The sequence below is a fragment of the Bos javanicus genome, chromosome 1 (genome assembly GCF_032452875.1).
Source record: "Bos javanicus breed banteng chromosome 1, ARS-OSU_banteng_1.0, whole genome shotgun sequence".
Classification (NCBI taxonomy): Eukaryota; Metazoa; Chordata; class Mammalia; order Artiodactyla; family Bovidae; genus Bos; species Bos javanicus.
Genome location: NC_083868.1, coordinates 137,349,850 through 138,397,864, shown reverse-complemented (window position 1 = coordinate 138,397,864; position 1,048,015 = coordinate 137,349,850). Strand labels below are relative to the sequence as shown.

At 41.0% G+C, this 1,048,015-nt stretch overlaps 3 protein-coding genes, 1 long non-coding RNA gene and 2 pseudogenes across 9 annotated transcripts; 2 read left to right on the top strand and 4 right to left on the bottom strand.

Annotated features, from left to right (window-relative positions):
• The first annotated feature begins 8,329 nt into the window (after positions 1 to 8,329).
• On the top strand, positions 8,330 to 9,916 carry NUDT16 (nudix hydrolase 16). Of its 2 annotated transcripts, XM_061421507.1 has the most exons (3): positions 8,334 to 8,515; positions 8,610 to 8,879; positions 9,592 to 9,916. In XM_061421507.1, the coding sequence occupies exons 1-3, from the start codon at positions 8,378 to 8,380 to the stop codon at positions 9,769 to 9,771; spliced, it is 588 nt and encodes a 195-aa protein (XP_061277491.1). In that variant the 5' UTR covers positions 8,334 to 8,377; the 3' UTR covers positions 9,772 to 9,916. The 2 variants fall into 2 exon arrangements, with proteins under 2 accessions (XP_061277482.1, XP_061277491.1); XM_061421498.1 differs by having other exon boundaries at positions 8,330 to 8,515; positions 8,610 to 9,916.
• Positions 9,917 to 56,563: 46,647 nt separating this feature from the next.
• On the bottom strand, positions 56,564 to 93,997 carry LOC133250351 (uncharacterized). Of its 4 annotated transcripts, XR_009737312.1 has the most exons (4): positions 76,543 to 80,469; positions 74,579 to 74,663; positions 58,273 to 58,491; positions 56,564 to 57,778 (listed from the first exon to the last, which is right to left on the bottom strand). It is a non-coding gene; the product is annotated as an uncharacterized LOC133250351 (long non-coding RNA). The 4 variants fall into 4 exon arrangements; XR_009737315.1 differs by lacking the exons at positions 74,579 to 74,663; positions 76,543 to 80,469 and adding an exon at positions 93,956 to 93,997; XR_009737313.1 differs by lacking the exon at positions 74,579 to 74,663.
• Positions 93,998 to 117,002: 23,005 nt separating this feature from the next.
• Positions 117,003 to 174,079, bottom strand: MRPL3 (mitochondrial ribosomal protein L3). The gene is made up of 10 exons (XM_061421450.1): positions 173,808 to 174,079; positions 172,049 to 172,233; positions 170,946 to 171,037; positions 168,931 to 169,029; positions 152,220 to 152,319; positions 150,577 to 150,637; positions 134,093 to 134,201; positions 132,021 to 132,098; positions 129,756 to 129,833; positions 117,003 to 117,335 (listed from the first exon to the last, which is right to left on the bottom strand). The coding sequence occupies exons 1-10, from the start codon at positions 173,897 to 173,899 to the stop codon at positions 117,183 to 117,185; spliced, it is 1,047 nt and encodes a 348-aa protein (XP_061277434.1). The 5' UTR covers positions 173,900 to 174,079; the 3' UTR covers positions 117,003 to 117,182.
• LOC133250349 (ATP synthase subunit d, mitochondrial-like) lies at positions 144,073 to 145,815 on the top strand (annotated as a pseudogene).
• Positions 174,080 to 212,131: 38,052 nt separating the features above from the next.
• CPNE4 (copine 4) lies at positions 212,132 to 876,238 on the bottom strand. 2 transcript variants are annotated; one of them, XM_061421414.1, is made up of 16 exons: positions 876,109 to 876,238; positions 725,396 to 725,576; positions 452,207 to 452,386; positions 404,696 to 404,767; positions 401,986 to 402,060; positions 376,394 to 376,477; positions 373,416 to 373,505; positions 265,671 to 265,769; positions 253,341 to 253,427; positions 249,355 to 249,414; positions 238,347 to 238,480; positions 230,610 to 230,664; positions 227,581 to 227,632; positions 225,157 to 225,290; positions 217,536 to 217,772; positions 212,132 to 212,739 (listed from the first exon to the last, which is right to left on the bottom strand). In XM_061421414.1, exons 1-16 carry the CDS (start codon positions 876,159 to 876,161, stop codon positions 212,605 to 212,607), a joined length of 1,728 nt encoding a protein of 575 aa, XP_061277398.1. In that variant the 5' UTR covers positions 876,162 to 876,238; the 3' UTR covers positions 212,132 to 212,604. The 2 variants fall into 2 exon arrangements, with proteins under 2 accessions (XP_061277398.1, XP_061277408.1); XM_061421424.1 differs by lacking the exon at positions 876,109 to 876,238 and adding an exon at positions 873,295 to 873,657.
• On the bottom strand, positions 675,680 to 683,007 carry LOC133250335 (activity-dependent neuroprotector homeobox protein-like; annotated as a pseudogene).
• Positions 876,239 to 1,048,015: the final 171,777 nt, after the last annotated feature.

The following is a 1,048,015-nucleotide window of genomic DNA, read 5'->3' as shown; positions in this document are numbered from 1 at the left end:
CCCACCTCTGGTAGGTATCCTGCTCTGTCTGTGCAGCTCCCTATCATGTGGCATCACCTTGTGGTCAGGAGGATCCTGTAGAAGTCATGTATAACTTCTGACACTAGTCATAAAAGATATGGATCCCATGTTGCTTTCCCTTGGGTGCCTCACTCTGAAAGAAGCCAGCCGCTGTGTCATGAGGGCACTCGAGCAACCCCATGGCAAGATCTATGTGGCATGAAACTGAGACTTCTGCCACCAGCTCTAACTTCCAGTCATACAGTGAGCCACCTGGGAAACAAATTCTTCTGCCCTAGTCAAGCCTTCATCTGATGCAGCCCATGCTGATTGCTGAACTAAAACAGCATGAGAAACTCTGAGCCAGAACCATCTAGCGAGCCATTCTGTAATTCCTGATCATCAGCCACCGTGAGATGTGTTTATTGTTAAGTCACTACCTTTTACAGTACATTTCAGCAACAGATCACTAATACAGAAGGCAAAGTTCACATGTGAGCTGTTTTTTTTTTAGTTTTTTTTTTTTTGACCATACAGCATGGCATGTGGGATCTTAGTTCCCTGACCTGATCAAACCCATGCCCCCTTCATTGGAAGCACAGAATCTTAACCTCTGCTCCACCAGGGAACTAGGTTCCTAAACACTACTCTATTTTTGGCCATGTCACACAGCTTGCGGGATCTCAGCTCTCCAAGCAGGGACTGAACCCTGGCCACGGCAGTGAATGGCCAGAACCCTAACCACTAGGCACCACAGAACTCCACACATGAGCTGTTGAGTTTACTTGGCTGAATCCCTAGAAGTGCACAGCCCCTGAGGAAGACATGGCTTTGAGCTGTAACTTGAGACTGTGTGGAGGGCAGGTTTGAAAACGTCTGAGATAAAGCAATATTAGGCCGATCCAGGTGCAAAGATGAAGCCTGATCATCATGTGATGAGTCTGGGCATCGAGGGTGGAGACCAGGAGAGGGAGCTGAGGAGTGAGGGCTGCCTGGGGTGGGCAAAGGAGCAGGATGTCAGGGAGGCTCCTAGGTTTCCAGAAGGCGGGCTGGACAGGCATTCACAGAGGTGGGGGTATCTGGGTATGCTGGATTTGAGGCATTTGTAGGGTATTCAGCGGGGAGAGGTCCAGGTATGAACCTGGAAGTATCTGAAAAATTCTGTCCTTTAACTGAAATGGACCCACCTGATGAGCTCCAGACAACACAGCTGTGGATATTTTTGATGCTGTGCCTGCAAATAATCAAGAAGAGAGCTGGCTTCTGTAGAATGCCACCTCCTTGAAGGCTGCTGGATGTAACTGCAGGTATGTGAATGCCTAAAAATTAATAATAACAGCAGCATCTAGCCCTTTCACTAAGTACTGATGGATAAACCTCAGTGGGCTCCTGCTGGCAGCTCTCTGCAGGTGGCACCTCCTTTCCCTTCCTCCTCCCATCCTATAGTCTTCAAAATCAGCGGTTCTTAATCTTGGTTCTGCATTTGAAACACCTGGCAACTTTTATGAGGCTTAAATGGGATGGTGTAAAATTTTCTGACAAATGGGGGATGCTTGCAGTCTTCTTTTGCCTAAAAAGTAAAACCAAACTCTCACCTCTCTCCCCCCATCTCCTGGACCAAAAGAGATCTTCTCTGTGAAAGCGTTTTGTGAAATGCAAAGCTTTATTCAAATGTAAATTATAACCTTTACCTTTAACTTCACGAGAAGTCAAAGAGCTTTTTAACTTTTTACTATAAAAAACATCAAACTATATATAAAGAGAATAATATAGTATGCCTTTGTTAGGGAACTATCCCTTAGCTTCAGAAATGATCAATTTGTGGCCAATCTTGATTTTATTTATAGTCTCACCATTACTCCCTCGCTGGTTAATTTTTTTATCATTCATAAATATTTCAGCGTGTATCTCTAAAAGAATCTTTTTTTATAGAAAGCCACACTACTATTACACTTAAAAGTGTTAGTCGCTCAGTTGTGTCTGACTCTTTGTGACCCCAGGGACTGTAGCCCACCAGGTTCCTGTGTCCATGGAATTCTCCAGGCAAGAATAGTGGAGTGGGTTGCCATTCATTTATCCAACTACACTTACAACATGATCAATAATTCCTATAGATCAAATATCCACTCAGCATTCACATCTCCCCCACAGTCTTTGTTTCTTCAGATTAGGATCTAAATAATCCCTTCACTAGATATGTCTCCTCAATCTCTCTTAATGTATGGATTCTGCCCCCATCTCCTCTTCCCTTGTAATTAATTTACTGAAGAAACTAGCTCATTTCTTTTGTAAAGTTTCCTTCAGTCTAGATTGCATCATCCTGAATTAAAAAAAAAAAAAACCTAAACTTTATTTTTAGAAGTTTAGATTTACAGAAAAAATGTGAAGACAGTACAGAGATCCCAGATAGTTCACGCAGTCACCCCTATAATCACCATCATAACACGAGTGCACGGCACCCACAAGACATACCACTGTTGATGCTGCTCTGGACCACCTGGCCGAGGTGCAGAGGTAACAGTGTCAGGTTTCCCCAGTTACAGAGCCCCCGCCCTACCCCATTCTGTTAGGTCCCCTGTGCTCATAGCCCACACTGGAGGAGTGGCAGTTTTACTTAGCCCTTAGGGGCAGAGCCTCTATATAAATTATTTTAACTACTGAGTAGACTTGTTTCTTTTCTATTTATGTACTTTTCCATAATTTATATCAGTGTAGACCTGTGGAGATTTATTTCATCTTTGGGTTATAACCCAATAGAGCTTTATTTTCTTGCCCAGAATGTTTCAACTTTGGCTGTAGGGAGTTCTTTCAGTTGGCTCCTGTGTCCCTGCCGCTTTGACAAACTCCCATCAGTATGTTTCCCCCCCCCCCCCATTATTGATTGATTGATGAATTTTCAGTGTACTTCCTAACTTTCTGGTGTCACAAGATGCTCTGAGCTCATTATCTATCCACTGTGTATATTTCCTGGCCCAGTGCTTGAATCAGTGTTTCTCCAAGGAGTCCTGGTTCCTTTTACTGGGAAATGGTAACAGAAATCAAGATCTGGGCACTGGGTGTGCTTGCTGCTCCCAGGGAATCACTTCATTTGGGCCCTCCCAGCTGACAAAGCAAGGATATTTGTATGTATACTAAATGTCCCTTGAATATACACTTATCCAAAAATGTTTCTGTATATAACCCTCAATATCTAAACAAATTCTTAACTGATGTCTCCAACTCTAATCCACTACTACCTGGATCACCCTAACTTCTTCCTGATATTTGAAAAATATTTTTTTTTCTTATAATATGATAACTAGATTCAAATTCAGTTTTGGGGCAAGAATATTTCATAGGTGGGACATTTTTCCATCATTTTAATGATGCTGGCAGCCATTGATGATCATTTCTTAGGCTCTCTTAATTCTTTAAAGTTTAAAAAACAGCAAAGTTTTGATTGACTTCATCTTTCTTCTCTGAATAACTGGAACCTCTATAGAAAGAAAAACCTGGTTTTTCCAGTAGTCATGTACCAATGTGAGACCATAAAGAAGGCTAAGCACTGAAGAATTGATTGCTTTTTAACTGTGGCATTGGAGAAAACTGTTGAGAATCCCTTGGACTGCAAGGAGATCTAGTCAGTCAATCCTAAAGGAAATCAGTCCTGAATATTCATTGGAAGGACTGATGCTGAAACTGAAGCTCCAATACTGTGATCACCTGATGGGAAGAGCTGACTCATCAGAAAAGACCCTGATGCTGGGAAAGATTGAAGGCAGGAGGAAAAGGGGATGACAGAGGTTGAGATGGTTGGATGGCCATCACCAACTTCGTGGACATGAGTCTGAGCAAACTCTGGGAGATAGTGAAGGACAGAGAAGGCTGACATGCTGCAGTCCATGCAAAGAGTCAGACACAGCTGGGCAACTGAACAACAACATCATCAACTATTTGGCTGCCTGAGGTAGAGCTCTCTTCTCATTTACTTAAAAATCATGAATAAGTTCCCTAAGCAGTCTCTGAGGCTGAACACTGAGCTATTTTTGCTCTTGAACTGGGAGCATATTTGGAGGCTAGTGGCTCAGCTCTCGACCTTTAGCCCCAGCTGCTGGGCAATCCGCCTCAGGAGGTGGAAAAGGAGAGGTTGGGGCAGAGGCTGGGGCTCCCCCAGCAAAGGCAGAGAGCAGTTTGGAAAGGCAGGCCAGGCCGGAGGGTCTTGATGGCTTCCATATTCATCCATCCTGGAAAAGCTCTGGTCTCCAGTCATTTTCTTGTAGAGCTATTGTCTTGGTTTCATAGTTGTTCACGTTGCCATAGAAATAGCTGAATTAAAAGTCTCTTTCAAGCAGCCATTAGAGGATACAATCTCTCGAAGCCCTGGAAAAAGGCATGATCGACCCTAAATCCTCAAGGAAGCCCTTCTAGAGAGAAACCAAGTAACCTTTAGAGTGTTAAGGGTAAGGGTTAAGTTTAGGGCACAGTTTTCGGCCCTGGTTCCTTATCAGAGTCACCTCAAATGCATATAAAAACCACTTATGGGACTTTCCTGGTGGTCCAGTGGTCAAGAGTCCGCCTGCCAGTGCTGGGGATGTGGTTCAACCCCTGGTCCGGGAAGATCCTACATGCCGTGGGGCAACTGAGCGCGTGTGTCCCAACTACTAGCCCGTGCTCTGGAGCCTGTGCACTGCAGCGAGAGAAACCACCGCCAGAGTGGTCCCCACTCACCGCAACCAAAGAAAGCCCAAATGCAGCAGTGAAGACCCAGCACAGCCAAAAATAAACAAATAGTTAAAAAAAAAAGAAATCCACTTACGCCTCAGTGCCACTTCCAGAGATTCTGAATCCCTTTGTCTGGGATGGAACCTTGGAATTAGCAGGGTTTTTTCTTTTATTATATTTTTGTTGTTGAGGTATAGTTGACATGTAATATTATATAAATTATAGGTATACAATATAGTGATTCTTAAGTTTTAAAGGTTATACTCCATTTAGTTATTATAAAATGTTTGCTATATTCTCCATGTTGTACAATATATACTTGTAGTTTACTTTATGCCTAATATTTGTACCTCATAGTCCCCTGCCCCTATATTGCCACTCCCTTTTCCCTCTCCCCACTGGTAACCACCAGTTTGTTCTCTTAAATTGGTGAGTCTGCCTCTTTTTTGTTATATTCACTAGTTTATGGTATTTTTTTTTAGATTCTATATATGTGGTATCATACAGCATTTGTCTCTGTCTGACTCATTTCACTTAACACAACACCCTCCAAGTCATTCTTTTTTATGGCTGAGTAGTATCCCATTGTATTTATACCACATCTTCTTTATCCACTTGTCTGTCAGTGGACATTCTGGTTGGTCGACAATTGTAAATAATGCTTCCACGAACACTGGAGTGCATGTATCTTTTTCAATTTCAATAAGTGTTTGTTTGTCTTTGTCTTGTTTTTGGATATATATCCAGGAGTGGAATTGTTGGGTCATATGGCAGCTCTATTTTCAGTTTTTTGAGAAAACATTGTACTGTTTTCCTCAGTGGCTACACCAATTTACATTCTGGAATTGGCAGTCTTTATTAGCTTTTTGCAAAGTTTAATTGTTTAACCTTGGCAATTTCTAGACCCCTGGAAATTTCTTAAATTTTCTAGAACTCTAAGAGGGGAATGACTTATATCACACATACAGTTTCATCACTTTGATTCAATTGCCTCTGTCAGTAGATGCCATCTCTGCCATTTATTAAGAAGACTAAGCTAGGAAAGATGATCCCTCACTCCACCCCCACCCCCTACCCCAACCTACCCCATGCTGAGGCCTGGTGAGCTCCAAGTGCCAGCCTTTACACAGCTCTCTGGCCCACCCTGAACTCCAAAGATAGCTACATTTGCTGTGCCTAGCACTGTTCTGAGTGCTCTAAGTCTCTTAATATCCCCAATAGGTTGGTATGTGCCTACCTGCTCAGTATTAGGCTCTTTGCAACCCCATGGACTTCAGTCTCCCAGGCTCCTCTGTCCATGGGATTATCCTGGCAAGAATACTGGCATGGGTTACCATGCCCTCCTCCATGGGATCTTCCCCACCCAGGGGTCAAACCTGCATCTCTTGTGTCCCCTGCATTGGCAGGCAGATTCTTTACCACTGAGCCACCTCAGTTCAGTCAGTTCAGTCACTCAGTCATGTTCGACTCTTTGCGACCCCATGAATCGCAGCACACCAGGCCTCCCTGTCCATGACCAACTTCCAGAGTTTACTCAGACTCACGTCCATCGAGTCAGTGATGCCATCCAGCCATCTCATCCTCTGTCGTCCCCTTCTCCTCCTGCCCCCAACCCCTCCCAGGATCAGAGTCTTTTCCAATGAGTCAACTCTTCGCATGAGGTGGCCAACGTACTGGAGTTTCAGCTTTAGCATCATTCCTTCCAAAGAAATCCCAGGGCTGATCTCCTTCAGAATGGACTGGTTGGATCTCCTTGCAGTCCAAGGGACTCTCAAGAGTCTTCTCCAACACCACAGTTCAAAAGCATCAATTCTTCGGTGCTCAGCCTTCTTCACAGTCCCAACTCTCACATCCATACATGACCACTGGAAAAACCATAGCCTTGACTACACGGACCTTTGTTGGCAAAGTAATGTCTCTGCTTTTGAATACGCTATCTAGGTTGGACATAACTTTCCTTCCAAGGAGTAAGCGTCTTTTAATTTCATGGCTGCAGTCACCACCTGCAGTGATTTTGGAGCCCCCCAAAATAAAGTCTGACACTGTTTCCACTGTTTCCCCATCTATTTCCCATGAAGTGATGGGATCGGATGCCATGATCTTCATTTTCTGAATGTTGAGCTTTAAGCCAACTTTTTCACTCTCCACTTTCACTTTAATCAAGAGGCTTTTTAGTTCCTCTTCACTTTCTGCCATAAGGGTGGTGTCATCTGCATATCTGAGGTTATTGATATTTTTCCCAGCAATCTTGATTCCAGCTTGTGTTTCTTCCAGTCCAGTGTTTCTCATGATGTGCTCTGCATAGAAGTTAAATAAGTAGGGTGACAACATACAGCCTTGATGTACTCCTTTTCCTATTTGGAACCAGTCTATTGTTCCATGTCCAGTTCTAACTGTTGCTTCCTGACCTGCATACAGATTTCTCAAGAGGCAGGTCAGGTGGTCTGGTATTCCTATCTCTTTCAGAATTTTCCACAGTTTATTGTGATCCACACAGTCAAAGGCTTTGAGGAAGCCTAATAGGCTGGTATTCGTTCTACTTAACAGAGAGAGTTGACTGACTTTTGTTAAAGCCAGCCTGTGTCTGGGAGGGTTCTTGGGCTTTTTCTTACCACATGCTGTCATTTACAGGCTGTACTCCAAGCCCAGCCTCTCTAGAAGCTGACTCCTCCTATCCTTTGCATAATAAATACCGACTGCTGATGAAGAGAGAACCTACATAGAATGCAGAGCCTGAAAAAAGGTGTAGAGGTTTAGGATGAGGGATCCTGAACCCCTGTTCCTCACTCAGCATCAGGCGCTGAGGAGCCTCCAGTTCTGGGGGTGGGCTGTTCCCCACCTTCCTTCCTTCAGTGGTCTGAGCCTAGAAAGCCTTGGACACTTCTACCTATGACTCTTGCTCTCTCTCCTTCCTGCGCCCACAGGGGTTTCAAACACAGCCCTTTCTGGGAAAATCTCGGGGTCTTGTCCATTCTATCCACCACTTACCGCCACCCCCAAGCCCTGACCAGAACTACACCCCCACACCGCATCCTATAATACCCATCCCAGAAAGTGACAGCGCCATCCATTCAGGCCGGAAACCCTGCCATCACGCTGGCAAAGTATCCCTCCCCACCCACTCAATCAGCTATTAAGTCCCTGCAGTACCACCCTCAGGATGGCTCTTAAACCCATCTCTGTCCCCACTGTACAGGATAGGTCGAGGCTCTGAGCCAATTCTGCTCTATTCCCTTCCACCGCAGGCCCGGGGAACCATCTAGACTAACCAGGTGTGGCTCCCAGGACGCATCCCTGTCCCTAATTAGATAAACTCTACGCAGGCAGAAAACCTCTGCGCACGACTCAGCAATCCCAACACTGGTGAAGTACCCTTAAGCTAGACTGTGACTGCAGCACTATCACGGGAGTCCTTCCGCGTCCAGAATCCCGCCACTCCTGCAGCACCCGCCCCGGCCCAGGGCCACTTTCCAGGTGTCCCACAGGTCCCGCTCTGATTGGCTGCGGCCGCTGCCGCGTCCCGCCCGAGCCCCGCAGGGATTGGCCCTGGCCGCAGGGCCCTGCAGGGATTGGTCCGTACCACCGCGCCCCGCCCCGGGCCCTGCAGAGATTGGTTCTGGTGGCCCACGGCTGCCTATCTGGGCCTTCCGCGCCGCAGAGCTGGGGAAGGCAGGCCATGGCCGGTATGCGTAGGCTTGAGCTGTCGGAAGCCCTGCATCTGGGGCCGGGCTGGCGGCACGCGTGCCACGCGCTGCTCTACGCACCGGACCCAGGGCTGCTCTTTGGCCGCATTCCGCTACGCTACGCCGTGCTGGTGAGGAGGGGGCGCTCCCGGCCACCGCCCGCCCCCGCCCCGCGGCCAGGCCGCCTTGGGCGTCCCCGGCCATCCCAGCTTCCCTTTTCCACAGATGCAGATGCGCTTTGATGGGCGCCTGGGCTTCCCTGGCGGCTTCGTGGACTTGCGCGACGGCAGCTTGGAGGACGGGCTGAATCGCGAGTTGGGCGAGGAGCTGGGCGAGGCTGCGGGCGCCTTTCGTGTGGAGCGCGCTGACTACCGCAGCTCCCACGCTGGGTCCCGGCCGCGCGTGGTGGCGCACTTCTACACTAAGCTCCTGACCCTGGAGCAGCTGACTGCGGTGGAGATGGGCGCGCCTCGCGCCCGAGACCACGGGCTGGAGGTGGGGCCAGCCCAGGACCCCACCCCGCCTCCTCCAGCCCCGGAAGGCCTGTCCCAGCTGTTTCCTCGTGTAGTTGGTGTCTGGGTGATTAATTACAGCCAACCTGGCCTCCCTGCAAAGATCTTGCTCTCTCTCCTCTTTACAGGCCTCTGCATTGTCTTTCTAAAACTCAGCCACCCAAATCACTCTTCTGCTACCACTTTATAATGGCAGACTTGGCACTTTAGGCCCTATTTTTTTCTTGCCTGATGTTTTTTGGAAAACTTTGGCACTTGGGCTAGGGGAGAGAGGGATAGATTGTGTATGCTAGTCAGGATCATCTAAGAGGCTTATTAAAACAGTGATTACCGACCCCACTCCCATAATTGCTCAGCTGGGGAGGGGAGAAAGACATGAGAATTTGAATTTTTCAAAAGTTCCTAAATAGTGCTAATGTGGCTGCCTTGGGTACCAAATTTTGAGAAACTGGTGTAGTGTGCGTTTTGGAGATGGGAGCCACTAAGGTGGTGTGGGAAGGGTTGGCATTTGTGAGATGTATAACACAACCTGGGTTATTTGTCTGCAAGGACCTGTGCCCTCTATGTCCCCAGAGGTGTGCATGCTCAGGCCTCATTATGTTGAACTGATAAGGGGTTAGACCTCTGATCTAGAAAGATCTGGCTAGGATAAGCTCCCTGAATTTCCAGAGTCTCCTGTCTCTTTCCTTTCCCAGGTGCTGGGCCTGGTGCGGGTGCCCCTGTATACCCTGCGGGATGGTGTGGGAGGCCTGCCTGCCTTCCTGGAGAATACCTTTATTGGAAATGCACGGGAACAGCTGCTGGAAGCCGTCCAGAACCTGGGACTGCTGGAACCTGGCTCTTTTGCACGCCTTAAGATTTCAACTCCTCCCTAGAGGCAGCCCTCCATGGACCCATGAAACCTGCCTGAGATCAGGGCCTTTGTACTGGGGAGGCAGGGAGGAAAAAGGGAATGTTTTCTCTTCTGGGCCTGGGCTTGATAGATGATAACAGATTAAAAGAGTATGTAATGTGTTCTGAGCAGAGGACCCCGTGGTGACTCATGGCATCAGTGGCAAAAATCTGCAGCTCATCCTGGGGGCCTGACAGATTCTCAGAGCCTGCCTCTTTTCTTTATATTTGTGCACACGCTTCCCTGGTGGCTCAGACAGTAAAAAGTCCACCTGCAATGCGGGAGACCTGGGTTCTATCCTTGGGTTGGTAAGACCCCCTGGAGGAGGGCATGGCAACCCAGTCTAGGATTCTTGGCTGGAGAACCCCCGTGGACAGAGGAGCCTGGTGGGCTACAGTCCATGGGGTCACAAAGCGTCGGACACAGCTGAGCAACTAAGGACACACATAAGCTTATGCCTCCCCCCATCCCTTGTGATGTCCAGTTTAAGCAGGAAGTGGCATATCAGCATACTCACTTCCTTGCTGGGGAGAAGCTTCTGAACCAGGAAGAGTCTTTCTCTACATTCCTACATGGCTGTTCCCAAAGTCTAGCCCAGCCCATACTTGGTAGAGAAAGCAGAGAAGCAGAGGGACCTATTTTTCCCTGAAAGTATGGTCTCATCCTTGCCTAAGGGGTTGGTCAGAGCAATATTCCCTGAAAGCTGGTAGAGGGCCCTAACCTACCCCCTGTCCTCTTCTGAAACTGAGCAGAAGGGATGAGGAAAGGGTTTGGCCTCCTTGGACTGACCTTGGACTTAGGACTCCTGGGTTCTGGTGCATCTCCTCCAGGGTTTCCATTTGGGATCTCTTAGACTCAGGACAGTGAAGGGATCTGGCCGTACCCTGCTGCACCACAAAGAGCCCCCTAGTAAAGAAGGGCTTATAGCCAGGCTTCAAAGCTCTTCAGTCCCTTTAACCAATTAACTGTATTAGGTACTGTTGATCTAAGGATGAAAGAGCTACAGATTTTACTCTCTGTGCAGCCAGGATATTTAAAGAGCCAAATGGTAGGTATCTGAGGCTGGGTAGGACACATGGCATTTGTAGCAACTGTGTAACTGCCATGGCAGAAGTAGCAATGGACAATGGGTGTGACTGTTCCAGTAAAATCATTTAAAAAGGTGTGGGCCACGGTTTGCCAACCCCTGCTCTAGAGAGGAAGATACAGTAAATTATGATGCTTATTTGCTTGTTTTATTTATGTCTATATGTCTGTATCAAACCAGTCAATCTTAAGGGAACTCAACCCTGAATACTCAGAAGAACTGATGCTGAAGCTGAAGCTCCAGTCTTTTGGTCATCTGATGCACACAGCTGTCTCATTGGAAATGTCCCTGATGCTGGAAAAGATTGAGGGCAGAAGAAGAGGGCATCAGAGGATGAGATGGCTGGATGGCATCACTGATGCAATAGACATGAAATTGGGCAAACTTTGGGAGATGGTGAGGGACAGGGAGGCCTGGTGTGCTGCAGTCCATGGGGTCACAAAGAGTCTGACACCACTGGGCAACTGAACAACATTAAGAAGGAAATAAAGGACAGCTGCAGGTTCTGCCTTGTTATTTTCACTTTTAGTTGAGGTGGTCTGGAAGGGCCTCTGAAGAGCGTTTAGGTTGAAGAATGGAGCCAGAGAGGAGTGTGGGGAGAGGATTCTGGATATTAAAGCCCTGAGGAGGAATCTGGGCAAATTATCCTAAAACAAAGGTAGGAAATGAGACTCCACTTCTCAATTGAGGGTGGCAGGGGATGATGCCAAGAATTTGCAGCCTGCTTTACCAGAGCATGGTCTGGGGAATTGAAAGGACCAGTATAATTAAAGTAAGCAAGGGGAGGGGCCTCCCTGGTGGTCCAGTGGTTGGGAATCACCTGTCAATGCAGGAGACTCAAGTTCGATCCCTGGTCCAGGAAGATACCACATGCTGCATGCAAGCTAAGCCGAAGTGCCACAATGAAAGATCCCACATGCTGCAGCTAAGAACTGACACAGCCAAATAAATACTTAAAAAATAAAGAAATAAAGTAAGCAAGGGAAAGTAAAGCAGGAACCAGACGTGCAGAGGCCCACAGGCCATGGTCAGGGGTGAGGAGTGTGGAACGAGGCCTGGAGAGGGTAGGAGGGATGTGGAAAGTGGTGCTGATCTGGGCCTGGATGGCAGAGGAGGTGGAGAAGTGGGGATGCTTGAGAGATGGCAGCAGCATTGACAAGCCCTTGATGGGCTGGCTGGAGGACGGAGAGAGGACTCAGGGGTGACTTTTCAGTTGGTGTCTTAAGTTGTTCAAGTTATTGTTCAGTCACCAAGTCATGTCTGACTCTGCAACCTCATGAACTGCAGCATATCAGGCTTCCCTGTCCTTCACTATCTTTCTGAGTTTGCTCAAAACTCATGTCCTTTGAGTCAGTGATTCCATTCAACCATCTTATCCTCTGTCACCACCTTAATCTTTCCCAGCATCAGGGTCTTTTCCAATGAGTCAGCTCTTCACATCAGGTGGCCAAAGTATTGAAGCCAGCTTCAGCATCAGTCCTTCCAATGAATATTCAAGGTTGATTTCCTTTAGGATTGACTGGTTTGACCTTGCTGTCCAAAGAACTCTCAACAGTCATCCAGCACCACAGTTCCAAAGCATCAGTTCTTTGGCACTCAGCCAAAGACTCCACCTGCAATGCAGGAGACCCCGGTTTGATTCCTGAGTTGGGAAGATCCCCTGGAGAAGGAATAGGCTACCCACTCCAATATTCCTGGGCTTTCCTGATGGCTCAGATGGTAAAGAATTCACCTGCAATGCAGGAGACCTGGGTTCGATCATTGGGTTGGGAAGATCCCCTGGAGGAGGGCATGGCAACCCACTCCAGTATTTTTACCTGGAGGATCCACATGGACAGAGGAGCCTGGCAGTCTATGGGGTTGAAAGAGTCAGACAAGACTGAATGACTAAGCACATATACTTCTTTATGGCCCAACTTTCACATCTGTACATGACACTGGAAAAGTTATAGCTTTGACTGTACGGTTCAAATTATGGATGAAGGAAAAGCCCGGCAGAACTGAAAGGGAATCACATGAGCTTTTGGAGGGGGTGGAATCAAGGTCATTTTGGATGTGTTGAGACCTAAATTTGAATCATTTGCAGAAACATGATGTGATCGAATTTCTGGTAGAGCTGCTGCTTTGATCAGAAATGTTTGAGGAGAGTGCCCACCACCTTCCTGGTTGCTCAGCCCAAAGGCTTCTGAGTGAACCAGACCAGGGCAGACATGCAGGTGTGGGAAGAGGTGCCTGTGACTTTAGTTTATTGCACAGGGTACTTTTTCCCCCCAAACACTTTCCTCCACATGGAAAAATGAACAGGAGAAAAAAAAACTAGAGAAACTGTGATGAAATTAGTGAACGGCAGCAGAATTTGAGCCCAACTAATGAACGCTGGACTTTGACCTGCCTTAGAGATGGACAGAGAGCAGGAGGTGGGGGATTATACCTAAAACACGTTCACTTCTGAGGAGGAAGGACATGGCATAGAGAAACATCCACCGTGGCCCGAAGGCCACAGAAAACTCCCAGGAAGAGAAACCACATGGCCTCGTCCCCTCCCTACCCCACCCCCATCCCCCACTTTCTGACTCTGAAGGAGGAAGGAAAGGGGAAGTTCAGATTCCCTCCAGGTAAAGGCAGCCTGGCAGAGGCCTAAAAGCAGAGAAAGGAGGCTGTCTTGTGGGCTTCTCACCCCTGCTCCCCACCAGGTCCTGTTACCCTCCACAGGCAGATGACTTTGGTGGGGTTTTCAGTAAAAGGAAAAAAAAAAAAAAAACAGCCTTTGGAAAAACTCCAGGGAGGGCAACTTACCCATGTCCCTGGACTCTCAGGCTTTTCTGGCTGCTGAAGGATGGATTGATCAGTTCACAACCTCCAGTTGTCCAGGACTCGTTCCAGGTAAGGATGTAGGCAGAGTTGGGGTTAACAGGGAGGGGAGAGCAGAATGGTGAACCTGTGCTTGTTTGAGGGCAAAGGAGTAGAAAAATCACCTCCAATTCACTGAAGGAAACAGGAGATAACATGCATCTATTCATAAAGGGACAGGAACACCAGCGGTAAATGATAAAGAGCCTGCTCTAGAAAACTGATTCCAACCCACAGAAGCAGTTTTGCTCAGGAAATTTGAGGAAAACATGGACTAAGAGGAAAGATGGGGTAAGACACAAACAGCTGGCAGCATGGAGGAAAGGGTTTAAGGGACTAGATTTCTATCAGCTTAAAATTACTCAAGGATTCTTTAATTAAGAGTTTATCCACTATGATCACATGAAGTTCAGATTGTATACAGCAAATCTATGGAAAATACCAGGAGAAATCAACAGAAAAAGGTTGGGAAGCCACAAACCCAGTTCTTTAATCCTTGGCAGACAAAATTCCATTTAAGTACAGAATCTAGGATATAAAAATAATGACCATGATGGCAACAATTAAGCATGCTTACTGTGTAAGCACTTACTGTGTTGCAGACACTATTCTCAGCTCTTTTCATGTATTAACATATGTAACTTAGCCCAGCCACATCAGATAGAGACACTATTATGTTATCTCCATATTCCAGATAAAAAACTTTGACACAAAGTCCAACAGAATAATATACTTTGCCTAAAAGAGAAATCCTGAACTCTGTTGACTGAAGGAGAGAATTTACCTTCAAACATTTACCAAATTACTCATTGATTCAGTTCAGTTCAGTTCAGTTGCTCAGTCGTGTCCGACTCTTTGCGACCCCATGAATCGCAGCACGCCAGGCCTCCCTGACCATCACCAATTCCCGGAGTTCACTCAGACTCATGTCCATCGAGTCAGTGATGCCATCCAGCCATCTCATCCTCTGTTGTCCCCTTCTCCTCCTGCCCCCAACCCCTCCCAGCATCAGAGTCTTTTCCAATGAGTCAACTCTTCGTATGAGGTGGCCAAAGTACTGGAGTTTCAGCTTTAGCATCATTCCTTCCAAAGAAATCCCAGACTTTATTTTTTTGGGCTCCAAAATCACTGCAGATGGTGACTGCAGCCATGAAATTAAAAGACGCTTACTCCTTGGAAGAAAAGTTATGACCAACCTAGATAACATATTCAAAAGCACAGACATTACTTTGCCAAGAAAGGTCTGTCTAGTCAAGGCTATGGTTTTTCCAGTGGTCATGTATGGACGTGAGAGTTGGACTGTGAAGAAGGCTGAGCATGGAAGAATTGATGCTTTTGAACTGTGGTGTTGGAGAAGACTCTTGAGAGTCCCTTGGACTGCAAGGAGATCCAACCAGTCCATTCTGAAGGAGATCAGGCCATTGGGCCTTAGAAAACCTCAGTAAATCCTCTCCAGTCTGTACCACCTCTGAAATGACCGAGTACACATCACATTCTCTGAGCACAACGTGATAAAACTGGAATAAATGACAGAGCAACCCTCTGAACCTTCCTTCTTTATGGATTTTCGTGTTGCCTGAACCTTCTACATTGTGTATGTATTTTGTTTATAAAGTGACCAGTTAAAGTAGTAAGAGCGAAACTGCTTTTTTTCTTGTGAGTTTACAGAAACGGGACCCAAATAAGTCTAAAGAAACAAAGAAAGGATTGAGGGTGGGCACACGACCCATCCCAGGAAGAATGCTGGGTCCACTTGCTGAGCTGAGGGGGGAGGAAGTTCTTCATCCCCAAATGAGAAAGTCACGTGCTCACCTGGCCCCTCCCTGGCGGCTCCTGGACTGCGCCCCTGACAGGAGGCCTGGCTCCTTGGCCTCCGCAGTGGCTGGAGGAGGGGACGCAGCAGACTCCTGAGGGAGGGGTCAGCACAAAGAGTCCATGCCGCCCACAGGTGGGAAAAAGGACTAAGGACTCAAACTTACTCTTTGTTTCACTAGGAACCTTGTTGGTGAGATTCCATAATTCTTCACGTGGCTATACTTTCGTGTAGAAATTCATGCTTGTAATTTTCCACCAAGGCTTTGCTCCATGTTGCTGCGTAGACCCCACAGAATCCCGTTTAATGGCTGCATAATGTTCCATGGAGGTATTTCCCTTGCATTTTGATCACCTCCTCTCTCGTTTCTCATCCTCTGACCCACCAGAGCTGAGAAAGCCATTTCCACCTCAGGCTTCTTGCAGTGGGACACTCACCCCCTTCCCCGGGCCATGCCCTTTCCCACCCCTCCACCCCCACCCCAGCCCCAGCCCCGCCTCCCACCTGCACATGTTGCCTCACTAACTCCAATCCTTTCTTATTTTTAATGTCACTTCCTAATGGAAGCAGTCTCTAGTCCTGATCTTCTGGACTAGGTGAATCTACCTTACACTGTGTAGAAAATGATAGTGTAAAATGGAATAAAGGGATATCCACTCTCCTATAAGTAGGAAAGAATACTATAAAAGCAAGTCAGGGAATTAACTCATAATTTTTTTTCCTGGATTTTTGTCATGTTTGTGATATTTTTTAGCTTTTTAAAGTTATAATTGGTTGTGCTTTTACATCCTATATCAATATCTCCTTTGGTTTCCTTTTTATAATTTTGGTTTCTTTTTTCACCTAAAGAACATTCCCCAAGTTGCGTAAGATTCAGATCCCAAGAGACCTGGTTCTGCCTTGCGTTGCTGTCTGGACACTTGCTATTTTAGTGGTGGGAGCCAGGCAGGGCCTGTCACCACCTCATACCCCTGAAGCCCCCAATCCCAGGATGGTGGAGCCCAAAGTGAAGGCCAGGGTTTAATTACATAGGGAATTAGCTGTCATCCGTTTGACCTTTTTAAGCTTCTAGAGCTAGCTCAAATTATTCCCTTTTTATGCAATAGATGACAAGTGATCTAAATTTTCCATCCTGGGACTTAGGAATGAAGAGAAGAAGGGATGGAGAGGGTCACTGAAGCTCTGTGAGCAAGAAGTGGCTGAAAATAGAGGTCAGTGAGCTCCAAGTCTTTCCCTGATGTCACTGTTCTTGGTGGGCATCAGTTCAGTTCAGCTCAGTTCGGTCGCTCAGTCGTGTCCAACTCTTTGCAACCCCATGAACTGCAGCACGCCAGGCTTCCCTGTCCATCATCAACTCCTGGAGCTTGTTCAAACTAATGTCCATTGAGTTGGTGATGCCATCCAGCCATCTCATCCTCTGTCGTCCCCTTCTCCCACCTTCAATCTTTCCGAGCATCAGGGTATTTTCCAATGAGTCAGTTCTTTGCATCAGGTGGCCTAAGTATAGGAGTTTCAGCTTCAGCATCAGTCTTTCCAATGAATATTCAGGACTGATTTCCTTTAGGATGGACTGGTTTGATCTCCTTGCAGTCCAAGGGACTCTCAAGAGTCTTCTCCAATACCAGAGTTCAAAAGCATCAATTCATCAGTGCTCAGCTTTCTTTATAGTCCAACTCTCACATCCAAACATGACTACTGGGAAAACCATAGCTTTGACTAGACAGAACTTTGGCACCATAGTTGGCAACTATGGTGGTCATGTGGAGGCTTCAATGGCTCTAAGCCAGTCACTCCCCTGTGGCAATGACACTCCATTCCCAAAGGGTGGTTCCATTTGCTACAGTCATATAACAAATCATCCCCAAATGCAGTGGCTTAGAGGAACAGCAGTTGCTTTGTCTTTCATGGCTAGAGTCAATTCTAGTCTGAATTTGAGCAGCTGGGGGCTGGCCAGGCCTCTCTCTCCCCACATAGTCTCAGGCTTTTTTTATGGTAACTGTCTTGTGCTCCTCTGTGGTCACCTCAGGGTGGTTGGATTGCTTACCTGGCCATCAGGACTCTAGCAAGCCAAATGGAAGTCACACAGCCTTGTCTGAATTAGCCTCAAAAGTCAACTTCATTTCTGCCATGTTCTACTTGTCACAAATAAGACAAAACTCACATAGATTTGAGTGGTGGGGAGGCTGACTCTGTCTCTGGATAAGAGAGCGACCAATCTCTAGAAGATCATGTGGGGCAGATAGCTTTGCAGCCATCTTTGGTGTCTAGAAGTGTTGATTATAAAAAGAGGATATTAGGTGTGAGAACTCTCCTTGTAGGCCTACCCTACTCAGCATGCAGCTCCAGGAATTCTTCAGAGGGATACAGGTGTGAATTTGACAGGATTGAAATCAGAGATCTTGATCCTAGAACTCTGGGAACTCTGATACCAACTGCTGTGGTGCCAGTTCTGAAGCTCATTCTTCTCCCTCTGGGGTGGGCATGATAGGAATGAGACTGCCCGGAAAAGCCAGTCACAGCTTAGGCCAGGGGTCCCCAACCCCCAGGCCAGAGACCACGGTACTGTTTTGTGGCCTGTTAAGAGCTGTGCTGCATAGCAGAAAGTGAGCAGGGGGTCAGCGAGCCACAATTCATCTGTTTTTATAGCCCCTCCTCATCATTCTCCCATCATCCCCAGATGTGACAGTCTAGTTGCTGGAAAACAAGCTCATGGCTCCCCCTTATTCTGCATTATGGTGAGTTGTATTAATATGTTTATTTCATTATTGTAATATTAGAAATAAAGTACATAATAAGTGTAATGCTCTTGAATCATCCTAAAGCTATCTCCTCACCTTCATCCCGGTCCATGGAAAAATTGTCTTCCATGAAACCAGTTCCTGGTGCCAAAAGGATTGGGGGCCACTGGCTTCAACATCTCCAGAGAGGCACATGGGGTGGTGCCATGTCAAAAAGGCGGAGGAGACAAGTTCAGTTCCTGGACTCTTCCCCGGTAAGTTTTGCAGCAGTGATTGTCTGCAGAGGATAGAAGTCTGATTTCCCCTTGCTTCCATTATTCTAAGACTTACATTAAACTCTCTGAAGTCAGGATGGGTCTTACAACTGATATCAGGCAGTGGCTTTGATATGGTTGTCACCTGCTACATGTGGCCTGAAAAGTTGTGGGATAAATGTCAGCAGCCTGGGAGGAAATCCCGGAAACTCAGGCGGAGAACTCTTCAGAAACATTGCTCTCAATGCAGAGAGATTGATGTTTTGTAGAAAAACAGGAATACCCATGACCACAAGATGAAAAATTATTCAAAAGAGTTGGACACTCTGCAGAAATTTTAGGAATATTTAAGTCACTTTGTGTGTCTGTTAATCGCTCAGTCGTGTCCAACTCTTTGTGACTCCATGGAGTGTAGCCCACCAGGCTCTGTGCATGGAATTCTCCAGGCAAGAATACTGGAGTGGGTTGCCATCCCCTTCTCCAGGGAGTCTTTCTGACCCAGGGATTGAACCTGGGTCTCCTGCATTTCAGGCAGATTCTTTACTGCCTGAACTATCAGGAAAGCCTCATAAAACCATATCTTAGTTCTTAATCTACATGATACAGTTTAACAAAGTCAGCTTAGATGGCTGCTGGGAAGTATCCTAGCAACTTATTACCATGGCAATATCACACTTGCTAGTCTTCAAATATAGGTACTCTCCGAGATGAGCTAAACTAGTATTACACTGAGGTTTGGAACTCAAGACCAGCCTTACTGATTGTTATGTGATAAGGTTTTAGTGGTCCCTAGGGATATGCCTCAGATTCCCTTCCCCCTATCAAGTGATAGGAAGGGCTTTATGCTCTTCAAAAAGCATAGAATATTTTTTTTTTAAAAAACAGTGTCCAGTATCAGAATAAACATCTTTGTGTACTGGCTGCATGGAACTTTTAAAGACAACACTGGTGAATATTGCTTCAGTTTCATAATATTACTTTCAGGGAATTAAACTCACAAATCATTGTTTCAGGTCTGCAATATGACAGCTGGGTGGCAATTTTCCAGACTGCAGGATAGGTCTCCAAGTGCATTCATTATAGGTAATCATAATTACACTAAGATCTAAGTTATTTATAGAAAGTATTACTTCCATACATTTTAACAGATAAACGAAGCTGAATGATAGATTATTAGGTATGATTTAATATGGCTGAAAACCTCCTAGCTCAGCTTGTGGTCTGCCATCTTATCCTTTCCAGCTAGAACATTCTGGGCTTTGTAAGAACAGACTTTTAAAAGTTACTAGAATTATCCACTTGTTCCTGCCTTCATATTTATTTTTATTCATATCTGGGCACCTGAATGATTCTGAGTTTCTTATGAGAAGCAGCAAACCTACTTCGTAGCTTTAATTCAGGGAGATTGTAATTAATGCTGCTTACTAACCACGTGAAACTAAACAAGATGGTCAGGTAGAAAGGGGCAGATAAATCTGCTGCTAAACTTCATCCAACAGCAAAGATGAGAAGCCTTTTGAGGCTGGCTCACAGAGGCTGTGGGCACTTCCTGTGTTTCTGCTGACCCACTCATTGGCTAATGGATGTTAAGGTGCTTTGCCTGACTGATTGCCTCATTGATACTGAACCAACCAGGCAGTTTCCAGATCTAATTCAGGTTTTGCATGACTTTCTGAGCTTTTACTAATCAGAGGCAGTCAAAATGTGCAGTGCTTACTTACAAACAAGCTGCAAAATTAGGGTACATAGTCTACTTCAGATGTGAAGAAAAATCATTTGGCATAAGTAAAATTGTCTACCTTGATTATGCACTCCAAGGAATTTGGGGCTGGGATGAAATGCAGGAAGTCAAATATAGTTTTGGAAATGCATATACATTTTCATTCCAATCCCAAAGAAAAGCAATGCCAAAGAATGCTCAAGCTACCGCACAATTGCACTCATCTCACACGCTAGTAAAGTAATGCTCAAAATTCTCCAAGCCAGGCTTCAGCAATATGTGAACCGTGAACTTCCTAATGTTCAAGCTGATTTTAGAAAAGGCAGAGGAACCAGAGATCAAATTGCCAACATCCGCTGGATCATGGAAAAAGCAAGAGAGTTCCAGAAAAACATTTATTTCTGCTTTATTGACTATGCCAAAGCCTTTGACTGTATGGATCACAATAAACTGTGGAAAATTCTGAAAGAGATGGGAATACCAGACCACCTGATCTGCCTCTTGAGAAATTTGTATGCAGGTCAGGAAGCAACAGTTAGAACTGGACATGGACCAACAGACTGGTTCCAAATAGGAAAAGGAGTTCGTCAAGGCTGTATATTGTCACCTTGCTTATTTAACTTCTATGCAGAGTACCTCATGAGAAACACTGGACTGGAAGAGACACAAGCTGGAATCAAGATTGCCAGGAGAAATATCAATAACCTCAGATATGCAGATGACACCACCCTTATGGCAGAAAGTGAAGAGGAACTCAAAAGCCTCTTGATGAAAGTGAAAGTGGAAAGTGAAAAAGTTGGCTTAAAGCTCAACATTCAGAAAACGAAGATCATGGCATCCGGTCCCATCACTTCATGGGAAATAGATGGGGAAACAGTGGAAACAGTGTCAGACTTTATTTTTTTGGGCTCCAAAATCACTGCAGATGGTGACTGCAGCCATGAAATTAAAAGACGCTTACTCCTTGGAAGGAAAGTTATGACCAAGCTAGATAGCATATTGAAAAGCAGAGACATTACTTTGTCAACAAAGGTCCATCTAGTCAAGGCTATGGTTTTTCCTGTGGTCATGTATGGACGTGAGAGTTGGACTGTGAAGAAGGCTGAGTGCCGTAGAACTGATGCTTTTGAACTGTGGTGTTGGAGAAGACTCTTGAGAGTCCCTTGGACTGCAAGGAGATCCAACCAGTCCATTCTGAAGGAGATCAGCCCTGGGATTTCTTTGGAAGGACTGATGCTAAAGCTGAAACTCCAGTACGTTGGCCACCTCATGCGAAGAGTTGACTCATTGGAAAAAACTCTGATGCTGGGGGGGATTGGGGGCAGGAGAAGAAGGGGATGACAGAGGATGAGATGGCTGGATGGCATCACGGACTCGATGGACGTGAGTCTGAGTGAACTCTGGGAGTTGGTGATGGACAGGGAGGCCTGGCGTGCTGCGATTCATGGGGTTGCAAAGAGTCAGACACGACTGAGTGACTGATCTGATCTGATCTGATATATTTTCATCTGCTGATGAGCATCTATTATTTATGAAGTTTTGGGTTGTAACAGAAACTCCAATTTAAACCATATTAGCTCATATATCTGGAAATCTGAGAAGTATATAGATTTCAGGAATAGTTGATCCAAAGTCTCAGTGACTTAGTTTTATTCTCTTTCTCTCTCTACTCTGTACTACTCTAGTGAGGGCTGCATCTCAAGGTTGGTTCCCCTTATTTGTATCCAAAGCAAGAGTTCTGAGCTTTGCCATGATTGATCAGCCCTGCCCAACCCCTGTGGTCAAAGGATTGAGAGGGTAACAGGCAGGAAGGCCAGGGTCTCCAAAAGGAGGAAATAGGCTGCAAGCATCAGACATTTTTATCTCTCCGTTAAGCGGCAAGAGGAAACAAACTACAGGTGTCAGATTTTTTTTTTCCTTCTCCATACAAAATTAAAAGGAGGTTTCTCTATGGAAATGTTTTTCTTAAGCTATGTTAATGAAACTATATATTTGCTTTGGAATTTGCCTTTCTTCAAAATGGTTCCACCTAAGACTAACTTTCTTTTCTCAAGCCTTGGGCTAATAATAGCCCAACAAACCAGTATTCATATCAATTGTTGTACGGCTATGTGATGACACATCTCGTGCCATCCTGTCAAATATCAAAAATGCATATTGTGGGAGAGGTGCCTGGTGAATCTCCGTCAGCCTTGAGGTGTCTCTCTTATCTGATTAATAACTTTCTAACAGACATAAAACAGCTTGCTAAAACTAGCATGGGGCACTCTCTATCCTTCTGATGTCTATGTCAGAAGCTTTTTTTGTCCCTTTTTACATTTTAACAAAACTCTGCTACACAAAAGCTCTTGAGTGATCAAGCCTGGCCCCTTGTCCTGAAGCTAAATCTTCTTCTTTGGAGATCAATAATCCAACACCGTTCACCGTAAGCTATCAGGATGACCATGAACTTCGGCTTGGGAGGCCTCAGTGACTGTGCCCAGGTGAATACGCTTAAGTGAGGGTCAGTTCTATTCACATCTCATGACTGCTATTCAATGAGGGAGGAAAGAAAATCACAAATGTCCAAACAACAAGAAAATCACAAATGTCCAAACAACCAGTAATGGTACCATGGCAGACAGAACATTTTCCCTGAATAAGTATATAATTATTTCTGTCAGTCGAAGTGGAAAGGGGATACAAAGGAAACTTGTATTGTTCTGCCTGATTTCAAACAGTTCCTTGTAATTGAAGAATTACATAAAATTACAATTACAATAAAACCATTGGCTCTCTGGCAGCTTTCCCAATTCTGTCCCATATTCAATTAGAGACTGGAGTCAGAAATGAATTTTGTAGTTTATTTACTATGAAAACTAGAGGCTGCAGCTAATCCTGTGTCTTAGCTTTCCTTGTTTAGAATGCTTGAGTGGAAAGAGTGAAATGACCTGTCCTTTGTCTGGAACAAGCATTTTGCTCTAAGTCAGAGCAGAGTAGTCAAGCCTCAGTGGCAACATCTCAAATGGCCAATTAAAAAAAAAAATTCTCACAAATTAGGCTGTTCTCCAAAGTGTGTCTCGAAACATTTATTTGCTTAAGTGACTATAAAATCAGTAATATGGTTAGGATTCAAATTGATGAGCTGGCATAGCCTTTCGAGTTTATTTCACAGGCTCTACTTGGCCAGAACATTTTGCACTGATTCTCACCATCCTTAATGCCAATATGTTGCAATGAACAAAGCACCACCCTCCTTCCTCTGGAAATACAGAATTAAAACAGTCACCCTCGAGTCTCTGGAGATGGTGTGAGTGTGTATGTGTGTGTGTGTGTGTGTATTCAGTGTGTCCACTTATGAACAGGGAATTGTGTCTACTGTGTACAAGCACTTAATTGGAATCATTTTACTTCATCTGCAGAGTCGCTGTATTAAGTATGAATCCCATTTCACAGGCAAGGAAACAGCTCAGTATTGGACCCGCCGAGCTCCACTGTCTCAATCTTTCTCTAGGACTTGAATTAAGTTACAGATTTTTTATTTTCTTTTTAGCTTTGCCTCCTTCCCTGCCCTGTCAAACACTATTCATTGACTAGATACTGACTGAGCACCTCCCATAAGCCAGATGCTATAGAGGTGAACACTACAGACAGAAGTTCTCCCTATAGGAGCCTGCATTTTATCAAAAAATAAGCTCAGTTGTCTGGGTCCTGCTCTCCCAGATTTTCACTCTAGAAATCCTTTTTCCTTTCAATAAGGAAATTTCAATAAGGAATTCAATAAACTCAGGGCCTCTTTCCCAAAAGTTATTTGCCCTGAAATATGATCAGCATTTCAGATTCATAAGGGAAGTGGAAATTTGTTTAGTCTTCTGATCCAGGTTACTCAGCTGTCCCATTGTTTTGGCTTCAGAGGAGACATTGGCCCTGAATTGGCTGCTTGCCCAGTGGCACATGGGTATGGGGCACTGGAGGGACTGGTGCTTCAAGATATGGGTGTTTGGACTTAATGCTGTGGGTCCAGTTTCCAGGGAAGCAGGTCCTGGCCCAGAGATTTTCAGGTAAGAAGTTGGTTGAGATGGGTTTTCAGGCACAAACTGGTCAGAGGGAAATGTTGGACTGCTATGCTCCTACTTAACTTTGAACTGGCTACCTCATTTGGTGATACCAGAGACATTTATTTGACTGACTTCTATTGGTGTAGTTCCTTTTTCTCTTAAGGACGAATGAGAGAGTGACAGGCAGGAAGGCCAGGGGTCTCCAAACGGAGGAAATAGGCTGCAAGTGTTAGACATTTTTTATTTCTCTCTTAAGCGGCTGCTGCTGCTAATCACTTCAGTCGTGTCTGACTGTGTGTGACCCCATAGACGGCAGCCCACCAGGCTCTCTTGTCCCTGGGATTCTCCAGGCAAGAACACTGGAGTGGGTTGCCATTTCCTTCTCCAATGCATGAAAGTGAAAAGTGAAAGTGAAGTCGCTCAGTCGTGTCCAACTCTTTGCGACCCCATGGAGTGCAGCCTACCAGGCTCCTCCGTCCATGGGATTTTCCAGGCAAGAGTACTGGAGTGGGATGCCATCGCCTTCTCCCTCTTAAGTGGCAGGAGGAAACAAACTAGTGATATATTTTTTTCCCCTTCTCTATACAAATTTAAAAAGGAGGTTTCTCTTAAAATACTGTGTTGCCATAATGACACCTGTTTCCACTTGAAGTTAACTATTCTCAAATCTTGAGTCAACCAATGCATCTTTCTTATGGAAATGTTTGTCTTAAGCTATATTAATGTACTATGCATTTACCCAGACTCAGTCTTCAAGTCAGTTCTGCCTAATGGCTCAGAACTTACTTGACAAACCATTGTGTTATACTTAGACATTGTTCCCCTAATCTATGTAAATGAAACTATGTGTATGGTAATCTGCCCTTCTACAAGATTAAAGTCAATCATTTTATGGCCTGGGATGACTCGTCTGGCGCCAAGATTATCCCAAAATACAGTTTATGAATGAGGGGCCTGGTGCCATTCTGAGTTTTAAGACATTCCTTTCTTTCATTAAAAAACTGCTAGTGACTATATAACATCCATCTGAAGGCTAGCAGGGGGGTACTCTTTCTGCCCCCTTCTGATGCCTATGTCAGAAGCTTTCTCTATCTCCTTTACACTTTAATAAAACTTTATTACACAAAAGCTCTGAGCGATCAAGCCTTGTCTCTGGCCCCAGATTGAATTCTTCTCCTCTGGAGGCCAAGAATGCCTGCATCTTTTCGTGTTTCAGCAACAACCTTTCACTATGATATTATTTTGCTTAATTGTAGTTAACATTTGGACCTCAAGTTATGCAGATGATCTCCTTTACTCCTCTAAACCACCCAATGAGATAGATGTCACCATCTCCATTTAACAGAGGAAGAGACTGAGGCACGGAGATGTTTTGGAATATCCACATGGTTACACTACAGGGTGGCAGAACTGATATCTGAACCCAAGTCTACCTAACACTGGGTCCCGAGCTCTTACCACGGTGCTACCCTGCCTCTTGCCCTTTCTGAAGGTTGGCCTGAGTCTCCTCCAAGTTTATTGTTTATTTATTTTGGCTGTGCTATGTCTTCGCTGCAGCACACAGGCTTCTCTGGTTGTGGCACATAGGCTTAGTTGCCACACAACATGCGGGATCTTAGTTCCCTGACCAGTGACTGAACCTGTGTTCTATATATTGGAAGGTAGATTCTTAACCACTCAACTACCAGGGAAGTCCCTCCTCTAAGTGTAGTAGTTAAGATATACTCTTGGACTGTCTATGACCTGCTGATTTATTTATCAAATTATTCAACAAGCACATGATATTCTGGACAGTGTTCAGGGCACCAGAGCTATGATATATAAGACAGATCTTTAGAATACCTCACAGGATGGTGAGGGGCTTCAGAGAAGTAAAAAGGCACTTAGATGATGGAGTATAGGCGCTGAGCTGTGGGAAGTTCTGTGTACAACGTGGTACGTCAGAGGGGCGCCTCACAGTCATGGGGGTAAGGAGAAGCTGGGCAGGAGTACATAGGAGGTGCATAGGAGGGAAAGTCTGGGCAGGAGCCTAAAGCAGGTATTGGGTAAATACAGGTGCATGTGCAGGATTGGGTGCAAGTGGGATGTTCCAAGAAGCAGAGTATGGCACGTGATTGGAGTGGAGCCAGGAATTGGGAGAAATTGAGGATATCTGGGACCCTATGAGAAGTTGGACATGGTAAGAGTTGCATTGAGATCAACAGGGCCAGATCAGGATGGCCTTCCAAATCCCATTATAGACTGGGTTTTGCACTGAGAGGACTGGGAAACCGCTGCAGAGTGTTAAATAGGGTGACATTATCCAATTTGCTTTTTGTTTTGTCAATATGTTTTTATTTCCTTTTCTTTTTAACAGTTATATTATGATACAACTGACACATAATAAACTATACATATTTAAGTATCCATTTGGGTGAGTTTCTACATACATATATTCTGTTGAAACCATAAACACCAACAGGAGAGGGAACATGTCCATCAACCCAAGCATTTTCTCCTGCCTCCTTTTAAATGCTCTGTCCCTTTTTTAAATGCTTCTAGTCCCAGACAACTGCTGATCTGCATTCTGTCAGTGGAGATTAGTTTTTATTTTCTAGAGCTTTACATAAATAGAATCAAAATGTATATGACTATATTCCAAAGAGATCGTGGAGACTGCCAAATCAAGAATGGACAAGAAGAAAAGAGGCTTTAGCCAGGGAGTTATTAGTTAAAGTAACGCCTTCAGAAAGGCGCTCTTTGTGAAATTGCTCTGTTCATTGCATCACAAAGTGGCAGAACTAAAAGCAAGGTTAGTGATGTCTGATCCTACCCCGTCCCATCCCCTCTTAGGTCCTTGTCTGTAAGCTGTCTATCATATGTGCCCATGTGTGCATACACACACACACACACATACAGGATTTTATTGGCTTGTGCCATTGGGAAGTTCATCAGTGGTTGGCTTTAGCTGTTGATGCTCAGACGACCTGGTTAGGACTTGGTTTTTCCTAATCACTTAGCTCACTTCTCCTTCACCTCCCACAACCACCATTTCTGTTGCTGTTGTTGTGAGAACATTTAAGATCTCATAACAACTTTCAAGTACACAACCCAGTGTTGTTAACTCTAGTCATCAGGTGATACCTTGAACCTTATTCATCTTGTAACTGGAAGTTTGTCCCTTTGGCCAACATTCTCACCTCTTTCCCAACCTCCAGCCCTGTAGAGAATATTTATTGTGCTTATTTAAGTTTTGCCCCATGAGTTCTAATCAACGTCTCTTGTTCTCTTTGTCATCTTTAGATGCATGGTTATTTTGCCCAAGGAATTCATGTTACTGTTTTAAGCTACTCTATTTAGTTTTGAAGAAGAGTCAGATTTCTCCAGGGGAGTGTAATGACAGGGAAAAGGATGAGCCCCCTGGAAGACTGCTCTGGACCCACAGAACTCTGTAAACTATGACTTTGGTGCCCACACTGCCAGGTACTTCCTGTGATCAGGGTTCTCCTAGGCTAGAATCCCTCATCCTGGGAAGCTTGAAGGGGGAGAGGTGAGTGAGTGAACGCTAAATATCAGCTGTCAGTCCTGTTTTTTATCAGCCCCTCACCCCAGCAGGGCTTCTGTGGTACTTTCATACTCCCTGACAACCCTGGCTTCCTGTGCTGATGCTGCAGGTTTCTGTAGCCAGAGGCCATTCTGACCCACTCAAGGTCAGGCCGTGGAGAGGGAAGAGAATTGAATCTTTCCTCCACCCTCGCCATCCATCTGCTCTGCCCTCCCGCTGTCTCCCTGCAACACACCTGCCTTCTCCCCAGGGGCATCTCACACTTTGGAGGTGTTTTTAATAGTTTTTTCAGATCCACGATTCCATCTGCTTGTATGGCTTTTTTAGGGCACATCTGGGTGCAGGGAGACAGAAAGGTGGTCAATATACTACCTTGGCAGAAATAGGAAAAGGCCTGGACACACGTCTCATTTCACGGAGCAGTCGGTTTGCCTCTGAGCACCTCCTGTCTCAGAAGGAGTAAGGGGGAGAGCAGGCCAGGAAACAGGGCCCAGGACCAGTACTTTTTAAGGCAGAAGAAAAGTATTACATTTGAACCCTTTATTTTCTCCTCACATTAAACCCAAGGGAAATCTTTTAGGTAATGACTCAGACACTCTGAAAAAGGATTAATAATAGCTCTTGGTGATTCATATGAATATTTTACTCTGAAGTTGCTTATATTTGAGGAATGTTTGGTGTGAAACTTTTGCTCCTAGGAAGTAGAGGTGAAGGTCTAAGTACTTACTGCTTTGTGAAGTGGTTATGATAATAGCAATTAATATTTGCATTTCTCTATGCTCTGCCAAAGCATTTAGGCATTGCAGAAGCACTTTATAATAAAGCAATAAATAGATAAGTAGCTAAAAACTTTAATTAAACTGCTTAAAATAAAGTACTATTTCATTCCCTTTTTTTACCTCTAGAGTCTACAAACTTTAAAAAATAGTGTTTTTTTGCTTCAGTAGATAACAAAGATTATCGTTTGCAGAAGTACAAAATAAAACTCTGAGATTCTAAAATGCATTTGATAACAATGCTTCAATTTGAGGCAAAACATTTTCCTAGTGATAGAATCAAGAGGGTTTTCAGTTCGACAGTTTAAGGCCTCCCCTGCCACCAGCTAGCTGTGTGACCCAGGGAAAGTCACTTAACTCTGAACCTCTGTTTCCTCATCTGTTAAATGAGGTAACTGGAATAAATCTCTTAGACGCTTTACTGCTTTAGAATTCATTAGCATCTATAAATGCACAAGTGTCCCTACCCTCAGTTCAGTTCAGTCGCTCAGTTGTGTTCTACTCTTTGCGACCCCAGGGACTGCAGCATGCCAGACTTCCCTGTCCATCACCAACTCCCGGAGTTTACTCAAACTCATCACCATTGAGTTGGTGATGCCATCCAACCATCTCATCCTCTTTCATCCCCTTCTCCTCCTGCCTTCAATCTTTCCCAGCATCAGGGTCTTTTCCAATGCATCAGTTCTTCGCATCAGGTGGCCAAAGTATTGGAGTTTCAGCTTCAGCATCAGTCCTTCCAATGAATATTCAGGATTGATTTCCTTTAGGATGGACTGGTTTGATCTCCTTGTAGTCCAAGGACACTCAAGAGTCTCCTCCAACACCACAGTTCAAAAGCATCAATTCTTTGGTTCTCAACTTTCTTTATAGTACAACTCTCACATCCATATATGACTACTCTACCCTGAGTACAGTCAACTATTTATATCAATTGCCCACGTTTTCTCTAACATTTTGTTATAAGAAGTTTCAAACATAAATAAAAACTTAAAGAATTGTACAGAAGGTAGCCAAATACCTGCTATCTAGATTTTACTACTAAGATTTTCCTGTACTTGTTCTATTACATTTGCAGTCATCTATCCTTCCCTTTATCCAGCCATCATTTCATCGTATTTTGTGATATAATTAGAAGTAATGTGCAGATGCCAGCATACTCTACCCTAAACGGTTCAGAACACATAGTAGTATTAGGTAGAGGTTCAACATTTTTTTTTTTTTTAAGTGAAGCTTAGGTACTGTGAAATGTGTCAAAAATTTTTTTTTAACCCGTTTGAAAAAAACTGAAGTAAACTTACAATGTTGTGTTTGTTTCAGGTATACCCTTTAAGAGTGCTGTCTCTATTCAACCCAGGCTTTTGGGGCTGCTGAAGTTAAACCTGGGAGATGGTGAAGGACAGGGAGGCCTGGTGTGCTGCAGTCCACGGAGCTGCAAAGAGTTGGACACGACTGAGCGAATGACAACAACTGGGGGCTGGTCTTCATGCTGCAGAACCCCTGGGCTGGGGAGAGCTCAGAACTCTCCTTCCTGTGGAATAACCTACACACTACATTTATTCTCGCTTGTGGATCCCGCACCTGGGGGTACAGGACTTGACGGTGTCTTGAGTGTACCCCCACCCCCCTCCCTATCTTGTTGTGGTTCTTTCCTTGTGCTTTACTGTAGAAAGTCTTCTCTGGTAAGTTCTGATCTTTTTCATTGATGTCCGGTAGATAATTGTGATTTTGGTGTACTCATGAGAGGAGGTAAGCTCAGTTCTTTCTACTCTCTTGGCTGATCTCTCCTGAATTATGTTTTGAATAATTTGGGAGGTGGCTTAGAATCCATTCTTGTTCCTAGAGTCGAGGTTAGAGGTTGCTCTGGGCTGCCTCATTTCTCCCTTATCTTTCGGTCAGAGAAGTAGTGAAACTCGTGGCATGTCTATTTCCCAGGGACTGGGACCTGTTCCCTCATCTCACACATAAAGGTCCTATAGCCCTTTCATCTTCAAATTTCCTTCAATGCCTGGATAGATGTCTGGAACCATGGTGAAGGAAAGGGTCAGGTAGCATGTTAGCCTGCGGTCCCCCATTCACACGTGACAGTGAGGGTTTCTAAGGCGCTGCTGATGCCTGTGGCAACAAGACCCTGATTGAGGAGTGGATGGAGGGAGAAACTGTATTTGCTCCTAATGAATGGTATGGGAGCTGGGGTAGGTGATGTGGTGCTGCTCCCTGGAAGGAAGTAATCAACATTTCCAGATGGATGGTAACTCCTCTTGGAGAAGGCCAGGAAGGAAGACAGGAACTGGGCTTCACTGGGGAAAGGGTAGAGTGCCCTCCAGAGCTCTGCTCCATCAAGAAGCCTCAGACACCTGCTGCTGCTGTGAGGGGAGCCAGGTCTGTCTCCCAGCTTTGATGTGCCACCACCCCCATCCAGGAGGAAATTGAAATGCCTACAAAGTAGGTTTGGTCACCCCCATTTTAGAAGTGAAGTGGCAGAGACAATGGTGGTGAAGAGATTGGCACAAGTTTCATTGTTGTAAAAAGTGGGAGAGCTAAGGCTCCAGTCAGATTTCTGGCCCCAACTCCAGGGCGCGCATATCTGTAATTCATCTTGGAGGCTTGGAAAGCTCTTCCACTTTAGTATTTGTAGGGCCTTGGATAAGGCACTTGCGACTATAGTACAGACGATGTGCAAGTGTCTGCCGCAGTGCTAGCAGTGACAGGAGCTCAATAAATGTGCTAGGTGTGGTGGATGGGAGCGAGGGAGGTTAAAACAAGAATAACATTGGGTCTTGGCCCTGAGGAACTTTATAATTATGAGCAGTTAGGCTCATGACCTGGTTTTGAAGCACGACTTACTATGAAGCTACTTCACTTTGGAAAAGTTGCTTATTCTTTATGTGCCTTGGTTTCCTCATCTGTAAACTGGGCATAACTGCAGTGTCTTCTTCCATAGGTTATTGTGGAGATTAAATGAGTGAATGCATGTTTGTTCTGCTTTGGTCAGTGTCTGATACACAGAAGGTTTGTGATACAGGGTAGTTGTCAGTACTATTATATAAATATGTAAAAATGTAAACAAAAGATTTAGGTAACAAGTCAACAAAAACAATAGAAGGAATGGCACAAGAGAAAAATGGGAACTTTTCAATTATGTTCTAAGGAGAGGATTTGCTATGTTTGGAAACATCTACAGGTGCAATTTACGACCACATGGCAAATGATCTTGTTCTTAGTTGATCACAAAGCAGAGTCCAGAGGATGATGCCAAACCTTTCTTTAAAAAGAACAAAACAAACAAACAAAAAAAAAAACACCCTGTTGTTCTTGGTTCATTCTGAGCATCTTCTGCAAGGACAAGTCATCTGAACTTTCATGGATCATCTGGAGAAAGTCTTCGGTATACAGAGCGTTGTATTCTTTTATGGTTCATATTGTAACTAATTAGTGTGAAGTTAGTGACTTTAAGCAACACAAATTTACCATCTTATAGTTCCAGAGGTCAGAAGTCTAAATCAAGGCTGCATTCCTTCTGGAGGCTTAAAGGAGACTCTGTTTTTTTGCATTTACCAGCTTCTATGGGTGGCCTCCATTCTTTGACTCACAGTCCCTCCTTTAATCTTCAAAGTCAGCACTGTAGCATCTTCCCTCCTCTCTGACCACCCGCCTGCCTCTTATAAAGATTCTGATGATTATACTGGCCCACCAGGATAATCCAGGATAATCTTCCCATCTCAAGGTCCTTAACTTAATCACACCTACCTTATTATATATATATAAAGTAACATATTCACCAGGTTCTGGTGAATCCCCAGGTTCTGGGAATTACCATGGGACATCTTTTGAAGGCCATTATTCAGGCCTATCACAAGTCTAAACCAAATACATCTTTCTCTTGCTAACATGGGTGACCTTGCTTAGGATAACCAGCAGGATCTATTATGTAAATTCTTCAACCCACCATGTGTAAAGAGAGGGAAAAAATGCCAATGGTAAAGGGGAAGTAGGAATCCTGTCCTAGTACTTACCAGTATAAAACTTGCTCTGTGAATTCTGGTGAGAGCAGTAAGTAAGGGCAGTCTTTTTTATTGGGAACAAAATTTTTTAAATATCTTGAGAAAGGAGCCAGTCCAATGAAATTTTTATTTACCTGTCAAAACACTTGTATAGAACTTGATGTATGGCTAGGCACTGCTCTAAGTGCTTTGGATATGACCATGAAATCTGCTAACAACTTCATGATAATAGAAGAACATTATATTAACAAGACCCTCATTCTATAGATGAGGAAACTGAGACAAGCCAAGGTATAGGGGTGAGCCCAAGTTCACACAGCTAGAAGTAGTAGCTCCTCATAAAGTGTTATTGTATGATTGTGGACAGCTGAGCCCCTGTTTCCAATGACCTGGAACACTCACCACTCAGGGCTTTCTGTGTCCTTGAACCCACATTCGGAGTGTCCCATCTGGGTGGCTTTTTGTGTAGACGGTACAGCACAAACATGGTGAGAAGTAGTTTTCACCTACTGGAATATTGTCTCACTTCTGAAAGGGCTTCCCCCAGATAGTGCTAATGGTGAAGAATCCACCTACCAATACAGGAGACACAAGAGATGTGGGTTCATTCCCTGGTCAGGAAGATCCGCTTGAGAAGGGCTTGGCTATGCACTCCAGTATTCTTGCCTAGAGAATCCCATGGACAGAGGAGGGCTGGACTACGGTCAGGTGGGCTACAGACAGGTGGGCTACAGTCCACAAGGTCACAAAGAGTCAGACACAACTGAAGCAACTAGTATGCACCCTTCCACGCCCATCATAGAGCCACCTCCCTGACAGAAGCTGAATTAACAAGATAGGGGACTTGCTAGTACAGACTCCCTTCAGCCAGGGCTCTGGCCCAGACTCATGATCTAGGCTGTGTCAACCTGATGCACTCGACAGGACTTTCCCTTGGGAACCAAAGGTGAAACAGAGCAGGGCCCTATGCTCTTCCCCTCACCCCTCTATGTCCTCTGCCTGCCTTATATCTGTGGAAAGACTTCAGCCAAAGAAAAAGTTTAACCAGAGAAGTGAGAACATGCAAAAACAAAGGAAGACAAAATAATAATTAAGCACAATCAAGGACCTTTAATTCTTTCTCAAGGGCTATAGATTATCAGTTCAGTTCAGTTCAGTTGTTCAGTAGTGTCCGACTCTTTGTGACCTCATGGACTGCAGCACACCAGGCTTCCCCATCCGTCACCAACTCCCGGAGCTTGCTCAGACTCATGTCCATCGAGTCAGTGATGCCATTTAACCGTCTCATCCTCTGTCATCCCCTTCTCCTACCTGCAATCTTTCCCAACATCAGAGTCTTTTCCAAGGAGTTAGTTCTTCACATCTCATGGCCAAAGTATTGGAGCTTCAGCATCAGTCCTTCCAATGAATATTCAGGACTGATTTCCTTTAGGATTGACTGGTTTAATCTCCTCACAGTCCAAGGGACTCTCAAGAGACTTCTCCAGTACCACAGTTCAAAAGCATCAGTTCTTCAGCACTCAGCTTTCTTTATAGTGCAACTCTCACATCCATACATAACTACTGGAAAACCATAGCTTTGACTATATGGATCTTTGTTGGTAAAGTAATCTCTCTGCTTTTTAATATGCTGTCTAGGTTGGTAATAGTTTTTCTATGGATTCTGAGCCATATCCTGTGAGCTGCCTTATAGACACTGAAACTCCAAGGTAGAAGAAATTAACTATATGATGACCAGACTGAAGCCATTACATACGCTGCCACTATTCTGAGTACTGGCCTTGAGAAAATGGGAACAAACTTACCTTGGAACTTAAGATTAACTGTATCTAAAACAATCAAGGTGTTGCTGGTCAGACCACTGATGACCAATTTCAAGATGACAGTTAGAACTGACTGTGCTCTTTCTGCCCGTAGCCCCCAGCCTAAGCCTAGAAAAGTTCTTGTCCACTGACTGTCAGGGGCGAAGGAAGGTGGTCAGCCTTTGGACAGGCACTGCTCTCCCTCCCCCACATTGCCAGCATCCAAATAAAGCAAACTTCCCTTTCCATCAATATTGCTCTCTCAGTCCTCTTTAACAGCAAGCAGCAGGACCCTACTTTTGGTTATAAAGGGAAGCAATAGGCCCCTGACAACTTAGGTTGGTATCAGAACAGCAGTGAGGGATCAGTTCCTGGGCTTGACACCTGGTTCACCAGACATCTCAACATTTTTGCAAGCCAACAAGTATCCAAGTAGTACATCCTTTAGCCGGAGTCTCCTACCACTTGCAACTAAACCCTGGGTAATACTGATGTGAAGAACTGACTCACTGGAAAAGACCCCGATACTGGGAAAACTTGAAGGCAGGAGGAGAAGGGGATGACAGAGGATGAGATGGTTGGATGGCATCACCGACTTGATGGACACGAGTTTGAGCAAGCTCCGGGAGTTGGTGATGGACAGGGAAGCCCAGCATGCTGCAGTCCCAGAGGTCTCAAAGAGTTGGACATGACTGAGCAACTAAACTGAACTGAATACTTACATTTGTAAATACTTAACAAACATCACGTACCAGGAGTTGGTCTTAAGACCTCCTCATGTACAGACTCACTTCATCCTCACAATAATCCCATGAGGTAGGTACTATGATTACGCCCCTTTTACCGGTGAGGACACTAAGGCATAGCAGAGAAAGTAATTTGAGGCTAAAAATTTTCCCCAAATGATAAGCAATGAAGTCACAAGGCTAGGATTTGAACCAGGCTGTGTGGCTCTACACTGTTCATGGGGTTCTCAAGGCAAGAATACTGAAGTGGTTTGCCCTTCCCTTCTCCAGTGGACCACATTCTGTCAGACCTCTCCACCATGACCCACCCCTCTTGGGTGGCCCCACGGGCACGGCTTAGTTTCATTGAGTTAGACAAGGCTGTGGTCCTAGTGTGATTAGATTGACTAGTTTTCTGTGAGTATGGTTTCAGTGTGTCTGCCTTCTGACGCCCTCTTGCAACACCTACAGTCTTACTTGGGTTTCTCTTACCTTGGACGTGGGATATCTCTTCACGGCTGCTCCAGCAAAGTGCAGCCACTGCTCCTTACCTTGGACAAGGGGTATCTCCTCACCGCCGCCCCTCCTGACCTTGAACTTGGAATAGCTCCTCTAGGCCCTCCGGCATCCTCGCAGTGGCCACAGGACTGGAAAAGGTCAGTTTCATTCCAATTCCAAAGAAAGGCAATGCCAAAGAATGCTCAAACTACTGCACAATTGCACTCATCTCACACGCTAGTAAAGTAATGCTCAAAATTCTCCAAGCCAGGCTTCAGCAATATGTGAATCATGAAGTTCCAGATGTTCAAGTTGGTTTTAGAAAAGGCAGAGGAACCAGAGATCAAAATGCCAACATCTGCTGGATCATCGAAAAAGCAAGAGAGTTTCAGAAAAACATCTGTTTCTGCTTTATTGACTATACCAAAGCCTTTGACTGTGCGGATCACAATAAACTGTGGAAAATTCTGAAAGAGATGGGAATACCAGACCACCTGACCTGCCTCTTGAGAAACCTATATGCAGGTCAGGGAGCAACAGTTAGAACTGGACATGGAACAAACAACAGACTGGTTCCAAATAGGAAAAGGAGTATGTCAAGGCTGTATATTGTCACCATGCTTATTTAACTTATATGCAGAGAACATCATGAGAAACGCTGGACTGGAAGAAACACAAGCTGGAATCAAGATTGCCAGGAGAAATATCAATCACCTCAGCTATGCAGATGACACCACTCTTATGGCAGAAAGTGAAGAGGAACTCAAAAGCCTCTTGATGAAAGTGAAAGTGGAGAGTGAAAAAGTTGGCTTAAAACTCAACATTCAGAAAACAAAGATCATGGCATCTGGTCCCACCACTTCATGGGAAATAGATGGGGAAACAGTGTCAGACTTTATTTTTGGGGGCTCCAAAATCACTGCAGATAGTGACTGCAGCCATGAAATTAAAAGACGGTTGCTCCTTGGAAGGAAAGTTATGACCAACCTAGATAGCATATTCAAAAGCAGAGACATTACTTTGCCAACAAAGGTCCATCTAGTCAAGGCTATGGTTTTTCCAGTGGTCATGTATGGATGTGAGAGTTGGACTGTGAAGAAGGCTGAGCACCGAAGAATTGATGCTTTTGAAGTGTGGTGTTGGAGACGACTTTTGAGAGTCCCTTGGACTGCAAGGAGATCCAACCAGTCCATTCTGAAGGAGATCAGCCCTGGGATTTCTTTGGAAGGACTGATGCTAAAGCTGAAACTCCAGTACTTTGGCCCCCTCATGCAAAGAGTTGACTCATTGGAAAAGACTCTGATGCTGGGAGGGATTGGGGGCAGGAGGAGAAGGGGAGCACAGAGGATGAGATGGCTGGATGGCATCACTGACTCGATGGACGTGAGTCTGAGTGAACTACGGGAATTGGTGATGGACAGGGAGGCCTGGCGTGCTGCAATTCATGGGGTCGCAAAGAGTCGGACATGACTGAGCGACTGAACTGAACTGTGTGGCTCAAAACCTGAACTCTTAATTACCACACATACTGTTTCTCTACAGGCTTTTAATTTTATTTATTTATTTTATTGATTACATAATAGTTTCATCATAGAATCATTCAAACACTATAGAAGAGTAGAAAAAAGAAAATAGGACTTCCCTGGTGGTCCAATGGTTAAGAACCTGCCTGCCAATGCAGGGGGCACAGGTTTGATTGCTGGTCCAGGAAGATTCCACATGCTGTGGGGCAATGAACCTAAATGCCACAACTACTGAAGCCCTTGTGCCCTGGAGCCCGTGTTCCACGAAAGAAGCCACCACAATGAGAATCCTGCACACTATTGAAAGCCCTCATGCAGCGACAAGGGCCCAGCACAACTGAAAATAACTTTCTTTAAAAAGCAACTGTACTGTTGATGGTAAACCATTGTCTGTAAATGTATTAGCTTCTTAAATTTAATTAAAATTAAATAAATTAAAGAGTTGGTTCCTTGGTTGCACTTAGCACATTTCACAGGCTCAGTAGCCACATGCATCTCCCGGCTACTGGTTTGGATGACAAAGCACAGATAGAAAATGTTTTCATCATCACAGAAAGTTCTAATTGGTAGCCCTGAGTAACTTGGCCTTTTTTCCCCACAGTTCTCTGGGACAGTGAACAAATACATGTAATTTTATATAAAAGGAATGTTTTATATGCTGTTTTGGTTATTCTCTTGTCTATGGCTCATTTTTTCTAGCTTTGACCTCTCCCCTCTCTCACTGGGATAAGCTGGGTGTGTAAGAGCCCTTCTGGGCCTTCCCCTGTGCTCTTACCCTCATGGGAAGTTTCATATCACATGTAGAAAGGTTTATTGTTGGTAAACACTTGCTTTTCTTCTGTTAATAAAACATTGTGGAAATACTTCTGAGTCAGCCAATCCAGATCTAACTTATTCTTGTTTGCAGCCTTGTGGAATTTCACTGTTCATGTATAAGACAAATTTTGAGGTACCTTCAGCATCTTTCACAGGGGTTGGGTGATTGGATTTAAAAGCATTTCATAGATATTACCAGATTCCAGCCCAAAGGTGAGACTGACCCCCACTTTCTCCAGTAATGAGTGAGCATATTCTGCCTTCCCCCACTGTCCCCAGACACTCCACATTCTGACCCAGCATTAGGTGCTATTGACAGCTTACAGTGAACAGTGTCAGATTCGTGATCTCTAAAGAAGAAGATTTAGCTTCAGGACCAGGTGCCAGGCTTGCTGACTCAAGAGCTTTTTCATCAGTTCAGTTCACTCGCTCAGTCGTATCCGACTCTTTGCGACCCCATGAACTGCAGCGTGCCAGGACTCCCTGTCCATCACCAATTCCCAGAGCCAACCTAAACCCATGACCATGGAGTTGGTGATGCCGTTCAACCATCTCATCCTCTGTCATCCCCTTCTCCTCCTGCCCTCAATCTTTCTCAGCATCAGGGTCTTTTCAAATGAGTCAGCTCTTGGTATCAGGTGGCCAAAATATTGGAGTTTCAGCTTCAACATCAGTCTTTCCAATGAACACCCAGGTATGATCTCCTTTAGGATGGACTGGTTGGATCTCCTTGCAGTCCAAGGGACTCTCAAGAGTCTTAACCAATACCAAAGTTCAAAAGCATCAATTCTTCTGCACTCAGCTTTCTTTATAGTCCAACTTTCACATCCATACATGGCCACTGGAAAAACCATAGCCTTGACCAGACGAACCTTTGTTGGCAAAGTAATGTCCATGCTTTTTAATATGCTGTCTAGGTTGGTCATAACTTTCCTTCCAAGGAGCAAGCATCTTTTAATTTCATTTCATGGTTGCAATCACCATCTGCAGTGACTTTGGAGCCCAGAAAAATAAAGTCAGCCACAGTTTCCACTGTTTCCCCATCTATTTTCCATGAAGTGATGGGACTGGATGCCATGATCTTCGTTTTCTGAATGTTGAGCTTTAAGCCAACATTTTCACTCTCCTCTTTCACTTTCATCAAAAGTCTCTTTAGTTCTTCTTCACTTTCTGCCATAAGGGTGGTGTCATCTGCATATCTGAAGTTATTGATATTTCTCCTGGCAATCCTGATTCCAGCTTGTGTTTCATCCAGCCCAGTGTTTCTCATGATGTACTCTGCATATAAGTTAAATAGGCAGGGTGACAGTATACAGCCTTCACATACTCCTTTTCTTATTTAGAACAAGTCTGTTGTTCCATGTCCAGTTCTAACTGTTGCCTCCTGACTTGCATACAGGTTTCTCAAGAGGCAGGTCAGGTGGTCTGGTATTCCCATCTCGAAGAATTTTCCACAGTTTATTGCGACCCACACAGTCAAAGGCTTTGGTATAGTCAATAAAGCATAAATAGATATTTTTCTGGAACTCCCTTGCTTTTTCAATGATCCAGTGGATGTTGGCAATTTGATCTCTGGTTTCTCTGCCTTTTCTAAAACCAGCTTGAACATCTGGAAGTTCATGGTTCACATATTGCTGAAGCCTGGCTTGGAGAATTTTGAGCCTTACTTTACGAGTGTGTGAGATGAGTGCAATTGTGTGGTAGTTTGAGCATTCTTTGGCATTGCCTTTCTTTGGAATTGGAATGAAAACTGACCTTTTCCAGTCCTGTGGCCACTGCTGAGTTTTCCAAATTTGCTGGCATACTGAGTGCAGCACTTTCAGAGCATCATCTTTTAGGATTTGAAATAGCTCAATTGGAATTCCATCACCTCCACTAGCTTTGTTCATAGTGATGCTTCCTAAGGCCCATTTGACTTCACATTCCAGGATGTCTGGCTCTAGGTGAGTGATCACACTATCGTGATTAACTGGGTGTGAAGATCTTTTTGGTACAGTTCTGTGTGTTCTTGCCACCTCTTCTTAATATCTTCTGCTTCTGTTAGGTCCATACCATTTCTGTCCCCTATTGAGCATATATTTGCATAAAACGTCCCCTTGGTATCTCTAATTTTCTTAAAGAGATCTCTAGGCTTTCCCATTCTTTTGTTTCCCTCTATTTCTTTACATTGATTGCTGAGAAAGGCTTTCTTATCTCTCCTTGCTATTCTTTGGAACTCTACATTCAAATGGGTATATCTTTCCTTTTCTCCTTTGCTTTTGGCTTCTTGTCTTTTCTCAGCTATTTGTAAGGCCTCTTCAGACAGCCATTTTGGTTTTTTGCATTTCTTTTTCTTGAGGATGCTCTTGATCCCTGTCTCCTGTACAGTGTCACATCCTCTGTCCATAGTTCATCAGACACTCTGTCTAACAGATGTAGTCCCTTAAATCTATTACCTACTTCCACTGTATAATCATAAGGAATTTGATTTAGGTCATACCTAAATGGTTTAGTGGTTTTCCCCACTTTCTTCAATTTAAGTCTGAATTTGGCAATAAGGAGTTCATGATCTGAGCCACAGTCAGCCTGGGTCTTGTTTTTGCTGACTGTACAGAGCTTCTCCATCTTTGGCTGCAAAGAATATAGTCAGTCTGATTTCAGTGTTGGCCATCTGATGATATCCATGTGTCTTCTCTTGTGTTGTTGGAAGAGGGTATTTGCTATGACCAGTGTGTTCTCTTGGCAAAACTCTATTAGCCTTTGCCCTGCTTCATTCTGTACTCCTGCAAGGCCAAATTTGCCTATTATTCCAGGTGTTTCTTGACTTCCTACTTTTGCATTCCAGCCCCCTATAATGAAAAGAACATCTTTTTTGGGTGCTAGTTCTAAAAGGTCTTGTAGATCTTCATAGAACCATTCAACTTCAGTTTCTTCAATGTTACTGGTCAGGGCATAGACTTGGATTACTGTGATACTGAATGGTTTGCCTTGGAAATGAACAGAGATTATTCTGTTGTTTTTGAGATTGCATCCAAGTACTGCATTTTGGACTCTTTTGTTGACTATGATGGCTATTCCATTTCTTCTAAGGGATTCCTGCCCACAGTAGTAGATATAATGGTCATCTGAGTTAAATTCACCCTTTCTGCTTTTGTGTAGCAGAGTTTTATTAAAGTGATAAGGGACAGAGAAAGCTTCTGACATAGACATCAGAATGGAGACGGAGAATCCTTTCCCCCCACCTCCCAGCTAGTTTTAGCAAGCTTTTTTATTTCTGTTAGAAAGCTATTAATCAGATAAGAGAGATACCTCAAGGCTGTCGGAGTTTCACCAGGCCCCTCTCCCATGATAAGCATTTTTGAGACAGGATGGCATGAGTATTTCATCCTCCAGCCATAAAACAATTAATATGAATACTAATTTGTTGAGCTATTATTAACCCGAGATATGCAAAAAAAAAAAAAAGTTAGTCTTCGGTGGAACCACTTTGAAGAAAGGCAAATTCCAAAGCAAGGACAGAGTTTCATTAACATAGCTTAAGAAAAACATTTCCATAGAGAAACCTCCTTTTAATTTTGTATGGAGAAGGAAAAAAAATCTGACACCTGTAGTTTGTTTCCTCCTGCCAATTAAGGGAGAGATAAAAATGTCTGATCCTTGCAGCCTATTTCCTCTGTTTCAAGACCACTGGCCTTCCTGCCTGTTACCCTTTCACTATCACATTCTGGACTTTTTTTAGAATTATGATTAAAAGTGGTGTCTCTCAACAGTGGCAAACTGACTCCTGTGAGAGTAGTTGCCAAGGTACAGGCAATGAAAGATTGAAAACAAGGTCAGTTTGCTTTTAGCGATCACCACATGTAAGCCATTATAACAATGTTATTGCTAATGTACTCCTCTCTCAAAAATCTTTTGTTGCTCTTGGTGGGAACATAAACTGGTGCAGCCACTATGCAAAACAGTATGGAGGTTTCTCAAAAAAGTAATAGTAGAGTTGCAATATGCTCCAGCAACCCCACTCCTGGACATATATCCATAAAAAATTATAATTCAAAAAGATAAATGTACCCCTATGTTCATAGCAGCACAATTCATAATAACCGAGATATGGAAACAATCTAAGTGTCCATGGACAGATGAATGGATAAAGAAGATGTGGTGCTGGGACTTCCCTGGTGGTCCAGTGATTGAGAATCTGCCTTCCAATGCAGGGGACCCAGGTTCCATTCCTGGTCAGGTAACTAAGATCCCACATGCCACCGGGCAACCAAGCCCATCTGACACAACTACTGAGCCCACATATTCTGCAGCCTGTGCTCCAGAACTGAAGAAAACCACACACTGCAACAATGACCCAGCATAGCCAAAAAAAAGACGTGGTACATATATATGATGGAATACTACTCAGCCATAAAAAGATGGAAATAATGTCATTTACAGCAAGATGAATGGCCCTAGAGATGATCATGCCAAGTGAAGTAAGTCAGAAAGAGGAAGACAAATACCATATCAAATACCACATCAGTTATTTGTGAAATGTAAAATATGACACAATGAATTTATGTACAAAACAGAAACAGACTCTCAGACATAGAGAACAGACTGTGGTTGCCAAGGGGGAGTTTGTTGGGGAAATGAGGGATTGGGAGTTTGGGATTAGCAGATGTAAACTATTACATATAGAGTGAATAAACAACTAAGTTCTACTGTATGGCACAGGGAACTATATTCAATATCCTGTGATAAATCATAATGGAAAAGAAAATGAAAGAACTTATATTTATAACTGGACCACTTTGCAGTATAGTGGAAATTAACACAGCATTGTAAATCAACACTTCAATAAAATAAATGTTAAAAATCTTTCGTTGGCCTGCATTCTAAACTATTGCTGTGGGTACTGTTGAGTTTTAATAATACATGTAAGCATCACATCCCAGCTACAAAATTGGCCTCAAATGCACATGAATCCAGTCACACATATTTGTTTCAAAAGTGAATTATGATGATTCTCAATAATCTTAGTGCAATTCAGGTGTGGCTTGTGCCTTCAGCCCCTGTGGTACCACACATTGAAGAGTTCAGTTTGGTTCAGTTGCTCAGTTGTGTCTGACTCTTTGTGACCCCATGAACTGCAGCACGCAAGGCTTCCCTGTCCATCACCAACTCCCAGAGTTTACTCAAACTCATGTCCATTGAGTTAGTGATACCATCCAACCATCTCATCCTCTGTCATCCCCTTCTCCTCCCACCTTCAATCTTTCCCAGTATCAGGGCCCTTTCCAATGAGTCAGTTCTTTGCATCTGGTGGCCAAAGTATTGGAGTTTCAGCTTCAACATCAGTCCTTCCAATGAATATTCAGGACTGATTTCCTTTAGGATTCACTCCTTGACTCCTTGCAGTTCAAGGGACTCTCAAGAGTCTTCTCCAACACCACAGTTCAAAAGCATCAGTTCTTCAGCACCCAGCTTTCTTTATAGTCCAACTTTCACATCCATACATGACTACTGGAGAGACCATAGTTTTGACTAGATGGACCTTTGTTGGCAAAGGAATGTCTCTGCTTTTTAATATGCTGTCTAGGTTGGTCATAGTTTTTCTTCCAAGGAGCAAGTGTCTTTTAATTTCATGGCTACAGTCACCATCTTCAGTGATTTTGGAGCCTAAGAAAATAAAGTCTTTCACTGTTTCCATTGTTTCCCCATCTATTTGCCATGAAGTGATGGGACTGGATGCCATGATCTTTGTTTTCTGAATGTTGATTTTTTTTTTTTTTACAGTGATAACTTTATTTATTTTTTTAAATTTTATTTTATTTTTAAACTTTACAATATTGTATTGGTTTTGCCAAATATCGAAATGAATCCACCACAGGTATACATGTGTTCCCCATCCTGAACCCTCCTCCCTCCTCCCTCCCCATACCATCCCTCTGGGTTGTCCCAGTGCACCAGCCCCAAGCATCCAGTATTGTACATTGAACTTGGACTGGTGACTCATTCCATATATGATATTTTACGTATTTCAATGCCATTCTCCCAAATCATCCCACCCTCTCCCTCTCCCACAGAGTCCAAAAAACTGTTCTATACATCAGTGTCTCTTTTGCTGTCTTGTATACATGGTTATTGTTACCATCTTTCTAAATTCCATATATATGCGTTAGTATACTGTATTGGTGTTTTTCTTTTTGGCTTACTTTACTCTGTATAATAGGCTCCAGTTTCATCCACCTCATTAGAACTGATTCAAATGTATTCTTTTTATTTATTTATTTTTCAAATGTATTCTTTTTAATGGCTGAGTAATACTCCATTGTGTATATGTACCACAGCTTTCTTTATCCATTCATCTGCTGATGCACATCTAGGTTGCTTCCATGTCCTGGCTATTATAAACAGTGCTGCGATGAACATTGGGGTACACGTGTCTCTTTCAATACTGGTTTCCTTGGTGTGTATGCCCAGCAGTGGGATTGCTGGATCATAAGGCAGTTCTATTTCCAGTTTTTTAAGGAATCTCCACACCGTTCTCCATAGTGGCTGTACTAGTTTGTATTCCCACCAACAGTGTAAGAGGGTTCCCTTTTCTCCACACCCTCTCCAGCATTTATTGCTTGTAGACTTTTGGATCGCAGCCATTCTGACTGGCGTGAAATGGTACCTCATAGTGGTTTTGATTTGCATTTCTCTGATAATGAGTGATGTTGAGCATCTTTTCGTGTGTTTGTTAGCATTTTAAGCCAACTTTTTCACTTTCCTCTTTCACTTTCATCAAGAGGCTCTTTAGTTCCCCTTCACTTTCTGCCACAAGGGTGGTGTCATCTGCATATCTGAGGATATTTATATTTCTCCCAGAAATCTTGATTCCAAATTGTGTTTCATCCAGCCCGGCATTTCATATGATGTGCAGGGTGACAATATATAGCCTTGACGTACTCCTTTCCCGATTTGGAACCAGTCTGTTGTTCCATGTCCAGTTCTAACTGTTGCTTCTTGATCTGCATACAGATTTCTCAGGAGGCAGGTAAGGTGGTCTGGTATTCCCATCTTTTTAAGAATTTCCCACAGTTTGTTGTGATCCACACAGTCAAAGGTTTTGGTGTAGTCAATAAAGCAGATGTAGATATTTTTCTGGAACTCACTTGCTTTTTCAATGATCCAATGGAAGTTGAAGAGCACACAACAATTTTTTCAAATATAATGAGGCTTGAATCACATATTCTGAAGCACCAAGCTTTAACATTGTTCTTCAAGGGTCAGGGCACAGAAACTGTGCAGAAGGCTAGGAACAATGCAACAACAATGCAAGTAAGGAAATAGACAATCCATGGAAAATAGAGTCAAATTTTGAAGAAGAATGTCAGGAAACATGATGAAAGTGCTGGTCTTCTGTTGCCAAAAGAAATCAGAAGGACATTTTTTGAACACCTGGATCATTTTTACCAGCAACAAGACACTCATTCTAAAGAAATGGATCAGATAATGTCAGTGTTTGCTCTTTAGTCATTTTCTCTAAATTCAGTATAAGAGGAAAATATTCAGAGATCTTACTAAATGTAATAGAAACGTGGGCTTTCCCGGTGGTGCTAGAGGTAAAGAACCTGCCTGACAATGCAGGAGACCTAAGAGACGCAGTTTCAATCCTTGAGTCAGGAAGATCCCTTGGAGGAGGGCACGGCAACTCACTCCAATATTCTTGCCTGGGAAATCCCATGGACAAAGGAGCCTGGCTGGCTACAGTCCATAGGGTCGCAAAGAGTTGGACCTGACTGAAGTGATTTAGCACACATGCACACACACAATAGAAATTTATTGATAGCTTATGGTGAATGGTATTGGATTCCTGATCTTCAAAGGAGAGAATTTTGCTTTAGGACCAAAGACATAGCTTCAGTCACTCAGAGCTTTTTGTGGCAAAAGTTTTATTACAGTGAAAAAGGGACAGAGAAAGCTTCTGACACAGACATCAGAAGGGGGCAGAGAGTGCCCTCTCACAAGTTTGGGTGGGGCTTTATATACTTTTCCAATTGTGTGAAAGCTGATCAGTCATGTAGGACTCTTTGCGATCCTATGATCTATACAGTCCATGGAATTCTCCAGGGCAGAACACTGGAGTAGATAGCTGTTCTCTTCTCCAGGGGATCTTCCCAACCCAGGGATTGAACCCAGGTCTCCCACATTGCAGGCTGATTCTTTACCAACTCAGCTGCCAAGGAAGTCCACTTTTTCAATTGGTTACAAACAATAGATCAAATGAATATCTCAAGTTTGTAAAGGTCTTACCAGACCCACTCCCACAACACACATCTTAACATAACAGGATTAGTCAGAAGGTTTTTACTAAGAAGGGGAAACATATCCTTGAGCAAGATACACTGTTATTGTAAAATTATTAGTACAGAGCTTAAGGAAAAACATACTCTTGAGCAAGATGTGTTGTTTTGCTGTGTTATCATTGGCTCTGGGCTTAAAGAAAGTTAATTTTAGGCAAAATAGATTGTTGCCATAACTCAGAGCTTAAGAAAAACAGTCTTGGGCGATTAAGATGAAGGAATGTAGGGAAAAAAATGTTTGCCCCTTTCTCCTCCTCAAGGGATCTGGTCTTTTTATTAATCTACCTAAGAATAAGCTCTCTCACTTATGATGAATCTTCTAGTGAAACTCAAGGGAAATGTTTCAGCTACAGAGACATATGAAAACCACTGAGAACAATCCTGAAGACATAAAGATGTGGAGAATGCTGCAGTTTCTGAAATTCATTGTAAATTAAGGTTTTTATGAATCAGTCAAATTTATCTTGAAGACTTTTCTTAATGATTTGAATAACTTACTTCAGCTGAAAGAAAACTTTCAGAATTAAAATGAATAAACCTGGGACTTCCGTGGCAGTCCAGTGGTTAAGACTTTACCTCGTAGTGCAGTAAGTGTGGGTTTGATCCTTGGTCGGGTGCTAAGACCCCACATGTGTAGGCGCCAAAAAACCAAAACATAAATAAACCAGAGCAATGTTGTAACAAATTCAATAAAGGCTTTACCAAAGGTTCACATCAAAAAATCTTTTAAAAAAGTTAATAAAAACTGTCTTCTGTGAACTGTAAGTGAAGAGATTGGTAGACAAATCTGGATATTCTATTTAACATGAAGATGCAAATTTTGACCAACTCATTGACATTTTCAAAAGTTAGGGTTTAAGCACAAGAACTATAATGTTATTTCATCATTGAAATGGAGTAGGTAATTTTTTCTTTTTCAAAAATTGCACCAATGTATTTTAAAATATTATCTTTTATCTTTTGTAATATAATCCTTCTTTAGTTTAAAATTTATTTACTAACATAATTATGCACATGCAATTTAACAACAGAGACATTTACTGTTAGAATAGAAACATTCTGCATTTCCCTTCTGATCATTATCATCATCATTTTCATTTCATAGTTATCACTGAAAATCCTTTTGCTATAGAGAGGAGGTAGGATGTTTCAAAATGAATCAAAAGATAGAAAATATTTTCAAACAGCTAGAATTGGCCTTGAATTATATCCTGATACGCTGAGCTTTATAATTGTTCCTTGAAGGCTGTGCACAGAAAACATGCAGCCAGTGGGCACTTGTTGGTGGGATGTGCTTGGGTGACCACAGATGCCAAGCAGAAGAGGCGCAGCCATCAAAGCAGCCATAACTGGTTGAATGACCCATTTGCACCTTTGCTTCACCACCTCAAGTCCTTGGATCCACTTGGCTTATCTTTGAAATAAACCCCTTTCACATGCATTTCCCTGACTGCAGTTAAATTGAGCGGTTTTTCATGTTTATTGGACATCTAACAACCTTCTTCTGTAAATTTCTCATCTTTATCCTCCCTGGGATGGTGATGCTCAAGCTGTTTGGGTCAGGGACCCTTTTGAGAATATGACGAAGCTTTTGCATCCTTTTCTGAGAAAAATACACACACGTTAACTTGTTCAGACCTTCACATTCAACTTTAGGGGACTCAGAAACCTCCTCTTCCTCATTTTACAGATAAAGAAACTCAGGCCCAAGATCTTAGACTCAGTTCAGCTCAGTTCAGTTCAGTTGCTCAGTCGTGTCCGACTCTTTGTGACCCCATGAACTGCAGCACGCCAGGCCTCCCTGTCCATCACCAACTCCCAGAGTTCACTCAGATTCACGTCCATCGAGTCAGTGATGCCATCCAGCCATCTCATCCTTTGTCATCCCCTTCTCCTCCTGCCCCCAATCCCTCCCAGCATCAGAGTCTTTTCCAATGAGTCAACTCTTCGCATGAGGTGGCCAAAGTACTGAAGTTTCAGCTTTAGCATCATTCCTTCCAAAGAAATCCTAATTGGGAGCAAATTCCATGCCCTGGGAGGCTCAGTTTTCTCATCTGCAAAATGGGGAAACTCTCACTTACCCTAATAGGACTAATGTTAAGAATGGATTAATGTCTAAACATACTAGTCTAGAAGTTTCAAGATTACTGCAAGGATTGACCTCGTTTTTCCTTTTCTTCTCTCCCACCCCCTGCCTTGGAGGGTTTTTTTTTTTTTTTCATTTAGTATGAATTAGTCCCAATGTTTAAAAATGAGTGTTCTCACACTTAAATCCATCTTAGAAAACTGTAAGCTGTAGCAGTACTGTCATGTGTGAGGGAGGGGCTGGGCTGGAGAAGCAGCATGACCTTGTTAACAAAGCAATAGCACAGGTTGCGGTTTATCCTCTGCAAGAGGACTGACATCACTCATTCACTTTATCTGCCAGGCTGGGTGGTCCCTTGGACTGGGAACTCTTGCCCTGAGCATGTTCCCCTGCACATACCTTTGGTCAGGTTTTGGTCAAATTAGTCACACAAAGGTGGTAAGGCTTGATACAGATTGAGGTGATGCTATCTTTCTCTGGGAAATTTGCATTCTAATGGGATTTAACAGAAGGACTGTCCTAATCCTATCACTCCTTGGCCATGAAAAATTCCAGTAATGATGTGAGAAAATTTTTGCACTCTTGGCCAGGGACTAAAACCCTTTCACATTCAGTTTGTTCCTCTCCATCACCACTTTCTGAGATGCTGAAAGCTGGATCAAGAGTTCAGTTTTGGAGAAATGTATTGGAATTGAAGGGCTTCCCTCACAGCTTAGTCAGTGAAGAATTTGCCTGCAATGCAGGAGACCTGGGTTCAATTCCTGAGTTGGAAAGATGCCCTGGAGAAGGAAATGGCAACCCACTCCAGTATTCTTGCCTGGAGAATCCCAGGGATGGCGGAGCCTGGTGGGCTGCCGTCTATGGGGTCACACAAAGTCGGACATGACTGAAGCGACTTAGCAGCAGCAGCGGCAACAAGTTTGAGAACTACTGTTCTTGAGTATCACTGCAAATCTGAAGAAGCCTCTACGAACACTAGAACCCAGAGAGGTAAAAAGGATGCTTGAAAGGGGGTCAGAGGCAGAGGAAAATGGTGAAGGATGAGCAGCTCGGTGTGTAAATCTGTAAGCAGATAGGATAGGGGATCCCGAGGAAGGGGAACCAAACATTACTTTCTTGATATAACACAAGCCATTTTGGTATCCAAGCCATTTTGGGATCTGACCTGACTTCAATGCTTCCCCTGAACAGATTTCAGTAATTAGTGATCTGAAGGGAGCAAAAGAACAAAGACTGTTATCAGGCAAGAGGAGTAACAATAGCGAAGAAAATAAATTAGGTGTAAAGTTTCCCAGTTCTGTTTCAAAGATAAAAATTTGTCTGAAGCTCAACCACCCAGATCAACTGGACCTAAGAGATGATGACGTTGACCTTTCCTGACACTCCTGACTGTAATCAATTAATGCTTAGACTCTGTTGACTTTTGCCCCAATTCTGTGCTGATTCGTTTCTGCCCCAGCCTCTTCATGAATGTGCATACACCACCCAAACCCCTTCAGTTCAGTTCAGTTCAGTTCAGTCCCTCAGTCGTGTCTGACTCTTTGCAAGCCCCAAGAACCACAGCATGCCAGGCTTCCCTGTCCATCACCAACTCCCAGAGTCCACCCAAACCCATGTCCATCGTGTCTGTGATGCCATCCAACCATCTCATCCTCTGTCGTCCTGTTCTCCTCCTGCCCTCAATCTTTCCCAGCATCAGGGACTTTTCAAATGAGTCAGCTCTCCGCATCAGGTGGCCAAAATATTGGAGTTTCAGCTTCAACATCAGTCTTTCCAATGAACACCCAGGTATGATCTTTTTTAGGATGAACTGGTTGGATCTCCTTGCAGTCCAAGGGACTCTCAAGAGTCTTCTCCAACACCACAGTTCAAAAGCATCAATTCTTTGACACTCAGCTTTCTTTATAGTTCAACTCTCATATCCATACATGACCACTGGAAAAACCATAGCCTTGACTAGATGGACATTTGTTGGCAAAGTAATGTCTCTGCATTTTAATATGCCGTCTAGGTTGGTCATAACTTTCCTTCCAAGGAGCAAACGTCTTTAAATTTCATTGCTGCAATCACCATCCACAGTGATTTTGGAGCCCAGAAAAATAAAGTGAGCCACTGTTTCCACTGTTTCCCATCTATTTGCCATGAAGTGATGGGACCGGATGCCATGATCTTCGTTTTCTGGATGCTGAGCTTTAAGCCAACTTTTTCACTCTTGTCTTTCACTTTCATCAAGAGGCTCTTTAGTTCTTCTTCACTTTCTGCCATAAGGGTGGTGTCATCTGCATATCTGGGGTTATTGATATTTCTCCCAGAAATCTTGATTCTAGCGTGTGCTTTCTCCATCCCAGCATTTCTCATGATATACTCTGCATATAAGTTAAATAAGCAGGGTAACAATATACAGCCTTGACTTACTCCTTTTCCTATTTTGAACCAGTCTGTTGTTCCATGTCCAGTTCTAACTGTTGCTTCCTGACCTGTATACAGGTTTCTCAAGAGGCATGTCAGGGGGTCTGGTATTCCCATCTCTTTCAGAATTTTCCACAGTTTGTTGTGATCCACACAGTCAAAGGCTTTGGCATAGTCAATAAAGCAGAAATAGATGTTTTTCTGGAACTCTCTTGCTTTTTCAATGATCCAGCGGTTGTTGGCTATTTGATCTCTGGTTCCTCTGCCTTTTCTAAAACCAACTTGAAAATCTGGAAGTTCATGGTTCATGTATTGCTAAAGCTTGGCTTGGAGAATTTTGAGCATTACTTTACTAGCGTGTGAAATGAGTGCAATTGTGTGGTAGTTTGAGCATTCTTTGGCATTGCCTTTCTTTGGGATTGGAATGAAAACTGACCTTTTCCAGTCCTGTGGCCACTGCTGGGTTTTCCAAATTTGCTGATATAGTGAGTGCAGCACTTTCACAGCATTATTTTTTAGGGTTTGAAATAGCTCAACTGGAATTCCATCACCTCCACTAGCTTTCTTTGTAGTGATGCTTCCTAAGGCCCACCTGACTTCACATTCCAGGATGTCTGGCTCTAGGTGAGTGATCACACCATCGTGATTATTTGGGTCATGAAGATCTTTTTTGTACAGTTCTTCTGTGTATTCTTGCCACCTCTTCTTAATATCTTCTGCTTCTGTCAGGTCCATACCATTTGTGTCCTTTATTGAGTCCATCTTTGCATGAAATATTCCCTTGGTATCTCTAATTTTCTTGAGGAGATCTCTAGTCATTCCCATTCTATTGTTTTCCTCTATTTCTTGGCATTGATTTCTGAAGAAGGCTTTCTTATCTCTTCTTGCTATTCTTTGGAACTCTGCATTCAAGTGGGTATATCTTTCCTTTTCTCCTTTGCTTTTGGCTTCTCTTCTTTTCTCAGCTATTTTTAAGGCCTCCTCAGACAGCCATTTTCCTTTTTTGCATTTCTTTTTCTTGAGGATGGTCTTGATTCCTGTCTCCTGTACAATGTTGTGAACCTCCATCCATATTTCATCAAGCACTCTGTCTATCAGATCTAGTCCCTTAAATCTATTTCTGATTTCCACTGTATAGTCATAAGGGATTTGATTTAGGTCATACCTGAATAGTCTAGTGGTTTTCCCCACTTTCTTCAATTTAAGTCTGAATTTGGCAATAAGGAGTTCATGATCTGAGCCACAGTCTGTTCCTGGTCTTGTTTTTGCCGACTGTATAGAGCTTCTTTATCTTTGGCTGCAAAGGATATAATCAATCTGATTTCGGTGTTGACCATCTGGTGATGCCCATGTGTAGAGTCTTCTCTTGTGTTGTTGGAAGAGGGTGTTTGCTATGACCAGTGCATTCTCTTGGCAGAACTCTGTTAGCCTTTGCCCTGCTTCATTATGTACTCCAAAGCCAAATTTGCCTTCTACTTCAGGTGTTTCTTGACTCCTTATTTTTGCATTCCAGTCCCCTATAATGAAAAGGACGTCTTTTTTGGGTGTTAGTTCTAAAAGGTCTTGTAGGTCTTCACAGAACTGTTCAACTTCTGTTTCTTCAGCATTACTTGTCATGGACTTGGATTACTGTGATATTGTATGGTTTGCCTTGGAAACGAACAGAGATCATTCTGTTGATTTTGAGATTGCATCCAAGTACTGCATTTTGGACTCTTTTGTTGACTATGATGGCTACTCCATTTCTTCTAAGGATTCCTGCCCGCAGTAGTAGATATAATGGTCATCTGAATTAAATTCACCCATTTCAGTCCATCTTAGTTAGCTGGTTCCTCAAATGTTGATGTTCACTCTTGCCATCTCCTGTTTGACCGCTTCCAATTTGCCTTGATTCATGGACCTAACATTCCAGGTTCCTGTGCAATATTGCTCTTTGCAGCATCAACTCTTGCTTCTATCACCTGTCCCATCCATTACTGGGTGTTGTTTTTGCTTTGGCTCCATCCCTTCATTCTTTCTGGAGTTATATTTTCACTGATCTCCAGTAGCATATTGGGCACCTACTGACCTGGGGAGTTCACCTTTCAGTGCCTTATCTTTTTGCCTTTTCATACTGTTCATGGGGTTCTTGAGGCAAGAATACTGAAGTGGTTTGCCATTCCCTTCTCCAGTGGAACACATCTGTCAGACCTCTCCATCATGAGCCGTCTGTCTTGGGTGGCTCAACACGGCGTGGCTCAGTTTCATTGAGTTAGAGAAGGCTGTGGTCCATGTGATCAGGCTGGGTTGTTGTCTGTGATTGTGGTTTCAATCTGTCTACCCTCTGATACCCTCTCTCAGCACCTACTGTCTTACTTGGGTTTCTTTTACCTTGGACGTGGGGTATCTCTTCACGGCTGCTCCAGCAAAGTGCAGCAGGCGTTCCTTACCTTGAAAGTGGGGTAGCTCCTCTTGGCTGCCGCCCCACCCATTAAAGCCCTTCATGAATATGCAAATACTTTTAGCTTAAAACTTCCCCAAGTTTGCTGTTCAGGGTGACACTACTTTGGGAAAGATTTGTGGTGATCTCTTTATTTGCTACAGGTAATAAGTCCTTCTTTCTTCTGCTCTTTGGCTTGGCTGTCTTTTGGCTCAACACTCATCAAGAGGTGAGCTCAGTTTGGGGGTAATAAATCTACAGATTACAGCACTTCTCCAAGTATAAACCCCCAACTGAATGGGGAGTTAGTCTCGTCCAAACACAAGTCCATGTGCCTAATGCTCAGTGAGGCCAAACAAACCAAAACATCAGAGGTTTGAACAGAACAAGGTTTATTGCAGGGCCACACAAGGATGTGTGACTCATGTCCCCCCAAACCCCAAACTCCCTGAAGGGTTTCAGCAAGGCCTTTTCAAGGCCAAGTGAGAGAGGGTGGTTCTAGGGTGTGTGATCAGCTCCTGCTTGATTCTTTGATTGGTTGATTTTGAGATAACAGAGCAGTTAACATCATCAATCCATAGGTACCAGTAGGTCTGGGGCCTCCATTAATATTTATTTTTATTGATTTTATTTATTTGTCTGTACTAGGTCTAAGTTGTGACATGTGGAATCTTTTAGTGGTGGCATGTGAAATCTGGTTCTCTGACCAGGGATCAAAGCCAGATCCCCTGCATTGGGAGCACAGAATCTTGGCCACTGGACCATCAGGGAAGTCCCCACTAATTTTTTCCTTTTGTTGGGGGAAGCACACTGACTGAAGCCTCCCACTCTGACCAGGTACTATAGTAATCATTTGTGTGAATTATTTTATAACAAGAGGTCCTGGTAAGGAACATGGAACTAACAAGCCACCACCAATCAGAAGAGTTTGGGAAAGGTCAGTAGGAGATGCCATGTGCCCTTCCACCTCTCAGAATCCCTCTCATTGACATCGATCTTGGCCAAGCAATGTATGTATCACCAGGAAGGACCTTGTGTCATAATAATTGGCCAAAGACAACCCAGAAACTAATCCCATCACCATAAAACCCAAGACTTCAAGCCACGCAGCAGAGCAGCTCTCCTGGGTTCTCTTACCCTACTGCTTTCTGCTCAGGAGCCCCTTCCCAATAAAGGGCTACTTTGTCAGCATGTATGTCTCCTTGGACAATTCATTTCTGAGTGTTAGATAAGAGCCTACTTTTGGCCCTGGGAAGGAGATCCCCTTCCTGCAACACTTTTGGTGGCAGTTTCTAGGATCTGAAAAACTCAGGATATATGCATGAGATACTGTTATCTGCGTACTTTGGAAAAGAGCTATGGCACAGGATGTGGCAAAGGGGTGTGTTCAGGGAAGGCCCTGAAGGTTCCTGCTTGGTTACAAGCCTTGTTCCACCTGTGTTGGAGACAACTGTAGTTAAATTTTATCACCACCTGAAATTTCTTGTGACTCAATGTGTTCCCAAAACCATGTTTGATCTGGTCCTCTTCCATCTCAGAGATGTACAGTGACCTGTTTGTGATTGGTTTTCAAGTATCTACTGCAGAGAGACATGAACCTCTCCACTTTCTTTCCTCATTTACATGCAGAGTATCTTTTAATGAAGATGATTCAGGTTTCCAGCATTTGGCCTCCTCCCTCCCTTCCCCTCTGCTTCCCCACACTGTAGCCTGCAATGCTAAATAAACACCCAAAGGGAGCGCATTAAATGCACAGAGAAGTAATGACATGAAGGCAAGCAGGAGTCCCAACCAATCTCATTTTGCTTGTAATTGACACATAATACAATCTTTAAAAAAACTGCAGATATCTAACTGCCTGTATCGCCAAACACTGATGAGTCCAGACTCCTGAGACTCTTCAATATATTCCAAAGCCATATTGCCTAAATCTAGGACTGCAATAGAACTCAATAGTGCTAGAATCTAATCGGAAAAAATTTTTTTTTGCTTCTGAAAGAGCAATGTTAAGAGAGAGGAGCCTGTCTTAATCTGTAGGAAATCATTGAGTCACTTGGTTCAGAATTTCTGCAGGATTGCAGCTTTTGGTGCCCTAAAGGCTGCTTACTGGGAAGGTTTGTGACTTTGCTTAAGCATTTCAGTCTGGAGGAGAGAGCCATGTGCAGAGTGGCTGCAAGTGTCAGGAGACAATGTCCACAGAAGCAACACTCAACTCAAGTAACAGATGGGGAATTAGTCAATAAATACCCACCGTGTTCTCACCTCTTGGTTGGCTCTGAAGGTGGTCTTCTATTCCTCAGGACACCCAGTAGAAGCGATCTCCAGTTGTTATGGAATCTGATCCCACAGATTCTCTTGCTCCTTGCTCTTTACAAAATCAATACTCACAGATGATGGTAGGGAGGAAAGTTACCTTTAATCAGAAACCTGGCTATCTGGGGAGATGGTGGACACAGGGTCTCCCAAAACCATCTCTGAAGATTCTGCTCAGCCATGAAAGCTTTTAAAGGGAAACTAGGAAGTAATCTCAGTTACTCATTGAGATGGAGGGAGAGACATCACCATCCCCCACTGTGTGCAGGCTTATTGATGTCTCCTGATCTTTCTTCAGATGTTATTTCACTCAGTTTCCTCGTGAGAATATTGACAGGGAAGCTGAGGAAGTGATCTGGTCATCTGTTAATTCCTTATTCTTTCTACTTTTTTGATCTACAGAAAGAGCCAATAAGTTAGGCAAAATATTGAGTGAACAAAATATTTGAAAAGTATGCTAGAGCCAGAGATGAGTAGATGGGGGTGTCTGATTTAAGATTAGTGAAGAGAAAAGGGGCCTCCTGCAGAGAACTCTTTCCTACAGAGTTTTTTTTTCTGCCAAAAGGTGCTTACAAATCCCCACTTTTCAGAACATCATTTTGTTTCTATGGGAAAATGGGTGAAAGTCTGTTTTCTGAAACTTCATGCTGACACAGATTGTCATATTCTTAGACTGGAAGATGTCAATGTGAAAGTGAAAGCCTATTCTTTGCAACCCCATGAACTGTAAAGTCCATGAAATTCTCCAGACAAGAATACTGGAGTGAGTAGCCTTTCCCTTCTTCAGGGCATCTTCTCAACCCGGGGATCGAACCCAGGTCTCCTGCATTGCAGGCAGATTCTTTACCAGCTGAGCCACCAGGGAAGCCCAAGAATACTGGAGTGTGTGTCCTATCCCTTCTCCAGTGGATCTTCCTAACCCAGGAATTGAACCGGGGTTTCCTGCACTGCAACTGGATTCTTTACCAGCTGAGCTACCGCCTGCAGCATCTTTTTGCTGACAGCTGCCCACTTACATATACAGGCAGAAGAGGCTACATTATTTTGTGGGCTACTTTGCCCACAAAGATATAGATTATTATGAGTAATAGTGTTAACCCCACACTCCTAAGGCTAGTTCTTGGAATTGTACTAGCCATGGATTCTGTACTTCTCAAGATGGAGCAGCTTAAGTTATAGCTACAGTCTGGTCATCATGCAGTTAGCTTTTCCCCTCTGGTGGCAGGTTACAGGATCTGTAAGACAATACAGGAATATTCATCAGACCCTGAGTCTGTGACTCTATTGTCCTAATTATTAGCTGGTTGAACCTGCTCTTTTGTGACTTAAAGAGGCATGGGAAACTTCAGCTTTTCTATAAACATGGAGAGGCCTTTGTACTTTGGGGGATGGGGTGTGGGGTTCTGTTTGGATCCACAGTTATTACCATGGGAACTGGCTTCATCACATACCCTCTGTCACACTGCTCTCTTACTGCTTTGCTGGAGTTTTTCTCAGATCATTTCTCAAAATATGATCCCTGAATCCCTGTCTTGGGCTCTACTCCTGGGGAAAGCCAAATGAGAAACACTTTAAGTGGGATACTCAATAAGGGAAAGGGACAACAGCTTTTACTCTTAACAGCAGAAAGTAAGCCATTCTATTCAGGTAAATGATATTAATGAGTTTAACCATCCATTTGTTACCAAACATTAGGTACCTACTGTCTACCTGAAGTCAAGGATAGATCTAGAGAGGTTGGGGTATGATTGTAAGATGCCTGGGATACCAAGCTAATGCTTTTGAACCTTCTTGCATCAAGAGGAGGCAACTATTGAAGAGTTTTAAACATGGGGGTCATATAGCCTGAGCTGGACAATGGAAAGCTTAATCTGGCTCCATGGTGTGGACTGGAGCTTAAGATTGGGCAAAGGAGACACATTAAGAAACTGCTGGAATATTTTTAGTCCATGTGTGATGCAGAAACCTGGCCTCTGTGCAACCAGCACCAAATTGAATCTCAAAGACACAGTTTTGGATGACATAGAAACGAATAGTTTTATTGCTTTGCCAGGCAAAGGGGGCTGCAGCAGGCTAATGCCCTTAAAACTGTATGTCCCAACTGGGGGTGGAATAAGTGGATTGTGAGGAGTCTTGTAGTCAAGAGGCAGAGGTGCTGATAAGGATCAGGGTGCACGCAGGGCCTTCACTCCTTCAGTCATCTGGCATCAGGTGGTCTTGTGACAGGTTTAATTGTTCTCAAGGTTACTGAATGGTGGCCTTGTCTCTGGAATAAAGAATATGTCACCAAGTGGTTAGCATCTTCCATTTTGGTGGGGGTTTTAATTCTGCTCAAAGATATTGTTATATATACCTCTTGAGGAGGAACCAGGACTCTACCCCAAGGTCACACTATTTTTAAACTTTTCTTACTACTCCTCCTTTACTTCTGCATCTGCTCTCTTCCCTGTTTGAAACTCAGAGAAAGTCAAGGAGGCTGAATTAAACCCATTTCCTACAAAAAGAAACGGGGGGCACAGAAAGGATTTGTATCCAGGAGAACCACAGGATCCTGCTTCACTTCAACATGAGCTACTATGCTTATTTTAATTGTTTAAAAAGTTCTATTCTCTCTGCCTAGGATTGTGAATATATGTGTTTATATGAAAATTAAATCATAAGTCATATTTTGAGTACAGAGAATAGAGCTTCCATGTAGAGCTGTGCAGCAGCCCCCAGAACCTGCACGTGTAGGATCTTACATGTCTTTGCTACTCACACAGACCAAGGAAGAAACAAGAACTCCAGCAAGTTTTAGGGCTGGTCCCACATGCTGAATATGCTTCCAGGTGGTAGCTTAAATAGCAGCGAGCAGGGAGTGTTGAAAGGAGAGACTTGGGAACTGGTCCTTTGAAGAGACAGGTCAAAGATCCTCAGCCATTTTCCAGCAATTTCACAACTTCTACTGAAGGAAGTCAGTGTATATTTGCAACCTGGTCTGTGCTCGAGAAAAACAAATGAGTGATACACCATCAAAGGAATTGTGGTTTGAATTCTCTCTGAATGTACATTTATTTCTTTTATCTGGGATGTATCTGTACATACCTTGCTGTGAAACAGCATAATTAACCACTGGGTTTCAGAAAGAGGTGATCATTTGCAGCTTATTCACAGCTCATTTTCAGCCCAAATTTTAGCTTGAAAATGCTTTTTATTCTCCCTTTGGCAGCAGTTCTCAGAAGTTGATTTTGCTGGAAGCTTTCTATTTTCATCACTCTGATTGCTTTATTTATGTTGCAAATCACTGATTTCATGTTTGAGAAATTGCCATGTTTGGGGCAGCAAAGCTTTTAGTTAATGGATTGATGAGTTTTACATTTGTTTATAAAATTTTTTTTTTTTAAATAAAGACTCTTAAAATTCCACTCATCATGCCTTACATTCAGGATAGTAATAAACAGTAATCTCTTACCATTTACTTCAACTCTTGGTATTGGAACTGTGTAACTCAGGTGGGACTTGAACCAGGCCAAAGCCCAGCTTGAAACTTGAACTCATGCTCTTTTAATTTGAATCACTTGCCTGGTGTCTGGATTTAACTGAGGCTCAGGTGCCTTGTGACAGAGAAGGCAATGGCAACCCACTCCAGTACGCTTGCCTGGCAAATCCCATGGATGGAGGAGCCTGGTAGGCTGCAGTCCATGGGGTCACTAGGAGTCGGACACGACTGAGCGACTTGACTTTCACTTTTCACTTTCATGCATTGGAGAAGGAAATGGCAACCCACTCCAGTGTTCTTGCCTGGAGAATCCCAGGGACGGGGGAGCATGGTGGGCTGCTGTCTCTGGGGTCCAACAGAGTTGGACACGACTGAAGTGACTTAGCAGCAGCAGCAGCAGGTGCTTTGTGAAAAGAAATAGAGGAAAACAATAGAAAGGGAAAGACTAGAGACCTCTTCAAGAATATTAGAGATAACAAGGGGACATTTCATGCAAAGATGGGCTTAATAAAGGACAGAAAAGGTATGGACCCAACAGAAACAGAAGATATTAAGAAGAGGTGGCAAGAATACACAGAAGAGCTATGCAAAGAAGATCTTCACGACCCAGATAATCACAATGGTGTGATCACTCACCTAGAACCAGACATCCTGGAATGTAAAGTCAAGTGGGCCTTAGGAAGCATCACTATGAACAAAATTAGTGGAGGTGATGGAATTCCAGTTGAGCTATTTCAAATCCTAAAAGATGATGCTCTGAAAGTGCTGCACTCAGTATGCCAGCAAATTTGGAAAACTCAGCAGTGGCCACAGGACTGGAAAAGATCAGTTTTCATTCCAATCCCAAAGAAAGGCAATGCCAAAGAATGCTCAAACTGCCACACAATTGCACTCATCTCACATGCTAGCAAAGTAATGCTCAAAATTCTCCAAGTCAGGCTTCAACAATATGTGAACCGTGAACTTCCAGATGTTCAAGCTGGTTTTAGAAAAGGCAGAGGAACCAGAGATCAAATTGCCAACATCTGCTGGATCATCGAAAAAGCAAGAGAGTTCCAGAAAAACATCTATTTCTGCTTTATTGACTATGCCAAAGCATTTGACTGTGTGGATCACAATAAACTGTGATTCTGAAAATTCTGAAAGAGATGGGAATACCAGGCCACCTGACCTGCCTCTTAAGAAATCTGTATGCAGGTCAGGAAGCAACAGTTAGAACTGGACATGGAACAACAGACTGGTTCCAAATAGGAAAAGGAGTATGTCAAAGCTGTATTTTGTCACCCTGCTTATTTAACTTATATGCAGAGTACATCATGAGAAATGCTGGACTGGAAGAAACACAAGCTGGAATCAAGATTGCTGGGAGAAATATCAATAACCTCAGATATGTAGATGACACCACCCTTATGGCAGAAAGTGAAGAACTAAAGAGCCTCTTGATGAAAGTGGAGAGTGAAAAAGTTGGCTTAAAGCACAACATTCAGAAAACAAAGATCATGGCATCTGGTCCCATCACTTCATGGCAAATAGAAGGGGATACAGTGGAAACAGCGGCACATTTTATTTTTGGGGGCTCCAAAATCACTGCAGATGGTGATTGCAGCCATGAAATTAAAAGACTCTTACTCCTTGGAAAGTTATGACCAACTTAGACAGCATATTAAAAAGCAGAGACATTACTTTGCCAACAAAGGTCCATCTAGTCAAGGCTATGATTTTTCCAGTAGTCATGTATTGATGTGAGAGCTTTACCATAAAGAAAGCTGAGCGTTGAAGAATGGATGCTTTTGAACTGTGGTGTTGGAGAAGACTCTTGAGAGTCCCTTGGACTACAAGGAGATCCAACCAGTCCATCCTAAAGGAAATCAGTCCTGAGTATTCATTGGAAAGACTGATGTTGAAGCTGAAACTCCACCTGATGCAAAGAGCTGACTCATTTGCAAAGCCCCTGATGCTGGGAAAGATTGAAGGTGGGAGGAGAAGGTGACAACAGAAGATGAGATGGTTGGATGGCATCATCATGTCGATGGACATGGGTCTGAGTTATCTCTGGGAGTTGGTGATGGACAGGGAGGCCTGGCGTGCTGCAGCCCATGGGGTCGCAAAGAGTTGGACAAAACTGAGCGACTGAACTGAACTGAACTGAGGTGCTTTGTGTCTCTTCACAGAAAGAATTCAGTGAGAGATAAAGTGTCAGGTAAAAAGTGGATTTATGCTTCCCTCATAGCTCAGTTGGTAAAGAATCTGCCTGCAGTGCAGGAGGCCTGGGTTTGATTTCTGGATTGGGAAGATCCCCTGGAGAAGGAAGTGGCAACCCACTCCAGTATGCTTGCGTGGAGAATCCCATGGACAAAGGAGCCTGGCAGGCTACAGTCCATGTGGTCACAAGAATTAGACATGACTTAGTGACTATCTTCCCTGGTGGCTTAGACGGTAAAGCGTCTGCCTACAATGCAGGAGATCTGGGTTCAGTCCCTGGGTTGGGAAGATCTCCTGGAGAAGGAAATGGCAACCCACTCCAGTATTGTTGCCTGGAAAATCCCATGGATGGAGGAGCCTGGTAGGCTACAGTCCATGGGGTCGCAAAGAGTCGGACATGACTGAGCTTTCACTTTCTTTAGTGACTGAAGAGAGAGACACTCCACAGACAGATTGTAATCGTACTTAATGGCTTGCCTGGAAGACACTGCCCCTCTGCTTGACTGTAAACTAAAGTGCTTTTAGTTTGTCTCTGCCCCCCGTGAATAGAAGAAATTTACACACCCCTTCAGAGAAGGAAATGGCATTCCACTCTGGTATTCTTCCTTGGAGAATCCCATGGACAGAGGAGCCTGGCAGGCTACACTCCATGGGGTTCAAAGAGTTGGACACGGCTGAGTGACTAAGCACACACACCCAAGACATCCCTTTCAAAGGCTTGCCATTCCCTTGCAGATGTTTTGCAAGACTGAAGACCCTTTGACTTTACTTCCCCACTGCTTCTCCCTCTCTATTCTGCATTTTGACTTTAGTTCCTCATTGTTTTTTTATGATTTATAAAAGAACTTGGCATCCAAACCTCAATAAGATGGTTATTTTGAGGTCCTAGCCTGCCGGCAATGGCACCCCACTCCAGGACTCTTGCCTGGAAAATCCCATGGACGGAGGACCTGGTGGGCTGCAGTCCATGGGGTCGCTAGGAGTCGGACACGACTGAGCAACTTGACTTTCACTTTTCACTTTCATGCATTGGAGAAGGAAATGGCAACCCACTCCAGTGTTCTTGCCTGGAGAATCCCAGGGACGGGGGAGCTTGGTGGGCTACCGTCTATGGGGTTGCACAGAGTCGGATATGACTGAAGCGACTTAGCAGCAGCCTGCCATCTTCTCAGTCACCTGGCTTTCCGAATAAAGGCATTTCCCTCGTCTCAGCACCTCATCTCTGGGATTCATTGGCCTGTCGTGCAGCGAGCAGAGTGAGCTTGGACTCAGTAAAAAGTGGGATGAGATGGTTGGATGCCATCACTGACTCAATGGACATGAGTTGGAGCAAACTCTGGGAAATGGTGAAAGACAGGAAAACCCGGAATGCTGTAGTCCGTGGGGTCCCAAAGAGTGAGACATGACTGCGCGACTGAACAACAACAACAACACGTGGGAGGATTATTTCAATTATTTTGGGGTGGAGATTTCCAGGAATTGGATAACCACCCATTTCTGACCTTTGTACTTTGCCTCAGAACTGTCGCAGCATCTGATGGTGTGTCAGTCTGCTGATGTGTTATGATGAGCGTATATGGAGGTTCAAGGTCTAGTGGAAATTGACTTGTCTGTCTTGGACCCATTTGGTTCTAATTAGTTTATGTGTGTCCTTGAGGTTTGTCATTCTTTTAAAGTTTGTGCCCTGCCCTCTTCCCTCCTGTTTTAAACTGAAGACCAGACTTATCTAATCTTCTATCATGAAGATACATCTTGATACCTGTCTTCTCAACCAGGTTGGATAAATCAGTATTCTCCCTCAACAAAACTCTGAGTACCTTGTTCCCCAGTATCTGATCTTGTTGAATGGGATGGAATAAAGTAGTCATGGAAATCCTTTGCTGGTTTGTCTGTGCCTTGACTTGATTATGTGAAACAAAATATTTCCTCCCATATCAGTGGGCAAGAAATGTCACAGTCATCAGTGATTTCTGGCCCCCAAAAGGGAACACAATACTTGTGATCCAGCAGCTGCTGCCACTTCTACGGTGATTGCTGAGGGACACAGGGGGACGCAAGAAGCAGCCATCTGCCACAGCTGCCACCCTTTACAGTGAACAATGACTTTTTAGTTGTTCAGTCGTGTCCCACTCTTTGCAACTCCACGGACTTTAGTATGCCAGGCTCTTATGCCCATGGAATTCTCCAGGCAAGAATAGCCATTCCTTTCTCCAGGGCATCTTCCCAACCCAGGGATGAAACCCAGCTCTCCTGCATTGCAGGCAGGTTCTTTACCATCTGAGCCACCAGGGAAGCCCATAAACAATCAAGAAACAGGATTTGGCCCAGATAACTGAGATGCATATGAAAGGAATGAAATTAGTAAGCCCAGAGGCTTGCATCTTCCCATACATCTTTGTCATTCAGTGACTCAGTCTTGTCCTACTCTTTGTGATCCCATGGACTGTAGCAAGCCAGGCTTCCCTGTCCTTCACCACCTCCCAGAGCTTGCTTAAACTTATGTCTATTCAGTCAGTGATGTCATCCAACCATCTCGTCCTGTCATCCCTTTCTCCTCCTGCCTTCAATCTTTCCCAGCATCAAGGACTTTTCTAATGAGTCGGCTCTTTGGATCAGGTGGCCAAAGTATCGAAGCTTCCACTTCAGCATTAATCCTTCCAATGAATATTCAGGATTGATTTCTTTTATGATTGGTTGAATCTCCTTGCAGTTCAAGTGACTCTCAAGAGTCTGCTCCAACACCACAGTTCAAAAGCATCAACCCTCTGGTGCTCAGCCTTCTTTATGGTCCAACTCTCACACCCATACATGACTATTGGAAAAACCATAGCTTTGACTAGATGGACCTTTGTCAATAAAGTAATGTCTCTGATTTTTAATATGCTGTCTAGGTTTGTCATAGCTTTTCTTCCAAGGAGCAAGTGTATTTCAATTTCATGCCTGGAGTCACCATGTGCAGTGATTTTTGAGCCCCCAAAATAAAGTCCATCACTGTTTCCATTGTTTCCGCATCTGTTTGCCAGGAAGTGATGGGACCAGATCTTCGTTTTTTGAATGTTGAGTTTTAAGCCAGCTTTTTCACTCTCTTCTTGCACTTTTATCAAGAGGCTCTTTAGTTCTTCTTTGCTTTCTGCCATAGGGGTGGTGTCATCTGCATATCTGAGGTTATTGATATTTCTCCTGGCAATCTTGATTCCAGTTTGTGCTTCATCTAGCCTGGCATTTCACATGATATACTCTGCATAGAAGTTAAATAAGCAGGGTAACAATATACAGCCTTGATGTACTCCTTTCCCAATTTTGAACCAGTCTGTTGTTCCATGTCTGGTTGTTCCATGTCTGTTTCTAACTGTTGCTCCTTGACCTGCATACAGGTTTTGCAGGAGGCAGGTAAGGTGGTATGGTATTCCTGTCTCTTTAAGAATTTTCCACAGTTTTTTGTGATCTCCACACAAAGGCTTTAGTGTAGTCCATGAAGCAAAGGTAGATGCTTTTCTGGAATTCTCTTGCTTTTTTGATGATCTAGTGGATGTTGGCAATTTGATCTCTGGTTCCTCTGCCTTTTCTAAATCCAGCTTGAACATCTGGAAGTTCTCAGTGTGATCACTCACCTAGAGCCAGACATCCTGGAGCACAAAGTCAAGTGGACCTTAGGAAGCATCTCTATGAACAAAACTAGTGGAGGTGATGGAATTCAGCTGAGCTATTTCAAATCCTAAAAGATGATGCTGTTAAAGTACTGCACTCAATATGCTAGCAAATTTGGAAAACTCAGTGGTGGTCACAGGACTGGAAAAAGTCAGTTTTCATTCCAGTCCAAAAGAAAGGCAATGCCAAAGAATGTTGAAGCTTTCCATACATAGAAGGATATTAAGTTTCTTAGCTTGATATCTGGTTTTCCTTACTATTTAATAATAATCTTTGATGTTCAGACTGCCTACCCCATTTGTTGTAAACTTCTGAATAGCCTAACTCCCTCTCCTGCCTCCTCAGAGAAGTTTTCTCAGAGCTACTGAGATGCTGCCTCCTGGGCTGAGAGTTCTTAAAATTTGCGCCAAATAAAATAACACTCTATTTACAGATTGTGACTAATATTTTTTTAGTCGACAGTATGTCACCATATTTTGATCTTTCTTGGCTCTATTTCTAATTAATGAATTAAGAAAGTTGTGTTACATGTAGATGTCTATCGACAGATGAATGGATAAAGGAGTTGTGGTACATATACACAATGGAATATTACTCAGACATAAAAAGGAAAGCATTTGAGTCAGTTCCAATGAGGTGGATGAACCTAGAGCCTATTATACAGAGTGAAGTAAGCAGACGAGAAAGATAAATATATACTGGGGCAGGAGGAGAAGGGGACGACAGAGGATGAGATGGCTGGATGGCACTACTGACTCGATGGACGTGAGTCTGAGTGAACTCCGGGAGTTGGTGATGGACAGGGAGGCCTGGTGTGCTGCGATTCATGGGGTCACAAAGAGTCAGACATGACTGAGCGACTGATCTGATCTGATCTGAATGCATATATATGGAATCTACAAAGATGGTACCGAAGAATTTATTTGCAGGGCAGCAGTGGAGAAAGAGACATAGAGAACAGACTTACGGACATGGGGAGAAGGGAGGAAAGGGTGAGATGTATGGAAATAGTAAACATGGAAACTTACAGTACCATATGTAAAATAGATAGCCAACGGGAATATGCTGTATGTCTCAGGAAACTCAAACTGGGGCTCTGTATCAACCTAGAGGGGTGGGATGGGGAGGGAGATGGGAGGGAGGCTCAAGAGGGAGAGGATATATGTATATCTAAGGCAGATTCATGTTGAGGTTTGACAGAAAACAACATAATTCTGTAAAGTAATTATCCTTCAATTAAAAAATAAATAAATTTAAGAAAAGGAAGTTGGGTTACATGAATACTTTGTAAAGTTTCTTTGTTTGGTATTGTTTTATTTTATGCAACAGAGTTCTTCAAGTGAAATTTTACTTGGACTTTTGATGTGTAAAATCATTTATTGGTTTTATATTACTGCTAAACATATCTTCCCAATACTTAGTGACCTAAAGAAAGAAAGTGAAAGAAAGTGAAGTCACTCAGTTGTGTATGACTCTTTGAGACCCCATGGGCTATAGCCTACCAGGCTCCTCTGTCCATGGGATTTTCCAGGCAATAGTCCTGCAGTGGATTGCCATTTCCTTCTCCAGGGGATCTTCCTAACCCAGGGATCAAACCCAGGTCTCCTGCATTGTAGACAGACGCTTTATTGTCTGAGCCACCAGGGAAGTAACCTAAAGCAAGTAATAATTTATGATGCCTCACAGTGTACAGAACCAAACCAGAACATGGAAACGTTTGAGTTTGGAACAGAGAAAGGGTTATTGCAGAGCTATGCAAGGAGACAGGTGACTCATGCTCAAAAACCACAAACTCCTAGATAGTTTTTGGGAAAAAGATTTCATAGGCAAATCTGTGGTGAGAGTTGCAGAATGTTTGATTGGTTGGTGGTAAGGTAATAGGTGGTTCTCCAGGAATCTTGTGCTGAGTCTAAAGTTACCATCCTCTACCTGGGTGGGGGCTTTAATTCTGTAGAAGAACTGAAAGATACAATTATGTATATCCCTCAAGGAGGAACCCTGGACGGAGGAGCCTGATAGGCTATAGTCCATGGGGTCACAAAGAGTCGGACTCGACTGAGCGACTTCACTTTCACTTTTCACTTTCATGGACTGGAGAAGAAAATGGCAACCCACACCAGTACTGTTGCCTGGAGAATCCCAGGGACGGGAGCCTGGTGGGCTGCCATCTATGGGGTTGCACAGAGTCAGATACGACTGACGTGACTTAGCAGCAGCAAGGAGGAATCAAGATTTTGCCCCAAAGCTGCACTATTATTTTTTTACTGCTCCACCCTAGTTTTTGTATCTCCTCCTTTCCCTGATCAGCAACTGTTTTCAGTTCAGTCAGTTCAGTCACTTAGACTCTTTGTGACCCCATGGACTGCAGCATGCCAGGCCTCCCTGTTCATCACCAACTCCCAGAGCTTACTCAAACTCATGCCCATTGAGCTGGTGATGCCATCCAACCATCTCATCCTCTGTCGTCCCCTTCTCCCACCTTCAATCTTTCCGAGCATCAGGGTCTTTTCAAATGAGTCAGTTCTTCACATCAGGTGGCCAAAGTATTGGAGTTTCAACATCAGTCCTTCAAAAGAATATTCAGGACTGATTTCCTTTAGGATAGACTGGCTGGATCTCCTTGCAGTCCAAGGGAGTCTCAAGAGTCTTCTCCAACACTGCAGTTCAAAAGCATCAATTCTTTGGCGCTCAGCTTTCTTTATGGTAAAGCTCTCACATCCATACATGATTACTGGAAAAACCATAGCCTTGACTAGATGGACCATTGTAGGCAAAGTAATGTCTCTGCTTTTTAATATGCTCTCTAGGTTGGTCATGACTTTTCTGTTTTAGCCTGTCTTTTGGAATTCAGGGAAGGTCAAGGAAGCTGAATGAACCTATTTTCTACAAACAAGAAATTGATGCTGAGCAGGGCCCTGTGGGACTCCAGGGCTCAGAAGCTTTTTTGTCCCGCATTCCTCATAAGCATGGAGAACTCCAGCCTCCATGGCCTTCTCTGTGTTCCAAAGGGCAGAACAGTTATCAATCAAGGAAGGGGCAGCAACAAAACCAACTGAGGCAGAGGCTCATCAAGATTAGGGGATAGACCACCTAGGATCCTTTCTGTTGTTCAGTTGCTCCGTCGTGTCTGACTCTTTGCGACTCTGTGGACTGAAGCATGCAAGGTGTCCCTGTCCTTCAGTATTTCCCAGAGTTTCCTCAAACTCATGCCCATTGAGTCAGTGATGCCATCCAACCATCTCATCCTCTGTTGTCCCTTTCTCCTCCTATCTTCAATCTTTCCCAGCACCAGGGTCTTTCCCAATGAGTTGACTGTTCACATCAGGTGACTAAAGTATTGGAGTTTCAGCATCAGTCCTTCCAATGAATATTCAGGGTTGAAACCTAGGATCCTGTGCACACCCTAACTTGTCAGCAACCCCACCCTTTTGCAACTGCAGAAGAAAGAATAGAGGACTATTCCTGCCTTGATTCTTATCACGTACTCCTGCTTAACTATATAACTATCCCCTACTCACCAGGGATGGAGGGGCACATTTCTCAAGGTACTATGTTCCCTCTTTGCCTGGAAAAGTAATAAAAACAGTCTTTCTTTCTCCTCCAGAACTCTGTCTTCATATTTCTGTTTGTCACTGATGCACAGAGAGCCAAGATTTTGGCAGTGAAACTGGGTGAACAGAAAGGATTTGTAGCAGAGAGGGCTCCACAGGGTCCTGGCTGGTTTTAACTCCCATGGGTGAAGAATTTGGGGCCAGATTGGCTGAATGGTTTAGCGTAGTATTTCTTATGAGGTCAAAATCAGTTGTTAACCAAAGTCTTGACTGGGGCAGCATTTCTAAGGTGTATTATTCATATAGCTGGCAAGGACATGCTGGCTCTTGAGGCCACAGAGGTTGGGGTGGGGTGGTGGTGAAAGTGAAAGTGAAAATTGTTCAGTCGTGTCTGACTCTTTGTGACTCCATTGACTACTCAGTCCATGGAATTCTCCTGGCCAGAATACTGGAGTGGGTAGCCTTTCCCTTCTCCAGGGGATCTTCCCAACCCAGGGATTCAACCCAGGTCTCCTGCATTGCAGGCAGATTCTTTACCAGCTATCAGGGAAGCCCATTGGTGGTGGTGTCAACTGAAAAAAAACGCACAATATGAGAGTTGTGAGTTAAGTTTTATTTGGGGCAAAATGAGGACTGTAGCCCAGGAGATAGCACCTAAGATAGCTCTGAGAAATTGTAACAGGAGGGAAAGGGGAAGGGCACAACTTTTGAAAGAATGACACAGCTGAAGGAGACAACATAAACTGATTAGAATCAAATGGGACCAAGATGGCAGACAAGACTAGACCTGGATCCTCAATCAGCAAGTGAAATGACACACCCAGAGTTGCCATGACAGTTCCAGTCAGTCAGTCAGTCAGTTCAGTCGCTCAGTCGTGTCCAACTCTTTGCAACCTTATGAATTGCAGCACACCAGGCCTCCCTGTCCATCACCAACTCCCAGAATTCACTCAAACTCATGTCCATCAAGTTGGTGATGCCATCCAGCCACCTTGTCCTCTGTCATCCCCTTCTCCTCCTGCCCCCAATCCCTCCCAGCATCAGAGTCTTTTCCAATGAGTCAGCTCTTTGCATGAGGTGGCCAAAGTACTGGAGTTTCAGCTTTAGCATCATTCCTTCCAAAGAACACCCAGGACTGATCTCATTTAGAATGGACTGGTTGGATCTCCTTGCAGTCCAAGGGACTCTCAAGAGTCTTCTCCAACATCACAGTTCAAAAGCATCAATTCTTCAGCGCTCAGCTTTCTTCACAGTCAAAGTCTCATATCCATACATGACCACAGGAAAAACCGTAGCCTTGACTAGACAGACCTTTGTTGGCAAAGTAATGTCTCTGCTTTTGAATATGCTGTCTAGATTGGTCATAACTTTCCTTTCAAGCAGTAAGTGTCTTTTAATTTCATGGCTGCAATAACCATCTGCAGTAATTTTGGAGCCCCCCAAAATAAAGTCTGACACTGTTTCCACTGTTTCGCCATCTATTTCCCATGAAGTGATGGGACTAGATACCATGATCTTAGTTCCAAGGCACCGTCAAAAGACCAAGGATAGGGGAGTGGCCCAAATTCTGGAAATCTCCACCCCTTCCCCAAAATAGTTGGAATAATCCTCCCACTCCCTAGCATATGAAATTACCCAGCCTATAAAAACTAACCAGGCCACATTTCGTGTCTGCACTCACCCTCTGCAATAGCCCACACTCTGTGGAGTGTGCTTCTCTCTGAATCTGAATAAATCCACTTCTTACCTATCACTTTGTCTCTCACTGAATTCTTTCTGTGATGAGACAGCAAGAACTTGAGCTTCCTTAGATCCTGAGACCAGGTACCATGGGTTTTGGCTGAGTTTGAGACCCAGCCAAATGGGTTCAAGTCCCAAGCAGGGTTTCAGCTGGGTTTGAGTCCCAGCCACATGGGTTCAAGTTCCAAGCAGGGTTTTGGCTGGATTTGAGTAGCAGCACATGGGTGCAATTCCCAATCTGTGGTAAACGGTTTCAAAATTGCAACAAAATGGTAGAGAGGGAAGGTCAATAGATGTGATTGTGGTGAAGAAATTCTTGTGATCAAGCACTTATCTAACAAAAGTAAGTAAGTGAAAGTTGCTCAGTCATGTCTGACACTTTGCGACCCCATGGCTATAGAGTCCATGGAATTCTCCAGGCCAGAATACTGGAGTGGGTAGCCTTTCCCTTTTCCAGGGGATTTTCCTAACCCAGGGATCAAACCCAGGTCTCCTGCATTGCAGGCAGATTCTTTACCAGCTGAGCCACATAAGGAGCTGATGTACTCATAAAGAGATTTAGTGCTTTTCTAGATATGAGGAGATACAAGGCCTGGACTCATAAAATCAGTTCCTGAAAATATCTAAGTATCTAAGGCTTTTTCTGTTAGGGGAAACACACTGAGTGAAATTACCCACCCTGGCTAGGCACCATAGTAACCATTTGCATGAGTGTTGGATGCATATGAGTTACTAGGATGACAAGAGGTCTTAGTGAGGAACAAGGTAGCTAATAAGCTACCACTAATCGGAAGAGTTCAGAAAAAGTAAAAAATAGACACCACGTGTACGACTACCTCCCAGAATCCCTTTTGATGGCATCCATCTAGGCTGAGCAATGCATGCAACACAAGAAAGGACTCTGAGTCAGAGTGATTGGCCAAAGACAACCTGGAAAACTAATCCCATTAACGTAAAACCCGAGACTGCAAGTCATATGGCAGAGCAGTCCTCCTAGGTTCCCTTACCCTACTGCTCTCTGCCTGGGCGCCCTTTCCAATAAAATCTCTTGCTTTGTCAGCTTATGTGTCTCCTCAGACAATTCATTTCTGAGTCCACTCTTGGGCCCTAGAAGGGGTCCCCTTTCCTGCAACAGTTCCACCAGTTTTCCTGGAGCACAAAGTGCCTCATTCTTGTTCTCCACATGAACTCTCTTCAGGGTGTGTTGTAGGTCAACAGTTGCAGCAGCACAAGATTCGGTCCCTGCAGAGGCAGATGGCAAATGCCCTTGGCAAGTGCCAGTTTGCAGTTGACAGGTGGGTAGAGTGGGGAGAGGGCTCAGCTTTTATTCACAAGAGTCTCTCCAGAGGGCTGGTTGAGTGTTTTCACAGTGCAGCAGCTCCCTTCCCCCTAGACAGGTTTCTGCCCTTTAAGCTGCAGTAGAATTTTCCTTCCATCCGTCCTCCATATATATGGATATATGGATCTTTGTGCCCTGGAGGCAGTAAGCTCTGCTGCCCCTTAGCCAGCAGGGTAAGGCTTTTGTTTTATAGGAAACTCTGGTTCAAGGAAGAAACTGGAGCCTTTTGCCTGCTCCCACTCCCAGTTATTGTAAAACAATGAGACCAGCTCAATGAGATGAGAGGTTTGCACCCCATTTCATTCTCTCTTGATTTCCCTCCAGAAGGTCAAGAGACTGGGAGCAGAGATGGGCTCTGCTCTAGGCTTCATACACAATCCTGAGCAAACCCTTTGTCATTTTCAGCTTTTCTCTCTGGGAAAATCAAGGGCCACAGGTTGGGGTTGGGAGTCTGACATGAAGGGGACGTGGCACAACCTCTAAAAGAATAACATGGCCCAAGGACAGGACATGAACTCAGTTCAGTTCAGTCACTCAGTCATGTCCAACTCTTTGCGACCCCATGGACTGCAGCATGCCAGGCTTCCCTGTCCATCACCAACTACAGGAGCTTACTCAAACTCATGTCCATTGAGTTGATGATGCCATCCAACGTTTTCATCCTCTGTCGTCCCCTTCTCTTCTTACCTTCAATCTTTCCCAGAATCAGGGTCTTTCCAATGAGTCAGTTCTTCTCATCAAGTGGCCGAAGTATTAGAGTTTCAGCTTCAACATCAGTCTTTCCAATGAATATTCAGGACTGATTTCCCCCAGGACTGACTAGTTAAATCTCCTTGCAGTCCAAGGGACTCACAAGAGTCTTCTTCAACACCACAGTTCAAAAGCATCCATTCTTCAACACTTAGCTTTCTTTATAGTCCAACTCTCACATCCATATATGATTACTGGAAAAACCATAGCTTTGACTAGATGGACCTTTGTTGGCAAAGTAATGTCTCTGCTTTTTAATATGATGTCTAGATTGGTCATAACTTTTCTTCCAAGGAGTAAGCATCTTTTAATTTCATGGCTGCAGTCACCATCTGCAGTGATTTTGGAACCCCCAAAATAAAGTCTCTCACTGTTTCCATTGTTTCCTCATCTATTTGCCATGAAGTGATGGGACCGGATGCCATGATCTTAGTTTTCTGAATATTGAGCTTTAAGCTAACTTTTCACTCTCCTCTTTCACTTTCATCAAAAGGCTCTTTAGTTCTTCAGTTTCTGCCATAAGGGTGGTGTCATCTGCATATCTGGGGTTATTGATATTTCTCCCAGAAATCTTGATTCCAGCTTGTGTTTCATCCAGCCCGGCATTTCACATGATGCATATAAGTTAAATAAGCAGGGTGACAACATACAGCCTTGACATACTCCTTTTCCTATTTGGAACCAGTCTGTTGTTCCATGTCCAGTTCTAACTATTGCTTTTTGACCTGCATACAGATTTCTCAGGAGGCAGGTCAGGTGGTCTGGTATTCCCATCTCTTTCAGAATTTTCCACAGTTTGTTGTGATCCACACAAAGGCTTTGGTGTAGTCAATAAAGCAGAATTGTATGTTTTTCTAAAACTCTCTTGCTTTTTTGATGATCCAACGGATGTTGGCAATTTGATCTCTGGTTCCTCTGCCTTTTCTAAAACCAGCTTAAACATCTGGAAGTTCACAGTTCACGTATTGCTGAAGCCTGGCTTGGAGAATTTTGAGCATTACTTTACTACATGTGAGATGAGTGCAATTGTGCAGTAGTTTGAGCATTCTTTGGCATTGCCTTTCTTTGGGATTGGAATGAAAACTGACCTTTTCCAGTCCTGTGGCCACTGCTGAGTTTTGCAAATTTTCTGGCATATTGAGTGCACCACTTTCACAGCATCATCTTTTAGGACTTGAAATCGCTCAACTGGAATTCCATCACTTCCACTAGATTTGTGGATGCTAAGCTCCACTAGCATGTCATGATGCTTCCTAAGGCCCATTTGACTTCACATTCCAGGATGTCTGCTCTAGGTGAGTGATCACACCATTGTGGTTACCTGGGTCGTGAAGATTTTTTTTGTAAAGTTCTTCTGTGTATTCTTGCTACCTCTTCTTAATATCTTCTGCTTCTGTTAGGTCCATACAGTTTCTGTCTTTCATTGTGCCCATCTTTGCATGAAATGTTCCCTTGGTATCTCTGATTTTCTTGAAGAGATCTCTAGTCTTTCCCATTCTATTATTTTCTTCTATTTCTTTGCACTGATCACTGAGGAAGGCTTTCTTACCTTTCCTTGCTGTTCTTTGGAACTCTGCATTCAAATGGGTATATCTTTTCTTTTCTCCTTTGCCTTTAGCTTCTCTTCTTTTCTCAGCTATATGTAAGGCCTCCTCAGACTACCATTTTGCCTTTTTGCATTTCTTTTTCTTGGGGATGGTCTTGATCACTGCCTCTTGTACAATGGCATGAACCCTCCATCCATAGTTCATCAGGCACTCTGTCCATCAGATCTAACCCCTTGAATCTATTTGTCACCTCCATGGTATAATCATAAGGGATTTGATTTAGGTCATACCTGAATGGTCTAGTGGTTTTGCCTATTTTCTTCAATTTAAGTCTGGATTTGGCAATAAGGGGTTTATGATCTGAGCCACAGTCAGCTCCCAGTCTTGTTTTTGCTAACTGTATATAGCTTCTCCATTTTTGGCTGCAAAGAATATAATCAATCTGATTTTGGTATTTACTATCCTGTCATGTCCATGTGTAGAGTCTTCTCTTATGTTGTTGCAAGAGGGTTTAAACCTCTGGTTTAAGAGGGACATAAACTGATTATAATCAAATAAGTCCAAGATGGTTGATGAATCAACTTGCCTTTGACCCTGAGCCTCAGCACATACTTGTTGTAACACATCAGCACTCTAAATGACACATCTATAGATGCCATGACTATGAAGGTAAAACTGTGGGTGGTGGCACAATTCCTGGAAATCCCCACCCCCTCCTTAGAATAGCTGGAGTAATCCTCCCACTCTTCAATCTATAAAATTATCCACCCCTATAAAAACTGACAACCCCATACCTTAGTGCCTCTTACCTTCTAAGATGGCCCACACTTTATGAAGTGTGCATCTCCATGAATAAATCTTTCACTTTACTATGGCTTGCTCTCAAATTCTTTCCTGCAAAAAGCCAAAAACCTACACTTGGTGGCCTGTCCCAGGGACTTGGATGCACTTTCTTCCCTGCAACAGGAGAATCGGCTTCTTGATCCCATCCCACACACCACTGTTTTGTTAGGAAGCTGTTTTGTTAGGAAGGTCCACAGCCTCTACTTAAAACTCAACATTCAGAAACTAAGATCATGGCATCCAGTCCCATTACTTCATGGCAAATAGATGGAAAAAAATGGAAACAGTGACAGATTTTATTTTCTTGGGCTCCCAAATCACTGCAGATGGTGACTGCAGCCATGAAATTAAAAGATGCTTGCTCCTTGGAAGAAAAGCTATGACAAACCTAGACAGTGTATTAACAAGCAGAGACATTACTTTACCAACAAAGGTCCGTCTAGTCAAAGCTATGGTTTTTCCAGTAGTCATGTTTGGATGTGAGATTCGGACCACTAAGAAGGCTGAGGGCCGAAGCATAGATGCTTTTGAATTGTGGTGTTAGAGAAGACTCTTGGACTGCAAGGAGATCAAACCAGTCAATCCTAAAAGAAATCAATCCTGAATATTCATTGGAAGGGCTAATGCTGAAATGAAGCTCCAATACTTTGGCCACCTAATGCGAAGAGCCAACTCATTAGAAAAGTCTTTGATGCTGGGAAAGATTGAAGGCAGGAGGAGACGGGGACGACAAGACGAGATGGTCAGATGGCATCACCGACTCAATAATGGACATGCATTTGAGCAAACTCTGGGAGATAGTGAAGGACAGGGAAGCTTGGGATGCTGCAGTCCATGGGGTTGTAAAGAATAGGACATGACTGAGTGACTGAACAACAACCTGTGCAATTCATGGTGTATGCTTGCAAATACTGACTTTCCTTCAAGTCACGTGATGACCCTCTATTGCCTTTTCAAGTTGACTTGGGGGAAAGAGTAAGTGGTGGGGAGGACTTTGGGTTTTCCAGAGAAAATATAAACTGCTATCTGCTGAGCACCAGCTCTACTCTTAGCATATCATGTTCACAATCTTATCCTTAGAGCCCCACTGTGGGCACAGGATTGAGTGGGAGGGAAACTTCCCTTCTTCCTTTCTAGATCATTTGGCAGGTCTAACAATTAAATTGACATAAGACAGACTGAGAGTGGGGGAAAAGAAATTTAATTTACTATGTGTAGGAGTTCCATAAAAATATGAGGCTCAAAGAAGTGACCAAAGCAGGAGGCTTTTGTACATTATAGACAAAGAAATAATATATTTGTGAAGAATTGACAAGACAAGGGGTTTGGGCTTGGGGCAGTGAACTGGTGAAGAAGTAACAGGTTTGTTCATACAGACTACTGGGCCCTGTATTCCCTACTTATGGTGATGAGGGTGCCTTCTCCCTTCCCGGCACTGGGAGGGTACATTTCACGTGGAAGATTCAGAGTGTCTTTTACTGGCTGCCTCTCAAATATCTTTAATTCAGAATTATCAATATGCCCAAATGGCATGTTTTGAGGTGAGATATTCTGAACTCCCACAACCACTATTTCTACTGGTGAGGAAACAGGCATCAGGGGTTGCTGCTTTCACAATGCCTCCCATCTCACAGGTGCTGGGCTGGGTGTGCACCCCAGGCTATCTAGTCTTCCTGCTCCAGGCTGCTGCCTCCTACCCTGGGAAGGCAGGATCCAGGTGGGATTAGCTTTGTGTGTGCTGTGGAAGTGGCATGGGCTCTGCCACAGCTGCTTTTCTTTCTTGCCTCTCCGTGTCACTGTATGTGTTGGGGGAAGAGGCAGGTGGAACAGGGCTATCTGGTTTGATGAGGGGGATGGCCAGGAGAGGGTCAGGGATTGCAGGCAGAAGCTTTACTGTCTGAGCCACCAGGGAAGCCCTCTGTCCCCTTACCTGCCTGCTTTCTGCCACACAGAACTCAGCAGGTTCTCTTCTGGGTGGTATGTGAGGGCTTCCCACAGGGCCTTTAAGAGAAGTGGTCTGGCAGGTGGATAGCTGATAAGTCCCTGTGTATTTGTCCCTCCAGGTGGCTCCTCTGCAGAGGTGTTCATTGGGAGGCAAGGCCTAGTCCTATTAATGGCAGGAGCATTTATTTTTACTGTGGCTGGAGAAGGGAAAATGTTAGGTCCTGGCAGGGCCCACTCATAGGCGTGATTCCCTTCAGCCCTCAGCAGCCCTCTCTCTGCAGTTCCGCCTCCTCAGCTCTTGAAGCTTTAGCCCAAGGGGAGGGGAAGGCAGGGTCAACTCCAGTCCCAGAGAATCCTCCTTGCCCCTACACATACACACACATAACATGCACGCACACACAGACACACACACGTATATACACACATGCACTCTCTCTCTCAGGTAACTTGGGGTGGGGCACTATCTCTCTTTCCATTTAGGATTCTTGAAGGGACCTGTTCAGAGAACGTCTAGGCTCTGCCATTGCAGAAGCAGCAGACACTGAGCTGGAGGCACCCAGCCAGTTTCCAATCAGTCTGATCTAGCACCACCTGGATGTGTCAAGTCCAAAATCTTGGCTTCCTTTGTTGCCAGGGTCCAGCCCCGGCTGATCCAGGGTATTCGAAGCGGGGACGGCGTCGGCGAGGGTCAGGATACAATAGCTTCAATTAGATATTAATTAAAGATATAAAGAGTAATAGAATAAGGATAGCTCAGTAGGAAAATTCAGTGGAGAAAAGAGGCTGAGTGGCTTGGTTTACGCGGGAGACCAATAAAACTTCAAGACAAGAAGTTTGCACCACTTACGTAGGCCACAGGCGTCCTTCCGTTCTCCCGAAGGAGAGGAGACACTGAGGCCTCCCCGGTCGGATCTTAGAAGCCCAGGCATAATTAGTAAGCATGGTGAGTTCCGCGCTCCAGATGGAGACTCAGCCAGAGTGAGAGAGAGAGAGAGACATGGGGAGACCAGTCTTTCGAGGAACTGATCCCAATTCTTTATTTTCCATGGTCTACTTTTGTACACTGAGATGTTATGCAAAAGTCACGCGGGGTCAGCAGTCCTGACTTTTATCAAAGTCAGGTGCTTCATACAAATGTATACAGAGGTCTTAGGGGTGTTACATCATCTTCTGGCCATGGGGGCCTGCTGACAATTTACGACCCTCTCCTTGTGACAGTGGTCAGAACACTTTTTCCTCCAAGGGTGATTATTCTTAAAAACAGACACCACCCAAATAAAGTTACATTCCTATAGGGTGAGGGTGTAGTGGGTTTTAGTTAAGGAAAGAATTTACTTAGCCTAAGGTCTAACGCGATTAATATCAAAGGTTAATACTTATTCCTTCTATATACTCATTAACGTGTGTAAGGGCAGGGGATGTGGAGACTTAGCAACAAACATTGGCTCAACAAATGAAAAACCCTTCACCAATACAATTTCTAATCAGCCCATTATACTTATACTAACAGTTTTCTAACTTTTCTAAGGAACCTGTTTTTAGAAGGTTTAAAGCATCTTGTGCCTCTCACGGTTGGGAGGCTGTGAGCGATCACATGTGGCCGGACAAGCCTGTCAGGCAGGCCACAGAACCTTCAGAGGAGTTTGTAGGTTAAAACACTCTTGTCACACCCAGGAGTCTTTATTAACTGGAGCTCTAAGTCAACTCTTTCTCCGAAAAAGGTGGTGGGGGACAGCCCCCCGTAAAGTCAGAGGTGTAGGTGAGAGCACAAAGTAGTAAAGTAGGCAGGCTCTGGTTATGGGGGTAGAAGCTCGAGGAGTTCCAGGGGGACTCCTGAGGCTCGATCCCGCCTTTGCGTATGTCGGGCGGAGTACATCACTCTGGCCCCCAACACTTTGTATCTGGGGGAGACTCTTAAAGGCACGTGTTTCTCCTACTTATCACTTAACTCTGATTTCCTGTTTTTGCTCACTTCTGGATCCCATTCTGTCTCTTGTGGCCATTCCTACTTTTGGATGTGCTCAACTCCACAAACACCAGCCCCCACCTCCTTTCCCTGCTGCCTCCCAAACCAGCCACACTCCCATGAAGTCTCTGCCACCAACATTCGCAGATCACTGTGGGGCTGGGCGCCTGGGTCAGACCAGCAGGTCAATCAACACCAGATACCAGGGATCCCTGTTCTTAGACGTCCCCAGCACAGCGGCTGCCTGGGCTTTGCCCCTCACTGTCCCTTCTGGTTCCCACTGTCCTGTCCAGTTTGACCTGTGCTCTGTTCCTCCTCCCCCTTCTCTGTATTTCCAGCCCCTTCACTCCCTCCCTCTGGGGTACCCAGAGGAGCTTCACTTGAGAGCAGTTGCACTCTTCAGTTATGCCCTAGTTTGATCCAGGGCATGTGTTGAGGATTATCTTTTCCAAGCCAAAATCAATAAACATAGATAATAGAAGCAGATACCGATCTGTATCTGCATCCTCCCTGAGGCTTTCGCTGCCTAGTATTAAACTAGCAATCATCATTTCAGTCCCTGTTACTTTGGGAAGGGTTTGATATGGGCACAGAGCCAGGGGCATGGGGGCTGTGCAGCAAAGTGGTCAGCCTCTGAGGCTTGTCCAGGACGGGCACACGTGGAGCTTCTTGCTCCTCACACAGAACACTTTGGTCTGACACTTCTGGTCCCCAAGTGTCTGGACATTTTTCCTTCACCAAGTAATTCTCTGCAACCTGCTGAGTGTTCCACAATTCAGTTCAAGTCTGACACTAACTGGAGTTAGCACAGACCCCGAAGATTAGGAGCTAAGTTCCACATGACTGTCCCCTGAATGTTAGATGCCAGTCACACACAATAGGTCCCCAGGTGACACACAACTTCTATCCAACTTGCTTACAAATTGGATGTTTGCACAGTCCCTTCCCTGGATTCCATCATTTGCTAGAACAGCTCACGGAATGAATTAAGCACCCAAACCTGTTTGTCTTGTCAATTCCTTTCAAATTTACTGTTTCTTTGTCTAAAAAGTATAAAAGCTGTCTGCTTTGGCCACTTTGTAGGTACCATTTCTATGAGACCTTTGTGCTCACCATTTAAACTGTTTTCTTTTCCTCCTGTTAATCTGTCCTGTGTTAATTTCATTATTGGTCCAGCAGCAAGAACCCAGGAGAGGTAGGGGGGAAAGTTCTTCCTCCCTGACAGGTGTGCAAATAGCCCAGTACCTGGATGTGTTTGCTAACCCAGAAGCTCCCCATACGTACTATTGAGATTTTTGTGAAACCTCATCACATAGTAAAGTGATGCTCAAAATTCTTCAAGCCAGGCTTCAATAATATGTGAACTTCCAGATGTTCAAGCTGGTTTTGGAAAAGGCAGAGGAACCAGAGATCAAATCGCCAGCATCTGTTGGATCACTGAAAAAGCAAGAGAGTTTCAGAAAAACATCTATTTCTGCTTTATTGACTATGCCAAAGCCTTTGACTATGTGGATCACCATAAACTGTGGAAAATTCTGAAAGAGATGGGAATACCAGACCACCTGATCTGCCTCTTGAGAAATCTTTATGCAGGTCAGGAAGCAACAGTTAGAACTGGACATGGAACAACAGACTGGTTCCAAATAGGGAAAGGAGTACATCAAGGCTGTATATTGTCACCCTGCTTATTTAACTTATATGCAGAGTACATCATGAGAAATGCTGGGCTGGATGAAGCACAAGCTGGAATCAAGATTTCTGGGAGAAATATCAATAACCTCAGATATGCAGATGACACCACCCTTATGGCAGAAGGTGAAGAGGAACTAAAGAGCCTCTTGATGAAAGTGAAAGAGGAGAGTGGAAAAATTAGCTTAAAGCTCAACATTCAGAAAACTAAGACCATGGCATCTGGTCCCATCACTTCATGGCAAATAGATGGGGAAACAGTGGCTGACTGTATTTTGGGGGGCTCCAAAATCACTGTAGATGGTGACTGCAGCCATGAAATTAAAAGACGCTTACTCCTTGGGGAAAAAAAAATTATGACCAGCCTAGACGGTATATTAAAAAGCAGAGACGTTACTTTGCCAACAATGGTCCATCTAGTCAAGGCTATGGTTTTTCCAGTAGTCAGGTATGGATGTAAGAGTTGGACCATAAAGAAAGCTGAGCGTTGAAGAATCGTTGCTTTTGAACTGTGGTGTTGGAGAAGACTCTTGAGAGTCCCTTGGACTACAAGGAGATCCAACCAGTCCATCCTAAAGGAGATCAGTCCTGAATATTCATTGGAAGGACTGATGTTGAAGCTGAAACTCCAATACTTTGGCCACCTGATGTGAAGAACTGACTCATTTGAAAAGACCCTGATGCTGGGAAAGATTGAAGGTGGGAGGAGAAGGGGATGACAGAGGATGAGATGGTTGGATGGACTCAATGGACATGAGTTTGCATAAGCTCCAGGAGTTGGTGATGGACAGGGATGCAGTCCATGGGGTCACAAAGAGTTGGACACAACTGAGTGACTGAACTGAACTGAAGATCACATAGCCATGATCAATTAGGAACTCTGATTCCAGTCCCTCTCCCCTCTTTGGAGAATGAAGAGAGGGGCTGAAAGTTCCAAGCTTCTAATCATGGCTTGGTCTTCCCTGTGATCAGCCCTCATCCAAGAGCCCACATAGAGTCACCTTATTTAAACAAAAGATGTTCTTACCTTTCAGGAAATTCCAGGGGATTTAGAAACTCAGTATCAGGAACAAGGGTCAAAAAGACTAAATATTAGAACTAAAGATTCTTCCAGCCACCCTATCTACAAGGATTTTAGGAACTCTGTGTTAGAATCTTGAAGCAGAGACAAGTATGTGTATTTCTTATTATTTCATGCTCTGAACACAGACAGTCCCAGATTTCAATCTTGGCTGCACGACTTATGGGCTTTGTGACCTTGAGCAAGTTACTCAATCTCTCTGAACCTCAAGTTTCGCATCTGTAAAATGGAGATATTAATGGCAACCACCTTGTAAGTTTCCCAGGAAGATTAAACGGGAAAATACACATAAATCCTAGTGTTTGTTGCTTCATGTGCCCTTGTTAAGGAGCTCTTTTATGTGAATCACTGTGTGAAGTTGAATGGACAGGAGGCTTTTGCCAAAGGAAGAGTTATAATGTTATTAGCCTATGCCCTTCCTTTTGCCAGACCCTCTACATGCATTTGCCTAGTTAATCTATATAATCACTGTCTAAAAACCACAAAGTGCAAATGGTGTGTTGAAGGGCCATGCAAAGAGAAGGTAGCTCTGCCCCTCAAACCCAGGACTTCCTGTAGGGTTTCAACAAAGTATTTCTTAAGGCAAGGAAAGGGAGGGACCTGATTAGTTGTTACTAAATTTTGGTGTTGGAATGCTTTGTTCTTATATCACGTTCCTCAGGTCATGATGTTCCTGTAAACCTCCAACAAATGTTATTCTTTTTTTTTGCAACGTTTACTTCTGACTCTTAAAGGTCAGAGCCCTGAGAATAGGCTCTCCTCTCTATTTCAGGCTAGAGACAACATTCTTTTACAAAAGGAGCAGAGCAGTGTGACTAAGCACAGGCAACGCAGCACAAAATTTAAAGTAACAGGAACGCATCTAAATCTCACTCCTGGGCATATACCCAGACAAAACCATAATTCAAAAGATACATGCATGCTTATGTTCATAGCAGCACTGTTCACAATAGCCAAGATGTGGAAACAAGCTAAATGCCCATCAACGGATGAATGGATAAAGAAGATGTGATATATATATATATATACAATGGAATACTGCTGCTGCTGCTGCTAAGTCGCTCCAGTCGTGTCCGACCCTGTGCGACCCCATAGACGGCAGCCTACCAGGCTCCCCCGTCCCTGGGATTCTCCAGGCAAGAACATTGGAGTGGGTTGCCATTTCCTTCTACTCAGCCGTAAAATGAATGAAATAATGCCATTTGTAGCAACATGGATGGACCAAGAGATTATCCTGCTAAGTGAAGTAAGTCATAAAGACAAAGACAAATATGATATCGTTTATTTGTGGAACATAAAAGAATCACAATGTTCACTGATTCGTGGATGCCAAGGGGGAGGAGTGGTGGGGGAGGGAAGGATTAGGAGTTTAGGGCTAGCAGATGCAAACCAGTGTTTCTGATCCAACCAATGTTACCCCAGGATGGAGGTCAGTACTAAGGGAGGTGTGTCAGGACCAGTATTGGCTAAGTATCAGAGATCATTCTAACCTCACAAGACAAATGAGGGATTGGATTTTTCTCTTACATGAAGGATACCTGGCCATCACCATCTCTATAGTACACTTCAAAATGTGACAAGGGAAATTTTCCTCTTTGTTTTTTAGTGCCTAGTCCCCATTCTCAAAGTGCCTTCAATTCTAGGACAGTTGCTGAAGTGCCAGTCATCACATCCACATTCAGAGAGAAAGTAAAGGAAGCAGGGAGAGGTAAAATATTCATCCCCTGATAGAGGTGATTTTGAAAGGCTATCTTAAAAGCATTACTAGCAGCTTTGTCAAAAAAAAGTAAACATAGAATTGCCAAATGATCAAGTAATTCCACTTCTAGGTATAGACCCAAAATAATAGAAAGAGGGATCTGAACACAGGCTTCCCTGGTGGCTCAAAGGTTAAAGTGTCTGCCTGCAATGTGGGAGATCTGGGTTTGATCCTTGGGTCAGGAAGATCTCCTGAAGAAGGAAATGGCAACCCACTCCAGTATTCTTGCCTGGAGAATCCCATGGATGGAGGAGCCTGGTGGGCTACAGTCCACAGGGTCACAAAGAGTTGGACACGACTGAGTGACTTCACTTCACTTCTTTATTCATAATAGAATTGTTCACAATAAATAAAAGGTAGAAACAATCCAAGCATATATGGACAGATGAATCAATGCAAAAAATGTGGTATATACACATGGTATGTATAACCTTCCTTCATGGATCTCAGCCTTGTCATGCAGAAGGGGCTTGTGTAACTCAGTGAAGTTGTGCAGGGTCACCTAAGATAGACAGGTCATAGTGAAGAGTTCTGACAAATTGTGGTCCCTTGGAAATGGAGATGGCAACCCCCTCCAGTATTCTTGTAAGAACTCCATGAACAGTATGAAAAGGCAAAAAGATATGACACCAGAAGATGAGCACCCCCAGCTTTGCAGCCAAGACAGAAAAGGTTTATACTATCAACAAAAATAAGACCTAGAGCTGACTGTGGCTCGGATCATAAGCTCCTTATTACAAAATTTGAGCTTAAATTGAAGAAAGTAGGGAAAACCACTAGGCCATTCAGGTACAACCTAAATCAAATTCCTTATGATGTTACAGTGGAGGTGATGAATAGATTCAAGGGATTAGATCTGGTAGACAGAGAGCCTAAAGAACTATGGACAGAAGTTTGTAACATTGTACAAGAGGCAATGACCAAAACTATCCCAAAGGAAAGGAAATGCAAGAAGGCAAAGTGGTTGTCTGAGAAGGCTTTACAAATAACTGAGGAAAGGAGAGAAGTGAAAGGCAAGGGAGAAAGGGAAAGATATATCCAACCAAACACAGATCTCCAGAGAATAGCAAGGAGAGATAAGGAGACCTTCATAAATTAACAATGCAAAGGAATAGAGGAAATCAACAGAACGGGAAAGACTAGAGATCTTTCAAGAAAATTGGAGATATCAAGGGAATATTTCACAAAAGGATGGGCATGATAAAAGAAATAGTAAGGACCTAACAGAAGCAGAAAGGATTAAGAAGAGGTGACAAGAATACACAGAACTGTACAAAAAAGATCTTCAGGACCCAGATAATCACGATGGTATAATCACTCACCTAGAGCCAGACATCCTGGAATGTGAAGTCAAGTGGACCTTGGGAAAGTGGACCTTAGGAAGAATTACAATGAACAAAGCTAGTGGAGGTGATGGAATTTCAGCTGAACTATATCAAATCCTAAAAGATGATGCTGTGAAAGTGCTGCACACAATATGTCAGCAAATTTGGAAACTCAGCAGTGATCACAGGACTGGAAAAGGTCAGTTTTCATTCCAATCCCAAAGAAAGGCAATGACAATGAATGTTCCAACTACCACACAATTGTGCTCATTCCATATGCTAAAAATGTTTTGCTCAGAATCCTTCAAGCTAGGCCTCAGCAGCATGTGACTGAGAAATTCCAAATGTACAAGCTGGATTTTGAAGAGGCAGAGAAACCAGAAGTCAAAAAGCCAACACTCATTGGATCATAGAGAATACAAGGGAATTCCAGAAAAACATCTACTTCTACTTCATTGACTACACTGAAGCCTTTGAGTGTGTGGATCACACACACACACACACACACACACACACACACACAAACCTGTGGAAAATTCTTAAAGAGATGGAAATACCAGATCACCTTACCTGCCTCCTGAGAAACCTGTATGCAAGACAAGAAGCAACAGTTAGAACTGGAAATGAAACAATGGACTGGTTCAAAATCAGGAAAGGAGTACATCAAGGCTATATATTGCCACCTTCCTTATTGAACATATTCAGAGTACATCCTATCACTTCATGGCAAATAGATGGGGAAACAATGGGAACAGTGACAGACTTTATTTTTTGGAGGCTCCAAAATCATTGCAGATGGTGACTCCAGCCATGAAATTAAAAGACGCTTGCTCCTTGGAAGAAAAGCTATGACAAATCTAGACAGCATATTAAAAAGCAGAGACATTACTTTATTAACAAAGGTCCGTCTAGTCAAATTACGGTTTTTCCAGTAGTCATGTATGGATGTGAGAGTTGGACCATAAAGAAGGCTGAAGGCCAAAGCATAGGTGCTTTTGAATTGTGGTGTTGGAGAAGACTCTTGAGAGTCCTTTGGACTGCAAGGAGATCAAACCAGTCAATCTTACTGGAAATCAGTCCTGACTAATCATTGGAAGGACTGATGCTGAAGCTGAAAGTCCAGTACTTTGGCCACCTAATGCAAAGAACTGACTCGTTGGGAAGACCCTTATGATGGGAAAGATTGAAGGCAGGAGGAGAAGGGCATGACAGAGGATGAGATTGTTGGATGACATCACCAACTCGATGGACATAAGTTTGCACAAACTCTGGGAATTCGTGAAGGACAGGGAAGCCTGGCATGCTGCAGTCCATGAGGCTGCAAAGACTCGGACACAACTAAGCAACTGAACTGAACTGAGAGTACATCATGTGAAGTGCTTGGCAGGGTGAACAAGCTGTATTCAAGATTGCCAGGAGAAATATCAACAACCTCAGATATGCAGATGATACCACCCTAATGGCAGAAAGTGAGGAGGAACCAAAGAGCCTCTTGATAAAGGTGAAAGAGAGTGAAAAAGCTGGCTTAAAATTCAGTGTTCAAGAAACTAAGATCGTGGTATTCAGTCCCATCATTTCATGGCAAATAGAAGGGGAAAATGTGGAAATAGTGACAGAATTTATTTCCTTGGGCTCCAAAATCATTGCTGCCATGAAATTAAAAGATGCTTGGTCTTTGCAAGGAAAGCTGTTGCAAACCTAGACAGCATATTCAAAAGCAGGGACATCACTTTGCCAACAAAGATCCATATAGTCAAAGCTATGGTTTTTCCAGTTGTCATGTATGAATGTGAGAGCTGGACCATAAAGAAGGCTTAGCCCACAGAATTGATGTTTTTGAACTGCAGTGCTGGAGAAGACTTGAGAGTCCCTTGGACTGCAAGGAGATCAAACCAGTCAATGCTAAGGGAAATCAACCTGAATATTCATTGGAAGGACTGATGCTGAAGCTGAAGCTCCAGCACTTCAGCCACCTGGTAGGAAGAGCCATCTCACTGGAAAGACCACGATGCTTGGAAAGACTGAAAGCAGGAGGAGAAGGGAGAATGAGGATGGCATCACCAACTCAATGGACATGGGTTTGAGCAAACTTCGAGAGATAGTGAAGGATACGGAAGTCCGGTGTGCTATAGTCCATGAGGTCTCAAAGTGTCAGACATGACTTAGAGACTGAACAACAACATTGCATATAGTTCCCTGTATGTACAACTTTCCTGGTGGCTCAGATGGTAAAGAGTTCATCTGCAATGCAGGAGACCTGAGTTCGATCCCTGGGTCAGGCAGATTACCTGGAGAAGGAAATGGCAACCCACTCCAGTATTCTTGCTTGGGAAATCCCATGGACAAAGGAGTCTGGTAGGTTACAGCCCATGGAGTCGCAAAGAGTCAGACATGATTGAGTGACTAACATATTCATTCACATGTACTACAGGAACTTGCTGTTTATCCATCCTATATATAGTAGTTCGCATCTGCTACCTCCAAACTTGCAAGCTTTCCAGCCCCCACCCTGGTCTACTTTCCCTGTCTGTGACTCCATTTCATAAATAAGTTCATTTGTGTCATATTTTAGATTCTACATATGAGTGATATCACATGGTACTTTGTCTGACCTACTTCACTTAGTATCATAATCCCTAGGTCCATCCATGCTGCTGCAAATAGCACTATTTCATTTTTTATGGCTGAATAATATTCCATTGTACATATGTACCATATCTTCTTTGTCCATTCATCTGTCAATGGACATTTAGGCAGTTTCTGTGTCCTGGCTATTGTAAAGAGTGCTGTTATGAACATAAGGATACATGTATCTTTCAAATTAGAATTTTCACCAGAATATGCCCAGGAGTGGGACATATTTTTAGTTTTTTTCTTTTTTTAAGGAAAACATTTTTAAAAAGGTGTCTAATTGAATCTTGCTATTCGTGGTCCTGATGTTCCATAAAGCTGCCATGGACACTGGATTCATGAACCTGGAACCACCCCCCTCCCTCCACCCACCGCTGGTGGAAGTACAGGATTAGAGTCCTTGGCTTCTAGTCATAGTGCTTTTGTCAATCAATTGATACATACTTTGTTTACTGTGTATTTCTGTTTAAAGACACCTTTTAATATATTTGGTTGGTTCATAAGGGTTGAACTCATGCCTAACAGCACTAGAAATTATTCTGGGATGAAGCTCACCTAGCACGTGCCTTTTCTCTGTAAGCTTCATTACCGCCTTCTGCATTTGGGATCCTAGACAGCACTTCAGCACTAGGATCAGAAAATAGCAAAACCACCAACACACAGTGCAAACATGTACACGTATAGTACTAAGTAGATGCCACAAAGACCCTTGTTTACAGGACAGACTGAAGTAAGGAGGTGTGTCACTTTGTGTGACCTCAGCTGGGAACATGTGGCAGAGTCTCAAGGTTTTCACTCCTTCCTGTGTGTCTGTAAATGACCATAGGGCTATGAGTATGGATTGTCAGGTTACAGAGGAAGTTTGGTGTGTAGGCGAATTCACAAATCCATGAACAATGAGAATCAACTGTATAAAGTCCGTGTTTTCACTTTTGCCACTTGGATTTAACATTACTAATGAACACCATTTATCCAAATTGAGCTTAATTTTGCTTTGGCAGTCTATACCAGCTTTCAATCTCCTTCTCATTGTCCCTTTTCCCTACAGTGTCTGTGATTAGACTGCAGGTGAGTGTTGCAAAAGATGACGTGGGCTACAAGGAACATAAAAACAGGGAGAGGTGACAGGTAACTGTCTCAGAGTGAGTGGTCAGGTGCAAGCCCTCAGAATTTGAGAATCTAGTCCTCTCTGATTATAGTTTTCTAAAATCAAAGAACAATGCTGTGAAAGAGGGAAATACTCTGGAATTCCATCAGTGGATAGGTGCATTAGAGAGATGGGTGTGTGATTTTTTCCCCCTTCTATTCCCTATTTTACAAATTTTCTGTAAGATGCTTATACATTTTAATCTTGAAAAGTAACTATTAAGAGAAAGAAGCATTGGTTTAAGAGATCTGAGATTCCTTTTGGGCAAGCATAGCTCACAATCCCCCAAAGGGATTATTTTTTGCCATTCACACTAGCCTGGGAAGGGGTAGTCTGAAAAGCTAGAAACATTTTTATTCATTGAAAGTTTTTGGTTCCTTAGCTCCTGCTGGACAACACTGCGTTTAGGTGAACTAAGGAAAGAAGGCAGTTTTCTGCAAACAGTTTCAGCCACTGGTGCTTCCAGCTTATTTTAAACCAACAGCCCTCATTAGCATGAGCTTATCCTGTGCCTTCCTCTCCTACCACGGAGCTCTTCATTTTCCAAACTGAACACTGGGAGTTTGCATGGGCCATGACATTTCAAGAAAGGTCACCTCCCTGAAGGCATTCCCTTAAACTTTTTCTATTCCAAAAATGTTTTCCACCTCCCACCCCCCCCCCACCCCCCGCCCCAAAAGAAGCTGATTTGTAGCTGAGAGCTTGTGGTTCATCTGAAGTAATAGACTTTCTGCCTCTTGTTGGGTAGAAACCCTCATTGCCTAGGGAGAGGTCAAGAACAGAACAAACACTTCTGCTGGAATCCCTGTGCTGCTCTGCACACATTTCTTTGTCTTTTTGTGTCTGATGCCCATTCTCTGCTCCAGACAGGCTGCTCCCCAGCTTGCTGACAGAGTTGGGGCTGCCTCTAGAGGAAGCCACAGCTGAGGCAGGAGATGGGGAGGTGGGACCTCCCTGCACTGGTTTCCTAGGGTGGCTGTGACAAACCATCACAATCTCGGTGGCTCAGAGAGCAATATATTCTCTCCAGTTTAGGGGGCAGAAGCTTATATTAAGCTGTCAGCCTGCTGGGCTTCCTCTGGGGCCTCCAGGTGAGAATCCTTTCCTGCCTCTTCCAACCTCTGGGGGCTGTGGGTCTTCCTTGTTGTGTGGCTGCACTCCTGTAATCCCTCCCTCCATCCTCACTCTGCTTCTCTTCTGCCTGTCTTCTCTCTGCCTCCTTCCTGGGAGGACACATCGGATTGCATTTAGGGTTCACTCCCATTATCCAGAACAATCTCCCCATCTCAAAATCCTCAACTTCATCACTTCTCAAAGTTCTGCTTTGCCAGATAAGGTAACTTTCACAGCTTCCAAGGATTAGAACAGATATATCTTTGGGGGCCCATTTTCAGTCTACCACACTCTATAAGAAAGAATGCCTTCCTACTTCCATATATGGGCATTACCACTAGATGCTTTATGACTGTGGCTTGAGCAGAAATTTTTTTTTTATTAACACTGGGGTGCCTTTGGGAAAAAGGCCGGTGATTGTGGAGTTTGAAAGAAGAAGCCTCTAGAGTGGCCCAAATTAAAAGAAGAGATATTCTAAGTCCCAGATGAGCTGGGGGTAGAGGATGGCACATGGGATGAGGCAAAGGGCTCTTGGATTGAATGGCCTCATCTGATGTTGATGGCCAGAGGACCACAGCCCAGGAGAGAGCACTAAGCCAGCTCCCAGATGTTAAGTGCAACTTTTCTCTTTTTCACCTTACACAATCGACCAGGCATGAAGGGCAAGAAAACCCCATCTTTCATTACATTGGCTCTGTTGGTGTAACATCCAGGAGAAACAAAAAAGGCAGGGTTACCAAATTCCCCATCTCCCAGCAGCAGGCATACAATGCTTTTTGAAGACTAATTAAAATTTCATGTCAAAATCATTTAAATGCAAGAGCACTAAACATAGTTGAATTTCAGTTAGGTACACTCTAGAGACACAGCCCAGAGTCTGACCTACTTTAAAATTGGGGTTATCTTTGGAGGGATTCTTGCATGGACGCTAAATAATTTACATTGAAATTCCATCACGTTTGCTGTGATGTTTTAAAAATGACAACAGTTTCTATTTTCATGACCTTGAATATATTGTATTTTCTTTTCCCCATGTTATAGCTGTCTTAGTAAAAGAAAAGAAAGCCTCTGGAATAAATATATGCTTCCCAAATTCATACAATTCAGGAGAAAATCAAATAATAAAATATTGATGCTGCAAGGAAGCTACCAGGGCCTGACCATCACAAGGGTGCAAGCTAGAGCAGAAGAGCAGTGGCTGACCCTGGGTAAGGCAGGTGACAAGACCCTGCCCCTCAGGCCTGAGAAAATCAGCTCTGGGGGTCAGGGGGTGGGGCACAGAAGCATCCTCTATCTGGTTTCCTGCTGGATTGCCCAGAGCCAAGCATGATGTTGATGAATCATAGGTGCTCAATAAGTAAACAAAGGTACTTTTCTGAATAAATAGAGATACAAAACACATTTCTGGAAAGTTCAGTGCTTTACAGGTGTTCAGTTCAGTCGCTCAGTCATGTCTGACCCTTTGCGACCCCATGGACTGCAGCACGCCAGGCCTCCCTGTCCATCACCAACTTCTGGAATTTACTCAAACTCAGGTCCATTGAGTTGGTGATGCCATCCAACCATCTCATTCTGTCATTCCTTTCTCCCGCCTTCAGTCTTTCCCAGAATCAACGTCTTCTCAAATGAGTCACTTCTTCACATCAGGTGGCCAAAGTATTGGAGTTTCAGCTTTAGCATCAGTCCTTCCAATGAACACCCAGGACTGATCTTCTTTAGGATGGACTGGTTGGATCTCCTTGCAGTCCAAGAGACTCTCAAAAGTCTTCTCCAACACCACAGTTCAAAAGCATCCATTCTTCGGCGCTCAGCTTTCTTTACAGTCCAACTCTCACATTCATACATGACTATTGGAAAAACCATAGCTTTGACTAGACGGACCTTTATGGGCAAAGTAATGTGTATGCTTTTTAATAAGCTATCTAGGTTGGTCATAGCTTTTCCTCCAAGGGGCAAGCGCCTTTTAATTTCATGGCTGCAGTCACCATCTGCAGTGATTTTGGAGCCCCCAAAAATAAAGTCTGACACTGTTTCCTCATCCGTTTGCCATGAAGTGATGGGACCAGATGCCATGATCTTTGTTTTCTGAATGTTGAGTTTTAAGCCAACTTTTCCACTCTCCACTTTCACTTTCATCAAGAGGCTTTTTAGTTCCTCTTCACTTTCTGCCATAAGGGTGATGTCATCTGCATATCTGAGGTTATTGATATTTCTCCCGGCAATCTTGATTCCAGCTTGTGCTTCTTCCAGCCCAGAGTTTCTCATGATGTACTCTGCATAGAAGTTAAATACGCAGGGTGACAATATACAGCCTTGACATACTCCTTTTCCTATTTGGAACCAGTCTGTTGTTCCATGTCCTGTTCTAACTGTTGCTTCCTGACCTGCATATAGGTTTCTCAAGATGCAGGTCAGGTGGTCTAGTATTCCCAATCTCTTTCAGAATTTTCCACAGTTTATTGTGATCCACACAGTCAAAGGCTTTGGCATAGTCAATAAAGCAGAAATAGACGTTTTTCTGGAACTCTCTTGCTTTTTCCATGATCCAGCGGATGTTGGCAATTTGATGTCTGGTTCCTCTGCCTTTTCTAAAACCAGGTTGGACATCTGGAAGTTCACAGTTCACGTAGTGCTGAAGTCTGGCTTGGAGAATTTTGAGCATTACTTTACTAGCGTGTGAGATGAGTACAATTGTGCGGTAGTATGAGAATTCTTTGGCATTGCCTTTCTTTGGTATTGGAATGAAAACTGACCTTTTTTGTGGCCACTGCTGAGTTTTCCAAATTTGCTGCCATATTGAGTGAAGCACTTTCACAGCATCATCTTTTAGGATTTGAAATAGCTCAACTGGAACTCCATCATCTCCACTAGCTTTGTTCGTAGTGATGCTTTCTAAGGCCCACTTGACTTCACATTCCAGAATGTCTGGCTCTAGGTGAGTGATAACACCATCGTGATTATCTGGGTGGTGAAGATCTTTTTTGTACAGTTCTTCTGTGTATTCTTGCCACCTCTTCTTAATATCTTCTGCTTCTGTTAGGTCCATATCATTTCTGTCCTTTATCGTGCCCATCTTTGCATGAAATATTCCCTTGGTATCTCTAATTTTCTTGAAGAGATTTCTAGTCTTTCCCACTCTGTTGTTTTCCTCTATTTCTTTGCATTGATCGCTGAGGAAGGCTTTCTTCTCTCTCCTTGCTATTCTTTGGAACTCTGCATTCAGATGCTTGTATCTTTCCTTTTCTCCTTTGCTTTTTGCTTCTCTTCTTTTCACAGCTATTTGTAAGGCCTCCTTAGACAGAATTTTGCTTTTTTGCTTTCTTTTCCACGGGGATGGTCTTGATCCCTGTCTCCTGTACAATGTCACGAACCTCCATCCACAGTTCATCAGACACTCTGTCTATCAGATCTAGTCCCTTAAATCTATTTCTCACTTCCACTGTATAATCATAAGGGAATTGATTTAGGTCATACCTGAATGGTCTATGGTTTTCCCCACTTTCTTCAATTTAAGTCTGAATTTGGCAATAAGGAGTTCATGATCTGTGCCACAGTCAGCTCCCGGTCTTATTTTTGCTGACTGTATAGAGCTTCTCCATCTTTGGCTGCAAAGAATATAATCAATCTGATTTCAGTGTTGACCATCTGGTGATGTCCATGTGTAGAGTCTTCTCTTGTGTTGTTGGAAGAGGGTGTTTGCTATGACCAGTGCGTTCTCTTGGCAATACTCTATTAACCTTTGCCCTGCTGCATTCTGTACTCCAAGGCCAAATTTGCCTGTTACTCCAGGTGTTTCTTGACTTCGTACTTTTGCATTCCAGTGCCCTATAACGAAAAGGACATCTTTTTTGGGTGTTAGTTCTAAAAGGTCTTGTAGGTCTTCATAGAACCGTTCAACTTCAGCTTCTTCAGCATTACTGGTTGGGGCATAGACTTGGATTACTGTGATATTGAATGGTTTGCCTTGGAAACGAACAGAGATCATTCTGTCGTTTTTGAGACTGCATCCAAGTACTGCATTTCGGACTCTTTTGTTGACCATGATGGCTACTCCATTTCTTCTAGGTTTTCTTGTCCACAGTAGTAGATATAATGGTCATCTGAGTTACATTCACCCATTCCAGTCCATTTTAGTTAGCTGATTCCTAGAATGTGGATGTTCACTCTTGCCATCTCCTGTTTGACTACTTCCAATTTGCCTCGATTCATGGACCTAACGTTCCAGGTTCCTATGCAATATTGCTTTTACAGCATTGAATCTTGCTTCTAAAACAAGTCACATCCACAACTGGGTATTATTTTTGTTTGGGTCCATCCCTTCATTCTTTCTGGAGTTATTTCTCCACTGATCTCCAGTGGCATAATGGGCACTTACCAACCTGGGGAATTCCTCTTTCAGTATCCTATCATTTTGCCTTTTCATACTGTTCATGAGTTCTCAAGGCAAGAATACTGAAATGGTTTGCCATTCCCTTCTCCAGCTGACCACATTCTGTCTGACCTCTGCACCATGACCTGTCCATCTTGGGTGGCCCTATACGGCAGGGCTTAGTTTCATTGAGTTAGACAAGGCTGTGGTCTGTATGATTAGATTGGCTAGTTTCCTGTGATTATGGTTTCAGTGCGCCTGCCCTCTGATGCCCTCTCCCAACACTTACCATCTTACTTGGTCGTGGGGTATCTCTTACCTTGGTCGTGGGGTATCTCTTCATGGCTGCTCCTTCAAGCTCCAGTCACCCCTCCTGACCTCGAACGTGGAGTAGGTCTATTGGCCCTCCTGTGCCCGCGCAGCCACCGCTCTTTGGACATGGGGTTGCTCTTCTCGGCCGCCGCCCCTGACCTCGGGCGTTGGGTAGCTCCTCTTGGAGGCGCTTCCTGCACGGTCGGCCTCAGCCGACTATACTAAAATAAAACAAAAAATAAAGCTCATGTTCCAGTTTTACCAATTGCCCCAGTAATGTTCTCTCTTGAACTCTTCCCACATCTTCCCCTTCCTATACAGTAACTAGTTTAGGATCAGGTATTACATTTGGTTGTCATGTCTCTAATCACTTTTAACCTGGTATCTATACCCAGTCTTTTTTGTTTTAATGCACTTGACATGTTTTGAAAGCATTCAGTCTCTTTTTCCTTTGGGGGAATTGCCTGACATTCCTAAATGATTAAATTCAAATTAAACATTCTAGCTGGGATATGGCAGAAGTGACATTTTGTCTCAATGTATTATATCTGGTTTCACAATATTCATTTGGCCCTCAGTGGTACTATTAATTTCGATATAGTTAGCATTTTCCCCTTTTAACTAATAAGCAATCCATAGTGGGGGGGGGGGATGGACACTTTGTTTTTCTCAATTAAATGTAAACAAAACAATACAAAACAACAAAGTTGGATATACAGATCAGTTCAGTTCAGTCACTTAGTCGTGTCCGACTCTTTGCAACCCCATGAATCGCAGCACGTCAGGCCTCTCTGTCCATCACCAACTCCCAGAGTTCACTCAGACTCACGTCCATCGAGTCGGTGATGCCATACAGCCATCTCATCCTCTGTCGTCCCCTTCTCCTCCTGCCCCCAATCCCTCCGAGCATCAGAGTCTTTTCCAATGAGTCAACTCTTTGCATGAGGTGGCCAAAGTATTGGAGTTTCAGCTTTAGCATCAGTCCTTCCAAAGAACACCCAGGACTGATGTCCTTCAGAATGGACTCGTTGGATCTCCTTGCAGTCCAAGGCACTCTCAAGAGTCTTCTCCAACACCACAGTTCAAAAGCATCAATTCTTCGGCACTCAGCTTTTTTCACAGTCCAACTCTCACATCCATACATGACCACTGGAAAAACCATAGCCTTGACTAGAAAGACCTTTGTTGGCAAAGCAACGTCTTGCTTCTCAATATGCTATCTAGGTTGGTCATAACTTTCCTTCCAAGGAATAAGCGTCTTTTAATTTCATGGTTGCAATCACCATCTGCAGTGATTTTGGAGCTCTCCCCCCGCCCCCCCCCCCAAAAAAAAGTCTGACACCATTTCTACTGTTTCCCTGTCTATTTCCCATGAAGTGACGGGACCAGATGCCATGATCTTCGTTTTCTGAATGTTGAGTTTTAAGCCAACTTTTTCACTTTCCTCTTTCACCTTCATGAAGAGGCTTTTTAGTTCCTCTTCACTTTCTGCCATAAGGGTGGTATTATCTGCATATCTGAGGTTATTGATATTTCTCCCGGCAATCTTGATTCCAGCTTGTGCTTCTTCCAGCCCAGCGTTTCTCATGATGTACTCTGCCTATAACAGTAGGACCTTGATATTTATCCATTCTATACATAACAGTTTGCATCTGTTAACTCCTAACTCCCAATTCATCTCCCGGCCACCCTAACAACCACAAGTCTGTTCTATATGTCTGTGAGTCTGTTTTTATTTTGACGATAAGTTCATTTGCATCAAATTTTAGATTCCATGTACAAATGATATCCTATGGTATTTGTCTTCCTCTGTTTGACTTGAAAAGCGAAAGTCGCTCAGTCATGTCTGACTCTTTGTGACCCCGTTGACTGTACATACAATCCATGGAACTCTCCAGGCCAGAACACTGGAGTGGGTAGCCTTTCCCTTCTCCAGGGGATCTTCCCAACCCAGGGATCGAGCCCAGGTCTCCCACACTGCATGCAGATTCTTTACCAGCTGAGCCACAAGGGAAGCCCAAGAATACTCAGGTGGGTAGTCTATCCCTTCTTCAGTGGATCTTCCCGACCGAGGAATCAAACTGAGATCTCCTACATTGCAGGCAGATTCTTTACCAACTGAGCTATCAGGGAAGCTTATTTCACTTAATATGATAATCTCCAGGCCCATCCATGTTGTTGCCTAAGGTACCAGTTACTCTTGTCTTTAATAGAGGAGATTTTGAGCACATGTAACTTGGTACAGTCTTCCTGAGGGGGAATTTGATATTCCACATCTTTGATTCAGTCATTTCCCTTTCAGTAATTTACTTAAGAACAATTAATGATGTCCACAAAGGTTCAGCTATAAGGATGCCCACCATAGGCCTATTTCCAACTGAAAAAACAAAAGCCCTCAAACCTTAGGACACTGAAAGATGAATTATCTACTGATAAAATACTATGAAACAGCATTCACAGTATAATCTTATATATTACACAAATGTACACATATATAGGCACAGAAGTTCTAGAAGATGTTAACAGTCTTAGTAATGCTACACGGTGGGATCATGAAGTGTTTTTTTTTCCTTTAAAAATTTTTTGTAATAAAATAGTTTATACTACCGTCTATTTTTTAAATATAGTTACCCCTTTTATTTTGTGTCCTCTTACGTGGTCAAACAGGAGATGGCAAGAGTGAACATCAACATCTTAGGAATCAGTAAACTAAAATGGATGGGAATGGGTGAATTTAATTCAGATGACCATTATATCTACTACTGTGGGCAAGAATCCCTTGAAGAAATGGAGTAGCCCTAATAGTCAACAAAAGAGTCCAAAATGCAGTAGTTGGATGCAACCTCAAAAATGACAGAATGATCTGTTTCTTTCCAAGGCAAATCATTCAATATCACAGTAATCCAAGTCAATGCCCAAACAACTGATGCTGAAGAAATTGAAGTTGACTGAATCTATGAAGACCTATAACACCTTCTAGAACTAACACCAAAAAAAAGATGTTCTTTTCATCATAGAGGATTGGAATGCAAAAGTACGAAGTCAAGAGATAACAGGCAAGTTTGGCCTTGGAGTACAAAATGAAGCAGGACAAAGTCTAACAGTTTTGTCAAATGAGCACGCTGGTCATAACAAACATCCTTTTCCAACAACCCAAGAGATGACTCTACACATGGACATCAATAGATGCTCAATACCAAAATCAGATTAATTATGTTCTTTGCATCCAAAGATGGACAAGCTCTATATTGTCTGTTAAAACAGTCTGAAACTGATCGTGAGCACCTTGTTACAAAAATCAGGCTTAAATCAAAGATAGTAGGGAAAACCACTAGGCTATTCAGTTATGACTAAATCAAATCACTTATGATTATACAGTGGAGGTGATGCACAGATTCAAGGTATTGGATTTGGTAGACAGAGTGCCTGAAAAACTATGGACAGAGGTTCATAACATTGTACACGAGTCAGTGACCAAAATCATCTCAAAGAAAAATAAATGCAAAATGGCAAAGTAATTGTCTGAGGAGGCTTTCCAGATAGCTGAGGAAAGAAGAGAAGCAAAAGGTACGGGAGAAAAGGAAAGATATGTTCATCTGAATGCAGAGTTCCAGAGAATAGCAAGGAGAGATAAACAAGTCATCTGAAGTGAACAATGCAAAGAAATAGAGGAAAACAACAGAATAGGAAAGACTAGTGATCTCTTCAAGAAAATTGGAGATATCAAGGGAGTATTTCATGCAAGGATGGGCACAATAAAGGACAGAAATGATAAGGACTTAACAGAAGCGGAAGAAATTAAGAAGAGGTGGCAAGAATACATAGAAGAACTATATAAAAAGATCTTCATGACCCAGATAACCACGATGGTGTGATCACTCACCTAGAGCCAGACATCCTGAAATGTGAAGTCAAATGGACCTTAGTAAAAATTACTATGAATAAAGCTAATGGAGATGATAGAATCCTAGCTGAGCTATTTAAAATCCTAAAAGTTGATGTGGTTAAAGTGCTGCAGTCAATATGTCCGCAAATTTGGAAAATTCAAAAGTGGCCACAGAACTGGAAAAGGTTAGTTTTCATTTCAATCCCAAAGAAGGGCAATGTCAATGAATGTTCCAACTACTGTACAATTGTGTTATTTTCACATGCTAGCAAGGTTATGTTCAGAATCCTTCAAGCTAGGCTTCAGTAGTATGTGAACCAAGAACTTCTTATGTACAAGCTGGATTTAGAAAAGGCAGAGGAACCAGAGATCAAATTGCCAACATTTGTTGGATCATAGAGAAAGCAAGGGAATTCCAGAAAAGCATCTACTTCTGCTTCATGGACTATATAAACACTTTGACTGTGTGTATCACAACAAACTGTGAAAAATTTTTTCTTAAAGGGATGGAAATACTAGATCACCTTACCTGTCTCCTAAGAAACCTATATGCAGATCAAGAAGCAACAGTTAGAACTAGACATGGAACAATTGACTGGTTCAAAGTTGGGAAAGGAGTATGACAAGACTGGATATTGTCACCCTGCTTATTTCACTTCTATGGAGAGTACATCATGTGAAATGCTGGGCTGAATGAATCACAAGCTGGAATCAAGATTGCAAGGAAAAATATCAATAACCTCAGATATATAGATGATACCAATCTAATGGCAGAAAGTGAAGAGGAACTAAAGAGCCTCTTGATGAAGATGAAAGAGGAAAGTGAAAAAGCTGGCTTAAAACTCAGAAAAAACTAAGATCATGGCATCCAGTCCCATTACTTCATGATAAATAGAAGGATAAAAAGTGGAAGCAGTGTCAAATTTTATTTTCTTGGGCTCCAAAATCACTGTGGACTGTGACTGCAACCATGAAATTAAAAGACACTTGTTCTTTGGAGGGAAAGCTATGACAGACCTGCCGCTGCTGCTGCTAAGTCACTTCAGTCGTGTCAGACTCTGTGCGACCCCATAGATGGCAGCCCACCAGGCTCCCCCATCCCTGAGATTCTCCAGGCAAGAGTACTGGAGTGGGTTGCCATTTCCTTCTCCAATGCATGAAAGTGAAAAGTGAAAGTGAAGTCGCTCAGTCGTGTCCGACTCTTAGCGACCCCATGGACTGCAGCCTACCAGGCTCCTCTGCCCATGGGATTTTCCAGGCAAGAGTACTGGAGTGGGGTGCCATTGCCTTCTCCAATGACAGACCTAGACAATGTATTAAAAAGCAGCAGCATTACTTTGCTGACAAAGGTCTGTGTAGTCAAAAAGGTTTTTTTCAGTAATCATGTATGGATGTGGGAGTTGGACCATACAGAAGGCTGGGCACTGAAAAATTGATGCTTTTGAATTGTGGTGCTGGAGAAGACTCTTGAGAGTCCCTTGGAATGTAAGGAGATCCAATCAATTAATCTTAAAGGAAATCATCCTTGAATATTCATTGGAAGGACTGATGTTGAAACTAAAGCACCAATACTTTGGTCACCAAAAGGGAAGAGTCGACTCATTAGAAAAGATGCTGATGCTGAGAAAAATTGAGGGCAAGAGGAGAAGGAAGCGACAGAAGATGTGATGGTTGGATGACATCACTGACTCAAAGGACATGAATTTGAGCCAACTCCTGGAGATAGTTAAGGACAGGGAAGCCTGACAAAGAGTCAGACAGGACTGAGTGACTGAATAACAACAACAAAATCCAACTGGATGATTGACCTACATTGATTTTTTTCCTAATTTTTATTTATTCAGTCAGTGGGTTCTTTGGACTTCTCTCTAATTTCAATGAGAATAAGAAATACCTGTATCTCAAGGTAGAATCAACACACCAGGAGCTTAGGAGGTAACAAAGAAGACCACTCCCCTCACCACTGTCAGACAAATACTTACACACAGAGACAAGCAGAAAAGAAATGATGGACCTTCCCTGGTGGTCCAGTGGTTAAGAGTCTGTCCGCCAATGCAGAGGACATGGGTTCTATCCCTATTCTGGGAGGATCCCATATGCTGAGGGTCAACTAAGCCCATGCACCACAACTCCTGAAACCCACACTCTCTAGAACCTGTGCTCTGCAATGAGAGAAGCCACCACAATGAGAAATCTTCATACTGCAACTAGAGAGTAACTGCTGTTTGCTGCAACTAGGGAAACCCTGCTTGCAACAATGAAGCCTCAGGGCAGCCATAAATAAATATTTTGTAAAAAAAGGAAATGGTGGGGGGACTTCCCTGGTGGCCTAGTGGTTAACAATAAACCTTCAGTATAAGGGACATGGGTTCCATTCCTGGTTGGGGAACTATGATCCCACATGTCTCAGGACAACTAAGCATGAGCACTGCAACTAAGACCTGAAGCAGTCAAAAATAAAATAAAGAAAGAAAGGTTAAAAAGAAAATTGTAGGATCCATGCCGGGAGTGTCAAGGTCCTTTTAGGACACTTTTCTGACTGATAGTGAAATAGAAGGGTCACTAGATGATTCCTCAAAGTTGGCCTGATTTTGACCTTCTGTGCCTCATAATTATGTCAACCTAACTTATTCCATAAATCAGATCAGATCAGATCAGATCAGTCGCTCAGTCGTGTCCGACTCTTTGCGACCCCACGAATCACAGCATGCCAGGCCTCCCTGTCCATCACCAACTCCCGGAGTTCACTGAGACTCATGTCCATCGAGTCAGTGATGCCATCCAGCAATCTCATCCTCTGTCGTCCCCTTCTCCTCCTGCCCCCAATCCCTCCCAGCATCAGACTCTTTTCCAATGAGTCAACTCTTCGCATGAGGGGGCCAAAGTACTGGAGTTTCAGCTTTAGCATCATTCTTTCCAAAGAAATCCCAGGGCTGATCTCCTTCAGAATGGACTGCTTGGATCTCCTTGCAGTCCAAGGGACTCTCAAGAGTCTTCTCCAACACCACAGTTCAAAAGCATCAATTCTTTGGCGCTCAGCCTTCTTCACAGTCCAACTCTCACATCCATACATGACCACCGGGAAAACCATAGCCTTGACTAGACGAACCTTTGTTGGCAAAGTAATGTCTCTGCTTTTGAATATGCTATCTAGGTTGGTCATAACTTTTCTTCCAAGGAGTAAGTGTCTTTTAATTTCATGGCTGCAGTCACCATCGACAGTGATTTTGGAGCCCAGAAAAATAAAGTCTGACACTGTTTCCACTGTTTCCCCATCTATTTCCCATGAAGTGATGGGACCGGATGCCATGATCTTCGTTTTCTGAATGTTGAGCTTTAAGCCAACTTTTTCACTCTCCACTTTCACTTTCATCAAGAAGCTTTTGAGTTCCTCTTCACTTTCTGCCATAAGGGTGATGTCATCTGCATATCTGAGGTTATTGATATTTCTCCTGGCAATCTTGATTCCAGCTTGTGTTTCTTCCAGTCCAGCAATTCTAGGATTGACTAATCCATACATTCTTCATAGGCCACCCAGCCATGAAAAGGCACAGAGGCCAAGAGCGCCTATCTGTCCTGCCCAGTGTCCTACCCTCCTCATTAGATGGAGAGAAAATTGGGATGACACTCTTAAAAAGCTGCAAGTGTTCTCTATTCAATGAGATTTTGAATCAATGCTCATTTTTAAAGAAGTTGGTTCAGCAGTTTTAGCTGGTATGACCACTGGTATTCTGGAACTTCAGGGTTTTACAAAGTTTTACTACCTGAAGCTATTTTGCAGGTCTAATCAATATCTGTTAGTCAGGCTTAATTAAGACCTTTGCTCAGGTGAAAACAGTAATTTTGGAGTTGATCAAGAGGGTATTGTAACTATTTTGACTTGTGACATGGAGTGTTACATCACCACGTATTCACCACCATCTGCATCTGACCCCTCAGATGCATATTCAGCCCTCTCGCTCTTTGAAGATGGGAAGCTCAGGTAGCCCTGGCATGAAAGCTCAGTTGTAAATATGAGTGGTGTCAACCAGAGCTACAGTCTAGTGGTAGGTGATCCCACACTCAAGGCCTTCTTCCAACACTCGCTCCCACACAGTTCTCATCAGGCCTGGCTCTTGTGAACCAGTCTTTCCACTCTCTTCCCATTTCAAGTGATGGGAGAAGAGGTGAGAAGTGGTAAATTTAAGAGACATGACACCCACCTTTTCTTCTGCAGACTTAGGAGAAACCTCCTTCCAGGAAAGTTGTTTAAACTATGTCAATAGGTGTGGCCAGGGGACAGGGACTCCCTCTCTCCACAGCTGAAGAGAAGGCTTTTCCACCAGAATGATTACAAAGCTGGGGCCCTGCCCAGAATGCAGGACCAGGAGTCCCCAGGGGAGAGGCCTTCGGCTCTCAGCCCAGTGTGGCCATTCACTGGATATTTGATTTGGAGATGGCACATCGTCTCTGAGTCACAAATCCTCATCTATAAGTAGAGGTGGTAACAACGGACTCGCAGGGTGGTTGAGGATTAAATGAGAGGCTGTGTGAAAAACACCTGACATTGGTGAGTTCCGTAACTGCCATGTGGTTATTACCTTTAAGTCTGAGGGAGAGAAGCCCTGATGAGGCCTGAGAGAGGGACTCACTAATCAGTCAGTCAGTTTCATCCCACCCAAAACCTTCCACTTCCACATCTATTCCAATTTGCATCCAAAGAAACTTAAGTTCATAAAGTTCTCTGTTTCCATTTTTCCTCTCAGTAGTTTTTCCTGAACCTCTGATACTTGCTGCAAGTGCAGGACAAGTGAAAATACAATTGCAAATATTACAAAAACAGTAACAAAACTTTGAAAACTTCAGATGAGCTAAAATTGAGCTTGTTTCACTCATGACCTTACCATGGAGATACTGAAGCAACATATTTCTAAGGCAACTTGCTGCTGCTGCTAAGTCGCTTCAGTAGTGTCCGACTCTGTGCGACCCCATAGATGGCAGCCCACCAGGCTCCCCCGTCCCTGAGATTCTCCAGGCAAGAACATGGAGTGGGTTGCCATTTCCTTCTCCAAAGGCAACTTAGAGCAATTTTTAATACATGTTTGCATATGAGGCTAAGTCACAGCTCATAATAGAGGAACCCAAATGTGTCAGTTTTTTAGGGAGATCTGACTAAAAGAGTCAGGAGTCAGGAGATAATCCTGACTCTCAGGTTGTCACAGGAAAGTCAGGGGCCCGATTTTGGTATAAGGTCTGTCACCACTTGTTTGCTGAGACCTGACCTCGTCCCAGGCCCTTCATTCCTCAGTGATCAAACAGGCTGATTACATCTTATTTATTTTTTGGCTGTGAGGCATGTGAGAGCTTAGTTTCCTGGCCAGTGACTGACCCCTTGTTCCCTGCAGTGGAAGCACAGAATCTTAACCACTGGACCCCTGGGGAAGTCCCAGGCTGACTACATCTAACATGTGTATAGTTTTAAGCATTTTCCTGGGGGGCACTCTCACAAGGACATAAAAACACTTTATAATATAAAGTAGTACTGTGTACATACACATGTTACTATTACTACATTTTATTCTTTTATTAAAAACGATTTATTTATTTGCCTGCACTGGGTCTTCCTTGTGGCACACTGGATCTTTAGTTGCAGTGTGGACTCTAGTTCTCTGACCAGGGGTCAAACCCGGTTCCTCTGCATTGGGAGAATGGAATCTTAGCCACTGGACCACCAGGTAAGTCCCTATTATTACATTTTAATAAAATTTTCTCCAACATGACTTGCTCTAGGGAGGTTCCCCAATAACTGGCAGAGGTGTCCTACATGACTTGCCTCTCTGTGCATCGTGCTAGGGCTTCTGAATCTCCACTGTGCATTGTATTACCTAAGACAAGAAACACTGGCATCTGGCAACCAGCCCCAGAGATTCTGAGGACACTGGGCTAGGGTTTTAGAAGCTCCCTGTGTGGTTCTAAGGTGCAGCCAACATTGACAAGCACTGTGTCAGGCATTTGTGTTTGACATAGTTTGGATGAACCTCATCATAAAAACACATCTTGATGGCTCCTGGGGACCAGATCCTTGAACCCTTTTTGTGAGAAATGGTATTTAAAAACTATGTATTTATTTATTTGGCTGCATAGGGTTTCATTGCATCACACAGGCTCTCTAGTTGTGGCGCAGGGGCTTAGCTGCCCCATAACATGTGGGATCTTAGCTCCCTGATCAGGGATCGAACCTGTGTCCTTGGCACTGGAAGGTGGATTCTTAATCACTGAATGACCAGGGAAGTCCTAGGAAGTGGCATTTAACAAAGAACTTTGGTTCATTAAATCACAGTATTATTCCCATGGTAAGGGCATCCTTATGGTTAGTGACTAGAGAAAAGGAACCATGTACACAGGGCGGAGATGCTGCTTGTTCTAGTTTTACAGTTAGACAGTCTACAGTTTTTATAGATCTTTTCCTTATTACTTCCTTTTCATCAGTTGTCCTTTGCCAACTTTCTCTGCTTTGACTCATGTTTTCCTACATATCCACGTCCTCTGTGCATACTATAACTCAGTTCTCTTAAGATGACATTTTAGCGTCAGGCTGGCGGGTTATTGGCGGTTATCGGTAAAACTCTCTGTTGGAGGAGGGGAGGGGCCCCCTCCTTACAATTCCCAGTACTCCTTTATGAGGTGAAACATCACGTTCAATGTTTTTGCAATTAACAGATAAAAATGGACAGTCAACCAACAGTTCTGATGCCATCTTTGCTTCGTCATCTCAACATACTATTTTTAATAAGGACATCTTTGTTGGATACCCAAGAAAATCAATTATTATTACTCATTCTGATGAGTGGATTAATACAGTCAGCCATGCATTTTTGTCGGGACTTTTGTGATGCAGTGTTTAGTTCCTTCTCAAATAAAGCAAACTCAATGCAGTGGCAGAACTTGATGGACATCTTATCCTTTTTCTTTAAAAATAACAAACTTTCTAAATGTCTTGACATATACTTGATGTTCATAAAAAATCTGTTTTAGGAGAAGCAAGATCACAACTGTCACTTTCACTCTTTCTGTCAAATGTCAAGAAAGAACAATTAGGCAACTCCCACGCCAGGCAAGTGGAATTAAAGTCATTTATTTACTTTAATGGTATTATGAGTTGCATTCATTGAGATTAATTTGGCTCATCTAACTTGAGCAGGCTACCTCATTAATCTAAAAAGAATGAAAAACAATGCATGACAGGGACTGCTGTAAGTTCTTTGAAAGCAAAATTTAAAAGCAGGAAAGCAAATGATGGGGTGGAGGCTGGCAACCATGCACAACTAGGACTTTGGCTGTTTTCCAAAAGGGATGATGACACTTCTGTTGGGTCCTCTCACTTCAGGGGGCCTGGGCAGTTGCTAGAGGCAGGATGTGTATAGTGGCTGTCTTGTACCATATGCTTTGAGGGATCACTGTTGTTTTGGGGGACTCGTTCCCATTAGTCCTCAGGAGTTATGATCGGAAACTGGCAGATCTGGCTCTATAGCAGATACAGCAGTAACACTGGAAGCTGAAGGGGAACGGTCTCACATTACAGAGGAGTCAACTTCTTTCACAGGAAATCTCTGAAAGCAGGGGAAACTTCATTCATCATTAGTCAAGTAAACTCTTCTGTGAAGAACTAGTTCCTGTCCAGAAGATAGGTCGCCAACAAGTGACATGTGAGTACAAAGCTCCCAACTAAAGATGTCTAAGGGGGCTTCACAGCACAAGACCTACTTTGGTCTGAACATGTTTACCTGCTTTAGGGATAGCAGTTCAGCAACACCAATATCAGTAATGTTCCCCACCTCATCACAAAACTGCTTCATTATGAAATAAATTATAGAAACCAGATCACCATAAGCCCATTCTCCTGCCATACTTCCTGCAAGAGTGTGGGAAGGGGACTTCCAAAGTAGTGACTTTCAGCCAAAACTCACACTTATGGGCATTAAAATTTTTTTTTTATTGAAATATAGCTGATTTACAATGTTCTGTTAATTTCTTCAGTACAGAAACATAATTCTGGTATATATACTCTTCTCCTGGTGGACTTCCCTGATGGCTCAGACAGTAAAGCATCTGCCTACAATGCAGGAGACCTGGGTTCGATCCCTGGGTAGGGAAGATCCCCTGGAGAAGGAAATGGCAACCCACTCCAGTACTCTTGCCTGGAAAATCCCATGGACAGAGGAGTCTGGTAGGCTACAGTCCATGGGGTTGCAAAGAGTCGGATACGACTGAGCGACTTCACTTCATACTCTTCTCCACTATTGTTTATCACAGGATATTGTTCCTTGTGCTATATAGGACCTTGTTGTCTATGCATTCTATATACAATAGTTTGCATCTGCTAATCCCAACTCCCAATCCATCCCTCCCCTGCCTCTCCTCCCCCTTGGCAACCACAAGTCTGTTTTCTATGTCTCTTCCTGTTTTGTAAGTTATTTTGTGTCATATTTTAGATTCCACACATAAGTGATATTGTATGGTATTTGTCTTTCTCTTTCTTATTTTGCTTAGTATTATAATCTCTAGTTGCATCCAGTTCAGTTCAGTCACTCAGTCGTGTCCAACTCTTTGTGACCTCATGGACTGCAGCACACCCGACTACCCTGTACTTCACTATCTCCCAGAGCTTGCTCAAACTCATGTCCATTGAGTTGGTGATGCCATCCAACCATCTCACTCTCTGTCATCCCCTTGTCCTGCCTTCAATCTTTCCCAGCATCAGGGTCTTTTCCAATGAGTCAGTTCTGCGCATCAGGTGGGGAGTTTCCGTGTCAGCATCAGTCCTTTCAATGAATATTCAGGATTGATTTCCTTTAGGATTGGCTGGTTTGATCTCCTTGCAGTCCAGGGGACTCTCAAGAGTCTTCTCCAACACCACAGTTCAAAAGCATCAATTCTTTAGTGCTCAGCTTTCTTTATGGTCCAACTCTCACATCCATACATAACTACTGCAAATACCAAAGCTTTGACTACACAGACCTTTGTTGGTAATGTCCCTGTTTTTTTTAATATGCTGTCTAGGTTTGTCATAGCTTTTCTTCCAAGGAGTGAGCGTCTTTTAATTTCATGGCTTCAGTTGCATCCATGTTGCTGCAAATGGCATTATTTCATTCTTTTTTATGGCTCAACAGTATTCTCTATCTTCTTTATCTATTCCTCTGTCAATGTACATTTAGTTTTTCTTATCTTGGCTATTGTGAGTAATTCTAAAGCAGGTATGTTTTGACCAACTGGCCTTCCTGAGCCTTTCAGAATTTATAGAAGGTCCAGTATTTACCAATTTTATAACTAATAGCTAGTACCAACTAAGGAAGAAATGTCTAATCTGAAAGAAGTTTGGCTACAGAAAGTTCCCCCATTTCAAGACAAAATCTAAAACAGTAGATCAAGTTCAAGCTCACTTGAACTCCATGTCTTCCCACTTACCCAGAAGCCAACACAGCTCAAGAGTTGGCCACTGTTACTGCATGGGCTCCAAACAGAAAGGCAAGTGAATGGCCCGTGTCCAGACCATGTACTGCTTATCTATAGCAGGCAAAGTTCTGTTTTCCTCAAGTTGACTACTGGATGAAAAAAGCTGGAACTGGAAATTGCGACCCAAGTTTCTTAGCAGATTACATGTGTTTTGCTTAGTGTCTGTTGGACCAGGCAGACTTGGGCTTTTTTATCCCATAAGGGTGGAGACGGTATCCTCCTCTACCATCTGGCTCAGTAGAACTCATGTCACTTCTAGGCAACTGAAATATTCTGCAGGAATGGGGCCTGATCTCTTCAAAGATAGGTACCTGTACAAGGTGCTGGTGGTGGGGAGTGGGGTGGAGTGGATGTTCTGCTCCCTGTTTGGCTATAAGTGGCAGGGCTCACATTTGTGATCCAAAGAGGCGATCAGAAAATTTCTCCTTCAAATTCAAATGCAGACACACAGTCCATCTGTAGGTGTAGTGGGGAAGAACCTTTGTATTTGACTATGAGTTAATCACCAAAGGCATGTTGCCTACAAGTTTATATTTTACATAACGGCCCATCTTTGGGAACCCTGCCTCCCAGGAAATAAGCATTAAGGTAAAATACCTTTGTTTGGAGTACATTTTGGAGGAAGGAAAGAGTTGTTAGACTTCTACTCGATTTGTGAACTGGTTCATTTGCTTCTTTGAATGCTAGTATTTGTATGTGCCATTTGTGTTTTGTCTTGAATTTCTGTCTTAAAAAAGAGGAATATTTCAACTATTCCTTAGAGAAAGTCCTCTCAGGTGGATTTTGGATAAGTGATCTTAATTTCTGATTACAAAAATTAACCTGTGAGTGAGAAGATGATATTTTATTGTAAAAATATGTGGCCAGAGTACCTGTTAGGATCTCCACGATGGGTTAAGGTAGGGTTATCTTGGAATCCTGTGCACCATGCTCTGCTAACCTTGCTATGTTAATTATATCATTTATGGTCTCCAAAGTCACTGTATATGTAAAACCCCAAAACCAAACTTGAGGGTTGTCTGTCCTCTGAGTTCTTTGTTTCATTTTGTTTGCTAATGCTTCTCTACTTACAGCTGAATCAATTTTGTGATGTTTAAAAGTTTTACTGATGTCAAATGGAAGAAAGAAACAGACGATTCCACTTTGTTCCTATAATCACCAAAAGCCTCAACCCAAAATCAGTCCTGTTGGTGGAGGCCAAGGCAAAAAGGCATCCTGTTAAAGGTTAGAGGTGATGAATAGATATTTATGGTTTTATGGTGGCTATTCTGTGAAGAAGCAGGTAAGAATGATGATCACATTCTGGGCTATAAATCTAGCCTTAGTGACTTTAAAAAAACTGAAATCATTTCAAGAATCTTCTCTGGTCACAATGCAGTAAGATTAGATGTCAACTACAGGAGAAGGCAATAGTAACCCACTCCAGTACTTTTGCCTGGAAAATCCCATGGGTGGAGGAGTCTGGTAGGCTGCAGTCCATAAGGTCGAAAAGAGTCGGACATGACTGAGCGACTTCACTTTCACTTTTCACTTTCATGCATTGGAGAAGGAAATGGCAACCTACTCCAGTGTTCTTGCCTGGAGAATCCCAGGGACGGGGGAGCTTGGTGGGCTGCCGTCTATGGGGTTGCAGAGTCAGACACGACTGAAGCGACTTAGCAGCAGCAGCACAGGGGAAAAAAAAAATGATTAAAAACACAAACATATAGAGACTAAACAACATGCTTCTGAATAATCAACAGATCATGGAAGAAATCAAAAGGAAATGGAAATATGCATAGAAACAAATGAAAATGGAAACACAACAATCTGAAACCTATGAAATTCAGTGATAGCAATACTAAGAGCAATACAAAGTTCAGAGCAATAGAAGCCTACCTCAAGAAAAAAGAGAAACATCAAATAAACAACCTAACTTTACACCTAATGCAACTAGAAAAAGAAAAAAAAGAAAAACCCCAAAGTTAGTAGAAGGAATGAAATCATAAAAATAAGAACAGTAATAAATGAAAAGAAATGAAAGAGACTATAGCAAAAACTAAAAGCTGGTTCTTTGACAAGATAAATAATATAGACAAACCATTAGCCAGACTCATCAAAAAAATAAAAGGAGGTGGGGGAGAAGAATCAAATCAATATTAGAAATGAAAATGGAGAAATCACAACAACACAGAAATCAAAAGATCATAAGAGACCACTATGAGCAATTATATGCCAAAAAAATGGACAATTTGGAAGAAATGGACAAAGTCCACTTCCAGAACTGAACCAGGAAAAGTAGAAAATCTTAACAGACTCATCTCAAGGATGGAAATCAGAACTGAGTAAAAAATCTTCCAACAAACAAAAGCCCAGAACTAGATGGCGTCACAGGTGAATTCTACGAAAAATTTAGAGAGAAGCTAACACATATCTTACTCAAACTATTCCAGGAAATTGCAGAGGAAGGCAAACTTCCAAACTCATTCTATGAGGCCACCATCACCCTGATATCAAAGCCAGATAAAGATGCCACAAAACAAGAAAACTACAGGCCAATATCACTGATGAACATACATGCAAAAATTTGTAACAAAATTCTAGCAAATAGAATCCAACAACACATTAAAAAGATCATACGTACATCATGACCAAGTGGACGTTATCCCAGGAATGTAAGGATTCTTCAATATTTGCAAATCAATCAATGTGATACCCCATTTAACAAATTGGAAGATAAAAACCATATGATTATCTCAATAGATGCAGAGAAAGCCTTTGACAAAATTCAACATCCATTTATGATAAAAACTCTCCAGAAAGCAGGCAAAGAAGGAACATACCACAACATAATAGAAGCCATATATGACAAACCCACAGCAAACATTATCTTCAATGGTGAAAAACTGAAAGCATTTCCTCTAAAATCAGGAAAAAGACAAGGGTGTCCACTCTCACCATACTATCCAACATAGTTTTGGAAGTCCTAGCCACAGCAATAAGAGAAAAGAAAGAAATAAAAGGAATCCAGATTGGAAAAGAAGTAAAACTCTCACTGTTTGCAGATAACCTGATCCTCTACATAGAAAACCCTAAAGCACCAGAAAATCACTAGAGCTAATCAATGAATATAGTAAAGTTGCAGGATATAAAATTAATACACAGAAATCCTTTGCATTTCTATCCACTATCAATGAAAAAACAGAAAGAAATTAAGGAAACAATGCCATTCACCATTGCAACAAAAAGAATAAAACACTTAGGAATAAATTTTACCTAAAGAAATGACCTACATGTAGAAAACCTACATGTAGAAAACTATAAAACATTGATGAAAGAAATCAAAGATGACACAAATAGATGGAGAAATATATCATGTTTGTGGATTGGAAGAATCAATATAGTGAAAATGAGTTTACTACTCAAAGCAATCTATAGATTCAATGCAATCCCTACCAAGCTACCAACGGCATTTTTCACAGACCTTGAACAAATAATTTCACAATTTGTATGGAAACACAAAAAACTTTGAATAGCAAAATCAATCTTGAGAAAGAAGAATGGAACTGGAGGAATCAACCTTCCTGACTTCAGACTATACCACAAAGCTACAGTCATCAAGACGATATGGTACAGGCACAAAGACAGAAATATAGATCAATGGAACAAAATGGAAAGTACCTATGGATGCCTTATCTTTAACAAAGGAGGCAAAAATATACAATGGAGAAAAGTCAATCTCTTTAACAAGTGGTGCTGGGAAACCTGGTCAACTACCTGTAAAACAATGAAACTAGAACACTTTCTAACATTATACATACAAATAAACTCAAAATGGATTAAAGATCTAAATATAAGACCAGAAACTATAAAATTCTTAGAGGAAAACATAGGCAGAACACTCTCTGACATAAATCACAGCAAAATCCTCTATGACTCACTTTCCAGAGTAATGGAAATAAAAACAAAAATAAACAAGTGGAACCTAATTAAACTTTTTTGCACAACAAAGTAAACTGTAAGCAACGTGAAAGGCAGCCTTCAGAATGGGAGAAAATAATAGCAAATGAAACAACTGACAAAGAATTAATCTCCAAAATATACAAACAGCTCATGCAGCTCAATACCAGAAAAATAAACTACTCAATCAAAAAGTGGGCCAAAGAACTAAACAGACATTTCTCCAAAGAGATATACAGATGGCTAACAAACACATGAGAAGATGCTCAACATCACTCATCAGAGAAATGCAAATCAAAACCACAATGAGGTACCATCTCATGTCAGTCAGAATGGCTGGCATCAAAAAGTCAACAAACAATAAATGCTGGAGAGGGTGTGGAGAAAAGGAAACCCTCTTACACTGCTGGTGGGAATGAAAACTAGTATAGCCACTATGGAGAACAGTGTGGAGATTCCTTGAAAAACTGGAAATAGAACTGCCATAAGACCCAGCAATCCCACTGCTGGGCATACTCACTGAGGAAGCCAGAACTGAAAGAGACACATGTACCCCAATGTTCATTGCAGCACTGTTTACAATAGCTAGGACATGGAAGCAACCTAGATGCCCATCAGCACATGAATGGATAAGGAAGTAGTGGTACATATACATAATGGAATATTATTCAGCTATAAAAAAGAACACATTTGAACTCAGTTCTAATGCAGTGAATGAAACTGGAGCTTATTATACAGAGTGAAGTAAATCAGAAACAGAAACATCAATATAGTATATTAACACATATATATGGAATTTGGAAAGATGGTGATGACCCTATATGCAAGACAGCAAAAGAGACATAGATGTAAAGAACAGACTTTTGGACTCTGTGGGAAAAGATGAGGGTGGGATGCTTTGAGAATAGTATTGAGACATGTATATTACTGTATATAAAATAGATGACCAGTGAAAATTGTTGCATGAATAGGGCACTCAAAGCTGGTGCTCTGGGACAAGCCAGAGGGATGGGGTGGGGAGGGAGGCGAGTGGGGGTCTCAGGAATGGGAGGACACATGTACACCCATGGCTGATTCATGTTGATGAATGGCAAAAAAAGCCACAATACTGTAAAGCAATTAGCCTCCAATTAAAATAAACAAACAAAAAAACTAAGATCATAACATCTGTTCCCATTACTTCCTGGCAAATACAAGGGGAAAAGTGGAAGTAGTGATAGATTTTACTTTTTTGGGCTCCAAAATCATTGCGGACATTGATTGTAGCCATGATATTCAGACATTTTTTCCTTGGAAGGATCGCTATAGAAACCTAGATTAAATATTAAAAAGCAGAGACATCACTTTGCTGACAAAGTTCCATATAGTCAATGCTATGGTTTCCCTAGTAATCATGTACAGATGTGAGAATTGGTCCATAAAGAAGGTTGAATGCTGAAGAATTTATGCTTTCAAATTGTGGTGCTAGAGAAAACTCTTGAGAGTTCCTTGGACTGCAAGGAGATCAAACCAGCCAATTCTAAAGAATATCAACCCTGAATATTCATTGGAAGGACTGTTGCTAAAGGTGAAGTGCCAAAACTCTGGGCACCTGATATGAACAGTTAACTCATTAGAAAAGACCTTGATGCTGTGAAAGATTAAGGGCAGGAGAAGACGGGTGTGGGGTGGGGAGCGACAGAAGATAAGATGTTTAGATAGCATCACTGATTCAATGGATATGCATTTGAGCAGACTCTGGGAGATAGTGGAGGACAGATAAACCTGGCATGCTGCAGTCCATGGGGTCGCAAAGAGTCAGACATGACTTAGCGACTGAACAATGACAACAAGGCTTGCTCCAGATCAGTTGCTCTCAGAAATAGGATTAAATTAAGTCCCTTTGAAATACTGTATGGTTGTTTTTTCTAGGCATCTACCTAGATGGGATAAATCTATAAATGCTCTGAAAGACCTAGAAGTTGACAATTATATTAAAACTTTGCACATTATACTAAACATTCCTCATGAATTTGCCTCCAACAGGTCTGCGTACACAACTGAAGTAAATGGTAATTTCATTATGGCTGGAGAGGAGTCAATGTATTTTATTCTATAGCATAGGTATTTAGTATATATGTATTGAGAACTAGAACCCAAGTCCATCCCTATGCCCAATCCTATGTTCAATTACATATTAGAAACAAAGAGCTAAGAGTTTCCATCAGGTCTAAATCAGATCAGATCAGTCACTCAGTCGTGTCCGACTCTTTGCGACCCCATGAATCGCAGCACGCCAGGCCTCCCTGTCCATCACCAACTCCCGGAGTTCACTGAGACTTACATCCATCGAGTCAGTGATGCTATCCAGCCATCTCATCCTCTGTCGTCCCCTTCTCCTCCTGCCCCCAATCCCTCCCAGCATCAGAATCTTTTCCAATGAGTCAACTCTTCGCTTGAGGTGGCCAAAGTACTGGAGTTTCAGCTTTAGCATCATTCCTTCCAAAGAAATCCCAGGGCTGATCTCCTTCAGAATGGACTGGTTAGATCTCCTTGCAGTCCAAGGGACTCTCAAGAGTCTTCTCCAACATCACAGTTCAAAAGCATCAATTCTTCAGTGCTCAGCCTTCTTCACAGTCCAAATCTCACATCCATACATGACCACAGGACTAAATAGTTGTAGATAATAAAGGAAAGACAATTTTACTACTAAAGATTCTAAAGAATATTCATTGCCCCTGTTCAGCAGGAAAGAGCCACAACTGTCTTTGTCCCTTTTCTCACCGGAATGGACACTGACTGTAGGAAATTTTAATGGGTAAGAAACTTTGTTTTCTGTTATAAGTTAATCACTAAAGGGATGCTGCCTATAAGGTTAAATTATACATAATGGCCCATCTCTGGGAACCCTGCCTCGCAGGTCATGAGCATTAAGCTAAAATACCTCTTTTTAGCTCAGAGGAAACACCCTGACCAGGCCCACCTGTGAATGACTGCAGGAAGAAATTAAAACATCCTCTCAAGAGTCTGATCAGAACCAGGGGGGTGTTTGACTTTACTCCCTACCCTTTTAGTATAAAAGAAACTTGAATCCTGATTTAGGCAACATTGCTTTTTTTGGGACGTGAGCCCACCATCTTATTCGTCTGCTGGCTTTCCTTGCCCCAACAACTCATCTCCTGGTTTGCTGGGTTGGACTGGGTAACATAAACTCTGGTCAAAGATGATGATGGGTGTGGGGCAGGTTCTCTGGTGTAGAGGATTTCCTCACTTCTTCAAAAGGCCACACATCCTGCCCTTCTTCTGTCATCTGGTTACTTTCAGATGATATGATTCGTTTCCTGCACTGCATAAAGCATCCTTCCTGAGTAATGATTTCCCCCATCAATGGCTTCTGGGAAATTAAACAGTTTTTCATTCAGAGGAGGTTGGGGACTCCTGATACAAACCTCAGCAAATACCTTACTCAGAAACGAGATTTTATGTTCTCCAGCAATAACTGTTCATCTGTCTTGTAGGTTAACAACTACTTCCCATCATTTCATCAGCAACCTTGACACATCTATAAGTTTACTAAAATCTTTTGGTCAAATGCAGTTAATTAAAGGAGTGAACTGATGTACACAATATTCTGAATTTCAAAATTAAATAGGTATAAATAATCCCTAAATAAACAATGGGGCAAACCTAACGAATGGGTACCATTTTAAGTTTCAGTTATTCTTACATTTATGCATTAATTCCATTTTTACAATCAGTTTGAACAGTTCTATGGTAAGTCATATTGAGATTTTAAAAATAGGATTAGGCTAAATTCTTTACAATATTACATCTCCTCATTCATAACTTAAATAATAGAGAGGACCATCATGGTTTTCTTTCATGTTCTTCAATTACATTTTTAGTTCTCCAGTAAGACCTCAAAATACGTTAGGCTTCTTTCCTCAGTAAGTTTTTAAAAAATTGCTGCTGTGGATAGTATTCACTTCCATACCACAGAACTTCCTAATACTGCTATTATATGTTGGTATAAAGCGTGTTAGTCCCTCAGTCATGTCTGACTCCTTGCAACCCATGGACTGTACCCCACTAGGCTCCTCTGTCCATGTTTGTATACTGATGCTGTACTTAGTCACTAGAACTGTCTTCATTTGTCCTGACAGCTTATCAGTTGACTGTCTTAAATCTTCTAAGTAGATCATATTTCTTACAAATGAGATTTATTCTCATTTCCCTGTATCTGTATCACTATTCTTTCTTGTTTTACTGCATTGGCTAAGATCTCCAAAACCACTGCTGTCTAGAAGTAGTGAAGGATAGTCTCACTTGATCTCTGACAACAATGTGTCTAATATTTTACCCTTGAATATGTTTATTTTTAACAAGTTTAGAAATTTCTAGTTTGATAAATTATTTTTAATAAAAAATAACGTGTTAAGATTTACTGCAGTTTAAAATTACTCCTCTTGAGGACCTCGTAATTAAAGAGAAACATGAAACAAATCAATGTTATTTGTTTTACTTTGCTATCCAGGAAGCTAAGAGCCATATAACACCTCTGCTCAACTGAGACCACAGCCTGCTCAACTGTATTATATTGGCACCATTCCTTCTCAACCCCCACTTATACTAATTTATATAATCCTTCATGCTTTCTCCTTACTTTACTATTTTAACACATGGATCTGTCAACTACCACAAATTGATAACAAAATGAGATGAAGTATAAATGAAAACTTTAAGAGAGATGTGGCTTCAGCTGGATTTAAAATTAAGAATGAGAAATGCAATGTGGACCCAAAAATACTGGTAGGTCTTTGTGTGATTTCCTGATAACTAGTGAATTTGTTATTAAAAGGTGTAACACTGTGGTTAGTGAGTCTCTTGGGTGGCTATGTGAATCAAGTCTTAGAAGACACCTGAAGTTTAAAAAGTTAAAATTCTGTGTATCCTCAGGAATTTAGTCCAGAGGAAATCCAGTAGTTAAGTAAGTCTTGCTTATACTTACACTGGCCTAGAGCATGGCTCAGAGGTAAAGAATCTGCTTGCCAATGCAGGAGATGCAAGAGACTGGGGTTTTATCTCTGGGTTGGGAATATCCTCTGGAACAGGAAATGGTAACCCACTCCAGTATCCTTGCCTGGAAAATTCCATAGGCAGAGGAGCCTGGCAGACTACAGTCCATGAAATTGCAAAGAGACTGACATGACTGAACAACTGAACGTGAGCATGATACTAACATTGTTAGGCTTAATTATCTGTCACAAGTAGCCATTAGTAAATATTTTCATTTCATACAATGAAGAGAAACCCAGGAGCTATTATTAACATTTTGAGTAACAGGTGGTTAATAAGTTTGTTGAATGCACATCCAGGTTGTTTCAAATCCCTTTTGGAAGGCATCAAGGAAAAATGATTACAAGACTTCCCTGGTGATTCAGTGCAGAGTCTTAACCACTGTATGCTGTGAGACACAGCCAAAAAAAAAAAAAAAAAAAGAGTTACAGTTGAGTAATCAAGCTAAAAGATAACTATACCTCCTAACACAAGTGTAATATATAAGACCCATAATTTGTGATTTTATTATGTGTCAGGCCTTTAACTATAACATCAACATTTCTATAATTTAGATAAAGATCTGAATTCCTCTGTTTTTGAGTCTCAAGAAATGGTTTTTTCTTTAATCTAGATAAGTTATTTAGTCTCCATATGACTTGACACCGTTCCACAACCACCCTTTCACAAAGACAGACAAATCTTTAGTAGAAATTAAATTTATAAACATTTAAGATAATTTAAGAAATACATGGTAAAAGAGAACCATGTGGTTATGTGGTATGTTTTAACTAAGGAAAAAACTCCATAATTCCTGGTTATATTACTGTTCTGGCTCATCAGAATTCATAGTATATGTGGGGTTCTCTCATGTCCAGTGAAGTCAAGCAAATGTAATAGAAGGTGCTCCAGGCTGACACACTTCTTCATCATACAAATCTTCTGGTAGCTCCTTTTCGTCCTCATCAGGGAAATATGTTGGAAATGGTAGATTTTTACAGAAATCCTTATATGCAGGCAGTACAGAATCTTTGATCTGGGGGGTGGGGGAAGCAAAGATCTTATTAATAAGTTATTTAAAGATAGTCTGGTTTACTTATTCATAATCCTAGAATATCGGTTCTCGCATTTTGTTTATTTTTTCTGTTTTTAGTTTCTACATTTTCTAATGTGAATAATATAGCTGTTATACACTGAGTTCCTCTTACTTTATATATATGTGTATATATATTTATTCCAATAAACTTAACTAATCCAATGACAGAAACATAGACTTCCTCAAGTTAATCAACTACCATATGAGAATCCCATGGATAGAGGAGCCTGGTGGGCTACAGTCCATAGGATTGCAGAATTGGACACAACGGAAGTGACTGAGCACAAATGCACACGAATGCTATTAGAACCATCTTATGGAAAAAAACTGAACTGAACCAACATTTTTGCCAACCCAATGTTATTATTCTATATTCTACCACAGAATTTTTTGAGCTCAAAGAAAATAAAATTTATCTAGTACTTTTGTTAGTCTTAATTCTAACACACAACCCCAAATAACAAGTTATATTAAGGAAATTAGCATATATTTAACAAGTAGTGTTCTCTCTGAGTAGCTAAGGATAGAGTAGTATTTAACAAAAAACAATAATAACCCCAGAGTCTCTAAATTAGCTCTATTAACTAATATTTATATTCTAAAAATATTTTAATTACATGTGTGAATTCATAAACTGAGGAATAACATAGATATTGATATGATCTAAAATGTTGTTATATTTTTGGAAAATATTATTGGATTCTTTAAAGCTTCTGACTCATTCCACAACCTCCATTCAGAGATAAATAAAAAAAAATTACATGTTAATTATACACACATTAAAATAAGACATTTTGGCAATAAGAAATGAGTAATTTGGTTGACGTTAGTATACAGCTGCTAGGAATAGCAAAGTACAAGAAAACATCTATATTCATTTCTCTCATTAAAATTGTTAGAAATTATCAGTCAGTTGCCTAAAAGGAAACACTTGTTTTAATTTTTTTTCCAATTCACTAATCTGGGTTCAACTTTAACTTGGGAAAAAAAGATATTCTTACCAATGAAACTGTCTCAGAATTTATAAAAGAAAACCCAAGCAAATACACAATAAAGAGAACAACAAAACTTTCTGTGGTAATTTACTGCAAGATATTGAGTATACTTCCCTTTGCCATACAGTAAGTCCTTGTTGGTTATCTATTTTGATATTTAGTAGTCTGCATCTGCTAATTCCAAACTACTAATTTATCCCTCTCCTATTCTTTTCCCCTTTGGTAACCAGAAGTTTGTGTTCTATGTTTGTGAGTCTACCTCTGCTTTTGTAAATAAGTTCATTTATATCATTTTTTTTAGAGGCCACATATAAGTGACATATGATATTTCTCTTTGTTTGACTTAGTATGGTAATCTCTAGGTTCATCCATGTTGCTGCAAATGGCATTTTCTTTTTATAGCTGAGTAATATTCCACCATGGGCTTCCCAGGTGATGCAGTAGTAAAGAATCCCGTCAATGCAGGAGACACAGACTCGATCCCAGGATTGGGAAGATCCCCTGGAGTAGGAAATGGCAACTCACTCCACTTTTCTTGCCTGGAAAACTCCATGGACAGAGGAGCCTGGTGGGTTATAGTCCATGGGGTTGCACAGAGTTAGTTGGACATGACTGAGTGAGTGCACCCACCCACACCCACACACACAATTTTCCACTGTATAAATGTACCATGGATTCTTTATATCTCTTTCGATGTACATTTAGGTTATTTCCATGTCTTGGCTACTGTGAATAGGGTTGTGATGAACAATGGCAAACATGTACCCCTTTGAATTATCATTTTCTCTGGTTATACATCCAGGAGTCAGACTGCTGGGCTATATGGTAACTCAGATTTTTAGTTTAAGGAATTTCCATACTGTTTCCTATAGTAGCTGCACCAATTTACATTCCCACCAACAGTGTAGGAGGGTTCCCTCATCTCCATACCAACTCCAGCATTTATTACTGATAGACATTTTAATGATGGTCATTCTGACTGGTATGAGGTGACTTCCTCACTGTAGTTTTGATTTGTATTTTCCTACTAATTAGCGAGGTTGAGCTTTTTTTTTTTTTTTTCATATGCCTTTTAGCTATCTGTATGTCTTCTTTGGAGAAATGCCTGCTTAGATCTTTTGCCTGTTATTTGATTGGGTTGTTTGTTTTTTTGAAGTTGAGCTGTATGAGCTGTTTATATATTTTGGAAATTAATCTCTGTTGGTAGCATCATTTGCAAATATTTTCTCCCATTCTCCAGGTTGTTTTTCCACTTTGTTTATGGTTTCCTTTGTTGTGAAAAGCTTTTAAGTTTCATTAGGTTCCATTTGTTAATTTTTGTGTTTCCATTACTCTATGCGATGGATCAAAAAAGATATTGCTGTGATTTATGTCAGAGTGTTCTGCCCGTCTTCCTGTAGAAGTTTATAGCATCCCACATTATTTTTAGATCTTTAATCCAATTCATTTCTGTAAATGGTGTTAGAGAATGTTCTGATCTTGTACATGCAGTTGTCCAATTTTACCAGCACTACTTATTGAAAAGACTGTCTTTCTCCATTGTATATCATTGCCTTTTTTATGTAGGTTAGCTGACCATAGGTGTGTGGCTTTATTTTGGGGCTTTCCATTCTATTCCATTGATTTATATGTCTGTCTGTGTGCCAGTACCAAACTGTTTGGATTACTGTAACTTTGTAGTATAAAGTCAGGGAACCTGATTCCTTCAGCTCTGCACTTCTTTCTCAAGATTGAATTTGCCTATCCTGGATTTTGTGTTTCCATACAAAATTTAAAATTTCTTATCTAGTTCTATGCAAAATGTCATTGTAAATTTCATAGTGAATACACTGAGTTTATAGATTGCCTTGGACAGTATGATCATTTTAATAATGTTGATACCTCCAATCCAAGAACACGGTATATCTTTTCATCTGTTTGTGTCTTCAATTTTCTTCATCAGTATCTCAGTTTTCTGATTATAGGTATTTTGCCTCCTTTAGTAGATTTGTTCCTAAATATTTTATTCTTTTTGATGTGATGGTAAATGGGATTATTTCCATAATTTTATCATCTGATTTTTATTGTTAGTGTAAAGAAGTACAACAGACTTCTGTGTATTAATTTTGTATCCTGCAATTTTAGTAAATTCATTGATGAGATCTAGTAGTTTTCTGATAGCATCTTCAGGATTTTCTATGTACAGTCTCATTTCATCTGCAAACAGTGATAATTTTACTACTTCTTTTGCAGTCTGGCTTGTTTTTCTTCTGATTCCTGTGGCCAGAAGTTCCAAAACTATGTTGAATAGAAGTGGCAAGAGTGGGTATTTGTCTTCTGCCTGATCTTAGAGGAAACGCTTTTAGCTTTTTGCTGTTGACTATGATGCTAGCTGTGGGTTTGTCATATATGGCTTTTATTATGTTGAGGCAGGTACCCTCAATGGCTGCTTTCTGGAGAATTTTACCGTAAATGGATGTTGAATTTTATCAAAAGCTTTTCCTGCATGTATTGAGATGACCATATTGTTTCTATTCTTCAACTTGTTAATGTGCTGTATAATATTAATTGACTTGCAGATACTGAAAAATCATTACATCCTTGGGATAAATCCCAATTGATTGTAATGTATGATCCTTTTAATGTATTTTTGGATTCAGCTGGCTAGATTTTTTTTATTTTATTTTATTGGGGAGTTTTGCATCTATGATCATCAATGATGTTGGCCTGTAATTTTCTTTTTTTGTAATTATATTTGATTTTGGTATCTGGGTGATGGTGCATGTGTGCTAAGTTGCTTCACTCGTGTCTGACTCTGTGTGACCCTATGGACTTGTAGCCTGCCAGGCTCCTCTGTCTATGGAATTCTCCAGTCAAGAATACTGGAGTGGGTTGCCATGCCCTTCTCCAGGGGATCTTCCCAACCCAGGGACTGAACCTGAGTCTCACGTCTCCTGCATTGGCAGGTGGGTTCTCTACTGCTAGCACCACCTGGGAAACCCAGGGTGATGGTAGCTTCACAGAATGAGTTCAGAAGTGCTCATTCCTCTGTTATTTTCTGAAACTGCTTCAGAAGGATAGGTGTTAACTCTTCTTTAAATGTTTGATACAATTTTTCTGTGACGTTATCTGGTCCTGGACTTTTGTCTGTTAAGTTTTTAAATTACTGCTTCAATTTCAGTACTGGTAATTGGTCTGTTCATATTTTCTGTTTCTTCCTTGCTTAGTCTTGGGAGACTGCATCTTCTTAAGAATTTGTCCATTTCTTCCAGGTTGTCCATTTTATGATTATATACTTGCTTGTGGTGGTGGTTTAGTCGCTAAGTCGTGTCCAATTCTTGCGACCCCATGGACGCACACCAGGCTCCCCGTCCATGGGATTCTCCAGGCCAGAATACTCGAGTGGGTTGCCATTTCCTTCTGTAATACTTGCTTGTAGCAGCCTCTTATGATCTTTTGTATTTCTGTGGTATAGGCTTTAACTTCTGCTTTTTCATTTCTGATTTGGGTCCTCTCCTTTTTTTCCCCATAATGAATCTAGCTAAAAGTTTATCAACTTTGTTTATCTTTTTAAAGAATCAGCTTTTAGTTTCATTGATCTTTTCTACATTTTTTTTTTTTTTAGTGTCTATTTATTTCTGCTCTGATCTTCATGATTTCTTATTTTCTACTAACTGTGGATTTCAATCGTTTTTCTTTCTCTAGTTGCTTTAGGTATAAAGCTATGTTGATATTTTCTTATTTCCTAAGGCAAGTTTGTACTGCTACAGACTTCCTTCTTAGAACTGCTTTTGTTCGATATGTTTTCAGTCATCATGATTTCATTTTCATTTTTCTCTAGGTATTTTTTTATTTCTTCAGTGATCCATTGGTTGTTTAGTAGCATATTGTTTAGCTTTCACATGTTATGTTTTTGATTTTTTTCTTGTGGTTGCTTTCTTTTTCACTGTCTGCACCAAACAGCTTGTGGTATATCAGTTCCAGGGCCAAAGAATGAATCCACATCCTCAGCAGACAAAGTGCTGAGTCCTAACCACTGGATCACTAGAGAATTCCCTGGTTGCTTTCTAATCTCATAGCACTGTGATCAGAAAAGATGCCTGATGCAATTTCAGTTTTCTTAAATTTACCAAGGCTTGCTTTGTGACCCAACACACGACCAAACCTGAAGAATGGTACATGTGCCCTTGAAACGTATATTTCCATCTGGTCTAATGTGTCATTTAAGGCCTGTGTTTCCTTAGTGATTTTTCTGTCTGGATGATCTGTCCATTGATGTAAGAGGGCATTTAAGTTCCCCACTAGTATTACTGTCAATTTCCACTTTTATGTCTATTAGTATCTGTCTTACTTGTTGCGGTGCTCCTATGTTGGGTGTGTATACACTCACAATTGTTACATCTTCTTTCCTTGATCATTATGTAATTTCCTTGTCTCTTTCAACATTTCTTTATTTTTAAAAGTGGTGTGATATGAATATTGCTACTCCAGCTTTCCTTTTAATTCCATTTGCATGGAATGCCTTTTTCCATCCTACTGCTTTCAGTTTGCATGTCTCTAGAACTGAAGTGGGTCTCCTCTAGACAACACATATACAAGTTTAGTTTCTGTATTCATTTAGCCAGTCTATGCCTTCTGATTGGGGCAATTAATCCCCTTCAGTTCAATTCAGTCACTTAGTTGTGTCCAACTCTTTGCGACCCCATGGACTGCAGCACGCCAGGCATCCCTGTCCATCACCAACTCCCGGGGCTTACTCAAACTCATGTCCATTGAGTCGGTGATATCATCCAACCATTTCATCCTGTGTCACCCCCTTCTCCTCCCACCTTCAATCTTTCCCAGCATCAGGGTCTCTTCGCATCAGGTGACTAAAGTATTGGAGTTTCAGCTTTTAGCATCAGTCTTTCCAATGAATATTCAGGACTGATTTCCTTTAGGATGGACTGGTTGGATCTCCCAGAAGTCCAAGGGACTCTCAAGAGTCTTCTCCAACACCACAGTTCAAAAGCATCAATTCTTCGGCACTCAGCTTTCTTTATGGTCCAATTCTCACATCCATACATGACTATTGGAAAAACCATAGCTTTGACTAGACAGACCTTTCTTGGCAAAGTAATGTCTCTGCCTTTTAATATGTTGTAGGTTGGTCATAGCTTTTCTTCCAAGGAGCAAGTGTCTTTTAATTTCATGGCTGCAGTCACTATCTGCAGTGATTTTGAAGCCCCCCAAAATAAAGTCTGTCACTGTTTCCCTTGGTTCCCCATCTATTTGCCATGAAGTGATGGGACCAGATGCCACGATCTTAGTTTTCTGAATGTTGAGTTTTAAGCCAACTTTTTCACTCTCCTCTTTCACTTTCATCAAGAAGCTCTTTAGTTCTTCACTTTTTGCTGTAAGTGTGGTGTCATCTGCATATCTGAGGTTATTGATATTTCTCCCAGCAATCCTGATTCCAGCTTGTGCTTCATCCAGTCCAGCATTTCTCATGATGTACTCTTGCATTTAAGGTAATTATCAATATATGTTCTTATTGTCATTTTGTTAACTGTTGTGGACTTCTGTAGGTCTCCCCCACACCACTTTCTTTTGTTCTCTGATCTTATGATTTGATGATTACCTTTAGTGTTATGTTTGGGTTCCTTTTACTTTTGTGCATGTGTTAGTCACTTAGCTGTGTCCAACTCTTTTGCAACTCCATGGACTGTAGCCTGCCAGGCTCCTCTGTCCATGGAATTGTCCAGGCAAGAATACTGGAGTGGGTTGCCATTTCCTCCTCCAGGGGATTTTCCTGATGCAGAGATTGAACCCAGGTCTCCTGCATTGCAGGCAGATTCTTACCATCTGAACTATGGAGAAGTCCTACAGCTCAGATGGTAAAGCTATCTGTGTATATATATATTATATATTTTTGGTTTGTGATTGCCATGAGGTTTTGATACATCAGCTATATACACAGGATTAAGTTGCTGATTTTGTCATTTCAATTGCATTTTATATACCCCATATTAGTACCCTTCTCCCGTGATTACTGTTTTTTGATTTCATATTTTACATCTAATTGTTTTATGTATACCTTAACTGTGTATTGTGGATACAGATGATTTTACTACTTTTGTCTTTTAACCTCCCAACTAGTACGCATGGATGATTTCCTACCTTTATTGTATGTCTGCTCACTGTTTATCAGTGAGCTCTTCCATTTCATAGTTTTCTTGTTTCTAATTGTGGCCTTTTCTTTTCTGCTTAGAGAACTTCCTTTAGTATCTGCTATAAAGCTGGTTTGGTGATGTTGAAATCTTTATCTTTTGCTTGTCTGTAAAGCTTCTGAGTTCTCCATCAAATCTGAATGAGAGTCTTGCTGGGTATCCTTGTTCATAGATTTTTTCATCACTTTAAATGTATCATGCCATTCTTTTCTGGCCTGCAGAATTTCTGTTCAAAAATCAGCAGACAGTCTTATGGGAGTTCACTTGTATATAGTTTTTCCCTAGTAGCTGTTAATATTTTCTATATCTTTAATTATTGTCAATTTGATTCTTATGTGTCCTGGTGTGTCCCTCTTTGGGTTAGTCCTATATGAGACTTTCTTCACTTCCTGCTGCTACTGCTGCTGCTAAGTCGCTTCAGTCGTGTCGGAGTCTGTGCGACCCCAGAGACAGCAGCCCACCAGGCTCCCCCATCCCCGGGATTCTCCAAGCAAGAACACTGGAGTGGGTTGCCGTTTCCTTCTCCAATGCATGAAAGTGAAAAGTGAAAGTGAAGTTGCTCAGTCGTGTCCGACTCCTAGTGACCCCATGGACTGCACCTTACCAGGCTCCTCTGTCCATGGGTTTTGCCAGGCAGGAGTACTGGAGTGGGTTTCCATTGCCTTCTTCACTTCCTGGACTTGGGTAATTGTTTCCTTTCCCAAGTTACGGAAAATTTCAGCTATTACCTCTTCAAATATTTTCTCATGCCCTTTCTCTCTTCTATGATCCCTATAATAAGAATGTTAGTGTTTCTGATGTTAGCCCAAAGGTCTCTTCAATTGTCCTCATTATTCATCTCTGTTTGCTTATTTTCTGGCTGTTAAAAACTTCTAACTACTTGCTCTGCATATCCATTCTTTTTCTAAGTTCTTGGATAATCTTTTAATCGTTACTTCGAACTCCTTGAATACAATGCCTAAACTTCATTTCACTTAGTTATTCTTCTGGGGTTTTATCTTGTTCCTCCATCTGAAACATACTCCTCTGTTGCCTCATTCTGTCTAAATTTCTACTTGTATTTCTTTGTGTGTGGTACGTTAGTTAGGTTTCTCAATCTTGGAGAAGTGGCCCTCTATATGGGATGTCCTGTGTATCCCAGCAGTACACTCCTAGCTCATCATCAAAGGCTCAGGAACCAGTTGCCCCCAGCGGACGATCTGATCTGTTTGCAGACTCAGTTCCACAGTCTGTGTGATTTAGTTTTCTTGTTTCTGGTATCTGTCCCCTGCTGGATGGGGCTGCTCTATAAGCTTGTGCAGGCTTCTTGAAGGGAGAGCGGTTGGTGACTGCTCACTGATAGGTAGAACTGGTTCTTGGCCCTCTGGTGGGTAGGCTTGTATCAAGAGGTATGTCCAAAGGTGGCTATGGGCTCAGGAAGTCTTTAGGCAGCCTGTCTGTTGATGGATGCTGCTGTGTCTTTGCCCACTTGGTTGCTTGGCCTCCAGGTGTCCTAGCACTGGAGCCTACAAGCTGTTGGGTGGGGCCAGGTCTTTGTACCAATGACCCAAGCAAGACATCAGCCTCCAATGATAGTTCATGATGAATACTCCCTAATATATCTGCCACAGGTTTTTACATCCCCATGTTGAACCCAGCTGCTTGACAACTTCTAGGAAATCCTCCAAGACCACAAGGTAGGTCTGACCCAGGCTCCTATGAAATGACTGCTTTTGCCATGGTTTCAGGTGCACATGAGATTTTGCATGTTCTCTTCAAGAGTAAGGTCTCTGCTTCCCCCAGTCCTGTGGAGCTCCTGCTATCAAGCTCTGCTGGCCTTCAAAGCCAAATGCTCTGGGAGCTCCTTTCTGATGTCAGGCCTGGGGAGGTTCAGAACTCACTCCTGTGGGAGAACTTCTGTGATATACTCATTCTCCAGGTTGTGGGTAGCCAGGTGGTAGAGGATTTGATTATATCACAAGTGCACACTCTACCATCTCATTGTAGTTTCTTCTTTATACCATTGGATGTAGAGTATCTTTTTTGGGAGGTTCCAGTCTTTTTTTTTTTTTTAAATTGATGGCTGGTCAGCAGTTAGTTGTGATTTTGGTATGCTCATAAGAGGTGAACTCAAGGTCCCTCTACTCCACTATCTTTTGCCAAAGTTGCTGGTACATGTTTTTGTGTACTGAATCTTACCACTGGCTTTATTATTTCCCTGCCTTCAGGACTCTCTCTTTCATTCTTTTATATTTACGTATATTGGCAAACCAGTTCAAATCCTTTTTAGGAAAGCTGGAGGTAGAACACACACACGAAACAGGCAAAACTGAAAATAAACTCACATTATAAATCAGGATATAGGGACAAGTACACATGCATAGTAAGTACATTATGTTGTAGAAAACAGTTCTTTAGGCTCTCTTAATACATTTAGTGAATTCCAACAACAAAAAGCTTACATTGATTAAACAGGTTTTATTATCCCTAAGACACTTACTAACTTTAGAATGAAAAAAAAAAAAAAGTTATTGGCAGCCTAGTACTCTGTATTCTGATGGAGCCAAAAGCTCCCGTGGAGTGAGTGAATTGATGCGGCTGCCTGTCCAGCAAGAAGAGCCTAGACCCCCAAGGACAAGGGCCTTATTCACCTGCTATGGAATCACTGGGAAGAACGGACAAAGTGGGGTGAATAGTTTCAGAAGATTTACCAAACTTCTGACATTTAAAGCACAAACCCACAAAACACTCCCCTAAACCCACACTTTAATATAAAGACAGTTAAAGGATAGTATATTTCAAAGACTTTTTTCAAGATGAGTTCTTTTATCAAAATCTGTTTGTTGGAAATATATTTACTAGTGTGTTAACACTTCAAAGTGGCCAGACATTTCTCTGATGGTACAGTTTCTCAAAATGTATTTGGATTCCTCTTTTGGAATTGCCCTCAGTGTACTTTCTGAACATCTTCAGTGATAGCAAGCCACCAGTCATTAAGTAGATTGAGTTTTTGGAAGCAATCTTTGTTGAAGTGGATGGAAAATCTAAATAGTAAGTGTTGTTGATTGTAAACTGTTTATAACAACCAGATCTGAACCCTGTACATATGGTATTTCAAGGTAGTTGACCTATTCATCCCTGTTGGTGTCAAGGACAACAGTGAGGTAAACCTGAGCAGTTCTTAGCTGGAAACTAGCCTAGAACTGTATACAGCAAATGGAGAGAAAAGGAGGATTTGGCAATGTTTAAAATGTCATCTGCTATCTAGTATAATTTATTATGAAAAATGGTCATTTTCCTTTTTTTCTCTTTTATTAGGTTGTGATTTAAAATGATGTAACAAAATCTGGAGAAAGGAATGCATTGAATTCTGAGGCCAAAATGTTAGGAGAAGCACAGTGATAATCTGCTGGCTTCCAGTACCAGTATGACTTGGGTGACCTGGAGCTTGGAAACACCTAAACCTAAAAACCTGAAAACCAAAACCAAAACAAAACAAAAAACAAAAACCTGCCCAAATCTTGCAATAATTAATCAAATGTATTTTTTTCGCTTAAAAAAAAAATGAGAATTCAATCAAAGAAGTGAAGAGTTCCAGAAAAGTGAAAGTGTTAGTCACTTAGTCATGCCCAACTCTTTGTGACCGTATGGACTGCAGCCTACCAGGCTCCTCCGTCCATGGGATTCTCTAGGCAAGAATTCTGGAGTGGGTTACCATGCCCTCCTCCAGGGATCTTTCCAACCCAGGGATCGAACCCAGGGCGCCTGCATTGCAGGTGGATTCTTTACCATCTGAGCCACCAGGTAAGTCAGAAAGTGAATTTTAATTACTGTAAGACTGATGGTGACTGAAGCCATGAAATTAAAAGACGCTTACTCCTTGGAAGAAAAGTTATAACCAACCTAGACAGCATATTCAAAAGCAGAGACATTACTTTGCCAACAAAGGTCCGTCTACTCAAGGCTATGGTTTTTCCAGTAGTCGTGTATGGATGTGAGACTTGGACTGTGAAGAAAGCTGAGCGCCAAAGAATTGATGCTTCTGAACTGTGGTGTTGGAGAAGACTCTTGAGAGTCCCTTGGACTGCAAGGAGATCCAACCGGTCCATTCTGAAGGAGATCAGCCCTGGGATTTCTTTGGAAGGAATGATGCTAAAGCTGAAACTCCAGTACTTTGGCCATCTCATGTGAAGAGTTGACTCATTGGAAAAGTCTGATGGTGGGAGGGATTGGGGGCAGGAGAAGGGGACGACAGAGGATGAGATGGCTGGATGGCATCACTGACTTGATGGACGTAAGTCTGAGTAAACTCTGGGAATTGTTGATGGACAGGGAGGCCTGGTGTGCTGCGATTCATGGGCTCGCAAAGAGTCGGACACGACTGAGCCACTGAACTGAACTGAAGACTGAAACAAATTTGGTACCTTATGCTAGTAATGCAACCTACTTGACCTGACTGGAAAAATCTAGGATTTAAGTTTCAGCCTATTCTGTTGTTCTTGTTAGAATAATGAAGAGCCTATTTCTGGGAGCTGCTGATACACTTCTACTACAAGTTCACTTTTCAGAATGGACAATTCAAAATTCAAAAGTTATCTCTCATTTTCTATTATGTTGACTTAAATCCCAGGTTGAATATTTATTTTGTTTTTATTTGATGGGAAAAAATGTCTCTAAGAGCTTAAGAATTTTTTTCAAGTCTATCTCATACAACATGTTTTCTTATCTTCATGTTTGAACACAAAAATGCATTTTCAAGGAAAAGACAGAGCAATGCTAGTAATAATAATAAATCTCTCAAAATGTTCACTTCAAACCACCTTTCCTGTTGACTCTCATTTAACTTTCACCTCACATAATTCCAGTTCCCATGTCAAAGTACTCTTTAAAAATGAAAAAGTTTTTGGAAGGATGGAGATATATTGTTATTTTTAATAAGTAGTTTTGCTAATAACCTTTTTGTATTTCTAAAGAGCCTCTTAGACCTACCCTTTGTGTGGGCTTATGGTTTTAGAGACATAACCTATAGGTTATTTTATGCAATTTTCTCACTCAGGTGCTCCTACATAAGTAGAAAAATTAGCAAAGAACACGTGGGGAAACAGCAACTTATTTTCAAGTCACATATGGGTGAGAAGAGAACTCATGGCACACATCCACATCTCTGAACAAGAGAAAATAAAGACCGTTACACATACCTTTACTAAGCAATTTCTGTGTCCAGGTACAGAACCATTGACATAGATTATATTGTGTTTTGTGTTTATTCGCCATACCTAAAGTAGAAATAAAATCAAACTTTAAGAGTTGAAAGTAATGAGAATACACTTACATTAATACAAAAGCTGAGGCTATAAGTAGCCTGGAGTCATAATCATGTTAGCAACTCAAAATATTGGATGAGAATAAAAATTTCAAATCCTATGGATGACTTGTGTTGTAATACTACAACACATGTCTCATGTAAGTGGTAGAAAACTCTCATTTTAAGTATAAATGTGACTGAAAAATCAAGACTACTAGGATATCTCAATATTCTGCTGGCACCATTAAGAGTAACAAGTGGAAATTCAAGTTTATTTTTAGTTAATATGAGCTTGCAACTAGAAACTGGGAAGTCATCATCTCTCTGGGTCTAATTTTTTTAAAAAGTGTGCTAAGCAGATGGCCTTCAAACAGGCCTTCAAACAAATGTGGGGAAAACATTTATACAAGTGAGAATGGTCAAGAAATAGTACTGAGAAAAGGTTTGGGGGAAAATCCAGTTTCACCTACACCTCATGGGTAAATGTTAAATATTAGGGAAACTGAAATCTCTCCTGTCACACATATGCACACATGAAAAGAAAATACACACAGTAGATACAAATAGATGTCTGTGTAAAGAGAAGAGTGAAAAAGTTGACTTAAAACTCAACATTCAGAAAATGAAGATCATGGCATCCGGTCCAATCACTTTATGGTAAATAGATGGGGAAACAATGGAAATAGTGAAAGACTATTTCCCTGGGCTCCAAAATCACTGCAGATGGTGACTGCAGCCATGAAATTAAAAGATGCTTGCTCCTTGGAAGAAAAGCTATGACCAACCTAGACAGCATGTTAAAAAGCAGATTTGTCGACAAAGGTCCATTTAGTCAAAGCTACAGTTTTTCTAGTAGTTATGTATGGATCTGAGAGTTGGATTATAAAGAAAGCTGAGTGCCGAAGAATTGATGCTTCTGAACTGTGGTGTTGGAGAAGACTCTTGAGAGTCCCTTGGACTGCAAGGAGATCAAATCAGTCAATCTTACAGGAAATCAGTCCTGAATACTCATTGGAAGGACTGATGCTGAAGCTGAAACTCCAATATTTTGGCCACCTGATGTGAAGAACTGATTCATTGGAAAAGACCCTGATGCTGGGAAAGATGAAGGTGGGAAGAGAAGGGGATGACAGAGGATGAGATGGTTGGATGGCATCACCAACTCGATAGACATAAGTTTGAGTAAGCTCTGGGAGTTGGTGATGGACAGGGAAGCCTGGCATGCTGCAGTTCATGGGGTCATAAAGAGTTGGACACGACTGAGAGACTGAACTGAACTGGCACATATAAAAGTAATAGAAGAGGAAAAATAATTACATAAATTTAAAAATTTATTATTTTTAATTATATAAAATTTAAAAAACTTCTGCTGATTAAAATTTATAAATAATATATATCTAGAATAAGAATGAAAGAATGTGCACCAAAATGTTACCAATGATTATCTTCTGAGGTGGTTCTTTTGAATGGCTTATTTTCTTCATGTACTTTCTATGTGTTTCACACATATACACAGATTAGTTGTTTTAATAAAAATCTAATTATATGCCACCTAATATCTACAACTCATTTTCACTTAGATATTACATATATTCCTCAAGTTCAAAGAGAGTGAATTTAACTCCCCTCTTTTAAATATATAATTATTTCACAATGGATGTATAACACAATGCTTTTTTAGTACTTTTTTTCCTATTTTGATTGTCTCTATTGTCTCCCTCTCTTCTTTTCCTCACTCACATCCACCCACACATTTGACATTTAATAAAAAATAATCTGGTATATAACCATCTACTCTGTGTTTACATGGTGTGGCAACATGTATGTAGGGAGCTTATGCTTATTATAAGAGTATTACACATAATGTTCTGAATATTTATTTTTTCACATACACCTTGTGGAAATCTTTCAAGTCAAATAATATATAATTAACTTTTTCTTTTTAATGAGTGCATTTTCCAAGGCTTGGATGTTAAATGTATACATATGATAGCAACTCCAACACATGCACACACACACACACATACACACACAGCTCATATAGCCCCACCCCTCAATAATTGTAAAACCATACACTGACACATGTTAAATACATATACTGTTGCATTTGCATTTAGGCATTAATTTATTCCTAAAAAGAGTCGCTCCAGAAACTTACTTTTAGTCCAAATGCTGTCCTATCCACATTCCCCAACTGTCCAGGCATTTTAGTTCCAGGCCAGACTCTGGCAACATCCTAAAGAAGAGAACCCAAATTAGCACTTTTCAAGTAGTGCCTCTCAATTTCCAACAGTAACAATCTAACCAAAATGCAAATAAGAAATAAGTCATAAAAATATTCCACACCCTCCCCCCATTTTGCTAGGCCCCAGTAAAAAACTGAACATGGACTTAGTCACATTTACCCCTAGAAAATTCCCTTTCTAATTAGATTAGAACAATAAAAGCACAGACGGAGAACACCTTTAGGAGAAAACTTCAGTAACAAGAGAGCAGCAAACGAGGTGTTTAGAAGGACATACAAACACATCTCAATATCTTTCAAAGAAAAAATGTGGACTGCCTGGCCTGTTCTCACCAATCTTCTGTAATAACTGACTTGAACTCCATCCATCCACGGCAGCTGGAATGGTCCTACTCTCCCACCCCTGCTTCTGATGTTACTATCTTTCTGCAGAGTGACTGAAGGACAGACTCAGTTATCTCTAACAGTGAGAAACTTGGCTTCCATTATCATTATATTTATTCATCTGGTCAATCCTACAGTTCACAGAAAATTATCTCAGAATGGCTAATTAACACTACTTCAAAAAACATAATTAGAACTCAATAGTTGCACACAGAACATTTTAAGTTTAGATTCTGGGTATACAGCCAACAACTGTGTTCACAAGTTACTTGAGTTAGTCCACTCTAGACCTCCATTTTAGTGAGGGTCTGTTACTCATCTGAAATAGGTTTATTTTCTTATATTTCCTTATGGATCCCTCCACCCCTGTTTTTATTTTACTTTGAATATGTAAAACATTAACATGGTTCCAAAGTAAAAAGTGTAATAAAAAAGTGTATCTTCAGTGTCACTCCTGCCACTATTGAGCTCTTCAACGCTATTCTAACTCATCCTTAGTAGGCAATCAATCTTATTAGTTTCTGGTTTATCTTTTTCATCCTTCTTTTTGCAAAAATAAGCAGGTAACGTGTGCACTTGTTATATCCTGGAAATCACGTCATTGTTTCACAACGACCTTGCTGTTTGTTTTTCAGCTGCATAGTATTCCACTATACCTGGGAGTTCAGATGAGTTCATCCCGACTCCCAGGTATGGACATTTATGGCTATAAATAACAAATAATGTTACAATGACTAATTTTGTACAAATGCATCTTTATATTTTGGGGAGAATATCTTTAGGGTAAACTCTGAGAAGTAGGATTGCTGTGTCAAAAGCAAATACGTGGGTAGTTTGTTAGATATCACCACATTTCCCCCCATAAAGAATACGATCTTTTATATTTCCATTAGCAATGGATGAGAGAACATCCTTGCCAAGAGAGTGGAAAAAATTAAACAGCTTGACAGCACAATCTGCTAGGTGAGAAATTAACTCAAGAGTGTTTTTCAACTGCATCTCTCTTATAAGAAGTAGAATACATTATCAAGCTTTAGAATTAACCTTGCATCCTCTGATGCTCCAAAGAGTAACATTCCCCTAGATTCTTCAGGCTATACCTTTGGGAGAGGTGTTCACTAGGGCTGAATTAGTAGTAGAAAACTCCTTCTCTTCTTCCTATGCCCCTATTGTCTATTTCTCATTTCTTTCTCTACTACTTTCCCCTTTATCATTATATTGTCCTTGACAACTTTTACCAATGGTCTCTTTTAAGGCAGAAACAAATCTGTTAAGGAACCAGTGAAGCCAGATGGAAGGGCACTCTGATCCCTGATCACTTTAGTGGACTTCAGAGTTTAGCATGGGAGGCAGAGATGGGAAAGAAAGTAGGCAGACAGTACTGAGAACATTGGCTGTAAGTACACAGGATATAACCAGATAATTCATGTCTGGCTTTGGAAAGTAAAAAAGGCCAGAACCCATAGAAGTGTGACTTTTACTAGCACCCAACTGAAATAAGATTCAAATTATGTGACCTGATCCTAAAGACAGACCAAAGCACCATATGCACAAAAGCTGAATCTTCACCACTAAAAAGAGGATCGCTAACTTATACTTACACCAGTTGAAATAGCTCCAGGCCTCCTGTGGGTTTTTGTTTGACCATGAGTAGCCGGCTGGCCTTTAAATCCCCATCTTTTCATGACACCTTGAAAACCTTTACCAATACTGAGCAAGATAAATCGGTTACAATTTACATAATGAAGAGAGGTAAAATATCCCCAACTGCATACTTTGATAGTATTTTAGAGTTTCAGCGAAGTTCCTTATCTAAATAACTAGAAAAGGCCATATAAGTAAAACTGCAAATGAACATGCCTTTATCTTTCTCCTGATTGTACCACTTCCTGGAGTCTCATTCTATATAAAGATCGTAAGACAACAGCAAGTTAAGCAGAAGTTCTATCATCCTAATCCTATGTAACGACACAGTAAAAGTGGGACATTTTAGAAGTTCAAGGTACTTGCAAGAGATGCCGCAGGCAATCATTAAGCTCCCCACCTCCTATAAAGCAACTGTACTCCAATAAAAGTTAAAAAAGCAAAACAAACAAACAAAAATCCCCTACCCCCCAGCATGCATGCCCCTGTATGATGAATCACCATCCCTTGAGTCTGTGTAGACCAGCAACTCACCTCTAAGCAATAAACTATGGCAGAAGTGATAAACATCACCTCTGACTCCACATTACAAAGAGACTGGCTTCATCTCTGTGCTCTCAGCTCTGAAAGAAGCCAGGTGCCATAACATAAGCTATCCTATTGAGAGTCATGCAGCAAAGACCTCTGTAGCCAACAACTGTGGGCCTGTTGCTCACCAGTGGCCACATTAATGAGCTTGTAGGCAATTATCCCCAAGTTGAACTCGGAGATGACTGCAGTCTTGAGTGATGAGTCGGCTGCAGCTTCGTGAGAGACTCTGAGCCAGAGGCACCCAGCTAAGCTGTACTGGGAGTCATGATCACAGAAACTGTGAGGTAATAAATGCTTATTGTTTCAGGCTATTATGTTTTAAAACTCTAGGCAGGTATATACAATATAACATGAAATAAAATATTAATAATGCCCTAAATGCTCAGCAAGATGAGAAGTTGGATCTTGGTTTCAAGGTCTGAATCAGAAGCCACTATGGAGAACAGTGTGGAGATTCCTTAAAAAACTGGAAATAGAACTGCCTTATGATCCAGAATTCCCACTGCTGGGCACACACACTGAGGAAACCAGAAGGGAAAGAGACACGTGTACCCCAATGTTCATCGCAGCACTGTTTATAATAGCCAGGACATGGAAGCAACCTAGATGCCCATCAGCAGATGAATGGATAAGAAAGATGTGGTACATATACACAATGGAGTATTACTCAGCCATTAAAAAGAATACATTTGAATCAGTTCTAATGAGGTGGATGAAACTGGAACCTATTATACAGAGTGAAGTAAGCCAGAAAGAAAAACACCAATACAGTATACTAACGCCTATATATGGAATTTAGAAAGATGGTAACAATAACCCTGTGTACGAGACAGCAAAAGAGACACTGATGTATAGATCAGTCTTATGGACTCTGTGGGAGAGGGAGAGGGTTGGGAGATTTGGGAGAATGGCATTGAAACATGTGAAATGTCATGTATGAAACGAGATGCCAGTCCAGGTTCAATGCACGATGCTGGATGCTTGGGGCTGGTGCACTGGGACAACCCAGAGGGAGGGTATGGGGAGGGAGGAGGGAGGAGGGTTCAGGATGGGAAACACAGGTATACCTGTGGTGGATTCATTTTGATATTTGGCAAAATTAATACAATATTGTAAAGTTTAAAAATAAAATAAAATTAAAATTATATATATATAAAAAAATAAAAATTAAAAAAAATAAGCCAATGGAAAAATAAAATCAGACACGAACAATTTCTTAAAAGTCTAATATTTCAATTTTTAAACAAAACCATTCTATTTTCAAATTCTGCTAACTAGAGAAACATTATGCATTGTAGACAGAAACAATACTAAGGTTCAAACAGTATTAAAGTTTGTCTCTGATTGTCAAATATATGCAGACGATTGGTACAAAGAAATGCCTAGAATGAGTTTTAAGACTCTTTCAGGCATATTGTGTGGATCACAATAAACTGTGGGAAATTCTGAAAGAGATGGGAATACCAGACCACCTGACCTGCCTCTTGAGAAATCTGTATGCAGGTCAGGAAGCAACAGTTAGAACTGGACATGGAACAACAGACTGGTTCCAAATAGGCAAAGGAGTACATCAAGGCTGTATATTGTCACCCTGCTTATTTAACTTATATGCAGAGTACATCATGAGAAACGCTGGACTGGAAGAAACACAAGCTGAAATGAAGATTGCCGGGAGAAATATCAATAACCTCAGATATGCAGATGATACCACCCTTATGGCAGAAAGTGAAGAGGAACTAAAAAGCCTTTTGATGAAAGTGAAAGAGGAGAGTTGAAAAAGTTGGCTTAAAGCTCAACATTCAGAAAACGAAGGTCATAGCATCCGGTCCCATCACTTCATGGCAAATAGATAGGGAAACAGTGGAAACAGTGTCAGACTTTATCTTTTTGGGCTCCAAAATCACTGCAGATAGTGACTACAGCCATTAAATTAAAAGACACTTACTCCTTGGAAGAAAAGTTATGTCCAACCTAGATAGAGTATTCAAAAGCAAAGACATTACTTTGCCAACAAAGGTCCGGCTAGTCAAGGCTATGGTTTTTCCTGTGGTCATGTATGGATGTGAGAGTTGGACTGTGAAGAAGGCTGAGCACCAAAGAATTGATGCTTTTGAACTGTGGTGTTGGAGAAGACTCTTGAGAATCCCTTGGACTGCAAGGAGATCCAACCAGTTCATTCTGAAGGGGATCAGCCCTGGGATTTCTTTGGAAGGAATGATGCTAAAGCTGAAACTCCAGTACTTTGGCCACCTCATGTGAAGAGTTGACTCATTGGAAAAGACTCTGATGCTGGGAGGGATTGGGGGCAGGAGGAGAAGGGGATGACAGAGGATGAGATGGCTGGATGGCATCACTGACTCGATGGATGTGAGTCTGAGTGAACTCCGGGAGTTGGTGATGGACAGGGAGGCCTGGTGTGCTGCGATTCATGGGGTCGCAAAGAGTCGGACACGACTGAGCAACTGAACTGAAGATAAAAACAATTTCTCTACCTTTCATTAGATATTAATATGTCAACATTTTTTAATGTTATGTTTCCTTAATTTAACAAAGCCATCACTAAATAAATAATCATCAGAGATTAATGGATTGAAGTAAATAAGCCCACCTGACTAAGATGACTTGTTTTAGACAAATCAAGATAGTATCAACATAAAAACAATATGAATATGTATAGGATATAACAGCTAAATATTATCAAATCACAGGTCAAAGCTATTTGTATATGAATAATTTAAATGTAGTTTTTTTTCACATTAATCAACTAACACATCACTTATGGTATACACTGACCAGCATACCTTGTTTTATTGTGCTCCACATATGCTGTGGATTTTACAATTTGAAAGGTTTGTGGCAACCCTGTGTAATCAGATGACAGTTTCTTTTAAGCCAGAAGTATTTTTAAATTAAGGCACATAAATTGTTTTTTTTAGACATAATGCTATTGCACACTTAACAGACTATAATACAGTGTAAACATAACTTCTACATGCACTGCTGCTGTTGCTAAGTCGCTTCAGTCATGTCTGACTCTGTGCAACCCCATAGACGGCAGCCGACCAAGCTCCCCTGTCCCTGGGATTCTCCAGGCAAGAAACACTGGAGTGGGTTGCCATTTCCTTCTCCAATGCATGAAAGTGAAAAGTGAAAGTGAAGTCGATCAGTCGTGTCTGACTCTGTGAGACCCCATGGACTGCAGCCTACCAGGCTCCTCCGTCCATGGGATTTTCCAGGCAAGAGTATTGGAGTGCGTTGTCAGTGCCTTCTCCGTCTACATGCACTGCTGCTGCTAAGTTGCTGCAGTCGTGTCCGACTCTGTGCGACCCCACAGATGGCAGTGCACCACGCTCCCTCGTCTCTGGGATTCTCCAGGCAAGAACACTGGAGTGGGTTGCCATTTTCTTCTCCAATGCATGAAAGTGAAAAGTGAAAGTGAAGTCGCTCAGCTGTGTCCAACTCATAGCGACCTCATGGACTGCAGCCTACCAGACTCCTCCGTCCATGGGATTTTCCAGGCAAGAGTACTGGAGTGGGGTGCCATTGCCTTCTCCTACATGCACTAGGAAACGAAAAAATTTGTTTGACTTGCTTTACCAGTTCCAGTGGTCTGGAACTGAACTGTAAAATATCCAAGGCATGCCTGTACATAATTCTTTTTGGCTTCAAGAACTCAAAATAATGCTTATCCTTGATCAAAGAGGTAAAGTAGGAATTTAATGAATTTCCATATTCACTGAAAGTCACCATAAACTTTGCAAGATTAGCATCTAGGAAGTAAATAATAAAATATTTCACTGCAGTTTTGTTTCAGAAACTTAACACTGAATTTTAGAATGTGTTTGAAAAATAAATTCTTTGCAATTTAAAAATAGAATAGTACCTAAAAAGTTATTTGAACTTATGATACTGTTCAGCAAATAACAGTTTAAAGAAAAAAAGGGAAGGGAGTGGCAATGCCAAATCTAAAGTAAGCATGGTTTCAAAATACTAACAGTGGTCATTCTTGGTAGAAAGTTTGTTGGTACCTTCTGAGTTCTCAAACTGATTCAGCTCCTGCTTACAGAGAGAGCATGCAAGTGTGCACTGGTGAAAAAAACCATTCTGGGTAAATTTCAGAAGATAATTTAGCTCATTTTACCAGCAGATGATTACAAAATCAAAGTGGTATCCTGAAAGTGTTAATTACTGTCAGCTAATTACAGACTGTTTTTCAATCTAGTTCTAGAACACATCATGTTGTTATACTGCGTACAATGGGAGTCTCTTCAATAAATAACCTTTAAACAAAAGGATAAGACACCCATGATGTGACAAATCACTGGCTGAATTGAGACCATAGAGAACAAAAGGCACCTGTTGCTCTGGGGTGGGGGGTGGGGGTGCAGAACAGGTGTCTATTCCTTTGTTTCTCTCAGTTGTCACCCAACTGCAGAACAAAAACAAGACAAAAGCAGGAAATGAAGGAATATACACTTAGTATACCCATGCACAGTTCCAACATAGGATTTTCACAGGTCGCATAAAATAAAACCTTCATCTCACTAAAAGGGATACGAAATACATAATATGCTTTAATCTCACCCACCCCTTTTTTGCTGCCATTTTTAGTTAATGACAGCAGAATAAATGAAATAAAGGAAAATTCAAATCAGCTAAGAACACAATGTTAAGGTCCAAATCTAGTGAAGCATATGTGAAAATTAGGTAAACATAAAAAGTGTACTTTATTTACAGCATTCATACTTTCTAAAACAAAATTTCAAAAAATCTCAAAGATACGATTTAAATTTAGACTTCACTATCCTTGTTTCTCCTTGTTTCTCCTCACTGTACTTTAAGTTCATGAAGCACAGGGATTGTGCAGCATCTAAAAGCAGCACCCTATCTTGAGAACTCAGAGTAACCCTGTTACTGGCTTTAACTGTGTCTGGAAGAAATAATTATTTCCTTGATTTGGTCCTATAGTTTCCAAATGCTATATATAATGGGTTTTTTAATAGAAGTATAAGAAGACTGTATTAGGAAAAGGGGAGGAAGGGTGTGAAGGTCTGACTGTTAAGAACCTTGCAGAAGAGAATGCATAATTTAGTGTTTCTAACTGTATTCCATAAATCTCCAGAGATTACTACTATGAATTTAATTTCTCTGTCACACTCTGACAAACATTTAAATGTCTACCAGCAGATATAAAGATTTAATACACACTCATCAAATATTTCCCTATTTAGTGGGTAACTGCCTTTGATTGCATGGTTCTGGATACACTTGTATATGAGGATAAAGTAAGGTCTACAAGTGAGGAGTACTCTCAAGTCCATCCATTCTGAGTTCTCTGAGGAATTTTGAAGGAATTTCACCAAGTTTTGCCCTGGCCACTGAAGACCCCTGTAAATGTCTGAAGTCAGTTTCTACCCAATGCAGTGTTCTTGTCTAACCCTATTCAATCAGAGATGTAAAACAGCTCCTGAGCACACAGTAAGTCATCGTGGAATGTTTCAGGTGCTCTGCATCTCATCACACACAAGGTAAAAGCTAGCATGGAAGATCTGTTTGGCTGTTACTCTCCAGGATGAATTCGTGACAGCATGACCTGAACAGGAGGTATTCTGTTTCTGTCAAAAAACTATAAAGCTATAAACTATCATTAAAAACTATAAACTATCAATGTCTGTGAATATTTTTATCAACAAATGACTGCTAAGTGTACACTGCTTACAGCTTTCTGACATTAAATCTAGATCATACAATATTTGTTGTTTAAGTTGCTAAGTTGTGTCTGACTCTTTTGCGACCCTATGGACTGTATCCTGCCGGGCTCCTCTGTCCATGGGATTCTCCAGGCAGGAATACTAGAGTGGGTTGCCATTCCTTCTTCCTGACACAGGGATTGAACCTGCGTCTCCTGCATTGCAGGCAGATCCTTGACCATCTGAGCCACCAGGGAAGCCCCTCATTCAGTAGGACAAAGAGCCAAATGTGCAGTGATTCTTTTGGGCCCTTTTATAGAAGGGAGCATTTTCTGGCTGTCCTAATTAAACCCAGACACCATGTTTGCTGTCCTAAGTTCAGTCTGCTCTTCTCAAAACAGAAACTCAAATAATTCTGTAACATCATGAAAAGACAAAACAGTTTTCTGAGTATTACTTCATTAATTACTTCATTAATATAGAAAACAGTGAATTATGCCACTTGGAAAATTAAGGGATCATTTTTTGGAAACAGATTTATATAACCGAAAGGAACTTAGAAATATGTAGAATCTAAAAAAAAAGATACAAATGAACTTATTTAAAAAAACAGAAATAGATTCATAGATACAGAACACAAACTTAGAGTCACCAAAGGGGAAAAGGGTAGGAGAGGGATAAATTAGGAGTTCGGGATTAGCAGATACAAACTACTATATACACAACAGATAATCAACAAAGTCCCACCATATAGTATAGGGAACTATATTTAGTATCCTGTGATAAGCCATAATGAAAAAGAATATGAAAAAAGATGTATATATATATATATATATATAACTCAATCACTTTGCTGTACACCTGAAACTAACAGAATATTGTCAACTAACTGTATTTAAAAAAAAAAACTACATAAAAAATTAAAAAAAAAAAAACCCACATTAAAAAAAAAAGAAGAAACTTAGAAACCATTTAATCCTAAACCTTTATGTTAAAGATAATGAAATGTATCCAGAGAAGTTAAGCCACTTGCCCAAGGTTAAATCCCTGGTAAATGAAAGCATCTGGTTATGCTTTCAACCCAGGTCACACTGCCTCCTGATAAACAGAGTAAAGCAAAAGTAAAGTAGCATATCAGAGAAGCATGGAGCTATTTCAAGGGCATCCTCATTACACTGTAAATTCTAGATGTGGCAGGTATTATGTATTCTTAAAATTACCTAGAGTGCTTTGTAAGGTTACTACTTGGCTATACAAAACAGTTTAAGAGGCCATAACTTGATGTATTAGAAAATACCACAATTGAATTCTAAATAACTTAATGTAGTTAATTCATTTTAAAAGATATTTCCTATTGAGGAAAACATAGATTTTTCCTTTAAAATTTTGAAACCAAAAAAAAAATTTGAAACAAATGAAAAAACAGTAATAATGACAGCAGCCAATACTTTGGAGCATTTACTACATCCCAGATCTTGAGCTAAGAGCCTTATGTGCATTATTTCATTCAATCTTAACACTAGGAGGCTATGAGGCAGGTGGTATGATTAGTCTCATGTTAAAATAAATAAATTTATATTAAAAAAAAAGAAAAAGAAAAAAAGATGAGGCTCTTGATGAAAGTCAAAGAGGTGAGTAAAAAAGCTGGCTTAAAACCCAATATTCAAAAAACAAAGATCATGGCATCCAATCCCATCACTTCATGGCAAACACAATGGGGAAAATGGAAACAGTGAGAGACTTTATTTTCTTGGGCTTCAAAATCACTACAAATGGTGACTGCAGTCATGAAATTAAAAGACACTTGCTGCTTGGAAGGAAAGCTATGACCAATCTAGACAACATATGAAAACAGGAGAGTTATCACTTTGCCAATAAAGGTCCATATAGTCAAAGCTATGGTTTTTCTAGTAGTCATGTATGGATGTGAGAGTTGGACCATAAAGAAGGTTGAGTGCTGAAGAATTGATGCATTCTAACTGTGATGTTAGAGAAGACTCTTGAGAGTCCTGTGGACAGCAAGGAGATCAAACCAGTCAATCCGAAAGGAAATCAACTCTGAATATTCACTGGAAGGACTGATGCTGAAGCTCCAATACTTTGGCCACCTGATGCAAAGGGCCAACTCATTGGAAAGGACCCTGATGCTGGGAAAGATTGAAGGCAGGAGAAAGGGGAGACAGAGGATGAGATGGATGGATGGCATCACTGATTCAATGGACATGAGTTTGAGCAAACTCCAGGAGACCCTGAAGGACAGGGAAGCCTGGTGAGCTACAGTCCGTGGGGTGGCGAAGAGTCGGACACAACTAAGCAACTGAACAACAGCAAAGATGAGGTGACAGAGAGGTTAAGAAAGCTGTCTAGGTCACAGAGCTGCGGAGAAGCAGAGCCATGCTTTGACCACGCTCCCTAGACCACCTCACTTTGACTGACTGAAAACATAGTTTTTTCACAGAGACTATTTCCCTCTATAGTTTACTCATTTAGAAAAATTTTCACTAGTATGCTTAAAATTTTACTGCTTTGAATAACCAGTAAATAAAGTAACTTATTAAAATGTGCAGGGCTGGAGAACAATTGTTCCCTGAAGGCAGCATGTATCTTGTTTTCCCTCGAGCTTCTGACCGTGTGGAAGCACCCTTCTTTGAACAGTATGCAGGACTGAGCACACAGCTCAAAAGAGTCTCTGCTTTGTTAAGAACCTACCTAGCTTTTTAATCACCTGAAGGCTCTGATGGAAAACATTTCTGTACATACTTCGGTTTTAATGAAAGAACCCAAATTAACTCTTCCCTACTCCTTTCATTTTTACTACCAGTGGTATTATCAAAGTAAGTACCCTGTCTGTCTCTCCTGGCAGCTGCTTCTCTTTGGGCTTCCCAGTGGCTCAGTGGTAAAGAATCTGCCTGCCAATGCAGGAGACACAAGAGATGTGGGTTCGATTCTTGGGTCAGGAAGATCCCCTGGAGAAGGAAACGGCAACCCATTCCAGTATTCTTGCCTGGGAAATCCCATGGGCAGAGGAGCTTGGTGGGCTGCAGTCCACTGGCTCACAAAGAGTCGAACATGACTGAACGTACATACATATTTTTCCTATTTTGAGCCAAAGGGTAATGAGAATTTAAATGACACTGATAACTTCAAAAATAATAAGATTATGATAGAAATTGCTATTTAAGTAATAAGATTATGCCTGAAAATATATGGGTTGTTTTCATTAGCCCAGACTCATAGACAGATTTTTCAGATGATCTTATGTACAAAAAGAAAAAAATATTTTAAGTAACTGAATGAAATGTTTTCTGATTTCAATCTGAGATTTGAGCAATTATTTCAGGGATGCCACTGTCATGAATTCAAAGTTCAGTAAGACACCTGGCAGGAAAGTGTCCCATGCCCACCAGTATGGGCTCATCACCATCGCCAGTGTCTTCCAAGTTCTCTAAGAGAGACCTAACATTTATCTCCTAAACAATGCAGAATGCGTATTTACAGTTTTCTTTTTGTTTATCTTACTTTCATTCTTTTCAGAGTTCTCCTTTAACATAAAAAAAGAAAAACGCAAAAGTTAAAATAAGCACTGCTAGAATTCAACAGAAAACAATGGACTAAACACCGCATGTTAAGGGTAGAATCAACAGTCATACTTTATATTAGTGACTCTTTCTACATTATCTAGAGATGTTTCCTCCTCAAAACTGAGAGAGAAAGAAAGGGAAAAATGTTGAACCTCCAAACCCATCATCTGTTAGAAATTACAGTGGAATATAATCGCCGTTACAGAACAAGGATATAGCCTTTAAAAGGGCCTTAGTACACTAGGGAGTACCACTACCCAGCGGTGGTTGTGGTGGTGTGGGGATTGCATCATTATACATGCTAGGCTTTAATTAGAATAAATTACATAAAACTGATACATTTCAAAGACTGAGACTTAATGTTTATAGAATAATGAAAACTGAAAAATTATTCTGATAGAAAAGTTTTATATATTAGATGTTAAGGATCTTTCCCACATAATCTAAATAGAATTTGTATTCTCAGACTCTCTAGATAAAAAACTATTTCTGATTTAAAAATACAGCACAGGTAAATATATATATTTTTTCGATGTAAGCAAATTTTCCAATGTAATCATTAAAAGAGGAACATTTTATAAATTCAGGAAGCCTGTTGTGGACTGTGGGCCCCGGGTCAATAAAGGTCCTCAAGATGGTTGGATGGAAACTTGCTCTAAAAGCCATTGACTGGGTAGCTTTCAGGGAGATTATCTCCCAAAGGCCACCGCTAATTCCTTGAAATTCTGGAATGAGACCCATACCTCCAGGTTGGCTAACCTGCCTGAGAAACCACCTGCCCTTGACTGGGCTTGCAAGGCCATTGTGGCAAAGGCTGGCTTGAAAGATGACTTTGAGAAGGAGTTAATGCCCCGAAGTTTCCTATGCCAGAGGATAAATACACTGCCCAGGTACACACTGAAGAAAAAGAAGATGTGAAAAGCTGTGCTGAATTTCTGTCTCTCTCAAAGACCAGAATTGAGGAATATGAGAAAGAGCTGGAGAAGATGAGGAACTTAATAACACTTGATCAGATGACCACTGAGGACTTGAATGAAGTTTTCCCAGAAACCATATCAGACAAGAAAAAGTACTCCTACTAGCCTCACAAGCCAACTGAGAATTTATAAACTTCAGTCTGGGAGAAGGCCCTGAATTATAAACTCTGGACATTAAAGATAATTATAGTGAAAAGACAATTTAAGGAAGTCTTCAAGAAGAGGCTCCCAGCCATAAAAAGGAACACATCTGAGTCAGTTCTAATGAGGCAGACGAACCTAGAGCCTATTATGCAGAATGAAGTAAGTCAGAAAGAGAAAAATATCGTATATTAATGCATATATATGGAATGTACAAAGATGGTCCTGATGAAGCTATTTGCAGAGCAGCAATGGAGATCCAGACATAGGGAACAGACTTGGGGACACAGTGGGCGAAGGAGAGGGTGGGACAAATGGAGAGAGTAGCCTGAAAACACATACATTTACCATACGTAAAACAGGCAGCCAGGGGGAGTTTGCTGCGTGACGCAGAGAACTTGAGCCGGGGCTTTGTGACAACCTACAGGGGTGGGACAGAGGTTCAAGAGGGAAGGGACGTATGTATACCCATGGCTGATTCACGTTGATGAATGGCAGAAACCAACACAATATTGTAAAGCAATTATCCTCCAATTAAAAATAAATAAATGTTTTAAAAATGTAAAAAAAGGGGGGTTGCTAGTGTTGGTTACTGGTCACTTAAAAGAAAATGTCTGTGGACAATTTCATTCTTCAAGTAGATAGATTCTATTAACACCATATTTTCTTAAATTACTATTTTTCCATTTTAAATTTTTCTTAAGTTATTTCTAACATATATTTAATCCAGTAATTAAAACTGAAAGTATATGGTAAAAAATTTGAAATACTCAAAATATAAGTGTAGACTTAACAATTAAATATAATTATTACAACATGAGAAAAATAAATTTCAATTAGAAACAAGTCTCAAATTAATCTCTAATGGAAAGGAGATGATGAGGCCAGTTACTAAGGAGACCAGTTTTCAGTTTCATGCTAACTAAAATGTGAGTAATACACAGGCTTACTTTTACTGCAATGTTATTTGAAATCAGATTGACTAGACTTGCATACTTTAAAACAGACGTCCATATGTTATCATTTGAGTTCAGTTCAGTTGCTCAGTCGTGTCCGACCCCATGGACTGCAGCACACCAGGCTTCCCTGTCCATCACCATCCCCTGGAGCTTGCTCAAACATATGTCCATAGAGTCAGTGATGCCATCCAACCATCTCATCCTCTGTCATCCCCTTCTCCTGCCTTCAATCTTTCCCAGCATCAGGGTCTTCTCAGTGGGTCAGTTCTTCACACAGGTGGCCAAAGTATTGGAACTTCAGCTTCAGCATCAGTCCTTCCAATGAATACTCAGGACTGATTTCCTTTAGGACAGACTGGTTGGATCTCCTTGCAATCCAAGTGACTCTCAAGAATCTTCTCCAACACCACAGTTCAAAAGCATCAATTCTTTGGTGCTTAGCTTTCTTTATGGTCCAACTCTCACATTGATACATGACTACTGGAAAAACCACAGCTTTGACTAGATGGACCTTTGTTGGCAAAGTAATGTCTCTGCTTTTTAATATGTTGTCTAGGTTGGTCATAGCTTTTCTTCCAATGAGCAAGCTTCTTTTAATTTCATGGCTGCTGTCACCATCTGCTCCCAAAAATAAAGTCAGCCACTGTTTCCATTGTTTCCCCATCTAATCACCATGGAATGATGGGACCGGATACCATGATCTTCGTTTTTTGAATGCTGAGTTTTAAGCCAACTTTTTCCCTCTCCTCTTTCACTTTTATCAAGAGGTTCTTTAGTTCTTCTTCACTTTCTGCCATAAGGGTGGTGTCATCTGCATATCTGAGGTTATTGATATTTCTCCTGGCAATCTTGATTCCAGCTTGTGCTTCATCCAGCTCAGCATTTCACATGATGTCCTCTGCATATAAGTTAAATAAGCAGGGTGACAATATTCAGCCTTGACATACTCCTTTCCCAATTTGGAACCAGTCTGTTGTTCCATGTCTGGTTCTAACTTGCTTCTTGACCTGCATACAGATTTCTCAGGACTAATTTGAGAAGAACTGAGAAAAGGCAGGCACTGGGACTCTGTGCTGGGTAAAGGAGCACAGAAAAGCGAGTTCACTGATGAGCTTCTGACTGTTCTTCAGTCCAGTGGTTCTCAGTGTCGTCCCTGGACTAGCAGCATCCACACAACCTGGGAACTTGTTGGAAATGCAAATTCTCAGGTACTTTCCAGATGTAATGAATCTGAAGACTGGTAGTAGATAGAAGATTGTTTAACAAGCCTTCTTGGAGATGCTGAAGCCCACTCAAGTGTGGGAACTGATGCTCCAGGCTATGAATCCTTGTCCCTCATCTGACCTAACTATGTCAGTGCAACACTTTTTCTCCAGTGTGTACATTTATAACATCATTAATAATCAAGATGATGGAACCCAGAAGTTTCAAAATTTTAAAACAAGGGCTGCAAGAGGAGGACAAAGTATAAAAAAGGAGGACAAAGTTGACTGCCACAACTTGGAGCCTATGTCTAAAAGATAACGGTTCCATTTATAGTCAACAAAGAAAAAACATTCTCACTGGCTGTAAAGGACTAAAACTCCAAGCTGGGGGAACTGTTCAAAAAGTGAGAAGCATCATGGAAAGGAGATAGAAGAATTTAAAGAGGAGAAAGAAAAGCAAGCAGATTCATGTTTGCGTGCATGTACACAGGTACACACACATATGGGGAAAGTCAATGGCAGTGACAGCTGCCACCAGGACTGTGTGTAGCTTAGATGCAAGCCTGCTCAGGAGAGATCCAAAACGTCTCCATATGAGGAGGACAGAGTTCTGTAAATTTGAAAGCACTTACAAGCACCCTGAGGCCATAATAACATGCCAGCTATGAAAACTACAGTTATCAGCAACATTTAGCAAAAGATCAGTCTGTTTCATTTTGATCTCAGGTAATACCCCAAATGGAGAAGGCAATGGCACCCCACTCCAGTACTCTTGCCTGGAAAATCCCATGGATGGAGGAGCCTGGTAGGCTGCAGTCCATGAGGTCGCTAAGAGTTGGACACAACTGAGTGACTTCACTTTCACTTTTTACTTTCACGCATTGGAGAAGGAAATGGCAACCCGCTCCAGTGTTCTTGCCTGGAGAATCCCAGGGACGGGGAGCCTGTGGGCTGCCGTCTATGGGGTCGCACAGAGTCGGAAACGACTGAAGTGACTTAGCATAGCAATACCCCCAAAAGGTACATACACTAGAGTACTGTGCACACATTATACAGTCAAACAGAAGGTGGTACAGCAGCCACACAACAAATGGAGGTCCCCCTTCACAGGTGTGTGTCAACTACTCTAAAGCCTAAGGCTATTTCCTCTCTCAGTTCTCATCAGCTGTTTAGTCCTGAGGCTGAAATGCATATGGCTATACACACTCTTGTCTTCTAGATATATGCTCTTAAAACACAAAACCAACACACTCTCACAAGAAGGCTGAAGTTTTAAAAACAGCTTCTAAGAAGTTAAGGAATGGGGGGAGGGGAGGGAGGTTCAAGAGGGAAGTAATATATGTATAACTTTGGCTGATTTGCATTGCTGTATGGCAGAAACCAACACAACATGGTAAAGCAATTTTCCTTCAATTAAAAAAAAAAAAAAAAAAAGACATCAAAGAAACCCAACAACAACATATGAAATAAAAGCATCTGCTGAACACAGACACTAAAAAGGCTAGGCTCCAATCCAAGCTAGTCACAAACACTGCCACAAGGCATCTGTTAACAAAGGAAACTGATTTGGTGGGGCTTCTTGAATATCTCATTTACCCTACAAAATATGTAGTGGAAAGCATACATTATTAACTGTAAGTTAACAAATTACCATGAAGTATTTTATTATATGTAATAATTTAGGAATTGAAAAAGTAAAACCATCTGATTCATAACACATGTCTCCCTATCTACCCAAACCAAAGCTTTATAGCGCCAATATTTTGACTTCTTCACAAGGGCACGCAGGACAAACGTTACCATGAGACCAGTAATTTCAGAGGCCCCAGCAAGTAGGAATGAATTCACAACAATCAGGAGGAAGGGAGAAGAGGAGGACGGTTCAGTCTCTTTAAAGCCTTACTCTCCTCTCCAGGCCAAACCCCCTCCATTTCTAAATAGCTAATCAAAACCTAAGGTCCCTAGGACCTGTGTGCCACGGCCCATATTAGAAAGTAGGCGATAATAATGAGGAAGCGAAGAAGTATCTGACTGCATTTAGGAAACTGACACTAGATTTATCTGGTTTCCGTGGATACAAGCAGCAGCTCTGGTTCAGTCACTGTGATCTAAGGTTATCCCAGAGCACCTCGAGGCTATTTTCATTTTCAAACGGTTCTCAGTCAGAATATTTCTAGAACATAGGCTGCATACCTTGTCAAATGGCAAAAGGAAACTGAGACACATAAAGCAGTGAAACTGTCCTCAATGTTAACAGAACAAGAAATAAGAGTGAATGAGAACTTGGGAATTCCCTGGCAGTCCAGTGGTTAGGACTAGGTGCTTTCACTACCATGGATTGGGGGTTCAATCCCTATAGGGGAACTTAAGATCAAACAAGCCAAGTCAAACAAAAGAATGGATGGGAGCTGATATCTGGAGTTAAGCTTAGCCTAGATCACATGGATTATAAGAAATGATACTGAAAAGGGCTTGGTGACTTTATTACATAGTGAGATAACATCAACTGATTTTTAAAAATGTTTAACTGGAGGATAACTGCTTTACAATGTTGTGTCGGTTTCTGCCACACAATCTGAATTAGCCGAAGTGTACATATACTCACTTCCACTTGAGCCTCCCCTGCCCTTCCCATTCCACTCCTCTAGGTTGTCACAACTGATTTTTAAAAAACTACTTCTACAAGTTCTAAAGTTTCCTGCAAGTTATCTAGTCAGTGCTGAACTTAAAGTATGATTCAAAGTCAGCATTTCTGTTAGTGACAATTAAGTGTTCATTTCTACCAAATCTGAACTCTTCTTTACATGACAAAATATTTTGTCCCTTCCAATGCCAAGAAGATGATGTCATGCTACTGAAGAGGCCTAAGGTGTGATTCTGTTTTCTTCTTCCAGTTTCTGATAGGATTTTAACACAGTTCCAAAAATGCTCTAGAGTACAAGATATCTGTAATTTAACTGCTTCCTGTATCTTTTACCGATAGAATATACGCAGCCTTTTGTCTTCACATAGATGTGGGCCCACCTCACAAGGAACTTGAGTAATGTAACCTTTCTCTTAGTCCCATCTGAAGAAGCACACATCTCAATTTAAAACGTAAACTCTTCATGCACAACTAATTCAGTGCAATTTAAAAACTGGTACCATCAGTTACATTAAAGATTAGAATAATGAATGAGAATAATGATTACTTATCTTTTATTCACTGACTTTGAAAAACTGCACTTCTTTCACTCACTCTGCTGTTTTTTAATATACAAGGAAAACAAAAGGAAAAAACCTGTTATGTGGACCTACGTTTTGGCTGTGACATCCACATACTGTCCTGGGCGAAAGTGAGCAGCATAAAGAGGAGTGCCTTTATGAAAATAAAACAGAAAATCAATATGAAATTTGTTAGCTCAGAAACAATTTCATTAAACAAACTAGATAGGAAGCTTTCTAGCTACCAGATTTCAAAATGTCAGGATAGTCTCTTCTGCCATTTTAATGATTAGAAACATCAACAATAAAATAGCTCAATAAATGCATTTTAATGGACAGTACGGGGGCTGAAGTATGGGGCACATGGTGCTCGAGTCGTCAGCAGCCCACAGCCACTGACTTGCTTGTACCTTCACAGATACTAGGTGAAACAGGCAACTCCTGTGACAATACTGTTCCTGCTGGTAAATACATGAGATTCTTTGTTTTTTTCTTGTGAATAACAATATATTAAGATATATTTTCCATTTCTAATAAGAAAAATAAAAATAAGAGAATGACTCAAAAAACGTAGGATATCATGGCTTTTCTTTTTTTCCTATTGGAGATAAGTTATCCAAAAATAGGAACCAACATTAACATCACTCAGTAAGATTTCAAAAAAAAAAAAAAAACTTGAACCAATGTAGTAGACAATATAATCAAAAGCTAATTTGTATTTGTTTTAAAACAAGGAGTAAAGTGCTGCAGGGTTTCAGAGGATAGGGTCCTTTAAGTAGGACCCAATGTAGATTTATATGGGCAGAGAAAAACCCTGAATTAAGAAAAAAGAGATTGAAAATGATCAAATTTCTACGGCTGAATCACCTGAATTGATATTTGGCCATTTTTCATCCACATAAAAACCCCAGTATCATACAGTTTGAGCTATAGCAGAAGTTAACACAGACTTCATGTTTATACTAGTTAACTCCATTTACTTTACCTCAAAGATGAAAAATTTGCTCTTAAAAAAAATACCTTCAATTCTAGCTTTTATCAAGGTTGACTCTATCACCCCAATTAACAAGGCCTACTGCAACTGTATTTATTCTACCTCAAGAAATTCAGTTCAGGTATTAAAATATCAAATCTTAAAACATCCTTCTACAGTCCACTTCTCAAGAACTCAAGTTCAAGACATTAGGAAGTTTTTCTAAAGTTCAAAGACATCAAAATGCCATTAACTATGTGAACCAATATAATCATATTGCCAAATTTGACTTTTTGATATTCCATGGAATAGGTAAAATACTTTGGAATTTTTAAGTAAGAATCTTTACATCGAGGTGCCATGGTCAGTCACTTCTCTGTTTCTGGCTATATTTTCTTATTCTATCGCAGTGAGAATCTATTCCTCACTTAATAAAATACCAGCCTACAAACAGCGAACTTCACATTTTAAAAGTTCACTTACTTATTTGGAGAGGCTTTTCCAAATGTGAAACACTCTGTACATTAAAAACAAAAGCGTTCCTCCTTCTTTCATGGAAAACAAAGAGTTCTCTACAGTTCCTTCCACTTAAAAGAGAAAAAGACCTGTTTGTCCCTAGTGATTAAATCAGACACGGTTTTATATTTAAAAATAAATGTTTGGGACTTTGTATTGTGAAATCAGCTTTATTGAAAGGGCTGACATTAAACAAATCACATATTTGGGTATTTTTACCTCCCTCCTCTCCCCGATCTCAGATTACCTGGCTTAATAACAGCATTATCTGTTACGTTAAACATTTTAATTTTCTGCTTTGGTGGCAATCCAAGTTCTTGGTAAAATTCCAATATAGATGTAGATTTCTAGAGGAAAAGCAGCACATAAAAACAACACATTAAATAAATATGTGAATTTAATGCACAGAAAACTAAATTAAGTTACTAACAGCCCAGAAAACAAATCAGAGTGCACTCTGCTTCCCTAATGAACAAATAGTACCCTATTCCTCTTATTTAAGGGAGGTGAGAGTTTCATCCATCACATTCTTCCCTTCTCTTCCCCGCTTTGAGCTGATAATGTTGCTTCTCACTTCACTGAAAAAATAAAACAGAGAGACCTTCCCCAAGCTTTTTTCACCAAGCTGATCAAACTGCCTGCACCAGCCCTATACACTGTCATTCTCCCACCCCTCTTCCAAGTGCCAAGAGGCAAAGAGGGAGCTCTCAGAGAACACCAGTGCCAGGGCCTTAGCTTGGAGCCTGTAACTTCACTGGTCTAAGGGGCAGCCAGGCAGCAGTGCGTTTTCAGCATTCCATATGTTTCTGATGTGAATCTGGGGCTGGGAACCACAATGACACATGAACTGTCGATGCTCTCATTAAAGCCAAATCCTCCACTGTGTACTAATTCTTAAGCCCTTTCACCAGTTCAGTGGCTTTACTCCTGAAATCATCCCCACCACCTTCTGAATCAATAATTTCCCCCTTTCCACTGGAACTTTCCTATCAGCACACAAAGAATCACAATAACTCATATTAAAACAAAAACTTTTCTTCAGCCATAAATACTCCTCCCTTTCTCAAATCCACTTTCACCAGGGGATTCTAGCCCCTGTGAAACATACTGGTTAAAATCACCAAACACACTGGTGCTGCTGCTAAGTCGCGTCAATCGTGTCCGACTCTGTGTAACCCCGTAGAAGGCAGCCCACCAGGCTCCATCCCTGGGATTCTCCAGGCAAGAACACTGGAGTGGGTTGGCATTTCCTTCTCCAATGCATGAAAATGAAAAGTCAAAGTGAAGTCGCTCAGTCGTGCCCAACTCTTGGCGACTCCATGGACTGCAGCCTACCAGGCTCCTCCATCCATGGGATTTTCCAGGCAAGTGCATGAGCAAAAATGGGCACAGGCAGTCACTCTGTCTTGGAAGGCCTCCACTTGACTTCTAGCTACTACCCTCTGGTTTTTGCACAAGTTAATGACCCACTTCTCCAATATCCATCCCAAATTCTACTCTGAACTACAGATTCTTCTGCCCTACTGCCAAGTCAACATTTCACTTTGATATCATAGAACAACTCAAGTTCAACACGTCTTAAATTTGAACTCAGCATGACTCATACTCTATGAGGTCTGCTTGCCTCTTCTGAGTCTCAAACAGCAGCTCTGTACTGATGTTTAGACCAAAAATCCTGTGGTTACCTACAACTCCTCTCTTTTGCACATCTCATGTCCATCCAACAGCCATTCCTCTAGCCTCTATTTAAACACACAGGCCACATCAGCCACTTCTCACCCCTATCCCAGCCAGTTGTATACTGTCTGGATTATTTCAGTAGCCTCCTATTAGTTCTCCAGCTTCCATAATCCTGACTGACTCCCTGGTCTATTTTCCATTCACAGGTCTATTTTCCAATCACACAATCATTCTAAACTCAAGCTACATTAATCTCCACAAAGGTGTGCACCTTATGTAGAATCAAGTCCTAAGTCCTCACCATGGTTTACAAGGTTCTAACACCACCTACTCTCCCAACTTTCCCTGCCTCAGGGACAATGTGCTCCTTACCAGTCTAAGAACTCACCTAATAACAACCTCAGGTCCTCCACACCTACTGGCCCTCTGCCTAGAAGGCAATTCTGCCAGGTTTGTTTTCCCTTTTCCTCTTCAAAGTCTTAAACTGCCTATCCTATTTACAGCTGTGGAAAATGTCTGCCTCCCTATTTTAAAAAAGGGCAAGAAGGAAACCTTTTCTATGCTTCTCCAGGGTTTCAATCTCTTCCCCCAGTAGGTTATGGATTCTATATGAATTCTATATGTTATGCAAATTTAACATGTCCATTCTTTTTAAGTTTGTACCACTTATATCCACTGTAGACAGGAGATTTACTTTATTTAAATTTAGGAGTATGCTTTTGTTAAGGAAAATTTCAAACATATGCATGAATGCTGACATTCTGAGTCAATAATTATCAAAATTTGGTCCGTTTGTTTCTATTTCTGACATACCATACTGTGTAAGTTTAAGGTGTACAGAATAATGATTTGACTTACATACATGACAGAATGATGATCACAATAAGTTTAGTGAACATTCATCATCTCATGTTGATAAAAAATTAAAGGAAAACAAATTTTTTCCTTTTGATGAAAACTCTTAGAAGATTAGCTTTCACATGTAATGCACAGTAGTGTTAATTATATTTATCATATTGTACATTTTAACCCTGGTATTTATTTACCTTATAACTGAAAGCTTGTACCTTTTGACTGACTTCATCCAATTCCCCTTCCCCCTATCACCTGCCTCTGGTAACCACAAATCTGAAAACTTTTTCTATGAATTTGTTAAAGTATAATTGACCTATAACATTGTTAGTTCCTGGTATAAAACAAAGTGATGCAATATTCCTATACATTACATAAGATTCAATATGATAGGCCTAGTTACCATCTGTCACATACAAAGATATTACATAATTACTGACTGTCTTCCCCACACTGTACATTTCATACCCATGACTCATTTATTTTGCAACTGGAAGTCTGTACCTCTTAACCTCCCTCACTTATGTCTCTCCTCACGCCTCTGCCAGATTTTGGTATGATATGCTCCCCCATTTTATTCAGGTTCCCACCCAAATATCAACCTACCTTTCCTAATTATTCTACGTAAAATAGATAGCACCATTTTCTGTCTCTTGCAATGCCCTGAGCTCACTTTATTAATCTTCAAAGCACCTCCCTCCATCTGTCATAATATATATTTTTTGATTTGTTTATTTTCTGTACAAGAGCTTCTGACTCACACCCAACTGCACCAAAATGTACGCTTCCAGAGAGCAGACACTTTAATGGCTGTTCCATCCGCAGCTCCTCGTAGGTCCTGCTGTCTGCTCTTCCCTTCACTCTCACTTTTTTGTGTGAGCTATTGTGAATATTCTTGAACAGAAGATTTTATGGACAACTTATTTCCTTAACATAATGTCCTAGTATCTTTTTAAATTAACACTCTTGACATAGATTGCTGTAAGACTTACCTAAAAAGTTGTACCACTTTACATTTCCTGATGTGAAGAGCCTCTCTCCTGAGAATATAATCAACAGTATTTATCTTCCTGCTATTCCCTCTCCCTCAGCTTCCCCTCTGATCCTACACAAAGCACTTGCAGGGCCCTGATGAGCCACAGTACTCCATATATGCTTACCCGTGCCTGCCTATCCCAGTCTCTTGGTCCATAATCTCCTCTCACTATGTACACTTTCTGTTAAATATATGCCCAGCCCCAGCTCCAGTGATCAGCCACTCTTATCTGAAGAACATATATTTGAATATCCAGCAAACTTAAGGTACTTGCTAATTTCAGTTGGAAATATGAACTGTGCCCCTTTATAACTTACTGAGTAGGCTGCTCTTAGGTGACATGAAATTGGGTGGCACTGGCCCGAGGGCAAAGAACTTTAGTTTTGGATCAGTCCATACGCCACCCACCTCCCCCACGTGAGAATCTCCCTGGAGTCCCACAGTGAGACCATGTAACAAATACTAAGAAGTCATGCTCTGGATGTCCACAGAAGACTGTTTTCTACCTCAAAGACCCCTCGGAAGCTGTCCTTTCCTCCAAGAGTGATAATATACATTCATTCCTGTCACTCTCTATGGTTTCACTTCCCATATGCTGAAACCTAAGACTGATATTCAACATCACCAAGGACCCTGCTTTTCATCTTTAATCATACTCAATTCTTCTATGAAAGCAAACATAAAAGTTTTCATTTAAAAATATAGCTCCTTGAAAGAGAAATAAAAGGAATCCAGACAGGAAAGGAACAAGTAAAACTATCACTGTTTGCAGATGACATGATACTATATATGGAAAAAATTTTAAAAACTTTTAGAAAAAATGAATTCAGAAAAGTGGCAGCAAACAAAATTAATATACAGAAATCTGTTGTTTTTCTACATACTAACAATGAACAGAGAGAGAAATTAAGAAAAAAAATTCCATATGCAATTGTACTCAAAAAACCCCCAAAAACCTAGGAATAAATCTATACTGGACAACTAAAAGACACTGATGACACAAAGAAATGGAAAGGTATATTGTGCTAATGGACTGAAAGAATGCGTTGAAGATAATCATACTACCCCAGGAGTGGTGGTGCGCTGCGCGGCGCCAGAGCAGCCGAGAGGAGATACCCCACGTCCAAGGTCAGGACAGCCGGCCGAGAGGAGAGACCCCAAGTCCAAGGTCAGGAGCAGCAGCCATGAGGAGACACCCCACATCCAAGGTAAGGTGCAATGGTGGCACTTTGCTGGAGCAGCTGTGAAGAGGTACCCCACATCCAAGGGAAGAGAAACCCAGTAAGACAGTAGGTTCTGAGAGATGGCATCAGAGCATAGGCAGACTGAAACCACAATCAGAGAAAACTAGCCAACCTGATTACATGGACCACAGCCTTGTCTAACTCAATGAAACTAAGCCATGCCATGTGGGGCCACCAAGATGATGGGTAATGGTGGAGAGTTCTGACAAAATGTGGTCCACTGGAGAAGGGAATGGGAAACCACTTCAGAATTCTTGCCTTGAGAATCCCATGAGCAGTATGAAAAGGCAAAGAGATAGGACACTGAAAGATGAACTCCCCAGGTTGGTAGGTGCCCAATATGCTACTGGAGAACTCCAGAAAGCATGAAGGGACAGAGCCAAAGCAAAAACAACACCCAGTCGTGGATGTGACTGGTGATAGAAGCAAGGTCCGATGCTGTAAAGAGCAATATTGCATAGGAACCTGGATGTCAGGTCCATAAATTAAGGCAAATTGGAAGTGGTCAAACAGGAGATGGCAAGAGTGAACGTCCACATTCTAGGAACCAGCGAACTAAAATGGACTGGAATGGGCGAATTTAACTCAGATGACCATTAGATCACTACTATGGGCAGGAATCCCTTAGAAGAAATGGAGTAGCCACCATGGTCAACAAAAGAGTGCGAAATGCAGTACTTGGATGCAATCTCAAAAACGACAGAATGATCTCTGTTTGTTCCAAGGCAAATCATTCAATATCATGGTAATCCAAGTCTATGCCCCAACCAGTAATGCTGAAGAAGCTGAAGTTAAATAGTTCTATGAAGACCTACAAGACCTTTTAGAACTAACACCCAAAAAAGATGTCCTTTTCATTATAGGGGACTAGAATGCAAAAGTAGGAAGTCAAGAAACACCTGGAGTAACAGGCAAATTTGGCCTTAAATACAGAATGAAACAGGGCAAAGGCTAATAGAATTTTGCCAAGAAAATGCACTGGTCATAACAAACACCCTCTTCCAACAACACAAGAGAAGACTCTATACATGGACATCACCAGATGATCAACAACGAAATCAGACTGATTATATTCTTTGCAGCCAAAGATGGAGAAGCTCTATACAGTCAGCAAAAACAAGACTGGGAGCTGATTGTGGCTCAGATCATAAAACCCTTATTGCCAAATTCCGATTTAAATTGAAGAAAGTGGGGAAAAGCACTAGACCATTCAGGTATGACCTAAATCAAATCCCTTATGATTATACAGTGGAAGTGAGAAATAGATTTAAGGGACTAGATCTGATAAGACACAGTGCCTGATGAATTATGGACGGAGGTTCGTGTCATTGTACAGGAGACAGGAAGCAAGACCATCCCCAAGAAAAAGAACTGAAAAACAGCAAAATGGCTGTCTGAGGAGGCCTTATAAATAGCTGTGAAAAGAAGAGAAGCAAAAAGCAAAGGAGAAAAGGAAAGATACAAGCATCTGAATGCAGAGTTCCAAAGAATAGCAAGGAGAGATAAGAAAGCCTTCCTCAGCGATCAATGCAAAGAAATAGAGGAAAACAACAGAACAGGAAACAGTAGAGATCTCTTCAAGAAAATTAGAGATGCCAAGGGAACATTTCATGCAAAGATGGGCTCAATAAAGGACAGAAATGGTAGAGACCTGACAGAAGCAGAAGATATTAAGAGGTGGGAAGAATACACAGAAACTGTACAAAAAAGATCTTCACGATCCAGATAATCACGATGGTGTGATCACTCACCTAGAGCTAGACATCCTGGAGTGTGAAGTCAAGTGGGCCTTAGGAAGCATCACTACGAAGAAAGCTAGTGGAAGTGATGGAATTCCAGTTGAGCCATTTCAAATCCTAAAAGATGATGCTGTGAAAGTGCTGCACTCAATATGCCAGCAAATGTGGAAAACTCAGCAGTGGCCACAGGACTGGAAAAGGTCAGTTTTCATTCCGATTCCAAAGAAAGGCAATGCCAAAGAATGCTCAAACTACCGCACAATTGCACTCATCTCACATGCCAGCAAAGTAATGCTCAAAATTCTCCAAGCCAGGCTTCAGCAATACGTGAATCATGAACTTCCAGAAGTTCAAGCTGGTTTTAGAAAAGGCAGAGGAACCAGAGATCAAATTGCCAACATCCGCTGGATCATGGAAAAAGCAAGAGAGTTCCAGAAAAACATCTATCTCTGCTTTATTGACTATGCCAAAGCCTTTGACTGCATGGATCACAATAAGCTGTGGAAAATTCTGAAAGAGATGGGAACACCAGATCACATGACTTGCCTCTTGACAAATCTGCATGGAGGTCAGGAAGCAACAGTTAGAGCTGGACATGGACCAACAGACTGGTTCCAAATAGGAAAAGGAGTAGATCAAGGCTGTATATTGTCACCCTCCTTATCTAACTTATATGCAGAGTACATCATGAGAAACGCTGGGGTGGATGAAGCACAAGCTGGAATCAAGATTGCTGGGAGAAATACCAGTAACCTCAGATATGCAGATGACACCGCCCTTATAGTAGAAAGTAAAGACGAACTAAAGAGCTTCTTGATGAAAGTGAAAGAAGAGAGTGAAAAAGCTGGCTTAAAGCTCAACCAACATTCAGAAAACTAAGATCATGGAATCTGGTCCCATCATTTCATGGCAAATAGATGGGGAAACAGTGGCTGATTTTTTTTCTGTGCTCCAAATTCACTGCAGATGGTGATTGCAGCCATGAAATTAAAAGACGCTTACTCCTTGGAAGGAAAGTTATGACCAACCTAGACAGCATATGAAATTGCAGAGACATTACTTTGCCAACAAAGGTTCGTCTGGTCAAGGCTATGGTTTTTCCTGTGGTCATGTATGGATGTGAGTTGGACTGTGAAGAAAGCTGAGCACTTAAGAATTGATGATTTTGAACTGTGGTGTTGGAGAAGACTCTTGCGATTCCCTTTGACTGCAGGGAGATCCAACCAGTCCATTCTAAAGGAGATCAGTCCTGGGTGTTCACTGGAAAGACTGATGTTGAAGCTGAAACTCCAATACTTTGGCCACCTGATGCAAAGAACTGACTCATTTGAAAAGCCCGTGATGCTGAGGAAGATTGAAGGTGGGAGGAAAAGGGGACGACAGAGGATGAGATGGTTGGATGGCATCACTGACTCAATGGACATGAGTTTGGGTAAACTCCAGGAGTTGGTGATGGACAGGGAGGCCTGGTGTGCTGCAGTCCAAGGGGTTGCAAAGAGTCCGACACAACTGAGCAACTGAACTGAATTGAACTGAACCCGAGGCAATGGAAAGATTCAATGTAATCTCTATCAAAATACCTATGGCTCTGTTCACAGACCCAAAACAGAAATCCTAAAATTTATATGGAAATACAAAAAACCCAGAATAGACAAAACGGTTTTTAGAAAGAACAACAAAGCTGGAGGTATCATGCTCCCTGATTTTAAACTATACAAAGCTATGGTAATCAAAGCAATGAAGTACTGGCACAAAAACAGACATATAGATCAACAGAGCAGGATAGAGAGCCAAGAAATAAGCCCACAGTTAAATGGTCAACTAATCTATGACAAAAGAGGCGAGAAAATACAAAGGGGAAAAGACAGCCTCTTCAACAAATGGTGTTGGGAAAACTGGACAGCTACTTGTAAAAGAATCAAACTGGATCACTTTCTCATATCATATCCAAAAATAAACTCAAAATGAATGAAAGACTTAAACGTAAGAGCTGAAACCAGAAAACTCCAAGAAAGCATAGGTAGCATGATCTTTATTCTCAGGCAAGGGAAACAAAAACAAAAATAATAAATGGGACTACATCAAACTAAAGTTTTTGTACAGTGAAGAAAACTATTAACAAGACAAAAAGACCACCCTCTGAATGGGAGAAGATATTTGTAAAAGATAAATCTGATAAGGGGTCAACATTCAAAATTTCAAAGAATTTATACAATAGCAAAAGAAACCCAACAACCTGCTTAACAAATTAACAGTAGACATGAACAGTCATTTTTTCAAAGACCTACAGATGACCAAAAGACACGAGAAGACACACACAAAAAAATGTACACATTACTTATCAGTTCAGTTCAGTTTAGTTCAGTCGTTCAGTTGTACCCGACTCTTTGCAACCCCATGAATCACAGCATGCCAGGTTTCCCTGTCCATCACCAACTCCCAAAGTTTACCCAAACTCATGTCCATCAAGTCGGTGATGCCATCCAACCATCTCATCCTCTGTCATCCCCTTCTCCTCCTACCTTCAATCTTTCCCAGCATCAGGGTCTTTTCCAATCAGTCAACTCTTCGCATGAGGTGGCCAAAGTATTGGAGTTTCAGCTTCAGCATCAGTCCTTCCAATGAACACCCAGGACTGGTCTCCTTTAGGATGGACTGGTTGGATCTCCTTGCAGTCCAAGGGACTCTCAAGAGTCTTCTCCAACACCACACTTCAAAAGCATCAATTCTTCTGCGCTCAGCTTTCTTCACAGTCCAACTCTCATATCCATACATGACCACTGGAAAAACCATAGCCTTGACTAGACGGACCTTTGTTGGCAAAGTAACGTCTCTGCTTTTGAATATACTATCTAGGTTGGTCATAACTTTCCTTCCACGGTGTAAGCGTCTTTTAATTTCATGGCTGCAATCACCATCTGCAGTGATTTTGGAGCCCCCAAAAATAAAGTCTGACACTGTTTCCACTGTTTACCTATCTATTTGCCATGAAGTGATGGGACCAGATGCCATGATCTTAGTTTTCTGAATGTTGAGCTTTAAGCCAACTTTTTCACTCTCCTCTTCAGGGAACTGCAAATAAAACTACAAGAAGATATTGTCTCCCCCTGTCAGAATGGCTAGTATCAAAAAGACAAAAAATAACACGTTCTGTAGAGGATGTGGAGAAAAGGGAACCCGCATGCACTGTTGATGGGAACATAAACTGGTGCAGCCACTATGGAAAACAACATGGAGGTTCCCCAAAAATTAAAAATAGAAACACCATATTATTTAAGTTACTCTATTTCTGGGTATTCTTTTAAAGAAAACAAAAATACTCATAGGAAAAGATATATGCATGTCTATTTTCACCACAGCATTATTTACAATAGCTAAGATATGAAAGCAACCTAAGTGTCTGTCAACAGATGAATGGATAAGGAAGATGTTTGTGTACACATGCACACATGTACACACACACACACACACACACAAACACATACAAAATGGAATATTACTCAGCCATGAAAAAAATACAATCTTGCCATATGCAACAACATGGATGGGTCTAGAGGATATTATGCAAAGTGAAGTAAGTCAGACGAAGAAAGACAAATACCATATGATTTCACTTATACGCAGAATCTAAAAAACAAATGAATGGAAGGTAACAAAACAGAAGCAGACTCACAGATACAGAGAACAAACAGGTGGCTGCCAGATGGGAGGGGCTGGGGGGATGAATGAAATAGTGAGGGCAGTTAAGATGAATATAATAGCACGGAGAATATAGTCAACAATATTGTAGTAAGTCTGAATGGCCATGGATGGTAACTATACTGATCATGGGAATCATTTTGTAATGTACAGAAATACTGAATCACTATGTTGCATATCTGTAACTAACAGTGTTTTAGATCAATTTAATTTCAATAAAACATCTAAAAATGTGGATACTTAAAATTATTTCCCTGATGGATCAGATTCAAATTTATTGAATTTTAGAACAGAATTTCAATTTTATATCTGACCTTCACATATTCTACTTGGCAATTTAAAAAACATATTTTATTAATATCAGTTTTTAAGTATTCCAGGAGGCTTATGAGAAAAACCTTGTGCTTTTTTTAGTAATACAAAATGGACAAGATAAACATCTTGTCTAAGTAACTCTAGACTGAGACATAAGGAGGACAAAGGTAATACATACTTCCTGATTATCTTCCAATTCCACTAAAGTTGAATAATTTTTTTCTTTTAAATAAAAATATCATAAAACTAATCATGCATCTGTCCTGAGAAAAACCAAATGTTCAAGCTGAGCTGAAGTCAACAGCAGTGTTACAGGGGTTTTTTCCTAACTTCCAAATAAATGATTTCAAAAGGCAATTTAAAAGACTGACAGCAGTGTCACACTTGGATAATCCCATCTACAAGGTTGCATTTTTCTCTCCCTCTTCAAAGTTCTCTTCAATTATCCTTCTCACAATGAAAATGCTTCTCTGCTCCAAATATGAATTGATTTAATCAACTTGTAAGGCACTTGAACTTCCTTATTCAAAAATATTATGTACCACATCAGTTTTTATTTATAATATGGTACACAAATAGCAAAAGCCAAGTAGTCTAATTTCTTGGAGGCATAAATTCTTTACACATTAAGAAAAATAACATTCCAGCCTTACTATAAATAAAACTGATTCAATCAAATCATTGTAAAATGCTACACTATTTAATATTCATAGATCTCTCTCTCTCTCAGACCCTCCAAAATCAATCTACTTGCAGTTTCACTGAGGGTTACAATGTGCAAATGAAAGTTTGAAGTTTGTATACCTTGAATTTCAAAAATCTTTCTTTGTGAACCAAAATGCTTTACTTCTAAAGAATTCTAGAACTTCATTTTCACATCCTATTCTGACAAAAGGTCATTCAAAGACAAACTTGTTTCTTAATATTGCAATACATGACCTCTGGACCTAGAAAATTAATATCTTAAAGAATAAATGGGCCTCTGAAGCACTTCCTATACCACGGTAGTGAATAGTTTAAAAAATTCATGTCAGTTATGCGGTTAAAATTCACCACAGTATTAAGAATCAGCATCCAAATCAGCATCCTGCTGTGCTATACATTCGCTGGTGAGATAAAACTTAAGGTATGAAGACCAGTCTCAAGTACAAAAGTAGAAATAAAAGTACTAACATTTCTCTAATAGTTTAGTTATTAAGATTTTATCAACAAGACTGTCTTCATCATTAAGGAAAATAAATAAATTGAGCTGGCAAGTAGGAGGGGAACTTTTGTTTTTTGTTAAAAACCAAAGTATTTGAGAATCAATGTGAAACTTCTAGAACTGGGAGGGAATACAGAGACCATCAAGTCCAATTGCTTATTTTGGTGGGTAAGAAAATGGATGTTCTGAAAGGTGGAGTGAAGGAGCTAATGGCAGCCACAGAAACAGAACTCAGCTCTTCTGATGCCATGCCCACTCATTTCCCACTGTCTCACAGTCCTGAGGAAGTAATGTTCACAAATCTGCTACAGCAGAATGGATTACCCCAACATGACACCTGATTTACAAATATGAAGGCTATAGAGCCAGAAATTTACAAAACTGGTAATGAAATAAAGATGACAGTGCTAGTCCTAACAAAAACACAGAAATATAATCAATTAGAAAACAGTGGTATCTAGCAAAGTAAAGAATTGCTCATATGATTCACAGGAGGTCTGGCAAATATTTACACTTAAAAATTCAAACATTTGACATTTTTTTAAAGTTTCCAAAAATATCACATTGTACTTTTAACTACCTTATCTGAACCCATAATTATTAGTCAATAAACTGTCAAGAGTAGCAGATATTACTATGAAGTCTTAATGAAAAATAAGCTAAACATACTACCATAATATGCAAAAATAAGTCCTATAATACTTATGAGACAGGCCTATTAAACCATAGGACTTCAACCATTGCCAATTTACTGATCAGTATTTGCCATGTGGCGCTAGTGGTGAAGAATCCACCTGCCAATACAAGAGACATAAGAGATTCTATTCCTGGGTCTGGGAGATTTCCTGGAAGAGTCATGACAACCCACTCCCAGTATTCTTGCCTGAGAATCCCCATGGACAGAGGACCCTGATGGGCTGTAGTCCATGGGGTCACAAAGAGTCGAACATGACTGAAGTGACTTAGCACACATACCCCACTACCTATAGGACAGTTCCACCTGCCTTTTCTGTAAACTCTTTACATCTTTCCTCCAAAGCAATCCATTTCTTGTCTCTGTCCCAGGTCACAGCATCAGCACTGACCTGCTGGGTCCTGTCCCACCAGCTCATCCTCACCTGGTCTTTTATAATGCTTGTCTCTCCCAAGCCCAAGGCAACTGCTCCAGCGCAAAAGACTTTAATCAACTCTCCCAGAGGGCTCACCCCTTAAAAGTCCTCCCAGCATGGGGGATTTTATAATTTAGTTAACTGTGATAACAATATGACTACAGTTCAGTTCAGTCGCTCAGTCATGTCCGACCCTTTGCGACCCCATGGACTGCAGCACACCAGGCCTCCCTGTTCGTCACCAACTCCTGGAGTTTACTCAAACTCATGTCCATTGAGTCGGTGATGCCATCCAACCATCTTATCCTCTGTCATCCCCTTCTCTTCTCACCTTCAATCTTTCCCAGCATCAGGGTCTTTTCAAATGAGTCAGTTCTTCACATCAGGTGGCGAAAGTACTGGAGTTTCAGCTTCAGCATCAGTCCTTCCAATGAATATTCAGGACTGATTTCCTTTAGGATGGACTGGTTGGATCTCCTTGCAGTCCAAGGGACTCTCAAGAGTCTTTTCCAACACCACAGTTCAAAAGTATCAATTCTTCAGCACTCAGCTTTCTTTATAGTCCAACTCTCACATCCATACATGACTACTGGAAAAACCATAGCTTTGACTAATCTGACTACTGCCCTGGTTAAAGTAGTGAGCAGTAATGGCTCTGTCTGCAATGCAACTCAGGTTCTGTCCGAGTTGGGAAGATCCCCTGGAAAAGGGAATCACAACCCACGCCCGTATTCTTGCCTGAAGGATAGAGGAGCCTGGCATGCTACAGTCCATGAAGTTACAAAGAGTCAACAAGCTTGAGCAACTAACACTTTCTGGTTAAAGAATTCCGAAACTCTAAACTCCATCCTGACAGCCCCACCTTTCACACCTTTATCACACTCTCCCACCAGCCCCACCACACCTTAAGATCCAGACACACTGTCCTTCTCCCAGGCAGCAATTCTCCTCCACAGGTCTGCTTCTGTAAAGCCCACTCCCCCTGGCATACCTTTAACACCCGCCCTTCTTTCTGGTCTCCTCCCTGTGAAACCTCCTAAGATTTCCACAAGCAGAACTGGCCAGTGTGCTTGCTGCAATTTATAGTACCGTATTGAGATGGCTGATTTATTAGTCCACCTTCCCTGTATGTTTCCAAAGGGTGGATATCAAGAGACAATTAAGAAAGTAAGGCTTTTGGAGTCTGACTGTCTACCTCTTATTAGTTGGTGTCCCTGAGAGGGTTACTTATCCTTATTAGAGTCTGAAAAAGTTCATTGGTTAATAAATGTAAAAGACTTATGCCTATATTATCAGCATGTAACAAGTGCTGAAAAGTTAACTATGGGGCTTCCCTGGTAGCTCAGTGGTAAAGAATCCTCCTGCCAATGCAGGAGACAAGGGTTTGATCCCTGATCCAGGAAGATCCCATATGCCAATGAGCAACTAAGCCCATGGGCCACAACTACTGAGCCTGCAATCCAGAGCCCGGGAGCCACAACTACTAAAGACCGCGCGCCCCAGGGCCCATGCTCGGCAGCAAGAGAAACCACTGCAACGAGAAGCCTGCGCACTGCAACTAGAGAAAAGCCTGCACAGCTGTGAAGACCCAGCACAGCCAGAAATAAATAAATTAAATAATTCAAAAAAAAAAAGAAAATTAAAACTTTTAAATAAAAAATTAACTATGACAAGGAAATAAAAGGTAAACGATAAACACTTGCTAGTTTTGACAGCTGCACAGCACAGGTTATCTCCTAATTTCCATTCATGCTCACTTCATAAACAATTTATAATAAAAAAATATTAATCTAGAGACAAGCAATGTTTTAGTAAACATAAAGATATTTCAGCAGCCATTAGTGAAAATCATCACCATTTCTTAAAAGGTATTCTCTGCTTTTAGTTATCCAAAAAAACTCCAAAATACTAATTGTGCAGATGTTTTCACATTTAAACTACAAACTCAGCATTCTACTTGGGAATTGTTGTTGTTGTTCAGTCGCTCAGTTGTGTCTGACTCTTTTGTGATCCCACGGATTGCAGCACACCAAGCTTCCCTATCCTTCACCATCTTGCAAAGCTTGCTCAAACTCATATCCACTGAATTGGTGATGCCATCCAACCATCTTATCCTCTGTTGTCCCCTTCCTCTCCTGTCTTCAATCTTTCCCAGCATCAGAGTCTTTTCCAATGAGTCAGCTCTTTGCATCAGGTGGTCAAATACTGTTGCTTCAGCTTTAGCATCAGTCCTTCCAATGAGTATTCAGGGTTGATTTCCCTTAAGATTAACTGGTTTGATCTCCTTGCTGTCCAAGGGACTCTCAGGAGTCTTCTCTAGACCACAGTTTGAAGGCATAAATTCTCTGGTGCTGTCTTCTTTATGGTCCAGCTCTCACAACCTCATGTGACCACTGGAAAGACTATAGCCTTGATATACTAATCTTTGTCAGCACAGTAATGTTTTGGCTTTTCAGCACATTGTCTAGATTTGTCATAGTTTTCCTGCCAAGAAGCAAACATCTTCTGATTTCATGGCTGCAGTCACCATCCACAGTGATTTTAGAGCCTAAGAAGAGGAAATCTGCCACTACTTCCACTTTTCCCCCTTCTATTTACCATGAAGTAATGGGGCTGATGCCAAGATATTAGTGTGTTTTTTTCCTAATATTTAGTTTAAGCCTGATCTTTCACTCTCCTGCTTCACCCTCATCAAGAGGCTCTTTAGTTCCTTTTCACTTTCTGCCATTAGAGTGGTATCATCTGCATATCTGAGGTTGTTGATGTTTCTCCTGCCTGTCTTGATTCCAGCTTGTAACTCATTCAGCCCTGCATTTCTCATGGTGTGCTCAGTGTATAAGTTAAATGAACAGGGTGACAGCAGACAGCACTGTCATCCTCCTTTCTCAATCCTGAGCCAATCAGTTGTTCCATACAGGATTCTAACTGTTGCTCCTGACCCGCATACAGATTTCTCAGGAGACAGGTAAGATGGTCTAGTATTCCCATCTCTTTAAGAGCTTTCCACAGTTTGTTATATCCACACAGTCAAAGGCTTTAGCGAAGTTAATGAAACAGAGTAGATGTTTTTCTGGAATTCCCTTGCTTTCTCTATGATTAAGCAAATGTTGGCAATTTGATTTCTGGTTCCCCTGCCTTTTCTAAACCCAGCCTGGACGTCTGGAAGTTCTTGGTTCGCATAATGCTAAAGCCTAGCAAGCAAGATTTTAAGCATGACCTTACTAGCATGGGAGACAAGTGGAAATGTTGGATGGTTAGAATATTCTTTAGTACTTTAGTACTAAAAATGTTTAGTACCAAACATGCTTTAGTCCCATCTCTTCTTGGGAACTGGGGTGAGGACTGACCTTTTCCAGTCCTGTGGCCATTGCTAGGTCTTCCAGATTTGCTGACATATTCAGTGCAACACTTTGATGGCATCATCTTTTAGAATTTTGAATAGCTCTACTGGAATTCTATTGCATCCACTAGCTTTATTCACAGCAGTGCTTCCTAAGGCCCACTGGACTTCACACTCCAGAATGCCTAGCTCTGGGTAACATGAACCAGTTATTCAGTTCATTAAGATATTTTTTGTACAGTCCTTCCGTGTGTTCTTTCCATCTCTTCTTGATCTCTTTAGCATCTACTAGATCTCTACCACTTCTGTCCTTTATTGTGCCCATCTTTGGGTTAAATATTCCCTTGGCATTTCCAATTTTCCAGAAGAGAGCTTTAGTCTTTCTCCTTCTGTTGTTTTCCTCTATTTTTATATACTGTTCATCGAAGAAGGCCTTCTTGTCTCTCCTTGGCTTCTCTGTCTATGGAATTCTCCAGGCAAGAATACTGGAGTGGGTTGCCATTCCCTTCTCCAGGGGATCTTCCCAACCCAGGGACTAAATCTAGGTTTCCTGCATCTCAGGCAGATTCTTTACCACCAGGGATGCCCCTCTATCAGACTGTCTTCCCCCAAATCCACTGTTTACCTCCAGGACAAGTTTATGACTATGGGATAGCCTCAAAACTTAATTCAGAATTTCAAAGAATTCAGATCTAAAGCTAATGAAATGCAGTATTCTAGGAATGAAAATGCATCCTTACATGGAAACGTGACACAGTTTTTCCTCCTACAGTCAGGGCTGCCGTTTTTCCATTATGATTTTCCTTTGGAGTATATTTTAGGACATGACAGTCTTGTACCTAAAAAACAAAACACACACACACAAAAAATCAATGTTCTGGAATACATGTTAATATTACATACCAGCCACACTGAGTCCCTAGGACAGTTAACAATTCTCTAAAGTTTCTGATCTCATCATCCCTCTAAAACCAATCACAATCTAAAAAAACCATTAACCACAGTACATAATGTGCATAAAACAAAAATATACAACAAAATGGAGTATTTACAAAGAAAATATGCATATAACCGCTACCCACATCAAAAAATCCCCCAAACCTCTGTGTCTCTTCCCAATCCCCACCTCACACCCATTCCTCCCTGTCCTTTTCACCCCTTGAGCAGTGGTTCTCAAAGTGTGGTCCCTAGACAAGCTGCATCAGCATCCCCTGGGAACTGTGTGAAAATGCAGGGTCTCAGGCCCCTGCCAGAACCTACTAAAACAGAACCTGTGTTTTCTGAGCCCCCCAGGTGATTCTGAGGTACAGAAAAATTTGAGAAGCCCTGCCCTTCAAATAAACAACTATCCCTCTTGACACTGTGGTAATCATTTATCTAACTTTTCATTACAATTACTACCTTTAAAAGCACTGCTTAATCCTGTAGTTTAGTGCTATCATGTAAGTTTCAACTTACATGAAGTTGAAACTTCATGTAAGTGGAGTCAGACCACATAGACTCCTCCAGATTTTCCTGCTTTTGCTCAAGATTCTATTGGTAAGGTTCACCCACACTGCTTTTTGCAGCTCCATTCTGTGCATTTTCACTGCTACCCAGCAGTTTATCATGTAAATATACCATGATTTCTTTATCCATTTTACCATGATGGAAACATGAGTTATTTCTATTTTTGGAGTATTAAGAGTAATGTTGCTATAACTCATCTGTTTGAGTTTTCTAGCAACACTCAGGAGTGAAACTGGAAGACCACAGGTTCACCTACCTCAGCTTTCCCTAATGCTATTTCCTAAAGTAGTTGTTCCAAGTTACAATCCCACCCGTCATTCCTGAAAGTTCCCAAAGTTCTGTAGAGTTCTAGAAACTACTGATATAATTCTTTCCTTGATCATTCAGAGTCAGTAAAAACTTACTAAGGGCTTGCAGGCCACCTGTGCCTGACAGTACCAGAAGCACTTCCATGTATGGGCTCTCACTTTAATCTCCATCGCTTGCCTAATCGCTTGTCCAAGGCTTAACTCCAAAGATGAAGTGAGCTGTTTAAAGTAATCTGGAGAATGATGGTCTCAACTTACCAGTGATTTTTATAATAATGATAAAGGCAGCAACAGCTAATGCTGGACATTGAACACTGTTTTAAATTTAAGTGCCTGACATTTATCATCTTGTGCAAGCCTCACAGTAACCCTTTGAGGGAGGTCATAGTGATCTCTCCTGAAGAATAAAATCCTATCTTTTACAGATGAGGCCATGCTTCAAAGAACACAGCTAGGAAATGGTATAACCAAGATATGAGATATTCATGTTCCAGGGCCTACATTCTTAACCAGTAACCTTATTTCAGACAACAAAATGCTTCTTCTTCAGGTAAGTGTTATACTCTGAGTTAGTAAAGAGATCAAAATTACAACTTGGAGTTGAAAGAACTGCATAGATGAAAATAAGATGGGACTGAGACTTTTTTCTGACTGTGAGTTAAACTAGTAGATCTGTAAGAAGTTAGGTTCCAATTTTTTTTTTTTTTTTAATTTATTGTTCCAGTTATCCCAATACCAGTATCAAGAAAACCACCACTCAGGCATGAGTAAGAACATTCACTGACATACCCAGAAGCCTCTTTCACAGAATTTATGCTCCATTCTACCTCTTCTTCACATGTTTCAGGATACAAATATTGTCTATTGTGCAACAGGTTTGTACAAATAGATCTCAGCACACACAACAGATTTGCTGTTATTTTCTATTTCTTTCTCACCTGAAGTAATGTGACCACATGCTTCTTACCATCTTTGGTCCATAATGGCATCATGCCTAGCTTCAGTGCAACAAGGCCCACTCTAGAGGAACCTGGCAATTAAAGACATATCAGTATTCACACAGTTTTTTTCCAACATTTGTCAACTTGATACTATAGGATTTCCTAAATTTTGGTTTCATATAAGGAGTAGGCAGATAACAAACATGCTGATATATCTATAGAGTAAACTACAACTGTTCCTTTCAGATGTAAGTGCCTTCAACCATGCCTGACATAGTATTACCCAATAAATCTCGGTAAAATAAAAAAATATAAGAGAACTATACAAAATAAAGAAAACAGTTAAAGTGATATATTCTAGTATTTAGAACAGTGGTAATTAATAGAAAGCATGATGAATCTACCTTTATGCCTTGCTTTCCTACTATCAATTCATATCCAACCTCATTAATCAGGAAATATCTACTACTCAAACTCTAAGAAGTTAGCTGAAGTTACAGAGATGACCTAAGTGGTTTTGTGGCTAAAAAATGTTAGCATCTACCATGGCACTCAGTTTGTTGTATAAATTGATGAAGTTGCTCCACTGAGATGTCTAGTCATTAAACAATTTGACAGCCACAATAGCCCCCAGTCAAAGACAACACCCTCAACAGGAAAGGTCTTATGCTTTTTGCTCTGGCCAAAGATGGATGTAGCACTCTGTCTGGTACTAAGAGCTGATTGTGGGCTTATGCTTGGCAGGCATTGAGTGCAACACCTCAAATGCAAATCTCTGAGTGATACATTTTAGTTCACTGCACTCTTCCAGCTTTTCTTTTCTATTTTTTATCTGAAGAAAGTAAAAAAAAAAACATTTGCAGAATGATTCTCTTTTTACCTACTATGCAGTTTCTTAAGGAAGTTTTGATGATCATCAGACAGTCACTAACAGTAGACTAGGATGCTGGAAATATACTTGCAAACCAAACCACAATGAAACAGACACCATTATGTCATGAAACAGATATGACAAATTTATCTAGAAGTCACTATGACTTTAAATGTGCCAGTCAGACAGTAATCAGGCAATGAGAACACAACATACACAAAATAACCACCTGGTTCCCAAGGATGTATAGGCCACGGCTCATCTTTCAGAGGACAGAGTTTACTTGCTAATTGGGCTTTATTTTCATCAGAGACCAATTGCTTAACAAAGGAAACATTCTCTTCAGAAAGATGTTCATCCCACCAAGTACCACTCTTGCCATGGAGACTTCTGACCAAAACGCAGATGTCTGTTCTGCAAAAATAGAGAACAAAGTACAATTCAAAAGGTTCGCCATTTAATGTACAGGAGGTTACATCAGCTGGAAAGTATAGTCAGGGCCTTAGAGAAAGGTGTGCATCCTGTTACAGTTTTTTTTCACTGACATTCCTCATGAAAATAACGGGGCTCATATTTTAACCGTTAATCCTGAGAAAAAGTTCTCCCTTTCTCCTCTGGGATAAACAGATTTCCAACAGGGTAGTCCTATGTAGCGGAGAAGGCAATGGCACCCCACTCCAGTACTTTTGCCTGGAAAATCCCATGGATGGAGGAGCCTGGTAGGCTGCAATCCATGGGATCGCTAAGAGTTGGACACGACTGAGTGACTTCACTTTCACTTTTCACTTTCATGCATTACAGAGGGAGATGGCAACCCACTCCAGTGTTCTTGCCTGGAGAATCCCAGGGACGGGGAGCCTGGTGGCTGCCGTCTATGGGGTCGCAAAGTTGGACACGACTGAAGTGACTTAGCATAGCATAGCATAGTCCTATGTAGACAAGAGAAGTCACAGGCCCATTTGAGCATGTACCGTAACAGTTTACATCCAGTAGAGGTGACAGAATGTGGGCTTACTGATTATTTTTCTTATAAACTCACCTCTTATCTGTAATGACATGGCCTAGGCTCAGAATGGTGAAAAAAATGGAGTGTGCAAATTCTAAAAATCCATAAAAGACCTGACCTCTACTAGCTGAACACACAACAAAGACTTTAGGGGACAGAGGTCAGGAAAGAGGTGTGTAATTCTTGAGAGGAGGGTCAGAAAGAAGTAAAGCTTTCTGAGGTCTATCTCTTTTGTAGACAGGAAGATACAGCCAGGCTAGAGTCTCAATTCTGCACTTCTTAGTTAAGTGACCTTGGGCAAATCGCTTGTCTCTAAGACTCTTTTATCTGTAAAACTGAATAATGATAGGACGGAATAATGGTGGTGTCTGTGCTGCTGCTGCTGCTGCTAAGTCGCTTCAGTCGTGTCCGACTCTGTGCGACCCCATAGACGGCAGCCCACCAGGCTCCCCCATCCCTGGGATTCTCCAGGCAAGAACACTGGAGTGGGTTGCCATTTCCTTTTCCAATGCATGAAAGTGAAAAGTGAAAGTGAAGTCGCTCAGTCGTGTCCGACTCCTAGCGACCCCATGGACTACAGCCTACCAGGCTCCTCTGTCCATGGGATTTTCCAGGCAAGAGTACTGGAGTGGGGTGCCACTGCCTTCTCCGGTGGTGTCTGTAAAACGCATGATAACAGCTCTCATGAGGCTAAATGAACTAAGGTGTCTAATGTTTCTAAAACAACATTTATTATAAACACTCACTAATTGGAAGATAATATTATTGCGGTTGGTACTTCTTGCTGCTAGTCGCCGGCTTATCAGCTTTGAAAATAAAAAACCTATCCCTTCAACCCTTCAAAGGGCACGTCCTTTGAGTAGTGATTCTTAACTCTCCAGGCCTGCACGGAGCTCCCTCCTACCCTGGGCCGGGCCTAGCCACAGCCCGCGGCCGCGAGTGCAAGGATCACCCCCAACGCTCGTCTCTCCCCAGCACCCACCTGTTTCCCGAGCCCAGGGCAGTACCCAGGCCACCCGTGCCGCGGTCCAGCACCCGGGCGCCGGCCCAAGCCAGCAGCCTCCAACCAGGCATGGTGAGGCCGGGAGAGCGCAGCCCCTTCACCCTCGGGCGCCCTGCCGCTCGGCTTAGCTTTCAGGGCGCCGCAGCGACCGTATCCCAGTCCTCTGAACCGTCCGGAGCTGTCCCGCAGCCTCCCTCACTGCCTTCCCGGACGAAAAAGAACTGCTGGGGCCATTTCCGGTCCGCTCGCAAAGCGCGCCGGTGCTGGGATCGGCTCCAAGAACTAGAGTTCCGCCTTCGGAATAGTCCTAACTTTGGCTCTGAGTAGGTTGGGGTGGTTGGAGAAGGAAATGGTAACCAACGCCAGTGTTCTTGCCTGGAGAATCCCATGGACGGAGAAGCCTGGTAGGCTGCAGTCCATGGGGTCGCACAGAGTCGGACACTACTGAAGCGACTTAGCAGCAGCAGCAGCAGCAGCAGCAGGGTGGGGTGGGTAGGATCTGGCTCTCCATGGATGGGAAAAAGAACTTGACTCTTGGAATTTAAGAGAGTGAGACAAACTAGGGACAGGCTTCTTAAGGAAGCGAAGTCACTTCTAAGTAGTGCCTGTTGTGGGCCCCTCATTGTACTAAGCAGCTCTTGATATTCTTATATTGGGTTATGTTCAAAACATCCCTGAAAAAAGGTCGTTACTTTTATATTACAAATGAAGGAATACAGACAGTGCTGGGTCCAAAACAGATGGAAGAATTGGTACTAAAATGGGACTGACATGTGCTAGTAGACTATGGCCAAGTTGATGTGGTGTGACTTTCCAGGGGTGGATCATAAAAGGTATTGCTAGTGTGTCTTGGGCTCTTGGATGGCTCTGTATGAGGGAAGCCAGCAGTCTGGTCCTGCAGGCACTCAAACATCCCCGTGGAGGGGCCCATGTGGAGAGGGACCATCTTTCCAACTAGGAATTAACCACTTAGGAAGGGATTCCTCTGGTTCCAGGCAACATTTCCAATGACTGCAATCATGAAAGACTGAGCCTGAACCACCCAGCTAAGAAACTCATGAGTTCCTGACCAGGAGAAACTCCTGGAGAGAGAAACGATTACTAAATTATTTTGTGCAATCATTTATTCCTAATATACTTTGCTGCTGCTGCTGCTGCTAAGTCGCTTCAGTCGTGTCCGACTCTTTGTGACCCAATGGACTGCAGCCTACCAGGCTCCTCTGTCCATGGGATTTTCCAGGCAAGAGTACTGGAGTGGGGTGCCATTGCCTTCTCCGTTAGGTACAAATAAACCCTTGTCCTTGGTTCCAGAGTCAGCCTAATCACCATGTGTGATCTTGGGTATTCATTCTATTACTTTGTTTCCTTCTTTGTCAGATGAGTGCTTGTAGAAATTCAGAAATAGAAAGACTTAAGCTATTTCAAGACCCTCTTTTATCTGAGATATGGCTATGCTGGCTAAAAAAGTCCAGGCCATGGTCAATTCCTGATAACTACTTGGACTGTTCTATAGAGATAAAAATTAGAAAACAAAGGATGGTCTCAAAATCTTTGTTTGCTCATGCTAGCCTGGCTTCCCAGTTATTTGAGAATAGCCCTTTACTGAGAAAGCATATCTTGAGGTACGCTGTATGCAAGCAGCTAGAAATAAAAAGACTTGCCTACAAGTGCCGATGGCTAGCATTTCTTGAGCATATAATATGGGATGAATATTGTGGAAGCCCTGGAAATCTCAGTCAGAGACTACCAGGAGAATACTTGAATTCATAAATTTAAGTTTCATTAGCTTCCTGCAGCAAGAGAGAGCATACACCTACCAATGAGTCATAATATTTGGACTTACACTGAGTGGCGTGAAGGAAACAGACTTCTTTTGAAATGGATACTATTCAGCAAAAGTTCAGCATTTGGGCATCACAGTAATTTTGTTGGAGGTAAGAAGGACAGCATGAAACTAGGGATAATGATGGTGAAGGAGCAGATCTGTTTTGAGGATAAGATTTTTTGAAGAAAGAACTGTTTTGTAACTGGAGTGTGGCCTTGGGTGTGATCTGTTAGAAGTATTGTGTTGACATTGCATTACAAATTAAACACTGAAGTCTGATTCCTAACAGAATTCATGTTCACTCTTTGGTGTATTTCCTCATTTGATCTTTATAATAACCCCATAGGATAATACTATAATTATCTCCATTTTACAGTTTAGAAAATAAACACAGGGACACTACATGACTTAAGTTCTTCTGACTAGTTAGGGCCAAGATTTAAATCTCAGCAGTGTGATCACAGAGCCTGTGCTCCCAGCCATTCTGTTTCTTTGATTCTCTAAGACAAGTATGTTATTACCCTTGCATTGGAATTCCTATATTGCTGAGAGGAAAATTGGTAAGTGATCATATCACACATAGCAGTCTGTGAGGCCTGAGGAGGCAGCCAGTCAGTCTAACTTTTGCCCCTAGTGCCAGAATTCTCCTAGTCCATGATGGCAACCTTGAACGAAGAAATCCTTAGCAGACACCATTGCTAAACCGAATCAAAGCAAAACATGCTCTGTCTTCTGTCACGTATTTCCTGATTGACTGGGTCAATCAGCTGGGTCTGGGAAGTATTGTCTTAATTTAATCACTACAGTGTACTTCTAATTGACAAGAACCAATCCAATTCTTGAGGGACCTAGCCAGGGCTTCTCTAGGGCACTGATCTCCAGCTTCACAGTACCATGGGCCTGGGACCCTGTTACCATTTTGCCTCTCTGGGACTTCTATTTCTCACTGGAAAAAAAGATAACCCTGTTATCTTCTTTTAGTGTTTTGTTGTTGTTGTTCAGTCACTAAGCCATGTCTGACTCCTCGTGACCTAATGCCAGCCTCCTCTGTCCTCCACTATCTCCCAGAGTTTGCTTCAATTCATGTCTATTGAGTTGGTGATGCTATCTAACCATCTTATCCTCTGCCACCCCTTCACCTTTTGCCTTCAATCTTTCCAGGCATCAGGGTCTTTTCCAATGAGTTGGCTCTACCATTAGGTGGCCAAAGTATTGGAGCTTCAGCTTCAGCATCAGTCCTTCCAGTCGATATACAGGGTTGCTTTCCTTTAGGATTAACTGGTTTGATACCCTTGCATTCCAAGGGACTCTCAAGAGTCTTCTCCAGCACCACAATTCGGAAGCATCAGTTCTTCAGTGCTTACTCTTCTTTATGGTCCAACTCTCACATATGTACATGACTACTGGAAAAACCATAGCTTTGACTATCCCAACCTTTGTCAGCAAAGTGATGTCTCTGCTTTTTAATACACTGTTTAGGTTTGTCAAGCTTTCTTTCCAAGGAACAAGCATCTTTAATTTCATGGCTACAGTCACTGTCTACAGTTATTTTGGAGCCCAAGAAAAGAAAATCTGTCACTGCTTCCACTTTTTCCCCTTCAATTTGCCATGAAGAGATGGGACCATGTGCCATAAACTTAGTTTTAAAAATTTTGAGTTTTAAACCAGCTTTTTCACTTTCCTCTTTCACCTTCAGGAGGCTCTTTAGTTCCTCTTCCCTTTCTGCATTAGAGTGGTACCATCTATGTATCTGGGGTTGTTGATGTTTCTCCTGGCAATCTTAATTCCAGTCTGTGATTCATCCAACCCAGCATTTCACATAGAAGTGAAATAATCGGGGTGACAATATTCAGCCTTGTCATATCTGTTTCCCAATTTTGAACCAGTCTGTTGTTCTACGTCCAGTTCTAACCATTGTTTCTTGACCTGCATACAGTTTTCTTAAGAGACAAGTAAGGGATCTGGTACTCCCATCTCTTTAAGAATTTTCCAGTTTGTTGTGATCCACATAGTCAAAGCCTTTAGCATAGCCAGAGAAGTAGGTGTTTTTCTGAGATTCCCTTGCTTTCTCTGTGATCCAAATGGATGTTGGCAATTTGAATTCATGTGAATTCAGTGCAATTGTGTGATAGTTTGAACATTCTTTGGCATTACCCTTCTTTGGGGTTGGAATGAAAACTGACTTTTTCCAGCCCTGTGGCCACTGCTGAGTTTTCCAAATTTGCTGGCATATTGAGTGAAGCACTTCCACAGCACGATCTTTCAGGATTTTATTTATTTTTAAAATTAATTAATTTTATTTAATTTTTTAAATATAAATCTATATTTATTTTAATTGGAGGCTAATTACTTTACAATATTGTATTGGTTTTGCCATACATCAACATGAATCTGCCATGGGTGTACACGTGTTCCCCATCCTGAACCCCCCTCCCACTTCCCTCCCCATACCATCCCTCTGGGTCATCCCAGTGCATCAGCCCCGAGCATCCTGTATCATGCATCGAACCTGGACCGGTGATTCATTTCATATATGATATTATACATGTTTCAATGCCATTTTCCCAAGTCATCCCACCCTTGCTGTCTCCCACAGAAGTCCAAAAGACTGTTCTATACATCTGTGTCTCTTTTGCTGTCTCACATACAGGGTTATCATTACCATCTTTTTAAATTCCATATATATGTGTTAGTGTACTGTATTGGTGTTTTTCTTTCTGGCTTACTTCACTCTGTATAACAGGCTCCAGTTTCATCCACTTCATTAGAACTGATTCAAATGTATTCTTTTTTAATGGCTGAGTAATACTTCATTGTGTATATGTACCACAGTTTTCTTATCCATTCGTCTGTTGATGGACATCTAGGTTGCTTCCATGTCCTGGCTATTATAAACAGTGCTGTGATGAACATTGGGGTACACGTGTCTGACACAATTCTGGTTTGTTCAGTGTGTATGCCCAGACATGGGATTGCTGGGTCATATGGCAGTTCTATTTCCAGTTTTTAAAGGAATCTCCACACTGTTCTCCATAGTGGCTGTACTAGTTTGCATTCCCACCAACAGTGTAGGAGGGTTCCCTTTTCTCCACACCCTCTCCAGCATTTATTGCTTGTAGACTTTTGGATAGCAGCCATTCTGACTGGTGTGAAATCTTACCTCATTGTGGTTTTGATTTGCATTTCTCTGATAATGAGTGATGTTGAGCATCTTTTCATGTGTTTGTCAGCCATCTGTATATCTTCTTTGGAGAAATGTCTGTTTAGGTTTTTGGCCCATTTCTTGATTGGGTTATTTATTTTTCTGGAATTGAGCTGCAGGAGGTGCTTGTATATTTTTGAGATTAGTTGTTTGTCAGTTGCTTCATTTGCTATTATTTTCTCCCATTCTGAAGGCTGTCTTTTCACCTTGCTTATAGTTTCCTTTGTTGTGGAGAAGCTTTTAATTTTAATTAGGTCCCATTTGTTTATTTTTCCTTTTATTTCCAATTTTCTGGGAGGTGGGTCATAGAGGATCCTGCTGTGATTTATGTCGGAGAGTGTTTTGCCTATGTTCTCCTCTAGGAGTTTTATAGTTCCTGGTCTTACATTTAGATCTTTAATCCATTTTGAGTTTATTTTTGTGTATGGTGTTAGAAAGTGTTCTAGTTTCATTCTTTTACAAGTGGTTGACCAGTTTTCCCAGCACCACTTGTTAAAGAGATTGTCTTTTCTCCATTGTATATTCTTGCCTCCTTTGTCAAAGATAATGTGTCCATAGGTGTATGGATTTATCTCTGGGCTTTCTATTTTGTTCCATTGATCTATATTTCTGTCTTTGTGCCAGTACCATACTGTTTTGATGACTGTGGCTTTGTAATGGAGCCTGAAGTCAGGCAGGTTGATTCCTCCAGTTCCATTCTTCTGTCTCAAGATTGCTTTGGCTATTTAACGTTTTTAGTATTTCCATACAAATTGTGAAATTATTTGTTCTAGCTCTGTGAAAAATACCATTGGTAGCTTGATAGGGATTGCATTGAATCTATAGATTGCTTTGGGTAGTATACTCATTTTCACTATATTGATTCTTCTAATCCATGAATATGGTATATTTCTCCATCTATTAGTGTCCTCTTTAATTTCTTTCACCAGTGTTTTATAGTCTTTCATGATTCTAAATAGCTCAGCTGGAATTCTGTTACTTCCACTGGCTTTGAGTATAATAATGATTCCTAAGGTCCACTTGACTTCACACTCCAGGATTTCTGGCTCTAGGTGAATGAGCACACCATCATGGTTCAGTTCAGTTCAGTTCAATTCAGTCGCTCATTCATGTCCGACTCTTTGCGACCCCATGAACTGCAGCACTCCAGGCCTCCCTGTCCATCACCAACTCCCAGAGTTATGGTTATCCAGATCATAAAGACTTTTTTGGTATACTTCTGTGTATTCTTGCCACCTCTTCTTAATCTCTTCTTCTCGTTTAGGTCTTTACCATTTCTGTCCTTTAACATGCCCATCTTTGCAGGAAATGTTCCCTTATATCTCCAGTTTTCTTGAAGTGATCACTAGTGTTTCCCATTCTATCGTTTTACTCTATTTCTTAGCATTGTTCATTGAAAAAGGCCTTCTTATCTCTCCTTACTATTCTCTGGAACTCTGCATTCAGTTCAGTTATGTCTTTCCCTTTCTCTAAATCATCACAAAGTTTTTAGCCCAGAACAATTACTCTTATTTTTTGCATGTTTTCTGTTGGTCAGGAATTCAGAGAGGGCATAGTGAGGACAACTTGTTTCTGCTTCGTTATGTTTGGGAGCTCTGCTGAGATGATGGAAGACTGGGGGGTGATATCAGCTATGGGGCTGAAGTATTTTGAAGGTTTCTTCACTTCACGTCTGGTGTTTGATGTTATCTGTCAGTCAGGACCTCTACTAGGCTGTTCTCTGGAGCATCTGTAGGTGGTCTTGTCATGTGGCTGCTTGGGATTCCTCATAACATGAGCATTGGATCCCAAGAGCAAGCATCCCAGGAATACCAGATGTAAGCTGTGTTACCATTTATGACCTAACCTTAGAAATTACATCACTATTTCACTTTAGACACATACTGGCCCAGATTTGAAGAATATAGATCCATGCCTCAATGTGAGCATTGAGTCACATTGTTGAAGAGCACAAGAGATGGAAGACGTGGTTACTGCCAACTTTAGAAAGCACTGTTGCTCACTTACACTATGTGCATCCACGTGAAAAGGTAGAAAGGCATCTAGGCAATTGAAGAGATTGATCAATTGCTGGTCAGTTGTTGATTGACCAATACCATGACAGGTGTCCTCTGTGAAAAAGCTTCAGATTATGTCTGGCTACACATAATCTGGCTGGAAAGAGAATAAGATTCATTCAAGATTTTCTCCTGCTTCCTAGTGCAACTTCTTCGTAAATATCTAGTGTTTCCTCTATTTGGGGAGAAGGCAATGGCACCCCACTCCAGTACTCTTGCCTGGAAAATCCCATGGATGGAGGAGCCTGGTAGTCTGCAGTCCATGGGGTCGCGAAGAGTCGGACATGACTGAGCGACTCCACTTTCAATTTTCACTTTCATGCATTGGAAAAGGAAATGGCAACCCACTCCAGTGTTCTTGCCTGGAGAATCCCAGGGACAGTGGAGCCTGGGGGGCTGCTGTCTATGGGGTCGCACAGAGTTGGACACAACTGAAGCGACTTAGCAGCAGCAGCAGCAGCCTCTATTTGGAGAGACAAAGGCCAGGCTCGAGGGACTATGAGCATTCAGGAAGACTTGAATATGACTCAACATGAACAGCACAGTCTAGGATGCAAGAGGAGACTGACCACCAAACAGGTTGAGCTACTGACCCTTGAATGCCCACAGGCACTCCTGTGCCTCCTAGTGGCAAGGACTGTGCAGCAGAGGTGGGTCCAGGAGGAGTGACTGGTTGCAGGGATAGGGAGGACACTGTCAAGCTGCTGAGGGGTCAGGCAGTGACAGCATTTCCTACCTCTGTGGTATTTAGACTCCAACCAGGCCTAGCAGGATTGTCATGGCAACTCGCCTGTCTGCACCGCTGAGCTGAGACAGGATTCTCTTAGTAACTGAGAAGCCCAGGAGATGATGCTTAAAATAATCTTTTATGCCCAGGCAGAAATGCCTTTGCAGTTTTGTTAACCATGAAGCATCATGGGGCATGACTTTCACTCCCACTTTATTTCAAAATGGAACAGAATGGCTTTTTAAAGCAGGAATTTCCACTAAGAGCCAAATGCTGTCTTTGCTCTGCAAAACATACATCCTGCTGAAAGCAATGAGCATCACACCCTAGTTTCTGAAAGGAGCTGCTGGTCACTATTATATAAATTACCTTCGAATAGGCCAGGCAATCTCTGGCTGATATCTCTGGTCTTCATCTCACCTCTTTTCTATTTCCTATTGCAGTCCCAGCTAGTCTCTCAGTAGGGCAAATAGTTAGCTTGGCAAGAGTTTAACACTTTGGCTGTTTAGCCTGACAGTTTCTTGCAACTGATGCCCTCCTGCTCACACCACTTCTCCAATTTTTCCTCATCTCCAAGGCCTGCCTCCTCACTGAAGACTCCATCACTAGCCCTGCTTGTTAATTCTTCTCTCTTAGCATTTTATGTATTACATTCTTATACAATATTGTTCTCTTTTATTATAAGTAGTGAGGAGCCTGAAGTTTACAAGCCATTACAAACTCTTTCAAGGCAGGGTAATATATTTCCTCAGTTCTCCCAGAAACCTTACATTTATAATAAGAGCTCCAGGGAAGTTCCCTGGCAGTTCAGTCATTAAGACTCCATATTTTCACTGCCAAGGGTGCAGGTTCCATTCCTCATTGGTGAACTAAGATCCTGCAAGCCATGTGGCACCTCACTATCCCATTAAAAAAGGAAAAAGTATATATATATAAATATAAAATAAGAGCTTCAGAAACACTTGAAAATTTTAGTGGTGATGGTAGCACAACTTTGTGAATATACTAAAAACCACTGAGGTGTACACTTTGAAAGGGAGGATTTGAGGTATGTGAGTTATGCCTCAGTAACAAATACTTGAACCTGATGTGAAAGATCAAAAGTAGTCAGAATCATCACCCCAACAGAAGTAGACACAACTCCAGAACAGTAGCTTGGGTGAAAGGGCCTGAACTTGGGTGACCAAATGACCAACAAAAGGAAAAGAGTCTGTCTTGCTCACCAACATGCTCTTTTTGTCTCCTCCACCAACATCAGGGGCAAAGGATTTGGCCTCATATAATACCTAGGAGCAGACTTCTTTTTACAAGTGGGAAAGTCTGGTTTCAGATCCTGTGTCTGCTACTATTTCCATGCACCTGGAGGAGTCACTTAGTTTCTTTGAGTTTCCTCATATATAAAATCAGGGGAAAAGAACCCCTCTCAAGGCAACAATACAGGGGAAATGATGCATGCAAAATGCTTAACACAGTAGTTGGCATATAGTAATAACCAAAAGAAAAAAGTCAACTACTATTACTATTAATAGTATTTACATTTACTTTCTGTTAGATACTGCAATAATAATGAAAAATCTTGGCTTATTCTTTTCAAACTTTCTCATTAATATTTCCTGCATGAACAAATTCATCTTGATCCAATCATACAAGATTCCTAACAGGTGTTAGATCTCTTTGTCCTTGATTTGCCTATAGTGTCCTTTATCATCATGTTTGCTGATCTCCTTTCAATACTACAGAAATACAACATATGAAAGGATAGTGTTTTCATTGTTTAAAAACATCACCATTATCAGAGTCATCATCATTTTATTATCAGCAGCAGCACCACCACCACCATCATTATTGGCCTTATCACCATCACCACCACTTTCTTTATCATCTTTATTATAATCACCACCATATTCATCATCATCTTTATCATCATCAACATCACACTGCCATCAAGGAGCCTGGGCTCAAGGCGTAGTATGCTAAGCCTATTCCTCTCTCTTCCTTCCATTTCTTTATTTACTCTTGGAATCCACAGTCTCTAGTCTAGGAGCAGTGCAGAGAATGCTAGATGTGGGTCAGCAAACTTTGTCTTAAAGTTTCCTTCAAATGAATCAGTCATTGCTGCTACTGCTGCTGCTAAGTCGCTTCAGTCGTGTCCGACTCTGTGCGACCCCACTGACGGCAGCACACCAGGCTCCGCCGTCCCTGGTATTCTCCAGGCAAGAACACTGGAGTGGGTTGCCATTTCCTTCTCCAATGCATGAAAGTGAAAAGTGAAAGTGAAGTCGCTCAGTCGTGTCCGACTCTTCGAGACCACATGGACTGCAGACTACCAGGCTCCTCTGCCCATGAGATTTTCCAGGCAAGAGTACTGGAGTGGGTTGCCATTGCCTTCTCCAAGAATCAGTCATTATGGGAACAGTAATTTGTATGAGAGAGCATGAGTTTTCTGGAAAACAAACCACTTATATGGTAGCAATACCAATAGTAGTAATGAAAAGGCTCATAGTAATTTTTTAATCACTTATATAGTGTTGGGTGTAATGATAAATGTTTTGCAAATATTATTTCATTTAATCCCTACAATAATCTATGGAGAAAGTATTGTGGCTGGAGAGGTTAGATAAATTGTCCAAGATTGACAACAGGACAAACATGGACAAATGCCCGCAAGAAAGCCATGTACCTAGCCCAGTCTGCTTTAAAACCAGATATTTTAATTCCTGTTCTATTTCACCAGTTTATATGTTGCTGAGACCTTGGGTTTGCTGTTTTAGGTGACCAAAAACAGAAGTTATGCCAGTAGAAAAGAGGGGAGGGATGATCTTTAAAATGAAATATCAGCTAGATTGGAACTAATGTAAAATGTCATTCTGCATAGGCAAGGTTTCTGCAAAAGGGAGTTTGGGATTTGGTCACAAACAAAATAAAATATATCAGAAATTGACTCTTGGGGAAGTTGACTTTGCCACTGAAACTTGGCTCTTCCTTCCACGAACAGAGGTGAGCTTCCTTCACTGGAAAGTTGGAGATCTCAGGCAGCAGAAAGATGCCAGGCTTGATGGATGCTTTCTTGGACTTCAAAATAGAGTGGCTTTTCTTGAGAAGGAAAAGAAGGCTATCCTATGGACAAGGAGCCATTCTGCCTAAAACTTCTCTCAGTTTTCCTCTTTGAACTTCTAACAAATTTAGAATGTCCTTCCTGCTTTCAAGGATGTGAGAAAGATTTTAATCTCTTCATTATTTCTGAATTATCTTATTCCAGATCCTGAAATGAGAAGTTTAATGGGCCATCAAATAATAAACACCAAGGGAAATACTAAGAGGTGGTAGATATATAATGCTAAGAAGGAACATGGTGGGCTCCTGTAGGCAGAGGATAGGAAGACTTTCCTTTTGTTCTTTCCCTGCAGTGACAACTTGCATGATTTGATCCATTCCAGAAACAAGTTGTATATCCTCTGTTTCTTTTCTATCTCACACAAGGAAGAGGTCCTGATGAATGTACAACACGTCTGTTTCATTCAATGAACATGAAAGGACTTCTTTTGTTTCACATCCCACCTGCTATCTGTATGCGAAATCCTACAGGGACAGAGCCTGTTCTCCAAAGTTCTAAGGCAGAAGACCTACAATAAAATATTAATAGATGAGTAATTGTTATTCATTTAGATACTTCTCATCCTTGCAAGGGTTCAGCAACCAGAAAGAAGTGAGGGGAATGGGTTCCCTTCATGGCTAGTGAGAGAAGGAATAGCCATGTAGCACCACCTCCCTCCACTGCTTCCCTGCTGTCTTTCCTCTCTGCCCAAAGCTGAGTTCCATCTCTGATTGTGACCAATAGAATTCCAACTTCAACTAGACTAGGTGAAAGGATAACTAAGGGCTTTGGTCGTTGAGAGTTCTGGGGCAAGGTTGAATCCAGAGCCTGGCTGAGGTCATTCCTTTTCCCTTTTCACCTCTTCCTTCTGCACTGGACTCATTCCCATGAGGTAGTGAGGATGCTCCCACACCTGCAGGTTCATGTCCTTACAGAGCAGCAACATCAAGGGACAGTTACTCTCTCCTGGGAGCTCCAGCCTAAGTCCTGGGTTTGGAGTTTTTGGCCTGGCTCAGGTCACATGTTTATCCTTGAGTCAGCCACTGTGAGAAGGACCATCAAATGCTATAGTTTTGTGCTTACTTGAGTAAGTTTTTAGCCATCTTTTTGTCTTTCAGGCTACACATCTGGCCCATTATACTACAAATACTTACTTAGAGACTGCTTATTAGACGCCATGCATTGAGATCAATATTTTAAAGATATTATTTCCTGGAGTCTTCACAACGACTCTAAGAGACAGTATCATTTTCCCATCACTTTGCAGATGGGAAATGGGAGGATCAGAGAAGATAACTAAATTTATATTCGCTACAAAACATATTTGGGCCTGACACCAAAACTCTTGCTCATAACCATCAGAAGTCAGCCTTCTTCAAGAGGGTTGGACCAGCTTCATAACTCCTCTTTCTAGAATGGATGCCTACTCTAGAATAAATTGAGACTTGAAGGATGGCAGCTCAGCTAAGTTCATTCTGATCCTGAAGTTATTAAATAAAGTGTTGGGGGAGTGTGTAATTTCTTAGGTTCTGTCTTGCCACAGCAAAATTTGAAACAGCAGACCAGTGTTACAGCTTTGTTACAGCTCAGTTTTATTTGGCAAGCGATGGAAAATGCATCTTCAAGGCATGAGGGCAGGCTGACTCAAAAGAACAGAGGGGCTCAATTTTGGCTCCTCTTTTTATATGTTTTTTCTCCTCCCCCTGAGCCTGCCCTATGTAGATTGGGCTAGCCAAGAGGGCTGTTTGTTTCACCTGAGGTTCTCACTACAGTCCTGGGACTTTCCTTTGTTCCATTTTTGTGGGCTTCTCCTTTCTTTGTCTTTTATCCACCACCATTTTGAACTCCTTTTTCCTATTCTAACTATCTAACATTCCCCCCTCAAGAGATAGAAGATACAATCCTTTGGGAGTAGGGACATTGAGGTTTCTCTGGCTACTTCCTGCTGAGCTGGGATGGTGAGGGGAATTTGGCCTCCCCCTCTTGCTATTCTCAAGCCTCAGAGTCTTTATAATGGTGTCCATCTAAGGGTGAGTGATATTTTCTGTGGCTGGGTGTAGTTTCATATATCCTTGTTGAACTGGCATTGCATGTTGTAGCTTGTTGACCTGGGCAGAGACAAAACTGGTTAGACAATTGATAATATATGAAGCAATCATAAGCAGCATCAATATGGTGATAATAAGGAATAGTAGGGGCATTAGCCAACTCCAAATTCTCCCTTGCTAGGAGAAGGAGCCCACAAAGAAAGATTGTAGCTATCCTGAGAACTCTCCAGCTCATTATTTGAGATCTTGTAAGATCTGTTCTTTGGAAGGAATGATGCTAAAGCTGAAACTCTAGTACTTTGGCCACCTCATATGAAGAGTTGACTCATTGGAAAAGACTCTGATGCTGGGAGGGATTGGGGGCAGGAGGAAAAGGGGACGACAGGATGAGATGGCTGGATGGCATCACCGACTCGATGGATGTGAGTTTGAGTGAACTCCGGGAGTTGGTGATGGACAGGGAGGCTTGGCGTGCTGCAATTCATGGGGTCGCAAAGAGTTGGACACGACTGAGCAACTGAACTGAACTGAACTGAAGATCTGAGTAATTTTCTTGAGGACTGTGAATCTTTCTTTAACTTAGCTGGAGGTATTTACCCAGAAACAACATGTCTTATTCAAGATACCTCAAGTCCCTCCTTGTTCAGGGGTCAGGAGATCTATCTCCTGTCTATTTTGGAGTACAACGCCTACCAAGCTATACTGGCTTTTTAGAACTATTCTGAGAAGTCGTATCCCCAGAAACTTAATTTTGGGGGTGTTCATTATAATGGTGTTCATTTGTAGTCCTGAATAGGTATCTGAGATATCCCAGGGGCTCACAGGTGTATTGAATGTCCTCTTCTGTTTTCTTCCACAACTTGACTCATGAGTAGTGAATCCAGGAGTCATGTCCTGGTACCTTGGCTGCTGTGGAGGTAGAAAGTATTACAGGGTACGGGCCCTTCCATGTGAGCTGAGATTGAGCCTTTGGGGACCCATCTTTCCCGACTTTAATTAGGACTTGAGTCCCTGGAGCATATAGTGGTAGTTCTTTAGAATCTTTGGGGTCCTGGTTGACACCCTACAAGAGTATATCCTGTTGGGATCGCCCAATGACCATGGTATAAGACTGGGGGGCTCTGATCCTCTGGATCTAGGAAGAGGTCATTGACATAAACAAAAGGACTCCCACATAGCATCTCATAAGGACTAAAACCAACCTGTTCCTTAGAGGCAAGACAGGTGCAGAGGAGAGCTATTGGAAAAGCCTCCTTTCATCCCAGGGAGGTCTCCTGGGTTATCTTTGGCTTTATCTACTTTTCCTGAAAACTGAGGCCTCCTGGCACAATGGAGGTAATAAGTAACACCCAATCATTTAGAGAATCCTTGGGTGACCTTCAAAGTAAATGATGTCCCATTGTTACTTTGTAATGACCTGGGTAGACCAAATCTCAGAATGAATTCATGGAGCAGTTTCTTTACCACTTCCTCAGCCTTCTCAGTCTGGGTGGGAAAGTCTTCAACCCATCCTGTGAATGTATCTATCATAACTAGTAGATATTTATACCCTTGGGAAACTGGCATCTGGGTGAAGTCCATCTGCCAGTCCTCTCCTGAGTAGGTCCCACACTGTTGGACATGCTGGACCAGCTGGGGTCTTCGAGCTCCTTAAGAGTTGTTTAATTGGCAAATGGGACAGCAGGAGACCACTTGCCTTATATTCTTTTGGAGGCCTGTTCCTCTGAAGGTCCTTTCTAGTAATCTTTGGAGGGCCTTCTCCACTAAATGAATGGTGGCATGTAAGGAGTTAATCAACTTCCACTGGAGGTTCCCAGGCAGAAAAAGGAGTCCTTCCTTTTGGAACCACCCCATATGATCCTCTTGAAAGCCCTCATTCTTAGCTTTAAGAGTCTCACCTTCAGTATATGAAGGAGTTTTTGGCAAACTAGTCTGTAAACTAAGGTGGCAACCCCTATTAAGTCATTGTTCTGTAATGCTGTTCTTTTAGCTGCCTGATCAGCTGCTCAGTTCCCTCATGCCACTTCCATGCTCCCTTTTTGGTGTCCTTTACAATGGGAGACTGATACCTCAGCAGGCAGATGGACTGCCTCCAAGAGCCTAAGGATTTGATCACCATTTTTGATTGCAGACCCTCAGGTGGTCAAGTGTCCTCTTTCTTTCCAAATAGCAGCTAGTGCAAATAGCACCAGAAAGGCATATTTGGATTCAGTGTAAATGGCTACTCTTTTTCCTTTTCCCAGCTCTAAAGCTCAAGTCAGGCTTATGAGCTCAGGCAGTTAGGCTGAAGTACCTGCTGGCAAAGGTTTAGCCTCTATGGTCTCAAAATTGGAGACTACTGCATATCCAGCTTTTCTTTTTCCATCTAAGACAAAGCTGCTTCCATCAGTGTACCAAATTCCCTCAGAACTGGTCAGAGGATCTTCTGACAACCCCTCTCGGGGTTTTGTCCAATGGTCCAAAGTTTCTTGGCAAGAGTGAAAGGGGAGCGAGCCCTCAGGGGTAGGTAGGAGGGTAGCTGGGTTAAGAACCTCACAGGGGGATATTGTCAGGCCTAGATTTTTCATCAGCACTGCTTAATATCTGAGGATCCCTTGATCAGACATCCATAAATGGCTTCTCTCATTCAAGAGTTGTTTCGTTTGGTGGCTGGTAAAAATAGTTAGTTTGCCCCCCAAAGAGAGTTTTAAAGCATCTTCTATCAGGACTGCAATAGCTGCAAGATTTCAAAGGCAGGGAAAAATCTCTTCCCAGTAAGGGAGTAGGACCCTCAGGGACCACCAGAAATTGGTGAGAAAATATTTGTCCATCCCAGCAACAAAGTGCTCAGGTGAATCTTTTTCTAATTATTTTTCCTGTAGCAACCAAACTGGTACAGGTTTGGGAGGAGAAGGCTCTGGAACAGGAAGTAAGGACAGAGTTGGTAGTCCCTGAAACAAGAAATTCTCAGACCTACCTGCTGCATCCAGTCGCACCCTTGGCTCCAGTCCCATGATGGCTATCCAGGCAGGCTGGCTGGAGTGGGCTACTTCAGTTCTGTTGAACCATCGTGAGGGAAGGCTTGGTGCTTGACCTTGAGGCTCTTGGGTCCTGAGGGAAGAGTGCCATCCAATGTCCCAATTGATGGCATTTGTAGCAAGCCTACAAATTTTTGGAGACTTACCATGGTTTGGACACTCCTTAGCCCAATGTCCCACCTGTCTAGATTAGGCATTTGCCTCATGCCTTGTCCTTCAAGGAAACTATAGGGCTTCTTTGGAGGGTGGCCAGCATCTGGGTATGCCTTGTCTCTTTGCTTTTCTCCTTTTCCTGGGCATTGGCTTCCCTCTGTTATTCTGTTATAAAAGGTATTGGTGGCTGTCTGGACCATCTCATCTTAAGAGGCAGCAGGGTCCTGCTGCTGTGGCTGTTGTAACTTTATCCTGAAGTCTGGTGTACATTGGGACAGGAATTTGTCCTTTAAAATCACCTGTCCCTTGTAAGAGTCTAAGTCCAGTTTAGTAAACTTTTGGAGGGCCTCTTTTAGACTTTCCAGAAAGGCAATGGGGTTCTCATTGGACTCCTGAGTCATTGCTGAGAAGTCAGTTCCACGACTAGTAAGCTTCCTTCTATTTCCATGGGTGGACTTTCTTAGGGGTGAGTCTTTCTGAAGCTTATCCTTACCAGTACTGTTGCAACCTGAGAGCCGGATGTTCTCAGGTCAGGGTGCAGATCCCCAGGCAGGCTGAGGTGTGATCCCCAGGCAGGCTGAGGCATGACAGCCTCCTGGAGATTGAATCCCCTGGCAGGTCGAGGCTTGTCAACCTCCTGGGACCCCTGTACTGGTGGATCCCCAAGCAGGTTGAAGCATGACAACCTCCCAAGGACCTGATCCTAGGCAGGTAGAAGCAGGTTGAGTTCCTGGGACCCCGGGCTGGTGGATCCCTGAGAAGCCTGAGGTGTGACAACCTTCCAGGCACCAGATCCCTAGGCAGGTCAAGGCAGGTCGACCTCCTGGGACCCCAGGCTGGAGTTGGGCATCCCCAGGCTCTCCAGCGTGACTAGTGCTGGATAGGATTAAGGCACTGTAATCTTACCTCATTGCTGGCTTGTCCACCACAGATAAGAATAGATACCATGATGTAAAGCAGTGCAAGCCTGTGCCCTGAAACTGGGAACCTGGCTAAACAACCATAAGCCTTATCCTCTTATTGCTCTGAAGGAATGTAAGTCACTGATTTCTTCCCCTCATCCTCCATAAGAGCAGTTTAGGGTGTTTTCAGTGGTAAACATTTCATTGTCATAGACTCCCTCTAGGTAATAACAGAAGTAATGACAAAGAAGTGGGTTATCTGGTCCTGTTGGGGCATTACGAGTATTTTAATAATAGGGGGTGGAGCGATGTTGCCTACAAGGGGTCAGGGTCCTAGTTGTAGACGTTAGTAAGTGACTTAAGGACAAATTGATAAGAGGCAACAGACCAGATGTTCCATAAAAGTGGAGTGGAGATTTGATCCAGGGGCATGTTTGTAACTTTAGGAGACGGGTGGTAAGGGTTTGGACCCAAATGGCCTGCAGGGCTAATTCCCAAGGTGGCAAACACTATCCCCAGAAGCCCAATTGCCCTTGAAGGATGCCACCAACAGATGGACTTCTAGCAGGCATTGTGTGCCTGTCACCTGCTGTAGCAGGTTCTCTGAGAGATGCTGTTGTTGCACATGTTGTAGGAAACATGGAAGATGAAGGCCTGAATATCTAGAGGGATTGGATATTATACAGTATTTCCCTCCCAAGGGCCAGATATGATCTGGTTGTCTCTCCAAAAGATTGTAGAGACAGCACTGTGGGCCCCTACGGGGCTCAGGAAAAGAGCATGAAACAGGAACAAAGGGGGCAGGGCACAACTTTTGAAAGAATGAGATAGCCCAAGGGCATAACATAAACTGATTAAAATCAAATGGGTCCAAAATGACAGACAAGTCAAATTCAACTAAACCTTGCTTCTCAATCTGCAAGCTAAATGACACACCCAGAAGCACCATGATAGTTCCAAGGCACTGTCAAAAGACCAAGGAGTGGGTGGTTCCCCGACTGTTGGACCGATCCCCCCACCCATTAGCATATGAAATCACCCAGCTCAGGGAAACACCACATTTCATGGCCGCCGGATACAACCTCTGTGCTGGCATATACTCAGTGGACTGTGTTTCTCTCTGAATCCAAACAAATCTACCTCTTACCTATCGCTGTGTCTCTCACTGAATTTTTTGCAATGAGACATCAAAAACCTGAACTCATTACGTCCTGAAGCCAGGCACTCTGGGTGTAGGCCAGGCTTAAGTCCCAGTTGAATACGACTAAGTGACTAAGCATAGCAGAGTCCCTGCCATGTGGGTTTGAGTCCCAATCTTAGGTAAACAATTTCAAACACAACTTTCAGAAATGGGAAGATTATGAGTTGCCCAATACTCTGTAAGCAGTGAAATAGATGGAGAGAGGAGCTGAAGGACAAGAGGAAAAAGCAGTGGGAAAAGCATGTTGAGGAATCCCCTTCATAACTTGTTGGAAAATCTGCTTAATGCCTGACCTGTGCCCACAATTTTCATTGGCCTAATCCTTGGCACAAAAGAGGTTAAGGACAGAAGAACCCTCACCTACTTGGGCAACAGCTATTAGGTCATAGCAGATAGTGGAGCCTTCAGGACACACTGGGGAGAAGCCCCTGCCAGAGTCCTTCAGTTGCACCCACTGCTGCTCACCTGTTCACAGGGGGTTCAAGGAAACAAGAAACAAGAGGTTGTAAAGGAATTAAGATTTAGTTACCCATATGTCCTTCCAGCCATAGGAGCAAGGACCTCCTACCTTAACGGAGGTCTTCTGAAATCTGAGACTGAGCCTGCATGAGCCCTCTGCTGTGTTTTGTTTTTACTGTCCCTGTTTGCAGCATGCTGGGCTTCCTGCCACATCCAATGCACTGCATTTTCTTTGCATTCAGCTTCCACTGCATCAGCTTTCACCGAGTTGGGCTTCTTCTATGTTTGGCCTCCGCCTTACAGGAGCCAAGCCGAGGTTGTTTCAGCCAGGTGAAATCTGAGAAATGGCACCAGATATGTCGGGGGAGTGTGTAATTTTCTCGGTTTTGTCTCACCGCAATAAAAACTTGAAATGGTGGACCAGTGTTATAGCTCTGTTACAGCTCAGTTTTATTTGGCAAGCAAAGGAAAATACATCCTTGAGGTGTGAGGGTGGGCCAATCCAAAAAGAGGGAGGTGGGAGGGGGGTTCAGGATGGGGAACATGTGTACACCCGTGGCGGATGCATGTTGATGTATGGCAAAACCAATACAATACTGTAAAGTAAAAAAAAAAAAAAAAAAAAAATTATAATAATAATAAAAAAGAAGAGAGGGGCTCAGTTTTGGCTCCTCTTTTTATATGTTTTTTTCTCCTCTCCCTGCCGTATGTAAATTGGGCCAGCAGCATGGCTATTTTTTTCACCTGAGGTTCTCAGTCTGGTCCTTAGACCTTCCTTTGTTCCACTTTTTGTGTGCTTCTCCCTTCTTTGTCTTTTATCCACCGCCATTTTGGACTCCTTTTTTCCTATTCTAACTACCTAACAAAAGAAACTTAAACTGAACATGATGTTAATTTTTGGACTGTGGCTATATTTGATGATATTTTTAATCACTTCCAATTCATTTGATTTGTATTCAACTCTAAATGAATTAGCTTAGATTATGAAATTATTTTCTCAGCCTAATTCAGTCCCTGTGGGTGTACATATTTTTCATATCCTGCACTCCAGTCCACCTGAGTTTGACTTTGGTAGTTTTCTGAAATGCAGGGATTGTGGTCTCAGTGGGGCCCAGTTGCCAAAGATTTACCTGTGGATTGTTAATGTATGCAGAAGGTCCTCTTTAGCATTTTATGTCACTTAGAAAAATCATTCAGTATGCAAGAGGGAAGAAAAGATCTTTCTTTTGAAGTATGCCATGCCTTTTAATCATCTGTGAAAGAAATCCCTTTCTTAGAAATCTCATCTGGCCATCAGGATGGGGTGATAATGGGGGAAGTCCTGTCTGTTCATATTAGAGGGAACTCAGCCAACCTTCAGCTCTGCTTTCAATTTTACAGAGTGAAAGCTAATGAATACATGTGCATATGTGTACATAGATATATAAAAGAAAAAAGCACTCCATATACTATAAGAAAACAATGTATGCTTGAATCTGTTTTATTTTTCTTTTAGAAAATTTTGAGCAAGACTGGAGAAATTATTCATGCCGTCTGAACTTGAAGCTGTGTTTACAGTCTGGGGAAATGTTTTTCATTCTATCAACACGACTGCAACTTTAGGACTCTTTTGTGTTCTCAGGAGTCACAGAAACAGGCAGGAAAGAAATGGCAGACTGGTATTCCTTTGTGAATCCACTCTAAGCTTTTAAAATTAGAAATCACTATGCTGCTGCTGCTGCCACTAAGTCACTTCAGTCGTGTCCGACTCTGTGTGACCCCATAGATGGCAGCCCACCAGGCTCCCCCGTCCCTGGGATTCTCTAGGCAAGAACACTGGAGTGGGTATCTATAAGTTTCACCAAATTGGAACCATGTTTGAAACCTCAGTGTTCCTGGGTAAACTTCAGAATTATATAATCTGCCCTCAAGACCCCAAAAGGTCAAGGTCCCAAGCGGTTACAAATCCCAATATTTATTCCTGATGTTCTGCTTACATGTAGGGCTTCCCAGGTGGTACTAGTGGTAAAGAATCTGCCTGCCAATGCAGGAAACTCAAGAAATGTGGGTTCAATCTCTGCATTGGGAGGAGACCCAGGAGTAGGAAATGGCAATCCACTTCAGTATTCTTGCCTGGAAAATTTCAGGCACAAAAGAGACTGGCAAACTACAGTCCATGGGGCCAAAGAAAATCGGACAAGACTAAGCGACTAAGCAGTAGTTTACTTGTAAGTAGCAGAAGCATATCACAATATGAAGAAGGCTTAGATGCATTTTGACTATGAAGAAGAAAGAAGAATGGGATTGTGGGAATGAATGTGTGCTATTATTGGCAAATGTGAAATTCTTGTAAATATTTTACATTGTTTCTTTTTCTCCTCGGGTTATTAGATGAATGACATATCATGTAATCCACGAGTTCTTAGAGCAAACAGTGCATTCCCTTTTAAAATGTATCTCCATCATATTAAAAATGTTCTTTGTTCAGTTCAAACATTTAGGAAAGCTTTGCTGAGTGCTGTTCTCTTCTTGGTTATATTTTGGAAAATTAAGTATGGAGACTGTGTCCATGGTAGTGATGGTGGTGGTTATTGCACCAATCTCTGATTTGTGCTTGGCAGCTGCATTTCTTAAACGACTGTCGGAGGTCTGTCACTGACCAGAAGAGCACCTCCTCTTACTGGTTTAGCCTTGCACACTCTGATACTGTATCTGTGCTGACATTAGGACCCAAGGGCTCGCTCTCTGGGAGAAACTCAGGTCCTAGCTGGAGAGAGTTCTGACAGAGGTATGCCCAGATGAAAAGGGAACTGGTAGGAAGAATACTTAGCCATGACTTGGTTTGGGAGGGGTTCTGAGAGGAGTTGTCACCTGAGCTGAGAACTCAGATAAGCAGAAGCCAACTGAGTGAAAAGAAGGCTGGGGAAGCTTCAACAAATGGAGTGTGAAGAGGTGGTTAGGTAGCAGTGAGATGACTGAGGTAGGTGGGGAAAGTGGGCAAAGATCAGATGGAAACGTCAGGTACATGCTATGTTTAAGGTCACTTTAAAGTGAGCTATTTTATTCTGAAGTTGGTGGGGAGCCACTGGAGGTTTCAAGCAGGGTGGTGAGAGGCTTAGATTACAATCATCACTCTGGAAGGGTACGAAGGACAGATCTGAGGGAGACAATGTAAATGAGGAAAAGCAGTTAGGAGGCTCTTTTATATTCCAGACAAGAGATGATGAAGACTTAAACTAAGTCAGGGCAGTGACTATGAAAAGAAGGATAAAAATGATGCTGACGATTATAATAGCAAGTGTTACAATGTGTTATGTACTTGCCATAGGCCAGGTGTCATGGGTGTTGTGCTGTGCAACCCAGATCTCCCCTTCAGGGTTGAAGGACTTGACTCCAAACCACCCCTCATCTTGAGGCAGCTCACATCACTGGCTGGTCTATAAGGGAGTATAAAGACCTGGCTGTCTTGCCCCAACCCAAGGTAACTTGGAAAGACTATCGCAGCTTCAAATAAACCTGTTGCAACCCAACATTTCCTCTGCCCAGGATCACTTCCTTCTCACTCCTTCCACAGGTCTTACTTCCAAGAATTTTCTCTTAAGAGCTCTTAATAACCTAGCAGAATGAAGTAGGGCGAAGTTTAATAGACTTCTGCCAAAAGAATGCACTGGTCATAGCAAATACCCTCTTCAAACAACACAAGAGAAGACTCTACACATGGACATCACCAGATGGTCGACTCTGAAATCAGATTCATTACATTCAGTTCAGTTCAGTTCAGTCACTCAGTCGTGTCCAACTCTTTGTGACCCCATGAATCGCAGCACACCAGACCTCCCTGTCCATCACCAACTCCCAGAGTTTACACAAACTCATGTCCATCGGTCACAGATGCCATCCAACCATCTCATCCTTTGTTGTTCCCTTCTCCTCCTGCCCTCAACCCCTCCCAGCATCAGGGTCTTTTCCAATGAGTCAGCTCTTCACTTGAGGAGGCCAAAGTATTGGAGTTTTAGCTTCAGCATGAGTCCTACCAATGAACACCCAGGACTGATCTCCTTTAGGATGGACTGGTTGGATCTCCTTGCAGTGCAAGGGACTCTCAAGAGTCTTATCCAACACCACAGTTCAAAAGCTTCAATTCTTCAGTGCTCAGCTTTCTTTCTAGTCCAAGGAAAAACCATAGCCTTGACTAGATGGACCTTTGTTGGCAAAGTAATGTCTCTGCTTTTAAATATGCTGTCTAGGTTGGTCATAACTTTCATTTCAAGGAGTACGGATCTTTTAATTTCATGGCTGCAATCACCATCTGCAGTGATTTGGGAGCCCCCCAAAATGAAGTCTTATTCACAACCAAAGATGGAGAAGCAGTATACAGTGAGCAAAAACAAGACTGGGAGCTGACTGTGGCTCAGATCATGAACTCCTTATTACCAAACTGAGACTGAAATTGAAGAAAGTGGAGAAAACCACTAGACCATTCAGGTATGACCTAAATAAAATCCCTTATGATTATACAGTGGAACTGAGAAATAGATTTAAGGGACTAGATCTGATAGATGGAGTGCCTGATGAACTATGGATGGAGGTTCCTGACATTGTACAGGAGACAGAAATCAAGACCATCCCCAAGAAAAAGAAAGGCAAAAAAGCAAAATGGCTGTCTGGGGAGGCCTTACAAATAGCTGTGAAAAGAAGGGAAGTGAAAAGCAAAGGAGAAAATGAAAAATATACCCATTTGAATGCAGAGTACCAAAGAATAGCAAGGAGAGATAAAAAAGCCTTCCTCAGCAATCAATGCAAAGAAATAGAGGAAAACAATACAATGGGAAAGACTAGAGATCTCTTCAAGAAAATTAGAGATACCAAGGAAATATTTCATGCAAAGATGGGCTCAATAAAGGACAAAAATGGTAGGGACCTAACAGAAGTAGAGGATATTAAGAGTTGGCAAGAATACACAGAACTGTACAAAAATGATCTTCACTACCCAGATAATCACGATGGTGTAATCACTCACCTAGAGCCAGATATCCTGGAGTGTGAAGTCAAATGAGCCTTAGGAAGCATCACTAAGAACAAAGCTAGTGGAGGTGATGGAATGCCAGTTGAGCTATTTCAAATCCTGAAAGATGATGCTGTGAAAGTGCTACACTCAATATGCCAGCAAATTTGGAAAATTCAGCAGTGGCCACAGGACTGGAAAAGGTCAGTTTTCATTCCAGTCCCAAAGAAAGGCAATGCCAAAGAATGCTCAAACTATCGCACAATTGCACTCATCTCACATGCTAGTAAAGTAATGCTCAAAATTCTCCAAGCCAGGCTTCAGTAATATGTGAGCTGTGAACTTCCAGATATTCAAGCTGGTTTTAGAAAAGGCAGATGAACCAGAGATCAAATTGCCAACACCCACTGGATCATCAAAAAAGCAAGAGAGTTCCAGAAAAACATCTATTTCTGCTTTATTGACTATGACAAAGCCTTTGACTGTGTGGGTCACAATAAACTGTGGAAAATTCTGAAAGAGGTGGGAATACCAGACCACCTGACCTGCCTCTTGAGAAACCTGTATGTAGGTCAGGAAGCAACAGTTAGAACTGGACATGGAACAACAGACTGGTTCCAAAGAGGAAAAGGAGTATGTCAAGGCTGTATATTGTCACCCTGCTTATTTAACTTACACGCAGAGTACATCATGAGAAACGCTGGGCTGGATGAAGCACAAGTTGGAATCAAGATTGCCGGGAGAAATATCAATAACCTCAGATATGCAGATGACACCACCCTATGGCAGAAAGGGAAGAAGAACTAAAAAGCCTCTTGATGAAAGTGAAAGAGGAGAGTGAAAAAGTTGGCTTAAAGCTCAACATTCAGAAAACGAAGATCATGGCATCTGGTCCCATCACTTCATGGCAAATAGATGGGGAAACAGTGGAAACAGTGGCTGACTTCATTTTTCTGGTCTCCAAAGTCACTGCAGATAGTGATTGCAACCATGAAATGAAATTAAAAGATGCTTGCTCCTTGGAAGGAAAGTTATGACCAACCTAGATAGCATATTGAAAAGCAGAGACATTACTTTGCCAACAAAGGTCCATCTAGTCAACACTATGGTTTTTCCAGTGGTCATGTATGGATGTGAAAGTTGGACTAGAAAGAAAGCTGAGTGCTGAAGAATTGATGCTTTTGAATTATGATGTTGGAGAAGACTCTTGAGAGTCCCTTGCACTGCAAGGAGATCCAACCAGTCCATCCTAAAGGAGATCAGTCCTGGGCGTTCATTGGTAGGACTGATGTTGAAGATGAAACGCCAATACTTTGGCCACCTGATGAGAAGAGCTGACTCATTGGAAAAGACCCTGATGCTGGGAGGGATTGGGGGCAGGAGGAGAAGGGGATGACAGAGGATGAGATGGTTGGATGGCATCACTGACTCGATGGACATGGGTTTGTGTGGACCCTGGGAGTTGGTGATGGACAGGGAGGCCTGGTGTGCTGCAGTTCATGGGGTCGCAAAGAATCAGACATGACTGAGCGACTGAACTGAATGGAACTGATGCAAAGGGCCAACTCATTGGAAATGGCCCTGATGCTGGGAAAGATTGAAGGCAGGAGGAGAAAAAGACAACAGAGGATGAGATGGTTGGATAGCATCACTGACTCAATGGATATGAGTTTAAACAAGTTTAGGGAGATGGTAAAGGAGAGGGAAACCTGTTGTGCTGCAGTCCATGGGATCGCAAAGAGTTGGACACTACTGAGCATTAACTACAATCCTGTAGCAAAGATTGGATTTGGATCCAGGTTGTTCTGAATGGAAAACACTAGGTATTTCCACTGGACCATGCTCAGTAGGAGAGCACAGAGTCTAGAGGCATTTAGAAAGTTGTTTAATTACTAAGTCATGTCATTCTCTTCATAACCCCTTGGATTGCAGGATGCCAGGCTCTCTGTCCTCCACTATCTCACAGAATTTGCTTAAATTCATGTCTATTGAGTTGGTGATGTTGTCTAACCATCTCATCCTTTGCCACCCCCTTTTCCTTTTGGTTTCAATCTTTCTCAGTGTCAGGTCTTTTCCAATGAGTTGGTTTTTTGCATTGCAAAGTGTTAGAGCTTCAGTTCCAGCATCAGTCCTTTCAATGAATATGTGGGGTTTATTTCCTATAGGATTAACTTGTTTGATCTCCTTGCAGTCCAAGAGACCTCAAGAATCTTCTTCAGCACCATAATTCGAAAGCATCCATTCTTTGGCACTCAGCCTTCATATGGTCCAACTCTCACATTCATATCCAACCACTGGAGAAGCTGTAGCTTTGACTATCCTGACCTATGTCAGCAATGTGATGTCACTGCTCTTTAATACGTTGTTTAGGTTTGTTACAAATTTTCTTCCAAGGAGCAAGCATTTTTGATTTTCATGGCTGCTGTTACTGTCCACAGTGATGCTGGAGTCGAGAAAAGAAAATCTGTCACTGCTTCCACTTTTCCCCCCTTCTATTTGCTGTAAAGTGATCGGACCAAATGCCATGATCTTTTTTGTTTGTTTGTTTAATGTTAAGTTTTGAGAGAGCTCTTTCACTCTCCTCTATAACCCTCATCAAGAGGCTTTTTAGTTTCTCTTCACTTTCTACCTTTAGAGTGGTATTATATGCATATCTGAGGTAGTTGATATTTCTCCTTGCAATCTCAATTCCAGCTTGTGATTCATTCAGCCTGGCATTTCGCATGATGTACTCTGAATATACCAGAACAAGGCTGATGGAATTTCAGCTGAGCTATTTCAAATCCTAAAATATGATGCTGTTTAAGTGCCACACTCAATATGCCAGCAACTTTGGCCACAGGAATGGAAAAGGTCATTCTAATCCCAAAGGAGGGCAAAGCTAAAGAAAGTTCAACTACTGCACAATTGCACTCATTTCACATGTTAGCCAAGCAATGCTCAAAATCCTTCAAGCTAGGCTTCAACAGTATGTGAACCAAGAGTTTTCAGATGTACAAGCTGGATTTAGAAAAGGTAGAGGAACCAGAAATCAAATTACCAACATCCGCTGGATCATAGAAAAAGCAAGAAAAAATTCTACTTCTGCTTCATTGATTCAGTTCGGTTAGGTTACTCAGTTGTGTCCAACTATTTGCAACTCACAGCTGCACACCAGGCTTCCCTGTCCATCACCAACTAATGGAGCTTTCACAAACTCATGTCCATTGAGTTGGTGATGCCATCCAACTACCTCATCCTCCGTTGTCCCCTTCTCCTCTTGCCCTCAGTCTTTCCCAGCATCAGTGTCTTTTCCAATGAGTCAGCTCTTCTCATCAGGTGGCCAAAGTATTGGCGTTTCAGCTTTAGCATCAGTCCTACCAATGAACACCCAGGACTTCTCTCCTTTAGGATGGACTGGTTGGATCTCCTTGCAGTGCAAGGGACTCTCAAGAGTCTTCTCCAACACCATAGTTCAAAAGCATCAATTCTTCAGCACTCAGCTTTCTTTCTAGTCCAACTCTCACATCCATACACGACCACTGGAAAAACCATAGCCTTGACTAGACAGACCTTTGTTGGCAAATTTAATGTCTCTGCTTTTTAATATGCTGTCTAGGTTGGTCATAACTTTCCTTCCAAGGACCAAGGGTCTTTCAATTTCATGGCTGCAATCACCATCTGCAGTGATTTTGGAGACCATAAAAATGAAGTCAGCCACTGTTTCCACTGTTTCCCCATCTATTTGCCATGAAGTGATGGGACCAGATGCCATGATCTTTGTTTTCTGAATGTTGAGCTTTAAGCCAACTTTTTCTCTCTCCTCTTTCACTTTCATCAAGAGGCTCTTTAGTTCTTCTTCCCTTTCTGCCATAGGGTGGTGTCATCTGCATATCTGAGGTTATTGATATTTCTCCCAGCAATCTTGATTCCAACTTATGCTTCATCCAGCCCAGGGTTTCTCATGATGTACTCTGCATGTAAGTTAAATAAGCAGGGTGAAACTTGATGTACTCCTTTTCCTCTTTGGAACCAGTCTGTTGTTCCATGTCCAGTTCTAACTGTTGCTTCCTGACCTACATATAGGTTTCTCAAGAGGCATATCTTTCCTTTTCTCCTTTGCCTTTAGGTTCTCTTCTTTTCTCATCTATTTGTAAGGTCTCCTCAGACAACTATTTTGCCTTTTTGCATTTCTTTTTCTTGAGTATAGTTTTGATCACTACCTGTTGTACAACGTCATGGACTTCCGTCCATATTTCTTAAGGCACTCTGTCTCTCCGATCTAATCCCTTGAATCTATTTGTCACTTCCACAGTATAATCATAAGGGATTTGATATAGGTCATACCTGAATGGTCTAGTGGTTTCCCCTACTTTCTTCAATTTAAGTCTAAATTTGGCAAAAAACGTTCATGATCTGAACCACAGTCAGTAAAGCATTTGACTTTGTGGATCACAACAAACTGTGAAAGATCCTTAAAAAAATGGGAATACTAGATCACCTTGCCTGCCTCTTGAGAAACCTGTATGCATGTCAAGAGTCAATGGTTAGTATCAGACATGGAACAAAGGACTGATTCAAAATTGGGAAAGGAGTACATCAGGATTTATTTTGTTATGCTGCTTATTCAACTTATATACAGAGTACATCATGCCAGGCTAGATGAAGGTCAAGCTTCATCATAAAGGAAATTAACCCTCAGTGTTCATTGGAAGGACTGATGGTGAAGTTCCAATATTTTGGCCACATCATGTGAAGATCTGAGTCATTGGAAAAGACCCTGATGCTGGGAAAGATTGAAGGCAGGAGGAGAAAGGGGATGACAGCAGGTGGGATGGTTGGATGGCATCACTGATTCAGTGGACATGAGTTTGATCAAACTCTGGGAGAGAGTGAAGGACAGGGAATCCTGGTGTGCTGCAGTCCATGGAGTCACAAAGAGTCAGACATGACTAAGCAACCGAGCAATAAGACACTCTGAATATTTGTGAAATAAGCACAGTGGCAATATACAGCCTTGTTGTACTCCATTCCTAATTTTGAAACAGTTACCTGTTCCATGTCGGTTCTAACTGATGCTTCTTGACCTGCATATAGGTTTACAGGAGACAAGTATGGTAATCTGGTATTCTCATCTCTTTAGGAATATTCCAGTTTGTTTTGATCCACACAAAGGGTTTATTGTAGTCAATGAGGAAGATGTAGGTGTTTTTCTGCAATTTCTTTGTTTTCTCTATGATCCAATGAACATTGACAATCTGATCTCTGGTTCCTCTCCCTCTTGTACATCTGGAAGTTCCCTGGTTCACATATTGATGAACCCTAGCTTGAAGGATTTTGAGCATAACCTTGCTAGCATGTTGTATGGTAGTTTGAACATTCTTTAATATTACCCTTCTTTGGGACTGGGATGAAAACTGACCTTTTCCAGTCCTGTGGGCACTGTTGAGTTTTCCAAATTTGCTGGCATATTGAGCGCAGCACTTTAACAGCATGATCTTTTAGGTTTTTAAATAGCTCAGCTGGAATCCCATCATCTCCACTAGCTTTCTTCCTAGTAGTGCTTCCTAAGTCTTACTTGACATCACATTCCAAGATGTCTGGCTCTAGGTAAGTGACAACACCATCGTGGTTATCCAAGCCATTAAGACCTGTTTTGTATAATTCTGTGTATTCTTGCCACCTCTTATTAACCTCTTTTGCTTCTGTTAGGTCTTTACTATATCTGTCCTTTTTTGTGCCCATCTTTGTATGAAAAGTAGAATTTTTTTTCAGAACTGATTTGAAGGTCTGTCTCATGCTGGGGGCAGGGAGGAGGAGGATCATGGGAATGGTTGGTCAGCCTCATGTTTCCTCTCACACGTGTCCCCAACTGTCTCCTTCCACTACTCATCTCCTTTTAATATTAAGAGGATCTTCGTGAGAAATTCCTTAAATCTTGTGTGTCTTAATGTTAGTCATGTACGTTATGCCTGCTGCTACTGCTGCTAAGTCGCTTCAGTCATGTCTGACTCTGTGCTACCCCATAGACAGCAGCCTGCCAGGCTCCCCCGTCCCTGGGATTCTTCAGGCAAGAACACTGGAGTGGGTTGCCATTTCCTTTTCCAATGCATGAAAGTGAAAATTGAAAGTGAAGTTGCTCAGTCGTGTCCGACTCTTTGCGACCCCATGGACTGCAGCCTACCAGGCTCCTCTGTTCATGGGATTTTCCAGGCAAGAGTACTGGAGTTGGGTGCCATCGCCTTCTCTGACTGTATGTCTAGCAGGATCCAAAGCCCTAGAATCAGCAGTTCTGGGTTGGGAACTCCTCTGGACACAGAGATCATGTATTTCCTCTGCTTCCTTTACTCCTAACTATTCCCTTCTGCATGCCCATCCCCACCCCCAAACTTAGAACAGATTGGTATTTAACAAGTGATGGAAAGCCTGAAGCAAGATGTTTAAACAGACTCAGAGGAAGCTCTCCTGGGCAGCAATGTGGAATCAATGTATATTTTTACCATCACTCCTTGTCTTTGTCTGGATTCTCTTTCTTTTTCCTGGGAGCCTTTTCAGTTCTTGAACACCCTATGTTTCCTTATAGAATCATCTGGCAATATCCTGTGTTCCCTCTGGGATAGGCAGAATGGCCCCCCAGAGATGCCCAGGCCTTATTCTTTAGAAGCTTTAAACATGTTATATCCATGACATCAGGGACTTTGCAGATGTTATTAAGGTTATAGATTTTCAGATAGTGAATCCTGGATTATCTGGTGGTTCAATGTGATCACATGAACCTTGAAGGTAGAGAACTTTCTTTTGCTGGAGTCAGAGGGATGCTGCAGAAGAAGTGAGGGAGTGTCAATGTTTTAGAGGAGTTTGACACACCAATGCAATGCTGGAGGGGCCACGTGGGAACAGATAAAGATCAGAGGCCTCTAGGAGTAAAGACCACTCACCCCCCACCCCAACCTCCCAGCTGACAGCTAGTGAGGAAATGGGACTTCAACCTGAATGAGCCAGGAAGTAGATTTTTTTCTCTGGGCATTCAGTAAGGAATGCAGTCCCGCTGACATCTTGATTTCAGCGTTATGAGGCTGAGAGAACCCAGCTGATTCTGCCTGGACTATTTTTTTCTTTTTTTAGTTTTTATTTTATATGAGAATATAATTAATTAACAATGTCGTTTCATGTGGACAGCAAAGGGACTCAGCCATACATAGACATGTATTCATTCTCCTTCAAACTCCCTTCCCATCCAAGCTGCCATATACCATTGATCAGTTTCCTGGCTACACTGTATAGCCAAGTCCTGTTGGTTCTGTTGGTTATTCCATTTAAAATATAACAGTGTATGCATGTCCATCCCCGATTCTCTAACTATCCCTTTCCCTATCTTTCCCCCTGGCAACCATATGGTTATTCTCTAAGTCTGTGAATCTGTTTCTATTTTGTAAATAAGTTCATTTGTATCATCACTTTTTAGATTCTGCCTCTAAGGGATGTCCTATTTTTCCCTCTCTGAGTTACTTTACTCAGTGAGGCAATCTCTAGGTCCATCCCTGTAGCTGCAAATGACATGATTTCTTTCTCTTTAATGGCTGAGTAGTATTCTAGCGTGCATATGTACCACATCTTTATTCATTCCTCTAGAGCAAGCACTTCTTAAACTGTGATTCCTGAAGGTCCCTTAGACTCTCCCAGAAAGTCCGTGAAGGGAAGATGATTTTCACAGTAACACTAAGATGATATTTGCCTTTTTCATGTTGTTGATATTTGCACCAATAGTGCAAAAGCATCGGTGGGGAAAACCACTGGTGTCTTGGCTCCTGTCAAGGTAGCATCACTTTACCAGTGGTCATTCCAGTTTTGCCAGCACAACTTTGAAGGAAAGAACATGCAGTTTCACTTAAGGATGCTGTTAAGGAGCAGAAAAATTCTTAGTGTTATTAAATGGACATAAGTTTGAGCAAACTCCGAGAGACAGTGAAGGATAGGGAAGCCTGGCATGCTGCAGTCAATGGGGTTGCAGAGTCAGACTTGACTGAGCTACTGAACAAAACAAAACAAATTAAATCTTGACCCTTAAATCCATGTCTTCTCCATATGCTGGGTGATAAAAGCACCAGAAAGCCCCTCTGCCTCAAAGAAAGGCACGTGTGCCTTTTCTCTCATGGAACATCATTTTTATTTAACAAAAGACTGATACAGAAATGAGAGTTACTCAGACATGGGTATTCAGGAGATATTTTCTTGAAAATGAATGAAGTGAGCCTGCCACTTCAATGAAAACAACTGACAGTATTTGTTTCCAATGACAGTATTTGAGCTTTCAAGCAAAGAATAGAATTTTGGAAAACCTGTGTCTGCTGCTGGAATTTGACTGATCCTCAATACTCAGACTGTCTGATGATATCAACTGTGATATTACACAGCAGAAGAACATGATTTTTTTTTAGACTGTAAAATAAAGTGTGGAAGTATTTGAAGCATGTGAATAAGAGTAGGTCATTATTTTCCAAATGACCAATGTTACAGAATCATGCATGAGTAAAGGAACCATGGAAAATGACAGGTATTTATTGATATGCTTCCATATTCCAAATTGCAACTAACCTTTAAGAAACGTTGAGTTTTGTTGTGGTAAAAAGAATTAGCACAATTATCTTAAAAATATTCATCCTGTTACCAACTACAAGATCACATGAGGCTAGATTTGCTTCATTGTACTTTAGCCAAGACCTCATTTCACAAGTTGAATGCAGAGGCAGAAATAAGAATCCAGTGGTCTTTTGTTAAGCAAGAGACACAATGCATCTTGTCTCACTGACCATTTTTTGGTTTTGAAAATATAGATTTTTCTAAACATATTTTATGTTAATATATAATGAGTTCATTATTGATATAAATTAATTAATAAATTAATTATAATTTCTCTTTCAACTTCAAATACCACACATATTAATAGACATAAACCACAGAAATAAAATCTTTCTGGAGTCCTCAGAAATTTGCCGGTGCGGGAGAAGGCAATGGCACCCCACTCCAGTACTTTTGCCTGGAAAATCCCATGGACAGAGGAGCCTGGTAGGCTGCAGTTCATGGGGTCCCTAAGAGTCGGACATGACCGAGCGACTTCACTTTCACTTTCAGGCATTGGAGAAGGAAATGGCAACCCACTCCAGTGTTCTTGCCTGGAAAATCCCAGGGATGGTGGAGCCTGATGGGCTGCCGTCATGGGGTCGCACAGAGTCCGACACGACTGAAGCGACTTAGCAGCAGCTTAACAGCAGAAATTTTAGAGTGGATGGTATCTACTGAGGCTTGTTGGAGGCCTCACATGGATGTAACTCAATAATTCCAAATTTGCACTCCAGAGCCAATGTAAAACCAGAGTACTTTTCATTTGACTTTAGCCCTTTTACTATGTAAGACAATTGTTGAATTTTGAATGAATTTTCTCTAATTACAAACTGGCAGTTTTTATGTGAAATACCACATTTTTCAGTTGTCTTGAAAAACTGAATGGCCTGGCTTTACTGGGTCCACATCCTGCCTGGCCCCTGCGGTTGGGTGGAGTAGCCTTCCTCTGCATGCATGCCTTCCAGTGTCCCTCCATTTTTGCCACATCCCATTCTTTACATTCCTCCCTTTAAACCTGCTCCTCCTCAGTTGTCCACATGGTTTCTAAGCTCCTGGAAACATCTGTGTTTGAAATATCTCATTTACATGGTCTTCTCAGTAGCAAGAAGCTGGGAAGACCTGGGTGTGTCTCGAGACTCTTCCACTGCTCCTTGGGAGATGTTATATATCACAAGATGCCAAGAGCCCATGAAGAGAAGATAAAATCACCAGATGAGTCAGGGATTTTTGAAATGGAGGCAAATGTTATATTTTAAGACTCATTTTCTCAAATATCTTAATAATCTGCTGCTGAATATGGCAAGTGGATGGGTAAGGTGTCAGGAGAGTAGCTGAAATGGGGGTTAAAAAATGAGTTTGTGCTCAAGAGCCAGAGTGTTTGTGTTCAAATCTTGGTTATAAACCTTTTGATAGTTGTGTGCCCTTGGATGAGTTATCCAAACTCGGTATGTTTTAGTTTCAATGAATAAATAAATGAAATAAATGAAAAATGAGACTCATATAATGTACCTCATTGGGTTGTTGGAAGAATTAAATGAGGCAGTATGTGACAAGCAATTAGAATAGTGGCTGGCACAAAAGAGGCCTTCAATGATTCTTAGCTGTTATTTTTATTATTCTTTTGAGCTGGGCTCGAGCCTGGCTATGAAAAGGAAAGTCAGCTGCCTTAGGTTCTGCCAGAAAACCTGGACTCTGTCCTTACCACCCTATCTCCCAGATCCCAGGCATCCTGACATGAATGCAGTGGATTCCAACAGATATTTGAGAATGACCTGGTGCCTCATTTTGATTGATGGGCACAGTTACTCAATTCATACCTGTTAAATCTACAGTGGATTTGGCAGAAGTACCTAAATAGACATTTCTCCAAAGAAGACACACAGATGGCCAACAGATACATGAAAAGACATTCAGCATCATTAATTATTAGAGAAATGCAAATCAAAATTACAGTGAGCTATCACTTCAACCAGTCAGAATGGACATCAGCAAAATAATCCACAAACAGTAAGTGCTGGAGAGGGTAAGGATAAAAGGGGACCCTCCTGCACTGTTGGTGGGAATGTAAATTGGTGCAGCCACTACGGAGAACAGTATGGAGGTTTCTCAAAAAACTAATAATAGAGCTACCATTTATCATCTGCATTGTGCTTAGTTGCTCAGTCATGTCTGACTCTTTGAGACCCATTGGACTGTAGCTCTTTCGGGTCTCTGTTCATGAAATTCTCCAGGCAAGAATACTGGAGTTGTTGTCACTTCCTTCTCCAGGGATCTTCCTGACCCAGAGACTGAACCCGAATCTCCTGTGTCTCCTGCATTGCAGGCAGATTCTTTACCTCCTGAATATGATTCAGCAATCCACTTCCTGGGCATGTATCCAGAGAAACCATAAATCAAAAAGACACATACACCACAATTTCATTGCAGGACTATTTACAATAGCCAAGTCATGGAAACAACCTACCTGTCCATCGACAGTTGAATGGATAAAGAAGAGGTGGCACATACATATGCAATGAAATAATGCCATTTGCAGCAACATGGATGAACCTAGAGACTATCATACTAAGTGAAGTAAGCCAGACAAAGAGACCTATCATAAGACACTTATATGTAGAATCTAAAAAATGATACAAATGAACTTATTTACAAGACAGAAAAACAGACTCACAGACATGGAAAGCAAACTTATGATTACCAAAGGAGAAGGGAGGAATGGAGAAATAAATTAGGAGTCTGGGACTAGAACACACACACTCCTTCATAAAAAATAGATAATGAGCAAGGACCTACTCTATAGCACAGAGGAACTATACTCAATATCTTGTAATACTCTATAATGGGAAAGAATCTAAAAAGCTAAATCACTTTGCTGTATACCTGAAGCTAACACAAAATTGTAAATCAACTATACTTTATTAAAATTTTAAAAAAATCTATAGTGGATTTGATGTTGCTCATGAGGCATATTAATAAGTCCATTCATTTGTTCTTTCATGCATTTACCTAGTTGATTAGTATTCTATTTATTCTTTAAGTATCAGTCTATTGAATGGCTTTTTATTCATTAAACATATTACTTACTATATTCCTGGCACATAGACATGGAAGCTCATGTCCTTGTTTTGGGTTAGAAACGACCATCAACTATTTCTGATGAACAGGGTCTAAGTATTTTAATTCCCTGTCTGTTATAAACAAAGATCCACATGTTTCTATGGGACTGTTGAAAGATTTATTCCTAACATAAGACCAAGTCAGTTCAGTTCAGTTCAGTTCAGTCGCTCAGTCGTGTCTGACTCTTTGTGACCCCATGAATCACAGCACGCCAGGCCTCCCTGTCCATCACCAACTCCTGGAGTTCACTCAGACTCAAGTCCATCGAGTCAGTGATGCCATCCGGCCATCTCATCCTCTGGCGTCCCCTTTTCCTCCTGCCCCCAATCCCTCCCAGCATCAGAGTCTTTTCCAATGAGTCAACTCTTCACTCGAGGTGGCCAAAGTACTGGAGTTTCAGCTTTAGCATCATTCCCTCCAAAGAAATCCCAGGACTGATCTCCTTCAGAATGGACTGGTTGGATCTCCTTGCAGTCCAAGGGACTCTCAAGAGTCTTCTCCAACACCACAGTTCAAAAGCATCAATTCTTCAGTGCTCAGCCTTCTTCACAGCCCAACTCTCACATCCATACATGACCACAGGAAAAACCATACCTTGACTAGATGGACCTTTGTTGGCAAAGTAATGTCTCTGCTTTTCAATATGCTATCTAGGTTGGTCATAACTTTCCTTCCAAGGAGTAAGCGTCTTTTAATTTCATGGCTGCAATCACCATCTGCAGTGATTTTGGAGCCAAAAAAAATAAAGTCTGACACTGTTTCCACTGTTTCCCCATCTATTTCCCATGAAGTGATGGGACTGGATGCCATGATCTTCGTTTTCTGAATGTTGAGCTTTAAGCCAACTTTTTCACTCTCCTCTTTCACCTTCATCAAGAGGTTTTTTAGTTCCTCTTCACTTTCTGCCATAAGGGTGGTGTCATCTGCATATCTGAGGTTATTGATATTTCTCCCGGCAATCTTGATTCCAGCTTGTGCTTCTTCCAGCCCAGCGTTTCTCATGATGTACTCTGCATATAAGTTAAATAAGCATGGTGACAACATACAGTCTTGACGCACTCCTTTTCCTATTTGAAACCAGTCTGTTGTTCCATGTCCAGTTCTAACTGTTGCTTCCTGACCTGCACACAGATTTCTTAAGAGGCAGGTCAGGTGGTCTGGTATTCCCATCTCTTTCAGAATTTTCCACAGTTTATTGTGATCCATACAGTCAAAGGCTTTGGCATAGTCAATAAAGCAGAAATAGATGTTTTTCTGGAACTCTCTTGCTTTTTCCGTGATCCAGCGGATGTTGGCAATTTGATCTCTGGTTCCTCTGCTTTTTCTAAAACCAGCTTGAACATCAAGAAGTTCACGGTTCACATATTGCTGAAGCCTGGCTTGGAGAATTTTGAGCATTACTTTACTAGCATGTGAGATGATTGCAATTGTGCGGTAGTTTGAGCATTCTTTGGCATTGCCTTTCTTTGGGATTGGAATGAAAACTGACCTTTTCTAGTCCTGTGGCCACTGCTGAGTTTTCCAAATTTGCTGGCATATTGAGTGTAGCACTTTCACAGCATCATCTTTCAGGATTTGAAATAGCTCCACTGGAATTCCATCACCTCCACTAGCTTTGTTCGTAGTGATGCTTTCTAAGACCCACTGGACTTCACATTCCAGGATGTCTGCCTTTAGGTCAGTGATCATACCATCATGATTATCTGGGTCGTGAAGATCTTTTTTGTACAGTTCTTCTGTGTATTCTTGCCACCTCTTCTTAATATCTTCTGCTTCTGTTAGGTCCATACCATTTCTGTCCTTTATTGAGCCCATCTTTTCATGAAATGTTCCCTTGGTACCTCTAATTTTCTTGAAGAGATCTCTAGTCTTTCCCATTCTGTTGTTTTCCTCTATTTCTTTGCATTGATCGCTGAAGAAGGCTTTCTTATCTCTTCTTGCTGTTCTTTGGAACTTTGCATTCAGATGCTTATATTTTTCCTTTTCTCCTTTGCTTTTAACATACATGAAATAAATCACTGTTCAAAAATGGCCTTAAAATGAGAAACAGGACTATAACTCTTGGAAAAAATTCTGTAAGTACCCAATTTATTCATAAAATAATACACTTTCAATATTTATGATTTTTTTCAGTCATATATTTACCATCATTCCCAAATATGCTTTTGGCTAACATATATTTGTAAGGTTAAGATCTATATTTATAATACTGGAAATCATACAAGGCACTTGATTTGCACGTTAAATACTTCCCCCCTTACCAAACAACAAACAAATCTATTGTGCCTTGTCATTTACCTTCCTGTATCTGTGAACAAAAGTAGGCTCTACCTAGGGCATTTTATACTTGCAAAAAGCTTGCCCATTTCTCTGTAAGAAGATTATACAAGTGAAACATTCATTCTTTAGGTTCAAGAGTGGCCAGTTTATATCAAAACAAAACACCTCTACCCAAAACAGTCCCAAGCATTTGTGTTGATGATTGAATTTGCTCTCAGGAGTGATAAGAAGCACAAAGAAGCCCAAGCTAAATATAAAGATCAGTCTGGTGGGCCACCTCTCTGGGGAGCCACACCACATGGCCATTTTCTGTGGACAAGTCTCCACTGTCAAGGGTCTATTGAAGACTCTTTGAGGTCACACCTAAGGATTGACATAAACATGGGGCCTGAATTGGCATCATCTGGGATTCTGTGATAGCTGCTTGCGTCTTGAGCTCACACAGACCTATTGCATTAGTCTAAACTTTAACAAGATCCTCTGGTGAACTGTATACACAAGGAAGTCTAAGAAGTGCTGCACTGGGTGCCCCAGCCCCACTTTAAGAAGATCACCTCTAGCTGGATAAACATCTTCTTCAGGGGAGACACCATTCCCAGCAGGGAGGAATTATAGATGACAACTGCAAAAACAGTATGGTTTTTTTTTTTTTTTTTATTTTAAACATGCAAAATACAGTCCATGCATCTGCCATTTTAAAAAGTCTCTCATCCTGTAGCAGATAAAACCAAATATGTTTTGGCTATCAACATTCAAGAAATGTTTCAAAATGCTTTACAGTGTAAAGATAATAAGAAATTTAGCAAAATTTCAACAAACCTGTATAAAAAACAGATACAGATAACTTTTTATTTCAAGGCAACATGCTGTAATGTAAAGAGTAAGTTATAATTATCTGTGTTTCTTTGTAAAAAGTCTTTAACAATACAAGGGATTAACAGATCCAGGCCTCAGGGCTACACATGCAAAAAAAATTGTCAGTTAGTTAAAAATCACCAAACGTGCTATTTTTAAATGTGTATTTGTGTGTCTTTTTAAGTACAGGAGTAATAGAAGTATTAAATATTAGCAGGAATAGTATCTGAGAACTCAGTAAAAGTGTGTACAGTTCATGGAGCCAGTGTCCGGGAAGATTCGTACATTTCTGATGAACATTTTGGCTTAATCCCTTTGCCATTGTAATAGTCCACGACTTGGTTTGGGACTTCAGCCAACACGCTCTTTGCCAGGGCAGCTGGAGATGCCTGCAGGGAAGAAGAAATCAGCATGACTCTGGCACCTGGTTGAACTAATCTGACCCAAATCAGCCTAAAACACTTGAATCCTGCTCTGAACAGCCGGTTTCATTCACTCATTCATTTATTCATCATTCATTCTGTACTTGTCAGCATCTACTCCAAGCAAGAGTTGTTAGATTGTTGGAAAGTGAGCTTTTAATTTCATAACTACGGTTTTTTCATATCTGTCTCAAAATAAGAACTATTCACATCTGAGGATGGGTGAACACTGGATGGTAGGAAGAACTGCCTTGCAGTTTTGTGTTTGAATTACATTCAAATCCAGACACCTATTTATGTCCCAGGCACTCTGGGAGTGTTCCTAGTGTCTGTGGTTCTTGCCATTAGAGAAGTTACAGTCGTGTGGAGGGCTTCCATGGTGGCTTGCTGCTGCTGCTAAGTCGTGGCAGTTGTGTCCGACTCTGTGCGACCCCATAGACGGCAGCCCACCAGGTTCCCCTGTCCCTGGGATTCTCCAGGCAAGAACACTGGAGTGGGTTGCCATTTCCTTCTCCAAAGCATGAAAGTAAAAAGTGAAAGGGAAGTCGCTCAGTCATGTCCGACTCTTCGCGACCCCATGGACTGTAGCCCACCAGGCTCCTCTGTCCATGGGATTCTCCAGGCAAGAGTACTAGAGTGGGTGGCCATTGCCTTCTCCCTCTTTGGTGGCTTAGACGTTAAAGAATCTGATAGCAATGTAGGAGATGCAGGTTTGATCCCTGGGTTCGGGAAGATCCTCTGGAGGAGGAAATAGCAACCCACTCCAGTATTCTTGCTTGCAGAATTCCATGGACAGAGGAGTCTGGTAGGTTACAGTCCATGGGGTAACAAAGAGTCAGACACAACTGAGCAACTAACACACACACACACACACATGTGAGGGGAGCCTGGTGGGGCTGAAATGAACCCTCCCATGAGGCAGAACACGATCCACACCACAGAGCAGCAGATCACATCACATGTGAACTTATTAGAAACTAAGATCCTTAAACCCATCCCAGAGCTAATGTATCAGAATCTGCATTTTAACCCAATGACTAGGTGACTCCTATGCATATTGAAATTTGAGAAGCACTGCCCTAGGGAGTCACAAACACTGTGTAGCTAGAGCACAGAAAATCAAGAGCGTAAGTCATCTAAGAGATCACAGCAGGCTTCCAAGAAGAGATAGCATTTAAGTTGGGTATGTTTTGAAACAGGGAGAAGGAGAGGACTGGCATTTGATCATTCTAGGGACAGTGAGTCGTCTGATGGGGCTCTGAAGGAAGTGTGTATTAGGGATGTAGGATTGGCTGTGCATTTAGCTGGAAAATGAGCTTGTGGCCGAGTGATGGAATGTATTGAATACTGCGCTAGTTTCTGTAGCCTTTCTTCTATCAGCAGTATAGACTCTAAGCCTTGGGGCAGAGGAAGGTGGAGGCTGACATTCTGCATGGACTCTGGACTCATGCAGAGCTGGGCTTGACCTCTGACCCTGGCACTCTCTATTAACTGCCCAGCCCCTGGGCAAGTGAGATTGCCTGATTCTCATTGTTAGCAGTTACTGCAGAGGTTGAGAACTTGAGGCAGAGTGAAATGTTTGAGGTCCCTCAGGAAAAATCCTGAAGGAAAGAGGGCTGGCCTAAACGCCAGGCGATGAGGTTTCTACCTCTTGCCTTCCTTGTCACTCAGCCATTCGACCTTGCTAAGCCCTGATGTTTTGAGACAGGAAAGGAAAGAATAGGAATTCATTCTACCTCAAACATTCTAGGTGGTTCAAAATGCAAGAGATCTTAAAAATTTCAAAAATGATCTGAAAATACTGTGCTTCTAAAGTGACTGCTCACATTTTGAAGATGTCAGTATGTTGGCCATTGGCATCCATTAACACTCTTTTATTTGATAAATAACTGCTCAGATGTGTTAGATCATGGCCAACTTGTACACTGGGGAAAACACAAGAGTCATTTTCTCTCTTTTCTCTTTGGTTGTTGCCCACACAAAGGCTAGAAAGATAAGGACTTGATTTCCCAGTCTTCCTGGCATGTGGGGATGCCGTGTGACCCAATTTCATCATTTGAGACCCAAGTGAAGTTTCCTCGGGGCTGTTTCTTGGAAAGCTCTTCAACAGACATCATCAGTTCTATATCTCTTTTCCCTTCTAGAATCACATTATAGAATTTCTAGAGCTTTGGCAACCATTTTATCATTATGAGGAAATAGCAAAAAGAATCTCTAAGTGGTACTGACACTATTGAATCATTGAAAAAACTAGCCAGTAGCCACTAGCCCCTAACGTTTAGTTACATGAGAAAAGAAAAGTATATTTGTACTTACATTATCAATTTTGGCACAATTTCTATTTTGCTATACTAGATATGTTTGATTATTCTTCATGTGGGGACTATTCCACTGTATCATAGGATGCTTACAAGCCTTTCTGGCCTCTACCTACTGGATGAAAGTAGCCATCAAAAATGTTTCTAGCCATTGCCAGCTTTTTCTGGGGAGAAAAAAATCATCCTTGGTTAAGAACAACTCATGTGATCCACTGTGATATGGGGTTGCTGTTATGTTGAGACAAAAATATTCCTGACCAGTGTGTCAAATAGAACTTGCTTGGGTGATAAAAGTATTCTGTATCTATGCTGTCCAATGTGGTAGTCACCAGACACATGGTGTCTCTGAGACCCTGTGATATGGCTAGTGTGACCGAAAAACCCACTTTTTAATTTTAATGAATTTAAATTTAAATAACCACATGTGGCCCTTTGCTGCTGTGTTGGATGGCACAGCTCCCAAAGATTCTCCTGCCCTTTGCACATCTGTACTGGTGGTTCTGGTGAGCAAAGACTGCTTGGAGTCCTCAGGTTAGGAAAAGGAAAAAAACATGAAAGTAGCTGGCAACAACAGTAATAACAGCTGCATTTATTCACCACCTACAAGCACCAGGCACCATGCTGAGCTTTATATAGGCCCTTCCTCTAATCTTCCAAAGTGTGTATCCTTTACCCCATTTTACAAACGAAAGTCTGCGACACAGAGAGGTTAAGTAAATTGCCTTGAGTCACACAGCCCACAGCTTCTGCCTGTCTGAAGGTCTGAGTTACTTTGCAGAGCAGAAAACGAGAGGCAATTCACGGGTTCCTGGCTGTATGAAATGATATCAGCACCTCATCTGGTGCTTTATTTATGGTATATTGAATTCAGAGTAGATTAATTTGGATAATGAAATAGTTCTCAGAATCTAATTTGAAATTCAGGAAGATAAGGTGCGTGTTGAGCTCCTGGTGCTCTGCTCTGTGGTCCACAGGAAGCTAGGACCCTGGGGCAGAGGGACAGCCAGCCCACCCCCTTCCTGGCCCCATTAGGCACTTCCTTATTGCAGGTCCCTTGTCCCCTCCTGCCACCCCACCAAGGTCTGCCTTCTTCATGTCGCAACTCTGGCCATGTCTCTGAAGTTTTGTAGTGACAGGGTAGCCCTCCTCAACCACCCACAGATCACTTAGGTGGACACCTGTGTTCCAACTGGGCAATTCTCCAGTAAATTCCCAGAAGTTAGACCCATGGCTCCTCATCTCACCGTGGTCCCAGTGCAAGCACGCAGCAGGCAGTCTGTAAGTGTGTGAGGGAGAGCAGTGGCTGGAACGAAAGCGGCAGCCCTACATGGCACTGAGGCATATGTGTGTGTGTGTGTGTGTGTTTGCAGCCGGTAGGGAGAGGGTGGTTTGGGGAAACTCTTAAACCCCTCATCACTCAGGCAATATTGTGGGTGGTGGTCACTCCTGTGGTACTTGTGTCAGCTGGATATTACAGTCTGGAAGAATGCCCTCTCCCACCTTGGGCATCACCCGAGCAACTAGCTTCATTGATGGACACAACTGTAGGGGCTTCAGCTCCAGCACACCCCGACTTGACAAAGATGCCCCTCCTTGCTGTCCTGTGCAGACACCTTGGGGGCTTGAAACCTCCCCTGGGCAAGTTGAAGATAGGCTACAGTAGCAGAGGTACCCTTCCCCCAGGCTTAACTGCCCTTACTTGTGGCAGCTTTCACAAGGGGCGTGGGATGAAGGGGACTCTATAACACAGCAGGGCTCTTTAGGCCCACCACCAACCCAGAGGGAAACTTCACGTTGAGTCAGAAAAAAAAAATTTCTTTTTTAACCCGTTGGTCATGAACCAGTTTTGAGTCTACCTTGGCAAACTTATTTCAGCATTTTTCCCTACTGATCACAATCAACTGTTTAATATTATCCTTTAAACTAACTTTGTCATCTTGCTGGTTCTTTCATTACTGAATTAAATAAATCTTTGATGATGCTTACTACATATTTATAGAGGATTTAGGATTCTATCATTTTGTAAACATACTTTGCCAAGGCAAACACAGGCCTCTGCCAGGGCACATGGCTTGAGAAGGAGAAATGAGGCTGCATTTCAGCTCCTCTTTCTACTTCAGCCGGGCAGGAAACTACAGCTCCTCTTTCTACTTTCCTTGAGCAGGAAACAATCTGTCCAACTGTATATGCCAGCCTTGGGTACACTGAAGACCCTAAATTATGTAGACGAGGCCAAATTCCAATGAAAGGTTGGCTACATAGTTAGCATGACTCCTCATCCATAACTCAGGGCATACTTCTTTCTCCAATGAGTCAAGCGTTACATGTCCTAGCTGGGAGGTGGCCTGGCCCAGGCAGGTATGGCTGGCATTGCTTCACTACCAACACTGGTGGGAAAATGGGGGGTTTCTGCTTTCCAAAGGTAAGCCCCCCAAATATGCGTACGTGTTTGAAGTTCCTGAAGGGCACGAACTGGACGATGTCACGGAGGACAGGCTCTCCCTTGGGTGATCTCAGAATCCCATCATCACCGTCCAGCATCTGCATGTCACTGAAGTCTGCGTTGCCTACTCCCACGATGATGACTGACATGGGGAGGTGGGAGGCATGGACGATGGCCTCCCGCGTGTCAGCCATGTCTGTGATGACCCCATCAGTCAGGATCAGCAGGATGAAGTATTGCTGCCATAGGTCAGACATCAGGAGACAATGGGGACAGAGAGGTGGGGGAGACAAGGACAAAGCCAGTTACACACTCAGGTGGCTCCAGTGCACACTGACCACAGCAAAAGTGATGACTAACTTTTCCTGAATGCCTGAGTTTACAGCCCTAAACACCAAAGACTTAGGATGAATGGAACTTAAAGGCTGGCTCAGTAATTGCAAGTAAACCCAGATAATCACCTTGCTGCTAAGTTGCTTCAGTCGTGTCCAACTCTGTGCGACCCCAGAAATGGCAGCCCACCAGGCTCCCCCGTCCCTGGGATTCTCCAGGCAAGAACACTGGAGTGGGTTGCCATTTCCTTCTCCAGTGCATGAAAGTGAAAAGTGAAAGTGAAGTCGCTCAGTCATGTCCGATTCCTAGCGACCCCATGGACTGCAGCCTACCAGGCTCCTCTGTCCATGGGATTTTCCAGGCAAGAGTACTGGAGTGGAGTGCCATTGCCTTCTCCACGGGGTATAGACAGAATAGTAGAGGAGTCAGGGGACTGGTTTCAAAGCCTCATTCTCTGAGATGGTGGGAATTTTCCCCTGAATCCTCTGGGTCTCACCCTTTTCAGCTCTCAAGTGAGTGGTAGAGCTGGATCATTCATAGGGTCCTCTTCAGCTTGGAGATTTGCAAATCTAAAGTGGAGCTGCCTAATTTAGCCACCAGCTCCATGTGACTACTGAGGCCTTGAAATGCCGTGAAAGCAATGGAGAAACAGAATTTTAAATTTTATCTCATTCAAATAAATTTAAATTTAACTTAAAAAAATGGGTACCTGATTGATTTACTGGAAATATTTTAAGTATATTTGCACAACTATAAATATGTGAATCTAGGGGACATATGTATACCTACGGCTGATTCTTGTTGATGTTTGACAGAAAACAACAAAATTCTGTAAAGCCATTATCCTTCAATTAAAACATAAATTAAAAAATATGTGAATCTACTTTCTCAACTATCAATTTATTGAATCTATATATGGATCAAGTATTTTTGATGATAATTTAGCATCTAAATTGAGATGATATAAGGATAAAATTCAGAGAAGGCAATGGCACCCTACTCCAGTACTCTTGCCTGGAAAATCCCATGGACAGAGGAGCCTGGTAGGCTGCAGTCCATGCTAAGAATCAGACATGACTGAACGACTTCACTTTCACGTATTGGAGAAGGAAATGGCAACCCACTCCAGTGTCCTTGCCTGGAGAATCCCAGGGATGGGGGAGCCTGATGGGGTTGCACAGAGTCGGACATGACTGAAGTGACTTAGCAGTAGCAAGGATAAAACACACTAGATTTTGAAGACTTAGTACAAAAAATAACTTAAAATACTTTATTAATAATTTTTATATGGAGTACCTCTTAAGATGATGGTTTTAGTTATGCTGGGTTAAATAAAATATGTTATTAAAATGAATTTCCCTGTTTTTCTTCAGCTTTAAACTGTGAATACTGGAGAATTAAACATTTCCACATACCTCCCACTCTATTTCTAGAGGATGGCACTGCACTAAAGCCCTAGGAGAGGTGAGGATTGTGGGCTCTCCTTCTTTAGATTGTGTGCCCTGGACTGGTGAGTGGCCTGCAGATGGCTGCCCTTCTCCAAGGATGGGGGTGAAGGCTCTTACTACTCTAAATTATGGCTGAACAGGTTTGTGGGAATCTCATCTGAGGCGGAGACTGGACAGGAGGCTCCATACTCATCAGCACAGGGAGGGCTAGGGAAGGGCTATGGGGTCCGAAGAGGGAAAGTTCAGGGAGGACCTCATTGTCCTTAGTTATTAGAGGCATCATGACAGCATCTCCGATGAGAAGGGATTCGGGAATGAGGTTACTGAGATCCTACTCACACCAAACTCTAAAGAACTTTTAATGTAACCTTTGCAATATGCTCATCTACAGGGAATAAATGTGAGATGGTGAAACCACTCCAAGTTGCCACATTTCAAAGGAGAAAGGCTAGATAGGAAATCACATGTTGAACACATCTGGTTTTGAGAATCACACTTAAAAGGTTGCATTTAGGGCTGGTAGTGCTAAAGAGTTCCCATTTTTCTCTGTGAGTCTGAAAAAAATATTTTTAAGCAAAACAACCCAGTCAAAACACAACTGGAGAGAAGAGAAAGTCATACTATGATGAAGACAGACACGTGTCCTTAACGCTTTTCAGTTTAATATAGAGGCAAATTCTGTTCCATGTCTGCTAATTACCCATCCCTAGTTCTAACTGAACAATTTTTACATTCATTTGAGTTATCAATTTTCATCCATACCTATGCTTTTGGAGTCTTATACATTCACAGAGAAAGTGGCCTGGGAGTTTGAAGGAAGGTTTTAATCAGGGAAAGTGATGGAGGAGCTAGGGAGGTGTAGGGAGAAGGGGCCAAAGGAGGCAACTTGGTGGCTTAGGGATGGATGGATGTGACGTAGGAAATACCAGAGTCATAAATGACTCTTTGCAGGGTGCGCCTTGGAGGCTATAACAGGTACCAAATCTGGTTGGAGCCTCCTCCTGATTCCTGAGCAGGTGGCCTTGTGAGTGAATCACACTTCTGCACCCCTACCATTCACTCCTCACCTTCCCCTAACTCCTGTTTGATCTGATCTTCATGGTTCAGGGCATGGATCTCCCCAACCTGTCCCCTACAACACCTCCAAGAGCAAACAACCTGACAATCACACCACCATATTGAGGAATTTAGAGTTGTCATTGTCTAGATCGGGTGCTGGGAAAATATTTTCTGTAAAGGGGCTATGATAAATACTTTAGGCTGTGTGGGCCATAATTGTGTCTGTGGCAATGACCTAACTATGCCTGTTAGAATGAAAATAGCCATGCTAAGTTGCTTCAGTTGTATCCGACTCTGTGCGATCCCATAGACGGCAGCCCACCAGGCTCTCCCATCCCTGGGATTCTTCAGGCAAGAACACTGGAGTGGGTTGCCATTTCCTTCTCCAATGCATGAAAGTGAGAAGTTAAAGCGAAGTTGCTCAGTCGTGTCCGACTCTTCGCAACCCCATGGACTTCAGCCGACCAGGCTCCTCCGTCCATGGGATTTTCCAGGCAAGAGTACTGGAGTGGGTTGCCATTGCCTTCTCCAGAAAATAGGCATAGATATTACTTAATAGGAATGTGCATGGCTGTGTTCCAATAAAACTTTACTGAGGGACACAAGTTTAATGTCATATAACTTTTGTGTGCCATGAAATATGATTCTCCTTTTGATTTTTTTTTCAACCATTTAAAACTGTAGAAGCCATTCTTAGCTAACTGAAAAACAGGTTGCAGAATGTTGCTGGCTTTTCATTTAGAGCAGGGATTCTTTTTTTCTTTCCAGTAATTTTTATTCATTCTTTACTTCTCTCTCATTTGCCTTGATTTCATTTTTTTTTAATTTATTTTTTAATTGAAGTATAATTGCTTTACAGAATTTTTTTGGTTTCTGCCAAACATCAGGATGAAGCACCCATAGGTATACATATGTAACAACCTAGAGAGGTGGGATGGTGAGGGAGATGGGAGGGAGGTTCAAAAGGTAGAGCAGGGATTCTTAACCTGGGCTTGCAGACTGTTGAAATAATTTCAGGCCATCTGCACAGTTGGGGTAAATTAAAGTTCTGTTTTCATTTACCTTTAACTAAAAATGTATCATTTTTCAATTCTGAGTATAATCAACAAATAAAATTGGTTTTAACTGTACTTGTGGCTGAGTCACCAATAAAATTACAGAATATGTTCCTGTTACAATAGAGTGTATCATTTACATTCAATATTACTTAGAAATAACGAATTATTAGGCCAGGCATTAATTCTCATAATTTAAATTTATTGCTATATTTATGATGCTTCTATGTCACATTTAAAAATATTTAGCTAACTGCATTTCAACATAATTGGTTTACTTTATAACATATATTTTATTCTGTGCATTTAAAGGCCATTCTGAGGAGGGGGTCCATGGGCTTTACCAGCTGCTAATGGTGTCCATGGATCAAAAAGGGTTAAGAAGCTGTGGTCTGAAGAGACTGTCAAGATTCTAGACCTGATCCTTCCAGGTTTAATCTCGCTAAAGGTAATAGGCTGCAGACTGCTGGATCGAAACCCTGATGGAAATTTCCAATAAAGCTTGCAGTAACACTTGCTTCCAAAATCAGGGTAGGAAAATGCTCATGGGTGAAACATTATAGTCTGAATGTACTTGAGGTCCTGTTTAAATAATAAGGGGATTTTTTCTTTCTAGAAGAGTTTCATAAAACTGGGGAAAAAATCCTATAGCCCCAGACTTCCTGAAACCACTTGCCTACAAGGTTCAAGGTTAGGACACTTAGCAATCAGTGATAACAAGGGGGCCCTGGACCACACTCTGTTAATAAGATAACAGAAACTCCTAGGGAAAGCATCAGTGTTCCTGGCATACAAGAATGAGTTATTTGAGAAGATATGGATTAGATCCTTTCAGTACTGTTTTCTGATCTGTCCTTTCAGAGTAGACCCATCTGGCCCTGGAGGAGTAAGTGATGCCCAAAACCTCATTCTGGTTTCTATTAATCCAGAATGCACACCTATGTCAGATTCTCTTTACTCCTGTAAGTGTTGGTACCCTAGAGAGGCTGAGATAACTCAGTTTTCAAACTGGGCTCCGTGGAGCCCTAGAGATGCCTTGGATCCTCTTAAGGATAAAGCAGCTTAAGTGTGGACCCCACCCCTTAGCCCAGATTGAGTCAGAACAGTCTGTTTTCTTAAAATCTATATGTTTGGTTTCTAAGAAAGATATTACTTGAAGAATTTGAGGTTCTGGTAATTTAAAGGGGTTAAAATAAATGAAATACTGATCTTGTCCAACCCTATCCCTAAACCTTGCATCTGTGAGGATTCAGAATTTCTCCAAGGCCTCTTGGGTTTGGTAAGATGGAGCTGCTATTGATTTTGACAAGTGTGGTCTTCAGAGTGGTGTCAGGAGCAAAGTTTGGATGGTGTGGGTAGAGGCACCAGAGGAAAGAGAGATGGAGATGGTGAGTACGGGCAGTTCTTTCAGTGAATTTTGCTCAAAAAGAGTAAAATAAGGGACAGTAGCTAAAGGGTAGAGTGGTGTCAAGGGAGAGCTTTGAACTTAAACAAGAGAAATTACAACATGTTTTATTTGCTGATAGGAATGAGTCTTCAGTAGAAAGAGAAATAGAGGATAAGGAGAGAAAGGGAATGCAAGTACGAGGTCAGTGTTCCTGGATAGTTGGGAGGTGTGTGATGCAGTGCACAGAGCAGCCACCACTGTGAGATGGGAATATATCCAGCCCATCCTAACATAAGGGATGCTGAGAACACAGGCAGAGAGCATGGGGGAAAGATGGGCTCACATAGGAAGGTGAGGCAGCAGTATATCATGTTCTTTATGCAAATCTAGTATTGGGGAATCCAGGATAAAATCATAAAGAAAATTTCAGACATCATTAATATTCTGCTAAATCTGAAAAAAATTTCAGTTCAGTTCAGTTCAGTAGCTCAGTTGTGTCCGACTCTTTGTGACCCCATGAACCGCAGCACGACAGGCCTCCCTGTCCACCACCAATTCCCAGGGTCCACCCAAACCCATGTCCATCGAGTCAGTGATGCCATCCAACCATCTCATCCTCTGTCGTCCCCTTCTCCTCCTGCCCTCAATCTTTCCCAGCATCAGGGTCTTTTCAAATGAGTCAGCTCTTTGCATCAGGTGGCCAAAGTATTGGAGTTTCAGCTTCAACATCACTCCCATCAATGAACACCCAGGACTGATCTCCTTTAGGATGGACTGGTTGGATCTCCTTGCAGTCCAACGGGCTCTCAAGAGTCTCCTCCAACACCACAGTTCAAAAGCATCAATTCTTCAGTGCTCAGCTTTCTTTCTAGGTCAACTCTCACATCCATACATGACCACAGGAAAAACCATAGCCTTGACTAGACGGACTTTTGTTGCCAAAGTAATGTCTCTGCTTTTTAATATGCTATCTAGGTTGGTCATAACTTTCCTTCCAAGGAGTAAATGTCTTTTAATTTCATGGCTACAGTCACCATCTGCAGTGATTTTGGAGCTCAGAAAAATAAAGTCTGACACTGTTTCCACTGTTTCCCCATCTATTTGCCATGAAGTGATGGGACCAGATGCCATCATCTTAGTTTTCTGAATGTTGAGCTTTAAGCCAACTTTTTCACTCTCCTCTTTCACTTTCATCAAGAGGCTCTTTAGTTCTTCTTCACTTTCTGTCATAAGGGTGGTGTCATCTGCATATCTGAGGTTATTGATATTTCTCCCGGCAATCTTGATTCCAGCTTGTGCTTCACCCAGCCCAACATTTCTCATGATGTACTCTGCATATAAGTTAAATAAGCAGGGTGACAATATACAGCCTTGACGTACTCTTTTTCCTATTTGGAACCAGTCTGTTGTTCCATGTCCAGTTCTAACTGTTGCTTCCTGACCTGCATACAAGTTTCTCAAGAGGCACATAATTATGGTATTGAAAAAAGATACATAGAAAAATTATTATATTATGGTAATATATGTAACTCTAATGTAATTGGGTGGCGCTTCCCGGGTGGTGCTTCCCAGCTGGTGCTAGTGTTAAAGAACCCGCCTGCCTGTGCAGGAGATGTAAGAGACACAAGTTTGATCCCTGGGTCAGGAAGATCCCTTGGAGAAGGGCATGGCAACCCATTCCAATATTGTTGCCTGGAGAATCCCATGGACACACAGAGTCTGGCAAGCTACAGTTCATGAGGTCACAAAGAGTCGGACACAACTGAAGTGACAGCATGCACACGACATATTAGGAAAAAAACTAAACTCTGGCCTTTCAGCTTTGGTTTGCATTTTTCTTAAGAAAACCACCAAAAGGACCTCAAACACATCTTCCCCATGATGCTGTGTGTTACTTCACTTGACTACTAGGTAGAAGAATAACCCATCATTTTATTTCACTTCCATCTGTAACCTGGATACCCTGGAAGTTAAGCTTAGTTTTGGTCAGTTTTTTTTTCTTTTTTTCCTTCCCAGGAACTGAAGGTGAGTTGAGCATTGTGACATGGACTTACACTCCGGAGAATATAGAGGCTTCCCTTGTTCAGTGACTCTTGTGTTCTGGTAATGTTAAAGACATTTGAGTTGTGTCATCCCTAAACCTCATGTTATTCCAGCAGCGATGGGCATGATTATCCCCATTTTTCAGATGAGGAGACTGAGGACTGGGGATGGAAGGTTAAACCATTTATTCAAACTCATGCAGGTAAAAATGCAAATTCATTGTCAGAGTCGGGTGGGTGCTATGGCCAGGGGAGGAAGGGTAGGCACCCATTAGCAGGCAGACCACCCCTCTCCTTACCGACGCCTCCTTCGTGTTGGTCTCCTCTGATGCTGACTTGGCCACCTTCTGGATGATGGGAGCGATGTTGGTGGGGCCGTAGAGCTGGAGTTTGGGAAGGCAGCTCTGATAGGCTTCCACAACTCCTTGAATCCCTGAGGTAAAATTGGCAAAGATCAATAGCTAATAGTCTTCTAAATATATTTAAATTCAAACACACACACATGAAGTATTAACTTTCCTCAAAGAGTCCTTATCAACAGCACATTTATGTTCTTAAGATAAAAAAGAAAACATCACATCTGGGCTGGTGTTTCTGCCTCCATTCCACTAAAATCATTCTCTTTATGCATTTTAGTTATTTTTGAAATTGGCTTGGGAAGAATTTGTTAATGAATGATTGTGTTTCCTACAGAATACAAACAACCTTTTTTATGACAAAGAGAATAGTCTAGACCCAGTTAAAAAAATGGCAGTTACAAACCTATGTATTCCCAAAACTTTTCTACACTTTTAAAAATAAGGGATTCATGTTGGGGATATTTTGCAACCCTATAGCTTAAAACTCAGAGAGAAATCTTTTAGTCAGAACTCATCCTCTTAAAAGGTTCACATCAAAAGCGATCATTTTTACTGGTGAAGAAACTGAGGCTCAGAGAGGTTTGTTGCAGACTCAGGTGTGTCTGGCTGTAAGGGCCATGCTCAAGGCTTTAACACTTCTCTATTTTTCACACCACCCTGTTGACTCTAGTACACCCGTCCCAGGCCACCTATGTGAATAATGTGTACATACAGCCGTCTCTCCAGAGGCTAAAGTCTTTGTGGGCAGGAATTGCACCTTCCTCTCTCATAAGCTCAAGGCATGTCAGGCACATAGTAGCTGCTCCCCAAACATGTGATGGATGAGGAAAATGACTGTTACTGTTTTCTGTTGGGGACTGTAATACAGACAAGTGACGCTCATCACCATGGGCACCCCCCATTTAAGGGGGCTTCCATCCAAACATCATGACAGGTGGGCTTTGTTTGTGCAGCTTCTCCCAGCCTGAGTCTTGACTGCACACTGAAGGTTCTAACATGATCCCACGGTGACACAGTCCCATTACCAGTGATTTTTGTTCAAAGGGTCCTCTCCATGCCTGTGCCTGTGTTCCTAAAGCCCTCTCTACCCTAAAACAGCACACTGGTCCTTCAGGCCAGAGAGACTCACACAGTCCCGCCTATGATTGTTTTCTGTCCATATCTTTCTAACCAGCTTTTGGGCATCTTGGATGTAGCTGTATTCTGTTTTAATTTATACACATATATGTAACAAAATGTATATGAAAATGACTGGAAGTGTTCCATTCTCTTTAGTCTGCCATTCTAAAGACAGATACCAAATCAATATACACAGCCTGGTTTTGAAGTTAAGTGAATTTTTGCTTAAGATAAGCAAGTTTGAATTCGCTTTCAAAGGTACCAGGCAGATAAATTCTAAGATGTGAAACAGGTTAACATGGGATATGTCCTTCACTCTGCTTTGATGGAAAATCACTCTTACAGTTGAAGAGCAGGCATGGTTCCAGATGAGGGAAGCCTAAATTGTAATAAACTTGGCATGAAGGATGATGAAAGGGAATAAGAGCTGAGTGGAGATCTGGTCTCAGAGGTTGTTCTGTGCAGACTTGGGGATACTGATGTCATGTTCTTGGACAGTTAGTGCCAGATTTGTGAAAGAAACTGCAGAAAGCTTGACACCCCCCACAGGATCTGAATTAACTATGTTCTGGGTTCCTCCTTGACAGGAAGGAGGAGAGACATGAACATTTCCACTAGCCCACTGTAAAAATGTCTTACCATTTTCATAGCAACAGATGTGATTGGCTCTATTTATCATTTAGAAACCAGGAAAAATGATTCTAGGATACAATTTATCATCATAGTCATCATCATTATTTTGTGGAATGTGTTGGAGAATCTCCAGCTGGAAATAACAGAATAGGGATCAAAGTCTTTAAGGAGCTCTTTCTGGCACAAAACCACTGAAATGACTCCATTACCACTATGGTAAGATTGTCATATGATGTCCATACTTTCCCCTCTTCTTATTACTACATAGGAAGTTGTAAAAAATAAATACTTGATGACAACTTGGAAAACAGAAAGGGGGTTATCTTATCACTGCCCATCAGGTGACCCTTCCCTCAAGTTTTTTTTTTTTTTTTTGGCCAGAGGAATCCAGAATTGGGATTGATATTCTTGCTGTAAGCTCAAGACCTCTTCTGCATTCTGTCTTTTCCAGCTCTTATACCTCTGCTCTCTTGTTATTTGGGTCTAGGGAGCCTAATTCTCTGCTGTGGACAATCATCACTGACGTACTGCATTAGGAGAGAGAAACTAAGATGGGAAAAAGGGGAAGGGAAGGGCTGTGGGACCCCAGCTTCCTTTCACATCGTGATTTACCTGCACATTCCGGGTTGTCTTCATTAAAGTTGATGGCGAAGTCATGAGAGACCTGGACACCAATTAAAATTTACAAAAGGAAGACAGGAGAATGACAACATTAATCCAGTCAGGAGGCACTGGGGTTAGAGTCTGCAAACAGACGCTCATTACATTCATTTTGTGTCAAGCAGCAGGAACCATTTTAAGCCTTTACAGAATCTCTCTGAGATGGAGGGTGGATTCTAAGCTCCCTGTGGAGTTGAGGTGACAGGGAGATTTTCTAGAATCAGATAAATGCTGGCAGGGGAGGAAGAATAAGGTATATGAAAAAAAATACAAGGAAAGATTTCAGAAAAATGTTAACTCCAAATAGCTTCAAGAGAGAAGTGGCCTCAGAACAGAGGCTAGATTTGGCTGAGTTCTATTTGGACCAAGTGATTAAAAAATGATAACTCAATAACCCAAGCTGTCTGCTCGAGATGGCTATGCTTACGAAGGCTCCAGCTAAGCTGTTGACATTTACGACTCATTCTAACATAATATATAGAACTGCTGGGCAGGAGGATTTTCACATACATACAGGCAAAAATAGACTCTAGCTTTTGGAAAAGTAATAAAGTAACATAATTTGGAAACTTCCAATACAGATTCCTCTACCTGGTGGGACCTATGTACAATACAAGGTCAAATAGTATGTGGCTTATTTTTTTCTTTCTAAAACTTGATAAAATAAGAGGTGTGTCTTGGCATCTAGACATTTTTATTGGGTCACATGGAATTTTATTGAGGTTTCCATTTCAAAGGCTATTTCCCAAAGCACTGACTCTCTGGGGCCAAGAAAATAGGTCATTGTGGTAAAAATCCCTTTTTTCCCAGTGGGGGTCAGAGCTGATGCTGTTGGTGCCTTAGCCACTTTCCCTTGCCCTTAGCTCTCCCAGGCAACTCAATCAACTGTCAGTTATCTTACCTGGTTTATTTACCTTAAGTTTTTCTTGGGCTTCCAGAGCTGGCATGACTTACCCAGGTGACAGGCAAAAAGTGTTGGGGAATTAATGTCCCCTGAGAGTAATGTCCCTGGAGAGTAGCTCTTCAACATGGGCTGACAGGAGGCTGTGAATCAGTATCCCAGCCCTCTAATCCCTTGGGGTCTGTGTGTACCCTGCACTGTCTCCCAGGATTTGGCTTTACTGTCCATGCTGGTAATGACTTGTTAGTAAACCCTATGTTGACTTCTTCCCATTTGCCCTCTCTCTACTGAGGCTTTCTCCACCTCTCAAATAAACTGCTTGGATCCTAATCCTTGCTGCAAGGTCCCTGGAGACTGCAAACTAAGACGGAGGTGACTCAGTTTCAATGCAAACTGAGATTTTGTCCTGAAGAAATAAGTCATGGTAACCTTATAAATTCTCTGGGGGCACCTGAGTTGCTAAGACCATCAGGGCCTGTCTGGAGCAGAGGGGAGATGAGGCATGGAGATGAGGCATGGAAAAGGGATGTCTGAATGGCTTTGGGGGAATAGAATGAGGATGCATGAGGGATGCCTGGTAGGGTAGCAGGAAGAAGTTAGCTGTCAGGCAGAGTGGATCAGGAGGGGAATCAGGACTTTAGCTAACAGCTAGAAGAAGTTGCTTTAGGAGGGGGACCAGGCAGATGTCAGGGATGAGGACAGGAAGGCCTGGAGCCAGGTATGCCGCACACCTCTATCCTTAGCCCCACTGGGCCAAGGCAACCTAGGGGGATTGGGGAATATGCTTACACATCTCAGGATAGCTGGACTGGTGGTTGTCCAGGTTCAATTCCAGGCTAGAGGCTTAGCAGTTCTATGAGGAAGGTGGGCACCCACCTGCCTACATCCTGGAACTGATACCCCATCTGAAGGTGACTGCATATCCTGAGATCTGGTTAATTCTTTTATGTATGATCTTTTAATTTTAGTATTTCCATGTCTTTCAGTTTTTCCAGAGAAGCCAGAAATCTGACATTTTCATGTAATTGTCTAATTCTTAAAAAAAAAAAAAAGTCTCAGAATATATTTGTGGCCTGATTAACACCTATAAGCCAACAGTTGACAACACTTGATCTATATTCTTCCCCCATCATGTGCTCCATTTCCAACAAATGCTTCCGGAATTCTGTAGCGTGGCCAGCAGGGAAAACAGTGTGGGCCATAGGCAAACAAGTAGGAGGACAGGTCATGGAGACAGGCTACTCCATCACTGCTCACTCCAGCAGGAAAAGGAAGGTGGATTCCTTTTTTCATGAAAAGGCCTTCAGTCTGACTGCTGTGGGGTGGGAGCAAAAGTTGGCATCTGCCTCCTGAAGTGCAGCTCAGATTGGTCAGTAAAAGAGAAATTGATAAGTGGGCAGTATTGCTTGTATTTATCTGGGGTCTCAGAGGCCTCCTGAGGAACAGGGAGCCCTGCTACTCCCCAAGATTCTCCCACCCGGGCCATCTGGTATACCATGGGAGACTGCCTCAGCCCCACTGCAGCACAAATCTCTCCATATACAGTCTTTGCCTTCTTTGTGTCATGAGAAATTGGCATCAAGGTCAAATAGGATTCCAGTGTTTTTACAGTAGCTTTTCAGCTCCAAATTCTCTGAACCCAAGTAGCTCTTTCTGTGTATCTCTGTGTATCTCCCACACAAGACTGGCACTTAGGAACTTGGGATGAGGGAGTCTGTAGACTTCACTGTCATGGACTTTCACTGTCAGAATGGTCAATAGGGTCTTTCTCCAGGGGAGATCTGAATAGATGGGCTCTGAGCCATTGAAGATCAACTTCCAAGTGTTTCCACAGTGTCTGACTTGTCTATATGAAGCTAAACAATGGAAGTTTTCATTTGGAATTGACTCTGAGACAGCCCATCGAGAATCCCAGGAGAATGGGTGACATCTATACACCAGCTCAAGGAGCTAACCTCACTGGTTGTGAAGATCACTTCTGACTATAGGCCTTTACATGATTATATTAAAGGTTGAAAGTGTGAGACTCTTGTGAGGGAAACCCATGCCATCCTTTGTTTATAGTAAAACACCCACTCACCGTGTACTCTGGGGGTATCCTGGCACCGAACCCAAAGGCTGGGAACATTTTGTCACTGAAATTAAAAAAGAAGTTGCTGCATTTTTTCATCTAATGAGAAAGAAAAACATAAACCTGCATTGCTTCCCCAGAACAGGTCATTATGCCAAATGCTAACTCATGCTTTTTGATTACCTGTGGTAACAGGGGACAGCAATAGAGTGGAAAACTGAAATAAAGAAACAATCCCCAAAGCTCATCACTTTACTGCTTTCCTATGCTATAGGTGAGAAGTGAAAAGGAGAAGAATGAACATTGACTGGCACTACAACACCAGATATGATGCTAGGCCATGTCTATACTTAGTTAATTTTCATACAACATTTGAAGGTCCACCTACTTTTTATTTCTATTTTACTGATGAATAAACTGAGCCTCAAAAAGTCTAAGAAAGTGAACTAAGGTGTTTACCAGCAAGCACTGTTTAATTCCAAAGCCTATGAATTTTCTATTATACCATCAAAACTTAATGATTATGTACAGTATTAAATGTGGTTTCCTCTTGTGCTTTCTGTAACTGGGCCCCTGATCAGACCATAAACAAGACACTTCTTAAGTGAATTTTGTGCTGTCACGGGATTGTTGCAGTGGAGTTCAGGAATATTGCTCTTTGAAGAGGGCATGTCCTTCTCAGGACACCTACTTTTTATTTGCTCTCCCATTAAAGACTCAATTGAGATTTGTTCTTGGAACAATTCCTCTGTTTCTCAATTCTTGCAGAGTCAGTCAAAGAGAAGAGGAAATTCAGATAAGGGCTCACTGTCCCTGGAATGTCTCTGGAAGCAAAAGGGGAGCCCCAGGCCGAGAAGTCAAAGAATCAAAGCCAAACTGTCACCTATCACCATCTACTGATTTAGATGAGGTCACTGGTAGCCAAAGATGGCTTTGATAGACCTTCACCAAAATACACCCAATTTGACCAAATTTGGGGCAGGGGTTGAGAGATTCAGGGAAATCAGAATTCTTTGAAATCAGAGGCTAAATTTGTCAGAAAATTACCAGTTCCCCCTTTCCCTCTCTGTTATGTAGATATGGACTTTGCTTATATCCACTCCAGTACTCTTGCCTGGAAAATTCCATGGATGGAGGAGCCTGGTAGGCTGCAGTCCATGGGGTCACTAAGAGTCGGACACGACTGAGCGACTTCACTTTGACTTTTCACTTTCATACATTGGAGAAGGAAATGGCAACCCACTCCAGTGTTCTTGCCTGGAGAATCCCAGGGATGGGCGAGCCTGGTGGGCTGCTGTCTATGGGGTCGCACGGAGTTGGATACGACTGAAGCGACTTGGCAGCAGCAGCAGCAGGTATTAGGGTATTAATGATGATAAACAGAAAATCATAAAAGCTTATAAAGGATTAGACACAGGTCTGAAATACTTCTGGGCCTTGGAAATATTGAAATGCTTTGTTTCAGAGATTCTTTCTTAGCTAGGATAAGGGTGAGGAACGTCAGGGAGTTTTTAGAGGTACTTTCTAGTTAAGTCTGGAAGAAAGCTGTTCTGGGTGGAGGATGGGTCCAGCTTCTTCCAACTCAGATGGTTCAGAAGTCAAAGCAGAGAAAATTAGGAAGCTTTTGTTTTCTTTGATGAGTTTAAGAGAGGTGAGATCTAGTATTCTGTTTCTAATCAGCAAACCAGTGTTTCAGATTTTATACCTTCAAGCCACCCTTGGGGATTTGAAGTTTACTGAGCACGAGGCACTGTTACACAATTGAGTTTCAACAGCAGGAAGGTAGGGAAAATGTCTCACCTACAAGGGGAATAATTAATGAGTCATGAGGGTGTCAATTCTCTGAAGTTAACCACCACACAGGCTCTAATAAGCATATAAAGGAAAAAATAATCAAGCCTAAGAACAATAGATTTAAACATTCACTCTTGCTGATTAAAAATAAAACTAGACAGAGAAAGGGAAGGCAAGTTGAGCACACAGGCAAGTGAAGGCTTGCCAACACATCAGAGAACTTAAAATGAGACCTACCAGCACTTATAAAGGGGCCATTTAGAAACTACTGAGAAGACTGGTAGAACCTCCCAATCTGGAAAATTCAAGGCAGATTGAATTTTCTGAAGGCACTATTTCTTACTATTGGAATAAAATAGTATAAAATATGATCAAAGAGCCCAGTGTTTTCAGTGGCAATGAGCTTGCTGTCGTGAACTTAGGAAAAGACCTTGGTCAGATGATCTGCCAATGGGAGATGCATTTTTATCTTCCCAGGTAAGGTAGAGGGGGCTAAAGCAAGAGATGAATTAAAGAAGAGACTGTGTCCATAAGGAAGTGGAGATGAATTCAGTAAAATCGCATTTTAGAACAGCTAGACATTAAATAAAGGCTGTTCTCTAAAGTGGTGGTCTTAAAGTTGGGTTATGTGGAGGTGCAAAGCCCTTCTATAGATATAAGAGCATAGCCTCTTTGCTTTTAAAGGAAATCAATATTCAGCTCCTTTACGTCTCCATGTAGTCTTTGCTGAAATTGATCTGGGAACGTCTGTGATTGAAGTACCTGCTCCTCATTCACACCTCCCCTCTCCCAGTTACCTTCTGCTCACCCACGCAGAATCTCAGCCGCCATGTGCACTGCTCCCCTTTGTGGAAGCTCCAAGCAGAATACAAAGGGACATTTCCTGATGAGAATGACTTGCTAGCAAACAAATCCTTTCATGAGTCAGGTAGTTGCCAGTTTTTGCTTAAAAGAACTGTTGGAAGTGCTGATGTCAGATGGTAGACCATTAAAAATATCTTTTGATGATAGACATGTAATTTTTTATATAAAACTTTGAATTGAGAGAACTTCATAACACTGCTAGGCAAACTCTTTCCATTACCATGGACTTATAAAAACAAGCTTTCTTAGTATTTACATTGATAAAACAAAAAATTGAATTAGAACTGATGCTGGACTTTTCCATTCTGGTCAGAGGGGGCAGTTACCCACAGATATGTAAACTAACTGGTGAGTATCTGTTTCATTAAGATTAAAAAAAGATTTTTATAGGCAATAATCAGTTATTGAAATTTCCCAAATATTTGTGATCAAGTAGGCAACAATAATGATTATAATAAAAACTAAACCAGAAGATATTTTTAAATGCTTCAGATCTTTTCATTAGATTTGAAATTTAGAAATAGGAAATTTTAGAAATTGGAAATTTAACAATTTATATTCATATTTTAATTAAAGATATAGTGATCGATTAAGGAATTTCAAATCAAATTTTAAAGATACATTGGGATGAAATTCTATGGGAGAAGGGAATGAAAATATGACTTCATGAAAAAGAAGTAACAGAATTCTCAACTCAAGCTGATGAACTTGTTCACGCAGTTTTTAAATGGATGATGGTAGGTATCCAGTGGCGTTTAGTTCTGCTGGATGCATTCAGTAGAGTTATGTAAGAGTTTTATTTTTAAATGTCCATATTTACATTACATTAGAATTTTCATTCTTTGTCACTATTTAAACTCATGATGGAAAATGTTAGATTTCAATATAATAGGGTGTGAAGGTTATATGTTTAAACATTCTTTTTAGGGGTATGTGAGCCAAAAATTGTACAGGTCATTGGTCCAAAATGACTTTTAGGTCTGACACTATAGTTCTTTTCCCTTTTGTGTCAGTTGATGTTTTAAATATAAGTAAAGAGTATAAGCCTCTATCACTTAATAAGCCTCTATTATTTATTAAGAATGTACAAAAGGCAGAACTTTTATATCTAATTCTTACAACTACTCTGCAGGGGAAGTTAGCTGAATCATTCATTTGCTGTCAAGGAAACAAGGCCCAAGGAGTTTAACCTCAGGATGTGCACCAGACTAATTAAATCTGGGGATCAGGCCCAGGCACCAGACTGTTTTAGGACTGCAGATGGTGACTGCAGCCATGAAATTAAAAGACGCTTACTCCTTGGAAGAAAAGTTATGGTGAATCTAGATAGCATATTGAAAAGCAGAGACATTACTTTGCTAATGAAGGTTCGTCTAGTCAAGGCTATGGTTTTTCCAGTGGTTATGTATGGATATGAGAGTTGGACTGTGAAGAAAGCTGAGCGCTGAAGAATTGATGCTTTTGAACTGTGGTGTTGGAGAAGACTCTTGAGAGTCCCTTGGACTGCAAGGAGATCCAAGCAGTCCATTCTGAAGGAGATCAGCCCTGGGATTTCTTTGGAAGGAATGATGCTAAAGCTGAAACTGAGTACTTTGGCCACCTCATGTGACGAGTTGACTCATTGGAAAAGACTCTGATGCTGGGAGGGATTGGGGGCAGGAGGAGAAGGGGACAGAGGACGAGATGGCTGGATGGCATCACTGACTCGATGGACGTGAGTCTGGGTGAACTCCGGGAGTTGGTGATGGACAGGGAGGCCTGGTGTGCTGTGATTCATGGGGTTGCAAAGAGTCAGACATGATTGAACTGAACTGAATGGTTCCAAAGGGGAGCCAAGAGAACAATGGATTGGTGTCTGCAGAGTGAAAAAGACAGCACTGTGATGTGACTTTTGACTTCTAGCCCAATCCTCTGCATTCCAGCCTGTTTCATTTCTAACTGTACCTCATAGCACCCTACCCAGCAGACTTCGGAAGAGACGCTTGTCAGAGACTCACATCTCTGCCGAGCCCTAGGAATGGATGCCACCCTGGCCTTGAGCAGCCTGAAGAGATCACATTGTCTGTAGGAGCTTGGGGAGGGCTACAACCGACTGGGAAAAGATGAGCTCGTTTGGGAGGCACACACTTGGGGAGTTGGAGGAGACGGAAGGTAGGGGTCTCTCTTTCAGAAACACAGAGAAAACGGGCTAGCAGAGCTGCCTGCCAGGCTTAGGACCTGAGCCTCCCCTCAAGGCAGCCCTGAGAACTCTGAGCTTCACGCGTCTCTCAAGCTGTTCAGCTTCATGGATCAGCTCGTCATGACCCGTGAGCAGTGAATGTACAAGGCAGGAAGAGAACTCTTAGCTGTCAGAGGCTGAGCGGAATTTCAAGGTTCCTGGGGGTTAAATGCCTCTGGGTCGCTGCAGGTGGGCAAAGGGAGCCTTCTGTCAGGTTTTACTCAACTGTTTCTTTTTGAGCAGCAACCTCACTGACTTTGATGCAAAAATAAATTAATTCCAAAGCCCCTACTTACACTGTCCTGACTGTCTGTCTATTGTCTTTCCACCCACACAGAGAAGTGAGGGAAACTTGTCAGTTTTCATGAAGTGATTAGTGTGCCGATTTCAATGCTGAGGTGCTTTCTTTACATGAAAAATAAAAATGCTCCAGTGAGTTGAAGAAATCTGATTTTCTTGGTCAGTTGGGACCAACAGCTTTGGTATTTTCCTTTAAAAATTTTTTAAAAATTAATTTATTTTAATTGGAGGATAATTACAATATTTTGATGGTTTTTGTCACATATAACATGAATCAGTTTTTTAAAAGAATCATCTGAGATGATTCTTTATGTAACCCGAAGGTGATCTCTCTTACTTTTATCTGTACTTTTGAGGAAATACAAAAATCCTCTGCAGGCTTTGTCTGGCTCATATTATAAAGGGATAATAGCTCCAAAAGGTGTGCGGGGCCCTCTGACTGTCTTATCTGCATTTTGAGTTTGAGGTAATCAGGAAACAGAAGTTCTGTAGCCTGTCCAATAAATCTGCTGCAGAAACACAGCAAGGGCTCTGGGTGTTGGCATCTTAATTTCTGGCCAAGCCATTAATTTGCTCTTTGGAATTCATTACTAGGCTGCCTTGTGCCTGCAGAGTCAGTCAAGGCCAACTTTACTGACTCAACTAAGTGTCTATTGTGTTGTATTAAGTGCTTTTACCTAGTTTATTTTATGAGCATTTCAATATTTAAAAGTTATTAAGAATCCTGAAGAAGTTCTCACTTTTCTTCTCTTAAATGGACACATTATGACACAAGCTAACATTGTGTGTGTGTTTGGGGGGGAGTGGAGAGAGAGAGAGAAAGAAAGGAGGAAATTACTGTGGTGGTATCTTGGGGGATATTTGGAGGCGTTTCTAACAGTGGGAATTGCAATCTGTCTGTTTTTTCCCTCTCGGTAGAAATCTCCATTATGACTTGAGCCTCTCTAAGAATCCTTCCTGAATTGGGGCCTGAAGAAATCAAGAGCTGGGATTCAAGTTGCCTTCACGGACAATATTTCAAGGTTAAGTACCAGTATCATTTGAACAAGGTAATTTAAAATGCTATTGCTGCTCTCTGTTTCAAACATGGAGGGGAAGTGTTGGCAAGGGCCTCATGTTTAGCACTATCTGATTTGACTGCATCTGTGCATTCATCCCCAACTAGCATCATACACATCTGAGTTATTGGTGATGACCAATCTGAATCCAGAGACTCGCCAGTGGGAAGGACACTCATGCACCTTCTGGTCATAGGTTGTGTCACTCCCTAAGCGCCTGGGTATCAGGTTTTTAATATGGTTTTCACCAATTATGAGACTAGAAAGAACAGAAATCAGGCCATTTCATGAAATCTCTGTGAAATTGGAGGACAGAGTCACTTTATTTTCCTGGTCAATTAGTTACTGCTTGGGCTTCCCTGGTGGCTCAGCTGGTAAAGAATCTGCCTGCAATGCGGGAGACCTAGGTTCAATTCCTGGGTTGGGAAGATCCCCTGGAAAAGGGAAAGGCTACCCAACTCCAGTATTCTGGCCTGTAGAATTCTATGGACTGTATAGTCCATAGGGTCGCAAATAGTCAGACATGACTGAGCAACTTTCAAGTCACTTAGTTATTGCTTATTACCAACTAGTCCTGATTTACAATCACATCAGGCCGTCAACTGAGATTTACCCACAATATATTTACCCTGGTTCTATTTCAAAGAACCTTCTTAATCAAACATGTGAACAACTTCACCTCAATCTAGAAATACTGGAAAGGCAAAATAAATTCAGTTCAATGTAGTTTATGTAAATCACTTCTTACAAGGAATTCTCTTGGTGGGCAAGGTCAATGTTTGCCATCAAGTAAAAATAAGTATAATACTGATTTGATCTCAAAATTGTGTTTTCTATACAGACATACAAACACATATAAACACTGTCATGGGCGCATGCACACCCTCTGCTGAAGTTACCAATAGCTCTTGAGACCAGTGAAATCCCATGATTATGAGCTTATGCTGTGGAAGGAGCTGGCTCTGGGTTTAAATCCTGCCCTTGGCTGTAGGTCAGGGCACACACCACTTCACCTCCCTGCATAGTTTTCCTCTTCTGTTAAACAACACCCATGACAGAAGGGTTAGTATGAGGATCAGAAAGAATAGTGCCCAATTAACCGGTGCTTCTCAAATCTCAAATTGCACATGAATCATCTTGGAATCATGTTACAATGCAGATGCTGATTTAGATGTTCAAGTGGAGCTTGATGTTCTGCGACATTATGCTGCTAGTCAATGCAACCAACTTTGCAAGTTTCTGTATGTAGTAAGGCACATAATGAAACTTCACAAAAGAGAAACCAAAATCTCTATCCAGTGGTCCTGCCAGCCAAGTAAGAGAAGAAAGGATTTTTTGGTGGCCAATGTGAGCTTGGCATGAATTCAGTTCCTCTAGAGGTGAAGAGGATAACACATTTAGAGCTAGGCTTTATTTTGTCCCCTCATGAGTCTCAGCATAACTTCATTTCCATTATTCTGCCCAGGATCAGCTAGGGGCCACAAGAACCACCAGAGATGGGAAGTCTCATACCTGTCATAGTCTTGGCAAATCTCTCCCACTGCCACCAAGGCCTTCAGGTACTCATTGGGCTGGTAGGGGTGAATGTAGTGCAGGGAACAGCTGTTCCTGGGGTCCCCGTTGGAGGCCGTGAAATCTATAGCTACCTGGAAGAGAAGATAGGAGAGTGGGTGGATTTAAAGTGAACATATTTCATTTAACCTTGACAGCGATGCAGCCTGAGGGAGGGGGAAAATGGTATGTTACACATCCTGCTGACAATCAGAGTTAGAGAAGAAATTTATTAGCTTTAAAAACTAGTTGTTCAAATGTTGGAGAGGATGTGGTGAGAAGGGCACTCTCCTATACTCTTGGTGGGAATGTAAATTGGTGCAGCCAATATGGAAAACAGTATGGAGGTTCTTATGGAAGTTCCTCAGAACACTAAAAATAGAGTTACCATGTGATCTAGCAGTCCTCCTCCTGAGCATATATCCAGACAAAACTCTATTTCAAAAAGATACATGCACCCTCTATGTTCATAACAGTGGTATTCACAATAGCTAAGACAGGGAATCGACCTAAATGTCCATCCACAGATAAAAGGATAAAGAAGATGTGGTACATATATACAGGGGAATAATAATTGGCCATAAAAAGAATGAAATAATGCATTTGCAGCAACATGGACGCAACTAGAGATTATCATACTAAGCAAAAAGTAAGTCAGAAAGAGAAAGACAAATATGATATCACTTATATGTGAAATCTAAAATATGACCAGATGAGCTTATGTACAAACAGAAACATACTCAGAGACATGGAGAACAGACTTGTGGTTACCAAGGAGGAGAGGGTGCGGGGGAAGGATGGAGTGGGAGTTTGGGGTGAGCAGCTGTAAACTAAAGGAAGTCAACCCTGAATGTTCACTCGAAGGACTGATGCTGAAGCTCCAATACTGATGTGAAGAGCCAACTCATTGGAAAAGACACTGATGATGGGGAAGATTGAGGGCAGGAGAAGGGGGCTACAGAGAATGAGACGGTTGGATGGCATCACTGACTCAATGGACATGAGTTTGAGCAACCTCCGGGAGATAGTGAAGGACAGGGAAGTCTGGTGGGCTAGAGTCTGTGGGGTTGTAAAGAGTCAGACACAACTTGATGACTCAATAACAACAAGCTGTAAACTATTATAATAGACTGGATAAGCAGCAAGGTCCCACTGTATATTGCAGATGACTGTATTCAGCATCCCATGATAAACTGTAATGGAAAATAGTATTTTAAAAAGAATGTGTGTATATGTATAACTGAATTACTTTACTATAGAGCAGAAATTAAAACAACATTGTAAATCAAATATACTTCAATAAAAACATGAACATAAAATAATTTTTAAAAAGAAAAAAAATAGTGGGATAATGGGTGACTGAGTAATGGGTAATTGAGGGTGACCTAAAAGGATCAGTGAAATCTAATATCTTCTGAGATAGATTTCATCCTGAAGGTGAAAGCCAAGCCAGTGAAAAAAGAGAGGAAGATAACATGAACTGTGGTGAAAAGTTAGTTGAGGGTGGCAAGTTTACATGCATTTTGCAATCAAAAAGCATTCTAGGTCACACCTATGGGGCACCAACCAGACGAAGGTCCAGATACATTCAGATAATCCCTGGAAAACTTCTCCAAGGAAGATACTCAAAAGGTACCCAAGAGACAGGGTTTGGAGAAATCAAGCATCTCAGGCCTCCTGGATTTGCTTAGCTTCTACACACACCCACCACACTTGACTTCTGTCCTGACAAGACGCACTTAAGAGATCATGGCACCTCACAGGTGTACATAGTGTTTAAAAGTAAACATAGTGCTGGGAAGGCTAGAAGAAAAGCATCTTTTTCTCTCCTACTGTGGAAAGAAAGCACTTTAGAACTGTAGAACATTCTAGAGACCGTAAGGATGTTGCAGAGATAAACTTGATTCTCAGGTAGCACTAGTGGTAAAGAACCCGCCTGCCAATGCAGGAGACATAAGAGATGTGGGTTTGATCCCTGGGTCAGGAAGATCACCTGAAGAAGGAAATGGAAACTCACTCCAGTATTCTTGCCTGGAATATCCCAAGGACAGAGGAGCCTGGTGGGCTATAGTCCATAGAGTCACAGAGCCAGACATGACTGAAGCGACTTAACACACACTTGATTCTGCTCTGATTTATCAGTGTCATTGCAAATATTGCAAATCACTGATGTTCCAGTCTATCTGTGTTTTTTAATACTGCAGTTGTCCCACGTGTGTTGATTGCCTGATTGTCAAGGGTGTCTTGTGATGACAAAAACATGCTGCTATCCTGATGTAAAACCAGAGAATGAAATCAGATAAATCAGATAATATAAAGAACAGAGGGGGAAACCTCCATAAAGAAAAATGGCAACTCAAGAAACATAATTGAACATCTAATCCTGCTAAGCACAGGTGAGATCCTCCAAGCATGTAGGCACCAAAAGGCAGCATCTGAGCCCAGGTGTATCACCTGGATGAGTCTCTGTGGTGTGGGAAGAAGTGCATGTAACATCTGGATGAGCATTAAAAATTTTGGCAACAACTATATTAAATTTTGAAAAAAATCATAGGGCTGGGATTAGAGTAAGACAAGAGAGGCATAAACTCAGGAAGGCACTCATCTGAGCTGATCCTACACTTGCCCGATCTGAGTGATGCATCCTTAAATTTTGCACCCTAGGTGCCTTCCTCTCTTTCTTCACTCTGGTCCCAGTGCTCTACATCTTTTCATTTCTATCAACTCTTCATCCCTAGGCTTGGAATAATTCCCTTATGCTTAACAAACAAGGGAGAGGCAGAGATCGTGGTGAGAAGAGGATTGTGATGGAATATATTAAGCATGGAATAGAAATAAGATATTCGTTGACTGATTGTGAAGCAGATGCCAGTTAGGGAAGGGAGTGGCCAGATCTCCTTGGGGATGGAGGAGATTATGAAGTGGGGTAACTTGAAGTTCAAGGTTAGTAGGCAGTATTGAGTTGCCTGTTCCTGGTGGTGCTGTAGAGAAAAACATGCCCAATGGAAATTGCTTTTTATTTTTCTGCAGGCCTCTGGGGTTTGCACTCTTTTAGTGGGGATGACCCCCTTATTTATGACAACCACAGAGGCTCTTCAAGCTCAGGAGATGCTGATGAAACTTTGGGGAAGGGTATTAAACTAAACATTATCTGATGAAAAAAGGAAATAAAATAATGATCCCTATCATGTGCTGCTTTCTATAGTTCCCTCTGCTCATAAAAATATTTTATCATTTGTTGTTGTAGTTGTTCAGTCACTCAGTTGTGTCCAATTCATGGACTCCAGTATGGCAGGCTTCCCTGTCCTTTGCCAATTCCTGGAGCTTGCTCAAACTCATGTCCATTGAGTCAGTGATGCCATCCAACCATCTTATCCTCTGTCGTCCCCTTCTCTTCCTGCCTTCAATCTTTCTCAGCATCAGGGTCTTTTCTAATGAGTCAGCTCTTCACATCAGGTGGCCAAAGTATTGGAGTTTCACCTTCAGCATCTGTCTGTCCAATGAATATTCAGGACTGATTTCCTTTAGGATTGACTGGTTTGATTTCCTTGCAGTCCAAGGGACTCTCAAGAGTTTTCTCCAGCACCACAGTTCAAAAGCATCAGTCCTTCGGCACCCAGCTTTCTTTGTAGTACAACTCTCACATCCATACATGACTACTGGAAAAACCATAAGTTTGACTAGACAGACCTTTGTTGGCAAAGTAATGTCTCTGCTTTTTAACATGCTGTCTCGGTTGGTCATAGCTTTTCTTCCAAGGGGCAAACATCTTTTAATTTCATGGCTGTAGTCAACACTTGCAGTGATTTTGAAGTCCAAGAAAATAAAGTCTGTCATTGTTTCCATTTCTTTCCCCCATCTGTTTGCCATGAAGTGATGGGGCCAGATGCCATGATCTTAGTTTTTGAATGTTGAGTTTTAAGCCAGCTTTTCCACTCTCCTCTCTCACTTTCATCAAGAGGCTCTTTTGTCCCTCTTCACTTTCTGCCATAATGGTGGTGTCATCTGAATATCTGAGGTTATTCATATTTCTCCTGGGAATCTTGATTCCAGCTTGTGCTTCATCCTGCCCAGCATTTTGCATGATGTACTCTGCATGGAAGTTAAATAAGCTGGTTGACAATATACAGCCCTGATGTACTCCTTTCCCAATTTGGAACCAGTCTGTTGTTCCATGTCCGGTTCTAACAGTTGCTTCTTGTTAGAAACCTGAATACAGGTTTCTCAGGAGGCAGGTAAGGTGGCCTGGTATTCCCATCTCCCAAAGAATTTTCCACAGTTTTTTGTGATCCACACAATCAGAGGTTTTAGTGTAGTCAATGAAGCAGAGGTAGATATTTTTCTGGAATTTTCTTGCTTTCTCAATGATCCAGCGGATGTTGGCAATTTGATCTCTGGTTCCTCTGCCTTTTCCAAAACCAGCTTGAACATCTGGAAATTCTCGGTTCACATACTCTTGAAGCCTAGCTTGTAAAATTTTGAGTATTACTTTACTAGTGTGTGAGAGGAGTGTAATTGTGCAGTAGTTGGAGCATTCTTTGGCTTTGCCTTTCTTTGGGATTGGAATGAAAACTGATCTTTTCCAGTCCTGTGGCCACTGCTGAGTTTTCCAAATTTGCTGGCATAATAAGTGCAGCACTTTTACAGCATGATCTTTTAGGGTTTGAAATAGCTCAACTGGAATTCCATCACCTCCACTATCTTTGTTTGTAGTGATGCTTCCTAAGGCCCACTTGAGTTCATACTTCCTCCAAGATGTCTAGCTGTAGATGAGTGATCACACCATCGTGGTTATCTGGGTCATTAAAATCTTTTCTTTAAATTTTATTATTATTTTTTTTACTTTACAATATAGTTCTCGGATACCTCGTCTCACTTTATCATTTTACTTGACAGTAAATAGACAGTCTCAGGTACAAAGCAGCTCAAATATTCACCCCCCCTCCGCCCCCCGGAAAGTGATGTTTCCCTAAAATCTCCCTGATGAGGCTGGAGATAAGAATTTTGTCTTCAGGAGGTGGTCTTCTACCACCAATTCTCTGTGCTCTTAAAGTTAGCATGAGTGCAAAGAGAACAGAGAGAAAGGTTAGGTTTATTTTTAAAAGCAACAGGGAGGCTGTGAAAGATGGGACTAAGTTGAGAAATAAAAGCAAGAAAATGACTGAAAAATGCCAGTTTGTGGAGGAGGCTCTTGATTCCTGGCTTCCTGAATGTGGCTGGCTTGCAGAGCTACTATTTTCCTCTTCTGCTATGAAGCATTTAGGAAAGCCTGTGGTTCTGGTTTGCACTCCCATCTTCCCAGTGGGCAGCCCCAGAGCAGGCCTCCTTTGTTTCCCCTTCTGCCCAGGAGGCCTCGCTGTTCATTAAGCAGAGCCATGGTGCAGTTTTGCAAAATCTTGTAAAGTATGAGAGCAAAGTGCTTACTTTCTTTATGCTGCCAAGTCCCCAGTGTGAAGAACTGCTTCCGAAAAAGGCTGGACGCTAACGATGTTATCCTTCCTTGGATATTTTTAGCTTCTTACCTGAACCGAGCCCATGCCTCAGATCCCTTCCCTGCCTCTGACAACTGGGCCTTTTAAGACCCACCTGGATGTTTTTTTGGGGAAAGCTGCTGTGAACCCATCTCTGGTTAGCTGTCTGATCTCTCTGAAATCGTTTTGATATCATCTGCTATAGGGCAGCTGTTCATTCTTCTTTTTAAGTTTGTATACAATTTGGGCCTATACAACGAGCCTTATAGGTGGTGATACTGTTCAGTCTGGACCATTTCTTAAATAACATATATAATTCTTGTGCTTTTCTGCCTCCTCAAAACTCCATAGCAGGAAAGAAATAGGAGCCAAGACAAGATGAGAAAGAACCTGGATGTTGTCTGGTTCACTTCCTGGAATGTGCAAAACATTCTCTTCTTCAACCCAGGACTCAGTCTCATGTCTCAGAGGACTACACAAGAGTCCATCACTATTTAGTCTGGCATTTAAAATCAGGATTTAAAACTAAACTGAGACATAGTGTGGGCATAGGATGTCCTAAGTGTATTAAGGTCAGAAAAGATGACAGGAGAGGACCTTTAATAGGTAATGTTTTCTTAGGCTTGAAGGCTAATCTTCAAGCTTAGCCACATTTAGCTTGTTATATCATATTATTAAAAAATAGATAATAAAATCAGAGATAATGAAAAGTGATACTCGCCCTTTTTAAGATTTTTTTGATGTAGGCCATTTTTAAAGCCTTTATTGAATTTGTAACAATATTGTTTCTGTTTTATGCTTTGGTTCCCTGGCCACCAAGCATGTGGCATCTAAGCTCCCAGACCAGGGATTGAACCCCCACTCCCTGCATTGGAAGGCAAAGTCCCAACCACTGGACCACCAGGGAAGTCCCAGCAATACCCCTTTTAATTTAAAAAAATTACAAATAATAAAAAGGGTCATCTGAATATAATATGAGAAAAATGACCACTCAGGATTCTACTAGTTCAGTAAGTCATATTTTTCTTTTTTAGTTTTACATATATATAAATACAAAATATTTTAAAATTTTATATGTAAAATATATATATAACACATAAAGACATTTAACATAATTGTAATCATAGGGTAGCTTTGCTTTATATTCTTTTTTCTTCACTTAATGACATTAACATATCCTCATGTGATTACAAGTCACTATAATTATCACTTAAAATGGCTTTACCACAGTCCACCTAGATGAGCTACAGTGTTTTATATAGCCATTATCTTATTGTTGGACGTTTGTGTTGCTTACAACCTGATTCCGTGAAAATCCATTTTACAATGAATGTTTTTTGCATCTGGAAAGGCAATAACTTTCAACAGAAACATTTAATTCTTCTACCATTGTCTTTTCAGATGTCTTATGGAGTCTGGCCTCATCTATGCTGTCTATAGCTGTTGATTTTGTAGGTGAAATTCTAGTATCTGGTTTTCTTTTGGCTGCTGTGCCATGTGCCAAATGCATGGATCCCAATTTCTCTCCCTCAATCTCTGCCCAGCTCTTCTAAGACCACGACACGACTGTTGCTCCAGAGTCCTTATGACTCAAGAATTCACACGAGGAACAAAGGTTGTCCTCACAGGTGCCCAAGGGCATCCTGCAGTTGTGTGTGGGGTGGAGTGTGTGCACTTTCCAGTGAGAGGATATAGATCTTGTGTCAGATTTCAAGTGGTCCATGGGACCGAAAAAGAGAAAGAATCACTGATGGGGGCTCTTTTTAGCATCCTTTATCTGCTTCCCTCCCTGGGATCTTTTCTGCTTATTTTATTACTTAAAATTTCCCTCTTCTCATCCTCAGGTTGGCACCTACTTTCTGCCTCTTGTCTTTCCTTCACTGTCGGCTGTCTTGAACAAGTAGATATACCCACTGCATTCATGTCCTCACTGTCTGTTACACCCCAAACACCTGGGCCTACGGTCTCATTCTGCTGAAGTTGCTCTTCTGAAGACGACTTGTGCTTACTCATCACATGGCTCAGTCACTGATTTTCATTCTTCACCTTTTCTTTAGCATATGAGATTATTGTCCTTGATCCTGTAAGACTTTTTCCTGATCATCTGAGTTTCTGCCTCCTCTGGGACCTTTTCCTCTGGCATATCTTATCTTACTGTTGGCTCCTCTTTTCCCTGTTGCTGAATGCATATTTTCCATAACATTCTGTTACCAGGCCCCCTATCTTTCTGTCTTCTCCTCTTTAGCTATCTCCTCCAGACCTATATATGTGCAGCTTCCACCTCTCTCCTGAAACCAAGGGCTGTATTTATAAATGCCATCTCACTGGGATACCTGAAAACACCCTCACAACATCTTTGGGGAAGTTCATTCTTCTGTCTGGTGGCTAATCTTGATTTCCATATTTCTGTGAATGGGGCCAACATGCTTTGTCTTCAGGCACAAAACATTTGAGTCATCCTGGACTCACTTCCTCTGTTCTGCCCATCTCCACACCAGGAAGCCCTCTTCTCATTTCTCATCCCTCTGCAAAGTTCCCTTCATTTTTCCAGATGGCTTCAATGAAATGACTGGGCAGATAATAAATACAAGGCCAAATTAAGTAAGGCAGGTCAATTGTTAATAATAGTTTGCATTATAGCTTATCATTTACATTAGCTGGCAATGCTTGAGTAATAAGAAATTATTGACTTAATTTTAGAGGAAAATGACAATGAGGTGGTTGTTATGTTTTCTTTAACAGAAACCTCAAAATAAAACACCTAGCACCTTCTCCTGCATCCCTGGCCTGGAGCCCTCCAGGAGGAAGGATTTTGTTCTAGGCACTGCTTATGGTCTGGCCTCCTCTCCTTGGCATTTATCTGCACCTGCTCTCCCTCTTCAGAGGTCTTGCTCCTCACTCACTGCAGACTTCCTGCAGGTCCCTCTGTGGATGCTGGAGGCCTGAGAAGTGGGGGCTGGGGGAGTGGTGGTGATAAAAACTGAGGTGGTCCCTCCAAGTTGGGGAGGGTCAACGAAAGTGAGAAGGATGGGACATCTGGTGATCCAGTGGTTAAGTATCTGCCTGCCAATGCAGGGGACACAGGTTTGATCCCTGCTGCAGGAAGATTCCACATGCAACTCAGCCCATGCTCTAGAGCCTGCTAGCCACACCTACCAAAGCCACCACAATGAGAAACCCGTGCACTGCAATGAAGAGTAGCCTCCACTCGCTGCAAATAGAGAAAGTCCACACGCACGTAGCAACAAAAACCCAGTGAAGCCAAAATAAATAAAGTTAAAAAATAAAAAGCTAATTGGCAAGTAATTAGTTTTAAAAAATGGGTTTCTTATTACTCAAGCGCTTTTTAAAAAAGTGAGAAGGAGGGGAGAGCAACGCCAGAAGAATAATCTTCTTGGGTCAGGGGGACCATACAACCTCCCCTCTCCTCTGTGAGCCAGGGTGTAGAGCTGGAACCTTCTGGGCTCAAATTTTCAGTTTTCACTGGGGCTGACTCTTTGCAGCCCAACTCCAAGGGCAAAGCAAGCCCCTGAAGGTTGACTAAAGAGTTGTCCAAAAGCATGGGATCTATAGAACCTAAAACAGACCCAAATCGATAGAGCTTTCACTTGAAAATCTATGAATAGTTTCCTGAAACCAGCCTTTTGCCTAAGATCATGGGACACTGTCTCCTCTGTGACATTGCTGGCTCCTCCACCTCCAAGTGCCCAGGACAGACAGAGGTCGGGGTGTTTGCCCACAATGCACATGGTTACTACCTTCTAAACATGCCAGTGTGTATATGGGGGTGGGGTGCTCTATGGGTGTGCCTTTAGAGAACCTTAGACTTTAAAAAAATGACCATAATCTATAATTAACTCCCATAAATATTCAGTGGCAAATGAACAATGGCCTAAGTTTAGGCAGGACATAGGTAGGTTATAGCAAAAGCCCAGCCTCTATCTAGGGAGAGGCCTTATCTCATCCCCTTGGGAAAGCCCCCTCTAATCCTTTGGGTTCCACTACCTTTTGTCTCAGGAACACATTGGTTCAGTTGACTCTCTTGGGCTCAAACCATTTTCTTTGCCTTCCTCACATGATTGAGCCCATCTAGGGAGCTAAATAGGGCTAAATAGTTTCACAAGTACACTTCTGTAAGATGGGGCACAGATGCTGCACAACTTGTTTACATCCACATGATTTTCCCACAGGTTTTAACAGATCTATTTGTTGTCATCTGGGTATTCTCTTTTTGCAGGTCATGTCTGCTGGAAACTAGGAGGATTTTGAATATGAAGCCACTGAGAGCAAATTTTTCAAGGGCAGGTGGATTTACAATCTTGGCCCACCCAGACACTTAAAAAAGACCCAGCCCACCACCAAATACATTATTAGGAGTGTACAAATCCCATGGGCTTACAGATTCCATGTAGGAGAAGACCCTTAGTCCACTCATTAATTCTATTTCTCAACATTGACAGACTGGTTCTCTAGTCTTTTGGAATTCACTTTTTCATTGCCTGATGAGTCATCTAGATGGCTTACTCTTGGCACTGACCATTGGGCTCGACATGTAAGCTTGTGTTCTGTCCAAATGAACACAACCAAGATGTCAGCCATGGTTCAGTGGGATGTTTTAGCACGGTTCACTCCTTCCCCAACCCTTTTCACCCAGTGGTGGAATCTGGCAACCCACCCACTGCCTCCTGCCTCCTGCAGTTACTGAAAGGATGGAAAACATAATAGACTGGTTCCCCAAACCCTCTGAGGTTGAATGGCATGCATTTCCTGATAGGATGCTGAAAAAATAGTCATGGGGAAAACAGAAGTGTGACCTCATTGTAAAGAGATGTTCAGTTCAGTTCAGTTCAGTCGCTCAGTCATGTCCAACTCTTTGCGACCCATGAATCACAGCATGCCAGGCCTCCCTGTCCATCACCAACTCCCGGAGTTCACTCAAACTCATGTTCATCGAGTTGGTGATGCCATCCAGCCATCTTATCCTCTGTCGTCCCCTTCTCCTCCTGCCCCCAATCCCTCCCAGCATCAGAGTCTTTTCCAATGAGTCAACTCTTTGCATGAGGTGGCCAAAGTATCAAAGTATTGGAGTTTCAGCTTTAGCATCAGTCCTTCCAATGAACACCCAGGACTGATCTCCTTTAGGATGGACTGGTTGGATCTCCTTGCAATCCAAAGGACTCTCAAGAGTCTTCTCCAACGCCACAGTTCAAAAGCATTAATTTTTCAGCGCTCAGCTTTCTTCACAGTTCAACTCTCACATCCATACATGACCACTGGAAAAACCATAGCCTTGACTAGACGGACCTTTGTTGGCAAAGTAATGTCTCTGCTTTTGAATATGCTATTTAGGTTGGTCAGAGATGTTACTGTATGATATTTCAGCAGTGAGACCTGAGCAAAGCCAACCCAGGGTCTGAACAGACTGTGGGTCCTCGTGCCCCACACCCAGCCCTGCCCTCCAACCTCGCTCCCTGAGTAAGAACAAACAAACAACTCACTGTAAACTGGATTTGGCAGCCACCCATGATGTAGTCCAAGAAAGAATGCATCTTGTGGATCTGCACGGGAGGAGAGGAAGCTGTATTAGAACAGTGTGATCCGAGTACTTACACATTAAAGGCCTAAGCATGGGGTTTGCTGACCTAGAGGGGAGAGCAGAGAAAGGCCTGTGGGAAAAGAGGTGTCAGCTGATTATCTTTCATTAGAGGAGAGAAAGAAAACAGATGGGCCTGTGAGGGCTGCAACCATCGTCCTCTTTCTCACTCTTTTTGGGTTTACATATGATTTTAATCAGCCTCTGCCTCTGGGGTGAGACTGGTACTGTGTTTTCATGGGTCACCACTGGTTTGAAATCCATGAAGTCTCACACTTAGCTTCAGTCTTGCTGCTTGTGTCTAAGTCCCAGTTCTGGTAACGTTCCTAACACCACAGTGAAAAAGACAAGCACCTTCAAGGTCACAATTATCCAAGAAGCTCTCCACTGTAAGCTGCCAGCTAGTGAGATTCCTCCCTTGCCATGAAGAACAAGGGTTAATATTTACTGAGCGCTGCTGCAATTCATGGGGTCACAAAGAATCAGACACGACTGAGTAACTGAACTGAACTGAACTGAACTGTATGCCAAGCTCTTAACATACATGATCTTATTTAATTCTTTGAACGAGCCTGTGAAGGTGATGCTATGATTATTATTGTGTCCATTTAATCCACGAGGAAACTGAGGCTAAGATCATCTACCTAGATGGTGGAGGTGGGACCCAAATGCATCCTTTTGACCTCTAGGCTGGAAGTCAACAGGCATCTTGCTTCCTGCCCCACCCCTAGCTTCCGTGCTCTCACACTCTTTACTGATTTCTAGTCTTCATTTCTGCTTCATTATGATTCTGCTGCTTGAGTCTTGGTGACATTCATCTATGCAGTTATTTGACAAGGATTTATTGAGCCTCCACCATGCCCTGGATGCTAAGGATACAGGGAGAAAAGAAACAGGCATGGTACCTGCAGTTATAGAGCTCACAATCTGGATCATTTTACTGGTACAACCATCAGCTGATTTTTGACCCTTGCTTCTCATATTCCATCTGAAGCTCAGGGCAGCTTCTCAAAGAACTGACCCACAAAACCCTGTGGCAGCATTTCCAGGCACCACCTCCAGGTGGCACACATCTATCAGCAGACTTGTCTCAGGGCTGATGTTTACTGGGCCCTCAGAATAGTGCCTGCTCCTGGCTTCCTTATGGGGATGCTTTGCCTGATAGTTGAGATGCTGTGTTGTACTTAATCACTCAGCCATGTCTGACTCTTTGTGACCGCATGGACTGTAGCCCGCCAGGCTCCTCTGTCCGTGGGGATTCTCCAGGGAAGAATAATGGAGTGGGTTGCCATGCCCTCCTCCAGGGGAGATCTCCCCCAGTGCAGGCAGGTTCTTTACTGTCTGAGCCACCATGGAAGCCAAAGAATACTGGAGTGGGTGGACCTACTACTATATCCCTATCAATACCATGTCCTCTGAGTACCAGACTCTTAGATCGAAACAGTTATATATGCACAGTCACCTTACAGAGATGGACGGTTGAACTGACTCATCTGGATCGTCTTTTCTCCTGCTTCTAGGGGCACAGGACTGTTTTGAATGCACCAGGATTTGGTCTGTATAGGTAGGTAAGTAAGATGACCAGAGACAACTGCCTTTGAAAGAAGAGTTTATTATTCACAGCTCCCCAAAGGACTGAAGGCATGTCCTACCACACAAGGGGGCCACGTGGGGTAGCACTGGGTTAGTCAGGAGGTAGGAGGCATACAGGGAAAGCACAGACAAAAGTCACTATGGTGGTTTTTGTGGGGACGAATGAGTGAGGCAAGGTAAGCAGTTAATCAGGTTTAGGACTGAATAATGAGTGATTCTGGATGCTCTGGGAAATAGGGATGGTCTCTAATTGTCTGAAGCTGGCTCTGGGGGGATATTGGGCTTGCAGGGGGAATATTGGCTTGGTGTGTGAGAGCTCAGGCAAGGGGGTGGCTAGGGATACAGGCTCTGGATTGCTCCATCTGCATATCAAAGATGGGCTCATAGGCACGCTAATTGCTATCTTGAGTAATTAGCTAAACCTAAGACAGGCAGTTCCTTCCAGTATGCAAGGCCCCAAGATATCAAAGCATTATAAAATATGGCAAACATTATCAAAACAATGACCCCAGATGGGGTAAGCATTGTTATCGTCTAGTTCCAGTAATTAGTTCACGAGATAGGCCTGTGACCTAAGCCAGACCCATCAGTCTTCCCCCCAACTCTTCCGTTATATGAGAATGGACTCCTACAGCCCCTGGAAGCCAGGAATGCCAACTCTGAGAAGAGGAACCCGATATATTTAGAGAGAAACTGGATGGCATGGAAGTCTCACATCATGGAGTCAGACAGACAGAGATTACAATCTCAGCTCTTACCATGTGTGTGACAATGAACTAGTTACAATCACATCTGAAAGTAGAAATCTCAGAGTTATGGTAAGAATAACAGAACGTATTATAGTTATTTTTTACCAAAGTAAGTACTCAACCAGTGGCAAAATTATTCCCAGAGATTTTCTGTGGAGTTAGAGCCCCTCTGGGAGAAATTTTTAGGTGCTTTACTCATCCCCCATGTCTTGTTTTCATGGTATCTCTTCAGCATGGAGGAGGTGCCACATATAAAACACTGAGTGGTAAGTACTAGTGATGATCACTTTGTGTGATAAGCACAGAGTAGGTGCTTTAGAAAGTGCCTAAAAATGACACTTTAGAAAGTGTCAGCAGGAAGGAAAGTGTCTTCCAGAGACAGAGATGGCATGCAGAATATACGTAAGAAAGATAAATCTTTAAGTCTGAGTATGCCTGTGGTTATGGAAGGGGAAATGGAGAACGAAAGTTTTAGTGAAACAGAGTTCACAGAACAAAAAAGCCTGGTGTAGAGTACTTAATATTGAGATCTCTGACAAGAAAAGATTTATATAGGTGTGTATTGAACAGGTAGACTGCCAGTATTAAAACTAGTTCTTCTGGGAAGCTGTAGATGTTACTTTGAAATGGCAATACTTTAATGTATGGAATAAAAGTACAAAAAAATAAGAGTAAAAATTTACTCTAAAACTTAATATTAGTGTTTTCTTTTGTGAAATATGCATAAATGAAGATTAAAATTTGGATTTAGAATGTAATAGAAATAATCCTGTTATTGGCAGATTATTGCTATTTTCCATAACTTTTTGTGGTATTACATTGTCTTGGTACAGTTCTGGTAATATTAACTATTCTATTTAAAATCTTTTTTATTAAAAACTTAGTACTTATTACATGGAAGTTGGGGCTTCCATTTAGCCCAGCTGGTAAAGAATCTGCCTGTAATGCAGGAGACCCTGGTTCGATTCCTGGGTCAGGAAGATTCCCTGAAGAAGGGATAGACTACCCACTCCAGTATCCTTGGGCTTTCCTGGTGGCTCAGCTGGTGAAGAACTTGCCTGCAATGCAGGAGACCTGGGTTCGATTCCTGGGTTGGGAAGATCCTCTGAAGAAGGGAATGGCTACCCACTCCAGTATTCAGGCCTGGAGAATTCCATGGACTGTACAGTCCATGGGTTCGCGAAGAATTGGACTCAACTCAACGACTTTCACTCACTCACTCAGGAGCTTTAGAAATGTTGGTTATCCCCATCTGGGGACCTCCCTCTGGTGATGTCCTGGGAAGAGAAGGCCCTGACTTGTGACCAGGACTCTGTTATCTTTGGGCAGGACTGTCTTTGTTGAGGTGATGGAGGCATTGGCCTACCACAGCTCCAAAACCACCCAAACTTATAATGTATAATATAATACCACTAATACCTTGACTTTCTGATTTTTTTATTTTAAAAAGATCATATCTTCTTGACACTCTTTCTGTGCAGACCGCCTGGGCCTTCCTCCCAGACGGCCTTAGTTTCATACTCCTGGAAGACAGGGGCTATGCTTATACCTTGCAGTGATTCAAAATCACAATGCCCGAGTTCTTATAATTCTTCTTCTTGGCTTTGTACTTGGGGTTGATACACTCCCACTGCACCTGCAATAAGAAAGGTTATACTATGATTGCCAGCTCAGGAAGAAGTGGAGTCATTCATGAGGAGGCCCCTGGGTGCCACTGCAGGCAGTCCTGAGGACTGACACCTGGTCTATAGCTGATCTCTTTGCGTCTGGAGGGGAAGGAAGGAGAAGTGGTGAGAGGAAGACTCTGACATCATCTGCCTGGTTTGAATCCCAGCTCCTCACTTTCCAGCTGTGTGACCTTTGACAAATGACTCCATTCCCTCACGCCTTGCATATTGCCTCTGTAAAATGAAGCCCATAATTATAGCTATCTCATAGGGTTACCATGAGGATTGAATGAGTAACCCCTATAATGCATTTAGAATAGTACCTGACACTTATAAATGCTTTCTATGAATGGGGTCAAATCAAAAAGCAGAGAGAAGGACAGATCTTGGACACATAGCTGAGTAACCCGAATGCTGAGTGTTAGTGTCTGGGAATTGACTTAAGAGGCAGGAAAACTGAGGAACGTTGAATACTGGTTATAGGAAGCTGATGGGGATAATGAGTTTGCTTAACTTCACAGAGGACTAAAATGACGGATTGATACATGTCACAATGGTGGCACTGTCTCCAGAGGGGCTTCTGTGAGGGACAGAATCAGAACTGAGGAGGCAGATGGGAGTTAATGCGTGAACAGAGCTCAACCTTTCTATACAAGACTTCATGGGACAAAGCTAATTGCATTTTGACCGCTGACAAAGTCAAACATTCAAGAGTCACCGAATTGCTCCTGCCCACTGTTCTAGAGGAGTCATCCTTGGATTTCCACTCAGAAGACAAATTTTCACCCCCTGACAACTGGAAGTATCTGAAAACAAAGAAATTTCTGAGGCAGATGTTAGTGGATAGGCTGATACAGCACTGTCCACAATGACCCATTCTTCCCAGTGCATGATGACTCTGAACTTCGTCAGGTGACTTGTTTTGACCTATGGGACATTAACAAAAGTGATATGAGCAGAGGTTTCACAAGTGCCTGTGCACTGGGGCTTGCGCTGCTCTTGCTGATTGGATGTTTTCACCACCATGTGAAATTAGCCTAGGCTGGTGTCCTAGAGGATGAAAGAGCACATTGAGAAACATCTCAGCTACTCCAGCCACAGAAGCACAAATGCAGGAGTGAGTCCTCTTGGCATTGTTTGGAGCAGAGAGGAGTTTCCCAGAGGAACTCAGCCCAGATTGCTGACTTCTTGTCCTGCCTATAGCTATGGCTTCCTGAAAAATCTCCCTACCTCACTCTCTTGTCTCTGTACAGTTGATTCTCTATACAGTAGCCAGAGTAATCTTGAAAAAAATTAATGTCATTCTCCAATCTTATCATTCTCCAGCCTAGACTCCTCATAGCATTGCCCAATAAAACTTTCTACAATAATGAGAAGATTCCACATCTGTACCAACCAATGTGAAAGACACTGGCCACATGAGCACTTGATATGTGTGTGTATGTGTGTGTGTAAGTGAGAGAGAGAGAACTGAAATTTAATTGAATTTAACTTAAAACTTATTAAAACTGAAATAGGTATATATAGGTAGTGGCTACTAAATTGGAGAGTCTTCAGTGTGCTCTTAACACATTTATTGGAAAATATAAACTCTTTTCTCCAAGCTATCAGAACCTTCTTTTCCTGGCCTCTGCCTCTGTCCTTGATCATGCATGTCCATGCATGGCTCGCTCACCCTCTCTGCTACAGATAAACTGGTCTCTTTACAGATCCTTAAACACACCAAACTCTTTTCTGACTCAGGAATTTGCAAAGTTCCCTCTACCTGAAATGCTGTTTCTTTGCTTTTTACATGGTTGACATTTCATTTTTAAGGGCCCTCATGTTAAATTTCATTTTTTTTCAGGTGATCTCTTTTACATTACACCTTTATAACTAAAATGGCTCAGTTTTTTAATAGCATTTGTCACAATGTATAATTACAGTTTTTGTTTTGTTGTTGTTCAGTCATTAAGTCATGTTTGACACTTTACAACTCCATGGACTGTAGCACCCTGGGCTCCTCTGTCCTCCACTATGTCCTGGAGTTTGCATAGACTCACGTCCATTGAGTTGGTGATGCTTTCTAACCACCTCATCCTCTGCCACCCTTTCTCTTTTGCCTTCAATGTTTCCCAGCATCAGAGTATTTTCCAATGAGTCTGCTCTTTGCATCAGGTGGCCAAAGTATTGGAGCTTCAGCTTCAGCATCAGTCTTTCCAGTGAATATTCAGGGTTGATTTCCTTTTTCAGGATTGACTGGTTTGATCTCTTTGTAGTGCAAGAAACTCTCAAGGGTCTTCTCAGCACCAAAATTCCAAACTATCAATTCTTCTGGACTCAGACACTTCTTTACTGTCCAAGTCTCACATCCACACATGACTACTGGAAAAACCAAAGCATTACCTATATTGACCTTTGTCAGCAAAGTGATACCTCTGCCTTTTAATATGCTGTCTAGGTTTGTCACAGCTTTCCTTACAAGGACCAAGGGTCTTTTAATTCCATGGCGGCAATAACCTCCACAGTGATTTTGGAACCCAAGGAAAGAAAATCTGTCACTGCTTCCACTTCCCCCCCTTGTATTTGCCATGAAGTGATGGGACTATATACCACGATATTAGTTTTTGAAATGTTGCATTTCAAGCCAGCTTTTTCATCCTCCTCTTTCACCTTCATCAAGAGGCTCTTTAATTCCTCTTCACTTTCTGCCACTAGAATGGTATCATCTGCATACTGAGGTTGTTGATATTTCGGCAATCTTGATTACAGCTTGTGATTCATCTAGTCCAGCATTTCACATAATGTACTCTGCATATATTAATAAGTGAAAGAAGTAGGGTAACAATACACAGCCTTGAAGTACTCCATTCTCATTTTTGAACCAGTCAATTGTTCCATGGCCAGTTAAAACTGTTGCTTCTTGACCCACACACAGGTTTCTCAGGAGACAGGTAAGGTGGTCTGGTACTCCCATCTCTTTAAGAATTTACCACATTTTGTTGTGATTCACATAGTCAAAGGATTTAGTGTAGTCAATGAAGCAGAAGTAGGTATTTTTCTGGAACACCTTTGCTTTCCCTATGATCTAATGAATGTTCTCAATTTGATTGATCTCTAGTACCTCTGTCTCTTGGAAACCCAATTCGTACATCTGGAAGACCTTGGTTCACATACTTCTGAAGCCTAGCTTGAAGGATTTTGAGCATAACCTCGTTAGCATGTGAAACGAATGCAGTTGTACAGTAGTTTGAACATTCTTTGGCATTGCCCTTTGGGATTGGAATGAAAACTGACCTTTTCCAGTCCTGTGACCACTGCTGTGCTGTGTTGCTGTGCTTAGTCCCTCAGTCGTGTCTACTCTTGACCACCCCATGCTCAGTAGCCTGCCAGGCTCCTTCGTCCATGGGGATTCTCCAGGCAAGAATACTGGAGTGGGTTGCCATGCCCTCTTCCAGGGGATTTTCCAACCCAGGGATCAAACCCAGGTCTCCCACATTGCAGGTGGATTCTTTACCAGCTGAGCCACAAGGGAAGCCTGAGAATACTGGAGTGGGTAGCCTATCCCTTCTCCAGGGGAATTTTCTGACCCAGGAATCAAACTGGGGTCTCCTGCATCGCAGGCAGATTCTTTACCAGCTGGGTGGCCACTGCTGAGTTTTCCAAATTTGCTGATATATTGAGTGCAACACCTTAACAGCATCATCTTTTAGGATTTTAAATAGCTCAGATGGAATTTCATCACCTCCAGTAGCTTTGTTTGTAGTAATGTATTCTGGACTTCATACTCTAGGATGTCCAGCTCAGAAAGAGGGAGCACACCATCATGGTTTCCTGGGTCATTAAGATCTTAATTGTACAGTTCTTCTTTTTATTCTTGCCACCTCTTCTTAATCTCTCCTGCTTCTTTTGGTCCTTGCTGTTTCTGTCCTTTATTATACCCACCCCTGCATGAAAATTTCCCTTGATATGTCCAATTTTCTTGAAGAGATTTTTAGTCTTTCCCATTCTATTGTCTCCCCCTATTTTTGTTCTTATTCATTTAAGAAGGCCTTCTTATCTCTCCTTGCTATTCTCTGCAACTCTGAATTCAGTTTGGTATATCTATCCCTCTCTCCCTTGCTTTTTGCTTTTCTTCTTTCCTCAGGTATTTGTAAAGCCTCCTCATACAACCACTTTGCCTTTTTGTATTTCTTTTTCTTGGGGATGGTTTTGGTCACTGACTTCTGTACAGTTATGAACTTCTGTCCATAGTTCTTCAGGCACTCTGTCTACCTGATCTAATCCCTTGAATCTATTTGTCACCTCCATTGTAAAATCATAAGGGATTTGATTTGGGTCATATCTGAACGGCCTAGTGGTTTCCCCTACTTTCTTCAATTTAAGCCTGAATTTTGCAATAAGTAGTTTATGGTCTGAGCCACATTTAGTGCCAAGATCTTGTTTTCACTGACTGTATAGAGATTCTCCACCTTTGGCTGCAAAGAACATAGTCAATCTGAATTTGATATTGACCATCTGATGATGTCCATTTGTAGAGTCACATCTAGTGTTGTTGGCAAAGTGTATATGCTATGATCAGCCTGTTCTCTTGACAAAAACTCTGTTAGCCTTTGCCCTGCTTTATTTTGTACCCCAAGGCAAAATTTTCATGTTAATCTGGGTATCTCATGACTTCCTACTTTTGCATTCCAATCCCTTATTTTTTTTAATACATTTATTTATTTTAATTGGAGGTTAATTACTTTACAATATTGTATTGGTTTTGCCGTACATCAACATGAATCTGCCATGGGTATATGATGAAAAGGACACCTTTTTTGAGTGTTAGTTCTGGAAGGTGTTGTAGGTCTTCATAGCACTTGTCAACTTCAGCTCAGCATCAGTTGTTGAGGTATAGATTTGGATCACTGTGATGTTGAACGGTTTGCTTGAAAAAAAAACCAAGATCATTCTGTTGTTTTTGAGATTGCACCCAAGTACTGTATTTTAGACTCTCTTATTGGGCTTCCATGGTAGTTCAGTTGGTAAAGAATCTGCCTGTGGTGCAGGAGACCCTGATTCGATTCCTGGGTTGGGAAGATCACCTGGAGAAGGGATAGGCTACCCACTCCAGTATTCTTGGGCTTCCCTGGTGGCTCAGATAGTAAAGAATCCTCCTGCAATGTTGGAGATCTAGGTTTGATCCCTGGGTTGGGAAGATCCCCTGGAGGAGGTCATGACCACCCACTCCCGTATTCTTGCCTGGAGAATCCCCATGGACAGAGGAGCCTGGCAGGCTGCAGTCCATGGGGTCACAAAAAGTCAGACATGACTGAGCAACTAAGCACACAGTACATTGACTGTGAGGGATACTCCATTTCTTCTAAAGGATTGTTGCCCACAGTAGGCAATATAATGGTCATGTGAATTAAACTCACCCATTCCCATCCATTTTAGTTCATTTAGTTCTAAGATGTCAGTGTTCAATCTTGCCATCTCCTGCTTGACCACATCCAATTCATGGACCTAACATTCCAGGTGCCTATACAGCATTGGAGAAGGCAATGGCACCCCACTCCAGTACTCTTGCCTGGCAAATCCCATGGACAAAAGAGCCTGGTGGGCTGCAGTCTATGGGTCGCTAAGAGTCAGATATGACTGAGCGACTTCAGTTTTACTTTTCACTTTCATGCATTGGAGAAGGAAATGGCAACCCACTCCAGTGTTCTTGCCTGGAGAATCCCAGGGACGGGGGAGCCTGGTGGGCTGCCGTCTACAGGGTTGCACAGAGTTGGACACGACTGAAGTGACTTAGCGTTAGCATGCAGCATTATTCTTTACTGCATTGGATTTTACTTTGACCTAGTGGTGACACATCCACAACTGAGTGTTGTTTCTGCTTTGGCCCAGCCTTTTCATTCTTCCTGGAGCTATTTCTCCACTCATCCTCATAGCATACCTACTGATCTGGGTGGGGATGTGGGGGTGGGGGCTCATCTTCAGGTGTCATATATTTTTGCCTTTTCATACTATTCATGGATTTCTCGAGGCAAAAACACTAACGGGATTTGCCATTCCCTTCTCCAGTGAAACACATTTTGCCAGAATTCTCCACTATGACCTGTCCATCTTGGGTGGCCCTGGATGGCCTGGCTCATAGCTTCATTGAGTTACACAAGGCTGTGACCCATGTGATCATTTTGGTTAGCTTTCTGTGATTTTTGTTTTCATTCCAAAGGCAGTGGTATTGTAGTTCTTGCTTATTCTGTCTGCCTTCTGATGGATGAGGATAAGAGGTAAGCTTCTTGATGGGAGACACTGACTGTGGGGAAAACTGGGTCTTACTCTGGTAGAGGAGACAAATAGATTCAAGGGATTAGATATGGGAGACAGAGTGCCTGAAGAACTATGGACAGCACTTCATAACATTGTACAGGAGGTGGTGACCAAAACCATCTCAAAGAAAAAGAAATGCCAAGAAGGAAAAATGGTTGTCTGAGGAGGCCTTATAAATAGCTGAGAAAAGAAGAGAAACAAAAGGCAAAGGAGAAACAGAAAGATATACCCAACTGAATGCATAGTTCTAGAGAATAGCAAGGAGACAGCAGAAAACTTCTTAAGTGAATAATGCAAAGAAACAGAGGAAAATTATAGAATGGGAAAGACTAGTGATCTCTTCAAGCAAATTGGAGATACCAAGGGAACATTTCTTGCAAGGATGGGGCACAATAGTGGACAGAAATGGCAAGGAACTAACAGAAGCAGAAGAGATTAAAAGAGGTGGCAAGAATACACAGAAGAACTATACAAAAAAAGGCCTTAATGACCTAGATAACTACGGTAGTGTGGAAACTCACCTGGACCAGGCATCCTGTAGTGTGAAGTCAAGTAGGCCTTAGGAAGCATTACTACAAACAAAGCTAGTGGAGGTGATGGAATTCCAGTTGAGTTATTTAAAATCCTAAAAAATGATGCTGTTAAAGTACTGTACTCATTATGAAAGCAAATTTAGAAAACTCAGCAATGGCCACAGGGCTGGAAAAATTCAGTTTTCATTCCAATCCTAAAGAAAGCAATGCCAAAGAATATGCCAACTACTGTATAATTGCGCTCATCTCACATCCTCAAGATAATGCTCAAAATCCTTCAAGCTAGGCTTTAACACTACATGAACTGAGAACTTTCATATATACAAGCTGGATTTAGAAAAGGCAAAGGAACCAGAGATCAAATTGCCAAAATCCATTGGATCACAGAAAAAGGGAATTACAGAAAAAATCTACTTCTGCTTCATTGACTAGGTGAAAGCTTTTGTGTGAATCACAACAAACTGTGGAAAATTCTTCAAGAAATGGAAATACTACACCACCTTTACCTGCCTCCTGAGAAACTGGAGGCCAAGAAGTTCAAGAAGTAACAGTTCAAACTGGACATGGAACAATGTACTAGGGTCCAGATTGGGAAAGGAGTATGTCAAGGCTGTATATTGTCACCCTGCTTATTAAACTTATATACAGAGTACATTATGCAAAAATGCCGGGATAGATGAAGCACAAGCTGGAATCAAGATTCCCAGGAGAAATATCAACACCCTCAGATATGCAGATGATACCACTCTAATGGCAGAAAGCAAAGAGGAATTAAAGGGCCTCTTGATGAGGGTGAAAGAGGAGAGTGAAAAGCTGGCTTAAAACTCAACATTGAAAAGACTAATTCATCACTTCATGGCTAATAGAAGGGGAAAAGTGTAGAACCCTTGGCAGATTTCCTTTTCCTAGGCTCCAAAATCAGTGCATACCATGACTACAGCCATGAAATTAAATGATGCTTGCTCCTTGGAAGAAAAGATATGACAAACTTAGTTCAGTTCAGTTCATTTGCTCAGTCATGTCTGACTCTTTGCAACCCCATGGACTGCAGCACGCCAGGCTTCCCTGTCCATTACCAACTCCTGGCGCCTACTCAAACTCCTGTCCATTGAGTCAATGATGCCATCCAACTATCTCATCCTCTGTCATCCCCTTCTCCTCTCGTCTTCAATCTTTTCCAGCATCAGGGTCCTTCCCAATGAGTCAGTTCTTCACATCAGGTGGCCAAAATATTGGCAATTCAGCTTCAGCATCAGTCCTTCCAATGAATATTCAGAACTGATTTCCTTTAAGATTGACTGGTTGCATCTCATTGCAGTCCAAGGGACTCTCAAGAGTCTTCTCCAACACCACAGTTCAAACCTAGACAGCGTATTAAAAAAGGAGAGACATCACTTTGCCAACAGGGTCCACATAGTCAAAGCTATGGTTTTTCCAGTAGTCACGTAGATGTGAGAGTTGGACCATAGAGAAGGGGCTGAGTGCTGAAGAATTGATGCTTTCAAATTGTGGTGTTGGAAAAGACTTCTGAGAGTCCCTTGGGCAGCAAGAGATCAAACCAGTCAATCCTGAGGGAAATCAACCCTGAATATTCATTTGAAGGACTGATACTGAAGCTAAATCTCCAGTACTTTAGCCACCTGATGCAGAGTTAACTCATTGGAAAACACTCTGATACTGGGACAGATTGAGGTCAAGAGGAAAAGGGAATGACAGAAGATGAGATGGTTTGATGGCATCACTGACTAAATGGACATGAATTGAGCAAACTCAGGGAGATAGTGAAAGACTGGGAAGCCTGGCATGCTGCAGTCCATGGGGCTGCAGAGATTTGGACACATCTTAATGAAGGAAATGGCAACCCACTCCAGTACTCTTGCCTGGAAAATCCCATGAACGGAGGAGCCTGGTAGGCTACAGTCCATGGGGTCGCAAAGAGTCAGACACGACTGAGCGACTTGACTAATACCTGAACAAGAACATACGATCATTTCCTCAGAGGCACTTAAAGACTCTTTCTTGTTTGTTTTAAAGCATCAGACTTCAGTATGCTTCAGTTGTGATGTATGCTATAATCTTACTTTTAATATGTTCCCAGCATTCTAAAGATGCAATGTTTCCATGTTTATTGGTTTGTTTATTTCTCTTTGGAAAGGAGAACAAGGCAAAACTTGGTAAAACTCTTTAAAATTCCAGAGGGTGATGTGGATAACTGTCATTAATTAATTAACTCAAAGGGGCCTTGTCTTGTGCATTCAAAGAACCAACAACGTCTCTGGATAAGTTCCTAGTTATTTGGGGAGTCACTTTATTTATAGCTTACTGTTGGTTTTAATTATAGTCTTGAAACTCAGGAAGCCTGCTCATGGGTAAAGGCCTCTATCTGACAAATTTCTTGCAATGCTGGGTGTACAACAGTATATAGAGTGGATTGTGGAAGCTATGCAGAGAACTGCGCTTGACTTCTCAGGCCAAAGAAAGGTATTCAACAAATGATCTGATTCTGATTAAGTCTCTGATCCTAAAGGATATTAATTTATGTCCATCCAGTCTGGTTATATCTTGACTTATATCTGAAAGGAGAGACTTGAACAATGAGTTGGGACATTTTCCCTGAGCAGTAATTCTGAGCAGACCAGGCACAGAGTCTTATCTCTTATAGAAAAGGTCTTTCTTTGCTATCACTCTTTTCTGGTCTATGGGTCTAGTGGTCCCAGAGTAAGGATGGCAGATATCTTGGTTTGAGTTCTTCCAGAAGCTAATGCTGAAGCAAAGATTTAAATTCAAGTAGCTGAGCTATTTAAAATCCTAAAAGATGATGCTGTTAAAGTGTTGTACTCAATATGCCAGCAAATTTGGAAAAACTCAGCAGTGGCTATAGGACTAGAAAAGGTCAGTTTTCATTCCAATCCCAAAGAAGGGCAATGCCAAAGAATGTTCAAACTACCAAAAATTTTGCTGATTTCACATGCTAACAAAGTTATGCTCAAAATTCTTCAAGCTAGGCTTCAGCAGTATGTGAACTGATAATTTCCAGATATACAAGCTGGGTTTTGAAGAAGCAGAGAAACCAGAGATCAAATTGACAACATTCATTGGAGCATGGGGAAAGCAAGGGAGTTCCAGAAAAACAGCTACTTCTGTTTCATTGACTGTGCTAAAGCCTTTGACTGTGTGAATCACAACAAACTATGGAAGTTCTTAAAGAGATAGGAGAACCAGACCACCTTACCTGTCTCCTGAGAAACCTGTGTGTGGGTCAAGAAGCACAGTTCGAACTGGACATGGAACAATGGACTGGTTCAAAACTGGGAAGGGACTATGGCAGGGCTGTATATTGTCACCCTGCTTATTTCACTTAGATGCAGAGTACATCATGTGAAATGCTGGGCTAGATGAATTACAAGCTGTAATCAAAATTGCCAGGAGAAATATCAACAACCTAAGATATGCATATGATACCACTCTAGTGACCAAAAGTGAAGAAGAACTAAAGAGCCTTTTGATGAAGCTGAAACAGGAGAGTGAAAAAGCTGGTTTAGAACTCAACATTCAAAAAATGAAGATCATGGCATCTGGTCTCATTAGTTCATGGCAAACAGAAGGGGGAAAAGTAGAGACTGTGACAGATTTAATTTTTTTGGTCTCCAAAATCACTGTGGATGGTGACTGTACCCATGAAATTAAAAGACACTTGCTCCTTGTAAGGAAACCTAGACTGTATATTAAAAAGGAGAAACATCACTTTGCCATCAAAGGTCAATATAGTCAAAACTATGGTTTATCCAGTAGTCATAAATGGATGTGAGAGCTGGAGCATAAAGAAGGAGTTGAGCCCCGAAGAATAGATGCTTTTGATTTGTGGTACTGGAGAAGACTCTTAAGAGTTCCTTGGACCACAAGGAGATCAAACCAGTCAATCTTGAAGGAAATCAACCATGAATATTCATAGGAAAGACTGGTGCTGAAGCTGAAGCTTCAGTACTTTGGCCACCTGATATGAAGAGCTGACTTACTGGAAAAGACTTGATGCTGGGGAAGATTCTGGGAAAGAAGACAAAAGGAGAAAGTGGTGGCAGAATATAAGATGGTTAGATAGCATCACCGACTCAATAGACATGAATTTGAGCAAACTCCAGGAGACAGTGGAAGACAGAGGAGCCTGGTGTGCTGCAGTCCATGGGGTCACAAAGAGTCACACATGACTTAGCAACTGCACAACAACAACAAGAACAACAATTCATCTAGTAGGTATTTCTAGGAAACAACAGTAGAAGAGTGGGGGACTGGGAGAGGGAAGCAGCCAAAAAGGGGTGTGTGATCAAGTCAGGGACTCCATTGTTAGCCAGGGCCACTCCCTGCTGGTGAGCTGTGGGCAGCTGCTCAGAGCACATCTCAGAGTTCTGCTGCCTGAAGGGCAATAGAGATGGGGTGTTATATCCTGCTTACCACTAGCTATTTTTTGAGGGCAGCTGTCTGAAATATGTACATCTTCCCCGACACATTCAGCCTGCTGTTGGCAGGTACAGAGCAGGATTCAGCAACCAGAAAAAGCTCTCAAGCAAAGAGATTCAGGTTCTGCAGCTAAAGTTGGGCAGGTGAACCCTGAACAGGTTAGAGCAGAAGTTACATGGTCAGGGTCCAGATGACAGCAACTAAATAATAGATGCATGTATGTATCTATCAAAGTACAGGTGCCTGAAGGATACACAGAGAAGGGGCAGGCTTCTGCATGATGCAGTGAAATCCCTATGTGCCCCTGTGGTATGTGGTAGTGTTCAGATTTATGTCTTGATATCAAGAGTGTAAGAATTAAATGGTGAGACTAAATGAAAATCTGGTGCCCAAAATTCAAACTTGAAGGAATCAATTTGTCTAAAGCATTAAATGTGTAATTAATGCTATCAGGTTATGGAAATGTAGAGCTGGAAAGAGTACTGCTACTAGATAATAGTAATAGTACATGTTTTGTAAGTGCCAGATACCCTGCCAAGTGTGAATCATGAATTATCTCATTTAGTCTTCACAGGTAGGTAGCATTATCACCTTAATTTTTTTTTAAGTGAGAAAGCTGAGACACAGAGAGACTAAGTCACTTGTCCAGGGCTACACAGCTAAAGAAAATCTGAACCATCCTTATTTGACTTCTCCACTTTGCCAGTGGATGAATGGTATCACACTGGGCAGGGTCCTGTCCAAAGTTGCACTAATTGCTGTAGGCTGGGTTGGCACTAGAACCTGGGTTATGGATCCCTCCATGCTCCCTCCTGGCCTCATTTAATTATACACTAATATTTCACCTCTAGCTGCTCTGTCTGGGTGCTAACGAGGCATCGTGACAGGCGAGTCTGGGAGAAATACCACAGGGGGCTCACCACGTACCTGTTTGCCTTCCATTGCTCCTCTCATCTCCTTGAAGGTTGAAGTGAATTCTCCAATGAAGTCATGTTTGCCATTGGAGTCCCAGTCCCATACTATGCACTGCAACAGAAAAGAAGTAATTTATTTTTTTTTAAACTTAAGAATGTGTCCACAGCAGCTGAAGGCAATGAAAACTTTCTGGGTCAAAAGTCTAGGACTGCAGCCTGTGGAATGAGGTATGCCTTTGGTTTCCACTGGCTTTACTTAGCATTTTTTGCCATGATCTCCTAGAAGCCCTGTTCTGCAACAGTGACTAATAATTTGCCCATTTTTCAGATAAGGCCAGTAAGACCAAAAGGAGATAAGTGACTTGCCAAAGGTACCACATAGTGAATGAAAAGTCTGGGATTTGAAGGTATGTATCCTGACTCCAACTCTAATGCTTTCCCCACAGCAGAGCCTCTGTGGTTTGCAAATGGGACCAGGTGCCTGAGTTCATGCCTGTAGCTTCCACAGTGGCAGCAACAATTTGATTATATGAATCACATTTTCTCTTTCTTTTTTTCTCTGAAGGCAAGAGAGCCAAAAAGTGAGATCATTAATTGTACCCAAGCAAAAAATGGGTGAAAAACAGAGAGGTGAGTTACATTGGTTAAAAAGCAGGCATCCATCACAGTTAAGACACGACCTTCCAACAAGAGGGCTCCACGTAACAGTGCTAATGCTACTTTCTGGGCTCCCAAGTAGCACTTTGCAGAGTAATGCAGATTAAATCAATAGCCACCCCTCTGCTTGGTCACATGCTCTTAGATAAAGAGGGAGGCCCATATTTTCTAGTGAGGAGGTTGGACCAGGGTCTCAAGCACTTCAAATGTGACTTCTACATCTTAAACCAGGGATTTACAATCAGGAACCCCAGACCTCAGATAAGATCAAGGGAATAAATGAGACATTTACCTCAGAGGTTTTCCCTGGAATATTGGGGTACATGGGGCACCCTGGTTTTTTTTTTTTTGGATGAAGAACCTGCTGGTCAGTCCTTCCTGGAAAACTTGGTGTGTAAATCTATTTTCTGACTGTGGGATACTGCACAGACCTAAAATGAAATATTGCCCCAAACAAAACATAATCTCCCCCTAAACTTGTTCCTGGGCTTCCCTTGTGGCTCAGCTTGTAAAGAATCTGCATGCAGTGCAGGAGACCTGGATTCAACACCTGGGTTGGGAAGATCTCCTGGAGAAGGGAAAGGCTATCCACTCCAGTATTCTGGCCTGGAGAATTCCATGGACTGTATAGTCCTTGAGGTTGCAAAGAGTTGGACATGACTGAGTGACTTTCACTTTCTTTCTTTTCTTTCAAACTTATTCCTACTCATTTATTTTCTATCACAGTGGATTTATCAACATCCATCCAGTGGGTAACATCATTCAGGAAGCACACTGTGAACAGCACACTGTCAAACACTTGTCCACTGATTTCAGCTACTCACCACAGGGGTTTTTCTCTCTGTCAGTTCCTGCCCACTGACCCTGGCACTCACACAGTCATTACCTGGAGCCAGAAGCAAAGGAAAGCTTGTCCAGCTTGGACACAGAAAGAGAAAGAAGTGTGTTCCTGGGGCTCTTTTTTTTAGGCTCTTAACTTTGCCCAGTAGTGAACTCAGCCCTGGGATACCTGAGTCTGATGGTCAGATACCCAGTCTTCTGTTGTGGGGAGAAGCAGATAAAAATGCAAAGGGGTCAAAACCAATAAGAGGAAGAGAAGAGAAAGCAGACTTTTCTACACTCCCTTGTGTCTTACTGTGTTTCTTTTTAACTCTTCCCTAGAATATAGGAAAAGCAGGAGAGTAGGATTAACATATGTAAATACTACCATGCGTAAAATAGATAGCTAGTGGGAAGCTGCTGTATATATAGCACAGAGCCCTCAGCTTTGTGTTCTGTGATGACCTACATGGGTGGGATAGGGAGGGCAGAGGTGCAAGAGGGTGGAAATATATGTATACTTATGGCTGATTTCATACTGTTCATGGGGTTCTCAAGGCAAGAATACTGAAGTGGTTTGCCATTCCCTTCTCCAGGTAGTGGAAGTGATGGAATTCCAGTTGAGCTATTTCAAACCCTAAAAACTAATGCTGTGAAAGTGCTGCACTCAATATGCCAGCCAATTTGGAAAACTCAGCAGTGGCCACAGGACTGGAAAAAGTCAGTTTTCATTCCAATCTCAAAGAAAGGCAATGCCAAAGAATGCTCAAACTACCACACAATTGCACTCATCTCACACGCTAGTAAAGTAATGCTCAAAATTCTCCAAGCCAGACTTCAGCAATACATGAACCATGAAATTCCTGATGTTCAAGCTGGTTTTAGAAAAGGCAGAGGAACCAGAGATCAAATTGCCAACATCCACTGGATCATGGAAAAAGCAAGAGAGTTCCAGAAAAACATCTATTTCTGCTTTATTGACTATGCCAAAGCCTTTGACTGTATGGATCACAATAAACTGTGGAAAATTCTGAAAGAGATGGGAATACCAGACCACCTGACCTGCCTCTTGACAAACCTATATGCAGGTCAGGAAGCAAGTTAGAACTGGACATGGAACAACAGACTGGTTCCAAATAGGAAAAGGAGTACGTCAAGGCTGTATATTGTCACCCTGCTTATTTAAGTTATATGCAGAGTACATCATGAGAAATGCTGGACTGGAAGAAACACAAGCTGGAATCAAGATTGCTGGGAGAAATATCCATAACCTCAGATATGCAGATGACACCACCCTTATGGCAGAAAGTGAAGAGGAACTCAAAAGCCTCTTGATGAAAGTGAAAGAGGAGAGTGAAAAAGTTGGCTTAAAGCTCAACATTCAGAAAGCTAAGACCATGGCATCCAGTCCCATCACTTCATGGGAAATAGACGGGGAAACAGTGGAAACAGTGTCAGACTTTATTTTTTTGGGCTCCAAAATCACTGCAGATGGTGACTTCAGCCATGAAATTAAAAGATGCTTACTCCTTGGAAGGAAAGTTATGACCAACTAGATAGCATATTAAAAAGCAGAGACATTACTTTGCCAACAAAGGTCCATCTAGTCAAGGCTATGGTTTTTCCTGTGGTCGTGTATGGATGTGAGAGTTGGACTGTGAAGAAGGCTGAGTGCCGAAGAATTGATGCTTTTGAACTGTGGTGTTGGAGAAGACTCTTGAGAGTCCCTTGGACTGCAAGGAGATCCAACCAGTCCATTCTGAAGGAGATCAGCCCTGGGGTCTTTGGAAGGAATGATGCTAAAGCTGAAACTCCAGTACTTTGGCCACCTCATGCAAAGAATTGATGCATTGGAAAAGACTCTGATGCTGGGAGGGATTGGGGTCAGGAGGAGAAGGGGATGACAGAGGATGAGATGGCTGGATGGCACCACTGACTCGATGGACCTGAGTCTGAGTGAACTCTGGGAGTTGGTGATGGACAGGGAGGCCTGGTGTGCTGTGATTCATGGGATCGCAGAGTTGGACACGACTGAGCGACTGAACTGAAATGATGGCTGATTTCACTTTGTTGTACAGCAGAAACTAACACATCATTGTAAAGCAATTATACTCCAATTAAAAAAAGAATATAGGCAAATTTTGGTTTGTCACTGAATCTGAAGCAGAACTATCACTTCTTCTCTGCCCTCTTTTAGGTTTCCCATCATGCTTCTGTTAGTTACTACTCTTCTTCCACCTGCTGCCATAACGTTCAAGACGTTTGCTCTCTTTAGGGGCAGAACCACCCTGGGGTGGAGGATGAGTCAGGCCCAACAGGGCTCCAGGCCCCGCCTCCTTGGGCGGGCACGCCTGCTAACATAGGCTCTGCTTCTTCAATCAGTGTCTTTTCTCATCACGGCAGTTGCAGAATTCTGTTTTAACCTTTTCAGAAGGGATCCCAGAGGAAGGAAGACACAGTGAGACATAAATATAAAAACACTATTTTCCTCTCTCTCCCTGCCATGAAGCTGGCTTATATGACAGCTCTGATGCAGCTGACAAAGGAATGCATCTTGGTGAAGAGTAAACAGATCAACTGCTCTACAGAAAAGCTGAGACAGAGGCAAGGTTCTTGGTGTAAATCAATAAGGAAGCCTTGACAGACTGGTGAGAAAGCAGCAGCTCAAAACCATCTACAAGCCAGGAGGCCTTCTCGAGTTCTTAAGCTCGCAGTGGAGTTTATCATCTTAAAATGTTTAAGCTTGATAGATGGTCTTATCAATGCCCTTGTTTACAGAGAAGGAAATTAATTAAAGAGAAGGGAAGTGACTCCTACAAGTTCATCCAGTACAGGATGGACATGAAGTCCAGGTTTCCTACCTGCCTAATTTCCAGCTGAACACAAAATATAAAATTACAATAATTGCAACACATATAGTGCTTACTATGTGCCAGAAACTGTTCTGAATACTTTACCCAGATTCATGTATTACCCAGAACAATTTATCATTATGCCCATTTTACAGATGAGGAAACCAAGGCACAGATAGGTGAAGTAAGTTTTCTAAGACTACACAGCTAACAATAGGTAATCTTTGAATGAAAAGAAGTTAAACTTCAGAGTTTGCTCTAACTGGTCGTTTCATATGAACCCAAGCAATTTGTTTTTATGGTCTCTAATCCTGTACAATAATCTTGAAGTGACAATATTATTGTTATAATTTACAGATATTAGTCACAGGGTTCAGTTCAGTTCAGTTCAGTTGCTCAGTCATGTCTGACTCTTTGTGACCCCATGGACTGCAGAACTCCAGGCTTCCCTGTCTGTCACTAACTCCCGGAGCTTGCTCAAATTCACATGCATCACGTTGGTGATGCCATCCAACCATCTCATTCTCTGTTGTCCCTTTCTCTTCCCGCCTTCAATCTTTCCCAGGATCAGGGTCTTTTCAAGGAGTCAGTTGTTCACATCAGTGGCCAAAGTACTGGAGTTTCAGCTTCAGCATCAGTCCTTCCAAAGAATATTCAGGACTGATTTCCTTTAGGATGGACTGGTTGGATCTCCTTGCAGTCCAAGGGACTCTCAAGAGTTTTCTCCAACACCACAGTTCAAAAGGATCAATTCTTCAGTGCTCAGCCATCTTTATAGTCCAACTCTCACATCTATGCATGACTACATGGAAAAACCATAGTTTCAACTAGATGGACCTTTGTCAGCAAAGTAATGTTTCCACTTTTTAATATGTTGACTAGGTTGGTCATAGCTTTTCTTTCAATGAGCAAGCACCTTTTAATTTCATGGCTGCAGTCACCATCTGCAGTGATTTTGGAGCCTCCAAAAATAAAATCTCTGTTTCCATTGTTTCCCCATCTATTTGCCATGAAGTGGTGGGACTGGGTGCCATGATCTTAGTTTTTTGAATGCTGAGTTTTAAGCCAGCTTTCCCACTCTCCTCTTTAACTTTCATCAGGAGACTCTTTAGGTCCTCTTCGCTTTCTGCCATAGGGGTGGTGTCATCTGCATAGGTTATTGGTATTTCTCCCCACAATCTTGATTCCAGCTTGTGCTTCACCCAGTCTGACATTTCACATGATGTACTCTGCATATAAGTTAAATAAGCAGGGTGACAATATACAGCCTTGACTCACTCCTTTCCCAATTTGGAACCAGTCTGTTGTTCCATGTCTGGTTCCAACTGTTGCTTCTTGACCTGCATACAGATTTCTCAGGAGGCAGGTAAGGTGGTCTGGTATTCCCATCTCTTGAAGAATTTTCCACAGTTTTTTTGTGATCTACACAGTCAAAGGCTTTGGCGTAATCAATAAAACATTTGTTTTTTGGTATTCTCTTACTTTTTTGATGATCCAACGAATGTTGGCAATTTGACCTCTGATGCCTCTGCCTCTTCTAAAACCAGCTTGAACATCTGGAAGTTCACAGTTCACGTACTGTTGAAGCCTAGCTTGGAGAATTTTGAGCATTACTTTGCTTGCCTGTGAGATGGTGCAATTGTGCAGTAGTTTGAACATTCTTTGGCATTACCTTTCTTGCGATTGGAATGAAAACTGACCTTTTCCAGTCCTGTGGCCACTGCTGAGTTTTCCAAATTTGCTGGCATATTAAGTGCAGCACTTTACCAGCATCACCTTTTAGGACTTGAAATAGCTCAACTGGAATTCAATCACCTCCACTAGCTTTTTTTTGTAGTGATGCTTCCTAAGGTCCACTTGACTTTGCATTCCAGGATGTCTGGCTCTAGGTGAGTGATCACACCATCGCAGTTATCTGGGTCATGATCTTTTCTGTATAGTTCTTCTGTGTATTCTTGGCATCTCTTCTTAATATCTTCTACTTCTGTTAGGTCATAACATTTTTGTCCTTTATTGTGCATTACCTTTCTTGCGATTGGAATGAAAACTGACCTTTTCCAGTCCTGTGGCCACTGCTGAGTTTTCCAAATTTGCTGGCATATTAAGTGCAGCACTTTACCAGCATCACCTTTTAGGACTTGAAATAGCTTCTTGAAGAGATCTCTAGCCTTTCCAAGTCTATTGTTTTCCTCTATTTCTTTGCATTGATCACTTACGAAGGCTTTCTTATATATCCTTGCTATTCTTTGGAACTCCGCATTCAGATAGATATATCTTTCCTTTTCTCCTTTGCGTTTACCTTCTCTTCTTTTCTCAGCTATTTGTAAGGCCTCCTCAGACAACCATTTTGCTTTTTGCATTTCTTTTTCTTGGGGATGGTCTTGATCACTGTCCCCTGTACAATGTCACCACCCTCCAACCATAGTTCTTCAGGCACTCTATTAGATATAATTCCTTGAATCTATTTGTCACTTTCACTGTATAATCATAAGGGATTTGATTTACATCATATCTGAATGATTTAGGTGTTTTCCCTACTTCCTTCAAGTTAAGTCTGAATTTTACAATAAGGAGTTCATGATCTGAGCCACAGTCAGCTCCTGGTCTTGTTTTTGCTGACTGTATAGAGCTTATCCATGTTTGGCTGCAAAGAATATAATCAAACTGATTTCAGTATTGACCATCTGGTGAGGTCCTTGTGTAGTCTTCTCTTGTGTTGTTGGAAGAGGGTGGTTGCTATGACCAGTGTGTTCTCTTGGCAAAACTGTTAGACTTTGCCCTGCTTCATTTTTTATTCCAAGGCCAAATTTGCCTTTTACTCCGGGTATCTCTTGACTTACTACTTTTGCATTCCAGCCCTTTATGATGAAACAGACACCTTTTTGGGGTGTTAATTCTAGAATGTTTTGTAGGTCTTCATAGAACCATCATCATTACTGACGGGCATAGACTTGGATTACTGTGATGTTGAATGGCTCGCCTTGGAAATGAACAGAGACCATTTTGTTCCTGTTGGGAGAGCTTCCTTTTGGGAGAGACTGACTGTAGGGGAAAGAGTCTTGTTCTGATGGGCAGGGCCATGCTCAGTAAATCTTTACTCCAATTTTCTGTTGATGGGTGGGGCTGTGTTCCCTTCCAGTTGTTTGACCTGAGACCAAACTATGGTGGAAGTAATGAAGATAATGACAACCTCCTTCAAAAGGTCCTGGGCATGCACTGCCACACTCAGTGCCCCAACCCTGCAGCAGACCCCTGCTGTCCCATGCCAGAGACTCCTGGACACTCACAGGCAAGTCTGGCTCAATCTCTTGTAGGGTCACCGCTCCTTCCTCCTGGGTCCTGGTGTGCACAAAGTTTTCTTTGTGCCCTCCAAGAGTCTTTTCCCCCACTCCTGTGTAAGTTCTGTAATCAAATCCCACTGACCTCCAAAGTCAAATTACCTAGGGGTTCTCAGTCCCTTCGCCAGATCTCCAAGTTAGGAAATCTGCTGTGGGTCTTATAATTTTCTTCACAGTGAGAGAATTTCTTTGGTATAATTGTTCTGCAGTTTGTGGGCCGTCTGCTTGGTGGCTATATGGTGGAGTTAATGGTGACCTCCTCCAAGAGGGCTTATGCCACAGAGTCTGTGACCAGGTGTCCTACACCTAGAGCCCTTGCCACTGCATCAAGCCACTGGTGACTTGTACTTCCACAGGAGACACTCAAACACAGTTCTGGCTCAGTCTCTGTGGGGTCTCTGGGTCCTGGTGCACACAAGCTTTTGTTTGAGCCCTCCCCTCTGAGCTTCTCTAGCGCATATGAGGTTTGATTTTCAATGTGATTTCACCCCTCCTTCCATCTTGCTGGGGCTTTTCCTTTGCCCTTGGACATGGGTTATTTTTTCTTGGTGGGATCCAACATTCTCCTGTCGATGGATGTTCAGCAGTGAGTTTTAATTTTGGAGTTCTCACAGGAGAAGATGAGCGCATGTTCTGCTACTGCTGCTGCTAACTCACTTCAGTCGTGTCCGACTCTGTGGGACCCCATAGATGGCAGCCCACTAGGCTCCTCCGTCCCTGGGATTCTCCAGGCAAGAGTACTGGAATGGGTTGCCATTTTCTTCTCCAATGCATGAAAATGAAAAGTGAAAGTAAAGTCACTTAGTCGTATCCAACTCTTAGTGACCCCATGGACTGTAGCCCACCAGGCTCCTCCGTCCATGGGATTTTCCAGGCAAGAGTACTGGAGTGGGGTGCCATTGCCTTCTCCGCATGTCCTTCTACTCCACCTTCGTAGGCTCCACATTGGTTACAGGCTTAGAGAGATTAAAGACTTGACTAGACATATAGAAAGTGACAAAGATGGATTTTATTTCTTTTTCTTGTCCAATTGCTCTGACATGGACTTTCAACATTATGTTGAAAAGAAGGGGCAAGAGCGGGCATTCTTGTCTCATTTCTAATCTTGGAGAAAAAGCTTTAACATTTTCACAGTTGAGTAAGATATTAGCTGTGGGCTTGTCATATGAAGCCTTTATTATGTTGAAATAATCTCTAATTTTTTGAGCATTTTTACCATGAAAAGTTTTTGAATTTTGTCAACACAGAATTGCTAAAGCAATCTTGAGAGAAAGAATGAGGCTGAAGATGTCACTTCCTGATTTCAAAATATATTATAAAGCCATAGGAATTAAAACATCATGGTACTCCCATAAAGACAGATCTGTAGGCCAATGGAACAGAATAGATACCCCAGAAATAGCCATGCATGTATGGTCAGCTGATGTTTGACAAGGTGTCATGAATACACAGTGGGGAAAATGTAGTTCCTTCAACAGGTGATTTTTTGAAAATTGAATATCTCCATGCCAAAAAAATGAAATTGAATCCCTACCTTACATCATACATAAAAATCAACTCAAAATGGGTTGAAGGCTTAACCATGAGACTTGAAACTGTAAAACTCCTAGAAAAAAGACACAGGGGAAAATATTCTTGACGTTTGCCTAGGCAATGATTTCTTGGCTATGATACCAAAAGCACAAGCAACAAAAGCAAAAATAGACAAGTGGGACTACATCAAACTCCTACAGGAATTATAAAAATCTTCTGCATAGCAAAGGAAACCATAAATAAAGTGAAAAGTATCCTACAGAATGGGAGAAGATATTTTCAAACTGTATATCTAATAAGGGATTAATTTCCAAAATATATAAGGAAATCCTACAACTCATTACCAAAAAATTCCCCAATAACCTGATTTAAAAATTGTCAAAGAACTTGAACAGATGTTTCTCCAAAGAAGATATACAAATGGCCAACAGGTAGATGAAAATATGCTCATAGTCATTAACTACTAGGAAATTCAAATCAAAATGACAGTGAGATACAATCTCATATCTATTAGGATAACAGTTATTTTAAAAATGCAAAAGATAACAATTGTTGACAAAGATATGGAAAAATTCAAGCCCTTGTAATGGTTGGTGGGGACATAAAACAATGCAGCATCCATGGAAAAGAGTACAGTGGTGGTTCCTTAAAAAATTAAAAATAGAACCACTATATGATCCAACAATCTCATTTTTGTGTATACATTCAAAGAACTGAAGTCAAGATCCCAAATGAAGATACCTTCATTCCCATGTTAACTTCAGCAGCATTATTCATGATAGCTAAGATATGAAAACAACCCAGGTGTATGACTAATGAAAATGTGGTATACCTGTACAATAGAATATTATTCAACCTTAGAGATTGACTCAAGATGGCAGAATAGAAGGATGTGCACTCATCTTCTCCTGTGAAAGCACCAAAATTGCAACTTTTGAACAACTATTGACAGAAGGATGCTGGAACCCACCAAAAAGAGATACCCCTTGTCCAAAGACAAAGGAGAAACTGCAGTGAGATGGTAGGAGGGGGTGCAATCATAATAAAATCAAATTCCTTCATGCTCAGTAGGTGACCTACAAACTGCAGAACAATAATACCAAAAAAGCTCTCCCACTGTTGTGAGGGTTCTGAGTCCCACCTCAGGCTTCCCAGCCTAGAGATCTGGCAAAGGGACTAGGAATCTCCAGAGAATTTGACTTTGAAGGCCAGTGGGATTTGACTACAGACCTTTCAAAGGACCAAGGGAAACAGAGATTCCACTTTTGGGGGGCACAAACAAAATCTTGTGTGCACCAGGTCCCAGGGGAAAGGAGTAGTGAACCCACAGGAGACTAAACCAGACCTATCTTCTAGTGTTGTAGAGTCTCCTGTGGAGGCATGCATCAGTAGTGGCTCACTGTGGGGATGGGGGCACTGGCAGCAGCAGCTCTGGGAAGTGCCTCTTGGCATGAGCTCTCTCAGAGGTCACCATTAACCCTACCATAAAGCATGCAGACCTCAGGGTTGGGTCACCTCAGGCAAAACAACTAACAAGGAAGGAGTACAGCCCTACCCATCAGCAGACAATCAGATTGAAGTTTTACTGATCATGGCCCTACCCACCAGAGCAAGACCCAATTTTTCCCACTGCTACTTCCTCCCATCAGGAAGCTTACACAAGGCCCTTAGCCTCATCCATCAAAGGACAGACAGAAGAAGCAAGAACAACAATTTTCCTTTTACCAGAAGAAAAATCACATCACAGAAAGTTAACCAAAATGAAAAGGCAGCAGATTATGTCCTAGGTGAAGGGACAAGATAAAGCATCAGAAAAACAACTAAACGAAGTGAAGATAGGCATCCTTCCAGAAAAGAAAATCAGAATAATGATAGTGAAGATGATCCAGGATCTTGGAAAAAGAATAGAGAAGATGCAAGGAGTGTTTATAAAGACCTAGAAGAACCAAAGAACAAACAAGCAGATGAAAAATACACTGGAAGGAATGAGTAGCAGAATAACTGAGGCAGAAGAATGGATATGTGACCTGGAAGACAGGTCACAGAATGGTAGAAATCACTGCTGCAAAACAGAGTATAGAAAAAGGAATGAAAGAAAAAAGACTGTAGACAGTCTAAGAGACCCCTGGGACAACATTAAATACATCAATATCTGCATTATAGGGGTCCCAGGAGGAGAAGATAGGGAGAAAAGACCTGAGAAAATATTTGAAGAAATAATTGTTGAAAAGTTCCCTAACACGGGAGAGGAAATAGTCAACTCCAGGAAATGCAGAGTGTCCCAGGCAGGATAAACCCAAGGAAGAATACACTGAGACACATAGCAATCAAATTGCCAAAATTAAAGGCAGAGATAAAATATTAAAAATGGGGAAAATGATAAAATAACATACAAGGGAACTCTCATAAGGTTATGAGCTGATTTCTCAATAGAAACTCTACAAGCCATAAGGGAATAGCATGATATACTTAAAGTGATCAAAGGGAAGAACCTACAACCAAGAATACTTTACCCAGCAAGACTCTCATTCTGATTTGGCAGAGAAATCAAAGGCTTTACAGATAAGCAAAAGTTAAGAGAATTTGGCACCACCAAACCAGCTTTATCAGCAATGCTAAAGGAACTTCTCTAGGAAGGAAACACAGAGAAGGAAATGACCTACAAAAAGTAAACCTCATAAATTAAGAAAATAGTAATAGGATCATATATATTGATAATTACCTTAAATGTAAATGGATTAAATGCACCAACCAAAATACCTAGGCTGGCCAAGTGAATGAAAACATGTACATGTATGCATTTCTATTTATCATATCACTCTACTTAACCCCCTAAATTGTATGTAGTTATTTTATATTTTTGGAGAAGGAAATGGCAACCCATTCCAGTATCCTTGCCTGGGAAATCCCATGGACAGAGTAGCCTGGCAGGCTGCAGTTCAGGGTGTCACAAGAGTTGGACATGACTTAGCAACTAAACACTGCCACCATTTTATATTGTTAGGTTAATCATGCTTCCATTTTGACTTGGAATTATCTTTTATTTTTTGTCATATTACTGATTGTGAAAACTGATAAGCATCTTTTAATATTGTGATTTTGTAACTCTCATGAGTGGTCAACAGAAAATAATAGACTTCTATATCAATAAAACTATCATTTAATAGAAAAACCTGTAATCACTTTTTAAAATCCAGATGCACATTAGAATTATCTTGGAATTTTTTGAAAAATGCAAGTGCCCAGGTATTTTTTTCCCCCCAAAGCTCCAGATGTGATTCTAATGAGCATGGTGTTTTTTAAAGTATCTTTGATATTAATTTCTAATATTGATATTAGCTCCTCATTTATATGCTTTCTTCTCTGCAATCACCCTCTGTGTCTTTTCAGTCTTTTAAATTTATTGAGGCTTTCAATGGCTATGTCAAAGATTTTTCTTGGTAAATGTCACATTGCACTTGAAAATATGTGGGTTTTTCTCAAATATCTTCTGATATTGATTTCTAACATAATTCCACAGTAGTAGAACATATTCTGTATAATTTCAATACTTTTAAACCATGAAATTTTTGCACCTTGTTTTACGTCCCTATATGTGTTCTAGTGTCTTCTGGTTTATAGTCTATAAGAACTTGAGTAGAATTTGTATCCTGCTGTTGTGTGAAAATTGTATAAATCTTATGTTGAACTGGTCATAGTGCTTTTCAGGTCTACTATATCCTTCTACTTTTCTGTCTATTGATTCTATTAATTTTTGAGAGTTTGATATTGAAACTTCAGCTAAAAATCTTATCTACTTAAAAATAATTATATAGTGGAGCTATATGTAACTTTCTTCTGTGTTTTCCAAGTCTCTTGTAAATGTGCTACCATAGTTTTGTAATTAAATTTTTTTTAAAGGAATATTATTCAGCCTTAAAGAAGAAAACCTTCCCATTTGTAACATGGATGGACATTATGTTAACTGAAATAAGCCAGTTACTGATGGATGACAGTGCCTGATTCCACTTTTATGAGGCATCTATAACAGTCAAACTCATAGAAGCAGATAATACAATAGAGGCTGCTGAGGTGTGGGGGAAATTGGGTGCTTTTGTAGTGTGTACAAAGTTTTAGTCACTCAAGTTACTTAGCTCTAGAGACCTGCTGTACAACACTGTGCCTATAGCTTATAATATAGTGCTGTGCACTTCAAAACTTGTTAAGAGTGTAGATCTCACATCACATGTTTATATCACAAAACAAGCCAAAGAGACATAAAGAAACATTGGGATATGTAGGATCTGTCTTTTACCTTGATTCTGGTGATGGTTTCACAGGTTCAAATTAATAAAATTATATGCATTAAATATGTATAATTCTTTATATGTCAATTAAATAAAGCTGTCAAAGAATTTCAAAGTAGAGATTTTCCTTGACAATCTGGGTGGGTCTGATATAATCAGTTGAAAGACTTAAGAGCAGAATGAGGCTTCCCTGAGGGAGGAAAAATTTTGCCTTGGGATCATAACTTAACTTTAGTCCCACTACAGGGTTCCAGTCTGATCTTCCTGAGGGGCTGCTCTAGGGATTTCAGACTTGTGCAGCTAGCCCTCCACAACAGCATAAGTTAGTTTCTTGCAATAAATCTATTAATGTCTATTTTCCACTGATTCTGTTTCTCTGGTTAACCTGGCCTATGCACCTTCTCTCACCTTCTGCCTTGACATTCATACCTTCATGTGAGTTTTCAGTGACAATTGGTCTTCTTGTACTGATGGAATTCGTCAAGGCTGTATATTGTCACCCTGTTTATTTAACTTACATGCAGAGTACATCATGAGAAACGCTGGACTGGAAGAAACACAAGCTGGAATCAAGATTGCTGGGAGAAATATCAATAACCTCAGATATGCAGATGACACCACCCTTATGGCAGAAAGTGAAGAGGAACTCAAAAGCCTCTTGATGAAAGTGAAAGTAGAGTGAAAAAGTTGGCTTAAAGCTCAACATTCAGAAAATGGAAGATCATGGCATCCGGTCCCATCACTTCATGGGAAATAGATGGGGAAACAGTGGAAACAGTGTCAGACTTTATTTTTCGGGGCTCCAAAATCACTGTAGATGGTGACTTCAGCCATGAAATTAAAAGACGCTTACTCCTTGGAAGGAAAGTTATGACCAACCTAGATAGCATATTCAAAAACAGAGACATTACTTTGCCAACAAAGGTTCGTCTAGTCAAGGCTATGGTTTTTCCTGTGGTCATGTATGGATGTGAGAGTTGGACTGTGAAGAAGGCTGAGTGCTGAAGAATTGATGCTTTTGAACTGTGGTGTTGGAGAAGACTCTTGAGAGTCCCTTGGACTGCAAGGAGATCCAACCAGTCCATTCTGAAGGAGATCAGCCCTGGGATTTCTTTGGAAGGAATGATGCTAAAGCTGAAACTCCGGTACTTTGGCCCCCTCATGCAAAGAGTTGACTCATTGGAAAAGACTCTGATGCTGGGAGGGATTGGGGGCAGGAGGAGAAGGGGACAACAGAGGATGAGATGGCTGGATGGCATCACTGACTTGATGGACGTGAGTCTGAGTGAACTCCGGGAGTTGGTGATGGACAGGGAGGCCTGGTGTGCTGTGATTCATGGGGTCGCAAAGAGTTGGACATGACTGAGCAACTGATCTGATCTGATCTGATTGAACCCTTAACTTTGTCCTGGGTATTATTTTAAGCTCTGGTACTTAATCTTCACAGTAACGCCATTAGTGGGACACTATTATTGTCATCTGCACTTTACAGATAAGGAAGCTTAGACACAGAGAGAGGAATGATCTACTGTTATGGAATATTTTGGTGTTTAAACTACAACTGGCTTTGAGATCCAAGTTCTTGGGATCTGAATGTGATTCATTTCCTGGAAGGCCAGGATGAGCTAGCTATCCAAACTGTGTTTATGAAACTACATAACTGTAGCTCATCACTGCAGAGTCCTTATAGTAAATGGAATCTATTCTTCTTCCCTTGCTTTTTTACATATGTTTAACATTGTAACCTGTCATTTGTCCAGGTAAAGTAGGGTTCACGGCTGACTTTCTCTAGGCTCTTTGATTATACCATCCCCAAAGCTTCCAGTGCAATCTGTTTATATCTGCTTTGACGTGTCTCTGGCTACCTGATCACCACTGGTCTATATCCATGGCTTGAAGGAAACTTCTGAGTATTGAGCTTTCTATCAGAGTTTAGCTCAGTTCTTGGTCACAAGCAAGAACTCAGATAAATCTGTGATGAGTTCATGAAAAAGGTCTTTCTCCTTAAGTTAAGTGGAGGGCAGTTCTCAAATCGGTCCAGTTGTCGTACTGCAAAGGGAAGGTATCATAATCAACCGGTTAATTTTTATTAAAATAGATGATTAAACCAGGTAATATGTTTTGAAGTAGTTATTTATTTTGGCATGCTGAATCTTTGCTGTTATGCGCAGTCTTTCTTTAGTTATGGGGAGTGGGGGCTACTCTCTAGTTGTGGTGGGCAGAGTATTGTGGTGGCTTTGGTAGTTGTGGCATGTGGGCTGTAGAGTGTGGGTTCAGTAGTCGTGGCACAGGTTTAGTTGCCCTGAGGCAAGTGGGATCTTCCCAGACCAGACATCAAACTTGTGTCCCCTGCATTGCCAGGATTCTTAACCACTGGACCAGCAGGGAAGTCCTTTATTCCTTTTGCAACTTTCTGTTCCAAAGTCTGAGATGATCATATTAAAGTTATAAAATTACTAATTATCTGATTAATGTAACACTACTGCCTTTATTGTCTTTTGCAAGGTATCTTTACACCCCTTGAACAATTGAAATTCAATTATTAATTTCTCATGGTGATCCTCACAAGAGCATCATGAGATGGCAGGTCCGTGTTCACAGGTGATGTTGCTAAAATGCAATAAAGCAACTGCTGCTGCTGCTAAGTCACTTCAGTCGTGTCCGACCCTGTGTGACCCCATAGACGGCAGCCCACCAGGCTCCCCTATCCCTGGTATTCTCCAGGCAAGAACACTGGAGTGGGTTGCCATTTCCTTCCCCAATGCGTGAAAGTGAAAAGTGAAAGTGAAGTCGTTCAGTTGTGTCCTACTCTTAGCGACCCCATGGACTGCAGCCCACCAGGCTCCTCCATCCATGGATTTTCCATGCAAGAGTACTGGAGTGGGGTGCCATTGCCTTCTCCGAATAAAGCAACTAAAAGTGACTTATTCCCAAGAATTGAATTAGCCTGTGGACCTGGGTTTATTTCTCCATACCCAGGGCCCTTTTCATTACACTACATAGCTTCATAATATACTCATGCCAGGTGCAATTTCAATGGCAGGCTTTTCTTCTTCCTTTTGTCTTTATTTCTTTCTTAATTTTTTAAAAAATTTATTTTAATTGGAGGCTAATTACTTTAAAATATTGTAGTGCTCTTTGCCATACATTGACATGAATCTGCCATGGGTGTACATGTGTTCCCCATCCTGAACCCCTCTCCTACCTCCCTCCCCATCCCATCCCTCTGGTTCATCCCAGTGCACCAGCCCTGAGCACCCTGTCTCATGCATTGAACTTGGACTGGGGATCTGTTTCACATATGATAATATACATGTTTCAATGCTATTCTCTCAGATCATCCCACCCTCGCCTTCTCCCACACAGTCCAAAAGTCTGTTCTATACATCTGTGTCTCTTTTGCTGTCTCGCATATAGGGTTATTGGTACCATCTTTCTAAATTCCATATATATGTGTTAGTATACTGTACTGGTGTTTTTCTTTCTGACTTACTTCACTCTGTATAATAGGTTCCAGTTTCATCCACATCATTAGAACTGATTCAAATGTGTTCTTTTTAATGGCTGAGTAATATTCCATTGTGTATATGTACTATAGCTTTCTTATCCATTCATCTGCTGATGGACATCTAGGTTGCTTCCATGTCCTGGCTATTATAAACAGTGCTGCGATGAACACTGGGGTACATGTGTGTCTTTCCCTTCTGGTTTCCTCAGTATGTATGCCCAGCAGTGGGATTACTGGGTCATATGGTAGTTCTATTTCCAGTTTTTAAAGGAATCTCCACGCTGTTTTCCATAGTAGCTGTACTAGTTTGCATTTCCACCAACAGTGTAAGAGGGTTCCCTTTTCTCCACACCCTCTCCAGCATTTATTGTTTGTAGATTTTTGGATAGCAGCCATTCTGACTGGCATGAGATGATACCTCATTGTGGTTTTGATTTGCATTTCTCTGATAATGAGAGATATTGAGCATCTTTTCATGTGTTTGTTAGCCATCTGTATATCTTCTTTGGAGAAATGTCTGTTTAGTTCTTGGGCCCATTTTTTTTGATTGGGTCATTTACTTTTCTGGAATTGAGCTGCAGGAGTTGCTTGTATATTTTTGAGATTAATTTTTGTCAGTTGCTTCATTTGCTATTATTTTCTCCCATTCTGAAGACTGTCTTTTCATGTCACTTGGTCATGATGTATGATCATTTTAATATGTTGTTGGATTCTGTTTGCTAGAATTTTGTTAAGGATTTTTGCATCTATGTTCATCAGTGATATTGGCTTATAGTTTTCTTTCTTTCTATCTTTTTTTTTTTTTTGTGGCATCTTTGTCTGGTTTTGGTATTAGGGTGATGGTGACCTCATAGAATGAGTTTGGAAGCTTACCTTCCTCTGCAATTTTCTGGAAGAGTTTGAGTAAGACAGGTGTTAGCTCTTTTCTAAGTTCTTTCTTTCTTTTTTCTTTTTTTAATAACCAACTAAATCATGGACATCTGACCTCTCCCAGGGAAGAGTATACTTATGTACATTCTTAATGTTCTCTTTGGTAATAAGCACTCTAAAATTGCCCAGAATAATTAATCCAGTCAGAGCCTTACTGAGCTCATTTAAAGGTAGAATTTTAAATTGAGACCATCAAAATTAAATGCTAACAGAATCAGTAATGTAGGAATCAGACTGTGTTCTCATATTACTTAGTCCAGACCAATTTCCTAACTTCAGCTTTTTGGAAATCAGTCAATGCTCTGTCATTTTAAGGAGAGAAGGCAATGGCACCCTACTCCAGTACTCTTGCCTGGAGAATCCCATGGGCGGAGGAGCCTGGTGGGCTACAGCCCATGGGGTCTCGAAGAGTTGGACACAACTGAGCAACTTCACACAACTGAGCAACTTCACTTTCACTTTTCACTTTCATGCATTGGAGAAGGAAATGGCAACCCACTCCAGTGTTCTTGCCTGGAGAATCCCAGGGACAGGGGAAGCCTAGTGGGCTGCCATCTATGGGGTCACACAAAGTTGGACACAACTGAAGTGACTCAGCAGTAGCAGGCAAATATACACAACTGTATTTCAGGATAGTATGATTAAGGATTTGGGAGAATTTCATTCATAGTTTAGTACTTGGAATGGCTTCTTTTTTGTTAAAATTCAATGATAATCCTTAACACAAAATTTGTTTAATAATTTATACAGGACTATAAACATCTAAAAAAAACGAGTATTAAATACCTATTTGTTTATTTGGTGGTTGTGACTTGGGGACAGGCAGACCTTGGTGAGGGTGTCCATGAGAACACTCCTTTGATTATTTTATCATTACTTGATTGTTTTCACTCACTTCAGACTTGGCAGTAACCTTCTAACATCAACTCAGCTACTAGGATGGGAGTTAAATGTAGTTTCTCCATTTGTAATTGAGAACACTCTGATTTGGATCTCTGAGTTTGGCAGGATGGGCTGCATAGGGAGTTTAGACAGAAATCTTCCCAGTAGAGCAGGAATGAAGCCTAACTCTGGGAGATGGACACATGCAGCATCTGGATGGAGGAAAGAGTCTCTCAAATGAACATAATGTAGCAATAGCCACAGAAATGCAGGCAGGGATGGGGCCTCAACCATCTGCATCTCTGGGAGTCACCTTTGCTGGGCTAGTGGGCAGGACTAGTGGACGTCTGTCTGTCTGAGAGCCTGAGTATCTTCTGGGGACTCGACCTAAGGGGAAGAGAGAGTAAGACAACAAGATGGGCCCAGGAACAAAGAACTGCATTTTCAAGGAGTGGGCAAGGCTGCACAGAATCTGGTGACCATTGCTCAGAATTTTCCATAAGTTTAACCCCAATAGATTCATGTCTGAGTTCGAGGGAGGGAGTTGTAAGTAGAAAGGTAGCCCGACAGAGCAGTTTTCACAATATAGCAGGGTCATATGTAGATCAGGAGAAGAGAGGGAGTTAGATGCACTAAGAAGCCCAGATTTGAGGATGCTGAGGGCTCAGTGTATCTCCATGCAGGGGATGTGCTGCTGGGGGCTGAGGGCAGGGGGATGGCAGGGCAGCCACAGCAGGGTGGTCTGGCAGCTTAGAGAGCACAGTCTGGTTCTCCACACACTCAGGCACCTAGGTACCAAGGCAGAAGCAGCAGCAGTGGAGAGAAAATGTTGCTGAAATCTTAGGTATCCATGGAAGATGACACCCTTTGATCTGGGGGCTAATACTTTCCATGAGCTTCTGATAAAGTGAGAGTGGGGAAGGGCCCTCAGTGGGCTTCAGGGGAGGCAGAAGCAGGAGGTGATGCACAGGAAGAGGGTCGGGGCATGGCCCAAGCCAGAGGTAGCGGAAATGACATGTGGGTGAACAAATGCAAGAACAAGCTTGAAAAATTCAAGAAATAGTTGAAGGGTGACCTTTAAAGGGAAGGGAGGTCAGAGGTCCTGCTTTAGTTGATGGAGAAAGACAAAGAAAAATGTAGTCTACCACCAGTCTTTATTTTCAAATCCATACTAAATATTGGATATATCAACTTGTCTTAACTCAGGTGCAGACCCTTACATGAGTCTGTGCACAGTCATCCACCAATCCACCACCTGTTTTCCCTGCCCAGCCTGCTGACTCCACCTCAAGAGGAAACACAGAGTGTCTGGGACATGCAGTCCAGCGGCAGTGGGGAGGTGTGCTGTGTCCAGCCTGGGGGTACACCGCCTTCCTTGTCAGCGCCCTGTGGCCAGACTGATGGGACTCCCTCTAATCATGAAACCAAGCTCAGGTACTCGGTGGGAGAAGCAGCCCAAAGCACAAGTTTCCCTTCAGACTTGGGTCAGAGCCATGTACCTCAATCTGCTCCTTATGTCTTGATCTTCAGGTTCCAGACTCCACTGCTGTTGACTTCATTGTTTTTTCTTCTAAATATGCTCTTGATTTATATTTTGCATTTGCCTCACTACCTTTTCACAAATGGGGCACAGCTTCCTTTTCTAAAATTACAGAGTTGTTGGTTAAAAACGTAAGTGCCTCCAAGGGAGGAAATACCTTGACCTTGGGAGGAATTTGCTAGTGGAGTCATTCAGAATTTGATTCAAATCTCCTCTCTTTCCCTGGACAGCTGTGTAATCATCCCCAGCTCATGCTGTCTCCCTCCACCCCCCATCAGTTTATTCATCTCTAAGGTAGGGATGATAACTCCTCTCCACTCACTAGGTTGTTGTGAGGACTTGTTAGACATTTACATGTTATTTATTTATCACCTACCATGGACTAGTAATCACACTGGCAATGGGGAAAAGAAATGAGGGACTTAGCTCCTGTTCTCAAGATGCTGATGATGTGGCACAGGAGATGGATGTTCAAATAGAGCAGAAATGGCAAAACTGGAGGGTTGCACCAAGGGTTGTCTGGGAGTCTTCACTAAGGACAGTCAAGTCAGACAGCAAATGAGAAAAGAGCCCCCAGAGAACAGCATATGGAAGCATGAGGGGTCTTGATCTCATCCACACAGAAAGACAAATAACTAAAATCAGACCTTTCCATGAGGTAGGGACAGATAGAGCAGGGGAGCATCTACCTGAAGGGACCACTGGAGGATGCAGGGGTACTTTCTTCTTTCTCTTGTTTACACTCAAGCCTTAATGAAACAGGAATGCAATCTAATTGAGTCTCTCCTCTCCCCTCAAATTACATGTCCGAGCAAAAGGACAAGCCTATCAGAGCACGTCTCTGTAGGACCTTGTACTATGCTATGATGAATGCCCCAGGATGTGGGTCCTGTTGTGGCCTGTGATGCTAGTATCTGTGAGATATTGGGCAGGTCATTTCATCTCTCTGGGTTTCAGTCCTCATTGTCAGAATGACTATCTTGCACTGGAGGAAGAGTGATATAATTTTTATGTGTATGGTTTTAATATGTCTCAGTCAGTTCAGTTCAGTTGCTCAGTCATGTCCAACTCTTTGTGACCCCATGGACTGCAGTGTGCCAGGCTTCCCTGTCAATCACTAACTCCCAGAGTTTACTCAAACTCATGTCCATTGAGTCGGTGATGCCATCCAACCACCTCATCCTCTGTTGTCCCCTTCTCCTCCTGCCTTCAATCTTTCCCAGCATCAGGGTCTTTTCCAAGGAGTCAGTTCTTTGCATCAGGCAGCCAAAGTATTGGAGTTTCAGCTTCAGCATCAGTCCTTCCAATGAATAGTCAGGACTGACTTCCTTTAGGATGGACTGTTTGGATCTCCTTGCAGTCTAAGGGACTCTCAAGAGTCTTCTCCAACACTACAGTTCAAAAGCATCAATTCTTCAGTGCTCAGCTTTCTTTGTAGTCCAACTATCATATCTGTAAATGACTACTGGAAAAACCATAGCTTTGACTAGATGGACCTGTGTTGGCAAAGTAATGTCTCTGCTTTTTAATATGCTATTTAGTTTGGTCATAGCTTTTCTTCCAAGGAGCAAGTGTCTTTTTATTTCATGGCAGTCATCATCTGCAGTGATTTTGGAGTCCAAGAAAATAAAGTCTTTCACTGTTTCCATTGTTTCCCCATCTATTTTCCATGAAGTGATGGGACTGGATACCATGATCTTAGTTTTCTGAATGTTGAGCTTTAAGCCAGCTTTTTCACTCTCTTCTTTCAGTTTCATCAAGAGGCTCTTTAGTTCTTCTTCTTCTTTCTGCCATAAAGGTGATGTCATCTGCGTATCTGAGGTTATTGATACTTCTCCCGGCAATCTTGATTCTAGCCTGTGCTCCATCCAGCCCAGCATTTTGCATGATGTACTCTGCATATAATTTAAATAAGCAGGGTTACAATATACAGCCTTGATGTACTCCTTTCCTGATTTGAAACCAGTCTGTTGTTCCATGTACAGTTCTAACTTGCTTCCTGACCTGCAACAGTCAAGAGTCAACTCTTTGATATGTCTAAGGAGAGTTTATTAATTTTCAGATTCCTGGGATTTACCTTCAGAGATTCTGATTCGGTTTTCTGGAGGAGGGTCCCAAGAACTTGATTTAGAAGCAAGCAACTTGTCAGTTTGGATGTATGTAGTCTCTGGACACATTGAGAAACACTGGACAGAAAATTCAGGGGTCCATGGCTTGTGACAATGGTGGCAATAATTACAATTATATCCTTATAAAAGACCCTGATACTGGGAGAGATTGAAGGCAGAAAGATAAGAGGATGACAGAGGATAAGATGGTTGGATGGCATCATGGATTTAATGGACATGAACTTGGGCAAACTCCAGGATATGGTGAGGGACAGGGAAGGCTGGCATGCTGCAGTCCATGGGGTCGCAAGAAGTCAGACACAACTTGATGACTGAACAACAACATTCTGGCTTACACTCTGTGTTCTTCAAATCAATAAGAAACTTGATCACAGATGGAAAACAATATCCAAGGGCCATCCTTATTCCTTAATGGTCATTCAATGTAGCACCACTCTAAATAGGCAGCAAAAAATCCTGACATGTTACACTCACGAGAGCTGGACTGAGAGATGCCCAGGAGGAAGGGTGATGCACCTGTCTGCTTTATCTCGCCGGTGCATACATCTCGTCTCTTCTGGACTGCAGCCAAGCCTGGAGGCATTCCATAGTGATGTGTGTCAGCCTTGGATGCTTTCATTGGAAATGTATGACTTTGGGAGATTTGATTAGTTCAGATAAGCTTCAGGGGCCTCCAATGCTTGTCCAAACCATTTTAACTTCACACCTCACTAGTCCTTAGGAAGACTGAAAGCCCTAGAGTTGTGTGGGTGGAGTGAAGAGGCCAGCTTTGATAGCGACTTATGCCCCAAGCTTTTGTCAGGAGCTCCAACTCCATGACTGGTTACTTTGTGTTGGCTCAACCTGTTCTATACTTCTACCAAATTTACAGGTATTATATCTGTCTGAGAAGCTGATATTCAATCAGAGGACTGATGAGTAGTTGAACTCAGGAAACTTCCTTGGGTGAACCGCAAATGTGAATATAATCCCTACTCAAAGCACAGATATTTGATAATACCGGACAGTCCAGTGGGCTGTTGTAGTATGATGCATACTCTTCTGAACATCTATTGAAGCACTTCTGTCCTCAAGGAATTCTGAAGTTGCAGGTGTCTCTCCTTTCTCTCTTTGGTCCCTCTGCCTCTTTTATCTATATCTCCATCCTCTATGTATTTCCTGAAACCTATGTTGGATGAGTTTGATGTATTCTATAATAGGAGGCAGAAAAAGTGAAAAAATAGGTTTTATTTTTCCTATCTGATGGTTTCCTTTCATTCATTATCAAACCTTTATTGACTACTTCCAATGTGTCAGGAAATGAACTAGATGTAGTCCATGGAGCAACACACGGGGCAGATAGATGAACTGATCTTTACCTATATAAAGCTCACAGTCTAGCATGGAAGGAACCATGCTAAATGTCCATCAACAGATGAATGGATAAAAAAAGTGTGGTACATTTTTTCAATGGAATATTACTCAGCCATAAAAAGGAACAAAATTGGATCATTTGTAGCGATGCAGATGAATCTAGAGTCTGTTGTACAGAGTGAAGTAAGACAGAGAAAAATAAATATCATATATATGAAGAAAAATGGTCCAGATGAACCTATTTTCAGGACAGGAATAGAGACACAGATATAGAGAACAGACGAGTGAACACAGGGCTGGATGGAGAGGGTGGGAAAAATTGAGAGAGTAACATTGACATATATACACTATCACATGATAGTGTATAGAGAGCTAGTGGGAAGCTGCTATATAGCACAAGGAGCTCAGCTCAGTGCTCTGTAGTGATCTAGAGGAGTGGGATGAAGGGAGTGGGAGAAAGAGTGAAGAGGGAGGGGATATATGTATACATATAGCTGATTCACTTCATTGTACAGTAGCAGCCAACACTATATTGTAAAAAAAAAAATTATACTCCAATTAAAAAAGAAAACACAGTCCAGTGGTAAAGCAGACATTAATTACATATAGAAAAAAAAATGTAAAATTAAAGTGGGTACATCATTGGGTCTCAGTAAGAGTTGGTTAGATAAATGAATGAGTAATGACACCAACATGCAAATCAGATCTTTTATTTAAGGACCTTGGAGAACTTCACAAATGCTAATTCAAATTCACTCCAAATATTTTGGAGGATCAGTGGGATCTGGTACAAAACCACTTTCATTTAGAATTCAGATTAGGTACATAACCCATAGCCTCAACTTGAACCTCAGAGTTTCAAGACAGAAAAGCCATCCTAGGACTCCAGGGTCAGATATAGTATCCACAATATGTTCTGTGTTAGATTCTTTAGCCCTGTTCAAAAAGCCCAGATTGTAGTTGCATGATGAGCCTTGAGTAAATGCCCTCTGTGCAATGTAGGTCCTGCAGGTCAGAGGTTACACCTCCCCCATTTCCTTGTAAAGTACCCTCTATGCTAAGTCGCTTCAGAGTTGTGTCCGACTCTGTGCAACCCCATAGACGGCAGCTGGATACATGCTTATTGCCCTGTTAGTTTATCTGTTTTTTAATACAATTGGTGTTTGAGTTATTTCTAAGCACCAGGCACTCACTGGCCAAGTCCTCTAAGTACATCTCATTTAATCCTCATAACAAACCTGTTAGGCAAGAGTTGATAACAATATTTTGAAGAAAACTAAAGCCCAGTGACATAAGGTAATTTTCCAGAGGTCACTCAGCTAGAAAGTGATAAAGTTGAGATTTGAACCCTGGTCTCTTGGGAAAAAGCCCCTGCTTTTCCATATACCACACTGCATTTTTACTCATCATTAAATGGATATTTATTATCTGTTGTGTTTTCTGTAACTTTCTGGAGACATTACAATTGACACAGGATGCCATTTTACTATTTTTATGAAGACTATGCACCTCAGCATTTATCAAATCCCAGAGAATCCTGTAGAATTCTTTAGCTGCAGACAAGTCTGAGATGTAAACTATTCTAAATAGGGGAATGACATAATCAGACTAGCAGTGCAGAGAGATTACTGTGACTGCCAAGTGGAGTAAGAATAAAAGGGGTGGGGATAGAAGTCCAGAGATGGCCTGCAGTAAATGTATGGCATGGGAACAGAGGTATTACAGAAGTGGCAGCTATGGGTCTCAATCTCTAAGTAGAGGTTGGGGTTGAGCAAGAAGAAAAAGAAGAAATTGCTATTACCTGCAAGCTGCTGGTCTGAGTGATTCAATGTACCATTCAGCTGGATGCCAATCACCGGCAGGCGCAAGGGGTGGTTTAGTATTTGGCTATGTCGAAAGTTGACTCCCACGTTCCTGACCTCTAATAAACACCATGAATCTCTGTGCTCAAGACAGGTAATCATTGTTTTTTCTAGAAAAATGCCTGTGTCTCTATTTCTAAATGAGCCATGCTGCTCATGGTTTATTGATTGCTCTAATTTAATGCCCGGAGGCAATCTCCTATTGGTCCCTGAGGAGGAAAAGGCACTTGAAAACCAGAAAAGAACAGATGACTCCATTCATATGGCTTAATCAGTCTGGAAACCACAAGCTGGCAGCATGGGGCTCACTGACAGCCAGGAGGGAGTCTTGGCTCAGCCAGGCAACTTCATTACTGTGTGTTTCCCACATAAGCTCATTTACTCACTTCTCTTGTTTAATTATTGCATTTGGAACCATCACAGTGAAGTGAAAGTCACTCAGTCGTGTCCGACTGTTTGTGACCCCAGGGACTATACAGTCCATGGGATTCTCCAGGCCAGAATACTGGAGTGGGTAGCCCTTCCTTTCTCCAGGGAATCTTCCCAGCACAGGAATTAAACTCAGGGCTCCCACATTGCAGATGAATTCTTTACCAGCTGAGCCATGAGGGAAGCCCTTGGGATCATCATAGGTGTTCAAAATTTGGAGGTTTTAAAACAAGGGGACAAAATTTAGACCCTAAAATCATGGAGAAGGGAGCTGTTCCTAACCAATCCCAAGAAATGATTTATGGAAAACAGTTTTGTGGCTGCCACATCCAAGCCAATTCTGGGAGTTTGAATTCAACTAAAAATGGAAACAGTGGCAGATTTTATTTTCTTGGGCTCCAAAATCACCACAGACAGTGACTGGAGTCATGAAATAAAAAGTTGCTTTCTCCTTGGAAGGAAAATTATGACAAACATAGATAGTGTATTAAAAAGCAGAGACATCACTTTGCTGACAAAGGTCCATATAGTCAAAGCTATGGTTTCTCCAGTAGTCACACATGGATGTGAGAACTGGACCATAAAGAAGGCTGAGTGCCAAAGAATTTATGCTTTCGAACTGTGGTGCTGCAGAAGACTCTTGAGAGTCCCTTGGACAGCAAGAAGATCTAACCAGTCAATCCTAAAGGAAATCAACCCTGAATCTTCATCGGAAGGACTGACGCTGAAGCTGAAGCTCCAATACTTTGGCCACCTGATGCAAAAAGCCAACTCACTGTAAAAGACCCTGATGCTGCGAAAGACTGAGGGCAGGAGAAGGGGGCAACAGAGGATGAGATGGTTGGATGGCATCACTGACTCAATGGACATGAGTTTAAGCAAACTTTGGGAAATGGTGAAGGACAGGGAAGACTGGTGTGCTGCAGTCCAGGGGGTTTCAAAGAGTTAGACATGATTTAGCGACTGAACACCACCAATCTATCCACAGACAGTATAAAATATCTCGGGCATCCCAGTCAGATTCACAAATATTGTTCTGGATTCTCCTGCCTCATCACCACCACAGACTGGCCCGTGCTATGTCCCTGTGTTTATAATGTTTCTTTGGCCTCTCTGGGCATCCTAACTTATTCTTTGGGCCCCCATGCATGCTCATCTCTTCAGGTTCTGGCTCCACCTTGGGACACTCTCACCCAGGTCTCTTGTGGGCTGACATCACATATGACCTTCATGTGGCTCCTGAATACTCATCTAGGAATTAACTTCTGACTGAAGTCTTGTATAGATTTACTCCAACACCTTTGAAACCAAGCTTAGGGAAATCCAAAACTTTTGCTTTTAGTTTCATTTACTTCCTTGTGATGAGGTTCCTCTGTCAGTTAGCCTTTCTACATAGCACCAGCTGTTCCTGGTCAATCTGTGCCTCTCTGAGCAATGCTGCCTAGTACGTGAGTGTAAGGAGAAGAGTATGGAGATTCAGGATGAAATAAGAAAGTCAAACAATGGTACTAAGTAGCAGTGGCTACTGGTGAAACTCTCCTGGTCAGAGAGAATCATTTTTCCTCTTCTAAGCAGTAATTATTATAGACAGACTTTTGAGTTGAACACTTCCCTGAGACATAGGAGGGCTTGGTTCTGAGTTATCCAGGAAGAAGCCCTATTTTTTCAACTGGATGAAGTCAGAAACACATTTGCAAGATGGACAAGCAGAAAGCTGAGATTTTGACAGTGTTAAGCAGGGCCACTGACCTATCTTATCAAGCTTATTTCCCAAGTAACTGAACCTTTTTTTTTTTTTTTCCTCATTCCATTTCTATCACCAGACAGATCAATAGGTTTATTTGTCTCTGGGGAGATGACACAGAATTTCTTTACCTGGAAGTGTAAATTAGTCCATTCACTGATGGGAAGGCCCTCCTAGTAAGAGGGTCATCAATAACTACTTTAAAAGCCAGAAAAAGTAGTGGAAACTAGATTTTTTTTGTTTCTGGCTTTCATAATAGCGCATTTTCATTGGTGGTATTTGATAAATGGACCCAAGTTTCCATCTAAATTCCATTCTCCACATCAAGGTTATTATTTTAAAGAGCAGAAATCAAAATCTATATGGTAGCAAAGCCTTTTAAAAGTGCATTTCATAGAGGACCTATTTTATGGGAGGTTAATAAGGTATCAACGAAAAAGAGCTGAATCCTCAAATAATCTTGGGTTATCAAAGTTAAATAGTTTTCTCTGTTTTGCAGACTTTGAAATGCAAGCATGAGGCTAACCAAGCAACAAGGGCACAAAATTTAAGGAAGCATTTGTTCTTAGGGCAGCACAAGCACAGGCTTGTCACTTGCATGAAGCTGAGAGTGAGTTCTTCCTTAAAATGTGCATCAATACTCCTTTTGCCTTTTCTTACTCCACATCCTGCTAATTTGTATTGTGAATAACTTCCAAGATTAGGGCATATATGCAGTATATAATACACAACTTACTTGGTCAAGGAACTTGGACATGTATTTGTAGAATAGATAGTAAAGAAGGATGTCCTTAGCAGGTAGACAGCACATTCTGGAGAAGCTGTGCTTGGGTGCAAATTCTTTCTTCTGAATCCATCTTATTTTTCTGTTCTGGCAATTTTATGGTGAGCTCACATTTTCTGTAACCTCTGTGTCAGCGATGCAAAAATCCCTGTTTCCTCATGAGCAGCATTTATCAGGGTTCTTTTTTTAAAATGTATTTTTTTTTAAATGTATTTCTTCTTTGTTGATGGATTCATTGCCTTTATCAGTGTGAATGATGCCTTGGCAAAAATGGGAGTGGAGATAGCCCATTAGACATAGGGATACAAATTATCCTTGATAGAGAAAATCTCTGTTCATCAATACTGATGCTGTGTCATCAATTTAATAGCTGAATGCAAAGGACCATTAAACCTAGCCGTGTTTGCCATATCATTATTTATAATAGTGCCCAAGGGTAACATGTATTTAACTCCATGATGGATTGACATAACAAATGCATGGTAATCAATCATATTTTATAAACACTTGTTACCAGGCTACATGTGGAATGTGAAGGTTGACTTGTGGTATTTCAGTGCTTCCCTGTCTAGACTGTTGCTCTGGGCTGGTGTGGGGCCACCTCTGATGGGAACTTTATCCTCAGATCCAGAGTCAAACCTGGTAGTTCTACTTTGATATTCAGTATCATCTTGCCATCTAGCTTAATCTTCGGGAGGGGGCTGGGATGGAGAATTTGCCAGTTCCTCCTTATCTAGAATGGCTCCTCTTTTTAGGTCCCCACCAAGTCATGAGTTTTTCCTTTGCCCATGAATCTCTGCTTTTACTGTTTTCCTTTTGCCATTTGCCTTTAAAGCAATCAATTTCCACTCTTCTCCAAGTTTCCCCTCACTGCAGCTATTTTGTGTTTCCCTTCACTAGAGCTATTTTTTAACTTGTCCTCCTCTTTGAGCTGATCAGGAACAACTTCACTATGAGCAAGAGTAGAGGAGACTGTGCCAGAGTTTCCCTCCCATGCAGGGACTGTTTTGTAAAGTTTAGTCACCCCATGGGGTTCGCCCTCTGCCTATGACAGTTACTTGTAACTTAGAAACTCCACATCCTGTGGGGCCAAAAGAAAGACTGAGATAGTTATTGAGAGTCATTCCAGAGAGAAAAATGTCTGATGGAAAGATATGCCTCTCCCATCAGAATCAGTTTTTTTTTTTTTTCCCCCTGTGTGAATATTGAGGCTGATATGCAAGAATCTGACAAGGCTGCCTATAGAAACTGGACCCTGTGCTTAGGTGGAGTCTTCCCTGAAATGCGGAGGCATTATTTCAAATACCAATAATAGAAGAAGAGACAGGTCTTTAGAGAGGAGAGAGAGAGAATTCTATACCTCTGTTTTGGTATTTCTTTCTTAGGTCTTGGCCAGGATGGCAAATACCTGGCACGGACATAGCATTCCCCTACTACTCCCTGTCCATCCTCTTATCCTCGCCCATTGCAGACATCACCAATCAGTCGTTATACTTTACTCACTCAGACTCTTCCTCAATCCAGCATCCCAGGCAGGCCTTGTCTATTGTTCATAGTTGGAATACAAGATTAAAACCTGTTTCCTATTGTCAGTTTCAAATCTGATGAGTCAGGATGCATGTTTGTAGGGTGGTTTCTAGGAGGAAAGAAACTACCTGAATGTCATTGTCTTACCCATTGGGGCAGGGATAGAAGCCCTGAAGAGTGAGCCATATCATGTAAACCACATCGTTTTCACTTACTTGTACTCACTGGGTTTATTTTCTTTGTTCCTATCTGCCTTTTAGCAACATGTGGTTTGAATAACTTGACTTTGTCATAGCTGGACCACATAACACCCAGAGGAGAACAGTATGGCCATGATTGGGTCAGAGTTAAGTGGGAAGCTGGTTACCTTTAGACTACTAATTAATAAACACTCCTAGGGAATGTAGGTCCTATAGTTCAGCTGCTTTTTCTTGCTCTGCGATTCTTCCTCCTACTGACAACTTTAGTGATCCAGAGTGTTCTATTAAAGAAAGTAGCTTTCTTTTTTACCACCTTGACAAGACTCAAGAATCATAATGAGCCAGCAAAAAATATTTCATTCACAGAAATTACCATCCCATCCATCTTCTCCCCACCTCTCATTTTCAAAAAGTCATGTGTTTTCCATGACAAGTCCTAATTTTAGGTCAGGTACCAAATCTCAGAGCTCCCTGATGACTCAAGCCCCAACATCCAATCGATATAGTATTGATGATGATGATTTCCCTGGCATGAGTTTCTAAGAGAACCACAGGAAATGTCTTCTCCTGTTCTACTCAAATGGTTAGCTTTTAAGATGCTCTCTGGAGCTTTGATCTACGAAGAGGTGAACAAATTGGCAAATGTGGACTTTTTAATATCTTATTATTCATATTCACAAACAATTACCTTGGCAAGCAAGTATGTGCTCTATAAAGCTAAGTACGGATTTGACATGTGAATCAAAAGAGAATTTGTAAGCTACCTGCAGGCAGGTACTCTTGGAAGACTCAGCTTGGCATGTAATCTAGGGAATTTAAAAGATTTGGACACATAATAACTACTAAACGGACCATCATTCTCCTCTGTGTCTCTCTGGTCTTATACAAATCATTCATTTGGCAGGTTCTTTGTAATTCCACTAATTAAGGGTGAACTATTGGTCTTTTTGGCCCTGAGTCAGGATTCTACAAAATTTTTCTTCAAAGCCCAAACATCATCACAACCAAAAACACAGGGTGGAATTAAGATACAGATTTAAGATACATTTTTTAAACTGTTAATTGGCATATGACCTGATGTCTGGCTTGGCACTTCTTGGGATTCCCCTCCCCTCTGCAGCCCAGAACTGAGAAACATGAATCCACGTTCATTCAAGTGAGTTATCTTTGGGATTTTATTGGTTTCATACCCTAGGTAAGTGGGTAAGAGTCAAGCAAAGGGCCGATGAACAAGACAGAGAGATTCACTATGAAGGTACTAAGTCCATTCTGTGCACATATATACTATTGTTTCAACCATTACCTCATTCATTCAACTCAACACCATCCCCTAACACATTCTCCATAGTCTGCCAAGAAACACAAAATGTATAAAATGAGTTTTAAACTGTGTCACTGCCCTCAAGGAGCTTGCTGTCTAGTAGGGAAGCTAAAACACATATTGGAAGTAACCTAAAACCAGAGTGTAAGTTGTCTGGAAATTTATTAGGAACTGTGGAGAAAGGTCTGAGTGAAAACAACAGAAGCATGTTGTGTTGTGGGTTCTCACTGCACATGAGAATAGGGACAAAGTCTTTTCTTTGAAAAGTGTGCCAGGAAAAAAAGTAAGTGTATTTAATAAATACTTGATGAATGCAACTGAGAGGAAACATGGGAGAATCTTGAAGATCTTTTTTGAAGCAGAACTTGAAGGAAATATGGAGGTTGGATTAACAAAGAGGAAGGAGGAGGAAATTCTATGTAGGAAACTGAAGGAGCTTATAAATAGTGAGGGGATAACTTGCTGGAGCAGAAGGGAAGGACAGAGAATACAGAAAGAGAAACAGCGTACATTGGTGACATTGATCTTTGGTTTGGACTTTTTCCCAAATCTGACCCCTGTCAGAAGTACTTAGAGAAACAATACATGCTCTTGATCCTAACCACATGATGAGGATATTGTATTGTTCTCATGTCTTCCTGGGGGTCTTCTGGAGCTAAGAAAAAAGTCTTAGCCCAGCATTCTCAAATGTTAGTATACACAAGAATCTTTTGGAAGGATTGTTAAAACATAGATTTCTGGGTCCCATCAACAAACTTTCTGATTCAGCATATTTGGGGTAAGGCATGAGGATTTGTACTTCTAATAAGTCTTCTGGTGATGCTGATCTGCTAGTTCTGGGACACAGTTTGAAAACCACTGTTTTAGATAAATATACAGTTATCTTTCCCTCATATTTACACCATTACCCAAGACATAGAATCAAATGCCATAAGATGTCTGTGATGATTAGATCTTTTAATAATGTTTTCTGAAGGCAGTTGTTTCAAAGTTGTTCAGATGGTGTAAGATTTCTGGAATAAAACTGCATTGATTTTCAATGTATAAATGGCTATAACTCCAAAGTTCCTGCTGTTAATTGGATGCTGAGAACTCAAAACAACAAAGTTAAATAGTATTTAACTAGGTCTCCAGGTCACCAAAAAAGCCCAGGTCACCTGGAATACAGCTAATGCACTCAGTTCGTTATGCTGATACTGCTAAGTTGCTTCAGTCGTGTCCGACTCTGTGTGACCCCATAGATGGCAGCCCACCAGGCAAGAACAATGGAGTGGGTTGCTATTTCCTTCTCCAATGCATGAAAGTGAAAAGTGAAAGTGAAGTCGCTCAGTTGTGTCCGACTCTTAGCAACCCCATGGACTGTAGCCCACCAGGCTCCTCCATCCATGGGATTTTCCAGGCAAGAGTACTGGAGTGGGGTGCCAAAATAACACCATGGCCAAACCACCAGTTAAATCAAACACAACCTTTAACATGTGTGCTTCACGCTGACAGATTGATACTAAGATGTTACATACCACTAACTTTGCCAACAAAGGTCCTTCTAGTTAAGACTATGTTTTTTCCAGTGGTCATGTATGTATGTGAGAGTTGGACTGTGAAAAAAGCTGAGTGCTAAAGAATTGATGCTTTTGAACTGTGGTGTTGGAGAAGACTCTTGAGAATCCCTTGGACTGCAAGGAGATCCAACCAGTCCATCCTAAAGGAGATCAGTCCTGGGTGTTCATTGGAAGGACTGATGCTAAAGCTGAAACTCCAGTACTTTGGCCACCTCATGCGAAGAGTTGACTTATTGGAAAAGACCCTGATGCTGGGAGGGATTGGAGGCAGGAGGAAAAGGGGACAACAGAGGATGAGATGGCTGGATGGCATCACTGACTCGATGGACATGAGTTTGGGTAAACTCCGGGAGTTGGTGATGGACAGGGAGGCCTGGTGTGCTGCAATTCATGGGGTCGCAAAGAGTCAGACACGACTGAGGGACTGAACTGAACTGAACTGAACTGAAGTTTTGATAAATTTATTTCAGTATATTGGGAACTTCACTAACTGAATGATCTTTAACCAAAGAATATAGAGTAGCATGGCATAAAAATAATGAAATTGTGCATAAAGGAGTTCTTAAAATCTTTGTGCCTTTTAAGTCAGATTTATACTGGAGGCTCTGGAGAAGGCAATGGCAACCCACTGCAGTACTGTCGCCTGGAAAACCCCATGGACGGAGGAGCCTGGTGGGCTGCAGTCCATGGGGTCGCTAGGAGTTGGACACGACTGAGCAACTTCACTTTTACTTTTCACTTTCATGCATTGGAGAAGAAAATGGCAACCCACTCCAGTATTCTTGCCTGGAGAACCCCAGGGACAGCAGGGCCTGGTGGGCTGCCGTCTCTGAGGTCGCATACAGTTGGACACGACTGAAGTGACTTAGCAGCAGCAGTATACTGGAGGCTGGGGTTCAGAACATCTGCTTCTTGTATATACCTCTTCTGAGGGTTTCTGTCTACACAAGTTGCCACAATGGTAGAGCATGAGAATAGGTATTTGTGAACCCCTTTTGCTCAGGAGGCTGATCAGATGACCTAGTCACTTTTGCCACTCTGAATGTTGAATGGTTTATTGAGTCTTGAACTCTTTAAGTTCTGTGAGACCTAGTGGTTTAGCAGTTCCCAGAATCCTGAGACTGGAGCAAAACCCCTAATATCTTCTTCCTTTTACTCAGGAATTCTTACCTAACTCACCCAAACTAAAGGCCATCAAAATTCCTTTTAATAAAAGTAGCCTAACTGACATATACTCCAATGGAAAAATGCCCTAGTGACAGATTTGGCACATAGTTGCAAAATCGGGATAGTATTTCTTTCTTCTCCCCGCAGATCACTGCACCTGATGGATGAGGACATTAAAATCCTCAGAGCTTTGAATTCATCAGAACTGAAGGCACATCAAAATGCAAGGAATTAAGGCACAGACAGTACATAAAAGAGAAAGGAAGAATGGGAGTCAGGAGATCAGCCCTCAACACAAAAGAAGGTGCAAAGCGTTGATGAGTTGCATCTAGAAATAATTAGCTCTGCCAGCCTCTGTGAGGCTTTGGCCAATTGGTCCAGGCCCACTAGGGATAATGAGGGTTAGGACTGCTGCCAGCAAGCTCAGCTCTAACATGAGTCAGAGGACAGTGTGTTCCAGATACTCACTCTGCACTCAAGTAATGTAGATTTACAGGGTCTGAGCACTGTTCTGAGGAGTTCTGGTATTCTTAGATTCATTGAATGGGAGCTTACTCACCATGCCTGTCTCAAGTATCACCAGAATTTTAGTAGTTCAATAGTTATTTGGGGATCATTGCTTTAGGATTCTCTAATTTAAAGATAAGAAAACTGAGGGCAAACATCACTAAATTTATTCATGATAGTATTGTTTTAAAGTCTTTTTCTACTTATTCTTAGCTCAGAGGGAGTAAAAACTTCATCTTAACAATCTATTCAGTCACTTAAATTGTGGGGTCATTTATAACACTCACTCTTCCACACCAGCAGCTACACTTGTAAATTTTTAAATAGCTGTCACATATCTCATTTGCTCCTTTCAACCACCCTTTGAGATGGGCAGAGGTATAATTTCTATTTTACAATTGAAGAGGATAAAGCTGAGAAAGACTAGGCCACTTTCCTGAAACCCAGATTTTCTGATGTGTAGTCCAGATGCCTTTCCAAAAGAGAACATATTTGGAAACAATTTGTAAACTAAAATTTGAAATAGAAATGCTAGTCTTTATTATAACCCTCACCTTAAGCCCCATATCATATTCTCTGGACTACTGCAAAGGTCTGTCATTAAAGACAGTGTCTTCTTTGTATTTTCAGTTCTTTGCACACTTTGCAATTACAGGAATTTTCCACAAATTAAGTCAGAGTCTCCACTGGATTATAAATAAGATCCTTTGGAATGCTGGTGACTTTAAAAATTTCTCCCAAAACCATTCTAAGCCTTGGCTGAATCACTGTGACCATTTTCTTCAGAGACTTCTTTTTGACACCAGCATTAACCTATCACCACCAAAACCATTTGTTTATTCATTCATTCATTCATCATTTTGTAGGCAACTACTGTGTGCCAGACACTGTGTTAAAGGCTGAAGATACAAAGATGACAAGGCAGAATATCTCTTTTCCCAGGAGGTTATAATTTAGTGTAATTTAGGGAGGTGAGGTGCTAAATGGAGGAGGGGGAAAAAGGTGAGACAGGAAACTATGCCAACAATGAAAATATTTTTGCTATAGTTAAAGTGCAGACAGGATACTGTGAAAACACAGAAGAAGGTTCTGATTCAGAAAGAGGGGTCAGAGAAGGCATTTTGGAGGAGATAATACTCATCCTGGGAACAAGCCCTCTGTAAGGACCACCTGCCTTTCTGAATCTGCAGGAGAGCTCTTGGTGCAAGTCAAGATGGCTACAGATGGCAGGGAATGCTTCTTTATAGTTCTATATTCTACCAGATGAGGGAAACTTCTATGGCAAAAGGGGAAGGATCAAGGAAGAATAATAATGAAGTCTTGCTGACATCTCAGCCTAAAGTTATATTAAGTTATATTAAGCTATATAACTTTTCTTAAAAGTGTTTGGTCCAAGGATCCATTTTACAGATAAGCAGACACTCACTGAAATCAAGTGAGTATCCCAAAGACAGGAAATCATTGACTGGGATAACTCAAACCCAAGTCTCAGGCTTCCCTGGTGGCTCAGATGATAAAGACTCTGCCTGCAATGTGGAAAGACCTGGTTCGATTCCTGGGTTGGAATGGCAACCCACTCCAATATTCTTGCCTTGAGAATTCCATGGACAGAGGAGCCTGGCGGACTACATTTCAGTCCAGTTCAATCACTCAGTTGTATCTGACTCTTTGTGACCCCATGGACTGCAGCTCATCAGGCCTCCCTGTCCATCACCGGAGCTTGCTCAAACTCATGTCCATCGAGTTGGTGAGGCCATCCAACCATCTTATCTTCTGTCATCCCCTTATCCTCCTGCCTTCAATATTTTCCAGCATCAGGGTCTTTTCCAATGAGTCACTTCTTTGTTGGACTGTATGAAGCCCAAACTTATTCCTTTTGGCCTGTCAGTGTGCACAGAAAACAAAGACAAAAGAGCCTATTTCTAATTTAAAGAGAAACATATTTGGGGAGGGGGCAGCAGTGCTCAGGATACTTAGTGATAGTGATAGTGTTGGTGTTGGTCTCTCAGTCGTGTCTGACTTGTTGTGAGCCCATGAAGTGTCTCTTGAGAAATCTGTATGCAGGTCAAGAAGCAACAGTTAGAACCAGACACGGAACAACAGACAAAGTATTGGAGTTTCAGCTTCAGCATCAATCCTTCAAATGAATATTCAGGACTGATTTCCTTTAGGATTGACTGGCTGGATCTCCTTGCAGTCCAAGGGACTCTCAAGAGTCTTCTCCAACACCACAGTTCAAAAGCATCAACTCTTCGGCTGTCAGCTTTCTTTATAGTATGACTCTCACCTCCATACATGACTACTGGAAAAACCATATCTTTGATTAGATGGACCTATGTTGGCAAAGTAATGTCTGTGCTTTTTAATATGCTGTCTAGGTTGGTCATAGATTTTATTTCAAGAAGCAAGTGTCTTTTAATTTCATGGCTGCAATCACCATCTGCAGTGATTTTGGAGCCCCTCAAAATAAGGTTTCTCATAGTGGGTTTCCACTATTTCCCCAACTATTTGCCATGAAGTAATAGGACTGGATGCAATGATCTTTGTTTTTTGAATGTTGAGTTTTAAGCCAGCTTTTTCACTCTCCTCTTTCACTTTCATCAAGAGGCTCTTTAGTTCTTCTTCACTTTCTGTCATAAGGGTGGTGTCATCTGCATATCTAAGGTTGTTCATATTTCTCCCGGCAACCTTGATTCCAGCTTGTGCTTCATCCAGCCTGGCACTTCGCATGATGTACTCTGCATATAAGTTAAATAAGCAGGGTGACAGTATACAGACTTGATGTATTCCTTTCCCAATTTAGAACCAGTCTATTGTTCCATGTCTAGTTCTAACTGTTGCTTCTTGACCTGCATACAGATTTCTTAGGAGACACTTCATGGGGTCACAAAGAGTCAAACGCGACTGAGAGACCAACACTATCACTATCACTAAGTATCCTGAGCGCTGCTGCCCCCTCCGCAGATATGTTTCTCTTTAAATCAGAAATAGGCTCTTTTGTCTTTGTTTTCTGTGTGCACTGACAGGCCAAAAGGAATAATGTTGAGCTTCATACAGTCCTGAGCTATTTAACTGCACAGTAATTTGGGAGAATAAGCTTCCCTTGGCCTTATGGTCTTACATAAATACAGAAAAGACCTGTCTGATAGGTTCAAAGGAGCACTCCCCAAAGATCCCTCTGCTTCTAAAATATTTATCTCTTAGGAGCCAGAGTGTCCACCATAAGTGGGGCAAAGTTGGATGGCAGAGACTTCTGATAAGAAAGCATAATCTATTGTTACAATCTTAGGGTTCATTATTTTATCAATTATGAGTAGCTTTGTTACCACCAAAAACTGTAAGAGAACTGAGACATCAACTTGGAGTTGGGTGAAAAAAATAAGGTAAAAAATATATCCTGGATCTATAGGGAATTTCTGAAGGGATTGATAATGGGAGACTTTGAGTAACTATAAGGGGCTTGGAGGTGAGTACACAGATGATTTGGGAAGACAGAGCTAATGCTAAAAATGTAGCAAGGGTTGGCAGTCAAGATGTCTCTGCTCTTACTGTCCTATGTGCTTCTGAGAACTATATTGGTCCTTTGGTTTCCCACCTGTATGTACTGTAGTATCTGAGACTTCTTGGAGCATTTCAAGGATATTCTTGGAGAAAGTGCAATCATGGCAGAATGTATTTTCTTCCTTTGTTCTAAACTTCCAGGAACCTGTTCTGTTTCTTATTGTTGTAGTTCATTCACTCAGTCATGTCTGACTCTTTGTGATCCCATGGATCACACCATGGAAGACTGTAGCACACCAGACTTCCCTGTCCTTCACTATCTCCTGGAGTTTTCTCAGACTCATGTCCATAGAGTTGATGATGCCATCCAACTGTCTCATCCTCTGTCACCACCTTATCCTCCTGCCCTCAATCTCTCCCAGCATCAGGGTCTTTTCAGTAAACTGGCTCTTTGCATCAAGTAACCAAAGTATTGGAACTTCAGTTCAGTATCATTCTTTCAAGGGGTATTCAGGTTGATTTCATTTAGGATTGACTGGTTTGATCTTTTGACAGTCCAAGAGACTCTCGAGTCTTCTCCAGCACCACAGTTCAAAGGCATCAATTTTTGGAGCTCAGCCTTCTTTATGGTCCAACTCCTAGGTGTCCAAGTATGTCTACATTAGAAAAGACATTTCCCAAATACTTGGAGTACCCATCAAGCCCTATATGTTCATGGGATATCCATTACTGGGGCAAGAGAAGCAGAAGAGGCCCCTGTCCCCAAGGAGGGAGACATCATTGGCCTGTGACCACTGGCTGAGCGAGCAATAAACAGTGGTTCACATCCAAGGGCTTGTGTATAATCCAGGATTAGGGACCATTGACTTTACCTTGGGGAGGCTGGGGAAGGTTTCATGGCAGACAGTAAAGTTTGAACTTGAAGAACAAGCAGTGTGGCCAGTGGAAGGGTAGGAAGCATTGCAGATGAGCTTGTGAAGTGGCTGCCCACATAATGGGGGGAGGAAAATAACCTTTCTGAGCAAAGAGAGCTTGGAAGAAAGGAATTGTTGGGCAAGGGAGTTGTAACTATAGGTAAAATATGGAGACTAATTAAGGAAGGCTGGGCTTAAAAGACCCAGAAAGGACTTCCTAACAGGGCTGGAAAAAGTCCCAAGTTCCCACAATGGTGTACAGGACTTTACACAAGGCATCCCTCCAGCAATTCCCTAGTGATATCATCTACCACCTCTCCCCTTGCTCATTCTGCTCCATATATGGTTCCTCCTATCCCCCCCCCAAAGCTGTTTGGAACATGCTTGTCTCATGGACTTGGTGCTTGCGTTCACTCGTCCTAACACATTTTCCTCACAGGTTGAGTGTGGCCTGCTCCCTTCCCTCCTGGTTTGTGCTAACATGTCACCTCCTCTGAGGCCTTCTCTGACCATCCTAGTGACACTGTTCTCTCTCCTCCTTTTATTTGTCTTGCCTGTTTAATTTGTCTCTATAAGACTTGTGGCCATATGACATGCCACATATTCTGCTTAATTATTTGTTTTCTATCTTCCTTACTAGAATTCAAGGACCACGAGGGCAGAATTTTTTGGGTGTTTTATTAATGCTGTATTCTGAGCTTATAAAAGTGCCTGGACTCATTATGTACCCAACAAAAATTTATTGATAAAAGAAAGTAAAGAAGGAGAAGAGAAAGAAGGAAAGAAAAGGAAGAAAGGCATGTTTACTTTCATGCAGTAAAGAGACTGATGAGGAAGACCCACAGCACATTTAAAAAAATTTTTTATTTATTTGTTTATTTTTGGATTTTTGGCTGCACTGGGTCTCCACTGCTGTGCAGGCTTTCTCTAGTTGCTGCACATAGGCTTAGTTGCCCCACAGCATGTGGAATCTTCCTGGACCAGGAATTGAACCCATGTTCCCTGCATTGGCAGGTGGATTCTTAACCACTGGATCACCAGGGAAGTCCCCCATAGCACATTTTATGGAGCAACTGGTTTCCACCTGTCCTCTCTTCAAGACTTCTCAGTATAAAGGAGCTCAGTCTATTGATTCTCACCATCCCACCCCCATTTCCTTGATTCATTTGTGGTAATGATGAGCAGGAAGTCTACAAATGTGATGGAGAGTCAAGAAAAGGAGAAATAGAGGGATAGCAAAGGGAAAGAACATGGGTCTTGTGAGAAGAGTATATTCATGGTTTCAAGAAGCATCTCTACCATCACTAGCTGTGAGACTTTACAAACTCACTTCCTTTCCCTGGGCCTCAGTTTCGTCCCCTAAAATCCTGGGCTATGGGTAGCCTATGTTGGTAAAGCTTATGTAGGGCACTTTGCTGCTACTTTCCCTTATAACCTTAATAGTACCCATAAGTACCTGCCAGATTTACTAACTGAACTTGGACACGACCTCAGAGTACCATTGGCAGTCTAAGTAGCTTACTACCAGTGGCTCAGAACTCACAACTGAGACACCACTGCCACATTTGGCTTAGATGATCTCTCAGGTGATTTCCAGTTTATCTTTTTGTGTCTTAAAGTTTGGGGAGGTGGGTATGGAGAATGAGATAGTGGCCCATGTACATGGGGTGGGAGAAAAGCAAATTAAAATGAGATCAGTTGGAATGGTGGGGAGGATTCCTAAGCATTCTGTGGAGACATTGGTGGCATTCCAAGCTACTAAAAACAAGATATATTGTGAAGGTGCTTTCAGGAGATGGCTGATAGACAGGAAATGGCTACAGGGTGATGAACCTCAAACTGAGAGCATGTGAATCACCTAAGGCTTTTCTAAAACTTTATTTTAATTGGAAAATAATTACTTTACAATATTGTGATGGTTTTTGCCACACATCAACATGAATTGGCCACAGGTATACATGTGTCCCCCCATCCTGACACCTAGGGCTTTTAAAGTGCAGATCTTTGAACCTCATTCTCAGAATTTCTGACTCAGCAGATCTGGGGTATAGCCCAAATTTGCATTTCTAACAAGTGCTCAGGTAATGCTTCTGGCCTAGAGGCCACACTTTGACACTTTGCTATAGTGTCAGGAGTGGGAAATACAGAGAGAAAGAGATAACAGTGATTTGGGCAACAATTTCTCAGAAAACTAAAAGTAGAACTACCAAATGGCCAAGCAATTCCACTCCTGAGTATATAATGGGAAAAAACAAAAACACTAATTAGAAAATGTTCATAGAAGCATTATTTATAATAGCCAAGGTATGGAGGCAACTCAAGTGTCCATCAACAGATGGGATGAATGGGAAAAGAAGATTTGGTACATATATACAATGGAATCCTACTTACATATGTGCATACGTAGTCATGTCTCACACTTTGCAACCCTATAGATTGTAGTCCACAAGGCTCCTCTGTCCATGGGACTTCCCAGGCAAGAATACTGGAATGAATTGCCATTTTCTCTTCCAAGTGATCTTCCTGACCCAGGGATTGAACCCACATCTCCTGAGTCTCCTGCATTGCGGGCAAATTCTTTACCACTGTACCACCTGGGAAGCCCTGATAGAATCTTACTCAGCTATAAAAAAGAATTAAATTTTGCCACTTACAACAACACGCATGGATTTGTAGGGTATTATGCTAAATGAAGTAAATCAGAGAAAGAGAAATACTGTATGATATCACTTATATGTGGAATATAAAAAAATACAACAAACTAGTGAATATAACAAAAAAAGGAGCAGATTCATAGGTACAGAGAACAAACCAGTGGTTACTAGTGGGGAGAGGGTGAGGGGCAATATAGGGGTATGGGATTAAGATATATAAACTACTATAAGAGTGTGATCATCACTCTGTACCCATTGTTATAACTTTAAGAATAAAAAGAGAATTGAGATAAGTGGTAAAAAAAAAAAAAAAGAATAAAATAGAGCACCAGTCATCATATACTCTGAAGATTCTTTGGAGCCACTAAGAAATAAAATTGCTCCCTTATTCATACCAAGCCTAAAATTGCCAAAAATAAAATGGGGAGGGAACTTAAAAACTGAGCTGATTCTACAGCATGTGCTAAAGGTATACATCACAGCAGCATGTGGCCTGTGACATGCGACATACATTCCTGATGCAGGGAGCCATGAAACTCTGGGAATGGTAAAGAAACTCTCCAGCCAACAGGTGCCCCTATCTAGGGTCCATTCCTAGTCTCAGCTTGCTGAGGAGTAAAACTGTCATGATTCTTTCTCTTGAAGAATAAAAGTCAAGCACTTCCTGGAGACAATTCTTGGAACTATGAAGTTGGTTGACATAGCTATAGGGGAAGATTAGCTTTCTTTGGGTACTGTGAAGAAAGGGGAATCTTTGTGGACATTTCCTTGGAGACTAGAGGAAGCTTTATGGCAGGGAAACCTCTGAAAGCCCATGTAATTATACCATAATGTTGATAACTGGGTAGGTAGGGAGGTTCCTGGCAAAGAAACTAACCAAGTGTTGCTCATTGTCATTTTATGACATTTGCAGAGTCAGCCAGCATCTCCCAGCTATGAAAATCACAATAAGGCAGGCATTGAGAGGAGAGGCATGAAGGGCAGGGAAAGAAGATAATTCACAATTATTAAACTCTGGGCTCTGTGTTCAGTGAAATGTGCACATGATCCTATCAAATTCTCCAAATACCCTGTGAACTCCTTACTGTACAGGTTCTGGGAAGCTTAAGTAAGTTTCCCAAGTTCACCAGTTTGAGAAACATTCAAAAAAAAAAATGTGCCTGATTTCTTGGCTAAAGGTGGAAATGTGTCTTGCCCATTCTTGCCAGATAATAAGAATTGCTTGCAAATTCCAAGGCCCCTGCAAGAGTTAAAATAAGAATTTCTAAGTGGAGTTTCTGGGATGTTTTATATATATCCTAGGCATTTTGTAAGATCAGGTTATTTGGGAGAAGTCTTACAATGTATCACATTGCCTTGATGAGTGGCATGAGGTTGGAGAGGAAGTGGGATGGCATAGAGAGAGATTGTGCTGTGCTGTGCTTAGCTGTTCAGTCACATCCAACTCTTTGCAACCTCATGGACTGTAGCCTGCCAGGCTCCTCTGTCCATGGGGATTCTTCAGGCAAGAATACTGGAGTGGGTTACCATGCCCTCCTCCAGGCAACCTTCCAAACCCAGGGATCGAACCTAGGTCTCCTGCATTGCAGGCGGATTCTTTACCAACTGAGCCACCAGGGAAACCCAAGAATACTGGGGTGGGTAGCTTATCCCTTCTCCAGGGAATCTTCCTGACCCAGGAATAGAACTTGGCTCTCCTGCCTTGCAGGTGGATTCTTTGCTAGGTGAGCTACCAGAGAAGCCCAGAGAGAGATTAAGAAGGTAGAACTGTCTGATTGGACTGTGACTGTAAGAAAGCAAAGTCTCCAATACCTCATCAACACTTTCTGCCTGGAGTTTTGTGGGCTCTAAATCCCTGTCTCTCACCCACATCCTTCTCTGAGCAGAACAAAAGCAGAGAATGTCCCTGCCACATTGCCCTGAGTGTGAGCTCTCAAGAGAGCTTCAGCCAGAGCATAGTTGCATGCAGGTGTACACATCTGGCGGAGAAGGCAATGGCACCCCACTCCAGTACTCTTGCCTGGAAAATTCCATGGACAGAGGAGCCTGGTAGGCTCCAGTCAATGGGGTTGCTAAGAGTCGGGAACGACTAAGTGACTTCACTTTGACTTTTCACTTTCATGCATTGGAGAAGGAAATGGCAACCCACTCCAGTGTTCTTGCCTGGAGAATCCCAGGGACAGTGGAGCCTGATGAGCTGCTGTGTATGGGATCGCACAGAGTCGGACATGACTGAAATGACTTAGCAGCAGCAGCAGTGCACATCTAGAGATGATCTTCATTATACTCATAGGTGGAAAGCAATGTAAAAGGGTTTTGGAAGAGCAGCCAACTATCATGTCCATGTTTTCAGAACACAAAAATTACTGTAATTGTTTGGTTTATTTAGAAACTAATGATGATGATGTACTGCAGTGAGATGATTTGAAGAGAGAGTTTCTTGGAGCAAGAAATTATGTACGTTTTAAAATGTTTTAAATTGACCAAATTGTACCAGGGTAAATCCTTTTCCTTTTAGCACAACAGGTTGTTTTCCCTGAGCCCTTGGGTCCAGATTTACCAGCTACTTGAAGGTCAGATTAATATTTGCAATTTTTTTTGGCCTTTAGTGAAGATATCACTATCTTCAGTGAAGATAGGCAAAGTAATTGTTCCTCAAAATGTCTACACCCTAACCCCTGGAACCTGTGAATATGTTACTTTATAAGGCAATAGGGAATTTGCAGATGTGGTGAAGTTAAAAATATTGAGATGGGAAGATCACTCTAGATTATCCTGGTAAGACCAATGTAACCTAAAGGGTCCTTATAAGAGGGAGGCAAGAAGGTCAGAATCAGAGAAAAAGATGTGATGATGGAAGCAGAGGTCAAAGTGATGTGAGTGCTGGAAAGAGGTCATGAACCAAGGGGTACAGGCATCCTCCAGAAGCTGAAAAAGGCAATGAAACAGATCCTCCCCTTGAGACTTCATAAGAGATGCAGCTCTGACGGCACCTAGTTTAGCCTAGAGAGAGACTCATTTTGGATTTCAGATCTCCAGAACTGTAAAATAATAAGTTTGTGTTGTGTTAAGCCACCAAGTTTGTAGTACTTTGTTACAGAAGAAATAGGAAAATAATACACCATCAGGCTTTTGTTCATTATTTCCATGTTGACTAGGAAGGCTCTTGAGGCCAAGTGGGATCCTTAGGAGAAGCCAACATGGGTGTCAGATTAAGCCCCAAGTTCAAAGTTCATGGTGTTGACTCTGACTTAGAACCACCATTGGGCAAAAAGCCCCAATTTCCTCCCTCAACTGGGGTTTTTATTCCTTTTTAAAAAATTTATTATTATTATTATATTGGCTGTGCTGGGTCTTTGTTGCTGCATGCAGGCTTTCTCTAGTTGCAGTTCATGGGCTTCTCATTTTGGTGGCTTCTCTTGCTGTGGAGCATGGGCTCTAAGGCATGCAGGGTTCAGTAGCTGTGACACACAGCCTTAGTTTGCTCTGGGACTGGATTGGGGATCAATGTTCTCTGCATTGGCAAGTGGATTTATAACCACTAGACAACCAGGAAAGTCCCAGAGCTTTTATTCTGTATGACTACAAGTAACAGTGTCCCATCTCAAGACTTTTCCTATGGCTATCTATTCTTACTTCTTCTGATGCTGCCACTTCAGGTGTCCCCTAGGCCATTATCCCTTTGAAACTGTAGTGCTCATGGCCAGCTTCAGAAAGTCTTTCCTATTGACCATTTCAGTCTGCAAATCTCACTCTGAGGAAATTAAGTGTTTGCTAGAAACAGGGCCATTTGTGTCTAGGTGTCTCATTCTAATGTGTCCTTTCCTAATTATAATCAGTGGGTCCTTTAGCTGAGACCTATGCCTCATGACTGTAACTCAGAGAGTTTCTTATATGTAGTCATCAGCACTAATTTTGGTTTTTGTCTTCTGCCTGGTTTCACCACTCTCAGCAACGTTCTTTAACTTAACTTTTTTACTCCAATTTTGGTCTTAGGGGCTGCATGCAGTTAACCCCCTGTTCTAAAGGGGATTTCACATGCTATATTATACTAAGAAGAGTGGCAGCTTGATTTTGCTCAGTTTGTAAATGAATTAGAATATCTAAGTACCCACACAAGACCTTAAGATTGTCGTGCATGAACCATGTCATTGATTGTTGTCACAAAGTGTGCCTCAAGTAAAAGTCTTGAAGACCATCTCCTATTTCAATATACATGAGCAGATGTCATCTGACAGCTAATAGCTGAGACAGAGACACCAAAGCAGAGTAGACAATCAGTATTAAACAGTCTGTGAGCTAGTGATGCATCCTGGAAAACTTGTTTGACATATGGATGCCTAATTCCTGGAATTAAAATGGCAAAGTCTGCCCATGGGAAAAGGAGTATGTTGTTTTGTATGCATAAGCATAGCAGGGGACAGTAATATAAAGAATGGGAACATGATTGGCAGGAAAGGTGGGAACTTGATAGGGCAGGTCAGAAGTGACTGTCCTCTGCACAGTGGCAAGAGGGTCAAGATGGTCTGAAAGCCTCATACTGATATCAGAGTTGTATGTCCACAGGGATTTGCCTCTGTCCCTGGTGCTGAAGTTGCTGATCGCAGAACACAGAATTTCATCGCAGTCAATTTGGGGTTGATTCTGCACCACCGCTTGGGACTGGTGCTTTGTAGCCACATCTAAGGTCATCTATTAGAGATGAAGGTACTCTCCAAGTTCTCTTTAAACCCAGATCGCATGCTATAGTTCACAGAAGACAGTAGGTATGAGGTGAAGGAGGGAGCAGAAAATGGGAGACTAGAGAGTTCATGTGACAATTCTCTGTCTGCAGTGTCTACAGTTTCCCATTTCTACCCTTTTGCTACACACATAACTCTATTTTTATATCAGCTTTCTTTGTCACTAAACTCCATTGTAGTGATATACTCAAACTAAAGAAAATAAACCTTTTACTTTTATGCAATAAGATAGGTGGGGCATGCTGAAATGAAGTCCATCATTGGGTAAATGACTTCTGTTCAGGTTCTAAAACATTGTAATGACTACAGTGGATAAAGAAAGGCAATGCCAAAGAATGCTCAAACTACAGCACAATTGCACTCATTTCACATGCTAGGAAAGTAATGCTCAAAATTCTCCAAGCCAGGCTTCAGCAATATGTGAACTGTGAACTTCCAGATGTTCAAGCTGGTTTTAGAAAAGGCAGAGGAACCAGAGATCAAATTGCCAACACCCAATGGATCATCGAAAAAACAAGAGAGTTCCAGAAAAATATCTATTTCTGCTTTATTGACTATGCCAAAGCCTTTGACTGTGTGGATCACAATAAACTGTGGAAAATTTTGAAAGAGATGGGAATACCAGACCACCTGACCTGCCTCTTGAGAAACCTGTATGCAGGTCAGGAAGCAACAGTTAGAACTGGACATGACACAACAGACTGTTTCCAAATAGGGAAAGGAGTATGTCAAGGCTGTATATTGTCACCCTGCTTATTTAACTTATATGCAGAGTACATCATGAGAAACGCTGGGCTAGAATAAGCACAAGCTGGAATCAAGATTGCCGGGAGAAATATCATTAACCTCAGATATGCAGATGACACCACCCTTATGGCACAAAGTGAAGAAGAACTAAAGAGCCTCTTGATGAAAGTGAAAGAGGAGAGTGAAAAAGTTGGCTTAAAGCTCAACATTCAGAAAACTAAAATCAAGGCATCCGGTCCCATCACTTCATGGCAAATAGATGGGGAAACAGTGGAAACAATGGCTGACTTTATTTTTCTGGGCTCCAAAATCACTACAGATGGTGACTGCAGCCATGAAATTAAAAGATGCTTACTCCTTGGAAGGAAAGTTATGACCAACCTAGACAGCATATTAAAAAGCAGAGACATTACTTTGCCAACAAACGTCTGTCTAGTCAAGGCTATGGTTTTTCCAGTGGTCATGTATGTATGTGAGAGTTGGAGTAGAAAGAAAGCTGAGCACTGAAGAATTGATGCTTTTGAACTGTGGTGTTGGAGAAGACTCTTGAGAGTCCCTTGGACTGCAAGGAGATCCAACCAGTCCATCCTAAAGGAGATCAGTCCTGGGTATTTGTTGGTGGGACTGATGTTGAAACTGAAACTCTAATACTTTGGCCACCTTTTGTGAAGAGCTGAGTCATTTGAATAGACCCTGATGCTGGGAAAGATTGAGGGCAGTAGGAGAAGGAGATGACAGAGGATGAGATGGTTGGATGGCATCACCAACTCGATGGACATGGGTTTGGGTAGACTCCAGGAGTTGGTTATGGACAGGAAGACCTGGTTTGCTGTGGTTTATGGGGTTGCAAAAAGTCAGACACAACTGAGTGACTGAACTGAACTGAACAGTGGATAAACCTTTTAAAAATTTTGCACTCCTCCAAATCTGCATGTATCAATATAATTCTGAACCACCATGGTCTCCTCTTTCTGGGCACAGGGCTGTTGACAGCCTCTGCCCCAGGAAAGTTCCCCAAATAATTCTCTTCAGGAATTGTTATTCTTGTCTGAACTTGACTTCCTTACTCCTGGGAAATACTTTTCTTATTTCCACTCTCAGTCTTTCTTGTAATAGATTTCTGTCTTAACAAAAAGCTAATACAAGTTGCTGAGTTGAGTCAAGGCCCTTATTATTCAAATTATGGGGTGAATTGGTGTGTCCATGGATCAGGAGCATTTTATTTACAGGCATAGTCATGCTTAGGCCCCACCCCAGACTTACCCCAGGCACCCTGGAAGATCCCTGAGTGATATGTGTGCACATTAAAGTTCGAGAAACCTTAGGCTCCTCAGTTTAGGCTATTAGTTGGTTGAATTAGAAAAGTCAGTTTTAAGTATCCTAAGTCTGCTTCTGGGTTTATGCATTCATTTAGTAGTGGGCGTCAACTATATATTAGGCACTTCTCTAGGTTCTATGGATAAAGGTAGAGAGGGTACAATTCCTTTTCTTTTTATTTGCTATGACACTTGTTCACTACCTTGCCCTGTCATTTGGCTCTGATTTGCCTTCCCCTTTCTTACCATTCTCTTTAATTTTGGGTATCTGACCTGGCTCTATTCTCTGCTACTTGTGTTTTTCCAAAATATTCCTGATTATCTGACTGTTTTTCGCTTTTGTGCTGTCATGAATCCATCTGAATTTTCTGATTATAATTTGTGACATCTTTCTGATCATCATGTTCTGCCTTATTTATCAAGTTTCTCGAGACTCCCTTCTCTGTGCCCATGTGCCCTTGTTACATTTGGCCTTGGAACATGACTTTCTCTTTAAAAAAAATCATTTACTTGTTTATTTTGGCTGCACTGGGTCTTCTTTGCTGCACACAGGCGTTACTCTAGTTGTGGCAAGCAGACTCTACTCTCTAGTTGTGGTGGGTGGGCTTCTCACTGTGAGGCTTCTCTTGTTGTGGAGCACAGGTTCAAGGGCACAGGCTCAGTAGTTATGGCACAAGGGCCTAGTTGCCCCATGGCATGTGGGGTCTTCCTGGACTAGGGATTGAAGCTGTATCCCCTGCATTGGCAAGCAGATTCTTAACAAGTGGACCACCAGAGAAGTCCAGCTTTCTCATTTTTAACTGTGAGACATATACTATCCTAGCTGCTACTGAGATCTGTGTCCAGGTTCTAGGAATTGTGGCTATCCCTAGAGACTTTTAGCAACATACCTTTGGGAGAAGTAACCTTCCCTTGACAGGAAAACAAAAGGCTTTATTTTCCAACCACACAAAGTAGATCCTTTTTCCAGAGCTTCTTTTTGTCCTTTCTCAAATTTAAGTGTTTCTTTCCAATAGTAGAGTAATGAGCCACAACTGGAGTAGCAAATAGGTCTAGTTTTTAGACAGCCTGTTAACTTTCCATATCCTTTTCATTCTCTTTTATCACTGACAGAACTTACTGTATATTCAATTCAACCCCAAATACATGTAGATTCAATAAGTTGAGAGAGCTGGACTCACAACTACAGATTTTAATTTGGAGTAATTTTTCAGGTGAGCATCATTTGTGCTTTTTACTCTCTTCAATGAAATAATACTTCACCATCAATGACTGAAGCCATAAAATTAAAAGACACTTGCTCCTTGGAAGAAAAGCTATGACAAACCTAGACAGTGCATTAAAAAGCAGAGACATCATTTTGCTGACAAAGTCCATATAGTCAAAGCTATGGTTTTTCCAATAGTCATGTATGGATGTAAGAGTTGAACCATAAAGAAGGCTGAGAGCCCAAGAATTGATGCTTTTCGACTATGGTATGGGAGAAGATTCTCAAGAGTTCCTTGGACAGTGAGGAGATCAAACCAGTCAATCCAAAAGGAAATCAACCCTGAATATACATTGAAAGGACTGATGCTGAAGCTGAAGCTCCAGTACTTTGGCTACCTGATGCACAGAGCTGACTCACTGTAAAAGACCCTGATGCTGGGAAAGATTGAAGATGGGAGGAGAAAGGGGTGACAGAGGATGAGATGGTCGGATGGCATCACTGACTCAATGGAAATGAGTTTGAGCAACCACCAGGAGATGGTAAAGGACAAGGAAGCCTGGTGTGTCTCAATCCATGGGGTTGCAAAGAGTTGGACACAACTCTGCAATTGAACAACTACACAGAGGGACTCTGTTTAAAACATACTCTTTCCCTCCTACATTCATATAGGACATTACTGAATTTCTATTATCTCATTTGATGACATTACAGAAACTTTGAGGTCTCATAGGGGTGTATCATATCCTATTTTTCAGATTAGGATCTCATAGTTGGCAAGTTAAGTGAATTCACTGTACCTTTGACAGAATTGACTCAAACCCAAGTCTTAACCCAAGGCTGGTGCTGTCTGTCTATAAAGTCTGATATGCCCCTAGTGGAGACAGAGGATGGTTACTTTCATGCAAAACAACCCAGATGCCAAAAATGGACTCTGCAAGAATTCTGGTCTTATGTCTTGGGCCCAACAGGCTTACAACTTTCCAGTAATCCTCAAATGGGTTTCCCAGTTTTTGCATCTTCTGGATAAAATCTGAATGAATCAGACAAAAAGGGATATACACAATTTCCTTCACAATTTCAGTTTCAGCCTTGGGAAGAGCTAACTATATTTTTTCCTTTATTTTTCTTCTCTCATGATCTGAATATCCCAGTTCTCATCCTCTCCTCAACTGAAGTGAGATCATATAAATATTATGAACTAAAATCTTTCTGGGTCTTCCCAGGTGGCTCAGTGGTAAAGAATCTGCCTGCAATGCAGGAGCTGTGCTTTTGATCCCTAGGTCAAGAAGATACCCTGGAGAAGAAAATGGCAACCCACTCCAGTATTCTTGCCTGGGAAATCTCATGGGCAGAGGAGACTTGCAGACTATAGTCCATGGGGCTGCAAAGAGTCAGACATGATTTAGTGACTAAACAACAACAACAGAAAAATCTTTCTATCAATGAGTACATGTGTTCAAGCATAAATGATGGTCATTTATAAAGTTATAGTCACCCTCATACCCCAAGTATCTTAGAGAGTCTTCAGTTACATACAGAAACCAACCTGTCCAGCCACATCCCCATGGGGTATGTCATGCTTCTTCCTTTCTTGTTCAGCTTCCTCCTTAGTCACTTCGGGTTGCCTTGTGATTACAGCTGTCATTGGCATCCAGAATGATGCCTCCATGAAGGAAAAGTGAAAGTGTTAGTCATTCAGTCGTGTCTGACTCTTTGTGACCCCATGGACTGTAGCCCGCCAGGTTCCTCTGTCCATGGAATTCTCTAGGCAAGAATACTGGAGTGGATTGCCATGCCCTTCTCTAGGGGATTTTCCTGGCTCAGAGACTGAACCTGCTCTCCCGCACTGCAGGTAGATTCTTTACCATCTAAGCCACCAGGGAAAGGCCCATCAAGGAAAGTGGCCCTCAAAGTTCTCTAAGCTCCAAGACATTGGAGGCCAGTACCCAGAGAGATGGATTTTGCATAAGTAAAGAGGAACCTGTGCTTGCACCCTGCACTTATGAGTCCCAAATTTGTGCTTCTCACACACAGAAGCTCATAAAGATCTCATGAAACAGTGTCTTTAGCTTCAGTCTCCCCCTGTGCAAACAGGGCTCCAGCTCAGTTCAAGAAACCAGGCCAAGATGATGCTGTCTCATCTCCCTATCGTGTACCAACTCTTTCCTGCCAGGACTTTGACTGATACACTAAGTATTAAGTTTTCTCTTTCCTGTACCCTATAAGAAAGAAAAAAAAAGAAAGTGAAGTCGCTCAGTCGTGTCTGACTCTTTGCGACCCCATGGACTGTAGCCTACCAGGCTCCTCAGTCCATGGAATTTTCCAGGCAAGAGTACTGGAGTGGGTTTGCATTTCCTTCTCCAGGGGATCTTCCTGACCCAGGGATTGAAGCCAGGTATCCTGCATTGCAGGCAGACACTTGACCATCTGAGCCACCAGGAAAGCCCTGTACCCTATAAGGATTATACATACACACACACACACACACACACACACACACATATATATATATATATATACATATACACACACACACACACACACACACTCTCCAATTTCTCTCTTCTTTTATTCAAACAGAAGTTAACAGTGCACTTAACACCTCCCTTCTTTAAAATAACTAGGTGGTCACAGAACCATCACTTTTTTTTTTTTAATTTTATTTTATTTTTAAACTTTACAATATTGTGTTAATTTTGCCAAATATCGAAATGAATCCACCACGGGTATACCTGCGTTCCCCATCCTGAACCCTCCTCCCTCCTCCCTCCCCTACCCTCCCTCTGGGTCATCCCAGTGCACCAGCCCCAAGCATCCAGTACTGTGCATTGAACCTGGACTGGCGACTCGTTTCATACATGATATTATACATGTTTCAATGCTATTCTCCCAAATCTCCCCATCCTCTCCCTCTCCCACAGAGTCCATAAGACTGATCTATACATCGGTGTCTCTTTTGCTGTCTCGTACACAGGGTTATTGTTACCATCTTTCTAAATTCCATATATATGCGTTAGTATACTGTATTGGTGTTTTCTTTCTGGCTTACTTCACTCTGTATAATAGGTTCCAGTTTCATCCATCAGTTCTAATGAGAACCATCACTTTTAGAAACAAATTCTATGACCAAATATGATCTTCCCTTGCTCCCCCCCCCCTCTCTCTCTCTCTCTCTCACACACACGCATCCCATGACTTATTTATTTTAGAACTGGAAATTCACACTTCTGGATTTTCTTCATCTATTTTGCTTACCTCCAATCCCACCACTGGCAAACACCAATCTGTTCTCTGTATCTTTAAGCTTGTTTTTGTTTTGTTTCTGTATTCCACATATAAATGAGATCGTATGGTATTTTCTTTCTCTGTCCAACTTATTTCATTTAGCATAATGCTGAGAGAGTTAACTTAGGCAGGTTGATAGGGAGTCCAAGGTCCCTTTAAGGAGGAGGTGAACATTCTTTCTTTTTCACATTCTTTTGCCTGAGTCACATAGGCCTTGTAAGCAATATCTTTTCCTCAAGGACATGCTTTTTTTAAGCTCAAGATGTATGTTATGGGAAAATACATTTGATGAAACTTTCACAACTTTGAGATTTTTTAAAATCTACTCTCAGCAGCCAGTTGAAAAGTATATAATGTTCTGCTTGAACTAGTAAGGCGGGTACTCTTTCTACCCTCTTCTGATGTCTATGTCAGAAGTTTTTTCTATCACTTTCACTTTAATAAAATCTACACAAAGCTCCGAGTGACTAAGATTGCATCTTTGGAATTTTCTCCTTTGGATACCGCAAATCTAGCACCATTCACCAAATGCGGTATCACTATCAATGCCCTCAAGGTCCATCCATGGTGTCACAAATGACAAGATTTCTTTCTTTGTTATGGCTGAATGGTATTCCACGTATATCTATCTCACATCTTCTTTATCCATTCATACACCATTGGACATTTAGGTTTTTTCCATAGCTTGGTATTATAAATGGGGGGTGCATACATGTTTCTGAATTAATGTTTTCATTTTTTTTGGATATGTACCCATAAGTGGGATTGCTAGATCATATGGTAGTTCTTTTCTCAATTTTTTGAGGAACTTCCATACTGTTTTTCATAGTGGCTACACAAATTTACATTCCCACCAAAGGTGCACAAGTATTCCCTTTTCTCTACATCCTCAACAAGATTTGTTATTTCTTGTCTTTTTGATAACAGCCATTCTAACAGGTGTGAAGTGACATCTCATCATTGTTTTGATTTCCATTTCCTTGATGATTAGTAATGCTGAACATCTTTTCATGTGCTTATTGGCCATATTTGTGTCTTTGGGAAAATGTCTGTTCAGATTCTCTGACCATTTAAAAATGAGATTGTTCGATTTTTTGGTATTGAGTTGTGTAAGTTCTTTATACATTTTGGATATTAACCCCTGCTCAGGTATAAGATTTGCAAATGTTTTCTCTTACTTAATAGGTTGCTTTTTATTTGGTTAATGATTTCCTTTGCTGTATGCCTTTTCTCTTTCAATATCTATTAAGCTTCTACTATCCATCAGAAATTATATTACTATATTTCATTTATTCTTAGTTATACTGGTTGAAAGAAGCATCATTGTTTTTGGTTTCAATATGAAACTAAAAAAATCCATGATATTTTATTTTATTTTTTAAATTAAATTTATTTATTTTAATTGGAGGTTAATTACTTTACAATATTGTATTGGTTTTGCCATACATCAATATGAATCTGCCACGGGTGTACACGTGCTCCCCATCCTGAACCCCCCTCCCACCTCCCTCCCTGTACCATCCCTCTGGGTCATCCCAGTGCACCAGCCCCAAGCATCCTGTATCATGCATCGAACCTGAACTGGTGATTCATTTCTTATATGATATTATACATGTTTCAATGCCATTCTCCCAAATCATCCCGCCCTCTCCCTCTCCCACAGAGTCTAAAAGACTGTTCTATACATCTGTGTCTCTTTTGCTGTCTTGCATATGGGGTTATCGTTACCATCTTTCTAAATTCCATATATATGTGTTAGTATACTGTATTGGTGTTTTTCTTTCTGGCTTACTTCACTCTGTATAATAGGCCCCAGTTTCATCCACCTCATTAGAACTGATTCAAATGTGTTCTTTTTAATGCCTGAGTAATACTCCATTGTGTATATGTACCACAGCTTTCTTATCCATTCATCTGCCTATGGACATCTAGGTTGCTTCCATGTCCTGGCTAGTATAAACAGTGCTGCGATGAACATCGGGGTACACATGACTCTTTCAATTCTGGTTTCCTCAGTGTGTATGCCCAGCAGTGGGATTGCTGGGTCAATAGTAAATTATTTCTGCATGTTGGAACTCAAGGGCCACTCTCTGAGGGTAAAAGCAAATAAGTACCAAAATAAGCCCACCATGCAGGAAGGGATGGCAGGAAAATGTCCATATGTCAATACTGGCACTAGTTAAATGGAGGAAAAGAAAAATCCCCTCTGAGAATTTAAGCCAAACCTGGTATTTACTCAGGGCCATGATCTGAAATTGTACCACCAGAGTAGTGCAAAAAAGCCTCAAGCAGAGAATTTAATTTAAAAGACTCTCAAGATCATCATTCCTCCAGTGTGTAGAAAAAACAAATGTAAATACTTAGACAAATTCAACTTGACTTGTGTTGTCCAATATGGTGGCCACTAGCCCCATGTGCCTATTTAAAATCAAAACAATGAAGATTAAATAAAATTAAAAATTCACTTATTCAATTGCACCAGCTACATTTCAAGTGTTCAAAAGCCATGAGTGACTTCAAAATCCAATGGTGTCCATATTAGATAGAATAGCCAGCAGCATTTGGATAATTCCAACATAGAAAGTGTTCTTTTGGACAGGACAGACCAACAGTGACAGTAAAAAGCCATTGATTGTATGACATAGTCTGATTTCTGAGACAAGAATTTGAGAAAAGTGTGCTCCTTGAGACTCAGTGGAATACAGTAGATGCAGAAGTAGAGAGATGATTGAAAGCTTTGCTTTGAGGAATAGGCAGATATGAGAATCAGGTTGCCTGAGAATCACTTGGAACTGAGTCCAGGTATCTAGAACTTCCAAATCATGGAGAATTCCTCTTCAGTTTTCTGAGTTTCTATAGCAGGCAGGAGCCACTTGGGCTGAGAGCTATTGTTTGTGTTGGGCTGGGAGTTAAGCACAAAGTCTCATTACTTGGATGACCTTCCAGGGACCTTAGCTCTGTGAAAATTAGAATTGAATACAGAACGACTTCTTTTTGGATAGTTTTTCCCACAATATAGCTACCTTTGATCTCTTGAAATTCAATTCATTTTTGTAAAGTTATTATGCAGTCATTAGAGTGATATAATTATTTTCTGAGTCCCAAGAGAGAAAAAAAAAATATCAGTGAGAGTTTCGAGTAAAAGATTTTAAAGAGTGAATATCCACCTCTCTAGATATTCCCCAATCTTCATCCTTTGACATCTCTCTGAGGATTTTTTATTTTGACTGTGAGTTTGAAATATAAGAGTTTTATGTGAGGAAAATGTGTGAAGCTATAAGTAGACTTAGAAAATGGGGTTACTGTTTCAGGCTTGCACAGTTCCAAAACCTGAGACTTCATACATAATGCAACTTAACAAGAGAATTCTTAAATTCATGAGAAATTACTGTGTGATTCGCTATATTTTCAAATCGCTACCTGGTTCTCTCAGTACACTTTATCACCTTATACAGAAAACCTCAAGTTATTAACACATTCCTTTTTCTTTGATTCATGATAGATAATTGAAATATAGTTCCTTTCATAAAGTGTGTTTCAATGCAAGAACTGCCTCTTATAATACTATAGTGTGTGATAAAACACTGAAGCAGTGGGTTTGTATGTGAGTGTAGGGGTGCAGGAGGATAGAAGTTGGAAATGATGCAAAAATTGTGGAAGGAGATCTTACATTTCTTGAGCAGGTGCCAGTTCTGAGCTGGTGCTTTACATACCTTGTTTACATTATCTCATGCAACTCTGTGATACAGGTAATTATCTTCATCTTATGAGTGAGAAAACTAAAACTTAGAGAGGCTAAGTAGGTTGCCCAAGGTCACTCAATGAACTTTTGCTAACACCACTCTGGTAAACTACTCTTGTCAACGTGGGGGTCTTTTCAATGACACTATGATGAAAAATTCAATGGCTGATTTTCAGTCCTCATCTTTCTTGACCTATCATAAGCATTTGACACAGCTGATCACTTTCTACTCTGTAATAGACTTCCTAGATGTGATTTCTAGTGTATGGACAAAAACCCTCCTATTTCTTTCACTGTTTCTCATCTTGAATGCCTAGGAAGGAGTGCCCCAGAGCTGAGTCTGTAAGTAGCTCCTCTTCTCCAGCTATGTTCATGTTCTCATTTCTCAGGGTTGTGTTTTATCAACCTTGGGAGTATTGACATCTGGGCCAGACAATTCCTTTTTTAAAAATTAATAACTCAATTTTATTTATTTGTTTTTTAAAATTAAAAAAATTTTAATTGAAAGATAATTGCTTTACAATATTGTATTAGTTTCTGCCATGCATCAGTATGAATCAGCCACAGGTATACATATGTCCCCTCCTTCTTGAACCTCCCTCTCACCTCTCACCCCATCTCACTCCTCTAGATTGTCACAGAGCCACAGTTTGAGCTCCCTAAGTCATACAGTAAATTGCCACTATCTATTTTACATATGATAATGTATAGGTTTCCATGTGACTTTTTCCATTTGTCCCACCCATTTGTCATTCCCCACTCTGTGTCCGAAGTCTGTTCTCTATGTCTGCGCCTACACTGCTGCCCTGCAAATAGGTTCATCAGTACCATCTTTCTAGACTTCATATGCATGCATTAATATACAATATTTGTTTTTCTCTTTCCAACTTACTTCACTTTGTATGATAGGCTCTAGGTTCATCTACCTCATTAGAACTGACTCAAATGCATTCCTTTTTATAGCTGAGTAATCCTATGGAGAGAGGAGCCTAGCAGGCTACAGTCCGTGGGGTTGCAAAGAGTCGGACACGACTGAAGTGACTGAGCATGAGCATGAATATTCCATTGTGTATACGTACCACAACTTCTTTATCCATTCATCTGTCAGTAGACATCCAGGTTGTTTCCATGTCCTAGCTATTGTAAATAGTGCTGTAATGAACATTGCGGTACATGTGCCTTTTTCAATTTTGGTTTCCTGAAGGTATATACCAGTAGTAGTATTTCTGGATCATATGGTAGTTTTGGTAATAGGTTTTTTTTTTTTTTTTTAAGGAATCTCCATACTCTTCTCCATATTGGCTGTATCAGTTTGCATTCCCACCAACAGTGCAAGAAGGTTGCTTTTTCTCCACACCCTCTCTAGCGTTTATTATTTGTAGACTTTTTGTTGATCGCCATTCTGACTGGTGTGAGACGGTATGCTTGTAGTTTTGATTTCTCTGAAAGAGATAGGCATACCAGACCACCTGACCTGCCTCTTGAGAAATCTGTATGCAGGTCAGGAAGCAACAGTTAGAACTGGATATGGAACAACAGACTGGTTCCAAATAGGAAAAGGAGTACGTCAAGGCTGTATATTGTCACCCTGATGAAAGTGAAAGTGGAGAGTGAAAAAGTTGGCTTAAAGCTCAACATTCAGAAAACGAAGATCATGGCACCTGGTCCCATCACTTCATGGGAAATAGATGGGGAAACAGTGGAAACAGTGTCAGACTTTATTTTTCTGGGCTCCAAAATCACTGCAGATGGTGATTGCAGCCATGAAATTAAAAGACGCTTACTCCTTGGAAGGAAAGTTATGACCAACCTAGATAGCATATTCAAAAACAGAGACATCACTTTGCCAAAAAAGGTCCGTCTAGTCAAGGCTATGGTTTTTCCAGTGGTCATGTATGGATGTGAGAGTTGGACTGTGAAGAAGGCTGAGTGCCGAAGAATTGATGCTTTTGAACTATGGTGTTGGAGAAGACTCTTGAGAGTCCCTTGGACTGCAAGGAGATCCAACCAGTCCATTCTGAAGGAGACCAGCCCTGGGATTTCTTTGGAGGGAATTATGCTGAAGCTGAAACTCCAGTACTTTGGTCACCTCATGCGAAGAGTTGACTCATTGGAAAAGACTCTGATGCTGGGAGGGATTGGGGTCAGGAGGAGAAGGGGATGACAGAGGATGAGATGGCTGGATGGCATCACTGACTCGATGGACGTGAATCTGAGTGAACTCCGGGAGTTAGTGATGGACAGGGAGGCCTGGCATGCTGCGATTCATGGGGTTGCAAAGAGTGGGACATGACTGAGCGACTGAACTGAACTGAACTGAATAATAAGCAATGTTGAGCATATTTTCATATGTTTATTAGCCATATATATGTCTTCTTTGGAGAAATGTCAATTTAGGTCTTCTGGGCCAGATAATCCCTTGTTATAATGAGACAATCCAGTGCTTTTACAGGATGTTTAGCAGCATGCATGCTTGCGAGCTAAGTCGCTTCAGTTGCATCCAACGTTTTGAGACCCTGTGGACTGTAGCCTGCCAGGCTCCTCAGTCCATGGGATTCTTCAGACAAGAATTCTGAAGTGTGTTGCCATGCCCTCTTCCAGGAGACCTGCCTGATCCAGGGATTGAACTTGCATTTCTTATGACTCCTGTTTTGGCAAGTGGGTTCTTTACCACTAGCCCCATTTGGGAAGCCCTGTTTAGCAGCATCCCATCCCTTGTAGTGGAATCATTACATTTCAGTTAGAACCACCTCAGTCACTCCCAGTTGAAAACCATTGTCCTAGGTGCTGCTGCTGCTGCTGCTAAGTCGCTTCAGTCGTGTCTGACTCTGTGCGACCCCATAGACGGCAGCCCACCAGGTTCCCCCGTCCCTGGGATTCTCTAGGCAAGAACACTGGAATGTGTTGCCATTTCCTTCTCCAATGCATGAAAGTGAAAAAGTAAAGTGAAGTTGCTTAGTTGTGTCCAACTCCTAGTGATCCCATGGACTGCAGCCCACTAGGCCCCTCTGTCCATGGGATTTTCCAGGCAAGAGTACTGGAGTGGGTTGCCATTGTCTTCTCCGATTGTCCTAGGTATTCTCAGCTAATTTTACGGCTTTAAAAACCACCAGCAAGTGCAAAATACTCAAGTTTGTATCTTCAGTTCAGAACTCTCCTCTGTCTCCTCAACCTCTCCATCTGGATGTGTAATATGAACCTTCCATGAGTCTTTGACCCTAAATCTGTTCCACCTATGGTCCAACCCATTTCAGTTGCTCAGGCAAGATTTCTCTCTCCCATATTCAGTCCTTTAGGAAATTCTGCTTGGTTTTACTTCGAAAATACATCCATAATTCAATTGCATCTCATCACTTCCACTACTCACTTCCTGGTCCAAGCCACCATTTTAAAACCATATGCTTGCTCCTTTCTAATTCTATCAACTCCCCACAATCATTCCCACTCTACTATAGGAATACCTTCCATGTTGAGGAATCATACTCTTCTCAAGTGCACATGAAATATTTATGAAAATTGACCTCTGGCTCAAAAAGTCAAAGAATCAGTATAAGACAGATTTTGTTCTGTCTTATTACTTATTTGTATTATACTTATGTCTTTCCATGTGACTTTAAAATATTTACTTTTGCTTTTTGCCTTTTTTAAAACTTTTTCATAATATATATTTGTATTTTATTGAAGTATAGTTGACTTAATGTTTCAGGTACACATTCAGTTATACATATAAACATATATTATTTTTCAGATTATTTTCCATTACAGGTTATACAAGATATCTACTATAGTTTCCTGAGTTATACAGTAAATCTTTGCTGCTTGTTGTATCTCTATTTTTTAAATTAGAAATCTAGCATTCAATTCATACTAAGTCAAACAAGTGGAGTCAAAATGTCAGAAATTTTTTAGTTAGGCAAAAATTCATAAGTTTTCTAAGATAAGTTATATATATATATGCATATATACACACACAAACTTCTACTATGCTTGATAAAGGTTTGAGAAAGAACATCAAAAAATAATAAGAAGAAATGGAGATATTGGAAAACATAAACTAAATGAAATGAAAGCAGTGAATATGTAATAGAAAATGTGAAATAAAATAGATTAAAGTAAAAGATCATCATATAATCCAGTTGTTTTTAAATGTGACTGCTCATTAGAAACATATCTGGAGCTTTGGAGGAAAAAAACAATATCTGGGCATTTGTATTTTTCAAAAAATTCCAAGATACTTCTGATATGTACCTGGATTTTAAAAAGTGATTATAGGTTTTTCTATTAAATGGTAGTTTTGGTGATTATTTTTCTCTTGACCAATTATGATACAATGGTATTAAGTGAGTAATAGTTACATAATCACAACAGTAAAAGATGTTTATCAGTTGTCACAATAAATAGCCAGACAAAAAATAAAAGATAATTACAGTTGCAAGCCATAATGGGAACATGATTAACCTAACAATAGAAAATAATTACATACATCTTGGGGTGGGGGGTGTCAAGCAGAGTGATGTGGTAAGTGGAAGTGCATACATGCACATGTTTTCATCTACCCAGCCAGTCTATGTCTTTTGGTTGGTGCATTTAATCCATTTACATTTAAGGTAATTATCAATATGTATGATCCTACTCCCATTTTCTTAATTTTGGGGAGTTTATTTTCTGTAGGGCTTTTCCTTCTTTTGTGTTTCCTGCTTAGAGAAATTCCGTTAGCATTTGTTGTAAAGATGGTTTGGTGGTGCTGAATTCTCTTAACTTTTGCTTGTCTGGAAAGCTTTTGATCTCTCCATCAGATCTGAAGGAGAGTCTTACTGGATATAATATTCTTGGTTGTAGGTTCTTGCCTTTCAACACTTTAAATGTATCATACCACTCCTTTCTGGTTTATAGAGTTTCTACTGAGAAATAAGCTGATAGCCTGATAGGAGTTCCCTTGTATGTTGTCATTTTCCCCTTGTTGCTTTTAATATCTTATCTCTGTTTTTAATTTTTGTCAGTTTGATTACTATGTGTCTTAGTATGTTCCTCCTTGGGTTTATCCTGCCTGAGACTCTCTGTGCTTCCTGGACTTAGGTGACTATTTCCTTTCCCATACTCTGGAAGTTTTCAGCTATTATCTCTTCAAATATTTTCTCAGATCCTTTCTCTCTTCCTTCTCCTTCTGGGACCCCTATAATGCAAATGTTGGCGCATTTAATGTTGTCTCAGAGGTCTCTTAGGCTGCCTTCATTTCTTTTCATTCTTTTTTCTATTTTCCGTTCTGTGGCAGTGATTTCCACTATTCTGTTCTCCAGGTCATTCATCCATTCTTCTGCCTCAGTTATTCTGCTATTGATTTCTTCTAGTATATTATTCATCTGTGTTTGTTCTCTAGTTCTTGTAGGCCTTTAGTAAACATTTATTGCATCTTCTTCATTGTTTGCCTGAGATCATGAATCATCTTCACCATCATTATTCTCAATTTTTTTTTTTTTTTGAAAAGTTGCCTATCTCCACTTCATTTAGTTGTTTTTCTGGGGGGATTTTAAAGAAAAAGAAGAAGCCGAAGCAAGATGGTAGGAGTGGCACAATCATGATAAAATTAAATCCATACCCACTGGGTAGGTGACCCAAAAACTGCAGAACAATATTACTAAAAAAGTCGTCCCACTTTTGTAAAGGGGAGAAATGGTCCCTTCATCTGGGATATAACTTTCTGCTTTTTCATCCTGATTAATGTTCCGTAATGTGGCTTTTAGAGAAGACTCTACACATAGACATCACCAGATTGTCAACACTGAAATCAGACTGATCATATTCTTTGCAGCCAAAGATGGAGAAGCTCAGTTCATGTACTCCTTATTGCCAAATTCAGACTTAAATTGAAGAATGTGGGGAAAATGACTAGACCATTCAGTTCAGTCCAGTTCAGTTCAGTTTAGTCGCTCAGTCGTGTCCGACTCTTTGAGACCCCATGAATCACAGCACGCCAGGCCTCCCTGTCCATCACCATCTCCCAGAGTTCACTCAAACTCAGGTCCATCGAGTCAGTGATGACATCCGGTCATCTCATCCTCTGTCATTCCCTTTTCCTGCTGCCCCCAATCCCTCCCAGCATCAGAGTCTTTTCTAATGAGTCAACTCTTCACATGAGGTGGCCAAAGTACTGGAGTTTCAGCTTTAGCATCATTCCTTCCAAAGAAATCCCAGGGCTGATCTCCTTTAGAATGGACTGGTTGGATCTCCTTTAGAATGGACTGGTTGGATCTCCTTGCAGTCCAAGGGACTCTCAAGAGTCTTCTCCAACACCACAGTTCAAAAGCATCAATTCTTCAGTGCTCAGCCTTCTTCACAGTCCAACTCTCACATCCATACATGACCACTGGAAAAACCATAGCCTTGACTAGACGGACCTTTGTTGGCAAAGTAATGTCTCTGCTTTTCAATATGCTATCTAGGTTGGTCATAACTTTTCTTCCAAGAAGTAAGCATCTTTTAATTTCATGGCTTCAGACACCATCTGCAGTGATTTTGGAGCCCCAAAAGATAAAGTCTGACACTGTTTCCACTGTTTCCCCATCTATTTCCCATGAAGTGATGGGACCAGGTGCCATGATCTTCGTTTTCTGAATGTTGAGCTTTAAGCCAACTTTTTCACTGTCCTCTTTCACTTTTGTCAAAAGGCTTTTTAGTTCCTCTTCACTTTCTGCCCTAAGGGTGGTGTCATCTGCATATCTGAGGTTATTGATATTTCTCAGGTATGACCTAAATCAAATCCCTTATGATTACACAGTGGAAGTGAGAAATAGATTTAAGGGACTAGATCTGATAGATAGAGTGCCTGATAAACTATGGACTGAGGTTCGTGACACTGTACAGGAGACAGGGATCAAGACCATCCCCGTGGAAAAGAAATGCAAAAAAGCAAAATGGCTGTCTGAAGAGGCCTTACAAATAGCTATGAAAAGAAGAGAAGTGAAAAGCAAAGGAGAAAAGGAAAGATATAAGCATCTGAATGCAGAGTTCCAAAGAATAGCAAGAAGAGATAAGAAAGCCTTCCTCAGTGATCAATGCACAGAAATAGAGGAAAACAACAGAATGGGAAAGACTAGAGATCTCTTCAAGAAAATTAGAGATCCCAAGGGAACATTTCATGCAAAGATGGGCTCAATAAAGGTTAGAAATGGTATGGACCTAAGAGAAACAGAAGAGACTAACAAGAGGTGGCAAGAATACACAGAAGAACTGTACAAAAAGATCTTCATGACTCAGATAATCACGATGGTATGATCACTCACCTAGAGCAAGACATCCTGGAATGTGAAGTCAAGTGGGCCTTAGAAAGCATCACTACGAACAAAGCTAGTGGAGGTGACGGAATTCCAGTTGAGCGATTTCAAATCCTGAAAGATGATACTGTGAAAGTGCTGCACTCAATATGCCAGCAAATTTGGAAAACTCAGCAGTGGCCACAGGACTGGAAAAGATCAGTTTTCATTCCAATCCCAAAGAAAGGCAATGCCAAAGAATGCTCAAACTACCACACAATTGCACTCATCTCACATGCTAGTAAAGTAATGCTCAAAATTCTCCAAGCCAGGCTTCAGCAATACGTGAATTGTGAACTTCCTGATGTTCAAGCTGGTTTTAGAAAAGGCAGAGGAACCAGAGATCAAATTGGCAACATCTGCTGGCTCATCAAAAAGCAAGAGAGTTCCAGAAAAATATCTATTTCTGCTTTATTGACTATGCCAAAGCCTTTGTGTGGATCACAATAAACTGTGGAAAATTCTGAAAGAGATGGGAATACCAGAGTGCCTGACCTACCTCTTGAGAAACCTATATGCAGGTCAGGAAGCAAGAGTTAGAACTGGACATGGAACAATAGACTGGTTCCAAATAGGAAAAGGAGTACGTCAAGGCTGTATATTGTCACCCTGCTTATTTAACTTCTATGCAGAGTACATCATGAGAAAGGCTGGGCTAGAAGAAGCACAAGCTGGAATCAAGATTGCTGGGAGAAATATCAATAACCTCAGATATGCAGATGACACCGCCCTTATGGCAGAAAGTGAAGAGGAACTAAAGAGCTTCTTGATGAAAGTGAAAGTGGAGAGTGAAAAAGTTGGCTTAAAGCTCAACATTCAGACAACAAAGATCATGGCATCTGGTCTCATCACTTCATGGGAAATAGATGGGGAAACAGTGGAAACAGTGTCAGACTTTATTTTTCTGGGCTCCAAAATCACTGCAGATGGTGATTGCAGCCATGAAATTAAAAGATGCTTACTTCTTGGAAGAAGAGTTATGACCAACCTAGATAGCATATTGAAAAGCAGAGACATTACTTTGCCAACAAAGGTCCATCTAGTCAAGGCTATGGTTTTTCCTGTGGTCAAGTATGGATGTGAGAGTTGGACTGTGAAGAAAGCTGAGCACTGAAGAATTGATGCTTTTGAACTGTGGTGTTGGAGAAGACTCTTCAGAGTCCCTTGGACTGCAAGGAGATCCAACCAGTCCATTCTGAAGGAGATCAGCCCTGGGATTTCTTTGGAAGGAATGATGCTAAAGCTGAAACTCCAGTACTTTGGCCACCTCATGTGAAGAGTTGACTCATTGGAAAAGACTCTGATGCTGGGAGGGATTGGGGGCAGCAGGAAAAGGGGATGACAGAGGATGGGATAGCTGGGTGTTATCACTGACTCGATGGACCTGAGTTTGAGTGAACTCTGGGAGATGGTGATGGACAGGGAGGTCTGGTGTGCTGCAATTCATGGGGGTCTCAAAGATTCGGACACGACTGAGCGACTGAATTGAACTGAACTTAATGTGACTTTGTTCTAGCTATGGGATTGTGGTTCTTCCTGTTTCTTCTGTCTGACTTCTCAAGGAGGAGGCTAAGAAGCTTGTGTAACCTTCTTGATGGGATGGACTTGCAGTGGGAAAAAAACTTGGTCTTGCTCTGGTGGGCAAGGCCTTGCTCAGTGAAATTTTAATTCAATTATCTGTTGATGGGTGGGGTGTGCTTCCTCTCTGTCAGTTGTTTGCCCTGAAATGACCCAGCCCTAGAATCTACAGGCTCTGTGACATTGTTAATGGTGACTTCCAAAAGGGCTTATGCCAAGTGAGACCTTCCAGGACTGCTGCTGCCAGTGTCCCCATCCCTGTGGTGAGACCCTGCTGACCCACAGCTCCACAGGAGACCCTCTAACACTAGCAGATAGTTTTGGATCAGTTTCCTGTGGACTCACGGCTCCTTCCCTCTGGGTCTTGTCAAGATTTTGTTTGTGCGCTCCAAGACTGGAGTCTTTGTTTCCTCTGGTCCTATGAAATCCTATAATCAAATCCTGCTGGTCTTCCAGGTCATATACCCTGTATTGGGATGATTACCAGTCCCTTTGTCAAATCCACAGGCTGGGAAGTCTGACATGCAGTTCAGAACATTTACAACAGTGGGATAATTTTTTTAGTATTATTGCTTTGCAGTTTGTGGGTCACCCACCCTGTGGGTATGGAATTTGATCTTATCATGATTGTGCCCCTCCTACCATCTTGCTGTGGCTTCTTTATTTTCTTTGAATGCAGGGTAAATTTTTCTGGTGGGTTATAGCATCCTCCTGGGGATGGCTGTTCAACAGCTAATTGCAACTTTGGTGCTCTCACAGGAGGAGATGAGTGCACATCCTTCTACTCTGCCATCTTGAACTGGAAGCCTCTGTCTGATACTTATGTCTTACTCATTACTACTAAGTTAAAACTTGATTTTAAAACACAACTACATCTTCATATTCTAATTTTTAAATAAATTTTATTAATCAAATTAATTCATGAAAAAATAAGTAATAATGATAACTGAAAATAACTTGGAACTAGATAACAATGAAGATACTAAATATCAGAATTTGTATCATGTGGTTAAAGTGATCCTTCAGTGAAAATTTAAAGCCTTAAATATTTATATTACCAATGAAGAGGACGTCCTTGGTGGCTTCTACTTCCATACGTCTTGGGTGGAGCCTGAGATTCTGAATTTCTAACAAGTTACTCAGTGGTGCTGATGCTACTGTTTAGAGGATCACACTCTGAGAAATACTAGCTTCTTGCTAATGCTTGTTAATCATTAATTTTAGCTTAGGCCATTTCCCACGTCCAGTTTGTAGTTCTGAGTTACATTCATCTTTATGGAAGAAAAGGTCATCCATATAGAAAGTAAAATGATTCTAGAATGATGAGTTAGGAGTTCTTGCTTCTTGACTCAGCCTGTGGATTGAATCTGTGACTTTAAGTAAGTCATACAATCCTCTGGGCCTTAGGAGTTTTAAGGTCTAAGGATGATATGAACTCTAGATAAAATTAGCAGGAATGGAAGAGAGGCAAAATCAAGAAAGGTCAAGAATAGTTGGGAACAATTTAAAGTTTAAAAGGCTTTCTAGTAATGGACAGAAAAAAGAAACTGCAGACAAATTATTCCAGATTTATATAATCCAACCACAGCTCAATAAAAAACAGTTTCAGATAATAAGGGAAGAGACAGAGAGTGATACTGAACTAATGATTTGCCTGTGATGAACCAGGCCTGGGAATCTATTGCCAAGAGAGATGCTTGAGGTACCAAACTATCGTTGCCTGGAAGAGGAAACAGTAAAAAATTGGAAGGTTGAAATCACCTTGGGAAGTCCTCCAACTAAAAGGACACCGATGACTTAAATCACATTTCTGTGTTGCTATCCATCCAATATTGTATAGGCACCTGGAATGTTAGGTCCATGAATCAAGGGAAATTGGAAGTAGTCAAACAGGGGGATGGCAAGAATGAATGTCAACATTTTAGGAATCAGCAAACTAAAATGGACTGGAATGGGTGAATTTAACTCAGATGATCATTATTTCTACTACTGTGGGCAAGAATCCCTTAGAAGAAATGGAGTAGCTATCATAGTAAACAAAAGAGTCTGAAATGCAGTATTTGGATGCAATCTCAAAATGACAGAATGATTTCTGTTAGTTTCCAAGGCAAACCATTCAATATCATGGAAATCCAAGTCTATGCCCTGACTAGTAACACTGAAGAAGCTGAAGTTGAACGGTTCTATGAAGACCTACAAGACCTTTTAGAATTAACAGCCCCAAAAGATGTACTTTTCATCTGGACTGGAATACAAAAGTAAGAAGTCAAGAAATACCTGGAGTAATAGGCAAATTTGGCCTTGGAGTACAGAATGAAGCAGGGCAAAGGCTAATACAGTTATGCCAAGAGAACGCACTGGTCATAGCAAACACTGTTTTCCAACAACACAAGAGAAGACTCTACATATGGACATCACCAAATGGCCAACACTGAAATCAGATTAATTATATTCTTTGCAGCCAAAGATGGAGAAGCTCTATATAGTCAGCAAGAACAAGACCGGGAGCTGACTGTGGGTCAGATCATGAACTCCTTATTGCCAAATTCAGACTTAATTTGAAAAAGTAGGGAAAACCACTAGACCATTCGTGTATGACCTAAATGAAATCCCTTAAGATTATTCAGTGGAAGTGAGAAATAGAATTAAGGGACTATATCTGACAGACAGAGCACCGATGAATTAAGGACGAAGGTTCATGACATTGTACAGGAGACAGGGATCAAGACCATCCCCGTGGAAAAGAAATGCAAAAAAGCAAAATGGCTGTCTGAGGAGGCCTTACAAATAGCTGTTAAAAGAAGAGAAGTGAAAAGCAAAGGAGAAAAGGAGAGACATGACCATTTGAATGCAGAGTTCCAAAGAATAGCAAGAAGAGATAAGAAAGCCTTCTTCAGTGATCAGTGCAAAGAAATAAAGGAAAACAACAAAATGAGAAAGACTAGAGATCTCTTCAAGAAAATTAGAGATACAAAGGGAACATTTCATGCAAAGATGGGCTCAATAAAGGACAGAAATGGTATGGACCTAAGAGAAGCAGAAGAGATTAACAAGAGGTGGCAAGAATACACAGAAGAACTGTACAAAAAAGATCTTCATGACCCAGATAATCACGATGGTATGATCACTCACCTAGAGCAAGACATCCTGGATTGTGAAGTAAAGTGGGCCTTAGGAAGCATCACTACAAACAAAACTAGTGGAGGTGATGGAATTCCAGTTGAGCTATTTCAAATCCTAAAAGATGATGCTCTGAATGCCAGCAAATTTGGAAAACTCAGCAGTGGCCACAGGACTGGAAAATGTCAGTTTTCATTCCAATCCCAAAGAAAGGCAATGCCAAAGAATGTTCAAACTACTGCACAATTGCACTCATCTCAGTTCAGTTCAGTTCAGTTGTTCAGTCACGTCCGACTCTTTGCGACCCCATGAATTGCAGCACGCCAGGCCTCCCTGTCCATCACCATCTCCCGGAGTTCATTCAGACTCATGTCCATTGAGTCAGTGATGCCATCCAGCCATCTCATCCTCTGTCGTCCCCTTCTTCTCCTGCCTCCAATCCCTCCCACCATCAGGGTCTTTTCCAATGAATCAACTCTTCGCATGAGGTGGCCAAAGTACTGGAGTTTCAGCTTTAGCATCATTCCTTCCAAAGAAATCCCAGGGCTGATCTCCTTTAGAATGGACTGGTTGGATTTCCTTGCAGTCCAAGGGACTCTCAAGAGTCTTCTCCAACACCACAGTTCAAAAGCATCAATTCTTCGGCGCTCAGCCTTCTTCACAGTCCAACTCTCACATCCATACATGACCATAGCCTTTACTAGATGGACCTTTGTTGGCAAAGTAATGTCTTGGCTTTTGAATATGCTGTCTAGGTTGGTCATAACTTTCCTTTCAAGGAGTAAGCGTATTTTAATTTCATGGCTGCAGTCACCATATGGAGCCCAAAAAAGTAAAGTCTGACACTGTTTCCACATCTATTTCCCATGAAGTGATGGGACAAGATACCATGATCTTTGTTTTCTGAATGTTGAGCTTTAAGCCAACATTTCTGCTCTCCACTTTCACTTTCATCAAGAGGCTTTTTAGTACTCATCTCACATGCCAGTAAAGTAATGCTTAAATTCTCCAAACCAGGTTTCAACAGTACGTGGCCCATGAACTTCCAGATGTTCAAGCTGGATTTAGCAAAGGCAGAGGAACTAGAGATCAAATTGCCAACATCCATTGGATCACTGAAAAAGCAAGAGAGTTCCAGAAAAATATCTATTTCTGCTTTATTGACTATGCCAAAGCCTTTGACTGTGTGGATCACAATAAACTGTGGAAAATTCTGAAAGAGATGGGAATACCAGAGAACCTGACCTGCCTCTTGAGAAACCTATATGCAGGTCAGGAAGCAACAGTTGAACTGGACATGGAACAACAGACTGTTTCCAAATAGGGAAAGGAGTATGTCAAGGCTGTATATTGTCACCCTGCTTATTTAACTTATATGCAGAGTACATCATGAGCAACACTGGGCTGGAAGAAGCACAAGCTGGAATCAAGATTCCCACAGAAATGTGAATAACCTCAGATATGCAGATGACACCACACTTATGGCACAATAAATAAGAACTAAAGAGCCTCTTGATGAAAGTGAAAGTGGAGAGTGAAAAAGTTGGCTTAAAGCTCAGCATTCAGAAAACTAAGATCATGGCGTCTGGTCCCATCACTTCATGGCAAATAGAAGGGGGAACAGTGGAAACAGTGGCTGACTTTATTTTTCTGGGCTCCAAAATCACAGCAGATGATGACTGTAGCCATGAAATTAAAAGACACTTACTCCTTAGAAGGAAAGTTATGACCAACCTAGACAGCATATTAAAAAGCAGAGATATTACTTTGCCAACAAAAGTCTGTCTAGTCAAGGCTATGGTTTTTCCAATAGTCATGTGTGGATGTGAGAGTTGGACTCAGCACTGAAGAATTGATGCTTTTATACTGTGTTGTTGGAGAAGACTCTTGAGAGTCCCTTGGACTGCAAGGAGATCCAACCAGTTCATCCTAAAGGAGATCAGTCCTGGATGTTCATTGGAAAGACTGATATTGAAGCTGAAACTCCAATACTTTGGCCACCTTTTGTGAAGAGCTAACTCATTTGAAAAGACCCTGATGCTGGGAAAGATTGAAGGCAGGAAGGGAAGGGGATGACTGAGGATGAGATTGGTGGATGGCATAACCGACTCAATGGACATGAGTTTGGATAAACTCTTGGAGTTGGTGATGGACAGGGAGGCCTGGCATGCTGCGGTCCATGGGGTTGCAATGGGTCAGATATGGCTGAACAACTGAACTGACTGACTGATCCATCCACTGTCCATATGTAATGTTCAAACTAATACTGTGTATACCTTGAGATGTAATGAGGCCTTCACCACTAAGAGCTGGAGTTATCTACACAGATGGCTTCTTGGTTACCAGTTACAGATAGTATCACCACATCTTTCAGGTTTAGCCAGATTTTTTTCTTGGAAATACTGACACTGTTTTTGGCAGGGGCTGGTACCTCAGAGAACATATGTACATTTGATTTTATTTGGCCTCTGGCCAATAAAACTTCTTAATGAATGGTCTATCATAACATATAATACAGGTGATGTAGCTTACGTTTCCTGAGTTTTATGCTGCATGAGTTGTCTGCATTTCTTCCTTTAATCTGACAACATCTCTATAAAGCAGGTACTACTTTATGCCAATGATGATATAACCAGTATCTCTCCTGGTTATAAATTAAATAAGTCCAAAGTTTCAAGTATAGAGTTTGGATACAGTGAGCTATGAGCTGGGTTTTCATTATTTAAGTCTAAGCATTTGAGCCTTTGTGGCAATTGTCTGAGTGGCCTGGCTGCTAATAAAGCATTTCTGAAATAGGTCCCATAGAGTGATTCAAGTGCTTTCAGACTTTCTCACTGACTGAAAAAAAATGGGACAGGGTGGGGGGCAGACACTATCATCTTTCTTTTGTAGATGATGCAATTTAAGTACAAGAAAGCTATTAATCCAAAGTCAGTAAGGAGAGTTCCAAAATTGTGAGTGGAAATCAGACCTTGACCTTGGAGAGGACTCAGGAAGCTGCCCATAAAAGACCTCTTTTCAACGGCTGCAGAATATCCAATTTCTAACATAGGAGGTTACTGTGCACAGAAAGAAGTCAGAATTTCACTCTTTGTAACTGACTAAGAACACAAACTCTGCTGCAAAAAGAGTGACAAACTACACACAAATAGAAGGATAATAAAAGAAAATCTTTTGGTGCATATCAGGCTAAAATGCTGAATAGTTCTGGCTACATTTCTCTTAAAACATATAATGCCCCAAGAATTAAGGGTTAGGCAAAAGTATTTTCTCCCCCCATCCACAGCAATATATTTCTTATTATAAAATGGAATGAAATTATCTAAATGTTTTAGATCATTGTATTGTTAACTTTCCTTGAAACCACCTATTCTGTGAAACAAGGAAAATTCCTCTCCTACTTACTATGACAGCAGAAGAGTTCACAAGTTAGAATCTTGTCCTCAGGAAATCTCCTCAAAAAACCTCTCACAGGTCTCCAAAGGCTCAACAAATGCCACAGGCTAAATTCAGAGAATGAGTCCTACTGAGGACACCTACAGTGTGTCCAGTATTAGAAACCCATCTAAAATCTGGGCTGTTAGCATTATTTGATATTTTATTTGGCAATTTAGAGCAGTAGTAAATAGACAAGTTGAAGAAGAAAAATGAGACACATCAGGATGAGGAAAAGGGTTGAGCAGCAAGTGGGCTCTGTTACTGCTAGGTAACATCTTTGCTACCTTGGAAATCATTGATGTAGAACTTTGGTCCATGGATGACACCATCCTGTCATCTGAACCACTAGACCCCAGTCTTTGGGAGCAGAGCATCATGGAAAAGATGGAGAAAGAAAGCCTTTCCACTCTGCCCCCAGAAATTTTAAAACTGCTATGTAGATCCAGAGGAAACTCTGAAGGCTAAAATAGCTCCCACCCACTTGTCAAGATACTGCTTTGGCCAGAAAGAAAATTCTGCCTTGCACATGACAACTGGAGTGAGGATGGAGCCTAAGAATGCTGGTAAGCAAACAGCAAACTAGAGTTTCTTGATTCTCATCTCTTAAACCATTCTCTTTAGAGCACATTAGATATCCCCAAACCTGGTGATGCTGTGAGAAACCCCATCAATTCTGTCAGGGGACACTGCAGAGACTGACTGTGTTGATTCCTATAGAGAGGACCAGGTTATCAGGAGGGCCCTGGGCCCCAGAATCATGTACTTGCTGGTAGAGAAGAGAGGTGGGGGAACGGATGCAGATGATGGAAGAGAGATAAGACTGGTTAGCAGCCCCACACTTCTCCTTCCCTCTGTCATCTCCAATCCTTCCATACCCTTTCTTTTTCCTTGTCACATCTAATGATCCAGGGAGCAGACTTTTGAATCTAAAAAGAGGGTTTCATAGAAAGACTGATATGAGGATCCTGGAGAGGGATGGGTTTGTAGTACAATCAGGCTGTGGGTATGAATCTTGGCCCTGACCTTACTAGCTACTTGATATTGAGGCTCTGAGTAAAATGTTAATAAGAATACCTACCCTGTAGTGCTGATGAGAGGAATTAATAAGATTACTCAAGCAAGAAATCAGAGAAGAATACTAATCCCCCTTCCCTTTCTCTTCTTCCCTATGTGATATCAAGGCCCTCATAGTTTACTGTAAAATGTACTATGTAGTCTCCAAAAGACTACTTTGCTCTTACACTCAACATCACTGCACTGCAGGACCTCTATCTCTTTCCTGGACCACAGAAACACAATTGCTTTTTTCTTGTTCAAGTTCAGGGAGTCAGATTAACTATCAGAAATGCGAATCTGACTACAGTTTCCATGTCTCATAGCCCAGGATGGATGTCCTATAGATTTTTCTTTTCCTGGTATTTCTGCACTTTAAAGATATATCTGTCTGCTTATATGCTGTGATCAAGTTTCCTCATCACACTTTGAATTCCCTTATGGTGGAGACATTGAACTCTGTACCTCCAGAAACTGGCATGGTGCTTCACAAAGAGTAGCTTTTTTTTTTTTTTTCAGTTTGCAATGTTGTGTTAGTTTCAGGTTTATAGCAAAGTGATTTGTGTGTGTCTGTGTGTGTGTGTATTAGCTGTTCAGTCCTGTCTGACTCTTCTTGACCTCATGAACTTAGCCCACTAGGCTCCTCTGTCCATGTGATTCTCCAGGCAAGAATACGGGAGTGGGTAAGGAAATGGCAACCTAGGGACTGAACCCATGTCTCTTGCATCTTCTGCACTGCAGGCCAATTCTTTACAGCTGAGCCACCAGGGAAGCTATCTATCTATCTATCTATCTATCTATCTATATACACACACATATACATACACATATATATGTATATGTGTGTTTATATATACATATATATACACTTTTTCAGATTATTTTCCCTTATGCTGCTGCTGCTGCTAAGTTGCTTCAGTTGTGTCTGACTCTGTGCAACTGCATAGACAGCAGCCCACCAGACTCCCCCATCCCTGGGATTCTCCAGGCAAGAACACTGGAGTGGGTTGCCATTTCCTTCTCCAATGCATGAAAGTGAGAAGTGAAAGTGAAGTCGCTCAGTCGTGTCCGACTCCTAGCGACCCCATGGACTGCAGCCCACCAGGCTCCTCCGTCCATAGGATTTTCCAGGCAAGAGTACTGGAGTGGGGTGCCACTGCCTTCTCAGTATTTTCCCTTATAGGTTATTACAAAATATTGAGTATATTCCCTTGTGCTATACAGGTTCTTGCTGGTTATCTATTTTATATATAGTAGTGTGTTTATGTTATGCCAAACTCCTAATTTATCCCTGTACCCCCAATTTCCCCTTTGATAACCTTAAGTTTCTTTTCTATGTCTGTGGGTCTAGTTCTGTTTTGTATATAAGCTCATTTGTATTATTTTTTTAGATTCTACTTATAAGTAATATCTGTCTTTATCTGATTTACTTCACTTATTATGACAGTCTCTAGGTCCATCCATGTTGCTGCAAATGGTATTGGTTCATTCTTCCTTATGATTATATTTATGAGTAATATTCCACTGTGTTTGTATATATATACATGTATATATCAAATCTTCTTTATAGGTCTTGAATAGAGACATATATAATTAAATAAATGATCACATATTTAATGTATTAAGAAGCTTGCATTTAAAGCTATTCAGCAAATGATTATCACTTTCAAGGACTAAATAGTTTGAATACTTAGAATTGAGATGGTTTTGAAAATTCTAGTTTTGCTCCTTTTTTCAAAATTATTTATTTATTTATATGCTTATTTTTGGCAACACTGGATCTTTGAGATTGTGCAGGCCTTTCTCTAGTTGCGGCGCACAGGGGCTACTCTCCATTGCAGTGCCTGGGCTTCTCGTGGTGGTGCCTCCTCTTGTTGCAGAGCATGGGCTCTCGTAGTTTCTAGTAGTGCAGGCTTCAGTAGTTGCTGCATGTAGGCTCATTGAGTAGTTGCAGCTCCCAGGCTCCAGAGCACAGGCTCAATAGTCGTGGTGCATGGGCTTAGTTGCTCCATGGCATATGGGATCTTCCTGGGCCAGGGATCAAATATGTACTTCCTGCACTGGCAGGCAGATTCTTTGGCACTGAGCCACCAGGGAAGCCCTGGTTTTGCTCCTTGATGACATTTTTCTTTTTTTTTTATGTGAATTGTTAAGATTGTCTATGGGATCCAAGATTTGCTGAATGAATAAATGAATGAATGAATGAATCCTCTGGAATAAGGGAAAGGACGATTATCTCCATTTGACTGAGGAAGAGAGTAAGGCTTAGCTTAGATAAGTTGCTGCTAAGCTTTGGGACATGCCCAAGGAGGCCCATCACCTGGAAGTAGGTGGCAGGGCCCGAACTAAGTGCTGGTGGTTTGCCTGCCACTACGTTCTGCAAAAGTCCTTCCTCAACAGAACACAATGTAACCAGCTGGGCAAATGTGGAAACGAATTTTCCTCAGTTCTTTTCAGTCGCTCAGTCATGTCTGATTCTTTGCGACCCCATGGACTGCAGCATGCCAGGCTTCCCTGTCCATCTCCAAACCTCAGAGCTTGCTCAAGCTCATGTCCATTGAGTCGGTGATGCCATCCAACCATCTCAACCTCTGTTGTCCCCTTCTCCTCCTGCCTTATCTACCTCCTGAGAAATCTGTATGCAGGTCAAGAAGCAACAGTTTGAACTGGACATGGAACAACAGACTGCTTCTGAATTGGGAAAAGACTGCCATATGATCCAGCAATCCCACTGCTGGGCATACACACCAAGGAAACCAAAATTGAAAGAGACACATGTACCCCACTGTTCATCGCAGCACTGTTTACAATAGCTGGGGCATGGAAGCAACCTAGATGTCCATCAGCAGATGAATGGATAAGAAAGCTGTGGTACATATACACAATGGAGTATTACTCAGGCATTAAAAAGAATGCATTTGAAAAATAAATAAATAAAAAGAATACATTTGAATCAGTTCTAATGAGGTGGATGAAACTGGAGCCTATTATACAGAGTGAGGTAAGTCAAAGAAAAAAGATCAATATAGTAACAAATGCATATATATGGAATTTAGAAAGATGGTAATGATTACCCTATATATGAGACAGCAAAAGAGACACAGATGTAAAGAACTGACTTTTGGACTCTGTGGGAGAAGGCGAGGGTGAGATGATTTGAGAGAATAGCATTGAAACATGTATATTATCATATGTGAAACAGATCACCAGTCAAGATTCGATGCATGAGACAGGGTGCTCAGGGCTGGTGCACTGGGATGACCCAGAGGGATGGGATGGGGAGAGAAATGGGGGGAGGGTTCAGGATGGGGAAAACATGTACACCCATGGCTGATTCAAGTCAATGTATGGTAAAAACTACTATAATATTGTAAAGTAATTAGCCTCCAATTAAAATAAATAAATTAAAAAAAAAACAAATTGGGAAAGGAGTATGTCAAGGCTGTATATTGTCACCCTGCTTATTTAACTTATATACAGAGTATATCATGCTAAATGCTGGGCTGGATGATGCACAAACTGGAATCAAGATTGCCGGGGATAAATATCAATAATCTCAAATACGCAGATGACACTACCCTTATGGCAGAAAGTAAAGAGGACCTAAAGAGCCTCTTGATGAAAGTGAAAGAATGTTCCTACTTTGCTCTATTTTCTTGGTGTTGATCAGTGATGGATTTGCAAGGTTTGGAACATGGAAATGCAGAAACAGCAGCTGCAAGGATAGCTGTTGACAGGTGAAAAGCTGATCTGCAGTAAGCAGTGTTCAGGGCACACTGTTCTACTTTATCAGCACATCACAATAGAATAAAAAGGAGGTCATGTCAAATTGCTCCCAAGAGCTCCAAGCTCCAGTGATACTCAATCATTCAACGGTTTGAACTCCCCACCTCAATATATTTTTTGGCCCTGACAGATGGTTCTCACACAGACCCATTCTCATGAGTACCTAGTACATACAGAACCCACTGTTGCAAGTTAAGAGTTTTGCACACACAATGCATCAGTGCTACAATAAATGTATTCAGGACAGTGTGAATAGCATGAATGGAAATCCAGTAGAAAGGCTAGTGAAAGGCGGACTCCCTTCCTATAATAGGAAGCACCATCAGGAGAGAGGAGTATCAGGGCATCTACTTCTGCTCCCTCCCTGCCATGCTGAGGTTGTGGTAGGACCTGTGTTCCTTTGTTGCTACAGCTCCTGGGTGTGGAGAAAGGAGATGGGTTCTATAGCTTTATCCTCTTGTAACATAATCCCCTGCCCTTGTTCCTTTAGACCTGGGATGGTAAAAGCTTCCTGCTATTGTTATTCCTGGACACTTAACCATCTCTCATTTTACATCTGTAGAGTAGTCCTTCATTAAATGCCCTGTCAGCATCCTGAAATGTACAGAGGAGGAAATAATTTTCAGCTCTCTCCTTAAGAGAACAAGCTGTTAGCTCTGCCCTAGAAAAATGTGGAAAGAAAACACACTGCCAGAGACAGTATTAAAACATGTTTGTGAGACTCACAGACTTAGAGAATGAACTTATGGTTGCTAGGGAGAAGGACAGGGGGAAGGGATAGCTGGGAGTTCGGGATCAACACATACACACTGCTCTATTTAAAATGGATAACCAACAAGGACCTACTGTATAGCACAGAGAACTCTGCTCAATGTAATGTGGCAGCCTGGATGGGAGAAGAGTTTGGGAGAGAATGGATACATGTATATGTATAGCTGAGTCCCTTTGCTGTCCACCTGAAACTCACATTGTTAATCAGCTATATTGCAATATAAAATAGAAACTTTAAAAGCAAAAAAAAAAAAAAGATGGTTGTGGACTAGATCCCTTAAGCAAAAAGCATTTTGTTGTTATTCTCTTAGCCAAATTGTGGGCAAGAATAGGGCAGTCTGATATGTGTAAATTTTCATATTTAGAGTAGTTGCACGTAATCAGCATTTCATAAGTTGACAAAGCTGTGGGAAATAAGTTTACCATTATTGTCTTCTGTAATGTCATCTGGATGCAACAGAAGAAGGGAAGAGAGTAACTGGTTTTATTCTCAGCTCTAAGCTGAGGGTCAAGACCCTTGACTTTCATTTCTGACTGTGTAGCCTGGGGAAGATTGCTTAATCCTACTGATCTCAGATTTATCACTCCCAACTATGTACAAAAATACTAACTCCATAACGTAGGGAGGATTAAATGACATCTTAAAGGTAAAGTGCTGAGCAGAATGCCTAGTGCTTGGTGCTCAGATTTTTTACTAGAAAATAAATTCTACAAAAACAAGGGGGTACAGAGACCACCCTCTGGTGTATTCATTTTATGTCACTGTATAACAAATTACTACAACACAGTGATTTAGAACACACACTTGCTATCTCACAATATCCGTGGATCAGGAGTCCAGACACATCTTAGCTGCATACTTGCTCAGGCTCTCACAGGTTGAGGTCTAGGTGTGGGCTGGGCTGCATTATCATCTGGGTGCTTGACTAGGGAGAATTTGTGGCTGTAGAATTCATAGCAGTTTGTTTCCTGAAAGCCAGAAACAGAGATATGGGGTGTCTGCTACTTGAAGTCTCTGATTTCAGGGAAAGCACAGGCCCTCTTTTAAAGGGCTTATAATTAGATCAGGTTCACCAGGATAATCTCCCTTCTGAGCAATTAATGTCAACTGATTAGGGATCTTAATGACATTTTCACCTTTGCCATATAAAGTAACACAACCACAAGAATAATGTCCCACCACCTTTGATATATTTACAGGCTAAAAGGTCACAGGTCTTGCCCACACTTGAGGGGAGGGGAATACGCAAAGACATGGATACTGGAGGGTGGCAATCACCATATCCTGGTTGTGCACAACTGGAGTCAATGGGGAAAATATTAGCACTTGCATTTGTACTCATTTTTATCATAGTCTTGAAAATTCTACCATTGAATACAATTTAAAGTATACGTACTGTTATTAGTATAAGTACTGTTATTAGTATACATACTGTTATTAGTATTAGTAAAGGTGTATAATTAATAAAATATGTATATATTAAAAGTGCTTTTGATAGAAATGCATCATAAAAAATTATAAATGATTTCAAGCAACAGATCTTTCCCCTACTTTCTCTTCTCACTTTTGCTAACTATCTGTGATATCCAATGCAAATTACTTAATCTATGACTCAGCTTCTTCATGTGCAGAAATGGGAATAATAATTCCATCCCTATCTATCTCCCTGATGAGGTCCTGAAGTGAAAATGTTGGGAAACATTTGGAAATAGACACAATACATACAAAGTAGACAGAAAACCTAAAAAGTAGGTTATCATCTCTAATTTTACACTAAGAAAAGCAAGAAACAACTGTTCAAGGTGCATCTCCTTTCTGCCTATACTTGATTTCTCCAACATATATACAGGGTTCCCCCCAGGAGACTGAAAATACTATAGGGCTCTCCGGGATTTTACAACAAGCTTACAAAATCCCTTTAGGTACCTGTTTCCTGGCTGTTCACTGCAAGGGCACTTAACCTGAAATGTGATCAGTGATATTAAGTTGCAGGAAAGTCTTTGGCATTTCTTCTCTTCTATCGTCCTTTAATCATTGACAATGATGGGTAAATAAATCTCCTATTTTTTTTTTCTCCTTCTTTGAAGACAGCAGTTGAAACCGTTCTTCCATTTCTCCCAGGCATCAGAATCAGTTCAGTTCAGTTCAGTTCAGTCACTCAGTAGTGTCCAACTCTTTGTGACCCCATGGACTGCAGCATGCTGGGCTTCCCTGTCCATCATCAACTCCCGGAGCTCACTCAAACTCATGTCCAGTGAGTTGGTGATGCTATCCAACCATGTCATCCTCTATCGTCCCCTTCTCCTCCTGCCTTCAGTTTTCAAAATAGGAAATATAAAAGAAGGACCTCTGGAAACCTTCAGGAAGTATCAGATAGACTTTGGAATCAACCAGATCTGGGCTTGGGTCTTAAGAGATCTGTGAATTTTGAGGGGCTTGTTCAACTCTCTGAGCTTTAATTTCCCTGTTAGCCATGAAATTTTGTTGTGTAGATTAGAAGGAATGGAAAATGGGAAAGTACCTGGCATGGTTCCTGGCATACAGTAGGCACACAATAGGGGCTTAATGCTCTTTTCTCTTATGTAAGTCCAGGTTCAAGTCATGATTTGGCTTCTAATGAGCCATGTGGTCCAGGGCCAGTACTTTCTCCTCCCTGGGGTTCTATTCCATAATTCTAAGGAGTTCTAGGTTCAAACAGCATTGCTGCATGAGATCCCACAAGATCCTGGACAAGTCATGGGAATGTCCTCCATGTCATCCTCCTCATTTTAGTCATCATCCCAGCCCACTGATTTTAAAGAACAATTGATGAAACCATGAACTTCCAGATGTTCAAGCTGCTTTTAGAAAAGGCAGAGGAACCAGAGATCAAATTGCCAACATCCGCTGGATCATCAAAAAGCAAGAGAGTTCCATAAAAACATCTATTTCTGCTTTATTGATTATGCCAAAGCCTTTGACTGTGTGGATCACAATAAACTGTGGAAAATTCTGAAATAAATGGGAATACCGGACCACCTGACCTGCCTCTTGAGAAACCTATAAGCAGGTCAGGAAGCAACAGTTAGAACTGGACATGGAACAACGGACTGGTTCCAAATAGGAAAAGGAGTATGTCAAGGCTGTATATTGTCACCCTGCTTATTTAACTTATATTCAGAGTACATCATGAGAAACACTGGACTGGAAGAAGCACAAGCTGGAATTAAGAATGCCAGGAGAAATATCAATAACCTCAGATATGCAGATGACACAACCCTTATGGCAGAAAGTGAAGAGGAGCTAAAGAGCCTCTTGATGAAAGTGAAAGAGGAGAGTGAAAAGGTTGGCTTAAAGCTCAACATTCAAAAAACTAAGATCATGGCATCTGGTCCCATCACTTCATGGGAAGTGGATGGGGAAACAGTGGAAACAGTGTCAGACTTTATTTTTCTGGGCTCCAAAATCACTGCAGATGGTGATTGCAGCCATGAAATTAAAAGACACTTACTCCTTGGAAGGAAAGTTATGACCAACCTAGATAGCATATTCAAAAGCAGAGACATTACTTTGCCAACAAAGGTCCATCTAGTCAAGGCTATGGTTTTTCCTGTGGTCATGTATGGATGTGAGAGTTGGACTGTGAAGAAGGCTGAGCACCAAAGAGTTGATGCTTTTGAACTGTGGTGTTGGAGAAGATTCTTGAGAGTCCCTTGGACTGCAAGGAGATCCAACCAGTCCATTCTGAAGGAGATCAGCCCTGGGATTTCTTTGGAAGGAATGATGCTAAAGCTGAAACTCCAGTACTTTGGCCACCTCATGCAAAGAGTTGACTCATTGGAAAAGACTCTGATGCTGGGAGGGATTGGGTGCAGGAGGAGAAAGGGACGACAGAGGATGAGATGGCTGGATGGCATCACCGAGTCAATGGACATGAGTTTGGGTGAACTCCAGGAGTTGGTGATGCACAGGGAGGCCTGGCGTGCTGCAATTCACGGGGTCACAAAGATTCGGACATGAATGAGCGACTGAACTGAACTGAACTGATGAAATCTGTGGCTACACATTTTGTAAAGTAGTTAGATGCTGTAGCTACAGTTTCAAATGCACACTCAGTCCTCAGAATAGGTTGTGGTCAAGACTGAAGAATGCAGAAATGGGGTAAAGACAAACCCATTTAAGAAAAATAACACAAGTATAGAGGGACAGTACTTTTACTTGTGTGAATTTGTGTCACCAGATAATCACTCTATATTGCCAGATTTCTCTAAGCCTAAGTAGACAGTGGAATTTATGAGAAGATATACTACATTGATTTATAGTCTATTTCCTAATTTTGTATAAGGTATGCAAAATTATATAAAGATAAAGTATGAATACAAAAATAAATTTTGAATACAAAAATAAGGCATGTTTGCCTATCACCTGGAAAACTCTCAGGGACTTTTAAAAATAATTACTTCAAATTTTACTTTTTTAATAGGAAGTAAAAAGGACTAAGCAAATACACAGTGTTGGCATGGATACTAAAAATTGTATATGTATTTTAAACTGATCTTCGCTTTTTCCTTGTTGCAATTCTTAAGGTAGAATATTTTTTTAATTCTTAAAAATTGCTTTATTTATCCAGTCACTGAGTAATATGGATTGTTAACATCATTTTGGTATGTTTCTTTCTAATCATATGCACATGTGTATTTCACACCTAATCATATGCACATGTGTACTTCACACATGCTCACACACACAGACAGACACCATCTATTCATTAACAACTCTTATATTCAGCCAGCTTTCTCTTCTGAGAGTCAAACTCATCTAGATATCTGCCAGGTCCAAGTGTCCTGGTTTGCCTAAGACCAGGGACGAAACCAGACAGGGATGATGAGACTTGGTGCCAGATTGGCTGTTGGATGGAGAAACAGGAAGAAGAAGGCTTCACGCATCAGTCTCTAACTCTTGGCTTAGTCACACAGATGCTAAATGGTACCAGTGCATAGAAACTCCAGTGCCTCCCATTGCTCTCAGGATAACAATACAAAAGTAGTTTCTTGGGATGCAGGCCTTTCTGTGCTAAAACTGAGACAACCTTGGGCCAACTGCCACTGGATGACCCATACATACTTCAAACTTATCAGGTATAAAACAGAACTCATCATTCCCACCTTAAAACTCCTGTTGCTTTGATGGTCAGATCTCAAGGAATGATACCATTTTTCATCCATTTGACCATGCCAGGAGTTAGGGACTGATGCTTGAGGCCTTCCTCTTCCTGTCTCTCCATCCAACAGCCAATCTGGTACCAAGTCTCATCTTCTCTGTCTGGAAAGTAACTCTTACCTCGATGATTGCTGTGACTTCCAACTAGATGTTCTGCTTCAAGCCTTCTTGCTTCAATCCAAATTCCACAAATAGGCAGAGTACTGACCCCAAGAATTCAAATATAATCATGTTACTCTCCTGCATAGACACTACAGTGCCTCTCAGTGCTCTCAGGATAAAAATCCAAATTCCTTAACATGACCATTAGGGTTCTGTTTGCCCACCTCTAATCCTCCCCTGGGTCCTCTTCCTCAACACATTAAAATTTTGCAGCATTGGGCCTATTAATAATGAACTTCTGTGCTTTTTTATATATCTTCAAGGTCCTGACTTAGATGCTCTACTCTCACAGGAAGCCTGCTTTGAAGCCTGTAAATATTTTATGTTCTTTATAATAAATTTAAGTTACATGGCAGCAGAAGTCTGAAGACCAGTTGACCAAAAAAGACTTAACAAAACTTCCTGGGAGATCTTGTATCAGACTGTTCTCTCCTCATTACCTTTAAGAAATAACCAACCAGGGACTCTGGTTAAAGCAGTGGTCCTCAGTGTCACTCTCCCAAATCTTCCCACCCTCTCCCTCTCCCACAGAGTCCATAAGACTGTTCTATACATCAGTGTCTCTTTTGCTATCTCATACACCAGGTTATTGTTACCATCTTTCTAAATTCCATATATATGCGTTAGTATACTGTATTTATGTTTTTCCTTCTGGCTTACTTCACTCTGTATAATAGGCTCCAGTTTCATCCACCTCATTAGAACTGATTCAAATGTATTCTTTTTAATGGCTGAGTAATACTCCATTGTGTATATGTACCACAGCTTTCTTATCCATTCATCTGCTGATGGACATCCAGGTTGCTTCCATGTCCTGGCTATTATAAACAGTGCTGCGATGAACATTGGGGTACACGTATCTCTTTCAATTCTGGTTTCCTCAGTGTGTATGCCCAGCAGTGGGGTTGCTGGATCATAAGGCAGTTCTATTTCCAGTTTTTTAAGGAATCTTGAAACATGTAGAATATCATGTAAGAAACGAGTTGCCAGTCCAGGTTCGATGCGCGATACTGGATGCTTGGGGCTGGTGCACTGGGACGACCCAGAGGATGGTATGGGGAGGGAGGAGGGAGGAGGGTTCAGGATGGGGAACACATGTATGCCTGTGGCGGATTCATTTGATATTTGGCAAAACTAATACAATTATGTAAAGTTTAAAATAAAATAAAATTTAAAAGAAAAACAAAAACAAAAACAAAACAAAACAAAAAATAAAGCAGTGGTCCTCCACCTTGGGTGGACATTAGAATCACTTTGGCAGCTTTTCAAAGTTTTTGATGCTTTGGGCTCATACCCAGAAATTCCTTAATTAGTCTGAAGTGGGATCAATACTTTTTAAAGGTCCCCAGGTAACTTCAGTATGTATCCATAAAAAAGAATGAAATAATGCCATTTGCAGCAACATGGATGAAACTAGAGATTATCATACTAAGTGAAGTAAGTCAGAAAGAGAAATACAAATACCATATGAACTTTTCTACTCAACAGAAACAGACTCAGAGACACAGAGAACAAACTTGGTTTGTGGTTGCCAAGGGGGAGGGGACTGGTGGAGGGATGGATTGTGAGTTTGGGATTAGTAGATGCAAACTGTTATATGTAGAATGGATAAACAGCAAGGTCCTATAGCACAGAGAACTATATTCAACATCCCGTGATAAACCATAATGATAAAGAATACGAAAAAGAATATATGTATATGTGTAACTGAATCACTTTGCTCCACAGAAGAAATTAACACAACATTGTAAATCAGCTTTACTTTAAATAAATTAAAAAAATACTTGTATCGATGACTAGCCATGAAAGGGTCTTTGAGTATTATGAGGAACTAGAGTGAATGAATGAATAAGCTAGTTTTGGCAAGAAGGAAACAATGGATGCATATATTGAGAAATTTTAAGGTGGAGATGACGAATTGAAGGAAACATTATTGAGGTTGTCTCTGAACTGCTGCTTCAATGTCAGTGATTCTCTGAATGTGAACTCTGGACCAGCAGCATCAGCATCCCATGGTAAATGTGAGAAATGGAAATTCTCTGGCTCTACCCTGAATGGACTGAGTCAGAAACTCTGGGATTAGAACCCAGATATGTGTGTTTTAACAAGCCCTCCAAGAGATTCTGATGCATGCCCAAGTTTGACAACACTGTTCTAGATCATATCATATCAGTGCAGTCGCTCAGTTGTGTCCGACTCTTTGCCACCCTGTGGACTGCAGATCATATGTTGACCTGTAAAAAGGTCTGTTGTAGTTTGGCCTCCAAGAGTTGGTTTCATTATAGGGAGCAGCAGGGGTTAGTGAATTGTAAGAGAGCATTATGAAGAGGACCAGCTGGTCTGCAGGGGAGATGAGCTGGAGGTAATGCTTCCTGACAAGTCCATTTAGAGATTTTACTCTTTCGTGGGATAGCTGTCATAACATATTTTAAATGACAGTGCAACCAGGCATGCTGGGTGGTCAACAGCAATAAAATTTGGATAGATGTTTAATTGCCAAGGGAAATACAAGTTAAAAAAAAAAAGAAAATGAAATTATAGAAAAAGTTCTGAGGGTCAGAATATAGAAGATGGTCCTTTCTTTTCTCACCTACTCTGGGGGGCTTAATTGAATCCTGCTTATTTCATTCACCCTACCTCTGTCTTCTGACTTTTTCCATTGAAAATCTTACAGCTTACAGATGAACTGGAATTTTTCATTCCCAGTCCTAGATTTGGTCCCTGCTATTTGAAAGATTGTCTGAGACTTGGCATTTGGAAAATTCACAAGGCTACTTTCCTTCCCTTTCTTTTCTGAGAGGAATTTTGGCCCCACTGGCCTCCAAGAGATATGCCGTGAGAGCCAGCTGAGGTCAAGATCTAGTTTATCCTCTTTGTGTCTTTCATTCTAGCTCTTCGTCCTGAAGGAGTGTTTTTTCCTGTTGGTTTCTCCCTCATTCAGACTGCCCTCTTCCTTTCTTTCTCGCAATCCTACATGCCTGGTAGAAGGAAAGATGTGCTTAAATTTAAGGGAGAAACTATCAGGAGAGGGACATGATGGTAAACGGGCTGTAGTGGGGTGTTCTCCAAGACACTGACAATGAGGAGGGAATGCTTCTGTAATGCATTTAGACTTGCCTTATAAAAGAAAGTGTTCCAGGTCAAAGTGATGGATGGCAATAAGAAGTTCATAGTGTCAATATATGTGAGGGTAAGAATAATTAAGTGGATGAGAGGAGTGTTTTTCTTGGAACCCTTAAAAGGGTAGACCGAAGAGCAAAAACTTGCAGAACGCTTCTAAAAAGATCTTGCTAGTGTAACTGTGGGCATGCATATACACCATCTATTCATGCATTAATCCATGCATGCCTGCATCCATCCTTTAGGCAAATATTTATCAAGCATCAACTATAATGCTCAGAACTGCTTTAGGAGTTAAGGATATAAAGGTGAATTAGGCCAATTCCTTTCCCTTGGACTTTGGTACATGCATTTCAGGATAGGAGACAGACAATAAATATGTAAACAAGTAAACATGAGGATGACAGATGATGATAAGTGCCATCAGAGAGATGAATAGGGTGGTGAGACAGACAGTACTTGAACAAACGTATGTATGAACCACTCAGACATTTCTGAGTGGCTGGGTTTTGAGCTGACATCTGAAAGTTAAGAATGTTACAGCCATTCAGAGATGGAGAGGGAGTGAAGGAGGACAGACAGAAATTTCAAGCATATATCAAGTTCCAGAAATGTGAACTAGGGGGCCAATGAATTTAATAAAAATTATCCATAACCTGGAGACACATCAAGAGTGACGCTGCAAGTCCTTTCAAAGGTATACTGAAGCTTTGTTTAACAGTCCCAAGGATGATTGATTTTTCTACAAGAATGTACCATTGCAAGATTTTGCTATTTATTACTTATTAATTGAGAGCTCAGACTCTGCAAAGTTATATATGTTAAACTTACATATGATGCAGTGATTTCTATATAATAGCAAAGATAACCTTGAAATTTATGATTTGTTGCTGTGAGGAACACTGACCAATTTTATGTTTAGAAATCTTAGTCTAGTCATGTTTAAATAAAAAGACTGTGTAAACCCTATTCTTCTTAGAAAATAGTGTATCATCATATTGGTTTCTTCAACAATGAATGAGTTGATAAAAATTTTTGATATGTGATCACTGATAGTCAAATGAGTCATGCTTTTAACTTTTGGAAAATTATATTTTGACAAGTCTCTCCATAGCTCAGCCCAGGGCTCTGGGCCAGAGTTCAGCCTTAATGAGTATGTGTAGCCTTGAAATTGTCTGCATTTTAATCGGCAAATATTCTATTACTCAGACTCTCCAAGGGGGCTTTTGTGTCCACTGCTAACCACAGTAGTATCTCTCAAGACTCCTCATATGCCCTGGCTTTGATTTTTCAAGCAATGTTCTGATGGCCAACTCTGCTTCTTAAAGGTTTAGATATCAGGAAATGAGTACCTTGTGTGGAGCATGGAGATTATAGTTTTGTAGAATTATTAAACTTTTTATAAATTCATATATTGGTCTCCTGATGTATGCATCTAATTCTAACAGGGGCACTTCTTCCAGGACCCATCAAGTCTGAGAGGCTGTCTAATAAAAGAAGCTAGAGACAGACCACAGCAGGTGGACAGGGGCCCGGCTGGAGCTGTTTAGTTGAGCAGCCACTCTAGGCAACATGAAAAGCATCTCACTTGTTTCTAACTTGTTGGGTAGAGGTGGGTGATGATCATTCTAGCTTTATTTTCCTCACTGGGATGGACATCTGCAACCTCTGCCATGAATGCAAGGTCACAGGAAGGAAGGAACTCACATGCTCCCAGGGGACAAATACTTTATTTCTTATGATGTCAGTCAGTCTGCCTCCCCTGACAATCGTTTCATGTACTCCCCACAGACAAAATCTTAGCTTTCTCCAACCCTTTTTTAGAAGCCTGAGCACCTTTTAGCAGCTGGGATTTCATGAGCACAGTGGCCATGAAGAGATATTGACACCTCCTCCAGCTCCTGAGAAGGAAGGCCTGTGGGCCCTCAGCACCTGTGAAAAGGTCATTTCTCTAGGCCTCAATAACTCTCTATAAAAGTTATCCTTCCTTGTAAAAGAGAGCTCTGTTAATGTTTTATTTGAAATTCTATTGAAAAGACTTGTCACAAGAAATGCCCAGGATGGCTGCAAATTGCAATACTTATTTATTTAAACCTACATTCCTCTTTAATGTTTAAAATGTTGGAGAGTAGCTGAATGCCCTACAGAAATAGACTCAATACAGTGGCCTCTAGGGATGTCAACCCAGTTTATGAAAACTTTCCTATTGACAAGGCTACATTTAAAAATGTTTTCGAAAGTACAAACATGAAAATTGAGATCTTGAGGCAACTTAACTTTTTCAGCTTCAACGCTAACAAAGTGGTACAATAAGCGATGAACAGTGACCTAAATAAATACAAACACACAAGCAAACAAGAGCAACCAGCATAAGGGAAATGCCCATGTCGCCCACACAAAGCATCATTCATCAGAGCAGGGAGCCCCATTGGGTTGAATTGTGCCTGAAGGCTGTACAGAGCAACCCCATACTTAGTGCATTCCTTCCTTGCCTTCATTCAGCAACTTGGTCCAGCTTCCTAGTTCTCCCTAAGCATCTTACCAGGAGTTAGTTAGCTATCTTAATTTTCAGTGAAGATGCAGGAATTGATGGGTTAAATAATGTGAGGCGATTGCATCTCATCAGAGCAATAAATTACAATTTATTGAAATAGATGTTCTGTCTAGTGGGACATGTCCACCTTGGATGACAAGAGGGCTCCCTCTTTACTTTACATGAAAGATCTCACCAGGGCACTGATTAGTGTTTATTTGGTTTTCTTAGTTCAGAACTTCAAAGTATTTTCCAAAGGTGATTTCCTCAAAAATCTTTTTTGAGTTAATTGGAGCATAACCATTGACAATTATCCCCACAAAATAGTTGGGCTAGACTGTGCCAACTCTTCTACACTTTTTGTTCATAATGTTGCAAAGAAGGACCTCCCCCATACCTCACAAGGGTTTCTGAGAGGGAAAGGGAAGAGTCTGGGGGTCTGAGGAGTTGCCACACCCTCATCCCAGGTTACTGTGCGAGCAAGAGCCATCCTAGGTGTGGTTTGCCAGGTGTGGGCAGCACTCAAATGCTCTTTAGTACAGTAATGCCAAGCAGGTGTTTCATAAGCAGCAAGTTCAAAGTCACATCAGCAGGAAGAAGATTCTTTTTTTTTTTTTAAAGAAGATTCTTTTTTTTTTGCACACATTTTTCCCATTGTAGAAAAAGCTAAAAAACATAATCTACTTTTAACCATTTTAAGTGCACAGCTCTGTGACACTAAGTACATTCATACTGCTGTGTACCCAGCAGCACCATCCATCTCCAGACTTTTTCATCTTCCCCACTGAAAATGTATACTCATTATGTATTAAGCACTAACTTGCAAGGTTCCTTTTTTATGGAAGACCAGATGGTATAGCTTCCTAGGGGAGGAAAACAGCATTTTGACAAGGTGTTCTCTCTTCTTAGGTATTGAGGAAATCAGACTTGATTCCCCATGATGAAAAAATTATCCTTGCATTGAAGTACCTACTTTTGACATGATTTTCAGGACACCCATTCCTCTCTATTTGGAATCATTGAAGATTGGGCAGAGAATATCTCCCATGAACAGTGAGCACTTGACACATGAAGAGGGGGAAATTTTCTTCTGGGATGATGTTTTTTGAAGAAGAAGGAATGGGTTGCAGGATGGGATGAGTAGATATAGGAAGGCTTCTTGAAGAGAAAGAGAGGAGAGGGTGGGAGGGGATTGCTCTGGCCACATATGGGCAGTGGCTACTTTCTTGATCATCACAGATACAGAATATTCCATCACAGAGAGTTTTATTGGACAGAGTCAGACAGATATGATTCTGGTTATGTCTCTTGCAAGTTCTGTGAATTGAGTCAAATGATTTCCCTTTTCCAAGCCTCAGTTTTCTCATCTGCAAAACGGGGATATTAAGAGTGTCACCCTGTGGGAAAGCCAGCTCACTAGCCATCAAAAACCACACAAAATCCAACTAGACCACATTTCTCAGCCTCTACTGCAGTTCAGTGTGGCCATTTGACTGAGCTCTAGTCATTGGAATATAGGCAGCAGTGCCAAGTGCTGTTTTCACCTAAAACTTCTACAGAGTGCACTCTCCCCATTTTCTACCTGTCTTCCTGTCAGTGCAAGGAACAGTGAGGCCCAGAGTATGGAGGAGCCACAAGATAGAAGCAACCTGGGTTCTGAATCACTGCACGGAGGAGAGGCAGACACTGATTAGCAAGTTTTAGTTCTAATTGCTATGTGAGCAAGACATAAGCTTATATTGCATGGAGGCTCTTTGTTACTGCAGCATTATTTAACCTAAGATAATTATAGGGTTAAATGAGATAATTTAAGCAGTGTCCAACATAGCACCTGGGAGCTGGTGGATGTTAACTGTCCTTTAACAGTGAAGAACCAGAATGATACAGCATGCGAGACCTGGTTTTAAACTAAGGCTGTACTTAGTTTGCTAAGTAATCTTAAGCAATTTTCTCAAAGAGTTTTTAATTACTGATCTGTAAAAAGGGAAATAATATTAATGAAAAGGAAAAATATTATTAAAATTAAGAGAATATGTAGTTTTTCTCCCATTCAGAAACCTCTATTCCTGCATGATTGAACATTCTTTAAGCTAGCTGTTGCTTTTTCTTGCTGCAGTACTGTATTGATTACAGATCTCAGTAGGGGCAGCCTGCTGGGCTCAGGTGCCATTTACTTAAAGTAGCATTGAGAATTCTTGAGCCAGGGCTGATCCAATACAGAGACACATTGGTGAGTCTGTAGTCCTCTGGTAATTGCAGGGCATCTAGGTTGAGCAGGCTATCGACAGGCATAAAACCAGCAGCTCTAGAGTCCAAAGGCCATCAAGAAAGCACTTACATTCTAACAGATGTTGAGAAAGATTCACGGGACCCTGAGACATCCCCCAGTTTTTCCCTTTCTATTATTACGTAGGCAGAGAAGGAAGTGAACTCACTTCCCAACTGCCTGGGAATGTCAGGTTCTTTACTAGAGGGGTTTCCAGCAACACTGAACATAGTGATGAACCTCTCAATTCCAACTTGCTCTGTTTTTTACCAAGAATCAGGAAATGCTGGTGTAAGCCATAGGTTTTCTAATGATTAAAGCCCCTTCTATGAGTTTGGGGCAACTATGTGACTGTGGCTCAGACCATGAACTCCTTATTGCCAAATTCAGACTGAAATTGAAGAAAGTAGGGAAAACCACTAGACCATTCAGGTATGACCTAAATCAAATCTCTTATGATTGTACAGTGGAAGTGAGAAATAGATTTAAGGGCCTAGATCTGATAGACAGAGTGCCTGATGAGCTATGGAATGAGGTTCATGACATTGTATAGGAGACAGGGATCAAGACCATACCCATGGAAAAGAAAGGCAAAAAAGCAAAATGGCTGTCTGGGGAGGCCTTACAAATAGCTGTGAAAAGAAGAGAAGCAAAAAGCAAAGGAGAAAAGGAAAGATATAAACATCTGAATGCAGAGTTCCAAAGAATAGCAAGAAGAGATAAGAAAGCCTTCCTCAGCGATCAATGCAAAGAAATAGAGGAAAACAACAGAATGGGAAAGACTAGAGATCTCCAAGAAAATCAGAGATACCAAAGGAACATTTAATGCAAAGATGGGCTCAATAAAGGACAGAAATGGTATGGACCTAACAGAAGCAGAAGATATTAAGAAGAGATGGCAAGAATACACAGAAGAACTGTACAAAAAAGATCTTCATGACCCAGATAATCACGATGGTGTGATTCACTGACCTAGAGCCAGACATCCTGGAATGTGAAGTCAAGTGGATCTTAGAAAGCATCACTACGAACAAAGCTAGTGGAGGTGATGGAATTCCAGTTGAGCTATTCCAAATCCTGAAAGATGATGCTGTGAAAGTGCTGCACTCAATATGCCAGCAAATTTGGAAAACTCAGCCATGCCCACAGGACTGGAAAAGATCAGTTTTCATTCCAATCCCAAAGAAAGGCAATGCCAAAGAATGCTCAAACTACTGCACAATTGCACTCATCTCACACGCTAGTAAAGTAATGCTTAAAATTCTCCAAGCCAGGCTTTAGCAATGCGTGAATTGTGAACTTTCTGATGTTCAAGCTGGTTTTAGAAAAGGCAGAGGAACCAGAGATCAAATTGCCAACATCCACTGGATCATGGAAAAAGCATGAGAGTTCCAGAAAAACATCTATTTCTGCTTTATTGACTATGCCAAAGCCTTTGACTCTGTGGATCACAATAAACTGTGGAAAATTCTGAAAGAGATGGGAATACCAGACCACCTGATCTGCCTCTTGAGAAATTTGTATGCAAGTCAGGAAGCAACAGTTAGAACTGGACATGGAACAACAGACTGGTTCCAAATAGGGAAAGGAGTACGTCAAGGCTGTATATTGTCACCCTGTTTATTTAACTTCTATGCAGAGTACATCATGAGAAACGCTGGACTGGAAGAAACACAAGCTGGAATCAAGATTGCCAGGAGAACTATCAATAACCTCAGATATGCAGATGACACCACCCTTATGGCAGAAAGTGAAGAGGAACTAAAAAGCCTCTTGATGAAGGTAAAAGTGGAGAGTGAAAAAGTTGGCTTAAAGCTCAACATTCAGAAAACGAAGATCATGGCACCCGGTCCCATCACTTCATGGGAAATAGATGGGGAAACAGTGGAAACAGTGTCAGACTTTATCTTTCTGGGCTCCAAAATCACTGCAGATGGTGACTGCAGCCATGAAATTAAAAGACGCTTACTCCTTGGAAGGAAAGTTATAACCAAACTAGATAGCATATTCAAAAGCAGAGACATTACTTTGCCAATAAAGGTTCGTCTAGTCAAGGCTATGGTTTTTCCTGTGGTCATGTATGGATGTGAGAGTTGGACTGTGAAGAAGTCTGAGCACCAAAGAATTGATGCTTTTGAACTGTGGTGTTGGAGAAGACTTTTGAGAGTCCCTTGGACTGCAAGGAGATCCAACCAGTCCATTCTGAAGGAGATCAGCCCTGGGATTTCTTTGGAAGGAATGATGCTGAAGCTGAAACTCCAGTACTTTGGCCACCTCATGCGAAGAGTTGACTCACTGGAAAAGACTCTGATGCTGGGAGGGATTGGGTGCAAGAGGAGAAGGGGACGACAGAGGATGAGATGGCTGGATGGCATCACTGACTCGATGGACATGAGTCTGAGTGAACTCTGGGAGTTGGTGATGGACAGGGAGGCCTGGCGTGCTGCAGTTCATGGGGTCACAAAGAGTCAGACACAACTGAGCGACTGATCTGATCTGATCTGATGGGGCTGAATTGGGGGCCCCTGCCAAGGATTGAGATCCTGGGGTTGGAGCAGGGGTGGGGTTTCTTCCTTTCCAAGCAGTAAGAACTGGGGTTTGTTAAGGATGTAAAAAAATATGGCAACAAAATCCAAAGGTTCAGCAACACTTAGGGTTCAGGAGTAAGGAGTGACATGGGGGTTGGGAATAAGGAGGGAATGTTCTGGGCAAACTCCAGGAGCATACTCCAGGAGTCCAATCCATTGAGCAGCTATGTGACAGTCTGGCTCAGAGTGTCCAAAGCAAAGACATGGATTCTGTGGAAAAGATGGCCTAGTCACATGTGAGAAGAGAGGACAGGAGCAGCTGGATAGAAGCCAAGGACAAATGCTAGGATTGCCTACAGAGGAGGAGCAAACGTCAGCTTTGCAGTGAGGTGGCAGGAAAAACACTGAGCTACCTAAGAGAAGTGCCAGGAAGCCAGCTAGGTTTGGAGATTCTGTAAAAAATCAGTGTTTATCCATGTAAGCTTGGCAAATGGCCTGCACCAGCACTGCTTAGGAAAACCTTTACACTGAAACTTCTGGGACTACTGGGATTCTGATTCCACAGAGCACTCTGCTGACTGACCAGGAATCCGACTTTGAGGTGTTAAGAGGGAGCTTGTGAACACGCTGTTTTAAATCACCCAGGCATGGTTGCAGAAGAGGGAGGGCATGAAGAAAGAGCAAGATGAGCAGTGGGTGAAGATGCCATTGTATGGTTGCTTTAGATGTGTGTCCAGGCCTCCTGTCAATCCTCATGTTTTCCTGAGATTCTCACCTTTGCTTTAACTTGGAGGACCTGCTTCTCTTTCTTTTCTGCTACTTATTTCTCCTGGTTCTGTCTTACTTGTGCCCACCCCACCATGACCTCAGTTAATAACCTGGGCCTCTCTGCTTAATAAGGCTGGGTGGCAAGTTTATATAGAAACAACTGGTCCTCATCACCCTAGACTCCTCTTCAAAGCAACTAGCTTCTATCAATTATCTTCAGAGGATGCCTGATAAACTCTCTAGGGGAAAATCTACAGGTTACCTGTACAGTTTGAGCACCAGAGAACAGGACAGGAAAGGCCTCTGGGTGCTTACATGGTGTTTGGGTTGTTCTGCATGGTCTTTCCCCCAGTGTTAGGTACGATTAGGGTGTTAATAATACTTGCTGATGGTCCCCTTTCCCTCTCTTCCTCTTTAAGATTCTATTCTGGAAGAATCTGTTCTAAATACCAGCAGTGTCTCCTAACAAATATATACTAGATATTAATAATGTGTTGATAAAATCAAAGGAAATGATTCATATCATATTTCACAGGATCAAAGAGACACATATTTATTTTCTTAACAACCACAAATTGGTAGGAAAGCACTGTGTTATAGCTTCACTGAGAGTGTTTTTTCTCCCTTTAGTGGTATAGTCAATAGTTGATAGCTTCTCAGACTTTATGAACTATGTTACATAGAGACATGTCTTTCTATTAAATATTTGAATGATGATAAACATTTTGGTTGGGTAAGAGTAATGGGATATGGATATAATGATATTATAAAATAAGGGTGACTTATTTTATATGAAATAGAACAAAATAGAGGCAGTACAATTCAACAAAAAGCATGAAATTTGGCATTTGAATGCATGGGGTTTTGAGCCTCAGTTTTTCCATCTGTAAAATGAACACATGGAATCTACCTCAAAGTTTGGTTAGAAGTAAATGAAGTGATTTTGATGGTTTTTCCAGTAGTCATGTATGGATGTGAGAGTTGGACTATAAAGAAAGCTGAGTGCTGAAGATTTGATGCTTTTGGACTGTGGTGTTGAAGACTCTTCTTTGTTTTATTTTTTATTTATTTTTTTACTTAAAAAAATTTTTTTGGAGGCTATTTACTTTACAATATTGTATTGGTTTTGTCATACATTGACATGAATCTGCCACAGGTGTACATGTGTTCCCCATCCTGAACCCTCTCCTCCTCCCACCTCCCTCCCCATCCCATCCCTCTGGGTCATCCCAGTGCACCAGCCCTAAGCACCCTGTATCATGCATCAAACCTGGACTGGCGATCCGTTTCACATATGATAATATACATGTTTCAATGCCATTCTCCCAAACCATCCCACCCTTGCCCTTTCCCACAGAGTCTGAAAGACTGTTCTATACATCTATGTCTCTTTTGCTGTCTCGCATACAGGGTTATCGCTACCATCTTTCTAAATTCCATATATATGTGTTAGTATACTGTATTGGTGTTTTTTCTTTCTGGCTTACTTAACTCTGTATAATAGGCTCCAGTTTCATTCACCTCATTAGAACTGATTAAAATGTATTATTTTTAATGGCTGAGTAATATTCCATTGTGTATATGTACCACAGCTTTCTTTTCCATTTGTCTGCTGATGGACATCTAGGTTGTTTCCATGTCCTGGCTATTATAAACAGTGCTGCGATGAACACTGGGGTACATGTGTCTCTTTCAATTCTGGTTTCCTTGGTGTGTATGCCCAGCAGTGGGATTGCTGGGTATATGGCAGTTCTATTTGCAGTTTTTTTTTAAGGAATTGGAGAAGACTCTTGAGAGTCCCTTGGACTGCAAGGAGATCCAACCAGTCCATCCTAAAAGAAATCAGTTCTGAATATTCATTGGAAGGACTGATGCTGAAGCTGAAACTCCAATACTTTGGCCAACTGATGTGAAGAACTGACTTATTTGAAAAGACCCTGATGCTGGGAAAGATTGAAGGTGGGAGGAGAAGGGAATGACAGAGGATGAGATGGTTAGATGGCATCACCAACTCGATGGACATGAGTTTGAGTAATCTCTGGGAGTTGGTAATGGACAGGGAGCCCTGGCATGCTACAGTCCATGGGGTCACAAAAAGCTGGGGATGACTGAATTACTGAACTGAACAGAACTAATATGCCATAGAAATCATGGATAATTTCATTCAATTGCTAACATTAAATATATTTCACTGGATAGCTAATATAAAATATGAATTTCATTAAATAACCAATATCAATTATTAAACCTATTTCATTAAATAGGTAGCATTAGATATTAAATACATCAGTTCAGTTTTAGGGCTTCACTCCAGGCTTCCCTGTCCATCACTGACTTCTGGACCTTGCTCATGTCCATCAAGTTGGTGATCCCATCCAACCATCTCATCCTCTGTTGTCCCCTTCTTCTCCTGCCTTCGATCTTTCCTGGCATCAGGGTCTTTTCCAAGGAGTCAGTTCTTTGTATCAGGTGGCCAAACTACTGGAGCTTCAGTTTCAGCATCAGTCTTCCCAATGAATATTCAGGACTGATTTCCTTTAGGATGGACTGGTTGGATCTCCTTGCAGTCCAAGGGACTCTCAAGAGTCTTCTCCAACACCACAGTTCAAAAGTATCAATTCTTTGGCGCTCAGCTTTCTTTGTGGTCCAACCCTCACATCTACACATGACTACTAGAATATTTCATTAAATAGATAATATTAAGTGTGACCCTAAATCTACTCAGGAAGCAGTGCAAAGTCTTTTACATACTTCAGAAGACATTTCAGCTGGTTGCAGCATCGTCTCTTGAGTTACCAAGAAAGAATCCTCTATGAATCCTACCACAGGTATTTAAGGCTCAGTAGACATGGTTGAGAAAGTTCTAAGTCTCTGACAGCTTCACAATTACTTTAGAAAATTAACCTCTCAGAATTAATAGGGAAATACCAGAGGCTTTTCCACTATAGTGATAGATAAGGCTAATGGGTATGCCCTCCACTCTCTACTATTATTTAACACTGTGTTGGGAGCACTGGTCCACACAAATAAATAAGAAGAATCACTAGGTAAGTGAGTAGGAGCAAAACTATCACTATTTCCAGATGAAATATATTTTTAAAACTCCAAAAAATTACAGAAAATTACCATAAACAACAATACAACAGTAAAATAGTAATTTGAGAAAATAATTCAACAGCTTTTATGTTTACAAACAATAGTCTGAAGGAGTAATGGAAGAGAAAGAAAGACACACACAAACTAGGCATAAACTTAAATATTCTAAACGTCTAAGAGGGACACTAAGTGCTCTTGCAAATACAAAAGGAGACTTGAATGAACTGGAAGAAAAGTCATGTTCTGAGCTGGGAACACAGCATTAGAAAAGATTTCCTTTGCAATTTCAATAAAAATACTATCAGTTTTTGCCTTCTGGTACTAGTTGCTTATATCAGTAAATCTGGAAAACCCAGCAGTGGCCACAGAAAAAGGTCTATCCTCATTCCAATTCTCAAGAAGGGCAGTACTGTACTAAAGAATGTTCAAACCACTGGATGACGGCATGCTAGTAAGCTTATACTCAATATCCTGCAGGCTAGGCTTCAGCATTACATGAACCAAAACTTCCAGATGTCCAAGATGGGTTTCAAAGAGAGAAACCAGAGATCAAATTGCCAACATTTGCTGGATCATAGAGAAAGCAAGGGAAATCCAGAAAAACATCTACCTTTGTTTCATTGACTATGCTAAAGCCTTTGACTGTGTGGATAATAACAAACTCTGGAAAACTCTTAAAGAGATGGGAATAACAGACCATCTTACCTGTCTTCTGAGAACCCTGTATGCAGGTCAAGAAGCAATTGTTAGAACCCTGTATGGAACAACTGACTGGTTCAGGATTGAGAAAAGAGTATGACAAAGCTGCTTATTGTCACTATGTTTATTTAACTTATACACAGAGCACATGATGAAAAATGCTGGGCTGGATGAGTTATAAGTTGAAATCAAGATTGCCAAGAGAAATAACAATAACCTCAGCGATATGCAGATGATACCACTCTAACGACAGAAAATGAAGAGGAACTAAATAACTTCTTGATGAGGGTAAAGTATGAGGGTGAAAAAGTTGGCTTAAAACTAAATATTAAAAAAATAAGATCATGGCATCTGGTCCCATCACTTCATGGCAAATAGAAGGGGAAAGGTGGAAGCAGTGACAGATTTCCTCTTCTTGGGCTCTAAAATCACTGTGACTACAGTTATTAAATTAGAATACCATAGCTTCTTGGCAGGAATACTATTCAAAGCTAGACAGTGTGCCACTTTTCCAACAAAGGTCCATATAGCCAAGGCTATGGTCTTTCTAGTAGTCTTGTATGGATGTGAGAACTGGACCACAAAGAAGGCAAAGCACCAAAGAATTGATGCTTTCTAACGTTATGATTTTGAAAATACTTTACAATATTGTATTAGTTTTGCCAAATATCTGCCAAATAACTGTTGTGCTGGAGAAGACTCTTGACAGTCCCTTGGACAGCAAGGAGATCAAACCAGTCAATCTTAAAGGAAATCAACACTGAATACTCATTGAGAGGACTGATGCTGAAGCTGAAGTTCCAACACTTTGGCCACCTGATATGAAGAGATGGCTCATTGGAAAAGACCCTGTTGCTGGGAAAGATTGAAGGCAGAAGGAGAAGATGGTGACAGAGGATGAGATGGTTGGATGGCATCACTGATTCAAATGGGACATGAACTTGGGCTATTTTCAGAATAACACATCTCTGGGAGATGGTGAGGGACAGAGAGGCCTGGCATGCTGCAGTCCCTGGGGTCATGAAGAGTCGGACATGACTAGGTGACTGAACAACTAGTTGCTTATAAATGCAATGAAAGAACTGACTGGAAAGAGTAACAAGAAAATATTCAAGAAAATCCTTAAAAGACAAAGAATACAGAAGTGAGAAAACCTAGTTCTATCAGGTATTAAAATACGCTACACAGCAATTACTTATAAGGGAAGAGAGTAAAAACTAGAAGAAACAGAATAGGAGCTAAGCTTTTCTGAATATATTTTGTAGTTTTGACTTTAGAATCATGTAAGCATTTTATATAATTATAAAACTAATTTTGTTGAAAATTAAATTCTAAAAGCTGAAAGCAAAATTAAACAAAGGAACCCAACAGTTCCATGGGTTAGAGCTTCAACCATGGAGAGGAATTCTCTCTAGACTTTAAAGTATGATTGAGCATTCATAAGGAGATACGTATCTTACAGAAAAAAAATTCAAACTCTTGAATTTAAAAAATTGATACCAGAAAGCAAGGAAACTATTATTTAAAATATATTTAATTGGAGGATAATTGCTTTCAATGTTGTGTTGGTTTCTGTCATATATCAACATGAATCAGCCATAGGTATACATATGTCCCCTCCCTCCTGAACCTCCCTCCCACCCCAATCCCATCCAAACTACTAAGCTTACATCAAAAGAACTCAAGAGAGAATTTGAAGGGGTTTTAACTCATGAAACATGGAACGATATAAGATTTCAAAGGAATAATATTAACTGAAATAGATTGAAACACTAGAATACATTAAAAAATCATGAATTCTTGATAATGTGAGGGATCCCATTAGTCACCAATGAAGGATGCTAGAGTAGAAATGTGTTATTCTGAAAATAGTTTTTAAAAAAGAAAGAATAAAGCATTTTCCTGTCTTTCTTATACAAATCACACCCCAGGGAACCAAACAGTTCTTAAACTGTTAACCAGACAGTTTTTCTGTAAAGAACTCTAAATAATAAAGAGGAATAACAGAATTAGAAAACTACCATTTTGGAAATTCTAATGAAATCATGTATGTAGGCAATATGCCTCAGTGACTGTTAAGATCATAAAAGAGCACCATCCTTTGTAAAACATTCTTGCTACAAAACAACCCCTGAATCTGATCAAACCCAGCTAGCTATTTAGAGGGTACACAGAGAAAAAAACAGGCTGGTTTCTTCAGTAAGTAAGTTGCAAGGATAAAAAAGAGTGAGAGAGACTGAAAGAGACTGGAGATATTTCAGTCAAATGTAATGCTTGGACCTTGTTCACATTTCAATGAACAAACCCCAAATTCAGCATTCGTGCCTTGAGAACCTCATGGATAGTATGAAAATGCAAAAAGATATGACACTGCAAGATGAGCCCCTCAGGTTGGTAGGTGACCAATATGCTACTGGGGAAGAGCAGAAAAATAACTCCAGAAAGAATGCAGAAGCTGAGCCAAAGCAGAAATGATACCCCAGTTGAGGATGCGTCTAGTGGTGAAAGTAAATTTCAAAGCTGTAAAGAACAATATTGCATAGGAACCTGGAATGTTAGGTCCATGAATCAAGGTAAACTGAACTTGGTCAAACAGGAGATGACAAGAGTGAACATCAACATTTTAGGAATCAGTGAATTAAAATGGACAGGAATGGGTGAATTTAATTCAGATGACCATTATGTCTACTACCGTGGGTGAGAATCCTTTGGAAGAAATGGAGTAGCCCTCATAGTCAACAAAAGAGTCCAAAAATGCACTAATTTGGTGCAATCTCAAAAGCAACAGAATGATCTTGGTTTATTTCCAAGCAAAACATTCAACATCACAGTAATACAAGTCTATGCCCCAACCACTAGTGCCAAAGAAGCTAAAGCTGAATGGTTCTATGATGACCTGAAAGACTTTCTAGAACTAACACCAATAGAAGATGTCTTTTTCATCACGGGGAACTGGAATGCAAAAGTAGGAAGTCAAGAGAATAATGGAATAATGGGCAAGTTTGGCCTTGGAGTACAAAATGAAGTGGGTCAAAGACTAACAGAGTTTTGCCAATAGAATGCACTGGTCATAGCAAAGACCCTCTTCCAACAACACAAGAGACAACTCTACACAGGAACATCACTAGATGGTTAATACCAAATCAGATTGATTATATTCTTTGCAGCCGAAGATGGAGAAGCTCTATACAGTTTGCAAAAACAAGACCTGGAGTTGACTGTGGCTCAGATCATGAGCCCCTTATTGCAAAATTCAGACATAACTTGAAGAAAGTAGGGAAAACCACTAAGTCATTCTGGTGTGACCTAAACCAAACGCCTTATAGAGTAAAAGTGACAAATAGATTCAAGGGATTAGCTCTGATAGATAGAGTGCCTGAAGAACTATGGGCAGAGGTTTGTATAGGAGGCAGTGACCAAAACCATCCCCAAGAAAAAGAAATGCAAAAAGGCAAAGTGGTTGTCTGAGGAGGCCTTACAAATAGCTGACAAAAGAAGACAAGCAAAAGGCCAAGAAAAAAAGGAAAGATATACCCAACTGAATGCAGAGTTCCAGAGAATAGCAAGGAGAGATAAGGCCTTCTTAAGTGAACAGTGCAAAGAAAGAGAGAAAACAATAGGATGGGAAAGACTATAGATCTCTTCAAGAAAATTGGAGATACCAAGGGAACATTTCATGCAGAGATGGGCACAATAAAGGACAGAAATGATAAGGACCTAACAGAAGCAGAAGAGATTAAGAAGAGGTGGCAAGAATACACAGACAAACTGTACAAGAAAGTTCTTAACAACCCAGATAACCACGATCGTTTGGCCACTCACCTAGAGCCAGACATCCTGTAGTGTGAAGTCAAGTGGTCTTAGGAAGCATTATTATGCACAAAGATAGTGGAGGTGATGGAATTCCAACTGAGCTTTGGTATTTCAAATACCAAAAAATGATGCTGTTAGAGTGCTGCCCTCAATGGAAAACTCAGCAGTGGCCACAGGACTGAAAAAGGTCAGTTTTCATTCCAGTCCCAAAGAAGGGCAATGCCAAAGGAGGTTCAAACTACTACACAACTGCACTCATTTAACATTCTATCAAGGTAATGCTCAAAATCCTTCAAGCCAGGCTTCAACAGTACATGAACTGAGAACTTTCAGTTGTACAAGCTGAGTTTAGAAAAGGCAGAGGAACCAAAGATCAAATTGCCAACATCTGTTCAGTCATATATAAAGAAAGAGAATTCCAGAAAAAAATGTACTTCTGCTTTATTGACTATGCAAATGTCTTTGATTATGTGGATTACAACAAACTGGAAAATTCTTAAAGAGATGGGAATGCCCGACCACCTTACCTGTCTCCTGAGAAACCTGTATGCAGGACAGGAAGCTACAGTTAGAACTCGACATGGAACAACAGATTGGCTCAAAATTGGGAAAGGAGTATATCAAGGCTGTTTTCACCCGGCTTATTTAACTTCTTTGTAGATTACTTCATGTGAAATGCTGGGCTGAATGAGTCACAAGCTGGAATCAGCATTGCCAGGAGAAATATCAATAACCTCAGATACACAGTTGACACAACCTTTATGACAGAAAACGAAGAGGAAATAAAGAACCTCTTGATGAAAGTGAAAGAAGAGAGTGAAAAAAATTGGCTAAAACTCAACATTCAGAAAACTAAGATCATGGTATTCAGCCCCACCAATTCATGGCAAATAGGTAAACAATGGAAACAGTGACAGACTTTATTATCTTGGACTCTAAAATCACTGCAGATGGTGACTGCAGCAATGAAATTAAAGATACTTGCACCTTGGAAGAAAAGCTATGACATACCTAGACAGTGTATTAAAAAGCAGAGACATCACTTTGCTGCCAAATTTCTGTATAGTCAGAGCTATGGCTTTTCCAGTAGTCATGTATGGATGTGAGAGTTGGACCATAAAGAAGGCTGAGCACTAAGGAATTGATGCCTTCAAACTGTGGTGCTGGGGAAGTCTCTTGAGAGTCCCTTGGACTGCAAGGAGATCAAACCAGTCAATCCTAAAGGAAATCAACACTGAATATTCATTGGAAAGATTGATGCTGAAGCTCCAATACTTTGGCCACCTGATGTGAAGAGCCAACTCATTGGAAAGACCCTGATGCTGGGAAAGATTGAGGGTGAGAGGAATATCGTTGAGTAACAATGTTGTAATAGTTTCAGGTGGACAGCAAAGGGACTTAGCTATACGTATAGATGTATCCAATCTCTCTCAAACTTCCCTCCTATCCAGCCTGCCACATAACATTGATCAGAATTCCTGGTGCTATACAGTAGGTCATTGTTGGTTATCTATTTTAAATATAATAGTGTGTACATGTCCATGTACACGTCCATTCCAAACTCCCTAACTATCCCTACCCTCTATTCTTCCCACCTGGCAACCATAAATTCGTTCTCTAAGTCTATCAGCCTTTCTGTTTTGTAAATAAGTTCATTTGTATAATTTCTTATTAGATTCTGCATAAAAGAGGTGTCATACAATATTTCTCTTTCTCTGTCTCACTTACTTCACTCAGCATGATAATCTCCAGGCATTTCCATTTGCTACAGATGGCATTATTTCATTTTTTTTTTAGGTTGAGTAGTATTCCATTGTATATATGTAACACATCTTTTTTATCCATTCCTCTGTTGATGGACATTAAGTTTGCATCCATGTCTTGGTTATTGTAAACAGGTAACTGACTACCTTTATGGATGTTTAAAAATTTTCATAATAAATAAATAAATAATCAATTTCTGAAAAATACTTATTTGTTTAAAAATTTTTCCCCACAAAGGAGGAATAGGAAAAATAAAACAAAAGAAAGTGCTGGTTTTACTTCAACTTGGTGTTACTGTGACCCTGAATAAATGAGAGCTAAAGATATCAAGTCTCATTTGGGACCAAGATCTCATTGTTAGAATTTTGCTAAGACTGAGACTATAAATGGACAGAGGGCTTAAAACTTTTTTAATTTAAAAGTTCGCTTTCTATTTTTTTTTTTTTAATTTTGTGGTGGCAAGGAGGTGCTGCCTTCCAATATGGCATATGGCACCATTTTATATTAGGGAAAGCTAAAGTGGAACAGCACTATGAGAATTCCACAATGGCATTTGTGACAAAATAATGAATACAAATAAAGAACAATATAGGAAGTCTCTCCTGCCTCTCAAAAAAGCTGCAGGTGAGTGATGATATTGGGTTTGTCACCTAGGGAGCTCAGCACACCTGGGTATCCCCTCTAGCCCAATCAGGTGCTGTCAACCTTGTAGCACTCCCTGTTCTCCATCCATTCCCTCTAGAAACAGCTTCTGTGTGTACCCTGTGCCAAGCACTGGGCTGGATGCATGCATACGCACAGAAAGAAACATAGTTCTCACCCTGCAGGAGCAAACCAGGAAGAATGAGTCACATGCTCAGGAAAGAGAGATGGAAACAGAAATGTTTTAAACAAGTAGAGAGGTGTCTCCCTGAGGTAGGTGCAGAGAACTAGAGGGCACCCATGGAAGCTAAAGACATCAGGGAAGGTTTCTGGAAGTGGAGGGATTTTGAAGAGATCTGAAGGAAAGTAGCAGATGATGATAATCCAAGAAAAGTAGAAGAGTAAGGAGCAGGGAGGGGCATGTGCCAAGTCCTGAAGGCTTGGGGAATGCAGGGTGGGCATGAGTGCTGGGCAGAGAAAAGACTGTAGAGGGGAGACTGAATGCTAGAAAGTGGTGGGGGCACTGAGTTGAGGAAGGGCTCTAACGAAGGGGCAAATGTCTGTGCCAGGGTTCTCAGTGTGGTCTAGGACCAGCAACATTAGCATCACCCAGGAAGTTGGAGAGTGCAAATTCTCAGGCTCAACCCAGACCTGCTTAATCAGAAACCCTGTGGGTAATGCCCAATAATCTGTCTTAACCAGCCTTGTAGAAGATTCTCTAAACGATTTTACCCTCCACGGGACATTTAGTAATGTCTGAATATACTCTGGGCTGTATGACTGATGGGGGTAAAGTACTACTACTAGTGTTTCGTAGCCTGGATGCTGCCAAACATCCTACAATGCACAAGACAACCCCTTCCCCTGCCCTGCCCCCTGCCAAAAAATCCAAATCTCAGTGGTACAGCTGTTGAGAAATCCCGATCCTCTCTTTCTCTGTCTGTGTCTTCCTTCCTTCCTTCTTGTCTCTCTTTTATTCCCACTTGTCCTCTACAGACAGACAGCAGAGCACTCAAAAAACCACAAAATTCTCCTTTTCCACATATTTGTTATTTACTCAGTTACAGATAACCATCTCCTTTTATTGAATTAGCAATGCCTCAGGACTAAGTTGACCTGTGGTTAATATGGGCATTATCTTATTTTTGTCCCAAAGGGTCCATTTCTCTTCCTGGGAGTGGGATGGGATTGCTCAGAGTATAGCTGACAGTCCCCACCTCAGACCTGAAGCTGTAGGTCTTGGCCACCCTGCACATGAGCTTATACCTGAGGCCCAAATAACCAGGAGTCTTGATTTTGGCATGAAAGACAGTTGCAGTGAAAGAGGAGGCTTCCACAAGAGATATCAGAGATAATTCTGAACTCTTCATCCAGACCACAGAAGTAAGCATGTCCATAGATAGTACAAAGTCCAAACAATGTTTTTAAGCAAAGATGTAAAGTCACATGAAGAGTCTGAGAGTAACCAACAGATAGAATTCTGATCTGAAGGATAACATTGACAAATCCAATAATTATATCCACTAGAAGACGTTTACAGGGCAAAAAGAGTAAGGAAAGTGTAAAGTTACAAATATAGGCATTGGCAGTGCCCATCTAACACTTTCCAGGGGAGCTGGTGCCCCCAATATGAATGTTTAGTCTGCTTATTATTATTCCACTGCGGTGGTAGGTGTACCAGGCTTTTAAAGTCTGAAGCCATTAACCATTTCCACTATCCAGCTTCTTTGGCTCTGTTTTCAGGCTCTCACACAACCCTCTAATAATGGTCTTCCCCATAGTTAACCCAGGTCATCCAGGTCATGGAGAAAATGACCTGGTAAAGTTGATAACGAATGTTGAGTTTGCTTGAGGGCCATGTTTTTCACTAAACAGGAACCAACTTATCTGTTGGTTTATGGCTCTGGCCTCTATTGAATCTACTTAGTCATCCTGATTGATAGAATAACCTCTGGGACACTGACAACATGGAGCTTCTGGACTTCCAAGGTAGCGTGAGAGCCAGACCAAGGACCATAAGGAACACCTCTGGGAATCTGGTTCTGGCACTAGCCTGTTGTCCTCTCTGGTCATCCTGATTGTCATAACGCATCTTGTCTTCCAACTTCTACATTCCCATGATACTCAAAAAACATGTGTGGTAGATTGAAAAAAGTGGCCATCATATTCTGCAGCTCCTTCCACCAAGAAGTAGAGTCTATGTCTTATTTCTTCATCCCTGAATCTGAGATGGCCATGTGACTGGCCAGTAGAACACAGAGGAAGTGACCTCATGTGAGTCCGAGACTGGGGTTCAAGACATGTGCATCTTCTGTCCTGGATCCTTTGGACCCTAAAGTTGTTGAGTGTATCAGTCCAAACTAACTTGTTGAATGATGAGAAACAAATGTCCCTACCACCTTGGTCATTCCAGAGGATAGCCAGACAAACCCCAGGACGAGAGGTACTCTGCTTGGTACAGCTGACTGCATGTACATGAGGAAGTCCACCCAAGACCAAGAGAAGACCCTCTTGTGGCATGGTGTATGTCACATGTCCAACTCTTTGGACATCATGTCCAACTCTTTGTCACGCTATAGACCGTAGCCCACCAGACTCCTCTGTCCATGGGATTTTCTAGGCAAGAAATATTGGAGTGGGTTGCCATTGCCTTTCTCCAGAAGATCCTCTTAGATGAACTCAGCTTGCCAAGGCACAAAATCATAAGCTAAATAAATGGTTATAGTTTTAAATATTAAATTTTGGAGTGGTATTTTATGCAGTAGATAACTGACAACAACAGTATTTGTGTTTATAATAACTCCAAATTAGTCCTTGAACTTATTGCCACATTTCTCTCTGAGAAGCCATGGGATTTGCTTCTCAACCTAACACAACTGGGATTTATCTCTTATTATCTCAGGAGCCTCAAAGGCTCTAGCAGAAGGAAACCCCTTGTTTTTTTTTCATCAAGATGCTAAGAGATCTAGGTAAAAGCTACAGAAAATTTTGAGCCTGCCAACATTCGCTTGAGGAGAAACAGGAGGATTAAATATGTAAAACTGCATTTCTTAGACATAGACAGATTTCTGACCTTCAGCCGGCGGTCGGGATCTCCACTGCATAGAGAGTTTACAGATACTTTGAATGATTTCCAGGCTGGGCTTAAGTTATTCATCACAACCTGAGGAAAAAAGAAAGGAGTGGTGGGTGGGAGAGGAAATGCTTGACATTTTCATTTTCAACATAAAAACTACTTGAGAAGCATCGAAAGCTAGAGAAGCTTATGAAACGGACAGTTGTCTGCAACAGGTGCCTTAATGAAAACTTGCAGTAGTAAACCTTTGAAAGGTGCTCACTAAGTGAACATTATGGGCAGAACTCCTGTGATCACTAGCCTGGGTGTTGTTTTATGAATAATAACAATAATATTGTACAGTATGTGGGTGTTGGAGATGACCCTTTCTATATCAAAAGAGGGTAGGATTAAGGAGATGGGCTGCCTCTGCCTCTGATAAAGGATCCCCTGTTCTGTAGGTCATTGCTATGGCATAAATTCCCTTCTATTGAGGTCAGCATACATAAAGTCTACAGGTGGGAAATTCTATTGCTGCAGTTGAGTGGTCTTTGGTGACCCGTGACCTTGGTTAGATCAAATTGCAAGTCAGAAGGAAAATCCTAGGAGTATGCTTGGAAGGCATGAAGGCAGATCTTCAGAATTTCAGGATCACAAACTAAGACTATAATGGAGTGTAATTCTTTTAAAAGCAGTTTACTAATCATGAACTTGGTTAAATCCTGCCTGAGGGTCCATTTGAGTCAAGTCTTATTCTGCCATCAAATGATTCAAATAATTCAATTTGGTTTAGAATGTGTGAGTATTTGCTCATATCTAGGATTGTACTGTATGCTCTGGGGCTGGGTCCCAAAGTGTGATTCTTGGAACTGCAGGAACTTTTTAAGTACAAATTCCTAGATTCCAACCAGATATACTGACAGAAACTCCCTAGGTGGGTCATTAGGTGATCCTGATGCATGATATTTGAGAACCACTGTTCCAGCGGACATACAAATGAAGTTAAATGGAATTCTGTCATATTGATTTCCTTCATAAGAAGTTTTTAGTTAGCAGAAATCTTAGTATTGTAAAAAAATTAATTCTCTATCCAACATAATTATTTTATAAGTGATTCCCTCTTCTTCTGAATTCCTTAATATAATGATGAATTATTGAGTATACTGTAGGCTCATTATTAAATTTCCTGTAGTGCATTAAAGAGTAGAAAAATAATGTTCCTGTGTGACTTTGCTTTTTGTTCTCATTCCTTGAATGATCAAAGTGATAGTGAGAAGAAAAGTTAGATAAAATTATTTTGGTTAAATCTCTCACCTTTATAGAAATATTGAGAGTGAAGATGTTTCACTACAACAGTTATGTAAAACTCAATAACAAATCAAAATTTCTACTAGAAATTTAAATCTGTATGTGTGTGTGCACACATGTGCTTACCCAGGGAGAATAGTATTGCCTGGTTATTTTATATCTATTGAGTAAGAAAGAGGAAAAAGCAATGTTATGTTGATCGATTCACTGGAAAACTTTACAATCACATTTCTTGTGAGACTCCAGGAGCCCCTCACAATGGGGTATGCGGAAGTGTTAGAGACTCTGGGAACAGGGGAATTTACCATCATTAAAACTGAAAGGAGGGATGCCGTCAGGAGAGAAGTCTAATATGATGCCACCCCTCTTCCTTCTCCCTGTACATTCAAGTCCCCGTGCACTGGTTGGGCAAAGGCATGAATGGGTACCACTTCTGATTCTCTCCAACATTCAGTTACTTCTTCTGAAAGAACTTCGTTCCATCAAAGGAATCTTTATATGGGGAAAAAGTTCTACTTGGTGGTGGTGATGAGGTGCCACTCAGGGTAACCATCCAAGTTGCATTTGAAACTATTCCCTAGGGAATAGTTTGTGACTGTCCAAAGAGTCATACTGTGCTATTACAGGGAGTGGACATACTATGTATATCCAGCTCCATTCATGTATTCATTCTTTTATTAAATGCTAACCATGTACCAAATGACATTCACAGACTAGCCTGTCCAAGATTATTCAGTTTTTGCTTACCTTAAATATGACATGAAATGTTCCCCTAATGCTACGTGCAACTCTACCACTTCAGGAAAAAGGAACTGGATTTCCAGTGTGAGGTGTGGGAACACAGAACCTGCTATACTCCTGTAGGAGACATGACAGTTCCTTCTTCCTTTACGCTATGCTGCAAGCACAACAGTTCTCTCAGCTCTGAGCCATTCCTCCTTATCAATGCACTTCTCACCCCAACAAGTCTCTCTCTTGAACGAACTTATACAGAAAATAAAATACAAAGTGGAGTCTAGGGTTGGTTGTTAAGTGGGTGTGTGGTCATGGGTAGTGGTGGGTGGGATACTGAAGGATGAGGTTCACAGACATGTGGAGAGAAGGTGGGAGTATGAGAGCGAGAGGCAGCCAGATCAAGTGCCTGCTGACACACACAGGGCAGCTGTTCATATGCAGACCTGACATCAGTACTGTGTGTGGACTTCCCTGGGGAGGCTGATTGGCTTCTCAAATTACAGCAAAGCTCAGGGTCAAACACAAACAGTTCAAACCTTAGCTCTACCTCTTGCTCACTGTGAGAACTGGAAGGTGAATTAACCTCCTCAAAGTTCAGCTTCTTCGTCTGTAATATGGGGTAATAATAGCCATGTCAAGGCATAGTTGTGAGAAGTAAATAAAATGGTGTATGTAAAATCACTCAGTAGATTGCTTGGCACCTCATCACGCTCACCAAATGTTGACTAGGATTCATATTTTTATTATTAATAAGTTGCTGGCTTTCTGTATTAAAGGTCAATAGTGGAGAATATGTGTGAGAAAGGGTCTCCTCTTATAACACCCACATTCAGAATAAAGAGAGGACTGGGAAGACCCCAGGTCTTGGGGGAGACCTACAGACATTAAGAAGGTAAAGTCAGTGTATCATGTTAAGGAAACGAGACGGCAAAACTGAAGATGGCACTTCTCACCTCAGTTCGGTGCACAAGCTGCTGAGTTGCATCATCATTCATTCGAAAAATTTCCAGAAATGGGTCAGATTTACTGAAGAAATCCTAAAATAGATAAGCAAAAATGAGTTTTTTTCTCTCCCCCTTGCACAAACACATTTGCTACAGCCCTGGATAAAATACCCCTGAATTTGACCCTTCCTCGCTTTAGTCTTCATCACCTTTGGCTAGAAGGAGCTGTATCTCAACCCCCAAGTCCTTTGAGAAGACAGGACTTGGTTGATTGAAGTCCCAAGCAGTCTTCAAAGATCAGTTCAAATGCCGGGTCTCTAAGAAGCAGTGTATCTGCTGTCTTAAACAGGTTCATCCTAGTTATTGTAAAGCCTGTGTCTGATGTGTGAAACGGAGTATTTCCACCATAGTAAACACGGATGTCACAGTCATCAGCTATTCTGAGCCTCCAAATTTAATTTCTGGGCCCAGAGGGCACCGAGGAAGAGCAATGCCTCCAACTGGCAGCCATTAAGCTGCTGCCACAAGTTGCCCCCACTCCCTATGGTGAATGAGGAACTAAGGATGTGAAAAATCAAGTTGCAGGGTGCTGGCCCCAATAGCTGAGATGCATATTAAAGTAATGATTTCAGTTAAGTCCAGATTCTTGCATCTTCCTATACATAGAAAAGCACTAAATTTCTTAACTCAAAATATGTAAAGAAATGTTTCCTTAATAAATTATAAGGAAATAATTTTCCTTAATTAACAATAATCTTCTTTGTTCAGACTACCTGCCCCTTGTTGCAAACTTCTTTAAACCTGACTCCCCATCCTGCCTGCCTCCGTGAAACAGATGGATAGACCCTCCATCTCTCAGGGTCATGTGAGATGCTGTCTCCCAGGCTTGAAAACCTAAAAATTCCCACAAAATAAAACATAACTCTCAACTCTTAGGTTTTGACTATTTTTTAAGTTGACAATGACTACAGACACTGTGGGCCTGTTATTATCTGTTCTGCCTTTGGTTATGCTTGTTAATTTTTATTACATACTAGACAGTTCAGTTCAGCCACTCAGTCGTGTCTGACTCTTTGTGATCCCACGGGCTGCAGCACACCAGGCTTCTCTTTCCATCACCAACTCCCAGAGATTACTCAAACTCATGTCCATCGAGTTGGTGATGCCATCCAAACATCTCACCCTCTTTCGTCCCCTTCTCCTGCCTTCAATCTTTCCCAGCATCAAGATCTTTTCCAAGGAGTAAGTTCTTTGCATCAGGTGGCCAAAGGATTGGAGATTCAGCTTCAAGATCAGTCCTTCCAATGAACATTCAGGGCTGATTTCCTTTAGGGTTGAGTAGTTGGATCTCCTTGCAGTCCAAGAGACTCTTAAGAGTCTTCTCCAACACTACAGTTCAAAAGCATCAGTTCTTCAGTGCTGAACTTTCTTTATAGTCCAACTCTCACATCCATACATGACTACTGGAAAACCCATACCTTTGATTATATGGACATTTGTTGGCAAAGTAATGTCTCTGCTTTTGAATATGCTATCTAGGTTGGTCATAGCTTTTCTTCCAAGGAGCAAGTATCTTTTAATTTCATGGCTGCAATCACCATCTGCAGTGATTTTGGAGCCCCCAAAAATAAAGTCTCTCACTTTTCCATTGTTTCCCCATCTATTTGCATGAAGTGATAGGACCAGATGCCATGATCTTAGTTTTTTGAATGTTGAGTTTTAAGCCAGCTTTTTTACTCTCCTCTTTCACTTTCATCAAGAGGCTCTTTAGTTCTTCTTTGCTTTCTGCCATAAGGGTGGTATCATCTGCTTATCTGAGATTATTGATATTTCTCCCAGAAACCTTGATTCCAGCTTCTGCTTCATCCAGCCCAGCATTTCTCACGATGTAATCTGCATGTAAGTTAAATAAGCAGGGTGGCAATATACAGCCTTGATGTAATCCTTTCCCAATTTGGAACCAGTCTGCTGTTCCATATCCAATTCTAACCATTACTTTCTGACCTGCATACAGATTTCTCAAGAGGCAGGTCAAGTGGTCTGGTATTCCCATCTCTTTCAGAATTTTCCACAGTTTGTTGTTATCCACACAGTCAAAGGCTTTGGCATAGTCAATAAAGAAGAAGTGGACGTTTTTCTGGAAATCTCTTGCTTTTTTGATGTTCCAGCAGATGTTGGCAATTTGATCTCTAGTTCCTCTGCCTTTTCTAAATCCAGCTTAAACATCTGGAGCCTGGCTTGGAGAATTTTGAGCATTACTTCACTAGCGTGTGAGATGAGTGCAATTGTGCAGTACTTTGAGCATTCTTTGGCATTGCCTTTCTTTGGGATTGGAATGAAAACTGACCTTTTCCAGTCCTGTGGCCACTGCTGAGTTTTCCAAATTTTCTGGCATATGGAGTGCAGCATTTTTCACAGCATCATCTTTTAGGATTTGAAATAGCTCAACTGGAATTCCATCACCTCCAGTAGCTTTGTTTATAGTGATGTTTCTTAAGGCCCACTTGACTTCACATTCCAGGATGTCTGGCTCTAGGTGAGTGATCATATCATCGTGATTATCTGGGTCATGAAGATCTTTTTTGTACAATTCTTCTGTGTATTCTTGCCACCTCTTCTTAATATTACCTGTTTCTGTTAGGTTCAGTTCAGTTCAGTTGCTCAGTCGTGTCCGACTCTTTGCGACCCCATGAATCGCAGCACGCCAGGCCTCCCTGTCCATCACCACCTCCAGGAGTTCACTGAGACTCACGTCCATTGAGTCAGTGATGTCATCCAGCCATCTCATCCTCTGTCATCCCCTTCTCCTCCTGCCCCCAATCCCTCCCAGCATCAGAGTCTTTTCCAATGAGTCAACTCTTCACATGAGGTGGCCAAAGTACTGGAGTTTCAGCTTTAGCATCATTCCTGCCAAAGAAATCCCAGGGCTGATCTCCTTTAGAATGGACTGGTTGGATCTCCTTGCAGTCCAAGGGACTCTCAAGAGTCTTCTCCAACACCACAGTTCAAAAGCATCAATTCTTTGGCGCTCAGACTTCTTCACAGTCCAACTCTCACATCTATACATGACCACTGGAAAAACCATAGCCTTGACTAGATGGACCTTTGTTGGCCAAGTAATGTCTCTGCTTTTGAATATGCTATCTAGGTTGGTCATAACTTTTCTTCCAAGGAGTAAGCGTCTTTTAATTTCATGGCTGCAGTCATCATCTGCAGTGATTTTGGAGCCCCCCAAAATAAAGTCTGACACTGTTTCCACTGTTTCTCCATCTATTTCCCATGAAGTGATGGGACCAGATGTCATGATCTTCATTTTCTGAGACATCATGTAATACTAGATACAATGTAAAACAGTTATAAAGGCTTTAGATGAGACTTTAGCTTCTAGCAAGCAGTTATAAAGGGGGCAGTCACCTGAATCCAATTAAAGTTGAGCTCTTTATACAGGTTGGTTTTTTTGAAAGTCTTTAGAAGTCTGATGTAGTTCTGATTTCTTTATTCCTTAGGTATAGTCCTTTAAGACTCTCACTCAAAAACTCACTGTTTATGATGGATGTTTCTCCTTGAAAAGCCGTCAATACTCATTTTTGTTGGTGAGAGTCTCTGGAAGACTGTTTATATCTGTTATTTCTTTTTTTTCTCTTTTACTTAAAAAATATTTAAATTGGAGGATAATGCTTTACAATGTTGTGCTGATTTCTGCCATACAACAATGTGAATCAGCCATAATTATATATATGTATGTGTGTGTGTGTGTGTGTATGTGTATATATATAATCCCCTCCCTCTTGAGCCTTGCTCCTACCCCTCCTCCATCCCTCCCCTCTAGGTCATCACAAGCACCAGGCGGGCTCCCTGTGTTACAAAGCAGTTTCCCACTAGCCGTTTTACCCATGGTAGTGTATATATGTCAGTGCTGCTCTCTCCGTTTATCCCATCCTCTCCTTCCCCACACTGTGTCCACAAGTCTGTTCTCTACGTCTGTGTTTCTAATCCTTCCCTGCAAATAGGTTCATCTGTACCATTTTTCTAGATTTCATGTATATGTGTTACTTGTTTTTATATTTTTTAAAAAACGTGATATTTGTTTTTCTCTTTCTGACATATTTCACTGTGTATAGCATGCTCTAGGCCATAATCTCTTGGCTCTACAGTTCTTGGTTCAGTTTCTTTCTAAGTTGCTATTTGCTAATTAGTGAATGCCCTGAGAGAGTAAGTCACTCCAACTGTTGGGCTGCTTCCCTCCTCTGAAGCCTCTACAAATAACCCAAGCTGTCCCTGTAACCCTGAGTTCCAGTTTTGCTTCCCCAACACCATGAGACTATCAAAACCACTGCTCAGTTTATTTTTTAGCAGCTGTTTTCTCCCTAGGATTTATGAATCTGCCTTATGGAATTGCCTTGAGTGGAAAATCTGTGTAGACTATCTGAATCATCTCAATGGATTTCTCTTCTTCCTGGCTTCTCCACTCCTAAATTTTGACTGCCTTTAAAGACTCCCAAAGAGACGTCCCGTATATCTTGCTCAGTGTTTACAGTTGTTTTCAGTGGCAGAATAACATAAAACAAACAGGCACTTTAATACTGGAAGCAGCATATCTTTCTTTTAAGTTTGCTTTTTACCCCAATACATTATAAACTCTTCAGAAAAGAGGAATTATGTTTTATTTTCTTTTATGTTTTTACCTTTTCCTTAGCATTTTCTATAGCATCTAGTTTTTAGTGGCACACGTATTTACTGGATATATGAATGAATACACAGGTGAATGAATGAGTGACATGAACACTGTGTATATAATAGGTTATCTGAGACGCAACTTTAGTCATCACATTCTTACTATGTATTTCACCAGGTTATTCCCTGCCCCAGAAATCCAGGTGGCAGCAAAGTAGAATAAAGCCTAAAGCCATCTTAGTCTTTAGGTCAAAAAAATACTCTCAAGGAATATACCGATCATGGAAACTTGTGCTTGATATTAAGATTCAAGGAAGGATAAAACCTTTTCTCAGCCCTCCAAAGTGCTATCTAGTTTGGTGCTAAGTATACACATAAACATAACCAAGGGTTAAGTGTAAATGAATGAACAACAGAGAAGAGGGAAAGTTGATGGATTTTGACTATAAAATACAATTGTGAGAAAAAGAAAACAAAGGATGTCACAGTCATCAGCAATTGCAGCCACCAGGGATGGTGAGCTGGTGGATCCTGAGGGAACTCAGGAAGGTAAGAACACCTGCCATCTAGAAGCCATCAGAATGTAGCCACTCCCTACAGTGAACCCGGAGGAAACTCAGGATGAGAAAACACAGGATACTGGTCCCAGATAGCTGAGGTGCATATCAAAGAAATTACTTCAGTGAGCCCAGACTCCTACATCTTCCCATACATAGAAAAGTGTTTAGTTTCCTAACTTGGGATATCTGGTTTTCTTTAATTAACAATAATCTTTCGATGTTAAGACTACCTGGCCTTTGTGGCAAAACTTCTATATACCTGGCTCCTCTCCTTGCCTCCTCAGAGCAGTTCTCTCAAGGTCACTTGAGATGCTGTCTCCAGGGCTTGAAGTCCTAAAAATTTCCACCAAATAAAACATAACTCTCAACTTTTAGGTTATGAATATTAAGTATACAGCTGTGAGGAGGATGTTTCTAGGGAGGGAATAGACTGACTGAAGGTGTAAAAGAGAAAATACACACCAAGTGGCTGAATTACACTGTAGCCTTAGGTTGTGCAGGGGAAGAGTTGGAGGCAATCCTGGTGGAGCAGCTCCATGAAGTGGAGGACCTTACAGGTGCATCCCAAGTGTTTGCAGTCACCTAAGAGGTGGTGGGGAGCCCCTGGAGGATTTTGAGCAGGAAAATAATGTGACTGGCTCTATAGTGAAAACTTTGTAGGATACTTTAGAAAGAGGAGGGAGGAGGGGATATCTGCCTTCCGTTTGGCTGTCCTCCCCACCCAACCAGGACCAAATGCACAGAGTCTAGAAAATACCTTTCCTTTCTATTTTGGAAGGTGCCTGATTGACACTTGCATTCATCAGTAAGTCTGCCCTGCAAACCGTGTCTCTCCACAGAAACAGCTCCTGCCTCCTCCCAGACACACTTTTATCTAATGGCTGCATCTTTGTGTAACTGAGCAGGATCCTATGGGGCCTTTCTGAGACAAACCCTTCCACTACATCCTCTGCTTCAGCTCCTCTCTGAAGTACCCAGATAACAGTATTTGATGCACATGTCCTGAGTTGTTCCCCAGATGTGAAAACCTCCCACCCAACAGATGTGAACTACACAATGACCTTCAACACATAGCACCCAGGCCTCCTGGAACCCAAGGATTGATCATGTTAAACCCTATGACACTTTCCTGTTATCCCACCACCATCAGCCAATCAGAGAATTATGCATGAGCTGATCACATACCCTGGGACTCGCTCCCTTCACCTGGCATTTTAAAAATGCTGTGCTGAGGAAATTCCCTGGTGGTGCAGTGTGTGCAGTGGTTAGGGCTCCGGGTTTTCACTGTCAGTGGTATGCGTTCAATTCCTGGTCAGGGGACTAAGATTCTACAAGCTAAGCGGTGTGGCCAAAAAAAAAAAAAAAAAGTTTTGTCAAACTTTAGAGCATAAGCAACCCACTCCAGTACTCTTGCCTGGCAAATCCCATGGACGGAGGAGCCTGGTGGGCTACATACAGTCCATGGGGTCGCTAGGAGTTGGACACGACTGAGCGACTTCACTTTCACTTTTCACTTTCATGCATTGGAGAAGGAAATGGCAACCCACTCCCGTGTTCTTGCCTGGAGAATCCCAGGGATGGGGGAGCCTGGTGGGCTGCCGTCTCTGGGGTCGCACAGAGTCGGACACGACTGAAGTGACTTAGCAGCAGCAGCAGCAGAGCATAAGCCACCCATCTCTCCTTGTTTGGCCCTGAAAGAAATCTTTCTCTGCTCCAAACTCTGATGTTTTGGTTTGTTTGGCTTCACTGTGCAGGAACACACAAACATGCATCTGCTCAAGACATTCACCCCTCAAGTCTATTTGTGTTTCATCCCTTATGTGAAAGAACTGGAGCCCCCTCCCCACTTCCTAGTGTGGACACACTAGCATGTTCTGCACGTCCTTGGGGCCCTCCTCCGGGGGGATAGACTCTTGGTTCCTAATACACTGGAAGAACTCTATCAGTTATTATTCTTTTTCCTTTAATTGATCATTTTAAACTTTTTGTTATCATTATTTTTAAAAATAAAAAATATATATAAAAATAGAAATATGAAAAAAATAGAAGAAAAAAAATGGTCCATAACTCACCCATAATACCACAACTATCAATAACAGTTTGATAATTTTTTCTAGAATCTAGATATAATTTTATTTTTTTCTTATAAAAAATACTTGTACTCTATATACACTTTGGTATCTTATTTTTCCTAATAGAAGTATATTGTAATTTTTTAAAACTTCATTTCACATTCTTTTAAGATACTATTCAAGATTGGCATGGAATTGTCAGGAGGAGGTACTATAAATCAAGATACAATCTTCACCTTCAAGCAACTAAAAATCTAATGTGTAGTGCACTGTCTTTCAAATCCTGATTTCACCATATACAATTGGGATGATCTGGGACAGGGTATTTAATTTTTTCACATCTCAGCTTTCTTATCCATTAATTGGAGAGGATATCAGCCTTTCCTCATAGCAATGCAGAAGGATTAGAGGAAGTGATGCACATAAAGTTTTAAGTCCAGTGCCTGGCATATGATCAGCATTCAGAAAGCATTACTGCTATTTATTATTACCAATAAAAGAGAGAATACATGCTGATGCTGCTGGTGAAGTCACTTCAGTCGTGTCTGACTCTGTGCGACCCCATAGATGGCAACCCACCAGGCTCCCCCATCCCTGGTATTCTCCAGGCAAGAGTACTGGAATGGGTTGCCATTGCCTTCTCCGGAGAATACATGAGGACACTTAGAAAAGCACTGTACAAATATCAGGCATAATTACTATTAAGAATTTAGCAGTACTTCCATCTGATTTCTGGAAATAAAACTACTCATAAGCAGCTCAAAAGCATCTCAAATGTATACTCAGAGATTCATAGTTAAAAACAACAAATCTGCATCTAATTGTATAGTTACTTGACCACAATCTGGAATTTTCAGCTTTCTTGGCTTTGACCATCAGTGTTAAGAAGGCCTTTAGGACAGTTCAGTACAATGAAAATTAATGATAGAGGCATTTTACTAAAGTTTTGCTATAGTGAAATGTTAATAGTGAAATAACTTGGAGGCTATATGCCCTTGCTCTTTTAGTCCAATATGAAAGGAATTTAGTTAAGGGAGATGTCAGTTGGGGTTTGAAAGAGAAAAGGAAGCAGTGCATAGCCATGACAGTGATCATGAAAATGGAATACTGGAGCTGGAAAAAGACTGAATGATTTGGGGTCATATTCAGACACTGTGACTTCTTCACCTTGTGACTTTGGGAAAATTTTTTGGCCTCACTGTGCTTCATCTGTAGACTGGAAGTAATGAGACCCACTGTTAAGAATATGGTTATGTTTGGGGAGTAATGTGGGCTGACACCTGACACCTGGTATATTGTAGATGCTCATGAATGATAATTTGTATCACTAATGTAGGGTGGATTAGTGTTCAGGCAGGCATACTTGAACATAGCAAAATTACAGCATAGCCTGACAGAGTTACCATTGCTATAGAACAGGGATCAGCAAACTATGGCATGTGGCCCAAATTCAGCCCACTGCTTGTTTTGTAAATAAAGTTTTATTGGAACATTGTCATGCTCATTGACTTATGCAGTGTCATGACTGAGCAACTAAGCACAGTACAGCACATGGCTGTTTTCATACTGCAAAAGCAAAGATGCGTTGTTGGGACAGAGACCATACAATCTGCAAAGTCTAAACTATTCACCATCTGGTCTTTTATAGGAAAAGTTTGCCAACCTCTACTTTAGAGACATTTAGCTGCTTATATAGCACCCCATCAAACTAGCATCACAGCAACATTAAGAAAATACAGCATATAATGATCATGATTACAGATGTGAAGAACACCAGCGCAAGAATCAGTTTCAACATACCAACAAGAATACTTTCTCAGGAAAGACAGAAGAAAGAACACTTTGTCAGCTTGAATGTTCCAAAGTAATTCAATTAATATCTCTACTTGTTAGATTAATCACCAACTAGCTGCTAATGTAATGAGGAGCTTTAGGAGTTAAAAAGTCCATCTCTCCACTAAGTGAATTACATTAACGTTACACTAAAACCATTATTTCCTGCAAACCTCACCTATTTTATGTGTGAATCTCATGAAGCCTACTGGATTTCTGTCTTGAGTAGACAGCTGCTGATCTGGACAGCATTTGAAAGGGCTTATCAGGCACTGGTGAGGGATCTCTGGCAGACAGCCTGCCAGGAGGAGCCCCAGGGGCAACCAGGTACCAGGAAGTGGGGAGTGAGGGAAGGTCTAGGCCAGAGGACCGGAGACAGAGGGGCTGCTGGGGGAGGGGGAGCAGTTGGGGCTCGGGGAATATTTGGGTGCCAAGAGCTTCTTAGATGCCTTTGGGTGCCTGGAGCAGTGTGCTTGCTTGGCTGGGAGAGGGAGGGACGTGCTTTTCTTTCACTTCCTGGGAGGATAGAGGCGCTGCTGGGGGAGGGGAAGCAGTTTGGGTGCAGGGGCCATTTGGGCACACTAGAAGCGGTTTGGGAGCCCTTGGCTGGCAGGAGCAGCATGCCTGCTCGGCCAGGAAGGGGAGGGATCCTCAAGGGTTGGAGGAAGCCCGTGGAGTTTCCCTTTCACTCCAACTGGAGGAGTTCAGGGCTGCTGGGGGAGGGGAAGAGGTTTGGGCACCAAGCTGGGAATGGTTTGGGTGCCTTTGGGCATCCAGAGCAGTGTGCCTGCTCCACTGGGAGGGACCCCTGAGAGGGCTGGAGGATCCAGTGGGGAACCCTCCTGGGGTACCCATTGCACTTGGCCCCAGGGAATCTTCTGGGGCCAGGGGCCGGGGTATCTGCCTTCTGGGGGCTCCTCTGCCCTCCGTGGCCCTATCTACTCTCCCACTGAGCCATCTTCCCTTTGTTCTCTGGGGTGCCCTGCTCTGCAGGGATTCCCCAGCCCCACTCCTTATCCCCAACACCGTGGGTCATCTGCACATGAGGAGTGGGGAGGCTCCTGCAGGGTTCCAGGAATAGAGAATTGCCTGGTGTCCCCTGCCCATGGGCCCTGGGAAGCTTCCTAAGGCCCCCAGGCTGACCTCTCTCTGTCCTTTGGGATGACTTCTGCCGTCCAGGGCCCAGGTCACCTTCCAAAGACTTCTCCAGGCCTCCCTCTGCTCTCCATCTTCCCATTTCCTCCCTCCCTCTGGGAAACCCCTGGGGCTCCCCTCTACCCTTCAAGGCCCTCCCCCCCCCTTCTCAGGCACCGTCATCCCTCCAGGCTGAGCACTCAGCCATAAAGGATACCCGCCTCCACCTTCCAGATTCCTTCTCTGTTCTCCATGTTCTTCCTCCCTCCAGGGTTCCTGTCCTCTGTGAGTCCCTCACCCCTCCAAGGGCCCTGACTGCCTTCTGAAACTGGCTCTCCACCATCTGGGACCCCCTTAAACCCTCTGGTTCCCTCCTCCTTCTGGGGGGCACCCCCTCCATCCTCTAGGGCCCTTCTCCCTCTGACCTCCCCTCTGCTTTCCAGGCTGAGCTCTCTGCTTTCCAGGTTGAGCCCTCTGCCCTCTGGGGATCCATCTCTGCTCTATGGGGCCCCCTCTGTCCTTCAGGGCCACCATCAAGGGCACACACTGCCCACATAGGGCCAGCAGGGAAGGGGTCTTTACAGGTGTGGAGGAAAGGGGAATCCATCTGGTGTTCCGCCACCCACTCAGCCCTGGGAGCCTCCTGGGACCTGGACCTTATCTTCTACTCCTCAAAGCCAAAGGCAATGCAGAGGCCACCTCAGTTGCATGGAGCCTGGGCCTCCCTCCATCCTCATCCAGGGCCTTTTCTGGAGGCTTGGGTCCTGAGTCAGGACCTCACCCTCACTGGACTCCCACTTCCACCTAAAAACTGCCACCTCTTAAGCCATTCCCTACCTAAACCCTACCCTTTACAGCCAAGGTTTGTTCTGTCTTTTGGTTTTTATTATTATTTTTACTATTTACCAGTGGAGTTTGGTTTTACTCTCCAGTAGTTGTTTCATACATATATTTATTTTTTTCTACTATTTCTGTTAGTTTTCTAAACTTATTTTAGTACTTTTTAGTCTTTGCCCCCTCTTATTTATATTCTTACTTATATTCTGCCCCCTCTTATTTATATATATATAATTCCCCCCCTACCCCCCGCCTTTTTTTCTTCTCTCTCTTTACTCTTGGAATACATTTTTACCCTTCAGGGGTTGCTATTTTTTGTTACTGTTCTGCCTCCCCCCCACCTTTTTTAAAGTTTTTTTTTTCCCCCCACAGCTCATGGCTTGTGGGATCCCAGTTCATTGGCCAGAGATCAGGCCTGAGCCCCTGAGGTGGGAGCACTGAGTATGAATTGCTGAAACAATAGAGAATGTCAGGTCCCAGAGAATATTAATCAGAGTGAGGGATCCCAGAGGTCCACATCTCAACACCAAGACCCAGATCTACCAAACTGCTTGCAAACTCCACTGCTGGAAACCTCAGCTCAAACAACTAGTGAGACAGGAACACAGTCCCACTCATCAAAAAGGAAAATGAAATGACAAAAAAATATGTTACAGATGAAGGAGTAAGGGAAAAAACTACAAGACCAAATAAATGAAGATGAAATAGGCAACCTATCTGAAAAAGAATTAGAGTAATGATAGTAAAGAATTTTCAAAATATTGAAAATAGAATGGAGAAAATGCAAGAGACACTTAAAACATTTAACAAAGACCTAGAAGAAATAAAGAATAAACACTGGGACGACCCAGAGGGAGGGTATGGGGAGGGAGGAGGGAGGAGGGTTCAGGATGGGGAACACATGTATACCTGTGGTGGATTCATTTTGATATTTGGCAAAACTAATACAATTATGTAAGGTTTAAAAATAAAATAAAATTAATTTAAAAAAAAAAGAATAAACAGTGATGAAAAACACATTCACTGAAATTAAAAATGCTCTATTGATAACAGAGTAACTGAGGCAGAAAGGGTAAGTGAGCTGGAAGATAGAATGACAGAAACAGCTGCCAAGGAACAGGGTAAAGAAAAAAGAATGAAAAGAATTGAGGACAGTCTTAGAGACCTCTGGGACAATATTAAATGTACCAACATTCAAAGTATAGGGGTCCCAGAAGAAGAGAAAAAGAAAGGATATGAGAAAATATTTGAGGAGATTATAGTTGAAAACTTCCTTAACATGGAAAAGGAAATAGCGACCAGGTCCAGGAAGCCCAGAGAGTCCCATAAAGGATAAACCCAAAGAGAAGTACACCAAGACAATATTAATAAAACTAACAAAAAATAAACCTAAGAAGCTACAAGTGAAAAGCAAAAATTAACATACAAAGGAATAAGGCTAATAGCGAATTTTTCAACAGAAAATCTGTAGGCCAAAAGTGAGTGGCAGAATATATTTAAAGTGAAAGACAAAAACCTACAACCAAGATTACTCTACCCAGCAAGGATTTAATTCCGATTAGATGGTGAAATCAAAAGCTTTATCAACAAACAAAAGCTAAGAGAATTCAGCATCACCCAACCAGACTTAGAACAAATGCTAAAGGAACTTCTCTAGTAGGAAACACAAGAGAAGAAAAAGACAAACCCCAAATGATTAAGAAAATGGCAATAGGAACACACATGTCAATAACTACTTTAATGTAAATGGATTATATACCCCAACCAAAAGGCACAGACTAGATAAATGGATACAGAAGCAAAGTCTGTGTTTATGCTGCCTACAAGAGACCCACTTCAGACCTAAGGACACATACAGACTGAAAGTCAGGTGCCGGGAGCCAGCACGGGAGTTCCCACCCATGACAAAGGTCATGCAGAGAGGACCTGACATGCAAAGGCAAATCAGGACTCGAGAGGCCCCCTGGACCTGCCCGAGCACCTACCCCCAAACCAAAATCTGTCTGTTTTACTATTTCATGACTTTCACTAACTCTTCCGACATTAATGGGGGGCTATCCCCGACCACCTTTCTCTGTAAGAAAATCAACTTAAAACTCTAGTTAATAAGTCTCCTGGGCATAATAGGAGTGTTTCAATTCAAACCCCTCTGATGACTTTCTAGCTTGCCTGACAGGTTTGTTCAGACTCCTGCAGCTACGCATGTGATTGTTTACAGCCTCCCAACCACAAGAGGCATAGGAAGCTTAAGATATTCTAACAATGCAGAGCTTCTCAAGAGAGTTATAATTGTTAGAATAGAACTAGTAGTGGATTTCTTTGTTGAGCCAATGCTTGCTGCCAAGTTTCCATATCCCTTACCTACTGTGTCCCTGGGAGTGTATTGATTAATACAGTTGGTATATAGAAATGTAAGTAGTAGCTTTAATGTTTGTAACTTTGGACCCTTGAGTTAATTCTTTTCTTGTTATAACCCACCATACTTTTGCCCTATAGGAATGCAACTTTATCTAATGCTTTTGGAGGGTGGCGCCTAACTTTAGAATAATCACCTTTAGAGAAAAATAAGTTTTCTGAAGAAAGGGTCATAAAATGTTAACAGACCTCCTGGCCAGAAGATGATGTAAATCACCTAAAGCTTTTGTATATGATAAGTTTGCAGAAAGAAAGCCTGGCTTCAATAAGGATCAAGGACTGCTGACCTTGCATGACTCTACCCCCCTCCTCCATTATCCTCTATGCACAACTTAAGGTATAAAAACTACTTTGGAAAATAAAGTGTGGGCCATGCTCATCAAGCTTGGTCTCCCCATGTCGTTCTTTCTCTTTCCTTTTCCTTTTCAGGCTGATTCCCTGGAGCGCAGGGGCCCTCTGCATTCACTTTCCTGCCTGGGCTTCTAAGACCCACTCGAGAAGGTGCCTAAGGTGCAGCACCTTCAGCTATTCGAGAGGGCGCCTGTGGCCTACGTGAACAGAGCAAGTCCCATGCTGGGGCTTTATTGGCTTTCTGTGTAAACCAAGGAATATCAGCCTCTTTTCTCTCCTCTATTTTCTCAACTGCAAAATTCTTTCCTTATCTCTTTATCCTTTTATCTATCCTTTTCACCAACGCTGTCCTCCCGAGGCAATCCCTGGATCCAACCGGGGCTGGACCCTGGCAGTCGGGGATGAAAAAGATATTCCATGCAAATGGGAATCAGAAGAAAGCAGGAGTAGCAATTCTCATATCAGACAAAATTGAGATTTTTAAAAACTGTTACAAGACATAAGGAAGGCCATACATAATGATCAAGGGATCAATCCAAAAGAAGATGTAACAATTATAAATTATGCACCCAACATAGGAACACCTCAATACATTAGGCAAATGCTAACAATCATAAAAGAGGAAATCAATGGTAACACAATTATAGTGAGGGACTTTAACACCCCACTTAGACTAATGGACAGATCATCCTGATAGAAAATTAATAAGGAAACACAAGCCTTAAATCACACATTAGACCAGGTGGACCTAATTGATATCTTCAGGACATTCCATCCCAAAGCAACAGAATAAACATTTTTATCAAGTGCACATGGAACATCTCCAGGATGCATTGCATCTTGGGTCACAAATCAAGCTTCAGTAAATTTAAGAAAATTGAAATTGTAGCAAGCATCTTATCTGACCACAATGGTATGAGACTAGATATTAACTACAGGTAAAAAAACAAAAAACAAAAAACTGTAAAAAACAAAAACACATGGAGGCTAAACAACATGCTTCTAAATAACCAATAGATCACTGAAGAGATCAAAAATGAAATTTTAAAAAATACCTAGAAATAAATGACAATGAAAACATAACCACCCCAAACCTTATGAGATTCAGCAAAAGCAGTTCTAACAGGGAATTTTATAGCAATTAAAGCCTACCTCAAGAAACAAGAGAGACAAAAAATAAACACTTAAAAAAGAAGAACTAGAAAAGAAGAATGGAAATCGTCAAAGAAATGAAACAAATGTAAAGTTCAGAGCAGAAATAAATGAAAATGAAATAAAGAAGACAATAGTAAAGATGATTAAAACTAAAAGCTTGTTCTTTAAGAAGATAAACAAAATTGACAAACCACTAGCCAGACTTATCAAGGGAAAAAAGGAGGAGACTCAAATCAATAAAATTAGAAACAAAAAAAGACAATGCAGAAATACAAAGGATCATAAGAGACTATCATGAACAACTATATGCCAATAAAATGGATAACCTGGAAGAAATGGATAAGTTCTTAGAAAAGTACAACCTTCCAACACTGAACCAGGAAGAAATAGAAAACATGAACAAATTATAAGCACTGAAATCGAAACTGTAATAAAAAATTCTTCCAATAAACAAAAGTCAAGGGCCAGATGGCCTCACAGGCAAAGTATACCAAAAGTTTAGGAAAGAGCTAACACATATGCTGCTCAAACTCTTCCAGAAAATTGCAGAGGAAGGAAAACTCCCAAACTCATTCTATGAGGCCAGTATCACTGTGATACCAAAACCAGAGAAATATGCCACAAATATATATACATATATATATATATATATATATATATATGTATATACATATATATATATATATATATTTTCCTTCTCCAGGGAACTTCCCGACCCAGGGATTGAACCCAGGTCTCCCGCATTGTAGACAGACACTTTACTGTCTGAGCCACCAGGGAACCAATATCATTGATGAACATAGATGCAAGAATCCTCAACAAAACTCTAGTAAACAGAATCCAACAATGCATTAAAAGGAAATGGCAACCCACTCCAGTACTTTTGCCTGCAAAATCCCATGGGCAGAGGAGCCTACAGCTCTCTGTATGGACAGAGGCTACAGTCCATGGGGTCACAAAGAGTGGGACATGACTGAATGACTTCACACCATGGTTAAGCGGGTTTTATCCAGAGATGCAAGAATTCTTCAATATACATAAATCAATCAGTGTGATATATCATATGAACAAATTGAAAGAAAAAAGTCATATGAACTTTTCAATACATACAGAGAAGCTTTTGATAAAATTCAATGCCCATGTATGAAAAAAACTCTCCAGAAAGTGGGCATAGAAGGAACCTACCTTAACATAATCAAGGCCATATACAACAAACCCAGAGCAAACACTATTCTCAATACTGAAAAACTGAAAGCATTTCCTTCTAAGACCAGAAATAAGACAAAAGTGCCCAGTCTCACTATTATCATTCAACATAGTTTTGGAAGTCCTAGCCACAGAAATCAGAGAAGAAATAAAAGGAATCAGAATTGGAAAAGAAGAAGTAAAACACACACAGTTTGCTGATGACATGATTCCCTACATAGAAAACCCTAAAGATTCCACCAGAAAATTACTAGAGCCAATCAATGAATACAGTAAAGTTTCAGGATATAAAATTAATAAACAGAAATCCCTTGCATTCCTTTACACTAACAATGAAAATTCAGAAATACACGTTAAGGAAACGTTATCATTGACCATTGTAACAAAGAGAATAAAATACTTAGGAAGTCAGTAAGCAACAGTCAGAACTGAACATGGAACAACAGACTGGTTCCAAATAGGAAAAGGAGTACATCAAGGCTGTATATCGTCACCCTGCTTATTTAACTTATATGCAGAGTACATCATGAGAAACACTGGGCTGGATGAAGCACAAGCTGGAATCAAGATTGCTGGGAGAAATATCAATAACCTCAGATATGCAGATGACACCAGCCTTATGGCAGAAAATGAAGAGGAACTAAAAAGCCTCTTGATGAAAGTGGAAGAGGAGAGTGAAAAAGTTGGCTTAAAACTCAACATTCAGAAAATGAAGATCATGGCATCTGGTCCCAGCACTTCATGGGAAATAGGTGGGGAAACAGTGCCAGACTTTATTTTTCTGGGCTCCAAAATCACTGCAGATGGTGACTGCAGCCATGAAATTAAAAGATGCTTACTCCTTGGAAGGAAAGTTATGACCAACCTAGAAAGCATATTCAAAAGCAGAGACATTACTTTGCCAACAAAGGTCCGTCTAGTCAAGGCTATGGTTTTTCCAGTGGTCAGGTATGGATGTGAGAGTTGGACTGTGAAGAAGGCTGAGTGCTGAAGAATTGATGCTTTTGAACTGTGGTGTTGGAGAAGACTCTTGAGAGTCCCTTGGACTGCAAGGAGATCCAACCAGTCCATTCTAAAGGAGATCAGTCCTGGGTGTTCATTGGAAGGACTGATGCTGAGGCTGAAACTCCAATAGTTTGGCCACCTCATGCAAAGAGTTGACTCATTGGAAAAGACCCTGATGCTGGAAGGGATTGGGGGCAGGAGGACGACAGAGGATGAGATGGCTGGATGGCATCACTGACTCAATGGACGTGAGTCTGAGTGAACTCCAGGAGTTGGTGATGGACAGGGAGGCCTGGCGTGCTGCCATGGGGTCACAAAGAGTCGGACACAACTGAGAAACTGAACTGAACAGAACTGAAAGAGAAAAAAGCCCTGTATGCAAAAAACTATGACACTGATAAAAGACATCAAAGATCATACAAACAGATGGAGAGATATACCATATTCTTGGATTGGAAGAACCAATATTGTAATAATGACTATACTACCCAAAGCAATCTACATATTCAGTGCAATCCCTATCAAACTACCAATGATATTTTTTTTTTACAGAACTAGAATCAAAAATTTCACAATTTGTATGGAAAAAGACCCCAAATAGCCAAAGCAATCTTGAGAAAGAAGAATACAACTGGAGGTCTCAACCTTCCTGACCTCAGACTATACTACAAAGCTACAGTCATCAAGATGGTATGATACTGGCACAGAAACAGAAATATAGACCAGTGGATCAAAATGGAAAGCTCACAGATAAACCCACACACCTATGGGCAGCTTATCTTTGACAAAGGAAGCAAGAATATACAATGGAGAAAAGACAGCCTCTTCAATAAGTGGTTCTGAGAAAACTGGACAGCTACATGCAAAAGAATGAAACTAGAACACTTCCTAACACCCTATGCAAAATAAACTCAAAATAGGTTAAAGACTTAAATTTAAATGTAAGGCCAGAAATGTAAAGCTCTTAGTGTAAAACATAGGCAGTACACTCTTCAACATACATCAATCACAGCAACGACAGACCTCATTGGGTCATTGCAATAAAAATAAAAACAAAAATAAAGAAATGTGACCTAATTAAACTTCAAAGCTCTTGCACAATGATGGAAACTATAAGCAAGGTGAAAAGACAACCCTCAGAATGGGAGGAAATAATTGCAAGTTGAAACAACTGACAAATGATTAATCTCCAGAATATACAAGCAGATCACGCAGCTGAATACCAGAAAAACAAACAACCCAATCAAAAAAAAAAAAAAAATAGGTGGAAGATCTAAACAGACATTTCTCTAAAGAAGAGATACAGATGACCAACAAACATATGAAAAGATGCTCCATCACTCATTATTAGAGAAATGCAAATCAAAACTACAATGAAGTATCACCTCACACCTGTCAAACTGGCCATCACTAAAACATCTACAAAGAATAAATGCTGGAGAGGGTGTGGAGAAAAGGGAACCCTCTTGCACTGTTGGTGAGAATGTAAAAAGATACAGCCACTTTGGAGAACAGTATGGCGATTCCTTCAAAAAATGATAACCCTGTACGCAAGACAGCAAAAGAGACACAGATGTATAGAACAGTCTTTTGGAATCTGTGGGAGAGAGCAAGGGTGGGATGATTTGGGAGAATGTCATTGAAACATATATATGTTATCATATGTGAAATGAATTGCCATTCCAGGTTTGATGCATGATGCAGAATGCTCAGGGCTGGTGGACTGGGATGACCCAGAAGGATGGTATGGGGAGGGAGGTGGGAGGGGGGTTCAGGATGGGGAACACATGTACACCCGTGGCGGATTCATGTCAATGTATGGCAAAACCAATACAATATTGTAATTAGCCTCCAATTAAAATAAATAAATTTATACTAGAAAAAAAAATTAGGCGTAGAACTACCATATGACCCAGCAATCCCACTACTGTTCATATACCCTGCTGCTGCTGCTGCTAAATCGCTCCAGTCATGTCCGACTCTGTGTGACCCCATAGATGGCAGCCCACCAGGCTCCCCCGTCCCTGGGATTCTCCAGGCTAGAACACTGGAGTGGGTTGCCATTTCCTTCTCCAATGCATGAAAGTGAAAAGTGAAAGTGAAGTCGCTCAGTCGTGTCCGACTCGCAGCCCGCCTTCCAGGCTCCTCCATCCATGGGATTTTCCAGGCAAGAGTACTGGAGTGGGGAAACCATAATTGAAAAAGATACATGTACTCTAATGTTCACTGCAGTACTATTTACAATAGATAGGGCATGGAAACAAGTAGGTGCCCATCAAAAGATAAATGGATAAAAAAAATTATGGTACATATATACAATGGAGTATTTCTCAGCCATAACAAGGAAAGCATTTGATTTAGTTCTAATAAGGTGGATAAACTTAGAGCCTGTTATACAGAGTGAAGTAAGTCAGAAAGAGAAAGAGAAATATTGCATATTAACGTATATATAGCTACATTCCATGGGGCTGCAAAGAGTTGGGCACAACTAAGCACACACACACATAGAATCTAGAAAGACGCTACTGATGAAACTATTTGCAGGGTAACAATAGAGACACGGATATAGAGAATAGATATGTGGATGTGGAGGGTAGGATTAATTGAGATAATGGCACCCCACTCCAGTACTCTTGCCTGGAAAATCCCATGGACGGAGGAGCCTGGTAGGCTGCAGTCCATGGGGTCGCTATGAGTCAGACATGACTGAGCGACTTCACTTTCACTTTTCACTTTCATGCATTGGAGAAGGAAATGGCAACCCACTCCAGTATTCTTGCCCGGAGAATCCCAGGGATGGTGGAGCCTGGTGGGCTGCCGTCTATGGGGTCGCACAGAGTCGGACACGACTGAAGCGACTTAGCAGCAGCAGCAGCAGTATTGAAACATATACATTACCACATATAAAATTAGATAGTCAGTGGAAATTTGTTGTATGACCCATGGAGCTCAAATCTGGTGCTCTGTGACAACCTAGTGGGATGGGATGGGGTGGGAGGTGGGAGGGAGATTCAGGAAGGAGGGGACATGTGTGTACCTATGGCTGATATATGTTGATGTATGGAAGAAACCAACACAATACTGTAAAGCAATTATAAGCTCTGAAAAAACGAATTATTCTGATCTGCAATTTTTTTTTAAAACTACTTCTATCAAAAGAAAAGAGGCATTTACTTGTCTTCATGGTTTGCAAAAGTAATATACTCCACAATAGCAGTTCTCAAACTTTTTGGTCTTAGGACCATTTTATACACTTAAATTATCGAGGACACCAAGGAGCTTTTGCTTATGTGGATTATATCTAACAATACTTTACCACATTATAAGCTAAAGCTGAGAAATTTTTAAAATATTCATTTGTTATATCATTTTAAAAATAATAAATATAAACCCATTATATCATAATAAAATAGCATTTTAATGGAATATAATTATATTTTCTAAATGTATAAAATTGTCAGAAGAATGCCATTATGTTACACTTTGTAAATCAATTTAATGACTGGATCAATAGAAGGCAGTGGGATTCTCATACCTGCTGCTGCATTCAATCTCTTGTGATACTAGGCATCAGTACTTGTGATACTGGATACTAGGCATCCAGTAGTTTCTGGAAAATCACTGTACACGTGACAGAATGAGAATGATGATAGAAAATAATGTCCTAGCATTGCTATGAAAATGGTTTTGACCTTATACATTCTTCTGAAAGCGTCTTGGGACCTGGGACCACACCTTGAGGAGTGCTGCCTAATAGCATACATACCCTCATCTTCCTCTTCCCTGGATCCCCTCTTCCCTGAAATACATGGGAATATAACCAAGTTCTCCACAGCCCAAGACCAATCTAACCTGTGTTCATTAAGTCTCTGCCCCCCCCAAAGATTTAGATTGTAGTTGGACAAACTGATTGGGTTTCTCTCTGTCACTGACTGTGAGTGTGGGTGTGAGTGTCTGTGGTCTTGGGTAAGTCATTTCACATCCCTAAACTTTGACATTTTCATATGTAAAAGAAGGCTATTTGTATTAGGCCAGAGTTTTCTACCAGAGGTATGTGGATAACTGGAGAATTACTTCAAGGAGACTGGGGGCCCAGATGTCCATAACTATTCTGAATTGGATATAGCATATTCATACTGCAATTTTTCAAATGCAAGTAGAAATTAGTTGCTCTCGTGATACTAATTAGCAAAATGTTTTAAATTAAGAGAGCTGTTTACCTCAGTGGCTTTTAGTCATGGTCTATTTTGTCAATTAATAGATATAAGTTTAACTGTTAACAGGAAGGGAGCGACAACCTCATTTGGTGCTAAGGCTAGAAGGAGGTCTTCCTTGAGAAGCTCTGGGAACTATTTTACTAGCTGTGACATGAAATAATTGTCCTGTCTTATTCTGATTCTGTCACAAAAATACTGTGGCAGGTTGCATTTTCCACTACAATGTCCACACGTTTTTTTATGCATTATGATTTTGCCACTCCCCTACCAAGACATGGAGTCATTTTCCTCCCCTCGACTCTGGGCAGCCTTATGACTCACTTGTAACCAACAGAAGCAGCAGAAGGGATAATGCATGACTTTCAAGGCTAGGTCAGAAAAGGCCATACAAATGACAGTGTTTTTATGTCAGTGCTACTTTCTCAATTTGTCCTACCATCTCCTTCCCCTGCTGTGTACAGCTGAAACTAACAGAACATTGTAAAGCAACTATCCTCCAATTAAAAAAAAATTAAAAAAAGGAAAGACCACACAGCTTTCACTGTCTTCTCTTGGAATGATATCTCAAGCTAGCCACCATACAGAAAATGTGATAAACCTAAGACCACCATGAAGGCACTCTGACTGACCAACCTGGGGAATCCCAGCCATCTAGCAATCCTACGTGCCAAGCATGTGAGCAAAGCTCTTCCACCAGCTGAGTATAACTGCTCTTAAGTCACTTCAGTCGTGTCCGACTCTGTGTGACCCCATAGACGGCAGCCCACCAGGCTCCCCTGTCCCTGGGATTCTCCAGGCTAGAACACTGGAGTGGGTTGCCATTTCCTTCTCCAATGCATGAAAGTGAAGTCGCTCAGTCGTGTCCGACCCTCATCGACCCCATGGACTGCAGCCTTCCAGGCTCCTCCATCCATGGGATTTTCCAGGCAAGAGTACTGGAGTGGGGTGCCATTGCCTTCTCTGAGTATAACTGAGTGAACTCTTTTTAATTTTATTAGTTATTTATTTTTGACTGTGTTAGGTCTTCATTGCTGGGCACACGCTTCTCTAGTTGCAGCAAGCAGGGGCTACTCTCTAGTTATGGTGGGCAGACTTTTCATGGCAGTAGCTTATCATGTTGTGGAGCATGGGCTCTAGGGTGCATGGGTTTCAGTAGGTATGGTTCACAGGCTGTAGAGTGCAGGCGCCTTAATTGTGGTGCATGGGCTTAGTCGTCCCACAGAATGTGGAGTCTTCTTAGATCAGGGATTGAACCCACATCTTCTGCATTGGCAGGTGAATTCCTAACCACTGGACCACAAGGGAAGTCCCTAACTGAGTGACTTCTGTCAACGTCATAAGGAACAGAAGAATTGCCCAGTTGAACCCTGCCTGAATTTCTGACCCTCAAAATGATGACATATAAAAAAGTAGTTGTTAATCTAAGTCAACAGGTTTTGAGGTAGTTTGTGATGCAACAATAAATAACCAGGCAGCAGTGTCTTGGTGAAAATCATCAGGGCTCGCTGAGCCTGTTTCCTGAAGAGTTTGTGTGAGCTGATCTTCATGGTATCATCTTGCTCCTCCTCTCTACAGTCTCTCTCCATCTGAGACCATTCACCTCCTAGTCCACACTGGAGCAGTGGCTTCTGCTTTGTTCTGAACAGGGCCCACTCCTCTTTGGGTGCCTGAGTCTGGGAAAGTTCCCACCTCATTATAGAAGACCTGTGGTCTGTGGCTCCAGGGCATTGGGGTCTCAGTAATTAGCAATCTACACAGTCCAGGGTGGGCACAGCCATTGAGAACCATGGTAGGTGTGGATGGGGATCTTTCAGTTCTGTGAGCAAGTGCTTATTTGGATGAAGGGAAGCTGCTTATACACCTTAGAGCTGATGGGCCAACTGACAAACCCCCATTTCCCCTTGCTCGTAAAATAAATCAGTTGGGGTGCATGACTTAAGTGGAAAGAAATCATGAGAAGCCATGAAGTGAGTAGTTTAAAACTGCTACACTGTGACCCAATGGCTTAAAATGTCCCCAGGTAAGATACTACAAAGGAGTCTGGTGAATTATTCTGAAACTTGAAGATGATAGAGAGAAAGATCCTGATAATCACAGGAAGTGAGCGGTAAGATCTTACACTCCATTGACACCATTGCACTCTGTAGTTCCCAGTACCTCGTTCAGCTAATGTCAAAAGGTGACAGTTTGTGAAAGTGTCACACAATCCACTCAGGATAACAAAAAAATCCAACTATGATTTCTTCTTAAGAACAAAGTCTTTCCTACTATTCCAAGGCAGAATGGATTACCCTTTTCAGGACACTCTGATTATGTATCATCCTCCTATAGCGTTGGTATCATTATGTCATTTGTTGTTTAAATTGATGTGTCACTTGGATGGTGAATTACAGGTTTTGGATATAAGACTGGCTCCAAGGATGCCCATTTCCCATCAACAGATGCATGACAAGCACACGACAAAGGTTTGGTAAGTGAATGATGAAGGAGTGAATAAATGAACTGATAAGAGAGTGAATTATGAACACATAATTAGGCTGAATACTCTTTGTGTATGGAAATGAACTATGCCAGGATATGAGCTGCTGCTTAATACTATGGGGAGCTGTGAAAAAAGTTTTTCCTTTTTCTAATACCTACAAGCAATTTTTTGAAAAAGTAGTGCCACATCCCCAAATCGCCTGTTTAGTTGTATGCTAGGAAAATGGCCGCTGCTGCTGCTAAGTCGCTTCAGTTGTGTCCGACTCTGTGCAACCCCATAGACGGCAGCCCACCAGGCTCCTCTGTCTCTGGGATTCTCCAGGCAAGAACACTGGAGTGGGTTGCCATTTCCTTCTCCAATGCATGAAAGTGAAAAGTGAAAGTGAAGTCGCTCAGTCATCTCCAACTCTTCTCGACCCCATGAACTGCAGCCCACCAGGCTCCTCCGTCCATGGGATTTTCCAGGCAAGAGTACTGGAGTGGGGTGCCATTGCCTAAATGCGCTGGTGGATATGATGTTATGGTTGGATAGGAAACAATTTTTTTAAAGGGGTGGAATCCATAGGATTTTTTCTGTATATACAAGACTAACATGGCCTGTGGCTGCATGGAAATTGTGAGATATAACTGAAAGAGTACAGATGGAAGTCAGGCTGACCTGGGACTGAGTCCTCAGAGTCACCACCGACTAGCAGGGTATCCTTCGTCATGTGCTTTGCAGATCTCCCACTTAGGGAATGTAACACTGCTGTTGTACTCCGAAATCCAGTCCTGCCATCATTCCGAGGCCAGGCTGCACAGGGGCTGCTCCTAGCCATTGCTGTGTAGGGGCTATAAAGGCACTCATGGGAGACACACAGGACTACTTGCTGGCTTCCTTAGACTTCCTTCCTTAGAACCTTCTTTAGAATCTTCCTTTGACTACGTGGTGTTGCAGAAACTGCCACCTCTTTCCCTCTCTTCTTTACTTATATTCAGACTTGCATTGTGACCTGTCAGCTCTCCTAGGTTTCCTTCTTGTGTTCCCTATACAGGCATTTCTCCTAATAAAATCCTGCTTGCATCATTAACTCTTTCTTGGTGTCTATTTCTTGGATTATTTGGACTAACACATGGAGTGACTTTAGACAATTACTTCATCTTTGAACCTGTTACTTCATCTGTAAAACAGAGTTAATAATACCTGTTACATGGATGCTATAAGAATGATTAACTGTGATCATGCTTGAAAAGCTCTTAACCCCATGCCTGCAAATATGATGCTTAAAAAATGCTACTTTTACTCCCTTTCCCATCTTCTTTTTTCCTTTGAAAAGCTCCTAGCAATGGGTTTAAATCACATTCACCTATGCCATGTGACCTGTAGCATTTGGGAACAAATGAAGTCTTAGTGTAATAAAATTGTCTTAATTATAAATTAAATTAATTATAATTATTAATTATAAACTTAATTATAAAATTGTTTTAATTATAGTCCTCCCTTCTTCTCATTAACTGATTCTCAATTAGGGGGAAGTCTTACTTTCCATCCTCTCTGAAATCATTGATCTGTTTAATAATGTGAGTTGAAAGGGAAAAAATAGCTTTGAGGGGAAATCTTATTAAGCTTTGTATGTTAGCTTTATTACTTTCTTCAATAAGGCTGATGCCAAACACTTTACCTTGTCATCCAGTTTCCGTGCATTGAAGGCAAGTTCAACATAGTCATCATTACCAGATAATTCCTCAGCAATCACCTAAAGGAAAAAAGCATTCATCAGGAAGAGCAGTGGCAGTTGGACCACTCAACCCAGGGATTCATGAACAATTTAGCTCGTGTTTGATCCAAAAATCAACAAAGACTGACACCTGGCATGGAGTTTCCCACAATCCAGTGAATGTGGCACAGCAACTCCAGGTGTGCAAAGGAAGTCCCTAGAACAAACCACAGAAGATAAGGAGACCTCACTGGTGCTGAGCATGAGAACATGAAATATGGGGTGTAAGCTGGAGGAAGACGTTTTAGAGGAGTAATTAGGGAGAGCTTCTCCTTCAAAGGCCACACAGCACTGAACAGGACGTCCATAAATAATTATATATTTTTTCTTCTTTGGGAAGTGACCAAAAAATGAGGAGCAGGCAGCAATATTTCTCCACTGTTTTCTACCAGACCCACAAAGGATTGTGAAATAAACTGGTCTGTATGGCCCTCCCAAAGGTTATAATGTCATCAAAGAAAATTCTAATTGTCATGCTTTAAAAAAGACGGTCCCTGGACTTTTTGAGATGGAGAGAGAAAGAGGAGGGAGGAGAGGGAAGAAAGAGAACAAGTATCTAAACCCTTAACTTCAAAGAACAGAGAATTCTTGACAACAACTTTGACATAAATGAAGAGATAATAGTATCTAAAAGTCTGTTTCATAAAAAGTTCACTTCCTAATATTGGATAATGACTCTTAAACCCTTGAAGCAGAAATTGATGGGAAAAGGAGAAAAACAACGACAACAACAAAATACGGGACCAATGTAGTTGCATATAGGTTAAACTACTTCTAAGTCATGTTAAGACTTCACTATGCATTCAGAGGCCATAATGCCTCTGACCTTGTGGACACCCTTGTCAAAGTTATTATGTGAAGACATTGAGTTTTATCTCCATTCTATCTGAGCTAAACTTTTTCATTATGAGTTGCATTCATCTGTTTTGAGTACACTTTGGAAGCCTCTGGAAAATTTTATTTTATGCATAAAATTAAAGCTAAAAGAGCTATCTATATAGGGAAGGATCCCTCCAAAGTTGTAAGCACCTGAGGAATAGAGAACATGGGTCCATACAAAATTCAAGTCATTTTTGAATTTTTGCTAGAAAACTCAAGAATGACTTGATAAACCAGGAATCATCATATTTAGGTTGTTCATTTGATTCTCTTTTGTACTTTAATGCCTCTTATACTCCACTTGAACTATGGCCTTCAACTATCCTGTGTTATAGACAGCTTTGTAAAGATGATGAAAGTTATGACTTTCATCTGCAAAGCCTAGAAAAATGTGCACATATTTTCAAGTGTTTTCCAGAAGCCAGAGTAATTGTTCTGACCCAAGGATCCAAGATTAAGAGGAGTTTTTAAATATTTAAAATTAGGAAGGAGATTGAGTTTTTATGGGCTGTGTAGAGAAAGAAAATTCCCAATACTTCTTAGAGAAAAGGTGGGAAGATGAGCTTTTGTTTTCCTGGGAAGAAACCATGGTAGATCTCATAACTGGGTTCACCATCCCAAGTCTTTTCTAGGACCGTGGGCTCTGCGTGTGAGTTTTTTAGAGCACTAGGGGCATCGTCAAAGTCCATTTGAACCATTTGTTCATGATTGAAAATGGTAGTCAAGAAACAGATCTGATATGACTGCATCATTTAAAATATCCAAACCAACAAACCCAGCTAAGTTCTTGTGAGAACAGTCCTAACTTTGACCAGTAGAAATAAAATATTTTTAAATTCTTCCTTAAAAATTGGCTTAATTTTTTTTAATGAATCAGTCACTTATGAGTTAAAAAGGAATGTTCAAAGAACTTAGGTTTTCCTCCTAAGACAATTTGCCTTGCAAGCAACTCAAATTCTTCTGGCACTTTTTAAACCTATTATTTTTTGCCCACACAACTAAATGGTTAGACTACTTTATCTTTCACAAGATCTTCAATACAAGATGCCAAAGTTTTAAATCCTGGAGTTCTTCTTGAGCATTGCATGTTTTATTTAGAAATACTTCCAGTTTTGCCCAAGAGAACATTCTGTAATGACAGACATGTTCTGTAATCTGCACTGTCCAGTATATGGATCTACTGAGCACTTGATATGTGTGGCTAGTGTAAGGAATGACTATTTGCTTTTATTTCATTTTAAATAATTTTAGGTTGAAAAATCACATGGCTACCAAATAGAACAGTGCAGCTCCAAACTATCATATTAAAAAGAAGAGTTAAATGCTAGGCTCTCTGATCATTAGGCAACAGACCAAACCTTGGACTAAATGCTATTAGATGTTTTTTCTCAAGAAACTGAGAAGCTGGGATAGGTAGCTTTGATAATTTGAAAATGCCAGACAATTCCATATTCTTACTATGATCAATAACTTCTTTCTTTGTTCCCTGCTAAAACCTATATTTAATTATAGAAGTGCTTAGTCGAAGTGAATGGCCTCACTTTCAAATCCTTTTTCCTACAATGAAAAGGTTAAAATTGTGTTATCAGGAAGGAGAAAGATTGGAAAAAAAAAAAAGAGGCAACTGGTATAGCTGAGCAGTTATGGGATCAACCCCTAACATCCAGGGGGTCAGCTTCCCATGAGGCTGGGTTGGACCAGCAGGCTCCATCTGGGCACCTGAGGGAGGGCTCACCGTGATGGAAGATTTCCCTGCTGTGTTCCCGTGCTTCAACAAGGATTTGGACAGCTTTCTCTGGGAAACAATCTGTATGAAGGAAACACAAGGTGGAGATACTAGTCATATATTTGCAGGTATGCACTTCAGTATTTTTCTTATATAATTCTACATTTACACTTCTCCTTTAAATTATGACATCAATGTCCACTTATTTTCCAAGGTTCTTCTACAAACCTCTGCTAAATACAGGTCATTCTCTCCTTTCCTCTTACAGCCTGAGCTGTGTGAGTGAAGGATTACAGATAATTTAGTCACTTAGGAGGTGGCTTAATCATTGCTGAGACATTTATATTAAAATTAGACAAAACATGTTGGATATGTAAATTAAAATAAAGATGATGTTTCAGAATGATCTCAAATTAGCACTAAAACCTCTGTGCAGAGTGGGGGATGGGGTGAAGGGAGGAAAGAAACTCAAGGTCTAAATATATACCTCCTGTATCTATAACCTCTAGAGTTCTATTTTTAATATATTCATTATGAAGCTATAAAGTAAGTCATCAGGAGACTGATGTTCAAACAAGCCAAAAGGAGTAATTGGGGTCCTCTCCACAATTCAGTGTCAACTAAAATCATCAGTCCACTGGGAATTATTCTCATTAGAACCCACCCCATCCCTGTCTCATTTTCTTTTCTGGAAGGGAAAGATGGCAAGGCATTGAGGCTCAGATGTACCCAATGATTTCTAAAGGAAACAAAGCTTAAAAGACTTGAGCGAAAGCCATGCTCTCAGGAGGGAGAACAAAGTCCCCAGTTGTTGCGGCACTTTCTATCTGCAATGGCCCCAGTGATCCTTGCTTCCTGGTGTTCTTGCCTTTGTGTAATTCCCTCTCCTGAGTGTTGGGTGGATCCAGTGATTTGCTTCTAATGAACAGAATACCGCAAAAGTGACGGGATTTCACTTCGAAGATTAGGTTCTGAAATCACCCTGACTTCTTTCTTGCTCACCATCTCTCTTTCTCTGTCTTTGCTCTTTGGAATGCAGGCTGCTAGGTTGTGAACAGCCCTCTAAGAGCAGCCCACATGACCAGGAATTGATGTCCCCACTCAACAGCCAGTGAGAACCAGAAGCTGATCTGCAGCCACGGTAAGCACGGAATAGGTCCTCCCCGCAGGTGAGCTTTGAGATAACTGTGCCTTGACAATAGCCTGTGAGTGACACTGGTCCAGAGGACCATTGCTGCAACTCCTGACACACAAAAACTGTGAGATAATGATTTTTTTTTTAAGATTTCAAGTTTTGGGATAATCTTTGATGCAGTAATCAGTAGAAGTACACATAATAGGGAAGGAGATCACTGTGAAAAGTAGGGGCATAACCTTATTCTCTGAAATCCTTATTTTGTCTCTGTGTTAGAACAATATCAGGAGTGTGCTAATATCCAATGCAAAAAAGCTCAGAGAACTTCCCTAGGCCAAGCAGATTGAACTATCCTAATGTTCAGTTTGCTATCCTCTGAAGAGGAAGGCGTGTTTCCATAAAAAATCACTAGTGATGATGATGATGATGACATCAAGGAAAACAATGGGAGCTCCCATGTAAGAACACAGATTATGCGGCAAGTGCCTTGTTCATTCCAGAAATAATTATTTAGCCCCTCTTGTATGACAAACTTGGTGCTATGCCCTAAGAATAGAGTGGTGAGCAAAGTCAGATACAATCTCTGACTTCACAGAGCTTACATTTTCAGTAGAGGAGATAGCAATAAATCAGGGCTTCCCAGGTGGTGCTAGTGGTAAATAACCTGGCAATGCAGGAGGCATAAGAGATGGGGGTTTGATCCCTGGGTCAGGAAGGTCCCCTGGAAGAGGCAACAGTAGGCCTCTCTAGTGTTCTTGCCTATAGAATTTCATGGACAGAGGAACCTGGCGGACTTACTGAGCAAGGGGTCACAGAATCGGGCATGACTGAAGCGACTTAGCACAAGCACAAGTAACACACCAAATGGTCAAACAAATGTAACTTGTCACAAAGGAGAGATGTACTGGCCATGGTGGGGATGATGAATGGGATAATTGAGGGTGAACCATTTATAAATCTCTGGCAACAGGCCAGGTGAGAGGTAACAGTGACTGTGGAGATGGAGAGAAAAGACTGGATTTATGAGATAAATGTACAATAGTCAAAATTTGGAAATGGATTGAATATGGAGAGAGTGGGAGGCATCCTAAAGGCATCATTGAATCAGACAGAAATGACCTTCATTGAGTTGAGTCAACGAAGAGGATATTAAATTGGAAGGCAAAGAACAAAATTTGAGGCAGAAAATACACTGGAGTAGGTTGATGAAGAGAAAAGAGGAAGGAAATGGATAAGAAGGTAATTCTTTCAATAAATTTTGCTATAAAGTGGGGAAGAGAGAATAGACCCTGTGGGCAAGGAGAAATTCAGTAAGATTTCTGTCTTAGTGGTCACTATGTTGCTAACTTTACAGCCCTACAAATTTGGTAGTATTAGTTTCTTTTGATAGAGGAGCAAAGCTGTACACAGAGTTTAAGTAACTCTCCTATGGTTATAGAGATAAGAGGGGATATACCTGGGATTTGAACCTGGGTCTGATTCCAGAAACTGACCTCCAGTTACATTATAACTGGTAAGGAAACTCCTAAAAGAGATTCAGAAAATGTCCACAATGGGGTTTGTACTACATGTGTTTGCTTTTAAGCCCTAGATCTCATGTTAGTGCCTAAGTCTCAGTGAGTAAGCATGGAGAAGATGGTAAAGAAATAATTAAGTTAAACCTTAAGAATGAAGTAATCTAAAGACACTGGCTTTGGTTAAGCTCACTGTGGCATAATGACTAAGAACATAGGTCTTCCGTTGTAAATATGTAAGATATTTTCTTTATCCACTCATCTGTTGGTGGATATATATGTGTATGTATAATATATATATTAAATATATATATATATATATATATATATATATATATATATATATAATGGAATATTACTCAGCCATAAAAAGGAATGAAATTGGGTCATTTTAGTGATATAGATGGACCTAGAATCTGTCATATGGAGTGAAGTTAAGTAAAAAAGAGTAAAAACAAATATTAACACGTATATATAGAACCTAGAATAATGATTCAGATGAAACTATTCACAGCTTAGGAGTAGAGACACAGATGTAGAGATTGGACATGTGGACACAGGGTGGGAAGGAGAGAGTGGGATGAACTGAGAGAGTAGCACTCACACATATACACTATCGTGTGCAAAATAGATAGCTAAGTGGGAAGCTGCTGTATAATACAGAGAGCTCAGCTCAGTGTTCTGTGATGACCTAGAGGGGTGGGATGTGGGGATAAGGTGGGAAGGAGGCTCAAGAGGGAAGGAATATATGTGTACATATAGCTGATTCACTTTGTTATACAGCACAAACTAATACAACACTGTAAAACAATTATATTCCAATAAAATAACATAGGTTTTTTATGTATAGCTATCAATAAAATGACATGAAAAATTCAGATAATAAAGGATTGGCTTTCCTTCCCATAGTTAATTTTGAACCCAAACTCCTCACCTTTCCCACCCTATCATTAAAAATGTTTCAGTGTTTTTAGTCTTATTGGCAAAATCATTATCCCCCTTACCCCATTCCCAGATTATCACTCATTGTAGAAAAGATACCATTTCCTAGAATAATGTAGACATTATTTTTTTTTAACTTGAAATAAACCAAAGCACAGAACACAAACAGTAAAATGACATTAGGAAGACTTTCTCTCCAAGGGTGTTTAAGTAGAGGGGTAGAGGGGAAGACACATGAATAGATGACAAAACAAGAGTTATTGATAAGCAGCAGCCAGGTCAATGTCTGTCTAAAGAAAGGCAATATTATGCCCCATTCCCAAATAAATCTGGTCTCAGAAATACTTTGGTCAGGAATTCCCTGTAGTCCAGTGGTTAATAATCCACCTTGCAAAGCAGGGGATGCAGGTTCAATTCCTGGTTGGGGAACTAAGATCTCACATGTCACGAAGCAACTAAGTTCAGATGCTGCAACTACTAAGCCCGTGCACTCCAGAGTCCGTGCACCACAACTGGAGAATCCGTGTGCCTCAACGAAGGAACCCACATGAAGCAACAAAGAACCCATGTGATGCAACTAAGATACGACATGATAAAATAAATTTCAAAAAATATTTTGGTTCAGTGTCATTGTGTTCCATCCGCATTTGTTACCCATTCCAATAGCTCCCAATGACCCCAACAATCCTCTCAGCACTGAGATGATCCATGCATTGTGTTACCAGGTGTTGGTAGATTGCCTTTACAGATTGTGTCTTCCAAGATCCACAATCTCTTTCTTCAAGGAAGACCAATTATGATCTTAGGTCTCTCTTCTCACTCCTATTTAGCCAGTAAGTTAGTTCAGTCACTCAGTCGTGTCCGACTCTTTGCGACCCCATGGACTGCAGCACACCAGGCTTCCCTGTCCATCACCAACTCCCACAGTTTACTCAAACTCATGTCCATCAAGTCGGTGATGCTATCCAACCATCTCATTCTCTGTCATCTCCTTCTCCTTCTGCCTTCGGTCTTTTCCAGCATCAGGGTCAATTCCAGTGAGTCACTTCTTCACATCAGGTGGACAACATATTGGAGTTTCAGCTTCAGTATCAGTCCTTCCAATGAATATTCAGGACTGATTTCCTTTAGGTTTGACTGGTTGGATCTGCTTGCAGAGGACTCTCAAGAGTGTTCTCCAAAACCACAGTTCAAAAGCATCAATTCTTTGGCACTCAGCTTTCTTTACAGTCCAACTCTCACATCCATAAATGACTACTGGAAAAACCATAGCTTTGACTAGATGGACCTTTGTTGGCAAAGTAATGTCTCTGCTTTTTAGCATGCTGTCTAGGTTGGTCATTGTCTTTGAAGGAGCAAGGATCTTTTAATTTCATGGCTGCAGTCACCATCTGCAGTGATTTTGGAGCCCAGGAAAATAAAGTCTGTCACCGCTTCCACTGTTTCCTCATCTATTTGCCATGAAGTGATGGGATTGGATGCCAATGATCTTAGTTTTCTGAATGTTGAGTTTTAAACCAACATTTTCATTCTCCTCTTTCACTTTCATCAAGAGGCTCTTTAGTTCTTCTTCGCTTTCTGCCATAAGGGTGGTGTCATCTGCATATCTGAGATTATTGATATTTCTCCCAGAAATCTTGATTCCATCTTGTGCTTCATCCAGCCCAGCATTTCCCATGATGTACTCTATAGGTTAAATAAGCAGGGTGACATTTTACAGCCTTGATGTACTCATTTCCCAATTTGGAACCAGTCTGTTGTTCCATGTCCAGTTCTAACTGTTACTTCTTGACCTGCATACAGATATCTCAGGAGGTAGACCAGGTGGTCTGGTACTCCCATCTCTTGCAGAATTTTCCACAGTTTGTTGTGATCCACACAGTCAAAGGCTTTGGTGTATTCAATAAAGTAGAAGTAGATGTTTTTCTGGAACTCTTTTGCTTTTTCAATGATCCAACGGATGTTGGCAGTTTGATCTCTGGTTCCTCAACATTTTCTCAATCTAGCTTAAACATTTGGAAGTTCACAGTTCACGTACTGTTGAAACCTGACTTGGAGAATTTTGAGCATTACTTTGCTAGCTTGTGAGATAAGTGCAATTGTGTAGTAGTTTGAACATTCTTTGGCATTGCCTTTCTTTGGGACTGGAATGAAAACTGATCTTTTTCAGTCCTGTGGCCACTGCTGAGTTTTCCAAATTTGCTGGCGTATTGAGTGCAGAACTTTTACAGCATCATCTTTTAGGATTTGAAAGAGCTCAACTGGAATTTCATCACCTCCACTAGCTTCATTCGTAGTGATACTTCCTAAGATCCACTAGACTTTGCATTCCAGGATGTCTGGCTGTAGGTGAGTGATCACACCATCATGGTTATCTGGGTCATGAAGATCTTTTTTGGGTCTGGGTCAGAAGTTCTTCTGTGTATTCTTGCCACCTCTTCTTAATATCTTCTGCTTGTTAGATCCATACCATTTCTGTCCTTTATTGTGCCCATCTTTGCATGAAGTGTTCCCTTAGTGTCTCTAATTTTCTTGAAGAGATCTCTAGTCTTTCCCATTCTGTTGTTTTCCTCTATTTCTTTGCACTGGTCACTCAGGAAGGCTTTCTTATCTCTCCTTGCTATTCGTTGGAACTCACCTTTCAAATGGGTATATCTTTCCTTTTCTCCTTTGCCTTTAGCTCCTCTTCTTTTCTCGTCTATTTGCAAGGTCTCCTCAGATAACCATTTTGCCTTTCTTTTTCTTAGAGATGGTCTTGATCACTGCCTCCCATACACTGCCATGACCCTTGATCCATAGTCCTTCAGGTACTCTGTCTATCAGATCTAATCCCTTGAATCTATTTGTCCTTTCCACTGTATAGTTGTAAGGCATTTGATTTAGGTCATACCTGAATAGTCTAGTGGTTTTCCCTACTTCCTTCAATTTAAGTCTGAATTTGGTAATAAGGAGTTCATGATCTGAGTCACAGTCAGCTCCCAGTCTTGTTTTTGATGACTTTATAGAGCTTCTCCAAATTTGACTTCAATGAATATAATCAATCTGATTTCTGTGTTGACCATCTGGTGATGTCCATGTGCGGAGTCTTCTCTTGTATTGTTGGAAGAGGGTGTTTGCTAGGACCAGTGTGTTCTCTTGGCAAAACTCTGTTAGCCTTTCCCCTGCTTCATTTTGTACTCCAGGGCCGAATTTACTTTTTACTTCTGGTATCTCTTGACTTCCTACTTTTGCATTCCAGTTCCCTATAATGGCTCAGAGGGTAAAGCGTCTTCCTGCAATGCAGGAGACCTAGGTTCAATCCCTGGGTCAGGAAGATCCCCTGGAGAAGGAAATGGCAACCCACTCCAGTATTCTTGCCTGGAAAATCCCATGGACAGAGAAGCCTGGTAGACTGCAGTCCATGGGATTGCAAAGAGTCGGACATGACTGAGCAACTTCACTTTCACTTTCCCTATAATGAAATATATATATATATATATATATATATATATATATATATATATATATATATTGGTGTTAGTTCTAGAAGGTCTTGTAGGCCTTCACAGACTCATTCAACTTCAGCATCTTCAGCATTACTGGTTGCGGAATAGACTTGGATTATTGTACTACTGAATGATTTGCCTTGGAAATGAACAGAGATCATCCTGTCATTTTTGAGAGTGCATCCAAGTACTGCATTTTGGACTCTTTTGTTGACTCTAACTATGAAGGCTACTCCATTTCTTTGACGGGATTCTTCCCCATAATAGTAGATATAATGGTCATCTGAGTTAAATTCGCTGATTCCAGTCCATTTTACTTCACTGACTCCTAAAATGTCAATGTTCACTCTTGCAATGTCCTGTTTGACCACTTCCAATTTGCCTTGATTCATGGACCTAACAATCCAGGTTCCTATGGGTATTGCTCTTTACAGCATCAGACTTTATTTCCATCACCAGTCACATACACAGCTGGGTGTTGTTTTTGCTTTGGCTGTGTCTTTTCATTCTTTCTGGAGTTATTTCTCCACTGATCTCCCATAGCATAGGGCACCTGTTGACTTGGGGAGTTTATCTTTCAGTGTCCTAACTTTTGCCTTTTCATGCTGTTCATGGGGTTCTCAAGGCAAGAATATTGAAGTGGTTTGCCATTCCCTTCTCCAGTGGACCATGTCTTGTCAAAACTGTCCACTATGACCCGTCCATTTTGGATAGCCCTACACAGCATGGCTCATAGTTTCATTGAGTTATACAAGGCTTTGTTAGTTTCCTGTGATTGTGGTTTTCGTTCTGTCTGCCCTCTGATGTATAAGGATACAAGGCTTATGGAAGCTTCCTGATGGGAGAGACTGACTGAGGAGGAAACTGGGTCTTGTTCTGATGGGCTGGGCTATGCTCAATAAATCTTAAATCCAATTTTCTATTGATGGGGTGGGCTGTGTTCCCTCCCCTGTTGTTTGACCTGAGGCCAAACTGTGATGGAGGTACCTCCTTCAAAATATCCCATGCATGCCCTGCCGAACTCAGTGCCCCTGACCCTGCAGCAGGACACCGTCGACCCGTGCCTCTGCTGGAGACTCCTGGACACTCATGGGCAAGTCTGGGCCTGTCTCTTTTGGGGTCACTGCTCCTTTCTCCTGGGTCCTGATGCACACAAAATTCTGTTTGTGCCCTTTAAGAGTCTGTTTCCCCAGTCTTGTGTAAGTTCTGCAGTTCAACTGGTGGGATTAATGGCTATGTCCTCCAAGAGCGCTTATGCCATATCCAGGTCTGCTGCACCTAGAGCCCCTGCCCTGTGGCAGGCCACTGCTGAGCTGTAACTTTGTAGGAGACACTCAAACACAGTTCTGGCTCAGTCTGTTTGGGGTCTCTGGTTCCTGATGCACACAAGCTTGGTGCACACCAGAGATCTCTGAGCGTCTCTGGTGGGTAAGGGGTTTGATTCTAAACATGATTTTGCCCTTCCTATCATCATGCTGGGGCTTCTCCTTTGCCCTTGGACATGGGATAGCTTTTTTTGGTGGAATCCAACATTCTCTAGTAGACGGTTGTTCAGCAGCGAGTTGTTGTTTTGGAGTTCTCACAGAAGAAGAGAACTTATTTAGAAATGCTAACATTTCCATTGGTAGGGCCTGAAAAGAATGCTACCATGTACCACCTCCTGCCTTTTATGAATGCTAGGAAGACAAGCAATATCCCAGAAAATATTCCTTCTTAAGAAATGGGCCTTTGAGTACATAAGTGGCTAATCAAGCAGGTATTCAAACAAATTTATTTTACAGTTCCAGGCCTCCATCTTAGCTCCAAAAACTGAGTAACAATTAAAGTCTCAAATCTCTCATTGTAATAATGGTTGACAATGAGTTGATATTGGCATTGCCATTTTTTTTAAATTTAATTTTAGGCATTTGGGCTAGAACAGTAGGATACCCAGCTGGAGCAGTGCTTTGAATAAAAGCCTATTCATGGCCAATCCCCATCTCACGCAGGCTTTGTTGCAACTGAAGCAACTGCATCAGACTCAAGAAAAACCTTTGGTCTTGTCAGAGGATGAGGGGGTTTGAATGACAAGGACTCACCCTTGTCTCAGCTGACACTGATGCCAATACATAGGCAGTATTTAGCATTGGGCTGAAGGGGACGCACATGTCATAAGTCCTCTCATTTGATTCTTCTCACCCTAGAGTGGGGTCGCAGCTGCAATCCTGAGAAAGGTGAAGTATAGGGGGAGCAAACACTCTTATTAGCAAAGTGAGATCAGAGGGACATTACGACCGTTAAGTCTCTGATCTGCATTCACGCGTGAATCTGTGGAGGAGATGCTTCTCTCCTTCTGAAGTGAACAGTATTCTAACAGCAGGTACCCTCATTTTCTAGGCAAGTCCACTGTTTCACTTAGATAAATGGAAAAAATCCAGGTGAATAAAAAACATTTTGGTCAATATTTTAACATGTATATTCAGCTGGATTTGCATACAAAGGCTTTCAAAACAGTCATTTTGGGGACTAGACAGTTGTTTTTCATGAGCTCCTTTTACTGAAAATATCTCCAGATCATTTCTGGAAATTTCTTTAGGAATGTATTGCAAAACAAACATTTATTGAACATCTTTTCTGTGCTAGGTGCTGTTCTGAGACAACAGAGGTGGACAGATGAGAACATATTTACAATACAGGACAATCACACCTGTTAGCCAGAACTGAGAATGCCCAAAGCATGTGTTGGCTTTCCCAGTGGCTTTACTACTCCTAGGTAATAAAGAATCTTCCTGCCAATGCTGGATACATGGGTTCAATCCCTGGATCAGGAAGATCCCCTGGAGAAGGAAATGGCAACCCACTCCAGTATTCTTAACTGGAAAATCCCATGGACAGAGGAGCCTGGCAGGCTACAGTTCATGGGGTTACAAAAGAATCAGGCACAACTTAGTGTTTAAACAATAACAATAGCAAAGCATGTGTCCGAGAACATTCATTCCTTAAAAGGTAAGTAAATATTGTATGAGAAAGTCTTTCTGTAGATAAGTCTGGAAATCATAGGATTAGAAAAAAACTTGACATCTTAACTGCAGGACATCAACAGAGCTCTAGTTTTGAATTACCCTGAGTACAGCCATGGTAGGAGTATTCTTTATACTTTTTTGGCCCCAGAACCTTTTGTCAAGGAGCATCCCTGGTGCTCTGTAAAGTAATAGTTACTACTCCCATCACTACAGTGTAGAAGCATTCATGATGGCTCCTACAGCAACAGAAGGGGACAGGTCCAGGTCCCCTCAGGCTGGACTCTTGTAGGGCTGGCTGGGCTCCCAACAGCTTACATTGGCATCTCTTTGCCTGCAGGTTCCCCTGGAGTCTGTGTCCACTGTCCACCAGCTCAGAAAGCTGCAAGTGGAGAGGATTAACACCCTTGGGAGCAGACAGAAATGCCCCAGCTCCTTTTGCCCAGGCATGGGGGTAACTCTGTGGTGTTTGCTCTTCACAGAAGCTGAGTTTCCCCAGTGGATGGAGCTCCAGTTACTCCCAGTGGTGATTCCTTAGACATCACAGCCTTTGCTTTATTGACTCCTCCTCCTTTCCTGCCACTTCTCCACTCCCTTTCTAGTGTTTCTTTTACTTTCCAAATAGTCTTTTTTTCAATGCTTGTCTGCTTCTGGGAGACACTATTGACATTCTGCTCTGTATTAGATAATGTGTTGAGTGTTTCACATACATGATCTCATTTACTGTCATTTAATGGCAACTCACTCTGGTACTCTTGCCTGGAGAATCCCATGGACAGAGGAGCCTGGTAGGCTGCAGTCCATGGGGTCACTAAGAGTTGGACATGACTGAGCGACTTCACTTTCACTTTTCCCTTTCATGCATTGGAGAAGGAAATGGCAACCCACTCCAGTGTTCTTGCCTGGAGAATTCCAGGGACGGTGGGGCCTGGTGGGCTGCTGTCTCTGGGGTCGCACAGAGTCGGACACAACTGAAGCGACTTAGCAGCAGCAATGAGCAAAATATTAAATCCTGCAATGCAGGAAACCCCAGTTTGATTCCTGGGTTGGGAAGATCCCCTGGAGGAGGACATGGCAACCCACTCCAGTCTTCTTGCCTGGAGAATCCCCATGGACAAAGGAGCCTGGCAGGTTACAGTCTATGGGGTCACAAAGAGTTGGACATGACTGAGCAACTCAGCACAATGAGCAAAACTCTCTCTTGCCCAGAGAAACAGGGATGAGAGAAGCAAGGCTTTGAGAAATTAGTGTGTTTATCTAAGTTCACAGAGCATTATGGACTTAATTGGATCCCTTCCCCCGGCTTCAAATCTTAAAGCCTTGACCCACAATGTATTTGGAGACAGGGCCTATAATGGAAATAACTGAGGTTAAATGAGGTCATAAGTGTGGGGCCCTAATCCAATAGGACTAGTGTCCTTATAAAAGAGAACGATACAGTAGAAGTTTCTCTTTCTCTGTCTCTTTCTATGTGTATGCACAGAGAAAAAGGTTTATGAGAAGACCACAAGAAGGCAGGAGAGGCCTCACCACAAATTAACCCTGCTGTCACCTTGATCTTGGAATTCCAGCCTCCAGAAATATGATAAGTAAATTGCAGTTGTTGAAGTCATTAATGTGTGATATTTTGTTATGGCAGTTCTAATAGACTAATACACAAAGATATAAGATTTGAGGCCAAGATTTACTCCTTCACTGAGTATCCTATTTATTGAGTATCTATCATGTGCTGGATATTGAGAATAACATGATGGCACAAGGCAGGCACACACTGCTCTCTAGAGGTAGCAACACAAAACACGTGTCAAATTCTGACTCTGCAAGAAGAAGCAATGCTGTGCCATGAGAGGAGGCTCACCTGACCCAGAAGGTCAGGTGAGGCACTTCTGAAGAAATCGCTCCTGACCTGAAGGCTCATGGATGACAACTGAGGAGTCAAAGAGGAGACAGAATAGTAGCTACCAAGGCCATGTATGAGTATGAGGAGCAGGATGAATATATCAGGCAGAAAAGAAGACTTTTCCTTTATTTCTAGAGACCAGGTTCCTGGCAGTGTTGTCCTCTGACTGACACCAGGTACTTTAGCAATGTTGGCTGGGGTAGGTTAAAAATGACCCCCTAAAGATATCCATTGGCTTCCCAAGTGGCTCAGTGGTAAAGAATCTGCCTGCCAATGCAGGAGATGTGGATTTGATCCCTGGGTCTGGAATATCCCCTGGAAGAGGAAATGGCAACCTACTCTAGTATTCTTGCCTGGAAAATCCCAAGGAGAGAGGAGCCTGGTGGGCTACAGTCCAGGGTGTCACAAAGAGTCAGACATGACTAAACAAAAAGATATCCATACACTAAATCACTGAAACATGTGTGTATTACCTTATATGGCAAAAAAGTCATTATAGATATAATTAAGAATCTTAAAATGTGGAGATAATCCTGGATTATCTGGGTGGACTCTAAATGTAATCTAAGGAATCAGAAGGAGATATGATAACATACACTTAGAAAGGACGGAAATATGAAGACAGAGCAGAGAAATATTTGAAGATGATGGACAAGGCAAGGAATGGATTCTCCCCTAAAGCCTTCAGAAGGAGCATGGCCCCACTCACACCCTGATTTTGGACTTCTTTCCCCAGAATTGTGAGAGAATAAATTTGTTGTTTCAAGCCACCAAGCTTGTGGTCATTTGTAACAGGGAACTAATACTGACCTAGCCCATGACCGGGTTCAAAGTCCCAGGAAAAGATGTGATGATGGCTTTGATGATGACTGATTTTAGGGAATTCCCTACCGTCTCCTTTCCCTCCCAAGACTGCTGGTAGACAGATATAACTTCACCTGGTAGACATCAGACCTGCTAAGATAAATATGCCCGAAGACCCTAGTCTTGACACTTTCCCTCCCTTTTCTGGTCACCTGGCTTCCACCACTGACCCAGATGAGCCACAGTCCTATCTGAGCACAGAATAATGCCTGAGAAGCTTGGCATCTTGTATGCACTACCAGTAAAGGGAAACTTTACCATTGTTTTAAAGATCATTTTAAAATAGCCTTTAAAGAGCTATGTTTTTTCTTATGCTGTTCCCTCTCCCCTCAATTGGAAAATTTTATTCATTTTTATGAACTTCATTAGAAGCTTGGAGTGGTTGCTCTGATAGGAGGGATGCGGAGTCACCCGTAGGAGAGAGAATTATTCCTTCTCCCTCACTTGTGTCCTCCCCTCCTCATCCTGCTGCTGCTGCTAAGTCGCTTCAGTCGTGTCTGTTCTGTGTGACCCCATAGATGGCGGCCCACCAGGCTCCCCCATCCCTGGGATTCTCCAGGCAAGAACACTGGAGTGGGTTGCCTTTTCCTACTCCAATGCATGAAAGTGAAAAGTGAAAGTGAAGTCGCTCAGTTGTGTCCGACTCTTAGCGACCCCCATGGACTGTAGCCCACCAGGCTCCTCTGTCCAGGGGATTTTCCAGGCAAGAGTACTGGAGTGGGTCGCCATTGCCTCCTCATCCTAGCTGGCTACTATCCAGCTGCAGCAGCACAGCCTACATGGCTAGAAAGGCAGACTCTCAGGGCCCACTGCAGACCTGCTGAGCCAGAATCTGCATTTTGATGAGGTCCCCAGGTGAGCTGCATGTACATTAAAAGTGATAAGCACTGAGCTAGAAGTGAGAATTACACATCAACATTTCATGTCGAATTTCAGTACAGTATGATCAGATTTAAAGGATTTTTAGAAAAGGGTTTTAAAATGAATCCATTCTGCTGATTTAGACTTGGATTAAGAATAAAGTTGTAGCAGCTTAGAAGCTTTCTCAGATATTCAGGAGAGAGAACGGCAACACATGTGTGCACGCACGTTTTACATAAACTCAGTTTGGTCCCCAGCTCCCCAGTGGAGACCTACTGAAGGACCAGCCCAGCAGGAATGATTTCAAGTGACAGGCGTGATGGGTAGTCTGCTCGCTTGGGCTTCCTGTCTCCGGCTTTCTATTAAGCAATGTTCTAATTACTTCCAGTGTAATTACAGGCTTTTACCCTTTCTCTGACTTCATTAGTAAGGGATGGAGAGATGTTCAGAGAAGGATTTAAGGACTGCCTGTGTATTCTGCACCTTTGCCTCCTGGCCCATAGGCCATCTCCTCACCGCAACCTGAGGGATACCACATGGCGATCTGGAGAAAGAGGAAGAGCTGCATCTCCAAGCAGCTGCTGCCCAGGGGAGGGCCCTGGGTCAGGTCAAGGGCACAAGGCAGCTTGTCAACCATCCTCGCCTTTTCAACCATCCTCGCCTTTGGCAGGGGGTGACTCATTGTCAGTGAGGCTGGCAACTTGGTACTAGTAGTCTACAGGAAGAGGAGGATGGGAGAAATCCCTGGACTACTTTTAAGTGAAGGATGCAGATTCCAACTTTCAGGTTATTAGACCAAGTATTTTTATTACCAGTTAACAGGTGAAGAGACAGAAGCTCAGAGATAATTAAGTCACACAACTGTCAAAGAATAATACTACTACTGCAGGAAGAGCACTTACTTTAAGTGTGCCAGCTACTGCTCTGAAATGACTTAAGTGTACTGATTAATTTAATTCTCATAACAGCCCTATAAAGTAAGTATTAAGTCCATTTTGCAGATAAGAAAATGAAGTATAAAGAGTGTATTGGTTTGCTAGGGCTGCTATAACAAATTACCACAAATTGACATTAAAAAATAGAACCATCTTCTCTCATGGTTTCAAGGGCAGAGTTTGAAATCAAGCTGTCTGTGGGGGCCATGCTCCCTCCAGGGGCTCTGAAGGTGATTTCTATTTCTTGTCTCTGTTCCAGAGTCTGGTGCCTGCCGCGCTCCCCTGGCCTGTGGCTGCATCACTCCACCTCCTTCTTGTGGCCTTCTCCTGTCTGTGTCCCTCCTCTGTGGTTCCTTTGTACGGACACTTGTCATTGGACTTATCCCACATGGATAACCCAGGATGACCTCTGCATCTTGCTAACCCTTACTTGACTAGATCTGCAGAGACTCTTTGTCCAAATAAGGTCACATTCACAGACTGCGGGGTTGAGGATGCACACATATTTTGGGGGTGGCCACCATTCAGCCCACTATAGAGAGGTTAGGTGACTTGCTCAAGGTTCCACAGCCAGGAAGTAAAGAAGATGAGATTTGAATCCAGTCAGTACAGCCAGAGTCCATCTCTTCTCTGCTGCCTCCTATAAATGACAGAGGCTGGACTTGATCCTGCACTAAACACTGCCAGATGTATGCAATAATTCATACTCACCCCTCACCCTGGAGAAGCTAACCTCAGAGGGGTGTTCCCTCTCCCTCAAACCACTGCAGAAGCCGCTTGACTTGTACCCTAGCTTCACGCTTCACTCTTCCTATATAATGTTGAGTAAGAAACATGGAGGGACCTAGAGATTATCTTACTAAGTGAAGTCAGACAGAGAAAGACAACTAATATATGATGCCACTCATATGTGGAATCTAAAAAAATGATACAAATAAACTTATTTATAAAACAGGAATAGACTTACAGACACAAAAACTTATGGTTATCAAAGAGGAAAGGGGAGAGGGATAAATTAGGAGTTTGAGATTAACATATACACACTACTACATATAAAATAGATAACCAACAAGGTCCTATTGTATAGCACAGGGAACTATATTCAGTATGTTATAATAATCTGTAAGGGAAAAAATCTGAAAAAAAGGATATATAATGAATCACTTTGCTATACACTTGAAGTTAACAAAATATTCTAAATCAACTATATTTCAATTAAAAATGAAGATAAATTAATTTTAAAAAGAATCACACATGAGGCTCCAAATGCTGAGCCCGGTATAGGACAAGCAGGGTGACCTCCTCAAGCCTCAGTTTCCTCTTCTGTGAAATGGTGAAAATACTATCCACTCCACTGGTTTATTATCATGTGCATAATGAGTACCAATAAAATTACAGCATCAGTCACATGGAGATGCTTAGGAAATGCTCCTTCCTCTTCTTTTCTCTCCCATCTAATCAATTTCCACAAAAAGATGATTATAGTCATTGACTGGCTTGGACTGGGGTCCTGGAAGTAGACTGGAAAAAGAAGTAGAGAGTAAAGATATTTAAGACACTGAGTTGATCTCAGTGTGAATAACAATGGGCATTGGGAAAGCATAATGGGTGGGCTGTGGGACAGAGGGAATGAGTGGCACAAGGGAAGGCTCCCAGTGTGTTGTTCTTCCTACTCCATCTATTCCAGGCCTGGCCCCAGATCAAAGATTCCTGCTTGCCTGTGGCTTGCTTGGTGAGCCTGGGACATGGAGAGTTAAACTTCCCATCCTTACGGGCCCCTGAGGGTCCTTAACTTATCCATTGTTAGTGCTCCAAGCCCTCCAGGGCCACTTCTATAATCAAAAATATGTAACAAAAGGTCAGAACCAGATGCAGAATAAGATGGATGATGCAGGCTGTACAGAGGTTGCTTCCTGGTCATCCTGTAAATCTTGTGTTGAAAGCCTGGTAGGTGTCACCCACAGGCAAAGGCACAGAAGTGCCCAGGAGCTACAGTGAAGACATCATCTGGGTGTCAGGAGGCCTGGGTTTAACTTTGCCCACTTGAAAATGGCTTGTATTTAAGCAAGTCACTTCAAGGTTTGGGTCTTTAGCAGAAAATATGGAAATACAGCGCTTTTCCCTCAGGGGTTCTGTTAGAATGAAATCAGATGGTTGGTTGGCACAGTTTTCAGCATAGGGCAGTATGTATGGGTGGTCACTTTGCTCTCTGCCTGGACTGCTTTCCTACAACTCTCTGCATGGATTATGCCCATACTTTATTCTGGTCTCAGCTCAGAAAGGGCCTCCCAGAACCCTTATTTAAATTAGCACCCATCCCTTCCCATCACTCTTTATTCCTCACCCTGTCAAGATTTTTTCCTTCATAGGACTGTCACTGTTATTATTTTATGTAGGAACAGGTAAATTCCATGATAACAGGGCTTTGTCCCTTTATTCACAGCTGATGCTCCAGGGTCTAGAGGAGTGTCTGGCATATAGTAAGGGCTCAGTAAATGAATGAATACATACATATTTATTTGAATGAGTGAATAGATACATATTAGCTTTTTATTATTGTTGTTTGCATTGAATGTGTTATTCACTGAATGGATGAATAAATGAATATATATCAGCTATTTTTATCTGATTGTTATCCATATTTGGTACATGAACAAAAGTCTGTGCCCAGGGAAGGGTGAGGCCTGAATACTGTAAGTTGCTCAGATTCTGTGGTCCAGGAGTATGAAGATAAACACTCACAGATGGATGTCATAGGTTTTCCTGAGCTGGGAAAAAGATACAGAAGTCAATTTATCAACATATGGAAAGGGTCGCTTTCTTCCTGACCTCACTGAGCAGTTACTGCAGTTTACATTTAGGGAGAATTATTCTCCAGTTTTTCCAATCTGCAAAGGGTTGTAGAAACTGAATGCAATGGGGATGGGAAAATGATATACTGGGAAGGCAAGTATCAATATCAGGTCTACTTGGGTTTGAATTTTAGTCCCACAACTTGCTGTCAACTTGAGTGCGGATGAATTAGTTGAGCTCTCAGAGCCCAGTTCTTGATTTATTAGGTAACATAGCACCTGAGATACACAAGGCCCTCAGATATCAGTCTCCTCCCTCAACTGAGCACTTAAGAGAAAGTTAGTGGTGGGGACATCTGGAGAGGGATATGGATGTTTTTATTATTAGGTATATAAAACAGAAGTCCAGAGGTAGTGCATTTTAGAGATAAAAGAGGAAAAGCTTAGGGCTCTGACTCTGAATCCAGAAGCCTGTTATTACATCTTGACTCTGACTCAGGAGGTGTGGATCTTGGTCTGGTGATGATGATGATGATCTGTGATGAACTGTGATGATGGTGTTGACAGCACCAAGCTCATGAATGCCTGGCGTATGATCAGCACTTGATAAATGTCAGCTATGAAAGTGATTTATTATCATGAAGGGACTGTAAAATATATTGTCCTAATTTGGACACTTGAAAATGAAAGAGAGCAGTGTTAATAATTAAACCATGACAATAGGTATGAGCCAAGATGGCCTAGGGCAAATGGAGTCTAGGTTACCATATCCTTATGAGGATACCTTACAGTAAGGATGAATTCCCCTCCTTGGAAGTACTTAAGCTGAAGACAGGCGCATGAGGGCTGACACCTGCATAATGCTGGCTGAACCCAGCTGGCCTTTGGTCTTCCTCCCCATTTCAAGCTTTTCTGATTCCACTGGAACTATGTCTGCAAGTTCACCATACTATTAGTTTTCCTGGTTCAAGTCTCATTATGGGGAGAGAGGTCTGAATGATTGCCATTCATTTGTTGCTGAAAACTGGCTTCAGAGTACGTGATGTCCTCAGTCTCTTGGTGGGCAGATGCCAGGAAAGAGTGGTGAGCACTATAATCAGCTCACTTGAGGGCTCACCTGACCTGCCCAGGAGGACAGAGGAACCTCAAAGGCTCACATTCCATCCAAAACAAAGTTAATGAATTCATACTTAGCCTCATTTTGCCCTTGAATCTGAACCCAAGACACTTAGGAATGATTTTGTAACCCAAGCAGTTATTGTTTTTTCTCCGGCAAAACCAATACAATATTGTAAAGTAATAACCTCTAATTAAAATAAATAAATTTATATTAAAATAAAAAAACAAATAAACTTTATTAGTTTAATTCAAAATAAAATATTCTCTTTGTCAAATTAGGCTTGAACTGGAGATTCTGGAGTTTGGGGGAATGTCAGAACCTCTTTGCAATTCTAATGAAGCTTGCTTAACTTTTTCATTATTAGTGGTCCAAGTCCTCTTGGGCCTCTTCTGTAATCAAAAGCAGTACTATGACATATCAGAATCGGATTACCCAAGGAAAACCTCCTCCCTGTGGGCAGTGACGTGGGAATCAAGGCTTTACCTGCAGCACCTGCAAAATTTTCTCAAAAACCTAACAAAAAGGACAGCCTCATCATCAAAAAGTATACAAATAATAAATGCTGAAGTGGGTGTGCAGAAAAAGGAACCTTCCTACACTGTTGGTGGAGATGTATTTTGGTGCACCCATTATGGAGAACAGTATGCTGCTGCTGCTGCTGCTAAGTTGCTTCAGTCGTGTCCAACTCTGTGTGACCCCATAGATGGCAGCCCACCAGGCTCCACCATCTCTGGGATTCTCCAGGCAAGAACACTGGAGTGGGTTGCCATTTCCTTCTCCAATGCATGAAAGTGAAAAGTGAAAGTGAAGTCACTCATTCATGTCCGACTCTTAGCAACCCCATGGACTGCAGCCCACCAGGCTCCTCCGTCCATGGGATTTTCCAGGCAAGGGTACTGGAGTGGGGTGCCATTGCCTTGTCTGGGAGAACAGTATAGAGGTTCATTAAAAAACTAAAAATGGAGTTACCATACATTCCTGCCATCACACTCCTGGGTGTATATCTGGACAAAACTCTAAAAAGATTCAGGAACGCCAATGTTCAATCACAGAAAACTAACCAATCTAATAACATGGACCACAGCCTTGTCTAACTCAATGAACCTATAAGCCATGCTGTGTAGGGCCACCCAAGATGGACAGGTCATGGTGGAGAGTTCTGACAAAATGTGGTCCACTGGAGTAGGGAATGGCAAACCACTTCAGTATTCTTGCTTTGAGAACCCCATGAACAACATGAAAAGGCAAAAAGTTAGGACACTGAAAGATGAACTCCCCAGGTCAGGATGTGCCCAATATGCTACTGGAGATCAGTGGAGAAATAACTCCAGAAAGAATGAGGAGACAGAGCCAAAGCAAAAACAATACCCAGTTGTGGATGTGACTGGTGATGGAAGCAAGGTCTGATGCTATAAAAAGCAATATTGCATAGGAACCTGGAATGTTAGGTCCATGAATCAAGGCAAATTGGAAGTGGTCAAACAGGAGATGGCAAGAGTGAATGTTGACATTTTAGGAATCAGCGAACTAAAATGGACTGGAATGGGTGAATTTAACTCAGATGACCATTATATCTACTACTATGGGCAAGAATCCTTTATAAAAAATGGAGTTTCCCTCATAAGTCAACAAAAGAGTCCAAAATGCAGTACTTGGATGCAATCTCAAAAACGACAGAATGATCTCTGTTCATTTCTGAGGCAAACCATTCAATATCACAGTAATCCAAGTCTATACCCTGACCAGTAATGCTGAAGCTGAAGTTGAACGGTTCTATGAAGACCTACAAGATCTTCTAGAACTAACACTCCAAAAAGATGTCCTTTTCATTACAGGGGACTGGAATGCAAAAGTAGGAAGTCAAGAAACACCTGGAGTAACAGGCAAATTTGGCCTTGGAGTACAGAATGAAGCAGGGCAAATGCTAACAGAGTTTTGCCAAGAGAACTCAGTGGTCATAGCAAACACCCTCTTCCAACAACACAAGAGAAGACTCTACACATGGACATCACCAGATGGTCAACACTGAAATTAGATTGATTATATTCTTTGCAGCCAAAGTTGTAGAAGCTTTATTCAGTCAGCAAAAACAAGACCAGGAGCTTACTGTGGCTCACATCATGAACTCCTTAATGCCAAATTCAGACTTAAATTGAAGAAAGTAGAGAAAACCACTAGACCATTCATGTATAGCCTAAATCAAATCCCTTATGATTAAAGAGTGGAAATGAGAAATAAATTTAAGGGACTAGATCTGATACAGAGTGCCTGATGTACTATAGAGGGAGGTTCATGACACTGTACAGGAGACAGTGATCAAGACCATCCCAAGCAAACTGGCTGTCTGAGGAGGCCTTACAAATAACTGTGAAAAGAAGAGAAGTGAAAAGCAAAGAAGAAAAGGAAAGATATACCCATTTGAATGCAGAGTTCCAAAGAATAGCAAGGAGAGATAAGAAAGCCTTCCTCAGGGATCAGTGCAAAGAAATAGAGGAAAACAACAGAATGGGAAAGACTAGATATCTCTTCTAGAAAATTAGAGATACCAAGGGAACATTTCAGGCAAAGATGGGTTCAATAAAGGACAGAAATGGTATGGACCTAACAGAAGCAGAAGATATTAAGGAGAGGTGGCAAGAATACACAGGAGAACTGTACAAAAACGATCTTCATGACTCAGATAACCACGATGGTGTGATCACTCACCTAGAGCCAGACATCCTGGAATGTGAAGTCAAGTGGGCCTTAGGAAGCATCATTATGAACAAAGCTAGTGGAGGTGATGGAATTCCAGTTGAGCGATTTCAAATCCTAAAAGATGATGCTGTGAAAGTGTGGCACTGAATATGCCAGCAAATTTGGAAAACTCAGCAGTGGCCACATGACTGGAAAAGGTCAGTTTCATTCCAATCCCAAAGAAAGGCAATGCCAAAGTACGTTCAAACTACTGCACAATTGCACTCATCTCACACACTAGTAAAGTAATGCTCAAAATTCTCCAGGCCAGCCATTAGCAATACGTGAATCATGAACTTCCAGATGTTCAAACTGGTTTTAGAAAAGGCAGAGGAATCAGAGATCAAACTGCCAACATCTGCTGGATCATTGAGAAAACAAGAGAGTTCCAGAAAAACGTCTATTTCTGCTTTATTGACTATGTCAAAGCCTTTGACTGTGTGGATCACCGTAAACTGTGGAAAATTCTGAAAGAGATGGGTATATCAGACCACCTGACCTGCCTCTTGAGAAATCTGTACGCGTTCAGGAAGCAACAGTTAGATCTGGACACAGAACAACAGACTGGTTCCAAATATGAAAAGGAGAATATCAAGGCTGTATATTGTCACCCTGCTTATTTAACCTACATGCAGAGTACATCATGAGAAACACTGGGCTGGATGAAGCACAAGCTGGAATCAAGATCTCCAGGAAAAATATTAATAACCTCAGATATGCAGATGACATTACCCTTATGGCAGAAAATGAAGAAGAACTAAAGAGCCTCTTGATGAAAATAAAAGAGGAGAGTGGAAAACCTGATTTAAAACTCAACATTCAAAAAACAAAGATCATGGCATCTGGTCCCATAACTTCATGGAAAATAGATGGGGAAACAGTGGAAACAGTGACAGACTTTACTTTTTTGGGCTGCAAAATCATTGCAGATGATGATTGCAGCCATGAAATTAAAAGATGCTTACTCCTTGGAAAGTTATGACCAACCTAGACAGCATATTCAAAAGCTGAGACATTACTTTGCCAACAAAGATCCATCTAGTCAAGGCTATGGTTTTTCCAGTGGTCATGTATGGATGTTAGAGTTGGACTATAAAAAAAGTTGAGCATGGAAGAATTGATGCCTTTGAACTGTCATATTGGAGAAGACTCTTGAGAGTCCCTTGGACTGCAAGGAGATCTAACTAGTCCATCCTAAACGAAATCAGTCCTGAATATTCATTGGAAGGACTGATGTTGAAGCTGAAACTCCAATACTTTGGCCACCTGATGCGAAGAGGTGACTCATTTGAAAAGACCTTGATGCTGGGAAAGATTGAAGGTGGGTGGAGAATGGGATGACAGAGGATGATATGGTTGGATGGCATCACTGATCCAATGGACATGAATTTGAGCAAACTCTGGGAGTTGGTGATGGACAGGGAGGCCTGGTGTGTTGCAGTTCATGTCATTGCAAAGAGTTGGAAATGACTGAACAACTGAACTGAACTGAATGTTCACAGCAAGCACTGTTTACAATAACTACGACATGGAAGCAACCTAAATGTCCATCAGCAGAGGAATGGATAAAGAAGATGTGATATATATGTATCTAAAAAATACATATAAATGGAATATGGATGGACTGAGAGATTACCATACTAAGTACAGTAAGCCTGAAAGAGAAAGACAAGTACCATATTACATCACTTACATGTGGGGGGGAAAAAAAAAAGATACAAATAAACTTATTTACAAAACAGACTCACAGACTTAGAAAACAAATTTATGGTGGGGGAAATCAATTAGGAGGGTGAGATCAACATATACATATTACTATATATAAAGTCGGAGAAGGCAATGGCACCCCACTCCAGTACTCTTGCCTGGAAAATTCCCTGGATGGAGGAGCCTGGTAGGCTGTAGTCCATGGGGTCGCTAAGAGTCAGACACCACTGAGCGACTTCCTTTTCACTTTTCACTTTCATGCATTGGAGAAGGAAATGGCAACCCACTCCAGTGTTCTTGCCTGGAGAATCCCAGGGACGGGGAGCCTGGTGGGCTTCCGTCTATGGGGTTGCACAGAGTCGGACACGACTGAAGTGACTTAGCAGCAGCAGCATATATAAAATAGGGTTTTCTTGGTGGCTCGGTGGTAAAGAATCCCCCTCCAATGCAGGAGATGAAGGTTTGATCTGTGGGTTGGGAAGATCCCCTGGAATCCCACAGAGAAGGAAATGGTAACCCACTCTAGTATTCTTGCCTGGGAAACTCTATGGACAGAAGAGCCTGGCAGGCTACAGTCTGTGGTGTTGCAAGAGTTCGACATGACTTTGCAACCAAACAACAACATATACAAAATAGATAACCAACAAGGATCTACAAATAGCATGGGGAACTATGATTGATATTTTATAACTTACAAGGGAAAAGAATCTGAAAAAGAATATTTATCTATCTATCTATGTATATCTATAGATAGATATCTCAGTCCCTGTGGTATATATCTAAAGTTAACATAACATTGTAAATCAACCATACTTCAACAAAAATATACATAAACATAAAGCACAGACTCAGCAGATACCTCATTCAAAAGCACTTCTGATCAATTCCCTAAATTAAGCATCTTTACACATTTTAAATTCTTCAAAATTTGAAATTTATACAATACTAGGTATCACAGTTTTCTGTGTGAATATGAATTCTTCCAAGGCATCATGCAGGCTTGGCTTTTTAAAAAATTACTATGTTTTTACTAATATTCATTGTAATTTTTCCTGATTATAGAGGTGACTACACTCCACATATTCATTCTATGGCAAGTCCTGTCCTACTGGCCCCCCATCCCATACACACATTTGAGAGACAAGACCAAGAAGAGTTAGTTTTCTGATGGCTACATTTGATGTTCAGAGGAGTTTATGGTAACTGGTAACTAAATTTCATAAGCAGCCAAGCTAAAAAAAAAAATGCAGTAATCTTCTCAAGTTTTAAAATAATGTCAATAAAACACAAATACATTTCAAAAAATCATTTTTGCTAAATAAAAATATTTGGTAGAGAATTAATTTGGGGGCTACTATATTATTTGGTGGATTGACTTTCTGGTTATTTGACTTCAGCAAACTGGCCATTTGGCATATTGAGGATTTGGTTCATAGTGTTGTAGTGCCTCATGCTTAAGAGTTGAGACAAGTCTAGTACACTTTTGTTTAAGGTGCTCAGAATGTTGATAATTGAGAAGGTGCGACCAGACATTGCTGAGAATACAGGCCAGGACCACATAGTGAAGACAGCCTGTGTGAATACCGAAAAGATGGGTCAGGGTGGGTTTTTACAGTCAGTAGTTCTGCGTTGGGTGGAAGAGTGATTGGAATGAAGGCTAGCTGGAAATAAGCAGAAGTGGTTGGTCTGGTCCCAGTAGCTGCCTTCAAACCCAGCTGGTACTTGTGGCTCCCTGTATGGGTAAACAGGCCCAGGTCACCCTGACCAGGTAGGCTGAAAGTTGAGTGCCTGCACTGGCCTATTTTAATGTGTTGAGATCAGGTCAAACACCTAGAGCTTCTTTTCAGCAGTAATATGTCAGTTCTTAGAATTCTCACTCAGTTCCAGGTCACTTGCCCTCCTCTCTTGTACTTATATGGAGATAAGAGAGGTACCATATTCTTGTGAATGTATGTGGGAGAGGGCCTGTATACACAGACTCAGTTTAATTGTCACTAAATATATCTTTTGAAAGTTATCTTTGAAATTAAGTAGACATGAGCTGCTTTCCTGGGGGGCACTCAGGTGGGAGAGACAATATATGGCTGAATGATGTCTATGATTGGCAGGGTCAATCTTGGATGAGAAGAGAAGCATTTGGGTGGGGATCTGGCACCCCACTCCAGTACTCTTGCCTGGAAAATCCCATGGATGGAGGAGCCTGGAAGGCTGCAGTCCATGGGGTCGCTGAGGGTCGGACATGACTGAGCGACTTCACTTTCACTTTTCACTTTCATGCATTGGAGAAGGAAATGGCAACCCACTCCAGTGTTCTTGCCTGGAGAGTCCCAGGGATGGGGGAGCCTGGTGGGCTGCTGTCTATGGGGTCACACAGAGTCGGACACGACTGAAGTGACTTAGCAGCAGCAGCAGCTGAGGGAAGGTGAGCAGAGAGCACCCTGCAAAGGGATGAGGATGCAGGGAGGGGTGCTTTACTTTCAGAAACAAAGGGAAGATAAGAGATGAGTGAGAATCATTGACTAGTAGAACTGGAAGGAACTTGGAGATTAATCAATACAAAACCTTCCCTCTACAGATGAGGTCTAGTCAAAGCTATGGCTTTTCCAGTAGCCATGTATGGATGTGAGAGTTGGACCATAAAGAACACTGACCACTTAGGAACTGATGCTTTGGAAGTGTGGTGCTGGAGAAGACTCTTGAAAGTCCCTTGGACAGCAAGGAGATCCAACCAGTCCATCCTAAAGGAAATCAGTCCTGAATATTCATTGGAAGGACTGATGCTGCAGCTGAAACTCCAACACTTTGGCCACCTGATGTGAAGAACTGACTCATTGGAAAAAACCTTGATGCTGGGTAAGATTGAAGGCAGGAAGAGAATGGAACGACAGAGAATGAGATGGTTGGATGGCACCGTCAGTTCAATGGATATGAGTTTGAGTGAACTCTGGGAGATAGTGAAGGACAGGGAAGCCTGGCATGCTGCAGTTCATGGGATGGCAAAGAGTTGGACATGACTGAGCAACTGAACAACAACCACAGATGAGGTTACTACGTCACCACAAGCCTGTGGGATCACCAAGATCCAGGCCCGGGCTTATGATGCCAGTCTAGGAGACCATAGAGGAGATTTAAAGGTACAAAAGGAGACTCTAGAGGAAGCAGAGAGGTTTCCCTAGTAGCCAAATGTAAGAAGACTACTTGCTGGACAAAGATAGCAAAGAAAAAGGAAAGAATTAGTTTTCTTCTTCTTGGAGAGCTGAGGTGTGCTCACTCACAATTACCTTATGTGAATCCCACAGTCAGCATGGAAGCAGCACTGCTTCCCAGGATTCCTCAACTGGTCCATGGGAGCCAAGATAATGACAATTATTGGTGACATTGTGGCTTCTGCTTGCAGTAATTCTGCAAAATTAGAGAAAGCTTTTCATGTGAGCTGCAGAAGGAAAATGAGTTGCCAATCTTAAAGTGTAAATTTGACTTCCCTGGGCCATCAGTTTTATGTCATGAGGATACTGCATGTTATGTAGCAAAAAATCAACCGTGGGAATCTCACTTTGGACTTTACACTGAGTTTGCATAGCACCCTCTGCACCATCAAACCTTCACAGTGCGCACTGATTGACCCCATCCCAGCCTGAAACCAAATGCATGTAGATCATTGACAGCTTGTGGTCTGCAATCCTTTCAGGAGTCACTGTGGCTTATCTAATCCTAACATTCACTTGTGTCAGGAGAGGCACCAATAGTCTAGATAACAGGTCCATTCAACTACATTGAGTGGTTAGGAGAAGCAAACTTTGGAAATCAAGATCCTCACTGAGAATATAAACCCAAAGCCAAATGCATGCTTCTTTGGGTGACTACACTTTATGAAGTAATTTTTTTCCCTGCTCTCCAGATGTTTTCTTTATTTTCCTTAATTTCTCTAGATAATTACCCCCCAAATATTAGTTCTTTTGTTATTAAAAAATGTACTGTCCAAGATTAGCATTCCCTCAGGTTAGCATTCCTCCCCCAAGACTCTGGGGCAGTGATTCTCAAAGTGTGACCAGCAGTATCTCCATCACCTGGGAACTCAGAAAGGCAAATCACTTGTATTCTTGCTAAAGCTTCTGAATCAGAAACTCTGAGAGTGGGTCCCATACTCCATGTTTTAGTAAGTCTCCAGGTGACTCTGATAAGTTCAAGTTTGAGAACCCCTGCTTTGTGGGAAGATGGGACATGATTCTTCTCTCATGAATAAAAGTCAGAGTCCCCAGAGAGTCTCAGACTCCTTTGAGGGCTTAAAGATTTCCTGCTCACTTATGATGACAGGAAGTTCTTGGTGTTAACATATATTCTCTGACATTTAGAGGAGAAATACACAAAAGAACAGTCACAGGACAATGAGGAGAGGACTCCACAAAGTGTAACTGTCCTCCCAGCCATGGAGGAGAGAAAATGCCTGCAAAAAAAGTGAAGATGAAATTCAGGGCAAGCACTGAAGTTGGATAATGGGCTTATACAACATTGTTGAGGGTGAAAAGACCAGGAAGGACAACCTCTGGGTGCTGAATATGTAAGGTTATTATTTTGTGAGGTTAATACACTATTTAAAAAGTCAGTCAGTTCAGTCGTGTCCGACTCTTTGCAACCCCATGGACTGCAGCATACGAGGCTTCCCTGTCCATCACCAAACTCCTGGAGCTTGCTCAAATTCATGTCCATCGAGTTGGTGATGCCATCCAACCATCTCATTCTCTGTAATCCCTTCTCCTCCTGCCTTCAATATTCCCCAGCATCAGGGTGCTTTCCAAGGGGTCAGTTCTTCACATCAGGTGGCTAAAGTATTGGAGTTTCAGTATCAGTCCTTCCAATGAATATTCAGGACTGATTTCCTTTAGGATGGACTGGTTGGATCTACTTGCAGTTCAAGGGACTCTCAAGAGTCTTCTCCAACACCACAGTTCAAAAGCATCAATTCTTCAGTGCTCAGCTTTCTTTATAGTTGAACTCTCACATCCATAAATGACAACTGGAAAAACCATAGCTTTGACTAGAGGGACCTATGTCGGCAAAGTAATGTCTCTGCTTTTTAATATGCTGTCTAGGTTGGTCATAGCTTTTCTTCTAAGAAGCGAGTGTCTTTTAATTTCATGGCTGCAGTCACCATCTGCAGTGATTTTGAAGCCCAAGGAAATGGTCTGTCACTGTTTCCATTGTTTCCCCATCTATTTGTCATGAAGTGATGGGACTAGATGCCATGATCTTAGTTTTCTGAGTGTTGAGTTTTAAGCCAGCTTCTTCACTCTCCTCTTTCACTTTCATCAAGAGGCTATTCAGTTCCTCTTCACTTTCTGCCATAAGGGTGGTATCATCTGCATTTCTGAGGTTATTGATATTTCTCCTGGCAATCTTGATTCCAGCTTGTGCTTCAACTGTTAACGCGCTGCACTGAATATGCCAGCAAATTTGGAAAATTTAGCAGTGGCCACAGGACTGGAAAATGTCAGTTTTCATTCCAATCCCAAAGAAAGGCAATGCCAAAGAATGTTCAAACTACTACACAATTGCATTCATCTCACATGCTAAGAAAGTAATGCTCAAAATTCTCCAACTCAGCCTTCAACAGTATGTGACCCAAGAACTTCTAGATGTTCATGCTGGATTTAGAAAAGGCAGAGGAACCAGAGATCAAATTGCCAACATCTGTTGGATCATTGAAAAAGCAAGACAGTTCCAGAAAAACATCCACTTCTGCTTTATTGACTATGCCAAAGCATTTGACTGTGTGGATCACATCAAACTATGGAAAATTCTGAAAAAGGTGGGAATACCAGACTACCTTACCTGCCTCCTGAGAAATTTGTATGCAGGTCAAAAAACAACTGTTAGAACTGAATATGGAATGACGGACTGGTACCATATTGGGTAAGGAGTACGTCATGGCTATATACTGTCACCCTGCTTATTTAACTTATATGCATAACACATTATGCAAAATTTAAGAAATCATGTTATATTTAAAATGAATTCAGTGTGCAAATCTTGAGGAGAGATAATAAAAGCTATTTTTCACCCCAAAAGTTTTCCTATATTGCCTCTATCAATTTTGTACAAGACAAACTTAAAAAAAAATAAAACCCAATGGTGAATGGAATTGTTTCCTTAATTTCTCTTTCTGTTTTCTCATTATTAGTGTATAGGAATGCAAGGGATTTCTGTATGTTGATTTTATATCCTGAAACTTTACTGTATTCATTGATTAGCTCTAGTAATTTTCTGGTGGGGTCTTTAGGGTTTTCTATGTAGAGGATCATATCATCTGCAAATAGTGAGAGTTTTACTTCTTTTCCAATTTGGATTCCTTTTATTTCGTTATCTTCTCTGATTGCTGTGGCCAAAACTTCCAAAACTATGTTGAATAGTTATGGTGAAAGTGGGCACCCTTGTCTGGTTCCTGACTTTAGGGGAAATGCTTTCAATTTTTCACCATTGAGGATAATGTTTGCTGTGGGTTTGTCATATATAGCTTTTATTACATTGAGGTATGTTCCTTCTATTCCTGCTTTCTGGAGAGTTTTTATCATAAATGGATGTTGAATTTTGTCAAAGGCTTTCTCTGCATCTATCGAGATAATCATATGGTTTTTATTTTTCAATTTGTTAATGTGGTGTATTACATTGATTGATTTGCAGATATTGAAGAATCCTTGCATCCCTGGGATAAAGCCCACTTGGTCATGGTATGTGATCTTTTTAATGTGTTGTTGGATTTTGATTTCTAGAATTTTGTATAGCCACTATGGAGAACAGTGTGGAGATTCCTTAAAAAACTGGAAGTAGAACTGCCATATGACCCAGCAATCCCACTGCTGGGCATACACACCGAGGAAACCAGAATTGAAAGAGACACGTGAACCCCAATGTTCATCGCAGCACTGTTTATAATAGCCAGGACATGGAAACAACCTAGATGTCCATCAGCAGATGAATGGATAAGAAAGCTGTGGTACATATACACAATGGAATATTACTCAGCCATTAAAAAGAATACATTTGAATCAGTTCTAATGAGGTGAATGAAACTGGAGCCGATTATACAGAGTGAAGTAAGCCAGAATGAAAAGCACCAATACAGTATACTAATGCATATATATGGAATTTAGAAAGATGGTAACGACAACCCTGTATGCAAGACAGCAAAAGAGACACAGATGTATAGAACAGTCTTTTGGACTCTGTGGGAGAGGGAGTGGGGGATGATTTGGGGGAATGGCATTGAAATATGTATAATATCATATAAGAAACGAATCGCCAGTCCAGGTTTGATGCAGGATACAGGAAGCTTGGGGCTGGTGCACTGGGATGACCCAGAGGGATGGTATGGGGAGGGAAGTGGGAGGGGGATTCAGAATTGGGAACACATGTACACCTGTGGCAGATTCATGTTGATGTATGGCAAAACCAGTATAATATTGTAAAGTAATTAGCCTCTAATTAAAATAAAGAAATTTAATTTTAAAATAAATAAATAAAACCCAGCAAGGTAAACTCCAATATGAATTTGCATTAATAGCCACTACATCATAATTTATAGCAGTTAGTGATAAGCTATTAGGGTAAATGGAGAAGATCCTGAGGGCCTTAGAAACCCAATGAGATCTGTATTCAGATTCTAGCTAGACCCCTCAGCAGCTACATGACTTTGAAGAACCTACCAAGCTTTACTGTATCAGCTTCCTCAAATGGAAGTAGAGATAATGGTAGTGTCTACCTTGCAGGGATGCTGATCAATGAGTTGAAGTCTAGTGAGTACCCAGGCCAGCGGCTGGTAAATAAAAATGCTTCCCAGGTAGTGCTTGTGGTAAAGAACCTACCCACCAATGCAGGAAACATGAGACACCTGCCTGATCCCTGGGTCCTGGGTCAGGAAGATCCCCTGGAGAAGGGCATGGCAATCCACTCCAGTATTCTTGCCTGGAGAATCCTCTGGACAGAGGAGCCTTGCAGGCTACAATTCATGGGGTCACAAGAGTCAGACAAGACTTAGTGACTAAACCACCACAGAGAAAGTTGGCTGCTATGTTTATTATTTTTATTATTTCTGACTCACTGTCCACTGTATAGGTGCATGACAGAGTGGAGAAATACAGGGATGAATGAATGAGTTTATAAGCAGTGACAGAAAATGAAGGCATCACATTAAAGGTCAGCTTGGATAATTGAAAACAAGATGGCAGAGCGGTAGGTAGACATGGAGTACATCTCTCTGCAAGGATATATCAGTAATATACTTTCAGACACAGAAGATCTTGAACACCAGTTGAGAGTGGGCAGGAATACCTGACTACTGGAAAAGAATATATAGACTGATGCAAAAACTCTGTAGAATAAAGGAAAAAAGGGGAAAAAAAAGAGGAGGGTGAGCAGGACAGGACCTGCACCTGGGGCAGGAGTGGGATGGGGGAATTGAAGTAAGGATCAGTCCCCAAACCAGGGCAATGGTTTGGGACAGAGGAGAAGCATTTGAGGCTGTTGGAGAGTAAAGCAGCTGATCTGTGTCAGTTTGAATGGAATGAGAATCACACAGACAATCCTTGCCACAGCCCTACATACCCTGGACAGGGACACAAGTCCCCTAAAAAGTGCAGTTCCTGGGACCTGGAGTGTAGGGATTGAAGAGCAATCCCAGGGCTAGGTCTGCTTTTGACTACCAGGAGATGGCACGAGGGGATGTGAGGGAGGAGACTGTGGTGGGAAATGCCTGTGGAGGAAAATCAGGCAGCCACGGAGGCAAAGCCATACTACTGAGTCATGTGCAGGGGGTGGAGTCATCACTATAGCCACACCAGCATTGGCAGTTGAACAATAAAGAAGACCCCACAGAGGGTGCTCCTTTAAGTGCCTAACTCATGGAGCAATAGTGGAGGACCACAGGAGACCTGGGTTGGGAAGATCCCCTGGAGAAGGGAATGGCAACCCAGTCTAGTATTCTTGCCTGGAGAATGGCATGGACAGAGCAGCCTGACAGGCTACAGCCCATTGGATTGCAAGAGTTGGACACAACTTAGCGACTAAACTACCACCAGTCAGGTGGCCATTTAAGTGCCTGAAGCAAGAAGCAATAGAGAAGGACCCCGCCAGGGTAGCCATTTAAATGTCTGATGTGCCGAGCAACAAAGAAGGACCAGTCAAAGAGGCCCTTTGATTGCCAGCTAGCAGAGGTTATAAAGAGACTCTATAAGGCCATAGCTCCTATGGCTGAGGCAGTCAGTGTCTCTGGACACTTGGCACCACCAGGGTCCCCATGAACCAAGCAGTTGTGCCACCTCCACACTCAATCCTCACTAGGGCAGAGCTGTCAGAGGCCAGAAAAAAAAAAAAAACAAAACTCTAATAGCACCATATCTTCTGTGATAATAGAGGCCCTCACCCCTGTGTACCAGGTATTGCCAGGGTCCCTGTGATCTAAGGAATCACACCACCTTCACAGTGGATTCCCACTGAGACACAGCTGCCAAAGACTAGGAAAAAACCATAAGAGCACCATATTTCCTGCTGCCCTAGCTGCCAGCTCCCCTGCATACCTAGTGCTGTCAGGGTTCCTGTGATCCAAGCAGCTGTGCCACTTCCACACCTGGTCCTCACTGGGGCAGGCCCAAGTCCTCCTGGGCAACTTCAGGAGCAAACCCCTGTGGATGATTCATACAAAGGTGGAGATAAAAACACAATTGAAACCCAGGGGCAGTGTGGCTAAGAGGACCCAAAACCTTCCTACCAGCTATATAAGCTGCAGGTTAAATCCACATGATCAACTAGGCAGAGTGTCTATGGAATATGTAAAAGGACAATGAGAATTTCCACAAAAGAAAACTCACTAGCTCTGGCAGCTGTGGACATTGGAGGCAAGAACATGCAGAAATAAGATCAGATTAGAGACTGAGCTGCCCCCACAGCAGGTCTGAGACCAGTGTAGTATTGGATGGCATCCTAGGGAGGTGAGGTAGAATGTGACTCACAGCAAGGGAAAGGACTCTGACAGCTGAGATCCAAGAAAAACATTTTATTATTATTATTATGTTTTGACTTGTTCTGTAGCTGCTTCTGGATTTTTTTTCTTTTTCTTTCTTTTTCCCCCTCTGTTGCTGTAGTTGTTGATTTTGTTAGTACTATTAAATCTATTTAAGCTTTTGAGAATTTTTTTTCTTTGTAAACCACTTTTATTTATTTATTACTTTACAAAATTGTATGTGTTCTGCCACACATCAACATGAATCTGCCATGGGTGTACACATGTTCCCCATCCTGAACCCCCTCCCACCTCACTCCCTGTACCATCCCTCCGGGTCATCCCAGTGCACCAACCCCAAGCATCCTGAGAATTTTTTTTAAATTACAATTTTTATCTCCTTTATTTGCTTCTGCCTCTACATTGGCTTTTTGTGATTCTGTGGGGTTTTTATCTTAAAATTTTTTTTAAATTTTATTATGTTTTATATTTATTCTTTTGTTTGCTTTTCTTATTGCTTTTTACTGCTGCAGTTATTCTTTAGTATATATAAACCTTTTTTTTTTAATCTACCTCTGTTTAATCTTGATTTTCTATTCTTTCTTTTCTTCCTTTTTCTGACCATGCTTGTTAGCTTGTTTTGTTTTTGCTGCTTTATCCTCCAGTTGGTACCTTGCTTTGGTTTTGCTTTCCTGTGTGTTTTAGCTAGTTTTGTTTTTAACTGATTGATACCATTTTTAGTTTCCTTTGCTTGCTGGGTCAGTCTCTTGTACTTTCTTCTTTTGGGCTGTTTTGGTTTTGTTTATGTGTGTATATGTGTGTGTGTGTATTCCATTATTTTTGGTATTATTTGCTTGATTTTGTACTTACCATTTGTCTACGGTTCATTTTTTGTTTCTTGTTTTGTTTATTGTTTTTCTCTGTGTGTTTTAATCCCCTTTAATGCCATAACAAATCACTTGTGGAATCTCAGTTCCCCAGCCAGGGATCAGGTCCTGAGCCTTTGAAGTAGGAGTTCTGATGCAAAACCCTAGGCTGACAAAGAACTTCTAAACATAGGGAGTTTTAATAAGAGAGAACTCCCCCAAAGGCCTCCACCTGTATGCAAGACTGGGACCACACAACTGCCCAATGCAGGATGCCTCATCTAAACAACAAACAAGCAAAAAACACAAATCAATTATCAGTAGGCAGGGTTACCACCTCACACAGCCCTGCTCATCAGAGGGGAGAAAATACCCATCACCTCCTCCCACCAGAACGCAAGCACAAGTCACACCCAGCACATAGCCTACACAAACCATTGAGCCAAACTTAACCACCAAGAGCAGAAACCAAAAGGAAGAAGGAATTCGACCTTGGAGCTTGGGAAAAGGAGACCTCAAACACAATAAGATAAAAAAAGAAAAGAAAAGGCAGATAAATATTGTGCAAATGAAGGGACAAGCTAGAAACACACAAGACCAAATAAACAAAGAGGAAATAGGCAAACTACCTGAAAAAGAATTCAGAATAATGATAGTAAAGATGATTCAAAACCTCAATAATAGAATGCAGAAAATGCAAGAATCAATTAACACATTTAACAAGGACTCAGAAGAAATAAAGAATAAACAGAGATGAACAACACAATTACTGAAATTAAAAATATTCTAGAAGGAATCAATAGCAGAATATATGAGGCAGAAGAATCCATAAATGGGCCAGATGACAGAATGGTGGAAGTAACTGCTGAAGAGCAGAATAAAGGAAAAAGAATGAAAAGAACTGAGGATAGCCTCAGAGACCTCTGGGACAATATTAAATGCACCAACATTCAAATTACATGGGTCCCAGAAGAAGAAGAGAAAAAGAAAGGGTCTGAGAAAAGTTTTGAAGCGATTATAGTTGAAAATTTTCCCAACACGGGAAAGGAAATACTTAATCAAGTTCAAGAAGTGCAGAGAGTCCCATACAGGATAAATCCACGAAGAAACATGCCAAGATACATACTAATCAAACTAACAAAGATTAAACACAAAGAAAGAATATTAAAAGCTGCAAGGGAAAAGCACCAAGTAACATACAAAGGACACCCCATAAGATTAACAGAGGATCTTCCAGCAGAAATTCCCGCAAGCCAGAAGGGAATGACAGAGTATACTTAAAATACTGAACGGGAAAAATCCACAACCAAGATTACCCAGCAAGGACCTCATTCAAAATTTGTGGAGAAATCAAAAACTTTATAGGCAAACAAAGGCGAATTTAGTACCACCAAACTGCTTTACAACAGATGTTAAAGAGACTTAAATGGACAGGAAACACAAGATAAGGAAAATACCTACAAAAAAACCCTAAACAACTAAGAAAATGGCAATAGGAATATAAATATCAATAATTACTTTAAATGTAAATGGTTTAAATGCTCCAACCAAAAGACACAGACTGCCTGAATGGATACAAACATAAGACCCATATATATGCTATCTATATGAGACCCACTTCAGACACATACAGACTGAAAGTGAGAGGACGGAAGAAGACATTTCATGCAAATGGAAATCAAAAGAAAGTCAGAATAGCCATCCTCATATCAGACAAAATAGACCTTAAAATAAAGAATATTACAAGAGATAAGGAAGGACACTACATAATGATCAAGGGATCAATCCAAGAGGAAGACATAACAATTGTAATTATCTATGTACCCAACATAGGAGCATCTCAATGCATAAGATAAACACTAACAGACATAAAAGGAGAAATTGACAGTAACACAATAATGGTAGTGGACTTAAAGATCCCACTTACACCAATGGACAAATCACCAAAACAGAAAATTAACAAGGAAAAACTAGTCTTAAATGGCACCTTAGATCAAAAGGATCTAATTGATATCTTCAGGACATTCCATCCAAATGCAGAAGAATATGCTTTCTCCTCAAGTGTACATGGAACATTCTCCAGGATAGACCATATCACAAATCAAACCTCAGTTAATCTAAGAAAATTAAAATCATATGAAGCATATTTTCTAACCACAATGCTATGACACTAGATATAAATTACAGGGGAAAAAACTGTGAAAAACACAAACACATGGAGATTAAACAATATATTTTCTAAATAACAAACAGGTTACTAAAGAAGTCAAAAGGGAAATAAAAAAATTCCTAGAAACAAATGACAACAAAAACATGACAACTCAAAACCTATGGGATGTAGCAAAAGCAGTTCTAAGAGGGAAGTTTATAGCGATTCAACCCTACTGCAAGAAACAAGAAAAACATCAAACATACAAACTAACTTTACACCTAAAACAAGTGAAAGAAGAAGAATAACCCCTAAAGTTAGTAGAAGAAAAAAAATCATAAAGATCAGAGCAGAAATAAATGAAAAAGAAATGAAGAAAACAATAGTAAAGATTAATAAAACTAAAAACTGGTTCTTTGAGAAGATAAACAAAATTGACAAATCATTAGCAAGACTCATCAAGAAAAAAGGGAGAAGAATCAAATCAACAAAATTATAAACAAAAAGGGAGAGGTTACAACAGACAATGCAGGAATACAAAGGATCATAAGAGACTATTACAAACAACTACATGCCAATAAAATGGACAACCTGGAAGAAATAGATAGATTCTTAGAAAAGTTCAAGCTTCCAAGACTGACCCAGGAAGAAAGAGAAATTATGAACAAGCCAACTACAAGCACTGAAATTGAAATTGTGAATTAAAAAAAAAAAATCCCCCCCCAAAAAAGCCCAGGGCCAGATGGCTTCAAAGGTGAGTTCTGCCATACATTTAGAGAAAAGCTAATTTCTATTCTTCTAAAACTCTTGCAAAATTTTTCAGAGGTAGAAACACTTCTAAACTCATTCTGTGAGGCTACCATCAGCCTGATACCAAAACCAGAGAGAGACAACACACAAAAAAGAAAATTATAGGCCAATATCATTGATGAATATAGATGCAAAAATCCTCAACAAAATTCTAGCAAACAGAATTCAACAACAAATTAAAAAGATCATACACCATGATCAAGTTGAGTTTATCCCAGAGATTCAAAGGTTCTTCAATATACACAAATCAATCAATATGATACATCATATTAATGAGGTGGAAGATAAAAAACCATATGATCATTTCAATAGATGCAGAAAAAGCATTTGACAAAATTCAGTACCCATTTATGATAAAAAAAACTCTTTAAAAAATGGGCTTAGAAGGAACCTACCTTAACTAATACAGGTCATATGTGATAATACCACATCAAACATTACTCTCAATGTTGAAAAACTGAAGGTATTCCCTGTAACATCAGGAACAAGAAAAGTGCATCCACTCTCACCACTATTACTCAACATAGTTTTGGAAGTCCTAGCCACTGCAGTTAGAGAAGAAAAAGAAAAAAGAGGAAATCAAATTGGAAACGAAGAAGTAAAACTCTCACTGTTTGTAGATACATGATAATATACATAGAAAACCCTAAAGATATTATCAGAAAATTACTAGAGGTAATCAGTAAATTCAGCACAGTTGAGGGTACAAAATCAATACACAGAAATCACTTGCATTCCTATGCACTAACAATGAAAAATTAGAAAGAGAAACTAAGGAATCAATCCCGTTTACCATTGCAACAAAAAGAATAAAATACCTAGGAATAAACCTACCTAAGGAGACAAATGAGATGTATACAGAAAATTATAAAACACTGATAAAAAAAAATCAAAGACAACATAACCAAATGGAGAGATATTCCATGTTCCTGGGTTGGAAGAATCAATGTTGTGAAAATGACCATACTACCTAATACAATCTACAGAATCAGAGTGCTCCCTATCAAATTACCAATGACATTTCCCACAGAACTAGAACAAAAAAATCTCACAATTCATAAGGAAGCATATAAGACTCCAAAGAGCCAAAGCAATCTTGAGAAAGAAGAATGGACCTGGAGGAATCAACCTTCCTGACTTCAGACTATTCTACAAATATATAGTCATCAAGACAGTAAGTTAATGGCAAAAAAAAACAGAAACATAGACCAGTGGAGTAAGATAGAACTAGCCCAGAGATAAACCCACACACCTATGGGTACCTTAATTTTGACAAAGGAGGCAAGAATATACAGTGGGGCAAAGATATTTAGTCTCTTCAATAAGTGCTGGTGGGAAAACTGGACAGCCACATGTAAAAGAATGAAATTAGAATACTTCCTAACACCATATACAAAGATAAACTGAAAATGGATTAAAGACCTAAATGTAAGACCAGAAACTATAAAACTCTTAGAGGAAATCATAGGCAGAAAACTCTATGACATAAATCAGAGCAAGACCCTCTATGACCAATCTCCTAGAGCAATGGAAATAAAAACAAAAATAAACAAGCGGGACCTAATTAAACTTAAAAGCTTTTGCATGGCAAAGGAAACTGTTAACAAGGTAAAGAGACAGCCCTTAGAATGTGAGAAAATAATAGAACAGTCTTTTGGACTCTGTGGGAGAGGGAGGGGGTATGATTTGGGAGAATGGCATTAAAACATGTATAATATCATATAAGAAATCAATCACCAATCTGGGTTGGATGCAGGATATAGGAAGTTTGGGGCTGGTGCACTGGGATGACCCAGAGGGGGTTCAGGATGGGGAACACGTGTACACCTGTGGTGGATGCATGTTGATGTATGGCAAAACCAATACAATATTGTAAAGTAAAATAATAATAATAAATTAAAAAAAGGAAAATGATAGCAAATGAAACAACTGACAAAGGATTAATTTGCAAAATATACAAGCAGCTCATACAACTCAATACCAGAGAAACAAACAAACAAACAATCAATCAAAAAACAGGCAAAAGACCTAAGCAGACATTTCTTCAAGGAAGACATACAGATGGCTAACAAACACATGAAAAGATGCTCAACTTTGCTCACTATTACAGAAATGCAAATCAAAACTACACTTAGATATCACCTCACACCAGTTAGAATGGCCATCATCAAAAGTCTACAAACATTAAATGCTGGAGAGGGTGTGGATAAAAGGGAACCCTCTTGTACTGTTGGTGGGAATGTAAACTGATACAGCGACTATGAGAGACAGATGGAGATTACTTAAAAAACTAGGAATAAAACCAGCATATGACCCAGTGATCTCACTACTAGGCTTATACCCTCAGAAAACCAAAATTGTAAAAGGCACATGTATCCCAATGTTCACTGCAGCACAATTTACAATGGTAGAACATGGAGGCAAAATAGATGTCCATCAGCAGATGAATGGATAAAGAAGCTGTGGTATATAACACACACACATACACATACACGTGTGTGTGTGTGTGTATATATACAGTGTGGCAAATATTCCACTTTATATATATAAAGTGGAATATTTCTCAGCCATAAAACGGAACACATTAGAGTCAGTTCTAATGAGGTGGATGAGCCTAGAGCCTCTTATACAGAGTGAAGTAACTCAGAAAGAGAAAAATATTGTATGTTAACGCATATGTAGGGAATCTAGAAGGATGGTATTGATGAACCTATTTGTATGGTAGAAATGGAGGCACAGACAATGAGAACAGACATATGGACAAGGATTGGGAGGAGGAAAGAGTGGGTGGGATAATGGTGTGAGTAACATGGAAACATATACATTACGATATGTAAAATAGATAGCCAATGGGAATTTGCTGTATGACTCAGAGAATTAAAACCAGGGCTCTGTAACAACCTAGAGGGGTGGGATGGGGAGTGAAGTGGAAGGCAGGTTCAGAAGGAGAGGGCATAGGTATACATATGGCTGATTCATCTTGACGTTTGGCAGAAACCAATACAATGTTTAAAGCAAATATATTTCAATTAAGAAAAATAAATTTATATAAAATAATAAAGAAATAAAGTTAAATAAAAAAGAAAGTTGGCTTGCTGTTCAAGATGGTGAGGGGTTGAGTTTCTCCCTAGCATGCTCTCTGATGGGTGCAGCAGGAGCAGGGTTTAGTTTCTGGTCTTCTTTCAGCCAACAGCAACCCATGGATGGTCTCCACACTGACACAGAAAGCATACACAGCCTTCTGAGCACCCTGCAACTATGATTCACCCTCTTCATCCATCTGCTGAGAACACACAGTTCTGCCTTGAGTGCTTTTAGAGGACATGAACCTTCATCTGGCACCACCACTCAGTGCTAAGTCACTTGCACTGCTGGTACTCAATGTTATGGCCAATGCCAGTTTCTAGCATGCTGAGGGCTGCTATTTTCCCTCCCCAAATACCATGAGTCCTGCTGATTCACATGGCAGAATGGAAATGTGACAAATTCAGGCAGAGTAGGTACTTTAGAGGCTCTGAATGTGTGACTTTCTGGTTGGGTTTTGGAAAGTCATTTTACCTTTTGTTTTGGGCTTCAGCTGAGAAAGATACGATCAGGAACATATGTCCCAAATTATTTCAGAGAAACCATCTTTTACTTAAAGTAGCCTGATAAGAGTAAATATTACACACACTGAATCTTTAACTAAATAAATTATGCAACAAACTTAAGGCAAAATTATAAGTTAGTTTTACTAATTGCCCAGGACATGGGTTCTGTCATAACGTTTTCACCTTTTTTCCCTTCCACATTTACTCCTGAAACAATGTTGGTCCTTACAAGTGTCCATAGTGGTAGCTCCTTAATAACAGGTTTCAGACCCTGAATGCCAGGAACACTGCTTAGCACCTTATATGTATTTTTTCACTTGATCCTCACGCTATTTCTTGAGGTCAGAACTATTATAATCTCCACTGTGCAAATGAAAGACTGAGGTTTAAATGGCTGCAGGAGTTTGCCTCTGGACATACAACTGAGCATGGCTGAGCTGGGATCCGACACTAGTACACTCAGCTCCGTGGTACAGCATCATGAAACAGCGCTTTGGGCCCCCACCACACTGTTCCTACATCTCCCGTGTCCAACATTCCCTGCCCAACTAAGCAGTGCAAGGAAAAGGAATCTTCTCTCACTGCTGAAGTTACAAAGAAGGAAAATGTTGATTGTTTTTTTTTTTTTTTTTTGCTTGATCACATTAAAGAGAAGAACAATTTGGAAAAAGTGAGAAAATTCCCATTCTCACCAAAAGGTAACAAACTGTCAAACTGTGAAGAGTGAAGGAGGTCTGCCTCCTCTTCACAGAGCTCTCATGACAAATGCATTTGTCTTTTGTGTTACTCTATACATGGTGCTAGTTTAGTCGCTAAGTCATGTCTGACTCTTGTGAACCCATGGACTGTAGCCTTCCAGGCTCCTCTGTCCATGGGATTCACCAGGAAAGAATATTGGAGTGGGTTGCCATTTCCTTCTCCAGGGGATCTTCCTGACCCAGGAATCTAACCCAGGTCTCCTGCATTGCAGGCAAATTCTTTACCTACTGAGCTATGAGGGAAGCCCCCTTTATGTAGTACAGCAATATCAAATCTTGTTTTAATCACATGTCTGTTTTACTTACCCCATTCTAAATAACCATCCAGATAACTCTACATATAGAAAAGGATTTTGAATTTCTGCTACCAGCTACCATCTGTAGGGAGTCAGCTCCCAAATCTGTGTCATCATCAGGTCCATGTGGTAAAACAAGTGGCAACCTCTTCTGGACTTTTCACAGACATCCTGAACTTAAGGTGTTGGCACCACATCCTACTCCCCATCTCATTCCTCAATCTGATTCCCCTCAATGACAGCAAGTCGTTCCTCCAGTAACCTTTGTCAGATGCCAGAAGACTCTGCATCCCTCACCCAGGTTCGAAAACTTGTTGATTGTGCTCTCAGACACATTCCCCTCTGCATCTCCTCTTCTCAACTTTCTTCACCACTTTCCTTCCCAACTCTTCTTTATTGTTTTAACAGCCTTCTAACTTGTTTCTCTGCCTACACGTCAGTCCTCTCCCATCCACCATTTACAGGAATACCAAAGTGATCTTTCCAGTACCCACAATCAGTCTCGGCCCTCCCCTTTTTAAAGCTCCTCAGGGCCTTTTGTGCATCCAGTCTGAACTCCCCAAACTTTAATGGAAGGCTCATGAAAGCATGGGGTCAGCTCAGCTCACCCTCTCCTGTCTGGCCTCCTTTATCCCTTTCCCAACTCACTTGCCCATCCCACCAAGCCGAGTCACTCAGAGTTCTCTGACATTCTCATGCTGCTGTGCATTGACGTGTATCAGTCATTTTTGCACAGAGAGTCCTTATTTCTTTTCTCTGCTGGTGAATCCCTATTCACTCTTTGAGACTCAGGTCCAGAGTGATACAATTTTCTTATGAGACCTCCTCAATTGCCTTTAGGCAGAGGTAAGTCCTTCCCTCAGGGCCCCTGAAACACAACTCATTACACAGCACTTAGTAATATGCATTTTGATGATTTCTTTACTAGTCTGTATCCCTTAGCTAATTATAAGCTCTTCTGGAGCAGGGCCCCTGTCTTTTTCATCTTTGTGCCTGTAGCACCTACCACAGTACTTTTTATGCCTGGGGTCCTTCCTAAATATTTGCTGAAAAAAATGAATACATAAAAGAGTTAAATTTATCATGTCAAAGTATAAGTTCATACTGATCTGAAATTTTCAAAATTAACTCATCAATAAATTTGACTTAAGCACATGATATATAAAGCATATATAATTGCTTTAGAACCAAAAAAGTGCTGAATGTGGTCTGTGGCCCCCGGCTTTAAAAACTTGTAATCTGGGGATGGACCAGGTAACTATAACAATAAGTGATAATTAAGAGAGAAATTATTTTAATGAACTGATAAAAAGGAACTTCTCAGTGCAATGTAGAATGATTTACATGAATGAAGTGAAGTTGGGTTATAGGAGTTTGGAGTTTAAAGAGATCATTATGGTCTGGGAAAGGGGTTCTGTGGCATATAATTAAATATGTTAGACTTCACTTTGTAAACGGCAAAATGAATTAGCCTATAGTGGTTCAAACAGCAAAGAGAAGATAATGATTGAAATGTTGAGGACAGGCTGGCTTCAGACAAGACTCTATCTAGGGTGCAGAGAACACCACTCAGTTTCTTTCTTTTCCTCCAATAGCACCCACGTTTTTCTCTTGCAGGGTCCATTTCCACCTCACAACCCTAAATTTTCTTTCCTATAAAGCTCTAACCAATATATTTACATCTCATTATCCCTGAGAAATATCAATAATCTCAGATATGCAGATGACACCACCCTTATGGCAGAAAGTGAAGAGGAACTCAAAAGCCTCTTGATGAAAGTGAAAGTGGAGAGTGAAAAAGTTGGCTTAAAGCTCAACATTCAGAAAACAAAGATCATGGCATCTGGTCCCATCACTTCATGGGAAATAGATGGGGAAACAGTGGAAACAGTGTCAGACTTTATTTTTCTGGGCTCGAAAATCACTACAGATGGTGACTGCAGCCATGAAATTAAAAGATGCTTACTCCTTGGGAGGAAAGTTCTGACCAACCTAGATAGCATATTCAAAAGCAGAGACATTACTTTGCCAACAAAGGTCTGTCCAGTCAAGGCTATGGTTTTTCCTGTGGTCATGTATGGATGTGAGAGTTGGACTGTGAAGAAGGCTGAGTGCCGAAGAATTGATGCTTTTGAACTGTGGTGTTGGAGAAGACTCTGGAGAGTCCCTTGGACTGCAAGGAGATCCAACCAGTCCATTCTGAAGGAGATCAGCCCTGGGTGTTCTTTGGAAGGAATGATGCTAAAGCTGAAACTCCAGTACTTTGGCCACCTCATGCGAAGAGTTGACTCATTGGAAAAGACTCGATGGACGTGAGTCTGAGTGAACTCCGGGAGTTGGCAATGGAGAGGGAGGCCTGGCATGCTGTGATTCATGGGGTCGCAAAGAGTCGGACACGACTGAGCAACTGATCTGATCTGATCTGATGCCTGATGAGTTACATAGTTTCTCTGAAGCAATCACTGTCGCCACAAAATTGAGACATTCTGATTGATTTCAGTCAGTGGCATCCCAAAGTGTGGGCCAGGTCAACAGCACCAATCACATAGCTGATATTATGAGAAGGTGGTTGTTTAAAAATATACAGGATACCTAGTCTGGCCCACAAATCACCAGGATGGGTGGGGGATGCAGTAGTATGGCTCAGGAAGCATGGCTGACTTGCTACTCATGTCTTTTTTTCTTCCTAAGCCACAATGTCAAAAAAATTTCTCACAACATGCAACCTCCCTGCATTCAGTTCAGTTCAGTCGCTCAGTCGTGTCCGACTCTTTGCGACCCCATGAACTGCAGCATGCCAGGCCTCCCTGTCCATCGCCATCTCCCAGAGTTCACTCAAATTCACGTCCATCGAGTTGGTGATGCCATCCAGCCATCTCATCCTCTGTTGTCCCCTTCTCCTCCTGCCCCCAATCCCTCCCAGCATCAGAGTCTTTTCCAATGAGTCAACTCTTCGCATGAGGTGGCCAAAGTACTGGAGTTTCAGCTTTAGCATCATTCCTTCCAAAGAACTGCCTGCATTATCCTTTCCTAAATCATGGCAGAAGAAAGAGCTCTGAATTAAAGATCAACAGCTCATGACTTCTGGTCTTGGCTCTGTCAAGGCATGGAATCTTTCTGATTCTCAGTTTTCTCAACTCAGATGCAAACTAGCATATATAAGATGGATAAAGAACAAGGTCCTACTGTATAGCACAGGGAACTATATTCAACATCCTGTGACAAACAATAATGGAAAAGAATATAATGTATATACATGGACAGCTGAGTCACTTTGCTGTACAGCAGAAATTAACACAATATTGTAACTCAACTATACTTCAAAAAACATAAATTTTTAAAAAGCCACCAGAAATGATCAGTTTGAAAGCCCTTTCAAAAGCATCAAAGTATACTTAGGAAGGGATATTGGTAATTCACCTTAAGTGCTCAGGTCTACGTATTTCTTGTCTTGAGAGATTAAGAAGATTACGTGAATGAACCCCTCAGATTCTCTGTTCCTTCCACTCTAGGCCATCTGGCCATTTCTCCATACCAACCCTGATGCTTTTCACTTAAGTAATGGGAAGCCTCACCCCAAAGGGCTTAGACAGCAGGGCACCTTATTCCTTCCTGAGGAGAAGTCCACAAGAAGGTGGGTTCCGGGATATTCTTCATCATATATTATATAATGATCATTGTATATATCTCTCATGACTTTTGGAAAGAGTTAAGAGCTTGTAGTTCTTGATAGGTACAGTGCACAAAAAGTGGGCAATGAATGAATGAGTGAATAGTGGATTTGAGGTGAAATTCTGTAATGTATAAATAAACTTAAGTAAACTTAAATAAATAACAAATAAACTTAAAAGGTGATTAAAATGGCATTTTTCAGATAGAAAAGAACCATTTTAAGATTCTCACTTAGCAATGAGCATCCCGCCTATGCATAAAAGTTACATGCTGTCCCAAGAAGTAAATGTAGATCCACTAAGTCACGTGAATAAAAGATCTTGTTTATCCAAAACTTTCACAATTTGATCTGTGTGAATGATCCTCAAAATTACCTCTTTTGTAAGGCTTATCTTCCTATGTCCAACCAGTCCTTGAGCCTCTACCTCATGCCAGGCATTGTGCCAGGGGCCAGTGACACTGTCTTTGCCTTCAAACAGCTCACAACTAGTTGGGGATAAAGATGTAAAACAAATAATTACACAAGTAAATCACAGCCATTCTTAGGGAGAAGCACAGAAGAGGAAGCAAACATTGAAAGGATGGTATCAAGCAGACAAGACCTCAGAGAAGGCTCCTAGAAAGAAGTGACATTTCCACTGAAATTGGGAAGGGAACATGAGCGTGAGCAGGGAAAGGAAGCACATTCTGAGCAGATGGGAACACTGCTTACAGTCTCTGGAATCAGGAAGGAGTTTGGCATATGCTGCAGAGTATCTTTGTTTGGATTTCCCAAAAAACTGACTCTGAGACTGAAAGTCAAAGGAGGTGAAGGAAGCACCACAGTGGAGTAGAGCAGTGAGGCAGGAAGAGGAGTGTAGCTTTATAGTCCAACTCTCACATCCATACACGACTACTGGAAAAACCATAGCTTTGACTAGATGGACATTTGTTGGCAAAGTAATGTCTCTGCTCTTTAATATGGTGTCTAGGTTGGTCATAACTTTTCTTCCAAGGAGCAAGTGTCTTTTAATCTCATGGCTGAAGTCACCATCTGCAGTGATATTGAAGCCAAAACAAAGTCTGTCACTGTTTCCCTTGTTACCCCATCTATTTGCCATGAAATGATGGGACTGGATGCCATGATCTTAGTTTTCTGAATGTTGTTTTAAGTCAACTTAACTCTTTCTTACTAATCCCTAAACAATATCCTTACCTCTACATGGGATTAATGCAGGTTTTGTGAGGCTTGAGGCTTATATAATTTGTAATCTTTCTTTGTGGAAAAAGTACAACACTACAAATAAAAACATGATACAGAACTTTGGAAGGATCCACATAAGTGAAGGTCTCTGAATTTTAAGCTACACTAGTTTCCCAGTAAATCAGTCTGTGACCTTGATTAAGGGTGGCTGGTCCTCTCACCCCTTACCTCTGCATGTTTGCTCTGACCTCTATGCCTTGTTTACATTGCCTTTTTACCTGAAGACATCCCTCCTCCTCCTTCAACTCCTGGACCATATTTTTTCAAAGTTTGGCTTCACAATGCCTTTTGTCATTCTCCCCAGCAGAAAGCTCTCCCTTCCCTGCAGGCCCACAACCATATATAGAACCCAGGATGAGTTGTCTCATGAGAGCTTAGAGAACATCATGAGTGGCTCTGTTTGAGGGGCACACACTGAGCCTTCTCCAATTAATCTTCAACACAGGGACTATTTCCACTTAGATTCCACCTCAGCACTTATTCAAGTTCTGGGTACAGCAGGAAGGAAGGGAAAAAGGAAACGTGTTACAAAGGCAAAATCATGGGGCTTGGAGTAAGGCCCACTTGGGTGTAACTCTGCCCTTGTTAGTGTGGGGTCTCTGGCAAGTCGATTACTTCTGAGTCTTAGTTTCTCTCTGACAAATGGATGTTTATTTCCAAACATTGTTGTGAGGATTAGGTAAAGCATTTATCATTTACAATGTATCTATTTAGCCTTCTCTTGGGCTGCTTTTGGCACCAGAGGCTTGGGATAGCTGTGACTGAGCGATATTCCCTGTGTAATGGTTCCCATAGTTGAGTTGGGAGATGGAAGATTATGATGTATCAGGATAAGCAATAGCAGACATACAACTGGAGCAGAGTAGGTGTTCCATAAATAGTTGTTAAATAAATGATTGACAGAATGAAGGAATTCAGAAACAAAAATGATTAACTGCAAAATAGGTAACACATGATATATCGGCACCATCATCCACATGAAAGTGTAACACTGAATATAATGGACATGGCAGTGCATGTCACACAATGCTACATGTTAAAGGAAATAAAATCAACAGGAGAAAGAAAGCAAGGACTGAATGAGGGGAGAGGGGAAAAAAGGAAGGAGAAAGGCCCTCAGAAGGCTAAAGGGGAGGAAGGGCGTCATGGACCCACCTGGCCAAGCGTGCACTCCATGCCGCCCAGAAAGTCAGCCTCCTTCAGCCCATTGTGGGTGCTGCTGATGTCATGGACCTCAAACCGCAGGCGTTGCACCTCCTCGAAGTAAAAGTCTACTGTGAACAGTTTTGAATAGACTGGGTTGATGCAGGTGCGAATCACCTCTGTTCTGTCAACCTGAAGGACAGAGGAAGAGAAAACCCATCAGGGATCAGGGCCTTGTATCGTTATCCTTCAGGAAGCTTCATTCTATGGTGCTCTGTCTCCTTCCAAACTGTCAGTGCCCTCCACCAAGTCACCAGGGCGAGCAGTCTGGACATCTTTAAGGATACACCTTCTGAGAATGAGTCATGGTTCAAGGAGGAAAATCACAGAATAATATGAGCTTTATGTGTAAGGGTTTTAGAGCACCTTGTATTGTTAAGTAGTAAGGCAAGAAGATGGACTGATTATTAGGGGCCACCTGGAGCCTCAGGAAAAAGTCTGAGGGCATGTTTTGGCTTGGGAGGAAAAAAATCTGCACTCAATTCCTGATGTCCTAGGGGCACAGTTGGGCAAATAACCTCGTAGATGTCCCTTTTAGCCACCCTATTCTAGTGTTAGTGTCATATGAATCCCTGTTGTCTCCGGTGTGTCTCTTATTGGGCTTACACATGTTGACTCAGTAGTTTCTGTCCCTCTTGCCGGGAGCCTGTGAGGCATTCCACTCATGACAAAGGTCATGAGGAAGGAGGCTCGGCATATGCAAAGGCGGGATCGAGCCTCAGGAGTCCCCCTGGATATTCTCGAGCATCTATCCCCCAAAAACCAGAGTCTGCCTACTTTATTGCTTTGTGCCCTCACCTCTGACTTTACTGGGGGCTGTCCCCCACCACCATCTCGCTCTGACAAAGAGTTAACTTACAGCTCCAATTAATAAAGTTCCTGGGCAATTAGGAGTGTTTAAATCCAAACCCCTCAGATAGCTCTCTAACTCGCCTGACAAGTTTACCCGGACTCCTACAGCTATGCATACGACTGTTTACAGTCTCCCAGCCTCGAGAGGCACAGGAAGCTTAAGATATTCAAATAGCTTAGAGCCTCTCAGAGAGTTAGAAACTGTCAGAATAAAACTAGGAAAAGATTTCATTGATGAGCCAATGCTTGCTGCCAAGTTTCCACATCCCCTGTAGTGTATCCTTGAATGTGTATTAATTAATATAGTTGGTATGTAGAAAAAATATGTAGTGGCCTTGGTGTTAGTAACTTTAGACCCTTAAGGTAATAAATTCTTTCCTTTGTTGTAAACCCATTACACATCCGCCCTATAGGAATGCAATTTTATCTTCGGAAGATGGCGCCAAACCTTAAAATAATTACTCTTAGAGAAAATAAGTCTTTGTTGATAAGTCTTTGTCAAGAGTCATAAAATGTTAATAGGCCTTCTGGCCAGAAGATGATGTAAATCACCTAAACCATTTGTATACGATAAATTTGCAGGAAAGAAACCCTGGTTTTTGATAAGGATCAAAAACTGCTGACTTTGCATCCCCTATTATCCTCTATGTGTAACTTAGGGTATAAAAGCCCCTGTTGAAAATAAAGGTACAGGCCTTGCTCACCAGAGCTTGGTCTCCCCATGTCATTCTTTCTTTTCACATTCTGGCTGAAGTCTCCATCTGGAGCGCAGAGGTCCTCTGCGACCATTCATTTGCCTGGGCTTCTAAGACCCACTCGAGAAGGTGTCTAAGGTGGGGCACCTTCCACTATTTGAGAGGGCGCCTGCAGCCTCCGTGGTCAGAGCTAACCTGGTGTCACGGGTTATATTGATTTTCCGCGTAAACCAAGCTACTCAGCCTCTTTTCTCCACTGAATTCTCCCACTGAGCTATCCTCATTCTATTACTCTTTATATCTCTCATTAACATTTGAATAGGTCGCCGATGCTGTCTCCCCTTCGAATACCCTGGATTAGCCGGGGCTGGACCTCGGCACCCTCTGTCTCAGTCCCCTCATCAACCAGTGAGGGCTAGAGGGTTAGGGCAGTGGTCCCCACTCTGTCACTAGGGACCGGTTTCCTGGAAGAAAATTTTTCCACAGACCGGGGTAAGGGGGAGGGGGTTTGGGGATGATTCAGATACATTTATTGTGCATTCTACTTCTATTATTATTAGATTGTGATATATGATGAAATAAACATACAGCTCACTATAATTCAGAATCAGTGGGAGCCCTGAGCTTCTTTTCCTGCAATTAGACAGTCCCATCTAGGGGGATGTGAGCAATGGAGAGTGGTGGTAAGTATAGATGAAGCTTTGCTCACTTAACTGCCATTCACCTCCTGCTGTGTGGCCCAGTTCTTTACATGCCACTGCAGCAGCCCCATGGGGTACCCTGAAAGGACTCAGGATGGAGAGAAGCAGGATTCTGGACCCAGGTAAGTGAGGTGCATATCAAAGGAGTGGTTTCAGTGAGCCTCGACTTTTGCATCTTCCCATACATAGGAAAGTGCTAAATTTCATTGGCTTGAGACAGCTGTTTTTCTTTAATTAATAGTTATCTTTTAATGTTCTCACCACCTGGTCTTTGTTGCAAAAACTCTTGTATATACTGGCTCCTCACCTTGCTTCTTGGGGGCAATTTCTCAGAATTATTTGAGATGCTATTTCGCAGGCTTGAAGTGCTCAGAATGTCCTCTGAATAAAACATAATTCTCAACTTTTCTGTAGTGCAATTTTTTTCAGTTGATAGTTTACTGGATACTCCCCAAGAGTCATTCATTAGCACCAACTGTGAAAAACACCTGCCCACTTTCATTACAGTACAAGGAGAGTTTCTCAATAAAATGAGGGGAGCCATTTTTGACCATATCACGCATGTACATGTTATCCATCAAAGAAAAAATCTGATACACTCTTGATCTCAGGGTTTGATCCCTGGCCCCATCTCTTCCTATGCAGTGCCCTGTGTGAGAGAGGGCTACCCTGTAAGGATGGTGCTATTTCTGGTGGGATGGATGGTCCTGGTTGTGAGAAGGAGAATATGGTTCTTTTACGTCCTGCTGCAAGAGACAGAAAACCAAACCTCAATCCACTGCTGATTAGGATTCGACAAGCTACTGCTCAGACCAATGGTTATTTGACCCTTTCCATGAAGAGTCAGCTATTTGAGCTTAATTTATATGCTTTAAAATGTTCATTCTGGGAGGCAGGATTGTATATGTTATTGACTGATTATGTGGGTACAAGATTTATTATATTGGTATACTTTTATTTTTTTGTTATTAAGAGATTATACTTTTGAATAATAGTAAAAATCAGAGGCCTATAAGTTCATAGTGACTTGGAGGTGTTTCATTCATTCCACTTAAAAGTAGTTTTCAGTCTCTCCTTTGGCATTGGCCTGCCCTTGTGCCTTGAGTTTTTCCTAATAAAGCTAAGCTGTAACCTAGCTGTAAAACTGGCCTGCCATTTCAAATCTTTGCTATGGCGAGACAGAATCAAGGAAATTACACACTCCTCCAACATATATGGTGCCATTTCTCGGATTTAACCTGGCTGAAACAACGTTGGCTCAGCCCCTGTGAAGCAGAGGCCAAGCACAGGAGAAGCCCAACTTGGCGAAATCTCACACAGTGGAAGCTGAACACGTAGAAAACCCAGTGCAGTGGAAGTAAGAAGAAGCCCAGCAGGCTGGAAACTGGGACAGCAAAAACAAACTGGGCAGAAAGCTCACGCGGCTCAGTCCCAGATTCCAGAAGACCTCCAGTTAAGAAACCTTGGACCACTGGACAAAATCCAGAGAGGGATTGTCAGAAGATCCTCTGACTAATCCTGAGCAAATCTGGTACACTGATGGAAGCAGCTTTGTCTTGGATGGGAAAAGAAGAGCTGGATATGCTGCTGCTGCTGCTGCTAAGTCGCTTCAGTCGTGTCCGACTGTGTGCGACCCCATAGATGGCAGCCCACCAGGCTCCCCCGTCCCTGAGATTCTCCAGGCAAGAACACTGGAGTGGGTTGCCATTTCCTTATCCAGTGCATTAAAGTGAAAAGTGAAAGTGAAGTCGCTCAGTCATGTCTGACTTTTATCGACCCCATGGACTGCAGCCTACAAAGCTCCTCCATCCATGGGATTTTCCAGGAAAGAGTACTGGAGTGGGGTGCCATTGCCTTCTCCGGCTGGATATGCAGTAGTCTCCAATTTCGAGATCATAGAGGCCAAACCTTTGTCACCAGGTACTTCAGCCCAGTTGGCTGAGCTCATAGCCCTGACTTGAGCTTTAGATCTGGGAAAAGGAAAAAGAATAGCCATTTACACTGACTCCAAGTATGCCTTTCTGGTGCTACATGCATATGCTGCTATTTGGAAAGAAAGAGGCCACTTGACCACCCAAGGGTCCCCAATCAAAATTGGTGATAAAATCCTTAGGCTCTTGGAGGCAGTCTATCTGCCCGCTGAGGTTTCAGTCTCTCATTGTAAAGTACACCAAAAGGGGAGCGTGAAAGTGGCACAAGGGAACCAAGCAGCCAACCAGGCAGCTAAGAGAGCAGAAGTTCAGAACAATGACCTAATAGGGGTTGCCACCTTAGTTCCACAGACTAATTTGCCAGAAACTCCTTCATATACTGAAGGTGAGACTCTTAAAGCTAAGAGTGACTTACTTCACTCTGTATAATAGGCTCCAGTTTCATCCACCTCATTAGAATTGATTCAAATGCATCAATTATTAAAAAAAAAAAAAAAAAGCTAAGAGTGAGGGTTTTCAAGAAGATCATATGGGGTGGTTCCAAAAGGAGGGACTCCTTTTTCTGCGTGGGAACCTCCAGTGGAAGCTGGTTAACTCCTTACAAGCCACCACTTATTTAGGGGAGAAGGCCCTCCAAAGATTATTAGAAAGGTCCTTTAGAGGAACAGGCCTCCAACTGAGTATAAGGCAAGTGGTCTCCTCTTGTCCCACTTGCCAGTTAAACAACCCCCAAGGAGCTTGAAGACCCCAGGTGGCCCAGCCCATCCAATGGGGTGGGACCTGCTTAGGAGAGGACTGGTAGATGTCAGTTTCTCAAGGGTAAAAATACCTATTAGTTATGACAGATATATTCACAGGATGGGTTGAAGGTTTTCCCGCCCAGACTGAGGAGGTGTTAAAAAAAAAAAAAAAAACTGCTCCATGAAATCATTCTGAGATTTGGTCTGCACAGGTCATTACAAAGTGACAACAGGACACCATTTTCTTCTAAGGTCACCCAAGGGGTCTCTAAAGCATTGGGCATTACTTATTACTTCCATTGTGCCAGGAGGCCTCAGTCTTTAGGAAAAGTAGAAAGAAGCAACTAATTCTTAAAATCAGCGATAAAAAAGATAACCCAGGAGACCTCCCTGGGATAGAAGGAGGCTTTACCAATAGCTCTCCTCTGCATGCATGTTGCCCCTAAGGAACAGGTTGGTCTTAGTCCTTATGAGATGGTATATAGGAGACCTTTTGTTTATGTCAATGACCTTTTCCTAGATCCACAGGCACAGACCCTCCAGTCTTATAGTATGGCCATTGGGCAACTCCAACAAGATATACACTTGTGGGATCAATAAGGACCCCCAAAATTCTAAAGAGCTACCACTATAGGCTCCAGGAACTCAAGTCCTAATTAAAGTCTGGAAAGATGGGTCCCCAAAGGCTCAACTCCAGCCCACATGGAAGGGCCCCTACCTGTAATACTTTCTACCCCCACAGTAGTCAAGGTACTAGGACACAACTCCTGGATTCACTATTCATGAGTCAAGTGTGGAAGAAAACAGAAGAGGACACTCAATACACCTGTGAGCCCCTGGGAGATCTCAGACACCTATTCAGAACTACAAATGAGCACCATTCTAATGGAAACTCCCAAAATTAAGTTTCTGGAGATAAGATCTCTCAGGATAGCTCTAAAGAGCCAACACAGCTTGGTAGGGGTGGTACTCCAAAATAGACAGGAGATAGATCTCCTGATTCCTGAAAATGGAGGGACTTGAACCACCTTGAATGAGGTGTGTTGTTTTTGGGTAAATACTTCCAGTCAAGTTGAAGAAAGTCTCACAGACCTCAAGAAAAACGTTCAGATCCTACAGGATCTCAGAGAATGAGCTTGAGAGTTCTTGGGGTGGCTACAACCTCTCTTTGGGGGATCTTTCTCCGGGAAAGGGGGAATTTGGAGTTGGCTAATGCCTCTACCAACCTAGATAGCATACTGAAAAGCAGAGACACTACTTTGCCAACAAAGGTCCGTCTAGTCAAGGCTATGGTTTTTCCAGTGGTCATGTATGGATGTGAGAGTTGGACTGTGAAGAAAGCTGAGCGCTGAAGAATTAATGCTTTTGAACTGTGGTGTTGGAGAAGACTCTTGAGAGTCCCTTGGACTGCAAGGAGATCCAACCAGTCCGTTCTGAAGGAGACCAGCTCTGGGATTTCTTTGGAATGAATGATGCTAAAGCTGAAACTCCAGTACTTTGGCCACCTCATGCAAAGAGTTGACTAACTGGAAAAGACTCTGATGCTGGGAGGGATTGAGGGCAGGAGGAGAAGGGGACGACAGAGGGTGAGACGGCTGGATGGCATCACTGACTCGATGGACGTGAGTCTGAGTGAATTCTGGGAGTTGGTGATGGACAGGGAGGCCTGGCGTGCTGCAATTCATGGGGTCACAAAGAGTCTCGGACACAACTGAGTGACTGAACTGAACTGAACTGAATGCCCCTACTAATATCTGTTATCACCACATTGATGCTGCTTATGATTGCTTCTGCTGCTGCTGCTGCTAAGTCGCTTCAGTCGTGTCCGACTCTGCGACCCCACAGATGGCAGCCCACCAGGCTCCCCCGTCCCTGAGATTCTCCAGGCAAGAACACTGGAATGGGTTGCCATTTCCTTATCCAGTGCATTAAAGTGAAAAGTGAAAGTGAAGTCGCTCAGTTGTGTCCAACTCTCAGCGACCCTATGGACTGCAGCCTTCCAGGCTCCTCCGTCCATGGGATTTTCCAGGCAAGAGTATTGGAGTGGGGTGCCATTGCCTTCTCCATGATTGCTCCATGTATTATCAATTGTCTAAGCCATTTTGTCTCTGCCCAGGCCAACAAGCTACAACATAGACTGCCAGTTCAACAAGGATATGTAAAACTACACCTGACCACAGAAAGTACCACTCATCCTTAGATGGACATCATATAAGGACTCTGAGGCTTGGGAGAAGCAAGAAGGGGAGGTCCAATGCCCCCTTGCTGTCCCAGCTCAGCAGTAGCCAGAGAGACTGTGACATTCCATTGCCAAAGAATTGGGCCTCCCATCTCTTGAGGGGGGAATGTTAGGTAGTTAGAATAGGAAAAAGGTGTCCAAAATGGCAGTGGCTAAAAGACAAAGAAAGGAAAAAGTCCACAAAAGTGGAACAGAAGGAAATCCGTGGAGGGGAATGAGAACTTCAGGTGAAATAAACACTGCCCCTTCTTGGCTAGCCCAATTTGCATAGGGCAGGCTCAGGGGGGAGGAGACAAATGTATAAAAGGAAGAGGCCTAGGCAGATTGAGTCCTCTCCTTTGGGGTCGGCCTGCCTTCACTCTTTGAGGGTGTATTATCCTTTGTTTTTCCTAATAAATCTGAGCTGCGACAGAAAAAAAAAAAAAAAGTAGTTTTCCCTTAATTTGCCAATAGAACAGAAGTACTATTTCTATTGCCCTACCTTTGGTGGGGTGGGGGGGAAACTGAGATTATCTGGCAACCTGGGGCTGGATTTGTACATGGAAACCAATTGGGGGCTGCCCCATTCAGATGGGTGTTCTTTCTCCATTTTCCAAGCTCTTAATCTTCAATGAATTCTCCCATCTGACTCCTAGAGGCATTGTTGCAACATTCGGTCAAAATTCATAGAATCATGAACCATACGAAAAGGGATTTAACTGCATTCATGTAGTGCCTTTTGATAGAGGGTTTTGAAACAACAATCCCCAAGAAGTAACTTATAAGTGGATTCTCAAGATACAGAAAAGATGCTTTTCTTGTGGCTGAAGGAACAGAGTCCTGGACAGGTTTAGATTATAAGAGATAGGAGATGGAAATTCAGGTATTTATTTCCCTGCTTTAACCATCCCAAAGGGCACAAATGGCTGATGTGCATCAGTTCTGCTGCTTTTCTTCTTACTTCTTGATTTTCAAATGCTGATCCCACACAAACATCATGCCACACCTCAGACGGACCATCCAAAGCAATACGGAATGACTTCATTTTGTGAGGGAAAGGAATGATTTGGGAAGAAGTTAAGTAACACACATTTGCATTTCCAACATAGATAATTACAAGGATGATCTCAGGACCAGTGAGACTCTTGAGTATGGATGCTCAGGACTAGAAGGACAATGGTGATGGGGAAATGCTTGTAATACTTGGTGATGTTTCAAAACATTTGGTGTTCTTAGTCTTTATGGGAGATACATTATCTTTTCTGGAGACTGAAGTCAGGTTTAACCTGAGCAGGAGAGCCTAGGATAGCTGTTGTTTCTCATTGAGAGGCCTCAAGGTCAAGGCAGTTGTTTCCAAAGGACCACCCTTTGCCTGGTGCTGCCAGTTGCATCAGAATCATTGGGGGCAGGTTTCCTTACACTTGATTCATGATCCCTACACTTGGGGTTCTGATTCAGTAAGAGTAGGGGATCCTAGAAATATGTATTTTAAAGGTGTCCTAGGCAATCTGAATGTGAGAATATCAGAGTAAAAGAATTGAAGAGATGGAGGGTCTAGCTCTTGCTATTATGTGTGGTTTTTTTTTTTTTTTTTGGTCAAGGTTTTAAAAATTTTGCTTTCTTTCTGTTACCGAGTCTGCAAAACTGTCAACACTTCTCTGCTTCTCTCCTCTGCAGTTGTAATGACTGATATCCTAGTGTTGCTTATGGTTTGCAGAACATATTCACACCCATTTTCGTTTGATTCTTAGAACAATCATATGCTGTAGATTTATATTATTTTATATAAAAGTAAAATCAAGGTCAGACATCAGGACAAAGTACTGGATGACAGAATGGGCAGTGAGCTCAGGCCTTTTGACCATAAAGTCTGGACTATTTTCTTAATTCATCTTTATTCATAAGCACCCCTAGAAGGAAAGAAAAAATGTAGCTGTGTTATGATATCATGATGATAGAATCAATCATTGAATATTGATTTTGATGAGATGCTATTTTAAAGACTTTCATCTAAAACGTTTTTCAGTATATCAGTAAAGTTTATGATAGTTAATGTTTATGGAAGGCCTGGTGTGTCACAGGCACTCACTTTTAAAAAATGCATTATTGAGGTATAATTTACATAAAATAAACCACATCCACTTAAAGTAGGCAATTCAGTAAGGTTTGATATGTGAAACCATCCTCACAAGCAAGTGAAGGCACCCAGGACCCCCTACAGTGTCTTCATGTCCCCTTAAAACTTTCCTCTCACCCCTCCCGGCCTTTGTTCCCAAGCAACTACCAATCCGTTCTCTGTTACCATAATCAGTTTGTATCCTCTATAATGGCATATAAGTTAATTGCACACTGTGTAGTCTTTTTGTCTTTATTCTCTCATTCAGTGTAATTATTATGAAATTTATTCATTGTGCATCAGTGGTTCATCTTTTTTATTTCTGAGTAATATTTCACTGATGATCTGTTTCCAATTTGACTGTTACACATAAAACTGCCATGAATATTCATGTACAAACATTTGTATGGACTTTATATTTCTTCTCTCTAGGAGTGAAATAGGTGTATGTTTAACTTCTAAAATTCTAACTGGTGTGTAGTGGTCTCACATTGTGGTTTTAGTTTGTGTTTTCCTAATAACTCATGAGGGCTTTAATAGCATCTTTTCATGTGCTTATGTTCCATCTGTCTCTTTTGGTGAGGTGTATGTTCAAATCTTCTGACTCTCTTTTCATCCTTATGACAACATTGTGATGTAGGTACTATTATCATCCCCTTTCCTGAGAGGTAGAGACACCCATACCTTTCCCAATTTCATACAGCTTGTGAGAGGTAGGATTTTTCATCTTTATGCTAAATAGTCATGAAAATTTGAAGCCTTTTCACCTAAATCCTCTTGTACAAAATAAACAACAGACATGGATATGGAACTAATGGGGAAAGTCAGTGAATGAGGCTGTAGTTGTCTCTCTAGTTTGTCCGCTGGCACATTGGAGATACAGTGGGAGACCCATACACTGCCCAGGGAATTGTGTATGGGACAAGCTCAGTCTGTCATCAAAAATAATTCCACACAGGTAATGGCCATCTGCTCCCCGAGGCCCCCAAGGGCTGGGACTGACAGAGGCAAAGGAGGTGAGGGGACTGAGAGGTGAGCACTAAACAATGTGATGCTATTAATGGGGGAAAAACTAAAGCCAGGAGCCAAAACTGATGTCTCACTGAACGGTCTAAGGTTTCCTGGAGAAGTACAAGTCTTTATCCCAAGGATAATAGGGCTGGAGAAGAGTGATATCATGTGCCAGAGAGAGACATAACCTAACCCCTAGGGCAGGCTTATAATTAGATATTATTTAAAACTTATATTCCTTAAATATTTTCTCAATATTTATTTAGTGAGGGTGAGAAGAAACTAACTTTCTCTGAATAAAGAAAGGATAATGTTAGGATCAAAATAAAGGATTGATTACAGACAAGTTTTCAAACCACGGAACTTCCAAAGGGACATATTAAACCACATAGAATTTAGATATTTAGATAAGTCACTGAGTCACAGGAATTAGCATTATTCAGCTTTAGATGCTTTCAAGTGCTGGCTGTGGGGTTAGTGGGCTTCCCTACAGCTGCAGGAAACAAGTCACTGGTCTTGAAAATCACTCAACAGGGGGAGATAGGTTGGTGCTGGTGAGATATGGCTTTTATTTTCATTGTAGTGGGTTTTCTACTTGAACAGGACTAAACTCTTTAACATTTTGCTGGTTATGTAAGAAGTCACACGTGGGAACCTGGGTTTCCTGACGCCATTTTTGCTCTATGTCTTTGCGCTTACATCATTCTGGTGGCGTGCCACATGGATGGCTCCTGCTCACTAGGAATCAAAATATGCCTGAGTATTTGTCAACCTTTGCTTCTCCTTCACTGACCTTGCACCTGGACACATGTGGTCCTCAGTGGGGGCAATACTCACTTTTCTAGGGAGCACATGGGAATGCATAGAGGTGTCTGGGGTTGTCACAATGATGGGGTGACATCACTGGATGCCAAATACCCTACAATGTGCCCGGAACTAAACACTATCCAAAGCTAGTGGTGTCTTCTATTTGCCCAACCCACTTTCAACCCCAAATAAATAAATAAACTTACCCAAGGGAGTTTGGGCCTCAGAACCAAGCATATGTGTGGACTTACTAGCCAAGAGAGGAATAAAGATATATAATTATAAAATAATTATAAATTGATAATATAAATTATATTTTATTTATATATATTATATATAAAATTATATTACTTTATTATAAAATTATAATATAAATTATATTTTATTATAAAATTATAATATAAATTATATTATTTATAATTATATATCTATTGATTATTAAAATTTAATTTAAATATATAATTATAATACAATAATTTAAATATAATAATTATTATTATATATTTATTATTTAATCAATAAGTCTATTAAAGCATCATCCTTATTTTGCAGGTGACAAAATAAAACTGAATCAGAAAAGCACTGGTAAAGGAAAGGATCAAACTCAGTCTGTCCAACTAAAAAAATATATGCTCTTTCTACCTTAAGATTTATTATGGGTTGAATTATGTCCCTCAAAGTTCATATGTTGAGTACATCAGAATGTGATCTTATTTGAAGATACAGTTGTTACTGAAGTTAGAAGTTAGGATGAAGTCATACTAGAATAGGGAGGAGGCCTGATCTTATATGACTGGTGTCCTATAAATAGAGACATTCAGATATACAGATATGAATACAGGGAGATGCCATCTGGACATGAAGGAAGAGATTGGAGTGATACACTTACAACCTATGAAACACCAATGATGGCCAGCAAACCACCAGAAGCCAGAAGAGACATGTAGAGCAGATTCTCCCTAATGCCCTCAGAAGGATCAAAACCTGGTTATACCTTGATCTTGGACTTCCAGCCTCCAGAACTGTGAGACAACAAGTTTCTGTCTTCTAAGCCACCCAGTCTATGGTAGTTTCTTACAGCAGTCCTATTAAAATAGACATCATTCTACCTATCTCAAGAAATGTAAATTGATATAGCAACTGTGGGGAACAGTATGGAGAGCCTTTAAAAAGTTAACATAGAACAACCATATGATCCAGAAAACCGTAATTCAAAAGGATACATGTACTCCAATGTTCACTGCAGTACCATTTACAATAGCCAGGGCATGTATATTTACAATGTTATAATACCAGAACATGGCCATGCATCTCTGGCCATTCATCTCTTGCTTTGAGAACCCAGTATGAAAAGGCAAAAAGATATGATACCAGAAGATGTCATATTGCTGTGACCCCTAGGTCAGTAGGTGTCCAGTATGCTATGGGGAAGAGGGAAGAGATAGCTCCAGGAAGAATGAAGAGGCTGGTCCAAAGCAGAAATAATGCTCAGTGGTGGATGTGTCTGGTGGTGAAAGTATAATCTGGTGTTGTAAAGAATAATACTGCATAGGCACCTCGAGTGCTTGGTCCATGAATCAAGGTAAACTGGATGTGATCAAGGAGGACATGGTAAGATTGAACATCAACATCTTAGGAATCAATGAACTAAAATGGATGGGAATGGTGAGTTTAACTCACAGGACCATTGTATCTACTACTGTGGGCAAAAAGCCCTAGAAGAAATGAAGAAGCCTTCATAGTCAATAAGGGAGTTTACAATGCAGTACTTGGGTGCAGTCTCAAAAATGACAGTAATCTCAGTTCATTTCCAAGGCAAACCATTCAACATCACATAATCCAAGTCTATGCCCCAACCATTAATGCCAAAGAAGCTGAGGTTTAATGGTTCTATGAAGACCTACAACACCTTCTAGAACTAACACCAAAAAAAAAAAAAAAAAAGATGTTTTTCATCATATAGGATTGGAATGCAAAAGTAGGAAGTCAATAGATACCTGGAGTAACAGGCATGTATGGCCTTGGAGTACAAAATGAAGCAGGGCAAAGGCTAACAGAGTTTTGTCAAGAGAATGCACTGGTCATAGCAAACACCCTCTTCCATGTGGTCTACACAGGGACATCACCAGATGGTCAATACTGAAATCAGATTGATTATATTCTTTGCAGGCAAAGATGGAGAAGCTCTATACAGTCAGCAAAAACAAGACCTAGAATAGCTGTGGCTCAGATCATGAGCTCCTTATTGCAAAATCCAGGATTAAATTGAAGAAAGTAGGGAAAATCACTAGGTCATTCTGGTATGACTTAAATCAAATCCTCATGATTATACAGTGGAGGTGAGGAATAGATTCAAGGGATTAGATCTGGTAGATAAAGTCACTAAAGAACTACAGATGGAATATTGTACAGGAGGCAGGGACCAAAACTAACCCAAAGAAAAAGAAATGCAAGAAGGCAAAGTGTCTTAGGAGGCCTTACAAATAGATGAGAAAAGGAAAGAAGTGAAAGGCACAGGAGAAAAGGGAAGACATACCCATCTGAATGCAGAGTTCCAAAGAAGAGTGAGATAAGAAAAGCCTTCTTAGGTGAACAATGCAAAGAAATAGAGGAAAACAATAGAGTGGTAAAGACTAGAGATCTCTTCAAGGAAATTGGAGATACCATGGGAACATTTCATGCAAGATGAACATGATAAAGAACAGAAATGGCAAGGACCTAACAGAAGCAGAAGATATTATGAAGAGGTGACAAGAATACGTAGAAGAACTGTACAAAAAAAGATCTTAATGACCCAGATAACCATGATAGTGTGGTCACTCACCTAGAGCCAGATATCGTGGAGTGTGAAGTCAAGTAGGCCTCTGGAAGCATTACTGTGAACAAAGCTAGTGGAGGTGATGAAATTCCATCTGAGCTATTTAAATCCTAAAAAATGATACTTTTAAAGTGTTGTGCTCAATATGCCAGCAAATTTGGAAAACTTGGCAGTGGCCACAAGACTGGAAAAGGTCAGTTTTCATTTCAATCCCAAAGAAGGGAAATGCCAAAGAATGTTCAAAGTACCATACAATTGTACTCATTTCACATGCTAGCAACGTAACACTCAAAAAAAAAAAAAAAATACTTCAAGCTAGATTTCACCAGTATGTGAAACGAGAAATTCCAGATATACAACTTGGATTTAGAAAAGGCCGATGAACCAGAGATCAAATTGCCAATATCCTTTGGATCATAGAGAAAGTATGGGAATTCCAGAAATATATCTACTTCTGCTTCACTGACTATGCTAAAGCCTTTGACTGTGTGCATCACAACCAACTGTGGAAAATTCTTAAACAGATGGGAATCCCACACCACGTTACCTGTCTTCTGAGAAACCTGTATGCAGGTCAAGAAATAACAACTAGAAACGGACATGGAACAATGGGCTGGTTCATAATTGGGAAAGGAGTACTTCAAGGCTGTATATTGTCACCGTGCTTATTTAACTTATATGCAGAGTACATTGTGTGAAGGCCAAGCTGGATGAATCACAAGCTGGAATCAAGATTTCCAGGAGAAATATCAACCTCAGATATGCAGATGATACCACTAATGGCAGAAAGCTAAGAGGAACTAAAGAGCCTTTTGATGAGGGTGAAAGAGGAGAGTGAAAAAGTTGGCTTAAAATTCAATTCAAAAAAATGAAAATCATAGCAACTGGTCCCATCACTTCATCACAAATAGAAGGAGAAAAAGTGGGAACAGTGGCAGACTTTATTGTCTTGGGCTCCAAACTCATCGTGGATAGTGACTGTAGCCATGAAATTAAAAGACGCTTGCTCCTTGGAAGGAGAGCAATGCCAAATCTAGAAAACATATTAAAAAGCAGTGACATCACTTGGCTGGAAAAGCTCTTTATAGTCAAAGCTATGGTTTTTCCAGTAGTCATGAACAGATATGAGAGCTGGATGATAAAGAAGCTGAGTGCCAAATAATTGATGCTTTTGAGCTGTGGTGTTGAAGAGACTCTTGTCTCCTTGGACAGTAAGGAGATCAAACCAGTCAACCCTAAAGGAAATTCATCCTGAATTATCATTATAAGGACTGATGCTGAAGCTGAGCGTCAATACTTTGGCCACCTGATGTGAAGAGCCAACTCATTGGAAAAGATCCTGGTGCTAGGAAATATTGAGGGTAGCAAAAGAAAGGGGTGACAGAGGATAAGATGCTTAGACGGCATTAATGACTAGATGGACATGAGTTAGAGAAAACTACAGGAAACAGGGAAGAACAGGAAAGCCTGGCATGGTGCAGTCCCTAGGGTCACAAAGAGTTGGACACAACTTAGGGACTGAACAACATCAAGAGAACAGAAACAATATAAATGTCCAATAAAAGATGAATGGATATGGACAGGGAGGCCTGGCGTGCTGCGATTCATGGGGTCACAAAGAGTCAGACATGACTGAGTGACTGAACTGAACTGAATGACTTACATAAATTCAAACAGCTAATAAGTGTCAGAACTCAAATATGTCTCACTTCAGAGTTCATGTTCTTATCACAATCCAAATAAAGCTGAAATAGCTAAAACACTTAAAAAAAAAAAAAAGATGAATGGATAAATACGATGTGGTACGTATATACAGGCTTCCAAGATGGTGCTAATGGTAAAGAACCCACATGCCAATGCAGGAGATACAAGAGATGTGGGTTCATTCTCTGGGTTGGGAAGATCCCCTGGAGGAGAGCATGGTAATCCACTCCAGTATTGTTGCCTGGAGAATCCCATGGATAGAGGAGCCTCACCAGCTACAGTCCATAGGGTCATAAAGAGTCAGACACCCCTGAAGCGACTTAGCATGCGTACATGCAGTACATATATACAATGGAATATTAGTCACTAAAAGGAATGACATTGAATCATTTGGAGTGATGTGAAAGAACATAGAGTCTGTTGTACAGACTGAAGTAAGTCAGAAAGAGAAAAACAAATATATATGAACATATATATATATGGAATCTGTGGCATAGATGAGCCTATTTGCAGAGCAGGAATAGAGATACAGGCATAGAGAACTGACTTGTAGACATGGGAGGCAGGGGAAAGCAGGTGGGACAAACTGGGAGTGTCGCACTGACATGGATACACTACTATGTGTAAAATAGTTAGCAAGAAGCTTCTGTACAGCACAGGGAGCTCAGCTCAGTGCTCTGTGGAGACCTAGAGGGCTGGGATGGGGGTGAGGTGGGAAGGAGACTCAACAGGAAGGGGATCTCTGTATACACACACCTGATTCACAATGTTATACAGTAGAAACTAACACAACATTGTGAAGCAATTATAGTCCAATTAAAAAAAAAGATTCATCTCTGAAAAGGCATTCCTCACCCACCCCACAGAAAATCTTCAAATGTTCTAGATTAAATTGAATGAATTTAATCTAGAATTACAAAAGTCAATCCATTGCCAACCCCCACACCACGCCACCCCACCCTCAACACACACATATCACTTAACTTTCTGCTCTGCACTTCATCTTCCTTTCAAGGAACAGAGTCCCTTGTGTGAGCTGGGTTCTCTTTATGCAGCCCATGGGATTAGTCTGCTGGAGGACCTGGTGTGAGGCAGTCCTTTCAGTACGAGTCTCAGCTGGGTTTGTACTGCTCAGAGTAAACAGCAGAATCATATCACCTCATTGAAGAGTGTAGCTCAGAAATGAATGAAATGAGCATCACCTAGAGGCACCTTCAGAGAGGTCTCAAGGGCCACAGGCAGGGTTCCTGGGTCTTCCTTTTCCTTTGCTGGCCTCCTCAGACCCCATTGGCAGGGGTCACAAGTATCCACCTCTGCATCCTCCTCATGTGTTCCTCTCCCCAATATGAGTGCCCACTGTGTGTGGCTTAGTTCTCATGGTCAAAAATTCCTATTTGAAACATAAGCCCCAGTGTGATGTTATTAGGAAATGGGGCTTTGTGGAGGTAATTAAGTCATGATGGTGGAATGCTCACAAATGGGATTAATGCCCTTAAAAAGCCCCCAAAGAGCTCCCTTGCCCCTTCAGCAACATGAAGACATGGCAAGAAGACACCTCAGTGTTTAGTAACCAGGAAGCAGGCTCTCACCAGACATCAAATTTGCTGACCCCTTGATTTGGACTTCCAGCCTCCAGAACTGTAAGAAGTAAATTTCTTTTGTTTACAAATCGTCCAGTCTATGGTATTTTGTAATAGCAGCCCTAACAGACTAAGACACAAGGTGATCTTTAAACTTTTTATGTAATTTAAATTATGTAATTATGTAATTTAGAAATCTTAACCAATGCACAGTTAAGTTTGAGAGCTAGTAATATTATATTGCCAACATCCACTGGATCATGGAAAAAGCAAGAGAGTTCCAGAAAAACATCTATTTCTGCTTTATTGACTGTGGCAAAGCCTTTGACTGTGTGGATCACAATAAACTGTGGAAAATTCTGAAAGAGATGGGAATACCAGACCACCTGATCTGCCTCTTGAGAAATTTGTATGCAGGTCAGGAAGCAACAGTTAGAACTGGACATGGGACAACAGACTGGTTCCAAATAGGGAGAGGAGTACATCAAGGCTGTATATTGTCACCCTGGTTGTTTAACTTAAATGCAGAGTACATCATGAGAAACGCTGGACTGGAAGAAACACAAGCTGGGATCAAGATTGCTGGGAGAAATATCAATAACCCCAGATATGCAGATGACACCACCCTTATGGCAGAAAGTGAAGAGGAACTCAAAAGCCTGTTGATGAAAGTGAAAGTGGAGAGTGAAAAAGTTGGCTTAAAGCTCAACATTCAGAAAATGAAGATCATGGCATCTGGTCCCATCACTTCATGGGAAATAGATGGGGAAACAGTGGAAACAGTGTCAGACTTTATTTTTCTGGGCTCCAAAATCACTGCAGATGGTGACTGCAGCCATGAAATTAAAAGACGCTTTCTCCTTGGAAGGAAAGTTATGACCAACCTAGATAGCATAGTCAAAAGCAGAGACATTACTTTGCCAACAAAGTTTCATTTAATCAAGGCTATGGTTTTTCCTGTGGTCATGTATGGATGTGAGAGTTGGACTGTGAAGAAGGCTGAGTGCTGAAGAATTGATGCTTTTGAACTGTGGTGTTGGAGAAGACTCTTGAGAGTCTCTTGTACTGCAAGGAGATCCAACCAGTCCATTCTGAAGGAGATCAGCCCTGGGATTTCTTTGGAAGGAATGATGCTGAAGCTGAAACTCCAGTACTTTGGCCACCTCATGCGAAGAGTTGACTCATTGGAAAATACTCTGATGCCGGGAGGGATTGGGGGCAGATGGAGAAGGGGACGACAGAGGATGAGATGGCTGGATGGCATCACTGACTCAGTGGACGTGAGTCTGAGTGAACTCTGGGAGTTGGTGATGGATAGGGAGGCCTGGCGTGCTGCGATTCATGGGGTCGCAGAGTCGGACACGACTGAATGACTGATCTGATCTGATCTGAATGTTATATTACCAGGTGCTATGGCTCAGCTCCAAGATCATGGTGACCAGAAGGTATCATGTGATCTACTCTGAGCATCCCCACATCCTGGTCAGATTGTGTGTTGGCACATTTTTGCTTTCTTGGGAGCTGCCATCTTGACTGCTACTCATCGTGCTACAGGATATGAAGACTAAAGGAAATAACTAAACTGTGAGCTGATTTAGTTGGAGGTTTATCCATCCACGCACTCCATTAACTGGAACACTCTCAATTTGTGAGAGAAGTTAGTGAATGTGGTGATTAGCCTCCTTTGCATCCACAGATTTTCTGCTCTACTCTGTGCCCCCAGGAGACTGGCTGCATGAATTGCTTTGTTAGGATTTCTTTGCCAGCTTGCCTCCTTCAGCCAATGGGAGGCATCGGTAGGAGATTAGAAAGGGGGAGGGAAGAGAGGTCAGTGTGTTTTTCTTGTCCCTCTCCCTGCCCCACACTGCAACTGTACAGTGACTATGTCTTCCCATCCCGCAGTCCTCTGCTAGTAGCCTGCCCTGCAAGGTCCTAGCTCTCACTGGGTTCTGGTAACACTGCCATCTCCACCTGCCTATCAAGCCTAGTGGTGCCTTCCCACTATTGCTACTCCCAGAGCATCTCAGCATCTCTTGCTGATCCCTTTAACTCTGCACACACATCCCTATGTGTGTCATTAACATGTCTTATGGAAGAACCTTCAGAATCCCAAGGGCAGGCAAAATTGCGTCCAGTCTGGTGGCTCACGATGAATGCATTATATGCTCTTTTAAGAGTCTGAAAACTGGTGATCAATATATGATTCATGTAGTAACTTCCTCTTAGCCTCAACGTCTATTCCTCAACTGGGTTCTGTAATAGATCACAAGGAACATTGCTGAACACTTCATATGCCACAGGCATTTTTCTAACCAATTCAGAGTATTATCCCATTAGTGCTCCCAACAACCCTATAGCACCACTATCACTATTTTACACATGAGAAAACATAGGTTAAGCCCACACAAGTGGAAAGAAATTTGCACTTCACTCAGATGCTGGTTATTAACAGAATGGTCCCATCATCTCATCTCTCTACCACAGTTCTAGAGACCTTGGGAAAGGTCATCCAAGACTGGAGAGCACTAGCTTTCTTATTGACTGATGTGAAATAGTGAAAAGAAACTCATCTGCAGGATGCTGCATATGCATGCCAAGTCCCACATGTGCACCAACTAGCCAACTATGCAGGTGGGCTCTAGAAGCTGCCTCCCCATCCTTACAACAGGTGCCCACATGCAGGAATGAAGCAGTGGGGGTGGTCCCGTTGCTTGAAGTCAACCTTCTAGGTTCCAGCTCCTCCTCCCCTGACTCCTTTAGAATAATCAACATCCACTCTGCTTATAAGTCAACTCTTGACTGCCCAGATTGTGAAATGATCCAAATGGACCTTTTCTGAATGCCATTGATAAGGGAGAAGCTGATGATCCTATGCCTGAGGTTCTTCCCCACAGTGCTCCCCCATTCAATGGGGGCACTCACCTCTCCTTGGCTTTTCTCAGAAAGTAGATGTTGTTGATAGTAATAATCTCAGATCTTAGCATTCATTCAGTCCTAGAATGGCAGCAGCTAATGAGAGATAGGTGGCTCAGACGGGAAAGCGTCTGCCTACAGCTTGGGAGACCTGGGTTCGATCCCTGGGTTGGGAAGATCCTCTGGAGAAGGAAATGGCAACTCACTCCAGTACTCTTGCCTGGAAAATCCCATGGACAGAGGAACATGGTAGGCTACAGTCCATGGGGTCGCAAAGAGTCAGTCATGATTGAGGGATTTCACTTTCACTTTCCGTCCTTCTTGGTTCTGAATGGTTGGTGGGAATATTGTGGAGTAAAAGTGCCCGAGGACATCTCTGTGTTTACAAGGAAGATGGTTGCTTAGCAATGTCTGTCCTAGGTGTGGGAGGGGCAGGATGGCTCAGGTGTCAAATGTGTGTCATTCTTCTACTCTGGTGATTCAACTTGTAACAGAGGAAACTGAGGCCCACAGATATTAAAACAACATTCTCAAACTCCTGAAGCTATAGACTGATAGGTGGGCATGTGGATAAACTAGGTTCCCTGCCTGCTGGTTCAGCACTTGGTCTCCCCACACCAAACTGCTTATTTCACAACTGCTTACACAGCTACACAGATGCTTATGGGACCCAGGGCACAGCATTTCAACTTCAAAGTTCAAAAAAAACACTGACATATTCAACCATTTTTTGTAGTTTTGGTTAATAAGGGCTAATCCCACAACATCTGAAACAACATTCTAAAAGCCAGGATCCCTAAAAGGGACAACACTATGGAACCAGGCCATGCCAGGGAATGCAATCTTAGGAAATGGGCTAAACCACTCCAGATGCCTCTCAATGCAAGCATCATTCAGAGGTGACCATCCAGCCAGATAGATTAGGATGCTTGGTTAACAGAGCAGTGCCCAGTCAGGCATCCTGTCTACCCCAAATGGGATGATCAGTGCTTTATTATTATTTAACTTATTTTTTTGCTGCACTGCACAGCATCAGTTCAGTTCAGTCGCTCATTGTATCCGATTCTTTCCAATCCCATGGACTGCAGCATGTCAGGCTACCCTACAATCAACAACTCTTAAGCTTGCTCAAATTCATGTACACCGAGTTGGTGATGCCATCCAAAAATCTCATTCTCTTTTGTCCCCTTCTCCTCCTGCCTTCAATCTTTCCAGCATCAGGGTCTTATCCAAGGAGTCAGTTCTTTGCATCAGGTAGCCAAAGTATTTGGAGAAGGCAATGGCACCCCACTCCAGTACTCTTGCCTGGAAAATCCCATGGATGGAGGAGTCTGGTAGGCTGCAGTCCATGGGGTCGTGAAGAGTCAGACATGACTGAGCGACTTCACTTTTATGCATTGGAGAAGGAAATGGCAACCCACTCCAGTGTTCTTGCCTGGAGAATCCCAGGGATGAGAGAGCCTGGTGGGCTGCCGTCTCTGGGGTCGCACAGAGTTGGACACGACTGAAGCGACTTAGCAGCAACAGCAGCAGCAGCCAAAGTATTGGAGTTTCAGCTTTAGGATCAGTCCTTCCGATGAATATTCAGGACTGATTTCCTTTAGGATTGACTGGTTTGATTTCCTTGCAGTCCGATGGGCTCTCAAGAGTCTTTTCCAAACCACAGTTCGAAAGCATCAATAAATACTTTGGCACTCAGCTTTCCTTATAGTCCAACTCTCACATGCATTCATGACTACTTGAAAAACCATAGCTTTGACTAGATGGATTTTTGTCGGCAAAATAATGTCTCTGCTTTTTAATATACTGTCTAGGTTGATCATAGGTTTTCTTCCAGAGATAAAGCATCTTTTAATTTCATGGCTGCAGTCAACATCTGCAGTGATTGTGGAGCACAAGAAAATAAAGTCTGTCACTGTTTCCATTGTTTCCCCATCTATTTGCCATGAAATGATGGGACTGTATGCCATGATCTTTGTTTTTTGAATGTTGAGTTTTAAAGTAGGTTTTTCACTATCCTCTTTCACTTTCATCAAGAGGCTCTTTAGTTCTTCTTTGCTTTCTGTCATAAAGGTGGTGTCATCTGCATATCTGAGGTTATTGGTATTTCTCCCATCTATTTTGATTTCAGCTTGTGCTTCATGCAGCCCAGAATTTTGCATGATGTAATCTGCATATAAGTTAAATAAGCAGGGTGACAATATACAGCTTTGATGTACTTCTTTCCCTATTTGGAACCACTCTGCTGTTCCATGTCCAGTTCTAACTGTTGCTTCTTGACCTGCATACAGATTTCTCAGGGGGCAGGTAAGGTAGTTGGGTATACCCATCTCTTGAAAAATTTACCACAGTTTGTTGTGATCCACACAGTCAAAGGCATTGGCATATCAATAAAGCAGAAGTAGATATTTTTCTGGAACTCTTTTGCTTTTTAATGATCCAATGGATGTTGGCAATTGGATGTCTGGTTCGTCTGCCTTTTATAAATCTGGATTGGATATCTGGAAGTTCATAGTTCGTATACTGTTGAAGCCTGGCTTGGAGAATTTTGAGCATTACTTTGCTAGCGTGTGAGATGAGTGCAATCGTGAACATTCTTTGGCATGGACTTTCTTTGGGATTCGAATGAAAATCGATCTTTTCCAGTCCTGGAAAAGAAGAAGAGAGAAGCAGAATGGCCACTGCTGAATTTTCCAAATTGGCTGGCATATTGAAGGCAACACTCTCACAGCATCATTTAGGTTTTGAAATAGCTCAGCTGGAATTTCATCACCTCTACTAGCTTTGCTCATAGTGATGCTTCCTAAGGCCCACTTGACTTCACATTCTAGGACGTCTGGCTCTAGGTGAGTGAGCACACCATCATGGTTACCTGGGTCATGAAGTTTTTTTTTGTATAGCTCTTCTGTGTATTTTTTTGCCACCTCTTCTTAATATCCTCTGCTTCTGTTAGGTTCATACTGTTTCTGTCCTTTATTGTGTCCATTTTGCATGAAATGTTCCCTTGGTATCTCTAATTTTCTTGAAGAGATCTCTAGTCTTTTCCATTCTATTGTTTTCCTCTATTTCTTTGCATTGATCACTGAGGAAGGCTTTCTTATTTCTCCTTGCTATTGTTTGGAACTCTGCATTCAAATGAGTATATCTTTCCTATTCTTTGCCTTTAGCTTCTCTTCTATTATCAGCTATTTGTAAGGCTTCCTCAGTCAACCATTTTGCCTTTTTGCATTTCTTTTTATTGGGGATGGTCTTGATCACTGCGTCCTGTACAATGTCACAAACCTCTGTCCGTAGTTCTTCATGCACTCTGTTTATCAGATCTAATTCCTTGAATCTGTTTGTCACTTTCACTTTATAATCGTAAGGAATTTGATTTAGCTCCTAACTGAATGGTCTTGTGGTTTTCCCTACTTTCTTCAATCTAAGTGTGAATTTTGAAATAAGGAGTTCATGATCTGAGCCACAGTCATCTCCTGGTCTTGTTTTTCCTGACAATATATTTGGCTGCAAAGAATATAATCAATCTGATTTCTGTATTGGCCATCTGGTGATGTCCATGTGTAGAGTCTTCTCTTGTGTTGTTGGAAGAGGGTGTTTGCTATGACCAGTGCATTCTCTTGGGAAAACTCTGTTAGCCTTTGTCCTACTTCATTTTGTATTCCTAGGCCAAATTTTCCTGTTACTCCAGGTATCTCTTGACTTCTTTTGCAACCCAGTCTCCTAAAATGAAAATGACACATTTTTTTTTGTTGTTAGTTCTAGAAGGTCTTGTAGGTCTTCATAGAACTATTCAACCTCAGTTTCTTCAGCTTACTGGTTGGGGCATAGACTTGGATTACTGTGATATTGAATGGTTTGCCTTGGAAATGAACAGAGATCATTCTGTCATTTTTGAGATTGCACCCAAGTACTGCATTTTGGACTCTTGTTGACTATGAGGGTTGTTCCATTTCTTCAAAGGGATTCTTGCCCACAGTAGTAGATATAATGGTCTTCTGAATTAAATTCACTGATTCCAGTTCATTTTAGTTCACTGATTCCTAAAATGTGGATGTCCACTCTTGCCATCTCCCATTTGAATATTTCCAATTTACCTTGATTAATGGACCTAACATTCCAGGTTCTTATGCAATATTGTTCTTTACAGCATCGGACTTTACTTCCATCACCAGTCACATCCACAACTTGGTGTTGTTTTCCCTTTGGCTCCATCTCTTCATTCTTTCTGGTGTTATTTCTCCACTCTTCTCCTGTAGCATATTGGGCACCTACTGACCTGCGGATTTCATCTTTCAGTGTCATATCTTTCTGCCTTTTTATACTGTTCTTGCAGTTCTCAAGGCAAGAATACTGAAGTGGTTTGCCATTCCCTTCTCCAGTGGACCACATTTTGTCAGACCTCTCCACCATGACCTGTTCATCTTGTGTGGCCCTACACATCATGGCTTATAGTTTCATGAGTTAGACAAAGCTGTGATCCATGTGACCAGTTTGATTAGTTTTCTGTGATTATAGTTTTCATTCTGTTTGCTCTCTGAGGTATAAGGATGATAGCATCCTGTCCCTGCACAGCATATGAGATTGTAACTACCCAACCAGGGAAATAACCCATGCCCCTTCAGTGGAAGCACAGAGTCTGAACCATTAGACAATCAGGGAAGTCTCTGATCAGTGTTTTATAGCAGCATCCACACAGAAGCATGCTATGCAACATTGGGTTCAACAAGCAACTCCTAGACATAAGGCATCTGTGGTCAAAAGAATTTTGGAAGTCTTGTCCACTGTTTTAGTCACTCAGTCATGTCTGACTCTTTGTGACCGCATGGACTGTAGTCCACCAGACTCCTCTGCCCATGGAATTCTCCAGGCAAGAATACTGGTGGTTCAGATAATAAAGAATCTACCTGAAACGTGGGAGACATAGGTTCGATCCCTGCATTGGGAAGATTCCCTGGAGAAGGGAATGGCAACCCACTCCAGTATTCCTGTCTGAAGAATTCCATGGACAGAGGAGCCTGTCAATCTACAGTCCATGGCATCGAAAGGAGTAGGACATGACTGAGTGACTAACACTTTTACTTTACACTTCACTGTCCACCGTACCCTTTTCTTAGAAAGTCGTCATGCATAGTGTAGTATGTTACAGGCTCCTGAGGGATTCTGCAGCAATTAATGTGTTAACTTGTCTAAAATTTTCCAAGTGTACTTAACTCTCCTTTCCCCTTCTCCCAAAATATACATATTAATATCCAACAAAACACACTTGAAGGATTTTGCACTAAAGTGTTAAGAAAATAGATATCTTTTACTTTCTCTAAGGGCAAAGAAGTTACAACACAAGTAGGATGTGTTGACTTACATGCTCCACACAGGCACAGTGCCAAACACAAACTGTTTGCTCAGTATTTATTAAATTAATGATACATAATAAACCACTGAGTGTGTTCAATGTTTTGCAGTTTCCGTGGTCCTTGCCTCTCATCTTGCCTGATGTTTCTCTTGATCAGCTTCTCTCTCTGAGCTCCTCTTTAAAGTGTTGAGCTTCTACCTGAAGCCAAACCCCAGTTACCATAAGTTGTTATCATCATGAAACTCTAGCTCAGAAACTAGAAGGCAGTAGGAGAGCTGAGTTTCTTCTCAGCCTAGGGTGGATCCTGACACGTGTCATAGTCCCCTGCCTTCTTGCCACACTCAATTTAGATCAAACAGTTTGTTTAGCCACAGGCCACAGCTGGTGACAATTCTGGGGAGTGTCTGTCAGTTCAGCCATTAATCCAGGTTCTCCTTCCACTGAGACTCAACTATCAGTGCCCCCCCCCCCCCCGCCACTCTTTTTGTCCCATTTCCACATATTTCACTTTACTTTTCAGTCCCTGAAAGACTTCTTTCAGAATCCAAGAAATTAGATTCAATATATTATGGGAAAGCTGAAGCTCCAACACTTTGGCCACCTCATTGGAAAAGATGCTGATGCCAGGAAAGATTGAAGGCAAAAGGAGAAGGGAGTGGCAGAGGATGAGATGGTTAGATAGCATCACCAACTCAATGGACGTGAATTTGAGCAAACTCTGGGATGCAGTGGAGGACAGAGGAGACTGGTCTGCTGCAGTCCATGGGAACACAAAGAGTCGGACACAAGTTAGTGACTGAATATATTTAATATATTAGTTAATTTAAAATTTGAAGCTGCCTACACAGGGCTGAGAGAGAACATGGTGGGACGGATACCCAGAGTGTAGGAGGTACATTCTCCTAGTCAAGTCCCGGTTGTCTGTCCCGAGCCTACCCTGAGGTAAGCTGAATACTGGGATGTTCAAGGCTATGGTGGATGATGACTGCTCTGGCATCACCCTAGAAGATTCAAGCTACTCCACATACCACAAAGGCTCTTTAATTATATATATATTTCCCCCCTATTCCTATTAATTTTCTTGTAAACAACAGAAAGAGCTTCTGATAAATGAAAAGGACTGGTAATCCTAACATGAATCTCAATGGATATTTTAATTTACTGCCAACCACTTGGCAGACTGATTATTATTTTTTATAAAGGTGTTTTAAAATGAGGGCCATTTTAAAATTTTATTTATTTATTTTTGGTTGTGCCGGGTCTTTGCTGCTGCACAGGCTTTTCTCTAGTTGTGACAAGTGGGGGCTACTCTTCTTTACAGTGCTCAGGCTTCTTATTGTGGTGGCTTCTCTTGTGGCAGAGCATGGGCTCTAGGGCATGTGGGGTTTAGTAGTTGCAGTGCATGGACTCAATAATTGTGGTTCCCAGGCTCTAGAGAATAGGCTCAACAGTTGAGACACATAGGCTTAGTTGCTCATGTAGGATCTTCCTGGACCAGGGATTGAACCCATGTTTCTTGCATTGGCAGGCAGATTTCTTTACCAAAGAGACACCAGGAAAGCCCCCAGACTGATTCTTTATGATCACTTTATGACCACAGTTATTCTAAGACTGTCACAAGATAACATTAGAAGAGGTAAAAATAATCAATCTCTTTCTTTTTATCTTTCACATTCTCAAACATCTACTTCTTCTAACTTTAAATAAACATATATACATACAGCATACAAGGCTTCTTTACAAAGCACAAGTCTCTTTTAGAGGCATCTCCTAGAGATGCTGTGACACCCCTCTTATTTGTTATTAATTCTGTTGACACTGAAAAGCTTACATTGCTGGGTCCTTCATTAGGTACAAGCACTATCAGGAGTGGAGCCACACTCTCATCACCATCAGCATCATTCAAATGATCATCAGTGACTAATATTTATTGCCTGCCTACATTTTATAAGCATGGGGTTAGATACTCCTATGATTACAGCTGGCCCTTGAACAATACAGGTTTGAACTGCATGGGTCCACTTATAGGTGGATTTTTTTTCAATAAATATATTGGAAAATATTTTGAAGACCTGTGACAATTCGAAAAACTCACATACCGCACTATCTAGAAATATTGGCAAAAATAAGGAAAAGTTACATATGTCATTAGTGCATAAAATATATGTAGATACTAGTCTATTTCACCACTTACCACCACAAAACATATACAAATATAGTCTAAAAAGTTAAAATTTATCAAAACTTACATACACAAACACTTACAGACCATCATGGTGCCATTCTCAGTTGAGAGAAATGTAAACAAATGTAAAGATGCAGTATTCAATCATATCTGCAGAAAGTGAACTGTAGTACATACTGTGCTACTATAATAATTTGTAGTCATCTGTTGCTATTGTGATGAGCTCAAGTGTTTTTGAGTATCTGTTTAAGATGCCATGTTATGCTAGTCATCTCCCTGTGAACAGTTTGTCTCTAGTAAATTGCACATGGCAGTAGAAAGTGATCCCTCGCAGTTGTTGAGTATTTTTCATCATGTTTATTAGTTCAATGCCATGAACCTTAGCACCTATGGGACCCACACAAAGTGCCACTGGTGATGCTGGCAATGCTCCCAAGTAGCAGAGAAAGTCATGGCATTACAAGGAAAAGTTGAGTTGCTTGATGCGTACCCTAGATTGAGGCCTGCAACTGTGATTACCACCTCTCAAGATGAATGAATCCGGGGTAAAGTGCAAGTTGCTCACTCGTGTCTGACTCTTTGCAATCCCATGGATAAGTCCATGGAATTTTCCAAGCCAGAATACTGGAGTGGGTAGCCTTTTCCTTCTCCAGGGGATCTTCCCAACCCAGGGATCGAACCCAGGTCTCCCACATTACAGGCGGATTCTTTACCAGCTGAGCCACAAGGGAAGCCCAAATCCAGTGTAAGGACCATTGTAAAAAAAGAAAAGGAAATGTGTGAAGCGATCGCTTCTGCTACACCAGCAGCTGTGAAAATCTTGCACTTTTTGTGAAATAGCATTTAATTTTTTGATGGCAGCATTCATGTGGATGCATATATAGAGAATCTGGAAAAACAGTACTGATGAATCTATTTGCAGGGCAGGAATAGAGACGCAGATGTAGAGAATGGACTTGTGGAAACAGAGGGGGAAGGAGAGAGTGGGTTGAATTGGGAGAGTAGCACTGACATATATACACTACCATGTATAAAACAGATAGCTAGTGGGAAGCTGGTGTACAGCATAGGGAGCTCGATGCTCTGTGATGATCTAGATGCATGGGATGGGGGAGGTGGGACGGAGGTCCAAAAGGGAGGGATATACGCATACATGCAGTTTATTAACTTCATTGTACAGCAGACACTAACAACGTTGTAAAGCAACTGTTCTCCAGCCAAAATATAAAAATAAAAGAGAAGCACTGTAATGAGAAGGCTGTACATCACAACTGGAGCGTAGCCCCCACGTGCCACAGAGAAAGCTCGTGTGCAGCAATGAAGATCCAGCACAGCCAAAAATAAATAAACACACAGGTAAAAATTTAAAAAGAAAGGTACACGTAAGACTGTAATATGATTTGAGAAAAAAGCAAAATCATTATATGGCAACTTAAAATAAATGGAAGATGAAGAATTTAAAACTGGAGAATTTAATGCCAGGAAAGGATGGATTGATAATTTTAGAAAGAGGCTTGGTTTTAAAAATGTCCACGTAACAGGAGAAGCAAATTCTGCCAACCAAGAGACCACAGATAAGTGTCCAGTCACCATTAAGAAAATCACTGAGGGACTTCCCTGGTGGTCCAGTGATTAAGACTTCACCTGCTGGGAAGATTTCACATGTCATGGGATAACTAAGTCCCTGCACCACAACTACCGAGCCTGTGCTCTAAAGGAGGTGGTGATCAAAACCATCCCCAAGACAATGAAATGCAAGAAGGTAAAAATGGTTGTGTGAGGAGGTCTCACAAATAGCTGAGAAGGAGAGAAGTAAAAGGCAAAGGATAAAAGGAAAAAAATATCTGAATGCAGAGTTCCAAAGAATAGTAAGGAGATATAAGAAAGCCTTCTTTGGTGATCAATGCAAAGAAATAGAGGAAAACAATAGAATGGGAAAGACTAGAGATTTCTTCAAGAAAATTAGAGATACCAAGGGAACATTTCATGCAAAGGTGGGCACAATAAACGACAGAAATAGTATGGACCTAACAGAAGCAGAAGATACTAAGAAGAGGTGGCAAGAATACACAGAAGAACTGCACAAAAAAGATCTTTATGACCCAGATAACCACGATGGTGCAATCACTCACGTAGAGTCAGACAATCCTGGAGTATGAAGTCAAGTGGGCCTTAGGAAGCATCACTATGAGCAAAGCTAGTGGAGGTGATGGAACTCCAGTTGAGCTGTTTCAAATCCTAAAAGATGATGCTGTGAAAGTGCTGCACTGAACATGCCAGCCAATTTGGAAAACTCAGCAGTGGCCACATGAATGGAAAGGTCAGTTTTCATTCCAATCCCAAAGAAAGTCCATGCCAAAAAATGTTCAAACTGCTGCACAACTGCACTCATCTCACATGCTAGCAAAGTAATGCTCAAAATTCTCCAAGCTACATTTCAACAGCATGTGAATTGAGAACTTTCAGATGTTCAATCTGGATTTAGAAAAGGCAGAGGAACCAGAGATCCAATTGCCAACATCCATTGGATCATCAAAAAAGCAAGAGAGTTCCAGAAAAACATTTACTTCTGCTTCATTGACTACGATAAATCCTTTGATTGTGTGATCACAACAAACCGTGGAAAATTCTGAAAGAGATGGGAATATCAAACCACCTTACCTGCCTCTTGAGAAATCTGTATGCAGGTCAAAAAGCAACAGCTAGAAGCTAGGAAAGGAGTTCATCAAGGCTGTATATTGTCACCTTGCTTATTTAATTTATATACAGCACACATCATGCGAAATGCCAGCCTGGATAAAGCACAAGCTGGAATCAAGGTTGCCAGGAGAAGTATTAATGACCTGAAATATGCAGAGGACACCACCCTTATGGCAGAATGTGAAGAGGAACTAGAAAGCCTCTTGATGAAAGAGAAAAAGGAGAGTGAAAAAATTGACTTAAAACTCAACTTTCCAATAACAAAGATCATGGCATCTGGTCCCATCACTTCATGGCAAATAGATGGGGAACAATGGAAACAGTGACAGACTCTACTTTTGGGCTCCAAAAATCACTGCAGATGGTGACTGCAGCCATGAAATTAAAAGACATTTTCTCCTTAGAAGAAAATCTATGAACAACCTAGACAGCATATTCAAAAGCAGAGACATTACTTTACCAGCAAAGGTCAGTCTAGTCAAAGCTATGGATTTTCCACGAGTCATGTATGGATGTGAGAGTTGGACTATAAATAAAGCTGAGTACAGAAGAATTGATGCTTTTGAACTGTTGGAGAAGACCCTTGAGAGTTCCCTGGAGTGCAAGGAGATCCAACCAGTCCATCCTAAATGAAATCAGTCCTAAATGAAATTCATTGGAAGGACTCATGCTGAGGCTGAAACTCCAATACTTTGGCCACCTGATGCGAAGAACTGACTCCTTGGGAAAGACCCTGATGCTGGGAAAGACTGAAGGCAGGAGGAGAAGGGGATGATAGAGAATGAGATGGCTGGATGGCATCACCAACTCGATGGTCATGAGTTTGAGCAAGCTCCGGGAGTTGGTAATGGACAGGGAAGCCTGGCATGTTGCAGTCCATAGGGTCACAACGAGTTGGGTGACCGAGTGACTGAACTGAACTGAATTGAAAAAAGTCAGAAACTATGATGCATCTCTATATGATATGTTATATATATATATATATATATATATATATATATATGTAAAAACTATGATGTATAAGTTTACACTCAGTGAGGCTGCTTCCTGTCTGCACGTCTGCCGCCTCCACCTCTGCCACTGAAGCAAGACAGCAAGACCAATGCCTTCTCCTCCCACTCAGCTCACTCAGTGTGCAGACATGTGATAAAGATGATCCACTTTCACGAAATGAATAGTAAATAATTGCCATGTCATGCAGTTTATAAACTTACCTGCCGGGAGTACGTATGTGTTTTGTTGTGAACTCTAATAACTAACAGCAAGAATGGTGTAGGCATTTTTGTATTATCATCGTCACCATCTCCTAAGTGTTCATCATGTAGAACATTGTGTGTAAGACTTGTATTGAAGTGGATAACCTATCATTACATAAGCACTGGGTGAGTAGTATGGAATATAAAGTTAATAATGTGCTAGTCTTTTTTACTGTTTTATAACATTGCTTTCAAAGAATTATGTTACTGTACAGTATGCCTCTTTCTCTCTCTCATAGTTGGAGAAACTGCATATCAGCCTATCATCATAGGTAGTAAGTTTCTTTAAAATGCACTAGTATGTTTCCAATACTGTATTATTAATATGATTGTAAGACTGTATGCCACAGTCATTTTATAACAGTTCATTCTTAGGTGACCATGAAGAAATATTTCTACTGCTTCTCCATTATCAATGAATGATTCATTATACCTGTATCTAAATATAAATTTCTTTTTCACATCATCTTTTCATTTGTGATGCCTAGTGGTAGTAATACATATAACAGCTACAGTCTTTTATTTTATGTAAGACAATATTGATATAGGTACTAATTCATTTAGTATAGATGATTCATTTTGCAAACAGATGATGTAGTTTACAGTTTAATACAGTACGGTAAATGTATTTTCTCTTCTTTATAATTTTTAACATTTTATTTTCTCTAGCTTACTTTATTTTAATAATACAGTAGACAATACATATAACATACAAAATACGTGTTAATTGACTGTTTATGTTATTAATAAGGCTTCCAGTCAACAGTAGGCTATTAGTAGTTCAGTTTTAGTCAAAAATTATATGTTAATTTTTGGCTGCATGAGGGGGTTGGCACCCCAAGCCCCCAAGTTGCTCAAGAGTCAACTGTATACAGAAGTACCAAATCAACAATAGCTGGATTGCTTTGAATGTTCATCATGGGCTCTGTGCTAAGTTCCTAATGCTCCTTCTTTCTTTAAAGCTAGATAACAATCTTCTATGTCGGCCTTTGCTCAACAGGTGAGAAAACATAATAAAATTAGATAGCCAGTGGAAATTTGTTGTATTATGCAGGGAGCTCAAATCTGGTATTCTGTGACAGCCTAGAGGAGTGAGATGGGGTGGGAGGGAGGTTCAAGAGGGAGAAAATCATAGCCATATACCTATGTCTGATTCATGGTGATATATTTGGCAGAAACCAACACAATATTGCAAAGGAATTATCCTCCGACTAAAAATAAATAAATTTAAATTTAAAAAGAATATATTGCCTTCTTGGAGCAACACCAGTGATTCCAGTGCCTAACTTTGGCTCCCTGGAGGACTGCTTTTTCCTTCTATTAGCAACCCAAAGCTTCTTTTCTTGTTTTACTTATTTGCAACGCTTTTGATTAGCACTTCATATTCATTTCCATGTAAACTCTCATTCACTCGATGAAGATGTTTTTTAGCTGCATTGAGCATGTGGGATCTTAGCTCCCCCACCAGGGCTCAAACCCATGCCCCCTGCAATGGAAGCACAACTCAATGAAGATTTAATGAGTGCATATGATTTTTCCAGCACTCAGCTAGACCTTAGGGCTTCAGCATTAAACTATATACCATACCTCTCAAAGTCAAGACTTCAATTTATAATACAGGTGTCCTACTCATTGTCCTATCTGTTCTGAGGGAAGGAAACTTTATGTAGCAGTGGCTATTGGCAACACCCTGGGGTTCCCTACAGTGGATGTTTCCCTGCCCTGCTTAGAGAAAGAAAATACAAGTGTCCTTTGTCAGTTCCGCAAGCTCACTACACAGTTTATTTGATCTGGCAGTTATTTGGGGGGCTGGGGTGAGTGTTTTTTGTATTTGTACAGCAAGTAATCAGGCTTTTAGGAATTAACAGGCCAAGGACAAAGCAAAGCAAAGCAAATCTTGGCTCCATAAAGATAGGAACTTTACCTATAATCAGAAAAAACTGAAGGATGGTTTTTTTCATTCCACCTTAGCAGAAATGGGGGCTTACCTGGTGGCTCAGATGGTAAAGTTTCTGCCTGCAATGTGGGAGACCTGGGTTTTATCCCTGGGTCAGGAAGATCCTCTAGAGAAGGAAATGGCACCCCACTCCAGTACTCTTGCCTGAAAAATCCCATGGACAGAGGAGCCTGGTGGGCTGCAGTCCACGGGGTCACTAAGAGTTGGGCACAACTGAGTGACTTCACTTTCACTTTTCACTTTCATGCATTGGAGAAGGAAAAGGCAAACAACTCCAGTATTCTTGCCTAGAGAATCCCAGGGACAGAGGAGCCTAGTGGGCTGCTGTCTATGGGGTCGCACAGAGTTGGACATGACCGAGCAACTGAAATGAACTGAACTGAACTGATGCCTTATCCTCACTGAATAGAAGGTTATTTTTCTTTACTTCTGTGGAACATTTATGCAAATTTTTATAATTATCCATCAACTGAAATTTAATAAGAAGAAATGGTACATTTATACAACGGAACATTACTCATCCATAAAAATGAACAAAATTGGGGCATCTGCAAAACCATGATGAGGTACCATCTTAGACCAGTCAGAATGGCTGCCATCAAAGTCTACAAAAAGTAAATGCTGGAGAGGGTGAGGAGAAAAGGGAACCCTCATACACTGTTGGTGGGAATGCGAACTATGTATAGCCACTACTGAGAACAGTGTGGAGATTCCTTAAAAACCTGGAAATAGAACTGCCATATGACCCAGTAATCACACTGCTGAGCATACACACCAAGGAAGCCAGAACTGAAAGAGACACATGTATCCCAATGTTCATTGTAGCACTGTTCACAATAGCTAGGACATGGAAGCAACCTAGATGTCCATTTGCAGACAAATGGATAAGGAAGTTGTGGTACATATACACAATGGAATATTACTCGGCTATAACAAAGAACACATTTGAGTCAGTTCTAATGAGGCAGATGAAACTGGAGCAGAGTGAAGTAAACCAGAAAGAAAAACACCAATATAGTATACTAATGCAAATATATGGAATTTAGAAAGACAGTAACAATGACCCTATATGCTAGTCAGAAAATGAGATACAGATGTAAAGAACAGACTTTTGGACTATGTGGGAGAAGAAGAGGGTGGGACAATATGAGAGAATAGTGTTGAAACATGTATATTACCATGTAAAATAGATCAACAGTACAAATTCAAAGCATGAAGCAGGGCACCCAAAGTCGGTACACTGGAACAATGTAGAGGGATGGGGTGGGGAGGGAGGTGGGAGGGGGTTTCAGGATGGTGGGACACATGTACATCCATGGCTGATTCATGTTGATACATGGCAAAGACCACCACAATATTGTAAAGCAATTAGCCTCCAATTAAAATAAATAAATAAATTTTAAAAATTGGGTCATTGGTAGAGACATGGATAAAACCTAGAGACTGTCATACAGAGTGAAGTCAAAAAGATAAAAACAAATTAATTAATATTAACACATATATGTGGAATACAGAAAAATGATATAGATGATCTTATTTGCAAAGCAGAAATTGAGACTCAGATGTAGAGAACAAGAGTATAGACACCAAGGTGGGAAGGGGAGGTGGAATGGATTGGAGAATTGGGATTGACATATACACTATTGATACTAAGTATGAAACACATCACTAGTGAGAACCTGCTGTATAGCTCAGGAGCCCTAGTCAGTGCTCTGTGGTGACTTAGATGGGAAGGAAATTAAAAAAGAGAGGATATATGTATACTTACAGCTGATCCACTTTGTTCTACAACAGAAGCTAACACAATATTATAAGCAAATATACTCCAATAAAAATTAATTCAGAAAATGTAAACAGTAAAGATTCTATAGACATATTCTCTGAGATGAATCCAACAAAAATAAAAGTAAAGAACTAAAATGTGACCAAAAATCTTATTTACTTTGAAAGTTAGAAACAAAATTTATAGATATGTTTATGTTAAGAGGAAATAAATAGAAATTTCAAACATTCTAGAAAGGAACTAAATGAATAATCAAAACTTATGGGACTCTGAAAATTTTATTCTTTGGAAAAAATTTAGCCTTAAATGCTTTTACCACTAAGAATAAAGAATAAAAAAAATTTCTTAGAAACTTGGTACTACTCATCTTGAGGAACTAGAAGAATAAAATAAATCAGAAGAAACTAGGGGAAGGAACTAATGAAAATGGGAGCTTATGTCAACAAAATAGAAAATAAAGCAATAAAAATAGAAAGGATAAACAAATTTGGGACACAGCTCTTTGGAAAACAATGTAAAGTAAAATAGACCAACACCTAGCAGTGTGATTATAGATAAAAGAGAAATAACAATCACAGACACAAAAGGACTAAAAGAATATTAAAAAGACCAAAGCAATACTTAATATTAAATATTTCCAAGAGGAAATTATTTTATAGCAAAATACCATGGCAGGTTCATGTTGATGTATGGCAAAACCAATACAATATTGTAAAGTAATTAACTTCCAATTAAAATAAATAAATTTATATTAAAAGAAAAGCAAAATATAAATTATTCAAACTTATCTAAGAACAAATGGAAAACCTGAATAGACTAGCAAATATAGACAAGCTTGTGAAGGTGATTAGAGATTTAACATTGAAGAGGGCACTGGGACCAGATGGGATCACAGCTGAGACTGAGCTAAACTTTATAGAATAATTATAATGCTACTTTTACTTTTCCAGGCTATAGAAAAAACTAGACAGCTCCCCAATTAATTTTATGGGACAAGCACAAATTTCATACTACAATTTGATAAGGAATAGAAAAAAAACAGAAAAGTATATGCTAAACTCATTTGGAATATTGTGAAAATTATAAATCAAATATTGGCAAAAGAATCCAGTGTGTACACAAAAATACATTATGACCACATAGTTTATTCCTGTGATACAAATGAAGCATTAGGAAATTTATTAATGTAATTAATTATATCAATACATTAAATGGAGGAAACCATGTGCTCAGATCTATAGAAGCTGAAAACGATGCTACTAAGTGAAAGAGGAATGGCTGAAAACTACTTTAAAAAGCAGAAACAAATCAAATCTAAATAAAATAAATAAAAATAAAAGCCATTTAGCAACATCTATTAAAAAAAAATTAATGTGAATATGTCCTTCAGCACAGCAATTCTATACCTGAGAATGTAACCCTTAGAAATGAAACCACTGAGTATGTGAGAAAATATGAACATTAACTATGGACTGTAGAGTTGTTTGGGGGCTGGATAAACTGGAAACATGGTGACTGCTCATAACAAGAGCATGGCTGGATACACTGTCATCCACACCATGGGATATCATGCAGCCATTTAAAGAAATAAATTAACATAGCAACAAACTTAGAACTTTCTATTTAAAAATGCAAGACACAAGAAACAATGTATATGTAAATGCACATAACTTACCCTGTTAATAATTTTCAGGTGTATAATTTAGAAATATTAAGTACAGTCACATTGTTGGGCAACCATCACCAATCCAACTCTATAACTCTTCTAATCTTGTGACACTGAAATTCTTTGCCCATTAATCAATAATCTACAAAGTATTTTCTCACATATTATTTTATATTCCAGGCTCTTCTCTATAGCCTTGCAAGTCTGAGGGAAGGTATTATTTTTTCTTTGGACTCTTTGTTGTGTATTGGAGTGTAGCTGATTGACACTGTTGTGATGGTTTTGCGTGAGCGGTGAGGGGACTCAATCATGCATATAAATGTATCCATTCTCCCCCAAGAATATAAAGAAGAACAGACAGAAACCCATATATATATATATATATATATATATATATATATATATATATATCTCCATCATGTAAATCAATGATTAGTGTCCATATCAGTGTGTTTATCAAGACAGTGTTTAAGATTACATGAAAAAAGAGAAAAATCTAAATGCTTATAATCTAAGTTGTTTATATTAGAGTAAGAATACAAATTGAAAGATTGAAGAAGATGATGGTGAAATCAAGCAAAAAAAGTACAAGAAAAAGAGAGATTGTTCTTATAAGGTAAAGATATATTTGTATATTTATATAAATATACACTTTTATATTTATATAAAACTATATATACATTTGTGTGTATAAGTATCCTGTAATTTTTTAAAGTTTAAAAATTAAAAAAATACCCAAATTACCCATAAAATATAGACATAACCTTTCAGTATATCCAGAACAATTAACTTTTCTGCCCATGTTGGTATAGACTCTGACTCTTTGTGTGAGGTAAGTTGAATTAGTTGATTTACATTTGTAGACCATGCTGTATTAAAAATATGTAACTGTGAAAAAAAATATGTAACTTTGAACACAGGAATAGCTTTTAGCAGCAAGGGAGGGCACAGTAGTCCCCTCTTATGGTGGTTTACTTTCTACAGTTTCTTACCTACTATCAACTGTGGTCCAAAAAAATTAAATGGAAAATTTCAGAAATAAACAATCAATTTTAATTTGCTTTATATGGTTCTGAGCAGAGTGATGAAAGCTCATGCCATACTGTTCTGTCCCACCTGGGATCCCCACATTGACATCATCTACTCCTGACATTCAACCATTAACTCATGGCTCTATAAAACAGAAACGCCCAAGCAGGTGATGCTCCTTGGGACACACTGGCAGAATTTCAGTAGCAGCCTAAAGCTATTTTATAACGCCTACGTCATTCACCTTACTTCAGCTCATGAAGTAGGCATTTTATCATCTCACATCATCACAAGAGGAAGGGTGAGTATAGTACAATAAGATATTTTGAGAAAGAGACCACATTCACATAACTGATTACAGTATTATAACTTCTATTTTATTATCAGTTACTGCTGTTACCCATAGATATATATGCTTCCTGGTGGAAGTGTCTGCCTGCAATGAGGGAGACCCAGGTTCAATCCCTGGGTCAGGAAGATCCCCTGGAGAAGGAAATGGCAATCCACTCCAGTACTCTTGCCTGGAAAATTCCATGGACAGAGAAGCCTGGTGGGCTACAGTCCATGGGGTTGCAAAGAGTTGGACACTACTGAGTGACTTCATTTCACTTTAGATATTTAGATACTAGGAAAAAACAGTATATACTGGGTTCATTACTCTTTGTGGTTTCAGACTTCTCTTGTAGCTCAGTGAGAAAAGAATCTGCCTGCAATGCAGAAGACCTAGGTTCGATTTCTAGTTCGGGAAGATCCTCTATAAAAGGAAATGGAAACCTACTCCAATATTCTTGCCTGGAAAATCCCATGGACAGAGGAGTCTGGAGGGCTACAGTCCATGGGGTCACAAAAGTTGGACATGACTTAGCGACTAAACCACCACTTGAGGGTCTTAGAACATATGTCCCATAGATAAGAGGGGGCTACTGTAGTTGAATTTATATAATAAGTAAGGCACTCCTGTGACATGAATCAATGTGTTCTGGCTCTAAGCTGGGTATATCATGGCACCCAGGGTATTACAGTGAACTCACAGCAACATACATTTTCAAGAGAAGTACAGGGACATTTGATATCTGATATATGATGGATATCTTGCAAACTTTAAATAGTTTACATTTTCAACATTGGATCACTTTACTACATTTCTTTCAAAGTCATGATATCCTTGTGAAACTAGGTGTTTTGGCAGTTGCCAAAATGTGAAACAAGAAATAAGAGTGGTGTGGTCTGATAGCATTTCAAGGTCTGAAAATGTGTGCCCAAAAGTCACATACATTCTGCTATCAAGTAACTATGATTACTAAAGAATACAGTTTTGAATATTTTTTATTTCAATTTATGTTTACTATTTTTTCAAATGCCTTGTTTAGTTGTTTGAACTTAATTACTTAATAGATGGAACTGGTATTTCTTTCAGCCTAGATACATTGTAAGAAAATTTTTTTAGTCGCTGAGTTGTTTTGGACTCTTTGCAACCTGCAGACTGTAGCCTGCTAGGCTCCTCTGTCCATGGGATTTGCCAGGCAAGAATACTGGAGTGGGTTGCCATTTCCTTCTCCAGGGCATCTTCCCATCCCACTCATCGAACCTGTGTCTCCTGCATTGGCAGGTGGATTCTTTACCACTGAACCACCAGAGAAACTCATAAGAAAATTACTGAGCCACTAAAAAGGCTGTGAGAGAATCCCCTGCTACAAGATGATAGAGATGAAGCTAGGCAACTCAAACCTCCACAAGGAAGGAGGCAAGTGGTTGCAACTGCTATGAAAATCATTAATGGGCCTGGGATGGATGATCACTACTAAAATACAATGAAGTCTTTCCTCTATAAATCTGTTAAAAGAACTTTTTTAATGCTAAATGTGCTGCCACCGACTTTACTCATATTAATCCCCAAAAGTTAATTGCTATTCCATTTCCTGTCTCCATTACAACCTGTAGGGAGAAAAGAATACAAAACAATTACAAATTGATTACTGTTACATTGGGTTTTCAGGCACCATAAATCTGAGCACGGCCTTGCTAGGAGACACAGTAAGTTTGACAAGTTTCTCAATATTCAGAAACCAGGTGTCAGATGTCTTTAGAGTTGGCACATTCTAGTGTTTGATTACCTCCTCTGTGTGTTTTGTAATGGGATTTGTTAAATATAAAGGCTGCATGTCCAACTTATTATATCATTATTAAATAAATCATATTAGGATCATCTGTCCCCTTACATTAGGCACTCTTATCTTGGAGACTGTCAGCGTTGCTAGTATTGTGAAGCATTTTCTGAGAGATTCTGCAAACCAATTTCCAAAAGCAACACCAATTTCTAAAAGCCCTGGTACGGCCCAAAGAAATCTTGACAGCGTGCTTCCATAAATTCTCTATTTCATCCTGAAAGAAGGTGAGTAAACTCATCTAAGTCCTCCTGATCCAATAATCATCCTACTGCCAAGAACAAGTGTGTGCCAAGGGTTATGCCAGGGCTTTGTGGGTGGCCATAAAGAGACAGTGGGTAAAAAATGCCAAGAAGATTTGGTGTCCAAAACACTTTGATATCTCTTTGGCCAAACACAAGAAGTGTTGATACATATTGGTAATTAGACACACAAATACTCATTAGTGCTAAAGTAAAAATGACCTCATAAAATTAACAACTGTCTATTTACCCTGTTCAGTACTCCTTTGTAAGATGCTGACAAAAACTAGGTTTTTCTCAAGGGTATTTATTCTTAGCTCAAGTTTCAATTTTTACCTCGTAAATTCTAAACGTTCAGCATCCACCAGACCCACACAGGAGCCCACCAGACTCTGGCACTATCTCTAACCAGGGCCAAACCTGAAGTACCATTATAGGGCAGAGCTTATGCTACTGTGCTGATACCCTCTTATCCCAGACTCCCTTCTCCTAGAAAGTTAAATTCCATTATCATCCATCCATGATGTCCTTGGGATGAAAAGAATGAGCAGAGGGTGGCAGCTGGTAGCTCACCTTTGACAAAGAGATGGCAGGAGAGAGTACCTCATGGAGAAGGCAGATCCTTTTGGGGTCCCTTTTGGGACTGGGCCATTAGTTACAGTTTTGGGGGATTTAGCAACTCAATAGCAAAGACTTGAGTTGAAGGCCTAGAATTGAGGGCTGAAAAGTGTCTAACTCAAACAGAAAACCAAGCAAGTTAGGACACCATTGGGATTCTAGTCAGATAATAGGGACAGCATAAAGAGGATGGAATCAAGCAAGAAAGAAAGAACAAGTTAGGGAAACAGAGTCAGTGTAAGTCACTGGGCAGCAAGGAACAGCTCAAATCAGCACCATCCCTCCTATAAATAGGAATAAATCTATAAGGCACATTGCTAGTTGTTCTAAAGACTGCACTCTAATATAGATTAGGTGCTGTGGCTTGCAGATAGTTGTCAATATTATGGCTTTGTCAAGTGTACATTTTATAGGAATGACCGTAAGCAGCTTTGCCACTTCTGAAATAGTACATCCTTCATTATACAGAAAATGCCTTGGTCACTATGATACCCAAGAATGAAATGACTGACAATGAAGCCCATATAAATTATAACTGTAGGATTTTTTTTTCTGACTTAAGGGAGGAAATCATGAGCCTGGCATTTTTTCTGACCTTTTTGTGTGTTTATAGAACTTAATCCTCTTAGCATCCCTGTAAAGTGGGCATCCTCCCTACTATCATACAAATGAGAGAAAAGAGGCTCAGGGAGGGTTTATAGCTGGTTCAAGGATGTCTACCTGTTAAGTTGCAGATTTGAATCTGACCCTTTTCTTTCTTTTTTTTTTAAAATTTTATTTATTTATTTGTTTACTTTATAATATTGTATTGGTTTTCTTAAAGTTAATTGTTAAAACACACACACACATACATACACACACAAAAAATGTCTGTTCCTTTTCACTAAACAAACCCAGGTTCCCATGTGACATGTTTCTAAATTTCACTTTGAAAGTAAAAGAGAAAGTCGCTCAGTTGTATCTGACTCTTTGGAACCCCACGGACTGTAGCCTGCCAGGTTCATCTGTCCATGGAATTCTTCAGGCCAGAATACTGGAGTGGGTAGCCTATCCCTTCTCTCCAGAGGATCTTCCCAAGGAATCAAACCAGGGTCTCCTGCATTGCAGGCGAATTCTTTACCAGCTGAGCTACCTACTTTAGAGAGCTTAAATCTTAGCCCCAAATGTAGCAGAAAGCCTGCACTTTTTTCCATTTCCATCTCCTGAAACACTGTGTCACCCTTGAGGTTCAGGGTACATGCTTATTTGCATATTTCATGGGATAGGATAAATCCTTTTGCTCTTGAGGATGATTTGCTAAGCAAAGCTTTGGAAGTTCACATATATATTCCCAACGTCAAGATCAGGGTCAGGGTCCCGTTCATTCACATGTTTTAGGGTTGTGACTGGGCCAACCGGACAACAAATCATATGGGATTTTGAACTTGGTTCAGGCAAGAAAAGGAGATTCAGGTGATGATTTCATTTTCTTGGCAGTTAGTCCAAGAAGATATTTGCCTTCCATAGGAAGATATATGCCTTCCTTGTTGAGTAGGTGCCCAAATAAGTCCATTTTGGGATAGAATCTGAACCTTCAGGGCCAGAATGAGGATAAAATAGTTTAGCCTGAGACTTGGGGTAGCATTTGGTTTTTTTTTTTTTTTTCCCCCAAAGAGGGAGAAGCCAGTAAGGGAGAGGGAGACAGGGAAAAGAGAGTAGAGCAGAAAAAATGAGGAAAGGGCTCTTTGATTATGAAGTAATTCCACATCATTTCCCAGCCTCATTCCTAATCAGATTACCAAAGAAAGTCACAAAGCACTTGATAAAAAGGAATACTAAATCACGAAAAGCCTGGGCACATTGTCTGGAGTGACAGATTGGTACTACAGGAGAAAACTGGTGGTCATGGAGGCAGAGTTCACAAGGAAGTAAGCTTCTGGGAACGTTTATCCACTGGTAGGGGACAGGGTGTGGGTCCCACAGCCATGAAAAGCTTGGGCCAAGTTCACCCAGATTCTCACGGAAGGCTTCAGCTGCACTGGTAGCTTTACAACTCTGTATTCTTGATTTTTCATTCTATTTGCCTCTCTGAGGACACTGGGACTCTCACCACCACCCCACAATGAAATCTTGAGTGAATTTTGGTCAACTGTCTGAAGAAGAAGAAGCAAAAACTGATGTAGAAATGGAAGCAGGTAGGATTCTGGACATTTCTCAAAAACAAACAAACAAACAAAAAATAGACCTACCAAACCATGATTCTCTAGCAGGGAGGAGATGAAACTGCATTAGCACTGCTTTAAGGCTCACATGAACAAATTAGTAGGCTTTTTTCTGAGTGGAAATAAATGATTGAAATACTATTTATAGTCAATTAGGGAGCAAATGACAGCACTCAAATGAAGTTTCCATTCTCAGTGAAATACATACAGTGACTCATCCTCACGTCCATTTTATTAAGGATCTTTCTAGCAACTTTGTTGTTCACTTCAAAAGGGACCCTGTTTTTAAAATAAGTCACTCCTATCCCTTTCATTAAATCCTTGCTCTCCCTTTGCTGCTGTTGTTCAGTCACTCAGTCGTGTCCAACTCTTTGTGACTTCATGGACTGCAGCATGCCAGTCTTCCCTGTCCCTCACTATCTCCCGGAGTTTCCTCAAACTCATGTCCATTGAATCAGTGATGCTATCCAACCTTCTCATTCTCTGTTGTCTCCTTCTCCACCTGCCCTCAATCTTTCCCAACCTCAGGATCTTTTCCAATGAGTCAGCTGTTCGCATTAGGTGGCCAAAGTATTGGAGCTTCAGCTTCAGCATCAGTCCTCCAATGAAAATTCAGGGTTGATTTCCTTTAAGACCGACTGATTTGATCTCCTTGTAGTCCAAGGGACTCTCAAGAGTCTTCTCCAGCACCACAATTCAAAAGCATCAATTCTTTGGTGCTCAGCCCTCTTTATGGTCCAACTCTCACATCCATACATGACTACTGGAAAAACCATAACTTTGACTATACATAACTTTATAAGCAAAGTGATGCCTCTCCTTTTTAATATGCAGTGTACATGTGTCATAGCTTTTCTTCCAAGGAGCAAGTGTATTTTAATTTCATGATTTACCCCAGGTTTAGTCTCCTCCATCCCCCAACCTCGTCCTTTCCTTCTTCCTTCCTTCCTTCCTTTCTATAACTATTTATAGAGTTCTTACTATGTGTCACACACTATACTAGTTGATGAAGATTGTAACAGTGAACACAACAGAAAAAAATCCCTGGACATATGGAATTTATAAACAAGTAGGGGTTACAGACAATAAACTAAATATGTGAGATATAAAATATATGAAATGATTATGTCATCATAGAGAAAAATACAGCAAGAATAGGTGAATAAATGCATTAGGGGGATTGCAGTTTTAAGTAGGGTAGACTGAGAAGGCCTTACCTGAAGTAAGTAGTAGGTTACATAGGGCAGAATTCTTTGCAGTTCCTCTTATTAAAAGAAGGGTGCTATTGACAACCTTCTTCTAGAATCTGGGATGTTCGATGTCTTTGTAATTGTTACCAAATGTAACAGTATTTGGTAGAAGTTATGCTGTGCCTAGTTGCTGGAGCAGCTTCAAGATGACCAGCAGCCTCCACTTTGGTCTCATTTTTCTCTGAGCTGCTGTGCAAGAACTTTTACTACTTTAGGGGTGCCGTGCTAAAAGGAAGCCCAGGCTATACACAGCAAGAAATGTGGAGGGAGAGAGAGACCCATCCCCAAGCTGTTCCTATCTTCATCTATACAAGTCATCCCAGCTGAGGCCCCAGAATTTGGGGTTCAGAAACAAATTTCCTCTGTTCTGCCTTATTTTCTGCAAAATCAATCATATGTACATGGTTATTTACACCACTAATTTGGGGGGCTCTTTCCTACATAGTGATTGATAACCTGAAGAAAGGTGACTTTGGGGTAATGGCACAAACAGGGTTAGGGAGCAAGTTCGTTTAGAAAGAGCATTCTAGGCAGAGGGAACAGACTTTCAGAGGCCCTGAGTAGACCTGGAGGTCTCAAGGAATGATGAGGCCACTGTGGCTGCAGCAGACTGAATGAAGGGAAAAGCAAAAGTGCATCAAGTTAGAGAGATGTGTGACTCTGCAGGCCGGTCACTGTAAACACTTTTAAAAATAAATGCAATACATTTTAAAGTCTTTATTGAGTTTTATTACAACATTGGTTCTGTATTATGTTCTGGTTTTTGGCCATGGGCCATATGGGATCTTAGCTCTCTGACCAGGGATCAAACCCACAACCCCTGCATTGGAAGGACTAAGTATTTTTGTTTGTTTTTGTTTTCTCTTTGATATTTTTATTTATTCAATTTATTTTTAACCAATATTTAACATTGTAGATGAAAGAGAATATCATAAGAGGACCTGTAAGTTTAGTTCAACATTCAAAATCCTTAATTTCCATTAACTGTGTGTATGTATGGGTGTGTGCTCAGTTTCACTCATGTCCAACTCTTTGCGACCCCATGGACTATAGCCTGCCAGGCTCCTCTCTCCATGGGATTTTCCTGGCAAGAATACTGGAGTGGATTGCCATTTACTTCTCCAGTGTAAGCACTTTGGCTTAATGAGATGTGCAAGGCCATTGGAGGGTTGGAATGGGGCGGGGGGGGGGGGGGGAAATATATGGAAGCTTCCATAACTATTATGGAAAAACCCAAATGAACTTTTTGGTTAATCCAATATATAATGTATGTCATATTTTATTGTTCCTAGGTGCTGCTACTGCTGCTGCTAAGTTGCTTCAGTCGTGTCCAACTCTGTGCAACCCCATTCGGCAGCCCATCATTCCCTTCTCCGGTTCCTAGGTGGCGCAGTGGTAAAAAATCTGCCTGCAAATGCAGGACACGCAGGTTTGATTCCTGGATCAGGAAGACCCCCTGGTGAGGGAAATGGCAATTTGCTCTAGTATTCTTGCCTGGAAAATTCCATGGACAGAGGAGACTGGCAGACTACAGTCCATGGGGTTACAAAAAATTGGACATGACTGAGCACACACGAAATATGTATGCTTAACTATCAGAGAAGACAATGACACCCCACTCCAGTACTCTTCCCTGGAAAATCCCATGGACGGAGGAGCCCGGTAGGCTGCAGTCCATGGGGTCGCTAAGAGTCGGACACGACTGAGTGACTTCACTTTCACTTTTCAGTTTCATGCATTGGAGAAGGAAATGGCAACCCACTCCAGTGTTCTTGCCTAGAGAATCCCAGGGACGGGGGAGCCTGGTGAGCTGCTGTCTATGGGGTCGCACAGAGTCGGACACGACTGAAGCGACTTAGTAGCAGCAGCAGCAGCAGCAGCAGCAGCAGCATACTTAACTATTATTCCTTAATGGTCTGTAAGCCAAAAGTGGGTATATGCTATTGAGCAAAACCATCTTAGACATGGCCCTCATTAACTTAAAAAGCTCAGCAGTCAAGTGACAGAGCCAGGTATGATCAGGGCTGCATGTCTCCACCAAAGGCTGTGTCTTTCATCACTGTGGAATGTCTGGTCACATCAGAGACTGATAAGCTTCTCTACCACATCTCATCCTCATCTAAGGTTCAGTATCTTACAATCTTTTGCTTAGGACAAACAAGGAATGACTTGCTTTTTTAACTGAAGTTGAGAATTAATACTGAGTAATATTAAAATGTAGGAAAAAAAAAAAAAAAGAAACCAGAGGAGAAACTATCAGCTAGAGTTCAAGTTTTGGCCACTGTGTGGGGATTATTGTTAAAGCACTGTTATAACAGCTTAAGTTTAAGATTTGTATTGGTGGGACTAAGTGCCAATTCTACCTCAAAATCTCTGTGTGAGCTTGAGAAAGTTGCTTAGCCACTCTGGGTCTCTCATATCTCACCAGTACAGTGAAGAGTATTTTCCAAATGTGCTTTATGGAACATTAACTGAAAATTTATTGTTTTTTAGAAATTATGCCTGTTTGTGGGTTATATATATACGTCTGTGTGTGTGTGTGTGTAGGGGGGAAGGTATGCCAAGAGAGCTAGAAAATTCTGAATATTATGTACCCTTCTTAAAGATACACAATACTAACCAGCAAATTGAAGACCCTGATAAGTTCTGCAATATACCTGGGGATCAACTACAATTAACTAAAACACCTATGGTCTTTATGGACCTGGATGATGCATTTCACATCTGCCAGGCCAGGATATGTTCTAACCTTATCTCACTGCTGTGGGTTGAGGTTAAGTCATTTGCCACATATTAGCATGTCTAGTCTGTATTTCAGAGAAGGCGATGGCACTCCACTCCAGTACTCTTGCCTGGAAAATCCCATGGATGAAGGAGCCTGGTAGGCTGCAGTCCATGGGGTCGCGAAGAGTCAGACACGACTGAGTGACTTCCCTTTCACTTTTCACTTTCATGCATTGGAGAAGGAAATGGCAACCCACTCCAGTGTTCTTGCCTGGAGAATCCCAGAGATGAGGGAGCCTGGTGGGCTGCCATCTATGGGGTCACACAGAGTCGGACATGACTGAAGTGATTTAGCAGCAGCAGCAGTCTGTAATTGATGTTCAACGTATGTTGGTTAGAGTCTTGTCTCATCTTTTTCTGATCTTAGTCAAAACACACTTTCTAGACCTTTTTTTCTTGAATAACAGAGTGAGTCATACATGCTCTGAATACTGTAAATGACAGGCACTCATAAGCAGTCACTATCTGCATGACTGGGGGGAAGAAATGTATCAGGGATGGAGATTATTCAGTCACCTCATGCTGTCCAAGAGCTTCAACCTCCTCTTCAAACTTCTTTCCAGAGCAGCTTAAGAAGGACAATATCAGAACTTCCCTGGTGGTCCAGTAGTTGAGAATCTGCCTTCCAATGTAGGGATCATGGGCTTGATCCCTGGTCAGGGAATTAAGATCCCACATGCCACAGGCAACTAAGTTTGCACAATGCAACGAAGATTCAGCACAGGCAAAAGAAGACAGTGTGATGACATACATATTCTAGCTTTTTTCTCATGGATTAAGAAGTTAATAATCAGGCATGTGACCCAAAGAGGATAACCAGAAACGAAGGGAGCTGATTTCCAAACAAGTGTAAACAAGAACTAGATAACCACTCCTTGAAATACAAAGATATGATAAACACAGTTTAATTCTTTTTGGTGGGAAAACTCAGGTAATAACATAAAAAAATCAACTGTTTCCCCCTTACTTTAGGTATACATTATTTTGTTTCCTTGACCAAGTTACAGTGGGCAAAAGCTCATGATCTTTTCAATATTACAAATAAACTTGTACATGTCAAGGCAGGAAAAAAGTCACACACACAGAAGTGACTAGAGAATTCCCACTGAAATTCTGATGGTGAAGGAGATAAGGCAAGAAAGAATGTATATATCACAATTTTTTTTTTTCCAGAAAATAAAACTACCTTTTCAACCCAGGACATGATCATCTAGAATCTCCTTGAAATTCAATAATGTATATTCCCCAGAGAAATTCGGTGTACATGTGTACTTAATTATGATAAAGAAGCTGGTGTTTGATTCTCTTTGCAATTCATTTTTCCTCTTTAATCTGGACAAGTAATAAGGATTCATGATAAATGTGATTTACCAACTGACTTAATAGCTGAGATAACACGAACCACATCTGCCACATCAAGCAGGCTTTGTTAGATAAGGCTGGTCTGAAGCCCACTCTCTGAAGTCCCCATTGTGATGAGCCTGCCCAGCCCAGTGCTCTCTGTGGGCATATGGAGCTGTAATAAATTACATTGTTATTTCTTCAAGTCTTCCACTTGCTTCTGGAGTTGTCTCATTGTAATTTAGTTCAAGTAAATAATAACCCTAAAGGAGACCAGTCCTGGGTGTTCTTTGGAAGGACTGATGCTAAAGCTGAAACTCCAATACTTTGGCCACCTCATGCGAAGAGTTGACTCATTGGAAAAGATTCTGATGCTGGGAGGGATTGGGGGCAGGAGGAGAAGGGGATGACAGAGGATAAGATGGCTGGATGACATCACCGACTCGATGGACAAGAGTTTGGGTGAACTCCGGGAGTTGGTGATGGACAGGGAGGCCTAGTGTGCTGCAATTCATGGGGTCACAAAGAGTTGGACACAACTGAGCAACTGAACTGAACTGACTGAATGATAACCCTAACTACAATATTACAAATTATTATTTCTCACTTTAAAAGGTGCCCAAAGGGTGAATGTTCCCTGCTTTAGGTAGAGTCTAGGTCAGCTAATGAGGAGATCATGATGGACAGAACAGAGAGGCCACAGGAAATTGCACTCCTGGCTCTTGAGTCAGCTCACGTTTACCTTCCAGACTTCGCCTTTCTCAGGTAGGCAAAGGATATAAAGGACACTTGTAGCTAACATCAGGGAAGAAATTGCACTCTCCTATATATACTACTCATATAGGAGAGAGATATCAACAACCTCAGATATGCAGATGATACCACTTTAATGGCAGAAAGTGAAGAGGAACTAAAGAGCCTTTTGAAGATGAAAGAGGAGTGTGAAGAATCTGGCTTAAAACTCAGCATTCAAAAAACAAAGATCATGGCATCTGGTCCCATCACTTCATGGCAAATAGATGGGGAAAAAATGGAAACAGTGACAGATTTTATTTTCTTGGACTCTAAAATCAATGCAGACAGTAACTGCAGCCATGAAATTAAAAGATGCTTGTTCCTTGGAAGGAAAGGTATGACCAACCTAGAAAACATATTAAAAAGCAAGTCCATACAAAGGTCCATATAGTCAAAGGTATGGTTTTTATAGTAGTCAGGTACAGATGTGAGAATTGGATCATAAAGAAGGCTGAGCACTGAAGAATTGATGCTTTCAAACTGTGGTGCTGGAGAAGACTCTTGAGAGTCCCTTGGACAGCAAGGAGATCAAACCCCATCAATACTAAAGGAAATCAACTCTGAATATTTATTAGAAGGACTGATGCTGAAGCTGAAGCTCCAATTCTTTGGCCACCTGATGTGAAGAGCCAATTCTTAGAAAAAGACCCCGATGCTGAGAAGGACTGATGGCAAGAGGAGAAGCGGGTGACAGAGGATGAGATGGTTGAACAGTATCACTGACTCAATGGACATGAGTTTGAGAAAACTTAGGGAGATACTGAAGGACAGGGAAGCCTGGAATGCTGCAATTCATGGAGTCACAAAGAATCAGACATGACTTAGTGATGGAACAATAAAAATACTATTTATGAGATACACTTTTTCAAGAAAAGTTAGCAATATGGAATAAAAGCCTTAAATAGGCATGTATTCTTTGACCAAGCAATTTAATATTCAGGAATTTATCTTAAATATTCATTAGAGCATTTTCTGTATTAGAAGAAAAAACAAAACAGCTGAAATGTCCAATAATATAGTTTGGTGAATTATTTATTACATACCCAATGTTGTTTCCAGGAAATAAGCACATAATGTGTCAGACTGAGTATTGCATGTTTTAACTTATTTAATTTCCCCAAAACAACCCTATGAAGCAGTAATATCATGATCCCTATTTCACAAGTGAGTAAACTGAGTCACAAGGATATAAATAACCTAGTCATGGTTACACAGCTTCCACATGGCTAACCTGGCACTTGAATCCAGCAGCTGGGCACTATCGTTTACTACTAATATCCCCAAAAGATGTCCTTTTCATCATAGGGGACTGGAATGAAAAGTAGGAAGTCAAGAGATACCTGGAGCAACAGGGAAATTTGGCCTTTGAGTTCAAAATGGAGAGGACAAAAGCCTAACAGAGTTTTGCCAAGAGAACACACTGGTCATAGCAAAGAGCTGCTTCCAACAACACAAGAGAAGACTGTACAAAAGGACATCACCAGATAGTCAATACTGATTTCAGATTGATTGTATTATTTTCAGCCAAAGATGGAGAAGCTCTAGCCAGAACAAGACTGGGAGCTGACTGTGGCTCAGTTCATGAACTCTTTATTGCAAAATTCAGACTTAATTTGAAGAAAGTACAGAAAACAACTAGATCATTCTGGAACGACCCAAATCAAATGCCTGACAATTATACAGTGGAAGTGACAAATAGATTCAAGGGATTAGATTTGATAGAGTGCCTGAAGAACTATGGACCAAGGTCTGTGACATCATACAGGAGGCAATGACCAAGACCATCCCCAAGAAAAAGAAATACAAAAAAGCAAAATGGTTGTCTGCAGAGGCCTTACAAATAGCTGTGAAAAGAAGAGAAGCAAAAGGCAAAGGAGAAAAGGAAAAATATACATGTTTGAATGCACAGTTCCAAAGAGTAGCAAGGAGAGATAAGATAGCCTTCCTCAGTGATAAATGCAAAGAAATAGAGGAAAACAATAGAATGGGAAAGATTAGACATCTCTTCAAGAATATTAGAGATACCAAGGGAACATTTCATGCAAAGATGGACACAATAAAGAACAGAAATGGTAGGGATCTGACAGAAGCAGAAGATATTAAGAAGAGGTGGCAAGAATACACAGAACTATACAAAAAAGATCTTTATGACCCAGATAAACACGATGGTGTGATCACTCACCTAGAGCCAGACATTCTGGAATGAGAACGCAAGTGGGCCTTAGGAAGCATCACTATGAACAAAGCTAGTGGAGGTGATGGAATTCCAGTTGAGCTATTTCAAATCCTAAAAGATGATGCTATGAAAGTGCTGAACTCATTATGCCATCAAATTTGGAAAACTCAGCAGTGGCCACAGGACTGGAAAAGATCAGTTTTCATAGTTTTCATTTCAATTCCAAAAAAAGGGAAATGCAAAAAAATGTTCAAACTACCACACAACTGCACTCATCTCACACGCTAGCAAAGTAATGCTCAAAATTCTCCAAGCCAGGCTTCAACAGTACATGAACCATGAACTCCCGGATTTTCAAGCTGGATTTAGAAAATGCAGAGGAATCAGAGATCAAATTTCCAACATCTGTTGGAACATCGAAAAAGCAAGAGAGTTCAAGTAAAACAGCTACTTTTGCTTTATTGATACACCAAAACCTTTGACTGTGTGGATCACAACAAACTGCAGGAAATTCTTCAAGAGATGAGAATACCAGACCATCTTCCTGCTTCATGGGAAATCTATATTCAGGTCAAGAAGCAACAGTTAGAACTGGACCTGGAACAATGGACTAGTTCCAAATTGGGAAAGGAGTATGTCAAGGCTGTATATTGTCACCCTGCCTATTTAACTTACATGCAGAGTACATCATGTGAAATGCCAGACTGGATGAAGCACAAGCTGGAATCAAGATTTCCGGGAGAAGTATCAATAACCTCAGATATGCAGATGACACCATCGTTATGGCAGAAAGTGAAGCAGAACTAAACAGTCTTTTGATGAAACTGAAAAAGGAGAGTGAAAAGGCTAGCTTAAAACTCAACATTCAAAAAACTAAGATTATGGCATCCGGTTCCATCACCTCATGGCAAAACAGTGACAGACTTTCTGGGGACTTCAAAATGACTGCAGAACGTGACTGTAGCTGTGAAATTAAAATACTACTTGGAAAGAATTTCCTTGAAATTAAAAGGCTCCTTGGAAGAAAAGCTATGACCAACCAGACAGCATATTAAAAAGCAGAGACATTATTTTACTGACAAAGGTCCATCTAGTCAAAGCTATGGTTTTTCCAGTAGTCATGTATGGATGGACATGGATGAGAGTTGGACTATAAATAAAGCTGAGTGCCAAAGAATTGATGCTTTTGAACTGTGGTGTTGGAGAAGACTCTTGAGAGTCTCTTGGACTGCAAGAAGATCAAACCAGTCAACCCTAAATGAAATCAATCCTGAATATTCATTGGAAGGACTGATGTTGAAGCTGAAACTCCAACACTTTGGCCACTTGATGTGAAGAACTGACTCCTTGGAAAAGACTCTGATGCTGGGAAAGATTGAAGGCAGGAGGAGAAGGGAGACAGAGGATGAGATGGTTGGATGGCATCACCGACTGATGGACATGAAGTTGAGCAACCTCTGGGAGTTGGTGATGGACAGGGAAGTCTGGCATGCTGCAGTCCATGGGATCACAAAGAGTCGAAAACGACTGAGACTGAGTGCCTGAACTGAACTGGGCGCTACGGTCCATATTCTTAATCATCACTTACACTGCCTCACAACAATGAGATAATGTTCCATTGGCAGTGTTGGTGTTAGTGCGACACGCCATTTCATGAAAAAGTGTTAGAATACAGAGGTTAGTGAAAAAAAAAAAAAAACAGGTTGTAAAATAGGTTGAATGGTATGACCTTGTTTTCACAGAAAAAAGAAGACAGCATTTGTAGAAAGAAATAAACCTGTGGAAACAGTCAGGCTTAATTTTTTTGGGCTCCAAAATCACTGCAGATGGTGACTGCAGCCATGAAATTAAAAGATGCTTATTCCTTGGAAGGAAAATTATGACCAACCTAGATAGCATATTGCAAAGCAGAAACATTACTTTGCCAACAAAGGTCCGTCTAGTCAAGGCGATGGTTTTTCCTGTGGTCATGTATGGATGTGAGAGTTGGACTGTGAAGAAAGCTGAGCGCTGAAGAATTGATGCTTTTGAACTGTGGTGTTGGAGAAGACTCTTGAGAGTCCCTTGGACTGCAAGGAGATCCAACAAATCCGTTCTGAAGGAGATCAGCCCTGGGATTTCTTTGGAAGGAATGATGCTAAAGCTGAAACTGCAGTACTTTGGCCACCTCATGTGAAGAGTTGACTCATTGGAAAAGACTCTGATGCTAGGAGGGATTGGGGGCAGGAGGAGAAGGGGACGACAGAGGATGAGATGGCTGGATGGCATCACTGACTCAATGGACGTGAGTCTGAGTGAACTCCGGGAGTTGGTGATGGACAGGGAGGCCTGGCGTGCTGCGATTCATGGGGTTGCAAAGAGTCGGACACAACTGAGCAACTGAACTGAACTGAACTGAGCTGAAAGGTCTTTTATAACCAACTCTATTGACAGTGCTTTCTTTGGGGCAGCATGTTTAGATGCTTCTGAAATTTTCCTTTTGCTTCTCTCTTAGTTCTAATCATTGTTACAAAGACCATGTGTTTAAATGTTAAGCACCTTAGAAGTAAAACACATTGAAATTTAAGTACAAGAAATAATAGTATAATTATAAGATATATGTTTTGAACCATAAAACCTAATGTCAACCATATTGTGGTGAAAACAATTCAATCATGCACTGCTGCTCACAGTATAAATTGTTATGAACCTCTATAGAAAGTAAGCTGACAATGAAAATCATTCATGAAAATGTTCATTTCCTATTAAGCCTATGGTCCCACTTGTGGAAATTATCTTATGATCACAATTTAAAAGAAGAAATCTGCTTTATGCACATAGTAAGAAATACAAAACTGAAATATTTAATTTGTGTCTGATAGGAGAACCCTGAGAGGCTTCTAGGCCCCCTCTTTGCACAGTTTGCCAATGGGTGTATGAGGGAAGACATTGACCAGACATATTGAAGGAAACTGTGTGGTTGACCAAAACCTCCTGTCAAAGTCCTGGTGTCCTAAAGGCCAGGAAGCCCACCCGGAAAAAGTACAGACTAGACTTAACTCCAGGAATGCCCGTGGGTTGTAGGAGAGATGGCCTTTAGAAATCCTGTCACCTGTCTAGGCTTCAGGGACATGATCAGGCTTCTACCAGTCCATTGGGATCACAAAGCATAGATGCAGAAAGGGCCTCTTCCTCCTAAGAACTAAACTATCACTTTTATCTCTCTGATAAACAATACTGGGAGCAAATGTATTTCCTTTTTATGTGCTAAACACAGTACTGGGAACTCACAAGCAACTTGCTTAAGTGCTCTGGGAAGTGCTTGCATTGAGAAGATGACAACATGAACCACAGGAGAGCCTATTGATGAAGATCAGTGGCTGGCTGCAGATCAGGAGTGCTTTTAGGTGATCCCTGACTGTGCCCACAAACCAAAAGCCTGTAAAGTCTCCCCAACCCTGACTAGTTCCTTGCCTCCTAAGACCTACCTTGAATCATGGAGCCCAGACCCTGAAGCCTTTGAACATCCTCTCATTTCCCTGATAAACTCCTAAGACTGTCCAGGTGGCCTTGTCCTTCACTGCAGCAAATTTAACAAACTCTGCTGTCCTAACCAGCAGGATTTCAGGGTCTTTTGCATACTCCTCTCAGGTTCTCTCAGGTCAAGGGACAGGAGGAGAAACTGGAAGCGAGAGGAATGGGTGAGGTGGTGGCAGTGATGTTGCTGAGGTGGAAGAAAACCCTAGAGCCCTGAGAAGGATGAGCCACAGTATCTGGAAGGCACAAAAAGAAGAAGACCTGTGAGAAAAAGCATCAGAAACCCTGAGAATGGAGAAACTGAATCAATTCACAGAGTGCTGGAACCAGATGGTGCAAGGAAGACAGAAGAGAACAAGCAGATCTGGCACCAGCATCTTCAGGGCAGCCAAGGACAGTGTGAACCTTTGTGTGAGCTTGTGATGGGGTAGGGAGGGAGCTGGCAGGCTTGGGCTTCAGAGAGTCTGTTTGTTGGGGACCAGAGTCAGACTCTCATGAATCCTTTTGACCGCACTGTGAATTAGGAGGGTTACCTCTGGCTTCAGAATGCCTGCACTCTGTCCTGGCCACTCACTAGTTGTGTAATGCTGGGTAAGCTGCTTGACTGTTATCCAAACGGTTCTAAAAGCCTCAGTCTTCTCATCTGTAAAGTAAATTTACAAATAATTCCTAATTTGATGTAGGATATTCTAAGGTGGATAAATAAGGTAGCTGACATAGTACCTTGTTTGGTAAGCACTCAGGAAAAGTTAGTATTTATTTATTACTACTAAATTATCATTATCCCCTTAGCAGAATTATTCCTGATGTAGAATAAGAAAAAGTTGGGATGCTTAGTCAGTCATTATGGTATCACATATAATAGGGAAAGTTTTAGAAATGAGTAGTGGAGTGCTAGTAAACTGGTCATATCTGCCAACTTCCATGGTGTAGAAGTTCCTATCATGGCCAATTTGAAGCCACCAACCTGAAGGCTCTGAAGGCAGGGTAGAGATGAGATATGAATGATGGACCCCTTGAGGTGGCACAAGCACTGCTCCCCACTGTGGGGAGGCTTAAATATCTGTGGAAGAAGAATAGTCCCTTGATAACATACGTTATGGAAATTGGAATTATAAAGACTAGATACAGCCTTACAAAAAGCTTACCATAATAAAAAGTCTAGATTCAAAACCATATCTATAATGAAATGGTAACCCACAGGATTCCTTGATTCTTATTGATTTATTTTGGCTGCCTTGGGTCTTTGTTGTTGCAGGCAGGTTTTCTCTAGCTGTGGTGAGCAGGGGCTACTATCTTGCTGCAGTGCACAGGCTCTAGAGCACACGGACTTCAGTAGTTGTGACGCACGGGCTTAGTTGCCCTGTGGCATATGGGATCCTAGTTCCTGGATGAGGGATCAAACTCCTGTCCCCTGCATTTGCAGGTAGATTCTTAACTGCTGGGCCACCAGAAAAGTCCCTTCCTTGATTCTAAGATGCATGGTTTTCAGAGTTTTGCTGATTTTCTGTGGTTACTGTGCATCTTACAATCTCCACTTAACGTTTTTCCATGTATTTGTTGTTTTTCTGAAAAGCAGTTATTTCATCAGTGGTGCCCCACATAAGTTATGCTTCTCTAGAATCAACAGTAAAGGGCAGATAAATTGATGCCAACATTGGGATGGGGACAGGAAAAGAGTAAAGTGAACACCATTTGATCTGCTGTTGAAGTAATCCCATCAGGGAATTCTTCCATTCGTTTGGATGCCTGTTCATATTGTACAAACAATAAATTAATGAAACTTTAAAATAGAGTATGCACCTGGACATAAAAGCATGTGTGCAAGAAAGGGGAAAAGCCTATCCTCCCTCCCAACTTCCTTCCTTCCTTCCTTCGTCTTTGGTCTGTAACTTTATCTAAGACATCTGATTATGGGGTAATAAAAGCACAGAGTGTGGAAAGTGTTAGATGTGTGCATGTGTGTGTGGTGTGCATGTGTATTGTATTCATATTTTTAGTAAACACACACACACAACCTACATCACTTCTCAGCATAGTTTAACCTCTAACCCAAAGTGAGAAACCCAATCCCGGGCATATGTCTGGAGAAAAACATGATCCAGAAGGATATACATACCCCAGTGTTGATTGCAGCACTGTTTACAATAGCCAAGACATGTAATCAACCTGAATGTCCATCAACAGAGGAATGGATAAAGAAGATGTGGTACATATATACAATGGAATATTACCCAGCCATTAAAAATAATGAAATAATGCCATTTGCAGTAACACGGATGGACGTAGAGAGGTTCATATTGAGTGAAGTAAGTAAGACAGAAAAGGAGAAATATTGTATGACATCCCTTATACATGGGACCTAAAAAGAAATGATACAAATGAACTTACAAAACAGAAAAAGACTCACAGACTTAGAAAAGGTATGATCGCTAGGGGGAAGGGATGGTTAAGGACTTTGAGAAGGTCATGTACACACTGCTGAACTTAAAATGGAAAGCCAACAAGGACCTATTGTATAGCACATGGAACTCTGCTCAATATTATGTGCCAGCCTGGATAGGAGGAGGGGTTGGGAGAAAATGGATACATGTATATACATGGCTGAGTCCCTTTACTGTCCACCTGAAACTACCACATTGTTAATCGGCTATACCCCAATACAAAATAAAAAGTTTAAAGTTTGGGGGAAAAAAACCAACAACGTGACAAACCACATTGAGACCTATATTTAGAGCTGGCCCTTAAAAGAAAGTTGAAGAAAACCAGTTTGGATTGTTTAAAAAAAAAAAATCAGGACTCAATAATGAAGGGCTGGACCCATTGGAATCCAGTGAGTAGCTTTTTTTTTTTTTTTTTTAAACAAAGAGCCCAGTCAGCTCCCTTCAGCTTGGCTGGGGCACTGATGGGGACTGGTGGTAGCCATGACCCCTTTCTCCTTTAGTCAAGGAAAGAATGCTATTCATACTTTGTCAGGCTTGAGAGGGGGAAAAAAATCACAGTTATAATTTCCCCTCTGCCACCTCAGTGAGTATTTCTTCAAAACAAGAGCCTCAGATCCAATCTGCCTACCAAGGAGTGAACTTTATAGAAGTTTTTTTTTTTTTTTTCAATTCCCCAAATCCCCACCCCCAAACACCCACATTCAGATTTCACAGGTATTAGGAGAAATATGTTTTGAGTGCTTGTATCCAGAAAGTCAAAAACCAAGCCTATATCCTTATCAAATTGAACCCACACCCTATTATTTTATTTGGAAACCAGTTTGTGGACTTTTGAGGTCTTAGGCTTTTCTGTTATCTTGCTTTATTTGTCCTCCCAGGTCTGGTTTAGGAGAAGACAGGGAAAGAAAGGCCATTCACTGTAGCTATTGGCCAGGATATCTGGAATTCCAAAGCTTGCTGGAAGAGGAGGCTACAACTTGTGATTGTTATAAAGCTGAAGCCAGTTTGTGGTATTGGAAGTTTCAGTGTTTCTTTAGAAAACCATAGGCTGGTCTTGAGGATGCTTCTACTCACTTATTCTATTAGAACCCAGGGCTTCCCTGGTAGCTCAGAGGTAAAGAATTCACTTGGCAATACAGGAGACACAGGAGATGAGGGTTCGGTCCCTCGGTCAGGAAGATCTCCTGGAGATGGAAATGGCAACCCACTCCAGTATTCTTGCCTGGAAAATTCCATGGACAGAGAAGCCCGTCAGGCTATGGTCTATGGGATCACATAAGAGTTGGACATGATTTTGTGACTAAACAACAACAATAACAAGTTCTAGAACCCAACTCTGACTTCCACTGGCTTGTATAGTCACTAAGATGACCAGTAAGAGAGATTCCATCAGAACCCAGGAGTTTCAATCCCTAGTTTTGCAAGGAAAGGTGGAAATGAAGACAGACCACTAGGAAGGCTAAACTGGGCTCAGGAGAGACTTGAAAAAATCCTACCATAAATGTAATATCCTGAGCCCAGGATGAGTCCATCCATTGGGATAGAAATTGAATCAGAAATTCCCCTTTGTGTAAATGCCCTTCATGGTGATCTATTCTTTCCTCTCAGTGCTGTGGTGGTATCAAATAGAATCTCTCAATTTTGAGAAATTGCAGCATTTTTAGGAGCTTGAACTGGCTGAACTTTAGCTAACACTATCTGCAAAACCCATTTTAATCAGAGGGACGTCTGCTGAACAACTTCATCTTAAGCAGGATGGGGAATGGCTCCCACTGATCAGCTGTTGAAAGGCCTGGGAAAAACAGAATTGCTTCTGCTGTTGAAGATGACTTTACCTTGTTTTCTGTCATCCATGAATTTAATGTCACACTTCCTTGCAGTACAACCAGACTGGACATGAATACTGAATGAATCTCCTGGAAAGGAACTCAAGCCCCAAAACTAGACCAGCTAGAAACAAAGGCTACTTGTACCCCACTCAAAGCAATTTGCTTATTCAGGGAAAATTCTAGTTTTTTATAGCTTGACTATGCTACAAAAAGACATTCCAAATATTTCTTAGCCCTGAGGACTGCCAGGGAAAATAGTTATTATATTTAGGTATATGCTGGTGTGAGTATGTGGATTTCCATCAACTATCTACAAAGCTTGACCTCACCCAACCGGTGTTCACCCATTGGTGCTGGTAAACATTTCTATGTTCTGTTGCCCATGGAATTTTCCAGTATTGTGCTGTGCTTAGTCTCTCAGTAGTGTCCAACTCTTTGTGATCCCATGGACTATAGCCTTCCAGGTTCCTCTGTCCATGGGACTTTTCAGGCAAGAATACTGGACTGGGTTACCATGCCCTCCTACAGTGGATCTTCCCAACCTAGGGATTGAACCCAGGTCTCCCGCATTGAAGGCAGATTCCCTAACATCTGAGCCACCAGAAACGTCCAGTGCTAATGGGATTCATAGAGTTAGATGAGGTGATGTTGGTTCAGTGACCCTCTTCTGGAATTAGTATCATCATGCAAGCTCAGGGACAGGTTTTGGATACTCTAAAATCAAGTTACTACACAGTGAAAACAGAGAAACCCAGCTGGTTGGGGGTATCTCTCAGGGTTGTGGGAAGATGTAAAGAAAGCTTAAGTGCCAGGTTCCCTTTTACTTCTTCTTTTCTTAAAAAAGGGCAGCACATTTTTAAGTCTTTAATTTATTATAATGTTGCTTCTGTTTTATGTTTTGGATTTTTGGACCCAAAGCACATGGATGGGATCTTAGCTCTCCAACCAGGGAATGAACCCACACTCCCTGCATTGGAAGAAGTCTTAACTATTGGGCCACCAAGGAAGTTCCATAGGACTTGGCTGTCTGTAAATGAGGATGCACACTTGTGTGAAGAATATGTACATATTAAATCTAACATTTAATTTTGTAGATGATATAGCTGACAGTAGTTGATTGGTCTGTGCTGACAAAGAAACAATCAAGCTTTTCCTTATGATAAATTAGTAAGAAGTTGAGATGTGAATCACATCCAGAAAGGAATGGTAACCTGAGATTCCCCAAGCCACAGTGGCTATGACTCCTTTTTGGGGAGTCAAGACTATTTAAGAAGCTTATTTCTTCCTTGGTATCTGCTCTCTTCCTCCTGCTGCTCCTTCCTGAATGACCAGTTTGGCTGGTCCTAGGATGTAGATGGCAATGGAGGCCATCCCTTGGCCACTACTGATGGGAGGGAGTTCTCTCCTTTCTCTAGTAACTGGACTATGAATAATGTGTGCCTTATCTTTTAAACAGACTTCTGTAAAAGTCAAATAATTAAAACTGCATTATGACATGAACATTGTTTATTTTCATACTGTTTATGGAGTTTTCAAGGCAAGAATACTGAAGTGGTTTGCCATTCCCTTCTCCAGTGGATCATGTGTTGTGTGTTGCAAACAGTCAGACACAACTGAGTGACTGAACAGAACAGAAATTGTTTATTTCCCCTTACCTATATATTTTTTTGCCAAATAGGGCCAAAGATAATCTTTGACTTATTCTTTATAAACTAATTTGAATTATTCTTATAAATTAATCTTGGTTTGGGCCCCAAAATACTCAATCAGTTCATGATTCATTTATTCCAACAACAAAGCATGAATCTCGAACTTTTGAGTGATTTCAGATACTCCATTTCTAAATGTATGTGAGGTTTTTTTGTTTGTTTATTTTCATAGCACAAAATGTGTTCTGAGCACTGACCCAGCTATCATGTGGATTCACAAGATGTTGTTTGGCTTTAGGTTTGCGTTAGTGTGTTACACATGTGAAGGAACTTTAAATGGAGCTTCTCCTATTACCCTGGAATTACCTCCAGCTAAGAACACAAACATCAGTTACTTCATATTTTAAAGAGTGGGATAAATTGGGAGCCAAACACCTCTCTGAGGTGACCAAACCCATAAACATCAGTGCCTCCAATTTAAGCTTATGATTAGAAAGGAAGGAAGGCAGGGCCAAGAAGGGCTGGACTTGTTCTTATTGGCGGAGGGCCAGTATGGTGACTGCTGTCTCCTCCCTCAAGGGAGGTAAAGCTTCACTCTGCAAAGTTAGGGGAGCAGAGTTCCTGCAGGAGAACTCTCCTTAGAAACTGAGAGGGCTAGCAGGAAAGGGATCCTTGGTTGGCCACCTGCTTATGCAGTGGTTTGCTAATATTTCCTTGGCACCGATCTGAGCAGTGAAAGAAGATAGTTGGCAAGTTGGCTAATGAATCTACCATTTGGTGTGACAAAGATGGGTGTTACTTCTGTTGGTCAAATGATATCCAGGAAGCCAGGCATCACTGAACTGTCTTGCATGCATCCTACTATTAAGAGTCAACTGAGGCTCCAGGAGTTCCAGGAAATCATGGGATAATTCTCTAAAGGCAAGAGTGAAGAGGGCTGCGGGCCTCTGCCCAGTGCTGTGACCACATGCTGGCATTTAATTCTAGGGCAATTTATAAAGCTGATATCCTGAGATTTCTGCCACCCTTGAACCAGTTTAAGCTGTGCCCCTGCCACCAAAAGTTCTTATCTTGGAAAACCTCACTGACTTACTTATCTGAGTTATAGGTCATGAAGGGACCCCTGAATCTAAACTGCTGAAGCCTTCCCGCCCATCACAAGACATTTACTAGACTTGTCTGGCTGCAAATATGGAGAGATCACATGTTTTTTTTTTTTCATAAATTGGATGTTTCATTTTATTGGCCAAATCAGAACACATGAAAATCTACTTATAAAAGTAATGACTAGCTCACACACCTATGGTCAATTGCTCCTCAACAAAGGGAGCAAGAATATAAAATGAGGAAAAGACAATCTCTTCAGCAATTGCTGCTGGGAAAGTTGGACACCTGCATGCAAATCAATGAAGTCAGAATACACCCTCACACCATACAAAAAAATAAACTGAAAGTGTCTTAAAGACTTAAACATAAGACATGTAAGCCAGAAGGAAAAACAGCAATACAGTATACTAATGCATATATATGGAATTTAGAAAGATGGTAACGATAACCCTGTATGAGAGCAAAAGAGACACAGATGTATAGAACAGTCTTTTGGACTCTGTGGGAGAGGGCGAGGGTGGGATGATTTGGGAGAATGGCATTGAAATATGTATAATATCATATGTGAAACAAATCACCAGTAGAGGTTCAATGCATGATACAGGATGCTCAGGGCTGGTGCACTGGGACGATCCAGAGGGATGGTATGGGGAGGGAAGTGGGAGGGGGTTCAGGATGGGGAACATGTGTACACCCATGGCGGATTCATGTTGATGTATGGCAAAACCAATAAAATATTGTAAAGTAATTAACCTCCAATGAAAATAAATAAATTTATATTAAAAAAAAAGATATGACACTTAAAACTTTTAGAAGAGAGTACAGGCAAAACATTCTCTGACATAAATCATACCAATATTTTCTTAGGTCAGTCTACTGAGGCAATGGAAATAGAAAATAAACAAATGAGACATAATCAAGTTTAAAAGCTTTTGCACAGCAAAGGAAACAAAAAAGAATATATAGACTGGGAGTAGACACTTACAAATGACGTGAGAGACAGGGGCTTAATCTCCAAAATATACAAATAGCTCATATAACTCAATAACAGCAAAAACCAAACAACCCAATTGAAAGAGCAGCAGAATACCTTAATAGACATTTCTGCAAAGAAAATATACAGATGGCCACTACATGAAAAGATGCTCAACATTACTAATTATTCAGTTCCGTTCAGTTGCTCAGTTGTGTCTGACTCTTTGCGACACCAGGACTGCAGCATGCCAGGCCTCCCTGTCCATCACCAATACCCCGAGTTTACCCAAACTCACGTCCATTGAGTCAGTGATGCCATCCAACCATCTCATCCTCTATTGTCCCCTTCTCCTCTTGCCTTCAATCATTCCCAGCCTCAGGGTCTCTTAAAATGAGTCAGCTCTTAACATCACGTGGCCAAATATTGGAGTTTCAGCTTCAACATCAGTCCTTCCAATGAACACCCAGGACTGATCTTCTTTAGGATGGACTGGTTGGATCTCCTTACAGTCTAAGACTCTTAAGAGTCTTCTCCAACACCACAGTTCAAAAGCATCAATTCTTCAGCGCTCAGCCTTCTTCACAGTCCAACTCTCACGTCCATACATGACCACTGGGAAAACCATAGCCTTTATTAGACGAACCTTTGTTGGCAAAGTAATGTCTCTGCTTTTCAATATGCTATCTAGGTTGGTCATAACTTTTCTTCCAAGGAGTACACATCTTTTAATTTCATGGCTGCAGTCACCACCTGTAGTGATTTTGGAGCCCCCCAAAAATAAAGTCTGCCACTGTTTCCACTGTTTCCCCATCTATTTGCCATGAAGTGATGGGACCAGATGCCATGATCTTTGTTTTCTGAATGTTGAGCTTTAAGCCAACTTATTCACTCTCCTCTTTCACCTTCATCAAGAGGATTTTTAGTTCCTCTTCACTTTCTGCCATAAGGGTGGTGTCATCTGCATATCTGAGGTTATTGATATTTCTCCCGGCAATCTTGATTCCAGTTTGTGTTTCTTCCAGCCCCGTGTTTCTCATGATGTACTCTGCATATAAGTTAAATAGGCAGGGTGACAATATACAGCCTTGACGTACTCCTTGTCCTATTTGGAACCAGTCTGTTGTTCCATGTCCAGTTCTAACTGTTGCTTCCTGACCTGCACACAGATTTCTTAAGAGGCAGGTCAGGTGGTCTGGTATTCCCATCTCTTTCAGAATTTTCCAGTTTATTGTGATCCACACAGTCAAAGGCTTTGGCATAGTCAATAAAGCAGAAATATATGTTTTTCTGGAACTCTCTTGCTTTTTCCATGATCCAGTGGATGTTGGTAATTTGGTCTCTGGTTCCTCTGCCTTTTCTAAAACCAGCTTGACCATCTGAAAGTTCACGGTTCACATACTGCTGAAGCCTGGCTTGGAGAATTTTGAGCATTACTTTACTAGCATGTGAGATGAGTGCAATTGTGCAGTAGTTTGAGCATTCTTTGGCATTGCCTTTCTTTGGGATTGGCATGAAAACTGACCTTTTCCAGTCCTGTGGCCACTGCTGAGTTTTCCACATTTGCTGGCATATTGAGTGTAGCACTTTCACAGCATCATCTTTCAGGATTTGAAATAGCTCCACTGGAATTCCATCACCTCCACTAGCTTTGTTCGTAGTGATGCTTTCTAAGATCCACTTGACTTCACATTCCAGGATGTCTGGCTCTAGATGAGTGATCACACCATCATGATTATCTGGGTCATGAAGATCTTTTTTGTACAGTTCTTTTGTGTATTCTTGCCACCTCTTCTTAGTATCTTCTGCTTCTGTTAGGTCCATACCATTTCTGTCCTTTATCGAGCCCACCTTTGCATGAAATGTTCCCTTGGTATCTCTAATTTTCTTGAAGAGATCTCTAGTCTTTCCCATTCTGTTGTTTTCTTCTATTTCTTTGCATTGATCGCTGAGGAAGGCTCTCTTATCTCTTCTTGCTATTCTTTGGAACTCTGCATTCAGATGCTTATAGCTTTCTTTTTCTCCTTTGCTTTTCGCTTCTCTTCTTTTCACAGCTCTTTGTAAGGCATCCCCAGACAGCCATTTTGCTTTTTTGCATTTGTTTTCCATGGGGATGGTCTTGATCCCTGTCTCCTGTACTCCAGGAGATGGTGATGGACAGGGAGGCCTGGTGTGCTGCGATTCATGGGTCGCAAAGAGTTGGATACGACTGAGCAACTGAACTGAACTGAATGTGTAGCACACGGAACTAAACTCAATATCCTGTGATAAACCATAATGAAAGAGAATATATATATGTGTGTGTGTATATGTATGTGTGTGTGTGTTTGTCTGTGACTGAGTTTCTTTGCTGTGCAGTAGAGATTGGCACAACACTGTAGATCTACTATACTTAATAAAAAGGTGAAAGTGATGGCTAAGTGTAATGTATGATAACCATTATACTCATCTTGATTGTAATTCCTTATTTCTATATGTCTGTTAAAGTTTTGCCCCTACCAAGTTGTAAGCCCCATGAAAATGAGAAGCACTTCTAATCCTTTAATGCTGTTGCCCTCAGTGTCTATGGCAAAATATGCCACATAATAGATGTTTAACAAATACTTGTTGAAGAAACAATAAATAAACTTTATAATGCCTCAAACAGACATAGCCTAGTTATCAGGCATTTATTTATTTATACCAGACATAAAGAAATTGGGTCTGAAATCCATATTGAGTTTTCAAAATCCCCATTCTGAAGAAGTCAATACCATCTGAAAATGGTTCCATGTGCTCCTGACTCCTTCTCAGATGCCTGAGGCATAGTTTGGGGTTAGCATCAGGTTTTATTTTTATTTTTTCCAACACACACGTTTTCAGATACAATCATTCCTGCCTCTGAGTCTACATGAAGTTCAACTAGTTAAGGTGAACAATCACTAGCATCCCTCACAATCAGTAAGCAAATGACCAAAAAACAAAAACAAAAACAGAAGAGAAAGTCCACAAGGAATCTCCTGAAAGGAATCTCCACATGGTGTCCCAGGAATTGACCATGTTTGTTGTCCCAAAGCAGGCTCCTCACCACAGGAGTTGGGCCACAAGGGGCGGCAGCCATCACAGGTTTGGTGGAACTCTCTTCATTGAGACAGAGAGGAAGGGATTGACAGAGCAAACAAAGCTAAGTGGCCTGTACCTACCTCACACTAAGAACAGTGCCCAGTGAGGAGCAGGTGGCCAAAAAAGGTATGTTACATGAAGAAACAGATGTGATACATGTTAATATAAGTGCTCATTGGCATTAGGAGGGAACTACAGAGTGAGACTTCAAGAGCTTTGCCACCCTCCCGCTCCTGGGAATATATCTGGACAACTCTAATTAGAAAACATAGATGCACCCCTATGTTCATAGCAGCACTGGGTACAAGAGCCAAGACATGGAAACAACCTAAGTATCCACTGAGAGATGAATGGATAAAGAAAATCTGGTACATATATACAAGGGACCACCACTCAGCCATAAACGAGAATGAGATAATGCAGCAATATGGATCAACTAGAGATGATCATACTAAGTAAGTCAGAAAGAGAAACACAAATGTCAAATTATATCACTTATATGTAGAATCTAAAATATGACACAGATGAACTTATTTACAAAACAGAAACAGATTCACAGACCTAGAGAATAAACTAATGATTATCAAAGGGGGTAAGGGAGGAGAAATAAATAAGGAGTTTGGGGTTAGCAGATATGAATTATTATATCCAGAACGGTTAAATGACAATTCCTATCGTATAGTGCAGGGAACTGTATTCAGTATAGCTCCCTGCACTATATAATAAGCTATAATGGAAATAATAGTTACGGTAATAATCTATAATGTAAAAGAATCTAATAACTATGTATTTGCATGACTTCCCAGGTGGCACCAGTGGTGAAGAACCTGCCTGTCAATGCAGGAGACAAAAGGGATGTGGGTTCAATCCCTGGGTTGGAAAGATCCCCAGAGGAGGGCATGGCAACCCATTCCAGTATTCTTGCCTGGAGAATACCATGGACAGAGGTGCCTGGTGGACTATAGTCCATAGGGTTGCAAAGAGTTAGACATGACTGAAGTGTCTTAGCACACACATATATGACTGAATCACTTTGCTGTATAGCAAAAACTGAACACCAGTACACTATACTAACACACATATATATGGAATTTAGAAAGATGGTAACGATAACCCTGTATGAGAGACAGCAAAAGAGACACAGATGTATAGAACAATCTTTTGGACTCTGTGGGAGAGGGCGAGGGTGGGATGATTTGGGAGAATGGCATTGAAACATGTATAATATCATATGTGAAACAAATCACCAGTAGAGGTTCGATGCATGATATAGGATACTCGGGGCTGGTGCACTGGGATGACCCAGAGGGATGCTATGGGGAGGGAGGTAGGAAGGAGACTCAGGATGGGGAACATGTGTACATCCGTGGCGGATTCATGTTGATGTATGGCAAAACCAATACAATATTGTAAAGTAATTAGCCTCCAATTAAAATAAATTTATATTAAAAAAAAAACTGTACACAATGCTGTAACACAATGTTGTAAGCCAACTATACTTCAATTAAAACAAAATCTCTTTAAAAAAGAGTCTTGCTGCCGAAGTATGGTTCTGGAAGCTCTGTTGAGAGTTTCCACGAGGGCATGTGAGCTATGAGGCAGCACCACCATGTTAGACATGTGCAAGGGAATTCCCTCACAGCATCAGAATCACTACACGCATCTCCTTCCTAATAGACTTAGACTGTCGCAGGCACAAGAAGTCATAATTTTTCCTTTGAAACTTAAATTATTACCGTGAAGTCCCTGGTCTTTCTACTAAGATTTGTGAAACACAAACTGCTTTGTAACATCCTGTCAAAAGAAAGGAGTAAGAGCAGTGGAGAGGGATGCTGAGCCACCCTAGACCTTACTACATGCGAGTCAATGTCAGCACAGTCCTTCCGTTCTGTTCCTATTGGAATTTTGCTCTTTTTCAGAACGTGTGATTTGTAGGCTCATTGTGAACGTGTTTGGGGGCACCCGGGAGCTCCGTCGACTGAAGGCTGGCTACCCCTTGCCTGTGCTGCCTTATCTACCACTAACAGACCCACAGAGGAGATGGGCCCTTACCCTGAGCTAGAGCATGACTGGTCAAAACACAAAATGGTAACCTCATTCTCTCTGATCAGTGATTCATCTAGAGGCGAGTCTTATCTAGTCCAGCCAAAAAAACAGCAGGAACGTCTGTTGAAGACCTCTGCTACATGTTTTCTACCCTTAAAAAAAGGAGAGAGGCAGAGCAAAAGAACCTCTTTTCTTCCTATGGACATAGCAGACTGAGGGCATAATTTCTGAGCTATGGCCACCAACTTACAGTCCTGCAGAAACAGCCTGAATGTGAAGCCAATATACTCTGGTTGGAGGAGAGAATAGGAGGAAAGATCCTGGGTTTGTAGGACATTAACTATTAATAATAGTTAATAAATAACTGGATATTCTACTTGTAATCAAGAGCATTCTAGCTGGAAGAGTGACAGAAATGAGATTTTTAAACACAGGCCTGACTGAGTACAAAGCTCAAACCTTGTGCCTCAGAGGTGCTGGCAAGAGCTACATTGGAGAGATCTCCACTGCTCCCTCCTCCACGTCACTGTTTAACATGTAGAAGTTCAGAGTTAGATACTGTTCTTAAAAAGTTTTTCCTGATAAAAAAATAATGGAAAACCATTTCACCACTCTATGCAGCCTCTTTGAAGACAGATTATTTTTTTTTCTTCAAGGTAATTCTAAACAGATGGTTTTCTTCTGCTTAAGAAGACTACCCTTAAAATCATGGTCTAAATTTTGCTTCAGTGATTTTTGCTGATAAGGTATGGGGCAGAAAGGAAGGAAAGATGAAATCCAAAGGCAATTCAGAAAGCATTCCTTAACTGAGTTGGTCTACATCTTCTTTCTTATCTAGATCTCTCTTCCTCTGAGCTATTAAATAGCTAAAATCACTTTGTTTTCTGTTCTAACCACCATCTTCTTCTTTTCTCTTGTACTTTTCACCTGTTAGGGAAGGTACTGATGAGGAGTGAAATGACCATAGGTCCTGTAGAAAAGAGAGTTTTGGAGGCAGTAACATCTGACTGTACTGTGGAAACAACCAGAGCATAAGTTCTTTAAAACCTTAGATTCCTCCTGAGACAGATTTCGGTGACTATTTTCTTTTGTTCCAGAAGATTAACCACCTTTAGGGGCATGGAATTTTGGTTCATACACAATATACGTCTAAAGGATGATAGAGAAAGAGACAGGTTGGGGGGAGGGGCAGAGTGAGGCAGTGTTCCAACAACCTCTCCCATCCGTTTAAATGCCATTTTGGAGGGACTTCCCTGATAGTCCAGTGGTTGAGAATCTGACTGCCAATGCATGGGTTCAATCCCTGGTCTGGGAAGATTCCACATGCTGTGGAGCAACTAAGCCCGTGTTCCACAACAAGAAAGAAGCCAGTACACTGCAACTAGAGAAAGCCCACACACAGCAACAAAGACCCAACACAGCTAAAACTAAATAAAGGAAGAAATTTAAAGATGCCATTGGAGCCTTTCCACTTCTTTGGGAGGCTGGAACCTGAATTGTCTAGGTTTTCAACTGAGAGATGGACATGATGTCTGAAAGCCCTGATTCTTCAGATTTTGTTTTCTCTGGACTAGGGTTCCTGATGGCAACTTGCACAGGGTCAGAGAGCAAATCGGGAGGAAAAAATCGAAAAAATTTCCCGCTGGAAAACAAGGAGACTTCAGGGCTCACCTTTTTCTTTTTCTTCTGTATTTACCTCAATCCAAAATCTCAGACTTCAGAATTAAAAGGTGAGGGAAACAGTGCATATGTCATGACTTCATTGTGTTTGGGAGAATGTCAGAATATGCAGATAAGAGAGGCCTTTGTGGGCCAGCATGAAAGTAAGTGCAAAATAAATGCACTGGCCCAGACAGGCTGGACTGTCCTCCCTCAGGAGGGAGGGACATGCATTAGGACAGGAGGACATGCATCATTGTGCCTCTATGCACAGTGTGATCCAGGAGAAGGTAAGTGTGTGTGCATGCTCAGTTGCTCAGTTGTGTTTCAGTCTGATTCTTTGTGACCCCATGGACTGTAGCCTGCCAGGCTCCTCTGTCCATGGGATTATGCTGGCAAGAATATTGCAGTGGGTTGTCATTTTCGATGCCAGGGCATGTTTCTGACCAAGGGATCGAACCCCATCTCCTATAGCTCCTGCAGGAGAAGAGGCAAGCAGATTCTTTACCACTGCACCACTTGGGAAGCCCAGGTAAGTCCAAACCCAACTTCTCACTAGCTTTCCAATAAGCTTCCCAAACCAACCAGGCATCTTGGATGATCAGATGTCGGCCTCTTCATGTATTTGTCATGGGCCTGATATCAATGTAGGTGATTCCAATCTCCTTCAATAAAACAGTTTCCCTTCTCATAAGTCAGGTGGCCAAGGCTCAGAAATTTTGACATTTACTGATTTTCGCTTATAGCAAGTGGGAGGCCAGGATTCCAACTGGGGGACTCTTTTCACTGACTCAGGACATTTCAAAGTCCTAGTCAGAGGATTCCAGAAATTGAAGCCAGAACAGGAGAGGGAGGAGGCTGATAGCATCATGGCTGGAGATTTTTCACCTCAGCACACTACTGCCACCCACCAGGGATGAGGAGAGAGTGTAACGATGGGAACTTTATTTCAGACAAACCCATTCCAGTCAGCTTCAAATTGAGGCACTGAAGCCAAGCAAGAGAGATAACCCCCGAGATAAAGGAAATGCCAGTTTAGGGAAAGCAGTGGACAAAAGCACTCAGACGAGAAGCAATCAGTTTCTTCAAAAGCCAACCCAGTTTACACAAAACACTGAGGACAAGGCCACCTCGACTAACACACTGCTTTGTCCCATCTTGCTGCACAATGGCCTTTTATTCATCAGGAGCTGACAGCTGATTAAGGACCTATCTTTAGGGAGAAAGCAACTCCCTTCCTCATCCTCTACCTGGTACACAAAGATTTAGGGAGAACTGTTAAACATTAAGAAGTACATTGAAGCAAGTGTACAGATTGAATTAAAGAGTGACAGGGTAATTCATCAAGCTTTATATCAGTTACAGATACACCTGTCCCCTGCGACACAGGAAGGCTGGTCAGAGGCTGCTGAGTTTTTACATTTTCCAGCTGGAGAGGCCATGCTCCTCCATCCTCAGAGCACAGCCATTGGACCACACCTCACTTGCAGACTTGCCTGGTCCAAGATGTATTCTAAAATACACACATTAATCTTCCCCAAAGAGGGGCTCTTCTTACAGTAAATATATATCTTTCACGTGGAAGTGCTTCTTTTTTTCCCTTGGGAGGTTGTGTGGTGAGGTGCCATTATTAGAGTAACCCATGTTAATCTTTCCTTTGTAAGATAAGAACTTGAACCCGACCTCACCCAGCACTCAAAAAGCAGGAGGAACATTGAACATACCCTGCTCTCAGGTACATCTGAAATGGTAGAAATGAAGACAGAAAAAAAAAAATGTGAGGTGTGCTCACCTTTGAGTTTTTAAGTAACACTTTGGGCCAGAGATCACAGCATTTCTAGATTTTTATTTTAGTTTCAAGAGCCCAGAAATTTCAAATAACAAAAGGAAACCTTATTATGAATAATTGGGAGAAACAACTGGAGAGCAGGAAGACCTCCCCAGAGGGTAGATGAGGGCTGTTTCACTGGAGTATGGATCACACTGGAGACCCAGGTTGAGAAGGACCCAGGAGGAGACTCCTGGCTCATTGCTCATCAGAAGGCACAGAGGCTGTCCTCCCTGAGTAGGGCATCTTATTGGGGACTCAGTATGCACCCCAGGACTTCATGCAATCCCAAGTGGTCCCACCTTTTATGGGCAGCACTTACCCACATTCCAGGGGAACCTTAAAACCCCCTCCCCCAAGACCGAGGGTGGTGGTTTGGCACACGGAAAGGAACTAGGGTGTGGAATGGAAAGCATTTGACACCTATGCTTGGGCAAAGTTGAAGGAAACACTCAGAGACCTTCTCCTGAGCAGGTCTGGAGGCAAAACACACCCCTGAGCCTGGTACTTAGTGATGATGTGTTGGGGGAGTTTCATAGCTGTCTTCAGAAAAGGGCTTCATACTGGTTCTGTAAGACTCTGGCCCAACTGTCAAATCCAGTTCTCCGATCAGGACTGGCTTTTGCTCTCCAGTGACTGCATTCCTCATGCAAAGGGTCCTGTCTTGTCCTCTGGATTAGAGTGTGGCTGACCTCAAGCATCAGGCTTATCTCTGGGGACCAAAGACAGATCTCACAAGGCTCCCTATACTCCTACATTCTTCCCTTAGGGATGATGCACTGCCTTGGGGCCAGCTGCTTGCCCGATGTACTTCCTGAACACCCACTGCCCCCACTCTCCATCAGGCGCTCCTTCCAGAAGTACATGTCTAGTTCAGATCTGGTAAGATGTAGCCTGTTCTGTACAGAGTATGGGTTTGGAGTAAGGCTCAAGTCTTGTCACTTACAAATGATATGACATTGGGCAAGTCATATAACATTCTTGAAACTCAGTTTCATTTCCTGAAAAGTGGGGATTATAATCACTGCCACACAGGAAGTACATGTAAAGTGCAGTTTGCATGCAGAATAGAGAATACAGAATAAAGGATGGCAGATCCTCAATAAATGGCAGATATATCTGCTCCCTCCACAGTTGGCCTCCCTGTTCAAATCCCAGGGGTGATTGATCAGAAAGAGCACCCATGACACAGCATGCTGAGAAAATCCCCAGCATGACCAGACACTGTGGAGAGCAAGTAATGCTCTTCCACATCCATCTTATCTCCCCTCTTTGGAGCTAGGGAGGTTGGGCTGGAGGGCTTACTGAGCCAGAGGGTAATATAAAATCCAGGGAGGAATACCCAGGAGCAAATGAGAAAAGATACACCTGCCATCAGGTCCAGGAGGGGGCATGTGAACCTGGACTGATGTCAAACAGATGAATGGAGGTTGGGAGGCTGCAAAAGGACAGGCCATGATCTTGGCTGTGGTGAGAACCAGTTTGCTCAGGGACTTCCTGACAATTGCATGAGTGAAACCAACTCAATGTTTCTCTGAAGTAAGGGACAGAAGGAGACAAAATTCCCTCTGAATAAATATGTCCCGTGCCACTGGTAAACTAAGGTGAAGATAAAATGAAATTTGGTCTAACTTTGACTCCACTTTTACCAAGAAGTCAAGCAAAATTTGTAAGAAAGCAGCAAAGATAAGGAATATTTCACTGAGTTCTTATACCAGTTGCCTGAATAAGGCTAGAGGCAGACAATTTTCATGAACAAATATGCTAAAAGAGCAGAAAACTTGTTAGATGTCTGGCCTGCCTTTTATAAAGATGCCTGCCTTTCAGTCATGTCTGACTATTTGTGACCCTATGGCCTGTACCCTGCCAGGCTCCTCTGTCCATGGGATTCTCCAGGCAAAAATACTGGAGTGGGTTGCCATGTCCTCCTCCAGCAGATCTTCCTGACCCAGGGATCAAACCTGCATCTCTGTGACTCTTTGAGGCAGATTCTTTACTGCTTAGCCATCAGGGAAGACCCCTCCATAAGGATGAGGACATCATCAAACTGGACCCCATCTTGTGTTAATCAGAGTTAAAGCTTTAAGGTGTATCCTAGTCATTTGAATATCTAAGATGAAGAAGGCAATGCACAACAAATATGCAGAGGCCACTCAGAATCTTCATGGCACAGCAGAGTACAGGGTCCTCCTGAATAAGAGACTGAAAAATTAAATTTAAAATGTACGTAGCTAAGATATGCACAGGAGTGCAAAGTCAAGTGAAGTCAAAGAAAAACACTCCTTGAAGTGAGGATAAGTAAGTGGAAATTCTTGCATGTTCTGTTCTCCTACTATTTTCCCAGTGGGTCAGGCCTGGCTCAGAAATTAACATCCTAGGTCTAAATGCCAAGTGAAACTGTTAAATGTATCATCTTAAAAAAAAAAAAAAAAAAAAAAGTCTGGGCTTCCTGCTTAAGCTGGAGACATGATTAAAATTTTAGCCTTTTCAAATACTAACAACCTGTTCTCTTGTTTCATCTCTTTAGTCTATTCCCTCATCACACAGAAGGACCTCACCATGCATGCCAGAACCCTGCTATGAGAGTTTCTTGAAGTAGAGATAGGTTTTTTGAATATTTACCTCCAAGTGCCTGCCACTGATTCCGGCACATAGAGGGTTCAGTAGTTACTGTCTATTAAAATGACTGAGTAGATGAGGATAAGAGCTAAATAATATGGAAATACTTTGAAATGGTTAAACAACTTAAAAATAAACTATTTCTGCCATTCTTCATTTCTCCCTTTCAATAATCAGATCTCTCCTGAATATTCATTATGCTGCTAAGCATCCTCAAAATTAAAAGCAGATGAGTACATCAAACCAAGGAGATCAAACTTAGTAGTATCAATTTGGTCAACTCTGAAGATAACAGCTTCTAAAATTCATAATAAAATAGAATATCTTAGTGAAAAGAGGCCTCCAACACAAAAGATTTTCATATACTATTACCATCTCATCTCTTTTCAAACATATTTAATGGTCCCTAACACGTCTTGTCATAGGCCTCAGTAATACATGAACTGAGAACTTCCAGATATACAAGCTGGATTTAGAAAAGACAGAGGAATCAGAGACCAACAATATCCTTTGGATCATAGAAAAACCAAGGGAATTCCAGAAAAACATCTACTTCTGCTTCATTAACTATGCTAATGCCTTTGACTGTATGGATCACAATAAACTGCAAAATTCTTAAAGAGATGGGAATACCAGACCGTCTTACCTGCCTCCTGAGAAACTTGTATGCGGGTCAAGAAGCCACAGTTAGAGCCAGACGTGGAACAACAGACTGGTTCAAAATTAGGAAAGGAATATGGCAAGGCTGTATGTTGTCACCCTGCTTATTTCACTTATATGCAGAGGACATCATACTAAATGCCTGTCTGGATGAAGCACAAACTGGAATCAAGACGCCAAGAAAAACATCAACACCCTCAGACATGCATAAGGCATCACTAGCAGAAAGTGAAGAGGAACTAAAGAGCCTCTTGATGAGGGTAAAAGAGGAGAGTGGAAAAGCTGACTTAAAACTCAACATTCAAAAGACTAAGATCAAGGCATCTGGTCCCATAACTTCATGGCAAATAGAACGGGGAAAAAAATGGAAGCAGTGACAAATTTTATTTTCTTGGGTTCCAAAATCACTGCAGATGGTGATTGCAGCCACGAAATTAAAAGGCACTTGCTCTTTGGAAGAAAAACTATGACAAACCTGGATAGCATATTAAAAAACAGAGACATTATTTTGCCGACAAAGGTCTATATAGTCAAAGCTACGGTTTTTCCAGTAGTCAGGTACAGATGTGAGAATTGGACTATAAAAAAGGCTGACTGCCAAAGAACTGATGCTTTCTATTTGTGGTGCTGGAGAGGACTGTTGAGACTCCCTTGGACAGCAGAGAGCAAATCAGTCAGTCTTAAGGAAATCAACCCTGAATGTTCATTGGAAGGACTGATGTTAAAGCTCCAATACTTTGGCCACCTGATACAAAAAGCCAACTCATTGGAATAGACCCTAATGCTGAGAAAGATTGAAGGCAAAAGGAGATAGGAGCAATAGAGGATGAGATGGTTGGATAGCATCACCAACTCAATGAATATGAATCTGAGCAAGCTCCAGAAGATAGCAAAGGACACGGGAGCCTGGCATATTGTGATCCATGGTGTGTCAAAGTCAGATGTGACTTAGCAACTAAACAACAATAACAACAAACATGTCATATCTTATAAATAATTTTAACTATATTGAAACTATTACTAATTTAATCTACACCCTCCCAATATTTGATGCACTTTGAACATATCTGAATAATTTCAGTTTGGTTTATCTAATTTAAGTACAATATACACATACATGCATACACATAGTTCATTTGTTCCTAGTTATTTGGAAAAGATTAATTTTATTCAAAAAAGGCCATATATGTTTTTTGAAATTAGGCAACTAGATTTAAAATATTTTTAAAAAGAATGTGATATATTGTGAAAGAGTGGCAGCTGGGGGATGGTATGAGAGATTCTAGGTCCCTTTGTTAGGGAATAATGAGTAAAAACATAGGTCTCTAAGTATTTCACGCATTGCTGACATTTTCTCTAGAAAGAGAGAGCAAAGGATCTGGACTTTATCTGAAGCTGTGGGAGCCCATCTGGAGGCAGCCTGGATGTGTGGTGAGTTATCACTCCCCTGAGTGACCTTAACCAGCCTCCCACACTTTGAAGGGACAGTTCTAAGATGCATGCTACACAATTTCTCAGAAAGTCCTTAATATAAGCCGGGGCGGGGGGGTGCGGGGAGCTGCCCATCCTAGAAGAGCCTTTACTGTCTTTTTCTCTTCCCTGACTCCTTCTCCAAATTCCTTCATGCCTGCTTCTTGGCATATCCTCCAAAATAAAGATGTGGTACATATATAGAATGAAATGTTAGTCAGTCATAAAAAAGAAGGTACCTGGGTCATTTTTAGAGATGTGGATGATCCTAGAATCCATCATACAGAGTGAAGTAAGTCAGAAAGAGAAAAGCAAATACTGTGTATGTGTGAAATCTAGAAAAATGGTACTGATGAACCTATTTGCAAGGCAGGAATAGAGCTGCATATGTAGAGAAGACTTGTGGACACAGTGGGGGAAGGAGAGGGTGGGACAAATTGAGAGAGCAGCACTGACATATATACACTATCATGTGTAAAATAGATGGCTGTTAGGAAGCTGCCATATAGCACAGGGAGCTCATTGATGACCTAGAGTGGTGGGACTGGAGTGTCATGGGAGAGAGACTTAAGAGGGAGGGGATACATGTACATATATAGCTGTATGTTTATATATATGTATGTATGTATACATATAGCTGATTCACTTTGTGGTACAGCAGAAATCAACCCAACATTGTAAAGCAATTATACTACAATTTAAAAAAATTTTTTTTTAATTAAATAAATGAAAAAAAAAAACTATATTAAATCTCAGGGTCCTGTGCTAAGTCCACCTCTTACAATATGCATGATTTTGGTCAGGTACTTATACTTTCTAAAGAACTGAGGGTGATGATAATGCTCAGTGTGAAGATTAGAAAGTGCCTAGTTCAGAGGCCTGAAGTGGGCTCTGTCTTCTCAGGCCAGGAGTTTTCTGCTCTGGAGGCTCTTCTAGCAGAATTTATCCATGCAAACTCTCTGTAGCTGCTGAAAAGGAGACTGAGGCATAGTAAAAGGAAGTGATTGTCCAAGGACATGCTAGTTATGAGAGAGACCAAGCCCTGAGCCTTTGGAGTAGAAGCACTGTCGCTAGGAATCTAGACTACCAGAGAACTACCCTACGGGGTATCAAATAGTGAGAACTCACACAAAGCAAACCACTGTAATACAAAATCCAGCATCAACCAACCACCAATAGCACCCTGTGCAGGAAGCCTCATCTAAACAACAAACAAAACAAAAACACAAACAAAATCATCAGGAGACAGGATTACCACCTAACTCAGCCTTGCCCATCAGAGGAAAAACAAACAAACAAAAACTGAGCACAAACCTCACCATATAAGCTCAGTTCAGTTCAGTTGCTCAGTCGTGTCTGACTATTTGAGACCCCATGAATCGCAGCACGCCGGGCCTCCCTGTCCATCACCAACTCCTGGAGTTCACCCAAACCCATGTGCATTGAGTCAATGATGCCATCCAGCCATCTCATCCTCTGTTGTCCCCTTCCCCTCCTGCTCCTAATCCCTCGCAGCATCAGGGTCTTTTCCAATGAGTCAACTCTTCACATCAGGTGGCCAAAGTATTGGAATTTCAGTCTCAGCATCAGTCCTTCCAGTGAACACCCAGGATTGGTCTCCTTTAGGATGGACTGGTTGGATCTCCTTGCAGTCCAAGGGATTCTAAGGAGTCTTCTCCAACACCACAGTTCAAAAGCATCAATTCTTCGGCGCTCAGCCTTCTTCACAGTCCAACTCTCACATCCATACATGACCACTGGAAAAACCATAACCTTGACTAGACGGACCTTTGTTGGAAAAGTAATGTCTCTGCTTTTGAGTATACAATCTAGGTTGGTCATAATTTTCCTTCCAAGGAGTAAGTGTCTTTTAATTTCATGGCTGCAATCATCATCTGCAGTGATTTTGGAGCCCTAAAAAAATAAAGTCTGACACTGTTTCCCCATCTATTTGCCATGAAGTGATAGGACCAGATGCCATGATCTTCGTTTTCTGAATGTTGAGCTTTAAGCTAACTTTTTACTCTCCTCTTTCACTTTCATCAAGAAGCTTTCTAGTTCCTCTTCACTTTCTGCCATAAGGGTGGTGTCATCTGCTTATCTGAGGTTATTGATATTTTTCCCGGCAATCTTGATTCCAACTTGTGCTTCTTGCAGCCCAGCGTTTTTCATGATGCATATAAATTAAATAAGCAGGGTCACAATATACAGCCTTGACATACTCCTTTTCCTATTTGGAACCAGTCTATTGTTCCATGTCCAGTTCTAACTGTTGCTTCCTGACCTGCATACAAATTTCTCAAGAGGCAGGTCAGGTGGTCTATATCCATCTCTTTCAGAATTTTCCACAGTTTATTGTGATCCACACAGTCAAAGGCTTTGGCATAGTCAATAAAGCAGAAATAGATGTTTTTTGGAACTCTCTTGCTTTTTCCATGATCCAGCGGATGTTGGCAATTTGGTCTCTGGTTCCTCTGCCTTTCCTAAAACCAGCTTGAACATCTGGAAGTTCATGGTTCATGTATTGCTGAAGACTGGCTTCGAGAATTTTGAGCATTACTTTACTAGTGTGTGAGATGAGTGCAATTGTGCGGTAGTTTGAGCATTCTTTGGCATTGCCTTTCTTTGGGATTGGAATGAAAACTGACCTTTTCCAGTCCTGTGGCCACTGCTGAGTTTTCCAAATTTGCTGGCATATTGAGTGCAGCACTTTCACAGCATCATCTTTCAGGATTTGAAATAGCTCAACTGGAATTCCATCACCTCCACTAGCTTTGTTTGTAGTGATGCTTTCTAAGGCCCACTTGACTTCACATTCCAGGATGTCTGGGTCCAGGTGAGTGGTCACACTACAAACCACTAGACCAAACTTAGAGGGCAGAAACCAAAAGGAAGAAAGAATTCAACCTTGAAGCCTGGGAAAAGGAGACCTCAAACAGAATAAGTCAAAAAAAAATTAATGAAAAGACAGAGAAATATCATGCAAATGAAGGGACAAACTAGAAACACAGAACTCCAAATAAATGAAGAGAAAATAGGTAAACTACCTGAAAAAGAATTCAGAATAATGATAATAAAGATGATCAAAAACCTTGAAAGCAAAATGGAGAAAATGTAAGAATCAATTAACAAATATCTAGAAGAATTAAAGAATAAACATGCTTGAGACAAAGAACACAATTACTGAAATGAAAGATACTCTATAAGGAATCAATAGCAGAATATCTGAAGCAGAAGAACGAATCAGTAAGCTGGAAGATAAAATGGTGGAAATAACTCCTGAAGAGCAGAATAAAGTAGAAAGAATGAAAAGAACTGAGGATAGTCTCAGAGACCTCTTAGACAATATCAAACATACCAACATTCGAATTATAGGGGTCCCAGAAGAAGAACAGAAAAAGAAAGGGTATGAGAAAATTTTTGAAAAGATCATAGTTGAAAATTTCCCCAACATGGAAAAGGAAATAGTCAATCAAGGCCAAGAAACACAGAGTCCCATACAGGATAAATCCAAGGAGAAACACGCCAAGACACTAATCAAACTAACAAAGACCAAACACAAAGAAAGAATATTAAAAGCAGCAAGGGAGAAGCAACAAGTAACATACAAGGGAAACCCCATATGCTTAACAGCTGATCTTTCAGCAGAAACTCTTCAGGCCAGAAGGGAATGGCAGGATATATTTAAAATATTGAAAGGGAAATATCTACAACCAAGATTACTCTATCTGGTAAGGATCTCATACAGAATTGATGGAGAAATAGCAACCTTTCCAGACAAGCAAAAGTTAAGAGAATTTAGTACCAACAAACCAGCTTCACAACAAATGTTAAATGGACTTATATAGTCAAGAAACACAAGAGAATAAAAAGAACTACAAAATCAACCCCAAACCATTAAGAAAATGGCAGTAGGAACATATATATCAATAATTACTTTAAATGTAAATGGATTAAATGCTCCAACCAAAAGACACAGACTGGCTGAGTATATACAAAAACAAGACCCATATATATGCTGTCTACAAGAAACCCACTTCAGACCTCAAGACACATATAGACTGAAAGTGAGAGGATGGAGAAATATATCCCATGAAGATGGGAAGCAAAAGAAAGCTGGAGTAGCAATTCTCATATCAGACAAAATAGACCTTAAAATAAGGAAGATTACAAGAGATAAGGTAGGACACTTCATAATGATCAAGGATCAATCCAAGATGAAGACATAACAGTTGTAAATATCTATGCACCCAATGTAGAAGCCCCACAATACATAAAACACTAACAGACATAAAAGGAGAAATGGACAGTAACACAATAATAATAGGAGACTTTAACACCCCACTCACACCAATGGACATATCATCAAAACAGAAAATTAATAAGGAAACACAAGTCTTAAATGATACATTAGATGAGATGGATCTCCTTGATATCTTCAGGACATTCCATCCAAAGGCAGAAGAATATACCTTTTTCTCAAGTGCACATTCTCCAGGAAAGACCACACCTTGGGTCACAAATCAAATCTGAAAATTGAAATCATATCAAGCATCTTCTCCGACCACAACACTATTACACTAGATATCAATTAAAAGAAAAAAAAAACTGTAAGAAACACAAACACATGGAGATTAAACGACACACTTCTAAATAACCAATGCGTTACTGAAGAAAGCAAAAGCAAAATCAAAACATTTCTAGAAGTAAATGACAATGAAAACACGACAACTCAAAACCTATGGGATGCACCAAAAGCAGTTTTAAGTGGGAGGCTTATAGCAGTACAATTCTACCTCAAGAAACAATGTAACCACTGAATAGACAGCCTAAGTTTACATCTAAAACAACTGGAAAAAGAACAAAAAACCCCCAAAATTAGTAGAAGGAAAGAAATCATAAAGATCCCAGGAGAAATAAACGAAAAAGAAATAAAGAAACAATAGTAAAATTAATAAAACTAAAACTGGTTCTTTGAGAAGACAAAATTGACAAAATTTTAGCCAGACTCATCAAGAAAAAAAGAAAGAAGAATTACATTACCAAAATTAGAAATAAAAAAGGAGAGGTTACAAGAGACAATGCAGAAATACAAACAATTATGTAACTATAATGAACAACTATATGGCAATAAAATGCATAACCTGGAAGAAATGGACAGATTCTTAGAAAAGTTCAATCTTCCAAGACTGAATCAGGAAGAACTAGAAATTATGAACAACCCAGTTATAAACACTGAAATTGAAGCTATGATAAAAAATTTTCCCCAAAAACAGAAGTCCAGGAGAATTCTATCAAACATTTAGACAAGAGGTAATACCTATCCTTCTAAAATTTTCAAAAAATTGCAGAGGAAGGAACACTTCCAAACTCATTCTACTAAGCCACCATCACCCTGATACAAAACTAGACGAAGACAACACAAAAAAAGAAAACTACAGGCTAATATCACTGATGAACATAGATGCAAAAATCTTCAACAAAATTTTAGCAACCAGAATTCAGCAACACATCAAAAAGTTCATACACCATGACCAAGTTGGATTTATCCAGGAATGCAAGGATTCTTCAATATACTCAAATCAATCAATGTGATACACCATATTAACAAATTGAAAGATAAAAACCATATGATCATCTCAATAAATGCAAAAAAGTCTTTCACAAAATTCAGCACCCATTTATGATTAAAACTCTTCAAAAACCGGTGTTTTTCTTTCTGGCTTACTTCACTTTGTATAATAGGCTCCAGTTTCATCCACCTCATTAGAACTAACTCAAATGTATTCTTTTTAATGGCTGAGTAATACTCCATTGTGTAAGGAACCTACCTCAATATACTAAAGGCCATATATGATAAGCCTACAGCAAACATTATTCACAATGTTGAGAAACTGAAAGCATTCCCCCTAAGATAATGAACAAGGCAAGGGTGTCCACTTTCACCACGATTATTCAACATAGTTCTGGAAGTCCTAGCTACAGCAACCAGAGAAGAAAAAGAAATAAAAAGAACCCAGATCAGAAAAGAATAAGTAAAGCACTCACTATTTGCAGATGACATGATACTGTACATAGAAAACCCTAAAGATAATATCAGAAAATTACTAGAGCTAATCAGTGAATTTAGCAAAGTTACAAAATCAATACACAGAAATCACTTGCATTTCTATATACTAACAATGAAAAATCAGAGAGAGAAATTAAGGAATCAATCACATTCACCATTGAAACAAAAAGAATTAAATATCTAGGAATAAACTTACCTAAGGATACAAAAGAACTGTACACAGAAAATTATAAGACACTGATGAAAGAAATCAAAGATGACATACACAGATGGAGAGATATCCCATGTTCCTGGGTAGGAAGAATCAATATTGTGAAAATGACTATACTGCCAAACACAGTCTACAGATTCAATGTGTTCCCTATCAAATTACCAACGGCATTTTTCATAGAACTAGAAAAAAAATTTCACAATTCATATGGAAGCACAAAAGACCTCAAATAGCCAAAGCAGTCTTGAGAAAGAAGAATGGAGCTGGAGGAATCAACCTTCCTGACTTCAGATTATACTACAAAGTTACAGTCATCAAGACAGTATAGTACTGGCACAAAGGCAGAAATATATACCAATGGAACAAGATAGAAAAGCCCAGAAATAAACCCATGCACCTATGGGTTATTTTTGACAAAGGAGGCAAGCATATGCAAAGGGACAAAGACAGCCTCTTCAATAAATGGTGCTGGGAAAACTGGACAGCTACATGTAAAACAAGGAAATTAGAACACTTCCTAATACCATACACAAAGATAAACTGAAAATGGATTAAAAACCTAAATGTAAGACCAGAAACTATAAAACTTTTAGAGGAAAACATAGGCAGAACACTCGATGAGATAAATCAAAGCAAGATCCTCTATGACCCACCTCCTAGATTAACGGAAATAAAAATAAAAGTAAACAAGTGAGACCTGAATAAACTTAAAAGCTTTTGCACAGCAAAATAAACTACAAGCAAGGTGAAAAGACAACCTTCGGAATGGGAGAAAATAATAGCAAATGAAACAACTGACAAAGAATTAATTTCCAAAATATACAAGCAGCTCATACAACTCAATACCAGGAAAACAAACAACCCAATCAAAAAGTAGGAAAAAGAGCTAAACAGACATTTCTCCAAAGAAGACATACAGATGGCTAACAAACATATGAAAAGATGCTCAACATTGCTCATTATTAGAGAAATGCAAATCAAAAGCACAACGAGATATCACCTCACACTGGTCAAAATGACCATTATCAAAAAGCCTATGAACAATAAATGCTGGAAAGGGTGTGGCAAAAAGGGAACACTCTTCCACTGTTGGTGGGAATGTCAATTGATACAGCCATTACGGAAGACGATATGGGGATTCCTTAAAAAACTAGGAATAAAACCACCATATGACCCAGCAATCTCACTCCTAGGCATACACCCTGAAGAAACATGGGTTGAAAAAGACACATGTATCCCATTGTTCATTGCAGAACTATTTACAATAGCTAGAACATGGAAGCAACCTAGATGCCCATCAACAGACGAATGGATAAAGAAGTTGTGGTACATATACACAATGGAATATTATTCATCCATAAAAAGGAATGGATTTGAGTCAATTCTGATGCGATGGATGAACCTAGAACCTATTATACAGAGTGAAGTGAGTCAGAAAGAGAAAGATAAATATTGTATTCTAATGCACATATATGGAATCTAGAAAAATGGTTCTGAAGAATAAGTAGGGAAAACCACTAGACCATTCAGGTATGACCTAAATCAAATCCCTTGTGATTATACAGTGGAAGTGAGAAATAGATTTAAGGGCCTAGATCTGATAGATAGAGTGCCTGATGAACTAATGGATGGAGGTTCATGACATTGTACAGGAGACAGGGATCAAGACCATCCCCATGGAAAAGAAATGCAAAAAGGTAAAATGGCTGTCTGGGGAGGCCTTACAAATAGCTGTGAAAAGAAGAGAAGCGAAAAGTAAAGGAGAAAAGGAAAGCTATAAACATCTGAATGCAGAGTTCCAAAGAATAGCAAGGAGAGATAAGAAAGCCTTCCTCAGCAATCAATGCAAAGAAATAGAGTAAAACAACAGAATGGGAAAGACTAGAGATCTCTTCAAGAAAATTAGAGATACCAAGGGAACATTTTGTGCAAAGATGGGCTCGATAAATGACAGAAAAGGTATGGACCTAAGAGAAGCAGAAGATATTAAGAAGGGGTGGCAAGAATACACAGAAGAACTGTATAAAAAAGATCTTCATGACCAAGATAATCACGAGTGATCATTCACCTAGAGCCAGACATCCTGGAATGTGAAGTCAAGTGGGTATTAGAAAGCATCACTATGAACAAAGCTAGTGGAGGTGATAGGATTTCAGTTGAACTATTTCAAATCCTGGAAGATGATGCTGGAAAGTGCTGCACTCAATATGCCAGCAAATGTGGAAAACTCAGCAGTGGCCACAGGACTGGAAAAGGTCAGTTTTCATGCCAATCCCAAAGAAAGGCAATGCCAAAGAATGCTCAAACTACTGCACAATTGCACTCATCTCACACACTAGTAAAGTAATGCTCAAGATTCTCAAAGCCAGTCTTCAGCAATATGTGAACTGTGAACTTCCAGATGTTCAAGCTGGTTTTAGAAAAGGCAGAGGAACCAGAGATCAAATTGCCAACATCTGCTGGCTCATCAAAAAGCAAGAGAGTTCCAGAAAAACATCTATTTCTGCTTTATTGACTATGCCAAAGCCTTTGACTGTGTGGATCACAATAAACTGTGGAAAATTCTGAAAGAGATGGGTATACCAGACCACCTGACCTGCCTCTTGAGAAATCTGTATGCAGGTCAGGAAGCAACAGTTAGAACTGGACATGGAACAATAGACTGGTTCTAAATAGGAAAAGGAGTATGTCAAGGCTGTATATTGTGACCCTGCTTATTTAATTTATATGCATCATGAAAAACGCTGGGCTGGAAGAAGCACAAGTTGGAATCAAGATTGCCGGGAAAAATATCAATAACCTCAGATATGCAGATGACACCACCCTTATGGCAGAAAGTGAGGAGAGACTAAAAAGCCTCTTGATGAAAGTGAAAGAGGAGAGTGAAAAAGTTAGCTTAAAGCTCAACATTCAGAAAACGAAGATCATGGCATCTGGTCCCATCACTTCATGGGAAATAGATGGGGAAACAGTGGAAACAGTGTCAGACTTTATTTTTTTGGGCTCCCAAATCACTGCAGATGGTGACTGCAGCCATGAAATTAAAAGACACTTATTCCTTGGAAGGAAAGTTATGACCAACCTAGATAGCATATGGAAAAGCAGAGACATTACTTTGCCAACAAAGATCCATCTAGTCGAGGCTATGGTTTTTCCAATAGTCATGTATGGATGTGAGAGTTGGACTGTGAGTAAAGCCGAGCACCGAGGAATTGATGTTTTTGAACTGTGGTGTTTTTTTTTTTTTTAATTTTTTTTTAAATTTTATTTTATTTTTAAACTTTACATAATTGTATTAGTTTTGCCAAATATCAAAATGAATCCACCACAGGTATACATGTGTTCCCCATCCTGAACCCTCCTCCCTCCTCCCTCCCCATACCATCCCTCTGGGTCGTCCCAGTGCACTAGCCCCAAGCATCCAGGATCGTGCATCGAACCTGGACTGGCAACTCGTTTCTTACATGATATTTTACATGTTACAATGTCATTCTCCCAAATCTTTCCACCCTCTCCCTCTCCCACAGAGTCCATAAGACTGTTCTATGAACTGTGGTGTTGGAGAAGACTCTTGAGAGTCCCTTGGACTGCAAGGAGATCCAACCAGTCCATTCTAAAGGAGACCAGTCTTGGGTGTTCTTTGGAAGGACTGATGCTAAAGCTGAAACTCCAGTACTTTGGCCACCTCATGCGAAGAGTTGACTCATTGGAAAATACTCTGATTCTGGTATCGGGGGGAGGAGGAAAAAGGGACAACAAAGGATGAAATGGCTGTATGGCATCACCGACTCAATGGACATGCGTTTGAGTGAACTCCGGGAGTTGGTGATGGACAGGAGGCCTGGCGTGCTGGGATTCATGGGGTCTCAAAGAGTCGGACTCGACTGAGCGACTGAAGTGAACTGAACTGAATCAAGAGATAGACATAAAGAATAGACTTATGGATATGGGGAGAGGGAAGGAGAGAGTGAGATGTATGGAAAGAGTAACATGGAAACTTACATTACCATATGTGAAATAGATAGCGAACAAGAACTTGCTTTATGGTTCAGGAAACTCAAACAGGGGCTCTGTATCAACCTAGAGGGATGGGATGGGGACGGAGATGGGCAAGAGGTTGAAAAGGGAGGGGATATATTTATACCTATGGCTGATTCATGTTGATGTTTGACAGAAAACAGCAAAATTCTGTAAAGCAATTATCCTTTCAATAGAAGAATAATTAAAAAAAAAAAGAAAGTGCCTATTTCAGTGCCTGTACATGGCATACCCTGTAAATGTTACTTCTATCACACAGCGCCCATTTAGAAATCATATTTGTATTGTGCAGGGAAAGAGAATATCCTCTCTGTGAATATGAGTCAATGAGGCTATGCTTCTTTTATCAGATCCTAAAAAGTTAGCACTAGCACGTTTCTGACTGCCAGGTGGTTCTTTGTACACCTTCTGTGAACACATCAGTTATTACCAGCTTGAACTTCTGCTTCTCTTTTGTATCTTCACACATTTTAAGTTCATAGTACTTGCTAACTGATGCTGATGCACTTATTTCCTGGCGCAGTGAAGTTGTTTGTAAGGTTTCCTCTTGATCTCCAGAATTAAGTTCCTGTGGGTGCTTTGGAAGGCTTGATTAGCCCCCTTAGGCCCAGGGAGATGCTCAGGGGAAGGAGGGAGAATCTCTAGTTAGGGAGTCTAGAAGCAGATGTTGAGGTTGGTTTATCAAGGATTAACTCCTGTGAGAGGAAGGTGGGAAAAGGCAGATTTGGCAGAGGAAGTAGATGAATGGCAATGCAGGGATGATAAAGTCTTGGCCAATTTGTGGGGAGGCCTGGAGCAAATACTGCCTGTCAGGATCATCCTACATTAAGTCCACACAGCTTGGTGTTTACAACCGGCCTCACCTAGGCACCAGATGCTTTGGAAAGGGCATGTTCTTGGGTGAGCATTCTTCTGCACCCAGGCAACCCTGAAGGCTATGACAGTTTAAGGTTCTCTGATGACCGTCCCTCCCATTGCTGAGTGTCAAGCTTCCTTGAAGGAGGTCGGGGTGGTGAATCTCTACAACTTCTGCATGGATGTTGAAACTAGACCTGAGATTTCATCAATATTCTGAAGAAAACCTTGAGGCCTTGACCAAAATGATCACTCTTCTTCTTCCTTCTGTCTTGTGCAGGAGTTAAGTAAATAGCTTGACCTTCCCCACAGTGTTACACATTCATAAAGGGCAGAAACTAGGGATTATGCATCTGAAGATCCCATGACACATAGGATGCCCCCTTATATAATGAGGAGGATGTGGATGTTGTTAAGTACAAAACTAGGGGAGAATTCTACCAAGAGCCATGGGGAAAAGGATTGCTTAGTAGATTATTATTGATATTGTTGTTATTCAGTCACCCAGTCATGTCCAACTCTTTGTGATTCCATGGATTGCAGCACACCAGGCCTCCCTGTCCCTCACCATTTCCTGGAGTTTACCCAAGTTCATGTTCATTGCATCAGTGATGCCATCCAGCCATCTCATCCTCTGATGCCCTCTTCACCTTCTGCCCTCAAGTTTTCCCAGCATCAGGGACTTTTCCAATGAGTCATCTATGTGCATCAAATGACCAAAATACTGGAGCTTCAGCTTCAGCATCATTCCTTCCATGAATATTCAGGATTGATCTCCCTTAAGATTGATTGGTTTGATCTCCTTGCTGTCCAAGGGACCCTCAGGAGTCTTTTCCAGCACCAAAGTTTGAAGGCATCAATTCTTTGGCATTCTGCCTTTTCTTTAAAGTCCAGCTCTCACAACCATACGTGACAACTGGGAAGACTGTAGCCTTGACTACATGGATATTTGTCAGCAAATAATTATTGAACAATTGTTTCAACAATTAATAAGATTAATTGGCACTTATATCATATCATGTACCAAAATGAATGGCAAATGTATCAAAGTATTAACTATAAAAATAAATCCTAAAAGATAATCCTGTGAAAGTGCTGCACTCAATATGCCAGCAAATCTGGAAAACTCAGCAGTGGCCACAGGACTGGAAAAGGTCAGTTTTCATTCTAATGTCAAAGAAAGTAATGCCAAAGAAACATTCAAACTACCACACAATTGTACTCATCTCACATACTAGCGAAGCAATGCTCAAAATTCTCCAAGCCAGGCTTCAACAGTATGTGAACCAAGAACTTCCAGATGTTCAAACTGGATTTAAAAAGGCAGAGGAACCAAAGATCAAATTGCCAACATCCAATAGATCATCAAAAAAGCAATAAGAGTTCCAAAAAACATCTACTACTGCTTTATTGACTATGCCAAAGCCTTTGTGTTGATCACAACAAACTGTGGAAAATTCTTCAAGAGATGGGAATACCAGAGATGGGAATAGGTGTTACCTGCCCCCTGAGAAATCTGTATGCAGGTCAAGAAGCAACAGTTAGAACTAGACATGGAACAACAGACTCATTCCAAATGACGAAAAGGTTGTGTCAAAGCTGTATATTGTCACCCTGCTTATTTAATTTATATGCAAAGTACATTATGCAAAATGCTGGACTGGATAAAGCACAAGCTGGAATCAAAGTTGCTGGGAGAAATATCAATAACCTCAGATATGCAGATGACACTACTTTTATGGCAGAAAGTGAAGAACTAAAGAGCCTCTTGATGAAAGTGAAAGGGGAGAGTGAAAAAGTTGGTTTAAAACTCAACATTTAGAAAATTAAGATCATAGCATCTGGTCCCATCACTTCATGACAAATAGATGGGGAAACAATGGAAACAGTAAGAGGCTTTATTTTGGGGGGTTCCAAAATCACTGCAGATAGTGACTGCAGCCATGAAATTAAAAAATGCTTGCTACTTGGAAGAAAAGTTGTGACCAACCTAAAGAGCATATTAACAAGCAGAGACATTACTGCAAAGGTCCATCTAGTCAAAGCTATGGTTTTTCCACTAGTCATGTATGGATGTGAGAGTTGGACTATAAAGAAAGCTGAGTGCTGAAGAATTGATGCGTTTGAACTGTTGGAGAAGACTCTTGAGAGTCCCTGGGCCAGAAAGGAGATCAAACCAGTCAATCCTAAAGGAAAACAGTCCTGAATATTCATTGGAAGGACTGATGCTGAAGCTGAAACTCCAATACTTTGGCTACCTGATGGGAAGAACTGACTCATTGGAAAAGACCGTGATGCTGGGAAAGATTGAAGGTGGTAGGAGAAGGGGATGACAGAGGATGAGATGGTTGGACGGCATCACCGACTCAATGGACATGAGTTTGAGCATGACATGACTCATGGACATGAGTTTTAATATGTTGTTTGGTGATTGACAGGGAAGCCTGGCATGCTGCAGTCCATAGGGTCTCAATGAGTTGGACATGACTGAGTGACTGAACTGAATGGATAAAAACTGAAACCACAGTGTAAGAAAACAGGTATGTATGAAAAGTCACCATATGACCCAGCAATACCACATCTAGGCATATGCTCTGAGGAAATCAAAACTGAAAAAGACACATATACCCCAGTGTTCACTGCAGCACCATTTACAGTAGCTAGGACTTGAAAGCAACCTAGCTGTCCATCAACAGATGAATGGATACAGAAACTGTGGTACATATATATAATGGAATATTACTACAGCTAGAAAAAGGAACACATTTGAGTCATTTATAATGAGGTGAATAAACCTAGAGCCTTTTATACAGAGCGAAGTAAGTCAGAAAGAGGAAAACAAATACCATATGTTAACATATATATATGGAATCTAGAAAGATGCTGCTGATGAAATTATTTGCATGTCAGCAATGAAGACACAGACATAGAGAGCAGACTTAAGGAAAAGGGTGAGGGAGAGGAAGGAGAGGGTGAGATGAGTGGAGAGAATATCATGGAAGCATATACACTAACATATGTAAAACAGATAGCCAATGGAGATTTTCTGTATGACTCAGAGAACTCAAACTGGGGCTTTGTAACAACCTAATGGGCTGGGAAAGGGTGAGAGGTGGGAGGAAGGTTCAAGAGAGAGGGGACATATGTACACCTATGGCTAATTCATGTTGATGTATGACAGAAATGAAACCAATATTGTAACACAATCATAAATCAATTAAAAATAAATAAATATAATTATAAAAAAGCAGGTACATAAGATTTTGATATTTTCAAATTTTAGAAGCAAAGAAAGAAATCACAAAGCAAATTTAGAGTTTGCTTTTATAATTTTAAATTTCCAGATGCAAAAAAAGAAAAAAAATTAAAGCAAATAATTTGGAAAATATTTGTAACAGATAAAGTCTTCTTTTTAATAAGAGTTCAGAAAAGGTGATTAGGATAATAAAAATATACTAATGGAAAAAAATGGTATGAAAGTACTTTTCCAAAAAGAAGAAATACAATGACCAAGAAATATACAGAAAACATCTAGCCACTTTATAATAATCAAACGGTTGCAATTTTAAAACTGAAGAAAATGTTTTTTAATCTATCCAACTACAAATTTTGAAAAGATAATACTGTAGACAAAGATTGGGGAGATGAGATTTACATATAGATTGGGAGGAAAAATAAATTTATATCACCTTTGTTAAGGATATTTTCTGTGTGCATAAAAAGTCTGTGATCCAACTATTCTAACTTTAAAATTTTTCTGTAAAATGATCTAAGATGTAAACACTGATAAACATCCACCAATAGAGGAATTAGGATTAAATAATGATTTATCCACTTATTGTGAAGCTATTAAAAAGCCCCTAATTGAAGAATATTTAATGAAATTAGAAAGTGCTTAGGTTATAATGTTAAGTTGAAAAAAGTCACAGACAACATTGTAAGTCTAAATTCACTTATAAATATATTTATTTACATACATACATATACATACTAGATGCATAGAAGTTAGTAGTGATTATGTCAGGAGGGTGGAATGGTAATGATGGATTTCCTTATTCATTTCTTTCTCTGTTTTCAAAACTTTTACACTTTGTGCATTTCAGATAACTCAACACACATACACTTTTAAATAGGAAGCTAATAACAGAGGAAGTTAAATCTGCTCCTGCTCTTTCACCAGCCACCCATCTTCAGCTACTCACTCTAGATTCTTGAAGAAATGACACCTTCACCTTCTCAACATCTTTAGTCAAAACACTTGAGATGACTGTCCAGAGCTGAGAGTGTGCAGATTGTTCTGGAGTATAACAGAAATAGCTTTGGAGTTGTACAAGTTTGAATGTGAATCTCAGGCCAGGCAATTACAAGCTGTGTCTCTTGGTCAACTCCCTTATATGTATTTTATGAGACTTACTTTCCTCCTTCACAAAGCAAGGTTACTTGGTTATAAATATATACCCAATATTAATGTGACAAGACCAGGATGGGAATAACTGTTCAACTGGTTCAAAGCACAAACTCAAGAGTCAGGCTGCCTCAGTTCAAATCCCAGTTTGGTTACCTGCTAACTGTGATATCAGGCCAAGTTATTTAACCTTTATGAGATGTGGTGGCTGCCTATTTAATGGGAGATAATAAGAGTGTCCACTTTACAGAGTTTTAGGAGAAGCATATGGGTTAAGAAATACTTAGATCCATCCTGGTACATGGTACACACTAAACCCATGCTTTCCACAATAATTCAATGAAGCACTGGGTATAAAACATGATTAAAGAGATGCAATTCAGTTAACCCAGAATCTGAATATCTACTATGTGCCAAGTCCTTCTAAGGAATCCACGATAGCAGAATATATAACCTCTGCTTTTGGGAAAGTAATGATTTTGAGAAGGCAATGGCACCCCACTCCAGTACTCTTGCCTGGAAAATCCCATGGATGGAGGAGCCTGATAGGCTGCAGTCCATGGGGTCGCTGAGGGTCGGACACGACTGAGCGACTTCATTTTCACTTTTCACTTTCACGCATTGGAGAAGGAAATGGCAACCCACTCCAGTGTTCTTGCCTGGAGAATCCCAGGGACGGGGGAGCCTGGTGGGCTGCCGTCTATGGGGTCACACAGAGTCGGACACGACTGAAGCAACTTAGCACCAGCAGCTTTTGGGAAAGTAATGATTTTGAGAAGGAGGGACGTATAGAAAGAAAAAAATTTCCCGAATAGAATTAAGTAAATCAGGTTGGAGTCTTTACAGGGCACTCTAGGAGCACAAAAGGGCTTTTCATCCGTCTAGTCTAGGAGTTCAGAGAAGGAAGTGATGCTGATCATGATGCACACAATAGGTATCTCACCCACGTCCATTTCTTCCTCTATTCCACTCTGCTAATCATCTCCCCTTGTCAATCCTATGAGGAGACTGGGAGACAGGAGAGGGAATGAGGAGCAGACATGCTTTTCTTCCAGTTCACTTTCCCATGCCCACTGTAGGTAACTGGTAGTTCACTACAAATTTGCCCTCGTTTTTGACATGCATTTGCCATTTCTAGGCTGTTTCTCCTGCTCTTGCAGTTCTGTACTTCCCCACCGTGGGTTGGGTTGACCTTTAGTGAAAGGCTATGCTAACCCTTCTGCTCACAAAGCAGTAAATACCCATGTCTTGCTGTCACAGAGTTTTAGGAACACAGGACGTCTGAAAATTAACTAAACTGCTTAGTCAATATCCAACATCCCCAGGGGTACTTCTTTATTCTTTAGGCCAAACAGGACCTGTCTGGATACTCCCTACACCAAAACAGCTGATTTTGTTTTCCAGTCACTCCATGCCTGCCCCTAATTGGCACCTTTCTTAGGAGTCTAATTTAGAAGTTCAAATCTCTCCAGTGCAGGTCAAGAGTGGGCCAAGCCTGGGGAGAGCTCTTTGGAAAGGCCAGCTGCTCCAATCCTTTGGAAAGGATTGGCTAGAAATCCTGTCCTTCTTCTCTCTACCATGCTGATTCCTTATGTCTGCTGAATCTCAACTATGGCATCACCCCTTCTGAAACACATTCTCTGACTCTGCTTCCTTGCTCAGTTAGGTACCGTCAGCAACAGCACCAGTCCCACCAGTAACATTTAGAATTCTCTTTCCCACTTTAAACCATGAAGTTGTAAGTGTGGCACTGTAATCCAGTGCCACTATGGTGGTGACATGGCATGTAACAGGTGTCCAATCAGTATTTGATGAGTGAATAATAAATGAGTGAATGAAAAAGCAAACTTTTCATACAAATCAGGTATACAACTTAATGTAAGATAAAAGAGCAAATCCTGGGCAGAAATGCATCCTTACAGACTCCTGCTAGGAATCTCAGGGCTTCACAGAGGGCCACCTTAGTCATGTAAAGCTGAACATATAGCTTATTTCCCTCCATAAAAGGCCTTCAAACTCTTTCTTGTTTTATATTTTACCACATAAGGAATACATGATTGTTACAGGCTTTTTTAATGCAGAAAAATAAAATAAAGAGTCCAGCCACTGATAATACTTTTAAAATGAAATTCTTTCCAAGATCTGAATGCTAGGAGGTATCTCACATGGGACTTACATGGCAGTACAGAGCAAACAAAATTCTCGGTCAGAATTATACAGAAACTAAGGTGAAATTTCTCATATGTTGAATTCTCTCTCAGAAAACACCAATAAAATACAACTCACTGATGGTAAAGATTTGAGGTGCTAAATATTTTTTAAAACACATGTTTTCATAGTGGTGAAGGACATACAACAGTGTGAATGTACTTAATATCACAGAATTGTGCATTTGAAGATAGTTAAAATGATAAACTTTATGTTATGTATATTGTCTGTCTGTCTATATCCCCTCAGTGGTCACTTTGAAATTGTCCTGAACTAAGACTGCAACACCAAGCTCAATGACCTGAGAGTGGCCATTTAAAATGAGGATTTGTAGGGAGAAAGGGGTAGTTAGGGAGTATAGAATGGACATGTACACACTGCTATATCTAAAACAGATAAGCAACAAGGACATACTGTGTAGCATAGAGAACTCTGCTCAATGTCATGTGGCAGCCTGGATGGGAGGGGAGTTGGGGGAGAATGGATACATGTATATGTATGGCTAAGTCCCTTTGCTGTCCAGCTGAAATTACCACAGCGTTGTTAACTGGCTATACTCCAATAAAATAAAAACTTTAAAAAAATTGAATGAAGAGTTGTGTCTTTGGCATCAGAAGAACCTAAACAGCCTGTATGAAGATCTATCACATGCTCTGAGAGTCATCTTCTATCTTTGTGCTTAAATTTCCCCTTAAAAGAAGTTTGAAAAGCCGTGAATCCACTAAAACACTTCTAAGCTGCCACCTGAAATACTTCATCACCAGCTTTCATAACAAATAGCATTCAGAGTATTTTGATACACTGCCATCTTAAAACTGCTTGAACTCTCAAGAGTAGAAATTTGATGCCATGGTGACTTAATGTTACTATCTATTGAAAAATACATGGACAAGTTCTTCATTAAATTTTACAAAGTTCCTTAGGTCCCTTCAAATTTATTTTCCATTTCATTTTCCTTATAGAATTTTATCTCATGAAATATAATTTTATGTGTTAAATTATTTTATTCTTGGTCTCTAATACCTTTTTGTGGCAAAAATATGTCTATAAATGTACATTTTTAAAAAGGTTTCTGTAACCCTAAGTGTTAAAGATTTTAATTTGGATCGAGTTATCATTATGATTATCAGTTCAGTCACTCAGTCATGTCTGAATCTTTGTGACCCCATGGACTGCAGCATGCCAGGCTTCCCTATCCATCACCAACTCCCAAAGCTTGCTCAAACTCATGTTCATCCAGTCGGCGATGTCATCCAACCATCTCATCCTCTGTCATCCCCTTCTCCTCCTGCCCTCAATCTTTCCCAGCATCAGGGTCTTTTTTTTTTTTTTTAATTTTTTTCTTTTAAATTTTATTTTATTTTTAAACTTTACATAATTGTATTAGTTTTGCCAAATATCAAAATGAATCCGCCACAGGCATACATGTGTTCCCCATCCTGAACCCTCCTCCCTCCTCCCTCCCCATACCATCCCTCTGGGTCATCCCAGTGCACCAGCCCCAAGCATCCAGTATCGCGCATCGAACCTGGACTGGGTCTTTTCAAATGAGTCAGCTCTTCGCATCAGGTGGCCAATGTACTGGAGTTTCAGCTTCAGCATCAGTCCTTCCAGTGAATATTCAGGGTTGATTTTCCTTAGGGTTGACTGATTTGATCTCCTTGTACTCCAAGGGACTCTCAAGGGTCTTCACCAACACCACACTTCAAAAGCATCAATTCTTCAGCGCTCAACTTTCTTTATAGTCCAACTCTCACATCCATACATGACTACTGGAAAAAACATAGCTTTGACTAGGTGGATCTTTGTTGACAAAGTAATGTCTCTACTTTTTAATATGCTGTCTAGGTTGGTCATAGCTTTTCTCCAAGGAGGAAGTGTCTTTTAATTTCATGGTTGCTGTCACCATCTATAGTGTTTTTGGAACCCTCAAAAGTAAAGTTTCTCACTGCTTCCATTGTTTCCCCATCTATCTGCCATGAAATGATGGGCAGATTTCATGACCATAGTTATCTGAATGTTGAGATTGAAGCCAACATTTTTACTCTCCTCTTTCACTTTAATCAAGAGGCTCTTTAGTTCTTCTTCACTTTCTGTCATCTGCCATGACGTAGTGTCATCTGCTTATCTGAGATTATTGATATTTCTACCAGCAATCTTGATTCCAGCTTGTGCTTCATCCAGTCCAGCAATTCGCATGATGCACTATGCATATAAATTAAATAAGCAGGATGAAAATATACAGCCTTGATGTACTCCCTTAGCTATTTGGAATGAGTCTTTTGTTCCATATCCAGTTCTAACTGCAGCCTCTTGACCTGCATGTGCTTGCCTGGTGGCTCAGATGTTAAAGCGTCTATCTGCAATGTGGGAGACCTGGGTTTGATCCCTGGGTTGGGAAGATTCTCTAGAGAAGGAAATGGCAACCCACTCCAGTACTCTTGCTTGGAAAATCCCAGGGATGGAGGAGCCTGGTAGGCTAAAGCCCACGGGGTCGCAAAGAGTCAGACATGCCTGAACGATTTCTCTTTCTTTCTTGACCTGCGTACAGATTTGTCAGGAGGCAGATCAGTTGGTCTGGTATTCCCATCTCTTTCAGAATTTTCCACAGTTTATTGTGATTCAAACAGTCAAAGGCTTTGGCATAGTCAATGAGGCAGAAGTAGATGTTTTTCTGGAACTCTCTTGCTTTTTTGATGATCCAACGGATGTTCACAGTTTGATCTCTGGTTCCTCTGCCTTTTCTAAATCCAGTTTGAACATCTGGAAGTTCAGGGTTCACGTACTGTTGCAGCCTGGTTTGGAGAATTTTCAGCATTACTTTGCTATTGTGTGAGATGAGTGCAATTGTGCAGTAGCTTGAGTATTCTTTGGCATTACCTTTCTTTGGGATGTGAATGAAAACTGACATTTTCCAGACCTTTTCCAGTCATTTTTGTATAGTTCTTCTGTGTATTCCTGCCACCTCTTCTTATATCTTCTGCTTCTGTTACATCCATAATGTTTCTGTCCTTTATTGCATCCATCTTTCCATGAAATGTTTCCTTGGTATCTCCAATTATCTTGAGAAGTCCTCTAATCTTTCCCATTCTCTTGTTTTCCTCTATTTCTTTGGATTGATCACTTAGGAAGGCTTTCTTATCACTCCTTGCTATTCTTTGGAATGCTGCATTCAAATGGGTATATCCTTCCTTTTCCCCTTTGCCTTTAGCTTCTGTTCTTTTCTCAGATATTTTTAAGGCTTTGAGGCAACCATTTTGCCTTTTGCATTTCTTTTTCTAGGGGATGGTCTTGATCACTGCCTCCTGTAGAACGTCACGAACTTCTGTTCATAGTTCTTCAGGCACTCTGTCCATCAGATCTAACCCCTTGAATCTACTTGTCACTTCCTCTGTATAATCTCTATAATAAGGGACTCGATTTAGGTCACAACTGAATGGTCTAGTGGCTTTCCATACTTTCTTCAATTTAAGTCTGAATTTTGCAAAAAGGTGCTCATGATCTGAGCCATAGTCAGCTCCCAATATTGTTTTTACTGACTGTATAGAGCTTCTCCATCTTTGGCGGCAAAGAATATAACCAATATGATTTTGGCCAAAGATGGGCTCAATAAAGGTCAATAATGGTATTGGCCTAATAGAAGCAGAAGATATTAAGAAGAGATGGCAAGAATACATAGAAGAGCCGTACAAAAAAGATCTTCACAACCCAGATAATCACGATGGTGTGATCACTCACCTAGAGCCAGACATCCTGGAAAGTGAAGCCAAGTGGGCCTTAGGAAGCCTCACTATGAACAAAGCTAGTGGAGGTGATGGAATTCCAGTTGAGCTGTTTCAAGTCCTAAATATGCCAGCAAATTTGGAAAACTCAGCAGTGGCCACAGGACTGGAAAACATTAGTTTTCATTCCAATCTCATAGAAAGGCAATGCCAAAGAATGCTCAAACTACTGCACAATTGCACTCATCTCACACGCTAGTAATGTAAAGCTCAAAATTCTCCAAGCCAGGCTTCAGTAATACATGAACTGTGAATTTCCAGATATTCAAGCTGGATTTAGAAAAGGCAGAGGAACCAGAGATCAAATTGCCAACATCAACTGGATGATCAAAAAAGCAAGAGAGTTCCAGAAAAACATCTATTTCTGTTTTATTGACTATGCCAAAGCCCTTGACTGTGTGGATCACAATAAACTGTGGAAAATTCTGAAAGAGATGGGAATACCATACCACTTGACCTGCCTCTTGAGGAATCTGTATGCAGGTCAAGAGGCAACAGTTAGAACTGGACATGGAACAACATGGATGTGAACTGTTCCTATTTGGAACAGATTGGTTCCAATAGGAAAAGTAGTATGTCATGGTTGTATATTGTCACCCTGCTTATTTAACTTATATGCAGAGTACATCATGAGAAACACTGGGCTGGATGAAGCACAAACTGGAATCAAGGTTGCCTGGGGAAATATCAATAACCTCAGATATGCAGATGACACAACCCTTATGGCAGAAAGTGAAGAGGAACTAAAGAGCCTCTTGATGAAAGTGAAAGAGGAGAGTAAAAAGTTGGCTTAAAGCCCAACATTCAGAAAACTAAGATCATGGCATCTGGTCCCATAACTTCATGGCAAGTAGATGGGGAAACAGTGGCAGACTTTACTTTTTGGGGCTTCCAAAATCACTGCAGATGTTAACTGCAGCCATGAAATTAAAAGACACTTGCTCCTTGGAAGGAATGTTATGACCAACCTAGACAGCATATTAAAAAAGCATTACTTTGCCAACAAAGGTCAGTCTAGTCAAGGCTATGGTTTTCCAGTAGTCACATATGGATGTGAGAGTTGGAGTATAAAGAAAGTTGCATGTTGAAGAATTCATGCTTTTGAACTGTGGTGTTGGAGAAGACTCTGAGAGTTCCTTGGACCATAAGGAGATCCAACCAGTCCATCATAAAGGAGATCAGTCCTGAGTGTTCATTGGAAGGACTGATGTTGAAGGTGAAACTCCAATATTTTGGCCACCTGATGCGAAAAGCTGACTCATTTGAAAAGACCCTGATGCTGGGAAAGATTGAACGCAGGAGGAGAAGAGGACGACAGAGGATGAGATGGTTGGATGGCATCACCAACTCAATGGACATGGGTTTGGGTAAACTCTGGGAGTTGGTGATGGACAGGGAGGCCTGGCATGCTGCAGTCCATGGGGTCACAAAGAGTCAGATACGACTGAGTGACTGAACTGAAATGAACTGATTTTTGTCTTGACCATCTGGTGAAGTCCATGTGTGGAGTCTTCTCTTGTTTTGTTGGAAGAGACTGTTTCCTATGACCAGTGCATTCTCTTGGAAAAACTCTGTTAGCCTTTGAGCTGCTTCATTTTGTACTCCTAGGCCAAACTTGCCTGTTAGTAGAAGTATCTCTTGACTTCCTGCTATTGCATCCCAGTTTCCAATGATAAAAAGGACAACCTTTTTTGATGTTAGTTCCAGAAGGTTTTGTAGGTCTTCATAGACATGTTCAACTTCAGCTCATTCAGCATTACTGGTTGGGGTATAGACTTGGATTACTGTGATATTGAATGGTTTGCTTTGGAAACAAACAGAGATCATTCTGTCATTTTTGAGATTGCACCCAAGTACTGCATTTCAGACTATTTTGTTGACTATAAGGACTGCTCCATCTTCGAAGGGATTCTTGCCTATAGTAGTAAATATAATGGTCATCTGAGTCAAATTCACTGTTTCCAGTCCATTTTAGTTCACTGATTCCTAAAATGTTGATGTTCACTCTTGCCATCTCCTGTTTGACCACTTCTAATTTATCTTGATTCATGGATCTAACGTTTCAGGTTCCTATGCAACATTGTTCTTAATAGCATTGGACTTACTTCTATCACTAGTCACATCCACAACTTGGTGTTCTTTTTGCTTTTGCTCTGTCTCTTCATTCTTTCTGGTGTTATTTCTCCACTCTTCTCCCGTAGCATTTTGGGCACCTATTGACTAGGGGAGTTCATCTTTCAGTTCATCATATCTTTTTGCTTTTCATACTGTTCATGAGGTTCTCAAGGCAAGAATACTGTAGTTGTTCACCATTCCTTTCTCCAGTGGACCAAATTTTATCAGAACTCTTCACCATGACCCTTCATCATGTAGCGCCACGTGTGGCCCTACATGGCATGGCTCACAGTTTCATTGAGTTAGACAAAGCTGTGGTCCATATGATCAGTTTGATTAATTTTCTGTGATTGTGGTTTTCATTCTATCTGCCCTCTGACAGATAAGGATAAGAGAATAATGAATATAGCATTGATCATTACAATGAAATATATTGTAAATTTTGATTAGTAATTATTAGTTAAAATTATAATTCAAAATGCATTTCTTAGTAAGATGAATAATAATTACTTCATTTAAAAGAATAAATATAACCAATCTCTAGCACAAATCAGATTCCACCTCCATTGCATTCCTTTTTATTTTTATAAATGTTTAGAACTGAGCATATGCCAATACACACTGTATCATAGAAAAAGCAAGACAATTGCAAAAAAACTATTTCTGCTTCATTGACTATGCTAAAGCCTTTGACTGTGCAGATCACAACAAACTGTGGAATATTCTTTGTGAGATGAGAATACCAGACCACAATACCTGCCTCCTGAGAAACCTTTGTGCAGGACAAGAAGTAACAAGGGCATTGAACAATGGACTGTTTCAAAATTGGGAAAGGGATACTTCAAAGCTGTATATTGTCACTCTGCTGATTTAACTTATATGCACGATGCATCATGCAAAATTCTGGGCTTGATGAATCACAAGCAGGAATCAAGATTGCCAGGAGAAATAGCAACAATCTCAGATATGCATATGATACCACTTTAATGGCAGAAAGTAAAGAGGAACTAAAAAGTATCTTATTGAAGTATCTTTAATAACAGTGAAAAGGCTGGCTTAAAATTCAACATTCAAAAAATGAAGATCATGGTATCTGGTCCTATCACTTCATGGCAAAGAAATGGGGAAAATGTGAAAAAAGTGTCAGATTTTATTTCCCTAGGCTCCAAAATCAATATGGATGGTGGCTGTAGCTATGACCTTAAAAGACATTTGCTCCTTGCAAGAATAGCTATGACAAACCTAGACAGCATATTATAAAGCAGAGACATCACCTTGCCAACAAAGGCCCATGTAGTCAAAGCTATGGTTTTTCCAGTAGTCATGTATGGATTTTGAGAATTGATTATAAAGAAGGCTAAGCACTGAGGAATTGATGCTTTCAAACTGTGGTGTTGGAGAAGACTCTTGAGAGTCCCTTGGACTGCAAGGAGATCAAACCAGTCAATCAGAAAGGAAATCAACCCTGGATATTCATTGGAAGGACTGATGCTGAAGCTGAAGCTCCTATACTTTGATCACCTGATGTAAAGAGCTGGTTACTGGAAAAGACTCTGATGGTGGGAAGGATTGAGGGCAAGAGGAGAAGTGGGCAGCAGAGGATGAGATGGCTAGATGGCTTCACTGACTCAATGGAAGTGAGTTTGAGCAAACTCCAGGATATAGTGAAGAGCAGGGAAGCTTGGCATGCTGAAAAGAATCAGATATGACTTAGCAACTGAACAACAACTAGAACTGAAAGTCTTTTTTCTTGTAAATAAACAGACATGAATGAGTTTTGTAATAGAAGTGCCATTTAATTTTTGTACACCTTTCAAGTTGTATCTCAAAATCACAAAGTGATTTATCATCAAAATTATTTTTAATGATCTAGCAGCTGACACGGAGAAGGCAACGGCACCCCACTCCAATACTCTTGCCTGGAAAATCCCATGGACGGAGGAGCCTGGTGGGCTGCAGTCCATGGGGTCGCTAAGAGTCGGACACGACTGAGCGACTTCACTTTGACTTTTCACTTTCATGCATTGGAGAAGGAAATGGCAACCCACTCCAGTGTTCTTGCCTGGAGAATCTCAGGGATGGGGGAGCCTGACGGGCTGCCGTCTATGGGGTTGCACAGAGTCGGATACAACTGAAGCGACTTAGCAGCAGCAGCAGCAGCTGACAAGTCAATCAGTTCACCTTCAATTTTGTAAAATTAAAGAATTGGAAAACCTGACTTGCAGAAAGATTTGTCAGGACTGTCCTCCTTTTTCTCAGCATCTACACTAACATTCAAATAGCCCCTTGTTTAGCATTTAGGAAGATTTTGTAAACCACTGGACAATGTGCGACTAGACAGAGTCCAGGAGCAAGTTTCTTTATTTGATAAGGTAGGAGAATGGAGAATTCCTACACAGTTCAATTCTTAGGAAGCAGTACAGATGGAACTAGAAGATCTGTAATTATGCCCTTGTACTCTTTGGAAAATCTTCATGTTTCCTTAGAGCATGTGCCTCTAGGGTCTGAAGAATATTGCTCTAAGTCAACTAATCAACAGACCATACAAGATTGGGAAAGGAGGAAAAGTACTGATGTGCTTGTGTAATGGAGTAATTCACTGTGTGTGGGAAGGTACCAAACCCCTCACTCCCCACAGCCACTGGGTGCTCTGGAGCCATGCTAGAGGCAGGTTTCACCTCTCCAGGGCTGTCTGCCATCACCAAGCCATGGTTCCTCAGTGATTTCGGTTGTTTTCTTTAAGAAAAGGACTTATTTTTACCATTAGGTGAACCACTTCACTGGTATTAAGGTTTTCTGAAGACACTGTTAAGATACTGGACTATAGTCACGAAACTGACAGTTGAAGCAGAATTAAAGGGAACTAGAATCTGAAAGTACCCCCTCACTTGGTAGGAGAACCACCCTAGGGTGAGGGGCAGATAAGGAACAGGACACAATGATTCATTTTCAGATAATTGTCCCTAGAATCAAGGCTGTTGTCACTGAAAAGTTTATTCCTGCCCCCACCCTCATGTCATCTCATAAGTTTCATTTCTTTCTATAGAGAAAAGCTGACCAACACAGGGCTTATTTAAAATACAACAAACTCTTAAGTTTCATCTTCCACTTCAGATTCTTTTATTTCTTCAAGAAATATTTTAATACGAATACAAGAATTCTCTGCACAGATCCATTATTCCCAATTTTAATTCACACAAAAAAAGCACCCATTTGCTTTAGATCCCCTAAACATTACCACACCCCTACACTCTCCACATTCGATTGCAAGGAAATCTCAACATATAGCTTGATGTACCGTACAAACTCACAATTTTCTATGCATAGTCTGTATCTCTCCCATAAATTCCTATTGTGAATCAACATGTAGTCTCAACATAACACTCCAGGAATGGAAGTTTTTATTCCACTCCTCAACCTTCAAAAGATGTGCTTCTCCTCAGGGTGTCCTATTTCTGTAAATGGCACCACAATGCATTGAATTCCTAAAAAATCTGTTGGCCATTCATCTTTTTCATACTCCCAAATCCAATTCATCAGCACACATATATCTTACAAAATGTGTAGGACAAACCTCCATGCTTCCTCTCTCCATCCAACTCTTCCTCTGATAGACTAAGGTTCCACAGATATTGGCAATGGACTTCTAAGAGTTTCTCTCATTCTTGCCTCTTTTAATTAATTCTCTACACAGGAGCAAGAATGACATTTTGAATATGGAAATCATATCATGTCATTTCCCTGCTTAAAATCCTTCGTGACTTTAAAAAATTGTTCCTCAAATAAAATCCAAACTTTTAGAAGAACCTATAAGGCTCCTCATCAGTGATTTTTCACCTGTGATTTTAATCACCTGGAGACATAAAATAACCACAAGAGCAGGAACAACCACAACAATGAAAACAAGAATCAAACAGCAGTGCCCCATCCTAGACTACCTAAATGGGAATCAATGCAGGTAGAGTGACTACATTTTTGATACACAGTGATTGATAACAACCACTGTCCAACATGATAAGATTTCTGTCTCCTGCTCTGACCATTTCTTCCATCACGGCCTCTCTCACTCACTAAAATCCAAGCATACTGATTCAAATCTCTTTCTGAATGGACCAAATCTGTGCTTGCCCCAGGATCTTTGCACTAGCTGTTTCCTCTCTCTGGAATGCTTTATTCCCAGATTTTGATATTGGCTGGTTCCAGGTCACCATTTAGTTCTTTGCTCAAGTATCACTTCTTCAAAGAAGAGAGTCACAGAGAAGTGGGCAACAGACTTGTAAACCTCCATGTCTGTGTACATGAGATCAAAGTCCTTTATCGGGATTTACCAGTATGCATGCCCCAGTGACTGCTGTCTCATGTATCCTGTTTCCATGAGCTCATTGCCATAGGCTGCCTTCCTGTTTCCTTGCCTATGGTACACAGACTTCCTGAGATGCCATCAGGATTATCACTAGGAAGCTACTTTTTCAGAGATGCAGTTGACTGGGGTGTAAAGCTCTCAGGAATAGAATGAGCTTCAACTTAGATGCCCAAGCCCAATTTGGCTATAAAGGGATATACCTGTCATATACCACTTTCAGTATCTTAAAAGGACTTACACTGATTAAGAGCATGACATCTTTCAAAGAAATCATATAGATGTTCTTCCTAATGGAATCATGAAAACCTCAGAGGAAGGCTGGTACCAAATTTTCTGCACCCAAATTTGCACTGTCCAAGGTTACTTGAATCAAAGGCATTTTGTGAGACAACTTCTGCCACATTTTGGATGAAGTCAGGTGTCCCAACCCTGACTATTCAGACACATTCATCTATTCTGGACCTGCTCCCTCAGGTCAAGAACATGAACTACCCCATAGCTTTCTGCTGAAAGACATGTTTCCCAAGCTTCATTCCTGAAGTCTTTGGAGGAAGGCTGGAAAGCAACTATTCTTTAAGTCAGTTCATTGCCACACATCCAACTGCCCCTTCCTCTCCTACTCCCCACCTTTATCCCCAGACCCTCCATCAGTACATGGGTTTAACCTCATCTGCTGCTCTCTAGGGAGAATTCATTCACCCACAAGTCTCCCAAGGTGCTTCTGTTTCTGGCACAAAAAGCTGAAAATACCAAATGAACAGAAACCTCCCACTCAAAGAACATCAGTGTCATTGCAGTTCAGAGGTAGACCTTAGGAGTCTTCCTCTTCAAGCCACTGCTTTGTTGTTAGAATAATACACATATATTCTTTTCCTCTGATGATGTTGGGCAAGTTTAACTTTCTTTGAAAAAGTAACAGCTCTGTGCCTCCAACCAGAATACTGATCTTTCTTTGGAGAGGGGTCTGAGTGGTTTCACTGACCAGATGACACTGGTCAGTGCCAGCCTCTGACAGGTGTTTACTTAGGTTTCATTCACTCCACACTATGATTACACTCTGCAGATCACAGTGGCTCTGGTTTTACTAAGCAACAGAAATCTGAATTCTGGATTGAAATGCCGGCCACAGCAACAGCATCTTCTTGTCATTCTCATTTGTCAAGGACAGTTGGGCTGAAAGTAGGATACTTCAGACCCCTCATCATTTGCAATGGCCTGCTTTCTTGGATTTAATATTTCCAAAGCAAGTATCCCCAAATTGGCAAAGGGAGGGATCTGAGGAGGGTAACACAGGACACATTCAACTCACTGTGTATCTGCCCATGATATCTCAAGCATGAATGAACCATGATGTAGCTAACTTCATGCAAGTGGCTAATCAAGACTGATTCGTTTATCCTATCACAGGGATTCCTCCCAAAGTGTAGGAAAGGTTAGATTGCACTACAACCTTTCCAAATGAACACACTAGAGGGGTCCAACTATCAGGACACCTATTATTTGTTTTTGTTTTATTCTGTAGGAAACAGGAACATGGAAACAAAGGGGCTCTATTACATACCTTCCAATCTTTAGAGTCTATAGATAGTGGGGTAAATATTTTACTTATATTAGGAATAGCAGTATTTGTGTCAGTGATGTTCTGAGATAGACTAACTGCCCTGTTCAGACACAGCACATCAATGCTTCTTACAAACAAAACTTCCTGAATGAGTCATGTCAAGTAGCAAGACTTCCCACTGAGTGGACATGAGAACTCTGATGCTCTGCCACTGAACCAACGATAAAATTACGACAAGAGTGCTCCTCAAAGCCTCAGTCACAGGCTTCTGCCAATTAAGATTAGTCTATGGATATGTACAATAATTCACTGAATCACCATCAAGTACCTAAACTGTACCATGACTTGTGCAAGACAATAGGAATATAAGCATGGCCCAGCTTTTCCACCCTCAGGAATACCACAATATAAGAGAGACACATAAACAGCTACTAATAAGTAAAACAAACAGATACAGATTAAATAGCTTAAGTGTGATGTTTAAAGTGGCTTCCTTGCTGGCTCAGTTATAAAGAATCTGCCAGCCAATGCAGGAGACAAGAGATGCAGGTTCTCCTCCTGGATCAGTAGGATCCCCTGGAATAGGAAATGGCAAACCACTCTAGTAATATTGCCTGGAAAATTCCATGGACAGGGCAGCCTGGAAGGCTAGAGTTCCTGGGGTCACAAAGAACCAGACAATGACTGAGCATATACCCAGCACAGTGCCTTTTAAAATGTCCTAATTCAGCTGTAAAAATCATTTGATCAGGCTGAGAAAGAGACTAAGAGGTGACTGTTTTCTTTCTTCCAAACACATACCTTGATGTTGTTCAGTCACTCAGTCATGTCTTACTCTTTGTGACCCCATGAACTACACCACGCCAGACTTCCCTGGCCTTCACCATCTCCCAGAGTTTGCTCAGACTCTGTCCATTGTGTCACAGGTACCATCCTCTGTTGTCCCCTTCTCCTCCTGCCTTCATTCTTTCCCAGTATCATGGACTGTTCTACTGAGTCGACTCTTTGCATTAGGTTGTCAAAATATCGGAGCTTCAGCTTTAGCATCAGTCCTCCTAATGCATTTTCAGGACTGCTTTCCTGTAGGATTGACTGGTTTGATCTGCTTGCAGTCCAAGGGACTCTCAAGAGTCTTCTCCAACACCACAGTTCAAAAGCATCAATTCTTTGGCATTCAGCCTTCTTTATAGTCCAACTCTCACATCCATACATGACTACTGGAAAAACCATAGCTTTGATATATGGACCTTCATCAGCAAACTGATGTCTCTGCTTTTTAATATGCTGTCTAGTTTAGTCATAGCTTTTCTTGCAAGGAGCAAGTGCCTTTTAATTTCATAGCTGCAGACACCATCTGCAGTGATTTTGGAGCCCAATAAACTAGACTCTGTCACTGTTTCCAATGTTTCCCCATCTATTTACCATGAAGTGATGGGACCAGATGTCATGATCTTAGCTTTTTGAATGTTGCGCTCTAAGCCAACTTTTTAAATTCCAGCTTGTGCTTCTTCCAGCCCACCGTTTCTCATGAAGTACTCTGCATAGAAGTTAAATAAGCAGGGTGACAATATACAGCCTTGACGTACTCCTTTCCTGATTTGGAACCAGTCTGTTGTTCCATGACCAGTTCTAATTGTTGCTTCTTGACCTGCATATAGATTTCTCAAGAGGCAGGTAAGGTGGTCTGGTATTCCCATCTCTTGAAGAATTTTTCAGTTTGTTGTGATCCACACAGTCTCAGTTGGTAAAGAATCCCCCTGCAATGCAGGAGACCCAGGTTTGATTCCTGGGTTGGGAAGATATGCTGGATAAGGGATAGGCTACCTGTTCCAGTATTCTTGGGCTTTCCTTGTGGCTCAGCTGGTAAAGAATCTGCCTGCAGTGTGGGAGACCTGGGTTTGATTCCTGGGTTGGGAAGATCTGCTGGAGAAGGGAAAGGCTACCCACCCCAGTATTCTGGCCAGGAAAATTCCATGGACTACAGAGTCCATGGGGTCACAAAGAATCAGACATGACTGAGAAACTTTCACTACTACTACTACACAGTCAAAGGCTTTAGAGTAGTCAATGAAGCAGAAGTATATGTTTTTCTGGAACTCTCTTGCTTTTTTCCATGATCCAATGGATATTGACAATTTGATCTCTGGTTCCTCTGCCTTTTCTAAATCCAGTTTGAACATCTGTAAGTTCTCATACTGTTGAAGCCTGGCTTGGAGAATTTTGAGCATTACTTTGCTAGCGTGTGAAATTAGTGCAGTTGTGCAGTAGTTTGAACATTCTTTGGCATTGCCCTTCTCTGGGATTGGAAAGGACTTCCCGTGTAGCTCAGCTGGCAAAGAATCTGCCTGCAATGCTGGAAACCTGGGTTCGATTCCTGGGTTGGGAAGATCCCCTGGAGAAGGAAATGGCAACCCACTTCATTATTTTTGCCTGGAGACTCCCTTGGACAGAGGAGAGTGGCAGGCTACCATCCATAGGGTCACAAGAGTTGGACACGGACTGGAATGAAAACTCACCTTTTCCAGTCCTGTGGCCACTGCTGAGTTATCCATATTTGCTGGAATATTAAGTGCAGCACTTTCACAGCATCATCTTTTAGGATTTGGAATAGATCAGTTGGAATTCCATCCCCTCCACTAGCTTTGCTCCTAGTGATGCTTTCTGAGGCCCACTTGATTTCAGACTTGAGGATGTCTGGCTCTAGGTGAGTGATCACACCATTGTGGTTATCTGGGTCACGAAGATCTTTTTTGTATAGTTCTTCTGTGTATTCTTGCCACCTCTTTTTAGTATATTCTGCTTCTGTTAGATCCATATTGTTTCTATCTTTTATTGGGCCCATTTCTGCATGAAATATTCCCTTGGTATCTCTAATTTTTTTGATGAGATCTCTAGTCTTTCCCATTCTATTGTTTTCCTCTATTTCTTTGCATTGTTCACTTTCAGTTCAGTTAAGTTGCTCAATCGTGTCCGACTCTTTGCGACCCCATGACCACAGCACGCCAAGCCTCCCTGTCCATCACCAACTCCCGGAGTTCACCCAAACCCATGTCCATTGAGTCAGTGATGCCATCCAACCATCTCATCCTCTGTCGTCCCCTAATCTTTCCCAGCATCAGGGTCTTTTCAAATGAGTCAGCTCTTTGCATCAGGTGGCCAAAGTATTGGAGTTTCAGCTTCAACATCAGTCCTTCCAATGAACGCCCAGGACTGATCTCCTTTAGGATGGACTGGTTGGATCGCCTTGTAGTCCAAGGGACTCTCAAGAGTCTTCTCCAACACCATAGTTCAAAAGCATCAATTCTTTGGCTATTGTTCACTTAGGAAGGTTTTCTTATCCCTCCTTGCTAATCTTTGGAACTCTGCATTCAGATGGTTATATCTTTCCTTTTCTCCTTTGCCTTTAGCTTCTCTTCTTTTCTCAGCTATTTGTAAGAGAGACGACCATTTTGCCTTTTTGCATTTTTTTTTTCTTGGGGATGGTTTTGACCACCACATCTTGTACAATGTCACAGACCTCTATTCATAGTTTTTGAGGCACTCTGTCTATCAGATCTAATCCCTTGAATCTATTTGTCATTCCTACTGTATAATCATAAGGGATTTGATTTACATAAAATCTTAATGGCTTGGGCTTCCCTGGTGGCTCAAATGGAAAGAATCTGACTGCTATGCAGGAAACCCAGGTTCAATCCCTGGGTCAGGAAGATCCCCTGGAGCAGGGGAATGCAACCCACTCCAGTATTCTTGCCTGGAGAATTCCATGAACAGAGGAGCCTGGTGGTCTACAGTCCATAGGGTCCCAAAGAGTTGGACACAACCGGATAACTGACTTTCTTTCTTTAATGGCCTAGTGTTTCTCCCTACTTTCTTCAATTGACATGAATATTGCATAGGAACCTAGATGGTAGGTTCATGAATCAAGGTAAATTAGAAGTGGCCAAAGAGGAGATGGCAAGAGTGAGCATCAACATTTTAATAATCAGTGTACTACAATGGATTGGAATTGATGAATTTAATTCAGATGATCATTATATCTACTACTGTGGGCAAGAATCCCTTAGAAGAAATGGAGTAGCCCTCATAGTAAACAAAAAAGTCTGAAATGCAGTACTTGGGTGCAATCTCAAAAATGACAGAATGATCTCTGTTTGTTTCCAAGGCAAACCATTGAATATCATGGTAATGCAAGCCTATGCCCACAATGCTGAAGAAGCTGAAGTTGAACATGTCTATGAAGACCTACAAGACCTTCTGGAACTAACATCAAAAAAGGTTGTCCTTTTTGTCATTGGGGACTGGGATGCAATAGCAGGAAATCGAGAGATATCTCTACTAAAAGGCAAGTTTGGCCTAGAAGTACAAAATGAAGCAGCTCAAAGGCTAACAGAGTTTTGCCAAGAGAATGCACTGGTCATAGCAAACACCCTTTTCCAACAACATAAGAGAAGACTCTACACATGGACATCACCAGATGGTCAATACTGAAGTCAGATTCATTATATTTTTTGCAGCCAAAGATGGAGAAGCTCTATACCATCAGTAAAAACAATATTGAGAGCTGACTGTGGTTCAGATCATGAACTCCTTATTGCAAAATTCAGACTTAAACACATACCTAGTTGAAAGAAGATTGGAAGGTTGAAAAACTTCTTCCTCAGACTCCCAGCCATCTCAGAAAACTGTCATCTCTCACTCAGCTTAAGGGCCATCTCTTCTAGGAGGGATTTCCAACCACCCTTCATAGGTCTGGGTAGATGATGCTACTACACGTGATTTTTTATATCACTCTATGCATCGACAGAAGCTACAGTCTGTGGAATCACAGAGTCAGACTGGACTGAGCGACTAACACTTTCACTTACATTAACACTTACACTAACACTTCACATGCATTTCTTTAACATCGTTGTTTTTGCTTAGTCACTAAGTCATGTCTGACCCTTTTGTAATCCCATGGACTGTAGCCTGTCAGGCCACTCTGTCCATGGAATTTCCAGACAAGAATACTGGAGTGGATTGCCATTTCCTTCTCCCATGGATCTTACTAATCCAGGCATAGAACCCACATGTCCTGCATTGGCAGGTGGGTTCTTGACCACTGAGCCACCAGGGAAGTCACTTTAAACATCACTCTAAAGACTATTTAATCTGTATCTGTTTAAAGTACTTACTAAGTATCTGTTTATGTGTCTCTCTTATATAGTGATATTCCTGCTTATCTTCCTATTATCTTGCATAAGCCATGGTACAAAATAGGTCCTTGATGGTAATTCAATGAGTTATTGTGTACATGTCCACAGACCGATCTTACTTGGCAGAAGCCTGTGACTGAAGCTTTTGAGGAGCACTCTTCTCATAATTATATTATTGGTTCAGTGGCAGAGTATCTGAGTTCTCATATCCACTCAGTGGGCAGTTTTGCTCAACAGGTACACTTCAGGCAAGCCTTGACATGACTCATTCAGGGAATTTTGTTGTAAGAGGCATTGATGTGCTGTGTCTGAACACTGCAGTCTGTCTATCTTAGAACATCGCTGACACAAATACTGTCATTCTTAATGTAAGTAAAGTATTTAACCCACTTTCTATAGCTATCGACTGTGAAGTATTGACAAGGTGGTAGAAAACTGGCAATGTTTTGTTAATATGGCATTGATACTACTAACATTATAGCTTGAATTTCACAAACGAAAAATAATTTCTTGGATGTTTTTATTTTTTCTACTTTTTAATCTAAAAACGTAGAAGAAAATAAGATAAAATTGTGCAAGATATAATTCCATTGCACCTTGGAATTTAAATTGAACTTGTTATGCCCCACAGTCAATTAAAGGCACTTTTCTCTAAACTCTTCTGACATTTCCAAAGAGCTTAAGATGTATTTGCTCACTTTGTGGGGCTTTGAAAACTGACTCTGAAAGAAAAAAAAATGTTATGATCACTACTGTGGATACATTTTTAACTTTTAGAGTTATCTCATGAGAGACTGGGCATAATTGATTTAGAAAAGACACAGACAGCTGGGCCAGGACTTGCTCCTGTGGTAAAAATAAACTTATTAAAGGTATAAACTCTATGCAGTGTCTTTAAGACCAATGCATGAAGCGGAGCTACAATATTGAATGAGGCCATCATCATAATCTTATCCAAGGTCCTGAACTGAGCTCAGAATTCTCCCATGAGAGCCTTCAGGGAGGCCTTCAGTCCCATCTCACTGCATCCTTACTACAAGCAAGAATGAGTCATAGAATTGTTACATATGATGAAAAGAGATCATTATTTTCTACCTGCTCTTAGGTTTTGTTTCATTTCTTTTTCTTTTCTAATATTTTGCTGTTACTCCTCAGTCTCCAAATTGAGTTATGAAAAGAACTAGAATAATCTTCTTCCATGATCTCCTCTTTCTCCCATCTTTCAGTTCCGACAAATGATGCTCCAGCATTGACACAAGAGTCAAATACAATCACCATTTTCAGTGGTAGCCTAGATCCGCCCCCGCTAGTATGACCACTGGTGAAACATACCTGGAATGATAATTCAGTGGCCTGCAGGTCATCCTAGGGTTAGTGAAGTAATGGCCAGTGCCAGCAGCTAGATTTACTGCCTTCTCTATATTGTTGTAGAAAAAACGTAAAGTTTAGGACTGGAGTGGGCTTTGGTATCCTAGAGCTCTAGACATTAGGTCTTAGGCTCCAAATGGACTGTTCATTATATATCTGTGTATTTCATATGTCTCCTTCCAGAAGCCTTCCCTAACCTCCCCAGGGGTTTGTGCTCCCTCTGTAATCATAAAGAGTGTTTTAGCTCACAACACCTAATAATATAGCTCTGCTTACAGGTCTCTATCACTATCACATGGTTAGATGCTTGAAGACAGGGTCCATTTATCTTAAGGATCTATATGTTCTACTGATCCATATCAATTACCGAGTATACAGTAGTTGTTCTATGGTAGATAAGTGGTGGAAAGGCTTTGGGGTTGTAGCCTTACAATAAAATGACAGAAGAAATAGTTTTTCACAAATCCTGATAGTTTCGTCACATTCAATAAATCCATTACTGGCATAAAGAAAAGGAAACAATATTTAGGATTTTGATCCTAAATGTACCAATATTTTAATTTTATGGACACTTAAAATGTCAGCGTTAGAATGGAGCCAAGACATTACTTGTGTTAATATTTGAAGGGTAATAAAAGGAGGGCCTCTTTCAATTCTGCCTCAGCCCTTCCACCACGTGCTTCTCACTAGTGTTGCCCAAGAGTGGCATGGGAAGGTCTGGGTGAAGATAACACAGGAAAGAAATACTGAGGTTACAATTGGGGAGGCTTTCAATGTTAGCTTAAGTGTGCGACCTTAATTCCAGGATAAAGCTCTGAACAAATGAGAGATATTATTGGATGAATGCTTGGGATAAGTGACAGGATTGATCTATATTGTGTAACTACCTCTGGCAGTAACCGGAGAAGGCTGAAGACAAAGGTGGACAAGCCTAACTGGCAGCTACTTCATCTTTTATGAGAGAAGTGAAGAAGTCTCCATGAGAGTGTGAGATTGAGAGCTACTATAGGAGTGAACTCACCATATTACCCCAGAAAGAAATCATCTAGAATGACTTCCAAGGGGCTCATTCAAAATGCCATCAGGGGCTTATATATCTAGTGGAGTCAGTATCCAGACCCTGCAGCACAGTCATGGACATATATTTCCTCAGTGGGACCTGTAGGCAGCCTCTATCGTTTGTCCTGGGGACTGGGAGGAGTGACCTGCTTCTATCAGCAATGCCCACAGCAGGCCAATCAGTCATTATGCAGGTGGTGCCTGGAATTTTCTAAAAAGCTCATGCTACTTTTCTGACTGAAATGGGGTCAGGTTTATTTTTGTACTTAACTGTATTTTACAATAACTTCCTGTCCAATCACTCCAAACCATTTAGATCACTGTAGAAGAGATAAATCTATACACTACAGGCAAAACAGTTGCCTTGTGTCTTTAAACAGGCATCAAACAATATCTGGAATTCACTCCAGATGTTCCATTAGCTCAGTTCTCTGCCAGAGTTTTATGTCAACAGAGGAGAAATGAGGGGGACTCTGGGCCATGACTTCTTACCAAACATAGGACTTGACCACTGGCTCACTCTTCAGAGAGGGCATCACTGTGTAAAAAGTTCTGGGATATAAAATGTAGTGTACTTCATGAGTTTCTCAGGCTTGGGAGGGCTAATAGGTACTTAGTAAATGCTCAGTGTCAGGACCTAGTCTGGGTACACTGACTAGTGACCCTAAGCTCATGCCATGCTAGGAGTCCAAAGAAACTAAGCCAGAAGCCAACAGGACTGGAGAGAAAGTGAAAGAGTCTCATTGCTAGAATCCCTAGAGGAGATGGCAAGAGTCAGATAGGCAGTCAAGACAGAATATTCAGCGTTATAGACACTGAAAAAGATGCTGCTTTGCTCCTGATGATTTGCAGAGACTAGGTTATAATAACACAGAGCTACAGCAGAATAGGTCAGCACTCACAGTGAAAACCATCCCTGAATGAGTACTTCAACTCTTGGCATCCTGTCCTTAGTCTGAAAACCTTGATGAACACAGGATTGGAATTAGAAGTTTCCAAGGTTGACTTCAAACATTTTCTACCTTATAATTCCAAATTGGTTTCCAGAGGAGTAGTGAAAGGTAAAATTAAAAAGTACTTTGAAATCAGACAAATGTGAATTCAAATGTGGCTCTGCTCTTAGCTTGCTGGATGGCCTTGGAATTGGACAAGTTGCATAATCTCCTGAAGGTTTGGAAATGGGCATGACTTCACCCACATCTTGGCTGTCATGAAGATGATGATGATGCAGCACCATGCTTAGCACAGAGCCTGGCATGTGACAGGTGAAAGGGAAGTCTCTCCCCATCCTTTGCCCACTCAGCTCTATATAAATTTAGTCCCCCTTCCCCCCCAAAAAGCAAAACTATTGAGGAAGTTTTGCTGATAATTGCTTCTATAAAGTTTTTCAGTGATAGAAAAACTGAGTATGTGATTTGTTCTGGTCCTTAAAGGAAATACTTGGATAAGAACACTTTGAAGATATAGACATCTGGTAGTCTTTTCAAAATGAAGAATTTAAAATGTGAGGAAAGATATTTTAAAAATATTGTTAGGTACCTACTCTGTGCCAGGCACTGTTCTAGGCACTAGAGATATAAAGATGAACAATTCTCAGATTTCCTGATGCTTATACACAAGTTTGGGAGAACATAACTCTGCTCAGAAATGTTTATTGCAACATTATTTATAATAAGAAACTAGACACAATATAAATACTTAACAACAGGGAAATGGCTAAGTAACTTCAGTTCAGTTCAGTTCAGTCGCTCAGTCGTGTCCAACTCTTTGCGACCCCATGAATCGCAGCACGCCAGGCCTCCCTGTCCATCACCAACTCCTGGAGTTCACTCAAACTCATGTCCATCAAGTCGGTGATGCCATCCAGCCATCTCATCCTCTGTTGTCCCTTTCTCCTCCTGCCCCCAATCCCTCCCAGCATCAGAGTCTTTTCCAATGAGTCAATTCTTCACATGAGGTGGCCAAAGTACTGGAGTTTCAGCTTTAGCCTCATTCCTTCCAAAGAAATCCCAGGGCTGATCTCCTTCAGAATGGACTGGTTGGATCTCCTTGCAGTCCAAGGGATTCTCAAGAGTCTTCTCCAACACCACAGTTCAAAAGCATCAATTCTTCGGTGCTCAGCTTTCTTCACAGTCCAACTCTCACATCCATACATGACCACAGGAAAAACCATAGCCTTGACTAGACAGACCTTTGTAGGCAATGTAATGTCTCTGCTTTTCAGTATGCTATCTAGGGTGGTCATAACTTTTCTTCCAAGGAGTAAGCGTCTTTTAATTTCATGGCTGCAGTCACCATCTGTAGTGATTCTGGAGCCCCCCAAAATAAAGTCTGACACTGTTTCCCCATCTATTTCCCATGAAGTGATGGGACCAGATGCCATGATCTTTGTTTTCTGAATGTCGAACTTTAAGCCAACTTTTTCACTCTCCTCTTTCACTTTCATCAAGAGGCTAGGTAAATTATGTACTTCTAATTGCTGGAGCATTATGCAGTGATCACATGATGGTTGTGAAAAGAATGGACAACTATAAATAAGAACTATCTTCTTACTGAATAAGAAATTCAGGTCCTTATTAAGGTTTGACTCCATCCCTGAACATCTGTAAGATAGACTTCTTGACACAACACACTTCAGCTCTTTTTCCTCACCTTGTTTTATCTTTTGCAGTACCTAGAGTCAAGCTCTGTCTTTCTGTATCTCTGTTTCCATTTCTCTGTTTCTGTCTCTCTCTCTCTCACACACGCACCCATGCATGCGTGTGCATGCTCAGTCACTTCAGTCATGTCTGACTCTTTGCAACCCAATGAACTGTAGTCCATCAGGCTCTTCTATCTGTGGAATTCTCCAGGCAAGAATACTGGAGTGGGATGCCATGCTCTCCTTCAGGGGATCTTGGAGCCATAGAAATTGAAGGGATTGAAGCCACATCTCTTGTGTCTCCTGCATTGCCAAGTGGATTCTTTACCACTAGCACCACCTGGGAAGCCCCTCACACACACATACACACACAATATTATTAATTAATCTATCTCAACAAAGTTGAAGAGGAAATTTCCTCTGAGCACTGACAGTTTGAGATTCTTTGATTCAACCATCATGTACAAGTTCTGAGAGCTGTTACCATTTCTGCCTTCCCTACCCATTCACATTTTATCATCATCAGTATTTACACCTCTGTGGAAACCAGTTGCTGGCCCTAAGAAGAATCCACATGATTTATCCAAATGCAGTTGGGGAAATGTTAATGTCAAGGAGTGGGAAAGTATTATCAAAACACAAATTGTAAATATCTACTGAATATGTGATTTGAAAATGCCTTTCAAACAGGGAGGTATATCTCTCTTGAGTATGACCACAGCCTTAAGAATCAATGGTCAGCACCTGACTCTTTTTCATTCTTAGACTGCCCTCCTTAGCCTTATCCATAGAACTAGCACAAAGGTTTTTCCTACTGGTCAATCAAGGCCAGGACTACGTGATTCCAAAATGAATATATATATATATATATATATATATATATATATATATATATATATGGAGAAGGCAATGGCAACCCACTCCAGTACTCTTGCCTGGAAAATCCCATGGGCGGAGGAGCCTGGTAGGCTGCAGTCCATGGGGTCGCTAAGAGTCAGGCACGACTGAACGACTTCACTTTCACTTTTCACTTTCATGCATTGGAGAAGGAAATGGCAACCCACTCCAGTGTTCTTGCCTGGAGAATCCCAGGTACAGGGGAGCCTCGTGGACTGCCATCTATGGGGTCGCAAAGAGTCAGACATGACTGAAGCAACTTAGCATATATATATATATATATAAAACCATTCCCCATGTCCCACATCTTTACAATGTGACTTTTCAACTCATCTCCACAACATGTACAGTGTATTTCCCCACCTTCTGCTTCTGAGCTAGCCTTGTAACTTGCTTTAGCCAGTGGGATGTGACAGAACTATTGTTGACAATTCTAAGCCTAGCTTTAAGACACTTGCCGGCTTCTGCTCTTTCTCTTGGAGCTAAACCACTGCCATGTGACTGATCCTAGGCTATACTGCAGAAAAGTAGGAGAACATGTGGCCCAATCACTCCCATTATCTTTTCCATTAGCCAAGCCTTACTGTGGTTTAAGACATACAGATGAGAAATTTCATCTGAGACCAGAATGCTCAGCTAAGCATGGCACACACTGCTGCCCACATATTGAGTTAAATAAATGATGGTTGTTTTAAGCCATTATATTTTGGATGGTTTATTACTTAAGGGAAACAGAAGCAAACTAGATTCCAAAATGAGCAGAATTCTGGGCACTTCCCAGATTCATCTACCATGAGTCCAGCCGGAATTCTAGTTTCCCACTTTTGAGTTTTCTTTCCTCATTCCTCATTCTCAATCAATAAATGAATCACACAGTAAAACCTAGAGAGATGCATTGTCTTACTTGCCTTGTGCCTTAGGGAGATACATTATTCTGGATACCTGATCTGAAGAATAATTTTACAGAGATGTATATGACAGGGAGAGCCCATGCTTTACAAGTATTTATGGCAAGATAAACAGGTGAACGGAAGAAGATTAGCATCTAGAGCTACAGTGAGACCACAAGCAGATGATTCCACCAACTTTGACATCTTTAGTTCAGGGTGTTTTTGTCCCTGGGCCAACGTGCTGTTCTAGTTTCTTGTAACTGTCTGGGGAGAAAAACAAAAAACAACCCTGTTTGTAATAGTATAGGGGAAAAATTCATCATTTATTATTATTCTCTCTTACAGTTCTGGGCTCAATTATGCGATTCTCAACTAGGATCTCTCATGAAGCTGCAGCCCAATTATGAGTGGCAATGAAGTCACCTTGAACATTCTTCACCCACCTGGCTGGTGGCTCATGCCAGCTGTACAATCTACAAGTGGGCTTTTTACATGGTTTGGGGTTCTTCACAGCAGGGTGACTGGGCACCAAGAATAAGTGTTCTGAGAGACAGCTAGGCAGAAGTTGCAACTTCTTTAATGCCTCAGGAGTCACAGAGTATCACTTCTACTGTGAAGTTGACACTATGATCTGTTGAACGGTACTCAGTCAAAAAGACATGCCTAGGTGCAAGAAAAAGGGACAAAGATTCTACCTCTAATATTCATGGATCTGGAAAGGTCACATTTAAAGAAAAACATGTAGGGTGGGAGATGTTATTACAGCCTTCAATGGAAAATAAAACTTTCCAGATGTGAAGATAAATAATAGGAAATCAGGAAATTTCTGAGTCATTTTTCCTTGCCCTAAGTCAGACATTTTATTAACAGGCAGTTAGAATCCTACTAATGATTTACACATTAAATACTGTATGGCCAGATTCAGCCAGGTCTTGACTAGAACTTGAAACTTGCCTGATCTGAGTCTGCCTAAAAGTACCTTGAAAGTTAATGAGATCCCTTCTGTTGGCTGGGTACCATCTTTCCACACACAACTAAATGATATTTAATTTAAAAATATGAACTTTGCTGTAAAGTACTAACTTCAGAGCACAGTAATTTTACTGTTGTCAGCCTCTGCCTGGATTAAAAAAAAAAAAAAAAACATAGCCAACTTGGTCAACTAAATTAAATCCCAGGTACAGGGAAAATGTTCAACAGCAACATCAAAAGACTCTTAGACACTTTATGAAGCCACAAACTACAGCAAAGTTATTGTTGCATTTCCTTGCTTTGATTTGTCATAGGTGGTCTACTCCAGTTCCCCTGCCTCTGAAGGATGTGGTGGGGGTAAGGGTGAGTGAATTACTTGTACGTTTCCTGGATGCGTTTTCAAAAACCTAACATCTATCCAGGGGAATGGATGAGGACGGAGTAAGTTTGTAGTTTTCACAAAAATTCTTAAATCAGGAGGTGAAAAGGTTCTGCTTACAACCAGAGATTTCCCAAGGTTAGGAGGAAGAGAGAAGAGCAGAAAAAAGGCATGCATAATAGGAGAGCAAGGGAACATGAATTCCTGACAAGGCCATGAAAATTGAGAGAGATATGGGAGAGCTTAGAGATCAGTAACTGGTAATATAAGCTGCCAGTGATTTAAGGTGTTAGAGAGAAGGGAGGCACACAAATCCATGAGGAGCAATGGTTATGGTGGGTATAGGTGAGGGGAGGTGCCATTTTGAACAAAAGTACCCTTGCCCAAACCAGACACAGAAACCTCATACAATCACCAGATCTCAAGGCCATGTCGCAAAGGACATCTCAGGGACCTTTCTGGGTCATATGGTCCATGTTTCTTGCCCAACTCTGACACCATATAGATGGAACAAGATGGATTCAGGGAGTCACAGAAAAAACAGAGGCTGAAGCTTCCTATTAGCTTAGTGAGACTATGATCATAAATATTAAATTTTATTACAGAAAATGAAGCAAGTCATATTTCTCACTCACCAGTTTGTAGACTAAACTTCATAACCACTGCATTGTTATTTGAGAAATAAATATTTTTGCAGTTGCCATTTTCTTAATTTCAAGAAAATTAATTTTACAATAGTGGACAGAAAATTAGAGAAGGAGGAAATATATTTCATCCCAGTTTAGTAGAAAGAATACCTGGAGACAGGTAGTTTTGGGTTCAAATCCTGATGATACTACTGACTGGGTATGTATTATGAGCATTTCATTTATTCTCAATTTTGTCATCCATGATATGAAACAAAGCATACTTCTGTACAGGACTCTTGAACAGTTTAATTATGACAAATGTGCAAAGGTTGCTTGAAGTAGCATCCAGATGTGTTAGTCTTCACCTCCTATAGGCAATCATGAAAGACCGGGCAATTTGAATATAATTAAGTTGAAGGCCAACAAAGGTCCATATAGTCAAAGCTATGGTTTTTCCAATAGTCATGTACCTATGTGAGAGTTGGACTATAAGAAGGTTGGGGACCAAAGAATTTATGCTTTTGAACTGTGGTGTTGGAGAAGACTCTTGAGAGTCCCTTGGACAGCAAGAAGATCAAACCAATCAATCCTAAAGGAAATCAACCTTGAATATTCATTGAAATGACTGATGCTTAAGCTGAAGCTCCAATACTTTGGCTACCTGATGCAAAGAGCTAATTCACTGGAAAAGACCCCGATGCCGGGAAACATTGAGGGCAAGAGGAGAAGGGGGTGACAGAGGATAAGATTGTTGGATGGTATCACCAACTCAATGGAAGAGTTTGAGCAAACTCCAAGAGATAGTGAAGGACAGGGAAGCCTGGTGTGATGCAGTCCATGGGGTCCCAAGGAGCTGGATGTGGCTTAGCAACTGAACAACAACAACTTGAAGGAAAAATCATGTGAAAAAAATTCCATTCTTATTTAATGATATATCATAAAATGTGATGGAATTAGAAATCACTTTCCTTGTCTGCTCTAGTCTGTCCACCCCTTCCTTCAGATATGTGGCTAAAAAAGTTGGAAAATAATTCTGTGATAGCCAATATCCAAGATAGTTTCCAGTGATTCCCATTTCCTATGTAGCTCCCTCCTACACTGAACTGGGCCAGCCTGCACAATCAATAGATGTGTGGCTTCTGAGGCCAGGTCAGTGTTCACTTTGCTCTCTCTTGAGTCACTTGCTATAGGGGAAACAACTTAATAAACATAAAGGCAACCAGATATTCCCATGGGAAGGTCCCTGTGGTGAGAAATAAAAGGATCAACACAAGAAGAGGATATTACACTTGTCAAAATATATACACCTAATATGGGATTGCGAAGAGTCGGATATGACTGAGCAACTGAACTGAACTGATCCTGAGCTTAAAATAAAGATACTGTACTACTACACTCTATACAAGTACTGTACAGTAAAGTACACAAAAGCATAACCACTTGTAAAGGATGCTGGCATGTGACAAGGTACACCAGACACATGAACTAACTTTATTGCACATGCAAACACATGTTCACATCTTTGAAAGTTCTCCACTTGAAGGTTTGTATATAGACCTTACTCTAAAGTCTTGAAAATATCAATTAAGTCTAACTGTTTTATTGTATCATGTAGGATTTCTCTTGCCTTACTGATTTTCTGTCTCAAAGATTTGTTCATTAATGTGAGTGAGGTGTTAAAATCTCCTACTATTATTGTATTCTTGTCAATTTCTCCCTTTAAATACTAACAAATACTAATCTGTTTTGTTTGTATTTGTTTTATGTATCTGATTAAATATGCACTCTCCATTCATCCACACAGCTTCAGTAAATACCTAGGAACTGTGTGGTGATAAAACTTGGATGAGATTGACAATATGTGCACCAGGGTTAATGAGAAACTAGTGGAACCTGTGCAAACAAGTAACCAAATACGGACAAACACACATAAGCCACAATGTTCACTTATAAGAGTGTGGACAAATCATAATTATATATTATTACAGAAATTGCAAATTTAATATAAAGAAGGAGTAAATAACTTCAAAGTCAAATGGGCCTTAGGAACAAACTATGAACAAACCTAGTGGAGGTGATGGAATTCCAGTTGAGCTATTTCAAATGCTAAAAGATGATGCAGTTAAAGTGCTTCCCTCAATATGCTAGCAAATTTGGCAAACTGAGCAGAGGCCACAGGACTGGAACAGGTCAGTTTTCATTCCACTTCCAAAGTAAGGCAATCACAAAGAATGTTCAAACAACCGCATAATTGTACTCATCTCACACACTAGCAAAATAATGCTCAAAAAAGCAAGTTGCAGGTCAAGTCAAGGTAGCAATCAGGGTTTAGGCACAAAAACAAAGGTATTGGAGGCTGCTATTTTATCAGTTAGCCCAAAACCCACTTCACCATTACTCAAATAAAACTGAAAGAATCTGAGTTTCTCTGCCTTAGATCAACAGCCTTGGCAATAAATATTGAACTCACATGGAAATGTTAGGTACCCAGGAGAGTGCTCAACCTTTGGTTTGTTCCATTCCACTAATGTACACTGAGCACTAACTGTATCCCAAGCACTGCTGACAGCACTATTGCCTACAGGACAGTAAGTTGCAGCCGAGAAGCTAGAGGCCAAGAAAGCAGACTGGTAGACTAAACATTTCAAGATCTACAAAATAGATAATACTTCAGAACAGGCACAGTACTGCTGGGGGAGTCAAGAATACTGGACCCCTTCACAAACAGGGAGCAATTTGAGTTGATCTCAAAATATACATAGGAACTTGTCAGAGGAAAAACAAAGAAAAATAAATATCTTATTCAGTAAGACAATATCTGGGAATATATGCCAAGAAAAAAGATTTTAAATAAAATGTATGAAGATATTGGGGCTTCCCTGGTGGCTCAGATGGTAAAGAATTCACCTGTAATGCGGGAGACCTGGGTTTGATCTCTGGGTTGAGAAGACTTCCTGGAGAAGGGAATGACTACCCACTCCAGTATTCTTGACTGGAGAATCCCAATGGACAGAGGAACCTGGAGGGGGCTACAGTCCATGGGTTCGCAAAGAGTCAGACATGACTAAGCAACTAAGAATAGCACATAAGGATATTGAAAGCAGATTTACTCTGAAATTCAAACATGGAAACAATCAACATGTTCAACCATTGAAGAATAATTTCACATTACTAAACCCAATGGAATTTCAGTCTAACAGTAGTTATTCCAATAAAAATGGGAGAAAATCTGTAGAAACAGAGAAAAGAATTCATAAAAAGACAGGTAAAATAAAAATAACAAATAATCCACGTGTAACATAATTCAAGCATGTAAAATGTTTCTGTGTTGACAAAGATGAAAAAGAAAACTGAAATGAGAATAACTGTTGTAACAGCACAGCAGATGCAATGAGAATATTAAAAATCAATTCATATTAATTTATACATATGTGTGCATAATATAGGCATCTATGCATACACACAAGTATGTACAGATTTAAATTTTGGTTAACCAAAATGATAGCAAATTAATCAGAATCCTTTAAAAGTGTTTAGTCAGTTATCTAAAATATTCCATTTAATCTAAGTCTGAAAGAAACACATTAACCTATTTTTTTCCCAGGGAAATAAGAAGTTCATGGTTTCCATTCTTAAATCAAGAAGTTCCATTGTTAAACAGAAATATCAAACAGCTGCCAACTGAAGTGGGAGTGATTCCCATGCTATGAAGCTGCAGGTTTTGGGAAGAAAAGTTCCAGAAAACTTACTTATTCCTGCTGCTGTCACAGTATCTGGATCTGAGACGTGAAGTGTTTAATTACACCCAAGATGGCTTTGCAATAAGATATGGAGGATTACTAAGTTTTTTGTATCTTGAGTCTTTGACAAGATGTTCCATTTGTGTCATCTCTTCGGACCTGATTTCTCTATGACTGATAAATGGCAAGGGTCTAAGTGAAGGCTTCAACTAGATATTAACTGTATCCAATAGAGATTTGATATATCCACAAACAAAGCTGCACTATAACAGGTTTCTGGGCATGACACAGACCTCTCTATATATGGAGCAACTCAGGGCATCTGTTAGAGTTGTATTAGTCAGCAGAGATTAGGTTATTCTACAGTGACAAATAGCCCTCCCACCTCAGAGGCTTAAAGCAATAAAAGTATACTCTTTGTTCTTGTTGAATGGATAGCATAGCTTGGCAGGGTGGGGTTGGGTGTCTCAACTCACTTCAGTAACTCAAGAAATCAGGCTATCAAAGCAGCCACTATCTTCTTTATTAAAGTATAGTTGATTTACTGGAGAAGGCAATGGCACCCCACTCCAGTACTCTTGCCTGCAAAGTCCCATGGATGGAGGAGCCTGGTAGGCTACAGTCCATGGGGTCGCTAAGAATTGGTCACAACTGAGTGAATTCACTTTCACTTTTCACTTTCATGCATTGGAGAAGGAAATGGCAACCCACTCCAGTGTTCTTGCCTGGAGAATCCCAGGGACGGGGGAGCCTAGTGGGCTGCTGTCTATGCCGTTGCACAGAGTCGGACACGACTGTAGCGACTTAGCAGCAGCAGCAGCAGTTGATTTACAATGTTGTATTAATTTCTGCTTTACAGCAAAATTATTCATTTATGCACATAAATATATTCTCTTTCATATCCTTTACCATCATGGTTTATCACAGGTTATTGAATACACTTCCCTGTGATATACAGTAGGACCTGTTATTTATCCATTCTACATGCAATGGTTTGCATTGAGCAATCACTATCTTGAACATTGGCACTTTTCCTGAGACAAAGACAGTACTCAAGGGTCTTGCTGGTCTAGAAGTGTTTCATTACTCATAATTCAGTTCCCAAAATTGGTCACAAGTTTCTACCAATAACCAGGGCCCAGGAAGTAAAATCCTACTGCGTGTTCAGAAGGCAAAGAACTGGATAAATATTGTTAATGACTGCCATAAAAGTCTTCCTTTCTCCACTGTTTACTATTATTATTTAGAGAAGGATTTATCACTTGCAGCAAGTAAGGAGAGCACTTGCTTCCCCAAAGCAGTGTCTCCACTGTTTATTTTTAACAGAGTCAGGATTCACTGAGATGTGCCTTCAAACACCATCTCTGAGACAGTCTGCAGGGTCACAGGGCAGCAACAATCAGGAGGAGGTCTCAAAAAGTTTGAAACAATTTTAAGAGACTGGTGGGTCTGGTGGATAAAGGAAGATTAGAAGAATTAAATATGTATAGTTTGGCTGAGCTTACTCAGTGGGGAGCAACAGTGGGTGGTGGAGGTGGATGGGTAGCAATCTAAAAATATCCACCAGATGTAAAGGACCAGAGGGAGAATTATTGAGCATGAAAATCAGAAAGTATCACTAGGCATCCTAGAGAGATATATAAGGAAATAGGCTCTGGGATCATGAAATTGGACAATGCTAATGATATAAATAAAGTGAAAGAGAGAGAAGCACTTTGAATACTTTTTCCTTGTGAAGACAGGAAAAAAAAAAAAAAATCCAGTGGATAAGAACTGAAGAGGGTTGGAACCATCCAGGATGAAAATGGAGGGCCCTAAATTCACGTAAGAAGTTCCTGACTGCTAGTCAGATTTCAACTTGAGGGGGTGGGAAGGAAGCTTCTACCATCCTTTTGATAACACTTCTGAGAGTTTAGAGCAACTGAGGCTTCTAAAGAAAACTTATACAGAGATTTACTAAAATTGATTATTTTTCTTTTTAAAAAATCAATTAATGTATTCTAATTGAAGGATAATTACTTTACAATATTGTGGTGGGTTTTGCCATACATCCACTGCTGGGCATACACACTGAGGAAGCCAGAATTGAAAGAGACACATGTACCCCAATGTTCACTGCAGCACTGTTTACAAATAGCTAGTGCATGGAAGTAACCTAGTTGTCCATCAACAGATGAATGGATAAGATTGATTTTTAATGAGATTAAGGGTAAGTGATTACACTACATATGGGCTCCCCAGATTCTGATCACTTGCTTACTCTTTATTATTATCTGCATAGCTCTTAACTTTTTTTCAAAGTGCTATTATAGCTGTTATTTATTTAGAATTTCATAAGAAAACTGTTCATTAAGATACTGTTACTTCAATTTTGGTGCACTTTATAAAGAACCCTCCCTCTATTCCACTATGGGAAGATTCCAGAACCTGCCTATATACCAGGGGTCCCAGGCAGTGCTAGTGGTAAAGAACCTGCCTGCCAGTGCAAGAGACATAAGAGACACAGGTTCAATCCCTGGGTTGGGAAGATCCCCTGGAGGAGGGCATGGCAACCTACTACAGTATTCTTGCCTGGAGAATCCCCATGAACAGAGGAACCTGGAGCACTACAGTCCATAGGGTCACAAAGAGTCGGACACAACTGAAGTGACTTAGCATGCACATTCACCTCAAACTCTGGGATCTAATGCCAGATGATCTGAGGTGGAGCTGATAATAGACATAAAGTACACAGTGTAACGTGCTTGAATCAGTCTGAAACCATTCCCCAACCCCTGTCAAGGAAAAATTGTCTTCCGCAAAAATGGTCCCTGCTGCCAAAAAGGCTGGGGGCCACTGATATATTTAATACTTGCAGAATGTTTGGGGAAAAGTCCTAGTATCTACATTAATTAGAGTTACTTAAGATGTCTATTTCAAATCCTGAGAGATGATGCTGTGAAAGTGTTGCATGTAATATGCCAGCAAATTTGGAAAACTCAGCAGTGGCCACAGGACTGGAAAAGGTCAGTTTTCATGCCAATCCCAAAGAAAGGCAATGCCAAAGAATGCTCAAACTACCGCATAATTGCACTCATCTCACATGCTAGTAAAGTAATGCTCAAAATTCTCCAAGCCAGGCTTCAGCAATATGTAAACCGTGAACTTCCTGATGTTCAAGCTGGTTTTAGAAAAGGCAGAGGAACCAGAGATCAAATTGCCAACATCCACTGGATGATCGAAAAAGCAAGAGAGTTCCAGAAAAACATCCATTTCTGCTTTATTGACTATGCCAAAGGCTTTGACTGTGGATCACAATAAACTGTGGAAAATTCTTCAAGAGATGGGAATACCAGAACACCTGACCTGTCTCTTGAGAAATCTATATGCAGGTCAGAAAACAACAGTTAGAACTGGACATGGAAAAACAGACTGGTTCCAAATCAGGAAAGGAGTACGTCAAGGCTGTATATTGTCACCCTGCTTATCTAACTTATATGCAGAGTACATCATGAGAAACACTGGGCTGGAAGAAGCACAAGCTGGAATCAAGATTGCCAGGAGAAATATCAATAACCTCAGACTTGCAGATGACACCACCCTTATTGCAGAAACTGAAGAAGGACTAAAGAGCCTCTTGATGATAGTGAAAGAGGAGAGTGAAAAAGTTGGCTTAAAGCTCAACATTCAGAAAACGAAGATCATGGCATCCGGTCCCATAAATTCATGGCAAATAGATGGGAAAACAGTGGAAACAGTAGCTGACTTTATTTTTCTGGGCTCCAAAATCACTGCAGATGGTGACTGCAGCCATGAAATTAAAAGATGCTTGCTCCTTGGAAGGAAAGTTATGACCAGCCTAGACAGCATATTAAAAAGCAGAGACATTTGTAAACAAAGGTCTGTCTAGGCAAGGCTATGGTTTTTCCATTGGTCATGTATGGATGTGAGAGTTGGACTATAAAGAAAGCTGAGCACTGAAGAATTGATGCTTTTGAACTATGGTGTTGGAGAAGACTCTTGAGAGTCCCTTGGACTGCAAGGAGATCCAACCAGTCCATCCTAAAGGAGATCAGTCCTGAGTGTTCATTGGAAGGACTGATGTTGAAGCTGAAACTCCAATACTTTGGGCACCTGATGCGAAAAACTGACTTATTTGAAAAGACCCTGATGCTGGGAAAGATTGAGAGCCGGAGGAGAAGGGGATGACAGAGGATGAGATAGTTGGATGGCAACACCGACTCAGTGGACATGGGTTTGGATGGACTCCGGGAGTTGGTGATGGACAGGGAGGCCTGGCATGCTGCAGTTCATGGGGTCAGAAAGAGTCAAACACAACTGAGCGACTGAATTGAACTGAACTGAAGACATTTCTATGAGCTTACCTCTGTGGCTCAGAGGGTAAAGAACCTGCCTGCAATGCAGGATGCCTGAGTTTGATACCTGGGTTGGGAAGACCCTCTGGAGAAGGAAATGGCAACCCATTTCAGTATTCTTGCCTGGAGAATTGCATGGACCCCTGGTGGGCTATAGTCCATGTAGTCGCAAAGAGTCTAACACAACTGAGCGACTAACAGTGACTGACTAAGATACTTCTGTAAGCATTTTAATTCTTTTTCTAGTCTAGAACCAAAGGTTTTATATGTCCAGGACTAATATCAATACTCAGGTACTGACAGTTTTTTTCAAACCTTCCATGTTGTCATGGCAGCTGTTTCAGAGACGGTAGATTTTAGACTTATCTTTCTTTTACTTCCTTGCATCCTCACATCAAAGATTTGTCTGACTCATTTTGAAAAGCTGAAAACTGAAATTGGGCTGAGGAGGGAGAGTGGTCATCTTTAGATACCTGAGTGTGTACATCTGGGAGTTTGCTAGCTGTTCTCCTGTTGGTTGTTTCCTGTATTAAAACAAGAAAAGTTCAATCATTTACCTTTTCCCAGCTTGTTTTTCAACCAAAAAAGATAAGAGGTTTTGTTTGTTTCTGTTTTTGTTTATCCAAGAGAAAACTATATGTTTTCAGAGCGAAGAGTTCTAACCCATACCATCTTTATAGGAACGCAACAGGGATCAATTCACTTTAGAAAATAATAAAACTAAACTGACCTGAAAATTTCTAATCTTTGGGTTTCTGAGAGTCACTCTGCAAATAAAAGAAGAGTCAGCAGGGACAATCCAGATCTATAAACACCAAATATTTGCTCTTATCATTTCAAGCCAGAGGGAGTGATTCACATGATATACATTTGTACTGACTTCTTTGTCCACACTATTTCTGAGGAAGAAACTTACCTTCCTAAATGCCAACTACTACCTCTACCGTATAATATCAGCCCACCTCACACCCAACCCACGTGCTGAAAGGAACAGTTACATCTTCTTTTTAAAAAATCAACTTCACTAAAGTATCTGGATGAGTTTTGACAAATGTGTACACCTGTGTGCTGCTGCTGCTGCTGCTAAGTCGCTTCAGTTGTGTTCGACTCTGTGTGACCCCATAGATGGCAGCCCACCAGGCTCCCCTGTCCCTGGGATTCTCCAGGCAAGAACACTGGAGTGGGTTGCCATTTCCTTCTCCAATGCATGAAAGTGAAAAGTGAAAGTGAAGTGGTTCAGTCGTGTCCAACTCTTAGTGACCCCCTGGACTGCAGCCTACCAGGCTCCTCTGTCCATGGGATTTTCCAGGCAAGAGTACTGGAGTGGGTTGCCATTGCCTTCTCCTGTACACCTGTGTAGCTACCACCAAAATCAAGACACACAAAAGCCTGAACTTTTCTTGAGGAGAAATTATTTCTGCTGTTCCTGAAGACTTAGATTTGCCATCTACAGTGGAGGGGATGAATTTTCAAACCAAATCAATAACATTGAGAGAGGGAGATAGAATGAGGAGTGTTTTCTACTAGAATTGCAGTTTACTGCATAGGAACAGAAGGTTATAAGCCCTATGGAAAAAAGAAAAAGGAAAGAGGGTAACAGGATCAGGAATGGTGGAGTAGGGATGGCCTTAATTTGCAGTTTGTAATTTAAAGGAGTAAATCAGGCAAGCCTTCACTGAGAAGGTATGCCTTGAAGGAGGGGAGAGAGTTAACTCAGGCGAAAGAGTTCCAGGCAAAGGGGGCAGCTATGGCAACAATCCAGCACTGATGCTGGAACATACCTCACACAGTTAGGGAACGCCAAGGAGACCATGGCTGGAACATGAGAAGTGAGGAGTGAATAGGAGGACTGCAGACCAGAGAGCTCATGGTGGAATCAAACCACGCTGGCTGCAGATGGCCACTGGAGGACTCTGGTTATTACTGTTATTTTACATGTGGTATGGTCGTGTGGTTAGGCCAGCAGGGGTCAGCAGAGTCATCAGCTAAGGGGAAGGTGGCAGGTATGTGTTGGTCCTGGTCCACGGATGGATCAGATATATTCCTTTCTGACCTTTGCTGCTCCATCCTGGATCAAAAGGATAGAGCAGCAAGGGATACAAGCTTCAAAAGGGCAGGCCAGAAAGACACAGAAGTTCTAGGAAAAAGCCAGGAAGCCCAGGAGGTGGGAAACTATGACGATGCCCATGGCAGACATTAAATAGAGAAGTATTTCCTTGAACCATTGACAAAGGAAGGTGGAAAAGTCCTTTCCTTACCCTTTCAAAGAAGAAGCAATTTACCATCTCCCCTAAATGAAGTGTATAAATAAAAGAAATACCACCTACCCACATCTGAAAGGTTGCCAACTCCTGTTTTGTAAGAATCCCTAGATCTTTTCAGCAAGAGGTTGCCTTCTAATCTTAAAAAACTCAGTGCTGTGTTGCACAATCTCAACCACTTAGGTCTCCCAAGCCTTTGAGTCACAATCATGTTTCAAGTGAACACCATGAGTTCAATTTAAAAAAAACTAGTCACCTGATGGGCCAATTGAAAGCAAAAATTTCTCAACAGCTTACTGTCAAGAAAGTGGTTTCTCTTCAGCAAAATACAAAATTGCTTTATTAGCTGAGCAGATAGAAATGCCACAGAATTTATGTTCTTTCCTCCACATGTCTGGGTAACTCCCATTAGTAGCAGTAGGAGTTGCAACAGCCCACATAAGGGAAAAACAGGATCTTTACAAGGGAAGGCAACACATGGCAGAGACACCCAGGGGCATCCTCTTGGTGACAGTCTGCTTGCCCATGCCTCTGTTTCTCCATTTGGCTGGTGGGTGTGAATTTTGTGCTCTTCTGTCCAAAAGGTACAGGGTAACAAATTAAGAGTTTGTACTAATAGCTACAAGTGCACTTACCTCATACTATGAGGTAGCCAGCATCATGGACATTCTTACTACTCACAGTGTGAGCCAAAGACCAGCAGTATCAGCATCAAATGGGAGCCAGTTAGAAATGGACTTTGGACCCCAAACCTAACCAGCTGAATCAGAATCTGCAATTTAACTAGAGCTCCATCTTTCACATTAAAGTTTGAGAAGCATGGTGCTAAGTTTGCTTAAAATGTAATTTAATCTTTGCAACAGCTCCAAGTGGTAGATAAAATCATTCACATTTCATCAATTAAGGAGTTGAAATTCAGTCCTGACCTGATTTGGCTCCAAGTCAATTAAGTTACAAAACCAGAAATCAGACTCAGGTATATCTGATTCTAAGAGATAATATAGCTGTCTCCAGCTCATGAAACATGTGTCCAAGAGGAGAAGGCTAGGGGATGAAATGAGAGGAAATCTTCATGCTTTCCTCACCAAGATGTTTAAAATAAAAGAAAGAGGCTGCCATTTGCAAAAACAAAAATTCACTCAGGTGTGTAAGAGAGAAGTATGATCTCAATACAGGTCAGATCTAGTCAGGAAAAACTGTAATTAAGGAGGAAAGAGAAGTCTTTTTCTAGAAGATCACAAACCAAGACCCTTCCCCCATGTATCTTATAGAGTAAAAGGACACACACACACACATCACACCACAATTTCCGTAAGAAAATCAAATCCTGCTTGGCATGAATACATATAATTAGATGTTCCCTGCGAGTGAGGAGTAGTAATTAATTCAGTGTTAAACATCACAATCTATTACTTGAACTCCATAGCAACTGTGGTTGCCAACAGAGAGAAAACAAAATTTCAGTGCCTATTTTTAAATGATTACGTTGACATTTTTGAAAATGTGTAGAAACTGACACTTGCTATTTTTAAGCTAAACAATAGACATTAACTCAGGGAACAAAGGAAGGATGAAAAGGAATAAAGGCAAAAGGAAAGGGAATCTCATCTGAAACAACCTAGACAGTTATGTGGACAGAATGATTCTGACCAAGCACTGAGCCCAGCTGCTCACTCTGGGAGAGAAAACTGTTTTTTCAGGCCAAGAAAAGATATATTAATAATTTCTTGAAACACAGTCCTTATAACCAAACTGAACTAGATTTGGATGCCAGCTTTGTCACATAATGTGTTTCCTGAGACAAGCTGCTGACTTCACTGAGCTTCAATTCCTTCATCTGTTACAGTGGGGAAATAAGAGATGTTTCAGAAGGTTTCTTGCAAGAATTCTGTGTAAAATGCCCAACAAAGGGTGTTTGTAGATTAAGTTCCTTATGAAGCAGGTTCTGAGTTTACTTTTCAGTAGACGTGTTAGGGAATGCCCTTGGGGCCAAAACATCTGTAGAAGGAAAGAAAAAGGAGCAGAGAGGACAGAAGGAGATGCTGCAATGAGCCCCAACAGTGGACTTGGCTGACCTCATGAGAACTCCAGAGCTTACATGGCCTGACACAGCTGTCTGACAGTGGGCTGAAACAGCCAGATATTTATCCCACACCCATCAGTCAGCCAATAGAGATGGGAAGCTCAGGGAAGAACATGACCTTGGGTGAGGGGGTTCTCTGCAGCCAACTAAGTCCCTGAAGGGGAAGACAGCATTCTTGGCAGCTAGGTGACAAACCCCTTAACAGGGGATCTGGGTGCTGTCTCTTCATCCAACACATACTCTGCAAGTCATGTTTATTTCCTTTCCTTTGCTTACACAGTCCTTAAAAACTTCTTTTACAAATAGAGATTCTGGTGTCCAGAAAGATGCCATTATGATTAACATCTTATCAATTTTGGTTATCTGTTCTTAAAAAAGATTTTAGTACTTTGTTAGATCCTGGGCTCCAGGCCTTTGAAACTCATACTCAGTTAAAACTTCTCAATAACTCCATGAGATAAAGTTCATCTCCATCTTAAAAGTGAAAAAACAAGTGCAGACAGTAAGTAGAAGTAGTTCTGATGAGTGGTTCAGAGTGAAAGGACATGATATTGGATAGGTTTTTAATGGCACTTCTTGCTACACCACTGATGTGCCTGGCCAACCTCAGCTCAACCCATCAACAGCTGAACAACAAAGGTTCCCTTTCTTCCTGTTTATTGAGAATGGTGGCACATGTATCTTGCCAACTCACTTAATGTTTATGTCACAATGTTCCCTTTATGTTACAGTGATTACATTGTAAAGTATAATCAGCCCATGCCTCATCCCTCCACTTCCCCCAAGAACTGCAGAAGAAGGTGATTGGATTACAGCACCACTGGAGCCCCTTTTGACTTGAGAATTCTCCACTGATAATCCAGCTTAATAGGTGGAGTGCAAAGAGTCGGACATGACAGAGCAACTGAACTGAACTGAACTGAACTGAAGATACTTTGAAACAAGCTTAGAACATAGGTCTAGATCAGTTATGGTTGCATGCTATAAAAACTAGCTTTGGCCAAGTTATGCAAAAGAATACTTTGGAGAATGATAAGAGTTTAGGGCGCGATTTATGGGGTCGCAAGGAGTCGGACACGACTGAGCGACTGAACTGAACTGAACTGAAGAGTTTAGGGAGTCAGTGGAACTGGCAGAACTATGCAGTCCCTGAGGACTGGCAATCAGGAAGCCAGCTGTCTGCTTATTGCAAGAAGCCTGGACATGTACTATCCATGGTGTTAGTGCAGCCACAGAAGAATGACTCCCAAGTACTCCTTCCACCCTTTATCACTCACCCAAAATGGGAAGTCTGAAGAGAAATCATCTGCTAAGCTGCCCCATAGCTATACCAGGTGAGGACAGAGAGGTCACAAGCCCTTTCGTTTCTACTGTAAATGTGGACATATGGAATTTTTCTCCCACCAAAGCATCACAAATTTGGGGAGATTTTACCTCACAAAAGGAAACCAGGGTATATTTGGAAAGGGGAATGTGACTGGGTATTGGAATACAAATCCCCATACTTAGTGCAAGGTTGCTTACTCAGACTTATGTCCAGGAAGCAAATCAACTTTTTCTTTGTATTCTGAAGCTGTCCAAATCATCTCAGGATTCTGCTTCCCGGTCCTACGTCTCTCCAGGGATTCTTATGCTTTCCATTTATAGCTGATAAACTCCTTTAGAAAATAGGAAAACTGGACAAATCAACCCTGAGTAGTTCTTCAAGGGATTGCTTATTCCCTCATTACCGAGAGAAGTGTAATGTTAAATAATATTTCTAGGAGTAAGAAGGACTTGGTAAATATTCCAACTATCTGGGAAAATTGTTATTTTATATATACTCCTGATAACTGAGGAAGAAGAAGCCATTTAATTCCCAAATTCTATAAATTCAGTGAAATTGTATTTTCAAAATAAAGTAAAAGCCAATGGAGCTGACGAACCAGCTGATTATGTGAAATAGAACTTTTTTTCAGGTTGCAAGTAAACTACTTAAAATTTTAACCTCTAATCAGGCTACAACAAAATGTATTTGGTTATGCCTTTGTAGGAGGATGTGGAATTTGGTTCTTTGTCCTGAAATCCCAAAGAGGGGATTTTTATATGCTAAATACACCAACTGCCCTAATACTTAGACCAGCATAGACCAGTGATTGTAATTCCAGCCTTAGCACAAGTGGGTGATATTCCAAAGGAATGAACTAACAAAGGTTAGAAAATAACTGATCTATTCTTTTCTCCTTAAATATCCACCCTACTCCCAAATCCCCATGTAATTCAAGATGCACTAATTTAACATGTGGAGAGTTTGGCTGAGTTTGTTATTCATCCATCCAAGTTAATGTTCTTGTCTTCCTTGGGGAGTGAACTGGCTTTTTCACCTGCACAGGGAACCAAATGCCTGTCTAGACATAGTTGTATGGAGTCAGGAAGTACGTTGTTCACACAAAGGTAATACCTATCAAGGTCATCGCCTCACTCCTGCAGCCCCAGAAAAACCCATCCACTTATGATCATTGGGGAAGTATTCCTGTTTCATATGCTTCAACTTATTATTTGTGTCCAGTATGAGGTCTCTAAAATAATTTCCCCACTTCTCAGGAATGAGGCAGAAATAAATGGCAACTCACATATCATCTCAAGCTTTTTTTTTTTTTTTTAATGCAAGAGAAGTGGGGAGAAATCTATCATTTATTGAAAGCTTTCTATGTGCCAGGCATTGCTAGATGCCTTGTGTATCATTCTGTCCTTATCACAACCCTGCAGGATGCTGGGTTATATTCACTGAATGGACATTTGGAAATGTTAGCAACTTGCTTGAGATCCCACAGTTCATAACTGGGAAGTCGGCATTTGACTGTAACAACAGCACTTGTGAGCTTTCTGCTATGACACTGACAGCAAGACATAAGTGTGATGCTGCCGTAGTTCAGAAATTGTCTCGTCACATCACTACAGACACCACCATGGTGAGCTGAAGTGTATCACCTGTTGATATGTTGGAACTGAAGTGTATCACCTGCTCTGAAGAGAGGGTCAAGACTTTCATTTTCACTGAGTGCATGACAATTAAATACCTTTCGGAAAGCAAATGATGGAGGGTGAACATTGAAGCACCACTAATGCACTTTCATTAGAATGCAAAAATGACCAGAGTTGCAAAATCATGTTGCAACCACACCCTCCTTAAAGGTTAGGCATGAAGACCAAGTTACCTTCATCAGCCATACTGCATATTATGTAAATACAAGAACATGTTGTGGGATTTAAATAAGACTATACATCAAATCTATATTTTGTTTTCAGTCTGATATCAAGGGTAGCAAGTCAGATATTTCTTCTCTTCAATAATTTAAATGAAAAAAAAAAAGAGAGAAAAAGAAACAGAGGCACTGGTGTGCATACTGGAACTTACAACAAGACTGTAAGACTGTTTCATGAGACTGTGAAGAACTGTTTCATGATTCTTTGGAGCTGTTTTATCACCTAGCACAGAAAGGATCTATAACAAAACCGTGTTGAATGAATAAATGAATGAGAGTCTGATTCCTTATTCTCAAGACTAAGAATCTTTAATATGCTGAACTTTCAGAGAATTAAAAACACTAATATGGATGATAGAAAACCTGACTCCTACAGCGGATTAGTTGGGTAAGACATTTAAATTCTCTTTAGTATTTTGCTGGAGCCTATTTACAGAATGAAGTAAGTCAGAAAGAGAGAGACAAATGCTGCATATTAATGAATATATATGGAAAGAGATGGGAATATCAGACCACCTAACCTGCCTCTTGAGAAATCGGTATGCAGGTCAGGAAGCAACAGTTAGAACTGGACATGGAACAACAGACTGGTTCCAAATAGGAAAAGGAGTACGTCAAGGCTGTATATTGTCACCCTGCTTATTTAACTTCTATGCAGAGTACATCATGAGAAACGCTGGGCTGGAAGAAGCACAAGCTGGAATCAAGATTGCCGGGAGAAATATCAATAACCTCAGATATGCAGATGATACCACCCTTATGGCAGAAGGTGAAGAAGAACTAAAAAGCCTTTGATGAAAGTGAAAGTAGAGAGTAAAAAAGTTAGCTTAAGGCTCAACATTCAGAAAATGAAGATCATGGCATCTGGCCCCATCATTTCATGGGAAATAGATGGGGAAACAGTGGAAACAGTGTCAGACTTTATTTTATTGGGCTCCAAAATCACTGCAGATGGCAACTGCAGCCATGAAATTAAGACACTTATTCCTTGGAAGAAAAGTTATGACTAACCTAGATAGCATATTGAAAGGCAGAGACATTACTTTGCCAACAAAAGTCCGTCTAGTGAAGGCTATGGTTTTTCCAGTGGTCACGTATGGATGTGAGAGTTGGAGTGTGAAGAAGGCTGAGCACTGAAGAATTGATGCTTTTGAACTGTGGTGTTGGAGAAGACTCTTGAGAGTCCCTTGGACTGCAAGGAGATCCAACCAGTCCATTCTGAAGGAGATCAGCCCTGGGATTTCTTTGGAAGGAATGATGCTGAAGCTGAAACTCCAGTACTTTGGCCACCTCATGCGAAGAGTTGACTCATTGGAAAAGACTCTGATGCTGGGAGGGATTGGGGGCAGGAGGAGAAGGGGACGACAGAGGATGAGATGGCTGGATGGCATCACTGACTCGATGGACATGAGTCTGAGTGAACTCCAGGAGTTGGTGATGGACAGGGAGGCCTGGCGTGCTGCGATTCATGGGGTCGCAAAGAGTTGGACACAACTGAGCAACTGAACTGAACTGCACAGATGGAATTTAGAAAGACAAAACCAATGATCCTACATGCAGGGCAGCAAAGGAGACACAGATGTAAATAACAGACTTTTAGACTCAATGTGAGAAGAAGAGAGTGAGGTGATTTGAGAGAATAGCATTGAAGCACGTACATTACCATATGTAAAACAGATGACCAGTGCAAGTTCAATGCATGAAGCAGGGCACCTAAAGCCGTTGCTTTGGGGCAACCCAGAGGGATAGGGTGGGGAGGGAGGTGGGAGACACATGTATACCTGTGGCCAATTCATGTTGATGTATGGCAAAAACCATCACAATATTTTAACTATCCTTCAACTAAAATTAATTAATTAAAAAATGATATGGTAGATCTACACAATGGAATATTACTCAGCCATTAAAATGAATGAAATAACGACATTTGTGGTAACATGAATGGACCTAGAGAGTGTCATACTAAGTGAAGTAAGTCAGACAGAGAGGAAGAAATATCGTATGATATCCCTTATAAGTGGAATCTAAAAAGAAACAATACAAATGAGCTTACTTACAAAACAGAAAGAGACTCACAGAAAAAATTATGGTTATTGGGTGGGGGGAAGAGATAGTTAGGGACTTTGGGAAGGTCATGTACACAATGTTATTAATATTTTTAAATGGATAATCAACAAGGATCTACTGTATAACACATGGAACTTGCTCAATGTTATGTGCCAGCCTGGATGGGAAGGGGGTTTGGGGGAGAATGAATACATGTATATGTATGACTGAGTCCCATCACTGTTTGCCTGGAATGATTACAAAGTTGTTAATAAGCTATACACCAATACAAAATAAAAAGTTTAAAGTTTAAAAAAAAAAGAAAGGCTCCAGCTAACAATATGACTCTGATTCTATAAATCAAACCCAGTTATTCAGATCATACATATTCTGTTAATTTTCTGGTTATCCAATAACATAGGAATTTAACATAAATGTGGCTTAGAAAGAGATGTAGAAATCAGAGTTTTAAAAAAAAGAACTGCCTCTTAGGAGGCAGCTTACTTTAAGGGTTCCTGAGTATGTTGTCAAAAGATACTGAATGACGATAACTTTTGCAAATGTGACACGACCTAGTCTAATGTGTGATGAGACCAGTCTAATCCTTTAGTTGGGATGATGGGGAAAAAGGCACAACTGCTGAAGCTAATAATACCAGTCAGGGGTCTGCTCAGATTTTTTTAATGTCTCTGGGTTTCAGTTTGATCTCCCACTGGGAAGAACAACAGGTTATTTGAGTGAAAGCAGATTAAGCATAGGAACCTTCTCAGAAGGAGAATGTTCCCCATTTTTTTGGTGTGTCTGTTCCCTTCTCCTCCTGAGTAGAACAAGAGAAGGGATAACTAGAGAATGGAGGCAACATTTCCTTGCTCTCATTTCTAGGGCACCTTGGATTTGCAGAGCAACTCTGGTAAAGGTCCTGGAGAGGACAGCATATTAAGGAGTAGGAAGTAAGACAAGCTGATATTCTTGAAAATTCTCCATAGCAGCACAAAATTTTGAAGTCCTGAAGGGGCCATACAAGTGACCATATAACTGGAAGTTTAGTCTTCTTCTCATGGAATGTGACCTGAACTTCCACCATCAATGGAATAGTTGAAGCAAGACCCAGTGAGGAACCCAGGAGTTTCAGGAACCATAGCGTTCTGTCCAAATTACTGCAAATGTAATTAATACTGTGAAATAGGAACCATGTGAGTTGTTCTTATAGCATATGCTTAAGAGTAATCTTCAGAAATGGCAGCTAAAACTTGGCAAAACAATTTTCACTCTTGGAGGCCCAATCAACAAATAAAACCATGGTAACCTTTGTGAGTAGTCATTTCTAAGGTAGAACTTCATCCGAAGAAGAATATTAGAATGAAGAAACATACTCATTCCCAACCAGTGTCAGCTGGTTCTTGGTCATGTCCTAATGGGTCCTGAATATAATAAATTGAGTGCACAAAGTTCAAGGCAAGTAAGAATATATATGGCTTCCCAGGTGGCGCCAGTGCTAAAGAACTTGCCTGCCAACGAAGGATACGCAAGAGACACAGGTTCAATCCTTGGGTCCTGGATATCCCCTGGAGGAGGGCACAGCAACCCACTCTAGTATTCTTGCCTGAAGAATCCATGGACAGAGAAGCCTGGCAGGCTACAATCTATGGGGTCACAGGAGTCGGACACGACTGAAGAGACTTAGCACAGCACAAGAATACATCTACTCTGTGCAGGTTTAGATTGAAAGTGGTCATCAAATCCTTCCCCAGGCTGATGACTATGACTCAGGTCACCAGAAAGAGGCCCAGCCAATGTCCCTGGGCTTCATAAAGGCTATAACACATGGTTAACTCTCGGTCATCTCATTCAATATTGCTCTCTCCAACAGGAGACTGACAGCACAGGCCAGCTGTTTCTAGCATGGTGGATGATAAGCAAGGTCCAGACCCTATGCCCCAGTCTTGGATCAGCATTGTGTGAAGGCAGAAATGGACAAAACAAAAGAGAAAGGGCCTCATAAATGCTTGTGATAAAAACAGAGAACTCTACAAAATTTTGGTGGAATATATGTTGGACTATTTTCACTCCTGAAGGAAAGAAAATGCCTGAATTAATATTCTGTAGACACTAGGGACATCCCAAATCCCAGTACAGAGACAAGAATATAGTAAGTGTTCGATGCAAATTCTGGTTGCATGAATAAATAAGTGAAATTAGCATTTCAGGAGCTGAAGCAAAATAGAAGGGAGATAATGAGCCCTTGAGTCTAGTTCTGACTTACATAAGCTAAATTTTGGGTAAATTGTTTAATTGCTATACATCTCTATCCCCCCAACACTAATACAGGGTTCAATTCAGTTCAGTAGCTCAGTCACGTCCGACTCTTGCAAGCCCATGAACCGCAGCACGCCAGGCCTCCCTGTCCATCACCAACTTCTGGAGTTCACCCAAACCCATGTTCACTGAGTCGGTGATGCCATCCAACCATCTCATCCTCTGTCATCTCCTTCTCCTCCTGCCCTCAATGCTTCCCAGGATCAGGGTCTTTTCAAATAAGTCAGCTCTTCACATCAGATGGCCAAAGGATTGGAGTTTCAGCTTAAACATCAGTTCTCCAATGAACACCCAGGACTGATCTCCTTTATGATGGACTAATTGGATCTCCTTGCAGTCCAAGGGACTCTCAAGAGTATTCTCCAACACCACAGTTCAAAAGCATCTATTCTTCGGCGCTGAGCTTTCTTTATATTCCAACTCTCACATCCATACATGACCACTGGAAAAATGATAGCCTTGACTAGATGGACCTTTGTTGGCAAAGTAATGTCTCTGCTTTTTAATATGCTGTCTAGGTTGGTCATAACTTTCCTTCCAAGGAGTAAGCGTATTTTAATTTCAGGACTGCACTCACCATCTGCAGTGATTTTGGAACCCAGAAAAAAAAAGTCAGCCACTGTTTCCCCATCAATTTGCCATGAAGTGATGGGACCAGATGCCATGATCTTAGTTTTCTGAATGTTGAGCTTTAAGCCAACTTTTTCACTCTCCTCTTTCACCTTCATCAAGAGGCTCTTTAGTTCCTCTTCACTTTCTGCCATAAGGGTGGTGTCATCTGCATATCTGAGGTTATTGATATTTCTCCTGGAAATCTTGATTCCAGCTTGTGCTTCATCCAGCCTAGCGTTTCTCATGATGTACTCTGCATATAAGTTAGATAAGCAAGGTGACAATATACAGCCTTGACATACTCCTTTCCCTATTTGGAACCAGTCTGTTGTTCCATGTCCAGTTCTAACTGTTGCTTCCTGACCTGCATACAAGTTTCTCAAGAGATAGGTCAGGTGGTCCAGTATTCCCATCTCTTTCAGAATTTTCCACAGTGTATTGTGATCCACACAGTCAAAGGCTTTGGCATAGTCAATAAAGCAGAAATAGATGTTTTTCTGGAACACTCTTGCTTTTTCGATGATCCAGCAGATGTTGGCAATTTGATTTCTGGTTCCTCTGCCTTTTCTAAAACCAGCTTGAACATCTGGAAGTTCATGGTTCACGTATTGCTGAAGCCTGGCTTGGAGAATTTTAAGCATTACTTTACTAGCATGTGAGATGAGTGCAATTGTGCAGTAGTTTGAGCATTCTTTGGCATTGCCTTTCTTTGGGATTGGAATGAAAACTGACCTTTTCCAGTCCTGTGGCCACTGCTGAGTTTTCCAAATTTGCTGGCATATTACATGCAACACTTTCACACCATCATCTCTCAGGATTTGAAATAGCTCAACTGGAATGCCATCACCTCCACTAGCTTTGCTCGTAGTGATGCTTCCTAAGGCCCACTTGACTTCACATTCCAGGATGTCTGGCTCTAGGTGAGTAACCACACCATCGTGATTATCTGGGTTGTGAAGATCTTTTTTGTACAGTTCTTCTGTGTATTCTTGCCATCTCTTCTTAATATCTTCTGCTTCTGTTAGGTCCCTACCATTTCTGTCCTTTATTATTCTCCACTGGAGAAGGGAATGGCAAACCACTTCAGTATTCTCACCTTGAGAACCCCATGAACAGTATGAAAGGCAAAAATATAGGACACTGAAAGATGAACTCCCCTGGTCGGTAGGTGCCCGATATACTACTGGTGATCAGTGGAGATATAACTCCAGGAAGAATGAAGGGATGCAGCCAAAGCAAAAACAACACCCCATAGTGCATGGAACTGATGATAGAAGCAAGGTTCCATGCTGTAAAGAGCAATATTGTGTAGGAACCTGGAATGTTATGTCCACGAATCAAGGCAAATTGGAAGTAGTCAAACGAGATGGCAAGAGTGAACATTGACATTCTAGGAATCAGCGAACTAAGATGGACTGGAATGGGTGAATTTAACTCAGATGACTATTATATCTACTATTGTGGGCAGGAATCCCTTAGAAGAAATGGAGTAGCCATTATAGTCAACAAAAGAGTCCGAAATGCAGTACTTGGATGCAATCTCAAAAACGACAGAATGAGCTCTGTTCGTTTCCAAGGCAAACCCTTCAATATCATGGTAATCAAGTCTATGCCCTGACCAGTAACGCTGAAGAAGCTGAACAGTTCCATGAAGATCTACAAGATCTTCTAGAACTAACACCCCCAAAAGATGTCCTTTTCATTATAGGGGACTGGAATGTAAAAGTAGGAAGTCAAGAAACACCTGGAGTAACAGGCAAATTTGGCCTTGGAGTACAGAATGAAGCAAGGCAAAGGCTAATAGAGTTTTGCCAAGAGAACTCACTGGTCATAGCAAACACTCTCTTCCAACAAGACAAGAGAAGACTCTACACATGGACATCACCAGATGGTCAACACAGAAATCAGGTTGATTATATTCTTTGCAGCCAAAGATGGAGAAGTCTATACAGTCAGCAAAAACAAGACCGGGAGCTGACTGTGGCTCAGATCATGAGCCCCTTATTGCCAAATTCAGACTGAAATTGAAGAAAGTGGAAAAAACTGCTAGACCATTCATTCAGGTATGACCTAAATCAAATCCCTTATGACTATACAGTGGAAGTGAGAAATAGATTTAAGGGACTAGATCTGATAGAGTGCCTGATAAACTATGGATGGAGGTTCGTGACATTGTACAGGAGACAGGGATCAAGACCATCCCCAAGAAAAAGAAATGCAAAAAAGCAAAATGGCTGTCTGAGGAGGCCTTACAAATAGCTGTTAAAAGAAGGGAAGACAAAAGCAAAGGAGAAAAGGAAAGGTATACCCATTTGAATGCAGAGTTCCAAAGAATAGCAAGGAGAGATAAGAAAGCCTTCCTCAGGGATCAATGCAAATATAGGGTAAATAATGCCTATTTAAAGTGATTGTGGGTGAGGATAAAGTAAAATTGCTTCTGTGTATGTGTGTTTGTGTGTGTACACGTGTATGCACACACGTGGGCCTACAATAAGTAGGTAATCAAAAACTTTGTTTAGGCTCTTCATGATCTAAAGGTATTCTAGTGTATCTTGGGATCTTCTGGGTTAGGGTAAAGCAAATGGTTAAAGAATGCAAACTAAACCACCTGAGGACAGTTGGGTGGCTTGGAAAAGAAAAGGTTTAAGGTAATTTCATACCTGAGAAAGGTCCTAGCAACAATCACAGAAAGTCAGAGTGGACTGGAAGGAAACTCAGAGAACCCTTATTTTTCCTATTACAAAAAGGGCTTGAGGACAAAGATGTATTTGCCTAAGACAATGTGGGACTGTGCACAGTTCTGACTCTGTTCTGTGACTTTTAACACTAAGCAGGCTTCCCACTGCAGGGCTTTATGAAGGCCACTCTTCATTCATTCTCTTACAATATAAAGGTCAGAACAAAAGGAAAACAGTACGATGGACCTGGGAAGAGAAAAATAATTTCTCAGGGAAGATTCCCATCTATCTTTTGGGTTCAGTGTATCTTGGTTCTTCCAGCTCCCACGTGGGATGGGCTCCCTTGTACCAGGACACTCAGACTGAGGGAGATGAAGTAAGTGAAAAAATTTATGATCACTTATTCTTTAAGCTAACATCCTTCCCTAAATGTCATCCTTAAACATTGCTTTTCTTCCACAGGGCCATCCACTGAGGTCTTCACAGCCACTCCTACTTTGTGATGTAAACACACAGATGTACTATACACTCTGTCACAAAAACTGTCTTTTTATTAGTTACTAAAATCCAATGAGCTCTTTGTCTACGTAGGCATCCTGAGTTTTTCCTTCTTGCTGTTCATTTTTTTTTAAGTTTTATTTAGTAAAGTCATATATAGTTATTATAGGTTATTTTGATGATGTACTTGTTAAATCTTTACTTTTTATATTTTTAATTGGAGGATAGTTTACAATATAACTTATTGTAGCTTTACAATAAGTTATAGCTTTACAATATTGTGTTGGTTTCTGCCATATATTAACATGAATTAGCCACAGGTATATATATGCCCCCTCCCTCTTGAACCTGCCTCCCAGCTCATCCCACCCCTCTTAATCTTCCTTTTTTTATGAAGATTGTTCCATGTGATTTGAAGCTACAAAATACATCATACCTCACTTTCAAAGTGGGAGAATTTGAATTATCTTGAGGAATTTTTATGGGATTAAAAAAAGATGCATCTAAAATTTTAGTGTCAAAGATACATATTTGGGAGGAAAAAGGAAAATGTCTCAGCATGACATGTGAAAAAAATACCATAAAACCTAGTCAGTCCAGTTCCCAATTGTTTCTATGTCCAACCATAGATACTGAATTACCTAACATGTGTTCTAGGAAGAAATCAGACTTTTCATTGTGAAAATGATCTATTTATTTCAAGGTTTCTTGGCTTTGCCAGTAACAGAAACTTGCTTCACTACACACATGACTTGAATGTGCATATACTCAAGGGTGAGGCAAGATAGAGTAATCTGCGGGCTCATCACAGCAATAGCCTCCAGCTTTATTTTATTTGTAGAAAATAGCAGCAATGGACAAATAGGATACAACTGATAGCATAGCAAAATATAAAGCATTTTATGGTTTAAACATCGCCATAAATAAAAAACTGCAACATAAAAGTAAGTCAAATCCACTCGAGAATTTTCACATTTTTGCCACAATAACTGTCATGTCTTAGAGTATTTAATTTCAGTCTTTACCCTTACTTCATTATATCAAAAGGAAGAGTGTTGAGTTGGGGCTGAAGTATAGGAAAGGGATAGCTCTTCAGGTTGAATTTGTAGCAGAAACAAACAGGAAGTTAATAAGATAAAACAATAGGAATAAACATGGGGCTGATCTGGATCAGGCAAGGCACAAGCACAAACCTTGGTATCTTGTATGGTTTCCTTTGGCTGAAGCCATGAAATTCCAAGAAAATACTTTGTGACATGCATTATACTCTCCATTACAATAAATCAGAGACTAATGAGTTCATATTTCAATGAAGGAGAAAAAATTAGGTGCCATAGTTAAAATAGTAGTTCATTAATATGGTAATGGTAACCCTGTCAGTCTAGGACAAGCCAGTATAACACTATTACTTGAATCCTAAATTTGCTTGATATAATCTTCTAATTGTTTCATCCTCAAATTTCATCCATCATCTCTAGTATTTCCTTACTGAGGTATAATTTACCAGCATTAAAATGCACAAATTTCAAGAGCACAGTTCAGTGGGTTTTGGCAACTTAATATACTAGTGCAACCAGTACCATAATCAAAATGGTACATTTCCATAATGTAAGCAAGTTCTTTCCTATACTGATTTCTATCATCCTAGCTTTTATTTGCTTATTTTTGATTCATATATATAGAATCATACAGTGTGTACTCTTCTAAATTTGAAAGTGTCAGTCTCTCAGTCATGTTCAACTCTTTGTGACCCCTTGGACTGTGTAGCCTGACAGGCTCCTCTGTCCATGGGATTCTCCAGGCAAGAATACTGGAGTGGGTTGCCATTTCCTTCTCCAGGGGATCTTCCCAACCCAGGGCTGGAACTGGGATCTCCTGCATTGGCAGGCAGATTCTTTGCCATCTGAGCCACCAGGGAAGATCTTTTACATTTGCTTTCCTTCAATTAAAAAAAAAAATGAGATTTATCCGTTCTTGTATGCATTGCATTTTTCTTTTTATTGCTGTGTAGTGTTCCATTGTATGAATATATTACAATTTATTTATTCATTCTCAAATTGAAGAAATTTAGATTTCCTCCAGTTTGGGCTATTATAAATAAAGCTGTTATGAACATTCTTACATAAGTCTTTATATGTATATATCTTTCTTCTTGGATGAATACAAATAGGGGGATAATTGACTTCACACATTTTATTCTCAGACTCTTGATTAATCTTTTGGTAAACTGGGTCACATATTAGAATGCTGAAAGGTTTGGTAAGCATTATGTATCTTAAAAAATGGTGTCTCTCACTGTTTGCAGATGACATGATCCTCTACATAGAAAACCCTAAAGACTCCACCAGTTACTAGAGCTAATCAATGAATATAGTAAAGTTGCAGGATATAAAATCAACACACAGAAATCCCTTGCATTCCTATACACTAATAATAAGAAAATAGAAAGAGAAATGAAAGAAACAATTCCATTCACCATTGCAACGAAAAGAATAAAATACTTAGGAATATATCTACCTAAAGAAACTAAAGACCTATATATAGAAAATTATAAAACACTGGTGAGAGGAATCAAAGAAGACACTAATAGATAGAGAAATATATCATGTTCATGGATCGGAAGAATCAATATAGTGAAAATGAGTATACTACCCAAAGCAATCTATAGATTCAATGCAATCCCTATCAAGCTACCAATGGTATTTTTCACAGAGCTAGAACAAATAATTTCACAATTTGTATGGAAATACAAAACAAAAAACAAAAAAAACAAACCCTCGAATAGCCAAAACAATCTTGAGAAAGAAGAATGGAACTGGAGGAATCAACCTGCCTGACTTCAGGCTCTACTACAAAGCCACAGTCACCAAGACAGTATGGTACTGGCACAAAGCCAGAAATATAGATCAGTGGAACAAAATAGAAAGCCCAGAGATAAATCCATGCACCTATGGACACCTTATCTTTGACAAAGGAGGCAAGAATATACAATGGAGAAAAGACAATATCTTTAACAAGTGGTGCTGGGAAAACTGGTCAACCATTTGTAAAAGGATGAAACTAGACCACTTTCTAACACCATACACAAAAATAAACTCAAAATGAATTAAAGATCTAAACGTAAGACCAGAAACTATAAAACTCCTAGAGGAAAACATAGGCAAAACACTCTCCAACATAAATCACAGCAGGATCCTCTATGACCCACCTCCCAGAATATTGGAAATAAAAGCAAAAATAAACAAATGGGACCTAATTAAACTTAAAAGTTTCTGCACAACAAAGGAAACTATAAGCAAGGTGAAAAGACAGCCTTCAGAATGGGAGAAAATAATAGCAAATGAAGCAACTGACAAACAACTAATCTCAAAAATATACAAGCAACTCCTACACCTCAATTCCAGAAAAATAAACCACCCAATCAAAAAATGGGCCAAAGAACTAAATAGACATTTCTCCAAAGACATACAGATGGCTAACAAACACATAAAAGGATGCTCAACATCACTCCTTATCAGAGAAATGCAAATCAAAACCACAATGAGGTACCATTTCACGCCAGTCAGAATGGCTGCGATCCAAAAGTCTACAAGCAATAAGTGCAAGAGAGGGTGTGGAGAAAAGGTAACCCTCTTACGCTGTTGGTAGGAATGCAAACTAGTACAGCCACTATGGAGAACAGTGTGGAGATTCCTTAAAAAACTGGAAATAGAACTGCCTTACGACCCAGCAATCCCACTGCTGGGCACACACACCAAGGAAACCAGAATTGAAAGAGACACATGTACCCCAATGTTCATCGCAGCTCTGTTTATAATAGCCAGGTCATGGAAGCAACCTAGATGTCCATCAGTAGATGAATGGGTAAGAAAGCCATGGTACATATACACAATGGAGTATTACTCAGCCATTAAAAAGAAAACATTTGAATCACTTCTAATGAGGTGGATGAAACTGGAGCCTATTATATATAGTGAACTAAGCCAGAAAGTAAAACACCAATACAGTATACTAACGCATATATGTGGAATTTAGAAAGATGGTAACGATAACCCTGTATGTGAGACAGCAAAAGAGACACAGATGTATAGAACAGTCTTTTGGACTCTGTGGGAGAGGGAGAGGGAGAGGGAGAGGGAGAGGGCAGGATGATTTGGGAGAATGGCATTGAACCATGTATAATATCATATAAGAAATGAATCACCAGTCCAGGTTCGATGCAGGATACAGAATGCTTGAGGCTGGTGCACTGGGGTGACCCAGAGGGATGGTACGGGGAGGGAGGTGGGAGGGGGTTCAGGATGGGGAACACATGTACACCCGTGGAAGATTCATGTTGATGTATGGCAAAACCAATACAATATTGTAAAGTTAAAAAAAAAAAAGTAATAATAAATAAATGATTAAAAAATGGTGTGTTTCTTGAAAATCTATGTAAAATATATTTTTTAAAATATATACATGGATGACAAACTTTTCAAATCCATCTCCACTCTCATCAGCTATCAATGTCATTGCTTTAAGCTAGGTATTATCATCATTCACCTGGGATATGCCACCTTGAGGTAGGGATGGTATGTATCTTTTCATCATTATGATCCCAGTGCCTGGCACATGGCCAGAAGTTAGTATTTTTCAAATAAAATGTGTGCTTCTTCTGAGTCACTCAAATTTAACTTCACTGGTGCAGTTTAGTTATTCCCTCTTATTCACAAACCAGCCTCATCAGTGCAAGGTGAAAAGTTACAAGAGCAAGAAATTAACATTCAAATCCTAGATGGAGCTGACGAGGTAGTAAAGACAAAAATGATACCCAGCACATTAACCAGATGATTCTATAAAATGATACTATAACCACACTATAAAAAACAATAAACCAAGGAGTAACAAGTCCAAATGGGACATTACTTGACAAGTGTTGAAGATGTTAAACTTGAATAAATCAGAAGCAACACCCCTTCACAAAGGACACTGAGAAAATCGTTGGGTTTATATATGTCATTGATTGCTGAATTAACTTTATACATATCACTGTCACCAGGACTATTCACCAGGAAAATGTGGTACTGCATTTCAATCAAGCCACTAGGTGATAGTTTTTAGGTGGAAACTGGAAAGACCCTACATGCATGCAAACACACCTCCAAAAGTTAACACTGGAAGATTCTTGCAAGAAGTGGTGGTCATCATTCAGATGTACACAGCTCTACAGGCAAAAATTAAGCATTTTATGGGTCTCTTCTCTTAAATTCACTCTTTGGAGCTTATAAAATTTCATTACAATGTGGCTGCTCAAGGACCATATTCTCCTCTGAATTTATGCCTTTGCTACAGAGATTCTCTCCCAGATATACCATTCTGTGCTGCCCTCTTGTTGACAAGTTCTTTCACACTCTACATCCAACTCATTGAGAAATCCATTGACCTTCAGCATACATCCAGAAAACAACTAGTTTTCTGCACCTCTTCCCTATTCCAAGTCATCACAAGGTCTCACCTGTATGACTACAATACCATTCTACCTGGGTTCCTGACTTCATTCTTGTTCTTCAACAGCTCAACAGCTTATTCCCAAGCTGACAGCATGATTCTTCTAAGAGATAAGCTGGATCATTGTTACTCTGTTTTCTTCCAAATTCTTCACCTCCTTTCATTCCACTTCTTTACATCCCACACTATTGTGACTCAGGCCTCCTTAATATTACTAAAACATTCCTGGATATACTTATTCTCTACAACTGCAATGGTATTTCCTCCTTCAAGTCTCTGTTCAAATGTTCCCTTTCAATAAAGGCTGCTCAGACCCCCCATTGAAATTCCAACCCCTGCTCCCTTGCCAATCCTCACACCATAGTCTTTGCCATATTTTTTAGACTCATCTATTATATATGTTATCTATTGTCTCATTTCCCTATCTTCATAAAGGCAGGATCTACAAATGCTTATATATTTTGTTCACTGATATATCCCAAGTGTATGTTTAGCATACAATATGTACTCAATAAAAATTTGTTGAACAAATGAAAACTTTGCATTAGATGCTTTGGTAATGAAGGCCTTCCTTGAGGTTGACTTCACTATGGAAAATTTAGAAAATATATTGAGAGACACTGTTAGATTTATTGTTGAAGGCCAATTTTTATATTACATGTAGAATCTCAGGTAAAAGTTATTGTACCCAGAAGTGGAGGAGGGCTTTTAAAGGAAGAAAAAAATATGCAATTTGTCTAGTATTATAATATTGTTAGGAATTTATCAAAATAGAGAACAATAAGTTTTTCTTTACTCTGCAAGAAAAATGCTATCATGTTCTGGTACTGATATTTCTCATATCCAGTGGTCCATGGCAAATTGGGACGAATGTGGGCCCTAGAGTAAGAGAGCATACATCATATTGTTCAAGCACTGAAATTATCCTAAGAATTTATAGCATCATATCTAAAACAAAATATGTGTTTTCTACAAATTAGTCTTTCATATACTACTCATACTTGCATTTAAATACTATTTTCCTTTAAATTGACATGTTAAAAAAATTAAGTATATCTATCCAAACAAGTGAAGCTTTACATCACTACCATAAATGGAAAATTTAAAATAAAACTTTAAATAAATACTTAAAATAAAATTTAAATAAAATAATACACAAATAAATACAGAGGAAAATAAAAAATATATATAATGAAAGCAAATAAATTCTAGCAGATACTTTTGTTGGCCCAATACTTTGGGTATGAGATCTTCACTTTCTTTATTGAAAATGGAGGACATAAAATGTTAAAAATATATGAAAATGTACAACACAAAACCAAAACTTTTTTGACAGCACCAAAAGAAAAGAAAGAGAATTTAGAAGGGCTAACTGTTTCACTATGTGATTCAGGATTACTTAATTCTGCATCCAGATTTCCCCTAAAATCATCTCTGTGTCCCTAGAACCTTAGAGTAGTTTAGTGTTGGCTCTGGTGTCCAAAACACAGATTTAAATGTCAAGTCCATCACTTACCAACTCTGAAAACTTGACCTGGAGCCATAATCTCTCCAAGTTTCATTTTCCCTCACTTGTGAAATGGGGGCAATAGTGACTATTTTGAAGACTGATGTGACAGTAGAATATGAGAAACAGCTGAGCAAGCACTCTAAAATATTGGTACTCTTCTGGTCCCACTATAGGAGTAGCCATGCAGACAACCCACGAACTGGAGAACAATTATACCAAAGAAGTTCTTGCACTGTGCAAAGTCAAGTGGGACTTAGGAAGCATTAGTATAAAGCTAGTGGAGGTGATGGAATTCCAGCTGAGCTATTTCAAATCCTAAAAGATGATGATGTTAAAGTCCTGCACTCAATATGCCAGCAAATTTGGAAGACTCAGCAGTGGTCACAGGACTGGAAAAGGTCAGCTTTCGTTCCAATCCTGAAGAAGCATAACGCCAAAGAATGTTCACACAATTGCACTCTTTATCACATGCTAGCAAAGTAATCGGAGAAGGCAATGGCACCCCACTCCAGTACTCTTGCTTGGAAAATCCCATGGACGGAGGAGCCTATTAGGCTGCAATCCATGGGGTCGCTAAGAGTCGGACACGACTGAGCGACTTCACTTTCACTTTTCCCTTTCATGCATTGGAGAAGGAAATGGCAACCCACTCCAGTGTTCTTTCCTGGAGAATCCCAGGGACAGGGGAGCCTGGTGGGCTGCCGTCTATGGAGTCGCACAGAGTCGGACACAACTGAAGAGACTTAGCATAGCAAAGTAATGTTCAAAATTCTCCAAGCTAGGCTTCAACAGTATGAGAAGTCCCAGATGCTCAAGCTGTATTTATAAAAGGCAGAAGAACCAGAGATCAGATTGCCAACATCCATTGGATCATAGAAAAAGCAAGAAAATTCCAGAAAAACACTTCTGCTCGATTGACTAGGCTAAAGACTTTGACTGTGTGGATCACAATACACAGTGGAAAATTCTTCAAGAGATGGGAATACCAGACCACCTGACCTGCCTCCTGAGAAATCTGTATGCAGGTCAGGAAGCAACAGTTAGAACTGGACATGGAACTATGGACTGGTTCCAAATTGGGAAAGGAGTACGTCTAGGCTGTATATTGTCACCTTGCTTATTTAACTTATATGCAGAGTACGTCATGTGAAATGCTGGGCTGGATGAAGCACAGGCTGAAATCAAGACTCCCAGGAGAAATATCAATTAATCTCAGATATGCAGATGACACCATCTTTATGGCAGAAAGAGAAGAGGAACTAAAGAGCTTCTTGATGAAAAGGAAAGAGGAGTGAAAAAGCTGGCTTAAAACTCAACATTCATAAAATGAAGATCATGGCATCCAGTCCCATCATTTCATGGCAAATAAATGGGGAAACAATGGAAACGGCAACAGACTTTATTGTCTTGGGTTCCAAAATCACTCTGGGTGGTGATTGCAGGCATGAAATTAAAAGACACTTGCTCCTTGGAGGAAAATCTATGCCCAATCTAGACAGTATATTAAGAAGCAGAGACATTACTTTACCAACAAAGGTTCGTCTAGTCAAAGCTATGATTTTTCCAGTAGTCTTGTATGGATGTGAGAGTTGGACTATAAAGAAAGCTGAGGGCCGAAGAATTGATGCTTTTGAACTGTGGTGTTGGAGAAGACTCTTGAGAGTCCCTTGGACAGCAAGGAGATCCATCCAGTCCATCCTAAAGGAAATCAGTCTGGAATAGTCATTGGAAGGACTCATGTTGAGGCTGAAACTCCAATAGTCTGGCTACCTGATGCAAATAACTGACTCATTTGATAAGACCCTGATGCTGAGAAAGATTGAAAGCAGAAGGAGAAGGGGACAACAGAGGATGAGATGGTTGGATGGCATCACCGACTCGATGGATATGAGTTTGAGGGAGCTCCGGGAGTTGGTGATTGACAGAGAAGCCCGGCGTGTTGCAATCCATTGGATTGCAAAGAGACGGAAACAACTGAGCAACTGAATTGAACTGAACTGAAATGCTGGAGAGAGTGTGGAGAAAAGGGAACCTTCCTATACTGTTGGTGGGAATATAAATTAGTACAGCCACTATGGAGAAGAGATGGTTGAATGGCATCAACTCGATGGACATAAGTTTGAGCAAGCTCTGGGAGATGGTGAAGGACAAGGAAGCCTGGCGTTCTGCAGTCCATGGGGTTGTAAAGACCGGACACTACTGACTGAATAACAAAGAACTCTTCTGGTCAAAAAAGAGTCTTGGAGTTTAGTATCAATGACTAAAACCCTGTTCAGGCCATGCTTGCATCCTCACTGTCAAGGGCTCAAAGTTCTATTTGATGGGCTTATGGTTTATATTGTATAATTGACATTTATGTCAATATGTTATCATAGTTTGGTGGTTTGAGTGGAGCGCGACAGTAAATGCTAGGTCAAGTGAGTCTGTTTGGGGAACAAAGATGATCTCTCAGCCTTTACAGTTAAAAATGTTATCTCTGCCAGAAGAGGGCTGGCTCAGAGTATTCAAGATATAAAACTTGGCTTGGCTGACTTGCTCAAGAATAATTCACTGAACTGAGGTAATCTGCAAAGGTCACCACTGACTCATCAAGAACATTCACCATTTCCTCTTCTTTACCATACATTTCACCATGATTCCTGCCTTTACCAAGTAATATACATCCCAGCAAGAGGAAACTCGCATTTTGGGTATATTTTCCCCATCTGTATAAAAGCAGGGGCCATTGAGGGAGGTGATATATTTTTAAATTCATATAACTATTAAAATGGCCAATTAAAATTATTTGAATAACTCAAAAAATTAAATAGGAAAAGCAGAAATGTCTACAAACTAAAATACAATTGTTTTACTTCTCTATGAAACACCAATTTTAATTTCACATTTTGAAAAGGTGGCAATAAATGTTCATGTTTTTCATTTTTAAAAAGGCAGTAGCTAGGAGGAAAATGCAGACTGCAGTGAAAGCCTGTGGTTTAAATTCTTTTTAGATTTTATAATAATCTTTACCTTTCTGCATTTTCTTCCTTTATTAATATCACAGGACAGCCAGATTTAATTATCTCCTTTTAAATTCCTCTTATTTCTTTGTTTGGCTCATTTACTTGTTTATCTCTTTAATGTGGACTGTTATGTGGGGAGTAGAAAAGAGAAGACAAGGAGATGCTTTCTATGTCACCTTTTATGAGAGAAGTTAGATTATATTTTATTATTTTGATTCAAAAAGAGAGTTTATTGGGCTTGAAGGTGTGGGTGGCAAAGAAATTCTTCTTTGAGGGAAAAAGGGTTTATTCATTCAATAATTACATCTCTTAGTAGAGAAAAAGGATTACTAAATAAAGAAAGATGCTGAGACAATTATTTGGAAGAAAGATCAAGTTACATCACTTTTCACAAAAGACTACAAATTTATTTTTAAATAAAATAAAATGTGATCAAGATGGAGAAGTAGCAGGACGTAAAGCTCACTTCCTCCCACAAATACATCAAAAATACATCTACACATGGAATGATTCACAAAGTATGTCTACTGAAGACTGGGAGAAGACCTCAGACTTCTAAAAAGGCAAGAAAGCCTCCATGTGACTTGGTAGGAGAAAAGAAAAATAAGAAAATAATCTGGATGGAAGCTGTGCCCTTGGGAAGGAGCTGTAAAAGAGGAAAGGTTCCTACACTCTGGGACATCCCTTCACTAGCAGGAGATCAGCAAGGACAGAGTGGGAGCTTCAGAGCCTCAGAGGAGAACACAGCAACTGCTTTGTGGCAGCCAGAATGAAGAGAGACCTGCACAGATGGTCAGTGCCACCACCCCACACTCTCCAGCCTGAGACACATATCTGCTGGTTCAGGTAGGAGCTGGGTGCTGAAGCACAGACTTCAGAGATCAAACCTAGGGGAGAAAATTGGGGTTGGCTGCATGAAACAGTCTGAAGAAGCTGAAGTTTAGTATGACTGCAACTGAGGGCATATGTGGAGGAAGCCTGGACTACCTTAGAGGCCAGATGCCACTGTTAGCAGTGCATATGGGGAGGGCTGGGACCCACCACTGCAGCCTTTTTCCCTGTGCATGCTGTCAGGTGGCAGGACATGACCTATACAACTTCTAGGAGTGGTTATAAGCTGCTGCTGCCACGTCCTGAGCTTCAGGAGTGGTCACAAGCTACTACCTCCTTAATTGTATGCTCTGGGATGCATGTGAGCGCTGCTCACTGCTGCTAACTGCTGTTCACTGCTTACTGCCACTCACTGCTGCTGAGAACTCCAGGACCAGACACCGACGACCACATCTACACACTCCCTACCAAGGAGACAATGACCAGCACACACTGAGGAAGAGGCAACAGGCATCCATACTAAAAATAAAACCCTTCCACAAAAAATATTAAAACCACATGAGCTACATAGAGATATTCCCACATAAACAGCCCTCCAAGAACACAGTAGATAACTGCTTCTCCTAAACTCTAAAAGTAAGGAAAAGAAAATTAAAATGAAGAAGTAGAGGAACTACTCCCAGTTAAAGGACCAAGAGAGGGACTTCCCTGGTGGTCCAGTGGCTAAGACTCCACACTCCAAATGCAGGGAGGCCAGGTTTGATCCCAGATCAGGGAACTAGATCCCACATGCCACAACTATGAGTCTGCATGCTTCAACTAAAAGGTCCCTCATGCAGCAACAAAGATTGACAGTCACTCATACTGCAGCTAAGACCTGGCATAACCAAAAAAAAAAAAAAAAAAGACCAAGAAAATTCCCCTGAAAAAACACAATGAAACAGATCTCTTGAGTCAAATGACATGGATTTCTAAAAGTAGATAATGAAAATACTGAAAGGCTACATCAACAGAAATGCAGATTACTCTAAAAAGGAACTAGAAATTATAAAGAGGAACCAGGAATATTAGAAAACTCACTTGCTGTACTTCCCTCGTGGCTCAGATGGTAAAGCAATGCAGGAGACCTGGGTTCAATCCCTGGGTCAGGAAGATCTCCTGTAGAAGGAAATGGCAACCCACTCCAGTGTTCTTGCCTTGAAAATCCCATGGATGGAGAAGCCTGGTAGGCTACAGTCCATTGGGTTGCAAAGAGTCAGACATAACTGAGTGACTTCACTTTCACTTTTCACTTGCTGAGACAAAAGCTGAGCTAAAGGCAATAAATAGAAGAATGAATAATGCAGAAGAATGAATAAGTGATCTGGTAAATAGAATAATAGAAATCACCCAATCAGTACAGGAGACAGAAAGTAAAAAAAAAAAAAAAGCAATATAAGTCCTATGGAATAACATAAAGTGTGCCAATCTATGCATAATAGGGATTCTAGAAAGGGAAAAAAAGAGAAAAGGGAATGGAAAATATATTTGAAGAAATTATGGCTGAAAACTTCCCAAACCTAAAGAAGGAAACAGATGTCCAAAAACAGGAAGCACAGAGGGTCCCAAACAAAATAAACCCAAACAGACATACACCAAGACACACTATTATTAAAGTTAAAGATAAAGAGAGGATTCTAAAGGCAACAAGAAAAGAACAAAAGAATTAATTACAAGGGAACCCCCATAAGGCTATAAGCTGATTTCTCTACTGAAACACTGCAGGCCAGAAGAGAGCAGCAAGATATTTTCAAAGTCTTGAAAGTGAAAATTTTGCAACCTGGGATATTCTAACCAGCAGAACAGACAGAGAACATCATTTAGAACAGAAAGAGAGAGAAAGAATTTCTCAGACAAGCAAAAACTTAAAAAAAAAAAAAAAAGAGCAATACTAAACCTATCCTAAAGAAAATATTGAAAATTCTCCTCTAAATAGAAAAGAAGAATCTATAGGAAAGGGAAAAATCACAATTGGAAAGTATTAGGGCTTTCCTGATAGGTCAGTTGGTAAAGAATCTGCCTGCAATGCAGGAGACTCCAATTTGATACGTGGATCAGGAAGATCCCCTGGAGAAGGGATAGGCTACCCACTCCAGTATTCTTGGGCTTCCCTTGTGACTTAGCTGGTAAAGAATCCACCTGCAACTCAGGAGACCTGGGTCTGATCCCTGGGTTGGTAAGATCCCCTGGAAAAGGGAAAAGCTACCCACTCCAGTATTCTGGCCTGGAGAATTCCATGGACTGTATATAGTCCATGGGGTCTCAAATAGTTGGACATGACCAAACAACTTTTACTTCACACAGATTAAAAAAGTTAAAGTTTTTTTTTTTTAATGAACAGCAAAAGAATGAACATGAAAATGTAAAAGAGGATATCAAAATTATAAAATGTAGGTGAGGAGAGTAAGAAACGTAGATTTTTCCCCCTAGAATGTGTTTGGGGGAATGTGTATAGAATGTGTATAGACTGATAGACCTATATGTCTATCAGTCTAAGGCAATTTAGATATAGGAAGGGGTTAATGTACTTGAAAAACTGGGTAACCACAAGTCAGAAACATGCAATAGATCCACAGAAGCAAAAAAGAGAAAACAAAAGCATAATGTCAAAGAAAATCATTAAACCACAAAAGGGGGGAAAAAAAGGGATAAAGAAGAAATATAAAATCAATGGGAAAACTAGGCCTAAAATGACAATAAGTACATATCTATCAATAATTACCCTTACATGGCATGGACTAAATGCTCCAATCAAAAAACACAGAGTGGGAAATCAGATTTTTTTTTTTTAATTTTATTTTATTTTTAAACTTTACAATATTGTATTGGTTTTGCCAAATATCGAAATGAATCCACCACAGGTATACATGTGTTCCCCATCCTGAACCCTCCTCCCTCCTGCCTCCCCATACCATCCCTCTGGGTCATCCCAGTGCACCAGCCCCAAGCATCCAGTATCGTGCATCGAACCTGGACTGGCGACTCGTTTCATACATGATAGTATACATGTTTCAATGCCATTCTCCCAAATCTTCCCACCCTCTCCCTCTCCCACAGAGTCCATAAGACCGTTCTATATATCAGTGTCTCTTTTGCTGTCTCGTATACAGGGTTATTGTTACCATCTTTCTAAATTCCATATATATGTGTTAGTATACTGTATTGGTGTTTTTCTTTCTGGCTTACTTCACTCTGTATTATAGGTTCCAGTTTCATCCATCTCATTAGAACTGATTCAAATGTATTCTTTTTAATGGCTGAGTAATACTCCATTGTGTATATGTACCACAGCTTTCTTATCCATTCATCTGCTGATGCACATCTAGGTTGCTTCCATGTCCTGGCTATTATAAACAGTGCTGTGATGAACATTGGGGTACACGTGTCTCTTTCCCTTCTGGTTTCCTCAGTGTGTATGCCCAGCAGTGGGATTGCTGGATCATAAGGCAGTTCTATTTCCAGTTTTTTAAGGAATCTCCACACTGTTCTCCATAGTGGCTGTACTAGTTTGCATTCCCACCAACAGTGTAAGAGGGTTCCCTTTTCTCCACACCCTCTCCAGCATTTATTGATTGTAGACTTTTGGATCGCAGCCATTCTGACGCGTGAAATGGTACCTCATTGTGGTTTTGATTTGCATTTCTCTGATAAGGAGTGATGTTGAGCATCTTTTCATTGTTTGTTAGCCATCTGTATGTCTTCTTTGGAGAAATGTCTATTTAGTTCTTTGGCCCATTTTTTGATTGGGTGGTTTATTTTTCTGGAATTGAGGTGTAGGAGTTGCTTGTATAGTTTTGAGATTAGTTGTTTGTCAGTTGCTTCATTTGCTATTATTTTCTCCCATTCTGAAGGCTGTCCTTTCACCTTGATAATAGTTTCCTTTGTTGTGCAGAAGCTTTTAAGTTTAATTAGGTCCCATTTGTTTATTTTTGCTTTTATTTCCAATATTCTGGGAGGTGGGTCATAGAGGATCCTGCTGTGATGTATGTCAGAGAGTGTTTTGCCTATGTTCTCCTCTAGGAGTTTTATAGTTTCTGGTCTTACGTTGAGATCTTTAATCCATTTTGAGTTTATTTTTGTGTATGGTGTTAGAAAGTGGTCTAGTTTCATTCTTTTACAAGTGGTTGACCAGTTTTCCCTGCACCACTTTTTAAAGAGATTGTCTTTAATCCTTTGTATATTCTTGCCTCCTTTGTCAAAGATAAGGTTTCCATATGTGTGTGGATTTATCTCTGGGCTTTCTATTTTGTTCCATTGATCTCTATTTCTGTCTTTGTGCCAGTACCATACTGTCTTGATGACTGTGGCTTTGTAGTAGAGCCTGAAGTCAGGTAGGTTGATTCCTCCAGTTCCATTCTTCTTTCTCAAGATAGTTTTGGCTAATCGAGGTTTTTTGTATTTCCATACAAATTGTGAAATTATTTGTTCTAGCTCTGTGAAGAATACTGTTGGTAGCTTGATAGGGATTGCATTGAATCTATAAATTGCTTTGGGTAGTATACTCATTTTCACTATATTGATTCTTCCAATCCATGAACATGGCATATTTCTCCATCTACTAGTGTCCTCTTTGATTTCTTTCACCAGTGTTTTATAGTTTTCTATATATAGGTCTTTGCCTACAATATGTTATCTATTAGAGACCCACAGGAGGGCAAAGGACACACATGGACTGAAAATGAGGGAATGGAGACATATACTTCATGAGAATGGAAATGACACAAAAGTAGGGATCACAATACTCACATCAGACAAAATAGATTTCAAAACAAAGACCATAAAGGAAGATAAAGAAGGACACTATATAATGATAAAAGGATCAACACAAGAAGAGGATATTACACTCATCAAAATATATACACCTAATATAGGATCACTCAGATACATAAAACAAATGCAAACAAAACAGATTAGTATTTCTTAGTATTTAAAGGGAGAAATTGACAAGAATACAATAATAGTAGGAGATTTTAACACCTCACTCACATTAATGAACAAATCTTTGAGACAGAAAATCAGTAAGGCAACAGAAATCCTACATGATACAATAGAATAGTTAGACTTAATTGATATTTTCAAGACTTTAGAGTAAGTTCTATATACAAACCTTCAAGTGGAGAACTTTCAAAGATGTGAACATGTGTTTGCATGTGCAATAAAGTTAGTTCATGTGTCTGGTGTACCTTGTCACATGCCAACATCCTTTACAAGTGGTTATGCTTTTGTGTACTTTACTGTACAGTACTTGTATAGGGTGTAGTAGCATAGTATCTTTATTTTAAGCTCAGGATCAGTTCAGTTCAAGTGCTCAGTCATAGCCGACTCTTCGCGATCCCATGGACCACAGCATGCCAGGCATCCCTGTCCATCACCAACTCCTGGAGTTTACTCAAACTCATGTCCATTGAGTCGGTAATGCCATCCAACCATCTCATCCTCTGTCATCCCCTTCTCCTCCCGCCTTCAATCTTTCCCAGCATCAGGGTCTTTTCAAATGAGTCAGTTCTTGGTATTAGGTGGACAAAGTATTGGAGTTTCAGCTTCAACATCAGTCGTTCCAATGAATATTCAGAACTGATTTCCTTTAGGATTGACTGGTTGGATCTCCTTGCAGTCCAAGGGACTCTCAAGAGTTTTCTCCAACACTGTAGTTCAAAAGCATCAATTCTTTGGTGCTCAGCTTTCTTTATAGTCCAACTCTCACATCCATACGTGACCACTGGAAAAACCATAGCCTTGACTAGACAGACGTTTATTGGCAAAGTAATGTCTCTGCTTTTTAATATGCTGTCTAGCTTGGTCATAACTTTTCTTCCAAGGAGTAAGCGTGTTTTAATTCATGGCTGCAGTCACCATCTGCAGTGATTTTCCAGCCCAGAAAAGTAAAGTCTGCCACTCTTTCCATTATTTCCCCATCTATTTGCCATGAAGTGATGGAACTGGATGTCATGATCTTAGTTTTTTGAATGTTGAGCTTTAAGCCAACTTTTTCACTCTCCTCTTTCACTTTCATCAAGAGGCTATTTAGTTCTTCTTCATCTTCTGCCATTAGGGTGGTGTCATCTGCATATCTGAGGTTATTGATATTTCTCCTGGCAATCTTGATTCCAGCTTGCGCTTCTTCCAGCCCAGTGTTTCTCATGATGTACTCTGCATATAAGTTAGATAAGCAGGGTGACAATATACAGTCTTGACGTACTGTTTTCCCGATTTGGAACCAGTCTGTTGTTCCATGTCGAGTTCTAGCTGTTGCTTCCTGACCTGCATATAGGTTTCTCAAGAGGCACGTCAGGTGGTCTGGTATTCCCATCTCTTTAAGAATTTTCCACAATTTGTTGTGATCCACACAGTCAATAAAGTGGCATAGTCAATAAAGCAGAAATAGATATTTTTTCTGGAACTCTCTTGCTTTTTCGATGATCCAGTGGATGTTGGCAATTTGATCTCTGGTTCCTCTGCCTTTTCTACAACCAGCTTGAACATCTGGAAGTTCATGGTTCGTGTATTGCTGAAGCCTGCCTTGGAGAATTTTGAGCATTATGTTACTAGCATGTGAGATGAATGCAATTGTGTGATAGTTTGAGCATTCTTTGGCATTGCCTTTGTTTGGGATTGGAAAGAAAACAGACCTTTTCAGTCCTGTGGCCACTAATAACCTTAATGCAGTTATCAATACCAGCAGTTTGACACTGGTACAACAATATTACCTGAGTGACAAGTATAAAGTGTATTTCATCAGTTTTTTTTTTTTTTTCATACTCTTTCCCTTTGCTATTTTGCAGTGGAAGCATACAATTCTATTACTTTTATTACATGTGTAAATTTGTGTCACCACTGCCACAATTACAGAGCTGTTCCATCACCTCTCACAAACACTGAGCTTTCTGTTCAAATCAATCCCTCCCTATCATAACCCCAATGGCAATCACTAATTTATTCACAATCACTAAGATCTTGTCATAGTGCATCTACTTTTATGTAAAGTGAAATCACACCATATAGTCATCCGATATTGGCCTTTTCCCCTCAGGATAATGCTCTTGAAGCCATACAAGTTATTGTTCGTACCTGGAGTGTGTCCTTCTTTAGTGCTGCAGTTAGTATTCCATGGTACAAACATCTAACAGTTTATCTATTCACTTTGTGCAGGACATTGAGGTGCTTCCAGTTTTAGGCTATGAACATTTATGTACAAGTGTTTGTGTAAATATAAATCTTTGTTCTATATGGTAAACTCTCAGAAAACTACTGGACGTTTCCTAGAATGGTGGCACCATTTTACATTCTGACCAGCAATGTATGAGAGATCCAGATGCTCTGTTCTCTTGTGAACACCTACTATTTCAAGCCTTTTGTTACTTCAGCCATTCTAATAGATGTGTAGTGGTATCTCATTGTGGCTTTAATTTACATATTACTAAGGTCTAGTGCGGAGAAGGCAATGGCAACCCACTCCAGTACTCTTGCCTGGAGAATCCCAGGAATGGGGGAGCCTGGTGGGCTGCTGTCTCTGGGGTTGCACAGCGTCAGACACGACTGAGCGACTTCACTTTCACTTTTCACTTTCATGCAATGGACAAGGAAATGGCAACCCACTCCAGTGTTCTTGCCTGGAGAATCCCAGGGACGGGGGAGCCTGGTGGGCTGCTGTCTCTGGGGTCGCACAGAGTCGGACATGACTGAAGCAACTTAGCAGCAGTAGCAGCAGCAAGATCTAGTGCTGTTGAAATCTTTTCATTTGCTTGTTTTCCATCAGCATATCTGTGGTGAAGCTTTTATTCAAATATATTACCCATTTTTAAACTGGGTTAGTTAATTTTTACTGTTGAATTCAAAGAATTATTTGTATATTCTGGATACAAGTCCTTTGTTAGACATTTGATTTATAATTCTTTCTCCCAGTCTGTGCAATGTCTTTTCATTCTCTTCACATTGCCTTTAGCCTAGCAAGAGTGGTTTTGTTTTGTTTTGATAAAGTCTACTTTATCAGCTCTATTATAAATTGTTTTTGATGGTATATCTAAGTATTCTTCACCTAACCCCTGGTCATGAATGGAAATCTCATTTTTTCTTTTCCAAATTCCTTTTCTTTTTTTGCTTGCTTTATTGTTCAGCGTGGAACACCCTTATGCTGAATAAGACTGGTGAAAGTAGACACACTTATCTGAGACTTACGGATAAACATTCAGTCTGCTACACTGAATACAATGTGAGCTACTGTTGTTTTGTATATACTTTTTTTATCATGTTGAAGTTTCTATTTCTACTTTGCTGGGAGGTTTTAGCATGAGTGGGTGTGAAATTTTCTCAAAAGACATTTATGCCTCAATCAATATGATCATGTGTTCTTTCCTTTAGAGTTTGCATGGCAGTTTGCATTAATTCATTTTTGAGTTTTGAAACAACTTTGACCCATTTGGTCATGATGTGTTATTCCTTTACATATTTATAAATATTTGTTAAAACTTTTTGAATCTATGACCAGGAGATCTGTGGTTCAAATACCAATTATATTTTAAAGTCTTTGCAATGTCAATTCTGGTCCTATGTAGAGGCCAACCTAAAACCTGGGTAATGTTTTGTATCATAATTCAGTTCTCAAAGCATTCACTGTGTTCATTTTTAGTCACTTTTATGCATAGGCCACTTCAGGCTGAGCCTGGGGCTATAGACATAGATGCAAAGGGTCTCTTTCTCTCGCTTGTCTTCTCAGTGATCTCCCCAGTCTCTAGTTAGGGGGAAGCAGCAAACAGACACGATGCTGCCTCTCCTGCATTTGCTTGATGAAGGGGATGGAACTCTACCACTGTATATGCAGCAGTAATGCCAGATTAGGGTGTGAGGATGGGGAGAGGGCACCACTTCCTTGCTGTTATTTGTTCAGTAAAAAGGAGTGCTTTGATGGAGGCTATACTCCAAGACTCTTAAACTATAAGTAAAGAAAGGGACTCTGCCCAGAGCTGCCTCTTCTGAGGTGCTAGAGGGCAAAGCAGGGTAAAAAGGATGTCATCAAAGAGTTTCTTCCTTTCAGTCTTCTGGATGGAGGGAGCAGACTTCTCCTGGGAATAACTGATTTTTTTTTTTTTTCTTGTGTCCTGTGGTGATTCTGAGTTCCAGGACATTCTAGCACCCAGAAAAGGATATACATGAGAAATAAATAAATTAAGCTCAGGGAATTCACCATAAATATTTCTTCTTCCTTAGCTTTCTTAATTTCACCTTTTCCAAAATCTTCTGATAATTGCTTTCTGTGGGCCCAGGGTTTTAGTTATAATTACCAGAAGTAGGATGTTTGCTAAGTCACTTCAGTCGTGTCTGACTCTCTGCGACCCCATAGACGGCAGCCCACCAGGCTCCCCTGTCCCTGGGATTCTCCAGGCAAGAACACTGGAGTGGGTTGCCATTTCCTTCTCCAATGCATGAAAATGAAAAGTGAAAGTGAAGTCGCTCAGTCGTGTCTGACTCTTAGCGACCCCATGGACTGCAGCCTACCAGGCTCCTCCGTCCATGGGATTTTCCAGGCAAGAGTACTGGAGTGGGGTGCCATTGCCTTCTCCGAGAAGTAGGATAAAATGTATTTATTCCACCTTGACGAGATAGAGAACCTCCTATTATTTTATTTTCATTACTAGTGAGATTGACTTTGTTTTCTATGTGTTAATTTTTATTTCCTCTTCGTTGAATAACTTATTCATATCCTTTGGTCAATCTCAAATGATATTTAAATGTTTTTCTAATTATTTAATATGAATGCTTTAGGAATTGCTTATAATAATTTACTATAAAATTTCTCCATCGTTTTTGTCTTTTTATATGTTTTTGACATATAGTTTTGACAAAACTATAGTTTTTTCCCTTATTGAAAAATTCAGGCTTAAGTTGAAGAAAGTAGGGAAAACCACTAGCTCATTCAGGTATGACCTAAATAAAATGCCTTATGATTGTACAGTGAAAGTAACAAATAGATTCAAGGAATTAGATCTGATAGACAGAGTGCCTGAAGAACTATGGACAGAGGTTCCTAATATTGTAGAGGAGACGGTGATCAAAACCATCCCCAAGAAAACAGAAATGCAAAAAGGCAAAAATGGTTATCTGAGGAGGCCTTATTAATAGCTGAGGAAAGGAAGATAAGTGAAAGGCAAAGGAGAAAAAGAAAGATATACCCATTTGAATGCAGAGTTCCAAAGAATAGCAAGGAGAGATAAGGAAGCCTTCTTACGTGAACAATGCAAAGAAATAGAGGGAAACAATAGAATGAGAAAGACTAGAGAGCTCATCAAGAAAATTGAAGATACCAAGGGAACATTTTATGCAATTATGAGCACAATAAAGGATAGAAACAGCAAGGACCTAACAGAAGCAGAAGAGATTAAGAAGAAGTGGCAAGAATACACAGAAGAACTGTACAAAAAGTTATTAATGACTTGGATAATCCTGATGGTGTGATCACTCACCTAGAGCCAGACATCCAATTGGGCCTTAGGAAACATTAGTATGAACAAAACTAGTGGAGGTGATGGAATTCCAGTTGAGCTATTTCAAATCCTAAAAGATAATGCTGTGGAAGTGCTGCACTCATTACATCAGCAAATTTGGAAAACTCAGCAGTGGCCACAGGACTGGAAAAGGTCAGTTTTCATTCCAATCCCAAATAAAGACAATACAAAAGAATGTTCAAACTACTGCATAATTTCATTCACTTCGCATACTAGCAAGGTTATGCTCAAAATCCTAAGCTAGGCTTCAACAGTACATGAACCAAGAACTTCCAGTTGTTCAAGCTGGATTTAGAAAAGGCAGAAGAACCAGAGATCAACTTGCCAACATCTTCTGGATCATAAACAAAGAAAGGGAATTTCAGAAAAACATCCACTTCATTGACTATGCTAAAATCTTTGACTTTGTGGATCCAAACAAACTGAGGAAAATTCTTAAAGAGATGGGAATACCAGATCACCTTCCCTATCTACTGAGAAACCTGTATGTAGGTCAAGAAGCAACAATTAGAACCGGATGTAGAATTATGGACTGGTTCAAAATTCGGAAAGTAGTATTTTAAGGCTGTTTACTGTCATCCTGCTTATTGAACTTATATGCAGACTATATCATGTGACATGCTGGGCTGGAAGACTCACAAGCTGGAATCAAGATTGCCAGGAGAAATATCAACAACCTGAGATGTGCAGATGATAGCACTCTAATGACAGAAAGTGAAGGGGAACTAAAGAGCTTCTTGATGAAGATGAAAGAGGAGAGAGAAAAAGCTGGCTTAAAACTCAACATTTAAAAAAACTAAGATCATGGCATCTAGTCCCATCACTTCATGGCAAATAGATGGGGGAAAAATGGATACAGTTACAGATTTTTTTTGGGGGGGGGGGGCTCCAAAATCACTGTGGGCAGTGACTGCAGCATGAAATTAAAAGAGGCTCGTTCCTTAGAAGAAAAGCTATGACAAACCTACTGCTGCTGCTGCTGCTTAGACAGCGTATTAAAAAGCAGACACATCATTTTGCCAATAAAGGTCCATTTAGCCAAAGGTGTGGTTTTTTCAGTAGTCACGTATGGATGTGAGAGTTGGCTGAACACCAACCAATTGATGCTTTTGAACTGTGGTGCTGGAAAAGGCTCTTGAGAGTCCCTTGGACAGCAAGGAGATCAAACCAGTCAATCCTAAAGGAAATCAATCCTGAATATTCATTGGAAGGACTGATGCCTGAGTGATATTTCATTGTATATATGTACCACAGCTTCTTTATCCATTCATCTGTCAATGAACGGATTCATCTGTCAATGATGAATGTCTAGGTTGCTTCCTTGTCCTAACTATTGTGAATAGAGCCACAATGAACATTGGGATACATGTGTCTTTTTCAGTTTTGCTTTCCACAAGGTGTATGCCTAGGAGTGGGTCATATGGTGATTTTATTCCCCGTTTTTAAAGGAATCTCCATACTGTTCTCCATAGTGGATGTATCAATTCACATTCCCACCAACAGTGCCAGAAGGTTCCCTTTTCTCTACACCCTTTCCAGCATTTAGATTTTTTGTATATTTTTTCAAGAGGGCCATTCTGACTGGTGTGAGGTGATATTTCATTGTAGTTTTGATTTGCATTTCTCTAATAATGAGTGACGTTAAGCATCTTTTCATGTGTTTATTAGCATTTGTATGTCTTCTTTGGAGAAATGTCTGTTTAGCTCTTTTTCCCTGTTTTTGAATGGGTTGTTTGTTTTTCTGGTGTTGACTTGTATGAGCTGCTTGTACGTTTTTTATATTAACCCTTTGTCAGTTGTTTCATTTGTTATTATTTTCTCCCATTCTGAGGGTTGTCTTCTCACCTTGTTTATAGTTTCCTTTTCTGTGCAAAAGATTTTATGTTTAATTAGGTCTCACTTTTTTATTTTTGTTTTTACTTCTATTACTATAGGAGGTGGGTCATAGAGGATCTTGCTTTATGTCATCGAGCATTCTGGCTATGTTTTCCTCTAAGAGATTTATAGTGTCTGGTCTTACATTTAGGTCTTTAATCCATTTTCAGTTTATCTTTGTGTATGGTGTTAGGAAGTGTTCTAATTTCATTCTTTTACATGTAGATGTCCAGTTTTCCCAGAGAAGGCGATGGCACCCCACTCCAGTACTCTTGCCTGGAAAATCCCATGGATGGAGGAGCCTGGTAGGCCGCAGTCCGTGGGGTCGCTAAGAGTTGGACACGACTGAGCGACTTCACTTTCACGTTTCACTTTCATGCATTGGAGAAGGAAATGGCAACCCTCTCCAGTGTTCTTGCCTGGAGAACACCAGGGACAGGGGAGCCTAGAGGGCTGCCATCTATGGGGTCTCACAGAGCTGGACATGACTGAAGCGACTTAGCAGCAGCAGTCCAGTTTTCCCAGAACCATTTATTGAAGAGGCTGTCTTTGCTCCATTGCATATTCTTGCCTCCTTTCTCAAAAATAAGGTATGTGGGTTTATGTTTATCTCTGGGCTTTCAATCTTGTTCCATTGATCTATATTTCTGTTTTTTGTGTCAGTACCATACTGTCTTGATTACTATAGCTGTGTAGTGTAGTATGAAGTCTGATGGCCAGCTACTGTGCTCCTCATCTTCAAGGATCTCATCTCCTTTGCAAAACTTTTTAACCACCACTGCACTGTATGCTTGCTAGCAGTTCCTGGGCCAGATGCTTTCCTGATGTTGCAAGTCGTCTCTGCTGCTTAAGAACCCATTTGAACTCAAAAAAAAAAAAAAATCACCCAAATTTGCTTTTTGTCTAATATCATTTCTATAGTCTAAAATAAATACAAAATAAATAGCAATTACTCCTTACTGCAAAATTCAGACATAAAATGAAGAAAGTAGGGAGAAGGCAATGGCGGCCCACTCCAGTACTCTTGCCTGGAAAATCCCATGGATGGAGGAGTCTTGTGGGCTGCAGTCCAGGGGGTCGCTGGGAGTCGGACACGACTTCACTTTCACGTTTCACTTTCATGCATTGGAGAAGGAAATGGCAACCCTCTCCAGTGTTCTTGCCTGGAGAACACCAGGGACAGGGGAGCCTAGAGGGCTGCCATCTATGGGGTCTCACAGAGCTGGACATGACTGAAGCGACTTAGCAGAAGCAGGGGAAACCACTAGACCACTGAGGTATGACATAAATCAAATCCCTTATGATTATACAGTGGAAGTGACAAATAGATTCAAGGGATTAGATATGATAGAGTGCCTGAAGAACTATGGACAGAGGCTCACGACATCGTACAGGAGGCAGTAATCAAGACTATCCCCAAGAAAAATAAAAGTAAAAATACAAAATGATTGTCTGGGGAGGCCTTACAAATAGCTGAGAAAAGAAGAGAAGCTAAAGGCAAAGGAGAAAAGGAAAGACATACCCGACTGAATGCAGAGTTCCAAAGAATAGCAATGAAAGATAAGAAAGCTTTCCTCAGTGATCACTGCAAAGAAATAGAGGAAAACAATAGAATGGGAAACACTAGAGATTTCTTCAATAAAGTTAGAGATACCAAGGGAACATTTCATCCAAAGATGGGCACAATAAAGGACAGAAACAGTTTGGACCTAACAGAAGCAGAAGATATTAAGAAGAGGTGGTAAAAATACACAGAAGAACTAAACAAAAAAGATCTTCATGACTCAGATAACCACGATGGTGTGATCACTCACCTAGAGCCAGACATTCTGGAATGCAAAGTAAAGTGGGCCTTAGGAAGCATCAATATGAACAATGCTAGTAGGGGGTGATGGAATTCCAGCTGAGCTATTTCAAATACTAAAAGATGATGTTGTGAAAGTGCTGCACTCAATATGCCAGCAAATTTGGAAAACTCAGCAGTGGCCACAGGACTGGAAAAGGTCAGTTTTCATTTCAATCTCAAAGAAAGGCAATGCCAAAAAATGTTCAAACTACATACACAACTGCACTCATCTCACATGCAGCAAAGTAATGCTCAAAATTCTCCAAACCAAGCTTTAACAGTATGTGAACTATGAAGTTCCAGATGTTCAAGCTGGATTTACAAAAGGCAGAGGAACCAGAGATCAAAGTGCCAACATCTGCTGGATCATTTAAAAAGTACCTGATGCAAAGAACTAACTCCTTGGAAAAAAACCCTGATGCTGGGAAAAATCGAAGGCAGGAGAAGAAGGGGGAGACAGAGAATGACATGGTTGGATGGCATCACCAACTCGATGGACATGAGTTTGAGCAAGAGAAAAAGCAAGAGTTCCAGAAAAACATCTACTTCTGCTTTATGGATATGCCAAAGCCTTTGACTATGAAGATCACAACAAACTATGGAAAATTCCTCAAGAGATGGGAATACCAGACCACCTAACCTGCCTCGTGAGAAATCTGTATGCAGGTCAAAAAGCAACAGGGAACAATGGACTGGTTTCAAATTGGGAAAGGAGTACGTCAAGGTTGTATATTGTCACTCTGCTTATTTAACTTATATGCAGAGTACATCATGCAAAATGCAGTGCTAGATGATGCACAGGCTGGAATCAAGATTGCTGGGAGAAATATCAATAACCTCAGGTACCCAGATGACACCATCCTTATGGCAGAAAGCAAAGACGAACTAAAGAGCCTCTTGATGAATGTGAAACAGGAGAGTGAAAAAGCTAGCTTAAAACTCAACATTCAAAAAATGAATATCATGACATCAGTCCCATCACTTCATGGCAAATAGATGGGGAAACAATGGAAACCAATGGAAACAGTGACAGATTTTATTTTCTTGAGCTCCAAAATCACTGCAGATGGTGACTGCAGCCATGAAATTAAAAGATACTTGTTCCTTGGGAGAAAAGTTATGATCAACTAGACAGTATATTAAAAAGCAGAGTTATTATTTGCCAACAAAGGTCTTTCTAGTCAAAGCTATGGTTTTTCCAATACTCATGTTTGGATATTAGAATTGGACCATAAAAAAAGCTGAGTATTGAAGAACTAATGTTTTTGAACTGTGGCATTGGAGAAGACTCTCAAGAGTCCCTCGGACTGCAAAGAAATCCAACCAGTCCATCCTAAAGGAAATCAATCCTGAATATTCATTGGAAGGACTGATGCTGAAGCTGAAGCTCCAATACTCTGGCCACCTGATGCCAAGAACTGACTCATTGGAAAAGACCCTGACACTAGGAAAGATTGAAGGCGGGAGGAGAAGGGGATGACAGAGGATGAGATGGTTGGATGGCATTACCGACTCGATGGACATAAGCTTGAGCAAGCTTTGGGAGTTGGTGATGCACAGTGAAGCCTGGCATACTGTCCATGGGGTTGCAAAGAGTTGGACAGGAGTGAACTGAATAAGTCCTTAGAAAAAAAAATAAAGCTAGAAATTTGCATTAAAATGATGTATAACATGATCACATTTAAGAATGTATTTCAATATCATACAGCAAAGTTCAACAATGCAAACTGCAATTACTTTTGGACCAACTTTACAAAATGTCCCTGTCCTCTTAAAGGAGGAGTGAGTTATGTCATCTCGGAGTTTCTGTTAACCCTATTATTTTACAGTTCAATTACCTAGAATATGTGAGGCACTACACAAGGCAAATGAGATGGTTGGATGGTATCACCGACTTGATAGACATGAGTTTGAGCAAGCTCCAGGAGTTGGTGATGGACAAGGAAGCGTGGCATACTGCAGTCCATGGGGTCGCAGAGTTGGATGTGACTGAGCAACTGAAGTGAACTGATGCAAGGCCATGCAAGATGTGAACTGAACCTCAAACACATTATTATCTACTTAGGGGAAACAATCATGTACATATCTAAATCCATTGTTCATGAGGGAGCGTTTGCTGGGAGTCATGATGTTCGCAGAGGAGAAGCCACATCTTGCAGGTTGAGCAGAAACATTTTCATAAAGGATTTTGCAAAATCAACTGATGTTCTCCTCTGTAATTTTCTCAATTGGCTTCCAATTTTATTCCATTAATTTTTTGAATCGTTATTAGTTTTTATTTCAATTTCCTCTGCAGTGAATCCTGTCAGAAGTGTAAGAGTGACACAGAACCACAAAGATGTTGGCTTAATGCCAGGCTCACTATGAAACAGTCAGCCAAAATATTTATCAACAGGATTTTAATTCTACAGTTTGATTTAAATTTCTGCTCAGCTAAGTATGTGGTATATCTAGCTGGTAAGATTCCTAATCAAAGGACTTGCAAAGCAGCAAGACAAATATTTGTGTGAGAGTTTTGTTGCCAACCTCAGATGGCAAGGCTCTTGAATACAGACACCAATCAGAGTCCTTGGCAACCCTTCATGGAGTCCTTTTGGGAGTTTATTATCTGGCATTTTACATCATACCAGTTGAATGTACCCACATTCCCAAAGTGGGCTTGTAGAACACAGATTCTGGCCTGTTAATGACCTAACCTTCATAGGAAATGAACCTGGAGTAGTTCGTCCAGTAGTAATTTACAAACAGGCATTCACACTATGGGGTGGGGGTGGGGGGCAGGGAGCTTGGATGTGACCATTCATCTGAATAGGGCTACCTGCTGTTTCATTCCTTTGGGGGAACTTCACAAGGAGTGAGGTAGCTTCCTTTCAACCTTTCTGCTGTCTCCCTCCTGCCTTGCACTCATATTCCCTTCTGAACAGAGTTCTTCTCCAACCCATCACCACCTCCAAAGGAGGAGAAATGCTGTCTTTCATGTTCCTGAAACAACTCATCAAGTAAGCCTTGTTCAGATGCTCAGTCATGTCCAACTCTTCACAACCCCATGGACTGCAGCACACCAGGCTTCCCCATCCTTCGCCATTTCCCAGAATTTGCTCAAATTCATGTCCATTGAGTCAGTAATGCCACCCAACCATCTCATTCTCTGTCATCCCCTTCTCCTCCTGCCTTCAATCTTTCCCAGCATCAGGGTCTTTTCCAATGATTCAGCTCTTCGCATCAGGTGGCCAAAGTATTGGAGCTTCAGCTTCAGCATCAGTCCTTCTAATGAATATTCAGGAGTGATTTCCTTTATTATTGACTAGTTTGATCTCCTTGGTCTCCAAGGGATTCTTAAGAGTCTTATCCAGCACCACAGCTCAAAAGCATCAATTCTTTGGCGCTTGCCTTTCTTTATGGTCCAATTCTCACACCCATATATGACTACTGGAAAAATTATGGTTGGAAAAACCATAGTAAGCCTGGAATGTCTAAAAAGGAACCATTGAGCTCCTTTAGCAACAGGGGGAATTAAATAGTGTTACTCATGCGAAGAGTTGACCCATTGGAAAAGACTGATGCTGGGAGGGATTGGGGGCAGGAGGAGAAGGGGATGAAAGAGGATGAGATGGCTGGATGGCATCACTGACTCGATGGACATGAGTCTGAGTGAACTCCGGGAGTTTGTGATGGACAGGGAGGCCTGGCATGCTGCAATTCATGGGGTCGCAAAGAGTCGGACACGACTGAGCGACTGAACTGAACTGAACTGAACTGAGGCCTCCCAAAGGAGCATAAACTGGCCCCTCCTTTCACTGCAATGAGGCAAAGATTTTCCTACATGAGAAAATAACTTAAGGTATTCAGATGAGCACAGAAAGAATGACAGCAATAATTACATCACTTAGCAGAGAAGCCACTATCACTGTGATGCAGTCGGAAATGCACCACCCAGATCCTCCATGGAAGGAGTTGCTGCCCCAACCTCAACACCAGCTTCCTCAGGGATCACCTCAGCTGTGCACTCAGCTATCAACCATGGAATATAAGACATTAGGATATAAACTTGAAGGTGTTTCCTGCTGCACTGTGAGGACATTAAAAACTGCCTGTGTTAGAGAAACCTAGAGTGAGACTAAGAAAGACAGAGACACAGATATGAGTAGTAAGCAGTGAAGATTGAGAGGGTGTAGGGGGAGAACTTATATAATATCTGTGGTGCATTTTTTCTAGCCACAAACTTGCTTTTGAAAGTTCTTCATAATGGCTTCCACATGACACTAACACATATTTTGGATACCCTACAAGTCACCACAGTTGGAAAAGTGGTTACTCTGAGCTATAAGCTTTATTGAATCTGCTACTCCCAGTTTATACCTTTGTTATTTAGGAAAGTCACTTTCCTTATTAGTTCTTTCATACTACATTTCAACATTAGGTGAGATTAAAAGATGGTTTAGAGTAATAGCTAACAAAAAGACAAAGAGATTCCGTCAATGTTTTGATTTCATTTATGCATTTTTACTGGGTTTAAGACTTGCTGCCTATTTACAATAGCCAAAGCAGGGAAGCAACCTAAGTGTCCATTGATTAAAGAATGGATAAAGAAGATGTAGTGTATATATATATATATATATATATATATATATATATATATATATACACATACACACAATGGAATACTACTCAGCCATAAAAAATAGTGAAATAATGCCATTTGCAGCAAGATAGATGGACCCAGAAATTATAATACAAGCGAAGTAAGTCAGAAAAGAAAAACAAATATCATTTGATACCATTTGCATGTGGAATTTAAAAACTGAAACAAACTTATGTACAAAACAGAAATAGACTCACAGACATAGAAAGAAAACTTATGATTACCAAAGTGGAAAAGGGGGGAGGGATAAATTAGAAGTTTGAGATTAACAGATACACACTACAATATGTAAGATAGATAACCAACAGGAACCTCCTGTATAGCACAGGGAAATATATTCAGTATCTTGTAATTACCTATAAGGAGAAAGAATCTGAAAATTAATTCATTTTCAGATTCTTTCTCCTTATAGGTAATTACAAGATACTGAATATATATATTTCTCTGTGCTATACAGAAGCACTCATCTGACACACTAGTGAAGTAATGCTCAAAATTCTCCAAACCAGGCTTCAGCAATACATGAACCATGGATTTCCAGATGTTCGAGCTGGTTTTAGAAAAGGCAGAAGAACCAGAGGTCAAATTGCCAACATCTGCTGGATCATCGAAAAAGCAAGAGTGTTCCAGAAAAACATCTATTTCTGCTTTATTGACTATGCCAAAACCTTTGACTGTGTGGATCACAATAAACAGTGGAAAATTCTAAAAGAGATGGGAATACCAGACCACCTGACCTGCCTCTTGAGAAACCTGTACGCAGGTCAGGAAGCAACAGTTAGAACTGGACATGGAACAACAGACTGGTTCCAAACAGGAAAAGGAGTATGTCAAAGTTGTATATTGTCACCCTGCTTATTCAACCTATATGCAGAGTACATCATGAAAAACGCTGGGCTGGAAGAAGCACAAGCTGGAATCAAGATTGCCGGGAGAAATATCAATAACCTCAGATATGCAGATGACACCACCCTTACGGCAGAAAGTGAAGAGGAACTCAAAAGCCTCTTGATAAAAGTGAAAGAGGAGAGTGGAAAAGTTGGCTTAAAGCTCAACATTCAGAAAACTAAGATTATGGCATCTGGTCCCATCACTTCATTGCAAATAGATGGGGAAACAGTGTATACAGTGTCAGACTTTATTTTAGGGGGCTCCAAAATCACTGCAGATGGTGACTGCAGCCATGAAATTAAAAGATGCTTACTCATTGGAAGGAAAGTTATGACCAACCTAGACAGCATATTAAAAAGCAGAGATATTACTTTGCCAACAAAGGTCCGTCTAGTCAAGGCTATGGTTTTTCCAGTGGTCATGTATGGATCTGAGAGTTGGACTGTGAAGAAAGCTGAGTGCCAAAGAATTGATGCTTTTGAACTGTGGTGTTGGCGAAGACTCGTGAGAGTCCCTTGGACTGCAAGGAGATCCAACCAGTCCATCCTAAAGGAGATCAGTCCTGGGTGTTCATTGGAAGGACTGATGCTAAAGTTGAAACTCCAATACTTTGGCCACCTCATGTGAAGAGTTGACTCATCAGAAAAGACCCTGATGCTGGGAGGGATTGGGGGCAAGAGGAGGAAAGTATGACAGAGGATGAGATGGCTGGATGGCATTACCGACTTGAGGGATATGAGTTTGAGTGAACTCCAGGAGTTGGTGATGGACAGGGAGGCCTGGCATGCTGCGGTTCATGGAGTCGTAGAGTTGGACATGACTGAGTGACTGAACTGCACTGATGAATTCATATAAATCACTTTGCTGTATACCTAAAACTAACACAACATTGTAAATAAACTACACTTCAATAAAAAAAAAAATCTCAAAAAAAAAACACTTGTTGAAAAGCTTTAGTAGATTGATTTAAATACTGACTCTTCACCATATACAAATAGGCCATCATCATAACTGTCAACATCATCAACTTATGTGGAATATTAATTCTATACCAGGTACCAGGTTCAATCATTCTAATATATTACCCCACTTAATTTTCACAACTCTATGATACATTAACTCCATTTGACAATGAGGAAAATAAGGTTTAAAAGAGATAATTATTTTCTTTGAGGTCACATCTGAGTAGCAGACATAGCACTCAAACAGCATTCTCTGGCATAAAAGATTTTCCTCTTTACCATGCAATCTGCCTTCCAAGGTTATACTGCTCAGCCACTTAACCGTAGTCAAATCTTCTGAAAGCTAAAGTTAACTGTAACACAATTCCATTAAGCTACTTAACTTTGTCATGAGAAACATGCTGTACCTTTAAGAATCCAGGAAGACAAGGGGCCCAAAGATGGAACATAGGTCCAATGAAGTTAAAATATGTCTAAGAATATTTTTCTACTACTTTCATGTACTCCGTTTACAATAATAGATGCTGAATAAGTATGTTGATTGAATGAATGATCAATGAAATAATAATTAGGCATCCATCAAATTGTTGGTCCATACCTTTCCTGTTCAAAGACCATGTAGATGCTGTTTGGTTTCTCTTTTGGTATTTAATGAAGCAGAAATTGGAAAATAGCTTGATTTAGATTCCCCTTAGGATATGTTTAAAATTCCTGGATGGTTATATGCTTTACATTTTTGCTTAGTGAGAAAAATTTAGTTACACTGAGTTGAAGACTGTTTCGTTTAAATTTTTATTTTATATTGTACTATATTTAATTTACAATGTTGTGTTAGTTTCAGGTGTACAGCCAAGTGACTCAGTTATACATATACTTTTTTTTTTTTTTCAAATTATTTTCCCATTTAGTTTACTATAGACTATTCCCTATAGGAGCTTCCCTGGTGGATCAGATGGTAAAGAATCTGTCTGCAATGTGGGGGACCTGGGTTTGATGCCACCTGGAGGATGGCATGGCAACCCACTCCAGTATTCTTGCCTGGAGAATCCCCATGGACAGAGGAGCCTGGCGGGCTACACTCCATAGGGTCACAAAGAGTCGGACACGACTGACTGACTAAGTACAACACAACACACAGAATGTTGATCATCCTTGATTCTATTCTCAGTTCTGGAAAGTTAAATTGAATTAAATCAAGCATTTGAAGTCTGATAGAACAGAGGTCAACAACACTGGGATTAGACCCAGACTGCCTAGATTTTCACTTTCACAAGCCATACAATTTTGGACAAGGCGTTTAACCTTTTTGTGCCTATTTCCTATATGTAAAATGGGGGAAATAATGCACTTAATTAATGGAGTTATTATGAGTTAATACATGTACATTACTTAGAAGTGCTTGGCATTAAATATATATTTTTCAAGAACATCTAGTATAATTTCTAGTGTCCAAGAGGCATTTGTTTAGCACAGATCCTCTAGAATGAGCTGATATCTTCCCTTCTTACTGACTATAGCAAGGGTCCCCAACCTCCAAGATCTAATGCCTGATGATCTGAGGTGGAGTTATGTAATAATAATAAAGTGCATGATAAATGTAATGCATTTGAGTCATTCCAAAACTATCCCCCAACCTGGTCTTTGGTCTGTGGAAAAATTGTCTTCCTTGCAACCAGTCTTTGTTTCTAAAGAGGGTGGGGCTGCTAGAAACTTCCAACTCTCTTGATGGAATAAACTAACAAAAATCTAACCCTCATGTACAGCTACCTGAGTTCTTTTTTTGTCTTTTAGTTCCTATGTTTTATTGTCAGAAGTCTACCTCTAAAAGTCCTCTGCCACACCCTAAAGCTTCCCTAGTACAACCCACTTCCTGTTACCTCCATTTTTTGTTGACAGGTAAAACTTGTCTCAGAATAGATGCATCAATAGTAAGAGAGGTCTAAGGGCTTGGCCTTATTCAGGAGGTGGGTAAAGGTAATGAATCAGATTAGAATTTACTAGGAATACATATAGCAGGTTCGGCAAGGATAGAATAAGTGGCTGTTTCCTGAGGTCACCCACACAGTAAAAAGCTGTTCAGTTTTCTGCCCGGTTCAGACCCTAGTAAGGAAGTAAGAAAGTTATTTCCTGCTTCTTCCGCAGTGAGGAATGGCTTCAGATGGCAGGCTGACTATTGAGATTCCCAATTCAGTTCTGTGAAATTTGAAGCATGTGAAACCCCAACAGTGATAGTCTTTCTCCATATTTGGAGGTGCTGTAGATTTTCTTCTGTGTTTTGTGATACTGCAGCATAGAGTTACTACAAGCTAAATGTCATTATTATTTTAGATAACTTTGTTTTTACCCTTCTTTAGCCACATGATTCTAGCCTGGGGGGTCCAACCTTAACTCTGCACCAAATCCCCAGATTGTGACTCATTTCATTTATGTTTACCTCTTCCTATTCCAGTTAGTATCCTCTGTAACAAATATCCCAAACACAGTGGTGTAGAGCAACCATTTCAACATGCTCATGGATTGTGTGAGTTCCTCACACCATGACTGCTGGGTTTCAAGAGCAAGTGTTGCTCCAAACCAGGCAGAAGCTGTATTTCCTCACATAATCCAGCCTCAGAGGTGCACGAAATTCACTACAGTCATGAGTCTACCCAGATCTCACACCTTGAAAGGAAGGATGTCAAAGTCCTATTACAGGAAGAACATGAGGAAGGGTCCAATTTTTATAGCCATCTTTGGAAGACACAATGTGTTAAACACCCACTTCCCTGATTCTAGCTCTCAGGCATGATGTCATCTCATTACTGGCTCTTCATTCAAGTGTCTGCTTGCCATTCTTCTTGTGGACACTGGTACCCTAAATCATCCATCTCATCTTCCCCTCATGGCTGTGCCCTGGTCCTGGTGCCCACCTGAACTTGGTTTTGTTCATCACCACTATTTCCACTCAGGGTCAGTTTTGTCTAATGTGAGTTTTACATATATATCCCTCGCCTCTCTGTTTCTCTTCCAACAGAGAAGCAAATTCCATTTAGTTCATTGTTAGTCATACCTAGTATTGAAAATGAAAAAGTGTTAGTCACTCAGTCACCTCCGACTCTTTGCGACCGCATGGACAGTAGCCTGCCAGGCTCCTCTGTCCTTGGAATTCTCCAGGCAAGATACTAGAGTGGGTTGCCATTTCCTTCTCCAAGGGATCTTTCCAACTCAGGGATCAAACCCAGGTCTCCCACATTGCATGCAGGTTCTTTACCATCTGAGTCACCAGGAAAGCCTTATATCTAGTATTACTAGTTCTAAGAACCAATGTTCCTAATGATTAATTTTCTCACAATCCTGAACATATAGGAATAAGTACAATTGAATGCATTGCTGACACAGTATATTCAGAGTATAAATCTAGATATTTTCTGACTTGGGACAGAGCTGGAATAGAATCATAGATCAGTAGAGACTGAATTCAAGGCCACTTTAATTGTGTTAAAAGGCCAGACCAATGGGATTTCATTCAAATCCCACATACCAGGGTTTGTCCAAGGGGTTGCAATGAGTGTTAGGAGCCAGCATAGAAATATAAAAATTACACATCCACTTTAGAGACCCAAATGTTTAGAACATCCACTATTTCAAATAGTGTATCAAAAATTCAAATGGAGAAACAGAAGCTAATTGTAGCAGATGGGCTACTAGATAAGTGATAAGGGAGAAAATGATAACCATCGATTTAAAATTTTTACTTGATTATTGAAGACTATTTGGAATATATCAACATGAATAAAGAAAAAATAAAATATCTTATTTGCTCACAGCTCAGAGAAAAGTATGTACCTTTGGTGAATTTTTTAATTTTGTGTATATTATAACATATTCTTTCATAATTTTGACAGCTATGGGATCATATTACCCTTACATCCTTCTTTTAAAAGTGATATTTCATTATCTATATTATCAAATATTGCTTCAAAATTTCACTGTTAATAGCTGAACACTATTGAATTGTATGAAGATAATTTATGTAATTATTTTCCTATTGTTGTACATATAAGCTATTTTAATATTTCTACTATTATAACCACCACTGTGAGGAGCAACCTTCTTTATACATAAGGTTCACATATTAATTAGATCCTATTTTCATTAGCAAAAATAAAAAGTTTAGAATATCTCCCCCTTGCCCCCTCAAAAACAATTTTCATCATTTTTAAAACTTAAGGAATTACAATAATTGTAAAATTGTATCTTATTTTATATTCACATTTATTTGATTAACAGAATAGAATATTTTTATGTGTTTATTAGCCATTTAAGAGTCTATTTTAGGAATTATGCCCATAGTTTGTGCACATGTATCTGTGGGCATGTGATGATAATATCTGAAGCAGAAATTTATGTATAAGTCAGGGTTTTTAACTGCAAGGAAAAAAGAGAGAAAGTAAGGAAATATAGAAAGAAAGAAGGAAGAAACAAGGTTATGTTAAAAAGATCTGAGGTAGTTCCTAGTGTCTTTGGGAAGGCTTGAAAACTAACCTGGAGGCTAAACAGACAGGAAATATGACTAACACCTCCCTTTTCAACTGATTCTGGTCAAGAAACTACTGCCCCTATACAACAGCCACCAGAGAGAGAAACTCCTTGCTCTTTGTGTCTCATTTCACTAGCTTTTGAGTCAAAGTCTGGCACCACATGGCAAATTAACTAAGCCTTAGACTCCACAGGAATGAGGACACCTGCATGCACAACCCAAACTCCTGAGATGGAGATTTCCCATAACAGAAAGAGATGGCAGGTGGGGAGCTCAAACAAAAGTGAAGCACCTGTTACACTCTATAGTGGGAGGCCTCTTCTCTCTTTGTCATTGGTGTGACCTACAGTGTTAGGATAAAGCAGAAATCAGTGATGACCTGGGCACACCCGTGGATCATGTCTCAATGACACCTGCAATTAAGATGTCAGTTATGCCTCCTTATAGCTCATTAACTGATGAGACACTCCTTGCGGGTAGCCTTCCCTGCCTGAAATCCCCATAGTACCTAGGATGGCACCTTCCAGAAGACTCCCAGATACAAAGACATGATGTCTTGAACACCTCCTTTAGAAAGGGCATTAACTTTCTTGGCTGTGAAGCCAGCAGGCCAGCTAAGTGAGTCAGGAGGGGGCCAAATGTGCAAGGCTGAGACCATCCAGTGAGGCAGAAGACCCACTAGATACGCACACAAAAAACGCTGACAGTGTGATCAATCAACCTCATGGTTATCTTGAACTCTCCTTCCCTCAGAGTCACCTCTACCACACAGAAGACTTTCTGCTACTATGCTGATGGGTTTTCCAGGATTTATCACCATAAATTAAGCTTTTCACAACTCTGATATTAATTTAACTAACATTTCCTGGACAACTACTATGCATATATCTACTTGAGCTACACACACCAAGGTTTTCAAAATCCAGGTTATTGCTGAACATGCTATGTTCTACCTAGAATTTATGTAACTCCTGACTCTTCCCTTCTCCACCCTATATCTGCTCCAAAGGCTAACCTTGCTTTCTGGCTTCTGGCTGGGTTTGGGCAATGGTAGCACCAGCAGGAGACTGAAGGGAGAGAGGCAGGTGAAGCTGGTGTCTAGTCTTCCAGGCTCCTACATGCACTTTCCCTGTGGGGAAACTGCCTCTGTACAGTTCTGTACCTAGTTCTAGTGAGTGCCCTCTTGAAAAGTTATGACCAACATAGATAGCAGATTGAAAAGCAGAGACATTACTTTGCCAACAAAGGTCCGTCTAGTCAAGACTATGGTTTTTCCAGTGGTCATGTATGGATGTGAGAGTTTGACTGTGAAGAAAGCTGAGTGCTGAGGAATTGATGCTTTTGAACTGTGGTGTTGGAGAAGACTCCCAAGAGTCCCTTGGACTGCAAGGAGATCCAACCAGTCCATTCTGAAGGAGATCAGCTCTGGGATTTCTTTGGAAGGAATGATGCTAAAGCTGGAACTCCAGTACTTTGACCACCTCATGCGAAGAGTTGACTCATTGGAAAAGACTCTGATGCTGGGAGGGATTGGGGGCAGGCGGAGAAGGGGACGACAGAGGATGAGATGGCTGGATGGCATCACTGACTCGATGGACGTGAGACTGAGTGAACTCCAGGAGTTGGTGATGGACAGGGAGGCCTGGCATGCTGCGATTCATGGGGTGGCAAAGAGTTGGACACGACTGAGCGACTGAACTGACTGAACTGACTAGGTCCCAGATTGCCAGGAGAAATATCAATAACCTCAGATATGCAGATGATACCACCCTTATGGCAGAAAGTGAAGAACTAAAGAGTCTCTTGATGAAAGTGAAAGAGGAGAGTGAAAAAGTTGGCTTAAAGCTCAACATTCAGAAAACTAAGATCATGGCATCTGGTCCCATCACTTCATGGCAAATAGATGGGGAAACAGTGGAAATAGTGGCTGACTTTATTTTTCTGGGCTCCAAAATCACTGCAGATGGTGGTTGCAGCCATGAAATTAAAAGATGCTTACTCCTTGGAAGGAAAGTTATGACCAACCTAGACAGCATATTCAAAAGCAGAGACATTACTTTGCCAACAAAGGTCTGTGTAATCAAGGCTATGGTTTTTCCAGTAGTCATGTATGGATGTGAGAGTTGGACTATAAAGAAGGCTGAGCACTGAAGAATTGATGCTTTTGAACTGTGGTGCTGGAGATGACTCTTGCGAGTCCCTTAGACTACAAGGAGATCCAACCAGTCCATCCTAAAGGAGATCAGTCCTGGGTGTTCATTGGAGGGACTGATGTTGAAGATGAAACTCCAATACTTTGGCCACCTGATGTGGAGAGCTGACTCATTTGAAAAGACCCTGATGCTGGGAAAGATTGAGGGCAGGAGGAGAAGGGGACAACAGAGGATGAGATGGTTGGATGGCATCACTGACACAATGGCCATGGGTTTGGGTGGACTTCGGGAGTTGGTGATGGACAGGGAGGCCTGGCGTGCTGCGGTTCATGGGATTGCAAAGAGTCAGACACGACTGAGCAACTGAACTGAACTGAACTGAACTAGGTCCCAGGGTGGCATTGGCACCCCAATGCCTTGGGGTGGCACTATTCCCATCTTTGTGAACAGTCTTCAATATTACATACCATCTCTTTCCTTCCATGAATCTCAGATATGTCAACTAATAATACTAAGGCTATTACACTACTAAGAGATTAAAACAATTTTTTTCTTCATGTTCATGTTAAAATCCTAATACTATGTCTGCAACTTACTTTGGAATTCATTTTACAAAGATGGAGTGATGGATAGAAGTGTGATAAAGCAAACATGGTAAAATGTTAGTGGTAGAATCTTGGTGGTGAGTGTTTGGGTGCTCATTATAAAATCTTTCCAACATTCTGAATGCTTGAAGTTTCACAATACAATGTTAGTGAAATCTTATTACCAAAGACATGGAGAAGACTTAAAAAACTCTAAAGGAATGTGACAAGTTTGATGGAATGGACTATTGGCGAGAAATATTAAGTACTGAGATTGACACAAGAAAAAATAATTGAATTGTCTAATAACCATTAAAGAAATTGGAAAGTTCATGAAGTATTTCCCCTTAAAACATACTAGGCCATTATGGTTTTACAGGCAAATTCTATAAAGTATTCAAGGACTTAGTAAATCCCATATTATCTAATCAGTGCAGTTTTCGTCTGTATCTTTCATTATTCCTTTAGGAAAGATTCCCAAAAATGGAATAACGAGTTCAAGACATATGAAAACGTTTGTGCCTCTTGGCTCCCTTCACTGATTTATATTGAGGATAACCAGCATTGTATTTTCATTTGCACAGCTCACCCCTGTCTTTCAGCCAATCTGTTTTTATGTCCTGTATAGCCTCTGTGTTCTCAGGCAGTGTCATGTCATCCTGTTTTGCAAAGTAAGATATTGACATATATTTGGACATCTATTGAGATATCAATTGCTAATCTGAGAGAAGCATGGATAGTAAATAAGGGTAACTCATGAAGAATCAGAATACAGGTAGTACTGAGACCCTATAAAACAGTGGTACAAGATTGCTTTGTAGTGCTCACTTGGTCATGTCTCACTCTTTGAGGCCCCATGGACTGTAGCCTGCCAGGTTCCTCTGTCCATGGAATTTTCCAGCAAGAATACGGGAGCAGGTTGCCATTTCCTACTTCAGGGAACCTTCCTGACCCAGATACTGAACCCATATCTCTTACATCAGCAGGTGAGTTCTTTACCACTAGTGCCACCTGGAAAGCCCCTACTTTGTAGACCAGCTTCCTAAAATAAAGACATTATGAGAGAAACAAAAATGAAGGTATCTCTTGATTTTTCTGTTCTTTTAAAACTTCTGATTTTACAGCCTGAGTAAGCAGCGTTTTCAAATTATCCCAGGTCTCATCACTCAAGGGAGGCTTGATAATAACTACATACAATATTTTACTCAATCACTGAATCCTTAAATATTAAGTCTATGTGAGACTCTAGGGAACAGAAGTGGGACAAGGAAGGTACGTCCAGGGAATAAGTGAGCCAGTGAGAGAAGAGGAGGAAGTTTTCAGCTCTCATGTAATAGCGGAACCTGCCAGTCCACTGCTGTCGTAAAGCACAGCAACAGTACAGGACACATTCAGAGTTCCCAGCACTTAGAGAGAACACAACCAACCAAAGTCAATGTCAGCCAACACAAGGGTGGCTCCCTGGCTGAGGCACCCTGGCTATTTTCTAGAATGAAAATGGGAGGCCACAGTACCAGGAACCATGACAGAGGCTCGCCAACACTTGTGTCTCCAGGGAGACCTGCATGGACACTGGGTTACATGTGTCTCTTCTTCATATATAAGGACCACTGGAAAAGGTCCAGTTAGGACACAGGACTCAGCCCAGGGGAGTACATGTGACAGCAGATGCTAATGCTTGTGCTAACACCCAGAGACAAACAGTCATCATGCAACTACAAACGAAGCAAGCAAAGGGAGAGAAAATAGAAATGCAGAACCTAGAAGGAAGAAGGAATAGGGAAGGCTGTTATGCTGCAAGCATACATTTGGGAGAGTATCAAAAACAGACTGCGGGATATAAACATAAACTCTGGAGTTAAATCTGGGTTGGAGTCCCAGTGTGGTCACTTATTGGCCACATTACACTGGGCAAGTTACCTGTAAACCAGCCATTCTGAGCCTCTGGTTTCCCATCTGTAAACTGGAATATCACCACCTACTAATAAATCAGACTCTTCTGTACAAGTTATTTTAAATAATGTATTAAGTATCAGCACAAAAGATACTCAAGTACCTGACATCTACTGTCACTTGGATATCATTTGGGGTCTCAGGGCCCATGAAGACTGAAAGCTCCAACTTCCTATACTGTGGAACAATTAAAGATGCCCTTTGTGTCTTTTAAAAAAATTCTCAGAAATGTGCACACTGCATGCGTGTGTGTTTGTATGTGTGCCTGTGTGTCTATGTTTTAGGGAAACTGGACAGGGAGATTTAACTCAATATGTCAGATTTCAAAAAATGTAGTTTGCTCTATCTTGTATTAATTCATCTCATCATTTCTTTTCAATTTTGAAAGAAAATATGCATATACCAATTAAAAGTCACACTCTTCACATTAAAATATTGTTTTTGTTCAGTCGCTCAGTCATCTCTGACTCTTCGCAACCCTATGGACTGCAGCATGCCAGGCTTCCCTGTCCTTCACCATCCTCAGAGCTTGCTCAAACTCATGGCCATTGAGTCGGTGATGACATCCAACCATCTTGTCCTCTGTTGTCCCCTTCTCCTCCTGTCTTCAATCTTTCCCAGCATCAGGGCCTTTTCTGATGAATCAGCTCTTCACATCAGGTGGCAAAAGTATTGAGCTTCAGCATCAGTCCTTCCAATGAATATTCAGGGTGGATTTCCTTTAGGATTATCTGGTTTGATCTCCTTGCAGTACAAGAGTCTTCTCCCACACCAAGGTTTAAAAGCACCAGTTCTTCGACACTCAGCCTTCTTTATTGTCCAACTCTCCCATCAGATGGACCTTTGTTGGCAAAGTAGTGTCTCTGCTTTTTAATATGCTGTCTAGGTTTGTCATGGCCTTCCTTGGTGGCTCAGATGGTAAAGCGCCTGCCTACAATGTGGGAGACCTGGGTTGGATCCCTGGGTCAGGAGGATCCCCTGGAGAAGGAAATGGCAACCCACTCCAATATTCTTGCCTGGAAAATCCCATGGATGGAGGATCTTGGTTGGCTACTGTCCATGGGGTCACAAAGAGTCGGACACGACTGAGCGACTTCACTATCACTATCACTAGGTTTGTCATAGCTTTTCTTCCAAGGAGCAAGTATCTTAATTTCATGGCTGCAGTCACCATCTATGATGATTTTGGAGCCCCAGAAGATAAAGTCTGTCTCTATTTCCTTTGTTTCCCCAATCCATTTGCCATAAAGTGATGGGACTGGATGCCATGATATTTGTTTTTTGAATGTTGAGTTTTAAGCCAGCTTCTTCACTCTCCTTTTTCACCTTCATCAAGAGGCCCTTTAGTTCCTCTTTGCTTTCTGCCATAATGGTGGTGTCATCTGCATATTTGAGTTTAATTGATATTTCTTCTGGCAATCTTGATTCTAGCTTGTGCTTCATCCAGCCTGGAATTTCACATGATGTACTGTGCATAAAAGTTAAATAAACAAGGTAACAGTATACAGCCTTTATTGATTCCTTTCCCAATTTTGAACCAGCCCGTTGTTCCATGTCTGGCTCTAAGTTGTCGCTTCTTGACCTGCATACAGATTTCTCAGGAGGCAGGTAAGGTGGACTGGTATCTCCATCTCTTCAAGAATTTTCCACAGTTTGTTGTGATCCACACAGTCAAAAGGCTTTAGTATAGTCAATGAAGCAGAAATAGATGTTTTTCTGGAATGCTCTTGCTTTTTCTAATTTCCAACAGATGTTGGCAATTCAATCTTTGGTTCCTCTGTCTTTTCTTAATAGAGCTTGAACATCTGGAAGCTATTACTTCACATACTTTTGAAGCCTAGCATGGAGAGTTTTGAGCATTAATTTGCTAGCATGTTAAATGAGTACAATTGTGCAGTAGTTTAAACTGCTTTTCTTTGGGATTGGAAAGAAACCTAATCTTTTACAGTCCTGTGGCCATTACAGAGTTTTCCAAATTTGCTGGCATATTGAGTGCAGCATTTTAATAGCATCATCTTTTAGGATTTTAAATAGCTCAGCTGGAATTCCATCACCCTCTGCTAGCTTTGTTCGTAGTGATGCTTCCTAAGGCCCACTTGACTTCACACTCCAAGATGTCTGGCTCTAGGAGAGTGATCACAGTATTGCAGTCATGAAGATCTTTTTTGTACAGTTCTGTGTATCCTTGCTACCTCTTCTTAATATCTTCTGCTTCTGTTAGGTCCATACTGTTTCTGTCCTTTATTATGCCCATCTTTGCATGAAATGTTTCCTTGGCATCTCTAATTTTAAAAGTATATATTAAAATAAACTTTCTAGTTATTTTAACTTCTTTAGGTAAGTACTTTGTCAATTTAAGTGTAAAATACACATCATCAAGTGTATTTCTCTCTTTTCTTAAAGGATCTCCCCACCACCATCACCACCACCACCCCACCTTTCTACAAGCCATTCTTGGAGTAAGGTGAAGCTCATATCTTCCTGGCAGCAAGGGAAGGGGTGTCAGGTCCTATGTTGTCCTTCCTCATGGTCCTTGATAAACTCAAGGCTGAGGACAGCTCACCTCACCAAGGACTTAGGCAGTGGCCCCTGTCCTCAGTGTAAACACTGCTCTCTACAGTTCAGGTCACCTGTGGTCGAGGCCTGGGTTCTCCTCCCAATCTCAGCAGCTCATACAGACTTAGCAAATCTTCTGAGCTCTGACCATGACTCCAATTTAATTGCCAGCTTAGCCTGCCCTACTTCAAGCCCTTGGCCACAGAGTCACTTTAGCCAGAACTTGCCAGAGTGTTCTTCAGTTATATACCATATTTTCACTGAGCATAGTCCTGAGCAAAGTACCACCTGGTCTTTTCCTTTTTATCACAAGTCTTAAGAATAGTGTGGTGGGTGTGAGGGAGAAACAGTGTCAAGTTATCACTCCACACTGAACAATGCCACATCAATCCTACTCTAGTCACCATATATCACCCTGAGGCATCGCAGCCGCATCTCTTCCCAGAGTCATAAGGAGAAAGCAGATAGAAGCCCTTTCACTGTTGACTTCTTCTTCAGCCTAACTGGGATTTCTTACTTCTCAGGTCCTGAGTAAAGCCAATGCAGTGGAGAAACTGGATTCCTGGATTAGTGTCTACTTCTTGTCACATGGTCCCTTCTTCAAGATTACAGTCTGGATCTTCTCTACACCAGAGTTTACAATAAAATGCTATGATTACAGCCAGACAAGTCAGAGTCTTGATATGTAATGGGAAACATCTATACTTTAGGAAATTCTTGGAATTGCCAAGACACCTGGAATTTGCATACTGACCATCTCTGATTGCCCTGTGGCTTTAATAATACCAGTACCTTGAGGCAAAGGTTTCTTTTAGTTGATGTGGAGGTCACAAGCACATGCTAAAGGGGGAAAAGATTAAGTTCTAAAACATCCTCATTGTATTAACATCACCTTGGTGGTCTCTTATCCCAGACTCCCAATTCCAATAGATTCCCTCAGGTACTTAGTCACCCTGCCTTGTTGCATCTGCTGGTTCTAGTCTTTCCCACCTAGACTCAGGTGTAAAATCAAATAGTCCTGTTCTAAGGCAGTTCACCTTCAAAACGAAATATCTGGGGATCTTGGTGCAATGTAGCTTGGGTCCAAGATTCTCCATTTCTGACAAGTTCGTGGTTGTAGCCCATGCTGGTCCCAAGACAATACTCTGTGGAAGGCTTTGGGAAATTTTGTATTTTTGTTCCACACAGATCAGTTCTGCTCTTCCAGGCTCCTATTGACAAGTTACATTTCCACACGCACTTTTTGCCTTTCCAAACCCAATGTATTACACAAAAAATTGAACTAGTATTTGGTACAATCCACCCTCTTTGACTTCCCTGGTGGCTCAGATGGTAAAGTGTCTGCCTACAATGCAGGAGACCTGGATTCAATCTCTGGGTCAGGAAGATCTCCTGCAGAAGGAAATGGCAACCCACTCCAGTACTCTTGCCTGGAAAATCCCAGGGATGGAGGAGCCTGGTAGGCTACAGTCCATGGCATTGCAAAGAGTTGAACACGACTGAGTGACTTCACTTTCTTTTCTTTCACCCTCTTTGGAAAATAGATTCATTTTAAAAACTTCAGATGTTGTTGTCTCCTTTGCATCATGTCCATTTATCTCTAGGTTATTTGTCTATTGCTAAGCAAGTATTACCAGTGGCTAATCTTGTTTGTGACTTCCATCCCATTCATGCCCCTACTCTTCTTTTCCTACTTCATCTCACTCCACCAGTCCCCATCCCAAAATAATCTCATTTAAGAGACCAATACTTTTAAGCTGATTTCCTTTAAGCCTACATCATGTGGGCAAAAATGACAAACACAGAGACAGGCAAGGACTTCTTGTTGGTAAAAATAAAAAGGGAAAGGGGAAAAAATATCAAGCCAATGAAGTAGAATTTGCCATGAGGGCTTCTAAATTTGTTCTGCTGTGAATTCAAACTGGAACACTGGGAACTTCATATCTTAGCCACTTTATCAGGTGATTAGTAATTTAAAATGTCTCAAAAAAAATAGCACTGAAGAAAATTTGTATCCAACCTGTATTTGGCTCATCTGAACACAGAAGCACTTGAGAAATATAAAATTCTTTAATCATTCCAAATTGCTCAAGTACAAACCAGGCCAAGAGCGTCAATTGCTTCTAAAATAAGATACAGGTGTTCTGAAAAATCTAAAGCAGTCTGTTCATTTTAAATTACTCTTCATTCCATGTGACCACAGGGGAGGGAGAATTGAAGAAGGCATTTTCCATCACTAGTAGAATGACAGTGGTGATTCAAAAAAAAAAAAAAAAATAGAAAAGACACAGATGAGATACAGCCACTTCTTTCTGTCTTAGCTGCTCAACCAAGGCTGGAGGAGCAACTACACAGCAACAAGGGGAATCTGACTAATCTTCAAGGTAAACTGCATTACTGGTCTCAATTTTCACCCTGCCCAAATCTATGCACTTTGCCAAGTGATTTTGAAGTTCCTCCCTGTAAAGGTGATGAGTATGTTTCTCCACACATTGACTTTGGTTTGTCCATGTTACTTTCTTTGGCCATAGAATGAAGCAGCAGGAACAGTATGCTAGCTCTGAGTCCAGCTTTAAGAGGCCTTGTGTGATGCATGGGCCTCTTTGGGACTTGTTGCTCTTTGGGACTTTTGTCATCACCACAATAGAACATTCCCCTTGTATCCCTCTGCTCCCAGGAGGAGGATGAAAAATTCATGGAACAGAGCTGCTTCAACCAAAAAGAATGTGAAGGAGCCCAGCTCAAACCATCTGGCTCTCAGTCAACCCGCAGACACACCCTACTCATCTCTGTGCCACTGAGTTTCTGTGGTCATTTGTTCCACAGAATGATCATAGCTACAGCAGACTCTTATAGTACTATCTAGTAGCACTGAAAGCTAGGAGTACCCTGTTCTTGGTTTGGTGCTATAAATCTGTCTTTCATTGTGAGTACAATATTCATGACCAGCATCTCCTTAATACTGAGAGTATCTTTTTGGGTTGCAGCAGTCTGCACAATTCATCACTTCCATTTTCCTAAATTTTAAAACAATTTTCAGCTTTTTGGCTAAGATTTAGAACTCCTCTCATCCACTTAATGTTCAGTTTACTTCAGTTCAGTCACTCAGTCGTGTCCAACTCTTCGCGACCCCATGAATCGCAGCACGCCAGGCCTCCCTGTCCATCACCAACTCCTGAGTTCACTCAAACTCATATCCATCAAGTTGGTGATGCCATCCAGCCATCTCATCTTCTGTCATCCCCTTCTCCTTCTGCCCCCAATCCCTCCCAGCATCAGGGTCTTTTCCAATGAGTCAACTCTTCGCATGAGGTGGCCAAAGTACTGGAGTTTCAGCTTTGGCATCGTTCCTTCCAAAGAACACCCAGGACTGATATCCTTTAGAATAGACTGGTTGGATCTCGTTGCAGTACAAGGGACTCTCAAGAGTCTTCTCCAACACCACAGTTCAAAAGCATCAATTATTTGGCAAGAATACACAGAAGAACTGTACAAAAAAGATCTTCACGACCAAGATAATCATGATGGTGTGATCACTCACCTAGAGCCAGACATCCTGGAATGTGAAGTCAAGTAGGCCTTAGAAAGCATCACTACGAACAAAGCTAGTGGAGGTGATGGAATTCCAGTTGAGCTGTTCCAAATCCTGAAAGATGATGCTGTGAAAGTGCTGCACTCAATATGCCAGCAAATTTGGAAAACTCAGCAGTGGCCACAGGACTGGAAAAGGTCAGTTTTCATTCCAATCCCAAAGAAAGGCAATGCCAAAGAATGCTCAAACTACCACACAATTGCACTCATCTCACACACTAGTAAAGTAATGCTCAAAATTCTCCAAGCCAGGCTTCAGCAATACATGAACCACTTAATGCTAACTATATCTTAAAATGGGGCTTGGCCTTGAAAAAAATGCTTTCTAAGAGTTCTTGGTGTAGGGTTATGACACCTCTACAAAAACCATACCTTCCCCCAGTGGGACTGTGCCTATAGGAACTGAAGGCATCCTGCTGTTTGTTCTGGAAGGATATTCATTAGATCAGAAAGTAGACAATGCTGAATTTGAATTCAAAATCATTAGCTGCATGGCTTTGAACAAGTTATTTAACCTCTCTGAGGCTCAATTATTTAATTGATAAAATGAGATCTCATGGGGCATTAAATGAGGTAAGAATGTAGAATACACAGCCTGACACCTGACATATGCAAGTAACAGAACAAGTATTTTTTTTTTTCTTTTTTATTCTGACTCCCCTCCTATCTTATTCAAGGAGCTACTATGGCTACGTGAAAAAAAAAAAAATTGGTGTTAAACACAATTAATAGGATCTCTGAATTTCTAATATGTGTTAAACAAGGCAATGGTACCCCACTCCAGTACTTTTGCCTAGAAACTCCCATGGACAGAGGAGCCTGGTAGGCTGCAGTCCATGGGGTCTCTGGGAGTTGGGCACAACTAAACGACTTCACTTTCACTTTTCCCTTTCATGCATTGGAGAAGGAAATGGCAACCCACTCCAGTGTTCTTGCCTGGAGAATCCCAGGGACGGGGGAGCCTGGTGGGCTGCAGTCTCTGGGGTCGCACAGAGTCAGACACGACTGAAATGACTTAGCAGCAGCAGCAGCAGCAGCAGCAAACATAGTGCTTTACTGAGGATACAACATGAGTAAGACATGATCCGCAGCTTTAGTGAACTAAAGTGTAGCAGACAACACTCTGGAGTGGGTACTATTTTATCTATCATCTCATTTAATTCCCTTAACAATCTTGTGAGATCTTATCCCCATTTTTCAGGGCAGCCTCCAATTCGCATAGTTAGGAAGAAGCAGAGCAGAGATTCAAACCTAGGTAGTCTGGATCCAGGGCCCATGCTCTTATTCCTCTGCTATGATGGTATTTATTAAAGTAAATATGCACAAGCTCTGTGACACAGAAACCCTGCTTCCTGCCAGCTCTGTCTGCTCCCGTGTGCAATACAATGTGTCTAAGAACTTGGTTCACTGCAGAACCATTTACAATACTGATAAACTGAAACAATACAATGAGGAAGGGTAATGAAAAATGAGCATTGCAAGATGCCGTTTGTATTATGATTTCAGACTTTTTTAGATACATGAAGAATTGATGCTTTTGAACTGTGGTGCTGAAGGGACTCTTACAAGTCCCTTGGACTGCAAGGAGATCCAACCAGTCCATTCTGAAGGAGATCAGCCCTGGGATTTCTTTGGAAGGAATGATGCTAAAGCTGAAACTCCAGTACTTTGGCCACCTCATGAGAAAAGTTGACTCATTGGAAAAGACCCTGATGCTGGGAGGGATTGGGGGCAGAAGGAGAAGGGGACGACAGAGGATGAGATGGCTGGATGGCGTCACCAACTCGATGGACATAAGTTTGGGTGAACTCTGGGAGTTGGTGATGGACAGGGAGGCCTGGCGTGGTATGATTCATGGGGTTGCAGAGAGTTGGACATGACTGAGTGACTGAACTGAACTGAATGTATGTATGTAAATATATAAGAAAAGTTACCACACAGATAACCTCTTGAGAAGTGACCAGGAAACGAGGGGGTGGCTTTTAATATTACACTGCATTTATATATTTCTCATTCAATTAAAAATTAATATTTTTAATCCCTTCCTAACAAAAAATTCGGTGAGAAACTCCAAAGGCTGACTGAAAGAATATTCTATGAGCGTAGCATGAGCTGCATAACAGTTGGACAGAGGAAATTTATCAAGCTGGAAAAATTAGAGCCAGAAAATCATAAAACATAGATAGGACCATTACTCCCCAGACGAATCATACATACAAAAATGCTGAAAGACACTGAAGGATTAACACGGCAGTAAGAAAGGGAGTGAGTAAATATCTTATAATTTTATTTGTCAAGTATACCTCAATTAAGCTAAAAATAACAGTTTGACGACTACCCTCATATTAATAGTGAATGGGCATAAAAAACTTTTACACAGTCACTTCCTGGGAACTGGTGATGGAAGAGAGAAGAGTAAACATCCCCTGCACTGAAAAATTTTAGTATAAGCCTTAAAACAGACAGCATGAAACAGTGAGCATTAGAAGAGGAAGACAGAGCGTTGCAGTGGAGGAGACAGTGGCTCAGTCTGAGGAGACCTGAATTCTGTTTTTGGTCTTCCTGTAATTCACTGCGACCTTCAGACACAGAATATCTGACACTCAAAGAAGGTCTTAGAGACCCAAGACCTTTCTCACTGCACAGATGAGGAAATGAAGACAAGGGCAGGAGGTAGATTGCTCAAATTCTCCTGGTAGCAGTCCTCCTGGAGCCCAGGCTGAGACCCTAGCAGAACCCTCCTCGATCACCATAGACTCAGGTCTGAGTCTTCATTCATGGCTGAGAATGGAGCCCCTGGGATGACTGTGCACACCACAGACAGCTACAGCGTTCACACCTGTGTAAGGCACTCAGGCCTGTCCAAAGGTGAGGGTGCTGAGCTTGAGCTTTCTTATTTCTTTCCCACTTTATTGATCCCATTTTATTGAGATATAATTGAGGTAAAGCATTGTGTAAGTGTAAGGTGCACAGCATAATGACTGGACTGACATACATCATGAAAATATGTCCACAATACATACAGTGAACATCCACATCTCACATACATAGAACATGAAAGAAATAGAAAAAAATTTTCTTCCTTGTGATGAGAAATCTTAGGACTTACTCTCATATACAATGGTATTAATTTATCATGTGCTACAGTACAAGGATGTTATACATCCCAAGTTTTTTATTAAGTAAAGCGTACTCTTGAAAGAGACATTGGAGAACAAAGGCATATATATTTATTTATTTATGAATTCATTTATTCCTAAAATAAAACATTTTATATGCACTTGTTGGTCATTAAGAGTACGATACAGTAATGGAAACTTTCACAGATTAGAAATAAATTCCCTTCTCAAGAATTGTATCTAATAGGAGAGTATGATGATTTTGTGCCACTGGCAATATTAGCAATATATAAGCAATATATAAAATCCAGCAATATATAAAATCCAGCAATATACAAGAAGGGTAATGGATCATGTGGGATTCATGATCACATTAACATTTGAAAATGAATCATTATAATTCACCACATTAACAGAACAAAAGAGAAAAAGCATCAGAACAAGAAAGCCAGAAAATGTACTTAAAAATTCAAAAGTCTATTGATATTAAAACTTCTCAGGAAACTGGAAATAGATCAGAGTTTCCTGAGTGTGATAAAGGGTACCTATGAAAAACCTAGAGCTAACATATTTAATGTTGAATTACCAGCCATTTTTACCCAAGATTAGGAAAAAAGTAGAGATTTCCACTTTCCTTACATGTATTCAAAAGTGTATTAGAAGTTCTACATAGTTCTAGACAAAAAGAAAAGAGATTAAAAGGAGAATGATCATTACTTTAGACAATATTATTGTGTACTCAGAAATTCCTATGGAATCTAAAAAATAAACTAATAAAACAAATTATGAAATTCACAGGATACAAAGTCATGTACAAAAATCAATTGTATTTTCATTTACTAATAATAAATAATTAGAAAATAAGATATAATTTAGAATAGCATAAAAATACATAGAAATAAAATGAACAAAACATGCATAGACCTGGACAGTAAAAATTATTTAAAATTTCTAGGAGAAATTTAAAAAAAAAATTAAAAAATGACAGCTCATGTTAAGATATACATGTTAAATGTCAATTATTCCCTGATTGATATAAAATTCAAAGCAATCTCAACAAAATACAAGCCAAGATTTTTGAAGACATTGTTAAGCTGATCTTAAATTTTTCTTAAAATGTACATGATCTAGAATATCCAAAACAATCTTGAAAAATAAAAATGTTTGAGGACCCTCAGTATCCAAATTCAAGACATACTATAAAAATACACTAACCAAGAAAGTCTGATACTGTTGTAAGGATAGAAAAGTAATAAACAGAGCAGAGGAAAGTCTGGAAATGAACCCACACAAACACTTTCAACTGATTTTCAACAAAGGCAATTCAAAAAGTTTATTACTCTATATTTCCTAGAGCTTGCTCAAATTCATATCCATTGAGTCAGTGATGCTATCTAGTCATCTTATCCTCTAGCCTCTTTCTCCTTTTAACTTCAATCTTTCCCATCATCAGAGTCCTTTCCAATGAGTTGGAATAAGACCTGAATAAATACTGGTGAATCCTGAGCAGACTGCTGCTGTTGCTGCTGCTAAGTCGCTTCAGTCGTGTCAGACTCTGTGCGACCCCAGAGATGGCAGCCAACTAGGCTCCCCTGTCCCTGGGATTCTCCAGGCAAGAACACTGGAGTGGGTTGCCATTTCCTTCTCCAGTGCATGAAAGTGAAAAGTGAAAGTGAAGTTGCTCAGTCCTGTCCGACTCTTTGTGACCCCATGGACTGGAGCCTACTAGGCTCCTCCGTCCATGGGATTTTCTAGGCAAGAGTACTGGAGTGGGGTGCCATTGCCTTCTCCGGAGCAGACTGATGATGACTAAACATTTGAGTCAAATGAAACTGAGTGAAATATATATATATATATATATATTCACAGCTGAATAAAAAAATAAATTCCATATATATGTGTTAATACACTATACTGGTGTTTTCCTTTCTGACTTACTTTACTCTGTATAATAGGCTCCAGTTTCATCTACCTCATTAGAACTGACTCAAATACACTCTTTTTTATAGCTGAGCAGTATTCCATTGTGTATATACACCATAACCTTCTTATGCATTCACATGCTGATGGACATCTAGGTTGCTTCCACGTCCTGGCTACTGTAAAGCAGTGCTGCAATGAACATTGGGGTACACGTGTTTCTTTCAGTTCTGGTTTCCTCAGTGTGTATGCCCAGCATAGGATTGTTGGATCGTATGGGAGTTCTATTTCCAGTTTTTTAAGGAATCTCCACACTGTTCTCCATAGTGGCTGTATTAGTTTGCATTCCCACCAACAGTGTAAAAGGGTTCTGTTTTCTCCATACTCTCTCCAGCATTTATTGTTTGTAGACATTTGAGGGCAGCAATTCTGACTGGCATGAGGTGGTACCTCATTGTTGTTTTGACTTGCATTTCTCTGATAATGAGTGATATTGAGCATCTTTTCATGTGTTTATTACCCATGTATGTCTTCCTTGAAGAAATGCCTGTTTAGTTCTTTGGCCCATTTTTTGATTGGGTTATTTATTTTTCTGGTATTGAGCTGCATGTATATTTTGGAGATTCTTTGTCAGTTGTTTCATTTGCTATTATTTTCTCCCATTCTGAGGCCTGCCTTTTCACCTTGCTTATAGTTTCCTTAATTGTGCAAAAATTTAAAAGTTTTGTCCCATTTATTTATTTTTGCTTTTATTTCCATTACTCTGGGAGGTGGGCCATAGAGAATCTTGCTGTGATGTATGTCAGAGAGTGTTCTACCTATGTTTTCCTCTAGGAGTTTTATAGTTTCTGGTCTTACATTTAGATCTTTAATCCATTTTGAGTTTATTTTTGTTAGAAAGTGTTCTAGTTTCATTCTGTTACAGGTGGTTAACCAGTTTTCTCAGTACCACTTGTTAAAGAGATTGTCTTTTCTCCATTGTATATTCTTGCCTCCTTTGTCAAAGATAAGGTGTCCATAGGTGCATGGATTTATCTCTGGCTTTCTATTTTGTTCCACTGATCTATTGATATTGTTGTCTTTGTGCCAGTACCATACTGTCTTGATGACTAGCTTTGTAGTATTATTTGAAGTCAGGCAGGTTGATTCCTTCAGTTCCATTCTTCCTTCTCTCCCATACTATCTTCCACCAAATTAAGGACTGATCTCAGCGATTCTCAATCTCTATCTGAGTGGTTCTCACAACACATTAGAAACTGCTGGACAGATTACATTTACAAGCACCTCTATACAGTAGGCAAAAATAAGACCATAAGCTGACTGCAGCTCAGATCATGAACTGCTTATTGCAAAATGCAGACTTAAAGAAAGTAGGGAAAACCACTAGGTTATTCAGGTATGACCTAAATCAAATACATTATGATTATACAGTGGAAGTGACAAATAGATTCAAGGGATTAGATCTGATAGACACAGTGTCTGAAGAACTATGGGTGGAGGTTCATAACATTGTACAGGAGGTAGTGATCAAAACCATACCCAATAATAAAAAAGGAAAATGGTTGTCAGAGGAGGCCTTAAAAATAGCTCAGAAAAGAAGAGAAGTGAAATGCAAAGGACAAAAGGAAAGATGTGTATCTGAATGCAGAGTTCCAAAGAGCAGCAAGAAGGGAAAAGAAAGCCTTTATGAGTGAACAATGCAAAGAAATAGAGGAAAACAACAGAACAAGAATGACTAGAGATCTCATCAAGAAAATTAAAGATAACAAAGGAACATTTCATTCAAAGACGGGCACAGTAAAGGACAGAAACAGCAAGGGCCTAACAGAAGCAGAAGATATTAAGAAGAGGTGGCAAGAATACACAGAAAAACTATACAAAAAAGATCTTCACGACCCACAAAGTCACGATGGTGTGATCAGTCACCTGGAGCTAGACATCTTAGAGTACAAAGTCAAGTGGGCATTAGGAAGCATTACTATGAACAAAGCTAGTGAAGACAATAGAATTCCAGCTGAACTATTTCAAATCCTAAAAGATGATGCTGTGAAAGTACTGCCCTCAATGTGCCAACAAATTTGGAAAACTCAGCAATGGCCACAGGACTGGAAAAGTTCAGTTCTCATTCCAATCTCAAAGGTGTACAATGCCAAAGAATGCTCAAACTACCACACAACTGCACACATTTCATATGCTAGCAAAGTAATGCTCAAAATCCTTCAAGCTAGCCTTCAACAGTATATGCAGCAAGAACTTCCAGATGCACAAGCTGTATTTAGAAAAGGGTGAGGAACCAGAGATCAAACTGCCAATATCCATTGGATCATAGAAAAAGCAAGAAAATTCCAGAAAAACACTTACTTCTGCTTCATTGACTACATCAAGCCTTTGAATGTGTAGATCACAACAAACTGTGGGAAATTCTTAAAGAGCTGGGAATACCAGACTACCTTACCTGCCTCCTGAGAAACCATGTGCAAGTTAAGAAGCAACACTTAGAACTGGACATGGAACAATGGACTGGTTCCAAACTGGGAACAGAGTACTTCAAAGTTATATATTGTTACCCTGTTTATTTAACTTATATGCAGAGTGCTGTGCTGTGCTTAGTTGCACAGTTGTGTCCAACTCTTTGTTAACCCATTGACTGTAGCCCACCAGGCTTCTCTGACTATGGGGATTCTCCAGGAAAGAATACTGGAGTGGTTTGCCATGACCTCCTCCAGGTGATCTTCCCAACCCAGGGCTTGAACCTGGGTCTCCCACATTTCAGGCAGATTCTTTACCATCTGAGCCACCAAGAATACTGGTGGCTCAAGAAGTAGCCACCAATTTTCGGAAGCACAAGAATACCGGAGTGGGTAGCCTGTCCATTCTCCAGGGAATCTTCCTGACCCAGGAATCAAATGGGGATCTCCTGCATTGCAGGCAGATTCTTTTACCAGCGGAGCTACCAACTGCTACTGCTGCTAAGTAGCTTCAGTCGTGTCCGACTCTTTGCGATGCCAAAGACGGCAGCCCACCAGGCTCCCCTGGCCCTGGGATTCTCCAGGCAAGAACACTGGAGTGGGTTGCCATTTCCTTCTCCAATGCATGAAAATGAAAAGTGAAAATGAAGTCGCTCAGTCGTGTCCAACTCTCAGCAACCCCATGGACTGCAGCCTACCAGGCTCCTCCATCCATGGGATTTTCCAGGCAAAAGTACTCAAGTGGGTTGACATTTCCTTCTTCACTGAGCTACCAGAGAAGCCCTATATGCAGAGTACATCATGCAAAATACCAGGTTGGATGAAGCACAAGCTGGAATCAAGATTGCTGGGAGAAGTATCAATAACCTCAGACATGCAGATGACACTACCCTTATGGCAGAAAGTGAAGAAGAACAAAAAAGCCTCTTGATGAAAGTGAAAGAGGACAGTGAAAAAGCTGGCTTAAATCAACATTCAAAAAACAAAGATCATGGCATCTGGTCCCGTCACTTCATGGCAAATAGATGAGGAAAAAATGGAAACAGTGACAGACTTTATTTTCTTGGGCTACAAAATCACTGCAGATGGTGACTGTAGCCATGAAATTAAAAGATGCTTGCTCCTTGGGAAAAAAGCTATGACAAACCTAGATAGCATATTAATACGCAGAGATGTTACTTGGCTGACAAAGGTCGTATAGTCAAAGCTATGGTTTTTCCAGTAGTCATGTATGGACGTGAGAGTTGGACAATAAAGAAAGCTGAGTGCCAAAGAACTGATGGTTTTGAACTCAAGAGGGTGTTGGAGAAGACTCTTGAGAGTCTCTTCAGCTGCACGGAAATCAAACCAGTCAGTCCTAAAGGAAATCCTAAAGGAAATTCCTGAATATTCATTAGAAGGACTACTGCTGTAGCTGAAGCTGCAATGCTTTGGCCACCTGATGCAAAAAACTGACTCACTGGAAAAGACCCTGATGCTGGGAAAGGCTGAAGGCAGGAGGAGAAGGGGATGACAGATGATATGTTTGGATGGCATCACTGACTCAATGGACATGAGTTTTAGCAAACTTTGGGAGATGGTGAAGGACAGGGAAGCCTGATGTGCTACAGTCCATGGGGTTGCAAAGAGCTGGACACGACCAAGCGACTGAATGACAACAATAAAGCCATATCCCAGGTATATAAAACTAGAATCTCCAATGGTTAAACATAAGGCATCAGTATTTTTTAAAGATGATTTGAGTGTATAGCCACAATTGAGACTCACTACTCTCTGGGCAATTACAAAAAGGACATAGTGTTGCTATCCACCGAACTCTGTCCAATTCATAATACTCTCAGTGAGTCTGCTGATGTCCAAACTCTTCTATTTCTCAATAACCTTACATCAAAATGCAAAACTTGTGTCCGATGGGGAAAGATGCACAGAAAAACACTGGTACTGCTAAAAGAAATAATGATTTTGATCCACCAGAACCTAGGGCATAAACTAAAATAGAAAACATCAATGCAAATCCATCTACAGAATGACCTAGTTATCCCATACTTTCTCACTCAGCAATTATTTCCTCATTCCTTTCCTTTATTTCAAACAAATCACCTTCTCCTGGGTTCCATTTCTCATGGTCACATAATTATATCAAACTCAAGTCATTATTTAGACAAGCTAGGGCACTTGGGCCTTTAACTGTTTGTTATCAGTCAGTCCTTTTGTGTCTATAAAGTTATTTTGGCACATCACCCAACAAAGCATGACAACGAATGCCTCAGAAGTTATTCTGAAGAGATAAAGATGGCCATAATAAAGACTCAATCCACTAGAGTTAGATGTTTCTAAGGCTATAGCCTTACAAAATAAAAGAGTTACTAAGTTACAATAATAACATTTGGAAGCTGATTACATATTAACTGAGGATTACTTGTGCAAAACATAAGCAGAGGAGGGCTAAGATACAAAAAAGTAAAAGACAGACTTGTTTAAATGACTGTTATAAACCTCTAAAAGAAATGGCAGGATCTGCAACGGGAAACAGTTGAGATAAAGTCTGCATATCCCCCAGCAGTTCCTGATCCTGGCATGGATGATACACTAAGATAATAAAGAAATCTGAAAATTGTATTTACTTCCCTTTACTTAGGTTATGCATACATTTTTAATGAAGGATTTAATGGAAACAGTGTGGACATGTTTTAAAGCATATAGGACTTTTCATCAATTTGACCTCAGTGTGAATCAAAGATCTAGATTGTGGTGACTAAGTCAGTCAAGTACAAAGAGTCTTTGTTTCCTCATTTGTTAATGGAGGTTATATTGCTTATATCACAGAGGATGCTGAAAGAATAAAATAATTTGTATCTTTCCTGTGTTAAGCAATGCAAAACAAGAAAATAAACCACAGTACTTAGCACACAGAATACTCAAAAGTGAAAGGTGACTCTGTCTTTGAATGAATAACACCTGTTTTATGAGTATGTCTTTAATAACTGATGAAAAAGAACACTGTGTGATTTTGCACTAGTGTATGCACTAGTGTGCATGCTCAATCGCTCAGTCACGTTCAATTCTTTGACTGTAGTCTGCCAGGCTCCTCTGTCCATGGGATTTTCCAGGCAAGAATGCTGGAGTAGGTTACCATTTCCTACTACACAGGGTCTTCCTGACCCAGGGATCAAACCTGAATTTCCTATGTCTACAGCATTGGCAGGCAGATTCTTTACCACTGAGCCACCTAGGAAGACCCAGAGATTTCTGGACATCAGTGCAAATGCCAATTTCCTAAGCAGTTAGTTTCAGTATATGAATTACATCTCCAGTATGTCCTGCTGCCTCTGTTACCACTGACTTTGTGAATTTCTATTTGCCTGCTATGAACTCAATAACTGTCCTCCACCCCAAATTCTTATATTGAAACCTAATCCCCAATATGCAAAATTTGCATTCCAATATGGAATGCAAAAGTAGGAAGTCAAGAGATACGTGGATTAACAGGAAAATTTGGCCTTCCAGTGCAAAATGAAGCAGGGCAAAGGCTAACAGAGTGTCGTCAAAAGAACGCACTGGTCATAGCAAACACCCTCTTCCAACAAGAGAAGACTCTACACATGGACATCACCAGATGGTGAATACTGAAATCAGATTGATTATATTCGTTGCAGCCGAACATGGAGAAGCTCTATACAGTCAGCAAAAACAAGACCAGAAGCTGACTGTGGCTCAGATCATGAATTCCTTTTTGCCAAATTCAGACTTCATTGAAGAAAGTACGGAAAACCAGTAGACTACTCATGTTTGACCTAAATCAAACCCCTTAGGATTATACAGTGGAAGAGACAAATACAAGGGATTAGGTCTGATAGACAGAGTGCCTGAAGAATTATGGAAGGAGGTTTGTGACATTGTACAGGAGGCAGGGATCAAGGCCATCCCCAAGAAAAAGAAATGCAAAAAGGCAAAATGGTTGTCTGAGGAGGCCTTACAAATTGCTAAGGAAAAAAGAGAAGCTAAAGCAAAAGGAGAAAAGGAAAGATATGCCCAAAAAATAGCAAGGAGAGATAAGAAAACCTTCCTTGTGATCACTGCAAAGAAATAGAGGAAAACAATAGAATGGGAAACACTAGAGATCTCTTCAAGAAAATTAGAGATATGAAGGGAGCATTTCATGCAAATATGGGCAAAATAAAGGCTAGAAATGGTATGAAACTAACAGAAGCAGAAGATATTGAGAATAAGTGGCAAAACTACGCAGAAGAACTATACAAAGAAGATCTTCATGGCTCAGATAACCACGATGGTGTGATCACTCACCTAGAGCCAGACATCCTGGTTTGTGAAGTCAAGTGGGCCTTAGGAAGCATCACTACAAACAAAGCTAGTGGAGGGGATGGAGTTTCAATTGAGCTCTTTCAAATCCTCCAAGATGATGCTGTGAAAGTGCTGCTCTCAATATGCCAGCTAATTTGGAAAACTCAGCAATGGCCACAGGACTGGAAAAGGTCAGTTTTCATTCCAATCCCAAAGAAAGTCAATGCCAAAGAATGTTCAAACTACCACACAATTGCACTCATATCACACACTAGAAAAGTAACGCTCAAAATTCTCCAAGCCAGGCCTCAAGAGCCTGTGAACCACGAAATCCCAGATGTTCAACCTGGATTTAGAAAAGGCAGAGGAACCAGAGATAAAATTGTCAACATCTGCTGGATCATCAAAAAAACAAGACAGTTACAGATAAACATCTACTTCTGCTTTATTGACTACATCAAAGCCTTTGACAGTGTGGATCACAACAAACTGTGGAAAATTCTTTAAGAGATGGGAATACCAGACCACCTGACCTGCCTCTTGAGAAATCTGTATGCAGGTCAAGAAGCAACAGTTAGAACTGGATATGGAACAACAGACTGGTTCCAAATTGGGACAGGAGTACATTAGGCTGTATATTGCACCCTGCTTATTTAACTTACATGCAGAGTTCATCAGGCGCAATGCTGGGCTGGATAAAGTACAAGTAGGAATCAAGATTGCTGGGAGAAATATCAATAACCTCAGATACACAGATGGCACCATCCTTATGGCAGAAAGCAAAGAAGTACCTCTTGATGAAAGTGAAAGAGGAGAGTGAAAAAGTTGGCTTAAAACTCAACATTCAGAAAGCTAAGATCATGGCATCCAGTTCCATCACTTTACAGTAAGTGGATGGGGAAACAAAGGAAATAGAGACAGAGTTTATATTTTTGGGCTCCAAAATCACTGCTGATGGTGACTGCAGCCATGAAATTAAAAGACGCTTTATCCTTGGAAGAAAACCTATGACAAATCTAGACAACATAATAAAAGCAGAGATCTGTAAAGCAGAGATATTACTTTGCCAAAAAAAAGTCCATCTAGTCAAAGCTATGGTTTTTCCAGTAGTCATGTATGGAAGTGAGAGTTGGCGTATAAAGAAAGCTAAGAGCCAAAGAATTGCTGCTTTTGAACTGTGATATTGGAGAAGACTCTCAAGAGTCCCTTGAACTGCAAGGGGATCCAATCAGTCAATCCTAAAGGCAATCAGTCCTGAATATTCATTGGAAGGACTAATACTGAAGCTGAAACTCCAATAGTTTGGCCACTTAAGGTGAAGAACTGACTCACTGGAAAAGACCTTAATTCTGGGAAAGATTGAAGGTGAAAAGGGGACAACAGAGGATGAGATGGTTGGATTGTGTCACCAACTCAATGGACATGAGTTTGAGGAAGTTCTTGGAGCTGGTGATGGACAGGGAGGCCTAGAGTGCTACAGTCCATGAGGTTGTAAAGAGTCAGACATGACTGAGTGACTGAACTGAACTGAACTGAAGAGGTGAGGCCTTTCAGAAGTGATTATTGCCTTTCAGAAGGTCATGAGGGTGGAGGTTTCATGAATGGGATTAGTGCCTTTATCAAAGAACCCCCAAAGAACTACCCTGTCTCTTCTGCAAAGTAGGGATACAAGAGAGAAGACAGCTGATTATGAACCAGGAAGTTAATCCTCACCAGACACCAAGTCTGTTGGTGCTTTAATCTTGGACTTCCTAGCTTCCAGGACTGTGAGAAACACATTTTTGTCATTTTCAAGCCACCCAGTCTATGATAGTCTGTTATAGCAGCCTGAAAAGGCTCAGGTATCATTTAATATAAAAGTTTCCTGGTGTCATTGCTGAGTACAAACATAAACATATTGACATTGATGTGGCCTAGATGGCAGAGCAGAAAAACCCTGAGCTTACCTCCTCCCACAGATACACCAAAATTATAACAATTTGCAGAGCAAATATCTATGGGAATGACCTGGAGACCAGCAAAGGATATTTTCTACAACTGACAATATAAAGAAGGAACCACAACAAGATGATTAGGAGGGGTGGAGATGCAGTACAGTCAGAACTCACAGTTCTGGGTGGGTGACTCACAAACAAAAGGATGATCACAGAGGTTCTTCTGAAGCAGTGAGGGGTCCAAGCTCCATATCAGGTTATGCAAGCCAAGGTTAATTTACCATGTATAAGAGTGCCCAGAACATTTAGCTTTAAAAGGAAGCAGGGCACTCCTATGGGAGAGACAGAGGGCTGAAGAAAATAGCGACTCTGCAATCAAAGGGTACATTCAAAATCTGGCATAATCCAGTCCCTAGCACAAAGGCAGTAGTTGGAAAGGACCCTGAGTCAGACATACCTGCTGATCTTGGAGAGCCTTCCAGAAAGACAAAAGTCAACTGGGACTGCTCCTGGGGACATAGAGTAGCAGACATTTTGGCGAGTTCATTCTACCATGACACTATGCTGACACACATCATTTTGGAGTGCTTCCTCCCAGCCTATTAAAGCCAGAGGCTTACCTGCCCACCAGTTGGCAAGCATCAGTGCCAGCCCATAGGGCTGCTTAGCCAGCACTGCAGTGATGCAGCCTCATTCAGTAGTGGACTGGCACCAACCTGGGAGTCCAGAGACAAGCAGCCAGCCTTGCAGAGACCCAGCAATGAATGACCCAAAGCAGGCTGACAACTAACACATGAGGCAGCTCCTGGAAGTCAACCAGTCCAATGCCAGCTCTGCTCACCAATACACCCACAGTAATCAGGTATGTCACAACAGAAGAGCCTGTGCAGTGCCCTTAGAGGGCACTCTGAGTGCATGCAGATCATGTGATCAGAGGGCAGTGTTGCTGGGCCCCAGAGGACTTCTCCTACATAAGGCCACTTCTCTGAGCTTGGGAAACATAACAGACCTATTTATACATAGGGGGAAAAAACACAGATAAATTAGGTAAAATGAGGAGACAGAGGAATATGTTCCAAATGAGGAAACAGGCAAAACTCCAGGAGAAGAACTTAGTGAAGAGAAGATAAACAATCTTCCTGTAAAGATTTCAGGGAAATGGTCATAGAAGTTCAATAAACTCAGGAGAAGAACTAATAAACACAGTAAGAAGTTTAAAAAGGAGTTAAGAAAATATAAAGAAGAAACAAACAGTATTGAAGAATACAATAATGGAAATAAAAACTAGAGTGAGATGTATGGAAAGAGTAACATAAAAACTTACATTACCATATGTAAAATAAATAGCCAATGGGAATTTGCTGTATGTCTCAGTAAACTCAAACAGGGGATCTGTATCAACCTAGAGAGGTGGGATGGGCAGGGAGATGGGAGGGAGGTTCAAGAGGGAGGGGACATATGTATACCTATGGCTGATTCATGTTGAGGTTTGACAGAAAACAACAAAATTCTGTAAAGGAATTATCCTTCCATTAAAAATAAATTAATTTTTAAAATTACACTGCTGCTGCTGCTGCTGCTGCTAAGTTGCTTTAGTCGTGTCTGACTGTGCGACCAGAAGGAGTCAATACTAGGTTAGATGTTACGGGCAAATGAATAGTGAAGTGGAAGACAAAGAAGTGGAAATCATCCCAGCTGAACAGAAAAAAGAATTTTTAAATGAGGATAGTTTAAGAGACCTCTAGAACAATACCAAGCATATTACCATCTGCATTAGAGAGATCCAAGAAGGAGAATAAAGGAAGGCACAGATAATTTATTTAAAGAAACAATAGCTGAAAAGTTCCCTAAACAGGGAAAGAAAATAGACATATAGATACAAGAATTACAGAGAGTCCCAAACAAGATAAACCCAAAGAGGTCCACATCAAGAGACACTGAAATTAAAATAGCAAATATTAGAGATAATTTTTAAAGTGGCAAGAGAAAAGCACCCAATTACATACAAGAAAACTCCCATAAAGCTATCACATGAGTTTTCAGTAGAAACTTTGCAGGCTAGAAGGGCATGGCATGATATCTTCAAAATAATGAAAGGAAAAAAGCATACAACTGAGAATAGTCTACCCAGCAAGGTTATTTTTCAGATTTGAAGGAGCTATCAAGAGCTTTACAGAAAAGTAAAAAGAAAAAGGGTTAAGCAACATTAAATAGGCTTTACAATAATTGTTAAAGGAATTTCTCTTAGCAGAGAAAGTCAGGATTAGAAATACGAAAATTATGAAAAAAAAAAAAAACCTCACTGGTAAAGGCAAATAAGCAGTAAAGGTGGTGGATCAATCACTTATAAAGCTGCTGCTGCTGCTGCTCCTGCTAGGTCGCTTCAGTCATGTCTGACTCTGTGAGACCCCAGAGAAGGCAGCCCACCAGGCTCCCCCGTCCCTGGGATTCTCTAGGCAAGAACACTGGAGTGGGTTGCCATTTCCTTCTCCAATGCATTTAAGTGAAAAGTGAAAGTGAAGTTGCTCAGTCGAGCCCGACTCGTAGCGACCCCATGGACTGCAGCCTACCAGGCTCCTCCATCCATGGGATTTTCCAAGCAAGAGTACTGGAGTGAGTTGCCATTGCCTTCTCCAGTAGGAAGATTAAAAGATAATACTAGTAAAACACCTATATCCACAGTAAGTAGTTAAGGGACATACAAAACAAAAAGATAAATAACATGACCAAAAACATTAAATACAGGTGAGGGGAGTAAATATACACGGTTGTTAAGATGCATTTGAACTAAAGAGACTATCAATTTAAAGTAATCATGTATATACACACATAATGTTATATATAAACCTCATGGTAACTGCAAACCAAATACCATTAATAGACACACACACAAAAGAGAATGAAATCCAAAGATAGCACTACAGATAGGCAGAAAATCATGGAAATAGAGGAAAACAAGGAGAGAGGAGGAAAAAAAGAAAGAAAAAACCACAAAACAACCTGAAAACAACAAAACTTAAAATAAGTATATACTTATCAATAATTAGTTTAAATATAAATGGACTGAATGCTCCAATTAAAAATTCAAATTGGAAAAGAAGAAATAAAACTATCACTGTTGGCAAAAAAGAAAAAACAGAGATTAGTGAATGGGCTAAAAAAAAAAAAAACAACACACATATATATGCCATCAACAACAGACCCACTTCAGATCTAGAGATATAAACAGACTGAAAGTGAGGGAATGGAAAAAGATATTATTATGATATTAAGAAGACGTGGCAAGAATACACAGAAGAATGGTACCAAAAAGATCTTCATGACCCAGATAATCACGATGGTGTGATCACTTACCTAGAGCCAGACATCCTGGAATGTGAAGTCAAGTGGGCCTTAGGAAGCATCACCATGAACAAAGCTAGTGGAGGTGATGGAATTCCAGTTGAGTTATTTCAAATCCTGAAAGATGACGCTGTGAAAGTGGTGCCCTCAATATGCCAGCACATTTGGAAAACTCAGCAGTGGCCACAGGACTGGAAAAGGTCAGTTTTCATTCCAATCCCAAAGAAAGGCAATGCCAAAGAATGCTCAAACTACCACACAATTGCACTCATCTCACACGCTAGTAATGTTTAAAATTCTCCAAGCCAGGCTTCAGTAATACGTGAACCGTGAACTTCCTGATGTTCAAGCTGGTTTTAGAAAAGGCAGAGGAACCAGAGATCAAATTCCCAACATCTGATGGATCATCAAAAAAGCAAAAGAGTTTCAGAAAAACATATATTTCTGCTCTATTGACTATGCCAAAGCCTTTGACTGTGTGGATCACAACAAACTGTGGAAAATTCTGAATGAAATGGGAATACCAGACCACCTGACCTGCCTCTTGAGAAATCTGTATGCAGGTCAGGAAGCAACAGTTAGAACTGGACATGGAAAATCTGACTGGTTCCAAATAGGAAAAGGAGTATGTCAAGCCTGTATACTGTCACCCTGCCTTTCTAACTTATTTGCAGAGTACATCATGAGAAACACTGGGCTGGAGGAAGCACAAGCTGGAATCAAGATTGCCGGGAGAAATATCAATAACCTTAGATACGCAGGTGACACCACCCTTATCGCAGAAAATGAAGAAGAACTAAAGAGCCTCTTGATGAAAGTGAAAGAGGAGAGTGAAAAAATTGGCTTAAAGCTCAACATTCAGAAAACTAAGATCATGGCATCTGGTCCCATCCCTTCATGGCAGATAGATGGGGAAACAGTGGAAATACAGGCTGACTTTATTTTTCTGGGCTTTAAAATCACTGCAGATGGCGATTGCAGCAATGAAATTAAAAGACACTTACTCCTTGGAAGTAAAATTATAACCAACCTAGATAGCATATTAAAAAGCAGAGACATTACTTTGCCAACAAAGGTTCATCTAGTCAAGGCTATGACAAGGTTTTTCCAGTGGTCATGTATGGATGTGAGAGTTGGACTATAAAGAAAGGTGAGCACCAAAGAATTGATGCTTTTGAACTGTGGTGTTTGAGAAGACTCTTGAGAGTCCCTTGGACTGCAAGGAAATACTACCAGTCCATCCTAAAAGAGATCAGTCCTGGGTGTTCATTGGAAGGACTGATGTTGAGGCTGAAACTCCAATACTTTCACCACCTGATGCAAAGAACTGACTCATTGTAAAAGACCCTGACGCTAGGAAATATTGAGGGCCAGAGGAGAAGGGTACAACGGAGGATGAGATGGTTGGATGGCCTCATCGACTCGATGGACATGGGTTTGAGTGGACTCTGGGAGTTGGTGATGGACAGGGAGGCCTGGCGTGCTGTGGTTTATCAGGTTGCAAAGAGTCAGACACGACTGAGAGACTGAACTGAACTGAACTGAACTGACAAAACTAGATGACTTTAACACTCCATTTACATCAATGGACAAATATGCAGACATAAATTAAAAAAGAAAACACTGGCCAAATAAGATACTTTTTTTATTAAGTACAGTTATTAATATTTAATATTTAGAGAACATTCATCTACAAACAGCAGAATATATGTTCTTTTCAAGTGCATATGGAATATTCACCAGGATAGATCACATGTAGGGCACAAGACAAGTCTCAATAAAATTAAGAAGACTGAAATCATCTCAAACATACTTTCTGACCTCAACACTATGATGCTGGAAGTAAACTATTAGAAAAATAAACAGCCAAACCCACAAATACATGGAGGCTAAAAACTATACTACTAAATAACCAATGATCACTGATGATATCAAAGAGCAAAGCAAAAAATACACTGAAACAAATGAAAATGGAAATACAATGATCTAAAAATCTATGGAGTTTGGAAAACAAGTTCTAAGAGGGAATTTTATAGTGACACACACCTAAGGCAGATAATAAGAAAAATCTCAACAATCTAATCTTATACCTAAAGGAACTTGGAAGAAGAAAAACAGACAAAACTCAAAGTAGAAAGTAAAGTGAAAGTGAAAGTTGCCCAGTTGTGTCCAACTCTTTGCGATCCCATGGACTATTTAGTCCATGGAATTCTCCAGGCCAGAATACTGGAGTGGGTAGACATTCTGTTCTCCAGGGGATCTTCCCAAATCAGAGATGGAACCCAGGTCTCCCACACTGTATGAGGATTCTTTACCAGCTGAGCCACATAAGAAATCAGTAAATATTAGAGTAGAAATAAATGAAACAGACAAAAAAAAAAACAAAAAAACAATAAAAAATCAATGAAACTAAACTTTTTTGAAAAGATTAAAAAAAAAAAAAAAGATAAACCTTTAACCAGATTCATCAGGAAAAAGGGCCCAAATAAATACAATCAGAAATGAAAGAGGAGTTACATCTGGCACCACAGAAACACAAATGATCATAAAGGTCGTCGTTGTTGTTGCTGTTCAGTCACCCTGTTGTGTCTAACTCTTTGCAACCCCATGGATTGCAGTGCACCAGGCCTTCCTGTCCCTCACCATTTCCCAGAGTTTGCCCAAGTTCATGTTCATTGCATCGGTGATGCCATCCAGCCATCTCATTCTCTGACACCCTCTTCTCCTTCTGCCATCAATCTTTCCCAGCATCAGGGACTTATCCAATGAGTCATCTGTGCACATCAGATGACCAAAATACTGGAGCTTCAGCTTCAGCATCAGTTCAACCAGTGAATATTCAGGGTTGATCTCCCCCAAGACTGACTGGTTTGAGATCCTTGCTGTCCAAAGGACTTTCAAGAGTCTTCTCCAGCACCACAGTTCATAAGCATCAATTCTTTGGCACTCTGCCTTCTTTATGGTCCAGCTCTCACATATAAATATGACCACTAGGAACACCATAGCCTAACTATACAGACCTCTGTCAGCAGGGTAACGTTTCTGCTTTCCAACACACTGTCTAGGTTTGTCATTGTTTTCCTGCCAATAAACAACTGTCTTCTGATTTCAAGGCTGCAGTTACCATCTGTGGTGATTCTGGAGCCTGGAAAGAGGAAATCTGTCACTACTTCCACCTTTTCCCCATCTTGAACCAACCAATTATTCCATATTGGGTTCTAACTGTTGCTTCTTGACCCACATACAGGTTTCTCAGGAGACAGATAAGATGGTCAGGCATTCCCATCTCTTTAATAGCTTTCCACAGTTTGTTAGGATCCACACAGTCAAAGTTATCAACATAATCCATGAAACAGAGATAGATGTTTTTCTGAAATCCCCTTGCTTTCTCTACAATCCAGTGAATGTTGGCAATTTGCTTTCTAATTTCTCTTCCTTTTCTCAACCCAGCTCAGGCATCTGAAAGTTCTTGGTTCACATAATGCTGAAGTCTCTCATGCAAGATTTTAAGCATGGCCTTACTGACATGGGAGATGAGGGCAACTGCCTGATTGTTAGCACATTCTTTGGTACTACCCCTCTTGGGTACTGGGATGAGGATTGAACTTTTCCAGTCCTGTGTCCACTGCAAGGTCTTCCAGATTTGCTTACATAATGAATGCAAAACCTTGATGGCATCCTCCTTTAGGGATTTGAATAGTTCTGCAGAAATTTCATCGCATCCACTAGCTTTATTAACAGCAGTGCTGCTTAGGTTTCACTTGACTTCATACTCCAGAATGTCTGGCTCTGGGCGACTAACCACACCATCATAGAAATCCAGTTCATTAAGATCTTTTTAAAAAATAGTTCTTCTGTGTATTCCTTCCATCTCTTCTTGATCTCTTCAGCATCTACTAGGTCGCTACCATTTTTTATCCTATATTGTGTCCATCTTTGGGCAGAATGCTCCCTTGATGTTTCCAATTTTCCTGAAGAGATCTCTTGTCTTTCCCCTTTTACTGTTTTATTCTATTATTAAGCACTGTTCATTGAAGGTCTTCTTGTCTTATCTAGCTACTTTTTGGAATTCTGCATTTAATTGGATGCATTTATCCCTCTCTCCCTTGCTTTTTGCTTCACTTCATTCTTCTGCTATTTGTAAAGCCTTGTCAGAAAACCCTTTGCCTTACTGCTACTCTTTTTCTTTTTTTTAATTTTATTTTATTTTTAAACTTTACAATATTGTATTAGTTTTGCCAAATATCAAAATGAATCCATCACAGATATACATGTGTTCCCCATCCTGAACCCTCCTCCCTCCTCCCTCCCCATACCATCCCTCTGGGTCGTCCCAGTGCACCAGCCCCAAGCATCCAGTATCGTGCATCGAACCTGGACTGGTGATTCGTTTCATACATGATATTATACATGTTTCAATGCCATTCTCCCAAATCTTCCCACCCTCTCCCTTTCCCACAGAGTCCATAAGACTGTTCTATACATCAGTGTCTCTTTTGCTGTCTCATACACAGGGTTATTGTTACCATCTTTCTAAATTCCATATATATGTGTTAGTATACTGTATTGGTGTTTTTCCTTTTGGCTTACTTCACTCTGTATAATAGGCTCCAGTTTCATCCACCTCATTAGAACTGATTCAAATGTATTCTTTTTAATGGCTGAGTAATACTCCATTGTGTATATGTACCACAGCTTTCTTATCCATTCATCTGCTGATGGGCATCTAGGTTGCTTCCATGTCCTGGCTATTATAAACAGTGCTGCGATGAACATTGGGGTACACGTGTCTCTTTCCCTTCTGGTTTCCTCAGTGTGTATGCCCAGCAGTTGGATTGCTGGATCATAAGGCAGTTCTATTTCCAGTTTTTTTAAGGAATCTCCACACTCTTCTCCATAGTGGCTGTACTAGTTTGCATTCCCATCAACAGTGTAAGAGGGTTCCCTTTTCTCCACACCCTCTCCAGCATTTATTATTTGTAGACTTTTGGATCGCAGCCATTCTGACTGGTGTGAAATGGTACCTCATAGCCTGCTATTCTTTTTCTTTGGGATGATTTTGTTCACCGCATCCTGTACAATATTACAGACCTCTGTCCATAGTTCTTCAGGCAAATGGTTAAGATCTAGTCCCTTGAATCCATTCGTTATCTCTACTGTGAATTCATAAGGATTTAAGTCATACCTGGCTGGCCTATTGTTTTCCCTGTTTTCTTTAGTTTATGTCTGAATTTTGCTATGAGAAGCTGATGATCTAAGCCATAGTCAGCTCAAGGTCTGGTCTTGTTTTTGCTGACTGTATACAGCTTCTCCATATTTGGCTACAAAGAATGTCATCAATTTGATTTTGGTATTGACCATTTGGTGATGTCCATGTATAAAGCTGTCTCTTGTGTTGTTGAAAAAGGGTATTTGCTATGAATAATGCATTCTCTTGGCAGAATTCAGTCAACATTTACCCTTCTTCATTGTTCATTTGTTAAGAGATTACTATAAACAATTATACACTGATGAAGCAGATAACCAGAGAAAATGGATATATTCCTCAGTTCAGTTCAGGTGCTCAGTCATGTCCAACTCTTTGTGACCCCATGAACTGCAGCATGCCAGGCTTCCCTGTTGATCAACAACTTCCAAAGCTTGCTCAAATTCATGTCCATTGGGTTGACAATGCCATCCAACCATCTCATCCTTTATTGTCTCCTTCTCCTCCTGCCTTCAATCTTTCCCAGCATCAGTATCTTTTTCAATGAGTCAATTCTTCGCATCAGGTGGCCAAAGTATTGGAGCTTCAGCTTAAACACCAGTCCTTCCAATGAATCTTCAGGACTGATTTCTTTTAGGATAGACTGGTTTGATGTCCTTGCAGTCCAAGGGACTCACAAGAGTCTTCTCCAACACCATAGGTCAAAAGCACCAATTCTTCAGCGCTCAGCTCTCTTTATAGTCCAACTCTCACATCCATACATGACCACTGGAAAAACCATTGCTTTGTCTAGATGGACCTTTGTCAGCAAAGTAATGTCTCTGCTTTTTAATATAGTTTCTAGGTTTTTTCATAACTTTTCTCCCAAGGAACAAGTGTCTTTTAATTTCATGGCTGCAGTCAACATCTGCAGTGATTCTGGAGTTGAAGAAAATAGTCTGTCACTGTTCCCATTTTTCCTCCATCTATTTTCCATGAAGTGATGGGACCTGATGCCATGATCTTCGTTTTCTGAATGTTGAGCTTTAAGCCAACTTTTTCACTCTCCTCTTTCACTTTCATCAAGAGGCTTTTTAGTTCCTCTTCACTTTCTGCCATAAGGGTGGTGTCATCTGCATATCTGAGGTTATTAATATTTCTCCCGGCAATCTTGATTCCAGCTTGTGCTTCTTCCAGCCCAGTGTTTCTCATGATGTACTCTGCATATAAGTTAAATAAGCAGGGTGACAATATACAGCCTTGACGTACTCCTTTTCCTATTTGGAACCAGTCTGTTGTCCCATGTCCAGTTCTAACTATTGCTTCCTAACCTGCATACAAATTTCTCAAGAGGCAGATCAGGTGGTCTGGTATTCCCATCTCTTTCAGAATCTTCCACAGTTTACTGTGATCTACACAGTCAAATGCTTTGGCATAGTCAATAAAGCAGAAGTAGATGTTTTTCTGGAATTCTCTTGCTTTTTCCATGATCCATCGGATGTTGGCAATTTGATCTCTGGTTCCTCTGCCTTTTCTAAAACCAGCTTGAACATCTGGAAGTTCATGGTTCACGTACTGCTGAAGCCTGGCTTGGAGAATTTTGAGCATTACTTTACTAGCATTAGAAACCTACATTTGCTGTCCAGGGATGGTTTTGTGTGCTAGAAATCTATTTCAAGTTGTTTTTCTAGATATCTTCAAGACTTCACATCTCTTTTAATCCCTCTTTAGGCTTTTGAGACTACCATAACTGCATCTCATTAGCCAAAATTCTCAGTCATCTTTGACTTTCTTACTATCTACATCAATATAGATTAAAGCCCTCTTGATTCCTCTACTCAAACTTCTGAAATCCATCACACCCTCTCTGTACCTACAGTCCCTGTCTTAGTTTAGACTCCCATCACTTATTGCCTGGATAAGCTAACAAAGAGCCCTTGCTGGTTTGCCTATCTCTGATTCTTCCTACTTAATCTACCTTTCACATGACCAATAGTTGGTCTTTCATCAGTCCTCAGTTCAGTTCAGTTCAGTTCAGTCGCTCAGTCGTGTCCGACTCTGCAACCCCATGAATCACAGCACGCCAGGCCTCCCTGTCCATCACCAACTCCCAGAGTTCATCCAAACTCATGTGAATTGAGTCAGTGATGCAATCCAGCCATCTCATCCTCTATCGTCCCCTTCTCCTCCTGCCCCCAATCCCTCCCAGCATCAGGGTCTTTTCCAATGAGTCAGCTCTTTGCATGAGGTAGCCAAAGTATTGGAGTTTCAGCTTTAGCATCAGTCCTTCCAATGAACATCCAGGACTAGTCTCCTTTAGGATGGATTGGCTGGATATCCTTGTAGTTCAAGGGACTTGCAAGAGTCTTCTCCAGCACCACAGTTCAAAAGCATCAATTCTTCGTCACTCAGCTTTCTTCTCAGTCCTCAAATTATCATAAAACCTTAACTCTTACAAATACCAATGAATTCTCAAAGACTTATATAATGTCTTCCACTATCAGGTTTCAAATCACCTGACTCCCCACCTGCCAGAAAATCATTTGTCTATTTTAATCATGCCATGCCCTTTCAAGCCATGTGTCTTATGGATACTCTTCCCTTTTTGATGCCCTTTACCTCCTAATTTATATGGTAAAATTTTCACATCCTTCAAGGCCCCCTCGAAGTGCATGAATGGAGGAGCTACGGAGAAAGATTGGCCAAAGAGGCCTTCTGATTACCAGCTACAAGAGGCTCAAAAAAAGACTTTGATAGGGCCATAACTCCAGTGGCTGAGGCAGTCTGTGTCTCTGCACACTTGGCATCATCAGGGTCCCCACAAGCCGAGCAGCTGTGCCACCTTCACGCTCAACTCTCACTGGAGCAGAGCTGCCACAGACAAAAAAAGTCTTCCATCTATGTGTGCAGGGTCACTTCAGTCATGTCGGGACTCTCTGTCACCCTGTAAACTATGGCTTGCCAGGCTTCTCTGTCAGGGATGGGAGTTCTCCAGACAAGAATACTGGAGTGTATTGGCCAATATTGGCTGCCATACCCTTCTAGAGTACTATATTTCCTCCTGTCCTAGCCACCAACTCTGCTGAGTACCTGGTGCTGCCACAACACCTGAGACCCAAGCATCTGCACCACTTCCACACCTGGCCCTCACAGGGGTAGACTCAAGTCCTCCAGAGCAGCCTCAGGAGCAATCCCCAGAGGATGACCCACATGCAGAGGTGGAAATAAAACCACAATTGAAATCCAGGGGCAGTGTGGCTAAGGAAAAAGACCAAAAACCTTCCCACCAGCTGTACAAGCTGAAGATTAAATTCACATGATCAACTAGGCAGACTCTGTGTCTATGGAATATATAAAGGGACACTGAGAGCTCCCACAAAAGAAAACACACTAGTTCTGATAGCTGTGGATATTGGAGGCAAGAACATACAGGAGTAGAAACAGATTAGCATCTTAGTTGCCCTCACAGCAGGTCCAGAGACCAGTGCAGTGTTGGAAGGCACCCTAGAGGGATGAGGTGGACTCTGACTCCTAGCGAGGGTAAGGACTCTGACAGCAGTGACTCAAGAAAAACATTTATTATTCGTATGTTTTGACTTGTTCTGTAGATTCTTTGGGGTTTTTTAATTTCTTTTATTTTTCCCCCTCTGTTGTAGTTGTTGATTTTATTGGCACTGCTACTGTTGCGCTTTTCTTTTTTCCTCAGTCAGATTTCTTATTGCGGTTATAAACTCCCACCTCTACATTGGGCTTTTGCAGTTCTGTGGAGTTTTCCTTTTTCTCTCTCTCTTTTTAAAATTTTAAGTTTTAATATTTTAAACCTATTATTATTTTTTCTGTATTTATTCCTTTGTTTGCTTTTCCTACTGTTCTTTTCCCCTTGCAGTTAATCTTTAATGTATATAAATCTTCTTTATCTACCTCTATTTAACTTTGCATATCTATTCTTTCTTTACTTTCTCTACTTTCCTGTCAACATATTTGTTAGTTTATTTTCATTGCTTTAATGAAATTGCCCATTTCCGTCCCCAATTGCCATCTTGCTTTAGTTTTGTTTTCCCCAATTGCCATCTTGCTTTAGTTTTGTTTTCCACTTTGTGCTTTAGTTAGGTTTGTTCTGATAGATATAATTTTTGGTTTCCTTTGTTCAACAGGTTAATCTACAGTACTTTATTTTTGTTGGACTGTTTTGATTTTGCTTATGGGTGTATATGTATATGTATATATTCAGTCACACTTTTTATTGTTCTTATAAACTTCTGCCTCTACATTGGGTTTTGCAGTTCTGTGGAGTTTTCCTTTTAATAAAACTAAAAGCTAAAAGCTCTTAATAAAAATGAAACTAAAACCTGGTTCTTTGAGAAGATACATTCGACAAACTTATAGTGAGACTCCTCAAGAAAAAAGAACCAAATAACAAAATTAGAAATGGAGGGAGGTGGGAGGGGGGTTCAGGATGGGCTACACGTGTATACCCGTGGCGGATTCATGTTGATGTATGGCAAAACCAATACAATACTGTTAAGTAATTAGCCTCCAATTAAAATAAATAAATTTAAATTTTAAAAAATGTACATAAACTTTAAAAAAAAAAGAAATGAAAAACGAGAGGTTACAAGAGAAAATGAATATGAAGGATTATAAGAGACTATTATGAAAAACTATATGGCAATAAAATGGATAACCTGGAAGAAATGGACAGATTCTTAGAGAAGTTCAACTTTCCAAGACTGAGCCAGGAAGAAATAGAAGCTATAAACAACCCAATTACAGGCACTGAAATTGAAGCTGTGATCAAAAATCTCCCAAAAAGAAAAGTCCAGGACCAGATGGCTTCACAGGAGAATTCTATCAAACATTTAGACAACAGCTAATGCCTATCCTTCTAAAACTTTTAAAAAATTGCAGAAGAAGGAACACTTCCAAACTGATTCTATGAGGCCACTATCACCCTGAAACCAAAATCAGACAAAGACAACACAAAAAAAGAAAACTACAGGCCAATATCACTGATGAACATAGATGCAAAAATCCTCAACAAAATTTTAGGAACCAGAATTCAGCAACACATCAAAAAGCTCATATACCATGATCAAGTCAGGTTTATTCCAGGATGCAAGGATTCTTCAATATATGCAAGTCAACCAATGTGATATACCATATTCACAAATTGAAAGGTAAAAACCATATAATCATCTCAATAGATGCAGAAAAAGCCTTTGAAAAAATTCAGCACCCATTTATGATGAAAGCTCTTCAAATAATGAGCATACAAGGAACCTACCTCAACATAGTAAAGGCCATATATGATAAGATTACAGCAAACATTATTCTCAGTGGTGAATAAATGAAAGCATTCCCCCTAAGATAGGGAACAAGACAAGGGTGTCCACTTTCACCACTATTATTCAACATAGTTTTGGAAGTCCTAGCTACAGTAATCAGAGAATAAAAACAAATAAAAGAAATCCAGATCAGAAAAGAAGTAAAGCTTTCACTGTTTGCAGATAACATGATACTTTACATAGGAAATCCTAAAGATAGTAGCAGAAAATTACTAGAGCTAATCAGTGAATTTAGTAAAGTTGCAGGACACAAAGTCAACACACAGAAATCACTTGCATTTCTATATACTAACAATGAAAAATCAGAATGAGAAATTAAGGAATCAATTCCATCACCATTCAAAAAAAAAAAAAAAAAAGAATTTAATATCCAGGACTCTCCTTTGTCTCCTTACCTAAGGAGACAAAAGAACTGTACACAGAAAATTATGACACTAATGAAAGAAATCAAAGATGACATAAACTGATGGAGAGATATTCCATGTTCCTAGGTAGGAAGAATCAATATCATGAAAATGACTACACTATCAAATGCAATCTACAGATTCAATGCAATCCCTATCAAATTACCAATGGCATTTTTCACAGCACTAGAACCAAAAATTTCACAATTCATATGGAAACACAAAAGACCCTGAATAGCCAAAGCAGTCTTGAGAAAGAAGAAAGGAGCTGGAAAAATCAACCTTCCTGACTTCAGATTATACTACAAAGCTACAGTCATGAAGATAGTATGGTGTTGGCACAAAAACAGAAATATAGACCAATGGAACAAGATAGAAAGCCCAGAAATAAACCTATGCACCTATGGGTATCTTATTTTTAACAAAGGAGGCAAGAATATACAATGGGGCAAAGACAGCCTCTTCAATAAATGGTGCTGGGAAAAAATGGACAGCTACATTAAAAGAATGAAATTAGAACACTTCCTAACACCATACACAAAGATAAACTCAAAATGGACTAAAGACCTAAATGTAAGACCAGAAACTATAAAACCTTTAGAGGAAAACATAGGCAGAACACTTGATGAGATAAATCGATCCTGTATAACCCACCTCCTAGATTAATGGAAATAAAAACAAAAGTAAACAAGTGGGACTTGATTAAACTTAAAAGCTTTTACACAGCAAAGGAAACTACAAACAAGGTGAAAAGACAACCCTCAAAATGGGAGAAAATAATAGCAAATGAAACAATGGACAGAGGATTAATTTACAAAATATACAAGCAGCTCATACAACTCGATACCAGAAAAACAAAGAACCCAATCAAAAAGTGGGGAAAATACCTAAACAGACATTTCTTCAAAGAAGACATACAGATGACTAACAAACATATGAAAAGATGCTCAACATTGCTCATTATTTGAGAAATGCAAATGAAAACTACAGTGAGATATCACCTCAGACTGGTCAGAATGGCCATCATCAAAAAGTCTACAAACAATAAATGCTGGAGAGGGTATGGAGAAAAGGGAACACTCGTGCACTGTTGGTGAAAATGTAAATTGATAAAGCCAGTATGGCATACTGTATGGAGATTCCTTAAAAAGCTAGGAATAAAACCATCATATGACCCAGCAATCCCACTCTTAGGCATATACCCCAAGGAAACCAAAATTGAAAAAGACACATGTATTCCATTGTTAATTGCAGCACTATTTACAATAGTGGTGAACATACAATAGCTAGAACATGGAAGCAATCTAGATGCCCATCGACAGATGAATGGATAAAGAAATCGTGGTACATATACACAATGGAATATTACTCAGCCATAAAAAGGAACAACTTTGAGTCAATTCTAATGAGGTGGATGAACCTAGAACCTATTATACAGAGTGAAGTAAGTCAGAAAGAGAAAGATAAATATCATATTCTAATGCATATATATGAAATCTAGGAAAATGGTACTGAAGAATTTATTCATAAGGCAGCAGTGGAGAAACAGACATAGAGAATAGATTTATGGACATGGGGAGAGGGAAGCAGGGGGTTAGATGTATGGAAAGAGTAACATGGAAACTTACATTGCCATATGTAAAATAGCCAGCCAATGGGAATTTGCTATATGGCTCAAAAAACTCAAATAGGGGCTCTGTATCAACCTAGAGGGGTGAGATGGGGAAGGAGATGGGAGGGAGGCTCAAAAGGGAGGGGATATATGTATGCCTATGGCTGGTTCATGTTGTGTTTTGACAGAAAACAACAAAATTCTGTAAAGCAATTATCCTTTGATAAAAATATTAATTAATTTTTAAAAATCCACATTCAAAGGAGAAACAAGTGACATGTAATAAGATTGGATAACATGGTATCATACGGTAATTGTTGTTTTGTAAAGTGACCGTTTCCCACTTAGCAAAACAAAATTATATGAATTAATTAAGTTTGCCAAAGTAGATTAGGGGAAGAGTGGCACCCAGGTCCTGACACAGCAGAAAACAAATTTCTGGGATAAAGAATCAAAGTCATCTTCAATGAGAGACAGCAAAGAAAAGAATACAAAGAAAAGGGCAAAATGAGAACAAGATACCACTAAACATTAAAACAAAACATCAAGCATAAAACATGAAGCACAGATACCTCAGCAACTAGTCAGCAACATTCAGGAATTCAGGTGAGAATTGAGAGAGGCGGCTGGTGCCACTGGGAGAGAGGAAAGAGTCTGCTGCCTATGTTCATACAAGAAGCTAAAAGTCACACTCTGAGACAGAAATAGGTTTTCCTGATGCTAGGAAAGAGATGGGGAAAGTGCTGTGACGCTCAGGAAGAACTGACATCCCCCCCACAGCCCTTGGGGAATGGCTGCTGGTGGAGTGGGTAAGAAAAGCTGTAAGGACAAAAAGCATTGGGAGCTGATAAATTGAGAATCCTTGAATTCAGAATGTAGAAATCAAAGGATAAGCAAAACATCAAACAAATTTCTAGAAGCGAAAAAAAATGGACCCCTACAGTGTAGTCACGGGGTGGGGGGGGCAAAATAAACTCTGCCACTCTGAAACAAAAAGACAAGGAGACAATGTTAAATGAGCTACTCTGAATTTTAACTCCAGTCCCAGGGAAAGCCTGGAGCTGAGATGGCCTGAAAAGGTCCTCTTAGCCAGTCTCAGAAAATTCTAGCAACTTCCCTTGACAGTTTAATCAACCCTCATTTTACAGCTAATTGTCATTTTGGGAAGGTAGGGGTGTACATTGGATAAAATATTTAATATTCTTCAAAAGATCTTGAATTTGAATTTTGGCTCTACCCCTAACTGGCTCTGTAACCTTGGAAAAATAACATCCCCTCTCTGGACTTCATTTCTTCATTTGCAAAATGAAAGCGAAACACCATCCATCTCCCAGTTCCTCCATCCTTTATGTAGATGGGTAATGAACAATAGGTCTTCCTTGGGGGCTCAGTGGTAAAACCTGCAATGCAGGAGATGCAGAAGACATGGGTTCAATCCCTGAGTCAGGAACATCCTCTTGAGGAGGGCATGGTAACCCACTCCAGTATTCTTGCCTGGAGAACCCCACAGATAGAGGAGCCTGTCGGACTACAGTCCATAGGGTTGCAAACACTCGGACACAACTGAAGCAACAGAGCAGCACGCAATGAACAGTATTTTCCTTATAATAATGCTTCGAAGGAAAGTTATGACCAACCCAGACAGCATACTAAAAAGCAGAGACGTTACTTTGTCTACAAAGGTCCGTCTAGTCAAGGCTATGGTTTTTCCAGTAGTCATGTATAGATGTGAGAGTTGGACTATAAAGAAAGCTGAGTGCCAAAGAATTGATGCTTTTGAACTGTGGGGTTGGAGAAGACTCTTGAGAGTCCCTTGCACTGCAAGGAGATCCAACCAGTCCATCCTAAAGGAAATCAGTCCTGGGTGTTCATTGGAAGGACTGATGTTGAAGCTGAAACTCCAATACTTTGGCCACCTGATGTGAAGAACTGCGTCATCTGAAAAGACCCTGATGTTGGGAAAGATTGAGGCAGGAGGAGAAAGGGACAACAGAGGAGATGGTTAGATGGCATCACCGACTCAATGGACATGAGTTTGGGTGGACTTCGGGAGTTGGTGATGGACAGGGAGGCCTGGCGTGCTGCAGTTCATGGAGTTGCAAAGAGTCGGGCATGATTGAGTGACTGAACTGAACTGAATCCTTCAAAAACAAATCTCAACAATCACTCTTTAGAATAAAACTTTATCTAGCAATTGTCCTTTTAAGAAGGCAATTCTTTTAACTTCTATTTAGTTTTCTGAATTCCCACCCATAAGAATACTGCTACTAGTATCTTAAAAACAAAATCTGTCAAGGATACAGGATTTAAGTTTATGAAATGCATTTGTATCACTTAATCCCTACAATATTAAGGTGAGGAGTGGCGGAAAAGGCTTTTAATTGTCCCCCATATCCATTCTTTTTGTCTTCAGAGGACTCAGCTCCTGGTTTTTGTTGTAACCTATGACCACATCTGAAATAATAATGCCTTTCCCAATCTCCTCACACAGCTAGGTGTGATACTTCTCTAACTTCTGGCAAAAGCAGTGTTATGATTTCCAAAACATATCCTTTAAAATTGGTGGCCATGCATTTCTTTCCCCCATCTCCTTCCTGTTGGCTGAGATGCAGACGAGTTGGTAGAAGTCAAGCAACAACTTGGACCAAAGTAGACACTCCAGGTGAAATATGGCAAGACAACAGGATAAAATGCCTTGATTCCAAATGACCCCATGAATTTACTTTAGCAGACTCTGGATAATATGTGAGCAAAATAAACTTGTGTTTTGCATAAACAACTAATACTTTTGTTTCCCTCGCAGCCCAAATAATTCCAAACTTATACAAATATAGGAATTAACAGTTTATTTTACAAATTTAATAAGTTGCTGAAAGTTTCAAGAGAGCTAACATATGAATACAGGACAATTTTTTTTTAAGCACAATACAGCAATTTATTTAGATGTTTAAAATGAATACAAAGGGAAATAAAGATCACAAAATTATACAAAATTGTACAAAGGGAAATAAAGATCACACTACTACCACAGTATGTCATATATTATATGGTATAAATGAATACTCCAGGATGGTGTTTAACAAAAATAAAACTAAATATCCAAAAAGCAGCACTCATTGGTCTGCTGCTTCAACACAACACATTTCCACACAGATCTAAAAGGTGTCAAAATTAGTAGCTGCAAAGTCAATACTTGCATGTGACATTTAGCTTAAAAGATTTCAGAAAACATCTTAAATACCAGTTTTTGTTTTTATCAGCTGTAATGTCAAGTGTATTCAGAACAAGAAAAATTATATAATACAAGAGAGTCCAGATATATGTCTTATGTGGCTGATCTCTGTCACGAGATTGTACAAGGTTATGTGCAAAAACTAAGTCTGTCCCTAAGTCCACACTAGTGTAGTTTCAGGCTTTTGCTAGGTCAACCAGATACAATGCTTATTACACGGCAAGGACAACACTAAAAAAAGACAAGAATCTATGATGGGTATACCATAACAATATCATAAGCCTCACTTGAATAGGTCTAAAAGACTGTAATATACGTTTCAACTATTCAGAATCAATACATGAAAAAAAAAAATTGATTTCCCCAAAGTCTACTACACACATTGGACTGGTAGCTTGTGTGTTGGCCCTACACTACCATTTTAATCAGGAGAACGTTTCTCAAGGACATCCAACCAGACATTGTTTAACAGAGGGAAAGAAATGTGGAGAAGGCAGATACAACAAACCTATGCTTTTTCTTGTGTGCATTTATGAGCCACCAGCTTATTGGTTTTTCACATTTAGTTACTGTGTCTGTCACAGAACATTCTAAAGCAATATCAGCCAATCATGTGTCATAGACTTAGAAATAACCACTGGGACTGGAGTGACCACATGTTCCCACAGCCTGATGACCCAGCACTCAAGCAGTACCAGTTAGAACATAGCTTTGCAGTCAAAACTGAAAGGAGAACAGAGTTCCAGGATACAGCATTTGTCACCAATGCCAGAAAACCTGGCCCTTAAGCCTGTTGGCTGCTCAGTTTAACTCCCATCAAGCTGCCATGCATCAGCTCAGCTATTCCATCAGTCATGTTGTCAAACTGCTCCCCATCCTCACCGTCAATTGTGCTATTCTGCCACTCAATCTGTGGGGTGGACAAGTGCTCATCATTTTCAGTTGCATTCTTCCACTGTGACTGGTCCTTGGACCAAAACCCTTCAACTTTTCCATAGGAACTATTATTCCATTTCATCTGCTCTCTGTCACCCTGCATAGGAGCCTTTTTTTTTGGCAGCTGGCTTACTGTTCCTTGCGTCTTCACTTTGGGAAGACTCATTGGACCAGGTTCCTGTTTTCATGTCATATGTGTTGTCTTCAAAGTCTGATACTTGTTGGGAACGAGGGCCACCCTCAGATGGAGAAGCACCATCTTTCCACTCAACAACATCATCTTGGCCAACCTCACTATCAGAGGCATCATGCATTAGTTTCGTTGGTTCTTCAGTAAAATGAATAGTTTCATATTTTGAATGATCCTCCTCCTTTTGGTCTAACTTCTCAGATCCTAAAGTAGCTTCAGAAATTACCTTCAGTATGTGTTCATCTGGGTTATCACTAGGGATTTTAGACTCAACTTTGAAAACAGGTTTAAAAGAACAATCACTTCCATTGGATTTTTTTCCAAATTTTCAAAACTGTCTAAGGAACTGTCATCTTCCTTCCCAAGACTGAGCTTTTTGTCTGCTGTTTTACTAGCACTGATTGTGGAATCCTTCTTATCATGATTTTCAAATAGCCACTCAACATCAAAATTCATCTCATACTTAACTTTTTTTTCAATTCTTTCATGTTGAAGCCCAGTAACATACCAGGCTTGTACTTTTCACAGTCTCAGACACACTTCTTCCTCTTGTTACTAAAATGGAAAGCGATGTCACTCTTCCACCACCATAAGCTGGCCGCCAGCTTCTCAATTTCTCTCCTGGTGGGATAGTGTTGTTTGTTGAAATATTTTGTTAGGAAGATTTTCCTGGCTTCATAGCAATCATATTCAAGACCCTTAGGGTTTAAAGCTAAAACAGGCTCCTCAGGCTCTCTTTAAAGAAGCCAGATGAACAGCTATCTTCATCTAATTTTCACTTCTTCAGCAAAGGAAATTCCATTTGCTCATAAGTGTACATAACAGGTGCCAGGCCTGGTAACTGGTTAAGCATTTGTCTTGTCTTGGGAATTCTGGGTCTTTCCAACACACTTGCAGTGAACCAGATGCAGAGTGACAGTCAAGGTGTCATGTTGCTGGTATACACACCAAGCCAGTGGATGCACTTGTAGGTGAGCTTTTTCTCCACTGGACAAACCGTCTGAATTACTTGGTGCCTCTCTCATAAGTGATGTGCAAGTGCAAATATGGGTCCTTTTAGGACTGAAAAGTGAAGAGGGCAAAGGGTTTTCCCAACATGTTTTTTATAGGGCACTAAAGCTTGAGGTGAACTTTTAACAGGGATATCTGCCTTTTCCTGCACTTTTGGCTATGGCTTTGGAGGGATGGGTGGGTTATTTGGGGGCATGGTAAGCAATAGATCATGTCATCCAGTCCCATCACTTCATGGCAAATAGATGGGGAAACAATGGAAACAGTGTCAGACTTTATTCTTCTGGGCTCCAAAATCACTGCAGATGGTGATTGCAGCCATGAAATTAAAAGACACTTACTCCTTGGAAGGAAAGTTATGATTAACCTAGATAGCATATTCAAAAGCAGAGACATTACTTTGCCAACAAAGGTTCGTCTAGTTAAGGCTATGGTTTTTCCTGTGGTCATGTATGGATGTGAGAGTTGGACTGTGAAGAAGGCTGAGCGCCAAAGAATTGATGCTTTTGAACTGTGGCATTGGAGAAGACTCTTGAGAGTCCCTTGGACTGCAAGAAGATCCAACCAGTCCTTTCTGAAGGAGATCAGTTCTGGGTGTTGATTGGAAGGACTGATCCTGAAGCTGAAACTCCAATATTACAGCCACCTCATGCGAAGAGTTGACTCATTGGAAAAGACTCTGATGCTGGGAGGGATTGGGGGCAGGAGGAGAAGAGGACGACAGAGGATGAGATGGCTGGATGGCATCACTGACTCGATGGATGTGAGTCTGAGTGAACTCCAGGAGTTGGTGATGGACAGGGAGGCCTGGCGTGCTGCGATTCATGGGGTCACAAAGAGTCAGACATGACTGAGCGACTGAACTGAACTGAAGCAACAGATTCAGTGGGAGCATCCCTCAGGTTATACGTGGTTACAAGGAGATAGATGTTAGTATGACTACCCTGCTGCAATGCCAAATCAAAACTCAGAGTAGAATCTGTTTTAGATCCCATCTCTTCATTAACGTGAACCATCCACATGTGTGTCACCATCTTTTCCATACCATTGAAGGTTGACCAGCAATATGGACATGACAGACCATGAGTTAACATATGGTTGAGCAGTGTCTGTGGGCAAATAGTGATTACAGTAGAGGCATTTGATAGTCAAATTGTGTATTTTCATAATGTAGTTGGCTACTGCTGGGATTTTCAGTTTTATGTTCTTTTCCGAAGTGCACACTATATACATTGTCAGGAAAAAGCTCATTACAGATCGTACATATTTTCCACTTGAGTTGAAGTATTGGGTGGTGGAGGGCCAGTGACAGCTGCAGTCAGCTTGGAGCTGGACTGACCTAATACTCTGGATGCCTGTGACTAGGAGAGGAAAGGAGACTTTAACTGGCCTGAAGAGAGAGACGGGCATTTGGAGACTGTTGTGAGTATGTTGCTGGTGCCTGGATCCTCTGTTTTGACCCAAGACAGTAAGATCTTCCATTTCCACTTGGAAGTAACTGCTTAACAGACTGAGACTACTGAGGGATGGAAACAGATGTCTTGCCACCTAGCCCCAGTCTCATTGACTGACCAACACATGGCCCTGGCCTACAGATTTAACTCCCTAGTTTTCCTGCTCCAGGTGAACACTGGACATCATGTTGATACCTATTGAATTTAAGTTAGGCTCTGGTATGGAGTTGATTTACCATCTGCTGTGATGGCAAAGACCTGACTTTTCCAGAAGCGAGGGAACCAATTCTTGATTGGAGTCCCATGCCCTTCTTCTCTTGAGGTTTGGGAGCAATTAGCATCAAGGGTTTGGATCTGGGAACCACCAAACTTGTATGGCCAATCATGACAGTGATCTGATAAGCCTGTGTGTTCGTGGTCTTCAATGACATGTTGTACCAAAGCTCCTGAAGACTTTGGCATAAAAAGGCATCGCTTGCAGTGAATACTACTTTCTTTCCTGGCATTTGTGTCTAAAGGGATTGAACCACTGAATGATTTTTCTTCTGCCCTTGCTATGTAAAGTGCTACCACATGCTGAAAATGTTTCCTGTAGATGTGCTTCCTAACTACTTCTTAAAGAGGATCTCGGTACAGCTTGCTCTCCACTGACAACCTGCTTAGGTTTAAGGCCATCATTTTTGCTTTTATTTTTGAATGTGCTGAGGCTACCTGCTGCGCTGGTATTTGGAGCATGGAATATTTTAATGTGTTTTCAAAGTCTTTTCGTCTGCATTGAACGTACAGTAGGGGCAACTAAGGAGAATCCTATTTTCAAAGTCTTCACTATGGACATTCCAGAAATGACTTTTGTAGGCAGAGAAAGACTTTAAAGAAAATGGGCAAGCACTGCAGCAAAAAGGTTTTGTCCAACAATCCTGTTTTTTTGTAAGCAAAGGGTCTCATAGCCTTACATCCTCCCATGTAGTGTTTTTCAAATAAAAGTCTTTAGGTTCAAACTGTTTAAAGTCTTCTAAGTGTTCTTCACAGTATTCCAACCCAATGTCACTAAGTATTTTTTTCAGTTTTCCGGGCATTTCTTAAAATGCCAGGATTGCTGACAGGAAGTTGGAACATAGTTTCGGTGTGAATTGACAATGTGGTCCAAAGAGCAAGGTAGGAACGGAGTCCAGATGCTCAAAATGGTAGTACAGGGCATAACCACTAAGCAACCTATCAGTTCTGCTGCTGCTGCTAAGTCACGTTAGTCGTGTCCGACTCTGTGCGACCCCATAGACGGCAGCCCACCAGGCTCCCCCCTCCCTGGGATTCTCCAGGCAAGAACACTGGAGTGGTTTGCCATTTCCTTCTCCAATGCATGAAAGTGAAAAGTGAAAGTGAAGTCACTCAGTCCTGTCTGACTCTTAGTGACCCCATGGACTGCAGCCCACCAGGCTCCTCCGTCCATTGGAGTTTCCAGGCAAGAGTACTGGAGCGGGGTGCCATTGCCTTGTCAGACCTATCAGTTCAGTTCAGTTCAGTTCAATTGCTCAGTCGTGTCCAACTTTTTGTGACCCCATAGACTACAGCATGTCAGTCACCTGTCCATCACCAACTCCTGGAGTTTACTCAAACTCATGTCCATTGAGTCCGTGATGTCATCCTCTGTCATCCCCTTTTCCTCTTCCTTCAATTTTTCCCAGCATTAGGGTCTTTAAAAATGAGTCAGCTTTTTGCATCAGATGGCCAAAGTATTGGAGTTTCAGCTTCAACATCAGTCCTTCTGATGAACATTCAGGACTGATTTCCTTTAGGATGAACTGGTTGGATCTCCTTGTAGTCCAAGGACTCTCAAGAGTCTTCTCCAACACCATAGTTCAAAAGCATCAATTCTTCGGTGCTCAGCTTTCTTTATAGCCCAGCTCTCACATCTATACATGACCACTGGAAAAAACATAGCCTTGGCTAGACGGACCTTTGTTGGTGAAGCAATGTCTCTGTTTCTTAATATGCTGTCTAGTTGGTCATAACTTTTCTTCCAAGGAGTAAGCATCTTTTTATTTCATGGCTGCAGTCGCCATCTACAGTGATTTTGGAGCCCCCAAAAATAAAGTCTCTATTTCCACTGTTTCTCCATCTGCTTGCCATGATATGATGGGACTAGATGCCAGGATCTTAATTTTTTGAATGTTGAGCTTTAAGGCCAACTTTTTCACTCTCCTCTTTCAAGTTCATCAAGAGGCTCTTTAGTTCTTCTTCATTTTCTGCCATAAGGGTGGTGTCATCTGCATATCTGAGGTTATTGGTATTTCTCCCAGCAATCTTGATTCCAGCTTGTGTTTCATCCAGCCCAGTGTTTCTCATGATGTACTCTGCATATAAGCTAAATATAAGTTAACAAGAAGGTGATGGCATCCCACTCCAGTACTCTTGCCTGGAAAATCCCATGGAGGGAGGAGCCTGGTGGGCTGCAGTCCATGGGGTCGCTAGGAGTTGGACACGACTGATTGACTTCACTTTAACTTTCATGCACTGGAGTAGGAAATGGCAACCCACTCCAGTGTTCTTGCCTGGAGAATCCCAGGGACGGGGGAGCCTGGTGGGCTGCCGTCTCTGGGGTCTCACAGAATCAGACATGACTGAAGCGACTTAGCAGCAGCAACCTATAGGCCACCTATCAGTTCAGTACAAAAAGTACAACCCTGTGCATCATGGTGCAAAAGCTGGGGCCTAGGCTTCGCATTGTGCATCTCAGACCTTGACTAGGCTTAAAGGCGCGTGCGGGGCGCCCTGTGGCTGCTGCAGGAGCAGAGGGCGGATGGAGGTGGCATGGCGCCGATGGCAGGGAGGGCGCGCCCAGAGCCTCTTTGCGCTCTAGGTCGGCAGCCTCACCAGCCTCTGGCTCGTTTTCCGGCGCGAGCAGATCCCTCCAGTCTCCGCACTGGTGGCTGCGGTGGCAGCATCATTGATTGGTGCAGAGGAGAGGAGGAAGGAGGAGATGGAGGGTGTGGGAGAGGCAGTTTCCCCAGCACAGGCAGGTGGGTGGTGGCGGCTGCCCCAGCACTTCTATACCTCCTCAGTAGCGGGGACGGAGAGAGCCAGCTATGTCTGGGGAGGTGCCAAAATCCCCTTTAACTCTGTCTGCAGGAGGGGGAGGGGGCACAAGATGGCGGCGGCCAGATGTGGTCATGGATCCTGGCTGGCAGCAGAGTGGAGACCCGACCGGTTGGAGGCACCGGTAGCCGAAGTGGCCACAGCGGCAACAGAAGTGGGGTGGGGGGCTGCTCTCGCATCTCCCCCTCGGCAGCCAATACTAGCGCCTCTGAAGACTCCTGAACTTGCCCTAGCAAGAATGGCGGCCAAGAAAGCGAATACAGGAAAATTTTGATACCCAAGCCCAGTGAACTTATTAATTCTCTCTAAACAGATACAAGCAACCATTAGTAGATTTAAGCTGAAATATACTCTTTAAAATGGAATTCATCATAGACCAGAACAGCTCAGAGGCAGCTCATGTTGCCCTGAATTTGAAAAACACTGGGCTCCCAGAAAAGTTAATGGGGACAATTACCTCTCTAAAATTGAGGGGACGTTGGATTCCACCTCTTTGAAGGACTCTTATTCTTCTCAAACCATCTAAGTAAGGAATAGAACTCATCCTTACTATCCTTTAAAAATGAGTTCTAGAATGGATCATGTCTATTATTTTTTGGTTTTTTTTTTTTTTTAGGTAAAATGCCAGTGTTTCTCATAGTAATCATATTTTTCTCTAAGAAGTAAGTAGATGGCACCTCAGATGCCAAGAGCAGCTGGAGCAGCTTATTCACAAGTAACAGTAGAGATGCCAAAGCCCACTGGGAGCTCAGGTTTTCAACTTAAGGAAAACTTGCAGGCCATGTATCCTCTACTGCTGCATATTTTATATTTTACAGTAATGGAATATTTTTAGACAAAAATATGAATAAAAGACATTGCTGGGTTTCTTTGTACAAGACATTGTATATATTTTATTATGGTTTTATTGTTTCTATAGCCCAATTCTAACTATATAGATGCTATAGTTCTATGTTGGGAGAAGGAAAGGGGAGAGAATATTATTCCAAGACCCCCAAGAAAGGTCTTGATTTTATTAATCATTCCTATATACTTATATTCATATTTATCAGGAGTGTGCAGTATGCCAGGCACTCCGATATTGATAATATGATACTAAAAGATACATATGGACCTTTGTCTTATGGGTTAGGAAGTTTGAAGGTGAATATAACAAATAGGCAAGCAGTAAAATATGGCATTTCCTGTAACCTGAAAAGTATAAAAAAGTACATATAGGAGTCCCGAGGAAGCACAAGCTGGAATCAAGATTGCTACATAACTTATATGCAGAGTACATCATGAGAAAGGCTGGGCTGGAAGAAGCACAAGCTGGAATCAAGATTGCTGGGAAAAATATCAATAATCTCAGATATGCAGATAACATCACCCTTATGGCAAAAAGTGAAGAATAACTAAAGAGTCTCTTGATGAAAGTGAAAGAGGAGAGTGAAAAAGTTGGCTTAAAGCTCAACATTCAGAACACTAAGATCATGGCATCTGGTCCCATCACTTCATGGCAAATACATGGGGAAACAGTGGAAACAGTGGCTGACTTTATTTTTCTGGGCTCCAAAATCACTGCAGATGGTGATTGCAGCCATGAAATTAAAAGATACTTAATCCTTGGAAGGAAAGTTATGACCAACCTAGATAGCATATTGAAAAGCAGAGACATTACTTTGCCAACAAAGGTCCGTCTAGTCAAGGCTATGTTTTTTCCAGTGGTCATGTATGGATGTGAGAGTTGGACTGTGAAGAAGGCTGAGTGCCGAACTTTTGAACTATGGTGTTGGAGAAGACTCTTGAGAGTCCCTTGGACTGCAAGGCAATCCAACCAGTTCATCCTAAAGATCAGTCCTGGGTATTCACTGGAAGGACTGATGTTGAAGCTGAAACTCCAATACTTTGGCCACCTGATGCAAAGAGCTGTCTCATTTGAAAAGACCCTGATGCTGGGAGGGATTGGAGGCAGGAGGAGAAGGGAATGACACAGGATGAGACGGCTGGATGGCATCCCCGACTCAATGGACATGGGTTTGGGTGAACTCTGGGAGTTGGTGATGGACAGGGAGGCCTGGCATGCTGTGATTCATGGGATTGCAAAGAGTTGGACATGACTGAGCGAGTGAACTGAATTTGGCAAAGAAGGAAGGAAAACTGAAATTTGGCGGGAACGTGTTGGGGAAAGTTTCTCAAAGAAGTGACAGTTAAGCTAAAATCTACCCACGATGACTAGGAGATGATCTGGATGATGAGAAGATTGTCCTCAGCAGAATAAACTGCATGGGTGACTGTTTAGGAGCATCTCAGTGGCATCAGGACAAGATACTAGCCTAGTCCCATTTGGCTACCTTACCCAAAATGGGCAAAATAACACTTCTTACTAGGATTTGCAAAATTCAGACTTAAATTGAAGAATATAGAGAAAACCACTAGGCAATCTAGGTATGACCTAAATCAAATCCCATATGGTTATACAGTGGAAGTGACCAATCAGTTCAGTCCAGTTCAGTTGCTCAGTTGTGTCCAAGTCTTTATGACCCCATGGACCACAGCATGCCAGGCCTCCCTGTCCATCACCAACTCCTGGAGTTTACCCAAATTCATGTCCATTGAGTCAGTGATGCCATCCAACCATCTCATCCTCTGTCATCCCCTTCTTCTCCTGCCCTCAATCTTTCCCAGCATCTGGGTCTTTTCAAATGAGTCAGCTCTTTGCATCAGGTAGCCAAAGTATTGGAGTTTCAGCATCAACATCAGTCCTTCCAATGAGCACTCAGGACTGATCTCCTTTAGGATGAACTGGTAGGATCTTCTTGCAGCCCAAGAGACTCTCAAGACCTAAATCAAATCCCATATGATTATACAGTGGAAATGACAAATAGATTCAAGGAATTAGATCTTTTAGAGTGCCTGAAGAACTACTGACAGAAGTTCCTAACATTTTACATGAGGCAGAGATCAAGAACATCCCCAAGAAAAAGAAATGCAAAAAGGCAAAATGTTTGTGTGAGGAGAACTTACAAATAGATGAGAAAAGAGAAGCAAAAGGCAAACGGGAAAAGCAAAGATATACCCGTCTGAATGTAGAGTTCCAAAGAATAGCAAGGAGAGATAAGAAAGCCTTTTTGAACAATGCAAAGAAATAGAGGAAAACAGTAGAATGAGAATGACTGGCAATCTCTTCAAGAAAATTAGAGATACCAATGGAACATTTCATGCAAAGATAGGCACAGTAAAGGACAGAAACGGTATGGACCTAACAGAAGCAGAAGATATTAAAAAGAGGTGGCAAAAACACACAGAAGAACTACACAAAAAAAGATCTTAATGACCCAGATAACCACGATGGTTTCATCACTCACCTCGAGCCAGACATCCTGGAATGTGAAATCAAGTGGACCTTAGGAAGAATCACTATGAACAAAGCTAGTTGAGGTGATAGAATTCCAGCTGAGGTATTTCAAATCCTAAAAGATGATGCTGTGAAAGTGTTGCACTCAATATGCCAGCAATTTTGGAAAATTCAGCAGTAGCCACAGGACTGGAAAATGTCAGTTTTCATTTCAGTCCCAAAGAAGGCCAATGCCAAAGAATGTTCAAACTGCCGTGCAGTTGGACTCATTTCACATGCTAGCAGGGTGATGCTCAGAGTCCTTCAGGCTGGGCTTCAGCAGTATATGAACTGAAAACTTCCAGATATACAAGCTGGATTTAGAAAAGGTAGAGGAATCAGGGGTCAAATTGCCAACATCCATTGCATTATAGAAAAAGCTGCAGGATTCCAGAAAAACATCTACTTCTTCATTGACTATACTAAAGATTTTGACTGTGTGGATCACAACAAAATGTGGAAATTTCTTAAAGAAAGGGAATACCAGACCATCTTACCTGCCTCCTGTGAAGCCTGTGCAGGTAAGGAAGAAGCAGTTGGAGCCAAACATGGAACAATGGACTGGTTCAGAATTGGGAATGGCATGTGTGAGGACTGTGTATTGTCACCCTGCTTATTTGACTTATATGCAGAATACATCATGCGAACTGCCAGGCTGGATGAATCACAAGCTGAAATCAAGATTGCCAGAAGAAATGTCAGTAACCTCGGATATGCACATGACACCACCCTTATGGCAGAAAGAGGAAATAGTCTCTTGATGAGGTGAAGGAGCTGGCTTAAAACTCAACATCTAAAAATGTGAGATCACAGCATCAGGCCCCATCACTTCATGGCAAATAGATGAGAAAACAATGAAAACAGTGACAGACTTTTTTATTTTCTTGGGCTCCAAAATCACTGTGGATGGTGACTACAGCCATGAAATTAAAAGATGCTTGCTCCTTGGAAGAAACGCAATGACAAACCTAGACAGCATATTAAAAAGCACAGACATTACTTTGCTGACAAAGCTCCAAATAGTCAAAGCTATCGTTTTTCCAGTAGTCCTGTATGAATGTGAGAGCTGGACAGTAAAAAAAGCTGAGTGACAAAGATTGATGCCTTTGAACTGTGGTGCTGGAGAAGACTCCTGAGGGTTCCTTGGACAGCAGGGAGATCAAACCAGTCAATCCTGAAGAAAATCAATCCTCACTTTTCACTGGAAGGACTGATGCTAAAGCCGAACTCCATTACTTTGGCCTCCAGTGCAATGAGCCGATTACAGAGCCTAGAGGGACACATAAGAAATGGTCCTTATCCTTGAGGAGAAACAAACTTTGTCAACAGAGGCAGTCTGGGCTTAAGTTGATGGTATGAGAGTTGTAGCTGTTAATAATCAAGCATGAACAGGACACAATGTGATCTTTAAAGACAAGTAGTCTTAATTCTGGGGCTTCCCAGGTGACTCAGTGGTAAAGAATCTGCCTGTCAATGCAAGAGATGCAGGAGAAGCTGGTTTGATCCCTGGGTTGGAAGATCCCCTGGAGGAGGAAATGGCAACCCATTCCAGTATTCTTTCCTGGAAAATCCCATGGACAGAGGAGGCTGGAGTTGCTAAGAGTCAGACATGACTGAGCATGGTTACAGTTGTAATTCTAAGGAGAAAGGACAAGAAGGCAGTAGGTAAGAGGGTCAAGGGACAGCAAGAAGTCAAAAAGAGGTATGTTTGGTAAACTCTGCATGAGCAGTTAACCAACAAAGGCTGCATGTACTTATTTAATTTAATGTTGCTAACTTTCATGTTTCATTAGTTTTGTGTGGGAGCACATTATTCATCCAACTAATTTCTCTTAAATGTTCTGATGAATGAATGCTAGTTAATGATGGTGCCAGAAATGGGAAGGCTTCTATCTAGAAGTCATTTAGCTCAGCAGCAGACATCACACTGAGCCATGTTTAGAGACACACAGGATGCAGTGGGGTACCTTTGGGAGCATCCAGCTTGGGAACAATTCAATAAATGCCTCCTAGGAAAAATCAACCAAATTGAATGGCCTCTGCAAAGAGGTCTTAGTGATTCTGAGTATGATTGAGAGTGAGAAAAGATAACGGGTTGGGAGACCAATTATTAAACCACCTTAAAAGTCTAAGAAGAAAATTCTAAAAGTTTAGAGTGAGGGCAAAGGAGATATAAAAGAATGAATGAAGAAAAAAAATACTGCAGAGTTTGACTGGATAAAGTGGGGAGAATAAGAGAGAAAGAACTAGCATGAAGAAGATATTTGTAAGGGGTACTTAGAAGCTGATGGTGGCTAAGGGCTATATAACTTTGCTGAGTTAAGACAGAACAGGATGACATGCTCCCAGGAGGTGATCTCAGATAGAAAATAAGGATCAATTGGTATTTTTCCTAAAAAGAAGAGATGAGGGGATTGCAATAAGATATAGCAATAAAAGACTGAAGAGATCTTTAGAAGAAGACTGTATTTTTGGTGTCAGCATCAAGAATTCTTCTTGATTCTTCAGAATGATGCAGAGAGCCAGGTGAGCAGCTTTGGAGTAGGGTTGCTGATATAAGGCATTTCCTTCCCCACCATTTCACACTCAGCCCTGTGATACAGTCCTGTGGCAACAGGAAACTGACTACCCAGAGCATCTCAACACTTTCTGTGTGTCCAGACAGAGGAGAAGGGAGGACGAGCGTGGGCAGACTAGCTTCAGAATGCCGGACTCTATTCCTCCCATGTCAGCCTGACTTTCTTCTGAAAGAGAAAGACTTGGTAAACAGAGACTCTAGCATTCAAAGAAAATTAAACACAATGAACTATAGGCACTTTTCTAGACACAAATCTACCTTAAGACTCTGGGACTATTTTTTAATCTGAAATAACCTTCCTCTCTTCTTCATTGATGAAATTCTTCTGGGTCTTCAGAATCCATCAGGAATACCATCCCCTCTAAGAATATTTTCTGACTACCTTGTACCCTAAGCATGGATTGAGTTAGATACTGTGGCAGATGACATTTTCCAAAGATGCCTGCACTGATATATATCCCACTGCACACGCCCTTCCTTATATCATGACACTGACATTTCTCCAAAGAGAGGTGGGAAATTGGTTCCCCTACACTGACCTAAGTAGACCTTTGTTATGTCTCAGAAAAACATTGTGATGGAAGTACATGGCAGGTGAAACTAGGTCATAAAAGGCATGTGGCTTCTGCCTGGCTCTCTCTTGGCATAATTGCCTTAGGAACCCAGATGCCATGTTTTGAAGAAGCTCAGACTGTATGAAGAGACCATATGTTCTGAGCCAGAGCCCCAGCTCGGCCCCCAGCCAACATATCCCACATATGAGTGAATGAACCTTCAAGTGATTTCAGCCCTTAGCCTTCAAATTTTCTACTAAAGACTTCAGACATTGTAGAGTAGGGACAAACTCTCCCTGAGGTGCCCTGCCTTAATCCTTTACCAACAGAAAAGGTGAGAGATAATAAATAATTTTTGTTACCTTATGCCATCTTTCATGACTCTACAGTACTCATTTCAATGAAATCATTGGTCTTATCACACTGTATTATAATCTGGTTACTTTAACAATCACAAGATTGGGAAATCTCAAATGGCTGGAACCATGTCTTTTTACTTGTATGTCTCCAAGACCTAGAACAGGGCAATAAATATTTGTTGGGCAGATGAATTTTCACAGGACCCATCTTATTTTGCTCTATCCACCCCTGAAACCTACCTAGGACCACTAATAGTATGAGGATGAAACTTGATTAAGTATTAGCTATGGCCAGGATAGGAGCTTAGCTGTCTTGTGGAATAATTAAAGACACTCATACTCTGTGACTGACAGCTTGGGGAAGGTAGGTGGGTTTGCCAATTATTAAACTTGTCTCTCAGTTTCACTCACCCTTCTATATTTCTTTGTGATATCAAAGCTGAGAACTCTGAAAACCACTGTCTGCTTTGGCAACCAGACCCCTGTTAGTGCCAAGCAGGGTCCCTTAGAGGTGATGATAAGAATGGAGAAGTGGATGGGGCTGGCTCCCACACCCCAGGAGCATCAGCAATCTTCCCCCACCAACAAAGGCATTTCTCACTCCAACAAAGGCACTTCCCTTGGCAGCTGTTGAATCTACTTTAAGTTTCTCTAACACTCACAGAACCAGCCTATCACACCCTTCAGGGACATGGCACCATCTCTTCCTCAGGTGCCTGGGTTTTAGCCCATTTTTCCTCCTTGTTCTTCCAGCTCTAAGGGCTAAGGCTGCTTCCTTCAGTTTCTATTATTTGGATACCATATTGTCTCCTATTTGCTCTTTCACATATTCAATTCCTACTAACCCTACTTAGGAAAAATTTAACCAGGGAGGTGAAAGATCTATAAATTAAATACATAAAACAGAACAGATGGCAGAGGGGTAAGTGAATTTGGGTTACATCTCTCTCTACGGATACATGAGGAATACACCTTTAGACACAGAATTGCTTGCAGAACAGCAGCTGAGAGTGGACAGGAGTACCTGACCAGCAGAAAAGAATATACATACAGAACCACACAAAAGTTGGTAGGATGAAGGAACTAGGGGGAAATACAAGAGTATCAGTAGGACTGGACTTGCCCCCGGCGGGTGGGGTAACTGAAGCAGGGGTCAATCCCCACATCGGGGCAATTGTCTGGGTCAAAGGAGAAACAGTTAAGGCTGAGAGTGAAACAGCTGATCTGTGGCAACCTAAATGGCATGAGAATCAGACAGTCCTTGCCACAGCCATATATACCCCAGACAGGGGCACAGGTCCCCTAGAAGGTGTAGTGGCTGGGAGTTGGAGCTAGGGATTGTGGAGCAATCCCTGGGCAAGGGCTGCTGTTGACTTTGGAGAGACAGACCAAGGAGATATGAAGGAGGAGACCATGGTGGGAAATGCCTGTGGAGAAAAGTCAGGAAGCCATAGAAGCAAGGCAATAATGCCAAGTCATGCATGGGGGGTGGAGGCATCACCATAGCCTCTCTCTGCCCACACACCAGCATTGGCAGCTAAACAACAGAGAGGCTGGCCCATCAAGCACTGAACTCCAGTAGGACCCCATCCAGTGTGCTCCTTTAAGTGGGTGATGCACCAACTACAGAATAGGACCTCATCCAGAGTGCTCCTTTAAGTGCCTGACACACTGATCTACAGAGTGGTACTCCAGCCAGGGGCCCCTTATGTGCCTGATGCACCGAACAACAGAGAAGAACCCCAGGCAAGGGAGCCCTCTAAGTGCCTGAATGGGTGGAGGTACAGGAAAAGACTAGCCAAAGAGGCCTCCTGACCAGCTATCAGAGGCTCATAAAAAGAATTTGGTAGGGCCACAACTCTTGCAGCTGAGGCAGTCCGTGTCCCTGCACACTTGGCACCACCAGGGTCCCCCTGACCCAAGCAGCTACGCCACTTTCATGCTCAACCCTCACTGGGGCAGAGCTGCCACAGGCAAAAAAATGTCTTGCATCTATGCATGTGGAATCGCTTCTGTCATGTCCAACTCTTTGCAACCCTGTGGACCATGGCCTTCCAGGCTTCTCTGTTAGTGGGGTTCTCTAGGCAAGAATACTAGAGTGTATTGGCCAATACTGATTGCCATACCCTTCTGGAGCACTGTATCTCCTGCTGCTTTGGCTGCCAACTCTCCTGAGTACCTGGTGCTTCCAGAACCCCTGAGACCCAAGAAGCTGCACTACCTCCACACGTGGCCCTTACTGGGACAGACCCAAGTCCTCCAGAGCAGCTAAAACCACAATTGAAATGCAGGGTCAGTGTGGCTAAGGAAGAAGACCAAAAACCCTCCCACAAGCTCTACAAGCTGCAGATTAAATCCACACGGTCAACTAGGCAGACTCTGTGTCTATGGACTATATAAAATGACATTGAGAGCTCCCACAGAAGAAACTGCACTAGTTCTGATAGCTGTGGACATTGGAGGCAAGAACACACAGGACTGGAGACAGATTAGAGACTCAGTTGCCCCCACAGCAGGTCCAGAGACCAGCACAGAGTTGGAAGGCACACTGGAGGGGTGAGGTCGACTATGACTCCCAGTGAGGGTAAGGATTCTGACAGCAGTGACTCAAAAACATTTATTATTCTTATGTTTTGACTTGTTCTGTAGATTCTTTGGGATTTTTTTTTTCTTTTCTTTTTTTTCCCTTTGTCTCCCCCTCCCAATTATAAACCTCTGCCTCTACATTGGTCTTCTGCAGTTCTGTTACATTTTCCTCTTTCTTCCTCTTCTTCTTTTTCTCTTTTTAAATTTCAGTTTAAAATTTTTTTTAACTATTATTATTTTTCTACATTTATTCCTTTGCTTTTCCTACAGTTCTTTTCCCACTGAGTTAGTCTTTAATGTATACAAATCTTCTTTATCTACCATTATTTAACCTGGCATATCTATTCTTTCTTTCCTTTCCTCTCACCGTATTTGTTAGTTTTATTTTCATTGCTTTATTCCCCACTTGACACCTTGCTTTAGTTTTGTTTTCCAGTTTAGTTTTGTTCTTCAGTTCAGTTCAGTCAATCAGTCGTGTCCGACTCTTTGCAACCCCATGAATCACAGCACACCAGGCCTCCCTGTCCATCACTAACACCCGGAGTTCACTGAAATTCATGTGCATAGAGTCAGTGATGCCATCCAGCCATCTCATCCTCTGTCGTCCCCTTCTCCTCCTGCCCCCAATCCCTCCCAGTATCAGGGTCTTTTCCAATGAGTAAACTCTTTGCATGAGGTGGCCAAAATATTGGAGTTTCAGCTTCAGTGTCAGTCCCTCCAATGAATACCCAGGACTGATCTCCTTTAGGACTGGTTGGATCGCCTTGCAGTCCAAGGGACTCTCACGAGTCTTCTCCAACACCACAGTTCAAAAGCATCAATTCTTCGGCGCTCAGCTTCCTTCACAGTCCAACTCTCACATCCATACATGACCACTGGAAAAAACATAGCCTTGACTAGACGGACCTTTGTTGGCAAACTAATATCTCAGGTTTTCAATATACTATCTAGGTTGGTCATAACTTTCCTTCCAAGGAGTAAGCGTCTTTTAATTTCATGGCTGCAATCACCATCTGCAGTGATTTTGGAGCCCAGAAAAATAAAGTCTGACACTGTTTCCACTGTTTCCCCATCTATTCGCCATGAAGTGATGGGACCAGATGCCATGATCTTCGTTTTCTGAATGTTGAGCTTTAAGCCAACTTTTTCACTCACCAGGGATCGAATTGATACAGCTGCTATCAAAGACACTATGGAGATTCTTAAAAAAAAAAAAAAAAAAAAAAACTAGGAATAAATCCACCATATGACCCAGCAATCTCACTCCTCAGCACATACCCTGAGGAAACCAAAATTGAAAAAGACACATGTATCCTACTGTTCACTGAAGCACTATTTACAATAGCTGGAACATGGAAGCAACCTAGATGCTCATTAACAGATGAATGGTAAAGAAGTTGTGGTACATATACACATGGAATATTACTAAGCCATAAAAAGGAACACAATTGAGTCAGTTCTAATGAAGTGGATGAACCTAGAGCCTATTATACAGAGTGAAATAAGTCACAAAAAGAAAGATAAATATTGTATACTAATGCATATATCCAGAATCTAGAAAGATGGTACTGAAGAATTTATTTGCAGGGCAGCAATGGAGTATCAGCACATACAACAGACTTATGGACATGAAGAGAGGGAAGAGGGTGAGATATATGGAGAGAGTAACACAGAAACTTACATTACCATACGTTAAATAGATAGCCAATGGGAATTTGCTTTATGTCTCAGGAAATTCAAACAGGGGCTCTGTATCAACCTAGAGGGGTGGGATGGGGAGGGAAATGGGAGGAAGGTTCAAGAGGGAGGGGATATATGTATACCTATGGCTGATTCATGTTGAGTTTTGACAGAAACAACAAAATTCTGTAAAGCAATTATCCTTCAATTAAAAAGTAAATAAATTAAAAACAAACAAACAAAAACACTGTAAGACATTTAAGAAAGAAATTGAGGAAGATATAAATAAATAGAAAAAAATCTCATGTTCATGTATTGGAAGAATTAATATCATTAAAATGCCCAAAGTATCCAAAACAATCTACATATTCAATGTAATGCCTATCAAAATCCCAATGGCATTTTTCACACACACACACAAATCCTAAATCTTGTGTGGAACCACAGAAGAGACTAAATAGCTAAAGTAATCTTGAGGAAGAACAACAAAGCTGGAGACATTACACTTCCTGACTTCAAACTCTGATACAAAACTATAATAGTGAAAACATCCTGGTACTGTCATAAAAAGAGATTCATAGCCCAAAGAACAGAATAGAGAGCACAAATGTAAAAACAAAACAAAAACACATGTATAAGGTTAACTATTTTTTAAACAAGGATGTCAAGAATACACAATGGAAAAAGGATAGTCTCTTCAATAAGATGACAAAACTGTATTTCCAGATGGAGGAAAATGATACTGTACTCTTGTCTCCCACCATACACAAAAATTAACTTGGATTGGATTGGTTAAAGACTTAAATATAACACTTGAAGTCATAAAGCTTCTGGAAGAAACATAGGGGGCAAGCATCTTTACTTTGGTCTTGATAATGATTTTTTTAGATTTGACATGAAAAGTGCAGGCAAAAAAAATAATAAAATAAACAAATGAGACTATATAAAACTAAAAAGCTATGCAAAACAAAGGAATTATTCCACAAAATGAAAAGTCAACCTATGGAATTAGATAAAATATTTGCAAACCATATATTGGATGAAAGTGAAAGTGAAGTCACTCAGTTGTGTCCAACTCTTTGCAACCCCATGGACTGTAGCCTACCAGGCTCCTCCATCCATGGGATTTTCCAGACAAGAGTACTGGAGTGGGTTGCCCTTTCCTTCTCCAGGAGATCTTCCCAACCCAGGGTTTGAACCCAGGTATCCCACATTGTAGGCAGATGCTTTACCATCAGAGCCACCAGGGAAGCCCATATATGGGATAAGAGGTTAATATCCAAAATGTTTATATTAAGGAATTCATACAACTCAATAGCAAACAAAACAAATAACCTGATTTTTAAAAATGAGCAAAGAACCTGAACAGATATTTTTCCAAAGACATTTTGCCAACAGGTTTATAAAAAAAATTCTTAATATAATCATTAGGAAAATGCAGATTCAAATCCACAATGAGACATCACCTCACACCTGTTAGAATGACTACTATCAAAAACACAGAAAATAGTAAGTGTTGGCAAGGATGTGGAGAAAAAAGAACCCTCATGCACTATTGGTGGGAATGTAAATTGGTACAGCCACTATGGAAAACAGTATGGTGGTTTCTCAAAAAATTAAAAATAGAACTACTATATACAGTCATGCAAGCCCACTTCTGGTATACATCCAGAAGAAATGAAGTCAGTATCTTGAAGAAATATCTGCACTCCTATTTTCACTATAGCATTATTTACACTATACAAGACATGGAAGCAACTTCAGTTCAGTTCAGTTCAGTCATTCAATTGTGTCCAACTCTTTACAACCCCATGAATTGCAGCACGCCAGGCCTCGCTGTCCATCACCAACTCCCAGAGTTCACTCAAACTCATGTCCAGCATTATTTACACTATACAAGACATGGAAGCAACTTAAGTATCTATAAATGAATGAATGGATAAAGAAGATTGGTGGTGAAGGTGGTGAAGTCACTCAGTTGTGTCTGACTCTTTGCGACCCCACAGACTGTAGCCTATCAGGCTCTTCCATCCATGGGATTTTCCAGGCAAGAATACTGGAGTGGGTTGCCATTTCCTTCTCCAGAGGATCTTCCCGACCCAGGGATTGAACCCAGGTCTCCTGCATTGTAGACAGATGCTTTACCATCTGAGCCACCAGGGAAGTCATGTGTAAGTGATAATACACATATATGAATACACACACACACACACAAATACACACATAATGGGCTTCTGTGGTGGCTCAGATCATAAAGAATCTGCCTTCAGGAGACTTTGGCTCGACACCTGGGTCGGGAAAATCCCCGGGAGAAGGGAATGGCCATGCACTCCAGTATTCTTGCCTTGAGAATTCCACGGACAGAGGAGGTGGTGGGCTACAGTCCATGGGGTCACAAAGAGTCAGACATGAGTGAGCGACTAACAATACACATATATATGTGGATTCACACACACAATGGATTTATCAAGTCATAGAAAAGAAGGAAATCCTGTTATTATGGCAATATGGATAAGCCTGGGAGATATTATGCTAAGTGAAATAAGTCAGACACAGAAAAATAAATGCTGTATGATCTCACTTATATGTAGAATCTAAAAAAGTCAAACTCATAGAACCAATAGAATAGTAGAGGATAAGGAAATATGGACATGTTGGTCAACGGGTGCAAACTTTCAATTATAAGATGAATAGTGTCCGGGGATGTAATGTACAGCATGGTGATCATAGTTAATAATACTTCACTGTATACTTGAAATTTGCTAAAAGAGCATATTTTAAAACATATTTTAAGTGTTCTCATCAAACACACACATTAAGGTCTACATGAGGTAATGGATGTGTTAGTTAACTTGATTGTGGTGATCATTTCACAATATACATGTATTAAATCATCATATTGCACAGCTTAAAATTACCTTGTAAAACATAAATATAGATAACTTTTATTTGTCAACCATACCTCAATAAGGCTAGAAAAGAATTTTATAAATTGAAACCACTTTGCCTCTTACCATAAAAAATTTCACTGAGTTTTTAAAAACTTTAAAACAGGCTGTTGGATTTTTCTGGTTGGTATTTTCATTTTATTTTCTCACTAGTGCAGTTTAAAAAATAAATAATCCACTTTCCACAGACAAACAAGGTCCCATATTTACCTATAAAAGACAAAAGCAAATAATATTTATCTAGTGTACACAAAACCCCAACTACAACCAAATGGAAGGCAAGCCTTTCATTTTTTTTTGTGAGAGCTGTTTATTGCTTTGAGATGTCTTTCCCCCTTTTCACAGAGATTGTGTCTGTGTGTGTTTTATCATCAATTTTACTAAAGGTTAATCTGTGTGGTAGGTGACAGAAGGTGACAGAGTCTAATGAACCACGTGTGGCACATCACTAATCAGAAGGAACAGCTTGGGACAACCTGGCAAGTACTCGCTAAATCAAAATCTGAGTACCAGGTATAAAGTACACAAGCATCAGCAAAGGACATTATCTATCTTTTTAAAAGCCATTCTAGAGCTATATTTTTCAAGGCTAAAGAGGAGTTGATTGTATCATACTGTTTGTGCCTTCTTTTTTCTTATAATCAACAGTAGATCGTGTATTTTGTTTCCTTGACACCAAACCCACACCTCTCTCTCTTGCCTTCTGCTTTTAGGGCTACAAAGTAAACCACTAATCTCCCAGCTTGCCTTGCTTCTAGTAGTAACCAGTGACATCGTTACCATCAAGTGATCCCTAATATGCAAGCAGATCAGAGTTCTAGGGACAAAACTATGCCTACCAGAAAAGGGTTTTAAACTGGATGGCATAGCCTTCTGCCTACCACCATTTTTCCTGAATGGTAAGGAATGTTGGCATCATATTTGGCAATTCAACAACTGACTTGTGTCTAAGAGGCAACAGCTATAGGGAAGAAAATGCAATAATTTAACTAAGAGTAGCACAAAGAAAATGCAGAAAAATCTCAACTTCTGACAGTAACTGACCCAACACAAATAACTTCTTCTTTTATGAGAAAAATGAACCCCTATTTCTTCAAAATCCTCTAGCCTCCTTTTATCAAAACAGAAAGTATTTTTAGCTGGTACAGAGATGTAATGTAGTTTACTATAAAGCCTAATGATGTAATATGGATGATGATAACAATTATGAGTCACAAATAGCATCTTATTTTTTTTTTAGGAATAGCATTGTAAACAGAAGGATATATCAATATTATAAATAGTAATCAATAATATAAACAATTTTAAGTGTGAAGTTCCACAATAAGAGTTATGGCAAAAATGACTGTGATAGCTAAGAAATACACTGTTTTATAACAATAACTACAATAATAACTACTGTGGGAGTGAATTAAAATAGGTTGAAAAGAGAGTGACTGTTGGAGTTGGAAACATATATGCCCAATAGAGATACAATTAAAAAAAAACTTTAAATAAAATATTTATGCCTAACAAATAAATGAAAGATTATCTTCTTATTCACCAGGAGCATGCACATTAAAATCCCAATGGGCTAGGACTACACATTACCTAAATAGCTAAGCTTAAAAAGACAGGCAATAATATCAAAGGTTGAAGATGTGAAGCAATTAGAACTCCCAACACTACTCATGGGGATGACTTTTATATAACCATTCTGAAAGACTGTTTGGAAATATCTACTAAAGCTCATCTTTTGCTCACATTAAGATCCAGCAGTCATGCTTCTAGGTATTTATCCAAAACCAACACATCAATATACTCATTAAAAATCATCCCAAAGAATGTTCATAACCGAATTACTCCTTAGAGCCCTAAACTGGAAACAACTCAAATGTCTATTAACAGCTGAATGGATACATCAAGTAGGACATATCCATACAACAGAATGGTATACAACATCTCATAAATAATCTCAATGAAAGAAGGTCAACATTAAAGAGTACAAAGTGCATGCTCAATTTGTATAAAAGTCAAAGATCGGCAAAAGCTATCAATGCTGTTAGATGTCAGCACAATGTTTATTCCTGACACAGGTGGAGAAGTAGTAAATAGAAGAAGACACAAGAGGGGCTCTGTGGTTGTGCTGATGTTCTGTTTATTAATCTAGGTTCTACAATTGGATTAATTTCCTGAAAATACCTTGAGTTGAACACTAAAACTTGTAAAATTAAAAGTTTACCTAAAATAATTATTGGAGTATGTTTCCACAAAGGCAAACTGACACAATTTCACATCAGTTATGTGATTAAAATAACAAAAAGGCATAAACTCAACTCATATGCTATCAAGAAATAAGATATTTCTATTAAGAACAAGCATGCTGGGCTTCCAGTTCAAGATGACGGAGTAGAAGGACATCTGCTTATATCCTCCTGTGAGAGCACCAAAATTGCAACTAGCTATTGAACAACCATTGACAGGAGGACACTGGAATCCACCAAAAAAAGATACCCCACGTCCAAAGACAAAGAAGCCACAGTGAGATGGTAGGTGGGGCATAATCACGATCAAATTAAATCCCATAACCACCAGGTGGGTGACCCACAGACTCAAGAACAATAATACCAAACAAGTTCTTGCTTATGAAGGTTCTGAATCCCAAGTCAGGCTTCCCAGCCTGGGGATCTGACAAAGGGACTGGAAATACCCAGGGAATCTGGCCTTGAGAGTCAGCAGATTTGTTTAATGGCCTTCCAGAGGACTGAGGGAAACAGAGACTTCAGTCTTAGAGGGCACAAACAAAATTTTGTGCACACAGAGACCCAGAGGAGAGGACAGTGACATCACAGGAGACTGAACCAAAACTACCTGCTAGTGTTGGAGGGCCTCCTGTGAAGGTGTGGGAGGGCACGGCTCACCACAGGGATGGGGGGGCCCATGGAGTTATCTTGGAGTTCACCATTATACACACCATAGACTTCAGGGTTGAGTCGCCTCAGGGGAGTGCAACACCACCCATCAGCTGATAATTGGATTAAGTTTTACTAGCAAGGATCTGCCAACCAGAGCAAGACCTAGTTTTTCCCATTGCCAGTCCCTCCCATCAAGAAGCTTACACAAGCCTCTTAGCCTCATCCATCAGAAGCTACACAGAAGACCAAAGAAGAATCACAGTCTCACAGAGGGTAAAACAAAAACCATATTACAGAAACCTAATCATGATGAAAAAGCAGAAAGTTATGTCCCAGAAGAAGGGACAAGATAAAACCCCAGAAAAACAACTAAAAGAAGTAGAGATAGGCAATCTTCCAGAAAAAGAACTCAGAATAATGATAGTGAAGATGATCCAGGATCTCAGGGAAAGAATGGAGGCAAAGACTGAGAACATGCAAGAAGAGTGTACCATTTACCAAAGACCTAGAATAACTAAAGAACAAACAGACAGAGATGAGTAATACACTGCTGCTGCTAAGTCACTTCAGTCGTGTCTGACTCTGTGCGACCCCATAGATGGCAGCCCACCAGGTCCCGCCATCCCTGGGATTCTCCAGGCAAGAACACTGGAGTGGGTTGCCATTTCCTCCTCCAATGCATGAAAGTGGAAAGTGAAAGTGAAGTCGCTCAATCGTGTCCGACTCTTAGCGACCCCATGGACTGCAGCCTACCAGGCTCCTCTGTCCACGGGATTTTCCAGGCAAGAGTACTGGAGTGGGTTGCCATTGCCTTCTCCAGAGTAATAGACTAGAAGGAATCAGTAGCAGAATAACTGAGGCAGAAGAATGAATAAACCTGGAGGACAGAATGGTGGAAATCACTGCCACAGTATAGAATATACAAAAAAGAAAATAAAAGAAATGAAGACAGCCTAAGAGACCTCTGGACCAACATTAAACACACAAACATTCACATTATAGGGGTTCCAGAAGGAGAAGACAGAGAAAAAGGACCTGAGAAAATATCTAAAGAGATGATAGCTGAAAACTTCCCTAACATGGGAAAGGAAATAATCAACCAGGTCCAAGACAGAGAGAGCCCCAGGAAGGATAAACCCAAGGAAGAACACACAAAGACACATAGTAATCACACTGACAAAAATTAAAGACAGAGATAAAATATTAAAAGCAACCAGGGAAAAGTGACAAATAACATACAACGGAACTCCCATCAGTCTATCAGCTGATTTCTTTATAGAAACTCTACAAGCCAGAAGGGAATGACATGATGTATTTAAAGTGATGAAAGAGAAGAACCTACAACCAAGAATACTCTACCTAGCAAGACTCTCCTTCAGCTTTGATAGAGAAATCAAAAGCTTTCCAACAAAAGTTAAGAGAATTCAGCAACACCAAAGCAGCTTTAAAACAAATGCTAAAGGAACTTCTCTAGGCAGAAAACACAAGAGAAGGGAAAGCCCTACAGAAAATAAACCCCAAACAATTAAGAAGATGGTAATAGGATCATACATATTGATAACTGCCTTAAATGTAAAAAGAATAAATGCAACAACCAAAAGACATAGACTGAGTGGATGAAAACATATGCATGTATGCACTTCCACTTACCACATTACTCTGCTTGACCTCCCTAAATTGTAATTATTTTATATTGTTAAGTTAATCATGTTCCCATTATGGTTTGCAATTATAATTATCTTTTATTTTTTGTCTGGCTATTGATTGTGACAACTGATAAACATCTTTTACTATTGTGATCATGTAACTGTTACTCACTTAATACCATTGTATCATGATCAGTCAACAGAAAAATAACAGAACTCTATATCACCAAAACTAGAATCTAATAGAAAGACCTGTAATCAGTTTTTAAAATCCAGATGCATATCAGAATTATCTCAATTTTTTTTTTGAAAAATACAAATGCTCAGGTATTGCTTTTTTTCTCCAGAGCTCCATATATGTTTCTAATAAGCACTCATGTTTAAAAACTGCTGGACCATACGTTGATCTTTTTCTTTCATCTAGTTTGTTTTCACTTTTTCTACTTCATATTCAGTGCTCCCATTTCATTAGTTTATGTTCTCCAATTTATCCATCTCTCTCTCTCTTTTTTTTTTTTGTTTTTCTCAAGCCTTTATCAAGTGTAGTAAAAAAAAGCTTTTGTGTATATATATATATATATATATATATATATATATATATAATATATATCTTTCAGAAAACATTGATTTTTGCCTAACTAAAAATATTATTACATTTTGATTCAACTTGTTTGACTTCGTATGAATAGAATGCTAGATTACTAATTAAAAAATAGATATAAAAAAACAACAACAAAGGTTTACTGTATAGTGTAGGGAACTATAGTCAATATCTTGTAATAACCTATGATGGAAAAATAATTTCAAAAATAATATATGTGTATTTGTACAACTGAATCACCTTGCTGTGCACCTGAAACATAGTCAACTATACTTCAATAAAATATACATATATATGTATTTTTTTTAAAAAAAGAACAAACATGCTAAAACTAAAAGAGGTTCACTGATCTCTATAGAAGAATTTCTAAATGATCAAATTCAGCAGTGATGAAACACCAACAATTTCTACAAGGAAGAAAAAACCTCACTCAATTATACATTCAAACATCTGTTTAGTGCCTGCTAGGTATCAGACACTATTTTAAGAGCTGGAGATTCAGTGATGAGTAAGATAGATGAAAATCTCACCCTATGGATCTTATGTTGCATTTCACTAAGTTCCAGAAGAAAAAACATCTAAAAAAATTGTTTGTTTATCCTAGATAATTCCATTAAAAGTATAGCTGAGATTGCCTCCTACTGTTCACTTTTTTTTTTTTTAACTTTTGCTTCTTTTTTTTTTAATTTATTATTTTTTTTAATTTTATTTTTAAACTTTACAATATTGTATTGGTTTTGCCAAATATCGAAATGAATCCGCCACAGGTATACCTGTGTTCCCCATCCTGAACCCTCCTCCCTCCTCCCTCCCCATACCATCCCTCTGGGTCTTCCCAGTGCACCAGCCCCAAGCATCCAGTATCGTGCATCAAACCTGGACTGGTGACTCATTCCGTATATGATATTATACGTATTTCAATGCCATTCTCCCAAACCATCCCACCCTCTCCCTCTCCCACAGAGTCCAAAAGACTGTTCTATACATCAGTGTCTCTTTTGCTGTCTTGTATACAGGGGTATTGTTACCATCTTTCTAAATTCCATATATATGAGTTAGTATACTGTGTTGGTGTTTTTCTTTCTGGCTTACTTCACTGTGTATAATAGGCTCCAGTTTCATCCACCTCATTAGAACTGATACAAATGTATTCTTTTTAATGGCTGAGTAATACTCCATTGTGTATATGTACCACAGCTTTCTTACCCATTCATCTGCTGATTGACATCTAGGTTGCTTCCATGTCCTGGCTATTATAAACAGTGCTGGGATGAACATTGGGGTATATGTATCTCTTTCCCTTCTGGTTTCCTCAGTGTGTATGCCCAGCAGTGGGATTGCTGGGTCATAAGGCAGTTCTATTTCCAGTTTTTGAAGGAATCTCCACACTGTTCTCCATAATGGCTGTACTAGTTTGCATTCCCACCAACAGTGTAAGAGAGTTCCCTTTTCTCCACACCCTCTCCAGCATTTATTATTTGTAGACTTTTGGATCGCAGCCATTCTGACTGGCGTGAAATGGTACCTCATAGTGGTTTTGATTTGCATTTCTCTGATAATGAGTGATGTTGAGCATCTTTTCATGTGTTTGTTAGCCATCTGTATGTCTTCTTTGGAGAAATGTCTATTTAGTTCTTTGGCCCATTTTTTGATTGGGTCATTTATTTTTCTGGAATTGAGCTGTAGGAGTTGCTTGTATATTTTTGAGATTAGTTGTTTGTCAGTTGCTTCATTTGCTATTATTTTCTCCCATTCTGAAGGTTGTCTTTTCACCTTGCTAATAGTTTCCTTTGTTGTGCAGAAGCTTTTAAGTTTAATTAGGTCCCATTTGTTTATTTTTACTTTTATTTCCAGTATTCTGGGAGGTGGGTCATAGAGGATCCTGCTGTGATATATGTCAGAGAGTGTTTTGCCTATGTTCTCCTCTAGGAGTTTTATAGTTTCTGGTCTTAAGTTGAGATCTTTAATCCATTTTGAGTTTATTTTTGTGTATGGTGTTAGTAAGTGCTCTAGTTTAATTCTTTTACAAGTGGTTGACCAGTTTTCCCAGCACCACTTGTTAAAGAGATTGTCTTTAATCCATTGTATATTCTTGCCTCCTTCTTGACTCAGTTTCATTTGCTAATAAGGTCACTTAACTAGGGTTAACTATGAATTGGATCTAAATGTGTATAAGGGTGTGTTTGTCTTTGTAAAAAGCACAGACAGACTCAGAGGGTTTGAGTTTGTCAGTGAGCATAAACTACACAGAGCATGTGAGATTGTCCAAGAGACAACTTATAATATGATTAAGTAAAGTGAAGGAAGGGAGCGTGGAACACTCTAGGGAATCCATGAGTAAGGGTACATGTAACCAAGGCTGAAATCTTGTGACTAATAGGAATCTACTTCCATTAATGAGTCTTTCCTGAAACTTACCCATTGTTCCCCAAGATTTAAAAAAAGTTAGCTGTTTCATCTGACATTACCATATCCTGTCTCCTGTGGTATATTCATGGGAAAATCCTAGCTCATGGCTGCATCAAGGTTATTCTCTATTCAAAGTATTAAACCCTCAAAACTGGTCTTGGATCCCTCTTGGAAAATCCCTTCCTTCCTACACTGAGAGCTGTTAAACACCATCTGTGTTAATAAGGTTCCGTGACTCAAAGCTGTGGACCTGCCAGGATGACTGTGGACTCCTTAAAAAGTCTTTAAAAATAGGAGAGATATTCTCTTATTGGAGTATAGCTTATGAAGAGCTCTAGCCAAGAAGATGGTCCTTTCACAAAGTCCTATCAAGAGACATTTATCAGAATTATCCAGGCTTGGTGATTGTAGAGGTTATTTGATGCTCCTGTTGAAGTCAATCTTTTGCACATAGCATAATTTTTCCCTTTTTAAGCAATGTTATTCCTTATTTTATTTACCTGGTAGACTCATCACCTAAGATTTAATTAAGTCACATCTTCTTAATAAAACCCTCCCTCATTCCTCTTCTCAATCTAGATTTGAATATACTTGCCTGTGACTCCTCCAAGCTTTGAAAGAATATTTTGGGTCACACATTTTCTTGTCCTTTGAGAACTATGAATTTTATGAAGACAGACCCATAATTGCCAATTTTCATATCCAGTGGCAAGGAGGGTGCATGGCGCATGGCAGGTATTCATTAGCCATTTGTTGAATGAATGTCAGTGACCATATGGTGCTTATAAATTGGACCTTCTGGAAAATAATTTTCCCCCAAACATAACTAACTAGAGCTGGCTTAATAAATGTGATAGAAATTAAGCCCTCTATCTCATCTTCAAAAAAAAGTATCCTGCCCAGATATCTAATGAAAATGCATGTCCTATATGATGGACTGAGGATACTACCTAAAGAGATTTCTAGAGAAAAGATGAGCAGAAACTTGAATGTTTTCACAAGAGCTCCTGGGAATTTTCCCTCTAAACAGGGAGATAGAGAAAAAAAGGGAGTGAGTGATAATTGCTCAGTCATGTCTAACTCTTTGCGACCCTATTATGATCTGTAGCCTGTCAGGCTCCTCTGTCCATGGAATTCTCCAGGCAAGAATACTTGAGTGGGTTGTCATTTCCTTCTCCAGGAGATCTTCCTGACCCAGGTTTGAACACAGGTCTCCTACATTGCAGGCGGATTCTTTACCATCTGAGTCACCAGGGAAGCCTATTATTAAGAGACATTTCTAAGTATATAAGGGAGATTTAAATATATATATATATATTTATGGGATTTTAAAATCTCATATATATATGAGATTTAAATATATATTTATATGTATATATTTTATATATTAAATATATATGTGTTTATATGTTATTTTAATATATTTATGGGAGATTTGGAGTTAAATTGAAGTCATATTAACTTACAGAATCTATATACATTGAATATCATAACTATCATTTTTTGGATAATAAGGACAGCTGAGAAGTAAAGGTCATTTTATTTGGTTTTAAGACTTGTTATGGTTTACATTTTGCTTAGTCAACAAGTTGGTCTATTGTTAAGAATATGATTTTTAAGTAGAACAGCTTAACATTTGAGTTTCACTCTGAGCCAGAGGAAAGCATCCCCTGACATCTCAGTGCTATCAACTTGACTTTAGTATTGCTAGCAGCTGGCCTGGCACTTAGAGCTAGGTTTCAGTGTCCTGTGAAACAAAACTCTTTCACAGAACACCAATATATCACAAGGCCATGATGGAGCAAGGCAAAAACTAGACTACTTCATTATCATGCTGGAGCCATACAAAAACACAAACCCTGTCCAAAGCACAAAAATGACCAAACATCTCCCATCCTGGTTAAAAATGACTAACTGCTGCTTCTTTATCAGTTATAGCTTCAGCCTTGGTCTATTCTCCACAAATCACTGAACAATAGCCCAAGTTCTATAAGTCCTGCCTCAGAGTTCCCCAAGGACAGTGTTCTTGTGAGGCAAAAAGCAACAAGTCCAGCTTGTTCAACTATAGGTGTCTTTCTGGTGGCTGGAGAGTATTATTCCCATACATTTATCAGTTCACTAAAGTACAAACTAAGTTCTCCCAACTGCCAACATTTACACCAAGACAAAGGTCCCCCAACCACCAGGCCATGGACTAGTGGCCTGTTAGGAACCAGGCCGTATAGCAGGAGGCATTTGTGAGCAGGGGGCATTTGTGAGTGAAGTTTTACCTGTATTTACAGTCACTCCCCCTCACTCCCAATACCACCCGAACTTTGCCTTCTGCCAGGTCACCTGTGGCAGTAGATCCTCATAGAAGCACGAACCCTAAAACCATCCCCTACTCCCCAGTCCATGGTAAAAAAATGTATTCTGTGAAACCAATCCCTGGTGCCAAAAAGGCTGTGGAACATTGCACTAAGATATTAAAGTCTCTTGATTAAATTTTACAATTCTATCCTATTGTTATCATAATTTGTTGATATTCTGTCCCACCTCAGGTAAATAAAATATTTTAGGAAGCCATAGAGGAAATGATGCTGGGACAAATTATTTTAAGGAATTAGAATAAGAGAAGGAACAATCAGAGTTTCTATTTTCTTACTCCCTTAAATGAGAGAGGGAAATAGTTTTCTATAAAAGAAAGCTCGCTGGTGTAGTCATCACACTTTTTCTACAGAAGCAGTACATTTTACTAAGATCCTCAGCTCACCACCATAATTTCTACCAGCTTTCTTTGTACAAAGATTTCTCCATGGAGCTGTCATAATATTTTTCTTCCCACTGAGAATACCAGAGCACTTTTTCTTCCCAACTTCTTCTTGTGTTGTATAATGTGACAGGTTATTAAATCAATTTCTCTCCCTCTCTTTAAATAAAGCACAGCATCAAGTACAGTGATCTTTCAGAATTAGAGATGACAACCTACAGATATTGGATTCAGTCTCCAGCCCTAACATGCACACAAAACCCACATCTCTCTCATTCAGGCTCTCAGTCTCGCAAACCCACACTGTATGGTAATAAAAAGTAGTATCAATTAGTTATGTTTAATTATATTAGTGTTTTATTATATTAGGCATAGTATATTATTTTAATAATTAATATGTATTAATATAATGATACTTTCAGAAGGAGAAGGGCAGAAGTGTGACTAGAATCCCTTATGTGAGCTCAAGTCATGCCAAACCAAAGAAAGCCTCCCTCTGTGACTGGGGCAGGAGGGGGCAACAGGTCTGGGGAGCCTATATATTAAATGCTAAATATTTAAAACATATTTTAAACAAAGAATTGCCTCCTTTTCATTTCAGAGTTTGCTGTAAGGAACATATGGATATGATCATTCTAGATAGGGAATTGGATAATTTTAAAGGCTTAATATGTGTATATGTCCTTTGATCCAGCACTTCCCCTAAGAAAACAATCTAAGTATTAACAGATTTATGTTTATAATGACACTGATGGCTGGCAGTTAAGTGCTAGGTACTGCTATGTATTAGTCCCCCAAAAACCTGACAATGTAGGTACTTTTATCGTCTCCACTATCAGTCCAGTTCAGTCGCTCAGTCGTGTCTGACTCTTTGCGACCCCATGGGCTGCAGCACGCCAGGCTTCCCTGTCCATCACCAACTCCTGGAGCTTGCTCAAACTTATGTCCATTGAGTTGGTGATGCCATTCTGCCATCTCAATCCTCTGTCGTCCCCTTCTCCTCCTGCCTTCAATATTTCCCAGCATCAGGGTCTCCACTATCTAGGTAAGAAAATGGGTCTAACTGATTTGGGTATGGGCTCAGAGGGTAAAGAAACTGCCTGAAATGCCAGAGACCTTGGTTGAATCCCTGGGTCAGAAAGATCCCTGGGTAAGATTTTACTGTAGATAAATAACAAGCTGGGATTCGAATGTAGATGTTCATGACTCACACTGTAAATGCACCACTCTGCCTCTCACTACTAGAAACATGTTCATCATAGGATTATCTTTGTACTCCTCCTTCCCCCAGTATTGCCATCAGTGACCTAGGTGCTTCGGCCTCTGGAATCATGCTTGATTCCTCTCTTCTTCTCACACTCTACATCCAATCCATCAGCAAACTGTATATTCTATTTTTAAATAGATATCATTTCCAACCACTTCTCATCTCCACGGTTACCAAACTATAATCTCTCTCCCTTAGACAAATGTAGTCTCTGTACACTGGTACAACAGTGTTATCTCTTAAAATCCCAATCACTTCCCTGCCCAAGTTTGGCCTTGGAGTGTAAAATGAAGCAGGGCAAAGGCTGACAAGGTTTTGCCCAGAGAACACACTGGTGATAGCAAACACCCTCTTCCAACAACACAAGAGATGACTCTACACAGGGACATCACCAAATGATGAATAACAAAATCAGATTAATTATATTATTTGCAGCCAAAGGTGGAGAATGTCTATACAGTCTGCAAAAACAAGACGGGATCTGACTGTGTCTCAGATCATGAACTCCTTATTGCAAAATTCAGAACTTAAATTGAAGAAAGTAGGGAAAACCACTAGACCATTCAGGTATGACCTAAATCAAATCCCTTATGATTATACAGTAGAAGTGACAAATAGATTCAAGGGATTAGATCTGATAGACAGAGTGCCTGAAGAACTATGGACAGAGGTTAGTGACATTGAACAGGAGTAGGTGATCAAAGCCATCCCCAAGAAAAAGAAATGCCAAAAGGAAAAATGGTTGTCTTAGGATGCCTTACAAATAGCTGAGAAAAGAAGAGAAGTGAAAGGCAAAGTAGAAAAAGAAAGATATATCCATCTGAATGCAGGGTTAAAAAGAATAGCAAGTGGAGATAAGAAAGTCTTCCTAAGTGATCAATGCAAAGAAATAGAGGAAAACAATATAATGGAAAGACCTAGAGCTCTCTTCACGAATATTAGAGATACCAAGGGAACATTTCATGCAAAGATGTACTCAATAAAGGACAGAAATGTTATGGACCTAACAGAAGCAGAAGATTTTAAGAAGTGGCAAGAATACACAGAAGAACTGTACGAAAAAGACCTTAATGACCTGGATAACCATGATAGTGTGATCACTCATCTACAGACATTCTGGAATACAAAGTCAAGTAACATCGCTGCAAACAAAGCTAGTGGATGTGATGAAATTCCAGCTGATCTATTTCAAATCCTAAAAGATGATGCTGTGAAACTGCTGTACTCAAATGCCAGCAAATTTGAAAAACTCAGCAGTGGCCATAGGACTAGAAAAGGTCAATTTTCACTCCAATCCCAAAGAAAGGCAATGGCAAGGAATGTTTAAACTACTGCACAACTGCACTCATCTCACATGCTAGCAAAGTAATTCTCAAAATTCTCCAAGCTATGTTTCAACAGTATGTGTACCAAGAACTTCCAGATGTTCAAGTTGAATTTAGAAAAGGCAGAGGAACCAGAGATCAAACTACCAAACATCTTTGGATCATGGAAAAAGCAAGAGAGTTTCAGAAAAACATCTACTTCTTTCATTGACTATGCCAAAGCCTTTGACTGTGTGGACCACTACACACTGTGGAAAATTCAAAAAGAAATGAGAATACCAAACCACCTTACCTGCCTCCTGAGAAATCTGTATGCAGGTCAAAAAGTAACAGTTAGAACCAGGCATGGAACAATGGACTGGTTCCAAATTGGGAAAAAAGAGTATGGTAAAGCTGCATATGGTCATCCTGCTTATTTAATTTATATGCAGAGGACATCATGGCAAATGCCAGGCTGGATGAAGCACAAGCTGGAATCAAGATAGCCGGGAGAAATATCAATAACCTCAAATATGAAGATGACACCACCTTTATGGCAGAAAGCAAAGAGGTACTAAAGAGCCTGTTGATGAAAGAGAAAGAGAAGAGTTAAAAACCTGGCTTAAAACTCAACATTCTAAAAACGAAGATCATGGCATCCAGTCCCATCATTTCATGGCAAATATATGGGGAAACAATGGAAACAGTGACAGACTTTATTTTCTTGGGCTCCAAAATCACTGTGGATAGTGACTACAGCCATGAAATTTAAAAGACGTTTGCTCCTTGCAACAAAAGCTATGACAAACCTAGACAGCATATTAAAAAGCTGAGACATTACTTTGCTAACAAAGGTCCATCTAGTCAAAGCTATGGTTTTTCCACTAGTCATGTATGGATATGAGAGTTGGACCGTAAAGAAAGCTGAGCGCTGAAGAATTGATGTTTTTGAACTGTGGTGTTGGAGAAGACTCTTGAGCATCCCTTGGACAGCAAACAGATCAAGCCAGTCAATCCTAAAGGTCATTAGTCCTGAATACCCATTGGAAGGACTGATGCTTAAGCTGAAGCTCCAATACTTTGACCACCTGATGCAAAGAGTCAACTCACTGGAAAAGCCCCTGATGCTGGGAAATATTGCAGGCAGGAGGAGAAGGGGACAACAGAGGATGAGATGGTTGGATGGCTTCACCAACTCAATGGACATGAGTTTGAGCAAGCTCCAGGTGTTGGTGATGAACAGAGAAGCCTGGCATACTACAGTCCATGGGGTTGGAAAGAGTCGGAGATGATTGATCGACTGAACTGAACTGAACTCCCAGGCCCCAAGCCTTCCATGCCCTCCATGTTGGAATAAAAGTCAGGAACCCCCAGGATCCTTACTGTGGCCTGTAAGTCTCTATACGACCCAGCCCCTCACTTCCTCCCTACAACATTCCTCTCACCCCTGCCTTCCAACACCACTATTCTTTATCCATCCTGCCTCCCTGCTATTTCTTAGAAAGTGTAGCAAACATGTGTCACTGTATCATGGCCTCTGCTTATCCTTCTGTTAGAATACTCTTTACCCATGCACAATTCAATAGTCAGAGGAAGTCTTCCCTAACCATAATTTTTAAACTGATGCTCTCAGCATTCTTCACCCTCTTCCTTGCTTCATTTTGCTTCCCACTACGGCCACTACCTGACAACAGGTTATACATTCATTGTTTACTTTCTATTCTCTTCACCTGCACAAAACACTGGGGCTGTGTGTTACTCCCTGCTGTTCTTCTAGCCCATGGATAGCACAGTGTCTGACACATAGTAGGAATTCAATAAGTGTTTGCTAAATGAATACAAAATGAACCACTTTCATGTGCACCATGGTAGGTGAATCATGGCTGACCCATGGGATAAACTGTTCTCTTGCCAGTAAATCAGTGTGGAAAGTATTTACTGGGATTGGAAAATTTGTTGAGCAAATTTCAAGGCAGCAGGCAGGGAGTGGGCAAGAAAACAATGAAGTAGCAAATAGATGTAGGGAGTTGTGTTTGGGCTCAAGTGGCTCCCACAGCCATGGATGTACTGGGTTCTCAGAAAGGGCCAGGATTTGAATGATGAATACCAGTGGGAGAGGATTTATTATGCAACTAAAGGATCTCAAACTTTGAGTCAGAAGATTTTGGAGAGCAGGTACCATATAAATAGACTATATGATCTTGGAAATTTAATTATGGGATCTCTGAATCTCGGGTTCTCATCTCTAAACTGGCTGTAAAAATAACAGTACTGACTTTTATAGATTGATATGGGGAATCTATTAAAAAAACCGTGGAAGGGCTATGCCTTTATTTCTTCTTCTTTATATTTAGTGCAGTAATATTTATGCATTATTCTTTTTTCCAGTTTATTGTCACAGTGCTCTGATAGTTTCTGCTGTACAGCCATATGTTTATACATATTCCCTCCTTTCTGGGATTCTCACCCATCTAGGTCACCATAGAGTTCCCTGTGGTATACAACAGGATCTCACTAGTTACCTATCCCATGCATAGCAATGTATACATGTCAATCCAAATCTCCCAACTCATCCCACCCTTTTTCCTCCTTTGGTGACCATATGTTTGTTCTCTATGTCAGCATCTCTATTTCTTATACATTATTCTTAAAACTGGTGTCAAGAACCAGAAGAGGGACCTCAGCCTTCATTGTCCATGGTTTAACTGGATAGCAAACATGAAACACTTTACTTATTGTCCTGAGATCACCAAACATAGAGGGCCACATGCAGACGCTCCAGTTGGAAGTCCTAGACTGAAGGGCCTTCAGGTGATTTGAACCCTAGCCCCAAGCCCTGCCATCCTCTCTAGTTTTCCCAGCTGAGGCCCTGGACCCTTGGGATCAGAGATAAGCCTGCACCACTGGGCCCTGTCTGAGGTCACAGAATCCATCAGATTAAAAAAATTGTAGTTTCAAGCTGTTAAACTTTAGGGTGATTGTTATACAACAGAAGTAATTGGAACAAACTGGAAAACAAAAGCTTCAAGGGAGGCAGACTTATATTGGTTCTCCTACCACAAATCCCAGTTCCTCAGAAGTTGTCTGAAAAGGCTAGAATTCAAAGTGAGTGTTTAAAAGGTACCAAATTTTCTTGCTTCCAACCTAAATGCCCATTGACAAATGAATGGGTAAAGAAGACATGGTATGTATATACAATGGAATATGACATTACAGAATTTTATGTATGGAGTATTAGGGGGACACATGTACATCCACAGCTGATTCATGTTGATGTACGACAAAAACTACCACAATATTGTAAAATAATTAGCCTCCAATTAAAATAAATAAATTTTTAAAAAAGAAGATATTGTGTGTGTGTGTGTGTGTGTATATATATATAGACATTCATATATATAATGGAATATTACTCAGCCATAAAAAATGATGCCATTTTCAGCAACATGGATGGATGCAGAGATTATCATACTAAGTAAGTCAGATAAAGACAGATATCATATGATTTCATTTATACTTGGAATCTAGAAAAAAATTGTACAAATGAACTTTGTACAAAACAGAAACAGATTCACAGACTTAGAGAATGAACTTACAATTGCCAGGCAGAAGGATGGGGGGGGAAGGGAGTTTGGAATTGACATATACACTGCTATATTTAAAATGGATAACCAACAAGGGCCTTCTGTATAGCACAGGGAACTCTGCAGCCTGGATGGGAGGGGACTTTGAGGGCAAATGGATACATGTATATGTATGGAAGTGTTAGTGGCTCAGTTGTGTCTGACTCTTTGTGACCCCATGGTCTGCAGCCACCAGGCTCCTCTGTCCATGGAATTCTCCAGTCAAGAATACTGGAGTGGGTTGCCATTTCCTTCTCCAGGGGATCTTCCTAATCTAGGGATTGAACCCAGGTCTCCTGCATTGTAGGCAGATTCTTCACAGTCTGAGCCACCAAGGAAGCTTGAGTCCCTTTGTTGTCCACCTGAAACTACCACAACATTGTTAATCAGTTATACAGGGCAGCAAAGGAGACACAAACATGAAGAACAGACTTTGGACTCAGTGGGAGAAGAGGGTGGGATGATTTGAGAGAATAGCATTGAAACATATACATTACCATATGTAAAACAGATAACCAGTGCAAGTTTGATGCATGAAGCAGGGCACCCAAAGCCAGTGCGCTGTGACAACCTAGAGGGATAGGGTGAAGAGGGAGGTGGGAGCGAGGTTCAGGATGTAGGGGACACATGCATATCTATGGCTGATTCATACTAATGTATAGCAAAACCCATCACAGTATTGTAAAGTAAATATCTTCCAATTTAAATACATAGATAAATTTCTAAAAATAAAAGTTAAAAAATTTCTTATTTACATACACAGTTCTCAAATTGTAATCTTTTAATAAGAACTAGTCTTCACACTCAAGAAGAAACTATCTAAGACTGAATTCTCAAATTGGAAGAAGGTTTTGAAATATCAAGTATTTGAAAACAGACTAGCCAAGGCAGGCAGTTGAACATTTCTGAGCTTGAGTAGAGATAAAATATTTAATTAGCCTATAAACTGACCCTGAGAACATCTGGAGCTTCCTGAAGGAAGGATTTTCTTGTCACTTCTCTTCTAAGACTGCTGAACAGTGCTAGCTGACATTGGTACAGAAGCAAAGATGGAAAGGCAAGGTTATCAGAATGGCCTCTCTGATTCCCATCCACAGATTAGAGAACACAGACAAGTAAAAGGAAGTTGCTTCAAGACTATTCATCTTCTTTCAAGATGCAGGGATTGCAGGGGAGGAAGAGGCTTAGATAATTCCTTACCAGGAGAGCCAAAACAGATCAATCAAAGTGGTTAGTCAGAGGTTTGGGAGAAACTTAGAGACCTGTCAGACTTTTTGATTGAAAGTTCTCTTATTTTAACACAAAGAATGGAACCAAGAACACTTGGACGAGGCAGCCAACAAAAACTTATTGGTGGTGTTAAACACACCTCATGTAAGGTATTACCTGATAACATCTTCTACTTATGGAATCCTATGTAATATACTAATCATGTTAGTTTTGCACACATTATATTCTTTAAGCAAAGTAACATTTAACGTTTATGCCACAGGGACTCTGTTAAGCATCATTTCATTCTGTCCTTACATTAACAGTAAATTCATGGAGCAGGTTTTACTGTTACCTCCATGTTGTAGATGGAGAGAACGCAGGGCCAGGGAAGGTAAGGCTTCTATGTAAGTTTACATATGACCAAAATGGTCTAATTGCAGAGACTACAGTATCAGCACTATCAGTATCCTGTCAGCCAATATTTCAATCCTAATGACAACCATTTAGACATGAGGCGGTAGGAGAGGTTCAGAAGAGTTAGGAGGCATTCCAAGGTCACTCAAGCTTCGTGGGCACTGGAGATATGAAGGTTTGAGTTCAAGTCCTAATACCACTTCTAACTAGACTTGACGTGAGTGGCATTTTTTCACCTGTAAAATGGGTAATCAGTTCCTGTCTGCTAACATTGTTGTGAGAACTCTGTGAATATGCATGTAAAAATCCAGCACATGGCACGCAGCAGACACCCAATGACTGAGATGCATTATTCTCAGAGATGGGCAGTGAAGGGTCCTCGCAGCAGGGTCTGCAGTCAGACAGTCTGGATTCAATTTGTCACAGCTCCTCCACTTATAACTTGTGTGACCATTGAGCAAGTTGCTTAATTCTTCTATGCCTCTCTATAAAATAACTACACTTCATAGGACAATTTGTAGGGCTGTTTTGATATGTACATAGGATGACACATGTAAAGTGCTTAAAAAGAGTGCCTTATACATTGCACGATAACTTTCAATATATTTAAGGTATCATCAGTAAAGCACCATTACAGTTAATAAAAAGATAAGATTGATTGAAATTACAAAGGCAAGGTAATTTTAAGATGATTATCATAGTAACTAGATAAATATTAAAATGAATATTAATATGAATATGAATAAAATAAAATAAATATTAAAATGAATAAATATTAAAATGAAATATATCTCCTTTGAAATGTTGCAGGTGGTTTGAGCTAGAGTCAGAGAGCTCTAAATCACAGATATCTTCTTTCCCTGCCCAGAATCACATTTTCAAACACTCAACATAGGAAATCAAGACACATTACAAAACCCATGGCAAGCAATGCTGAGTTTACCTTGCCAGTTGTTTGAGCTAAGGAGGCAGTGAAACCCATATCATGGTGCTTTCCTCTTTGCAGGAGGCCTGATATTATCCTTCCAGCTGATAAACTGCCTTCCAGGTCCCCAAGAGAATTAGTAGTAAAAAAAGTTTCAATTCAAATTGGTTTTTTTTCTCATTTGCAGCCTCAAATTTCCCATATTGTGTCATTCTGCTCTCAGATATCATAACATTGACAACTTGATTTCAATGATTAAAAAAACTACTTAGTCACATATTACACAATCCAGTAATCTTCCCTTTCATCCAAGAAGCATCATAATTGCAGTGAGCATCATGGCAATGCAGTCCCTGGTCACAGGGATGTAATCACCAGCGGCAGAAAGGAAATATTTTTTGCTTCTAATATTTCATTTTGTTTCCTTTCCTATTCAGTGCTCAGGGTAAGGTTTCTAATATCACCAAAATTAATTTCTTTTTTTTTTAAGAAAAGAAATTATTCTCATTTAAGGACATGTTAAGGGGTAAGTGAAAAGCAACATCAAAGTTTTCCCAAATAGCAATTTGATGTGAAACCACTGTGGAAACTTTGTGAACAACTGCAGGAAACTGTTGTTTTTTATCATCATCATCATCATCATGCTAGGTGTTACCTACTCAAATGCTGAGAGTCAGCGAAGTGTGAACAGAAAATCTTACAAGAAAGGAGCTTGTTTGTGATATCCAGAGGGAATGCTTTAATTGACTTAATTTTCATTTTTCAGCTCTTGTCTGAGTCCACAACTGAGAGGTTAGCCATGTTTCAGAGGCCCAGCCCTGCAGTTGCAGGAGTAAGGTCTGAACTCAAACACCTCCAGGGGACCATTCAAGCCATCCCAGTGAGAGAAGAAGGCATCCTCCAAGTGAGCACAAGGACACACTCGGACTCTGGATAGGGGGCAGCTGCTGACCATAACTTCACAAGAATTAATGTTGCCAGTCTTCCTGACAAAAGGAACAAAAGATCTGGAATTTTATGAAAAATCTCCCGATCTTTAAATTTTGTCAACCAGTGCAAAACTTGTTAAAACACCATGAAGGTAAAACATGTCTGGAGATTAAATAGAGGTATTTAGCTTTAAATTCTCGACCTCTGGGAAAACAGAGAGAACGTGGGTTTTAGAGTCAACCAGATTCCAGCTTTACCATTGACTAGCTTTGGAACCTGGTGATTTATTAATTCGGCCCAAGCCTCAGTTTTCTCACCTGGTTAATAAAGTCTACATTGCAGAGCACTTGTGAGGATTAGAAGGAAAACACGTAAAATGATGAATACATGGCTGGTATTAACAATTAGAGACGATTACTTTATTTTGTTACACCTAAATGTTCACATTGCCTGACACATTTCCATAAAATTCTAGCACTTTGGAGCAATAGAAAATTGAAAATCTCCAATATAGGTGAAACTACTATCTTGGACTATCTCCTGGTTCAACACACAAAAGGATGCTGCCTCACCCCTTACCCAAGCATGAAAGAAATGTGTTCCACAAGTTCCACTCCTCCATGAGCCCTCCAGTCAAGAAAGAACCTCTGAAAACAGTTCACAGCCTACATATCTGGGAGTGGGCAAGCCCACCACCACGAACCCATATTTCTCCTGGTGCTGCCAGTAGGGATGCTGGGTCATGTGGCATATAGACCCTACATCTGGGTAGGTGGGGAGTGGTGAGAGAAGATGGGAAATAGTGGAGGGATGGAGGAATGATTGATTTTTAGTTCTACCTCAAACAAAGGTAGTCTAGGGACCCTTGAAATAGACTATCCTCCACACATTCAAGGAAAGGAAGGGGTTTAAGTTAGGACCTTGTTTTAAGCCCCCTTTGTCAAGTTCACATGACCATCTAAGTCTCCAAGGCCTCTGTCTCTGAGATGGGCTTTGTTCTACTGGAGCCTGAAGTCATCGAGGACACAAACCATGTCTTTTTCATAGTACTCAGTTCATGCTAGGGTTAATTTCAATGTCTGTGTCACCTTTTTACAGGGATATTATGAGAAATAAATGAAGTAATATAATTAGATGGGTTTTCTGAACGTAAAGTATTATATGGATACTTTATTATTACAAACAATAGTAATCTTGCATTAATATCCACTGATAATGTATTGAATATAACCACATTGATTATTAACAATTATTACCAACAATCTACCAAAGCATGTGATTCATCATAACATGTTTTCATATGGAATTTATCCAAGGGTAATTCATCTTCAGAATTATTTACAGCTTCCTATGAAGAAATTAAATGGAAAATGGAATTAGAGGTGATGGAACAACATTCTAGTACTGTGGGGAATCATTCGGCTTTTTCCAATGAGGACAAGTACTATGCTATTTACAAGATCTCTGCCAAGGGCCAAGGTAGCAGGAGTATAGCTCTGCTTCATGGAGAACATCCAGCACATCCAGGGAACAGAGGATATGCTCCTGGAAACTGAATAAAAGTCTCCAGTTCACAAGGGCTCTTGCCTTTCAAATCCCTGAGAAGTGTCAATTTATTCTATTTACATAAGAAGCTTCATTTCAGGGAGTTAGTGAATATCAGCACTCACTAGAAGACAGAGGGAAATATTTCCATTCTTCATTGGAAGACGAAATGTGTTCTAAATTATCCTCATCACACTGAACTGTACCATTTACTGTCACAATTACATGTCGAGAAGCAGGGGTGATTTTTAAAATGGATATGAATTAAATTAGGGAAATTAAATGACAGATCTGAAATTCTCCATTGGGAATATATTTCCAAGCTACAAGTTTTCCTTTCCTTCCTTTTTGAGAGTTACAGTCATGTTCATTAAAGATTTACCAGAAGTTTTACCATCTCGTGTTTATACTCTGAGAAGAAACAAAAAGCATCCTTTCCAGCTCCTCAGCCCTCAGACATACACTCCAAACCCTGCTGGTCTGCAAAGAGTGACAATCTGTTCTACATTTCAGAAAAACTGATTCCCAATATTTCAAAGACACAATTTATCTTCAACTATTTTTTGAAGCATAATTGATGTACAATATTATATTAGTTTTAGGTTTACAGAAAAGTGATTCAGTAGTTTCATAGATTATATTCTATTTAAAGTTACTACAAAATAATGGCTATAACTCCTTGTACTGTACAATATATCCTTCATGGATAAAATGATGTGGTGTATATATATACAATGAAATATTACTCCTCTCCCCCCAAAATTGAAATCTTGCCATTTACAATAACATGGATGGACCTAGAGAGTATTATGCTTAGCAAAGTAAGTCAGAGGAAGACAAATACTGTATGTTATCACTTACAGGTGGAATCTAAAAAATAAAACAAAGGAATGTATATAGCAAAACAGAAACAGACTCACAGATACAGAGAATAAACTAGTTGTTACATGCAGGGAGATGGAAGTGGGGAAGGGTAATATAGGGGAGGGAGTTTAAGAGATGCAAACTACTATGTAATCTTATTGACTCAATACCATTAACAGAGGATGAGATGATTAGATAGCATCACTGACTCAATGGACAAAAATTTGAGCAAACTCTGGAAGACAGTGGAGGACAGAGAAGTCTGGCATGCTGCAGTACATGGGGTCACAAAGTGTCAACACAACTTAGCAACTGAACAGCAACAACAATGGTTAATAACACAGAAGATCGGATTGTAGGTCCTTTTGAGTCTGACAATCAGGCTTACATTTTTATGATACACTTCAGAGATCAAATGTTCTCTTCCATTGCAAACAGGCTGCTGCTGCTGCTGCTGCTGCTGCTAAGTCGCCTGTGCGACCCCAGAGATGGTAGCCCAACAGGCTCCCCCGTCCCTGGGATTCTCCAGGCAAGAACACTGGAGTAGGTTGCCATTTCCTTCTCCAATGCGTGAAAGTGAAGTTGCTCAGTCGTGTCCGACTCCCAGTGACCCCATGGACTGCAGCCTACCAGGCTCCTCCGTCCATGGGATTCTCCAGGCAAGAGTACTGGAGTGGGGTGCCATTGCCTTCTCCGTGCAAACAGGCTGCTGCTGCTGCTGCTAAGTCACTTCAGTCGTGTCCGACTCTGTGCAAACAGGCTACATACTATTAAAGAGCAAGAGCACTCCCCCTCACCATATATGAGCAGGGCATCTGAAGGTAGTTATAATTACAGCAGTAGTACCTGAGCTGTTAATGAGGGAATAACAGGGCCTTTTCCGGATGGAATACTATTACAAAAAGCACAGGCCAGCAATCACAAGTAATAACAAAGAGATGTCAATCTCTAGGTATATCTTCCCCAAAAGAATTTTAGCTATAAAAACAACATCCTATGAATATAACATGTTAACTAACTCCCTTTCCTCATCTCCCCACATACCCTAATTCTTTATCACCCAAAGAGACTCTGAAATCACAGCAGCTACTTATTTACCCTCAAATTAATTAAATTTAAGTAATTAAACTTTTCCATTCCTCAGTTATACAGTCCACCTTTCAACTGCTCAGGAGCCACCTGGGACGAGCAACTGGCCAGTACTGGCCAGTAAACATGCAGAACATTCCCATCACTGTAGGAAGTTCTGGTGGACAGTGCTTATCTCCATGGAGTCTCTTTTGCCAAACTTCAAAATTTTCTAAAACAGAAGTTCACCTTGTTTTTCTCTCTCTCACCCTGACACCCACAACAATCTCTTTATTATGCAAAGAAGTTCAGCCTCCCAGGTTTTTTCTTTTTTTCTTCACTTAGTTACCAGATTCCACATAACAAAGACACCCAGGAACTGGCACAGCTAGCATGAATTATATTCTACAAGGCTTTCTCTGAATTCTGTAGTTCTGCACGAAGAACAGAGAGGTAAATCCAGTCTTGTTCCAAGGGACAGATACAGAAGAATGTGCATCAGTTATGTCCCAGGGCAATGTCCACATTTGCCAGCTTTCACCAAACATAGAAGGTAGTAGGTGTGTGGTTTAAATAGATTGTCAGGTGCTTCTCACTTTGAGCACAGGACCACACACTGAACTGGCACTAAAAGGCATGTGTTAGCACTAAATAAATATGTACTACTTCATGACTGAGTGTGTGATTCTCTCACTTACTGAGAGTTGTCAGAAGGTCTATGTGCTAGTCAGTTCAGTTCAGCTCAGTTGTGTCTAACTCTTTGCGATCCCATGAACTGCAGCACGCCAGGCCTCCCTGTCCATCACCAACTCCTGGAGTTCACCCAAACCGATGTCCATTGAATTGGTGATGCCATCCAACCATCTCATCTTCTGTTGTCCCCTTCTCCTCCTGCCCTCAATCTTTCCCAGCATCAGAGTCTTTTCAAATGAGTCAGCTCTCCGCATCAGGTGGTTAAAATATTGGAGTTTCAGCTTCAACATCAGTCCTTCCAATGAACACCCAGGACTGATCTCCTTTAGGATGGACTGGTTGGATCTCCTTGCAGTCCAAAGGACTCTCAAGAGTCTTCTCCAACACCACAGTTCAAAAGCATCAATTCTTTGGCGTTCAGCTTTCTTCACAGTCCAATTCTCACATCCATACATGACCATTGGAAAAACCATAGCCTTGACTAGATGGACCATTGTTGGCAAAGTAATGTCTCTGCTTTTCAATACGCTGTCTAGGTTGGTCATAACTTTTCTTCCAAAGAGTAAGCGTCTTTTTGTTTCATGGCTGCAATCACCATCTGCAGTGATTTTGGAGCTCCAAAAAATAGTCTGCCACTGTTTCCACTGTTTTCCCATCTATTTGCCATGAAGTGATGGGACTGGATGCCATGATCTTAGCTTTCTGAATATTGAGCTTTAAGCCAACTTTTTCACTCTCCTCTTTCACTTTCATCAAGAGGCTCTTTAGATTCTTCTTCACTTTCTGCCATAAGGGTGGTGTCATCTGCATATCTGAGGTTATTGATATTTCTCCTGGCTGGTCAGTTACCTCGGTGTTTTTAACTGTGTTTCAGACTCTTCCTGCAACCTTGGCAACCAGCTTCCACCAGGGGTGTGGTCACTGGAAGACATAGATGGGAGACCTGGGATGCCACTCCTTCCTCATATCCTTTTCTGGCAATGTTTCCAGCACTACCTGCATCTCCTCTACCTTTCTGGCTCCCATTAGATAGGCCCTCCTTCCACAAATCCAGCTTCGCTGGGTGGTCCAGCTGGTACTAACATCTGTCCCTCTATCCCAGTGGTATGCCCCAGTAAATGCTCAACAACTGGTTCTCTTGATAGGAAGTAAAGTTCTGATTTGAAATGTTTGCCAATATCTGTGGTGTAAGTCGGAGAAGGCAATGGCACCCCATTCCAGTACTCTTGCCTGGAAAATCCCATGGATGGAGGAGCCTGGTAGGCTGCAGTCCACGGGGTCACTAAGAGTCGGGCACGACTGAACAACTTCACTTTCACTTTTCACTTTTATGCATTGGAGAAGGAAACGGCAACCCACTCCAGTATTCTTGCCTGGAGAATCCCAGGGACAGAGGAGCCTAGTGGGCTGCCGTCTGTGGGGTTGCACAGAGTCGGACACGACTGAAGTGACTTAGCAGCAGCAGCAGCAGCATGGTGTAAATACTTACACCCAGGCTTGCAAAATTCCTGGATTTAACAATTGACTCACAAACCTCTATAAGCTAGCTTCAGCACATCACTGCTCTACCCTAAATCAACCAGCACCTCCCTATTGTTAATCTCTGGGTTTTCACACAGTGCTTACTTAGTTTCTCAACATTTCCAATGTTTTTCTTACTAGTTATTTGTATTAAATCTCTTCTATTAGTTACTTTGTGTGGGCTCTGTTTTCCCAACTATACCCTAAATGTACACTCTTAAGACTAAAATTTCTTAGAGAAGTGCTTCTCAAAAGTTCCAAAATATAACTCAGTCATGTCACTAAGGATGCTGGAAGCTCAGCTGACACTATTTTTAAAAAGACTTTAGAGATGAAGGAAGCAGTGAATTACCTTACAGTGTGGCACAACTTTCTGATTTCACTGTGCACTGGTAACAAAATGTTTGCAAGCTGGTAGCTGTGTGCAAACACACTTCAAGTAACTCTGTAGAAAAACGCTTTGCAAAAGCAATTTGGCAAATGCATCAAAAGCCCCAAAAGTGTCCTATCCTGTTCCACTAGTTCCACTCTGACAGAATCTCTCATAGGAACTAATCCAAAAGGAAGGGGAATGCCTTATATCAAAGACGGATCCTGCAGCATTATTTAAAGTAGGGTAATTTTGAAAACAATTAAAAGTGAAAAAAATAGGAAAATGATTAAATAAATCTACTTGATGGGATATAATGCAGGCTTAAAATTAAAATTATGAATATTATAGCAATATGCAAAAAACATTCTGCTATGTAATAAAATCACAAAAGAAAATTTATGTGCATCATAAATATCATGTAAGAATATGAATGCCAGAAGGAAAAGACTGAAAAGAAATATACACAAATAAATGATGTAAAGGGAGTTTTAGGAGATGAAGTCTTTTCCTCTATTTTTCCACAAGTCTCTTTTTCCTAGTGTAGGTTTTCCACTTAGTTTTGTTAAACAAAAAATAAAAGACAGGGAAGTCCACCAACAAAGTCAGGGAGAATATTTAGAAGGGAAAAAGAGACATTACACATTAAGATTCCTGTGAATGCTATTTTATATTTAAAATATAAGCCCTGGATAAGATGGAGGTTAAAGGAAGATCCCCAATCTGCCATCTGTCATTGATTTCCTTGTGTGTTGTTGCCTTCTCACCTACATTTCATCAGCTCACCAACTTTTATCACCAACTTCTATCAAACTATCCTTTCACAGAAGTACCTTTTTTCACATATGTACAAGTAAGGAAACATACTACCTATGAGATCTTCTGAACCTTTTTCTTACTGTTCAGTGAAGACAATGGCCCCAAAAGAAGCACTGGTCAGCTCCATGCAAACACATAGAAAGAGGACTGAAGTCTGTCCTGAGGGATCCAAGCAAGGTATTTGTGTACACTTGCTCTACTCAGCATGGATCCAAAACCCTCCTCCAAATTCTGCTGGGCATCTCATTCCCTTAGAGACGATAATAATAATTTCTTCCACAGCTGCATCCCCTATTCCTCCCTATCTCACATTTCACCTGAGATCAGATCTTTTTAAAACATTGTTAAGAGTAGCCAGGTATGGAAGTGACAGTTAGACCATAAAGAAAGCTGAGCACTGAAGAATTGATGCTTTTGAACTGTGGTGTTGGAGAAGACTCTTGAGAGTCCTTGGACTGGACAGGGAAGCCTGGCGTGCTGCAGTCCATGGGGTCACAAAGAGTTGGACATGACTGAGCGACTAAACTGAACTGAACCAGGTACCTAGAACAAAGAAAAAAATATCAACCGCACCTGCCCCCCACAAACTTAAAAACCAGTCCTTGTCCAATTTGTTTCAATTTTAAATAAACCAACAAAACCCAACTGCAGAATTCAACATGCTGTATTGCCACACAAAATACCAAAGGCCACACCAATGGGCACTCTAAGTATAAAATAGCAATAAAGAGCTCAGGCCCTGGAGCTTGACTGGGAAATATTAGCTATTCCACTTATAAACTGGATGATCCTGGGCAAATCCTTAATCTTTCTGTTTCCTCATAGGATTATTGTACAGATGAAATTAGTTGTTTTACATAAAGCACTTAGAACAGTGCCTGATACTTAATAAGCACCCAATAAAGTTTAGCTAATATTAAGTTTATTGCCCCAAAATAAGTGTGTGATGTGGCCTCAGTAAAGCAGTCCCTGCTGCCCATCCCCATGAGATACTATATCCACAATCAGCACACAAATTAATGGTAAATGTCAAAATATCCACAGTATTAAAACATCATGACATGGAAGCAACCTAAATGTCCATTGACAGATGAATGGCTAAAGAAGATACGGTACATATACACAGTGGAACACTACTCAGCCATAAGAAGAAAGGAATATCGCCATTTTTAGCAACATGGATGGACCTAGAGATTATATACTAAGTGAAGAAATTCAGATACCAAATGACAAATATCATATGATAGTGCTTATATGTGGAATCTAAAAAAATTATATAAATGAACTTATTTATAGAACAGAAACAGACTCACAGACTTAGAGAATGAATTTTTGGTTAGCAGAGGGGGAAGGATGGAGGGGAGGGATAGACTGGGATTTGGGGATTAACATATACACACTGCTATATATAAAACAGATAATCAACAAGGACCTACTGCACAGCACAAGGACCTCCGCTCAATATTTTGTAATAATATAAATGGGAAACTAATTTGAAAAAGAATAGATACGTATAACTGAATCACTTTGCTCTACACCTGAAACTAACACAACATTGTTAATCAACTATAATATAAAAATTTTAATTTAAATATATAAATAAATTTTAAAAATCATGATACAAGCAGAAATGTGATCATATCCACTTCTAGAATTTTCTGCCTCACCGATATAAACCACCTAAAGACAGGAAATGCCAAAACATTTTCAAATCTCTCCTCCTGCCATGCTTCTCTCCATTTCACTGGACATGCCTACCTCGAACCACTGCCCGTGGGACTGCATCTTGAGGATGACACAGGGGTCTGGTTTGGAAAGGGCATCTCTGTCGGAAATGCCTTTGCATGCCACACGTAGTTCAACTTTGGTCAGGCAGGGGCTGTTAAAGATTCCCAGTGTATTGGCAGCTGACTCATAAATGTTGCTCATCTTCTTCATTCTGTTTTAGGCAAGAAAAAGAGGAAAAAAGACATGCCAATCACTACAGTATTTGTCAAAAGAGGAAATCTCTCAATCACCCTTCAGGAAAATGTTAAACACACACTTTTGAGTACTGAATATATTACTTATCTAGCAGGGCCAGAGTTCCAGTGAAACGAACAAACAAAACCAAAGAAATAGGTGCTAATGCACTTGGCTAAGAACACTATTTTCTTATATGATTTGCATACATTTGCATAGTAAAATTTTTAGTCTATGAAATTACATTAATGAATTAGTGCAGCAGACTGAAAACCTTAATCAGCTCTCTAGTAAGAGCATGGCTTGTGTGAAATTTTACATAGTTGCTAGTTCATCAATTTAACCACATTCCAAGATGTTAAGATTTCCCCCAAATCCAGCTTCTGTGTGATGGCACAGAGAAGGACAATTTTCCCTTCTCCAAACTCTGGCCTCCTTTCCAAGATGTTTTCAGCAAACCAAGTCCAAGAGAGACTCAGCATCTGATCTCCTGATTCAAATGCATAAGTCCATTTTCATAAGTCCATTTCCGTTCCTTGCTCCTGCTGCCATGTCAGAAATGCGACTGTGACCATTTAGGGACAGCATAAAGCCTAACCCATGGAAACAGCTGCCACAAGTAATAACTGCAGCCCCCCTTCCTGTCTTCATATGGTCACCTTTCACTGACACTTTGCATGACCGCAGCTCAGGATTACAGGCAACTCTGAGCCCAGCAATACTCTCCTCTTCTGAGAAGGGCTGGGCCTGTACAGACGTTGACAGATTCTCTCCAGGGTGAAATAAATATCCTTCCTATGAAATTCTGCTTCCCTGTAGATTCCTTATGAGAAACTACGCTGGAGTCCCACAGTGGAATTTCTTCATCTATAAATAAGGATAATCCATCCCTCTTCCTTCCCTTTTTCACAAATATTCAGTGAATCCCCTTGGTATCTGGTACTACAATAGTCTTGAGTACACTGTAACCTCTTACACATACATGTACCCACACACCTGCACACACATACCTGTACACACACACACCTGTACACATACACACATACACCAGCTGGTCTCTCTAAACTTAGCAGCTAGCTCCATGCCAAAGCCAATTTTTCCAATGTGACAATGCCTCTCGTTCATAGCAGATATCACTGGAATTTTCTCTCCCAATCCTGCATCATAAGGCTCTCTACTCTCCCTCCCTTGTACATTCCAAGTCTCTTTGCTGTGCTGAGCTTAGTTGCTCAGTCGTGTCCAAGTCCTTGTGACCCCATGAACTGTACCTGCCAGGCTCCTCTACCCATGGGGATTCTCCAGGCAACAATACTGGAGTGGATAGCCATGCCCTCCTCCAGGGGATCTTTCCAATCCAGGGATCAAACCCAGGTCTCCTGCATTGCAGACAGATTATTTACCATCTAAGCCATTAGGGAAGCTAAAGAATGCTAGAGTAGGTAGCCTATCCCTTTTCCAGATGCTCCTGACCCAGGAATCAAACTGGGGTCTCCTGCATTGTAGGCAGACTCTTTAACAGCTGAGCTACCAGGGAAGCCCTCCAAGTCTCGAGTCCCCTATTTTATTTAATTATTGTGAACAGATGGTTTTTCCCATATACGCTCAAGGGAAGTTGAACTGAATCCCAAAAAGTTATGTCCTAGAACTGAAATGGGCAAACTATGGCCTCTGTGCCCAATCTGTCTTGCCACCTGCTTTGATACATTAAGTTTTGTTGGAACACAGGCCTTGTCATGCATTTACATAGTATATGCGGATACCTTAATAGATGGCAGCTCAGAGTACTTTCAACAGAGGCTGCATGGCCTGCAAAGCCTGAAATACCTACTCCCTGGCCCTCCCAATCAGAAATGTTTCCCAATTTCTGCTCTAAAATATCAGGTAAGGGGAGTTTGCAGTTGGGAAGAGTTGGGATTCTGTTTCAATATGTGCTATGGGATTAGTTTGAGGGTGAGAGTTGCTCTATCCTCTATCACAAAGAAAATCAATAGGGAATTTGGGACATTCGCTTTTTACATACAAAGAAATCCAAGCTCAGAAGGGACTGGGTACCTTGACTATGTCACACAGTTATTCTAACAGCAGAGCTAAGACTGGAATGCCAGTTTTCTATCTCTTCGCCCACACTATTATTTATCATATGTAAAATGGTTGACTGAAGAATTGTTTGAATCTACCAAGCAACAGTGAATATGACAATATCCTTGACTTATTTCAACTTCCATACAGAATCATTCTATTTTTAAATACATTTTATTCATATGTAGAAAATGCATAAATCATAAATGCACAGCTTAGTAAATGATGGTTCCTCTGTTTTTACAGACAGTGAGCAGACCAATTATTAGAGCAACATAGAAGGCAGAGAATATATGAACTTTGATTTATAAAAAGGGACAGAGAGGAAAAATAGACAAGTATGAGGATGGCTTTGTATCAGACAATATTGGAAAAAAAATTTTAACTATCAACCTTTTGATAAGAACAGCTTATCCTTCATGAATTCTGCTTTCACAAAGCATTAATTGGCTCCTTGGATCCACACTGCTCTGCTGAGTTCTGAGTGGCCTCTTCTATCTCTGGGAGGCACTGCTACCTCTTTCTAACTGGCCCTATCCGTATAGACTTATAGCCATGTCCATCCCCTCCATACCTCCCCCCACCACTGCTTTTTCTTAAACACTGCTTTTTTTAGAGCTGTTTTAGGTTCATAGCAAAATTGAGAGGAAGGTTCAGGGATATCCTGTATGCCACCTTTTCATCTCCATTATGTTGGTGTTGGTGATGGACAGGGAAGCCTGGCATGCTGTGGTTCATGGGGTCACAGAGTCGGACACAACTGAGCGACTGAACTGGACTGATGTTTGTTACAATCAGTGAACCTCCATTGACACACCATAGTCACCCAAAGTCCACAGTTCACATCAGGGTTAATTCTTGGGGTTGCATGTTCCATGAGTTTGGACAAATGTATAATAATGTGTACACCCATTATAGTACCACACCGAGTAGTTTCGCCACCCTAACGATCCTCTGTGCTCTACTTATTCATACCTCCTAACTCCTGGAAACCACTGATTCTTTTTACTGTCTCCACAGTTTTGCCTTTTCCAAAATGTCACAAAGATGGGAACCTTTTCAGTCTGGCTCCTTTCATCCAGGACTCCTTTCTATATAAAACAAGTGTGGTTATAGAATGGGACACCTACTCTAAGGCTGCATCTCAATTATGGGATGTGATGGAAAAAAGACTGTCAAGACACATAGTTCCTTCCAGGGTCAAATCCTGGCTCCTTCACTCACTATGTAAACTTGAACAGGATCTTAACCTCTCTTGTGGTGATACCTACCTTGAAGCCGATATGAAGGGCAGATTAAATAATACATGTAAAGTGATCAGCACAATGCCAAGTATACAGTGAAAGTCGCTCAGTCGTGTCCAACTCTTTGCGACCCCATGGAATGTAGTCCATGGAATTTTTTAGGCCAGAACACTGGAGTGGGTAGTCTTTCCCTTCTCCAGGGGATCTTCCCAACCCCATGGGTCGAACCCAAGTCTCCCCCATTGCAGACAGATTCTTTGCCAGCTGAGCCACGAGGGAAGCCCAAGAATACTGGGGTGGATAGCCTATCCCTTTTCCAGCAGATCTTTCCAACCCAGGAATCAAACAGGGGTCTCCTGCATCACAGGCAGATTCTTTACCAAGTCAGCTATCAGGGAAGCCCAAGTATACAGTAGATGCTCCAAAAGTAGAGCTATTATTATTGTAATTTGACTGTTCTCAAGATTAAATCACTCATTCTCCCACTGTCAACTGGAACTTTCTCAGATTTTCTGCTATTACTCTAGGCTCAAGCTTCTACTTGGCCCCTTAAATTCATTCTGTCTTTTCAGCCCACAGTCTGGGTATTACACTTTCCACCTAAGAGCACAGAGCTGCCTCTCAAATCAGTAGTTGGGAGATTCATATACATTGATTAGCTGATAACCCTCACATGTTTTGAAGGCAGATAGTAAAATATGTGACAATTTGATCACATAGGCCAAAAGCTGTCTAAAATAATTTAAAACTATTAGGAAAGCTTCTTTCATGCCATAACCATGAATGACATCCTAAGCCTTAAGTGTATGTAGTATTCTATAGTATTCAGAGCCATTCAGTTCAGTTCAGTTCAGTCACTCAGTCGTGTCCAACTCTTTGCGACCCCATGAATCGCAGCACACCAGGCCTCCCTGTCCATCACCAACTCCCGGAGTTCACTCAAACTCACGTTCATCGAGTCGATGATGCCATCTAGCCATCTCATCCTCTGTCGTCCCCTTCTCCTCCTGCCCCCAATCCCTCCCAGCATCAGAGTCTTTTCCAATGAGTCAACTCTTCGCATGAAGTGGCCAAAGTACTGGAGTTTCAGCTTTAGCATCATTCCTTCCAAAGAACATCCAGGGCTGATCTCCTTTAGGATGGACTGGTTGGATCTCCTTGCAGTCCAAGGGACTCTCAAGAGTCTTCTCCAACACCACAGTTCAAAAGCATCAATTCTTCGGTGCTCAGCTTTCTTCACAGTCCAACTCTCACATCCATACATGACCACTGGGAAAACCATAGCCTTTAGTTGGTAGTAAATTTAGATTGTTGATAAGTGAATAAAAAATGAACAGGAGGCACATGTTTAGAGACTTTCTTTTAACCAATTGGGTATATGATCCAAAACTTTTTTAATGAATCATTCTTTTAGACAATGGCAAAGATTTGGAGGATTTAGAGCTTGGAAAATAGATGATGAAATAATCATTCAAGAAAAATCAATCTAGTGCCAATACAATGGTTGAACTGGAGGAGAAAAGAAAACTTATGACTGTCTAAGGCTGTATAAGGTCATTATTTATTTCTCCTTTTCTCATTGATTTCCCCCTTCTTCTTTTGTTCAGGGACCTAAGAGACTGATCTCCACTGAATAACAGACCACTGTTGGCTAGCTTCCTGTTGCTATGGTCTGAATGTGCCCCACCCCCAAATTCCAAGGTTGAAATCCTAATCCCTGAAGGTGATGAGATTAGAAGGTGGAGCCTCAAGAGGGTGGAACCCTCATGAATGACATTAGTACTCTTATAAAAAAGACCCACAGAACTCCCCAGGCCCTTCTGCCACATGAAAATACGGTGGGAAAAGAGCCGTCATCGAACCATGATGGCACTCTGATTGTGGGATGTCTAGCCACCAGAAATGTGAGCCAAATCCCAACATGACCCAGTCTTGTAGGGCAACTCCATTTCCAAGGCTCTCACAGTGCTTTGGGAATATAGGTTCTTTCTTTGGCTCCTTCAGGCTTACAGTTATGCTAGAGTTGGGGAACCATAACCCCTCAGATTTGGTTCCAGCCACCCATGAGCTGAGAGCAATGGGTCAAGTCTCTAGAAGAAGGGCAGCTGTGAGCCATTAGCAGCCAACACTCACATCTACTGGGCACTGGAGGATACATGCACTACCTTGATAAAAGGAAACTGGGAAGAGTATCAGCAGGGTCCATTTGACCACAGTGGTTAGTCTACTTTAGGTCAGGGACTACTTCTTATACTTTATTATATCCTTAATAGTGTTCACCTTGATAATATTTCTACACTGATGATGAAACCACTATAGACCCTCACTTTCGGGGGATGGGATATAGGACATACCCATGCACAAGTGAAAGCCATACCTAGATGGACATATTGGAGATCATGAATTCCTCTGGCTGCCCAGAGGTAGCAGGAGTCCTGACCTTGACTTTGGAGGTGGTATGCAGGCCAGTGAAGTCAGACTGTTTGGCCTTGGCCCAGCTGAAACTCATGGTTGAAAGGTGATCACAAAATACAGCTCTGTCAACGAGTGATCAGCTACCTCCAGCCCCAGATAAGTGGAGTAAACAAGTAATTTCACACTCTGTTAGAGGACAGGATTAATACGGCCAGATTATCAATACATTTTCCATGGCCTATGTAAATCCATTTGTTGCCTTCCTTACAATACTCTGGTTTTACAGAGACTAATGTGTGCTGAGAATTATTTTGATGAAAGCTGACTTTTGGCTAATTTTAGAAGCAAATTATAATTGTCCTTTCACTTAGAAAACTTATTAAAAAAAAAAAAAAAAAACCACCTCTTCAGTATATATACACTCTTTTAACAGGACAAACTGATACTGAAACTTAATTAGTTTCTGAATGAGTTGCAACCAGCACCAAGACAATAAAGAGCCCAAGAGAGAAGAGAATCAGCTCCAGTTCACAGGGGAACAAGCTGAGCAGAGCTTGTCTTAAAGCTGTGTTAAGATTGAGTGCATAATCTCTGTTCTGCCTGCCCTGGCATTATCTAGCCTTTTTAAACGTTGCAGCAGAATGCTACTATGCTGGATGTCTCTATCACACAACATTTTCATTGCAGTGCAAGAAATATGTGCCTGTGCTGCAGTGGATCCAAGGCCCCAGGCATCATTCACTCAGCTGAGGAGAAAGCAGGTATTATTCCCTCAACTTCTGAATTTCATATTTAACCTACTTGTAGATTAACAGTAACTCTACTCATAGACAGCAAGCATGATGATGCATACTAATAAGACAGCCCATCTACTACATATTCATATCCTAGAGCAGCTTCTCAGGCTATGCATGATCATGGGTCACGTGGAAAGCTTGTTAAGACATAGTTCCTGTTTCAAGAGTCTGGAGTAGGGGGCCTGAGACTGTTCCCAGATGTCACTGATCCCACTGCCTATGGACCAAACTTGAGTGGCAAGATTGCTGAGTACAAACCAACCATTTATAAAACAAGGCAAACTGCCATTGAGGTTGTTCATCTGAAGACCAGACACTTATGTATGAGATGCCAATAGTCCCCAACCTTTTTGGTACCAGGCACTGGTTTCACGAAAGACAATTTTTCCTGGTGGGGATGGTTTCAGAATAATTCAAGTACACTTGAATTTATGTTCCTATGAGAATCTAATGGCACCACTGATCCGACAGGAGGCAGAACTCAGGCAGTAATGTGAGTGATGGGGAGCAGCTATAAATACAGATGAAGCTTCACTCTCTAAAGTGCTACTCACCTCTTGCTTTATGGTGTGATTCCTAACAGACCACAGACTGTTACTGGGTACTGGTCCATGGCCTGGGAATTGGGTAACTCTGGTATAGAGGACGAGAGTATGGATCCAGCATTAGAATATTTGATGCTAAAACAAGCTCTGCTACTCCTTGTGTATGACTTTGGCTAAGTTAATTGACTCCTCTGTACCTCAGTTTTAACATCTGTGGAATGAAAATAATGATAGCTCCTGACTTGTAGAGCTGTACTAAATTAAATGAATTAATCCTCATAATGTCTTCAGAACCAGATATAGAACAATGGACTGGTTCCAAATTGGGAAAGCAGTATGTCAAGGCTGCATACTCTCACCCTGCTTATTTAACTTATATGCAGAGTACATCATGAGAAATGCTGGGCTGCATGCAGACAAACTGGAGTCAAGCTGGGAGAAATATCAATAACCTCAAATATGCAGATGACAGCACCTTTATGATAGAAAGTAAAGAGGAATTAAGGAGCCTCTTGATGAAAGTGAAAGAGGAGAGTGAAAAGGTTGGCTTAAAACTCAATACTCAAAAAACTAAGATCATGATATCCAGTCCCATCACTTCATGGCAAATAGATGGGTAAGCAGTGGGAACAGTGACAGACTTTATTTTCTTGGGCTCCAAAATCACTGCAGATGGTAACTGCAGCCATGAAATTAAAAGACATTTGCTGCTTGGAAGAAAAGCTTTGACGAACCTAGACAGCATATTAAAAAGCAGAGACACCATTTGGCCAACAAAGGTCCGTGTGTGAAAGCTATGATTTTTTCAGTAGTCAGGTATGAATGTAAGAGTTGGACCATAAAGAAAGCTGTGTTTCAAAGAATTGATGCTTTTGAACTGTGGTGTTGGAGAAGACTCTTGAGAGTCCCTTGGATAGCAAGGAGATCAAACCAGTCAATCCTAAAGGAAATAAATCCTGAATATTAATTGGAGGGACTGAGGCTGAGGCTCCAATACTCTGGCCACCTGATGTGAACAGCTGACTCACTGGAAAAGATCCTGATCCTGGGTAAGACTGAAGGCAGGAAGAGGAAGGGATGACAGAGGATGAGATGGTTAGATGGCCATCACCAACTCAATGGACATGAGTTTTAGCAAGCTCCAGGAGATGGTGAAGGACAGGGAAGCCTGGTGTGCTGCAATCCATGGGGTTGCAAAGAGTTGGACACGACTGAGTGAATGAACAACAACTACTACATTGTTGGTGGGAATGTAAATTGGTATAGCCACTATGCAGAACAGTATGAAGGTTCTCCACAAAACTAAAAATTAGATCTGCCATATGATCCAGCAATCCCACTCCTGGCATGTTTCTGGACAAAACAATAATTCAAAGAATACATACATCCTTATGTTCATAGCAGCACCATTAACAATAGTCAAGATGTGGAAATCCAGCAGCAGACAAATGGATGAAGAAGATGTGATACACACACACACACACACACACACACAATAATGGAATAATACTCAACCATAAAAAAGAATGAGTAAATGCCATTTTCAGCAACATGGTGGACCTAGAGATTATCATACTAAATTAAGTCTGACAGAGAAAGAAAAATACCACATGTATTAATTGTATGTGAACTCTAAAGTACAACACAAATTAACTTATATGCAAAAGAGAAACAGACTCAGAGATAGAGAACAGACTTGTAGTTGCCAAGGGGGCACTGGGGGAGGGATGGATTGCGAGTTTGGAATTAGCAGATGCAAAGTATTACATATAGAATGGATAAACAACAAGGTTCTACTGCATAGCACAAGGAACTCTATTCAATATTCTGTGATAAACCAAAATGGAAAAAATATGAAAAAGAATGTACATATGTATAATGGAATCAATCTACTATATAGTACAAATCAAGACAACATTATAAATCAACTATACTTCAATTAAAAAAAATGTTTTAAAGAAGACTCTCAATAAAAGTGGCAACTGGGGAATTACACTGCACAACACTTCCTCAAATATTCGTGACTTATCTGGTTTTCCTAAGTGTCACACTGCTATGCTCCTCCCTCTTTCTGGCTATCCCCTCAACTTCCAGGACCATTCTCTCTCAGTCCTCAAAACTTTTAGATTCCTTATTATTTTTCCTTCATAGAGAGCTCTTTACTTTACAAACTAATCTTTCCTCTAGGTTCCTTTCCTCTCACAACTTAAACCATGCTCAGGCCCCCTTGGTTCCTGCTTTCACTGCATAAACACTGAATCTTCCCATGAGAGCTGAAAAGAGAGAAAAGCTGGAAACATTTATACTTTTTGTTTTCATGAAGCCTATAATGTTCTATAAATCTCTTTTAAAAATAGCTTGTTTTCCTAACCACTAACACTAATAACAAACCGCACAGTGTTTCACATGGTTCTTGAAAAAATCTCTTAAGTATTGTCAGCCTCACTTTGTAGATGTAAAAATAAGGCTCATGGTGGTGAAGTCACAGCTGCTAAGTGACAGAGTTAGGAATTAAGCCTGGGTCTAATGGACTCCACAATCTGCGTTTCTGGTCATTGCTTATAAAATGATTTATACTCTTAATTAGCTTAACAATTCTTTTCCTTCTAGATTATGCAAAGGCAAACTTCAAACTTGTTCCAATTTTAATAAATCTCTAAGGTGTACTGTGTACATTAATGACCTTTTGCTCCAACAGCCTTGAAAAATTCACTTTACTTTCTCCCTTTACTCTCAAGGCAGCCCAAGTCATTTTGGAACTCTTTAACAACAGCATCATCAAGAGGTTGAGGGGTCTGGGAACTCAGTGACCTCCTGATTTCATCAATGGGTTAGAGATGGTGGGGCTACAACACCAGCAAACCTGGAAATAAAACCACATGAACCTCAAAAGGCCATGGTGCTAACGAATAAGATTCAAAATTGACAACATGTGGATTTGAATGTTTTTCTTGAAATGTACCATGTCAAATCACACTAGTGCAGTAAATTATTATTTCAGAAATTTCCTGACTTTCTAATTTGAGACAACCAAGAAACCAAAAGAAAAAAATCCAGCAGAGATTCTATTTCCTGAAAAAGAGCTTTCTTGGTTAAATGTACATGAGGAATCAGATATATCAATGTTCTAGGAACTTCTGGGCTCACAGTTGTGTCTCTGACAATGAGTCATAAAGACGAGATTTTTCTAGAAAGCAATTATGTCCATTGCATCACATTCATATTAATTTTATAGCACTCAAATGTCACCCAGTTTTAGGAGAACTAGATAGACAAATTTAACTGGATGATTATAAAGGCTGACAGAAAGTTTTAAAAGGGAAACATGAACAAAATGTTAAAGGAAATTGTATGAATGGTTGTCTCTTCCTTTTAACAGCCCTTCCTTTTCCCACCACACCAAAGGCAATTATAGCTTCCTGAAAAAAAAGAGAAAAAGCAAATTTAGATGATGTTTTATTATTTTGGTACTGAAATAATTTCCTCCTGTTTCTCAGGCAACTAAATTTAGCCAATAGAAAAATCAAATCCCACTCTTCTTTTGTTCAGTTATTTTCCTTTCTAATATAATCACAGGGTGGATTCTTCTACTAATGTCATATTAACAGGAAGCTGGAGACTCACAAAATGGATTGTGTGTTTCTAGTCTCATATATGTCACTAAGTTTAAAAGCAAAGAGGAACAACATTATTTTTATGTTCACCAGAAGACACTATAGATAGTATAAGAAGCCAGAATCAAATTTCCTTGAAAAAGCATCATAATAGATCTACTGATGGGTCTTGTTCTGCTCCTGCACCTCGTTTAAGACTTGCTTCTTCTTTGAATGACATCCTAGCATTAATAGGCTTTTGCTTAGTTAGCACAGGGCAGTATCGTGTGTTTTGGGAAAGAAGAAGGGGGTTAGTAGATTACAAAGTATAAAAAATACTACCTCGTAGGGTATAAAACACAACCTCTAGTTCTGCACTGCCCCACAGAAATATGTGATGATGGATATTTTCTTTATCTACACTGTCCAATACAGCAGCCATGAGTACCTGAACTGGGGTTAGTGCATCTGAGGAAATGAATATTTAATTTTATTTCATTTTAAAATTAAATAGCTACCTGTGGCTGGTGGCTACCATAACTGACATGTCCTTGACATACTGTATTAAACTACTGTTCACAGCTTTCTTTTTTCTCCTTTGTTTCTACTGAAGACTAAACCTGAATGCTGCTGCTCAAAAGAACCTTCCAACATGAATGTGATGTCAAGGACCTCACCTCAAAGTAAGTCATGGAAACAGGATTCTTTTATAAAGAAATTGACTTCCCACTCTTTAGTGAGACTGGACACAGAGGTACTATAAGGATTTGATGGGTCCTGGTTTGGTCCATAGGTTTTTCCTCATTTTCCAGGGCAAGTCGATCAGTGGTGAATGCTTACAGTGCTGCACAGAGACAGACTGCAGGAGAAAGAGTGTGGTTGATTAACAGTGGCTGCCGTTCATACAGTTTGGGGATGTAGCAGCTTATGGGAGATACTGGAGTGTGCTTCTCCTTAGAACTTCTTTTTTAAACTTTTTATATTATATTGGAGTTGATGAACAATGTTGTTACTTTCAAGTATACAGCAGAGTGATTCACTTATACATATACATGTATTTATTTATTTTTTTTAATTCTTTTCCCATTTAGGTTGTTTCAGAATACTGAGCTATACCTGTGCTATACAGTAGGTCCTTGTTGGTTATCTATTTTGAACACAGAAGTATGTACCTGTTGATCCAAAACTCCCTAGTTATCCCTTTCTCCCAACCTTCCCCATTAACCACAAGTTCATTCTCTGTCAGTCTGTTTCTGTTTTGTAATACATTCATTTGTTTCATTTTTTAAAATATTCTGCCTAAAAGCGATATCATATGATATTTCTCTGTCTGACTTACTTTATTCAGTATGACAATCCCTAGGTCTCTTTGTATTTCTGTAAATGGCATTATTTAATTCTTTTTAATGGCTGTGTAATATTCCATTGTATTTATGTATCACATCTTCTTTATCCATTCCTCTCTTGATAGACATTTAGGTTGCTTCCATGTCTTGGCTATTGTAAATAGTCCTGCTATGAACATAGGGGCACATGTATCCTTTAGGACAATGTTTTTTTCTCTAGGTATATGCTCATGAGTGGGACTTCAGGATCATATGGATTAATTTCCAAAATTTATAAACAGTACACGTAGCTTAATATCATCAAAACAAACAACCCAATTAAAAAATGAACAGAAGACCTGAATAGACATTTCTCCAAAGAAGACATATATGTGGTCAAGAGACATATGAAAAGATGCTTGACATAACTAGTTACTAGAGAAATGCAAATAAAAACTACAATGAGGTATCACCTCACATTGGTCAGAATGGCCATCATCAAAAACTCCACAAACAATAAATGCTTGAGAGGGTGTGGAGAGAAGGGAATCCTCCTATACTTTTGGTAGGAATGTAAACTGATGCAGCCACTATGAAAAACACTATGGAGTTTCCTTAAGAAATTAGAACTTTTTTTTTTTTTAATGTGGCATTACCTTTATGCTTGATGTGTAATGACCTTTCTATAGAAAGTTTCAAAATGGCAAAACATAAGCTTATGGCCTTGCTAGAGTAGCAATGGATGAAAATAAATGAGAGACGAGACTTGAGGTAGAAGTACTATGTAAAGTGGGTGTGATCTGGGAATGGAGAGAGGACTGCTGGAAAGGCAAGCTGTTCTGCAGGTTAGTATCATTATCTGTCTCAGATATCTGTTGTAAGTACAAATCATGATGCTTCGAAAGCCAAGAGCAGATATGGAAGGTATGGTATCTGCATGTCAGTATTCACATGTGGACACATGCACACATTAATTCTCTCCCTCTCTCTCCAATGAATTTCCAAAGTACAAAGTGGGGCTGCTTTTGTGTAACAATGTGAAAAATTTACATTTAGTGGAGGAGTCTGAAAAGGAAAAATACAGTTTCCTCATGAGCACTGAGAAACTTCAGGCATCTGCTGGCAGCAGGAAGAGATACTGACTGAATAGATCAAGTTTAAGCACCTGGACAAGGCATGTGCAAGACATGATTAGATGACAAAGAAACCTGACAGAGGCCATGTGTGTAGGGGCTGGAAGTTCCAAAGACATCCATCCTCACTGACTTTAAGGAGAATTAGGAACACAGGAAGACCTACAGGTTCCCGTGTAGGCAGAGACACAGCATAGAAACAAACAAGTGCCACAAGAACGACCATAATAGTACCAATGAAACCAACCACAACTGTTCTTGGATATTTGCGTGACCAGCACTGTCCTCAGTGCTGCTAGTTACACCAGCACATTCAATCCTTTCAACAGTTATGAAGGGTAACTCAGTATTATTTCAGTTCTACAGATGAGAAAACTGAGATTCAGAAAATCTAAGTAAAGTCCTAGATCACAGGATTCAATCAGATTCTTTTACCTCCAAAGTTACAGGATTCAGCCTGTAATGTTATTTGGCCTCCCCTGTAAACCTTAACATCCCAGTGCAATTTCTAATTATACATGAGTCCCTTAAGCCTGACAGTCCCAGAGAGCTATATCTCATTCATTCATCCATAAAATATTTATTTAACATTTCAAATATGTTCTGGGAACCATGCTGGGTACTGACACATACAAAGAGGAAAGGACAGGGTCACTAATCCAAGGAATGTGCAGGCAAATGGGAAATATCAGATACGTGTTTTTTTTTTAATTTGATTGCAGTATAGTTGATTTACAATGTTATTTGGTTTTTGCTTTACAGCAATGTGAATCAGCTATACATATATATATATATCCATTCTTTTTTATTTTCTCATATATATTATTAGAGTATCAAGCAGAGTTCCCCCATGCTATACGGGGGTCCTTATTAGTTATCTATTTTATATACAGCAGTATGTATATGTCAATATCAAACTCCCAATTTATCCCTTCCCCCTGTTCCCTGTTGGTAACCATTATTTCTTTTCTAAATCTGTGACTCTATTTCTGTTTTGTAAATAAGTTCATTTTTAAAAGTTTTCTAGATTTCACATATCAGTGATATTATATAATATTTATCTTTCTCTTGAGAGTCCCTTGGACTGCAAGGAGATCCAACCAGTCCATCCTAAAGGAAATCAGTCCTGAATATTCATTGGAAGGACTGATGCTGAAGCTAATACTCCAATACTTTGGCCACCTTATGCAAAGAGCTGACTCTTTTGAAAAGACCCTGATGTTGGGAAAGATTGAAGGCAGGAGGAGAAGGGGACAACAGAGGTTAAGATGGTTGGATGGCATCACCGACTCAATGGGAATGAGTTTGAGTAAACTCCGGGAGTTAGTGATGGACAGGGAAGCCTGGCGTACTGCAGTCCCTGGGGTCACAAAGAGTCCGACACAACTGAGTGACTGAACTGAACTGAACTGACTTATTTAACTCCATATAACAATCTCTAGGTCCATCCATGTTGCTGCAAATGGCATTATTTTATTTTTTATGGCTGAGTAATATTCCATTATAGATATATACCACATCAACTTTATCTATTCCTCTGTCATGGACACTTAGACTGATTCCATGTCCTGGCTATTGCAAACAGTGCTGCCATGAACATTAAGAGTGCATATATCTTTTTAAATTAAAGATTTCTCTGGATATATGCCCAGGAGTGAGACTGCTACATCATATGGTAGCTCTACTTTTAGTTTTTAATGGAACCTCCACACTGTTTTACACAGTGCCTATACCAAGTTACTTTCCCATAAGCACTGTAGGAGGGTTCCTTTTTCTCCATCCCTCTCCAGCATTTATTGGTGATTTTTTTGATGATGGCCATTCTGACTGGTGTTGAGGTGATTTACCTCACTGTAGTTTTGATTTGCATTTCTCTAATAATTAGTAAGATTTGTATTTCTCTAATAATTAGTAAGTACCAGGGCTTCCCTGGTAGTTCAGCTAGTAAAGAATCTGCCTGCAATGCATAAAACCCCAGTTTGATTCTGGGGTCAGGAAGATCCCCTGAAGAAGGGAAAGGCTACCCACTCCAGTATTCTTGGGCTTCCCTCGTGGCTCAGCTGGTAAAGAATCTGCCTGCAATGCAGGAGACTTGGGTTTGATCCCTGGGTTGGGAAGATGCCCTAGAGAAGGGAACGGCTGTCCACTCCAGTATTCTGGTCTGGGTAATTCCATGGTCATTCCATGACCATGTATAGTTCATGGGGTCGCAAAAAACGGGATACGACTGAGCAACTTTCAAAAAATAATTAGTAAAGCTGAGCATTTTTTTCCATGTACTTTTTGGTCTTCTCTGTCTTCTTTGAGAAATGCCTATTTAGATCATCCACCCATTTTTCAATTGAGTTGTTTGGTTTTTTGATATTTAGCTATTAAAGAGGCTATCTTTTCTCCATTTATAGTCTTGCCTCTTTTGTCAAAGACAAAGTGCCCATTTGTTGTTCTGTCACTAATCTGTGTCCAACTACTTGTGGCCCCATGGACTGCAGCATGCCAGGCCTCCCTGCCTCTCACCATCAACCAGAGCTTGCCAAGTTCATGTCCATTGAATCAGTGATGCCATGGTACATTGAGCACTAACTTTGTAACAGTTGATGGGGAAAACTGAAAGTGGCCATCCACTTCTTAAAGTGCCCATAGATGTGTGGTTTTATCTCTGGGTTTGCTATCTTGTTCCATTGATCTATATTTTTGTTTTTGTGCCAGTACCATATTGTCTTGATTACTGTAGCTTTGTAGTGTAGTCTAAAATCAGTGAGCCTGATTCCTCCAGCTCCATTTTTCTTTCTCAAAATTATTTTGGCTATTTAGGTTCTTTTGTATTTCTATATAAATTGTAGAATGTTTTTGTTCTAATTCTGTGAAAAATACTATTGGTAATTTTACAGAAATTGCATTAACTCTGTAGATTGCTTTGGGTAGTATAGTCATTTTTACAATATTGATTCTTCCAATCCAAGAACATAGTATGTCTCTCCATCTGTTTGTGTCATCTTTAATTTCTTTCATCAGTATCTTATAGTTTTCTGAGTAGATCGCTCTTGTCTCTTTAGATAGGTTTATTTCTAGGTATTTTATTCTTTTTGATGTGATGGTAAACAAGACTGTTTCTTGAATTTCTCTTTCTGATCACTCATGAGAATGTAAGAGATTTTTGTGTTTTGTTTTGTTTTGTTTTTTTTGTTTTTTTGTGTGTGTGTGAAATGTACTTAATAAATCAACAAAATGCCTTTCCTAAAATTTTAGAGTTTGGATTTGGTTTAGTTGTACTTTAATATTTTGTAGTCACATCTGTTCTTTTTATTTTTTTCATTTTTATTTTTATTTATTTATTTATTTTTTTTTTTGCTGTTGCTAATTTTGGCATGCTGCAGTCCATGGAGTCACAAAGAGTTGGATAAGACTGAGCAACTGAACTGAACTGAACATTACCAAATTTACGGATGAGATTTAGGAGCTTTCTGGTGGCATCTTTAGGATTTCAATGTATAGTATCATGTCATCTGGAAAGAGTGACAGTTTTCTTCTTTTCCAATTTGGATTCCTTTTCTTTTTCTTTTCTAATTGCCATGGCTAGGACTTCCAAAACTATGTTAAGTAAAGTTAGTGAGAGTGGACATCCATGGCTTGTTCCTGATCTCAAAGGAAAAGCTTTCCATTTTTCACCACTGAGAATAATGTTTAGTGCAGGTTTGTCATCTATGGCCTTTATTATGTTGAAGTATGTTCCCTCTAGGCCCACTTTCTGGAAAGTCTTTTTTTTTTTTTTCATAAATGTGTGCTGAATTTTGTCAAAACCTTTTTCTGCATCTATTGAGATGATACTATGGTTTTTATTCTTCATTTGTTAATGTAGTGTATCCCAGCGATTGATTTATGTATACTGAAGAATCCTTGCATCCCTGGGATAAATTCCACTTGATCACTGTGTGCATGCATGCATGCATGCTTAGTCACTCAGTCGTGTCTGACTCTTCGCAAGACTGTAGCCCACCAGGCTCCTCTGTCTATGGGATTCTCCAGGCAAGAATACTGGAGTGGATTGCCATGCCCTCCTCCAGAGGGTTATCCTCCCCAGGGATGGAAGTCATATCTCTTACATTTCCTGCATTGGCATGTGGGTTTTTTTTTTTTTTTTCCCTCCACCAGTAGAACTACCTGGGAAGCCCCTGATCATGGTGCATAATCCTTTTAATGTGTTGTCAAACTGGTTTGTTAGAATCTTGAGGGGTTTTGCTTCTATGGTCATCAAGATATTGGATTTCAATTTTCTTTTTTTGTGTGATATCTCTGTCTGGTTTGGTATCAGGGTGATAGTGTCCTCATAGAATGAGCTTGGGAGAGTTCCTCCCTCTGCAACTTTTTGGAAGACTTTGAGAAGGTTAGGTGTTAGCTCTTTTCTAAATGTTTGACAGAATTCACCTGTGACGTCATCTGATCCTGGACTTCTTTTACTAGAAGATTTTTTTAAATCAGTTCCAATTTCACTACTTGTGATTGGTCTGTTCATGCTTCTTAACTCTTCCTGATTCAGTCTTGAAAAACTGTACTTTTCTAATTTGTCCATTTCTTCTAGTTTGCCCATTTTATTGACAAAAAGTTGCTTGTAGTAGTCTCTTATGATTCTTTGTATTTTTGCAGTGTCAGTTGTAACTTTTTTATTTCTAATTTTGATTGAGTCCTCTCCCTCTTTTTTCTTGATGAATCTCACTAAAGGCTTGGCAATTTTGTTTATCTTTTAAAAAAACCAGTTTTTAATTTCATTGGTCTTATCTCTTGTTTTCTACATCTCCATTTCATTTATTTCTGCTCTGATCTTTATTACTTCTTTCCTTCTACTAACTTTGGGTTTTGTTTGTTCTTCTTTCTCTAGTTGCTTTAGATGTAAGGTTAGGTTGTTTATTTGAGATTTTTCTTATTTCCTGAGGTAAGACTGTACTGCTATAAACTTTCCTCTTAGAACTGCTTTCTTTGAATCTCATGTTTTGGATCATTGTGCCTTTGTTTTCATTGTCACTAGGTATTTTTTTATTTCTTCTTCGACTTCTATAGTAATCCATTTGCTGTTTAGTAGCATATTGTTTAGCCTCCACGTGTTTGTGTTTGTTTATAGCTTTCCCTTGTAGCTGATTTCTAATCTAATCTTGTAGTTGATTTCTAATCTTATGCTATTTCTAATAGTATTGTGGTGCTGGATATGATTGATATGATGCTTGATATAATTTCAATTTTCTTAAGTTTACTGAGGGCTGCTTAGTGGCCCAGAATGTGGTCAATTCTGGAGAATGTTCCATGTGCACTTGACAAGAATGTTCATCCTGTGGCTTTTGAATGGTATGCTTCATAAATACCAATTAATTCTATCTGGTCTAATGTGTCATTTAAGGCCTGTGTTTCCTTATTTTCTGCCTGAATGATATCTCCACTGATGAAAATAGAGTGTTAAAAGTCCCCCAAATGTTTTACTATTGATTTCTTCTTTTATGACTGTTAGTGTTTGCTTATATATTAAAGCGCTCCTATGTTGAGTGCATATATACTTGTTATTGTTGTTCAGTAGCTAAGTTGTGTCCAACTCTTTGAAACCCCATGGACTACATACAGTATGGCAAGCTTCCCTGTCCTTCACTTCTTCCTGGAGTCTGCTCAAACTCATGTTTGAGTCGGTGATGCAATTCCAACCACCTCCTCCTCTATCATCCCCTTCTCCTCCTGCCTTCAATATTTCCCAGGATCAGAGTATTTTCCACTGAGTTGGCTCTTCATCAGGTGGCCAAAGTATTGGAGCTTCAAAGTATTGGAAGTATTGGAGGATATATATTTACAATTGTTATATCTTCTTGGATTGATCCCTTGATCATTATGTAGTGTTCTTTGTCTCCTGCAACAGTCTATTTTAAAGTCTGTTTTGTCTGATATGAGTAATGCTACTCCAGCTTCTTTTTGATTATTTGCATGGAGTAACTTTTTCCATCCCCTCATGTTCAGTCTATATGTATCCCTAGATCTGAAATGGGTCTCCTGTAGCCAGCATATATGATGGTCTTGTTTTTGTATCTATTCAGCCAGTCTGTGTCCTTTGATTGCAGCATTTACACTGTTTACATTTAAAGTAATTATCAATCATATGTGCTCAGTCACACACACACACACACACACACACACACACACACACAATATTAAAGTTATTCATCAATTGACATGAAAAGAGAACACAAGAGGAAGGGAAGGAAAAAGACCTACAAAAACAAAATGAGCACATTTAACAAAATGGCAATTAAAACATACATATAATTATGGGCCCAGGTGGCTCAGTGGTAAAGAATCCGCCTGCCAATGCAAAAGATACTGGTTCAATCTCTGGACCAGGAAGATCCCCTGGGGGAGGGCATGGCAACCCATTCCAGTATTCTTGCCTGGAGAATCCCATGGACAGAGGAATCTGGTGGGCTACAATCCATAAGGTTGCAAAGAGTCAGACATGACTGAGTGACTGAGCCTTTTCTTTTCCACCTAGAGAAGTTCCTTTAGCATTTGCTGTGAAGCTGGTCTGGTGGCACTGAATTCTCTTAGATTTTGCTTGTCTGTAAAGCTTTTTATTTCTCCATTGAATTTGAATGAGAGACTCGCTGGATACAGTATTCTTGATTGTAGGTTCTTCCTTTACATCACTTTAAATGTATCATGCCACTTTTTTCTGGTCTGCAGAGTTTCTGCTGAGAAAACAGCTAATATCCTTAAGGGAGGTCTCTTGCACATTAGATGGATATTGTTTTTCCTTTGTAGTTTTAATATTTTTTCCTCACCTTTAATTTTTGTCAATTTGATTACTAATTATCTCAGTGTGTTCCTCCTTGAGTTATCCTACCTAGGACTCTATACTTCCTGGAGTTTGGTGACTATTTCCTTTCCCATGTTAGTATAATTTTCAGTTATTATCTCTTCAATTATTTTCCCAGATCCTTTCTCTGTTCTCTTTCTAGGACCCCTACAACATGAATGTTGGTGTGTTTAAGGCTGTCCCACAGGTCTCTCAGACTGTTTTCATTTATTTTCAATTTTTTCTTTGTTTCAATTATTTATTCAATTCTTTTTTGTTTCTTTCAATTGTTTTCTTTATTCTGCTCTGTGGCAGCAATTTCCACCATTCTCTCTTCCAGGTGACTTCTCCATTCTTCAGCCTCAGTTTTCCTGCTGTTGATCCCTTCTAGTGTATTTTTCATTTCAGTTATTGCATAGTTCAATGTTATTTCTTTGTTCTTTAGTTCTTCTAGGTTTTTGTTAATCATTTCTTGTACTTCTTAATCTGTGCCTCTGTTCTTTTACCAAGATCTTGGGTCATCGTTACTATCATTACTCTGAATTCTTTTCAGGTAGAATGTACATCTCCTGAGTATCGATTTCTTTTAGTTGTTTTTCTTTGCCTTTATCTTGTTCCTTCATCTGGGACACATTCCTCTGCTCTCTCATTTTTTCTAACTTTCTGTGTTAGAAAAACACTGTTTCTGTTCCATAGGTAGCTGTTTCTGTTCCATAGGTAGCTGAGTTACAGTTCTTGCTTCTGGTCTCTGCCCTCTGGTAAAAGAGGCTGTCTAAAAGGCTTTAGAGGCTTCCCAGTGGGAGGGATTGGTACTGCCTGTGGGGCGTGGAGGTGTGTCTTGTCCACCTAATGGGAAGAACCATGTCAGAGTGTGTTTGTCAACCAATTGTGTGCTGAGGAAGACTTTAAGGAGCCTGTCTTCTGACGGGTGAGGCTGTGTTCCTACTCTGTTGTTTTTTTGTCTGAAGTGTTCAAGCACTGGAGCCTTTAGGTTGTTGGGGGGGAGGGCAGGTCTTGATGAGAAAATAGTGGTCTCCAGGAGGGCTCATGCTGAGGCCACCACTACTGTCCTTGTCCCCACAGTGAGCCACAGCTGTCCCCTGCCTCCACAGAGACCCTCCACTACCAGCAAGTAAGTCTTACAATGCTCAAAATTCTCCAGGCCAGGATTCAACAGTATGTGAACTATGAAATTCCAAATGTTCAAGCAATATTTTAAAAAGGCAGAGGAAACAGAGATCAAATTGCCAACATCCACTGGATCACTGAAAAAGCAAGAGAGTTCCAGAAAAACATGTACTTCTGCTTTATTGCCTATGCCAAAGACTTTGACTGTGTGGATCACAACAAACTGGAAAATTCTTAAAGAGACAGGAATACCAGACCTTTTACCTGCCTCCTGAGAAATCTGTATGCAGGTCAAAAGGCAACAGTTAGGACTGGACTTGGAACAACAGACTGGTTCCAAATCGGGAAAGGAGTATGTCAAGGCTGTATATTGTCACCCTGCTTATCTAACTTACATGCAGAGCACATCATGAGAAATGCCAGCCCAGATGAAGCACAAGCTGGAACCAAGATTGTTGGGAGAAATATCAGCAACCTCAGATACGCGGATGACACCACCCTTATGGTAGAAAGTGAAGAAGGACTAAAGAGCCTCTTGATGAAAGTGAAAGAAGAGTGTGAAAAGTTGGCTTAAAACTCAACATTCAGAAAACTAAGATCATGGCATCAGGCCCCATACTTCATGGCAAATAGATGGGGAAATAGTGGCTGACTTTATTTTGGCGGGCTCCAAATCACTGCAGATGGTGATTGCAGCCATGAAATTAAAAGACGCTTGCTCCTTGGAAGAAAAGCTGTGTCAAACCTAGACAGTGTATTAAAAAGCAGAGGCATTACTTTGCCGACAAAGGCCTGTCTAGTCAAAGCTATGGTTTTTCCAGTAGTCATGTATGGATGTGAGAGTTGGCCTATAAAGAAAGCTGAGTACCGAAGAATTGATGCTTTTGAACTTTGGTGTTGAAGACTCTTGAGAGTCCCTTGGACAGTAAGATCAAACAAGTCAATTCTAAAGGAAATCAGTCCTGAATACTCATTGGAAGGACTGACACTGAAGCTGAAACTCCAATACTTTGGCCACCTGATGTGAAGAACTGATTCCTTGAATAAGACCCTGATGCTGGGAAAGATTGAAGGCAGGAGGAGAAGGCAACAACAGAGGATGAGATGGTTGGATGGCATCACCAACTTGAGGGACATGAGTTTAAGCAAGCTCCCGGAACTGTTGATGGACAGAGAAGCCTGGCATGCTGAAATCTATGGGGTTGCAAAGAGTCAGACATGACTGAGTGGCTGAACTGAACTGAAGTCTTACAAGGTCACCACTTTTTACCCTGTGTCCTGGTGTACATGAGTTCCTGTGTGTACCCTATAAGAGTAGAGTTTCTGCTTCTCCCACCCCCGTGGAATTCTTGCAATTAAACCTCACTGGCCTTCCAAGCCTGATTCTCTGGGGTCTCCTTCTTCCAACCCCAGGTTCCCAGGCTGGGGACCCTATGGTGGGCCTCAAGACTTTCACACCAGTGAGATGACATCTGTGGCATAATTATTTTCCAGGTTGTGGGTCTCACACTTGGAGTGTATGGAATTCATTTTAATCATGATTGCATCTCTTTACTGTTTGGTTGCAGCTTCTTTGTCTTTGAATGTAGGCTATCTCTTTTGGGAGGTTCCAGGGTAGCTGTGTTTGTTTGTTTGTTTGTTTGTTTTTGCCATTGGTTGTTTAACAGTTAGCTGTGATTTTGGTACTTCCATAAGAAGAGGTGAGCTTATATTCTTCTCCACCATATTGTCTCTTCTCTCACAACCACCTTACAGGCAGTTACTATTCCCATTTTACAGAAGACCAGACTGAGGTTTGAAGAATCATGTTTATTGATTTGCTTGGGTTTCAGTAGTTTTGTTTGCTTTTCAGAGGATCATAGATCTTTGTAATATCAAAATCTTGTTTGTTACTAATAGGCATCATGTGCACATGCTCAGTTGTGTCTGACTCTTGGTAATCCCATGGACTTTAGCCCACCAGGTTCCTCTGTCCATGGGATTTTCCTGACAATAATACTGGAGTGGGTTGCCATTTCTTCTTCTAGGGGATCTTCCTGACCCAGGGATTGAACCCATGTCTCCTGCACTGGCAGGCAGATTATTTACCACTGAGCTACCCAGAGATCCCAACAGTCTAGCCAAAATACAAAAGTGATCATTTAACTCTCCTCTTTACAATCATTCTGTGGGCTCCAGGTGCTTTAAAGATTAAGAACAAACTACCTAGTATCATGTTAACACAGAGCCCTTCTCCTGCCCCAACTCCTCAAGTACCTTTCCCCATCCACTGCAAATGGCTTTTATTTCTACATATTCGCAACTCAAAGACATATCATTGTCACTGCTGAATTATTCATCTTGCCCTACCTCATGCTGGGTGCTCTTAGAGGTCAAGGCTGGGTCCTATTTGTATTTTTGTCCTATTGCCAAGTACAATACATGGTTCAAAATGAGGGCTCAATCAATGTTTGCTGAATGGATGAATGAGTCAATCAATCACATCATCTTTGGTTACTATATAAAACAGTCCTCCAAATACATTCTGCATGATAGTTGACCCTCTGTTTTGGACAGTAACCAGTGTTTCAATTTTCTCTGCCTGTCGCCACATTCCACCTCCCCACCATAGTTTTCTGCTTTTGTCTTTGTAGCAGAAAGTACAGGTGGCTGGGTTATGTCTGAAAGACCATTCATTCAAAGATAATCTTGCCAAGAGGTAAGAAAAGCAATTCCATTTTCTTTTGCCTACATTCCTGATACAAGTTTTATATATAAAAATCATTCAAAAACATGCTAGATGTATGCATTGGGTAAAATCACAGAAGAAAATACACTACAATGCTAATCTTAATTTATTTCAGAGTAATAGGATTACAGATGATTTTAGTTTTCAGTGTTTCACATTTTGATATTTCTAAATTGTAGATAATATACATGCATATATTACTTTTATAACAAAAATACAATAAGTATTACATTTTAAGCATTAAACAAACTCTATAGATGAGTTCTTATATCAATGTTCAAAATCTAGAATAAGCATGTAGTAATTATACATACCATATCAGTGAATTAAAGCAGAGATAATTCAAAATTTTAACAGTCTGCTTTTCAAAAAAAAATAGTTTGCACATAAAATTGGGATTGTATTTAACACAAAAGCTTTGTAACTCATGCTTTAAATCTACTCGACTATGAAATCCTAAGGGAATTTTATAATTAAAGCAGCTGAAAGGACAAAGCCTTTCAAGCTGGTGGCCCCCACTATTCTCTGCCATTCAGCAACAAGAGGTATCTATCTGTTATAGATAGAGGTACAAGAGTGCCAGGAGCCATCTCCCGGCATATTGCATATTGAGTGCATATTGCATATTGAGTGCAGCACTTTCCACAGCATCATCTTTCAGAATGTGGAATAGCTCAACTGGAATTCTATCACTGCCAGGAGCCAGCGCGAGGAACTCCGCCCGTGGCAAAGGTCATGAGGAAGGAGGCTCGGCATATGCAAAGGCGGGATCGAGCTTCAGGAGTCCCCCTGGAAATTCTCGAGCATCTACCCCCAAAACCAGAGTCTGCCTACTTTCTGCTTTGTGCTCTCACCTACACCTCTGACTTTACAGAGGGGGCTGTCCCCCACTACCTCTCTCTGAAAAAAGAGTTGACTTATAGCTCCAGTTAATAAAGTTCCTGGGTGTGATAGTGTTTCAACCTACAAACTCCTTTGGAAGTCCTCTAGCCTGCCTGAATAGGTTTTTCCAGCCACATGTGATCGTTCAGAGCCTCCCAACTGTGAGAGGCATGAGATGTTCCAAACTGTCTAAATACAGATTCCTTTGAGCAGTTAAAAGATTGATTAGAAATTGTATTGGTGAAGGGTTTTTCACTTGTTGGGCCAATGTTTGCTGCTAAGTCTCCATATCCCTTACCTGCTGTGTCTCTGGCAGTGTATTGATTAATATAATTGGTGTAAGTAGTAGCTTTAATGTTTGTAACCTTGGACCCTTGAGTTAATTCTTTTTCTTGTTATAGCCCACCACACCTTTGCCCTATAGGAATGCAACTTTAATGCCTTTGGAGGGTGGCGCCTGACTAAATCACCTTTAGAGAAAAATAAGTTTTCTGAAGAAAGGGTCTTAAAATGTTAACAGGCCTCCAGGCCAGAAGATGATGCAAATCACCTAAACTTTTGCATATGATAAGTTTGCAGGAAGAAAGCCTGGCTTACTGCATGACTCTACCCCTTCCCCCATTATCCTCTATGCATAACTTAAGGTATAAAAACTACTTTGGAAAATAAAGTGCAGGCCTTGCTCACTGAAGCTTGGTCTCCCCATGTCCTTCTTTCTCTCACCTTCCGGCTGAATTATTCAGCCTCTTTTCTCCACTAAATTTTCTCACTGAGCTATCCTCATTCTATTACTCTTTATATCTTTGATGAATATTTAAATAAATAGGTCGCCGATGCTGTCTCTCCTTCGAATACCCTGGATCAGCCGGGGCTGGACCCCGGCACAAGAGGACAACAGAACCCTGGCAGTGGCTGCTTACAGCATGTGTCCCAAAGCCAACCTCGAGACTTGGAGCTGTGTCCAACTGGGAGTGCCTGAAGTATGACCACCACAAGGAAACAGGGCCTATGTCCTTCCACAACTGTAGCTGACCATGCTTGTTAAGGCAACATCCTTGAGGGACTACCTGCTGTCCCCATTTGGTCTAGGCCTGATTAGCATAGGTGGAAGAATATCGAGCCTCTCAGGCCTAAACCAGGGAAAGCTGTCATGTGAGAAGTCATGTTTCTTGACACAGCCATCAAGATACAGAAAAACTGAAGTAAAAAGCAGCAGTTGGCTGATCCAGCATCAAAGCCTAGCTTCTGGTATTAACAGTGTGTAAGGAGGCTCTGGACTGTGTCCAGAGGAGAAGGCTAGTCCCAGGACCAGCTGAGGGGAAGCAGAGCTGAGCACTTTCCAAACAATGACTGCAGTGAAACTCACTCAGATTTCTAACCTCATCAAGCCAGAGGAGAAAGGAAACTCCCTTTGCCTATGAATCATTAAGGTTTTTCAGTTCAGCCTGATTCATATGTCACACATTCTGACACTCATCTTTCTTCAACAATCACCAGTCCCCAACTTGTGTCCACAAAGAATGACATGCTGTGTTTGGATGATACCATTGAGTTGAAGAGCTGCATTTACTCCCTGCACATTCATTTGTGCCAGAAAAGAAACCCACATATCACCTTATTACAAACACCAAGCTCATAGGGACCAGAGACTCCTAGGAAGGACTGAGATTCAAATGACCTTTGGTGTTATCTGGATCTCTGAGTTTCTTGGACTACTGACTGAGAAGACAGTAACAGAGATAAATTCTCTGACCTCATGGAGTTTTAAAGCATCTCATTTGATGGCTTCCAGGGAAGTGTGTTCAGTAAACACTTATTGAATTAATCAGTAAAGTAACTTTGACCATGGCAATATTGCTTAATGCACAGATACAGGAAGACCTCAGAGATACTGCAGGTTTGGTTCCAGACACTGCAAAAAAGTGAATATCATAATACAGTGAGTCACAGGAAGTTTTTGGTTTCCTGCACACATAAAAGTTATGTTTATACTATACTGTAGTTTATTAAGTGTGCAATAGCATTATGCATAAAAATCAATGGGCCTATTTTAACTTAAGAATACTTTATTGTTAAAGAAGGCTAACCATCATCTGAGTCTTCAGCAAATGATAATATCTTTGCTGGTGGAGAGTCTGAACTTGGATTTGATGGCTGCTGACAGATCAGGGTGGTGGTTGAGGTGGTTGTGGCAATTTTTAAAGCTAAGACAATGAAGGTTGCCACATCAATTTTAGGAATGATTTCTCTGTAGTATGAAATGCTGTTTGTTAGCATTTTACCCACAGCATAACTTCCTTCAAAAGTATAATAAATCCTCTCAAATCTTGTCACTGCTTTATCAATTAAATTTAATATTCTAAACCCTTTGTCATTCCAATAATCTTCACAGCATCTTCACCAGAAGAGAGAAACCACCTTCTCTGTTTTATTGATAAGTAGCAACTCTTCATCCATTGAAGTTTTATCCTGAAAGTACAGTAACTAAGTCCCGTCTTCAGGCTCCACTTTTAATTCTAGTTCTCTTGCTATTTCTACCACATCTGCAGTTACTTTCTCCATTGAAGTCTTGAACCCCTCAAAGTCAGCCAGGAGGATGGAATAAATTTCTTCCAAATTTCTGATAATGTTGATAGTTTGACCTCTTCTCATGAATCACATGTGTGAACACTTCCCAGAAGGTTTTCAATTTATTTTTCCAATATTCATCAGAAGAATCATTATCTATGTCAGTTGTGGCTTTATGAAATGTATTTCTTAAATAAGAAGACTTGAAAGTGAAAACAATTCCTGGATCCATTGCCTGAGAATAGATGTGTTAATAGGCAAGAAAATAACAATAATCTTACTGTACATCTCCACCAGAGCTCTTGATTAACTGGGTACCTTGTCAATACGCAGTCATATTTCAAAAGGAATTTTGTTTTCTAGCAATAGGTCTCAGCAATTGGCTTAAAATATTCAGAAAACCATATTGTAAGCAGATATGCCGTCACCCAGGCTTTGTTGTTCTATTTAGAGAACACAGGCAGAAGAGATTTAGCATAATTCTTAGGGGCCCTAGGATTTTAGGAACGGTAAATGAGCACTGACTTTATCTTACTTACCAGCTGCATCAGCCTCTAACAACAGTGAGCCTGTCCTTTGAAGCTTGGAAGTCAGGCATTGATTTCTCCTCTCTAGTTATGGAAGTCCTAGATGGCATCTACTTTCAGTAGAAGCCTGTTTCATCTACATTGAAAAGCTGTTGTTTAATGTAGCCACCTTTAATAATGATCTTAGCTCAATCTTCTGGATAATTGCTACAGCTTCTTCATCTGCACTCACTGCTCTGCCTTGCCCTTTGATGTCATAGAGATGGCTTCTTTCCTTAAACCTCATGAAGTAACCTCTGCTAGCTTCAAACTTCTTTTCTGCAGCTTTCTCACTTTACTCAGGCTTCACAGACTTAAAGACAGTTAGGGCCTTTCTCCAGATCAGGCTTTGGTTTAAGGGAATGTGATGGCTGGTTTTATCCCCTATTCAGACCACTCAGACTTTCTCCATGTCCACAGTAAGGTTCTTTTGCTTTATCATTGGTGTGTTCACAGCGGCAGTACTTTTAATTTCCTTCAAGAACTTTTCCTTTGCTTTCATTTACAGCTTGGCTAACTGTTTAGAGCAAGAGTCCTAGCTTTCAGCCTGTCTGGGCTTTCACCATTGCTCACTAAGCTTAATCATTTCTAGATATTGATTTAAAGACATGAACTCTTCCTTTCACCTAAACACTTAGATGTCATTTTAGAATTGTTAATTGGTCTAATTTCAGTATTGTTGTATCTCAGGGAAGAAGGAGACCCGGGGATAGGAAGAAAGAACATTCAGAACACAGAGAACATTTATTAATTTCATCATTCTATATGGGCACAGTCTGTGATGCCCGCAAATAATTACAATAGTAACATGAAAAATATCCCTGATGGCAGATCACCATAACAAGTAAAATAATAATAAAAAAGTTATAAATATTGCAAGAATTATCAAACTATGGCACAGAATCTGTTACCAGAGCTTGAGCTTAGCCACTGCTTTTCTTCCATGGTCCTTCCACACGCTGTATATCACCTCTATCTTTCCATTCCATCCATTTTCTCCCTATGGCTACATTTGCCTTCAAGTAAGCAAATGCTGTTGGAAAAATGGTGCCAACAGACTTGCTTGCCATGGGGTTGCCATAAACTTTCAATTTGTTAAAAAAAAAAACACCATCTGCAAGGTGTAATAAAGTAAAGGCTAATAAAACAAGGTCTACCTGTATCAGTCTTCTTCAGCTGAGGGGTTAGTCAGCATCAGTGGGAAGCCAACCTGGACATTATTCCAAGCCAGTTTAAATTCCCACCCCCTTCTCCTGTCTTCCTTTTCCATATACACTTAACATCCTCCACCCCTAATAGAGCACATGCCCTCCTGTATGTAATAATCTGTTCTCCAAGTTCTCCTTCACTCTTGAGTTACATGAGAGACTATAAACATTTCACATCACAAAGCCAACCCCTCATATGTTTAGCATGTTGCAGACATTCAAGAAATATTTGTTGAATGGGTAAATAATAAATGGGATCCAAAAGGTGGTTCTGAGTTACACAACTAGGACTAGTTCCAGCCAAACTCAAGTTGGGAAAGTTTTTCTGGCAACCTCTCATCAACTGTTAATAGTCCTCCTTCCTTCCCTTTCTGCATAACAGCAACAATAATTATGATGGCTAACATAGCTAACAAAGCAAAGGAGAAAAGGAAAGATATAAGCATCTGAATGGAGAGTTCCAAAGAATAGCAAGAAGAGATAAGAAAGCCTTCCTCAGCGATCAATGCAAAGAAATAGAGGAAAACAACAGAATGGGAAAGACTAGAGATCACTTTAAGAAAATTAGAGATACCAAGGGAACATTTCATGCAAAGATGGGCTCAATAAAGGACAGAAATGGTATGGACCTAACAGAAGCAAAAGATATTAACAAGAGGTGGCAAGAATACACAGAAGAACTGTACAAAAAAAGATCTTCACAACCAAGATAATCACGATGGTGTGATCACTCATCTAGAGCCAGATATCCTGGAATGTGAAGTCAAGTTGGCCTTAGAAAGTATAACTACAAACAAAACTAGTGGAGGTGATGGAATTCCAGTTGAGCTATTTCAAATCCTGGAAGATGATGCTGTGAAAGTGCTGCACTCAATACGCCAGCAAATTTGGAAAACTCAGCAGTGGCCACAGGACTAGAAAAGGTCAGTTTTCATTCAATTCCCAAAGAAAGGCAATGCCAAAGAATGCTCAAACTACCGCACAATTGCACTCATCTCACATGTTAGTAAAGTAATGCTCAAAATTCTCCAAGCCAGGCTTCAGCAATACATGAATTGTGAACTTCCAGATGTCCAAGCTGGTTTTAGAAAAGGCAGAGGAACGAGAGATCAAATTGCCAACATCCGCTGGATCATGGAAAAAGCAAGAGAGTTCCAGAAAAATATCTATTTCTGCTTTATTGACTATGCCAAAGCCTTTGACTGTGTGGATCACAATAACCTGTGGAAAATTCTTCAAGAGATGGGAATACCAGACCACCTGACCTGCCTCTTGAGCAATCTGTATGCAGGTCAGGAAGCAACAGTTAGAACTGGACATGGAACAACAGACTGGTTCCAAATACGAAAAGGAGTACGTCAAGGTTGTATATTATCATCCTGCTTATTTAACTTCTATGCAGAGGACATCATGAGAAATGCGGGACTGGAAGAAACACAAGATGGAATCAAGATTGCCAGGAGAAATATCAATAACCTCAGATATGCAGATGACACCACCCGTATGGCAGAAAGTGAAGAGGAACTAAAAAGCCTCTTGATGAAAGTGAAAGTGGAGAGTGAAAAAGTTGGCTTAAAGCTCAACATTCAGAAAACGAAGATCATGGCATCTGGTCCCATCACTTCATGGGAAATAGATGGGGAAACAGTGGAAACAGTGTCAGACTTTATTTTTCTGGGCTCCAAAATCACTGTGGATGGTGATTGCAGCCATGAAATTAAAAGACACTTACTCCTTGGAAGGAAAGTTATGACCAACCTAGATAGCATATTGAAAAGCAGAGATATTACTTTTTCAACAAAGGTTGATCTAGTCAAGGCTATGGTTTTTCCTGTGGTCACGTATGGATGTGAGATTTGGACTGTGAAGAAGGCTGAGCGCCGAAGAATGGATGCTTTTGAACTGTGGTGTTGGAGAAGACTCTTGAGAGTCCCTTGGACTGCAAGGAGATCCAACCAGTCCTTTCTGAAGGAGATCAGCCCTGGGATTTCTTTGGAAGGAATGATGCTAAAGCTGAAACTCCAGTACTTTGGCCACCTCATACGAAGAGTTGACTCATTGGAAAAGACTCCGATGCTGGGAGGGATTGGGGGCAGGAGGAGAAGGGGACGACAGAGGATGAGATGGCTGGATGGCATCACTGACTCGATGGACGTGAGTCTGAGTGAACTCCGGGAGTTGGTGATGGACAGGGAGGCCTGGCATGCTGCGATTCATGGGGGTCGCAAAGAGTCGGACAGGACTGAGCAACAACTGAACTGATCTGAACATAGGGTGAGCTCTTAGTGTGGGCCAAAAATTGTGCTAAGTACTTAATTTCTTTAACTCTCATAGCAAACCTGGGAGGTATACAGTAATAAGAGCAGCAGCAGTAGCAGTAGGAGTAGCGGTAGGAGTACTAGTAGCAGTACTAGTAGCAGCAGTTGTAGTAATAGTAATAGTGATGTCAGAATCTGCTATCAGAGCTTGAGCTTAGCCACTGCTTTCCTTCCATGGTCCTTCCACCTGCTGTATATCACCTCTATCTTTCCATTCCACCCATTTTCTCCCTATGGCTACAGAGGATGAGACAGAGATGGCACTTATATAGGCTCCATAGTTTCTTGGTAGTCCCTACCCATAACCCTAGACCTAATTCAAAGGATAAACAACTAAAGAAAGGATGCATCCCCTCAGAAAGTGTGCCAACCTATCCTGCTCTTGGGATCTCTTTCATGGAGATGCCCTCTAGCCTATTGACTCATTATGATAATCTATCTGCCTCGAACTCCACTTCTGCTGGAAATTAAGTAGGAAATCAGAGTGACTTTCACGATGAGGTGAAAGGATTAAACTCTAAGCCAGGAAGATGACTGGCCAGAGATCTATAATGACATCATTCAGGGCTGGCAAAAAAAAGAACCTCTAAGGGAGGTGGAGATTCCACTTTGTTCCACATCTGTTTTCTAGTCCTCCTATGTCTTCCCGCCCACTCCATCAGGTGTTCCCTTAGCCACCCAGCCCCCCTCATCATCCCATACACCTGCACAGACCCGCTATCTACACAGAGTTGTTCTGCATATTCTCTCCCCCCTTATCACAGTCAACCCTTTCTTCATTCCAGTCTCTCCACCTAGCTATTTTATTGGAAAGCACATCAAGAAATTAGCCATTCTGTCACAAGTGCGTACTCTCTACCCTGACAGGGCTTTTTAAATCTTTAACTGAACACTTCTAGATGCAAATCTTAGTGCTGTGGCATGGATCCGCATTAACAGCACTGGCTGCCTGACAAGATGCTGGGAGCAGGGGAGCCTTTCCACAGGAAGGACTATTGCAATGTGTCTTATTAGGAAATCACTTGAGAACCATATATGACATGCACATAGACAGCATGTCTTTTTGGCTACAAGTGCTACTATAAATAAGCTGTGAAGATTTGCAAGTAAGCAACTAACATGTACCACCATGGAGGTCCTTGCCAGAGACTCCACTTAACAGTCACGTGAAAGTACTGGCCCTTTTTCATAGGTATTATTAAGAGATAGAAGTAAGGTAGAAATTGCTAGGCAGTCAGTGTAAGACTCTGAGAACTCAGTCTTTTTTCAATAAACCTATCACTTCATTAACCTAAAGCCATACCCTTTGTTTTAGTTTTCTGACTTTCAGAGGAATGCTTCTTTGGCCTGTTAGATCACAAAACCACCAGATCCAGGACAGGACAACCATTAACTCTTGGTCCTCTTATTAAAAGAAAAACAATAGGCAGACCATCAACTTTTAGCCGATATCTGGTCCTTTGTGAAATGGCCAAGGGTCATAAGATAGGGTCACAGGATGGTGACTCAGTGTTTGAGGAGACTTAGAAACTGAGGGTCAAAAAAGCCATAAAGATGTCAAGTTAAGCACTGTCAAGTTAAGCATTGGTTAGAAATGACATATGTTAAGGCTAAGCATCCACCAAAAATGTACAGATCAATATAAGTAAGGATATAAACTGCTGTAAGTTCTGCTTTTTCAGGGCACTTCACCCGCTCTCAGTGTCTATGCTGAGAGCTTTGTGCTTTTCTTTAGAATAAATTCTGTCTGCTTGCTACTGTGAGTGTTTGCATGTTCATGAAGTTCATTCTTCAGCTCCATGAATAAGAACACAGTTCCTGTTTTATCTACGGTAAGGACATTAACTTTCTAGTGAGACAGACTTCATCTTAATATTTAGCTTGTATAAGTTAGGGTCCTTACAAGGAAAAAAATATCACACTCAAATTAGGGTAAGTGTGATACAGGGAAAATTCAAGAGATAATACAATAAACAGACAACCGGAGGAGCTAGAATGCAGGGAAAGAGAGTTATTTAAGAAAAATGCAATAACCTCAGATATGCAGATGACACCACCCTTATGCAGAAAGCAAAGAGGAACTAAAAAGCCTCTTGTTGAAAGTGAAAGAGAAGAGTGAAAAAGCAGGCTTAAAACTCAACATTAAAAAAATGAAGATTATGGCATCGAGTTCTATCACTTCATGGCAAATAGATGGGGAAATAACGGAAACAGTGACAGACTTTATTTTCCTGGACTCCAAAATCACTGTGGATGGTGACTGCAGCCACGAAATTAAAAGATGCTTGCTCTTTGGAAGAAAGGCTATGACAAACCAAGACAGCATATTAAAAAGTAGAGACATTACTTTGCTGACAAAGGTCCAAATCATCAAAGTTATGGTTTTTCCAGTAGTCATGTATGGATGTGTGAGTTGCACCATAAAGAGAGCTGAGCACTGAAGAATTGATGCTTTTGAACTGTGGTGTTGGAGAAGACTCTTGAGAGTCCCTTGGACTGCAAGATCAAACCAGTCCATCCTAAAGGAAATCAGTTCTGAATACTCATTGGAAGGACTGATGCTAAAACTGGAGCTCCAATACTTCTGCCACCTGATGGGAAGAACTGCCTCATTAGAAAAGACCCTGATGCTGGGAATGATTAAGGGCAGGAGGAGAAGGGGACGACAGAGGATAAGATGGTTGGATGGTATCACTGATTCAATGGACATGAGTTTGAGCAAAATCCAGGAGTTGGTGATGGACAGCAAAGCTGGGCATGCTGCAGTCCTTGCGGTTGCAAGAATCAGACATGACCAAGTGACTGAACTGACTGACTGAGCTTCATACCACTGGGTTTATAGGATCCGCCACACTACTTTGGCTTAATGACTTGTGAGGTCTCCTTCAACACTGAGAGATGCAAAGCTCAAACCTTTCCCTCTAACCACAAAGATGTTTAAGTTCCCATACCCATCTCATCCCCATCTTCCTTCTGCTCTACTTTTTTACAACTCAAAAAAACATTCCAAAGAAAACTGATCTAAAGCAGGCACGCACATAAAGTGAATGGTGTGGACAAAGGGGTCTCATAACCATGTGACCTTGGTGAAATCACTTCTCTGGCCTTCAAATGACTGATTCAGGTTGTTGTAAATAACACAGCATTGCAAAGCAATTATTCTCTAACTTCAAAAAACGCCTGTCCCCCCCCCACAAAAAAAAAGAATTTACTGTATGACATGGGGATGCTACTCAAAACTCTGTAATGACATATAGGAATAGAATCTAAAAATGAGTAGATTTATGTATATGTTTGTGTTTATGTATGACTGACTCACTTTGATGTACAGCAGAAATTAACATAACACTTGTAAATCAACTATACTCCAATAAAAATAATTTAAAAAAGAAACATGCCATTTAATGCACATTGTGGGAAAGGCGTTTAGATATATAAGGAGCATGGAGGAGATGCAATATTAGTTTAATGATGAAGAAAAACCTCAATAAGAAAACATAAACAAGCTATTTTGGCATTATTGAGGGCCCAGTTGAGGGATGGTGGTCATAGATTTACAAATCACCACCTTTTCCCAATGCATGATATTCTCAAGAGAACCTGACCTAGCTCTTGGGTGTGGACACATAAGTGGTTTAGCTGAGCTGAGATCAAGCAGCCATAATGATAGAGAAAAGGTCAAAGAACATGATAGTATTTGCAAAAGAGACATTAAAATGAACGCCAGGTGGCAGGGAACAAGATGGCGGAGGAGTAGGTGAACGTGAAGTACATCTCTTCATGGATACAATCAGGATTACACCCTCAGACACAGAAATGCATGCAGAACACCAGCTGAGAGTGGACAGGAGTACCTGACCAGCAGAAAAGAATATATAGAACCACGCAAAACTTGGTAGGATGAAGGAACTAGAGGGAAAAACAGGAGGTTTGGACCTGCCCTTGGTGGGTGGGGGAACTGAAGCAAGGGTCCAAGCCCCACATGAGGGCAACTGTCTTGAGTCAGAGGAGAAACATCTAAGGCTGAGAGTGAAACAGCTGATCTGTGGCAACCTAAATGGAATGAGAATCAGATAGTCCATGCCACAGCCGTATGTACCCCAGACAGGGACACAGGTCTCCTCGCAGTGGCTAGGAGCTGGAGTTTAAGGAAGTGTGGCGCTATCCTAAGGTGAGACTGCTGTTGACTGTGGAGAGATGGATCAAGGGGATGTGAAGGAGGAGATTGTTGTGGGAAATGCCTGTGAAGGAAACCCAGGCAGCCACAGAAGCAAGGAGATACTGCTGAGTCATGCATAGTGGGTGGAGCCATCACCCCATAGCCTCACTCCCCACATGCCAGGATCCACAGCTGAACAATAGAGAGGCTGGCTCATCAAATGCCTGATGCACTTAACTACAGAGTAGGACCCCATCCAGGGTGCTTGTTTAAGTGACTGATATGCTGAACTACAGAGTAGGACCCCACCCAAGGTACCCCTTTAAAAAGTGCCTGACACATTGAGCAGCAGAGAAGGAACCCAGGCAAGGGAGCCCTCTAAGTGCCTGAATAGGAGAAGCTATGGAGAAAGACTGACCAAAGAGGCCTTCTGATTGCCAGCTACCAGAGGCTTGAAAAAACACTCTGGTAGGCCCATAACTCCTGCGGCTGAGGCAGTCCGTGTCCCTGCACACTTGGCACAGCCAGGGACCCCATAACCCAAGCAATTGCACTACCTTCACACTCACCCTCACTGGGGCAGAGCTGCAACAGGCAAAAAGTCTTGCGTCTATACACATAGGATCGCTTTGGTTATGTCCAATTCTTTGTGAATCTGAGGACTTTGGCCTGCCAGGCTTCTCTGTCAGTGGGGTTCTCCAGGTAAGAATACTGGAGTGTATTGGCCAATACTGGTTGCCATACCCTTCTGGAGCACTGTATTTCCTGCTGCCCTAGTCACCAACTCCCCTGAATATCTGCTGCCAGAAACCCTGTGACCCAAGCAGCTGTACCATCTCCACACCTGGCCCTCACTGGGGCATACCCAAGCCCTCCAGGGCAGCCTCAGGAGCAAATCCCAGTGGATGATCCTCATGCAGAGGTGGAAATAAAACCACAATTGAAACCTAGGGGCAAAGTGGCTAAGGAAGAAGACCCAAAACCTTCCCACCAGCTGTACAATCTACAGATTAAATACACACGATCAATTAGGCAGACTCTGTGACTATAGAATATATAACAGGACATTGAGAGCTCCCACAAAAGAAAATACACTACTTCTGATAGCTGTAGACACTGTAGGCAAGAACACACAGGAGTAGGACCAGATTAAAATCTGAGCTGCCCCCCACAGCAGGTCCAGAGACCAGCACAGTTTTGGAGGGTAACTTAGAGAAATGAGGTAACTGTGACTCCCAGCGAGGGAAAGGACCCTGACAGCAATGACTCAGGAAAAATATTTAATATTGTTATGTTTGGATTGTGATGTGGTATGTTTTAGAGTTTTTATCCTTTTTTTTTTTTCTTTTCCCTTTTATTTTCCCCTCTGTCATAGTTGTTGATTTTGTTGGTACTATGAAATCTAATTAAACTTTGAGCCATTTTCTTTTTTTCAATCAAATATTTTATTGTTGTTATAAACCTCTGCCTCTATGTTGGGCTTTGGCAGTTCTGTGGCATTTTCCTTTCTTCTTTTTCCTTTTTTTTTTTTTTTCTCCTCTTGTCTCCTTTTTTTAATATGAATTTTTAATTTTTTAAACATGTCATTCTTCTACATTTATTACTTTGTTGGCTTTTCCAACTGTTCTTTTCCCCTTGAAGTTATTATTTAATGGACATAAATCTTTATAAATCTTTATCCCATGCCAATAAACAACTTAGCACCTTGCTTTAGTTGTGCTTTCCAGTTTGGACTTTAGCTAGTTTTGTTCTTAACTGGTAGATATCATTTTTGGATTCCTTTGTTCACCAGGTCAATCTATTCCACTTTATTTGTGTTGGACTGTTTTGATTTTGCTTATGAGTGTGTGTATGTGTGTGTGTGTGTGTGTGTATTTGTATTCTAGTCTTTAAATTATTATGTGCCTGATTTTGTAACTGGCATTTGTCTGGGGTTCATCTTTGGTTTCTCATTTTTGGGTATTGGTTTAATCGCATTTAATGCCATAACAAACCACTTGTGGAATCTTTGTTCCTGACCAGAGATCAGCCCTGAGCTGTTGGAGCTGAAGCACTGACTCCAAGAATCTAGACTACCAGAGAACTAACCCTAGGGAGTATCAAATAGTGAGAACTCCTACAAAGGAAACCACTTGAATACAAGACCTCGTATCACCCAACCACCAGTAGAACCCTGAGAAGGACACATCATCCAAACAATAAACAAAATAAAAATACCAACCCAATCATCAGCAGACAGGATTATCACCTCACTCAGCCTCGCCCATTAGAGGGGAAAAAAAGCTCAGCACAAATCTCACTCTATAGGAAGCTTACACAAATCACTGGACCAACCTTAGGAGGGAAGAAACCAAAAGGAAGAAATAATTAAACCTTGAAGCCCAAAAAAGGAGACCTCAAACACAATAAGTTTAAAAACAGAAACTAATGAAAAGATAGAGAAATAATGCACAAAATAAGAAACAAACTAGAAACACAGAAGTCCAAATAAATGAAGAGTAAAGAGGAAAACTACATGAAAAAGAATTCAGAATAATGATAGTTAAGATTATCAAAAAGCTTGAAAAGAGAATGGAGAAAATGCAAGAATCAATTAACAAAACCTACAAGAATTAAAGACAAAACATACAGAGACAAACAACACAACTGTTGAAATGAAAAATACACTAGAAGGAATCAATACTAGAATATCTGAAGCAGAAGAACAAATCAGTGAGCTGGAAGATAAAATAGTGGAAATAACTCCTGAAGAACAGAATAAAGTAAAAAGAATGAAAAGAACTGGGGACAGTTTCAGAGACATCTGGGACAATATCAAATGCACCAACATTCGATTTATACAGTCCCAGAAGTAGAAGAGAAAAAAAAAAGGGGGGGTATGAGAAAATTTTTGAAGAGATCATAGTTGAAAATTTCCCCAACATGGAAAAGGAAATAGTCAATCAAGTCCAACAGACGCAAAGAGTTCCACACATGATAAACCCAAGGAGAAACACACCAAGACACATAGTAAGCAAACTAACGAAGACTAAACACAAAGAAACAATATTAAAAGCAACAAGGGAGAAGCAATAAGTAACATACAAGGAAAACCCAGTATGATTAATAGCTGATTTTTTAGCAGAAACTCTACAGGCCAGAAGGGAATGGCAGGATATACTTAAAGCACTGAAAGGGAACAATCTGCAACCAAGACTACTGTACCCAGCAAGGATCTCATTCAAAATTGATGGAGAAATAAAAAGTTTTGCAGACAAGCAAAAGTTAAGAGAATTCAGTACCACCAAATCAGCTTTAAAATAAATGTTAAAGGGACTTAATATAGTCAGGAAATACAAGAGAAGAAAAAACTGCTAAATCAAACCCCAAGCAATTAAGAAAATGGCAATAGGAACATATATATCAATAATTAATTTAAATGTAAATGGATTAAATGCTCTAATCAAAATACACAGACTGGCTGAATTGTTAAAAAAAAAAAAAAAAACCCATATATATGCTATCTACAAGAAACACAGTTCAGACCTAAAGACACATATAGACTGAAAGTGAGAGGATGGAAAAATATATTCCATGCAAATGGAAAGCAAAAGAAAGCTGGAATAGCAATCCTCATGTTAGACAAAACAGACCTTAAAATAAAGAAGATTACAAGAGAGAAGGAAGGACACTACATAATGATCAAGGGATCAATTCAAGAGGAAGACATAACAACTGTAAATATCTATGCACCCAACACAGGATCACCTCAATACATAAGACAAACACTAACAGACATAAAAGGAGAAACTGACAATAACACAATAATAGTAGAAGACTTTAACACCCACACACACCAACCGACAGATCATCAAAACAGAAAATCAATAAGGAAACACAAGTCTTAAATGATACATTAGATGAAATGGTTCTCCTTTATCTCTTCAGGACACTCCATCCAAATACAGAAAAATACACCTTCTTCTCAAGTTCACATGGAACATTCTCCAGGATAGACCACATCTTGAGTCAAAAATCAAACCTCAGTAAATTTAAGGAAATTGAAATCGTATCAAGTATCTTTTCTGACTGCAACGTTATGACACTAGATATCAATTACAAGGGAAAAAAAACTGTAAAAAACACACAAACACATGAAGATCAAACAACAGATTTCTAAATAATGAACAGGTTACTGAAGAAATCAAAAGTGAAAGTGAAAGTCGCTAAGTTGTGTCCAACTCTTTGTGACCCCATGGACTATACAGTCCATGGAATTCTTCAGGCCAGAATACAGGAGTGGGTAGCCTTTTTCTTCTCCAGGTGATCCTCCCAACCCAGGGATCGAACCCACGTCTCCCACATTACAGGCAATCCTTTACAGGCTGAGACACAAGGGAAGACCGAAGAAAGAAACCAAAAGGGAAATAAACAAATTCCTAGAAACAAATGACAATGAAAACACAACAACTCAAAACCTATGGGATGCAGCAAAAGCAGTTCTAAGAGGGAAGTTTATAGCAATACAATCTTACCTCAAGAAACAAGAGAGACATCGAATAGATAACCTAAGTTTACACCTAGAACAACTGGAAAAACAAAAACAAAAAAATGCCAAAATTAGCAGAAGGATAGAAATCAAAAATTTCAGAGCAGAAATAAATGAAAACTAAATGAAAGAAACAGCAGTAAAAATTAATAAAACTAGGTGGTTCATTGAGAAAATAAACAAAATTGACAACCCTTTAGCTAGTCTCATCAAGAAAAAAAGAGAGAAGAATCAAATCAACAAAATTAGAAATGAGAAAGGAAAGGTTACAAGAGACAGTGAAGAAATACAAAGGATTATAAGAGACTATTATGAACAACTATATAGCAATACAATGGATAACCTGGAAAAAATAGACAGATTTTAGAAAGGTTCAATCTCCAAGACTCAACCCGTAAGAAATAGAAATTATAAATAACCCAATTACAAGCACTGAAATTGAAGCTATGATCAAAGTTCTCCCAAAAAACAAAAGTCCAGGACCAGATGGCTTCACAGAAGAATTCTATCAAACATTTAGACAGGAGCTAATGCCTACCCTTTGAAAACTCTTTCAAAAAACTGCAGAGGAAGGAACAGTTCCAAACTCATTCTACATGGCCACCATCACCCTGATACCCAAACCAGACAAAGACAACACAAAAAAAGAAAACTACAGGCCAATATCACTGATGAATATAGATGCAGATACCCTCAACACAATTTTACCAAACAGAATTCAATAAGACATTTAAAAGCTCATACATCATGCTCAAGTTGGGTTTATTCCAGGGATGCAAGGATTCTTCAATATACGCAAATGAAACAATGTCATATAGCATATTAACAAACTGAAGGATAAAAACCATATGATAATCTCAATAGATGCAGAAAAAGCCTTTGAAGAAATTCAGCACCCATTTATGATGAAAACTCTTCAAAAAATGGGCAGAGAAGGAACTTATCTAGACATAGTACAGGTCATATATGATAAGCCCACAGCAAACATTACTCTCAATGATGAAAACCTGAACGCATTCCCACTAAGATCAAGAACAAGACAAGGGTGTCCACTTTACCATTATTATTCAACATAGTTTTGGAAGTCCTAGCTACAACAATCAGAGAATTTAAAAAGAAAAGAAAAGGAATCCAGATCAGAAAAGAAATAAAGCTCTCACTGTTTGCAGATGACATGATACTGTACATAGAAAACCCTAAAGATACTATCAGAAAATTACTACAGCCAATCTGTGAATTTAGCAAAGTTGCAGGAAACAAAATCAATACTCAGAAATCACTTGCAATTCTATATACTAACAATGGAAAATCAGAAAAAGAAATTAAGGAATCAATCCCATTCACCACTGCAACAAAAAGAATTAAGTGTCTAGGAATAAACTTACCTATGGAGACAAAAGAACTGTACACAAAAAATTATGACACTAATTAAGCTGTGACAAACCTAGACAACATATTAAAAAGTGGAGACATTACTTTGCCTACAAAAATCTGTATAGTCAAAGCCATGAAAAATTTCATTATTTTTATAGGTGAGTAATATTCCATTGTATATTAATACAATCTTTATCCATTTGTCTATTGTCATAGACAATAAAAAAGGCTGAGAGCCAAAGAATTGATGTTTTTGAACTGTGGTGCTGGAGAAGATTTTTGTGAGTCCCTTGGACATAGGAGATCAAACAAGTCAATCCTAAAGGAAATCAACCCTGAATATTCACTGGAAGGACTGATGCTGAAGCTGAAGCTGCAATGCATTGGCCACCTGATATGAAGAGTCAACTCATTGGAAAAGACCTTGGTGCTGAGAAAGATTGAAGACAGGAGGAGAAGGAGACAATACAGGATGAGATGGTTGGATGGCATCACTGACTCAATGGACATGACTTTGAGTAAGCTCTGAGACATGGTGAAGGACAGGGAGACCTGGCATGCTGCAGATCACAGGGTTGCAAAGAGTCAGACACAACTGAGTGAATGAACAACAATAAAGACATATCCCAGTGAAGTTATCACACTTTAAGTAATTATTTGGACAACTATATAAAACCATGGAGGAAGATCAGACTGGCATTAGATTTCTCTACAGAGAAATTCTACACTGAATACAATGTAGTAGCACTTACACAGTTTTGAAAGAATGAAATGATAATCCAAGGATTTCAAATATAGCCAAACTACATGTTAGGTTTCACGAAGGTGTGCTCACTCCCACTCACCTAGAGCTGGGCATTCTGGAATGTGAAGTCAGGTGGGCCTTAGGAAGCATCACTACGAACAAAGCTAGCAGAGGTGATGGAATTCCAGTTGAGCTATTTCAAATCCTGGAAGATGATGCTGTGAAAGTGCTGCACTCAATACGCCAGCAAATTTGGAAAACTCAGCAATGGCCACAGGACTGGAAAAGGTCACTTTTCATTCCAATCCCAAAGAAAGGTAATGCCAAAGAATGCTCAAACTACCACACAATTGCACTCATCTCACACACTAGTAAAGTAATGGTCAAAATTCTCCAAGCCAGGCTTCAGCAATACATGAACCGTGAACTTCCAGATGTTCAAGCTGGTTTTAGAAAAGGCAGAGGAACCAGACATCAAATTGCCAACATCTGCTGGTTCATCAAAAAAGCAAGAGAGTTCCAGAAAAATATCTATTTCTGCTTTATTGACTATGCCAAAGCCTTTGTGTGGATCACAATAAACTGTGGAAAATTCTTCAAGAGATGGGAATACCAGACCACCTGACCTGCCTCTTGAGAAACTTGTATGCAGGTCAGGAAGCAACAGTTAGAACTGGACATGGAACAACAGACTGGTTCCAAATAGGGACAGGAGTACGTCAAGGCTGTGTATTTTCACCCTGCTTATCTAACTTATATGCAGAGTACATCATGAGAAATGCTGGGCTGGAGGAAGCACAAGCAGGAATGAAGATTGCCGGGAGAAATATCAATAATCTCAGATATGCAGATGATACCACCCTTATGGCAGAAAGTGAAGAAGAACTAAGGAGCCTCTTGATGAAAGTGAAAGAAGAAAGTGAAAAAGTTGGCTTAAAGCTTTACATTCAGAAAACTAAGATCATGGCATCCAGTCCTATCACTTCATGGCAAATAGATGGGGAAACAGTGGCTGACTTTATTTTTCTGGGCTCCAAAATCACTGTGGATGGTGATTGCAGCCATGAAATTAAAAGACACTTGCTCCTTGGAAGGAAAGTTATGACCAACCTAGATAGCATATTAAAAAGCAGAGACATTACTTTGCCAACAATGGTCCATCTAGTCAAGGCTATGGTTTTTCCAGTAGTCATGTATGGATGTGAGAGTTGGACTACAAAGAAACCTGAGTGCCAAAGAATTGATGCTTTTGAACTGTGGTGTTGGAGAAGACTCTTGAGGGTCCTTGGACTGCAAGGGGATCCAACCAGTCCATCCTAAAGGAGATCAGTCCTGGTGTTCATTGGAAGGACTGATATTGAAGCTGAAACTCCAATACTTTGGCCACCAGATGTGGAGAGCTGACTCATTTGAAAAGACCCTGATGCTGGGAAAGATTGAGGGCAGGAGGAGAAGGTTGAGGGCAGAGGATGAGATGGTTGGATGGCATCACCGACTCAATGCACATGAGTTTGGGTGAACTCCGGGAGTTGGTGATGGACAGGGAGGCGTGGCGTGCTGCGATTTATGGGGTTGCAAAGAGTTGGACACGACTGAGTGACTGAACTGAACTGAACTTATACTTTAGGTATAAAGATCACTGACTAACATTTTGCAACTTATAGGTATGTTGTACTTCTGAGATTTTCTTGAGGAAATACTAGAAGACAAACCAATTACAAAATAACTGAAGAAAATACGGCAAAGGAACATTGAAGGTATTTAAGTCTCCAACTAAGACAAAAACAAATGTGAGCATTAAGATGCCAAAACAAAATGTGTCTATCAACATCTTGATCACATAAATTAGGTGAATAACAGAAATATGAGGGAGCAAAGAGGAAAGAAATTAGGAGATAAAGAAAATGTGGTATCTAGGACTATCCTGGTGGTCCCGTGGTTAAGAATCCACCAGGGGACACAGGTTTGATCCTTGGTCTGGGAAGATTCCACATGCTGTGGCACAACAGAGTCTACATGCTGCAAGTAGAGAGAAGCCCCCACCCCCATCCACAACTAGAGAAAGTCTGCAAGCTGCAATGAAGGCCCAGACCTAGTTCAGCCAAAATTAACTAAATAAATAAGTAAAAGTTCAGTTCAGTTAAGTTCAGTCACTCAGTTGTGTCCGACTCTTTGTGACCCCATGAATTGCAGCACGCCAGGCCTCCCTGTCCATCACCAACTCCCAGAGTTCACTCAGACTCACATCCATCGAGTCAGTGATGCCATCCAGCCATCTCATCTTCTGTCATCCCCTTCTCCTCCTGCCCCCAATCCCTCCCAGCATCAGAGTCTTTTCCAATGAGTCAACTCTTCGTATAAGGTGCCCAAAGTACTGGAGTTTCAGCTTTAGCATCATTTCTTCCAAAGAAATCCCAGGGCTGATCTCTTTCAGAAAGGACTGGTTGGATCTCCTTGCAGTCCAAGGGACTCTCAAGAGTCTGCTCCAACACCACAGTTCAAAAGCATCCATTCTTCGGCGCTCAGCCTTCTTCACAGTCCAACTCTCACATCCATACATGACCACAGGAAAAACCACAGCCTTGACTAGACGAACCTTTGTTGGCAAAGTAATGTCTCTGCTTTTGAATATGCTATCTAGGTTGGTCATAACTTTCCTTCCAAGGAGTAAGCGTCTTTTAATTTCATGGCTGCAGTCACCATCTACAGTGATTTTGGAGCCCCAAAAATTAGTCTGACACTGTTTCCACTGTTTCCCCATCTATTTCCCATGAAGTGATGGGACCAGATGCCATGATCTTCGAATTCTGAATGTTGAGCTTTAAGCCAACTTTTTCACTCTCCACTTTCACTTTCATCAAGAGGCTTTTTAGTTCCTCTTCACTTTCTGCCATAAGGGTGGTGTCATCTGCATATCTGAAGTTATTGATATTTCCCCCGGCAATCTTGATTCCAGCTTGTGCTTCTTCCAGCCAGTAAAAGTTAGCTGCCTTTAAAAATAAATTTAAAAAAAAGTGTTGTGTGCTCTATCGAGCATCTGACAGAAAAAAGCATGCCACGTATCATTTAAAACTGATATATCAATTAAGAAAAATAAAGGTATATTTAATAGTACAAAGTTAATAAGAAAGATAGTATTATCAATTAAAATAAAGTGATAAAAGAGAAAAGCCAGAAAGAAGGGAAAGAGTCAGTGTATTTACTGGTCACTATTAATTGCTTCTGGTGATGGAAATTAAGGACTGACCAAGATGATGATTTAGAAGGCTCCTGACTTAGCCTCCTCCTACCTATGTATTAAATATACAGCTATACATGGATCACTTCCCTCTGAGGAAAATCCAAAAAGAAGTTGAGTGACTCCTGTGCATCAGGCAACCGAGAAAATCCCCACATTGAAATGAGTAGGAAAGAGTGAAACACGTTCTCACCATGATCTCTGCCCTAAGCACAATACCACACAGTTGAGAAGGAAGCTGACAGCTTCTCCATGAGAAGCAAAGGGTTTGGGCCACATATGGAGTGTACCAACTTTTAAAGCTGTCACTTGAGTGATGGACAAAATCATCCAGCTCTGACAGCAAGTGAGGCTTGAATTTCAAAGTCCCACAGGACTGTAGCAAACAAAGAACACAAGCACTCCTTTTGGACATCCCCTCCAGCTTCAGTGTACATGGAACAAACAAAAATGCCCATGTCCCAGTTTTTTCTTGAAAGAGATTTGATTACAATACTTTCCTAGCTGCTGTCTGAAGGTTCAGCTTCTAGTCAGCCTGAATTTTAGGGCCAACTTGGATTCTCCTGGGAGCCTGAAACCACACTTTCTCCACCTAGTTTCAACAGCAAAACCAAGGGTCCAAGGAGATTGTCCATACTTTTGAAGCTTCCAAACAAGACATGGACCCTCAAATCATCTGGTTCTGATAGCCAATGAGCTCAGTGTTCATGAGTTCCACAGAAACATTATAAACAAACGGGAAAAAACCCACCCAGTTTTCCAACAGCTGCATAAGCACTTCCTGAAGCTACCCTATCCAGATTTACTGCAGAGGGAGAAGGCAAAAATACTCATCTCCCAGTCTCTCCATGGATTGGATTTACTGCATGCTTTCCCAGCTGCTGCCAAAGGCTCTGGCTTCTAATCAGCCTGAATGTGGGAAGAGACTGGGATCCTCCCATGAGCCTGAAACAGCTCATGGGCACATCTTCCACTACCTCTCCTGGTTCACTGCAACTCAAATCAGGTTTCGAGCTTCTCCCTGGAAGGAGCCTGTCCATACCTAGCACCCTAACTGTTATGGCTGTCTCTGAGGGACTGGATCACAAACTACCCAGCTCTGGGAGCTATAGGCCTCAGAATTCATCAATCACCCACCATATAAAACAAAGAATCATATTATCATGTCACATTTGATGAAATCGGACAACCTTTTATAAAAAAATTCTTAACAACATAAACAGAAGAAACATACCTCAACATAATAAAGGCCACATATAAGAAGCCCACAGCTATCACCATACAATGAAAAGCTGGAAGGTTTTCCTCTCAGACCACGAGTAAGACAAAGGTGTCCATTCTCAGAACTTCTATTCCATGTGTAGTAGAATTCCTAGCCAGCACAATTAGTCCACAAAACAAATGAAGGGCATCTAAACAAGAAAGGAACAGACAAACTCTCTTTAAAGACAACATAAGATGCTTGGCTCTTTTCTGTGATGCGCCAACAGAAAGGAAGACACGAGGAAATAAAGTAAAAGTATGTACTGCACACCCAGAGCTGACAGATGTATCTCCACAGCTTTACAGAAAGTTCATGTAGATCCCAGTTCCAGGTACTGGGGTAAAAATCTCGGTCAACTATATTACTAAATAGAACATGTGTAGGACATGAAGTCAAGCTGGGTTTTAATCTTGCTTCTGCTACTTACTAGCTTTGCAACCTTCAGGAAGGTCATTTTTCTCTTAGCCACAGTTGGCTCACATGTATTATGGCAAAAGGAAGAATTGTCAATCACTTATATTCACTCCAAATACCTCACCAGTACTTTTACTTATCTAATTTTGTCTTCACATAAACATGTGATGGAGATGACATGAACTCCATTTTGCAAATAAGGTTCAGAGAGATTATGAGACTTGCCCAGTATCACGCTATTGGTGGTGGTGGATGTGTTGTACTCAGATCTTTCAAGAAAACCTGCTGCAAGAAGGCTGGTTGGTGGACATTCTCCAGGTGCCTTATACTCAAATCTTCAGCAGCATCCATCCCTGAGACCATTATCTCCCAGGGCTGCTCCTGGCCAATGAAAGGCAATAATTCAGGTACAAGAGATGGGCCATTCCATCCTGAGAAGAACTCCTCTTATAGCACAATCTACTCTTGGGATCTTATTGCCTAGATGAGCATTTCTCAGGGCTGCATTGAAGTCTGAGGCTTTTCCTCCTCAAGACTCCTTCCTTCTGGTTCCCCTTGAACAGGCATCAGACTTGCATCACACTCTGAAAGCCTTTTCCACCAAATCTGTTTTCTTCCTCCTTTATTCTTTGCAGTTATTTCCCACAAATAAATCTCTCCAATGTCTAATTCCATCTTGGTAACTTCTTATTGGAGGACCAAAACTGGCATACATATAGCAAATATAACCCACAGAGTCAGGTCCTAGGAGAGTTAAATGAGAACAGGAATGAGATAAGGGGATAATGTTGTGAAAGATCCCAGGACACTGGTGGCATGGAGGCCAAAAGTTCACAACCTTTGGTATACATCTGAATCACTAGTGCTATGTTTACAAAACAGACAGAGTTGATACCAATCTCAGACCTACTGGAATCTCTGAGATTGGTCATGACTTAAAAAAAGTAATTTACTGGGGTGAAAATCACATTCAATGAAATCAACCACTTTAAAGAGAATAATTCAGTGTCATTTAGTATCTTTAAAGTTTTCTTGAAATCATCTTCTCTATATAGTTCCAAGACATTTCCATCACTCACAAAACCTCTTATTCATTAAACGGTTTCTCCCTACTCCCAACTTTCCCCAGCCCCTGGCAACTACCAATCTGTAATCTCTCTATGAAATTCTCAATTCTAAATATTTCATATTAGTGGAATCATACAATATTTGTCATTTTGTGTCTGGCTTCTTATACTTAGCTTGAGGTTTTGGAGGTTCATCTGTTTTGCAGCATATATCAGTACTTACTCCCTTTTTATGACTAAATAATATTTCATTGCATGAATATACCATAATTTGGTATGAAATCATATCTGAACTCTCAATTCTATTCCACTGGCCCATAAGTTTATCTTTGTGCCAGTGCCATACTTTTAACTACTGAAGCTTTGTAGTAAATTTTGAAATCAAGAAGCTGTTCGTCTTTTTCAAGATTTTTTGGGCTATTTGAGGGATATTATAATTCCAAGTGAATTTGAAAATCAGCTTTTACATTTCTGCCAAAAATGAAATTTTGATAGGGATTACACACTGAATCTATAGATTACTGTGAATTGTACTGATATCTGAATAAGTCTTCTAATTCATAAACACAGATATCTTTCCATTTATATAAGTTTTCTTTAATTTCTTTCAGCAATGTTTTATACCACACAGGTCTTTAGCATCTTTGGCTAAGTTCATTCCTGGGTATTTCACTCTTTTGGGGGATAGTACATGAAATTGATTCCTGAATTTTCCTTTTCAGATTGTTAATTGCTGGAGTTTAAAAACACAACTGGTTTTTGTATGTTGATCTTGTATGCTGCAACTTTGCTAAATTTGTTTATTAGCTCTAAAAGTTTTTTTGTAGACTCTTTGAGATATATAGGATCATGTCATATGCAAATTGAGATAATTTTACTTTTTCCATTTCAATTTCATTGCCTTTTATTTTCTTAAAAAATTTCTCTGGCTACAACTTCCAGTACAATGTTGGATATCAGTAGTAAAAGCGGGCATCCTAGTCTGTTCCCCACCTTAAAGGGAAAACTTTCAATCTCTCACCATTGAGCATGATGTTAGCTGTGGGTTTTCTATAAATGCCTTTTATCATGTTGAGAAGGTCATATTTTTTATAAAGTATTGAAAATAATCAATGTAGGAACTCTAAGTATTTATTAAATTGAAAACAGGAAGTGATGTTTCCCTATATGCTGATATGCTTTGGTGTGGCAATGCTGAGTATAAAATGCCAATGGAGGAAAAAGCAAACAAAAATATATAGACAGTTCTGAACACTCTGATGTGTTTCTAGGAGCCAGCACCATTATGTGAAGGAAACAGCAGGTTTTGGTGTTAGATCAACTAGGCTGGAATATCCAGCTTTGCTATGATTCAGGTTGTGTCACATTGAGAAATTTGTATAATCTCTTTGAAACTATTTCCTTTTCTGTAGAAATAATAGCAGCCTTGCAGGGTTTTGTTATGATTACATGTGAAGGACTGCACTCTATACTCTGTACTTAGAACATACTTGCAGCTAAACAAATACTAGTTCTCTTGGCTAAGCCCACCCCTACCATCTGCAGGGCTCGTGGCAAAAGGAGAAAAAGAGGCTTAGTTAATAAATATATGATTGAAAAATAAATAAATAAATAAATATATGATTGTTTAAAAATTACAAATCAAGGTAAACATTGTATTCCTTTCCCCCCTCTCAGTTTCTTCATTAATTCAATTTAAAAACATTTATTGAGTGTTAATTTATGTCAGGCCCAATGCTTCACTTACATTAAAATGTCAGTCAAGGAACTCCAGCTCAGAATGGAGGAAAGCCAGGAAAACCTACAACATTTCTTCCAACTGAAATAATAAAACACGCAAAAAACATGCAAAATTCCTAGAGCGCTGAAATGCGGATGTATTGGACATTAACCAAAATCATATTTAGGTGAAACATCAGAGACATTTATTATGTACATTTATGCATCCCCTATTATTTGCTAGATTCTGAGCCAGGAGTAAAATATGTGCTATTACTAATCATTATTTAATAAATTCTAGAAATTCTATCTTATGAAATAAGAGAATATAAAATATTAATTATTTTACATTTTTGCAGGGAGGCATTCCTTGGCCACATTATTTAAAATTTCAAAGAAGGACTTGAAATTTTTCTCTACTTAATTTTCCTTCACAGCATGCACTACCTTTTAACAAATTATATACTTTACATAGTAATTTTGTTTATTGTATGTCTCTCTGCCAAAATGCTAGCACCATGAGAGTGTTTCATTGCAAGGATATATCGTAATGCATTCATTCATTCCCTGCATGAAACACACCAGCGTCTTATCTACATTTTCACCATTAAAAATAATGAACATTCTTTATGTCTTTTTATTCACATATGAGAGTTTCTCTGTGATTTATAGTTGATTCTTGTTATTTGCAGTAGTTGTGCTTTATAAAGTACTGCAAACACTGAATTAGCAGATATTGTGTGCTCCTAGAGGAAACATAGGGTTAGATCCCTGCAAACCTCTGGTCACAATATTTTTGTCAACCAATTCTTGTTTTATGTGTATTTCTGTTTCAAGACACCTTATATATGTGCTACTGATTCACTAACATTGAACTCACAATCCAAAGCACTGTGACTCATGGCTAAACAAAGTATATTTAACACAAGCAGCCTTCCTGAATTTAGGAACACAAGACAGCACTTCAGCATATATGGGGCAGGGAGGAGTGGGGGGAGGCATTTTAAAAATGAAATCACCAACAAAATCCACAAAATGCAAAAAAAAAAGGGGGGCGGGGGCGGGGCACTAAAATGACCATGACTAGAAGGACACTCATTTGCAAACAAAACAAGAAGGCTGTGGACTTCAAAAATATTCACAACCTAAAAGCTGAGTTATGTTTTACTCAGTGGAGACTTTTAGGACTTCAAGCCCAGGAGACAGCAACTCAAGTGACCCTGAGAGAACTGCTCTGAGGAGGCAAGGAGAAGGAGCCAGGTTAAACAGGAGTTTTACAACAAAGGTCAGGTAGTCTGAACATCAAAATATTATTGTTAATTAAAGAAAATCAGATATCCCAAGTTAAGGAATTCAGTGCTTTTCTCTGTATGGAAAGATGCAAGAGTCTGTGCTCACTGAAATCATTCCTTTGATATGTACCTCAGCTAACTGGGGCCATTATCCTGTGTTTTCACAGCATCTTGAGTTCCCTCAGGGCTCACCAGCTCACTATCCAAAGTAGCTGTAATTGCTGATGACTATGACATCCATTGTTTACTGATATAGAAGAAAATATTCCATTTCTCAAGGCAGAGTGTCACCTCGTTTGGCCTCAGTTGGGACTGTGCACATGAAGGGATGCAAACTTCTGCCACTCTTCATCTACAAGTGACTGTGAAAGCACTGTAGGTACTGATTTGAGGATTACAAATGCATTTTAGCAAGTGCACAAATTTGCAAATCTGGCTAGATATTAACCAATAGCCATCTTCAGATTTATTAGGTGTTAGCACATTGTTGCTCAAAACGGTTGTACCTCTTTCACTTCCATCGTAAGTTTCACCCCATCTAATGTCCCCACATCATTTCCAACCCTTAGTATTGTTACTATTTTTAACTTCTGTCAATCCAGGGCACATAAAATGGCAATGTGTGGTTGGTTGCTTAAAGGTAGATTTATCAGATTACTAGTAAGATTGAGAACCCCTTTGAATTGCCCAGATGCTCATTTCCCATTTTCCTATTGTTTGCTGATTGGTTTGAATTGGTTATCCTTGGATATGTATCTCAACATAGAAATTTTAGAACAAGTTTGCCCACTTAAAAAAAAATTGTTGGAAAATTTATTAGAATTGCATTGATTTTATAGGTCAGTTTGAGGAGAAACAACATTGTTAAAATATCTGTTACTATCTTTTTTATGTATTTCAGAGATGTTTTGTGATTTTTCTCTGGAAAAATATTGTACATTTGGGAATTAAATTTATTTCTAGTCACTGTGTAGTTTTTGTTATAATTTATATATCCCCATAACATTTTCTAATTGATTACTGTTGCTGTAGGGTTCATTACTGATAAACCTCCCAGTGTTACTGAGATATAATTGACATAAACATTGCATTCATTTAAAGCATATAATGCATTGATTTGATATACTTATATATTGCCAAATGATCATGTCAATAAGTTTAGTTAATATTCATCACCTCACATAGTTATTTTTTTCTTGTGATGAGAACTTTTAAGATCTGCTCTCTTAGCAGCTTAGCACCAGATCCTGACCCCCAACCTCTGGTAATGACCAGTGTGCTCTCTGTTTCTAGGAGTTTGTTTTTTTAAGATTTCACATATAACTGCGATTAATTTAGATTTACAGTATTTGTCTTTATTTGTTCACTTGGCATAATGAATTCAAAGTACATCTGTATTATTTTATATGGCAGGATTTCCTTCTTTTTATGGCTGAATAATAGTCCACTATTTATATATACATATATATGTGTATATATATGTATGTGTGTGTGTGTATTCTGTTGCTGTTGTTCATTCAATGAGTTGTGTCTGACTCTTTGTGACCCCATGGACTGTCCATGGAATTCTCCAGGCCAGAATACTGGAGTGGGTAGCCTTTCCCTTCTCCAAGGGATCTTCCCAACCCAGGGATCGAACCCAGGTCTCCTGCATTGCAGGTGGTTTCTTTACCAGCTGAAACACAAGTGAAGCTCCAAAATACTAGAGTGGGTAGCCTACACCTTCTCCAGCAGATCTTCCAACACAGGAATTGAACCAGGATCTCCTGCACTGCAGGTGGATTCTTTACCACCTGAGCTATCAGGGAAGTCCGTGTGTGTGTGTGTGTGTGTGTGTGTGTGTGTGTGTGTAGTTGCTATTGTTCAGTCAGTAAGTCGTGTCTGACTCTTTGTGACCCCATGGACTGCAACAGGCTAGGCTTCCCAGTCCTTCACTCTCTTTGGGAGTTTGCTCAAACTCATGTTCATTGAGTCTATGATACCATCTAACCATCTCATCCTCTGGCTGCCCCCTTCCCCTCCTGCCTTCAATCTTTTCCAGAGTCAGCTCTTTGTATCATGTGGCTAAAGTATTGGAGCTTCAGCATCAGTCTTTCCAATGAATACTGAGGGTTGATTTTCTTTAGGATTGACTGGTTTGATCTCCTTGCTGTTCAAGGGACTCTTAAGAATCTTCTCCAGCACCACAATTCAAAAACATCAGTTCTTTGGCACTCAGTTCTTCATGGTCCAACTCTCATATCCATACATGACTACTGGAAAAACCATAGCTTTGACTATCCAAACTTTAGTTGGTAAAGTGATGTCTCTGCTTTTTAATACACTATCTAGGTTTGTCATTGCTTTTTCCCCAAGGAACCAGTGTTTTAATTTCATGACTGTGGTCACCATCTGCAGTGATTTTGGAACCCAAGACAATAAAATCTGTCACTTTACCGTTCTATTTACTATGCAGTAATGGGATTGAATGCCATGATTTTAGTTTTTTGAACATTGTTTTAAGCCAGCTTTTTCACTCTCATCTTCCACCTTCATTAAGAGCCTTTTTATTTCCTCTTTGCTTTCTGCCATTAGTGTTATCATCTGCATATGTGAGGTTGCTGATATTTCTCCCAGCAACCTTGATTCCAACCTGTGAGTTATCCAGCCTGGCATTTCGCCCGATGTACTCTGCATAGAAGTTAAATAAGCAGGGTGACAATATACAGCCTTGTGACAATATACTCCTTTCCCAATTTTGAACCAGTCCATTGTTTTCTGTCTGGTTCTAACTGTTGCCTCTTGACCTGCATACAGGTTTCTTAGGAGGTAGGTAAAGTGGTCTGGTATTCCCACCTCTTAAAGAATTTTCTACAGTTTGTTGTGATCCACACAGTCAAAGACTTCAGCATAGTCAATGAAGCAGAAATAGAAGTTTATCTGGAATTCCCTTGCTTTTTCTATTATCCAATGGATGTCATCAATTACATTTTCTTTATCCATTCATCTGCTGATGGACACAGACCATGGTGTGTTTCCATGTCTTGGTTACTGTAAATAATTATACAATAAACATGGGGGTAGCAGATATATCTCAAGACAGTATTTTTGTTTTCTTTGGATATGTAATATATCCAGAATTAGAATTTCTGGATTCTTCTGGACTCTAAAATCACCGTGGATGGTGACTGCAGCCATGAAATTAAAACAGACAACATACTAAAAAGCAGAGACACTACTTTGCTGACAAAGGTCCATATAGTCAAAGCTATGGTTTTTCCAATAGTCATGCACCAATATGAGAGCTAGACAATTGAAAATGCTGAGTGCCAAAAAATTGATGCCTTCAAAATGTGGTGCTAGAGAATATTCTTGAAAGTCCCTTGGACTGCAAGGAGATCAAACCAGTCGATCATAAAGGAAATCGACCCTGAATATTCACTGGAAGGATTGACGCTGAAGCTGAAGTTCTAGTACTTTGGCCACCTGATGTGAACAGCTGACTCATTGGAAAAGACCCTGATGCTGGGAAAGATTGAAGGCAGGAGGAGAAGGGGGGGACAAAGGATGGGATGGTTGGATGGCATCACTGACTTAATGGACATGAGTTTGAGCAAGCTCCAGTAGATGGCGAAGGACAGGAAAGCCTGTTGTGCTGCAGTCCATGGGGTCGCAAAGAGACACGACTGAGTAACTGGACAACAACAACAAATGGTAGCTTTAACTGTAATTTATTGAGGAACCTTCACACTGTTTTTCATAATGACTGCACTAATTTACATTCTCATACCACCAAAGTTTTTGTTAATGTTTCATCTGGAACCACTGAGCTCTATTATTTTTTATTATTGTTTGTAGATACTATTGGTATTTTCCCCACATAGATGGGGCAGAAAGTGCTAATTATGGTCCCAGCACCCATTCACCATATTTTTATTTTGCTAAAAGGCCTTCTCCCCAATACACACACCTGTTTTAGCTAAGTACATGGCCACCAGCTAAACATAACATATTTTAGGCTCCCTTGTAATCATGTGATTAAGTTATGGGTTTTCTGTGTTTGTTTTTAAAAATATTTATTTATTTGGCTGTGCTGGGTCTTAGTTGCAGTATGCAAGGTATCTAGCTGTGGCATACAAACTCTTAGTTACATGTGGGATCTATTACCCTGACCAGGAATCAAACCCGGACCCCCTGAATTGGGAGGGTAGAGTCCTAGCCCCTGGACCACCAGGGAAGCCCTCTGTTTTTGTTTTCACTTCAGTTTTTTAAGTGGTAAGACTAGAAAGGGAAAGTTGCTCAGTGGTGTCTGACTCTGCAACCCCATGGACTATACAGTCCACAGAATTCTCCATGCCAGGATACTGGAGTGGGTAGCCTTTCCCTTCTCCAGGGGATTGTCCCAACCCAGGGATTGAACCCAGGTCTCCCATATTGCAGGCAGATTCTTTACCAGCTGAGCCACAAGGGTAAGGCTAGAATCTTCAGTTAAAGATAGAATAGTAGCAGAAAAGTGGGCATCCTTGTCTTATATCTGACTTAATGGAACTATCTCTAAGCTTTTAAAATCTGAAATTTCAAGAGCTTTTGGATAGATATATTGATCATGTTGATGATGAAATTTTCCTTTGGTTTTACTTATTTTTATCATAAGTGTTACACTACATCCAGTGTTTCAAGCTGCACTGCATCTAAAGTTTTTGTGTATCACCTGTTTCCCTTTCTTGGTCCTCCAACCAGCTGAATCTGCCCTCTGCTTCTGGACTTGGCTGAAATGTCACACAATGGGGCTTATTTAGTTGTCACCATCTTGACAGGTATAAAAAAGCATCAGGTCTCTGTGGAATAGACCATGACTAATGGAAAACAAAGTCAAGAGGAAGTCAGACAGATAAATTTACCCTCCCTTTGCTCCTCTATGGATCTGCTCAATGGGGGCACTTCCTTCTTGCAAACCTTTTGTGTAAATTCCCATAAGCTGAAGTCACAAGCCTGAATGTCTGTAATCTATTTGGAAGTTGTGGCTAATATGGCAACAGTACAACTACTTCACAACTTTCCTTGCCAGACATCACCTATTTTCTCATTCTCCCTGCTGAGATCTGTACCCCTCAAAGTGTCAACTTTGTAATCTGCCCCCCAGGCTCTGCTTTCTAGCAGATCCAGCCTAGGATAATCAGACTAAAATCTAGCACATCTACTAAGACAATGGTAACATTTTTCTCTTTTAATCTCTGACATTGATATGCTGATATATACTGATACAAAGATGGATGTCAACCGATCCTTCACCCTCAGGATAAATTCTTCTTGGACAGGATATATTTCAAAAATACTGGATTTCATGCACTAGCATTTCATTTAGGAATTATTTATTTATGATCCTAAGTGAGATTAATCTATAGTAGCCTTTTCTTTAAATTTTCTTTAAATCAAGATAATATAGCTAAAAAAAGTCTACAATTTTCTTTCTTTTTGTGTTCTCTAAAATATGTATAAGACAGGGACTACCAGTTGATGTTTGATGAAACTTGTGTTCGAATTTTAGTGGCCTGATGTAGTTCTTATTCTTGAGAGGTATAGAATTGATAGAGGCATATTTTTAACTACAAAGACTATTTCTTTAACGGATATTGGCTCACTGTGGTTTTCTATGTCACCTTCAGTCAATAAAATCTTAAGTATTAAAATAGCTTGCATAAAAATGTAGTTTGAAATCTATGGAACAGCACAGCACGTTTATGCCCTGTGATCCAGTAAAATTCCACTTTAGTTTACTGACTGAAATTATCAAAAAGATACACAAAATTTACACATAGGGATGGAAGTTCAATGCAGTACTTCTTATAACACCAATAATTTTGGAAACAATATAAATATTAAAAATTGAGATTGTTTTCAGCAAAGAATCATATCTACTCAATTGAATACCATACAGCCAACAAAAGCTATATTCTTGAAGAATATTTAGAGAGTGTGAGAGCATATTATGGGTTGAAAGGTGAAAAAAAATTATATATTCTTTTACTTTCATTTGCAAATAAGAGAGAGGGAGGGAGGAGGGAAGGGGAGAGACAGAAAGAGAAAGGGAGAGAGAGACAGAGGGAAAGGAAAAGAAGAGAGAGAATAGAAGACTCATAGTACATATCCCAAAGTTTTAACCTTGCTATATTTTTCATTAAATTGTTACATATATATTTTATCATGAACATGAATGATACTTCTGCCATCAGGAAGAAAACATGTTATAACAGATTTTAAAAAGTCATTCCTGTTTTTTAAAGCCACACTAATCCAGGATGGGGTGTTAGCTCCTCCTGCAGAAAGGCATTCTCTACTAATTCAATGCTATGTCCTACTTACTGAGTAAGGATACAAAATAACCCAACACTGCAACTTGAGGAGAAACCGCTGACACCTAAAACTGGCATCAGAACACATCCCAACTAGAACTTTAGGCCTGTCAGAATACATCTAGGGCAACTTCTAAACTGAAACGAAGCAAACCTTACTGAAGGAGAACTTTGTCCCCATGCTTGTCCGCCTGATCCTGGGACAAATATAATAGCTTCTTGAACTGAATCACGGGGATTTTGAAAAAGAAAAGTCACCAAAATGGTCACTAGCAAGTCCTGCCTTTTGTTCAGCACCAGGTATACAAGAAAGAGACTTATAGTAAAATAAGATAAGAGGAGCATGCATAGAGCCTTTGGTTACCAGCATTACTATCAAACTACTGAATAGGAAATAATTAGACCTGAGGTGTGTACAGATGTAATAGAAAAGGCATGCATTTATATTTTTTAAAAATTCTAATTCAAGATTTTCATTGAGGAAACCAAAACCCACAATGGGAAAATAATCCACCCCAGGTAGCAAGGCTCTTTCTGACCTCATGCCTTCCAATTCCCTCACTTAGTTTTTCACTCACCAGATACGTGTTAGGGTCCTGCTAACACTGAGAGGCATTGCAGAGGATCAAAGATTTGTTGCACACCACACCTGTCTTCCAGAAGCTTATTCTAGAAGAAAAGTTCAGAAGTCAAATGATTCTACTGCATCTTCTGTGTCAGAAGGTAGCAGAAAACAGTTGGAGATAAAGTTGAGATTGGGAGTTTTATGCTACCCATGTGGATGCAGAAGCTTCTCAACATTGTACTTTGGATCGGAAGTGAGCCTGGAGAAGTAGTTGTTAAGAAGGGGATAAAGAACACCTCAGAGTCTGACAGAAAACAACATGGGTGCATTAAGCAAATCACAGGACTTCAAGAATAGAAAACGTGGTATCTCAGGGCATGAGAAAGACTTGCAGAGTTCTGGCAGAGAAATTCAGTAAGAGTGGTAACAATATGAAACTTCACATAGCTCAGGCACTCTGTGAACCATTTGGAGTGCTTTATTTCATGTCATTCTTACTATAACTCTCTGAAGCAGGTCTAGATGAGCCATGAGTATTTCAGAGACCAAGTGATGTTCCACTGTGCTTTCCCTTAATTAGTAATGGAGTCTGTATTTAAATCCAGGTAGACCGACTCTAGAAATCCTTTCTCTGTACATTTTTGTTTCCAGTGTCAAACTGGCTGCATGGTCATCACACAGGGTCATACTAGAAATGCAAATTTCCAGGTCCTGTCCCTAACAAGCTGATTAAGAAACTGAGGCTAGGGTCCAGGACACTACTTTTAGCAAGCCCTTCAGGGTTCTGACACACATGATGCCTGAGAACCACTGCTCTATCCCAGACTCTGAAGTCAGTCATCGGGAATGAAATTCTAGCTCTCCTATGTACCAGCTGTGTGACCTTTGACAATCTATGTACCTTCCTAAGCTTCAATTCTTCTGTATTAAAAAAAATGGAGTTAATAATAAGCAACCCTGTATTCCCCAATCCTAGTGGGTTTTATAATGAATATAATGAGATAAAATGCAAGAACCTAGAGCAGTGAAGGCTCCATAAATGATATCTGGATGTAAACTGGTCATAGGCTGTGAATCAAGTAACAATTCTCTGACCAAAACAAACAAGATAGCAAAAAAAAAAAAAAAAAGGTTGGAGGGATTTGGATTAACATGTGCAGAGGTCCACAGGAGCCAGTCATCCCTGGGCACCAAAGATCAAAAACATCAAACAGTAGAGAAATGAGTATAATATTTCAATATCTAGGCAGCAGGGGTACAAGAAGGGTAAGAGAGAAAAGGCAGGCTGCTTCTAATCAAAACCCATAGAAGAGAAAAATCACAAACTCAAACACTGCCCTTTCAGGACAGACGACCAATCACCAAGGTGCAGCCACCAGCTTCCTAAACATTGCTAACTACAAACTGGCACTTGCCATCTCCCTCTACAAGGAGCACATCATGAGCGGCTGCAGGCTGTGCTGAGGCACTCTGTCCTCCAGGAAAACTGGCAGAACAGGCCTTCAGACAATTCCTTCACCTCCTCATATCGAGAAAAGCACTAAAATCATTAACAGAGACATCTGCTCCTTGTGACTAGCAGCAAGTCTTTGCCAAAATGTGTGACTACACGTATCCCCCCTCAGTAAAATCATATATAAGACTGACCTTCCTCTCCATCTCTTTGGAGCAGTTTATCAGTTTATCAGAACTATCTGAAATGCTGTCTTCCAGGCTGTATATCATTTTGCCCCAGATAAAACCTAACTCAAACTCTCACATTGTGCCTTTTTTAATTTTTTCTCAGTTGACAACATTCTCATTAGAGGACCACTATGAAAGGGGGATGTTTCCTTGATGGCTCAGCAGTAAAGAATCAACCTGCAGTGCAGGAGACACAAGAGACATGAGTTTGATCCCTGAGTCGGAAAGATCCCCTGGCATAGGAAATGGCAACCCACTTCAGCATTCTTGTCTGAAAAATTCCATGGACAGAGAAGCCTGGCAGACTTCTGTCCATGGGACTGTAAGGGAAAAAGTGAAATTCCCAATTAAAAAGTCTCTCCTCCACTCAGTCTAACTTGCCTGTGTAACTACCTGTAACACCAAAGCATGATGGAACCTCTGAATAACAGTGGAAGGTATAAAGAATGTTTTCCACTCTCAGATGCAATTAAGGCAAAATCCTTTTGCTCCCCTTTACTACCCTTTCCCTCCCACTCTCATATAAAGCCACCTAAATTAAATGTCATACAGTGCCCTGAATTACAAAGACAGTGAGCTATGGATATGAATATCTAAAAGAACTATCTTTGACTGACTAATCCCTTATTTTAAGAAATATATCTTCTCAATACCAAAATCCATAACAAATCAAGTAATATGTCATACTATGCGATGCTTCTAAAGAGTCAGGTCATTTAAATGACTCAGCCTTGAAAAGAAAAGAATTGTGAGTCTGGCAATATTCTGTGTGAGGGAAGAGAGCGAGTGAGCCCTGTTGTTGGAGGAAACACTGACTGAACCTGCCTGCTGTGGGCAGGCAAGACAGTAGCCACTTGTATGAATTATCTTACAATAGGAGGTCCTGGTAAGGAGTTTGGAATTGTAAAGCTACCACCAACTGGAAGAATGTGCTGCTACTGCTGCTGCTGCTAAGTCGCTTCAGTCGTGTCCGACTCTGTGCAACCCCAGAGATGGCAGCCCACCAGGCTCCCCTATCCCTGGGATTCTCCAGGCAAGAACACTGGAGTGGGTTGCCATTTCCTTCTCCAATGCAGGAAAGTGAAAAGTCAAAGTGAAGTCGTTCAGTTGTGTCCGACTCTTAGCAACACCATGGACTGCAGCCTACCAGGCTCCTCTGTCCATGGGATTTTCCAGGCAAGAGTACTGGAGTGGGGTGCCATTGCCTTCTCCGGGAAGAATGTGGGAAAGGTCAAAAGGAGAGAGGAGATGCCAGTCCATATGTCCTACCAACCTCCCAGAATCCTCCTCCCTGGAATTCATCTTGGTGTAGCCATCTGCACCACCAGGAAGGACCCTGAGTCAGAACGATTGGGCAGAGACAACCCAGAAACTAACCCCATTACCATAAAACCCAAGACTGCAAGCTACGTGGCGGAACAGTTCTCCTGGGTTCCCTTACCCTGTTGCTCTCTGCCACAGCACCCTTCCCAATAAAGTCTTTTGCTTTGTTAGCACAAGTGTCTCCTCCGACAATTCATTTCTGAGTGTGAGACAAGAGCCCACTCTCAGGCCCTAGAACGGGTCCCCCTTCCTACAACAAACGGTGACTCTGGCAGGACCCCTCTTTCACCACAACTAACATCCTGACCACTCTTGGGGACCAGCTGACCCACCAATGGACCAGACCTAGCAGCCAAAACTGAAACCTTTTGTCCCTGGTCTCCTCCTGATGCAGGGTACCCTGATGGGGTAAGAAATAACAGGCTTTACTGACCTCTTTCCCCCTTCCTCTTCCTTTCCTCTTTTCAATCTCTCCTATCCTACCCTTTTTTCTCTTGCCAGGTCCTAGATTCAACAGTCCAATTGAAGGGCTTCAGCATGATCTGAGGGTTAGAGCCTGATCACCCTCAGTGGGCAGAGAACTCAAATTCTGGTCTGGCCTTGTATCTGGTTTCTGAGGGCTTCTCTGGTGGCTCAATGGTAAAGAATTGAGCTGCCAATGCAGGAGACATGGATTCAGTCCCCAGGTCAGGAAGATCCCCTGGAGAAGGAAATGGCAACCCACTCCAGTATTCTTGCCTGGGAAATCCCATGGACAGAGGAGCCTACCCAGATACAGTCCATTGGGTTGCAAAAGAGTTGGACATGACTTAACAACTAAACGACAATCTGATTTCTGGTAGGACCAAGTTCCAATTCTCCTTGGAAGCCCAAGGAAAAGTCCAATAATGCCTGGGCATCTGCAGGTGGCAGGAGATAGCCATAAGGCCACTTTTGTCCCCTCCCCTTCCCTTCTTTCAATCTGGCCTCCTTTCCTCCCTATGAAATCTTTGAAGTTCAAGATATTTCCATTTCCTCTTTGTCAGTTCTTAGCTATGTTTCTGTATGAGATTTTTTTTTTTTTTTAAAGACTGCAATCTTGTACCGAAGGGAATTTTCAATTAGGACAGCCGTGCCTGTGTGTTTTACACTTTGGGTTCTGTGTGGTGACTTGTGATGGTCATCCTGCACTGTCAAATGGGAAATTCTGGTTCTGTTCCACTGTGGAGCCTTCTTGAACAAACTCTGTGTGACTGGGAAGATTCTAGGTATGACCCCACGTCTAAGAAAGAGGTATTATTTTATTATGACAGTGTGTGGCCATAATATTATTTAGACTTTGGAAAAAACTGGTGTAGGAAAAAGTCTTGAAAATTCCAAAACTGTTTCTTTTTGCATATATAGTTGCCTGTACCTTTGAGATATAAATGTCTTACCTGGTCTTCTCAGGGACCCTTATCTGTGCCATCTTTTTAAAATGCAAATTTTGCAAAAGGGGGTAAAGTATTACAACTTGACCTGTCAAGGAGTAGTAGAAATCCTAAATGTCTTTTCTGTAAATATTAGTAAAAAAGGGTTTAGCCATCTAGACAAACGACCTTGATTTGTTCCATCTGCCAGAAGCCCAATGTGAATCCAAACCATTATAACTGATGGATTTTATGTTGTTGTACCTGACTCAGGGCTGAAATTTCGAAATGAGAGTGCATGAGGACATGCACTCTATGTGCATGTATGTATGTATCTGTGTATGTCATAGATGTATGGTATAACCAAAAACATAACCAAATTAGGCTCTTCTTAATTGGCTTAAAACAATGCACTTGTATAATCAGAAATATAAAACTGGCCAGAATAAATTTCAAGTTAAATGAGATCTAGGAAATATTCAACAGAAATTAAAGGTATCAATTACCAAACAGAGAAACCAAAAGTATTTGGGACTATTAGTGAATATGATCTGTGCCACCCTGAGAAGTTCTCTATTTTAAAAAATGCTTTTAGAAATTATCATTGGTATTTATGTTTACCAATCTATAGAGCACTAATGTAAAAGACAGTTCATAATTGCTTCCTTCTTAATTTTCTCAAGAAATTAAGTTTTTAAGAGCTGAGGAGTCTAACTTAAATATGTAATTAAAGCTACCAGAAATAATAAAGGACACATTTCAGTATACAGTAGGAAAGCAGGATATGTGTTTTAAATAAAGAAGGTACGAGGAATGGAATCGTACTTTATTAAGGGAAAGGAAAGTAAGTATTTTTTTTTCTAGATGGAGAAGAGAATGGGGGACAGACTAATTGGATAGAGAAAGTGATGGAATGTTTATGGATGATCAGTGCTGGCCACATTTAGATTGAAGTTAACTGAGTAAATGAATTATAAAAGTAAGTTGGTGACAGCTTTAGAACAAATTCTGACGGAACTTCTCTAGGCAGGAAACACAAGTCAGTTCTTGGCATCAGGTGGCCAAAGTATTGGAGCTTCAGCTTCAGCATCAGTCCTTCCAATGAATATTCAGGACTGATTTCCTTTAGGATTGACTGCTTGGATCTCCCTGCAGTCCAAGGGACTCTCAAGAGTCTTTCCAAGCCTTTATCAAATGTAGTAAACAAACTTTTGATACATATGTATGTGTGTGTATGTGTATACCTATATATAATATATAATACATATGCTTTAGAAAACTTATAAAACTTTGTTTAGCTAAAAAATTTATGACACTTTGGTTCCACCTGTTTGACTAAGTATAAATAGAATGCTAGACTTTTAATTTACATTCACTCAAAACTTTGATATAGTTCCATTTATTCTGGCATCTAGTATTACTGCTAAAAGTCTAGTAAGCTTATTATTTTAGTGATTTTTTTTTCAAAAAATTGAATGAGGCTTGAAACGTCTAATCCAATTCTAAGACTATAAAGAAATACTATGTTGTAAAAAAAAAAACAAAAAACTGGAAATTAACATGTGATACAGTACTATTAAGTACAGATTTTATTCAAATCTCACAAATTTTTGTTAGTGTCCATTATTTGTTTCCATACCTTATTTAAGATTTCACATTGTATTTGTTTGCATTGAGCAGCTTCAGCAGCATGCAACAAATTCTGATAAATACTTTTTTCATTTTTATTCCATTACAAATATTTTCTAATTTTCCTTGTTATGACCTCTTAGATACATGCATCATTTAAAAGTGGACATTAAATATCTAAATACAAGGTATTTTAAAAGTACCTTTGATACTAATTTCTCATTTAGATGCTTTCTTCTTTGCAATCACCCTCTGTGTTTCTTCAGTCTTTTAATTTTATTGAGGCTTTCAATGGCTAAGTAAAAGATCTCACTTGGTAAATGTCACATTGCACTTAAAAATATGTGGGTTATTTTCAAATATCTTTTCATATTGATTTCTAATACACAATTCCACAGTGATAAGAGAACAAATTCTGAATGATTTCAATACCTTTAGACCATGAAATTCCTGCACTATGTTTTATGTCCCTGGGAACTTGAATAGAATTTGAAACCTGCTGTTGTGTGAAAATTGCATTAAATCTTAATCATGTTGAACTGGTTCATACTGCTTTTCAGGTCTACTATATTCTTCTACTTTTCTATTCATTATATTAATTTTTGAGAGTTGGATATTGAAATTTCAACTGCTGCTGCTGCTAAGTTGCTTCAGTTGTGTCCAACTCTGTGCAACCCCATAGATGGCAGCCCACCAGGCTCCCCTGTCCCTGGGATTCTCCAGGCAAGAACAGTGGAGTGGGTTGCCATTCCCTTATCCAATGCATGAAAGTGAAAGTGAAGTCACTCAGTTGTATCCGACTCTTAGCGACCCCACGGACTGCAGCCCACCAGGCTCCTCCGTCCATGGGATTTTCCAGGCAAGAGTACCGGAGTGGGGTGCCATTGTCTTCTCCAGAAATTCCAACTAGAAATCTTAATTTACCTACTTAAAAAATAATTGTAATATATAGTGGAACTATATGCAACTCTTTTCCAAGTCTTCTGTATTTTCCAAGTCTTCTGTAAATGTGTTATTATATGTTCATAATTTAAAACAAATTTTAAATATTAATGTAAAAATTATTTTTTCTGAAAAAAAAAAAAAGTAAGCTGGTACAAAAACTGAATGTGGGCTTTCTCTCTGTTAAAAATTTTCTTAAAATGTTAAACTGCCTTTGACAACAGATTTTAAGCTTCTCACTTTTTAAGTGATCTGTTCTATATTTGCCTTTGAAATCTTTTATTGTCACTTTGGCTAAGTGAATAACTATTGTCTCACAGTGACCTATCTATCTGACTAAGCGTTCTAAATCCTTTTGATATTTTTTGACAAAAAAATTTCCTACATCAAATTCTAATGAAACCTTTTTGACCTTTAGCTAACTTCAAAGGGCCCCTAAAATATCCCAAAGAGAGATACTAAGCTAATTAGGTTTATTAGGTATGTTAAATTATATGGGAAATATTGTCAAATGAGTAATAAATCTTAAGTTATACTGTATGATAAATGTTACTAATATAGGTATTCTAGAAATTATATGGTGTTCCTAAAAATCTCATATGTCCTGGTAAAATGTCAGTCATAATTCTATTTTTTATCTGAAAGTTGTATGTCATAGCAGTAACCAAGTTACTTTGTCAACTGCATTGTAATCAGATTTAAATGTGTACTCTTAAGTGTTATGCATTAGAGACAGTTATGGTTTCACTCTGATGTCTCTGCAAAAATGCTTCCTCTTCAAGAAGATTTATAGAAAGGTTATTGTTGTTGTTCAGTTGCCCAGTCATGTCCCACTCTTTGAGACCCCATGAACTGCAGCACACCAGGCCTCCCTATCCCTCACCATCTTCCAGCTTTTGCTCAAGTTCATGTTCACTGCATGGGTGGTGCTGTCCAGCCATCTCATTCTCTGATGCCCTCTTCTCCTTATGCCATCAATCTTTCCCAGCATCAATGACTTTTCCAATGAGTCATCTATGTGCATCAGATGACCAAAATACTAGAGCTTCAGCTTCAGTCCATCCAGTGAATATTCAGGGTTGATTTCCCTTAAGATTGACTGGTTTGAGCTCCTTGCTGTCCAAGGGACTTTCAGGAGTCTTCTCCAGCACCACAGTTCAAAGGAATCAATTCTTTGGCACTCTGCCTTCTTTATGGTCCAGCTCTCACAACCATGCATGACCAATGGGAAGACCAAAGCCTTGATGATATGGACCTGTGTTGGCAGAGTAATGTCTCTGCTTTCCAACACACCACCTAGGTTTTTCATCACTTTCCTGCCAAGAAGCAAATGTCTTTTAATTTCATGGCTACAGTCACCAAAATCCAGTGATTTTGGAGCCTAAGAAGTGGAATTCCATCACTACTTCTACCTTTTTCCCTTCTGTTTGCCATGCAGTAATGGGGCAGATGGTGACTGCAGCCATGAAATTAAAAGACGCTTACTCCTTGGAAGGAAAGTTATGACCAACCTAGATAGCATATTCAAAAGCAGAGATATTACTTTGCCAACAAAGGTCCGTCTAGTCAAGGCTATGGTTTTTCCAGTAGTCATGTATGGATGTGAGAGTTGGACTGTGAAGAAAGCTGAGCACCGAAGAATTGATGCTTTTGAACTGTGGTGTTGGAAAGGACTCTTTTTTTTTTTTTTTTGGAAAGGACTCTTTTTTTTTTTTTTTTTTGGAAAGGACTCTTGAGAGTCCCTTGGACTGCAAGGAGATCCAACCAGTCCATCCTAAAGGAGATCAGTCCTGGGTGTTCTTTGGAAGGACTGATGCTAAAGCTGAAACTCCAATACTTTGGCCACCTCATGCGAAGAGCTGACTCACTGGAAAAGGACCTGATGCAGGTAGGGATTGGGGGCAGGAGGAGGAGGGGACGACAGAGGATTAGATGGCTGGATGGCATCACCGACTCGATGGACATGAGTTTGAGTGAATTCTGGGAGTTGGTGATGGACAGGGAGGCCTGGAGTGCTGCAATTCATGTGGTTGCAAAGAGTCGGACATGACTGAGCGACTGAACTGAACTGAACTGAATGGGGCCGGATGCCATGATCTTAGTTTTTTTAATATTTAGTCTTAAGTTGGCTTTTTCACTATCCTCCTCCAACCTCATCAAGAGGCTCTTTGGTTCCTCTTTGCTTTCTGCCATCAGAATGGTATCATCCAAATATCTGAGGTTGTTGATGTTTCTCCCAACTATCTTGATTCCATCTTGTAACTCATCCAAACCGGCATTTCTCATGATGTACTCAAAGGTATAGGTTAAACAAACAGGATGAGAGCAGAAAGCTCAGTCGTACTCCTTTCTCGATCTTGAAACAATCAGTTGTTCCATACAGGGTTCTAACAGTTGCTTCTTGACCTGCATTCAGGTTTCTCAGGAGAAAGGTAAGATGGTCCAGTATTCCCATCTCTTTAAGAGCTTTCCACAGTTTTTCATGATCCATACAGTCAAAGACTTTAGTTTAGTCAATGAAACAGAGACATTTTTCTGAATTCCCTTGACTTTTGCATAAATACGAAATTCTGACTTTCAGACCATAATGCTAAACTGGATAAGAAATTAATGAATCTTAAAGAAAATTCTGAAAAGATGGGAATACCAGAGCACCTGATCTGCCTCTTGAGAAACCTATATGCAGGTCAGGAAGCAACAGTTAAAACTGGACATGGAACAACAGACTGGTTCCAAATAGGAAAAGGAGTACATCAAGGCTGTATATTGTCACCCTGCTTATTTAACTTATAGGCAGAGTACATCATGAGAAATGCTGGGCTGGAAGAAGCACAAGCTGGAATCAAGATTGCCAGGAGAAATATCAATAACCTCAGATATGCAGATGACACCACCTTTATGGCAGAAAGTGAAGAGCAACTAAAAAGCTTCTCAATGAAAGTAAAAGGGGAGAGTGAAAAAGTTGGCTTAAAGCTCAACATTCAGAAAACGAAGATCATGGCATCTGGTCCCATCACTTCATGGCAAATAGATGGGGAAACAGTTGAAACAGTGTCAGACTTTATTTTTCTGGGCTCTAAAATCACTTCAGACAGTGATTGCAGCCATGAAATTAAAAGACGCTTTCTCCTTGGAAGGAAAGTTCTGACCAACCTAGATAGCATATTCAAAAGCAGAGACATTACTTTGCCAACAAAGGTCCATCTAGTCAAGACTACGGTTTCTCCAGCGGTCATCTATGGATGTGAGAGTTGGACTGCGAAGAAGGCTGAGCACCAAAGAATTGGTGATTTTGAACTGTAGTGCTGGAGAAGACTCTTGAGAGTCCCTTGGACTGCAAGGAGATCCAACCAGTCCATTCTAAAAGAGATCAGTCCTGTGTGTTCATTGGAAGGACTGATGCTGAAGCTGAAACTCCAATACTTTGGCCACCTCATGAGAAGAGTTGACTCATTGGAAAAGACTCTATGCTGGGAGGGATTGGGGGCAGGAGGAGAAGGGGATTACAGAGGATTAGATGGCTGGATGGCATCACCAACTCGATGGACATGAGTTTGAGTGAACTCCAGGAGTTGGTGATGGACAGGGAGGCCTGGCGTGCTGTGATTCATGGGGTCGCAAAGAGTCGGACACGACTGAGTGACTGAACTGAAAGAAAAACCTGGTGGCTTCATAAAAAGTGACTAAAGTATTAGTTATGGAGTGAACTAGTGAATATGTTTATAATTTTTATGAGTTTTATCTACTCTTGGGTGGTAGATCGGCCCCAGGGCAGCCAGCAGCAGCAGTGAGGCCAGGGACCATCCACTCCTGGGTGTCCTCCAACCTTGTGTCCAGCCTTTCCCCCATCCCCTTCCCACTGACTCCAGCAGGGGCTTTGCCTTGGCCCCTGGGCAGCATGTTGACTGACACCCAGTGGTCAGTGAAGGTTTACACAGTCAATGAGGACCAGCAGTAGGACAACCAGGGTGCCAGGCATGTCATCCAGCTACATGGAGCAGCTGAAGGACATGTCTCTGCTAGTCAGGGCCTGACAAAATGTGGTCCACTCGAGAAGGGAATGCAAGCCACGTCAGTATTCTTGCCTCGTGGACCCCACGAATACAGTGAAAAGGCAAAAGGATGTGACACCAGTAGATGAGCCCCCCAGGTCAGTAGGCATCCCAAAATGGTACTGGGGAAGAGCAAAGAAACAGCTTCACTAAGAATGAAGAGTCTGGGATAAAGCAGAAACATCACTCAGTTGTAGATGTGTCTGGTGGTTAAAAAAGTCCAATATTGTAAAGAACAATTTTGTATGGGAACCTAGAATGTTAGATGCATGAATCAAGGTGAATTGAATTGGACGTGGTCAAGCAGGAGATGGCAAGACTAAACATCGACATTTTAGGAATCAGTGAACTAAAATGGATGGAAATGGGCAAATTTAATTCAGATAAGCATTATATCTATTACTGCAGGCAAGAATCCTCTAACAGAAATGCAGTAGCCCTCATAGTTAACAAAAGACTCCAAAATGCAGTACTTGGATGAGATCTCAAAAACAACAGAATGATCTCAGTTCATTTCCAAGGCAAACCATTCAATATCACACTTACCCAAATCTATACTCCAATCACAAATGCCAAGCAAGCTGACATTGAACGGTTCTATGAAGACTTATAAGACCTTCTAGAACTAACAACAAAAAAAGATATTCTTTTCATAATAGGGGATTGGAAGAAAAAAGTAGGAAGTCAAGAGATACCTGGAGGAACAGGCAAGTTTGGCCTAGGAGTACAAAATAGGCAGGGAAATGGTTAACAGAGTTTTGCCAAGAGAATGCACTGGTCATAGCAAACACCCTCTTCCAGTAACACAAGAGAAGACGCTACATAGAGAAATCAACAGAAAGTCAATATCAAAATCAGATTCATTATATTCTTTGCAGCTGAAGATGGATAGGCTCTATACAGTTAGCAAAAACAAGACCAGGAGCTGACTATGGCTCAGATGACAAGCTTCTTATTGCAAGATTCAAGCTTAAATTGAACAAAGTAGGGAAAACCACTAAGCCATTCAGGTATGACTGAAATAAAATCCATTATGATTATACAGTAGAGGTGACAAATAGATTCATGGGATTAGATCTGGTAGGCAGAGTTCATGAAGAACTAGGACAGAGGCTCTTAACATAGTATAGGAGGTGGTGAGCAAAGCCATCCCCAAGAATAGGAAATCTAAGAAGGCAAAGTAATTGTCTCAAAAGGCCTTACAAATAGCTGAGAATAGAAAAGAAGCAAAAGGCAAAGGAGAAAGGGAAAGATATATCCAACTCAATGCAGAGTCCCAGAGAATAGCAAGGAGAGATAAGAAAGCCTTCTTAAGTGAACAATGTAAAGAAACAGGAAAACAACTGAATGGAAAGACTAGAGATCTCTTCAAGAAAGTTGGAGATACAAAGGGAACATTTCACGCAAAGTTGGGTACAATAAAGGACAGAAATAAAGGCAAGGGCAAAAATAAACAGAAGAACTATACAAAAAAGGTCTTAATGACCCAGATAACCACGATGGTTTGGTCACTCAGCTAGAGCCAGACATCGTGTAGTGTAAAGTCAAGTGGGCCTTAGGAAGCATTACTACAAACAAAGCTGGCAGAGGTGATGGAATTCCAGCAGAGCTAGTTCAAATCCTAAAAGATGATGCTGTTAAAGTGCTGCACTCAATACACCAGCAAATTTGGTAAACTGTGGCAGTGGCCACAGAACTGGAAAATGTCAGTGTTCACTCCAATCTCAAAGACAGGCAATGCCAAAGAATGTTCAAATTACCATACAACTGCAGTCATTTCACCTGCTAGCAAGATTATGTTCAAAATCCTTCAAGGTAGACTTCAACAGTACATGAACCGAAAACTTCCAGATGTACAAGCTGGATTTTGAAAAGGCACAAGAACCAAAGATCAAATTGTCAACATACAACTGGATCATAGAAAAAGCTAGGGAATTCATGAAAAAATCTACCTCTGCTCATTGACTACTCTAAAGCCTTTTACTGTGTGGACCACAACAAACTGTAGAAAGGTCTTAAAGAGATGGGAATACCAGACCACCTTACCTGTCTCCTGAGAAACTTGTATGCAGATCAAGAAGAAACAGCTAGATCCGGACATGGAATAATGGACTGGTTCAAAATTGGGAAAAGAGTATGTCAAGGCTGTATATTGTCCCATTCTTATTTAACTTCTATACTGAGCACATCATGTGAAATGCCAGGCTGGATGTCTCACAAGCTGGAATCAAGATTGCTGGGAGAAATATCAACCTGCGATATGCAGGTGATACCACTGTAATGACAGAAAGCAAAGAGGAACTAAAGATCTTCTTGATGAAAGTGAAAGAGGAAAGTGAAAAAGCTGGCTTAAAACTCAACATTCAAAAACCTAAGATCATGGCATCCAGTGCCATAACTTTATGGCAAGTAGATCAGGAAACAATGGAAACAGTGACAGACTTTATTCTCCTGGGCTCCAAAATCACTCTGGATGGTGACTGCAACCATGAAATTAAAAGATGCTTGCTCCTTGTCAGACAAACTACGACAAATCTAGACAGCATTTTAAAAACTGGAGACATCATTTGGCCAACAAAGGTCCATGTGTCAGTTTTTCCAGTAGTCATGGATGGATGTGAGAGTTCAACCATAAAGAAAGCTGAGTGCCGAAGAATTGATGCTTTTGAAGTGTGCTGTGGAAAAGACTCTTGGGATTCCCTTGGACAGCAAAGAGATCAAACCAGTCAATCTTAAAGGAAATCAACCTTAAATATTCACGGGAAAGACTGAAGCTGCAGCTCTAAGAGTTTGGCCACCTGATGTGAAGAGCCAACTTATTGAAAAAGACCCTGATGCTGGGAAAGACTGAGGGCAAGAGAAGAGGATGACAGAGAATGAAACGGTTGGATAGCATCACTGACTCAATGGACATGGATCTGAGCAAACTCCAGGAGATAGTGAAGGACAGGGAAGCCTGGCATGCTTCAGTGCATGTGGTTGCAAAATGTCGGACACAACCTAGCAAAAACAGCAATCTGTTTTTCAAATATAACTAATATAACTCCTCTCAAACTAATTATTACTTATAGCAACTTGGTAAATTATACCTTTGTAAGCAGAGTTGAAACAGTTCTGTTTTCTCTTTACCTAATCCTTCCTAAATTCTTAGGTTTCTAGCAATTAAGATAAGTCAGGAATCCTACCTCCTAACAGGCGCAGGAAGCTGAGGGTATTCTGTAGACATCAAAAAGGGAGGACTTTACCTAAATCCGTGACAAGCCCTTGGTGAGGCTTTCCTGGCCCAGGTAGGCCCTTTATCAATTAATCAAAGTTAATTTATGGAAAAATTAATCTTGATTTGACTGTATTTGATAAAAATGAGAGCAATTTTAGAGAGAAAGAGATGTTTCAATGGACACCAAAGTATAATTCTGTTTACTGACGTCTGTATTCACTAAGACTCACTTTTCAGATAGTTCCTTGCTGTTATGTTACATTGTTGTAAGGTTTAATTGGGACTATAGAAAAAGCTGAGCATCAAAGAATTGATGCTTTTGAACTGTGGTATTGGATAAGACTCTTGAGAGTCCCTTGGACTGCAAGGAGATCCAACCAGTCCATCCTAAAGGAAATCAATCCCGAATATTCATTGGAAGGACTGATGTTGAAGCTGAAACTCTAATACTTTGGCTACCTGATGCGAAGAGCTGACTCACTGGAAAAGACCCTGATGCTGGGAAAGACTGAGGGTGGGAGGAGAAGGGGACGAGAGAGGATGAGATGGTTAGATAGCATTACTGACTTGATGGACGTGAATCTGAGTAAACTCCAGGAGTTGGTGATGGACGGGGAGGCCTGGTGTGCTGCAGTCCATGGGGTCACAAAGAGTCGGACATGACTAAGTGACTGAACTGAACTGCAGGTTTAATTGAATTATTAAAAGGACACTTTAAGTTTGTTTCAGAAGTTTAACTCAGTAATCTATCTTTGGATGAAGATCAGATGCTCCATGATCTACAACCAGGAGGTTAATACCAGACTATGGTTATTTAAATTTGAAGGCTGCCTTATGTTGGAGACAATTAAACCATACTAGGAATAACCAGCCTAGTAACACAAGAAATTGCACTGGGAAACTTTGGACAATATAAATGTATAATTTTCCTTAAACATAGGGTTGATAGTGAGCAGACAAAGCCAGATGATCTAGGATATACTGGGCTGCACCTAATGGAAGTTCTTAAATTCTTACTTATGACCTTATGAATACTGCTAGCTATATTATTTTTTATTTTGCCAATTTTACAAAATTATTTCTTCCATTACCAATGTGTACCTCTGATAAAATGGTGATATATAGCTTCATATGAGATCAATGGTTGTATTAGTATAACCATAAGTATGGGAAGAGGTAACAAGAGGGAATATTTTCCTGGACCGTAAGAGACTAGTAAAACAGGTGGTCCAGAGTCTTTTGGCACTGATAATAAGGCCTAGTCCAATAATAGCACATTGGGTGGGCTATCAGTGAAATCTTTGCCATACCTGGGAATAAGCATTCTGAGCACTATGGGACAAAATGGTAATGAAATACCACCCATAGTTTCATGGTCGAGTCTATGACCCTGAAGGGGCCCTGCTAACTGAAAACTGGCACCTGCCATCTGCCTCTGCAGGAACTAAGTCAATGGCCACTGCAGCCACCGAACCTCAATACCTTGTGAGGGAATTTAGGGTGGAGATCAGGAATGAGATACTCTGTGCTCTGAGAAAACCTTGCAGAATAAGGCATTAAAATAGTTATTTCCCAAAGATTTTATGAGCCCAAATTCTTGTATCTTCTCATATCTATCTCCAGGAAGAGAGTGTCAGAACTGAATTGAATTATCAGACACCACCAGGATGTCCTTGTTGGTATGAGGAAGGACCCTGCCAAGCACACACACACACACACTCACACACTCACACACACGGGAACCGGATCCAGGAACACCATTTACTCCAAGTCACTCAAGTCCCTGCTGCTGTTTTCACAATGCATTGTAGGTAGTTGTTTCCTTCTGTTTCATCCATTAGACTAAGGGCCTCTCAAGATCATAATTTTCCCTTTAATTTCTATTTCCTAAGTGCCCACCCAACAAGTGCTTGGTGCTTAGTGGATGCTCAGTCAAGGGTAGATGATGAAATATCTTCTTCCCACAGAATTTGTTACATGTTTCAGCAACAACCCTAACAGCAACTACTCTGACAGTTAAAATCAATCCATCGTTTTATTCTCCATTCAGTCATTGATCTTCTCTCAGTTTCATGGGACCCAATTCTCATGCTATGAACATGAACAACAACAATAAAAATGTGCTAAGATGCCCCAGAGAAAATACAGACCATACTTCTGAGTGACAGCCATATAAGGATGAGTATATATTAGAACTACATCTAAATATTCCTTCCTTCTCTTCCCATTCATTCACTTTGCTGTATACCTGAATCATTGTACATCAACTGTACAGTTGATTCAAAATATATATTTATAGAGATATAGAAATATATATATATATATATACACACACACACACACATACACACACAGAGATAGAAAGCACCTGATACGGGATAGGTACAGCTGTAGGAACTTAAAACTGTATCAGTTCAGTTCAGTCCCTCAGTCACCTCTGACTCTTTGTGACTCCATGGACTGCAGCACACCAGGCCTTCCTGTCCATCACCAACTCCCAGAGTTTACTCAAACTCATGTCTACTGAGTCAGTGATGTCATCCAACCATCTCATCCTCTATCATCCCCTTCTCCTCCCGCCTTCAATCTTTCCCAGCATCAGGGTCTTTTCAAATGAGTCAGCTCTTCGCATCAGGTGGCCAAAGTATTGGAGTTTCAGCTTCAACATCAGTCCTTCCAATGAATAATTGACTAAATCATGGAGTCTTGAGCAAATGGATGAGCTTCTAGAGGAAAATGCATTTGTGGAGACCTAGAAACTGTGAAAAATGTTCAAGTATGCAAATTTACTTTTATAGGAAAAAGAATAGCTTTCAGCACATTAAAAAAATTAAGAACCACTGTTCTAAAATCTGCTTGGAACAATATATATTTATATCTGAGTAAGTTCCACACATATTTGTATATAAAAGGAATCCTTATTCTTTTAAAGTATGTCTCCTTTTACTAGAGTATAATAAACTCTACAAGGATACTGTGTTCTGATTTCTTTCTTTTGCCCACAGACCAAGAACACTGCCCTGAACACAGTAACTTACCAAGCATCTCAATGTATCTCACAGCATAGGTCAAAGGAGAAGCAAAGTGCCTTATTAAGATGAAAGTTGCTGCAAAATACAAATAATTATCAAATTCTCCTCACTTTCTTTTGTCTGTTCTTGTTCCTCAGTAATATGAATAATCTTGGTTAAGTATCATGTCAAAAAGAGTCTGCCCTTTGGAATCTGATCCAAGGACTCGGGTCTCAGGCCCTCCTTGTAAGTATCAGCTGTGACCATGGACAGCTTGCTTCACTCCATAGGCCTGTTTTCTACCTATAAAATGGAGTTTTGTTAGAATTCAGTGAGACATGCCTGGTAGAGTACCGGTCCCATAAGACACACTTGTTGTCATAACCAGTGCTCCTCACCAAGGGTTACCCATTCTACTTTCTCCCAGGAGAACTCTCTGCCCTTTTTAAGCTGGGTGGCACTAGTGGTAAAGAACCCTTCTGCCAATGAAAGAGATACAAGAGATGTGGGTTAGATCCCTGGGTCAGGAAAATCCCCTGCAAGAGGAAATGGCAACCCACTCCAGTATTCTTGCCTGGAGAATCCGATGAAGAACAAGAGCCTGGGGGGCTACAGTCCATAGGGTCACAAAGAGTCAGACATGACTAAAGTGATTTAGCATGCACCCCCCACACACACACACCATAACTTGCTTTGGCCAGTGAAGTGTGAATGGAAGGTCTCTCTTTTAGTCCAAATTAAGCTTAAAGAACCATATGTGAGTTGCCACTTCCCTTTCCTGAAGCTCAGGACATGATGGAAGCATAAACTGTGTGAAGCCCAGTTATTCTGTGTCTCTGAGTAACTTCAATAAATGGAGACAACCCCACACACCAACCTGAGTTGGACCTATGGAAAAGCAGGAGAAAAGCTTTACCTGTATACAGTTACTGAGATCTGGAGTTTGCTACAGTGGCATAGTCCCGAATATTCTGACCAGTACATTGTTTACTAATATTCATTCCTTTTCTGAGTAGGTCTCATTACCTGCCACTTCTTTGCTGCATTTTTCCTTAGAAATTGGTGTAATCACTCTGATATGAGTAAAAGGTTTATTTGATTTTCTATGAAACATCAGGGGAAGGAGCATATATTATAGTTTCTTAGACTTTTATTTAAAAACAATTTGAAGTAATACAGATGATCATTTTTCCCCACGTTGCACCTTCCCCAGGCTGCTCTATCCCCAGGCATCTTTCACCAAGCTGCACTGTCCCCAGGGTTCCATGGTGGCTCAGCTGGTAAAGAATCTGCCTGCAATGTGGGAGACCTGGGTTCGATCCCTGGGCTGGAGAAGGGAACAGCTATGCACTCCAGTATTCTGGCCTGGAGAATTTCATGGACTGATAGTCCATGGAGTTGCAAGGAGTCAGACACAACTCAGCACTGTCCCCAGGCTGCACAGGTTAACTGGTGGTGCTGCTCTTTACTGATTTCTCCATTCTCCAAATTCAAAATTCATCCAGAATCAACAGTTTCACATTAGACTGAATTACCTGCCTAGATTGCTTAGAACAGAATTGTAAAATTAAAGTGGTATGTGTTAGTATCTCTGTATATAGCGGTTGGTGGAGGGTCATTGCCAGCCCCTTTTAACAATGTGGACATAAATGGTAAGGGCATTTCCTAAATATCTATTACTGCTTAATAAGTTGCCTCAAAACTTAGTGTTAAAACAACAACCATTTCATTGTATACCACTGGTTCTATGAGTGGGAAATTTGGGAAGGGCTCTGCTCAGTGGTGGAGAAGGCAATGGCACCCCACTCTAGCACTCTTTCCTGGAAAATCCCATGGACGGAGGAGCCTGGTAGGCTGCAGTCCATGGGGCCGAGAAGAATCGGACACAACTGAGCGACTTCACTTTCACTTTTCACTATCCTGCATTGGAGAAGGAAATGGCAACCCACTCCAGTGTTCTTGCCTGGAGAATCCCAGGGACAGTGGAGCCTGGTGGGCTGCCGTCTATCGGGCCGCACAGAGTCAGACACGACTGAAGCGACTTAGCAGCAGCAGCAGCAGCTGCTCAGTGGCATAGATGAGGCCATCTACCAGTGCTTATGTGGTGAAGAGGCTGGTCTAGTGAGTCTAAGATGTCTTCCTTTGCATGTCTGGAACTATAGTAGGGATGGCTGGAAGACAGGGATCCATCTGATTATGTTAATCCAGGACCTAGTCCAACATGGTCATCTCAGGAAACTGGATTTCTTAGAGTGTTCCAAGGTAGAATCTGCAAGGCTTCTTAGGATCTAGCTTTAAAAGTCCCAGAACTTTACTTCTGCTGAGACTTACTGGTAAAAAAAAAAAAAACGCTATGTCTAGTTGATAGCAAGGGGAATTAAATTCTGCAACTCAGTGCCAGGGCAAACAAAGCATCTGTAATTATATGTATTATATCATGAAAAAGCACCCTCTTGACTGCTTATCTGATTCCCTACAATATCATTAGATTCAAAAAACCCCAGTAATAACATTAAGCTTTAATGAGCAAATAGTAATTCCCTATGAGTTTAAATGCTTTCCTTTTGGCCCCAGAGGGTCATCTGGATTCATTTACCAAAGTCCACTATGCTAGAGTTGTGCTTGTCCCTGCAGGTCCATCTCCATTTTTTACCTGCAGAGTGTAAAAGCAAATATTCCCAATGGACTCATCCCAGCTCTGCCATTATGAGATCACAATTCCTAAGAAATGATTGCACAATGAGTTTTACTCTTTTTTCCCTGAACTCAGCTTTCTCATATACAGTGAAAAAAAAAAAAAAAGGAATTAGAAAGTAACAAAGGTCCATAACTCAACTTGGTCCTATCTTCTCCCCCTCACATGTACAAACACTCCCTAACTCATCTCCTGGCTCAAAAAACTCCAACTGGTTGTAGTAGCAGAGTGTGACCAAGTACAGAATCTCAGTGCATTCAGTGGCTTGGAGAAAAAACACTTTAATAACTGATTAGTGGAATGATGGCTACTTCAAAACTTCAAAAGCTACCAAAACCTGAGTTTAAGAGAAGAAAGAAAGGCTGGAGGTTCTCAGATGTGTTCAAGAATATTTTCAGTTATCTCAAAAGAATTTCTGAGATTTCAAGCTTCCACTCAGACTCCACTCTAGGAACCTTATTGTCTTTCTTCTTCTCTCTGAGTTCATCAAAGTGTAGGATGGAGAAAAAAAGTCAAGTCTTCCCAATAAAAATTAAATATGATAATAATAACAGAAATATGACAGTGATAGTGATATCTGACATTTATGTAGCATGTAGTATGGATCAGACACAATTCTAACTGCTTTCTGTATATCAATTAATTTTTCTTCAATACAACCCCAAATGGTAGAGACTATTATCATTCCCAATAGTAGGTAAGAAAGCTGAGGACCCAAAAGTTTAAATACTTTTCTCAAGGTCTCCCAGCCAGTAAGCGGCAGAGCTGGGATTCAAACCCAGGTAATTGGACATGAGTCAGTGCTTCCACAACATCCTCCCACATGGGAATCTTGTTCAAAGAAACTCAGAAGGAAGGTTTTAAATAGTTATCATCACCATGGAAGAATGAGTGTGACTGTTTATTTCTAAGGCCAATTTAATCTGCAGATCTATTTAACAATTACCTGGGAAAAGCAGACATGTCTCAAGCACCTATCTTGCCAAAAGAAATTGGTTCACACAGCATACCATTGATTTTTTTTTTTTTTTTAACCCTAAGAATTCAGCACAGATTAGCAAGATGCCAGGCCACAAATGTGCATTCTCTGGGCTCCTTAGTTACCCTGCCTATTCAAAATATATTATCCTAAACTACAGGCCCAGATCAGTTGCTTCAAATTACCATGGCAACCAGTGTCAGTGGAGATGCCCCCATGTAAACAAATAGAAGAAGGGCTGTCATTAAAATCCTGCTTGTGATAGAAAGTGGGTATTTGGAGATAATCTGTCCTATGGGAGCTCTTTCACTTTAGAAAGACAAACATCCTTGCTTTTGTCAGAACTTTCTGTTCTCAAATCTTATTAATACAGTTGTTTTTGTTTTTTTTCTACATGGAAGAGGGTTGAGTGAGTCCTTATCTTCTTCTTCCCTTCACAGCCATACACTGTAAAATCAATGTGTGTGCATATACAGGCCATGTGTATATGCCCCATTTGTACACACATATACATACATGTACATGGCATGCATACATATAAATATAGCAAATGCATGTGTGTATATATTTATAACATGCACATTCAAATGACGATGGATATTTCCTGACTTCCCATCTTCCTTTCTCCATGGTACTCTCAGCTCATGATTCTGAAAGATGCCTGTCCACCTGGAGGCTGAGTTCAGCTGAGAAAGGATACCAAGCAGCATCTTCTCTTCTCTGATCTCCATGAGAGAAGGGCCCACGCAGATGCGATCTGGTTCATTAAGGTCACCACTGCTTCTTTCCCTCCCCCATACTATATCAATAGGACCAGGCCCAGCTGCCCACTATTTCTCCATCACCTAAGCATCTTCAAATGGGATGCAAGAGAGAGAAAGACAGAGAACCATCATTTTTGCCCCAATTTATTTTTTAAGATTACATATAGAGATACATATTGTATGGGATTTAACTGCTTTACAATGCTGTATTCATTTATGCTGTACAATGAAGTAAATTAGCTATATGTATACATATATCCCCTCCCACTCAGACCTCCCTCCCACCCTTCTAGATCATCACAGAGCACAAAGTTGAGCTCCCTGTGCTTTATAGCAGGTTCCCACTAGCAATCTGTTTTACACACAGTAGTTTATATCTCAATCTTAATCTCCCAATTTGTCTCACTCTCCCCTTCCCCTCCTCTTTCCCAAAGTTATATCACTTTTTTTTTAGCAATGATTTTGAAATAATTATTATTATACTGAGATGGGGGCCTTAGAGAAGTTGGCAAAACTCTCTCTACAAGACAAAACTGCCTGTCAAATTTTAACTATGTTCTAGAAGTTGAGTGGGATGGTGTTTAAATATCCCTTCAAGTGAGTCAAAAGAACCCAGTCAAGGTCACGAGGAGAAATAATAAACAACAGAAGAGTCAGCAAACAAGAAACAGACAAACATGGAGTTTTCCATGGGTAGTAGAAAAAGCCCTGAGTGGAGAACTGGGAGGCTCTGCCCCTCACTGGATAAGTGACTTTGGCACGAGATTGACCCTGCCTGGATGTCCAGTTCCTCCACTCAGAGAACGAGGGCTTGGGCTCCACTACCCCTTTGTCTCTCCCATGGCCAAGAGCCCAGTCTTCTGAACTACAACAAGCATGCCTGCCACTGGCTCCAACCTCTTCAGCCCATTCGTTTCATATCCAGGGGGCATCTACTCATGCTACTTCTGCAGGACTGAATGTCTTCACTGTAGAAACAACACCTTGACATCTACATCTATGGAGGGAAAGGCAAGAAAACCTGAAAAATGAGATGGCTCTGTACCTGCTGCCATCCTAAGATATTTTGTAAAGTGAAGAAATTAGGGTGATGCAGAACTGCATTCTTAATGCTTCTGCTTGAGTATACAAGCAGTTATACCATATTTGCATACGACGACATTTATGTGTAGCATGCACAGAATTGTATTTGACAAGACTATACAAGGTATGAGGTATACAAATAAGGGCAATCACTACACCATGACTTTAACAGTCAAAAATGAATGAATGAGTGAAATAACTGAAATGCCCACTGATAAAGAATAGCCAAAAGAGATTATAACTTATCCATACTATGCAGTTGTGATGAAGGATAAAGTAGACTTGTTGATATAGAAAGACCTCTAAAATATATAGTTGAGTTTAAAACAAAACAAAACTTAGGCTGTCACTATTAATCTTTTTAAAAAAGGGAATGCTCTCTCTTCCTTTCATTCTCTCCTATCCCCTTTCCCATGTACCATTCAATCCTTGGCGTATTTCTAGGATCACGAGTAATCCTAACTTGGAGCGGGGGGGAAGACTCTTTAAAGTTCAAAATATGTAGTAAAGTCTTGCAATTCCAAAGTCTTCTACCTAAGTATTTACCTAGTGACAAGCTGTTCAGTAACTGAAAGCCAATATCTTGTATGCATATATAACTTAATTCATGAAGTGATGGATATGTTGATGGCAAAGAAGCTTCTGTCCAAATCCAACATGATCATTCCTGGGATTTGAGAACAAGGAAGAATAAAGTTACATAAGCATTTGTCCTTGATTTTTCTCCTTTATGTCTGAGAAGCCAAGGAAATATTCCAGGATGTCAGACAGACTGATATCAATACGGTCTTCCAGGAGGAAACTGAACAAAGCCATTGCAGTCACACTTTCCACTGAAGCCAAGAGACTCAAAGAATCCTTAGAACCAGTGGATTTACATTAAGTGTGTTTTCCTGTCTCTGGAGAGTCACCACCCTGTCTTTAGGCACAAATCACTGAATTTGGAAATTCACTGATTTGGGGGAAGATAAAACCAATCAGGTAGTCACTGAATTTGGAAATTCACTGATTTGGGGGAAGATAAAACCAATGAGGTAGTTAAAGATGCTACAAAATAGCTGCCTCATCTTTCTCTCCTGTAAGAAGGCCTTATTTGTTGAAATCAGCATATCTATCACTTCAACGGAAGCGTCTGGGGTCAGGTGTCTGAGTAGGGACAGAAATACACTGCTATGGGGTTTATTTTTTTAATACTATGATTATGGTTTACTTTTCCAATTAAAAAAATCGTTCATATAAAAACAAGCAAACAATAAAAACCCAACACTGACAACAAAAACTTTCAGAGTTTACCTAAGCTATTTTTTCTTTAAGATATCAGCCTATTTGTGGCAGTTGCAGCCTGAGACACTAAGAAAAAGTTTTTTGGTTCTTTGTTTTCTGGCTTTGGTTTTATTTATTTGAGAGTGCAGGCGGAGGGCACAAAAAGGAATAAGAAATCTGTCCCCCTAAGTAGTCTTCTGAAATGATTGTCAGAATTTTATCTAGCGTCCCAGGCTGCATAAAATCTAAAAGGAAGAGTAAATAAGGGAAGTTCAGGAGGGAAAATTGCATAAATGATCGAGGAAATTATTTCCAAGTTGGTGCCAAAGGAAATGACCTGGTTGTGTAATGACTGGTGAAAGATTTGGCAACTGGCTTCTAAATATCTGAAAGGAATAAACATCCAATACTTAAAAATTAATAGGTAATAAAGAAAAAAAACACTATCATTTCTGATAAGGCTATTTTCAGATCAGATCTGTCGCTCAGTCATGTCCGACTGTTTGCGACCCCATGAATCGCATCACGCCAGGCCTCCCTGTCCATCTGAAACTTATTTTGTTCCTTTCCTCAACAGTCTTTGTAAAGATGAAAATCAAATATGAACTAATTCTATCCAGTATTCAAGGATGCTGGACTTGAAGCAAAGGAACCACTATGAGAGGGGAATATAGAGACCACAGTCTCCTGTTACTTACAAGAGCATGATGGCAGCAGACACTGGATGATAACCACCCTCTCCGCAAAACTGCAGTTCAACTGTTTAATAAGTTGCTAAGTCCCAGGAAGGAATCTTCACCACATGGACTGATGATTAATTCAAGCAAGACACCATTTTGTTGTGCAGTAATAACAAGATACAGTAATAATTAGCCACTAGGACACCTTCTCCTTTCAGGGCTATGAAAAGTAGCATAAGAATAGAAGCTCACACCTCAGTAAGGACTTGTGATTAAGGTGACATCCTGTGCTGAATATCCAGTTAACCCATATTTGACAATAAATCACCCAAGGAGGAAAATACTTCCTCACTGATCCACCATGTAGAAATCACTGCAATGCTATTTAGCTTCAGGCATCTCCTGTAAATGGGTCTTTAAAATGTCCACTGTTTGATCACTGAAAGCTCTAAAAATTTCTAACTATATATCCCTAAGCATCATGTACCAATGGAACCTATGGGGTAAATTCTCTTTTCACTAAGACTTATCTGTTCAGATCTCTTTTAACAGATTAGTTATTTTAAACAACTAGGAAGTCTTACATAAATAACATGATTTACTAAAAACACTCCAAAAATCTGATGTATTAGGAAGGGCACCCAAAGCCAGAGGGATAGAGTGGGGAGTGATGTAGGAGTGGGGTTGAGGATGGAGCGGACACGTGTATACACCTATGACTGGTTTATGTGGTTGTATGGCAAAAATCATCATAATATTATAAAGTAATTATCGTCAAAATAAAATAAATTAATTTAAAAAACACAAAGATACAAATAAAGTGTCATAGAGATAAGTTAGTGAACATAAAAGAATTCAAAAGGGTCCAATCAGAAAAGGGAACTTCCTACACTGTTGGTGGAAATGTAAATTGGTGCACCCACTGGAAAACAGTATGGAGGTTCCTTGAAAAACTAAAAATTAGAGTTGCCGTATGATCCAACAATCGTGCTTCTGGGCATAGAACTGGAGAAAACCTCAATTTGAAATGATACATGCACTCCAATGTATACACCCAATAGTGTAGCAGCACTATATGGATGCAACCTAAATGTCCATCAACAGATGAATGGATGAAGAAGATATACATATGTACAATGGAACACAGCGTGTGTGCTCTGTCATGGTCGACTCTTTACAACCTGTAGCCTGCCAAGCTCCTCTGTCCATGTAATTTTCCAGGCAAGAATACTTACTGTGTTGCCATTCCCTTTTCCAGAGGATCTTCCCAACCCAGGGAATGAATCCACGTCTCCTGCATCTCTTGCACAGGCAGGCAGATTCTTTACCACTGAGCCACCTGGGAAGCCCACAATGGAATATTACTCAGCCATAAAAAAGAATGAAATAATGCCATTTGCAGCCACAGAGATGGACCCAAAGATTATCGTACTAAGTGAAGTTAGGGAAAGACAAATGTATTACTGGAATGTAAAACTGGAATCATTAGATTCCGGTTACAAATGGACTTACAAATGATACAAATGGACTTATTTACAAAACAGAAATGGATTGAAAGACACAGAAAACAAATTTAAAATTACCAAAGATGGAAGCAGAGAAAGGGATAAATGAGGAGTTGGGGATTAGCAAATATAAGCTACTATATATAAAACAGATAAACAACAGAGTCCTGCTATATAGCAAAGGGAACTACATTTAATATCATATAATAACTTATAGTGGAAAAGAATCTGAAAAAGAACATATATATATATATCCAAGTCACTTTGCTATACACCAGACACTAACATAACATTGTAAATCAACTACACTTCAATTTTTAAAATTACTAAAAAAGTCAAAAGAGTCCAATCAATTTGCAGTTATTCAGTGTACAATTTCTATATACTGGGTACAATATGCAGGTCCTTCCACTCACAGAATTGAAGTGTTAGATTTAGAAAATGAGGTTACATAAAAGGAATAATCAGTTTATCAAATATAATTATTAAATACTGAATTATTATAAACAATGTTGTTTTATCCCCTTTGCCATTATTAGAGTTTATAACCATAAGGAAAATCATAACTTCCACTTTATTTGTATACTTCATTGTTGGGATCATTGGTGGCCTATTATTAGTATTTGCTCATAAAAGCTGTTCTTTTGCTCATGTATAAAAAATTCTATTGATAGAAAAAAGACCCATATTTATTTTAATTTAGATGTGCAATACTGAACAAAACTTCTAATTGGCTCATAATAAAGCTATTGTACATGTACTATACAAGAAACTATCTAGAAATATTCTGCACACATTATCTTTTGATACTCTGAAATGTATGCTTATGCTGAAGTTATAGATAATGCTGATTTAAACAAGTAAAACCACCTTTGAAAAGGATGATATAATTATTCCTATGATCTTTAATCTGTGTCATTATTTTTACTTTCTAAAGAACCTAATTTATTTTTTAGAAATTGAAACTAAAAATACTGTAACCACATTAATACTGAATAATGGTAAGCATTAGAATTTCCAATTAAAAACTACTAATTTATAAATATCTAAATGTTCAAGTACTTAAGTTTAGGGACTTGAGAATCAACTCTAGTTAATTCTAGCTTATTCTATATTTGTCTACATTTATTTTTTTGAAATAAAGTGTTTTTTTTCCCTAATAGTAGGTCCATCATTAAAATGTATATAGTTTTTCACAGCAGTTTAAAACATAGAATCTGATGAGATTAATTTACATTTACATCATATTGAGATTCTTTAATTGCTAGAATGCCACACTGCATCTTTAAAGTAAATACATAATACAAGTTTCTTGCTCCCACATGGAGCTGCAAGAAAAACTTATGCTGGACAACCTAATTTATAGAAAAGGACCTTTTTAATGTTCAAAACATGGAGTAAAGTCTTGCAATTCCAAAGTTTTCCATCTAAATATTTTGTTGTTCAGTTGCTCATCCATGTCCGACTCTTTGCGACTCCATGGACTACAGCATGCCAGGCTTCCCTGGCCTTCACTATCTCCCAGAGTTTGCTCAAACTCATGTCCATTGAGTCAGTGATGTCATCCAAACATTTCATCCTCTGCCGCTCCCTTTTCCTCCTGCCTTCAGTCTTTCCCAGCATCAGCGTCGTTTCCAATGAGGCAATTCTTCACATCAAGTGGCCAAAGTCTTGGAGATTCAATTTTAGCATCAGTTCTTCCAATGAATATTCAGGGTTGATTTCCTTTAGGATTGACTGGTTTGATCTCCTTGCAGTCCAAAGGATTCCCAAGATTCTTCTCCAGCACCACAGTTTGAAAGCATCAGTTCTTTGGCACTCAGCCTTCTTTATGGTCCAACTCTCACATCTATACATGACAACTGGAAAAACCACAGCTTTGACTATTTGGACCTTTGTTGGCAAAGTAATGTCTCTGCTTTTTAATACACTGTCTAGATTTGTCATTTCTAGACGTTTTATATAAGTGTTGTGCTTAGTAACTCAGTCATGTCTGACTCTTTGCAACCCTGTGGACTGTAGCCCACCAGGCTCCTCTGTCCATGGGGTTTTCCAGGCAAGAATACTGACATGGCTTGCCATTTCCTTCTCCAGGAGATCTTCCTGACCCAGGGAACAAACCAGTATCTCTTGTGTCTCCTCCATTGCAGGCAGATTCTTTACTCACTGAGCCATTAGGGAAGCTTTAAGATTTGTCATAGCTTTTCTCCCAAGGAGCAAGCGTTTTTTAATTTCATGGTTGCAGTCAACATGCACAGCAATTTTGGAGCCCAAGAAAATAAAGTCTATCACTGTTTCCATTTCTTCCCCATCTATTTGCCATGAAGTGATGGGACCAGATGTCATGATCTTCGTTTTCTGCATGTTGAGTTTTAAGCCAGGTTTTTTGCTATCCTCTTTTACCTTCATCAAGAGGCTCTTAATTCTTCACTTTCTGCCACTAGAGTTGTATCATCTGCATACCTGAGGTTACTGATATTTCTCCCTGCAATTTTGATTCCAGCTTGAGCTTCATCCAGCCTGGCATGTCACATGAGGTACTCTACATAGAAGTTAAGTAAACAGGGTGACAATATACAGCCTTGACATACTCCTTTCCCAATCTGGAACTAGTTAGTTGTTCCAAGTCCAATTCTACCTGTTGCTTCTTGACCTGCATACAGGTTTTCTCAGGAGACAGGTAAGGTGGTCTGGTATTCCCAACTCTTTAAGAATTTTCCACAGTTTGTTATGATCCACACAGTCAAAGCCTTTAGTACAGTTAATGAAACAGAAATAGATGTTTTTCTGGAATTCCCTTGCTTTTTCTATGATCCAGCAGGTGTTGGCAATTTGATCTCTGGTTCCTCTGCCATTTCAAAATCCAGCTTGGACATCTGGAGGAAATTCTCAGTTCACATACTACTGAAGCCTAGCTTGAAGGATTTTGAGCATAATCTTGCTAGCATGTGAAATGAGCACAATTATGAGGTAGTTTGAACATTCTTTGGCCCTGTCCTTCTTTGGAATTGGAATGAAAACTGACCCTTTCCAGTCCTCTAGCCATTGCTGAGTTTTCCAAATTTGCCGGCATATTGAGTGCAGCACTTTAACAACATCAGCTTTTAGGATTTGAAATACCTCAGCTGGAGTCCCTTCATCTCCACTAGCTTTGTTCACAGTAATGCTTCCTAAGCTCCACCTGACTTCACACTCCAGGATGTCTGGATATAGGTGAGTGATCACACCATCATGGTTATCTGAGTCATTAAGACCTTTTTTGTACAGTTCTATATATTCTTACCATGTTTTCTTAATATCTTCCAGTTCTTTTAGGTTCATATCGTTTCTGTCCTTTATTGTGCCCATGCGTGCATGAAATGTTCCCTTGGTACCTTGGTATCTCTAAGTTTCTTGAAGAGACCACTAGTCTTTCCCATTCTAGTGTTTTCTGCAACAGTTGGTATATTCTTTACCACTGAACAACAGGGGAACCCTATAAATATTTACACAGTAACAATCGGTTCAGTAATCGAAGACCTTGTATGCATACAGAACTTAATTCATAAACTGATGGACATGTTAAGGGCAAAGAAGCTTTTGTCCAAGTCCAACATGATCATTCCTGGGATTTTAGAACAAGGAAGAATAAAGTTATGTAAGTATTTGTCCTTCTCCTTCATGTCCAAGGAGCCAAGGAAATATTCCAGGATGTCAGACTGATATCAACACTGTTTTCTAGGAGAAACTAAAGAAAGTTGTTGCAGCCACACTCTCCACTGAAGCCAAGAGACTCACAGAATCCTCAGAACCAGCAGATTTACATCAGGGTGTCTTAGGGTCTCCCAAGAGTCACCATGTCTTTAGGCTACAAATTACTACAATGCTGTGGATACAGGAGAATAACAAGGTAACTCCCAAGCCCTACAGGGAATTCAAGAATCCTGCCAAAAGCAACCAGAAGCACCTTGCTCTGATGACTGATGGAGACTTGGCTCCTCCAATATAGACCACAGCATATGAGACAACCCCTTTTTAAACCACTATCCTTGTTCTTCTCACCACAAAGAATTAACTTGGCAGGTAAATTCTTCCCCTTCAGCAGAGTTTCATGGAAATTTTGCTCCTTTTAAAGACTACAAAAATAGTAAGTGACTGAGTCAAGATTCCACAAAAGCCTCCTAACTCCTCATCCTGTGATACTACAATGGAGCCACACTGCCTCTAGACAAATCTATGCTTCAGTATATTAAGCTGAATAGCTACTGTTTCCTATCACTACAGTAAGAAAAGTAAAACTGTACAAGGGTTTTCTGCATGTGTGAGTGTATGTGTGAATGTGATTTTAATTCAATACCAGCAGTAATGTTTGTGCATACAAAATGAAATTAAGCCATGAGACTATTTGTGAATAACAGAGCTAGAACAAACCTTAGGAGATGAACTAATGTTCCTCTGGCTACACTATCCTGCCTTTCTCAGAGTTATGGATCAGAAAAACAAACTTCTGGTATGGGAAACTTTCCCATACACAGCTATTACTATTGGGTTGATGGATTAATACCACAGCTTCCTCTACCTTCTAATGGAACAAACCTGAGTTCTGTCTTCTACGTCAGGGGTTACCATCCTCCAGAATCTAATGCCTAATGATCTGAGATGGAGCTGATATAATAATAATAGAGATAAAGTACAAAATAAATGCAATGTGCTTGAATAATCCTGAAACCATCTCCCCCACTCTAGTCCATGGCAAAGTTGTCTTCCACAAAACAGATGTCTGGTGACAAAAAGGTTGGGGACCACTGTTTTACATTGTTTCTCAGAGTTTTCCAGTAGGATTAAGTTCTAATTGCTAACAGTGTAAAGTGTTTTAACAATGTTAGCCTTTATTGTTTCCAGCTCTTGCTTGTTTCGCTTTCCCACCCTTTACCCACCTGTATTTCCTAAGATCACATCTCAAAGTACTTCCACCCAAATCCTTGTCTTGGGGTCTATTCCTTGGCACCCAACCTAAGACAATGAATAAAGTTTGACTATGTGTCAGATTTGAAGCCTAGTGCACTGCCTATTTTACCTTAATTAATCTTCGTAACAATTCCACAATGGATTTTTACATTCATTTTACAGATGAGGAATGAGAAACTTAGAAATGTTATAACAGGCCCACCATCGTCCAGTTAGGAGTGCATAAGTCACAATTAATACACAAATCTGACTTAAAAGACCTGTTTTAAAGTACTAGGAACCATAAATCTTTTATCGGTGTTGACCAACAGATATACTTACAAAACGTCTGCAACATGTCCTGAATCACTTTGTAATCAGTGGTATTCAATGATCAATAGAAATCAGATAAGTCAAATGCTGAACAACTCCAAGAGAACACTAGATGCAATGAAAAATCTTAAGTGAGGTACAGTAATGAATGTTCTCACTGACTTATGCTTCATTATTCACATACTGATGGCCTAAATAAGGCCAGACAGTAGTGACCCTGGAAGCATACATCTAGGGATTTCCAAATGAGCTGGATGGAAGAAACATGATAATCATGCCCATCTTCTTATACTCCCAAAGCAGTGGATGCACTGCCAATATTATGAAACATACAATTAAACGCCAAGTGGTTTGTTAGGGGTTGGCAGAAGTGAAAGAATGCGTGGACACTGGGAACCACTTGAAAAGTACTTTGCCTATATTAAGGGAATATGTGATGCAAACCAACCCTCCAGGAAGAGACAGGGGAAGAAACAGAACCTGAATGGTTGTGTTTGCCCATTTCTGTGGTGTAAATAAACCCCCACCATGGCCAATTTTGAGCTGCCAACATGTCTTTCAATGCACACTTGGAAAGAGAAGCACAAAGTCTGCTTTCACAAGCCTGTATGAGCCAGCTCTGGCATGTCACTGCTCCCATGGAGTGATGAAAACACAAGTCAAAGGCTTAAGTGTAACTTCTTTAGGTTCTAGGGAAGATGGGAGATGAGAAAAACAGTAAACTGAGAAAGCTGACAAAATCTGCTCTGGGTGATATCTGTTTCATTCAGAGAGGTAATGACTGTTCTTTCCCAGCATGGACTACAGAGGCAGGGAGCACTGGCTGACACAGGACACACACGAGCAGTCTTCAATTTTGCTGCAAATTAGAATCCCTTCAGGATTTAAAAAAAATAAAAAATTGCTGCCTAGGGATCACCCAAGGCCAATTAAATCAGCATCAGTGAAGGCAGTACCTGGGCACCTATCGACATCAATATGCCGCCAGGGTAAGAACTAAAACTCTCTAGAAATACTTCTCAAACTTGAACCTGAATGCAACTCACCTAGGTTTTTTGTGAAAATGCAGATTCTGAAAATGTTAAGTGAAAAAGTTCACCCTGTAAATTCAAGAACATGAAAAGCTAATAAGCTAATTAATAAAGAGAGAAGTTAAGACTAGTGGTTACTTCTGAGAGAGCACTGACTGAAAATTAGTGTTAGGGAAATTAAATAGAAGTGGCTTTGCTCAGGCTTCAGAGACAAAAGAGCAGAGCAGCCCTCTGACCTTGTTTCTGACCTACCTGGACACTGCCCTGACTACTGCTGTGGGTGTCAGCCACATCTGCAGTGAGTGTCAGAAAAGAAACACAACAGAGAGATAGGGAGTGGATCTTGGAATTTGCTAAGCCTCTGGAGAGGGCCTGGCCAACCAAGCCCTGGGCTTAACAACATTCCAAGTTCTACATAACAAAACAAACAACATTAACAGGAAACTGGAACTGCAATTCACTCACAGATAGATACCAGTTTGCATCCTGGGATTATAAATTCAATTCAGTCCCTCAGTCATGTCCAACTCTTTGCTACCCCACTGACTGCAGCATGCCAGGCTTCCTTGTCCATCACCAACTCCCAGAGTTTACTCAAACTCATGTCCACTGAGTCGGTGATGCCATCCAACCATCTCATCTTCTGTCATCCACTTCTCCTCCCACCTTCAATCTTTCCCAGCATCAGGGGCTTTTCAAATAAGTGAGTTCTTCTCATCAGGTGGCCAAAATATTGGAGTTTCAGCTTCAACATCAGGCCTTCCAATGAACACTCAGGACTAATATCCTTTAGGATGGACTAGTTGGATCTCCTTGCAGTCCAAGGAACTATCAAGAATCTTCTCCAACACCACAGTTCAAAAGCATCAATTCTTTCAGTTCAGTTCAGTCGCACAGTCATGTCTGACTCTTTGCGACCCCAGGAATCGCAGCACGCCAGGCCTCCCTGTCCATCACCAACTCCTGGAATTCACCCAAACTCATGTGCATCGAGTCGGTGATGCCATCCAGCCATCTCATCCTCTGTCCTCCCCTTCTCCTCCTGCCCCCAATCCCTCCCAGCATCAGGGTCTTTTCCAATGAGTCAACTCTGCACATGAGGTGACCAAAGTACTGGAGTTTCAGCCTCAGCATCAGTTCTTTAGCACTCAGCTTTCTTTACAGTCCAACACTCACATCCATACATGACTACTGGAAAAACCATAGCCTTGACTACACGGACCTTTGTTGGTAAAGTAATGTCTCTGCTTTTTAATATGCTGTCTTGGTTGGTCATAACTTTCCTTCCAAAGAGTAAGCATCTTTTAATTTCATGGCTGCAGTCACCATCTGCAGTGATTTTGGAGGCCCCAAAACTAAAGTCTGTCACTGTTTATGCTGTTTCCCCATCTATTTGCCATGAAGTGATGGGACTGGATGCCACGATCTTAGTTTTCTGAATGTTGAGCTTTAAGCCAACTTTTTCAGTCTCCTCTTTCACATTTATCAAGAGGTTCTTTAGTTCTTCACTTTCTGCCATAAGGGTAGTGTCATCTGCATATCTGAGGTTATTGATATTTCTCCCAGCAATCTCGATTCCAGCTTGTGCTTCCTCCAGCCCAGCATTTCTCATGGGATGTACTCTACATATAAGTTAAATAAGCAGAGTGACAATATGTAGCCTTGACTGACTCCTTTTCCTATTTGGAACCAGGCTGTTGTTCCATGTCCAGTTCTGTTGCTTCCTGACCTGCATAGCAATTTCTCAGGAGGCAGGTCAGGTGGTCTGGTATTCCCATCTCTTTCAGAATCTTCCACAGTTTATTGTGATCCACATGATCAAAGGCTTTGGCATAGTCAATAGAACAGATGTTTTTCTGGAACTCGCTTGCTTTTTTGATGATCCAGAGGATGTTGGCAACTTGATCTCTGGTTCCTCTGCCTCTTCTAAAACCAGCTTGAACATCTGGAAGTTCAGGGTTCACATACTGTTGAAGCCCAGCTTGGAGAATTTTGAGCATTACTTTGCTGGCATGTGAGTTGCGTGCAATTGTGCAGTAGTTTGAACATTCTTTGGCATTGCCTTTCTTAGGGATTGGAATGAAAACTGACCTTTTCCAGTCCTGTGGCCATTGCTGAGTTTTCCAAATTTGCTGGCATATTGAGTGCAGAACTTTCACAGCATCATCTTTTAGGACTTGAAATAGCTCTACTGGAATTCCATCATCTCCACTAGCTTTGTTCGTAGTGATGTTTCCTAAGACCCAGTTGACTTCACATTCCAGGTTTCTGGCTCTAGATGAGTGATCACCCCATCGTGATTATCTGGGTTGTGAAGATCTTTTTTGTACAGTTCTTCTGTGTATTCTTGCCACCTCTTCTTAATATCTTCTGCTTTTGTTAGGTCCCTACCATTTCTGTCCTTTATTGAGCCCATCTTTGGGATTATAAGTGGAACCCCAGATTGCAATCTTTGAAGTCTCACCCACAGAGCAGAGATGCTGCCTGGGACCCATTCCCAATTAGAACTCGACTATAGATGTGCTGTGACATGGTATTTCCCTTGGCTGATTAAGGTCGGATGTTGGTCAAAACCCAATTTGGTGATGTATCTTCTGCTCTATTTTTATTTTCTTTTAATGTTAGTATACTTAAAGTAAGCTAGATAATTCTCTGATAAATACTGGCATTATTTAGTTGTATACAACGAATGGCTTATTTTGTTAACAAATCCTTTGAGCCTGAGATGAAAGTGAAAACTTTTGGCAAAACAACGGGAAGAAAGAAATACTCTTGGGTGCTGGGAATGTTCTACCTCTGATCTGAGAAGTGGTAACACAAGTAACATATTAAGTCATGCACTGAAGTTTAGTACAATTTACATACTTTACTGTATATATGCTAAACTTCAACAATTAAACAGTGAGTCTAGGGAGGGAATCAGAACCTGCTTTAGTAAGGCTGGGTGAGTCTAAGAGAGTCTGGATCTAATAAGCTCCCAAGCAATGCTGATGCTGCTTGTCTGAGTCTTAAGGCTTTCAGCTGGAGTCATTGTGACTTAAAGTAAATGTGCTACAAATGCTTACCCAGTGCCCATCTGTGCCAGATGCAGGGCTGGGCCCAGCTGGTATGAACAACAGGCCCTGGACATGTTTCCAGCATGTACTATCCTTGAAGAAGTCACAGTCCAACACTTTTCATACAAGAAATTCACTCACTGAAGAAAGTCAGACAGAGAAGGAGAAATATCATAGACATCCCTTATGTGAGTAATCTAAAAAGACATAATACAAATGAACTTATTTACAAAACGGAAAGACACACAGACTTAGAGAACAAATGTATATTGCCAGGGAAAAGGATGGGAGGAAGTGATAGGGAGTTTGGGATTGACATGTACACACTGCTATATTTAAAATGGTAACAAACAAGGTCCTACTATATAGCCAGGCAACTTTGTTCACTGTTATGTGGCAGCCTGGATGGGAGGACAGTTTGGGAGAGAATGGATACATGTATATGGATGTATGGCTGAGTCCCTTTGCTGTCCACCTGAAACTATCACAACATTATTAATCAGCTATACTCCATTATAAATAAAAAGTTAAAAAAAAACTCACTAACTGAAAAAAAAAAAAAAAAATAGTGAGTCTCTGCCATTTCCTATGAGCAGGTGCCTGTTTCCCCTCCCCAGAGTTATTAGACCAGAAAATGCTCATCCTAAATATTCACTCATCCAAATTGGCAGAAGTACTATAAGACCAGTGTAAAACTGAGTTTGCAGAAATAAGTCCAGTGTGGCTGAAAGTCAGGAGTGATGGTCAGCAGTTAAGCTATGGGTTCACCGATGCAAGCAGCGGCCAGAGCTTGAGAGCCACAGTAAGGATTCTAGTCTTTATCTGAGGAGCAATGGGAAGCCTTTGAAAGGTTTTAAGCTGAGGGGTGGCATAATCAGATTTGCATTTTTAAAAAGATCACTCTAACTCCAGTGTGGAGAACCCTTAGAGGGGGGCAGGAGAGAAGCCTAATCTAGTAGACCAGAGGAAAGGTAACTTTACCTTGGACAAGGTGACAGCTGTAGAGACAGAGATGGTTTAAGGATACTTATCTAGGACACGAGGAGGTCTTCATGAAAGATGACTATGAGGCTGTCAAAGATGAGTCTGAGTCTTTTCATTTGCACAACTCTAATAAAACTGGGGGTGTCATTTGCAAAGGTGGATAACACTATGCTTATTATTTACATATTTTTAAGGCTTTCCAGAGTACTCCCAATTTCATACAAATTTATTATTTTCCAGTAAACGTAGTTTATCAGTATAAGACTTTTCCTAGAAATAAACCCACAAAATTTAAAAAACAGCTTGACAACAACGGCATCTCTTTTCCAATGGTCACAATAGCTCTTTCCCTATGTAAATATAGCTCTTTCCACATAACCATGGATCACTGTAATGCCAAGTCCACTTACACTTCACTGTGAATATAAAGCCCCCAAAACTCAAAAACTGGATCCAAATAATCCTTCTCTTTGTGCATCCCTTCCTTCTTCCCTTTAGCTCTCATAAATCAATAGTTGACTACTGTATATGAAGACACACATTTAGGAAACTGCTCATAATTGTGTGCTCTTCTGACTTGCAATGTGCTGAATTTACTTCCCAGAGTAATGTATTTTTTAACATGTAAAACTGTGCAGTTTTTTCTCCAGCTTTATTAAGGTATACTTGACAAATAAAAGCTGTACATTTTTAAAGTATACAGCATGCATTTTTAATGTGCATTCAGAGCCCACTTCCTGGATGACAGCAGGTACCTTGCAAAGACGATGATGAACATGACCTCTAGGAGACAAGCCACAGTCCTGGGTTCATTATAGTGCATCCACTTTTGGTGGCTATTGAGATCAGATGCAACATAAAAATACGGGAGTTTAGAGCTTCCTGGGGTGTCTAAAGGTAAGTCAACTAAATGCCCCTAAAAGCACACAGGCTTGTTTCAGGCACAAAATGCTCCTCTGGAACATAAACACTGAATTTCCATCAACCATTTTGAGTGTATCACAAGAGGCTTTGGCTACAAATACACATATTTTTTTTAAAACTACATTTCACCAGTGATTCTTAGGCACATTCATTTCTAGCAGTGGTTCTCAACCCTACATGTACATCTGAATCACACAGAGCTATAAAAATACCCATGCCAATTAGACCAGTGGTTCTCAACCACGGCTGTACTTCAGCATCACCTTGAGGGTTTTCATAAGAAACTCTGGAGTGAGACCCAGGAATCCATGGTTTTTAAAGTTCCCCAGGTGGATCCAGACTACAGTGAAGACTGAGAACTACTGTTCCATATATTCCGGTTTAATTCACTTGGAGAGAGTCTCAGGCATTAATAACTCTTTGTGGCAATAGTTTTGTTATATACATACATCAATGTATGTACCCCAGATAATGTGTGCCCCAGATAATTTTTTTAAATAAAATACACTTGTTTTAATAATACTTCTTGAACACCAACAATGACCAAAACCCAGTGCAAATTTGGGAACACATAAACCAAGAGTCCTAATCTCATGGAAATGTAATTTTCCAGGAGACAGACACGGTAAGAAGAAAAGATAACCTCAGTTCAGTTCAGTTTAGTCGCTCAGTCGTGTCCGACTCTTTGCGACCCCATGAACCGCAGCACGCCAGGCCTCCCTGTCCATCACCAACTCCCGGAGTTCACTCAGACTCATGTCCATCGAGTCAGTGATGCCATCCAGCCATCTCATCCTCTGTTGTCCCCTTCCCCTCCTGCCCCAAATCCCTCCCAGCATCAGGGTCTTTTCCAATGAGTCAACTCTTCACATGAGGTGGCCAAAGTACTGGAGTTTCAGCTTTAGCATCATTCCTTCCAAAGAAATCCCAGGGCTGATCTCCTTCAGAATGGACTGGTTGGATCTCCTTGCAGTCCAAGGGACTCTCAAGAGTCTTCTCCAACACCACAGTTCAAAAGCATCAATTCTTCGGTGTTCAGCCTTCTTCACAGTCCAACTCTCACATCCATACATGACCACAGGAAAAACCATAGCCTTGACTAGATGGACCTTTGTTGGCAAAGTAATGTCTCTGCTTTTGAATATGCTATCTAGGTTGATAACCTAAACAGAATGAAATTAGTGATACAAAGAGAGAGAAGGAATTTTGGTGAAAGGGAGAGGAATTATACATTTTCTCTTACTGGGGAAAAAGGAAAGACATAATAAAGACAATGAAATCTGAGCGGTGGTTGACAAATAAAATTTCAACAGGCAGAGAAAGCCTGTCCAGATTAAGACAATACAATGTTAAAAGCATTGAGAACCAAAACTGCAATCAGAGTTTGGGAAACAGGGAGCAGTCCGTTGTGAAATTTTGTTACCCTGCAGTAGGTAGGATCTGACTAAGCAAGGAAGGTGCAGAATCCTGGGCAAGGTAGGCTGACATGTGATGCATGGGGCTGTAGGAAGACACTGAAGGTTCTGGAGAAGGACTGTTGGATAAAGGGAACAATACAAACATTGGATTCTTGAGAATTTTTAGTCAAAGTCAGAGCCAAAGTCTCTCCAGTTGAACTGTGATGCTCATGGTCTCAATAACAACTTCACATACTAAAGATCCTATACTTTGGCCATCTGATGCAAAGAACTGACACACTGGAAAAGACCCTGATGCTGGGAAAGATTGAGGGCGAGAGGAGAAGGGGCGACAGAGGATGAAATGGTTGGATGGCATTACTGACTCATGACTCAATGGATAGGAGTTTGAGTAAACTCAGGGAGACAGTAAAGAACAGGGAAGCCTGGAGAGCTGCAGTTCATGAGGTCATAAGGAGTCAGACATGACTTAGCGACTGAACAACAATACCAAAGATTTAAAACTGCACATCATTTATCATTTTCTGCTTATCATACAAGCCTCCAGAAACTTACATGACTATATCTCCAAGAGGGGAAAAAAAAAAATCTAATTTCAGGTTTCTTAAAGAAAAGAGAGTCCATAGGTTTTATTTTGTAAAAAGAATTTCAGTATCTAAATTGTGATTGTACATGCCATAGAAAGGTTCTTTTTTTCCCTAAACACTTCTTGGTTTGAGGGCTGAAGTGAGTTTGGGGTTTTACCCAATTTTGTAGCAACGAAGTCCAAATGGCCATTATTGAACAGAGAGAGAATAAATGTTATACTGTTCATGGGGTTCTCAAGGCAAGAATGCTGAAGTAGTTTGCCATTCCCTTCTCCGGGGGACCACATTTTGTAAGAACTCTCCAGCAAGACCCGCCTGTCATAGGTGGACCTACATGACATGGCTCATAGTTCCACTGAGTTAGACAAGGCTGTGGCCCATGTTATCAGTTTGATTAGTTTACTATGATTGTGGTTTTCATTCTGTCTGCCCTCTGACAATAAGGATAAGAAGCTGATGGAAGCTTCCTGATGGGAAAGACTGACTGTGGGGGAAACTGGGTCTTGTTCCAATGTGCGGGGGCCATGCTCAGTAAATCTTTAATCCAATTTTCTGTTGATGGGCAGGGCTGTGTTCCCTCCCTCTTGTTTGACCTGAGACCAAACTATGGTGGAAATAATGAAGATAATGGCGACCTCCTTCAAAAGGTCCCATGCACGCACCGCCGCACTTAATGCCCCCGACCCTGCAGCAGGCCACCACTGACCCACCATCAGAGACTCCTGGACACCCACAGGCAAGTCTGAGTCAGTGTTTTCTGAGGTCACTGCTCCTTTCTCCTGGGTCCTGGTGCACACAATGTTTTACTTGTGCCCTCCAAGAGTCTGTCTCCCCAGTTCTGTGTAAGTTCTGTAATCAAGTCCCACTGGCCTCCAAAGTCAAATTCCCTGGGGGTTCTCAGACCCTTTGCCAGATCCCCAGGTTGGAAAATCTGTTGTGGGTCCTAGAACTTATCTTAACAGTGTGAAAATTTATTTGGTATAATTGTTCTGCAGTTTGTGGGTCGTCTGCTCAGTGGCTCTATAGTGGAGTCAATGGCGACCTCCTCCAAGAGGGCTTAGGCCACACGCTGTGTGACCCAGGTCTGCTGCGCCCAGAGTCCCTGCCCATGCAGCAGGCTACTGCTGACCTGTACCTCCACAGGAGACACTCAAACACTCAAAGGCAGGTCTGGCTCAGTCTCTGTGGGGTCTCTGGGTCCTGGTGCACACCAGGTTTTGTTTGAGCCCTCCAGGCATCTCTGGTGGGTATGGGGTTTGATTCTAAATGTGATTTTGCCCCTCCTACCGTCTTGCTGGGGCTTCTCCTTTGCCTTTGGATGTGGGGTATCTTATTTTGGTGGGATCCAACATTCTTCTGCGGATGGCTGTTCAGCAGTGAGTTTTAATTTTGGGGTTCTCACAGGAGATGATGAGCCCATGTCCTTCTACTCCACCATCTTGCATCACCAACTCCATGGACATGAGTTTGAGCAAGCTCTGGGAGTTGGTGATGGACAGGGAAGCCTGGTGTGCGGGCAGTCCATGGGACTGCAAAGAGTCAGACATGACTGAGTGATTGAACTGACTAAAATGTTATACATGTGGAATAAGTGTTGTCTTAAGTTCTTTTCCCCTTTAAAATCCTCCAACAAATATAATAACAATTGTAGGAAGCTTTTCGAGGACATATTCAATGAAAAAATGTAACAGAAATGTTACCTGACTTTACAACATGATGCCAGTACAAAGTGAAAATATGAAAAAAGTTGACTTTATTTTCTTTGATCTCTTATAATAAATATCGATTTGGAAATTTATAGTTCAAAAATAGATTCAAAAAATCACTAGTGTCCCTTTTGCTCCCAGTATAATTTATTTGTCCAGGATATTCATTGATAAAGACATTAATAGAAAAGGAGTACAGAGAGCCTGAAAAGCTGATGAAGGGTAAAGCACAGGGCAGGGCCAGAAGAAGTTCCCAGGGATGGCTCTGCAGAACTATAAAGGACTGCATAGCTGTGATTTAGGAGGTGGTGGGTCTACACAAAACTGTCTGCTCTCTTCTACGTCCCTGATGTGAAGGCATCACAGATGATTTTCCAGTTCTGAAGTGAGTACATATTTGCTGTCTCCTTTGCTATGGAAGCTAAGTAGACTGACACAGGCTAGCTGGGTTCAGGCTCTTTTTAAAAGTAGAGCACAGGAAACTTGTGATTTTTATTTCACATTCAGCAATCTTTTGAGAAGGCAAAAGACAGTCAGAAGTGCTGTTAGTTAGAGCTATTCAAGTGTGGATTGCCTTGGCAGAAGACACCCCTCTTTTGTGGCAGGAATGATAAGAGACAGCACAGCTCAGAGACTGTGAGCCAGAGGTCCAGCCGTCACTAGCACAACTTTGTCTGTGAAGTGAGGGTGTCTGAGCAAACACTGACATCTCAAGTTTAGCAGAAGCAAAAACAAAACTCGGGAAGAGGATGAGCCCTGGAAGGTTTCTAACCCACAGAGAAGAGTCTCTTTCTCCAGTAACTGAAAAAAATTGCCTGAAGATATGTTAATAGGCAACAACCCTCAATTTAAGATACCACTCTTAGATCCGCTTTCAGTTCAGTTAAGTGTCTGCCTCTTTGCGACCCCATGGACTGCAGTACGCCAGGCTTCCCTTGTCCATCACCAACTCTCAGAGCTTACTCAAATTCATGTCCATTGAGTCAGTGATGCCATCCAACCATCTCATCCTCTGTCATCCCCTTCACCTCTGCTTTAATTATTGCTTAAAATAATATTCCTAGCTTTAAAAGAACCAGTAAGACACTCCTATTCAACATCATATTAGCGATCTTTGCTGGTGCAAAAATGACAGAAATGAGAAATAACAAGGCATACAGATTGCATGCTATGTGCTAAGTACTAAGTCGCTTTAGCAAGAAAGAAATAGTGTTGTCTCTGTCCTTGGACAAAATGACTATCTATGTAAGAAATCCCAAAAGTCTACAAAAAATCTATCAGTACTAACAGTGAGCTTATTAGCAAATTGCTGATACGAAGACAACATATAAGAAACAACAGCATGTCCATATAATAGCCATGAAATGTAAAATGAAATGTTACTTTAAAAAAGTAACAATTTTTAAAAAGTACTATTAACAGTGGCACCAAAACCACAAAATTAAATCTAGATGAATTTTAAATTGAGATAAAGATCTAAATCTAGCAAGATCCTCCCCAGATTATATGCTGAATAGCACAAAACATTAACAAGAAAAATCAAAGAAGACCTAAATAAATGGAAATATATCAGAAGACTTAATATTGTTGCTGCTGCTGCTGCTAAGTCATGTCAGTCATGTCTCGACTCTGTGCGACCCCATGGACTGCAGCCTACCAGGCTCCTCTGTCCATGGGATTTTCCAGGCAAGAGTACTGGAGTGGGTTGCCATTGCCTTCTCCGCTTAATATTGCTGTACACACTCAATTCATAGCTCAGTTGGTAAAGAATCTTCCTGCACTGCAGGGGACCCGGTTTCTATTCCTGGGTCAGGAAGATCCCCTGGAGAAGGAAATGGCAACCCACTCCAGTATTCTTGCCTGGAGAATCCCACGGACAGAGGAGCCTGGCAGGCTACAGTCCATGGGGTCGCAAGAGTCAGACACGACTTGGGAACTAAAGAGAGAGAGAGAGACATTCAATTCAACATTCATCAAAGTATCAGGAAGGTGAGTTTTGTGGTTATGTATTATAAAAAATAAACTTACCTAAGAAAAAGTAAAGATAATTGTGAGCTGCAATCGTAATGGAATCACAGTTTGAAATGCCAGCTCCTTGTTCTCAGAGTGTGGTTCAGGACCAGCAGCGGTGGCACCATCTAGTAGCCCTGCCCAACTAGAACCTGCATTGTTAACAAGATGCCCTGGCAGTTCAATCCATATACACACTAAAGCTTAAGAAGCACTGTGTTCGTGACTTTCACCTTCAGGCCTTCCCCAAACAACTTATCCTCATCCAAAGTCTTTCTCCTTATTTAGCAGCAAAGTGTATATAAAAGAAACAAATTATTTCAAAGATGTGTTTGTTTCTTTGGGAGAGCCCTGTGCACTGGGCCCTAAAGCCATCTCTAAGGTCTGAATAAACTAAAGGAAGTAATTAGCTTGATTAACACCTACTCCTCCAAAGGACCTAAACTCTGAAAGAGTAGCATATGAGCAAGGGGAGATAAACAAATGAAAACATGTTTTTCTATAATGAAACTCATTTGTATAGAAAAGCAGCTAATCACTGTTCAAAGAGAAGAAGGGATTTAACAAAAGCACATGCTGCCAAATGATTTAATAAAAATATAAGTCTACTGCCCTCCTTGCTGTTCAGTTTTTAAGATGTCACTCTTCCTTCCCTCCTACCTCACCGAGTAATTTCCTCTAAGGCAGTTTTTATTTTATTTGTTCTCAAAGCAGAATTCACACACACACACCCTGTTCTTTTGAGAGTTCCAACACATGGCTATTTCCTGGGTTGAGCCAGGTCTGAGATATTTCTGTAAAATTACCAATATTTTCTTTAAAGTTGTGTGTGTATTTTACCTCTGAATCCAGTACCCAGGCCTTTTCTCTTCATGGGTCTCTGAATGATAGATAGCTCCCTTTCAAGGTTCTGGCTGCCCATAAAAGGCTCTGTAGACTTCTTCCAGGTTGAAAATGCTTGTTGACTTTCCTTCAGAAAGTCTCTTTACAAAGCAGCAGAACAGGAGCCTGGCATAATGGATCCTGATGCCTGCGCTTTTTTGACAACATCAGCAAGATGTCTCAGGGTAAAAGAAGACACCATAAAATGAGACCATTCTGGAAGGAATACAGGCAGTCTCTGGAAAGCTAAAGAAGAACTTATACCATGAGGGGAGCCAGTGAGAACCATTCAGCCTGGCAACTGCCAGCCTCCTTTGTGGACCCATTCCTGAGACATCCCTGAGCTTTCTGAGCACTGACTATTAAATAGTCCCATAAGCCATCATCTCAACAATGTCTCTAAGAGAATCTCAATTCTCCACTTCAACAGACAGAGCATTGCTAATGAATGAATTGTTGCTGAAGTACATTTAATAAGAAAGAACTCAAATCTGTGATATTTGATAATGTAAATGAAATATTGCAGAGAAACATTCTATGAATCACTGGTCAGTAAAGTCTATCACTTTCACATGTGTTACAGTTGGGACTCCAGGGCTCATGCTGCTGAATGTGGGAGGAGCATTGTTCCCATCCAGCATCTGACATTCATGAGCATGCTCCATTTTTTTTAATTATGCTGTTGACCAAATCAAACCTCAGCTTTCTCTCACTCTGGAAGTAATTGACTATGACTCATCTATTTGCACAGGACACCACAAAATGCTTTCTGTGTTTTGCAGGAATTAAGTGCCTGATTTAATCCACGTGTCTTCCTTTGGAGTTTTAATTATTCATTTCTCCATGAGAGCAAAAGGTTGGATGCCTTGGGTTATTTATAGCTTAGGGACTGTGGAAGAACACAGAGAGTAGGAGGAGAGAGAAGAGAACCAGAGGAGAAATTCCATTAAAAATAAAATGAACTCAGGCTGGAAGGCAGGAGGACTTGAGATGAGAAAGTCAACAAGTAGGAGGGAAAGGAATCAGCGCACCTGGCGAAGGCAGAAAGAGATGACCTAGAAGGAGAAGCCCAATGACATCAGAGTGAAATGGGGAGGGTAATAAGGAGAGGAGGGGAGTAAGCCCCAAGACAACAAGTATACAAGCAAACCTCATACGGTCAGGGAGACTGTTTAACACCCCTTGCACTTCAATCATTACATTTCAGCTCAGCTTGCACCTGTCTGCAGAGCCCAGGCATGAACTGATCAGATCTGTCAGGTGGGTTATGTATGAGAGCAGACCTCATCAGCTGATACTGACTGTGGCATCCCCAACCTCCTGGGAGTGCAATGTCACAGCTATACAAGGCACAATCTGGTTTCTGTCAGGAGGTGGGATAATGAAGCAATGGCCACACCTCTTTGAAAAGTGCTTCTGTCCAGAAATGGAATAGCCTGAATTTCAGGAAACCTGGAAGGTTTGCACTAGCATTCTTGAAATTGGAGAATTTCAAGAAATTCTAAATGTGCAAAACACCTGCCTCAGGAAGGATGGAGACCTAAATGTTGGTGATGAGAATGACTGGGTAATACCAAAAACTCGTACACATAAATAATAATACAGGGAGACCTATGGGATGAGGGGGGCACATAATCGGTGTAGTCACTGGCATTATGACCAGAAATGCTTTCAACTCAGTATGGTTAAGGGTCCCTCCCTCCACTGTGGTTTCAGTGGAACCCATTTTCACATCAAGGTCTCTGGATTCTAGCATGCTTTCCAATTTTCCAATTTGCCTCCCTGAAAAAATATTTCCCAACATATTAAAAGTCTGTTTTTAACCATCAGTGGAAAGGGCAGGTCACTCAGAAATAAAAGTTTCAGACATTTCCAACAGCTGCTGTTATACTAAAGACTGAAACAAACTTTATAGATCAGACTCTGCCCAAATTGTTCCCCTCGCCCACTCTATCCCCAGTGCACAGCTGAATATGCTTAAGGCTACAAGCAGCAGCAGGCAGGGGACTCCTGAGAAACAGTCCTCCTGAGAATGTAGCATCTCACATTCATTTAGCTTTCCTCTATTTGGAAGCAACATGACCTTGATCGAGTCCTTAAAATTCTCTGTCTTATAAAGAAAGATTTGGCCTAGAACAGAAAATGTGCATATTTTATAGATAAAAATAACTGAAGTTTCAAGGACCCATAGCCAGGATTAGTGGAACTAAATCTTTGATTTTAAGCACAGAGCCAGAGCTTTTTTTTTTTTTTTTTAATTGACAGCAACTATACGTCAATTAAAAAAAAGCAGAGACATTACTTTGCCGACAAAGATCCATCTTGTCAACGCTATGGTTTTTCCAGTAGTCATGTAAGGATGTGAGAGTTGGACCATAAGGAAATTGATGCTTTTGAACTGTGGTGTTGGAGAAGACTCTTGAGAGTCCCTTGGACTGCAAGGAGATCCAACCAGTCAATCCTAAAGGAAATCAGTCCTGAATATTCACTGGAAGGACTGATGCTGAAGCTGAAGCTCCAATACTTTGGCCACCTGATGTGAAGAACTGATTCATGAGAAAAGACCCTGAGGCTGGGAAAGATTGAAGGCAGGAGGAGAAGGGGATGACAGAGGATGAGATGGATGGCATCACCAACTCAATGGACATGAGTTTGAGCAAGCTCCAGGAGCTGATGAGGGAAGCCTGGCACGCTGCAGTCCATGGGGTTGCAAAGAGTCAGACGTAACTGAGCTGAACTGATAGTTGCTGTACAATACTAGCTAGGTCTTCTTTTATTACATGCAATATGCAAAAAAATTTCTCAGGTAGGGAAATTCACTTTAGGTTGGAATGTCCAGTATGGTCACAGATATGGTCATAGATTAGTGACAATAAAATGATGAGATTTGATAGGAACTTGACTGCTAAGCCAAGGTGTTATACATGATCTTGCAAGCAGCAAAGAAAGGCAGAGATTTCTGAGGAAGAGAATGACAATGAAAATGTTTCATGAAAAGTGATCTGAATTCCTAGAGTAAGTGATATAAATGACATAAGCACGAACACGAAGAAAACACTGATTTTGGAAATGACATTGTGAATCTGACTTGATGCTTGCTGAATCTGAAAAAATGAGTAAGTCCCGCAGAGAGAGACTTCTTTTAGGAAATCTGAGACATTGAAAGCAGAGGAAAAGGTCGTGCCTAGAAATATCAAGTTAGTAATCATATGATTATATGCTATTATTGAAACTGAGAGAACAGCTAGACTTTTATTGAGAAAGAAATACATCAAAGGATGTAAAATAGATCACAGAAGTAAAGGACTTCCTCTCCTCAACTAAATTGGAAGTCTGATTAGACTGGAAACCAGATCCATGTTCTTATCCTGTTTGTATACTCATTCCTTATGAAACCCTGGTTAACTTATTTGATATTTTTAGTTTCCTAGTCTCTGTAAGGTAGTAGTAGTACCAGATAATACAGAAGACCCATTTTCAGTCTGGAATTCTCAAATAATTCTATTTTTAAGAACTGTCTTCAGTGATACTGGAAAGAAATTTCCCAGGAAGGAATGGTAAGTCTTGCCAGAAAATGCAATCAAAAGACTTTTTCTGTAGTGACAGTATCAGTAGGAGTGCCCACTAGTCTTCCAAGTTCTGACTCCATAAAACAGTTAACATTTCTATATCATGTGGTCTCAAGCCAGTAATCATCTCTTCTCAGAGAGTTCAACATCAGATATAAAAAAACAAAAAAACAAAAAAAAAACAGATTTTCCATAGATGTTATTTCTACCATGCTCTAGATTCTAGAGTTGGAGAAGACAAGTCTGACGCTGGTCTGAGCTTGTCAGTAATTTCTTGATGTTTGGAAGCTTTTGATAGTTACATCCATATTTTTAAAATCCAGATGTATATCTTTATAATTAATCCTGTCCAGAACTCAGTGAGGACCTTCAGTTTATAGACTCAAGTTTTTCTTCAAAGTAAGGAATTTTTTTTCATCATTTTAAAAAATAACTGTCTCTCTACCATTTGTTCTTTTGCAGACCTTCTGAAATGCCTAGTGAGGATCTCAGACTGTCCTCTGGGTCTTTTGGCATCCCTCCTTACTTTCATATTTTTATCTCCTTGGTCTCTGCTTTGAAATATTTTTTCTAATTCACCTTCCAAGCCACTTTTTTTTTGTTAATAGCACTTATTCTCTTTCAGTTGAACTACTGCATTTTTAATTTAAGAATAACTTTTAAATCCCAATGACTTTTTTACCTGGTAAAAATTTTCTAAATATTCTTACTAGTCTCATTGTCATTGGTCAGCTTGTATCTCCAGTGGTTCAATTTCATTAGGCAACATTTGTTGCCCTCCTCCCTCCAGCTGCACTACTGTTTCCTCTGACTAATCATGACTTAGAATCTTCCCACACTTCTCCCACCTTCCAGCAATCAAGTCAGTGTTACCCAAGATAGCAGGCAACTTACAGCAGTCCCCGGGGGCTGGTGAAGCACTGGTCAGTAACCCTCCATTTTCTATTCCTTCTTCCTGAGGAAGCCTCCACATCCAGACCACCTGGAACTACAACAGTTGGTTGTCTCCTAGACTTGAGGATTTCATCCCATCCAATTAACTCCCAGGCAGCTACTCAGGGTCCAGGAAGATCCATCAGGCCTGCCATCAAAGACTATACTTGGACTCCCTCCTTATGGAGGTCCTTTCATCTCTCCTGTGCCCATCTCTAACCACTCTTTGCCCCTGGCCTCTCAGTCTCTGTATTTCCTAGAACCTTTTTTCTTGGGCTCCCAAATCACTGCAGATGGTGACTGCAGTCATGTTCTTTTTAGGAAAGCTATGACAAACCTAGACAGCGTATTAAGAAGCAGACACATCACTTTGCTGACAAAGGTCTGGACAATCAAAGTCACAGTTTTCCCAGTAGTCATCTACAGATGTGAGAGTTGAACCATAAAGAAGGCTGAGTGCCAAAGAATTGATGCTTGTGAATTGTGATGCTGGAGAAGACTATCAAACCAGTCAATCTTAAAGGAAATCAACCCTGAATACTCATTGGAACGACAGATACTGAAACTGAAGTTCCAATACTTTGGCCACCTGATGTGAAAAGCAGACTCACTGGAAAAGACTCTGATACTGGGAAGACTGAAGACAAAAGGATAAGGGGATGGCAGAAGATGAGATGGTTAGATGGCATCACCAACTCAATGGACATGAATCTGAGCAAACTCCAGGACATGGTGGAGGACAGAGGAGCCTGGTGTGCTAAAGTCCATGGCACTGTAAAGAGTCAGACATAACTTAGCAACTAAACAACAACATCTGGCCCAAAGGTAATAAAGTCCTAAGCTTGCTCCCTTATCCAGAAATTCCAGGAAAAATGGCCTCAATAATACCTCCAGTGTCAATCCCATCTGCTACTTGGCCCATGAGAAGCAGATAATTTGGAATCAAGAGGGACTGACATGAAGGATACACCTTCAGGCTGCATCTTCCCAGAATCCCTTACCACAAATTGTCCCCTGAACTCAAACTTATTATTCAAGTACAGCTAAAAAGATCAAAGTCCAAGGTTCTAAAGGATATAATGTAAGATGGTTACTCATATTACAGAAAAACTCTGCTTTGCAAAATGTTACATTAAGAGTATCTGGCACCTCCTTAGAATTACCATAGCCTGATATTTAAAAAACAAACAAACAAAAAGAACTTTATGAGTGCTTGGCTATTTCATGGTTATGCCTAGTGCAGAAAGAGAAGTCCACAGAAGATTCCCCTCATCCCTCATCAAGCTTCCCTAGACTGTCTTGATGCTATCATTTTCCTTTCCCTCAAATGGAGGAATTTAACAGATATGGTTTGGTTCAACTTGGACACTAAGCAAGGCCTTAATATCTGGATCCAGTTCTTCCTGCTACTGCTGCTGCTAAGTCGCTTCAGTCGTGTCCGACTCTGTGCGACCCCATAGATGGCAGCCCACCAGGCTCCCCCGCCCCTGGGATTCTCCAGGCAAGAACACTGGAGTGGGTTGCCATTTCCTTCTCCAATGCATGAAAGTGAAAAGTGAAAGTGAAGTTGCTCAGTCGTGTCTGACTCTTAGCGACCCCATAGACTGCAGCCTACCAGGCTCCTCCATCCATGGGATTTTCCAGGCAAGAGTACTGGAGATGGGTGCCATTGCCTTCTCCAAGTTCTTCTTGAGAGAAGGGTAAATAGTGAAAGACACAGTGGAAGGTGGTTGCTTGAGTCTGATCTCCACATAAGCAGATTATTTGCTGGGCACTGTGGTAGGGCCAGGGATAAGGGGGTAGCACTGTTTTGGGGGCTATTCACAACTCCAATCATACCTCTGCCTATAGTAATGCTCAGGACACATGCACAACAGTGGCCAAGGTAGAAGGAAGCTGATTCTGGGAAGATTTTCCTCCTGTGTCCCCACTGGTTCTCCACTTCTTTGGTGGAGTATTGGAAGATATAAGGACTCTTTCTCAATTCACAGGACAGACATGTCCAGCTCTTTGCTCCCAGATAGTACAAGGTCAGCCAAATTGAAAAAGGAAGAACCTAGAGGTAGATGTCACCAGGAAGTCTTTCTTTCTTGTCCCTCTCCACCACCCCAGGACTCTATGAGCATAAAATGCTGGCTTTTCCTTCCTTCGAACTTCAAAGATCTCCTATTGCTATGGCTGTGGGCAACCTGGATGACAATGCCTGAGCAAGACAAGAAACCCAAGTCCAGTTGCCAACCCCACCGTTTGTACTAACTGCCCTTTAGGCACCTAAGTCCTTCCTCCTTCACCCCTACTCCCTGAATCAGAGTAACTATTAGTAACTAAATTTGGAGAAACCTATTTCAACACCACTAAAAACCAGGTTAATGAGCCAATATGTTAAAGGCAGCTTATAAATGTGTTTTCCACTTTGCCATCAGCAACATCCCGCCGGATATCGAGGCAGACGACAGGTACCTCGAATCTGCAGCTGTGACATATTTTTACCCAGGTTTTGAACATGTTTAAGGAATTGAGTTAACTCCCTTCATATGACAAGGCATGAAAGAAGATATTTTTTCCAGAGTGGCATTTTAGGAGTTTATGATCCTCCAAGGATAGAACTACCCTCAAATAGATGGGGTACACTTGCTACATGCTGGGTACTGAGGATTAAACAATGAACAAGGTGGATGGGATCCAGCAACTCAAAACTGTGTTTTCATCCCTGTATTCACTTCTTCATGAAATGTTTTTTGAGTGCCTATTACAGCTTCTTAGGTGGTGCAGTGGTAAAGAATATACCTGCAAATGTAGGAGATACAAGAGATGGAGTTTCCATCCCTGAGTTGGGAAGATCCCCTGGAGAAGGAAATGGCAACTCACTCCAGTATTCTGGCCTGGAGAATTCCAGGGACAGAGGAACCTGGGGGGTACATGGTACCATGGGGTCCCTGGTCACAAAGTCCACTGGGTCCCAAAGAGTCAGATGCAAGTGGGTAACTGAACCAAGAACACTGTAAGCTAGGGAAAGGGCCTGTCAGCTTTACTTTTCTCATTCTATAACCTAAAGTGCTCAACGACAGTTTAGGCTTTAATAGTTTAGACTACTCTGTGGTCAAACTGGCATAGTACGTAGTGTGTGCATGCTTAGTCATGCTGTTTGCGACCCAACAGACTACAGCACTCCAGGCTCCTCTATCCTTCACCATCTCCATCAGAGTTTGCTCAGATTTATGTCCACTGAATTGGTGTTGCTATCTAACCATCCCATCTTTAACATCTCATATCTTACATTAGGGGAAAGCAAAATTAAAAGAGGATGAGAAACACTATGCAGATAATTATAAAAGCATCATGTGCTAAAGAGAGACTACATGATTACTTTAGAATGTCTGTCACGGAAGCCTATGATCTAAGTGATACAACAGAGGCAGTTACATGAGAATAAGGAGTAAAAGTATTTCCTACACAGAACAGCATTTCAAACACAGGAAACAGTGAATGCCCAAGGTGTAAGGTAGGGAAAAGCTTGGTATGTCTGAGGACAAACAAGGAAGAATGTGCTCTATGACCCAGAAATCTCATCTGAGGTGTTTGAAACCCAAGGTGTAAAAGATAGCTTTGCACATAAACATATATGGATAGCACCCAAATAGGTCACAACATCCAGCAGCTAGGGCAAGACGAAGTATGGAACTCAGCAGTGAAAAGGAATGAGCTTATAAGAACGTGGATAAATCTCAGGAACACTGTGTTTAGTGAGCAAGCCTCATGCAACCAGATAGTACATGATGAATTTCCATTTATATGGTCAACTCCATTTCAATATATGCTGAGCAATTAGGCAGAAATGTCCTGATGTTGTCAGTTTACTTCCCCACTGCCTCCACCCTCTTCCCCCTAGCTGCTTGTGGGATCTTAGTTCCCTGAGCCCTCAGCAGTGAAACCACGAGTTCTAACAACTGGACCACCAGGGAATTTCCTATCAATAATTTTATTTATTTACTCATTTATTTACTTATCTACTTATCTATTTAGCCATGCTATTTAGGCATGTATGCCAGATCTTAGTTCCCCTACCAGGGATCAAACCTGTGCCTACTGAAGTGGACGCACAGTGGAGTCATGACCACTGGACTGCCAGGAAGTTCCTTCGTTTTACTTTGAAATGCACCAAAATATATGTTTGATTAATAGGCAGAAGAATGTGATAATGCAATTAGACTAATTTTTTTTTATTGTTTTTAATTGGTGGAAAATTGCTTTGCAATTTTGCATTGGTTTCTACTGTACAACAACGTGACCATCAGTCATAATTATATATATGTCCCTTCCCTCCCAAACCTCCTTCCCTTCTCCCATTCCCATCCCTCTAGGTCATCACAGAATGCCAGGCTGGGCTCCCTGTGTTTTGTTTTGTTTTGTTTTTGAGTGACAAAGTAGTTTATTTATGATAGGCTTCTTTTCCCTGCATAGTAACATTTGCTATTAGAATGTTCCCTAAAGACTCCCTGTGTTTTATAGCAACTTCCCACTATCTATTTTACACATGACATAAACAAAAATTTTTAACAGTAGAATCTAATTGGTGGGTACTTAGGTATTTACTGTAAAATTCTTTCAACTTTTCTGATATTTAAAATTTTTTACAATAAAAGCTTGGGAAAGACAAGAAGATGGCCAGTGCAGCTGCTGCTGCTGCTGCTGCTGCTAAGTCGCTTCAGTCGTGTCCGACTCTGTGCGACCCCATAGACAGCAACCCACCAGGCTCGCCCGTCCCTGGGATTCTCCAGGCAAGAACACTGGAGTGGGTTGCCATTTCCTTCTCCAATGCATGAAAATGAAAAGTGAAAGGGAAGTTGCTCAGTCATGTCCGACCCTCAGCGACCCCATGGACTGCAGCCTACCAGGCTCCTCCGTCCCTGGGATTCTCCAGGCTAGAGTACTGGAGTGGGGTGTACCCTAATGTGATGAAGACAAGTATCAATCAAATCATTCACACAAGTAAACATTTCAGCAATGTGATTTTTGGTTGAATGATACTTCTTTCCCTTCATTCAACTGGTGTCATGGTTTCTACTTAGTAAACAGTAAATTCTGTAGTCACACATCTTTTCCTCAATGCAGACTGATACAGCAACAATATTCAGTGAATACTCACTATGCCTCAGGAACTATGCTGAAGCAAATGGGGCAGATATGAGCTATTTATTCCCCACAAGAAACCTGTAGATATAGTTGACACAATTAGGGAAGATAAAAAGATAATGCTATCATAAAAAATGGGATTTAGGGACTTCCTGCTTTCCAGTGTGGGTGTGGGTTTGATCCCTTCAGAGGGAACTAAGATCCCAGTGCCTGGTGGCCAAAAAAAAAAAAAAAGAACCAAAACATAAAATAGAAATAATATTGTAACAAATTCAATAGAGACTTTTAAGATGGTTCACATTAAAAAAAATAATCTTTAAAAACTCTTTTTTAAAAATAAAAGATGGGATTTAAAGAAAGCAGCTGGCAAGAGGAGGGCATCTGAGTGGACCCAGAAAGAAAGATGATGAAATTGGATTCAGCTGTAGAGCACAGACAATCAGTAGAAATAAGGCAGTCACAATGTGATGTTTATTAAGTAGACACTGTGCTTGAAGCATAGTATGCATGCTGTGCTGCTGCTGCTGCTGCTAAGTCACTTCAGTCGTGTCCAACTCTGCGACCCCACAGATGGCAGCCCACCAGGCTCCCCCGTCCCTGGGATTCTCCAGGCAAGAACACTGGAGTGGGTGGCCATTTCCTTCTCCAATGCATGAAAGTGAAAAGTGAAAGTGAAGTTGCTCAGTCATGTCCGACTCCTAGCAACCCCATGGACTGCAGCCCACCAGGCTCCTCTGTCCATGGGGATTCTCCAGGCAAGAATACTGGAGTGGGTGCCATGCCCTCCTCCAGGGACTCTTCCAAATCTAGGAATCAAACATGCATATCTTATGTCTCCTGCATTGGCAGGCAAGTTCTTTGACGCTAGTATCACCTGGAAAGTCCAAGGCATTGGATCCAAGGCATTGGTTCATTAGGTCGCAGAGTCAGACACAACTGTATCAACTTAGCACACACACTATACATATTTACTTTATCCTCAAGTGCTACAAGTAAAACAGGGTGGTTTAGAGAGAGGGAGTGACAGTCAATAAATAAGATAAATAAATAAAATGCCCAGTTTAATAGCAGTGATAAGATCTAAGACAATGCTATCTTAGAGAAAGAGGATGTGAATTATTGGGCAGGTGACATTTTAGATAAGGCAAACTCATTGAGAAGGGAATTCTTTCTTTAAGATTTTATTTATTTATTTGTCTCCTTCAGTCTTAGTTGCAGCATGCTGAATCTTTTGTTTTCACGCTTGGGCTTCTCTCTAGTTGCGGCTCGTGGGTTCAGTAGTTACAGCACAGGCTTAGTTGCCACACGGCATGTGGGATCCTAATTTCCCAACCAGGGATTGAACCCACATCTCCTGCAATGAAAGGCAGATTCTTAACTATTGGACTATCAAGGAAGTCCGAGAAGGGAATTCTTGAGTAAAAACATAAAACAGTTAGCTGATGATTAGAGTTTGGGAAGGAAGAACTTTCTAGGTAGACAGAACAAATGTTGGAAAAGTGGGGAAGACATTATAATCTCACTTAATCCCACAGTCATAAACTATATGAGCTATATTCTACAATAATCTACATTTGACAGGTGAGAAAACGAAAGCACAGAAATGTTAAGATACACTCAATCCACTCAAAACAAACCCTCAGTAGAATTCGTTGTGACCATGTAGCATGCTCTAATCATGACCATGTACCATGCTCTAATGTACAATTAAAGTCTCTGTTCTTCGCTTTGTAGATGCAAGTGTTGCATGGAGAAAAAGTCTAAAGTTCCAAATATTATAACCGGATCAAGAAAGCAAAGCAAATTCAATGAAATTCTGATACCAAATGATTTATTTTGCTGGCTTGAGAGCAAGACAGTTAACTAAGTCAACCGAAAGATTACTCAACTTGAATAGATGAAGATGTTGATTAGTCTTGATTCACAAGAACCAGAATAAGACACTTTCATGAAGGGGCAGAGAGGGGAGTTTTATCAAAGTATGGTGAGTAGATACTGTCAGCAATGTGGTTGTTTTATTCAACAGACCACAGACAACAAATACGACAAAATCAGAAACTCCAAGCCCGCTGGCCTAGACCATAAGAAATACCTACTGCCCTGTTAGTTAGTTCAGTCGCTCAGTCGTGTCCGACTCTTTGCAACCTCAGGAATCGCAGCACGCCAGGCCTCCCTGTCCATCACCAACTCCTGGAGTTTACCCAAACTCACGTCCATCGAGTCGGTGATGCCATCCAGCCATCTCATCCTCTGTCGTCCCCTTCTCCTCCTGCCCCCAATCCCTCCCAGCATCAGAGTTTTTTCCAATGAATCAACTCTTCGCATGAGGTGGCCAAAGTACTGGAGTTTCAGCTTTAGCATCAGTCCTTCCAATGAACACCCTGTAGTTCTCAGCATTTAGAAAAAATTCCATCCATGCTTTGAATATGGATACAAAGCAACAATTCTGAAAAACTTGTATGCAAAATAACAATTCCAAAAAGACTTTATGCCTGGATGAAGGAAAGTTAAGACCAACCTAGATAGCATATTCAAAAGCAGAGACATTACTTTGCCAACAAAGGTCCATCTAGTCAAGGCTATGGTTTTTCCAGTCATGTATGGATGTGAGAGTTGGACTGTGAAGAAAGCTGAGGGCCAAAGAATTGATGCTTTTGAACTGTCGTGTTGGGAAGACTCTTGAGAGTCCCTTGGGCTGCAAGGAGATCCAACCAGTCCATTCTAAAGGAGATCAGTCCTGTGTGTTCACTGGAAGGAATGATGCTGAAGCTGAAACTCCAATACTTTGGCCACCTCATGAGAAGAGTTGACTCATTGGAAAAGACTCTGATGCTGGGAGGGATTTGGGGCAGGAGGAGAAGGGGACGACAGAGGATGAGATGGCTGGATGGCATCACCAACTCGATGGACGTGAGTTTGAGTGAACTCCAGGAGTTGGTGATGGACAGGGAGGCCTGACGTGCTGCGATTCATGGGGTCGCAGAGTCGGACATGACTGAACAAATGAACTGAACTGAACTGAAAGTAGATGGAAAACAGGCTCAACCCTTCTTCCTTCTGTGTGCTCCACAAATGAGGACATCTAGAGACGTGGGGGCTACATCAAGGCTAAAACCCACATCCTTGGATCACATCACTGAGTCCCCCAAGTCACGGAGGTTATTTAACTCTTGCTCAGTGCAAGAAATCATTGTATGTCAACTATGGCGACCCATGTGCAACTGAGTTCATTTTTCTAACTTCCCTAAGTCAGCTGCTGCTGAATGGAATGTTTTCCCATGTGTGATTCTTTCCAAACATTTTTATTTTTCTTAACCAGGTTATGTTGTTCCCAGCGAGTCTTGAGCTCCTTTCTGAAGGGATGAGATCACTGCAGACACAACTGATACTAGCTAATAAAACCCATTAGGCTGCCAATCTCATCATCAGTTCTGGCGCCCATACCCGATGGCTACAGCCTCCCAGAACTACTTGCTTAACTTCCTTTATCTGCCCCATTTGTCATCTTACCAGTATACCATGGCATTTAGAACAGAGTCTGAGATGGCCAAAATCCAAGTGCTGTAGAGATGGGGGGATATTAAATTAAACCTATGCCTCATCAGAAAGCCTCAGAGGGAGCCAGAAAGAAAAGGTGAGTGACAGGGACCAAAGTTCTCATTAATGTGTAGCCAACTTGTCACTCTCATGAGAGTCTTGTAAGGAGCTGAACTGTGATTTAAGCAGGAAGATAAGGCATGACATTCCAGAGATACTGCTTCAATTTTTCTCGTCATATTTAACTCAAATGCCTACATCATTTTTATTCTTTTTATTTTTTGCCCAGATAGATCACATCAAAAAGTGTACACAGAATATGATAAGAAAGTTTTTATTAAGCACCAGTTTGCACAAGTATTGGCCCTTGTTCTCCAGAAGCTTACAACTTAGGGAATTAGGGTTGCAGCATTTAGATGAGGTGATGTGCTCCTCCTCTTGCAGAAAATGAGACCACAGTGCCCACCTAGGCACTTCCATTTCCAACTAAACAAACAACCAAAAAGAAACTCAATCATGAATCAATCCCTTTAAGATCTATTTTTATATCAGAGTGTACTGGTCGCTCAGTCATGTCTGACTCTTTGCAACTCCAAGGACTGTATCCCACCAGATTCCTCTGTCCATGGGACTTCCTGGGCAAGAATACAGGACTGAGTTGCCATTCCCTATCAAAGGCTACATTAAAAAAGTCATCCTTTGCAATCGATAAAAATTTATTTATATAAGTATTTATTTATGTGATTTATTTATCTGACTATGTTGGCTCTTGGTTGTGGCATGCAGGGTCTTCGCTGTGTAACACAGGCTCCCTGTGTAACATGGGCATGCAGGCTTAGCTGCTCTTTGGCATGTGGGATCTTATTTCCCTGATCAGGGATCAAACCCACATGCCCTGCATTTCAAAGCGGATTCTTAGCTACTGGACCACCAGGAAAGTCCCAGATAAAATTCAAATAGAAGAATGTATCAAGAAGCCAAGCTTTGCCAGTATCCTAACAGGCTGATGGCCCCAGTGAAGACAACTCAAAAGTGAGGTCCTGCAATCTGCAGTCTCAGTATCACCTGAAAAACTGCTGCAATGCAGACTCTCAGGCCCCACTTTAGGCCTACTGAGACAGAATCTGCATTTTTTCAAGATCCCCAGATGATCTGTCTGCTCTTTGGGGCTCAAGAGCCTTGAGTTCCATGAGTGAGCTCTTAGGTTTTGAATGGAATTCATCACCGCCAGCACACCCTGCTGGTCAGCCCAGTGCTGGCAGCTGTACACACACTACACTGTAAGGCCACACAGCCACACAGGTCATGCAGATGACAACACAGGTGCTGCCTGAGGGACTCATGCAGTTAAGGTGATAAGTCAGGGAAGATGAAGGAGAGGACACATCTGTCACAGAGAAAAACTTCTCAGTCTATTTGTGATGACTCTGAGCTGTCACTCTGATCAGCCTCTTCAGAAAGCCCTCATCAATCAGCTCATCCTCTGCTGATCCCAGCAAGCACCTTGCCTCAGTCATTTGTTTCCAGGGAGCAAGCATGTGGAGGCCATATCCCCTTCCACTCACAACTCAGACAGCAAGGATTAGGATGACCTTGACAGCCATGGGCTGACTTTCTCTCCTTCTTTCAAGGGAAGCCATCCTCACTTTCTGCTCCTGGGTGGCAGGCCTGCTGCTCACCTTCAGTGCTCTGTAGCAGGGTGACAAGGCAGTAGGAATCAGGCCCCAGCAGATGCATTATCCTGGCCTCGTACAAACCATCCTAATGCCATCTTTTTTCCCTGTTTCCCAATAGGCAAGTGATTAAACTAAAATTCAACCAATGTCCCTCTTCTCCATCCAAATTCACTAGAATCTGGGAAAGTACAAAGTTACTTGAATAAACAGAGCCATATATGTCCTAATTGAAAAGACAAGGCTGCTGACACCTAGGAGCCATAGCAGGTGAGATGCTGAAAGTCGCTGGCACCAGCATGTTAACTGCAAGATGACATTCATCAGAAGATACCAGTAACTATCCAGGAAGAAGAAAAGAGGAGAGGGATGTGGGGACTAGCTGACCCTAATTAAACTGGATTTCATGATGCAAATGATACTCCCTTCATCTCTGAATGGCATCTCTCTCCTTTCCTGTTCTCAACACTGCCTCCAAGTTCTAAATGACTTGAAAAAGGAAACAAGGAATAATCTATGATAAGCAACCATTGAATTCTGTTCTGTGAGACAAAATAACAAGAAATACATAATCATTCTATATTTATATCTACATATAAAATGCATTTTTCTGATTATAACATATCTGAGAAAAAGTATGTTAATTTTTAGAGATATTTTGGTATAAAGTTTTTTTTTAATTCCAAAAAGATTGGAAAAGATAATAAAAATAATCATTAGGCTCAGATACTACAGCTGTCAATATTTTGATGTACTGATTTACAATATGGATGTGTGTGTGTGTGTGCATGTGTGTGTGTGTGTAGAAGACAGTGACACAGACAACAATTATCAGAGAGACAGAGAAATTTGGAATCATAATATATACAATTTTATATTTTGTTAGGTTCACTTAGCATTATTTTGTGAAGGATTTGAACAATCTGTTGGAAAATATTTTTACACTGATGTTTAAAAAAGTTGAGAACTCCAGTTAAGGGATAATTTGAGATATTATCAAGAAAATAGAACAATTTCCTGAGCTAAAACATTTTTGACAGTTTAGAAGAAGTATCTTATCCTTTAAAAAAATTGCAGTTACTGGTATAGCCAACATACAAAAACTTAAAATAGCCAGAGTTGGACATGAGTCACTGTGGTTAAACATATGGAATGGAAATTAGTACCCTTTGCCAAATGGAACTGCAAATCCATGAAAGTATTCTGAAGAGATATCATAGTATTATAACTGCTACCTTTAACTTTTTCTATACTCAATAGAAGAAATAAAACAAAGGATCAGTAACAGGGGACTAGAATCTTCAAGATCAATTACATCTAACTTTCCTCTTCTGTGCAGAGGGCAGAATTCCTCCTCTCCGCTTTCTTTGCTGTCTAGGGGCATACAACTAATTTCAGCTTGATAGGATGTGATCAGTATGATGTATTTCTCTTCAATGACCAGGGCAGGACAGTCCCAGCACCCAGCTGTCCCACTGGGGTGACTATGAAAGGGCTTTGTGTGGAAATGCAGAGCCAAAGGTCAAGGCACATCTTACACCACTGATGATGGGGGATAGGGGCCCTAGAAAGCTGCTACAAGATACCAATTCACTGTGGGTATTTGTCAAGTTAGCACAACCTGTATTATCCTGACTAATACAGTCACACATACACAAAAAAAGAATATTCCATTCCTGTTATGCATACATATGAGCTGTAAGCCACTATGCTTCAGAGAAGGAAGCAAAGTACAAAGAGTAAACGAGTACAAAAACAGAGCGCTTCTAACACCTGTCCCAATCTAGGGAATCATTTGCCTCTGAGCATCAGCTCCATCACTTGTCAAATACAGAAGAACAGTGCCTTCCTCAGCAGAAAAATACAACACCTAGCATAGCGTCTAACATAGCAATTACTCATTAAATACCCATTATTGTTGTTTTTATTTACCTAGAATAGATATTAGTTAAAACAGAAATGCTCCTCCTCCTATTTAAGAAAACTCCCTCCCTGAGTGTAAAAATAAACATTACTACAGAAAGGGCATGAGCAGTCCAGAGACGAAAATCTTGAACACACACCCTGGGCCCTGGGACTTCTGAGGACCTCAGTTTCATCAACAGTAAAATTGAGACAATAATATCTCATTGTCAGGACCCTTGGAAGAAATTAAGGAAATAAGCACATAACTCAGAAATATAATTCTCTTCCTCACCCCTCCCCTTCTTTCTCTAAGATAACCAAACAAAAGAGGTACAGCCTGTCTACAACTGTAAGTACATTATCTCTAAGAATCCTACAGGTTCTGGAATTCGAAGAGAAGAACAGTATACGAAGCAGGATGTTTCCAAAGCAGGCAGACTACATTCCCCTTCAAAATCCATGCAACTTCTAACCCTCCATTTCCTGAAATTTTAAAATTGTATTCACCGTTATCTACAATTCTACTTAACCTGCCATAATGTTTTCTTTCACCTAAGAACTACAATTCTCTAGACTGAACAGATACATTATGAATCTGATGAGAAATAAACTGCCTTTTAAGAGCAACTAGAAATCAGGTGCAGTCAGTCGACCCCCGGCTCCTGCCAATTTCCAGGATCACACAGGAGCATGAAGTGCTGAGACTTCAGGGGCCAGTGTTGGGAAGGTCCTGTTAGCTCACAGTCCTGACGGGACACCAACATGGCAGTGCATTATCCAGCTTATTGCTGACTCAGGAATGGAGAGAGGATAAACTTACTCATAAAAGAAATAGCACATCTGAGCTGCATGTCATCTCCTGGCCAAGAGGCTGAGTGTCCACTACAATAACAGTGGACATGATAATACTCATCTGGTCCAGTGCTGTTATCTTTTTTTATTATTAATTTTGTGAATAATACAAATGGTGTATTTACCACCTCTACTAGATGGGTTTTTCTGGGGTCTGGGATCCATGCTTCCCTTAAGGAGAGAAGGATGGAGCACTTAGAGTGTGATGTGATCACGGTGGAGAAAACAGAGCAAGGGTCTCACTAAGCTTGTGACGTGAAGCCTGAAACCTGGAAAAGCAATCATTTTAGTGTCTCTACTTCTCCTTTTGACCTCAGAGACCCAAACATTTTGTTCTAAAAGACAAGATCCAAACCATTAAGTTTCCTTTTAAGCTACTCTTTTCTCCTATTCTCCAAGCAGGAACTCTGGAGTTAAAAGGGGTCTGATTCCAATTGTGGGTCCCCTCTTCTACTGACTTCCTTTATGAACCTTGGCAGGTAGCAACTTCACTGAGTGCCCAAATCCATGCCTGCAGAATGGAGAAAACACCACTTAAACGGTGGAGTGTTAGGAAGATTGACTGAGATCACATGTGAAATTCTTGGCACATGAGCACAGAGGCTGAACACCATCATCACAGTTTGAATGGCCTACAGTGGAGTGCAATATGAAACCTACACAACTGTACATGGCAGACCTCCCCTCCATTCAACAATTCATCCATTCAAACATTCGCATACTATGTTTCAGGAACTATGCCCTCAACTTCCCTTAATCAGCTTTAATGAATTATTCATCCATAAATTTATTCTAAATCAATTCTTAGATTTCCATGACACCTGTCATGGTTTTGCATTTTCTGTCTCAATCACTTGCTCATGTGTCAGTTCCCCAACAAACCAACCACATTGCCATATTTCAGTGTTTCTTTTCATCACTACATGTTTCTCCCCTAAGCATCCAACACAGAGCATGACATGAAGTCTGTTCACAGTGGTTATCTCTGCCATAGGATGGCACATCTTTCCCGGAGGCATGGCTGAAGCAGACTCAGCACATAAACCATCAGCAAGCAGGAGCTTTATTTTAACTGCTGGATACTCAGCCTTTGGATCTATGTCTGGCACACAGTACATGCTTCATAAAGGTTCACAGCAATGAACACAAAACAGGAGCCTTTGGAGGTATTAAGTGATAGTAATTCAAATTCCTGAAAGACCATGTTATTATTATTGAATGAAAGAGCATTTTGAAATTGAATATACTCACATTCAGTCCCAAGAGTGAAATGAAGGAAGTATGAGATATAGTAACCTAAGTATTGAAGAGTAATCTAAGAAATTCAGTTCTACCTTAGACTTGGTATCTTTTCCCTAACAATTCACAACAGGATATTTTGATAGAAACAACATCATCATTTATTGAGTGTCTTCTACACTTTGTTAACTTCAAACACATTATCGGTAACCTTCACAACAGTGCCAATGATGTCAGTACAATTATTCCTACTTTAAGGATAAGGAAACAGGCTCAGAGATCATAAGTAACTCATCCATGGATATATGAAGAAACTGACTTGACTTGGAATGTGAAACAGGCTCAGCTGGATTTAAGCCCCTCATCCTTCACATGGAGACAAGTGCATGTGTTCACATGGGCATAAAGGTTTGGGCACATGTACACCCTAGGTTCAGGATATGTATATAATCCCTGTGGACTAAGCTTTCAAAGATTTTTCCTGATAATTCTATTTAGCTCCAAACATTTATGTTCTGAAAAAAAGACTATTTTAAAACTCATTGTCAGATCCCATGATGACATCCCCGATGAAGCACGTTGATGAAAATTCACAGGCATCACTTTCTGGCACATTAAACCCCTGACCTCACTAACCTTTTACAGCTGGGACTATTAAACTGGGAGGCTAAGCAGCTCAGACACCCTGCTCTGAGACCAATACCCCAGGCTGTTTATTGGCCTAGAAGTCTCCAAGTGACACCCCACCCTCAGAAGGCTGTGTGGGCAGAAGGCACACAGTAGTGGGTCCCTACTCGTGTGCCCTGACCCCTCACTTATCAGACGCCTGCCTGGAGCCAAGGCGAGGGCTGGCACTGCGCCACGAGGCTGCTCTGCTCTAGGCCTTTCTCTGTGGCAGATGTCAAGGGCTGCAGGGAGTTTAATTAAAGGAGCAAAATGCAATGGCTTCAAGGCCTGCAAAGCCTTGGCCTGCGTGGAATCAAGATCTCTGAGGAACCCCAACCCAGCTGCTCCTGGGGAGACGGGAGTCCCTTCCAAAAGCCTCCAGAGCTCACACAGCCTGTCCCCTTTCCTCCATGCATGTTAGATGCCCAGCATGGTTTTCAGAGGCTGAGTTGATGCCATATGTTCGCACCACTGAAGCGTTTTACTGCTGGAGCAGAGGTGCTTAGCACAAGGAAGAACACACTGTTTTCATAGCTCGTTGTCTCTTAATACTTCCCCCAGGAGGCTCTAGGCTCAAAGAGAGAGTGTCTGGACAAGATGCCAGCAAGGTAAAGTGTTCCCAGTGACACAGTTCAGGATGTCAGCCAAGTAGGAAGAAGGGCTCAAGCCCTTGAAGAGTAGAATTTTGGTGTATAAGGGGGAAAAACGGTAGACAATAAAAGAATTACATATGAGAGATTTTTTTTTCTTTTTTTTTTTTTAAATTAACATGTCAGTGATCTCACTGGAGCAAGATCAATTTTGTCTCCCAGGGAATATTTTACGAAATCTAGAGACATTCTGGGTTGCCACAAGTGGGTGGAGATGAAGATGCTACTGGCACCTAGTGGGTAGAGAGTAGGGATGCTGTTAAACTTCCTACAACGCACAGCGAAGTCCCCCCACCCAAAGAATTCTCTGCCCCAGTGTCAGCAGTGCTGTTAAGGAACCCTGAGTTCTGTTAACTCTGCACAGGTAAGAAAGCGCCCCCTGCTCCTGCAACCTCATTGCACTAGCAATTCCATTAGCCACATTCAAGCCAATGTGGACAGGCATAAGGACACAGCATTTAAAAGCAATATCATCCAGGTGGAAGGTCTGGGTTAGAATTTCAGCTGCAGAACTTTCTAGCTCTGTGGCCTTGGTGTAGATTATCTAACTGCAGTGAGCCATGGTTGTCTCTTCTGCCAAATGTAGAAAGAACTGGCCACAGCTAGCCATGTGAGGTTTAAATTACATGAGATAATAGGAAATCATTTCACACCAGGTCCACACCCATCATTATCAACACCCAACGAAGTAGGGACAACACAGAAGAAAACAAGGTTTTTAAGAAAAATATACCAAACCTTTAGTAACCTAAGGGAACTGAAGTGTGTGTTTGACAAGATCTCAAGGAAGCTCAGAGGTGCCTCTTCCCTAGAGGGTCTGTGGCCTCAGTGAGCCTCACCTCTGTGTATTCACACCCACAGGGTGCCTTGTTCTCCTCCCTATGACTGTCCCTTTGCTCAGCCCAGGCATCTGGTCACTCTGGTGTCCAGATCTCTACTGTCAGACTCAGCCATGGTCTGGTCAGGGAGAGAAGATACTTGCGCACATGTTGCTGTTCTCCCTGCACATGGAGCCAGAGGGGCTCCGGCTTTTCTCCTGCTCTGACGTTGAGAAGATCAGTCTAGGCTCAGCCATATCTGCCTTTGGTCTGACACTCACAGCCAGTATTTGCCTTGACACTGTCACATCCAGTCTCCAGAGCAACCCAAGAGCCCTCTCTTCTCAAGCCCTTGGATTTCCTGGCACACAGCTTTCCCTGCTGGTTTCAAAGGCACTCCAGGCAGGGAAGCAGCACAGAGCATGAAGGGAACTTCGCCAGCCACACAGACTCCTCAAAAGGACTACGAATCAAAGAGTTAAGAGATGCCTTGGAAGTCATATAGCTCAGTTTCCCCAAGCAGGCAACACCGAAGCCCAGAGAGGGGAAGGAACAGGACCCAGGACTGCTGCCAGTCCACAGGGTGCCTTGTGTAAGTTGGAAATGGTGCCCATCTGGATGGAGGCAGTCCTGGGCCACAGTGAACAGCCAGCAAGTAGCAGAGATCCCAGGCTGGCAGTCCTGTGAAGAAGCTCTGGGAAGGGGTTGTCACAGAGCTGAGATCAGACTGACAAGCTCTTAGTAGAGATGGAGCCAGTAATATACAGAAAATGAGTGGCTCCTAAGCCACTGCTCTTCTTACAAAGCAAGATTGGTGGGTCAATAAGACTGCATTTCATACTCTGTCTTCTTTGTGGCCCTTTCAATGACAGAAACGGGAAAGGCAGACACTTGGAGTGGTGTGGCTTCCTTGGGGATACTTGTGAAGTATCACAGCACCTTCAAAGGAGTGAGGGGTTCTGGTAGCTGAAAATACAGGAATCTCATTACCCAGTTCTGAATCAGCACAGAAATGTAAGGTCAAATCTCCAAGGGCAGTTTTGTTTGGAGACTGTAACGAGCCATCACAGCAAAGCTGTAGGGAGACAGGGAATTGTGTCCCACACCCAATACCTTTCCCTTCACTGGAGGATTTCATGTGACCCCTGTGATGAGAAAAACATATGATCGGGGCAACTTCCAGTGGAATCTGATAAGTTGCTACATACCACAGCAGAAGCCTGTATCCAAACAGTTCAGCTTCTACTTCATCTACTTGGTTCTACAGGCAACTTTCTTACTCTCATCTTATACTTTCTTGTCCTGAATTTCCCTACAGTTGAGCAGTTGTGATCTCTGCCTCCCTATGTGGTGGCCTTGGAGGACTCCCCCTCTCTCTACATCTAATCTTTAGGTCGAGGATCAGAAGGCTGGACAGGACTTTTACTAGGTTTTGTGGACCATATGGCATCTCACAAGTACTACTTAATGCTGCATTTGTAGCACAAAAGCAGTCATAGGTAATATGTCAATTCATGGCTGTGGCTGCATCTCAATAAAGCTTTATTTATAAAGACTGGTGGTAGACTAGATTGGGCTCCTTGGTTAGTTTGCTGACTTCTGCTTGAGGCGGTGCTGGGCATAAAGAGGGCAGAACCTGAGCCCGGTTCACTGACAGGAGCCATGAAAGCCACCAAGAATTGACACTACCAGCCAAACAGAAGTTAGTATCCAAAGTGGCAATGGTGTGAAATCCTTCCCTGAAAAGACTGATATCACACAATAAGAGGAGGGACTTACTAGAGTATGGAGGCTTCGCTCTAAGAGATGCATCTTCTAGGCATTATGAGATTGATAAATTCATACAAGATTCCACAAAACAGACTGGTCTTCCCTCTGCATTTTCCCTGGATACCAAAGGGGCACAATCAAAAAGATGGCCTTGAAAACAGTAGCATATTTAAGAATTCATGTGTATTCTACTTCTTTGGCCAGTTACACATAGTTATTCCTATGTAACCACGTGCTTTTTATTTTTTTTCCTAAAGAGTGAATGAAACCCAGACAGAATTTCTCAGAAGGCTAAGGTCTGGAAAAAGTAACATGATTAGAGGGCTTAGCTCTTTTTGGAAAATAAGGACCCTCTGCTCCATCCATGCTAGATCACACAGGCATGGCCAGCAATCCATCCTCAGACATAAAAGTGATCCTTTGCTAGACACACAAGGTCATAAGAGCAACTTCCAACACATCAACATTTGGATTTTAGAGGTCTCAGAAGAAGAAGGAAAAGAGAAAGGGTCTGAGAAAATATATGAAGAGATTATAGTCAAAAACTTCCCAACCATGGAAAAGGAAACTGTCACCCAAGTCACGGAAGCACAGGGAGCCCCAGGCAGGATAGATGCAAGGAGGAACACAGCAAGACACACAGTAATCAAACTAACAAAAATTAAATACAAAGAAAAAATATCAAAAGCAACAAGGGAGAAGTAACAAATAACATACAAGGGAAACCCCATAAGATTATCTGCTGATTTTTTAGCAGAAACTGTAGGTCAGAAGGGAGTGGCAAGATATATTTAAAGTGATGAAAGGGAAAAACCTATAACCAAGATCACTCTACCCATCAAGGCTCTCATTCAAATTTGACAGAGAAATCAAAAGCTTTACAGACAAGTGAAAACTAAGAGAATTCAGCACCACTAGACCAGTTTTACAAGACCAACTTCCTTCTTCATGACCGAAAAATGTTCAGTTTCCCAGATTACAGCATAATCTGTTCAGGGCAGGGATGGTATTCATACCCTTTCCCAGCATCTTTCCCAGCATCCATACAGGTTAGAGTAATAATCATCACTAACATCTACAGAGCCACTCTTCCATGTCAGGTGCTATCACAGTGCTTTTCCCTTCTCATTTAAGAACCTCACAACCCATGTCTTGGGACTTATCATCATTATTATTCCAGGGCTTCTCTGGTGACTCAGTGGTAAAGAACCTGCCTGCTGATGCAGGAGACCCAGGTTCGATCCCTGGGTAGGGAAGATCTTCTGGGGTAGGAAATGGCAACCTATTCCAGTATTCTTGCCTGGCAAATCCCATGGACAGAGGAGCTTGGCAGGCTAAGTCCATAGGGTTGCAAAGAGTCAGATACAACTGAGCAACTAGGCACTCCAGATACAACTGAGCAACTAGGCACTCACACATCATTATTATTCCATGTTCATAGATAATGGCACTGAGGCCCAAAGAAATTGCATAACTTGCCCAAAATCATGCGCTACTAAGTGTGGAGTCCAGACATGGACCCAGGTATTCCAGCTCCAGAGCTCTTCTGTTCTATTTATACCATAGCTTTCTAACAATGCAACAACACAGGTGATCAGCACATGTTTGGGGTAGATGACAGTAGTGACTCTGAGAGAAGGAGAGCCAAGGAAGAGATCTGGATTGAAGCTAAGCCAAACTGTTCATGACTGCCATGAGCTCACTCTGCACACTCTCCTGGGTGGGGAACCCAGGACTATCTTAAGGGCTCTGCACCCAAACTCAGCTCTAAGAGGGTAGCTGCTACTGGAGGAGCTGAAAGAAGGCCTATCTGCAGCTCATAAAGAAGACCTTTCTTCAACCACCTCCCAGGCCCTGGATATGTGCCTACAGCTGGGAACAGCGCTCTCTCTGACCCTACGAGAGCTTTCCCTAAGGCAACAGAGTAGAGAAAATGGCCGGGGCAGTCCCTGCCTCCTCTCCACACCTTCCCAAGATCCTAGGGGAGTACAGGGGCCAGGCATTTCTCAGAGACTGGGGTGAGAATGAGGGGCAGCTGAGAAGGAGACGTGGGAGGAGGCACCATCAAGCTGGGCTACAAATGGTAGTTTTGTTCATTAGACCATTTGGTTTTCCCTTCCTCAATACCCAAGTGATTTTTCTTTCCTTTTTCTTTCTTTTTTACTTAAAATATTTTTGATTCATAAACTATTTTAATCTCTTCTTTTGTCTAACACTGGCTTCGGGAGCAGGAAATATAGTCTAATTACAGTTTTGACTGCATCCCATGGTATATGAGAAGACTGCACTTCTAGTATCTTTTAATATACTATGTACTTGGCTTCTTTCACAAAAACAGTTATTTAATAGTTTTCAAGCAACTGAATAGCTTTTGATTAGCTTAGCACCCTACACCTCTCCAAAGTCATTATATGGTGTTATGTGAATGTCATGGGCAATAAGTCTGACTGCTTTTTTTAACCGATAATATTTTTCAAACAGACCCTAAATATCCTAGCAAAAGATCTCTGTATTCGTGAGAAATATTTATCCTCCAATTTAAAATTTTTTCTGAAACATTTTGTTAAATCACTCCTAATTAAATGTGGCAAAAAAACTGTTTCCTTTATTCTGCTGAAAACTATTTATCATTGCTTTCTTTTTCCTACATATTTTGATAACAGGCTGCACAGATTCTGTACATGTAATTATTTCTAAGAGTCAGAGAACCTGTACTCAGATCCCGGTTTGTCTTTAAAATCTGTTGCATCACATTGGTAGAAATCACTTCACATTTCTGGACCTAGGTTTTCCTTTTTGCATAACATGGGGAGCTGAATTAAAACTTTCAAAACTGTCCTCTGACGAGAGCATTCTAGGACAGCTTTCAGTTAGGCTTACATTTACCACCAGGGTCATCATCTCCCTTCCCTTCTGCTCCAAAGTAACCTTTTAAACCAGATTATGAAAGAGAAGATCAACTAGATCCTGAGAATCACCACACTGTTCTTGAAAAATAATTCTTTCTTCACACACACACACACAAACACACACACACACAACATGTGACATATACGATGCCTGAATGTGAACTTTTCAATAATCAAATGTAATGGACCAATGAGAAAATTTTAATTCTGGACAACTAGCAAGTATTTGGTGAAGGAATTATTTCTTTTACTTAGGGGCAAATATCAAAAGCCCACATGCCTAGGAGGATCCCAGCAACCCTGTATCTCCCTGGCAATGTTGCCAAAGAGGCTAAGCTTTGGAAAGGATCCAATGGAACAATCAAAGAGAAATTCGAGACTCAGAGGGATTAAACTTAGAATCTTCAACTTCCACAGTCCAGGTGTCACCACAGTGTATTAGTCAGATTTGACTCAAGTCACTGCCAGGAAAGACCCAGACACTAGGGTAGGTACAAAGCTCAGCAGGCATCTTAAAAATCAACTATTTCTTCAAGGACTCAAGATGCTGGAACAAAATAATACAGATTGGCTTCAACTTATAATACCTATCTACTATGAAAATTTACAAGAACAATGGCTAAATGTACATAAAATGTGCAAGAAAAATGGGAGTGTTTCCTGGACAGGACTCAATCACACTGGACAAGTCACATAAAAAATGACAATCCAAAGCCTTGACTTCAGGTGCTCTGAGACCTCCCGCATGTTAAATCATGAGTCCTGAAAGCAGTGCTCTGGTTCCAGAGGGCTGATAAAAAATTACTGCTGGAATTTCAACCACTACGCTGGGAAAGATGGTTCAATGCCTTCTCTTCAGTTTAAATATCCCCTCCAAGTAGCTCCTTACATGTAGCAGAAAGTGACCAGTCTGCTGATCAGAGCAGGGGCTGAGACACACCAGGTGCTTCCCCTGAGCACGTCAACAGCTAAATTTAAAATGTGGGAAAAGATACAGAACTGGAGACAAGATAGCCATGACCAGGAGAGAAAGACAGGTTCCCTGGACTGGAACTTTCCCTTGAAAATGTAGGAGACCAAAGAAAAAGACCAACACCACTGAGATTTTACCCACGTCATTCCCCTTTCCTGGACTAAAATTCTCTTTCTTTCCAAATATGAAAACCCTATTTGGAACCCCAGTTTACACTCCTTCTCTCTAAACCTTTCCCAAACCCACCTATTCCACAAAAACTGCTCAATTCTCCTAACTCAAACATGTCTCGTTTCATTCATCTAACAATAATGCTTATTCTGTCTTCTGGCATCTCACCTTCTTGTTTGAAGACATCATGTTATCATTCCACTATTATTTAGCTTTTCACATAGTTGTACCTCAATTCCTAAATTTGATTTTAATCTTCCTTCCTGAAAGTGAAGTCCATAATCATTTTAGCTTTTTTTTCTCTAAAGGCAGCTGTTCAATATATTGATGAAGGAAGGAGCAGGGGAAGGCAACACAGTACAAAAATGCTCCCTGGTAGAAAGAGCTGGACTCAGAAAGGGCACCAAAATTCCACTCCAGCTGAGAACCAACAGCACCAGGCAGACGCCTGAACACATCTTTTGAAAGCAGGGACGGAAAGGAAGAAAGGATTGAAAGAAAGAGTACTGGGAAGAAAGTGAGGAGGGGAAAGAAAAATAGAGGGAGAAAGAGAGGGAAGGAGGAGAGAAGAATGAAAGAACGGAAGGAAAGAAAGATGGACAGAACGATAGAGGAAGAAGCAGGAGGGATGGAGGACACATCTTACCCTTGAGCTTCCAGGTCCTCCATGTTCATTCTTCTTCCCTCTCTATTTCCAAAATATCTCTTGGGACCTTATAAGGCACCCAGCACCTAGTTCCAAGCTGCCTGATGCACGTGCATAAAGATGTGTGGGAACCACTTCCAAGGCCAATTTGCTTCACTGGTAAGCAACCACTATCTCCTGTGAGCACAGCACCCCTGGTCTAGGGAAGCAGGTCCCAGAAATGCTGTGTCTCATGACCCAGGGCTTGGAGCTCTGGAGGATATCTGGGCAAAAGCCTGGGCACTGCTGGCCCTCCACCAGAAATGCGGCAGGAGACCTTCTCCTCTTATTTGTGGCAGGGCATCACATGACGCATTCAACTCTCTAGCTTCCTGGGCAGCCCGTCAGGGAATCAGGGCCCCTGGACTTCACAGAGCGGGGGCAGGGAGTGCCCTGAGGACAACGACTGGCACGCAGCCATGCCTCCCTGGCTGCCAACCCCCAAGGCACTGCCCTCACCCCTCCTGCACCTGCTTCCTCCAAGCATCCCCAGGAGCTGAGGAGCCAGATGCTCAATGCAGACTGTGCCCCAGACAACACAATGCATAGCTATTTATGGTAATTAAATGTCCCCAGTTCCACTGCTCCCTTTTCCTCTAAAAGAAACGCTACCATGTCACAAGTTTAATGTAGGTAGTTTTTCAAAGACATTTACCATGAAGAACACATCCACTGCAGAAATAACGAAGGGGTTCTTGATGGGAAAAGAAAAAGGCCTCAGCCTCAGGGAGGTCTATAAACTCCTGAAACTGGATGCAGACTTTTGTGTACAAGTAAGTGTGTTCAGTTTTTAGGTGAGAGAATCTATAGCTTTCCGTAGATTCTCCAAGGGACCTGTGACCCAAACAAGAGGAAAACTACCGACATATACAAGGAGCTTATCAGTGAAGGGGAAAGGGTTTGGTTATTTGCCAAAAACAACAGAATTTCACAGAGACGCATTTCCTAGAACTAACCAGTTTTGCTAAGATGACAGTTGAATTTAATACTAGTTTTTTAAGGAGTCTCCATACTGTCTTCTATAGTGGCTGAAGACATACTGATGGCTAATAAACACATGAAAAGATGCTCAACCTCACTCATTATTAGAGAAATGCAAGACAACTGGATTTTAAAATAAGAGCTTTCCTCCCCTTCCATCCCTCACTCAGCGCAGCTGTCTTTGGGCCTGTTTGTCTGTCCCCATGAGGCCTGCAGCAGATCTGCTGAGGATGGCAAGGGAAGGCCATCAAAATGTGTGCTTGTGCTTCATTAAGCGCATGACTACTGGTTCATCACTGCTCTGGATGAAATTCCAAATGAGCAAACCTTGAAAATGCTTTGCCTTCCATCCATTCAACTGCACTCTCCAGAAATAAAAAGTGGCGGTTACGGTTTTAACATACCACATCATTGTCTTGAAACATAAAATATACTAGAAGAATAACCATGGAGCTATGTGAAATAGTTAAGTAAGCTCTAACACAGCACTGCTGGGGTATGAAGAAGAATCAGGGCAATGTACTTGAGCAAGCACTGAAACACAAAATAATAGGAAAATCTGCTTTATCATTTTATTTTTAAAAAGCCATTAGCAGACACGACAGCTATTAGTCACTCCTCACATATGGCATGGCTGTCACCTTTATGAATCATGTTTTTATCTTGAAACGATTGTCCTTTATTACCTTTCCTTTTGCACGTTCCTTAGGAGTTGTAAAATCAGAAAATAGGAGAAGCTCTGGGATTCTGAGTGCCAGGATCAACATTTAAAAATAAAGCAAGCAAGAAAGTGTGTTACAGTTTTAAATTATGTACAATTTTGTGAAGCTGAGTATTAGCACCTTCATTTCCAAGCTTTAGAAAGCATGCCATCTCTTCTACTGTAGGACTTTGCCTCAAATGCACATGAAATCTTCTAAGCCCTAAGTATTAAGTAGCAGAAATACTCAGATAGCTCTTATTTCAGATGAAGGACTTAAATAACTGATTCAAAGTAATGGGCATGGTATTGCATCAGTATGTAATACAATATATCTGAAAAATAAATTTGATAAATAAAGGTAAACATACATTCACGGGAAACATGAAGATACACATATAAGGAAGAAGGAAAGTTTGCAATTAGATACTTACTTTTTAAAACAGAACAACAGAAGCAACCAATATAAAACTAATGACCCCAGAGAATGTGCTTTAATTTTCTCACTTGACCTAATCATGCAATTTCCTGAACTGCAACTTTAGCCACTCTTCAGCAGATCAATCCCTCTACCTCCAGTCCTAAGATTAAAAAAATTTCAGAAGTTCTAAGAACTACAAGCTCTTAAAAATTAAAAATCTAGAATGAACAAATTCTGCTTTTCCAGCAGGACTAGGCAATCTGTCGCTGCAATATGCCTCCTAGCCATGGAGCTTAAAGGTATCAGAGTCAGAACACAGCACAAACTGCATAGTGCTCCATGCTGGTCCTGTCCTTTCTACCCTTCTCTTCCCAAAGGTTCCTACACATGAAAGCCAAGAGCAAGTGAGCAGGCCTCCCCTTTCTCAGCCCTGGGCTGCTCACATCCTGCTTGACCTTAGCCTTCAGACCTGCCACCGTGATTAAGTGTGGGATGGGAGGAGGCAGGGCCATTCAGCTGAACCCCAGTGCTCTGAGGGCTGCAATTCCTGAAAGGAAAACCAAGGTGCAGCCTGGATGCAGATGCAAAGGCTGAGGCTCTGCTTACATATCAGCAGAGGCAGCCTGTCACCCTCCCAAACGAATGAATGAATAAATGATGACCCCACAGTCAACTCTGTGGAGCTAAGCAGATGGAAACTCTGGCTATCTCCTTGGGAAAGGAGACCATAAGAACTCCAGGTCCTAAAGGAAGGAACAGCATAAGCTTTGAATCATTAGTCTGCTGCCAGATCGCACGATAGAGCATGAGCCTTTCTCCCCCATAGCACAGCTCACGTTTCCCCCTGAGTGGAAGACTAATGCCATCACCTCTCCCTCCCTCCATCCCCCACCACATCATCCATCTACCACTCACCACCCTTTGGACTGTGATTTGGGACATCTGGCACGTACCCAAGGTCACACCACGAGCTGCAGAACACAAACAATGCTCCACAAAGCAACTCGCAACAGCCATTAAGCATAATTTGGATGCTCTCAACTCTTAACCCTCCTTGTTTCTCTCTATATAAGACACTCGATACACAGTAGCATCAGATGGTCATGCTTTTTGACATTGCCTAATAACTCTGGCTCATGCTGAATGAACATGACTGATGAGGATTCAAGAGGCTGTAGCTGTCACTTTGCAGACTAGGGTGCAAAGCATAAATGTTCACCTCCTCTAATATTTTAAGTTTCCACCTAAGTAACCACATTGCACGCTATGTGCTCAGTCACTTCAGTCATGTCTGACTCTTTACAACCCTATGGACTGTAGCCCACCAGGGGTCCTCTGTCCATGGTATTCTCCCAACAAGAATACTGGAGTGGGGTCCCATTTCCTACTCCAGGGGATCTTCTTGACCCAGCGATCAAACCCAAGTCTCTTAAGTCTCCTGCATTGGTAGGCAGGTTCTTTACCACTAGTGTCACCTAGGAAACCCAAGTAACCACACTGCATCTCCCTAAATAAATGCTGTGTCTTCTCCCCAACTTAGGGAAGACAATGTTCCCATGATGTCAGGTAGATTTCCATGATTCCATGTGTTCACCGGGCAGAAACTGAGGCTGACTGTTGGCAAGGTAGACACAGAGCAGACATGGAGGGTCAGTGGGCAGGTCTGGTTTTCCCTGAGCCCCATCCCCGGACAGGGAGGGCTGGTAAGGAGCAGAGGCCCAGCTACCTTTCATGGTTGTGCCTGTTTTATTTTTATCTTTTTATTTTTTGGCCATATGGCTTTCAGGATCTTAGTTCCCCAACCAGGGATTAAACTCATGCCCTTGGAAGTCCTAATCATCAGACAGACAGGCAATTCCTTGTGCTTACTTTAGAAAATAGGGGTTCTAATGGCTGAGTAATACTCCATTGTGTATATGTACCATAGCTTTCTTATCCATTTGAATCAGTTCTAATGAGGTGGATGAAACTGGAGCCTATTATACAGAGTGAAGTAAGCCAGAAGGAAAAACACCAATACAGTATACTAACGCATATATATGGAATTTAGAAAGATGGTAACAATAACCCTGTATACGAGACAGCAAAAGAGACACTGATATATAGAACAGTCTTATAGACTCTGTGGGAGAGGGAGAGGGTGGGAAGATTTGGAAGAATGGCATTGAAACATGTAAAATATCATGTATGAAACAAGATGCCAGTCCAGGATCGATGCACGATACTGGATGCTTGGGGCTAGAGCACTGGGAAGACCCAGAGGGATGGTATGGGGAGAGAGGAGGGAGGAGGGTTCAGGATGGGGAACACGTGTATACCTGTGGCGGATTCATTTTGATATTTGGCAAAACTAATACAATTATGTAACGTTTAAAAATAAAATAAAATTAAAAAAAAAAAAAGAAAATAGGGGTTCTAGAAAATGGACCTAACAACCTGCAAAACCAACAGGGTTCATTACTGAGAGCTGCTCACATGAGCCCTTGGACTCAGAAACAGAATTCTGGGCAAGAAGCTCACGATTTACAAACAGCAAAAGAAACTCAGCTAAAAGGATTCACAGGAGATGGCCCCTCAGGGGATGTAACACAGTCTCCCGTTTGATGTGATGGTGAAAAGGAGATTCAACTTGCCTCATGCCTTGGATATTCCTACAATTGCCTCCTTCCAGGAAAATATTTCCTCTAAAATGTTACAGTCACCAGGCAAAACATGCCCTCTGCAGAAATGCCATGTGAAGGACTCCATGTTACCTCAGGTCGACCAACAGAGATGCTTGGTGTCAAAATTCAGCCTTTAAGGAAGATGATGAATGATCATCCAGCATCACTCATTTTTTTCATTTACTTCGATTTATCTGTGGAACGTGCATGTGTCACACAAAATACCTGGATAAACATTTTAAAAGTTTCCCCATGAACCACTGATCCATATGTTTGGTGTCAAGAAGACCACACAGTCAGATGACTGGAGGTTTCTCTTTCCTGCTTCTCATCCTAGGGTCTGCTGCTGCTAAGTCGCTTCAGTCGTGTCCGACTCTGTGTGACCCCATAGACGGCAGCCCACCAGGCTTGCCCGTCCCTGGGATTCTCCAGGCAAGAACACTGGAGTGGGTTGCCATTTCCTTCTCCAATGCAGGAAAGTAAAAAGTGAAAGGGAAGTCGCTGAGTTGTATCCGACTCTTAGCGACCCAATGGACTGAGCCCACCAGGCTCCTCTGTCCATGAGATTTTCCAGGCAAGAGTACTGGAGTGGGGTGCCATTGCCTTCTCCGATCCTAGGGTCTGCTACATTTAAATAACTGCACAGGTCTTGCTGGAGAAGCTCCCCTCCCCTGACACCGGTTCATTGGTTTCTATAAAAATAAAAGGAGATCTGATCTCATTGATCATCCACCAAGAACTGCATTGAGTTATGGCAGCTCTGATTTGGTGATTTTACTCAGTAAAACTTAAGAAGCCCATAAAACATTCAGAGTCAGGCAGAGCATTCGTATCTGAACAACCACAGACCGTTACACACAGGGGGAATGTATCTACTAGGCCATCTCATGCTCATTAGACAATGAATACAAATGATGAGAAAGGCAGTATTTTAGTCATTAACCCACAATTAAACATGATTCAGCTGCCAACATTACATACAAACTGCTAGACTTGAGTCCAGTCCTCCATCTATTTCTCTCACTGTAACGAGACAGCAAGAGTGATCCCACAGTGCTTCTCTGGCCATGGCATTTGCCCCAAGGAACACTGAAGGCAATGCATGTCAGTAACTTGTGTGAACTGTAACTTTTTACATACCACCGGCTGGGATAGGGACACTTCGGTGAACAATAAAGCCACCACATCTTGTTTTGTTCTGCAATTGGTCATTTAACTGTTGCTTTTCCTTATCATAAACACACACACATTTATTTACTTAATTTAATATTTATTTGGCTGTGCCAGGTCATAGTTTTGGCACTCAGAATCTTTAGTTGGGGGCATGTGAGATCTAGTTCCCTGACCAGGGATAGAACCTCGACCTCCTACATGGGGAGTGCAGTCTTAGCCCCTAGAGCACTTCCCTAGAGTAGGGAAGTCTCACAAACACACATTTGTGATTCCAAAGCAGGTCAGCCCTGTCTTTAGGAAGCCATCAGCACTAGAAGAAAAGACTTGTGCTTTAAAAAAATAGTTTAGGAGAAGTTTCTTATCTTTGATGGCTTACAGAAGTCATTAAAACAAGTCAGGGTTTAGAGCATAAGAAAATGGTACTATTTGCAGCCTGGTTTAGTGTAGCAGTGCTCAAAGTATGAACCACATTGTTTTATATTCTAATACTGTAAATGTTGATAGATATAACCTAAGTAAGCAAAAAAATCTTTGAGGTCTTTAATAATTTATGAGAGTATAAAGGTGACCTGAAACCAAAAATCTAAGAACCTCTGCTTTAGTGGAGGGATTGTACATTTTTGAGTAAAATGATTTTTAAGTTTGTCTCCTTTGTTTCCCACTAGCTGTGTAACCTTAGTCCAGTTACTTAACTGTCTGATCTTCCATTTTCTATGGATCAGACTAATCACCCTCATAATTATCTGCTCAAGCATGTTTCCCTGATTATGTCTGTGGTGTTGATTCCATATCCCTAGCACCTAGCACTGCACATACATGACAGGGTCTCAATAAATAATTATGAATTGATTGGTGGGGCAGTTGTGAGGCTTAACTACGATAATATGTGTAAAGTGCTGCTGAGGTACCTGGAATATGGCAAATGTCACAGGTGCTCAGTAAATGTCAGATCCCTTTTCTCATCATCAACACTATTCTCAGTCACACCCCACAGGAGAGAAAATTCACAGATTGTCCAAATAAAGTGCGTATCTAAGGCACTGGATCTCAAAGTGTGGTTCCCAAACCAGCAGCATCAGCATCACCTGGGATATTGTCAGAGACACAAATTATTTGACTCTAACACGATACCCTGGAGCAGGCAATGGCACCCTACTCCACGACTCTTGCCTGGAAAATCCCATGGATGGAGGAGCCTGGTAGACTGCAGTCCATGGGGTCGCTAGGAGTGGGGCACGACTGAGCGACTTCACTTTCACTTTTCACTTTCATGCATTGGAGAAGGAAATGGCAACCCACTCCAGTGTTCTTGCCTGGAGAATCCCAGGGACAGGGGAGCCTGGTGGGCTGCTGTCTATGGGGTCACACAGAGTTGGACACGACTGAAGCGACTTAGCAGCAGCAGCAGCAGCAGCAGCAGCAGCAACACTATACCCACCAAATCAGAAACCCTGATGGTGGGGCCCACAGACCTGTGCTGTAACAAGAGGCCTGCAGGAGATTTCCTGATTCCTTCTCCAGCATGAGAACCATGGTTTTACAATATGAATGGGGTATCCCTAAAAAAAGAAAGCTTGTGCTAGTAGCATTGTGGATTTGACAGTACAGTGTACCCAATATGCTATCTGTTGCTGGCTGCCCAGAATCTTTTGAGTGAAAATAGGAGATATATCCCTGGAGAAGAAAATGGCAACCCATGTCCAGTATTCTTGCCTGGAAAATATGGACAGATGAGCCTAGCGGGCTAAAGTCCATGGATCATAAAGAATCAGACATGACTGAGCATGCCCCGCCCCCCACCACACACACACACAGGAGATATATAAATACAATAAATGTCTGATGTGAGGTCTTGTTGGGCAGAGTGATTCATTGTGTATTCTGGCTGTGTATCTGGGGGCCAGTGCTAAACATACTTTGCATTTGAAGTAAATCTGGAATCAGCAGGCGGTTTTACCTTGGAGAAACCCTAGCACAGTCCTTGAGTCATCTCTGTGGCTAGGCACAAAACTTGTGTGTGGAAACAGAGGTGAGGGGGACGGAAGGACGGTGAATGATTGTGTTAGAAGCTGTGAGAGCACACATTTTACTGCTAGTTTCTACTGTCCCGTCACACACTTCTAGTTTTCACAACTCCCTCACAACACAGCAAACCACTGCCTTTAGGGTAATTGCTCCTAAACACTAACCTTTGAGGGATGCCATCAGGCAACAACTGACAATCTGAGGAATCTCCATGAGCCCACAATATGAGCAGATCTTGGGATGCACATATCTTCTAAGGCTCACAGCAACCCCAGGGCATAGGCTCTCACATTATTCTCATTTTACATCTATAGAAATTGACCTTCAAGAGATTAAGCAGAGCTGGAATTCAAACTCAGAAACACTAATGATTCTACCTACCCACTCAGAACACAATATAATAGACCACATTTTAGGTAAGGGCTATGATTCAAAGTCAAAATGATTTTTGAAAAAATTCCCATAAATTGTTCACCAAGTATAATACATGACATTATAACATCATACAGTAATATATCTGTACAATGTCACACATTAGATTATATAATAGAAAGCGAGCAATCAAAATGCAATATGAGTATTTTTAACAAGTAATCGAGGGTGTGGAGTTTACTTTGAGGAAATTAAATGTACCCTGCAGTTACTAATGAACCTGACTCAGATGCAAGGATGTAAGATAAGGAAACAGGCACACATAGAAGGAACACCCTACGTACCAGAAGGTTCTAAGCACTCTGGCCACAGCAAGCAGCACACACCACGACCACTACCCGACGAAGCCCATGGTACCCTGGGGTGGCAGGCACACTCGTGCATACCAGTGCCACACCACGGGCTAGAGAGCAGCCATTCAGGAGGATGTGAAAAGGGAGGATTTGGGCCTTCTTGACTCAGACACAGAAGGACAGATAAGATACAAAGACCACACGAAACATGGATTTTAAAAAAACACCCTGGTTGAACTCTCCTACACTGTTTGCAGAAATGTAAATTGGTGCAGCCACTACGGAGAACAGTACAGAGCTTCCTTAAAAAACTAAAAATAGAGTTGCCATATGATCCAGCAGTTCCACTCCTGGGTATACATCTGGGAAAAAACACCACCATAATTTGAAAAAAATACAGGCATCCTAATGTTTACTGCAGCACTGTTTACAATAGCCAGGATGCAGAAGTAACCTAAGTGTCCAACAACAGATGAACGGATAAAGAAGATGTGCTACATACATACACGATGAAATATTACTCAGCCATAAAAAAGACTGAAAGAATGCCATCTGCAGCAACATGGACGGATCTGGAGATTATCAGGCCAAGTGAAATAAGTCAGACAAAGAAAGGTAAATATTATATGATGTCACTTATATGTGGAGTCTAAAATATGATACAAATGAACTTATCTATCAAATAGAAACAGACTCACAGACATATACAACAGACTTGTGGTTGCCACAGGAGAGGGGGTCAGGGAGATGGATTGGGGGTTTGGGATTAGCAGAAGCAAACTATTATACAGAATGGATAAAAAACAAGGCCCTGCTGTATACAAGAGGGAACTATAGTCAATATCCTATGGAAATGGAGATACAAAAAAACAAAAACAATTCTCTGGTCCTGAAAATGGGATGGGGGCACCCTAGGTTTGAGTCTTCTTCCTCCCCCATTTCCAGTGCTTTGGCATTAGTCCAATTATTTATAAAATAGAGCTAATATCTAACCCATGGAATATGTATTTGTAGTGATTTCAGGTATTTATGGAGAAGGCAATGACACCCTACTCCAGTACTCTTACTTGGAGAATCCCATGGATGGAGGAGCCTGGTGGGCTGCAGTCCATGGGGTCGCTAAGAGTTGAACATGACTGAGCGACTTCACTTTCACTTTTCACGTGCATGCATTGGAGAAGGAAATGGCAACCTACTCCAGTGTTCTTGCCTGGAGAATCTCAGGGACGGGGGAGCCTGGTGGGCTGCCATCTACAGGGTGGCACAGAGTTGGACACAACTGAACCGACTTAGCAGCAGCAGCAGGTATTTATATTTCTATAGTGGAATAATCTTTTCTGCAAATGTGTTTTATCTGAAAGAAATTAAAACTCCTTTTCAAAAAGCATTATATCCCCCTTTAATCTTCTCTAGGAAGAACAGAGCAGGAATGGAAGACTGAGAAAGACCAGTCCAGGTCCTCTGCTGCCTTACACAGTTTTATACTCATTTTTACAAATGAAGAAATACAACTTGAGAGATTTAGTAATCTTCCCAAAACCAAACAGCTGTTGAGTGGCAGAACCAGGATCTGAACCAAGTCTGTTTACCTTCTAAGCCTAAGCCCTTATCTTAAAAAAACTCAATATTTATCTTTATCAATTATGTTACAGCCTAGTGATCCAGAATAAGAGTGAGAGAAAAAGAAATAGCATTATTAATGCAACTGATCAAACTTTCTGGAGCAGCGGCCAGATGCCTGGCCCTGCTTGGGGTTCAGCAGTGAGCAAGACAAGAGGAATTCTGCCTCCTGGGAAGCACGTAGTTGGGAGGAGAAATGGGTGCAGGTTGAATAATGAATTTCATCTTGCTGGGCCTCTGTTTCCTCAACTGGAAAATGGGAAGAGGTGTTCCTAATTTTATGAGATTATAATCAGCCCTCACATTCTCTGATTCCGTATGAAGTGTTTGTTTTCCTGTCTCTTTAAAACTCAGCCACGCTATGAAATGTGATGAATGTTGTTAGCTGCTCCCCAAATCAACTGTTTCCACCCTTTTTCTCTGGTCAGGCCTTCCCACCAACATAATTCACAATCAATCAAGTCACAGAACCTACAGGGCACCAGCAGAAGAATGACAACCCTGGTTTTCCCGGAGCGCTGCTATCTACCTGGCCAAGTAAACTTAACTCACCTGGCCCAGCTGGCCATCCCTGGTTTCATATGGACACCATCTCAAACTTCGCTGGCGGGTCAATAGTTAAGAACACACCTGCCCATACACTGGATTCGATTCCACGTGCTGCAGAACAGTTAGGCCCATGCGCCACAGCTACTGAGCCTGCACTCTGTAGAGCCCGAGACCTCCAACCACGGAAGCCTGTGCACCGAAAGCCGGTGCTCCACAGCAAGAGGAGCCACCACGGGAGAAGACTGCACACCCCAGCTAGAGTGGCCCTCACCTGCCACAGCTAGAGAAAGCCCTCGTGCAGCACGGAAGGCCAAGCACAGCCAAAAATAAATAAAATAAAAGTTAAATTTAAAAAACCCCACCACCTCCAGCACAAACCTTGTTTCCCCATATTGCCTTCAAGTGACTCATTGAAATAACTGCACAAATAAAACAAAGACATCAAATCAGGCATCCTCTGTCCCCAGTGCCTACTAATAAACAGTTTTCCCCAGTGCTTACTAATAAAGTGTTCTCTCACTTTAATGATAAAGTATTTCTTTCAACCATTCTCCTGCCCTCGTTATTTTTCATTTTTGTTATTTGTATTGGCCACATCTGTAATACTTGAAAAACAGAACCCTGATTTAGGTTGTTTCAGACCCAACCTTTAGAAGTAAGGATTTTGCTGTTATATTTCTCTTTCCTTTAAAAATCATTTTTCTGCTTAAGTGAAATTAAGTCAATTATATAGGCATTTATCTTAATGATATTCACGAAAACAACACATAGAGGGCAGTAGTACAAGTTGGTTGGACTTAAGAACCTCTATTAGCACAGTTAAATATACATATAAACCAAAGCACATGCTGAGAGAGATTTCATCCCCTTTTCCCTTCCTCAGAACTACCCTCTATACAACAGATTCCTTAAAATGTAGGGAGGTGAAAAAACATGAGTGTAAAGAACTTGAGAGACCATTTCCCAGGGTCTCTGAGACAAAGCAAATGACTCAGTCTCTTTCAACCCACATGGTTATTCATCTCTCTCTCATAATCACCATCTGCCCCTCAGGCCACAACTCCAAACCAGGGGAACTCCATATTGACTGATTCCAGTACCTAACTCAGCCTAGAGCATAGAGGCTGTGTTCAGCGATTGTTCGACAGATGGATGCGTGAGACCCTTCTGCTGAAGAGAGGGGTATGGGGACAGGAGGAAAAGGCTCAAATGGAAAGGGAAGAAGGAAGTTTAGGGAGAACTCTCAAGAGAAAGTTCAGGGATGAGCACAGCCTGCGCACTGAAAGCCCACTTCTACACACTCCACATTCACCACCACAAGCAGGCCTGCAGCTTGCAAACCTGCAAGCCCGAGATTCGAGTCAGGCATTTCTGGGTCTGGAGTCCTGCCTCCAGAGAAACAAAGGGCTGTGAGGCTGTAGACAGCGTGTCAGGTATTCAGGCACTAGGACCCAACCAGGCTATACTGAAAGCAGATCTCTGTCTCCTCTGTGAAGCAAGGCGGTTTGAGCCAGAGAGTCAGAGGTGTCCCGTAACCAACCCCTCTCCTCTGGGCATCTCCTTGGGGTTCTGTCACCCCCATCTCCAACCCCAGCTCCCAGCCAGGAGGTCCGGCCTGGGAGCTGCAGGAGGGCTCCGCTGGTGCTCCGGCGCCCTCTAGCGGCGGTCCGCTCTAATGCCATCTCTCAGCCCTTCCTCCTTCCTCCCTCTTCAGGTCTGGGGATGCACTCGCCTTGGGCACTAGCCCTCCTGATTTTGGTCCTCTTCTCCAAGGAAGTGCCCTACAGAGGTTAGCATCTCTTGAAGAAGGAAGCTTTTTTAGTCAATACACCTTAAACCTGAGAAGGTTGCTTCTAGAATTAACCTTAAGTACTACATTTTCCTCCTAATGTTTGAAGCAGCAGCTCTAGTTTTCTAAGTCAGAAGAAAGTCAGCAATATGATGTTCTGAGCCAGAGATGGAAAAGCAACATTTTAGAAAGTTTGTTCTTTTTGAATGGATCTTTCATTTAAGACAGAATAAAGGATTCCCCTGTGGATTTTCTTAAACTGGATACACATAAAATCTCTATTTACTTTATTGACTCAATTGTGACATTTAAAATAGACAGTTAGGACTGAGCATGAGCAATTCTTCACAAACATGCACATTAACAGGGATGGCTGCAGACAATGACTTTGTTCAAATTGAATCACATCTATTGGGTAAATATTGCACTGGCTCCAAGAGAGAGCAAAATATTAAGACTCAAGACAGCCAATGACAGTAGGAGAGCCCTTCCCCCACCATCATCCCCGACTTGGACTTGGTCAAGATCATCAGTACCCATGGCCACAACCACAGCAATTATCTCCAGGGAATGTGAGTCTCTTCTCAGAATCAAGAGACTTGCTTAGTAATCAAGAGGGTTGCTTAGTGAGTTCCCTGATCTTGAGCATGTCATCTCTCTGAGGCTCAGTTCCCACATCTGTCAAATTAAACAGCTGGAGTCAATAGATGATCCCTAAGCTCTCTTCTGGTTCTGACAGTCAAAGAGTCAAAGTGATATAATTGTTGTTCACAGTTCAGAGATAAGCCCACCACAGCCCAGCTTAGAGGGGCTCCTCCACCCATACAAGGGCACCAAAATCACAGAACAAGGATAAACCTTCCCAAATAAGTCATCCTTATCACCTTCCACTCTTCAAGACTTGCCTTCAGTCCTTCTCTGTTTACTCAGTTCAAAAGCTAGTGGTTCTCAAGATGCTTTCGCTTTCCCAAGACTACAACTCCAAAGAAAAGACTTCCCAGCATTTGTTAACTTAGGGAAAACATATACTATATGTCATATATATTTAGTAGTTCGTAGCAGAAAGCTCCCACATAAATGTGATTTCTAGTACAGAAAAGACTAAAAGTATATGTAGGCATTACTATGTTTTTACTCTGCAGTCACAAGTTTTAGCAGATTGGTTGAATTTAATGCTAACTGAGGTTCTACTATATATTGTCTATTTCAAATAACACAGAAAATATAACATTTTGCCTGACCCATTGATTGGGCTTGATTTTACCAACCTCCACAAGAACTTCTCACTCAAAAAAAGGATATGTTACTCCAGCCCCCTTAATTTTGATAACATGCTTCCTCAAAAGAAAGACCATTCTAGAATTTTTAGAACATGCTAAAAAGAATTAAAAGTTCTATAATCTGTCTTTACTATCTACATTCAATCAGAAGAAAGGCAAAGTTAAAGGCAACTCTATTATCATATACTGGCAGGTCAGTTTTAATGCACTATAGGATGGTTTTGCATTGGAGAAGGAAATGGCAACCCACTCCAGTGTTCTTGCCTGGAGAATCCCAGGGACGGGGGAGCCTGGTGGCTGCCATCTATGGGGTCACACAGAGTCGGACACGACTGAAGTGACTTAGCAGCAGCAGCAGGATGGTCTTGAACTATGTGACATTTTAAGTGCATTGAAACTTTTCTTTATTGATAGATATTTTGTGACTCCAATATACTGGCTACTGTTGCCAAGGAAATATGACTTTGGGTTACTGCAGGGATCCAAAGAAGCTTTTGTTTTCTGTTTTGTTGTTGTTGTTTCTTTTTATTAAATATTAACATGACAAAAATGGAAAAAGTAAATATAGAGAATAAATTCAGCCCCTTTTCAAAATGCATGAAATACAGATCCTCTGGTCACATCTCTGATTTAAAAATACAAAGATTTGTGAAGTGACTTTCCAAACTGGTTTAGAGACTTTCTCTCAACCAGTGAGGCTGGTACCACCAGAGTTCTCTTATATTTTTCTTCTGGATTGAGGCCCCTGTGAAAGTATGGGACACTGATTATACACAATATTAACTACTAACCACCAATGTGTTTACCTCCAAATGGAAAAATCCTTTCTTTATGTGAATAAAGGTGGTTAAAGGTCCAGTGTATTATATTTCAGAAAACTTGCAAAGAGAAGATGCATGGTGCAAACTCTATAAATATCTTCAGCTGAGTTTCAAAAGATTCCAATATAGATGAGAATAAAGATTTCACCATTGACCTATTTTTTCCCCCTCTGTGATTCCTTCTAGCTAGTAGAATCTAAAGGTTTTCAGTCATGATAGTGGACTCAATCATTGGATAATGAGAAGGATACAGCCTCTATTTCCTGCAATACTACATAAAACTACTCTGGAAACAGATAACAACTTTGCTTCCCACTAACTAAAGTACAATATTTTAAAATCAGATGCCCACATGCAGATCAAGAAACCTGTCGGATAAGGCATTTTTAAATCAGAACTTCCAGAAGCAGGGTCTCCTTAAGACAAATCAGTGATTCAAGCAAAATGCCATGCTACTACCAGAGACCTGAAGATAAACAGGAAGTCTGTAACAACCTAGAGGGGTGGGATGGGGAGGGTGATGGGAGGGAGGTTCAAGAGAGTGGGGACATATGGCTGATTCATGTTGATGTTTGGCAGAAACCAACAAAATTCTGTAAAGTAATTATCCTTCAATTTAAAAATAAATAAATCAATAAAAAGAAACACACAAATCTCAGAGCAACTATTTTTAAAGAGATATTCAGAAACTGTAGGAAACTGCTTGTCTTATGCTGGGAAACTCACTGCTCCCAATAAATTATGCCAGGATGAGCACTCACAGGAATGGTATAGGTTTGACGTCCGTGAACCTTTTCACAGGGTAACACATTAGCAGACCTTTGGTTCCATTATAGGAAAGCTCTTCTGATTGATGGTTTTCCTGGTGGCTTGGTAATAAAGAAGCCACCTACCAATGCAGGCGACTTAAGGGATGAGGTTTCAATCCCTGCGTTGGGAAGATCCCCTGAAGAAGGAAATGGTAACCCACTCCAGTATTCTTGCCTGGGAAATCCCATGGATAGAGGAGCCTGGCAGGCTAAGTCCATGGGATTGCAAAAGAGTCAGACACAACTTAGTGACTAAACAACTTCTCATTGAACCAGTTAAAACCAGCCCAGGATTCAACAGCCACTCCCACTATGGAGGGATACTTCCTTCTATGTAATGCTTAAGGGAAATCACCTAGTTTTCATGTGGTTTGAGTTTGGTCCTATAAAATCCTCAGAAGTTCCCTCCAGAGATAAATGAGGAGATCCTGGCCTTTATTAATATGCACAATGAACACAAGTGTCCTGGCTGGACTTGCCAAACCTATTTTTATCCACCTCTCTACATGTAGGTACCTTTCATCTGCTCTGAACTCAGACCTATCTATTAGAGTAACTTTGTCAGTCTTTCTTTAAAAATGGACTGATAATAAAATGAATTTAACCTAGAAGCAGAAGTTTAGTAAGGGAAATGAAAACATCAGAAGTTATCCAATCACAACCACAGCCATCCAGAGCTCTGTCTTATCTGCTGGGTAATAAAAACAGAACCTTCCTAAGCTTGAAGAACATCAAATGAAGTAAGCAAAGTTGTTTGCCTCTGGCTTTTGAGGGGATCGTTATGAAGCATAACCAGTCAGTCAGTTCAGTCGCTCAGTCATGTCCGACTCTTTGTGACCCCACGGACTGCAGCATACCAGGCTTCCCTGTCCATACCAACTCCCAGAGCCTACTCAAACTCATGTCCATTGAGTTGGTGATGCCATCCAACCATCTCATCCTCTGTCATCTCCTTCTCCTCCCGCCTTCAATCTTTCCCAGCATCAGGGTCTTTTCAACCAGTGTACAAGAAGTACAAAACAATGGCATGGATTTGAAACACCTGTGTTCTAGGAAAGTTTTTTTTTTTTTTCTTCCAGGGGTGGGGGGAGTGGGAAAGCGCAGGGGGGACGGTTGTTTTAACATAAAGCAAAAAAGTAAAACACAAAACCGGTCCTTGAGAACAGAGATTGGTTGTTTTTTGTTTGTTTGTTTGTTTGTTTGTTTTTTGAGAACAGAGATTGTTAAGAGGGCAATAAAGAGAAAGAATGGGGAGAAAAGCACATCTCCTCTGAAGTGAAGGTAGCTTTTCCAAAAGAATAGGGTTTAGTATCAGTTTCAGGAGAACACTTTAAAATACCTTGGACAGCTCAAAACTCCTGGTTAGGGAACCAAAAACCAAGTGAGCCACAGCAGTGCTTTAAAAATCCTGGCAAAGCAGCAAGAGGATGAGGAGCTGGTTCTGCATAGTTTTGAATACAGGAGGAAAGAAGCAGAAGCATCAGCTCCAAAAGGCATTAAAATTCTCTGGTATCAATGGGTCAGTTGCAGGGGGGCGTGGGTGGAGGGTATTTCTCTCTTAAAGTCTCCCGGGACACTTATCCCTCAGTACACCACCGCTCTACCATTCGCCCTTCCTCCCTCCACCTCCAGTACCCCGGGAGCAACACTTTTTAAGCTCGAGCCCCTAGGGACCATCTCTTCAACCTGGATTCTTCCGGGAGCCTGGCAAGTTCGGAGGCTGGAAGTCAGGCTTCCAAGGCCGCTAGAGGAGCAGTGGGACCTGGAGGAAGCGTGGGGGAACTGAAACCTTTAAAGCCCACCCTCGTCCTTCAAGGCGAGGGAGGAATGGATCTTCCTAACAGCACTTTTCAGACGTCAGCCTCCTCCCCAAACGACGGTGATCATTACACACTTGACCCCGCAGGTACCAACTCCTAACTGTCCCCTTCAATTTCACCCTAAGGGTCCTTGGGCTTCTGTGACCGCTTTGGTCCCGACCTCTTTAGTGGGCTGCGGCCAGCGCTTCTGAGGTCCCTCAGTCCCAACCCCGTTCCCTCCCCATGGTACTTTATTTAATAGAGGAGGGAGTGCAGAGGGACGTGGCTGAATCAAGGAAGCTGAGGACCAAGGATGAGTTTTAAGCCAGAGAGCCCGAAATACAATTAAGTATTATCGCACCCTATCGTAAGGCGGGTAGGGAGGAGGAGGGGAGGTTAGGAGGCTGAGAAGCTGAGCCTCACCGCGGCGCTCCAGCCCCGGGACCCCGCACAACCCCCAACCCCATCCTCCTCGCTTTCCCGCCGTCAGGAGGATAGATTCTGCGCCGCCAGGTCCCGATTCCCTCTGGACTAGCAGATCTACCCCCTCCCCAACCTCCACCAGCCGAGCCTGCCGGGCGGAGGAGAGGGGCGAGGGGAGGGACCGAAGTTCCCCTGGACCAAGACGCTGCGCGCAGCTCTTCCTAGACAGCAGCGCCGGCTCGGAGTGAAGCCCCGCACCTCAAAAGTTGGTCTCCGGCCGCAGCCCGGTACGCGGTGCAGGGTCCCGACCAACTTACCTGGCGCGGGCCCCCGAAGGCGGACTGGGCTTCGGCGGGCGACCTGAACGCAGCTGCGGTGCGGCCGGGGGCGGGGACGCGGTCGGGCTCCGGGGGTCGTGCCGCCCTCCCCTCAGGCTCTTAGGCAGCTCAGCAACCGCTGAACGAAGAGGCGCCGAGCTGGGAGTTCGGGCTGCGCGGGGACCCGGGCTCCATGCCGGGGGCGGGGGCGGAGCCGCTCGGCCCTCGCTCACCCCGGGAGAGGGGTGGGGCGCTGGGGAGGGGGGCGGAGCGGGAGGGAGGAAGCAGGGCGCGACCCCGCGGCGGGGAACTACGGCTCGGCAGAGAGCTTCCACCTTCTGACGAAACCCGCGGGCCCCACCGCCCGCGCGCTGCCGGCTCTGAGGCCTGGGAGCGAGCGCCCCCTGGGGGCCTCGGAGGAGGGCGCGGCCGGGAGCCGAGGGCGCTGCCCCGCCCTCCGGGAGCGGATCCTGAACAGCTGTTGAGTCCTGGATAGCGGTCACACTGGTGGCAGCTGCAGCCCTAGCTCCACGAGAGGCCCAGTCGCTCACCTCGGAATCCTGGGGTCAAGTTACCCTAGAGACCTCCTCTTCATTTCAGAGGAAATCGGAAATATCTGGAAAGAGGTAGCAGTGATGCTACTTTTTGCACACATTCCTGGAAACTTCTTGGATGGATGCTCAACTGCCACCAAAAGCGGTGACGAGATCGCTCATCTCTGAATCCTCTATGTCTACAAGACTGCTTGGCATATGGTAGGAGCCTGGTAGTTATTTTTTAGTAAATAAATGCATGAATAAATGAATGGACATTGAGGCTCTTTTTCATCTCATAATATCTTCGGGAATACATCCATTTTACAAATAATATAAGATAAAGAAATGCTTGGGGAATACCACTGCTTAAAAATAAGTATAAACATGCCATCTTATGTTAAGAGGTCAACCATGACCACATGTTATGAAGCACTTTAGAAAGAAAGTGTAACTATTGACTTTTCTGCTCCAAACGAAGGTCAAATTCAGGCAAGTGAGTGAGTGCTTCAGGTGTATACTGTGAGCTGCTCTTGATTGTTTCCACAATTGTAGATAAACTAGACAGTTACGTTCTCTCAGCATAGAAGGTATTGTCAGAACTACACATTGGACTTCAGAATTCATAAGGTTTAGAAAAATTTGTTTCTGTCCGATTTGGGATGACATGGAGGATATTACACACAATGTGGACAGGGAGACAGGGACATAGCTGCGTCTTCCTCCCCATCTTCTGAAGGCACGTCTAACAAGACCTCTCTTTATTTAAAGAGGTTATCAGCCAAAGACTTTTACCAACCACAGTGTTCTAAATTTCAAAGGCTGGAAAAGAAATAACTGGATGAGGAACAGGTACCTCACTCATGGTTCTGTAGAGCCAATTAGAAAGATCTTTGAGAGGCAGAGGAAGAGACTTCAGAAAGAAAAATATAATATTTCTCTTCCCCCAGGTTACCTCTCACGTATGCCATTTTTAAGGTCTGGAGACCTTCAGCCACAACTTAGGGAGCTTGTCTGTATAGTAATTGCCTTTGATTCACTTTGATTGGAGAAACTTGGATCAGGTGGTTAAGCACAAGTCAATCATTGTGGCTTCACAGGATTCCCTTGATGCTACGGCCTTCCACAGAGCTGGGGAGCATTCACTGCGCTCTGCTGCACTTCTAGAGCCGAAGTGGAGCTCCGCCTGATCCACAGCAACTGAGCATGAGACACAGGATGGTTCCCTAAAGGAAATTCATTGTCATACTACAAGAAAATGAGGAATAGATGCTGTGCAGGCAAAGTCAGCATATGTTTACTGAATGTGGAAATACTAAGTAAGAAAATATTCCTTTCCAGTTTAATAAAGAAGTAGCCTTGGAGATGAAGTTGAGCTGGATTGAATTTGCAAAAATGAGGGAATGAAAAAGGAAAGTGATTATGTATTTCCTTGCATGTTGGTTGTGTCCTCTGAAATCTAAGTCCCATGAAAGCAAGTGATAGTCTGTTTTGTTGTCTTGTGATCACAACCCTGATGCCATTACAATATCTGTCACTTAGCAGATAGTCAATAAACATTTGTTAAATTTACAAAAATGCCTTGGAGTTTATTAAGCACAAGCATCTTATAGGAAAAGGAATTAAGATGAGAGAAAAGGCATTAAGGTATGTTGATCATGTACTATTTCCAGGCAATCTGTAAGCTACTCTATTGACCATCACCAATTGCCCACATAGATTTTATTATCTTTACAAAAAGCCCAGGGTTTGGGTGTTCAGAATGCACAGACCAGAGAACATAGTGTTGATGGAAGCAGGCTCTGAAAGCACAACTAAAAATGACATACCCAGGAACCACAGGGCAAATTACAGACAGAACCACAGAGAGAGTCCAGTATAACCATTGTTAGTCCCTGTGCTAAAGGCACAAACACACAAACTGAACACAGCGCCACTACTTGTGACAAATATGGTTTCCTCTGCCAGCAGGCTTCAGCTCCCTAATTAGAAACCATTGCCTGCAAACCAGTGTGCAGAACACACGTGCAACTCTATGCCAGAAATTTGGATTTTATTTTTCTCAAGGAAAAAAATTACACTGAAGGTAAATTCAAAGAGGCTCTCTGCCAGGCACAGAAAGCAAAATTCTCTTCCACCTTACCCATGAAACTAACAGTCCAGCCCATCTCTACAAATGAAGATCTATAACCAGCTCATGAACTCAGGTCACAGTCACTACAAGTTCGCTGGAGTCCCTTCAACAACTGTTACATCAAAACCCCCGATCTGTATCACTCACCGCCTTCCAACTCTCCTCTTCATGGATTCTGAGCTGCTGGGCTCTACAGACATAGTTAAAACGATCTAAAGAAAGCCACAAGGTCACAGCACCACTGGCATTCCCAAGCCGCAAAAGGAGCCTCCAGTTCTGTGCAGATCCTCTCACTGGGTCTGTTTGATAACAGAAGGGGAGGCATTTGCTTACTGTCCTATGCCGGTATGAAAGGCACCCCTCCCATCAGTGTGACAAGTGCAATACTGGAATGAAGCCAGGAAATGAAAAAAATGGGGATTCTTACCAATGCAATTGATCCCATTTTTTTAAGGGTGACAGATGATGAAGGGGAAAAACAGACAGAGAATCAGTGCCCTGTATTGAAAACCTTGGATTCTTCCCTGAATGAGTCAGGGTGAGCATTTTGTTTTGAAATTGAATTCCGATTTTCGTTTTTTCTTTCTTTCTTATCTTTTCTTTTTTACATCCTCAACCAGTCAAAGAGACTGCTATAAATAACAGGACTTATTTTGGAGACTTTGGATCAGAAAAGAATCTTGCATTCCTCCCCCTAGGGTTATTTATATATATAAAATGTGTTCTTTTTTCTATTTAGGTGATTTTGAGAATTGACTGATATGTCTTCCTCTGGTGTTTCTATATATGCCTGAAATGGGTTGTGTTACTGGAAAGCAGAGAGGAATGCTCTAAGAAAGTCCTTCTAAGATGCTGAGAGTCAATAGAGAACTGATACGCACATTCCAACCTTGTATCAAGATGAAGACCTCAGGCACCTATCCACCAGTCACAATCTCCCAGGCATGAAGGAGTGCCCTATTCTTTTGTCTACCAATAGGTGGCATCAGAATCCCTTTAGCTCTTAATTGCTTTTTAAAAATCATTGGCAGAGAGCATTTTCTTTCTGGGATTTTATATTTTACCATGGGTGACACTTTAAAAACACTAAATTATCTTTCTATTGTTTCAGAGCAGATTATCCCATTTCTCTCTTTTTTAAAATGTACTTTATTGAAGTTTAGTTGATTTACAGTGTTGTGTTAGTTTCTGCTGTACAGCAAAGTGATTCATCTATGTTTTTTTCATATACTTTTCCATTATGGTTTATCATAGGATATTGACTGCAGTTTCCTGTGTGCTATAGTAGGACCTTGTTATTTATTCATCCTATATATAAAATAGTTTGAGTTTGCATTTAATTAGGCCTCTTGGTCAGGCTCTCAGTTTCCTCATTGTAAAAGGAAGATATTTGAATTGATCTTCAGTTCTGGGATTCTGCTTTTCAGCAATATCATGTCTGCTCTGCTACACCACTCCAGAGTGATAAGTACATGAAGACTCCATTCCTTTGGGTTTAAGGAGTGTCAGTATGCAACTATCACTATGTTGTAGAGACAGCTACTTGCCTAGAATGTAATGGGAAAACTGGTGAAATACAGTCTAGAGTCTACCTAATAGTAATGCACCAGTGTTGATTTCTTAGTTTTGACAAATGTCCTATGGTAATATACATGATCTGTTAGCACTAGGGGAAAATGGGTGATAACTGTATGGAAATTCTCTGTACTGTTCTTTATAACTTTTCCATAAATCTAAAATTATCCCCAATTAAAAGTCTATTTTTAAAAAAATACACAACTTTTCCACTTGTCTCCTTAAGATAAAGTTAGACTAGTTGAAGTTAAGCCTTTGCAAAATTTTCATGCTCTGGATAAATTTTGTGAAAATAATGGTTATTTAACTTAAGGCATCATTTTTGCCTACTTTGTCAGCAAAAACCTTACTTTATCTACTTGGCATCTTCAAGTCAAATGTCTCCTTGGCAGATTCCACAGGAAGACATTTCCCAGGTTTCTCCACAGAACTCAGAGAGAATATTGATGAGAATGGCCAAAGAATTAGGAACCAGCCCAACTCTCCTAGCCTGATTGGTTCTCATAGGACAAAGGAATTAAGAAGTGACCAGGAAAAAAAAAAAAAAACGCCTGTGAAACAAGGACAGAAAGTCAGAGGATGTCATTTGTACATAGTCATTTTCCTGATTGCAACTCTGCTTTCTGCATTTTCCCAGCAGCACTGCCTTTAAAGTGAATCACTGGTGATCAAAGGCAGACCAAAATAACACATTGTTCCTCCAGAGAAGAGAAGGTGAAATCCTATCATTCTGCGGGTGTTCTTGGAGGAAAAGGGAAGATGAGCCAGAGAAAGACCACACTGCCTCTTTCTTCTAAAAGTGAGGCCTGTAATTTTGTTCTTTTGAAAATCTTTTTTAAAAACACTTGCCTATTGGGAGAGGCATAAGTAATGCTGAGGCCTATACTAAAAAGTTTATCTGTTTTGTTTCTATCACCTCTTCTGGTAGCAGCATGCAGCAGGGTGATCTCCATTGTGTCTGATCTTGCTGTTGGTATTTATGGAAAGAGAGATATTAGCAGGTCCTGAGCATCTGAACGGAGAAGGCAATGGCACCCCACTCCAGTACTTTTGCCTGGAAAATCCCATGGACGGAGGAGCCTGGTAGGCTGCAGTCCATGGGGTCACTAGAGTCGGACACAACTGAGCGACTTCACTTTCACTTTTCACTTTCATGCCTTGGAGAAGGAAATGGCAACCCACTCCAGTGTTCTTGCCTGGAAAATCCCAGGGACGGGGAAGCCTGGCGGGCTGCCGTCTATGGGGTCGCACAGAGTCGGACACGACTGAAGTGACTTAGCAGCAGTAGCAGCAGCAGCAGAGCATCTGAAAACCAGGCACTGTACTAGGCCTCTTCAGATGTGTTCTCATTGATTGTTCCCAACAGTGCAGGGTAACAGAGTGAGAGATTCCAAAAAATGATCACTATTCTTCCCCTTCATATATATATATATATATGCAAATAAATATGTGGATATATATGGATCTGTCCCTTGCCAGGTGGCTTTACAACTCCTCCAATTGAGTAGGGAGGTTTAAATGTTTTAAATCTAAGTTGACCTTGTGTTCAAGAGAAAGCTGCAGAAGTTTGGTGCCAGCTCTGAGCCTAGACTTCTAAAAAGACTGGCATATTTCCACTCAGTTACCAGGAAAAGTCTGGTCCATCCTATTGGAGGGTGATTAACAGATCAGTGGAGATGAGCTACTGCAATTGAAGACCAGACATGTGAGACGACCTGGGCAAGATCAGCAAACTGGCTCTCAGACAGTCCTTGATTGGCTGTAGACACAGGAATCAGTCATGCCATCAACAACTGAGCCTGGGCAAAAGATTGAGCTGATAAATGCTTCATAGTTTAAGCCACTGAGTTTTGAAAGTAGTTCGTTATATATCAAAAGTACAAGAGGATTTTTTTTTAAGTTAAATTAAGTTAAATTAATTTAAGTTAAGTCAAATTTCTTTTTAAGTTAAAAGAAAACTGAGGCATAGAAAGATTGAATAAGGTCTCCAAGGCCACACAGTTAATAAGTGGGGAAAGTCAGGAGTCAACCCAAGAACTAAATAAATCCAAGGCCTCTACTGAACCCCTGCCCATGGAATGAAAACAAGAATAAAAACCAGCACAACCAAGTGTCACAGTTACTTGAATGTGATAAAACTAGAGTTCCTTCCCTAGCTTTCTCCCATTAGTGAACAGCATGGGTGCATATATGTACCTTTGTAAAGAATGATGTATTCAATGGAGAGAAGGGCGAGAGACAGCTATTTTTTAACTTCAATAACATAGTCTGAAACAAATGCATTAACCTTGATGTAAAAATGTAATCACCTCACAATGAGAAATGATTTGCTTCTGACAAACTGGCTTATTTCTCCCTTAAAAGCAAGGCCAGTAACTACTCAGCACTCCTTTTCTCTCTCCCTGTGGGGCTCTGCCATTCATCCCTCCTTTGTGCCTTGTCTCTTTCCAAACCTTTCTCCTTTTGTCTCCTGTGCATGTTCTCTAACTTTCCATCTGTCACAACATAAATAAAAGTAGTTTAATTAATGCCTAATAGCCCCATTCCCCTAACTCTTTTGGGCCAAGAGTGTATTCTGAGAAACATGGAGCATAACCTGGGAAGCATTCTTCAGGAACCGGATTCTTGATTGGAGAAGTTTCCTCCAAGCCCTGGCCCCAAGACTCCACCTTTACCCCGCCTATAGCCCCACCCATGCCCTCAGACTTGGAGCAGCCCAGGAAATTGCCCCTGACAGGCAATGATAATAAATATACCCTGATGAAGCAGTATGGGTTCTACTCTAACACCTTCAGCCCTGGAAGTTTGAATAAACTTGGATAAACTTGGGGAAGTGTGGCTCCTGCCACACTGTTCAGGAGTCTGAACCTCCTGTGGCAGGCCAACCTTGACAAGTTCAACACAAAAGTAAGAACTTCTGATGTTTCTGTAGACCTCAAAGAGAGCCTGGAGCATAAGCTCATTGGGTCCACTGCCAGGCTGCTCACCAGCCTACTTACTGCTGCAGGCCTATGTGCTCGATGTGCAAGTGCCCTACCTGGTGGTGCAGGTCCAGGGTCCCTGCAAGACTGAGATTGAGAGGGGGAAGCAGCTATACCTGAGCCGGATATCAAGCAGCTGCTGGTCAGTGACAAAATTTGATAACTTCATTGTCCGGCCTTGATTTTGTCATTCCTCTAGTTCATTACTTCTTTCTTTGGCTCCACAAGACAATGAATTAGATCATGATGTTCCTCTGTTTAAAACCCTTCAGCCCTTTTCTATTGTTCTCAGGAGGGTCTGAACTCCTTAACACGGCAAAGTAGTTCCTACATGACCCAGTTTTTCCTGCTTTTCTGACTTGTCTCATACTGTGACCTCATCCAGCTCCTGATATACACACTTTAGCTAGACTGGATTTATTTCAGGTCCTTTAGCTCCTATTTCTGAGCCTTCCCTCTTCCCATATGCTATTGTCTCAAGTGGGAATTCCTTTGAAGAATGTGAGCACACATGCACACAGAGACTCACACACACACATTTTTTTTTAAGTCTTAGAAGAAATTTCCCTTCTGCTGAGAATCTTGCCCTGAATGTCTTAAATGAGATAACACAGTCTCATTATGTTCCCACAAGTAGCCTGTATTACCCTATGATAGCATTTACCACCAGAGAAGGCAATGGCAACCCACTCCAGTATTCTTGCCTGGAAAATCCCATGGACGGAGGAGCCTGGTGGGCTGCCGTCTATGGGGTCACACAGAGTCAGACATGACTGAAGCGACTTAGCAGCAGCAGCAGCAGCAGCATTTACCACTCAGTACTGTATTTGCTGGTTTAACTACTCATATCCCTTAACATGCTGTCTGTTTTATTTGCCATTGTATGCCTAGAGCTGTCACAGAGTTTTGCATGTAGTAAACTCTCAGTAAATATTCATTGAATATATGAATTATGTCGTTATTCTTCCTTATGTATGATTTAGCTTCAAAAGAGTTTTCATGGTTTTTCAGACTCAATATACAAGAAAGCAAAGTTGAAATATTTTTTGGCAATAAGTATTAGAAAAAGGAACACAAGCTAGCATAAAAAGCCAGGAATTGATTGGCTCATGTAGTTGGAAGACAGAATAGGCAGGATAATAATCAGATGATTCTTAGCCAGAAACTCTGGCTGTCTTACTGCTCTGACAGAAAATGAAGTGAAAGTGAAAGTCACTCAGTCATATCCGACCCTTTGCTACCCCATGGACTACACAGTCCATGGAATTCTCCAGGCTAGAATACTGGAGTGGGTAGCCATTCCCTTCTCCAGGAGATCTTCCCAACCCAGAGATCAAACCCAGGTCTCCCTCATTGCAGCCAGATTCTTTACCAGCTGAAGGGAAGCCCAAGAATACTGGAGTGGGTAGCCATTCCCTTCTCCAGGGGATCTTCCCTACCCAGAGATCAAACCCAGGTCTCCCACATTGCAGGCAAACTCTTTACTAGCTGAACCACAAGGGAAGCCCAAGAATACTGAAGCAGATAGCCATTCCCTTCTCCAGGGGATCTTCCCGACCCAGGAATTGAACCAGGGACTCCTGCATTGCAGGCATATTCTTTACCAACCAATCTATTATGTAACTGCTCAGGTTACACATTTACAGATTCAAAGGATGTAAGGGACCACTTTTGTCCAGAAACACTAAGCAAAAGTTTCAAGGTCTATTCTGCTGGGTCACTTAGACCATATAACCATCAAAGGGTCAATGCAGGGAGCAGGATAATGTGAAATGCTGATGGCTTAAGCTTTCCACTCCAAAAATAAGTGGGTTGTGTGGGGAAGTGGTGGCCAACACGGAGAAAAGAGTTCATGTGCTCACAGACATAGAGTACAGACTTCTGGTTACCAAGGGCAGGGGGTGGTTACAATAAGGGATAGATGGGTTGAGAATTTGGGATTTGCAGATGCAAATTATTATATAGAGAATGGATAAGCAACAAGGTCCTACTTTAGAGCACAGAGAACTATATTCAATATCCTGTGATAAACCATAATGGAAAAGAATATTCAAAAGAATGTGTATACACATACAAAAGAATGTATATACAATGTACAAAAAAGATCTTCACAACCCAGATAATCATTATGGTGTGACCACTGACCTAGAGCCAGACATCCTGGAATGTGAAGTCAAGTGGGCCTTAGGAAGCATCACTACGAACAAAGCTAGTGGAGGGGATGGAATTCCACTTGCACTATTTCAAATCCTAAAAGATGATGCTGTGAAAATGTGGCACTCAATATGTCAGCAAATTTGGAAAACGCAGCAGTGGCCACAGGACTGGAAAAGGTCAGTTTTCATTCCAATCCCAAAGAAAGGCAATGCCAAAGAATGCTCAAACTACCACACAATTGCACTCATCTCACACTCTAGTATGGATAAGGAAATGGCAACCCACTCCAGTATTCTTGCCTGGAGAATCCCATGGACAGAGGAGCCTGGCGGGGTACAGTCCATGGGGTTGCAAAGAGTTGGACACGACTGAGTGACTTCACTCACTTCACACTCTAGGAAAGTAATGCTCAAACTTCTCCAAGCCAGGCTTCAACAGTACATGAACTGAGAACTTCCAGTTGTACAAGCTGGGTTTAGAAAAGGCAGAGGAACCAGAGATCAAATTGCCTACATCCTCTGGATCATCGAAAAAGCAAGAGAGTTCCAGAAAAACATCTATTTCTGCTTTCTTGACTATGCCAAAGCCTTTGACTGTGTGGATCACAAGAAACTGTGGACAATTCTTCAAGACATGGGAATAGCAGACCACCTGCCCTGCCTCTTGAGAAACCTCCATGCAGGTCAGGAAGCAACAGTTAGAACTGGACATGGAACCACAGGCTGGTTCCAAATAAGAAAAGGAGTACGTCAAGGCTGTATATTGTCACCCTGCTTATTTAACTTCTATGCAGAGTACATCATGAGAAACGCTGGGCTGGATGAAACACAAGCTGGAATCGAGATTGCCAGGAGAAATATCAATAACCTCATATATGCAAATGACACCACCTTATGGCAGAAAGTGAAGAACTAAAGAGGCTCTTGATGAAAGTGAGAGAGGAGAGTAAAAAAGTTGGCATAAAGTTCAACATTCAGAAAACTAAGATCATGGCATCTGATCCCATCACTTCATGGCAAATAGATAGGCAAACAGTGGAAATAGTGGCTGACTTTATTTTGGGGAGATCCAAAATCACTGCAGATGGTGATTGCAGTCATGAAATTAAAAGACACTTACTCCTTGGAAGGAAAGTTATGACCAACCTAGACCGCATATTAAAAAGCAGAGACATTACTTTGTCAACAAAGGTCCGTCTAGTCAAGGCTATGGTTTTCCCTGTGGTCATGTGTGGATGTGAGAGTTGGACTATAAAGAAGGCTGAGCACCAAAGAATTGATGCTTTTGAACTGCGGTGTTGGAGAAGACTCTTGAGAGTCCCTTGGACTGCAAGGAGATCCAACCAGTCCATCCTAAGGGAGATCAGTCCTGGGTGTTCATTGGAAAGACTGATGCTGAAGCTGAAAATCCAATCCTTTGGCCACCTGATAAGAGCTGACTAATTTGGAAAGACCCTGATGCTGTGAAAGATTGAGGGCAGGAGGAGAAGGGGACAATAGAGGATGAGATGGTTGGATGGCATCACCGACTCAATGGACACAAATTTGGGTAAACTCCAGGAGTCGGTGATGGACAGGGAGGCCTGGTGTGCTGTGGTTCATGGAGCCACAGAGTCAGACATGACTGGGCAACTGAACTAAACTGAACTGAACTCCTACAACTGAATAATTTTCTATATAGCAGAAATAAAGCCACATTGTAAATCAAATATACTTCAATAAAACATATTTGAAAAAGAAAATCTATCCTCATAACAAGTCTAAAAAGAAAAAAGAAGAAGAAGAAGAAGAAGAGTCATGTGTAAAGGCTGTAACTAAAAATGACTCTGCATTGGTCACCACATTGTTTTCCATGAATGAATTCATGATGATTCACAGGACATACATTCTTTGTGTAATCTGCTCTCAATATGTCTCACATTATACAAATTCTGGTGAGCTCCATCGCAACATCATTCTGTGATGGAACGGTGCTCAAAGTAGGGCTCCTTTATCATGATTGGCAGAAACTCTACAGCCTCTTGATGAATAATCACTCAAAGTTAACATTTTATATGCAGAGGCTCATGTTGATGTGTGGCAAAACCAATACAATATTGTAAAGTAATTAACCTCTAATTAAAATAAATAAATTTTAAAAATTAAAAAAATAAATGCAGAGGCTTCATCAACTATTTCTAAAAAGCAGTTCTTCAAATGTGCTCTACCAGCTCCAGCTGCTGGTTGTTCCTGGCTTTGGGAATGACTTCTGTCTTTTGGGTCTGATTTTTCATTTCTGTACTATTTTTTTAATTAATTAATTTTTTAATTCAAGGATAATTGCTTGACAGAATTTTGCTATTTTCTGTCAAGCATCAACAATAATCATCCATAGGTACACCATGTCCCCTCCCCCCCAAATCTCCCTCCCATACCTCCCCATCCCACCCTTCTAGGTTGTTACAAAGCCCCTGTTTGAGTTCCCTGAGTCATATGGCAAATTCCCATCAGCTGTCTATTTTACATATGGTATTGTAAGTTTCCATGGTACTCTTTCCATACATCTCACCCTCTTCCTCCTGCCCTCCCCACCATGTCCATAAATCTGTTCTCTATGTCTGTTTCTCCATTGCTGCCTTAGAAATAAATTCATCAGTACCATTTTTCTAGATTCCATATATATGCATTAATGATATTTATTTTTCTCTTTCTGACTTACTTCACTCTGTATTGGAGTAGGAAATGGCAACCCACTACAGTAGGCTTGCCTGGGAAATCCCATGGACAGAGGAGCCTGGTGGACTACAGTCCAAGGAATCACAAGAGTCAGACATGACTTAGCGACTAAACAACATGAAAAATCCAGAGTTCCCAAATATTAACTTTTATATTCAGCATCTGCATAGACTTACTTAACATATTGATTGGCTTATGACCATCAGAATTCTTTAATGCCCACCTGTCTTTAGTTTGCTTCCTGATGTTTGTGGCTTGCCTCAACAATTCCCAACTTACTATGACATTAGAACATTGTTTAAGGGGGTTAATTCTACTTTATTAAAATTTAATGGGAGTTAGTACATTATTGGGCTTCCCTTGTGGCTCAGCTGATAAAGAATCCGCCTGCAGTGCAGGAGACCTGGGTTCGATCCCTGGGTTGGGAAGATCCCCTGGAGAAGGGAAAGGCTCAGTATTCTGGCCTGGAGAATTCCATGGACTGTATAGTCCATGGGGTCGGAGAGTCGGACACGACTAAGTGACTTCACTCACTCTTTATAACAGGCTCTATTTTCTTCCACTTCATTAGAATTGACTCAAATGTGTTCTTTTATGTACATATGTACCATAGCTTCTTTATCCATTCATCTGTTGATGTACATCTAGGTTGCTTCCATGTTGTAGCTATTTTAAATAGTGCTACATTGGGGTACATGTGTCTTTTTCAATTTTGGTTTCCTAGGTGCATATGCCTAAGAGTGGGTTTGCTGGGTCATATGGTGGTTTTATTCCTAGTTTTTTTTTTTTTTAAGGAAACTCCATACCATCTTCCATAGTGGCTATATCAACTTACATTACATACACCAGTAATACAAGAGGGTTCCCTTTTCTCCATACCCTCTTCAGCATTTATTGTTTGTAGATTTTTTGATGGTGGCCATTCTGACTGGTGTGAGGTGATATCTCATTGTAGTTTTGATTTGCATTTCAAATTCAGACTGAAATTGAAGAAAGTAGGGAAAACCACTAGACCATTCAGGTATGACCTAAATCAAATCCCTTATGATTACACAGTGGAAGTGAGAAATAGATTTAAGGGCCTAGATCTGATAGATAGAGTGCCTGATGAACTATGACATGAGGTTCGTGACATTGTACAGGAGACAGGGAGGAAGACCATCCCCATGGAAAAGAAATGCAAAAAAGCAAAATGGCTGCCTGGGGAGGCCTTACAAATAGCTGTGAAAAGAAGAGAAGTGAAAAGCAAAGGAGAAAAGGAAAGATATAAACATCTGAATGCAGAGTTCCAAAGAATAGCAAGAAGAGATAAGAAAGCCTTCTTCAGCGATCAATGCAAAGAAATAGAGGAAAACAATACAATGGGAAAGACTAGGGATCTCTTCAAGAAAATCAGAGATACCAAAGGAACATTTCATGCAAAGATGAGCCCGATAAAGGACAGAAATGGTATGGACCTAACAGAAGCAGAAGATATTAAAAAGAGATGGCAAGAATACACAGAAGAACTGTACAAAAAAGATCTTCATGACCCAGATAATCATGATGCTGTGATCACTGACCTAGAGCCAGACATCCTGGAATGTGAAGCCAAGTGGGCTTTAGAAAGCATCACTATGAACAAAGCTAGTGGAGGTGATGGAATTCCAGTTGAGCTATTCCAAATCCTGAAAGATGATGCTGTGAAAGCGCTGCACTCAATATGCCAGCAAATTTGGAAAACTCAGCAGTGGCCACAGGACTGGAAAAGGTCAGTTTTCATTCCAATCCCAAAGAGAGACAATGCCAAAGAATGCTCAAACTATGGCACAATTGCACTCATCTCACACGCTAGTAAAGTAATGCTCAAAATTCTCCAAGCCAGGCTTCAGCAATGTGTGAAACGTGAACTTCCTGATGTTCAAGCTGGTTTTAGAAAAGGCAGAGGAACCAGAGATCAAATTGCCAACATCTGCTGGATCATGGAAAAAGCAAGAGAGTTCCAGAAAAACATCTATTTCTGCTTTATTGACTATGCCAAAGCCTTTGACTGTGTGGATCACAATAAACTGTGGGAAATTCTTCAGGAGATGGGAATACCAGACCACCTGATCTGCCTCTTGAGAAATTTGTATGCAGGTCAGGAAGCAACAGTTAGAACTGGACACGGGACAACAGACTGGTTCCAAATAGGAAAAGGAGTTCATCAAGGCTGTATATTGTCACCCTGTTTATTTAACTTCTATGCAGAGTACATCATGAGAAACGCTGGGCTGGAAGAAACACAAGCTGGAATCAAGATTGCTGGGAGAAATATCAATAACCTCAGATATGCAGATGACACCACCCTTATGGCAGAAAGTGAAGAGGAACTAAAGAGCCTCTTGATGAAAGTGAAAGTGGAGAGTGAAAAAGTTGGCTTAAAGCTCAACATTCAGAAAATGAAGATCATGGCATCCGGTCCCACCACTTCATGGGATATAGATGGGGAAACAGTGGAAACAGTGTCAGACTTTATTTTGGGGGGCTCCAAAATCACTGAAGATGGTGATTTCAGCCATGAAATTTAAAGACACTTACTCCTTGGAAGGAAAGTTATGACCAACCTAGATAGCATATTCAAAAGCAGAGACATTACTTTGCCAACAAAGGTTCGTCTAGTCAAGGCTATGGTTTTTTCCTGTGGTCATGTATGGATGTAAGAGTTGGACTGTGAAGAAGGCTGAGCGCCAAAGAATTGGTGCTTTTGAATTGTGGTGTTGCAGAAGACTCTTGAGAGTCCCTTGGACTGCAAGGAGATCCAACCAGCCCATTCTGAAGGAGATCAGCCCTGGGATTTCTTTGGAAGGAATGATGCTAAAGCTGAAACTCCAGTATTTTGGCCACCTCATGCGAAGAGTTGACTCATTGGAAAAGACTCTGATGCTGGGAGGGATTGGGGGCAGGAGGAGAAGGGGATGACAGAGGATGAGATGGCTGGATGGCATCACTGACTCGATAGACGTGAGTCTGAGTCAACTCCGGGAGTTGGTGATGGACAGGGAGGCCTGGCGTGCTGCAATTCATGGGGTAGCAAAGAGTTGGACACGACTCAGCGACTGATCTGATCTGATCTGATCTCTGATAATTAGTGATGTTGACCATCTTTTCATTTATTTGTTAGCCATCTGTATGTCTTCTTTGGACAAATGTCTGTTTAGGTCTTTTTTCCACATATTTATTGGGTTGTTTGTTTTTCTGGTATTGAGTTGTATGGCTGCTTGTATATTTTGGAAATCAATCCTTTGTCAGTTGTTTCCTTTGCTATTTTTTTCGCCCATTCTGAGGGTTGTCTTTTCACCTTGTTTGTAGTTTCCTTTGCTGTGCAAAAGCTTTCAAGTTTAATTAGGTTACACTTGTTTATTTCTGTTTTTATTTCCATTACTCTAGGAGGTGGGTCATACAGGATCTTACTTTGATTTATGTCATCGAATGTTCTGCCTATGTTTTTCTCTAAGAGGTTTATAGTTTCTGGTCTTACATTTAGGTCTTTAATCCATTTCAAGTTTATCTTTGTGTATGGCATTAGGAAGTGTTCTAATTTCATTCTTTTACACATAGCTGTTCAATTTACCCAGCACCACTGATTGAAGAGGCTATCTTTGCCCAATTGTATATTCTTGCCTCCTTTGTCAAAAATAAGGTACCCATAGGTGTGTGGGTTTATCTCTGGGCTTTCTATCCTATTCCATTGGTCTATATTTCTGGTTTTGTCCCAGTACCATACTGTCTTGATGACTATAGCTTTGTAACATAGTCTGAAGTCAGGAAAGTTGATTCCTCCAGTTCCACTCTTCTTTCTCAAGACTGCTTTGGCTATTCAGGGTATCTTGTGTTTCCATATGAATTGTGAATTTTTTGGTTCTAGTTCTGTGAAAAATGCCATTGGTAATTTGATAGGAATCACATTGAATCTAGGGACTTCCATGGTAGCTCAGCTGGTAAAGAATCTGCCTGCAATGCAAGAGACCCTGGTTTGATTCCTGGGCTGGAAGATCTGCTGGAGAAGGGATAGGCTACCCACTCAAGTATTCTTGGGCTTTTCTTATGGCTTAGCTGGAAAATAATCTGCCTGCAATGCAGGAGACCTGGGTCAATCCCTGGGTTGGGAAGATCCTCTGGAGAAGGAAATGGCTACCCACTCCAGTATTCTTGCCTGGAGTATTCCATAGTCCATGGAGTCAAGAAGAGTTGGACATGACTGAGTGACTTTTACTTGCATTGAATCTATATATTGCATTTGATAGTATAGTCATTTTCACAATATTGATTCTTCCTACCAGGAACATGGAATGTCTCTCCATCTGTTTTGTCATCTTTGATTTCTTTCATCAGTGTCTTATAATTTTCTATATACAGGGTTTTTTTTTTTTTTTTTGGTCTCACTCCTAGATGTTTTATTCTTTTTGTTGCAATGGTGAATGGGATTGATTCCTTAATTGCTCTTTCTGATTTTTCATTTAGCATATTTTAGGAATATGTAAGTGTTTTCTACATATTGACCTTGTACTCTGCAACTTTGCTAAATTCACTGATTAGCTCTAGTAATTTTCTGATGGTTTCTTTTGGGTTTTCTATGTATAGTACCATATCATCTGCAAATAGTGAGAGTTTTACTTCTTCTTTTGTGATCTGGATTCCTCTTCTTTATTTTTCTTCTCTAATTGCCATAGCTAAGACTTCCAAAACTATGTTGAATAATAGTGGTGAGAGAGGACACCCTTTTATTGTTCCTGATCTTAGAGGGAATGCTTTCAGTTTTTCACCACTGAGAATAATGTTTGCTGTGGGCTTATCATAAATTGCCTTTACTATGTTGAGGTAGGTTCCTTCTATGCCCACTCTTTTTGAAGCATTTTTATCATAAATGGATGCTGAATTTCATCGAAGGCTTTTTCTGCATCTATTGAAAGGATCATATGGTTTTTACCTTTAAATTTGTTAATATGGTGTATCATATTGATAGATTTGTGTATACTGAAGAACACTTGCATCCCTGAAATAAACGACTTGATCATGCTGTATGGGAGAAGGCAATGGCACCCCACTCCAGTACTCTTGCCTGGAAAATCCCATGGATAGAGGAGCCTGGTAGGCTGAAGTTCATGGGGTTGCTAAGAGTCAGACACGACTGAGCGACTTCACTATCACTTTTCACTTTCATGCATTGGAGAAGGAAATGGCAACCCACTCCAGTATTCTTGCCTGGAGAATCCCAGGGACGGGGAAGCCTGGTGGGCTGCCTTCTGTGGGGTCGCACAGAGTCAGACATGACTGAAGCGACTTAGCAGCAGCAGCAGCAGCAGATCATGCTGTATAAACTTTTTAATGTGTTGGTGAATTCTGATTGCTAGAATTTTGTTGAGTATTTTTGAATCTATGTTCACTAGTGATATTGGCCTGTAATTTTCTTTCTTTCTTTCTTTTTTCTGCTGTCTTTGCCTGGCTTTGGTATCAGGGTGATTGTGGCCTCATAGAATGAGTTCAGAAATGTTCCTTCCTCTACAATTTTTTTGGAAGAGTTTCAGAAAAATAGCCATTAGCTCTTCTCTAAATGTTTGCTAGAATTCCCCTGTGAAGCTCTCTTGGCCCTGGCCTGGACTTTTGCTTTTTGAGAGCTTTTTTTTTTTTTTTTTTTTCACAGTTTCAATTTCAGTGTTTGTAATTGGCTTGTTCATGATTTCTGTTTCTTCCTGATTCAGTGTTGTGAGGTTGAACTTTTCTAAGAATCTGTCCATTTCCTCTAGGTTGTCCATTTAATTGGCATATAGTTGGTCATAATATTCTCTTACAATCCTTTGTATTTCTGTGCTGTCTGTTGTAACCTCTCCTTATTCATTTCTAATTTTGATTTTATTTTTCTCCTTTTTTTTTTTTTATTGAGTTTAGCTAGTGATTTGTAAATTTTGTTTGTCTTCTCAAAGAACCAGCTTTTAGTTTTATTAATATTTCTATTTTTTCCTTCTTTTCTTTTTCATTTATTTCTGCTCTGGTCTTTATGATTTTTTTTTTCCTTCTGCTGATTTTGGGTTGTTTTATTGTCGCTGCTGTTCTTCTTTCTCCAGCTTGCTTTGAATGTAGATATAGGTTGTCAGTTGATGCTTTTCTTGTTTCTTGAGGTAGGATTATATCGCTATAAACTTCCTTCCTACAACTACTTTTGCTAAATCCCATAGGTTTTGGGTCATCTTGTTTTTGTTGTCATTTGTTTACAAGAATCTTTTGATTTCCCTTCTACTTTCTTCAGTAACTATTTGTTATTTAGTAATGTTTTGTTTAATCTCCATGTGTTGTGTTTTTTGTATTTTTTTTTTTTCCTGTAGTTGATATCTAGTCTTATAGTGCTGTGGTCAGACAAGATACTTGATACGATTTCAATTTTCTTAAATTTGCTGAGGCTTGATTTGTGACCCAAGATGTAGTCTATCCTGGAGAATGTTCCATGTGCACTTGAGAAGAAAGTATATTCTTCTGCATTTGGATAGAAAGTCCTCAAGATATCAATTAGGTCCATTTGGTCTAATGTTTCATTTAAGGTTTGTGTTTCGTTATTAATTCTCTGTTTTGATGATCTGTCCATTGGTGTAAGTTGAGTGTTAAAGTCCTCGACTATTATTGTGTTATTGTCGATTTCCCTCCTTATCCCTGTTAGTATTTGCCTTATGTATTGAGGTGCTCCTATGTTGGGTGCATAAATATTGACAATTGTTTTGTCTTCTTCTTTGATTTATCCCTTTATCTTTATGTAGTGTCCTTCTTTGTCTTTTATAATAGTCTTTATTTTAAAGTCTATTTTGTCTGAAATAAGGATTGCCACTCCAGCTTTCTTTTGGTTTCCATTCACATGGAATATCTTTTTAGATCCTTTTACTTTCAGTCTGTATGTGTCTCTAGGTCTGAAGTGGGCCTCCTGTAGGCAGCATATATATGGATCTTGTTTTTATATCCATCAGTCTGTCTTTTGGTTGGTGCATTTAATCTGTTTACATTTAAAGTAATTATTGATATATATGTTCCTATTGGCATTTTCTTAATTCTTTTGGGTTTGTTTTTGTAGGTCTTTCCTTTCTCTTGCGTTTGTTGTAAGGCTGGTTCAGTGGTGCTAAATTCTCTTAATTTTTGCTTGTCTGTGAAACTTTTGATTTCTCCAACAATTTTGAATGAGATCTTTGCTAGATAAAGTAATCTTGGCTGTAGATTTTGTTTTCTTCTGCACTTTAAGCCGGAGAAGGCGATGGCACCCGACTCCAGTACTCTTGCTTGGAAAATCCCATGGATGGAGGAGCCTGGTAGGCTGCAGTCCATGGGGTCTCTAAGAGTCGGACACGACTGAGCGACTTTGCTTTCACTTTTCACTTTCACGCATTGGAGAAGGAAATGGCAACCCACTCCAGTGTTCTTGCCTGGAGAATCCCAGGGATGGGGGAGCCTGATGGGCTTCCGTCTATGGGGTCGCACAGAGTCGGACATGACTGAAGCGACTTAGCAGCAGCACTTTAAACATATCCTGCCATTCCCTTCTGACCTGCAGAATTCTGCTCTGCAGCGTTTCTGCTGAAAGATCGTCTGTTAATCATATGGGTTTTCCCTTAAATGTGATTTATTGCCTTTCCTTTGCTGCTTGTAATATTTTTGTTTCTGTTTAATCTCTGTCAGCTTGATTACCATGTGTCTCGATGTGTTTCTCCTTGGGTTTATCCTGTAAGGGACTCTGTGCTTCTTGGACTTGACTATTTCCTTTCCCATGTTGGGGAAATTTTCAACTACAATTTCTTCAAAAATTTTCCCAGTGCCTTTCTTTTTTTCTTCTTCTGGAATCACTATAACTTGAATCTTCATGCATTTAATATTGTCCAAATTGACCCAAAGGTCTCTGAGGCTATCCTCAATTCTTTTCATTCTTTTTCCCTTATTCTACTCTTCAGGAATTATTTCCACCATTCTCCCTTCCAGCTCATTTATCCATTCTTGCCTCAGTGATTTCTGTTATTGGTTCCCTATCAATTCAGTTCAGTTCAGCTGCTCATTTGTGTCCTTCTCTTTGTGACCCCATGGACTGCAGCATGCCAGGCTTCCCTGTCCATCGTCAACTCCTGGAGTTTATTCAAACTCGTGTCCATTGAGTCAGTGATGCCATCCAGCCATCATCTCATCCTCTGGTGTCCCCTTCTCCACCTGCCTTCAATCTTTCCCAGCATCAGGGTTTTTTCAAATGAGTCAGTTCTTCGCATCAGGTGGCTAAAGTATTGGAGCTTCAACTTTAACATCAGTCCTTCCAATGAATATTCAGGACTGAATTCCTTTAGGATGGACTGGTTGGATCTCCTGGCAGTCCAAGGGACTCTCAAGAGTCTTCTCCAACACCACAGTCCAAAAACATCAATTCTTCAGCACTCAGCTTTCTTTATAGTCCAACTCTCACATCCATACATGACTACTGGAAAAACCATAGCCTTGACTAGATAGACTTTTGTTGGCAAAGAAATGTCTCTGCTTTTTATATGCTGTCTAGGTTGGTCATAACTTTTCTTCCAAGGAGTAAGCATCTTTTTAAATTTCATGGCTGCAGTCACCATCTGCAGTGATTTTGGAGCCCCTAAAAATAAAGTCTCTCACTGTTTTCACTGTTTCCTCATCTATTTGCCATGAAGTGATGGGATCAGATGCCATGATTTTAGTTTTCTGAATGTTGAGCTTTAAGCCAACTTTTTCACTCTCCTCTTTCACTTTCATCAAGAGGCTCTTTAGTTCTTCACTTTCTGCCATAAGGGTCGTGTCATTTGCATATCTGAGGTTATTGATATTTTCCCTGGCAATCTTGATTCCAGTTTGTGCTTCATCTAGTCCAGCATTTCTCATGATGTATTCTGCATAAAAGTTAAATAAGCAGGGTGACAATATACAGCCTTGACATACTCCTTTCCCTATTTGGAATCAGTCTGTTGTTCCATGTCCAGTTCTGTTGCTTCCTGACTTGCATACACATTTCTCAGGAGGCAGGTCAGGTGGTCTGGTCTCCCATCTCTTTCAGAATTTTCCAGTTTGTTGTGGTCCACATAGTTAAAGGCTTTGGTGTAGTCAATAAGACAGAAGTAGATGTTTTTCTGGAACTCTCTTGCTTTTTTGATGATCCAACAGATGTTGGCAATTTGATCTCTGGTTCCTCTTCCTTTTCTAAATCTAGCTTGAACATCTGGAAAATCACTGTTCACATACTGTTGAAGCCTGGCTTGGTTTCTTCTAGAGTATTTTTAATTTAAGTAATTGTGTTACTCATCTCTGTTTGCTTATTCTTTGTTTCTTCTATGTCCTTGGTGATTATAGTAACTGTGTTAATCTTTTCTTGCATCTTCTCCATTCTATTTTCAAGTCTTCAGGGCAGCTTTACTATCATTATTCTGAATTCTCTTTCAGGTAGATTGTTTATTTCCTCTTCGTTTATTTGGTGTTGTGATTTTCTCACTTGTTTTTTCATTTGTGCTGTTTTTCTGTTTTTTCATCTTCTTTTCTCTAAATTGTTCTGCTTGAGGTCTCCTTTTCCCAAGCTTTAGGGTTGTATTCCTTCTTTCTCCCCCCCCCCCCCCACCCCGGACAGAAAGGTTGGTTGAGTGGTTTGTATTAACTTCTTGTTAAGGGTGACTTGTGCCTGTATTCTAGTGGGAGGAGATCAAGCAGATCAAGCAGGCAGTTGCAGAAATAATGGGACATATACACAGACTTCCACACATACAGTTATAACCAAAGTATTCTAAAGAAAAGAGTACAGGAGATTGACTTGGTGAACAAGGGAAACCAAAAGTGATATTGACCAATTAAAAGCAGAGCCAACTTGTTGAGGTCCTTATTGAGGACCGGAACCTGGTGGTCCGGAGTTGACTGATAAGAAAATAAAGGAGAGAGAAAGAGGTTGATATTCCTTGGTTTATGCAGAAAGCCAATAAAGCCCCTACATGGGGCTTGCTCTGTTCACGAAGGCCTCAGGCGCCCTCTTGATGGGGTGAAGGCACAGAGCGCCTTCTCGAGAGGGTCTTAGAAGCCCAGGCAGGAAAGTGAACACAGAGGACCTCTGTGCTCCAAAGAAATAGCCTGAGAGAGAGAGAAAGAGAGAAAAAGAAAGCAAGACACAGGGACCAAAGCTCTGATGGAGCAAAGGTGTTTTATTCAACATTGTGTAGGTATTTATACTGTCTTACAAGATAGCTATTTTCAGCAGAGATAAAATCAAAACTTACAAGGAAACATGGGGTCATCCATATGAAAGAGAGAGGGTTGTAAATAATCACTTTTACCATATGGTTCATAAAAAGGAAGAGGGTGCTTATCACTGTATAGAAAAACTAACAAATGAAATGCCTGGATTCCTCAGCCCCCCAGGAGAGGCTTGCCTCTCCTCTTAATTCCTGAATATTCAGGAATTAATAAGGAACAGAGAATTCCTGACAGATCCAAAACAGCACACAGGAAGCCTCCTGTTAAATGCTTCCTGACACCAACTAATACTCAATCTGGAAATCTGAGCCTGAGCAGATTGCCAACTGGGGAATATAGCAAAGAGAGCACAACAACATAACTTACATGGTGAAAAAAGAAAGAGTGAAGAAAAAAGAGGAGGAGGGAGAGAAAAGAGAAAAAGAAGGGGTGGAAGAGGGTAAAAAAAAAAGAGAGAGAGAGAGAGAAAAGGAAAATTAGAAAAGCAAAGATAGACGTATGTGAAAGAGATTTATGTATATTCAGGAATAGCCATAGCCAGTAAAGAGCTATAAGAAAGGCAGTCAAATGTATCAAAAACAAAAGCAGAAACACACACAACAAACAGGGTGGCACGAAAAAAAAAATCTTGAAAAGAATTTTTTAAGAAGAAAAGCAAAGAGGAAAACTCCACAGCACTGCAAAAGGCTAAAGTGAACATAGAAATATGTAAGGGGAGTAAACAGTGTGATTTACAAGAAAGAAAAAAAATCTTAAGGTCATAGTTCTTTTTGATTGTGGAGTCTGCCCTTGTGGATGGGGTTGGATTAGTGTCCTGTGATGTTTTCCTTGTTGGGGGAGCTTCTGCCTGTAAGTTGATGGAGCTGGATCTCATCTCTCTGAAGAACAGTGCAGTGGCCAGTAGTAGGTTTGGGGCTGTCTATGGGTTCAGTACATCTCTGGGGAGTCCTTTTGGCTTTGGCTATGTTAGATACATCTATATCTGCAGCCTCATCAAAGTGGCCCTTTCAGTGTAACTTCACTGCCACCAGCCTCATACAGTCTCTGGAATCTTTGCTGGTGCTTCTGTTAACTGTTCTTGCCGTGCACTGCAAGCCAAACTTGTTAGGCAGGAGCTTGTGTGGCAGCCCCCCCAGCCCCACTATCTGTGTTGTGGAGACTTGTGTGGGCTTCCCTCAGGCCCCTGAGCTCACCCACTATATTGCAGGGCTTGTGTGCTCTTGTTTCAACTCGCTGGGCCCACCTTCTATGTCACAGGGCTTGTGTGTACTTGTCTCAGTTCCCTGGGCCTGCCCTCCATTGTCATAGGGCTTGTGTTAATCTTTCCTTGCATCTTCAGTGGCCTGCCCACTGTCTCTTGGATCTTGAGTGTTCTTCTTTAAGCTACCTGGGCCTGCCCTCTGCTCCTCAAGGGTCATGTGCACTTGAGAGCTTTGAATACCACGCCTCTCTCATCCCCACTCCTCCCCAGGCCCGACCTCTGCATGGGGCTTCTGTGGTCTTCTCTTGGTTCCCAGAGCCTGCCGTCTGGTCAGAACCACAGTCTGAGAGCTGTAGACGGGCTGAGAAGTGCAATTTTCTTTGTTTTCTTCCCTCTTAGTCCCTGCTTTGCCCAGCTTTATGAGATCTCACAGCTTCCCTTTGGGGCCCCCTGTGAAGGAGCTTCCCAGTGCACCAGAACTCTTCCTGCTTCGTGACTCCCTGCTTCCCTCAGGGCACAAGCTTCCATCCAGAATTTCTTCCTCTTTTCCATTTTTATGTCTCCATCTTCTCTCCTACCTCATTCCAGGGAGCTTAGACTGTCCCTCTGGAGACCTGGGGTCTTCTGCTGTCTCCTAAAGGTTTCTCTGTAGTAGTTACTCTGTATCTTGATGAAGTTTTGATGTATTTGTGGGGAGGTTGATGATCTCCCCATCTTACTCCTCCACCATTTTCTTCTGCCTCCTCATTTCTGTATTATTCTTATAAGAAGTCTCTGTATTTCACTTTATCTGCAACAGTGGAAAAGTATTTGACATTCTGCTCTTTGGGAACAGAAAGAGTAGCTTTCAGATGAGGCTCGAACTAAAATCAAGTCCCTGCCTCAAGCAGAAACATCATTCTTTCTATAGTGAAATAAAACATCCTTTCTGGATTTCGCATGTCAGAGATTTTTACTGTTCAGCTCCTTCCGGCCAATATTAAGTTTTACAATGAAAATTAGCACAAGTAAGATAAAGAAAGGAGCTTCTCAGGTGGCTCAGTGGTAAAGAATCCATCTGCCAATGCAGGAGACACAGGAGACGTAGGTATGATTCCTAGGTCAGGAAGATCCCCTGGAGGGAGAAATGGTAAGCTACTCCAGTATTCTTGCCTGGACCATCCCTTGGACAGAGTAGCCTGGCTACAGTCCATAGAATCACAAGGAGTTGGATATGACTGAGCAACTAGCACACACTCAGGATAAAGAAAGATGTTGGTCAGGTCATTTAATGGTGTGATTCAGGCCATCAGATTTGTAGAAAGTGATTCAACACCTCAAAATATCTCTACTTTTTATAGTCTTCAAAATGACCTTTATTTTGTATTTTTCCATCTTTCAGAAATGAGAACAAAGATGGCACAGACACTACTTTTTCACAGCCTCTACTTAGAGTTGCCACAAGACCACAGCAATTTATTCATGATTCATTTCTTGAATTCAGAGAATAGAGAAGCACAGAATCAAAGGCAAGTGTTAATCATCATTCATTCATTTAGTATTGATCAGATCAGATCAGATCAGTCACTCACTCGTGTCCGACTCTTTGCAACCCCACGAATCGCAGCACGCCAGGCCTCCCTGTCCATCACCAACTCCCGGAGTTCACTGAGACTCACGTCCATCGAGTCAGTGATGCCATCCAGCCATCTCATCTTCTGTCGTCCCCTTCTCTTCCTGCCCCCAATCCCTCCCAGCATCAGAGTCTTTTCCAATGAGTCAACTCTTCACATGAGGTGGCCAAAGTACTGGAGTTTCAGCTTTAGCATCATTCCTTCCAAAGAAATCCCAGAGCTGATCACCTTCAGAATGGACTGGTTGGATCTCCTTGCAGTCCAAGGGACTCTCAAGAGTCTTCTCCAACACTGCAGTTCAAAAGCATCAATTCTTTGGTGCTCAGCCTTCTTCACAGTCCAACTCTCACATCCATACATGACCACAGGAAAAACCATAGCCTTGACTAGACGAATCTTTGTTGGCAAAGTAATGTCTCTGCTTCTGAATATGCTATCTAGGTTGGTCAGAACTTTCCTTCCAAGGAGTAAGCATCTTTTAATTTCATGGCTGCAGTCACCATCTGCAGTGATTTTCAAGCTCAAAAAAATAAAGTCTGACACTGTTTCCACTATTTCCCCATCTATTTCCCATGAAGTGATGGGACCGGATGCCATGATCTCAGTTTTCTGAATGTTGAGCTTTAAGCCAACTTTTCACTCTCCACTTTCACTTTCATCAAGAGGTTTTGAGTTCCTCTTCACCTTCTGCCATAAGGGTGGTGTCATCTGCATATCTGAGGTTATTGATATTTCTCCTGGCAATCTCGATTCCAGCTTGTGTTTCTTCCAGTCCAGCATTTCTTATGATGTACTCTGCATAGAAGTTAAATAAGCAGGGTGACAATATACAGCCTTGACGAACTCCTTTTCGTATTTGGAACCAGTCTGTTGTTCCATGTCCAGTTCTAACTGTTGCTTCCTGACCTGCATACAAATTTCTCAAGAGGCAGATCAGGTGGTCTGGTATTCCCATCTCCTGAAGAATTTCCCACAGTTTATTGTGATCCACACAGTCAAAGGCTTTGGCATAGTCAACAAAGCAGAAATACATGTTTTTTTTGGAACTCTTTTGCTTTTTCTATGATCCAGCGGATGTTGGCAATTTGATCTCTGGTTCCTCTGCCTTTTCTAAAACCAGCTTGAACATCAGGAAGCTCACGGTTCACATATTGCTGAAGCCTGGCTTGGAGAACTTTGAGCATTACTTTACTAGCGTGTGAGATGAGTGCAATTGTGCGGTAGTTTGATAAGCACTTTCTATACACCAGGTCCTTTTCCTGTCACTGGAGAGATGGGGAAAATAAAATAGACTTGTACGGGGTGATGGTCATGGTCAGATTGATCTAATAAAGCATGGTGAGATTATGATAGAGAATCTTCAGGGCTACAAGGAAGCATCAGGTTTAGGAGGAGTTAACATGATCTAAAGAAACAGAAATGGAAAGATTTTCTTAAGAGGTAAGATTGAGACTTAGACTTGAAGGGTTAGCACAAGTTGGTCAGGAAAATGGTAATGAGGGGGGAGGAAAAGGCAGAGAAAGGCGTACCTGGAGATAAAAGTGGCTGGGGAGAGAGTTGAAAGAAAGAGGCATGTTGGCAACTTAAGCGAGGGGTTGCAGATTGGAAAAAGAGATGGTGAAGTGTTCAATGAGAATCAAGAGGGGGAAGGGTCAGATAATGGAAGATCTTACAAGACCACTCAAGAGCAGACTTTAAGGGATCATTGAAAAATTTTAAAGGGGGACTAGCATGACTCTCCCATCAGGAAGCTTCCATAAGCCACTTATCCTTTTCCATCAGAGGGCAGACAGATGAAAACCAGAATCACAGAAAACTAATCAATCTACTCACATGGACCACAGCCTTGTCTAAGTCAGTGAAACTACGAACCATTGCATGTTAGGGCCACCCAAGATGGATGGGCCATGATGTAGAGCTCTGACAAAACATGGTCCACTGGAGAAGGGAATGGCAAACCACTTCAGTATTCTTGCCTCAAGAACCCTATGAACAGTATGAAAAGGCAAAATAACAAGACATTGAAAGATGAACTCCCCAGAAGGGTAGGTGCCCAATGTGCTACTGGAAATAAGTGAAAAAATAACTCCAGAAAGAATGAAGAGGTGGAGCCAATGCAAAAACAACACCCAGTTGTGGATGTGACTGGTGATGGAAGTAAAGTCTGATGCTGTAAAGAGCAATATTGCACAGGAACCTGGAATGATAGGTCCCTGAATCAAGGAAAATTGGAAGTGGTCAAACAGGAGATGAGAAGAGTGAACATCGACATTTTAGGAATCACCAAACTAAAATGCACTGGAATGGGTGAATTTAACTCAAATGACCATTATATCTACCACCGTGGGCAAGAATCCCTTAAAAGAAATGGAGTAGCCATCATAATCAACAAGAGAGTCCCAAATGTAGTACTTGGATGCAATCTCAAAAGCGACAGAATGATCTCTGTTTGTTTCCAATGCAAACCATTCAATATTACAGTAATCCAAGTCTATGCCCCAACCAATAATGCTGAAGAAACAGAAATTGAATGGTTCTATGCAGACCTACTGGAGAAGGCAATGGCACCCTACTCCAGTACTCTTGCCTGGAGAATCCCATGGACGGAGGAGCCTGGTGGGCTGTAGTCCATGGGGTCGCTAAACAGTCAGACACGACTGAACGACTTCACTTTCACTTTTCACTTTCACGCATTGGAGAAGGAAATGGCAACCCACTCCAGTGTTCTTGCCTGGAGAATCCCAGGGATGGGGAAGCCTGGTGGGCTGCCGTCTATGGGGTCGCACAGAGTCGGACACGACTGAAGTGACTTAGCAGCAGCAGCATGCAGACCTACAAGACCTTTTAGAACTAACACCCCCAAAAGATGTCCTTTTCATTATAGGGGGCTGGAATGCAAAAGTAAGAAGTCAAGAAACACCTGGAGTAACAGACAAATTTGGCCTTGGAGTACAGAATGAATCAGGGCAAAGGCTAACAGAGTTTTGCCAATAGAATGCACTGGTCATGGCAAACACCCTCTTCCAAAAACATAAAAGAAGACTCTACACATGGACATCACCAGATGGTCAATAATGAAATCAGATTGGTTATATTCTTTGCAGCCAAAGATGGAGAAGCTCTATATGAGCAAAAACAAGACCAGGAGCTGACTGTGGCTCAGATCATGAATGCCTTGTTGCCAAATTCAGACTTAAATTGAAGAAAGTAGGGAAAACCACTAGACCATTCAGGTTTGACCTAAATCAAATCCCTTACAACTATACAGTGGAAATGACAAACAGATTCAAGGGATTAGATCTGATAGATAGAGTGCCTGAAGAACTGTGGATGGAAGTTTGTGACATTGTACAGGAAGCAGGGATCAAGACCATCCCCAAGAAAAGGAAATGCAAAAAGGCAAAATGGTTGTCTGAGGAGGCCTTACAAACAGCTATGAAAAGAAGAGAAGCGAAAGGCAAAGGAGGAAAGAAAAGATACACCCATTTGAATGCAGAGTTCCAACGGATAGCAAGGAGAGATAAGAAAGCTTTCCTCAGTGATCAATGCAAAGAAATAGAAGAAAACAATAGAATGGGAAAGACTAGAGATCTCTTCAAGAAAATCAGAGATACCAAAGGAACATTTCATGCAAAGATGAGCTCGATAAAGGACAGAAATGGTATGGACCTGACAGAAGCAGAAGATATTAAGGAGAGGTGGCAAGAATACACAGAAGAACTATACAGAAAAGATCTTCATGACCCAGATAATCACGATGCTGTGATCACTCACCTAGAGCCAGATATCCTTGAATGTGAAGTCAAATGGGCCTTAGGAAGCATCACTACGAACAAAGCTAGTGGAGGTGATGGAATCCCAGTTGAGCTATTTCAAGTCCTAAAAGATGATGCTGTGAAAGTGCTGCACTCAATATGCAAGCAAATTTGGAAAATTCAGCAGTGGCCACAGGACTGGAAAAAGTGTTTTCAGTCCAATCCCAAAGAAAGGCAATGCCAAAGATTGCTCAAACTACTGCACTATTGCACTTATCTCACATGCTAGCAAAGTAATGCTCAAAATTCTCCAACCAGGCTTCAACAGTACATGAACTGTGAACTTCCAGATGTTCAAGCTGGATTTAGAAAAGGCAGAGGAACCAGAGATCGAATTGCCAACATCTGTTGTATCATCAAAAAAGCAAGAGAGTTCCAGAAAAACATCTGCTTCTGCCTTATTGACTATGCCAAAGCCTTTGACTGTGTGGATCACAACAAACTGTGGAAAATTCTTCAAGAGATGGGAATACTAGACCATCTGACCTGCCTCTTGAGGAATCTGTATGCAAGTTAAAAAGCAACAGTTAGAACTGAACATGGAGCAACAGACTGATTCCAAATAGGGAAATGAGTACATCAAGGTTGTGTATTGTCACCCGCTTATTTAACGTAGATGCAGAGTACATCATGAGAAATGCTGGACTGGATGAAGCACAATCTAGAATCAAGATTGCTGGGAAAAGTAGCAATAACCTCAGATATGCAGATAACACAACCTTTATGGGAGAAAGTAAAGAAGAACTAAGGAGCCTCTTGATGAAAGTGAAAGAGGAGAGTGAAAAAGTTGGCTTAAAACTTAACGTTCAGATAACTAAGATCATGGCATCTGATCCCATCACTTCATGGCAAATAGATGAGGAAACAGTGGAAACAGTGAGAGACTTTATTTCTGGGGGCTCCAAAATCACTGCAGATGGTGACTGCAGCCATGACATTAAAAAATGCTTGCTCCTTGGAAGAAAAGTTATGACCAACCTAGACAGTTTATTAAAAAACAGAGATATTTCTTTGCCAACAAAGATCCATCTTGTCAAAGCCATAGTTTTTCCATTAGTCATGTATGGATGTGAGAGTTGGACTATAAAGAAAGCTGAGCGTCAAAGAATTGATGCTTTTGAATTGTGGTGTTGGAGAAGACTCTTGAGAGTCCCTTGGGCAGCAAGGAGATCCACCCAGTCCATCCTAAAGGAAATCAGTCCTGAGTGTTCATTGGAAGGACTGATGCTGAAGCTCCAATACTTTGGCTACCTGATGTGAAGAACTGACTTATTTGAAAAGACCCTAACGCTGGGAAAGACTGAATGCAGGAGGAAAAGGGGATGACAGAGGATGAGATGGCTGGATGGCATCATCGACTCAATGGATGTGAGTTTGAGTAAACTCTGGGAGTTAGTGATGGACAGGGAAGCCTGGTGTGCTGCAGTCCATGGGGTCACAAAGAGCTGGACACGACTGAGTGACATAACTGAACTGAGCATGATTTTATTTCTATCTTAGAAAGCTCCTTCTACCAGGTGGGTAGAGAACTGATTGAAGATCAAGAGACTGCTTATTTAGGATGGTGGCAGTGATCGGGGGAAAAGATAATGTTGATGAGAGTAAAGATGGGACTGCTGAGTAATTCCAGAGATGTTCATAAGACAAAAACTGGCTTGGGGCCATTTAATGTGGATCCACAATACCTCTGCCCACATCTGAGATTACCTCCAGACAGTTCATTTACACAGAGCTTTCTGCATTTGTGCCTAGGGGTATTCTGACTATTGGCTGTAAATCAGTACTTCAAGAGTGACCCTCTACCAAAGAGGAATGGAAGTTTGTAAATAAACACCATAGTTTCTTTGTCTTTGTGTGTGATGACTCTTGGTGTCTTCTGCATAGTCTTTTAGCGTCCGTTATTGAAACCGAGCCCCAGTGAGCCACATTGGTGACCCCTTCATAAATGCATCTTCATCAGCTTTCTGACCCTCTAAGTCACTGCTTATCCCCTACTTCTGCTTCCTGGGGTCACTTCCCAAATAAACCACTTGTGCCAAAAAGCAAAACACTTTCCCACCTGCCCACGACTTGATTTCACCTCATACTCCTTATGTTAGGTGAGATAATACAAGGCAAGAAAAGCATCGGTGACACATAAGATGTGTGTCAGGATACTAGTCATTCCTCCTCATCTCCTGATGGCTGGGTCTGCAGCTCAGAAAGGATAGAGGAGGGCATTGGTGGGGGAGGGGGAAAATGAACCACATTTCTCAGCAACAGAGTCATGTCAGATGTAGACCCAGTGCTTTGACTGTGCCATCCCATTGAATCCTCTCCATTAGTCTACATGACAAGGGACACTATTCACATTCACAGGTGAAGAATCTGAAGTTATGGTGATTAAATGTCACATAAGTGTGTATGATAAAGCTTGGACTTAACTTAGGCCTATTTGGCTTCAAAGTTCATATTTCTTAACTACACCATTTGATTTCAAGCCATTTTTACTGTTTCATGTGAATATTCCCCAAAGGCGGAGAAAGCTTTTCCTGGTGGAACTTTCAGTAAGAGCATTTCCTAGCATCTGGACAATGTCACATGGGGCTATTTCAAGGATACTAGTGTTAACCACCTCACTACCCCCCTACCCCCACCCCAATGTTCTCCAACCTCAAATTTATACAACATATCAATAAACAATCACTGTTGATCCAATCAGCCAGTTTGGGGCACCTCTAAGTTTAATAAAGAACCTAATGATATAATATATATTAATATAAAATAAATTTAAATTTAAAAAGGTCTGTTTGAGATTTGATCCTTCTTCACAGTTTTGAGCAAAGAAGAGAGTCTTCATCCAGGCCTCTCAGAGCACCCTCTCTGTACCCTAGGAGCACACTTTTTGTCTTGTTCTGCTGTCTCTGTTATTGTTGGAAGTGGTTAGATCTGGGTAGTTTTAATCATTGTCCTTTTTCTTGTTTTAACTATGGGAAAGAAAAAGCTATTGAGAAAAGATGGTGAGTGGGAATGGAAATATGACAATCACTCTGATTAAGTAAGGTCAACACTGACTTGGAGAAAAGACCAAAGAAAGACACTATCCTTGTCCTTGCTCACCTGCAACTGAATAGAAGTCAGCCAACCAAGTGCAATGAGGCTTGATACAGGACAATTACAAAGCTTTGGATGGAAGAGAAGACTCAAATCCTCTGAAAGTGGCACATGACCCAAGCTTTTCTCTCCAAGATCCCACCCACCGCTCCAGGCTATTTTTGAAAATGGGGAGATTTCACAAGCTGCTACACTTCAAAGTAGCTCAGAAAAGAAAGACAAACAAGTCACAGATACAGCAAGAAAAGGGTCAAGGAAAATATGTCCACACTGTTAGAACCAATAAAAACTCTAGGTAGGGTTGTCCACATCAGGCACTGAAGATGCAAAGAAAAGTGTGACCTTAAGAGAAGGCACAGCAGGAGTGAAAGTGAGGGGAGCAGGAGTGAAAGTGAAAGAAGAAGGACCGAATATGCCAAAACTCTTCCTAAAGCTAAGGTGGAAGAAGTTCTCTGGAAATGTTTCATGCTATAATTTTTCTATGGGCTTCTATGGAAAATGAAATCTGTAAAATAAGACCACAAACCAATAAATATAATAAAGATAATAAAACAAAAGGATGAGATGAAAATTGAGATTGTTAAGACAGGCAAAAAAGACAAGGACCAAAACAACCCATTATGGAACAAGGAATATAATAGACACAGCTAAAAACATTTACTAACATGTAAAGAAGAAATCACAAGGAATGCAGAGAGGGGTGAAAAAAACAAAACTCCAAAAATAAAACAGCACCAAAAATAAAACAAAACAAAGCCCAAGAACCTAAATAAATAAGAAAAAAAGGTAATAAATGCAGAAAACAGAAAGAGGGGAGAAAAAAAAAAAAAAAACAATTGCCCCCAAAAGGCATATTATTGTTCCAGAAATAGAAAATTCAGGTAAGAGGGACAAAAATGCATTTAAAAGTTATTGAAGAGATTTTTCTTGAAATTAGGAAAATAATCTACAGATTGAAAGGACATAAAATGTTCCAGGAAAAATTAATGATTGTGAGAGAATTAATGAAATCATCATTAAGTTATTGAACTCTAAGGCTAAAAGAAAATTCTTCAGGTATTTAGTAGACAAAAAAGCAAGTCATTAGGAGAAAAAATAGAGTATGGCATCAAAATCTCCACAGCAATATTTAATGACAGAAGCCAATTATCAATGGCTACAAGTTTCTGAGTTCAAGAAATGTTAACCTGACTATCTTGCAAAGTCAAGATGTCTTTCAAATATAGAAGAAACAAAAAATTGCTTTCACCATGAAGGAGTTAGGGATTATAATGCCTGAGAAAGCTTGAGGGGGAAAAAAAACAACAAAAAACAAACCATAGATGGTCAGAACAAACCAACAGAGAGTTAAAGTGAAATACAAAATACAAAAATATAGAAACTGAAGTAAAAGGGACTAATTTCTTTCCATAATTTAGGTTTAAACAATTATGGGAACTGTACAAAATAGAAGTAAATATTATAGATCTTGACAACTTAAACACAACATATAGCTAAAGGAAATTAAGACATAAAGGAAAGGAAAATGGGGAAAATGTAAATGTGCAAGTTTTTTTCATTTTTCATAATAGAGAAGCAATCAGCGTTGCACAAACATGGAACACAGTTAAAACCCATGTAGGACTTGTATCTGTCAACATTTCTACCAACTATTTTCTTATTAGTAGAACAGTGGGTCTCAAATCTTCTGTGTGTGTTTAGTCGCTCAGTTGTATCTGACTCTTTGCAATCCCATGGATTGTAACCCACCAGGTTCCTTGGCCCACGGAATTTTCCAGGCAAGAACACTAGAGTGCATTGCCATTTCCTACTCCAGGGGATCTTCCCAACCCAGGAATCCAACCCATGTCTCTTGCATCTCCTACACTGACAGGCAGGTTCTTTACCACTGCACCACCCGGGAAGCCCAGGTCTGAAATCTTACTATGCACAGAGTTATCTGGAAGATTTGTTACAATACAACTTGCTGGGCCCACATGATTTTCCACTTCAGCAGGTTTGAGTTGATGCCTAAGAACCTACCTTTCTAGCAAGTTCTCAGCAATTGTTGATGCTGCTGGTCCAGAGACCACTGTCTTAGTAGGAGCCTTTAGGTACTAGATGCTCTTGGGAAGTCATTATTTTAGTTTACATTTAAGGGGATTTAATAATTTTATGTAAAATGACATATATATAGTATGATCTCTTAATGTAATCGTCATTTCCATCTAAACCACCCACTTTTCTTTTTTGTACATATATGGAGAGATAAAGAGGGAAGAGAAGAGAGAGAGATGTTTTAGAATAATGTTCACTTGATGTTGATGATAGTTACTTGTACTTTTTATATTCTTTGAATCTCTTAGGTTGAATCTATGAAACATTTTTACAAAATAGTGAGGTCATTAACAACAATAAACTTCAAGTTCAGAAACACAATTTATTTGATTTAGAATTCTATTTCTCAGAGGAAACCCAAGAAATGTGTTTTGAAGGTCATTATGGTATCCAATGACATCAGCCATATGAGGTCAACAATTTAGTTCAAACAACCCTCATTTCTACTAATAACTTGGATTGAAGTTTTCACCCATGGATATATCTATACCCTTGCAGAGAAACAGCATTTTCAACTCTGCTACCTTTTGTTACAAATCTTATAAGTTTGCTGTCTCCTGCATGGAATCATTTCTCTCTTTAGGGATTCCAGAACTGGTTCTCCCAATTTCTTAGGGTTTTTGTTGAACAAACTCATATTAAGACTTCTTATAACCTTTGAGATTTTACAACCTCCAATTTCATCCTGATCCAATGTCACAAAAGACACTTCATTGTTTTTCTCACTTCTTGTTCTGAGACCCCAAATTCCCCCTGACCCACTTTAATTCCCACTCTCTAGGTATGTTTTGCAAATGCCTAACATAATGTTGGATACATTTAGCTGTTAAATAAAGAAAACCCTTCTCCCACTTGGCTGATGAGTACATTTTTATGCATAGTTTCAGAGCTGAAAATGAGAAAGAAGCAAAAATATACTATTTCCAATTCAGTTCAAATCAGTTGCTCAGTCGTGTCCGACTCTTTCCGACCCCATGAACTTCAGCACACCAGGCTTCCCTGTCCATCACCAACTCCCGGAGCTTGCTCAAACTCTATGAGTTGCCAAATTATATCTCAACTTCAGGATAACTTCCCATCAGTGAATGAAACACAGATGATATAACCACCACTGAAGTGAGAGTATAATGCAAAGCACCCAGTGCAGTGTGTCCAGCCTCACCTGTTGACCCTTCCTCCTATTCTTGTTTGATTGTAAAAGTTTCACCATGACTTTTCCTACTAATCTGCTTTTCTAACACCTGGGTCAAGTTCTGGTCTGCTACCCTCAGACAAATTACAAATGGAAGCCTGGGTAAATGCAACCTGTAATCCCCAATCCTCGTCTTTGAAATCTTGAGAATGTCACCATTTCATAGCTTTTCCCTTCTAAGTTCATTTTCTATTAAGTCTGCCAACCTTGATGAATCAAAGGATGTATAGTGTTTCTATATGGTATACCCAGATGTTTCCAGTCAATGCATCAAGGTACACACTGGGTTTGGAATTGGAAGACCTGGATACCAGAACTGTTTTCCATCTGTAACTAGTTATATAACCTTAGGTATATAGGTACAGCCTGGCTATATCCTGAGCTGAGCACTAGGCTTTCTGTCTTAAATCTAGGTTGGCAAGACATCATCCAAATGGGTACACTAACAACAATGCTCAGTGGCCATCCAAATGAGCATCTGATGAGTCATCTAAAATGTAGGCAGCCCAGGAACTCCTACATAAACTCCAATTGCATAAGATGGAAAGCCTACAAAGTTCTAAAGGGTGTTAGCTTACCTAAGGAGTGACATAGAGGGGGAGAAGCAAGAATGAGACTTCACTCTTAGGCTGACTCCATATAGCTCAGGGCTATGCTTGGGGTGTCAAGAATCACATCCTGGGGAATTAAAAGCGAAGAGTTATCGCATGAATGATAACGTGAACACTCAGAAGATGAGCAAAACCCACAGGACTCTAAGTTAAAAACACAGTGTTATGAGTGCAAATACAGTTGAATTCTCAAATGTTAAGGATAGAAGAGATGTAAAAAATGCATCTATACTGTCCAACTCTGCATGAAAAAGCAAAATCTACATTTGAAGTGGTTTTCCCTCCTTTCTTGAATTTAAGTCTGAATTTGGCAATAAGAAGTTCATGATCTGAGCCACAGTCAGCTCCCGGTCTTGTGTTTGCTGACTGTATAGAGCTTCTCCATCTTTGGCTGCAAAGAATATAATCAATCTGATTTCGGTGTTGGCCATCTGGTGATGTTCATATGTAGAGTCTTCTTTTGTGTTTGTTAAAAAAGGGTGTTTGCTATGACCAGTGCATTCTCTTGGCAAAATTTTTAGCCTTTGCCCTGCTTCATTCTGTACTCCAAGGCCAAATTTGCCTGTTACTTCATGTGTTTCTTGACTTCCTACTTTTGCATTCTAGTCTCCTGTAATGAAAAGGACATCATTTGGGGGTGTTAGTTCTAAAAGGTCTTGTAGGTCTTCACAGAACCGTTCAATTTCAGCTTCTTCAGTGTTACTGGTCAAGACAGACTTGGATTACCAAGATATTGAATGGTTTGCCTTGGAAATGAACAGAGATCATTCTGCCACTTTTGAGACGGCATTCAAGAACTGCATTTGGGACTCTTTTGTTGATATGAGGGAAACTCCATTTCTTCTAAGGGATTCTTGCCACAGTAGTAGATATAATGGTCATCTGAATTAAGGTCACCCATTCCGGTCCATTTCAGTTCGCTGATTCCTAAAATGTCAATGTTCACTCTTGCCATCTCCTGTTTGACCAGTTCCAATTTCCCTTGATTCATGGACCTAACAGGTCCATGAATTCCAGGTTCATATACAATATTGCTCTTTACAACATTGGACCTTGCTTCTATCACCAGTCACATCCACAACTGGGTGTTGTTTTTGCTTTGGCTCCATCTTTTCATTCTTTCTGGAGTTATTTCTCCACTGATCTCCAGTAGCATATTGGGCACCTACTGACCTGAGGAGTCTTTCAATGTCTTATTTTTTGCCTTTTCATACTGTTCATGGGGTTCTCAAGGCAAGAATACTGAAGTGATTTGCCATTCCCTTCCCCAGTGGACCACATTTTGTCAGAACTCTCCACCATAACTGGCCCATCACAGGTGGCCCTACATGGCATGGCTTAGTTTCATTGATGTAGACAAGGCTGTGGTCCATGTGATTAGATTGGTTAGTTTTCTGTGATTGTGGTTTCAGTCTGTCTGGCCTCTGATGCCCTCTCTCAGTGCCTACCGTCTTATTGGGGTTTCTCTTACCTTGAATGTGGGGTAAATTCAGGCTTAAATTGAAGAAAGTAGGGAAAACCACTAGACCATTCAGGTATGACCTAAATCAAATCCCTTACGATTATACAGTGGAAGTGAGAAATAGATTTAAGGGACTAGATCTGATAGACAGAGTGCCTGATGAACTATGGATGGAGGTTCATGATATTGTACAGGAAACAGGAATCAAGACCATACCCAAGAAAAAGAAATACAAAAAAGCAAAACAGCTGTCTGAGGAGGCCTTACAAATAGCTGTGAAAAGAAAAGAAGTGAAAAGCAAAGGATAAAAGGAAAGATACACCCATTTGACTGCAGAGTTCCAAAGAATAGCACATACAGATAAGAAAGCCATCCTCAGTGATCAGTGCAAAGAAATAGAGGGAAACAATAGAATGGGAAAGACTAAAGATCTCTTAAAGAAAATTAGAGATACCAAGGGAACATTCCATGCAAGATGGCTTCAATAAAAGACAGAAATGGTATGGACCTAACAGAAGCAGAAGATATTAAGAAGAGGTGGCAAGAATACACAGAAGAACCATGCAAAAAATATCTTCATGACCCAGATAATCACGATGGTGTGATCACTCACCTAGAGCCAGATATCCTCAAATGTGAAGTCAAGTGGGCCTTAGGAAGCATCACTACAAACAAAGCTAGTGGAGGGGGTGGAATCCCAGTTGAGCTATTTCAAGTCCTAAAAGATGATGCTGTGAAAGTGGTGCACTCAGTATGCCAGCAAATTTGGAAAACTCAGCAGTGACCACAGGATTGGAAAAGTCAGTTTTCATTCCAATCCCAAAGAAAGGCAATGCCAAAGAATGCTTAAACTACTGCACAACTGCACTCATCTCACCTGCTAGCAAAGTAATGCTCAAAATTCACCAAGCCAGGCTTCAGCAATATGTGAACTGTGAACTTCCAGATGTTCAAGCTGGATTTAGAAAGTGCAGAGGAACCAGAGATCAAATTACCAACATCTGCTGGATCATCAAAAAAGCAAAAGAGTTCCAGAAAAGCATCTATTTCTGCTTTATTGACTATGCCAAAGCCTTTGACTGTGTGGATCACAATAAACTGTGGAAAATTCTGAAAGAGATGGGAGACCAGATGACCTGACCTGCCTCTTGAGAAATCTGTATGTAAGTCAGGAAGCAATAGTTAGAACTGGACATGGAACAACAGACTGGTTCCAAATAGGAAAAGGAGTACATCAAGGCTGTATATTGTCACCCTGCTTATTTAACTTCTATGCAGAATACATCATGAGAAATGCTGGACTGGATGAAGCAAAAACCGGAATCAAGGTTGCTGGGGAAAATATCAATAATCTCAGATGACACCACCCTTATGGAAGAAAGTGAAGAACTAAGAACCTCTTGATGAAAGTGAAAGAGGAGAGTGAAAAAGTTGGCTTAAAGCTCAACATTCAGAAAACGAAGATCATGGCATCTGATCCCATCACTTCATGGCAAAGAGATGGGGAAACAGTGGAAACAGTGAGAGACTTTAGTTTTGGGGGGCTCCAAAATCACTGCCGATGGTGACAGCAACCAAGAAATTAAAAGACGCTTACCCCTTGGAAGGAAAGGTATGACCAACCTAGATAGCATATTAAAAATCAGAGACATTACTTTGCCAACAAAGGTCCATCTAGTCAAGGTTATGGTTTTTCCAGTAATCATGTATGGATGTGAGAGTTGGACTATAAAGAAAGCTGAGTTCCGAAGGATTGATTCTTTTCAACTGCGGTGTTGGAGAAGACTCTTGAGAGTCCCATGGACTGCAAGGAGATCTAACCAGTCCATTGTAAAGGAGATCAGTCCTGAGTGTTCATTGGAAGGACTAATGTTGAAGCTGAAACTCCAATACTTTGGCCACCCGATGCAAAGAATTGACTCTTTTGAAAGACCCTGATGCTGGGAAATATTGAAGGCAGGAGGAAAAGTGGATGATGGGGGATGAGATGGTTAGATGGCATCATTGTCTCAATGGACATGAGTTTGGGTAAACTCCAGGAGTTGGTGATGGACATGAAGGCCTGGCATGCTGCAATCCATGGAGTTTCAAAGAGTTGGACAGAACTGAGCAATTGAACTGAACTGAACTGAACATTTGAAGTGACCTACCCAATAGAGAAAAGACTGTGGTTGCCAAGAGGAGTTGGGGGCATGGCAAGTTGGGGTGGCATGGAAAGTTGGGGTTAGTAAATGTAAGCTATTATATACAGAATGGGTAAAAAAACAAGGTCCTACTATATAACACAAGGAATTATATTCAATATCCTACGATAAACCATAATGGGATGGAATGTAAAAAATGTATATTTATATATAACTGAATCCCTTTGCTGTACAGTAGAAACTAACACAGCATTGTCAATCAACTATACTTCAATAAAATACATTTTAAAAAATAAATACATGGCCTGTCCAGACTCTCACACTTAGTTACTAGTAGAGTTGGAACCGGACTTCCCCAGTAGCTCAGATGGTAAAGAATCTGCCTGCAATGCAGGAGACTCCATTTCAATTCCTGGATGGGAAGATCCCCTGGAGAGGGCTTGGCAGCCCACTGCAGTATTCTTGCCTGGAGAATCCCCATGAACAGAAGAGCCTGGCAGGCTACAGTCCATGGAGTCACAAAGAGTCAGACATGACTGAGCAACTAAGCACACACACAGAGTTGGAACTACCAATAAATAAAACTAACATTTTTATTGAGTGCCTGGTCTGTGCCAGACCACTCATCTCTGATTCCCACAAGGCATCTCATCTTAACTGAGAATCTGAAGCTCAGAGAAATTAATTTGCTCACAGAACCAGTAGTCAAGTATTTCAGTGGTGGTCTGGCTTCCCCAAACTATCTGCATTTATTTTGCTCCTTTTTGCCATTTTTATGTCTCTCCAAAGGTTAGAAGATGCAAAAGTTCACAGGGCCCCAAAGTGTCCAACTGAGGATTTGAATCACAGCCAGCACTTTTCCAGAGTCTGAATTTACTTGTGCATGTATGCTCAATAGCTCATTATTTATCCTAGTCTCAGTCACACTTTGGGCTTCCCTAGTGTTAGTAGCTCAGTCGGTAAGGAATCTGCCTGCAGTGCTAGAGACACGGGTTCAATTCCTGGGTTGAGAAGATCCCCTGGAGAAGGAAATGGCAAACCACTCCAGTATCCTTGCCTGGAAAATCTCATGGACAGAAGAGCCTGGTAGGCTGCAGTCCATGGGGTCTCAAGGAGTCAGGCACGACTGAGCGACTAACACTTACTAACACTTAGGGTTCTTTGGAAAGAATGATGCTAAAGCTGAAACTCCAGTACTTTGGCCAACTCATGCAAAGAGTTGACTCACTGGAAAAGACTCTGATGCTGGGAGGGATTGGGGGCAGGAGGAGAAGGGGACGACAGAGGATGAGATGGCTGGATGGCATCACTGACTCGATGGACGTGAGTCTCAGTGAACTCTGGGAGTTGGTGATGGACAGGGAGGCCTGGCGTGCTGCGATTCATGGGGTCGCAAAGAGTCAGACATGACTGAGCAACTGAACTAAACTGAATTGAAGTGGCTCAGATGGTAAAGAATCCACCTGCAACATAGGAGACCTTGGTTCGATTCCTAGGTCAGGAAGATCCCCTGAAGGAGGGCATGGCAACTCACTCCAGTATTCTTGCCTGGAGAATCCCCATGGACAGAGGAGCCTGGCATGCTACAGTCCATGGGGTCACAAAGGATTGGACATAACTGAGCAACTAAGCACACAGTCACACTTCATTCTCTAGAACATGTGTGCCATAAAACCAGGTAAAAAATTTGTCACCATTTTGCACAGTAACAGTAATCAAGATCCAGCTTCATCTGACCCAAATTCCTGTCAAAGGACAGGAAGACATAACTTCTGATGGACAAATATTCCTCCACTGGCATACTATAATTACATGTTGCCATGAAAATGATCTTTCATTAGATCTTTTCTTTTGTGTACATACGGAACTTTGATTAATTAAAATAATAGAAACACTTCACCATTTGCCTAATGCCACTAGTGCAGATCAGTTTTATCAAGGCAATGGGAAAATAGCTCTTAGAAGCAGCAATGAAGAAGAAATATTGACAACCCCTAACATATTCTTACTGCTTTGAGTTTGGAGAATAACTTAAGGGTTCCCAGTTTGATGGGCACCAGTGAGTCAGCAAACACAGGGTTGAAGGCACTCTGAGCACTGGAGGAGGAGGCAGAAGAATTAGACAGGGACTGTGTACTCCTGAAGACAAGCACCTGGGACAGGAGACAGGACCACAGTCAATTACAGAACAAAGCAAGACTAGTGGGTGAAAAAAACAAAACAAAACAGTGTGGTACAATGTGGAGAAAGTTAGGTAGGCTTCTAAGCTGGATATTCATTCTTTCTTTCTTTCTTTCATCAGACACTTTGAGTTCATTGCTGTGAGCTGGGAAAAGTCATGAGGAAAAGACAATCAAAACCAAAAATTCTTAAAGCTGTCTCATTAGAAGTCACATTAAAGTGACTGGAAATGGAGGGGATGTATATACACACACACACATATTAGATGGTGGTGAATGACATGCAAGAGAGGGGAGGGGAAGGAGTTGGAGATTAAACAGAGTGTCAGAGAAGGTGCTATTTGAACAAGGACCTGAAGTTTGTATGTGATCCAGACATATCATAGTTTAGGGGTAGAGCATTCACAACAGATTTATAAAATGTGTTTGAAGGCCCTGAGGCATGGATGTTAAAGAAACAGCCAGGAGAGCATGTTACTGAGATGGAGCAGGAAGAGCAATGAGAGACAAGAAGGGAACTGGACCCAGTGCCATTCTGAAGAACTTTCAGTGATGATAAAAGTGTTCCATGCCTGTGTTGTCCAATATAGCCATCAGCCATGCGTGGCTGCTGAGCATTTGAGATGGGGCTAGTATGACTGAAAAACTCAATTATTAATTTTATTTAAGTTTCATATGTTTAAAGAACTCCATGGGTCCACCATATTGGACAGTGAAGGTGAGCCCTTATAAAGATTTTTGTTCTTACTCTGAATAAGAGGGGAGTAAACTGGATCAGTGGCCACAGGACTGGAAAAGGTCAGTTTTCATTCCAGTCCCAAAGAAAGACAATGCCAAAGAATGCTCAAACTACTGCACAATTGCACTCATCTCACACGCTAGTAAAGTAATGCTCAAAATTCTCCAAGCCACGCTTCAGCAATATGTGAACCGTAAGCTTCCTGATGTTCAAGCTGGTTTTAGAAAAGGCAGAGGAACCAGAGATCAAATTGCCAACATACGCTGGATCATAGAAAAAGCAAGAGAGTTCCAGAAAAACATCTGTTTCTGCTTTATTGACTATGCCAAAGCCTTTGACTGTGTGGATTACAAGAAATTGTGGAAAATTCTGAAAGAGATGGGAATACCAGACCACCTGATCTACCTCTTGAGAAATTTGTATGCAGGTCAGGAAGCAACAGTTAGAACTGGACACGGGACAACAGACTGGTTCCAAATAGGAAAAGGAATACGTCAAGGCTGTATATTGTCACCCTGTTTATTTAACTTCTATGCAGAGTACATCATGAGAAACGCTGGGCTGGAAGAAACACAAGCTGGATTAAAGATTGCTGGGAGAAATATCAATAAACTCAGATATGCAGATGACACCACCCTTATGGCAGAAGGTGAAGAGGAACTCAAAAGCCTCTTGATGAAAGTGAAAGTGGAGAGTGAAAAAGTTGGCTTAAAGCTCAACATTCAGAAAATGAAGATCATGGCATCTGGTCCCATCACTTCATGGGAAATAGATGGGGAAACAGTGGAAACAGTGTCAGAATTTATTTTTTTGGGCTTGAAAATCACTGCAGATGGTGACTGCAGCCATGAAATTAAAAGACACTTATTCCTTGGAAGGAAAGTTATGACCAACCTAGATAGCATATTCAGAAGCAGAGACATTACTTTGCCAACAAATGTTCATCTAGTCAAGGCTATGGTTTTTCCTGTGGTCATGTATGGATGTGAGAGTTGGACTGTGAATAAGGCTGAGCACTGAAGAATTGATGTTTTTGAACTGTGGTGTTGGAGAAGATTCTTGAGAGTCCCTTGGACTGCAAGGAGATCCAACCAGTCCATTCTAAAGGAGATCAGCCCTGGGATTTCTTTGGAAGGAATGATGCTAAAGCTGAAACTCCAGTACTTTGGCCACCTCATGTGAAGAGTTGACTCATTGGAAAAGACTCTGATGCTGGGAGGGATTGGGGGCAGGAAGAGAAGGGGACGACAGAGGATGAGATGGCTGCATGGCATCACTGACTCGATGGACGTGAATCTGAGTGAACTCCAGGAGTTGGTGATGGACAGGGAGGCCTGGCGTGCTGCGATTCATGGGGTCACAAAGAGTCGGACACAACTGAGCGACTGATCTGATCTGAAACTGGATCAAAACATATGAGTGACTTGGGTTAAATGATCACTGTAGATAATACAGTAACAACAGATGTAGGCTCAAGAATAGGCTTGGAGAAAGCTGACAAAATCCAAGTGAGAGGTGACAGTGGATTCTGCATGAAACTTCAGATAGAGGCTGTGGCATCAGGGGTGTGAAGATGAGAAGTGGTCAAATTCTAGATATAAAATTTGAAAGCGGAGTCCATAGGATTTGCTGCTGGGTTGGCTATCAGTTCAGTTCAGTCGCACAATCGTGTCTGACTCTTTGTGACCCCATGAATCACAGCATACCAGGCCTCCCTGTCCATCACCAACACCCGGAGTTCACTCAAACTCACGTCCATCGAGTCAGTGATGCCATCCAGCCATATCATCCTCTGTCGTCCCCTTCTCTTCCTGCCCCCAATCCCTCCCAGCATCAGAGTCTTTTCCAATGAGTCAATTCTTCACATGAGGTGGCCAAAGTACTGGAGTTTCAGCTTTAGCATCATTCCTTCCAAAGAAATCCCAGGGCTGATCTCCTCCAGAATGGACTGGTTGGATCTCCTTGCAGTCCAAGGACCCTCAAGAGTCTTCTCCAACACCACAGTTAAAAATCACCAATTCTTCGGCACTCAGCTTTCTTCACAGTCCAACTCTCACATCCATACATGACCACAGGAAAAACCATAGCCTTGACTAGATGGACCTTTGTTGGCAAAGCAATGTCTCTGCTTTTGAATATGCTATCTAGGTTGGATATAACTTTCCTTCCAAGGAGTAAGCGTCTTTTAATTTCATGGCTGTAGTCACCATCTGCAGTGATTTTCAAGCCCAAAAAAATAAATTCTGACACTGTTTCCACTGTTTCCCCATCTATTTCCTGTGAAGTGATGGGACCGGATGCCATGATCTTCGTTTTCTGAATGTTGAGCTTTAAGCCAACTTTTTCACTCTCCACTTTCACTTCATCAAGAGGCTTTTTAGTTCCTCTTTACTTTCTTCCATAAGGGTGTTGTCATCTGCATATCTGAGGTTATTGATATTTCTCGCAGCAATCTTGATTCCAGCTTGTGTTTCTTCCAGTCCAGCGTTTCTCATGATGTACTCTGCATAGAAGTTAAATAAACAGGGTGACAATATACAGCCTTGACGTACTCCTTTTCCTATTTGGAACCAGTCTGTTGCTCCATGTCCAGTTCTAACTGTTGCTTCCTGACCTGCATACTGATTTCTCAAGAGGCAGGTCAGGTGGCCTGGTATTCCCATCTCTTTCAGAATTTTCTGCAGTTTCTTGTTATCCACACAGTCAAAGGCTTTGGCATAGTCAATAAAGCAGAAATAGATGTTTTTCTGGAACTCTTTTGCTTTTTCCATGATCCAGCAGATGTTGGCAATTTGATCTCTGGTTCCTCTGCCTTTTCTAAAACCAGCTTGAACATCAGGAAATTCACGGTTCACATATTGCTGAATGGAATGTTATGAATGCCTCATAGGTGGTCAGAGGGTTTACAGGAAAAGATTCTGAGCGCTGCTGGCTAGGAAGTCTCATTTCTTCTGTCCTTGGCAGCCAGGAAAATTTCAAGTTCATTGGTGATTATGCATATGTCTCGATGTCATCTGAGATTAAATGAGATCACATATGTGAAGTGAGTAACATGAAGCTCAGCACATAGTAAGTCCTAGTATATTCATTTTCTTCTCCAAGAAGCCAGCTCATAGATCCTTCTGACAACAAGCACACCATTGACTAGGAGGGGTCAGCACTTTTCTTATAAAGAGCCGGATACATAGTAAATATTTTTGGTTTTGCAGGCCATACAGTCTACGTTATTACTACTCACACGGTTGTAGCAAAAGAAGCTAGAGACACAAAACATAAATACATAGGCATTGCAAAGTTCCAATAAAACTTTATTTACAAAACCAGATGGTTGGTTGTTTTTGGCCTATGGGTCATAGTTTACTAGCCCTTGGATTAGAAGAAATATATTAATTTACCCTACAGAGTCACTTCAAGGAGATAGGTAGGGTGATCCGATGTCTTGTTTATCAGCAGCAGTCCCAATAAGTGTGCTTAGTCACTCAGTCATATCTGACTCTTTGTGACCCCATGGACTGTAGCCTGGCAAGCACCTCTGTCCATGGGATTCTCCAGGCAAGAATATTGGAGTAGGTTGCCATGCCCTCCTTAAGGGGATCTTCCCAACCCGGGGATCGAACCCCAGTCTCCCACGTTGCAGGCAGATTCTTTACCATTTGAGCCACCCAGAGGAAGCCCAAATATCCTCTGTCCCAACAAATAGTTAATACTAACTATTTCACTATCAAGAGTGTACCAGTTTGACAGATTCTCAGACATAGAGAACAGACTTGTGGTTGCCAAGGGGCAAGGGTGTGAGAAGGGGTGGAGTGGGAGTTTGGGATTAGTAGATACAAACTATTATGTATAGGATGGATAAATAGCAAGATCCTACTGTATAGCACAGGGAACTATATGCAATATCTGTGATAAGCCATGATAGAAAAGAATTTTTTAAAAATTGTTTTAAAAACATACCCATTTGAACAATAAACCATGTGGTTATAGGTGTACACTTTATTGTTCTATACAGACAGAAGCTGAGTAATGTGAGAATTCCAGCATTCCTTTGGTAGTAATATATTTTGTCTTAATTTACGAAACAAAGCAAAGTTTTATTGAGTACCTACTGTGTTCAATACTATAAAAAGAACCTAGAGCAGGACCACATAATACCACACAGCATATACCCCACTCTTTCATATCTACAGCAGGCACCACCATGTGCCATTGTGGCCATCCAGTCCTGAGTCAGCTTGAATATGGCCCTATCATCTTTACAACACACTGCTCAGTCAGGGCACTTACTAACAATTATACCAAAATACAATCTTGTTATCCTAGCCTTAGAGTATAAGCATGGCCCCTTTCCATTTAGATGTGTACTCCAGATGGTATGGTCAAGTTGCAATATATGAAATTCTAAAGTCTGAATATGATAGGCCATGCAAACCATAGATATGATGAGGTCTTATTGAAAACTTTCGTTTTCCAAGTCTCCTGTGAAATGACTGCTTTATTTTCCTTAAGAAAAGCACAAGAACTTGCCAAGTAGATACTTTGTATAGTATTCCATGGTCTCTCTTTTTTTTTTTTTTTAAAGTTGAGGAAATTGAAGCATGTCACCTCAGAGAGGACAAAATGGTTGAGTTTAAAAGTTTGGCCCATAAATAAGAATATTCTGAAGGTACACTGCACAAAGAACCATTGTTCTAGGAATTACAAAAAGACACAAAAGAAGTAAAATAAAAAGAGTGATGACAATGAGATCATGCCTTTTACCTTCGAGGCTCTGGAGCCCATTAGCTAACAGAGGCACAGCTTCTCAAGATGAGTGAAGGCTGGTGTTAACTCTCCACTCCCACCTAGGCCAGGTACACAAAAAGCACCTGTCAATAACCTCAGATATGCAGATGACACCACCCTTATGGCAGAAAGTGAAGAGGAACTAAAAAGCCTCTTGATGAAAGTGAAAGAGGAGAGTGAAAAAGTTGGCTTAAAGCTCAACATTCAGAAAACTAAGACGATAGCATCCATCCCAATCACTTCATGGAAAATAGATGGGGAAACAGTGGAAACAGTGTCAGACTTTATTTTTCTGGGCTCCAAAATCACTGCAGATGGTGACTACAGCCATGAAATTAAAAGACACTTACTCTTTGGAAGGAAAGTTATGACCAACCTAGATAGCATATTGAAAAGCAGAGACATCACTTTGCCAACAAAGGTCCATCTAGTCAAGGCTATAGTTTTTCCTGTGGTCATGTATGGATGTGAGAGTTGGACTGTGAAGAAAGCTGAGCACTGAAGAATTGATGTTTTTGAACTGTGGTGTTGGAGAAGACTCTTGAGAGTCCCTTGGACTGCAAGGAGATCCAACCAGTCCATCCTAAAGGAGATCAGCCCCGGGTGTTCTTTGGAAGGAATGATGCTAAAGCTGAAACTCCAGTACTTTGGCCACCTCATGCAAAGAATTGACTCATTGGAAAAGACTCTGATGCTGCGAGGGATTGGGGGCAGGAGGAAAAGGGGACGACAGAAGATGAGATGGCTGGACGGCATCACCAACTCAATGGATGTGAGTTTGAGTGAACTCTGGGAGTTGGTGATGGACAGGGAGGCCTGGCATGCTGCGATTCATGGGGTTGCAAAGAGTTGGACACGACTGAGTGACTGAACTGAACTGAGCTGAACTGAACCCTGTAGCACTACCTGCCAAAGAAGCTATAGCACATTTGTAGGATAAAACAACACAATCTTAATTGACTATCATAATTTAATTGAAGCATAATCTAATTGATCCTTTTTTATAAAAGGATCTTAAGTTTGTCTACAAAACGAGTTTACCTCTGATCTGACCTATTTGTGTCTATCTGCTGGATTACCTCCAATATGCCAGTGTGGAATAGTTTACTGTCAAGAACCAGAACCACATAACAAGGCTTTTAGGCTCTGTTTTTAGCCTTATGATTTATACAAAATAGCTCTCTCAAGTACAAATGATGTCTATAAAAGGTATCAGCATTTGTTGACTGCGTTACCTAAGGATTTCCCCACCACCACTACATACACACAAATCAGCTGCCTCTGGGGGACCTGCATCTTCAAGCTTTCAGGGACTCCTTTGTCCTTTAATTTTCCAGCAGAAACTAAAGTGCTTCTCCTACTTTCTTTAGAAAATCCAACACTTACACTCTTCCCTTCTCACTGCCCCCACCTCTGCGATATTTCCGAGGATTCACAAAGGGCTTAATCTGTCCTTTGGTCATCTTATCCTACAGCCAGTGCCCTGCTTCTGCATCCCTCCTCCTGCAACTGCTCTGTCTTCTTGTACATCAGCAAAATCATGCATTTTGCTCCAAAATACACCCTTTCCTTTCATAATCTCTTGCTGGCTGTGTTTCTTCCTTTAGGCTTCCTGCCAACTTAGGACTGCCTGAACCCTCATTTGGCTATCTCCCCTCTACTGTCTGGAAAATTTCATGGACAGAGGAGCCTGGGATTTCTCATGGGATAGTTCATGGGATCGCAAGGAGTCAGATACAACTGAGCATGCACACATACACACACCTCTTCTAGTTTCCTTGCATCTTTGCATATCGTATCCCTTCCTGGGTGGTCCTTAGAAATCCAAAATCCCCCACTCCAGATTTATTAGGTTTATTGTTCAGAGCAATCTTGCTACCCATCCATCTTACTGCCTCTCCCTTAAGTTGATGTCCTATGATGAAGAGCCTTCAGATTCCACCTACAAAGAAACAATTAAGATTGATTCTTAATTCTCCATCTTAATTCTCCACCTCTTTTGATGTAAAATAAAACTCTCCCCAGCCTGAAAAGCTGGCTGCTTTCATTTTTCTGCTGTCTAAAATGGCAATTTTTCTTTTTGTTTCCTGATTAATATGACATCTTCCATTCTCTTCACACTGAGATTTAGGGAAGCATTTTTTTATTCTGTTTTCTGGACCAGTTCTATGCATACCTAAAAATAGCTGCTTGTTTCTGATGCCACAAATATTCATTTCCAGGTAGAAATCTTTTACCTTTCTTGATCAGTGTTATTACATATTCTATTCTCTTGAAATTAGAAAAAATGAGTCCCAATAATATCAGTATCAAAAGAAAGCAGAGCTTCTGAGGAATTGGAATCCAGAAGTTATCATTTGGAATCGGGTGCCATCCCTAGATTGCTGAAGGTGTGTTGAGGGTGGTGGATCTGACTTTGCATTGTGATCTGAAGCTAGAACCAGAAAATGATAAAATTAAAGTGTTTCTTGCTTTGTAAATTGGAGGATTTCCAGACCCTGCCATCTCACCCTCACAATATGAGCCCTGTAAAACACAAAAAGCCCAGCACAGAATTTTCTGAAACATTTCATTGTCTACTCTTTGGGAATGGTAGAAGTGTCTTGTCTTCTCAGCAATTCAAATTGCAATAAGCCAAACATTGAAGGTATGCAGGATACACAGAACAGAGACAAGGCTCTAGTTGACCTGAAATTTTTCTGTAGTATTAGGTCACTCAGAATAGGTACAATATTTTGAGGACTTTCTGATTTAAATAGGATTACTGGCTTATGGAGATGGCACCAAGGGAACAATTAAAGATGGGGTTGACAGGGGACTCAAGGACTGTCTTTTCTAACCTTATCAGAAAGATAATACATTTTGCTAGCCTGTATCCACCTACTACTTGCCAAGCTCAGTACTGTTCTATATATAACATAAATATACATTATTTATCCTTTACAATGGACCCATGTGATAGGTCCTCTTAGGTTCTTTTTTATCTCCATTAGCTTGAAAACAATTGGACAAATAACCAAATGAGTGTGAAATGATCTGAATCTAAAGAGCAGTTATGGGTGGAGGGAGTTTTCCTGGAGAGACCCAACAAAGAGACCTGAAGAAGGAAGGGGAGGCTGGAAAAGAACCAATATTTAGAGAGTATCTACTCCAAAACAGGCAATAGTTATGTGATTTTATCAATATTATTATCCACATTTTACAAGTAAAGAAACTTCCTGCAGAGAGCATAGCCATCTTGCCCATAGCCTTAGAACTAGTTAGTGGGATTTGAACTCAAATCTGTTTAGGTCCATTGTACCAAATATCTAGAACAGCATTGAAGGGAAACCATAATTCAACAGCTAGTTTTTCTAAGTCCTATTTTTGACAAAGAATGAAGATTTGCCCAGTGAAAAGTGAGAGGATTATATAGCTACTCGGAGATGCACAAACCTGGTTTGAACCACAAAGATCTAGGATAATGAAAAATATCCTGGACATGACTTTGTACTCATGAGTAACCCGATTCCAATGTCCTCTATCCCTAGATGACATGCCAAGCCTGTCCTGCTCTCTGGCTCCACCCCAGAAGCTCACTGGAGCTCCTCACTCTCTTCCAGACCATCTACATGAGATAACAGCAGGAGGCCCCAGAGATGGGGATGGAGGTAAGGAATAAGTCCCCAGAAAGTCAATGCCAGGATGAAAATTGAGCTTTGCAATCTGAGTTCTAACCCTGGTTTCTGATCCCAAGGTCACCCTTTCTGTGGGAGGATCCTGTTTCTCCCCGACTTCAGACCTCACAGTCATGGTGGATTACCAATCTGGCATGGAGGCACCACCTTAAAAGGCATGAATGCTGCTTTCCAGCTGACATTATAAATAGCTGTGGGAGAAACAATCTGATTTTATTTTCATTACATAACTTGAAGAAATGGTAGCTCTGATTTTTTGTGTGTGGGGGAAGAGGGGGTGGAGGGGTGCTTTCTAGGTGGCACTAGTGGTAAAGAACCCACCTACCAATGTAGGAGGCTCAAGAGAGGTAGTTCCATCCATGGGTTGCGAAAATGCCCTAGAGGAGGGCATGGCAACCCTCTCCAGTATTTTTGCTTGAGAATCCCATGGACAGAGGATCCTGGCAGGCTATAGTCCATTGGTTTGCAAAGAATCTGACATGACTGAGCAACTTAGTACACACCCATGAGATTTGAGGGGAAGGGTGTGTATGTGTGTGTGTATCTGTGTGAGTGTGTGCATGTACACACTCAGTCATCTATGTGTACTTTGGTTCACTGAATTTCTGCCCTCTTTTGGACAGATCTCAGGATTCATTTAGCAGATGGTCTGCCAAGGGCCTGATAGAGCATACTACACTTCCATGTTAGATGTTTATGGAACTTCTGATCAGAGTGGGAGCAGGGGTAATAAAGATAACTTAGAAAGCCCCAGAAACAATTAAGAACTTTTATTCAAAATACCAAATCAGGACAGTTCTTTGTAGCACTTTGTAGTTTACAAAATGCTTTCATATTCACTATCACATTTGACCTTCCCAACCATCCATCAATGTACATGTGTATTTCAATTTTATAGATAAGGCCAGTGTGACTCAGAGAGGAAAAAGGATGGGTCCAAGGCCACAGAGTGACTAAATGGAAGAGAGGTTCTTTTCACTTCACAACCTGATGGCTTAAAGTTTCCTGTCCTTCTATCCTTTTACTATCTCACAAAACTACCTAGCTCCTCCCTCCAAGAGGCACACGAAGAATGATGAAAAGGACACAGAGTCATCCCAGAAAGGACTCCAAAGCTTTCAATACACACTTTAAAAAATTAGAATTAGATGTTGTTCTTCCCATGTAGCAACATCTTTCAAACACCTCTCAAACTGATTTTTAATTACCAAGGGCACCTCTAATAGAACAAACCCATAGGGGCAGAACAGTACAGAAGAACAGGTTCATTTGTCAAAGATTTTAGGAAGGCCATGTCTCCCTGTACAGCAGGAAATTAACTATTTGTCTGTGAGAAGCTGTAAAGCAATTCTTTACCAATATGTGAAACTTTATTCTGATGCTTGCATGTGAGCTGTGAAGATTAGGAAACAGTGTGGATGTGCAGAGTGTATTATTGGGTCTATAACTGTCTCTGTGTGAGCTTCAGCTGTATAGTTCTCAACCCATGTAATGAAAGTTGGGGGAGACAGGAACCTCTGCGTTCCTGTGACCACTGAGTGGCCATTCCAAGAAAAGAATGAAGAATCTACACAAGGGTCATGTATTCCAGCCATCCCCAGCCTTTTTAGCATTAGGGACTGGTTTCATGGAAGAAATTTTCCATGGGCCAGGGATGGGGGGTGGTTTCAAGATGATTCAAGCACATTACGTTTATTGTAGACTTTATTTCTATTATAATTACATTGTGAGAGAGAATGAAATAAGTATTCAGCTCACCATAACACAGAATAAGTGGGAGCACTGAGCTTGTTTTCCTGCAATTAGATCTTACCATCTGAGGGTGATGGGAGACAGTAACACTTAAAGCAGTAACACTCAATATCATTTTTCTTGTTGTCACTGCAGAAAACCCTGCTTCACAAAGATAGGATGTTGGAAGTGGAAGCAGACTTTTCAGTGCATTTGTGGCAATCTCAGGATATTCTGCCTTGACTTTAACCCAGAATTTAGGGAGATTTGAAGTTGTCTCAAACATACTTTTAGGGCCACTGTCATTTGCAGTTTTAGACAATAGGTGGCCATAGAGGTAAAGAACCTGCTTGCCAGTGCAGGAGACATAGGACCCGTGGGTTTGATCCCTAGGTTGGGAAGGTCCCCTGGAGGAGGGCATGACAACCCACTCAGTATGCTTGCCTGGAGAATCTCATGGACAAAGGAACCTTGCAGGCTACAGTCCATAGTGTCTCAAAGAGTTGGACACAACTGAAGTGACACCACACACAGCACAATGCAAGTAATGGGGAGGAGTTGTAGATACAGATGAAGCTTCTCTCACTTGTCCATTGCTCAGTTTCTGCTGTGTGGCTTGGTTCCTAACAGGCAATGATGGTTATGGCCTGGGGACTGGGGACCCCTGGCATATTCAATGCACATCTTTTCAAAGACACAGATGGAAATTTGAAGATGACTGATTAGAAAACATCTCAAGTCTCTCTCAAGACAGCTGCAGAACTCTACTAATTTTAATGCTAACGAGGCCCAATGAGTGCTAAATAGCTTCAGTCATGTCTGACTCTGAGACACTATGAACTATGAGGTTCCTCTCTCCATGGGATTCTCCAGGCAAGAATACTAGAGTGGGTTGTCACAGGAGGACTGCCATGTCCTCCTCCAGAGGATCTTCCCAACCCAGGGATTGAACTGTGTCTCTTATGTCTCCTACACTGGTAGGTGGGTTCTTTATCACTAGCACTACCTGGGAAGGGGAGGCCCAATGAAAAAATAGTAAACTGAGGCAGATCAGGACCTGATGAATATGGTTCTGGGAGGGAGATGTCAGGGAGGAGGCAAAGGTAGAGAAAGACTGAGGGGAAAAAAAAAAAATCAGCATGACCAAATTTCATTTCAACCCCAAAGAAAGGCAATGCCAAAGAATGCTCAAACTACCACGCAGTTGCACTCATCTCACACGCTAGCAAAGTAATGCACAAAATTCTCCAAGCAAGGCTTCAACAGTACATGAACCATGAACTTCCAGGTGTTCAAGATGGATTTAGAAAAGGCAGAGGAACCAGAGATCAAATTGCCAACATCTGTTGGATCATCAAAAAAACAAGAGAGTTCCCAGAAAAACATTGAATTCTGTTTTATTGACTATGCCAAAGTCTTTGACTGTGTGGATCAAAACAAATTGTGGGAAATTCTTAGAGATGGGAATACCAGACCATCTGACTTGCCTCCTGAGAAATCTGTATGCAGGTTAAGAAGCAACATGTTAGAGCTGGACATGGAACAACAGACTGGTTCCAAATCAGGAAAGGAATATGTCAAGGCTGTATATTGTCACCCTGCTTATTTAAACTTCTATTCAGAGTACATCATGAGAAATGCTGGGCTAGATGAAGCACAAGCTGGTATCAAGATTGCCAGGAGAAATATCAATAACCTCAGATATGCAGATGACACCACCCTTATGGCAGAAAGTGAAGAAGAACTAAAGAGTCTTTTGATGAAAGTGAAAGAGGAGAGTGAAAAAGTTGGCTTAAAACTCAACATTCAGAAAACGAAGATTATGGCATCCATCCCCATCACTTCATGGGAAATAGATGGCGAAACAATGGAAACAGTGACAGACTTTATTTTGGGGGGTCTCCAAAATCACTGCAGATGGTGACTGTGGCCATGAAATAAAAAGATGCTTGCTCCTTGGAAGAAAAACTATAACCAACCTAGACAGCTTATTAAAAAGCTGAGACATTACTTTGCCAACATAGGTCCGTCTAGTCAAAGCTCTGGTTTACCAGTAGTCATGTATGATGGAGGTGATGGAATTCCAGTTGAGCTATTTCAAATCCTGAAAGATGATGTTGTGAAAGTGTTGCACTCAATATGCCAGCACATTTGGAAAACTCAGCAGTGGCCACAGGACTGGAAAGGTCAGTTTTCATTCCAATCCCAAAGAAAGGCAATGCCAAAGAATGCTCAAACTACCGCACAAATGCACTCATTTCACATGCTGGAAAGGAATGCTCAAAATTCTGCAAGGCAGCCTTCAATAATACGTGAACCGTGAACTTCCAGGTGTTCAAGCTTGTTTTATAAAAGGCAGAGGAACCAGAGATCAAATTGCCCACACCCACTGGATCATCAAAAAAGCAAGAGAGTTCCATAAAAACATACATATCTGCTTTATTGACTATGCCAAAGCCTTTGACTGTGTGAATCACAATAAACTGTGGAAAATTCTGAAAAAAATGGGAATACCAGACAACCTGACCTGCCTCTTGAGAAACCTATATGCAGGTCAGGAAGCAACAGTTAGAACTGGACATGGAACTACAGACTGGTTCCAAATAGGAAAAGGAGTACGTCAAGGCAATATACTGTCACCCTGCTTATTTAACTTCTATTCAGAGTACATCATGAGAAACGCTGGGCTGGAAAAAGCACAAGCTGGAATCAAGATTGCCAGGAGAAATATCAATAACCTCAGATATGCAGATGACACCACCCTTAAGGCAGAAAGTGAAGAGGAACTCAAAAGCCTCTTGATGAAAGTGAAAGTGGAGAGTGAAAAAGTTGGCTTAAAGCTCAACATTCAGAAAACAAAGATCATGGCATCTGGTCCCATCACTTCATGGGAAATAGATGGGGAAACAATGGAAACAGTGTCAGACTTTATTTTTGGGGGGCTCCAAAATCACTGCAGATGGTAATTGCAGCCATGAAATTAAAAGACACTTATTCCTTGGAAGGAAAGTTATGATCAACCTAGATAGCATATTGAAAAGCAGAGACATTACTTTGCCAACAAAGGTTCGTCTAGTCAAGGCTATGGTTTTTCCTGTGATCATGTATGGATCTGAGAGTTGGACTGTGGAGAAAGCTGAGCGCCGAAGAATTGATGTTTTTGAACTGTGGTGTTGGAGAAGATTCTTGAGAGTCCCTTGGACTGCAAGGAGATCCAACCAGTCCATTCTGAAGGAGATCAACCCTGGGTGTCTTTGGAAGAAATGATGCTAAAGCTGAAACTCCAGTACTTTGGCCACCTCATGCAAAGAGTTGACTCATTGGAAAAGGCTCTGATGCTGGGAGGGATTGGGGGCAGGAGGAAAAGGGGACGACAGAGGATGAGATGGCTGGATGGCATCACTGAGTGAGTCTGAGTGAACTCTGGGAGTTGGTGATGGACAGGGAGGCCTGGCATGCTGCGATTCATAGGGTCACAAAGAGTCGGACACGACTGAGAGACTGAACTGAACTGAAATGAATCATGTATGAATGTTAAAGCTGGACTATAAAGAAAGCTGGGTACTGAAGAATTGATGCTTTTGAATTATGGTGTTGGAGAAGACTCTTGAGAGTCCCTTGGACAGCAAAGAGATCCATCCAGTCCATCCTGAAGGAAACCAGTCCTGAATATTCATTGGAAGGACTGATGCTGAAGCTGAATCTCCAATACTTTGGCCACCTCATGCGAAGAACTGACTCATTTGAAAAAATCCTGATGGTGGGAAAGATCGAAGGTGGGAGGAGAAGGGGACAACAGAGGATGAGATGATTGGAACTGAACTGAATGAACTGATGACCAAACTGATCAGTATTGATTTTGTTCAACACAAAGTTTTCTACTGGGTCACTGAGTCATGAACACGCTGCACCTCTCTTTGTTGTTCAGTTGTTCAATCATGTCTGACTCTTTGTGACCCTGTGGACTGCAGCATGCCAGGCTTCCCTGTCCTTCACCATCTCCCAGAGATTGCTCAAACTCATGTCCATTGAGTTGGTGATGACATCCAACCATCTCGTCCTCTGTCATCCCCTTTTCCTCCTGCCTTCAATCTTTCCCAGCATCAGGGTCTTTTCCAGTGAGTCTGCTGTTTGTATTAGGTGGCCAAAATAATGGAGCTTTAGCTTCATCATCATTCCTTCCAAAGAATATTCAGGGTTTATTTCCTTTAGGATTGACTGGGAAAGAGTCAATCCCCAAATGATTGACCCCTTGCCAATCCACGGGATTCTCAAGAGTCTTCTCCAACACCATAGTTCAAAAACATCAGTTCTTCCATGTTCAGACTTCTTTATGGTCCAATTCTCATATCCATACTTGACTACTGGAAAAACCATAGCTTTGACTATATGAACCTTTGTTGGCAAGGTAATATCTCTACTTTTTATTTATTTTTTTAATTTAATTTAATTTTATTTTTTAACTTTACAATATTGTATTGGTTTTGCCATATATCAACATGCATCCGCCAAAGGTATACACGTGTTCCCCATTCTGAACCCTCCTCCCTCCTCCCTCCTTGTACCATCCATCTGGGTCGTCCCAGTGCATCTCTGCCTTTTTAATATGCTGTCTAGGTTGGTCATAGCTTTTCTTCCAAGGAGCAAGTGTTTTTTAATTTTGTGGCTGCAGTCACCATCTGTGGTGATTTTGGAGCCCAAAAAATAAAGTCTGTCATTGTTTCCATTGTTTCCCCATGTATTTGCCATGAAGTGATGGGACCAGATGCCATCATCTCAGTTTTTTTATTGTTTAGTTTTAAGCCAGCTTTTTCCCTCTCCTTTTTCACTTTTGTCAAGAGGTTCTTTAGTTCCTCTTTGCTTTCTGCCATAAGGGTGGTGACATGTGCATATCTGAGGTTATTGATATTTCTCCTGGCAATCTTGATTCCAGCTTGTGCTCCATCCAGCCCAGCATTTCACATGATGTATTCTGCATATAAGTTAAATATGCAGGGTGACAATATACAGCCTTGACATACTCCTTTTCCTATTTGGAACCAGTCCATTGTTCCATGTCTGGTTCTAACTGTTGCTTCTTGATCTGCTTACAGGTTTCTCAGGAGGCAGGTCAGGTGGTCTGGTATTCCCATCTCTTTTAGAATTTTCCACAATTTATTGTGTTCCGCATAGTCAAAGGCTTTAGCATAGTCACTGAAGCTGAGGCAGAGGTTTTTCTGGAATTCGCTTGTGTTTTTAATGATCCAACAGATGATTGCAATTTGATTTCTGGTTCCTCTGCCTTTTCTAAATGCAACTTATACATCTGGAACTTCTTGGTTCATGTACTGCTGAAGTGTATCTTGGAGAATTTTGAGCATTACCTTGATGAAAACTGACCTATTCCAGCCCTCTGGCCACTGCTGAGTTTTCCAAATTTGCTGTCATGTTGAGTGCAGCACATTCACAGCATTATCTTTTAGAATTTGCAATAGCTCAACTGGAATTCCATTCCCTCCACTAGGTTTGTTCGTAGTGATGTTTCCTAAGGCCCACTTGAGTTTGCACTCCACAGTGTCTGGCTCTAGGTAAGTGATAAAACGATCATGGTTATCTGGGCCATGAAGATCTTTTTTGTATAATTCCTCTGTGTATTCTTGCCACCTCTTCTTAATATCTTCTGCTTCTATTAGGTCCATACTGTTTCAGCCCTTTATTGTGCCCACCTTTACATGAAATGTTCCCTTGGTATTCTAATTTTCTTGAAGAGATATCCAGTCTCTCCCATTCTGTTGTGTTCTGTTTCTTTGCATTGTTCACTTCAGAAGGCTTTCTTTTCTCTACTTTCTATTCCTTGTAACTCTCCATTTAGTTGGGTTTATTTTTCTTTTCTCCTTTGCCTTTCACTTCTCTTCGTTTCTCAGCTATTTGTAAGGTCTCTTCAGACAGCCATTTTATCTTTTTAAATTTCTTTATCTCAGCGATTGTTTTGATCACTGCCTCATGTCCAGTGCTAGGAACCTCCATCCATAGTTCTTCAGGGACTCTGTCTATCAGATCTAATCCCTTGAATCTATTTGTCACTTCTACTATATAATTGTATGTGTTTTGATTTAGGTCATACCTGAATGGCATATCTTAATGCCCATTAACACAAACACTCTGAAGAGAATAACAGGTAATTCCTGTTACAGGGCTTCAGCTCATTTTTAAGGAAGGTATTTGAGATTACATGAAAGTCAGATTGTCAAAACATACCAACATGTAACCAAAATCTTACCCAGTTATCAAACTTTTCTAATAATTTCAAAGATATAGGTAACTACAAGACTCAGACAAAGCAAAGAGAGGCCTGGGGACTTCAGACACTAACTTCTGATCCATCTCACTTTAGGCCCAGACTAACCTACGAGTCTCCGAGCAATGTGCACAGTTCATATCACTTACACAGAACAGTGAAGAACTCAGCTTACCTCCCATTTCCTAAGGATCTGTGACCTATTAATTTATTAATCCCTAGGTATAGGTTTAGAATAAGATCCTATATCTTTTCTTAAGATTTAAATTTAGGATAAAATCCTTGAAACCCTCCAAAAGCATCATATAGACAAGGACTGAACATATTTTCTAGGAAAACTGTCATTTAGCTTCTTTACTAGGAAATTTGATTGTATCTCTTGCTTTCTTTCTTTTCCAGGAGTATCACCCCCAATAAAAAGAGAGTAGATAGAAGGTCTCCAGCTGGTTCTTCCCTTCCTGGCACAGGACTGTGTGTGAGATGGCCCTGTGTGGTCCTCCAGGCTGACATGAGCTCTGTTGATTTGGGATCTGAGAGCACTACCCTACTTATGTCCAAGTTCTGACCAGGGTTAAAGTGGAAGGTGGAAAGTCAACTTGAAGGACAGATGACTCATTATTTTATTTGTTCTTTTCACTTAGTAGCTGTCATTTTTATGTAGCACTTTTGACTATGCAGAGCATTTCAACCTGCATTATTCCAACTGACATGCAAAACAATCCTAGAAGACAGCAAAGAAGAGAAAGGTTTATAATTGATGAAACTGAGAATCAGTTTCAAGTAAAAAGAGGTGATTTAAGGTCTATTTGACCCTCAAGTTCATGCTCTATCCCCTGCATGACACTGCAGGTGCTTTAAAGCATAGACAGAAGATTTGACCAAGGTGAGGAGAAAAATAACAGCATCTATGTTCCTCTTAAATTCAGAGCATTTTCCCCCAAATTCTGCTTGCACAAAACTTTTCTAACTTTGCACAGTTGTGGTAAGGGCTAAGTGTCCTATGCCGGATGACTGCTCTGGCCCCATGAATCACTTTTTTAAGAACACTCGAGTGGGAGAAGATGGATGTGCTATCCCTGCAGCCCTCATCTACCTTCTGACAAGTGTGACATTGGTGAGGTGTATTTAAGGCACTTTCTTCTCAGGCCTCTCTTTTTTCCTCTTCAACAGGGTGCTGATGATTGACTTCTAGCAGATAAATGAGAAAAGGGAAGATAAGTGGGACGGATGTAAAACTGCCTTCATAATCCATCTATACATTCAAAAGAGAAGATATTGTGCTGAGGCCAAACAGGGACATTTAGCATGAAATGCATTATCCATGCCATCTTCCTAGTCTAGAGTCAAGCCTGCTTGGCTCTTAATCCCAGCACAATTGCTTCACCCTGGAAACAGGGTCCCCAGAGCCATCCATTGCCAGCCTATACTAGGACCAAGTCAATTCTAGGCAGGCATATTATCATAAGCTCTTGCCCAACACCACCATCCAGCTTTGCATCTGGGTTGTGAAGCAGTTCTGTACTTAAACTTGAAGTCCTCTTTCCTAAATAAGTTGACAATCTTATGCAGTAGTCTGGTTACCTGGCCTTCTGCCTAGGATCCAAGTCTTTGCAGGTCTTTCAGCCATGTTACTCTCCCAGGAAGATAGAAACTAGGGTTTAGTCCTATATTCATAATGTCTGGACACATACAAACTTCTGAAAGCCTTGCTGGAAATGCTGACCACATTGGCTGGATCCCAACAGCCATCTACTTTCACACTGTGTTGCACCCACCACTTGGTATGTTCCCATTATTTCCTGTTGAAACCCACTTTGTGTATCACTAATTGCCATATTATCTAATATTTGTTACCATATTATTTAGGTACTATTTTATACACATAGGCTACATTTTTTTCCAACTTCCACAGTTAGCTCTGTCCCCTAAACTGCCATCTAACCCCATTAAGCAGATAATCCTAGCTCTGGTCTCATCCTAGTCAACTTTACCTCACTGTTCTCAGAAAAAGCAAACATGCAAACAAACAAGACACCACATCCTTAGCTGTGTAAAAATATCCCACACAGAGGAAAATTCCTGACCAGCAGTCAGGGAATAGGGAACAAAACAGGGAACTGTTTGCCAATCTTCAGGGAGCTGAGAAACCCCACTTTATTTGTTTGGTTTTATCATACTTTCTTTTCTTCCTAAAAAGGTTTTTTTAAGTTAATTTTCAAGTTAAATATATTAAATTACTTTTGGGAAAGAAAGATTTTATGGCAATTGTGGGTAAAAATTAAAATATCCCTAGGTATTACAAAACCAAAATAGTACTGTGTTATTGAAGTAAAATTTTAAGGCAGGGTCAAAATGCTAAGGTCTTGATAACCTTTTCTTTCCCAGGTCCCAATCAGCAGCTTCAAATTATATCATACTCCAAGAACATTCTGACTTCTTTATCAGCCAGAATGAGAAGAGAGAAATCATCATATCACTGAGACAAGTGTTCTGAGTGGGGAGAGGTGAAGAGGGACAGGAATCATTTACAACATTTCTTGACAGCAAGATGAAGACACATCACAGAACACAAAAGTTATGATGACACTGTGGATACCTGCTCAGTCGCTTCATCTTTCCCAGGGAAAGAGTCAGAAAAGGGTAATAAACCCTCAAATGCAACAAGTTACTCTTTTTAGCTTCCAATTAATAATTCAACAACTAATTCAATCATAGAAGAATTTTTTAAATGATACACAATATTGGAGACAGTGTGGTTTTTCAATCACTTTTATACTTTGCTGTTGGGATGCATATGGGGACTTTTGGTCTGAAAAAACTTACTTTTTGTAGTATGCCTCAAAAGCATTAGAAGTTAAATTCCTAAACTCAGCACTTCTAAGAATCTACCTAAAAAAGTAGTTAGAGATGCAGGCAAAGAACACTCATAAAAGCACCATTTATGATAAAAAAATAAATAATATTGTTAAATAAATTAAGACACATTCAAATAATGAAATGTATGTAGCCATTAAAATTATGTGTGCATGTGGGTGTTAGTCATTTAGTTGTGTCTGACTGTAGCCCACCAGGCTCCTCTGCCATGAAATTCTCCAGGCAAGAGAGGATTGCCATTTCCTTCTCCAGGGGATCTTCCTGGAGACCCTTCAATGCAGGGATTGAACCTGGGTCTCCTGCATTGCAAGCAAATTCTTTACCATCACAGCTACACAGTAGCAGCATTTATAGAAAATGGTATGGAAGTTCCTTAAAAAACTAAAACTAAAATTATCATATGGTCCTGTAAACCAACTCCTGGTTATAAATCTGGAGAAAACCATAATTTGAAAAGATATGTGCATCCCAATGTTAGCCAAGACATGAAAGCAACCTAAGTGCCCATTGACAGAGGAATGGATAAAGATGTGGTACATACATACAATGGATTATGACTCAAACACAAAAAGAATGAAATAACGCCATTTGCAGCAACATGAATGGACTTAGAAATGATCATATCAAGTGAAGTAAGTCAGGCAGAGAAAGACCAATACCATATGATATCACTTGTACGTAGGATCTAAAATAGGACACAGGACTTCCCAGTGGGCCAGTGATGAAGAGTCTGCCTAGTGGTGCAGGAAACATGGGTGAGATCCTTGGTATGAGAGGATTCCACATGCCATAGGACAACTAAAGCCCAGGGGCTACAACTACCAAGCCTGGCATGCTGTAACTGCTGAAGCCAGTGTGCCATAGAGCCTGTGCTCTGCAAGGAGAGAAGCCTGTGCAGCACAACTGGAGAGTAACTTTTGCTCACTGCAACTAGAGAGACTCCTTGCACAGCAGTGAAGACCTTTAGCCAAAATAAAGTGGAGCCAAAAATAAAATAAATAATTTTTAAAAACCAAAATGTATAAGACAGAAATTCACATAAGTAAAAGAAAACAGACCAAAAACTAAAATAGGACACAAATCAACCTACCTACAAAACAGAAACAGACTTGTGGTTTCTAAGGGGGAGGGTCCTGAGGAGGGATGGATTGAGAATCTGAGATTAGCAGATACAAACTATCATATAGAGAATGGATAAACAATGAGGCGCTACTTTACAGGACAGGGAACTATATTCAATACCAATAAACCATAATGAAAAATAATATGAAAAAGTGTGTATATATAAATATATACAGCCGAATCACTTTGCTGTAGAGTAGACGTTAACACAGTGCAGTAAATCAACAATAAGTTCGTGCTCAGTTGCTCAGTCATGTTGGACTCTCTGCAGTCCCATGACTGTAGCTGTCAGGTTCCTCTGTCCATGGAATTTTCCAGGCAAGAATACTGGAAGAGGTTGCCATATCCTACTCCAGGGTTTCTCCCAATCCAGGGATTGAATCCACTTCGCTTGTGTCTCCTGCATTAACAGACAAATTTTTTAACGCCTGGGAAGCCCCAGGTAGCACTAGTGGTAAAGAATCTGCCTCCCAATGCAATACTTCAATGAAATAAATTTTTAAAAATATATATCCTAAAAATATTAAATGAAGTGGGAAAGTTTTCAAGACATAATGTTAATGGAAAACACTTGATACAAATAGCATATATCTTGCTATTATACATATAATCTTATTTGTACACAAAATTGTGTCAGAAGGTTAAGGTCATAGAAAATATAAAATTCTTCTCTAGACTTTTGTGTGTTTTCTACATGCAGAGAATGGCTCACTCACTAACTAAGCCCAGATTAGAGTCCCTGCTCTAACTGTCCCATTCAAGCAACACAATCCTTCCAAACAGACTCTATAGCAAAGCCCTTTTTGCTTCCTTCACTAGAGCTCAGATTGCACCATGCAGCTGGCTGTTGGGAAAAGAGAGCAAACATAACTGTCCCAGTAAATTCTTAGTCACAGCACAGTGTGAAAATGGAGATCTCCTGTTCTCACCTTAGTCTAATACATGGCCAAGATTACAATGCTTATTTTTGGAAATCCAGTAGTTGAAGCATTGCATGGAAGCAGAAAAGATGTATTGCTAGACTGGGTTCCAGGAACATGGCAGATACTTAATAAATGTGTGATGAACAAGAGAATAAATAGCCAAAAGAAGCCATCAATCAGCTTATCAACAATGCTGGATTCTTGTCATACACTTGAATTATTCAGGGCACCAGGATAAACTTCTAACTTGCCAGATTTCTCTCTTTAACAGATTTAACAGATTCCTGTTAAAGTCTCCAGTGACCAATAAAAATTCACTAGCTATTCACCTCAAGTTTCTGATTTCATTTCAATTCTGTTCCCTGCCTTCCATCCCAGCCCTTTCAGACATACGGGCTACTCTACTAGGTTACTAAATCCCACCAGTGCAGATGTTGAAAAATTTACTTTGTGAGAATGCCTGCATGCCCCTCTTCATCTTACAAGGGACTCCATCTTACAAGGGATGGTACAACTGCTAGTCAGGGTACTTTAGCCAGGATGATGAACAGTAGTTATATTACAACAAATTCTGAATGGGAAAGCCTACCGAGGTTTAAACACTAGATAACCCTGCTACAGAACCTTAGATATGAGAACTGGACCATAAAGAAGGCTGAGGACCTAAAAACTGATGCTTTCAATGTGGTGCTGAAGAAGACTCTTGAGAGTCCCTTGGACAGCAAGGAGATCAAACCTGTCAATCCTAAAGGAAATCAACCCTGAATATTCATTGAAAAGACAGATGCTGAAGATCCAATACTTTGGCCACATGATGTGAAGGGCCAACTCATTGGAAAAGACCCTGATGCTGGTAAAGATTGAGGTCAAGAGGAGAAGGGGATGACAGAGGATGAGATGGTTGGAAGGCATCACTGACTCAATGGACATGAGTTTGAGCAAACTCTGGGAGATGGTTAAGGACAAGGGAGTCTGCCATGCTGCTGTTCATGGGGTCCCAGAGTTGGACACAACTTAGCAACTGAACAACACAACAGAGCTATCAATCTGAAGACCAGAAGTGAGGACAAGTTCATGGTTGGAGATGAACTGGGAAATTAGAGGATGAATATCAGAGGCTAGAGAAAACCAGGAACAATCAAATGGTCAGGAGCAGAGATGGGAATAAGCTCCAGGTGGTGGCTACAAGCACACACAGTTGTTTTATTTGGCTTTTTAAAGTATTTGGGAAAACTGACCTGGTAGAAAGGGCAAGAGGCAGAGAAGACCATACACAATATGAGAAGAGGAGTTGATCAGGTCCTAATAACTCCCTACTGTGGTGCTGGATACAGTGTGTAGCTCCATGAGATTAAGACCCCCATTCAAAAGAAAAACCCATTCATTCATTCATTCTCATTGGTCAGTCAAAGCCAGAAATTAGGAGCCAGCTGTGAAGAAGTGAGAAAATATGCAGAGAGAAACCCTGAGGGGAGACCCAAGGATATCTCTGTGGCCATGATAGCTACCTTTGTCAGTTGTGCATGCTGCCTTGCTCACAAGCAACACTCAGGAGAGGCTTGCTGGGGATTGTGTATGTGTTTATGACATTACAATGTTAACTAGGATCTCAGAGAATAGCCCAAATGATTTTATCTTTGCATACATACAGGAGGTTTGGGATTAGGTGAGGATACATTTGACTTGAAACTGCAGGATTTGATAGCACCTTGGCAGCTATGTAGACTGGGTACATGTCCTCCAGTTCTTGAGCTGTATTATTCCCCTCCTTCTTCTCCACCTCTCTCCCTTCTCTTCTATCCCTCCTGCTTCCCCTCTCATTTTCTCCCCTTCTCTCCCTTTCTCTCTCTCTGCTTCCTGATTTCCAAGAAACAGGACCTGATGGGTCCAGTTCATCACTGAAGTCAAGGCCATATTATATACAGGTCTCTGGCAAGCCTATGGTTCAACTGGAAAAGGAACAAGCTAATATTCACTTTGTAGGACTATTGTAAAGATTTAAACAAGGTGAAAATGAGTAAATGTACCTAGCATATATGATGGGCATATAGACATTCACGAAGATGCTTTATATTCTCTTTTCCTCTCTCTATAGTCACCCAAATTAAATCTTAAGTCTTTAGCTTTTCTTCAGAACATAATTCCTAGTCCCTAGTTACTAAGAGATGTTTTTAATTCCCTGGCTCTCCCACATCACTTCTTAAAATTGTCCATCTAAAAGCCCATGACACCTCCTTCCCTATTCTCATAGCTGTTCAAAATATCTGTTCCTTTTACTGATGAGGAAATTTAGACATAGAGAGTTTAAGTGAATATTCCCATGCAGTCAGTAAATGGCAGAACTGGGATCCAACAAAGCCAAGATCTTTGTTATTTTAATTGTACCATGAAAAATTGCCTCAAACTGTGGTGAAATGCTAATATTAGAGAAAGAGAACATTCCTCTATCCTGGCGCCAAAGAGTCAAATCAAAATATTCAGAATCCCTTGTTGGTAGATGTTTATCTAAACTTTGTATCCAGGGATAGCTTCTAACAGGAAGGATGCAGATCTAGGGGCAGCCTCCATGCGGAAGTTGTTGTCTTAAGCACACAAGGAAAACCACAAAACCACAGGTGTGATATCAGAATCTGGTCCAAACTGAGGGTGTGGCTTGTTGAATCATACCTAGTTCAGCTTGTGGAATCCCTAAGCTTATAAAGCATTATGTTCTTCAGGCAGAGTGGTTTAGAGAAGGGATGAAATAACATAAGAAAAGGATTTAACTTAACAAGGTTCAAATGTACTATTTTACTTATTATGAAGGCATATAAAAAAAACTATACAGAACACCCAAGTTAATCACTGCCTCACAATTGTTCCACCAAATAAATATAGATAAATATTGATTCAGCTTCTTTCTTCCCTTTTTTATCTTAATATATATTTTATTGAAGTATAGTTGACTTACAGCGTTTCAGGTGCACAGCGAAGTGATTCAGTTATACATATACACATACATTGTTTTTGAGATTATTTTCCATTATAGGTCATTACAAGATATTGACTATAGTTTCCCGTGCTATACGGTAAACCTTTGTAGCTTGTTGCTTATCTATTTTTAAAAATTAGAAATGTAGCCTTCTATTTATATTAAGTCAAACAAGTGGAATCAAAATGTCATAATTTTTTTAGTTAGGCAAAAATTCATGCTTTCTAAAATATGTATATATTATACATACTATATATATGCATACAAAAACTTTTCTACTACACTTGATAAAGGCTTGAGAAAAACAGCAAAAAAAAAAAAAAAAAAAGAATAGATGGAGAAATTGGAAAACATAAACTAATTGAAATAGAAGCACTGAATGTGAAACAGAAAAAGTGAGACAAACTAGATAAAAGATCATCATATAGTCCAGTTTTTTTAAACATGGCTGTTCATTAGGAACGTATCTGGAGCTTTGGAGAAAAAGACAAATACCTGGGCAATAACCTGAGCAGTTATTTGAAGAGATAATAGCTGAAAGTTTCTCTATCGTAGAAAAGGAAATGGTCACCCAAGTCCAGGAAGCACGGAGAGTCCCAGGTAGGATAAACCCAAGGAAGAGCACACTGAGACATGTAGTAATCAAACTGACAAAAACTAAAAGCAACAAGGGGAAAATGACAAAGAACATTCAAGGAGACTTCCATAAGGTTATCAACTGATTTCTCAGTGGAAACTCTGCAGGCCAGAACAGAGTGGCATGATATGTTTAAAGCGATAAAGGGAAAGAACCTACAACCAAGAATACTTTACCCAGCAAGGCTCTCATTCAGATTTTTTTGAGAAATCAAAAGCCTTACAGACAAGCAAAAGCTAATAGAATTCAGCACCACCAAGCCAGCTTTTCAACAAAAAAAAGAAAAGAAAAAGAGAAATACCTGGGCATTTGTATTTTTCAAAAACTCCAAGATAATTCTGATATGCATCTGGATTTTAAAAAGTGATTTACAGGTGTTTCTATGAAGTGGTAGTTTGATGATATAGAATTCCATTAATTTTCTGTTGACCAATCATGATACAATGGTATTAAGTGAGTAATAGTTGCTGCTGCTGCAGCTGCTAAGTCACTTCAGTCGTGTCCAACTCTGTGCGACCCCATAGACAGCAGCCCACCAGGCTCCCCCATCCCTGGGATTCTCCAGGCAAGAACATTGGAGTGGGTTGCCATTTCCTTCTCCAATGCATGAAAGTGAAAAGTGAAAATGAAGTCTTTCAGTCGTGTCCGACTCTTAGCAACACCATGGACTGCAGCCTACCAGGCTCCTCCACCCATGGGATTTTCCAGGCAAGAGTACTGGAGTAGGTTGCCATTGTCTTCTCACGTAATCACAATAGTAAAAGATGTTTATCAGTTTTCACAATCAATAGCCAGACAAAAAAAGAAAAGATAATTAAGATTGAAAAGCATAATGGGAACATGATTAACCTAACAATATAAAATAATTACATACAATTGAGGGGTTCAAGCAGAGTGATGTGATAAGTGGAAATGCATACATGCACATGTTTTAATCTGCCCAGCCAGTTTATGTCTTTTGGTTGGTGCATTTAATCCATTTACATTTAAGGTAATTATTGATTTATATGAAGTGAAGTGAAGTGAAGCCACTCAGTCGTGTCCGACTCTTTGCGACCCCATGGACTGTAGCCTACCCAGGCTTCTCAGTCTATGGGATTTTCCAGGCAAGAGTACTGGAGTGGGGTGCCATTTCCTTCTCCAGGGGATCTTCCCAACCCAGGGATCGAACCTAGGTCTCCTGCATTGTAGGCAGACGCTTTACCCTCTGAGCCACCAAGGAAGCCAGAGTGTTACAAGTTCTTCTTTATACGATCCTATTACCAAATTCTTAATTATTTTGGGTTTATTTTCTGTAATTCTTTTCCTTCTCTTGTGTTTCCTGCCTAGAGAAATTCCTTTAGCATTTGCTGTAAAGCTGGTTTTGTGGTGCTGAATTCTCTTAACTTTGCTTGTTTGGAAAGCTTTCGATTTCCCCATCAAATCCAAAGGAGAGACTTACTGGGTAGAGTATTCTTGATTGTAGGTTCTTCACTTTCATCATTTTAAATATATTGTGGCTTTCCCTTCTGGTTTGTAGAATTTCCGTTGAGAAATCAGCTGATAACCAGATGGGAGTTCCCTTCTGTATTATTTGTTGTTTTTCCCTAGCTGCTTTTAATATTTTATCTTTGTCTTTAATTTTTGTCAGTTTGATTACTATGTGTCTCAGTGTGTTCCTCCTTGGGTTATCCTGCCTGAGACTCTCTGTGCTTCCTGGACTTGGTTGACTATTTTCTCTCCCATGTTAGGGAAGTTTTCAACTATCATCTCTTCAAATGCTTTCTCAGGAACTTTCTCTTTCTTCTCCTTCTGGGACCCCTATAATGTGAATGTTTGTTTTAATGTTGTCCCAGGGGTCTCTTAGGTTGTCTTCATTTCTTTTATTCTTTTTTCTATATTCTGTTCTGTGGCAGTGATTTTCACCATTGTGTCCTCCAGGTCATTTATTCGTTCTTCTGCCTCAATTATTCTGCTATTGATTCCTTCTAGTGTTTTATATATCTCTATTTGTTTGTTCTTTAGTTCTTCTAGGTTTTTGGTAAACACTTTTTGCATCTTCTCAATATTTGCCTCCATTCTTTCCCCAAGATCCTGGATCATCTTCTCTATCATTATTTTTTATTCTTTTTCTGGAAGATTGCCTATATCCATTTCATTTAGTTGTTTTTCTGGGGTTTTATCTTGTCTCTTTATCTGGGACATAACTTTCTGCTTTTTCATCTTGATTAACTTTCTGTAATGTGATTTTTGTTATAGTTGTGAGATTGTGGTTCTTGCTTCTTCTATCTGCCCTCTGATGGAGGAAGCTAAAAGGCTTGTGTAAGCTTCCTGATGGGAGGGACTAGCATGGGAAAAGCTGGGTCTTAATCTGATGGGCAGAGCCTTGCTCAGTAAAGCTTTAATCCAATTATCTGGATTAAAATGGGTGGATGGGGTTGCACTCCCTCCCTGTTAGTTGTTTGGCCTAGGGCAACCCAGCCCTGGGGTCTATGGACTCCATGGTAGGATTTATGGTGAATTCCAAGAGGGCTTATGCCAAGGAGGACTTTCCAGGAGTGCTACTGCCAGTGCCCCCATCCATATGGTAAACTCCTGCCAACCCATGCCTCCACAGGAGACCCCCTCCCATCACTAGCAGCTAGTTTTGGTTCAGTCTCCTGGGGGGTCACTGCTCCTTTCCTCTGGCTCTTGGTGCATGCAACGTTTTGTTTGCGCCCTCCAAGACTGGAGTCTCTATTTTCCCCAGTACTGTGGAAATCCTATAATTAAATCCCACTGGCCTTCAAGGTCAGATTCCCTGGGTATTCCCAGTCTCTTTTTCAGATCCCCAGGCTGGGGAGCCTGACATGGGGTTCAGAACCTTCACAACAGTGGGGGAACTTCTTTGGTATTATTGTTCTCCAGCTTGTAGGTCATCCACCTGGGGAGTATGGGATTTGATTATATCGTGATTGCACCCCTCCTACCATATCATTGCAGTGTTTTATTTGTCTTTGGACTGGAGTATATTTTTGGTGGGTTCTGCTGTTCTCCTGTCTATGATTGTTCAACAGCTAGTTGCAATTTTGGTGCTCTCTCAGGAGGAGATTTGTGCACATCCTTCTACTCTGCCATCTTGAACCAGAAGCCTCTCTTGCTTCCATTTTTGAGGTTTTTCCTATACCACTACCACACTAATTTTGGATTATCTGTAATCTTTTTTAAGTGAGTTTTTAAAAATTATTATAATTTGTGATTATCTTGATCTAATAATCTGACCATCATGGCTTGGAAAAGTCAGCTACTGTAACCTTGCAGATCTTTAGTTGTGTCCAGAGAAGAAACATTAGATGTGCCAATGTCCCTTGACTTGTACCCATTGGTCTAAATCTCTGGTGCTTAAGTAAAGATTATTCAAGTGACATCTATGAACCCTCTGCCACTACTGGCTGAGGAGCCAGGCCTGCAATGATGCATACTGAATTTACAGGAAAAAGCCTTCAACAAAACAGAGGATGACCCTTGTTTATTCAGAAGAAAAGACAGATGCAGCATGTGCCTAGTAAATCTGATAACTCCCTAGAGAGCAGAGTTTATTCTTAGCAAATAAAACATTATCCTACCTAAGTGATTTAAGAGGAAATCATGTCCATTTCATTATTCTCATCTATTTAGAGTTTATCCAGTATTTGATCTTGAAGGAATCAGAAGCCCTGAATTGTTATCATATTGAAGCAGTGATATAATTCATAAGAAGGCTATAGACAGATATAAGAAAAGAATATAATTTGTGATGGGGGCTGATCACCATTAATTAAGGTCTTCTGGGCGTTACATATGATATGAGAGGCTTTACAACAGAGTTTCTCAACCTCAACATAATTTATGGACATTTTGGTTCAAATAATTCTTTGCTATTGGGAACTGTCCTGTACACTGTACCATGTTAACAGGATCTCTGGCCTCAACCCAATAGATTCAGTAACACCATTCTTCTTCTCAGCTGAAACAACCAAAAATATCTCTGCTGCTGCTGCTGCTAAGTCGCGTCAGTTGTGTCCGACTCTGTGCGACCCCATAGACAGCACCCAACAGGCTCCTCCGTCCCTGGGATTCTCCAGGCAAGAACACTGGAATGGGTTGCCATTTCCTTCTCCAAAATATCTCTAGACATTGCTAAATGTCCCCAGAGTGGTGAAATTTCCACGAGTTGAAAACTGCTGCTTTAACAGTACACTAATAGCAAACATTTCCTGAAGGTGTACTACAGATTAACCAATGGTTTAAACTCCTTTTTAAAATACCCTTTATGGTCAAATATGTGGCTTCCCAGGTGTCACAGTGGTAAAGAATCTGCTGACCAATTCAGGAGATGCAATAGACCCAGGTTTGATCCCTGGGTTTGAAAGATCCCCTGGAAGAGGAAATGGCAACCCACTCCAATATTCTTGCCTGAAAAATTCCATGGACAGAGGATCCTAGTGGGCTATAGTCCATGGGGTCGCAAACAGTCAGACACGACCTAGTGACTGAGCACACACAATACACACACATGGTCAAATATATTATCCATACAGAGTGGCACACAAAATAAAAATGCATAGTTCAAGAACTTAGTGGGAAACATCCACCATCTGGGTTTGGAAAAAAGAAGAACATTACCATATTTAGAAACTTTCATTGGACCTCCCCAATCTCTACCACTGCTTTCCCCTCTAGGTAACCATTATCCTAAATTTTTTTGTTTTACTTTATAGATTTACTACCCAAATATGTATCTCTAAAATTATAGTTGACTTTTTAATGCAACATTTCTTGGTATTTTCTGAGGGATATGTGCTATTTGAAAGAAAAATAAACCAGAAAGAAAAAGATTTGGGTTCAGGAAACAGGGAAAAACAACACCAGAATCCCCAAGCCGTTGCTACCCAGGATAGAAAGCAATCCATCCATACTGGAGCAAATAAGACAGCTTGAGGATAATTTTCTTCAAGAAAATGAAATTGTATTAATGCTGATATATATGAATATATATTGAGAGGTGAATCGGATAGCCTATGAAAATTTGGACTGAATTTAGGGAACGGTACATAGAAAGCAAGCAAATAAGAGACAATTTCACCGCTGAAAACAAAAAGCAGTGCAAAATAGTTATTCTAGAGCACTAGAATAACTCAGTTGTAAACTGAGTCATAAACTCAATGGCTCAGTTGTAAACTCTTTACATTCGCATAGTGTAAACTCTGAGTATTGCTCTAACTTATAAATATAGTATGACAGGAGAATGGGAAGTGTGAGTATTAGGGTTACAGGGATTGAGAGAGAGTTAAATCCTCTTGTTCAGAAGTCAATAGATAATGCCTAATGGGAAAATGTTATTTTAAAATATGGCAGTAAATATCAAAAGAATTCACTAATGACATGAAACTCCCTCTTAAAAGAGAAATCTGGATAGAGGAGCAGTGCTACTGTTTTTTGTATCAAACTTTATATCACAGTTTGACTTGTTAAATCATCTGCATGTAAATCTTTGATGAAAATGAATACTTTAAAAACTGACTTAAAATGAGTTACTTATGATGGAAGTAAATCCGTAAGCAGTGCTTGAAGAAAAATGAATAGGAAATAGGTCCATGTCCATAAACCCAGAGTGAATACAACCCTTCCTGAATGACCATTTGCAAATAAGTAATGAAATGGTTTGAGATGCTCCAGGGATGAAATGAAATGGCAATCAATGCATGCTATCCCATTCAAGTAAAGATTTTAAAGGGATGTGTCTTCAAGATGCAGAGCACTGAAGTACAGGAAATTGAAGTACTCAGAAAGAAAGTTTTCCTTCTTAGTGAGATATTCACTCATCTTCTGTATTTTAATATAACCTTTGTTTTCTAGGTCAGATCGGTCAAGAACTTGGTAACTATTTCACTTATCTCAACCCTGAGAATCCCTGACACTCCAAACCTGGAAATCCTTAGTTTATTCAAGGAGGCATCTGACATTCCCCAGTAGCCATTGAAAGTTTCCTAGGAAGGACACAAGATACAGAGGAATGAGCACAGACTTTTGGATCAGATCTACTTTGGTTCAAATACCAGTTCTGCTCTTAATCAGTTCAGTTCAGTCCAGTCGCTCAGTTGTGTCCAACTCTTTGCAACCCCATGAATCGCAGCATGCCAGGCCTCCCTGTCCATCACCAACTCCCAGAGTTCACTCAGACTCATGTCCATTGAGTCAGTGGTGCCATCCAGCCGTCTCATCCTCTGTTGACCCCTTCTCCTCCTGCCCCCAATCCCTCCCAGCATCAGAGTCTTTTCCAATGAGTCAACTCTTCGCATGAGGTAGACATGTGTTATTGGTGAAATTACTTAATCTTTCTTGATCACAGCTTTGACATCTAAAATATAATGATAATAGTGCCTATCTTGCTTGATGGTTTTCGAGATCATAGAGATTTATTTTTCTAAACTCCTTAGCACATACACCAGCACATGGTTCTCTAGTAATTTTGTGACTGTTATATTAATAATTATATCAATAATAACTATTATTGTTGTTGTTGCTGTTACCAATGGAGTTATATCCAATCCAATGCACAGTGGCTTTGCACAACAGCTGTTGCTTCCTTTGGCTCCTTCTCCATGGACTCTGACCTTGCTGAGGCCACTAGTGTCATGTATGCCATTTCTGCCAGCTGGGATGAGGGGCTGTAGCCACAGTCACCAGCAGCTTTATAAAGTTTATTGTAAAGTCACAGGCTTCTTAGTTTTCTTAGTCCCTTCTCTTCATGAACTTGGAACTGTCCTTGAGGTCAGGTGGAAACTAAATGACCCTTGAGGGTCAGGTGGAAACTAAATGACTCCGTTCTTCTTTACAATAAACATTTATTGAGCAACTACTATGAATCCAACACAGTTCTCCATGCAAAACATTCAAAAACAGATAAGCTATGGTCTCTAATGTTGAGACTCAACTCTGGTGGAAGTTCTTCATGACCTACACCAGCATTTTCATTCTGTTCCCCCTCTGAAGGATAAGGATAAGAGGCTTCTAGAAGCTACCTGATGGTAGAGACTGACTGGGGAAAATTGGGTCTTGTTCTGATGGGAAGGGCCATGCTCAGTAAATCTTTACTTTACCAGACTCACGTCCATCGAGTCAGTGATGCCATCCAGCCATCTCATCCTCTGTCGTCCCCTTCTCCTCCTGCCTCCAATCCCTCACAGCATCAGAGTCTTTTCAAATGAGTCAACTCTTCACATGAGGTGGCCAAAGTACTAGAGTTTCAGCTTTAGCATCATTCCTTCCAAAGAAATCCCAGGGCTAATCTCCTTCAGAAAGGACTGCTTGGATCTCCTTGCAGTCCAAGGGACTCTCAAGAGTCTTCTCCAACACCACAGTTCAAAAGCTTCAATTCTTTGGCACTCAGTCTTCTTCACAGTCCAACTCTCACATCCATACATGACCACAGGAAAAACCATAGCCTTGATTAGACGGACCTTTGTTGGCAAAGCAATGTCTCTGCTTTTGAATATGCTATCTAGGTTGATCATAACTTTTCTTCCAAGGAGTAAGCATCTTTTAATTTCATGGCTGCAGTCACCATCTGCAGTGGTTTTGGAGCCCCCAAAAATAAAGTCTGACACTGTTTCCACTGTTTCCCCATCTATTTCCCATGAAGTGATGGGACCAGATGCCATGATCTTAGTTTTCTGGATGTTCAGCTTTAAGCCAACTTTTTCACTCTCCTCTTTCACTTTCATCAAGAGGCTTTTTAGTTCCTCTTCACTTTCTGCCATAAGGGTGGTATCATCTGCATATCTGAGGTTATTGGTATTTCTCCCGGCAATCTTGATTCCAGCTTGTGCTTCTTCCAGCCCAGCGTTTCTCATGATGTACTCTTCATATAAGTTAAATAAGCAGGGTGACAATATACAGCCTTGACATACTCCTTTTCCTATTTGGAACCAGTCTGTTGTTCCATGTCCAGTTCTAACTGTTGCTTCCTGACCTACATATAGGTTTCTCAAGAGGCAAGTCAGGTGCTCTGGTATTCCCATCTCTTTCAGAATTTTCCACAGTTTATTGTGACCCACACAGTCAAAATGGACCACAGCCTAGTCTAACTCAATGTAACTATGAGCCATGCCATGTAAAGCCACCCAATATGGATGGGTCATAGTGGAGAGTTCTGACAAAACATGGTCCACTGGAGAAGGGAATGGCAAACCACTTCAGCATTCTTGCCTTGAGAACCCATGAACAGTATGACAAGGCAAAAAGAAAGGACACTGAAAGATGAACTCCCCAGTCAGTAGGTGCCCAACATGCTACTGGAGAAGAGGGGAGAAATAACTTCAAAAGAATGAAGAGAAGGAGTCAAAGTGAAAGCAACACCCAGTTGTGAATGTGACTGGTGATGGATGTAAAGTCCGATGCTGTAAAGAACAATATTGCATAGGAATCTGGAATGTTAGGTCCATGAATCAAGGTAAATAAGAAATGGTCAACCAGGAGATGGCAAAAATGAACATCAGTATTTTAGGAATCAGTGAATTAAAATGGTCTGGATCGGGCAAATTTAATTCTGATGACCATTATATCTATACTGTGAGCAAGAATCCCTTAGAAGAAATGGAATGGCCTTCATATTCAACAAAAGAATCTGAAATGCAGTACTTGGTTGCAATCTCAAAAATGACAGAATGATCTCTGTTCATTTCCAAGGCAAACTATTCAATATCACAGTAATCCAAAGCTATGCACCAACCAGTAATGCTGAAGAAGCTGAAGTTGAATGGTTCTGTGAAGATCTACAAGATCTTTTAGAACTAACACCTAAACGATGTCCATTTCATCATAGGTGATTGGAATGCAAAAGTAGGAAGTCAAGAGATACCTGGAGTAATAGGCAAGTTTGGCCATGGAGTGCACAATGAAGCAGATCAAAGGCTAGCAGAATTTACCAAGAGAATGCACTGATCATAGCAAACACCCTCTTCCCAAAACACAAGAGAAGACTGTACATATGGACATCACAAGATGGTCAATAACGAAATCAGGTTGATTATATTCTTTGCAGCCGAAGATGGAGCTCTATACAGTCAGCAAAAACAATACCAGGAGCTGTCTGTCGCTTGGATCATGAACTTCTTATTGCCAAATTCAGATTTAAATTGAAGAAACTAAGGAAAACCATTAGACCATTCAGGTATGACCTAATAAAATCCCTTACAATTAACCAGCAGAAGTAACAAATAGATTCAAGGGATTAGATCTGATACACAGAGCACCTGAAGAACTATGGGTGGGGGTTCATGAAATTGTACAGGAAGCAGTGATCAAGACCATCCCCAAGAAAAGAAGTGCAAAAAAGGCAAAACGGTTGTATCAGGAGGCCTTACAAACAGCTGTGAAAAGAAGATAATTGAAAGTCAAAGGATAAAGGGAAAGATATACCCACTTGAATGCAGAGTTCCAAAGAATAGCAAGAAAAGATAAGAAAACCTTCCTCAGTGATCAATGCAAAGAAATAGAGGAAAACAATAGAATGGGAAAGACTAGAGATCTCTTCAAGAAAATTAGAAATACCAAAGGAATTTTCATGCAAAGATTAGCACAATAAAGGCCAGAGATGGTATGGACCTAACAGAAGCAGAAGATATTAAGAATAGGTGGCAAGAATACACAGAAGAACTATACAAAAAAATCTTCATGGCCCAGATAATCACCATGGTGTGATCACTCACCTAGAACCAGACACTCTGGAATGTGAAGTCAAGTTGGGCCTTATGAACAAATATAATCACTATGAACAAAGCTAGTGGAGGTGATGGAATCCCAGTTGAGCTATTTCAAATCCTAAAAGATGATGCTGTGAAAGTGCTGCACTCAATATGCCAGCACATTTGGAAAACTCAGCAGTGGCCACAGGACTGGAAAAGGTGAGTTTTCTCTCCAATCCCAAAGAAAGGCAATCGCAAAGAATGTTCAAACTACCGCACAGTTGCATTCATCTCACACACTAGCAAAGTAATGCTCAAAGTTCTCCAACCAGGCTTCAACAGTACGTGATCTGAGAACTTCCAGATGTTCAAGCTGGATTTAGGAAAGGCAGAGGAACCAGAGATCAAATGCTAACATCCATTGTATCATTAAAAAAAGCAAAAGAATTCCAGTAAAACATCTATTTCTGCTTTATTGATTATGCCAGACCCTTTGACTATATAGATCACAACAAACTGTGGGAAATTCTTCAAGCAATGGAAATACCAGACCGCCCTACCTGCCTCCTGAGAAATCTGTATATGCATCAAGAAGCAACTGAACTGGACATGGAACAACAGACTGGTTCCAAATAGGGAAAGGAGTACATCAAGGCTCTATATTGTCACCCTGCTTATTTAACTTATATGCAGAGTGCATCATGCGAAATGCCAGGATGGATGAAGCACCATCTGGAATCAAGATTGCCAGGAGAAATAGCAATAACCTCAGATATGCAGATGACACCACCCTTATAGCAGAAAGTGATGAGGAACTGAGGAGTCTCTTGATGAACATGAAAGAGGAGAGGGAAAAACCTGGCTTAAATCAACATTCAAAAAGCTAAGATCATGCATCTGGTCCCATCAGTTCAGTTCAGTTCAGTTCAGTCGGTCAGTCATGTCCGACTCTTTGAGACCCCGTGAACCACAGCACACCAGGCTTCCATGTCCATCACCAACTCCCGGAGTTTACCCAAACTCATGTCCATTGAGTCGGTGATGCCATCCAATCATCTGATCCTCTGTCATCCCCTTCTCCTCCTGCCTTCAATCTTTTCCAACATCAGGGTCTTTTCAGATGAGTCAGATCTTCACATCAGGTGGCCAAAATATTGAAGTTGTAGCTTCAGCATCAGTCTTTCCAATGAATACCCAGGACTGATCTTCTTTTTTTTTTTTTATTTTATTTTTAAACTTTACATAATTGTATTAGTTTTTCCAAATATCAAAATGAATCCACCACAGGTATACATGTGATCTTCTTTAGGATGGACTGGTTGGATCTCCTTGCAGTCCAAGGGACTCTCAAGAGTCTTCTCCAATACCACAGTTCAAAAGCATCAATTCTTCTGTGCTCAGCTTTCTTTATAGTCCAACTCTCACATCCATACGTGACTACTGGAAAAACCATAGCCTTGACTAGATGGATCTTTGTTGACAAAGTAATGTCTCTACTTTTTAATATGCTGTCTATGTTGGTCATAAGTTTCCTTCCAAGGAGTAATCATCTTTTAATTTCATGGCTGCAACCACCATCTGCAGTGATTTTGGAGCCCCCCAAAATAAAGTCAGCCGGTCCCATCACTTCATGGTAAATAGATGGGGAAACAATGGAAACAGTGAGAGACTTAATTTTCTTGGGCTCCAAAATCACTGCAGATGGTGACTGTATCCACAAAATTAAAAGACACTTGCTCTTTGAATTATAAGCTGTGATCAACCCTAGACAGCATATACTAACCTCAAACTCACCTTAAAACAATGCTCAAACAGAGGAAATTACACTACACTAGGATGGGAAGAAGATGACATCAGAAGTAGACAGAGTGCCCAAGATGCTGGTCTGACTCATATGATCATTTATAGTGTTGTTGACTCCTTGGACCTATGCCTATCAATCAAATGTTTTCTATCATGGACATGATTCTATGCTAGTTTAAAACTCAATCCAATTGTTTGGTTGTGGCCAATTACCTGTGTCTAGTATTTTTGGGTTACCTTGGTGGCTTTCTGTTCTCTAGGGCTCTGATTGGATACCCTCTAGGGAATTTATTTTAGATGAGTGTTCAGTTCTGTTCTATCTTCATGATATTACTAGATGGGATCCTCTCACCTGGCCAATTAATAATACCTGCTCTGATGCTGGCCATGGAGTTAAGTTTTCTCTTAGGGTCATTCAAACAATCAGAGTGAGGAGCTAAGTCTCAATAAAAAAAATTAGCCTCTTATCTATTAAAAGAAAAACTCCCACAATTATGGTGTGGATCTACATGATTAACACCAGGCTATGGTCATTTAAGTTTAAAAACTCCTCTGTGTTGGAAAGGGTTAAATCATCATAAAAATGATCAAGCTGGTAATTATGAGACAAGGCTGGGTGCTTTATGAAATATGCCTAATATTACCCTTAGAGAGAGTGATTGGTGTGGGACTCAGTGGATTTGTGGTACTAATTTATGGCTTTCACATCTACAGGGATGGATACAAAGGTGTAGCCTGGGATTCCTATGAATTTAAGGTCATACATGTTAACAAATTAGAGGTACCCCCAACCAGTGTACCATTGGTATGATCCCAATGGGTCAAAGATATGTATTCTACTGACATGACCATTTAACAGGTTTTTTTTTTTTTTTTTTTTTTTGGTGTGTGTATGCCTTTGTTGGGGTTAGAGGATGTAATTGGCCATATCGAAGCCTTAACAACTTTCATAAGCTTTAAATGATAGTAACTGGGCTATTAGTTTATTGAATTCTGAGATCTCTATGATGAGAAAGGCAGTGGTACACAACTGCAAGGCCCTTGACACCTTACAGCATCTCAGGGAGATATCTGTACTATAATTCAAAGTGAATGCTATATTTTCATACCTGATAAATCCTTTAATGTAACACATTTGATGAACCACATGAAAAATCAGATTTCTGCTTTAACTGACCCATTCCTAGTCTTGATGATCTTAAAAAAAAAAAAAAAACTGGTTTGGTGTGGAGGCTCGTGGCTAAAGTATTTACTTTTAATTCCACCAATGTTATTAACTATACCATTTGTATTTTGTTTGTTTCACGGAATATTATTTTATTTTTGTATCTGAATTTTTAGCTCCTCTCCCATTTCCATTTCAAGAAAGTAGACAAGCTCTTTTTAATTCCCTGTAATTCGCAGAGAGTGATTACTGAGCAAAAAGCTGAAGTTTCTAGTGATGCATATGATGAAACATAGTTCTGTCATGGTGAAAGCCCAAACTCCTTTAAGTTATGTTCTATGTCTCAGTGGGGAATGAAGAAAGAAGAGAGAGAATTCCCCTGAAGGCCCTGAAAGAAAGGGGTTGCTCTACAGAGAAGGGGATGGAGGTTGTCAAGACCTCAAAATGTGGGACTCTAGGACTATTTGAGGAAGGTCCTGAAGAAAGATGGTTCCATGGTAGACCTAGTGGTTCACTGAATAGGTCAAGAATCTGAAATCTAACCATATAAGAAATGAGGTTTCCAACAAGTTGGACAGAAAGTCACAGACCTGAGGTTGAAAAAAAAGGGGGGGATCAATTGTGCCAGGGCGAGGCAAGCGCCTGGCAGTGTAGGACTAGTAACCAGAGGGGTCTTTGTGAGACAACCTCTAGAAAGGTCTGATTCTCCTGTTTCTCCCTTGAAAATTGCCAAAAGTTGAATTTAATCTACAGTTTAACATTTCCTCTCTGAAAAGAGAAGCTTCCTACACTGTTGGTAGGAATGTAAACTGGTGCAGCCACTATGGAAAATAGTATGAAAGTTCCTTAATAAAAATAGAGCTACCATATGATCTTGCAATCCCACTCCCAGGCATATATCTAAGAAAACTCTAATTTAAAAATATCTATGTACCCCCAGTGTTTAGTGTTTGTAGCAGGACTATTAACAATAACCAAGACAGAAACAAGGTAAATACCCACGGACAGATGAATGAAGAAGATGTGGTATGTATATACAATGGAATATAACTCAGCCATAAAAAAAGAATGCAATGATGCCATTTGCAGCAACATGGGTGGACCTAGAGATGATCATACTAAATGAACAAACCAGACAAATACCATATGATATCACTTATGTGTGGAATTTAAAATATGACACAAATGAACATATCTACAAAACATAAACAGACTCACAGACATAGAGATTTGTGTTTGCCAATGGGGTGGGGAGTAGGGGAAGGAATGATTGGGAGTTTGGGATTAGTATATGCAAACTACTGTATATAGAATGGGCCCTATTGTATAGCACAGGGAACTACATTCAATATCCTATGATAAGACATAATGGAAAAAAATATGAAAAATACATACATAAAACTGAATCACTTTGCTGTACAGCAGAAATTAACACAACATTGTAAATCAACTCAACTTCAATAAAATACAGTTTTAAAAACTATCTCTCTGAACTCTTCAATAAAGATCAGCATCCCCATACTACTTGGAGAGGTATATGTTGAGGACAGTGTAATTGAGGGTGGGCAGGAAGGAATGTTATCTGTTCTAGATCCAGCCTTTGGATGAACCCACAGTGAAGGAGACATGTCCCTCCAAGGGGGCTGTCCCAGGGAGTTCCACAAGTGACCAATAGCAAAGCTAGAGAGGACCCATATCAATTAATCAAGATATCATGTCAGAGGGTGGTAAATATGTGGGGGAACCTAGAGTTGAACTCAGTACAGATTCAACAGTGAACACAATCACAAGTCACTCCATGATTTACTGGCAAATGGGACAATGATGCCATGGTACCATCTGTGTTGTAGATATGATCTTAGTTCATTACAATAAAAAATTAAATCCCCTGGAAACACAAGCACTTCCTAGACAACATTGAAAAAAGTATGGAGGTTCCTATAAAAACTAAAAATAGAGCTACCAGATGATGCTGCAATACCACTCCTGGGCATACATGCAGAGAAAACTCTAATTAAAGAAGACACATGAACCCTAATGTTCATAGGAGCACTATTCACAATAGCCAAGACATGAAAGCAACCTAAATATTCCCTAACAGATGAATGGATAAAGAAGATATGGTAAATATATACAACTGAATATTACTCAGTCTTAAAAAAATAATGAAATAATGCCACTTGCAGCAAAATGGATGGATCTAAAGAGATGATACCCTGATGCTGGGAAAGATTGAAGGTGGAAGGAGAAGGAGACAACAGAGGATGAGATGGTTGGATGGCATCACCGACTCAATGAACATGAGTTTGACTAAACTCCAGGAGTTGCTTATGGACAGGGAGGCCTGGCATGCTGCAGTCCATGGGGTTGCAGAGTTGGACACAACTGAGCAACTGAACTGAACTGAATTGAAAAGAGATGACAATACTAAGTGTAGTGAGCCATACAAAGAAAGACACACACACACACAAACATATATAACTATATATATATAACTATATATATGTGTGTGTGTGTGTATACATTATATATATGTACTTTATATATGTACGTTATATGTACTATAACGTACATATATATAGTTATATATATATATATATAACTTACATGTAGATGAACTGAACTGATACAAGTGAACTTATATACAAAACAGGAATAGATCTTCAGACATAGAAAACAAACTTGTGGTTGCCACAGGGGAAAGGGAGGGAGAAATAAATTAGGAGTTTGGGATTAATATATGCACACCACTATATATAAGATAGATAACCAACAACGACCTATTGTATAACACAGGGAACTAAACTCAATGTCTTGTAATAATACACAGGGGAAAAGAATCTGAAAAAAAAAATATATATATATATATCACTTTTCTGTACACCTAAAACTAACACAGCATTGTAAATCAACTATACTTTAACTGAAAAATACATTGTAATTGAAATGTGGAAAAAAATTAATGCAATCACTTTCTAATCAAACCTCTAAAATGCATTTCTAGTTAGAACCATGGATCTAGATTCACTCAACTATCTTGACCACCTTCAGGGCACTCAATTATTGGAGGTACGTTAACACCTTAATGCAAGAGGCGACAGAGAGGCCAACATAATGAAAATGTGAGCCAAAATGGTGTGCCTGGAAAGATTAAAAGCAACCTACCTCATATTGTTGTTTAATCCTTAGAATTTTAAGAAAGGAGAAAAGCTATTTAGAATAAAATGCCTAGCCATTCTGTTTTCCCATGAAGGTTTTAACTTCCCACTTGAGATTCAATCTACAAATGCTATATTGTTCTGTCTTGGGTCCCTATGAATAAAGACAATGTCCAATCACTATTGGACCCTGATGCTGGGAAAGGTTAAAGGCAGGAGAAGAAAGGGATGACAGAGGACAAGATGGTTGGATGGCATCACCAATTCAGTGGACATGAGTTTGAGAAAGCTCTGGGATATGGTAAAGGACAGGGAAGCTTGGCATGCTGGAGTCCATGGGGTTGCAAAGAGTACGATATGACTGAGCGACCGAACAACAAGAACCAATCCCTATTACAGGCTCCAAGCACTCAGCAGGTGTTGAGAATCCTGATGGTAATTGAGGAAGATATATTGACCAACAATCTTTAGCTGATTCATATGATGGATTTCCTTGGCTTGGATAAATTCTGAAAATGCTACATTATAAAAAATATTTTTCATCTAGCTCTGAGAAATAATCCAAATTAAATTTCTAGTCAACTAGACTAATGAGAACAGCCTCCCTTGAAAATGAAATTTGAAACCTATGTGTGGGAGGGAGGCAAACTCAGTATCACTGCTGGAGTTTGGATTTCTACTCTCTTGTAAAACTCAGCTGTTATTTTTACTCCCATTTCTAACTATCCTTTGTTGCTTGCTAGGAACAGCTTTGAAGACTTTGGGATGGGTCTGACACCTGATTATTTCATTTATGATACCAACTTGGAACAGGCTGCGTCTTCCTCTAGAATTCACTGAGAAAAATGTTTGTGCCTCCATTTACATATATCCAGTGCTTGGTGTGTTATAGACACACAAGAGGAAGTTGGATTAAAGGAAGGAAAGAAGGGAGGGATTGAGGGAGGAAAGTAGGAAGAGAAGTGGGGAGGAGGAGAGAGAGATCTTACTTTACTTTTTCAGTCCATTCACTTCCTACTCTTTCAAAGTGCTTCCTCACACCTTCTCTCCTCAAACTCCCAAGAAACCTCCCACATTCTTATTTTTAGCCAATTCTCACTTGCTTCTTCCTGGAGAAGTTTGGAAGAACAGAAATTAGGCAAACCCCACCACCGGTTCAACCCATCTACCATCTCCAAGGCCACATTTCCTATCTGTTCATCTGCTCACATGTGAATTAACCACACTCCTGTCTAAAACCCCTCCTCTCTGTACTTGGTGACATCCCTCTGGTATTGAAGGATATTTTCCTAGCAATTAGTTGCTTTCTCCTGCATGCTTGTGTGCTAAGTCGCTTCAGTCATGCCTGACTCTGCGACTCTATGGACTATAGCCTGCAAGGTTTCTCTGTCCATGGAATTCTCCAGGCAAGAATACTGGAGTGGGTTGCCATGCCCTTCTTCAGGGGATCTTCCTGACCCAGAGATCAAACCCACATCTTACGTGTCTCCTGCATTGGCAGGCACGTTCTTTATCATTAGTGCCACCTGGGAAGCCCCATTCTCTCTCTACATCAGCAAATTTTCACCCTCTTTGAAATTACCTACATCAGTTTACAAACACTTTATATCTTCCATCTTACAAAATGCTCTCTGGATGGGCCTAGAGATGATCATAAGTGAAGTAAGTCCAAAAGAGAAAGACAAATACCATATGATGACATTTATATGTGGAATCTAAAATAGGACACAAATGAACTTATCTATAAAACAGAAACAGACTCACACATAGAGAACAAACTTGTGGTTGCCAAGGTTGGGGGATGGGGAGAGGGATGGATTGGAAGTTTGGGATTAGCAGATGCAAACTATTACATATAGAATGAATAAAAAACAAGGTCCTACTGTACAGCACAGGGAACTATATTCAATATCTTGTGATAAACCATGATGGAAAATAATATAATATATATATATTTGATATAAATATAACTGAATCACTTTGCTATATAGCAGAAATTAACAAAACATTATAAATTAGCTATATACTTCAATGAAAAACCATCTTGTCCACTAGTTCCCACTTTCCCTCCAGCTAACTTTCCTTACAGCAAAACTCTTTGAAAGTGTTGGTCATAGAAACTATCTAAAATTCTTTTTTCACCTAAATGCACTCCTCCAACTTCACTTTTTCTGTGGCTGCTCCACCAAGACTGCTCAAATGAAGGTGTCCTCTGTGGTCGAGTCCTATGGTCAGTGTCCAGTCCTCATCTTTCTTAATCCATCAACAGCATTTAATGGTTCCTTGCTCCCTCCTTCTTAATTACATTTTGTTTATTTGGGTCTAAGGACACCACATGCTCCTACTTCTATCTCCCCAGCAGCACCTTCTTAGTCTCCTGATTTCTCTTATATCTGACCTCTTAATGTTGAGGTTCCTCGGGGCTGAGTCCTTGGTCATCTCTTCTTCTCTATCTATGCACTTTATCAGACAGTTTAATCTAGTTTCATGGGTTTAATAACACATATACAATAGCTACTTCTAAATGTGCATCTTGAGTTGAGAGCTTTCTCCTAGATTCTAATGTCTAGCCACTTGGATTTCAATAGGCATCTGAAATTCAATGTGTCCAATACTCTTGATTTTACCTCTCAAACTTGCTTCATTTCAATTGATGGCAAGTGCATTTTTCTCATCATTCAGTTATAAACTCCAGAGTTAATCATGACTCTTTCTTTCCCTCACTACACTTCAATCCAACAACATGGCTTTACCTGAAAACTATACCCAGAATACCCAAAATATCTCATCATCTGTTTGTCTGAACAAAGAACACTAACTGGGCTCCCTGGCTAACCTGGCTTCCAAATCTCAACAAGATGGTTACTCTGAGACATTAGTCTGCCATCTCCTCGGTCAGCTGGCTTTCCAAATAAACTCATATTCTTTGCCTCAACACCTCGTCTCTCAGATTCATTAGGCTGTCATGTGGTGAGCAGAGTGAGATTAGACTCAGTAACAATTTCATGGATATTATTGCTTAGGATAAGTCTAAATTTATTTTTAAGTTTACAAAATCAGTTGATTAGCAATGATTCCGGGGACTGCTTTTCACGACAGCACTGCAAGCTGAGCATAAAGTGCAGAGCAAAAGCATGTGGGCACTGCTGGCTCATGTGTGTGAGGTGAAGGTGGCACCAGGTGAGCTGGCGGGAGCTACTGGTAAAGGCTCTTAGCACATTAGTGGGGGAGCATTGAGTCTGAGAAAAGAGCAGTGTCCCCACAAGAGACTGAGCCAGACTTGCCTGGGTGTGTCCAGGAGTCTCCAGTGGAGGCATGGGCCAACAGTTGCCTGCTGGGGGGTCAGAGGCACTGAATGAAAGAGTGTGGGCATAAGTCATTTTGAAGGAGGTCATTATTACCACCATTACACCTACCATAGTTTGGCCTCAGGCCAAACAACAGGGAGGAAACACAGCCTTGCCCATCAACAGAAAACTGGATTAAAGATTTACTGAGCATGGCCCTGCCCATCAGAACAAGACCCAGATTCCCCCACAGTCAGTCTCTCCCATCAGGAAGCTTCCATAAGCCTCTTATCCTTATTCATCAGAGGGAAGACAGAATGAAAAACACAATCACAGAAAACTAACCAAACTGATCATGTGGATCACAGCCTGGTCTAACTAAACGGAACTATGAGCCATGCTGCATAAGGCAACCCAAGACAGACAGGTCATGGTGGAGAGTTCTGACAAAACATGGTCCACTGGAGAAGGGAATGTCAAACGACTTCAGTGTTCTTTCCTCAAGAACCCCATGAACAGTATGATAAGGCAAAAAGATATGACACTGGAAGATGAACTCCCCATGGTGGCAGGTGCCCAATATGCTACTGGAGATGAGTGGAGAAATAACTCCAGAAAGAATGAGGAGAAGGAGCCAATGTGAAAACAATGCCCAGTGCGGATGTGACTGGTGGTGGAAGTAAAGTCCAATGCTGTAAGAACAATATTGCATAGGAACTTGGAAGGTTAGGTCCATGAATCAAGGTAAGTTGGAAGTGGCAAATAGGAGATGGCAAAAGTGAACATTGACATTTTAGGAATCAGTGGACTACAATGGACAGGAACAGGTGAACTTAACTCAGATGACCATTATATCTACTACTGTGGGCAAGAATACCTTAGAAGAAATGGAATAGCCCTCATAATCAACAAAGGAGTCCAAAATGCAGTCAGTCAGTCAGTTCATCACTCATTTGTGACCGAATCTTTGTGAACCTATGGATTCCAGCACGCCAGGCATCCCTGTCCATCACCAAATCCCAGGGATTCTCAATTTCATGTTTGTCAAGTTGGTGATGCCATCCAACCATATCACCACTGTCGTCCCCTTCTCCTCCTGCCTTCAATATCTCCCAGCATCGTGTCTTTTCAAATGAGTTAGTTCTTCACATCAGGTGGCCAAAGTATTGGCATTTCAGATTCAACATCAGTCCTTCCAATGAATATTCAGGACTGATTTCCTTTAGGATGGACTGGTTGGATCTCCTTGCAGTAGTCCAAGGGACTCTCAAGAGTCTTCTCCAACACCACAGTTCAAAAGCATCAATTCTCCAGTGCTCAGTTTTCTTTATGGTCAAACTCTCACATCCATACATGACTACTGGAAAAATCATAGCTTTGACTAGACAGACCTTTGTTAGCAAAGTAATGTCTCCTCTTTTTAATATGGTGTCTAGGTTTGTCATAACTTTTCTTCTGAAATGCGTACTTGGGTACAATCTCAAAAATGACAAAATGATCTCTGTTCACTTCCAAGGCAAACCATTCAATATCACAGTATTCCAAGTCTATGCCCCAATGACTAATGCTGAAGAAGCTGAGGTTGAACAGTTCTATGATGACTTAAAAGACCTTCTAGAACTAACACTAAAAAAAGATATCATTTTCATCATAGAGAACTAGAATGCAAAAGTAGGAAGTCAAGAGATACCTGGAGTAACAGGCAAGTTTGGCCTTGGAGTCAAAAATGAAGCAGGGCAAAGGCTAACAGAGTTTTGCCAAGAAAATGCACTGATCATAGCAAACACCCTCTTCCAACAACGCAAGAGAAGACTCTACACATGGACATCATCAGATGGTCAAGACCAAAATCAGATTGATTATATTCTTTGTATCCAAAGATAGAGAAACTCTACACAGTCAGCAAAAAGAATACTGGGAACTGGCTGTGGCTCAGATCATGAACTCCTTATTGTAAAGTTCAGACTTAAACTAAAGAAAACAGGGAAAACCACTAGATCATGCAGGTATGACCTAAATCAAATCCCTTACAATTAACCAGTAGTAGTGACAAATAGATTCAAGGGATCAGATATGATAGACAGAGTACGTGAAGAACTATGGAGGTTCATGGCATTGTACCAGAGGTGATGAGCAAGACCATCCCCAAGAAAAAGTAATGCAAAAAGGCAAAATGGTTGTTTCAGGAGACCTTACAAATAGCTGAGAAAAGAAGAGAAACGAAAAGCAAAGGAGAAAAGGAAAGATATACCCATTTGAATGCAGAGTTCCAAAGAACAGCAAGGAGAGTTAAGAAAGCCTTCCTCGCAGATCAATGCAAAGAAATAGAGGAAAATAATAGAATGGGAAAGAGAGAGATCTCTTCAAGAAAATTAGAGATACCAAGGGACCATTTCTTGCAAAGATCGGCACAATAAAGGACAGAAATAGTATGGGCCTAACAGAAGCATAAGATACTAAGAAGAGGTGACAAGAATACACAGAAGAACTATACAAAAAAGATCTTCATGACTCATATAACCACGATGGTGTGATCACTGAATGCAAAGTAAGTGGGCCTTGACTTGATGTAGGAAGCATCACTACAAACAAAGCTAGTGGAGGGGATGGAATTCCAGTTGAGCTATTTCAAATCCTAAAAGATGATGCTGTGAAAGTGCTGCACTCAATATGCCAGCAAATTTGGAAAACTCAGCAGTGGCCACAGAACCAGAACAGGTCAGTTTTCATTCCAATCCCAAAGAAAGGCAATGCCAAAAAGTGTTCAAGCTACCACACAATTCCATTCATCTACATGCTAGAAAATTAATGTTCAAAATTCTCCAAGCAGTGTTTCAATATTACATAAACCAAGAACTTCCAAATGTTCGAGCTGGATTTACAAATGGCAGAGGAACCAGAAATCAAATTGCCAACATCTGTTGGATCATAAAAAAATGCAAGAGAATTCCCAGAAAAACATCTACTTCTGATTTATTGACTATGCCAAAGCCTTTGACTATACGGATCACAATAAACTGTGGAAAATTCTTCAAGAGATGGGAATATCAGACCACCTTACCTGCCTCTTGAGAAATCTGTATGCATATCAAGAAGCAACGGTTAGAACTGGACACGGAACAATGGCCTATTTCCAAATTGGTATAGGAGTGCATCAAGGTTGTATATTGTCACTCTACTTACTTAAATTATATGCAGAGTACATCATGCAAAATGCCAGGCTGGATGAAGCACAAGCTGGAATCAAGATTGCCAGGAGAAATATCAATACCCTCAGATATGCAGATGACACCACCTGTATGGCAGAAAGTAAAGATTTCACTTTCTTGATGAAAGTGAAGGAGGAGAGTGAAAAAGCTGGCTTAAAACTCAACGTTCAGAAAATGAAGATCATGGCATCCGGTCCCATCACTTCATGGCAAATAGGTGGGGAAACAATGGAAGCAGTGACAGACTTTATTTTCTTGGGCTCCAAAATCACTGCAGATGGTGACTGCAGCTGTGAAATTAAAAGTCACTTGCTCCTTGGAAGAAAAGCTATGACAAACCTAGACAGCATACTAAGAAACAGAGACATTACTTTGCCAAAAAAAGTCCATCTACTCATAGCTATCGTTTTTCCAGTAGTCATGTATGAATGTGAGAGTTGGACTATAAAGAAAGCTGGGCGCTGAAGATTTGATGCTTTTGAACTGTGGTGTTGGAGAAGACTCTTGAGAGTCCCTTGGACAGAAAGGAGATCAAACCAGTTAATCCTAATGGAAACCAGTGCTGAATATTCATTGGATGGACCAATGCTGAAGCTGAAACTCCAATACTTTGGCCACCTGATGCGAAGAACTGATGCATTGGAAAAGACCCTGATGCTGGGAAAGATTGAAGGCAGGAGGAGAAGGGGATGACAGAGGATAAGACGGTTGGATGGCATCACTGAGTTGATGGACATGCATTTGGGCAAGCTCTGGGTATTGGGTGTGTATGGGGGGGAGGGGGAGTTGGGCAGGGAAGCCTAGTGTGCTGTAGTCCATGGGGTTGCAGATTCAGACACAACTGAGCAAGTGAACTGAACTGAACTGGGTCTGAAGGTTGCACTCTGCTATTTCAGGTGTTAAGGGAGAGGTCTTCACATAGGTCGTTACCACTAGTGAATTCTAATTCTGTGAAGTAGCATCCTCCACCCTTCCCCCCACCTTGGTGCACCATCCCCTTCTTCCACTCCTAGGCTAAATGAAGATACTTATTCTCTGCCCCTCCTCATTTATACCAAAGGTGAAGCTTCTCCCCCACCCACCATCCCATGTAAAATGCTCAAGAGGAATCTTCCATGAGGTAGGGCCATGTATACCATTTATACATACATGCACTTCCAGGGTCCCAGTGCCCAGCATACCAAACACAGTAGGGACACGGAGATGGAAGATATGTCATTTGCTGATTGTAGTGTTACTCCTGACCCCAACCCAGCTCCCCTTATCGAATTCCTCAACTAAATTTTATTATTAATTGGGTAGTAAGGAGGTCATGGGTTCATTCCTTTTCACATGGCAGAGATCTGCTCTAGGTGTGTAGCAGCTGTGTCTAAAGGCAGGGCCTGAGGTTTCAGTTACTCACCATCTGTCCCCTGCCTTTTCATCTTCTTTATCCTAAGACTGAGCAACAGTTTCCATTTATCACCACACTTGTATTGCCATTTTTAGCTCAGCTGGTAAAGAATCTGCCTGTAATGCAGGAGACTCTGGTTCAATTCATGGGTCTAGAAGATCCCCTGGAGAAGGGATAGACTACTGAGAGGGTAACAGGTAGGAAGGCCAGAGGCCCCCAAGAGGCAGGAGGAAATAAACTGAAAGTGGCGGATGTTTTTTTCCTTCTCTACACAAAATTTTAAAAAGGCTTCTTTTACTTTTGTGTTAACAACACCTGGTTCTGCCTTGAGCTAACCAATACGTTTTTATTATGGAAATGTTTTTCTTAAACTATGTTAACGAAACTATGTATTTGCTTTGGAATTTACCTTTCTTCAAAATGGTTCCACCTAAGACTAACTTTTTTTCTTTTCTCAAACCTAGGGCTGATAATGGCTCAACAAACCAATATTCCTGTCAGTTGTTTTATGCCATCCTATCTCAAAAATGCATATTATGGTAGAGGGGCCTTGAGGTCTTTTTTGTTTGATTAAGAGCTTTCTAACAGACATAAAGTGAAGTCACTCAGTCATGTCTGACTCTTTGTGACCCCATGAACTGTAGCCCACCAGACTCCTCTGTCCATGGAATTTTCCAGCAAGAGTACTGTTGCCATTTCCTTCTCCTGGGGATCTTCCTGGCCCAGAGATCGAAGCCAGGTCTCCCACATTGCAGGCAGATGCTTTACCATCTGAGCCACCAGGGAAGCCTAAATAGACATAAAACACCTTGCTGAAAACTATCAAGGGAGCACTCTTTCTGTCCCCTTCTGATGTCTATGTTAGAAGCTTTCACTATCTCTATTCTACTTTTAATAAAACTTTGCTACACAAAAAGCTCCAAGTAGTCAAACCTCATTTCTGACCCCAGATGGAAATCCTCTCCTTTGGAGGTCACGAATCCCAGCATAACACGTGGCTTCCAGCAGCAACCTGTCACTACCCACTCCAGTATTCTTGGGCTTCCCTTGTGGCTCAGCTGGTAAAGAATCCACCTGCAATATGGGAGACCTGGGTTTGATCCCTAGAGTGGAATGATCCCCTGGAGAAGGGAATGGCTACCTGCTCCAGTATTCTGGCCTAAAGAATTCCATGGACTGTATAGTCCATGGGGTAGCAAAGAGTCAGACACTACTGAGCGCCTTTCACTTTCACTTTTATTAAATATAATATTAAGTTCTTTTTCATATCTCTAAAATGAGTTGAAAGAGGAACTTACCTGCCAGTCCAGTGGTTAAGACTTTGCCTTCCAGTGCAGGGGGTGTGGGTTCAATCCCTGGTCAAGGAGCTAAGCTCACACACACCTTGAGGCAAAAACAAACAAAAGAACAAAAAAACACAGAAGTGATACTGTAACAAATTCTATAAAGACTTTAAAAATGGTCCACATAAAAAAATCTTAAAAGGTAAAATAAAATAAGCTGGAAGAAAAGAAAACAGAAAAAAAAAAAAAGAAAGAAAGAAAGACATGCATTTTAAGCGAATGAGAGAAAACATATGTCCATGTTAGAGTCAATTCTCTCTTTGTAGGTTCAAGATTTTAAAATAATAAAAGTGAATATGAGTTAAATAAATGTAAGTTAAAGTTGTCTAATGAATCAAATGATAACAAGGATGCATATCTGAACAAGTCAGATAATTAATTTGGTGACTCTGGATTAAAGAAATATTTGAAAGCTTCCTCCTAGTAATACTATCTGTGTGTGCATGCTAAGTCACTTCAGTAGTGTCCAACTCTGTGGGATCCTATGGACTGTAGCCTAACAGGCTCATCTGTCCATGGGATTCTCCAGGCAAGAATACTGGAGTAGGTTGCCATGCCCTCCTCCAGGGGATCTTTCTGACCTAGGGATGGAACCCATGTCTCTTACATCTCCTGCATTGGCAAGTGGGTTCTTTTAACACTAGTGCCACCTGGGAAGCCTCCAGTAATATCTGAACACTTGTCAATTCTCTTTATTAAGGATTTCTGTATTTCCCTAATTCAGAAAACCCTGCTGATTCCTACTATGATTCATTGAAAGAGTGAAATAAAAGAACAGAAATTTCTTGCTGTTCAGTCTCAGCCATGTCCGACTCTTTGTGACCCTATGGACTACAGTAGGCCAAGCTTCCCTGTCCTCCACAATCTCCTGGAGTGTGCTCAAGCTCAAGTCCATTGAGTTGGGGATGTTATGTAACTATCCCATCCTCTGGCACCCTCTTCACTTTTTGTCTTCAATCTTTCCCAATATCAGGGTCTTTTCCAGTGAGTCAGTTCTTTGCATCAGGTGGCCAAAGTATTGAAGCTTCAGGTAGCAACAGTCCTTCCAATGAATAGTCAGGGTTGATTTCCTTTAGGATTGACTAGTTTGATCTCTTTGCAGTCCAAGGGACTCTCAGGAGTCTTCTCCAGACCACAGTTCGAAAGCAACAATTCCTTGGTGTTCAGCCTTCTTTATGGTCCAACTCTCACATCCTTACATGACTACTGGAAAAACCATAGCTTTGACTACATGAGCCTTTGTCATCTAAATGAAGTCTTTGCTTTATAATATGCTGTCTAGGTTTGTCATAGCTTTTCTTCCAAGAAGACACTGTCTCCTATTTCACGGCTGCAGTCCTATCTGCAGTGATCTTGGATTCCAAGAAAATAAAGTCTGTCACTACGTCCACTTTTTCCACTTATATGAAGTGATGGAACCAGATGCCATGATCTTAGGTTTCTGAATGTTGAGTTTTAAGCCAACTTTTTCACTCTCTTTTTTTCCCTCATCAAAAGGTTCTTTAGTTCCTCTTGCTTTCTGCCATTAGAATGGTATCATCTGCGTATCTGAGGTTATTGATATATCTCCCAGAAATCTTGATTTCAGCTTGTGCTTCATCCAGCCTGGAATTTCACATGATGTATTCTGCATTAAAGTTAAATAAGCAGAGTGACAATATAAGGCCTTATCATACTCCTTTCCCAATTTTGAACCAGTCAGTTGTTCCATGTAAGGTTCTAACTGTTGCTTCTTGATCTGCATAGGTTTCTCAGGGGGCAGGAAAGGAGGTCTGATATTCCCATCTCTTTAAGAATTTCCCACAGTTTGTTATGATCCACACAAAGACTTTCTCATAGTCAATGAAGCAGAGGTAGAATTATTGAATTCCTTTCTTTTATCTATGATCCAACAAATGTTGACAATTCTATCTCTGGTTCCTCTGCCTTTTTAAAATTCAGCTTGAACATTTGGAAGTTCTCAGTACATGAACAGCAGAAGCCTCACTTGAAGGATTTTGAGCATAACCTTACTAGCATGGGAAATGAGCACAATTTTCCAGTAGTCTGTATGTTCTTTGGCACTGCCCTTCTTTGGGATTGGAATGAAAACTGACCTGTTCCAGTTCTATGGCCACTGCTGAGTTTTCCAAATTTGCTGGCATATTGAGTGTGGTACTTTTATAGCATCATCTTTTAGGATTTGAAATAGCTCAACTGGAATTCCATCACCTCCTCTAGCTTTGTTCATAGTAATGCTTCCTAAGGCCCACTTGACTTTTCACTCCAGGATGTCTGGCTCTAGGTGAGTGACCACTCCATTAAGATTATCTGGGTCATTAAGACCTTTTTTGGATATTCTTGCCACCTCTTTTTAATCTCTTTTGCCTCCGTTAGGTCCATACCATTTCTGTTCTTTATTGTGCCCATCCTTGCATGAAATGTTCCCCGGATAGCTCCAATTTTCTTGAAGCAATCTCTAGTCTCTCCCATCATATAGTTTTCCTCTATTACTTTGCATTGATAGTTGAAGAAGACCTTCTTATCTCTCCTTGTTGTTCTCTGGAACTCTGAATTCAATTGGGCATATCTTTCCCTTTTTCCTTTGCCTTTCACTTCCCTTTTGTCCTCAGCTATTTGTAAAACCTCCTCAGACAACCCATTTGTTTTCTTGTGTTTCTTTTTCTTTGGGGTAGTTTTGGTCACTGCCTCCTGTACAATGTTATAAGACCCTGTCTATAGTTCTTCAGGCCCTCTCTCTGTACCAGATCTAATCCCTTGAATCTATTCATCACTTCCATTGTATAATCTTAAGGCATTTGATTTAGGTCATACTTAAATGGCCTACTGACCTGGGGGGTTCATCTTTTAGTGTCATATCTCTTTGCCTTTTCATACTGTTTCTCATGGGGTTCTCAAGGCAATATTACTGAACAGGTTTGCCATTCCCTTCTCCAGTGGACTATGTTTTGTCAGAACTCTCCACCAGTTGTGAATGTGACTAGTGATGGAAATGAAGTCTAATGCTGTAAAGAATAATATATTGCATAGGAACCTGGAATGTTAGGTCCATGAATCAAGAAAAATTGGAAATGGTCAAACAGGACATGGCAAAAGCAAACATTAGCATTTTAGGAATCAGTGAACTAAAATGAACCAGAATGGATGAATTTAATTCAGATGACCATTATATCTAATACTGTGGGCAAGAATCTGTTAGAAGAAATGGAGTAGCCTTCATAGTCAACAAAAGAGTCCAAAATGCAGTACGTGGGTACAATCTCAAAAATGTCAGAATGATCTCTGTTTGTTTCCAAAGCAAACCATTCATTATCAAAGTAATCCAATTCTATGTCCCAACCATTAATGCCGAAGAAGCTGAAGTTGAACAGTTCTATGATAACTTAAAAGACCTTCTAGAATTAACACACACACACACACACACACACACACACACACACACACATATATATATATATATATCCTCTTCATCATAGGGGACTGGAATGAAAAAGTAGGGAGTCAAGAGATACCTGCAGTAACAGGCAAGTTTGGTCTTGGAGTACAAAATGGAACATGGCAAAGACTAACTGAGTTTGCCAAGAGAACATACTGGTCATAGAAAGCACCCTCTTCCAAAACACATGAGATGACTCTACACATGGACATCACCAGATGATCAATACCAAAATTAGATTGATTATATTCTTTGTAGCTGAAGATGGAGAGCTCTATACAGTCAGAAAAAAACAAGACCAGCAGCTAACTGTGGCTCAGATCATGAACTCCTTATTGCAAAAATCAGACTTAAAATTTAAAAAAAAAAAAAGCAGGGAAAACCACTGGACCATTCAGGTATGACCTAAATTAAATCCCCTTACAATTAATCAGTGGAACTGACAAATAGATTCAAAGGATCAGATCTGATAGACAGAGTGCCTTAAGAACTATGGAGGGAGGTTAATGACATTGTACTGGAGGTGATGAGCAAGACCATCCCCAAGAAAAAGTAATGCAAAAAGGCAAAACGGTAGTCTGAGGAGGCCTTACAAATAGCTGAGAGAAAAAGAGAAGCTGAAAGCAAAGGAGAAAAGGAAAAATGAAGGCAGAGTTACAGAGAATAACAAGAAGAGATAACAAAGCCTTCCTCAGGGATAAATGCAAAGAAATAGAGGGAAACAATAGAATGGGAAAGACTAGAGATCTCTTCAAGAAAATTAGAGATACCAAGGGAATATTTCATGCAAAGATGGGCACAATAAAGGACATAAAAGGTATGGACCTAACAGAAGCAAAAGATATTAAGAAGAGGTGGCAAGAATACACAGAAGAACTAAACAAAAAAGATATTCATGACCCAGATAACCACGATGGTGTGATCACTCACCTATAACCAGACATCCTGGAATGCAAATTCAAGTGGGCCTTAAGAAGCATCACTACAAACAAAGCTAGTGAAGGTGATGGAATTCCAGTTGAGCTATTTCAAATCCTAACAATGAGGCTGTGAAAGTGCTGCACTCAACATGTCAGCAAATTTGGAAAACTCAGCAATGGCCACAGGACTGAAACAGGTCAGTATTCATTCCAATCCCAAAGAAAGGCAATGCCAAAGAATGCTCAAACTACTGCACAATTGCACTCATCTCACACACTAGCAAAGTAATGCTCAAAATTCTCCAACCAGGCTTCAACAGTATGTGAACTGAGAACTTCCAAATGTTCAAGCTGGATTTAGAAAAGGCAGAAGAATCAGAGATAAAATTGCCAACATCTATTGGATCATAGAAAAAGCAAGAGTTCCCAGAAAAACAACTACTTCTGATATATTTACTATGCCAAAGTCTTTGACTATATATACTGTGTAAATTCTTAAAGTTATGGGAACCAGGCCACTTTATCTGCCTCCTGAGAAATCTGTATGCACATGAAGAAGTAACAGTTAGAACTGGACATGGAACAACAGACTGGTTCCAAATTTGGATAGGAGCATGTCAACAATGTACATAGTCACCCTGCTTACTTAACTTATATTAAGAGTACATCATGCAAAATGCCAGGCTGGATGAAGCACAAGCTGGAACCAAGATGCTGGAAGAAATATCAACAACCTTAGATATGCAGATGACACCACCCTTATGGCAGAAAGCAAAGAAGAACTAAAGAGCCACTTGACAAAAGTGAAAGAGGAGAGTGAACAAGTTGACTTAAAATTCAACATTCAGAAAACTAAGATCATGGCATCTGGTCCCATCATTTCATGACAAATAGGTGGAGAAACCATGGAAACAGTGACAAACTTTATTTTCTTGGGCTCCAACATCACTGCACATGGTGACTGGAGCCATGAAATTAAAAGACATCTGCTCCTTGGAAGAAAAGCTATGACAAACCTAGACAGCATATTAAAAAGCAGAGACATTACTTTGCCTACAAAAGTCCATCTAGTCAAAGCTATGGTTTTTCCAGTAGTTATGTATGGATGTGAGAGTTAGACCAGAGGCAGGCTGAGCTCTGAAGAATTGATGCTTTTGCACTGTGGTGTTGGAGAAGATTCTTGAGAATCTTTTGGACTGCAAGGAAATCCAATAACTCAATCCTAAAGGAAACCAGTCCTGAATATTCATTAGAAGGTCTGGTGCTGAAGCTGGAACTCCAATACTTTAGCCTGAATATTCATTGGAAGGTCTGGTGCTGAAGCTGAAATTCCAATACTTTAGCCTGATGCAATGAACTAACTTGTTGGAAAAGACCCTGCTCCTGGGAAAGCTTGAAGGTGGGAGAAGAAGGGGATAACAGAGGACAGACAGCTGGATGGCATTACTGATTCAATGAACATAAGTTTGAGCAAACTCTGGGAGTTGATGATGTATAGGGAAGCTTGGCGTGCTGCAGTCCATGGGGTCGCAAAGAGTCAGAAACGACTGAGTGACTGAAAGGAACTGAATTCAATGGGCTCATGGTTTTCCCTAAATTCTTCCATTTAAGCCTGAATTTTGCAGGAAGCAACTGATGATCTGAGCCAAAGTGGGATCCAGGTTTTTTGTTGTTGCTGTTAACTGTATAGAGCCTCTCCATCTTCGGCTGCAAAGAATATAATCAATCTGATTTCAGTATTGACCATTGGATAATGTCCATGTGTATTGACCATTGGATAATGTCCATGTGTAGGTCTTCTCTTGTGTGGTTGCAAAAGGGTGTTTAATATGACTAGTGTATTCTCTTAGCAAAATTCTTTTATCTTTTGCCCTGCTTCATTTTAAACTCCAAGGCCAAACTAGCTGATTATTCCAGATATCTCTTGACTTCTTACTTCTGCTTTCCAATTCCCTATAATGAAAAGGATATCTTTTACTGATGTTAGTTCCAGAAGTTCTTCATAGAATTGGTCAACTTCAGCTTCTTCAGCATTAGTGTTTGGGCATAGACTTGGATTGCTGTGTTGTTGAATGATTTGCCTTTTAAACCAATCAAGATCATTTTGTTCTGTCATTTTTGAGCTTGCATACAAGTACTGCTGGACATGGAACAACACACTGGTTCCAAATAGAGGAAGGAATACATCAAAGCTGTATATTGTCACCCTGCTTATTTAACTTATATGCAGAGTACATCATGAGTCATGTATGGATGTATGGATGTGAGAGTTGGACTATAAAGAAAGCTGAGCACCAAAGAATTGATGCTTTTGAACTGTGGTGTTGGGGAAGACTCTTGAGAGTCCCTTGGATGCAAGTAGATCCAACCAGTCCATCTTAAAGGAGATAAGTCCTGGATATTCTTTGGAAAGACTGATGTTGAATCTGAAACTCCAATACTTTGGCCACCTGATGGGAAGAGCTGACTCATGTGAAAAGACCCTGATGCTGGGAAAGATTGAGGGCAGAAGGAGAAGGGGATGACAGAGGATGAGATGGTTGGATGGCATCACTGACTCAATGGACATGAGTTTGGGTAAACTCCGGGAGTTGGTGATGGACAGGAAGGCCTGACGTGCTGTGGTTCATGGGGTCGCAAAGAGTCAGACATGACCGAGCGACGGAACTGAACGCTATAACTGAAGAATATTTAAGAGTTTCAGATGCGAAGATTCCTATTAAAGATATTCTTGAGTGTGCAAGAAGGTTTTTATCAAACACACTAAAATTATGTCCTTTAGGAAGACTCTTAGAATAGAGGCTTGTTTCCTTTCATTCTGCTTGTGAAATTATGGTCACTATCTACAAAAATGATCCGTGATTTGATTATTTTCCTGGAAGATTTAAAATGGAGGAGAAAAAGAACAAGGGAATAGGAAATGAATTTTGTGAAAATACCAGACCCTAGTATATGGCAACTGTATAGTATTACAGCAACCTAGAAAATATTTTTTCTCCTGTTGTGAGGAAACCAAGGTTTAGATGAATGAAATAATTTGCCCAAATTTACACAAACCGTAAATGACAGAGTCAAGGTTTGAACTCCTATCTGTTTGGAAAACCTCTGCTCACTTCAGTGTCAAGTTCTGAAAGTGTGACCCCCACTCCATCAGTATCAGCATTATCTGGGAATATGTCACAAATGAAAATTTGGAGGTCCCCCAGACCTTCTAAAAAATACCTCTGGGAGGGGGACACATAATTTATATTTTATTAGGTTTCTGAGCAACTCTGATGCACACTCAAATTTGAGAACTCCTGCCTTGTCCCAGACTGATTCACAATAAGAGAGGACATAGGCCTATTGTGTAAAATGAAAAAGGTGCTGATGGTAGCAGACTCTTCATTAAAAAAGCACAGACCCTGGCTCCTACTTCTAAATACATTTTGAGCATGAAACTTAGAGGATAACAAGCAGGAATAGCTGATGCTCTAAAGGGAGATTTCCCTGGTTGCTTAGATGGTAAAGAAACTGCCTGCAATGCAGGAGACTTGGGTTCAATCCCTGGGTTGGGAAGATCCCATGGAGTTGGAAATGGCAACCTACTTCAGTGTTCTTGCCTGAAGAATTCCATGGACAGAGGAGTCTGGTGGGCCAAAGTCCGTGGGGTTGCAAACAGTTGGACATGACTGAGCGACTAACATTGAAGGGAAATGAAAACATTGAGTCCTTCCTTTTTCAGCATTTTAAAGCTGGAAACAGACTAGTCCAGTTGTAAGACTCAGAAAGGTTTACTGATTTGCTCCAAGTCACAAAACTAGTTGGTTAGCACAAAGGCTGCAATAGAACAGGTTCCCCAATATCTAGTTGTGCTTATTCTTTTGACCCCCTATTCCTTTGCTGCACTTCACATGAACCATCAGATATAGAACTGCTGCCTTTTCCTCTTTTGAAACACTCTAAGTTTGAGATTTTTTTTTTATATTTTATTTTATTTTTTAACTTTACAATATTGTATTGGTTTTGCATATATCAACATGAATCCGCCAAAGGTATACACGTGTTCCCCATCCTGAACCCTCCTCCCTCCTCCCTCCCCATACCATCCCTCTGGGTCTTCCCAGTGCACCAGCCCTAAGCATCCAGTATTGTGCATCGAACCTGGACTGGTGACTCATTTCATATATGGTATTATACATGTTTTCAATGCCATTCTCCCAAATCATCCCACCCTCTCCCTCTCCCAGAGAGTCCAAAAGGCTGTTCTATACATCAGTGTCTCTTTTGCTGTCTCGTATACAGGGTTATTGATACCATCTTTCTAAATTCCATATATATGCATTAGTATAGTGTATTGGTGTTTTTCTTTCTGGCTTACTTCACTCTGTATAATAGGCTCCAGTTTCATCCACCTCATTAGAACTGATTCAAATGTATTCTTTTTAATGGCTGAGTAATACTCCATTGTGTATATGTACCACAGCTTTCTTATCCATTCATCTGCTGATGGACATCTAGGTTGCTTCCATGTCCTGGCTATTATAAACAGTGCTGTGATGAACATTGGGGTACACGTGTCTCTTTCCCTTCTGGTTTCCTCAGTGTGTATGCCCAGCAGTGGGACTGCTGGGTCGTATGGCAGTTCTAGTTCCAGTTTTTTAAGGAATATCCACACTGTTCTCCATAGTGGCTGTACTAGTTTGCATTCCCACCAACAGTGTAAGAGGGTTCCCTTTTCTCCACACCCTCTCCAGCTTGTAGACTTTTGGATCGCAGCCATTCTGCCTGGCATGAAATGGTACCTCATGGTGGTTTTGATTTGCATTTCTCTGATAATGAGTGATGTTGAGCATCTTTTCATGTGGTTGTTAGCCATCTGTATGTCTTTTTTGGAGAAATATATGTTTAGTTCTTTGTCCCATTTTTTTGATTGGGTCATTTATTTTTCTGGAGTTGAGCTGTAGGAGTTGCTTGTATATTTTTGAGATTAGTTGTTTGTCCGTTGCTTCATTTGCTATTATTTTCTCCCATTCTGAAAGCTGTCTTTTCACTTTGCTAATAGTTTCCTTTGTTGTGCAGAAGATTTTAAGTTTAATTAAGTCCAATTTGTTTATTTTTGCTTTTATTTCCAATATTCTGGGAGGTGAGTCATAGAGGATCCTGCTGTGATGTATGTCAGAGAGTGTTTTGCCTATGTTCTCCTCTAGGAGTTTTATAGTTTCTGGTCTTGCATTTAGATCTTTAATCCATTTTGAGTTTATTTTTGTGTATGGTGTTAGAAAGTGTTCTAGTTTCATTCTTTTACTAGTGGTTGACCAGTTTTCCCAGCACCACTTGTTAAAGAGATTGTCTTTAATCCATTGTATATTCTTGCCTCCTTTGTCAAAGATAAGGTGTCCATAGGTGTGTGGATTTATCTCTGGGCTTTCTATTTTGTTCCATTGATCTATATTTCTGTCTTTGTGCCAGTACCATACTGTCTTGATGACTGTGGCTTTGTAGTAGAGCCTGAAGTCAGGCAGGTTGATTCCTCCAGTTCCATTATTCTTCCTCGATTGCTTTGGCTATTCGAGGTTTTTTGTATTTCCATACAAATTGTGAAATTATTTGTTCTAGCTCTGTGAAGAATACCATTGGTAGCTTGATAGGGATTGCATTGAATCTATAAATTGCTTTGGGTAGTATACTCATTTTCACTATATTGATTCTTCCAATCCATGAACATGGTATATTTCTCCATCTATTAGTGTCCTCTTTAATTTCTTTCATCAGTGTTTTATAGTTTTCTATATGTAGGTCTTTAGTTTCTTTAGGTAGATATATTCCTGAGTATTTTATTCTTTTCGTTGCAATGGTGAATGGAATTGTTTCCTTAATTTCTTTTTCTATTTTCTCATTATTAGTGTATAGGAATGCAAGGGATTTCTGTGTGTTGATTTTATATCCTGAAACTTTACTATATTCATTGATTGCTGCTACTGCTAAGTCACTTCAGTCGTGTCCAACTCTGTGTGACCCCATAGACGGCAGCCCACCAGGCTCCCCCGTCCCTGGGATTCTCCAGGCAAGAACACTGGAGTGGGTTGCCATTTCCTTCTGCAACGCATGAAAGTCAAAAGTGAAAGTGAAGTTGCTCAGTCGTGTCTGACTCTTAGTGACCCCATGGACTGCAGCCTACTAGGCTCCTCCATCCATGGGATTTTCCAGGCAAGAGTACTGGAGTGGGGTGCCACTGCTTTCTCCATTCATTGACTAGTTCTAGTAATTTGCTGGTGGAGTCTTTAGGGTTTTCTATGTAGAGGATTATGTCATCTGCAAACAGTGAGAGTTTTACTTCTTCTTTTCCAATTTGGATTCCTTTTATTTCTTTTTCTGCTCTGATTACTGTGGCCAAAACTTCCAAAACTATGTTGAATAGTTATGGTGAAAGTGGGCAACCTTGTCTTGTTCCTGACTTTAGGGGAAATGCTTTCAATTTTTCACCATTGAGGATAATGTTTGCTGTGGGTTTGTCAGATATAGCTTTTATTATGTTGAGGTATGTTCCTTCTATTCCTGCTTTCTGGAGAGTTTTTATCATAAATGGATGTTGAATTTTGTCAAAGGCTTTCTTTGCATCTATTGAGATAATCATATGGTTTTTATTTTTCAATTTGTTAATGTGATGTATTACATTGATTGATTTGCGGATATTAAAGAATCCTTGCATCCCTGGGATAAAGCCCACTTGGTCATGGTGTATGATCTTTTTAATGTATTGTTGGATTCTGATTGCTAGAATTTTGTTAAGGATTTTTGCATCTATGTTCATCAGTTATATTGGCCTGTAGTTTTCTTTTTTTGTGGCATCTTTGTCAGGTTTTGGTATTAGGGTGATGGTGACCTCATAGAATGAGTTTGGAAGTTTACCTTCCTCTGCAATTTTATGGAAGAGTTTGAGCAGGATAGGTGTTAGCTCTTCTCTAAATTTTTGGTAGAATTCAGCTGTGAAGCCGTCTGGACCTGGGCTTTTGTTTGCTGGAAGATTTCTGATTACAGTTTCAATTTCCGTGCTTGTGATGGGTCTGTTAAGATTTTCTATTTCTTCCTGGCCCAGTTTTGGAAAGTTGTACTTTTCTAAGAATTTGTCCATTTCTTCCATGTTGTCCATTTTATTGGCATATAATTGCTGATAGTAGTCTCTTATGATCCTTTGTATTTCTGTGTTGTCTGTTGTGGTCTCTCCATTTTCACTTCTAATTTTATTGATTTGATTTTTCTCCCTTTGTTTCTTGATGAGTCTGGCTAATGGTTTCACCTTTTTCTCAAGCGCACATGAAACCTTCTCCAGGATAGATCACATCCTGGGCCATAAATCTAGCCTTGGTAAATTCAAAAAAATTGAAATCATTCCAAGCATCTTTTCTGACCAGAATGCAGTAAGATTAGATCTCAATTTCAGGAGAAAAACTATTAAAAATTCCAACATATGGAGGCTGAACAACACACTGCTGAATAACCAACAAATCACAGAAGAAATTAAAAAAGAAATCAAAATTTGCATAGAAACAAATGAAAATGAAAACACAACAACCCAAAATCTGTGGGACACTGTAAAAGCAGTGCTAAGGGGAAAGTTCATAGCAATACAGGCATACCTCAAGATACAAGAAAAAGTCAAATAAATAACCTAACTCTACACCTAAAGCAACTAGAAAAGAAAGAAATGAAGAACCCCAGGGTTAGTAGAAAGAAAGAAATCTTAAAAATTAGGGCAGAAATAAATGCAAAAGAAACAAAAGAGACCATAGCAAAAATCAACAAAGCCAAAAGCTGTTTCTTTGAAAGGATAAATAAAATTGACAAACCATTAGCCAGACTCATCAAGAAACAAATGAGATGATTTTAATTTCCAAGTTCTGAAGAGAATTTTAATTTTTAATTCAGCCTTTCTACTTCCTGGGCTTCCCTGGTAGCTCAGCTGGTAAAGAATCTGCCTGCAATTCAGGAGACTCCAGTTCAATTCCTAGGTCAGGAAGATCCCATGGAGAAGGGATAGGTTACCCACTCCAGTATTCTTGGGCTTCTCTGGTGACTCAGATGGTAAAGAAGCTGCCTGCAAGGCAAGAAACCTGGGTTTAATCCCTGAGTTGGGAAGATCCCCTGGAGGAAGGCATGGTAACCCACTCCAATATTCTTGCTTGGAGAATCCCCATGGAGAGAAGAGCCTGGCAGGCTACAGTCCATGGGGTTGCAAAGAGTCAGACACAACTGAGTGAATTTTAATTTTTTTATTAATTTAAATTCATTTATTTTAATTGGAGGCTAATTACTTTACAATATTGTGTTGGTTCTGCCACACTTCAACATGAATCTGCCACGGGCATACACATGTTCCCTATCTTTTAATTTTTAACTCAGCCTTTCTATTTCCTGGCTCTGGACCAAGGAAGCCAGCCACCAGTTCTTTTTTTATTTTTTTGGCTGTATTAAGTCTTCACTGTTGTATGTGGTCTTTCTCTAGTTGTGGTGTGTTGGCTTCTCATTGTGGTGGCTTCTCTTAATCCAGAGCATGGATTCTAGGGCACATGGACTTCAGTAGTTGCAGTCTATGGGCTCAGTAGTTGTGGCTCATGGGCTCTAGAGCACAGGCTTGGCAGTTGTGGTACACAGTTCAGTTGCTCTTTCGCATGTGGAATCTTCCTGGACCAGGGATTGAACCTGCATTCCCTACATTAGCAGGCAGCTCCTTAACCACTGGACCACCAGAGGAGTCCCTGGCAACCAGTTAATCCATTTTTATCAGGTGGAAAAAAACTGAGAGAGAGATGCTAAGAGTAACCTCCTCCAAAAATACGGCATAGGGCCCCTGGCTAAGGAAGCTGCAGTCAGCAGGGAAATTATGTACAGCTGGCAGGCAGAAATATAATCAAGAATGAAGACAACAAATGCCTGTTGTCATTTGGGAATATTTTCCTTCCTAGGTCTCCCACCACACTGTAAGACCTCTCTGTTGAAAGATGCATGTTGGAGAAATTGAAAATTAGATACCAAGCACCAGGAACATTGTTGCCAGTGACAAGAAAATAGAGGACAGGAAATAGGTACAAGGTGGCAAGAAAGAATTTGTTAAAACCATGGTTGGGTAGGCTCCTAGCAGAGGAGGATGGGTGAGCAGAATTCAAATCGCTACACAGGTTTTCCACATAAGAAAGAGATGGAGAACAGGGAACAGAATCCATGCAAATCCTGAGAATTATTGGGTGAATATGAAAAGGGAGAAAACTGTTTGGGCCACTGCCAAGCAAAAGCAAGAGAATGAATCAGACTTCCAGATAAGCTGAATGTAAAATGCAATGCCAATCTGAAAAGCTTGTGTTTGTTATTGATCATTAAAGATTGAAGGGTGGTGTTATTCTGGTTATGGTTTTATTCCAAACAACTGCCCTGTGATTTGTAAGATGGTATAAAGGTGAGGAGGCAAGTTGGTACAAAGGTCCCTGCATGGTTTGCCCCCTAGTAAGAGCCCAAGGAGGCCTGGGCTCACAAGGAGTAAGGGCATATCAAACTGTGTAGGAACCCAGGTTCAAGATCAAGAAGAGAATTGAAAATAATCCCAAATATATTCAAGTTAGAAAGATGTACAGAGTCAAAAATAGAGATTTAGGAAGAAAAGAAAAATAACACAGGAGGTGAGCATCAAATCATCCAAAATGTCAGCTAGCATTTGTGGCTTTTTAAATTAAGTTCCATAAATAAGTGCCATAAATGGTTCCAAAAATAAGTTCCCGGTTCAGTGGGGTGAGGGTCAGAAGTTGGGCAAGTGCCAGTTCAGTGAATTTAACAAAGCTCCTCTCTTACAGCCTCAGTCTGCCTATCTACAAAGAGAATGAATTGAGATTTTTTTCCTTGGGCTGTACCCGAACTCTCACCATGTAATTGTTAAAAAAAAAAAAAAAAAGTGATTCACGTAGAAAAGGCTATGAAATGCAAGGGACTTTAAATGCAAGGTGATGATATTATGGTGTCGTCATCTCTCTAATGTGACACTGGCTTCTTGGTTCAGTGAGAGGATTGGTCTGTTTGTGAGCTGGTTTGTTGCAAGGGAGAAAAACTCAAGAATGATATGCTTGAGACAGAAGCTAAGTCCAAGCAAATAATACAGTAGAAGTCCCTTTATCTGGTGGGGATTTCTACTAAAAATATCAAAGCCCTCCAACTGTTAGACTAGTGATTCTCTTTATTGATTTCCACTGCAACGACAAAGGGGTTGATTTTTTCACTTTCCACACGTAGCATGCACCCCAATTACTATCTCTGAAATTTACTGCAAAATGAGTGACTATCTCACGCTCAAGTTATTCTTTAAGATGGATAAAAGTGAAACAGAAAGTCTAGCTTTCCTCCAGGACCTTCTGCTGAAGCTGTCTACTGGGTTACAAACTCAGCCTTACTCATGTCTGTATGAGCATAAAACAGGGCAGTCTTCTGGGTTTGTGTGAGCGGAACAGAGAACCCATTGCTAAAACCATGTGATTGGTGAATTCTTAGCATCAGTCAGTTCAGTTGCTCAGTCGTGTCCGACTCTTTGTGACCCCATGAATCGCAGCATGCCAGGCCTCCCTGCCCATCACCAACTCCAAGAGTTCACTCAGACTCATGTCCATCGAGTCAGTGATGCCATCCAGCCATCTCATCCTCTGTCACCCCCTTCTCCCCTTGCCCCCAATCCCTCCCAGCATCAGAGTCTTTTCCAATGAGTCAACTCTTCGCACGAGGTGGCCAAAGTACTGGAATTTCAGCTTTAGCATCCTTCCTTCCAAAGAAATCCCAGGGCTGATCTCCTTCAGAATGGACTGGTTGGATCTCCTTGCAGTCCAAGGGACTCTCAAGAGTCTTCTCCAACACCACAGTTCAATTATTTGGCACTCAGCTTTCTTCACAGACATCACTAATTATCTATTCAATGGCTATACCCACCTCACATCACCCACTCCTACCATCTTCCCCCTTAGCTCACACTCGCTTCTTCCTTGCTAACCTGATTTGTTCAGGGCAGTAATGTAGCCATCTACAATTTGCTCCCTTGTAGATAGTGGCAGTCCTATTGCACATGCCTAATTGGTCTGTCTAGTCAAGGCTATTGTTTTTCCAGTGGTCATGTATGGATGTGAGAGTTGGACTGTAAAGAAAGCTGAGCACCAAAGAATTGATGCTTTTGAAATGTGGTGTTGGAGAAGACTCTTGAGAGTCCATTGGACTGCAAGGAGATCCAACCAGTCCATTCTGAAGGAGATCAGCCCTGGGATTTCTTTGGAAGCAATGATGCTAAAGCTGAAACTCCAGTACTTTGGCCACCTCATGTGAAGAGTTGACTCATTGGAAAAGACTCTGATGCTGGGAGGGATTGGGGGCAGGGGGAGAAGGGGACGACAGAGGATGAGATGGCTGGATGGCATCACTGACTCGATGGACGTGAGTCTGAGTGAACTCCGGGAGTTGGTGATGGACAGGGAGGCCTGGCGTGCTGCGATTCATGGGGTCGCAAAGAGTCAGACATGACTGAGCAACTGACCTGAAATGAACTGATTGAATATAGGCTAACATCCATGGATAAAAGGGCTAAGCCTTGCTAAAAAGATACCCCACCACCATTCACTTTACTTCCTGTAATTGTGAGGCCTAGATAATAGCCGCTTCACCATCTTTAACCAGTAGGTGACCAGCAGAGGGAGGGAAGCCTGACCCAGCCAGGATGGGGACAGAGCCTGAGGCCCCAGGGCCACCTCTGGGACTGGTAGCTGCAACACTTCCTTGTTGCTTTTTATTGAGAAAAATCCCTTGTTTCAACTTCTCTCAGCTGATATTTTATTTTCAGATGAACATATTCCTAATTAACAAGAGGAACTTTCTAAGGAATATTGAAGCTATGTAGCCCATCTTCATTTGAGCCATTTACTGGGAAGGTAGTGAAGGCAAGTAAGAATGATAAGGAAATTCTGGAGAGGTGACGCACAGTGACTGGTGTTGACTGATATATCATAATTTTGACATAAGTAGAAAAGGCAAACTGTGGACATGACTTGCAGGGTTACTCAATTTATTAACCTATGAATATTTACTGAGCCCTGTTCTGCACCCAGCATCTTCTTCACTTAATCCTATCAACCCATGCTCCCCTCTATCCTTGCTTCAAAGTTACTGACACACCAAAATACTATGACCCAGAGGCAAGGACAAGGCAAGGACTCTAAACAAGCAAGATTTCCCAGCCATTGGACTGTAAATATGGAAGCATAATCTCCGTAGTGTTATGTGTCCAGAACTCTTCTAAGTGTTTTACATACATTTGCTCATTTAATTTCCACAAAACAACCCTGTGAGGCAGTTGTTTTTTATATATTGTATGTTTTTACAATAAATGTAAAAACACCATGCTATTATTACAGTTACCTTTAAGGGGAGAGGTGGAAGTGAGGGGAAGAGAAGTTAAGGACATTAGGATATAGTACATGATAGTATATGATAAGAACATTACAACATAGGGTAAGGATGTTATAGTATAGGATAAGGACATTATAGTATAGAATATAGTACATTATAGTATAGGACAAGGATGTCATAGTATACATTACAGTATAGAGTAAAGACATTATAGAATAGGATACAGTATGTGATAGTATAGGATAAGGACATCACAGTATAGGATATAGTACATTATAGGACAGGACAAGGACATTATAGTATAGGACAAGTATGTTATAGCATAGGATGTATATCCTATACATTATATTACAGAATAAGGATGTGATAGAACAAGTATGTTTTAGTACAAGATGAGTTATAGAGGCATGGTTTGAATGTTGGAAGTCTGGCTCTAGAATCTGGGCTCCTAAGTGCATTGCTCTCCATTATCTCTCCCAGGATACTGTAGGAACCCTGATGGACCTGAGGTTGAGGCATTCACTGGTTATCCTCTATCTCCCCTCAACTTACCAGTTTGCACCCTTCTCTGCCTTCCTTTGTGTCCCACAGACTGAACGCTGCCTGAATCACGCAGGCTCCCTTGACCTCAGGCTGCTGGTTGGACATTGCAAAGGGCTGACATGAGATGAGAAGGAGAGAACAGGATATTTATTCCCAATTCCCTTCCCTCACTCCTTTGTCCTCCTCACAGTGCCAGCCATGTTTACTTCCTCATCTGCTCCTGCTGGGCAACAATTCTCCACAGACTGTGGTCACATGTCTCCTCCCTCCCCTTTCTAGGCCTGGGCAGTTCACAGCCCTTCTATGTTGCCAGTCTCTGGGTGTTTCCCCATCCTTCAGGGTCTGCTTTATCTCAAGACACAGTCAATAATCTCTCTTCACCTAAAACTCTCAATCGTGTCATCCATTTTCTTCCATGACCATGACCTGACCTATATACAAAGGTTCCCCTCTCTGGTAAGGGTGGTCTCAGGAAGGGACACACTAGTGTGACACTTGGCTCTGAATCCTTAGGATCATCTCAGATCTTCAAAATAGGTTAATAGACTAAAAGGGATTTTTTAAGATAATAAAGGTGTCAAAGTCAGGAAGATACAACAATTATAAATGTTACACACCTAATAAAAATTCAAAATGGGTTAAACAAAAATTGATGAAACTAAAGAAAGAGACAAAAAAACCACTCTAGCCAAAAACTTTAACACAACTCTCTCAAAAATATTAGAATAACTAGATAACATCAATAAATATTCTGAACAATTGACCCTGTCTTCATACCATTACCAACCATGTCTGTATCAGGGGGACACATCTTCTATAGGTATTTAGAAATAAAATAATTTTAAATACTACCACACTGCTGATACTGTATACCAAGCTAAGTGCCAATGAACTATAGAATCCTTTAACAAGAAGGATGTGAAAGCTAAGGACTCTTGAAACTTGAAAAGGGAGAACTTATGAAAAGCCACGTAAAGGAGAAGCTGGAGGCTCAAAAGATGGAATCTGGCTATGATATGATCCATTCATCAGTTCAGTTCAGTTCAGTCACTCAGTCGTGTCTGACTCCTTGCGACCCCATGAATCGCAGCATGCCAGGCCTCCCTGTCCATCACTAGCTCCCGGAGTTCACTCAGACTCATGTCCATTGAGTCGGTGATGCCATCCAGCCATCTGATCCTCTGTCGTCCTCTTCTCCTCCTGCCCCCAATCCCTCCCAGCATCAGAGTCTTTTCCAATGAGTCAACTCTTCGCATGAGGTGGCCAAAGTACTGGAATTTCAGCTTCAGCATCATTCCTTCCAAAGAAATCCCAGGGCTGATCTCCTTCAGAATATAAAGTCCTAAATTTCACCAATAATGCTAGAAGTCTAGATAGTGACTACTCTTTGGGTATATCAACTGGAAGATGGTATACAGCAGACTTCCAGGATACTGATTAGATTTTGTTAATTTGTCTACATGCTGGTTACACTGCTGTGCTCAATCTGTATTAACAAGAACTCTTTAAGCTATTAAGTCATATATAAATGTGAGAGTTGGACCATAAATAAGTCTGAGTGCCAAGAAATTGATACTTTTGAACTGTGGTCTTGGAGAAGACTTTTGAGAGTCCCTTGGACTGCAAGATCAAACCAGTCAATCATAAAAGAAATCAACCTGGAATATTCATTGGAAGCACTGATGCTGAAGCGGAAGCTCCAATACTTTGGCCACCTGATGTGAAGAACTGACTCATTTGAAAAACCCTGATGCTAGGAAAGATTTAGGGCAAAAAGAGAAGGGGACAACAGAAGATGAGATGGTTGGATGACATTATAGACTCAATGAACACGAATCTGAGTAAACTCCAGGAGACGGTGAAGGACAGGGAAAACTTGCATGCTGCAGTCCATGGGGTTGCATGACTTAGCAACTGAACAACAACTTCAAGCTATGCCCTCATGATGTGTACACTTTTTGGAATTTTGGAACATATATTAATCATGAGCAACAAAACATTTTTAAAAGAAAACTCTAGGAACTTCACTTATTTTCAGTTACTGGTTTATCTTCATGAATGTTAGTTGGAATGGAGAAATAGCACATATATCTCATATCCTACTCTGGCTGGCATGTATGTGCTTGAAGGAAACATTAGCCCTCAATGAACAATGTACCACAAATCACAAAGTAATCTGCTAAGTAAATAAATAGGAATTACACTTAATAAAATAGAAAGTCTTCCTGTTAATTCCTGGTAGAGATTGCTGGCCCCAATTTTTCATTCTTCCATATATCCAAGGACTATGCTATGAGCTTTCAAAAAAAGAAGTTTCCTCCTGCCTCCATTGATGGCATACAGTTCCCTAACCTTTGCCTTTGGACTTGATTTTGTTATTTTCTTTAGCCAATTATACACAGGCAGGAGCACCAGTTTCAAGGCTCAACCTTCAGAGGCCACATGTATTCTTATTTTCTGTTTTGTGCCTCTACCACTGCCTTAAGAAGTAGCTGTTCCTGATCCTGAACCTTAGAACAAAGCACATGCAGCAGCTGGAACCTCAACTTAAAGCAAGGACACCTTGACCAACCAGAAGACATGTAAGCTAAGTTAACACTTATCATTAACAACTGAGATTTTTTTGTAGCTGTTTGTTATACAGCAATAGCTAACCACTACACTAGCCAAAAGCCAGAAATATGTCATTGAAGCCAGTTATAAAATTCTGCCTGATCCCTTCAAGCTGTAAGACCTACTCATACACAATGTAACCTGTACCAGGTCTTAAAATATCATCACTATTGCTACTGTTGTTGCAATGATAATAATGATGATGATGATGTCTAGCTTCTGACACTTGTGCATGAGAGGAGCCAAGGGCAAGCCCAGGTCAAAGCTAGAGAAAAGCATTGGATGCCAGGTAAGAGATGCAAGAACAACTTATAAATAGTATAGAGTTCCTGACTTTCTTTGCTTCTAGTTTTGCAGTCTGTTTACAAATGCCTGCCTTCTGCAGTCCTGAGTAAAGACCTCTACTACTTGGTGAAGGCTTATGGGCCATATTCCTTGAAATGGGCCTCACTCTCCTCCTCTTCACCATGGAGTCACACCCTTGTTGTGGATCCTAGAGCTTGGAAAATGGATCCCTGACACATTGAGCAGAAAGAGCCCTCTCTATCAGTAAAGGAGGCCACTGTTCCCCATCACACCTAATGAGAGTTAGCACCTTCCTCTCCTCCCTCAAAACTATGTGCTCTGATCCCATGGTATTAGAACCCCAACTCAGGTCATGAGTACATCCCTGAGCCTCTCACCTTATCCTTATGTCTAACCATGCCTCTCAAGCCACAATGAGAAAGCTTGAGTCCTGTCTTGGCAAGCCCTTGAAGTTCATTGGTTTTAAAATTTTAAAAGGTGCTCCGAGAGCTCAGAGCAGTGATGGCAAAAGAGAGCACACTGATAGTCTTTGGCAGAAGTGCTACTTCCTGACATTCAGCAGCTCTTGGAGAGGCTTCATTTCTATACTCATCAGGTTTCAGAATGGTCTTTGTAAATCCAGAATCCAGCCTCTGTCAAAACAAGAATGGAGTTTAGAGCACCTGGCAGGCATCTGCGAAAGAGGCCCAATTTGGAATAAGACACGAGGTGCCAGGGCACACTGGCTTTCCACTTACAGAGCAGCCTACTTTTTCTGTGGCTAAATGAATCAGAAAGCAAGTAAAATTTCCAAAGACCTACAGTAGGCCTGCCAAAGTGCTTAGGATTTTCGAGCGTTATCTTATTTAATCCTTATAGTGGCCCTGTGAGATCTCTTTTTAACTTTTGTAAATGAAAAAAAATGGGGCTCAAATAGATTAGACTCATTCAAGGTCATGTGGCTGGATAAAATGAGAATACAAGTTGGAAGATGGATCTATTCCACTGTGTTCTTAGAATCCAAATGATAAATGTGACAACAGGAGAACTTCAATAAGACAACTACCAATGGCAAATATTTTCCAAAAGTCTACAGCTGCCTCATCAGAAATCTGCCCCTAAAATCCAAGCTGGGCTTTTAGTTTCCATCAGCCATTGTTAGAGAATATTGTATTAGGTGACCCCACTTCAGTTAGAAGCAGAGAGCCCTCTCCCTGATAGGTTTCTGGATACTCTCAGATGACTCCATTTAACAACCCAAGCTTAGAATTATTGCTACTCCATAGCAGGTGGCACTGTCAGGAAGTAAACCAGACAGACCTGCTTCAAAAAAAAATGATGGCAAATGTGGTGTTTCACCAACATACAAGTGAACATCAAAACAAAACTTTGAGATATTCACCTACATTCTGCCTCAGTACATTTCATAACTTAGATAAAGGCTACTCTAGGAAGCTCACTATGATTTTGACACAAATTTGGATTCCAATATAAGAAATATTTGTAAACATTAATTTTGTACCCATCACTGTGCTAGGACTTTCTCTATAAGTTATCTTGTTTATCTTCCTCACCAGCCCTGTAAGTGAGGGATCTCTGTTGCCTGAGAAAAGTGAAATCCATACAAGTTACATATACACCATGCACAGCATCTCACAACTAAGAATGATAAAGCTGCATGGCTATCTTGAAGAGTAGTTCAGAATTTCCAGTTACAAACAGTGGTGGCTGCAGGTAATCACTTGGATTTTTCAATAATTATAAATAGTAAGAATACCACTGATGCTAAAGCTGAAACTCCAATACTTTGGCCACCTCATGCCAAAGTTGACTCATTGGAAAAGACCCTGTTACTGGGAGGGATTGGGGGCAGGAGGAGAAGAGGATGACAGAGGATGAGATGGCTGGATGGCATCATTGACTCAATGGACGTGAGTTTGAGTAGACTCCGGGAGTTGGTGATGGACACAGAGGCCTGGTGTGCTGAGATTCATGGGGTCACAAAGATTCGGAAACGACTGAGTGACTGAACTGAACTGAACTGAATACCACTACTGGGAAATAGTGAGAGTTGGACCATAAAGAAAGCTGTTGGACCAAGTGAGAGTTGGACCCTAAAGAAAGCTGAGCATCAAAGAATTGATACTTTTGAACTGTGGAGTTGGAGAAGACTCTTGAGAATCTCTTGGACTACAAGGAGATCAAACCAGCTAATCCTAAAGGAAATCAGTCCATTGGAAGGACTAATGCTGAAAGCTGAATCTCCAATATTTTGGCTACCTGATGTGAAGAACTGACTCATTGGAAAGGACCCTGATGCTGGGAAAGATTGAAGGCAGGAGAAGAACGGGATGACAGAAGATGTGATGGTTGGATGGCATCACTGACTCAATGGACATGAGTTTGAGCAAGCTCCCAGAGTTGGTAACGGACAGAGAAGCTTGGTGTGCTGCAGTCCATGGGGGTTGCAAAGACTTGGATACAGCTGAGCGACTGAACTGAACTGAAGAATACAATATTTTGAACAATATAGCATCATTGGATAAAAGATGTTATCTCCAAAGGTGGAAATTTGAATGATAACTAGATTGTACACGAGGGAAGACGTCACATCTGATTCTTCTTAATAAATATTATTAAACAAATGCTTCTTGAAGGAAACCCAAACCAGGACTTACATATCTAATTTTAACAGCATCACTTACTTTATCAGCACCCACTGTGGCTTTATAATGACCTTCCTTTATGGAGCAATAACATTTCATTGATTGGCCAAGTGGTCAGCCTTAAAGATGCTAAATTCAGAAAAAAGTACTCTAGGTTTTAGGACAATTTTAATTCTTTTAGGGAGTTAGGTCCATGATTACCAGATGGGTTTCTAGGAGTTCTTAGAGGTGTGTCATCAATGTTCTATCCACAAGCATTTGAAAAGGCTAGTGGAAATTCTCTGTTTATATTAACATATAACCTTATGAATCAATGGATAAATGTCTTATTTTAGCTGGAATTATATCAATTCATTGATTAGAAAGACTGATAGGAAGCCATGGTCAGTAGATGAAGATAGGCAGAGCTTTAGGTACAGTAAAATAGGAAAATGATTCATTATTACTCATTTATACCCAACAAAATACAGTTTGCAATAAAAGATGAAAATACTAATAAAAACAAATGAGCAGAAAAATATGAATAGGTAGTTCACAGAGAGAGAAACCCCCAAGCTAATATTACTAATAATCAGAGAAATGCAAATCAAAATAAGATGCTACTTTTTGTTCATCATATTAGTAAAAGTAAAAAAAAAAAAAAAAATTATGTGATACCAAGCACTGGCAAGAACATGCAGAAATGGGAAACTTGATACATTGCTACTGGAATTATGACTCGGTATAGCCACTTTGGAAATAAATCTGGTGTAGATAGTAAAGATTAGTGTGTGCATCCTTGAAATCACAGCATCACCAATCCAAGGCATATTCCCTAAAGAAATCCTAGTCTCTGTCCAAAAGGAGTCAAGGATGTTCATTTGAATCCTTTTTGTGGAAGTAGGAAATTGGAGGCAGCCTGGTTTATTCATTAGGGGAATGAAGAAATCAAATGTAGACTGGAGAGTACTCCATTGGAATTAGAAGCAATGAACTAGATGTTCAACATGATAAAACAATATATCTACCACTACAATATTATAAAGTAATTAACCTCCAATTAAAATAAATAATTTTAAAAAATAGCTAAATCTCAGAAAGTTAGTGTCAAGTGATCAAAGTAAAAATCAAAATGAAGGCTACAGGTGGTCCAGTGGCTAAGAATCTGCTCTCCTAGTGCAGGGGGTTTGGATTTGATCCCTGGTCAGGGAACTGGATCCCACATGCTGAAACTAAGAGTCTGCATGCCACATCTAAAAAGATCTCACATGCTGCAACTAAATATCCAGCATGCCACAACAGAGATTGACGCTCCCATGTGCCATGACTAAGACCCTGTGCAGTCAAAAATAAATAAATACAAATTTTTTAAAAAATAATAAACGTTACAATTTAAAACCACCCCAAAGAACACATACATCATGTTTTCTAATATGATATGAAATATTTACTGCTATACCTGTAAACAAGAATGTCACAGCCATCAGGGATTCCAGACTTTCTAATGTAAATTTCTGAGCCCAGGAAAACAATATTGCGCTATCAGGCAGCCATCAGCCACTTCCCAGTTTAGTGCTGAGAAGTTAGGGGTAGGGGGAGTGATGTGAGAAAGTGCAAGAAGCAGCCATCTGCCATACGATAAAACGTGAATGAGAAATTAAGGGTATGAACAAGCAAGAAGCAGAATTTGGCCCCAAATAGGTAAATGCATTTGGTGGTGGTGGTTTAGTCAGTAAGTCCTGTCCAATGTTTGCAATCCCATGAAAGGAATGAATTCAATGAGCCCAGATGTTTGCATTTTCCATAAATAGAAGAGTGCTAAATCCCTTAACAAAAGATATCTGGTTTCTTTAATTAATAATAATCTTTAAAAATTCAGATTACCAGGCCCCTTCCATATAGCCTGGTTCCTCTCCACCCACCTCCTTGAAAACAAGGTCACCTGAGATGTTGTCTCCTGGGCTTTAAGTCCTCAGAATTCCTGACTTTCAGGTTGTGATTACCATTTTAGACACTAAGAATCCACACAAACTTAAGGATATGCATCTGACACATTAAACAGGCTGCCTAGTGAGAAACACACTATAGATAAAGAGTGGGAGAGAAGCTAAGGCATAAAAGAGAAAATAAAAATATAACAAGAGCAGGAAAGATAGCCAGTGGGAAGCTGCTGCATAACATAGGGAGCTCAGCATGGTACTCTGTGATGACCTAGATGGGTGGGATGGGGGGATAGGAGGGACGTTCAAGAGGGAGGGGGTATATATATATACATACATATGTATAGCTGACTCACATTGTTGTACAGCAGAAACTAACACAATATTGTAAAGCAATTATCCTCCAACTAAAAAAATATACTATGATAAACCATAATGGAAATGAATATTTAAAACAGACTGTATGTATGTTTTAAAATCAAATCACTTTGCTGTATAACAGGAATTAACAACATTGTAAATCAACTATTGTTCCTATTGTTGTTTATTCACTAAGTCATGTCCAACTCTTTTGTGACCCCATGGACTGTAGCCCACTAGTCTTCTCTGTCAATGGGATTTTACAGGCAAGAATACTGGAATGGGCTGCATTTCCTCCTCTATGCTATCTTTCCAACCTAGGGATTGAAACTGAGTCTCCTTCATTAGCAGGTGAATTCTTTACCACTCAGCCTTATACTCAGAGACAAAAAAAACTTTAAGTTAAAAAAAAAAAAGTGGGAACTCTAGTGATAGTGCACCATGAACTGAAAAGAATGCTGATCTTAACTCCATGCATCTGAGGTCCAAACAAATAAAGTATATACTGCATAGCAAACAGGGTAATGGCAAAACACTGAGCTTGCTAATGATCTTCAGGCTCTTTCTGTCAAGATTCTGCCATTATCATTGGATGAACCCTCCCGGATTCCAGGGAAGGTTGACAGTTTCTATCATTCAGTTCCAATTCTTCCTCTGTGATTCTGAAGAGCTCTAAGCCACATGAGGTGTTCAGTAAGAACCCAGTTCCATCTTTAGCTTTCAGGAGGAAAGATCAATACAAATAATGGTTGTGATTACATCTGAACCAGCTTAGTATAAAAATAAATGACTGCCACAGATAGAGAGGAGAAAGGTAGATAGTAACTTGGGAGGAAAACACAATGCTAATCCACCCTTCTACCTTTCCTACCAAAGTTGAAACCTTTTTAGCAATGACTCTGCTGTGGCTTCCCAGTTATCCCTCAATTAGGTGAAAAAATTCCAGGAAATAGCCAAATCAGGAAAAGATAATTGGTTGTTCTAAGAAAGATAATTGGAAACAGTTAACCTCCTAAATTACCATCCAGACTGAAGACTCCCTAGTTCTTAATAAACAAGCAAATAAGAAAGCAAATAAAGAAATCAGAAGCAGTTACACTTGCTGCCAATAAGCAATAAGAAAAAATAGCTTCAACGAGTAAGAAATATTTTCTAGAGCAAAACAAAAGGCACAAGAAAACTGGGAGTGATTTTGTTGAGGTGTGCAAGTGTGTGTGTGTGAAAGTGTGGTCACTCAGTCGTGTCTGACTCTTTGCAACCCCGTGGACTATAGCTCACCAGGCTCCTCCATCCATGGGATTCTCCAGGCAAGAATACTGGAGTGGGTTGCCATTTCCTTCTCCAGGGGATCTTCCTGACCCAGGGATCGAACCCAGGTCTCCTGCATTGCAGGCAGATGCTTTAACCTCTGAGCCACCAGGGAAGCCCCTGAGGTGTGCAAACAATTGTTTAAATATGAATCTGCAGAAGAGTCAGTCATATAGAGTATAGAGCGTACAAGGTAGTAAAAAATACAACCAACCTAGACAGCATATTAAAAAGCAGAGACATTACTTTGCCAACAAAGGTCTGTCTAGTGAAGGCTATGGTTTTTCCAGTAGTCATGTACAGATGTAAGAATTGGACCATAAATAAATCTGAGTGAGGAAGAATTGATGCTTTTGAACTGTGGTGTTGGAGAAGACTCTTGAGAGTCCCTTGGACTGCAAGGAGATCCAACCTGTCCATCCTAAAGAAGATTTTGAAGCTGAAACTCCAATACTTTGGCCACCTGATGCGAAGAGCTGACTCATTGGAAAAGACCCTGATGCTGGGAAAAGGCAGGAGGAGAAAGTGACAACAGAGGATGAGATGGTTGGATGGCATCACCGACTCAATGGAGATGAGTTAGAGCAGACTCCGGGAGTTGGTGATAACAGGGAGGCCTGGTGTGCTGTAGTCCATGTGGTAGTGAAAAGTCGGAGACGACTGAGTGACTGAACTGAACTAAATTGAACACTGCAACAAGAACTTCACAAATTGAATAATTACTGGTATCCAATCTCATGTTTTATTCAATTTGTGAAGTTCTTGTTGCAGTGTTCAGTTCAGTTCAGTTCAGTTCAGTCACTCGGTCATGTCCGACTGTTACTGGTATCCAATCTCATGTTTAGGTCTTCCCTCGTGGATCAGAGGTTAAAGCGTCTGCCTGCAATGCTGGTGACCCGGGCTCGATCCCTGGGTTGGGAAGATCCCCTGGAGAAGGAAATGGCAACCCACTCCAGTATTCTTGCCTGGAGAAATCCATGGAGGGAGGAGCCTGGTAGGCTACAGTCCAAGGGGGCCCAAAGAGTCGGACACGACTAAACGACTTCACTTTCACTTTCACTTTCAACTTCATGTTTAAGATAAAGTCCCAGACATTCATTTAGCATGCAGTCATATGATAGCCAAAAGAAAATCATGTTTCTGTGGTAGAACATTTGCAAATATCACTTGAAAAGTCATTTTTCAGGCAATATATTATACACTATTAAATATTTTTTAAAAGTGAGGACTGTAGTTGCACAAAATTGAATCAAATGAAAATTCAAGAACTGTGCTTAAAGTTTCTGTCAAATGTTAATTCTAGGAAAGTTTCAAGATTTCTAGTATTAAGGAGATGGTGAGATAAATAATTTCTAAATCATTTGGAAATTTCGGGGATTCTACTTTCCATATGTGAATTTATGAAATACAATTTTTTTTTTATAACCGGAAATTTTCTTGTACCTCAGTCTCTCAGTCATGTCCAACTCTTTATGATCCCATGGTCCACCAGGCTTCCCTGTGCATGGAATTTTCCAGGCAAGAACACTGGAATGGGTTGCCATTTCCTCCTCCAGGGGATCTTCCTGACCCAGGGATCAAACTCCAATCTCTTTCTTCTCCTGCACTGGCAGGTGGATTCTTTCCACTGAACTGCATGCGAAGGCCTGGAAATCTTCTTAAACAACTCCTATTCCCAAACTGTTATATAGTCCCACTTAATGACATTGAAAATTTAGGAATACTTCATATTCTTTTCCAATAGGCTTTCATCCTTTAGATGACAAGGGCCCTGACGCTGTTTTATTTGTTTGTTTGCTTCACTGCAGGGCTTGCCAGATCTTATTTCCCAACCAGGGACTGAACCCACACCCTTGGCAGTGAAAGCACTATGGATTTTAAAAATATTCAAAACCTAAAAATTGAAAGTTATGTTTTATTCAGTGGGAATTTTTAGGACTTCACACCCAGAAGCCAGCATTTCAAGTAACCCTGAGAAAACTGTTCTGAGAAAGTGAGAGGAGGAACCAGTTTATACAGAAGTTTTGCAACAAATGGTGAGTAGTCTGAACATCAAAAGGTTATTGTTTTTAAAGAAAAACAGATATCTCAAGATAAGGAATTTAGCACTTTTCTATGTATGAAAAGATTGGCAAGAGCCACTCCCTACAATGAGTTTCCTCAGGGCTCACTGTGGGGAGAAACTGCAGTCTGATGGCTGCTAACTGGCAGGTATCTTTCCTTCCTGAGTTCCCACAGGGCGCGGCTGCAATTGTTGATGACTGTGACATCCTTTGTTTACTGATATGGCAGGAAGTACTCCATTTCTGTGTCAAGTCTTAACCACTGGACCACCAGAGAATTTCGCCCTAATACTTTTCAGTCTTTTCTAGCCCTTGAGAAAAAGAGTATTTCCTGCCATATCAGTAAATAAGGATATCACAGTTATCAGAAATTCCAGCCCTTCAAACGTGAATTCCTGAGTCCTAAGTGCACTTAGAAAGAAGAAGAATACCTGCAATCTGGCAGCCATCAGGCTGTAACCACTCCCTATGGTGAGCCCTGAGGAACTCAGGATGTGAAAAACAGAGAATAGTGACTCCAGAGTAGCTGCAATGAATATAAAAGGAATAATTTCAGTGAGCCCAGACTCTTGCATATTCCTGTATATAGAAAAGTGCTAAATTCTTTAACTTGGGATATCTGATTTTCTTTAATTCCCCCCAATACTTTTGATGTTCAGACTACCTACCCTTTGTTGCCAATTTCTGTATAACCTGACTCCACCCCCGACATCCTCAAAGCAGTTACTTGAGATGCTGTCTCCTGAGGTTGAAGTCTTAAAAATTCCTGTTGGGTAAAGCACAACTCTCAACTTTTAGGTTGTGACTATTTTTTAACGGTGACACCCCTTCTAGAAAAATTTAAAGGAATATGTGATCCTTGTAGCTTTTCAATTCTCTAGGTGAGCTAGAATCAAATGAAATCTAAGTGAATTTTTTACTCCTGAAAGTGGAAAAAAAAATCGTTCCTATGCCTTAAAGTATCTTAGTGTCTAATGGGGAAGGAATAAATGTAGAGGGATAAAAGCATGCAATATGATAATATGGTAGCAATAATCACAGGATTTTATAGGGAAATACAAACCATACTTAGGAAGAAGAGAAATAAGGTCAGAACTAGATGCACAGAGGAAGTAATGACCAAGCAAAACCCAGCAAAGCAGATCATAGGGGAAAGGAAAAAACAGTACAGACTGAGTCATGATCATTTAGGCTTTTTACATCCACATACTTTAATATCCTAGAATGTTTAAGATTAATGTGAAATATAAATAGAACTTTATAACAACAGGCCAGTAATTTAAAGTGCTAATGTTGCATGTCTATTTAACTAATACTAGGAGAGTATTAGTTTGCACTACAGAGTTTATTTTGTAATGATGTCATACAGGGCATCATTGATTTTTAGAGTTATCTTTCTGGAAATCTCACCCAGCTTTGGTATGCTCTAAGAAGCTGTCATGGTTCTCTATACCCTGGGTGAACATCCTATTTTCTAGAATCTAGAAAAGATAATATAGGCAATCAATAGAAATTATAGTATTTTTCTCTACCCATATCTTCAGTCATAACCTTATTGCATAAAAGAAGTACACCTGGATAGAAATCTTAAAAACAGGCTTGTGATGGTAGTTACACAATTTCATAAATTTACTAAAACCATTCTGAATGGTTATTTTAAACCATAAATGGTGATTTATAAATGGTGATCCCCCACCATGGATGATTTTCAAGGTGTGTAAATTATAACTAAATAAAGCACACCTGAATGTTTTACTTTTAAGACTTACATATTATTTCTTTCAATGCATTTTTATGCATTTCTATATACACTATATGTGTTATAATGGCATCAGCCTTACTTCTGCATCCTTGTTCCCACCCACATCAGCTCTGTGAACTCAGCATTCAGCAAATGTCTCTGAAACTCTATTTTTTTACATTAAAGATGAATTTTAATATTATTTACACACCTGTTTCATAGAACAAGTTGGGACATGAATGAGAAAATACAAGATCAGTGCCAATCAGGGTCCTATTAATTAATAGAAGCTTGATAAATATTCATTTTCTTCCTTCCTTCTCTTTCTTGAAGTATAACATTTGGTAACTAATTTGCACATTGCAACTCTAACACTTCTACCAGGTGACAGTATTCCACAGCAGTGATTTTTCCCCTGCTTTCTTGGGAATGCATGCCTCCACCTCCCTTGTCTATAACTGAAATGGAGCAAGACTCTATGGTCCTTGACCCTCATGTCCTCTGCCTGCCTTTTGTCTATGGAGAAATTTTAGACAAAGAATAAGTTTAATCAGAGAAGTGAGAAAATGCAGAAGCTAGGGAAAACAGTCAAAGGACACCAAAGAATAATAGTTTAGTCTTTAAGCATAATCAAGGACTTCCAGTTCCTTCTCAAGGACTATAGATAACATTCTGAGCCATATTCTGTGAGCTGTCTTATAGACATTGAAACCCCCACCAGGTGGAAGAAGTAAACTGCATGATGACCAGACTGTAGGCATGATATTCAAATATGTGTGGTCAGTCCCCCAGTCATGTCTGACTCTTTGCAACTCCATGGACTGTAACCCTCCAGTCTCCTCTGCCCATGGAATTTTCCAGGCAAGAATATTGGAGTGGATGGCCATTTCCTCCTCCAAGGTATCTTCCCAACACAGGGATCAGACCTGCATCATTTGCATCTCCTGCATTGGCAGGCAAATTCTTTACCAGTGTGCCACCATGGAAGTCCAGCCATGACATGCTGTGCTTAGTCGCTCAGTTGTGTCCTACTTTTTGCAACCCATGGACTGTAACCTGCCAGGCTTCTCTGTCCATGCAGATTCTCCAGGCAAGAATACTGGAGTGGGTTGCCATGACCTCCGGGGGATCTTCCAAACCCAGGAATCGAACCCAGGTCTCTCACATTGCAGATGGATTATTTACTGTCTGAGCCACGAGGGAAGTCATGACATAAGCTGCCACAATTCTGAGAATTGGCCTTAAAGAAATGGAAACAACTGACCATGGAACTGAAGATTAACTATACTTAGAACAATCAAGATGACACTTATCAGACTACAAGTGACCAATTTCAAGATGACTGTCAGAGCTGACTATTCTGCTTTTACATGTAGCCCCCTCCCTCAGCCTATAAGAGCTCTTTTCCACTGATTGTCCAGACAGAAAGGAGTCAGCCTTTGGACAAGTGTCTGTCCCCTGCCCCCAACACTGTGGTTGCTGGAATCCAAAATAAAGCAAACTTTCAGCCAACCTGTCCTCTTGAAAGGCTTTGAGTGATGAGTAATCAAACCTGGGTTTGATAACATAACCTGCCTGCACTTTGGCTTACAGCTCCAGGGAAGTGCCAAGTCCTGCTAGTTTCCCGCCTTGCAGGTGTCCTTCTGAAAGCGATATCATCTTGGTTTCTACCTTTCATTTAAGATACTATAGATTATACCAAGCAGCATCAGACTTTCAAAGAGCTTCCAGGATTCTTAATAGTAAGGTCATGAGAGAAAGAGAGAGAGAGAGAGAATGAGAATTGCCAACCAGAAAAGAATTAGCTAATGCTCTCTTCTGCTGGCACCCAGAGTTCACAGGCTTCCCTTGGCTGTGTAGTTAATGCCTCACCAGAGGATAAGGGGGAATTAAGATATCTTGAATGAGAAGCAGCTGAAAATCGGAAGCTTTGGCCTTAACACCAATTGCAGCTTAAGACCTGACTGCCAATGTGTATTTCCCTTCTCCCATGATTCATTTTTGCAAATGCTAATGAATACCAATCACTCTTCCCATCTCAACAGCCTTGGGTGAGGGCCTGGGATCCTTGCTGCAGCCCTCAACTCTGTGAGCAGCTCAAAGCAATGCTTCTTCAGGGTGGAGGTGAATGTGTGAAAGTCACTCAGTTGTGTCTGACTCATTGCAACCGCATAGACTATACAGTCCATGGAATTCTCCAGGCCAGAACACTGAAGTGGGTAGCATTCCCTTCTCCAGAGGATCTTCCCAACCCACGGATCAAACCCAGGTCTCCTTCATTGCAGGAGGATTCTTTACCAGCTTAGCCACTAGGGAAACCCAAGAATACTGGGATGGATGGCCTGTCTCTTCTCCAGGGGATCTTCCCAACTCAGAAATCAAACCAGGGTCTCCTGGATTGCAGGCCAATTCTTTACCAGCTGAGCTACCTGGGTGGGAATGGAGGGACTAAATTAAAGCAAGATCACTACTTTCAGGATAAATCTTGGATTTCTTCTCTTTGACCTTCTAATTCTGCAGCCCCTTTGCCCTCTTGGTCTGCTAGACTTCCTCCAGAGACCTTCTGAACACCTGAACCAACCTCACGTGGAAGAGAACGAATGATGTGCTTTTCAGGAAAACTCATGTCTCACATTACTTTTCCCCCCACCCACCAGCTGCCCAACACCTGGAATTCTACTAAAAATTGTCGTTCCTATAGTCAAGGCTTTCATTCTCAAAATACAAGTGTCCAAATTCAAAAATACATGTTAATAGTATTCCAAATGTTTATATCCTCCAATTTACCAACCCCAGTAAAAACATTTATTCTAACAAAACAGAGACATGCAGCAAGATTTTTGCAGGAGGTGTTTATCACAGAATTGCTTATCGCAGTCAACCCTCTGTATCTGAATTCAGGATTCAACCAACAGCTGATCAAAAATTTGTGGAAAAAATCCAGAAAGTTCCAAAAAGTGAAATTTGAATTCTGGCAGGCATGCAACAATTTACACAGCATTCACATTGTATTAGGTAGTATAAGTTATCTAGAGATGATTTAAAGTAATGTTAGGATGTATGTGCAAATGCTATATTGTTTTATATAAGGGACTTAAACATCTGCAGATTTTGGGGGGGCTTGTCCTAGAGTCAATCCTCCATGGATACTGAAGATCAACCATGCATTTTAAAAAATGAAACTGATACAAATGCCCCCAAATTAAAGTGTGAGACAAATTTGGCATGGCCATATGATGGAGTATCAAGTCAACATTGAAAATCTTGATTACAACTTATTTTCTAAGTTAATAAAAAGAAAAAGACAAAAATTAGAGTGATTCGGATCAAAACAATACACATCACAAATATGTCACACAATATTATGCATAGAGAAAATTCTGATACAAAAGGCTCAAAAATATTGACAGTGTTTTTCTTCAGGTGGTGAGATTCTCAGTGACTCTTTGAATTTCCAGTTCTTTTTATTCCTCATTTAGTGAGCATATGGTACTTTTCTGATGAAAATAAGACTTCTTAAAATAAACTGGTGAAAAGTTCACAATCCTCTAGAGAAGATAGGACTTTGGTATCTTGTTTTCACCTAGGGTCTCTGGGAATGTCATCAATTACTTACAATCCAAGGAGTTTTCAGTTTCATATCTTCTAGAGAAGCAAGGTTGTTTTTGTTTGTTTGTTTGTTTGTTTTAAGGTTTTTTGATGTGGACCATGTTTAAAGTCTTTATTTAATTTGTGACAATATTGCTTCTGTCTTACATTTGGTTTTTTGGCCCCAAGTCATATGGAATCTTAGCTCCCTGATCAGAGATCCAACCTGCACCCCTTGCATTGGAAGGCGAAATGTTAACCACTGGACCACCAGGGAAGTCCCGGGAATCAAGTTTGGACTGAGAGGAGGCAAGACTTACATCGCTGAGTGTTGAGCAAAGGGAGAAAAGGAAAAGGCATACTGTTGGCCTGCGGTGAGGTGGTGGGATCATAACACACCACTCCCAGCCCCATTCACATTGCCCTTTCTCAGACACCTGTAAACCTAGACACAATATTGAGAAAATTGCTTATAAGCAGGTAGTGTGGCATAGTGAAATCACTGAATTAGAAGTACCAAGACTTTCAGAAAGAAAAAGAGCAGCTACTGACAGCTGCCACAAGCTAACTGGTCAGCACTCACAGGAAAAGCCTGGTATTTTCTAGTTAACTATTTCACAGGACATTAACATCCAACAAAATGATTTTTGTCAAAGACAAAACAAAACCTCTCTAGAACTATGCAAACCACAAAGATATCCTACTATAGTGGCTAAAATGAGTGTCTGCTGTCTTTCTATCCCTACACCACTTCTCCCACCTCCTGAATTTAAGTTTTTGGGATACTCAACTGCAGCTATCTAAAATTTCCTCCTAACAGCCCTCAATCCAGAATAAAGCCATGCTTCCTTGAAGCCTACTCCAATGCTCCTAATCCAAGCTCGATCCCATAGCAAGCTTCTCATACAGAAAGGTCCCTTTTTCCCCATTGTGTATGCCCTCCCTTGTTGAAACAAGTATCAGTAAAGCCAACTTGTTCCATCACAGGTTTTTTCCTTCTGGTTTTTGGCTGGTAAACATCAACATTGTGCTTCCTCTTTGGTTCTGCCACTTACTGGACATATGTCCTGCAACAGATCAATTGGCTTTACTGCACACCTTTTCCTTCATGTTTAAAACAGTTACAGGGCTTCCTTGGCAGTCCAATTGTTAAGACTTCATCTTCCAGTGCAAAAGTTGTGGGTTTGATCCCTGGTCATGGAGTTAAGATCCAATATGCCTTGTGGCCAAAAATACCAAAACCTAAGCAATATTGTAAGAAATTCAAAAAGGGCTTTAAAAAATGGTCCACATCAAAAAAAAAAAAAATCTTAAACAATAAAAACAAAATAGTTTCAATAAACCCTATACCTCTTATCTCTCAGGGCTTTTGCATTTTAGTGCTAATAAAGAAACTTATAAAACAAAAATGCAAAGTCTTGGTTGGAAGTAAATTCAAAAGCAATGAATACTGTGATGTAGTTTGGAAAGAGTTACTGATAATTCAATGCAACTAAAGCAGCATTCTGGTTTTTCTATGTGCTTCCTGTGTGATATTTGGCAAATCGACTAAACTATCTGGGTGTTAACTATGGGAAAATGATGGGTATAATAGTATACCCATTTCAGAGGGTCCTTGTGAAGCATAAATGAGAGAATTATGGAAGAGACAGTTCACAGTTTACTAGCTGTGCATAGTAAATACAATGAATACAGCAAGAAAGATGTATAGAGGCTAGGTCTAATGTTTATTCATCTTGGTTTTCCAGTGCTTGACACTTAGTAGATATCTAAAAAATATTTTAAATGAGTAAATGTGAGTGAATTACATTTGAAATTATTTTATTCACTGAACAAAATTTTGTGAGCACTTTCTACATGGCATGCCATATTTTATAATCTGAGAGTTCATTGATAAATCAGCTAGCATCCTTTTCAGTATAGTGAAGGAGACAGATATTAAATAAAAATGCAAATAAACTATATTTATAAGTAGTGATAATTGGTAGATCGGGGTTTCCCAGTATTGACACCATTGACATTTATAATTGTTACATTCTTTGGGGAATAATCCTGTGCCTTGGAGGATGTTTAGCAGCACCTCTCCTTTAATATTCACAAAACAATCAATGTGATTGAAAGATAAAAACCATATGATTATTTCAACAGAGGCAGAGAAACCATTGACAAAATTCAACACCCATTTATGATTAAAAAAAAAAAAACTCTCAAGAATGTAGACATAGAAGGAACCTACTTCAACATAATACAAGCCAAATATGACAAACCCACAGCAAACATCATCCTCATTAGCAAAAAAATGAAAGCATTTCCTCTAAAATCAGGAACCAGACAAGGGTGCCCATTCTTACCACTACTATTCAAAATAGTTCTGGAAGTCCTAGCCATAGCAATCAGAGAAGAAAAAGAAATAAAAAGGATCCAGGTTGGAAAAAAGAAGCAAAACTCACTGTTTGCAGATAACATGATGGTCTACATAGAAAACCCTAAAGATGCCATCAGAAAATTACTAGAGCTAATCAATAAATATAGTAAAGTCACAGGATATAAAGTTAATACACAGAAATCCCTTGAAATCCTATATGCTAACGATGAAATATCAGAAAGAGAAATTAAGGAAACAATCCCATTCACCATCACAATGAAAAGGATAAGATACTTAGGATAAATTTACCTAAAGAGACAAAAGACTTGTATTCAGAAAGGTATAAAACGCTGATGAAAGAAACAAAAGATGACACAATAGATGGAGAAATATACCACGATCTTGGGTAGAAGAATCAATATAGTGAAAATGAATATACTACCCAAAACAGTCTATGGATTCAATGCAATCTCTATCAAACTACCAATGGTATTTTTCACAGAACTAGAACAAATTATTTCACAATTTGTATGGAAACACAAAAGACCCCAAAGAGCCAAAGCAATCTTGAGAAAGAAGAATAGAACTGGAATAATCAACCTCCCTGACTTCAGACTATACTACAAAGCTACAGTCATCAAGACGTTATGGTACTGGCACAAAAACAGAAATATAGATCAATGGAACAAAACAAAGTCCAGAGATAAATCCACGCACCTATGGACACTTTATCCTTGACAAAGGAGGCAAAAATATACAATGGAGAAAAGATAGTCATTCCAACAAGTGGCATTGGGAAAACTGGTCAACTACTTGTAAAAGAATGAAATTAGAACATTTTCTAACACAATACACAAAAATAAATTCAAAATGGATTAAGGATCTAAATGTAAGGCCAGAAACTATCAAACTCTTAGAGGAAAACATAGGCAGAACACTCTATAAGATTAATCACAACAAGATCCTCTATGACCCACCTCCCAGAGTAATGGAATAAAAACAAAAATCAACAAATGGGGCCTAGTTAAACTTAAAAGCTTTGGCACTATGAAAGAAACTATAAACAAGATGAAAATACAGCCCTCAGAAAGGGATAAAATAATAGCAAATGAAATAACTAAGAAAGAATTAATCTCTAAAATATACAAGCAGCTCTTGTAGCTCAATACCAGAAAAATGAACAAACCAGTCAAAAACTGGGCAAAATGACTAAATAGACATTTCTCCAAAGAAGACATAAAAACGGCTAATAAATACATGAAAAGATGCTCAATATCACTCATTATTAAAGAAAAGCAAATCAAAATCACAATTAGGTATCATCTCACACTGGTCAGAATGCCCATCATCGAAAAGTCTACAGACAATAAATGCCGGAGAGGGTGTGAAGAAAAGGGAACCCTCTTACACTGTTGGTGGGAATGCAAACTGGTGCAACCACTATGGAGAACAGTGTGGAGATTCCTTAAATAACTGAGAATAGAACTCCCATATGACCCAGCAATCCCACTGCTGGGCATATACCCTGAGGAAACCAGAACCAAAAGAGACACATGTACCCCAATGTTCACTGCAGCATAATTTATAATAGCTAGGACATGGAAGTAACCTAAATGCCCATTGATAGATGAATTGATAAGGAAATTGTGGTACATACACACAATGGAATATTAGCTATAAAAAGGAATGCATTTGAGTCAGTTCTAATGAGGTGGAGGAACCTAAAGCCTACTACACAGACTGAAGTCAGAAAGAGAAAGATAAATGCTGTATATTAACACATACATGTGGAATCTAGAATGATGGTTCCGACAGTCCTACATACAGGCAGCAAAGGAGACAAAGATATAAAGAACAGACTTTTGGACTCAGTGGAAGAAGGAGAGGGTGGGATGATTTGAGAGAACACCATTGAAACATATACATTACCATATATAAAACAGACGACCAGTGTGAGTTTGAAGCATGAACCAGAGCACCCAAAGCCAGAGCTCTGGGACAACCTAGAGGGATAGGTGGGGAGGGAGATGGGAGGGTTGTTCAGGATGAGGGGGGACACATGTATACCTGTGACCAATTCATGTTGATGTATGGCAAAAACCTTCACAATATTGTAAAGTAACTATCCTTCTACTAAAATAAATTTTTTTAAAGGTAACAACCTTCACCAACAACAAATGAATGAGTAAACAAATTGTGATATATCCTGACAAAAGACTATTACTCTGCAACAAAGAGAAACTATTGATACACAAAATGTGGATAAAACTCACAGACTCTATAATAAAAGAAAGACATAGTACATATTATGTGATTCTGTTTATATAAAATTCTATATAAATCTGCTCTTACTGACAAAAAATACCAGTGGTTCCTGGGATCTAAGAGAAGACTGACCATCAAGGGGCACAAGGGAATTTCAGGAGATAATGGAAATATTCTATATCTTCATTATGGTGATGGTTAAATGGATGTCTACATTTGTAAAAAAAAGCATGGTATTGTATATTTTAAATGAATGAGTTAATTTTGGCTCCATTATTGGGTAGTGATCCTTTGAAAACCACACTTTGTTACTCAGACTCTTTAGATTCAGATAATATCAAAAGACTTTCTGGAATCCAAGTGATTGATATATTATTCCAAGAGGCTTGTCATGTAATTCATGATTAGATTAAACATGGTGTACAATTAACCATGAGACCTAATACCCAGTAATTCTAATTGGTACAGCCTTTAGAAATCTGTTTTCATCATTACTTATACTATAAATAATAGAGTACTTTGGTGGGACTTTTCTGATGGTTAAGACTCCAAATTTCCACTGTTGAGGTCATGGGTTCAATCCCTGATCAGAGAACCAAAATCAAACATGCCACATGACACAACTGAAAATTAAATAAATATTAAAAAATAAAGTACTTTATAGTAAAAATCTCTTTACTCTTTGAAGAGAATTTTCACTTACATTTTATCTGAGAAATAGTTCAATAAGGCATATGTTTTTATTCTTCTTTACAGCTGAGGAACTAAGGGTTAGAACCGCAGAGCTAGTAAATGGACTAACATCTACTTGTATCTGAATCTATTGTTTCCCATTACATCACAGATGGCTTTAAGAGTACTGATTAATGGGCTCTTTAGGTTTTAATTTCTTTAGCAAGCACCAAAAGACATATTCGGTACATCTTACTTGCTCTCAAAAAATAGAGTTTAGTTCTGTTGCTATGATTCTAACCCACAGATCTATACTTTATGTGTTCTATATGATCAAATGGAAGTCACCTTTTATGAACGTTTTAAAAAAAAAAAAAGATGTCCTTTACCTAAATATCTCCATTTTTATTCCTCCAAAGAAGTGAATGCTTTTTCCTCAACAGATTTGGCTAGTTAATCAAAAAGAAGCTATAAAAGAAGGAGAATATGACCTCTTTGTCAAGGGAAATCAGATTATCCAATGCCAAAAAAGGCTATTTTTATGTCCATCTGATGGTCTGCAGGATTTTTAAAGGTCAGCACCATGGAAGTAAAAAGAGAAACTCAGAAGAGCTCTCACAAATCTCTCTCCTCATAATAGCCTCAAGCCTGATCTTGTCTTATTACTAGCCTTGGTAGTTAGAGTGTGGTGACATAAAGAGGACAAGGGACTAGTTCTATCCCCAAGGAGGCCTCCTAAACCACTGTTGACATCAGTAGTTGCAATAGAGTCCAGAAAGGTGGATCTCCCTTAACTCCTGCTGCTACTGGAAACACACATCTGTAGCACTTTTTGAGTAGCTAAAGGAAGGAAAGGCATTGATTGTTCACTTAGTTCTTGGAGCACGACTATAAGAGCTGGGTCTCAGGAGTTAAGAAGATTGGGACACATTTAGTTCACATAATACAATCCCTTCAAGCTGAAGCAAAAAATATCTTGCAAAATCCACTAATTAACTACATGATCCTGGGCAAATCATTCTGTTTCTCTGAGCTTTGTATTCATCTAGAAAATGAGAACAATCATTTCCTACCTCACCAAGTTGTGGTGAAGTTTAGGTGTGATAAATGTGAAAGACCTGTGGAAATTGGAAAAAGCAGTATAAACATTCAGTCATTCTCTCCTATCTATTTACTTTTTGTTACAGAAAATTATTTTTGGCTCAAGATTTTTAATTTAATTTTCATTTAATAAGGGTTTGCTGAAACCCTGCTATGTGCCAGACAATGGGTTCTGTATAGAAAATACAGAAGTAATAAAGGAGATCTTGACTCTCGAAGACTATCTTTGAGAGTGTGGTGAGAAGCATGGGGGTGGAGGGGGGGGCGGTGAAGGCAATAGGAAAAGGAGATTAAGCATAATAGATGCTGTCATGTGGCAGCCAAATCCCCCTTTGGTGTCAAAAGACTTATTTCCCTGGCAGTCCAGTGCTTAAGAATCCACCTAACAATATAGGCAAGTTGGGTTCAATTACCTGCCAGGAATTAAGATCCCACATGCCCATCTTAAGATAAACTAAGCCCATACACCACAACTGCTAAAGCTGGAGTAGCCATCATAGTCAACAAAAGAGTCAGAAATGCAGTACTTTGATGCAATCTCAAAAAAGACAGAATGATCTCTGTTCATTTCCAAGGAAAAACATTCAATATCACGGTAATACAAGTCTATGCCCTGACTAGTAACGCTGAAGAAGCTGAAGTTGAACGGTTCAGTGAAGACCTACAAGACCTTCTAGAACTAACACCCAAAAAAGATGTCCTTTTCATTTTAGGGGACTGTAATGCAAAAGCAGGAAGTCAAGAAACACCTGGAGTAACAGGCAAATTTGGCCATGGAGTACAGAAAGAAGCAGGGCAAAGGCTAACAGAGTTCTGCCAAGAGAAGGCACTGGTCATAGCAAACACCCTCTTCCAACAACACAAGAGAAGACTCTACAAATGGACATCATCAGATGGTCAACACCGAAATCAGATTGATTATATTCTTTGCAGCCAAAGATGGAGAAGCTCTATACAGTCAGCAAAAAAATACTGGGAGCTGACTGTGGTTCAGATCATGAACTTCTTATTGCCAAATTCAGACTGATATTGAACAAAGTGGAGAAAACCACTAGACCATTCAGGTATGACCTAAATCAAATCCCTTATCACTATACAGTGGAAGTGAGAAATACATTTAAGGGACTAGATGTGATAGATAGAGTGTCTGATGAACTATGGACGGAGGTTCCTGACGTTGTATAGGAGACAGGAATCAAGACCATCACCAAGAAAAAGAAATGCAAAAAAAGCAAAATGGCTGTCTGAAGAGGCTTACAAATAGCTGTGAAAAGAAAAGAAGCGAAAAGCAAAGGAGAAAACAAAAGATATATGCATTTGAATGCAGAGTTCCAAAGAATAGCAAGGAGAGATAAGAAAGCCTTCCTCAACGATCAATGTAAAGAAATAGAGGAATCCAACAGAATGGGAAACACTAGAGATCTCTTCAAGAAAATTAGAGCTACCAAGGGAACATTTCATGCCAAGATGGGCTTGATAAAGGACAGAAATAATATGGACCTAACTGAAGCAGAAGATATTAAGAAGGGATGGCAAGAATACACAGAAGAACTGTACAAAAAAGATCTTCACGACCCAGATAATCACGATGGGGTGATCACTCACCTAGAGTTAGACATCCTGAAAAGTGAAGTCAAGTGGGCTTTAGAAAGCATCACTATGAACAAAGCTGGTGGAGGTGATGGAATTCCAGTTGAGCTATTTCAAATCCTGAAAGATGATGCTGTGAAAGTGCTCAATATGCCAGTAAATTTGGAAAACCCAGCAGTAGCCACAGGACTGGAAAAGGTCAGTTTTCATTCCAATCCCAAAGAAAGGCAATGGCAAAGAATGCTCAAACTACCGCACAATTGCACTCATCTCACACACTAGTAAAGTGATGCTCAACATTCTCCAAGAGAGGCTTCATCAATACGTGAACCAGGAACATCCAGATGTTCAAGCTGGTTTTAGAAAAGGCAGAGGAACCAGAGGTCAAATTGCCAACATCTTTGGATCATCGAAAAAACAAGAGAGTTCCAGGGAAAAAAACTAGTTCTGCTTTATTGACTATGCCAAACCCATTGACTGTGCGGATCACAATAAAGTGTGGAAAATTCTTCAAGAGATGGGAATACCAGACCACCTGACCTGCCTCTTGAGAAACCTATATGCAGGCTAGGAAGCAACAGTTAGAACTGAACATGAAACAACAGACTGGTTCCAAGTAGGAAAAGGAGTACGTCAAGGCTGTATATTGTCACCCTGCTTACTTAACTTATATGAAGAGTACATCATGAGAAGTGCTGGGCTGGAGGAAGCACAAGCTGGAATCAAGATTACCGGGAGAAATATCGATAACTTCAGATATACAGATGACACCACCCTTATGGCAGAAAGTGAAGAAGAACTAAAGAGTCTCTTGATGAAAGTGAAAGAGGAGAGTGAAAAAGTTGGCTTAAAGCTCAACATTCAGAAAACTAAGATCATGGTATCTGGGCCCATCACTCATGGCAAACAGATGGGGAAACAGTAGAAACAATGGCTCACTTTATTTTTCTGGGCTCCAAAATCACTGCGGATGGTGACTGCAGTCATGAAAATAAAAGACTCTTACTCCTTGGAAGGAAGGATATGACTAACCTCAGTTCAATTCAGCTCTTCAGTCGTGTCCAACTCTTTGCAACCCCATCAACAGCAGCAAGCCAGGCCTTCCTGTCCATCACCAACTCCTGGAGTCTACCAAAACCCATGTCCATCAAATCTGTGATACCATCCAACCATCTCATCCTCTGTCATCCCCTTCTCCTCCTGCCCTCAATCTTTCCCAGCATCAGAGTCTTTTCAAATGAGTCAGCACTTCACATCAGGTGGCCAAAGAACTGGAGTTTCAGCTTCAACATCAGTCCTTCCATGAACACCCAGCACTGATCTCCTTTAGGATGGATTGGTTGAATCTCCTTGCAGTTCAAGGATTCTCAAGAGTCTTCTCCAACACCACAGGTCAAAAGCATCAATTCTTCACCACCCAGCTTTCTTTATAGTCCAATTCTCACATCCATACATGACCACTGGGAAAACCATAACTTTGACTAGATGGATCTTAGTTGGCAAAGTGATGTCTCTGCTTTTGAATATGCTATCTAGGTTGGTCATAACTTTTCTTCCAAGGAGTAAGCATCTTTTAATTTCATGGCTGCAGTCACCATCTGCAGTGATTTTGGAGCCCAGAAAAATAAATTCTGACACTGTTTCCACTCTTTCCCCATCTATTTCCCTTGAAGTGATGGAACCATATGCCATGATCTTAGTTTTCTGAATGTTGAGCTTTAAGCTAACTTTTTCACTCTCCTCCTTCACTTTCATCAAGAGGCTTTTTAGTTCCTCTTCATTTTGTGCCATAAGGGTGGTGTCATCTGCATATCTGAAGTTACTGATATTTCTCCCAGAAATCTTAATTCCAGCTTGTGCTTCTTCCAGCCCAGAGTTTCTGATGATGTACTCTGCATATGAGGTAAAAAAGCAAGGTGACAATCTACAGCCTTGACGTACTCCTTTTACTATTTGGATCCAGTATATTGATCCATGTCCATTTCTAACTATTGCTTCCTCACCTGCATATAGGTTTCTCAGGAGGCCAGTCTGGTAGCCTGGTTTCCCATCTCTTGACGATTTTCCCACAGTTTATTGTGATCCACACAGTCAAAGGCTTTGGTATAGTCACTAAGCAGAAGTAGATGTTTTCTGGAGCTCTCTTGCTTTTCCATGATCCAGCAGATGCTGGCAATTTGATCTCTGGTTCCTCTGACTTTGCTAAAACCAGCTTGAACATCAGGAAGTTCACGGTTCACATATTACTGAAGCCTGGCTTGGAGAATTTTGAGCATTACTTTACTAGCATGTGAGATGAGTGCAATTGTGCGGTAGTTTGAGCATTCTTTGGCATTGCCTTTCTTTGGGATTGGAATGAAAACTGACCTTTTCCAGTCCTGTGGCCACTGCTGAGTTTTCCAAATTGGCTGGCATATTGAGTGCAGCACTTTCACAGCATCATCTTTCAGGATTTGAAATAGCTCCACTGGAATTACATCTCCTCCACTAGCTTTGTTTGTAGTGATGCTTTCTAAGGCCCACTTGACTTCACATTCCAGGATGTCTGGCTCTAGGTGAGTGATCACACCATCGTGATTATCTGGGTCATGAATATATTTTTGTACAGTTCTTCTGTGTATTCTTGCCACCTCTTCTTAATATCTTCTGCTTCAGTTAGGTCCATACCATTTCTGTCCTTTATCGAGCCCATCTTGGCATGAAATGTTCCCTTGGTATCTCTAATTTTCTTGAAGAGATCTCTAGTCTTTCCCATTCTGTTGTTTTCCTCTATTTCTTTGCCTTGATCACTGAGGAAGGCTTTCTTATCTCTTCTTGCTATTCTTTGGAACTCTGCATTCAGATGTTTATATCTTTCCTTTTCCCCTTTGCTTTTCACTTCTCTTCTTTTCACAGCTATTTGTAAGGCCTCCCCAGACAGCCATTTTGCTTTTTTGCATTTCTTTCCTATGGGGATGGTCTTGATCCCTGTCTCCTGTACAATGTCATGAATCTCATTCCATAGTTCATCAGGCACTCTATCTATCAGATCTAGTCCCTTAAATCTATTTCTCACTTCCACTGTATAATCATAAGGGATTTGATTTAAGACATACCTGAATGATCTAGTGGTTTTCCCTACTTTCTTCAATTTAAGTCTGAATTTGGCAATAAGGAGTTCATGATCTGAGCCACAGTCAGCTCCCAGTCTTGTTTTTGCTGACTGTATAGAGCTTCTCCATCTTTGGCTGCAAAGAATATAATCAATCTAATTTCGGTGTTGACCATCTGGTGATGTCCATGTGTAGAATCTTCTCTTGTGTTGTTGGAAGATGGTGTTTGCTATTACCAGTGCATTCTTTGGCAAAACTCTATTAGCCTTTGCCCTGCTTCATTCCATACTCCAAGGCCAAATTTGCCTATTATTCCAGGTGTTTCTTGACTTCTTACTTTTGCATTCCAGTGCCCTATAATGAAAAAGACATATTTTTTGGGTGTTAGTTCTAAAAGGGTCTTGTAGGTCTTCATTGAACCGTTCAACTTCAGCTTCTTCAGCATTACTGATGAGGCATAGACTTGAATTACTGTGATATTGAATGGTTTGCCTTGGAAACAAACAGAGATCATTCTGTCGTTTTTGAGATTGCATCCAAGTACTGCATTTTGGACTCTTTTGTTGACAATGATGGCTACTCCATTTCTTCTAAGGGATTCCTGCCCACAGTAGTAGATATAATGGTCATCTGAGTTAAAGCCACCCATTCCAGTCCATTTTAGTTCGCTGATTCCTAGAATGTTGACGTTCATTCTTGCCATCTCCTGTTTGACCACTTCCAATTTGCCTTGATTCATGGACCTAACATTTCAGGTTCCTATGCAATATTTATTTTTATAGCATCGGGCCTTGATTCTATCACCAGTCACATCCACAACTGGATATTGTTTTTGCTTTGGCTCCATCCCTTCATTCTTTCTGGAGTTATTTCTCCACTGATCTCCAGTAGCATATTGGTTACCTCCCGACCTGGGGAGTTCCTCTTTCAATATCCTATCATTTTGCCTTTTCATACTATTCATGGGGTTCTCAAGGTAAGAATACTGAAGTGGTTTTCTGTTCCCTTCTCCAGTGGACCACATTCTGTCAGACCTGTCCACCATGACCTGCCCATCTTGGCCGGCCCCACAGGGCATGGCTTAGTTTCACTGAGTTAGACCAGGCTGTGGTCCATGTGATTAGATTGGCTAGTTTTCTGTGATTATGGTTTCAGTGTGTTTGACTTCTGATGCTCTCTCACAACACTTACCGTTTTACTTGGGTTTCTCTTACCTTGGGCGTGGGCTATCTCTTCACAGCTGCTCCAGCAAAGCCCTCTCAACCACTGCTCATAAATACAAAACTTATAACTAAAAATTCTAAAAGAAGAAGTAGGAAAAAAAACTTTGTTATCGTGAATTAGGCAAAGATGTCTTAAATAATATATCAAAAGTGTGATCCATAAAAGAAACAATTGATACATTCAGATCAGATCAGTCGCTCAGTCGTGTCTGACTATTTGCTACCCCATGAATCGCAGCACCCCAGGCCTCCCTGTCCATCACCAAATCCCGGAGTTCACTGAGACTCACGTCCATCGAGTCAGTGATGCCATCCAGCCATCTCATCCTCTGTCGACCCCTTCTCCTCCTGCCCCCAATCCCTCCTAACATCAGAGTCTTTTACATCAGACTCTTTCGCATGAGGTGGCCAAAGTACTGGGTTTCAGCTTTAGCATCATTGCTTCCAAAGAAATCCCAGGGTTGATCTCCTTCAGAATGGACTGGTTGGATCTCCTTGCAGTCCAAGGGACTCTCAAGAGTCTTCTCCAACACCACAGGTCAAAAGCATCAATTCTTCAGCGCTCAGCCTTCTTCACAGTCCAACTCTCACATCCATACATGACCACAGGAAAAACCATAGCCTTGACTAGATGGACCTTTGTTGGCAAAGTAATGTCTCTGCTTTTGAATATGCTATCTAGGTTGGTCATAACTTTCCTTGCAAGGAGTAAGTGTCTTTTAATTTCATGGCTGCAGTCACCATCTGCAGTGATTTTGGAGCCCAGAAAAATAAAGTCTGACACTGTTTCCATTGTTTCCCCATCTATTTCCCATGAAGTGGGGGACTAGATGCCATGATCTTCGTTTTCTGAATGTTGAGCTTTAAGCCAACTTTTTCACTCTCCTCCTTCACTTTCATCAAGAGGCTTTTTAGTTCCTCTTCACTTTCTGCCATAAGGTTAGTGTCATCTGCATATCTGAGGTTATGATATTTCTCCTGGCAATCTTGATTCCAGCTTGTGTTTCTTCCAGTCCAGCCTTTCTCATGATGTAGTCTGCATAGAAGTTAAATAAACAGGGTGATAATATACAGCCTTGATGTACTGCTTTTTCTATTTGGAACCAGTCTGTTGTTCCATGTCCCGTTCTAACTGTTGCTTCCTGACCTGCATACAAATTTCTCAGGAGGCAGATCAGGTGGTCTGGTATTCCCATCTCTTTCAGAATTTTCCACAGTTTATTGTGATCCACACAGTCAAAGGCTTTGGCATAGTCAATAAAGCAGAAGCAGATGTTTTTCTGGAACTCTCTTGCTTTTTCCATGATCCAGCAGATGTTGGCAATTTGATCTCTGGTTCCTCTGCCTTTTCTAAAACCAGCTTGAACATCAGGAAGTTCACGGTTCACATATTACTGAAGCCTGGCTTGGAGAATTTTGAGCATTACTTTACTAGCGTGTGAGATGAGTGCAATTGTGCGGTAGTTTGAGCATTCTTTGGCATTGCCTTTCTTTGGGATTGGAATGAAAACTGACCTTTTCCAGTCCTGTGGCCACTGCTGAGTTTTCCAAATTGGCTGGCATATTGAGTGCAGCACTTTCACAGCATCATTTTTCAGGATTTGAAATAGCTCCACTGGAATTACATCTCCTCCACTAGCTTTGTTTGTAGTGATGCTTTCTAAGGCCCATTTAACTTCACATTCCAGGATGTCTGGCTCTAGGTGAGTGATCACACCATCGTGATTATCTGGGTCGTGAATATATTTTTGTACAGTTCTTCTGTGTATTCTTGTCATCTCTTCTTAATATCTTCTGCTTCAGTTAGGTCCATACCATTTCTGTCCTTTATCGAGCTCATCTTTGCATGAAATGTTCCTTTAGTATCTCTGATTTTCTTGAAGAGATCCTTAGTCTTTCCCATTCTGTTGTTTTCCTCTATTTTTTTGCATTGATTGCTGAGGAAGGCTTTGTTATCTCTCTTTGCTATTCTTTGGAACTCTGCATTCAGATGTTTATATCTTTCCTTTTCTCCTTTGCTTTTCGCTTCTCTTCTTTTCACAGCTATTTGTAAGGCCTCCCCAGACAGCCATTTTGCTTTTTTGCATTTCTTTTCTATGGGGATGGTCTTGATCCCTGTCTCCTGTACAATGTCATGAACCTCATTCCATAGTTCATCAGGCCCTCTATCTATCAGATCTAGTCCCTTAAATCTGTTTCTCACTTCCACTGTATAATCATAAGGGATTTGATTTAAGACATACCTGGATGGTCTAGAGGTTTTCCCTACTTTCTTCAATTTAAGTCTGAATTTGGCAATAAGGAGTTCATGATCTGAGCCACAGTCAGCTCCTGGTCTTGTTTTTGCTGACTGTATAGAGCTTCTCCATCTTTGGCTGCAAAGAATATAATCAATCTGATTTCTGTGTTGACCATCTGGTGATGTCCATGTGTAGAATCTTCTCTTGTGTTGTTGGAAGAGGGTGTTTGTCATGACCAGTGCATTTTCTTGGCAAAACTCTATTAGTCTTTGTCCTGCTTCATTCCATATTCCAAGGCCAAATTTGCCTGTTACTCCAGGTGTTTCTTGACTTCCTACTTTTGCATTCCAGTCCCCTATAATGAAAAGGACATCTTTTTTGGGGTGTTAGTTCTAAAAGGTCTTGTAGGTCTTCATTGAACCGTTCAACTTCAGCTTCTTCAGCGTTACTGGTTGGGGCATAGACTTGGATTACTGTGATATTGAATGGTTTGCCTTGGAAAAGAGCAGAGATCATTCTGTCGGTTTTTCAGATTGCATCCAAGTACTGCATTTCAGACTCTTTTGTTGACCACGATGGCCACTCCATTTCTTCTGAGGGATTCCTGCCCACAGTAGTATATATAATGGTCATCTGAGTTAAATTCACCCATTCCAGTCCATTTCAATTTGCTGATTCCTAGAATGTCAACACTCACTCTTGCCATCTCTTTAAATTAGCCTTTACTAAAATTAAAAATAATTGCTCTTCTAAAACTGTTAGGGGAAGCACACTGATTGAATTCGCCCACCCTGGCTAACCACCATAGTAACCATCTGTGTCAGTTATTTTATGACAAGACGTCCTGGTAAGAAACACAGAATTAATAAGCCACCACCAACTCCAAGCTTCCTGATGGGAGAGACTGACTGAAGGGGTAAATGGGTCTTGTTCTGTGGGCAGGGCCATGCACAGTAAATCTTTAATCCAATTTTCTGTTGATGGGTGGAGCTATGTTCCCTCCCTGCTATTTACCTGGGGCCAAACTATGAGAAACGCTGGGCTGGAAGAAGCACAAGCTGGAATCAAGATTGCCAATATCAATAATCTCAGATATGCAGATGACACCACCCTTATGGCAGAAAGTGAAGAAGAACTAAAAAGCCTCTTGATAAAAGTCAAAGAGGAGAGTGAAAAAGTTGGCTTAAAGTTCAACATTCAGAAAACTAAGATCATGGCATCTGGTTCCATCACTTCAAGGGAAATAGATGGGGAAACAGTGGAAACAGTGTCAGATTTTACTTTGGGGGGCTCCAAAATCACTGCAGATGGTGACTGCAGCCATGAAATTAAAAGACACTTACTCCTTGGAAGAAAAGTTATGACCAACCTAGATAGCATATTCAAAAGCAGAGACACTACTTTGCCAACAATGGTCCGTCTAGTCAAAGCTATGGTTTTTCCAGTGGTCATGTATGGATGTGAGAGTTGGACTGTGAAGAAAGCTGAGCGCCAAAGAATTGATTCTTTTGACCTGTGGTGTTGGAGAAGACTCTTGAGAGTCCCTTGGACTGCAAGGAATCCAACCAGTCCTTTCTGAAGGAGATCAGCCCTAGGTTTTCTTAGGAAAGAATAACGCTAAAGCTGAAACTCCAGTACTTAGGCGACCTCATGCAAAGAGTTGACTCATTTGAAAAGACTCTGATGCTGGGAGGGATTGGGGGCAGGAGGAGAAGGGGATGACAGAGGATGAGATGGCTGGATGGCATCACTGACTCGATGGATGTGCGTCTGAGTGAACTCCGGGAGTTGGTGATGGACAGGGAGGCCTGGCGTGCTGCAATTCATGGGGTCACAAAGAGTCAGACACGACTGAGTGACTGAACTGAACTGAAACTATGGTGGAGATAATGAAGACAACTGTGACTCTTTCAAAAGATCCCATGCAAGTACTGCTACACTCACTGCCCTGCAACCCTGCAGCAGGCCACCACCAACCTACGCCTCTGCTGGAGACTCCTGAACACTCCCGGGCAGGTCTGGGTCAATCTCTTGTGGGGTCACTCCTCCTTTCTCCTGGGTCCTGATGCATACAAGGTTATGTTTGTGCCCTCCAGGTGTCTATATCCCAGTCCTGTGGAAGTTCTGGCAGCTCTATGATGGGTTTATGGTGATCTCCCCCAAGAGGGCTTATGCCATACCCAAGTCTGCTGCACCCAGAGCCCATGCGCCTGTGGCAGTCCACTGCTGACCCCTACCTCCATAGGAGACACTCAAACACAGTTCTGTCTCAGTCTCCGTGGGGTCTCTGGGTCCTGGTGCAAACAAGGTTTGTTTGAGCCCTCTTGAGCGTCCATGGTGGGAATGGGGTTTGATTCTAAATGCAAATTTGCCCCTCTTACCGTCTTGCTGGGTTTCTCTGACCTTGGATGTGGGGTATCTCCTCAGAGTCACTCCAGCGTGCAGATGCCACTCCCTAAATCAAATCCCTAGTGATTATACAGGGGAAGTGAGAAATAGATTCAAAGGATTAGATCTGATAGACAGAGTGCCTAATGAACTATGGATGGAGGTTTGTGATACTGTACAAGAGCCAGGGATCAAGGCCATCTCCAAGAAAAAGAAATGCAAAAAAGAAAAATGGTTGTCTGAGGAGGCCTTACAAATATCTATGAAAAGACAAGCAAAAAGAAAAGGAACGATATACCCATTTGAATGCAGAGTTCCAGAGAATAGCAAGGAGAAATAAGAAAGCCTTCCTCAGCGATCACTGCAAAAGAAATAGAGGAAAACAATAGAATGGGAAAGACTGGAGATCTCTTCAAGAAAATTGGAGATACCAAGGGAAAATTTCATGCAAAGATCGGCCCAATAAAGGACAGAAATAGTATGGACTTAACAGAAACAGAAAATATTAAGAAGAGGTGGCAAGAATACACAGAAGAACTATACAAAAAAGATCTTCACGACCCAGATAATCACAATGGTATGATCACTCACCTAGAACCAGACATCCTGGAGTGCAAAGTCAAGTGGGCCTTAGGAAGCATCACTACAAACAAAGCTCGTGGAAGGGATTGAATTCCAGTTGAGCTATTTCAAATCCTGAAAGATGATGCTGTGAAAGTGCTGCACTCAATATGCCAGCCAATTTGGAAAACTCAGCAGTGGCCACAGGACTGGAAACAATCAGTTTTCATTCCAATCCCTAAGAAAGGCAATGCCAAAGAATGCTCAAACTACCACACCTGCACTTATCTCATACACTAGTAAAGTAATGCCCCAAATTTTCCAAGCCAGACTTCAACAATACATGAACCATGAACTTCAGATGTTCAAGCTGGTTTTAGAAAAGGCAGAGGAACCAGAGATCGAATTTCCAACGTCCATTGGATTATCGAAAAAGCAAGAGAGTTCCAGAAAAACACCTACTTCTGCTTTATTGACTATGCCAAAGCCTTTGACTGTGTGGATCACCAAAAACTGTGGGAAATTCTTCAAGCGATGGGAATACCAGACCATCTGACCTGCCTCCTGAGAAATCTATATGCAGGTCAGGAAGCAACAGTTAGAACTGGACATGGAACAAACAACAGACTAGTTCCAAATAGGGAAAGGAGTACCTCAAGGCTGTATATTGTCACCATGCTTATTTAACTTCTGTGCAGAGTACATCATGAGAAATGCTGGACTGGATGAAGCACAAGCTAGAATCAAGATTGCTGGGAGAAATATCTATAACCTCAGATATGCAGATGACACTACCCTTATGGCAGAAAGTGAAGAGGAACTAAAAAGCCTCTTGATGAAATTGAAAGAGGAGAGTGAAAAAGTTGGCTTAAAGTTCAACGTTTAGAAAACTGAGATCATGACATCTGGTCCCATCACTTCATGGGAAATAGATGGGGAAACAGTGGAAACAGTGCCTGACTTTATTTTTCTGGGCTCCAAAATCACTGAAGATGGTGACCGAAGCCATGAAATTAAAAGATGCTTACTCCTTGGAAGAAAAGTTATGACCAACCTAGATGGCATATTCAAAAGCAGAGACATCACTTTGCCAACAAAGGTCCATCTAGTCAAGGTTATTGTTTTTCCTGTGGTCATGTATGGATGTGAGAGTTGGACTGTGAAGAAAACTGAGTGCCGAAGAATTGATTCTTTTGACCTGTGGTGTTGGAGAAGACTCTTGAGAGTCCCTTGGACTGCAAGGAGATCCAACCAGTCCATTCTGAAGGAGACCAGCCGTGGAATTTCTTAGGAAAGAATGATGCTAAAGCTGAAAGTCCAGTACTTTGGCCACCTCATGCGAAGAGTTGACTCATTGGAAAATACTCTGATGCTGGGAGGGATTGGGGGCAGGAAGAGAAGGGGACGACAGAGGATGAGATGGCTGGATGGCATCACTGACTCAATGGACATGAGTCTGAGTGAACTCCGGGAGTTGGTGATGACTGGGAAGCCTGGCGTGCTGCGATTCATGGGGTCGCAAAGAGTCGGACATGCCTGAGCGACTGAACTGAGCTGAACTGAAAATAATCCAGAAAAAAAATTTTTTTTAAATTTTATTTTATTTTTAAACTTTACAATATTGTATTAGTTTTGCCAAATATCAAAATGAATCCGCCACAGGTATACCCACGTTCCCCATCCTGAACCCACCTCCCTCCTCCCTCCCCTACCCTCCCTCTGGGTCGTCCCAGTGCACCAGCAATCCAAAAGTCTACAAGCAATAAATGCTGGAGAGGGTGTGGAGAAAAGGGAACTCTCTTACACTGTTGGTGGGAATGCAAACTAGTACAGCCACTATGGAGAACAGTGTGGAGATTCCTTAAAAAACTGGAAATAGAACTGTCTTATGATCCAGCAATCCCAGAAAAAAAAATTTTTAAAGAAGTACCTTTGTCTTTTTGATACAACATAATGAGAGTCATGGAACAAGAAGTGGCTTGAGATGATGACGTATCTATTTCCCTCCCCCACTGGGAGGTAAACAAGTTTTTAATGTTTAGACTTATTATAGCCTCAATTGTGTCACTAGAGTTTTCAAAAGACATGCCGGACTTGCACAAATTTAATTTGACCCCTTTATAAGCCTCATTTATTCCCCTCTACCCTCACTGCCCTGCATCACGGCAATAACCAAAATCTGTCATTGTGAGCAGTAAAGATTTTCTTATATAGCCTGACTCCCGGGAGAATAGAGGAGCAGAGAAAAATGATGCAGAATTGTTTGATTGTTCAATCATTTGCTATCTCTCTTCTAGGTAGTTCTGGCTGATTTAAAGTCAGACATGTGCTGAAATAACAATCAGATATGCTTTTCATGCGAGCTCCACTGATAATAATCCACAACCCTGGGCAAGTCCCTTCACCTCTGTGCACTTGGTTCCCTCCAGTGTAAGAGACTTGGTCTCTACTGTCTCCAAGGTCTGTTCCAGGACTGATACCTACAAATGTTCTTCTCTGTTCTATATCCTCACTCAAAAGTAAACTGCAGGGTGATACTCACTCAAGATTTTACAATATGGGCACCAAGCTATGAATGTTGAGAGCTGGGCAGGAGGAGTGTCTGAAATGGACAGGTCTCATCTGGGTTATACTGTCAAATTCATTACACTGAAGTTCGAATATGCATCTTGTTCAGGCAGGGTTTGTTCAAAAGAATAGAATGATTTAATGTACTTCTCAAGAAAATGGGTAATTTCCTAGAAACTACAGGGATTTCTTTCAACTAAAGTAGATAAAGCAATTAGATCTAATGAGAGACTGAAACCAGGGACCATAAAACCACAGTGTTACTCACCCAGCTTGCCCTCTCCAACTCCCTCCTCTTACTCTGCCTCCACAAAGGCCTTACTCCTGTCTTTCTGCAAAGCAGTATTCTGTGTTTCAGTGGCCTATGGTGGGAAATGTCTAATGGTTCCACATGACTTCTTATCTCAATGTCCAGCACCACCTATCTTGTCTTAGGAATTCCAACCGAGAATTCCAGATTTCCAAGAGGGTAACCCCAGAGGAGCCAGCTTACAGTCGTGGTTCCAGGGTACAGACAGCCAAACAGGTGAGGGGCAGGGAGGTGGGCCATATCTCTAGGGCTAGAGTAAGGGGAGGTCTGAGAATCCAACTTAATGCCCAGGGAACAAGTTTCTTTCCCTAATAAGAACAGAGTTCTTAATTCCTTAGATCTCTTGAACTTTACAGATGAGGGGCTGAGGTCCAACTAGTTGTGGCAGAGTTGGATCTGGAATTCTGGCCACTTGATTTCCAACCCAGGATGTTCTTTTAGGATGAGTTCTGCCAGAAGCTTTCCTCATGTACAGGGTGGTACTGATGTATTAAGAGTCTAGTACCAGCAATGGTACTAGTTATGACAAGCACTGCCATTAAATCATCAAAAGGGAATATGCATTTATGAAAGACTGTATTTTCCAAAAATGACCACAACACTCTCCCTTATGCTTCATGCCCTTCCTACACTGTGCCTCAATACTTCTCCAGGGAGTGATGAAGTCTGTGTCCCCTCTCTTAAACTTTGGAAGATCTTACTGATTTCTTCAAAAATAGGGCAGGATGAATGATGCATCTTCTGAGGCTACATCATGAAAATGCCATTCGCATCTACCATACTCTCTTGGGACACTTCTCTTGGAATCTAGGTACCATGTTTAAAGAAGCTCAAGATAAACCACATACAGATGGGCCATCTGTAATTGTTAAGCTGAGAGCCCAGTTGAGGTCCCAGCCAACATTCAGAACTGACTGTCAATCATGTGAGTGAAGATCCCTCCACTACCAGGTAATTCCAGCCCCCCAAGCTATCGAGAGACCTCAGTATTTGAATCTGAGGACCCAGACCTGAAGGAGCATCAGAGAATGCTGTGCTCTGTCTGGATTCCTGACGCACAAAATCTGTGAATATGAGAAGACAGTTACTTTATGCCATTGAGTCTTGGGCTTGTTTGTTATCACAGTAACTGGAATCACACTGGTAAATCATCCACTAGAAAAACTTTGGATCTTACAGTTTTTCCAGGGTATTTTTATGCTTTCCATTATTTTTAGAAGAAAGTCTTCAATTGTGGTTGCTCAATTTAAAAATAAGACATATAGATTAAACCCATGTCTGAAGTCTGTGGACACTTGTTCCATCCCTGCTGCAGTAACTGGTTAGTGCACAGTGCCTGTCAGTATATGATAAGGCAGGATTCCCTCATGACCCACAGAAGCAGCCTGAAGTTTTTCTCAATTCTCTATACTTCATTCCATTCTTAGAATCTTCTCTTTTCCATTATTACTATTTCCCCCAACTGTTTCAAAGCTAAAGATCCAAGTGTTTCCTTTACTTGTGCCATGAGAGAAGCTTTGGTACTGGCTCTAGCAAATCCAGGTGGTTCTGATATCTGATTCTGTTGGGTGGAGAAAGCTAGGCTCTAATAGCTTCCCTCCTCACCTATGCTTGGTCTCCGTCTTGCAGCTGTGGACTCCTGGCTCTGGATTTCACCTCTATCTTCCTATGACCTCCACTATGCCTCAAATTCATGTCTATTCCTCAGCACTTCAATTGTGCTCTAACCATTACACATCAATGGAGCCCTCATTATTATCTGCAGAATAATACACGGTTATGCCTCCAGGAGGGCTTCCCTTGTGGCTCAGCTGGTAAAGAATCCGCCTGCAATGTGGGAGACCTGGGTTTAGTCTCTGGGTTGGGAAGATCCCCTTACACGGGAAAGGCTACCCACTCCAGTATTCTGTCCTGAAGAATTCCATGGCCTGTATAGTCCATGGGGTCGCAAAGACACAGACATGACTGAATGACTTTCACTTCATTTGAATGACTCCAGGAACTGTGCTGAGCAGTGGGATATGAAGGTGAAGGTGATACAGGTCAAGTCTTCAAGAAGCTCACAATCATTACCACAGAACTTGGCAACTTCTCCCCCATCAGCACCTGCAAAACTCTGTTGTAGAGTTCCATGCAATTCCTCACCCTCCAATAAATAGCAGCAGAGTTACCACTAACTAGCTGAGATTTGGAACATATTTCTTAATATTCCTGAGTCTCCATTTCTTCACCTGTACAATAGGGTTGCTACTACCTAGTTACATAGATTGTGGGAAAGGTAAAATACACCAGCAGATGCAGAGTTCTAAGTCTAGCAGATCTAAGGAACTCAATAAATGCTGTTTTTCTCTTTTGCTCTCTCTAACTCTAGGTTGCTATTTCCCACATCTATTTTGTTTTATAACATGAGTGGCTTTTAGACCCCACTCCTCTGACTACCCCTTTCTCTTATTTGGGGGAAATTTCTGTGGAAAAAAAGGAAATAGTAGAGTGAATCAACATAGACCATTCTGATAGCATGTAAAGAATGATCCAGCCATAGCTTCTCATTTTGCAGAGGTAACTTCATGTCCTTTTCCCTTTCATTGATTTATCTAACAGCTCCTCCCACACACAGTAAATCCAGCTTCTGTGTCTTTTTTTGTTTATTAAGTAAAGAATTTATCTCCTCTGAATTCTCTTCAACTTCTGAGACTTTCTCACCTGTGATGTACCGGTAAATGATGTATCAAGGGAAAGAAGGTAGTAGAAGCTGAAACAGTTATAAATAAAGGGAGGATGCAGGTAAAGTGTAATTATTATTTTATAATAAAAGACCATATTTGGGGGAAAATGTAAGGTGTATTTTAATTCCTGTCGTACACTTTCTTTTTTCAGAATTGTCCATAATTCTTCACATTTCTCGGTATCTGCCTGCATCTTTTGCATCATGGCTTTGCAGCTCTTTTCATCAAGAAGTGGAGTTTAGGCAATCCAAAGAGGCCTGTCCATGTGTAAGGGAATACTGAGTTTCCACTGAATCAAAAATCTCCATTGTGTTCTTGTGCACTGGCTTTTGGAACTCAAGTAAAGGCCCTTTCATTTCAAGTGAAATTCCTCTTCGTAGTCTTTGGAAAAAGATGAAGCTGTGAACCTCGGAGTGGGAGCACTGACTCCATAACCTAGACAACTAGAGAACTAACCCTAGGGAGTATCAAATAGTGATAATTCACACAAAGGAAACCATTTGAACACAAGACCCAGCATCACCCAACCACCAGTAGCACCTTGCGCAGGATGCCTTCTAAACAAAAAACAACAACAACAACAAAAATACAAACCCAATCATCAGCAGACAGGATTACCACTTCACTCAGTCTTGCCCATGAGAGGAAAAACAGACAAACAAAAACTCAGCACAAATCTCACCCTATACTAAGCTTACACAAACCACTGGACCAAGCTTAGGAGGGAAAAAACCAAAAGAAAGAAATAATTCAACCCTGAACCCTGGGAAAAGGAGACCTCAAACACAATAAGTTAAAAAAAAAAAATAATGAAAAGGCAGAGAAATACTACACAAATGAAGGAACAAAGTAGAAACACAGAAGTCCAAATAAATGAAGATGAAATAGGCAAACTACCTGAAAAAAAAATTCAGAATAATGATAGTAAAGATGATCAAAAACCTTGAAAACAAAATGGAGAAATGTAAGAATCATTTAACAAAGACCTAGACGAATTAAAAAATAAACATACAAAGAAAAACAACACAATTACTGAACTGAAAAATACTCTACAAGGAATCAATAGCAGAATATCTGAAGCAGAAGAATGGATCAGTGAGCTGGAAGATTAAATGGTGGAAATAACTTTTGAAAAGCAGAATAAAGTAAAAAGAATGAAAAGTACTGATGATAGTCTCAGAGACTTCTGGGACAATATCAAATGCAACAACATTAGAATTATTAGGGTCCCAGAAGAAGAAGAGGAAAAGAAAGGGTATGAGAAAATTTTTTAAGAGATTATAGTTGAAAATTTCCCCAACATGGAAAACGAAATAGTCAATCAAGTCCAAGAGGCACAAAGAATCCAATACAGGATAAACCCAAGGAGAAACACGCCAAGACATATACTAATCAAACTAACAAAGACTAAACACAAAGAAAGACTATTAAAAGCAGCAAGGGAGAAGCAATACGTAACATACAAGGGAAACTCCATTGCTTAACAGCTGCTTTTTTGGCAGAAACTCTGCAGTCCAGAAGGGGATGCAAGATATATTTAAAGTATTAAAAGAGAAAAATCTACAACCAAGATTACAGTACCCACCAATTCAAAATTGATGGAGAAATAAAAAGCTTTTCAGACAAACAAAAGTTAAGAGAATTCATTACCACCAAATCAGCTTTACAAAAATGTTAAATGTACTTATAAAGTCAAGAAATACAAGAGAAGAAAAAAAGATCTACAAAATCAACCTGAAACAATTAAGAAAATGGCAATAGGAACATATATATCAATAATTACTTTAAATGTAAATGGATTAAATGCTCCAACCAAAAGACACAGACTGGCTGAACGGATACAAAAACAAGACCCACATATATGCTGTCTACAAGAAACCCACTTCAGATGTAAACACACATATAGACTGAAAGTGAGAGATGGAAATGGGAAGCAAAATAAAGCTAGAGTAGCAATCTTCATATCAGACAAAATAGACCTTAAAATAAAGATTACAAGAGATAAGGAAGGACACTATATAATGATCAAGGGATCAATCCAAGAGGAAGATATAACAATTGTAAATATCTATGCACCCAATATAGGAGCACCTCAATACATAAGACAAACACTAATAGACATAAAAGGAGAAATTGACAATAACACAATAATAGTAGGAGAATTTAACACCCCATTCACACCAATAGACAGATAGTCAAAACAAAAAATTAGTAAGGAAACACAAGTCTTAAATGATACATTAGATGAGATGGATCTCATTGATATCTTCAGGACACTTCATCCAAATGCAGCATACACCTTCTCAAGTGCACATGGAACATTCTCCAGGATAAACCACATCTTGGGCAACAAATCAAGCCTCAGTAAATTTAAGAAAATTGAAATTGTATCAAGCATCTTCTCTGACTACAACACTATGAGACTAGATATCAATTACAAGAAAAAAACTGCTAGCAAAAAAACACATGGTGACTAAACAACACATTTATTAATAACCAACAGGTTACTGAAGAAATCAAAAGGGAAATCAAAAAATTTCTAGAAACAAATGACAATGAAAACATGACAACTCAAAACCTATGGGATGCAGCAAAAGCAGTTCTAAGAGGGGAGTTTATAGCAATACAATCCTACCTCAAGAAACAAGAAAAACACCGAATAGACAATCTAACTTTACACCTAAAACAAATGGAAAAAGAAGAACGAAAACACCCCAAAATTAGTAGAAGGAAAGAAATCATAAATATCCAAGCAGAAATAAATGAAAAAGAAATGAAAAAAACAATAGTAAAGATTAATAAAACTAAAAGCTGGTTCTATGAGAAAATAAACAAAATTGACAAGCCTTTAGCCAGACTCATCAAGAAAAAAGAGAGAAGAATCAAATCAACAAAATCAGAAAAAGGAGAGGTTACAATAGATGATGAAGAATATAAAGTATTATAGAGACTATTATGAACAACTATATGGCAATAAAACAGATAAACTGGAAGAAATGGACAGATTCTTAGAAAAGTTCAATCTTCCAAGACTGAACCAGGAAGAAATAGAAATCATGAACAACCCAATTACAAGCACTGAAAATGAAACTGTGATTAAAAAAAAAACAAAAAAATCTCCTGAAAAACAAAAGGCCAGGACCAGATGGCTTCACAGGACAATTCTGTCAAACATTTAGAAAAGAGCTAATGCCTATCCTAAAACTCTTTTTAAAAAGTTCAGAACACTTTTAAACTCATTCTACAAGGCCACCATCACCCTGATACCAAAATCAGACAAAGACAACACAAGGAAAGAAAGCTACAGGCCAACATCACTGATACAAAAATCCTCAGCAAAATTTTAGCAACAGAATTCAGCAGCATATCAAAAAGCTCATACACCATGATCAAGTTAAGTTTATTCCAGGAATGAAAGGATTCTTCAATATATGCAAATCAATCAATGTGATACACTATATTAACAAATTGAAAGATAAAAACCATATGATAATCTCAATAGATGCAGAAAAAGCCTTTGACAAAATTGAGCACCCATTTGTGATTAAAACTTTTCAGGAAATGGGCACAGAAGGAACCTACCTCAACATAGTAAAGGCCATATATGATAAGCCTGCAGCAAACATTATTCTCAATGATGAAAAAGTGAAAGCATTCCCCCCCTGAGATCAGAAATAAGACAAGGGTGTCCACTTTCACCACTATTATTCAATATCATTCTGGAAGTCTTATCTACAGCAATCAGAGAAGAAAAAGAAATAAAAGGAATATATATGGGAAAAGAAGTAAAGCTCTCACTGTTTGCAGATGACATGATACTGTACATAGAAAACCCTAAAGGTCAGTTCAGTTCAGTTCATTTCAGTCACTCAGTGGTGTCCGACTCTTTGTGACCCCATGGACTGCAGTACATCAGGCTTCCCTGTCCATATAAACTCCTAGAAATTACTCAAACTCATGTCCATAGAGTCACTGATGCCATCCAACAATCTCATCCACTGTTGTCCACTTTATCAGAAAATTACTAGAGCTAATCAGTGAATTTAGCAAAGTTGCAGGATACAAAATCAATACACAGAAATCACCTGCATTTCTATATACTAACAATGAAAAATCAGAAAAAGAAATTAAGGAATCAATCCCATTCACCATTGCAACAAAAAGAAGTAAATACCTAGGAATAAACTTACCTAACGAGGAAAAAGAACTGTACACAGAAAATTATAAGACACTAATGAAAGAAATCAAAGGTGACATAAACAGATGGAGAGATATTCCATGTTCCTGGGTAGGAAGAATCAATATTGTGAAAATGATTATACAACCAAATGCAATCTACAGATTCAATGCAACCCCTATCAAATTACCAATGGCATTTTTTACAGAACTAGAGCAAAAAATTTCACAATTCATATGGAAATACAAAAGACCCTGAATAGCCAAAGCAATCTTGAGAAAGAAGAATGGAGCTGGGGAAATCAACCTTCCTGACTTTGATTATACTACAAAGGTACAGTCATCAAGACAGTATGGTAGTGGGGGGAAAAAAAAAAAAAAAAACAGAAATATAGACCAATGGAACAAGATAGAAAGCCCAGAAATAAGCCCATGAACCTATGGGTACCTTATTTTTGACAAAGGAGGCAAGAATACACAATGTGGAAAAGACAGTCTCTTTAATAAATGGTGCTGAGAAAACTGGACTGTTACATGTAAAAGAATGAAATTAGAACACTTTCTAACACCATACACAAAGACAAACTCAAAATGGATAAAAGACATAAATATAAGACCAGAAACTATAAAACTATTAGAGGAAAACATAGAACACTCGATGACATAAATCAAAGCAAGATCCTCTATGATCCACCTCCTAGAGTAACAAAAACAAAAGTCAACAAGTGGGACCTGATTAAACTTAAAAGCTTTTACACAGCAAAGGAAACTATAAGCAAGGTGGAGAGGGTGTGGAGAAAAGGGAATACTCTTGCACTGTTGGTAGGAGTGTAAATTGATACAGCTACTTTGGAAGATGGTATGGAGATTCCTTTAAAAACTAGGAATAAAACCACCATATGACCCAGCAATACCACTCCTAGGGATATACCTTGAGGAAACCAAAATTGAAAGAGACACATGTATCCCAATGTTCATTGCAGCACTATTTACAATAGATAGAACATGGAATCAACCTAGATGTCCATTGACAGATGAATGGATAAAGAAGTTGTGGTACATATACCCAATGGATTATTACTCAGCCATAAAAAGGAATGAATTTGAGTCAGTTCTGATGAGGTGGATGAACCTAGAACCTATTATACAGAGTGAAATGAGTCAGAAAGAAAGATAAATATTGTATTCTAATGCCTATATATAGGATCTAGAAAAATGGTACTGAAGAATTTATTTTCAGGGCAGCAATGGAGAAACAGACATATAGAATAGACTTATGGACATGGGGAGAGAGGAGGAGAGGATGAGATGTATGGAAAGAGTAACATGGAAACTTCCATTACCATATGTAAAATAGATAGCCAATGGGAATTTTCTGTATGGCTCAGCAAACTCAAACAGGGGCTCTGTATCAATCTAGAGGGGTGGGGTGGGGTGGGGTTGGGGGTGGGAGGGAGGTTCAAAAGGGAGGGAATATATGTATACTTATGGCTAATTCATGTTGAGGTTTGACAGAAAACAACAAAATTCTGTAAAGCAATTATCCTTCAACTGAAAAAAAAAAAAGGAGTTTATTTTCTCACCCCTTGGATCTGGTCTGTTTTAATGTTTTTCAAGTTCCAAGTCCAGGTCAAGAGGTTTCCACACTTCTTTTCATTTTCTTAGAATGCTGTCACCATCATATGAATGAGCTGGGCTAGCCTGCTAAAGTGGAGAAGGCAATGGCACCCCACTCCAGTACTCTTGCCTGGAAAATCCCATGGACAGAGGAGCCTGGTAGGCTGCAAGTCCATGGGGTCGCTAAGAGTCGGACACGACTGAGCGATTTCACTTTGACTTTTCACTTTCCTGCATTGGAGAAGGAAATGGCAACCCACTCCAGTGTTCTTGCCTGGAGAATCCCAGGGACGGGGGAGCCTGGTGGGCTGCCGTCCATGGGGTCACACAGAGTCAGACACGACTGAAGTGACTTAGCAGCAGTAGCAGCAGCAGCCTGCTAGAGGACAAGAGCCCATCCAGAGGAGCAGAGCTCAGCTCTCCCAGATAAGGACATCCTAGATCAGCCCCAAATCTGCTAATAGCCAGACATGTGAGCACCCGCCCGATAGCTGAGGACAGATGCATCCCTAAGCCCTGCTGAAACACCAGCCAGCCCATAGATTTGTGAGCAAAAAAACATGCTGTTGCTTGAAGTGACTGAATTTTAGTGTTTGTTTTGCTACAAACTGATACCCCTATTTTGATATCCCTGATACAAAAAATGATAGATAAATAAAACTGAACAAATCTTAGCTGTGGAGTTTCTTGAAGCAGTGGATGAGGTAGGAGTGTCTGCATCTTTGCTCGTTGGAAGAATGAGATTTTGATGTTCTTTATGTTCTTTCCAGGGCCTTCCCTAGTGGTCCAGACAGTAAAGAATCTCTCTACAGTGCAGAAGACCTGGGTTCAATTCCTGGGTTGTGAAGATACCCTAGAGAAGGAATTGGCACCCCATTCCAGTATTCTTGTCTGGAGAATTCCATGGACAGAGGATTCTGGCAGGTAATGCAAGGGACATGGGTTCAGTCTCTGGTTAAGGAACTAAGACCCCACATGCTGCAGAGAGATCCTACATGCCACAACTAAGATCCAACACAACCAAACTAATTAATTAAAAAATAAAATTCACCATATTAAATAAGTAAATAAATTGGAGTTGCCAGCTTTCTATCTTGTCTCTTTGGCATCACTAGTTGATCCATAATTGGACACACAATCCCAGCAGGCCCTGAGAGAGCTAACACTGTGATCCTGAATTGGCAAAATTTCTGCTAGCCCAATGAAGAGTTTGGGGTGTGGTGGAAATTGTCTGCTGGAGGAGTCCTACACTGGTTGACAATGGCTAGTTCTTGTACCACATGTCTTGCTTAGTTATTAGCTAGGGACTGCTCTCAGGATAGCAAGACTCCCACTACCAAGTCTTCAGTCAGTCATTGACTGGGGACTGTTCCCAAAATGGTATGCCCTTGGCTTGAAAGTGTAGGCAGTCTGTGAAAGTGCTTACAGCTGGAAGCTGTTAGTCAAACATTATCCTTCCTGCTGGGCAGTTGGTGAATTCTCTGTTAAAGGAGACTCTGAGTGGTGCTTCTCACCCCTCCCAACACAACCCCTTCATCTATCTCACCTCCTACCCCATCTCTAGAGTAGGAGATTAATTAATGAGCTGTCACTCTGACTGATGCAGATCTTGCACATGTTTGAATCACTTATTTTGAATGCTTCCCATCATATCTAACCTTAAAGCTCCCAAGCACATTATACATACCTGGAAATGAACCTGAACCTGTACCTTCATTTTATTTTCTACTGGTACACTTAGCGTGAAAGGGTAAAAAAATTACAGCTTGTTCACACCTTGAATTACAGTCACTGGTCAAATGACTGACTGACCTTCAAGCTGAGAGAATTCCTAGCAAAATTCATACTTCTCTAACTTGATAGCACAAAGCATATTTACTTCTTAATCAAGAAACCAACCCTTTAAACTCCACTAGCTTATTGGAAGTTTTGAAGATAGGCTTTCTTCAACTTGGTTCAAACTCAAAGATACAAATATAGTTTTGATAGTACAATTCCTGTGTAAATAGTCATTAAAGAGAGCTACCAATGATTTCTGAGTTCTTTTGCTCTTGAACCTAGGCTGGCCCATGGGTGCTTTGACCAACGTGAGGGAAATGATGCTTGGAACTTCAGAACCCAGACCTTAAGAGAACTGGCAGCTTCTGCTTCCTTTCCAGAAATCCAGCTGCTTTTCTATTAATATCAGATGTCTAAGCTACATGGAGAATACACAATGGCGACCACAAGAATGAATCTTCTCAGACATTCCAGGGCGGCTGAGTCTTCAGAAAACTGCAGCCTCTGCCTATGACATAATCAGCAGGAGAACTGCCCAATGGAACCCAGTAAAGCTAGAGTCATGAGAAATAATAAAAATGACTATTGTTTCTACTAAGTTTGAGGGTGGTTTGTTATGCAGTAACAGATAAACAATGATTTTTAGATATTCTTACTTAAGAAGTAAGAAGAAGGTGTGGGGAATTTGAACACTCTCACATACTGCTGATGGGTCTAAAATTCAGTATATACGAAATGCAAAAGCAAAAAAAAAATGTATACAAATACTTTATACAAAAGCAGTTAATTTGAAGAGCAATTTGGCAGTATTTAAAGCATCTTGCTTACAATGCGGGAGACCTGCGTTTGATCCCTGGGTAGGAAAGATACTCTGGAGAAGGAAATGGCAACCCAACCCACTCCAGTACTCTTGCCTGGAAAATCCCATGGACAGAGGAGCCTGGTAGGCTATAGTCCATGGGGTCGCAAAAGCTGGACACGACTGAGCGTCTTCACTTTCTTTCTTTCTATTAATATTTATTAACACAGGCACTGTAACTCAGGATCTATTCTAAAGAATCATCCACATGTACACCAAGGAACAAATATGGTTATTTCAGTATTGAAATAAAAGAGTGAAAAATGGAATATCCATCAGTGTAGGAAAGGCTACACATCTAATATGAATATTTTATATCGAAAGAATAAGGTAGAGCTATATTAAACAACTTAAAACATGTCTCCAGTATATTACTGAGTGACAATAATAAGTTGTACTACAGTATATACAGTAAGAGAACATTTATGGCAAAAATTCACAATGTAAACAGTATATATTTGTAATTGTATATCTAAATGCATTGAAAGTCTGAAGGAGTTAGCTGTGCTATTAAGATAAAATAGGCTATTCTATAATAATAAATAACTCCCAAGATCAAGGTGGTCCTTCTATGAGGTTTTCCTCCAAATGGTGACTTGAAAATCAGGGCTACGTCTATCGTGTAGTTAGATAATCTTGTATGTGTGGCCTTTGGGGTGTCTGCACTGGGGAAGGGAGGGACCAGGAAAGTACATGGGTTCTTAACTGCCATGGCCTACATATGACACCTAATTTCATTAGCCTAGTTCTAAGGCCTTAACCTTACTGCAGTTCCACTTTTGAAATATTTGTATCTATATTTTTATCATTATGGCTAGATAACATTATTTTTCATGTGCATGTGATAAGCTGAAAATTTCTTTCCATTTAGACTTCATTTTACAGTTTCAAATACAATTCACATCCATTATCTCATTCTAAGCTACATGAAAATTCCACATGATAAAGAAATGAGGTATAGCACTTCTCATTTTGCAATAGGAGAATTGAGGCCTTGAGAATTTTGCCCAAGATCTTGTAGCTGTAAAAGAGCTGAGACTCACAAAGAACTCTGTGAGTTCATCCTTTCATTAGAAACATGACTATCAGAATCTGCCCTACATTATATCTTTCAAGATGGCCTCAGAATGGATGAATAAAAGAGACTTAGCCAGAGACTGGATAGGGATTTTAAAGAAATGAAAGAAATAGCTGTTCAGGAATCTGGGTCGGACTGATTCTGAAAAATGTTTGTTTGCACATCTGTCTCCTTGACTAGAATGTGATTTGATAAATGGAATTGGGCCACATTCACCTCTGCAATGCCAATGTCTGGCACAAGTCTTGATGCATGATGAGCAGCAAATAAATATGTTTTGAATGAATGAATGGTGCCAAAGACACATAAAATCATAGCATTTTCAACCTTGAAGAAACCTAGATCCTCGCTCTTTAAATGCAATCCCTGAAGCAGCAACATCAGGATCCTGGGAACTGTTAAAAATGAGAAATCTGAGACCCCACTCCATATAAACTGAACCAGAACTTCATTGTAACAAGATCTCAAGATGAATCATAAACATTTTAAAGTTTGAGTTAAACCTTTGGTTACCACTGGGGACAGCTGGTGAGGGAGGGAAGGATTGGGAGATTGGGACTAGCAAATGTAAACTGTTATACAGGATGGATAGATAACAAGATAATACTATATAGTACAGGGATCTATATTCAGTATCCTTTGATAAACCATTATGGAAAAAATATGAAAAAGAATATATATATATATATATAACTGAGCCACATTGCTATACAGCAGAAATTTACACAACATTGTAAATCAACTCCACTTCAATCAACTGAAAAAACATTAAGTTTGAGTTAACTCAGATGCACTGGCTTTGAGTAAGTGCTAATGTTGCAGGGAGGAAGCCAATTCTGACTCCATGTTGCAAACTGTTTCTTTGCCTTGCTTTTCATTGTTTTTGTTATTATAAGCAAATTTAATGGCTGCTGTGGTAGCTCAGATGGTAAAGAATCTGCCTGCAATGCAGGGAACATAGGTTCGATCCCTGGGTTGGGAAGATCACCTGGAGAAGTGAATGGCAACCCACTTCAGTATTCTTTTCTGGGAAATCCCATGGACAGAGGAGTCTGATGGGCTATAGTCCGTGTGTTTGCAAAGAGTCAGACACAACTGAGCAACTGACACTTTCTTTCTCCAATGACTTGCCTGAAGTACCCGGCCCCTCTGCTTGACTGAAGTGCCTTTGTTCAGCTCATGGAAAGGTAGTTTGTCCCTGCCCACCTGTGAAGAGATTAACACACACCATCAGAAGATTGGTCATTCCCTTGGAGATGTTTTACAAAACTGAAGACCCTTTCACTTTACTTCCCCACTGCCTCTCACACTCTATTCTGTCTTTGATTTTAGTTCCTCATTGCTTCTTTCTCTTTGGTATATAAAAGAACCTGGCACCCAGACCCAAATAAGGTGGTTATTTTGAGGTGCTAGCCTGCCGTCTTCTCAGTCTGCCAGCTCCCGGATTAAAGTCTCTTCCTTGCCTCAACACCTCACTCTCTCAGATTCATTGGCCTGTCGTGCAGCAAGCAGAGTGAGCTTGGACTTGGTGACACTTATATTGTTTAGATAGAGAAGTTCTGTAGGTGCCCAAGTCTCGAGCATAAGCCAAGCTGGAAACACAGTTTCACCCTTTTGACCTCACTGATTTGAAATAAATGCATGATAAACAGTTTGCTTAAATTCAATACATTTAATGCCTACATGGGGTTGGGGAAGGTAAGGTAATTTTTAATAATATGATTCTAACACCAGTCCTGATATGTGGATTTTTTTTTTAATTTTATTTAATTTTTAAACTTTACATAATTGTATTAGTTTTGCCAAATATCAAAATGAATCCACCACAGGTATACATGTGTTCCCCATCCTGAACCCTCCTCCCTCCTCCCTCCCCATACCATCCCTCTGGGTCGTCCCAGTGCACTAGCCCCAAGCATCCAGTATCGTGCATCAAACCTGGACTGGCATCTTGTTTCATACATGATATTTTACATGTTTCAATGCCATTCTTCCAAATCTTCCCACCCTCTACCTCTCCCACAGAGTCCATAAGACTGTTCTATACATCACTGTCTCTTTTGCTGTCTCGTACACAGGGTTATTGTTACCATCTTTCTAAATTCCATATATATGCATTAGTATACTGTATTGGTGTTTTTCCTTCTGGCTTACTTCACTCTGTATAATAGGCTCCAGTTTCATCCACCTCATTAGAACTGATTCAAATGTATTCTTTTTAATGACTGAGTAATACTCCATTGTGTATATGTACCACAGCTTTCTTATCCATTCATCTGCTGATGGGCATCTAGGTTGCTTCCATGTCCTGGCTATTATAAACAGTGCTGCGATGAACATTGGGGTACACGTGTCTCTTTCCCTTCTGGTTTCCTCTGGTGGTGGGAATGCAAACTAGTACAGCCACTATGGAGAACAGTGTGGAGATTCCTTAAAAAACTGGAAATAGAACTGCCTTATGATCCAGCAATCCCACTGCTGGGCATACACACTGAGGATATGTGGATTTTTATTTTTCCTCACACAAACCAATTCTAACACCAGTGTGGTGTCCTATAATTCAACTCAATTCTGGCACCAAATACCCAGAGATAGCATCAGGTGTCACAGATAAGGGCTCAGTCCCACAAGACTGCCCCCCCCCCTTCAGATGCCAATCTCAAATCCAGGTGGTTATCTGTGTTTCTGACCAACTGGTTACAAATCAGAGGTCCCCATGACCCACTCTTTGTGTTTGACTAATTGCTAGAGTGGTTCACAGGACTCAAGAAATTAGTTTACTCATTAGATTACCAGTTTATTACACAGGATATTAAAGGACACGAAACAGCCAGATACACATTGTAAGATCCTGAACAAAGGGGCCTCTGTGCCCAAGGAATTTAAGGCCCAGCATAGCAGCACATGGATGAGTTTAGGTTCACTGAACTGGAAGCTGTCCAAACCCCTTCCTTTTGGGTTTTTACAGATGCTTCATTCCATAGGCATGAATGTTCAAATCATTGGTTGTTGGCGATTGAACTCAATCTCCAGCCTTTCTCTCTTTCCAAAGGTTGGGAAGGGACAGGGACTAAAAGTTCCAACCCTCTAATAAAGAGTTGGTTCCCAAGGCAACAGTCGCCTGCCTTAGAGGCGTTCCAAATATAACTTCATTAACATAACAAAAGGTACCTTTATTGCCCTCCTTACAGAAAATTACAAGGGTTTTAGGAGCTCTGTGCTTGGGACAGAACCCAAATGCATATTTATTATAAATCACAATATCACAAATGATACAACCACAGTTGAACCTTGATCAACATAGGTTTGAACTGCATGGATTCACTTATACAAGGATTCCTTTCAATAAATTCAGTACTTCAATCCTCTGATGGTTGAATTTGTGGGTATGAAACCTCAATTACTGAGGGCTGACTATAAAGTTATATGCAGACTTTCAACTGTTTGGGGATTTGCACCCCAAACCCTGTGTTGCTCAAGGTTAACTGTGGTACATCATACTTGTAGAAAAGTTAGAAAACAGAGGAGATTAAGTGGAATTCACGAAGCAGTGTCCCAGTGTTTCCGGTGAAACTTTCTTTCTCCCAGCTCTAGTGTTTCCTTTCATTTTCCAAGACATCTAACCCAAGCTTGGTCCTAGTTCTCATGTCTCACCATCACTGCATGAAGTCATCAGGGTAGAGCATGCTAAGGACAGCCTGAGACAGGCAGCAGATGCCTTCTGCTCTCCCCAGCTGGTAAAGCAATTGGAGATTCATTCCCTATTGACCAAAACTTCATGAAGAGAATAGAAAGACAATTAAGAAAGGAGGCTGGGCCCTGCCCATACCATGTATTTCTCCTTCTCAAAGTCAGGAGACCTCCTGACCACACCTGCACAGAAAGACTCCTTGAAGGCTGAAGGGGAGTTATGTTAAGGGACGTTCTACCCAGACACCTTTTCAGTGAAATCCACCTTGGCTGATATGTGTGCGCACACATGGGGGGTCTTGAGATTGCCAAATATGGATGTAAGGCGAGTGCAGAGAAAAAGAGAGTGAGTTGGGCAGTCAGGCAAAAAAGGAAATTTATTAGAGGGAAATGAGAGGGTGACTGGCCCTTAAGGAGAACTAGTGTCCTCCCTTTCTGACAGGGTCTCTCTTATACTCCACCAATGAAAAATTATCTGAAGGGATGGTTAATTTTTAGACTGTAGTTGAGTCCTGTGGTCACGTAGCTGGAGGTCTGGTATCTGGTGGTCTCATAGCCTTGAGAAGGCAGGTGCCAGTGAGAAAACCAATGTCATTTGGGAAATTTGGTCAGTCTCATGGATCACTGTGATTTTATTCTTTGCTTACATGGTCAACATATTGAGCCATTTCTACCATGAGCCCCCATAGAGGCCCTATCAATGGACTCTGAACGTGGTAAATGAAGATGATTGACCAAAGGAAACTCTGAATAAATATCCCATAAAAGTAATTCCAACTGCCACAAGGGTGCAACTCCCTGACTGTCTCTCTCCCTGAGTTCCCTTGTGTATCTATCCACATGTATTGTACCTTTTTCCCTCTTAATAAATATTTCACTTGCTTCACTACTTTCTGTCTTTGTGGAAATTCTTTTCTGCAAAGCCAATGGCCAGGGTCACTGACCACAAGTTTAGTGGCTAGGATCTGGTGCTTTCACCACCACTACCCAGCCCAATCTCTGACTGGGAATGCAGGCCCTGCTCCAAGCCATTGTAGGCCGAGGTCACCTGTTGATCATATCTGGTACTGAAACTGGGAATTCTGAAAGTCAAGGTAAACTGTGGGCCTCATCCAGCTGTGGCTTGAGGCCCTAACTTTGGCTCCAGCCTTCTCTCACTCTCCCTTTCACTTTCTTTTCAAGGCCCGCAAGGCATAATCTCTGTCTGCTCACAGCATTATAGCTTCCCCCAACATTGGGGGTGGCAGGGGAATTCCCCAGGCCTTGCAGATTCAAATAATGCTTGAGTGGCAGCTGATGTTATCCTCCTGACCGTGCAGGAGCCCAAGGGGTCTTTTTCTTGCTCTCACTCGCTCATGCAACTCAAAGGTTTCTTTCTCACTTCTTATCTCTGTGCCCTTCTAGGGAATTGTTACCAAGTCCAAGCTCGCTCTGCTTGCCACATGATAGGCCAATGAATCTGAGAGATGAGGGGTTGAGGCTTTATTTGGCAGTCTGCTGACCAAGAAGATGGCAGTCTAGCACCTCAAAATAACCATCTTGTCGGGGCCTGGCTGTCAGGTTCTTTTATGGATCAGAGATGGGGGAAGGTGAGAAAACAAAGTAAAAAGACTACTCAATCCTTGAAAACGTCCCCTAGAATGGCAAGCCTCAGGCAGAGGAATGTGTTAGTCTCACTTCCTTACAGGGGAATGTGTTAGTCCTTCACAGGTGGGTGGCTCAGGTTATCTCCCTGAGGCAAGCCGTTATGTTTGTTTATAATAACAAAAAGAGTTAAAATATCTGAAGCAGGTTTAGTGTAAATTTAAAATTAACCCCTCTTGGTTACAGAATGATTTCTTAGTCATCATTCCTAAACTGCATCCCTGACACTGTCAAACTCAGTGCCCAATTCTATCTTAGCTGACAGGAAGATAGGGCAAAGGATTTGGGGTTCTTCTGACATCTACTCTCTCACCTCACTTTAGGCCCAGAAATCTCTATGATAATTTCTCCACCTCCCAGCCCTCAGACTTTGAGCACCATACCATCTTTCTTGGTGCCCAACCCCAATTTCTCCAAGGATTCCTCTTTATATCTATTGGAACCCCTTCACTCTAGGCCTTGGTAGCCTCCACAATGCTACGGACAGCCTATCAAGCTGGCTGCTACCCAGAAGCCTGAATTTAAAATTTTGTGGATGAAACACTATGGATAAGGAATCTTTCCTCAGGAAAATCCTGGCAACCGGTCTATTCTGGAAAGTCCTCCTCCAGCCTTGCAGGGTTGGGTGCCCTGCACAGGCTATCACGAGGGCCAGAGATGTCTGGTCAGAAATCAATGGGAGAGTAGAGGATGCTTAAAACCCCATCAGGTTCAAAGGGAATTTGGGGGACACTCTGAACACCTTCAGGTTAAAGTCTCCCGGTAAGTGTTTCCAGGACACCGCATTCCACTCTAGGAGGGCTGTCTTATTCTCAGTTGCAGTTTACTCAACATGGGAGGATCCCTCTCCTAGTCAGAAGAAACACTTCTGGAGTATATCCTTAAGAACTGGAATTTTTTTTAAACTGAGGAGTTAAAAAAGGAGACTCTTGATAGGGCCCACATGGGGTCTCATTGATAAGATGGCTCATTATGTAGACTTTGAAACAAAGAATAAAATCACAGTGATCCGTAAGACTGACCAAATTGCCCAAATGGCATGCTGTTTTCTCACTGGCACCAAAGCTGAAAGCCCACCATATTCCAGACCTCCAGCTACGTGACCATCCCCTTCAGAGAATTTTTTGTTGATGGGGTATAAGAAGGACTCCATCAGAACGGGAGGACGCTGGTTCTCTTTAAGGGCCTGTCACCCTCTCATTTCCCTCTAATAAATTTTACTTTTCTTGCCTGACTGCCCAGCTTGCTCTATTTTTCTCTGCACTCCCCTTACATTATGGTGCCGAAACCCAGAAGGGAAGATTCATCACAACTGGGTGGGCTCCTCTCACGAACCCACCTCCAGTGGTCACCTCCCTTGCACCTTGCTGAGAAACTGAGATGAGCTCCAGGACAGGATTCTCCACTTGCCTTTCTGGACTGACATCCACACACTGGCCCACATTTCATCCATGGGTTACAAGGGTGAGTGAAATCCCGTTCCCTCAGATCCTTTCTCTCTCTTGTCATGTTTCCAAGTCCTACCACTAGGCAGGAGGATCCCCACAGCCCTCGGATCTTTGGCTTTGTGCACAACCTCCACCTTATGCCCCCTCCTCCCTCTCTCCTTCTCAAGTGCAGGCCACCACCCCTTCTCAGCTCCCAACACCCCTGCCCTGCCTGTGCCTGAGGCAAGCTCTGAGACCTCAGCCCTACCCTCTACCCCACCCCGAGGGTCCCAAGACTTTACCCCGACCTCCCTAGATTCCCTCCCCTTACCGGTCCAAACAACTTTAAAACTGAACACTTCATTGCAGGACCTTGCTCCTTTCCCGGCTCTACTCCTCCCTTTAGGGGAAGTAGCTGGAGCAGAAGGCATTGTTCGGGTTCATATCCTATTCTCCCCCACCGATCTATCTCAGATTGAAAATCGTCTTGGCTCCTTCTCCTCAGATTCTGATAATTATCTAAAAGAATTCAAATATCTTACCCAGTCTTATAATTTAAACTGGCATGATCTTTACATTATACTTTCCTCCACTCTTCTTCTAGAAGAGAAGGAATGAGTATGGCAAGCCTCTCAGGAGCATTCTGATGAGATACACAGGACAGATGACACTAAGCCCATAGGGGCAATGGCTGTCCCCGGAGATGATCCCAACTGGGATTATCAGGCAGGGAGACCTGGGCAAGCAGCCGGTAATCACATGGTTGCTTGCCTCATTGTGGGCCTTCAAAAGGCAGGACATAAAGCCATCTTTGATAAGCTCCGGGAAGTAACTCAAAGACTAGTCGAAAACCTGGCACAATTTCTAGCCAGGCTAACGGAAGCCCTATAAAAACACATAAAATGACACCCCATGTGGGCCCTATCAAATCTTCAGTTCTACTGTAGCAGTTCCTAACCTTTTTATAAGTTGGGGAATGGAGAAATGCATTTCTGAATTATAACACCATTCTGCAACTGGATCCTTATCACAGGATTGGAAAGTGGAGTGAGATTCCCTATGTTCAGGCTTTCATAGACCTTTACCAAAATCCTTCCCTATATGGCTCTCATAATTTAAAACCTGGAGAACCAGACAACTCTCTTGACATTTTGGATGATTTACTCCCAAGCTCTCCTGTCTCTCAAGGGGGAAACCTAGCCCACCCTGCTCGAAACTGAGCTCTTCTTGTTCATGACAGTATTCCACTTAGCCAGTCCACCTCTGATACTAGGCAGAAGCACCCAAAGTTACAATTTTGCTCAGGAACACCTATGCCCAGGCTCTTAGATGTGGCCCTTGGGATATTTAATAATCAAGACCAAGCTCAGAAGGAAGAGAGAACCTAACTCATGCACAACTGATAGCTGTTGCTGTCAGTCATGCCTTAAGACCTCGGGACAACCCAAGGTGGGCAGGAAAGTCCAAATATCCATCCAGAGGTAAGATCAACAAAGGCGAATGCTGCAAATGCAAGTCAACCGGCCACTGGGCCTGAGATTGTCAGAAAGTTCCCCCTGAGCCATGACCAGCCTGCAAACAAACAGGTCATAGGCACTACTGAAATGACCATGCTGGATGACTGAGGTGGCCCAGGGATTCTAGCAACTCCCCCACCAAGATATCTATCTCTATCAAGGAACCCTGGGTAGTCCTTGGCATGGCAGGCAAGAAAATCAGTTTAATAACTGATACAGAAGCCACTTAAACTCTGTTTTAATTTCTCATGCTGGACCTCTCCTCCAAAAGCAGTACTGTGACTGGTGTCAATGGAAAGCCTCCCACCCATTATTTCACTGGGCCTCTCACTTGCCAATGTCGGTATGCCTTTCTAATTGTGCCTCAGTGTCTACTCCTCTCTTTGACAGGGTCCTTCTGGGTTTCCTCAGGGTCATATTCTGGTTAGGGAGGCCCTGAGGAACCCCTTATTTTAACTCTTATGAAGACTATACAGAAGATTCATGGCTATATTCTACAAGCAGATGACCCTTTAATAGGGAACAAGGAATCCCTCAGTTCAGTTCAGTTCAGTCGTTCAGTCGTGTCCGACTCTGTGACCCCATGAACTGCAGCATGCAAGGCCTCCCTGTCCATCACCATCTCCCGGGGTTCACTCAAACTCATGTCCATTGAGTCAGTGATGCCATCTAGCCATCTCATCTTCTGTCATCCCCTTCTCCTCCTGCCTGCAATCCCTCCCAGAATCAGGGCCTTTTCCAATGAGTTAACTCTTCGCATCAGGTGGCCAAAGTATTGGAGTTTCAGCTTTAGCATCAGTCCTTCCAATGAACACACAGGACTGATCTCCTTTAGGATGGACTGGTTGGGTCTCTTTGCAGTCCATGGGACTCTCAAGAGTCTTTATCAACACCATAGTTCAAAAGCATCAATTCTTCAGCACTCAGCTTTCTTCACAGTCCAACTCTCACATCCATACATGACTACTGAAAAAACCATAGCCTTGACTAGATGGACCTTTGTTGGCAAAGTAATGTCTCTGCTTTTTAATATGCCATCTAGGTTGACCATAACTTTCCTTCCAAGGAGTAAGCGTCTTTTAATTTCATGGCTGCAGTCACCATCTGCAGTGATTTTGGAGCCCCAAAAACTAAAACCTGACACTGTTTCCACTGTTTCCCCATATATTTGCCATGAAGTGATGGGAACAGATGCCATGATATTAGTTTTCTAAATATTGAGCTTTAAGCCAACTTTTACACTCTCCTCTTTCACTTCCATCAAGAGGCTTTTTAGTTCCTCTTCACTTTCTGCCATAAGGGTGGAGTCATCTGCATAGCTGAGGTTATTCATATTTCTCCCGCAATCTTGATTCCAGCTTGTGCTTCCTCCAGCCCAGCGTTTCTCATGATGTACACTGCATAGAAGTTAAATAAGCAGGGTGACAATATACAGCCTTGACGTACTCCATTTCCTATTTGGAACCAGTCTGTTGTTCCATGTCCAGTTCTAACTGTTGCTTCCTGACCTGCATATAGGTTTCTCAAGAGGCAGATCAGGTGATCTGGTTTTCCCATCTCCCTCAGAATTTTCCACAGTTTATTGTGATCCACACAGTCAAAGGCTTTGGCATAGTCGATAAAGCAGAAATAGATGTTTTTCTGGAACTCTCTTGCTTTTTCCATAATCCAGCAGATGTTGATAATTTGATCTCTGGTTCCTCTGCCTTTTCTAAAACCAGCTTGAACATCTGGAACTTTGCGGTTCACGTATTGCTAAAGCCTGGCTTGGACAATTTAGAGCATTACTTTACTAGTGTGTGAGATGAGTGCAATCGTTCAGCAGTTTGAGCATTCTTTGGCATTGCCTTTCTTTGGGATTGGAATGAAAACTGACCTTTTCCAGTCCTGTGGCCACTGCTGAGTTTTCCCAGTTTGCTGGCATATTGAGTGCAGCACTTTCACAGCATCATCTTTTAGGACTTGAAATAGCTCAACTGGAATTCCATCACCTCCACTAGCTTTGTTCATAGTGATGCTTTCCAGGGCCCACTTGACTTCACATTCCAGGATGTCTGGCTCTAGGTGAGTGATCACCCCATCGTGATTATCTGGGTCGTGAAGATCTTTTTTGTACAGTTCTGCTGCGTATTCCTGCCACCTCTTCTTAATATCTTCTGCTTCTGTTAGGTCCATACCATTTCAGTCCTTTATCGAGCCCATCTTTGCATAAAATGTTCCCTTGGTATCTCTAATTTTCTTGAAGAGATCTCTAATCTTTCCCATCCTGTTGTTTTCCTCTATTTTTTTGCATTGATTGCTGAGGAAGGCTTTCTTATCTCTCCTTGCTATTCTTTGGAACTCTGCGTTCAAATGCTTATATCTTTCCTTTTCTCCTTTGCTTTTCGCTTTTCTTCTTTTCACAGCTATTTGTAAGGCCTCCCCAGACAGCCATTTTGCTTTTTTGCTTTTCTTTTCCATGGGGATGGTCTTGATCCCTGTCTCCTGAACAATGTCAAGAACCTCCATCCATAGTTCATCAGGCACTCTGTCTATCAGATCTAGTCCCTTAAATCTATTTCTCACTTCCACTGTATAATCATAAGGGATTTGATTTACGTCATACCTGGATGGTCTAGAGGTTTTCCCTACTTTCTTCAATTTAAGTCTGAATTTGGCAATAAGGAGTTCATGATCTGAGCCACAGTCAGCTCCTGGTCTTGTTTTTGCTGACTGTATAGAGCTTCTCCATCTTTTGCTGCAAAGAATATAATCAATCTGATTTCTGTGTTGACCATCTGGTGATGTCCATGTATAGAGTCTTCTCTTGTGTTGTTAGAAGAGGGTGTTTGCAATGACCAGTGCGTTCTCTTGGCAAAACTCTATTAGCCTTTGCCCTGCTTCATTCCGTACTCCAAGGCCAAATTTGCCTGTTACTCCAGGTGTTTCTTGACTTCCTACTTTTGTGTTCCAATCCCCTATAATGAAAAGGACATCTTTTTGGGGTGTTAGGTGTAAAAGGTCTTGTAGGTCTTCATAGAACCGTTCAACTTCAGCTTCTTCAGCGTTACCAGTGTTACTGGTTGGGGCATAGATTTGGATTACTGTGATATTGAATGGTTTGCCTTGGAAACGACCAGAGATAATTCTGTCGTTTTTGAGATTGCATCCAAGTACTGCATTTTGCACTCTTTTGTTGACCATGATGGTTACTCCATTTCTTCTAAGGGATTCCTGCCCACAGTAGTAAATATAATGGTCATCTGAGTTAAATTCACCCAAATTCACCCATTCCAGTCCATTTTAGTTCACTGATTCCTAGAATGTCGATGTTCACTCTTGCCATCTCCTGTTTGACTACTTCCAATTTGCCTTGATTCATGGACCTAACATTCCAGGTTCCTATGCAATATTGCTCTTTACAGCATCGGACCTTGCTTCTATCAGCAAGTCACATCCACAGCTGGGTATTGTTTTTGCTTTGGCTCCATCCCTCATTCTTTCTGGAGTTATTTCTCCACTCCACATACGCTATCTCCAGTAGCGTATTGGGCACCTACCAACCTGGGGAGTTCCTCTTTCAGTATCCTATCATTTTGCCTTTTCATACTGTTCATGGGGGTTCTCAAGGCAAGAATACTGAAGTGGTTTGCCATTCCCTTCTCCAGTGGACCACAGTCTGTCAGACCTCTCCACCATGACCCATCCATCTTGGGTGGCCCCACACGGCATGGCTTAGTTTCATTGAGTTAGACAAGGCTGTGGTTCATGTGATCAGATTGGCCTGTTTTCTGTGATTATGGTTTCAGTGTGTCTGCACTCTGATGCCCTCTCGCAACAGCTACCTTCTTACTTGGGTTTCTCTTAATTTGGACGTAGGGTATCTCTTCACTGCTGCTCCAGCAAAGCGCAGCTGCTGCTCCTTATCTTGATCTAGTTGCCCCTTCTGACCTTGAACATGGAGTAGCTCCTCTCAGCCCTCCTGCACCCGCGCACCCGCCGCTCCTTGGATGTGGGGTTGCTCCTCTCGGCCACGTCCCCTGTCTTCGGATGTGGGGTAGCTCCTTTTGGCCACTCTTGGCTGCACCGTCAAAGCCCGGCCCTCTTGGTCGCTGCCCCTGACCTTGGGTGTGGGGTAGCTCCTCTCGGCTGCACTTCCTGAGTGGTCCATCGCAGCCATCGACCTGGGTTCAATCCCTGGGTAGGGAAGATCTCCTGGATAAGGGAATGGCAACCCACTCCAGTATTCTTGGCCACCCCCCCCAAAAAAAAGGGGCTCAAAGAAGGAATCCCTAGAAGGATCATAAATGTACCGTCTGTAAGAATTAGCCTTAAGCCAGAAACCGCTTAACCTAACAAGAGAATACCCTATAAAACTGGAAGAAAAAAGGGTTTTCAACCTCTTGTGGATAAATTCATAAGGCATGGGCTCTTGCTACCCTGCCAATTTCTGTACAACGTTCCTATTCTGCCAGTTATTGAGCCAAATGAAGAATATAGGATGGTACAAGACCTTAGGGTAGTAAATGACATAGTGGTCTCTATACCTCCCCTTGTGGCCAATCCTTATAACATATTAACCCAAATCCCTGAGGATGCTAAATGGTTTACTGTACTCAGTCTCAAGGATGGCTTCTTCTGCAACCCAGTTCACTCCTCATGAAAGTTTGCCGCTATGAGCTGTGAACAACGCCAGGATTCTTGGCCTCCAGAGGAGAGGAATTTGATCTGGGGCCAGTGACGAGGCTTGATCACTCAGCGCTTTTGTGTAATAAGATTTTACTAAAATATAAACGAGATAAAGAAAGCTTCTGACATGGACATCAGAAGGGGGCAGAAAGGGTGCCCCCTTGCTAGTTTTTAGCAAGAAGTTATATACTTATTAGCAAGCTGCTAATTAGAGAAAGGAAGTGTCTCAAAACACAGAGAGTGGCACCAGGTCCTTCACCCACAACATGCATTTTGAGATAGCATTGGCACAAGATGAGTTATGCTGGGCCATAAAACAATTGACATGAATCTTGAAGAAAGGCAGGTTTCCAAGCAAGTACATAGTTTTATTAACATAGCTTAAGAGAACATTTCCATGAGTAAAACATACTGGTTTGTTGAGCCATTATTGATTCTGAGTCTGAGGTGGGACCAACTTGAAGAAAGACAGTCTAAAGTAAATACACAGTTCATTAACATGGCATAAGATATTTCCATAAAAAATGCATTGGGTAGCTCAAGTTTTGAGAAAAGTTAAGTTCAGGTGGAACCAGGTGTCATTATGGCAACACAGAATTTGAAAAGAAACCTCTTTTTAATTTTGTATAGAGAAGGGAAAAAAAGTCTGACATTTGTGGTTTGTTTCCTCCTGCCGATTAAGAGAGAGAAAAAAATGTCTGACACACTTGCAGCCCATTTCCTCTGCTTGGGGACCCCTAGCCTTCCTGCCTGTTACCCTCCCATTTGTTACAATATCTCTTTGTCTTTGAGTGGACTAATCCTGACTCAGGGACTTTCCAGATGGTGCTAGTGGTAAAAAACAAACAAACAAACAAACAAACAAAAAAAACCCGCTTGCCAATGCAGGAGATATACAAGATGTGGGTTCGATCTCTGAGTTGGGAAGATCCCCTGGAGGAGGTCATGGCAACCCACTCCAGTGTTCCTGCTTGAAGAATCCCAGGGACAGAAGAGCCTAGCACGCTACAGTCCAGCACTGTTGCAAAGAGCTGGACATGACTGAAGCAACTTAGCATGCACACATGCAATCCTGCCTCAAGACAAATGCAGTAATATACCTGGACAGTATTGCCACAGGGATTTTAGGACAGCCCACACCTGTTTGCCCAGGCTGTAGGAAAGGAGCTAATGGAAATAACACCTAAGAGAAGATGCTATTCTACAGTACATAGATGATGTTTTAATATGTAGTCCCTCCATGGAGGCATCGGATCAAAATGCCATTGAAGTTCTTAATTTCCTTGGGGCCCAGGGTTACAGAGTCTCTCAGATAAAGGCACAAATCTCTAAGAAACAAGTTAGTATCTGAGATATATTATAAACCTCAGAAGTAGACAGTTGTCTCTAGATGGAATGCAAGCTATATTGGGTCTAAATACTTCAAAGTCAAAGAAAATCTCCATTACTTTCTGGGCATGGCAGGATTATCTAGAATTTGGATTCCAGGATTCAGGCTAATGGCTAAGTCCCTATATGAAGCCACGAAAGGCCCAGATAACAAACAGTTGCTCTGGAATGGGGAACAGTAGAAGCTTTTAACAATATCAAGCAGGCCCGTACCAGAGCCCCTGCCCCAGGTCTCCCAATTTATAAAAGCCATTCTTCTTGTTCCTGAGCCTATAGGATACTTTTTGTGGAGGAGGGCATGGCAACCCACTCCAGTGTTCTTGCCTGGAGAATCCCCAAAGACAGAGGAGCCTGGTGGGCTACAATCCATGGGGTCACAAAGAGTCAGACATGACTGAGTGACTAAGAACAGCATATTCTCCTTGTACATGACTGAAAAGCAGGGGACAGCCTTGAGGGTTCTTATACAGAAGTTAGGGGAAGTTCCTGAGCCTATAGGAGACTTTCCCAAGCAACTAGACCCCATGGCACGAGGCTGGCCTGGCTGCTTCCAGGCAGTAGCTGCTGGCCTTTATTGGTGGAAAAAGCTAACAAGCTTACTTGAAGTCCAGACCCCTTATCAGGTACAAGGGACTCTAGATATAAAAGGTTAACTGGAGGCCACTTTATCAAGTACTAGGCTTTCCTCCTTTACTCCCCAGAGTTAACCCTCAGAACCTGCCACAGTCTTAACCCCACTACCTTAATGCCTACCGAAAGCCCAGAGCTAACACATTCTTGCCTACAGGTCTGACCTAACAGACCAGGTCATAGAAAACTCTGAGGAAGAATGGTTTACTGATGGCAGTAGTTTCATTAGAGATGGAGCCAGGAGGGCAGGATATGCTATTTTGAATGGTCACAGCATTACAGAAGCAAAATCTTTGCCACCTAACACCTCGGCCCAAAAGGCTGAACTGATAGCTCTAACCCAAGCCATAATCTGGGGAAGGAAAGATTGCAAATATATACACAGACTCACAATATGCCTCCCTTGTCTTACATGCCCATGCAGATATCTTGAAACAGAAAGGACTGCTAAATGCAAGAAACTTCCCTAAAAAGTAGGCGGCTGAGATTTTACATCTCACAGAAGTGGTCCAGAAACCAGAACAGGTAGCAGTCATCCACTGCTACAGGCACCAAAAGGGAAATCCTCAAATTTCCCGAGGAAAAGACAGGGAAGATTGGGAAGCAAGAAAGCAGCCCTCATGCCTATAACAAAATGGGCTAATCCTTTAATCCTCCTAATATTATATCCAGGTACTCAATTTATGAAGAAAACTGGGCACGAGACAGAGGGGGAACTAAGGGAACAGATGGTTGGTGGCACATGTTGTTCAGTCACTCAGTTATGTCTAACTCTTTGGGACCCCATGGACTG

Bases quoted from the DNA above. Each gene is read 5' to 3' on its own strand.
- NUDT16 (XM_061421498.1), top strand. From the start codon at position 8,378: ATGGCCGGTATGCGTAGGCTTGAGCTGTCGGAAGCCCTGCATCTGGGG. The intron at 8,516-8,609 runs GTGAGGAGGGGG...CCTTTTCCACAG, and splicing joins CGCTACGCTACGCCGTGCTG to ATGCAGATGCGCTTTGATGG.
- MRPL3 (XM_061421450.1), bottom strand. From the start codon at position 173,899: ATGCCTGGTTGGAGGCTGCTGGCTTGGGCCGGCGCCCGGGTGCTGGAC. The intron at 132,099-134,092 runs GTAAGTATAAGT...TCTCTTCTTTAG, and splicing joins CTGGAGCTATTTCAACTGGT to GATGTTGCCAGAGTCTGGCC. The intron at 117,336-129,755 runs GTATGTGTAACG...CCCACCCCCCAG, and splicing joins ACAGAAATTGCTTAGTAAAG to ATCAAAGATTCTGTACTGCC.
- CPNE4 (XM_061421414.1), bottom strand. From the start codon at position 876,161: ATGTCTGTAGAGCCCAGCAGCTCAGAATCCATGAAGAGGAGAGTTGGA. The intron at 402,061-404,695 runs GTGAGCCCTCCC...TTTTTCCTTTAG, and splicing joins CAGGGAAATCTTCCATCACG to GTGATTGCTGAGGAATTATC. The intron at 253,428-265,670 runs GTACGTGGTGAG...TTCTTATTGCAG, and splicing joins GAGCAATGGAAGGCAAACAG to GTGCAGTGGGAGTGTATCAA.